The 1,153,433-nt window shown below is 42.2% G+C and overlaps 2 protein-coding genes, 1 long non-coding RNA gene, 2 other non-coding genes and 1 pseudogene across 10 annotated transcripts; 4 read left to right on the top strand and 2 right to left on the bottom strand.

The window, feature by feature from the left end:
- Positions 1 to 123,727: 123,727 nt before the first annotated feature.
- LOC139178110 (U6 spliceosomal RNA) lies at positions 123,728 to 123,832 on the top strand. Its single transcript, XR_011562531.1, has one exon. It is a non-coding gene; the product is annotated as a U6 spliceosomal RNA (small nuclear RNA).
- Positions 123,833 to 161,869: 38,037 nt separating this feature from the next.
- On the top strand, positions 161,870 to 162,019 carry LOC139178081 (small nucleolar RNA U3; annotated as a pseudogene).
- A 119,032-nt stretch (positions 162,020 to 281,051) lies between these two features.
- Positions 281,052 to 853,777, bottom strand: SEMA5A (semaphorin 5A). Of its 6 annotated transcripts, none has more exons than XM_070774864.1 (25): positions 853,257 to 853,777; positions 710,457 to 710,549; positions 653,420 to 653,494; positions 644,096 to 644,290; positions 588,629 to 588,728; positions 569,863 to 569,908; positions 488,503 to 488,565; positions 478,267 to 478,365; positions 476,122 to 476,335; positions 454,055 to 454,340; positions 448,054 to 448,189; positions 438,898 to 439,102; positions 401,722 to 401,929; positions 381,044 to 381,161; positions 370,736 to 370,917; positions 362,950 to 363,093; positions 353,311 to 353,328; positions 352,928 to 353,075; positions 310,158 to 310,383; positions 306,804 to 307,022; positions 302,645 to 302,815; positions 300,472 to 300,627; positions 297,746 to 297,793; positions 290,351 to 290,562; positions 281,052 to 287,801 (listed from the first exon to the last, which is right to left on the bottom strand). In XM_070774864.1, exons 4-25 carry the CDS (start codon positions 644,214 to 644,216, stop codon positions 287,682 to 287,684), a joined length of 3,240 nt encoding a protein of 1,079 aa, XP_070630965.1. In that variant the 5' UTR covers positions 644,217 to 644,290; positions 653,420 to 653,494; positions 710,457 to 710,549; positions 853,257 to 853,777; the 3' UTR covers positions 281,052 to 287,681. The 6 variants fall into 6 exon arrangements, with proteins under 6 accessions (XP_070630965.1, XP_070630967.1, XP_070630969.1 ...); XM_070774866.1 differs by lacking the exon at positions 853,257 to 853,777 and adding an exon at positions 715,316 to 715,593; XM_070774868.1 differs by lacking the exon at positions 588,629 to 588,728.
- Positions 853,778 to 853,951: 174 nt separating this feature from the next.
- Positions 853,952 to 872,307, top strand: LOC109575044 (uncharacterized). Its single transcript, XR_002183175.2, has 4 exons — positions 853,952 to 854,259; positions 857,455 to 858,083; positions 860,139 to 860,380; positions 866,734 to 872,307. It is a non-coding gene; the product is annotated as an uncharacterized lncRNA (long non-coding RNA).
- LOC139178116 (small nucleolar RNA SNORD123) lies at positions 857,286 to 857,355 on the top strand. Its single transcript, XR_011562537.1, has one exon. It is a non-coding gene; the product is annotated as a small nucleolar RNA SNORD123 (small nucleolar RNA).
- A 77,445-nt stretch (positions 872,308 to 949,752) lies between the features above and the next one.
- Positions 949,753 to 950,643, bottom strand: TAS2R1 (taste 2 receptor member 1). Its single transcript, XM_019982792.1, has one exon. It carries the CDS (start codon positions 950,641 to 950,643, stop codon positions 949,753 to 949,755), a length of 891 nt encoding a protein of 296 aa, XP_019838351.1.
- Positions 950,644 to 1,153,433: the final 202,790 nt, after the last annotated feature.

Genomic DNA, 1,153,433 nt, shown 5'->3' with positions numbered 1-1,153,433 from the left:
CATCTTTACAACTATCAATCATATTGGTTGCCTATAGTTACACCTACAGTTCCAAAGCTGTAAGTGAGTTTATCACCCCTACAATGGGCTTCCCAAGTTTCTGAGCCATGGAATCCCTGAGAATAACAAAACAGTGTGTCCTAATGGAAAGATAATTTGTTGTAAATTCACTGTGATTTATACTGAAGCTCCAACACTTTGGATGCGAAGAGCCGACTCATTGGAAAAGACCCTCATGCTGGGAAAGATTGAGGGCAAGAGAAGAAGGGGGCATCAGAAGATGAGATGGTTGGATGGCATCACTGACTCAATGGACGTGAGTTTGGGCAAACTCTGAAAGATAATGTAAGACAGCAAAATCTGGTGTGCTGATGTTCATGGGGTCACAAAGAGTCAGACACGACTTAGTGACTGAATAACAATGCTGACCACAGATTGCTTCTTCATGGACCAAACTTTCAGCGCTTGGCCAGAGACAATGCACTTGGCAAAACTTCCTACATTTGTTCACTTGGTTACAGTAATTTTAAATTTTCTTTTATTCTAGCTTTCTATGAGTAAACATATGCTCATTTATCATTTTTTCTCAAATATTGAATAATGTTCTTCATTATGTTAAATCCTTCTTTACTTTTCAAACTATAAATCATTCTTTTCAAATTTATTGCCTTGAGTGAGAATATTTATTATACATATTTTTGTGTTGCTGATGCCAAATTAACAAGTTTTATTATATAATGACAGCAATTATTTCTACCCAAATCTTTTGGACATTTGAACATACGGCTATTCTGTTCATGGTTTTTCTTTGTGTAGCATAATTTTGCAGTAAATCAAGAATGTTTTTGGCAAAATCATTATGGAAAAGCCAACGGGATTTTGAGATTTGTATACGTGACTCTTGGTTCAAGTTTCTGTCTAACATATTTTAATTTTGAGATTGATAAATGCTTAATTGGCACTATATCCAGATACAAGGAATATATAAAAAAAAAAAAAACAACCCTGTAGTTGAAACCTAAAATGAATAGATGTGTTCTTTAATCTCAGTTCAGTTCAGTCGCTCAGTCGTGTCTGACTCTTTGTGACCCCATGAATTGCAGCACACCAGGCCTCCCTGTCCATCACCAATTCCTGGAGTTCACCCAAACTGTTGTCCATCGAGTCGGTGATGCCATCCAGACATCTCATCCTCTTTCGCCCGCTTCTCCTCCTGCCCCCAATCCCTCTCAGCTTCAGAATCTTTTCCAATGAGTCAACTCTTTGCATGAGGTGGTCAAAGTACTGGAGTTTCAGCTTTAGCATCATTCCTTCCAATGAACACCCAGGACTGATCTCCTTTAGAATGGACTGGTTGGATTTCCTTGCAGTCCAAGGGACTCTCAAGAGTCTTCTCCAACACCACAGTTCAAAAGCATCAATTCTTCTGCACTCAGCTTTCTTCACAGTCCAACTTTCACATCCATACATGACCAGTGGAAAAACCATAGCCTTGACTAGACAGACCTTTGTTGCCAAAGTAATGTCTCTGCTTTTGAATATGCTATCTAGGTTGGTCATAACTTTCCTTCCAAGGAGTAAGCGTCTTTTAATTTCATGGCTGCAATCACCATTTGCCAGTGATTTTGGAGCCCCCAAAAATAAAGTCTGACACTGTTTCCCCATCTAATTCCCATGAAGTGATGGGACCAGATGCCACGATCTTCGTTTTCTGAATGCTGAGCTTTAAGCCAACTTTTTCACTCTCCTCTTTCAATTTCATTAGGAGCCTTTTTAGTTCCTCTTCACTTTCTGCCATAAGAGTGGTGTCATCTGCATATCTGAAGTAATGGATATTTCTCCTGGCAATCTTGATTCCAACTTGTGCTTCTTCCTGCCCAGCGTTTCTCATGATGTACTCTGCATATAAGTTAAATAATCAGGGTGACAATATACAGCTTTGACGTACTCCTTTTCCTATTTGGAACCAGTCTGTTGATGCACGTTCAGTTCTAACTGTTGCTTCCTGACCTGCATATAGGTTTCTTTAATCTCATAAGGATTAAAATAGGAAAACAGTCTGCACAACTATTTCAATGTTCTCTTGTATAAAATTAAAAATTTTTTTTCCACTGGAATAATATAGACTTTACAAATCACAAGAAGCCTCAAGATCATAATGGATTTAACTTTTAAAAAAAGAAGGTTCACAGATGTTTATTTTGTTGTTGCTTTTTGTTTGCTCCTTGTTTCTGCTTTGAGTGGTTTCTCACCCTGACTCTTTTATTACTCTCAGCTCCTGGATTTGTAACCTTTACCTCAGGGGCTCTGAGTTCCCAGAACACAAGTATTTGAAGTAAAAACTGAGAATGCCCTATGACCTTGATACTCTATCGTGATGCTAAAGAAGTTATGGTCAAAAGTTTAATCTTTATAAATTCAAATTAATACCACACAAATTAAAGTGGAATGAAATGATGCGTACTGTTCAGGTTAAAATTACATAGCTCCATGAAACCCCTCATAGCTATCAAAAATAAGTCAACAAACAAATATGTGTCTGTATTATGATTTTCTTATAATGCACTTCTAGAAGAGTTCTCCTTGGTGATTTACAGTAATGAAAATTAGGCTCTGTTAGGTTTACTTGCTCTTCTGAATATCTTTCCAGTGTTACAAACCGTTTTATTATTCTCCAGGATTCCATGGCTCAGAAATTTGGGAAGTCCCTGGTGGCGATGACACCTCTCCCTCTGGATGTCTGGGGGCTGGGGGCACAGCTGAGAAGACCTTCATGACTGGGAGACGGACACTGGCTAGAAACCCGCTTTTGAAGTGGCTTCCACCCTCACCATCCTCATGCCTACACTAGCATGACCTGAGGGGTGTTGGCATTAAGCGTCTTTCTCCAAGGATCCAGATGCAGCGCACATGACTTCAGCAGAGTAACTGAGCTCCAGCAACAGAGCATGTGCAGGTGGGGGCTCAGGAATAAGAGTTTCTCGATGACCCGAGCCCAGCTGATGTGACTGTCTTTTTCAAAATTTAATTCATTTTATTTTTACTGAAGTATGGATGAATTACAATGCTGTGTTACTGCTGCACAGCAAAGCAACTCCCTTATACATATATACATATATATATATATATATATATACACATACATTCTTTTTCATACTGTTTTCTATTGTGGTTTATCACAGAATATCAAATATAGTTCATTGTGCTACAGTCAGAAAGTCAGGTAAACCAAGTCCAACAAGGTTACGTGACCTTCTGACCTCCCCTTAAGCCACAGCATCGATTCCATTCATTGTATTCTGCTGGTCGCCAAAGACAAAAGCCCAGTCAACTCAAGGGGAAGGGCCATGCTTCCACTGCTTCCTGGGAAGCATGGTAAGGTCACGTGGTATGAGAGAATGTGGAAGAGCAGTAATGCTGCAACCACTTGGAAAATGCAGTCTGCACCCTTGAATGTTATTATCACTTGCTTCTCTTTCCCACATAGTCACATGTACACAGAAAATATTCAAACACCACCCATAAAGCCACAGCTATGCGAACAAGACAAATATCCTGAAATTTCCCTTGAGCCCTCTGATGTTGCCACTTGTATCTTGACTTATTCTTGAAATACCTTATGTGACTTGAAATACTTATTCTATAAATACCTTATTTATAAGAGAGTCCATATTTAGTTATACTCTGACAGCAATTTTCTTGAGCATGTTAACAGCAAGTGTACACCACAGTTATAGTAATGAAGGTAAAAACCAAATGCCAACGGTATTGTATTGGTTTTGCCATACATCAACATGAATCCACCACAGGTATACACGTGCTCCCCATCCTGAACCCCCTCCCTCCTCCCTCCCCGTACCATCCCTCTGGGTCGTCCCAGTGCACCAGACCCGAGCATTCAGTATTATGCATCGAACTTGGACTGGCGATTCATTTCATATATGATATTATACATTTTAAAGTGAACTGGAGACATGTTAAAGTGAATTGGAGTCAAATCAAAGGACATATACTATGATGTTATATTTTTTCAGTGTTAGGAGGGAATTGGGACAAATACAAAATGATTTATAATATTTTCTATATGCACTGTAATTTATGTTATATCAAAAATAATCCAAGAAAAAATATTCAACAGCAGCCTACATATATTTTTGTCAGTTCCCATCTGCATGAGTATGAAGGATTTCTCTGAGGACAGAGGAGTTTCTGCTAAGAGCAATTTGCTTTGCTAAGCCTGCATATGTTAGTTAGCCTACATAGAATATTTAAAATAAAAAGTTACATACATGAAATATGTGAAAACATACAGAAATATGTGAAAACATGCTCTATACTATTTTTTATTGAGTGAAAATCCCTCACACTTTAGGAAAATTTCTGTATATCAAGTGAATATATACATTTAATTACTTGGAATACCAAAATAGAATTTATTTGATAAGATGAATAAGTATGTGCATCGAGACTAAATAACTGTTCTTTAGGTTATTGCATAAAGCAGTAGTATAGTAACTGCATTTGACATTAAATGTGAGGTGAAATATAAGTAAAATAAAAATAAAACTACTTAAATAGGTATCATACACTGGTGACATGTAATAAAACAATTTTTATGCAGGAACAGTTCATTATTTTTGATCATGACATTTTTTGAATTAGAGATCAAAATCCACATAAATATCTATACTGTTTAAAGAGCATCAGTCTTCTCAGAACTAATTTGCAAATTGTCCAAATAAAGCTCTGACCTTATACTTCTTCTTCCATGCGGTGTAGGGTCAAAAGTTCCTTGTTCCTCTCTGCATCTGTATTTGTTATTGTGTATTCCATCTTGTTTTATTACAGCTCACATATGTTACTGTGTTTGATTATCCATTGAAGACAGGATTCAGTTTTTGAACACTTTCCCATCCCCAGGATTAAGCACCAAAAGTAACAGTTTTCTATGAAAAACAGGAACATCTAGTCATCCATTTGGTTGAATGAGTAAAAGGATTAATGTTAATTTATTTTTAAATCTGCAGCAACAACTGCCTTTATTTACTTTTTAATAAGAAGTACTTTGCCCTACATATAAATACATGTGTATATATTATTTATATTTATGTGTGTGTCTGTGTAATTTACCATACAGGTTGATGTACTTTTTATTCAAATGCTCATAAACAGCTAAAAATTATATGAGATATCATCAACACGGTCTCGCCAATTTACATTTCTATCAACAGTGTATGAGGATCTTCTTTTCTCCATATCTTTGCTGACATTTGTTATTTATGATCTTTTTCAATGATAGGAGTGAGGTGATATCTCATTGTGGTTTTGACTCTCATTTCACTGATGATTAGCAGTGTTGAGCATCTTTTCACATGCCTATTGGCCATCTGCATTTCCTCATTGGAAAAATGCCTAGTAAAGTTCTTCTGCCCATTTTTTAATTAAATTATTTGATTTTTTGGTGTTGAGTTGTATAAGCTGTTTATACACATTGGATGTTAATCCAGTGTGTGCATACATGTGTGTTAAGTCACTTAAGTCATATTTAACTCTTTGTGACCCTGTGGACCATAGCCTGGGTTCATGGGGATTCTCCGGGCAAGAATACTGGAATGGGTTGCCATGCCCTCCTCCAGGGGATCTTACTGACTTATCCCAGTGTAAATTGGTGTAGCCACTGTGGAAAAACAGTATGGAGGTTTCCTAAAAAATAGAAATAGACTACTATATCATATAGCCATTCCACTCCTGGGCATATACCTGAAAAAAGCCAAAAACACTAACACAGAAAGATACGTGCACTCCAAGGCTCATAGCAATTGCTAAGATGTGGAAGCAGCCTATGAGTCCATCAACAGACAAATGGATAAAGAAGATGTGAGATATATATAGCACTTTTCACTTTATTGGATATTTAGATACTCATGAGAAATTGAAATTATAATGGAGTAATAAGAGTTAAAGCATACAAAACTGGAGGTGTCAGTCTTGAGGTCCCGTTCTCAGACACATCCCCATATCCCTGAGAACTTGAAATTTCTGTGAACTATACCTAACCTATGGAGTAGAAAAGGCAATCCACTCTAGTATTCTTGCCTTGAAAAATTCCGTGGACAGAGGAGCCTGGCGGGGTCACAAAGAGTCAGACATTACTGAGCAGCTGAGCATCCACGTAACTAACCCAAGGACACCAGTGTCTTTTAACCCAATACCTGCTACCTGCAACCTTGTTTTTCAAGGCAGTTTCCCTTGTAACTAAGTAGCCAATCACTTCAGGTCTCACCCAATCCCTACTTAACAAACACCCTTTACTCTTAACAGCTTTAATTATTATTCTCAAATAAACAACTCACACAACTAACTGTAGCCTTATGAGTTTCACTTTTATAAGCACCCGCCTCCCTTATTTTTTAGGCTGGCAGAATAATTCAAATGCTTCTTGAATCTGCGTGTCATGGGCTACTGTCCCACACGCAAAGTCACTTCAGTCATGTCCAACTTTTTATGACCCCTTGGACTATAGCCCGCCAGGCTCCTCTGCCCATAGGGTTCTCCAGGCAAGTATACTGGAGTGGGATGCTGTTTCCTTCTCCAGGGGATCTTCCCAACCCAGTGATCGAACCTGTGACTCTTGTGTCTCCTGCACTGGAAGGGGTGTTCTTTACTACTAGCACCATCTGGGAAGCCCAGGCTACAATCCTAACCAACCCCAAATAGACACCTCTTTATTTCAATCAGGTCTCTGTTTTTTAAAAAATTTTAATTAAAAATATTTAACATGAGTTTATTTTCTATAACTGATTTTATTCTGGCCATCTGCAGTTATTGGGCTTTTTTTTTTTTCTCAATAAACATGTATAAAACCCAAGCCTGTTGGACATGAACTTCTTTGGCTCAGGCAGTTAGGAATCTGCCTGCAGTGCAGGAGACCCTCGTATGATTCCTGGGTTGGGAAGATCCTCTGGAGGAGGCAATGCAACCCACTCTGGTGTATTTTTTTTTTTTTTTACTTTACAATATTGTATTGGTTTTACCATACATCAACATTTTTATCTGGATAATTCCATGGACAGAGAAGCCTGGCAGGCTACAGTCCATGAGGGTCACAAAGAGCTGGACACAACTGAGAGAAGAGCACAGCACACATCTTTATAACATGGAGGTTAACTTAGGTGTGAGTAAAGGAGCTGATTTTACCATCATACTTATTCTCAAACAGGAGGTATTTGTTAGGTCGCCTACGCTTTCCAGATGGCTCAGAGGGTAAAGCAATGCAGGAGACCCAGGTGTGATCCCTGGCTTGGAAGGATCCCCTGGAGAAGGTAATGGGTATCCACTTCAGTATTCTTGCCTGGAGAACCCCATGAACAAAGGAGCCTGGCGGGCTACAGTCCATGGAGTTACAAAGAGCCGGATACCACTGAGCAACTAAGCACAGCACAGCATGTTGTTTCTTACTTTTTCAGCGACATTATTTGAAACAGTAAGATTTTATGCATGGGCTTCCCTGACAATTCAGTTGGCAAAGAATCTGCCTGCAATGCAGGAGACCTTGGTTCAATTCCTGGGTTGGGAAGATCCCCTGGAGAAGGAAAAGGCTACCCACTCCAGTATTTTGGCCAGGAGAATTCCATAGTCCATGAGGTCACAAAGAGTCGGACACAACTGAGCGACTTTCACTTTGATGCATTATTTGAACTTTGAATTATTTTCCACAGTAGGTGTACTAAGTCAATATTGACAATATTAGCAGCTATTAATTGGCTTGCTTTACTTTTGTGTTAGCTCTGTCTGGATAGTGTTTATTCTTAATTCATAGTTAAAAAAAATTGCTTATGGATGTTTCTGACCTATTGACTTCTTTTTGATAGTGCCAGTCTGTCGTTGTTGTTTCATGGGTGTGACTATGATTTTCATCACAATTTTTACAAGTCAAGTCATTGAGCCATTATGATCTGTGAACAATTACCAGATAAACTATGAAAATTATACATTTTTCTTTCTGTTAAAGATACAGTATTTGAAGGATTTTTACATTGCAGAATTCAAAAAGTGGTAGGTTTTGGAACTTACTGACCTATATTTAAGAAAAGTTATGACCAACCTAGACAGCATATTAAAAAGCAGAGACATTACTTTGCCAACAAAGGTCCATCTAGTCAAAGCTATGGTTTTTCCAGTAGTCATGTACGGATATGAGAGTTGGACTATAAAGAAAGCTGAGAGCCAATGAATTGATGCTTTTGAACTGTGGTGTTGGAGAAGACTCTTGAGAATGCCTTGAACTTCAAGGAGATCCAACCAGTTCATTTTAAAGGAAAACAGTCCTTTAAATATATGATGAATATATAATATTCATCGGAAGGACTGATGCTGAAGCTGAAACTCCAATCCTTTGGCCACCTGATGCAAAGAACTGACTCATTTGAAAAGACCCTGATGATGGGAAAAATTGAAGGTGGGAGGAGAAGGGGACAACAGAGGATGAGATGGTTGGATGGCATCATGGACTCAATGGACACAAGTTTGGGTAAACTCAGGGAGTTGGTGATAGACAGGGCAGCCTGGCATGCTGCAGTCCATGGGTTTGCAAAGAGTTGGACTCAACTAAGTGACTGAACTGAATGGAACTGACCTATATTTAAAAGGAATTGTTGACAAAAATGCACCAGAAATCATCTGAACAGACGAGAAAATCCAGTGAATACTACTGAAACTCACTAAAAACATTCTAGAACATATGGCTTGAAAAATCTATTTTTAATTACATGAGTTATTAATCTTCATTTAAAATTTTACTTTCCTTAGAATCTGGGTATTTTTTTTTGTTTGTTATTGTTAGCTAAAATGATCTTTCCATTATAGCAACTCAAAGGGAGGTATATTAAAATCACCGCTACAGCTAGCTTTCTTTAATTAATTAGGACTTCAGTCTCTATCATTTTTCATAAGTGAAGTTAAAATGCATTTTTGACATTTAACAAAAGCGTGGGAGAGAACTTTCTGCTTTCTGTTAGATTTAAATACTTTGGTACATACCAATATGTTCAATGACTATTTAGAAAATAATGTAGGATATTTTTATGGCAATTATCAATTACATCCCAGAGTGTTGTCTTATGAATTGACTACTAATATTCAACTACAAAAATAGCTAGAATGTGGAAATACTATGTCATTGCCCCACTTTTATTGTCCCCATCATTATGGTATTCTTCTTAGAGTATCCTTTAATATTCAGCTTGGTCCTTCTGTAAGATACCGGTTTGAATACATACAATTGGTGATTACTTGTTGGACACCCTGCTCATTGTTCTTCATCCCAGGAAGGCTGCTCTCTCCGAATTGCAGTGCTCTTTAATTGTCTGTTTTAAACCTCCCTCTAAAGTTTTTGAGATTCCTTCTGCAAATGGCAGAGTCTAATTTCTCTCCCCTTGAATGTGAACATTTGTAATGGGAAAAAAAACCCAAAATTAGAATTACATCACCACTGAGACAAGGTTAGAAAAAATGATGCTGCTATTGCCTGGCACTCTCTCCCTCTTCAGACATGTGCCTTGACTTGTCTAAGACATGTCCACTGTAAGACATGTGCCACGGAAACCTAAGCCAACTTCTAAGACATCCACCTACCATGAAGCCGCCATGCTGGAGAGCCCTCATGGAGAGGACACACAGAAAGAGAAATGCCCAGGCTTAGCAGTGCCCACCTGTCGGAGTCATAGCTCAACTCTCTGACATGAGTGGGCAAATCTTCAGATTACTCCAGCCCAGCTTAAGGCTGCCCTTCTTACTGAAAATTCAGACATGATCCTACCCCTTTCAGCTCTGTCCAACTTCCCAATCCATAGAATCTGTAAGTATAAAAGATTATAGCAATGTGCCAATTTAGTGTTCATCTGCTTTGCAGTCATAGTAAATGAAATCCCTCTAAAATATATTCATTAAAACACCTTAATCCATTGATATCACAGGTCCCTTCAGCTACTCTTTCTCTCTCCCATCTCTTAATTTAAATCAAGTTGCCAATCAATAATGGTGTATACAGGGCATTCTTGAACAAAACAATAAATAATTTTATTTTACAAACTAAGTATAAAACTACCTTTTCTACACTTTGAACATAATTTCAATAAAATATAATCTTTACACTTATTTTTAAATATCGCCTCTTCCCTTTTTAGACAATGATTATTTGAGTTGGGATAAAGCCCATAAATGGGGCTCCACAGGTGGTGCTAGGGATAAAGAATCGCATGTCAATGCAGGAGATGTAAGAGACTCAGGTTCAATCTTTGGGTCAGGAAGATCCCCCGGAGGAGGGCATGGCAACCCACTCCAGTATTCTTGCCTGGAGAGCAGCCCGGTGGTCTACACTCCGTGAGGTCACACGGAGTTGAACCTTATGGACTGTTGCCCACTTTAGTTGGACTAAAATGACTTAGAATGTGTGCAAAGCCCATAAGTGTCTTCTAAGAGACACATTTATAAGCAAATCACTGAGCTTCCTTTTTTGTAAGTTTGCCAGTCATTGTTCAGAGAGGTGAAATTCTTCAACAGTGAGTACCAGGAGCTGTGGAATATTTACAAAGATGAGAAAGAGAGAGAGTAAAGGCTAATGGCAGGTTTGGTGAGAGACACTTGAACAGAATTTCATGATAACCAAGAGTCTGAAGGATTAATAAGATAATCAGTTCACTTCAGTTCAGTTGCTCAGTCGTGTCCGACTCTTTGCGACCCCATGAATCGCAGCACGCTAGGCTTCCCTGTCCATCACCAACTCCCAGAGTTGACTCAGACTCATGTCCATCGAGTCAGTGATGCCATCAAGCCATTTTATCCTCTGTTGTCCCCTTCTCCTTCTGCCCCCAATCCCTCCCAGCATCAGAGTCTTTTCCAATGAGTCAAGTCTTCTCGTGAGGTGGCCAAAGTACTGGAGTTTCAGCTTTAGCATCATTCCTTCCAAAGAAATCCCAAGGCTGATCTCCTTCAGAATGGATTGGTTAGATCTCCTTGCAGTTCAAGGGACTCTCAAGAGTCTTCTCCAACACCCCAGTTCAAAAGCATCAATTCTTCGGTGCTCAGCCTTCTTCACAGTCCAACTCGCACATCCATACATGACCACAGGAAAAACCATAGCCTTGACTAGATGGACCTTTGTTGGCAAAGTAATGTCTCTGCTTTTGAATATGCTATCTAGGTTGGACATAACTTTCCTTCCAAGGAGTAAGCATCTTTTAATTTCATGGCTGCAGTCACCATCTGCAGTGATTTTGGAGCCCCCAAAAATAAAGTCTGACACTGTTTCCACTGTTTCCCCATCTATTTGCCATGAAATGATGGGACCGGATGCCATGATCTTCATTTTCTGAATGTTGAGCTTTAAGCCAACTTTTTCACTCTCCACTTTCACTTTCATCAAGAGGCTTTTTAGTTCCTCTTCACTTTCTGCCATGAGGATGGTGTCATCTGCATATCTGAGGTTATTGATATTTCTCCCAGCAATCTTGATTCCAGCTTGTGTTTCTTCCAGTCCAGATTTTCTCATGATGTACTCTGCATAGAAGTTAAAAAATCAGGGTGACAATATACAGCCTTGATGTACTCCTTTTCCTATTTGGAACCAGTCTGTTTTTCCATGTCCAGAAATAACTGTTGCTTCCTGACCTGCATACACATTTCTCAAGCAGCAGGTCAGGTGGTCTGGTATTCCCATCTCTTTCAGAATTTTCCACAGTTTATTGTGATCCACACATTCAAAGGCTTTGGCATAGTCAATAAAGCAGAAATAGACGTTTTTCTGGAACTCTCTTGATTTTTCCATGATCCAGTGGATGTTGGCAATTTGATCTCTGGTTCTTCTGCCTTTTCTAAAACCAGTTTGAACATCAGGAAGTTCACAGTTCACATATTGCTGAAACCTGGCTTGGGGAATTTTGAGCATTGCTTTACTAGAGTGTGAAATGAGTGCAATTGTGTAGTAGTTTGAGCATTGTTTGGCATTGCCTTTCTTTGGGATTGGAATGAAAACTGACCTTTTCCAGTCCTGTGGCCACTGTTGAGTTTTCCAAATTTGCTGGCATATTGAGTGCAGCACTTTCACAGCATCATCTTTCAGGATGTGAAATAGCTCAACTGGAATTCCATCACCTCCACTGGCTTTGTTCATGGTGATGCTTTCTAAGGCCCACTTGACTTCACATTCCAGGATATCTGGCTCTAGGTGAGTGATCACACCATCGTGATTATCTGGGACATGAAGATCTTTTTTGTACAGTTCTTCTGTGTATTCTTGCCACCTCTTCTTGATATCTTCTGCTTCTGTTAGGTCCATACCTTTTCTGTCCTTTATCGAGCCCATCTTTGCATGAAATGTTCCCTTGATATCTCTGATTTTCTTGAAGAGATCTCTAGTCTTTCCCATTCTGTTGTTTTCCTCTATTTCTTTGCATTGATCACTGAGGAAGGCTTTCTTATCTCTTCTTGCTATTCTTTGGAACTCTGCGTTCAGATGCTTATATCTTTCCTTTTCTCCTTTGCTTTTCGCTTCTCTTCTTTTCATAGCTATATGTAAGATAATGAATATAGCCAATTCAAGATGTTAGCTATGAAGTTAAGAAGAGATATAAAACTGCAATTCCTAGCAAACATGAAAGCAAAGAAATGTGTCGATTTTCTTTTTTGTTCTTTTTTAGATGGCAGTTCTTTATTGAAGGACTCAATGGAGAGCAATATTGACAATACAGATTTTCACAAAGACGGAAAAGAGATCAAGGTTCCTGTGTTCAGATGCTCAGTCGTGTCTGACTCTTTGAGACCCCACAAACGGTAGCCTGCCAGGCTCCTCTGTCCATGGAATTTCCCAGGCAAGAATACTAGAGTGGGTTGCCATTTCCTACTCCAGGGGATATTCTAAACCCAGAGATTGAACCCTAGTCTCCTGCACTGCAGGTGAATTCTTTATGCTGAGCCATTAGGGAAGTCCCTTATTTTTCTGACTTCAGCCTGGAAAGGTTCTCTGCATCTCCTGCATTGGCAAGAGGATCCTTTGCCACTGCACCACCTGGGAGCAACATCGATGTCCTTAACTAAAGGAAAATAAACTTTTTCATCTCTATTGAGCTTACAAGGAAGGATTTGTTTAGAGACAAATAAAAGACCTCCTTTTATGTAAGATAAAATAATATTAAGTGCTAAATAGAAGATTAAACTTAATTTGCCAAAAATATAAATCCTAAAGTCTTGTTAGGACAAAAGGAGATGGAGAATAATCTAGAAAAGCATTTCTATATTAAAGGACTAGCACCAGGATGCTAAGGAATATAACTTTAAATACGATAAAAGTTGGCAGAACTCTTTCGTCTCCAGCCCTTCCAAGGGAAGACAAAAGAGCTACAAGTACTTACGGAGGACACCCTTCACAGCCAACCAGGAGGTCTTCTAGCAGAGATGTCCATCACATGTCCTTCTTCTTTTTTTCCTCCTAAAAGAAGTAAAAATGATATTTTCATAGTTCTTTTTTTTTTTGTAAATCAAAACGCTCAATTCCAGGAATGCAATATACTACTATGGTGACAATATTTCTTTGACATGGAGCAATTGAATAAATCTTCTAAACATGATAACATTTGCCACTACCTTTTGTCAAGACATATAATAAAGAAACCTGTGCTAAATTATACTTTAGTTCATCCACTTTTATATATATAAAAATGTTTATTCTGTATATGTACCCGTGAATCTATGAAGAAAGATAAAACATACATATAGCAGTTGCACTTACATTGTCAACTGCTTTGACAAGTAAATCTATGAGTTAGCTTAAAATTCCTCTCCAGAAAAAGTTTGTGGAGAGTGAAGAAGTGCTATAAGATGGTGACATTCTGGAGCTATTTCTATTGCACATAGGGGCCTAGGTAAAAATTATTTCCCAAAAAGATTTGTCTCCTCTCAAAAACACTATGGAGTACAAGATTCTAAGACATCCGTCTTTGATTTTTTTTTAATTGTTGTATTATTTGGTTAAAACCCTCAGTGTAATATAGAAACCAACTTATAGATAACAATTTATGAAATTCTAGACGGTTACAAACATTTATGAGCCTCTAAGGTGGACGTATTCTTCATTTTCATCAATTTGCACTGTGTCATGCAAGTAACCCCTACTTCCACCAAATATCATTTGGACATCAGTGTCAAAAAAAAAAAACTAATCTAGGCAGTCTTAATATTTTTCCAGCATAAAGCAAATAACTGTAACTTTTTTTTCTGTTACACTTTATTGTTATTACATTTTATTTCTTGACCTCATTCTGAGTTTGAATGACAAGAGTCTGTTGAGCCTCTAGCCTATGGTCCACACTAAACTCCCTAACTATAAGTACCTGTGGAAGTATAACCATAGTATTAGCAATTATCTGCTTATTCTTGCTCCTCACACATACAATATACAAAGAATAAATCAAAGGCAAGATGTAGAAAACTGTCAAGAAGGGAACTCAGGTGAAAAGGTAAAACAGTGGCAGAAGTTCAGCGGTCTCTGGACACAAACCGCCTTGTAAAGGAAAGACAGGATCGTACAGGAGCTAGAGTTGTTATTGTTTAGTCTCTAAGTTGTATTTGACCCAGAAGTTCAGCGGTCTCTGGACACAAACCGTCTTGTAAAGGCAAGACAGGATCGTACAGGAGCTAGAGTTGTTATTGTTTAGTCTCTAAGTTGTATTTGACCCAGAAGCTCAGCAGTCTCTGGACACAAACCGTCTTGTAAAGGAAAGACAGGATCGTACAGGAGCTAGAGTTGTTATTGTTTAGTCTCTAAGTTGTATTTGACCCAGAAGCTCAGCAGTCTCTGGACACAAACCGTCTTGTAAAGGAAAGACAGGATCGTACAGGAGCTAGAGTTGTTATTATTTAGTCTCTAAGTTGTATTTGACTCTTCTGCAACTCCATGGACTGTAGCCCACCAGGCTCCTCTGTTCATGGAATTTTCCAGGCAAGAATACTGGAGTGGGTTGCCATTTTCTTCTCCAGTAGAAACTAGAGTAGCAGATGTTATTTGAGAGGTAAGAACCAATACCTGTGAGTGCAAAGGTAGCCAGTTCATCTCCAGGGGACAAGATTGACAAGGTTCATTTGCTATTAGAAGTTGGTATTGTTGAAGGAGTCTTTGGCTTTTTCAACTAACTGGTTGTTAAAATCCGCAAATCACTCAGTCTTTGAGGTTCAGCTTCTTCATCTGTAGAATGCTCTGGTGAAATATTTTAAGAGTTCCTAGAAAATATAAGGAATGATGCTAAAGCTGAAACTCCAGTATTTTGGCCACTTCATGTGAAGAGTTGACTCATTGGAAAAGACTCTGATGCTGGGAGGGTTTAGGGGCAGGAGGAGAAGGGAACGACAGAGGATGAGATGGCTGGATGGCATCACTGACTCGAAGGACGTGAGTCTGAGTGAACTCCATGAGATGGTGATGGACAGGGAGGCCTGGCATGCTGTGATTCATGGGATCACAAAGAGTTGGACATGACTGAGCAACTGAACTGAACTGAACTTAAATGAGAAAATATAAAATTCAATTACAATAGTACAGGATAGAGGAGTTCAAAGAGTAGGCATTAGAAGCAGAAATTCTGCTTTGCCTACTTCCTCTTCAACATTGCTTGGATATGGTATCATTCATCTATCTATCTATGGGTCTATTTATATATAATTTTATGAACACATATGCATATATATTGATTTACTAAAATTTTATTTACAATATGTGTCAACATTCATAAAGGATTCTGGTCAGTGGTTTTCTTTTCATGTGATTTTTTTTTTTTTTTTTTTTGGTTTTGATATCAGTGTATTAGACACTATATATGAGTGGAGAGTTACCCCCTCCTTTTTAATTTTCTAGAAAAGTCTGTACAGATTTAGTATTATTTATTCACTCAGTGTTTCTCAGAATTCTCATAGAAGCCATCTGTCCTTGATGCTTAATTTAAGGGAAGGATTTTAATTATAAATTCAATTCCTTTGATAAATAGAGTTCTACTCAATTTTGTATTTCTCTTTGAGTAAGTTTGGTAATTTATTTCTTTCATGTAATTGTTCAGTTTTATCTAAGTTATCAAGCATACTGTCACAAAATTAATCATAATATTATCTTTTTATTCTTTTAATGTTAAAAAAATGTATAGTGATATCCTCTCTTTATTGGGTGTTTTAATAACCTTCATCTTCTCTTTTTCTCCTAATCTCTCTAAATAGAAAATTTTCAATTTTTATTAATTTTCTTAAAGGACAAGATTTGTATTTTGTTGATGATTTATTTTGCTATTACCTATTTTATTATTTCTATTGTTTTAGATTTATTATGTTTTCTTACTTTAATTTGAAGCTATTTCTCTAGTTTCTTAAGGTAAAATCTGAGTCACAGATTTTGTATTTCTTTTTTTATTAAAGAGTTTATTACTATAACATTCTGTATATATTCTGCTTTAGCTATATCTCAGAAGTTCCATATGTTGTATTTTCATTTTAAGTTAAAAAATTATAATTTTCCTTTTGATTCCATTTTACCTGATATATTATTCAGAAATGTGTTATTTAGTTTCAAAGTGTTTGGAGATGTTTTTCAGATATCTTTCTTTTAGTACCATACAAATTAATTTTAATGAGGTCATAAAACATGCCTTAAATCATTAAATTCTTAGAAATATATTGATGCTTGATGAAATGGCTGACAACATGATCTATACAGTAGGTTTGCTCCTCTTCCGTATCTGCAGGTTCTGCATCTGCTGACTGAACCAACTTCAGACAGAAAATATTCAGAAAAAAATTTTTCAAAAAATTTTGAATTGTCCATTATTTGCCATACATTTACAACTATTTACATGGCATTTACACTGTATTTACAACTATTCATATTGCATCCATATTTACAAATAATTGTATCCATTATTAAAAATAATCTAGAAATTATTTAAAATATATAGAAGGAGATGTATAGATTTTATGCAAACACTACAGCATTTTATATAAGGGAATTGAGCATTCATTGATACCAAGGGAAGACTGTACTGGAAAGTGTTCTCTGTTCACTTAGATTATGTATTCTGACTTTGTGTGGAGTGTTCTAGAAATGTCAATCAGATCAAGTTTGTTGATAGTTTTGCTTTGTTTAAGTCTTCTCAGTCCTCACTGATTTTCCATCTACCTGTTCTATCAGTTATTGGGAGCTGGATGTTGACATCTTCAACTGAAATTGTGGACCTGTCTCTCTCGCTCCTTTCTAAAGCTCTGCAATTGGATGCACAGTATAAGTTATTGTGCCATCTTGTTGATTAGACATCTGAGAGCAATCAGAAAAAGTGAACAAAAGCCTATTATCTCAATTGCCCTTGAATCAAGTTGGGCATATTTAAAAGGAAGTTGTTTTTCTGTTTAAGACACTGATGAGTTTATGTAGGGAAATTAGTGAATTGAAGGATAAAAGATAGAGAAACAATTTAAGTTTGTGGCAAGGAAGCTTAGAGGGCATATGGAAGAGTCATCTATGGGGCAGGGCTTTGCTAAGAATGGGGATCAAGAGGGTACTTGGTGGGAGGTGACCGAAATGGTACCTTGCAGAGTCGAAATGTCTAAGATGGGATTGGTGTTTTCCAGGGGGTGTCTGGCATACATCTTTCCTATAAGCGACCTACAAAATCTTCATTAAAGTGTGCTTTTATACCAACACTCTCTGTTTGAACAGCCTTTTGCTCAGTTCAGAACAGCCCTGCGTTTTAAGTCTGAGTCAACATGGGGAAGTCCAAAGATGGTCAAATTCAAGAAGTCTGGGTCAGTGCGGCCATTGGAATAGGAGGTGCCTGAGAGTCTGCAGGAATTTAGGAAGCTTTGAACGTGTCTGCAGTTCACTTTAAAATGCATCTCACCATTTTTGTCTGTAACTAAGACCGTTGGCATTGGTTTTTACCTTCATTACTGTGACTGTGGTGTACACTTGCTGTTAACATGCTCAAGAAAATTGCTGTCAGAGTATAACTAAATATGGACTCTCTTATAAATCGAAGCAGTGGAAGCATGGCCCCTCCCCTTGAGTTGACTGGGCTTTTGTCTTCGGCAACCAGCAGAATACAATGAATGGAATCGATGCTGTGACTTCTAAGCGGAGGTCAGAAAGTCACATAACCTCGATAGACTTGGTTTACCTGACTTTCTGACTGTAGCACAACGAACTATATTCACTTTCACTTTCACTTAGGGCATTTTCAAACCATGGAATTTGGAGCTGAAGGTATTCTTATATGCTCTAGCTGGAGGACAAAATTACAGCAAAAGAAGGGATTTTTTAATCATTAAATACACTAGATTCACCCTTTTCATAAGTGATTACAAAGTGAAGTTGCTCAGTCGTATTCAACTCTTTGTGACCCCATGGACTGTAACCTACTCCTCTACAGAAGACTGTAACAGGCTTCTCTGTCAATGGGATTTTCCAGGCAAGAGTACTGGAGTGAGTTGCCATTTCCTTCTCCAGGGGATCTTCCCGACCTAGGGATCAAACCCAGGTCTCCACATTGCAGGCAGACGCTTTACCCTCTGAACCACCAGGGAAGCCCTAAGTGATCACAAGGAAAGTCCTAAATTTAAAAATCCTAAAAATTGTACTGTTTCCTATATTTACTATAGGAAATCTCAATGGTGAGGCATATCATTATACCTTTGAATGATTTGCCATTTGTCTATGATCAGATGTTTTCTGGTTAGGGTTTGAGAGCCACAGTATATAGGCTTACACATTTATTAACATCAGAGGTTCCACACATATGCTTATAATGAGTCATGGGGTCATTTGAAGGAAATTTACTTTCAGCTGAGGAAAGCCTTAGAGCCTTTACTTACATGGTTTGAGTTTTGTTTACAGTTTTCCATATGCCCAGACTTTAACAATCTGTCACACAGATTAAAAAAAAAAAATCATTTACAACCATCCAAGTTTGTTTCAGCATAGAGAATATATAGCCAGAAATGTTTGAAAATTAAAATGAAAACCAGCAGTTTGGAGCATACTGAGTATGAATTAAATTAGGCTATCTGCTTTAAGTGGGAATTTTTTGAGAAACAGATGGGCACTTTTCTAAAAAAAAGTCAATAGCATTCACTAATCTGCAGGGTCTTTGAGTCATTCAGTCCAAATATGGAGGTGGTGCCAAAGGTAAACGAGAGTGGGTGCATTGCCAGCAGCGAAATGACCCCTTAGATGGAATGTTCTCAGAATAGATAATGAAAAGTGAGTAATAGTTTCTAATAAATTAAGTTAGAGACATCTTCAGTTCAGTTCAAAATTCTAAATCCAACCCCCATTCAACCTGTGGACTTGAAGGCTGGTTCTGCACAACAGAAATGTACTATATCTGGAATTTACAAAGACGTTTAGAAGCAGAGCAGACAGAAGTTTACATTTCTAATGGAATTTGGTTTACAAGAATGGTCAACGCACTGGTTTCACCTTTTGCACAATGTGACCTCATCGTGTGCCTGCATCTGATCTGAAGGTGTACAACATGATATTTTGATGTTCATGTCCATTGTGAAATGATTACACCACCATCAAGCTGGTTAACATATCCATCACCTCACATATTTTAATTTTTTGTGTGGATAGTGAGAACACTAAATATCTCTCTCGGCAAACTTCAGGTATACAATATGGTGTTATTACCTATACTTGTCATGCTCTATGTTTGGTCTCCACAACTTATTCATCTCACAAAATCAATTTTCACCTTGGTGCCCCAGCAACCATTATTCTATTTTCCTCTTTCTTGCTTTAGAATTTTTTTTTTTTTTTAAGATTCCACATGTAAGTATAATCATGCATGATTTGTCTTTCAGTTGCTGGCTTATTTCACTTAGCATCATATCCCCAGGTTCAGATATGGAAACAGGTGTCCACTGATGGATGAGCAGATAAACATATGGTGCATATATAATGAATTTAAAACATACAGCAAGAATCAAGAAGAAAAAAGAAGCAAGGCGGAAGAGAGTAGGATGCAAATAAGGTGTCAGGAGTTGAGCTGAGTTGGGAGAGAGAGTGAGACTGTAAGGTGTGGGAGTAGCTGATTCCAGCAGGAAGCCCAAAATGAAAGAGTCATGCCTTTACTGCAATTAAAGCCAGCGTGCAAAACTGGAGAAAGTGCTGACTTGCCATGTTCCATTTGCCCCATGCAAAAGCACACCAATTCTGGGTCAGGTAGTCAGTATAGACAAGGGGGTCATTAATTTTGAGGAATCCCTGAACAGAGTCTCTGGCAGTTTTATGGGCTCTGAGATCCAAGCAAGGGCACAGGGTTGAAGAGTACAAGGTGCTGACTCAGACCGAGGAAAGCATTTCAAGATTTCTTGCTTCTCTCCTCCATAAGGAGGTCTCAGCAGAGAGGCCGAACGAGGACTTCACCCCAAGGCTACAGATAAAGAAAGAGAATAAAGAGCAAAACTTCCCGGGCTCACCAATAACCAGTTGAGCAACTGCGGCTTTTATCTGAGGGTCTCAGACAGCAGACACATGGAGGCAGATGGATTTTACTATTATTAGGAAATGGCCAAATTAAGGATGGCACAGCTCTCAATCTGAGGTGAGTATAGCAGTGCCATATGCAGAGATACAATCAATTTAAGTGATTCAACCATTTTTCCCCACTGAATTCCACCATGAACTTAGCAGGTCTTACAAGCTACTGGCTTGTTTGTTTAATTTTTTAAAGCAGAATGGAATGTTTCATCATCTCAAGATCTTGGAAGAAAAACTACCTTTGCCCTTGTTTATGAATAACACTCACACGATTTTGTCAAATTACTTTGATAGGAATTAAGAAGTCCATAAAAATAAGCTTGAAAATGAATATGTTAGTCATTCAGTCACGTCCAACTCTGCATCCCATGGACTGTGGCCCGCCAGGCTCCTCTGTTCGTGGAATTCTCCAGGCAAGAACACTGGAGAGGGTAGCCATTCCCTTCTCCGGCAGATCTTCCCAACCCAGGGATGGAACCCGAGTCTTCTGCATTGCAGACAGAGTCTTTACCATCTGAGTCACATATATGAATATATGATTTATTTGGGTCCTTACATTCATTAGTCTTGCTTCTACAGGAAAAATGAGACAAGTCCACAGAAGACCTTTCACAATTAGCACATCTATCTTCAAGCCTGAAGGTCTTTCATACTTTCTTGTGTGTCTTCTAGTATATATATAATAAATTACTTTTCCTAGAGTATTACAACCTTAGGTATAGTAATTATAGTGAAACAAATTGCAGTGGTCATTTAGTAAAGTGATGAATTGGTCAGAACCCATGAGAGGCAGAAAATGTAACATTAAGACATGATGAATGGGTGAGTGATGGTAAGACTGTCTGTAGATGTAACTTGAGGAGAACCCAAAGCAACAAATCTTCATGGTGGAATTGAAGATACATATACATGGAAGGGAGATGGATTTCAATTCCAACAAATCATGCCAAGTATACTTCATTATATGCTCTAAAAATAGCACCCTTACTATAAATAAATTATATACTTTAAAAAAAATCTTATCTTTTATTGTTTTATCCCAGGCAATTACTTTTTACTTCTATGGCAAACTGACATTCCTTGAATTCATACTTTGTCTACTATCCTTAAGGTTGGTAAATTAAGTATATTCTTCCCCACCCCAGCATACAATTGTTGTGATCCTGCACTGTTAAATCACTTTTAATTGTATCCAGTGGAAACTGAATGAAGATTGTTTTTAAAATAAACTGAAAGTATAAGTTTCAAATATATGGTAAACTTAGAAATGTTGGGTAGTAAGTGTAATTGCAAAAGGACAAACTATTATTTTAAAAGTAATCATTAGTTAAAATCCCAAATGATTTTCTGACATTGACTTGTAGATTATTGTTAAATGCATGAGAAAAAATCAGATGTTCTAAAAAAAACAAAAAACTAAGCAAAATTTTAGAAACCTTGAAAGTTGTTCAGCATAGAAGAATCAAAGGTTTTAAATAATTACATATTCTGCTTTTTGCATTCTTACTTTCACCCACTTTATCTTACTAGTTATATCAATTCACTGCTGATTATCATTCATGGTTTCCCACCCAAAGACCATGAAGCCAGTGCCCCTGAAGTTCGTTTCTATGACTTAGTAAAGAACTTATCTTATAAATGTGTGTGTTAATAAATAAGAAATACTTATTGACTTTCCAATATATGCAAATTGTTATGAAAGATCAAAGGAAGAATAAGAGCTCTCCTTTGCCCTCATGTACTTTGGAATGGTGGTGATTGTGGCTGTAATGGATAACAATGTTATGTGCAATTCAATTTTAGTCTAAGGCAAGGATTGCCAGGTTTGGGTTTTTTTGTTTTGTTTTTTTGTTTTTTTCTGTTCTGAAAAGGGCTAGATAGTAAAGATTTTTGACTCTCAGAGCTAAATAAAGTGCCTGTTGCAGCTAAATAAAGTGCCTGTTCCAACTCTGTCACAGCAGCATGAAAGAAGTTATAGACAATGTATAAACCAATGGGTGTGGCTAGATTTGACCCCTGGGTCACTTTTGCCTACCCCCAGTCTAAGGCAAAAGCACACAATTTGATGACATGCAGGTAATTTAATGTAACCTGTAGCTAAAATATGAAGAAATAAAAGCTGATAAAATCTGTCAAGATGATTTCTGAAGGCATCTTCAGAAAAAAAAAAATCGTAATTACTACCCTGGAAGAACTTCTAGGCTCCAATAGGAACTGGAGAAAATATAGTTATTCCATATAAGAAACCTCACTGTTACTGAGTATTTTCTGAGCCTGACAGGGTTAGTCAGTGGGTAGTAAACAAGAATAACATCTCTCCATGCTCCTGGGTGGATAACAGATGCAAAGAAGGAGGACAGTCTGCCAAGATCGCTCGATCTCGGGCCCGTTTGGTTGAAGCACTGTTGGAGCTGAGACTGGAAAGACTAACAAGTTAATATGCCAAGAATGGAATCAAAAGCCACCATTCACTTATTTCTGCAAGGACTATGAAACTTTTATTTGAGACTGATGGCCCTGTGAGTTCAAACTTTCATAATATCCTTTCTACTTTATGTAAGAGCTGACATGTTTACATAACAGCTCAATTATATACCAGAGCTCTGTGTGATGTTTACATCTAAACACATGTCATGAGTATATATAGAAATACATTGTGAATATTAACAATGCTTACCTGTTTTTGTATCTATTATTTTTTATGTCTACAGAAAACTCTCTGCATATTAAAAAGCTATAACCTTTTCTGCAACCTAAATCCTTTCTTTCTTGTCACCAGTAATAGTCATTTCTGAGTCCTGCTTTCTCTTTCTTAAAAAAAAAAACTAATGGTCCTTTGCTTAGATTCTCATTTCTGAAAGACCAAAAGGTCAATACAACCATAATCCATTTAGTAAAAAGATGAAACATTTAAAAGTGTAAACATTTTTTCTCTCTATTCAAGTCATTTGAATTGATTCATGAACATCTTCTTGTTGTTCAGTTGCTCAGTAGTGTCCAACTCTTTGCAACCCCATGAACTGTAACACAACAGGCTTCCCTGTCCATCACTATCTCCCTGAGCTTTCTCAAATTCATATCCATCTAGTCGGTGATGCCACCCAACCAACTCATCCTCTGTTGTCCCCTTCTCCTCTTGCCCTCAATCTTTCCCAGCATCAGGGTCCTTTCTAATGTATCAGCTCTTTGGATCAGGTGGCCAAAGTATTGGAGCTTCGGCTTCGGCATCAGTCCTTCTAATGAATATTCAGGACTGATTTCCTTTAGCATTGACTGGTTTGATCTCCTTGCAGTCCAAGTGACTCTCAAAGGTCTTCTCCAACACCACAGTTCAAAAGCATCAATTCTTCAGTGTACAACCTTCTTTATAGTCCAACCCTCATATCCATACATGACTACTGGAAAAACCATTGTTTTAACTAGACAGACCTTTGTCAGCAAACTAATGTCTCTGCTTTTTAATATGCTGTCAAATTTATCATAGTTTTCCTTCGACAAAGCAAGCATCTTTTAATTTCATGGCTGCAGTCACCATCTGCAGTGATTTTGAAGCCCAAGGAAATAAAGTCTCTCACTGTTTCCATTGTTTCCCCGTCTATTTTCAATGAAGCAATGGGACAGATGCCATGATCTTATTTTTTTGAATTTTGAGTTTTAAGCCAACTTTTTCACTCTTCTCTTTCACCTTCATCAAGAGGCTCTTTAGTTCCTCTTTGCTTTCTGCCATAAGGGTGGTGTCATCTGCATATCTTAGATTATTGATATTTCTTCCTGCAATCTTGATTCCAGCTTGAGCTTCATCTAGACCAGCATTTCACATGATGTACTCTACATATAAGTTAAATAAGCAGGGTGGTAATATAGAAGCTTGATGTACTCCACTTCCAAATCGGAACTAGCTCATTGTTCCATGTCCAGTTACTGACCTGCATACAGGTTTCCCATGAGGCAGGTAAGGTGATCTGGTATTCCCATCTCTTTAAGAATTTTCAACAGATTGTTGTGATCCACACAGTCAAAAGCTTTGGTGTAGTCAATGAAGCAGAAGTTCTTCTGGAACTCTCTTGCTTTTTCTGTGATCCAATGGATGTTAGCAATTTGACCTCTGGTTCCTCTGCCGTTTCTAAATCCAACGTGAACATCTGGAAATTCACGGTTCACGTACTGTTGAAGCCTTGCTTGGAGAATTTTGAGCATTTCACACTAGCGTGTGAAATGAGTGCAACTGTGTGGTAGTTTGAACATTGTTTGACATTGCCCTTCTTTGGGATTGGACTGACCTTTTCCAGTCCTGTGGCCACTGCTGAGTTCTCCAAATTTGCTGGCACATTGAGTACAGCACTTTCACAGCGTTTTCTTTTAGGATTTGAAGTGGCTCAGCTGGAATTCCATTGTCTTCACTAGTTTTGTTTGTAGTGATGCTTCCTAAGGCCCACTTGACTTCACACTCCAATGTGAATATCTTAGAATTATCTTAATAATAATTTCATAGAATGACATCCTTGATATTTCTTTTTACTCTCCTACAAAAGGAAAAAAAAACAGTATATGCCAATGGACTGAACTCTTTTACATACAAATAAACTTGTATCCTTTTGAATGAGAATTTGTACACCCTACCTATGGTAACTTCTTCTGAGATTAAAGAGAGATCCAATTTGATTCAAATCACCCTTTCACTTGTACCTACTTTATGAAACTATTTATAGGTGACATTATCTGTAGAAGTGAGAGATTACTAAAGATTAATCTGTGAAAATACATTAAAACTTAATGTATGTTTTACTCATCATTACATTAACTAAAAGTAAATTGAATCACCTGCATAATCATTACAAAAACATTCATCTCCCCTCACACACAGCATTGTTGCAGAAAAAGCCATGTAAATGCAGAGAATGTGAGCTGCATCTCCGCAATTGAATAAAAGATGGTCAAAATTAATCAGCTTTTAAAAAATAGGAATGTAAAGCCAATGTTACTTCACTTTTTTGCTGTTTTTTCTGTGCTTAATATATCAAAAAAATTATTTTCACATTTAGGTTATTCACGTAATTAATTACATCTAAATATGTAGACGTTTTAGACAGGTCCCCTACAGGTATTAAAATGGTGCAGTGCACCCCCAATTCTCATAGCTAACCCTATTCAAGGTGTTATAACACAGAATTAAGAAGTAATTCAACAGGAGTAATTTTAAACCTTTGAATAATGGCTGACAAAAGGGATACTGGCTGATGACTGATGGCCAGGTGAGGTCAAGTCAGGTTCATTATAGACTTGCTCATGGATGCTCAGCTTTTCTGGTGTCATATTCTAACTTTAAACTTTTCTTGTCAGATAGTCTTCTACCGCATACTATAAGCAACTCAAAAAAAATAAGAAATTTATGAACATCATGTATGAGATAAAATGGAGTCAAGACAGCAAGGAAAAGTTCTGGTAAGCTATCATCATTTCAATTTCACCACTTTTCTATGAAAAAGAGTAAATCATTAAAGTCTATTTTCAAACAAATTACCAGAATGTAGAGTTTCAGTGTTGCTCTGGATAATCTTTAGGAACTTTATTTGGCCATTTTACTTGTTCACTTTCCTTTCTTCAGATCTAATAATGTTACCAAGTCCAATCTTTTACTGCTTGCCAAATGACCGTGTAGCAGACCAGTAATTCAAGGGAAGAGCTATCGGGGAAAGGAATGGTGACTTTGAGAAAGCCAACAGACCAAGAAGATGGTAGACTAGTGTCTAAGAACCCTAAGAACCATTTTTCTCAAGTTAGAATTCAGGCTTATTTTATACTAAAAAGGGAGGGAGTGTGGTGCTGGAATCCTTTATTCTTGGCAGCTGTCCATGTCAGTCTGGTCCTATAAAACCACAACAAAACCACTTTTATTATCTGTATTGCAACTTTTTGTTGCAATTATCTGTATTGCAACTGTATTGCAACCTATACAATAGGAAAAAAGTTATACTCTTAAAGATTAGAGCCTTGAGAATGGGCTATCCTGTGTATTCCAGGTCATAGGCAACACTCTTTTAAAAAATATGCAAAGCCAGCATGATTAAGCACAGGCAACACAGCGCAAAGGTTTGAGCAAAAGGAATAGATTCAACACGATGTCAGGTTGAATCTTCTTTATTACAGCAAGGTGAATTAAAGGTTTGCCTATAGAGAAAACAGAACCACATGATATTCTGGGTTCCCTGGGCCCCCTGCAATTAAAGGACTCAGATTCTATGAATGCGGATAACAGTCATAAGGATTTGTTTGGACCTTTTGATTATACTCTAGGACTTCTAGGCTTCTTGATTCTAGAGAGGGTGCCCTGTTTGGGGAATACCTGAATTCACCTTTGTTCTGGTACGCTGGAGAAGATTCTTGAGAGTCCCTTAGATAGCAAGGAGATCAAAGCAGTCAGTCCTAAAGGAAATCAACCCTGAATATTCATTGGAAGGACCAATGCTGAAGCTGAAGCTCCAATAATTTGACAGCCTGATGCGAAGAGCTGACTCACTGGGAAAGACCCTGATGCTGGGAAACATTGAGGGCAGGAGGAGAAGGGGATGACAGAGGATGAGATGGTTGGATGGCATCACTGACTCAGTGGACAGGAGAAGTGAAGGACAGGGAAGCCTGGCCTTCACAAGAGACTGAGGCAGACCTGCCTTTGGGCGTCTGAGTATCTCCTGTGGAGGCACGTGTCAGCAGTGGAACCTCTTCCAAAAAGACTTATACCAGTATGCCGTAACCTCCCAGGGCTCCTTCAGTCAGTATCCCTGACCCAGGTCAGGCCACTGTGGACTCAGGCCTCCACCAGAGACTCCCGACACTCACAGGCAAGTCTGGCTCAGTCTCTTGTGGGGTCGCTGCTCCTTTCTCTGGGATCCTGGCGTGCTCAAGGTTTTGTTTGTCCCCTCCAAGAGTCTGTTTCCTCAGTCCTGTGGAAGTTCTATAATCAAATCCTACTGGCCTTCAAAGTCAAATTTCCCTGTGGGTTCTCTGTCCCTTTTCCGGATCCTCAGGTTGTGAAATCTTCTTGTGGGCCCTAGAACTTTTGTAACACAGCAAGAGCCTCTCTGGTATAATTGTCCTCCAGTTTGTGGGTCGCCTGCTAGGCGACTCTATAGTGGGGCTAATGTCAACCTCCTCCAAGAGGAGGAGTCACAACTACACCTGTCAGGACCACTGCTGCCAGAGCCCCTTGGCCTGCAACAGGCTACTGCTGACACTCAGACAGGAGACACTCAGACACTCAAAGGCAGGTCTGTCTCAGTCTCTTGTGGAGGTTACTGCTCTTTTCCCTGGATCCGGGTGCACACAAGGCTTTGTTTGTGCCCTCTGAGTATCTCTGGCAAGTATGAGCTTTGATTTAAAATGTGATTGCACCCCTCCTACCATCTTGCTGCAGCTTCTTCTTTGCCCTTGGATATGGGTTATCTGTTTTTGTTGGGATCTTACATTCTCCTTACGTCGACATTTTCCTGTCGATGGTTGTTCAGCAGCCAGTTGCGATTTTTATGTTCTTGCTGGAGAAGATGAGCGCACCTCCTTCTAATCCACCATCTTGATAAGGAAACTATCCAAGAACCCATTGGGTGAAATCAAATTGTGTAATTTGCCCTTATGTTATACTTGATCTAGGGAGCAATTGTCTATGAGAAACAGAGAGCATTAATCCCTAATCAAACTTGGGATAAGGTTAAATGCATGAAATCACTTTTACACTTTTGACTTTGCTAGAAAGATTTTGTTTAGAATGCCCTATTAATTTGGAGCTTGGCCTCAAGATAGAGTCAACTGGGGTGAATAAATAAACCATGTAAGCAGAAAAATGGTTAGAAACACCTCTCACCAGTGATTCTGTTTCGCAGCTGAGAGAAATTTTCTAGGAAAAAACAGAGTTAATGGGATACTTAGCTCATCTTGATACTATTAATTCTCTTAAATGAGCTGAGAGGAAGGTAGTTAACCAGGCATATTACCCCAGTTTTACTGCATCACTAATATTCAATTGCCTGTCCCAGGTCCTGCAGTTAGTTCAACCCATTCTTTTGCTTTATCTTCTCAGTATTTTCCTGGACAGGCATTGTTTTGAATACTGAGTTCTCGCCTTGTATACGAATGCAGTATGTAATAAATTAGGATGGTGGTAAAAGAGGTGACTCATTAAACTGTGATGAGATATTACCATTTATCATCCAAGTTCAGTCAAACTTCTTCCAACTTTCTTCCCTTTGGCCCCATCAGGGTTGATGTGAAGCCTCTTTCAGTTGCTCCAATCTCCCTCACGTTCTCCTCATCACCACTCCCCACCTTTGCTCAACCCTGAAAATTGTATTGATTTGATGATCATGGGGCCCATGTTTATTTTATTTTATTTATTTATTTTTTTTGAGATGTAGGGTGTGGCTCCTGTCAGCATCTATGTGGTCCTGGACAAGTAGTTAACCAAACTCTCAGTGTCTAGTGGGGATGGCAGCTCTAGTTTCATAAGGCGGCTGCAGAGAAATGAGTCAGTGCATGTGAAAGACTTACCTATATTTCCACATTGTTGGCTATCACTAACGTTCTCCACTTCACCCTCACCACCACAGAATTTTGTTCCTTCTTTCCCGGGCATTCCTAACATCTTTCTTACAACCTTTCTTTGAAACTCAAGCCCCCTGATCTCATTTCCTTGAACTTTGACAAAGATGATAGCTCTTGAGTTCATACCTGATTTTATTCTTCAGAGGTTTGCTATGTCCTTGAGGCTGGATCTGAGTTGTCTTCATTCAGGTTGTCTCTAAGCAAAACCCGGCTATATGATGCAGCTTTCACCTGACTGACCAGATGCTGGGCATGCTTCTGTCTCCCCTCCTGCCCTCCATTGCCCTTTATACATTTTCCAAACCTTGAGAAGGAATACATGTTTTAACATTCCTTGCTTATTAGAAGTCTATCTTCAGTGGTCATCATAAACCCTCTTGGTTTCATAGGTGAGTATAACTTAGCAGACAAGATAAATTTCTTTTATTTTTATTTTTTTAATTTTTTATTGTAACAGGATTTTATTTAATTTCTTCTTTTAAATTTTTATTGTAGTGTAGTTGATTTACAATGCTGTGTTAGTTTCTGTTCTAGAAAGAAAATTTTCATATGATACTGCTTGTATGTAGAATCTTTAAAATGTCCCAAATGGACTTATTTACAAAACAGAAATTGAGTCACAGATGAAGATGAAATTTGATCTAGTAAGTAATTCATGCTTAGGCATCAGTAACATGAGATTTTAGGGAAGAGCATTAAAATAAACCTTAAGGTATCCACTTTTGTGATTGACATCTGATCAAACTTGTATTCTTTTAAATATGTTAAATATGCCAAATCATCACATTTGATTATAGGTAGTACTCTTGTCTGGAAAATCCCATGGATGGAGGAGCCTGGTAGGCTGCAGTCCATGGGGTCACTGAGGGTCAGACACGACTGAGCGACTTCACTTTGACTTTTCACTTTCATGCATTGGAGAAGGAAATGGCAACCCACTCCGGGGTTCTTGCCTGGAGAATCCCAGGGACGGGGGAGCCTGGTGGGCTGCCATCTATGGGGTCGCACAGAGTCGGACATGACTGAAGCGACTTAGCAGCAGCAGCAGCAGCCTATGTATTATGTTGCTTCTTAAAATATTTGTCTTTCAATTAGAATTGTATCATTGTCATGTTTTATTACTACTAATTTAGAAGTCTACTTTTAGGAATGAAATAAAAATATAAAGATGTTTCCAAGTTTTAAAAACACCTTCTATCATTCACTGTATAAGGATGCCAAGAATGCTGTTCAGTTCAGTTCATCACTTTTCAGTTCAGTCAGTGTCCGACTGTTTGTGACCCCATGGACTGCAGTACCCCAGGCCTCCCTATCCATCACCAACTCCTGTAGACTACTCAAACTCATGTCCATGCTCTTAGTTGCCAAATTGATCCAGAAAGATATTAACTACATTTAAAAATTCTCAGAAATACAGAGTATACAAGTATAAGCAACCTATAAAGAAGCCAAATAACTGTGATTGTCCAAATGTTCTCTGATAATTGTTCACACTCTGCAGAGGGCTGTCAATAAATCTTGTTCACCACTCACAATACCTTAAGAATTATGAATGCTCGCACCATCCCCTAGAGGAGGAGAAGTTCATGCTTTTCTGGAATTCCACCATTTGTCTGTATTTATTGGTATCTCTGCTTTTTCATATCTCATAGAATGAACAACTGGCATAGTTTAAAGTGCTCTCACAAACATTATTTGGAGAACTCACAACATTCCTTCCAGATGAATAACTGAACAAACACACCTCTCACTTTACTTGTTATTTGTTTAGACACAAGGTTAATAGGTAGTGAAATCTAAAAAAGAAAAATGCTAAGACAAAAGCAAAGAATAGCAGTCTGGAAACTGCAGGACATCTTTCTGAGGCAAGACAGACCTAAAGTCTGGGACTGTGAGTGACACAGACAAAGGCCCGGGACAGCAGTGGGAAGCCTCCATCAGCTCACAGGCTTGGCAGCTTCTCCATACCCAGGAATAAAGCCCCCTCCAGGGCCTCCAGCCTAGGAGGCTTCAGGCAGAAAGCTTCAGCTGTCCTTCCATTTTCACTGTGAAACAAACAAGTTCCAGCTCTCTGTGATCTTCCTCAGAGGGCACATGCCTCTACTTGGCAAGATTCTTTAACACTGTCCATTGCTGGGAACCCCCAACTTTACTTGGTTCCATACACTGCTTAGGGTACCCACACCTCCCTTTGGTCTTAACCTGTGTCAACTGAAGTCTCTCTTCTCACAGCCGTGGCCCCTTTGGATTCTGACAGTGCAAAGCTGAGATCTAAAACTGCACATTCATGTCTCTGAATTCTTCATGAATGAACACTATAAATAAAAGACAGATTGCCTTATCCTACTCCTTGTGTTTGTCGTATAGATTGCAAACATCCATTCAGGTCAGTTCAGCCACTCAGTCATGTACAACTCTTTGTGACTCCATGGACTTCAGCACACCAGGCTTCCCTGTCCGTCACCATCTCCCAGAGTTTGCTCAAACTCATGTCCATCAAGTCAGTGATGTCATCCAACCATCTCATCCTCTGTCATCCCTTTCTCCTCCTGCCTTCAATCTTTCCCAGAATCAGGGTCTTTTCCAATGAGTCAGCCCTTCACATCTGGTGGCCAAAATAGTGGAGCTTCAGTTTCAGCATCAGTCCTTCCAATGAACATTCAGGACTGATTTCCTTTAGGATGGACTGGTTGGATCTCCTTGCTGTCCAGGGGACTCTCAAGAGTCTTCTCCAACACCACAGTTCAAAAACATCAGTTCTTTCATGCTCAGCTTTTTTTTATAGTCCAGCTCTCACATCCATACATTACTACTGGAAAAACCATGGTTTGATTAGATGGACTTTTGTCATCAAAGTAATGTCTCTGCTTTTTAATATGCTGTCTAGGTTGGTCATAACTTTTCTTCCACAGAGCAAGTGTCTTTTAATTTCTTGGCTGCACTCATGATCTACGGTGATTTTGGAGCCCAAGATAATAGAGTCTGCCACTGTTTCCCCATCTATTTGCCATGAAGTGATGGGATGATGCCACGATCTTAGTTTTTGAATGTTGAGGTTTAAGCCAAGTTTTTCACTTTCGTCTTTCACTTTCATCAAAAGGCTCTTTGGTTCCTCTCTGGTTTCTGCCATAAGGACGGTATCATTTGCATATCTGAGGTTATTGATATTTCTCCCAGCAATCTTGATTCCAGTTTGTGCTTCATGCCACCCAGCATTTCACATGATGTCCCCTGCATAGAAGTGAAGTAAGCAGGCTGACAATATACAGCCTTGACGTATTCCTTTCCCAATTTGGAACCAGTCCGTTGTTCCATGTCTGATTCTAACTGTTGCTTCTTGCCTGCATACAGATTTCTCAGGAGGCTGGTAAGGTGGTCTGGTATTCCTATCTCTTGAAGAATTTTTCACATCCATTAGGTTGTTTGTTCTTAACTGTGTGCTTTTTATCTGTTATTATTTATTTGCCTTTTTTTTTTTTTTTTGCTATCAGGCAGCGCCCCTCTTGCCCTCCCCTTTTTGAAATAATCTTGCCCATTTATTTATTTGTTTTTGGCCCTGTGGGGCCTTGTTGCTGAGTGGCCTTTTCTCTAGTTGCAGGGAGTGGGGGCTCCTCTCTAGCTGTGGTGCTTGGGCTTCTCATTGCAGTGGCTTCTCTTCAGTAGTTGCGGTTCCCGGGCTCTGAAGCACAGGCCCAACAGTTGTGAAGCATGGACTCAGTCGCTCCGCAGCACATGAGTTCCTCCCAAACTAAGGATCAAACCTGTGTTTCCTGCACTGGTAGGTGGATTCTCTACCACTGAGCCCCCAGGGAAGCTACCGCTTTGCCTGTGACATGCACACTTTCTAATGTGCTTCAGTCCATCTGTTTTTTAAAGACTTTTGACCCACGATCGGAAACATTTTCCCATTTGCATCCCTATAAATATTTTTGAACTCTATTCTGGGGCACAGTTACTTAGAAAGTTACTTAGAAGTTAGCTGATGTTTGAGGGAAAGAAAAAAGAAATAAAATAGATAACCAAGAAGAACTCACCATGTAGCACAGGAAACTCTGCTCAATATTAGGTAAAAACCTAAACAGGAAAAGAATTTGACACAGAATAGGTATGTGTATAGCTTAATTATGCTGTCCACTGAAAACTAACATGCCATTGTTAATCAACTATGTTAGTCTCTCAGTCATGTCTGACTCTTTGCAACCCCATGAACTGTAGCCCACCAGGCTCCTCTGTCCAAGCAAGAATACTGGAAATTCTCCATGCAAGAATACTAAAATGGGTACCCATTCCCTTCTCCAGGGGATCTTTCCAATCTAGAGATCAAATCCAGGTCTCCTTAATCAACCATACTCCAGTGTAAAAAAAGAATTTTTTAAAAAATAAACAATAAAACCAGGAGAAGAGCTCCATTTAGTCCAGGGCTGATTATTTCACACCCGTGAGGCAAGACCCTTCTGAGTATTCCACCCAATGACCCGGGAATTAAGACACCTTTAAGTCTGGTGATCAGAAGTGCATGCTGTTCCCACCCCTGTGTGATGCCAAGTGGTGATCCCCAGTGATTTCAGGAGGGTCTTCACTCACGTGGATGTGCAGCTCCCTGCCTAGTCAGGAGCCTCCGCAGAGTTCCAGGGTTCTGCTCAAAGGCAGGATTCTCCTCTTTGGTATTCTGTCCTAGACACTCCAATCACTTTGGTGTCCCCAGAATTCAGATTCCATTTCCTCAATAAAGGAGACACCAATCCTTGCCCTGTGGCCAGGAAAGTCTCCCCAGGAAGAAAGATGGGTGCCGGGAGCCGGTGAGGCATTCCACTCGTGACAAAGGTCATGAGGAAGGAGGCTCAGCATACGCAAAGGCGGGATTGAGCCTCAGGAGTCCGCCCGGATATTCTCGAGCATCTACCCCCCAAAAACCCAGAGTCTGCCTACTTTATTGCTTTGTGCTCTCACCTCTGACATTACTGGGGGCTGTCCCCTACCACCATCTCTCTCTCTCTGTCAAAGAGTTAACTTACAGCTCCAATTAATAAAGTTCCTGGGCAATTAGGAGTGTTTAAATCCAAACCCCTCAGATGGCTCTCTAACTCGCCTGACAAGTTTACCCGGACTCCTGCAGCTATGCATATGATTGCTTACAGTCTCCCAGCCTCGAGAGGCACGGGAAGCTTAAGATATTCAAATAGCTTAGAGCCTCTCAGAGAGTTAGAAACTGTCAGAATAAGACTAGTAAGGGATTTCATTGATGAGTCAATGCTTGCTGCCAAGTTTTCACATCCCCTGAATTGTATCCTTGAATATGTATTAATTAATAGTTGGTATATAGAAAAAATAAGTAGTGGCCTTGGTGTTAGTAACTTTAGACCCTTAAGGTAATAAATTCTTTCCTTTGTTGTAAACCCATTACACATCCGCCCTATAGGAATGCAATTTTATCTTTAGAAGATGGCGCCAAATCTTAAAATAATTACTCTTAGAGAAAATAAGTCTTTGTTGATAAGTCCTTGTCAAGAGTCATAAAATGTTAGTAGGCCTTCTGGTCAGAAGATGATGTAAATCACCTAAACCATTTGTATACGATAAATTTGCAGGAAAGAAACCCTGGTTTTTGATAAGGATCAAAAACTGCTGACTTTGCATTCCCTATTATCCTCTATGTGTAACTTAGGGTATAAAAGCCCCTGTTAAAAATAAAGCTACGGGCCTTGCTCACCAACGCTTGGTCTCCCCATGTCATTCTTCCCTTTAACTTCCAGCTGAGTCTCCATCTGGAGCGCGGAACCCACCACGCTTACTAATTATGCCTGGGCTTCTAAGACCCACTCGAGAAGGTGTCTAGGGTGAGGCACCTTCCGCTATTCGAGAGGGCACCTGCGGCCTACGTAAGTGGTGCAAACTTCTTGTCTTGAAGTTTTATTGGTCTCCCGCGTAAACCAAGCTACTCAGCCTCTTTTCTCCACTGAATTTTCCTACTGAGCTATCCTCATTCTATTACTCTTTATATCTCTAATTACCATTTGAATAGGTCGCCGACGCCGTCTCCCCTTCGAATACCCTGGATCAGCTGGGGCTGGTCCTCGGCAGATGGGGAAATTTCATTGTTCACATCATTTGGATCCTGTCTCTCAGGAACCAAACCCGTGACTTCTCAGTGTCTGTTCCATATATTTTGCTTTGCCCCGTTTGTCTATTTATTTCCCTTGTTTCAGACAGGAGCATAAATCTACTCCCTTTTGTTCTCTCTACATTGGCCAGAAGCAACATGCAACTGCCACACTGTTTTAACTACTGCTCCTTCTGTTATGTGGTTGACATCAGTGGGTCTGATGCTACTGCTGCTGCTAAGTCGCTTCAGTCATGTCTGACTCTGTGAAACCCCATAGACACCAGGCCACCAGGCTCCCCAGTCCCTGGGATTCTCCAGGCAAGAACCCTGGAGTGGGTTGCCATTTCCTTCTCCAATGCATGAAAGTGAAAAGTGAAAGTGAAGTCGCTCAGTCGTGTCCAACTCTTCTCGACCCCATGGACTGCACCCACCAGGCTCCTACGTCCATGGGATTTTCCAGGCAAGAGTACTGGAGTGGGTGCCATTGCCTTCTCCGATCAGTGGGTTCAGGTTTATTCCACTGAGGTTTTGGAAACACCTTATCAATTCATACAGGTTTATTTTTCATGCATTCTTTAGAATCAACTTATCTATGAAATAATCCTCTTTTGTTTATTGGTGTCCATGAAATGCATAGGCTAATTTCCAGGAAAAAAATATACAATAAAGCCTTCTATACAATAAAACCTTTTACATTTCAAGAATAGGATGTGTTTATTATTCCAACCCTGTACACATTCCTCAGGTGCATTTGTCCTACAGATTGTGTATGTATCCTGGTTTATTCCTACCTATTGTAACCACTTTTTTTGATTTGGGAAACTGACACTATTATTTCCTTAGTATTAACTGTTATTCTTGTTTGGGAAAGTTACTTTTTTCATATGTGTCTTGTATGCAGGAACATTACTGAATTCTGTTGTTTATTCAAATGTTTTTATTTGCATATTTTGTTATCTTTTCATACTATTCTCTCACAGATACTATTCTGAAATAATTTATGACTGATTTGTGTTTGTAAATACAGGTCTTTTTGCTTTTTGACAAACTTTATTTTTATAAGTTTACTAGATTCTAGTTCTACCTCTTACTTTTCTCCGTATCAATTATTAATAGAAAACTTGTTTGAGAAAATCTCATTGATAATTCCTTTCTACTCTTACCTATTCTTTTGGACTTCAAGGGAGTGTCAAGTGAATTTATAAGATAATTTTCTTAAAATAATTAAGACTGTTCAAGAGAGAGATTTTACTTAAATATTAAAAGTTAGCATAGCACATTATCTTATAAATATTCAAAACTAAAGAGATAGTAGCATAAGAATGGTAAGTGGGCTTGATTGTGTTAAGAATTTAAACTATGTGTGTATGAATTACAGATTCAGTCTTAACATAAATAATTTACATTAGGAGAAGAAGCTTAAGCCCATGACTCATTCATATGCAAATATGCATCATCTAATGTTGGACTTTGAGAAAGGACACAATTAAAAGAAAGCAGATGTGCTAAGTATTACAAAGGTGAATATTTTCCTGGTATTTAATTTTTTTTAAATCTAAAAATGTTGTGATATCTACTAATTGGATCAGTGTTACATTTGGAGATAATGATATCTAAATTTCAGCAGCTTTCCATAGGAATGTGTTCATGCACTTCGGAAATCAACGGGAATAACTGAGGCTACATTAAGCATTTTGGGTATCAAAGGCTTAACACAGGAAATAGCATCTTATACAACTTCTGAGGATGAGGAAAGCTGCTGTAACTGTCTCAGTCCACCTGATATACTCAAGCGTGTGCTTTTTAGACCCACTTGGAAACTGTATTGTTGGAAGAGGGTATTTGCTATGGCCAGTGTGTTGTCTTGGCAAAACTCTGTCAGTCTTTACCCTGTTTTATTCTGTACTCCAAGGCCAAATCTGCCTGTTACTCCGGGTATTTCTTGACTTCTTACTTTTGCATTCCAGTCCCCTGTAATGAAAAGGACATCTTTTTTGGGTGATAGTTCTAGAAGCTCTTGTAGGTCTTCATAGAACCGTTCAACTTCAGCTTCTTCAGCATTACTGGTGGGGGCATAGACTTGGATTACTGTGATATTGAATGGTTTGCCTTGGAAATGAACAGAGATCATTCTGTAATTTTTGACATTGTATCCAAGTACTGCATTTCAGACTCTTTTGTTGACTATGATGGCTACTCTATTTCTTCTAAGGGATTCTTGCCCACAGTAGTAGATATAATAGACATCTGAGTTTATTCACCCATTCCAGTCCATTTTAGTTTGCTGATTCCTAAAATGTCAATGTTCATTCTTGCCATATCCTTTATGACCACTTCCAATTTGCCTTGATACATGGGCCTAACATTCCAGGTTCCTATACAATATTGCTCTTTACAGCACTGGACTTTACTTCCATCACCAGTCACATCCACAACTGGGTGATGTTTTTGCTTTGGCTCCATCGCTTCATTTTTTCTGGATTTGTTTCTCCACTGATCTCCAGTAGCCTATTGGGCACCTACTGACCTGGGGAGTTCATCTTTCAGTGTCCTGTCTTTTTGCCTTTTCATACTGTTTATGGGGTTCTTACTGTTCATGGGGTTCATATTGTTCATGGGGTTCTTCAGTGGAGAAATATTATTTATATATATACTGTTCAAGAGGATCTCAAGGAAGAATACTGAAGTGGTTTGCATTCCCTTCTCCAGTGGATCACGTTTGGTCAGAGTAAAAAAAACATGGAGTAACAGGCAAATTTAGCTTTGGAGTATAGAATGAAGCAGGGCAAAACTAACAGAGTTTTGCCAAGAGAATGCAAACACCCTCTTCCAACAACACAAGAGAAGACTCTACACATGGATGTCACCAGACAGTCAATTCCAAAATCAGATTGATTATATTCTTTGAAGCCAAAGATGGGGATGCTCTATACAGTCAGCAAAAACGAGACTGAGAGCTACCATGGCTAAGATCATGAACTCCTTATTGCCAAATTCAGACTTAAATTGAAGAAAGGGAAAACCACTAGACCATTCAGGTATGACCTAAATAAAATCCCTTACGACTATACAGTGGAAGTGAGAAATAGATTCAAGGGATTAGATCTGATAGAGTGCCTGAAGAACTATGGACAGAGGTTCATGACATTATACAGGAGGCAATGATCAAGACCAACCCCAAGGAAAAGAAATGCAAAAAGAAAAAACGGTTGTCTGAGTAGGCTTTAGAAATAGCTGAGAAAAGAAGAGAAGCTAAAGGCAAAGGAGAAAAGGAAACATCTACCCATTTGAATGCAGAGTTCCAAAGAATAGCAGGAAGAGATAAGAAAGCCTTCTTCAGTGATCAATGCAAAGAAATAGAGGAAAACAATAGAATGGGAAAGCCTAGAGACCTCTTCAAGAAAATTAGATATACCAAGGGAACATTTCATGCAAAGATGGGCACAATAAAGGGCAGAAATGGTATGGACCTAACAGAAGCAGATGATATTAAGAAGAAGTGGTATGAATACACAGAAGAACTATACAAAAATGATCTTCATGACCCAGATAATTACGATGGTGTGATCATTCACCTAGAGTCAGACACCCTGGAGTATGAAGTTAAGTGGGCCTTAGGAAGCATCACTACGAACAAAGTTAGTGGAGGTGATGGAATTCCAGTTGAGCTATTTCAAATCCTGAAAGATGATGCTGTGAAAGTGCTGCACTCAATATGCCAGCAAATTTGGAAAACTCAGCAGTGGCCACAGGACTGGAAAAGGTCAGTATTCATTCCAATCCTAAAGAAAGGCAATGCCAAAGATTGCTCAAACTACCGTACCATTGCACTCATCTCACATGCTAGTAAAGTAATGCTCAAAATCTCCAATCTAGGCTTCAACAGTACATGAACCGTGAACTTCCAGATGTTCAAGCTGGATTTAGAAAAGGCAAATGAACCCGAGATCAAATTGCCAACATCTGTTGGATCATTGAAAAAACAAGAGAGTTCCAGAAAAACATCTACTTCTGCTTTCTTGACTATGCCAAAGCCTTTGACTGTGTGGATCACAACAAACTGTGGAAAATTCTTAAAGAGATGGGAATACCAGACCACCTGACCTGCCCCCTGAGAAATCTCTATGTAGGTAAGAAGCAACAGTTAGAACTGGACATGGAACAACAGACTAGTTTCAAATCAGGAAAGGATTACGTCAAGGCTGCATATTGTCACCCTGCTTATTTCACTTGTATGTAGAGTACATCATGAGAAATGCTGGACTGGATGAAGCACAAGCTGGAATCAAGATTTCCAGGAGAAATATCAATAACCTCGGATATGCAGATGACACAACCCTTTTGGCAGAAAGTAAAGAAGAACTAAAGGGCCTCTTGATCAAAGTGAAAGAGGAGAGTGAAAAATCACTTTTTATAAGAGCCTTTTGGGAGAAATTGTTTCAAATGTGTAGACTCTTGCTTCTTGCAAGAAAAGTTACGACCAACCTAGACAGCGTATTAAAAAGCAGAGACATTACTTTGCCAACAAAGGTCCTATGGTTTTTCCAGTAGTCATGTTTGGATGTGAGAGTTGGACTATAAAGAAGAATGAACGTCAAAGAATTGATGCTTTTGAACTATGGTGTTGGAGAAGAGTCTTGAGAGTCACTTGGAATACTACTCAGTCATTAAAAATTATATATATATATATATATATATATATATATACACACACACACACACACACATATACTGACACATACACAAAGGATCCTTATCCATTCATCTGTTGATGGACATTAGGTTGTTTCCATGTCTTGGCTATTGTAAGCAGTACTTTTACCGACATAGGGGTGCAATTTGCATTTCTGCCAACAGTATAAGATGGTTCCTTTTTCTCCACAACCTCACCAACATTTGTTATCTGTAGACTTCTTACTTATGGCTCTTCTGAGCAGTATAAGGTGGTTCCTCATTGTTGTTTTAATTTTCAGCACTAAGATTAGTATCCTAGGAAAACACTAAACTGTTTCAAAGATATTAAAAGCAATCATTCAATGAATAAGAAAATATAAGGTATCAACAGTATAATATATGCGGATGAACTGTTATTTCATGTTACGTTTCTCTTATATTACTCTTCCTCCTTCTGTCCTATCAATAGTCACTAAGAGGAAGCTCCTCTTGTGGCTGAGTGGGACCATACAGCCTGTTCCTGTCAATGGAAAGTGAGTGAGGTGATGGGGGGTGTCCAGTTCACTGGAGTTGACATGAAGTTATTGCCTCAACACTCTGCACTGTCACATGAGTTTTCATTTTAGAAATAAGTAAAATAAAAAAGCAAATATTAGTGCTGAACTAATCCCAACTTGTGTAAAAGTATTAAATTAATATACTAATATTTCTCTGCTGACTGCCATACAGATCCTTGTCCTAAAGGGAATGAGAACCTGCAGAAAAGTTACCTTCATTATAAAGTAATGAAGAAGAATCTGAAGTGTACTGATGAAACACAATTTTTATAAGAACAGAAACGAGACCCTTTTTTAGTTTCACTCATTTGCATGTAGTATGATTATGTGCAGTTTTCAAATATATGCCTTTTATAACCTTGTTTTGGCTAGAAAACAGAGTCTTGGGTTGCACTCATTATTGTGAGGAAAAAAAAAAAATAGAGGTTATCTGAATTTCTACTGGAAACTTTGAGTAAGCAATGAGAGAATAAACATATTTATGGTTTCTGAAACACCTTCTATTAAGACAGAAAGGAGATTTGAGAAATTACTTGTTAGGAACATGCTATCCCTTTTATTCACCTAAATACACCTTATTGAATTGTTTCTGAATGAAGGAATGAAGTGAATTATTTGTGTAATGTATTTACTTCTCTGTCTCTATAGCAAGGCTCTCAAAATTAGAAATTTTATTCCCTTCACCTAACAAAATCTGCCACATTAATTTTTGTGAATGAATAAAAGTGGAAATTACAGTCAGATGTGCCTGAACAGTTTTTTTCCCAACAGCAAATCCTAATATTTCTCTGTGCAAAAGGGTTTTAATTATGTATTCACATCACACCAATTTACTTCTTTTATGTTACTGTCCCCTTATGCTATGAAGTTCAAATAAAATCTACATCATTAATATTATTCAGTCACCAATTCTATATTTACTTTGCAATGTCACATACATTTTTACTACAAAAAATACTACAAAGGTAGATACACTGCATTTCCCCAAAGAGACGTTAATATTTAAGTACGTACGTAAAGTTTTATTGTGTAACTCCAGGTCATCTGAGTTAAGATCTAAGTAGACTTAATCATTAGCAGCTGCCTGAATTGAAGCTTCTTTGGGGATTATCTACGATTTGCTTAAAATTTGAGAACAATTAACAGAAGCATTGCACTATGCTAGGCACATATTACAGCTCTGACAAAGGTTTTTTACAGATCATATACTTCCAGACAATTTTTTGGGCCTAAAATTAGCTTCACTCAAAAGATATTGTCTTGTAGATGCATTATCTAAAAAATTTAGGCAAAGTGATTTAAAAATGAATAAACACAAATAATAAATAACACATATCCATGTAATCTAAGGGTTAGAGTAATATTATACTTAAATTCTACTTTTTATGTATTAGATTCTCAAGCACATCACTGCAAAATGCAGTTCACAATGCTGAATGGGAGTGGCACATGGAGACTATGAATAGTTATGTCCCTGTAGGGCTTCCCATGTAGCTCAGCTGGTAAAGAATCCGCCTGCAGTGTGGGAGACCTGGGCGCAATCCCTGGGCTGGGAAGATACCCTGGAGAAGGGAAGGGCTACCCACTCCAGTATTCTGGTCTGGAGAATTCCATGGACTGTATAGTTCACGGAGTTGCCAAGAATCGGACACAATTGAGCGACTTTCATGCGTTAGTTGCTCAGTCGTGTCTGACTCTTTGGGGCCCTGTGGACTGTAGCCCCAGGCTCCTCTGTCCATGTGATTCTCCAGGCAAGAATACTGGAGTGGGTTGCCATTCCCTCCTCCAGGGGATATTCCTCACCCAGGAAATGAACCTGGGTCTCCCACGGTGCAGGCAGATTCTTTATCATCTGGGCCACTCAGAGACAATATAAGTTTATAGAACTTTGAGAAACACTGAGTCCCTGCCACTTTACATGTTTGTAAAGAAAACTTAAAATAAATAGATATAGAAATTCAGTAGACTTCCTCAAAAAGGGAATATGAGGAGTCGTGTGTGTATGTGTGTGTGTGTGTGTGTGTGTGTGTGTACAGACCTCGAGAGCGGGTGCATCCTGCAGCTGTCTCAGAACTGGGAAGCCACATAGAACAGACTCCCTAGTGTACTCGCCACTGTGACCTGCAGTAACACAGACAGTTTTTCAGGATAGAATGTAGCATCCTTGGTATAACTGTGTTACTGCTCCCTATCAGTGGCTTTATTTGTGTTTGTTTGGTCATATAAAAAGGACTGCACTTTAAAATTATTATGATGTATGAAATAAATAAAAATATAAATGAGTGGGATTAATGTTGTTATTTTGATCTAAAGCTTGATTATATGTTCTGTCACTGGTACCTATTTCAATTTGTAACTAGGCCTTCATGACAATAGAGACAGTAAATCTGTTATTTGAGATATCTATGACTTTTTTTGTAATTAACTATGGAGGAATCAATTATTATAGAGGAAGCACAGTAATTACTAAGTCTTGTAATTTTATCTCATAGATGACTAAACATTTTGAAGACAATTATATATTAATAAAGAAAATATAGACATACATAATAAGGAATATTATAACAGATTATTTCACTTGTTCATTAAGCAGAGAAAATTGACATTCCTCCACCAGGAAATATATGTAATCACAATGCATCATGTAGAGAACAATTATATTGTCTTGATGAATAAATGAAAATTGATGTTTTTATGCATCAAATTTTTGGTCTATAGTTTACCTGAATTTGATGATTTTAAAACATCAATGAAGTTATTCACTCTGTTAGAATGTTGAATTAACTCTGCAATTATACTGAAGAATAGTATGCCAACTTTTGGTTCTTTGGCAGATTTTTAGATTTATGAAATACTAGCTTAGCATTTAATATAGTTTTGCATTTCCTGTAATAATAAAACAAACTAGTGAAGCTTGCTTAAAGCAGCCAGTGTAAAGCATTGAAGATGACACAAAAATCTTGACAGAAAGTGTGGCTCAAATTGCAAATACTCCATCAGAACCAGCAGCAATGTAAACTCTGGTCTGCATGAAATCACTAAACTCAAGGAAAAAAACACAAAACTATACGCACACAATGGAGCTCTTCAGTGTTTAATACCTCCCTGTGTGTGCATTTCATTTTCATATGCATGTTTTCGTCAGTTCATTAGTGTATATAGGAACAACTTTTCTATGGATTAAAATGAATATAAAACTCCTTATATTTTTTCCATGGATTAAACTGATAACCTCTCAAGAGTCTTCCCCAACACCACAGTTCAAAAGCATCAATTTTTTGGCACTCAGCTTTCGTTATGTTCCAACTCTCACATCCGTACCTGACTGCTGGAAAAACCATAGCTTTGCCAAAACAGACTTTTGTTGGCAAAGTAATGTCTCTGCTTTTTAATATGCTGTCTAGGTTGGTCATAGCTTTTCTTCCAAGGAGCAAGTGTCTACACATTTGAAACAATTTCTCCCAAATGGCTCTTATAAAAAGGATTCCTGTTCTATATTATATATTGCCAAGATAATTAAAATTTAGTTATTTCAAAATAACTTTTTCAAAGATTTTCCATCATAACAGTAAAGTAAAGGTATTTACTAAGCCACCATAAAGACGTTTAAATTGAAACTGAAACACATGAGTCAATTAGTCCATCATGTTTATTTGTTTTCCTCATCCATAAACATACTGAAACATTCAATATGTGTCATATATTTGGGGAGCTATACTTTTTTCAGCATTTTCTTCTTAAATAAGCTTTATTGTTTAGCAATTATTTTAAAATGAATACTAAAATTAGTTTATTTGAAAGAATCAGTCAAGGAGAATTAAAAATTAATTAAATTTCCAACTTCTCAGATGACAGACCCAGCTTTGTGTTTAGAGGCTGATATTTTCTTTCATAACATTTTTTATTTTTTTCCTTCCCTAATTATTCAATGAACAAAAATTAAGTTAATTTTCAATAATTAAATAATATTATTCAACACTTTAAAATTCCTTACAAATATTATTGTTTGGGGGCTGTTTACTCTAAACTCCTTCAAGTTATTTGAGAAGTATATATTAAAATGACTGAAACCTGAGTAAACTGTTACCTTATGAATTTTTCTAGTGTATCATTAATGATATTTTGTATTTTTGTAATGTACTTTCCATATTCAAATGAGGTTGTAGGTTGTTACCTGACACTCACCTGTAACATTTCACATTCTATGTGCTGTCATCAAAGTTTGCTCTTTCTTTAAACTCCCTTAGTGGCAAAATGAGAAAGTCTATAGAATGAACAAGAATAATTTAGGTCTTAAAATCTTTAGCTTACATACTTCTAAAATTTGGGAAAATATTTTGCTCATTTGTTTTTTTTGCTGGAAATTTGCTAAAGCAACTGTCCTTCCACACTCCTGAACATCAAGCAGAGTGGTACAATCTCTTTACAGGAGTGGTAATTATATCATATATTTGCACAAGAAAATAAATATCCATAACCCTGTCCTCTAATGCAGTCAATGTTTTCAGGGTATTATTAATACAGAAGTCTCTTTCTGTATTTTTTTTTCTCATAATGTAACATTCTAAGTTATCACTAATGAATGAGTGTTGCTTCTTTCAACATATATTTTACAGTTTTCCACAATAACGTAGGGAACGCAGCTAACTGTTAAATTCATTATGCAATCATAGTACTCTATAAATATAGGGTAGAGATGATTTCTAGGGATACTTATCCAAGGTTTTTCGGTCATGATATTTTATGTTCAAAGAGGTCATATTTTAGTTTGATGATTTCAGCAACTTATGGTCAGATTATTCTAGTGATTTACAAAAATGTAGTTGATTAGCTTCCAATTTTTCTCTCTCTTCTCTTTCCTAATTGAAAATGTCTTTAACCTGCCTTCTTCATGATTCTGTTTTATATGAATTTCGACATACAGTGTTCTGACCTTTCTGTATCAATTCAGATTTACTTTCAGCTCCTAGGAACAAACATCCTGACTTCAGACATCAGTATTCATAAGGATTTATTCCCTTCCATAAAAGAGCAGTGGAAGTTGGCTGAACAGGGCTCACAGTGCAGATCTACGAAGTTGTCAGAATGTACTTGAATCTGTTTTGCCACTTTCAGTATAAAGCTTCCAGCCATAAGAACACCAAGAGAACAGCAGCCCCCATGCCCATTAAGTCAACATTCCTGAAAGCTGATAAAAAGAAGCCTACTCAATATATTCACCTATGTTAGACGCCAACATTAATGAGACGGAACCAAGTTTTTAGAGTGGAAGTGAACGCAATGTTTAAAGCATAATTTTTTAATTACAAATTTTCTTAAATGAGTAATTAAATAAAAGGTACATTTGGAGAATCTTAAGGTTGTTGAAAAATTCATTTTATTATAGGCAGAGAGTTTTCCAGATTTGGGTTTATATTTTATATAAACCTGGTCATATAAAATTGTGGTTTAACAAATCATTCTTTTAGTTAAATTTAAACTCTTTTTTTTTTTTTTACTTTTGCAAGAAAGTCAGACCTCAAATATCAGTGCTACCAAAAATGGTAATGAACTGAAGCTGGTCCATATCAATGAGTCTGCTTGCACACTCTGTGTTACCAATCTATTGATCATATCCAGCAATAAGAAGGTACATCACCAGTAATTGATCATGTATTTGGACCATTAATAGTTTAACATATCAACCACTCTACCAAACTGATTTACTCCTAAAGTTGCATATTTATTTATAAGATTTATTAAAATATTTATACCTATCTCTATGCAGAGCATAAAGTTTATAGTCATTGGACTATTAAAAAGTTATAAATTGTCAAAAGCTCATAGAAATGAATTTTATTTAATGGCTGTTGATTTCCCAATAAGCAGCTTATTATGCACTACAATATCTTCATGAAATATGAAACCCTGAAAGTTAATATTTTTGAGTGGAGGTAATATCGTTCTCAGTAGCAATATGGTAATCTCCTTGTGATTTGCTAGCATGTTTTTCTGCACATGCTTCTGCCACAAACACTTTATTAATGCATTAAATCTGCCATTAAAATAAAGTGACTTAAATCACTGAAAATGGTACTGTCTACTTAAATTATTCATCCCAATACTTTGTGCCAAGGGAAAAGTTAAATTAAAACTCTGAAACTCATGAAATCCATGCCCAAGAAATTTTTTCATGGATTATACTGAAAATAGCATGCTATTAAGTTGTGTCTTGTTTGTTATGTGTCTTAGAATTCTCTGAAGATTTTGAGATGCCTGTGGCTTCATTTGAAATTCACAGCTCTTCTAAATATTTTCTTCTTAAATTTTTAATAGCTGAGAGAAACCTGAGAATTTTAGCATACATGCCCTGAAATGAGCACAGAGATCTGAGGCCTGTCTTCTCAGTTTAGTTAGAGATTTTAGCACTCTGCTTTAGTAACGTATCTACTATTAGACCAATCAGATCTAAAGAATTCTAGTCTTGAACTGCCTTGTCTGCAAGCATGTAATGTTTCCCTAAATGCATGTCAAGTGGTTTTTGTCTCAGTGAATCAGAGTCAGTCAGTTAGCAAGTATTTTTCCAGATTCCTTATATATATGAAACATATACGCGTTAACATACGACATTTGTTTTTCTCTTTCTGACTTCACTTTGTCTGACAGACTCTACGTTCATCTAGGATTACAGATAGACATAGAGAGCGGACTTGAGGACACAGGGCAGGAAAGAGAGGAGGGGACAAATTGAGACAGTAGCCTTGACATATATATACTACCATGTGCAAGATCGGAGAAGGCGATGGCACCCCACTCCAGTACTCTTGCCTGGAAAATCCCATGGACAGAGGAGCCTGGTAGGCTGCAGTCCATGGGGTCGCAAAGAGTCGGACACGTCTGAGCAACTTCACTTTCACTTTTCACTTTCATGCACTGGAGAAGGAAATGGCAACCCACTCCAGTGTTCTTGCCTGGAGAATCCCAGGGACGGGGGAGCCTGGTGGGCCATCTATGGGGTCGCACAGAGTCGGACACGACTGAAGCGACTTAGCAGCAGTAGTATGTGTAAGATAGCCAGCTAGTGGGAAGCTGCTGTACAAGACAGGGAGCTCAGCTTGGTGCTCTGTGATGACCTAGAGGGGCGGGATGTGGGTGGGAGGGAGATTCAGGAGGGAGGGGGTATATACATAGAGCCGATTCCAATGCCACACAGCAGAAACCCACACAACATTGTAAGGCAACTAGACTCCAATTTAAGATATAATAATTTTGAAAGCAATAATAAAAAAAGGAAAAGAAGTCTTGATATCTGTATCTGAGGCATACCATCAACATCTGAACTGTCTTCAGCTGACATCCAACCATCTCTTTGCTCCTGTGTCTGTCTGAGTCATTGTTATAAGCTCTATATCCAGGCTGATCTAAAACTTGACCTCCTGATGGCTTTTCACATGCCTCTAAGATCAGGTTGGTGGTTCTCCTTCTCCTCAACACCTCCATTCTGCACTGTGTCTAGGAAGTTCCAGCATGCCCCTGGTGTTTCTTAAATTATTTCTGAACAAGTTTATCTAAACAATATATTTCATTTGCCAGTGGGAAGAAATTAATACATAAAGTTTAAATCAACTGCACATAAAAATCAACAATAAGAACAGAGAATGGCAACATAGAGGGGTGGGATGGAAGTTCAAGAAGGACGGGATATATGTATACCTATGACTGATTCATATTGAGGTTTGACAGAAAACAACAAAATCCTGTAAAGCAATTATCCTTCAATTAAAAAATAAATTAATTTTTAAAAAGAACAGAGAATGGGATTTTACTGTGGGACTCATAATTTAGAACCTAATGAAATTCTGAGAGTATATTATAATAATTCATCAAATAGATTATATTACTTAATTCATGGTATTCTCATGGTCTTCTTATCATAGTAGATGGAAACCAATTATTGTCTTGTCTAAGCTTCATAGATTTCCACTAACCAAAAGCCAACAAACTTCAGACAAGAGCTATATATTCTTGTGGGGAAAAAAAATAACAGATTTTAAGTGCTGGACAATAACTTGTCATCTTCCCTGACTTCTTATCCAACTTTGTCTTTGGCACTTGTCATTTTGAATAAAGACATTTGACTAAATACACTTTTGTGACCCCTGACTACTCATCTTGGAAAAGCCAAGCACTTGAGAGAATAAAATTGTTCTGAGAAAAATCCATGAGATCAGCTCCTCTCTCTAGGACTGTCAATTCAAGTCCTAGTTCCTTTGGGAAACTGTTGAAATGTCAGTGTCATCTTAATACAAGTGTGCTGAGATAAATCTCTCATTTCACAGGAAATGAGAGGAATGAAATTAATTACTTTGAGTAAACTGAACTTACTTGTACCTCTCTGGCTTCATCGTACCTTCAATAGACCCCCAGTGGTGTGAATTGCTGTGGTGTTTTGATTTGGTTTCTATCTCCCAAGTAGGGCTTCCCAGGTGGCGCTAGTGGTAAAGAATCTGCCAGGAATCTCCTGCCAATGGAGGAGATGCAAGAGATGCAGGTTCAATTCCCAGGCCAGGAAGATCCTCTGAAGTAGGAAATAGCACCCCATTCCAATACTCTTGCCTGGAAAATTCAGAGGAGTCTGGCAGGCTACAGTCCCTGGGGCCACAAAGAGTCAAACTCGACTGAGCAAGCAAGCACACACAAATTCCCAAGTATGGCTGAAAGTTTTTGAGGGACCATGAAAAAAATATAAAAGTCTCCAGTATTTAGCATAATATTTAGTATATCAAAGGGCTTCCGTTGTGGCTCAGCTGGTAAAGAATCTGCCTGCAATGTGGGAGACCTGGGTTTGAGCCTTAGGTTTGGAAGGTCCCCTGGGGAAGGGAAAGGCTACAGACTCCAGGTTTCTGGCCTGGAAAATTCCATGGACTGTATAGTATATGGGGTCGCAAGCAGTTGGACGTGACTGAGCGACTTTCACTTCACTTAGTATATCAAAAGTAATCAACATTTGAATAGAGAAATATCATAGCTATTAACACATAATATATCTCTGGTTTTAACTAATTTTTTAGATGTTATTTATAATTTAGATTGTTATTATTTCTTATTGATTTAAGCTTGGTGCAAACTTGTTCTATTAATACTTATGCAGCTGAGAATATATGTTTTTCCTTTTTGTGTTTATATGCAATACTGCAGCTCAGCAGGCTTATACACTCAAATTTTCATTCTATGGCTGAAAGTGTTCAAAGAGGAGAAACAGGCTAGATGTATTTCAGTGGAGCATTCTTATTTCCTTGACAGTCTTAGCTCAGTGAGACATACTGTTTGTCTTTGTTTGTTAAATGCAAGAATGAATATGGAATCTAAGAAATGTTTTTTCATGTAAACTCCTAAATATTGTTTCACATATTAGCTTCTTTATTAATTGTGAACTACTGTAATTAACACTACTTGGTCTTATGTCGTGTCCTTCTAATATTTTACTAGATTCCATTTTAAAGTCTTCTAAGGACTTTTGTATTAATACATAAGTTTTAATGCTAATGCATATTAATCTGAATAAGATAAATTTTATTGAACGTGAACTTGTCAGTCGCTTAGTCGTGTCTGACTCTTTGTGACTGCATGGACTATAGCCCACCAGCCTCCTCTGTCCATGGGATTTTCCGGGCAAGAACATTGGAGTGGGAATGGTAACCCCACTTGGAAAGAATCCAAGAATCTTTCCAACCCAGGAATCAAGCATATTGCATTTTAGGCAGCTTCTTTACCATGTGAACTACCACGGAAGCCCATGAAGTAATGAACAAACACCCAGTCTCAGAAGCTTAAACAAGTAAGATCAGTTTTTAACTAATGGTATAGATGCAAAGTATGTTGGAGAAGACTCTTGAGAGTCCCTTGGGCTGCAAGGAGATCCAACCAGTCCATTCTAAAGGAGATCAGTCCTAGGTGTCCATTGGAAGGACTGATGCTAAAGCTGAAACTCCAATACTTTGGCCACCTGATGCAAAGAGTTGACTCATGGGAAAAGACTCAGATGCTGGGAGGGATTGGGGGCAGGAGGAGAAGGGGACGACAGAGGATGAGATGGCTGGATGGCATCACCAACTCAATGGACATGAGTTTGAGTAAACTCTGGGAGTTGGTGATGGACAGGGAGGCCTGGTATGCTGCGATTCATGGGGTTGCAAAGAGTTGGACATGACTGAGCGACTGAACTGAACTGAACTGATAGATGCAAAGCTGTTTCACTGGGAGCTCTGCTCTATAAATTCACTTACAGACTTTATCCAAAAAGTCAACATTCATCTTTTTCTGGCCTCACCATCAGGAGCATGAGACCTTGACTGTCTCTGAGGCAGAGAGAAACGTGGAGATCTTACATCAGCTGAGGCGATGCTAGCCAAATGTCCGATCTTACAGCCACTGACTTGAAGTGGTCACATGAGTGGACAAAAGCCTGGCTTGTGTAGTCTTTCTTGCTCCTAGATGCAGAAGTGCATATTGGTAAGCTGCAGTAATAGTTAACATATGTCTATCTTTGTTATGCTCTGGAAAACTGCAATAATTTATAGTGGCTACTTCCTAGGATTTCTGTGGATTAATAGGGATAAAACATATAGAGCTAGATACATAGTAACTATTGAAACCTGACTACTGGAATAATTATTATACTGCTGCTGCTGGTGCTAAGTCACATTAGTCGTGTCCGACTCTGTGCGACCCCATAGACGGCAGCCCACCAGGCTCCCCTGTCCCTGGGATTCTCCAGGAAAGAACACTGGAGTGGGTTGCCATTTCCTTCTCCAGTGCATGAAAGGGAAAAGTGAAAATGAAGTCGCTCAGTCATGTCTGACTCCTAGCGACCCCATGGACTGCAGCCTACCAGGCTCCTCCATCCATGGGAGTTTTCAGGCAAGAGTACTGGAGTGGGTAGCCAGTGCCTTCTCCATTATTATACTAATTAGGAGTAATAATGGTGGTGGTGTAGTGGTCACGATAGTAGCCATAATCACATTTGCATTAGTAGCAGAAGGAATAGTATTGGCAAAAGTCGTAGCAGAGGATAAGCAGTAGTGATGGTGACAGTGGGGATGGCAGGAGCAGGAATAGCAGCTACAGTGATCATAGAAGCGTGGTGTACTAATAATACTCGCAGCAGTAATACTAGTGATAGTAGGAAGAGGAGCAATAGTGTCGTTAGTACCAGCAGCAGTAGCAGTAATGATGAGAGTGGGGATGGTAGGAGCAGGAGTAGCAGTAGTCACAGAGCTGTGGTTGTAGTGGTAGTTACTTGTAGTGGTTGCAGTTATAACACGAGTGGTAGTACTAGTAATAGTACTAATAGTATCAGCAGCAACAGCGGTAGTATCAGGGGAGCAGTAGTATTTGAACTATAGGCAGACCTTGGAGATACTACAGGTTTGATTCCAGACCACTGCAATAAAGAGAACATCTCAGTAAAGCCAGTCAAACTGAAGTTTTGGTTTCCCAGTGCATGTTAAAATTCTGTTTACACTATGCCGTAGCCTATTAAATATGCAATAGCATTATGTTTAAAAAGACAATGTACATTCCTTAATTTGAAAATACTTTACTGCTAAAAAATGCCAACCATCATCTGAGCTTTCAGTGAGTCACAGTAGTTAACATCAAAGGTCACTGATCACAGATCACCACAACAAATTTAATCATAATTGCTTCCCTTATAGAGAAGCTGCCTGCAATTCAGGAGACCGGGATCGATTCCTAGGTCGGGAAGATCCCCTGGAGACGGAAATGGCAACCCACTGCAGTATTCTTGCCTGGAGAATCCCATGGACAGAGGAGCCTGGCAGGCTACAGTCCATGGGGTCGCAAGAGTCGGACACGACTTAGCAACTTAACTACTACTACTAAAGTTTGAAATATTGCAACTATTACCAAATGGGATACAGAAATACAAAGTGAGCAAATGATGTCTGAAAAATGGCTCCAACAGACTTGCTCAACACAGGGTTGCCCCAAATCTTGAATTTGTGAGAAGCTTTTTGTATTTGTGAAATGCAATAAAATGAGGTGTTGTTACCCTGACACACAGTGAAGCGAAACAAGCTGAGACGTTGGAGTATGAAGCAGAGAAAGGGCTTCACTGCAGGGCCGTGCAAGGAGACACGGTGGCTCATGGACGGAAAAGCCCCCAGCTCCTGAAGGGTTTCTGCAAAGCACTTTTAAAAGACAGGTGAGGGGACATTGCAGGGTACCTGATCAGCCTTTGCATAATTCTCTGATTGGCTGATGGTGAGGCAGTAGAATGGTGTCTCAGGGGTGAACATAGTCATTATGTTCCTGGAGGCCTGGGACTCTGTACTCATAGTCCTCCATTAATTCCTCCATGGGGTGGGGCGAGGGAGGTGCACATCTGCAAAACAACTCAGGAAATTTGCTTCAAACTCTATTGCTATTATCTAGGTACTTTCAGTTCAGTTCAGTCGCTCAGTAGTGTCTGACTCTTTGCGACCCCATGGATTTCAGCATGCCAGGCTTCCCTGTCCATCACCAACTTGCTCAAATTCTTGTCCATTGAGTCAGTGATGCCATCCAACCATCTTATCCTCAGTCATCCCCTTCTCCTCCTGCCTTCAGTCTTTCCCAGCATCAGATTCTTTTTTGATAAGTTAGCTCTTTGCATCAGGTGACCAAAGTACTGGAGCTTCAGCTTTAGCATCAGTCTTTCTAATGAACATTCAGGAATGATTTCCTTGATGATTGACTGTTTTGATCTCCTTGCAGTCTAGCGGACTCTAAGAGTCTTCTCCAACACCACAGTTCAAAAGCATCAATTCTTCGGTGCTCAGCTTTCTTTATGGTCCAACTCTCACATCCATACATGACTACTGGAAAAACCATAGCTTTGACTATCAGACCTTTGTTGACAAAGTAATGTCTCTGCTTTTTAATATGCTGTCTAGGTTTCAAGTGTTTAATTTCATGGCTACAATCACCATCTACAGTGATTTTGGAGCCCAAGAAAATAAAATCTGTCACTGTTTCCTTTGTTTCCCCATCTCTTTGCCATGAACTGATGGGACCGGATGGGAGTTGCATTTTCATTTTCTTTATGACATCCTTAGAAGTATACACATTTTTATTTACATTTCCTTTACAATATTTGGTTTTTGCATTCTAAAAATCTTCCTCAAATCTCAAGATTATAAAGATTTGTTTCCTATGTTTTCTTCTAGGAATCTTAAAATTTATTTCTTTAATTTATTATCCTTTTTCAGGAATGTTTTGCATTACCTTCTATAGATATTTTCTTCCCATTTTTATTACAATATATTAACATTTAATAAAATGCATGAATTTTAGCTAAGCAGTTTTATGAACTTAGCAAACCTATCATACACCTGTGTAATAATCACTAAAAAAAAACAGCAAAATATTTCCATCACTCTATAAATTTTCCTCATACCCATTTCCAGCTAATTCTCACTGCAAAATAGACAAAGAAGTCTTACTATTTTAGATTTTAGTTTACACATAATTGTCTGATGAGATGGGGTCCCTCCTCCCATCCCCCACCACATACACAAATGTTCTTCTGCTTCAAAACCATTTCTTGAAAATAATACATCTGTATCTATTATTTTATTATTTGTTTTCTTTTGATCTCACCAATTTGATATATATTCTCTCTGTGTGTTTGAATTTCTTTTGAATTAACTCATGAATTATCATTATCTGCTCTTTACATTCAAGAGTTGCTTTGGAGATTACAACATACTTCAGTGAATTATTTTCTCCTAAGGTAAATTATTTTATCTCTATCTTCTCATACAATACTAGTGTTGGAGGATACTATAACTTCACTTACATCAATGACTTTTTAATATTTTATTGTCATTGTGCTTGTCCATTTTTTATATATATATATATATATATCTGTTTTATATATTACAGAGCATTATTATTATTGGTTTCTAATGTTAATATTCATTTACATTTACCAATAGATTTATTCTTCCTGTTGTCCTTGATTCTATCCTAATTTCTCTTTTCTATCTTGGATTATTTTACTCTGGTGAGAAAGATACCTTTAATATATCTTTTAGCGAATATCTATTTCTAGTGATATTATATATCTAGTGATATAACATATATATATGTTATATCTAGTATGTTATCTATATATAATTATATATATCTAATTATATAACAGGTGGTAATTCTGTTTTTATTTGCTCTTTCCTTGTTTATTTTAATTGTATATTTGTATGTATTTTCACTTGGTATGAGGATTTCTAGATTAGAAATTGTTTTCTTTCAGCCTTTAATAATGTCTTTTTATTTCTTCTGAGTTCCATTGTGTTTGCTGACAAAAGCAGCTGTCAGTCTTAATCTTGCTCCTTGATGGTGATGTACGTTTTTATTTCTGTCTGGTTTTTATATTTTCAGCATTTTTAACCAAGATTTGTCTAGGTGTGGTCATTTTATATTTCAACTGCTTGCACGTACTGAGCTTCTTGAATCTGAAGACAGGGATTCCTTTATTGATTTGGAAAAATTATCAGATCCCTATCTCAGTCTCTCAGTCTCTCCTTCTAGAATTCTAATTATACGGAAGTCAGAGCTTTTGACCAAGCCTCCTCCACATTTGAAACTTGAATATTATCTTATTCCAGAAAAAGTTCACCCTATCCTAAGGTGTCTAGCTAGAGTGGAGCAAATCATTTCATTTCAGTACAGGTCTGCCCCTACTCTGTGTTAAAATTTTGAAACTGCTACCACTGATTCACCATTGCTACTACTGCATAGCTCTCCAACTGTCAGACATATAGCCTATTGTATCGCCAGTGTTCCAAGAACATCTTATGTGCTCAGCCCCAGTTTCTATCTCCTCTGCATTGGAAATAAAGTGACAACTACACTCTGATGTTCAGCTTTTGTTGGCTTATTTTCTCATTCACTTCACTTGTGCAGTTCAGGAGTCTTGCATACCACAACATGAAAACTTATCAATATTCCTCAAGCCTTCCCTTTTCTTCAGGATGTTGGCCTCCTGAATGTGAATTGTCCTTCCCTTTTCTTCAGGATGTTGGCCTCCTGAATGTGAATTGTCCTCCCCTTTTCTTCAGGATGTTGGCCTCCTGAATGTGAATTGTCCTCCCCTTTTCTTCAGGATGTTGGCCTCCTGAATGTGAATTGTCCTCCCCTTTTCTTCAGGATGTTGGCCTCCTGAATGTGAATTGTCCTCCCCTTTTCTTCAGGATGTTGGCCTCCTGAATGTGAATTGTCCTTCCCTTTTCCTCAGGATGTTGGCCTCCTGAATGTGAATTGTCTACCATTTTGGTTCCAGTTATACCTTTGGAATAAAATCAGAAGAGCAAGACTGGATCAAATGTATTCACTTTAACAAAATTTTGCTGCTAAGCTGCCTTTCACAAAGATTGATTTAATTCATTCTCCTCTCAAAGTATATGGCATGAAGTTTATTTCCTTGTGAAGTGATTATTTTCTGTGGTCTCTTGCTTCAATATAGGCAATCAATAAAGATGAACAAAATTGAAGTAGTGGTTTTATCTATAAAAAATCCTTCCGTAAGTAAGTGGGGAAGTGTGGTGGCAGAGAATTCCTTTTAGCTTAATAAGACAAGATAAACTGATGGCACTTCCTTGATGAATTACAAGCATCATATAGAAATCACCATGAATTTAGCATTAGACAGCATATCAAAGGCCAATGTTACAGAGAACTTATCATTTAGCTTATATCACTTGGCTTTGAGGAAAGGTAAGTCTTTGCTTTTGCCTTCTACCACTTCGTGTCTATGTTTTGTCGAGGAATAAATAAAGCTTACGTGCTTTAATACACCACGAATGATTTGCGGTTTGGCACTCTGTCATTTCTCTTCCACTTACGTGTAACAGCTCCTGGTGCATTTTGGGTGCTTAATGAAAGCACGTTGATTGAATATTTCTTGAAGGACATAAACTTAGCAACATCAGCAAAATCTTTAACCTAAAACATATCACTGCAATTGCCTTTTTCTAAGAAATATCTCATGAGCTGGCTAATAGATTCCTCTCTATTGGTGAAAAAGAATTATTGGAGCATCCAAGACACAGAGAAGCCTAGATCAGCCAACCTAGGTCCCTCAAGATTAAAGAGGCACATGCAATTCATTGTCTTAATCATCTTGTTAAATATACTATCTCATATTTTTAAATTTCAGAATCTTTACTTGCTAACACAGCTAGTACCCAAACAAGAAGTAATTGCTGTTTTCACAATGTTAAAACTAAGAAGTTCTGCAATCTTCCATGATTCATGGCCCTCAGACTCCCAGGGTCTATAAAGGGTGCACATGTATGAGCTTAAGAACAAGCTGTGACTCATGCAAACTGGAGGAAAGGTTTTGATCATGATACACATGGTGTAAGGGGGAAGTCTGAAGAGTTATCCTCAACTGCTTCATTCACATCTCTTAGTCAGGTTCTGCTTGTTCCACAGTAAGGGCCTCATGGCCCTGTTCACTCTGGTGGATTAAACGTGTCTTCAGAGCTTTAGGCACATCCTCACAAAAGCTCTCTCCAGGCACACATTTTACAGGGTAACGGAGTCCAGAGTATTGATGAAACTATTCATCAAAATGTCATTCCTTAAAGGTTTGAAATTGCAGTCTTTAATATTCCAGAGATAGTCAAGATTTTAAAGAACCTTGATGCCACTGTTTTAATTTGATTAAAAACTACCCCAAATTCTCAGAACTGTAACATCTGAAGAGACAACGTTTCTTCAAAAATATAGGCATTTTGTAGAATTAAAAGAATGTCAGGCCTTAAAGAAAATCCCTTTCAAATAACCATCTCACCAATGTTGGGGAATGGTTCTGTCTGTCTATGATTGGGTCACCGTTTACTCCTTAGCTCAGCCAGGTACAAGTATAGTTCTAAGTTCACCATGTAAGATTAAAAGGCGACCTGGTGCACATCTAACGAGATTCAGGTTTAAGATCAGGGCTGCTCTTGTCTCTAAAGCTGCTAACTTTCAAACTTTGAAGAGAACAGATAAACATCAGCTTTCAAAACACCAGTCTTTTGATTGTACAACAAGAAAGTCTGGACAAAAGGATCTTTTTTCTCTTGGTTGGTCCCACTGATGCTTTGTCCTTGAAGTAAGGGATTACCTTATTACTAAGGGACTGAATCTTAAAGTTCTATTGATTTTGGGCAGTATCCCTGGTGGCCCAGACCCCATGAGTTCAACACTGAAAGGATCAAAGTGACCTCTTTGCCCTCAAAGTGACCTCTTTGAACTCAAAACTCAAAGGTTTTTAATTCAACCTCTAGAACAGGAGATCATAAAGAACTTTAAGGCTCGTTACACATGAAACTCTATGGAAATGATTGTCAGTGCTATGGAAGAGAACTTTATCAGAGAAAATATCATGAAAGTTGGGTAGCATTATATCACTGAAGATGCTATCACTATAGAAAAAGCCAAGAAAATCATCAAACCAGAGACAATAAATTCTTATTGGAGAAAACTCTGTCCAGATATTGGCCTTGACTTCATAGATTTAAAAGAGAATTGATTAAGGAAATCATGAAAGAGATTGTAGATATAGGGGAAAAAAAAGGTAGGGGAAGGGTGTTAAGAAATGGATCTTGGAGAAATTTCAAGAGCTAATAGACGCCGCCCCAGAGGATTAACAGAAGACAATCTAATAGAGATGCAAGCTTCTGAACGGGTGCCAGACAACAAGGAAGAAGATACAGAAGAAGCAGTGCCAGCAAAAAAAGAAGACGTTAGACAAACTGGCAGAAGAGTACTGAGAAACCAAGATTGTCTTTCACTTCTTTAACGACATGGACTCTTCTATGATAACAGGCCCTGAGACTAAAGCAGTGGAAGAAGGATTGGCACCGTATGGAAACATTTTTAGAGAAATGAAAAGCAAAACAGAAATTACAATGTTTACACCAAGTGTGCCTGCCTCCCCTTCCACCTCCTCCGCTTCTTCTGCCTCAGCCATCCCCAAGATAGCAGGACACATCCCCCTTCTCCTCCTCATCTGCCTGCCCAGCAGAAAGCAGCGAGAATGAGCACCTTCATGATGACCCACTTCTGTTAGTGAATAGTAAATAATACCATGCTGTACAGTTAATAAACTCATCTGTTGTGTATGTGTGAACGTCTTCTTCATGTGAAGATCTAATAACTGGATGGCAAGAACTGTATGAGGTTTTTGGCAACATCATCATCAACACTTAGTTATTCATCGTGTAGAACATCTTATGCAAGACTTGAAGTGGATAGGCTATCCTTACATAACATTAAGTGACTGATATTCAATATGAAATTAATAATATGCTGGTTTTCTTACTGTTTTATAACTTTGCTTACATTACTGTAAAGTGTGTGCTTCTCTCTTAATTGAATAAAATGAGCATCAGCCTATCATATCAGGAAACTGTTTTTTTAACGTAATAATTTTCTAATACTGTATTATAAGTATGACTGTAACTGTTGCTGTTCAGTCGCTCAATCGTACCTGACTCTGTGACCCCATGGGCTGCAGGCTTCCCTGTCCTTCACTGTCTGTAATACTGTATGCCATAAAAATTTTACAATGACTTATTTATTAGAGTATAGGCTAAGCTACCATGAAGCAGTTGTATCAATTACACAAGACTACCCTAAAGAAATCCTATTACTGCTTCTTCATGATCAATGCATGAATCATCTCTTTTTCACATGATCTTTTCATTGTGGCATCTAATGTTATAACACCTACATTGTTTTGTATCATAGAATACAATTCTGATGTAGGCACTAATAGATAATTCATCTTGTAAACAGATAACATAAACATACATTATGCATAAATCAGTACAGTATCATGAATATATTTTCTCTTCCTTATGATTTTCTTAGCAACATTTTCTTTTCTCTAGCTTACTTTATTATAAGAATACAGTATATAATACTCAAACATATTAATACAAAATATGCATTAATTGACTTTATGCTATTGATAAGCCTTCCAGTCAACAACACTCTGTTAGTTTTGGGGGAGTCAAAAGCAATATGTGAATTTTCACCTGCTTAGATAGTCAACACTCTGACCCCACTTTGTTCAAGGTGCAGTTTGTACACTGTTTACTTAAAGAGAGAAAGAAACGTAAAGACAATCAAGAAAACACATTTTAATAAGTGATACCAACATGATACTTAGAGTAAGAAGAAATAATTGACTAATGGGTGTTGTCTCTCTCTCTCTGCCGTACTGTATACTTGAAATAGTAGGTAGAAGTCAATGCCATGCTTAGTTGCTCGGCCTTGTACGACTCTTTTTGACCCCATGAATTGTAGCCCACCAGGCTCCTCTGTCCATGGGATTCTCTGGGCAAGAATACTGGAATGAGTTGCCATTCCCTTCTCCAGGGGTTCTTCCCAATCCAGGGATCTAACCCAGGTCCCCTGCATTGCAGGAGGATTCTTTACTGTCTGAGCTACCAGGGAAGCCCAAGAATACTGGAATGGGTAGCTTAACCCTTCTCCAGGGAATCTTCCCAACCCAGGAAGGTAGGAGTCAGTAGGAAGACCAAAAAATAGTAGCATATCCTGGATAATTCTCAGTCTAAGTAATAGCACCACAATGTTCTTATTTGGCTTAAAATTATCTCTGCATATAGGAATGTGAGAGTTGAAATTCTAATAAAATAACACAGACTCAATATAATATCCCTGTGCTGTTTTAAAATTGGGGAAACACAAACTCTTATAAGTGGGGAAAATCTCGTGATACTGCCTATCCAATGTGTTTGGAGCAGGGGAATTCAACTCTATCCCTTTAGAGTCACCTGTAGTAATAGCATGTACCCCTGCTACCCCTGCCTTTGGGCTTCCCTTTTGGCTCAGCTGGTAAAGAATCCACCAGCAATGTGGGAGACCTGGGTTCGATCCCTGGCTTGGGAAGATCCTCTGGAGAAGGGAAAGGCTACCCATTCTAGTATTCTGGCCTCGAGAATTCCGTCCATGGGGTCACAAAGAGTCGGACATGACTAGGCAACTTTCCCTTCACTTCACTTCACTGCCCCTGCCTTATCTAAAGTAGCCAATAGGTTAAGATAAGCAATGTCAGACCCTGAGAGGGTGCAGGAGCTTTTGAATTCCAATTTCAAATATTTGAATCAGTAGTTTTTAAATGGTGGAACACTCATTTTTTTCTAGCTTTATTGAGATATAACTGACATGTAACATTGGGTGAATTTAAAATGTACAATGTGATGGTTTGTTACACTTATATATTATGAAACAATTATCATGCCAAAGTTAGTAAATACTTCCAACACCTCACATAATTATTATTTGTGAGTGTGTGGTGAGAAACAATTAAACATCTCTCTTAGCAACGTTTCAAGTATCTAATACAATATCATTCACTATAATCACCTTGCTATACATCAGATCCTCAGAACTTATTTATCTTATACCCTTTTGACCAACACCTCACTTCTCTCCAGCACCAAACCCTGGCCACCACCATTCTACTCTGCTTCTATGAATTCATCCTTTTTAGATTCTACACATAAGTGAGATGGTATAGTATTTGTCTTTCTCTCTGATTCACTTTACATACTGCAATGCCCTGAAGTGCATCCAGGTTGTCACAAATGGCAGGACTCCCTTCTTTCTGGGGCTGAATAATATTCTGTTTTATGCCTATGCCACATTTTCTTTGTTCATCAATCTGGTGATAGACACGCAGCTTGTTTCCATGTCTTGGATGTTGTGACTAACGCTGCAATGAATATGGTCATGAAATAACCTGTTCAAGATCATGATTTCATTTCCTTTGGATGTATAAACACAGAAATGAGATTGTTGGATCATATGGTAGTTCTATCTTTAATATTTTGAGGAACATTTGGGAAACTTTTAAAACCTGAAGTTTCCCTTGTGTGTTCATTGGAACTGCACGTGATTCCTGGTCTTATTCCATATTTTCTCCACTGATAGATGAGATACTCCTAAATTCATCTACACAAAAAATACTTTCTTTACGTAAAGCAATCATTTAATTACTCCATTTAGAACTTATAAAATGTCATAACATATACAAACAAGACAAAGTAATCAGTAATATGATACTATCAGTGCGTATGTGTGATCTGCCAATTGTTTTTTAACACAGATACTTTGCCTATAGCTCAGCGGGTAAAGAACCTGCCTGCAATGCAGGAGATGCAGGTTCCATCCTTGGATGGGGAAGATCCCCTGGAGGAGGAAATGGCAACCCACTCCAGTATTTTTTTCTTAGTTTTTTTTCTTTTTTTTTTAGTTTCTTTTTAAAAAACTAGTTAATTTATTTTAACTGGAGAGTAATTACTTTACAAAATTCACGTTAATGTATGGCAGAAAACATCACTCCAGTATTCTTGCCTGGAAAATTCCATGGACAGAGGACCCTGGTGAGCTACAGCCCATGGGGTCACTAAGAGTCAGACACAGCTGAGCACACAGGAGCACTTCCCCTCACTTTCTTTTATGAATCTTTGTAAGTCACCAGCTGAACAATATGTATCAAGAATATCTGCTTAATATATACTACTTCTACCCCATTTTCCTGTTGATAAACTTGTTCAGAAAATTAACAACACAAAGTACTTTTAAAAACTTATTTTCACGGAAATGTTTCATTTTAGAGGTAATGACATTTACAGCAAAGTAACAAAGAATTAGATGTCAAGACTGAGTTTCTGAATTTTCTCCTTAGATTTTTATTGTAACAATTTAAGGAAGTCTCTTGTGGTGTTAAACCAAATATGGCAATGATATTATAAATATAATTTGAAGATGGACACTTTATATTGAAGTTCTGAGGATTAAAAATGATGCTCTTCCATTACTAAAGACTGTAAAATTGTGTTTTAAGAATACTCTGTTTAGTAATACACTGTTTAGTATTTTCAGACATCCCTACTGAGATGAATTTAACTGCTGTCTCAGTGGTGAGTCCCTGAAGTCAGAGAAAACACTTTTTTGACAAATGCTAATTTCCTTACATTATTTGTATTTCATAAAAATTATCCAGCATATTTTAGGCCATGTTAACTATTTTTAAAATAGAATATTAATCATATGTTTTTCTATGGGTATTTGGAGCATCACTATATATGGTTTTATTGTCAGTTGCATGAAAGTATCAATTATAGATACTAAAATATCAATATATGAATCAGTCTTAATCTACTCCATTTATGTTATACTTCCAATAAAAATCTTAATTTTTTAGTCAAATACAGTAAATGGAAGTTTCCATATAATCTTATTTTTGCAATCTGATTTATAAAATTATATTATTGCTTCAAATTCCCAGGTTTATGTGAACTTTAAGGCAGTTTAATGCTTTCCTAAAGTAAAATGTCTCAGATATTTTAATCAAAGAATTGATAGTCCTCGCTGTGCTAACATGTCTGCATGGAAGGATAGAATTTGAATATACTGAAGAGAGAGAAGGAAAAGAGAATTTGTCTTTCTCTGACAGTAATAGGCAATAATGCTGGATTCTTTCCCATGACAGCCACTGACCCTGGTCCACCCAGGAACTCCAGTTATGGTGAGCTGAATCAGTTCACTTGCAGACGGCACAGACATTTTGTAATTAGACAGTCATTTCCCAGCATGTTTCCTTGTGTATTGTTGATCATTTGAATTCTTGAGGGTCAGCATCCCACCAACCAAGCATGAATCCCTTTTCCTTGACACAGCTGATGTCTGGTGCTCTGACATCAGACACCCTAGGTCATCTGTTGTGTTTCTAATTAGTGTGGAATCAGGAGTAGACAGCAGGTGTTTATGTGTATACATTCTATAAATGTTTTGTAGATTCCATGATGGCTAGTACATGTAGTCAAAAGTGGAGTGTGACTGTTTTGTATTCCTTTAGACTTCTGCTACACCTAAGAGCTGATATAATATTTGAAGGCTCAATTTTGATGTTTTTACACCCTCCACACATTTTTCAAAGAAACATGCATTAACTGATCATGTCAAAATTTACACTCAAATATCCTGTTATAAACTTTGTTCCTAAATAATTACTTTGCCTTTTTTTTGAGGACTATCAAAAATTACATCAATTTATCACTCTTATATTTATATTTATCATAGGAAAATGAAAGGAACTGGGGAAGGAATGGTGAAGAAACCAGTAATCCAAAACTGTTCTTGCTTTTTTTTTCAAGATTTTCTGATGGGGACTGTTTTTAAAGTCTTTATTGAATTTGTTACAATATTATTTCTGTTTTATGTTCTGGTTTTTAGGCCATGAGGCATGTGGGATCTTACCTCCCTGACCAGGGATCATCCCACATCCCCTGCTTTGGAAGAGTCTAATAAAAAATTTATTCACAACCTGAAAGTAAAGTGTTCTTTTATTTGATGAAAATGTTTAGGACCCTTGAGCCTGGGAGACAGTAGCTCTGAGAAAATGACTCCAAGGAGGCAGGGGAAGGGGAGGGGAGAAGTCGATCTATATGAAGTTTACAACAAAGGGTGCAGGCAGTCTGAACATCAAAGCTCAGGTATCAAGGAATTTAACATTCTCTGTATAGGAAGATGCAAGCCTATGGGCTCACTGAATTCACTCCATTCTAATGCACCTCAGCTATCTGGGGCCAATCTTGTTTCCTTGTTCACCCAGCTTCTTGCATTCCCTTAGCTTCTCCACAAACTGTGGGGGGCAGCAGCATCCACTGGATCTGTTTTGGGAGCCCTCATTCACATTTGGAGGCCAGAAATTGCTAAAGGCTGTGACATTCCTTGTTTATTAATATGTCGGGAGATATTTTCATTTCACAGAAGGCACAGTCTTAACCACTGGATGACCAGGGAAACCCTCCAAAAGGATATTTAGCTAGCAATAACTTTAGAAAAATGCCTGTTTCTCCTAGCGGATGGAGAAAATATTATAATGGCTCAATTTCTAATTTGCTGCTAAGAAAAAGATGGTTAAAAACAAGAATTTTTTCTTTTATGCACAGAATTTTTTAAAAATGCTTTTTTATGTACCAAGGTGCACTGAATCATTTTAACTATAGTGAAAACTCTGCTGGAACTAAAATTTCAAATGCACTACCAGGTTAATTGCTTGCATTAAATACAGCAAAAATAGCCTTGCTGACTTAAAGCTATTCCTAGGAACATGAAGTTTGTAATGTCCCGAGTTATAGGCCTTCAGATGTGGCATCATTCTCATTAGCCAGTATTTACCTCTCCTCTTCAGCTATCTTTTTGCCCTTTTGGATGGAGAAGCCTGGAAGGCTGCAGTCCATGGGGTCGCTAGAGTCGGACGCGACTGAGCAATTTCACTTTCACTTTTCACTTTCATGCATTGGAGAAGGAAATGGCAACCCACTCCAGTGTTCTTGCCTGGAGAATCCCAGGGACGGAAGCCTGGTGGGCTGCCGTCCATGAGGTCACACAGAGTCGGACACGACTAAAGTGACGCAGCAGCAAGAGGAACCAAAGGGCCTTTTGGTGAAGGTGAAAGAGGAGAGTGAAAAAGCAGGCTTAAAACTCAATATTCAAAAAAATTAAGATAAGCAGTCCCATCACTTCATGGTAAATAGAAGAGGAAAACATGGAAGCAGCAACTGATTTCCTCTTCTTGGGCTCTACAATCACTGCGGATGCTGACAGCAGCCATGAACTTAGAAGCCCAGGGCTTCTTGGAAGGAAATCTATGACAAATGTAGGCAGTGTATTAAAAAGCAAAGACATCATTTTGCCAAAAAGGTCCATATAATGAAGGCTATGCTCTTTCCAGTAGGCATGTATGGATGTGAGAGTGGGACCATAACGAAGGCTGAGCACCAAAGAACTGAAGCTTTCAAACTGAGGTGCTGGAGAAAACTCTTGAGAGTCCCTTGGACTGCAGGGGGATCAAACCAGTCAATCCTAAAGGAAATCAACCTGAATACCCATTAGCAGGATTGATGCTGAAGCTGAAGCTTCAATACTTTGGCCACCTGATGAAAAGAGCCAACTCATTGGAAAGGACCCTGATGCTGGGAAAGATTGAAGGCAGGAGGAGAAGGGGGCAACAGAGGATGAGATGGTTGGATGGCATCACTGACTCAACGGACATGAGTCTGAACAAACTCTGAAAAGTAATGAAGGACACAGAGGCCTGGCATGCTGCAGACCTCCATAATTTTAGGAGCTGAGGCCTCTGGGAATTAATTAGGTCATACAGTAGGCATCCCTATGATGGGATTATAAGTATAAAGTATAAGTGTTAGTTCCTCAATTATGGGGATACAAAGAGTGGGACACAATTTGGTGACTGAAAAACAACAACTTGAGCTATCTCGGTCTAGATTCCCAATCTTACCTACCAAATTAATTCTCTAGTTGTGTTTTGCTCCCCAGTCTTCCTACTAGTCACGTGTTTATTAAATGAAAGTTAATACAATCAAGCTTTCATATTTGTTTCATTCTGATCTCATGTGACTGCCTCCCACAGCCATTTATAGCCTGATCTGTTTGTCAACAAGACATTCCAGTGCAGATGGTGGAGAGCAGCCACTATTTAGTCTGGGGCTCACAGAAGCAGTCAAGGCTGGAGATTGACATGTAAAAGTCACCAATATGGAGACAGAATTTGATGCCCACAGAGTTAATGGATAATATCACACAGTTAATGTCATTGGATATTGTCTTAGTTCAGGCTACTATAATAAAATATCAGACTGTGTGGCTTAAACAGCAAGCATTTATTTCTTACAGTTCTGACGATGGGGTTCCAAGATGAGGGCACCAGCATCTGTGGGAGCTCTTTACCTTGTTACAATAGCTGTCCTCTCATTTTGTTTTACATGGATAGGAGAGCAGAGAGAAAGCAAGCTCCCATGTCTTCTCTAATCCCATCACCTAACTATAGTGAATCAGACAGTAAAGAATCTGCCTGTAGTGGGGAAGACCCAGGTTCAATCCCTGGGTAGGGAAGATCCCCTGGAGAAGAGAATGGCTATCCACTCCAGTATTCTTGCCAGGAGAATTCCATGGACAGAGGAGCCTGGCAGGCTACAGTCCCTGGGGTCTCAGAGTCATACATGACTAAGTGACTTATACTTTATATTTATAATACCATCACAGGGACACCAACTTCATGATCTAATTACTTCCCAAAGGCCCCACCTGCTAAAATTATGACACCAACTTCATGATCTAATTACTTCCCAAAGGCCCCACCTGCTAAAATTATGACATTGGAGTTTAAGATTTCAACATATGGATTTCAGAGGTACACATTCAGTTCACAACAGATAGCCTGTTATTTCCTAAGAGGGAGAACACCAAGATCTGAACTCTGGGTGACCCAAACACATAAAGGTTTCACCATGGGCTTGGAACCAGCAGAGCAGCCTCTTAAGAACTGACCAGTAAGAACAAGGGAAAACCAAGATATTAGGTCTCAGAGAAGCCTAAAAGTATAGTGTTTTGAGAAGAAAGGAGATGTCAAAGTTTGAACGGCTTATGAAGAAGAGAGTTTTAGGCAAAAAGGTAAACTGATTCTCTGGTAAGGCATCAGTGCTTCAAAGGATCAACTGTCCATGCACACAATGAAAATACTTAACAACTGCATCATAAACGTAGGACTCTTTCTGTCTCTCATTAATGTGTGTAATTATAAATCTGTTCTTCAAATGTACTTTAGAAAATATTAGTTTAAAGCCTTTGTAATATATTTCTGAAGCTCAAAGCCAAGCTGGGAAAGCATTTATTGCCGTGGAACCTTCTCCTGTGCCAACTGGCTTAGTGGGAGAGGTGTTGATGCACAGCCAGCCAATATGAAGCCAAAGCAAAACCTTTAACTGATCATTGAGATAAAAGCAAATGATACAACAGTTTTAACAGAGTAACTGAGACTGGAAGGCAACCATTTATCCTCTCAAGGGTTTGGATTTCATTCCCTGAGGTGCAAGAGAAAAGCACCATTTAATGTCAGTTATAGAAACACAGTTCTGATTCTGATGAATCTCTCATGAGTTGTGTGATGTTGGCCAAGCATCTTGGCTTCTCCCATCTTGTTTTCTTGCCTGCAAAATGGTGAAAATTATATCCATTGCATGAAGTTTGTATGTGGACTAAATTAGATATTTCTGTAAAAATTCTAGAAGGACACTGAATAAACATCCCTAACCCTGATATATATATTTCCATCTTATCTGAAAAGCAACTAGCCTTTATTTTTTTTAATTTTTATTTTATTTTTTAACTTTACAATATTGTATTGGTTTTGCCATATATCAACATGAATCCACCACAGGTATACACGTGTTCCCCATCCTGAACCCTCCTTCCTCCTCCCTCCCCATACCATCCCTCTGGGTCGTCCTAGTGCACAAGCCCCAAGCATCCAGTATTGTGCATAGAACCTGGACTGGCGACTCGTTTCATATATGATATTATACATGTTTCAATGCTATTCTCCCAAATAATCCCACCCTCTCCCTCTCCCACAGAGTCCAAAAGACTGTTCTATACATCAGTGTCTCTTTTGCTAGCCTTTAATATATTTTTAGGTGGATCAGTAAAATACATTTCTGTTATTGTTGTTCAGTTGCTCAGTCGTGTACAACTCTTTGAGTCTCTGACTTTATGACCCCATAGACCACAGCATGCCAAGCTTCCCTGTCCTTCACCATCCCCCAGAGCTTGCTCAAATCAGCCACCCTCTATTGTCCCCTTCTCCTCCTGCCCTCAGTCTTTCCCAGCATCAGGGTCTTTTCCAATGAGTCGGCTCTTGGCATCAGGTGTCCAAAGCATTGGAGCTTCAGCTTCAGCATCAGTCCTTCCAGTGACTATTCAGGGCTGATTTCCTTTAAGAATCACTGGTTTGATCTCCTTCCTGTCCAAGGGACTCTTGAGAATGTTCTCCGACACCACAGTTCAAGAGCATCTTATATACTAACCTTAACTCATAATCTCCTAAATGCTTGCTAAATAATAATGAAAAGATAATTTCACCTTTGTCTCTTCTCTATAATCTTTTAGCTCCTATATATTCCAACTCTAAATAGTTTATTTTCTTTCTCAACTTATTTTGCAAATGGAAAATTTCCAGGTCATAGAGGACGGGGAACTGGTTCATAGTTAGATAAAGAGTTTGGAATGAAGAGGTAAGGGAAGTTCATCTGAACTTTCTGTTCTGTTCACTAGTCAGAGATTCCAGAAAACATCAAGATTCTGTGAGATTAGTTAAAACTGTTGCTTCACTTGCTATACTCTCACCCTAGTAATATGCACTTGTGAGTGTTTTAGACACAATATCTGGAATTTAGACCTTTATTATATATTCAAAAATTGGGAGAAACCCCATTAGACCCTATTAGAAGTTAGTTATTTACATAAACTTGCAGAAGAGACACTCAGTGATCACAAATCAGTGCCTGGAAGTGATTTTTTATTAGTTATCATTTAGTTTAGAGATACTGGATTTTTTTTTTGGTTAATACTAGTTCAACAACCTAAATAATTAAGTTTTGCTGTTACATTTCTGCAATTTCACAGCCAGATTCCATTCAGATTATTTTTAGCATGAGACATTAAGTAGGAAGTTAATTTTATGATAGTGGACTTTTTAAATCTGAGTTTTAAAAAATGTGTTATCTTCATTTAAAAGTTCACTGTAATTTCATTGCAAAAGATTAAATTCAAAACAGTTTACACAAATTGAAGAAGCAATTTGGCTTTCCAGGTGTGTGGGATGTTTTTACACTAACAACTAACTGACCAAAAAATAAACATTGTTACCCAAAGATGCCAATTACTGCTTCTATTTGATGGAGGGCTTGGTTCAATATGCCTCTTCTAGAAACACTTTGTTATCCATAACACATTGCTACTGTACCTTCTCAAATACAGAGCTAATGCCATAATATGCTTTAATTTTTCAATGAATGTATTATGGTTCCAAACCAGTTTAATTGAAGCTTTCAGTGGTTATCATTGTTAAGACTTTAAAATTAAATATACCAGATCATTTTCATCCTCACAGCTTATAATCAAAGAGAATCATCCTTGATAACCTGCTGACAGGTCAATTTAAAAGGATGTCCCATTTCTTAATTCAATTTTAACTTGAAATAATCAGTCACACTTCCTAGTTTGTATTTGAATGGTGCTGTTATTCATGTGCCTGAAATTACAAGTAAATGAATCAATGAAAAAGCAAAGAAAACAATACAATTCTACTTTGTCATTTATAGAAACAGTATTGTTATATGATATACAATTTTAAAATATAGAACACATAGGGGGAAAAAAAAAGCATCACATTCAATGCCCTCTCCTGAGAGAAACCACTGTTTACCACTTTCACAATTGTGATGTTTTCTGTCTGTAGCAGTGTAATTGGGCTTCCCTCATAGCTCAGTTGGTAAAGAATCTGCCTGCAATGCAGGAGATCTGGGCTCGATTCCTGGGTTGGGAAGATCCACTGGAGAAGGAAATGGGAACCCACTCCAGGATTCTTGCCTTGAGAATCCCATGGACAGAGGAGCCTGGTGGGCTACAGTCCAAAGGGTCTCAAGAGTCAGATGTAACATAGCGACTAAACTCCTACTAACAGTGTAATTAAAAGTATCTACTTGTACATACATGTGCAAATTTACATAAACACAAGAGGATGTTCCTACATACATATGGGTTTAGGGAGTCATTTTGCATATTCTCAATTCTGTTTTTTTCTTTTTTTTTATCAGATATTTCTGCTAGTTTTCATGTTCTAATAACTGCTTATTCTCAGGTAAGTGGTAAATACAATCCCTACAATTCTTCTCAGACTCTTCATCAGCTTATTCCTGCCAGGTTGGAGAATCGACATGAAAGTGAGCGTGTTACAAACTCTACTGTCATTTCCACTCATCACCATCCCACAAATTGCACCGTATTTTATTTTACCCACAGAGCCTTGAACGCTGCTTTCTAAGAGCATGGTATTTCCTTTCATCTCCCTTCCTTTGCAAACAAGACTCAAATCATATTTCTAAAGTATAGATTCTTTACTCTTTGGTTTCTAGAAGAGTGTGATCAAAGAAAAAGACCCACATGAACAGAAACATTAAAAATCTTGTACATTCTATCTTTGCTGTTAGACTTGCCAAGGAGAATATGCTTATAATACTAATAGAAACAATTTGTCTCATTATTAAAATGCGTATTGTCATTGGTTTCTAGCTGTAGAGATTGCTATTAAAGGCAGAGGATGTATCTTATGTCTTGAAAGCTTAAGCCTTATTTTAAAAGTTTGGTGTTTTTCATTAGGAAGTCTATGCTTTGTTATTTATTAGTGCACTGATCTCTAACACCATTATTAACAATCTGTTTAGAGTAAATAGAAATCCTTCTGTCTGTCTCTCTCTCTCCTACCTTCTCCTCTCTGTCTCCTTTTTCCTCTCTTTATTCTGACTTTCCCAATGCCCTTTCCACCCAGCTAATTGTAACACTGTGCTCTTGCACATTAAATATTCCAGAGGTAAAGATAAGAGAAAAAGAACAAAGTTTAAATATTTTTTTTTTCCAAAGGACAAAAGAAAGAAGTTTCTGTGACAGGACAGAGAAAAGAGCAAGTTAAGTAATTTATCAAAGAAAAGAAAGTCCTGCCTCTCAGCCTACAGAGACGTTGTCAGCTCGTCAATGTGCTGACTGGTGGACACACAGCTCTACCAAGGTTAAAAGCAAAAGCAGTCACCTCACATTGTCAACTTTTTAATTTCCCCTGAGGTTAAAATGTAAAGGTAAGATAATGAGCTCGATTTATTTAGGGACAAAATCATCAAAAACAATGTTTTCTTTATTAAAATAAAATGTTTAATTACTTGCCATACCACTTGACTATTAAATACTAGACACATGATTAATCTAATAATCTTGATAGTCATAGTATGAAACTCTTGTATAATATGCACAAAGTGAATGTACTGAGCTAAGTTGGAATGATATTTAAATTTTTTGAAAGAAGAAAACTTAAATATTAAAGGATATCTGACAAATTTGCATAAGTATATATACTTTCATAAATTACAGAATACATAAGATGGGCCATGATTTGTGATTTAAAATGTGTCACATGTATTTCCTAAACTGCATTTTCTCATAGGATCCTAGGAATTTTGCTTTATAAGTTATGTTTAGTTCATCCAGAGAGATCATGAGTACTGTGCATTGCATTAGACTTCATGGACTTTGAGCTTGGCCTCAATAGAATATGTTTTCTTATCTGACTTCACCTTCAGCTAAAGGTTAACTTAGAAAAATGCATTTTAAGATACGAAGTAAGTAGACACTGGGGTACATGCTACCCTTCCATCGAACAGCAAATCTTATGTGTAGAGTGTTAGAGATTTCAGGGCTTCCCTGGTGGCCCAGACGGTAAAGAATCCACCTGCAGTGCAGGAAACCCGGGTTTGATCCCTGGGTTGGGAAGATCCCCTGGAGAAGGGAATGGCTACCACTCTAATATTCTTGCCAGATTTCAGGCATTGTCATATTATCTGATAAGAGTTTGTAACTCTGGCATGCATAGTGAATAGGTTGTTCAATATAGACATATTATCCTCCCAAAAAAATACATTTTTCTGTTACAAATTTCTAACGGTTACTTTTCCAAAAATTTTCATCATTTTCCTTTTTCATTAAATGAATGTGTGCATGTATGCATGGGTTTTTAGTAGAAGCTATCAGACATCTTAAGCTTGGGAGCCTCAGAGATGTTCAGACAGACAACACATACTGAATAATTCATGATGCAAAAGCAATTTAAGGACCTTTGAGTGCCAGGCTGAGGCATTCCATTCTGTGGTACTCTTTGAGTTATTACATTTGTTCCTTTTTTTTTTTTTTTGATATTTTTTTCTTCTGTTGCTGCTGTCCACTGACATTTGTAGATGCCATGCACATCCATTCCTTGAGGAATCTTTTCAATGATGTATGATATCTGCTGTGTTCTTGGAAACTACAGGCCCAAACTGAAAATACAGGAAGAAAGTAAATAAAAGACATCTCTGAGAAGAGGCACATCTTGTGGTGCCATAAACCAAGTGCTCAAAGGAAAAAAGAAAAGAATAGAAGAGAAAACACACAGTCAACTGGACACAGGAGCCAACTGAAATAACCAATAATCAAAGCTTGAACAATCTGGGCAACAAAATTAATAAAGAAGTAATAGATTATAACCCAAATAATATCCATGAGTATGGATTAAAGGAAATAAATGACTGAAAAATAAACGAATAGGGGAAAGAGAAAAGTTTCATATGCAGGAAAAATCCAAATCAATTATTTTGATTCTCTGCCTTCCTTCAAGTGGAGTTTACTCCCCACTCCTTAGATGTGAGCTTCACATAGTGACCTTCAAAGACTACAGGAGGGAAAGAGGAGATAAAAGAGTAACTTTACAGAAAAGAAATCTGACAAACTCTAGCTCAGCCAGTTGAATAAGGTCACCAACAGCCACAAATCATATTGACATTATATGACCTTGATATATGATGAGAATGGCTTTTTTCCTCTGTGAATCTTTGTTTCAATAATCCATAAACTCTGTCTAATCACACATACACACACATGCAAAAATGTCTGACAAACCCAAACTGTGGGATACTCTACTGGACCAGTGCTACTGAGTATTGCCAAGGTCATCAAAAAACCCAGAAATTCCCAGAAACTGTCACAACCAAGAAACGATATGAAATATGATGGCTAATTGTAATGTGGTATGCTTGATGGAATCCTGGGACAGAAAAGACATTGGATAAAAACTAAGAAAAAGCCAAAATAAATGGAAACAACTGCAAGAAACAAACTGAATGAAGAATAACCTATTAGTGTTGGTTTATTAGTTGGGATGAATGTATTGTACTAACATATGCAGTATTCAAAAAACTAAGATCACGGCATCCGGTCCCATCACTCCATGGCAAATAGATGGAGAAACAATGGAAACAGTGACAGACCTTATTTTCTTGGGCTCCAAAATCACTGCAGATGGTGATTGCAGCCATGAAATCAAAAGACGCTTCCTCCTTGGAAGAAAAGTTATGACCAATCTAGATAGCATATTAAAAAGCAGAGACATTACTTTACCAATGAAGGTCTGTCTAGTCAAAGATAATGTTTTTCCAGTAGTCATGTATGGATGTGAGAGTTGGACTATGAAGAAGCTGAGCGCTGAAGAATTGATGCTTTTGAACTGTGGTGTTGGAGAAGACTCTTGAGAGTCCCTTGGATTGCAAGGAGCACCAACCAGTAAATTTAAAGGGAATCAGTCCTAAATATTCATTGGAAGGACTGATGCTGAAGCTGAAGCTCCAATACCTTGGCCACCTGATGTGAATAACTGACTCACGGGAAAAGACCCTGATTCTGGCAAATATTGAAGGCAGGAGAAGAAGGGGACAACAGGTTGAGATGGCTGAATGGCATCACTGACTGGATGGACGTGAGTTTGAGCAAGCTCCAGGAGTTGGTGATGGACAGGGAAGCCTGGTGTGCTGCAATCCATGGGATCACAAAAAGTAGGACAAGACTGAGCAACTGAACTGAACTGAATGCAATGTTAGGAATATGCAAAGTAGAGTTGCAGTATACAGAAAATCTCTATACTATCTTTGACACTTTACTGTTGTTGTTGAGTCACTAAGTCTTGTCCATCTCTTTGCAATCCCATGAACTAACACACTCTTGATTCCCCTGACCTTCATTATCTCCTGGAGTTTGCTCAAACTCAGGTTCATTAAGTCAGTGTTGCCATCCAACGATTTCATCCTCTGCTGCCCCCTACTCGTCCTGCCCTCAGTCTTTCCAAGCATCAAACAGTTTATCATTTAAAAATAGTAACAGCTTATTTCATAATACTTAAGTGTGTTAAATCACATGATCATTTACAGAAGGTGTTCTACAAAGTGTCACTTTAAATTAGTGTTTTCCAAATTCTAATCTGCATGAGAATCATAAGTCTTTCTTCAGTTCAGTTCAGTTCAGTCACTCAGTCGTGTCCGAGGGGATGGATATTCCTGTCCATCACCATCTCTCGGAGTTCACTCAAACTCACATCCATCAAGTTGGTGATGCCATCCAGCCATCTCATCCTCTGTCGTCCCCTTCTCCTCCTGCCCCCAATCCCTCCCAGCATCAGAGTCTTTTCCAATGAGTCAACTCTTCGCATGAGGTAGCCAAAGTACTGGAGTTTCAGCTTTAGCATCATTCCCTCCAAAGAACACCCAGGACTGATCTCCTTTAGGATGGACTGGTTGTATCTCCTTGCAGTCCAAGGGACTCTCAAGAGTCTTCTCCAACACCACAGTTCAAAAGCATCAATTCTTCAGCACTCAGCTTTCTTCACAGTCCAACTCTCACATCCATACATGACCACAGGAAAAACCATAGCCTTGACTAGACGGACCTTTGTTGGCAAAGTAATGTCTCTGCTTTTGAATATGCTATCTAGGTTGGTCATAACTTTCCTTCCAAGGAGTAAACATCTTTTAATTTCATGGCTGCAGTCACCAACTGCAGTGATTTTGGAGCCCCCAAAAATAAAGTCTGACACTGTTTCTACTGTTTCCCCATCTATTTCCCATGAAGTGATGGGACAAGATGCCATGATCTTTGTTTTCTAAATGTTGAGCTTTAAGCCAACTTTTTCACTCTCTTCTTTCACTTTCATCAAGAGGCTCTTTAGTTCCTCCTCACTTTCTGCCACAAGGGTGGTGTCATCTGTATATCTGAGGTTATTGATATTTCTCCCGGCAATCTTGATTCCAGCTTGTGCTTCTTCTAGCCCAGCGTTTCTCATGATGTGCTCTGCATAGAAGTTAAATAAGCAGGGTGACAATATACAGCCTTGACGTACTCCTTTTCCTATTTGGAACCAGTCTGTTGTTTCATGTCCAGTTCTAACTGTTGCTTCCTGACCTGCATATAGGTTTCTCAAGAGGCAGATCAGGTGGTCTGGTATTCCCATCTCTTTCAGAATTTTCCACAGTTTATTATGATCCACACAGTCAAAGGCTTTGGCATAGTCAATAAAGCAGAAATAGATGTTTTTCTGGAATTCTTGCTTTTTTGATGATCCAGCAGATGTTGGCAATTTGATCTCTGGTTCTGCCTTTTCTAAAACCAGCTTGAACATCTGGAAGTTCACGGTTCATGTATTGCTGAAGCCTGGCTTGGAGAATTTTGAGTATTACTTTACTAGCATGTGAGATGAGTATAATTGTGTGGTAGTTTGAGCATTCTTTGGCATTGCCTTTCTTTGGGATTGGAATGAAAACTGACCTTTTCCAGTCCTGTGGCCGCTGCTGAGTTTTTCAAATTTGCTTACAATCTTATAAATAGTTTGAAGCTGGTTTATGTTGTTAAGCTCAGTCATAGCCGACTCTTTGTGACCCCATGGTCTACAGCATGCCAGCCTTCCCTGTCCATCACCAACTCCTGGAGCTTGCTCAAACTCATGTCCATCCAGTCAGTGATGCCATCCAACCATCTCATCCTCTGTCATCTCTTTCTCCTCCTGCCTTCAATCTTTCCCAGCATCAGGGTCTTTTCCAATGAGTCAATTCTTTGCATCAGGTGGCCAAGGTATTGGTGCTTCAGCTTCAGCATCAGTCCTTCAAATGAATATTCAGGACTGATTCCCTTTAGGATTGACTGGTTTGATCTCCTTGCAGTCCAAGGAACTCTCAAGAGTCTTCTCCAACACCACAGTGCAAAAGCATCAATTCTTCAGTGCTCAGCTTTCTTTATAATCCAAATCTCACATCCACACATGACTACTGGAAAAACATTATCTTTGACTAGACACACCTTTGTTGGTAAAGTAATGTATCTGCTTTTTAATATGCTGTCTAAGTTGATCATAGCTTTTATTCCAAGGAGCAATTGTCTTTTAATTTCACGGCTGTAATCACTATCTGCCGTGATTTTAGAGCCCCAAAAAACAAAGACTCTCACTGTTTCCACTGTTTCCCCATCTATTTGCCATGAAGTGATGGGACCAGATCTCATTCCCATGATCTTATTTTTCTGAATGTTGAGTTTTAAGCCAACTTTTTCACTTTCCTCTTTAACTTTCATCAAGAGCCTCTTTAGTTCTTTGCTTTATGCCATAAGTGTGGTGTCATCTGCATATCTGATGTTATTGATACTTCTCTTGGCAATCTTGATTCCAGCTTGTGCTTCATCCAACCTGGCATTTCACATGATGTATTCTGCATAGAAGTTAAATAAGCAAGGTGACAATATGCAGACTTGACATACTCCTTTCTCAATTTGGAACCAATCTGTTGTTCCATGTCCACTTCTAACAGTTGCTTCTTGACCTGAATACAGATTTCTCAAGAGGCAGGTCAGGTGGTCTGGTATTCCCATCTCTTTTGGAATTTTCCACAGTTTATTGTGATCCACACAGTCAAAGGCTTTGGCATAGTCAAGAAACCAGAGGTAGATGTTTTACTGGAACTCTCTTGCTTTCTTGATGATCAAACAGATGTTAGTAATCTGATCTCTGGTCCCTTTGCCTTTTGTAAATCCAGCTTGAACATTTGAAAGTTCATGGTTCACGTACTGTTGAAGTCTGGCTTGGAGAATTTTGAGCATTAGTTTGCTAGTGTGTGATATGAGTGCAATTGTGTGGTAGTTTGAACATTCTTTGACATTGCCTTCCTTTGGGATTGGAATGAAAATTGACCTTTCCAGTCCTGTGGCCACTGCTAAGTTTTCCAAATTTGCTGGCATGTTGAGTGCAACACTTTCGCAGCATCATCTTTTAGGATTTGAAAGAGCTCAACTGGAATCCCATCACCTCCATTAGCTTTGTTCATAGTGATGTTTCCTAAGGCCCACTTGACTTCAAATTCCAGGATGTCTGGCTCTAGGTGAGTGATCATACCATTGTGGTTATCTGGTTCATAAAGATATTTTTTGTATAGTTCTTCTATGTCTGCTTGCCACCTCTTTTTAATATCTTCTGCTTCTTTTAGGTCCATATCATTTCTGTCCTTTATTGTGCCTATCTTTGCATGAAATATTCCCTTGGTATCTCTAATTTTCTTGAAGAGATCTCTAGACTTTCCCGTTCTATCGTTTTCCTCTGTCTCTTTGCACTGATCACTGAGGAAGGCTTTCTCATCTCTCCTTGCTGTTCTTTGGCAGTCTTCATTCAAATGAGTATATTTTTCCTTTTCTTTTTTGCCTTTAGTTTCTCTTCTTTTCTCAGCTATTTCTAAGGCTTCCTCAGACAACCATTTTGCCTTTTTGCATTTCTTTTCCTTGGGAATGGTCTTCATCACTGCCTCCCATACAATGTCACGAACCTCTGTCCATAGTTCATCAGGCACTGTAGCAGATCTAATCCCTTGAATCTATTTGTCACTTCCACTGTATAGTCATAAGGGATTTGATTTAGGTCATACCTGAATGGTTTAGTGATTTTCCTTACCTTCAATTTAAGTCTGAATTTTGCAGTAAGAATTTCATGATCTGAGCCATAGTCAGCTCCTGGTCTTGTTTTTGCTGACTGTATAGAGGTTCTCCATCTTTGGCTGCAAAGAATATAATCAATCTGATTGCAGTATTGACCATCTGTGATATGGTCAATAGCTATATGATGGTAATAGCTATATGTTGACTTTTCCGGTATATCTACCTCTTCTTGGACCCTTCACCGAGAGACTCTCTTTACTCTGGTGTGTACTGGACAAAAGGTTTTTCAAACACTGTCTATCAATTTTGATGTACAGCCAACACTGGGAAGCCTTTTCTTTACTGCTTTGTATTGCAGAAGAAAGCTGTCTTTCCCCCTCCCCTTAGAATGCAAATAGCTCTATCAGTAGCTCTAGGGTTTAACTTTACATGTGTACCTTCCTAGTTTCTACTCCAAAATTAGAATGATGGTCTCAATATTCAAATTTAGCAGTGCTAAAATGCTCTTATCAGTATGTGAATTTCAAATGGCTGATAGAGTAGAGTCCTAAGGAAAGAAAGAAACCTGGGGAGAGAGAATGATGTAGAGGTGGAGGGAAGTGGAGGGGAACCAGAGGGGAGCCATAGGCAAGGGAAAATAAATTTTAAAGACTGAGAAGAAAATAAGAGGATGAGGAAGACACCAAATAAAAGAAAATACAAATTAAAATTATTGAGTTTATGATTATCAATCTTCCATATGTATTTTCAATAAACTATCTAATTAAATTCTCATAAGACTGAATTTATTGTTTTTCCTATTTTACAAATGAGGAAAAGACTGGGTGATGATTAATTACTTGCCTTGGAGAGTCTAGCAAACACAAAGGAGGGAAGGAAGGCAGAGATATGGAGCTGGGGTTGCCTGCTACCCATTCTAGGAAGAAGATACAAGGAGTTGATGATGTACTTGAAAGGTTTGTATCATCAATGCAATGAAGTCAGGCAAACCCAAAGCAATTCTTGTGCCCAAGTCAGTGCTTCTGTGGAGAAGTGCTCTTGTAAAGTCAGTACACCCATTAAATCATTTATTTTAATATTAGAATAACTGCATGGATTGATGGAATGTACTCTTGTGTTGACCTTTCATTGGCGTTTCCTTAAAGTTAAGTATTTCCTCTCTGAAATACTGTTCTGTTTAACATAACCATAAAGAATTCACTGGGCTTCCCAGAAGACTCAGTGGTAAAAAAAAAAAAAAAAAATATCCACCTGCCAATGCAGGGGATGCAGGAGATACAGGTTCAATCACTGTGTTGGGAAGATCCCTGAAGGAAGAGATGGCAACCCACTCTAGGATTCTTGACTGGAAAATTCTATGGGCAGAGGAGTATAGCAGGCTACAGTCCATGGGGTTGCAAAGAGTTGGACACAACTGAGCATGCAACACACTCAGAGAATTCACCATGTGCAACAGTGAGCATTCACAATATATCTAATTCTTGTTGCTCCTTCTCTTTTCCCAGGGGTTTCTTCTAGTGCACCTGTAGAGAAGTGCCCATGTCTCAGGGAATTGCACCAGAAGGGCTGATAATCCCATGAGGGGTCTTCTTTGTGGCGTGCTGAACCAGGAGGGATCAGTGTGTGGTCATTGTTCTTGTTCACCTGCTATGTCATGCCCAACTCTTTGAGACCCCATGGACTGCAGAATGCCAGACTCCTCTGTCCTCCACTATCTGCCAGAGTTTGCTCAAATTCATGTCCATTGAAAGGGTGATGCTATCTAACCATCTCATCCTCTGTCATCCCTTTCTCCTTTTGCCTTCAGTCTTTCCCAGTGTCACAGTCTTTTCCAGTGAGTTGGCTCTTCAAATCTGGTGGCCAAAGTTTAGAGATTCAGCTTCAGCAAGAGTCCTTCCAATGAATACTCAGGGTTGATTTCTTTAGGATTGACTGCTTTGACCTCCTTGCAGTTCAAGGGACTCTCAAGAGTCTTCTCCAGGGCCACAGTTTGAAAGCATCAATTCTTTGGTGGTCAGCCTTCTTTATGGTTCAACTCTCACATCTGTACATGGCTACTGAAGAAACCGTAGCATTTTAGGAGTAGGTATACATGAGGATGTCTGTTTCAGGTCCCAGTATCGAATTCTGAGAAGTGATTGGGAAATCACTTCTGAAAAGACCACGAAATGGAATGAGAATATTTAATGATCCTGCAGAATATGTAGACACTAACTGCAAATGAGAAACATCAGGGAAAATGCCTCATACTGTCTGGAAACATCGTTGTAGTGGTACATGGTTTACTTAGGGAGAGAACTATAGTACTATTTAGTTCAGGAAACATGAAGAGAAATTTGTTCCAAGAAGAGTTTGGAAGCATCCCTTGATAATGAAGAAGAGCTCACCATATGCTGAAGGGAGGAACTGTTTCATCAATGGGTATTACTTGTGCTGCTGTATTCGAATGAGATGAGGGTCTTGACTGCAGATGGTAAGAAGGAAACTGATGGGGCCAGCTGCCTAAATGACTTCAGAGGGAGATTCTGTCTCAAGCTGCTGGAAAGATAACAGAAGAGAAAGCAAAATCCTGGGGTGGATATTAAACTCTCCAAATTTGCTAGCTCTTTATATGGAAAGAAATTAGTCTTCAAGTGACTGGAAAAAAAAACAAAACAGCAAATCAGGGGGTTAGGGACAGAGATGGGATGAAAGAAAGGAATATGGAACATCATAAAGTTAAGTAATTTACTTTTGTGGAGATGCTTTCAGAAGAGTAATTTCCTATTTTTTTGCTTTCTGTTATTATTTCCTGTTAGCTGCAAACCACACGTTTTTGGTTCACTCAGTTGTATGTATCAATGTGTGATCTCAATCAGGAAGTTGTTGAATTGTACGACAGATATTGACATCCATGTATCTATAGAGCTGTGATTGTTTATTCATTACCAGTATAAAGACAATAAGATAATTTCCCCCTGCTGATCTTGGTGCTCAGGCAGATAGGGAGTGTAACTGGGTTCCCCACTTGCAGGTCTGGTGCCATAAGGACATGCATGCCCTCAAGTAGGCTACTCCAGTGTGGCTCAGCCTGTGTTCACTGAAAGACCAACACTGGGGATGTCTTCCCAACCTCAAATGACAAAGACGCGTGTGTGTGTATGTGTGTGTGTGAGAGAGAGAGAGATTGAGTCTAATTATCAGCCAATATCTAAATGATTTTGTCTAACTATCAGCCTCCTTTCAGTTTCAGCCCCACTCCATCCTTAGTTGGTGACTCAGGGTTTCCTGGGTAACCTACAGTCCACCCCATCGACTGTAGCCTGCCTGGCTCATTTGTCCATGGGATTTCCCCAAGCAGGAATACTGGAATGGGTTGCCATTTCCTTCTCCAGGGAATCTTTCTGACCCAGGAATCAAATGCACTTCTCCTGCATTGGCAGATGATTCTTTACCGCTGAGCCACCTGTGAAGTGTAATTATCAGCCAGTATCTAAATGGTTTTGTCTATCAGCCTCCTTTCAGTTTCAGCCCCTCTCCATCCTTAGTTGGTGACTCAGGGTTTCCTGGGTCATAACATAAGACAACAGTTCAGGTTAGTAGGTGAGTGAGTGATATTGGTTCTGCTTTTTTCACAGATTGGTGAACATATTAAACAAATTATCATAGTGATTCAATTAATGCTATCTTACATAAGATGAATAAAGTCTGGAGACTTGATATACGATATTGTGCCTGTTCAACAATACTGTGCATTGAAAATTTTTTTTCTTTTTTTCTTTTTTTTCTTGCTATAAGGAAAGTAGATCTCACATTGACTGTTACCACAATAAAAATAAAACAAAAGCTAAACACAAGAAGGAGAAGGAGACAACTTTTGGAAGTAATGGCTATGTTACCACTTTGGTTGTCGTTGCTTTTGCAAGTGTATATGTACATCAGGTTAACTGACTTGTGTGCTTTAAATACGTATAGTTTATTGTGAATCAATTACACCACAACAAGGGCTTCCCTGATGGCTCAGCAGCAAAGAATCTGCCTGCATTGTAGGAGATGCAGGTTCACTCCCTGGTCACGAAGACCTGCAGGAGGAGGAGATGGCAACCCACTCTAGTATTCTTGCCTGGAAAATCCAACAGAGGAGCTGGACTATAGGCCATAAGGCTATAGGCCATAGGGTTGCAAAGAGCTGGACATAACTGAAGGAACTTACCATGCAGCACGCATGCATGGACTGTAGCCTGCCGGGCTCCTCTGTCCATGGAATTCTCCAGACAAGAATACTAGAATGGGCTGCCACTGTTTTCTCTAGGGGGTCTTATTGACTCAGTGATGGAATCCGGGTCTCATGCTTTGCAGATGGATTCTTTACTAACACTGAGCTACCAGGGAAGCTCATCCAGAACTTAATGATGCATGGATGATAAGAAATGATCACAGACCTTCCTACTAGTTTTATTCACATGGTAGAAGCTCAGTAGATGCTGAATAATTGACAGAACCTGTAGACTGAAACCTGGGCTGGAAATCAAATTCCACAGGAAATTTTTTTTCCTCTGGATTATTCCCCCAATTTCTGAGCTCTGAAGAAGCTCTCAAAAGAGATGTCAGTGTCCTTTGGAGGATTATTTACATTTCCAATATAGTGTGGGTTAAAAGGCCCTCAAAGAAAAATGGCGTGTAATAACCTGGGCCCTAGGGGGTCCCTAGGAGGATGTAGCTGGAGTGAGTCACTTGAGGTATCTAAGGCAAATACCACCCTGTCAATAATGACAGGCTCTTGCAGAAGATGAGTTGTGGGAGAATAAATCATAAATAGGTTTCCAGGTGTCAGTCAGAAAATAAGCTGTTACTTTGTCCCAAGTGCAGCATTTGGGGAAAACAGAGCAGAATACTGCCTATCCGGATGCTGCCATGAGCTCTGGATACCATGACAACCAGGACAGGATTGGGAGGAACATTCATTCCCAAGGTAAATGGATCACAACAGGTTTCCTCTCTGAGCTTAGAATACAGAGGCTGAGAGGTATAAATGAATAATTGATTTCCCTAACTTCATACATGACATTCTGAGAATGTTCAGACTTCTGGAGACTCTCAGGCAGGCCCTGGGCCATGGGTGGGTGATGGAGAACTAATTCAATCATCGTCTCATCCCTCCCTTGCTGTGTGAAACTTAGCAACACCTCATTTTCACCCTGCACAGAGAAGCGCTGATCAGAATCTTTGCCAACTACCACTGGGAAGCAAACGTTAATGGAATGAGCTGGAGATATTTTGAAATAAAACAACTTCAGATAACCCATATTTTGCCTAGAATGTGAGTTATTTGCTATTGCAGAATGATAATTTTGAAATTCTAAAAACTTTCATCACCCATTCATCCTGTGATCTCAGTAACAAAAGGATCTGAGTGGCAGGATGCTGAGTGATTCCCTTGAGTCAGTTCTTTGATTTCTATTTTTGAGTGGCATTTCTTTTAAAACAATAAAAACAATAAGCTCAGATTTGGGCTCGTGCAAATGAGTAGGCCAGAATCAGAATGCACAGTGTGAGACGTACTGATTTAAAGTTTAATGTGCTGTTCGCAACCTTCCTTCTATTATACTTTTCTCTACATTAAAGAGGCAATCTATCTGTTAAAGGCTATACAAATTAGTTTTTGGTATAGTCAAGATTACTCCACAGTTTATTTAAGAAATACTTTTGAACTCCTTTTTTTCTAGGCCTTCTCAAGTTATGGCTAAAATTCTTTACCACTGGGCTTCCCTGGTGTGGTAAAGAATCTGCCTGCAATGCAGAATACCCAGGTTCAGCCCCTGGGTTGGGAAGATCCCCTGGAGAAAGAAATGGCAACCCACTCCAGTAGTCTTGCCTGGAGAATCCCATGGACAGAGGAGCCTGGAGGGCTACAGTCTATGGGGTTGCAAAGAGTCAGGCAAAAAATGAGTAACACTCTCTAGACCTTCTCACATTCTGACTATAATTCTGCATTGAGTTCTGATGTGTCGGTTTTCCCTCCACATGACGCAACTCTTCTCACCAGCTGGATATCCTATGACTCAATTCTGACACGATCTACCTGAAGACAGTATCAGATTCCATGGTTCATTTCAAGGGTTCAGTCCTACAAGACTGATCTCCACATCAATCCCTGATCGGAAGGCCAGGTTGTTATCTGGACTTCTGACCAACTATTTGGAGGTCCCCACAGTCTCATCCATGGTTCAGTTAATGTGCTAGAGAAACTCACAGAACTTGGAATATTCAGAGAAATATTTTACTTCTGAGGTTATAAATTTATTATAAAAGGGCTTAACTCAGGAACAGCCAGATGGAAGAGACACACAGGGCAAGATATCAGGGAAGCCTGTGGAGCCCCCACTTCTCCAAGTGTCCCGTTCTACAGGAACATCCATGTGTTCCCCAACCTGGAAGCTCTCTGAATCCCATCCTTTTGTGTCTTTATGGAGGTTTCATTATGTAAGTATGACCAAATAAATCTCTAGACCATTTTCTGTTCCTGGAGGTCAAGGGAGAGGGGCTGAAAATTCCAATCCTCCAATCAAATGGTTGATTCCTCAGTAACCATCTTAAAGTGTTTTCCAAAAGTCATCTCATTGACATAAACCCAGCTGTGGTTGAAAGGTATTTCTTATAAATACAAATTCCAAGGATTTTAGGAGCTCTGTGCCAGGAATAGGGACAAAGATTAAAAACATATTTATTATAAATCAGTATCATAGTGACTCATATGTTCCTGTGGACCCAAGGCATCTTCTCAGATACAAGAATTCTATAAAATCTTTATCATGTTGTGTTTTTATCTCATTGAGTGTCCTGGGGTTTTTGTGTGTGTGTGTATTGTTTTAAATTTATAATCTGTGTTGAAGGATAGTTTCATAGAATAAGACCTGGTACTTCAGTTAGTATTTTGCAAAGTGGGACTGCATGTTGTTGCTGTCTTATTTCAACTTTAAAGAAAAACATTAATCAAGTTTGGGATATCTGTTCTATACACATCCATGTCACCCTTGTTTCCAGAACTTTGACGTATAATCCAGAAATACTAAGCAATTTACCTCTTCTTGGAGTCCAGAATAAATGCCTTGCTTTACCCACTCTTCTGAATACTAAAATCAAAACCTGTTAATACCAACATTGAAAAATAAAATATTATACTAAAATTGAACAATAAAATCTAACTGGTATTGAGAAAGCACGAATCTTTATGCTTTTAATGCAAATAAAATATTTCATATTTTTACTCTCAATTCTCTGAGATGTGAACAGAAAAAACAGAATGTGACTAAAGCAAAAAAAAAAAAAAATGCTACTTGGAGGTTGAGTAAATAAATACATGTCATTTGATCAGTTTAAATCCATTTTGGCATGAGAATTAAACCAAAGTGTTGGGAGACAATCCCCCATGCATTTTCCAATTTCTGAGAGTCATGTGAACACATGTTATAAATAATCTTATTCTTTCTATGGAAGCTTGTATAGCAAAGATCTTTGGGAGATAGTGACAGACAGCATACTTACTTCTTAGTAAAATAAAAACAAGAGTCTCCTTCCAAGCCAAGAGTAGCATGTTTGCCACCTGTTTTAAAAGATTTAGGTTCCTGATACACAGGGTTCCTGTTTTTAAATTCAATCTATGAGTGAATACAAATATCATTTAGCCCTCCTCATATCTTCTTCTTGCAGTTGAAAAATGTATGGCTGATCTCATATAATATGAAATAAAAGAGACTTCAAACTGTGGTGCTGTAGAAGATGCTTGAGAGTCCCTTGGACAGCAAGGAGGTCAAACCAGTCAGTCTTAATGAAAATCAACTCTGAATTCTCATTGGAAGGACCGATGCTGAAGCTCCAGTATTTTGGTTACCTGATGTGAAGAGCTGATTCGTTGGAAAAGTCCCCGATGCTGGGAAAGATTGAGGGCAGAAGAAGAAGAGGGTGTCAGAGGATGAGATGCCTGGATGGCACACTGATGCAATAGACATGAAATTGGGCAACCTTCGGGAGTTGTTAAGGGACAGGCAGGCCTGGCGTGCTGTAGTCCGTGGGGTCACAAAGAGCTGGACACAACTGTATGACTGAGTAACAACAACGACAAAAGAGACTGGAAATATTCAGTGTATGAAAGGTTAGGGCAGACTACTCTGATTCCAAAGACAAACCTGAAAACTACTGGAGGAATTTGCAAGAAGGTCAGCTTTTGGAAATTTTGAGCTGATCAGAATTGAATTGGTTACTCTTTGAGGAAGTGTATCCAAGGCTTGGTTACTCTTTGAGGAAGTGTATCCAAGGCTCTTCAATAAAAGTCTGAACAGTGTGTGAAGAGATGGGATCTGTGCCTCAGGTGGCATTGGCTAAATGAGCTCCACGTGGCCTCATTATATTCATTTATTCTGTGGCTGGAGGACCTGGCTGTTGGGAATTTGGGGACCAAAGGCTCGGCCCGTGGAACAATGTGCTCTGCATATTCCATATTCAAGCATTTGCAACCACTGAAAACATTGCAAGGATTTGTAGTTCTAAGGATGCTACTAATGTGGCTGCTTTCTTATCCTCTCCTCTTTCGCAAAATCATCACGAATCATCTTGTTTTCTTTTCTTCTGGATAAATAATAGGAAACATTAATATTGAGAGGAAGATCATCCATCAATAAAATGTCTCATATGCCATTTATTAGGGATTTGCCTTTGGGGATTATCCCACTAGAAACTTTCATGGTAATTATGTTAGGGGAAGCACACTGATTGAAACTGCCCACCCTGGCCAGGCACCATAGTAACCATTTGCATGAGTTGTTTTTTGACAGGAGATCCTGATAAGGAATACTAAATTAATAAGCCACCACCAACCGGAAGAGTCCGGGAAAGGTCGAAAGGAGACACCGCGTGTCTGTCCACTTCCCAGAATCCCTCTCGCTAGCATCCATCTTGGCTGAGTGATGCGTGCACCACCAGGAAAGACTCTGAATTAGAATGATTGGCCAAAGACCACCTGGAAACTAAACCCATCACCATAAAACCCGACATTGCGAGCCATGCGGCAGAGCAGTTCTCCTGGGTTCCCTTACCCTACTGCTCTCCACACGGGTCTCCTTTCCCAATAAAATCTCTTGCTTTGTCAGCACGTGTCTCCTCGGACAATTCTTTTCTGAGTGTTAGACAAGAGCCCGCTCTTGGGGCCCTGTAGGGGGGCCTCCCTCTTCCTACCACAATTACACTATGCATTTGTCAAAACTCATAAACATATTCCCAAAAGAGTACATTTTACTGTATTCTAATTAAAACATAAGCCTTTAAAAGCTGACTTCTAAAACTTATTTCAGTTCTGACAATAATCTATCATGTGTTCAGTCATGTCCGACACTTGAGACCCCATGGACTGTAGCCCACCCGGTCCCTCTGTCCATAGAATTCTACAGGCAAGATACTGGAGTTGGTGACCACTTCCTCCTCCTGGAGGTCTTCCTGACCCAAGAATTGAACCTGTGTCTCTTGCATCTCCTGCATTGCAGGCAGATTCTATATGGTTCGAGCCATTAGGGAAGCCCAAATTGATTATTATAATTCATTACATGCTCAGGTTGTGTTCTACTCTTTGTGACTCTGTGAACTGAGTTCTAATAGTTTTTGTTTAAAGGAAGATTTTCACTTCCCAGAAATGTTTTCCAACATTTTAGCAGAAAATGTATTTGTGGAGGAGGGCATGGCAACCCACCCAGTATTCTTGCCTGGACAATCCCACAGACAGAGGAGCCTGGCAGGCTACAGTCCATAAGGTCACAAAGAGTCAGACATGACTGAAGTGACTTAGCCTGTACCTATTGGAAGGTTTGCCTTAGTAGGATCCTGACTCCTGTATAGGAGATCTAATTAATATTGAACGAACTCTTCACCATGTGTTTCTTGAAAACTGAAAGAGCTGAAAAGAGCTTCAGACTGTTTTAGGAAAGAGCCAATTCTGACTCCATGTTGGATCTGTTACTTCTGTTGCAGTGAAAAGAAAACAAGAGGAATAAGATTTTCTTTCCCTTTCTTGAGAAGAAGATAAAGAGAACAGTGAGCAGGCCAGAATATTCCTAGCTTTAACTTCAACTATTTCTAATCTATAATCTGTAACAAGTTTGCTTTTCTGCTCCCTAACTTTTCATGTGCTACATTATGCCCATGTTATCCTTTGATATTGTTTTTGCTTTTGTTCAGTCCGACTCTTTGTGACCCCGTGGATTACAGCACGCCAGGCTTCCTTGTCCTTCACTATCTCCGGGAGTTTACTCAGACTCTTGTCCAATGAGTCGGTGGTGTCATCCAACTATCTCATCTTCTGTCACCCACTTCTCCTCATGCCTTCAATCTTTCTCACCATCAGGGTCTTTTCCAATGAATAAGGTGTTTGCATCAAGTGGCCAAAGTATTGGAGCTTCAGCTTCAGTCCTTCCAATGAATTATCCTTTGACTCTATGCCAAATGCATCCTGTATCTAGTGCTCACCTTTACAACACTCTTCCCCTTGTTGTTGTTGAGTCGCTCAGTCATGTCTGACTCTGCCACCCTGTGGACTGCAATAGGCCAGGCTTCCCTGTCCTTCACCATCTCCCAGAACTCGCTTAAATTCATGTTCATTGAGTTGGCAATGTCATCCAACCATCTTGTCCTGTAGTTCTTCTCTTTTTGCATATCAGAAAGAAGGTCACAGAGCCACCAGACTGCCGGACTCAATTTCTGGATTATAGACAACAGCCTATGACTGTTTTTGAAACAGTGCAAGAGGAAGTGTTGCAGAAACCAGTAATCAAGAAACCAAGCACCAAACAAGGAGAGTTTGAGAATTCAGGTTTATTACTCTAGTGGGCCCAGAGGAGTTAACATTCAAAGCTCAGAGCCCCAAACAAAGGGGTTACAGAGTTTTTATAGACTGACGATAGTGGGCAACACTAGCTGTTAATAGGCTGGTTAAAACTAAAGGGTTTCACGCGCAGGAACAGTGGTCAAGATGGGGAGGAGGGTGCCTGACCTTTACATGCGTAGGCATGATTAAGCAGGTTTGCAGGGGCCGGGCAAAGAGCAGGACAAGGGTGAGTGAGATAAGCTCTATTCCCTAGTATTGTAAGACCCCATTTTCTGAGCCTATGTAACCTACGTGATCCAGACTTTGCAAGGAGCAAGCTGAGTTACAGAGTCAGGAAGAGCAGGAGGTTATGTAAAATTTTAGCTTTTCCTCTTCAGGAGAAAATAAGATCCTAACACCTTTGTTTCTCATCACTGACCGTTGACTACAATCCCTCATCTGGGGCACAGTTCTTGAGGTTTGAGCCTACTGGTCCCCCTCTCTGCTGGTTGAGAATTAAAGCCACCTTTCTGTTTCCTCCGAATTCTGTCTTTGTATTTTTCATTCAGCTTGGGTGGGCAAAGAACGCCAAAATTTTGGCCAGTCACACTTTAACCTTTGCTTCTCAGTCGCTGTTGTTCACTCACAGGATACTGTTTATACCTAATGGCCTGCCCCAGGTAACTCTGCCCCTCTGCCTGGATGTTAAGCCACCTGCTTTTGTTCAGGATTCTGTCCACCTGTGGACCACCACAGAAAGGAAGAAACTGACACATCCCCTCCCCGATTGACACATCCCCTCCTCCTCCTCTACTGGTACTAAGTGGTAAAGAACATGCCTACCAATGCAGGAGACATAAGAGACACGAGTTTGATCCCTGGATCAGTAAGAGGCCCTGGAGAAGGAAATGACAACCCACTCTAGTATTCTTGCCTGGGAAATCCTATGGACAGAGGAGCCTGGCTGGCTACAGTACACAGGGTCTCAAAGAGTCAGACGTTGAAGTGACTTAGCATGCACACACCCCGAGGCTTGAGATTCTAGGAGATATTTCCAAGATTAAATTCACTTTGCTTGCTTCCTCACCAATCCCCCAACCCTGTTCTACAAAAGAACCTGATGTGCAGACCCCATAAAATGGCTATTTGGGGACATCATTCTGCCACATTCTCGGCTTTCCGAATAAAGTGTATTCCTTCCTCAACACCTGGTCTCCATACTTTGGATCTCTTGGATTTATTGGCCTGTGGTATAATGAGCAGAGCAAGCCTGGACTTGGTAACAAAATTGCTAGTAGTCGTGAAGCTGGCTTTCAAAGGCATGGAGTCCCTTCAGTTCAGTTCAGTTCAGTCACTCAGTCATGTCTGACTCTTTGCGACCCCATGAATTGCAGCACGCCAGGCCTCCCTGTCCATCACCAACTCCCAGAGTTCACTCAAAGTTACCTCCATCAAGTCAGGGATGCCATCCAGCCATCCTCTGTCTTCCCCTTCTCCTCCTGCCCCCAATCCCTTCCAGCATCAGAGTCTTTTCCAATGAGTCAACTCTTCGCATGAGGTGGCCAAGGTACTGGAGTTTCAGCTTTAGCATCATTGCTTCCAAAGAACACCCAGGACTGATTTCCTTTAGAATGGACTGGTTGGATCTCCTTGCAGTCCAAGGGACTCTCAAGAGTCTTCTCCAACACCACAGTTCAAAAGCATCAATTCTTTGGCACTCAGCTTTCTTCAGAGTCCCTTACTGAGATGAAATAGCTGCCCTTGGTGTTTGAAGAAATGCAGCATGCTTATTTGGTGCAAAGTAACACCTGGTGTTGTTTTTACTTCATGAAATGACTGAAAAAATTCTCTAAAGTTACTGACATTAGCAATCTTGGTATTTACCAGGCACTGTGCAAAACGCTTCACTTGGATAATTACACTTAATCCTCACCACAAACTTGCAATCTTAATACTGAATATTTTCATTTTTTACAGAGGAATAAAATTATTAATTCTGTGCTTAGTCATTCAAATGTAACAGACAAGGCTACGATTATAACTCAGATCTGTGTGTCTCAAAAGCTTGCTTTCTCAATGACGTGCAGTGGGTCACACACATCTGTTTCTCTGTGTGCATGATTGCTAAGTCACTTCAGTTGTGCCTGGTTCTTTGCAACCCTGTGAACCCGTCAGACTCTCCTGTCCATGGGATTTCCCAGGCAAGAATGCTGGAGTGGGTTGCCATCCCCTTCTCCAGAGGATCTTCCTGACCTAGGGATTAAACTTGAGTCTCTTACATCTCCTGCATTGGCAGCTAGGTTCTTTACCACTAGCACCACCTGAGAAACCCCTGTTTCTCTGAACACTATTTAAATTTATTTTGGAACTCAGTCAGAGACTAGATAAACCTAATAATCTTGTTAGAAAACAGTAGGAACTCACCCCTCTGTTAAGCATTAAAATCTTACATATGGGATGCAGAAATACTACTTTCTATGCCTTAGTCACTTTATATGACTTGATTTTTTTTAATCTTAAATTTTTTTTTTTTTTACTTCACTGAGCAGTATGCAGGATGTTGGTTCTTAGTTCCCCAACCAGGGATGGAACCTGTGTCCCCTGTAGTGGAAGTGCAGAGTCTTAACCACTGAACCACCAGGGAAATCCCAGACTTAAACATTAAATCAACATTTAAATCCACCATCGTAGCCCCCCATTTGAAATGAGAAAACAAAGCGAGGATTGGGATTGTGAACAATTGCAGCCAACATGCCTCCTGTATGAGGTTTAATCTCTCCATGATTCTCTGTCCGTGATGCTATGTCCGTGTCTGCAGCCTCCAGGGCTGGGAGAGGAAAGAGTTACCAGGAGGAAGCAGTGAAGAGTGTCCTGCACATTCTCTTTTCCCCTGAAGTTCACATGGTCCTGATGACATCATCTGGGGGCTGCCCCTTGGTTTTTCTGGAGGGGCAGTATGTGGGTTGGGGGCCAGCAGGGGTTGACACATTAAGGTGCTCAGCCAGAGCACTGCTTCTATCCATTAAACTGAACCAGAAGTCACTCTCCTCTGTGTCTATTTTATTGTTTTTGGCAGATTTGAGCAAATTATTTCTGGAAAAGTTGAGTAGGTTGTGAACTTCATGCGTTTTTCCTGATCTATAAGCAAAGCAGTTCTGTTAGTGATTCAGTTGGGTAGGGGGAGTAGAGGGGATTTTTCTTTGCCTGGGAACCCTCCGGGTGGTCATCCTGCAGAATGGTGAGAAAGGATGTTTCTGACCTTGGCTAGTGAGTCTATGTGGCTGTTTAATCACTTTGACGCTATTAATTTAGGGAGTTGCCAAAGCCCATTTCATGTGTTTTCTACAGATTCCTTCCCCACAATCATATTCTATCCCCCCTATAAATGTACTAGAACTTGGGAAATGTTAAATACAAGGAAAGTTTCCATATTTCCCATTACTTCGACTTTGTTTTCTGTTATAATAGGTTATTATAAAGTAATAAAGTAATAGATAAGACATGTTCACTGAGGGTTTCCCAGGTGGTGCTAATGGTAAAGAACCTACCTGCCAAAGAAGGAGACATAAGAGACATGGCTTTGATCCCTGGGTTGGGAAGATCCCTTAGAGAAGGGAATGGCAACCCACTCCAGTATTCTTGCTTGGAGAATCTCATGGACAGGGAGCCTGGAGGGCTACAGTCCATGGGTTCACAACGAGTCAGACACAACTGAAGCAACTTAGTATGCACACATGCATGTTCATTGAAGCAAAAAGAATAATAAAGTCACCCCAATCCATTGAGTTTGTTAGACTCAATGGCAGAAGAGAGAGGAAGCATGACAATGTCTTTAAGATGTCTCTCTTCTCCTACCAAGCTATGCTGAATGTCTCTGGACCTTGTTCAGAAACTGCCTGGAGAACAGAAAACATGTTGCACTGTGTGCGTGAGGGAGGTTTTCCTTTTGCTTAATTTGGAAGCACTGCCTGCTGCAGTGGTCCCAAGCAGAACATCAAAATCTGAGGGCTGTGAAGCATGAGCTCCTCTCGCTAATTTATCATTGATTTGCACATCGATCATTCTCTGACACTGAGCATCTGGTCTGGAGCTTATTGGGCCCAACACACCTCCCCAGAGCATCCCCAGCAGGAGCACAGCAGGTGGCCTCTGGACCAGCCCAAGGGAAGCCCAGTGCATGTCCTTCTATTAGCAGGTGCTGTCTGAGCTACTGTTAGCCTGATGACTTAGAGAAAGAGAAAAAATCCAAAGTGATGATGCCATGAACCATAACTGCTGGCTGAGTCTCCTGAGACTTGTAACTTCACAACTTCTATTCAGAACATGAACACAGAGTTAATTAGCCATTGTTGTGACTGATTCTGAAGCCCATGATTTTTCTTTTTACGTGACTGATGCATTATCTAGGCTAATTTGCAGAAGTTTAATAACCAGAGGTTTCACACCAGCATGAAAAGTAAATCACATGTGATGAAAACTTATTAAAAACATCCAAATAATCAGTCTGCAAACTGCCACTCACTCCCAGTCACTGGAAGTCATCAAAAAAGAACCACCGAACAAAGGAATCCATTGAGAGCTTCAGCTAAAATTCCACCTTTAAAAAACAAAAAGGGCAATTTGCACATCTTGATTGGAATCAGAATTCTCGGAAACTCAGCCTAGGTAGAGATGCCATGAAGGGCAAACTGCTTAAATCTCATCAGGCTGTTGGGGAGTGGGGAGAGTGAAGGCCATCATGAGGTCAGCTCTGTCCCCCAAGGGAGCAAGGATACAGATGCTACAGGCTCCAGTTGGGGCTTCTCCCAAAGGAAGCCTCTACCAGACACATGCCCAATCCTTTCAGAGGAGCTATGAGAGGCAGTTAATGCCCCTACATCTGCCAACTGCAGAAAACAAAACAGACTTTGCAAGGGCACTAATACCCAGCAGAGAGTTCCTGACATACAGTGTAAGAGAGTCGTTACTACACTCTGCAGTTCACGCTGAGCAAAGGTTGATAAAGAGGCCAGTGTATAACAACCAGACATGGATTCCAGTTCCACAGGACAAAAGATGAGCCTGCCCTGCCAGGATCCACATGAGGCTCACAGAAGGACCAGGATGCAATGTCAGCACTCACCTGTCCATGATGTTGGCACCCAGCACCTCCAAGCTCCTGATGAATGTCAGGTGCCGTGTGTTCCAAAGAGAGGGGTCCACCCATTTGCACTGTGGTTGTGAAGAATGTAGTAGGGAGGTGAGGAAATGTCAGCAATCTTCTGGCAATCCATGGCCTGGAGTAACTAGGAGGTAGGGTTTCCCCAAAAGGAAAGGGAATCTGGCATTAAATTAGTTCTTATCACCGACTTAATGGACGTGAGTTTGAGTAAATTCCAGCAGATGGTGAAAGACAGGGAAGCCTGGCATATTGTAGTCCATGGGATCGCAAAGAGTTGGACACGACTGAGCGACTGAGCAACAACAATGTACCAGAAGTGAAAGGCTCTTTGAGTATGATCCCTCATCAAACTCTCACCCCAGTCCTGAGAAGGAGCTTTATCATCTGCCTCTGACCACAGATAAGCTAAGGTTTTGTGAGGCTAAGCAACACTTCTATCACTCAGCTAAGAGTGGACAAGGCAGAACCCAAACCACAATGCCTCTGACCCCAGAGTCTAAGCCCCTCTACCACCCATCTGGAAAACCCTGATGAAGGTGTCCCATTACTCCTGAAGTACAACCTTGGTCATTTCATTCATGTCCAACACATGATAGTCAAGCTGCCAAGAAAAAAACAAAATAAAATAAGAACAGTCATCACCCTGCAATATCTATGGAGGAATAAAATCTACATTAAAGGACTTAGTTTATCAGCTCAAGATTAGATAAGATCAGGAAACTATATTTCACAAGTTAGGCACCAGGGCTTTAATTCAACTGCTAGGAACTCTTGGTCTTCTCAACTATCTTTTCCTGAATTATTACTCAAGAAGAAGAGATGGGCTGTGTGTTAGAGGCAAATTGCACAATTTTTAAAAAATCTTTATTTCTCCAACTCCTTTCTCCAAATGATATTTTCGAGTCTCTTAGTTTAGAAACTGGTATTAATTTTCACTTTTTTCCCTCCTCTTCCTCCCTAAGTCATTCCTATCACCAGATTGCAGATGGCTCTTAGTCACCACTTCTTTCTAGGTGTATTTTGTTACCTCTTTAAGCCCTCATCATTTTGTGTTTTTATTTTTTATTTTTATTTTTTAGATTTCTTTTTAATGTAGTCCCTTTTAAAAAACTTTATTGAATCTGTTACAATATTGCTTCTGCTTTATGTTTTGGTTCTTTGGTCAAAAATCATGTGGGATATTAGATCCCTGGCCAAGAATCAAACCCACAGCCCAGGGAAGTCACCATCCCAGATAAAAGTGATTAAATCCCTCTGATAATTTAAGGGATACTATCCATGTATTGCAACACTATGCATAGAGTTATTAATGGGAAAGTTAATAGAGATCAGCTCCTTCTTAGAGCAAAGAATAGGGGCCCTAAGAGTCGCCTCCCATCAGCAATCAGAATATGTAAAGACAGAGGAAAATATTTCCACTGGGTTATTTGGGAAGCTCCTTGACAGAGTGGCAACCTCCTTCAAAATGTCCCGTGCACTCACTGCCGCACTCAGTGCCCCCAACCCTGCAGCAGTCCATAGCTGACCCACACCTCCGCCAGAGACTCCTGGACACTCATAGGCAAGTCTAGGTCAGTCTCTTGTGGGGTCACTACTCCTTTCTCCTGGGTCCTGGTGTGCACAAAATTTTGTTTGTGCCCTCCAGGAGTCTGTTTCCCCAGTCCTGTGCAAGTTCTATAATCAAATCCCACTGGCCTCCAAACTCAAACTCCCTGGGGGTTCTCAGTTCCTTTGCCAGATTCCCAGGTTATGAAATCTGTTGTGGGCCTAGAATTTTCTTAACAATGTGAGAATTTATTTGATATAATTGTTCTGCAGCTTGTGGGTCACCTGTTCAGAGGCTCTATGGTGCGATTAATGGTGACCTCCTCCAAGAGGGCTTATGCCACAAGTTATGTGACCCAGGTCTGCTGCATCCAGAGACCCTGTCCCTGTGGCAGGCCACTGCTGACCCGTACCTCTGCAGGAGATAACACTCAAACACTCAAAGGCAGGTCTGGCTCAGTCTCTGTGGGGTCTCTTGGTCCTGGTACAACCAAGGTTTTGTTTGAGCCCTCTGAGCATCTCTGGCAGGTATGGGGTTTGATTCTAAACATGATTTTGTCCCTCCTACCATCTTGCGGGGGCTTATCCTTTACCCTTGGACATGGGGTGTCTTTTTTTGGCTGAATCCAACTTTCTCCTGTTGATGGTTGTTCAGCAGCAAGTTGTAATTTTGGAGTTCTTGCAGGAGAAGATGAGTGCACATCCTTCTACTCCACCATCTTGCCTTCATCATAGTTTGGTCTCAGGTCAAGCAACAGGGAGGGAACACAGCCCCTCCCATTAACAGAAAATTGGGTTAAAGATTTACTGAGCACAGCTCCACCCATCACAACAAGACCCAGTTTCCCCACAGTCAGTCTCTTCCATCAGGAAGCTTCCATAAGCCTCTTATCCTTATCCAACAAGGGCAGACAGACTGAAAACCACAGTCACAGAAAGCTAATCAAACCAATCGCAAGGACCACAGCCTTGTTTAACTCAATGAAACTATGAGCCATGCCATGTAAGGCCACCTAAGATGGACAGGTCATGCTGGAGAGTTCTGACAAAATGTGGTCCATTGGAGAAGGGAATGGCAAACCACTTCAGTATTCTTGCCTTGAGAACCCCATGAACAGTATGAAAAGCATAAAGATGTGACACTGAAAGATGAACTCCCCAGGTCTATAGATGCCCAAAATACTACTGGAGAAGACTTGAGGAATAACTACAGAAAGAATGAAGAGACAGAGCCAAAGTGAAAACAACACCCTGTTGTGGATGTGACTGCTGATGGAAGTAAAGTCCGATGCCACAAAGAACAATATTGCTTAAGAACCTGGAATGTTAGGTCCATGAATCAAGGTAAATTGGAAGTGGTCAAACAGGAGATGGCAAGAGTGAACATCAACATTTTAGGAATCAGTGAACTAAAATGGACTGGAATAGGTGAATTTAATTCAGATGATCATTATGTCTACTACTGAGGGCAAGAATCCCTTAAAAGAAATTAAGTAGGCCTCACAGTCAACAGGAGTCCAAAATGCCATACTTGGGTGGAATCTCAAAAAGAACAGAATGATCTCTGTTTCCAAGGTAAACCATTCAATATCATAGTAATCCAAGTCAATGCCCCAACCTGTAATGCTGAGGAAGCTGAAGTTGAATAGTTCTATGAAGACCTACAAGACCTCTAGAACTAACACCCAGAAAAGATGTCCTTTTCATTATAGGGGACTGGAATGTAAAAGTAGGAAGTCAAGAGATACCTGGAGTAACAGGCAAATTTGGCCTTGGAATACAAAATGAAGCAGGGCAAAGGCTAACAGAGTTTTGCCAAAAGAACACACTGGTCATAGCAAACATCCTCTTCCAACAACACAAGAGAAGACTCTACACATGGACATCACCAGATGGTCACTACTGAAATAAAATTGATTATATTATTTGAAGCCAAAGATAGAGAATCTCTAGACAGTTAGCAAAAACAAGATCAGGAGCTGACTGTGGCTCAGATCTTGAACTACTTATTGCCAAATTCAGACTTAAATCGAAGAAAGCAGGGAAAATCACTAGACCATTCAGGTATGATCTAAATCAAATCCCTTATGATTATATAGTGGAAGTGATGAATAGATTCAAGGGATTAGATCTAATAGACAGAGTGCCTGAAGAACTATGGACAGAGGTTTGTGACACTGTACAGGAGGCAGTGATCAAGACCATCCCCAAGGAGAAGAAATGCAAAAAGACAAAATGGTTGCCTGAGGAGGCCTTAGAAATAGCTGAGAAAAGAAGAGAAGTGAAAGGCAAAGGAGAAAAGGAAAGCTCTACCCATTTGAATGCAGAGTTTCAAAGAATAGAAAGGAGAAATAAGAAAGCCTTCCTCAGTGATCAATTTAAAGAAATAGAGGAAAAAAGTAGAATGGGAAAGACTAGAGATCTCTTCAAGAAAATTAGATATACCAAGGGAATATTTCATGCAAAGATAGGCAAATATAGAACAGAAATTGTATAGACCTAACAGAAGCAGAAGGAGAAGGTAATGGCAACCCACTTCAGTATTCGTGCCTGGAGAATCCCAGGGATGGTGGAGCCTGGTGGGCTGCTGTTTATGGGGTCACAGAGTTGGACATGACTGAAGCGACTTAGCAGCAATAGATGCAGAAGATAGTAAGAAGAGGTGACAAGAATACACAGAAGGAGTATATAAAAAAGAACTTCATGACTCAGATAACCACGATGCTTTGCTCACTCACCTTGAGTGTAATGCGAAGTCAAGTGGGCTTAAGGGTCACTATGAAAAAAGCTAATGGAGGGGATGGAATCCAGTTGTCAAGTATGGATGTGAGAGTTGGACTATAAAGAAGTCTGAGTGCTGAAGAATTGATGCTTTTGAACTGTGCTGTTGTAGAAGTCTCTTGAGAGTCCCTTGGAATGCAAGGAGATTCAAGCAATCCATCCTAAAGGAGATCAATCCTGAATATTCATTGGAAGGACTGATGTTGAAGCTGAAACTCCAATACTTTGGCCACCTGTTGTGAGGAACTGACTCATCGGAAAAGACCCTGATGCTGGGAAAGATTGAAGGCGGGAGGAGAAGGGGATGACAGAGGATGAGATGGTTGGATGGCATCACTGACTCAATGGACATGAGTTTGAGCAAGCCCCAGGAGTTGATGATGGACAGGGAAGCCTTGTGTGCTGCAGTCCACGGGGTTGTGGAGATCAGACACGACTGAGCAATTGAACTGAACTGAATGAGAGAGTAGAGAATTTGAGTTGTAATACGAGTCATGAAAGAAGACATACTGTGGATATTTGGTGCAAGAGTATCTCACTGGAATGAAGTGACCTGAAGCCGGCCAGTCATGTCCGACTTTTTGTGATCCCATGGACTGTAGCTCCTCCATCCGTGGGATCTTTCTAGGCAAGAATACTGGCATGGGTTGCCATTTCCTTCTCCAGGGTATCTTCCTGACCCAGGGATCGAACCCAGGTCTCCTGCATTGTAGGTAGACACTTTACCATCTGAGCCACCAGGGAAGTTCCATTGGAAGGAATACAAGTGAAAAAGCCTGAAGGCAGGAAAACCTTGGGAGGATTTAAGACAGAAAAGGACAAACACTTCTGACAGGTAAGGACAAGCAGGAGGATGACATTCAAATTTTCATGAAGGTTGATGGAGGCGTAATATTGTGAACCTTTTCAGACCTTGCAAAGAAGTTGGTTTTGGTTCAACTTGTAATATAAAATTATAGTGGCCTGTCATTCTTCATTTACATTTTAAGAAGGTAATCCTTCTTCTTGTGTTGACAATGCGTTGGAGGAAGGCAAGCAGAGAGGAGCAGAAAGATTCTAGGATGCTATAAAGGAGAGCCAGGAGCCACATGATATTGGTCTGGACCACACAATTAGCACTTGAAATGTCAGAAGAAGTGGATGGATGACTGAACATTTTTCATGCAGAGCTGCTAGATATGAGACGTGCAGGAAAGAGAAGAAATAAGGATGACTGAAGTGTCGGCCAGGGCAACTGAATTTTTGGTATTAGCAGCTAACGGAAGAAGGAGGTATCTGTGTGTGCAGGGCCGAGGGTAGGGCTGAAGTCAAGCAAAAGTGGGGAGTTCTTGTTGATTTCACTTTCCCTCCCTCCTCATTCCCCCAATTTATCCAGGACGAGTTCCAGCTGACACTGTTTCCAATACATATACACCCTGAGTCCTTCCACGTCGCCCCACTTCTGCGGCCACTTTTCACGTGATCATCATCTTCGCCTGAGCATCCATTCTTTCCCTCCTACATTCCATATTCCGTTGTCCATGCACCACTCATGATCTTTTAAAAATGCAATTCTGATCCTATCACTTTGTTGTTCACAAATCTCCTAATGAATACTTATCAGATTCAGGGTAAATGTCAGACTCTGGCTCACGGAGGATCTGCAGGTCTGGTTCCACCGTTTCTTCACTCTCCAGCCACACCTCTCCCCACTTCACCCACTGCAATCTGACACGAAAGTCTTCTTTTTGGTCCTCAGCCTCCCCAAAGAGCCCATGTATAGAACCTTGGGAATAACCATTATCCCTCCTTGATCTCTGTGTAACTGAGTCCTTCCTGTCACTCAAATGCAGTTTAAATGTCACTCTTCAGAGAAATTTTGTCTGTCCCCTCTCCATCACATAACTCTATCGGCACTCTTACTGTTACTATAATTACAGGCATTATTCTTGTTAATTTGTTTGTTGTATATAAGCTGCCTCTCCCAAATGTAAATAAGGTCCATGGAAAGTGGCTCTGTTCACTTTGATCAAGTCAGACAGTGCCCAACACCTAGAAATTCAAATATTATTTAAACAGATTAATTCCCTAGTACCTCACACTTGGTATAAAGCAGATATTCAACAAAGGTTTTGAAGGTTTTGATTTTTTTAAATAAATGAATGCTGGAAGAAAGAGCCCAAAAGATACTCAAGAGTCATCCAAGTGTCTCATTTCTCTTCACTGTATCACTTGAGTAGGCAGTAATGAGTAATTTTCATAATCTTTGAATCAAAATACCGCTGTGACCACTGGCAGCTAGGTACTGTGAGATACCTAATATTTTCCTTCTGCTTTGGATGTAGAAGCATTGTCTCAGGATTTGCAACCTGATTTGTCATGTATTGTTAAAAATTGTCACTAAGTGCATCACCCTCCATGAATCACGGCCGTTTTTCCTGTTGGGCTCTGCATGGAGATTACTGCGCCTGCTTCATCAAAAGAAGATTAGACTTCTCTCCTCTTCATCTGTGGGGATTTCCTTCTCAAAGGCAGGGGTCTGATTGGAAAAACAGGAGCATATTTGCAGATAGGCTGCAGTATCTGTTTTATTGTAGAATTAAGAAGTAATTTAAATAGATATTCCTTTACTTGGCCATGGAAAGTGAAGAGTTAGTTCAGTCAGAATAACAAACCATTTATCAAATTGATTCTGCTGCACTCACACCCCAGTTGGTACATACAATTAGCATGTTGCCAGAGTTTGGGTGGTGATGGAGGAGAAAGGAAAAGGTGGGTACTGAAAACATTGGCACCCAACTGGGATCCAAGCCCAAGAAAATAATCAAGTGGTCAGCAGTCTCAGGATAAACATGGTTTACTATGCTGGAGCACTGATTTATCTCAAAATTTTGTGGAAAACATTAGACACTTAAATTTACAAGTTAAGATCATCATTTTTAGTTGAAATAACACATTCTTGGGAATGCTTAAAAAGCAGAATGCATGTTCACAAAAATTTATGAGACATGAAATGAAACTGTAAAGGGAAGCCCATTAGCCTTAAGGGCTGTTAAGGTTATATAATCAGGGACCTGGGGGAGTCCATACTGCCATTCAGCTCCCACTGTTATAGAGATATCATCAGAAAGATTCTAGAAGCCCAATGATGAATAAGATCACCTCTCTACTGTCTTTGCCCCAACCCCCAACAGATGACCCATTGACCTCCCAATTGTGCTTTCCTCCTTTTGTTGGCAAACCCCAACTGACTCCTCCATGACCTGCTGCTCGTGGGCATTCCCTCAAGTAGATTTTGCCAGAAGGAACCCACTTAAGGTGCCCACCTCACATTCCACAAGCCTCTGAGACTCATCCACTCCACTAGCCTTTCTATCTGCTCCACCAGGAGGCAAACTCCAGTATTCTAGTGTCCAAGCTCCATCTCTGCATTCCTGGTACCACTGGGGCTCATTACATACCTGAAGAATTCATAGACTTACTTTTCTTAATGGATAGTTGTGCTGGACTTGATGGCAGAGTAGTGGACAAGAGTCACATGAAGCATAAGAAGAAACATAAAGTGGGTAGAAGTGAGGGTGTGTAGCGATGTGAGATGATTCTGGAGAGGTAGATAAAATAAGACCTGCAGAGCCCAGTAGGTCAAGCAAGGGATTTGGACTCAGAATAGATGCAATAAGGAGCCTTGAGTTTTCACAGAGGGCATTCATAAATTGGCATGTTATTACACTTTCCATGTGATGGTTGAAGGACATTTTGAAAACTAGTTTTAAATCTTAAGTACATTTGGTCTAAAATAATCTTGAATGTGTAGAGTCTAAAACAAATGTGTAGACTCTAATTGCAAGCTGTTTGTATTATGTAATTAAATGGATATAGAATGCTAGAATAGGAAATGGTTTAATTATTTAAAATATTTCCTACCATTTAATTAAATTGTCTTTAAATTTAAATAAAAATTTGGCATCATTAAATAATTTGACATAAAAGATGTTCAATAACTATGCTCATATTCCCTTCTAATCTTAATATGTAATTCTTAATGCTTAACTTTTTCACATTTCCTTTAATTCAGATGTTTGAGGAAAATAAATTCAACTCTGCATACTTCAAATACAATTAATTTTACTTTTAGTCTTTTAGATTATGAATATCAATACAATAAAAAGTGAATTTGTGTCACACAAAATTGGTGTGAAAATCTTGACTATGAAAGCATAGTAATTTTGTGTTCAGGTTATCACTTATCCAAACAATGTCCAAACAATCTACTAATAGAATACTTAGATGTAGGCAATAGTAGCTGATTTCCACTGTTTTACTATTTTGTTGACTTTCAGTTATGCAAAAAATGTAACTTTTTTTTCCAATGTTGTCATTTTAACAATATATCTGGAAATTTAGGATGATAGAACAAAATATAAACAGATCGTTCCCTTGATTTATGTAACTGCGGCGTGGTGTGCACCCCGTCAGTTCTGCAGTAGTGGTGACAGAGTCGTTGCTGACCTTCACAGAGCAGCACACTCAGTGCCCTTACCAAAACTGGTGAGTCCTTTTCCCTTGCCTTTCCGCTTCAACTTTTATCCAAAACCCTGACCGTGATTTCTCAACCGAATGTCATCTGCCACCTTTCCCTAGGAGCTGAGCAACCCAAGGCAGGGTCTGGGTGGGTGGAGAGGAATTCAGAATCATATAGATGGAGCTACTGCAAAGTGGTCTTTAATTGATGGGCCCACCAGGGCTTCACCACGGATACTGTGTATCCCATCGGGCTCTTTTCTCTTCCTCCTGTGATGGTTATTTCCACCCGCTGCTCCTCTCCAAAGTGAATGCCAAGGGGACAGAAGAATTCATTGACAAGAATAAGTATTTGAATTCTACCTCCACTCTTTATCTGACCTGGCTAAATAAATACCAGAGCTTCTAAGATCTTGAGATCCTTCACTTATGAAATAGAGGTAATAACATCTATCCTGCAAGGTTGCTGTAAGGATTAGAGGTAATAAATAGGAAGTGCCAGTCATGATTGAATGACTGGTAATAGAATTACCAGATTTCCCCTCTTAACTAACTCTCAAAGAAGACTCTTACTTCTCACTAACAACAACAAAAATAGGAGCCACGAAGCAAGACCATTCTCATTTTCCTGTGTGGCCAGTTAGTAATTACTTTCTTTCTGCTCTTTTCTCTTCTGTTGCAGATTGTCCATAACCCTCATACAAATTTAATGCCCTTACTTTCTATGACTACATTTCCTCATCCAGTCCCAAGTTTACTATCTTTGCCTTTCACTGCCCATTTATTGATACTCATTGGCTTTTAAACTAGTTTATACAACACAAAACCTAACAATTTTCCCCAAAGGAACATATTGTGGTTCAGGTCTTCTGTCCCAAATTACATCTCTTTCCTTACATTCTTTATGTGGTTCTAGTGGTGAAGAATTTTACTACGGTGTGCCCATGGAAGTGAACAGGTCCGACAGGTTCTACCTTGATTCTTTTCAAGTTTCTGGTTTCATCAGTCCAGGCCATTTTGTAAAGACTTTGCCCACACAGGTCTATCTAGTCAAAGTGGTGGTTTGGTCCAGTAGTCATGTATGAATGTGAGAGTTGGACTATAAAGAAAGCTGAGCACCAAAGAATTGATGCTTTTGAACTGTGCTGTTAGAGAAGACTCTTGAGAGTCCCTTGGACTGCAAGGAGATCAAACCAGTCAATCCTAAAAGAAATTAGTTCTGAATGTTAATTGGAAGGACTGATGCTGAAGCTGAAGCTCCAATATTTTGGCCACCTGATGTGAAGAACTGATTCATTGGAAAAGACCATGATGTTGGGAAAGACTGAAGGCAGGAGGAGAAGGGGATGACAGAGGATAAGATGGTTGGATGGCATCACTGACTAATGAGCTTGAGTAAAGTTGGTGAAGGACAGGGAGGCCTGGCATGCTGCAGTCCATGGGGTTGCAAAGAGTCAGACATGACTGAGTGACTGAACTGAACTGAACTGTCTCAGGTTGGGATTGCTGACCCATGCAGATAATGCAAACTCAAACTTCATACCCTGATGTGACAGTTCAAGAACTCAATATATAATTGTCCATATTTCAACAACTATTAACTAGGCACCAACGATATATGAGACACTGCTCCCGGTGATGGTTATAGTAATGAACCAAAGAGGCAAATACCCTGCCTTCATGATGCTTAAACTCTCAGAGGGTATCAGCTCTCTTATTCTGGGGGCACAGGAAAAAAGTAACCTCTTTTGACAGTCCTGGGTCATTTTCCTTACATATTTAAACTAGCAGCATCAAAAGAATCCTGGTTCTGTGCCAAAGTCAGCTCTACTTCCCCTTCTTGGGTCATGTCAAGGTGAGGAAACTCCCATCCCATGGAAACTCTGTCTCTATAGGATATACGTTTAGATCTATATGCCTCCCTCTTTCAGTACCTGTATTACCTTAAGCTGCTAGGGATTCAGCTTGAGTTCTCCAGCAGTCCTGGGCCCCAGTGTTTCTCTCACTTTTGAGCTAAGCAATTTATTGAAGTCATTTTTATTGTTTACTACATTTTAGGGTGTGCACAGAGCCTGAAAATAAGGGGTTTTTTTATATACTAAAGATGCCCTAGATGATGTTTTTCAGATTTTATGGGCACAATTCTTTAGGGAACAGCATTTGATTCCACTCGGTCCACCAAGTTACTGATGGTACATTAGGAATTTAGGCTGTATTCAAGTATGAGTTGGAGAAGGCAATGGCACCCCACTCCAATACTCTTTTTTTTTTAAATATAAATTTATAAATCCCATGGACGGAGGAGCCTGGTAGGCTGCAGTCCATGGGGTCGCTAAGAGTCAGACACAACTGAGCTTCACTTTCACTTTTCACTTTCATGCACTGGAGAGGGAAATGGCAACCCACCCCATTGTTCTTGCCTGGAGAATCCCAGTGACAGGGGAGCCTGGTGGTCTGCCATCTATGGGGTCTCACAGAGTCAGACACGACTGAAGCTACTTAGCAGCAGCAGCAGCAAGTATGAGTACCATCTCCAGCTTCTCACTTCTCTTTTTAACGTATTCTTACTATGGAGCAATAGGAAAGGAATGAGTCACAGCCCTGTCCTGATGCAGACATACTGCTCTACACAATCTAAGGAACCAACGCTCTCTTTTTCTCTTTCAGGATCTGTGTTCTCTGAGCCCAGACTTCCACAGTGGCTCAGAGGGTAAAGAATCAGCATGCAATGCAGGAAACCTGGGTTCAATCTCTGGGTTGCAAAGATCCCCTGGAGGGGGAAATGGTGACCCACTTATGTATTCTTGCCTGGAGAATTCCATGGGCAGAAGATCCTGGTGGGCTGCAGCTCATGGTGTCATAAGGAGCTGGACATGACTAAAAGACTAACACTTTCCTCTCTGCTTGCTAACCAACCTCGGAACCTCATTCTCTGAGCCCATTCATTGTATCTCCTCTATTTTATTCCAGGGTTTTGCCTCCACCACTTAAGCACTGGTGGGGTATAAGACTTGGTCCTCAAGCCTCTTTGTTTCCAGCTCTTCACTAGATGAACAGCATCTGTTCTATGCACTTGGCATCTCTTCCTCCATCCTTGGTTTCAGTTGTCTTCCTCACATAGGAATTCTTTTCTTCCTCCTCCATAGCTGCTGGCGAAACTGTTAACCTAAGTGCTTTGTTCTGCATGACAACAGGAGCGGAAGAGTGAGCTAATCTGGCCCATTTTGTAGCAATTCTAAAATCTCAGGTTTCACTGCTGTGCAGTAAACCACCCAAAGCTCAGAGTCTTGAAATCACCTTAGTTTATATTCATTTATGTGTTTTAGATTGAGGGCAGCAGGATAAGGGGGCAACAGAGGATGAGATGTTTGGATGACATCATTGACTCAATGAACATGAGTTTGAACAAACTCCAGGAGATAGTGAAGGACAGGGAAGCCTGGCATGCTGCAGTCCATGGGGTCCGCCAAAGAACCTGTCATGACTGAGCAACTGGACAACCAATGTGTTCCACGAATTCATAGCATAGGTCTTTTCCTCTAACAGATGTAATCTGGTGTTGGTAGGTGTTCCCTCTGAAATTCCTTGTTGTCACTGTTGTTCAGTTGCTAAGTCATGTCCAACTCTTTGTGCCCCCAAGAACTGTAGCACCACCAGGCTTCTCTGTCCATCACTATCTCCCTGAGTTTGCTCAAACTCGTGTCCTTTGAGTCAATGATGCCATCCAACCATCTCATCCTCTGTCATCCCGTTCTACTCTTTAGAAATAAAATTCCTTAGGTCTGTCCAATTCTCAGTCCCCTTCTCCTGTAGTTAATTTACATCCCTCATAAATTCTCATGGCAGCAGACTCCTTGCATTCACTGCTACCCATCCAAATGCTGTTCACACTGTTGTCATGGTGATATTCCCGAAGCACACATTTGATCATGTCCCTTGCAGTACAGAATCCTGCAAAGTCTCCCCTTAGACTTCAGAGTGAAGTCCACTATTATGATGTTGCAAGAAGGAATCTGCAATCTGCTCAACCCTTTTATCTTTTCCAGCCTCACCCCTTACCACAGTGCCCCTTGTTTCCTCTGGGCTTCACCCATATAGAAAGTGCTTCAATTTACTAAATGCATTACACTTTCTTTAGAAAGAGTTTTGTGACTTCTGACTGGCTTCCCTTTTTTAATTTGTTTGTTTCATCTGACCCCCCCCCCCCCCCCTCCACACACACTGAGACCACTATAATGCTTACTTCCGGAGGGTTTTGGTAAGGTCGAGGCAGCAAGTGAGACAAACATTATAAGATGAATATTAATACAATATAAAAATGCACCTACCCCTTGACTCAAAAATTATACTTCTACTCACCAAATAGAAAAAGTACTCAGATTTGCTCCAAAATTATTTCATTGCAATAACTTTTGCTCTGATGCACAGCAAAAATTAAAAACAGGGAAAACAGAGGGAAAGATGACTGGGTGGTATCACCAACTTGATGGACATGATTTTGAGCAAGCCCTGGGAGTTGGCAATGGACAGGGAAGCCCAGCATGCTGCAATCCATGGGGTCACAAAGAGTTGGACATGACCGAGCAACTGAACTGACTGATATGCCTTCTGACAAGAAACTGATAAAAACATTTTGTACATTTATGCAATCAAATATGATACTAGGCCCCTGCTAGTTCCATATGTAATATCACTGAGAAAAATCATATTATTAAAGAATATGAAGAAACAGGGACACTAATCACCTGGGAACATTGCACATAAGAGACTGTTAATTTTTCAGTTGATTGGAATTTATTATTTATTATCAGAGAAATGTATATGTCACTTCTGGAACATAAAGGTAGAAATGAATTTAAATGTGCCAACAAGCAAATCTCAACTTCTATGTTAGAATTAGAAAACATTCATCTTATAATAAAATTGTCCATTTTCTTCCTTTACTGTTTCTGGTTTAATTTTTTGTCTGCATTTTGCCACTCAAATGCATGAAAGATCTATAAAATACAATCAGCTATGTTTGAGGAGTCATTTTCATGCTAAACTTTTGTTCTTAATCACAAGAAAATGGCTTTTGGTCTAAAATTTCTCTAGCAACCTTCAAGCCAGCAATAAATGTTATTTGGAAAACTTATGGAAAAAAAACTTAACTCCTTTCAGTTATTAATATTTAAACCAATGTGGTTTTTTAGGCACTGAAAGAAAAATAATAACATTTAAAGCCTTCTGTCTCTATTGATTAAAATCTGAAAATGTTTTCATTGAATTTTTCTCACATTAGCATGATTGCACTTTGAATTTTTAAAAATGTTTTCTCTATTTGTACCTATATCCTGGTGAGTAAAAGTGAGTAGCAGCAATGAAATAATGATTTCCTTTGTGACTTCTTTGTGTGATCAATTTCCATGTGGATTCATGCAGATAATTAAGTCTCTTCATGGAACCAGTGTGTGTGCTTAGTTGCTCAGTCATGTCTGACTCTTTGCAACCCCACCAGGCTCCTCTGTCCATGGGGATTCTCCAGGAAAGAATACTGGAGTGGGTTGCCATGCCCTCCTCCAGGGGATCATCCTCCCAACCCAGGAATCAAACCGGGGTCTCCCACATCACAAGCAGATTTTCACCAGATCATTGTTTAATTCTTTCCTTACATGAACACATTTCTTTATGTCTGTTTTTAACAACAGCAGCAAATCAATATGGCATTTCTTATATATTTATATTATCCTGTGTCTCTCTCATCTGTTCTTTGACTTCAGAAGTCATTTTTTTCTCTTAAAATGGTGAAGCTTGGCATGGGAGTATTTTATAGGATGTGTGTGTGTGTGAGAGAGAGAGAGAGAGAGAGAGAGAGAGAGAGAGAGAGAGAGCGTGCTCAGTCCCATCCAACTCTCTGTGACCCAGGGACTGTAGCCTGCCAGGCTCCTCTGTCCATGAGAATTTCTCGGCAAGAATACTGGAATGGGTTGCTGTTTCCTCCTCCAGGAGATCTTCCTGACACAGGTTTTGAACTTGCATCACCTGTGCCTCCTGTATTGACAGGTGAATTACTTACCAATAAGCCACCTGAGAAGACTTTTTTTTATAGAATACTATTTATCAAAACATTTCCTTTCACTTTCCTAATTTTAGCCTGTTGATCCCATGCCCTGAGATACTCGATTGCACCGTTTCCTAGGCCTTTGAAGAATCTGCCATATAAACTGAGCAAACTGAGGTTTCCAGGCTTTCTCTACACCACTCTAGAGTACATACGCTCTCCTCAAAATCACAGCACCACCTGGAGGCCTCAGGTGACCCAGGTCTGTCTTCAGCATCTCCTTCCAGATTCTAAACCCCACAGCTATTGTGGCCTCTCCCGTGTTTCGTTGTTGTTCAGTTGCTCAGTCGTGTCAAACTCTCCGTGACCCCACGGACTGCAGGACGCCAGGCTGCACTTTCCTTCACTGTTTCCTGGTGTTTTGCTCAAACTCATGTCCACTGAGTCAGTGATGTGATCCAACCATCTAGTCCTCTGTCATCCCCTTCTTCTCCTGCCCTCAATCTTTCCCAGCATCAGGGTCTTTTCCAGTGAGTCAGTTCTTCACATCAGGTGGCCAAAGTATTGGAGCTTAAACATCAGTCCTTCCAATGAATATTCAGGACTGATCTCCTTTAGGTTTGACTGGTTGGATCTCCTTGCAGTCCAAGGGACTCTCAAGAGTCTTCTCCAGAACCAGTTCAAAAGCACCAGTTTTTCAGTGCTCAGCCTTCTTTATGGTCCAAAGCTCGCATCCTTACATGACTACTGGAAAAATATTAGCTTTGACTAGAATTACCTTTGTTGGCAAAGTAATGTCTCTGCTTTTTAATATGCTGTCTAGGTTTGTCATAGCTTTTCTTCCAAGGAGCAATTATCATTTAATTTCATGGCTGCAGTCACCATCTGCAGTGATTTTGGAGCCCAAGATAATAAAATCTGTCATGGTTTCCTTTGCTTCTCCATCTATTTGCCATGAAGTGATAGGACTGGATGTCATGATCTTCGTTTTTTTAATGTTGAGTTTTAAGCCAGCTTTTTCACTCTTCTATGTTTTGTATCTTAAAAAAAAAAAAAAAAAGGAAACTAGTTTTATTGGTGATTTCTTGAAGGAAAGGATTTAGTTCTTACAGCTTGAATTCCATCTTCGAATTTATCCTAGAAGTTGTATGCAATCTTTAAATACAAGTGCAATATAATTCTCCTTTGTAAGTGGTTCTGAGAAGCTGAGACAGGCTAAAGAAATCTAACTATGAAATCCAGGATTTATTACTTATTATCTTGGGTAGAAAACATCCCAAACTTTTCAGAACTACAGGTAATGGACAGAACAGTATTTTAAATAATAACAGAGTGAACATATCCCAAAGCAGCAGTACTAAGGCCTCTAATCTCCCATAGTATTGAAATGTTAAAGGACCATTTAATATCTTACATACTAAGATGCAGAGTTAACACTTTACTTGTAAAATATATGAATAATTTAAGAGATTTATCTAATGCTTCTGTGTGAGGCAGATAATCATCGATAACTTCCCAACTCTAAGGTGTTTGTTCTAAACTATGAACTAGAGGAACATTTGAAGCAAGTTTTATAATCCATTTTTTATTATCCAATTAAACTTATCTTAAAAGTACAATTAGAAATTCATGAGAAAGGAATCAGAACTCATTAAACAGTAATGCTGATATCAAATTTCTAATTTATGGACTTTCAAACTGTTAGCCTTCTGCCCTTTGTATTGATTAAAATGCTTATTCTTTTCTAATCTACATGGACAAACTATTGAACTCTAATTTGTCATTGCTAAGTGCATTTGAAAATCCTACATGTTCTTTGTTCATGTAAAGATGAAAGCCATACTAAATGACACTCACGTTTGAGGTTTTGTATGAAATATACCTGTACATAACTATGATTATCTCTACATCTACATCTATAATTAATGATTTCCTTGGACTTATACTCCTAACAATATGGCAAATTGAATACTTCACAATTAGATTTTGAATGAATTGAAAAAAATACACTAATTTTTTCTTCCAGCTTTATTAAGATATAAATGATATATAATACTGTATAAGTTTAAAGTATACAGCCCAATGATTTGACTTACATGCATGTTGAAATGATGATCACGATAGTTTAGTGAACATTTACCATTTCATATAGATATAAAATTAAAAGAAAAAGAAACAAATGTTTTCCTTGCAATGAGGACATTTAGGATTGACTCAACAAATTTCATATATAACATATAGCAGTGTTAACTACATTAATCATTTTTATCTAATAATTGGAGGTTCATGCCTTATGACCACATTCATCCACCTAGGAAGACTCAAAACTGGTGTGGCTTTAGCTGGTGGCTGAAATCATCTGGGGGCATCTTGACTTACATGGTTGGTGGGCAATACTGGCTATCAACTTGTACTCAAATTGGGCTGACAGAACAATTCCATATGACTTCTACACATGTGGTTTTATCTGTGCACCCCACGATATGAGAGGACATATTTGGGTTCCTCAAGTTGTGGTGGGTCGGTTCTGAGAGCTAGTGTTCTGAAGGAGTGTGCCTTTGTTATGACCTCGCCTTGGAAGTCAGGCAGCATCACATCTACTATTCTCTGTTGGATGAGACAGTCACAAAGATCCAGCCAACTTCAAAAGGATGGAGCATACATGCATCCCACTACCAGACGAGCTGAATGTCAAGGTCACATCATAGGAGAACATTTTGCACCACCTTTAGAAAACACCCTGGGTCACAAGAGGTGAAAATCCATGGAGGAGATTAGAAAAGTCTCACATGTGAATAATCAGGATACCAGGAAGAAAGAAAACAACATCAGAGAAGCAATTTTCAAACAGAAAATGGCTGAGAATTTTTCACAAGGATAGACTACATCAATCTATCAGGAATCACAGCCTCTACCAATAATCTGTGACATAATTAATGGGGATTGCTTAAAAATGATTTTTTAACAGAAAATGTATGTTTTCATACTATGGTAAAAAATACAAACAAAAGGAAAAATGGAGAACATTCTTAGGACAAAAAGAGAATAGAAGAATGATTTAATGAAATAATATAAGGAATGGCTACTCAGGCGCGAAAATAAAAGACAGAAAACTATGTCCCCAGAGTGCTAGGGAAAATAGATCTCATCCTAAAAGTGTATATGGAGCAACATCACTTCATTAATGAAGGTCATTTTATTTCAGGTCATCAAAAACTGAAAAATTTCACCATCAGTCAATCTTCACTGAAGAACTTTAAAGGACATATATTTTTGGTAATTTTTCAGATTTGTTGAGGTATAATTAACACATAGGAATTGTATATATTTAAGACATACAGCACTTCCCTGGTAGCTCAGTTGATAAAGAATCTACCTGTTATTCAGGAGAAACTGGTTCAGTACCTGAGTCAGGAAGATCCACTGGAAAAGGGATAGGCTACCCACTCCAGTGTTCTTGGGCTTTCCTGGTGGCTCAGCTGGTAAAGAATCCACCTACAATGTGGGAGACCTGGGTTCGATTCCTGGGTTGGGAAGATCCCCTGGAGAAGGGAACGGTTACCCACTCCAATATTCTGGCCTGGAAAACTCCATGGACTGTATAGTCAGACATGACTAAGCAACTTTCACTAAAGATATACAACCTGATTTTTGGTATATGTATACAGTGAGAAATGATCAACACAATCAAGCTAACGAACATATCCATCACCTCAGTAAGTTTTTATTTTTTTTCTTATCAATTTATTTTCACCATTTCTCAAATCATAATTTGCTTTTGTTTGGGCCTAGTTCTATTATGACTTTTTAAAATTAGGACACTTTTTAGAGCAGTATAAAATTCAAGGTAAAACTAGGGGAAAGTACAGAGATTCCCCAAATATACCCATCCTCACATACTCATAACCACCCCCTCCCATTAACAACATCCTCTCCAGCATAAAACATTTGTTACAGCTAATGAAACTATGTTGACACATCATAATTACCCAGTGTTCATGTTTTACTTTCTTGTTTTGCATTCTATAGGTTTGAGCAAATTTATGATATGTATCCATCATTATAATATTGCACAAAATATTTTCTCTGACCTAAACGTCCTCTGTGCTCTTCTTATCTTTACCTCATCTCCAACCCTTAAACTCTGCATCCATTGATCTCATTACTGTCTCCATAGTTTGACCTTTCCAGAATTTCATTTCATGAAATCATATACTGTGCAACATTTTCAGACTTTTTTTTAAATGGTGGTGCTTTAGTCGCTCAGTCATATCCAACTCTTGCAGCCTCATGGATTATAGCCCACCAGGCTCCTCTGTTCATGGGATTTCCCAGGCAAGAATAATGGAGTGGGTTGCCATTTCTTTCTCCAGAGGGTCTTCCCATCCCAGGGATTGAGCTCAGGTCTCCCGCATGGCAGGTGGATTCGAAGCTGTCTGTGTTGCTAATCTCAGGAAACAAACATAAGACAGGACCTGGAAGAGGTTACTGAGGGACCATGATCTTTGCTTGAAGTGTGGGAAGCACCATTCTGGATAGTGTCTTACAATATAGGGGAAGGGTATTTGCAGTCATTCTTTATGCCCTTTGTGTAAATATGTAAAACAGACCCAGGACTGATCTGTTGAAGCTCTGCTTTATTTTTCAAGGTTAATTCAGCTCTCACTGTATTGGCAACAAAACAGAATCAACTCGGTCTTCACCTTTCCCCTGTTGGAGTCTTTATCTTGTTACCTTAGCAACTCAGTCTGCAGATATGATGATAATTAAAGACTAAACAGGAGAGTATCCTGACCTACTGAAACTGGGAAATAAACCCTCAAAACTATGAAGAAAAGTAAATATCAAGCTGTTAGCCAAAAGAAATTTCAAAAGTTGTACAACTCACTGTGATGGGGAAATGTATTAATAATTAAATTGTTTATGCCTTTAACAGTTAATTATGCAGAAAAAATACTTTGTGACTACGATATGTACTAATAATTTTTTTTCACTTGACTCAAAATTATCATGTGGCTTTGGGAGTATGGTATGCATTATGTTTGGAAGTAAGATGACACTGTGCCATTTATTAATCTTTTGCAACAAATGGAAGTATATACTGTAAAAAAGGAGAAGCCAAAGTTCACTTTCCTTACTCTTAATCTCCAACCATTGGTAGCAACTCTAGTTCCTTCTTTGTGAAGCACCACTTTTAACACTGTTTGTGTGTGTATGTGTGTGTGTGTGTGTGTGTGCCAGGACTTCTCAACCTGGAACTGTTGGCATTTGGGGCTAGATCACTCTTTGTTTTGAGGTGCTACCCTGTAGGATGTTTAGCAGCATCTTGGCCTCTATACAGTAGATGCTACCAGCATAACCCACATCACCCCCTCCCCAAATTGTGTCAAATAAAACCCTCTCCAGGCGTTGACAACAGAGACTACTGTCCTAGGTCAACGTTCTCTGACCTTCTTTTGTTTATACTCCACTCACACTTCAGTGTGCATGGGTCTCCTGCAAAAGGGTTCAGATTTCAGCTTACAGCTGAGATAATAACAGGCCAGGGAAAACTCCCCAATACCATGATGGTGGGGGCACAGGACCTTGAATCATAGGATGTATTCAAGAATTTCAAAACTGTCACTTCGGGATTGGCCTAAAGTATCCCCACAGCATCTCCATATACACTACAGGAGGTGGAAGTTGTCACTACCCAGATCGAGGTTGCTGCAATCTGCCTGCAGTGGAGAATAACTAAAAATCTTGCTGTGGAAGATCAAAAAAAGTGTTGTTGTTGTTTTTTCCAAATTAAGCCAGTCTTTCATACATTGCTCATCAGAATGCAAATTGGTACAACCTCTACGGAAGGTAATTTGAAGGTACATGTCAGGATTGTAAGTGCATACAGCCTTTATCAATTCTGTATCTAACATTCTGTCAATCTTCTTGCACACATGTAAAATGGTATATTTACAAAGAGTCTCAGTGAAACAGTGCTTGTAATACAAAGTGTGGGAGGCAACCTGAATATTCTCAGTAAAGAGATCATATCCATAAAAGGTAACTGTAACAAATCACACTTCATTGTATATCCTTTTATATTTTGTGAATCCTAAATTATGTGTATCTGTTACTCATACACAAATGAGGTATAACGAGCCTCTAGTTTCTGAGAATAAATGAAGAAGAATGCCTTGTTATGTAGCAAAAACCTATTAATACTGATATCATTTAATTTAAAATATATTTCACCTCAACATACATAAGATAAAATGAAAAAGTATTTTTTGAAACCTCATACTTAGCTGATTCTCTGTGGTCCATACCTTGTTTCTCCTATTTTCCAGGGTATTAATACTAATGGAAGAAATATCCCAGAACAGAAGTATTGGAACTTTAAGACATCAGTGGGCTTATCATCTATGATTAATCCAACTGAAAATTTTTTTCCAAAAAATAATTTTTTCATCTCACATATGTTGAGGTGAACTATATTTTGGAATTTATGTGATATGAATATATAATACACATGACTACCAAAGTATAAAAATTGGGGCATGGTAAATGGAAACTTACTGTTTCTAGATATTAATATTTTATAAGTAGTACAATATTAATTCTAATTAGACTGTGAAGAATCAAAGATATACACTGTAATCCCCAAAACAATTATACAAAAGGAATGATGCTAAAGCTGAAAGTCCAGTACTTTGGCCACCTCATGTGAAGAGTTGACTCATTGGAAAAGACTCTGATGCTGGGAGGGGTTGAGGGCAGGAGGAGAAGGGGACGACAGAGGATGAGATGGCTGGATGGCATCACTGACTCGAAGGACGTGAGTCTGAGTGAACTCCGGGAGTTGGTGGTGGACAGGGAGGCTTGGTGTGCTGCGATTCATGGGGTCTCAAAGAGTCAGACACGACTGAGCGACTGAACTGACTGACTGATTGATAATGCAAAGATGCCAGCATTAGTTTAGTCTTTTTTCTTTTTTCCTGAGGAGGAAAAGAGGTAATTCTTCTAAGTATTCAGTATTATTTCAATGTGACTTTAATTTGCAATCCCTTCTTTCTTTTATGATTCTTCCATATTGTGTTCTATATTAAAACTTTTACCCCAAGGTCATCAAGATTTTCTTCTAGAAATTTTATAGTTTTAGGCTTTACATTGGGCTACCTGATCCACAGTTATGGGTATCCACTGCTTTTTCCCCCATACATCTTTGCAATATACTTGGTAGTAACTGTTTTGGGGATTACAGCATGTATCTTTGATTCTTCACAACCTAATTAGAATTAATATTGCACCACTTATAAAATATAAATATATAGAAATAGTAAGAAGTTTCCATTTACCATGCCTAAAGTTTTATACTATAGTATCATGTGTATTATATATTCATATCACATAAATTCCAGATACAATGCTATAGTATTTGGTTTTTTTCCTTTCATTTTTATCTCATCTGAACTCAGCCTCCAAATTCTGTCTTCCCTACAGTTGTCAGAAGCTCACATACGTCGAGTCAATTAACACTTTCTGGGTTACTTGGAGCCTGTTCTATAGAAGCATGGTTAAGGGGAAAGCCAATAATCTGGACAGATTGGACAGAATTTGTTCCCCTCCTTTGGCTTTATTTTCCATAGAATTTTCTCCATCACATTCCAACTGCTGTGGTCTCTCCCTATTTCACTCTGATTCTGAATCCAGTAAAACTGCTGATATTTACCAGAAATTTAGCCACTGCATGTGGGAACATCCAGGGCCTGCCACCAGGCACCGAGCCACAACCTGGGCAAGTTACACAGTGTGGGCATCTTTTGCCATGACAACTTTCCTCCTACCTGCTGTGGGTGCTTTTTAGTTCCTTTGGACTTGTTTTGTTTGTCTGTTTGTTTCTCAATTATTTAATATTATCTGATGAGGAGTTAGTCCAATATGAGCTACTCTGCTATTACCTGAAGAAGAAATCCTTATGGTGGTTTACTTTTTAGGAAAAAAAAAAGAATATTTTACCGCTAAGGGTATTAAAAAGAATTTGCTTCAAGAAGGATCATAAAGGAAGAGCAAATTGATTAATTCCCTAATAACAAAGTTGCATCAGAGTGCGATGATAACCTTGTGAGCAGAATTGACTTCTGTTTATCTAAATTTACTTCTGAAAAAAACATAGTGATCATTCCAAGTATGTTCTTTTTTGGAAAATGGATCTGCACTCTTTAAAAGCACATAGAGTGAGGGACTACTGCTGGAAAAAAAAGGATGGCAATTGTATCAGGAATGAAAGTAAGTATAAATTGAAGAAAAGACAAATTAAAAAAAGAAACAATTTTATTTATTTCAACTTGAAATAACTTTTTTCCATTGAATTCCTCATTTTGCACAAGCAATCACATAGAAAATTAATTTAATACATGATTAAAAGTTTAAAACATTCCTAATTGTTTTGTTCTTCACTGATTCCTAAAGTGCTTTATGATAATAAAATTCATGGTTATAAAAACTATTACCATACAGAATACAAAAAGAAGTGTATTTTTTGCACTATCCAGAAATAACACACACTATTTTCAGTCCTCTTCAGGAAGTTTTTGGAAATAAGTCTGTACATTTTCATAGTGTTTCTGCATTGATATAATAATAACCATTCTTCTATCCTGTGACACGTTTAGTCGATGGAATTTGAATGTAACAACTCTCTGATTTGTCCACATTCTAAAGGAAATCAGTCCTGAATATTCATTGGAAGGACTGATGCTGAAGGTAAAACTCCCATACTTTGGCCACCTGATGTGAAGAACTGACTCATTGAAAAAGACCCTTATGCTGAGAAAGATTGAAGGCAGGAGAAGGAGACGACAGAGGATGAGATGGTTGGATGGCATCACTGAGTTGATGGACATGAGTTTGAGCAAGCTCCGGGAGTTGGTGATGGATGGGGAAGCCTGGCATGCTGCAGTCCATGGGGCCACAAAGAGTCGGACATGACTGAGCAAATGAACTGAATTAATACTTGGAAATATCATGTGTGTATATATATATATAAAGTAAATGGTTTGTATTTTTTAGAAAGATGACAAATTCTTTTGACTTTCAAATTATAAAAAAATGTAAATACATTTTATCTCAGAGAAATAATGTGTGGCATACTGTAGCTAATAACTATTTACATAAAATATTTTTCTTTAAAAGAATTCATGACATGCAATATTCACTATGTTGTTTCTGAGGCTTTGCGAAATCTTGACTTAGATAAATCTGTGCTTCTCAACCTGCCAGTTTCTCCCAGGTTTCCAATCTACTAAGAACTTCTGAAAATGGGGCTCAAGCATAAACATTTTCTAAAAAATTTTCCCTAATCATAATGTGCATACAATATTGATAATTACTGACAAATTTCATCAAGTAGAGGTATCTATTATACATTGGTTATTGTTTTTCTGATAAATATGGATAATAAATATATATTTATATATGCATATCAGAAACTTAATTCCAGATAATCTGATATTTGATTTTTTTTGACAGAACATGTTTAAAATAACAATAAAATTTTGAATATTTAATATAGAATAACAGGGCTTCCCAGGAGGTGCAGTGGTAAAGAATCTGCCTGCCAATGCAGGAGATGCAAGAGGTGTGGGTTCAGTCCCTGGGTGGGGAAGATCCCCTGGAGGAGGAAATGCCAGTATTCTTACCAGGGAAATTCCACAGACAGAGGCGCCTGTTGGACTATAGTCCCTGAGGTCACAAAGAGTCAGATGTGATTGAGCACAGTCCTTATTCCTTCCAGCAGAGTAAAACTAAGATGCCTGGAGACCTCATACAAGAGAATAAACATAATCTCGTTGTATTCCTCCAATAACTATGCAATAAGTGACTCAGTCATTGCCGTTTTACATGCAAGGAAATCAAAGCATCAAATAGCAAAGAAACTTGCCCAAGGTGGTAGGACAAGCGTGAGCCACGGATGAACCCAGACAGCCTGGCTTTTTAAACCCAGCCTTTACTCTTAACACCCAGACTCTTCTACTCACACAGTAGTGATTTCCAGTGAAAATTAACTTTCCTGGAACATCCACTTCAAAGATGTCTTCCCTCTTAGTCTCATAATTCCTGAATTGTCTTCTATCACTGAGCTTCCCTGGTGGCTAAGATGGTAAAGAATCTGCCTGCAATGCGGGAGACATGGGTTCTATCCCCCTGGGTCAGGGAAGCTTCCCCAGGAACTTCTGAATTGTTTTCTATCAATCACTACCTCTCAAGAAAACCAGAGAAAAGATTTTTAATTCTTTCCCAAGAGCAGTACTCCTGAATTCACGGTCCCGATTACTTCTATTCATGGTCCCTATTATTCCCACGGACACAGGAGCCTGGCAGGTTAACAGTCCATAAGGTCGCAAGAGTCAGACACAACTGAGTGACTACACCCCACCACCAAGGCAGTGCTCAGTGTAGACTTAAGTTTCCTCGCTATGAAGGCAGGACCCTTTGAGCATAATTGAATCCCTGTGAATTAGGAGATTCTGAAGTCTGGTCATGGCAACACATGCTATTCCGATACTTTTGGTTGTTTCCTCCCCCAGACTTGAGGACTTCCTTACACATACACACTCCTGAGTATTCTGTGAAACAAACTCTGTGAACATCTGCAGATCAAGACCCTTTGAAAACCTCCAGATTTCTTTCTCTCTACAGTTCTTTTTCCTCTCTGATTCTCAGTCCTATAAATTCTAGCCAGCTGGGTCTTCTGCGGTTATTGGAGGAAGTAGTCAATTGATGTCAACTATATCCAGTTGCTCCAACTACCGCACAGTTGCACTCATCTCACACGCTAGTAAAGTAATGCTCAAAATTCTCCAAGCCAGACTTCAGCAATATGTGAACCATGAACTTCCAGATGTTTAAGCTGGTTTTAGAAAAGGCAGAGGAACCAGAGATCAAATTGCCAACATCCACTGGATCATGGAAAAAGCAAGAGAGTGCCAGAAAAACATCTATTTCTGCTTTATTGACTATGCCAAAGCCTTTGACTGTGTGGATCACAATAAACTGTGGAAAATTCTGAAAGAGATGGGAATACCAGACCACCTGATCTGCCTCTTGAGAAACCTATATGCAGGTCAGGAAGCTACAGTTAGAACTGGACATGGAACAACAGACTGGTTCCAAATAGGAATAGGAGCACGTCAAGGCTGTATATTGTCACTCTGCTTATTTAACTTCTATGCAGAGTACATCATGAGAAAGACTGGGCTGGAAGAAGCACAAGCTGGAATCAAGATTGCTGGGAGAAATATCAATAACCTCAGATATGCAGATGATACCACCCTTATGGCAGAAAGTGAAGAGGAACTGAAAAGCCTCTTGATGAAAGTGAAAGTGGAGAGTGAAAAAGTTGGCTTAAAGCTCAACATTCAGAAAACGAAGATCATGGCATCCGGTCCCATCACTTCATGGGAAATAGATGGGGAAATAGTGGAAACAGTATCAGACTTTATTTTTCTGGGCTCCAAAATCACTGCAGATGGTGATTGCAGCCATGAAATTAAAAGACACTTCCTCCTTGGAAGGAAAATTATGACCAACCTAGACAGCATATTCAAAAGCAGAGACATTACTTTGCCAACAAAGGTCCGTCTAGTCAAGGCTATGGTTTTTCCTGTGGTCATGTATGGATCTGAGAGTTGGACTGTGAAGAAAGCTGAACACCAAAGAATTGATGCTTTTGAACTGTGGTGTTGGAGAAGACTCTTGATAGTTCCTTGGACTGCAAAGAGATCCAACCAGTCCATTCTAAAGGAGATCAGTGCTGGGTGTTCATTGGAAGGACTGATGCTGAAGCTGAAACTCCAATACTTTGGCGACCTCATGTGAAGAGTTGACTCACTGGCAAACTCTGATGCTGGGAGGGATTGGGGGCGGGAGGAGAAGGGGATGACAGAGGATGAGATGGTTGGATGGCATCACCAACTCGATGGACATGAGTTTGAGTAAACTCCGGGAGTTGGTGATGGACAAGGCAGCCTGGCATGCTGCGATTCATGGGGTCGCAAAGAGTCAGACATGACTGAATGACTGGACTGAACTGAACTGAACTGTGTAACCAACTATACACGATTAATGATTTCTATTCAAGCTCCTCCATTTGATCCTTCATATAGTGAATAAATATGAAATGATGCCTTAAGGTATTCATTTGCATCATCCAGAAAAATAAAGACTTTTTAAAATATGAAAACACTGAGAAATCTAAAAGTGAATTGACTTAAAGCTTTTTCTAAAATTAACATAGAAGCAGCCTAAATGTCCATCGACAAGAGGAATGGCTAAAGATGTTTTACATTTATACAGTTGAATATTACTTATCCATGAAAACAAATGACACAATGCCATTTGCCACAACATGGACGGACCGAGAGATTGTCATGCTCAGTGAAGTAAGTCAGACAGAGAAGGAGATATGTCATATGACATCCCTTATGTGTGGAATTTGAAAGAAATTATAGAAATGAACTTACAAGACAGAAAGAAACTCACAGAGAACCGATTTACAGTTGGCGAGGGGAGGGCATAGTTAGAAAGTTTGGGAAAGACATGGACACACTGCTATATTTAAGATGGATAACTAACAAGGACCTACTGTATGGAACTCTGCTCACTGTTCTGGGACAGCCTGGATGTGAGAGGGGCTTGGGGGAGAATGGATGCATGTTTGTATATGGCTGAGTCCCTCCACTGTTTACCTGAAACTATCATAGCATTGTTCATCGGCTGTACCCCAATACAAAATTAAAAGTTCAAGTAAATAAATAAAATTAAGAGGAAAAAGTAGTTATTAGATCACTTCTCAATCATAATATAAAACTTTCAGGGTACAAATTTCTTTTATTATTAAAACTGCAAAATTTTATACTCCAAAACATTGTTTCACTAAAGCATATAAAACATAAAATTATCATTCTGCTTTTGCTGCTCTTTCATGAAATGACTACAAAATATATAAATACTGTTTAATATTCAATAGAAAAATTGAAGTTTCTTTATGTATATCAAGACTTTTATTAAGATACCTGCCTGCATTTAATATTATTTTCATTTTGATTGAAGATATAATGTCTTACTAACAATAGGACTTCAAAATATACTGCTGCTGCTGCTGCTGCTGCTAATCACTTCAGTTGTGTCCGACTCTGTGCGACCCCATAGACGGCAGCCCACCAGGCTCCCCCGTCCCTGGGATTCTCCAGGCAAGAACACTGGAGTGGGTTGCCATTTCCTTCTCCAATGCATGAAAGTGAAAAGTGAAAATGAATTCGCTCAGTCGTGCCTGACTCCTAGCAACCCCATGGACTGCAGCCTACCAGGCTCCTCTGTCCATGGGATTTTCCAGGCAAGAGTAGTGGAGTGGGTTGTCATTGCCTTCGGTAAACTAAAATCGCTTTGTAGTTAAAAAAGGTTCTGTAGAAAATCATGTACTACTGTACCAAATATTTCTTTGGATCTCCAATATGTACTTTTTCAGGAGTTATCATTTATACGTGTTTCAGTGCTTAGTCACTAAGTCATGTCCCACTCTTTGAGACCCAGTGGACTATAGCCTGCCAGGCTCCTCTGTCCATGGGATTTCCCAGGCAAGAATACTGGAGTGGGTTGCCCTGTTCTCTTCCAAGGGATCTTCCCAAGCCAGGAACAGAACCTGCATCTCCTCCGTCTCCTGCTTTGCAGCTGAGTTTTTTACCAATCTAGAAAACTCATCCTGAGTTATTTTCCCCCACTGATTAATTACAGAACTAATTGTTCACACAATTTGAATGTTTCCTATTTATATATGCTTTTTCCTGAGGATAGTTTGAAGTTATTTACACTTCAGTCATTAATTTAAATAGTTCATATCACAAAAATATCAGGTTCAAACAAGACACAGAGAGTAGCAACTTCACTTGCTGATTGACATGCATTTGATTGATCCATGCAGAATGTGCTTCCAGAAAGGCTTTAGGGAGGTTCACACTGACACACAATGTACTAAGATGAAACACGATTAAAACTCAATTGGGTCTGGTGAGCTGCCTGCTCTTTCACTCCTGTGTCCCTATCCTACCTTCCTCCAAAGGTCACACAGTGTTAATCAAACACCCTAATTCTTTGCAAGAAAAAAATGGACCCATCAGAGAGAGTCAAATTTTATTGAGACACATGGCACTGAATGTTCTAGAATGTCACCTGTGGGAATTCTGACCATTCATGGATCTGCAATTTGGGCAGTTTTGCTTCTGGCAGATGTATTTCATGTGACCACCTGACCATTCTTAATTATACCTCTTTGCAGACTCTTTCTTTGCTTTTTAAAAAGGGGAGATGTTGACTTCCTAATCACAAGTTCACACAAAAGAAATAAGAGCTGGAATTTATGACACTAGCGTTGCAGGAGCTTAGAAAATGCTGACGAAAATGCTGAAACACTCTGTGCTGTGGGACTAGCACACGCTGGCCATCCAAGATAAATAGCTTTAAGCACCTCGAGCAACCAGGGAGAAAGCATGGCCTCTAGCCAGGCCACCATCACATTCACCTTCTCAGGGACCCGGCTCAACTAAGGCCTAATCGAAAGGTCATTTATGCCTACATATGACCTCTTAATTTGACCTATTTGGTAACATTAAAATTTCAACTGATAAAATTATATTCACTGAGTTTTACCAAAGTCTCCATTAGTTTAGCAAATTTGCCAGTGCAGGAGACATAAGAGACGCAGGTTCATTCCCTGAGTTGGGAAGATCCCCTGGAGGAGGGCATAGCAATAATAATAATAGTGGGCATAGCGTTAGAACCAGTAAATGGATTTTTCCCATGGTAATTACAGGTCCTGACATTTACCTGAAAAGGGAAAATTTAGAGGAAAACATAAGCAGTCAAAAACATTGGCTTAGAGTGCTTGCTTCAGAAGCATGTACACTAAAGCTGAAATGATACAAAGAATTAGCATTTCCTCTAAGTGAAGATGACATGCAAATTCTAGAAGTGCTCCACATTTAAAAAAAAACAGACAAACATTGGCTTAGATGCACAAGGAGGACAGAAAGATGCCTAGATACACAATATGATCCAAATCTCTCCTTCTCGGAAACAAGGAAGAAATTATTTGTTTGGTACAGAATGCCCTCCATGAGCTAGCAGCAGGACCCGGCTGGAATCAGAAATGGAAGCAAGTGCTGAATCAATGCCTTTTCTAAACCACAGTGACCTCTCTCTATAGACTCTTCTTTCAGATCCCCTGGAGAAGGAAATGGCAACCCACTCCAGTACTCTTGCCTGGAGAACTCCATGGACAGAGCGTCCTGGTGGACTATACAGTCCATGGGGTTGCAAGGAGTCGGACATGACCGAGTGACTAAAACTTTCAAATATTTACATAATGAGGATTGAGAGATGTATCGGAACTGCCCTTTAGAAGCCAAAGATTTCCTTTTGGCCCTAAGGAAATAAAATTCTATTTCTTGGGTGCCTGGAAGCAGCAGTCTGGAGGAAAGGAGTGAATAAGTGTAAGGCCTTCCTGAGATTGGATTACTGAGATAAGCTTGGGGTGGAATGAAAATGTATCTCTTACCCCAGAAGTACAAACGACAAATCTTTTATGTTTCACCATTTCCAAGGTATGGTCGTTTTTTGCTTCCCTGACTGTTGCTAAGGTGTTATTTGATCCCTATGAAAGTGAAAGTGGTAGTCGCTCAGTTGTGACCCCATGGGCTGTAGCCCGCCAGGCTCCTCTGTCTATGCAACTCTCCAGGCAAGAATATTGGAGTGGGTAGACATTTCCTTCTCCAAGGGATTTTCCCGACCCAAGGATCAAACCCAGGTCTCCTATGTTGCACGTGGATTCTTTACCATCTGAGTCACCAGAAGTCCATGTGGCCCCTATGCGCCTTTCTCCGCAGCTCGATTTGGCTCATTCCTTTCTGTTTGGTTCGCTTAGTTTATCCCTATTGTTTCCCAACATCAAGTTCAGGTCTCACTTTCTCCAAGACACCTTGCTGACCCTCCCTGGAGTGGGCTGGGGGTTCTATACGAAAGCCTTCTCAGTCACTGTCATAGTGGCTATTAGTAATTATCACACTGCATCTCCATTGTTCCGTACCACTGGGCAGTGAACTCCTAGAGCACAGGGTCTGAGTTTTCCATCTCTGTCTCCCGGGGCATAGCAGATGTTCAGAGAAGACTTTAATCGATGAAACTCCAGCCCTATCTCTTTTCTGACATCATCAGAGTCTGTGCTGGGTTCCACACAAACCCTTTATTATCCTCTCATGAAGGACTCAGAATGCAAGCGACAGAGGCTAGGTTCCAAAGATAACAGTCCACCTACTTTGATGCAAAATAAACAGTGAGGCATCATTAAGCCACCCTAACTAGTAATAAATGGCTTGTGAACACCTCACGTCAGATTACAATTCATAGATATCTTACCAATCTGAAGTTACCAGTGTAGATGTCTTACCAATCTGTCTTACCAGTCTGATTAGCTAGCACCCATGGATGAGGAAAAAGAAAGTTCTGTGGAATAGATATGTCCCCAAAACACACGAAGACAAATATAACCTTGGTCATGTGTATGCGTACTCACTCAGTCATGCCTGACTCTTTGGGATCCCGTGGACAGCAGCCCACCAGTTTCCTCCATCCATGGAAATTCCCAGGCAAGAATACTGGAGCAGGTTACCATTTCTTCCTCCAGGGGATCTTCCTGACCTAAATATCGAACCTACGTCTCTTGTGTCTCCTGCATTAGCAGGTAGATTCTTTACCACTGTGTCCCAAAGGAAGTCCTGGCTCATGTGAATTATGAAATTATGAGAGCTCCACCCCTATCACTGACAGCAGATGCTTCCCCAGATTACCCATGTTAAACCCAAAGATATGAGGTGAGAGAAGCAACTCTCAAGAAACCCAAGTTAAATGGTACTTTAAAATAATACAAGAGTATCTCCCTATAGCAGATTTATAGAGACTCCCCTCCAAGATGTGCTAACACAGACAGGTAAGGTATAGTAAATTTAGGAACTACCTACTGCTTCTGTTAAATCCAAATAGACTTATTTGTTAGCAAAGCCCACCCTGTTTTCCTGCTTGGGATTTTTTAAAAAACTAGCTGTTTCAGTCAGTTCAGTTCAGTTCAGTCACTCAGTCGTATCCAACTCTGCGACCCCGTGAATCACAGCACACCAGGCCTCCCTGTCCATCACCAACTCCCGGAGTTTACTCAAACTCATGTCCATCAAGTCAGTGATGCCACCCAGCCATCTCATCCTCTGTTGTCCCCTTCTCCTCCTTCAATCTTTCCCAGCATCACGGTTTTTTCCAGTGAATCAGTTCTTTGCATCAGGTGGCTTCAGCATCAGTTCTTCCAATGAATATTCAGGACTGATTTCCTATAGGATGAACTGGTGTGATCTCCTTGTTGTCCAAGAGACTCTCAAGAGTCTTCTCCAACACCATAGTTCAAAAGCATCAATTCTTTGGCACTCAGCTTTCTTTGTAGTCCAACTCTCACATCTATACATGACTACTGGAAAAACCACAGCTTTGACTAGACGGACCTTTGTTGATAAAGTAATATCTCTGCTTTTGAATATGCTGTCTAGGTTGGTCATAACTTTTCTTTCAAGGAGGAAACATCTTTTAATTTCATGGCTGCAGTCACCATCTGCAGTGATTTTAATACTATAAACCCAGATTACAGTCCCGATTCACAGAGCTACAGTAGGAGTTGAGTAAAATTGGTTGAGGAAATAACATCAAGAGAAATTTGACATGATTAGTTCTCAGCCGAAATGAATGAAGGGTTATGCCTTTGTTCCACGGTTATTAAGGTGAAAAGCATACAAAATGGATTAGAGGATCAGGTATGCTTGTATTGTTGGACTGGACTCTTTCCATGTTTCATTTGGGCATTAAATGCTATGATTCTAAGACGAGAGTCTCAAAACAGCCTTTTTCCTCAGGTTCCACTGAGGACATCTATGAACACCCACGTGGAGGGAGCCACCCTGTGTGCCTTATCTCCTGGCAGTCGGGTGTGTACAGAGCACCAGCCAGGAGTCATCACCTTCTCTAAGAAGGAGCAGAGATGCCAGTGCAGGTTCTCAGAATCAAACAGAAGATGAAGAGATCAAAAATCAGAAGCAAAGAGAGATGAGGGTTTTAAATCAAAGTGCTGTGCACTGTTCAGAATTTTTAAACATCCACTTTCTCCATGCAGGTCAATGCTGATGGCATGTCCTTAGTAATTCAGTCTTGTGAAACTCCTGTTTGATGCTCAGTTTTGTTGTGGAACATTTGCATTAAACTGTGTGAGGCTGTGGATTCTGCATCGGGAGCTGGGTGGGGAACATAATGGTCAGGCTCCCACCATGCCGCCATATCACACTTGGGCACGAGCAGATCTCTGCATTGAGTTTGCTCCAGCAATGATGAGAAAAAGTGAGGACCTCAACCCAGCAAGTCCACCAAAGTGAAATATCTGCCAGGATTCCCAGGGGTGTTTGAAACAGAAGCTAGCATGAGAGAAATGGACCTTGACAAGGGGTGAAGGATGATTAAAAGCATCAGATATGACAGTCAGGGTGCAGCGTTGCCTGAAGTGTGGCAATGCTACTCTCTCATTAAACTCCATGAGCAACAAATGTCAACCTTTTAAGCTTTAAGGAGTCACTTTGGCATGAAGGTAACTACCTTAGGCAACAAAATACAGTAATTTTTCTGAGATATCAAAGCCTCTCTTTCACTACTTTCTGGATGAGATGAATCATAAGAACATTTCTTTTCTACACTGACGTCCCCCATGGACCCCATCCAAGTCTGATACCAGCTTTCCGTGAATGTGAGTTACTGGTGCATGGACAAGAATGATGAGAATTCAGTGGGCCTGCACATCCAATGTCTCAGTCTTTGGTGAAAAAACCATCAACATCCTGCAAAAGGCACCCAATTAAACACATGTGGGATGTAGCATAAGGAAAAGTTCTACATGTAATAGAAAGTGAGCCAGCCCTCTTGGGAAAATAGAGCCCATCAGTAAAATGGGTTTTATTTCTACTCTGAAATTACTGGCTAAAATCAGAAAGCAAACATGAAAGAGAAAATGGGAGAGATGAGAGAATTTCATTATATTTGCATTTTTAATTCATCTACAATTATTTTTGTAGGCTGTCAGATGTTTTTTCCATTAGAATATGGAATTGGTCCAATGTTTTTATTTAATAATAGATATGTTATGGAACCATGCAGAGATATCATGCATGTATTAAGGACTTTGTACTTTTTATCCTACAAGCACTGAGAAAAACCATTGGAAGTTTTTATTAAGGGCAAGGCATGATTAAATTTACTTCAGAATCTAAAAGAACATTCCCCTTAGAGTACACAAAATGGATTAGAGGATCAAGTGTGCTTGTGTTGTTGGATTGGACTATTTCCATGTTTCTTTTGGGCATTAAATGCTATGATTCTAAGATGAGAGTCTCAAAACAGCCTTTTTCCCTTGTATATGAGTCATATGAACTTGACTAAAAGTAGCATTCTGTAGAAACTCTTCAAGAAATGGTTTTACACTCTCCAAAGAGGCAAAGAACAGCTCTGAATTTATAAGACAACACAACTTGCAAGAGGCCAACAGAAAATTCAAACAGAGTATTCAACAAATTCTGCACCAAATAGAGTATCTGTGTTCTGTTTTCAATGCCTTTCAGAATATCAAGATTTCAAAGAAGTCTATATGACAGCTGCAAAGATCATATTGTGTTACAGGTCACTTTAGAAATTGTACTATATATAGATAGATAGATGGATAAATCAGTTGCCAAAACTACTTATTTTAATATAGACCATTTACTAAAAAGCCATTTACTACATTTTAGTATAGGTCATTTACTAAAAGGATGGGAGTTGTGTGGATGAACTCAGTTGGTTCTTTCACCGAACCAAACTCAAGGCAATTCTGTGAATCCTCAGATGTATATTTCCCCTGGTCAATCAATTATGAAGTTCTGGGTATCTATTGCAGAGTAACAACTAACTGGATTAAAACAATTGTTTGCTATCTCTCACAGTTGTGGCAATTGATGAGTCATCTGAGCCTCTGCATCTTAGGGTCCCCATCCATTGAGGGAGGTCAGGGCTGAGTCTGGAGATGTCTGAAGTCTTCTTCACTACATGCCTGCCATTGGTGCTGGATGCAAAATGGGTGGAAAAGTTGGGGGTAGACCAAGCATCTCTTTCCATTTGTTAAACAATCTTGGAATCCTTGCATGTACAGTGGTTTCAAGAGTTCAAGCATCATGCATGGCACCTGAATTACACCAGAGCAGGTGATGTGAGGAAATATGCAGAAGTTTCATAGTGTCATTTAGGTTTCTTGTAACTTAGTCTCAGGAATCAGCATCACTAACACTGCATTCTCTTGGTTACACAGGGTCAGCTTGAACTAATGCGAGAGAAGGCTACCCAAGGGGGATGAACACCAGCAGGCATGGTTCATCAAGGCCATCTGGTAAACTAGCTTGTTGTTCAATCACTAGCTTGTGTTTGACTCATTGCAACCCATGAACTGCAGCATGCCAGGCTTCCCTGTCCTTCACTCTCTCTCAGAATTTACTCAAACTCATGCCCACTGAGTCAGTGATGCCATCCAACCATCTCATCCTCTGTTGCCCCCTTCTCCTCCTGTCTTCAATCTTCCCCAGCATCAGGCTCTTTTCCAGTGAGTTGGTTCTTTGCATCAGGTGGCAGAATTATTGGAGCTTCAGCTTCAGCATCAGTCCTTCCAATGAATATTCAGGGTTGATTTCATGTAGGATGGACTGGTTTGATTGCCTTTCATCTACTGGAGGCTAGTGGAGCAAAGAAGATGTGATGATTAAGGAAGTACAGCTTTTCAGCCCAGTTCTTTTGAAGGAAAGGGATGCATGCTACACAGTAGATCCGTGCTGTGATATCTTACTGAGCAGATTCCACAGAGGAAGCCAGTTTAACTAAAGAGGAAACTCATTTATTACCATTTAATATTTCTTAATATTTTGGGAGGAAACAGAGAGTAAGACAGGTACTGAACATTGCTATTTCTTGCTCTCACAAAAGGATTAAATAACGGGAATATCTCTTGGAGTCCATAGGTTAAGTTTACTTGATGAAAGTGTCAGGAATAGCTATTTACTGCCAGGAAATGAGGGACCAGCCCAGTGATTAGAATCCTTCAGATTCTTGAATAGTCCCAGCAGTCAAGGAAGCTGGTAACTGATTTATCTGTAAACCAGAAATGTCACTTGCCTCTATCATCGATCAGGAGGATGTCGTGTCAAGATGCTGTAACGTATGCTGCCTGGTACAAATTATCTGCAATGGATGGATCTGTTTCTCCTCATTTTCTTCATCCTTTAGAGGTTAATGGGCACGAGAATCACTCCAGAAACCCCCAAAACCCCAGGGCTTTTGTGTTGTACTCGGTAGCTATCTAAATCCTCATGATTACAGAAGTTGAATCTGAATTTAAAGAAAAAAAAATTCCAAAAATACTTTAAAAGTACCATCTTTTTTAACTTGTTGTTCAGTTGCTCAGTCGTACCTGACTCTTTGCGACACCATGGACTGCAGCACACCAGGCTTCCCTGTCCTTCACCCTCTCCCCGAGTTGCTCAAACTCATGTCCATTGAGTCGGTGATGCCATCCCACCATCTCATCCTCTGTCGTCCCCTTCTTCTCTTGCCTTCAATCTTTCCCAGCATCAGGGTCTTCTCCAGTGAGTCACCTCTTCACATCAGGTGCCAAAGGATTGGAGCTTCAGCTTCAGCATCGTCCCTTCTGATGACTGATTTCCTTTGGGGTTGATTTCCTTTGGGAATCACTGGTTTGATCTCCTTTCTGTCCAAGGGACTCTCAAGAGTCTTCTGCAGCACCACAGTTCAAAAGCATCAATTCTTCAGTGTTCAGCTGTTCTTATGATTCAACTGACCATCCATCCATAGCCACTGGAAAAACCACAGCTTTGACTAGAAGGACTTCTGTCAGCAAAGTGAAGTCTCTGCTTTTTAATATGCTGTCTAGGTTTTTTTTTTTTTTTTCCAAGGAGCAAGCATCTTTTAATTTTATGGCTGCAGTCACCATCCACAGTGATTTTGGAGCCCAAGAACAACCTCGTGACAAATTGGTTTGTCTTCAGCAGTACAGAAGCGTGGAGGCTGCAACCCCTCATGAGAGTTTAAGCCAGGAAAGAAAAATGCCCATGTGATTGGAATCTGTGGAAGGAGAATCTCCGTGAGCACCAGGAAGTGATTCCAAATTCTGGAGAAAAGCCAGCAAAGCCCGAGGCCCCCAAACAAGGAGGGCTTAAATGCTCGGGGATTGGGGGTAGTCTCAGCCATGGAGAGACCCACCCAGCCCAAACGTCGCCAGTGAAGTCTGTGTCTGTAGAGGAGAGCAACTTTGCCACCTGCTGGACCACTGGAGACCCAGGGAGACACAGCAACAAGCACCAGGACAAGAAGGATGCTGTGCATACACAGAAGGTACAGGCACGTGAGGACGGCTGGCCTGTGGACCGGTTTTCAGGGGATGGGACTCAACGTGGATTTGCAGGCGCAAAGTTGTCAGGCTATGCATGTGCCCTGTATTTAAGCTTTTCGTCTTTTCCCACTTCTAGAAGTCTGGAGAGAGTGATGTTTATAAACTGACTGCGTCTTGGAGCAGTTTAACAGACAGGTGTGGATATTCGAGGTGAGCAGCTCATCTCCACCTGGGGGACAGGAGAGCAGCCAGAGGCAGGGCAGGGCAGCAACGGGGCTCACTGCTCATTACTCACAGAGTCCTCTTGTGTTGGGCGAGGGAGCTCTGCGTCACCTCCAGGGAAGGGTGTGTGGGGTCCTAATGCCTTCGGGGTCCAGTCACCCTCATGCCTCACCCAGGGGCCCCAAATGCATTAGTGAAATGGTAGTGAGAATGCACATTCGGGCACAACCCCACCTCTCAGGACACAGAAGCCTCAGGAACAAATGTAAGTCTGGCTCTGAGTCGACTGAGTCAACACAAGGACCATTCACAGCAGCCGTGCGAGACTCTTAGGGAACACACTCGGCACTGTTCCTGGTTGGTTCACAATCCAGGCACTTTTTCTCCTTATTTCATGTTTAGTAAGTCTCCCCAGATTCCCAGGGTTAACAGAAGAATGCAGTGGCAGGAGAGCCCTGCCCTGGGGGCTTTAGGACTTATTTCTATAACCTTGTAGTTTTACAGCCGTGTTGCCAACTCTGTCCATTTGGAGTTCATCCTCCTTAAGACAAAACACAGGCTTTGAACCAGCAGATCTCTGACCTTCTGTGGCATTTAGATGAGACCATGAATGACCATAAAGCATAAGCAGATTAGTGTTGACTCCATTCCTTCATCATTCACTTATTCCATATGTGTCATTAAAGCCTGATCTGTGCCCGAAAGTCATGATAACAGAGGTGATACCGTATAGCCTGGGTCCTCAAGCAGCCCCACAGTCATGAAGGGATAGAAGCACAATATCTTTGATTACATTCATTGATATATTAAAGGTAATTAATGCTTAAGGTTTATTAGAAAAAAGGAAGACCTCTGACTGACACTCACAATCAGACATCATTTGGGTCCATGGCTGTCAGAGAGCCCACACCCACAAGGCACCTGTGATTCAGGAGGAGAGTCCCCAGGCGTCCCTCAGGGCAGCTTGTGGGAGGTCAGTGAAATAGGAGCTCCTCATAAGAGCAGGACAGATTAAAGTCCTACCACCTGCTTTGGCACACTTCTGAGAGGTCATTAAACCCTGAGACAATGATAGGACTCAACTCAGAAAGGAAGATGTCTAAATGATACCCCCAAATCTGAGACTGTAATAAAAACGTGACAAACGCTCCACACAAGATGTGATTTTCCCGCAGCCACAGTCATGTCCGATATTACGTTTCATTATCTCAGAACTCTGTGAGCTACACAGATGAGAACAAGTGAGGTTCTGCGGGTTGAATCTTCTTAAAATTTCCCAGCTGGTGATGGTGTTCTTCAATTTCTTTTAGTTGGAAATGCTGTCCCATTTGTTGAAACAAAGGATGCCAACCTCGCAGGGCCTTCGGTCAGTTGCTGATTTTACATGGGATACACCGTATCAGGGTGTGTTATCATAACACCCACCAACAATTCCAACAGAAGAGCTTCTCATGATGAACTGTGGCCAACTCCCTCGAGGCAGCCACTTGAGCATGTGTATCCACCTCTTAACCCTCATGGCTTTTGCCCTGTGTTGCTTTTGCTTGACCTCTAGAGTTTAAGCTGCCCTTTGCTGTTTTTTTCTTTCTTTTCCACTAGTTCCTCTGTGTGAGCTCAGGGTGACTGTCACTCAAATCCCTAGGCAAAGGTCTAGAGAGAGACCCCACTTCACAGAGAAGGGCAACACTAAGCAGTTATCAGACCATGGGGGAGAGGACTCGGATGTCAAGGACAACCAGAGTGCTCCTGTCAGGCCAGAGCTGACAACCATAGGCCAGTAAACCGGGAGGAGCAAGGGGCTGGCTCTGCAGCCCCCCACCCCACAGGGACCTGTGAGGGGAAAGGCCAGGATGAGGGGAGGCTGGAGACGTGCCCTGACTGCCCCAAGGGGGCAGCGTGGGGTCCTGACAGCAGGGCGCCTCATTCCTGAAGACCTGGGCTTCCTGGGCCCTGTGCCTGGCTTTTCCCTCTGTCGGCTGAAATGACAGCGTTTCTCCAAGAACGGGACTCTTTTCAGAGGACCTGGAGGGAGGGCTGTGCTCCCAACCGCACAGCATTTTTCTTTCCTGGGCAGGATCCATGAAGCTTAAAGCTGAAGGCTGACAGGAGACTGAATCATACCAGCCTCTCATGCCCGGCTGTCCCAGCAAATGCCCGTCTCAGCTCTGGTGTGGAGCCGTGCAGAGGGGGCACGTGGTCTGCAGCTCTTGCTGCTCCTGAACCAGTAGAAGGGACACTCAGGGACCGTGGGGCCAAGGAAGAGAAGGGGGGGTCTCAGCCTCCTTCCACGTCCAACCATGTCTGACAGGGCGGGTCCCATACCAGCTGGGCTGAGACCCAAGGCTGGTGAATTTGCAGAACATGTGTGTGTGTGTGTGTGTGTGTGTGTGTGTGTGTGTGTGTGTGTGGAATGGGGGGTGTGCATGGGGTCAGGTGTGAGAGAGAGAGAAGTGGGGTGGAAAACGCCTGTGATAATATGTGTGTTTGTACTCTATGCTTAAAAATGTGATTGTGAGCACCTGGGTTTTGTTGAGTGCATGATGAACGTAAGAGTGTGCATGAGTGTAAAGGAGTTTGTGAGTGTGGGTGTTTTGTGTTTGTGGATGTGAGTGAACTGTGAGTGAACTGAGGTTGTAGTTGTGACTATACAAATAAGTGTGAGTGTGTATGAGAGTATGCGAATGTATTTGTGTGTCTGTGAGTGAGTGAATGAGAGAAGGTGTGTGTGAAAGGGCTGTGTGCTGGTGTGTTCTGTAGGATTGGGGAAATGTGGTGAGAAGGGACATGGAGAGAGTCTTAAGCACTTTCCAGGGAAAACATGGACCCTGGCATTTCCCCTAACTCGTGCACACACATCTTGCTGAACCACAGGCCCAGGGAGCCTGGAAAAGTGATGTGGAAACCCTGTAAGATGAAAACTGGGACCCCTCTAGATACAGTGCCCCAGTGCACATTCTTGTCCTGGCCCATTGGCCCCTTCACCTTGGGCAGCTCTCAATCTAGGTGTAGGCTGGCAGCATCGATGGAGAGCAAGCCCACCATTCCCTTGGGCAGGCCTGGTCTCCTGCTCCCGTCTGTTTTCAGCCTGTCTTCCCTTCATGCTTTCAGAACATATGATACTGATCACTTCTGGGCAGTAATTTTCAAAAAGAAACGATCTTGAAGAGGCCCATTCATTTTAGATTCTGCTTCCATACACCTGCTGAAGCAACTTAGGTGACAAAATGAGCAGAAGCTGGAAGAATTTATGGATTTGTGTTTCTGTGTTGCCCTGAAGGAATGCCTATTGGGCACTGAGAGCTTATTGGAAAGTCCTAACTGTAGGATGCGGCTGCACTAGCTTCCCTTGCAGACAGAACATCCCTCCCCTTCAGGGGAAAGTCTTCCTCTCACAGGTGTTGAAGGGCTGTGGGGAGCAAAGGGAAACCCCCATCACAGCCTCCTCTTCTGTCAAATCTCTCTGAGAAAACAAGTGTTGTCAGCTCTCAACTCCCAAAACAACTTTTTTCAATCCAGGAGATCTCCAGAAGAAGGAAACGCATTCCCTGAGAAAGAAGGCAAAGATGCGAGAGCAAAGAAAAATAACAGACGGGTGGAACGTCCCATGGATGAGATCCTAGGGCCGGGAATCAAGACCCAAGGCTTTGTCTTCAGCTTCTACAACTTGATGTGTGATTCCGATTCTGAAATATTAAAATTGATATAGATGTATTTAATAATAATTTGAGAAAACTTGCCCTATTCTAAGGGTATCAAAGATCCCATTAGAAAAGTCTATATTTACTACAGATTTTGAAGCACAAACTAAGAGCTGTCAGTGGTACCTCCTCCATACAAGGGAGTTTCTGTGTTGGTGAGGCTGAACATCGGCTCCAGGCGAACAGGGGTAGAGACATTTCAACCTTCCCCTGACCTTGGTCTTGGATCCATTCTACAGCTGCATATGGTGGCCACTGCAGCCATGGTGTCAGGAGATGACCTACATAAAGAAAAAGCAGAGGTGATTAGAGTCTCAGTGTTCCCAGAGAATGTGACCCCACTCTGTTATCACTGCTTTTTCTTTTCTGAAAATGCAAATAATGTCTTCCCTTTATCTATTCATATGGGTATAAGTGTCATACATATTGATATAGCTGATCCTACTAGAAAAATAGGGGCTTCCCTGGTGGCTCAATGGTAAAAGAATCCGTCTGTAAATGGAGGAAATTCAGGTTCAGTCCCTAGGTGGAGAAGATCCTCTGGAGGAGGAAATGGCAACCCACTCCAGTATTCTTGCCTGGAGAATTCCATAGACAAAGGAACCCCCGAGGGCTACAGTCCATGGAGTTACAAAAGAGTTGGACACGACTTAGCGACTAAACCACTGGAAGAATATTCCTTCTGATTTGTTTCTTTATGGGTTTTCATTTTTATGACCTCCATGGTTTTAAGGTTCAACCCAGAGCCAAAGAAAATCCCTGCTAATGCTGAGAAAGACATTTCTGTATCATTTCTAACATTTTAAGAAGCCAAGATATTTTCATTTCCGAGAAGAGCAGCACCTGAGGCAGGGACTCTTGCCTGAGCTCTCCTTACTGACATAAAATAGAGACCCAGAAGGATTTTTAAAACCTCTTGATTGAAGAAGTGGGGGAAGACTGAAGTTTCACACAATAATGACATTCTGGAAAATTATTTGGGTCACCTGTACTGGGCCTGTCTTAATCTGTCTACACCAGTATCTGTGGACATGCTCTGGTTTCCTTCAGTCTCAGAGGGCACCCCAGTGGTCCCCACGGTTAGGCATGTGCTACACAGAATTGAGAGAGAAACAAGGGTGACAAAATCATTATTCGACACTTAGCACTAGAGTAGTTTTCATTACCAGGTCACTCTATTCAGATGATGAAAACTCCTGTACGTATTGCTGTATGGTGACCAGGCCTTGCATCTACTGAGAAAGGCATCTCCTTCAGTGAAGCTGAATATGAGTGCCTCAGCTTTAAGCTCCTTTCATCTATTACTCATTGACGAGAAGCCAGGTTGTTGGTTCTGAGGAGACACTGAAGCTTAAAGGTCAATGTGATGTTTAGGTTAAAGGAAAAGAAAGTCAGACTTCCAAAGTGGTATATTTGGGAGCCATGGAGTTTAAAAGAAGTGAAGTGCTTTTAGTGAATGCCAGGGACAAATTTTAAAATGTACCTCTTGGCATAGTTGAAAAGATTTTTTTTTAGTGGGGGGAAGTGTATGGAAAATGCAAGCACTGTACTATGTTACTTTATCAATACAGGGCTTAGGTACATGAAGCAAAGAAGAAAGATTGCATTCATATGCATGTATCAGTTTAGACGTTAAGAGCAGAGACACACTGAAGAAAAGCAAAGCAATCTATTTTGAGTTAGATATTAAACTCCTAGAACTGGACACTAAAAAAGGCTGCATCCAAAAATAAGGATTTTCCAGTGGTCACATATGGATGTGAGAGTTGGACTATAAAGAAAGCTGAGCAGAAGAATTGATGCTTTTGAACTGTGGTGTTGGAGAAGACTCTTGAGAGTCTCTTGGACTGCAAGGAGATCCAACCAGTCCATTCTAAAGGAGATAAGTCTTGAATGTTCGTTGGAAGGACTGATGTTGAAGCTGAAACTTCAATACTTTGGCCACCTGATGCAGAGTTGACTCATTTGAAAACTCCCTGATGTTGGGAAAGATTGAAGGTGAGAGGAGAAGGGGACGACAGAGGATGAGATGGTTGGATGGCATCACCAACTCAATGGACATGAGTTTGAATAAACTCTGGGAGTTGGTGATGGACAGGGAGGCCTGGCATGCTATAGTCCATGGGGTCGCAAAGAGTCAGACATGACTGAGCAACTGAACTGAACTGAAAAATAAGAATATTTCTCATATTGTCATAAGTGTACCAAAATCATTTTAGTTTTGTATTCATGGGTCTCCATATTATTTTGGACAACTTGATATGGGCTTTCCATGTCCTGAAATAAGTAGCTGAATTTGCAGCTTGTGGGAGTATACCAGAGAAACTGTGGCCGGTGAGGCAACTTTGCTGCTCCCAGACATACCTTCTTGCGGCGCATGGTTTAATCAAGAATGTAAGATTGCTTAGTAGAAAGTAAACCACACTGCCTGGATGTTCCATTTGCTTTGAAAGATATAAAGAATAAAATAAATACAGGTACTGAATTCATTTTACAGTTGCTGCCATGACAAATTACTACAAACATAGAGGCTTAAAACAGCAAATTTATTCTCTGACAATTCTGTAGGATGAAAATCCAGGCAGCTTGGCAGATGTTCTTGCTCCTGCCTCTCACGACTGAAGTCAAGGTGTCAGCAGAGCTGTGCTCCTTGCTGAAGGCTGTGGAGCATCCTCTCCTAGGCTCTTGATGGCTGTTGGCAGAATTCAGTACCAGGTGGTGGCTGCATCGAGGTCCCCATTTTGCTAGCTTCTGCCTGGAGGTCATTCTTAGCTTCTAGAGGACATCTGAATTCCTTGACTTGTGATAGCCTGCATCTTCAAAGTCAATGTCAAATCCTTCTCAGACTTCCAATCTCTTGGACATTCTATTCTGCCTCAGCTGAAAAAAGTTCTCTGCTTCTGTGGGCTCACATGATCTGACCGTGCCTGTCTGGATAATCCAGAAGACCCACGGCATCATAAGGTCCAGAAATTTAATTAGATCTGGTAAATGCCCTCTTTTTTAAAAAAAAAAGCATATTTCTTTCATTATTAAAAGCATACACAGGAGAAGCCATTAGTTTTACATAGGAATGTACTCATGAACAAAGCATTTCTTACAGTTTTCCAAAACTAATACAGTATTCTAAAATTCATTGAGTAAATACATCCAAATTTTTAAAGCTAAATTGAAATCCCTAAAATTACTGGGCAGAGTAGACTTTTTCAAAATCAAATAAAAAGAGAATGTGACTATGGTTTGTATTGCCTGCCTTCCTGCTAAGTCGCTTCTGTCATGTCTGACTTTTTGCGACCCAGTGGACTGTGGCCCACCAGGGTCCTCTGTCCATGGGATGCTCCAGATAAGAATACTGGAGTGGGTTGCCATGCCCTCCTCCAGGGGATCTTCGCAACTCAGGGATTGAACCAGTGTCTTTTGAGGCTCTTGCATTGAGGCAGATTGTTTACTGCTGAGTCCCCAGGGAAGCCTGCTCTGTATTAAATAAATTTCATTTTTAGCTTTGGTGTTGTCATTGTCGTTCAGTTGCTCAGTTGTGCCCAACTCTTTGTGACCCACATGGACTGCAGCAGGCCAGGCTTCCCTGCCCTTCACCACCTCCCGGAGCTTGCTCAAAATCCTTCCGTTGAATCAGTGATGCCATCTAACCATTTCATACTCTGTCGTCCACTTCTCCTCCTGCCTTCAGTCTTTCCCAGTATCAAGGTCTTTCCTAATGAGTCAGCACTTTGCATCAGGTGGCCACAGGATTTTATAAGATGCACCCTTATTGTTTCTTTGCAAACAGGATAACTTTCTTTAAAACCTGATCAACATTTTCAATATTTATAGCTCTATATGACAGATAACAGGGAAACATTATTCTCATTGTGTAATTATAGACGTATTATAAAACCCAAGAGCATGAGATAAGCAAAAGAAATACAACTCTGAGCCATATGAACAAGATATAATGGAAAAAATTTACAGGTTTCAAAGATTGGAAACCGGCCATCTCTCTGGGGCCATTAGTTTTTCTATCTTAGGTACTGTTTTCAAATAATACAGAAAATTTAAGAATTATCCCCATAGAACTATCTGATTTTTTGAGATAAAATTAGAATTTTGAATTTAAACTATTTGGAATTACTTAATACTTAAATATATTGTTCAAGTATATTGGTAAGGATTTATGCCTCATATTGGCTTCATACATATGTCTCCTACCACACATGCACACATAACTTGTATTTACATTATATGTAAAATATTATATATAGCATATGTATATATGAAGTATGCATATTAAAGCTATGAAATAAAGGTCACTGAATTTTTATCTGTATTGAATATTTCAACTTCTGATAATTCATTACTTTCTTCTTTCTGCTGTTTTTTGATTGTTGTTCTTGTCATTTTTTGTTTTAATGATTATCAATTATTTTCTAAGTTAAAAGTAAAGCTTATTTTTCTTTGGCACACTGTGCAGGATGTGCGGGTCTTAATTCCCAAAGCAGAGATCTAGTTTGTGCTTCCTGCTTTGGAAGAGCTGAGTCTTAACCACTGGACAACCAGGGAAGTTCCTAGCAAAACTTTTAAAGACAATTTCACTAGGAAATGAAACTGTTCAATAAACATGAAACAGATCTTCCTCTCCTCTACTACGCTTTCCCTGCTATAGTACAGTGAACTATTTTAGGGCTTTTACATAACATAGTACCTTCTCTCTTAACCTAAACGCTACGATTGTTACTAGGGACAATGTGAATTAATAGGGGAAAACTCAAATGATTATAGTTTCCATTTTATCTATCTTTAGAGGAATCCACATTATTTTTAAGGGCATAAACCTTTTGAATACATATTTACTACAGTCAAACATGTAACTTTCAAATTACAAAATGGGTTGATTTCTAAGAAACATATTCCACTGTGGCCTCACAGTGAATGCATGGTTGCAAAGCAAGGGCTAGATGCTAAAAAAATACCTGATGCTTCAGAAACATTCATTCCAAAACAACTAAAGGAATGAAAAAGCACCCAGTCCAGCTGCATTTCAAGGGCAACCTTCAGCTTTTCTCAGGTCACAGAGAAAATAAACAAAAACACTTAAAAGCCTGAATGATTTTTTTGTTGTTCTAATAATTTGTCACAGGAGAAAACTTCTGATCATATCTGTCCAAGCTTCTAAACAAAACACTGAAATTCAGGTCACCACATTACCTGGACTCATTATGTTCTATCTTTTTTAAAAAGTAAATTCTTTTTTAAACAACAGCTTGCAATTTCTGTTCAAAATAAAAGGCTGATTTCAGCTCATTTGCCATGGAAAATTTCTAACATAAGAAATTCAGAGCAAAATAAATTGAATTCAATTTCTTCTCATGCATTGCTTAGTGAAGGCAAAGGCTTTCTGCAAAGAGAAAATTACAGCATTGAAGGTTACATAAAAAGGAAGACTGAGAATAAAATGACACAGAGGAAACATTAAATATGGGGAAACCTGCCTTGAGCAAATACTGTACATTGATGTCTTGATTTCATAGCATTTCCAATAGCATTTGTAAAAATGTTCTGCAAATTGCCCTTAATGTTTTGAAAGGAATTCAATAGATTCAGGCAAAGTTGAGACAGAATATCCACCGGTGAAAGCTAAGGCACTTGGCTTTGGCACCTGAGCTGTCCGTGTGTCCTCGGAGGACACGCTGGTGTGTGACTCCAGCCTCACTCACAGGAGTGAGAATACACGAGGACATGGTCCTGGCAGAGACTGTTCAGTCTCCTCACAACAGGGAGTGGGTGATGATGAGATCAATCGTCCAATACAACCTCTATGCCCCCGAGCTCCCCTGCCTGGCCCCACCGGGGCTCCGCATCTGCCAGGGAGTCAATGAGCAGATGTCTCATGAAGCATCATCACCCGACCTGATAAACGCTAGCAGGAGACACCGGATTCTGGAGCGGGAAGAGGCTCAGTGAACCTGGGAACAGGCCAGCCTCCCCACTCCACTCAAGCCAAAGGCAGCACCTGCAGGCAGACTCGCTGGGTCGGGCAAGTGCCCCCAAAGAGGAAGGGCAGGGCAGCCTGTGTCACCCAGCTCGCACTTCCAGGGGTCCCCACTGGCCTCAGCTCTTCCCTGGGCGCCATGAGGAGAAGCCGGGAATCACACAAATGAGCACCCCTCTTGGGATGAAGACTCAAGGTTAAGTTGATTCTCTGGGGTGAGACACCCCTGACCTTGACTCAGACCAGCCACCCTAGGTGGGCAAGCTTCCTGATTCTCACCGGATTTCATCTCTTCATATGTAAATGAAGGCACAGTTCATTATGTAGATTCAGGAATGGGAGATCAGCTATGTGAAACACTTAGCAGATGCTTCATAAATGTGAGTTAATATAAAAATTGCCACTCTGAGCCAAATGTATATTTAGTCAATCATGGTGTTCTTGATGTTTATTCATATGTTAACATCTGACTGGTTACAGTTATACCACAGTGCCACTCCACTTAATCTTTCTGCATTCATTTTGATAGAAATCAACATATCCTGTACATGGATAACGGTGTCTTTTCAATCAAATGCTTGCAAATGCAACTAAGTTGTAGCCAGATGCTACAGACTGAATGTTTGTCTCTCCAAAATTGCTATGCTGAAGTCTAATCCCCTGTGTGATGCTTTTGAACTGTGGTGTTGGAGAAGACTCTTGAGAGTCCCTTGGACTGCAAGAAGATCCAACCAGTCCATCCTAAAGGAAATCAGTCCTGAATATTCATTGGAAGGACGGATGCTGAAGCTGAAACTCCAAAACTTTGGCTATCTGATGTCAAGAACTGACTCATTTGAAAAGACCCTGATGCTGGGAAAAATTGAAGGCAGGAGGAGAAGGGGATGATAGAGGATGAGATGGTTGGATGGCATCACTGACTCAGTGGACATGAGTTTGAGTAAGCTGTGGGAGTTGGTGATGGATAGGGAGGCCTGGCATGTTGCAGTCCATGGGGTCGCAAAGAGTCAGACACAACTGAGCGACGGAACTGAACTGAACTGAACTGATGGAGTAGGAGGTGGGGCGTTTGAGAAGTGATTAGGTCCTGACTGTGGAGTCCTCTAAATGGGATTAGTGTTCTCATAAGAGAGACTCCAGAGAACTCCCTGTTCCCCCAGAGAACACGTGGCTTTCTGCCACAAGACAACTCAGAGAGATGGCCATCTACAAACCAGGAAGCAGCCCTCATCACACACCAAATCTGCCAGTGTCTTCATCTTTGGACTTCCCCATCTTCAAACTGTGAGAAATAAATTTCTGTTGCTCTGGCTACCCAGTACACGGCATTTTTATTATAGCATCTGAATGGACTAAGACACCAAGTTTTCTCTCCCCAGAGTCCCTCTGTTAATTTTACCTTCTTAATATGGCTGAAATGTGTTTACCTTTCTGTACTTTCTTAGACACTACCTTGGTGAATGCCCTCTCACCTGTCCTCCTGAATAGGTATCTGGTAACTAATCTGTCTCCTTCAATCTCTACCCCAGCTGACTGAGAGAGACTCATCTAAGCATGCAGATCAATTCAAGGACATCCCTTTGCCCCAAGACAAAGTCGAGCCTCTGCTTAACACAGCCGCTTCTAGAGTCTGGGCTCCAGCCCTCCTTTCTTTAGACTGAGTCAGGTCCCCAGTGCCCATCCTCTGGACCTTTACGTTCTCTCACGTGCACCCTGCCCTCCTCTGCTGGCCTGATTAAACTGTACTGGCTTTTCACCTTTGTGGGTTTATCAGTCCTCTTATTAGACGTGACTTTCTCAGGAAAGCCATCCTTGACCTCCCAAGGCTGGAGTAAGCACATATGTGTGGGTACATGCTAAGTCATGTCCAATTCTTTGTGACCCCATGGACTGTAGCCCACCAGGCTCCTCTGTCCATGGGATTCTCCAGGCAAGAATACTGGAGTGGGTTGCCATTCCTTCCTCCAGGGGATCTTTGCAACCCAGGGAATGAACCTGTGGCTCTTACGTCTCCTACACTGGCGGGCACATTCTTTACCACTAGCACCACCTGGGAAGTCTGTAAATACATACAGTCAAGCCATTACCTTAATACTTCACATTTTGTTATAAATTAATTTTTAACTGCCTCTGCCATCAGACTGGACCCTGTGCCAGAACACAGAGCCAATTATTTCATGAGTATTCTCAGTACCAGGCCAAGGATAAGCACATACTGTGTCTTGAATAAGCATTGCTGCAATCGATTAAGAATGAATTAACAGGATAAAAGTTTACCTCATGACTCTGTTCTCTCAGTTCCCATTCACTGTTCCTAGTGCCACACTGACTTCTTCATCTAGAATAACCAGGATAAGATTCAAAGTCAAGGTCACTGTTGTGACATAACGGTGCAATCAGTAGAGCTGTCAGCATAAAGATTAAAACTGTAGAACCTGAAACTTCCCTGGTGGTCCAGTGGTTAAGACTCTGCCCTCCCTATGCAGGGAGCATGCGTTCGATCCCTGGGCCAGGGACCTAAGATCCCACATGCCAGAAAACATGAATAATAAAGTAAATTTTAAAATGAATAGATAAAACTGTGAAATCCACTTGGCACATCCCTTTGAGAATCTTTCTTCTTGGGACCTTCTTCCCCTTTGATTTTTCTTCTTTTGCATGCTGTACTTCCTCCTTCCTCATGTCATAGTCAACCCTTTTCTCTTGGGCTGGCCAACTTGAACAGTCTTTGGGTTTTTATATGTTCAGTTATCAGCTAAAGCAGGCTACATCTGCACAAGACCAACACCTGAAACTTTAGAATGGACAGGAAAGAATCTGGAAGTGTGGGGGGTGGATGTGAGTCTTTGACCAGCTACATAAGACTTGAGAAAGTAAGCATCTCATTATCCTCCCTACTGAAGTGCACATCTATGGAGGATGAAATGGAGGCGGGTAAATAGATGTGTGAAAGATGCTAGAGGCAAGTGTTTTTGCTATTCATTTTGTTATCCTGTACTGTTCAGAACCAAGTTTGCGCAACTAATACCTGATAGAGTTAACTTTAGGCAAGTTGGCAAGGATTCCAAGGCCCCTTAAGAAGGAGGTATACATTCTTTGCCTATAAACAACAATCTATCTTGCTCAAGAATATATTTTTCCTTAGGCTCTGTGTTAATGACTATAGAGCAAAAATGTATCTTCCCTGAGGACATATTTTTCCTTAGGTCCTGTGCTAATGATTATGTAACAACAAAGTATCCTGCTTGAGGACATCTTTCTTCTTCTTAACAGGAACCCTTTCCTTCTGGCTAATCTTGTACCAATGTTATCTCAAGATGTATGCTGTGTGTGGGAGAGCTTCTAGGAGAACTTTTACAACCTTGAGATAGTCTTCTGATCCATTGCTAGTAACTAATCAAAACATACAATGTTCTGCTCAAGTTAACGATCCAGGTATTCTCTTTCACCTCCTTCTGATGTCTGTGTCAAAAGTCTTCTCTGTTTCTTTTCAATAAACTCTCCTCAACGGAAGCCTCAAGTGGTCCCTGTTATCTGCCAGGATGGGTGAGAGAATTCGTCTCCCCGTGAAAGCTATGAGCTCAGGTACAGCCTACATTTCATGGCTTCATCACATCAGGACAAGTTTCACACTCAGTCCAGACTGGTCCACCGGGTACAAGTGTTCCATGCTACGATCCTAGATCAAGGAATAAAGCGATAAATCATATATTTGCTTGATTTTCCCTGCTCATCTTCAGATCCTTGCAGAAGTAGGAGTCAACTATCTGAGGTTTTAAAGACCTTGCATCCCAGCTATTTCTGCATGGGATCCTCATAGACAATGAGAATGGCATTGCCTCCTGATGAGGGTCAGTTCTTCTCCTAGCACTTACGACTTTATTTTCCTTTGCACAATGAAGCATGACTTCCATCATGTCTTTCTCCCCTCTGGTTGCACCTTTCCTTTAGCATACATTAGTGTCCACTGCACACAGTCGTGTCAGAACATACAGTAGTGTCTCCAAAAGTCACTGCAGATGGTGACTGCAACCATGAAATTAAAAGACGTTTACTCCTTGGAAGAAAAGTTATGACAAACCTAGACAGCATATAAAAAGCAGAGACATTTCATTGCCAAGGTCCATGCCAAGGTCCATCTAGTCAAAGCTCTGGTTTTTCCAGTAGTCACGCAGGAATGTGAGAGTTGGACCATAAAGAAGGCTGAGTGCCAAAGAATTGATGCTTTTGAACTGTGGTGTTGGTGAAGATTCTTGAGAGTCCCTTGGACTGCAAGGAGATCCAACCAGTCAATCCTAAAGGAAATCAGTCCTGAATATTCATTGGAAAGACTGATGCTGAAATTGAAGCTCCAATACCTGATGCAAAGAGTTGCTCATTAAAAAAGATCCTGGTGCAGGGAAAGATTGAAGGCAGGAGGAGAAGGGGACGACAGAGGACAAGATGGTTGGGTGGCCTCACTGAGTCAATGGATGTGAGTTTGAGCAAGCTCCAGGAGATGGTGAAGGACAGGGAAGCCTGGAGTGCTGCAGTCCATAGGGTCACAAAAGTGGGACACGACTGAGTGACTGAGCAACAACAAGTGTCTGTTAGTCATTATCTCTGAAAGAAATATTTCCTCAGTCTTCTCATCATGTCTTCCTCTCATGCAGCTAACCTATCTCTATCATTCCCTTTTCTTCCAAACCCCTAGAAAGAACCATCTAGGGACTTCTCTTGTGACTCATTGGTTAAGACTTCATGCTGCCAAAGGAGGGGCTGAGGGTTCAATCCCTGGTCAAGGAGCTAAGACCCCCATCCCATGTGGCATGACCAAAAGATATAAAAAAGTAATAAAAGAAAAAACTAAATAAAGAACCATCTAGCACCACTGTACTTACTTCCTTAACTCTCATTCATTGGCCAAGTCCCAAACTCTGCTATTTCCTTAAAATCAATTTATTTGTTATTTTCTGGAAATTGCATTTGCCAAGGTCAACAGTGACCTATAACTTGCACATCACATTCAATGTTGGGTTTTTGTTTTGTTTTTTTCATATAAAGGGTATTTTTTAAATTGGCTGCTAAAATATCTTCTGGGGGCTTTTTGGTCTTCCACAAGCATTGTCTTCTTCTGAGATCTTTACAGACAACATTTCTTCATAGCTCATGTCTCACAACTTCCCCTCCTCCTCCACTCTCTCCCCTTTCCCAGTGTTACTCAGAAGTCCAGTATGAGGCCAAATTTCTTCTCCATCTCTGCATCATTTACAGATCACACTATCCATCCCTATGTCTTTAGCTACCACTGACAACTTTTAAACATCTTTCAGCATTTTGACTTTTTTCTGATGCTTAAATACACATCTCCAAGCTGCATACAGAACAGTTTCATGAAAATGTCCTAAGGCAGTTGAAATTTAAAATTCTAAAACCAAATCTCATTTTCTATCCCTAAACACACTCTACTTCTCCTCTACAACTTGTGGGTCCAGGGCAGTTTTGTTAATAACATTTTATTAATTGTTTAAAATCACTTCTGTTTTCCATGGGGAAGGGGTTATAACAGAGGAGTTCTTATTAATCTACAGAATGCTATGAGGTGGTTGTAAAGCTGAGTTTATCAATGGAAGCTGGGGTGAGTTAAATGCCTGACATAAACAAGAACTGTGAATGTCCGGTTACTTTCCAGGACAAAGAGTGAGGGATTAACACAGGAGTAGGGAAGAAGAGAAAAGAGTGGGTAAAATAATAAGCTAGGATTTCATTTGGTAAAGAAGAGTTAGGGAGAGATGTCAGTGTCAAGATAACTGAAAGGAGACACAGTCATTGTATGTTTCAATTCATGCAGGATTGAGCCCTCCCAGTGTTTCAGGAGAGAATTCTGGCCAAATTTAGCAATTGCCTTTGACAGAGAGAAAAAAGCAGAAGGGATTATTTCTTGGGTCTGGAAGGATTCAGTTCAATTCAGTTCAGTTGCTCAGTGGTGTCTGACTCTTTGCGACCCCGTGGACTGCACCACATCAGGCTTCCCTGTCCATCACCAACTCCCGGAGTTCACTCAAACTCATGTCCATTGAGTCGGTGATACCATCCAACCACCTCATCCTCTGTCATCCCCTTCTCCTCCTGACCTCAATCTTTCTCAGCATCAGGCTCTTTTCAAATTAGTCAGCTCTTCGCATTAGGTGGCCAAAATATTGGAGTTTCAGCTCAAGCATCAGTCCTTCCAGTGAACACACAGGACTGATCTCCTTTAGGGTGAACTGGTTGGGTCTCCTTGCAGTCCAAGGGACTCTCAAGAGTCTTCTCCAACACCACAGTTCAAAAGCATCAATTCTTCAGTGCTCAGCTTTCTTTACAGTCCAACTCTCACATCCATACATGACTACTGGAAGGACACCAGGGCATTAAGTAAGGACCATCTTAAAACAGACAAGAGATAATCAAGTTCACAGAGGTAATATGTTGACAACAAAGACAAGGAAATGTAGACCTTGATGGAAATTTGGAGAGATCTGGGGGATGTGTTCAGATGTCCCCAGTTTCTGAAAGAGAGTTCGAATCAATCTTTTCTGATTATTAGGTCAGGAAACTCCCACCAGAATGGATTTCTTCAAATGAGTTCATAACTTGATCACAACCAACTATCTGGGAATGGACTCGGAGACAGTAACCATTACCACCACCATCTCCAGCAGGTCCTACTTCTGGACCTATTGGTCTTTATTGCTTTCTTCATCCTTCTCCTCCCTACTTTCTAGTGTATCTGTGTATGTACGCTCAGTTGTTCAGTCATGTCCGGCTCTTTTGCAACCCCATGGACTGTAGCCTGCCAGGCTCCTCTGTCCAGGGAGCGAGTTGCCATTTCCTCCTCCAGGGAGTCTTCCTGACCCAGGAATCAAACCTCATCTCTTGCATTGGTAGGTAGATTCTTTACCACTGGGGAAGCCCAAGCAGACTATGTCTCTGTTCTCCCAAGATAGCTTTGCTCTGGTGGGATCCTGCCAATACGAGGCTCTAGAGGGAAATGGGAGGGAGAAGGGAAGGGAGAAATCTGTCATTGCTGGAGACTTTGTCAGCAGCTGAGTGTCCTCTGTGGATCCAGACAGGATTCTGCCCTAGCCCTGCCACTGGGGGACCCCAACCCTGGGCTCTGGACACTGCCTCCTGCCTCTGAGCCTCCAATCTGCAGGGGAATGGAGTCCCGTCGTGTGTGGCCCAGGCCTGGGTGGCCTCACAGTCTCGTTCGGACTCTCAATTTCCCTGTCACATGTATAAACAGCATTGTTTACATCTCCTCTTTTTTTTGTAAATTAATTTATTTATTTTAATTGGAGGCTAATTACAAATTGTAGTGGTTTTAAATAGACAAAATGATTCCCTTTGTCCTGTTTAAACCCTCACTGATAAATTACTCATGGACAAAGGTCAGTAACAAGCCCTAATGAGACATATACACTCATGTTTCAATTTGGGTATCATATTTCAACCATTATCATTTCTTGAATTTAGTGTTAAATAAATATCTGAAGTATTAAATACATAAAATTCTAAACAAGGGTATATCAAGGGCAAAACAGCCCTGGAATGCAAAATGCTTTCCTGGCATTTTGAACAAGCCTGAGAAAGAAAAAAAGTTGTTCATCCATTCATTTCTCCGCACCTATTTGCTGAACAAACATTTACCAGCACCTTCCGTGAATCAGAAATTCTCCTTTGTTTCTGCAGGAGAGGGATTGGAAGTGTGTGGAAAGGGATAAATGACAGCAAAACCAGCAGCAACAACAACGAAAACAAAAAGAGGTTTCTGCCTCTGAGGAGTTCGGGTTCAATTGCAGGAGAAGAGTGTAAACAAATAATTACTGACTCCAACAAGGTTATGCTTCTATGGTGCCAGCTGGGGAAGGAAGGACCCCACAGTCATTTCTCATTAAAAAGACAGAAATGTGACTTTTAAATAAATATTTATTATCTCCTGTGTGTTTACTCTGACGGCAATTCACTTTTATGCATCTTCTGTTTGACTGTCTTAGATGTTCTGTCCATCAAGCCTTACCTTCTCACAGCTGGAGGGGACCGAAGTCCATGTTTTTGTGTTAATTTGATTTATCATACAGAAAACAAATGTGTGCTCTGCTGAAAGGACCAGAGAAGCCATATAACAAGACCTATTTTAAAACTGACTACATTATGTATTGCTTTTTTTTTTTCCAGTTCACTGAATATTTCCCAGAGCAGAAATACATTTAAATTTGTTATTTTGTAGACTTATCTGTGTACCACCAAACACAATATTTCATTTGATTTGAAAGCCAAATGCAATCTAAGCTGATACACATATCTTTTATGAAATATTGCAGCACAGACCAAACCTTGAAGAATCACAGATTGTGAGTGATGTCGTGCGGATCACCTCAGCATCTGGGTGTCACTAGGGAGCCAGACAAATCTCCATTATTCGTATGAGCATAATTCTAAAAGGGCACAAAAAGTTTTTTGGGAATCAGTTGTGTGAGAGATTGAGTATACAAATGGACAGTGTTAGACTGTGTATGAAAATAGAACCCTGATCCACAATTTTCAGTGACCGGCCCAGGAAACCAAACCATTATCCACATAAAGGGCCCAGGAAGCCAGCTTGCTTTCTGTGTCAGACTTGTAGGAAGTCAGATTACTATCTTTCGTGAATAATCCTGGAACCTCATCAAAAATCCTTATAATGATTGGTCAGAAAGAACCAGGACTTGGTTAACAACTGCCAGCCTCCCTAATTTTTATCCCCACTTTTAATCTAGGACTAACCAGAGTAACCCGTAACCAATGTACTCCTAAGCAATCACATTGGAGACCTCAGTTCTAGTTAGCTCACCTCCAGCCTCCCTACACCAACAAATTCCAATCAGAGCACACCAAACACTGTCTCTTGGTTTTCCAAAATAGAATTCCCCATTCATCTGCCTGCCTTCGAGTCTCTGCTGAAATGCAAGTGATGGTAACTGACTCCCTTACTCTGGCAAGCTCTGTATAAGTAGCTTTTGATTTTCTCATTTGATTGATCTTTATTTTCACATATGATTTCTCTTTGCACGTGAATTTAGTTGATGATATATAAAGTTCATTACTGCATTGAACAATGCACTCAGGGTTTTAAAACAAGATTAATTGTCAGAGTTTCAGTAAGCTATTTCTAAGAAAGACTATGAAACTGTTCATCATAGCATCTTGGCTATGAACCTGAATGTGTCTAATAAACTCAGTATAAGTGCTGAGAAATTCCCTATTGGGGTCTACATCCTTTGTTCTAAGCATAAATGTAGGTTCTTGTGGAGACATAAGCTGAAGAGGTGAAATTAGAATGTACCTGGAGCACAACTCTGCCATATGAAAGAGGATTTGTAACAACTACAGTACCCAGAAGAGGATCAACAGGACATCAGAATGGGTCTGGAAGCCTCAAGAGAGTGGGCCAGTTACTGCGGGAGACAGTCCACTCATAGCAGAGGTTAGAGAAGAATTTCAGGGGGCAACATCGCAGGTTTAAAGGGATCTGTGGTTGGAAGGGAAAGGCTGTCTGTTTTGTGATGCTTTAGAATACAGTACATGGACTAATATGTTGAATATAGATGGAGCAACATATTTCACATGTATGATTTGGGATGGGCATTAGACCGGGTGATTTCTTATACAGTCTCTAAGATTTCATGATTCTGTACAAACTATTATCATAGTAACATACTAGCATAATAAAGTAGCCAGATATTTGCATTGCAAAGCTCCTGACTAGTGTACTTCCACTGAACCAATCCAGGACAATGTTTTGAATTCAGGGAGGAAGTTTGTCTCAAAAGTATCAAGAGCTTGTTTTATAAGAAGAAATGATAAATGAATCCAGTGTTTTATCCTGGATGAACTCCTGGAACAGAAAAAGGAGAATAGGGTACAGCTAAGATAATCCAAATAAAGTATAATAAAATATACAGTTCAATTGGCACTGGTGATCAAGACTGGATCACTGGTTGTGACAAATACTCCACAGAACACAAGATGCTGACGGGGGAGGGTGGGAGGAGAGATGGTGAAGGGAGAGGAGCCTGAGCTCCAGACTCCCACAGGCACGAGGAGGTGCAGCCACATGCAGAGCAGCTCTCACTGAACACAACCTGCAGTCTGGAAGAAGGGCTCTGCTACCCAGAGAGCCCACACATGCTAAAGTGGTTTCACTAAAAACACTAAAGTGCTTTCTTTAAGGGGAAAAGAAAACACGTGAGAAGGAAGAATTCATAGGAAAGGAAAAATTCCACTAGTGAAGGACATGTGAAGGATGTGGACCAACCACCTACAAAGCCAGTGTGATTAAAAGACAAGAATTATGAAATTAAGTATAATTGCAATAAATAAACCCTTAAGGCTGAGACATGAAGATATAAAATGTGACATCAAAAACACAAAACGTAGAGGCAGGGAGTAAAAAAATGTACTTTAGAAAGTGTTTGAATTTAAATGATTGTAAGTTTAAAATAAGTAGACATAGTTACAGGTCAACACATACGAACCCTGTGGTGACCACAAATGAAAAACCTACAATACATAACACAAAAACTTTCCAGAACCGAACTCCAGCATAGCACTAAAGAAAATCGACAAATCACAAAGCAAGACATTAAGAGAAGAAAAGAACTAAGAATAACTAAGAAACAAAACAAAACTCCCCCCGCAAAAAAGCAGCAAAATGGCAATTCCGTAAATGCATGCTATCGATAATCCCTTTTAATGTCAACAGACTAAATAATCCAAATCAAGAAACATTGAGTGATTGAAGGATTAAAAAACCTAAACACATCTACATGCACCCGTTTTATGGCTGTATTATTTATGATAGCCAAGATCAGGAAGCAGCTTAAGTGTCCATCAACAGATGAATTTACAAACAAGATGTGAGATACACACACTCACACTTGCACACACATACACACACACACACACACACACACACATGCAATTGCACATTACTCAGCCATAAAGAAAAGAATGAAATTTTGCCTTTTGCAAACATGGATGAACCTGGAAGGTATATGCTAAGGGAAAGTATTCATTTAGGGGCAGACAAATAATCCATGCTGTCATTTACACGTAGAATCCAAAAAATAAAACAAATAAAGTGTGTATATATATATAATATTTAAAAATATAAATAAATAGGTAACAAAACAGAAACATACTCACAGATATAGGGAATCAATAAGTGGTTACCAGTCGAGAGAGGGATGGAGGGGAGGGAAAACTAGGTTTAGTGGATTAAAAGTTACAAACCACTATATATAAAATAAGTTACAAAGATAGAAGGATACATTTTATAGCACAGGGAATATAGCCAGCATTATGTAACAACTTCAAATGGAGTGTATTCTATAGACCATCCAGACACTATGTCATACTGAAAACTAATGGTAATGTTCTAAATCAACTGCACTTCAATAAAGAAAAATCTATAGAGGAAAGAATATAAAGTATATAGAACTCTCCAAACTACTTTTACAACTTTTTTGAAATCTAAAACTATTATAAAGTTGAGTCAATATAAAAAAATTGATGCTTCTTAAAAATGCAAATGACTGAGTGTGTAGTTTTTAATTTTCTCTTTCATTAGTGTTATTCAGGAAAGAACATTGTCAAAATTATAACATATCAATCAGACATACTAGATTAAATTGTAACCTAAATCTGTGAGTTGGGAAATTCAAATAAAGTGAGGAGAGTTCATGCTACCCAAACAATTCAGAGTAGTCAATATATTCAGGAAAGTTTGAGAATCAGTCATTGCCATAGTTTCACCTGAGACTAGTCTTATTTAATCATTTTTCCAGTGTCCAAGCTTACTGTTAAGGCATGGGAGTATAAATCTTTATTACAAACTATATAAAATATTTTGAAATGAGCTGTTTCTTTTATGCGATTCCACTTAGGGATGTGGATTTCTAGTGTGGGAATTTTAACTTTTAGTCACTACATTAAAGAAACTGTTATAACCAAAGACTTTTGATAATGGCCCATTGTTTAATAGATTGCCACTAACAATAGTCAATTATCATGAGTGATGACAAAGCAAAACGTAACATCTGCAGGTTTCACTAGATTAAACCCTGTGATTCACTGAACAGGACACTGAACAATTAGGGATCCATCATAAATTAAGACTAATTTAAAGTTAAACTTGAGAGATAAAGGGAAAAAAACTAACAAAATATTTGTGAGCAATTCAAGCAATCAACTCTGGATTTCATTACGAATCCATCATAGAGATATTTTAATGCATGAAAACTATACTATAGGGAAAAAGTTAAAGAAAGATGACTTACTTTTGCATTTTAAAGTATATATGTGCTGGAGCTTTAAAAAGGATTTATTGAGGTATGATTGACATACAGTAAGCCATAAATAGAAACCATAAAATATGTGCAAAAAACATAACTATTACCACAGTCAAGATGGTGAACATATTCATCAACTCTAAGGAATCCTCGAGCCCTTCTGAAATTTCTTCCTCCTTTCAGTGTCTGCCCCCCATCCCCAGACATGCACCAATCTACTTTCTGAATTTTCTATAATTACATATAAGTAGATGATAGACAATTACACACAGAGAGAATATACTTCTTTCAATCATGGTAGTTTATGATTTATTAATGTTGTATGTATCACTACAGCACCATCCTCTTTAATTTTTGAGTAATATTCCCAATATTTTATGGTATAGATGTATTTAATACTAAACTTTGTTTAGTCATTCACCTGTTCATCAGTTCAGTTCAGTCTCTTAGTAGCGTCTGACTCTTTGTGATCCCTGGGACTGCAGCACCCCAGGCCTCCCTGTCCATCACCAACTCCTGGAGTTTACCCAAACTCACGTCCTTTGAGTTGTTGATACCATCCAACCATCTCATCCTCTGTCATCCCCTTCTCCTCCTGCCTTCAATCTTTTCCAGCATTAGGGTATTTTCAAATGAGTCAGCTCTTCACATCAGGTGGCCAAAGTATTGGAGTTTCAGCTTCAACATCAGTCCTTCCAATGAACACTCAGGACTGATCTCCTCTAGGATGGACTGGTTGGATCTCCTTGCAGTCCAAGGGACTCTCAAGAGTCTTCTCCAACACCACAGTTCAGAAGCATCAATTCTTCAGCACTCAGCTTTCTTTATAGTTCAACTTTCACATCCATACATGACTACTGGAAAAACCATAGCCTTGACTAGACAAATCTTTGTTGGCAAAGTAATGTCTCAGGTTTTTAATATGCTGTCTAGGCTGGTCATAAATTTCCTGCCAAGGAGTAAGTGTCTTTTAATTTCATGGCTGCAGTCAGCATCTGCAGTGATTTGGGAGCCCAGAAAAATAAAGTCTGACACTGTTTCCATCCCCATCTATTTGCCATGAAGTGATGGAACCAGATGCCATAATCTAAGTTTTCTGAATGTTGAGCTTTAGGCCAACTTTTTCACTCTCCTCTTTCACATTCATCAAGAGACTCTTTAGTTCTTTTTCATTTTCTGCCATAAGGGTGGTGTCATCTGCATATCTGAGGTTGTCGATATTTCTCCCAGCAATACGGTTTCCAGCTTGAGATTCATCCAGCCCAGCGTTTCTACTCTGCATAGAAGTTAAATAAGCAGGGTGAAAATATACAGCCTTGACATACTCCTTTTCCTATTTGGAACCAGTCTATTGTTCCATGTCTAGTTCTAACTGTTGCTTCCTGACCTGCATACAGGTTTCTCAAGAGGCAGGTCAGGTGGTCTGGTATTCCCATCTCTTTCAGAATTTTCCACAGTTTATTGTGATCCACACAGTCAAAGGCTTTGGCATCGTCAATAAAGCAGAAATAGATGTTTTTCTGGAACTCTCTTGCTTTTTCAATGATACAACAGATGTTGGCAATCTGACCTCTGGTTCCTCTGCCTTTTCTAAAACCAGCTTGAACATCTGGAAGTAGATGTTCATAGACATATCATTTGTTTCCAGTTTTTGGCTGACCATAGCCTGCCAGTCTCCATTTGTCTATGGGACTTCCCAGACAAGAATACTGGAATGGGTTACCCTTTCCTTCTCCAGGGATCAAACCCTCTTCTCCTGTGTTGCAGGCAGATCTTTGCAACCTAGCCACCAGGAAGCCCCAGGATACATGATGTGCTGTGCTGTGCTTAGTCACTCAGTCATGTCCTGTGCTTTGTGACCCCTTGAACTGTAGCCCAAGAGGCTCCTCTTTCTGTGGGGTTTCTCCAGGCAAGCATACTGGAGTGGGTTTCCATGCCCTCCTCCAGGGGATCTTCCCAACCCAGGGATCAAAACCAGGTCTCCCGCATTGGAGACAGATTCTTTACCATCTGAGGCATCAGAGAAGCCCAAGAATACTGGAGTGGGAAGCCTATCCCTTCTGCAGGGTATCTTTTCAACCCAGAATTGAACCAGGGTCTCCTACGTTGCAGGTGGATTCTTTACCACTGAGCAACAGGGAATCCCAAGATACATGATAGGTGAACGCTAACTCTCTTTCAAATGGTTGTGCCAGTCTATGTGTCCCTCAGGAGTATATGAGAGCTCCAGTTACTCTGCATCGCGAACAACACTGTTTTGTGGGCTAAATTTTTAGCCATTCTAATTGGTGTGTAGTGCATTTCATTATGGTTTTAATTTGCCTTTCTTTGTTCACTAATGGGCTTCGCTGGTGGCTCAGCAATTAAGAATCTGCCGGACAATACAGGAAACCAAAGAGACACGGGTTCAAACCCTGGGATGGGAAGATCTCCTGGAGAAGGAAATATGTGACTTGTATATATTTTCTTCAAATCTTCTTTAGTGTCTGTTTTAGTGCTTTTAATATTGGGAGAAATATCAATAATTGCGGATACACAGATGACACCACCCTTCTGGCAGAAAGCAAAGAGGAGATAAAGAGTCTCTTGATGAAAGGGCTGAGCGCCGAAGAATTGATGCTTTTGAACTGTGGTGTTGGAGAAGACTCTTGAGAGTCCCTTGGACTGCAAGGAAATCCAACCAGTCCATTCTGAAGGAGATCAGCCCTGGGATTTCTTTGGAAGGAATGATGCTAAAGCTGAAACTCCAGTACTTTGGCCACCTCATGTGAAGAGTTGACTCATTGGAAAAGACTCTGATGCTGGGAGGGATTGGGGGCAAGAGGAGAAGGGGATGAAAGAGAATGAGATGGTTGGATGGCATCACCAACTCAATGGACATGAGTTTGAGCAAGCTCCAGGAGTTGTTGATGAACAGGGAAGCCTGGCGTGATGCAGTCCATGGGATCTCAAAGAGTTGGACATGACTCAGTGACTGAACTGAATTGAATATTGTCTTTTAAAAAGCAGATGTTTTTAAATTGGATGAAGTAGTAGGTATTGATTTATATTTTACATGCTAGGCTCAGATGTTCAGTCATGTCCAGCTCTTTGTGACACCATGGACTGTAGCCCAGCAACCCCCTCTGTCCATAGGATTCTCCAGGCAAGAATCCTGGAGTAAGATCCCATTTCCTCCTCTAGGGGATCTTCTTAATCCAGTGATCAAATCTGAGTGTTTTGCATCTCCTACACTGAACAAATGGATTCTTTATCACTAGTGCTACCTGAGAAGCCCATGTGAAAGTGAAACTGAAAGTTGTTCAGTTCTGTCCAACTCTTTCCTGTATAGTCCATGGAATTCTCCAGGCCAGAACATTGGAGTGGGTAGCCTTTCCCTTCTCCAGGGAATCTTCCCTTCTCCAGGGATTGAACCCAGGTCTCCCACATTGCAGGCGGATTCTTTACCAGTTGAGCCACAAGAGAAGCCCAAAAACACTGGAGTGGGTAGCCTACCCCTTCTCCAGCAGATTTTCCCGACCCAGGAATCAAACTGGAGTCTCCTGCATTGTAGGTGGGTTCCTTACCAACTGAGCTATCAGAGAAGCCCATATATGTGTGTAATTTTATTACATATAAATTATTTCTTCCATGTGTTTTTGCTTGTTCGAATTTGCCCAGCAAATTTTCATTCTCCAGAAATCCAGAAGAGCCAAATGTTTAAAAGACTCACCCCACCCTATCAAAGAAGTAAACTGTATCTTCCCATGACTTATATGTGGGCTGCATATAGCAGCTGCTTTCTAAAAGTATAACCCTGAAAGGGGTAAAAAGAGTAACTTCATGGTAAAGAAGCTTGACAAAAGTACTTCAGTCAATTGATCAAAGCTAACACCCTTAGTCGGAGAAGGCAATGGCACCCCACTCCAGTACTCTTGCCTGGAAAATCCCATGGACAGAGGAGCCTGGTAGGCTGCAGTCCATGGGGTCGCTAAGAATCGGACACGACTGAGCAACTTCCCTTTCACTTTTCACTTTCAGGCATTGGAGAAGGAAATGGCAACCCACTCCAGTGTTCTTGGCTGGAGAATCCCAGGAATGGGGGAGCCTGGTGGGCTGCCGTCTCTGGGGTCGCACAGAGTCGGACACGACTGAAGCGACTTAGCAGCAGCAGCAGCAGCAGCAACAGCCTTAGTGATTAGTTATGTTGACAGTATGTACCTTCGACATGATGTGAGGAAAACCGCACTTTATTTCTATGGTCTTCCTCTCAAAACTAAAAACCCCAGGGTGGGAAACATATCAGACTCAGCCTAACAGAGGGGAATCCTACAGTGTAAGGGATCAATGCTCCTCGGGACTGTCAAGGTCAACAAAAGCAAGGAAAGTCTGAGTAACTGTCATAGCCAAGCAGAGCCTTAAGAAGAGATGACTTGTTAATAATTGCGATGTGATTGGTTCAGTGTATCCCAGAATCAAAAGGGAACATTAGGTAAAACTTCAGGAAATCTGAATAAACTACAGACTTGTAATGTATCAACATTGGTTTATTGTGTAACAAATGTAATACACTAATGTGAGACATAAATAATAGGAGAAATGGTGTGAGGCATATGGAATCTCTGTACACACTCCAAGTGCTCCTTAAATCTAAAAAGGTTCCACTTTCAAAGATACGTATTTTAAAATTGTCTAAGGACTTGGATTTATGTAATACCTTTAAGCTCTTCTTTGGATGTAGATATTATGAATTAAAGAGTCGTTTTCTATATTTCTTGTAATATGAATTGGTCACTGACTGCCATAAAGCCGCTAATGATATACTTAGAAGCAAACGTTCCTTTTCGTGTTTGTTTGGTCCGGTGAGTTATTATCACGAGGAATAACTGCCTATGATTTGCAAAAGTAGATATATATTTTACATCAAAGACTTCCATGGCTTATAGGATTTTCTTTGCTTGAGTGGTTTCTGAGGATGAAATTCAAGCTGGAACAGACATTACAGTGAAATCTTAGTGAATTTTGAAGAGGTCTGAAGGATTGAAAACATTTAATGAAACAAGACAAGTATCACTCCTTTCCATAGATAATGCTATAGAAATATAACCAACTGAAATATTATATTAAATGCCCTAAGAAACATTTAATATGTTGACAGTTTTGTGTTTACCATATGAATATAATGTGAGGGTTTAATCACGCAGTTGCCATAAATCACTAATAAATGAGAGCGGTGATAAAAGTAATAAATAGTGCAAGGTTGTATGTCAGATTCTCATCTCCACCCTTCTTATCTGCTATGTGATTTTTAAGTAAACCATTTAACCCAGGGTGTTCCTGTTCTTCCTTCTGTGAAAAAGGGATAATAAAGTACCCACCTCCTAGGATTATGAACAAATGCTGTTTCTGTCACATCATTTACCTCTAAATATATCGTAAATCCTACTCTATAGTGTTCCTTCAAAAGTTAGGTTTCTAGTAAATTAAATAAAGATAAAAGAACACACTTTTTATAGTTAATCATCCGTTTATCATTTACTGTGCCCACAGTAAATGATCAAGTTTTCCAACTGGTCTCAGGACCTTCAGCCTGAAGGACTGACCCTACTCAGCATTTCCTGCTGTGCAGATTGTCTCAGCTTCTGTTAACATGAAGCTATCCTGATTTCCTCTCAGCTTTGGAGGATACTTTCGGCTGATACATTTTTATTTTTTAATATTTAGTACTTTAAAAGTATAATATATCTGTAAAATCAGCAGTAATTCTTATCTTTAAATGCCTTTTCGTAATGTTTCTTCTTTTCTCCCCACTCTGGCTGTTCCCAAGTTCCTTTGGTTTTCTTTTTGGATTTTGGTTTATAGCATTTTGACTATGGGATGTGTAGTATGAGTCTTTTAATACTTACTTTGCTTGTGTCCTACTGAGATTCTTGCATATGTAAACACATTTTTTCTGCAGATATTGAAAGGTTTTAGCAATTATGTCTTCAAATATTTTTTCTACTCCAATTTTACATATTTCTTTTTCCTGAGGAACAATTACATGGACACGGGATAATTCAATATTATCTATAAGTTCCCTTAAGCTATTCACTGGGTTTCTTTTTTTCTCATTCTTTTTCATTCTAGTTATCTCTGTTCTTCAGATTGGATAAATTCAATATTTATACATTTATTTTAAAATAACAGATATTTACTAATTTATATATTTAATGATAAATATTATAATAAATGTTTAATATGCAAAATAACACAATACATAATATAATGAATATACATGGTATGTATTACTTTGTATTATATGTCATATAATATATTGTGGTTTATGATATAAATATTATAATATAGAGTGTATTAATACACAATATCATTATAAATAATTATAATTTAAATATTTATATAAATATACTTAACCTATAAAATTTAGGCATTTAATTTATATTTTGGAGAAGGCAATGGCACCCCACTCCAGTAGTCTTGCCTGGAAAATCCCATGGGCAGAGGAGCCTAGTGGGCTGCAGTCCATGGGGTCACTGAGAGTCAGACACGACTGAGCGACTTCACTTTCACTTTTCACTTTCATGTATTGGAGAAGGAAATGGCAACCCACTCCAGTGTTCTTGCCTGGAGAATCCCAGGGACGGGGGAGCCTGGTGGGCTGCCATCTATGGGGTCGCACAGAGTCGGACACGACTAAAGTGACTTAGCAATTTATATTTTAATTATATATAAGTTGCATAGTATGTTATATATAAAAAAATATATAAATATGATTCTGTATATGTTTGATATGTTATGCATAACATATAATTCATGTATAAATATTTATATTTGATATTTTCATTCATATTTGTATAAACATAAATATTGTTAGGTGACATTATATATGCATATATTTTTGCTCTAAATAAGTTACTTATTTTCTGTCTAGGAGGTTTAGCTCCTCCGTTCATCTTTCTGCAGACTAAAATTGTGCAGCAGTTACCATTGCCCTTCCTCAGGAGAATTATTCTTCCTGGATATTCTGAGCTGACCCACAGCAATATTACTTGCTTTGATCAATCAAACGAGATTGAAACTGACACGACAATTCCAGACATTAGTATGAGTCAGTGTGCCAAACGAAAAGTAAAAATTAGGGTTAAGACTCTGTGCTTCCAATGCAGGGAGTGCAGGTTCTATTCCTGGTTAGGGAACTAAGATCCCACATGCCCCAATGCAGCCAAAATAAGTAGATAAATAAAAATTAAATAACGAAAATTAGTATCAAATCAAGAGGGGGAAAAAAAAGCATCAGTGTGCCCTTCATCTGATATTCTTTTTTCTCTGGTTTGTTATCTAAGACTGTTCTAGAAAGTTGAAGTCTCAGCAAGCTGACTTTAGCATGAAAATTACAATCATGCAAAGCAAGAATCTATAATGATCTGAGTGAAGAATAAACATTTGTTGTTCTAATCAGTGAGATGTGGGTGTCACTTGTTACTGTAGCCAAGTTAATTTATCTTTCTGATACCTTAGATAATATATGTACTTATGTATTATAGTTTTAGAATAACTTATCATTTTAAAGTATATTCCACTACTTACACTTTGGAATTTTGTTAGTCACACAGAACAGTTCAAAGTAATATACATAGTGAGATTATTGAATCACCTCCTTCAAAAGGATAATGTGTTTCCATTTATGTAAATCTTCTCTTACGCCACTAAAGAGACATTTTAGTGCCTGTCATCTCATAATTTTAGAGAAGGAAATGGCAACCCTTTTCAGTATTCTTGCCTAGAAAATCTCATGGACAGAGGAGCCCAGGGCACTAGAGTTCAAGGGGTCACAAAGAGTCAGACACGACTGAGTGACTGAGCACAGACATCACGTAATTTATGTCAATCTTTTTCTAATGAACAGTAATTATTTTTATCTTTAATCTATTAATAGTAGTATAATCAAAAACATTCTGCATAAAACTTGACATGACTTCTAATTAATTCTCCATCATAAATGCATAGAGTAGGATTACTAAATTCAAAACGATAATGATTTTTAAACTCTTGATTACTGTTAAATAATATCTTAGAATAATTGCATGAATTTACTTTCCCACCAGCAATATATTTATACTGGTAATTTCATACATACAATGTTACTATTATTAAGTTTTATCTTTTCTTCAGTAAAGCATCCATATGGATAGGTAGATGGATAAATACGTAGATAATATGTGTGTTTTGTGAGTGTCGATGAAGATACTGCCACAAATAAAGAGTATTTAAAATGCACGTGTGAAGACTATACTTTCAGGGATCATTTCTATAGTTCGTTACTAGAGAAGTTTCTCTGATCGTGTAGAGCACCCGAAACCACGAGGAAGAGATGCAGCGTTTTCTCCTGAGCGTGAAAAAAATAAATAAATAAAATAAAATGCACGTGTGTGTACACACACACATATTTTTCACCTAAAAAGTGAAATATACAGTTATATATTCATTCACATATTCACATATATTAATACATATGGATGCATACACACATAATTGTTGGCTGTTGCTAGCAGTTAGAAATCATTAGTTGGTCAGTCTTATTTAATTTGTACTCTCTAACTTCCTGTTAAAGTACAATGCAAATCCCTGACATCATGTCATTTTACCTGTAAATTCTTCAATCAAGAATCTTTCACAGATAAGAATGCAGCACTATTATTACTATTAGCAAAATCTTAGTACAACCCACTCCAGTGTTCTTGCCTGGAGAATCCCAGGGACGAGGGACCCTGGTGGGCTGCAGTCCATGGGGTCGCTAAGAGTCAGACACGACTGAGCGACTTCACTTTCACTTTTCACTTTCATGCATTGGAGAAGGAAATGGCAACCCACTCCAGTGTTCTTGCCTGGAGAATCCCAGGGACGGGGAAGCCTGGTGGGCTGCGGTCTATGGGGTCGCACAGAGTCGGACATGACTGAAGCGACTTAGCTGCAGCAGCAGTACATCCTTATAGCTGTATAGTATTCACTTTGTTCAAATTTCCCATTAAGTCGCTTCAGTAGCTTCCCCTAATAGCTCACAAATATTTGATGTTTTACACTTTTTTGTGTTTTTCTGTTCCCTTTATCATCAGAATCTTTGATTAAAAGTTATTTAAAGTAAGACTACTTTTAACATGCATGTACATATATCTTTGTAAATGTGTGATTCATTTTATCTTTGGTCTCTGCATAAAAATGAAATTGTGGGATCATGAAACAAATACACCTTCTTCTTTTGCATGAAACTAAGTAATTCCCCGAAGTGTTTAAGTTTATTTGCTTGTGTGCTCAGTGACTCAGCTGTGCCCAGCTCTTTGCAACCCCATGGACTGTAGCACTCCAGGCTCCTCTGTCCATGGAATTCTCCAGGCAGAAATGCTGGAGTGGGTTGCCATTTCCTTCTCCAGGGGATCTTCTTGACCCAGGGACTGAGTCGGCATCTCTTGCATCTCCTGCATTGGCAGGTGGCTTTTTTACCACTGTGCCACCTGGAAGCCCCTTATGCTTATTTATATAATCACTAATAGTAAATCATAATTCTTACTTCTTATTGGTCTACATTGAAGCTAGAATCTCTTTGCAAGAGACTATCATCTATTGTTGAATCTGTTTTCATTATTAGTGCAATTGCAAATCATTTCATGTTTAATTAAGGCTTTTGTGTTCTACCTTGATTTCTTTGCTTGCATCCTTTGATATTCTTCTCTAACAAGAAGCTTTGCCTTATTTTATTGATTTGTAATGATATCATATATCCTGAATAACAATCTTTTGCAATAAACAATATAAGTATTTTCTTCTACTCTGTTTTGACTTTTATAAGGTTTAATGTCACATAGAATTCATACAGAAGTTTTACATTTTAATGCAGTCAGTCTTTTCTTTACATAGCCTTTTGTCTCCTGTATAAAAATTATTCTGTATTACAAGACCACAGATATTTTATATGTTTATCTAAACATTTCAAATGTTGCTTTCACATTTACATGTTTATCTAAAATTTAGTATATTTCTCCACTTGTTCAGTTACATTTCTAAGAAAAAAAAAAAAACAATTTTTTCTCATTTCCCCCAATATATCTGCTTTTACTAGGTCTCATATTCATATTTCTATTTCTTGTTTCCCCATTATTTAAACTTATTTATCTTCCATGAAGAAAACTTAAAAATGGTGTAATTATTATTTTATGACAAATCATGTTATCTTGATTAAGTCAATCATTACTACTCCATTTTTTCCTTCATCAATTCTTAAGTTTTTATTCTTTCACAGAAATTTAAAAATTAGCTTTATTGTATATTGCATTATTTTATCAATCATTTGTTTATAAAAAAGAAATACTAAAAGATATTTTAAATGAGAATTCTTCAAGAAATATATGCTTAGCTCATCCAATTTAATTTTTAAAATCTTAGGAGTTTGATTAGAATTTATTAAATTTATACATTATTTTAGATAAAATTAATATTTTGCTTTGATTATTCCCATAGTATTCCATTACATTATTTTTTTTTCAAATAATATTTCACAGTTTTCTCCATATGTTATGTCCATCTTCTTCATTGTTTTATTTCTAGGTGATTGTAGTAGACTTTTTTCTATTTACTCATACTTTCATTCTCTCCTCTAGATCCTTGGAAGGATTAAACTACCCCCACCTTGAGGTTAGATGTGGACAGGTGTCTTGATTTGATCAGCAAGATGTCTGCAAAAATTATGTTTATGATTTCTAGATGTCAGCATTTAAAAATCAGTATCCCATTCCCCTTCCGATCCTATAGCAAACTCACCACAAAGAAGGATGCCTCCGGTGACACATGGAGGCTGCAGGACAGCGGGGTCTCTGTCGGCAGGAAGGTTGTTACAAGGGGATGTGAAGGGCAGTCAGTCTGGAGACACAGTGGACACCGAGTCAGCAAGAAAGAAGGCTGCCTCTGTTAGACTTCTGAATCTGGGTGTTCTGCAGCATAATTCATTCTAATCTGATTGATGTAGTACCTTCCCAGCAAATTGTCTGTGTAGACCATGCATCTACAGTAAAAAAAAAAAGAAAAAAGCTGTCTTTTTTTTCTTCGCAACTCCCATAGCACTCACTTGTTTTCCTCATATACCTGAATTGAGAGAATCTTCCGTGCATCGTTGTGCAGAAGGTGTACCTGCACTGAACACTCATTGAATAATAAGGGAAGAGAAAATGACTTTGTCTTGCTCCTTTGCTTAATAGAATAGCTATTTGTTGTTGTTCAGTTGATAAGCCGTGTCTGACTCTTTGCAACTCTGACTCTGAGACAGCACACCCGGCTTCCCTGTCCTTCACTGTTTCCCAGAGTTTGCTCAAATTCATGTCCGTTGAGTTGGTGATGCTATCTAACCATCTAATCTCTGCCACCTTCTTCTCCTTTTGCCTTCAGTCTTTCCCAGCTATTTAAGTATCTCTAAAAAGCACTGCATTTGCTGCAGGTCTCTGATAGCTGATCTTTATCAGGTAATAAAATGCATTTTTTATTTCTTCTTTACTTGATAATTTTTTTAAATCACAAATGATGCTGAATTTCATCAAACATCCCTTACATAGCTTTATCCTAAGATGTGGAAGCTGGTGAATCTTATTCAAGGTAATTTTGTATTCTCCATCCTTTGCATTTACATAGACAACTGAGAACATACTTGTAATTTTCAACAAAAAAAATAAATAAATAAAAGCAACAACATCAACAAAACCCACTGGATTCACCATAGATCTACCAGGGGAATTAATAATAATTTATAGCAATATACGATGTCTGGTAACATTATTTGTTGTCAGTTTTGTAGAAAATACTATAGGCTCTGGGATTTATGAGTTGTTTTTGTTTGTTTTCCCAGAGACGAGTATCCCTCTTCTGTAAAGCAGGTGTGATGAGAAACTGATTTCAGTTCAGTGAGGAACTGGAGAGGGTCCCACCTGGTAGCGGCTTTAGTGACACCCAGTCTTCCTCTGGTCTCCATCATCTGGAGCCTGTGGGCTCTGCTCTTCTGTAGCTGCAGACCCTTGCTCTAGGGGGACTTGATTTCCTGGACACCAAGAGGAGGCAGTCCTGCTGCTTACCTTTCCTTGCCATCCCAACACTCAGCAAATGCCTCGTGGAGAAAAGCAGCCTCCTTCAAGATGGGGTCCCCATGAAGTCCGTCCCTACAGCCTACACTCTCTGCTGGTGTCTTTCTCTTACAGAGTCCTCTGCCCTGAACCAAGAGCACGACCATCCCCTCCACAGATTGCCAAGTGTCCCCAAGAAAATAACTTGAGAAAAAGTTTAAGTGTTGTGATTTTTCATGGCAACAAAACTTTACAGTTGATGTATCTCCCTTCATCCAGTAGGACTTAGGAAATGGAATTCTGCATCTTCTAGCCAACCTCCAAACTCAAATGTTTTTAATTCATTCCTACCCCATTATTAACCTGGAAAAACAGCTGCTTTGGGGGCCTTTACCTGCAGTTTTCAGGGAAGACGTGAACGTCTTAAGACTCTAAGATGAGCTGATCCTACTTGTAAGCTGCTGGCTGCACAAGCCACGTGATCAGGCTCCTCAGTCCACGCAGTCTCCTAGCTTCCTCCTCACCCCTTCAGTTCCTTTTCCTTTTCAGATGCAGGATGGGGTTCACACCTAATTGGGAGTCCTGGAAACGCCAACACCTTCTTTCAGTTCAGTCAGTTCAGTTGCTCAGTCTTGTCTGACTCTTTGCGACCCCATGGACTGCAGCACGCCAGGCCTCCCTGTCCATCACCAACTCCCGGAGTTTACTCAAACGCATGTCCATTGAGTTGGTGATGCCATCCAACCATCTCATCCTCTGTTGTCCCCTTCTCCTCCTGGCTTCAATCATTCCCAGAATCAGTGTCTTTTCCAATGAGTCAGTTCTTTGCATCAAGTGGCCAAAGTATTGGAGTTTCAGCTTCGCTATCAGTCCTTCCAATGAATATTCTGAACTCATTTCCTTTAGGATGAACTGGTTGGATCTCCTTGCAGTCCAAGGGACTCTCATGAGTCTTCTCCAACACCACAGTTCAAAAGCATCAATTCTTTGGTGCTCAGCCTTCTTTATAGTCCAACTCTCACATCCATACATGACTACTGGAAAAACCATAGCTTTGACTAGATGCACCTTTGTTGGCAAAGTAAATTAAATTAAAAAGTAAAAAGCTTTTTAATATGCTGTCTAGTTTGGTCATAACTTATCTTCCAAGGAGCAAGCCTCTTTTAATTTCATGGCTGCAATCACCATCTGCAGTGACTTTGGAGGCCCCCCAAAATAAAGTCTGTCACTATTTCCACTGTTTCCCCATCTATTTGCCATGAAGTGATGGGACCTGATGCCATGATCTTAGTTTTCTGAATGTTGAGTTTTAAGCCAACCTTTTCACTCTCCTCTTTCACTTTTAACAAGAAGCTCTTTAGTTCTTCTTTGCTTTCTGCCATAAGGGTGGTGTCATCTGCATATCTGAGGTTATTGATATTTCTCCCGGCAATCTTGATTTCATCTTTACTGGATACAGAAACATCACCTGTTGCTAGCAACCCCCTGATCTTAGCTCCCTCATTCAAACAACTCTGAAGAATAGTCATTTCCGTGGGTTACTCTGAACTCTAAACCTCACACCCCATTCCATTCCTGCTTCCCCATGCCTTTAACTATACCACAGGGATGCTTTGGGGCAGAACAAGTAAGACAGCTCAGAAACTCTTGAGTCCAGTTCTTCCTGCGTCTTCTAGCTTTCCCTGCACCCAAGCAAGTGGAAGGACCCCTCTTGTGATCATTTCCTGTGGATGCCGCCCCCTCTGTCCCATACAGAACTGCCAACCAGGCTCCTGGGGGCTAAGGAGTCTCTCAGTTTTGTCTGCCCCAGAATTTGCAACAGGAAATGATCATGGGTAGTGGAGACTATTGCATGACTATTAGCAAAATGCTTTTTTAAGGATGGAGTCTAGATTCACTTCAGCAAATGTTGGATATGGAGCAGGGCTGTCTTGGGCCCTGCTGTTGTTGCTTAGTCTCTCAGTCATGTCTGACTCTTTGCCACCAAAACGACTGCAGCACGCCAGGCTTCCCTGTCCTTCACTATCTCCCAGAGTTTGCTCTGACAGACGGTAAAGCATCTGCCTGCAATGCAGGGGACCCGGGTTCGATCCCTGGGTTGGGAAGATCTCCTGGAGAAGGAAATGGCAACCCACTCCTGCACTCTTGCCTGGAGAATCCCACGACAGAGGAGCCTGGTGGGCTACAGTCCACGGGGTCAAAGAGTCGGACACGACTGAGCGAGTGCCTTGCCTTTGCCTTGTGCACGTCCGCTGAGTCGGTGGTGCCGTCCAACCACCTCATCCTCTGTCACCCCCTTCTCCTCCTGCCCTCAATCTTTCCCAGCATCAGGGTCTCTTCCTATGAGTTGGCTCTTCCTATCAGTATTGGAGCTTCAGCTTCAGCATCAATCCTGTCACTGAATATTCAGAGTTGATTTCCTTTAGGATTGACTGGTTTGATCTCCTTGGGGACTCTTTAAGGGGCTCTCAAGAGTCTTCTCCACACCACAGTTGGGCCCTGAATGGAGAAAAATCCATGAGTTCTCTTCTGCTTAGACAACTGTTCTCTCATGAGAATCAGCTTCTTGATGGGTCAGAAAATCAAGCAGAATACTATATGTTAAAAGTCACAGAGACTGAAGGCAATTAGAAGCTAGAGTGTAAATCCATCACCTTTCAGGGTCTTGCTGCCTGAACCCCTTCAAAGGAGAAGGGTGCCCTCACAGCTGGAATGGCAGCACAGATATCTAAAGGATCCTACATGGAAGCTTTAGAGTAAGGGTGACTTAGATTGGAAAGAATTTGGCTGCAATTCTGGGATACCCAGGTTCGATCCCTGGGTTGGGAAGATCTCCTGGAGAAGGGAATGGCAACTTACTCCTGTATTCCTGCCTGGAGAATTCCATGGACAGAGGAGCCTGGTGGGCTACAGTCCATGGGGTTGCAAAGAGTCAAACACAACTGATGCAACTAAAACAGACACATATAGGAAACCAACGCACTCCGAGCTGGAATATTGTAAAAACCTGCTGTAGAAGGTTAGCCAACATTCTGTTCTTCTCTCGTACCTTTCCCAGAAGGCAACACAAGAGGAGGAACCTGCAGCAGTGAAGTGAAGCTTTCTTCTGACTCCTTTATTTTTCGCCTGCCTATTTATAGGAAGCACTTGCTAGCACTAAACCACCACGTGTCCCTGTTTTTCCCTCGGTTTTTAAGCTGTGGTGACTCACCAGATGCATCTCATCTCCATTTTGGCAAAGGCACAGTTGATGTGATGCCACAGACTTTTCCGGATGCTGTCATTAATCAAGATTTCTCCTTCAAACACCTGTTTCCTTGCAGGCAGGATTATTATTCGACTGTAACAGCCACGAGGAGACACCTTGAACCCTAAAACATAGAGCTTCTGGAAGGTGGTCCTGATTTCTTCCAGGGTTTGCAAAAAATTAATCTTTCCCTCCTGTGTGCTGTCATAGCACAGTCATTAGTCAAGAGTGATTCTTGCACATCTCAGTGTTCCCTGTGAGGATAAGGTTGACTGTTTATGACCCAATGTTACTCAGAATCTCCATTTTCATCTTACCTGTTAAAACATATGCTCTTAACCTGACTCTTCAAGAATCAGGTTCTGCAAGGAAGCAATTTCTCTGTCTTACAGCAACACTTCTTAAAATCTTCCTCTCGACCTAAATCTCAGGGCAGAGAAAATAATGAGACCACTGAAATATCAGGGGGAAAGTATAGCTTTGAAAGTGAAAGTGTTAGTCACTCAATCATATCAGACTCTTTGTGACCCCATGGATTGTAGCCCACCAGGTTCCTCCATCCATGGGATTTTCCAGGCAAGAATACTGGAGTGGGTTGCCATTCTCTTCTCCAGGGGATCTTCATGACCCGAGTCTCCTGCATTGTCAGTCAGATTCTTTACCATCTAAACAACTGCGCTCTGAAGTGTACCTTTAGATAAAATGAGATTCAGACTGAACCCCCATGTTTCACCTGTAAATACCATGTGAATTTTTACCATGTACCACTTATTACATTTATCTTTTTCAGAGAAGTAATATTTTGTATAACCCGCCTTCAAGGAAAATTAATTTTACTTTGAAGTTTCTCATCTTTATCTTGCAGCTTCCTGTCCTGACATATGTGAGTCCCATTTTGAAAATTAATGATTTAAGGTTCTTAGCTCCTTTTACTTGGAAATATCACTTTAGTCCCAGATTATGGGATGATTTATCAGTCAACTGGCCAATTACAGTTTAGTATGAATAAGCTTGCTAGATCTTTCTTGAGAAAGAGTTACTGCAAAAGAAAAGGTAGTGTAATTATGAGAATGCTGGTGACCTAATAGGGGGACTGAGTATCACTGAGTGAGGGCTTTGGCAAGGAGCTGGACAGAGGATCACCCAATGACGGGGAAGCAACACACATCCAGTTATTTGTTTAGGAGTTAGCACCAGGGATCAGAAGCTGGCCTCCCTTATAGTTGAATACAGGCAAATTGAATAAATTCTATAGCAGTAGATCTTTTAGTCCTACAAACCACACTCCTGATAATAGCTAGGAGTAAAAAGTAGAACATATTCCTGAATTAAAATAAGATGTGATCTAGATATGAATGGTTGATGCAAATGCAAGATCATCTGAATACATGTCACAAGGCTGGTACAAATAGGCTGCTCTAGAAGTTCATTTCATGGAGGGGCCCAGAACTTTTTTAAAGGGTGAAGCCTCACATAATAATATGCATAGTAAATTGATAGTGCCGGGAGAAATATCAGCACCCTCAGATATTAGATGTGTGTGTTCGTCGTTCAGTCATGTTCAACTCTTTGCAACCCTATGGACTGTAGCCCGCCAGGCTTCTCTGTCCATGGGATTCTCCAGGCAAGAATACTGGATTGGGTTGCCATTTACTTCTCCAGGGGATTGTCCTGACCCAGGGATCGAACCCAGGTCTCTTGCATTGCAGGCAGAGTCTTTACCGTCTGAACCACCAAGAAAGTCCAGATATGCAGATGATACCAGTCTAATGGCAGAAAGCAAAGAGAAACTAAAGAGCCTCTTGAAGAAGGTGAAAGAGGAGCATGAAAAAGCTGGCTTAAAACTCAACATTCAAAAAACTAAGATCATGGCATCCAGTCCTATCACTTGTCAAATAGATGGAGAAAAAAGTAGAAACAGTGACAGATTTTATTTTGTTGGGCTCCAAAATCACTGTGGCTGGGGACTGCAGCCATGTAATTAAGGCTGAGCACCAGATAACTGATGCTTTCAAACTGTGAAAGGACTGATGCTGAAGCTGAAGCTCCAATCCTTTGATCACCTGAGTCAACTCACTGGAAAACACCCTGATGCTGGGAAAGATTGAGGGCAGGAGGAGAAGGGAACAACAGAGGGTGAGAGGGTTTGATGGCATCACCAACTCAACGGACATGAGTTTGAGCAAACTCCAGGAGACAGTGAAGGATAGTGAAGCCTGGTGTGCTGCAGTCCATGGGATCACAAAGAGTAGGGCATGACTTAGGGGCTGAACAGCAACAGCAACAAGGCCAGACAAAATAAAGTTGTACCAGAAAAAGTCTCATGGCTCATTTAAAAAAATCACAAATGTTTTAAACTTATTTTAGTTTTTAGAGCACTTTTAAGTCCAAAGCAACATCAAGAAAATGTACAGAAATTTCCCATATACCTCCTGGCCTCATATATGACAGCTTTCCCATCATCAACATCCTCCCCCAGAGTGGTCCATTTGTTATAACAGATGACTCTGCACTGACAGGTCATTATCACCATGATTCACATTAGGATCCACTCATGGTGCTGTACATTCTATGGATTTAAACACATGTTCATCATTATAGCATCATAGAGAAGAGTTTCACTGCCCTAAAAATCCTCTGTGCTCTGGGTATTCATCACCCGTCCTTCAGTACCTGACAACCATTGCTTATTACTTGTCTTCATGATTTTGCCTTTTTCAGAATGTCATATGGTTGGAATCTAACAGTATATAACCTTTTCAGATTGGTTTATTTCATGGGGTAATATGCATTTAAGTTTCCACCGTGTCTCTTCTTAATATCTTGTTTCTTTTAAGTGCTCAATAACATTCATTTGTCTGACTGCCACAGTTTATTCATTCACCTACTTACGGGTATAGTGACTATTTCCAGTTTGGGGCAATTATGGATAAAGATGCTATGAACATCGTGTGTGGGTGTTTTTATGGGTATAAGATTTCAGCTGATTTGGGTAAATACCAAGGAAGATGTTGCTGGATCATAAGGTAAAAGGACATTTAGTGCTATATGAAACCAGCAATCTGTCTTCCAAGGTGACTGGACCATTTTGCCCTCCCACCAGCAATGAATGAGAGTTTCTATTGCTGCACACCCTCACCGGCATTTGGTGTTGTCCTTGTTTCAGATTTTCATCATTTTAATAGAAATCATCGGGAAGATCCCCTGGAGAAGGAAATGGCAACCCACTCCAGTATTCTCACCTGGAAAATTCCATAGATGGAGGAGCTTGCTGGGCTACAGTCCATGGGGTTGAAAGAGTTGGACACCACTGAGCGACTTCACTTTTCACTTCACTTCACATCAGTTTTTAGCTTGGCTTGGAATTTCAGGGCATGTGAATGGGAGTAGTGGGTGCCAAATAAGTAGACCGAGCTCAAATTGTAATTGGTTCTAACAAAAAGACCACATCATTCAACAGACGTATGATCTGAGTGTCTTCTCCCCATTTTTTCCAAAGGTCAACTCTTTGCAGGTCTAAGTGGCAAGAGAACAGAGTTTATCCTGCAATCCTCCAATCTGGGGCTCTGAACTTGCTTTTCATGCTCAAGTGCCCCCTCCCTGGTCCCAGCAGTCCCTCCCAACCCGCCCCATCCCAACTCGTCCCACCTAGTGTCCCTCTGTTCATTCCCTCCCTCAGTTCCCTTACTGATCCATTCCCACATTTTTCATTCTTTACCCCCACCCTCCCCTCCCTTTTGTTTACTTCCCAGGCCCTGCCATCTCCTCTTCTCACTGGGATGGAGGCTGCACAGGATGTTGCTCGTCTGCAAGGGTAACAGGGGGAGACCTCACCTTCCTTCACTTCTCTTTATTTATTCCCTGTCATCTGACCCCACCCAAGGCTCTAAAGATGGATCAGGGCACCCCCAAATTCCTAACATGGCATTTTCTTTGCTTCACATGCCATGACTTTGAAGAAAGAGCATCAACCACAGAACTCAAACTCATGGCATGGATTTGTCTTATAATCTGTCTGTTCTCCCCAAAACCCCTGTTGAAGTCTGATTCAAGAATGACCAGAGACGTCCCGGACACCAAGAACATTCCAGGAAAAGTTTTAGTGTTCCAACTGAAGGCCAAGAGCCCAGGGCAGCCAGGGACAACCTTGTCCACCCTCTTCAGAGGTCATGGCCCCTCATCTTTTGGGTGACAAAGCTGACACGGGAACCACACCCCTGAGTGTGTAGATTCTCCCTGCACAGACACCAACTTCTGACTCCAGCTCACCTGCAGCTTTCCCTGCTGCCCAAGGGTCACTGGTCTCAATCAAGCTGGCAGCGTAGGACCTTGTTCCATCTGTTGCCACTGGCCCCCATCCCAGTGACACTGGTGTCCAGGTGCTCAACCCTTCCTGGCATTTAAGAGACAGCAGTTTCATGGAGCCTGATATATGGTGTTATCGGCATGGAAACAAGTGGCTGCCTGACGGCCGCTGGCTTGTCTGAACCTGGGCAGCCACTCACTCGTTAGAGATAATGGCATAGTCAGATGGTAATTGAGGTCAGCGAGCCTCGCTCTGTCATGCCTGGACAGAGGCTCTGCCCTGCACTTTTTCATTTTTTCATCTGGACTTTAGCCTAGAAGAGGTCACAGCAGTAACTGATCAGTTTGAACAAACGCCCAATATTTTGATTTTGCCTTTGAAGGTCTGTTTTGAAGGTAGTCATTGGGAACCATTAGCACACTCAGAGAACTTTTATGAGAGCAGCCTTATCTGTTTGAGTAGTTTAAGCTTTTTGTTTATAAAAGGGTAAATAACATTACAGGAAAAATGTATTTGAAAAGCAATGCTTTCTTTTCAGTTTGTCAACCAAGGAAGACCACTATTGTTCAGTTCTGGAGAGGAATGCACGTGAGCCAAGAGCACTGATACATGTGACCCCTGAAGCCAGCGAGCGTGGGGCTCAGGTACCAGGACTCTCACCCACCTCTCCCTTGTGGCGCACCTGTGACAATTAAGGACAACTGTTGCATTTCGCCTGGGGCCCATGGGTGGACACAACACAAAGCCAGTTTGGGAATCTACACAATTAAAATTCTTACTGGAATAAACTATTCCTGTACCAGTGCCCCACCTGGAGATTAAGTTTTGTTTATTCTGTGGTTAGGTGTGGATGTTGGAATGATAAAAATGTTCAGCTAGAATTATATATCCCTGATGATCATGCCAGGTGGGGATTGGGTCTCAGGCAACATTGTTTGAAAGATTCTTTTTCTCTTCTGAGTCTTGGTCTGAAGACTGATTAAAAAAATAATAATGATAAGGCAACTCTGTTCACATATACTGTCCAGGGTTCCAATTAGCTATCAATAAGCACAAAGTTGTCTGGGCTTGATGGGATGTTAAATATAGAGTCCTAACACCCTTTCTGTTCCTGTAACTTTATGTTACAGACCCAAGAATGAATGACTTCACCAGGAAACTTGAGGCCAGCTGAGGGCTGACACCTAAAGTCAGCCTCCACCAATCATGGTTTTTCAACTTGTGAACTGAAGGGGTTAAACTGTGTTACCAAGAAGTTCCCTCTCAACCTGCATTTCTACCAACAGCTTAACTGTGTCGCAGGCATTAGAGATGTTTACAAACAGGTGTCTTTTCCACTTTCTTTTGCACATGTCAAGCCAGAACTTCACTTCTCTTTTCAAAAGCGAGCTGGCACTTGAGTTGTCTTGGCCATTGAAGAGTGAATGGAGGCGAAATACATGACCGCAGAGCAAAAACTTCAACAACAAGGCATGATTTATCATGCCCCCATTCATGATGGCAACTTGAGCTGAGAGGAAGCTTTGTTAGTGTGATGATGGAATAATAATCCTGGGGCAAAACATCTTTTCCAGTCCACATTGTGAAAACCAGAGACAAACCTTAACTATTAGACCACTGAGACGTTAGGGATATTTGTTACTGTAGCACATTTATTTTTTTCTAATTGATACAATATATCTCAACTTCTGAAAGCTTCTTGAGGACTTTTTAAATTCTTGCTGCCCCACTGAGAATGATTTAGTCAAATGTGTAATGATCATGTTGATCCTAATGGAGTAACCTCTCTAACTTACCAAAAAAGAGACCATTTTTCATGTATGGTAACTAGGTGTGTGCTAAGACTCTTCAGTCATGTCTGACTCTGTGACCATATGGACTGTAGCCTGCTAGGCTCTTCTATCTGTGGGATTATCCAGGCAAGAATACTGGAATGGGTTGCCACGCCCTCCTCCAGGAGATTTTCCCGACCCAGGGATCACACCCAAGTATCTCATGTCTCCTGCACTGGCAGGAGGGTTCTTTACCCTTAGCACCACCTGGGAAGCCCGATAACATGTTTATTACTTCATTTGTCGATTTCTTGGATTTGGCCAGTGTAACTTGGAGAGGTTAGTGTGATCCAGAGATTTCTGATTCTGAAGCTGAAAATTTAAGAATTTTGACTCTAAGTGACAGCCACCAGTGAAGCAGCAGGAGCTTTTTTGCAATTTAATACTTGATGATTTGGACATCAAATGCTACAGAATTTGTAAGAGAAGCTTCAGAGGAAGTAAATTTCCCTTTTTGAGATTTAATCTGATTGTGTTTAACATTTCATACCTGAAATATTATTAGCTTACACTTGTGGCAATGAACTGGGTAGATGGCATTCAGCTGAGATCATATGCACAAAATTACATGAAAAATTGAAATATCAAGGTTCGTTTAGCACAGCTGTTTGCTAATGAAGACATATTACTAATGGAGAACTTTGTTCTCTAAAAGGAACTTCCACCTGAGGCTGTGAAAATACAAAAGAGATAAGTAAACTAAGATGGAGACAGAAGGAATTATTCCTAATTAAATATCAGTGATTTATTTGCCAAATCTCAGATATTGCAATGAATAAATCACTGGCTATGAAGGTGGAATTCAGGCTCTCCTCCTGACTGATACTGTGATGAACTAATTTGAGTTTGAAGTCTCCCATGTACTTTGCCCTGTGTTCCTGTCACTATAAAACACATTTCCTTGTATCTTTGTTCTTCATTCATGCATTCCAACATAAGGCAGTGAAATAGAAAACAGCTCTTGAATTTTAGAATAACAACAGCAGCAGCACAAAACTGTACAGCAAAACTGTTCTCCTTCCTGTGCTGAAGATGCAAAAATACCGTTACCTGCCAGAGTCAAAGCAGGTCCATAACTTGTCTGATAGTTGGAAGTGCATCTCTGTTTTTCAACACACTCAGCAGTGTGTGCTTGCTTTGTGGAAATACATGGTCTAGCTGAAGAAAAATCATCTATGTTGAATATTCCCAAAGCTTTCAGGAATGAATTCAACATAAAATAATGGATAGCAAGCACTGAGGCTATTAATTTTGAGGCAATAATGTGCAATACAGAGGGGCTGGGGGAGCCAACGAGGGGATACTGGCCAGACATGGAAGCCTGAAGTGCCAGGGCTAGTTCTCACCCTGAGGACAGCTGATGGTGGGGTCTCACCCCTGTGGTGGATGATCTGATGACTCTATCCACTGAGAGGTTATTCAAACAGGAATGTGTTGGAACATTCTGATGAAAGCTTATGTCAGAGGTTTCTTGCAGCCCTCAAATGACAGTTTATGTGCTGTTTTGCATGCAGAGATCTCCTGTCCAGAGAATGTAGCAGCAGAATGTAATGACTTTTGGACATGATGTCCACCAGTTCATCATGAGTATTTACTGTGTGCTTCAGTGCTAGAACTGAGGATATAAAAATGAACAAGGCCAACACTTGGTTTTCAAGGTAGCAAATCTGGGTGGCCCTTGAGATTTATATTCTTGTTTCTTTGGGGGCTTGGGTAAAGAGTAAAGAATCTGCCTGCAATGTGGGAGACTTGGGTTCCATCCTTGGGTTGGGAAGGTCCCTTGGAGAAGGGAATGGCTACCCACTCTGTATTCTTCCCTGGAGAATTCCATGGACAGTGGAGGCTGGCAGATTACAGTCCTTGGAGTTGCAGTCAGACACAACTGAGCGACTACCAGTCTCACTTTCACATCTTTGGGGGTTCAGCAGACAGGAAACTTACCAAGTCAGTGTTATTTCAACAGACAAGTAGGCTGATACCAGCCACTGCTCGCCCTTCCTAGAAAGGAAGTTCTCAAACCAGGAACCGTTCATTGGTGACAGTCACACAAGTGTCCCTTTCTCCCAGATGCTAAAGGTGAATCAACAGAAGACAGGGACGCTCTACACTGGCAGGTAGGTCACTGGCTGGGGCAGACGAGGTGTGAAATGGTGAGAGTTCAGGGGTCCATGTGCTCTTCTGCCTCTCGGCTCGTAAGATTTCCCAGGAAATCCCACATTCTACCTGCAGCAAGAACTAGTGGGATTGGAAGCATGTCCCCTAGAGTTACCAGAAGCTGAGAGCTAGTAGGGATTCTTAACCCTGTCTTAGCAACAGAAGTGGGAACAGCTTGTTAAAAGTCCTTTGCTCATATACTACCTTCATTGATTAAGCTTCTTTTTTCTTTTTTTCTCTTTAATCACATACCTTCCCAGCTTCATGCAGCCCAGTTGTTTTACAGGAATTGGAGTCAGCTCCTGCCCTGTGTCAGATGGCTAGGTCTGGTTGGGACCACCGACCCTAAAACGAGGCCTATGCAGGTGTCTGACGAATGGCTTCTTGACATCAGAGGACTCAAAAACTCTCCCCTCTGGTCACGCTATGAATTTACATTTTGAACATGCACAGGCATGTAACTGACACGCACCTGTGCAAAACTCTGGCTGCCTCCCCTCTTCCCCACCTCCAATAACCTTTCCCCAAACTTGGGATCAACATGCTTACCCCATAAACATCCCAGGCCCCTCACCTCTGGGGAGGCAGATCTGAGACTTGGCCCTCCCATGTCCTCACTTGGCTGCATTGTAAATAAACTCTTTCTTAGCTGTGAACCTCTGTGTTCTCTGTTTGTCTTGCTGCACATCAGGCAAAGAGACTTGGTTCATTAGCAGAATCTGAAAGCAACCCCTTGGCACAGTTCCAGAGGAGCACAAACAAGTCAGCCACCCACTAAGATGCTGCTAAACTGATATAAAGTTATCCTTGTGATGCAGAGAAAGGAGCGTCGATTCCCTCTGAGTCTACTGGAAGGTTTCACAGAGGATAAGGACTTTAGGTTGAGCCCTAAAGACCGAGTAGGACTTGGATTAAGGCAGGGAGAAGGCCTAGGGGTGCAGGCAGGAGTTCAAGGTGGAGATTCTTGAGTGGTGAGAAGCCCTGTAGGACTGGGATGTCTGTGCACTCGGTTAAGTGCATCTGTCCAGACAGCAGAGCCTGCAGTGAGCTTCCGGGTCAGTCTCAGCCTATGACAATGAAGCTTTCTGCTAGGAATGACTGGGCACTCACCTGGGCACATACTACCTGTGGCTGTCCCCACAGGTATTTCCCCGTCAGAGCCGATGTCATGGCTGCACCAGCCCTTGTACATCTTGCTATTACTGTAAGTTGCTCCTCAGCAACAAGCACCAGGAAAGCTTCAAATAGCAAACTTCCTACTCACAAGTCCTACAGCGTACACAGCACACCTACAGTCACACAGTGAAGTGGGGACGGGGAGACCTCAGCTCCTGCCTTTATTGGAATCAAGGGCGGGGTGACTAGGATTTTACAGGTTCACTCTTCAATGGTGGATTTTAATCTAAGAGTAAAAATTAAAGCCCAGAGAAAGTAAATAAAGCAAGCAAGCAGGTCACACAGGGCTTCCTAAAAGGAGAACGTCATAGGTGGAACATCATAGTTGACTCCTTTTTTAGTTGAATAGCAGGGAAATCAGTCATGAATATTCATTGGAAGGACTGATGCTGAAGCTGAAATATTGGCCACCTGATGCAAAGAACTGACTCATTTGAAAAGATCCTGATGCTGGAAAAGATTGAAGGCTGGAGGAGAAGGGGACGGCAGAGGATGAGATGGTTGGATGGCATTGATGACTCAATGGACATGAGTTTGAGTAAACTCTGGGAGTTGGAGATGGACAGGGAGGCCTGGCGTGCTGCAGCCCATGGGGTAGCAGAGTCAGACATGACTGAATGACTGAACTGAACTGAACTGAGGCAATGTATTTTTTCAACATGAGTGCCTTGAAGTGGATGCCTTAGCAATCCACCTCCCCTTCAAAGCATTGCTTCCTCTAATAGTAGAGCCTTAAGCTCCTAGTACAGTACATGTACAGAGAAGGCAATGGCACCCAACTCCAGAACTCTTGCCTGGAAAATCCCATGGATGGAGGAGCCTGGTAGGCTGCAGTCCATGGGGTCGCTAAGAGTCGGACACGACTGAGCGACTTCACTTTCACTTTTCACTTTCATGCATTGGAGAAGGAAATGGCAACCCACTGTTCGTGCCTGGAGAATCCCAGGGACAGGGGAGCCTGGTGGGCTGCCGTCTATGGGGTCGCACAGAGTCGGACACGAATGAAGTGACTTAGCAGCACAGTGCATGTATAAAGTTTATTAAATATTCATTTATTTTAAAAGCGTTTTATTCACTGTTTCTCAAAATCTGGGGCTAGTATTTGATGGTAATCACTGGTGCCACTCCTCCTGTTTTGACACACGGATTTGTGCTTTTTTTCTTCTGAAAGTTCTGTAGTTTGCATTGAATAGGGCCAACGTTGTAAGTATCTAAGGAGAAAACATCAGTCTCTTTTAAAGTCTTAAAGAAAATACCTGTGTTCAAATGCCAACTATATAATAATAATGTGACATTCTGTAAAGAGCTGTCATTTTCTAGGAAGGCTTTCTGATATCACTTTAGCAGAATAAGTGCTGAGCATGGTGGAGGGGGGTGACTGGAAAGGTCATCCAAGTGCTTTTTTATATTTTTCTCAAAAACGTGTGATACTATTGACCAAAGGTAAAAATTTTAATTCAACTGAAAAAATATCTTTGAATTAGTGAGCAAAGATTTTAAAGATTTGAGGTTAGATGAAAATTATAAACTTCATAATGCAACTCAATATGGAATACTTTAGCTTTTCACGATGGAACATGAATGGGTGAAAAGGGCAGTTTTAAAACTGAATTAAATGCAGAGTTAATACTTCTGTCAATCTTCTTATTTCAACTGCCTTTTTTTCTTAACATGCAGTTCACTTTAACCTTCTCAGGTAACCTTTCCTAGCTACTTGAAGAGAACTAGGGGAGCGTGACACAATGAATACCATGAATTACTAGAGGGGAGATGACCGTCTAGAAACATATCTAGCTAAAATTTCCTCCTCAAGGCAAAACGAAGGGTTGCTTAATCAAACAAAAATAGAGACAACTTTTTTCTTTGCAAACAGACCTTGTCTATAAACTCTGTTAAAAAAATGTCTTCAGGTTGAAGGGTAGTAATACTTCGTGGAAACATGCATCTACGTAAGTAATGAAGAGCACTGGAAATGATAAATACGTCGGCAAATAAGAGATTTTTAAATATTTATTTTAAAGAGAATTTGTGTTCCTGAACTCAGATTTGGCTGCTCACCACTTGAAAGCCAGTACCTGAGAGAAGAATGTTGGTAGGAATGGAAACGTTGCCTTATTCAGGAGGCTGGCAACCTGGGGAGAAGGTGGACTCGAGTGTAAGAACCAACTCCCCAAGATTCTACTGAACCATGAGCGTTTTCAAAGAGGGAATTAATTGTAGTTCATCATTTCAGGAGGCGTCAGAGTCTTTGTTATCTTCCACTGTTTGCAGAGTTTATGATTGGTGGTGAGATTATAGGAAGTTGCTCCAGGACTCCTGTGCTCAGCCTGAAAAAGAACCTGCCTGCCAACACAGGTTAGGCATGAGAGATGCAGATTCAATCCGTGGATTCAGAAGATCCCCTGGAGGAGGGCATGGCAACCCATTCTAGTATTCTTGCCTGGGGAATCCCACAGACAGAGGAGCCTGGCAGGTGCTCTGTCGTGTCTGACTCCTTGTGATCCCATGGACTGTACCCCACCAGGCTCCTTTGTCCATGGGGATTCTCCAGGCAAGAATACTGGAGTGGGTTGCAATCCCTGCTCCAGGGGATCTTTCCAACCCAGGGATCAAACCCAAGTCTCCTGCTTTGCAAGAAGATTCTTTACCATCTGAGACACTGGGGGCCACCAGGGGAGCCCTTCAGATCAGATCAGATCAGATCAGTCGCTCAGTCGTGTCTGACTCTTTGCGACCCCATGAATCGCAGCACGCCAGTCCTCCCTGTCCATCACCAACTCCTGGAGTTCACTCAGACTCACGTCCATCGAGTCAGTGATGCCAAAGTTTCAGAAAAAAAAAAACAAACAAACCTCCAAGGTATTGTTATGTATATTCCTTGAGGAGGAACCAAGATTCTGCATTATTGGTTTACCATTGCTTCTGCTTTGTTTCTGCATTTCCTAACTTTTCTAATCAGCAACTGTTTGAATCTGTCCTTTGATATTCAGGGAAGTTTTAGGAGGCTGAAGCTTTTTTTCTAGAAACAAGAAATGAGAACATTAAAAGGATTTGTACCTTGGAGGCTCCCATAGGGTCCTTTTTAGTTTCAATAGTCAATTCTGAAAAATTTTAAGGAATCAATTCTGAGATAAAATGTTTTATTTCAGATGAACTTTACAATCTTAAAAATTATTGAGGACCACAGAAAATATTGTAATATCTACCAATACTTTGTCATATAAGAAACTAAAATAAGAACATATCTTCATTAATAAATATTTTAAATATTTGCTTATTAACTTGCTTTAAAGTATTAATAATTAACCATGCAAAATACATGTTTATATATAACTGAATCACTTTGTTGTATACCTGAAACTAACACAGCATTGGTAATCAAATATGCTCCACTATAAAATAAAAAATTTTTAATTAAAAAAATAAAGATTGAAGGCAGGAAAAGGGGATGACAGAGGACAAGATGGTTGGATGGCATCACGAACTCAATGGAAACAAGTCTGAGCAAGCTCCAGGAGATGGTGAAGGACAGAGAAGCCTGGTGTGCTATAGTCCATGGGGTCACAGTCAGACAGGAGTGCATGACTGAACAACAACAAAGAAGAAAAAATAACTACATCTTCCAAAAGACATTATTTTTTATTTTTCAAATCTCTTTTATACTTAAAGACAGCTAAAGTATAATATCTGATTTTTCATTCATTTTGTTGTAATATAATACATAATACAGCAATTTGAAAATTCTTTTTTATGACAGAGTAAAAATTTAGAAAGCAAACACTGTTTCATCATCATGAAAATGATTTTAAACTCATGGGTGATCTGAAAGGATCTTATGGATCACAGGAGACCTTAGGCTGTTCTTCGAAAACCACTTGTTTAAATGAAAAATAAAAACAATATGTTTTGAAGTTAATAACATATGTAGAGGTAAAATGTGTAAAACCGCTAGCATTTAGACTGGAATGAAGGAAATGAACGTAAGTACTGCACAGCTCTCACACTGTACTTGAAATGGCATAATTTAGAAGTAGTCCATGACAATATATGTAAATTGTAAATCTTAGAGCAATTGTTAAAAATAAATAAATGAACCAGATTCAGTAAATATTCCAAAATTGAAGACAAAAATCAAGTATTAAAAATCACTCTCAAAAAAAATAAGGAAAAGCAAAAAAATGAAACATTAATATGCAATATGTCAAGTTTAAAAATATATGCAATGTGAGAGTTGCAGGTTATATTTTATTTGGGGCAAAATGAAGACTGTAGCCTGGAAGACAGTGCCTCAGATAACGCTGAGAAACTGCTCCAAAGAGGCAAGGGGGAAAGGTCAGTATATATGTGATTTCAGTGAAGGGAGAAAATATGCAAGCAAGCACATACTTTTCCAGAAGGTTTCTACTAGTCTCATGAACCTTGGCTAGTCACAAAGAACAGTTGTCACCGTAAAGGATTTTAGTGCTTTTCTGGATATGGGGAAACACAAGAATCAGGGCTCATAAAATGAGCTCCTGAAAAGATCTAACTATCTGAAAACCTATCCTGTCAAATATTCACCGAGCACAGAGTGCCTCATTTCTGCTCTCCACTCTGAACTGCTTTTGGGGGCTCTTTAAGGTCAGCAGCTGCTGCAGCACATGATTTAATCCTTGTAGAAGTAGGTGGCAAGTGCCAATTATTAGTTGACAGATTCAAATAGGAAGTACATTAGTACACATAAACCTAACAATATCAGAAGGTACATTAAAAGTAAAAAGTTGACAATCAATGACACCTTCAATTATTTAAATTTCGCCTTAAGAAGACAGTAAAAGAGCAAATTGAAACAAAATAAGTATGAAAAAAGTGAAAGTGAAAATCGCTCAGTATGTCCGACTCTTTGTGACCCCATGGACTATACAGTCCATAGAATTCTCCAGGCCAGAATACTGGAGTGGGTAGCCATTCCCTTCTCCAGGGGATCTTCCCAACCCAGGGATCAAACCCAGGTATCCCACATTGCAGGTGGATTCTTTACAACTTGAACCACCAGGGAAGTCCAAGAATGTTGGCATGGGTAGCCTATCCCTTCTCCAGTGGATCTTCCTGACCCAGGAATCAAAATGGTGTATCCTGCAGTGCAAATAGATTCTTTACCAGCTGAGATATCAGGGAAGCACAAAATACTGAAGTAAAAAATAAAGAGTGGAAACGATGAAACAGAAAGCAGAGCCAGTAGACAAAAATGGTAGAACCAAAAGCTAGATTTTAGAATCTAGTTAAATCAATAAAATTTGTAAAATTTTAACTCTACTTAAAAATGAAAAAAAAAAAAAAGAAAAGCAAAACCAAATATTCAGTTCAGTTCGGTCACTCACTCGTGTCCGACTCTTAGCGACCCATGGCCTGCAGTCTACCAGGCTCCTCTGCACATGGGATTTTCCAGGCAAGAACACTGGAGTAGGGTGCCATTTTCTTCTCCGTAGACTTGAATTACGGTGATATTGAATGTTTTGCCTTGGAAACGAACAGAGATCATTCTGTTGTTTTTGAGATTGCAACCAAGCACTGCATTTTGGACTCTTTTGTTGACTATGATGGCTACTCCATTTCTTCTAAGGGATTCTTGCCCACAGTAGTAGATATACTGGTCATCTGAGTTACATTCCCCATTCCAGTTTATTGTAGTTCGCTAATTCCTAAAATGTCAATGTTCACTATGTGGTCTCCTGTCTGAGCACTTCCAATTTGCCTTGATTTATGGACCTCACATTCCAGGTTCCTATGCAATATTGCTCTTAACAGCATTGGACTTTACTTCCATCAAACTTTATTCCACAACTAACTGTGGAAAATTCATAAATAGATGGGAATACCAGACCACCTGACCTGCCTCCTGAGAAATCTGTACTCAGGTCAAGAAACAACAGTGAGAACTGGACGTAGAACAACAGACTGGTTCTAAATCAGGAAAGGAGTACATCAAGGCTGTATATTGTCACCCTGATTATTTAACTTATATGCAGAGTACCTCATGAGAAATGCTGGGCTGGATGAAGCACCGGCTGGAATCAAGATTGCCGGGAGAAATATCAATAACCTCAGATATGCAGATGACACCACCCTTATGGCAGGAAGTGAAGAATAATTAAAGAGCCGCTTGTTGAAAGTGAAAGAGGAGAGTGAAAAAGTTGGCTTAAAACTCAACATTCAGAAAACTAAGATCATGGCAACAGGTCCCATCACTTCATGGCAAATAGATGGGAAAACAATGGAAACAGTGAGAGACTTTATTTTGGGGGGCTCCAAAATCACTTCATATGCTGACTGCAGCCATTAAATTAAACCTAGACAGCATATTAAAAAGCAAAGACATTACTTTGCTGACAAAATTCTGCCTAGTAAAAGCTATGGCTTTTCCAGCAGTCATGTATGGATATGAGAGTTGAACTATAAAAGCTGAGTGCTGAAGAATTGATGCTTTTGAACTGTGATGTTGGAGAAGACTCTTGAGAGTCCTTTGGACAGCAAGGAGATCAAACCAGTCCATCCTAAAGGAAATCAGTCCTGAACATTCATTGGAAGGACTGAAGCTGAAGCTGCAATACTTTGGCCACCTGATGTGAAGAACCGATTTATTGGACAAGACCCTGATGCTGGGAAAGATTGAAGGTGGGAGGAAGAGAGGACGACAGAGGATGAGATGGCTGGATGGCATCACCGACTCAGTGCACATGAGTTTGAGTAAGATCCGGAGTTGGTGATGGACAGGGAGGCCTGGCATGCTGCAGTCCATGGGGTCAGAAAGAGTTGGACAAGACTGAGTGACTGAACTGAACTCAATTGTGATATGTTGATGAGAGAAAATACAAAATTAAACGTCGGAACTGTCCTGTAAGAATGTTTCTTCTTTCAGATAGGTCTAAAACAAATTGGGATCAGGAAAGGCAGGGTTTGTTTTATCACACAGCTCAGTGTTCACACGGGATCCAATATAACAATAAGGGAAATAAAATTATCTCCCATTCATAAAAGGACCCACCACTCAGGTGTGGAGATCTGCTGAAAGGCATAGCAATGACTCTCTGACTTTTCAAGCAGCTTGCCTCCTGGAGCGCCCTGCAGTCTTTGTTACGGCAGCCACAGACTCTCCCACAGCAGCAGACATCATTTAACACAGGCGTCCCGTGTGCCCGTTGTATGTGCTGGCAGGTGTTTAATCACCAGGATCACCCTGAATCATGGAACCACATGGAGGCTAGTTCCCTGAGAATTGATGCCCATCAACTGTCTACCTTTAACTGATGCTCTGTGTGTGTGTGTGTGTGTGTGTGTGTGTGTGTGTGTGTGCTAGTCACTCAGCTGTGTCCTACTCTTATTGACCCCATGGACCATAGACCACCAGGCTCCTCTGTCCATGGAATTCTCCAGGCAAGAATACAGGAGTGGGTTGCCATTCCCTTCTGCAGGGGATCTTCCCCATCCAGGGATAGAACCTGGATCGTCAGCATTGCAGGTAGATTCTTTACCAACTGAGCCACCAGGGAAGCCCATAACTGATCCTATTATATTCAAAAGAAATATGCCTGGCCTGGTGCTCTATGAAGACCTAGATGGATGGGAAGAGGGGAGGGGAGGCAGGCTCAAGAGAGAAGAGGTATGTACGTAAAGTTATGACTGACTCATGTTGTCATATGCCAGAAACCAACACAGCATTGTAAAGCAATTTTTTCTCCAATTAAATAATAAAAAAAAGAAATACACAAAGTAGCAGCAAATTAAGGAAGACTGAAATCTGAACCCCCCTGAGGCTCTATCCACACAAGTGGGTTTATTTGTTCCCCTTACAAGGCAAGATAATAAAGGACTTCTGACTAATTAGATAAATATGAATATTACTGCAGATGGAATGACTGACTCAGGGACAGATTGTTTAATTGGCCTAGTGTAGAGTGTGGGAGTACTGGGCTGTGTAAACCAAAAGTTCTTCAAGGAGACAGGATAAAATATTCCATGCAAGCAATTTACAACCATTTCAAGTAAGACAAGCAAAATATTCAGAGGAAGAATAGATGAACCTGAAATCCCAGTGACTCAGCAAGAAAACTGATCTCATGCTCCTGTAAAGTACAATGGATGTGCTCCGCTTTGTGCAGGCATTCCAGAGCCCATGCCAACAGAAGCTCAGCCATGTGAGACGCATGGGTCCCCAGGCCACCTGCATTGATGACCTCCCAGCTGATGGGAGGACAGAGGGATTGGATGGTCTGTCTGGATGTCTGTAAGGGTCAGAGCTGGAAGAACATAAATTACATCAGCCCACATCCAATTTACTAGAAGTCAGTGACCCCATTCAGATAAAAAGGGGTCAGCAAAAATAGCTACATTATGGAAGAGATACATGAGTCCTTGGTGACCAGGAAGCTATCTCTACCACAGACACTTAAGTATTGTTTGAAATAAGTTTCAAGACTATTAATGCCATAAGGTACTCTACCAGAGAATGCTTGCTTTGAACCTCAAAATATCCAATATGATTAGAGGAGATGATTCAAAAGTAATCTGCTAGAAAGACTTACCTTTAGCATAAAATAATTTCCACTTTTAGGAAAAAGTTATAAGCAAAATTTAATAAGTGTGCTTGGTCCCTCAGTCGTGTCCAACTCTTTGTGACCTCGTGGACTGTAGCCCGCGAAGCTCCTCTGTCCATGGGATTCTCCAGGCAAGATTACTGGAGTGGGGTGCCCTTTCGCACTCCAGGGGATCTTCCCTGTGTCTCAGGGGATGACACGTCTCCTACATTGGCCGGCAGGTTCTTTACCACCCGTGCCACCTGGGAAGTCCAAAATTCAATAGGTGGTGAATATTTATGTTGAGAAAAGGGAATAGAGGCTAATATTTCCTAATTAGAGAGAGTTCTTAGTGAGGATACAATTAACCAATTTTCTTATTAGGGTGTGTGAACAGAAATTTTAGAACATACGCAACAATTATTTTTTAATAGCTGTTTTGTTGGAATGCAATATACAAAAATTGCTCAAGTGTTCCCATCAATGAATTTTCACAGAATGAACGTCCTAGGAAACCAAAACCCAGCTGGAGATAAACATGACCAGCAACCCGCAACCCTTTTCTGCCCTACACAGATTAGAAGACAAGATACAGTTAACTGCTCTCCTGGCTTCAGCACTTCACATGGGTTCTACCCAATTTTTTATTTTAAGTTTTGGAGTTTATTGGTTTATTGGTTTATTTGGTTTATTATGTAGTAATAGGTAGACAAAATAAGAATATTTTCATTATTTTAAGTAAATTTTCAACACTGTATCAATGTTATTATAATTCCAAATTAAATAATTCACCACAGTTAGGCACTGGAACCACCATAACCCCAGAGTAATCACCATAGTTGTGGCTTCTTCCTCCTAAGCATCTCTCATCGCCACCCCCTCTTATTTATCAGCATCATTGCCTAGTTTGAATCTCTTTCATCCCTCACCTGAACCTCCCTGTTATTCCTGCTTTCTGACTACTCTCTTTATAAATCAGAGGTCTCCAGAGTAACATAACAAACAGGAAACATAGATATGTAAGAGGAGATTTTTTTTTTTATGAGAATTGGCTTATGTGATTGTGGAGGATAAGATATGCCAAAATATGCCATAGACAGCCTGAAGAACAAAGAAACCAGGGGTGTAATTCAGTCTGAGGCCAAAGGTTTGAGAAGTGTGAGTGTGAGTTTGAGTGTGAGTGTGTGTGAGTGTGTGTGTGTGTATGAAACCAAGAGTTCTGCTGATTCCAAAGGCAGGGCAAAATTGACATCCTAGCTCAAGAGGAGAGAGATTAATCCTTCCTCCACCATTTTTGTTTTCTATTCAGCTAGGTCCTTATTTGTTATCTATTTTAATGGCTGTCTATTTGTTCACTTGGCTGCATCTAGTCTTGGCTGCAGCGCATCAGATCTTCCCTGTGTCACACAGGTCTTTTTGCTGCAGCGCATGGACTGTCGACTTGCGGTGCGTGGGCTCAGTAGTGGTCCACAGGCTTAGTCGCTCCACGGTATAGATCCACGGGATCTTAGTTCCTTGACCAGGGATCTAACCCACATTCCCTGCATTGCAAGGCAGATTTGTTACCACTGGACCACCAGAGAAAGTCCCTCCTCCACATTTTTGTTCTGTTTGAGTCCTTCAAGGGATTAGATGAGACCCACTCACATTGACGAGAGCCGATCTCCTTTATTCATCTATTAATCCATCTCTTCCTCTTCTCTTCCAGCTCTCTGAGAATCCCTAAGCACTTTCGACTTAACACTGTCAGAATATCCTTCTTATAATAAAAATCATAAAAAAAAACTTCAAAGTCCCTCAATGTCCTTACTTTTTCTAAAAGTCAAATATTGAAGGCATTTTAGGATCTATGATTACCCTCCAAGCTCATCAGACACTTTCTCCAGCCACTCCACTATGAATGCACCCCATGCCTTGCTACAGGCCCCATCCCGTGACCACCATTGCTAAAGGACTTCCTCTGACATGTCAGAATAGGCATGGCCTGGAGGCTTTCCCTATTCCGTGTCCTCTGCCTGGCACCCCCAGCACTCTTTTATGAATTCCTAGGGAATCTATCTACTCAGATCTGTCTATTACCATGATCTCCCTTGCTCAGAGGGGAACCAGGGTTATTAAAGTCACCTATTTCCTATATCAAAAGCAATTTTCTCTTGATCTCTCTCCATACTATTTTCTTTGGCCTGTCTACTTTTCGAAGCATTTCTGATCCTGGATTCCCATCTGGCTTCACCTCCCTTTGCATTCATACCCAAGCCATTTAAGCCACTGTTTCAAAGGTGAGACTTCATCATCCTTCATGAAGAACTCATCGCACAGCCACCTGGCTTCCATGTCTCCTCCATGTTCAGCTATTTCCTTTGATCTCTGAGAAAAGAAAAGTGAAGTCACTCAGTTGTGTCCAGCTCTTTGTGACCCCATAGACTGTAGCCTACCAGGCTCCTCCATCCACGGAATTTTCCAGGCAAGAGTACTGGAGTGGGCTGCCATTTCCTTCTCCAGGGGATCTTCCTGACCCAGGGATTGAACCTGGGTCTCCCGCATTGCAGGCAGACACTTTACCATCTGAGCCACCTGGGAAGCCCTAACATAAGTTAAAAAAATATTATTTCAGTCCTCACGATTCCCCATCTGCTTCAGCCATGACATCAAAACCTTTAATTCCGTCATGACCTCACTTCCCTCCTCATTGTTTGAGTCCTCTCTGGATTTGTTTGGGACTTTTGCTGAGGCTTCACTGCTGTGGCTTGCCCCTCACTCAAAGGCTCTCTCCCAAGCCCTGCCCCTGACTCTCCAGGTTCCTGATTTAATCCTTTCCTGGATATCCTCACGCAGCTTCAGATGGTGGCTATAGCAACTGGTGATAAGGACGGACAATTGGTACCCCAGTTCATCTCCTGACTCTGACTTTCCTCCAGCACCTAAAGCTTATCATTTCCCAAAGACACCCAGGTCTCTCCTTATCTGCAAATATCCTTCTTACTCACCACTCAGCTTTTCAAGTTGTAACACTGAGGTCTTCAATCATTCTTCCCCCCATCTTGCCCCCCAATCCCTCTACCTCCAAAACCTCTCTTGCATCTTTCCATCTTCACTCCTCCCCAGGTGGGTTTCGAACCTGATCACCTCTCCCAGGCCACTGTGTTTGCTTCCCGTCCACCTCCAAACAGCTGCCAGATATTTATCACCAAAGTGAAACTGGAGACATTGCCCTTCTGCCTAAAATGCTAAGGTGGCTCTTTATTAAATGCAGAGTATAAAATGGGGAATCTTAAAATTATTTTGGAGCTTCCAACCAAGCAATATTACCAGTAACTGAACCCTGTATTCATAGGCTTTCTTTCTCTGTTCTCCGCATGTGTCCTCTCCTGCTTGCCCTCACAATATCTTACCTTCATCTGAGCACGCCATGCATGTCTGCATACACCCTTCTGTCTAAGAAACCTTTAAGTAATATCTTCTGGTGTTCCTTTTAAATCTTTAGCTATTTTTAGAGACCCAACCCAAGTATCTCTTGTGAGGTCTTTTTATCCATCATTTCTCCATATATCCATTTAATCCATATATTTCTTTACATAAATGTAGCACTTTATTATTTGGAGAAGGAAATGGCAACCCACTCCAGTGTTCTTGCCTGGAAAATCCCAGGGGCGGTGGAGCCTGATGGGCTGCCGTCTATGGGGTCACACAGAGTCATGCACAACTGAAGCGACTTAGCAGCTTAGCAGCACTTTATTAACATTCCTACTATAGATTTTCTTAAAACTTTTGATGTTTCTTAGTTGCTAAGTCATGTCCAACTTCTTTGCAACCCCATGGACTATAGCCATCCAGGCTCTTTTTCCCATGGGATTTCCCAGGAAAAAATACTGGAGTGGGTAGCCATTTCCTTCTCCAAGGGAGCTTCCTGACCCAAAGATTGAGTCTCCTACACTGGCAGGCAGATTCTTTATCAGTGAACCACCAGGGAAACCCTTTCTTATCATAAGTGAATACAAAATACATTTTTCCTTCTAGAATATGATCTCTTCAAAATTAAGGACACCATGATATTCATCATTGCATTTCCAAGACCTAGCAAAATGCCTAGAATATGATAAATTATTGGAAACATTTGTTTTTTGTCCCTATTGAAACCGAGCAAGACCCTGCAGGGCTGTTGGTCAGAGAAGCATTTCTGTGTCCTCCATTTCTTGCTTGTAGGGAATAGAATGTAGCCTTCATGATCTTCCTTAATTTCCAAAGGGTAGATGTGAGCAGCCGTTAATCAAAGAAGGGAGAGGATACAGAGACAAGGGAGGGGGAGACAAGAAGCGATAGTTCCATCTCAAGGGAGCACATAGCAATATCTCTGAGCTCTTTACAGAGCCAAACGCCCCAACAAATGGAGTTAAAATTCTTCATTCCAGGGAAGACAACCTGAGGCCAGATTAAAGGAACCAGAGAAGTTCATCAAGAGAAAACCTGAGATCAGATTAAAACAGTGCAGGCCTTGCACTCACCCTATATATTATCAGCAAACCTGACCTTGAACTGTTGCTATAAACCTGGCAAAGCAACAAAGCTATTCTTTTCTACTTCACCCAAAACTCTTTCTGCAAGATTTGATTCAGCACCAGTGCACAGAGGTCAAGTTTTTGACATCATTATCAGGCACTTACATTCTATTTCATGTTACACTTCCATGTTGGAATCTGAGATACTACTAAAGCAAGGCCAGGAATATTTGTATGATGTCATTATTAACTTGGAGAAAATGTTCTTTATTTGCATTATTATTTTTTTCAGGACCTTCTTTTTTTTCACAGAAGCTTTTAAAGGTTATGTTCTGCACAGCATGCCTAAGTACTGTGAACTTTGAGCTAATGGACTCTGAATGATATTTTAGAACATCAAGTGCTTTCTGTCCTAAAACAACATGATTGACATATTAATAGCATACACACAGCATTTGAAGTTGAGGACTTGAGAAAAGTCAGTTGTGTTAAATACAAGGTTACCTTAACTTATAGACAAACAATGACATTGGTAATAGGGATCCTAAATACAATTTCATGTACTTTAAATCCTTAGATATTGTCTTTACCAAGATGGGGGGAACACATAACAAATTCATTGGTAGGGAAGATTAAATAGCAATAAAAAGGAACAAAAACACAGATGGCTAATTATATATGACTAATGAGAAAACCAGCTGGATAGTATTTCCATGACTTAAAAATCTGGAGATAATGTAATGTATATAAGTGTAATCAATAGTTACATGCATCTCAGGCCATCTACAAAAATTGAAACTCTTAACCGTAGGAGAATTCAGATGCAGTTCCTATACCAGCCACAAGCAGAGCGAGGAAACCAAAGTGGGGTCACAAGATGTAATCCTTGAAAAGCTATTCAAGGGAGGATCTGAACGGCCCTTCCCTGGAAGCTTTCAGCACTTATTCTGCACCATCTGCACAGAAAACTGGGATACTTCCAAGAACTTCCTGAACTGGAGATATCAAACATTCAGCTTCTGGATTTGCTGTTCTTGTTGTTCAGTCTCTAAGTCAGGTCCAACTCTTTGCAACTTCATGGACTACATCACGACAAGCTCCTGCATCCTCCACTGCCTCCCAGAGTTTTCTCAGATTCATTTCCATTGAGCTTGTGATGCTATCTAATTATCTCATTCTTGGCCACTCCCTTCTCCTTTTGCCTTCAATCTTTCCTATCATCATGGTCTTTTCTAGTGAGTCAGCTCTTTATATCAGATGGCCAAAGGATTGGAGCTTCAGCTTCAGCATCAGTCCCTCCAATGAATATTCAGGACTTATTTCCTTTAGGATGGACTGGTTTGATCTTCTTGCAGCCCAAGGGACTCTCAAGAGTCTTCTCCAGCACCAGTGTTTGAAGGCATCAGTTCTTCAGTGCTCAGGTTTCTTTATGGTCCAACTCTCACATCTGTACATGACTACTGGAAAAATCACAGCTTTGACTACACAGATCTTTGTCAGTAAAGTGATGTCTCTGTGTTTTAATATGCTGTCTAGGTTTTTCACAGCTTTCCTTCCAAGGAGTAAGTGTCTTTTAATTTCATGGCTGCAGTCACCATCTGCAATGATTTTGGAGCCCAAGAAAATAAAATCTGTCTCTGTTTCTACTTTTCCCCCTTCTATTTGCCATGAAGTGATGTGGCCACATGCCATAACCTTAGTTTTTTGAATGTTGAATTTTAAGCCAGCTTTTTCACTCTCTTCCTTCACCTTTATTAAGAGATTTTTTAGTTCCTCTTCTTGATAGCCTGTATTACAAAGGACAGAGCTTGACTACATCACTTTGCTTCTCCAATAAAATCATAACCCTTTGGAAAGAAGAAAAGATAGAAATTCTCTATGTTGAGTTTCTCTATGCTGAGTTTCTCTACATTTTTTCTTTGTCTCCCTGTATATTTTTCCAATTTTAATCTTTATGAAATTGTATTTTTTCCTAGCCTGGTGCTTGAGTTTGACTGTCTACCAGGATGATTGTTGCTGGTGTTGTGATGCTGCTGATTCTCTGAACTAGGAGGATATTGAGATGAAGTTTTTCTTCTGTGACCTGGTGCTGAAGGGCAGGTTCTGCCTGAGAAGCCTGTGCAAAGAGATGAGCATTTCATATTTAATTGCACTGCCGTCCTCTGATCCATAACAGTCCTTCTCCCCTGAGGGAGAACCAACCTCCCTGCAAGTGTCCCAGGTCACATGAGTTGCCAGCACCAGTGACAGCACAGAAGGAAAGAACCGGTTCCACATCCTGAAGGGAGTATAGATTTCCTTCCTTCCATTCACAAATGTACTGTTTTTATCTTAATAGTTGAATTTATTTGGATAATTAGCTTTCAAAGAAGATTTACTTTAACTCACATTTTCATTGATGTGGAGATTTTTGGCTTCTTTCTTTTCAAGACTTCAGAGTATTCTACATCATTTTCATTAATGAGTTGCTATGATTTTCTGCAACAAATGTTCACAACAGTTTTGTTCCAGGAGCAGGTGGCTCAGAATCTATATCATTCTGTTGCATTGTTTCCTTTTCCTCAGTTCATTCCTACAGCTTCTTAGGGGAATTCCTTATGATTGGTTGACTGAGAATGTAAAGTTTCAAGCCTGGTTTACAAATGAGTCTGCACAGTAAACAGGTAACAATTGAAAAACTGGTAGCTACAGTATTACTGTCCCACTTGGAGAACTTTCTTTCCCCTCTGTCCTTTAAGGTCTCCTCTGAGTTCCAGGGCAAATCCCTCTCCCTCTTAGCCTCTGCTCACCACAACCTGCCTAGATGTCTGGATGCTCAGAGACCTGCCATGGGTATTCAGTGTTCTCATGAAGCTGGGGCAGCAAGGGGGTCCTCCAGGCACTTTGTTGTCAGAACTCGTGAGCGCATGAGAACTTCCACAGAGAGGAGGACAAAGGGGCAGCCTTGTGTGTTCATGGGGACATGTGGGGACATGAACCTCTAAGAATTTCCAGAAATAACTGGAAGACTCATGGGGGGTAAGGATTAGTACTCCATCACCAACACAGAAAGGATTTATCAGTGCAATTGCTACTGATCACATCATCATTTCTCATAGCCATGTCACTGTTCCCAGGAACAGTTCCCATGATCTCTTGGTTGATGTGGTTTATACCATTTATACCACTTTCTTTTAATTAAATACATTCCTGTTCTTAATTCCAGAAAGATTCCACTCCTGAAACTGACTAAAATTGGGGGGGTGGGGGGAAAGATGATTCTCCTAGAACTAGTGAAGGTACCCGGAAATAAGGTGGAAATATGTATCAGGATAACCTTCACAGAGAGAAATTTAGCAATCAAATAAAAAGCCTCCCTCAAATAAATGCCTGACTTTGGTCCAGTAACGTTTTTTAGGGGAAATATCGAGAAATTAACTATTTCCTGGCGTATCAGTAAACAAAGATTGTCACAGTAATCAGGAATTGCAGTCACCTCTGTTGCTGAGCTGATGAGCCCTGAGGGAACTCAGGATGGAAAGAATACCTGCCATCTAGCAACCATCAGACTGCAGCCACTCCCTATGGTGAGCCCCTAGAAAACTCAGGATGAGAAACTACAGGAAACTGGCCCCAGACAGCTGAGGTACATTTGGAAAGAATAGTTTCAGTAGTCTCAGACACTTGCATCTTCCCATACATAGAAAAGGAGCTAAATTCCTTAACTTGAGATATCTGGTTTTCTTTAATTAACAATGACCTTTTGATGTGCAGACCACCTGCTCTTTGTTGTAAAGCTCCTATATATCCTGGCTTCCTACACCCCTGCTCTTCAAACCAGTTTTCTCAGGATTACTTGAGATGCTGACTCTAAAAATTTGAAGACCTAAAAGTTGCCCCTAATAAAACATAACTCTCAACTTTTAGGTTGAGCATTTTTTTTAGCTAATGTTCTTAAGGGATACTTATGAAAATAGTCATCTCAGTCTTGTTTGTAATAATGACTCTTGGAAATGACCTGCTGCTGCTAAGTCGTTTCAGTCATGTCCGACTCTCTGCGACCCCATAGATGGCAGCCCACCAGGCCCCCCATCCCTGGGATTCTCCAGGCAAGAACACTGGAGTGGGTTGCCATTTCCTTATCCAATGCATGAAAGTGAAAATGAAGTCGCTCTGTCATGTCCAACTCCTAGCGACCCCATGGACTGCAGCCTACCAGGTTCCTCCATCCATGGGATTTTCCAGGCAAGAGTACTGCAGTGGGGTGCCATTGCCTCCTCCACGGAAATTACCTAACTTCACACAAATTGGGATTTTACTTTCATGACATGGAAGCTGTGGAGTCACTTAGCATGATGGGGAGGAATACCTAGCAGACTGTTCCATGGAACACATTCATGAACAATGTTCAGGGGGAAAACAGATTAAAGAGTATTTATCTCCATATTTATAAAAATTATCTATAAATGCCTAGCTATGCAAACATCTCACTGGAATAGACACATTCTGGATATGAATTTGCCTTGCTTGCACCACCATCTGTATACTCCTAATATCTATTATCATGGTTTCCACACAGCAATGATTTTGACCAGGAACTCCCTTCACAGCAGCAAGCACTGCAAGGGGCTTATATCCAAGGACAGGACAGTTGTTATCACACTTTCACCCACCTGGAAGCAGTGGTCAGAACGAAGGGTAGAAGGGCTTACTGGGAACTCAGTTATAGCAGCAGTAACACAATACCCAGAAACAGAGTGGTGTTCTGTGTTGTAGGTACACTTTATTCTTTGAATCAGAGATCATTATATGCTGCTTTCTCCCCCATAGCCAGATAGCATGAGCCTGAGGATCAAGGGTTAAAAGTTGATACATCTTCTCTTAATATTATCCCTAACAAGCAACTTGGGAGAAGAAAATGCCAACCCACTCCAGTATTCTTGCCTAGAGAATCCTGTGGACAGAGGAGCCTGGTGCGCTGCTGTCCATAGGGTCACACAGAGTTGGACATGACTGAAGCAACTTAGCGTGCATGCATGCGCTGGAGAAGGAAATGGCAACCCACTCCAGTATTATTGCCTGGAGAATCCCAGGGACAGAGGAGCCTGGTGGGCTGCCATCTATGGGGTTGCACAGAGTCAGACATAACTGAAGTGACTTAGCAGCAGCAGCAGCAGCAACAAGCAACTCACGAAAGTTTTGCTTTCTGTTCCAGATGCATTGAGCTCTCCTGGTTTGGGGGTCTTATTTCCAAAGGGTGATGTTTGCATGAAGGCATACAGCAATAGCTCACTGTAATGGAAAATGAGATACCCAATTCTGACATATTGGCTTTCTTATGCCACTGAACCAACAGAAAGAAAAGGGCTACTTCCCTGAGGAGAATGATTGATCTTTATTATCATCAGGATAATCATCTTGATATCATCAAGATATCATCTTGAGCCCTGTACAAGAGCAGACAGGGAAGACTGTCTCTAGAGCCCAAAGGGATGCTTTGGTTTAATGCTTAACTGTCCATGCCCAAGAGTAAAAATTAATGGAAAAGTACAGTAATCAAAATAACAGAACTCCTGAGTATCAGCACTATACAGGAATGAAAGCTTGAATCACTCTACCGGCTGAGGACCCCTGACCAGTTTATGTGAAAGTCACTCAGTTGTGTCCAGCTCTTTGCAACCCCTTGGACTATACACTCCATGGAATTCTCCAGGCCAGAATACTGGAGTGGGTAGCCTTTCCCTTCTCCAGGGGATGGCTGAGGAGAAACGTGAAATGTTTGTGGAAGGAAAAAGCCAGAGATAATCAATTACAGTCCTGTGACCAATTTTTCAAATGAGGATTATCATATTTTTGCATATTTCCCATTTTGTTCAGTCCCTGAGTTGTGTCTGACTCTTTGCAACCCCCCTGGATGGAGCACACCAGGCTTCCCTGTCCTCCACTATCTCCTGCATTTTGCTCAGATTCATGTGTACTGAGTTGGTGATGCTATCTAGCCCTCACCTCCTCTGATGCCCCCTTCTCCTTTTGCCTTCAATCTTTCCCAGCCTCAGGGGAATATTTCCTCACATTTGATATATATTTATACTATTTGTAGATATAAATTTGGTTTTTCCCTTCTTTCCATTTTTATTTTATGGGCAAGTTATTGGCAAAAGGAGAGAGTGGGTGAGGTATGCATCCTTTCCAACAAGGTCTGAGTCTCAGCTCTGGATGTTGTGTAGGTGGGTTCTTCCAACTAAATGATTCCCTTTGATACTTCCCTTAGTCCCAGATTCAGTGGTTACTGTTTGCATCTCTCATCTTGTGTTCCCTAAAAGTCTCTTTACCCCTTTTACTAGTTAGTTCAGTTTCACTGTTCCTTTTGGATGCATGCAAGAGCATGGCATGTGTGAAGAAACAGAGGCATAAAATCAGAGGGGGTTATGTCTGCAAGCGTGGCAGGGTGGAAGACTTCCTCACATCTGCCTCTCCATAAAAGCAATGAAAAAATTGGCAACTGTTGTCAGAATCAACTTTTTCAAATCTCTGAAAATCAACTAATAGCTGGCAGCAAACTGGCGCACATTTAGTCAAGAAAAAGAGCTAAAGCTCAGTAAGAACAGTGAGCTTTGTAGCATTTCAATTCATCTAGTCACATCTCCTGCTGCCCAGCTCCACAGCCCTGGAAAATAACAGCCCAACTTCCCAGAGCAGAGGGAGTCGCACAGGACTGGAAACCTCTCACAGCCTCATTCCCAAATAGGCATCATTATCTGATTTGATTGGTATCCCTTGGAAGAACCAGAGGTCCTAGGAAATTAGAGAAATCTCTTTACAATCTCTAGCTGATCACTAAACTAATCAAGTAGATACCTCAAAGATACAGACTTTACAGAAATTGATTTTAAAAAGTCACTAAACAAACAAACTGCTACACACATAGCAACAAAAAACCTTGGAGTGGGGTGAGAAATGGATTTCTAGAGTGCCAAAATATTTGAAATGTCTTATTTTTAACTTAAAAAAAATGTTATAGAATATTACCCATTCACACAGAGAAACAGCAATCAATAGAATCCATCCTCTGGGAAACCCAGATAATGAAAAATATTTTAAATCAACTATTATACATATTTTTAAAATCTAAGGAAATCAAGCTTACAGAAATAAAACAAAGTGTGAAAAATCTCTCACTAAATACAGCTCCTTCCATTGCCCTGATTTTGTTCCAAATCTATAAAAAATATTAATTCTGTCTCTCACCCTCATTTGCAGATGCGATCCTGAATAGTTCATGTCAATCAATCCATCTTTATTGCCAATATTTGGATCAGGAGTGGAAACATGGCACCCTCTGGACCAATGAAGTACAAATAGAGGTTTGCCACCAGTTTCGGAAGACGCTACTGTCAGTCTTCTGGGGAATGCCCAGGAGAAGTCTTTTCCATCTCCAGATATAAATGAGGAAATCCTGGAGCCCCAGGTCCTAGAGATCCCACTTTCAGGAAATGAGTCCTGGCAGAAGCTGTGCTATGTACCAGAGTCTGGAGAGACAGAAAGCCTGGGGCCCCGAAGCTCTACTGAGTCAGGACATCCATCAGCAGCAAAGCCAGAGACACCCCAACCTTCCAGGGAGGCATTCCCCAGAGCCTTCCTACTTCCTTACTAAGCAATTAGGACAGGGTTTCTCCTTTAGAGCTTCCAAGCCCAGAGAACCAGGTCTTATCTAAGTATGTGTACAGTGATAAAGAGAATGGCCTAGTGGATTAAGTCTGGGAAGTTTAAGCTAGAGACCTTTTCCCAGAGATCAATTTGCCTTGTAATTATCCATGTCTTGGTCCTTCCTCAGTCTTCACACTCAAGTATATAAGAAACATTATTCCATGGGACTTGATGAATGAATGGGAATGCCCACACAAAGTCAATTATAGTTAAATTTATCATGCTTTCATCTTGATCTGATTCATTACAGGAAGGTAAGTTTTCAGACAACTTTGGATTAATTCTAGAATAAAATTTGGGTCTCCAGTCCCTTCCCTTGAATCACTATTAACAGTCAGCCAGTAGCTGTGATTTAAATGCATTCCATTTGGAGGCTGGCCAGAAGAACTCCCCTACAGAAGTAAGAGGAAATGAAAGAACTTGGCATTTATATAGGCCTGTTTCAAATTGCATACCAGCAAAATTCATTGAAAAATGTGTTTAAAATTCTGCTTCCCTATCTGTCGATTCTCATTTGGTCAAATTTTTAATGAAGTTATTGAACTAATACACAACTTCACAAAGTTACAGATGAAATCTCTAAACTTCCAGCAGTGCAGGGAATCAAACAACAAAGTGGCTCAAAATACACTACATTCCTAGCCTCAGTTTTCTGTTCTGTAAAATGCAGATCAACTTACCAATCTTAAGATTTATGAGATTTAAATGAGATATTAGAATACCCAGTACCATGGCCATCTCACAGCAGGTACGCAATTGCTATTTGTGTTCACCGCCTTCTCTACTCACAAGCTTCAAAAACTAACATCTGCTTGGTCTAGGGCTCCAATGTGTTCTCTGTTTGGCTTCAGTTTGATTTCTACCTTGCCTTCAGCTTTTCTCCTAATCAATCATCTGCTCTTTCCAGAATCAGCTCTATCATCTTCCAGTCACTGGGGGTTACCGCCTCCAGCCTGGTTTCTGTCCTGTTTCTTCTCCCTCGGTCGCACACTCTCTGCTCACTTGTCCTCTCCACACCTCAGCAGCTCAGTTTTCCGCCTGCTCTCCCCTGAGGTCCTCTCCCGCCCACCGCAACCGTCTCATTGTACTGGGTCTGCCTCCAGTCCATCTCATTGGACAGGACTAGTGTCCATCTGATTGTGAAGGCAAGTCCAGGTAGCACTAAAGTTAAACGGGTGGCTGGGGGTCTAGAACACCTGATTTAAAACTGTTTCCCTCACTACTCTTGCGACTTGTAAGTTCCATAATCTTGAGAAGTCTTATACCCCTGTCTCGAAAAATGAAGTGACACTGTACTTGGGTCATGAATTTGTTGCGAGAAGCAAATGATGAGCACACCTGAAGCACTTCGGACAGAGTCCTGCAGGTGGCGTGTGCTGACTACCTCGTGCAATGACAAGGATTGTCCACTAGGGGAGCACGTCATCAGATGACTCGTTCCAAGGCTCTCGGGGAAGCCGGACGCAGAGCAGACTTTCTGGTCCAAGAGAGATCCCCCAACTGTCCGCCGCTGACAGCAAATAGGTTTCCAAAAACAGTGGAAGCTGAAAACGCTACATTATCCGTTCTATAATTCATGCGGTACAACTTGGTTTCTTTTAGTTTATATTTGATTTAGTGACATGATTCCTCTAGGGAACTAAGAAATATAATAATTAAAAAGCAAACAGATTACTCTTAATTTTAATTACATTACCTAATCTATACATCATACTTTAGTAGAAAAAAAAATATTAACCAGTACTTAAATCCAGCTTGAAAAATTATTGGCCGCATGACCCTAGAAAAAGACATTTCCTTTCAAGAGCCTTATTGTCTTTACTTAATGCAACACAAATAAAACAGCCGCCCTTGCTATCAAGTGTATTTACTGAGAGTTCAGATTGAATAATTTACATGAAAAATGCGTGAGAGCTTTGACCAACTAGAGAAGCACAAAGGTCTATCAGGAAGCTGAACTTCCCACAATGTTTTTAAATTAAAAATTGCCTGGGGGATAGGTTTTCAGGGTGTCAGCTGCTCAAAGTTGCACAGAGCAAGGCGTTGCTATGTTAGTCGAGTTCTGGCCTTTTGGAATTCACATTTAAATCAAACAAGATAGTGGGATGAAGTGTGGCTTTTTCCTTTCCAATCTCCTTAAATCAATCATTAACGAGTCAAATGTGATCTGTGTGGGTTTGGGTAGGAATAAAGCACACAGCCATATACATTAATATCTAGACTCTCAGGGAAACCATCAAGAAATGACAGAGGCTTCTAGAACAGAGTGATTCAACGGTGTTTACAACTGAAAAGATCACACATGATTCCAGATTTTAACCCTTCTTATCGCATCCAGCTCGCTGTGTTCAGCAAGACTTCCTCCGTGCCATGCTAGGATGACAGGAGCACCATAATTATGCGCTTCTGTTGATTTACCTGCTGTGACAGTGCCCATGAGGCAGGAGACGGGGAAACCCACAGATAAGCAGTGCTGCTCGTGTTTTTCTGCTGCTCAGATGCCGTCTATTTTCCCTGAAGTAGGGTGAAGTTACTGCAGAGATTGAGAGCCATTTAACTCCCCAAACTTATGTGGCTTCATCTATGGCATGGGGATCACAGTACCGTCCTTCATAGCATGGTTGTTGTTCAGTCACTCAGTCATATCTGACTCTTTGTAACTCCATGGACTGCAGCACGCCAGGCCTCCCTGTCCATCACCAACTCCCAGGCCTTGCTCAAACTCACGTCCATCAAGTCAGTGATGCCATCCACCATCTTGTCCTCTGTCATCCCCTTCTCCTCCTGCCTTCACTCTTTCCCAGCATCAGGGTCTTTTCTAATGAATCAGCTCTTCATATCAGGTGGCCAAAGTATTGGAGCTTCAGCTTCAGTATCAGTCCTTCCAGTGAACACTCAGGATGGAGTTCCTTTAGGATGCATTGGTTTGATCTCCTTGCAGTCATAGCATGGTGGTAAGGATTAGAGGAGAATTCACAGGCAGTGTCTTGTGAATCCTGGATCTGGGTTTTCTTCCCTCTGTGCCTCCCTAGACACACACTCTCTGAAGTGCAAGCAGCTGGGCTGCACAGAATCCTCTATCCTAGCAGAGGAGGTGTCAAAAGGTGAAGGAAAGTAAAGTGAAGTCACTTAGTCATGTCCGACTCTTAGCAACCCCAAGGACTGTAGCCTGCCAGACTGAATCTGCCATGAAAAAACTTCCAGTTTCCATGTTTTGCCTAAACGCTTTCTTCTGAGTAGGACAAAGCACATGGAGCACCATTAAAGATGCCCTTCCCCGGGTTTGTTGAGAGAGTGAAAGACAGGCACTTGCCATCTCTCCCAACGGAGGCAGCAGAAAATGAGGCAGAGGATCAAGGGAGGAAATGGAAAGAGCTGAAATCACCAGACATTTCCACGTTCCCATTAAACTTCCCCAACAGGACTGAGTGAGCTGATCCTTCCTCCCATGAAGAAGTTAGTCATCACAGAGCCCCGAGCTGAACTCCCTGTGCTCCCTAGCGATCTACCACACAAACAGTAGTATATATATGTCAACCCTACACTCCCAGTTCAGCCCACCCTCCCCGTTCCCCTCTATGTCCGTATGTCTGTTCTCTATGTCTGTGTCTCTATTCCTGCCCTGGAAATAGGTTCACCTGTACCATTTTTTCCCCTAGATCCCACGTATATGCGTTAATGTACAAAATTTGTTATTCTTTCTCTGCTACTGCTGCTGCTAAGTCACTTCGGTCGTGTCCGACTCTGTGTGACCCCATAGACGGCAGCCCACCAGGCTCCCTCGTCCCTGGGATTCTCCAGGCAAGAACACTGGAGTGGGTTCCCATATCCTTCTCCAATGCATAAAAGTGAAAAGTGAAAGTGAAGTCGTTCAGTCGTGTTTGACGCTTCTCGACCCCATGGACCCAGCCTACCAGGCTCCTCCATCCATGGGATTTTCCAGGCAAGAGTACTGGAGTGGGGTGCCGTTGCCTTCTCTGATTCTGTCTCTGACCCCCTTCAATTTGTATGATAGACTATGCTGCTGCTGCTGCTAAGTCGCTTCAGTCATGTCCGACTCTGCGACCCCATAGACGGCAGCCCACGAGGCTCCCCCGTCCCTGGGATTCTCCAGCCAAGAACACTGGAGTGGGTTGCCATTTCCTTCTCCAATGCATGAAAGTGAAAAGTGAAAGTGAAGTTGCTCAGTCGTGTCTGACTCTTTGCGACCCCATGGACTGCAGCCTACCAGGCTCCTCCGTCCATGGGATTTTCCAGGTAAGAGTGCTGAAGTGGGGTGCCATTGCCTTCTCCATGATAGACTCTAGGTCCATGATAGACTCTCAGATCAGATCAGATCAGTCGCTCAATCATGTCCGACTCTTTGCGACCCCATGAACCACAGCACGCCAGGCCTCCCTGTCCATCACCAACTCCCAGAGTTCACTCAGACTCACGTCCATTGAGTCAGGGATGCCATCCAGCCATTTCATCCTCTGTCGTCCCCTTCTCCTCCTGCCCCCAATCCCTCCCAGCATCAGAGTCTTTTCCAATGAGTCAACTCTTCGCATGAGGTGGCCAAAGTACTGGAGTTTCAGCTTCAGCATCATTCCCTCCAAAGAAATCCCAGGGCTGATCTCCTTCAGAATGGACTGGTTGGATCTCCTTGCAGTCCAAGGGACTCTCAAGAGTCTTCTCCAACACCACAGTTCAAAAGCATCAATTCTTCGGTGCTCAGCTTTCTTCACAGTCCAACTCTCACATCCATACGTGACCACAGGAAAAACCATAGCCTGGACTAGATGGACCTTTGCTGGCAAAGTACTGTCTCTGCTTTTGAATATGGTCTCTAGGCCCATCTATATCACGACACATGGGAGGGAGTTCCAAGAAGGAAGCAATATATGTAACTTATGGCTGATAAACTTTGTTGAACAGCAGAAACTAATGCAACATTGTAAACTATTTACAGTCCATTAAAAAAAATATTTTTTTTAAGTCTAAAAAAGAAGTCGGGAGGGATAAGTAATGTTCTTATAGTCACACAGACAGTGCATGCTGTTTCTGGTTGCCTAGGAACGAACTAGATCTTCTGGAAGACCTTGTATCTCCCTGGCAAAGGAGGGGACCCATCCACTTCCAGGCACCCAGTCCCCTGGATGTGAGAGGCAGAAGGGCAGGGTGGCAGGGAAATTGCTCTGTAGATTCACAAAGCTTGTGCTTGGGGATAATATCTCTTTTGTAGAGTTAAAAAAATTTTTTTTTTCCTTTCTTCCTGTCAAGGAATCTTTCATTTTTCTCCTCAGTAACTTGGAGCCAACCATGGATTCAGAACCACCTGGGGAATACCCCTCCCCTGAGACTCAGAATGAACTGACAGGTGGCCCACTGGAGGGGAAGGCTTGATGAAATGCCTCTCAATCAAACCATTCACCTAGTAAAATGCTGCCTCCTCCACCATATGGCTGCCGTAGCCTTTGCCAAAACGTCTCTTGGCTGGTATGAGGGTAGATCTTTACTGCACAGATTCTTATGCATTGTTGGAAAGGAACAAAAGAAATACTCATTTAGTGAATCTGAAACTACAGAAAATGGAACAGAAAATTGGTCAATTTAATGATATTCATTTCAACATGTATCATAAAACAACTAAATTTATTTTGGATGTTGCAAAAGAGGATACTATTAGAGGAAAAGTTATTTTCAAGTTGAAATTTTCTTCTACAGAGCATGCATTTGTTAGCAGCAATGCAAGTCTTTTAGACCAAGAATATAATGATTTGTATCTTAGCCAATTCAGAAGTCCTGGTTTAGTAAGATGCAATCAGAATCTGGACTGAGGTTGATACTCTGCCTCAGAATGGTTTACAGATCAAAATTGGCAAGTAATGATCTCATCCATATATTATTATTAAACATTTACAATTGAATTCTTAATTTAAATGCATTTCAGTTGCTTTCTTTGGGAACATTTGTCATAAATGTATAAAAAAAGAACTAGACAATTTGGATAATATAACATAAATGTTTTTTAAAAAATCTTTTGAGTGAGTTAGTACTGTGATTTTGGAGAGGTGACACTTCTAACTTAATATAAATTTTGAATGCAGTGTAGTAGGATGTGTGACATTGAAGTTGATATACTTAAATAGTATTAATAATCTAAGGTGTCTGATACCAGGTAACAAAGATCAGATGCAGGTAATTCAGGGCAGCAACATGACACATAACAGATGTAATGTCTTCTGTAGAAAACATGAAGAGATCGTGCTGACTCCATGGCGAAATGAGGGCAGTAAACTTGCATTAGCAGAAAAAAGAGGTCATCACTGTGCATTAAAAGTGCATTTCTGCCATGTTCCAGGTATCATGCTGAGGCTTTTACATGAGTGTTTCATTTAATCTTCAGGATTTACCAATGAAAGAATAGCAGGACTCAGCAACAAGGAAGAGCAGCGAGCTTGAGATTTGACTTAATACAATGGGATCAAAAATCACGGTGATGATTGGCAGGACACCCCTGCCATCTACGAAGAATTTTCTGCAAAGTGAGTGTTTCTTGGTAGACACTACACGTGTGTTAAAGAGTCTCAGTTATTCCAAGCAACCTGGAAAGTGATATAGTGTGAGTTTAATGAATAGAGAAAAATGACACGGGAGGAGAAGAAATTAAATGGGACTAGATCATCAAATGAAGTTGAGGGCTTCCTCAGCTGCACCCCACCAGATCCCAGAATCAGACCAACATGTGATGTCCTCAGCTCAGCTCAGCATGCTTAGTCACTAAGTTGTGTCCAACTCTTAGCGACCCTGTGACCTGTGGCCTGCCAGGCTCACATGATGCCCTGTCTTACTCATATTGCATCATACTTTCAGCAGGGTCAATGGTTATTGAAGCAGAAGCTTATAAATGTTTTTTAGTGTGGGTCATGCAATGCTCCTGTGTGAGGCAGATGAGTGTTGGTTGGGAAAGTAAATTAAATACAGTTCTAAATTAAATGTAGTCCTTGTATATGTACAAAAATACATGGCTGGTTTGGGTCATGAATGTTATTTTCAAACATGCCTTCGGGAATGGCAATCCACTTCAGTATTCTTGCTTTGGAGATCTCATGGACAGAGCCTGGCTGGCTTCAGTCCATGGGGTTGCAAAGAGTCAGACACAACTGAGCGACTTTTTTTTTTCATATTTAGTATACAAATATAAATACGTGCATTTTCAAAAATTAACTCACTTGTTCTCAATACTCTTACATCCAGTTATATCTTCTGCTAAATTTTCAAGCTCAGTATTAATCAATAGATAGCTATTTTATAGTTGAAAATTTTCCTTAATCATAAGCTGCTGTTGCTGCTAAGTCGCTTCAGTCATGTCCGACTCTGTGTGACCCCATAGATGGCAGCCCACCAGGCTTCCCCATCCCTGGGATTCTCCAGGCAAGAACACTGGAGTGGGTTGCCATTTCCTGCTCCAATGCATGAAAGTGAAACGTGAAAGTGAAGTCGCTCAGCCGTGTCTAACTCTTAGTGACCCCATGGACTCCAGCCTACGAGGCTCCTCCATCCATGGGATTTTCCAGGCAAGAGTACTGGAGTGGGGTGCCACTGCAGAAACACTAATAAGAGGTAAATGCAATATTTTGCTTCTTTTGCAATACATTTTCATATTTTATAGGAAATATTTCTAAATTTAAAATTTTTATTTATATTGTTGCTTATTTTAGAATTTGACAATGTGTAATTTTAAAATATGAGATTATTTACATTTTTCTTGTTTTGAGCTTTTATCATTGGCCTATGAATGTATTATAATACTTTTTCAAACTATACTGGCACTGTCTATATTTTAAAATGCTTCATAAATCAGACTGCCATGTCAGAGTTCTCCGAATCATGAGAGAAAAGACTCTACTCCAAAGAAACTGGGTAAAACTATATATGAAAACTAAAAGGTGATGAAGACAATTTTTCCTGTCTTCATTGACGTTAACAATTAACTATATTGAATCTTATGTAATAGAACATTTTGAAAAACATTAGGGTGACAGGCATCATTTTGAGACTAATCATTCAAAGACTAAAGAAAAAAGAATTGACTATATGAAGCATAGCTCTTTAAGACACACAGACTGTTAAAGAGTTTCACACCAGAAATGAGAAAGCCAGGAAGCGTCCTCCAGGGTAAATCTCTGCGTTGTATTGTCTGGGGGACCACAGAGCAGCTGAGACACCCACGGCTGAACGCCTGCTGGGTACAAATGCAGCATGATCCAGTGTTGCTTTCCCAGGATTCAGTAACTTGTTGATTCACAGATTTTGCTACAAACACAAAGACTGAGTCAATATCTAAGTGACAGAATTGCACTTTGCCTTACACATAACTAAACTTCTAGATGTGAGAGGACTTGCTACATTGGTCCAATGGGAACACCAAATAGTTGTTTAAAAAAGACTTCCCAGTACCTGGATTTTTTTTTCTCAACATCTTATTTTTTTAAGTTTTTTAAAATTACTTTTTTTTGTCACTGTGGACAGTGACTGAAGCCATGAAATTAAAAGACGCTTGCACCTTGGAAGAAAAGCTATGAAAAACCTAGACAGTGTATTAAAAAACAGAGACACTACTTTGCTGACAAAGGTCTGTCTAGTCCAAGCTATGGTTTTTCCAGTAGTTAGGTATGGATGTGACAGCTGGACCGTAAGGAAGGCTGAGTGTCAAAGAATTGATGCTTTTGTATGGTGGTGCTGGAGAAGACTCTTGAGAGTCCCTTGGACTGCAAGGAGATCAAACCAGTCAATCCTAAAGGAAATCAGTCCTGAATATTCATTAGAAGGACTGATACTGAAGCTGAAGGTCCAATCCTTTGGCCACCTGATGTGAAGAGCTGACTCACTGGAAAAGACCCTGATGCTGGGAAGGATTGAAGGCGGGAGGAGAAGGGGACGACAGAGGATGAGATGGTTGGATGACATCACCAACTCACTGGACATGAATCTGAGCAAACCTGGGAAATAGTGAACAGGGAAGCCTGGAGTGCTGCAGTCCACGGGATCACAAAGGGTCAGGCACGACTGAGCAACTGAACAGTGACAGCACAGTCGCTTTACCCAAAAGGGCGGGGATATATGTATTCGCATGGGTGATTCGTTTTGCTGTACAGTAGAAGCCAGTGCGTGAATATTTAACACAAACCTGAAGTGGTGTTGAAATATTTGAACTATTGAATAACTTTTAAACTCCTGCTTTATCTCAGAAAAGAATGTTGATGTTTTTGCTATTGATGCAGAAGCAGTAGTGGTTAAAACTTCTGGCACGTGAATCAGAGTCGTGGCAGGAAACTGTACCAGCAAGCATGGTCGTCCTCCCTACTACACACTCCCATAAAACAAAACCAACGCATTTTATTTCAAAAAGGGTTATACTTAAGAATGTCCTAGATGAAGCAGTAAAAATTATTATTATTAAATGTCAACCCTTTAGTATACCTCCTTTTAAAAAAATATTTTGGGTGTTAAAGTGGAATGTAATGGTTATCTCAAGAAAAACTGATTGTGTGATTATTTCAGTTACAAACAACACTAGCTATTTTTCCACAGAACACCTTTTATATCTGAAAAAGTAACTGACAGACCAACCATGGCTTCTCAAATATAGATATTTGGCAGATAGTCTCTTAAAAATGAATAAAGGGAGGCATTTTCTTCAAAGAAAACAGCTGACAAAACCTGTTTCCAATGACAAAATTTGAGCTTTCAAGTGCAAATTAGAATTTTGGAAAACTTATGTCAGCTACTGTGAACTAGATAGCTTCCTGATACTTTTAAAACGTTTCTTATGACTTTGATGGTCATATTAACAATCTGACTTGTGTGCTATATCAACAGATGGAAAACTCATAAACAAAAGCTCATTTGGAACACTCCTTAATTCTCTGAGAGTATAAAGTGGTTCTGAAACAATAAGAAGGAAATATAATTGGAAAACCGAGGTAATGAACCGTTTCAGGGAAACTGAAGAGGGTCAGTGGGACATGAATCGTGGTCAGGCCTACCAAAAGAGAAACAATTTTCTCACTTCAATCCAGCACTTTAGTGAGGGGGTAAAACCAGTACTTTTATCAGTAATATGGAGCCCCTTTAACACAAATATGGCTGAAGCAGTGCACTGTAAAGTCTGCCTGAAGAAAACCAGTTCTCACCGAGTCATGCGGGGACTCAGTGAGACACAGGCATCATGGCAGATGAAAGCTCTAATGCTGTGATAACAGGTACCTACGTCTGAGTCCTGGCTCTGCCCAAAGCCGTTCTGTGACTTGAACACAAGGGGCCAACCGCCAGTTTCCTTGTTTTTAATGTTGGAGTACACCAGTACCTTACAGGGCTGTTAGAGCAATGGATGTACATGCTGAGTCCTGACAAGAATGCCCTGAAATGGAGTGAACCTTAGGAAACAGCCCCCTGTGCACTGGGATGAGAGGTGGGAAGACTGGACCCGGGGGAAGGGAAGGAGATGGGTGGAGCTGGGCTGTATCTTGTGGTCGGGATGGTCAGGTAGGTTTGCTTAGGTTTTAAGAGCCAGGCTGCATTGCCATCTCCCTGTGTGGCGAAAGGCAACAGTATTAGTAGGAGGGGGTAGCATGCATCTTCCAGAAAGAAGGCTTTGTTTGACTCATGGCTTTGGAAAATTATTTGCAAATACAATTTAAGATGTTACACAACTCACTATTTTTCTCATAAAAAAAAGGAGATGTTCTAGTAACTTGTCAAAAAGCAATTAAAGTACTGGGTGATGCTGAGTGATACTTGGCAATTATTTTACTCATATCCTTGTTTCATCTATTACAAAATTGAATGTTTACTATCATAATTCTATAGTAATGATTTTTACCATTATAAGTTTCCATGATTATACTTCAGAAGTATTACCATACATATTCATTTGCCACTTCCATTTTTTTCTCGTTTCCCAACATATATTTTTATAGAAACATATTTCTGTTAAGTTTTTCAATATATTAAGCATTCAGCAACTGGATTACTCACACTTCTATTTGTATTTTTATCCTATTGTCTTTTTTAAAAACTTGCTTTTATAGCAAGAACATTACAAGATATGGCAGGTTTTCCCAACCATTTTAAAAATAGATGTACTTAGGGCGATATTTCTATGTAATTTTGATACAATAATAACAGCATTATGACTGGTTTGCCAAGGAATGGAGTGAGGAAAAGGGACATTTCACTATAGATACATAAATCACACACATAAATCAACATGCAATTTTACAATCAACTGGCCAGCCAGCTAGCATCTGAGATAAACGTCTTCAGGTTTTAGTCATCACCACAGTTAAGCTGACGACCTTCTCTGCATTATTAACAACGACTCAGTGGTCCACAGTTAAGCTGACGACCTTCTCTGCATTATTAACAAGGACTCAGTGGTCCCCCCCAGCTTTGCCTGCACTCTTGGCTCTCCCTTCTGGGGAGCGGGGCAGGGCAGGAACGTGGAGTAAGTTCTTTCACACGAGGTGCTTAAGCTGTCTGAAAATATTCACCCTCTTGCCGATTCTCAGAGCAAATATTTCAATATACTCCTTCCTTTTTCCTCATATCTAGTGAATAATTCTTTCTGTAATGCATCTTTCATTCAGCCAGGGACTCATAAAAGTAATGTACAGTTTGCTCTATGGCATCAATAACAGGAGAACAACACCTGCTATTTGCTACCACTGAAGATGCTGCCTATCTGCCAATTCACATGAAATACCAATACATCGATAGCAGCAACAGCGATCAAGTTTTATACCAGCTTCATAAGTCTTGAGATTTTGAATTGTGCCCAAAGCAGTAAATAATTAAGGATCAACTTCATGGAGATTACTGGTTTCTGGCACAGCAGGAATCTCAAGAAGCCCCCTGATCATACAGGGAGGAAGATTTCTAAATTCCCAAGAGCTTCAGTTCATGACTTGGTTGTGACACCTCGCCCTCCAGGAGGGGCAATTTTGGCAAAGAAAGAATTGGAGAATAAATTATCTCTGCTTCTCTTAGATGTTTCAGTTTGGTCATGCATGCGTGTGTCCTAAATGTCTTCAGTCATGTCCAGCTCTTTGCAATCCCCTGGACTGTAGTCTGCCAGGCTCCTCTGTTCATGTGATTCTCCAGGCAAGAACACTGGAGTGGGTTGCCATGCCCTTCTCCGCAGAACCTTCTTTGCCCAGAGATAGAACCCGTGTCTCTTACCAGTCTCCCGCACTGGCAAATGGGTCCTTTACCATGAGCACCACCTGGGAAGCAGTACCAGCAGTGAACTCTAAGCCACTTGCTTAGGATCAGTGATGCCAAAAGCATTTATCTTCCCTCTGAGCCCTTAAATTCCATGTAATTTCAAACACTAGGGCATGTTGCGTTGGCTTGGTTCCATAGATAATATTAAATTACCCAGGAAATAAATCTAAGTTTGTTTCTCTTCAGAGTTCTGTCCTCTATATTGAACGTCATTATTATAACAAGACAGTGTGTGTAGTTTGTCTTCTCCTAAAGAGAAAAATCTGTTAAAAATACAAATGAAAGTTATAAACCCTCTTTGCACAGTTCTAGAAAGTTGATATAGACTTCATATCAGTCTCTCACTGTTATTTTATCCACATGGCAGTGCTGTAAGGCAGACTGGTTTTTGGCTCTATTTCACAGATGAAAAATAACAGACAGGAGTGTTGTGCCATTGTCCAAAGACCTTGAAGCTTGAATATGAGGGAGAGAGATTCAAGCCAAGATGCTCTGGTCTGTCTAGAAACCTGAACCTCATTGCTGCTCCTTACAGTCCACTGGCTCACAGTACTTTGAGAGAGGGGGTTATGTAAATTCTATTGGTTTAAGGATAAAGGTACATGAAAATCAAAAATTTATCTAAATAATAAGTGCCTACTTTCATTATATTACTTTGTGCTGGCTTAGCTAGGTTTCTAACAAGTTATTAGTGGATTTGCATTCTTCTGATGTTTGTAGATTACTTTGTTGCACTCCAACCGTCCCACCAAGAACTGCTAGAAACACTGAAACAATAAAAGGGAATTATCTGTTTGAAGGCGTTGAAGAACTGCCAAGATAGAAGAGGAGAAGGCAATGGCACCCCACTCCAGTACTTTTGCCTAGAAAACCCCATGGACGGAGGAGCCTGGTAGGCTGCAGTCCATGGGGTCGCTAGAGTCGGACACGGCTGAGCGACTTCACTTTCCCTTTTCACTTTCATGCATTGGAGAAGGAAATGGCAACCCACTCCAGTGTTCTTGCCTGGAGAATCCCAGGGATGGGGGAGCCTGGTGGGCTGCCATCTATGGGGTCGCACAGAGTCGGACACGACTGAAGCGACTTAGCAGCAGCAGCAAAATAGGAGAAGCCAGGATCCCAGAGATAAAAGAAGTGCAGAGAAGCATATTCACCATGAAACACAATTTTTTTTCCCTCAAACTTTTGTAAATTAGAAGAGTAATTCCCACTGGTTCAGAAACCAATCAGACAGACAGAGTTGAGAGGTGAGGAAGTTGAGCAGGATTTCCAGAAGTCTCAAAGCATTAGAGAGACGGAAAAGGGAGTTCGGGTCTCAGCAAGAAGAGAATGCCTGGTGTTTAACCCAGGAAATCCTGAAGGTCTACATGCTGTAAGAACAAAGTGAAATGCACCAACTCTTTAAGAATAATAATAAATTTATTTAAGAATAATGAAGTTCAGCCTCTTATTAATTAATCCCTGGTCAATTTCAATTTATGATTTGTTCTGAGCTACTGGTTCCAAACTTTTAGTTCACAAAACCTCAAGGGGCATTTAGTGCTTAGTGATGAATGATCTGCTTGTCAGAAGTAAAAATAAATCTCTAAGGATGATAACAAACTTTATCATTTGTCGTAACAAATGATCGTTACAAGTTTTTAAATGTACGTTTTGACATTAAATTTGAAAATCACTCAACACACCAGGATATAAGACCAAGTGATAGAAAACAAGCAAAAAAAAAAACAGACCCAGACCCATGGGGAATTCAGACATTTTAGTTAATTTTATCAGACACAAACTTTAAATTGTACACACATGTACAAATGTGATCACGAAATTAGATGGCAAATGGAGATCATCAATAAGGAAATTTAAGCAATAGAAGTAAATCTAATGGAAAATATAAAATTAAATATGCTCTAAGTGTAATTAAGATTGTTTGATAACAGGATATTGAGAGCTGAAGAAAGGATAATTAAGCCAAAAGACAAGTCAAAAGCAAATAGACTAAAATTGAGGGGAAATATGATTAAGGCCATCTCATCCTCTGTCGCCCCCTTCCCCTCCTGCCCTCAATCTTTCTTGGCATTAGGATCTTTCCCAATGATTCAGCTCTTTGCATCAGGTGGCCAAAGTATCTAAAGTTAACTTTTCTTTATTCTTGTCAATATCTTTCTCTCTGCTACTTTTTAGTATGGAATGATGTGGAATCAAAATGACTGAAAAGCTTTTCCTCCAAATCAAAATTAGGGCCTGAACAATATGATTGTGCATTTCGGTCTTCTGTTCATTTTGTGATCTCTTATCTATTTGTCTTATGAAATCCCTGGGCTTTATGAGTCAGGATACAAATCAGACTCTACCAGATCCCTATAGAAATAGTATATGGGAATAGGCATAATCAATAGACACAGAAGCTATATCATATTCTGAGCAGATTTGCTTTCTATCTTCAAAGTCATTACTCAAACTCTGTGAACTTACATAGTTTGTTTTACAGTGTAGATGGCGAATGTGAAGAAGAAGGTATCTTTAGATTAAAGTAAACATCCCAGAATGGAATAAGAATGTATTCTTATCCAATGTATTTGAGTCTTTAAACTATAGCTAATTAAGTTTCACATTCTCTATGGCTTATTTCCAAACGTTTCCCTTCTCCTAAATCTCACTTATACAGGAACTCTTCTTTCTAACATCTTTGGAAATTAAACCATTGACTACTATATATCAGATTTTTAGCACTAATTCCACACAATTGCTTTCACTTTGTTCAACATTTTTCTCCCCTTGTGTCCTTGGGAGAAGGTGCTCCTGAATTTAGCCAGCTCTTGCACCAGATATCCAGTGGACTCATCCACATAGCCCCCCTCTCAATTCTCAGCAGTCCTGATCTAGCAATTATCTTCTTTCTGCTCTATATTCAACCTCACCTTTTAATCTCCTCGTCAGTATTTGGAAACGCTCAAGAACACAACATTGTAAATCAAGTATACTCCAGTTTTAAAGAAGTAATGGTGTCTCAACCAGGGATTGAACCTTCCCCTGGTTGCGGCAGCATTACTGATGATTAAGTTACAAATAACTGTTAACTTTTATTTAGTATCTGCTATAGTCTCAATGGCACCCCACTCCAGTACTCTTGCTTGAAAATCCCATGGATGGAGGAGCCTGGTGGGCTGCAGTTCATGGGGTCGAAAAGAGTTAGACACGACTGAGCGACTTCACTTTCCCTTTTCACTTTCATGCATTGGAGAAGGAAATTGCAACCCACTCCAGTGTTCTTGCCTGGAGAATCCCAGGGACGGGGGAGTCTGGTGGGCTGCCGTCTATGGGGTCGCACAGAGTCGGACACGACTGAAGTGACTTAGCATAGCATAGCATAGTCTCAAGACACATAGCGTGTTAAATACAGTACAGTCACGGAGAAGGAGGTTGGGATTAGCTGATGGAAACTATTAAAATACAGCATGGATAAACAGCAAGATCCTACTGTTTAGCACAGAAGCCTATATTCAATATCCCATGTTAAACAACGTGATGAAAAAGAGTATTTCAAAAGAATGTATACACACATGTACAACTGAATCATAACTGAATAACTTTGCTGTACAGCAGAAATTAGCACAATATTGCAAATCAGCTATCCTTTAATATAGATAAATAACATGATCAAGAATCTCCTATCTTTAAAAAATGCCCTTGGCTCTATATATTCCTCCAGTTACCCCCATTCCCCTCATTTTCCACCAAAAACTTACTGAAAATTTACCTCATTCATTCTCTGCCCTTCTTCACCACGACTCTCCAACTCCATCAAGGCTCTCATTTCTCCCAGTATGGAGTTCGGACTACTGTGTATAAAGGCCCTAGTGACTCTGTGTGGCTGGACCAACGAATGCTTCGTACCTCCTCCCGCCCCACACTCGGTGCTCCTTTCCCTGTGGCCCCATGTTCTACACAGTCGTTGGAGCCAGCAATCTAGGAAGGAACACCATGGAGATGGGAAGACACACGGCCTTTCTGGTTCACCAGCTACTCAGCATGGAATCCTGCTGTGTTTCACAGACAAACAAATGCCAGGCACATTGCTAAGGCTTTTGAAATACTTAGGCGAGTATCTCTGAGAATGCTGTATTCGTTTATAATTCTACTGGAAGTGCATGAGAAGGCTGGATTTGACAACATTGGAATATTTTCATTTTTTTGTCTTGGCAAATGTGATGAGTGAGAAATGGTATTTCATGTTTTTGAATTTCAATAAGACTAGAATCTTTCTTCACATAGCTCTTGGCCCTTGTATATTGACCCTTGGAGGGGTTTGCATTTTATCTGATTTCCTTTTACTATCTATTTCTTATTGGTTTGCAAACACCTTAAAACTTGATATGATTCTTTTGAATAAGTTTTTCATCTATAGGATACACCCAAACTATATTTTGTCTGCTATATATTATGTGTGTGTATATATATGTATATATATTTAATACAATCAAATTAAATTATCTGAGGATCTGGTAGAAAATCACAAATCACAAACTGTCATTAATAAAATATCAGCACCATGGTAGACCCAACTTTGGGGCTGAGTAGACAGTAATAGGGCCAATGAATTATGTCTTTCTCAGATTGAAGAAGAACCTTGAGTGTATTACTAGTTCATTCTAGAACAAACACTATATTGCTTTTTAATGAAGCTCGGAGTTATTGATTTTAGCGAGTCTTCAAGCCAAGAAGATTGTAGTCTGACTTTATAGTGAACTGAGAGGTGCTTCTAATCTCGCCCCTTGGGTGTATCTGTCATTTTGATGAATGTCTCTCGGCTCTTCCTCCTGGGCTGAGTAGTGGGCAATAATAGATGACAGGGGGTGGGGGTGGGTACACTCTTCTCCAGTAGCAGATTGGGCACCTACCCACGCAGAGAGCTCATCTTTCATTGTCCTATTTTTTTGCCTTTTCATACTGTTCTTAGGGTTCTCAGGGCAAGAATACTGAAGTGGTCGGCCATTCCCTTCTCCAGCGGACTGCATGTTGTCAGAACTCTCCATCCATCTTGGGTGGCCCTACACAGCATGACTCATGGGTTCACTGAGTTAGACAAGGCTGTAGTAGGTGATCAGTTTGATTAGTTTTCTGTGATTGTGGTTTTCAATCTGTCTGCCCTTTGATAGATAAGGGTAAGAGGCTGATGGAAGCTTCCTGATGGGAGAGACTGACTGTGGGGGGAACTAGGTCATGTTCTGATGGGCAGGGCCATGCTCAGTAAAACTTTAATCCAAGTTTCTGTTGATGGGCTGGGCTGTGTTCCCTCCTGTTGTTTGACCTGAATTCAGACTATGGTGGAGGTAACGAAGATAATGGTGACCTCCTTCAGAAGGTCCCATGCATGCACTGCCGCACTCAGGGCCCCTGACCCTGCAGCAGGCCACCACCGACCCACGCCTCCGCCAGAGACTCCTGGACACTCACGGGCAAGTCTGGGCCAGTCTTTTGTAGGGTCACTGCTCCTTTCTGCTGGGTCCAGGTGTGCACAAGGTTTTGTTTGAGCCCTCCGAGTGTCTCTGGCGGGCATGGGGTTTGATTCTAATTGCAATTATGCCCCTCCTCCCATTTTGCTAGGGGTTCTCCTCTGCCCTTGGACATGGGGTATCTTTCTTTGCTCTCATCCAAAAAAAGGGGCTTCCCTGATAGCTCAGTTGGTAAAGAATCCACATGCAGTGAAGGAGACACCAGTTTGATCCCTGGGTCGGGAAGATCTGCTGGAGAAGGGATAGGCTACAAACTCCAGTATTCTTGGGCTTCCCTTGTGACTCAGCTGGGAAAGAATCCGCCTGCAGTGTGGGAGACCTGGGTTTGATCTCTGGGTTGGGAAGATCCCCTGGAGAAGGGAAAGACTACCCACTCCAGTATTCTGGCCTGGAGAATTCCATGGACTTTAGTTCATGGGGTCACAAAGAGTCGGACACGACTGAGCGACTTTCACTCTTTCTTTACAAATATATAGTCTAAGTCCTAAAAAACAATAATATGCAGAAATCTGGATTAAGCAAGAGATGGTTTTCAGCTCTTCTCAGATTGATACCATGTGGTTCCCTGGGCTGCTCTCATCCCAGCTCTCCACCCTTTGCTGGAAGATGCATCCAACCTTTCCAGACTTGGTATCTGCAAAGATTCCCCCCAAGCTCAGTTGCACAGAGTGAGCTGGTAAGTCTCCCCAGGCCTTGACTTTGGCACTGTCATTCTCCACATATTCCAAAGAATAAGAGTAGGTTTAGGATACCATAGAAAGTATTCATTCCTTTCCGAACTTTGCAAGATAATAATAATTCTTTTTTGTTTGTTTTATTTACTAGTTATGCTTTTCAGAGTCTGTATATAAGTGAAACCACACAGCACATCTTTGCCTGACTTATTTCACTTAGCCTAGTGTCTTCCAAGTGCATCCATGCTGCTGCAAGTGGCGAAACTCCATTCTTTTTTAAGGCTGAGTAGTAGTTCAGTATATATGTATATATACCACACTGTTATCCATTCATCTGTTGGTGGACATTTACTTAGGTTGCCTCTAGACTCACAGATTTAGAAAGTAATTTAGGTGGCTCAGACAGTGAAGAATCTGCCTGCCAATATGGGAGACCTGGGTTTGATCCCTGAGTCAGAGAAGGCAATGGCAACCCACTCCAGTATTCTTGCCTGGAGAATTCCATGGACAGAGGCAGGCTATAGTCCATGGGGTCACAAAGAATTGGACATGACAGCACACAGGCAGTCTTTAGTGTTTATCAATGGGGAGAAATAAGGGGAAGGAGCAATATAGAGGTAGGAAAAAAGGTATTATTGTGGGATTATATGAAATTACATGTGTGAAACTTTTGTAAATTGTAAAGCACTGTAGAATTGAAAGAATCTTTCATTATATAAAAAAAAAATAAAGATACTAATAATTCAGTGAATCTACCCTGGAAAGATGGAATGTAAGCACCTCAGTACCTGGTTGAAAGCCCTCCATGCCCAGATGGACCCTTTTTCAGACGAGATCTTTTCCCCTCCAAGTCCTCCCCTAAAGGACGTACAGACCCCAATTCACTCTGACTTGCCTTCGGATTTTCCTAGAAGTCCTGGCTCCACCCCCATTCAATTCAGGCTGAGAAAAATCTGTCTTTCATCCAACATTCCAGCCCAAATGTCCCAGAAGGCATCATATTCCCATATAGAACTGAGCAACAGAGCATCCCAGAGCCACAGAAAATACTTCTACTCTGGGCACCTCTGATTCCAGGTCAGAATTTTAACGATAGCTAAGAAGCCAGCCAATGATCCTTAGAGCCTAAAAGCACTGATGTGACCACCCTCCACATATGACCACTCACCGCACTCACTGCATGTTTTATTAGCGGGCGAGAGGCAGGCCTCAGCCTGGCCTTCCCTTTATCCCGGGCTCTCCAGGCGTTGGCAGTGATCACAAATCCATCAGGCCCAATCCCAGTCCCTCAGCCTCCTGTCTGACAGGTCTCACCTGGAGCTCTGCTAAGGCAGGGTTGGACCTGCCTGCTGGTACCCGCATTCCCTCACGTCCCATCTAGGGCCAAGGCTCCACCCTCTCACAGTCCGTGGCTCAGTCCCTGCTCACTGGCACATGGCCCTGGCCTGACACACACCAGGGCTCGCGGCTCTCCAGACGACAAGTAAATGCCCCCATCCTCTGGGTCTGCCCCTGATGCAGGCCCCCATACACAGGGTTTCAGAGACTCCTGGAGAGGAAGGGATTCCACTGATTGGACACTGGGTGTTTGGAGGAAGAAAGCATCTTGGAGAATCAGAAATCACGTAAGTACCTGAGACTCCTTTCTGTACCAGAAGATGGAAAGAGAAAACCCAGTATGAGCAATCAAGACATCTAAGCTTATGTTTGCAATTATGATCTGCCAAGAGAGCTTGTTTCAGTGAGGCGAATGCCACCTGCAATTTGTGGGGCGGGGGATGAAATATTTGTTTCAAATCCCCAGAACATTGGTTTGCGATTGCAATTCCAAGGGTAAAACAGAGAAATATATTCCGCCACAATGCAGCTCTACGTTCTACCCTCTCAAGCCCCGCACATAATTCTTAGAGTTAAAAAGGAAAGGCCAAACTGGCAAAAGAGCATTCATGTCTGATTCGTGTTGCCTTTGGAATGGTAAAAAGTGCTTAGCTCTTTCGCATGCAGAAGCCACTCTGATTAGTTCCTACAGGATTGTAGCACAGAGAACAGTGATAAAGGATTTGGTTGATGAGTTAAGCTATTAAACATTTATAACAGTGTATATTCATACTGATCAATTCATATTTCTTCTCATGAAGTCTGATTATCTAAGATCAAATTGAGGAAGAAATTTTGTCATCATGCAGTGACTGTCAAAGATGATAATTGCCAAAATAGATAATTCAGGTAAAAATGGCCTTCATTTCATGCCTCAATTATGAATGTTCACTGATCCTTGCAATTTTCTGTTAAGAGGACAAAATAGAAAGTCATGCAGTCTAACCACGTGACAGTAAAGATAATGACTAAGAATGCTCAGTCTTCCTAATTTTGGCGCATCGTTACTTCTTAGATTTTGAAGAAAATTTTACATTTTCTCCCAACATCTCTTTCCTTTTTACCAATCTTGTAGCCAAAATGACCAGTAAAACATGTTGAGACTATTTTGGAGATTTAAAATAAGATGAATATATGGATGAATGTGTGTGTAAAATATCGAAGTATGAAAGGTTAAATGTAACTGGGGTAAGTTAGAGGGTAAATGAGTAGAAAATGACTATATTTATCAAGTTCTGTGTTTCTTCCTATTTTATCTTCCACTAAGTGCCTGTGGTCACATTTAGTTGTCGTTTTCCATGATGATTGTTAAGATGTCTGGCATTCTACTTTTCCTCATCCTATGTAACTTATATCACAGTTTCTTTCAACTACAAGTAATATAAAATTGAATAAAGTGGTAAACTTCTTCCATTTTTTCCATAGGCACCAGAAAGCTAGAGGTAAGCATTCTGAATGGAAAGAGCATCTCCAAACTGAACCTCTGAACCAAATTCCTCCTCCCTTCCTGTTCTGAGACCCTTAATGAATGACTTTCATCCTCATGTTCACAGAATGGTTGCTGTGCCTCTAGGCATCACATTTCTATTTCAGGTAGCAAAAGAGAAAGGGGAAAAGGGCAAAAAGAATGTGCCAGCTGAGTCTGATACTTTTTATTAAGAAAAAAGCAGCTTCTCCAGAAACCCCACCCACAATTTCTTATTGGGCAGAACTGTGTGTCACATGGGCACCACTAGCTAGAAGGCAGCCTGGAAAACTGAGATTTTCAGCTGGACACATGGCTGCCCAACCAACATAAAGGGTTTCCTTAGGGGGCTTCCCTGGTGGTCCAGTGGCTAAGACTGTGCTCCCAATGTGGGGAGCCTGGATTTGATCCCTGGTCTGGGAACTAGATCCCACATGATACAACTAAGAACCAGTGCAGCCAAATAAATCAATAAATATATTTTTAAAAAACTGTTTCCTTAGAAATGGAAGAAGAGTGGTAATAAGTGTGGGTGGACTAAATACAGTGTCTTCTATAGCTCCTGCTATGGTTAGGGTATATCTATACAATTATATAGTTATGCCTTAGAGATTCGTAGACTCATCTATTTGTGGTCTGAGAAGAGGGAGCTGTGATCCAGTAGGGAGTCATCAAACCCTGTCTGACTAGTGAGTGGCAGTGCTCACGGGATGGTCAGATGAGCCCCTGGAGAAGGCTCTAGTGCAGCTGCTGAGGCTGCTAGTGCTGGGTGTCCTGGGAGGATAGTGGGTGGGAGAAAGGCAGGGGCTGACCCTGGAGAGCAGGGTCTCTCCAGGAGAGGGAGAATGACGTAACCACAATGAAGGCTCACTCCCGCATGGGGCTTCAGATACCATGTCACTATTCCCCTTGATACCATGTTCATCAGGACAGAGTGTACTTTCCTGAAGCTCTGAAATCAGAATAGTGTCTAATTCTTCCACAGGACACTGATGACCCCAGGAAGGCCAGTGATGGTTATATAAATGCAAGAATTTATCTGAATGTGCTGGGAACTAAGTTCGATTTTTTTTTGTTGTTGTTACTGACCCTGCAGCAGGTGCTATGCTGGGTCTTCATCTGTAGGGTCTCACCTAAGCCTTGTGGAGACACCGTGGTACATGTGTACCATGGATGAGGCAGATCTCCTGCTGATCCACACCCTCTTGTCTACAGCTCTGTATTATTCACAGTTCTTCAGAGAAACAGAACCAATAGGATGCATAAAAATTCCTTTGTGTGGTGTGTGTGTGTGTGCACCTGTGCACACGTGTGTGTACATGCCCATCCAAAAGGCAGGGGAGAGGAGAAATGAAGAAATGCAGGTGCCTGCTGATCAGGTTAGAACCTCTTCATCCAGCCATGCCTGAACTGGATCTCCGCTCTGGGAGCCATTAAATTCTCAGTTTACATCAGGCTACTGTGAGTTGGGTTTCTGTTGGGGTAGAATCTTTTCAACTACACTTAATAAGCATCTTTTCTTCCCCAGTTGCCAAATAATAACCACTATACACATTTCCTTCTGAGGGCTATCCCTTCAGCATACACGAGGCATCCCCTGTTGGGGGTGGTGGTGGGGACAACAAGTCACAAAAAATTAAAACATTCACAAATACACCAACACGCAGTTTCTGGTCATGAGAGGACTGTCCCTGAAAGGGCCTGTGTGTGCAATTTTGAAGTCATGGTTTAGAAAAATGGACTTGTACTCTTTTTATATAGAATATGAATCTTCTCACTTTCTCTTCATAGCTCCTCATTTTGGGGTTCTTTGCCAAAAAAAGAAAATTGAGGTTCTCAGTAGAATAGTTGGTATGCTCAGATCCCGTTAAACTGTTTTGCATCAGGAGAATAAGTCAGGTTTTGATCTGTGATGATTCCCATTACCTTCTTCCCTATGGTGGTCCTCATATGAGGGTCAGAGGTCATCTATGTCATCTCCAACCACTACTATGACAACAGCATCCTGAAGGAAGCATTTTCCTTCTCACTTAGCCCACTGCAAAACCCTCTGCCTCATTTCTAGCCCTCTGTGAAAATAAACTCTCTTTTCTCAGTATGCTTTTTTCATGCAGTCACATTAAAATCAACCAATTTATTCTCTCTTTAAAATATTCATTTTTAAATCTTTATAATTTCTAGAACTCATTGGCCATGTTTCCAAGAAAACTATCTGATTATATGATATATATTGACCATACTGACTTGATGGACATGAGTCTGAATGAACTCCAGGAGTTGGTGATGGATAGGGAGGCCTGGCGTGCTGCGATTCATGGGGTCGCAAAGAGTCGGACACAACTGAGCGACTGATCTGATCTGACTGTATTCCATATGCACAAAGCCACATTTATTCTTCATAAAGTAATTCAGTAGCATAAATTAAGGACAAGTGAATTTATACATCTAGAAATATATGTGGAGTTCTTTATTCCTCAACTATTTTCCAAAATGATTGTCCTTGCATCCCAGAATTTTAAATCTGGCTAAATAAGGGAATGTTTAAATTCCTCTTAATCATCTCAGTTCAGCAGGTCCCATAACTTCTCTTTCTGAGCAGGGCATTCTCTCCCATTGACCAGCCTCTGCTACCACTTAGCACCTCCCAAATCCAAAAGTAACAGCTAATTTACAGTCTGTTTTGTTTCTACTTCTGCCTAGTTCTGTAGCAGATTATTAAGAACCATTTAAATCACTGGCAAAAAATTATCAATCTTAAATTGACACTATTCAAACCAATTATTAAAAGAACGTTTAATAATTTGTTTTGTTTTCTCTTGCTTTCCTTTGGGCTCCAAGAAGGAGAAAAGGTTTATGTACTAGATTACATGATATGCTTCAGCAATATGTGAACTGTGAACTTCCTGATGTTCAAGCTGGTTTTAGAAAAGGCAGAGGAACCAGAGATCAAATTGCCAACATCCACTGGATCATAGAAAAAACAAGAGAGTTCCAGAAAAACATCTATTTCTGCTTTATTGACTATGCCAAAGCCTTTGACTGTGTGGATCACAATAAATTGTGGAAAATTCTGAAAGAGATGGGAATACCAGACCACCTGACCTGCCTCTTGAGAAATTTGTATGCAGGTCAGGAAGCAATAGTTAGAACTGGACATGGAACAACAGACTGGTTCCAAATAGGAAAAGGAGTTCATCAAGGCTGTATGTTGTCACCCCGTTTATTTAACTTCTATGCAGAGTACATCATGAGAAACGCTGGACTGGAAGAAACACAAACTGGAATCAAGATTGCCGGGAGAAATATGAATAACCTCAGATATGCAGATGACACCACCCTTATGGCAGAAAGTGAAGAGGAACTCAAAAGCCTCTTGATGAAAGTGGAAGTGGAGAGTGAAAAAGTTGGCTTAAAGCTCAACATTCAGAAAATGAAGATCATGGCATCTGGTCCCACCACTTCGTGGGAAATATATGGGGAAACAGTGGAAACAGTGTCAGACTTTATTTTTCTGGGCTCCAAAATCACTGTAGATGGTGACTGCAGCCATGAAATTAAAAGATGCTTACTCCTTGGAAGGAAAGTTATGACCAACCTAGATAGCATATTGAAAAGCAGAGACATTACTTTGCCAACAAAGGTCCGTCTAGTCAGGGCTATGGTTTTTCCTGTGGTCATGTATGGATGTGAGAGTTGGACTGTGAAGAAGGCTGAGCACCAAAGAATTGATGCTTTTGAACTGTGGTGTTGGAGAAGATTCTTGAGAGTCCCTTGGACCGCAAGGAGATCCAACCAGTCCATTCTGAAGGAGATCAGCCCTGGGATTTCTTTGGAGGGAATGATGCTAAAGCTGAAACTCCAGTACTTTGGCGACCTCATGCGAAGAGTTGACTCATTGGAAAAGACTGTGATGCTGGGAGGGATTGGGGGCAGGAGGAGAAGGAGACGACAGAGGATGAGATGGCTGGATGGCATCACTGACTCGATGGACATGAGTCTGAGTGAACTCTGGGAGTTGGTGATGGACAGGGAGGCCTGGCGTGCTGCGGTTCATGGGGTCGCAAAGAGTCGGACACGACTGAGCAACTGATCTGATCTGATCTGACATGATAAGCACTTTGATCTTTGACCTTCTTTCCCAAGGTGGGGAGTCATGTGGCTAGTCAGGGGTCACACAGATTGTTTTTGAGTTGGAAGATGGCTGTGATAAAGGTAAAAATAGCCACATTCAGAATGGACAGAATTACGCGTGGGCATCATCTCAAGTGTGTGAATGGGGGTTTCCTTTAAACGTGACCCTTGAGGAACCTCAGTGAGCCCCCAGTGAATTTTTATGTGTGAGTCTGTGAACAACTGTGGCTATAAAGATATAGTTGTAGAGTCTCCAAGGATTATCTTTGGAAAAGCACATAGGATCCAAGAGGTTGCTAAAGCATAAAAAAAGATACTCTTTTTTTTTTTTTTCATTAAAAAAAAAAAATGAGGAAAACCAGCCAAAAACCTAGGCATAGACAGTAAAATTTAACACATACAAGTACTGGAATGAATTAAAAAGAATCCATTTGTACCCGCTTTCACAATCAAAAGGGACTCAGTCCAGAAATCTGTGGAGCTTTGTATGGAATTTATTCAAGAAGATGGAACCAATTTATTCCAGCTATTATCACAAGCCTGAAAGATCAGAGGGGAGGCAGCAGATAGGGCCTGTCTGCTGCAAAAGTCATTTTTCCCTCCTGTGGCCCCTTCTCAGACAGCAGCTTAGCAAGTCTGACCCTGAGGTCTTAGAAGAGAAACACAAATCCACTGGAAAGTTAGCCAGCACCGCAAGCCAGTAAGCTAAAGATGTAACCAGACCTAAGTCTCGTCAACAATTGACTAGGACAATCATCTCTGGAGAAAGAAAAAAAAAAAAGATTTTGGAAGAGGTTTTCAGTATAATCATAATAAAATTAAACAAAATAGAAAACATAAATTGCGCAGTATTAATATAACTCTATTTGGAACTTTGCTTTCTGGGACCTTAATTACTTACTCATCTTAATTCTTCTTATATTTTATCTAATAAACCAGTAATATGGTTATTTTTGCTATTTTATTGGTAATATCGAGGGACTACTACTATGTATATGCAATTTCACCTGCAACTGAACCCAGTAATAACACCATCACAATTTCTGATTTTGCAGAGAAAGGATCTGAGTTTTCAACAGCTCATGTAAAGTGTCCAAAATACACGGAGTGAGTGGTGAGGGCAGTGATCAGGGTCCAGTTGAGCCCAGAGCCAAGCTCTGCGCCTCTGCGCACCCTGCCTCCCAGATTTCTTCAATCCCTCCTGGGATTTAAACTAAGAAGGATCTTGAAACAAAGGTCACTAATTCCACCTCTGCTTGGAGGCATGACTTGCGTAGTTGCAGAAAATCCTCCAACTGAGTGGGGATCTTTGCTCCAAAATGTTTCAATCTACTATTGTAGCAGGCGCTTAAACTCAGTGTCCACAGGGCCAGGCAGGTAACCTGAATGTGTAATTTCTCTGAAAATACGAAGACACACTTGCACACATCTTCACCCATCTGGTATGCTGTCTTTTGGTTCTGTTGATGGTTTCCCTCACTGCGCAGAAGCTTTTTAGTTTGATGTAATCCCATTTGCTTATTTTTTTGTTTGTGTTTTCCTTGCCTGAGGAGACAGATCTAGAAAGATATTGCTAAGATTCACGTCAGAGTGCACTGCCTACGCTGTCTTCCAGGAGTTTTATGGTTTCTTATGTTCAAGTCAAATCCCTTTTGAGTCAGTCTTGGTGTATCTTCTGAGATAATGGTCTAGTTTCTTTTCTCTTTTTTTACATGTGGCTTTCCAGTTTTCCCAACACCATTTATTGATTAAGAGGCTGGTCTTTCAGCACTGACTGTTCTTTTTGCTCTTTTGTCATAAATTGTCTGTATGTGTGTGGGTTTATTTCTGGGATAAAGAAGATGCAGGATGTATATAAAATGAGATGCTACTCAGCCAGGAAACATGAAATGCTGCTATTTGCAACAGCACCGGTGGACCTTGAGGGCATTGGGCTAAGTGAAGTAAGTCAGGGGGAGAGACAAAGGCCATGAGAGTTCACTCACGTGTGGACTAGGATAAAACCAATAAACAAACACATGGAAAAACAAATAGATGAACAAACCAAACAAAAAAAGAACACATAGGGAGACGGAGGAGGAAAGGGGGAAAAGAGTAAAGCTGGTCAATGTATGGTGACGGACGGAGAATGAAACGGTGGTGGTGAACACCACGTAGGGTGTGCAAAGTTAGAAGTAAAGCACTGAAGGTATGGAATTTGTGATATAAATCAACACTTGTTGTTGTTTAGTTGCTAAGTCATGTCTGACTCTTTTGTGACCCCATGGACCATAGCCCACCAGGTTCCTCTGTCCATGGGATTTCCCAGGCAAGAATACTGGAGTAGGTTGCCATTTCCTTCTCCAGGGATCTTCCTGACACAAGGATTGAACCTGTGTCTCCTACACTGCAGGTGGTTTCTTTACCACTGAGCCACCAGAGAAGCCCTAAGTCAATGCTACATCAAATACATAAATAAAAATACAAGATGAAGAAGACTGTATCTACACACACACACACACACACACATACTACCACAGGCATTCAAATCCACTTTTGTAATTCACTCTAGACTGATCAAAGGAAAGCACTCCACAACTGAGATTGCCCTAGTGGGCAAGGGTTTATGACTCTATGTTTGAGGTCAGCAAAAAAATCAAGTGAGAAACGTGCTTATTTAATACTTGGCTAAAAGCACAAATAGTGAAGAAGATTCAGACTTTGAGGTACAACTGTGAATGCACCAAATAAGTAGGTTGTAAATGGATATACTTTTACAAGATTGAAAAGGCAAACTAGGGGAATGAAGTAATAAAATTACACTTTTATACTGAGGACTACTACACTGAGCAGTAGTGGAATAAAAATTGGGCCACTTTAATACTCTAAATTGGAGAAGGAAATGGCAACCCACTCCAGGACTATTGCCTGGAAAATCCCATGGACAGAGGAGCCTGGTAGGCTACAGTCCATGGGGTTGCAAAGAGTCGGACATGACTGAGTGACTTCACTCACTCACTCTAATACTCTAAATAGATGCACTGTTGAATGCTGTTGTTCGTATAGACTTCTCAGTTTTTCAGAGATTAAAGCCTTTTGTTCCTACCTGATGTGAACAACCTGCAGTTGTAGTAAATGGAAAACTAGGGATGCCAAAACCAAAGGTCCACTCATGCAAACTACTTGAGCATTTGAATCTATTCTGTAGCATGTTTACTGAGAAAGATGAGGTTCAGAGCTTCTGTAATTCATCTTTGTTTAAACTGTAGAATATCCTGGTAATGAATTTAAAATGACTGGGAAATGTATTTACCAGCGTTGGAGTCTATTAAGGTACAATATAAATGTAAGCTGGCAATTGGGATTTATCATGATCACTGGGGCACTTTAATGATAATAAAGTAGCTACCTTTCAGAATCCTGTTTTGAAAGGAGTAATTTTTATTTTTTCATTTTTATTATTTTTGCTCTGACTTACCAGTGTTAGACTTTATTATTTTCTGTTATGGAGATCGGGATTTGGTTCTTAGACTTCCAGTATACATGCTTCTTCCCCCCTGTCCTTGCATAAGTTTTATGCCAAACTGTTGGTGACATCAGATTGCAAGCTTGCATTACTATGACCAGTAACTATTGTTTTCTGCTTAGCTAAGTGGTGTAGTTTGATTAGGCTCCCTTTGCCTTTTCAATGATTTTTAAAAGTTTTTAATTAGAGGATAATTGCTTTTCAATGTTGTATTGGTTTCTCCCACACAATCACATGAATCAGCCATAAGTATCCATATGCCTCTACCAGGCGAACCTCACTCCCGCCCCCGGCCCCATCCCATACATCTAGGTTGTCACAGAGCATGGGGCTGGTTGAGCTCCCTGCCTTACACAGCAGCTTCCCACTGGCTGTTTGACATATTGTAACGTGTTTCTTTCAGTGCTACTCTCTCAGTTCATCCCACCACCTCTGTTCCCGGCTCTGTACACTAAGTCTGTTCTCTACGTCTGCATCTTTATTCCTGCCCTGCAAACAGGTTCATTGGTACCAGTTTTCTAGACTCCATATATATGTGTTAGTATATGATATTTACTTTTCTCTTTTTGACATATTTCACTCTGTATGACATGCTCTAGGTTCATTCACCTCTGTTCCTCTATCTGGCTAAGTAATATTGCATTATACATATGTACCACAATTTCTTTATCCATTCATCCATCGATGGACATCTAGGTTGCTTCCATGTCCTGGCTATTGTAAATAGTGTTGCAATGAATTTTGGAGTATATATGCCTGGTTCCCCTTTCTTTAAATATAGAGTTATTTTTCCTATAATTAATAGCTATTCTGCTCTTTCACTTCCATAGATTTCTATGTAACCCTCACCAGAGTTTCTCCAAACCCACTTTCTCCAAATACTTCTCAGTGGTGTTTTCCACCTGGTCCAGTGATCCCATGCTTCTGTTGGTTCCATCTTGCTTCCAACTGCTTCTCTCTTGGTCCTGTCCTCTGGGGAGGGCCCCCTGTTCCCTGGGGTGAATGCCCAGCTGTCATCCTGAGAACGCTGGACTTTTACTTTAGCTGCCTTTGGTTGTCTGTTCCTTACCGCAGCAGAACCTTGTGTTGACATTGAATTTACATCAATTTTCTATTGTAAATGGAAAAAGGAGACATAAAAAGAGAGGATTGTATCAGAAGATGTCCATGTGAAGGCTGGGATGCAGGGACAGTGTCCTGTGAAGCTGGAGGATTGGATTGAAGCGTTTACAATTCAAGGAGTGCCGGAATCCCAGAAAACAACCAAATCTGGGAAGAGGCAAAGGAGGATCACCCTACAGTTTTCAGAGAGAACATGTCCCTGCCAACACCTTAAATTCAGACTTCTAGCCTCCAAAACTTTGAGACAATAAATTTCTGTTGTTTTAAAGCCACTCAGGTTGTGGTCCATCCTTGGTTGTGGCAACTGTGGAAACTAATACAGTGGAGAACTAGAAATAAGCCTAATAGGTACAATTATCAAAGACATTGCCATTTATATTGGTTATCTTTTAATAACATTCCTTAACTCTCAGAAGTGACCCAGTGTGGATGAAAAAGATTAGAGGCTCATTCTGTAGCTTGTGGGAGAAGGCAATGGTAACCCACTCCAGTACTCCTGCCTGGAGAATCCCGTGGACAGAGGAGCCTGGTGGGCTGCAGTCCACCAGGGGGTCGCACAGAGTCGGACAGGACTGAAGCAACTTAGCAGCAGCCAGCTTCAACTCATCTTTAATTCCAAGTGTTCCACTCGTTAAGCATGTGAGTGAGGGGTATAAAGAGTTAAGAGATAAAGTGAACAGCATTTTGGTAAGAGGTGCTAATTTAAAAAAAAATCACTGAGATAGAAAAAGTGTAGGCCCTGTGTACTTAGTTGACATACAGGAAAACTAGTTGCTTCAATTCACATCTTAGCTAATCAGCTTGTGAATGGTCAAGAGACCCAGGGACACTTAGTAGAAACACCAGTAAGAGAAGCTGCTGTTGCTGCTAAGTCGCTTCAGTCGTGTCTGACTCTGTGCAACCCTATAGACAGCAGCCCACCACGCTCCCCCGTCCCTGGGATTCTCTAGGCAAGAACACTGGAGTGGGTTGCCATTTCCTTCTCCAATGCATGAAAGTGAAAATTGAAAATAAAGTCACTCAGTCGTGTCCAACTCTTCGCAACCCCGTGGACTGCAGCCTACCAGGCTCCTCCCTCCATGTGGTTTTCCAGGCAAGAGTACTGGAGTGGAGTGCCATTGCCTTCTCCACAATAAGAGAGGAGGACTCTATGAGTTCCCATTCTTCCAGCTTGTAGCTGAGCTAGGCTTCAGTCAGGGCCATGCTGGATGTCTAAGACCCAGATAGAAACACCAGGTCTTATTGACTTGAGAAATGAAATGACAGAGTTCAAAGTAAATACAGAAGCTAGAAAGAGAGAAAGGAAATCCTGATATTGGGGTTTCCCTGGTGGCTCAGATGGTAAAGAATCTGCCTGCCAAGTAGGAGACCCAGGTTTGATCCCTGGGTTGGGAAGATCCCTTGAAGAAGGAAATGGCAACTCACTCCAGTATTCTTGCCTGGAGAGTTCTAAGGACAGAGGAGCAAGGTGGCTGCAGTCCGTGGGGTCGCAAAGAGTCAGAAACGACTGAGCAACTAACACAACCCAGTGCAAAAGGCCCAGATTCTGTGCATAAGCCGCCCACATGTCTGACCGACGCTGTAGTCCTACTATGTGTATGTAGTCCTACTACGTGTATGTAGTCCTACGTGTAAACTAAGCTAAGTTCATCTCAGGAGAAAGGACCTGCACTGAGACCTTAGCTACTGCCATTTCTATGGAGACAGGGTAGGGAGTTTGAGTTAAATAAAACAAAGAAACTAAATCAGGACTTTTTAGAGGAACATGTCAAGATTCTGAATTCTGAACATTCAGAAGATCAGAATTTTATGATGTCTCAGTCACACCCAAGATACAATCCAAAATTACCAGACTACAAAGGAGAACATGTGAATGCATACTCAAGAGAGAAAAGGCAATAATTGGAGACCTCCTTCTCTTCTAAAATATTGATGAATTAAAAGAAAAAAATGAAAACAAACAAAGCACACAGCCATAACTACTGGGCTTTCTGGCACATACAACTAGGCAGAGCCTTCTGCCACGAAGTGCTCACAGTACACTCGTTTTATTTTCCCAGTTCCACTGTTCAATGGTCCATACCTCAAGCCCTCAGCAGTTAACTTTATCCTTTATTATTAGAGTGATGGACAAGGATAGCCTGAGACTGAAACAGTGGAAAGAGGAGGGAAAGCAGTTTTGTTTTCCTAGTTTGGTGAGTTTGCTTTAACTTTGAAGTTATATGACATGTAGGGAGATGCTGATGAACAATTTTTCCAAGCTTTGGTGATTCTGCTGCTCATTTGCCATGCTGTGTAACAGCGAGCAGAGGAGGTAACCTATCCCTGTCAAAGATTGTATCATGGCTCCATTTACCTCTAGGCCAGATTTTCTAGTTGCTTCGTTAATTTTACTCCATAAGAACTTAAAAGTGCCTAGGGGTCATCTGATCTCTTTTCATCTGTTGGAAACCAGTCCCAGAAAACTCAATAAGTTTACAAAGCTAAACAGCTTGTTAGTATCAGTTTAGTTCAGTTCATTTCAGTCATTTAGCTGTGTCTGACTCTTTGCAACCCCATGGACTGCAACATGCCAGGCCTCCCTGTCCATCGCCAACTCCCAGAGCTTGCTCAAAATCATGTCCATTGAGTCGGTGATGCCATCCAACCATCTCATCCTCTGACGTCCCCTTCTCCTCCTGCCTTCAATCTTTCCCAGCATCAGGGTCTTTTCAAATGAGTCAGTTCTTCACATCAGGTGGCCAAAGTATTGGAGTTTCAGCTTCAACATCAGTCCTTCCAATGAATATTCAGAAATGATTTCCTTTAGGATGAACTCTTAAAGGAGTTTGAACTCCTTGAGTCCAAGGGACTCTGAAGAGTCTTCTCCAACACCACAGTTCAAAAGCATCAATTCTTTTGTGCTCAGCTTTCTTTATAGTCCAACTCTCACCTCCATGCATGACTACTGGAAAAACCATAACTTTGACTAGACGGACCTTTGTCAGCCAAGTAACATCTCTGCTTTTGAATATGAGGTCTAGGTTTGTGATAGCTTCTCTTCCAAGGTACTGTTAGTATCCTTCTAACAGTGAAGGATACTGCATTTCAGTATCCTTCCACAAATCAATTGATTAGCACATTAAATGTAATTTTTTAACAGGACTATTAGGTACCAAGAATCATCCTGGGAGATGCAAGTACATTAGTGAACATGATAGAGAAGTTCTCTGCCCTCAATCTATACTTACCAATTCTGTCTTGGAAATTATTTATCACTTGGCTTGGAGTTTTAATCAACTGATAAATACATTATTATTGTTATCACTTCTGATAAAAGAATTCCTTTGGTTGATTTTCCTAACATGTTATTCCTCTACCCCTCATTATAAGAAGTTAAGTAAAACTAAACATTGAAAAAAACAAAATGATACCTGTTTAACTTTTGCAATAACTAGGCTGGCTTCTGGGCATTACTGCCCTTCATTCATGCTGTATCTATTAATCATTCATTCATGTGACAACGAGCCCATTAAAGATCATTTGAAATTATACAGGTTATACTGCATGGAATACGCTCTATTCCAGAGTCATTTCGATTTTACTTGCTTTTAGTCTTTTACTTGCTCTCCTCCTGCTGCTTTGTTCACTGCCGAGAGCAAAGACAACAACTGACCAGAATGGGTCATTACTTTTTACTTACTTCTTTTGGCAAAATTCATTGTGATCTAGTATAAATTAGTTTCCCCCAAATTAAAAATAAACATTTTGCCTATTAACATGAGATTCTTGCTACTTCTCAGTTTGTCTTCTCTTTCTTGAAACTTGACTCATGATATTAAGCCTTCACTAATTGGCTGTAACTATTAAAATTGAATTCAACTAAACTGCAAATGCAATGTAGACACTAAAATAACCTGGTTTTTCATTTGCTCTAAAGAGATTGAATATGTAATGGGGAGTGTTTATATGTGTATATGTGGCTATTTTATTAACCTATGCATCAGAGTGAAAAGAACATAAGTTTTTAGAATGAACATGTGGATTAATATTTATGATACAGTGGGCTATTATTACTTCTCATTTATGGGCTGCAAAAAAGCCCAAATCTTTCATCTGCACCATTGTGCTATTAAATATCCAATATCCAAAACCTAAAAATCAATTGGGTGTGTGTAAGTTCTGTCCCTTGAGAGTCCCTTGGACTGCAAGGAGATCCAACCAGTCCATTCTAAAGGAGATCAGCCCTGGGATTTCTTTGGAAGGAATGATACTAAAGCTGAAACTCCAGTACTTTGGCCACCTCATGCGAAGAGTTGACTCATTGGAAAAGACTCTGATGCTGGGAGGGATTGGGGGCAGGAGGAAAAGGGGACGACAGAGGATGAGATGGTTGGATGGCATCACCGACTCGATGGATGTGAGTTTGAGTGAACTCCGGGAGATGGTGATGGACAGGGAGGCCTGGCGTGCTGCGATTCATGGGGTCGCAAAGAGTCGGACACGACTGAGCGACTGAACTGAAGTTCTGTCTCTCAGTTGTGTCTCACTCTTTGTGACTACCATGGACATAGCTCGCCAGGCTCCTCTGTCCATGGAATATTTCAGGCAAGAATACTGGGTTGGGTTGTCATTTCCTATGCCAGGGGATCTTCCAAAAACAGAAATCAAATCTATGTGTCTTGTGTCTCCTGCATTAGCAGGCAGATTCTTTACCACTGTGCCACTTGAGAAGTCGCAAACATGAATTTGCCAACACTTTCAAACATTAATAATGCCATTCTTCAATTTACTCAATAAAAGAGTTTTGCTAATAAAGTATTACTGAATCTTCTAGTCCTTTAATCTGTACATATATTCATATAACAACAGGAGGAAGAAATTACCTTGACCATTTAATCAACCCTTGAGGATATTTTTCAGGTTCTCTTCAAAGTTTCCTTGCCTCTCCATTCCAAAAGTGAATCATTATTTCTAATAAGATTAGATTTCTAGTCAAAAGAGCAGAATATTCCCAAAGAACTCTTCCCGCCACTAAAAAAGAAAAAGTAGAAGCATGCACACACACTCCACTATAGGTTAAATTTTTTTTAATTTTATTTTATTTTTAAACTTTACTAATATTATATTAGTTTTGCCAAATATCAAAATGAATCCGCCACAGGTATACTTAAGGTAATGTATCCTTGGATAAATCTACAGAAAGAAGCCAAATATTTAGACCTCTACATATTCTAGAATTAGATGAAATCAGTGAAGACTCAGATATGCAGATGATACCACTCTAATGGCAGAAAGTGATGAGGAATTAAAGAACCTTTGTATGAGGATGAAAGAACAGGGTGAAAAAACTAGCTTAAAACTCAATATTCAAAAAACTAACATCATGGCATACAGTTCCATCACTTCATGGTAAATAGATGGGGAAAAGTGGAAGCAGTGACAGATTTTATTTCCTTAGGCTCCAAAATCACTGTGGGTTGTGACTGCAGCCATGAAATTAAAAGATATTTGTTCCTTGAAAGGAAACCTATGACAAACCTAGACAGTATATTAGAAAGCATATTAACTTTGCTGACAAAGGTCCATATAGTCAAAGTTATGGTTTTTCCAATAGTCATGTATGGATGTGAGAGTTGGACCATAAAGAAGGCTGAGTGCTAATTGAAGGCTGAGTGCTTTTGAACTGTGGTGCTGGAGAAGACTCTTGAGAGTCCCTTGGACAGCAAAGAGATCAAACCAGTCAATCCTAAAGGAAATCGACCCTGAATATTCATTGGAAGGACTGATGCTGAAGCTCCAGTACTTTGGTCATGTGATGTGAAGACCCTGATGCTGGGAAAGATTGAAGGCAAAAAGAGAAGAGAGTGGCAGAGGATCAAATGGTTAGATAGCATCACCGACTCAATGGATATGAATCTGAGCAAAGTCTGGGAGATAGTGATGGACAGGGAAGCCTGGCGTGCTGCAACCCAGGGGGTCGCAAAGAGCAGGACACGACTGATCGACAAGTGGAGGCTCACATTTAATTTGCTCAGAGAAACAGCAGTTGAGCTCAGCCCCCTTGTTGCTGACCATAAAATGACTTCCTATATTAAGTGAGGTCTAAGTCTGAGGGTTTTTTTCTCATAAGCAGAAGTTGAACATGCCCTGTGAACCCACCTGCCATATTGTAAGGAAGTCCAAGCTGCCCCACACAAAGAATTTTACCTGCAGTCAAATTCCAGGCCCCCAGCTCAAAGCCAGCATCATGCAGCCAACACTGAGAGAATGAATCCTCAGATGACTCTAACTTCTGGGCCTTCCACACAAGGACCTGGATGCTGTGGGGTAGAGACCATTGGTCTCTGAGGTTACCTGTTTAAGTTGCAGACCCACAGAATCTCTGATCATAAGGAATGTTTGCTTTGCCCTGCTGAGTTTTAGGGTATCTGTTACCTAGCTTTAGTAACCATTCATAATTTAGCTGTTTATATATAATTTCAGTTCAGTTCAGTTGCTCAGTCGTGTCCGACTCTTTGTGACTTCATGAATCGCAGCACGCCAGGCCTCCCTGTCCATCACCAACTCCAGGAGTTCACTCAAACTCACATCCATCGAGTTGGTGATGCCATCCAGCCGTCCCATCCTCTGTCGTCCCCTTTCCTTCCTGCCCCTAATCCCTCCCAGCATCAGAGTCTTTTCCAATGAGTCAACTCTTCGCATGAGGTCGCCAAAGTACTGGAGTTTCAGCTTCAGCATCATTTCTTCCAAAGAACACCCAGGACTGATCTCCTTTAGAATGGACTGGTTGGATCTCCTTGCAGTCCATGGGACTCTCCAGAGTCTTCTCCAACACCACACTTCAAAAGCATCAATTCTTTGGCACTCAGCTTTCTTCACAGTCCAACTCTCACATCCATACATGACCACTGGAAAAACCATAGCCTTGACTAAATGGACCTTTTTTGACAAAGTAATGTCTCTGCTTTTCAATATGCTATCTAGGTTGGTCATAATTTTCCTTCCAAGGAGTAAGCATCTTTTAATTTCATGGCTGCAGTCACCATCTGCAGTGATTTTGGAGCCCAGAAAAATAAAGTCTGACACTGTTTCCACTGTTTCCCCATCTATTTGCCATGAAGTGATGGGACCAGATGCCATGATCTTCGTTTTCTGAATGTTGAGCTTTAAGCCAACTTTTTCACTCTCCTCTTTCACTTTCATCAAGAGGCTTTTGAGTTCCTCTTCACTTTCTGCCATAAGGGTGGTGTCATCTGCATATCTGAGGTTATTGATATTTCTCCCGGCAATCTTGATTCCAGCTTGTGCTTCTTCCAGCCCAGCGTTTCTTATGATGTACTCTGCATATAAGTTTATTAAGCAGGATGACAATATACAGCCTTGAAATACTCCTTTTCCTATTTGGAACCAGTCTGTTGTTCCATGTCCAGTTCTAACTGTTGCTTCCTGACCTGCATGTAGGTTTCTCAAGAGGCAGGTCAGGCGGTCTGGTATTCCCATCTCTTTCAGAATTTTCCACAGTTTATTGTGATCCACACAGTCAAAGGCTTTGGCATAGTCAATATAAGCAGAAATAGATGTTTTTCTGGAACTCTCTTGCTTTTTTGATGATCCAGCGGATGTTGGCAATCTGACCTCTGGTTCCTCTCCCTTTTCTAAAACCAGGTTGAACATTTGGAAGTTCACAGTTCATGTATTGCTGAAGCCTGGCTTGGAGAATTTTGAGCATTACTTTACTGCGTGTGAGATGAGTGCAATTGTGCGGTAGTTTGAGCATTCTTTGGCATTGCCTTTCTTTGGGATTGTAATGAAAACTGACCTTTTCCAGTCCTGTGGCCATTGCTGAGTTTTCCAAATTTGCCGGCATACTGAGTGCAGCACTTTCACAGCATCATCTTTTAGGATTTGAAACAGCTCAACTGGAATTCCATCACCTCCACTATTCTCTGAATAAATGACTATTTTTGGAGTCATTTCGCAATTTTTCCTGAAGTCAATATTGTCAATGCAGTCATCTAAATAGTAACGCAAAGAGCAATTACTGTGGTTACTTGTCAGATGCTACTCATGGCTGGATCTTTTTAGTATTTTCTTTCGATTTCTCTCAAATCCACTGACTTCACATATCACAAGGATTTGATGTTGTCACTCACACCAATTATGCTTTTCCATAGACTGTAATGTGAGACACAGACTCTTTCAGAGCAGACTTCAGGGAGTAAATTCCAGTGCTGTGCTGAAATTGTAGTTCTCATGGGTTCTACTGTAGACAACTGAATTTCACTGTATCTTAATTTACTAGAGATGGTGATATAAAATAAGATCTGGCTGAACACCTGGGGTGTCTAATCAGGGTGATGAAGATGGAGTGAGAGTCAAGATGCCCTTGGTGTTAATGAAACCTGGACATTTAATTCCCCCAAATAAGTTTTTTCTAATGCCTAACAGTGTCCTTCCTACTGCGAATGATTATATTTTCCATGTGGACACAAGTGTTCTTCCCATCAGTTACCCAGTTCATAGTTATGAAGTTCTACCCTCCTGAGAGTCAAACTCAACTTTTCTCCCACCTTTTATATTTTTAGATTTGTTTTCTTCTCTCCTTTTTCATTTTCCTTCAGCTATAGGAAAAATCTAGATGCTTAAACTATCATGATGACCTGCCACCTTATTTACCAACAGAGGCCACTGTCTGCTACTCAGCACATCGTGGGCCATTCAGTCCCCTGTGCCTGCCATGAGCTGAGTTAGAGCAGCTGTAACCAATCCTTCGCCTACGAGTTCAGTAAAGCTCAAATATGTGGGGTTGGAATCCTCGTAACAGGATTTCAACACATTGAATGGTCTGTTATTAAAGTGGAAACATATTCTATTAACTGATTGAGTCACATACTTATTATTTTTATCAATTTTAAATCTAGCTTTTAGAGAAGACCTGCTGTGTCTTACATTAGACACATTAGATGAGAAAGACATGATAAGATGAAAATACTTGCATTCATAAAAATACAGAGTATAAAAGAGACAAAAAAAGAGATATAAAAGAGAGAAAATAATCTGAAGGCTAAAGCAGCCTTGTGTCTGTTCTTCAGTTAATTCTCCCATTTTCTAAATTCTGTAGCCATGTTAGTCTTTGCATCTAACACGATGGGCATCTATAATGGAAATGGGGTGGAGACGGGCAAAGCTTGGGGAAAAGATTGCTTACAGTTAATGATGAAAGAAGCCAAATTCAAGATGTTGTTTTAAAATCCAGTATAAGATTTTAAAATCTTTAAATCTCTTAAATCTATTAAACCGTACTCCCTAATTTTAAGAATTCAATGTTCGTTTATTTCAAAGTATTCTAATTCACAGTCTCACACAAGATTTCTTTTGAGATCCTCATTTACCAATGAGGAGTGGCTACATTTGAGTGAAGCAATGACTTTCTAGACATGAGATGACCTCATGTTTGAAACTGGAATGCATAGTCGAAACTTTCTTCCTCCTTGAGTTGCAGAGAGCACAAGGTTAGCCCCTTCTAATAAGTCAGCTTTTTCTAATAAGCTACTCATACTAAATACTTTAGCAAAGTCAAAAGACATGAAGAAATGATCTCTCCTCTTTCCTTCTACACATCCCAGTGGGAAGCTGGCTACCCCTCCTCTGAACTCAGCTATCACTTTTTAACCACTCTTTTGGAACTTATTGATGTCTCCCTGGTGTTATTACATAAAGAATAAAGTGTGAGTCTCTGGAGGGCAGAGTCTGTGATCACCGCCAATCCCAAATACCCCCCCGTCACCATTTCCCCTGAGGTCCCTTCTACACAGGGGCTTCTTGAATGTGGAAGAATTACTTTCAGGATCCTCACAGATGGTTTAATCCTCATCTCCATCATCAGCTGGACAGTAGCAGCCTGTGAACAGCTCCGTTGTGTATTTTTTTCCAGAACATGGAAAAAATGCTGTTAGTTTTACTTATCACAATATACAATTGTGCTCCACAGATTTATTCTCTGCTTTTTTGATAAAATACACTTGGCTCAGTCTACTGGCCTTTATTAATGGCATCTCTGCTTCAGCACTCCTGGTTCTGTCTATTATCCCAAACCCATACCAAGTGCAGCAAATCTCCACGACCTTGCCCATGACCTAAGAAGACAGGTGTGTTGATACATCTGTTTAATCCAGCTGGAAAATCAGTTTTGTCTGCAGGCAGCTAGATAAGAGCAAGGACCGTGCCGTGCACGGATCTGACAAACGCGTGTCTGTTGTTTCATGAGTCTCAGAGTGCTGCATGTCCTCTGCCTGGCTGAACAGGGGTGCGGGCTGAGGGGCCCTGATGGGAGGGAGGCTGCTTGCGTTAGACCCTCCCACAGAGACTGCTACAACAGGTGTTCGGATGGACGCACACGCAGGAGACATCATCCCAGGACACTGGATGTGAGAAGAGTTAGTCCCAGCCCTGACTACCCCCAGTGAGACCTGGGACCGGGAAAGTCATGGTTTCCTCCTGCCTCAGTTTCCTCGGGGGTGGAGTGATGGGGCTGTGACCAGACTATCTCCAAAGCCAATGCAAGCTGTGGCACTTTGTTCCTTAGAAAGCTTAGAGATAAACACAGGTCATCTTGAGTTCTATCAGATGCCCAAGAGTCGTGTGACTGTAAAGGATGAACCTATCTAGGCAGAGTGTTAAAACAAGATGTGTGCAGCCAGTTTCCTGTGATGGAGAAGCTTGTGGATGAGGAAACAAAGGCAAACAACACCCCAGGACTTCTATTCTTCTCCAGATAATTTATCGATGCCAAGGTCCTCAGATTTATTCTTATATCATGCAAAAGAGTGGAGTGTGTCCCAAAGCAGCGCGAGCTGAGGGATCAAATAGTTTCTGGAATAGACCTGTGAATGCATTTTTTGACAGTGTTTTGGTTGTATGCTTCCCTGGTGGCTCAGACAGTAAAGCGTCTGTCTGCAGTGCTAGAGACCTGGGTTCGATCCCTAGGTCAGGAAGATCCCATGGAGAAGGAAATGGCAACCCACTCCAGTATTCTTGCCTGGAAAATCCCACGGACAGAGGAGCCTGGCAGGCTACAGTCCATGGGATCGCAAAGAGTCGAACACGACTGAACGCCTTTCACTTTCACTTTGTTATAAGAGGTGAAAGGTTTTTATTTCATTTAAATTAAATGTGAACAAGTTATCTATCTGTACATATCCATGCATGCATGCATCCATCTCTTCTTTCTGACATCCTACCCATTGTGATGAATGGTAAAAATAATTTTTATATACATTACTATGTATAAAATTGCTAGCTAGTGAGAAGCTGCTATATAGCACAGGGAGCTTAGCTTGGTGCTCTGTGATGACCTAGAGCGGTGGGATGGGAGGGTGGGAGGTAGGGAGGCTCAATAGGGAAGGGATATATGTGCCTATATTGGAGAAGGAAATGGCAACCCACTCCAGTGTTCTTGCCTGGAGAATCCCAGGGATGGGGGAGCCTGGTGGGCTGCTGTCTATGGGGTCGCACAGAGTCAGACACGACTGAAGTGATTTAGCATATGTATGTATATATATGGCTGATTTACAATGTTGCACAGCAGAAACTAACACATTATTGCATTCCAACAAAATATAATAAAAATTTAAAATGGTAAATATATACCCTCACAGCTTTTGGAATAGTTCTTAATTCCAGGATGCTATGGAAAAAAAGAGTGTTCTTAAATTCTTGAGGCACCCCTGTGAACATGGCCCAAAATATAAGAACGACTTGACCTCTAGATACTATCCCCCAAACCTACCCTCGTAAGGGTAGAGGCCCACAGTGAAAAGGAAAAAAAGTAAGCTAGAGGGGAAAATTTGGCACACCTTCATACTAGACTCTCTGTTCTGACTAAAGGACTTCTAAAGAACAGAAAGATAAATTCAGGGGGAAACTGTAAAGACGGAACACTGATTAAATCATAATTTAAAAAGATCTTTCGAGCTTTTCCAAGTGGATGTTAGATGAGTGTCTTCCTCTATGTGCTGTAGATATGGACTAGTCACAATACAATTATTTTCTTAGAGATGTTGAAATAATCCTTCCTTTTATTTTAAAGCCTTAGTACTCACAGTGAATTTTAAAGAGAATATTATTTTGTGTTTTCTAGTTAGAGAGTTATAACAACCTACAATGATGAAAAACATATTTTATTGGGAAACTTATTTGTGATTTAGTTAAGGCTTTCTCAATTGCAAAATTCTCTGTCCTCATAAGATTCTCTGTCCTCTGCCCTCATAACCTGCAAGCCTCCATGCTCAATGGCGTCTAACTCTTTTTGACCCCATGGACTGTAGCCCACCAGGCTCCTCTGTCCATGGAATTCTCTAGGCAGGAATACTGGGGTGGGTAGCCACTACTTTCTCCAAGGGATCTTCCCAACCCAGGGATGGAACCCAGGTTCCATCTGCAATCTGCATTGCAAGCAGATTCTTTACTGTCTGAGCCACCATGGAAGCCCTGGAAGCAAAATAGAATATTGAAACTAAAATTATTTAAACTAGCAGACACCTTTGAAATCTCAGGGCCTAAGATCCTAACTTCAGTTTTAACAGCTCACAGGAATGTATATATTTTCCTTCTCTGGGGTGGTCACTGGCAGGCCTAGGTTACAGAAAAATACATCACCAGTGCTCACTTCCTACACTTTACAGCTGATACAGTTCAATATTGCAGAAGAACTCAGTATTCTCAGTCCGATCATGAAATTGCACAAGATATTTTTCTTCACCAATCATCAGCCCCTAAGTGACAAAAACTAGATGGTTTGAGGTTATAAAACAGATATCAAAGAAAGCCTGTCTTCCCATATCACTGGGAATGACTGTACCCTGTCTCATGACCACAGTGATAGTGATGAAATTGCAAGAAAGCAATCTTTAAATGCTTCTTCACCCCTTCTCAAATGACAAAAAAATGGAAAAATCACAGCAATTGGAGATCTCAAACTATCATTCTCCAAGGAATTCTGGAAGCAGATGGTCCATGGAAGCTGAGTGATGATATATGATTCTCAGAACAAGCAGTTTATGAAATCAGCAGCTTCTGCACAAGACCATAAGGACAAGATTTCTGGACATCTTTGGAGCCACTGATAGTCACATTTCCCTTTGTATGGTGTTAGTCGCTCAGTCGTGTCCAACTCTTTGCTAGTCCATGGACTGTAGCCTGCCAGGCTCCTCTGTCCATGGAATTCTCCAGGCAAGAATACTGGAGTGGGTTGCCATTTCATTCTCCTTTTGCATACTTTTGGTCATATTTTTGGTCATCCTTCTTTTGGCAATATTTTTACCAGTTCATATTTTAAATTTTTGACTTTAATAATACTAAAAACTTGCCTAAGTCTATTGTTGTATTATAGACAAACTCCACCCCACGCTTTAAAATTCAGATTTCACAATCTATTGCTAAGACAAACAATTTAAGAATTGTCAGACATATTATACCTTTCCAGTTTTTAGAAAAACTCAAAAATGGCCATAACTACAATTAATGCTTCAAATATACATCTTTATCAAGGATATTCTAATCATTAATTAACCTTAACAAGTGGTAGACTGATAAAGATCCAAGACAGAGTGACTATGATTTTACTTATATAAAAACCACAATTCACCATTATCATTGATTTGATCTGATCCTCAACATATTTTCTCTTTAATGATTGTTCACGATGTTTCTCCTGTAATAATACTACAAATCAAATCCTCAAAGAGACTCCAACTTCTGAAATCATATATATTACTGTAAAATGACAGAAGATCAAAGCATTTAGGATTATAAAAATAGAGAATAAGAAATGCTATGTTACATCAAATTATCCAATAAAGACTCAAAGACATATACAGAATGAAATATTGAGTCACAAGTATAAATGAGATCTCAGACTCTAAATCAGACACACAAACTATAAATCAAACTATATGTGAAAATTCAACATTGAAGACAGTCATCACTTTGGGCTGAAACTTTGGATAAAGGATGATCAAAAAAGCAGATTTTGAAGAAGAGTTCCCTGACTTTCAGAAAAACGTGGGCGGTCCTGTGACCATAACAAGAAACGACAAAGAACCCACATTAATCATGTCTGATGGATTAAATAAAAGTAAGCTCCGTGACATCACTTTTAAAGCCAGTCAGTCAGTGACAGGTGAGCTTCCCAGGTGGCTCAGAGGTAAAGTATCCACCTGCCAGTGAAGGAAATGTGAGTTTGATCCCTGGATCAGGAAGACCCCCTGGAGGAGGAAATGGCTATCAATTCCCTTTGTTGCCTGGGAAATCCCATGGACAAATGTGTCCAATGGGCTACAGTTTACAGAAACACAAAGAGTTTGACACGACTGAATGACTGAGCACAAGAAACCAGAGACAAGCCACACTCCTAAAAGTGCACCTAATGGCAGCATAAATGTGTTAGCAACCACTGTTTTGACACCAAGCCAGTCACCAGCATATACATGCTACACTAGCATTTACGTATGGATTACCCAGATGATAAAACAAATGTTTACACATTTCTACCTGTCAAAGCCCACCAGTCTCTTAATTACCCACTTCTCAGAAACCCATATGAAATCAATTCCCTGACCTGCTTGGACAGATTCTTCCTACAAGCATAGCTTTCTTTGACTTTGGCATGTAAAAAAGTTCAACTTCTTTGGGCGGTGGCCAACTTCTTTGCAAATCTGAAAAAAAAAATCACATTGATAATGGTAGTTTTTAATAGCAAAATAGTTGTTTTTTTCAAATATGTAGAAAATTAATACAAGGGATTATAAAACACATAAGGAATTTGATGTAGGTTATTCCTGAATGGCTTAATGGTTCTCCCTACTTTCTTCCCTAACAGAAGCAGAAGATATTAAGAAGAGGTGGCAAGAATACACAGAAGAACTGTACAAAAAAGGTCTTAATGACCCAGATAACCATGATGGTGTGATCACTCACCTAGAGCCAGACATCCTGGAGTGTGAAGTCAAGTGGGCTTTAGGAAGCATCGCTATGAACAAAGCTAGTGGAGGTGATGGAATTCCAGTTGAGCTATTTCAAATCCTAAAATGTGAAAGCTGTGGAAGTGCTGCACTCAATATGCCAGAAAATTTGGAAAAGTCAGCAAGGGCTACATGAGTGGAAAATGTCAGTTTTCATTCCAATCCTAAGGAAAGCCAATGACAAAGGATATGCAAACTACTGCACAATTGCACCCATTTCACACACTAGCAAAGTGATGCTCAAAATTATCCAAGCCAGTCTTCAACAAAATGTGAACTGAGAACTTCCAGATGTTCAAGCTGGTTTTAGAAAAGGCAGAGGAACCAGAGATCAAATTGCCAACGTGTGTGGGATCATAGAAAAAGCGAGAGAAATTCCAGAAAAACATCCACTTCTGTTTCATTGACTAAGCTAAAGCCTTTGCTGTGTGAATCACAACAAACTGTGGGAAAATTCTTAAAGAGATGGGAATACCAGACCACCTTACCTGCCTGCTGAGAAATCTGTATGCAGGTCAAGAGGCAATACTTTAGAACCAGACATGGAACAATGGACTGGTTCAAAATAGGGAAAGGAATATGTCCAGGCAGTATATTGTCACCGTATTAACTTATATGCAGAGTACATCATGAGAAATGCCAGGCTGATTGAAGATCAAGCTAGAATCAAGATTGCTGGTAGAAATATCAATAACCTCAGATATGCAGATATCACCACCTTAATGGCAGAAAGTGAAGAGGAACCAAAGAGCCTATTGATGAGGTGAAAGAGGAAAGTGAAAAAGTTGGCTTAAAATTCAACATTCAGAAAAGGAAGATCATGGCACCTGGTCCCATCACTTCATGGCAAATAGATGGGGAAGCAATGGAAACAGTGGCAGACTTAATTTTCTTGGGCTCCAAAATCACTGCAGACAGTGACTTCAGCCATGAAATTAAAAGACGATTATTCCTTGGAAGAAAAGCTATGAAAAACCTAGATAGCATATTCAAAATCAGAGACATCACTTTACCAAGAAGGGTCCATCTACTCAAAGCTATGGTTTTTCCTGTAGTCATGTATGGATGTGAGAGTTGGACCATAAAGAAAGCTGAGCGCTGAGGAATTGATGTTTTCACACTGTGGTGTTGGAGAAGACTCTTGAGAGTCCCTTGAACTGCAAGGAGATCCAACCAGTTCATCCTAAAGGAAATCAACCCTGAATGTGCATTGGAATGACTGATGCTGAAGCTGAAACTCCAATACTTTGGCCACCTGATGCAAAGAACTGACTTAATGGAAAAGACCCTGATGCTGGGAAAGATTGAGGGCGGGAGGAGAAGGGGACAACAGAGGATAAGATCATTGGATGGCATCATCTACTCAATAATCATGAGTTTGAGCAAGCTCTGGGAGATAGTTTTGGACAGGGAAGCCTGGCGAGTGACAGTCCATGGGGTCACAGTTGGACACATCCGAATGATTGAACAGCAACATAAAGTACATGTCTGCACGCTGGTGGATGAAAGTGAAGTGTTAGTCACTCAGTCATGTCTGACTCTTTGTGACCCAATGGACTGTAACCAGTCAGGCTCCTCTGTCCATGGGATTCTCAAGGCATGACTACTGGAGTGGGTAGCCATTCCTTTCACCAGGGCATCTTCCCAATCCAGGGATAAAACCCAGGTTTTCATGCATTGCAGGCAGATTCTTTACCACCTGTGCGACTAGGGAAGCCTGAACAAATGAAATGGTGGGTACATTCCATCATTTGATGGTGGATACATTCCATCAATGGAGAAGGCGATGGCACCCCACTCCAGTACTCTTGCTTGGAAAATCCCATGGACAGAGGAGACTGGTAGGCTGCAGTCCATGGGGTCGCAAGGAGTCGGACACAACTGAGCGACTTCACTTTCACTTTTCACTTTCATGCATTGGAGAAGGAAATGGCAACCCACTCCAGTGTTCTTGCCTGGAGAATCCCAGGGACGGGGGAGTGTGGTGGGCTGCCGTCTATGGGGTCGCGCAGAGTCGGACACGACTGAAGCGACTTAGCAACAGCAGCAACATTCCATCAAGGGCTTCCCACGTAGTTCAGTTGGTAAAGAATCTGCCTACAATACAGGAGACCCTGGTTCGATTCCTGGGTGGGGAAGACTCCAGCAACCCACTCCAATATTCTTGCCTGGAGAATTACATGGACAGAGGAACCTGATGGGCTACAGTCCAGGGGCTGGCAAAGAGTCAGATATGACAGAACGACTCACACTACTGTTACTACATTCCATCAAATCTTTCAAACTTCCCCAAAGGAAAAGCTTTGGCTGTTTAAAAGAAAAAAATAAAAGACATCAACTTTATTACAGAAAGTTCAGAAGCATTTGCCTGTTTCCCTTAAGAGAAACAAGAAAACAGACGTTTCTCAGAACAGTCCTACCTTCCGCAAATGTTCAGGTCAGTAGCCTGTCAGCCACTAGTCCCTTCTGACATCTTGTCTTGCTCTGAAGTCTGCATCTTACTTTGTGAGTTCAGAACTTATCTAACCTCTACACTTGTGTATACACCTTTGTCTGAATTTATATGAATGAGAGAAAACAATCAAACTTACATACAAGATGATGATTGCACATGGGGTTTCCCAGGTCACACTAGTGGTAAAGAACCCACCTGCCAATTCAGGAGATACAGGTTCGATCCTTGTGTCAGAAAGATCTTCTGAAGAAGGAAATGGCAACCCACTCCAGGATTGTGGCATGGAAATGTCAAAAGAGTTGGACAGGACTGAGCACAAAGTGCAATAGGTCCCAGACATTTTCCTAGAATAACTATCTCTTTTTGAATCTGATGAGAATACACAACACCCATACATCCCCTTCTTATTCTCCCAATACACACAAATTATAGATGGATAACTTATTCAAAGGACTTCCCTGGTGATTCAGCGGTAAAGCATCCACCTGCCAAACAGGAGACCTGGGTTTGATCCCTGGGTCTGGAAGATCCCCTGGAGAAGGAAACTCCACTCCAGTATTCTTGCCTGGGAAATCCCATGGGCTACAGTGGGATTGTGGGCCACAGTCCATGGGGTCACAAAAGAGTCAGATAAAACTTAGTGACTAAACAACAACTTATTCAAACTTCTGCAGATCAGAAAACTATATTTTACAAAGAAAGGGAGTAAGAAGTCAAGGGAGAATCATCCAACAATTTGGTTTAAGCACTCCTTGATTTTAACCCATGTGTTGTTTGCAGAGCCATAGCAGCTTTCATAATGTAAAAATGCAGAATTCAAAAGAGATGATCTCACAATAGAAAGCACATAAAATTTCATTTTTCCCATAGTATGGAAGGATTAAGAATCATTCATATGGTGTACAAACTGAAACCTACTAATGCAGTATTTCTTGTCAGTAAAAGCAATATGATCATTAAAACATTTCCTCAAATGTTACTCGAAGTTAATATCAATTTTAATAATGATCAGTTTTCCCTGATCTTTAAGTGATTCATAATAACTGATTATGTGATATAGGAACAAATGCATTGGCTCTTCTGTATTGGCATAATTTAAGAGATAGTAAAATCACTTAATAATTTCAAATGTTCCTTTAATATCCTAGTTAACATTCTTGTAGCTAATGAGCTGTTTTTAAATTGCATTACTCCTTAGAGAATATGCTTAAATATAGTCTTCCCTCAAACTCTATCACAACAGTTTGGCTAATTAAAAATTGAGGATAAGTTATTCTTAAAGCTGTAGACAGAATAGAAAATGCAGAGTTTGAATAGAAGTAAAAAGACATTACATTAAAAAATCCCTAGTTTATTCCAGGTTTACTTTTTTTGAGACCCAAATTATGCTTGATATCAAGTGCAAAGCTAAGCATGATTGGGACTTTATGATTAATGTCATCACAGGCCATGCCTCTCTGAGAAAACCAACCACCTCTACTGTGTGTAAATTGTATATTTCAGAGACATGATATGTATTGGGTTGGTCAAAATGTTCATTCAGGTTTTTCCATAACATCTCATGGAAAAAAATTTGAACTAAAGAGTGAAATTTTTGGCCAACCCAATACTTCTGTATCTGTAGGTTTCCCAGGAAGAAAGTGAAGTGAAGTAAAGTCGCTCAGTCGTGTCCAACTCTTTGCGACCCCATGGACTGTAGCCTACCAGGCTCCTCAGTCCATCGGATTTTCCAAGCAAGAGTACTGGAGTGGGTTGCCATTTCCTTCTCCAGGGGATCTTCCCGACCCAGGGATCAAACCTGGGTCTCCCGCATTGTAGGCAGACGCTTTACTGTCTGAGCTACCAGGGAAGCCCTCCCAGCAAGAAAAAAGGCACTCAAATACGATATTGTTAATGATATGAACAAGGTTAAAGCAAACCAAAACGACTTTATACCACCCCAAATTTAGAAACTGTAAGACTGTGACCAGGGGCTTCCCAGATGGCTCAGCGGTAAGGAATCTGCTTGCTAATGCAAGAGACTTGGGTTCAACCCCTGGGTCAGGAAGATCCCCTGGAGGAGGAATGGCAACCCACTCCAGGATTCTTGCCTTAAAAATCCCCTGGAGGAGCCTGGCGGGCTATAGTCCGAGAGGTTGCAAGAGTTGGACAGGACTGAGTGACTGAACAGGCACGTGCACAAGTATGACGAACCTTAGGTGCGTGTCGAGGGGAGAGAGATGTTTCCAGAACCCAAAGAGAGCTGAAGCTACTGAAAAGAGTCACCCATAGGAAGCAACACCCTTTAGTGAAAGACCACAGTTACTGTCCACCCCTGGTCCAGTAGGCAGGGAGCCAGGAGTAAATATCCAAGATTTCTTCTCCTCCCAAGCTGTGATCTGCTCCTAGAACCACTTATTCCACAAGTTCAGATGGGAGCTGGAGGACAAAGGAACCAACTGAAGCTGTAAGTAAAGGCTCAGAACAGTGGAGATGGGAGGAGAACGGGTCTTCAGGAGTAAGCGGAGAAGACCTGGCCGGCTAGCTGTGCTGCTCTTCACTTCTGGCAGAACCCTTCTCCCCTTCCAAGGGCAACACGAACATCAGCTTTCCACGAGGCCTGTATACTGACCACATTATATTGCTTCTCCCCTGAAGAGCTGCTCAGTGTGGCCTCAAGGTGAACAGAGGCACTGTCGTATTAATCAGGGTCTCCCAGCACTTGACAGGATACCTGGCATAAAGTGTGTATACGAGAGGTTTGGTGATTGAATACATGTATGATTTATTGGCACAATAAAATTGTTTGATATTATTTAATATTAGGAAAAGATTTTTTGTTTGGTGGGGGAATTATAACTGCAGAGGAACCCAGTTCTTTCAGACATGCTGCTAGCGTTTTGTTTCCTTCTGTAACAATCTTATTTTTTTTTTCGTAAGGCTGATTTCACAGAGCTCTCAGAACACTGCATTCCTGACTCTCAAGTGTCCTCAATCAGAGGCAGCACCCTAATGAAATCTATCTGTCATGGAGAAATCCAGGCTTCCTGCTGCTGCTGCTAAGTCACTTCAGTCGTGTCTGACTCTATGCGACCCCATAGACGGCAGCCCACCAGGCTCCCCCGTCCCTGGGATTCTCCAGGCAAGAACACTGGAGTGAGTTGCCATTTCCTTCTCCAGTGCATGAAAGTGAAAAGTGAGAGTGAAGTCGCTCAGTTGTATCTGACTCTTAGCGACCCCATGGACTGCAGACTACAAGGCTCCTCCATCCATGGGATTTTCCAGGCAAGAGTACTGGAGTGGGGTGCCATTGCCTTCTCCATCCAGGCTTCCCATTTTCCCCTAAATCCTGTCTCTACTCTGTTTGCCCTTTGATCCCAGGCTGGCAACATGCTCCGCTGTCTCAACACAGAGCCCAAAGCGAACGCATTCACTGGTCACCAAACACATTTCGACCTATGTCTCTGAATCCAACTAAGACTGAAGCAGTGGTTTTCTAGTAAATTCCTTAAACAAACAATTTAAGAATCTAAGTCCCTTTCCCTCACGTCCAGCTCCGGAAGATTTTTCCAGCTGAACTCTGCTCTCACCGACTGGGTCTCAGGCTCCCCTTTCCCTTCCTGCGTCTCTCCCAGAGAATTCCAAACCCCTCCCTCTGAGTGTGTCTCTGGAGTCCTTCTCACGCACAAGCTGAAGTGGCTTTCTTACCAAAACACTTCCTCCAAAAAAACACAACACAAAGCTCAGTCCATTGTAACCATCAGTGAGTATTAATTGGCAGAAGAAATAATAGCTAACATCTAGGAAATCCAGGTCTCTTTTTAAATGAACTTATTTAATCCTCACTGAATACCAGACCACCTGACCTGCCTCTTGAGAAACCTATATGCAGGTCAGGAAGCAACAGTTAGAACTGGACATGGAACAACAGACTGGTTCCAAATAGGAAAAGGAGTACGTCAAGGCTGCATATTGTCACCCTGCTTATTTAACTTCTATGCAGAGTACATCATGAGAAATGCTGGACTGGAAGAAACACAAGTTGGAATCAAGATTGCCGGGAGAAATATGAATAACCTCAGATATGCAGATGACACCACCCTTATGGCAGAAAGTGAAGAGGAACTCAAAAGCCTCTTGATGAAAGTAAAAGAAGAGAGTGAAAAAGTTGGCTTAAAGCTCAACATTCAGAATACGAAGATCATGGCATCTGGTCCCATCACTTCATGGGAAATAGATGGGGAAACAGTGTCAGACTTTATTTTGGGGGGCTCCAAAATCACGGCAGATGGTGATTGCAGCCATGAAATTAAAAGACGCTTATTCCTTGGAAGGAAAGTTATGACCAATCTAGATAGCATATTGAAAAGCAGAGACATTACTTTGCCAAAAAAGGTCCATCTAGTCAAGGCTATGGTTTTTCCAGTGGTCATGTGTGGATGTGAGAGTTGGACTGTGAAGAAAGTTGAGTGCCAAAGAATTGATGCTTTTGAACTGTGGTGTTGGAGAAGACTCTTGAGAGTCTCTTGGACTGCAAGGAGATTCAACCAGTCCATTCTGAAGGAGATCAGCCCTGGGTGTTCTTTGGAAGGAATGATGCTAAAGCTGAAACTCCAATACTTTGGCGACCTCATGCGAAGAGTTGACTCATTGGAAAAGACTCTGATGCTGGGAGGGATTGGGGGCAGGAGGAAAAGGGGATGACAGAGGATGGGATGGCTGGATGACATCACCAACTCGATGGACGTGAGTCTGGGTGAACTCCAGGAGACGGTGATGGACAGGGAGGCCTGGTGTGCTGCAATTCATGGGGTCGCAAAGAGTCAGACATGACTGAGCGACTGAACTGAACTGAACACCACTAATGACATCATATTGACTGGTTTAGTCACCAAGTAACATCGAACTCTTTTGTGACCCCATGGACTGTCACCCTCCAGGCTCCTTTCTCCATGGGATTCTCCAGGCAAGAATACTGGAGTGGGTTGCCATTTTTTTCTCCAGGGGATCTTCCCGACCCAGGGATCGAACCCGAGTCACCTGCATTGCAGGCAGATTCTTTACTGCTGAGCCACCAAGGAAGTCCATGACATTATGACTCAAGTTATACTTTCATCTTCATCTTCTAGGATAGGGAAATGGAGATTCACAGATGTTAAGTAAAATTGTCAAAATCACAACACTAGTAAAAAGAAGAAAGGAAGAAGGGGAGGGGGAGGGAACTCCATCTCTTAACCATTCAGCTGCACTTTGCATCTCACCATTGCTGCTTGCTATTCACTGGGATTTATTACACCTCCAGAGAGCTTCAACGTGAAATAGCAACCCTGGCCACCTCCCTTCTTTTATTTAAAATCAATTCTGTCCATTGCAAGTTCACCATGTTTAACTTTGCTTCTGTGCCAAGCAAACTCATTGGTCTGAGTCCTTGCCCAGGGTACCTAAGGAATTCCTGGAGGCATAAAAGCCAATGCGCCTGAAGTCAAGGCCCCTCTCAGCCCCTCAGTAGGATTGTTTCATTCCATTCACATCCAAAGTGTTTGATTTTGAAAATGGGAGGAGAGAGGGGACATTTTGAGGAGGAGAGACTAAAATGAGAAGAAGAAAAGTTTCAAGGGCAAGGGGCACCTGCTCACTGAAGTCCCTGGAGCAGATTTAAAACTCCCAAACAAAGAGGATTCAAATGCTCCAGACCACTGACCAGCCTGAAGAACTTGGTCACTTGGAATGTTGAGCCGCTGACCTTGTGTCTAGAGTCGCAAAATAAAGCACCTACTTGGGGGAGACCCTCCTTCCTCCCAGCCTCTGCCCCCATCAGCCTGCAGCCTGAAGGCCCAGCAGCGCCAAGACCTGCCTGGACTGTTTAGAGTCCTTTAGAAGACTGAGACAACAGAGGGGCTTTTCGGGCAGAGTTTGTGGGACAATAGAGGGCAGGGTTGCCAAGAGAGGAGGAAAAGGGTATAGGATTATGTGTGGGGGTACATGGGGAAGCTGTGAACCGTTTAAGGTCTTCCAAAAATCACTAGAGTGGAAGAAGTCCTTAGGGCAAAAAACTGGCGATGCTCCATCACTAACATGGTAGGGAGCTGGTAACCCAAAGACTGCAAACTACATAATTATTTTATGCGATACTTCTCTGTCCCAGGTACAGTTTCTGTCATCTTCCAGTTGAGATGGCTTGAAGCTCCAATCCTTTGCCCAACCTGATGTCAGGAGCTGACTCATTGGAAAAGCCCCTGATGCTGGGAAAGATTGAAGACAGGAGGAGAAGGGGACAACACAGGATGAGATGGTTAGACAGCAGCACCAACTCAATAGACGTGAGTTTGAGCAAGCTCCGGAAGATAAATGAAGGACAGGGAAGCCTGGCGTGCTGCGATCCATAATGTCACAAAGTCGGACATGACTGAGCGACTGAACAACAGCAACATGCCTTTCATACAAATGGACCTCAGCGTCTCCTAATTAAGGTTCTGCATCCTCTTAGCACCCCTCACAATTTCAAAAAGAGGTCACCAAAGATTAGTGACCTCTTTAATTTAAAACATAACCCCCTTATACCTAGCGAAGGTACTTGGAAACAGGATAGAAATATAATAGCTTTTCTAAAAGGCAATTTCATATTCAAATCAAAAGCCTCAAATCCGTGCCTAACTTTGACTCAGTAATTTCATTTACAAGAAATATCCCAAGATATATTTACAAAGATAGTCATCACAGCCTTGTTGTGATGACTTGGAACACTTGGAAACCACCTAACATCCCGCAGACAGAGATTGTACATTCCTGACAGGGGGATGAATGAAGGAGCCATTTAATATGATTGAGAAGCAAGCAGCTTGTTTCCTGGAACAAATTACTGTACAATGTTAAGACAGGAAAAATGGGTTGAATAATATTTGTCTGTACTTATAAAAATATTCCTGTGCATGCCCAGTTCTGAGCCCATTCCTGCTCAGTTGCCCAGTCATGTACAACTCTTTATGACCCCATGGACTGTAGCCCACCAGGCTTCTCTGTCCATGGAATTTCCCAGGCAAGAAGACTGGAGTGGGTGGCCATTTCCTACTCCAGGCGATCTTCCTGGAGTGGAACCCATGTCTCTTGTGTCTCCTGCATTGACAGGAGGAATCTTTCTCACATTGTTTCCAATAAAAGGAACATTAAGTGATAGCAGTCATCTCCAGATGACAAGTGTATATGGCAGATACTGCTTTTTAATCCACATGTTCACAATCCTGCCTTTCTTCTCAAGAGAGTCTTTCCTGTGTTTAGAATTGCAGTGTACCAGGTAAAGAAGGACACTTTCCAACCTCTCCTGCACCTGATGGCTTAACCAAATGAGATGGCATGGCTATCTTCCCACAGTTCTTAGGAGCTTTGTTCTGCTCCACAGCAGGACCACTCTTCCCTCGCTCTCTTACTTCTTCCTGTCTGGAGTACAGATAACACTTGGAGTTCCTGGAAGGCAAAGACCCCTTGATTAAGAAGAGTAGAAACACTCTGAACAGAGGTTCTATAAACATTCCTGTGCCAGTGGCACAGTGCTAAAGAATCTGCCTGCCAATCCAGGAGATATGGGTTTGATCCCTAGATTGGGAAGATCCCCGGAGAAAGAAATGGTAACCCACTCCAGTATACTTGCCTCGAAAATCCCACTGACAGAGGAGTCTGGCGGGCTACAGTCCATGGGGTCGCAGAGTCAGACATGACTGAGCAAGCATGCAGTCCAAACATTCACGCACAAGTATTTGTGTGAATATACAATTAACCTCTGGAGGAGTGCAATCATTAGGTCATATATGTAACACACACACATACACACACACACATATAAAATTATGAGACAATGATCAATTTTTCTCTGGAGAAGCTGTACTGTTTGGCATGCATATATTACAATAATTGATTAAGGAATGAGGCTGAATCTGATTGCAAGTATGACGATCTTTCTTCAAAATTTGCTGTTGTCATTGTTCAGTTGCTCAGTCATGTCTGACTCTGCGACCCCATGGACTGCATCACGCCCGCTTCCTCTGTCCTTCACTATCTCTTAGAGTTTGTGCAAATTGAAATCCAATGAATTGGTGGTGCTTTTTAAATAACTCATCCTCTGTTGCCCTCTTCTCCTCCTGCCTTCAACTTTCCGAGCATGAGGATCTTTTCTAAAGAGTCAGTTCTTTGCATCAAATGACCAAAGTATTGGAGCTTCAGCTTCAGCATCAGTCCTTCCAAAGAATATTGAGTTTATTTCCTTTAGGACTGACTGGTTTTATTTCCTTGCAGTCCAACCCTCTGTCAAATGTACTTCTCAATATGTTCATAGTTACTCAGGCACATTTTAGTATGACTGCTGAATGAATGTCATAAATGTTGCTATTATTGCCTTAACGTTGTCATCATTTTAGTATGCTTCTATTATGCATATAGGTGTCAGAACCTTCTCCTCCCTTAAATCTGTGACTTAGAATCATTTGTATCTTTCCAGGTTGAAGTGCAATGAGACATACAAGTAGGTGCCATGATGCCTTCATAGACAATGGCAAGTGGAAATATGATGAGATGTATTAGCCTCTGTAAAGGTTGGTGACTGAAGTTTCTGAAACCTCAAATCATGGCTTCCGTCTTCAGAAGATTTTTCTCCTTGAAAGTACCTAATGTATCTTATCTTCTTAGAGAATGCTGGGACCTTATGTTTTCCATTTCTCATCAATGCATACTTTCCATGAACCCAACAATGACTTTTCAGAGAGGCTTGACATTAAATGTACTGAAATTCTTTCTAGGCTCTGTGACCCTGAGTATTTCAAAGCCATAACACAGAATCTCTGTCTTTTTAAGAAATAACATATATTTTCTAGTGAATTCTTTGGTTATTTTGGGAAAATGCAGGAAAAACATACATGGTATTAGTTCAAGATTTTCTTGCGAATAAGAGCCATTTTTACATCATTTATCTCTAATGATATAGCAGAAGGAACTGACTGAACAAAAAGTCTTGAGAAATATTACAATTATCTTTGTAAAAGATCAAAGGGATAAAATGCCTGAAAGAGGAAGCTTATTTGTATAGAATGGTAGAAACCTGTTACATGCTGTTGAAGAGGAAACGTTAAAATTTTATATAACCTTCTACTCATTCTGCCTCTGTAACTCAGCTTGCGCCTTGCAAAGTCTGGATCACATAAGTCATGTAGTCTCAGAAAGTAGGGACTTACAATAGTAGGAACTAGAGCTTATCTCACTCACCCTTGTCCTACTCTTTGCAATCGCCAGGCTCCTGCAAAACTGCTAAATCATGCCTGTCTGGGTAAAGGTCAGGCCTTCCCCTCCCCATGCTGACCCCTGTTCCCGAGCGCGAAACCCCTCCGTTTAAACCAGCCTTAGCAGTTAGTGTTGCGCACTATAATCTGTCTATAAGAACTCTGTAACCTCCTTGTTTGGGGCTCAGAGCTTAAGTCCTCAGGGCCCGCCAGTGTAGTAAACCTGAGTTCTCCAACTCTCCGAGCGCGGTGCTTGGTTTCTCCAGTACTGGTTCCTGCAACCGTGTCTTGGTGACATTTAGTGTAAGCTAACTGATCAAACGGAGAAGGCAATGGCGCCCCACTCCAGTACTCTTGCCTGGAAAATCCCATGGACGGAGGAGCCTGCTAGGCTGCAGTCCATGGGATCCCTAGAGTCGGACACGACTGAGTGACTTAACTTTCACTTTTCACTTTCATGCATTGGAGAAGGAAATGGCAACCCACTCCAGTGTTCTAGCCTGGAGAATCCCAGGGACTGCGGAGCCTGGTGGGCGCCTTCTCTGGGGTCACACAGAGTTGGACACGACTGAAGCGACTTAGCAGCAGCAACTGATCAAAGGGAAAGATTTCAAATGGGAAAATGGCTCAGACACTGTAAGAGCTTGTTGGCAAGGAATGAACTATTGATAAAGCAGCAATATGAAGGAATCTCAACTAGCCTGACTCTTTTGGGGGTCCCCAGCAGCAGTGCCAAGGCCTTATCCAGCACACAGCTTCCAAGGCCTGGGGGGCACCTCCAGTCAGAACAGAGTCTGGGAATGATGGGTATCCTTTTCTTGGACTCACAGCCCATTGGTCAGAATCCTCACCTGATTCACCTAAAGACCCTAGGATAGGGAAATGCATCCCCGCTCTGCATGGCCCCCTCCAAGGAACAGCTCTACCTACAATGAGGGAACACTGATCTTTGGTGGACAGTAAGCCCTCTGACCAACTGTTGTTCCAGAATATGTCATTTGTTTTGTTGATTTATAGAATGCTGGGAAATTGAGATGTGTCTTGGATATTTTCCCCATAATCTTTTCCTATTTTCTCTCCCTGAGTGTCTAGTACTTTTACTTCAATCCACTGCATTAAGTCTAAGCCAGATTCCCAACAGTGCTTCCTACTGTATTTTTCTGGGGTTCCCAGGTGGCACTAGTGGTAAAGAGTCTGCCTGCCAATGCAGAGACCTAAGAGACGTGGGTTCAGTCCCTGTGTCAGGAAGATCCCCAGGAGGAGGGCATGGCAACCCGCTCAGTATTCTTTCCTGACTAATCCCCTGGACAGAGGAGCCTGCTTGGCTACAGTCCATGGGGTCACAAAGAGTCAGACACAACTGAAGCACCTTCAGATCAGATCAGATCAGATCAGTCGCTCAGTCGTGTCCGACTCTTTGCGACCCCATGAATCACAGCACGCCAGGCCTCCCTGTCCATCACCAACTCCCGGAGTTCACCCAGACTCACATCCATCGAGTCAGTGATGCCATCCAGCCATCTCATCCTCTGTCGTCCCCTTCTCCTCCTGCCCCCAATCCCTCCCAGCATCAGAGTCTTTTCCAATGAGTCAACTCTTCTCATGAGGTGGCCAAAGTACTGGAGTTTCAGCTTTAGCATCATTCCTTCCAAAAAAATCCCAGGGCTGATCTCCTTCAGAATGGACTGGTTGGATCTCCTTGCAGTCCAAGGGACTCTCAAGAGTCTTCTCCAACACCACAGTTCAAAAGCATCAATTCTTTGGTGCTCAGCCTTCTTCACAGTCCAACTCTGACATCCACACATGACCACAGGAAAAACCATAGCCTTGACTAGACGAACCTTTGTTGGCAAAGTAATGTCTCTGCTTTTCAATATGCTGTCTAGGTTGGTCATAACTTTCCTTCCAAGGAGTAAGCGTCTTTTAATTTCATGGCTGCAGTCACCATCTGTAGTGATTTTGGAGCCCAGAAAAATAAAGTCTGACACTGTTTCCACTGTTTCCCCATCTATTTCCCATGAAGTGGTGGGACCGGATGCCATGATCTTCATTTTATGAATGTTGAGCTTTAAGCCAACTTTTTCACTCTCACTTTCATCAAGAGGCTTTTGAGTTCCTCTTCACTTTCTGCCATAAGGGTGGTGTCATCTGCATATCTGAGGTTATTCATATTTCTCCCGGCAATCTTGATTCCAGCTTGTGTTTCTTCTAGTCCAGCGTTTCTCATGATGTACTCGGCATAGAAGTTAAATAAACAGGGTGACAATATACAGCCTTGATGAACTCCTTTTCCTATTTGGAACCAGTCTGTTGTCCCATGTCCAGTTCTAACTGTTGCTTCCTGACCTGCATACAAATTTCTCAAGAGGCAGGTCAGGTGGTCTGGTATTCCCATCTCTTTCAGAATTTTCCACAATTTATTGTGATCCACACAAAGGCTTTGGCATAGTCAATAAAGCAGAAATAGATGCTTTTCTGGAACTGTCTTGCTTTTTCCATGATTCAGTGAATGTTGGCAATTTGATATCTGGTTCCTCTGCCTTTTCTAAAACCAGCTTGAACATCAGGAAGTTCACAGTTCACATATTGCTGAAGCCTGGCTTGGAGAATTTTGAACATTACTTTACTGCGTGTGAGATGAGTACAATTGTGCGGTCGTTTGAGCATTCTTTGGCATTGCCTTTCTTTGGGATTGGAATGAAAACTGACCTTTTCCAGTCCTGTGGCCACTGCTGAGTTTTCCAAATTTGCTGGCATATTGAGTGCAGCACTTTCACAGCATCATCTTTCAGGATTTGGAATAGCTCAACTGAAATTCCATCACCTCCACTAGCTTTGTTCATAGTGATGCTTTCTAAGGCCCATTTGACTTCACATTCCAGGATGTCTGGCTCTAGGTCAGTTACCACACACATATTTCTCTCTTCTTTACTTCAGCTTTAGATGAAATCTGTACCTTGTTTTAAATTAAGTTTTCTCATTGTTTTTGTCTTGACTTTTAACTTCTATTTTGTATTTCATATCTGTGGATCATTTTGTCTTAATTCTTGAGTTTTAACTTCCAATTACTGTCTTTCCATCTGTAACATCTAATTCACCATTTACCCTTCTTCTGAGATATTTTCCATGATTATAGTTTTTTTTTCAGGATTTTGATGAATTTCTAAATTTCCATTTCCTTTGTGAGTCATGCCTTATTCTTGCCTTACAAATTCTAATCTTTCTCTTATTTTTTCCAACATCTTAAGCATATTTGTTTTCAAAACTTTTTATAAGATTTAAAGTAGCCCCAAACTAGAAATACCCTGAATGGTCATCACTTGATGGCAGTGTCTGAATATCTCTCAAGAATCTTCTCTTATGTGGTCATATTCTTTCCTTACCTTATGTGGGATATATTTTAGGGAAACACATTGCTCCCAGATGTGGAGAATTCACAATGAGACTTTACATTTAGGTTCACAAAATTTTATCTTTTTCTAGACTAAATTATTTTTTCATCAGCATTACTGAAATATGTAAAATACACAAAATAAAATATGAGGGTAAACTTTGATAATTGTTTACAAATATATACATTCTTCTAGCCATGTTATTGCTGTTTAGTTGCTAAGTTGTGTCTTTAAGACTCCATGGACTGTAGCCTGCCAGGCTCCTCTGTCCATGGGATTTTCCAGGCAAGAATACTGGAGTGGGTTGCCATTTCCCTCTCCAGGGGATCTTCCTGACCCAGGGATTGAAGCTCCCCATCTCCTGCATTGGCAGGTGGATTCTTTACCATCTGAGTCCCCTGTGAAGCTCTTCCAGCCAAATGGTCATTTGTATCACCCCTAAAATGTCTCTCAGGCTCACTGGCAGAGAATGTACTCCTTTCCCACTCCTGCCCCAGACAACCCCAAATCTGTTTTCTGAAGCAACAGGGATATATTGTACCGCACAGGAAATTATAGCCATGATTTTGTCATAAGTTTTAATGGAGCATGATCTGTAAAAATATTGAATCATTATGCTGTACACCTGGAACAAATATAATATTGTAAATCAACTATACTTCAATAAAAGTAAAATCTGTTTTCTGTTACTATGATTTTTTGGCTTTACTAGAATTTCACATCAATGGACTCATAGTTCACGTAATGTTTTTGTGTGTATGGCTTGTTCCACTTAATATCATGCTCTTGAGTTCATTTATGTTGGTGTGTATCAGCAGTTTATTCCATTTCATTACTAAGCAGAATTCCATTTTATGAATATACCACAATTTATCATTCACCAGTTGCTGGACATTTGGGCTGTTATTACCATTTTGCTGCCATGAACAAAGCAGCTATGGATTTTGCATGCAAATATTAGTGTCATAGTTTCTTCTTTGCATGCTTGGTATTTGGTTAATGGATGCTGAAAATTGAAAATTTGTGTGGTTTAATGTTGAACTTTTTTATTTCTGTATAGTGTTGGGACCTGTTCTGATGATCAATTATGTTATTTTGATTGCCTTGACCTTTTCAAGATTTGCTTATAAATTTGTCAGAGTGCATATGAGCAGAAATTTTATCGTTTTAGGCTAACTTTCAACATTTATTTCTGCAGAAGATTTTTGCACATCACGCAGCCTGTGGTTTCTTCATTGTCACGGGCTACTCTCTTCCAACAACAGGTCAGAATCCCAGCTCGACAAAGGCCTGGGATTCCTCAGTAGTGAGCACAGGGTATTCAGCCTTAACCCCCTGGGTGGAACTGACTTCCCAGTTTCTGACCCTATTGTTCTTTTTCAGTCTCTCAGTCTTGTACGACTCTTTGTGAGTCCATGGATTGCAGCACGCCAGGCTTCCCTGTCCTTCACTGTCTCCTAGAATTTGCTCAAACTCGTGTCCATTGTGTCAACGATGCCATCCAATCATCTCAACCTCTGTTATCCCCTTCTCCTCCTGCCGGCAATCTTTCCCAGTATCAGGGTCTTTTCCAGTGAGTCTGCTTTTAACATCTCGTGGCCAAAGTATTGGAGCTTCACAACTTAGCACTCATGCATGTGTGTGTGTGTGTGTGTGTGTGTGTGTGTATAAATGACAGAAGAAGTAACAGTAGTTACTTGCTTTGCTGAGGTTTGCGTGGGGAGGTGGAGGGATTAGGAGCTGAACAGTTTGTAGAGACGAGTATAAGGAAATTTTTCACTAGTCTTTCTTAAATTTTTACTTTTTTCAAATTTTATGATTATGAGTTTATTTCTTGTTTACACAATAAACATTTGAAACAGCAAAAAAAAAGTATTGGAGCTTCAGGTTCAGCATCAATCCTTTCAGAGAATATCCAGGGTTGATTTTCTGTAGGATTGACTGGTTTGATCTCCTTGCTGTCAAGGGACTCTCAGGAGTCTTGTCCAACACTGAAGCTTTGCAACTGTGCCAAAGCCTCAGTTCTTCGGTGCTCAGCCTTCTTTATGGTCACTTCTCACCTTTGTGCAGAACCATCGGAAACCATACTTTTGCCTATAGGGGTATTTGTAGGCAAAGTGATGTCTTTGCTTTTTAATACACTGTCCAGGTTTGTCACAGCTGTTCTTCCAAGAAGCGAGCGTCTTTTAATCCACGGCTGCAGTCCCCGTCTGCAGTGATGTTGGAGTCCAAGAAAATAAAATGTCACTGTTTCCACTTTTCTCTCATCTATTTGCCTTGAAGTGATGGGACTGGATTCCCTTTAACATCACGTGGTTTCATTGTGCCCCTACATCTCTTACAAGCATGCCTATCACCTCAAGCCTACTTTGCACAATCTTCTGTTTTACCAAAACCTTTACCTTAAGGGATGCTAAGCATTTACGATAGAGCCTTTCTGGATGGGAACCCCTTAAGTATCGCTGCTATTTCTGTAAATGTATTTTATTTCCCTAGAACACACTCTTTGAATATGTGCAGAGCGGGCAGCTTAGAAATAGGGGACTTGTTGAACCCTGGTCACAGTAATTTACAAGTGATACGAGAAGCAATACAGACCAGACCAACTTTTCCAGGAGAAATTACTTCCCTCTTCAAAACATGTATAATCATTAAAGGGAAGAGCCAATGTAATGGAGCAAATGCAATGACTGTCCTCTCAAAACAAGGCAAACATTGGGCATATTCTCTCATTTGTGATCTACAGGAGATAACTCGCTTTTGTTTCAGGCTGTCAGCGTTTTGTAAATAACAATGCCCTGTTTTGGCAGTAGAGATGTAGGGCTGAGACATGCCCGGGTATTTTCCCTAATCCCTTCCTGCCCTTTGTCTCTGAGCATCTAATCCTTTTCTTTCCATTAGCCACATTAAACTGGGCAAAGTGAGGGAGCTTCCACCCCTCAGATACTAGAGACGGATTCAAAGGGCATTTTCACCTGGGCTGGGTAACATCTCATTGTCTCACAAAGGACCCAAATGTAGACTGTTCAACAATAGGATCTGTTGTTACCTAGGCCCCAGTTTAATTTTATTACACTGTTGAAACTCGTTTTCTGAAAAGCTTCCAGAAAAGAGCCTGACCACACTGTCAAGTTCACAGTGGTGCATTTTGAGAAAAATAGGACAGTTGGCTATTTTCTAAGCATGGAGAGCTCACCCTGCATCCTGGTCTCAGGTCTGGGAATCTGACCTTTGGTGACTGCCAAGGACAGAGGGCCCATTCTCATCAAAAGCCCAGTCTCTGCCATGCGGGCCTTTCCTGCTGCCAACACACCCATCATCTCTCCTTCTTTCTCTTAATCCAGGTAACAGAGCTCATCTAGTTGTGCTGTGTTTACTGCCTCCAGGTCTATGGAAGGACCATCCTCCCAGCGATGACTCTAGATCACAAAGCACTTTTCACCTGGTTGTGCTGCGTTTATTGCCTCCAGGTCTATGCAAGGACCATCTTCCCAGTGATGACTTCTGGGCACTGTTCTTTCCAGAGCAGCCTGTGGTTGGGGGTTTGGACAGTACTAGCCACTGAAGGTGAGAGGAGAAGGGGACGACAGAGGATGAGACAGTTGGATGGCATCACTGACTCCATGGAATAAGTCTGAGTAAACTCCGGGAGTTGGTGATGGACAGGGAGGCCTGGCGTGCTGTAGTCCATGGGTTCACAAAGAGTCGGACAGGACTAAGTGACTGAACTGAACTGAACTGAAGCAGCCCCAGGCATGGGGAATAGCCTGGGATTAACAAGTGTCTCCATGCCTCACCCAGCTCTACTGTTAACTGTTCTATGCAATTGTGTTTTGCACACATTTTATTTTAAAAAGAAAGAAATTTAATAGAAAAGAAATTAAGGCCACTCCTCCAGGGGAGTAAGAGCTGCTTGTCTTTGATGGTTTCCAGAGCCCTTTGTGGGGGCTCCTCCAGATCTAACTTGTCCCCCCTCCTCTCACCTTGTTCCACAGAAATGCTCCGTCATGTCGAACTCTTTTCTTTCCTCCAGGCCTCAGTGCACCCTGACCCAAGCTTCCTTACCTCCCTCCACGACCAATACTCTGTGCTCTGCTGGTCATCACAACTGCCCATCCTCTGCTCTGTCCCTGCCTTTGGGGAAAGTGCCACGTGCCCAGGCTCTCAGGAGTCTCCCTTCCTCCTTCCTGGTGCAGACAACTTCCCCGCAGAGCCTGAGGCCTCTTCCCCTTCCAGGCACCCGGGCCATGCACAGTAGACTCATCCCTTCCACTCTGGACAGCTCTTTACCTGGTCCTGCCCCAAGAAGACCCCACAGAGTGGGCTGGCTAACCAGGAACCAACAGAGTTGTCTCAGCTTCACAGACTCCCATTTTCTGCAATTTTAGACAAAGATTTGCCTTTGCAAGGAGGCATCTTCCTATGAGGAAGTAGGTTCCTCATAGTAGGTTCCTGCATCTATGAAGGAGTAGGTTTGTATTTAGATTCAGCTGCTGTAAGTAGGTTGACATTTGCTTGGACAGCAAAGAGATCAAACGAGTCAATCCTGAAGGAAATCAACCGTGAATACTCATTGGAAGGACTGCTGCTGAAACTGAAGCTCTAATACCTTGGCCATCTGATGTGAAGAGCCTGTAAAGTATAGTTCAGGCCGAGGCAGAAAAGAAGGAGAGACGACCTCACCATAGGTAGGTTACCTTTATTCAGGCAAGGAGGGGCGACAGTCAGCCTAGCAACCAGGCTGAGAGCTAGAGGGATCAGGGAGGCTTCATATTTAAAGGGAGGTTTGTGAAAGTGAAAAGAGAAACGTTAGTCAGGTGGGACGTTTTGGGTAATCTGTAGTTGAGATGGCATTTGTAGTTGAACAGGGGGTGGGAGGTTTTGGGCAGGTGGTGATAAGTCCCCTGGGCAGGGGGTGATAAGTCCCAGGTAGATTCAACCACCCTGGAGCATCAGTTTGGTTTTGTTTTCCCCAAAGTTAGATGATTCAGCAAGGGCATTTGAGACCGTTGTTTTCTTTTCTAGGCCCAAGGATTCCTTCAGAGCCAACTCATTGGAAAAGACCCTGATGCTGGGAAAGATTGAAGGCAGGAAAAGGGGATGACAGAGAATGAGATGTTTGGATGGCATCACCGAGTCAATGGACATGAGTTTGAGCAAACTCGGGGAGTTGGTGATGGACAGGGAGGCCTGGCGTGCTGCGGTCCATGGGGTTGCAAAGAGTAGGACACGACTGAGCAACTGAACAGCATTTCTCACCACGGCAGGTCTGGGCCCCATAGTTCTCCGTCTACACCAGGAGAGTGCAGGGACTTCTGTGTCACCTGGTCACATTGGGCGTAAGGAGGACCTGACTGCTTCTGGTCACTTGCTGCTCATTCACACCTTGGCTGGAACAACAGGAACCACAGCCCAGCCCGAGTTCAAAAGGCAGAGGAGACAAAGAAAAGAAACAAACAGAGTGACTGGGAGAAGAAACGCAAACTAAGTCATTTCAAAAATGCTATTCTGTCCCAATCAAAGCAACCACTCAGCCCTTTCCTTTACACAGGATTGGGGTTTTACCCTATTTCCTACACTGATCTCCTGCAACCAGCTGTGGTGGGTTCTCCCACCTCCTTTCAAAGAATCTCAGGCCCTGGTCCTCACATGACAAGGTCCCCTCCATCAGATGCCTGGGCCAGATTGGACAAGTGCTCTGCCACTCAAAGCGGGCGCTGCACTAGGTCATCAGACTGGGTCTGAATCTGGCTCTGTCCTCGGGGACAATGTGGTCAGGGCAGTGAGCAGTCACGTGCTTTCAAATGTCTGGACTTTTGATTGCTTCGTAGGTGTCTCTCCTGTTAGACTGAATCACCACAGCTAAAAAAGACATGTTCACATTTGCTTTCTACAAACTTTTCTTTTTCCACTGCTCTCAAACACCAGAATTTGTCCAAGGCTACTTGATATTTATATGAGTATGTGCAGGTAAGACTCCAGCAAATAGCTTCAGAATCCTGCTGTGGATGCAACTTGCAAGGTTCCATTCCAGACAACTTTCTTGTTGTTTAGTCGCCAAGTTGTGTCTGACTCTTTGCGACTCCATGGACTCTACCCCAACAGGCTCCTCTGTCCATGGGGTTTCCCAGGCAAGAATACTGGACTGGGTTGCCAGCCCCTTCTCCAGGGGATCTTCCCGACCCAGGAATCAAATCCAGGTTCTCCTACTTTGCAGGCAGATTCTTTACCACTGAGCCACCTGGCAAGCCCCCCCTCCCCCGCCCCCACCCCGCAGCTGACTCTCCTTGCTCATATATTTCTTCTTACCTACAGCCCCCTGCACCCAGGGAAATACTTCGGGGAAATTCCAGGACCCACGCTGTCTGAATTTTGGTATGTTTTACAACTTCTCCAAATCCCAATTTCCACAAAACTTTTGAAAAATATGGAGCAGCGAAAAATCAAACCCAAAGATCAAAAGAGAGAATGTTAAATATCCAGGTCATAAAGCATGTTTCCCCCAGCAGGTTTTTCTCTAGTTCTCAAGCGGGCCCTTGTAGAGTCATGATGACACTGGTCTCCATTTTCGGAAGCAAAGTTCAGAGGTTGGATTTTTCTTGTGTTCACCCCTCAGGGCTTCCCATCATCATGCCTCTTGACAAAAAGGAAAATAGGATGGAAACAAATAAAACGGGAAAAAGCACCTGCCTTTTAAAAACTTGTTGCTTTCTCTGGTTATCTCAAGGTCAAGGAGCCCAAGGTACCTAGAAACCTCAACTACTAAGCACAGAAAATCTGTCTTTTCCATAATTTTTTAAATAATTTTATTTATGTATTGACTCTGCTGGGTTTTTGTTGCTGTGTGGGCTTTTCTCTAGTTGCAGTGTGGCCTCTGGTGTGGAGCACAGGCTCCAGGGCGCTCAGACGTCAGCAGTTGCAGCACGTGGACTCAGTAGTTGCGGCTCTCAGGCTCTGGAACACAGGCACCATAGTCGTGATGCTCGGGCTTAATTGCTCCACAGCATGTGGGATCTTCCTGGGCCAGGGATCGAACCCATGTTTCTTGCATCGGCAGACAGATTCTTCCCCACAGAGCCACCAGGGAAGCCCAATCTTTTACCATAACTCTTGAACAAACTCAAATATCTCACATTCTCTGTTTACATGATGCATACTAATTATGAGAATGTTGCCATAAACACACAGAAACCCTTCATTCCTGAGAGCTGTAAGAATATCGCCTGCCTGAGCCAGTCCTTCCATTACATGGTAAGGAGAGGATACAGGCTGCTCTACAGAACAGAGCCATTGAGGGTCTAAGTGTTCCTCCCCATCAGCACCTCTATCATGGATAATCATTACTTGCCTCTGTTTTGCAGGCCCTGGAATAGTCCCCAAAATACATATCGGACCAGCTTGATTCCCTCTTTCCCTGCAATGGACGCATAGCTGTTCCTTTTAGTTTTTAAATTTTTATGGGACTATAGTTACTCTACAGTGTTGTGTTAGTTCCCAGTGTACAGCAATGTGAATCAGCTGTATGTGTACATACTGCTGCTGCTGCTAAGTCTTTTCAGTCGTGTCCGACTCTGTGCGACCCCATAGACAGCAGCCCACCAGGCCCCGCTGTCCTTGGGATTCTCCAGGCAAGAACACTGGAGTGGGTTGCCATTGCCTTCTCCAATGCATGAAAGTGAAAAGTGAAAGTGAAGTCGCTCAGTCGTGTCCAACTCCCAGCGACCCCATGGACTGCAGCCTACCAGGCTCTTCCGTCCATGGGATTTTCCAGGCAAGAGTACTGGAGTGGGGTGCCATTGCCTTCTCCCATATGTGTACATAGATCCCCTCTTTTTTGGATATCCTTCCTGTTTAGGTCAACACAGAGCACTGAGGAGAGCTCTCCAAGCTAGTCAGTAGGTTCTCACGAGTTATCCTTTTTATGCATAGTATCAATAGTATGCTGCTAAGTCACTTCAGTGGTGTCCAACTCTGTGTGACCCCATAGATGGCAGCCCACTAGGCTCCCCTGTCCCTGGGATTCTCCAGGCAAGAACACTGGAGTGGGTTGCCTTTTCCTTCTCCAGTGCATGAAAGTGAAAGTGAAGTTGCTCAGTCGTGTCCGACCCTCAGCGACCCCATGGACTGCAGCGCACCAGGCTCCTCTGTCCATGGGATTTTCAAGGCAAGAGTACTGGAGTGGGGTGCCATTGCCTTCTCCAATCAATAGTATATATACATGTATATATATATATGCATGCCAGGCCCAGTCTCCCAATTCCTCCCACCACTTCCTTTCTCCTTTTAGTGTTTATATGTTTGTCCACTACATATGTGTCTGTATTTCTAAGGAAGATGAAATATGTATATTATGTAGCCATAAAAAAGGAATGAAATTAGGTCATTTTTAGAGATGTAGATGGACCTAGAGACTGTCATACAGAGTGAAGTGAGTCACAAAGAGAAAAACAAATATTGTATATTAACACATATATGTGGCACCTGGAAAAACTACATTTATACGTGTCTGTTCTGATAATCACTTGACCTGAAAGCACATTTCCTCTCTTAAAGTGTTGTGGAGTTTGTTTGCTTGTTTTTTTCTTTTTTTAATTGACTAACATCCCAGTTTTCACAAGGAGTGTTCAATAAAGGATCATGTTTAAATATTGTTCACATTGTTCTTCCATTCACGATAAAAGGAATAACAGCAAAGGCATACTTGTTCAGCACCTTGTATGTGGCCAGGCCCTTTGCTATGAGTTAAGATAGATGAATCTAAAGATTCATCCTTTAGATGAATCATCTAAAGGACCTTTCAGTATAGGCAGACCTTGGAGATAGTGTGGATTCGATTCCAGACCACTGGAATACGGTGAATATTGAAATAAAGCCAGTCACGTGATTTTTTTTTCTTCCTCTGGTTTCTCAGTGCATGTAAAAGTTATGTGTCTACTGTACTACAGTCTATTAAGTGTGTGAGAGCATTGTGTCTAAAAAAATGTCTACCTTAATTGAAAAAGCAGTTCCGCTCAGTCGCTCAGGTGTGTCTGACTGTTTGCTACCCCATGGACTACAGCACGCCAGGCCTCTCTGTCCATCACCAATTCCCAGAGCTCACTCAAACTCATGTCCATTGCTTCAGTGATGCCGTGCAACCACCTCATCCTCTGTCATCCCCTTCTCCTGCCTTCAATCTTTCCCACCATCAGGGCCTTTTCTAATGAGTCAGTTCTTTGCATCAGATGGCCAAAGTATTGGAGCTTCAGCCTGAGCATCAGTCCTTCCAAAGAATATTCAGGACTGATTTCTGTAGGATTGACTGGTTCAAAATTCTTGCATTCCAAGGGACTCTCAAGGGTCTTCTCCAGCACCACAATTTGAAAGCATCAATTCTTTGGCACTCAGCTTTCTTTTTAGTTCAACTCTCACATCCATACATGACTAGTGGAAAAACCATAGCTTTGACTGGATGGACCTTTGACAGCAAAGTAATATCTCTGCTTTTTAATATGCTGTCTAGGTTTGTCATAGCTTCTCTTCCAAGGAGCAAACATCTTTTAATTTCATGGCTGCAGTCACCATCTACAATGATTTTGGAGCCCAATAAAACAAAGTTTTTCACTGTTTCCACTGTTTCCCCATCTATTTGCCGTGAAGTGATGGGACCAGGTACTATGATCTTCGTTTTTTGAATATTAAGTTTTAAGCCAGCTTTTTCACTCTCCTCTTTCCAAGAGGCACTTTAGTTTCTCTTTGCTTTTTGCCATAAGGGTGGTGTCATCTGCATATCTAAGGTTATTGATATTTCTCCGGGAAGTATTGATTCCAGCTTGTGCTTCATGCAGCCCAGCATTTCACATGATGTACTCTGTGTATAAGTTAAATAAACAGGGTGACAATATACAGCCTTGATGTACCCCTTTCCCAATTTGGAACCAGTCTATTTTCCCATGTCCAGTTCTAAATTGTTGCTTCTTCACCTGCATACAGATTTCTCAGGAGGCAGGAAAGGTGGTCTGCTATTCCCATCTCTTTAAGATATCTCCACAGTTTGTTGTGATCCACACAGTCAAAGGTTTTGGCGTATTCAATAAAGCAGAAGTAAATGTTTTTCTGGAAATCTCTTGCTTTTTCTATGATCCAGCGGATGTTGGCAACTTGATCTCTTGTTCCTCTGCCTTTTCTAAATCCAGCTTGAACATCTGGAAGTTCTCGGTTCACATATTGCTGAAGCCTGGCTTGGGGAATTTTGAGCATTACTTTGCTTTCGTGTGAGATGAGTGCAATCATGTGGTAGCTTGAGCATTCTTTGGCATTGCCTTTCTTTGGGATTGGAATGAAAACTGACCTTTTCCAGTCCTGCAGACACTGCCGAGTTTTTTAAATTAGCTGGCATATTGAGTGCAGCACTTTCACAGCATCATATTTTAGGATTTGAAATAGCTCAGCTGGAATTCCATCACCTCCACTAGCTTTGTTCATAGTGATTCTTCCTAAGGTCCACTTGACTTCAAACTCCAGGATGTCTGGTTTTGGTGAGTGATCACACCATAGTGGTTATCTGGTTCATGAAGATCTTTTTTGTATAGTTCTTCTGTGTATTCTTGCCACCTTGTCTTAATATCTTCTGCTTCTGTTAGGTCCATACCATTTCTGTCCTTCATTGTGCCCATCTTCGCATGAAATGTTCCCTTGGTATCTCTAATTTTCTTGAAGAGATCTCTAGTCTTTCCCATTCTGTTGTTTTCCTCTATTTCTTTGCATTGATCACTGAAGAAGCCTTTCTTATCTCTTCTTGCTATTCTTTGGAACTCTGCATTCAGATGCTTACATCTTTCTTTTTCTCCTTTGCTTTTCACTTCTCTTCTTTTCACAGCTATTTGTAAGGCCTCTGCAGACAGGAGGCCTTTTTTGCATTTTGCTTTTTTGCATTTCTTTATCTTAGGGATGGTTTTGATCACTGCCTCCTGTACAGTGTCATGAACCTCTGTCCATAGTTCTTCACCCACTCTGTCTATCAGATCTAATCCCTTGAATCTATTTGTCTCTTCCACTGTATAATCATAAAGGATTTGATTTAGGTCATACCTGAACAGTCTAGTGGTTTTCCCTACTTTTTTCAATTTAAGTCTGAACTTGGCAATAAGGAATTCATGATCTGAGCCACAGTCAGCTCCAGGTCTTGTTTTTGCTAACTGTTCAGAGGTTCTCCTTCTTTGGCTGCAAAGAATATAATCAATCTGATTTCGGTGTTGACTATCTGATGATGTCCACGTGTAGAGTCGTCTCTTGCGCTGTTGGAAGAGGATGTTTGCTATGACCAGTGCATTCTCTTGGCAAAACTCTGTTAGCCTTTGCCCTGCTTCATTTTGTACTCCAAGGCCAAACTTGCCTGTTACTCCAGGTATCTCTTTTGACTTCCTGCTTTTGCATTCCAGTCCCCTGTGATGAAAAGGACATCTTTTTTTGGTGTTCTAGAAGATCTTGTAGGTCATCGTAGAAACATTCAACTTCAGCTTCTTTGGAATAAGTGGTTGGGGCATAGACTTGGATTACCCTAATATTGAATCAAAAAATACTTTATAGCTAAAAAATGTTAACCATCACCCATGCTTTTAGTAATCTTTTTGCTGGTGGTGTGTGTTAATTGCTCAGTTGTGTCTGACTCTTCACAACCCCATGGACTGTAACCCATGGACTGTATGCTCCTTCATCCATGGGATTTTCCAGTCAAGAATACTGGAGTGGGTTGCCATTTCCTTCTCCAGGGGATCTTCCGGACTTAGGGATTGAACTCAGGTCTCCTGCATTACAAGCAGACTCTTGACCATTTGAGCCACCAGGGAAGCCTTTGAAATATTGTTGAGAAACGCCAAATGTGACACAAAGGCAGCAAGTGAACAAATGCTATTGGAAATACGACACCAATAGACTTGCTCTATGCAGGGTTGCCGCACACCTTCAGTTTGTAATAAAATGCAAAACTATGGAATGCAATAAGACGAGGTATATTTAGGTGGATGCTCTTGTTATCTCCGTTTACAGATGAGAAACTGAGACACAGACCAGTGATCAGCCCCAAGGTCACAGCCATAAGGGTAGAGCCTTTGTTGGAAGCCAGCCCAGCACCAGCTCCCTGTCGTCAGGGAGCCAAAGATGCAGCTGTCTTGTCAACACCTTTTCCCATCTTCCAACCCAGACCTGGTGCCTAGTGGCCCAGAGATGGAGTACACGGAGGTGTTGGAGCACATGCTTCGTCCCCTCACTTGTGTGTATCTTGTGAGGCTTTAAAGTCTGAGTGATTTTCTAAAATGTGATCAGGTGGAGAATTCAACCACAGGTCAGATTCCTTCCTTTTAATTTTTTAATGTTTTTTTAAGAAGTCTCTATTGAATTTGCCTCTGTTTTATACTTTCATTTTATAACCACCAGGCATGTGGGATCTCAGCTCCTTGATCAGGGATTGAACCCAAATCCCCTGCATTGGGAGGCGAAGTCTTAACCACTGGACCGCCAGGGAAGTCCCCAGACTCTTTTCTATTTCCATTCTGATTCCCCTCCCCACACATTGCCCCTTGTACTGGGTGGGGTTGGAATGGCTGTAGACGATTCTGGGAGGTTCTATGCAGAAACTGAGATGGGGATACATTCAGTTGGGCTTCAGGAAGAGCATGTAAGTGGTATGTGATCACCTCTCTGTAAAGTGACGTTACTGCAGGCATCTTGCTGTCAATACGGCAGCACTTAACCTGTCTGTCATATCACCCCTGTGTTGACACGAAGATGTGGCTTCAGAGGGGCTGTCCTGCAGTGCACAAGTCTGGGAATGGTGGAGGGGAAAGAAGATTTGGAAACACAAGGCCATCAGCTGCTCTACATAAGTAATCATCCTTGTCTCTTAGCTTATATGAGAATAAAAGTTGAAATAAGTGTTCCAAATTTTGACAGAAACTCTAATTCCACATATGGCTACATACAACACGGTGTTATTGATAAAGATAAATCAGCCTGGTTTAATAATTATCTTCTATTTTTGCAATAGTATAGTTTTTGTCTGGTAGTTAAGACACACAATCTGTTATTTTTTTTGAATTATTATATATGTAGTTTCTCCCATAATTTAATTTTTTTTTCATTTGTAGAGATTTATTTTCTAAGTCTGAATAAACACTGATTTTCATACTTCATAGTGTGAATCACATATTCCTCTTCTCTCAAAGACACCAAATTAGATAAGCTTCAGGTGCTTTAAAGTGGGATCTATCCTGAGTATGTGCTACACAATGCATGTGCCACAAAGGGTTAGGCTAGAGTGATTGGAAGCCCATGGCAAGTGTTTCTCCAAGTTCAGAAGGGAAGCGTGGCAGCTGTCACAGGTACTTGAGCAAATGTGTGTCCCCTTGTCCGTTCAGGAAATGCGAGCGCCTCCTAGGTTCAGGACGGGGACTTTCCAGCTGCAGTGCCGATCTGTGAGTGTGTGCACGTGAACGCACCCACTGGCCAACTGCCCACCTCTCCTCCTGATGGGCATGTCCTGACGCCTTGTTGCTGCCCCCACCAGGCTTCTGTCAGGGACCATGAGGCCTGGCTACCAGGGGATGCCAGCCTCAGAAGGGGCACAACTGTAACTCTTGTAAAGGGTATCTACTATCAGGAAACAGGGCTTCCCTGGTGGTTCAGATGGTGAAGGATCTGCCTGCAATGCAGATCTGGGTTCAATCCCCGGGTTGGGAAGATCCCCTGGAGAAGGAAATGGCAACTCACTCCAGTATTCTTGCCTGGAGAATCCCATGGACAGAGGAGCTCGATGGGCCACAGTTCATGGGGTTGCAGAGTTGGACACGACTGAGCAACTAACACTTTCACATCAGGAAAAAGGAAGTACAGCAGGGCTGAGGTGACAGAGGGACAGACCCTGACAAAAAAGAGACCCATAGACAGGGCTCTGCACAGCACTTGAGTGTGGGAGTGGCTGGCTTCAGGAAAGATGATCCATGAACCTGTAACCGAACCCAGGTCAGCTGCTCACTGCTCACTGGCCAACCATTTGAGAGGCCGGTGTCATAGAAAGGAAAAGTGCTTTCATCAAGATCGCCAGTCCAGGTTCGATGCATGAGACAGGGTGCTCAGGGCTGGTGCACTGGGATGACCCTGAAGGATGGGGTGGGGAGGGAGGCGGGAGGGGGGTTCAGGATGGGGAACACGTGTACACCCATGGCTGATTCATGTCCATGTATGGCAAAACCAATACAATATTGTAAAGTAATTAGCCTCCAATTAAAAAAAGAACAACAAAAAGAAATTTACAGGTAGCAAGTAGCTGTGATACAATAAATAAGAAATTAAAAAAAAGAAAAGAAAACCAGGCAATCTGGGGGGAAGGTGGACTCGTATCCAGAGACCAGCTCCAAAGATTCTGCTTGGCCATGACAGTTTTCAAAGGGAAAAAAAAAAATGGGAGAAGAGAGGTAGATCTCAGTGAGGCACTGGGGGAAGAGGGTGGGTTCTGTCTCCATTGTGTGCAGACTGACGGACTCTCTCTTCAGATATTATCCTGTCCATGTGATCTGTCTGCAGGATTGCTTAGAGGGGTACGGGAGCAGAGAGCTAGTCTTCTTTTTAATGTAGGAAAAGAATCAACAGGTTAGATAAGGCATGGCGTGCATGCAGGACAGCATAAATCAGGAGTTAGTTTCAGTTGCTTAGTGATCTCATTCCCATAATTAGATTCTTTTAAGATTAGAGGGGAGCAAAAAAGGGCAAACAGGAAAGGGAACAAAGAGCTGCTTTCAGAACCACCACTGGGATGAAGAATTGACCTTCTGGCAAAGGCCATGGAAAGTACCTGACAAATATCACGGAGCTCACATACATGAAGACTGGAAAACCTTCGTCCAGCAAACTTTTCTCTGTATTCTAAGGTGAGACTCATTTTCCAAACATTAATAGTGGTTTTTCAAACTGAAGATGAACTTTTGCAGTTTCAGAGGTTTGTACCAGGGATCATTTCACCAAGGGTTACCTTTTGAAAAATAACAGGGTTTCCTCTGTTATTTTTTAGTAGCTGGTCTTAGGAGCTCCACACTACCCCGCACCATCAGATGTTTATCAAACTTGTTCTTGTTGCTTTCAGTTATGGTTCTGACTGTGATCACAGGGGTGAGGTGAGAGCTTCGAATACTCCCAAGAAAAATGTACGCCAAGTCGATTAATGAGAGAAAAGCCATTTCTGACATTCCTGTTTGATTTTATAAGCAAACTCCTGTAAAGAAGTAAAGCAAATATAAACAAGTATAATTCCAGAAAATAATATAGTTTCAAGTGTTATTTTAAGGACAATTTCTTCTTACATTAATTTCCTACAATTGTGCGGTCAATACATTCAATCATTCCTGTTATTTTTCATAAGCTGGGCTCGAGGATACACTTTAAATTGAAATTTACATTGTGTATTTCAAATACATCCAGAGAGGGATTTTAAATCATATGTTAATTTTACTTTTTAAGAATAAATGAAGTAGATTCAAAAAAGAGGAAGTGGATACATGAATATTAGATGAGAATGTTTAAACATTAGAATGAGTGGTGTGTGTGTGTGTGTGTGTGTGTGTGTGTGTGTGTGTGTGTGTGTGCAGTTGCGTTTGACTCTGCAACCCCATAGACTGTAGCCTGCCAGGCTCTTCTGTCCATGGGAGTTTCTAGGCAAGAATTTTGGAGTGGTTTGCCATTTCCTTCTCCAGGGCATCTTCCTGACACAGCGATCAAGCCTGCATCTCTTGTATCTCCTGCATTGGCAGGCAGGTTCTTTATTGTAAGCTGAGCCAGCAGAGTAGCCCCCTATTATAATATATCACTGTAAATACAAAGATTCTGGAAAAAAAACCACAAGGAAGAAAACTAGTGCCACATTTATTCCACTCACTTTCTAACAGTCAAATGTAGGTTCTCTGGTGGTGTTTTAAGATATAATACAGATACTCAGGAAGTATCCAAACTCAAATGGTCTGGAATGGGGTCTGGGTGATGTTTAAAAAACAGCTCCCCAGATAATATCAATATGCAGCCAAAGTTGATAATCTCTTGGATTGTCAACCTGCTAAATCATGAAAAGACAAATCTCCCCAAGAAGCTGCAGGAAATTCTTCTGCACTTTTAGCATTAAAACACCCCCAACCTTCCAATCGAAGAGAAGTCTATAAACTGTGCAAGTCAGCCTGAAACATCTGGGTAAAGACAGATTTATATTTCATTAGTTGGAGTTAAAGTTAGTTAATCATTACAGCATGCTTCATTAGTTTATATTTTTGTATATTTTGTTATTTTTTGCTTCCATATTAAATGAGCCTTCTGGTCAATTGAAAATTATATATGGGGAATTATACACATATATGGAGAAAGAGGTGGCAACCCACTCCAATCTTCTTGCCTAGAGAATCCTGTGGATGGAGGAGCCTGGTGAGCTGCTGTCCATAGTGTAGCACAGAGTCAGACACGACTGAACTGACTTAGCTTGCATGCATGCATTGGAGAAGGAAATGGCAACCCATTCCAATGTTCTTGCCTGGATAATCCCAGGGATGGAGGAGCCCAGTGGCTGCTGTCTATGGGGTCACACAGAGTCAGACACGATTGAAGAGACTTAGCAGCAGCAGCAGCAGCATACAATATATGTTTATATATATATATATATATGAGTGTGCATCAGTTCAATTCAGTCAATCAGTCACGCCCATCTTTTTGTGACCCCATGGACCGCAGCACACCAGGCTTGCCTATCCATCACCAACTCCTGGAACTTGCTCAAACTCATGTCCATCGAGTTGGTGATACTATCTAACCATCTCATCCTCTGTCGTCCCCTTCTCCTCCTGCCTTCAACTTTTCCCAGCATCAGGGTCTTTTCCAGTGAGTCAGTTCTTCGCATAAGGTGGCCAAAGTATTGGAGTTTCAGCTTCAACATCAGTCCTTCCAATGAATATTCAGGACTGATTTCCTTTAGGATTAACTGGTTGGATCCCTTTTCAGTCCAAGGGATTCTCAAGAGTCTTCTCCAGCAGCACAGTTCAAAAGCATTCTTTAGTGCTCAGCTTTCTTTATAGTCCAACTCTCACATCCATACACGACTACTGGAAAAACCATAGCCTTGACAAGATGGATCTTTGTTGGTAAAGTAATGTCTATGCTTTTTAATATGCTGTCTAGGTTGGTCATAACTTTCTTTCCAAGGAACAAGTGTCTTTTAATTTCATGGCTACAGTCACCATCTGCAGTGATTTTGAAGCCCAAAAGAAATGAAGTCTCTCACTGCTTCCATTGTTCCCCATCTATTTGCCATGAAGTGATGCGACTGGATGCCATGATCTTAGTTTTCTGAATGTTGAATGAGTCTTCTGATCTTAGTTTTCTTTTATTTTTTAAAACTTTATCCAAAATTTATTAGTCAGTTTTTTTAACAATTGGTAAATGATTATGTATTTTTTTACATACCAAAAATATGGTTGACTTGTCCACAAAATATGGTATGAAAATGGATACTTTTAAATTAAAGCATTGTGCAGTAGGATTTACTGAAGACCTGAAATTAGTATTCTACTAGGAAATTCGGCTGCAGACTTACTTTCAGAACATGGACAGAGATAACTGGAAAAACTTATGATTTGGGAAAATACTTTATTAACAGTGTATTATGAGTGTTGTCTTCAGTTAGCCATGCCTTTCTATATTCTTGCCTTTTGTTTTAATTGCTTTACTTTAGCAGCAGCAGCAGCGTCATCAGTGGAATTTTGTTTCCAGACTGAACCAACAAGTCCAGTAAGCTGATAAAGCAGATAGCAGCTAATGAAGCTAACGATGGGCCCCATAAATGGATGATTTTATGTAACTATTACACATAGACCCAACAGATTTATGATTTGTTTTTTCTATTTTGGCCCAGAAAAGTTTATTGTGCTGGGATTTTTTTTAAAAATTGAACTGTAGTTGATTTACAATACTGTGTTAATTTTAGGTGTAGAGCAAAGTGATTCAGATTTATATAAATATACATATTTTTATACATACACACTCTTATTCAGATTACTTTCCATTATAGGTTACTATAAGATATTAAATATAAGTCCATGTGCTATACACTAAATTCTTGTTATTTATCTGTTTTATATGTAGTGGTGTGTATTTTTTTTTAATTGGAGGCTAATTACTTTAAAATATTGTAGTGGTTTTTGCCATACATTGACATGAATCAGCCATGGGTGTACATGTGTCCCCCATCCTGAAGCCCCCTCCCACGTCCCTCCCCATCCCATCCCTCAGGGTCATCCCAGTGCACCAGCCCTGAGCACCCTGTCTCATGCATCGAACCTGGACTGGTGATCTATTTCACATATGGTAATATACATGTTTTGATGCTATTCTCTCAAATCATCCACCCTCGCCTTCTTCCACAGAGTCCAAAAGTCTGTTCTTTACGTCTGTGTCTCTTTTGCTGTCTTGTATATAGGGTTATCATTACCATCTTTCTAAATTCCATATATATGTGTTAATATACTATATTGGTGTTTTTCTTTCTGACTTACTTTGCTCTGTATAATAGGCTCCAGTTTCATCCACCTCATTAGAACTGATTCAAATGCATTCTTTTTAATAGCTGAGTAACATTCCATTGTGTATATGTACCACAGCTTTCTTATCCATTCGTCTGTCGATGGACATCTAGGTTGCTTCCACGTCCTGGCTATTGTAAACAGTGCTGCGATGAACATCGGAGTACATGTGTCTCTTTCAATTCTGGTTTCCTCAGTGTGTATGCCCAGCAGTGGGGTTGCTGGGCTGTATGGCAGTGCTATGTCCAGTTTTTAAAGGAATCTCCACACTGTTCTCTATAGTGGATATACTAGTTTGCATTCCCACCAAAATGTAAGAGGGTTCCTTTTTTTCCACACCCTCTCCAGCATTTATTGTTTGTAGACTTTTTGATAGCAGCCATTCTGACCGGTGTGTGTTGGTACCTCATTGTGGTTTTGATTTGCATTTCTCTGATGATGAGTGATGTTAAGCATCTTTTCATGTGTTTGTTAGCCATCTGTATGTCTTCTTTGGAGAAATATCTGTTTAGTTCTTTGGCCCATTTTTTGATTGGGTCGCTTATTTTTCTGGAATTGAGCTGAAAGAGTTGCTTGTATATTTTTGAGATTAATTCTTTATCAGTTGCCTCATTTGCTATTATTTTCTCCCATTCTGAAGGCTGTCTTTTCACCTTGCTTATAGTTTCCTTCGCTGTGCAAAAGCTTTCAAGTTTAATTAGGTCCCATTTCTTTATTTTTGCTTTTATTTCCATTTCTCTGAGAGGTGGGTCATAGAGGATCCTGCTATGATTTATGTCAGAGAGTGTTTTGACTATGTTTTCCTCTAGGAGTTTTTATAGTTTCTGGTCTTACATTTAGATCTTTGATTCATTTTGAATTTATTTTTGTGTATGGTGTTAGAAAGTGTTCTAGTTTCATTCTTTTACAAGTGGTTGGCCAGTTTTCCCAACACCACTTGTTATAGAGATTGTCTTTTCTCCATTGTATATTCTTGCCTCCTTTGTCAAAGGTAAGGTGACCATAGGTGACCTTAGTTTTCTTTGAATGAGTTTCTGATCTGTTTTCTGAATGTTGAATGAATGAGTGTCTATATATATATATATATATATATATATATATATATATATATATAGCTCAGTCAGGACAAAATCTTCCTGTGATCCTAGAGACTTGGATTCCATCCTGGGTCAGGAAGATCCCTTGGAGAAGGAAATGGTAACCCACTCCAGTATATTTGGTGGGGAAATCCCATGGACAGAGGAACCTAGAAGGCTATAGTCCATGGGGTTGCAAAGAGTCTGACATGTCTTAGTAACTAAACCAACTGACAACATATATATGCGTGTATATATATATATATATATATATATATAGAGAGAGAGAGAGAGAGAGAGAGAGAGAGAGAGAGAGAGAGAGAGAAAGCTGTTCAGTGGCCAAGTCATGTCTGACTCTTTGTGACCCCATGGACTGCATCACACCAGGCTTCCCCGTCCCTCACAACCTTCCAGAGTTTGCCCAATTTCATATTCCTTGAACCAGTGATCCTATCCAACCATCTCATCCTATGGAGAGAGAGAGAGCGATTTAATGGGATCATGAATACTGAAATATGACTTTCAGACATCTTCTAGCTATGTTCGGGCTTACTAATTGTTAGTGTTCACTATAGAAAAACCTTATCTTATGCAAGAAAGAGCGGAATTTGATGTGCTGTAGAGAACATGAGCTTCATAGAAAAATAAATTGATCATTGCCAATACAGGATATCAACTCCTTGTAAATTAAAAACCTGATTGATTTTCCTCGGGACGCATTTCTTGTTGCCCACTGAGATATCTGTAAAAGTTGTTTACCACATCACAGAATCATCAGGAGACTGGTTAGTCCTGTCTTGGCCTCCACACAAAAGGCCATGGCAACACACTCAGGAGCGTGTTGTGGCGTTTCCCCCGGAAGTTGTCTGCAGTCTCCCTCCAGTGAAACACTTTCCTTTAAGTGGTGATCACACCTCAGCACATCTGGAGACAAAGGGGCCACTGAGGCTCCACAAAGAAAAATGCCACTAAATTGTTTCCTAAACAGTAGGGTTTATTTCAAGGCTAACTTACAATGGAATGAGACAAACTGTTTACATAAAAACCTAAGTACAAAAAATATAATACAACTTTTACTGTACATATCAGGATTCTCTTATTTTTTCCCACAAATGTTGGCAGATAGAGATGAGGAGGGGGCTGCTGTGGAAGGAAAATTGGGGGAATGTTGGCAGGACCCGGGAGGATCATCCTTCATGAGTTGTTCATAAAAGATGCAAAGGTTTGGGTTCTAGCACTTGGCAATCCGCCAAGAGCAGTGAGTGAGCAGGACACTTGCACTTCTGGGGTACCAACTCATTTTACCTTGTAGACATGCTTGTTTTCCTCAGTGTTGAGGCTGGGAGCTGGCAGGAGTTGGTGTCTGCTGACTGGCTGCATGACTCCTGTGCTCTTTGCCCCTGAACATCCATCACTAATCCAGGGCAGCGGGCAATGGGCTCCCTACCTGCGCTGCACAGCCGGTATTTTAAACTGATTTTGAAAACAGCATTATCTGGTGTCTTGGACAACTTTCTTAGATTTAGACCTGAACAGCTCTCCAGCAAGCAGTTAAGAACAGTGAATCGGGTGCGTGTGTTAAGTTGCTTCAGTCTTATCCTACTCTTTGCAACCCAATGTATGGTAGCCCACCAGGTTCCTATGCCCATGGGATTCTCCAGGTGAGAATACTGGGGTGGGTTGCCGTTTCCTTTTTCTAAAATTGTGTGCATGCTGAGTTACTTCAGTCATGCTGGACTCTTTTCAAAACCAGTGAACTGATGAACAGAAAAGATGAAAGTGAAGATCACTGGAAATCTGGATTGCACATTTCTAGCAACCAGGTTTCCAATGAAACCTTGAAAGTATAATGTAAGGAATGAAAAGAAGTGTAGTATATACACCCAACGGTCATGAGGGGAATGTCCAGAAATCCACAAGTATTCCAACAAGACAACTGAAGTTCCATTTTTCTCACTCCAGTGAAGGGCAGACAGTGCTACCTCATTCTAAAAAGGGTCCATTATGATAAATATATATTGTCTCTTACACATGAATTTCAAGATCAGTAACTTTCTGTAAGTTTACCAAAGGCTCAACATGACTTCCAAGAAATTTCAATAAAAAAAAGAAAAACAATCCCAAATAAGTTTATTTTGTATCACAAAAACAGCAACAGCAAATTAACAAGGAATGAGGCATTTAACATTTCATAACATATTCAAAAGTTGTGAATGGCATAACACACAATTTTAATTACATACTTTTGAAGAATCTTACATTGGACCAATTTTGTGCACTTTCTTTGCAAACAGTGTAGAATTTTGGTGGTGTATGTAGGGGCTTGTGTTGAAGGTTCCTACTGTGCTTTCTTTCAAAGTGCAGAAATTCAAGTTTGATTTTGGCCAACAGTCACAGTATGGGTTGAGGGGAGAGAATGAATCAAATTTAACAGAGAAAACACCTGATTCAAATTAAGGAAGAAAACTTTGTGAACTTATGAAGCAGTTTTGACACTGACTTCAAACAAACAGTGGGCAGTATTCTATGTGGTTGTCACTCCACTCACCAGATCTGCCAAGCATCACCAGCTTGCATCTGATTTTCCTGTAGCTATAGAGACTTGACTGAAGAGGGCCAGTAACAAGATCCTTTAACTTCTACAGGCATCCCATTGACATTCCTTCTACAGAACAAACTCTCAAGTATTTTTGAAAGATGTAAAATTAAAGTGATGACAGTTTCTGGAAGGCTGGGCTCACCTAAATTCTGAATACATCATGCCACCCCACTCCGGCACCACAGCCCCAGTGGGGGCAGAATTCACACCTGACGATGCTGTGCTTCTTGTTCTTTTCCTGAGATCAAAGAGGCGTATGAGTGATTTTCATTAAAGTACAGCCAATCAGTCTTCTGCTTTGAACAAATATCCAGATAAAATGATAAATCATCATCTGAAACAAGGCACTGGCGACTTTTTACAGGAAATTAAACTACCTGCACTTACTAACAAGGCTCTTTCTTAGTGATGATAGTTTGGGTCTTCTGGAATCCAGATTTTGCTTTCCAGCTTGTATTTATCTAATGTGGGGACCATTTTAAACATCTAACATTTGGGCCATTTTTGGCATTAAGTTGCCAAAAAGCTGAGAAAGAACAGGATCATCTTTGATTGGCTGGCCTAAGATTTCTGACTGATATGGAAGAGGTGGAATGAATTTTGTTGCCCATCCAACATGTTTGTTTAAGAAATGCCATACAGTGATTTTCCATTTCAATTTTTCTCCTTTCAGGTGTTACAATACCTTTGACTAGCTACTGTTGTCATGTCAACAACGTGAAGCAAGTTTGGTGGAATGAGAAATGGTTTTGGGTAATGGGTAATAAGGGGCTTCCCAGGTGGTGCGGCGGTAAAGAATCTGCCTGGTAATGCAGGAGATGAGACACAAGAGATATAGGAAGGAAAATCCGCTGGAGAAGGAAATGGCAACCCACTCCAATATTCTTGCCTAGGAAATTCCAAGGACAGAGGATTCTGGTGGGCTATATAGTCCACAGGGTCATGGAAGGTCACACATAAATGATCAACCAAGTGCACACACACACACACATACAGTGGGTAAGAAGCTTGAACGCTTTGTTTTTCTTCGGCAGGACTAATACAATCTTTTAAAAATACGACATGAGACAACTTTCATTGGGAATAGTACATTCATGTCAGGCTCTGATTTTGGTTTTGATAATGCTGTTAGACATTTTGCAACGTGAACACATATTTTCAAAAGAGAAAAGGTCTCCATTCCTAATGCTTCTGAAACATGTACTAAATTTTTGATGATGCAATATATGACCATTACAAAACTCCCACTTTGATCCATCTGCTCCAAAAATATCTATAATGCATCTTTAACATAAATCCATAAAAAAGAGAATGGAATAGTCATTTTGATAAAAATCTCTGCCAATAGTCCAACTTTATATCTTGCTCATTACTTTTCAATTTCAAAAGAAAAAACAAGCAAGGATGAAAGCAATATATTATTTTGTGTTTTATCAGGTTATCAAAATAGATAGAATGCATTGGTTCTGTATTTGTAGAGTTACGATATATTTAAATCAATTATTATTAATGACAATAGGAGAGAATAACAAATAAATTCCACTATGGTCACTGGTCTCCGTATATTTTATCTTAGATGGCAATTTGCTGTGAAATATTTGGCATTCCCTTTTGTACATTTCTCAGGCCAAAATGAATGTTACTGTGTTGTCCCACTTCACACTCATTGATCAGAGAAGCTTTCTAGCGTCTGACAATAGTTAAAAAGGTAGGTAATCAGAAGTATTCAATCTTGGTAAAGCCTTGTCAACACGAATCACCATGTCAACATAAATTACCATGAAATAAGAGACAGTAGACGAAATGAATATGCTGGGCATAGCCAATGAGATCTGTGAACTCCATTTTGTATCGGCTTAAAAATAAGAGCAGGAAAACAGTTTGAATATGAATAGATTTAAGTGTGTTTGTTTGTTTCTGTTTAATTCCCTGCCTTCACAGACAATGATTATTGGAGTTGTGGGATTTATGTGCAGCCCTGCCACATGGAGAACATATGCCTAGAGGCAGACTCGGTGCACGGCATTCACCCCTGATACTTGTTGCCTCTGGATAGATGCCCCAGAGTCACCTTGTGAAAATAGAAAGACTGAATTCGGTGTAGTTATCACGAAATGCCACACACAAGAAAATTCCACTGAAATATAAAAGACATCCTAGGGCTAAAGAAAGTTGATGACCTTGGGGCAAAGTCAATGCTGAAAGTGGTTTGACAGTGCTGGAGAAATATTCATAAATGTCAAAAAGGAACATCAGGATATTTGTAAATGCAAACACCATCATGGCTGCACCTCCAATGTGCATTAAGGGAGTGTTTACACAAAATGACTAACTGAGCGCAGACTTTGTACATTAAAACAAAACAAAAAAAAAATCTCCTTTGATTTGCAGTTGCACTAACACATCCTTTCAGGAAGCCCCTGGGCTGAAAATTTGTCCGTAACTCTGAAGGCATCTGACTCACTAACTCTCTAAATTCTGAAGGATTCCTGTGCGAACTCTGACCACACAGGCTTTGATGCCCATGAATTCACCCTTTTCAGATAAATGAGGAAACAGAGGCACCTTCACCTGCACTCTGGGCAGTTGATCCCGGAAGATGCAGGGATCACACACAGGACTGTGTGAGATGATCACAGTCTCCACCTGGGATCATCCACAGCCCTGGGCTGCGAGGGACCAGAGTCCCTTCTTCACAAGACCACTTTCTCCCAAATTCACTTCCTTTCTCTTTGACATCACTCATGAGTCAAGGGGCCAGACCCCTGGCTCTCGCTGACCCCGTGGGCTGACCATCCCTGGGCACAGAGCCTTCTCCACATAGGAGCCCTCACATCCGCTCACCACTTACCCCTCTCAGTTCCTTTAGGCTCTCTGTCCACCCTCCACACACACAGGGAGCCATCTTTTCCCCCAGGATTACTGCCAATTCTAGTCGGAATCGACAGGCTTAGTGACACGTCCCTGAAAGAGCAGGAAGGTTCAGATCCCCCGGTAAGTCCCAGGGGCAGCAGCACAGAAGCAGGCCTAGAGCAAGTCAGGCAATCGGGGAAGAAAAAGCCCGAGTCCAGGGAACCTGGGTCTTCATGCAGCACAGCCTGAGTCTGCGTCTCCAGAATCCAGAGTTGAGGTCGTCCAGGGAGACAAATCCCTCAGTGTGATCAGAGCCATCATCTGCAGAGCTACTCTGAGAGGCCACCTGCTATGCTGTGAGCAGGGAGCCTGGGGCAGTGCGGGTTGGTGTTAGCCAGTGACTAGTCTAATCTAGACAAAGCACCCAACACTGGGAATCAGATTCCAAAGAATTTCAGTGTGAGACTGAAGCCCGTTTCCTAATGAGAACCAGCCAAACTTCAACTATATCTAGAAGCAACCCTAGAAATTAAACTGTTATTAGTTTTTATTTGTGCTGCCTGTTTCAGAAAAAAAAAAGACAAAAGGAAAGGAAGAATGAAAGAAAGAAAAAGATAGAAAAAGAAAGGAAGGAGGTTGGATAATGAAGAAGTTACACAGAAATTTAAAATGTGACAGGTGTTGGCAGGAATCTCTACCATCCCCCTTACAAAGAGCTGCTGTTGGAAGTCTCCAGCAGAAGTGAGAGGCTTTACCATGAAAGCCACCACGTAGGGGCTTAATGAAGGGTACAGAGGGGAGGCAGACACGTGAGCAGTAGCCCTATGGTAACGGGAAAACAAAAGTTATTCCATGGCTGGTTAAAATTCTTAGATTATAGCTAAAACTATTTCAAAACCAATCCATATTCTATTAAGTAAGAGGGAGGGATGGAGGGAGGAAGGGATGGGAGGGAAGGGGAGAGAGAGAGGAGAGAGAGAGCAGAACATTTTTGTTTTGAATAGAATGCCAGAGAACAAAAACGAATGAATTTCTTTGCGGTGATCATCATAAAGCTTTATGCGATCAACAACATGAAAAGCCTGTTGCGGGGGAGGGTGCTTTCCTTAGTGTGTGACACTAATTAATGACCAACTTTGAAGTCATTTAGAGAACATTTCCCATCAAGTCCAGTGATGCTTTTTTTATTTGAAATGTCAGTATCGTCCATCCTAGGGGAAAGAGAATGATCTTTTAAGCTTAGAAAACATTGTGGGGGTTGGAATTCATAAAACTGTTAAATGTGCTTCACGATGCGGACATCTGTCTTCCAGAACAGTGATGAGACAGGGTGAAGCAACCAAGGAAAACACAACCCAAGGACAATTAGAAAACCAAGTGTGGACTTCAGACAGAGCAATCTCACACAGCATTCAAGGGAATATGGGAGACACAGCATGAACTCCCCACTGGGAAGACCCAGAACATCATTCACTTGAAATCTATCAGACCTCCCAGAGCCCAGCTGCAATTTAGATTTTATTTTAGTAGAGCCATTTCAGAAAATTTGGGTACATGAGAATGTTTTGAACTCAACAACATTCATTACGAAGCATAAAAATTTCGAATTTCTTTAGATAGGAAAGGGTGAATACATGTATGCTAAAACATACATGTGTCCCTCGATGCCCATACTGTAGATTTTCACAGATCTGAAGGTTCATTGATCAATAAGAGTATGTTTTAATGTCCATCCAGGCCTTTATCATGACACCCAGAGGCATCCAATGGATAGTTTCAATCTTCTTGTTACTTTCAAAAATTATTCAACCAACTGCCATATATTATGTATCTTTCTTTTGTGAGTAATTTATCCTTTTTTTTTCCTTCTGGGGACCACACTGAACAGTATCATAACTCTGAAATGCTTATGAATGATTGAAGCTCAGAACCACAGGGATCAATGAAAGCCTTAACTTCCAGATACCCTGATTTCTCAGGGTACTTCTTCTGAAATGTTGTTGCCCCATGCAGGGAGAGATGGGAGTAGGTGGGTGGGAAGGCAGCACTGAGATAAAAAAACAAAAGGCACCCAAGCTAAATACCACCTCCTGACCTGACCTGGAGGCAGCAAATGACAGCTTGGAACTTGGGGAGCACTTCAGTATGCACAGCAACACGCTGCAGAAAGCCAGCTTTACACATCGTTAATGCTCTTAGTAGGGGCTGGTGTCCATACGTTAGTTCTATCAGGGAGATGGAAAATAGAAAGTTGCTTTTCATTAAGTGTCAGTTCATCCAATGCCTTCTGTAGCATGAAAAAAAAAAAGTTGTTTTCAATTATATTTCAGTTCTTTCAATACTTTCTTCAATTGGCATCATGAATGCTCAAAATTTTTCTTTGCAGAGAGAGGGCAGGTGCACAATCTATTATACAAATGCTAAACAAGTGGTTATTTTACAGAGTGGTTCTTTAGAATGTTACTACGGCCCAGACAGGCAGGCTCCCTTGACCGCGTGGCAAAGAGCTCCCTGAACTGCCATGAAATCCACAAGGCAGAATAAGGCGAGCTTCCCGGCAAGCTGCAGAACACATTCGCCCTTCATCCCGTCTGTCCCTCTGTTCTTTACACTCACTTCCCCTGGGAACACCACAGCAATGGCAGCAAGGCTGAGGGTGGAGACCTCACATCGCGTACCTGCACCTCCACAGATGCCAGCCAGGCTGAATCCCCGGGCATCCTCAGGAGAGAAGCGTTCCAAGTCCAAACACACACAGGACCATCCAGAATGAGAAGATGGAGATCACCACAATGGTGAGTCCTTGCATGGCCACATTCACATTCTCCATTTTATCAATACTATAAAGCATGTGGAGGTGGGGAGGCTCTCATATAAAGTGCCTGCTTTCTTGAATTAAATCACCATTAAGATTTATGCTCAGAGTCAAGAAGATTGTTCATATTTCTAAAGACTGCTTCCAATGTGGGTGGTACAGTTATGAAAAAGCTCAAAAAAAGCAACCAACTTATTCGAAAAGTGGACTGAACATAATAAAAACAAAATAAAACTGCACACCATGGCTCATTAAAGACAATCATCAAGAATTGTAGACCAGATTTTCACAGTCATGTTTAGATTTTTGTTGCTTTTGAGAACGTTTCTCTTCGGCAGCAATGGGACACTAGTGGCTTGAAATGCACTTGAGATGTATCCAGACTCCATCTCTGAAGGCTTGGAGACATGGGCAGTCACGGAGCACAGGCCTTAAGGAACTGGGGGAATTACATGAAGCCAAAAATAGAAGAGCTCTTAGTACTCATCATAGTTATTGAGATCTGTAAAGTAGGCGTTAGAATAGGTCTTCCCGGTGAGATGTGGGTTGAAGTATTTGTTTCTTTCCTCTAGGATCAAGTTGTTTTTGTTAAACGCCTGTAAAATATAAGATAGAAGATTTACGAGTACTCAGTAAGCAGTATTTCAGAAAGAGAATGTAACAGGAGACGATTATAGTTGACCCTGGAACAACACAGGTGTTCGGGGCACCGACCCTCCTCGAAGCTGAAAATCTGAATATAAGTTATGTCCACCCTCCATACGTGTGGTTCTTCCACGTCTGAGGTCTGCCTGGACCCACAGTGCTGCACCTGGATCCAACCAACTTCCTATCGTGGAGTACGGTAGTAATACTGAAAAAATCTGCAAATAAGTGGACCCAAGAAGGGCAGTGTTGTTCAAAAATCTGCTGTGTGTGTATGTGAGCTCTCCCCTAAGCCTTCATTGTTTTCAAATGTCTTTTCTCACTTACACGCTTCTGCACATCATTTTCCTCGTTGAGGACTTGCCTCATAACTAGGATGAGGTCGGTAGATTTTTCAGTCCAGATTATTTTTGAGCTTTACTCAGAAAGTCTACTTTTGAACTTTAGTCTGAAAATTTCCAAGAGTTAGAACACCTAAATTGAAACCTCCAGGAAACCTAAGACTCTAGTGATTTCAAATTCACGAGCACTTTGAGTATTACCACTTGTAACTGAGTAGCTGTATAAGCAGCTTTTGGATTGTCATGGTACATTGATAAAAGATTTTGAAGGAACACATTTACATAAATGCATGAGATTCTTAATTTCTCATTTTCTACACTTGTGGGAAGGTGACTGTGGTGGTGGTGGTTTCTACTGCAGCCATTTCTGACACAAAAGCTCCTTCTCACTAAGAGAATAGTTACCCATACTCTGGGGCCTCCCTGGTGGTTGAGATGATAAAGAATCTGCCTGCAATGCAGGAGACCCAGGTTCAATCCCTGGGTCAGAAGATCCCCTGAAGAAGGGAATGGCTTACCACTCCAGTATTCTTGCCTGAAGAATCCCATGGACAGAGGGGCCTGGCTGGCTACAGTCCATGGAGTTGCAAACAGCCAGACATGACTGAGCAATTTTCACTTCACTTTACATACCCGTACTTTTGTTGAACTATCCCAAGTAGAGGGTAAATTATGAGAGGCTCAAAATAAAAGATGTTAGGTAGATGGCAGAGCCCAAACATCCAGGATTTATCTGGCCAAGGAGTCATAAGAAAGTTCTAGAAAGACTCATTAGAGCCTGGACAGCGGTACTTTGCCTTCAGAGCAGCAAGATTTCAGATTAAGTGGCTCCTGGATCTTCAGTGAGAAGAGGAGACCAGCTAAATGATCTTCAGATGCTTGAAGCAACTGATCACAGGTGAGCTGATGGGTTGGGATCACACGGAGAAGGGCTCCCTTCTTGGCTACTGGAGGTTTCTCCTTGAAGATTCTTGCTCCTGGGAACACATGTTCCTCCTCCTCTGGGGGCTTGGTTCTGAGAAGGTGTGTGGGGTGTGTTATTAATTCTTGGGGCTTCATTTCCTGGCTCTATCATGGATCAGTATAACGTGCTGATGGCTGCTGAATCCAGCTCTGTCTCTATGCATGTGGGGGCCCCATGGTGATGAGAGGAATGAGAGAGGCCCCTGCAGATCCTGGGACATAAGAGCCTCCAACTAGCTGAAGCTGTGAGGGCTGAAGAAACTCCGTTTTCCATGTGGGAAAGAAACTGGATTTTGAATGAAACCATCACAGCAGAGAGACAGGGCATCAACATACTCCCTAAGGACTATTAAGGGGAACCATGAACTTCACAGGAATGTCAAAATTCAGGTAGCTTAATGAAATGATGGCATTTGCAGCAACATGGACAGACGTAGACAGGATCATACTAAGTGAAGTACGCCGGACAAAGACAAATATCGTATGATATCAATTATATGTGGAATCTAAAAAATAATACAAATGAACTTATTTACAAAGCAGAAACATAGAAAATAAACTTATGGTTTCCAAATGGGAAAGGTGGGCATGGGATAAATTAGGAGTATGGGATTAATAGATATATATCATCATACACAAACTAAACAGCAAGGATTTACTGTGCAGCACAGGGAAATATATTCAATATCTTGTGAAAGCAAAGTGAAAAGTGAAAGCAAAGTCAGACTCTTTGAGACCCCATGGACTGTAGCCTGTGAGGTTCCTCCGTCCATGGAATTTTCCAGGCAAGAGTACTGGAGTGGGTTGCCATTTCCTTCTCCAGGGGATCTTCCCGACCCGGGATTGAACCCGGGTCTCCAGCACTGCAGACAGACGATTTTACCGTCTGAGCCACCATGGAAGCAGCACAGGGGAACATAGTCAATATCTTGTAACAACCTATAATGGGAAAGAATCAGAAACCAAATGTACATGTAACAGAATCACTTTGCTGTGCACCTGAAATTAACACAACACTGCTAATCAACTCTCTTTCAATATGTCAAATAAAAATTAACGGAAAAAATAAGAGACGTCATTCACCTTGCCCCTCACCCCATGACCTGAATCACCACCACTGAGTTTTGCCGACAGCCCCCAGGATAACACCTGCCTCCTTGGCATACCTGGCCACAGCAGTGGCTGCCGATCCTTACCTTGATGGCCTCCACCGAGTCGTACTTGTCCAGTTTGTTAATGTGGTTGGTTATGCTGGTGTTGAGAGGGGCGGGTGCGACAGGGTGGATGACGGTGGCGTCGTGGGATTGTTGCTGGTACCGCTGGCAGTAGGTGTAGACGAGCAGCGTGAGAAGGCAGCCTAGGATGGAGCTGCTGAGCCCCACGGCAATCATGTGGAACAAGTTGAACTCTGGGGAGACAAGAGCCACAGTGAGGCCACCGGGAAAGGGACACACTCCTCCCCAGCACAGTGGGCTCAGAGGAAAAGAGAAGGATGCAAGGGGAAAGCACCACATTCCTTCCAAAACCAGGAAATCATCAGACCCTTCTTTGAAGTGTCCCAGGGACGTCCCCAGTGGTTTGCAGTTAAGACTCTGCCTTCTAAGGGGGGCGGTGTGGGTTTGATCCCTGGTCAGGGAGCTAAGATCCTACGTGTCTTGTTGCCCGCCCCCCACCAAAAAAAAAAAACAGAAACAAGATACAAGACAGAAACAGTATCATAACAAATTCAATAAAGCCTTTTTTTTAATGTGGACCATGAAAAAAAAATCTTTAATAATATAAAATGTCACTGCTACCAAAACACTTCTCCGCATTGACCAGTGTAGTTTATGTCAATGCTTTTATGGATTATAACCAGTCTTTTGGACGTCCCCACACACCCTAGCAGAGACATTTTTTCTCTTTAAAGGCTTGAACAAGAAAGTCCTTCTGTCTCAAGTGCAGCATGATCTGTGGTTCCTGGGGTTCCTAGGGAGCACGTTTTCCATGCTCCTGAAGGGACTGAGGGCCCCAGCACACAGCCTGTCTGTGTCCCGGGAACAAAGCGAGGATGCATCTCACTGCTTCCCATCCCCACTCACCTGCAAGCCTGACCACTTCCCCTCTCCTTTATCGCTTCATATTGTTTAAAACTGTGCTCTGATTGCATCATTCTTAATGTTTCCACTACATTTTTGGAATATGAATATGCACATATTGTATAACATTAGAAAGTGCATAAGGGTAGACAAGAATAAGTCTTTTTACTTTTTTTAATTTCCAAGAGGAAACGACTGTCACCATTTCTGTACTATGTTTTGGAGACACAAGGCACACTCACATGCTGTGTGTGTCTGTTGTAAATGTCACCCAGGTACCATTTTTTTCACTCACTTTGTATTTTGGAGACCTTATAAGTAAAATGCTTTACTCCAAAGAAACAAAGGATTTGTATCAAAGAAATATGATCTTTTAATGGTCATGAAATGACCCTCTTTTATACAGTGTTTTTTTCCTACTTAATAACATTTCAAGTTATTTTGAGTTATAAATACAAAATATTGAAAAAATGAACTGATAGGGCCTTATGTCTCTAATATAGGATTGGTTTGAGTGGTATCAAAGTGGCATAGCAAGGCCTGCTTAATGTCTGAGAAAGAACAACAAAATAAAAAATAAGATATTCACTGTGTGTTGGTAAAACACTCGACAATCAAAATTTTAAGCCTTTTAGGAAATAAAGATGACATCTGAGCTGTGCCCATGAAGCTGAAATTACTGAAATTCAGGTAAAGCAAAATATGACCTCAATGCTTTTCTGCTGTCTTGGCAATGTACAGCTCACCAGTTGCCTGAGGGTTACTGGCCTTGTGTCTCCATTGCACAGGGCACTTCTGAGGCTCTAGCTTTCCTCCCAGATGTCCCCTTCATGCATCACCAGATGCCAAGTGTCACCCTTCCTCTCTCTCACTGCCCACTCTGCACTCAAATGGGACCACTGAAGATGCCTGCTGGGTACCACTGTGGATGCCGGACGAGAAGACTGGGCCACATGGGGAGGTCCCCAGGGAGAGAAGACCTGTGAGTCTGTTCCCTGTACCCAGCAGGTCCTGGCATATTTGTTCTTTAATCACCTGGGCTCCTTCCCAAGGACTCTGAGGGCTGCCTTTGCCTCACCTGGAATCCAGAGCACAGGTGGAGCATCCTTCACCCATCTCTAAACCCTCTAAGCTTCTCCCTCTAAGCTGTGCCCCTTTGCTGCTCCTGGACACCATATTCTGGGGCTCTAGGGCCCTAGGAACTGGATTTGCACCCCAAGGTAGATGAAGATGGTGTAGAAGGGCAGCCTCTTCCTCTGTCCTCTGTGAGCTATAACCAATGTACTGCCACTCCCACTGAAATTCTAAACTGATGATTCCTAATAGAGGCCTCCAGTGCCTTCAGCACCTGAGGCTGGATAATCCAGGAGGATGATACTAGAACATTCCACAGTACCACCCATTCCCTGACATCCACCTCAATTTTTCACTTCTTGATTATTTGGTCACTGGTTTAACAAAGTGAAAGGAATAAATAAATCTGTGGCGTTTTCTGATTTTGTCTAAAGCCTTTAGGGCTGAATCTGGGACAGTAGAATTAAGTATGTAAGGGCCATTCTACTAGCAACCATTAGAAGCTTCTACTCTAACCCTAAAGCCACCCTCAAGGTAAGCAAGCGTGGACTCCACACTTGTTGACATTTCTCAATGCTTTATAGCCATTTAGACCCTCCAGGGTCAAGGCCATGTGGGGATAAAAGCACTTCTGCTGCCTATATTTTCCTCCAATAGTTTCAGAGCGTCCAGTCTTACGTTTACGTCTTCAATCCATTTTGAGTTTGTTTTTGTGTAGGTGTTAGGGAGTGTTCTAACTTCATTCTTTTATGCGTGCTGTCCAGTTGTCCCAGCACCACTCATTGAAGAGACTGTCTTTTTTCCATTGTATATCCTTGTCTCCTCTGTCACAGATTAGGTCACTGTAGAAGCGGGTGTTTTTCTCTGGGTTTTCTATCCTAATCCATTGAGCTATAGTTTTGTTTTTGTGCCAGTACCATACTGTACTGATTACTGTAGCTTTGTAATATAGCCTGAAGTCAGGGCTCCTGATTCCTCCAGCTCTATTTTTCTTTTTCAAACTTGCTTTGGCTAGTTGGGGTCTTCTGTGTTTTCATATAAATTGTAAAATAATTTGGTTATAATTCTGTGAAAAATGCCATTAGTAATTTGATAGGGATTTCACTGAATCTGTAATTTCCTTTAGGTAACAATAGTCATTTTCACAATATTGATTTTTCCAATTTAAGAACATGGTACATCTCTCCATCTGTTCGTGTCATTTGTTTGTCTTTTACTAGTGTCTTACAGTTTTCTGAGTATGGATCTTTTGCCTTCTTATGTACATTTATTCCTAGGTATTTTATTCTTTATATCCAGCAAAACTGACTTTCAAGTATAAGGAGAATAATCTGTTGTCTCAGTGTCACAACTTGGAGAACACTGTTCACAGGAGCCCTTCCTGTGGGCATATTCAGAGAACAAGACCCATACAACAGGCAAGACACAGACAAGAGGTTGGAGGTGAGCCTTAAATACGCAGCGGCTTGTAAACAAAGGCCAGTGAGGGTGAGAGGGGAGCACGCACGGCACAGCCGCTCTGGGTTCTGATGGTGCAGACAGAGCACAGCTGCAGATTCTGTGCTTTTCACACATGGAAGACTGGTGGGGACTATCTGTCTAGCAAGTCCATTGGCACCATTTTTCCAGCAGCATTTGCTCACCACGTGTCTCTGTGTCACATTTTAGCAATTTTTGCAATAGTTCAAACTTTTTTTTTTATTACTGTTAGAATCTGTTATGGTAATCTGTGATCAGTGATCTTTGATGTTACTATTGCAAAAAATTATGACTTGCCAAAGCCTCAGATGATGGTTAGCTTTTTCTTTTTTTGGCAATACAGTACTTTAAAATTTATAAAAGTACTTCTGCTGTAGTAGTAACATATTATATTATAACAGGGGAAGATGTATGACTCTCTCCATATGCAGATACTTTGTCATTAGTCAAGTGAATCATTCCTGCAGGTGCCTGGGGAAGGCTGGGCCAGCTGACATCCCTAGGATGATTGTATAGTCTCTGGGTCTCATGCAACTAAAAATAGCTCTCAAAGTCAGAACCTTTCAAGAGGCCTACATTTTTTTCTGTGTAAGTGAAAAATTGTTCCTATTAAATCTCTTGAATCTGCTTAGTGTGGCACTTTGCTTTGAATATGCTTTTTTGCTATTGTTTTGGTTCAGTAAATTTGGAACAGAGACCAATTACCCAGTGGGCTCAACTGGTCAATTATCTGTGTAAAGTTTGACTGATTTTTCAATAAGCTGAAAAAAGTTATCTGTGAAGTCCCCTCAACATCCTCAAAACTCCTTGCTAGGTAACGCTTTTTACTTGTCACCTACAATTAGCCCCATCTGACCTCTTACCCACAGGGCTTCCCCGGGGGCTCAGACTGTAAAGAATTGGCCTGTAATGCAGGAGACTCAGATTCAATCCCTGGGTCAGGAAGATCCCTTGGAGAAGGGAATGGCAATCTCCCCCACTATTCTTGCCTGGGAAATCCCATGGACAGAGGAGCCTGGAGGGCTAGAGTCCACAGAGTCACAAAGAGTCAGACACGACTGACCATCTGGAGCACGCCTGCACACATGACCACTTACCCACCTGCTCTGCTGTGCCAGTGTCAGCAGCCTAAGACCAAAACAATGAGTTTTGAAGACTGTGATTAAAGTTTCTATGACTGAATCAATAGCACCTTGAGGTTTGATTTGGTGCAGCATATGGCAGAACTGGCTCAAACACACAAATGCTGAGTCTTAGGATGGAAGTGGGCCTTCTGTCCCTCCTAGCTCAGTTGGTAAAGAATCTGCTTGCAATGCAGGAGACCCAGGTTCGATTCCTGGGTTGGGAAGATCCCCTGGAGAAGGAAATGGCAACCCCCTCCACAGAGGCTACAGTCCATGGGGTTGCAAGAGTCGGACACGACTGAGCGACTAAAGAGAGTAAGAGAGACAAAAGGGCCTTCTGTGTCATGTCCTCCTGGATGTTCAAGGTCTTGGCAGGACTCCCATATCTTACCCTGAGAAGGCCAGCTGAGGAAAGTGGCTTGTGAATTTGTGTTACACCTGCAGGGTCAGTCATGCTGCAGAAGCATCAGCTGGCTGCACCCAGATTCTGCCTTGAAATCCCTCAGGATGGGGACACTCTCTATAATCTCTGCCACTCTGGGGACCCTGGGTATTGTCTAAGAGTGCTGCCTGGACAGAGATGCTATGGCTGCAGACCCCAGACACCTTCCCGTGGGACACTCAGCACCAGGACTCTTTTCTTGTGGTGATTGTCGTTTAGTTGCTAAGTCATGTCTGACTCTTTGTGACTGCACAGACTATAACCCATCAGGCTCCTCTGCCCAAGAAATTTCTCAGGCAAGATTATTGCAGTGGGTTGCCAATTCCTTCTCTAGGGGATCTTCCTGACCCAGGGATTGAACTGACATCTCCTGCTTTGGCAGGCAGATTCTTTATCACTGAGCCATCTTGGAAACCCAAGGTGCTCCGGGCTTAACACTCACACTGGGATCCCACCGTCTGGATCTAGACCCAGCTCCACTTCGACTTCCTGTGAACCTCTTCTCTCTGACCGTCTCTCTGTTTATAAAATGCAGATAAAAGCTCTGGCTGCTATGCCTTCTCTACAATTCCCAAAACCAGTCTCTGAACACAAATGATTTTTCACCACTCATCTGGCAGTGAAGCCCGACCTGAGCCGACCTGACCGTTTGCTGCAGAACTGACCAGAAATGCCAGGAGGAGCATTCATTAGCTGCTTCCCTTCACCCATATTCCATGGCAAGGTCTTTAAAGAGACTGGTTACTATGGAGTGTGGTCCCCAGATCCTCGGGGATGTCATACTGTATATGCCCAGTATCAGCCGTCTATACCCTGAAAAACGCTGATTTCCGAATCCTTCTCTATTGCCAAGGGTTTTACAAAAAGAACTGTGGGCTGCGGCACCCACAGGAACAAACTTTGCAGGGATGAAATAGGAAACCTCCTGTCATCTGATACAGTGTTGAGCATATAGTGACTGATCCAAAAATACTAAGGTGCCAATTATTCTTCTGTGAACCAACCCACATTCATCTTGCAGCTGGATCCCAAGGTGTGTGCGTGCTCAGTTGCTTCAGTCATGTTTGACTCTTTGCAACCCTATGGACTGTAGCCCGCCAGGCTCCTCTGTCCATGGGATTCTCCAGGCAAGAATACTGGAGTGGGTTGCCATGCCCTCCTCCAGGGGCTCTTCCTGACCCAGGGATCGAACCCCAGTCTCCTGTGTCTCCTGCATTACAAGAGGCTTCTCTACCGCTGAGTCACTGGGGAAGCCCAGATCCCAAGGCAGTGGTCGCTAGTCTGTGAACTCAGTGAATTGACCCACATCAGACTTGAGACTTCACCCTTCTCAGGCACAGGGCTCTCCTGGGATATGTCATTTCTTTCCAGATGAGTTGGAGCTATTCGAGTCCCCACTGTACGCACCCCTCACAAAACTGGAACAGAGTGGGTGCTCAGTAAACACGACTGAAAACAAATGGATTAACAGATGGCTGAGTAAACAGAATGTAACAGTGTAGACAGACTTTATCAGTGTATTTAATAACGCAAGTACATCCCCAAAACACACCTCTGAAAATCCAGCTTCTTTCTGAGTGTGAGAGACCCAAGACCTTTGACCTGAGCTGTCTGGGACTCCCAGCTGGAATAGATTATGCTAGGACTGGTCAGCACGTACACACAGGAAGACACTGGTCCTGTGTTTGGGTACTGGCTCCACACAGCAGCTGGACAGCGGCTGGACTCTGATCAGTGGACAGCCAGCCCCTCCAGTCCAGACAGGATAGAACTAGACGGGAAAGTCCAAAAGCATCATGGATTTGACCCAAGGAATGCGATTTCTGTCATTCAGGGTTGCTGGAAGTTTGAAAAATATCTCTAGAGACATGTCTAACCTTTCGCCCATAATAAAACTGTATCATTTTATTGCTTCAGCCTTTTGGAGATCTGAGGCTGGCTGTCATGGATTTACACTATAAATATAAACAAAATGGTTGCATTCTGTTTTACTCGTGGGAAATCTAACTGTAGCTAATACCAGAATCACTGGATCATACAGCTTACATCCACCAAAAACACCTGAGGGGCTTATTAAACCGCAGAGCCGGACCCCTCTCAGTGAGGTTCTGATTCTGTAGATTGAAAGGGGCCTGAAAACCTGCATTTCTATCAAGTTCCCACATGATACTGATGCTGCTGATCTAAGGACCCAATGTAAGAATCACTGATGCAGACATCAAATATGGACTCCTTTGCATTTTCACTGCCAAAATAAAATGTGTTTAGATCGAGGAGTTCCTCTAATCTGTTTTTCTTGGTCAATAGCAGAAACATCACATGAAACATATGAGATTAGAAACAACTGGAAAATATCAGAAATGCACTAGGAATTAATTAAAAAACAGAACTCACCCCCACATCTTTTCTCTTCTATGCTGCTGGATCTGGCCACAGACACTTCTGGAAAAAAAGATTCAATCACAATGTATGAAGGGAAGGAAGATCACATTAATGATTCATTTACAAAGTGTCTAATGATTTTGAGTTTTATGTGAGTCAATGTTTCGAAAAGCGTAATCAATTTTTTTTTAAAAACACAATTATTTGTTTGTTTTAGCCAACCTGAGATGCATCTGGTCAAGGTCATCTTGATTGCAAAGGAGTGAGATTCATTACAGCAACAGAGAATACTATGGTCTCCCAGAGTGAAATCAGGGCACTTGTTTCAAAACAAGGGTGGAGTTTGTGCAGATTTTCTGTTACAATGTATTCTGCTCGCTGTGGAACACTGCAGCATCTGCCTCCCTGGTTTCTGCCTCAGATCTTTTGTCTCATCAAAACCAGTGTTGTCACATTCCCTGGGGAGGAGACCGTTCCACTAGAGCTCAAAAGAAATTGCCTCAACAAATAATTTTCCTACTCAGAGCTCATTCATGCTGTCTTCCATGCTTATGTGAAACCCACAAGTAGGATGCCAATAAAAGGAGAGATCCACCTAAATGTTTAACTCCCAAGGATACACACCATTTCAGGAGTCCAGAAATGCTCCTGATTTTTCATTCAATAGCAAGAATTAAAAATATGTCTATGGTTGAAAAGGAAGCAATAATAAACACTCCTGCAGTTCTAGATGGTGGAAGATTGAGGTGCCTTAGGAGGCCTAAGGTAACTTTCTCTAAAACACGACTACATTTTCCTTTAGGGGAAAACAAGGTATTCTCTATTGCAACCTTTTAAGAGGTTACTCTCTGCTTTTGGTCCATGTCAGAGTCCTAAGGGACATGGTAGAAATATGTGAAATATTTTGTAAGTATCTAGCCCATGCCTTTTGGTTTGGTGTTTAGATGGTATCACCACCTCAATGGACATGAACTTGGGTGAACTCTGGAAGACAGTGGAGGACAGGGGGGCCCACTGTACTGCGGTCCATGGGGTCGCAAAGAATCAGACAGTTGAGTGACTGAACAACAGCCGGTGCCTGGGTGAGCATGTGATGGGTGATAAGCTATCACTATTAACCAAACATTGATTTCACATGGAAAGGACTGTAGCCGAAGGGCCAGCCAACCTCTTCTCTAAGACGAGAATAAGGATCGGTTTCCATTTTCCCAAATATACTAAGATTACATGAAAAGAACGGTCCTTTTTTCTCTGTGCAAACAAATATGCACAGCATGGCCAAAGCATTTAATCTAATATTTAAAAAAAAAACAATCTATTTTCATTTTTTGAACAAACTGTGTTATAGTCAATAAATTGTAGAAGATATTGTGCTTAAAAAATCTTAAAACTCATGGCCTAAATTCAAGTCTCCAACTGCATTACCCACAAATCCATGCATGTGTGCATGCCTGCTAAGTTGCTTCGGTTTTGTCTCTTTGCGACCCCAAGGACGTAGCCCACTGTGCTCCTCTGTCCATGGGATTCTCCAGGCAAGAACAGTGAAGTGGGTTGCCACGCCCTCCTCCAGGGAAACCTGTATCTATATCTACACCTATACCTCTATCTACATCTGTATCTATGTCTACATCTATGTTTATGCCTGTATCTATGTCTATACCTGCATCTGTGTCTACACCTGTATCTCTGTCTATATCTACGCCATGCCCTCCAGAGGACCTTCCAGATCCAGGGATTAATCAGCATCTCTTACGTCTCCTGCTGCTAAGTCGCTTCCGGAGAAGGCAATGCACCCCACTCCTGTACTCTTGCCTGGAAAATCCCATGGATGGAAGAGCCTGGTAGGCTGTGGTCCATGGGGTCGCTAAGAGTCGGACACGACTGAGCAACTTCATTTTCACTTTTCACTTTCATGCACTGGAGTACTCTTGCCTGGAAAATCCCATGGGTGGAGGAGCCTGGTAGGCTATGGTCCATGGGGTCTTGAAGAGTCGGACCGACTCAGCGACCCCATGGACTGCAGCCTACCAGGCTCCTCCGCCCATGGGATTTTCCAGGCAAGAGTACTGGAGTGGGTTCTTTACCACTTCTTATGTTTCCTGCATTGACAGGCAGGTTCTTTACCACTGGCATCACCTGGGAAGTCCCATCTATGTCTACACCCTATCTATACATCTGTATCTTACATCCAACTCTCACATCTATATCTATGTCTACATCTATATCTATGTCTACTCTATATGCATGCATGCATCTGCATCTACACCTGTATCCACATCTATGTCTACACCTGCATCCATATCTACATCTACGCCTACATCCATATCTACGTCTACATCTATATCTATGTGTGTGTGCATGCTACATCACTTCAGCTGTGTCCTACTCTTTGCAACCCTGTGGACTGTAGCTTGCCAGGCTCATCTGTCCATGGGATTCGCCAGGCAAGAAAAGTGGAGTGGGTTGCCATGCCCTCCTCCAGGGGATCTTCCCGACCCGGGGATAGAACCTGCATCTCTTATATCTCTTGCATTGGCAGATAGGTTCTTTACCACTACACCACCTGGGAACTCCCACAAATTCATAACCACCTTGAAACCATAAGAACTGATTGAATGATCTCTTGTTTTACCAAACAGAACCTCAAAGAGCAGTTAAAACTCCTACCCATGAATCATTTCCTCCTGAAACATTAGAAGTGATTTTGTTCACACTAATAAGCATCTCTGCCCCCTTACCTGGAATGAAGTTGGAATCAAAAATGCAGGGCCGGCTTTCTGTGGTGTTTCCGGAACACTGGCTGCCCACGGGGAACAGAAGGACGCACTGGCGGACACGGACCTGGACTCCAGCCACGTCACACTCTGACCACTCTGACCACTCCGACCAGCTCTCTGCAGGGGCCGGAGGAGACGAGATGCGGCAACAAGACCATTAACATCCACCAACCTGGAAGCCTGGCAGCTTACCGACATTGAGTTTGCATACGATATTTATAGTTTACAAATAAGATAGACTCATATCTCATGACCAAGTTCAGTAAATAAAATACACTGGAGCATGAATCAAAGAACTCATATACCTTTGATTAGAAATAATGTGCTTAGAATACACTTTCTAAAACACACATTATTTTAATGCTCTAAAGTAATGTTAGACACTATCCTGCAGGATCATTCACACTCACATACGTCCCTGGAGAATTTCTACAGGTCTCAGCACCCAGGCAAGAGAACTGAGAAAGTCTTGGCTGCTGAAGGGGGTTCAAGCTACTACACATACTAATACTTTCTTTTCTGTTATGAAAACAGCCCTGCAGAGTCAGTACACCACTGGCAGGTGGCACTTGAGGTAGAATTCGTTCTATCCCGTGTTTACTGTGCCTGAAGCACCAAAGATCCATGAACAAGTCTGGGTCAAGGTCAAAAGATGAGCCAGCTAAGGTCACTTTACCCCAGAGGAGGAGATTCCCTAGGATTTGTTAAATTCGCCCGGGTACATAGATGTGTGAAAAGAGAGGATTAATACACATTTTAAGTGAGGAGTTTAAAAAAAATGAACTCTCAATAATATTTCTGAAATATTAATAATATAAAATATTGTTAGTACACACTTTGCTTTTTTCTTCCTTTTTTCTACACACTTTGGTTTTTTCTTCCTTTTTAAATATAAGTATCCTCTTTGCAGTTCAGGGAAAATCTGGAAACCAAACTTGTGTTTTGATTGATTGTAAAGGGTACAGTATTTCCTGAGAAATGTGTAAAGTAACTGCTTTTGGACTGACTGAGGACACAGTTTCTAAACACTTCTCAATATACAGGAAACCTGCATGGAAAATATTCTGGAGCTAGTTAAAAACACACACACACACACATACACACACATTAGTGTGTTTCAAAGTTTAAGTCAGATTCAGAGGAGAGTGTCTCATTTTCACTCCAAGTGGTCCCTCTATGTTAGAAAAGTGAACTACTCTTGGATGGGGAAGGCTCTGCAGGGTGTCCCCTGGGCACCTCGGCCGCCCAGCCTTGGAGCCCGGAACCCACGCCTACGGCCCTGGGGGGATTCCTGTGAAGCCACTCCATAAAGGCTCTCTGATTCCCACCCTGATTCTCAGCAACAAAATGTCAGTTCGCATTCCTTGCCTGCCTGCTCAGTCACTCAGTCATGTATGACTCTTTGTGACCTTATGGTCTGTAGCCTGCCAAGCTCCTCCATCCATGGGATTTCCCAGGCAAGAATATTTGAGTGGGTGCCATTTCCTTCTCCAGGGATCTTCCCGACCCAGGGATTGAACCCACATCTCCTGCACTGGCAGGTGGATTCTTTACCACTTGAGCCAGAGGGGAAGCCCCTCAGTACCCATTACCAGCTTCAATACTATAAGAATGCTTGGTCATCACCAGTTTCTGTTGCTAGTTCTGCAACCGTGGCATGGTGAGAATGAGTCCATCGTATTAGCAGAACAACGTGTTATGAAGTCACTTCACGGGCAACACTGTGGCACCGCTGTGTCCCCTCTTTTAGTCTTCCTGAGACACACTTCTGTCAATTTCACCATTCCGCCAACAGAGCGAAAAGTGAAAGTGAAAGCCGCTCAGTCGTGTCCGACTCTTTGCACCCCATGGACTGTATAGTCCATGGAATTCTCCAGGCCAGAATACTGGAGTTCCCTTCTCCAGGGGATCTTCCCAACCCAGGGATCTAACCCAGGTCTCCCGCACTGCAGGCGGATTCCTGCTGAGCCACAAGGGAAGCCCAAGAAAACTGGAGTGGGTAGCCTCTCCCTTCTCCAGCAGATCTTCCTGACCCAGGGATCGAACCGGGATCTCCTGCATTGAGGGCAGTCTTTACCAAGGGGAAGGCCAAAATCGCCCTGTCCTCTGCGCTGGGCAGGGAGGGGCTGCTTACCGGGGCAGGGCTGCGTGTTGCAGAGCGCCTCCTCTGTGTGCAGTCCCAGGCAGATGTCACCTCCGTAGGCGGGGGCTGGGTTTGTGCACGAGCGTGTCCTCATGTAGTGTCCCCCTCCACACGTTGCCGAGCACGTGGACCAGGAGGACCAGCATGACCACATGCCATCCACTGGGAAGGGGCAGAAAACCACAGCACTTCTGAAACCCACATCTGACCGAGCTGGTGGGGCTGCCCAGGGTCTGCACCGCGGGAACGCGTCGGGCACACCATGGACCATCACAGGAGGGCATATGGGGTCTCCCACATTCCTCCCCATGCTTCCTCAGTTCCTCTCAATTCTTCCAGGAAATACTTCTAAGCATGGAACATGCAAGCGTAAGGATGATTGAGGAATGCGTGTATGTCTGTAGAACAAAATCCAGCCTCTGGGGCTGACCATGAACCTGGTTCTGTAGCTGTTCAGGTGAAGCTCCAGCTACCGCTCACTGCTGCCAACCACACAGGACAAAACCAAAGTCTTAGGCTCCCTTTGTGTTCCTTGCAGTTTACTGAACAAAGTGTGGACTTCAGGATTTCACGGACAGAGAAGCAATAAGTGTTCTTAGCACACCACAGGCGCCTAATATATGTTATAGACAGAACACTGTGGTTATTTAGTGGCTAAGTCATGTCTGACCCCATGGACTGTAGCCCGCCAGGCTCCTCTGTCCATGGGATTTCCCAGGCAAGAATACTGGAATGGGTTGCCGTTTCTTTCTCTGGGGGATCTTCTCAACCCAGGGATCAAAGCCACATCTCCTGAACTGGCAGGTAGATTACCCCTGAGCCACCAAGGAAGCCCATAATGAGAAAACTCATTTTAAAATAAAATACACCGCCCCTTTGTGGACCCAAGAGGATGGAGGAGGAGTAAATTCATAGAAAGGGAAGAGTCCTAGTTGAGGCAAAAATAGCCCATAGCCGGCTGAGCAGCTCAGCATGCAAAGATACGAGCTGTTTCAATCCCTGCGTGTTGTGGTAGGAATTTTCTAGGAGGCGGGAGAGAGAATCAGCATTTGCCCCACTTAGCCCCTGAACTTGTACCCTCCCAAGTGGAAAGTAAGAGGGCCACTCTGAATGTTTTCACAGCCCTCTAGGGAATCTTGGCTTTCAAAAGAGCTATTGCAATACAACAAGGTTATGTATACACAGTGTTGGCTTGACCAGCAGATCCACAAAAATAAAAGCAGCCACTAGGTCACAATGATGGGACGTATCTGAGACGGACCCCAGCCTAGCACCTGAGGGCCTGGGCAGCACCCAAGAATCTGCAGGAGTCTGCACATTCTGCCGATGGCAGCCAGGGCTTGTGTCTGGAGTCCGGGGAGGTGGCGTGGGCGAGGGGTCCTGACTTTCTCATGCTGCCTCCCGGCCTCTCTTTACAGCACAGATGCTAATCTAATCATGTGGCCCCTCGGGTTCCCTCTTGGCCCCCCGTGGGAGGAAGAGCCCTTTGACTCTCCACACTGGGACTGTGGGAAAGACATGACCTTTCCCAGCCCCTCAGCATGGCTCAGCCAAGAAAGCTGGGTAGTTTGGAGGGAAGAATCTCCTGAGGCTGGAGAAATTTAGGCAGAGATAGTCTAGGAAGTGCAAAGTAGCGGGAGGAGCAGGAACATGACTAGGAGCCCCCACTACAAAGCTAGGGACTGTATATTAAGTTTAATGTACATGTTTATTCACCCACCCAACTATCCGCCCACCATCTTCTCATCATCCATCCATCCATCATCCGCCCACAATTCGCTCATCATCCATCCATCTGTCCATCTAACAGATGCTGTCTAAGTACTGTTGCAAGCCAGTTCCTGGCTTAAGGAATCCAGGAAAAAAATTTTTTTAACCAACTGAAAAAGATGCTACAGATGCAGGCTTCTGTGCCTTTAAAAACCCTGTGCACCATACTTAGCACGACCCCTTATTTCTCACCCCTGCTTGTCTATATGGCCTACTCGCATGTGGCCCTGAGGACTCAGCCCAGGGGCAGCCTGCTCGGTACAGCTGCCCTGATTCCAGCTCAGTGGGTCCCTGGCTGAGGTAGCCACCACGTCTTGTCATCAACGGAACAGCTGGTGACCTACTAGGCTGTCATTGTTCACAGGATGCCTCCTCACTAAATTCTTAAGTTCCTTTCCAACCTGGACCAGGTCACTGAGTCTTTCTCTGTGCTGTGCTGTGATTAGTCCCTCAGTCGTGTCCGACTCTTTGCGACTCCATGGGTTGTAGCCTGCCAGGTTCCTCTGTCCATGGGGATTTTCCAGGCAAGAATACTGGAGTGGGTTACCATGCTCTCCTCCAGGGGATCTTGCCAACCCAGGGATGCAACTGAGGCCTCCTGCACTGCAGGGCGATTCTTTACTGTCTGAGCCACCAGGAAAGCCCAAGAAGACTGGAGTGGGTAGCCCATCCCTCCTCCAGGGGATCTTCCCGACCCAGGGATCAAATCCAGGTCTCCTGCATTGCTGGGGCATTCTTTACCAGCTGAGCTACCAGGAAAGCCCGAGCCTTTTTATATTGAGTAAATAATGCAGAGTGGGTTATCAAAAATGTCTGCTGAAGAACTGAATGAATTAAAAAAAAGGAAGATCAAGTAACAAACTGCTTATTTTCATATCCTTCAACAACCATCACTGGAGCTATTTGGAGCGTGTGCCAGGCTCACTGGGAGCTGAGGGCATGGTCAAGAGTGAGATGGTCACCCTCCTTGGGAGGTCACTCTGACAAAGTCGAAGGCAGGATACAAAACCCCAGAGCCCAGCGCGCAGGATGGCCATGCAGCATGGGGTTAAATGAAAGCTGCTCTGACATGGGAAGGCCAGACGAAGCGATCAAAGTGACACAGCTGCACTCAGAGCCAGGGCAGGAAGAAGGCAGAGATGGTCAGAGCATCAAAGACGACAGAGAGCCTTTGGAGCTGTGTCAGTGCGCAACACCCTGCGTGGGGCCCTTGCAGCTCATTTATTGACCCTGCGCTTGTGCAGGAACTCGTGGACTCAGGGAGGAGACTCTGACAGCGCACCTCCAGTGGGCCTGCCTGAGAGGCGCTACACGTTTAGAAGACTGGACTCAGGAGGAGGTGGACACCTGTCAGCTGAGGGCACCTGGGGGCGGGCTTGGCAGGCCCCATGGGGGCTAGCCCTGTTAACTGTCACTCTGGTGAAGGCTCTGCGGTATGAAGGGAGGCCAGTTCTGGGGGGTTGGGCCCATCACAGGCTGGGAGGGGCCAGCCTCCCATGTCAAAGACAGGACATGTCTCTCCAGACAACGAAACCCAGCCCGCTTCTCCTGAGGTGCAGTGCCTGGGCCCACCATCCCTCAGAGGGGCTCTGAGTATGTTCTGGTTTCTTTAACAGCAGCAGAAACAGATGAACATAATCTGGTCTAGGTTATATATGTCTTTATAGCAAGGAAGTTGGAAGATCATCTCTACATCCATGTATCTAAACTGATATGTATACTTACATCTATGTCTGTGTCTACACCTGCATCTACTTCCACATCAACGTCTATGTATCTAACCTATGTCTATGCTGTGCTGTGCTAAGCCACTTCAGTCATGTCTGACTCTTGAGACCCCATGGACTGTAGCCCGCCAGGCTCCTCTGTCCATGGGATTTTCCAGGAAGAATACTGGAGTGGGTTGCCATGCCTTCCTCCAAGGAAATCTGTATCTATAGCTACACCTATATCTCTATCTACATCTGTGTCTATGTTTACACCTATATCTATGTGTGTGTGTGTGTGTGTGCATGCGATGTCACTTCAGTTGTGTCCTACTCTTGTAACCCTATGGACTGTAGCCCACCAGGCTCCTCTGTCTATGGGATTCTCCAGACAAGAACACTGGAGTGGGTTTCCATGACCTCCTCCAGAGGCTCTTACTGACCCTGGGATTAATCAGCATCTCTTATGTCTCCTGCATTGGCAGGTGGGTTCTTTACCACTAGAGCCACCTGGGAAGTCCACAATTTTTGTATCTACACCTCCATCCACACCTGTGTCTGTATCCACTTATCTATCACAAGTTATACCTCAAACATAAAGCCAGGGAAGACGGATGAGAAGGTCTTCCAAGACCTTGATGTTTCAGTTTTTCCAGATTTCGGGACCTGCTCACCTGGGCAGGGCAAGATGTTGCATTCCTGGTATTCCAGGGACGGGCCCAGGCAAGGCATGCCCCCGAACTTGGGCTCCGGGTTGTTGCAGACACGCTTCCGGTTCCGGATGCCCCGGCTGCAGTCTCGGCTGCACTGTGACCACGACGTCCAGGCCGACCACGCCCCGTTAACGGTGTGGGCGGAGTATCTCCCTGCCCGCAGGAAATCGCCCGACAGGCCTGCCAAGGAAATGGCCCAAGTGTGATTTAGTCAGGAGCTCTTAGAGTAACCAGAGTTCAAACTAACTCTCATTCTGCAGCCACTCTCTGCTCTGCCTCTGCAACTACATTCTCAAGTATCCATGGAACAATTTTTACACTGCAGAAGCAAAAAACGAAATAAAAATAAAATTGCAGTTTGCCTGATAATCTCCTATAATTCAAGTCTTCTATCTCCACAGTTGCTATTAAATAATAGTGCAAATAAGACCTCGATTTGTGAATGTGGCAAAGTCCTTGTACAATAACAGAGTTCTTTTTTTTTTTTTTGGTAATAGATCACTTATTGTTCTGAGAAACTTCTTTCAAAGAAAATACAGCCTTCTCACTTCCATTGGGAATTCTGCAACAAATTGTCCTTGTGCAATTTGTGATTATTTTGATGAACATGTCTACTGCCTTAAAATATTAAGAAATACTCAGTCATTTTCTCAAATGGAAGCAGGGTGACATGGGTTTTAACAAAAAACTCTCAAAGTATGCCATGAGGTTCTGGGTGTGAGGAGGCAGACAAGTACGGATGGTTCTAGGCTTCTTGGTTGCTTACTTAAAATCTGTGGCTCAGAAACCTACGTGGGGTGCTCTTCAGAGAAAATGGATGAGAAACCTATTTCTCTGATGGTTAATCCTTTGTGGTTAATCAATACAGAACACACAGTTTAGCCTTGTTTTGTGTGATAGGAGCCAAACAAGTCCAATTCTGTATTCTCAGGGTATCAATACCAAGACGCGTGGCTGGTAATTAGAACCTGAAGCCACTAAGACACAGAAGGATGAAGTATTTTTAAAACTATGCCCACAATATACTTTTAGAGGAAAGGTAAGATGTCTTTTTAAAATGGATATCAAAATTTTCCTTAGCTTATATTACTATCATTAAAAATGAATGTTAATGTTGGTTTTATATATATATGAGAAAGGAAGGATTAAAAAAATATATGTTCAGAAAAGAGAATAAAGAAACAATGTCATTCATTTTCTCTTTTTCGTCTTTGATGTCATAAGAATTAAGTTCACAGCCTGCTCTGAAATAAAGGAATACGTGACTGAATTGAAGACAGGGTTGCCAGATTTAGTGAATAAAATACAGGAAGCCCAGTTAAATATTAGTTTCAGATAAATAACAAATAATATTTTAGTATAAATATGTATCTAAGTGCATGGGATATACCTATCTTAAAAAAGACACATGGAACATGTGTGTGTTAGTTGCTCAGTCATGTCCAAGTCTTTGCAATCCCATGGACTATAGCTCACCAGGCTCCTCTGTCCATGGACTTCTCCAGGCAAGAATACTGGAGTGGGTTGCCATTCCTTTCTCCAGGGGATCTTCCCAACCCAGGGATCAAACCCAGGTCTTATGCATGGCAGACAAATTCTTTACCATCTGAGCCACCAGGGAAGCACATAGAACATACTTAAAGTAATTTTTGAAAAATATCTGAAATTCATATTAAATTGCACATTTTGTATTTTATTTCAGAACCCTACCTTGAGATCATAAGACCATCCCTTGTGGTATGTAGATATCTAAAATGGGTCTTCAGTTATCTATTTCTTGGTATTCCATCACCTATCTTTCTTTCTCACTAAAGTAGGATTTTATAATGAATCAGAATGCATATCATGTTGCTTGATTTTTTAGGTAGGTAGTTTTTATTCATTTGACTTAAAGTGTATACTTATTCAAATAAAATACTTCACTATGGTAGACTTCCCGCCCCCTTCCCCACCAAGAAACAATGAACAACTTGTATAGCTGCTGAACTACAGGGAACAGAATGGTGTGAGGTCAGGAGACAGTTAATGTCAGTGGAAATATGACTGGGAGTGGCTCTTGAGGGCAACTTTTGAGCCCCAAAGCATCCAGGCTGGCAGCTCCAGGAGGAGGAATGGAGATCTGAGACCTACAGGTAGCTGGTGACCCTCACTCAGAGCCGCTCCTTGTGAGTGCAGCCCTGTGACAAAGCAGGAGCAGACTCATGGCGCCTCCATAAGCTTATCCCACCCACGGCAAGCCCAACATGGTGACTCATCAGCTCTGTGGTCCGTCAAGGCCAATCACTCTGAACCTATAAATGATGTTGATGGTGACTGTGTATTCTCTACCACAGTCACATTGGGAGAATAACAGAATCGTAAACGAAAAAGTGTAAGAAATGTTCAAGCAGGCCCAGTGTAAGATATGACTCTACTGTTCTCATCATCTTGCTTCAAGAACCATCTTATTTTCTTTTTAACATTGCACTGATTTTCTTAAATCAGATGAGCATTAGAGGAGAGATGAAGACAGAAGCAGAAATGAATCTCTTTGGGATGGCCAACCTCACTTCCTTTTCTGTAGTTGAGACACCTGAGCCCCAGAGGGAGCTAGTGAGTTGCCCGCTGGGTACAGGCAGGAGTGGCATTAGTGGCGGGAGGTGACCATTCAGTGGCAGAACCCGGCAGAGAGTGGATCATCCCATCTACCTTAGTGCTCTCCCTACATAAGTCATACGGCATTGAAGGGATTTATACAATTATAAGGGGCAAAGCAGTTTCAAAGAGTATTAGAGGATTCTCACATACTGCCTTTTTTAGCAGAAAGATTCTTTCATAGATATAAACACAGATATGCACTTCCTTTGTCTTTGTCCCATTTGGGGAGTAAAAAAAGGAAAAGCTTTATTTGCAGGTTAAATTTCAGTGCCAACTGCAAAGGGATCTGTACAGTCTCTGACATCAACAATGATAAATATATATAATTGTGTGTGAATAAAAGTGGTGATGGAAGAATGCAGAGGTTTCTTCAGTATATATTCTGATACTAAATGAATCTCCCATAAACTTTTCTGAACTCATTATAAATATGGTGCTATTTTGAGGGACGGAGTCAGGGAACCACCCCAACATGCAACTGAATATTTATAGTAAGAGTCTTTCCCACCAGTTCGCTATAAAGTCAGTTCTGATGTAGAAAGATCATTGTTATAAACATGGCTAAGCCATAATGAACAGGAAAAATCCACCCCCCCCCCAACGATTCTATGAACTTGGAGAGGAGACAGAATGCCTGTCCCTGGAAGCAGGTCAGTCCCTATGGAGTCGCTGACTCACCGTCGGTGGAGCAGCCACTGGTTCCATCACTAGAGCAGTACCGCATCTCAATTCTCTGTCTTCCCACTTCCAGCAAGTTTGGATCAGGCAGACGGGCTTTGCACGTGTACCGAAATCGCTGCTCGTAGTGACCCCCATTGTCAGAGATGTTGACGGGCGTCCAGGGAGTCCAGGGCGTGGTCTTTTTCAGCTCAGGGCATGGGTTGGTGTTACAAGGCTGGTACTCCTGGGAGAGAAAATGCATGACATGCACTTATCATACTGCAGAAACAGAGCCTAGTGCTTCCTTCCTTAGGTGAAAGACAGGATTCTTTAAACTTCAGGTCCTGAGACCCACCAGCCACTCTACAAAGTTAAAAGCACATTTTTTGGGTCAAATTAGGCATTTAAGAGAAGTTAACTGCAAAGGAATATGCACAGTTTCCCCATCAACAATGAGAATGAGACAATAAATGTTATTGTATGTGAATAAAAATGGTACCTATAATTACATTTACTGAAAGCGAATAAAGATGGTGAAAGGGCTTCCCAGGCAGTGCTCATAATAAAGAACTTGTATGCCAATGCATGAGACATAAGAGGTGTGGGTTCGATCCCTTGGTCGGGAAGATCCCCTGGAGAAGGAAACGGCAACCCACTCCAGTATTCTTGCCTAGAGAATGCCATGGCAAGAGAGGTCTGGCGGGCTACAGTCCACAGGGTCACACAGGGTCAGACACAACTGAAGCGACTGAGCACAGCAACAAAAATGGTGATCCCCCAAATCATCTTCCTTTCACTTAATAATCACTGAAAATGCTGTTTATTCTGATAGGTTTAGCTGTTTTTGTTTTTTAAGATTATAGTTAATTAAAATGATGGAACCAATATATTTGTTTTTAGGATGATAATGTGTTTGATTTGAGATTTATGAATAGCTTAAGCTCTGGATCACAGATTCAAAGTGTTAGAAAGGTAGCTATCCAGTTGATAACACAATACATGATAACTTTTAGTCTATAAGAAATTTCCACAAGGTAATGGTTTTTCTCAGTCTCAGCTCCCTTTCCTCACTGCCAGGTGCCTCCTCCAACAAGCAAAGGTGGGAGGACCCAGGCAAGTGGGCCATGCAGCTGTGGGTGGTGCAGTTTAGGACCATACGTCTAGGTCTAATTATTTGACAAGAACTTTAAGCACTATGTCTCCAAAAACAAGACCAAACCTAAGGGGTGCAGAGTTTGACCTTGAACACAGCACTAGATCCCAAGTCCTCCTTTTGACAGCAAAGGATGTTTCATTAGAGAGAAGACCTACAACATGCAACACACTCAATGATGGCCACATTTTTAAAACAATTTTATTAATTTTAAAAATACATATCAAATGGGAGTAAAGTAGCTTTCTAACATTTATTATGAGAGATAGTAAATTTTTCATAATAAACATGGCATCCAGGCCCATCATGTCATAGCAAATAGATGGGGAAACAATGGAAACAGCGACAGATTTAAATTTCTTAGGCTCCCAAATCACTGCAGATGGTGACTGCAGCCATCTGAAATTAAAGAGTGTTTGCTCCTTGGAAGAAAAGCTATGACTAACCTAGACAGTATATTAAAAAGCAGAGACATAACTGCTAACAAAGGTCCATCTAGTCAAAGCTATGGTTTTTCCACTAGTCATGTATGGATGTCAGAGTTGGACTATAAAGAAAGCTGAGAGCTGAAGAATTGATGCTTTTGAACTGCGGTGTTGGAGAGACTCTTAAGACTCCCTTGGACTGCAAGAAGATCCAGCCAGTCCATCCTAAAGGAAATCAGTCCTGAATATTCACTCGAAGGACAGATGCTGAAGCTGAATTTCCAATACTTTGTGAAGAGCTGACTCACTGGAAAAGACCCTGATCCTGGGAAAGATTGAAGGCAGGAGGAGAAGGGGATGACAGAGTATGAGATGGCTGGATGGCATCACTGACTCAATGTATATGAGTTTGAGCAAACTCTGGGAGATAGTAAAGGACAGGGAAGCCTGGAGTGCTGCAGTACATAGGGTCACAAAAAGACACGACTTAGCGACTCAAGAACAACAAAAATTCTGTCCTTTCCTCCATCTCTTTCAGTTGAATATTTAGATGTTTATCCCTTAGAGCTAACAACGAGAATTTTCCAGTAACAGGCATCATCTATTAACCATGTACCATGGGAAAAGGATTTCAATTTTTATTCCTTACCCTCACTCTGCATTAGAGAAGGAAATGGCAGCCCACTCCAGTACTCTTGCCTGGAAAATCCCATGGATGGAGGAGCGTGGTAGGCTACCATTCATGGGGTCTCAAAGAGTCATACCCGACTGAGTGACTTCACTTTCTTTCTTTCTCATTCCATGACTCCAACATTGATGCAGCTTTCTCACCTCCTGTCATCTCAATGCAGTCACGCTGAACTTTTGCTTAGATCAAAATCCAGTGTTTACACTCGTTGCTAGATGAACACTACCCATAGGTGACTGTTGTGGAAAACTGATTAATTTCTGTCTTGTGGCCAGTTCCTTCCCGGCCCGAGGCAAGGGCTCTCCTGTTTTGTGGGGATGGTTTTCTAGTCTCTATGAACTTGTCATGCATTCGTACCCCCTCCTCATCAGATATTTGGACACAGTAAGAACTGTGTTGCCTGGTGTATGCTTTGAAAATAAAGTATTAGTAATACTGTATAAATGAAGTCTGGTAGGGCAGAAAGTAGCCATGTGCATTCAGGCCAGAAGCTTTAACTGGAAGCCTATTTAAATGTTTATTTTGTCACAATTCTAATTATTTAATTAGTTTTCTCTACTCAGTGTCCATCTTTTAAAATTTTATACAAAGAACCATAATCAAAGGTTCTTCATTTTGTGATTTGCAGGCTTTTAACAGAAAATATGTAATCACTGCTTTCCTACTTTAATATCTACTGCATCCCTTCCCCATCCCACATGGATGGCCCCCATCTCCACAGAAACACACACTGGAAGAGAGATGACTTCATTTCCTTTGCTTATAGCATCTTTTATTATGGCATCTTTTGGATGCTGCTTTTTAAATGAAAAAAAAAAAAAAAAAGCTCTAATGGGTGAAATAAACCTAATCGTGTGAAGTACTAGACAGAACATGTTTGTGCCTTTTTCACTTGAAATGGAGACCACGGGATAGGAATGCCTTCGACCTTGTCTCCAACCATCCAGGCCCACAGTGTGGGCTACTGCCAGCCCCAGACTGAAATTCCATGTGCATTCCTTTCCTCACTCTGTGCCAGCCTGGCTGGGCAAGTGCCCACGGGCTCCTTGCCAAAATGGACTTAAAGCACATGCTGCTCATGGACCCCTGCTCTTAGCATTAACACATTTGGCATCACCCGCAAACCTAAGATCCCGTGTCTCAAGAAAAAAAAACGTATAAAGTCCAATAATTCTGAGTTTCCTTGCACCAGAAATTTCACCTCTTCTATGGAGACGAAGCTTTGGTTTTGAAACAGATGAGTAGAGAACATATTTTAAAACCTGAGTTTGCCTCCGTGTACTGCTAACAGGCTCAGCAGGGAGTGGGGGTGAAATCATCCCAGAGGTGGGCACAACTCGACGGTGAAGAAGAACAGTTCGGAGCCATTAGACCTGAACCTCTGATAGCAAACTGTGTCTCCTTGTCTCCCATTAACTCATCACTGCTCAAAACCCAACAGAGTTTCGGGACCTCTCCTTTCAACTGCTTGTTAAGATCTGATGATGATGCATTCATTTAAAATATCAAATTTATTAAATCCTGAGAAATGGTATGACTGACCTGTTTTATATTAATAACCAAAATTATAAAGTGACTCAATTCAATGGTGAGTTGTTGTATGGCTTCACTGTGTCCGTGAGCTCCAATTTTCCGAAGAATTGACACTATAAGTAAAATGGAGAGACCGTGACAATCCAAACAAGTCCAAATTTGAATGGACGCGGAACAACATTACATTTAATGTTAAAGAAAGAATTTGTTTTAAAAGTGATTTCAGGGAAATAAGTGTTATTACCTGCCACATAGGATTCTTAATATTCTCATGGAAAAGCTAAGATAATAATTGCAACTAAATCAATCTCTATATTGATATTGCTGCTATATATCCAAAGGAATTAAAGTCAGGATCTCATAGAGATATCTACACTCCCGTGTCCATTGCAGCATTATTCACATTAGCCAAGATATGGAAACCTAGGTGTCTAATAACAAGTTAATGGATAAAGATGTCCACACACACACACACACACACAAATACTATTCAGCCACGAGAAAGAAGGAAATCCTCACATTTGAATAACTTGATTGGACCTTGAGGGCATTACGCTAAGTGAAATAAGAGAGGTAGAGAAAGACATTCTGCATGATCTCACTTATACATGGAATCTAAAAATGACAAACTCAGAGACACACAAAGTACCGTGGAAGTTACCAAGGAACTTCCTGGTTGGGGGAAATGGGGAAATATTGGTCAAAGGGTACAAATGTCCACTTATAAGATTAGTAGGTTTGGGATCTGATGTACCGCTTGATGATTATAGCTAATAATACTGTATCACGCACTTGAATGATGCTAACAGAGCAGGTCTTCAGTGTTCTCACCATAGCAAAGAAATGGTGATTACGTGACAGGACGGAGGTGCAGACTAACTAATGCTATGCTGGTGACCATTCTGCAATTTATAAATGCATCAAATCAACACATTGTACACTTTAAATATATACACAATGTTATGTGTCAGTTAAATCTCAATAAAGCTGGAAAAAATAAAAATAAAGACAAAAAGAACAAAAGACGCACGATTACTACAGCAATTTTCAGCAGTTCTTCCAGTGTGTTGTCTGTGTCCTCTCTGTCCCAGTCAACAGGAACACAACCGGGCACTTAAAGTTTGATCCAGAGACCTGGGTGGCACTTCCTGTTCCCCCTCACCTCTGGGCCAAGTCCTACACACACACACACACACACACACACACATATATATATATATGTACACACACACACACACATATATATAGCCTCCTGGGTTCATTCTCTCCTCCCCATCTTCATCATCTTTTTTTCTAATTCAGGCCATGGCACGTCAGGCCTGTTTCATAGAATTAAAGCATGTATTTCACTGACATTTAATTGTATATGTATAATTCAGCCTTCATTAATAGACTGGAAATTTGTCAAGAGCAAGACATTTGTCATATTTATTTTACACTATCAATCTTAAGGCCAACAATATTATTTTTGGTGAATGGACAAATCATACTGATTGATTCACAAGAAAGTCCGTTCTGGTGGAATTTGTATAAATTTGGGAAAAAATTAGATGGTCAAGTGGGGGTGCTCTATTTTGTTATTGACTTTTCCACTGAGAAAATGAAGGTATCTTATATTCCACAGGTTGAAAGTAAAATAGAGAGATGGTGACAATCCAAGAAAAAAAAATTGATACCACATGTTTGGCACAAAATAAGAAAATTACCCTTAAAGTGATTTCATCAATAACTGAATATATAAATATCGTCTCATCATGGAACACTCATGCTTTCTACATGCATTTATCAAGTTTTCTTTCAGTAACTTAGCATGTCACACACAGAAACAGAAAGCCATTCTGCATAAGAGAAACAAGAAAGGAATGCAATTGTGCTTTCAAAGGTCCAAAGCACCAAAGCACATGCACAGAAGCATATCTGTGACCCCAGGAGCTTGTGGAAACAGAGCCAAGATTGACAGGGAATCCTGGAAGTTAATTTAGAGGTCACAGCAAGGAAGAGAAGGAAAGGGAGACAGTGTATCCAAAGTTATAATGCTGCAGAATCACTTCTGTGTCCAACCAAGATGACGTAACAGAAATAGGATTAACTCTTTCACCAAAAATAACTTAAAATACATAAAACAACAGGTCTTAAGACATTGGACATCAAGCGAAGAAGGATACTGGTTGCCAATTTTGGGAAACATGAAGTGAGTCCCACAACTGACCAAGCCTACAACCCTAAGAAGGTTTCTAGGTGGTGGTGGAGGAAGGAAAAACCCAGGGCAGGCACAGGCTAGTGTTCAGGGAGACAGAGCTGGAAACTGGAGGAACCCAAAGGTGCTGGAGTTCTCCAAAGGAGAGGCCTACAAGACAAGCAAATTCTGGTTATGCACAGCTTCTCCCTCAAGTATTTAGAACAGCAGAAACCCACAAACATGTATGAAGAAACTGCACATTGGTGGCGAAAGACCCATCTGAAAAGATCAGAGAGAGCAGTACTTGTCACGGACATGAGGTTGGGAATAGTGCTCGCTCCTAAGAGCCATTCTGAAAAACTCCGTAACTCTCCTAGCATCAGTTAGGGTACCAAGAAGGGTCTTGTCTCCACACTGCAGAAAAATCACTCCAGACTGAACTCTGTTCCGATCTCAACTAACAAAGCTTATAAGCAAAAACCAAAAAGATCAAACTAATTGCACATAACTTGATCTTGTCCCAAAGGAGAGGTCTAGCATATTTGGGGGAATTCAGTATTATCTGATGAACAAGGAAAAGGTCACAATATCTTACATCTGGTCTAAAATTACCAGATATGCAAAGAAGCTTCTGAAAAAATAATAAAAGCAAATAACAGAACCTATTATGAGAAGAAACGTAAGTCAACTGAAATTGGCACAGAAATGACATACGTGACAGAATTTGTGATTCTATTTTTTAATATCTGTGGCTGATATTTAAAACTGTTATTATAACTGTATTGCATATGTTCAAGGAGCTAGAAGAAACTAATATATTAAGTAGAAACATGGAAGATACAAAGACGAGATATAAAGTCAACTGTACACAACGTCAACTCTAATTTGATATAAAAACCAGATAAAGACATTAGAAGGAAACAAACTTACAAGTGAATATTCCCCATTAGCTGAGATACAAAAGTGCTTAACAGGGTTTTAAGAAACAAAATTCTCAACTATACACAAAGGCTAATATTTCATAGGTAGGAATTATGTCAGGGGTGTAAGTTTGCATTAACATTTAAAATTGGATCCATGCAACTCACCATATCAACAAGCTAAAAAGTAAATCTAAGCTGTGGGAAGCTGTTGTCTAGCACAGGGAGCTCAGCTCTGTGCTCTGTGCTGACCTAGCAGGGTGGGATAGGAGGCGGGAGGGGGGTCCCAGTGAGAGGGGACATATGTCTACATATAGCTAATTCACATTGTTGTACAGCAGAAACTAACACAACATTGTAAGTCATCTAGCCCAGTGGACATCTATGTTGCTTACATGTCCTGGCAATGAACATTGGGATACCCATGTGCATCATCAAGCCCAATTTTGCCCGTCATCACTTATGCCTGAAAAACGTTATTTTCTATCATACAATCAGCCAGTGTAGCAACTGCTTGTTATAGCCACTATGTACACATGAATGAACTGCATGCTTTTATAATCTTATTTCTCTTACAGTTTCTTTTTTTTATTTTATTTTTAATTTTATTTTTAAACTTTACAATATTGTATTACTTTTGCCAAATATAGAAATGAATCCGCCACAGGTATACCTGTGTTCCCCATCCTGAACCCTCCTCCCTCCTCCCTCCCCATACCCTCCCTCTGGGTCGTCCCAGTGCACCAGCTCCAAGCATCCAGTATCGCGCATCGAACCTGGACTGGCGACCCGTTTCATACATGATATTATACATGTTTCAATGCCATTCTCCCAAATCTCCCCACCCTCTCCCTCTCCCACAGAGTCCATAAGCCTGATCTATACATCAGTGTCTCTTTTGCTGTCAGTTTCTTTAGCTGCAGTGCATTTCCATGCTGATGGGGGTCTTTGAACACGAAGGAGTTATTATCTTCCTTGGGGTTTGGAGAAGTTTGTGTGCTGCAAGATGGCTTGGTAGAAGGAGAACTCAGCCCAAAGGCCACCTTCTAACTTCTGTGTGAACTTGTGCTCAGTCATGTCTGACTCTTTGCAGCCCCACGGACTGTAGACTGCCAGGCTCCTCTGTCCATGGAATTTTCCAGGCAAGAATACTGGTGTGGGTTGCCATTTCCTTCTCCAGGGGATCTTCCTGATTCAGGATTTAGGATTTGAACCCACATCTCCTGAATCTCCTGCACTGGTGGGCAGTTTTTTACCACTAGTGCCACCTGGGATGCCCACCTTCTAACTTAATGCTAGAATAATCTTCTGATAGAACAATCCTCAGCAAATCCTAGAACATGTCTCAGTCCTCCCAGAGACTGGGAGGTTTGTAAACCACAGGAATTTATTTCCCACCATTCTGGAAGCTGGGTGTCTGTCTGCACGGCCAGGTGAGGGTCCTCTTCTCAGTTACAGATATCCTTGTATCTCTGGGGCCTCTTTCATAAGGACACGAATCCCACTCATGGGGGCTCCACTCTTATAGTCTAATCATGTCCTGAAGGCTCCATCTCCTAATACCATCATCTTCAGCATTAGGTCTTCAACACACGGATTGGGGTGGGGGAGGGCAGAGGCAGGGCACAAGAATTCAGCCTATAGCAGAACGCATCCAAAAAATGTCAAGGGAGAGGTTATACAAGATGATCTCAAAGCACTTAACAAACACATTTTGTATATCCACCGTCTTGCTTTTGATTTAGTCTGCTGACCCAAAATAAATATTCAGTACATACATTTGAGGGCTTCCCAGGTGGCTCAGTGGTACCCACCTGCCGATGCAGGAGAGGCAGGAGATTCAGGTTTGATCCCTGGGTTGGGAGATTTCCTGGAGAAGGAAATGGTAACCCACTCCAGTATTCTTGCCTGGGAAATCCCATGGACAACGGAGCTGGGAGGGCTACAGTCCATAGTGTTGCAAAAGAGTGGAATACAACTTACCAACTAAACAACAATACACAATTGAATATGGTTCATAGAAAGGGAAAGATTTGATATCAGACACGACTGAGTGACTGAACAACATAAACGTGACCAACAGCCAGACTGAAAAGAGGAGGATGAGTTAGAGATTTTAAAGAATATTCCTGATTTATTTCCATTACTATTATGAGTCATAAATGGCCCCCTGACATAACATAGAAATATTCTTTAAAATGTAAAAGCAATATTGGAACAAAAAGAGTGAATATTTTTAAGTATAAAATCCATTGATAGAACCACTATGGAGAAGAGTATGGAAAGCCCTTAAAAAACTAAAGATAGAAATACCATATGACCCAGCAAGCACAAACTCATAATTAAAAAAGGCAACATGGGTATACCAATGTTCATTGCCAGGACATGCTTTTCTATTTACAATTTATTATAATAAAACTATTTACAATAGCCAGGACATGTTTGCAACATAGATGTCCACTGACAGATAAATAGGTAAAGAAGATGTGATACATATATATACATATATATATATATGTGTGTGTGTATATATATATATATATATATATATATATATAATGGAAAACTGCTCAGCCATAAAAAAAGATGAAATTAGGTCATTTGCAGTTGTGACTGGACCTAGAGACTGTCATACAGAGTGAAGTAAGTCAGAAAGGGAAAAAAAACAAAACAAATATTGTATTAATATATTAACTCATAGATGTGGAATCTAGAAAAACGGTATTCGTGAACCTATTTACAGGGCAGGAATAGAGATGAAGAGGCAGAGAATGGACTTGTAGACACAGAGGAGAACGGGAGGGTTGGAAGAACTGGAAAAGCAGATTTGACACTTTCAGTTCTGTAGCTCAGTCGTGTCCGACTCTTTGCGACCCCATGAATCACAGCACGCCAGGCCTCCCTGTCCATCACCAACTCCCCGAGTTCACTCAAACTCACGTCCACTGAGTCAGTGATGCCATCCAGCCATCTCATCCTCTGTCATCCCCTTCTCCTCCTGCCCCCAATTCCTCCCAGCCTCAGGGTCTTTTCCAATGAGTCAACTCTTCGCATGAGGTGGCCAAAGTACTGGAGTTTCAGCTTCAGCATCAGTCCTTCCAATGAACACCCAGGACTGATCTCCTTGAGGATGGACTGGTTGGATCTCCTTGCAGTAGATCACTAGTGAGAACCTGCTCTATGGCACAAGGAGCTCAGCTTGGTACTCACTGATGACCGAGACGGGTGGGATGGTGAGGGGAGGGAGGCATGAGAGGAAAGGGATATATGGATGCCTGGAGCTGATTCACTCTGCTGTACAGCAGAAACTAGCATGACATTGCAAAGCAATTATACTCCATTAAAAAAAGTGTTGTTCTAGTCCATCGCCTTAACCCCTCGGCCACGACTACATATATCATGTTGATGTATGGCAAAACCAATACAATATTGTAAAGTAATTAGCCTCTAATTAAAATAAATAAATAAAATAAATAAAAATTTAAAAAGTATTGTTAAAATGTTAAAAAAAAACAGTCCCTACCCCAGGGGAGGGAGGTGGGGGGGAGGGGTTGAGGATAAGGGACATGTGTACACCCATGGCAGATTTGCGTCAATGTATAGCGAAAGCCACTACAATATTGTAAAGTAGTTAGCCTCCAATTAAAATAAATAAATTAACTTAAAAAAAATCCCACTGTTCTATTACAATAACTGCCTGCACTTCAGCAGACCTCCTCTGAGCAGCCACACTCCCCTCTTATGCCACGTTCATAAGTCTTTGATCATTTTTTCCTAGGGGTCCCCCAAGCCTGCAAGCTTTTTGAGGGTAAATCCTGGGGTTGAAACAGCTTCCTTCCATTTGAGTGAAGCACTGGCAGTACCGCTGGCTCCAAAGGGGGAACAGATTGAGATCAACGTCTCGGGGACTTTCAAATGGGTGCATTTACTTTCAGCAAGCAGTCAACCTGCATTTTTCCAGGTGCAGAAAAGCAGCAAAATATTCCTGTGCCTTTGCACTAAAAAAGAGATGTGTGTGCCTGTGTGTTTTGTTAGATTATATACGTGTGTGTATCTATAAAAAGGTAGCTGGCTTTCTTCCTCACACATAATTTTAGGCATTCCTGTTTATAACACTGTAGAAAGCCCCAGAGAATAAGGAAATGAGTGCTGTTGCTGGAAATCTCTTTTATCCTAGGGGCTGTGATTTGTGGTCCACTATAAACTTACATCTCACATGAGAAGATCCATTTATTTGCTTTATTCTTTCACTATCAAGCCCTTAAATTCTTAGTCTCTGAGAGTGAACATCAAGAATTCTGACTTTTTTTTTTTTTTTTTTTAGGCAAACACCTTGCAACAAGAGGAGAAACCACTTTTAGTTAGGAGTGAGAGGCTGTCATTAGGAAGAGTGTTTCCTTCTCAGACGGATGATGGAAATGGGTGACCTTGAGCAAAAAAGTCCACCCATTACTGCCATTCCTCCATTTTTAAAGGAAAAAATGCTTCACTGTAATATACTTGCTTCAGAGTATTTGTACATATTTTAAGAGTTCTTAGAGGAATTTTGGAAGAACCAGAGTAAATAACACAAACCAAAATGAGGCTCTGTTATTTAAGTTTATGACGAACTCATGGGGCATTGCTTTTACAGTAATACATGATGGTAGTTGCCCTGGATTCTTTTAAGTAAGAAAAGCAAATCATCTGCTTTCTTACTAGAATATGACCGTGTGTGTGTGTGTGAATCTCACCATACATATACAATAGAAAAACATGATTAAAGGAAAGAAATCTTCCCTATAAACATAAGATGTGGATGTTATGGATATATTCATAGAGTCACACTTGTGTGCACTGAAGTGGCTCTACTTCTTAAAAAAAAGGAGTAAGGGAATGGTTGTAAGTCATGAAAGTGAAAGTTGCTTAGTCGTGTCTGACTCTGCAACCCCATGGACTTCTGCAACATCCATGGAATTCTCCAGGCAAGAATACTGGAGTGGGTAGCCTTTTCCTTCTCCAGGAGATCTTCCCAAATTCAGGGATTGAACCCAGGTCTCCTGCACTGCAGGCGGATTCTTTACCAACTGAGCTATCAGGGAAGCCCGTAAGTCATGAAGACACAGGTTAAAACCATACTCATGGTTTGGGTAAACCCTAGTTTAAAAAAATAAGTGTATTGTATTAATATTAAAAGCTGTTACTTAGCAGCCTAGGCAACTGTTAGTATTTTACCAACCTGTGGTTATTAGTCTGTGTTGGATACATAAACATTTATTTTTTATATATATATATATATACACACACACACACACACACACATACACACATATAAATCCCTATAACAAATGGTTCTGAGCTTTTGAGAAATGTACTAAAAATAAATGGGAGTCAGATGCTGCTTATAAATATATGTAACTCTTTTCTACTTGACCACTGACTGCAAAATAACTTAATACCATTGTCTTCTTTTAGATAATTTGGATACTTTTGTTTTTTTCTTTATTCTGCTTTTGCAGCTAAAGAAACTTAGATTAAAACAGAGTTGTAATATCTTCTATTTGTTTATTCAATTGGCAAAATTCCGAAAGACATATTTAAAAGATATCAGGTTCTTCTGCCTTTCGTCAGGGATGGAGGGCTGAGTGGTCCTCTTTGGTCCCAGGCAGCAGCTGGTCTGTTTGCCATTAGTCACCTGTCCCCTAACTCCCTGCTTATGGCACAGCTGTGATCTTAAGGGAGCTCTGACATTAAGGATCCACCTGCAGACTGTGGTGGGCAGAATTCTCAGATACCCTCAAAAGCCCCACCACCTGGATATCACGCCCTGTGTAGTCCCCTCCCTGCGAGTGTAGATGGACTTCTGAAGCTGACAGCACAGTGAGGCTCCTCCTTATCTGAGACCTCCCCACAGGGGACCAAAGAGAGAGGCTCCTGTTGGTTTTGCGAAGGTTAGTGCCCCGCTGTGAGTGGATCACGTGGCCAGGACCTGGGGGCAGCCCACAGGAAAGGACAATATCCTCCTACCCACAGTCAGAAGAAACTGAGACCCTCAGTTCCCAGACTTTAAGGACCTGAGTTCTGCCAACAACCACAGGGTTCCTAAGAGGATCATGAGCCTCAGAGAAGTTTGCAGCTCTGGTCAACACCTTGATTCCAGCCTGTGAAACACTGAGCAGAAGAACTGCTTCCACTGGGTCCAGGCATCTGAACCACAGATCTGGGAAACCATAAATGCATGATGTTTTAAGCCACTAAGTTTGTGCTGATTATGTTTTTTTCCAGTGGTCATGTGTGGATGTGAGAGTTGGACTATAAAGAAAGCTGAGCACCAAAGAATTGATGCTTTTGAACTGTGGTATTAGAGAAGACTCTTGAGAGTCCCTTGGATTGCAAGGAGAGCAAACCAGTCTGTCCTAAAGGAAATCAGTCCTGAATATTCATTGGAAGGACTGATGCTGAAGCTGAAACTCCAATACTTTGGCCACCTGATGCAAACTGACTCACTGGAAAAGACCCTGATGCTGGGAAAGACTGAAGGCAGGAGAAGGGGATGACAGAGGATGAGATGGTTGGATGGCATCACTGACTTGATGGACATGAGTTTGAATAAACTCCGGGAGTTGGCAATGGACAGGGAAGCCTGGTGTGCTGCAGCGCATGGGGCTGCAAAGAGTCAGAGATGACAGAACGACTGAACTCAACTGACTGATTACATAGCAATAGAAAACCAATATGTGCATGTTCAGTCACTCAGTCATGTCTGACTCTTTGTGACCCCATGGACTGTAGCCTGCCAGGCTCCTCTATCCATGGGATTTTCCAGGCAAGAATACTGGAGTGGGTTGTCATTTCCTACTCAAAGCAATCTTCCCAACCCAAGGATTGAACGTACATCTCTTGCCTCTCCTGTACTGGCAGACAGATTTCTTTGTCACTGAGCCACCTGGGAAGCCCCAGAAAACAAATACATTCCTATGTAAATATTTATTTATTTGGTATTTATATATAAAAGGGAATCTATTCCATGATCCTGATTTCCTTTCAACAGTCCAGGGATTCAACTTAGTAGATGATTCAAATTAAGCTGGATTGTCTTATCTGCTGCCTCCTTTACCCCTTATTCTGGTCGCCTAGTGGCAATGAACTTTCCTTCACAGAAACCTCATTGTCCCTGCTATGAGAGTCCTCCGATATTCTCTTATAAGAAAGTTTTAGTTAAAAGTTAAAAGAAAATCTGTAAAATCACTCATCTGTCGATGGACTTTCAGGTTGTCTCTGAGCCTTGGTTATCGTAAATAGAGCTGTTAACACATGGGTGCATGTATCTCTTCAAATAGATTTTTCTCCAGATATATGCTCAGGAAGGGATTTCTGGATCGTATAGCATGAATGATATAGATGAGTGGATAAAGAGTGTGGTATGTATGCATGTACATATACACACATACACATCAATATTCATATACACCAATATGCATATGTACAATGGAATACTATTTATCAATAAAAAAATAATGCCATTTGCAGCAACATGGATGGACCTAGAGATTATCATATAAGTGAAGTAAATCAGAGAAAGAAAGACAATTAACATACGGTATTACTTGCATGTGGAAGTATTACTTGCAAGATACAAATGAACTCATTTACAAAACAGAAACAGACTCATAGACATAGAAAACCAATTTATGGTTATCAAAAGGGAACAGGGTTAGGGGAGGGATAAATTAGGAATTTCAAAGAAAAAAAATGACCATTACTTGTCATTAATATTACATAGGAAATTCAAGGTGTTAATGAGAATCTGCATGTTATCTATCACGTTGGGGTTGGTTGTTACAATTTGTTTTATTAAAAGTGCCTGATAACATCCAGAGTTAATTTTTTTGAATTCAGTTTCATAGAATAATGACAGAATAGACATGTGGTGATCATCAAATTATATTTCAAACTCATCAGTTCCATTAAAGCTGTAGATTTCAGTTTATTGTGTTTGAGTAAACATGTTAGGTAAACGCTTTTGCTTTAAGGTCTTGAACAGAATTTAAGATGAAGCCCCATTCCCTCCATGAAAGAGCTTTTCCTAAAATGTGTCTCTGTGGGATGCTCATGGCACTACTGGGAAAAGCATCTGCTGTTGGTACAGAAAAGCTCCAGGTTCAACAAAGTTAAACGGGTTTCATTAAGCCAGGACGGACCAAAGCTGAACTGGCAGCTTTTTTTCTCAGAGGTATTCAGGAAGCAGAACTGGGTAGAGGGCGTCTTAGCACATGCAGTCAGAGAGGATGCTACCTGCAATCAAAGGAGTTCTCGAAAGGAGAGAGCAGACTTCTCCTCAAATGACTGATTCCATAATCAACTTCACTGATTCAGAACTGGAGATAGGGGTGTATCCCCAGAGTTTTGAAGTTGTGTGGAAGTCACCTGTCTTCTGCCAAAATTAACCAGGATTTAAAAGATACAGTTTTTTTTTTTTTTTTTTTAAGTATAGTTGGTTTACAACGTGCTGTTAGTTTCTGATATAGAGCAAGGGGAATTCATATATATATATATATATATATATATATATATATATATATATATATAGCTTCCCTAGTGGCTCAGTAGTAAAGAATCTGCTTGCTATGCAGGAGGCACTTCATTCACTTCCAAGTTCATGGCCCCATATAATAACCAGGTATTCCCACATGGTCTTAACCTTAACCTAGCACCTCAGACTTCTCTTCCTGCATATAAAGGAATACATCATAATGACTGAGGAGTGTTAACAAGATAAGGTGTTCACAGAGATTAGCAAAGATCCTGGTACATGGAGCATCTCTGGTCTGCACAGAAGCCTGGAAATGAAGATGGGATGCGGAACACGAAAATATTAGGGTTTCTTCAAAGTTGGTCACTAGCAATCTTGAGAAATCACCCTCTGTCCAAGAAACTGTAGATGGTCGCAGCAACCCATAAAGATCCCAGCAGAGTTACACACACGAGAACGGATTTACCTAACTGGCAAAATATGTTTAAATTTGACTTGCATCCAAGTTTACATGTATTATCATTTCACTCCCTCCGTAATGTGATCATCCAGTAGATAATTACCTCTGAAATTTGTTATCTGAGTTTATATGAAACTGGCTTTTAATAAGTTCAAATTCCTTAAACAGTTAGTTAAGATGTCATGTCCTAAAAGAGAGTAGTAGGAACATTTATTTAACCTAAAATTCCTACAACATGAATGATGCATTTGGAACTTTCACTAAGATCCAAGTTCTTCAGTCATTTCCTTTCACCAGTGTGGAAATATCTGGAACTTTGTGTATTTTTTTTAGTTCTCTAAGCTCAGATTCTATCATTTAATGGGTCTGGGAAATGAAAAACATGTATATTTTATCAATACCTTTGCTTATAATTTAAAGCACAAGTAACCAACTTTTTTTTTGCTCTTTTTTTGGCCAATTTATTCTAGGAAATTATGGTCCTCAAATAAGGTTCTTTAAATGACTTTCTGCTTATAATTCAGATTAACTAGGTCTCTATTACCTCATGAGTATTTCCTGTCAGACATTATGGACAATGTCCTAAATACCTAAATTTAAACAACTGTGTTTTTGAAATTAAATGTCAAAGTAATATTGTCCAAATAGCATTTTCAGTGATAAACATAGTCATGAAAATAGAAGTATCTTGTTACCCATCAATTCATCTGCTCCTCCATCCATACTTAGCCCAATAATTAGTGTTGGAGACCATTTGTTATGCAAGATGCTGAAAGAGTTAATTCTTAGGTAGGTTGATAAGGAGATCAGGGACCTCCAGGAGGAGAAAAGGACAAACTTTTTTTCCCCTGCATTCCTGCATCTTAGTCACATAAAACATTTTTTTCTTTAAGCCCAGAGCTAATGATTACACAACAAAGCAACTCATCTTGCTCAAGGATATGTTTTTCCTTAAGCTCTGTACCAATGATTATGTTGTTGTACAAAGTCACTGCTAATACAAAGCAAAAGAAAACCCCAGTGCACTCTCATCCACCTTAAAAAAGTTTAAAGTTTTGATTACAGAAAATAAACGGCCAACAGGTTAAAATGCTGCTGTTTTGCTATGAAGTCATGTCTGACTTTCTGAGACTCCATGGACTATAGCCTGCCAGGCTTTTCTGTCCATGGGATTTTCCAGGAAAGAATACTGAAGTGGGTTGCCATTTCCTTCTCAGGGGATCTCCCCAACCCAGGGATCAAACTAGGATCTCCTGCTTTTCAGGGGGACTCTACCACTGAGCCACCAGGGAAGCCCACAGGTTAAAATATAAGTTGTCAAAAGTGCTGGGTATGTGTTCATATTTTTTCTTAAAGATAAAATTTGTTTTGCCCCAGTTTTATAAATGTATGCACAGGGTTCCAGCAGTAGGTTTGGTGAAAAGAGGAAAGTGAGAGGGTAGCCTGCCCAGGACTGGTCACAACTGATGGCCAAGCATCATTCCAAGGCCTGGGTGGTACCCTGGGAACATCATTATTCTACTAACTTTCCTCTCAAAGCCGGGAGCTACAGCAACAAGAGACCACCAATCTCGCAGCAAAGGAGACGCATTTCAACTCTAGGAAAAAGGCATTGCGCTTTCTTGGTAAAATCACAGTCTCCATGCGGTAATATAAATAAATAACGGCTTCCCTAACATTTTTCTCAAATAAACGATCACAATAGTGAATATTCATTCTGTCTAAATGAACCGACAACATCATAACACAATATGTGTCTAAGACTGCTCTTGATGGATTTATTCCTAAGAATTTATTCCTAATAATAGTTTAACGGCTTATTGATGTCTTGGAGTTACAATTAAATTTACTTATTGCTGACAATACTATTAATGTGTGGTTGTTGTTCTTTTGTCATAGCCTAAACATATTTCTCATGTCTGCTTATATTTTTTTCTGTAAACTGAGTTTTTGGCCACCACAGGGGCTTCCCAGATGGCTCAGCACTAAAGCATCCACCTGCCAATGCCGGAGACACAGGAGACGTGGGTTTGATCCCTGGGTGGGGAAGATGCCCTGGCATAGAAAATGGCAACCCACTCCAACATTCTTGCCTGGGAAATCCTGTGGATGGGAGAGCCTGATAAGTTATAGTCCAGGGAAGGGCAAAAGGTCAGACACGCCTGAGCAACAGCGTGTGTGCACACACTGTACGGGAGGTCCTGTGCACCCACTTCTCAGGGTCCTCTTTCTCCCCTCCTTAATGGGATATTCTGGACAATGGCCCATTCAACTGCTTGGAGCACGTATCAAAGAGAACAGCCAGGCCTGGCGAGCACTGGAGTCTGTGCCACAAGGCTGGACAGAAAAACCTTTGAACACACCTGCTTCCTAAACCCAGTCTGACAATGGCCACCAGCAATGATGTCGTTCTTTTCCTATCAGTGAGGACTGTAGTAGAATTAGGATATTCACGAGGTTAACCCCAAACTTGTAAGCTAAACAGTTCTGGCCTTTAATACACTTAACATATGGCTATAGAAGTTTGTGATAAAAAATAATTGTCCAAATGAACTTTTGAGGACTGATCTGCATTACGGATTTTCATCTAGTTAAATATAATTTGAAAATCTATACATCTTTAATATACAATATGGTGATTAAATTATTAAGTTGATAAACTTGTACCAAATCCATATTTTTGGCAAAGATATTTATTTATCATGACAGGACTGAGCAACTGAACCAATGCTATACATGGGCTTCCCGGGCTGCACTAGTGGTAAAGAATCCGCCTGCCAACGCAGGAGACATAAGAGACGAGGGTTTGATCCCTGGGTCAGGAAGATCCCCTGGAGAAGGGAATGGCTACCCACTCCAGTATTCTTGCCTAGAGAATCCCATGGATAGAGGAGCCTGGCAGGCTACAGTCCATAGGGTTGCAAAGAGTCAGACATGACTGAAGTGACTTAGCACACGTGCTATACATTCTTTAGATTTTGTAAAAGTAAAAGTGTTAGTCGCTCAGTCATGTCCGACTCTGTGACCTATGGACTGCCCGCAAGGCTACTTTGTCCACGGAATTCTCCAGGCAGAAATACCAGAGTGGGTAGCCTTTCCCTTCTCCAGGGAATTGTCCCGACTCCAGCATTGGCAAGGGATTCTTTACCACTGAGCCACCTGGGAAACCCCCATATGAAGATTACAGAACTAATAAATGTGGCTACAAATCTCTTGTTCTAGAAGGTTCCTTTAATAAAGGGGGAGTGTTTCTTGGGTTTCTTATGGAAAGCTATCTTTCAGGACAATAAAAAATGTCCCATTAAAATATTGAGAATTCTGTACTAAGTTCTGTAGAATTCACAGTTGCTCTGTGAATGATTTTGAAATTCATTTTTTTCTTTTCTAAGAAATGTAAAATTTAAGCAAGACTATCAACTGCTTGAATTCATGCTTCAATTTCTACTAATTTAGGCAAAGAAATTCATAAGGTGGCTGAATAAAAAGCCCTGCCCTACCAAAATCTGACTGAAGTAGCTCTAAATTGCTTAATTTTCCTACAAATAAAAGTATATGGAATAAGAAAAATAAAGGATGAAGCGACTTAACACGCTCGCACATAGCAACTAAATAACCGCAACAACATGGGGTCACAGAAATGCAATTAACACTAATTAGCCAGGGTTTTTTGAGGCTGCCACCCCACCATTCAAACTCTCTTCCCATGGAGCTGCCTTGAATATGACTTTTATGATAATTTTGTTAAATTATATATATATATATTTTATATATAACTGTGTATTATATATATTAACATATAATTAGGCTTCTAGCGGAGAAGGCAATGGCACCCCACTCCAGTGGAAAATCCCATAGACGGAGGAGCCTGGAAGGCTGCAGTCCATGGGGTCGCTGAGGGTCGGACACCACTGAGTGACTTCACTTTCACTTTTCACTTTCATGCGTTGGAGAAGGAAATGGCAACCCACTCCAGTGTTCTTGCCTGGAGAATCCCAGGGACGGGGGAGCCTAGTGGGCTGCCATCTATGGGGTCACACAGAGTCGGACACGACTGAAGTGACTTAGCAGTAGCAGGCTTCTAGCTGCTGGTATCATTCCTGCCTGCCTGTGTAAACTCTTGTTTGAAAAAAACCCTCACATCTCACTCTCCTGACTGCTACGTTCTTTCATGGTATAATAAAGCCAAACAACCTCTAACACCGAGGAATAATCTAAAAGAAGAAAACTAAATTTTCTTCTGTCACGTTATAAGAGAAAATTTGGATGTCTGTAGTCATCCTGCGTGCATGTGTGCTAAATTGCTTCAGTCGTGTCTGACTCTTTGTGACCCCATGGGCTGTAGCCCACCAGGCTCCTGCGTCCACGGGATTTCCCAGGCAAGAATACTGGAGTGGGTTGCTACGCTCTCCTCCAGGCGATCTGCCTGACCCAGGAATCGAACCCGTGTCTCCTGTATTGGCAGGTATATTCTTTACCACTGAGCCACCTGAGAAGCTGGGGTGACCAGTAGAACAAAACCCAAAGTACTCAACTTTCCAGATTCAGAAAATGAGATCCACTGCACTGGCTCCTCCCCTCCCATCCCACACCCTGTATTTGAACCAGGTGGCACTGTCTTAGGGACCCGTGAAGGCATGCTGTGGCTTCAGGCCTCTCTATCTTTGTTGCCACTGTCTTTCCTGTAATATGGGACTCTCCTACATTTACCTGCAAATACCACCCCCTCCTTCATGCCACCATAGCACCCAGAAGACAACAGACAAAGATGTGTTGCCAAAGGACCTGTCTCCTTTCATTTTGAAGACACGGGCTACCTGGTTTTCGTGCTCCATTTCTAGCTTGGCACTGGACACTTGCTCCTGTCACAAAGGAGAAGAATTTTCAGCCCCACACTGGACACTTGCTACCTATCAAAGAGCAGAAGACCCCCTGGCCCTTCCTCTGACAAACATGTCACTAATGGGGTCCATGCATCAGAAAACCAGCCTTCGCACCTGTGCTTTGACAGCTTTTCCTCAATGGTCCTCAAAATCTTTAAAAGCACTGAATAACCTTTCAATCAACAGAGAATACACAAAGATCAAGTGGCCATAGTTCAAGTGGGTTGGGGCCAGGAGTGGTCCAGTTGGGCACTTGCTATGATCCCAATGCCACCTGCCCAGGCTCAACATGGCACCATTAGCCATACACAATAAATGAATGTTACCCTACAGCTATTGACTGGTTATTAACTAGTAAGGCACGGTAAGTGAGCTGGAGGCATTCCTTGGGAAAAATCACTCCCATTCTTGACCTAACAAGTATTATTTCTTTGCCTTCTTGTGTTGAATTGACCATGAGGTCCAGAACAATACTGAACATTAGCAGTGCTGGCAGGAATCCATGGCTTGTCTTTGAATTCAATTGAAAAGCATCTAACCTTTCACCACTATGTACGATGGTGTTTGCTGTATCATTTTAGAAGGTATCCTCATAAGGTTAAAACAGCTCCCATCCATGCTTTGTTTGTTGACTTTTAAAAAAACTATTACGAATGTTAAAATTTATCAAACATTTGTTCTGCATTGGGATAACTCTAACATTGTTTTTCTTTTCAAATCTTACTAATGTCAAATTTATTATTTACAAGGTTCTCTACTTGATCATTATAAATGTCATAAATATGAACATATAAGTGAAATGCAATTATTTATCTATGTATAATTTATATTTATACATAAAAGTCTGATGAATTAACATTGTATAAGGTTGTACAGTATGTACACTGCACAGAAGAAGCCCCTGGCAGAGGGAATTGTGAGGGCTGAAATTCAGCCTGACTGTTTTCCTAAACCATGAGTGTTGGCAGAAGGGCTGTCTGTCCTCGGAGGAAAGGGCATAAAAACATGCTGGCTGCCTGCTGAGCTCTGAGCTTGTGGTGTTAGGACCCTCAGGAGGGGAAACAGGTACTACTTCACAAAAAGGTACCTTATAGGTGAGCAGTGGCTCTGGGGCTCACCCATTCCTAACCCTCAAGGCCAAAGGCATTTACCAAGGAACTCAACGGTTAGGGGTAACATGCTGACTGAAATCACCCACCCTGCCCAGGCACCACAGTAACCATTTGTGTGAGTTATTTTATGAAAGGAGGTCCTAGTAACACGGAATTAATAAGCCACCACCCACCAGAAGTCAGAAAAACATCTAAAGGAGATGCTACTTGTTGGACCACCTCCCGGAATCCTCCTCGCTGGCATCCACCTTGGCTGAGCAATGCGTGTGCCACCAGGAAGGACCCTGAGTCAGGATGCTTGGCCAAGGACAACCCGGAAACTAATCCCATCACCATAAAACCCGAGAGCACGAGCCACGTGGCAGAGCAGTCCTCCTGGGCTCCCTCACCCTATTGCTCTCCACTGGGTGCCCCTTCCCAGTGAAGTCTCTTTCCAATGTTAGACAAGAGCCCACTCTCGGGCCCTGGAAGGGGTCCCCCTTCCTGCAGCTCAACTGCTGGATACCTTATCTTGGGAGAACTTGCTGGAAGAGCTTCTCACTTTGAAACAAAGGATCCCAACTTCTCAACTGCTCAGAATCCCTGCTGCCATCTCTATGAGCTAGCAACACTGGCTCTGACTTCTTATATGCTCCCCTTCACAGTGATGCCGCCACTAGAAAAGGCACACAAACATTTAAGTAAGGGAGAAAGATACAAATGCAACTTAAAATGATGAAAACCTGACTCTTCTTGAAAAATAAGGATTGTTCGGGGACTTCATGAGGGAATGTGTGATCTCTGCTGCTGGTTTAAATTTGTGATGATTCTTCCTTCATTTGAATTTTACCAGGAACTTTCACACAGTTTACTGAGCAGCTACTTTGCTCCAGGTATCCAGAAGGTGCTGAGGATATAGGGCTGAGCCCCAGAGGCAGGGCATCTGCACTTGGGTTCTTGGAATCTCATGGTGTTCACAGCAAGGCGTCCCCAAGCCTCCTGGGATACCGCCCCTCTCTAGTGGAGTGCACCATAAAAAAAGCATCACTCAGCTTTCTGGAAATCAGGCTCACCCATGATTTCAGCCTGGTACAGTTACAAGGATATGACTGACAACCTAAAACTCAGACGAGCACAGTTCTGTCTTCCACTGAGATGTAAATAAAACACCCACAAAGTGCCAGCTTGTAAACCTGTCTTTGATAACACTAGTCCCTCATCTTTTTTTAACTTGAGGACAAATGCTGAAACTTAATTCAGATTCCTTTCAAATGAGGCAAAACCCGATAAATGTGTAATAAACTCACAGCTGCTTCTACTCGGAGGCTTCCCCTACACAAATATCAGCCTAAAAGCAACAAGGGAAACTGCAACTTCTGTTAAAGAATAAGGAGCAATGACTTCTGGGGGAAAAAGTTACCATTTCCATTAATTATTTTTTGACAAGATTCAGGTAAGAGAATAGTCAGAATTCTAATAATTGACAGTTTGCATCAGGACAAAGTGGGATTTCCTCCGGTCAGGTTCCTCATTTTGAGTCCTGGGTCTCCTCTAAGAATATTATAATCTGTGAGGGCCAAGTGTGACAGACAAGACAGCACAAGAAATATGACATCATTTAAGACACGTGCTCCCAAGAAAAAGGGTGTCAAACCTTCATGAAGAACACGCACGTGGAGTGACACCTCAACAGTCCAAGGAATCGGGTTTTACAAAATATAAAATTAATTCCAGTGGGCCAGAAGTATTTGCGATTCCAGTTTAATGGCTTTACAGGCTAAAGGACTCGTCTGTTTCAAGATTTGCAGTACGTGGAAAAACATGATAAACCCACTGGAGGTGCACAGGCCAGTCTCTGTTCAGCCGGGTAATCAGCGGGAGCTCTTCAGAAAGCACTGGGAGGGTGCTAGAGGCAAGCCACCCCCCCACACACACACATCCTCAGGGAAATGTCAGCACCTCAGTCAATCTCTGACAGTTGGTTTGCTAGAGCAAAGCAATGGGGGGGGACACCATTTGTATCTTTTTATTGGAGGATAATTGCTTTACAATGTTGCCTTCCTTTCTCCTGTACAACAGTGAGTCCCTATGTGTATATATGTGTCGCTGCCCTCTTGGACCTCCCTCCCCCCCTGGCTATCCCATCCCTCTAGGTCGTCACAGAGCACTGAGCTGGGCCCCCTGTGATGGCCAGCAGCTTCCCACTAGCCTTCTGTTTCATGTCTAACTCTCAGTACCACTAAAATAAAAGGAGAACATCAAGGCTGTATATTGTCACCCTGCTTATTTAACTTGTATGCAGAGTACATCATGAGTAACGCAGGGCTGGATGAAGCACAAGCTGGAATCAAGATTGCCGGAAGAAATATCAATAACCTCAGATGCAGATGACACCACCCTTATGGTAGAAAGTGAAGAAGAGATAAAGAGCCTCTTGATGAAAGAGGAGAGTGAAAAAGTTGCTTTAAAGCTCAACATTCAGAAACTAAGATCGTGGCATCTGGTCCTATCGCTTCATGGCAAATAGATGGGGAAACAGTGGAAACAGTGTCAGACTTTATTTTTGGGGGCTCCAAAATCGCTGCAGATGGTGACTGCAGCCATGAAAGTAAGACACTTGCTCCTTGGAAGGCAAGTTATGACCAACCTAGACAGCATATTCAAAAGCAGAGACATTACTTTGCCAACAAAGGTCTATCTCGTCAAGGCTATGGTTTTTCCAGTGGTCATGTATGGATGTGAAAATTGGACTATAAGGAAAGTTGAGCATGGAAGAATTGATGATTTTGAATTGTAGTGTTGGAGATGAGTCTTGAGAGTCCCTTGGACTGCAAGGAGATCCAACCAGTCCATTCTAAAGGAGATCAGTCCTGGGTGTTCATTGGAAGGACTGATACTGAAGCAAAAACTCCAGTCCTTTGGCCACCTGATGTGAAGAACTGACTCATTTGAAAAGACCCTGATGCTGGGAAAGATTGAAGGCAGGAGAAGGGAACGACAGAGGATGAAAAGGTTGGATGGCATCACCGACTCATGGAGATGTGTTTGAGTAGACTCCAGGAGTTGGTGATGGACAGGGAGGCCTGGCATGCTGCAGTCCATGGGGTCGCAAAGAGTCAGACACGACTGAGCAACTGAACTGAACTGACTTCTGCTAAAATAGTGAGGTGGGGCTTGTCCAGAAAAACCCATCCCATATAGAGGGGGCTTAAAACTACCAGCCTGACTCCTCCCAACTTTTGGACACATGTAGCTTATCTCCAATACAGCACTGTCTACCAGAAGCTGATGTTATGGGGTCGTTAGTATTAGTATCTCTCCTCCTAGGCTGAGAGCTCCTCAGTGTTAAGGACAGCCACCTACCCAGATTCACATCCCACCCAGCCTGCATCCCTGGCTGTGGTTCATACTCATGGCTCTTCAAGACTCACTGTCGAGGGAACAGAGCTGGACTCCACGTTGGCTGCGCTCATGAAATGCACCAAGGAGATAAGACAATGTTTGACTAACAGGCAGGCTGATGGTCTGCAAAGGGCTCAGGGCCATTACATCTAATTTCTTATTTACAAAGGAGAGCTCAAATCCTGGAATCTGTGCAGCTTTAAAATATTAAATTCACATCTTCTTTTCTAATTGGGAGCTCTGCATTAGTTATATGTACTCAAGTCTTGCCTATGGGGGTCTGATAAGGTCTTGGAAGGTCACCGCCAAGTCTAATCTAATATCAAAACCAATTTTAATGAACTTCACACGCTTTTACTGCAGGCATGCTGGTTTTCAGTGCAGAATTTCATTTGTTTGGAGCAGCCTTGTAAAGTTAATTAGAAAGAATTTGAAATACTTTAAGAATATGAACAAGAAATGAAAAGTTCATAAGTGAATACCATGGAAAGAAAAATTAAATGTGAAAAAAACTAGTTCCATCGGGGTATGAAGAGTCTGGGTGAAGAAGACTGATCACAAAATACGTTCCTTCATAAGAAACTGTAAGAAAGAAACAAAGACTAGACAAAACCAATATAATGCACTAGTATAATCACTTCATCCAAATTGCCATCATCTTTAACAGATTAATACATAAAATTAATAACTAGTTTCATTTATTCACTGCTATACATTCTGCTAGGTACTGAGGATACAATCCCAAATAAGACAGATATTGTCCTAGACTTTGTGCTAAGTTACCTTAGTCGTGTCTGACTCCTTGTGACCCTATGGACTATAGCCTGCCAGGCTCCTCTGTCCATGGGATTCTCCAGGCAACTGGAGAGGGTTGCCATTTCCTAAAAATCTTAAAATATCATCTTTTTTGGGTATTAATAAGTTTAAAAGAAACTTCCCTGGTTGTCCAGTGGTTAATAATCCACCTTGAAATGCAAGGGACATGGCTTCGACCTTGGTCAAAGAACTAAGATCCCACATGTCTCAGAGTAACTAAGCCCGTGTACTGCAACCACTGAGCTCAAGGGCCACAGTGAGAATCCATCTGGCACAAAAAAGTATTCTTCACGATGCAACAAAGACCCTGTAGGCCACAACTAAGACCCAATGAAGACAAATAAATAAATAGAAATAAAAGCATCACCCAAGGGAATTTAAACCATGTGTACAAAGAAATTAATTTATCTCATATTAATGTGATGGAACTTTCCCCTTTGAAATTGGACTAAACCCAAGTTTACATGACATATTTGGGGGCAACATTGACTTTATGTTTTTATGGGGTTTTTTTTTGGTTTAGAAGTACCTATGAAAGTTGAAATTATGATGGTGGGAAAATAGCAGATTTTAGAATAAGGACTCTGCACCTACACAGATCTACTTTCAAAATGTTATGTTCATGTTGACAATTAGATACTTTCTTTTAGGTAGTAAAATCAGGATGCTTTTGGTTGTTGGGGGCGGGGTGTGTCTATCAAGAAAAATAACTGAAACCAGGATGTAGCTTATATGTTTGAAATCACTCATGGAGTTATACTGTGGAAATATTAACACAAGAAAATTTTCCTAGGGCTGTGAGGTGTGGCCAAAAAGTTAAAAACAACAACAACAACAACAAAGTTATAGTAGCCCCAGTTACATAGCTGCAATAGTGAGTGAGTGAGAGTTAAATGGCTATGCCACACCTCAGCCTAATGTTCAAGGCCTTTCAGGAATTGAAACACCTTGTTTTCCATATTGCATCTTGCCATATTCCTTGATGACTTCCCTGGTGGCCTAGATGGTAAAGCATCTGCCTACAATGCGGGAGACTCGGGTTTGATTCCCGGTTGGGAGGATCCCCTGGAGGAGGAAATGGCAACCCACTCCAGTATTCTAGCCTGGGAAATCCTGTGGACGGAGGAGCCTGGTAGGCTACAGCCCACAGGGTCGCAGAGAGTTGGACACGACTAAGCGACTTCACTTCATATTCCTTGACAACAACCTCAGGCTACGCCAGTGACGCTGAGGACAGGGAAGCCTGGCATGCTGCAGTCCATGGGGTCGCAAAGAGTCGGATGCAACTTAGCGATCTCAACAGCAACAGTGGCTCCCAGGGTGTTCCCCACCCCTCTGATCCACAGACTTCCTTTATGCTACTTTTACAGGGAAGCTCTCATTCCCACTTCAACCTGGCCAAACCCTGGCCACACCTCTGGGGCCATGGACCCATCCAGTCAGAAGTAACAGCCCCCTCCTCTGACCTCATTGCTTTCTGGCATGCCTCACTTCTTCCTTATAATCTGCCCATTAGATTTATGTTTTCTCCCATGGATAGTTTTCTTGTATGCACTGCGTATCTTCATCTTCCACAGTACCTCCTACAGTTCTTTACACACAGCACATGTCTGACATTTTTGGTTGACTAGATATACAGATGAAAAGATCTGAAAAGTCTATGGAGGATAGAATGGAAGACATGGATCCATAACTCAAGTCACTGAGAGCCTTCTTTTCTTTTGCATGTGAAACTGTTTAGAAATTAACAATTACATATGAGATCACACCAAATGTTTGAGAAATGAATTATCAAAGATGACTCATGTAACAGGTCAAGCTCCCTTCCACCCTTCGCTTTCGGATGTCAGAGCTTATCCCTAAAAGCTATTAGCCGTGACAAGAAGATAAGAGAAGGAAATCAATTAATCAGCTTCATAACCGCCAGGCTAACATCAGAGGGCTCCTCCTAAGATCTGGATTCCATCCGTTTGCCCCTGCTATTTTTGTCTCTCTCTTTGAGAGGCGACGGCTCACATGCTTTGAGGGAGCCTGAATGATTTTATAAGGTAGATTCCACAGCTTCCTTTTTTTAGCCACTGCCGTTTCTTTCTCCCAGCATGATGACACTCGGGTTCCTTGGAAGACTGCTTTTTAATAGCTGCAAACTGGGCAATTTCACGGGACTAGGATAGACTGGAACAGATGTGGAAAACCTTCCCCATCATGATAGAAGCAAGATGCCAAATACTAATGTGGAGGATTCTGCTTTCTCACGCAGCTTGGCTTATATAATAACGCAAGAACGTGACACAGTGCAAGCCAACTCCGTCTTCAACAGCCTTTCCTGCAACTACTTCTTTCAAACCAGAACCTCATGAGATTCTGCAAATCAAACGGATCTGGGAAAAAAAAAAAAATGCCAAGTAGTAAAATGAACAGACAACTGTTCTAAGAACGTGTGCGATTTCAGCACATCCTCAGACCACAGAGCAAAACCGTTCAGCTTTAAAAAATTTTTTCTGCCCAACGTTGAAGGCTTCTAAATAGAACCTTGCATTTCTACTCAGAAATATTAACCAAAAAAATCAAAATGTAGCAGCAGCCTCTTGCTTGTATTCACATTGAAGAGTTCTGAGCTAGGCTCTTGTTCTTCGAAAATTCAAGGATTAATAAAAGGATAACACTTGGGAAGAAAGAAACCATGGCATCTGGGAAAAATATTTAATGTTTTAAAACCATTTTTTTCATGTTCCAATATCTGTTAGTTCCTTCTTTACTTAATTACAAGTTGCTTTGAAAATTATTATGTATGCACATTGTTCTAACAACTGAAATTATACATGTTCAATAATTCCATTGGAGGCATTCAGATGAAATAATAAAAAAAAGGGGGAAATGCAAATCTTAGGCAAAACACCAATTAAATCATACTGTTGATATAATTAAACACTTATGTTACTTCCCCTAAAAGGGAAAACTGTTTGCCACCAGTAAAGCCAAATGACAAGTATCAATATGACCAAAACTTGTGTTAAAACTCTTTGGTTGCCCTAGTATACGTGTGAACTATTTCTACAACACACTACTCGTGCTAAATCAACACTGGTACTAAAGTACATTGTGAACAACACAGGGAGAGGGAAGGACCCTAAGGCAACAGCACATCCTCGTTACGAACTGCATACAGAGGACAGGAAGTCCTCATCTCCAAATGACAGCATCATTTAAAGGCCAATTTGATGGGATAGCTAAATTGCTTTTTTAAAAACTAGGAACAATCAAAGCCTGTTCAGACGCCAAGAGACCATTCTCTTTAATTGCAGTGGCAAGCGCCTGGTGCGACTACAAGGAAACAAGGTGAACTACAGTAATTAACTAGAAATAAATGCCCAGTGTGGCAGAGACATCAAGTCAAATAAAGCACCTACGCATAATCCACGATTAACCAAAAGTGTCAGCAGGCCAATGATCAAAGACTGAAGATGCATTTGGAAAAGAATATTCCCTGACTGTTGTTATAGGAACTTCTACTAAGGCTTTAAATTTACAAAGTCACATTTCATTACTCATTTGCAGCAGTTAAAACTCTGGCATCATTTGAAACAGGAGCCTGGGGGACATGCTTGGTGGTCCAGTGGTTTAAACTCCACGCTTCCATTGCAGGGGGCACGGGTTCAATTCCTCTAGTTGAGTATTTACTAACATCTTTAGAATATGTTTCTTATTTGTGTACTGTGTATTTGTGTAGGTCTACAAAAGATTTTTAAACTCATGGTCATTGAGTGGCAATTGTTATGGCTGAGAATACTGTTTCTGTTTCCATAAGTTAATTTCAGGTATTTTAAAATCAGGTATTGGAAAATCTTTATCATGGAATGTATTAGCAACCGGTAAAGAAAGAGCCTGTGTGTGTGTTTATGTGTCACTAAAGTCATTTTTACAACAGAAAATCTTCAGCAAAGTGTTTCTTTTTCAATTAATGTTGCAATCACTCTATTTGAATTGTTACAGGCAGAAACAACCCCAATTTTCTGTAAAGCCAAAGAAATCTGGGCAATAGCCTCTTCCAACACTGTAACGAAAACACTTTTGTGAACTAGTCCAGATCTCCATATCAATTAGTTTCCAGAGATGGTAGCATAATTCGTATGTTCTAGAGGCAGGCTTTTGATGGATTAAGTCCTGTAATCCATCATTTTCTTTTCTTTCCATCTGCATCGTACATCATTCTTAGACTTGATGGCCACACTTCCAGTTCTAAATTTCAGAATGCTTACATGTTTTCAGTTATCTGCTGTACCACTTGACTGCATGTACTGATATTAACTTTTTAAAAATATTCAAGCCTCTTTCAACAAATTCTGGCATTTTTAAGCTGACAATCTTTCATATATGCAAGCTTTTCACTGAGATCTCAAATAACAAAACAAAGCCAATTTTGCATTCCCATGCTTAGGAAGGTGTAATATCTAGTTTCAGCTAGAGAGATCCATCATTCCCCTCACAGAATAATACGTAGAAGTACAAGTGAAAGCATTTTACAAGCACAGTGCAGTGGGCAAGTGATGGTGATGAAATGTACATATATTATTTTTATTTATAAAAAATTTTCAATGTTTCCATTGAGTAAGTATCAACTATTTGATTTGCACTTAATTTTATTAAATTGTATTTCAGAGAACAGCCTTTTTAGAATTATGAAAAGGGACTGCAAGGAGATCCAACCAGTCCATTCTGAAGGAGATCAGCCCTGGGATTTCTTTGGAAGGAATGATGCTAAAGCTGAAACTCCAGTAGTTTGGCCACCTCATGCGAGAGTTGACTCATTGGAAAAGACTCTGATGCTGGGAGGGATTGGGGGCAGGAGGAGAAGGGGACAACAGAGGATGAGATGGCTGGATGGCATCACCGACTCGATGGACATGAGTCTGAATGAACTCCGGGAGTTGGTGATGGACAGGGAGGCCTGGCGTGCTGCAATTCATGGGGTCGCAAAGAGTCGGACACGACTGAGCGACTGATCTGATCTGATCTTCATAAACAATGGATAAAGCTAGTTGTATTTAACCCAGAAGGGCCACTGACTGACTTATTAACGTAAGCAGAGCTTTCAGGCTTCCCTGGTGGCTCAGTGGTAAAGAATCTGCCTGACAGTGCAGGAGACACAGGAGACTGGGGTTCGATCCCTGGATTGAAAAGATGTTCTGTAGGAAGAAATGTCAACCCACTCCAGTATTCTTGCCTTGGAAATCCCATGGACAGAAGAGCCGGGCGGGCTACAGTCCATGGGGTTGCAAACGAATCAGACATTGCTGAGAGACTAGACAGGAGCTTCCTGCAGCTCAGTGAAAAGCCCGAGTAAGCAGCACAGATGGCGGGCCAGCGTTTGTGACCGAGCCTTCAAGGTATTGCTGGGGAAATAGACAAACGTGCAGAAGTGGATTTTGGTAGAAGTGAAATAATAACCCTTTGAACAACACAGCTTAGTGTAAACTGGCAACATGCAAGCGCCTCTGTCTAGCATATGCTGGGCTTACATCGTCCAAACGATAACAAAAGCAAACAAAAACAACAGGCCCAAGAGAAAACGTGCTTGCCCCTCCTCAGAGGAAAGTTCCTGTTCTCCACAGCAGGACCACGGAGCCCTAGAAAATCACCTTTCCAAGTGAGGAAATGCGAAACAGGAGTGCAAAGGAAACTGGCCGACACACACCAGGACGCAGACTACTTTTCAGGTTTAAAAACTTCCTTCTCTCCCAGCTAAGGTGTCCTTCCTATTTTCTGCAGAAAGGAGGTGCGAGCTGCCCCATCTGAGGAGAAGTGGGTGCCCCTGCAAGGAGGTCGTTATTCTCTTGAAGGGATGTGTGGTAGAATGTGTGCGTGCTCAGCCGTGTCTGACTCTTTGCGACCCCACGGACAGTAGCCCACCAGGCTCCTCTGTCCATGGGATTCTCCAAGCAAGAATACTGGAGTGGGTTGCCATTTCCTTCTCCAGAGGATCTTCCCAACCCAGGAATTGAAACCATGTATCTTGCATCTCCTGCAATGGTAGGCAGATTCTTTATTACTAGTGTCACCTCTTAAAGATATTTTGAAAGCAGTGAAAGTTGCTCAGTCGTTTCTGACTCTTTGTGAGCCCCTGGACTGTAGCCTGACAGGCTCCTCTGTCCATGGAATTCTCCAGGCCAGAATACTGGAGTGGGTAGCCTTTCCCTTCTCCAGGGGATCTTTCCAACCCAGGGATCGAACCCAGGTCTCCAACACTGCAAGTAGATTCCTTACCTTCTGAGCCACAAGGAAAGGTATTTTAGCACTAAAAAAATTGTCGGGCACAGGGGGCGCGGGTGGACTAAAAATAACTTTATCAATATAGAAGGAAATTAATCCAGCTTCGTGGGCAGGGTTATTACTTTGTGGATGGGGTTATTAACTTGTGGTTGTTAATTTGTGGGTGGGGTTACTACCTCCTGTAGAATGATTAGTTCTTACCCCAGTATCTTCTGAGGAGGCCACAGCATCCTGGACTTTCCAGCATCTTAAGGCGAGAAGACCTGCACCCAAGGTCTTACTCTGTCAACTTCGGGGTTTTGCGTACACAAATGATTTTCCCTGAGCCGTGATTTTCTTATTTGGAAAATCAGGAACATATGAGATAACCTCATATTTTGAGAAATCCAATGTGCTACACAAAACCCAGTTATTTTGTAATATTGTTATTATTTTCATACAGTGCAATCTATTTAAACTGCCAATTGCCAGGGCTTACTTGTTTCTAAATGTATCCACGATGACATTTGTTGTTCAGTCACTAAGTTGATCCAACTCTGTGCCACTCCATGTATTTCAGCATACCGGGCTTCTCTGTCCTTCATTATCTCCCAAAGTTTGTTCAGACTAATGTCCACTGAATCAGTGATACTATCTAACCATCTTATCCTCTGTCACCCCCTTCTATTCTTACCCTCAATTTTTCCCAGCCTTAGGGTCTTTTCCAGTGAGTCAGATCTTTGCATCAGATGGCCAAAGTATTGAAGCTTCACTTTCAGCATCAGTCTGTCCAGTGAATATTCAGGATTGACTTTCTTTAGGATTGACTGGTTTGACCTTCTTGCAGTCCAAGAGACTTGCAAGCGTCTTCTCCACCACTACTATTCGAAAGTATCAATTCTTCAGCGCTCAGTCTTCTTTGTGGTCCAACTCACATTCGTACATGACTACTGGAAAAACCATAGCTTTAACTATACAGGTGCCATTACTCGATTCAAACAATTTCCAATGTGTTATATCAACTCTGATTAACCCTCCCAGAAGCCCTTTTGACAGCTTGTATTGATTTTGATGTCTTTATTCCTGACCTTTCAGGGCCTTCTGTGGTCCAGTTCTTTTGTATCTAGAAAATAGATCTCCCTCCTCTACTCCCTGCTGATATCTGAAATCATGGCTTTTGTCAACTGCTTTACACTGGGTGTGATATTTCAGTAATAAATATAGTGCTGGCAGGACTAAGACTGTTTTTGTTTTTGAATTATCTTAGTGTATGTGACACTGTCTTTAGCTTTATTCTTCTGCTAAACCTTTGAGGGAATTCGGAATTACATGAACTTAAGAAGCAACTCTATATATACTGTAATATTTTATGCCTTCCTTGGTGTTTTTAAAGAAACTTATGTATTGATTTTGCCTCTGCTGGGTCCTTGCTGCTGCCCTCAGGCTTTCTCTACTTGCAGTGAGTGGCGGCTGCTCTTCATTGCAATGTGTGGGCTCCTTATGGCAGGAGCTCCTCTTGCTGCGGAGCGCAGGTTCTGGGCGCACGGGCTTCAGTAGTTGCAGCTGGTGGGATCTAGGGCTCAGGCTCAGTAGCTGTGGTGCATGGGCTTAGTTGCTTACCAACAGGTAGGAAACAGGTAGGATGATCCTGGACCAGGGATCAAACCTATGTCTCTTGCATTGGTAGGCTGATTCTTATCCACTGCACTACCATGGAAGCCCTGTCTTTCTTCCTTTTGTATGTTGCAATTTTCAGCCAAAACAGAGAAGTAAGATTTGGGTTATGAGTTCACCTTCCATTCATTTCCATGCTCATGAGAATCTCTACATGGAACTCTCATCCTGGGGGCTGGCAAAAGGATATGACTGCAATATTATGGACATCAAGGAAGCTAATGAACTAGGGGAGGGTTATGGAAAGACAAAAAAAAAAAAAAAAAAAGGTCTTCTTTTTTTTTGAGGTACAATTTGTACTTCATAAGAGTAAAGAAAAATAAGGTCTTATCATTTAACATTAAGCAAAAAAATGTGCAAAGGCAGTTGCATCAGTGTATTCTATTTGTACCCAAAGAACCAGTTCTCAAATGCTGGCCCAGTTACCCACTACAGCAGGGTACTGGCCAAGTTCATTAATCTTTCTCAAGTTGAGTTTCCCCATCTCCCCATGGAGGTACTAATGAAAACTGCCTAGAAGGGACACAGTGAGAACAGAACAATGCATCACACCCAGTAGGAGCTCAATAAAACTGAATTATTTGATTAGGGAACACAGAATTTCAGTCTATCATAACACACCTAAATAAAACTCCAGGTTGCTTGGTTATAGTTCCAACATTTCATTTGATATTACGCAGTAAGTTATGATTTGTAAAACTTAATGTAATGATTACCTTGATGGTTATTGGTGTGATCACTCACCTAGAGCCAAATATCTTGGAGTGGGAAGTCAAGTGGGCCTTAGGAAGCATCAGGAAAAACAAAGCTAGCAGAGGTGACGGAATTCCAGTTGAGCTATTTCAAATCCTAAAAGATGATGCTGTGAAAGTGCTGCACTCAATATGCCAGCAAATCTGGAAAACTCAGCAGTGGCCACAGGACTGGAAAAGGTCAGTTTTCATTCCAATCCCAAAGAATGACAATGCCAAAGAATGTGCAAACTACCGCATAATTGCACTCATCTCACATGCTAGTACAGTAATGCTCAAAATTCACCACATTACACTTGAACGGTACATGAACTGAGAACTTCCAGATGTTCAAACTGGATTTAGAAAAGGCAGAGGATAGAGAGATCAAACTGTCAACATCTGCTGGATCATAGAAAAAGCAAAAAAATTCTAGATAAAACATATACTTCTGCTTCATTGACTACACTAAAGCCCTTGACTTTGTGGATCACAACAAACAGTGGAAAATTCTGAAACAGATGGGAATACCAGACCACCTGACCTGCCTCCTGAGAAATCTGTACATAGGTCAGTAAGCAAGTTAGAACCGAACATGGAACAACAGACTGGTTCCAAATTGGGAAAGGAGTACGTCAAGGCTGTATATTGTGACTCTGCTTATATAACTTCTATGCAGAGTACATCATGCAAAATGATGGGATGGATGAAGCACAAGCTGGAATCAAGATTGCTGAGAGAAATATCAATAACTTCAGATATGCAGATAATACCACCCTTATGGAAGAAAGTGAATAACTAAAGAGCCTCTTGATGAAAGTGAAAGAGGAAAGTGAAAAAGCTGGCTTATAACTCAACATTCAAAAAATGATTATGGCATCCTGTCCCATGGCAAATAGATGGGGAAACAATGGAAACAGTGACAGGCTTTATTTTCCAAAATCACTGCAGATGGTGATTGCAGCCATGAAATTAAAAGACACTTGATCCTTGGAAGAAAAGCTATGACCAACCTAGACAGCATATTAAAAAGCAGAGGCATTACTCTGCCAAAGGTCCATATAATCAAAGCTATGGTTTTCCCAGTAGTCATGTATGGATGTGAGAGTTGGACTCTAAAGAAGGCTAAGTGCTGCAGAATTGATGCTTTGGAACTGTGGTGTTGGAGAAGACTCTTGAGAGTCCCTTGGACTGCAAGGAGATCAAACCAGTCCATCCTAAAGGGAATCAGTCCTGAATATTCACTGGAAGGACTGATGCTGAAGCTGAAGCTCCAATACTTTGGCTACCTGTTGTGAAGAGCTGACTTAAAAACCGTGATGCTGGGAAAGATTGAAGGCAGGAGAAGAAGGGGATGACAGAGGACAAGATTGTTGGATGGCATCACCAACTCAATGGACATGAGTTTGAGCAAGCTCTGGGAGATGGTGAAGGACAGGGAAGCCTGGCATGCTGCAGTCCATAGGGTTGCAAAGTCAGACACGGCTGAGAAACTGAACAACAAGAAAAACAAGGTTAGAAATGAAGTAAAAATATGCCAAATATAATTGAGCCCAAAGTGCCTATTCTAAAATGATCTAATTAAGTAATATAACTATATCCTCACAGTTCCAAGGCACTGCTGTGATCTAGGCTTAAATCCCGGCAGGAGACCTGGAACAGACACTGATTTTCTCTCAGCCCATCTTCCTGCAAGTAGAAGAGGAGGAGATACTAGAATGGAGACACTTCTGCCCTCCTCCTCTAGGGACAGGCACAGTACCCTCGGGCAGTTTAACCCCTGGGTTGTCTCACTAGGCTTCATCCATAAGCACTGGTGTAGTTGAGTCACATTTACAGAGTGGTTGCATAGAACAAGAGGCCGATAGACTGCATCCAGCTCTCAGCAGGTGCTCAGTAAAGAGCATCGTTTCCCCTGGTTTCTACTGCTGTCCCTTGTGGGTTTCCCTTGTGGCTCAGCTGGTCAAGAATCCGCCTGCAATGCAGGAGACCTGGGTTCGATCCCTGGGTTGGGAAGATCCCCTGGAGAAGGGAAAGGCTACCACTCCAGTATTCTGGCCTGGAGAATTCCATGGACTACTCAGTCCATTGGGTCACAAAGAGTCGGACACGACTGAGTGACTTTTATTTTTACTACTGCTATCCAGGTTTACTATGAGAGCTTTGTTAAATGACACAGGATTTCAGTCTATCATAACCTGACTAGATAACAACTCGAGTATGTCTAATCATCACCTCATTTCAATAATTTGTGTGACATTATGCAGTAAGTTAGGATTTGTAAGACTTGATCTAACAAGCATCATTATGGTTATCAGCTATTATTGAAAGAGGTTAAAAGTGAAACCCATATGTCAACCTTGGGCTTCCCTGGTAGCTTAGTTGATACACAATCCGCCTGCAATGCAGGAGACCAGGATTTGATCTCTGGGTTGGAAAGATCCCCTGGAAAAGGAAATGGCAACCCACTCCAGTAATCTTGCCTGGAGAATCCTACGGACAGAGGAGTCTGGTGGGCTACAGTCCCTGGAGTCGCAAAGATCTGGACATGACTGAGCAACTGAACACATGTGCCAACCTCATGTAACATAAATAACTTACATTTAATATAAATTTCTATATTTATACAAATACAAATTATAAATTATACAAATATGAATATACAAGTAATTTTAAATAGAAAAAAATAAAATGTGAGTTGCTAATGGTATATTATTCAAGAATAGAAGATGTGTCCCCAAGACTATGACTTGATGCCAATAATGGTGACAGTGGGTGGATCCTCAGTCATGTTCGCCTCTTTGTGGCCCCATGAACTGTAGCCCACCAGGCTCCACTGTCCATGGAATTCTCCAGGCAAGAATACTGGACTGGACTGCCATTTCCCCCTCCAGTGATTGACCCAGGGACTGAACCGTGGTCTCTGGCATTGCAGGTAGATTCTTTACCACTAGCGCCACCTGGGAAGCTTCAATAATGATGGTGACATTTTCTATTTCAGTTTGCCTTGTTGGGTTTGTTACTGAGCAATGATATATAAACATATGTCTCATACATTCTGTGCATCCTCCCAGACAGCCAGGGGATTGCATTCAAGGATGCTGACTGGAGACATGGAACAGGGCCCCAAGCGCCCTGCGTACTTACAGGCAGAGCTGGGGTGTGACACTAGCTTCCTCACCTGTCACCTGTGCCTTCCCCACATGCTCTGGGAGCCCACAGGTGTGAAGGGAGCTGTGGAAGAGCAGCAAGGACCAGAGAAACCCAGCACTCATATGGGTTCTACAGCAGCTTACTCAGAAGCAGGGCCCGGTGCTCATACAAGTTCCAGAGTGGCTAGAGCAGCTTACGCAGAAGTGGGACCCAGCGCTCATATGGATTCTAGAGCAGCTTATACGGGTTCTAGAGCAGCTTACTCAGAAGCAGGACCCTTTGCTCATATGTAGCACTCATATGAGTTCTAGAGCAGCTTACTTAGAAGTGGGACCCAGGGATCATTTGGGTTCTAGAGCAACTTATATGGGTTCTAGAGTGGCTTACTTAGATGCGGAACCCAGCGCTCATACGGGTTCTAGAGCAGCTTACTTAGGAGTGGGACCCAGGGCTCATATGGGTTCTAGAGCTGCTTACTTAGAAGTGGGAGGAGTTTGTCCATTAAGTGTCCTGTTGTATCTCATTCCAAACTCATCAGAGGATTCAGCCACGAGGGAAGGACACATGTGTCCCCAGGGTCCAGGAAAGGGGTATCAGGATCAGAGCATCAGTGATTTCAGGGCCAGCACACATGGCCTCTAGCTAGCTTTGAGACAGAGGCCCAGAGGACAGTGGGCAGACCTCGGGGTCACAAAATTAACTGGCTGCAAAAGAGCCAGGCCCTCCCTCTGCATGTGTCAGTGAGCTCCCCAAACAACCCAAGGCTCGGGGCCCCCAAGCCTTTGACATCTGGAACTTACTTTTATCTTTGTTTTTTATGATGCTATTTTATCATGGTAAACATGATAAAGATTTAACATGTGAGCGACCCTCTTACAGATTTTTAAGTGTTCAGTACTGTATTGTTGACCGTAGGCACAGTGTTGTAGCATACCTCTAGAACTTGTCCATCTTGCTTAACTAAAACTTTATCTTCCCATCTCCCTCTCCACCCAGCCCCTGGCAAACACCGCTGCAGTCTTTGATCCCAAGTATCTGACTGTTTCAGATACCTCCTTATAAGTGGAATCACATGCTATTTGTCTTCCTGTGAATGGACAGTTTCACTTAGCATAATGTCCTCAAGGTCCATGTTGTTCCATATGACAGAATTTCCTCCTTTTTAAAGGCTAAATGCTATTCCATTTTATGTATATCCTGTTCTTTATCCTGTCATCTGTAGATGGACATTTAGGTTGCTTCTACATCCTGCCTACTGTGAATAGTGCTTCAGAGAGCTTTTAAAGATCTTGGTTTCAATTCTTTTGGATATAAAGAAATTGAAACCCTTGTATGCTATAGATGGGGATGCAAAATGGTGCAGCCACTATGCGAAACACCACAGAGATTCCTCAAACAATAAAAACTAAAACTACCATCCGATCCCAGCAAGCCCACTTCTTCATATTTAACAACAATAAAAAAATATAAAATCAGGATTGTGAAGAGATACCAACATTTAGAACTTTAAGAGCTGAGATTCACAGAAAAAAACTAATGGTTCTCAATGAGGATTCTTGACTGACCATCTCTTCAGTTCAGTTTTGTTCAGTTCAGTCGCTTAGTCGTGTCCGACTCTTTGAGACCCCATGAATTGCAGCATCCCAGGCCTCCCTGTCCATCACCATCTCCCAGAATTCACTCAAACTCACGTCCATTGAGTCGGTGATGCCATCCAGCCATCTCATCCTCTGTCGTCCCCTTTTCCTCCTGCCCCCAATCCCTCCCAGCATCAGAGTCTTTTCCATGACCATCTCTTACTGAGATTTAAACAAAGGCTTGGAGATTTATTCAAAGACAAGGACATATGAATATCACAGGTGAAACATGGGAGATATTTTTGGGGAAATTTCAAGTTAAAAATGGCAGAGCAAGAAAAGATTCTCAAGTCTTTTATATCCTATTCATTCTTGAACTTGAATGCAACACTTTTTCTACTGGCTGCTGTTGTGCTTATGAAATTTAAGTTCTTATACTTTTCACGAGTCTGTCCTTTACTGTGTGAATAACATTTCATTAGTATAAATAATTTTTAACAAGCTTGAACTCAAAGGAGCAGCTGAAGACCAGGAATAACAAAGAAGTGAAAGTAGGGAAGAGAACTCACAAGGAAGCTGAGACTTTCTGGAAGGAGGTCACGGGCATCACTGCACTTGATACTCACCGTGGCTCTGGGAGGGATGAAAGATCACCCTCTTCTCAGAAGAGGAGCCAGAGATTCAGAAATATCACCTGATGTCATCCAGCCAGACACAGGCATGCAGATAACAAAATGTGTGACTCCAAAATCAACAAATTACCTATACTTACAGCCACATCTTTTTTTTTTTTTACCAATTTAAAATATCCTTGTATTTTTTTTAATTCTCTTGTTTCAATATTTAATTTTTATTTTATAATAGAGTATGGTCAATTTACAATGCTGTGTGCCACCATCTCAATAGAAGACTAAACATCAAAAACAAACATACATTGTGGCCAAAGATGTCTAAACTGCAGCTAGAATATGATCAACATGTCACTTTACCTAAATAGCTATTATTTTTAAATAAGCATCTTAGGAATTGAACTGATAGGATACGTTTTCTAAGCAAGCCAAAGAAACCAAGCCTCTCCTTCATTTCGCTAAGAGACAGAAAGTGGAATAAATAGGGAAAAAAATGTGGGAAAAAAATAAAAGTTGTGCCTCTACTATAAAGAACAGAATGCTCCAGTGTGCCGTAATAATACCTCCAGGAATTACACGGCCAGTAGTTTAACTACGGAGGGGAAGAAAAAGAAAACTAGACTAAAATACCTAAAAACTTATACTAAACTCCTTAGAGATGCTCCTGATATTCCTCTAAATTTGAAAACTGATGTTACAGTTTCCATAAACCAAATTCTGCAAATTTAGACACAAAGAAAACAAATACATGAGCATTTTAGGAAGACATTCAAGTTTTACACATATAATCACATGTATCTCACACACACACACACAGACACACACACACAGTCCAGTGACTGCACAGGAGACAGGCTACACTTTTCTTTCATTAAATTTTTTATATGTAATAATTTAAGTAAGTTTGCAATAAGAAAATTAATGACTTGAAATGGTTTATGAGTTCTTTGTAGTGCAAAGTTTACAAACTAAAGTGCAATTCCACTCAGGTCATCCGTCCCTATGGTTTACCAGCAGAGGAGACAAATTTTGACTTGAGAGTGGAGACCCGAGTGATAGACGCCAAACCATCTGGATCAGGACTGATATATTTTAGAAAGGACAAACCTACCACATTTGAACGGTTTCCTAGACCTTCTAAATGATCACAGATTTACCTGTCATATTTTCATAAATAATTTTAAATCTCAGTATCTGAATTATCAATAATTACATCATCCTAAACTGAACACTCAGAGACGGCAATGGCACCCCACTCCAGTACTCTTGCCTGGAAAATCCTATGGACAGAGGAGCCTGGTAGGCTGCAGTCCATGGGGTCGCTAAGAGTCAGACAGGACTGAGCGACTTCACTTTCACTTTTCACTTTCATGTATTGGAGAAGGAAATGGCAACCCACTCCAGTGTTCTTCCCTGGAGAATCCCAGGGACGGGGGAGCCTGGTGGGCTGCCGTCTCTGGGGTCGCACAGAGTCGGACACGACTGAAGCGACTTAGCAGCAGTAGCAGCAAACTGAACACTAAGATATTCCATGGTTGAGTTAGTTCAGGCTGACCTGGAAAGAAGTGCTTCTATAATCAGTAATAGATTCTGCTAAAGCTACTGCAATATCTTTGCCAGTGCAAAGGGGAACAAATCTAATTGCAAATCCCAATAACAAAATCTCCTTGGGTTGGGTATAATATCTGACAAAGCATCTCATAACCCTCTTCCCCTCTCCAAATTTCCCAAGACTATCTGAACTGTGTGGTTTTTAGGTCTCACTAAAACAAACTGTACAGCAGCACAAAAACCTTCTATGTGTCATGAGCCAAGGTTACAAAATTACTGCAAAGACCAACTGGAAGATCATCAAGGAAGCATGCCCAACCAGACCTTCTCATGCTGAACCTCCCCACCAAGGCATCCCTACTGTCTCTACAGTCACTCTGCAATGTTTGCCCTGGGGGCAAGCAAATGAAGCCAAAGCCCCACAGACTTAGGTGCTCAATCATTCTGACAGATGGCACAGGAAGAGCAACATCAGACCTTCGCACAAGTGGAATTCTGACAGACCAAAGTGTTAGGAGAAATAGGACCCACTGAGGCATAAGACAAAAAAAACCATAAGTTGTCTTTGATGCCCTTAAAATTGGCACCAAATGTGCTCTGATAATGGCCCCATAAAGTTGGTGAATCTTCAGTGTCTAAGGTTTGTCCACATGCTACATTAACAACTTAGTGTGGGCTCAGTTTGATAATTTTATCCCATTTCCCAAACCAAATATAGCATCCAGAGTTAAGCAGGCTGAAGTTTTTGTACTAGCTCAGAGACAAGAACTGGAAAACTCCTGGGGCAGCTTATCCCATATGGGAAGATTTCCTCCAATCAGCCTTCAGGATACTCTTAATTCCAAGTATTTCCTCCAGACATTCTCCTTGGCCAGAAAGACATGATTCACAGCATCTACTACCTGAATAGGCACTAGATGCACAGTATCAAGTTTCCAGCACATCAAGTTTCCAGAGCATTTTAGGTTTGCAGAACATCAAGTGTCTACTGAGAAGCTCCTGTTTGTTGTGTATCTAGTCAGTGAGACCACCTAGTCTCTGCAGAGCACCTGTGTTTGCAAAACATCTTTTGTGAGTGTAGCATTCAGTGTTTGCAGAGCACCCAGTGTTGGATGACTCTGGTCTCCCAGCTCTAGACGGCGGGCTGGGGATGAGGACTACTCACCACGTTACAGCCTGCACAGTCAGGCCCGTTCTCGCAGGTTCTGCGGCGAGCTTGAATGCCACCCCCACACTGGGCTGTGCACCGTTCCCAGGGTCCCCATCCTGTCCAGAAGACGTGTGGCGGGCACAGCAGGTGCTCATTGCAGTATCTGTAACGGGGAAACCAAGAGGGGGAAAAGCATCCATTTAGCGTAACGTGAGGCCGCGGGCCTGTCCACTTTCCGTCCCTGCACTGGATGTTGAACCCATGCGCATGCTCCGCGTGGAGGGGCGCTTCAGTGTTCCGAGTGGTCGCACAGGGAAAGAGGCGGATGCGGCGCTGGCCATGCTGTGTGAGCACAGACAATGGGATGTGCGGGAGACAACGCAAGATGCTAGACTCACGATGCAGGATGGAGCTTCCTGTGCAGCCAATTAGAGGAGAAACAAACAAACAGAGCCCTTCAAACAGACGCTCGGAAAAACGAGAACACACACAAAATACCTAAGTAGGGCATTTATCTTCGAAACATAAACACTGAAAGATAAAGTAGGTTATGAATACAAAGTCAGCAAATTGTGTTTGGGATTCATTTCTCATCCTTGAATCAAGTAAGGCCTGTAATCCTAGTAACATACCTTATAGAAAAGTTAGTCTAATTTTAGTATGAAGCTTCCAGCCACACACTGCCTAGGTTACTGTATTTTTAAATTTATTTGTAGACTCTCCCAGAATGATGTCCCACAACCTTAATTTCGATGAGCACCTGTTATCCAAAAAGAGGTGAATTACTGTTGACAACCAGTCTGTTTGTGTTAGTGACCGACTATGCGTCTGTGTGTATATTCATATTACCAATTCTTAGCCAAATATACAAAGCCATCCTTAGGCTTAGATATGTCAAATTTCTCCTCAGTCTTTCATACTACAAGTGAGATAAAATGAAGTGAGAAAAGCAAAGAATAAGAAGGAAACAAGCTGACAATGCACGGGTTTAGGGCTCACAGGTAAGAAGATGCTATTCCTCTTCATCAAGGGAGCTTCCCTATCTCAGGTGTGTCCAACCTGAGTTGCACTAAGGGAAACAGACACAAGCCCAGGGTGTGCAGGACAGAACAGACTTTTTAACTGAAATATAGTTAATTTACAATGTTGTGTTAGTTTCTGGTGTATAGCAGTGTTTATATATATATATATATATATATATATATATATATTCATTTCAGATTCTTTCCCATTATACTTTATTACAAGATATAGAATTTAATTCTCTGTGCTATATAATAGGTCCTTGTTGTTTATCTATTTTTAAGGAACCTCCATACTGTTCTCCATAGTAAGAGAAACACTGTCGTAATGAGCAAAAAACAGAGGTAAGGAGCTGATTTCCAGAAAAGTAAGAAAGGTAGTTTGGGCAGCATAGTTTCCTGACAGCAAATGCTGATATGACTCAACTGTTTTTCCATCAAATGAAGGACATTTAATGAATATGGTAGATGCAGGAATATATACAAGCATGAAAAGCAAAAAGTCAGGCCAAGCTGAAGGGAGTCCACAGGATGAAGCACAGAGAGCATCACTGGGAGTTCTGGAAAAGAATGGAAAGCAGGAGTGGGTCTTCCCAGTAGTCATGTAGGGATGTGAGAGCTGGACCAGAAAGAAGGATGAGCACTGAAGAACTGATGCTTTCGAATTGTGCTGGAGAAGACTGTTGAGAGTCCCTTGGATTGCAAGGAGATCAAACCAGCCCATCCTAAAGAAAATTGACCCTGAGTATTCACTTGAAGGACTGATGCTATAGCTGAAGCTATAATACTTTTGGCCACCTGATGCAAAGAGCTGACTCACTGGATAAGATCCTGATGTTGGGAAAGATTGAAGGCAAAAGGAGAAGAAGGCGGTAAAGGATGGTTAGATAGCATCACCGACTCAATGGACATGAATCTGAGCAAACTCCAGGAGATAGTGAATGACAGGGGAACCAGGGTGCCCTCCATGGGGTCACAAAGAGTTGGACATGACCTAGCAACTGAACAACAGGAATGGGAAGACTGTGGTTAAAAAGTGCTTGCAGAGAAGTGAATAGAAAAAGTAGAGGAGAGTGGAATGATCTGTCTTTATACAGACAGAGTGGAGGAACTTGAGCTTTATTTTCAAGGAACCAAGGAAATCTCAAGCTCCAGAGAAAAAACGAGTACTGTCAGAGTTGGAGTGAAGACTTGGCTGCAGGAGTTGGTGCCTCATCCTGATGGTACTGGAGCCCCTGAGAGGAGCAGAGTTTTCCATGCTTGCATGGAGGTGGTGCTGAGTTCCCAAAGGTGGATTAGGAGGAGCTGATGGAGCAGATGCCAGCCAAAAGGGCGTGTTTGCAACAATCTGAGGCAGAGACCCCCGAGTTGGACAAATAACGATGGTGATGGCAAGAAACAGGAAGCGACATCCATGGGACATCTGTGGTAGAGGGGGAATAAGATGGCAGCTGTGTTGTAGGGTCTAAAGTCAGCCTCTCCAATGAAAGTGGGTGGCGTGCTTACTTCTAGGGAGAGAGGGCTGATATTTCACAGGAGTCGGGGACTAATTGGGAAAACGGTTTCGCCTCTAAATCTTCTCATGAAAGAGTAGGCAGTGAAACTAAAGAGTTCTCGCTCTTCTTCATAAGACAGTCTTCCAGGGACCTGAGTCTCACAGCTCAGGACTCCGGACAGTCTTACATGCGGGAGGGAAGGGGAAGGAGGCTTCTAATTAACAGAGTATGACCTTGAAAACAAAACTGAGGATATAATAGATGAAAAGCGCCAGACCTTTGCAAATGTGCAGTTACAAGACGTAAAGCAAAGCATCCTGACTCCTCAGTGACTATTAACATCCATGTCAGTGCAATGATTGTTCTACTAGGAAACTGCCATTTGTTTTAAGAAGGTGTTTGGAAGAAGTAAGTCAAGAATACTCAAAACATCAGAATTCTTAGCAGTAAATTAAAAATATCCATGCGGAACCTTTCTCAATGTGGACAGAAGACCATCCCCAGTTTCCAAAGTGATGTTGCCGACATGTAAAGGGTCTGGAATTCCTCAACTCCTTAACACTAACTTCAGCTTTCTAAACCAAAAACAAACCCACATTAAGAGTAGAGAGGGCAAAGGAAAATCTTATTTATAGTACTCATAAAACCCTTGACTTTTTAATAAAAAGCATAGCAGTGGAGCTACCACTTACCAAAAGGAAAGTAAATCAGAATGCACATATCCTTTCTCATCTCTGTCTACATCATGCTCCCCTCTGAGCATGATGTTTATTACGTTTATTACAGCTGAAAGTCTGCCACAGGAGAACCTGATAACTGTGTGTAGCCTAGAACTTTCTATCCATGTTATAAATTATACCCCTGGCTGCATTTTTAGGTGGTCAACAATGTGCTTTTCTTCTCTTTCTTCTTCTATAGTAGTTCTATGACAAAAGGCACACCAGATAATGTAACTGGTGTCCTCTGCAAGAGAAGTCAGAGAGCACTAGACACTGCCGGGCTAGTCTGTCATTTATGTCTAGGTTTCACTCAAAAATTCACCTTGGGGGAGTCTGCTCAGATGCTGAGCCCTTACAAGCTCCTAGCTCTGGATTCTCTGCAGTGTCAAGAGAGCACTGGCCCTCTGCCTTTCTTACTCCGTCACCCAACAAACACGTGCCAGAGAGACGTGTCTCTTCTTAAATTACAGACTTGGTCATGAACAACAGTGGGCGTCTAACCCACTCCAGCATTCTTGCCTGGACAATCCCATGGACAGAGGAGCCTGGCAGGCTGCAGACCGCAGGGTCGTGAAGAGTCAGACATAGCGACTGAGCACACACAAACTTAGTTACCTCGGTGACTCTGGGTGTGCAAGGATTTTTATTAATTTACGGATAAAATAGATACACAATATATCAGCCATTTGCTCTTCATTACTGAGTCCTTTATACATGGCTGGCTTTTACCAAAGGACAAGCTGAACAGTTCTGAAATCTTATTGGCTCTCTCGGAGCCCCAGCCTCTTAGAGCACCGATGGTCACAGATGCATTTCACGATGCATTAAAAATTAAGATTTTCATTTTTCCCATGACTGCTCATTCTCATTTTGCATTTCAGAATGAATTAATAGCCTGGCGCTATTTCTCCATAAATTATCCATTTTCCCACAGACCTAATCTCTGTGAAGAGAACTATCTTTCATAATCCTGCATGGACTAGATTTTCAAAACTGTATCATTTTCCCTTGTCCTATTTGTTCACGCTACAAATTGTGTTCTGTTCTGGTTCCACCCATGTTGGTTTCTCACGAAACCTGTTAGCCTGAGCCAATCAGAGCCCTGTGAGAACTGTTTTCTCCTTGATTTACTCTTAAGTGATCATTGCTTTTCTGGGCCACACTGGGAGAATGGAATCTTCTGTGGCACCAGAGAAACTGTACAAGTATTGAGTTCTCCACAATATTATTTTTTCCCCAAGAAGAAGCTAAGGGATCCATTAGGAAAGAGTAGTGATAATGATTTGCAAAGAGCATCACTTTGGCTCATCATGGGATTAAGCAAACTTGCCTGTGCAGACAGAAAAATCATATCATAATCCCCGATTGGTGGCTGGGTCTCTTTACTTTGATAACACAACTGAAAGACGCTAGCGTGGTCTCCATGAGCCTCACTTCCTGGAATTCACATCTTGTGTAATTCCTTCCCACTCTGTGTGGGTGGGACCTGTGACTTGCTTCTAATCAACAGAATATGGCAAAGATGACAGATTGTCATTTCCATGATATGCTACCTAACCCGTATTATCCTTCTTTCAAGAAGTTCCTTCGTCTTGCTGGCTCTGAAGAAGTAAGCAATCAGATGTGAAAGTCCCAGAGGCAAGGAGTTTAGAGTAGTTTCTGGAAAACAGCTTCAGTCCAACAACACAGGAGAAATCTAGGAAGCAGACCCCTCCCCTTGCCAAAGGAGCCTCAAATGAGACTATGGCCAGTCTATACCTTGGTGCACCCTTGAGTGATGCTGAAGCAAAGGGTCCAGCTAAGCTCCGTCCAGGCCACGACCCCAGAGACACTGTGAGCCAATAAAGCACGTGGTGTTTTAGGCAGCTAAGTCTGCAGTAATATTTTTATGAATGACAACTAGAACAGATCTTGATACTTAGACACATGGAGCTACCTTAAGAAGGATCTAAAAATATCAGAGAGGCTTCAGGACTAGAAACTGAGTAGAAGCAAGTAGAATTTTGAGAATCATGGTAGAGAAAATTAATCCCTTTGAATAAACTGTTAGTATAATATTACAGAAGAATATTATTCAGCCTGAAATGCAATGAAGTTCTGATACATGCTACAAGATGAACTTTGTAAATGATATGCTAAGTGAAATAAGTGAGATACAAACTAGAAAAGATTATATGATTCTACTTACTCAATACTTACTTAAATCTTCTATTAGGCAGATTTATCAACTATTGGTTCCAGAGTTCTTGTTTTGGGGGATGCAGAAGTTTTGGAAATGGTGTTATGGTTGCTCAATAGTTAAATGTAATAATATTCCTAAGTCAAACTCTTAAAAATGGTTAAATGACAATTTTATGTTACAGGCTTCCCTGGTAGCTCAGATGGTAAAGTGTCTGCCTGCAATGCGGGAGACCCAAGTTTGATCGCTGGGTCGGGAAGATCCCCTGGAGATGGAGGAAATGGAAACTCACTCCGGTATTCTTGCCTGGAAAATTCCATGGACGGAGGAGCCTGGTAGGCCACAGCCCATGGTATCGCAAATATTCAGACACGACTGAGCGACTTCCCTTCCCTTTATGTTACAAATGTGTGTGTGTGTGTGTACATATATATGTACACGCATCTTCAGTCTCTTCAGTAGTGTCCAAGGCAAGAATACTGGAGTGGGTTGCCATTCCCCTCTCCAGGAGATCTTTATAAATCAGGGATCAAACCCATGTCTTCTATGTTTCCTGCATTGCAGGTGGATCCTTTACCACTGAGCCATTGGGGCAGCAGAAAAAGAAATTGAGGGAAATAATATTAAACAGAAAGGAAATTCTTGGCCTCTCCTGATGGCAAAAGTTACTAAAATGAAGAGGCAGCTTCTGAGCACCACTAGGAATGGCTGGCAAAGAGTAAAAAACTGAAGTTGTGACTGTACAACCTTTTGTTAAAACCTCAGGAGCATCAAAAGATCAGAGTAGTGTTCAGTCCCACAAGGAGTCCTTTCAGAAGTTAAAGAGCAAGAGTCACAGATCTTCTCAATCACAAGAAAGCTGGAGGGTGTTGTCCCTCAGCTGTCTTAGCAGAAGCCCCAGCTAGAGAAGGCCTGTCTCAGAAAGATCTGTGGGTGTAGACTGTTTAGTGGAGCAAAGCCCAAGGAAATTCATGGCAGGCTTCTGAAGTTGATTTCAGCAAAAAGATCACCAGCTGAGACTGAATATATGGAGAAAGTACAAATGAAATGAGGCTGTTGGAAACCCAAACTTCCACTGGCAGGAAGCAGGCTCATTAAACTAACCAGCTGCAGGCACATGCTACCTTTCATGGAAAAGGAAGGGTCAAGCAGGAAACAGACATGAGAGCAGAGCTAAGAACTGTGGAGAATCACCCCCAAGCTTTGCAACTTCATCAAGCAACTCCATACACTTATCTGCATAGATCTCAGAATTTTTACGGAAATTTCTTTGTACCTTCCATTTCCCCCTTTTTGAACAGAAGTAACCATAGCTATTATCCTCTGCCTGCCCCACCATGTGTCTGCTGAGTGTGTTGGTGGCCAGATAACTTGCCTCACACTTTAAGATGGACAGGCTGAAATGAACTACACCCAGGGAGACTCATTCACTTTGAGTCTGATTTGAATAAGCTTCCAGATTTGGGGAAATGACTGAATGGTATAAAACTGGGAGGAAACTGGAGATGGGGTGAATTGGATGTTGTATGTGATAAGGACAGGTCATCATTGATGGCAGATAAACTCTACGTTGAGCCCAACGATTCCTGCCTCTTGATGTGCACATCCTTTGCAGTGCATACGTTTGTGTATGATGTACATATCTTTCCTCTTGATTGAGCACTAGGTCTGTGACTTTCTTCTAACCAATAAACTATGGCAAGGTGTGGATATGTCACCTTTGTGATGATATTGCATAAGACAGTAATGTTCATTTTGCAAGGAGATTCTCTTCCTTGCTGGATTTGAGGAAGCAAGTGACCACATTGGGAAGGCTTGTTTGTCAAAAAACTGAGGACAGTTTCAGACTGACAATGAGTGAGCAACCAAGGTACCCAGTTTGATGGAAATGAATGCCAATAACAACCATATGAACTTGGAAGTAAATCCTTCCCCAGGTGAGCCTCAGATGAGACCACAGCTCTGGCCGAGCAGAGAACCCAGGTGAATCATAACGGAACTCCTAGTCCACTGAGAGGTGATAACTGTGTGTTGTTTTAAGTCAGTAAGTTTGCAGAACTGTTGTTACACAGCAGGAGAAAGTGAATACAGACAAGGATATTCGCATTTCAATAATATTTACACGGGTCCACTGCTTCATCCTTGGGGGCAGCCTCTCTGGGAATCAATACTTCTACTCAGTTTTTACTACTCAAGAAAATAATTTTCCAAAAATTTTGGAACAGATAAACAAATGCCCATGCCTTTTAAAGTACATCTAGAACAGAAATTGGATATTTTCTTTATCCATTATTTAGACAAAAATCAATGTGAACATTTTTGAGATTTCTGTTGCAATAATGTTCTCACTGAATTTTTCACATATTGGAGATTTGATCACAAATAAAAAGTCACTTAGCATTAATTTAGGGACCTTACCGGGAGAGTCAATTTATTCATTTGTGGCCACTCAGGAGTTTTTTAGGTTTGTTGTTGTTCAGTTACCAAGTTGTGTCTGTCTGACTCTTTGTGACCCCATGGACTGCAGGATGCCAGGCTTTCCTGTCCCTCACCATCTCCCAGAGCTTGCCCAAGTTCATGCCCATTGCATCAGTGATTCCATGCAACCATCTCATCTCATCGTATCTCATTTTTAGGTTTGATGGTGTTTAAATAAGCATGATGTGACCTTATTAATGAGTGTATATGTCTAGCCCTTGTTCTTTCATACCTTCCCATGAAGATCAGGGTCTCCTTTAATCTTAAGTTCAGTTCTCAAATATGTCTTTTGTCAAAATTAGGATGGTATTTCTTTATATTACTTAGGTAGAGAGACTTCCCACATAACCTGACAAAGACACTAAGAACTCTTTGCTAGTGAAGAGTTCTTAGTGCCAAGAAAGAGTTCTTAGTGCCAAGAGTTCTTTGCCAAGAAAGAGATGCCATGCATTTGTTTTTTCTAGCTTTCATTAACTTCTCAATCACCCCCTAAGAAAGGCTGTTTCAAAGGGAGATTCCCTGGGGATACAGGCCCTGTTCTTATCATCCACATGTCTATTACTTAGTTCAAGTTCCCTCCTCAAGCAAATACTCATCTAGTCCAAAAGTGTTTCTTCTGTAAAATAAGAACACTTTAAACGAAAGTTCCTCAAACACATTAACCATCCTGATCTTTTTCTGAAAATGAAGCTTTATGAGCACTTGTAAATGGATACAGAACATATATAGATGTTAACCACACAATTAACCAGCTTCTTCCTTCCTGTGTGCTCAGCTTGGGAAAGGTGATAACAGGTGTGAGGTTTGTGGAGGTGCTGTGATTCTAGGGGTGGATAGAGGTCACTTTACCTGAATGGGCTCTATTATGTGACAACATGCAGCATTTAAAACTTCTAGCCAATTTAAAACCTTCTAATGCTGGAAGACATCTTTCCCATAATCGACTTTCCCACTTATCAACTGGTGTCAGATTGGAAATGACAGGCTTGTGTTAGACTGTCACAGGGTACTACTTCAAAAACAACCAACTTTGCCTTGTAAAAATCATCCTTCATTTTTCTCTGAGTCAAAAGAATGCAATCTTAATTGGTGATTTAGGAACACAATGAAGAGAGAAGAAAACGATTCTCTCCAGTTAATTTCAGGTTGTAATAAATATCTGATGGAGAATTACCTACCCACTAAGCCTGTTGGCTTTGTCTATATAAATATTAATCACATAAGCCAATAACTGCATAGGTATTTTTACGAGGCACCCACTGAAGTCATTTCACAGGATACAATTTAATTAAAAAGTACTGAAAGCCAATTTGCTTCTCATGGACCAAGAACATAAACTGATGTGAGTGTGGAGAGTTAAGACTCACAAAGGTGACGTGGAATTCACCTACCTGGATTTTCTCCCAAAACCATAAACGAGGGTGTACTTTAAATATGGAAGGAAGAGCCAGTTATCACAACTGCAGATTTATAAGGCCAAAACCAAATGTTTGAGTCTACAAAGAGCAACAAGTTGTTAAATGCAAGACTGAACTGAAATGTCCCATGGACGTGCTGAAAGCTTAAAATACACATGGAAAAGGAACCCTCCCTCTGGGTTGTCCTGCAGGTTCACTGAGGGGTCCTGTTAATAGACAAGTGTGTAGTTGTAATTATAGCCAAAATACTCACTATGGCTCTCACCTGGTGCCAGTGCTTAATTCAGTCGTGATGGAAAACTTACCTCTTCTGATCAACACCATCTGGACCCAGGACCAGCTCAGGCCCTATTTGGAACTGGAGGTGTGAGACCAGTCTAGCAGAATTTTAATAAGAGCAGTCACTCCCCAGCAGACTCACTTGCTTCGTCTCTGGGGAGCCCAGCAAAGAGATGCCCGCTGTCCCCGTGTCTCTCATCCCTCAAGAGCCGCTGGGCTGAGTGAACCCTGCAGGCTCCATGGTGCCCCCACCAGTGATGCTGTCCACCCCAAGCTTTGGTCGAAATTAACGGATGAAAGAAAAGAGGTCATTCAGCTCAACAGAAAAGGATGCCACAGACAAGCTGAGCTGGATCCAGAAACTGAAACCGCAGGGAAACCGACCGCACCGGGATGACAGGAAGCAGGAGGGTGGCAACCCGGAGGCGCAGAGGGTAGGTACCCACCTCTCCTCGCGGTTCTGCCCGACGCACACCCGGCCCCCGTGCCGCGGGGTGGGGTTGCTGCAGGACCGCTGCCGCACCTGGAAGCCGATCCCACACGTGGTGCTGCAGGGAGACCACGAGGTCCAGGGGGTCCAGCCTCCGTTCCTGGGGGAAGAAGCAACAGGGTCACTGGGGTCAACTTGCCTGAGGCCCAACTTCTATCTGCACCTGCCCCCAAGCTCGCACGGGGGTTCCCCCCACGGGGACCACTGACCGCGGGCTACGAAGGCTATGGGAGCAAGGAGGCCTGGGAATCAATGAAATGTACTGTCTCGGGAACCACAGCTACTATGAAATCTGTCCCCGCCCCCGAACCTGATTTTCGAGTCAAAAAAGAAAACTTGAGAGTCAAGTTTTACATGTACTTGCAAATAACTTAAAAACGGGCTAATTAGAAACAAGAAAGCTTAATGGTGAAAACGTTAAGCTAATGAAAAATAATGCCATTTTTGTTTTTTGACAAGCAATTAGAGATGCATCCCTGAACCTTTGGCCTTTATAATTTTATTTGATTTGTACTGTATCAGTTATAATCTAGGAAAAGGGCACATTGAATCAAATAATCATCTAAATGTTTCCTTTAAAATCTATTAATGGCAGTGACAATCAGTAACTCTCTTGATGGCATTCGTGTTGATAAAGAGTACCATAATGTCCAAAGTTATAAAACAAGCTTTATTAAAAATGAAGAAAGGATATTTTAAATTCAGATTCTTGGCTATTCTCTAATAATCTGACAAAGATATAGACTATAATCAGATCAGATCAGTCGCTCAGTTGTGTCCGACTCTTTGCGACCCCATGAATCACAGCACGCCAGGCCTCCCTGTCCATCACCAACTCCCGGAGTTCACTTAGACTCATGTCCATTGAGTCAGTCATGACATCCAGTCATCTCATCCTCTGTCGTCCCCTTCTCCTCTTGCCCCTAATCCCTCCCAGCACCAGAGTCTTTTCCAATGAGTCAACTCTTCACATGAGGTGGCCAAAGTACTGGACTTTCAGCTTTAGCATCATTCCTTCCAAAGAAATCCTAGGGCTGATCTCCTTCAGAATGGACTGGTTGGATCTCCTTGCAGTCCAAGGGACTCTCAAGAGTCTTCTCCAACACCACAGTTCAAAAGCATCAATTCTCCAGCGCTCAGCCTTCTTCACAGTCCAACTCTCACATCCATACATGACCACAGGAAAAACCATAGCCTTGACTAGATGGACCTTTGTTGGCAAAGTAATGTCTCTGCTTTTGAATATGTTATCTAGGTTGGTCATAACTTTCCTTCCAAGGAGTAAGCGTTTTTTAATTTCATGGCTGCAGTCACCATCTGCAGTGATTTTGGAGCCTCCAAAAATAAAGTCTGACACTGTTTCCACTGTTTCCCCATCTGTTTCCCATGAAGTGATGGGACCGGATGCCATGATCTTCGTTTTCTGAATGTTGAGCTTTAAGCCAACTTTTTCAGTCTCCACTTTCACCTTCATCAAGAGGCTTTTGAGTTCCTCTTCACTTTCTGCCATAAGAGTGGTGTCATCTGCATATCTGAGGTTATTGATATTTCTCCCGGCAATCTTGATTCCAGTTTGTGTTTCTTCCAGTCCAGTGTCTCTGCATATAAGTTAAATAAACAGGGTGACAATATACAGCCTTGACATATTCCTTTTCCTATTTGGAACCAGTCTATTGTTCCATGTCCAGTTGTAACTGTTGCTTCCTGACCTGCATACAAATTTCTCAAGAGGCAGATCAGGTGGTCTGATATTCCCATGTCTTTCAGAATTTTCCACAATTTATTGTGATCCACACAGTCAAAGGCTTTGGCATAGTCAATAAAGCAGAAATAGATGTTTTTCTGGAACTCTCTTGCTTTTTCCATGATCCAGCAGATGTTGACAATTTGATCTCTGGTTCCTCTGCCTTTTCTAAAACCAGCTTGAACATCAGGAAGTTCACGGTTCACATATTGCTGAAGCCTGGCTTGGAGAATTTTAAGCATTACTTTACTAGCGTATAAATAGGAAGTGCCAGTTGTGTATATCTTTATTTATGTTACTTTAACATGTATAAAATAAGGCAGATATATTAAAATATAAAATAAAAAACACTTTTATAAAAGTGGGTTATACAATAAGCTGCTAGTAACAGCCAGAGAAAAATTTTTGTTTAACATTGTATTTTTTTTCCTTAAAATGTCTGTTTGTAGAATATTTATAATTTAAATATCTCCCTTAGTATTTTATCCCTGCTATTTAAAAATAAACTATAGGAATTTTTTAAAATTTAAGTATTATTAATAAAATATATGTTAAAACCAGAGTCCAAACTCCCATATAGTTAACTGCATGTAGAATTGTTTCTCTATTTCTCTATTCACATATGCATTTCTAAATACTGTTACTCTTATCTATGGTATTTATATTTCCACTGAAATAATTCTTATTTTACTTTATACATTCCTTTAAAAGCATGCAGGTGCACAGCTATACCATTGAAGCTCAAGGTATAAACAGCACACTACATACATAATTTCTAACACAATTTCAAATGAAAGCTCCTCTGGGAAAATTCTTAGCATATTTCATATTTCCCTACTTTATTTTCTGAAACTTAAAAATAATCAAAATCAAAATAAAGTGATACCTCAATGTATGATATAACAAAGCTGCTTCATAATAATTTAACCAAAATAACACAAAATAAGACAGATTTCTGAAGCTGTTTCTACAATTAGTATCTTACATGTCATTCCTCACACAATTTTAAAAAGTATACAAGTAATGTAATTTCAACATAAATAAAATGAAAACATAAATAAAATAAACATAAAAATAGAAATAAACATAAGTAAAATTTCAACATAAATAAAAAGAAAAATTTTAAGCTTCTTTTATATAAAAAATATTTAGATAATGCAAGAAATACTGCTCCCAAAATTGCTTGGAAATTCTTAATCGCCTAAATCTTTTAACAAACATGACACCTTATGATGTAATCTACTCTCAATCTATGGAACCTGTTGTATACAGGGCAGTAGGTATTTTAAATCATAGGAATATAGTACGTTAGGAGATTAATGACTGCATTGTCCACATACATGACTATTTTATGGTGCTGGGTTTGCATACCTCAAAGTGCTCTTTAGAGGCAGCCATAGCAGCAGGCAACCAAAGAAGCAGCATTGAAAGTGAGAGTGTTAGTCACTCAGTTGCATCTGACTCTGTGACCCCATGGCCTGTAGCCCACCAGGCTCCTCTGTCCATGGGATTCTCCAGGCAAGAAGACTGGAGTGGGTTGCCATGCCCTCCTCCAGGGTATCTTCCTGACCCAGGAATAGAACCTGGGTCTCCTGCATTGCTGGCAGATTCTTTACCAACAGGGCCACCAAGGAAGCCCAGAGTAGCATTAAGTCAGCATATATCAGCAGATGGATCATTTTTTTTATTAAGTCAGTTGAAAACAATCCACTTAATGCATTTAAAACATCACTGAAGCAGGTTTGTTTACTAATATTTGATTTTTAGTCTTAAAATAACCACTAATTGTATCACAGCTCCTTTTAGTGAATGGCATTCCAAAACTAGAGCCAGAGCTGAGCAGGCATCAATAAAGTCACAAGAATGTCTGTGATAGTCCTTTTTTCCATTAAACAATATAAAATAGAGTACTACTCATTGACTGTAGCCTTCCAACAATACAGTTCTACAGCTTTTATGAAGTTTCTGCCAGGCATCAGTGGAAACCACCTTAGTTTTATAGAAATAATGCAACACGCAATGTTGAGATGCTCTTGTTTTCTGAAATAATGCAAACAGTCTAATCTCTGCAGCCTTCATGGGCTCCTTTTTGACTGTGTGGAGCATCTGAGCTGGCCTATGGAGATGGTGAAGAGAGGGCAAAATCTGCCCTTGCAGCCTGCCTTTCCTTATCTGACCGCCCTTCCCTTCTTGGGCAGGCAGTGTCCTCAGGCCCTGGGTTGCCATACAGCGTGGTCCCCCAACACGATTGTCAGTGTGAGTGATGTCACAGACCACTTGCACAGAGGTCTCTGCACTCTAAATTGGCTTTTGGAAAGAAGATAACACTTAGGAAAAATAAGTCCTACAATAAGTGAGGAGGGTGAGTGTGGACACTGATCTGAGAAGCTTTCCCGGTGCTTCTTGCTTTTTAAATTTTTTATGTCTTTTTTATTGCAGTATGGATGATTCACAATATTGTGTTAGTTTCAAGTGTCCTGGTGTTTGTTTAAAATATAACATATTGATTGGGAGACTGGGACTGACATGTGCACACTGCTGATCTTGTGTATATATCTGTGATGCTCAATCATGTCTGACTCCTTACGAATGCTTTGATTATAACCCAGGAGGCTCTTCTGTCCAGGGGATTTTCCAGGCAAGAATACTTGAGTGGGTTGCCATTTCTTACTCCAGAGGATATTCTCAACCGAGGAATCAAACCCGGTGATACTCTGTATAAAACAGATGACTAATGAGAACCTACTGTATAGCACAGGGGACTCTACTTGATGCTCTGTGGTGACCTAAATGGGAAGGAAATCCAAAAACGAGAAGATATCCATATACGTATAACTAATACACTTTGTTGTACAGTAGAAACTAATATAACACTGTAAAGCAACTATACTCCAGTTTTTTTTAAAAAAGGAACATATTACTGTGGCCACAGCACTATACATGGTGCAGGGAAGGGAGGAGAAAAGTGACTATGGTTGTAAAAAAAAAAAATGAGCCAACAACAAAACAATACACAGATGACAGAAAACCTACTCAAGGCTGACACCGTGTGAGCCTCCTCCAGGTTACTCAGCAGCGGATATTAGCTGCGCTTCCCTTCAGCTGTTCTGAGCATTCCTGCTAAGTTATTTCAGCCCTCTCTGCCTCTCTGTGACCCCATGGACTGTAGCCCGCCAGGATCCTCTGCCCATGGGGAGTCTCTAGGCAAGAACACTGGAGTGGGTTGCCATGCCCTCCTCCAGAGCATCTTCCCCACCCAGGGATTGAACCTGTGTCTCTCACGTCTCCAGTACTAGCAGGCAGGTTCTTTACTACTGGCGCCACCTGGGAAGCCCGCTCGGAACGCAGCGCAGAGCTTTCTGGGTAAGGACTTGGCTTCTGTCAGAGAACATAGTGGTAGACTCTGGGGTCTGTCTGCCTTTCTCCAGATGGTGAGGGTATCGGCGGTTATAACTCTCAGGTGAGAGAATCTAACACCGTCAAGGGTTCTGCCGCTACAGAGCTCCCCTTGTGAACAGCTGCGGTCTTTATGGGGCCTACAGCACAGCACACCCAGCTTCCTGCCTTCCCCTCATCCCCCCTGGAGATGCTCAGAACCCTCTCCATACTTCTGCACACAATCTCACTGTCAGAGTGGTCGTCCTGACCAACCAGGACGGACGCAGGTTTTGCTCCTAGAAAAAAAGTCCCATTAAAAAAGGTATACGGAGCCAGCATTGGAAGCTGCAGACTTATTTAGATGACAAAAACTCTGTCAAAGCTCCAAGCCTTCCTTGACATTCTACCTTACTACTGAGCTAGTTCGAGTTCTGTCTCTCTCCGTTCCTTCCTCCTTCCCAAAGAATTAGAATTCAGAAGGGGTGTAGACATTCATGTGTTCACTTTAATTATAAAATTAAACCAGATTTTCATGATTGATAGGAAGTCTGACTTGGCCCCAGTTTGATAATAGAGTCTGGCTTAGCTAATTACCTTATACTGTGGATTTATTTCCATAAATTGAATGCCCTTAATCTGTAGCTCCAAGATAATGACAAATTTAAATGATGTGATATAAGAGCATTTAATCAAAGATATTATATTTGCCAAATGTATTGAATTAGCAATATTTTGAATTCCCCAACACTTTCTGAGTATATTAAGTTAAACAATAACAAAGATAAATGAAGAAGGGGTTTAACTTAGAGTCATTAGATCAGTCTTTGTAAAGGCTTTCTGATGTACTTTGCACTAATTGAGGAAGTACTTGACATCAGTGACTGTGCCAAAAAAAAAAAAAATCAGTTTGCAAGTTAGGTGGTTTCCACTTTTCTGCTTCCAACAAAACTGAGTGAGGCCAACATAAACAAGTTATCAACTGATAAAGGGCATTAAAAACAATTTCTGATGTCAGATTACCATAGTTTTGGCAGATAACTTCAAAGGAATATGTAAACTAATAAGCCCTTGCTGCTAGAAAACCAAATATTTGCTGCGAACTGGCCTTGTTCACTTGGCTTCTCACCACTGTCTCTTTCCTTTGACAGCACCAGGGGCTTCCAGTGGATAGAAGTAAGTGAGTGCTATGGTTTCTCCCTCTTGACCCTGCAGTGAGGTGGTTCATAAGGATGAAGATCAAATCTGGTGACACCCATAAAACTGCATCATGGCCTGTTTTTGCCAATGATGGAATCCTAGCTTCCTATCCCTCGGGCACACTGAAATGTGCACTCATGAGAGGTCCGCATCAAGCAGACAGGATGCTCCTGGCAGCTGAGCATTCTCTTCCGTTACCATGAGAGACACGATCCCCGAGTCAGGCAAGGACAGAGATGCAGGCACAGTGTATCAACTCATGCATTCTTGGATCCCCCTTAAGTCGTCAACCAAAAATTATCGCTAATAGCTCATATACCAGTAAGTGACACTCTCATGTGGATTTGGAAAGCCATATGCACTTTTAGAGGGGCTTCCCAGATGGCACAGTGGTAAAGAATCTATCTGCCAAAGCAGGAGATGTGGGTTTGATTCCTGAGTCAGGAAAATCCCCTGAAGAGGGAAATGGCAGCCCACTCCAGTATTCTTGCCTGGAAAATCCCATGGTCAGAGGAGCCTGGTGGGCTTCAGTCCCTTGGGTCACAAAGAGTCAGACATGACGGAGCATCAAGATATTGAAATATGCATTTTAAGAAGCAAGGTCCTCTGAGTGTAAGCATCAGGGTAGGATAGCTTTGGTAGTTTCAGAAATGGCCCCTAGAGTCGATATTCCTGAATCTGTAAAGGACTGGTCTAGGGTAACAACTAAAGCTCCCATGTCCACACAGGTACCTGCAATGGGCCAGCTGCCAATCACAATGTTTATACTTGGACAATGTGGTTTTTGGATGTTCTGTCTCCATAGCAAGCTACTCACCTGCCCTCTAAAAGAATGGTGGTAAACTAGATACCCTTCATATACTTGCAAGTTGTCACTGAATTCTCTTTTCACCAAAAGCTTCAAATGTTGCAGACATTTCTGTTACATCACTATTTGAATGTGTGAATGGAATTTAAATACCACAGAGATTTGATAGTCACCTTCACATTTAAAAAATTGATGGGCAGAGTCTAATTTAACATTCAGAAACTGTATGCTTTTCTTTATTCTAACATTTTGCATACTCAAAACACTTTTCCCAGTCTAACAATGAACATAAAGAGGCTTAGAATCTGATTTTTAATTTTTTAAATTGAGTTATAGCTGATTTACAATATCATGTTAGTTTTAGTTATATAGCACAGCGATTCAGTTATAACACATCTACATACAGGATGCATAGGTATATAAGTGTATTGCAAATTAGGTTTTTAATTTAAAATCTCCCCCCACAGATCATGTCATTTTTAAGTGGTCAACCTCTCTATCTTTTTGTGACCTTTCTCTTGAATAGGGGAGGCATTTATCGGAAGTGATTTCCCAAACGCCTGGACAAGCTGGGTTTACACTTGCGTTTAAGCCCAAGTGTCAGGAGGGACGCACCTGGAGCAGTTCGCGATCTCCATGCGGGGGCCCTGGCACTGCCAGCCACCACACTGGGGGGCCGGGCTGTCGCAGGAGCGGGTGCGACAGAGGCAGGATCCCACGGCGCTGCCGTCCATGTGGGTGCAGGGCGTCCACGGAGACCACGCGCCAAAGTGCCCATCCACGGTGAGATTCCTCACCTAGGAAGCAGACATAGGCAAGGATGTCAGAAAGGGTTAAGGCTGCAAACATAATAAGAGAAAAAAATGAGATCTCCCACAAGACCATCAGAGCTTCTTTGGAATATCTCATATTGCAATCAAAAAGAGAGGAAGGGGAAGTATTTCGAAGGAAAGCAGTAGAGGCCACGGGTGGAGACAAGGATGAAGTGGAGGAGAGGAGGGGGAGGAAGGAGGTGGAGGGGAGGAGGGAACAGACGGAAGGAGGAGGGGGAGGGGAAGGTGCTAATTACCTGTCAGTCAAACCATGGCAGGGTTGTCTACTCTAGTTCTTTTTTTTAATTTATTTATGTTAATTGGAGGCTAATTACTTTACAGTATTGTAGTGGGTTTTGCCATACATTGACATGAATCAGCCATGGGTGTACATGTGTTCCCCATCCTAAACTCCTCTCCCAACCTCCCTCCCCATCCTATCCCTTTGGGTCATCCCAGTGCACCAGCCCTGAGTGCCCTGGCTCATGCATCGAACCTGGACTGGCGATCTATTTCACATATGATAATATACATATGACAATGCTATTCTCTCAAATCATCCCACCCTTGCCTTCTCCCACAGAATCCAAAAGTCTAGTTCTTCTTGTTGCTGTTGTTTTTCATAAAAAAAAAAATCTTTTATTTGTGAGGAAGCCATGTAAAACTTATTATGAGTAAGTATAAGTTTAAGTAAAATTTTAGGAATCAAATTTAGGACTTTCCTGTGGCTTAGATAGAAAAGCATCTGCCTACAATGTAGGAGACCTGGGTTTGATCTCTGGGTCAGGAAGATCCCCTGGAGAAGGAAATGGCAACCCACTGCAGTACTCTTGCCTGGAAAATCCCATGGATGGAGGAGTCTGGTAGGCTACAGTCCATGGGGTCGCAAAGAGTCAGATATGACTGAGTGACTTCACTTTCACTTTTAGGAATCAAGAATAAAGGACATCCTCTCTCCTCTTCTAAACATGCCAGAACAGAATGGAACAGAATAGGCTGTAGCTATTGAAGCTAAAGGCAAAGGAGAAAAGGAAAAATATATTCATCTGAATGCAGAGTTCCAAAGAATAGCAAGGAGAGATAAGAAAGCCTTCCTCAGTGATCAGTGCAAAGAAATAGAGGAAAACAATAGAATGGGAAAGACTAGAGATCTCGTCAAGAAAATAAGCATTACTCTAATTAAATACCAAGGGAAACTTTCATGCAAAGATGAGCACAATAAGGACAGAAATGGTAGGGACCTAACAGAAGCAGAAGATATTAAGAAGAGGTGGCAAGAATACACAGAAGAACTGTATAAAAAAGATCTTCATGACCCAGATGATCATGATGGTGTGATCACTCACCTATAGTCAGACATCCTGGAATGTGAACTCAAGTTGGCCTTAGGAAGCATCAGTACAAACAAAGCTAGTGAAGGTGATGGAATTCCAGTTGAGTTATTTCAAATCCTTAAAGATGATGCTGTGAAAGTGCTGCACTCAATATGCCAGCAAATCTGGAAAACTCAGCAGTGGCCACAGGACTGGAAAAGGTCAATTTTCATTCCAATCCCAAAGAAAGGCAATGCCAAAGAATGTCAAACTACCTCACAATTGCCCTCATCTCACACGCTAGCAAAGTAATGCTCAAAATTCTCCAAGCCAGGCTTCAACAGTACATGAACCGTGAACTTTCAGATGTTCAAGCTGGATTTAGAAAAGGCAGTGGAACCAAGATCAAATTGCCAACATCCGCTGGATCATGGAAAAAGCAAGAGAGTTCCAGAAAAATATCTACTTCTGCTTTACTGACTATCCCAAAGCCTTTGACTGTGGATCACAACAAACTTTGGAAAATTCTGAAAGAGATGGGAATACCAGAGCACCTGACCTGCCTCTTGAGAAATTTGTATGCAGGTCAGGAAGCAACAGTTAGAACTGAAAAAACAGGCTGGTTACTAATTGGGAAAGGGGTACATCAAGACTGTATATTATCACCCTGTTTATTTAACTTATATGCAGAGTATATCATGTGAAATGCTGGGCTGGACGAAGCACAAGCTGGAATCAAGATTGCCAGGAGAAATATCAATAACCTCAAATATACAGATGACACCACCCTTCCTTATGGCAGAAAGCAAAGAAGAACTAAAGAGCCCCTTGATGAAAGTTAAAGAGGAGAGTGAAAAAGTTGGCTTAAAACTCAACATTCAGAAAACTAAGATTAGGTATCGGGTCCCATCACTTCATGGCAAATAGGTGGGGAAACAATGGAAAGAGTGATAGACATTTTTATTTGGGGGGCTCTAAAAATCACTGCAGATGGTGACTGCAGCAATGAAATTAATAGATGCTTTCTCCTTGGAAGAAAAGTTATGACCAACCTAGGTAACATATTAAAAAGGAGAGACAGTACTTTACCAACAAAGGTCCATCTAGTCAAAGCTATTTTTTTTTAGTAGTCATGTATGGATGTGAGAGTTGGACTATAAAGAAAGCTGAGCGCTGAAGAATCGATCCTTTTGAATTATGCTGTTGGAGAAGACTCTTGAGAGTCCCTTGGACTGCAAGGAGATCCAACCAGTCAATTCTGAAGGAAATCAGTCCTGAATATTCACTGGAAGGAAAGATGCTGAAGCTGAAACTCTAATACTTTGGCCACCTGATTCAAAGAACTGACTCACTGGAAAAGACCCTGATGCTGAGAAAGATTGAAGGTGGGAGGAGAAGGGGATGACAGAGGATGAGATGGTTGGATGGCATCACCGACACAGTGGACATGAGTTTGAGTAGACTCTGGGAGTTGGTGATGGACAGGGAGGCCTGGCGTGCCGCAGTCCATGCGGCTGCAGAGAGTCGGACACAACTGAGCGACTGAACTGACTGACTGACTGAATATCCAATTCTTCTTGTTCTCTGGGTTTCTCACGTGAGTAGAAGGTCCTGCCATCCCTGAGTGACAAGACATTTGCATACTCCCCTTTCCTTCCTTCTCCTCTTTCTTTTCTTCTGTCCCTTTCTCGTGATGTCACTTATATGTGGAATCTTAAAAAATAATGGCACAAATGAACCTATTTACAAAATAGACGCAGAGTCACAGACGCAGAAAACATACTTATGTTTAGAGGGGGAGGGGACGTGGGGGAGGGATAAATTGGGAGATTGGGGTTGATATAGACACACTAATAATATAAAAAAGATAACTTATAAGGACCTATTTTATAGCACAGGGAACTCCGCTCAGTAGTTTGTGATGATCTATATTGGAAAAGAATCCGAAAAATGAATGTATATATATATATATATATATATATATATATGTATATGTATATCTGATTCACTTCATTGTACACTGGAAGCTAACACTATACTCCAGTAAAAATTAATTGAAAAAAGAAAACATAAAATGAAAAAAAGAACTGAAGTTAAAACTCACACATGTACAACTCTTGCATTTTTATGTTCCTTAAAACATTGAAAGATTGGTCAACTAGTTTTATTTAAGATCTGGCTTGGTCTAAAAAAGTCATTTCAAACTGACATTTAGTTTACAAATTAAAAGAGTACCTATTAAGCAACCAGATATGTCCTAGTTGTTAAGCACATCCCAGTCAAATCCGTATTGTGTCCACCCTCCCAGAGTTTATGAGCCGGCATGGAGGAGCTGGACCCATAATAATTACTGCAAATAAATCCAATGATACAGCTCAGAGTAGGGGGTGTGAACGAGGAGATGGGGGGCTTCCAGCAAGCTGGTGGGGTCTGGAGGGATGGTGATGATGGGGCGTCTGGGCAAAGGGGTCTGCTGGGGCTGTGGAGGCAGAGGGCAGCCTGAGTGATGACAAAGGGGAAGGATACTGCCACATGTGTGGGCACCAGGCTGCTGTCCCTGGGATGGGAGGAGGTGGCCCAGAGGAAGCAAAACTGAGACCTGAGCTAGAAGCTTCAGCTTCTAGAAGGGTCAGAACAGAGGGTGGGAGGGGTGTGTGGATGCCCTATGATGTGGATGCTCTGTGACGTGGGATGCTGAGAGCCCTAAGGGAGGGCCCTTGATGGTTCCTTGACCCATGGAGCCTAGTCCAGGGCAGGTGGAACCACATCATGTCAGCTCAAATCTGACAAGGGGATCTTCCCAGGAGGTAGTGAGTCCCAAGATTTGAGACTCACGGGACCCAGACTTCAGATCACCCAGCCCGCAGAAGGAATTTCCCCTTTGCAAATGGACAGAAGGCATAGAGTCCAAACCTCCTGAATTTAACATGGGGAAACTGTGCGTTTCTTAGAAAATACGATAAACGAAGAGATGAGGTTACATGTAAGTTACATGCTTCGCTTTATCCTCTGCTGTCTGCTGCTCCCACCATCTTGCTCACAAGTTCCTGCCCTGGTTGATTCTGGGGGATTCAAGACTCGTCATCCACATGGGGGGAGCAGAACTCCATGGAGGAGAGAATTAATTCCTTTGGAGCAAACAAACTGTGACATGACTGAGCGGAGTCAGACACGACTTAGCAACTAACATGAGTAACTTGTAAAACGAACTGTACTTGTGTGTCACAGTTTCAAAACAAAGGCGAAACCATATTTTGTGAAAATCCAGGCGACTTTCCTGTGGTCTGGTGGCTAAGAATCCAAGCTCCCAATGCAGGGGCCCTAGGTTTGATCCGTGGTCAGGGAACTAGATCCCATAACTTGCAACTAAGATCCAGCATAGCCAAATAAATAAATATTAAAAATACATATATATCCAAGTCAGTTTTATCTCTGCACTGTCATGCCTCCAAATACAACAGGCAAGAGGTTTAGTTGCTAAGTTGTGTCCAACTCTTTGCGACCCCATGGACTGTAGCCCACCAGGCTCCTCTGTCCATGGAATTCTCTAGGCAAGAATACTGGAGTGGGTTGTCATTTTCTTCTCCAGAGGATCTTCCTGACCCAGGGACTGAACCCAGGTCTGCTACATTGCAGGCAGATTCTTTACTGACTGAGCCACCAGGAAGTTCAGCATTAACTGTTTCCATTTCCTCTGACCTGGCTGGTTGCTCGTCTCCAGCTGCCACAATGATGACTCTGTCCTTTCTTATCCACACCCAAGGCTTTATACCCACTTGCCACACCTGGCTCTTTCTATAAGATGCGGTCAAAAGGGAGAGGAGAAACCTGCCTGATCCTCTGGATTCTGAGTGATTCATGGGATCCTACACAAATGAGTGAAGGGACGAAGGCAGATATTTCCTGAGAGCAAACATCCCCGTTTCTAAGTTCCCTGTAACCTACTGTCCCACCAGGATAAAAAAAAAAAAAAATGCAACTCCTACTCTGACCATACTTCAGACTGTGGTGTTGGAGAAGACTCTTGATCCTCCCTTGGGCTGCAAGGAGATCGAACCAGTACATCCTAAAAGAAATCAACCCTGAATATTCTTTGGAAGGACTGAGGACAGATGCTGAAGCTGAAGCTCCAATACTTTGGCCACCTGATGCTGGGAAAGACTGAGGGCAGGAGGGGAAGGAGGTGGCAGAGGATGAGATGCTTGGATGGCATCACTGACCCAATGAACGTGAGTTTGAGGAAGCTCCAGGAGATAGAGAAGGACAGGGAAGCCTAGTGTGCTGCAGTCCATGGGATTGCAAAGAGTAGGACAACTTAGTGACTGAATAACAGCAAACTCTAACCTTAAGGACACTTCAGTGTTTTCTTAGAAACAGAGTCCTACATAACCTTAATTCCCTTTTCCTTCTTTCACAGTAGATTTCGGTAATACCTGTCTGGCTATCTGAACATAACATGTGGATGACAAGTGGGTCACCAATCACTTAGTCTACCGATCAGCCACTGCTTTGGGAGATGCTGCCAGCTGGGAAGGGCACTGATCTGCAGAAAAGGGAGAATCTCAGAAGTTTTGGACTTAAGTCCAGATTTATTTCCCAATGTAGTTTCAGAATCCTGTGTAAAATTTTTAGTCTGTGGTTTATGGTGTCTGATGTCTAAATAAAGAGCTCTAGGCTTAATCATTGCTAATGTCTCCTTTCACTCAAAGATGTTAATTACACAGTAGCCAGGGAAGAATCTGTTATTTTAATACATTTACGTGCTTATTTGGTATACTTTATTTTGTTAGTCACTGCAGCATGTATTTTGAAAAAGAGACTCATTGTATGACATAGTGTGCTAATAACCACGTGTCCAGACAGTATTCTTGCTTGGTGAACCCCACGGACAGAAGAGACTGGCAGGCTACAGTCCATAGGATCGCAAAGAGTTAGACACGACTGAAGTGACTTAGCATGCACATACACACCACACAGAGTGTGGATGACATTCACACATAAATCAAGCCCAGGTGGATTTCCTTGGTAGCTCAGATTAAAGAATCTGCCTGCCAATGCAGGAGACTCGTTTGATCCCTGCGTCAGGAAGATCCCCTGGAGAAGGGAATGGCTACCCACTCCAGTACTCTTGCCTGGAGAATTCCAGGGACAGAGGAACCTGGAGGGCTGCAATCCATGCAGCAGTAAAGATTCAGACACAACTGAGTGACTAACACTTTCACATTCACCCTTGCTAAGCAACACTGCAAGTTAGGACATATATATTACTTGAATCACTCTAGGTATATAAGTTTAGATCTAACTTTAGTATTTGAAATCTCTTATACTGAGTAAAATGCTTACATTACAATAATATAAGCAAAAAGAACATTAATCAATATGTCAATTAACTAGTGTCCTGTCTCCTGGATAAGGGAAATCCATAAACATTTTTAAATAGGGAACTTTGAGTGGAAAATAGGTCTCTGTCTTTACTCTGGTCCATAAAGTCAAACTTTTCTTTCATTTCAGTCAAAAATTAAAAATAATAATATAAATTACATTTTAATTGCTTTTAAAAATACTTCTCTAAGCCTGATCTACATCAATGCTAATCATTTCATTTAGCTCATTTCTTTCTAAGAGATTTTTCGAAAGATATGTATAATTAATTAAAACAAGAGTTGGGTAATATAGGATTTCCCAAATTCTGCCTGGCAACGTACATAAATCAGAAAAATACACTTTTTTTCTTTCCTTAGCTTTGCTCAAAGTGATACAATTTATTGTCTGTTGTTGGATGCTTTGCATATTCTTATCAAAAGTGTATCTTGGTAAATAACCAATTATATTGGATGAGATGGAAGAGATGGTTGTGTGTAATGAAATCACCTCAAATCAGGGGTGGGGGGGAAACCTTCTTAAGTGTGTTTTAGGGACAGTGAAGCAGAGATCACATCTCAGCCACATTTTCTGAAAAGAGTTGGTGGAGGGGCAGCTCTGAAACCAGGGTAGGTCCACATCACCCCCTGACCTTTCCTGAGTTTGTATCAGAAGCTGTCCTCTCAGCAGAAAGAAGCAACTTTAGTGATAACCCTCCGGTCGCTTCTTAAATATCCGGTCACCTTCATTTTCTGACCATAGAAACATACAAGTGTACTTGTTACTAACTAAGTGGCGAGTGTGTATTTCGCATTATGTAATTAAGCATGTCGCAGATAGCCACTGAAACACCCTTGAGCCCTGGACCATGACTTTATTGCTTAAGAAGAACTGCTGTTACCTTCTGCCCCCCTTTTAAGCATTAAAACAGTAAGGTCAAACTTCTGCGAGAAGATGCGCTGATTCTTCTAAAGTGAATGTCTGAACTTTTAAAGCTGCATGTCACATAGCACACTTTGTGTTGTCTTTAGCTGCAAAGAATTTAAAGGGGATACCCCTGTGCTTGTACAGTGTGGTTCAGACAGAAGAAAGGACTTCACACAGACAGTGGCATGTTTGAACCGGTTTCAAAGACAAGACACTGCAGATGTGTTGGCCCCTAAATTCAGAGATCCGGAGCTAAAGAACAAAAAGGACTGGCAGCTCAGCCCACCCCCTTCATGGCTTTGCTGAGAGCCTGGATGCGGTGAGGCACCCTCCTTTAGAGGGAAAAGCCTACACTTCGTGCCAACAGTTGGGGAATGACCCCGGTTTAATCACCTTACCTTCCTCCAGTCACTCTGCCTGCTTGTCTCACTTATAAACTGAAGGACAGTCTTTGTGACACATGCTTAGATAATACAAAAAGCAGCTTCCTTGATAGGAAATGGACAGACTGTTCCAATGTCTCCGGCTGTTTGGAACAGAAGGACCATCATGGATTTAGCATAAGGGACGGTGTCCCTCCTTTCTCATCTGTCTTGCAGGGTAAGAAAGGCCAGGGCTGATAAGAATGCACATGGGCAGTGAGGTGATGGCCAAGGGACTTACCTAAATCCTAAATGTGCTGAAGTTAATAGTTGTTGCTCATATTCTCCAAGGACAGAAAAATAGAACTTGGGATGACTTAACTGACAGCTCTGAAGACAAAGGAGAAGAAAGGCCGGATTGTGCAAGTGAGGACCCAGATCAACACAACGGCGAAGGCAAGAGTGGAATCTGCGTCCTTGGATTCAGAGTCTGACTGTAAATGGACTGGAGCTTCTCCACATTCCGCAGGGTTCCCTGGGGGAGTGCACTTTAGGCTGCTTCTCCCAGGAATTCCCTGACCCTGCTCAGTAGAGAAGACACTGTGCCACATGGGGTTCCATCACACTATCCTTTAGTTTGTTTAAAAGCTCTGTTTCCCCGCTTCTGGAATTATAGCTCCCAGGAGATATGGATGGGTGTGGAAGATACTATTTTATTGATATTAGTGCTACAAAGGGCAAAATAGTCCACACCAAACTCTGGAGACAAAAAAAATCCAAGAATTCACAGATGTTAGATCCCACTTGCAAACCAGCACTATTTTCTCTTAAGATCATACGTGTGTGTGTGTGTGTGTGTGTGTGTGTGTGTGTGTTCAGTCATGTCCAGCTCTTTGCAATCCCATGGACTGTAGCCTGCGAGTCTCCCCTGTTTGTGGAATTTTCCAGGCAAGAATACTGGAGTGGGTTGCCTTCTCCTGCTCCAGGGATTCTTCCTGACCCAGGGATCAAACTCTCATCTCCTATGTCTCCTGCATTAGCGGGTGGATTATTTTCTCTTTTTTTTCCCCTGAAATTTAGGTATATTTAATTGGAGGATAATTGCTTTACAATGTTGTGTTGGTTTTTGCCACACATCCCCATGAATCAGCCACAGGTATACAGATGTCCCCTCCCTCTTGAACCTCCCTCCCACTTTCCAGCCCATCCCACCCCTCTAGGTTGTCACAGAGAACCGAGTTTGGGCTCCCTGGGTCGTACAGCAAATTCCCACTGGCTAAGGATTTTCCATATGGAAATGTATATGTTTCCATGCTACTCCATCAGCTCGCCCCACCCTCTCCTTCCCCTGACTGTGTCCACAAGTCTGTTCCCTAGGACTGCATTTCCACTGCTTCCCTGCAAACAGGTTCATCAGAACCATCTTTTAGATTCCATAATAGTAGTGTTATTCACTCAGTCGTGTCTGACTTTTTATGCCCCACGGACTGTAGCCCACCAGGCTCCTCTGTCTATGGGATTCACCAGGCAAGAATACCGGAGAGGATTGCCATTCCCTTCTCTAGAAGGTCTTCCCAATGCAGAGACTGAACCCGGGTCTCTTGCATTGCAGACAGATTCTTAACCGTTTGAGCTACAGGGAAGTCCTCTAGATTTCTTATGTATGTGTTAATATATGATAATTGTTTTTCTCTTTTTGCTTGCTTCACTTGCTTTACTCTGTATAATAGGCTCTAGGTTCATTCACCTCATTAGAACTGACTCAAATGCATTCCTTTTTATGGCTGAGTAATACTCCATGATATATATGTACCACAGCTTCTTTATCCGTTCATCTGTTGATGGACATCTAGGTTGCTTCCATGTCCTAGCTATTGTAAATAGTGCTGGCAGGCAGATTCTTGAGCCACCAGCAAAGCCACTTCTCTTAAGATATTTCTTTTCAAAGTGGACAGCAAGTCATGGCAGCATCCTGTGTGGCTTGGTGCAGGAAGAGCTGAATGAGTTAAGAAAGCACAGACCAGATTTATGAGGAAGGTTCTCATAGAAAAAGGAATGTATGCCACAGAAGGGTGGGTTAGGACCGTGGGTTAGGACTGCTGAGGTCCCGGGGACGGTGCTTCCAGAGCTGGGGACCCGGACACTCACAGGACAGGTCGCGATGCTCTGCTCCCACTGCGTCATGCTCAGGCTCTCCTCCAGGCTCGTGCATTTCTTCATCACCAGGTCCCAGCCACAGTACGGGTCCTGGGCCCCAATGCAGGCACTGAAAACACACACCAAAGTGTCATCAGAAAGGTAGGTTAATCTAGAACAAAAGAGGTAAGCTAAGAGTTAACCCTTAGGACTTGATGTAGGAGCTAGTTATGTGAAACAAAAGCTTCCGTCTGCACGTTAGAGAACATAGCTAACTGCATACACCAGTAAGTATCTAATTAAAATTAAACAAATTAATTTTAGTTGAAATGTCTATTTTTTTCTAAGATATAGAAAATGACTATCGGTGCTAACATGGTGAATTTAGGTGTTATGAATGATCTAAAGTCAGACTTTTGCTCAAGAATACTAGTTACCACCTCCACCGCCACCACAACCAACATCATCCCATGAATAATAGGCATTATTTGTGATAAGTAAAATTATTACATCATTGATACACTAACAGCTTTTATAGGAAGGTATTAATATTTTCGCTTTATTTATCATCATAATCATTATCACTACCACCACCATCATCACTACGTCATCCTCACCCACTTAATGACAGATATTATTAGTTAAACAGACTGTGATCTATAAGATTATTACATAATTTAACCATTTAAACAACTCTAATGAGGAAGTGAAAGTGAAGTCGCTCAGTCGTGTCTGACTCTTTGCGACCCCATGGTCTGCAGCCTACCAGGCTCCTCCATCCATGGGATTCTCCAGGCAAGAATACTGGAGTGGGTTGCCATTTCCTTCTCCAGGGGATCTTCCCGACCCAGGGATTGAACCCAGGTCTCCCACATTGAAGGCAGATGCTTTAACCTCTGAGCCACCAGGGAAGACTTCTAATGAGGAAGGTTGTTACTGATAAGAAAAAAGACACACTGAAAATTTCTAAAATTTGCCCAAGGACAAACAAATACACACCCAAACCTGTAACACGACTGGTTCAAATATAATAAAATAAATAAGTCTTCCTTTTGAGTAGCAGACTTTAAAAATGTATTAAAATTTTCCATTTAATAGTGGTTTAGTATAGCCCTGTCTATAATATTCAATATACTGTATCATAAATACTGTAGACAGTAGATACTTTATTCTAACTCTGTCTCAGTGAAAGAGTTTATATACAAAATAGGAATGATTAGATAAAGATTTCTGGCCAACAACAACAGCAACAGATACAATAGAAGGCTGGGAATTCCCTGGAAGCCCAGTGGTTAGGGTTCTGTGCTTCCAGAACAGGAGGCACAGATTTGGTCCTGGCAGGGGAACTAAGATCCTATAAGCCATGGGGTGTGGCCCAAAATAAAAATTAAAAAATCCAGGAGATGTGGGGAGGGAGGAAGCAGACAGAGGACAGTGAGAGGGCCAGAATGGTATAGAAAATGCTCCCACAGACAAGCAGCCCATTGGACACTTTCTCTTAAGAGCCAGGAGGTCAGGGACAAAGGACACGGTAGTGAGCAAAGGCAGCGAATACAGCCTGGGAGTGACAAGGTCTACCAAGTTAGGACAGAGCTCACAAGAGACTATGGCCACCTCCAACACTTCAGCCACCTGATGCGAAGAGCCAACTCATTAGAAAAGACCCTGAATCTGGGACAGATTGAAGGCGGGAAGAGAAGGGGACGACAGAGGATGAGATGGTTAGATGACATCACTGACTCAATGGACATGAGTTTGAGCAAGCTCCAGGAGATGGTGAAGGACAGGGAAGTCCAGCAGGCTGCAGTCCATGGCGTCTCAAAGAGTTGAGCACAACATAGCAACTGAGCGACAACAACAATAAGAGACTGAAGATGCTATCGAGCTACCAGTTCGCTGAGAGCAGGACTACAAATTCTTACTTAATCATCAAACATGGGGCCAGGGAGGTAGTCTAAATAATAATGTCATTAATATTAATGATATTAAAAACCCCTTATTAACAAATCAAATATGCTAACCTTGAATAGAGTGCTGTTCTAGAAACTTGACCTCTATCTCCTCATTTAAACCTCATAAAAGCTTTAAATACACTACCCCCATTAGCTACTCCACTTAGTCTCATTTTAAAAGGGAAAAGAATAATCAAAGAATAGAATGGAGACAAAGACAAAGGAGAAGTCCAAGTTCCACAGTTGGGGATGATAATCCAAAGGCAATAAATCAAGCAATAGAGGAAAATATGGCTGGTTAAGTTACTATGTAATTACTGCTTATTAACCAGCCAAAGTTCAAAGGGTTAAAACTGGTGGTTCTCACTGCAGGACCAGGCTGGGGTGGAAAGGAGTGTCAAACAGTTACCTTTCTCATAACCTCACTGGGGCTTTTTGATAAGTGCCCTGTAGCTGTTAAAAGATAAACTGAGGCCTTTTAAACTTTTCGGGGGACTTCCCTGGTGGCTCAGTGGTAAACAACATGCCTGCCTGTGGAGGAGACACAGGTTCAATCTCTGGGTTGGGAAGATTCCCTAGAACAGGAAATGGCAACCCATTCAAGTATTCTTGCCTGGGAAATTCCATGCACAGAGGAGCCTGGCGGGCTACAGTCCATGGGTTACAAACAGCAGGACACAACTGAGTGACTGAACAACAGCAGCAACAAAATTAAACCATTCAAGAGTTTCTTTGAGCAAAGGAGCTAAGAAGCAGTTTTTATAGGGAAGATTCCCTGGTGGCTCAGAGGAAAAGAATCTGCCTACAAGGCTGGAGACCTGGTTTTGCTCCCTGGGTCAGAAAGATCCCCTGGAGAAGGGAATGGCTGCCCACTCCAGTCTTCTTGATGGGAGAATTCCATGGACAGAGGACCCTGGCAGGTTACAGTCCATGGGGTCGCAAAGAGTAGGACACAACTGAACGACCAACACTTTGAGTTAAGAAGCAAGGCAAGAAAGTTATTTGATTGCCTGCAGCTTAAGAGGTACCTTACTTGGGAAAGCCTGGTTGGCTGCTTGCCATCTTGTTCTTAAGTTTCACCTTCTCTGATCCCAGTGTGCTGACTGGGTCAGGCAGGCCCAGCCCCTACTCCTACTGAAACATCCCTGCCGGATGCTCAGCGTACATCACATGGCGGGATCTACTACGTGTTTAATTCTGTTTTCCCATCGGTGGGAAAAAAGGGCTTCGAGAATTATTCGAGAAGCCTGGATTTGATTTCATGCTTTTTTTTTTTTTTTTTTTAATTAAAGCAACATGACCATGAGACAAACTTCACCTTCCAAAAAGAAGGAAATTTCACCAAGCCCCTAATTTTGCCTGAGACTTCCCCTTGCAAAGTTGCCAGTAGAACTGAAGCAATGCCACAGGGTTACAAGGAATAGTTAAGCTGCTTTATACGAAAAGCAGCTTATAGTAACATCACTTTCTTCTGATACCACTGATGGTTTTGCAGTTTCTTAAAATGACACTTAAAACACTAAAACTTCTCTATAATCATAAGAGCCCATTCATTAAAAATACCATTTATATATAAACATGTTTTCCTCACAGTAAGTATTTCATACCACAAGGAACATTCTAATGATCTCTACCAATATTCTAAATAACACCTTAAGGAAAACTAGTAATGACTTCTTATTTTTGGAAGGTGGGTCTCTGAAGGAGGTCGTGTCGAAATCACAGACTCCCTACCAATGCAGCCATTGTGGAAGTGGCTTTTCTTTATTCCGCCATGAAAATGTGTTTCTTTCTGTGATGAATCTTTTCAATAATGTTTTTTTCTCTTATTTTGTTAAGAACTTTAGATTATTTTCAGCTGACTTATTGCTCTGGCGTCTGAAAGTATATGAATTCAGAAAAAAATGTTGGTCAGAATCCAAGATTTAATTTGAAAACACATTTATTGAAAAGCGTATTTTAGAGCAAATTTATATTTTTAGAGGTAGGCCTTAATTCTAGAAGGATAAACTACTTTCCTTTTTACAGGAAATTTATCTAAATTAAAATTTATATAAACTCTTCCTTTACTTTTTAAAGTTTACAATTATGCTATTTGTTAAGTAATAGAAAAAAAAGGCATATTCATCAAAATCTTTCTACTGTATATCTGGAAAGCTGGTGCTAAATACTGAATATCATCCTCTTGTGTATTAGATTAAGTATCGATGACTTCATCTGGCTTGTTTCCATCACACTAACTGCCATTATGTCAACTTATTTTTGATATTAAGAATTTTTGCTGTATCAACAAAATTTATTCATGAAACATGGAACATCAGAAGTGTTCCCATCATTCATTTCTTCATCACATGCTTAGCACCTGCTGTGAACTGACCTTGAAAGTGATGGGTGTACCAGGCAAACAAAAGAGTCAGTCAGTGTACCAAAGAACTCACTTCTTAGTGAAGGAAATAAACTTGAAACAACTACAACAACAGCCAGTTGCAAAGTAAAAAAAAAAAAAAAAAAAAATGAAAAGGGGATGAGGAAGTATGCAGAGAGAGGCATTTAAGATGGGGCCAATAAGATGACTAGAGTGATCGACATGATACTTTTCAGGGAAAATAGAACATTTTAGCAGGGAGATCAGAATGAGGCAGCAAAACCAGCTGGGAGAGAGCTTGAGGGTCTAAAGGAACACCCAATAAACGGATGCGGGGTTTTGGAAGAAGCTTGGTGTGTAGAATCTGCTGAGCGCTCCAGCCTCCCTCCCTAAGGACTTAGGTTTCCTTGTAAATGCTGCATGCATCTTTAAGGTGTTTCCCAAATTCTACGCAAGAATCAATCACATGTCAAATATCGCTATTTATTTGTATTATCATGAGGATGATAGTGAGAGAGAGAATAATTTATCTGTTCATGAATGATAGTGCCTTAATTTCTAAGACAATCTCAGGTGCCTTATTCTTAATCACTAAGTCACCATATACTTCAGAATCTGTTTTTACTTTGAGCTGCATTAAAAGCGTTACACTACTAAAAATAAGATGGAGACATTCCAATGAGACAGTAACCCTTTTGAAGAAGGGCTTCCCTCCTGGCTCAGATGGTAAAGAAACTGCCTTCAATGCAGGAGGCCCAGGTTGGATCCCCAGGTTGGGAAGACCCCCTGGAGGAGGAAATGATACCCACTCCAACACTTGCCTGGAGAATCCCATGGACAGAGGAGCCTGGTGATTTAAAATCTATTAGGTCCTAAAGAGATGGACACAACTGAGCAACTAACACTTTCACTTTCTGAAAAATGCATTCAAAGCATCCGCAAACTCCTCAACTGGTAAATCTAATTGGAGCATATTGTTTTCCCCCTGTTTCCTCTTCTATAAAACTGGAATGATAATGCTCACCTCACTGGGTTGTTCTGAGGATTAAATACATCATGTAGTTAAGAAAAAAAAGCAACCAAACAGAACAAAGTATTTTGAGATGTGATGTACATAGTTGTTCTACTTAATGCATGCATGCATCCTCAGTTGTGTCCAACTCTTTGCAACCCCATGAACTACATAGCCTGGCAGACTCCTCTGTCCATAGAATTTTCTAGGCAAGAATAGTGGAGTGGGTTGCCATTGCCTACTCCAGGGGATCTTCCTAACCTAGGGATTGAAATTGTGTCTCTTGTTCTCTTGCACTGGCAGGCGGATTCTTTACCATTGGTGCCACCTGGGAAGCCCCTTCATCCTTAACCTCTAAACATAATTACAAATTAATATATGCGGTTGATTTTTGAGAGCATCTGAAAACATTGTATTCCAAAAATACTAACTCTGTGAATACCTTGGGGTCTTTATTTAATAAGGGCATGTGTCACACCAGGATGTGTTCCTTTAGGTATTTCAGCTACACATTTGGGTCGATTTATAATGACTTTTTAACTACCTGCATATGCTTGCACAGTGCCGTGGTTTGAAGGCACAAGAACCAGGAATGAACTTGCAGCCCAGTGAGGGAGGAAGACCATGGTCATGATCGTTGCTTGACACCAGAGTTGATGACTGTTAAGTAAGACGTCCAGACAACCGGAGCTACTGGAGTCAGAGAGAGCTGTGGCCCAGATGAGTTCCAGGAAGTTGGCCTTTGAATGAAGCTGGGGATTAGCTGAGTAAGAAGAACATCCCTGGTCATTATGGCCCTGGGAAGGACAACATGGAGTCACATGCCCATGGCATGATCAGGGAGGTAAGCCAAGCAGCTTGGATGGGCTGAAGTTTCCTCAAGATTCCAGAGAAGCGTAGTGATGCAATTAAAATGGTGCTTTGCTTAAGCATGAGGAATTTGTCTGTGGTGTATTGGATGTATATGACATCTACTAGAAGATTAATTTGTAATTCCCAAGAAGAACCGAGATACAAGTACATTTGAAACAGCATTTTTTTAAAAGTTAGGACACATGCCAAGTAAACAGAAGACATAATTATCAATAAAAATATGTGTCCACACTCATGATGCACAGCATTTTGAAGGCTATGATTTGTAGAGAAAGTTAATGAACTAGAATATCAATTAGTCACTAACATTCAATATATTAAAAACTATTCATTATTGGCTTATCATTAAATTACATTGATTAAATAAAATGAGGATTTTTCACATTTCAATTTGCTTTTATCATCAAGTTCAAATAACTGATTTGCACTGCTGGAAATAGTAAGCAAATGGTTTTTAGTTAAAATCTTAGTAGGGAGATAGAACACTCAGGTTTTCCTGAAAAATTTGTTTTAAAACTGAGCTAGACTGATATAAATTTTGCAGTGAGGCATTATGGGAAAATTAATAGTTTAAACAAATAGTGAAAAAAGTGGGGGGTCTGAAATAAGCAAAGCAAAAATGCTTCCTGGAAATTGAGCAGTTGTGATCAATTTTGGTTTCTGATGTGATACAGAGAGTCCTGTTTTATCCAGTTTTCCCACATAGATTACTGAGCTGTTTATCTTGGCCTCTGGGTGGACCTCAGTCATTGGGGACTTTTCTCTTGTCCAAACACAATGATTTTCTGGAAAGGTCATTCTGCCCTTTGAAAGTGAAGCTCTCCAGGGAAGGCGGGCTATCCAGTTTTGTACTTAGGGACAAAAGGGGCCCAGAGGGCAAACATGGGCCCTTCCCAGCTCAGGGCTGTTGAAGGAATTTCCAAGTGACCGGAAAATGCTGCGTCCTGCGCCAGGAGAAAAAGAAGAGCATCACTGGAGTCTTCTTTCAGGGAAAAGTCTACACTTTGGTATCCTATCCTCTCTACTCTGTACAAAAGAGGTAACTACAGGTTCCAATCCCCTCTTCTGCCTGGCTAATCAAGGAAAACAATGCAGACACAATTACTTTTTGCCCCCCTCATGTTTAATCAAGAGAAATCCTTCTGTGCATGAGGGTTTAGTGGGCAGAATCAGAGGACACAGGAGGGGTCAAAGGGTCAACAGTAGCACCTGAAGAATGTAAGTGTCAAGTCACATATTTTAATTTTTACACAAAACCCTATAGGAAAGTAAGTCCAGAGTGGGGAGGGAAATATTATGTTGGCTTCTTACAATTCACTCAATAGTTTGCCCATGACTGAGTGAATGAGGCTTGAGCCAAGGTGTTAGCACAGTCCATCCCAGGAAGGACATCCACCCATCTCAGCAGAATAGTGGAGGCAAGTATGGTGCCCATGTTGCCTCTGGATTCTCTGTTACCCTCCCCAACCACTGGGAAGGCCTGGTGACAGCACCAAAGATAAGCACTTGACCTTCCTCACACCTGGCACCAGTCAGCCTCCATCGGTGTCTGAACCTCAGCCCCTCTTGTAAAGACAGGTACCCACTCACCCGAAACAGGGGATTACTGAATTTCCACTGGCAGATGCACCTCCCTATTGGAGGGGACCATGCTGACATCACTCACCTACAAACAGAGTGTGGTCGTGGTAGAAAATCCCTTTGCTCAAACAGACTAGAGCTAGGTAAATAACTGAATGCAAGGAGCAGAATCTAGCCTGATGGGTCCCCTACATCTCAGACAATGTGAAGTTGTTTAAAGGTGCAAGAACAAATTCCTGACAGCTCAGTGTGCCCTCTGTTTGGTCCAGAGGCAAGTGAAGCTTATCTGGACAAAGAAGGCAAAACACGTGTATAACAGCAGCCCCGGCTCCTCAGGACCTAGGTGAACTGAATATAATACTCAGGCAGGAAAGGAGAGGAGCATCTCATACTGAATTCTTTTTATTTGTCAGACCCATTATATGGTCTCTGTCTTTTTGTTTTCCTGGTGGCTAAGATGGTAAAGAATCTGCCTGCAATGCAGAAGACCTGAGTTCGATCCTTGGATTGGGGAGATCCCCGAGAGAAGGGAACAGAATTCCATTCCTGTATTCTTGCCTAGAGAATGCCATGGACAGAGGAGGCTGGTGGGCTACAGTCCATGGGGTCGCAAGAGTCAGACATGACTCAGCGACTAACACTTAACACACTGAGTCACTTGCTCACAATCACACATCAAGCTAAAGTCTTATCCAGATCCACCTGCATCCAGAGCTCATGGTCTTTCCATATGGGAGCTGCTTTGTGCTGACAGAGGGATGATGACTTCCTTAAGAATCACTAATTCATTGGACCAGGCTGCAAATACAATCTTACGGGGACTCAGGGAATAAAAGCCAAGGTGTTTCTGTTGAGAATAACTCAGATGCAAAAATCCGGTGTTGCCTATAAGCTTGCTGCAGCCCAAACTTACCCATAGAGCACTGTTGTTGTTCAGTCACCCAGTCATGTCTGACTCTTTGCGACCCCATAGACTGCAGCACGCCTGGCCTCCCCGTCCCTCACCCTCTCCCGAAGTTTGCCCAAGTTCATGCCCATTACATCAGTGATGCCATCCAGCCTTCTCATCCTCTGATGCCCTCTTCTCCTTCTGCCCTCAATCTTTTCTAGCATCAGGGACTTTTCCAATGAGTCGGCTGTTCACACCAAAATACTGGAGCTTCAGCTTCAGCATCAGTCCTTCCAATGAATATTCAGGGTTGATTTCCCTTAAAATTGACTGGTTTGATCTCCCTGCTGTCCAAGGGACTTTCAGAAGTCTTCTCCAGCACCCCAGTTTGAAGGAGTGGTGGAATAGAGTTCGTTACATAGCTTTCAATCTGCAAGCTCAAAAACAGGAGGCCAGTGGAGTGGACAGTAAATAATGAAACCTTGCAGTGTGAATCCTTTAGTTGTGCCTCTCAATACGAATGAGGTACAAAGGGTTGGTAATTACACTGATTTTAAAACTCTATCCAAGATGACTATTTGGAACCCAGACTGCCACTTATAAGACAGTAACATACTCATTTAGGAAACCAACCAGAGAGTGAAACCCCAAAACTATTGGGTGACTAAGGAAAGCTAAGAACTTGTACTAGCGGATTTGACTTGTGGAAAATTCTTTGCAGTTTCTTGTTCTTAGAAACTTATTCTCCATTGTAATGACAATATGATTACTTTAACACATTTGGCAAAAGAAGAGAAGGAAAAAAGTGTACTCATAATTCTAAGGTTGTGGGGGTAGCCCATAGCATCTCTGCAAGATGACACTCATATGTTTTCTTTGCTTTCATTTTCTACCTGGATCAAATATATGTCTACATCATTGTCAAAGGTGGATGTACCATGATCCTACTGCACACTGAACTCCCTCACTTCATGAGACCTTCTAAGATTCTATGATTAACTCGAGAATTTTTTTTTGTTAGTATTTGACATTCTTTTCCTTAGAACAGAGAATTCCTTTTAGAATAGAGAATTCCTCCCAAATTGTAAGCGTCCTACTTCACATAAATCCCATTTCCCCTGAATACTACTGAAGAGTAGTATGACATATTTCTTAATTTACTGGTTTAATTCATCCATGTTCATGTTCTATGCATGCTTTGTCTGTTCCTTATCCACCCTGCCTTGGGTGTGTGACTTAATGACTTTGCCGGAAGACACTGTGTTCCAGTTCAGGCCCACCTCCAACCCACTCTTACAGGGTTGTAATCAGCATGTTGGCATGTATTTTACAGTTATAAATATCATGTGGACATATATACTTTTCGTTCTATTTTCTAAACAGTGTTAATGACGGCAAACACATGATGTCAGCTTATTTTTTTCAGTTAAGATCGTATCATATACATGTCTTCATAGTTACCATTTAATGATTTAAGAATAATCCACTGAGGGAATACTCCACCAAGTCAGTATACATAACTTGGTAATTAATTCCCTTACTATTGGAAATTTAAGATTAGAGCACTGGTTGTGATTCAGACATAGCTTAAAAAATAACTGGAAAGGAACAGCAGGCTTGGAGATTAGGTCGTAGTGGAGTCTAGGATCACACTTTAATGATAAATCAATTTTGGGATAAAGTCTAAAGTAAGTCCAAGGTCCTCTGGTTTGAGTCCAGAAGAGATATTTGGGAGATTTTATTTATGTCAGAATTTCTTATTAGATTCTGAGCCCAGGAAGACAGGGTAAGGATGTGTCATCTGTCATCATATACACAGAACCTAGCTTGGTGGTTGGTACCCTCGAGGTTCAATAAATATACTATGAGTGAATTAACTAAGGAAATCCCACAGTCTGTAGAGGCTACACCAAAGCCAGTGCCAATAAAAGCTCAAGACACTGAGATTTAGAAGACTCTTGAGAGTCTCTTGGACAGGAGGGAGATCAAACCAGTCAATCCTAAAGGAAATCAGTCCTGAATATTCATTGGAAGCACTGATGCGGAAGCTGAAGCTCCAATCCTTTAGCCACCTGATGCAAAGAGCCGACTCATTGGAAAAGACTCTGATGCTGGGAAAGATGGAAGGCATGAGGAGAAGGGGATGACAGAGGACGAGATGGTTGAGTGGCATCACCAACTTGATGGACATGAGCTTGAGCAAACTCCAGGAGACTGAAGGACAGGGAAGCCTGGCGTGCTTCAGTCCATGGGGTCCCAAAGAGTTGGACACGACTTAGCAACTGTAACAGCAGCAAGTTTTTTGAGACAGCAAAAGAGACACAGATGTATAGAACAGTCTTTTGGACTCCGTGGGAGAGGGAGAGGGTGGGATGATTTGGGAGAATGGCATTGAAACACGTATATCATATAAGAAATGAATCGCCAGTCCAGGTTCGATGCAGGATACAGGATGCTTGGGGCTGGTGCACTGGGATGACCCAGAGGGATGGTACGGGGAGGGAGGTGGGAGGGGAGTTCAGGATGGGGAGCACGTGTACACCCATGGAGGATTCATGTTGATGTATTGCAAAACCAATACAATATTGTAAAGTAATTAGCCTCCAATTAAAATAAATTTAAATTAAAAAAAATAAAATAAAGGGAGAATATTTATTTTGTAAAATGGGTACTTGTCAAAACATCCTTTTGATGTTTATATGATTCATAACTGAGTGGTTAAGTTTGTCTTACTGGGGGACTTTTTGGGGATTCTGCAATTTCTCTCTATTTACTGTGCTTGTCTCATCAGGCAAATGATTTTTTTAGAGAATATTTCATTAATAAAGGTGCCAATTATTAACTCCACCTCTTAAAACTTTGTTCTTTCAAATAATACACATCCTGCAGTAACTTAATTTTGATATTAATCGTCTTCATGAGGTGTTAATGTTTTTTTAATTACAGGCTAACTAGAATTTGAAATGTAGTTATTTGAATGGAATAACTAGACATCCATTTAAAAAGGGAGTTAAAGTTTTTTCTTAATGGTTTCCTCTTTCCCTCCAGTTGTATAAGCAAAATTTAAAAGAGATGTCTCTTATGTTATATATAGGCTGGGGTTCTTCCAGTTCTCAGCTTTTCTTCTCTCTCCAAATAGTTTTTTTATAACAAGGCAAAAATAAAACAAATACCTAAGGACTAAGGGCTTCCAGTCCTTTGGGTAATGTTTTACATCACTGCTACACTTTTCTGTGGACTTTCCAGGTGGTGCTAGTGGTAAAGAACCTGTCTAACAATGCAGGAGATGTAAGACGTGGATTTGATCCCATGGGTCAGGAGAATCCCATGGATAGCAGAGGCTGCTGGACTACAGTCCATAGTGTGGCTCAGAGTCAGACACAACTGAAGCAGCTTATCACTCATGCATGCATACTTTTCTTTAAAGAAAGCTTTACAGTTTCTCAAGAATTGAGGGTTTTTTTTTCTTTTTAAGGTCATGAAGAAAAATAGTAGAAAGGAGAGAGGCAGAGTATCCATTTGTTAATTTGATAAGTATTTACTGAGCCTGTCTCTGGCCAGGCACATGCTGAAGGCTACAGGGAGCCTAGAAAGACAGTGCCAGCCTTTGGAGTTCATGTTCTCAAGGGCAGAAGGAAGCCTCCCCTGGCAGCCCATACTCAGAATTCCAGTTTCTGTTCTGTGACTGATGAGTCTTATACAATCTCTCTCTGATTCCGATCCAATTCCTCATCTGTGAAATGTTGACTCTACAGCCTAATAGGTTTATCTTAGCTCATAATTGTGGTGGGTGTCAAATAAAAAACAAAAACTTGATGAGTGTCTGAAGAGTAGAAAATATTAACTGGGTTTAGAGTTAAATTATGTAATTTAATACTTAATGGATGTAATTTAACACCCAATTTTAAATGTTAGTGTATATAATGATGCAAGGCATGTTGGTTCATTTGAAAGGCATATATGACAATAATCTAAGTCAGGAATCAGCAAATGACAGCCCACGGTCCTAATCCAGCCTACTCCCTGAAGTCTCACTGAAACACAGGGGAGGCAGATTCTTGGCCCCAGTATCCTGGTGACTGTCACATCTCCATGTCAGGCAAAGCTTAACCACAGCTGACCTAAGCTTAGGTGGAGTGCCCCGGGACGCTCCAATCACGCACATGCGAGGATTATGAGCGCCTGCTACAAAGCTGCTTTCCTTCCACCTCGCTGTGCTCCAGGCAGGGTTTCATGAGATAGTTTCTCATTGCCTCCCGAGTTCTAATGAGGCATAAGGGTTTCTGCCCCCTACTCTCACCCCTACTAGAGTACAGTTGGAGGCATAAAACTGTAGCACGTACCCAGTTCCTCAGCCATGTGGGGCCCAAGTTCTTCTGTGGGTTATCAGCTGTGAGATAAGGACCCTGGGTTGTTTTGTTTTGGTGTCATCTGTGGGATAAGGGCCCTGGATTGCTGTTGCCTGGCAGCTCAGTTATTAAGTCGTGTCCGACTCTGTGACTCCATGAGCTTTAGATAACCAGGCTCCTCTGTCCATGGGATTTCCCAGGCAAGAATACTAGAGTGGGTTGCCATTTCCTTTATTTCAGAGAATCTTCCTGACTCAGGGATCAAACCCACATCTCCTATGTCTCCCGCATTGGCAGGTGGCTTTTTTACCTGCTGAGACACCAGGGAAGCCCAAGGAACTTGGGTAGCTGATACATTTTCTGTTCTTACTTTCATTGTCTATGTAAATACTGAACTATCTGACTCTAAAAGTAAATTGTTTCTCTGCCTGATGAATCTGTGTGCCTTGCTGACATACAACCACACCCACTCATTATGATCTGAGGCTGCTTCCATGCTGCAAGGATGGAGTAGAGAAGTGGCAACAGAGACCCTACAGCCTGGGAAGCTTGAAGCATCTTCTATCCAGTTCTTTACAGAGGACATGTGCCAACCCACTGATCTAATTAATGCACAATCTTAAAATGACTTTAAAGTCTAAGTCAAAAGCCCTACCACTCCACTTCCCCAGGGTTTCTTTTCTTTAGACCTGGGGAGTTTCATTCAGCTGAATTAACTGGAAGGTCACACAATTTCCTTGGAGGTGGGAGGCAGGGGATAACAGCTTGATTCCTGGATGTGATGGTTATAGTCTGAGTCCTGTGGTCATTCCTTTCTTCCTAAAGCAGGGAGATGAGAACACTATCAATCCTTGGCCAGTCTCTTCTTTTGCAAGTGGCTGGTTATGACTTTACCTTGGTATTTGTATCAGCAGGAATTAAGTTAATGGTTATTCTTGGCTGCTTCATCCTGTGCATCCCTATGAAGACGTTGAACCACTTTCATGCTGGGAGCCCCTGACTGTGCACCAGCCTCATGTGAGGATGACATCAGCTTACCTACACTCCATTTCACAGGCTGTGCATATGTGCTAAGTTGCTTCAGTCCTGTCTGACTCTTTGAGACCCAGCGGGCCATAGCCCACCAGGCTCCTCTGTCCGTGAGATTCTCCAGGCAAGAACACTGGAGTGGGTTGCCTTACCCTCCTCTAGGGGGTCTTCTTGACTCACAGGATGAACCCTCGTCTCTTAAGTTTCCTGCACTGGCAGGCGGATTGTTTACCACTAGCACCACCAGGGAAGCCCTTCATAGGCTGTACCCACATCCAGCTCTTCCTAAACACACATGTTCCTTAGAATTCAGCAAATATGATTCATTTCATGAAACTAACACATGTGTGTGGTAAATAAGTCTTGGAGTATAAAGGGCACACAGGAAAAGTAACCTTTCTCTCCCACTCTACATCCTCAGAAGTCATCCCCCATTCTGATCAGCTGCTTTATTATTTGCATCATTTTTCCATGCTATTTCTTAAATGGGTTGTGCAGAAAAAAAAAAAAAGACTAAAATTAAAACAAGATCTTTCTGCTCATTTTTTTGAGGTCAAACTTGACCAAAATATATTTTTAAGATATTGTTCTTTCAAAATAACGTTCTGAGGAAAACAGTTATGGGAAGTTAAAAACATCATGCCGTTGGCCCCAAGTTACAATGTGTGCACAGCATGGATGGCACAGGCGCGCACATTATTTTGGCCTCTCCTGGGTCCAGGGTCACCTCTAGAACAGCTGGAGGATAAAGACTCATTTTACAGTAGCCCAGCAGTATAAAACCTCCTTTTGGTCTCCTTAACCCAGCCTGGTGGCAGTCATAATAAAGAAAGGACTAATGGGAGGAAGCTGGGGGTACTTGTCAATAGACTGAGTTCAGCCTGTCCTGGTACTAATTCTAGCTCTCAGCAACTCCATGGAAAATGCCATCAAATGGTCCATCCCTGCTGAAATCGGATGACTGAGCATGACATATTCTTTGTACCAGGAGGAGCAGAGAGAACCAAAAATAAAGTCTGGGCCTTGGGGGCAAGAGAGTTCAGCTCCGAACCTGGGTTTCGAATGCAAGAGCTATGTGACCTCGGGCAGGGCACCAGAAATCCCAGCTACCATTTCTTTATCTGAAAATTGGAGATGTTGTTTGACTTTACTGTCAGGGTGCTGTGATTAAGGAAAGTGGGGATAAGATCCAGCATAGTGGCAGACATAGAAGAATCTTGGAAAACCGTATCAGGTGTTATAATTTCTAAGCATTGCATCAGATATCAAACTGCCTTGCCTCTGAAAAACAGATATTAACAAAATGAACAATGTGAGTATGATTCTGAAGGAGGTAATTTAGTTAAGCTCAATTTCTCTTCTTAAACACTTCAAAATTTACTCATAAAATTGATTTTCTGATAACAAAATTACTTATTCTATTATAAAAGCATAATTAATATTGTTAGTGTAAAGAAAAATGCAATAGATTTCTGTGTATTAAGTTTGTATCCTGCAATAAAAGATCAGAAAGAGAAATTAAAGAAACAATCTCATTTACCTTCACAGCAAAAAGGATAAAAGACCTAGCCTAGGAATAAACCTACCAAAGGAGGCAAAAACCCGTACTCCAAAAGCCATAAGACAAGATGAAAGAAATCAAACATAACACAAACAGATGGAAAGATATACCATGCTCTTAGATTGGAAGAGTCAATATTGTCAAAATGACTATACTACCCAAGGCAATCTACAGACTCAACGTGTGCTAAGTCACTGCAGTCTTGTACGTCTCTTTGTCCCTATGGGCTATAGCTGCCCAGGCTCCTCTGTCCATGGGATTCTCCCGGCAAGGATACTGGAGCAGATTGCCATGTCCTCCTCTGGGGGATCTTCTCCACCCAGGGACTGAACCCCTGTCTCCTGTGTCTCCTGCACTGGCAGGCTGGTTCTCCACCACTAGGACCACCTGGGAAGCAGTCCCTATCAAATTACCAATGGCATTTGTTATAGACCTAGACCAAAATATTTAAAAATTTGTACAGAGACACAAAAAACCCTAAATAAGCAAAGCAATACTGAGGAAGAAAATCAGAGCTGCAGGAATCAGGCTCCCTGACATCAGGCTATACTACAAAGTTATGGTCATCCAAAGAGTATGGCACTGGCACAAACAATGTACATATGGATCAATGGAACAAGTCAGAAAGCCCGGAAATGAGCCCACACACCTGTGGGCAATTAATCTATAACAAAGGCGGCAAGACAATACAATGGAGAAAAGACAGTCTCTTCAATAAGTGGTGCTAGGAAAACCAGACAGCTACATGTAAAAGAACGAAATTAGAACATTGTCTAACACAGGAGCACTCAACCTCCAGGATCTAATACCTGATGATCTGAGGTGTAGTCATAGAAATAAGCGCACAATAAATGTAGTGGGCTTGAATTACCCTGACACCACCTGCATTCTCATCTGCGGAAAAGTCGTCTCCCACCAAACTGGTGTCTGGTGCCAAAAAAGGTGGGGACACCTGTTCTAATACCATACCCAAAAATTAACTTAAAATAGATTAAAGATCTAAATGGAAGACTATCCTATAAAATTCTTAGAGGGAAAACACAGGCAGAACACTCTGACATAAATTGCAGCAATATCTTTTTTGATCCATCTCCTACAAAAATGGAAATAAAAAGGAAAATTAAAACAAATGGGACCTAATGAAATTCAAAAGCTTTTGCACAGCCAAGGAAACCATAAACAAAATGAAAAGACAACCCTCAGAATGGGAGAGAATGTTTGCAAACAAAGTAACCCACAGAGGATTAATCTCCAAAATTTACAAATAGCTCATGAAACTCAACATAAAGAAAACACGAACAACCCAGTTAAAAAATGGGCAGAAGACATAAATATATATTTACCCAAAGAAGACACACAGATGGCCAAAAGGCACATGAAAAATGTTCAACACTGCTAACTATGAGAGAAATAAAAATCAAAACTAAAACAACACCTCACACGAGTCAGAAATACCATCATCAAAAAGTCTATAAACAATAAATGTTGGAAAAGGTATGAAGAAAAGGGAATTCTCCTAAACTGCTCATGGGAATGTAAATTGGTGCTGCCACTGTGGAAAGCAGTGTGGAGCTTCCTTAAAACTAAAAATGGAGCTCTGTATGGTCCAGCAATTCCACTCCCGGGCATATTTTCAGAGAAAATCATGGCTCGAAAATATGCACGCACATACTCACTGCAGCGCTGTTTACAATAGCAATGTCAGAGACGTAATCTAAATGTTCATTGACAGAAAAATAGATAAAGAACACGTGGGACATATATAAAATGGGATATCACTCAACCACTAAAACAAATGAAATGGTGGCTCAGATGGTAAAGAATCTGCCTGCAATGTGGGCGACCTGGGTTCGATCTCCTGGGAAGATCCCCTGGAGAAGGAAATGGCTACCCACTCCAATATTTCTGCTGGAGAATTCCATGGACAGAGGAGCCTGGCTGGCTACGGTCCATGGGATCGAAAACAGCTGGACACGACTGCACGACTTTTACTTTCACTTTCACATTAACACAAATGAAATGCCATTTACAACAAGATGGATGGAGAGATTACCATACTAAGTGAAATGTCAGGCAGAGAAAGACAAATGTCATAGTGTTGCTTATATGTGGAATTCAACAAAAATTATACAAGTGAACTTATTTACAAAACAGAAACAGATTCACAGACTTAGAAAACAAACTTGTGGTTACCAAAGGGGAAAGGTGGTTGAGGGGATAAGTTGGGAGTTTGGGACTGACATATACACACTGCTGCTGCTGCTGCTAAGTCGCTTCAGTCGTGTCTCTGTGCGACCCCATAGACAGCAGCCCACCAGGCTCCCCCGTCCCTGGGATTCTCCAGGCAAGAACACTGGAGTGGGTTGCCATTTCCTTCTCCAATGCATGAAAGTGAAAAGTGAAAGTGAAGTCGCTCAGTTGTGTCCGACTCTTAATGACCCCATGGACTGCAGCCCACCAGGCTTCTCCGTCCGTGGGATTTTCCAGGCAAGAGTACTGGAGTGGGGTGCCATTGCCTTCTCCAATATACACACTACTATCTTTAAAATAGATAACCAATAAGGATAAACTGTATAGCACAGGGAACTCTGCTCAATATTCTGTAATAACCTAAATAGGAAAATACTTGAAAAAAATAAATATATGTATAGCTGAATTGCTTTGTTGTACACCTAAAACTAACACAACATTGTCAACAAATTATCGTCCAATGTAAAATAAAAATTAAAAAAAAGAAAAAAATAAGAGTGAGGGGACATAGGTATAACTATGGCTGATTCATGTTGATGTTTGGCCATAACCAACACAATACTGCAAAGCAATTCTCCTTCAGTTAAAAATAAATAAATTTATTTTTTAAAAAAATAGTATATTTAACAATTAGTATCCTATTCCTCTACAGCGTGTTTCTTTAGGCATATTTCTTGAAAATTAAAATTGCTTTTGTCTAGAAAAAACACACTATCTTTCTCCATAATTTATAAAAGTCTGGTCATGTAGCTATCAGTTCCTTAAAAATTGATTCTTTTTTTTCTCCCGGGAATGTTAAGAGAGGATTTCTTGTCTTTCTATGAGAGGAAGATGACAAAACAACTTTGGAAGAAATTCAGAGAAACTCTTGGGTTGAAATCTTTAGATTTTCTTTCCTCAAATGGAGCATTTAAGGGTCGAATACAAACTAACCCAGTCTGTTGTGAGTACACAGAGGATCACAGTCTATCAGTTTACAGTAAATATCATCTCTCACTGCTTTTCCCTGAGCAAGTGGACAAGAAAACAGCAGGCAGATTCAGCTCTGGATAGAACTGTAAAATTCTGTCCTCCCAGAAGCCTGCTACAGACAGACAAGAGGCTTATTCTCCTGAAAGGAACAGGGGAGACTGTCAACTCCTCCTGGGCAGCTGTGCCTGGAGGCTGCTGGTGCCTGTGGATTCATGACTGAGCTGCAAGTGCAGTTGCCTAGGAGATGAGAGGCGTGCAGACGATGCCTGCATTGCTTGACCTGATTCAGGATCTAGTTGCCTAAGCGGCATCTACACGTTGCTGAGCTAACAGAGCGCCAGAGCAAAGGGGAATTGCCTCCTGCTCTGTCTGCAACGCAGGAGACCTGGGTTAGACCCCTGGGTTGGGAAAATCCCCTGCAGAAGGAAATGGCAACTCACTCCGTTATTCTTGCCTAAGAATTCTATGGACAGAGGAGCCTGGAGGGCTATAGTCCATTAGTCACAAACAGTCGGACACAACTGAGCAGCTAAAACTTTTTGCAAGGTGCTAACATCCATTCTGGCAGCAGGAACACCTGTGTTTGGCTCGGGTCTGACTTCTTGTGTGATGTCCTCTGTCACATCCCCAGAGCTTCCTGGCCTGGAGCTGGAAGACTGGTGACCTTTCAGGTTCACTGAACTTGTGACACTCCCACAGGCAAGACCCCAGCCTTCCCGGTCAACCACTGAGCCATCAAGAACTGGGCCAGAACAATTTCTGCCCTGGGCCAGCACTGCGGGAAACACAAAGCAGAACAAACTACAAGCAGCCATTGGTTACATTTAGGGAAAAGCTGTTACATAAAAGATAGTCGTTAATCAATATCACTATTTGTTTTCAGCAATCACAAGAGCATTGTTATTAGTTGGGAGGGCCCTAATGTTATTTGTTTCTCAACACTCTGATACCAAAAGAGGAATTTTATTATATACTGTGCTGTCTAAAACCATCTATAAAGCAATACTGTCATGATTGTCATTAAATATAAGAATCTTTTTCTATGTAAGAATACTGACTTTGCAGAGTGCTTTAAATCTTGCACAATATATATTATTCAGTTAGATTCTACAGCAATTAGTATGTGTTAGATAAGAAAGGCGGGCTTGCTAGGTGGCTCAGTGGTAAAGAATCCACCTGCCAATGTAGGAGCCATGGGAGATGTGGGTTTTGATCCCTGGGTTGGGAAGATCCCCTATAGGAGAGAATGGCAACCCACTCCAGTATTCCCAAGGGACAGAGGAGACTGGTGGGCTACAGTCCATGGGGTTGCAAAGAGTCAGAGACAACTAAGCAACTGAACACACAACACACATAGACAAGAAAGAGAGGTTTAAAATACTTTAGTGACCAGGTCAATATATATATATATATATATAACTTGTGCCAGATTAATTCAGGAAGACCAAATATCAGCATTATCATTCCGTGCTGCGGGCGTGCTCAGTCATTTCAGTCATGTCTGACTCTGTGACCCTTTGGACTGCAGCCTGCCAGTCTCCTCTCTCCACAGGATTCTCCACGCAAGAATACTGGAGTGGGTTGCCATTTCCTTCTCCAAACTCACTGAACAATTCACTTCAATCCTAACATCTGCTTACAGATGTCATACAGGGGTTCTTCTTCCAGGGATGCTGATGTATTATGGTTGGCATAGCAAGCTGGCGTGTATCAGAAGTCTGCATCCTGGGATGCAGGACACACAAGGATGCTCTGGTCCCCATCCATCCTCGGGGCTCCTGAACCCTCTCCCTGGGTGGGGTGTCTACAGGGGGTGCCAGCACGTGGGATGGACCCCCCTCCCTGGGGCTGCCCTACCTGCGTGAGCGGTAGAACTGGCACCTCTTCAGCGGGATCTTGGCCACGTGCTCTCGCAGGCCCGCGAACAGGACGCTCTGGCTGTGCAGGATCCGCAGGCTCCTGACGGGCTCGGGTCGCCTCTCAGGGAAGAGCTCCATCTCTTCCAGCACACAGCCGCCAGAGGTCTGGGTCAGGGGTGCCCGCACCTTCTTAATGGTGCCATAATCTGGGGAGGCAACAGGGAAAGCAGAAAAGTGAGGTCAGCAGTCTCACCATCACTCACCAGCTAAGCCACCAGGCTTCTCCAGGTGGGCTGCACATAGGGGCATCTGAGGAGCTTGGACAAATGCCAGGAGACCCACCCTGGAGGTGTTCAGTGAGCCACACTGGACGTGGGGCCAGGCACCAGTATTTTGACAGCTCTCAGCACAAGAGAAATAAAACCGGGATGAGGACCACTTGGCTACCAGCTGCCTGGTTTCCACACAGGTCCAGAGACCCAGAGCATGGCAGAGCTTGAAAGAAAAAAAGAAAGTGAAGTCGCTTAGTCATGTCCAACTCTTTGCGACCCTGTGGAGTGTATCCCACCAGGATCCTCCGTCCATGGGATTTTCCAGGCAAGAGTACTGGAGTGGGTTGTCAGTCCCTTCTCCAAGGGATATTCCCAACGCAGGGATCGAACCCTGGTCTCCTGCACTGCAGACAGATGCTTTACCGTCTGAGCCACCAGGGAAGCCCACATCAGAGCTTACCGTGGTCCAAAGCAGCCGGCTTTGCACCATCCCATGGAGAACACCAGGTGAGAGGGGCTGGATTCTCGGTATCAGACAGAGGACCTGACTCTGCTGCCCAACACAGTGGACCCCACCTGACAGACAGCTGCAGATATGCAGGCGGCCAAGGAGGCTTCTGCTTCCTTCCTGTCCTGAAAGTATCTTCGTCTCTGTGTCTGCATCTAGACACACACACACTCCCTCTCTCAGACTTGTTCTCTGGGATGCTCTCCTGGGTCTCAGCTCCATGGATTCTTCTTTCCCATCCTACTGAACATCCATTTCGACCCATCCCCCTCCCTCCTCCATATTTTCTGCTCATCACGTGTTTACACGCATTTTGGTCTTAAGTGCTGCCCCAGGACAAGAGGGCCGGGGTCACGTGAACCACACAGATCCCCCCGGAGCGGCTGTGAGGGACACGGAGGAGGGTCCTCCCAGCCAGTAAGGGGCACGGCACCATCAAACCCCCAGGTCGGGACACAGACTTGAAACATAGGATGTTGTCTGTGGTGCATGGACGTGAAACCCCACCCCCTCTAGCCAGTCTGCCAATCCAGGGCATGGATCCAACCCTCCTGAAGCACCTCTGAGAGCAGCTGGCAAGCTCCTCAGATCACCCTGGCTGAAGAAAACCCAAGGGAACTTAGGTTCAAAACATCACAGTTCTCACTCTATCAACACAGATGAGGCTACGAAGTCTTCTTAAAGAGGAAGTGGAATCCACAACCTTTGGCTTCAAGGCCTCTGATCGATCTGCTAATTTCAGAAGATTTGGACAGAAATTACTTTTCCAGTTTTCCATTCCTAGGAGAGTCTTTACAGATGGAGGATGTATGAAGTGGATATATGTTATCCTGAGTTCATTAAGGAATATGTATCTGAAACATCTCCAGTGATCATTCATTGATTATGAACTGTTATAAGTATTATGTATGTAATAGTCTATTTAATTTTGCATATAATAATATATTCAGTATCATTAAATCATTGCTCAATTTTATTTTAGGTTAGTTGGTTAAACATGTAAATTTTGAGAAAGCTCAAGCACAAATAGAATTGCTATGGATGCTGGGAAGATTGAAAATAAGGAGAATCCCATGGACAGAGGACCCTGGCGGGCTACAGTGCATAGGGTTGCAAAGAGTCAGACATGACTGAAGTGACTTAACATGCATACACACACTTGTGTTTAAGGGAAGAGTGTGTTTGTGAACACACAGCAAAGTATGGGGATGGAAAGATCGGGGGGCAGATGATGTAGCAAGGCAGCATTTTAATAAATAATCAGACTTCAGTGTGGAAGAAAATCTGTATGTATTTATTATATAAGTCAATCTAATTTTGACTTGGAGACCTCAGTTCCCAGCTGGTGGGAAGTTCAACCCAGTGAGGTTCAGGTCTTCCTGCCTGTATGACGCAACGGAACAAAGTTGAGCAGAGCATCAGGGCAGTGGTGCAAACAAAGTGGGAGCTTCACGGAAGTTGACTTCAGCATCCACCGGCAGATGGAACTGCCAGGCTTCCTGTGGACCAGCGACAGGCAGGGAGCCCCTGCTGCCCTTCAGGAAACCCTGACAATCAAACAAGGTTTGACACTAAAGATAAGAGCCAGGCCTGCCACTATACAGTGAACAGCAAGGCTCTGATGAGGCTTAAGTAAGACTCTTGGGAATATAGAGTGCCCATGTGTGTGTGTGCATGTGTGCCTGCTAGGTGCTTTAGTTGGGTCCAATTCTTTGGGGCTCTATGGACTGTAGCCCACTAGGCTCCTCTGTTCATGCAATTCTCCAGGCAAGAATAATACAGTCAGTTGCCATGTCCTTCTTCTGGGGATCTTCTCGACCCAGGGATCAAACCTGCATCTCTTACATCTCTTGCATTGCCAGATGGGTTCTTTATCTCTAGTGCCACCTGGGAATATATACACTACTATTTTCATTATAGGGGACTGGAATGCAAAAGTAGGAAGTCAAGAAACACCTGAAGTAACAGGCAAATTTGGCCTTGGAATACGGAATGAAGCAGGGCAAAGACTAATAGAGTTTTGCCAAGAAAATGCACTGGTCATAACAAACACCCTCTTCCAACAACACAAGAGAAGACTCTACACATGGACATCACCAGATGGTCAACACCGAAATCAGACTGATTATATTCTTTGCAGCCAAAGATGGAGAAGCTCTATACAGTCAGCAAAAACAAGACCAGGAGCTGACTGCGGCTCAGACCATGAACTCCTTATTGCCAAATTCAGACTTAAATTGAAGAAAGTAGGGAAAACCACTAGACCATTCAGGTATGACGTAAATCAAATCCCTTATGATTATACAGTGGAAGTGAGAAATAGATTTAAGGGCCTAAATCTGATAGATAGAGTGCCTGATGAGCTATGGAATGAGACTCGTGACATTGTACAGGAGACAGGGATCAAGACCATCCCCATGGAAAAGAAATGCAAAAAAGCAAAATGGCTGTCTGGGGAGGCCTTACAAATAGCTGTGAAAAGAAGAGAAATGAAAAGCAAAGGAGAAAAGGAAAGATATAAGCATCTGAATGCAGAGTTCCAAAGAATAGCATGAAGAGATAAAAAAGCCTTCTTCAGTGATCAATGCAAAGAAATAGAGGAAAACAACAGAATGGGAAAGACTAGAGATCTCTTCATGAAAACCAGAGATACCAAAGGAACATTTCATGCAAAGATGGGCTCGATAAAGGACAGAAATGGTATGGACCTAACAGAAGCAGAAGATATTAAGAAGAGATGGTAAGAATACACAGAAGAACTGTACAAAAAAGATCTTCATGACCCAGATAATCAGGATGGTGTGATCACTGACCTAGAGCCAGACATCCTGGAATGTGAAGTCAAGTGGGCCTTAGAAAGCATCACTACAAACAAAGCTAGTGGAGGTGATGGAATTCCAGTTGAGCTATCCCAAATCCTGAAAGATGATGCTGTGAAAGTGCTGCATTCAATATGCCAGCAAATTTGGAAAACTCAGCAGTGGCCACAGGACTGGAAAAGGTCAGTTTTCATTCCAATCCCAAAGAAAGGCAATGCCAAAGAATGCTCAAACTACCGCACAATTGCACTCATCTCACATGCTAGTAAAGTAATGCTCAAAATTCTCCAAGCCAGGCTTCAGCAATATGTGAACCGCGAACTTCCTGATGTTCAAGCTGGTTTTAGAAAAGGCAGAGGAACCAGAGATCAAATTGCCAACATCCGCTGGATCATAGAAAAAGCAAGGGAGCTCCAGAAAAACATCTATTTTTGCTTTATTGACTATGCCAAAGCCTTTGACTGTGTGGATCACAATAAACTGTGGAAAATTCTGAAAGAGATGGGAATACCAGACCACTTGATCTGCCTCTTGAGAAATTTGTATGCAGGTCAGGAAGCAACAGTTAGAACTGGACATGGAACAACAGACTTGTTCCAAATAGGAAAAGGAGTACATCAAGGCTGTATATTGTCACCCTGTTTATTTAACTTATATGCAGAGTACATCATGAGAAACGCTGGACTGGAAGAAACACAAACTGGAATAAGATTGCCAGGAAAATATCAATAACCTCAGCTATGCAGATGACACCACCCTTATGGCAGAAAGTGAAGAGGAACTCAAAAGCCTCTTGATGAAGGTGAAAGTGGAGACTGAAAAAGTTGGCTTAAAGCTCAACATTCACAAAACACAGATCATGGCATCTGGTCCTATCACTTCATGGGAAATAGATGCGGAAACAGTGGAAACAGTGTCAGACTTTATTTTTCTGGGCTCCAAAATCACTGCAGATGGTGACTGCAGCCACGAAATTAAAAGACGCTTACTCCTTGGAAGGAAAGTTATGACCAACCTAGATAGCATATTGAAAAGCAGAGACATTACTTTGCCAACAAAGTTTCGTCTAGTCAAGGCTATGGTTTTTCCTGTGGTCATGTATGGATGTGAGAGTTGGCCTGTGAAGAAGGCTGATCGCTGAAGAATTGATGCTTTTGAACTGTGGTGTTGGAGAAGACTCTTGAGAGTCCCTTGGGCTGCAAGGAGATCCAACCAGTCCATTCTGAAGGAGATCGGCCCTGGGATTTCTTTGGAAGGAATGATGCTAAAGCTGAAACTCCAGTACTTTGGTCACTTCATGCAAAGAGTTGACTCATTGCAAAAGACTCTGATGCTGGGAGGGATTGGGGGCAAGAGGAGAAGGGGACAACAGAGAATGAGATGGCTGGATGACATCACTGACTCAATGGACATGAGTCTGAGTGAACTCCGGGATTTGGTGATGGACAGGGAGGCCTGGGGTGCTGCGATACATGGGGCCGCAAAGAGTCAGACACGACTGAGGGACTGATCTGATCTGATGGATAAAATAGATAACTAATAAGAACCTGCTATATAGCACAGGGAACTCTACTCAATACTCTGTAATGGTCCACATGGGGAAAGAATCTAAGAGTGGATACATGTATATGTACAACTGATTCAGTTTGCTGTATACCTGAAGCTAACACAACACTGCAAATCAACTATACTCCAATAAACATTTTAAAAAAGACTCTTGAGATAAAATTGAACATTTTAGAGCAATGCAGAAGTATAGTTGGGGAGCAGCAGAATAGGCGGGAGTCCAGCTGAATAACTGTCATGTTTTGACTATTACCAGCACTGAAAAATTGATGCTTTCAAACTGTGGTGCTGGAGAAGACTCTTCAGAGTCCCTTGGATAGCAAGGAGATCAAGGCAGTCAATCCTAGAGGAAAGCAACCATGCGTATTCGTTGGAAGAGCTGAGGATGAAACTCTACTTTGTCCACTTGATGCGAGGAGCCAACTCACTGGAAAAGACCCTGATGCTGAGAAAGACTAAAGACAGGAGGAGAAGGGGCCGAGAGAGGATGAGAGAGTTGAAAGACATCACTGACTCAATGGACATAAGTTTGAGCAAACTCTGCTGCTGCTGTTGCTAAGTTGCTTCAGTCCGACTTGTTTGTGTCCGACTCTGTGCGACCCCAGAGACGGCAGCCCACCAGGCCCCACCTTCCCTGGGATTCTCCAGGCAAGAACACTGGAGTGGGTTGCCATTTCCTCCTCCAATGCATGAAAGTGAAAAGTCAAAGTGAAGTCGCTCAGTTGTGTCTGACTCTTAGCGACTCCATGGACTGCAGCCCACCAGGCTCCTCCGTCTGTGGGATTTTCCAGGCAAGAGTACTGGAGTGGGTTGCCATTGCCTTATCCATGAGCAAACTCTGGGAGACAGCAAAGGACAGGGAAGCCTGGTGTGCTGCAGATCCATGGGGTCTCAAAAAGCCGGACATGACTTAGCAACTGAACAACAATAACACACTATTTTCACAGGAGCCAAGGGTGAGAGAACTAAATCCTATTCAACAGGTGAACGAAGACGACTGGTTGATTACTATTTATTTTGCTGACAGATTACTCTGTGAAACCAAATCAATAATCATGCAAACATCCATATGCTCATACACACTTTGGATTCTTAAGCAACTGTGCAGGAAAAACAAATTTTAAAAGATCTTTAAAAATTTGATTTAAATGAACTAACCATCATTGACCAAAATTTCTTGGTGTATATTTCTGCACACCTTGTATCTACTTTCCAGCTGACTAACAAATCCAGGGATTTGTTCGATCCAGGGATCTAACAAAGCTATAGGACTCAGCACTTTAGAGAATGGCACCGTAGTGTCGATTTAGGTGCTTGCCTACTGAGAATATTGCCTGCCGTATCAGTAAACAAGGACGCCACCATCATCAGTGATTGCAGCCCTGAGGGAACTCCGGAAGAAGAAAACCTACCATCTAGCCTGTAGCCACTCCCCGGGGTGAGTTGAGAGGAAAGGAAGCTGAGGAAGTGAAAATGCTGAGGTGCATATCAAAGAGATGATTTCAGTGAGCCCAGACTCTTCGTCTTCCCATACATAGAAAAGTGCTAAATTCCTTAAACTTGGGATACCTCGTTTTCTTTAATTTATAAAAAAAAAAAAAAATACATTTGACATTCAGACTATCTGCCCTTTGTTTGCAAGACTTCTATATAACATGGCCTCTCCTCTCCCCTCCTCTAAGCAGTTCTCTCGGGTTATTTGAGATGCTGGCTTCCTGGCTTGAAGTCCTAAAAACTCCCACTGAGTAAGACATGCCTCTCAGTTTTTACATAGTGAGTATTTTTTAATCCTCATCACCCTCTATACCTCTGCCGGGTCATCTTCACCCTGAGCATCCGTCACGTGAGGCGCCTCGTGGAGCTCCCTGCTCTTTTGGCACTAGGGTGACTGTGGAGGACCCTCAGGGTGCTTGTGTTTTTTGTTATTTTGTGTTATAATATTTCCAGGGTTTAATGACTGATTTACTTGTTTCATGGCGTCTACGCTTGACACGATGAGGCTCCAAGAGGGCAGACGCTGTCAGTGTTGTTCTCTGATGTCTGCAGAGTGGCCATTACCGTGGCCTGTGCAGATTACTGAACACGCGATGGATGAGAGACTGAACAAGTGAGTTAGGCAAGGAAGGAAAGTAGAGAGACAGAAAGGCAGGGACAGAAGGCAAACGTTACAGGGATGTCATGTCACTTGCACATTTGCCAAAAAGACTCCTGATTAATGCTGTCGAATCACAACTTTTAGTAAGAAATATGATATCAGTCAGTGTGAAGGTGAAACAAGAAATAATCCTCCACCATTTCCAAAATATTTCCTCTGAAAGCATCATAAACTAAACAGGAGTGAAGAAAATCATTTTAATTGGTTTCAGCTGAGAAAATACCAGCTCTAAAAATTTGCCGCAGAAAAATATAACCATACACACCTTTCATACTCCTGAAACTCAATACTCTAATCAAAGTCAGCTGAAGGTAAAAAAAAAAAAAGCTAGAAATACAGAAAAGCATCTCCATCAGTCTTTACCGTTTTGAGATCAGAAAGAAAAGAGAAAATTGGCACTTCCTGTCAATCACAGATCACTTCCCCAGAGAGACAATGAGGAGAAAGTGGTTCAGAGAAAGTGAAGAATCGGTGCCGAGAGCAGGACAATAGGGTGACACTGTTTTGGCCCAAATTCTCATAATAATTCACCTTTTTGTGAAAATATGAACTACTAATTATGTTATGGAAACAAATTTCAGAGTCATATATTTACAGTTTCACGCTCAAATTGAAAAACTACAGCTATTCATTATGAAGGAGATAGAGCTGCTGCAAGATTTTTAAGACTGATGGAAGTTAATAGTATGGTTGTTATTTGAAAGACATGAATAGCTGTAATTACATGAAAATGTACATAATGTACTGCAGAACTTATATTTGCTAATTTCAGCAGAACAGGAAGCATGCTTATGTTCTAGGGAGTGGGCAGACTAAAGAAAGGATGCCCACTTAAATTTGAATTTTAGCTAAACCATTAACATTTTTTAGTATTAGTATGTCCAATTCAATGCTATTCATGGTTTATCTGAAGTTCAAATTAAAGTAGGCATCCTGTATTTTATTATATAAATAAAACCTCATTATATCCACATCTCATTTGATTATCACAGCAAGCTGATGAGAATGTAAAAAATATGTGAATGAGTATTCTCACTTGAGGGATGAGAAAACTGAGTTTCCAAGAATAGAAGATCTGATATATATTTCCTATGAACTGGTCTTTCAAAGTCCTATAAAGAAGTCAGACATAAAATGGAAGTTCAAGTCAATGCTAATGAATGAGATAAATGCAACAAAGGGCCCCAAAGCAGCATTAAATAAAAAGCTAGTGTGAGTGACACCTAGGAAAGGGCAGTTTTGTTGAGATTGTTTGCAATACTGTTTTTATTCCATGAAGTCTTCCACAAGTCATGAAACATAACCAGTTGGGAGGCAGCAAGAAGGCAGGCAATCTCCTGATCCATTGGAAGCCGCCCACATGGACGACATGCAGGGGCATCAGCTTCAGAAAGCACCAGACTCTCCTCACCATCAGGATGACATCCCTTCCCTGGGTACCACAACCCAGGCATAGACAGGCAAACAGAGTGAGTGACAGCTGTATGCCCTTACACCATCTATTAAAGAGGGAGGCACACTGAGCCAGATCAAACACCTGTCTGTGGATGAACAGAAGTTGTATGCACACTTAAAGGGCAGTATTTCTGGGAATAAGAGCAAAGGACCCCTGCCCCCAGCCCTCTGCCCCACAAACAAGAACCGAGCAAGGAAGGTATCCTCACCAGACCGACCTTGAACAAATGAAGGGCTTCAGCGAAGTGCTCACCAGTGATATGAGAACCCTCCTGGGCACACAGCATCAGACTGCAGGTCCCAATAATTCCTAATATTGATTTTTACTGGTGACTAACAAAGTCATGGAAGACCAGAGGTGCAGCTGATAGCAAGTGGAAAACACAGGCAAAATTGGATTATCGCAATAAGAGAGATAATCGTTTCAACCTCAATTGAAGTTGAGCCATTCTGAGCCATTAGGAAAATGACCAAAGGAAAAAGCAAAAATCATAAATGAGATGGTTTTCTAAGTTAGAACATTGACACGTGACACAGCAAGAAATCCGTTTTAAAAGTGACTGCTGGGGAAGAAATATTTACATAATACTTATCAGAAGACTGGAGTGCTACTTGAAAAGGGCATGAGAAATCCTTACATATCCCCAACCCTCACCCAATTCCAACCACAGGAAATGATCCATGAGACACTGAAGTGTGGTCCACAACCTCCAACCCACAGGAAAATCTGTGCAGCTCCTACAGCTAATAAGCTGCCAAATAACCTTAGAGGAACAATATGAGAATCGAGAACAAAACCAAGTAAACAAACATGCATGTGTTTTTCTGCAGAAAAAAATAAAAAATTGATTTCAGTGAGAGTAGAATGTGGTAGTCACGAAAGCTGCCAGGACACATTCCTAAAACATTTCATGGGAACAAAGTGACTGGCATGTGGGACCCAAGGAAGCAATGATGCCTAGAATCCCCAACAAACCATCGAGCATGGATGCCTGGAGGTGGAAGCTCACAGAGTAAGTCCAGACCAGCATCATTCAATGGAAATATAGAACAATCCATGTAATTAATTTTTTTTAAGTAGCCACATTTAAAAAAAGATTAGCAGGTGAGTTGAATTTAATTACTTATTTTGATTTACCCCAATGTATACTTTGGCCAACTGATGGGAAGAACTGACTCATTTGAAAAGACTCTGATGCTGGGAAAGATTGAAGGCAGGAGGAGAAGGGGACGACAGAGGATGAGATGGTTGGATGGCATCACTGACTCAATGGATATGCTGCTGCTGCTGCTAAGTCACGTCAGTCGTGTCCGTCTCTGTGTGACCCCATAGACAGCAGCCCACCAGGCTCCCGTCCCTGGGATTCTCCAGGCAAGAACACTGGAGTGGGTTGCCATTTCCTTCTCCAGTGGATGAAAGTGAAAAGTGAAAGTAAATGGGTATGAGTTTGAGTCAACTCTGGGAGTTGGTGATGGACAGGGAGGCCTGGCGTGCTGCAGTCCATGGGGTTGTAAAGAATTGGACATGACTGAGCGACTGAACTGAACTGAACTGAAAGAAGATTCTTTCTGTTTTTGCTTTTATGTTTTGTAGAGTTTTCCTTTAATTAGAGGTTAGTCTTATGTCTGGCCTTCCTCAGTGGCTCAGTGGTAAAGAATCCACCTGCAATGCAGGAACCTCAGGAGACATGAGTTGGATCCTTGGGTTGGGAAGACCCTCTGGAGGAGGGCATGGCAACCTATTCTGGCCTGAAGAATCCCATGGACAGAGGAGCCTGGTGGGCTTCAGTCCCCAGGGTCGCAAAGAGTCAGACACAACTGAAGTAATTTAGCACACATATGCAAGCTTTTCCCTACACTTCTGGAGTGAATCTTTTTTATTATCTTTCTGAGAAAACCAATGACCCTTACTGCCATCCCAAATAGAAATGGTGAGGGCGACATGACTTTTCATCACCCACAGCCTGAATAATCAACATATTAAAGCTAGTGTAAATAAGAAAAAGCCACTGATATATTTATACAAAAATATATGCTAACAAAGAAAGAAGAGCAGATGTAAAACTTGATGGACAGAAAACTATAGAATCCCTTGTTTTCTTATTCAGTCAGTTTTGTAAAACCAAGGTAAATCCTTGAGGGAGAATACAAGAAATTCCATTGGTCTGGCCACCCTAAAGGCAAATCATCTACCATCACTATGTTTTCTAAGCTAAAATTTCAGATAGTCATAGGGTATTCAAGTTGGAAAGGACCTACAACAATATTTTGCATTTTGTAGGTAAGAAAAGCAAAACCCAGAAAAACTGAGTCCCTAAGGTCAGATTCTAGAATCTAAATGTAGGTCCTCTGTGTATCAATCAAGTGCTTGTTTCTAAATTTTTGATGGTCTTTTCATTTTGAAAGTATGGAAACTATAATATGCAATCCTTACAATGGTGAATCCAGAATACTATAGCTGACAAGTTTCTCAAAAGATTCAGTTCAGTTCAGTTCAATCGCTCAGTCGTGTCCAACTCTTTGCCACCCCGTGAACCACAGCACACCAGGCCTCCATGTCAAAAGATTAGGTAGTCTGATACTAAGGGTATTAAGCAGCAGTTATTATTCAAGATACGGATTAAGCTATGATTCGTGGACATGCTTATCACAGAATTCCCTGCACAAACAACCAATGTGTAAATGGTGCCAAGCCCAGGATAGATCTAACTTCTATACCAGGCTAGAGACTCTCATTTCCATGAGCTCAGGAAGCAAACAAGAGAATAAACTGACAGAAATATTGCCTAAGGACTTCCCTGGTGGTTCAGAGGTTAAGACTCAGTGCTTCCACAGTAGTGAGTACGGGTTTAATTCTTGGTCGGGGAACTAAGACCCTGCATGCAGTGTGGCTAAAGGGGGAAGAAAAGAAAAGAAAAATGACTAGGGTATTCTATTTCAGTTATTTTTTTAAAGAAGGTTTAAGGATATAAAATGTTGGTTTAAACAAAATATTTTATAATAAAGGTATGATTTTTAAACCACTAATTTCTTTATGTAATGTAAGCTCTGTGTAATATAAACTCTAATACACATAATTCAGTTATAAGTGGTTGAAAATTAACTATATTTTTTACTCTGGAAGAAAAGAGCAGGTCTTTTCTAAATTTCAAAGTTCAGCTTCCTAATTAGCATCAATTCAATAGTTTAAACAATATCCTATTCTGCATCTTGATAGGGATGGTCAAATACAGAAATCTCTCATTTGCTGTGAAGTATATCGTATAATATGCAGATGACACCACCCTAATGGCAGAAAGTGAAGAGGAACTAAAGAGCTTCTTGATGAAAGTGAAAGAGGAGAGTGAAAAAGCTGGCTTAAAACTCAACATTCAAAAAACGAAGATTGCAGCATCCTGTCCCATCACTTTATGGCAAATAGAGTTAACAATAGAAACAGTGACAGACTTTATTCTCTTGGGCCCCAAAATCACTGCAGCCATGCAATTAAAGGACACTTGCTCCTTGGAAGAAAAGCTATGACAAACCCAGTAAGTAATTGACTGAAAGTCACTCAGTTGTGTCTGATTCTTAGCAACCCCATGGACTATACAGTCCATGGAATTCTCCAGGCCAGAATACTGGCATGAGAAGTGTTTCCCTTTTCCAGGGGATCTTCCCAAACCAGGGATCGAACCCAGGTCTCCCACATTGCAGGCGGACTCTTTACCAGCTGAGCCACAAGCCAAGCAGCATATTAAAAAGCAGAGACGTTACTTTGCCAACAAAGGTCCATCTAGTCAAAGCTATGGTTTTTCCAGTAGTCACGTATGGATGTAAGAGTTGGACCATAAAGAAAGCTGAGCACCTAAGAATTTATGCTTTTGAACTGTGGTGTTGGAGAAGGCTCTTGAGAGTCCCTTGGACTGCAAGGAGATCCAACCAGTCCAGCCTAAAGGAAATCAGTTCTAAATATTCATTAGAAGGATTGATGCTGAAGCTGAAGCTCCAACACTTTGGCCACCTGATGGGAAGAACTGACTCATTGGAAAAGACTCTGATTCTGGGAAAGATTGAAGGCAGGAGGAGAAGGAGACAAGAGAGGATGAGATGGTTGGATGACATCACCGACTCAATGGACATGAGTTTTAGCAAGCTCCGGGAGTTGGTGATGGACAAGGAAACCTGGCTTGCTGCAGTCCATGGGATCGCAAAGATTTGGACATGACCGAGTGACTGAACTGATACCATACAATAAAATATGGGTTATTTTGGGCTGGATTGTATCCCTTGAATATTCTTATGTTTAAGTCTTAATTCCTAATACCTCAGAATATTTGGAAAAAGGGTTTGTTTTTTTTTTAAACTATTTATTTCGCTGCATCGGGTCTCAGTTGCCTCATGTAGGATCTTTGCTGTGTCCTGTGGGATGTTTCATTGCTACACACAAACTCTCTAGTTGTGGTATGAGGGCTTAGCTACTCCAAGAATGTAGGATCTTAGTTCCCCAACCAGGGATCAAACTGTGACCCCTGCCTTGCAAGGCAGATTCTTAACCACCAGACCACCAGTTGAAGTCCTAAGAAAGGGCTCTTAAAGAGATAATTAATGTAAAATGAATCATATGTGTGATTCCTAAGTCTAACGTGCATGCTGTGTGCATGCTAAGTCATTCAGTCGAGTCCAACTCTTTGTGACCCCATGGACTGCAGCCTGCCAGGCTCTTCTGTCCATGGGATTCTCCAGGCAAGAATACTGGAGTGGGTGGCCATGTCCTCCTCCAGATGGAACCAGCTTTTCTTACATCTCCTGCCCTGGCAAGTAGATTCTTAACCACTAGAGACAGCTGGAAGCCCAATCTCGTGTGTCTGGTGTTCTTTAAGAAGAGGAATTAAGATGCAGACTTCTGCATCCACATGGGAGGATACATCTGGAAGATACTTGACTACAAGCCAAGGGGAGAGGCCTCTGAAGAAATAAACCCTGCCAACACCTTAATCTCAAACGTCTAGCCTCCAGAGCCATGAGAAGTAGACTTCTGTGGTTATATCTCCCAATCTGCAGTACTCCATTATCTTTGTTAAGGCAGTTTGAGAAGACTAGCAGATGGACTCCATGTCTAGAGTAGGAAGATTTTGTCACCCAAATAATTTGCTGAAAGCAATTTCAAAACTAGGTTGAAAATTATTTTTCCACATTTCCCTAAGCTATTATGACTCAAATTCTAATGCAAAGACATTTTAAACTATGTTAGACAATTTTCTTTTTACCTTGTATGGTTTACAACATGACTCATATTAGTAAAAGTATGGTGTTATCAAATATTGTCATATGTTTAATTTAATCCCCTATACATATGATCCTGGGCTAGAAAAGCAGCAAGAAATGACACAGAACATGTAGTATTCTGAAAAACTGATGCACTTTGATAAACATTATAAAATAATTCAAATAGCTGAAGCCCTGCTCACAACCTTTATGTTAATGACCCTAGTGATCTTTGGGAGACAATTAGAACTAAATGAATCCTCAGGAAAAAGCTTTTCCAGTATTTAAGGAAAAGGTCATTGACTATAATGAATTTCTTTTTGGAGGATTATCACAGAAATTTCAAAAGTTCATGAATTTTTTTTTTTTGAAAGAGGGACAGCAGAAAGGAAGAAGGAAGAAATAGGAAAGGAAAAAAAATATGATCAGCTGAGTATAACATTTACTACTGCTATAAATAAAAATATTTTTTATGTTTCATACTTATATATAATCAGACAGCCTTCTGCAATTCATTAAAACTTCAACAATAAAACAATATTTGAAGGGAAAGTCATGTCTTATGTTTTGGGCTTTCCAGGAGGCTCAGTGGTAAAGAATCTGCCTGTCAATGCAGGAGACATGGAAACATAGGTTTGTTTCCTGGGTCAGGAAGATCCCCTGGAGAAGGAAATGGCAACCCACTCCACTATTCTTGCCTGGAGAATCCCACGGACAGAAGAGCCTGGTGGGCTACAGTCCACTGAGTCACAGAGTTGGACATGACTTAATAACTAAACAACAACATCATGTCTCATGTTTATAGCAGCTTCAAGTCTAATGAACTTGAGAACCCTAAACAACAAAGAAAGGTTCAGAGAAATTAAAAATTCTTTTTGAGTATAGCAGCCAGAAGCACTTCCAAAACACAGAATAAATATATATCTCCTCTAAGTTTCAATAAAACACTTAGGAGGGTGGACCTGTAGCATACTCTACACATATAAATTTTTGTTTTAAGAAAGGAAAGAAGTCACACCATGAAACAAAGAGACAAATATTCCAGGGAACTGTATGACAAAAATGCAGTATTATTGCAAAGTCTTGGATGGTTAAATCTTTTAAATCTTGATTCCATTCTCCTTTAACTACTTTTCTAAGTTCTGCTGTATTTTAAAGGGATGTTCAACTTGCCGTGTGCTGAATCCAGTACAGAAATTCAACGTGTGAGCCAGTTAGGTGGCCATCCTGATGATGGTCGTCTGTGATGGGGCTGGAGATTCAGTGCAGACACCAAGGCCACTAATCAGGGAAGCAAAATTGCTTTATTTCCAATTGTGCATTTGACTCTGATTCTCTGCTGCTGTATCCAAGAGACATTTTTATTGTTTATCTCATCGACCCAGAGTGACTGCAGACTAAAAGGAAGCCCTTTGTACTTGCATCTGTTGCTGTTCGGAGCACTATCTGTGAGGTAATGACGAAGTGCCCTCTTCCACTCACTGGGCAGCATGTTGCCATGGCAACAGATCATTATACAAAGTTCATCAATTCAGCTGGTTGTTAGTCCCAAGTAGCAGACAGCGAATATGTTTCCAAAGGTCTTTCTTTTAACCCATAATTGAGCAAATGAATTAAATTGGTCTTGGCACTGGGAGCTCAGTATCACATTTATATAGTGAAGGGGAATTAGGAGGAAAAAAAAAAAAAAACAAAAACAGGCTTTCTTGGCTGGTGTATGCCTGAAAAGGAGATTTTAATTAACTCAGTTTATCAGATTCAACTAATGGCTTATTTTTTCTCAAAAAAATAAAAATAAAAAGGACATGTAAGCCAGCTTAGCCATCCCAGTCATAAATTATATGTAACATTCTTTTATCGCAAAGTATTACTTTAAACCGTATCGAGGGAGTTTCCTGGCTGTCCAGTGGTTAGGACTATGGCACTTTCACTGCTGTGGTCTGAGTTTCACCCCTGGTTGCTGCTGCTGCTAAGTCGCTTCAGTCGTGTCCGACTCTGTGTGACCCATAGACGGCAGCCCACCAGGCTCTGCCATCCCTGGGATTCTCCAGGCAAGAACACTGGAGTGGGTTGCCATTTCCTTCTCCAATGCATGAAAGTGAAAAGTGAAAGTGAAGTCGCTCAGTCGTGTCCGACCCTCAGCGACCCCATGGACTGCTGCCTACCAGGCTCCTCCGTCCATGGGATTTTCCAGGCAGGAGTACTGGAGTAGGGTGCCATTGCCTTCTCCGTCATCCCTGGTTAGGGAACTAAAATCCTGCAAGCCACACGGTCTGGGCAAAAAAATATATATATAGATATAGATATAGATATATAGATACAGATATATAGATATTGTCACCCTCAGCATGTAAATTCCAGGCAGTCTTTGTTGGTGGACATAGTCTGACCTATTCACTGGGGACTCACCAGTGTCTGTGCCTGACACCCAGTAGGTGCTCAAGCAGAGCACCTGGTCCAGTGTGTGGACCCTGGAGCCTGAGGGCCCAGGTTAGGCTCCTGTCTCCAGCTCACTCACCTCTGTGTCTCCTACACCCTGGGACCCAGCTCACAGACCAGGGGCCACGTAGGGAGCTTATCTACACAGAAGTCTTGGACAGTGCCTGGCAGGCAGGGTATGTTATATAATAATTCACTGTTATTACTTTATTGCTATTTTTAGCTTATAGATTATAAGCCCTCCTCAAGTTTTGTCTAAAATGAACAAGCACCCTACATCTGTCAGTACTGGCCTCACATAAAAGAGAGGAATAGATGATGGTTTTTTTTTTTTTTTTTTAACAACCTCCACTGCCTTTCTGAAAACCAAAATGAAACAAAACATTCCTCTAAGTACTCTACATCATAAGCTGATGCTTACAGGAAATTTACCACTGGAGCATCCTGTGAATAAAAACCATATTCCATTGGAAGTGAACGTGCAATTAATAGAGTCCTCTGGGTATCTTTTCTAAGCTCCCATCCTACCCCACAGCTTCTTTCTCCCATCATTCTGCTAAGGTGGCGATTCAAGTTTCTAGAAGGTAATTACTTGCCTTAGATTTATTGTATCTAAATTACCAAACAACGACCCAGTTGGCCAGGTTGCCAGCTCTTCATTGACAGTCACCAGGCAGGAACACGGAGTCTAAACGACCCTCTCACCCCCAGTGGTAAAATCAGTCCTGCCTCTGATCCCATTAGGTATGAACTGAGGTGGCTGAACAGATCTATGCAAAGCACTTTTGTACTTGTGCAACATTAATTTAGAGGGGGAAAAAAAGAGCTCTCTATTCAATGGAGTAAGACAATTATTTTGTCGTTTTTCTGAATCACTGCATTGCACTAATTACGAACTAGTGGCTGATAGTCCCAGCTGTTGAGTAGCTGGACTTTTCACAAGCTTTTTTCAGGCATGATCTCACCCATTCCTATGGAGTCAAAGCCAATCTGAGCCCTCCATTACTGACCCAAACCTTTCTCTTTAAAAAAGGACTTCTAACCGACCATCAGACCTACCCCAGGAAACTGGAACTCAGTATCCCCAAACTGCACTGTTATCTCCCCTTTGGTGCAAATCTGTTCATGTATCTAAATCCCTTTCCATTCATTAGGATAAATTTTTCAATTATTCAATGTTTTCATTTGATCTTTTCTCTCAGGGCTTCCCTGGTGGCTCAGATGATAAAGAATCTGCCTGCAATGCAGGAGACCCAGGTTTGATCCCTGAGTCAGAAAGATCCCTTGGAGGAGGGCATGGCAACCCACTCTAGTAATCTTACCTGGAGAATTCCATGGATGGAGGAGCCTGGTGGGCTACAGTCCGGGGTTGCAAAGTGTCAGACATGACTGAGCAACTAACATTTTCTTTCACTTTCCTGCCTCTCTGCATTTAACGCCAGTGAATGCAGTTTTTTTCACCTTCGGAACAGTGCATGCCTTTCTATATCTGCAGGTTTTCTATATCCAGGGTCTTCTTCTAGGAAGGTTTTTCCAAACGTTCTCCACTAGGAAAGCATCCCCCTGTCTTTCAAGAGCCAGCTTCCATCCACTTTCTGACCCTCCCAAGCCAGACCATTGTTCCCAAGTCTCTGTGCCCCTAGATGTACAGGAAGAAATCCTTAACCAGTCTTTGAGGAGAGGGTGGGGAAGGGGAAGCCTACACTCTTCAACTGGACCTTGAAAGATGAGCAAGCATTCACCAGGCAGAAAAGGAAAGTAGGGCAAGTTGGGGAGGGGTGTCCAATCAAAGTGGGGAGGATGGGGGACTCCGGCTCATAGATGTGTAGGATTAACTGTTCCTTACAAGGGTGACACATTGGAAAAACCCAAACAAACCTTTTGGCCAACCCAAGAGCAGCACCACTTACAACAACAGAAGACTGGAAGCCACCCAAATATCAATCCTCAATATTACCTTCAGTTTAGGCAAACTGGAAAACTGCAGAGTGGCAAAGACGAAGGGATTTTAGTTATGTGCACAAACATGGATGAATCATTAATTTAAAAAAATGCTGAACAAAATTTTAAAAAGACAGTCTTAGGAGAATATACATAAACACACTTACTGAAAGTTCAAACCATATGAAACTAAGCAATGCCATCTCGGGAATAAAATATAGTGAAATTATCAAAGAAAGGAAGGCAATAATAAAAACAAAACTCAGGACTGTGGATACTTGGGGAAGAGTTCATGGCTTGAGGTGGGGTAAAGAGGGAGGCCCCCAGAACACTGGTGCAGTTCTGCTGTGTGACTTGGCTGGAGGGTAAACTGATTTGAAAGTGAAAGTCAAAGAAAGTGAAAGTGGCTCAATTGGGTCCAACTCTTTGTGACCCCATGGACTATACAGTCTGTGGAATTCTCCAGGCCAGAATAATGGAGTGGATAGCCTTTCCCTTCTCCAAGGGATCTTCCCAACCCAGGGATCAAACCCAGATCTCCTGGATTGTGGGCAGATTCTTTACCAGCTGAGCCACCAGGGAAGCCCAAGAATACTGAAGTGGGTAGCCTATCCCTTCTCCAGCAGATCTTCCTAACCCAGGAATCTAACTGGCATCTCCTGCATTGCAGGCAGATTCTTTACCAACTGAGCTCTCAGGGAAACTGATTTGACCATGTTATTATTCTTTACACCTAAAATATCTATCTAAAATAGTAGTCTACAATTAACCCTTCCCCTCAAAAAACTTCTTAAAAATGGAAAACTACTATATAGAATGTAATTCTTGACCTTGGCAAATTTACCACTTTAGGCAGATGGGCAGACCTATCTCTTATACCACATGTGTGTGTGCATGCTATTTCGCTTCAGTCGTGTCTGACTCTTTGTGACCCTATGGACTGTAGTCTGCCAGGCTCCTCTGTCCACGGGATTCTCCAGGCAAGAATACTGGAGTGGGTTGACATGTCCTCCTCCAGGGGATCTTCTCGACCCAGGGATTGAACTTGTGTCTCTTATGTTTCCCACATTGGCAGCCAGGTTCTTTACCACTAACACCACCAGGAAATACCACATGCACCCCAGGCCATTACACACATGCAGTTACACGATAGGAAGCTGATTTAGAGGCAAATATATTGCATTAAAAGCGAGTATTAAAAACAAAAGGCATCATAAGTATGTAGTAAGTAATAATTAGTATGCAGTTTACAAGTATGTAGTAAGTAAGTGATTAATATATGCACTGCTATTCCCTAACATTCCTCTGGGACAGAACCAGTTATTCTTTGGGGAGTGCCCTGGACTGAGCTTGAGATGCGAGCTTACACACTTTCCTGTTATCCAGGCTCTAGATCTGGATGTGGGCGGGGCGGCGGTCAAGGGAAGAAGGTTCCACGGGAGATAAGGGTTGGAGAGGAAGAGTGAAAGATCAAGGGTGGGAGAGGGGAGGCTGGGAGATGGCCAGAAGCTGCCAGTAAAACTTCCCCATGACCATTGAACTTCTCACAGCGTTGTCTGTAAACTCACTCAAGGCTTGCCGGGCCTTGCTCTTTTTTTAAACACAATCTGGTGAGGGAGCTGAGTGTGTGTCTGACAGCGTGAGAAGCACGGTCTGCCTGAGAGTACACAGGACTTCCTGAGCATAAGCTCAGAATTCATTAGTGGAAATCGTGGAGAGAGCTGAGGACTTCCAAGGCCATGAAATTGGGAGTCTGAAATAAGAACCAAAGACTCAAGGGATAGGAAAGCCCCAGTGGGTTTCCACTGTGCAGGTGTGATATGTGTTATTAAATGTTTGTGTGCACAAAACAGCTCTGCATCGTGGCTCATTACTGAGATGAAGAGCTGGGATGTTCAGCCACTACACAGGCCCCACACTAAGGATGCAGAGCCCAGGGCCCTCAGCCTGTTGGCCTCAAGGCTCATTTCCCACGTGTCTCTTGAACCTTTCATGGATGCCAATGAGTCCTAACAAAATTCACTGGTTTTCCCTAACTAGGATTTAAATGGCTAAGGGGCAGCTGGGTCTCAATACTAGCTGTACATCCTCCAACCATGAAGGCCAAAGTGAGGGTCCAAGTCATACAGCAGGAGACTGAACGGAGAAGGAAACAGGAGGGTGTCTGGAGATGGAGCAAGAGGGAGTGGGCACCAACTGCAGGGCACAGGAATGGCCCTGATTCCTGGGATAGGGATATGCCAGAGAAGATAGGACACAACCCGGACACTGGAGAGAAGACTGGATCACAGGCCATGAGATAGGATGTCAAGTCACTGAACTGGATGATAAGTCAGAGCCGAGCCAGGGCAAGATGAGCTTCACTGGGCCAGTGGCCTCCTGGCATACCTGGAGCTCAAGGCAGGGAGGCTCCAGAACCTGAGGAACCCAGAGGTGCAGGTTAAGGAACCCCAACCCTGAAAGTTAGAAGGTCCTGAAGACAAGCTGCAGGTGGCTCTTCCCAAGTCAGCAATTCAATGAAGATCAAGACAACTGACCGTTATCCGGTCTGTGTGGTGAGAAATTAATGCTGCCCACAATTTAAACAGAAAATGCCAATATTTTGTAAGCAGTATAATTTATAATTTATTTATATATATATAGTTGAACTCAGAGCAATAGTGTGTTGTGAAGATGGCCTTTGAAATAACCAGTTTACCAAGGACAAGTCAACATCTCTGCAGATAGGGCTTTCACTTCGAACCAGTGTTCTTTTGCTACGGTCAAGCTCAGATTTTAAAAATTAATTGAGTATATCAATGAGTATCTACATGAAATGCCTACAATGAGAATTAGATTTTAATATCACTCTAAATACTATAAGTGAGGATCTTTTTTTTTTTATATTTTGAATAGTTAGACAATTACTGACATTTTTATCATTAACACTGTCGACAAAAATTGTCACACCCTAAAAGTTGAGAGTTATGTTTTATTCGGTGGGACTTGTTAGGACTTCATGCCTGGGAGACAGCATTTCAATAACCCTGAGAGAACTGCTCTGAGAATGCTGGGGATGGCAGCGAGGAGTCAGGTTACATAGAAATTTGCAACAAAGGGCAGGCAGTCTGAACATCCAAAGTATTTTGTGAATTAAAGAAAACCAGACATTTCAAGGTAAGGAATTTAGTTCTTTTCTAAGAATGGGAAGATTCAAGAGTCTGGGCTCACTGAAATCAATCCTTTCATACGCATCTCAGCTATCTGGGGCCAGTATCCTGGGTTTTTTCACATCCTGAGTTCCTCAGTGCTCACTCTAGGGAGTGGCTGCAGCCTGATGACTCCCGGAGGGCAAGTATTCCTCTCCTTCCTGGGTGTCCTGACAGCTCAGAACTTCACATTTGGAAGACTGAAATCATTGATGATTGTGATATCCTTGTTTACTGATATGGCAGGAAACATGGTAGCTCAGTTGGTAAAGAATCCGCCTGCAATGCAGGAGACCCTGGTTCGATTCCTGGGTCAGGAAGATACCCTGGAGAAGGGATAGGCTACCCACTCTAGTATTCTTGGGCTTCCCTTGTGGCTCAGCTGGTAAAGAATCCGCCTGCAGTGTGGGAGACCTGGGTTTGATCCTTGGGTTGGGAAGATGCCCTGGAGAAAGGAACAGCTACCCACTCCATTATTCTGGCCTGGAGAATTCCACGGACTGTACAGGCTGTGGGGTCGCAAAGAGTCAGACACGACTGAGTGACTTTCACATTCCATTTCTCAACACAAATACATGGAAATTAAGGGTCATAAAACCTCATATTGTTCTTGGTGTAAAAACCAACTTCTACTGTTCTTAAGATTCTAATAAGGAACTTGTAGTAATTTTAGATAATTCTCAATATCTTAGCCTCATATGATAATGCTTAACACATATTTTCTTGTTAAAGAAAGCAATCATCTATCTTGAGCAAATTTTCTTGTCCTTTCTCTCTACTCAAGTTTAATTCTTCAAATAAAAAATTACATATTTAATCAGTTTCATTGTACTCAGTTGGAGTGCAAGATTAGACTAAAAATAGATAACAAGAACTGCCCTCTGAACATTGTTTTAATCTCAAAATGCTTTAATAGCTTCATACAGAGTTAAGCTTTTGTAGCCTTCAGAAATCCAAAAAGTGATGATAATTATTCACTTGGTCAAAAAGTTAGTTAATTTGCATTGAATGCTCTTAAATGGTGAAAAAGCTCAGAGTTTTTTTCTTCTTTCTTTCACATTTGGGTTTAGTTAACATAATGACAATGAGCTGGATGACTGCAAGGATGGCTGGCTGGACAGATAGACAGATGACTCCTTGGTTTCATCTGTCCATTCATTCAGCACTGATTTGGCTTTTACTATCAGCCAATGCACAATTGGGATCAACTTCAGTGTTCATTTCTTTTTCATCTATGGGAGCAACTTCGTACATATATAATTATAATTTCAGATATTCTTGAATTTAGGAGGTAAGTTTGGGCTGCCTTGATTCTCCATATACTACAAGGTCTCATTAGCAAAAGTCATGCCTTCAGCATCTCCGAGGAAATACTTATTTACCCAACATGTAAATCAGATAGGACCAAGTAGGAACAGCATTGCTCAGAGGGGCATTGCCTTAAAACATTATCTTGTTCTTAATACTATGAGAATTGTATGGTTCCTTGACAAGAATCTCTGCAGCATCTTTTTGGAAAGAGAATTCTGTTTAAAGACCATAAAATATTCTGTTCAGGAAACATCGATTTGACTATTTCAATATTTCAGTAAGGAAAAGTAGGTGAAAATATCATAAACCAACAAATAATTGGATGGGTTTTTAATCACACTGTAGGATTAGGCAATTTTTTTTTGCAAGAAATAAGTTAAAAGAAATTTTGATGTTGACATCTCTGCAAAAGACAAATACGGTTTCCCACACCCGCGCAGGTTTATAGATGTGCCCTGTCGATAATCACACTACCATCAAGCTGTTTACACCAATTACAATTTTCTGCAGGCATCCTGGCGGAAGGATTAATTCCTCCCACCTGGGTTAATTCACCACTTCCTCTAATGGGCTCCAGGTGGAAACTACAGTATTAATAGGTGCACGTCACCCACTACACCTTGGCACTCTCTTATCAGGTCTGTCAAACCTCTTCCTTCTGTGCTAAGGGATTTCTTTACCCCCATCTCTTCTGCAAAGGTTTATTTGCAAAGAAATGATAGGGAGTTTTTTCCTCCAGTCACTCTGCTGTGTTACAACTTCTGGAAAAAAAGGCCGCATGTAATGTCATTGCTAATGATATTTCATCATGCAGTGAAGACTGCACTTATACCTTCCTGGCCCTTCTGTGTGCACTGCTGTCGGCTTTAGAATTTAATTACCTGGAGGTCATGGCCTAAATCTGCTCAGTAACGGTTGGTCATTATTGTTAGGTAAGGATCATATATACAAGCCAGCAAGGATGGCAGAAAGTGCTTAGACAAGGAATGAAAAAGGCAGATGGTTAAAGCCAAGATGTAAACAATCCTAGATATAATTTGCTGCTAGACGTCAGATGCGGGTCCACTGTGGCCCAAGCAACCCAACACTTTGCAAAGCCTATGTTACCACGTCCTGTGTTGAGATGAAATCATTTTAGAAACATTTGCTCCAGGGACAACATTCCTTTCACAGGGCAAGAGTGAAATCTGAGTTTTTCTAGTGCAAAGATTCAATTTGTTAACACATCATAAACAGAATCAAATTATTCCAGATTTTATGGTACTAAGAAGAATCTTGCTTTCTGATTTAATGGGTTAGAGAATGATGACGGTGGGCCAGTTGACAGCAATATTACAATTATTTTATTGCCCATCAGCAACATGCAGGGTGAGGGAGTCCTGAGTCTGTCCCTTGCACTCTCTTGGTGTTATTGTTTAGTTAATAAGTCGTGTCCGACTCTGCAACCCCATGCACTGTAGCCCACCATGCTCCTTTGTCCATGGGATTTCCCAGGCAAGAATACTGGAGTAAGTTGCTGTTTCCTTCTTCAGGGGATCTTCCTGACCCAGAGATGGAACCTGCATCTCCTGCATTGGGAGGTGGATTCTTGCATTTCCTAATGAATGACAAAGCCTCATTCTGATTCTGTGTGTTCACAGAGGTCCATGCCAACTGAGTATTGGACAATTTCTTACTGTGGGAATCCAGACAGCTCCCCAGTGGTCCTGGAAAACCTGGGTGTCAGAGAGGAAGCAACCCCTGGGAGATTTGTGCAGTCCCCTCCCTGCCTGTAGGGTGATGTCAGAAAAATGTTCCTGACAGGCTATGTGTTCATCCCCACAGTCAGGAAAGCACCGCTCCTCAAGGTCACAGTCCAGAGAAAGGAAGGAGAGAGAGAGAAGGCAGACATGGGGATGGCCCTTGCATTTTTAATGTTGTAAGATATTTTGTTTATTTGTTTTTAGCTTGTGAGGGAATTATCTGTGAAATGCCATAAATACACGGCATTTTCCCCCAGACTTCCACTTCTACATTATTGATTTTTTTTTCCCAGTGCAGACATTAGCTCATGGAGCATCGGAGCCAATGAAAAATGACTTCATTCTGCTATGAGCACTTTAGTCCGGGCTAGACAACCAGGTGGAGAACAAATAATCGATGTAACTGGGCCAGCCCAGACTAGAGCCACAGGTTTTTGCCTTTTAAATATGAACGGCCCTAATAACTGCAGGACTGGAAACATTTTGTACTTAGTTTTAAATTTTCAAAATCGAAACGTACATTAAGAGGCTTTTTTATCTGTTTGTTTGGTAGGAGTGGGTAGCAGGTGTGGGTGGAGGCTTCAAGAAACTTCCTACAGCAGAAAATTTTTAAGTGCTTAGTCGCTCCATCATGTCCAACTCTTTGCAACCCCATGGACTGTAGCCTACCAGGCTCCTCTTCCATGGGGATTCTCCAGGCAGGAATACTGGAGAGGGTAGCCTATCCCTTCTCCAGGGGATCTTTCCAACCTAGGAATCGAACTGGGGTCTCCTGCATTGCAGGCAGATTCCTTACCAGCTGAGCCATCAGATCAGATCAGATCAGATCAGTCGCTCAGTCGTGTCCGACTCTTTGAGACCCCATGAATCGCAGCACGCCAGGTCTCCCTGTCCATCACCAACTCCTGGAGTTCACTGAGACTCACGTCCATCGAGTCAGTGATGCCATCCAGCCATCTCATCCTCTGTCGTCCCCTTCTCCTCCTCGAGAAGCCCCCAAATTTCTGAGGTGGCCCCACAATTACATGTATTATATATATGTGCCTCTCCTTGAGTGGTCCAAGCTTTGATGATGATATATCACTCCTGTGATTAGCTGACCTTGTATGGCAACAGCAAAGGGATTCTGCAGATGTGATTAAGATCCCAAATAAGTTGATTTGGGGTTAGAATGGGATTATCTTTTGTGGGCCTGGTCTGATCAGGTGAAAACCCTTAAAAGATAGGACCTTTCCTGAGAAGATGGCTCTTTGCAGGTGGATGGAAAAGACTGGGTGGGGAGCAGCTGCAGGCCGCCTGCAGGACATGAGATGGTTTCTGCCAAGAGCCATCAAAACCCTGGGGACCCCAGTCACACAGCCAGAAGGACCTGACTTTTGCCAGCAACCTGAATGAACCCATATGTGGATTCTTCACCAGTCCAGCCTTCAGAGGAGACTACAGCCCTACCTCACATCTTGACACAGCCTGGTGAGAGCCTGAGCAGAAAACCCAGCCAAGCCCAGTCTCCTGACCCACGGAAGCTGTAAGATAATACATGTATTTCGTATTAAACTGCTAAGATTATATATATATATATATATATATTAATATGCATATATAAGATATTATATACGTATGTGATTGCTCATTTGTTTTAGTCATGTCCGACTCTCTGCAACCCTGTGGACTGTAGCTGGCTGGGCTCCTCTGTCCATGGGATTCTCCAAGCAAGAATACTGGACTGGGTTGGTGCCCTCCTCCAAGGGATCTTCCTGACCCAGGGATGGAACCCATGTCCCCTGCATTGCAGGCAGACTCTGACTGCTGAGCCACCAGGGAAGCCCTTATATACATTTGTTGTTGTTCAGTCATTAAGTAGTGTATGACTCTTTGTGACCCCATATATAGGATTTAGATAAAATCCCTTGTAACAATATATATTTGGACAAAAACCCTTTTAACCAAGTTTCTATAAATAGGAGCCATTAACAAGTGTTGGTAATAACTGTACAATGTATTTAGCTCCAGATGACAAAATGAATGAGGATGGTGTAGCCATTTAATTGGGAGTCCTATTACCTCTGGGAATGTTTGTTTTTAAGATCAGCTACAGAAATCCTTTTATAATAAAACTTGCAGGTTCATAATCAAATTAGCAGAGAAGTGAGTCTTCTCATAATGGAATTTCCAGGGTAAAGGTATCTACAAAAAACATACCTTAAATTATGCATTCTAATAACTGGTGATCTACGTTAGACTTGCCTTATGAAGTTTGCAGAGCAAGTGGTTTGAATATTTCTCTGCAGAAGTGGAGCTCTCTGATTCACAGAACAAGGAAACCTGGGATATTTGGTGGGTATTACTAAAACCTCTTTGGAGTTATGATGTCATGTCACACAGAAACAATAATAGGCTTCAAGAGTTTTGTATAAATAGGAGAACAGCAAGACTGGGAATGGGAGAACTATCATCGTTAACCTCCAGTATCTGTCCTGATTTCTAAAGGAGTTACACCAAAAATGTGCACCAGACAGGATCTATATGAAAAGATGAGGTAAAGAGAAACAGTTTGTGTTGTCCACCGACTGTAACAATTTACTTCCTGGGGCAACTTTCAATCAAAACTGATCTCGTGAAATATGAAAGAGAAAGAATGAAAGACTTACATGGGTCAGAACCAAAGAAAGGTAGGAGAGAGAAAGCAGAGAAAAAAATGAAAATTGGGTCTCCCATAAAGACAGAAGTGGATTGCATCAATTTGGACTAAATTGTGATATTTACTAATTAGCATATAATTCAGATTATTTTGCGGTTGGGGAACTAGGCCTAAAGTACAAAAATTATTCAGAAAACATGTTTAAAAACAAAACACATTAAAAAGCAAGCAGTAATGTTCTTATAATTAGTAAAGTTGTTATACCATTTTAAGTGGTTTGGCATACATTAAATTGTATTCAACAGTAGACTTTTCATTTTAATTGGGCCTGACATAAAGTAATACTAAAACACTAGTTTTGTTCGTTGCGTTCAGGACATTTGAGGAATGTCAGGGGAGAGGCTAGCACTTAAAATTTGGCTGCAACATCAGGTGCAAAGTGGAAAAGTATACCCAGGTGAATTAGTGTCCTGGGGCAGCTACAATAGAATATCGCATTCTAAGTGGCTTACAGCAGCAGAAATTTCTCATCCCGCTATTCTGGAGCCCAGAAGTCTGAAATCAAGGTATTGGCAGGGCCACGCTCCCTGGAGACTCAGAATAAAATCCTTCCTGGTATCTCCCCAGCCTTTGGTGCTGGCTGTCCATCACTGGTGTTCCCTGGCTCAGTCACATCACTCCAATCTCTGCTAATTTGTCACATGCCATTCTCCCGTGTGTGTCTTTCTCCTCTTCTTATAAGAATGCCAGTCACGTTGGATTATGAGTCCACCCTACTCCGGTATAGGACTTCCCAGGTAGCTCAGTGGTAGAATCTGCCTGCAATGCAGGAGACCCAGCGTTGATCCCTGGATCAGGAAGATCCCTGGAGAAGGGAATGGCAACCCACCCCAACATTCTTGCCTGGAGAATCGCATGGACAGAGGAGTCCGGTGGGCCACAGACTATGGAGTTGCAAAGAGTCGGACACGACTGAGCGCAGCACACAAGACATCACAATGACATCTGCAAGGACTCTTTCCAGATAAGTTCACATTCTGAGCCAGTTTTGCAGGGAACACAACTGAGCCCGTGACACCAGGAAACTGGCATTTTCCTATATTGCTATTCACTACAGGTATTTTATCATTAAACTGAAAATTCATTAAATTTTATCAAGCACTCAAATGACGTAATGCTCCCTTTCAGCCTAGAGGAAGCCCTTACATAAATGGGCACATACAGAGCAAACCTGGATTAGATTGGGATTTCCAGCTTCCACTGAGAGGGAGAGAATTTGGAGTGACTGTAAAAAATCTTTTCAACATAGGATTTTCACAGATTGATGCTTGCCTGTGAAACTTAAGTAGTTTCAAATTCCTTATAAATATTAAGGGAGATAATTGTTAGTAATGGCAGCATTAAATGTATTACTTAAATTTTGGTGCTTGAAAAGATCTGCCTGGGGTCTTAAGTCCTGTGTACTTTAGTCCCAGGGAATATTGAGGCCCCTCCTTTACTCAGCAGTCTTGTCTTCCTCTCTTTAGAAAGGGAGCTGAAAAACTGGATAATTAGGTTCTGGAAGAAACTATATTCAGGGAAATAAGTCAAGAGCGGGGTTGAGCTAGGTGATGATCATTACAGAAGTTTCTGGAACATTTTTTATTTCTTTGTTTTTTCTCTGTGAATTCATTTTGGAAATATTGCTGATTTCTGGATTTTAAGCATTGTTAATAGCAAGTGACAATTTTTAAAAAATGCCTGTTTTGTATTAAAAATCTATTTGGAAAAGAAAAGAGGGAAAACAGAATGGAATCATTGGTGATATTTTCTCCATGGTCCTTGTGGAAAAGCCACGTGGACTCGTGAGTCTGGTCTCCCATCTGCACCGGGGAATCTCCTTTCTCTTCCCTCTGGTTGGTTTGACCCCAGCCCCACGTGAGCATCAGAATGTCACCCATTTAGTGACTCTTTCTGCAGCTCCATTTTCCTTCTCAGGGAGATGATTCCCAGCAGGGGTTAGCAACTTTATGAAACCCGCATTCAAGGGGTCTAGTCTCTACTGAAAATATTCAAACTCACTTATTTCCCCAAACTGGAGTTCTGGAAAGTAGAATTCCAGTTTTTTTTTCCCTCTTGGAAATCATTATACATGATGGATCTCACGCATTACCCTTAGAAGGGACACTGAAACCTTCCCCTCCTCCATTCCTTCTTATTGCTTTATTTTTTCCCCATCTAACACTTAATGTAGCTATTTGTTTTATTGTTTGTATCTGTTTCTGAAAGATAGGCTTCTTGAGGACAGAAAGTCCCTTTTGTTTACTCAGGGAGTTTGACACCAAAGCTTCAACTTCTTCCCTTCTCAGAAAACGCTGTCAAAAGATTGTCAGCTTCAACTGCCGCCTCGCAAGAAAATTAAGACACTCTTTGATATGACCCCTTACCTCACCCAAACATACCTCCGGAACATAACATACACTGAATCTATTTACTTCTGTTCCCTCCATGAAAACACCCAACAGCAATGTTTCTCAAACTTTTTAAAATGATCACTCTGGCAAGGAGACTATCTTACTTCTTTTTCTGTAATTGTCCTCATGTCCATGAAATTTTTACTAAAGATAGTGTATTTGTTTATGTGGTGCATGTATCATCCGTTCAGTTCAGTCGCTCAGTCGTGTCTGACTCTTTGCGACCCCATGGACCACAGCACGCCAGGCCTCCCTGTCCATCACCAACTCCTGGAGCTTATTCAAACTCATGCCCATCGAGTCAGTGATTCCATCCGACCATCTAGTCCTCTGTTGTCCCCTTCTCCCCCTGTCTGTTCCTTACACATCAAAATAAGGGTTTTGCCTCTTAAGAACTGATGTTTGCTTCCTTGGGAGCTGTATAGCCCGGCTGAGAGCACATGCTTCAGTCTACACCGCCACTGCCTGTCTGCCGGCCAAGGCCACCACACCCATCTTGTTTATGACTGAAACAGCCTTGACCGCAGACTAGTCTTCATTACACAATTTCACTGAATGACATGTCACTACACTGCCTGTTTGTTCTTATATAACCAGCAGGTCGTGCCTTAAAATCATACTGATGTTGTAAAAAATAAGTTCTATCCTGTTTCTGCCCTTGCTACTGCTCTCCAATCCCTTCTTCAGGTACTATGGACACTAGTCTTTTTTTTTTTTTTCCAACTTACTCAATGATTTTGAAAACATCTATTGATGCATATAATTTCCTCTTTTTACAAAGTTTTGTTGTATTATTGTTGTTGTACTCAGATTAAAGTCTTAATCTGGTCTATTGAGCCTATATCATCTATCCCTGCCTTTGTTTACAGTCAGGCAACTCTACATGGTTAGGTGAATTCTTCCTTAGTGTGATTGCCTAGAAAGCTGAACATGAAGCAAGAATTAAGAGCTGATGCATTATTAGGGGTGCAACCCCAGGACGTGTGAGTGAGGGACAAGTTTGAGCAGGAAAGGTAGGGGTTAATGCCAAGTGAGGGGTCACTGTGGGCCACCCCTGTACGCTGAGACATCTGCTTGGTTATGTGAAGAACCCACTGGCCATTGGAGGAAAAAAAGAGAAAGGAAATTTATTAGTGGTTCCTTTCCATATCGTGCCTCTTGTCCATCAACGTTCACCTTACTGGAAGTTCATTCCCCTGAACTTCCAGGTTGCGTCTCCCAGATTGTTTAGCATTTGCTTGAGAATCACATTCCAGGCAAGCAGTGTGATGTCCCATCCATGTCCAGAAGTGGCAGGAGGGCCTGGCCACAAGCTGATCAGCATCAGTGGGAAAAAGCGCATCGTCTTGCCCAGGCATCTATCAGCCCAGGTGGCACCTGGGATGGAGCAAATGGCTGAGGATCCAGGGAAAGGAAGCCCAGGAAAATCTGAGGACGGGCTTAGTTCAGTTCAGTTCAGTCACTCAGTCATGTCCGACTCTTTGTGACCCCATGGACTACAGCACGCCAGGCTTCCCTGTCCATCACCAACTCCCAGAGTTTACTCAAACTCATGTCCATCGAGTCGGCAATGCCATCCAACCGTCTCATCCTCCATCATCCCCTTCTCCTCCTGCCTTCAATCTTTCCCAGCATCAGGGTCTTTACCAATTAGTCAGCTCTTTGCATCAGGTGGCCAAAGTATTGGAGTTTCAGCTTCAACATCAGTCCTTCCAAAGTACATTCAGGACTGATTTCTTTTAAGATGGACTGGTGGATCTCCTTGTAGTCCAGGGACTCTCAAGAGTCTTCTCCAACACCACAGTTCAAAAGCATCAATTCTTCAGTGCTCTGCTTTCTTTATAGTCCAACTCTCACATCCATACATGACCACTGGAAAAACCATAACTTTGACTAGACGGACCTTTGTTGGCAAAGTAACATCTCTGCTTTTTAATATGCTGTCTAGGTTGGTTGTAGCTTTTCTTCCAAGGAGTAAGCGTCTTTTAATTTCATGGCTGCAGTCACCATCCCCAGTGATGGACCCTCACGGCCCTTCTCTAAGTTTTCTGTGCACAGGGTGTTCCATCAACTCGCAGAGGCCTTCATGTTCTATTGTGGTTTAGTTTTTAAATGATGTCTGACTCTGTGACCCCATGGACTGTAGCCCACCAGGCTTCTCTGTCCATGGGATTTCCCAGGCTAGAGTACTGGAGTGAGTTCCTATATCTTTCTCCAGAGGATCTGCCCGACCCAGGGACTGAACCTGCATCTCCTCCATTGGCTGAATTTGGACTCTCTACCGCTGAGCCACCAGGGAAGCCCTCATGTTCTATAGAACTCCCTAATTTGTCTTTCATCCAAAATGAAAACGCATCCTTAGCTCACCAGCCATCCCTTTTCTATGACTTCTTTCCTGACATCTCTGTTCTAATTTTCTTCTTTGACTACAAAACACAGTTTTCTGTTTCAAAAGTAAGAAACCATAGATGCTATATTCCTAAATTTTCCATGTACCTTTATCTTTGAAGGAAAGATTAGCCTAGAATGAAAACTCTTGAGTCACATTCAACTTTCTTCCAATTTTTACATATATTGCTTTACTTGAAATCTAGTCTTAAGTGCTCCATTGTTTTGCTTTATTTTTCTTTTTTTCTTTTCAAAACTCCTCCATAATTTGTTTGGCTGAATCCAGCCAGTAATTAGTCTTGTTTTGTGCTTGTAGAAGACACTCCTGGTGTTTATTCTATTGCTTGAGATTTTCATTTTGAGGAATGTCTGTCTGTTTTCTTCATTTCTAATTGAATATAATACTCTTGATTCATATTTTCTTTTTCTCAGAACATTTCAGACTACATTTCACAGATTTATGCAGTCAGAGAGTATTCTAGAACCACCTTTATTTTTCCACTTGTAGATTTTTTTTTTTGTCCTGAGCACCTGAATATTTCTTTATTATTGTAATTTAAAATCTTAACCTGACTATATTCAGTGTTCATTTATTCTAAGTTAATATTGCTCAAGAATGGTGTGATTTGAAATGTACAGACTCTATTCTTCCTTTATCTCAGGGAAGTCATTCCAGGTATCTTTGCCTGTCCAGCCCAGACCACCAAGTCCTATCAATATGATTTCTATTTCTTAGCCTGGTATATTTTAATCATTCTGTATTAGCTTGCTTCATTTTAAAACATTTTCTTTCAAGTCAAGTCACATCTGCTTTGCTAAAAGTGAAAGTCCCTCAGTCGTGTCCCCATGGGACACAATGTGACCCCAAGGACTATGCAGTCCATGGAATTCTCCAGGCCAGAATACTGGAGTGGGTAGCCTTTCCCTTCTCCAGGGGATCTTCCCAACCCAGGGATCAAACTTAGGTCTCCTGCATTGCAGGCAGATTCTTTACCAGCTGAGCCACAAGGGAAACCCAAGGATACTGGAGTGGGTAGCCTATCCCTTCTCCAGTGGATCTTCCTGATGTGGGAATCAAACTGGGGTCTCCTGCACTGCAGGCAGGAGATTCTTTACCAACTGAGCTATAAGGGAAGCCCTGGTAGCTCCCCTGATTAGCAAAGAATCCCAGCAAGTGAGATGAGCTGTGAAAATGTCTGTAATGTTCACATCAAGTAACAGATTTTATATCTGCATCACGAACAATTAGAAATCAATCTCAATGTTATCAGAGCCCAAGCACAGAGATAAGCAAAGTACATTCATTATAGAGAAGTGAGTCTAAGTCAGTAATCATCACTATTTCCTGTAGAAGGGCACTTCTTAAGTATGGACCAGAAATGCCTGGCATTGAGTTGACCTGGGAACCTAGTAAAAACACCCCCATCTCTGTACTGAATCAAGATCTCATGTGGTTGGGCTCAGGAACCTGCATTTCACCTGTCCTCCAGGTGAGTCTTATCCATGCCCTCACTGAACAAACAGTATTCCAAAACAGCACCCCAGAAATAAGGGCTCGAATTAAGGAAATAAACAGTCATGGAAAAAATAAAATAAATGGTTAGCAGAGGTGGCAGAGGGCTCAGCATTATAGAATGTGGTACCTGAACAAGGGGTTTCCCAGGTGGCTCAGTGGTAGAGCATCCACCTGCTAATACAGGAGACCCAAGTTCGATCCCTGAGTCAGGAAGATTCCCCTGGAGACGGAAATGGCAACCCACTCCAGTATTCTTGCCTGAAAAGTCCCATGGACAGAGAAGCCTGGTGGGCTACAGAGGACCCTGGTGGGCTACAGTCTATGGGGTCACAAAGAGTCAGACATGACTGAGCACCTAAGCACATACACACATTTTAACAAGAGTGACAGCATGTTGGAGGAGCAAATCTGTAGACATTGGAATTGAGGCCCAGTCAGAAAAAGCAATACATTTCTCCCTAGAGAGGACAGTAGAAGCTCTGAAACAGAATGGTATTTGCAGGGTTGGAACAGAGAATGAGAACAGCCATAGCTAAGAGCAAGAGAGATAGCCTCACATGAGGGGCAGGAAGATACACAGAGCTAGCAAAGGCATGTCACAGAGGGAGGACACAGGCCCTAAAAGATGGGGGTTCCCAAAATCAAGATGCCTAGAATCCACGGATGGTCAACACGATGCTCATTCTGTCCTTGGAGAGAGGAACTCAGCAGCTGTTTGGTTATAAGACTCAGTCATTCATAAAACACCACTCTTAAATATTCTAAAGGCAACATGGCCATGTTGCCTCCTGTTCTGAGAAGACCTGCAAAATATCCTCACAGTCATGAGCCAGAGAATGAGTCTCGCCCTGGCTAGATTTTGGATAAGACAAAGATGGGAGTAGCAAAGACTCAGCCCCAGAAGGTGCACAGGAAAAGCTGTTGGTCTCAGTGCAGTGCTGGCCAGCAGGGACAATATCATTCGAGCTGCAAGAAGCACCATGAGCTGCACAATTAACAAAGGCCCATTTCACTTTGATTTTTAGATAGTACTGAGAAATAGAAGTAACCGACTTTCAAATGACCATGGGCAGGGTTTCTCCAATTTGTGCTTATTCAAGTAAACCCCAGGTAAAGGAAGAAAAATTACCAAATCTGATTGCTAAACCCAAAATACCCAACTGACCCTACTAGCGAGTTAGGAAGTAGTTCAGCTTCATATTCACTGGCTGTGAATGGTAATTATACCAATGCTGTATCAGCTGTGCTGTGCTTAGTCCCTCAGTCATGTCTGACTCTTGGTGACCCCATGGACTGTAGCCCACCAGGCTCCTCTGTCCATGGGGATTCTCCAGGCAAGAACATTAGAGTGGGTTGCCATGCCCTCCTCTAGGGATCTTCCCAACCTAGGGACGGAACCCAGGTCTTCCACATTTCAGGTGGATTCTTTACCAGCTGAGCCACAAGGGAAGCCCAAGAATACTGGACTGGGGAGACTATCCCTTCTCCAGCAGATCTCCCCGACCCAGGAATCGAACCGCGGTCTCCTGCACTGCAGGTGAGCTACCAGGGAAGCCCTGTATCAGCTGAGTCCTTCTTAATGTCTGGATGATGTACAGCATATGGACAGTAAGGTCCTGCCATGTCTGCTCAGTATCAGCTCTACCATCAAATGTATCCAAGGTTTGCCTTGATGTCATCTATTGGCTATGTGCATGCTAAGTCGCTTCAATCATGTCTGACTCCTGGCAACTCTATGGGCTGTAGCCCGCCAGGCTCCTCTGTCTGTGGGATTCTCCAGGCAAGAATACTGGAGTGGGTCGCCATGCCCTTCTCTAGGGGATCTTCCCAACCCAGGGATCAAACCTTGCTTTTCTGATTCGTCTGCATTGGCAGGTGAGTTCTTTACCACTAGTGCCGCCTGGGAGGCCCATCCACGCTATAAATAAAAGCCCACATAAACATCAGCCTTCTGAATTCTAAAAGTCCAATTCTGCCATCTTTGACATCCCTACTTGTCAGAAATGGTTCAGCTCTTAGCAGGTTTAGTTAAAACAGGCTGGCATTTTTGGATATTCCTTCTAATATTCCATTTGTACGTTTCAATGCCTTGAAAATAAAGAAGAAAGCTATCTGCTGGATCATTTCAAATGACATCCTTTTAAAGCTAAATTGTATTTTGAATTAAACCTTGCAAAAGAAGATATCACCTTCAAAATGTATTCAGCAGTGCTAGAAGAGATAAATGAAAAGACCCAGAACCTGGTTGAGACGAAATTTATAATTTAAGAGTCCCTAAAGTTAGAATCACCCAGCTAGTCTAAACAAATTAAATACTATCCATGTATCCAGCTGCTAGGAGAACTCTGCATGTCTGCCCTTAGGCCCTGAGCAAGGTCGGGAGCAGGGCTCTTTCTGTATTCATGGCCATTTCCCTGCTGGAAGGGGCCTTCATCCACGGCAATCCCCACTTCCCCTTGAGTTTAACAAACAACCTGACTAGTGTGTCATGGAAACTACAGAAGAGTTCTATGTATGGCGTCTTCTCCCAGCGCCCATCCTGTGATTGGCATTAGTAACATCTTGCTCTACTATGAATGAATTTATCGATAAGCAGTAGATTATATCAAAAGCAAGAAAACCAGGTCTGTAGAAAAGAAAAGTTAGTCTCTAGAGGACGTATCTACTGAATGGCTTGTCATCTATCATGATTGGAATTAGAACCCCAAACCAGGATGGACCTAGAAATGACCATACTAAACAAAGTAGGTCAGACAGAGAAAGACAAATACCATATGATACCACTTATAGGTCTTCCCTTATAGCTCAGATGTTAAAGAATCTGCCTGCAATGCAGGGGACTGGGGTTTGATCCCTGGGTCATGAAGATCCCCTGGAGAAGGAAATGGCAACCCACTCCAGTATTCTTGGCTGGAGAATCCCATGGACAGAGGAACCTGATGAGCTACAGTCCATGAGATCACAAAGAGTTAGACACAACTAAGCAACTAACACAGACACAGACAGAGAGTTAGGTGGAATCTAAAACACAACACAAATGAAATGAAACAGAATTTACAAGACAGAAATGGGCTCACATAGAAAACAGACATAGTTGCAAGGAGAATAGGGGAAGGAAGGACTAGGAGTTTGGGATTAACAGATGCAAACTAGTAGATATAGGATGGATAAACAACAAGGTCCTACTGTAGAGCACCGGGAACTACATTCAATATCTTGTCATAAACCACGATGGAAAAGAATACGAAAAAGAATAATACACAGATGCACACATAAGTGAATCACTTTGCTATACAGCTAAAATTGATGCTATACTTCAATAAAATTAAAAAGAGAGAAATTAGGAACTGCTTTTCCAATTAGAGTTATAACTAATAGACTGAAAACAGATGATTAAATTACTTCAAAAAGGGTGATGAAGATAAGACAGCACTTTGATGCTTGGAGGAAAGAAGGCAGACCCAAAGCGTGGCACCGAGGTCACACACAAAATCAGAAGCCGACAGAACACTCAGCAGAGGAGGGCGGGCTCCTACCTGTGGCCAGGTAGATGATGTGGACGAGGGCGTCCCGGGCCTGCACCACATCCACGGCCACGTGGGAGAAGCGGCTGCTGTCCTCCATGAAGGCGGGCACAGGGCTCACCGGCTGCACCACTTCGTGCATCAGGATGAACTTCTGCGCGTCCTGCAGGTTCCTCTCCGTGAGGTTCACGTACACACCCTGGTCCACGGTGCCACACTGCAGAGGGAGAGAGGCTGTTACCAGGCCCGGCCACCTGCACACCCAGGGCCGCTCCAGCCAGCCTGGCTGGGCGGGCGACTGGCAATCTGAACATCTGCCGGTGCCAATGTGCCCCCTTCTCCAGTCCCCTTACTGCCCCCATTTTTGGTGTCTCTCCCAGTTTAGATCTGAGCTCATTGTATTTGGGGAGTCTTCTCAACTCTCATCCTAAATGAATGATCAGAACAAAATGAAGTGACATCAACAAAGCAGAAACAGACCCACAGACTTAGAGAAGGAACTTATGGTTACCAGGGGGTAACTATGGTTACCAGGGGAAGGGTGAGGAGGGGATAGCTTGGGGTTGGGAATCGACATGTATATCCTGCTATACTTAGAATGGATAACCAACAAGGACCTACTGTAGACCAGAGGGAAATCTGCTTAACAACCTAAATGGCAGAAGAATTTTAAAAGAATAGATCGATGTATAAGAATAACTGAGCAGGCTTCCGTGGTATCTCAGTGGTCTGCCTCAGGTTCGATCCCTGGGTCAGGAAGATACCCTACAGAAGGAAATGGCAGCCCATTCCAGTATTGTGCCCTGGGAAATCGCATGGACAGAGGAGCCCCACGGGGTCACAAAGAGTTGGATATGACTGAGCATGCAAACACATTGCCTTGCGTTGTATAGCTGAATCCCTTTGCCGTATAACTGAGACTATTACAACACTGTAAATCAACTATACTCCAATATAAAATAAAAAGTAAAAATAAATCAATGATCAGAAGTTTAAAAAAACATGAAGTAGGAGTCACTGCTAATTTGAATAGCATATGCATAACATCTCCTCGTCACCTCTAGAGTCCCCTAGGGAGTTGTCTGGCTAAATGCACACTGTCCAGTCTGCCAGACACATCAGATTCCCAGGTGGAAAATTCAGCCATCAAATGCATGACGCAGATTTACTAGCTTTCTTTGGGATGGCAGGTCTATAAGCAAGACATGGATTCTACAGAGATAGATTTAGGTCATTTTAATCTGCAAACTATGCAATACTGTTCTGCTGTCTTTCACATAAGCTACACAACACTACGTTAGCCGTATTATTGTGCCCTTATTATCTGGGCTTCCCTGGTGGCTCTGATGGTAAAGAATCTGCCTGCAGTGTGGGAGACCTAGGTTTGATCCCTGGGTCGGGAAGATCCCCTGGAGGAGGGAACGGCTACCCACTCCAGTACTGCTGCCTGGAGAATTCCACGAACGAAACACTCTGCCTTATTATCATGTGCTTATTATCTAACCCAAGCCAAAAGAAACAAAAACTCTGGTTAGAGTCAAGCATCGAATAAAAACATGGTGCAGGGCAGCAAAGCTTGCCACCCCAAACATCTCTCTGGCATGTGAACGATTTTCAGAGCGGAAAACAACGGAGGCCCAAAGGACTTGAGAAGAAACTGTGACCTTCCCCTAAACGCTTACAAAATTTAGATAGATGGCCTGTTCCTGGAATAGAGCTATTTCCAGAGATGTCTGCACTGAATAAGGGCAGACTGTAGTGGGGAAAACTCAGCAGGGCCCAGAGACCAGAGCCCACTCTGTGTCCAACAGTCTCTGCAGGCCCAGCAAACTCTTGTTTACCAAACATTTGCTTTTCTATGTGCAGGTCAATTGCCTTCCTCCTCTTTGAAGTCTCAAACCAGTACCAGCAACATGCTCTTTTATCTTTAGCTGAAGATGGTATTTAAGGTGAGGGTTTCTGCCATTAGGGGGAGTTACTCAGTTTTCCTGGGTCCCTCTCCTGTGTATGTGTTATTAAACTTGTGCTGGATTTTCTCGTGTTAACCTGTCTCATGCAAATTTAATTCCTGGACTGGTTGGAAGAAGCTAGAAGGGCAGAGGAAACTTTCTTCCTCCCTGACAATGATGAATTTTTAAGAACAGGGGGGCATAAGGAACTAAAGGGATGTGAGAGAGGAAGGAGATGAAGAGAGAGAAAAGGAAGAAACCAGAAGGAAACAGGAAGGAAGGAAGTGGACTTTTCAGGTAGAAATACCATGCAGAGGACTCTGGGACTAAAGCAGGGAAAAAAAAAAATCCAAGCCTGGAAACTGCGGAGAATTAAATTCAGAGCTGCACTGTGCAAAGGCTGGCAAGTGTCGTGGAGGATGGTTTTGGACAGGGACGAGGTTAAAAGAGGGGCGGGAAAGCAAGCCAAGCTTTCCCAGGGCAGCATACAGAATCAGAAAATTATCACCACGATTTCTCATTTCTTTCATAAACTTTAAATCCTAGGTCCAATAAAGGCTGATCCCCGGCAGAACTTCATAGAGGCAGGGTTGATGGAAATGAATTTCCCTGTCCATTCCATCTGAAAAACAACCTTTATAACATGTCGTTTCTAATACGTGGTTTTATAATAGGTTAGAGGTGCAAAAGTAGATGATGGAAATGGCTTGTGAAAAATTGAGGATATTTTTGTAGCACTTGATAAAATAGCCTACATGCCCCCAAAGGATAGGCTGATGGTATATTTAAAGAATCTTGGAGCAAAATGGATGCCAAGACCAGTCCAAAGCTTAGTTTAAATGCTGCATCTTTGCAGGGGTTCCCCTGGTACCAGGTGGTGGGAGGGTCGGGTGAAGGTGAAGGGTCAGTTCTGTGGCCCAGGGACCACACTGCCTCAGGTGAGTCCCTGCCTCGCAGTCCTTGTCTCTTTATCTATAAAGTGGTTCAAAAACACTTCTGCTCCCTTCAGAGGGCTGCTGTGAGGCTTGTAAACGCTAAGGAGCCAGGCCGTGCGCCTGGCACAGAGAAGCCATTCAAACAATGGTATAAATGGTCCATGGGTCTGCCTCACAGCAGGGCAGCAATTCTATGGTCCATTGAGCTGCAGGGGCCAGAGGGAAGGAATGAATAAGTGAAGGGAGGAAGGAATCAACGAGTGAACACACAGCAGTTGTGCTGGGGCAGGGGGTGCAGAGCCAGGGGATTTTATATAATTACCGTATTTAACAATGACACGTGGAGGGCAGAGACACTGCCCGTTAACAACAGTGTCACAAAACGGTCTGAAGTCTGTCCAGGCGATTTCTAGTTCTGACAGTGGCCAGGTCTGGCTGTTTTCTCTTCCTGAAATCAGCAGCAATTCTTAAGTCACAGGAGACAAGGAGCAGTCTGCCTGGGGGATGGAGTTTTCCATCCAGGTTTTGTTTTCTCCACACAGTGCTTTTAAAATTGACATCATAAAACCCGGGAGGCATAATATGAAATTGAGGACCTCTGGCTGCTCTTGAGGAGTCTGGGGACCTGGGAGACTCCAAGACCTGGGGGCGGGGAGGGGGACGGTGGGCGGTGCTGGGGCTGCAGAATGGAACCCCCCACTGCCACCTGTCTTTTTCATGATGGCTACCCTAACCCTAGGCTGCAACCTGAATTGTCACTGTGATACTGCGATTTGTAATAAGAAACATATAGTTAGTTTTCATCCCTGTTCTGTCACAGAGCTCCTAAAACCCCTGACACTTCCTAAGTGAAGAGAACAATAAAGGCGTCTTTTGTTAAGTTACTGAGGTGACCTCTGGACCTCACTGAAGGGTGGGAATGCTGCCTGCCAGAGCTGCCATCCCTGTGGTCAGAGGGTTGGAACTTTTGGTCCCACTGCGCTGAACTCCAGGAAGGAGAAAGATGCTGGAGGTTGAATCCATCACCAATGGCCAGATGATTTAATCAACCTGCTTAAGTGAAAAACACTCATAAAGCCCCAAAGGATGGAGCGTTCAGACCCTCCAGGTTGGTGACCACATGGAGATTCAGCAAGCATGCTCAGCTCAGAAAGAGCTCCATGCTCTTTACTCAAACCTTTCCCTACTCTCCCTGTGCACCTCTTCCATCTGAATGTTCCTGAGCTATGTCCTTTACAAGAAAGCTTATTTTCTTGGACTCCCAAATCACTGCAGACAGTGATTGCCTGAAACCAAAAGATGCCTGCTTCTTGGAGGGAAAGCTATGACAAATCTAGACAATGTATTAACAAGTGGAGATATCACTTGCAGATAAAGGTCCATATAGTCAAAGCTACGGTTTTTCCAGTAGTCATGTATAGACCTGAGAGTTGGACCATAAAGAAGGCTGAGTGCTGAAGAATTGATGCTTTCAAACTGTGGTGTTGAAGAAGACTCTTGTGAGTCCCTTGGACTGCAAGGAGACCAACCAGTCAATCCTAAAGGAAATCAATCCTGAATATTCATTGGAAGGACTGACACTGAAGCTCCAATGTTTTGACCGTCTGATGGGAGGAGCCAACTCATTGGAAAAGACCCTGATGCTGGGATAGATTGAAGGTAGGAGAAGAAGGGGGCGGCAGAGGATGAAACGGTTGGATGGCATCACTGGCTCAATGGACACGAATTTGAGCAAAGTCCAGGAGATGGAGAAGGACAGGTGAGCTTGGTGTGCTGCAGTCCATGAAGTCACAAAGAGTTGGACATGACTTAGTGATTGAACAACAACGACGCTCTCACAAGTAAAATGTTTGAGTTCTATGAGCCTCTCTAGATGATTAACAAACCTAAGGAGGGGATCCACCTATAGCCCAGGTCGGAAGCAAGAGTGACAACCTGGACTGGAGACTGGTGTTGGAAGCGAGGGTCAAGGGGAGAGTCTTGCAGGACCAAGTCTATCAACCATGAGATCTGATGCTATCTCTGGGTAAACAGTGTCAGAATTGAGTTGAATTGTTGGACATCTGGCTTGGTGTTGGAGGAAAAAAAGCTGCTTTGTGGTGAGGAGGGAAAAAGGCAGAGGTTGGAATCGATCAGCAGTATCATTAGCCAAGAACTGGTTGAAACTATACAGTGTCTTGGTTTTCTAGCCAACTTATAATGAAAATCTCACCCGAGGATTCTTTTTCAAATATTTTGAATTCTATTTAAATTTATACCATATATTTATTGGATCATAAGTAATCCACCTAGCTCTCTAACAGGCTGCAAATTCTCTCACCATGCCTTACACATGGGGCTCCTGCAGTGTTGGCGTAACACCCCAGGGACTCTGAGCAAGAGGAAAACATTAAAAATAGTAAAAACACAGCCATCGTCCTCCTGCGGCTTACAATCCATAATCTTTGTCTTGCTAACACCTCTGAGAGTAATACATCTATACTTCTACTAATTCTTATAACAATAATATTTGCATTCTTGTTTATTTTTTCCAAGGATGACAGATCCATCCTAGCCCTAGCCTGCCGGCCCTTGGTAGGTACGTCCACGATCACCGAGGCACACGTGGAGAGTGCTTGACTTTGATGGTACCCTTCCTCCTGTTTTGTTGCAAACGCCTATGGAGTACTGAAGGATGCTGATGACTTGGCCAGGTCCCATCATCTGGTCCTCCAGCAGTGGCCTGCTCATCTGCTCGACCACTTTTGAGGGTCTGTTATCCATTTCGGCTCCATCAATTTGGTTGCTAGTAATCAAAACTGCACAGAAATTTCTAGAGTCTGTCCCAGTGCAGCTGTACCACTGGGTCTGGACAATGTTTTCTGTAAGTGACTGAAGCTTTTCCTAGTGAGGCCCAGAGTCTACATGGCTTTGGGGACAGCAGCTCTAACAGGGACGACTTTCATAGCACCACCTGCAGTGGTTTCTAGATTGCAACTGATAAAAATTAATAGTGTTACATTTTGTTACTATCTTCAATAGAGAATTTTGTATCAAATCTTGCAAAATTAGGCATTGTGCAGCCTACCCCATTCTTCTTGAATCTGAGTCATGTATCTGATCTTCTAATTAATTAGCTATTTCTAGTACACTCGTGCTTAGTTGCTCAGTGGTGTCTAACTCTCTGTCACCCCATGGACTGTAGCCGGTCCAGCTTCTCTGTCCATGGGGTTCTCCAGACAATAATACCAGAGTGGGTTGCCATCCCCTTCTCCAGGGGATGTTCCCAACCCAGGTATCAAACCCATCTCCTGCAATGCAGGTGGATTCTTTACTGTCTGAGCTACCAAGGAAGCCTTCTAGTACATATGCACTGCATAAAATTCCAAATCTTAGTAGGCAAACAATAATTTAAAATATCTAACTGCATGTAACCATTGGTTTTTGCAAATATAAGGCCCTTTATACACAGTTAGTGGATGGACCCTACCCCCCCATAACAGTGTGTGTGGTTCCTTAAAAGTCAGTCAGGTTGCCTTAAGTTAGCATGGTTATCAAACATGGTAAACCAAAAGAAAATATTCGATACTCATGTATATCAGGACTTATGCAAAGAATCACCATAATCTAAACTTTAGTCCTATGCAAATCTTAAATACCACCCAAGGAAGACAAGCTCAGTGGAGTAGGCTCCCTGCCTGAAATGCACACCACGTTCTGCAGGCTTCATTCATTACACCACACGGCCCGACTTCATCTCATAAACATGAGTAAGCCCTTTAGTGTGACACTGGCATTATAAAACCAGATGCCTGTGGCCTCAGGAAATGAGGGGATTTGCTTTGTGCTACAAATGTATCCAGACAAAGGGGCTAAAAGCTATCCACTGCCCAGAGGTGGTAAGGCATCACAGAGTTTATTAAGTCACTGTTCACTGTGAAGACACGTGCAGTTGAAATATCAAGACATTAAAAGAACCCTAAAATACCGTGAGCATCTTTGAAAATTTTTTTAAACTTTAGGATTTTACCATGGACTTTCTGAAAGGAAATGATATATTTCACCTTCATGGTTTTCCAGAGGGCCTTCTTAAACAGCTACATCACCCCAAGATCCAGGGATATGGGTGGGATTTAAATGCAGAGACTCAACAATGAGGCACAGGGAGTCCGTGTTCAGTTACTAATTACATAAATCATGTATGTCATCAGGAAACCTGACGACTTCATGTCTGGTTCCCACTAAACTGTTTGCTTGCCTGCATTTCTTTGTCTAGTACTGAACTTTCTTAGTAGGGAGACTTGAATAACAACTATAAACTTGATCATTCAGTTTCCTGACTTACAAGTGGGGCTAATGACACCCACTTTACAGAGCTGCTGAGATGAGAAAATATGACAAAGTCGATACAAACAAATAACCCTTAAATAGTCCCCCCTGTTGCTGTTGCTGCTGCTGCTAAGTTGCTTCAGTCCTGCCAGACTCTGTGCAACTCCATAGATGGCAGCCCACCAGGCTCCCCCATCCCTGGGATTCTCCATGCAAGGACACTGGAGTGGGTTGCCATTGCCTTCTTCAATGCATGAAAGTGAAAAGTGAATGTGAAGTTCCTCAGTCATGTCCAACTCTTAGTGACCCCATGGACTTCGGCCTGCCAGGCTCCTCCGCCCATGGGATTTTCCAGGCAAGAGTACTGGAGTGGGTTGCCATTGCCTTCTCCAGTCCACCTTGTTATGGGATGCTATATCATTTTCCCAAGTAAAGCAGTGAATGGTAAAGTGGACATGTAAGCCCATCTCTATTCTCAGTGTCATGATCTTTATAAAAAAATTTCAAAACAATTAGAATTGAATGATTCTTGTCAAAGTACAAGTAAAATGTAAAATAATTGAACTTTTCCACATTCTCAGTTTTCTCAAAAGCCAGAGGTTTTATGTGTTGGGTTGACAAACCAACCAGAATTTGGAGGTCTGAATATACAACTTGAGTCTAACACTGACTAGTTATGAAGACTAAAGTTCCTCTGGTTGGAAGAGGTTGAGGCTCTGAATCTGAGGACTGGGCCTGAGAGCCCAGCTCAGCCACTAAGGGGCCCGTATCCTTGTCCTGATGACATACTCTGAGGCTCAACACCCTTCTCTGTCAGAGGGAGCTGTTACCAATCATCGCACAGTTGCCAGAAGGCGGCAAGATACATAGAAGCATTGAGCCCAGTGTCTGGAACTTGGCATTCCTAAAAATTACACCCACGATGATGATGGTGAAGATCCTAAGACAGTTCTTCTCAGAAGAAAGGAGCTCCAGGGAAATCTGCTGGTATGCATGAATGTCTGAGTCTCCCTAAAATTCATATGTTGAAATCCTAACCCTCAAAGTGGCTATATTAGGAGCTGGAGCCGCTAAGGAAGTGACTGAGGTTAAATGAGGTCATAAGGGTGGGGCCCTGATCTCATAGGGTTAGTGTCACTTCATGCTCACCTAGGAAAAGCCACATGAGGACATGGTGAGAAGCTGGCCATCTACAAACTAGGAAGGGAGTACACTCTAGAAACTGAATGGGCCAGAACCTTGATCATGGACTTTAGGCTCCAGAATTGTGAGAAAAGAAATTTCCAGTCTGTGGCATTTTGTTACAGCAGCCAGAGCTGACTAACACACCTGCTGACCGACTAAACAGTAGAGGCTTTCATCCCTTTTGGTTTCAGCTCCCTCTCAACATGGGTAGATGAGAGCAGATGATGTCAGAGCCCCTGACAGCTTGAACACGCGGCATTTGGTGCCTTATACACAAATGGCCTCCATCTGCTCCTGTTTTCTCCACAGCCGCCCCATCACATCCCATTCACCCCAACAGGAAATCTCACTGCATACCCAATTAGAGCTCAATTCTGTTTGTGCATCCCCACTGCTCTGTGTCCTGGACCACGTTCATTACAGCATCATTCATTAGGAGTCAGAGCTCCTGGGGACACAGAGCCCACCATCATTAGTACTAATTGAAGCTGGATTCCCAACCTGCTGCATTGTGCTGGCCTTTTGCAGTCCAAGCTCAGGCGTCCCAGCTGACAAAAGACCCTTTGAAGGCCGGGCGCCTCAGGACACAAAAGGCCGTGGTCTATTTACATGAGACAAGCTGAGTGAGGGACTGTCCCACAGGGGGTTGGGGGTGGGGCAGCTCACAGCTGCACTGTGCGAGTACCAGGGTTTCAGTGGCCCCAGCCTGTCTGTCTGCACAAGGTTTCTGCCTGCTATCTGGGTGAGCAGCGGGAATGACTGAAGGAGTGGTCCTTTGTCCCCAGAATTACCTGGAAGTTGGGGTTGGGGTTGGGATACGGCAGCCAGGCGGACCGAGAGTTCTCCTGGTACTTGAAGGGCCCGTTAAAGGCCTGAGAGATGGCGCTGAGGTTGAAGATGCACACGGCCGAGGCAGCGATGCTGTTCCTGGGGAGGTGAGGAAGAAAGAGGAGAAGACGGGTCAGAGAGCACCCTCGAAGGTGAGCTCTGCTCCCCACAACAGATTCTTGGTGCCCAGGAAACACCTTCTAGGGGAACACTCAAGATCAGCAGGAATAAACACCCTACAGATGAGGCTGAAGCAGTGATGGTGCTCCTCTGGGTTTTTTTTCCTCCAACATTTCATTCTAGAAACAACAGTATTTAGCAGTTATGATGCTTGTAATCCCACGGACAGGATGGAGTCTGCACCCAGCTGGGGCAGAAATGATAGAAGCTTTTGAGGAGCTGTATGTTATACCTTTAAAATTCCTGGAGGAAAAAAAAATAAATAAAATTCCTGGAGGAAACAGTTCTTCCTCCAGGGCATGGGCCTCCCATCACCTGGCAAGGTTCTCTCCCCACACTCTAATCTGGGCACTTTAGCTGGCAGTGGGGTGAGCTGCTGCTGCTTCTGTCTGTAAAAGCCCCAAATAGTTGTGAGTATTTGTCATCTTTTAAAAATAAACAACTGAAAGCATTTTGCAACAAGTGCCTGTTAGAGATCCTTCGCGTATATGTACATGTATATGTGAAAAGTATTTTAAATTCAAAGGGTCAAAGACAAATATTTGGCAGAGCACTGACATAGGACCTCTTGAAGCTTTAATTCAGAATTCAGTCTTTGCAGGACTGAAGGCTGTCAATGCGAGGCTCTCGGAGTCCAAGGCCCTTTTATTAAGTGGAAAAAAGCAATATTTTTTTTTTTGGTTAAGTAAATCTACATTATGAGCTCAGCTATGGTTTTAAAATTTCATGTTTATGCTATTAGCCAATAGTATGTCTACTTATCAACTGTATTTCCTAAGGCAAAGAAAAAGCAAGAAACTATAAAATGTGAATGTCTACTTTATCCTTGGTTCATCTGAAAAACACAAATAGGTGGTAGATATCTACAAACTCCAACTCATCTAAGCTTCTTAAGGGAGGGGACATTCACTGACCAAATGAGGTTGAGACAACTGCTCCAAATCACCCAGCTACTAAATGGGGGAGTTGGACTGAACCTCCAGGTAGGTTGGCACCAAAATGGAAATTTTGAATTCTTGGTGACAGCTCTGTGTGGAGAGTAACAAAAGACACCCCGTGGAAGGTTGGAGGCTTGAGAGCAGGTATACCTGTTCCCTCTGGAAGCCCCAGAGAAGAGAGTCTGGAGGGAAGACTCACCCCCACTTCTGGCAGATAAAATGATAAACAATAAATGTGAACTCATTACTAATTTTACTCTTTGCATATTACCCTTGGAAAACAAGAAGATAAGTCAAAAATGTCTAAGGTAGAATTAGCCTTTGGACGTGTGAGTGGACTTCAGCAAGAACAAGACAAGTATGTTAGAATGAGGACGGCAGCCGGACCCCCAGGAGGGATACCACCCGGGGACCAGGTGACCACTCCTCGGTCCTGGCACAGCGACAGCGAGGGGCTCACTTCTCCAAGCCCTCTGCTAAGTGCCTGACAGGGACCTTCTTGTTGATCACAGGGAAACTCTAGTTCCTGAGGCCAGCCTGACTTCACAGACATACGGACAAAGGTACAGGGAGGTGCCTGAGTCCACATCACAGGCTGAGGGGAAAGAAACCAGAACCAACCTAGATAGCATATTCAAAAGAAGAGACATTACTTTGCCAACAAAGGTTCATCTAGTCAAGGCTATGGTTTTTCCTGTGGTCACGTATGGATGCGAGAGTTGGACTGTGAAGAAGGCTGAGCGCAGAAGAATTGATGCTTTTGAACTGTGGTGTTGGAGAAGACTCTTGAGAGTCCCTTGGACTGCAAGGAGATCCAACCAGTCCATTCTGAAGGAGATCAGCCCTGGGATTTCTTTGGAAGGACTGATGCTAAAGCTGAAACTCCAGTACTTTGGCCACCTCATGTGAAGAGTTGACTCATTGGAAAAGACTCTGATGCTGGGAGGGATTGGGGGCAGGAGGAGAAGGGGACGACAGAGGATGAGATGGCTGGATGGCATCGCTGACTCAATGGACGTGAGTCTGAGTGAACTCCAGGAGTTGGTGATGGACAGGGAGGCCTGGTGTGCTGCAGTTCATGGGGTCACAAAGAGTCAGACACGACTGAGCAACTGAACTGAACTGAACTGCAGGGGGCCCTGGTGCTCCTGCCTTTGACCCCATTGCTATGGCTCTTTCTTGGGAAGGGAAGACACTTATCCCCCACCTGCCTGCATCCATTTCCCAGTTCACTGCACTCACTCACTCTGAAGGGCACTGGGTGGGGTCTCTGATGTCAAACTGGATGCCCCAGGGGCTGTCATTCTGAGTATCCCTGACACGTGTTGGTAGACACTTCTTCCCACCTCCTGGAAAGCAGAGCCCCATTGGTACAGGTTATGTGTTCTGTGCGTACAACGCACACACACACACACACACACACACACATGCACTTTCCTGCCTTTCCTCTATCGTTTAACTTGCTGCAAACTGAGAAGGGTGAGGAGGAAGGGCCCGAGTGACCACCCCCCGGCAGCTCTTCACCCACTCTTCCTGGGATGGGTCTGCCAGCCAGAATTGCACACTCACCTTCCCCCGTTGGTCCCTGCAGGCAGTGGTGGTCAGCCCAGGTCTGGTCTACCATGACCTTGTGGACAAGTCTGCTGAAAGCTGGGGTCTACAATGATATATCCATGTGGCTAATAGACCTTCAACCACATGTTGCAAGCTGGCCTCTGTCATGGATAATACTGCTGTATCTAATGTTCTGTTTCATTTCTTTCCCTGTTCAGAGCCTAGGCATGTAAGAGTGGCTGCACCCCCTCCCTCCCCCCAGGTGAGCCCAACAATAGGGGAACTTAGAATCTGCTGGAAGCCACTAGAAGAAAAGTAGAGGCGTTCCTTTTAGCTCCTTGTCTCTTAACAAAAGAAGAAAAATCAAAACGTTAACCCTCCCCTACTCCCACAACTACATTATCTGAAAGCCAGCATTTTTAGATTCCAGGGGAAGAAAAAAACCAGGCAAATCTCTTCAGAGACTCTGTTGCAGGAATGTACTATTTCCTGCAGCCCAATCCATGCCCCAGGGTTGAGAAAATCACTGAGCTCTAGCTGGAGAAGACTCTTGAGAGCTCCTTGGACAGCAAGGAGATCCCACCAGTCCATCCTATAGGAAATCAACCCTGAATGAATATTCAGGAAGGACTGAATGATATTCCTGAATATTCAGGAATATTCATTGGAAGGACTGGTGCTGAAGTTGAAGCTCCAATACTTTGGCCACCTGATGCAAAGAGTCGACTCATTAAAAAAGACCCTGATGCTGGGAAAGATTAACAGCAGAATGAGACGGGGGCGACAGAGGATGAGAAGGTTGAATGACATTGCCAACTCAACAGACATGAGTTTGAACAAACTGTGGGAGATGGTGAAGGACAGGGAAGCCTGGTGTGTTGCAGTCTATGGGCTCACAGAGAGCCAGACATGACTTAGAAACTGAACAACTAGGGACAGAATGAGTTGGAACACTGAACTTTATCCCTATTCCCCAGTACTGGAGACCAAACAAACCTATGAGCCTAAGCACTGGAAAGCTCAGCTAGGGCAGTTTTAGCCATCGGTTCAGAGACAGGACACAACCGGTACCTCAAACTGTCATTTTCTCTCCATTTCGAGTATGTCTTGCGAAGAATGCAGTCATCTCCTGAGGGAGTAAGAGCAAGGCTGAGACAGGAGAGGGAGCAGAGGTGAGACGTCTGCCGGGATTTGCAACAGATAGGTCAGAAAGCAGTTCCCAAGACCTACTGAGAATAAGTACTGGAGAGAGATGTGGAAGGTCTAGTGATTCTCTTCCTGTTAGTATAAGGTCTCTGTATCAGATTTCCAACATGATGAGCATCTTCAACACTAAGCAAATATTCTGGAATAGTCTGAAACCTATCTTTGCAAGTATCTAAATAGACCACTCACCCTCCTGGAATGGCCCAGACACAGAACTTCCACCACTTTTTAAATTGTTCCCTTTTGCCCGCAGCCAGGGGAATGAACGTCTCGGTAAGCCAAGCTCCATTGTGTGTAAAATTGATGTTAACAGAGCCAGTGAACATTCATCTTGTGCAGCTTACACTATTTCTTAAATAAGGTTTTGGAAAGCAAATCAACTTCAGAAGCTATACATTGATTTTTTTTTCCCCCAAAGAAACTTATCAAGGAGAGAAAATAACCTCTGGGGTAGAAAACCAGATTTACAACAAAGATGGTCCTGGTGGGGTGGGGGTGAGTAGCAAGTCATCCATTTTAGTCTTGTTTTTCTAACTTTACATCAGACAGAAGACTCCTCAGGAACAAACTTGTTTGAAAGCAAATGTTAACACTTAAGCTCAGCAGGAAAAACGGGAGGGAAGAGTAACAAGGAAGTAAGATGCAGATGACGTGATTCTTCAGAAATGCAATTCGTGGGCAGCCTTTCCAAGTGGTTCAGTGGTAAAGAATCCCACTGCCAATGCAGGAGACACAGGAGACCTGGGTTTGATTCCTGGGTCAGGAAAATCCCCTGGAGGAAGAAGGGGCAAGTCACTCCAGTATTCTTGCCTGGAAAATCCCAGGGACAGAGGAGCCTGCATTCATGACTACAGTCCATGGGGTCGCAAAAAGTCAGACACTACTGAGTGACTGAGCATGCACCATTTGGATGCAGAGGACACGAAAACAGAAGTCAACAAGACTTGGGAAGCTAATGAGACATCATAGACTGACCGACTGTCCCAGTGACCAATCTCTTGGTCTCGTGATCTGGGACAGACCCATACACTTGGCCATCGCACCTCCATGATTGGCATTCTCAACTCATCCTGACTCTGCTCCTTTACCCTGGACACAGATATCTGGCTTTTGTCCAAACCATTAGGTCACCAGATGAGAGGTTTCAAAGGTGATGCAAAGCAGAAATCACCCTGCAGAACCATCATGCCCACTGCGAAGGTGGAGGAAAGTGAAGCTTGAGTCTCTGTAATTCCTTGTGGTGGGTTTCATCTCATGGAGTCTGAGCACCTCAGCTAAGGAAGGGAATTAAGTGTGGGGTCCCACCACACTCCACCAGAGTGAATGCGAGTCAGGAAACTGTACATCCTGTACTTAGTCCAAATAGTGTCAGTTCTCAAGGAAGAGTATCTCCCCGCAAGAAATAAAACACTATATTTTTTCCCCAAAATACTTTAAAAGTAGAATCATTCTTTTAGAAATGTCTAAGTTATTCATCTAATAAAATAGGGTAAGCCTACTTATGTGCTCTTCCTATATGTGCAGTTCAGTTAAAAGTTATGTTATCACAAAGATCAGATTCTCCAGACAACACTGGTTTCATTATGCAAAGATGCATGACTTATGTATAGGGTAAAAAAAGAAGACCCAGAGCGGTAAGATGGGGAGGGAGGGGACACATATATAACTGGCTGATTCATGTTGTGGCACAGCAGAAGAAACCAACACAATGTAAAGCAATTAACCACCAGTTAAAAATAAATTTAAAAAAAAAAAAGACATCTAATATATTCTAGCATTTCAGAACATGCCCAGAACACACTAGTAAATCAGAAGGAAAAATTTACAGAGAATAATTTGAAGCTACCATAACAGAAGGATAGAGCAAAACTTTCTGAGCAGCTTTATATTCCTAAGACCCATCTCAGAAATCACATCCCTTTCAGTAGCACTGAATTCATACTCAAATTTTTTTTTTTTGGCTGTTAGCCCAGAGAAAGAAGAAACATCTCTGTTAAAGCAACTTGCAAAGCTCAAAGGGCAGAGAACAGTAGAATCATTCACAAGGAGCGGAAGAGCAGGGCAAGAACGATTTGCAGTTACGTACACATTGGTGGTGAAGATGCCGTAGATCAGATCCAGCTCGGGCAGGAAGAAGGTGCCCTGGAGTTCATGGTAGTAGAAAGGCACCTCACCCGGGCGGGAGCAGTTGAGGCGAGCCTTCATGAACGTGGTCCACGTGTCCTCCAGCAGGAAGCGGCCCCCGATGTCGTTCTTACACACGCGGGCAGCTCGGGAGAACACGGTCTTCCCACAGTCGTGCTCCACGGCATTTTCTCGGAAGAAGAAGTAGGTGAAATTTCCGATGTCGTAAGAGGACACGAAGTTTGGTTCTAGAAACAACAGGAAAGAAGAAAAGGCTCAGCCCACTGGACAGCACAGCAAACTGCTCAACATTATGTGACAACCTAACCGGGGGAAGAATGTGAAAAAGAAAGAGACACGTGTGTCACTGAATCACTTTGCTGTACGCCTGAAACTAACATAGTACTGTAAATCAACCATGGTGGTGGTGGTTTGGCGGCTCAGTTGTGTCTGACTCTTCACAGCCCCCATGAACTATCACCCACCAAGCTCCTCTGTCCAAGGGATTTCCCAGATAATGCTGGAATGGGTTGCCATACACTTCTCGAGAGGAGGCTCTGGACTCAGGGATTGAATCAGAGTCCCCTGCATTACAGGTGGTCCATTGCAGGTAATTTCTTTACCTACTGAGCCATGAGGGAATCCTCAAAACTATGCTCCAATGTAAAATAAAAAGATGATTAAAATAAAAGCAAGAGAGAAGAAAAGCCTAAACATCCACAAGCTACTCCTTTGTATCTTGCCTGCTCAGTATTTATTCCAAGGAGACTTGATTTTGTGTGGCTAACACTGTGTTCTTATAGAAGGAACACAAGGCCCAAAGAGCACCGTAATGATCTACACCACTGGTGGAACCTGGTGCGTGAGTTCTGCTGTTTAGCTGTTAAGTCGTGTCTGACTCTTTGCAACTCCATGGACTGCGGCCCACCAGGCTCCTCTGTCCATGGGATGTTCCAGGCAAGAATACTGGAGTGGGTTGCCATTTCCTTCTTCAGGGTATCTTCCCAGCCCAGGGGTCAAACTCAGGTCTCCTGCATTGGCAGGGGATTCTTTACTGTCTGAGCCACTAGGGAAGCTCACATGAGTTCTAAGTGACAGGAAATAGCCAGTGTGATTCCACACATAAGCATCCCGAGTTAATATAGCACTTAGGTACATAATGAGGCTTCCCTGATGGCTTAGATGGTAAAGAATCTGCCTGCAATGTAGGAAACCCAGGTTTGATCCCTGGGTTGGGAAGATCTCCTGGAGTAGGAAATAGCAACCTACTCCAGTGTTCTTGCTTGGGAAAACCCATGGACAGAGGAGCCTGGAAGGTTCAGTCCATGGGGTCACAAAGAGTTCGGCATGACTGAGTGACTAACACACACACAACTTTTCGATAGGTACATAACATTAATACCATCAAAAATCAGCAGCAAAACTTTGCAACACACTTTAAAGCCAGAGACAGTACTTTATTTGTATATGCTTAATAACCTTCAGAAACAGTGGGAGACGAACTTATTTACAGAACAGAAACAGACTCACAGACTTAGAGAATGAACTTATGGTTATTGGAAGGGAAGGGTTAGGGGAGGGACTGATTGGGAGTTTGGGACTGACATGTACACGAGGCTATATTTAAAATAGATGGCCAACAAGGACCTATTGTAAAACAGTAAAGGTTAAAAAAAAAAGAAAGAAAAAAATTAGACACAGAGATTCTCAGCAATAATAATAAAATAGAACAATTACTATAATATACCATAATAAAAGCTATATGAATTTGGGGAAAAAAGTGGGAGAAAAATACTAAAAACATGAAATGTGACTCAGAATATGGAGGTATTGCATTAATATCATGTTTGTGTAGAAGGCAATGGCACCGCACTACAGTACTCTTGCTTGGAAAACCCCATGGACGGAGAAGCCTGGTAGGCTGCAGTCCATGGAGTCACAAAGAGTCGGACACGACTGAGCAACTTCCCTTTCACTTTGTGTAGAAGAAAACAATATTCTTTGATTTTACTTACATACTCGAGTATGACTTTGGCATAAATTATGTGCTTTCAGTAAGGACTTTAAAAATGTTTTTCATTTGTGGAAACTGAAACTATAAGGTTAGTGTCCTGAATCAGCTGTAGCCATTCCTGTTACTATGGTGACTACAAAATGTGATAATTCTTACTTTCTTATTTCTGGGGAATTCATTTAGAGAAGGAGAGGGTATTGAGATGGAGTCACTGCCTTTCTGATCTCAGGATTAGATCAAAATTATGGACTTAGAAATGACAAATTATTGCAAACCTTTACTTAATCACCACACTCATTAGGCATTTAGGAATTTATTATAGATTGTCAACAGAACTTTGTATACAGCACTGAAAGCATTATCTTCATGACTTGCTGTTTGAGTCTATTGATAATAAAGATGATACCATTTCAGACACCATGCCATGACATGCTAAGTCACCTCAGTCGTGTCTGACTCTGTGCAACCCCATGGACTGTAGCAAGCCAGGCTCTTCTGTCCAAGGATTTCTCAGGCTAGAATACTGGAGCAGGTTGCCATTTTCTTCTGCAGAGGATCTTCCCAACCCAGGGATCGAACCAACGTCTAAGTCTCCTGCACTGGCAGGCAGATTCTTTACCACTAGCACTAGGTGGGAAGCGGCTGTCAGACACAGCTGTGCCCTAACACTTATCTTTTAAAAACTCTAATAACCAGGTTTGATTCTTATGCTTTTCTCCGTTGCTGAGAGTTTTCTACTCAATCAGCAAGTGCCTTAATTTATGGTGCAATTAAGATAATAGGAAAATATCCTTCAAAATTAATGGAAAAATACACACAACTGTATCCACAGGGCATATTTCAGGGACAATTGGCTTTGGAGGACAATTCAATTGGCCTTGTGCTTTGTCAGATCCAATCATGTTGTACCAACAGACATGTTATCAGCAGGGCAACTAAAAACAGATTTGGCTACAAGATGATCCATTAATGTTAAGCATTAGGCCTGGTTTGGGCTCACCTAAGATCTGAAATAGGACTTCCCTGGTGGCTCAGACGGTAAAGCATCTGTCTATAATGCGGGAGACCCAGGTTCAATCCCTGGATTGGGAAGATCTCCTGGAGAAGGAAATGGCAACCCACTCCAGTATTCTTGCCTGGAAAATCCCATGGATGGAGGAACCTGGTAGGCTACAGTTCATGGGGCCGCAAAGAGTCGGACACGACTGAGCGACTTCACTCACTCACTCACTCAGGATCTGAAAAACAGACGCTGATTCCAAGACTGACATGAAGAGGGTGCTGAGTACTATTCTGTCCTGAAAGGTGCTACCAGCTTTCAACCAAATTCGACTGAATTTCAATCAAGAGTTGATGTCATCACAAAATGTTTCAAATTCATTCAACTTCACAGCTTCCCTGGTGGCTCAGAGGTAAAGAATCTACCTGCAATGCCATAGCCCGGGGCTGGATCCCTGGGTTGGGAAGATCCCCTGGAGAAGAGAATGGCAACCCACTCCAGGATTCTGGCCTGGAGAATTCCACAGACAGAGGAATTGGGCTACAGTCCATGGGTCGCAGGGTTGGAAACGACTAAACAACTAACACCCTCACTTTCTCACATTCTAAAAATGTAAAAATATTCTACTATACATTGTATATGTCATGTGCTTCTCTCTTTAGCTCATGATATTGTTCTTAAATAGTTTTATGTGTACTAAAGTATTAAAAATAGAGATTTCAATAAGAATTGATTTTAATTTATCAACTGTTAAACATAGTGGCTGATCACTTGCTTTAACTCGAAACAGATATTGTAAAAAACACCCTAGCTTGCATTAAAACATATGAGATGGAAGTCAGACATATTTACTGTACAGTCTGCTTTAATACCCTGGAATGTGTTTTTGAAAAGAAAAGCATAATAGTTGGGGAGTTTAGAATCCGTGTTCACTGTCTCCCAAGAAGAATTACTCACTGAAGCAGACCCCCTAAAGCAAATATATGAAACAATTTATAAGACTCTATTGAGTTTCTAAAGATAATATTCACCTGTATGCCTAATTCTGAAGAGAAGGTTAAATCTCTGCAGAGCGGGTTCTGCACCCAGGCTCATATAACCAGACTGCAGTTTGCTCAGTGAAATGAAGACAAACAAAAAACCACCTTCATCACCAACAGACCTTATGGAAAATGAAGAAATGGAAGGAAGACGTAGGTGTGTCTAGCTATAGCTCCCAGCATGGGTGGATGAGGCGTGAGACAGAGTCCACAAGCTTTATCAAGCACCCTCACGACTACCTACTTCTGCCAGTAACTCAGGGAGACACAGCATGAAAACCACATAGGAAATATCTGTAGGATCCAGGAAGCCTTGAGCAGGAAATCAAGGAGCTGAGAACATAAAAAAGATCTGCCTTGGTGTCTTCCGGCTCAAAGTTGGTCTGTAATTTAAAAAATCTCCGAAGTGAAGTGAAAGTCACTCAGTTGTGTTCAACTCTTTGCAACCCAGTGGACTATACAGTCCATGGAATTCTCCAGGCCAGAATACTGGAGTGGGTAGCCTTTCCCTTCTCCAGGGGATCTTCCCAACCCAGGGCTCAAACCCAGGCCTCCTGAATTGAAGGAGATTCTTTACCATCTGAGCCACCAGGGAAGCCCAATCTCTATTGAAATTAAAAACTCTAAAATCTCTATTGAGTGCTAAACTCTTGTAAAAAGCTCCAGGCTAGCTGCTTCTCTTTCAGAAGCTCAGGAAACTCCCAGGAATCATAGAAGGAAATGCTTGTGTTACCCATCCAGTTTCATAGATGAAGACACTACAGCCCAGAGGAACCCGACCAAGTTCACACAACCAGCATCCAAGAGGAGGTTATGTCCTGAGTCTAGATGGTCTGACCACAAAGCCTATACATGGACCATTACACTTCACTGAAAACATAACGGGCTGCGAGAGAACAGTTACTTCAACAACATTGAAGAACAGGTCTTGGAACTCCAGGCAATGTTTCAGAAACCACAGTGGTGGCTGGGTTTTACTCAGGACCAAGACGAGGAGGGTCTGAGAACAGACCAGAGGGGAAGAGGGATGCTCCGATAAATCTTTACTCTGCAGCTATCAGAGACATCAAGGATGCCACAGAAAGAAAAGTTGGAGGAAGGAGTCAAGAATCCCAGAGCTCATTAAACAAGAATAGCGTGGGAAGCATTTGCCTCAATTCTGGAGAAGATGCTTCCAGTGACGTCCACCAGAGCACGGGCGCATGCACCAGGGATCATGAGAGCATCTATCCATGCTCATCGTCCACCCCACTGAACAGTCTCACCCAGATTTCTCATAAAAGAGGAGTACTGAGTCAGGCCTAGCAGACTTGCCCATGGGTTCCTCTTTCCCTGGAGAACCTCCGATGTCTCTCCACACCACTCTAACCCATTTTATGATAGGGTGACATAGAGCTTTTTATATAGAAATGTGCAAATAGATTTCTTTCCTACTGGGAAAACAAGGGAAGAATTTGTACCTGGAATGCAGTACTGGACATGAACTTGAGCAAACCTGGGGAGATAGTGGAGGACAGAGGAGCCTGGTGGGCTACAGTTTGTGGGGCTGCAGAGAGTCAGACATGACTTAGCAACTGAATGACAAAAACAACAACGTTGTCATGTGTTTCTCTAACCCACCACATCTTACAGATATTTTAGTGAAGGAGCTAAGCTACAGTTGGAAACACATCCTGCAGCCTCATATCCCTTCAGGGGGATGATGGGTTCTGATGGGTGACCTGCTGTCATATCAGGAAGTTCCAGAGCCTTTTAAAACTCAGCCAACATCCTGTTCCTTTGCCAAAATAGTGGAAAAGCAGTGATAGCTGTTAAATAGAAAGCCAAGGAGCTGTTGCCTTTATAGATAGAAATCTGGAGGTAGGCAGTACTTGAATCTCACCTGGCGGTATAATAAAATGCATATTGTTTCCCTTCCATTATTTAAGTCCTGTCTCTTGTTAAAATGTGATTCACCATAAGCTAGTATCTTTCACTCCTGAGTGAACTGAACAAGTGAGAAATCAGTCAGTGGCCTTCCTGTCTACAGTGAATGTGGGTGCATGAAAGACAGGTCTTTTATTCGTCATCATTATCAAGCTACAAATGAATAGTAGTTTTGCTAATTCAGAATAAAAACAGACACAAGTATTTGTCAGCTTATTATCAAATATATGCATGGAGAAGCTGTTTTTCCCCCTCATGTTTGTAAAACATATCGAGTAACAGATTACAGAGTATTCTCCAAATTTGTTAAAAGAGGAATTATGTTTCATGATATAAGCACTTTTATTTTGTACATTTACTGACATAATAGTGGCCATGAAGATGTGAACACTGAGTAGGGACCCAGCAATATAAATAAACGAGTTGTAAGAAGGGCAAAAGCATCAATATTTTTGAGGGGTTTCTGACCATGTACAACCAAACTCTAAACTGCCAGATGGATCCTTCCACTTGGTCTTTTCTCTGCTCCATAGCATATTGCACCAGTCTGGAGGGGCACCAGGCTCAGTGGTCCAATCTAATGACTGACTGGACCACTGAGAGGCTCTTGATATAGAAATATTTGTCTAAACCGATGAGAATGGACATTAAAGATAGGGAGGAATTCTGATTTTCCAACTCTATAAAAATCTTACGAGAATAAAAATCTATCAAAGTTTTAATTTTTTTGCAATCAAAGGGAAAGGCAGACTAGAAAATATCTAGCAGGCTTAAAACCCTGGGCTGAACAACTGACATCCAGAATGTTCCTTCATCCTGAACAACTATTCAGCCTAGGAAAGAAAAAGGCTGATACAAAATACCCTCCCAATAAATGAAGGCTACAATTTTTATTTCATGATTTCCTTTTGCTTTCCTTGTGAATAATTTGTATTTAGTAGACCTTCTGAAAAATTGATGTTTTTGAATTGTGATGCTGGAGAAGACTCTTGAGAGTCCCTTGGATGCAGGGAGATCAAGCCACTCAACTCTAAGGAAATCAATTCTGAATATTCATTGGAAAGACTGATGCTGAGGCTGAAGCTCCAATACTTTGGCCACCTGATGCAGAGTTGACTCATTGGAAAAGACCCTGATGCTGGGAAAGATTGAGGGCAAGAGGAGAAGGGGATGACAGAGGGAGATGGTTAGATAGCATTGCTGACTCAATGGACATTGATTTGAGCAAATTCCCAGAGATAGTGGGAGAAAGAGGAGCCAGGCATGCTGAAGTCCATGGGGCCGCAAAGAGTCGGACACAACTTAGTGACTGAACAACAACAAGTAGAACTTCACATAATGAAAATGAGTAATCAAACATGCATATATTAAAGGTGATCAGACTTTGAGAAACATAAATAAAGCCAGGTTGAGTTCTTAAAATAGCCAGCCATTTCACAAAAATAAAGGAGCTAATGGAAACAATATTTAGACATGATATTCAGTGAGACAGAGGTTTCAGTTCTATAATTTTTTGATATCAGTTACCACCTAAATCATTTCTGTGCATATTCCTAGATTTTCTGGTCCTCTCTTTCTTTTGAAGATTGTTTCCCTATCACAGCTACATGGAAATGTGCAGCAGAGGGTTCCAAAGTAAAGCTAACTTCATCTATGTGTTTATTAAGATTGGATAATTAAACTAAAATTTAATTAAGTAAAAAGTGGTTTAAAAGACATTGACATACTAAAATTCTTTCCTTAAGATTTCTAGGAAAAGACTAGGTAGATGGATCGATAGATCAGTAGATACAGATAGATGGATAGATATACATGTTTGTGTGTGTATGTTTTGAGTGTGTTACATGCATATGTATAGGATTGAGGTGTATGTATACATGGCTCAATACTTCCACCTACTGGCAGTAAGAATTGGCCAGATTATGTAACAGCACAAGTTCTCAGTTTCCCCCATTTAGAATGTGTGCTCAGTCGCTTCAGTCGTGTCTGATTCCTTGTGACCCTCTGGCCTGTAGCCCACCAGGCTCCTCTGTCCATGGGATTCTCCAGTCAAGAATACTGGAGTGGGTTGCCATGCCCTCCTCCAGGGATCTTCCCAACCTGGGGATCAAACTCTCGTCTGCCTACATCTCCTGCATTGCAGGAAGATTCTTTACCCACTGAGCCACCTGGGAAGCCCCTTAGAATGGTGATAACAATACCTGATACTTAGTATTATTTTGTTGGACATGACTTAACACCCTGAACAACAACAACAGTATCATTGTGAAAAGTCAAGGGTGATGCCTGCCATGTGCCTATCACTTGGTTGCTAATCATCAAACTATAGATCATCATTTACATATATTCATATTTATCAGATCAGATCAGTCACTCAGTCGTGTCCGACTCTTTGCGACCCAATGAATTGCAGCATGCCAGGCCTCCCTGTCCATCACCAACTCCCAGAGTTCACTCAGACTCATATCCATCGAGTCAGTGATGCCATCCAGCCATCTCATCCTCTGTCGTACCCTTCTCCTCCTGCCCCTAATCCCTCCCAGCATCAGAGTCTTTTCCAATGAGTCAACTCTTCGCATGAGGTGGCCAAAGTACTGGAGTTTCATCTTTAGCATCATTCCTTCCAAAGAAATCTCAAGGCTGATCTCCTTCAGAATGGACTGGTTGGATCTCCTTGCAGTCCAAGGGACTTTCAAGAGTCTTCTCCAACACCACAGTTCAAAAGCATCCATTCTTCAGTGCTCAGCTTTCTTCACAGTCCAACTCTCACATCCATACATGACATTAAGGCAAAGTCAAAGACCTTTAGTTCCTCTTCCAGGGCTAGAGATAATATTCTCAGATATATCCTCTGAGCTGTCTTGCAGATGCTGAAACCCCTGCCAAATGGGAGAAGTTAACTGTATGCTGGCCACAAGCACAGAGACCCCAGACCGGTTGGAACCAGAAGGTCAATGATGTTGACTACAGCTTACCTCAACACCCACCAGTCAGCAGAAGGTCCTTGAGCTGACCATATACACGGCAACCTTCTCCTCCTCTTTTTCCTATAAAATCTCCAAGCAAGACACGGGGAGTGGAGAGTTGGTTCTTTGGGACATGAGTCCACCTTCTCCCCAGGACTGCTGACTTCCTCGATAAAGCTATCTTTCCTTTCACTCAACACCTGTCTCTCTCAGGATTGGATTCTTTAGGGGCAAGTGGCCAAACTTGAGTTTGGTGAAAAAATGCCTTATTGCCAAGTAGAGACCCTGCAACATTCGCCTGAAGGGATTCTGTGATTGCCCGACTTTCAGGAACTCAGTGCTCAAGGACCAAGACAGAACACACCACTATTTTTAGAGAGTATCACAAGAATCAGAGAAGGCAATGGCACCCCACTCCAGTACTCTTGCCTGGAAAATCCTATGGACGGAGGAGCCTGGTGGGCTGCAGTCCATGGGGTCGCTAAAAGTCAGACACAACTGAGCGACTTCACTTTCACTTTCACTTTTATGCATTGGAGAAGAAATGGCAACCCGCTCCAGTGTTCTTGCCTGGAGAATCCCAGGGACGGGGGAGCCTGGTGGGCTGCCGTCTATGGGGTCGCACAGGGTTGGACATGACTGAAGTGACTTAGCAGCAGCAGTAGCAGCAGCAGCAACCACAACAATTGGTTCCTTCCTGTCACCTACCAGACTTCTGCATGCATAAAGGGGTGTGCTAAATAATCATACAGACTTTTCTGCCTTGGGTTTAATAACCCCAGCTCATTCTACCTCCTTTCTCAAGTTTTCACCAATCCAGAAAACACCAGCCACCATGTCCACTGTCTCCATATCGCTCTACCATGGCAGCTTGTGCATAAAAATCTGGACATCTGGAGAGAGATGGGGGCAGCTCATGATGGTCGTGTTTCCCAAGAAGTCAATTATCCAAAGGGGAGGCTGGGAGCCTACAGAAGGAGGAGGATCTGTCTTCAATTACTAGCTTACACATGCATCACCCATGAGGCCCTGGTTCAGGAGGCTGATTCCTCTGACCCAGCTTGCTCATCTCTAAATGGAGACAGTGCCATCTCCCTTGTGGTGGGGGGTGTTGTGCAGAGATTTCCAGAAGACACATAAATGGAGCCTCCCATCTACCTGGCAAGTTATAAACAGTCAGCGTCACCACTCCTTGTGCATGGAATAATAATTGGATGTATCAGAGACTCCAGCAGGTACACAGACAGGCAGATGATATGCAGGGAGGCCATTTATTTAAACTCTTTTCTGACTTTATAAAGATAATCAGAATTGATTTACAACACTATTTCCAAGATACATCCATCCCCCTCAAGGTAGACCATCTGCCCACAATGCCTTCTGATTGGCTTGATTAAGCCTGAAAACTAGAAAATGGCATTTGGTCATGCTGTGTCTCATGTCACATGACTTTGCTCCCAAGCTCTAAGTCCACGTGCCATCACCTTAACAAGTTTAAACTTCTTGAGTCAGTGGTCAGGGTTTAGTCTTTCAGCTGCACTGCTGAACAGGGTCCATTGTTCATAAGGACACCCCTTTTAAGCATTTGCCCAGATGCTGTCTGATAAAATGACAAAACTAGGCTTCAGACTATATACATCAATGTCTTTTGTTCTGGGTTTTACCGAGCTTATTTTCCTTGATAAACACTACAGATCTCCTAAAACAAACAGACTCCATGTTCAGGCCCTACTTGTCTTTGCTTTGCTTGTTCTGTGAACTCTGGTTCTACTCATGAATTTTCCGCTTTAGCAAATCTCGTCTGTACAGGGAGAGCCTAACTCAGAAGATTTACACCTTTGATGACTGCACTCTATCAGATCAGATCAGATCAATCGCTCAGTCATGTCCGACTCTTTTCGACCCCATGAATTGCAGCACGCCAGGCCTCCCTGTCCATCACCAACTCCCGGAGTTCACTCAGACTCATGTCCATCGAGTCAGTGATGTCATCCAGGCATCTCATCCTCTGTCGTCCCCTTCTCCTCCTGCCCCCAATCCCTCCCAGCATCAGAGTCTTTTCCAATGAGTCAACTCTTTGCATGAGGTGGCCAAAGTACTGGTTTCAGCTTTAGTATAATTTCTTCCAAAGAAATCCCAGGGCTGATCTCCTTCAGAATGGACTGGTTGGATCTCCTTGCAGTCTATAGATTGTGCCAAAAGTGATCTCACTGTCCCCAGGATGGAACCCAACAGGATCACCCTATCCCAGCCACGTCTGCATCCCCAAGAAGTGGTGTCTGCTCCCGGGAAGAAGTGCCAAGCTCCACAAAGCACCTGTCTTCATGATAAGCAGAAACAACTCCCCCTTAGAGTTAAGCACAGAAGGGATTTTTCTCTCTCCAAGTAAATTATCTTTAATTAGTAGGAGGTTAATCATTGTATTTTAAAGACCTCAAAGAGTCTATTTAAATGTGGGTAACATCAATAAAGTATTTCAAACCAGGAGAGCTTGTGATGGTTACAGAAACAGTTTTCTAAACTAGAAACACAATAGCTCATAAAAACGACTCTATGGATTTCAAGTGTGTTTTCCTTCACAGTGAGGTCAAGGCTGGACTCTCAGAGAATGGGGGAGCTGCAGAAATTGTGGGAGAACCCAAGAGAGAGATAGATGCTGTCTCCAAGAAAGAAAAGAAGCAGGGTGCTACATCCCAGTGAGATTATGCCCTGGGAGATGTTCATGTTGAGTTCATAAAGCTCACTGATGGATTCTTTTTTCACGTTCTCTCCGAGGTTTCAGTCCATGTGCAAGCAAGCAGTTCCCTCAGAACCCACAAACTCAATTTGTACAACATTAATTTGGATATGCTATTTCCCCCCCTTTCATGGGTTGACTATTTCCCCGATTTGATTACCAGTTTCTTAAAGGCAAGTTTTACAGCTTCTCTATTTTAAGCATCGACTATGAAACATTTATTATCCTGCTTTACAGTAATCATTTAATAAGGGTTATTAACGACTAGTATTTTAATGCACTAAACACATAAATTTGCTTTAAGAGTGATTTTGGCACAGAGAGAAAAATCTGATTTTGAAACTTATACGACCAAACATATAACTCAATGCTTCAAATTCTGCCAGAACATTATCCAATCGATCATGCTGCCTTTGATAACTGATGAAATACATAATGGCTAAAAGTGGGAGTTGAAATAGGTGGTAAAGGAAGATTCTTTAAATGTCCGGACCTGCATCCATTTCAAATATACAAATCTCTATGTTTTAAATTCTGGGTTACAACTAACAATGACATGTTCCCTTTGTTAACAACAAAATTCATATTTCTGCTGCTTATGAAATGTGCTATCTCCAACTCATTCAACAAATATGGATGGAGTCTCAACTGTATTTCAGGCAGTACATGAAATGCTGAGTGCACAAAAATTGATCCCATCTAAATGCTGCCCTCAAGGAATTCATACACTCATGGATGAGGAAACAAAGATGTAAACTACTAATCTACTAACTCATTTATTTAAAAGTGATGTATTGGGTGCTTCCTATGAGCCCATTAATGCTGAAAGATCTGGGATACATCAGTGGCCAAAGGAAATAAGAATGGCCACTGGAGAAGCTTCATTCCAGCAGAGGACAGGAGACAAGTACTAAAGGAGGATCAAAGTTGAACACAGCTAAGGGAATCAAGAGGGCTGGATGGAGGAGGGAAGGTGAAAGCATTAATCACTCAGTCTTGTCTGACACTTTATGACCCCTGGACTGTAGCCCGCCAGGCTCTGTCCATGGGTTTCTCCAGACAAGAATACAGGAGTGGGCAGCCATTCCCTTCTCCAGGGGATCTTCTTGGCCCAGGGATCAAACCCAGGTCTCCTGCAGTGCAGGCTGATTCTTTACCATCTGAGCCACCAGAGAAGCCCCAGATGAAGCAGGGGGGTCATGTCAAATAAGATGGTCAGGGCCAAGGTCCCATTGAGAAGGCACATCAGAGCAAAGACTAGATAGAAATAAAGCCATTGCCCACATGGACTGTCTGAGGCAAAGAGTTCTCCAGATAGTACAGGGGTCAGCACCCTATAGACCGCAGCCTAGACCTACCCACTGGTTATAAATAAAGTTTTGTGAGCATACAGTGTTCAGTTCAGTTCAGTTGCTCAGTCGTGTCTGACTATTTGCGACCCCATGAACCGCAGCACGCCAGGCCTCCTTATCCATCACCAACTGCCGGAGCCTAACCAAACACATGTCCACTGAGTCGGTGATGCTATTCACCTATCTCATCCTCTGTCGTCCCCTTCTCCTCCTGCCCTCAATCTTTCCCAGAATCAGGATCTTTTCAAATGAGTCAGCTCTTCGCATCAGGTGGCCAAAGTATTGGAGTCTCAGCTTCAACATCAGTCCTTAACAGTGAACACTCAGGACTGATCTCCTTTAGGATGGACTGGTTGGATCTCCTTGCATTCCAAGGGACTCTCAGGAGTCTTCTCCAACACCCACAGTTCAAAAGCATCAATTCTTCAGTGCTCAGCTTTCTTTATAGTCCAATTCTCACATCCATACATGACCACTGGAAAAACCATAGCCTTTACTAGATGGACCTTTGTTGTCAAAGTAATGTCTCTGCTTTTTAATATATGGTCTAGGTTGGTCATAGCTTTCCTTCCAAGGAGTAAACGTCTTTTAATTTCATGGCTGCAGTCATACAGCATAGATGTACACAACGGCCATGTCTGCTCTCATGCTTCAATGGCAGCATTGAAAAGCTGCAATAAAGGCCATATGGATGCAAACGATAAAGTATTTCCTCTCTGGCCCTTCACAGACAATGCTGATCCCTGGCAGAGAGGAAGGGCCAGGGCCAGAGTGCAGCATATAAGAGGTTAAAGCAGAAGGAGCAAGGGGTGGGCAGGAGGAGGACAGTCAGGCAGTGGAGGCTGGCCAATGGCGTCTCCACCTTCTCTGCAGCTGAAACGGGGACTCAAGAGGGTCTTGAGCAGGAGAAGGACCACGAACTCCAGTGTTGTGGGGTGAATACAATCCTGAACATCGACCATGGGGAAGGAATGAAAGGGACCCACCAATTCTCAGGGAAACTACAACTGACTGGAGCTACAGAATAATAGGAATTAGGGAAAAGGCAAAACTCAGGGGAAGTCAGAACAGTGTAAACAGTGTGTGGGAAGGAGTCCATTGAGGAGGGCAGTCGCATGCAGGGAGTTGCATGCTCCTCCTGAAAGGGCACCTAGAAGGCGTGTGTGCAGAGGAGAGGACTCAGGGCTGAAGAGCAGGAAAAGCCAGATGACACAGGGAGGAAAGAGGAAACTCCAGGAAGGTGCCACAGTCAGCCTTGCTCTCCTCTCTTCGTCAGCCCCTGCTGACAGCCGATGGCGCGGCCACCACGCAGGTCTTGCAAAGGTGCAGGTGGGAGGCTACCCATTGGGGAAACTCTTAGTGTTGGTGGTGTCAGAAGACATAAGACTCCTGCCTGGAACTCTGGTATTAGACTCAGGGCACTTAGCTTGCTCAGTGCAGGTTGTTGAAACTATACCAGGAAGGGATGCTGGGTCTCTGGGAGGGGCAGCAAGGAGATCCAACCAGTCCATCCTAAAGGAAATCAGCCCTGAATAGTCACTGGAAGGACTGATGCTGAAGCTGCAGTCCTTTGATATGAAGAACCAACTCACTGGAAGAGACTCTGATGCTGGGAAAGACTGAAGGCAGGAGGAGAAGGGGACAGGAGAGGATGAGATGGTTGGATGCATCAGCGACTCAATGGACATGAGTTAGAGCAAGCTCCAGGAGATAGTGAAGGACCCGGAAGCCTGGCGGGCTGCAGTCCATGGGTCACAAAGAGTCAGACATGACTGAGTGACTGAACAAGAACAATGGGGAAGATCAGAGGCTTCACAGGTCCTTCATAAGGGCTTTCTGTAGGCTGGCAGGACATCACCCTGGTCATCTTGATGCCACCCTTTGCCTAGAAGAGGGCCCCTGAAGCACAGAGACTGGGGTCACTGAAGGGTCATGACTTTTCATGTTCTCTCTACATGTTCCCACATCCTGAAGAGCATCCTTTGCACTTCTCTTGACCTGAGGGTGAGTGCTCATTGTTGCCAGGGTTTCTCTACAGCCCATTGAGGGAATAATTCAGAGAGAGAATATGCGAGATGAAATCCACATCAGAATGCTGCCTAGGAGAGAGGGACTCCTTCCCCAGAGACGTAGGCTGGAGGACAGACGCACAGCGGATAAAGCAGAGGCTTAAGTGGACAGACTCTCCTCACCAGTGCTCTGGAGCATGGAAGGAGGAGAGAGGTGCAGGCCAGCTCGGCCCTGGGCAAAGAGGACTGTCCCCTGAGCCCTCCTCGATGACTTCTGATGCCCATTGGGAACAAGAAGGCAACGTTGTTTGCCAAGAGTGAGGAGGATACTGCTGAAATGGGGGCACTGAGTGCCCAGAGGGTTTAGTGGCCGCACAGAAATAGAGTGTCACTGGAAAATGGAACGCCAAAGTTTAAGATTTCAACATTTGAATATTTCCTGTTTAGGGCACTGTTAGGGGTTGCATTGTATCCCCCCCTCCGCCCCCACTGCTGCTGCTGCTAAGTCGCTTCAGTCGTGTCTGACTCTGTGCGACCCCATAGACGGCAGCCCACCAGGCTCCCCCATCCCTGGGATTCTCCAGGCAAGAACACTGGAGTGGGTTGCCATTTCTTTCTCCAATGCAGGAAAGTGAAAAGTGAAAGTGAAGTCGCTCAGTCGTGTCCGACTCTTAGCGACCCCATGGACTACAGCCTACCAGGCTTCTCCGCCCATGGGATTTTCCAGGCGAGAGTACTGGAGTGGGGTGCCATTGCCTTCTCCTCCCTACCCCCAGCTCCGCCCAAAGATATGCTGGTATCTATAAATGTGATCTTATTTGGAAATAAGGTCATGACTGATATAATTAGTACAGGTGAAGCCATACTGGAATGAGGTAGGCCCCTAATCCAATAGACTTCCCTGATAGCTCAGTTGGTAAAGAATCCACCTGCAACGCAGGAGACCCTGGTTCGATCCCTGGGTCAGGAAGATCCACTGGAGAAGGGAAAGGCTACCCACTCCAGTATTCTTGGGTTTCTCTTGTGGCTCAGCTGGTGAAGAATCTGCCTGCAATGCTGGAGACCTGGGTTTGATCCCTGGGTTGGGGAAGATCTCCTGGAGAAGGGAAAGGCTACCCACTCCAGGATTCTGGCCTGGAGAATTCCATGGACTGTATGGTCCACGGGGTTGCAAAGAGTCTGGCACGACTGAGTGGCTTTCACTTTCACATCCAATACGATTGGTGTTCTCATATGAAGAAATGAAGACGGCCAAATGAGGACACGGGGCCATGGGGCGAAGCCACATAAACAGAGGCAAAGCCTGGAGTGATGCTGCCACAAGCCGAGGGAAGCTGAGAACTAAAGAGGTGGGGAAGGGTCCTCCCCGGAGTCTTCATAAAGAGCATGGGCTGCCAACAACTTGGTCTGGGACTTCTCACCCTCATAACTCTCAGAAGACACATTTCTGTTTTAAGCTACCCAGTCTGTGGTACTTTGTTCCAGCAATGCTAGGAAAGAAATGAAACAAACACCCCCACGGTCCGAACTGCCACTGACGGTGTGGCCTGAGGAGATGGAGTTGGTTGGTATCCGGCTGTTGCTTGGCAGGAGGCTGAGAAGGAAGACGCCTGGCACAGGACTGGCAGAGGCAAATGAAAAATGTATGTGACTGCTGTACTGGTCACCCTATGCATGTCCCCTCTATGACTTAATTAATCCAGTCATGGAAAGATACTCCCTCTGTGGACAGGCAAATTATCCTACAGAGAATTTAATCACAACAGTGGATCTGAAATCAGAAATTCTGCTGACCATGGTTCAGAGGTACCAGCCTCCACACCTCCCCTGCTGATAAAATTTCCCTTCCTCAACAGAGAAATGTTAGCCAAAAAAAAAAAAAAAAAAAGTGTGAAAATGTCCAAAACAAAGACCAGAGCTCTGCCTATCATAATATGTGAGCAGCTGTTAGCTGAGTGATGGCCTCCCAGGGACCTTGGGTCTTGTTGACCCCTGGGGGTCCCACGGATTGGGCAGTGACAGGAATGTACCTGGGGGACTTGGATGTGGCTGCAGCAAGACAGGACGGCCAGGAGAGGCCAGCCCAGAGAGGAGCAGGGAAAGCTCAGAGGCAGATGGTCAGAGTCAGGAGAGACAGGAGACAGGAGGCTGGTAGGTGTCAGCAATCAGGAACCACAGCCCCAGGTGCACTCAGCCAACAAGTATTTACTCTCTGGCTCTAAAGTCAGATATTGAATCAGGCATTGGGGAGTTCATAGTCATTACATCTATTTATAATCAGCTATTTGCTACTAATATTTATTATCTCTGATGCTGCCACTGCTGCTAAGTCGCTTCAGTCGGGTCCGACTCTGTGCGACCCCATAGACGGCAGCCCACCAGGCTCCCCTGTCCCTGGGATTCTCCAGGCAAGAACACTGGAGTGGGTTGCCATTTCCTTCTCCAATGCATGAAAGTGAAAAGTCAAAGTGAAGTCGCTCAGTCGTGTCTGACTCTTAGCGACCCCATGGACTGCAAACCACCAGGCTCCTCCACCCATGGGATTTTCCAGGCAAGAGTACTGGAGTGGGGTGCCACTGCCTTCTCTACATGGTCTCATTTTATTATCAGAACTTCCAGGTCCAGTGACTAGTTATCTCCAGTTGGCAGATGAGGAAATTGAGAACTGAGACAATTCAGCTCCCTGAGGGGTGAGTACTGATTGACTGGCAGGTATTTCCACCTCCAAAGTCTCCATCACTTACCTTTTAAAATGATCACTGAGCCCAAGAAAAGGGCTCTGTGATCATTTTAAATGACCTCTGCCCAAAGGACTCTGTCAGTTCACATGTGCGTGTTACCCTGCTTTCTGGCTCCTGGGGTGACCTGGGGTGGAGGGCTGCCCTTTCCCAGCTCCTGGTGCCTGGGTTCTGGGATCTGCAAGTGATACACCTTGTGATTGTACTTCCTTTGAATGAGTTTATGGAAACTGCATCTTCAATTAAAACGTTGGGTTTTTATTTCCCCAGATGGGAGCCTGATGCTGTGGAAGCTGCCTGCCAACCCCACATGGAAGGCTGCTCCTCTTCATTCAGCAGCTCATGGTCTGCATCTGCTTAAGGTACCAGCTCTGAGAGTTTCCAGTACATTTGCTCAGCTCTATCACAAACAAATCCAGCTCTCTAATGGTCATTTATTAACCCCTGTGCCTAATCCTCCATCAGTTGAAAACTTAGAACATAAGAGCATCATTTAATGAGTCCCTGCTGCTGCTGCTGCTAAGTCACTAATATCACACAATAGGGTTGCAAAGAGTTGGACACAACTGAAGCCGCAGAGCACGTGCACAAGCAATTATCATCAGAGTGTGAGAAAGTTAAGGATATGGCAAAAAAGAAGGGATGATAGGTAAGGCAATAACTTCCAGTAAAGGAAGAAAATTACTCCAGCACTTGGCAGAAAGAAAAGAGACAGAGCGTCGGGTCTAAGTGCAAACAGATGCCAAGTGTGGACTCCAGCTAGGTCAGTGAGAATAAATGTCCAGGCTCCGCGGGGCCATGGATGCAGAGCTAACTGGGGGTCAGAGACCGGAATCCATGCTGGGTGGAGGAGCAATCAGAGCAGAAAACCAGAGCCAACCAGAGGTAGAAACGATATCTCAGAGTTCAGCAGAACAAAGCGCCCCAAGAGAACTCAGAGAGAGAATGACCACCGCACACACAGCAGCCTGGGGCCCTCAGGGCTCTCTGCCCAGAAGTGGGGGCCTCCCAGTGGGGAAGGGCATCACTCTCTGAGGAAGGCAGGCCATTCAGTGCCATGGGGGCTATGATGACCCTGCGAGCCAAGCGGCGGCTTCACTATATTTATTTCGGCCGATTTGCAATGTCCATAGTTTTATAGCGTCATCTATGATTTAGGACACGCATGCCTACAGTGACTGTCCTTACTTAGGCCCTCACCTGACTCTCAGATGGAAGAGATTCCACCCAGAGTGTTAGCAGAATCGGAGTTCCTGATCCGCCTAGAAATACATACAAAGAAACCGTGCTTATAACTCATGCTATAATTTGAATGATTTTTCCAAGATATTCTTCAGGGTGTCACTTCTGGGAAAAGAAAGACACTGTGCTCCTAATTACTTTTTACTTTGCTTGCAGCAAAGTCTAAATGCAATATTTGTGGTTGCGGAAGAACTCATTTTGATTTTTAACTGGAATTTTACTTGGACAGGAAAAATCAACAAACGAAAAGAAAGAACTTTAAGCTACACAGATGGATGTGTAGAGCAGAAAGAAGACCATCTGTAGAGTCAAGGTTCAGCTGAAACCAGTTCAACAGAAATAGTGTTAATACAGGGAAGCTGGTTACTGCTTCAGTTTGGGAAAGCAATTCACGTTGCCCTTTGGAAGCACATGGAGCCATTCTATTTGCTGAAGAAACTGGGTGAGGATATGCTTTTGTCTAAAAAGGAGTATTTTAAAGGCAAACTGTGATGGCTGGTTTGATTGTATTATTTTACAAAATGCTCATGTTATATATGTACCTGTGCTATGCTTAGTTTCTCAATCATGTCCAACTCTTTGCAACCCTTTGGATTGTAAGCCACCAGGCTCCTCTGTCCATGGGATTCTCCAGGCAAGAATATTGGAGTGGGTTGCCATTTACTTCTCCAGGGGATTGTCCTGACCCAGGGATTGAACCCCAGTCTCCTGCATTGCAGGCAGATTTAATGATTTACCCACCAGACCACTGGGGAACCCCCATACACCTAAATAGCATACATGATCATTCTAAACCAAAATTTCTCAATAACAGGCAATATTTTTCCTGAGGAATATTTGCAAGTTTCTGAACAAATGTTTTGTTGTCACGCTGCAGGGGGTGGGTCATGCTAATGTATCTAAGTGGTATAAGCCAGGGATGTAGCTGACCATCCTACAATAACCAGGACAACCCCCCACCCGCCCCAGCAAAGAATTATCTGGCCCTGAACACCAGTAGTGCTGAGGTCTAGAAACTTTAATCTACATCATGAGCTTTTATTGGTGGAAGTCAGTACAACTTTGTAGAACGTGAAAGCTCAGAACAGTAAACGTTATAAGGACAATTATAAGAGCTCATCTTTATGCAAACCATCACACAAAGGCTTGAGGGAATGGATTACATATGGTGCATATATCTACACACAACATCGTGTTTGCTAGTGTGTGTGCATGTATGTGTTTCACCATATTCACACATGAGTGCACGCATATTCAGAGGGTTGGATTTCAGCTGGCACGTCTCAGTACATGGCCAACTTTAACTTCAATTTGGGATGCTGGAATCACTTTCCCCTCGTTTAGTGAGCAAGTGACCAAGTTCTAGCCCAGGACTGAAGGAAATCTGGCAGTTTCTTATGTCTTTAAAAAAGGACACAAGGGATGTGGTTCTCCCCTGGATATCGTGATATCTGAGTGCAGTACCTGGAACTGTAGTTGTGAATTTGCACCTATAAGCACAGCCAGCCTGTGGACCAACCTGACAGACCGTGGGTGGCAGAGACAGCGGTGACAGGACTTGGGGGCTTATTAATTCCCGAGCCACTGAAGTGAGCAACTCCAATGACACCTACCCTGACCTCCTGGCTTTAAGACTTGATACCTTTAAAAAAAAATTTGGTTACCTTACCTGTGGAATCTAAAAAAAAAAAAAAATGATATAAATGAACTTATTCCCAAAACAGAAACAGACTCACAGACTTCGAAAACAAATTTATGGTTACCAAAGGAGAAAGGTAGAAGGAGGGATAAATTAGGAGTTTGGGATTAACATACAGACACTACTATCTATAAAATCCCCTGAAAGAGGATATGGCCACTCATTTCAGAATCTGCCTACAGTGCAGGAGACCAGGGTTCAATCCCTGGGATGGGAAGATCCCCTGGAGAAGGAAATAGCTACCCACTCCAGGGTTCTTTCCTGGCAAATGCTATGGACAGAGAAGCCTGGAGGGCTACATACAGTCCATGGGGTAGCAAGGAGTCATACAAGACTGAGCAACTGAGCACACACACACACACACACACACACACACACACACACACATCTGTAAACTAGATACTCAACTAGGACCTACTGTATAGCACAGGGAACTCTAGTCAGTATCCTGTAATAAACCATATGGGAAAAGAATCTGAAAAAAAATGGATATATGTATATGTGTAACTGAATTACTTTCTTCTATACCTGAAGCTAACTCAACATTGTAAATCAGCTACACTCCAATATAAAATAAAAAATTTAATTAAAAACATTGTCAAGCTAATGGCAACCCACTCCAGTACTCTTGCCTGGAAAATCCCATGGACAGAGGACCCTGATAGGCTGCAGTCCATGAGGTCGCTAAGAGTCAGACATGACTGAGCGACTTCACTTTGACTTTTCACTTTCATGCATTAGAGAAGGAAATGGCAACCAACTCCAGTGTTCTTGCCTGGAGAATCCCAGGGACGGGGGAGCCTGGTGGGCTGCCGTTTCTGGGGTTGCACAGAGTCGGACACGACTGAAGCGACTTAGCAGCAGCAGCAGCATAGCCAAACACATTCTTTTACACAGTTCTCTGAAAATGTCATGCAATGCTAGAAACTTCACTTTTTAGGGATACAGTGAAGAAGTCAAGAAAGAATGCACATGAGTCTACAGACATAAGTGACATGACATCAGATTTCCTGAACTTCAAACAATAATATGAGAAAGCAGCTTAAGTTTGAGGAACGCTTGTATCAGCATTAGCTCTACGTTAACCATGTCCTACAGTGTTGAGAGGATCGTTTCTCTTCCTAATTGGAAATGAGCCCTCTGATGGCTTTCTACATCCAAGAACAAAACAAATTACATTTTGATTCCTTTAGAAAAGGAGGAAATCATTTTATTTTGAAAACTGTGACAGCTTGCTTCTGAGCACCAAGGAAGAGGGCATCAGAGACCAGTGAGATGGGAAGCCGGGTGGGAGGGTAAGACTCACCGTTGAGCCACTTGGAGTTGTACTGTGCGGTGCGGAGCGGGGGCAAGATGCCCAGGCTTCGGTAAATGGCGGGATCGCGTCCCGGGAAATCCATGGCTGTGGCAGCATAAAGCTCCCCGCCGGCTGTGAGCAGGGCTGTGGAGTTGTGCTGGGGGCTGTAGGGGCAGCGTGCCATGCCGCTGATCTGGTCATGGATCTCCGTCAGGTTACTCAACTAGAAGTGAGGACAAGAGAGAAAAGTCAGTGATCCCCCCCATGAAACCCCTTTAATACTGTTAATGGATCAGATCTGCCCGACTTGCAAATGAAGCACATACAATAAACTCTCTGGGGCTCATAGCATGGGCCAGACATCCACATATTCGATGAGAATAATATGCTGTGGGGACCGTCAGAGAATCTGGCAATCAATCTCTCATCATCCCGTGAGAATGAACCCCAGGCTGTTGGATACTCACCAAAGACAGAGTAAGACTATCATTTATGACTTATATTTATAACACACAAGGCAATGCAAGTTTGCCCACTTACATTACAAAACTCAACTTCACTGTTTATAGAAGTTAGGTACAGGTTTATCCACAAAAGTGGATTAAAGTGGTGTGACTAGCCCAGAGTGTCTTCATGGGTAAGGATGGGTGGACATTTAGCAACCATGGAGCTCAAATTTCCAAGGCTTTAGATCTTAGTGTTCCAAGAGGCAACTTAGTGATCTGCAGTCCACCCGTAGGACTCCTGCATTTGAGAAGCTGAACCATCACTGAATGAGAAAAGTCCTCTGGGTGGCTGGAGGAGGGGATCTCCACTCTATTCTTCTCTGCTCTCACCTGAGAGCTAAGAGAGCACAGGGGTCAGGCAGCTGCTCAGATACCCCGCCTGCTTTTTACACGTGTGTGCTTAGTCACTCAGTCATATCCAACTCTTTGCGACCCCATGGACTGTAGCCCGCCAGGCTCCTCTGTCCATGGGATTCTCTAAGCAAGAATACTAGAGTGGGTTGCCATTTCCTTCTCCATCGGATCTTCCCAACCCAGGGATTGAACCCGGGTCTCCCCCACTGCAGGCAGATTCGTTACCATCTGAGTTACGAGGGAAGCCCTTATCACGCTTGTAGACCCAGGTAAGCTACTTAAATTCTTTAAACCTTAGAGTCTTCTTTTACAAAACGATGACCCAAAGGATAACCACCAGGCCGGGTAGATGTGAGGGTGAAGTGACTGGGTTGTTGTAAGGTGTGTAGGACAGGCCACAATACCTAGGGCTGTCTCTGTGAGCATCACTTCTTATCATCATCATCCTCCTCTCTTTATTTCCAATAACTGAATGTTAACTTGAAAATAATGAATAGTAAAAGAGGAAGATTAATTCAGCCTTTGAGAGAAATTGTGTAACCAGGAAATTAATATAATGATATTTCTTTATCATTTCTTGTTCCCTGAGGAAAAGCAAATGAATATCCCAAATTAGGAAGATTACATGTGTGCTCTGAGAACCCTGCAATTCTATAGGAATGAGACCTGGATACAGAAAAGTACCCTGTTCATAATGACGGGTTAAAAGAAAGAGAAAGAGGGTCGCTAATAACTTTATTTTCCCTAGGGTTCCATTTCTTTGTTGCTGCTGCTGCTGCTAAGCCGCTTCAGTCACGTCCAACTCTGTGTGACCCCATAGACGGCAGCCCACCAGGCTCCCCCATCCCTGGGATTCTCCAGGCAAGAACACTGGAGTGGGTTGCCATTTCCTTCTCCAAGGTTGCTTTAATTTTTCAACATGCTTCTTATCCAATTTCTAAATTGCATTTTCTTTGTTTGGATTGTGATTTTAAGTCATTTTAATACTTAACACTATCTCTGCAATGAAGCAGGGTAAGAAAAAAAGAATATGTTTAGGATTATCTTTAGGGTCACTGTTGAGAAAAAAGCTGGTAGAAATAGCTTGAAAGAATATTTAAATTTAATTAAACAAGCTTATTACATAACGTGTAATAAAAAAATACATCAAGTCTTTATTCAGTTTGACAAAACATGCTTTGAATTAAAATGCAACTCCTTGGAGAACAGCAATACATTTTAAAAGTGGTGTTTTAATAGGCTGTTTGGGTTTTCCTGGCATTAAAATCTATCAAAATTCCACATGCAGCCATACCGTGCGGTTCGTGCAGACAGGCGTGAAAGCGTTGGTCCCACACGTGAATAACCGGTCACCACCCACCAACAGTACCCGAATGTAGTTCTGACATTCCTCCTGAAAAACAAAGGCAAACAACAACAAAAAAACACGAGAAAAGGGATTAAGAGGCCTGAGCTCAAGAGGAAGGTGAATACGAAGATGTCTCGTCTGTTTAATAAATTAAAAGTTAATGGACCACTACTAACCCAACATACCACCTCCTCTCAGATACTGACAAAAAAATAACAACAAAAATCTTAAATAGTTTACCTTCGTCTGTACACTTGCTCAACAGAGGATATTTGTGAAGATTAATAAATGTTCAGTTAAAATCTCAAAGCATGTGTCTTCTTTTGATGAATGTGGTTTCATTTTGTGTTGTATCTGATAACAGTGCAAACTCTAAATTGCCTTTGACGTATGGTAGGAAAATAAATAAAGGAAACTATTAGAGTGTCTCATGAAACAGCAGTTTAGGAAACTTGCCCAGGAGCTTCAAAAACCATGGTGAATGCTCTCCAAAGACGAGAGTCACAAGTGAAGCTCTGATTACAACCAAAGCGAGTTTTAGATGAAGTTCTTAAACTGCTTTGTGTACGGCAAGAATCTGTAAACAGTTTTGATTTTTTTCATGAAAAAGTAAAATACAACTATAACAAGTAAACAATGAGGGATGAAAGCCCATGCTAAGGGAGTGAATATTTTTTATGGTTGCAAAACATACATATATATCTGGGGCATGGTCAAAGTAGTACAGGAACATTCAGCTACAAAGCTATTCATTCAGCCAGCAAGAATTTACTGATGAGATACTCTATGGTAGAGACTGTGGAAGAAATCACAATCTAGGCCTTTGTGTGTGGAATTTGCTCAGTCGTGTCCAGCTCTTTGTGACCCCAGGTACTGTAGTCCACCAGGCTCCTTGGTCTATGGAATTCCCCAGGCAAGAATACTGGAGTGGGTTGCTATTCCCTTCTCCAGGGGATCTTCCATACCCAGGGATCAAACCCAGGTCTCTTGCATTGCAGGCAGACTCTTTACCATCTGAGCCACCAGGGAAGCCTGCATGGAGGCCCTTGACACAAAATTAAAATACATGGAGTTGTCCACACGCTCTATTAAGGAAGCACAGGAGAACAGCATAGTGCTAATTCTAGAGGGGAGGGGAGGGGAAGGGAGGAGGTACAGGAAGGCTTCCTGGAGGAGGTGACACCTAAGGTCAGTGTCAAAGGAAGAGTAGGATTTGGCACTTGCAGGATTTTTTCGAGAGAAGGAGGGAAAACACATTTTCAAAATGAAGAATGGACTGTGCTGGAGAAAGCAGGGTGCTTTCACTGGGAACAGAGGAGGCACCGCACGAGCTGGGATGCCAGGCAGGGACCAGGTGTGTCTGGCCAGTGAGTGTGAGCATACTTTTTATTCAGAACGTGAAGGGGCCAGTTTATATTTTCACTGCATGTGGTTTTGACCTGATCTGATGTTTGTTACTGAAGGACCAATCAGGAAGCCATGTGGATGCAAGCGAAGGCAGGAGACTGCAGACAGGTAAGGAAACCACGTCCATAATTCGTCCCTCCTCATTCTGTGCCTGGACCACTGTGCAACGTGTGAGAGGGCAAAGCCAGGCTCCAGCAAATGGACAGGACGTGGGGACTGACCGGACACCGGGACCTAGAAGACGCTGCATGCCGACACACTGGTCTGACTCACAGGCTTCCCCAGTCAGGAGGATCTGGATTAAATGGCGCAGAGATGCTCTCTTCAATGAAACAGAACCTCAGTCTCCCAGAAACATTGGTCTGCCGGAACGCAGCCTGCAGCATGGCCTAGCTGTGGATGTAAGATGAGCTAAAACACTTGAGTTTGCTTTCTAAACATAAAGTGAAATAGCAAAGGTAGATAATTTACCTAATATTACTGAAAGTGAAAGTGAAGTCGCTCAGGCGTGTTCGACTCTTTTGGACCCCATGGCCTGTGGCCTACCAGGCTTCTCCTTCCATGGGATTTTCCAGGCACGAGTATTGGAGTGGGTTGCCATTTCCTTCTCCAGGGCGATTGTGGATTTTGAGATGAGATCAACCTGGATTAAGGTGGGCCCTTGTTTGTGCTCAGCTGCTCAGTTGTGGCAACTCTTTGCAACCCCATAGACTGTAGCCTGCCAGGCTCCTCTGTCCATAGACTTTTCCAGGCAACAATACCGGAGTGGGTTGCCATTTCCTACTCCAACCTAATACTACTATTAACAATAATAGTAACCAATTAGCATTGGCTGCTAATCTGAAGTACTTTGAGGAAAAAAAGGAGAGAATAAAAGATGGACGTTAACTATTAGAAGAATTCAGAAATGAGTGTAAACAGAAGACAAAAGCTGGTGCTCGGTGACAGCCTTAGGGATAGGATGGGGAGGGAGGTGGCAGGGGAGGTTCAGGAGGGAGGGGACACATGTACGCCTGTGGCTGATTTATACTGATGCATGGCAGAAATCATCACAATATTGTAAAGCAATTATCCTCCAATTAAAATAAATAAATACATTAAAAACAAACTGCATAACAGAGGATGAGATGGTTGGATGGCATCACCGACTCAATGGACACGAGTTTGAGCAAACTCCGGGAGTTGGTGATGGACAGGGAGGCCTGGCGTGCTGCGGTCCATGGGGTCACAAAGAGTCAGACACGACTGAGGGACTGAACTGAACTGAAAAAGGTACATCAGATGCGGAGGCTTGTTTTGTTCTGCTCTGCTTTGTTTTTATAGCTGGGGAAAGGGAAGACGAGTTCTAAAGAGAAAGAACAAAACCAGACTTCAAAAAGGCGCATCGGTCTCCTTTCCCAGGCTCTGGGAGCTTTGGCTCCAAGAACACAGAGGAGGGTGTGCAGCTGTGGAAAGCAGAGGGGCACAGAGACAGGATCACGGCCATGGTGGGAACACCAGCCCTAACCGCATAAATGAGGGGGCTCCAGAGAGACATCTCGGGGAACACAGGGCTCAGAGTGCTCTGGATGGCCGGAGCGGACAGAACAGACCCAGGGGTGATGCTGTAACAATGAATGAGAGAAGATTACAAACGGCGCAGAGACTTTTAGGGGTGGGAGTTTGTTTGTTTGTGCTGCTGCTTTTAGACCTCTTTTAAGAATTGGGTCAAAATGTAAGAGAAACATTTTGTTGGTTTTCCTAAGCAGGAGACTGACGCAGGTAGAAATAAGCTAGAGACAGTCACATCACAGTGAACTTGGGGGCAAGGCTGAGTTATTAGAAGAGAATCATTCCTGTTGAAAGAGGTGGTCTCATGGCTGAGTCCTACAGACGCACTGAAGAAAAGCAATGGTCTCTCATTATGGGAAGAGAAACAATCAAGATACCACATGTGGTATTTATCTTCATCTCCCCAAAGAAAGACAAAGTGTAAAGAAGGCTGCGGGTCAAAACCGTCTTGAAGGTCCATCACAGACTTGATGGAGAACCAGAAAGATGGCTGGGGATGTGATAATTCAGATGCTGACACATGTCAGAGCAGAGGGACAAGTCATCCAACCAGTTACCCACACACAAAAAAAAAATCTTGGAAAAATATATGAGAGAAGATACCAAATTATCTCAATTAGTAAAAAGTATGTTCTGGTAGTCAGGCCCCTTGAGAATACCCGCTCGTCCCGGAAGGCACTGCTGGCTGGGAAGGGCAGTGTGTGCCCACGTGTCCCTAGTCAGCTCCTCCATTTCTTTGTTTTTTCTTTTTTTACATTCTGTTTTGCTTAGATTTTCCCCAGTTTCGCATTAAAAAAAAAAAAAAAAGTTGTTTTTGATGTATTTATAAACCAAAACTTGGTGTGTGTGACCTGCACAGGTTGTTAGCATCCAATCTGAAAGAATCTTCCATGCTTGGAACAATTAAGAATAAAGAGTACAGAATAAAAGCAGTACTGTAGAGTACCACCTTCACTGATTAACTCACAGGTTTCTAAATATTGGCACTTTGGATGAAAGTGTTGTTTACCCCCTACATCACCAGGTTCCCAGGCAGGATGGTGGTTCCTTTTTCTTCTCTGGAGTTAACCTGTTTAGGAGCAGAATCTGACAACCAGGAAGCAGAACTATAGGATTCAGCAGGAGAACAATGCACAGAACACTGGATTCTAATCCAAACTCTCCCACTGACCAGCAGAATCATTCTAGGAACTTGGTGTTTAAAATACTGAGATGAGATCACAAACAAGAAGCTTTCAAAAATTATAAAGTATAATACATGCATAAAGGAACTCTTTTATTCCCTTAATAATCGGCTGTGTTTCCTTTGTAAAGCTGTTAAAGGTCACGGTGGGAAGGACTTTGGTTTAGACATAATGACCCCAAGCAGACAAAGAGCTCTTGTTGGATTACAAGTGAACTGACTATTTACGTTTAAAATAATATTTGTGTCAAACACATTTAAATAGTTCTAGAAGCCAGATTCTATAATGGGGTTTCAAAAATAATGAACAACAACAGATTTTATTAGAAAACTGTTTTGAACCCACAAACAACATAAGAGTTCACCCTCCCTTTCTCGTAGATGGAATGTTTAAGATCCTTTCAGGCCAAGTCACCCCCTTTCTCCCAAGGGAGCTGGAAAAGTTTAAGTGGGACCGAATTCAAAGCTCACGAAGAACTGGCAGTCTCCACCCACCCTTCTCTGCTAAACAGGCCCAAATCAAAGATCTGGCGATATTTTCTTGACCCCGAGTCCCTAAATGGTCACTTTAAAGGGCTGCACATGAAATGATGCTCAGGCTGATCCCAAGCACCAGGAATCTTGAGGAAATGCGTCCTCTCTCTTCCCACCCCTACAGTCCGGGGAGGAATGTTCTACCCAGGGAACAGAGTGGGCATGGATGGTACGACCCCCACAGCCACAGCCCCCTCACCCATACTCCACATTCCTGTTGCTACAGTAAAATGCATTATGTGGAGACGCACAGACCACTTTCTTTTTTTTTCCCTTAGGGTAGGAAAAATGAGTTCACTCAAAATGGCTGGCATTTTTCTCATTTTTGAGATGTCACATTTTGCCTTATTCTTTTTTATTTCAGGGAGAGGGGAAACTGTCAATCTGTGTGTAAAATTTTCATATTACTATAGCACCAACCAAAAGATAATTGAATTCCTATTTCTAAGCCCTGGGCGACTAAGAAAATCCAAATTCCACTGCACTCCCCCAAATAGATGTTATATTTTAGTCAAAGGAACTCGATGGAAGCGTTTTCTGATCTGGGCTCTGAAAGCGTCAGCACAGGGAAACTAGGGGTGTGTGACCTTAGAATTCAGAGACTAGCCCTGGGGAGTGGGTTATTTCCTCCCCTTCTGGGTTCCAAGAGCAGGGCTCAGGTCTTTAAGAAAGCAACTGGGAGGCTAAATAAGAGAAAGGAACTCATGGGAAAAAAAGGAAGAGCCCGGGAGGTCCCTCTGCTCTCCCTGCCCTTGGACCAGCCCAGCAGCATGGTCTAGGTTCTCCGCTTCCTAATTCTGTCATTTCGTGCCAGGGAACTTCACCGCACACAGTTCTGCTACAAAACCGAATTCTATTACAACCAAGCTCAGGTTGCTCAAAACTCGTCTGTGAGTTTATCAGCATACTTCATGCAGCCTAAAAGAACATGTAGTTTCTCTTTCCCACAGTGTTGGCACTTTGAAACTCATCTTCATCTGTCTTATAGTCATCTTAAAAAAAAAAAAAACCTCCATCCACAAACGCAGTTTGAATCAGTTTCTAATTACTGAGCTTTGCCATTGTTCTTAGCCGATTAAAACCAGAAACATGTGGAACGTAAAGGTATGATTTCCTTTGAAAACGTTTGTTTTGCTCGTTTTCTTTCTGTGTATCAGCAAGCCTCAATTACGTATAATAATGATTCACTCCTTCTGTGAATCAAAAGTATACTCCTAATGAGCATGAAAGACGGTCTTTGCAGTGTGTTCTCTGGCTTTTACTTGCTTAATTTCTAAGCACCAAACAACCAATGATCACAGCTTAAGGCAAAATATGGGCCAATTTTGATTCAGTAGAAGCGACTCTGCACCCCGAAGAGTAATAATCTACTAGTATAAGGTTACCACAAGATTGTTTTAAAATTAAAGACTCATAAACTATTAGCAGGAGGAATCTTAGCTAGATTAAGTAATCGAATATTCTCCTGTAACACGTAGGAGACTGAAGTCCACAGAGACAAAGAGGATTAACTGTGATTTTTTTAAAGTCCATGAAATGAATACATAAGTAAGATTGATATGAAATACGAAAGGACTCTTAGGGAGAGTAAAATCTAACACAGACAATGTAAAAGTTGTCAATATATTTCCCATCTTGGGTAATTACAGCCAGAATTTTCAACCGAGTCATAGTCTGGCAATGTCTGGAGACATTTTTGGTTATTTTTGGTTGTCCTGATGGGTGAGAGGAATTACCAGCATCCAGCACATAGAGGCCAAGACCCTATTAAACATGCACCAATAACAGGACAGACTTCACAGCGGGGACTGATTCAGCCCCAACATCAGGAATGCTGAGAGCAGAGCCCAGATGAAGGGTCCTGCGTTTGTTCACTCCATAGTGGAGTGAAGTTGAACAGCCACCACAGGCTGGGATCAACATGAATCCACTGGCCCAGCTCCCAGTTGAGGAGTTGGGGGGCTGGGTAATTAACATGCAGACTGACCAGGAAATACAGACAGCTACTGAGAAGCGATGCAGTGGTGTATGCTGGAGATGGAGGGTATTGTGGGACAGGTGAGGCAAGAATGCCCACCGACAGGGGACACACAAGTCCAGGGAGATGGGTGAGGGAGGGAGGGTGGAATGATAGCAAGGAGGTGGGGAAGGGTTAGGATGGAGCTCTAGAGGTGGAAGAGGGCACAGCCACCCCCAGACCCAGGGCTACCAACTACACATATTCTCAGACAAGCCTTAGGACAGGCAGGTGTCAATAGGATTTTTGGCTAGGTTTCCCAAAACTGACTAGTGCTGCTCATGGGTGTATCATAGCCCCAGCAAGCAGGAAGAGGAGGAGAAAGATCCAAAGTCCTAGAGGAAGATGAAGACAAGACAATAAAGAGGGAAAAGAGGACAAGTGAAAGGTTTTTCCAGTGGTCACATATGGATGTGAGAGCTGGACCACAAAGAAAGCTGAGCACCGAAGAATTGATGCTTTTGAACTGCGGTGTTGGAGAAGACTCTTGAGAGTCCCTTGGACTGCAAGGAGATCCAACCAGTCCATCCTAAAGGAAATCAGTCCTGAGTCTTCATTGGAAGGACTGATGTTGAAACTGAAGCTCCAATACTTTGGCCACCCAATGTGAAGAGCTGACTCATTTAAAAAGACCCTGATGCTGGGAAAGGTTGAAGGTGGGAGAAGGGGATGACAGAGGATGAGACAGTTGGATGGCATCACCGACTCAATGGACATGAGTTTGGGTAAGCTTCGGGAGTTGGTGATGGACAGGGAGGCCTGGCGTGCTGCAGTCCATGGGGTCGCAAAGAGTTGTACACGACTGAGTGACTGAACTGAACTGAAGAGGGAGAAAAAAGCCCAAGGACCCTGGGGTCACCAGTGTCACCAGACAAAGGGACAGCATTGGCCTGAGAACCTTGGCCAGAGCAGTCAGCGTTTCCCATCAGTGGATCTTACTAGAAGGAAGAAAGTCGTGTTTCCAGGCCTCACACCCAAGCTGATCTGATTCCACCCTTTTCACTGCTCAGTCCAGAGGGTCTTCCTTGAAGAATTCCTTGTGTGCCAAAGAACAAGGAGCAAAAGTGCAGGAATCCACCCATCGAACACGTAAGTGTTAGAGGGCGGAGAGGAAAAGCATATAGGAAGCCCCTTTTCAAAATCTTTATACATAATGTGTACAAATTCCACTGTATTTCTTATAGAGGTAAAAAAATTTAATACGTTCTGATTCATTTATTTTGGGGGGAATTTTAAGAGACGCTATTCTGATCCTTTGGAACTTGGTGCTACCTTTAAATCATCTGTGTCTCTGATGACTTATCTCAGAGGAATTTTTGAGGTTAAATAACTTTCAGTAAATAGCCTTCAGCAACTTTTGCTTTTTTATTAATGTCTCCAAGTGTTTCTCTAGCTAGGATGGCATTTTCTTCCTCCTCTTCCTTGTTTCTAGCTCTTTCCTCAGTTTTGGGAAACTGAATGACTAAGTGTGCTGAGACCTGCCTCCGTGTATGTCTCTCAGAACTGCTGATTTAAAAGACAAAGAAACAGGGGATGAAACTGGATAAAATAAAGAATAGAACAGTCTTGGACAAACACAGGTGGTGTGAGGATACTTCACCAGCGCCCTCTCTTCATTTGCTGTATATCCCCCAAGCTCTTGGCCTTGGGACCACACTTTGCACAGGAAGCCCTCTCTGCCGCTGTGTGTCTGCTTCTTCTGTAACCCCAAGTGTGATTCATATCAGAAAGGCCCACATTCCAATAAAGTAAGATGATCACTAACAGAATGATCCCTGGTGGTTCAAATGGTAAGGAGTCTGCCTGCAATGCTGGAGAGCCGGGTTCGATCCCTGGGTCAAGAAGATCCCCTGGAGAGGGGAATGGCAACCCACTCCAGTACTCTTGCCTGGGAAATCCCACAGACAGAGGAAGCTGGCAGGCTACAGTCCATGGGGTTGCAAAGAGTTGGACACGGCTGAGCGACTTCACTTTCTTTCAACAGAATGAAACATCATGAGCTTATGGACCAGCTGCAGAAGAATTCCTTCAGGATGATCCAGTGTGATATTCTTGAAATATAAAATTCCTTGAAAAAAGGACTCAGACCTCTTACTGAGCCGACCAGTTGTGTGAATGTAGATTGAAGAATTAATGTTTTTGAACTGTGGTGCTGGAGAAGACTCTCGAGAGTCCCTTGGACAGCAAGGAGATCAAACCAGTCAATCCTCAAGGAAATCAACCCTGAATATTTATTAGAAGGTCTGATGCTGAAGCTGAAATTCTACTACTTTGGCCACCTGAGGCAAAGAGCCAACTCTTTAGAAAAGACCCTGATGCTGGGCAAGATTGGAGGCAGGAGGAGAAGGGGACGACAGAGGATGAGATGGTTGGATGGCATCACCGACTCAATGGACATGAGTTCAGGCAAACTCCGGGAGATAGTGAAGGACAGGGAAGCCTGGCATGCTGCAGTCTGTGGGGTCATGACAGAGTGACTGAACAGCAAGACCTGTGATGTGCACAGGAATTCAAGAAATGTATCTCCAACCTTAGCGATAATCTTTCCTTGGGAACTTAAGGATGTAGATATTCATTCGGAGACAGACAGAGAGAGCGAGCTCATTTTAAAGATGTGTGTGTTAGTCACTCAGTCATGTCTGACTCTTTGCGACCCCTTGGACTATTCCCCGCCAGGCTACTCTGTGCCTGGGATTCTCCAGGCAAGAATACTGGAGTGGGTTGCCATTCCCTTCTCCAGGGGATCTTCCCAACCCAAGGATCAAACCAATGTCTCTTGCATTGCAGGCAGATGCTTTACTATCTGAACTACTAGGGAAGGCTCTATATTTTAAAATATGTTAAACATATTTTAAAGATATGTTAAGATGCATTATTAAAACTTTTGATCTAATAATTAGATTTATTATATAATCACTTCCTGGAGTGAGCTGCAAGATATGATTGCTGTGCTGTGCTCATTTGCTCAGTTGTGTCCAACTCTTTGTGACTCCAAGGACCGTAGCCTCCCAGACTCCACTGTCTGTGGAATTTTCCAGGCAAGAATAATGGAATGGGTTGCCATTTGCTCCTCCAGGGAACCTTTCCAACCCAGAGATCAAACCTATATCTCTTGTATTGCAGGCAGATTCTTTGAACCACTGAGCCATCCAGGAAGCCCATAAGCAATGATTAGGGGGAATTAAAATAGTATTTTCAAAATTCAGGTCCATATTTTTCTAAATAACATCATAATCAATTAATTTCATGTCTCATTCTAATGATTGGGAGGGCAAATTAGATCTGCTATGTTCTGAATCCTAACAACTGATTATTGTTCATCTTACTTTTGAACGGTAGAACCTTGAGAATTTCCTGCGTGTATATTTTGAACCTTGCTTCATTTTCCAGTTTCCATGGCATCATAATCAGGAATAACCTTCATATTGAAATGTTCTATATACCGGCCTCCAAGTCAGTGATGACACGCCCATAACAGCATCCTCCTTACCTGGGACTTGCCTTTGCTGTAACAGGCCTTCTTGGTTGCTTCATCACACTCCCATTCCGCAGCCTGTAGGAAACACCAACATGACAGCAACTATTAGGACTTTGACTGAATAAAAGGAAAATAAATAATAAGGCATCAGTACCCAGAAGAGGTAACACAGAGAGGCCATGGCACCTAACATTTTCATACTAACAAAGTGTACACAAAATGCATGTCTTCCTGTCATGTGGGCTTATACTGAGCTTTCAAAGGGAAGCATTTTAAAGGACTCAGTATTTTCATTCATGCAGCAATAATGTGATATTTCAAGCGTCACCATAAGACAGGCACATGCTATGAGTTGGTGACTCTGACACACTGATGACAGAAACATTCACTTCAGTGCATCACAGAATAGATTCTGAAGATGCTGAGAACAGAAGCCTTGAAACAAACTGATCTAAATCCTCATTTAGATGTGTACATCTTATTTGAATAGTCTGTCATTTATCAATATTAATAGATAATGAAGCGAGGTTGACTGCATGTATCCCTACTCCCCAAACACACATATAGATGATGAATAGTCAATAAAATAAGCAGCTCATGCAAAGCCCAGCTACTACTTCCTCCCAAAGCCACTAATTTCCATACTCTCATTAGCTCCCACTAAATACTGAGAGCTACAGCTTCTAAATTTCTTCCCTCACTTTCTAGATCTAACTCACGCTGATCAATTTGACATGCATCCTTTGACATCTGATGCTAACTCACAAGTGGACCTGTGATTAGTCAACATAATGTACACTTACTTCACAGGAGAAATGATGCCTGCAAGCTTTAACGGCTGGTATGTTGAGACTGGGAATCATATTTTGAACAGATTTAAGCGTCTGCAGTATTTATATTTTCTACTGTTTTATGGAATGTGCACTTTCATAGGGCCAAAATGTTTCCTTTATTCTGTCTGTCTGTCATCACAATTTTATCCTATTTTCCTGTTACAGTTGGATTTCTGAAGAATTCAAGAGTTCTGAAGAACCAGATGAATCATTACCAGAAAAAAAAAAATTGAGGTGAGGGACAATGTGTTTTTAGCTTGGATTACTGCTACATAATAAACTAAGTGAAAAAATTCTAATGTTAAATATTATGCAAGAGAATAAAGGCTTCACTCTTAGTTCTAAAAAGAATGTGTTTTTTTTTTTCCTAACTCTTCTAAACTGAGGAAAATAACAAAAGTCATATCAACACCATTATCTAACATCTACTGTTCTCCAAAGAATGTTACATAAGACATTAAAACATAAAACACCACATTTTCCAAATCTTATCTTGCTTATCAAATATGAATCCACAAGAAAAGTGTTCTAGAGAGAACCACTTCAGGGCCTTTCAAACAGAAACAATATTACAACTGTTTTCCCCTGCGCAGACTTAGAGATTTCTGTCCGTGTCAACATCTGATGAGAGAATTGGTTCTTTCTTCCTGTGATGTTTTCCTGTTCATAATGCTTAATGGCACCAAGAAGGTTAGAGCTAATTAGCATCTAATGCAAACAAATGACTTGAGTTTCACACTAGAGAGACAGATCCTTTTATGAGAAGTGGTGACACCTCAGAGAAGAGACAAGAGCTTCACATAGAGTTGCATAATTATATATCTCCAGGAAGCACAGATAAAACAAGTGCATTGCTGCAGTTCTGAGTGGAGTGTCCCTTTAGCACACCTCTGTATAAAAGCTCATCCTGTTGTTTTCGTTGAAATAAAGACACCCATGTCTTCACACTTCCTAAGGTGAGGGCATGTCTATGTGTTTACTTGCTCAGTCATGTCTGAGTCTTTGCCACCCCATGGACTGTGTCCATGGGATTCTCCAGCCAAGAATACTGGAGTGAGTTGCCGTTCCCTTCTCCAGGGGATATTCCTGACCCAAGGATCAAACCTGGGTCTCCTGCACTGCAGGTAGATTCTTCACCATCTGAGCCACCAGGGAAGCCCCGCCTTCACCCTTACTTCACTATGATATTACAGTTGTTCTTAATCCCTAAGTTATATGACTCTTTTGTGACTCCATAGACTATAGCCCTCCAGACTCCTTCTGTCCCTGATATTTCACAGGCAAGAATACTGAAGTAGGTTGCCATTTCCTTCTTCAGGGGATCTTCCCAACCCAGGGTCAAACTTGTGTCTCCTGCACTGGCAAGCAGGTTCTTCACCACTAGAGGCACCAGGCAAGCCCACAGTATGATACAGTCTTTAGCAAAGTAGGCCCCGATACAACTTGGATTTTATATCATCAAGGGGACTTAGTTATATATCACAAAGAGGAATTTCTGTTGCATAATTGCTGGGCAAATTATTCAGTGAACCGTTTTCGATAATGGGGCATTCCTAGTGGCTCTCACTGGTCTAGTGAATTTGTTGAAGGTTCAACAGTACTGCGCTCTTCAGTAAACTTAAGAGCTGAAAGAAGCAGTTAGTGCCGGAGCTACCGGAAGAATATTTATCAAATGCCATCAAAATTCAAATCCTTCTGCTGAAATGGCAAACAATCAGCTTCCCATGTTTGCCTAACATCCAAGTAGCCTTTGCATTTTCAAGATAAACACTGGCCAAGGATTGGAAGGGGATAGTGATAGGAAAAAAAACTGTGACAGTTCTTGAGCATATATCACTACCTTATCCAGTTTACCCAGGAAGAGCAATTGTTCACGTAAGTTTATTAGACCAACAGAAAACGGAAAAAAACTGACAGATTTTTCTGAAGACGGTTATTAAAAGTAGCAAAATTGCTTTCCTGTGGCATTTTTATTACAGTATATCAAGTTTCCAATAATATTCAAATCCAGAATTAAATACTGTGATTATGTAGCTATTCTCTTGATTCACTTTCACCCTGACTAGAAGACAGGATAAAGGGAAATTATATTAAGAAGAGAGCTGAACTATCTTTTGTACAGTTGAACACATGTGATTGGATATCCCAGAATTCGAAAAAGAATGGAGTAGGGAAATGTATCTTTTCCGGATTGGCCTAAAATTGGGTGTTCCAGATGAGCCCCTTATTTTTTGTTCATTCAGCAAACTAGACTTTACCTATACGACCAGGTGGCAGCAATGGATAAAGACACTTTCACTGGGGAGAAATCTGAATTTCAGTGGGACTCTCCAGTATCAGATTTTTTCAAAGTTTCTCAGTTATTCTGCTTGAAGTAGATTATGTTTTAGCCTGGTCACAACTTTTCTTTATTCAATAAGATTTATTGTGCAGAATGAAATTCTTTCATAATTTTGGAACAAATTCCACTATGATTTACGAAGCCATCTTTCTGGTTGACTTGCATTTTAAGACACTTTCTACCCATGCAAACCTGTCTTTATGACAGTCACCACAAAGGCTAAGACATTCTACATTTCAGACCTCAATGCAACACTTGTGATCATATTTTCCGTCTCTGTTTCTTTTACTTCTTTAATTTCTGTCATCTCTTGTCTTTTTCTGTCGCATAAGACGTGGCAGAGAAAAGATATCTTAATGTTTGGCTCTATTCTGTATTTAGTCTTCATTATATTTTTCAACAGCAGACATGCTGCAGTGATAATATGGTTACCTGGATATCCAAAGGCAATGAGTTTGAAATATCTACAGCCTAAAAGACAGAAAGATTCCAGTTTGTGACACAACTGTAAATAGTTAGAAATACTATCTGTGCTATTTAACAACGTACAGAAGTGCTGTTTTATGCACACACATTTACCACTCTCTCATTTAATATTCATTAACTACCGACCAAGGACAAGACACCAATAGATAACGAGCGAAATAAGGAAACACACACACAGAGATAATATTCACACAGACATTAATTTACAATAAAATGTAAGTGACTTCTGTCAGCCTAGACAGCATCAGGCTAAATCTGAGAACGCATCCAAAGTCATTTTCGCTGTTACAGAAGCATGTTCATCTCAGAGTCCAGTGGTACACTGAAACTCACAACATCTTTAACTTTCAGGAAGTGACAGAACTTTCAGAGAGAGCAGGTTTACCAAAAATCACGTTATACCTGCAGAAATCCTGTGTGTGTCAAAGCATTTACGGTTTCGTGATACAGTACGCTTTTCCCTGTCATGCACACATACACACACATGTTCAGGTTAGGATACACAGAACTGTGATCTCTGAAGTAAATAGGACGTGAGAAAGAAAAAAAAGATTGGCTCCTTTTATGGACAAGCTACATACATATAAATCCACAGTTCGTGGAAGTATATAAACAAAGCTGTGTATTATCACATTCTGCAGACAGAGAAGTTAATTAGACAGGGACCAGCCAAGGCAGATACTTTTCATAAAAATGAAGAGAACAACATTCTAGGCAGATGGGCCAACACTCTTTCAGCAGATGGCTTTGCTAATTAGATACTGGCAAAAGATAACATGAAAAAAAAAACAACTAGTTTAATTACACAGTGCCAAAAATTAACAACCACCTGAGGGCTTTTTTAAAAATATGTTTGCATTCATATTATTATGTCATGGATTTCTCTGAAATGCTGGAGAATGTTAAATTGTCATGATGATTATAAACAAATTGCCAGGGACTGTGAGATTGTATGTGTTCAGAAGAGAAGCAAAATGCAAACGAGTTGGAATTCGAAACAGTTGTGATTTTTATGCGACCTGAGTCAAGCGTCAATCTAGTTATCCTTGGGCAAAGGCAGCTTCGATAATTATTTTAGGGGTCACACTTGATAGGTTCAAAACAAGTGGCAGTTGGGAATTCCCTGGCAGTTCAGTGGTTAGGACTCTGCACTTCCATTGCAGGGGGCCTGGGTTTGATCCCTGAATGAGGAGACTGGGGACCCTTGAGATGTTAAGGTGTGCACTGCAAGACATAAAGCGGAAAAGGGCTGAGTCACTTTGAAAGGATTTGTCCAGTCTGCCTCTGTGTCTCTACTTCTTAGTGGATATTAAGTGTATTCATTCACTTTTAGAGTCAATTGGCTGTACACCTACATTTACGTCTATGGCAAATGTAGGCAAGCCCACTTTATTCTTACTGGCGGTTTCCAAATCAGAGAATTGGAAGGGGACGTTCATCATATTTTCTAACTACTGTTTTTTGATTCTTACAAAACTGAAGTCATCCAACATTAGAGAAACATCTGAACCTCAGAGAGTCCCGTACAAGCATGTTATAATGATTGTTTAAATCCTTATATATCAAAGCCCAAGATTTTCTTCCACAAAATAATACCAAGTCAAACTTCCTTTGATCACTGGCCAGTGGCGCTCCCAATTTGTCAAATGCTCACTGGGGCTTTTGTTTTATAATTGAGCTTTTTAAATTCAGGGCTGTTCTTCTTAATTGAGCAGACAACATATGAGATTCCTAGGGCTGATGTAACAGAGCACCGCAAACTGGGTGGCTTTAAACAATACAAATCTATTTTCTCACAGTTCCCAGGGGGTAGGTCAGAAATCAGCCAGATTGCCTCTTTGTGGGCTCCCCCGCCTCTGGTGACTGCTGGCCATCCCTGACCTTCGTTGGCTCCTGGAAGCATCACTCTAGTCCTCGCACCTGTCGTCATACAGTCCTTCCCCGTGTGTCTCTGTCCAAATGCACTTCTTAAGAAAACATTGGTATTCGAATTAGGGCCCATTCAATCCATTATCTTAACGAATTACACCTGCAAACACTCTGTTTGCTAAAAAGGTCACATTCTGAGAATCGAGTTGAGGATGAATTTTGGAGGGACCCCATTCCTCACAGCACAGACAGCCTGACATCACGACATAAGAAGCCCTGAAACCGACAACTGACAGCATGTTAATGAGGGACACTGTTCTGCTGCAAATTAGCCAGATCTTACCAAAGCGTGGATAACAGTTTATAAAACTTTCAGTCAGTTCAGTTCAGTTGCTCAGTCGTGTCTGACTCTTTGCAACCCCATGGACCACAGCAAGCCAGGCCACCCTGTCCATCACCAGCTCCCGGAGATGACTCAAACTCGAGTCGGTGATGCCATCCAACCATTTCATCCTCCATCGTCCCCTTCTCCTCCCGCCTTCAATCTTTCCAGCATCAGGGTCTTTTCCAAAGAGTCAGCTCTTTGCATCAGGTGGCCAAAGTATTGGAGCCTCAGCTTCAACATCAGTCCTTACAGCGAACACTTAGGACTGATCTCCTTTAGGGTGGACTGGTTGGATCTCCTTGCAGTCCAAGGGACTCTCAAGAGTCTTCTCCAACACCACAGTTCAGAAACTTTGGTTACACACTAATCACAGTGCTACATGCTTTCTATACATTTATCTCACATATATGCCTCTCTATAATTTTATAGATTGGAAAATACCATTAAGGCTATATTCTGGATGAGGACAGTGGTTAAGGCACTTTGCAAAACCACAAAGAGAGTAAGTGGGACACCAGGATTCAAATTTGGTAGCTTGGAGGAAGTCTGGGCTCTAATCCACTCTCCCTTCACTTTGAAATTGTCAAAGTAACTGACCTTCATTGGAGGAGGAAATTGTAACCCACTTCAGAGTTCTTGCTTGAGAAATCCCAAGGACAGAGGAGCTTGGTGGACAGGCTACAGTCCATGGGATTGCAAAGAGTTGGACACAATTTAGTCATTGACCACAACTGACCTTCATTACTGCCTATCAGGGTTTTCTTTTTTCCCTTAATTTAGAAAGTGAAGTGAAGTGAAAGCCGCTCAGTTGTGTCTGACTTTGCAACCCCATGGACTGTAGCCTGCTAGGTTCCTCTGGCCATGGGATTCTCCAGGCAAGAATAGTAGAGTGGGTAACCTTTCCCTTCTCCAGGGGATCTTCCCAACCGAGGGACCGAACCCAGGTCTCCCGAATTGCAGGCAGATTCTTTACTATCTGAGCCACCATGAAAGCCCATAATTTATAAAAAAAAAAGAAAAAACCAAACAACTGTACACTTAAAGCTAGAAATGTGTGTACACCTAAATTTGGAGCTGTAGCCATTCAGCAAACATTAATTAATCATACAAGTCATCGATTGCTCTGTCATGGAATGCATTCATTTTTTAAGCCTCTGGGCCCACTCATGGTCCTAGCATTGATTTTAAAGGAGGCATGATTCATCTAATGAAACTCTACAGTTACAACTGCATAGCCAGGGTATGATATAAAAACTGAGGTTGATTTTGTGACATTACACATCTTATTTTCTTGGGCTCCAAAATCACTGGAGATCATGACTGCAGCCATGAAATTAAAAGACACTTGCTCCTTGGAAGAAAAGCTATGATTAACCTAGCCAGGGTATTAAAGAGCAGAGTAGTCACTTTGCCAACAAAGGTCTGTCTAGTCAAAGCTATGGTTTTTCCAGTAGTCATGTGTGGATGTGAGAGTTGGACTACAAACAAGGCTGAGAACTGAAGAACTGATGCTTTCAAACTGTAGTGCTGGAGAAGACTCTTGAGAGTCCCTTGAACGGCAAGGAGATCAAACTAGTCAATCCTAAAGGAAATCAACCCTGAATATTCATTGGAAGGATGGATGCTGAAGCACCAATACTTTGGCCACTTAATGCAAAGAACCAACTCACTGGAAAAAGACTCTGATACTAGGCAAGATTGAGGGCAGGAGGAGAAGGGGGCGACAGAGGACGAGATGGTTGGTGGGCATCACTGACTTGATGGGCATGTGTTTGAGCAAACTCTGGAATACTGGTGAAGGACAGGGAAGCCTGGCATGCTGCAGTCCATGGGGTCACAAAGAGTTGGGCACAACTGAGCGAATGAACAACAACAACAACACATCTCGAATATCAGAACAGTCTGCTCTTGAGACAACAATGATTTTGTGCTTTTAAAACGGATGTTGAGATCCCATCCCCCCTCTGCCACAGCCTTCCAGGGGTCCTTCATTTACCTGGAGTAAAAGTTAAAGCCATCTGGAAGGGTCTACCAGATCGAGCCACTTACCTTCTCTCTGCTTTCCTGGCCCCTATCACCCTCATATCCTGTGATGATCCTCAGACAAGGCAGATGTGTTTCCTGTGGCTTGTGTACCAGCTCATCCCACTTTCTGGGACACCCTCCTGGCTAATGCCTATGCCTCTGGCTCATCTCTGCTCAAGGGTTACCTCCTCGTGGGGCCTGTATGGTCATGCATGGAAACAGCAACAGGTGTTCTCAGCCCCCCTGGAAGGTGACTCCCACTTGGGTAGGCATCTCATCCTCTCAGTTCACTTCTATGTCCTCAGCACCTGGAACACTGCTTCACACACAAGAAGTTTGTTCAAGAGCCCGCCTTCTGCATACATGAGTAGGCTGAGAAAGCTCTATGCGTGCAACCTGGAAGCAGCTGATGGTGCCCCCCAAGTGGAAGGGACACGTGAGGCTTTGGTACCATACCCTGCGCACCTGTGGCCCATGCACCACAACAGTGTTTCTTCCAAACCCTCCCCTGACACTGGGAAGAGACACATCAAGGTGAGTGCAGAATCCACCAGACCAGGGTCCCCAGGCTTTTAAGCAGCAGGGGCTGGCTTCATGGTAGATCATTTTCTGCAGACTGGGGTGGGGGACAGTTAGGGGTTCATTCCAGCACATCCATTTACTATGCTGCCACTGACCTGACAGGAAGCAGAGCTTAGGTGGTAACGTGAGCGATATGGGGAGCAGCCACAAATACAGATGGAGCTTTGCTTGCTCACCCACCACTCACTTATGATCTTCTGTGTGGTCGAGTTGCTAACAGACCACGGACAGGTACTGGTCCTTGGCCCAAGAGTTGGGGACCCCTGCACTAGAGTACAGATGTCTACATTTCTTCTGCATTTGTGCATGTGTGTGTGTGTGTGTGTGTGTGTGCTTTCACCTCCTTAAGTCAAGTCTTATGTAAAATCTCACATGTTGTTGTTTAGTCACTAAGTCTCATCCAACTCTGTGACCCCATGGATTGTAGCCTGCTGTCAGGCTCCTCTGTCCATGGGATTCTCCAGGCAAGAATCCTGGAGTGGGTTGTCATTTATTTCCTTCTCCAGGGGATCTTCTCAAGCTAGGGATAGAACCTGCATCTCCTGCATTGGGAGGCAGATTCTTTACCTCTGAGCCATCAGGGAAGCCCTATAATCTATCAGTTCAGTTCAGTTCAGTCACTCAGTCGTGTCTGACTCTCTGCGACCCCATGGACTGCAGCATGCCAGGCCTCCCAGTGCATCACCAACTCCTGGAGTTTACCCAAACTCATGTCCATCGAGTTGGTGATGCCATCCAACCATCTCATCCTCTGTCATCCCATTCTCCTCCTGCCCTCAATCTTTCCCAGCATCAGGGTCTTTTCAAATGATCTCATATAAAAGAATACAAAAGTGGTATTTACTAAATTCACGTTATAAATATAATCAAGATGATAGCATTAAATCATTAAAAAAAAAGGTGACTTCAAGTGACCCTGAGTCATAACACACTCAGTATTCAATCAGTTCAATGTTTTGTTTTGATTACTGAAATAATACTGATTCATACCAATTAAGTAGTATTAAATAAGTTCACCTTTGAATCAGTTAATTTGGAGTAAAATCTCAAATGACAGCAGACAGTTTATTCCCTGCTGTACAATAAACCAGCTTATCTGGGTAATCATAGCAATAAAATTTATGTCACTGAGGGTTGCCAATGCCTTAAATTTTTATATATGGTATACATCAATGTACCTAATTTTTTATTAATAGAATTTTTTATTAATAGAATTAATTTTTTATTAATAGAATTAAAATATATGCAATGCCTAAAATCCCTTAGCACCTCTAGAATTCTGGGACTCTAGGAAGCATATTTGGTTCTAAGGAACCAAGCATCTTTGATGAGCAATGTAAAGTGTGGAGGGACTTGCCTGGTGGTCCAGTGGTTAAGGCTTTGTCTTCCAATGCAGGAGGTGTGGGTTCAATCCCTGTCAGGGAACTAAGATCCCACATGCCTCTCAGCCAAAAAACCAAAACATGAAACCGAAGGAATATTGTAACAAACTCAATAAAGACTTTAAAAATAGTCCACAACCAAAAAAATCTTAAACAAAATGCTTGGAATTAGATAGAATTTGGAGAAAATGCAATGGAAGGTGAGTTCTAATAATCCCATTCTACTCCTGAACATGAATGAGCCCTCTCTAGATGATTTTGCTGATTAAGAACGAGGTCAATATCAAGGACATTATAAAATCTGGTAGAATATTTAGAATTATGACTGTCAGACACTGAGGCATCAAACAACTTTTATATTTCCAAAATGTTGCCATCAGTGAAAATGTTGCTGGAAGGTAAGCTAGCAAGCACAGCTGCTCTTGGTTTCAAAGAAGTTATTTTCATGGATCCAAGAGAGATTGGTTTGAAAAATGGCATACTGTCCAATTCATCAGCCTAAATGTAGGGGTAAAATTGTAATTATGGAGAAATGACTATTTTTATATATAAACTTGCTGAAGTATTTGTATATAAAGAATCCAATACAAAGTAAATCAAGCATGGGATAAAAATGTTGACTTCAGAGTGGACTGACTTCTCAAGGACCAGCTCCTTAACTGCATATATCCCAAATGCCTGAAAAGTATTGCTTCAAATGCCATATTTTCAAGCATACGATTACATCTTCCATCACACAGATGGGGCAATTCAAACATCATGATATTTGTAATGTTCAACAAAAATGGTGACATTCATTAGAAATGAAACAGATATAACACAATCAAATTAAAAGTAGGCATTCTAGCTGATGTAACATTTATTCTATTCATGCAAAGAAGTACCCTGAAAGGAATAAATTGATTATGTAGTCATGAGAAATATCAGACCAAGGTGAGCTTCTTAACACAACTTGAAGACTTCACAGAGCAATGACAAGAGGTCTTGAAAAATGTTTTTTTTTTTTTTTTTTCAAAAAAGGCAGCAAATTGACACGGAATGCTCTGTTGGACCTCAGTCAACTGGAAGGATAAGCAACTCTGCATAAAGAATGTTGTCCTGGAAATGTCTTCACAAGGCTAAATTTGTACTAGGGCTTTGACCAAAGCCTGCTTACACAGAGCGCTTGACTACTGACAGTCACATTTCAGATCCTTGGGGAAAATAACAGAAACAATTCTGGCCCCACTACAGGAATGAGTTTCCCAGCCATAGAACAAGACTTCATTTAGGAATGCAGTTAAAGAGTTTCAAAGAGACTGCATATCACAGTGAAGGAGTTTAGAAGGGATCCCATCTCACAGTGAATAAGCAATATGAAGGGCCAAGGTATTAATTTTGAGGCAACATGAGATATAGAAAAATACTCTAGCAACCATAGCATGAATGCGAAGAGATAGAGATTCTTTGTTTAACTTAGTTGTATTCTGCTGAGGTCAAAAAAATATTTTGTGTGTGTTTTCAAGATTTACTTGTGATCCTATATATTCGGTTTCTCTTGCTTAAAGCATAAAGTCACTTTTATTGGGTTCATCAGTTTCGGTCCTATTACTGTATATTCTGGCTATATAGTAATGAATGCATTCTAGAGAAACTGTGACCATAACACTCAGCATAAATGTAAATACATGCATGTTTGTTTCTACTTTTTCCATCAATATTTTCTATTTTTTTCTGAAACTAACTTCACAGAAACAAATAATACGTTGTACTCGACTCCTTTTCTCCATGGTTCTAAGTTAGAATGTGTGCACTAGAATTCACTGAAGTACTTATAAAGCCCAGATTATGGATGCTTACTGGGGAATTATTCTATACTCACTGAACCACTCAGAATTTATTTATTGTTCACGTTATTGCTTCCTGAGATGCACCCTACCACTACAAAGATTGAATTTATTTCAACTGCAAAACATATTGATCTATTTGTCAGATCACAAAATATATGGAAAATCCGTTTTAGGACTCTTATTCAGCCTTAGTTTCATAAATTTTAGTTTGCAGCTAAGAGAAACAAACACTAAATTTGTTTTCTGATATATATTGGGGCAGTTACATTTCTCTCTTATTTTACATAAAATGTGTAACAGGATGTGTAATTTCTGTTCAAGAAATATTATTTATAATACCACAATGTTAAAAGAGAACTAAATGAGCATTATCGATATATTCATTTCCCAGTTACTGAAGCTCATAATTTTATGAATACCTGCTTGAACTTACTAAAGCCAGCAAATAATTTAGCATTCAACAGGAATGTGTGTTTTCACCATTTATTTCATTATGAATTTGTCTCTTTTCTATAGTATAATCAGTTTATTTATGTGCCAAGGGAATATTATAACTATTACTCAATCTTTGATGAGAAAGAACTCTACCTTGTAAACAAGTCTGAAAGCGTTTCAAGTATGAGAATGAGAACTGGTGGTTCTGTGATATATGCAATGTCTAAGATCAGATTGATTATATTCTTTACAGCCAAAGATGGAGAAGCTCTATACAGTCAGAAAGAACAAGACCGGGAGCTGACTGTGGCTCAGGTCATGAACTCCCGACTGCCAAATTCAGACTTAAATTGAAGAAAGTAGGGAAAACCACTAGACCATTCAGGTATGACCTAAATCAAATTCCTTATGATTATACAGTGGAAGTGAGAAATAGATTTAAGGGACTAGATCTGATAGAGTGCCTTATGAACTATGGACGGAGGTTCCTGACATTCTAAAGGAGATAGGGATCAAGACCATCCCCATGGAAAAGAAACGCAAAAAAGCAAAATGGCTGTCTGGGGAGACCTTACAAATAGCTGTGAAAAGAAGAGAAATGAAAAGCAAAGGAGAAAAGGAAAGATATAAGCATCTGAATGTAGAGTTCCAAAGAATAGCAAGGAGAGATAAAAAAAGCCTTCCTCAGCGATCAGTGCAAAGAAATAGAGGAAAACAACAGAATGGGAAAGACTAGAGATCTCTTTAAGAAAATTAGAGACACCAAGGGAACATTTCATGCAAAGATGGGCTCAATAAAGGACAGAAATGGTATGGCCCTAACAGAAGTAGAAGATATTAAGAAGAGGAGGCAAGAATACACAGAAGAACTGTATAAAAAAGATCTTCACAACCAAGATAATTACGAAGGTGTGATCACTCACCTAGAGCCAGACATCCTGGAATGTGAAGTCAAGTGGGCCTTAGAAAGCGTCACTATGAACAAAGCTAGTGGAGGTGATGGGATTCTAGTGGAGCTATTTCAAATCCTGGAAGATGATGCTGTGAAACTGCTGCACTCAATATGCCAGCAAATTTGGAAAACTCAGCAGTGGCCACAGGACTGGAAAAGGTCAGTTTTCATGCCAATCCCAAAGAAAGGCAACGCCAAAGAATGCTCAAACTACTGCACAATTGCACTAATCTCATACGCTAGTAAAATAATGCTCAAAATTCTCCAAGCCAGGCTTCAGCAATAAGTGAACCGTGAACTTCCAGATGTCCAAGCTGGTTTTAGAAAAGGCAGAGGAACCAGAGATTAAATTGCCAACATCTGCTGGATCATGGAAAAAGCAAGAGAGTTCCAGAAAAACATCTATTTCTGCTTTATTGACTATGCCAAAGCCTTTGACTGTGTGGATCACAATAAACTGTTGAAAATTCTTAAAGACATGGGAATACAAGACCACCTGACCTGCCTCTTAAGAAAACTATATGCAGGTCAGGAAGCAACAGTTATAACTGGACATGAACAAGAGGCTGGTTCCAAATAGGAAAAGGAGTACGTCAAGGCTGTATATTGTCACCCTGCTTATTTAACTTCTATGCAGAGTATATCATGCGGAGAAGGCAATGGCCCCCCCTCCAGTACTCTTGCCTGGAAAATCCCATGGGCAGAGGAGCCTGGTAGGCTGCAGTCCATGGGGTCACTAAGAGTCAGACATGACTGAGCGACTTCACTGTTACTTTTAACTTTTATGCATTGGAGAAGGAAATGGCAACCTACTCCTGTCTTCTTGCCTGGAGAATCCCAGGGACGGAGGAGCCTGGTGGGCTGCCGTCAATGGGGTCACACAGAGTCGGACACAACTGAAGCAACTTAGCAGCAGCAGCAGCAGAATACATCATGAGAAACCCTGGGCTGGAAGAAGCACAAGCTGGAATCAAGATTGCCGGGAGAAATATCAGTAACCTCAGATATGCAGATGACACCACCCTTATGGCAGAAAGTGAAGAGAAAGTGAAAGAGGACAGTAGAAAAGTTGGCTTAAAGCTCAGCATTCAGAAAACTAAGATCATGGCATCTGGGCCCATCACTTCATGGGAAATAGATGGGGAAACAGCGGAAACAGTGTCAGACTTTATTTTTGGGGGCTCCAAAATCACTGCAGATGGTGATTGCAGCCATGAAATTAAAAGATGCTTATTCCTTGGAAGGAAAGTTATGACCAACCTAGATGGCATGTTGAAAAGCAGAGACATTACTTTGCCAACAAAGGTCCGTCTAGTCAAGGCTATGGTTCTTCCAGTGGTCATGTATGGATGTGAGAGTTGGACTGTGAAGAAGGCTGAGTGCCGAAGAATTGATGCTTTTGAACTGTGGTGTTGGAGAAGACTCTTGAGAGTCTCTTGGACTGCAAGGAGATCCAACCAGTCTATTCTAAAGGAGATCAGTCCTGGGTGTTCATTGGAAGGACTGATGCTAAAGCTGAAGCTCCAATACTTCGGCCACCTCATGGGAAGAGTTGACTCATTGGAAAAGTCTCTGATGCTGGGAGGGATTGGGGGCAGGAGGAGAAGGGGACAACAGAAGATGAGATGGCTTGATGGCATCACTGACTCAATGGACATGAGTTTGAGTGAACTCCGGGAATTGGTGATGGACAGGGAGACCTGGCGTGCTGCAATTCATGGGGTCGCAAAGAGTCAGACACGACTGAGCGACTGAACTGAACTGAACTGAACTGAAGATATTTTGATTGAAAATCGATATTGTTGTTACAGTTTTACAATAGATTGAAATAAACATCACTGTTTCCCCTCACCCCTTTCCATCCATTCTTAGTTGGTCTTTACCTATATAATTAGCCGAATTGGCAACTAATTGCCAAGTGTTGCAACTTTACCTAATTTTGTGTGAAGGAATTTGATTTCTATCTCTATGGCGCTGAGTAGCATCCAGAAACACTATTTTGTGTGTATGCAGAGGTAGAGCATGGTTGGTGGATTTGAATAATGGCCCCCCACAAAAGATATTCACACACTATTCCCTGGAACCAATGAGTGCTACCTTGTAGGGCAAAAAAGAACTTTACAGATGTGATTAAATTAAGGATCTTGAGATGAGGAAATTACCCTGTATTATTCAAGTGGGCCCTAAATACAGTCATATGCTTCCTTATGAGAGAGGTAGAGGGAAACGTAACACAGATCCGGGAACAGGCAATGTGGCCGCGAGGCCGGGACTGGAGGCACGCTGCCAGCAGCATCTAGAAATGGCAAAGAAGTGATTCTCCCCTGAACCTCCAGAGAGAGCACAGCCTGGGAGATTTAATTTTAGCCCCATAAAAATCATTTCAGACTCCTGACCTCTACACCTGTGAGAAAATACATTTCTATTGCTACAAGTCACCAAGTTTATGTCAATTTGTCACAGCAACCACAGGAAACATGAATACAGGCATAATGCACATGAATTAGTCACGTGCAAACACACACATGATTTCAACATCATCAGGTGAACAAATTCATCTGTGTGCTTGTGTTGGACATCTGAGTTGGTCCCTGCAGAGAGGACACAGGCAGACCCTGCTTTGCAAATGCTGCCCGGGGGATGCTTGCAGTGGTTTGGGGGCACGGAAGAGACCTGGCTTCGGGACGAATCAAGGGAATTTCTCAGGGCAGCAAGGCTTGAGCTTAATGCTGAGGGAACTGGCAGTGGAGGGTGGGTAGTCACGAAAGGAGAATGAATCGGCCATTACAAAGGCCTAGAATGGGAAGAAAGTGTGTCTGTGTGAGGACCCAGGTCACTGGGGTGGGGAATAGAGAGGAATGTGGCTTTCTGGGTTGGTGTGTAGCTCAAGATAGGGCTCACAAACCATGCCAAGGAGCTCAATTTTTTTCCCTCCAAATTACAAAAAGCCACCGATACGATGTTAACCCAGATGTTGGCATGGTGAGGTCAATAACTGAGAAAGCTCTCTCTGGGAGCCTGGAAAGGAGTGTAGCAGATGAATAGGAGACAGACACAGAGGGCACTTCAGGCAACCAGCAGATGCTGAGGGCCTGAAACACACAGGGCCAGTGGATAAAGAAGGGATGAGTGCCCAGCCACCTCGCAGTGGGACAGGCACGGCCAGCTTAAAAAGTAGATGCCTGGGAGGGAGGCACTCGCCCACCTGGCCAGACAACTGATCACCCATCAGCAGCTCAAGTCTGCCCAACCTTTAAGATGAAACAGATCACGCCCACTCCTCTGGCTGGGTGGGAACTAAGCACTGGGCACAATTCTGGACTGCCTTCTCTCACTCCATAGGCAACTTCAGAAAAATTAAGCTACCTTTGCCATGCGGTTTGCAGGAAAATATAATGGGATGATCCATCTACTATCAAAAACAGCAGAGGAGTTGGCAAAAAAACAAATTCATATGTTCTGATCATCACACTCTTGAAACAAAAGTATTTTGGCTCATTGGTAACAATATTCTGGGTTTTTGAAACTAACTCAAGAAAACACCACAATAAAGCAAAGAAGCAAACCATATTCATCAGGTGAAAGATATCACTAACACTGAAGGCAGTTCAGTAAAAGAACTTCTTTTTCAAAGTCACACAGTAATGACTTGTGTGCTTGGAATTCTATGTCCTGAGACAAGCAAATAGGATAATATAAAAGAAATGTGACATAAATGGGAATTAAAAATGAGGAAAAACATAATCTAACAAAGCTCACGAAGTTGAGATTTTTAAGTGGAAAAAAATAACGAAAATACCATAGAAAGAATGAAGCTTTTCACATTGGTTAGGCACATTCCTTTTAGATTTTCACCTATGTGGAAATTTCTGAGAAAGAACATGCTATTAAAAATGAATATCTACTCGCTTCTAAATAAGCCAAATTCAGAATTCAGGCTGGAGTTTCAGGTACAGGGGTTCAATTACTGTCATTCTTAACATTAACAGAGGAAATTTAATGCCATTTTTAGGGAACACTTTGGGTCTGACTGTGACTTTTCAAGTTTTGACTCTGAATTTATTACTGCCTGCCTTTTGAATCAGCGTAGTGAGTTCAACCAGATCCAACAGACGAACATAATATGCAGAAAGCTGTCAGTCAATCTGGAGTTGACACATTGTTCCAAGCATAGCTGACAGGCAGAGGAGCAATACGGCCGCAGAAACCAGAAACTAGATAGTATGCGGCAGTAAAGCACCCCTAAAATAGACGTCAGAAAGACATACCAGGGAAAACATTCTCGATTCCTGCTGGGGATGATGTCTGGTGTCCTTCCGCCCATCGCTACAAATTTTGTCTTCACCAACAGCCACACGAAGCAGCTACTAGCATTAAATCCATCCTACACAGCTGCTAGAAAGGTAAATAACTTCCCCAAGATTGCCAAGCTGCTCAGCAGATGACCTGGGATTTGAACTCAGGCCACCTGGCTTCAGCCTCTCTGATGTCAGCCTGTGTGCTATGGCCCCCGCTTCTAGTGTGTGGGCTCTGGGACCTCCCAGATTCCTGGCTCCTTCCTGCCTCCCCAGAGTCCTACGCAAAGATGGCGTTCACTTGCTTTCAGCTTGTCAGAGGAGATGAAATGCATCATGTTCTCTTCATAATAAAAAAGCAAAAAGACTCTTGGGGGGAAATGGAAAATAAAATGATTTGGTTGAATTACATTGGTTGATGCCAGGGCTTGCAGGGTAGAGGGTAGGGAGGGGAGGTGGTGTTTCATGGGGACCGAGTTTCAGTTCAGGTGAAAGGTGAGGAATCTGGGAGACAGATGATGGTGAGAGTTGCACAACCAAGTGGTGCTCAGTGTCGCTGGACTGTATAGTCACATGTGGTTAAAATAATGTGCTTCATATCATGTGACTTTTACAGGAAAAAAAAATTAAGAAAACAATTTGGCTGAAGAGGTGATGCCTGTTCACTTTGTCTTTACTGAACTTTTGATAAAACCATTAATAGATTCAGTGCTGATTCCATACTGGGCACGTTCATTCATTTGAACATGTTGGCAAGCACCCCCAAAACCTTCCCATTGGTGCTCTGAAAAGGCACGGAGAATGCAGGGGTAAATTTAATTGAGAACAGTCCATCACTCTGCAATTCTGCTGAATTACCAAACTCACTTGAAATGATAGCAAAGGGAAGGTGTAGCACATACATGAGTGGGTAAGTGTGTATATAATCCCATCTTCTGGCAGCGAACAGCTAGGGAAACATGATTAAACTACATACAGGTAATTCCCACCAGGTTATATCCCCAAAGTGAATTTACATGTTGAATTTAAGGGAATAAAGTAAAAGCTCTCCCACAGAAATATCATGGAAGCTGATAAGCACCCAGGTCAACCGACCCCTCACTGTCCTGAACAGGGTATGACAGACCCATCCATTACAGGGGCACAGCCAGGAAAACACAAAATTCCAGCATGAGAGTGTAAGGTTCCAAGTTCTCAGTGCAGCGAAAGATGGGTCCCCACCTTCTCACATAGAATATGGGGGGCAACCTCCTCCTCCTTCAGCACAGAGCAGGGAAGCCCACAGGAGTGTGCAGGACCATTGAAGAAGCCATATCAAACCTGAGAAAGAAAATGAGGCGGTACCATGGGGCCCGGGGCACTGCTGGGTTCTTAAACTTGCTGGGAGCCAGCTTAACTGGTCTCTCCTAGAATGTGACTCTTCCCTGGGTCCAGAGTCTCAAGTTTCCACTTGCTGTCCTCTTACCAAAGGACCCAGCCCTTCAGTGCAGTTCAGTCACTCAGTTGTGTCCAACTCTTTGTGACCTCATGGACTGCAGCATGCCAGGCTTCCCTGTCCATCACCAACTCATGGAGCTGACTCAAACTCAGGTCCATTGAGACAGTGATGCCATCCAACCATCTCATCCTCTGTTGTCCCCTTCTCCTTCTGCCTTCAATCTTTCCCAGCTTCAGGGTATTTTCTAAGGAGTCAGTTCTTCGCATCAGGTGGCCAAAGTATTGGAACTTCAGCTTCATCAGAACTGATTTCCTTTAGGACTGACTGGTTGGATCTCCTTGCAGTCCAAGAGACTCTCAAGAGTCTTCTCCAACACCACAGTTAAAAAGCATCAATTGTTCGGCACTCAGCTTTCTTTATGGTACAAGTCTCACATCCATACATGATGACTGGAAAAACCATAGCTTTGATTAGACGGATCTTTTTTGGCAAAGTAATCTCTCTGCTTTTTAATATGCTGTCTAAGTTTGTCATAGCTTTTCTTCCAAGGAGCAAGCATCTTTTAATTTTATGGCTGCAGTCACCATCTGCAGTGATTTTGGAGCCCAAGAAAATAAAGTCTGACACTGTTTCCCCATCTATTTGCCATGAAGTGATGGGATTGGATGCCATGATCTTCGTTTTCTGAATGTTGAGCTTTAAGCCAACTTTTTCACTCTCGTCTTTCACTTTCATCAAGAGGCTTTTGAGTTCCTCTTTACTTTCTGCCATAAGGGTGGTGTCATCTGCATATCTGAGGTTATTGATATTTCTCCCGGCAATCTTGATTCCAGCTTGTGCTTCTTGCAGCCCAGCATTTTGCATGATGTACTCTGCATGTAAGTTAAATAAGCAGGGTGACAATACACAGTCTTGACATACTCCTTTCCCAATTTGGAACCAGTCTGTTTTTCCATGTCTGGTTCTAACTGTTGCTTCTTGACTCGCATACAGATTTTTCAGGAGGCAGGTAAGGTGTTACTATCTCTTGAAGAATTTTCCATTTTGTTATGATCCATGCAGTCAAAGGCTTTAGCATAGTCAATGAAGCAGATGCTTTTCTGGAATTCTCTTGCTTTTTCTATGATCCAACAGAGCCCTTCTGAGTCTTCCTAAATGGTCCTCAAGCTGTCAACAGTGCCACCATTACAGAGAGAAACCAACCATGCTCTGGAAGCAATTACACAGGCTGTAAAAAAGCACTACTTTTCAATTTAGTATTTTCTGAATATTCATTAAAAGGATTGTTGCTGAAGCTGAAGTTCCAATACTCTGGCCACCTGATGCAGTCAACTCACTGGAAAAGATCCTGATGCTGTGATTGAAGGCAAGAGAAGGGGGCAGCAGAGGATAAGATGGTTGGATAGCATCACCAACTCAATGGACATGAATTTGAGCAAGCTCTAAGAGATAGTGATGGACATGGAAGCCTGGTGTGCTGCAGTTCATGGGGTTGCAAAGAGTTGGACATGACTTAGCCACTGAGCAACAACCAGCCCAATCATACCCTAAAAGAGCTCTAATGTCTCTGAAACAAGTGACGCTCCTAGAGTTATCCTCCTCATTTCCTGAGGCCTACAGGTCTGATTAGGCTGAACAATTAAGAGAAGCTGTTTTTTCTTACTTTTTTCTTGCTTGTTTTTCCAAATAGGATCACTTTTTCCCATACACATCTATATGTACTCTCACCCAAGGGCAACAGGCTTAATGGATTATGATGATGGATAATTAGGTCTCTTAATTATTTTCTTAGGATTATTGTAGCTGAGAAAATCAAGCCACATGCACATACATCCAAATAGTAATTATGAGACATTTAATTGCCTTTTAATTTAGAAATGATTTCTGGTTTTGAGAACTATCTCCAGCCAAGCGCGTTCATCATTTTTCTTTGCATATTCAAAGACATTCCCAGTCTATTTACAATCATTTTGATTGGTTTACCTTCTATGGTGGTTTGACAAATGTCATTTGTAATTGGTTAGATTTGTGTTCATGCTAATATACAATCAGAGTGATTTGACCAACATATAATGCTTAATTACCCAATTTTAATTGAATCTATTTAAAAAAATGGATGTGGCGAGTCCAAACGTGGCCTACAAAACCTCAGAATGTCACCTTTTCTAGACATCCAACCCTTGGCATTTCTAGAAAATGTCCTCCCTAGGGAATATCTGCCAATTCTTGCTTTTCCTTTAAACAATGATGAGTCTCAGGGACAGAAACTTTTAACTTTAGGAAAATAGCTTCTATGTTGCCATAATATTAGTGAGAATCAAAATTATCATTGCATAATTGTTCTAAAATGGCTAAGTGAACTTTCTCTCCTGATGCCTAACAACTGTCGCTGAGGCTCAGCCGTGTTAAATGTTGATGAACTCACAAAACCGGAAACATGAATAGATACCGTGTGTTACCCTCAATCCTTTATAATTGGCTCAGTGCCGAAGAAAAAACAAAACAGGCAATGCTAACTAACTAGTCATATGTCCACACAACTCAGTTTACAACTTGCAAACTTTGTTTCATTTTCTGAGCTTCTACTCTGTGACAGAATCTGGGATACAGTTGGGCTCCTTTCCAAACCCTCCTGCATTTTAGGAATTCTGAGCCCAGGAGAGGTGACAGAAAAGGTGTGATTGTAATACAATGTGGGAAGTAAAAGTATACACAGGCAGCATGCAGAAAGGAACACCTTGGGTAGAGGTGATGATGAGTCACACTAAGATGCTTAGCCAAGCTTCCATCTGAGCAGGGCTGGAGGAAACGTGGAGGCTCTTCCAGTAAATGAAAGGAGCGGTTGCTCCCTGGAAAGAGGCAACAGCATGTATAAGGTCCGTGAGAAGAGAAAAGGCATCTCCTGTCTAGGAAACTGCAAGAATGCTCTGTGAGTGAAGGCCCTGGGAGATGCTGAGGAGACCAGCAGGCTTTGATGATGGAAAGAGAGAAAAGGTCAGACCATGAAGCTTCTTATATGATGTGGTTTGAAAACAGGAATGCCTATATTGAAAGGATTTAGTATAAAAATCATACACTAGTTTACCTATATTAAGACATGCATCTCAGTATGAGTCAGGGGAAACTGAGCCATAGAGCATTACAAACACCCGCCCAAGGTCAGGAAACATGGAAGGAGCTAGGTTTCAAGTAGCATTGGATAAACAGTCCAGAAGTGGACTGGGGGAAAAGGATTGAACACATGAGCAAATAGAAAATAATTCATAAGAGAACATTACCTATTTTAAGCCCATAGAGGATAAAGCAAAGAAGCCAAATTCAAGAAGTGTGAAACTCCAATATTTTGGCCACCTGATGCAGAGAACTGACTCATTTGAAAAGACCCTGATGTTGGGAAAGATTGAAGGCAGGAAGAGAAGGGGACGACAGAGGACTAGATGGTTGGATGGCATCACTGACTCAATGGACATGAGTTTGAGCAAGCTCTGGAAGTTGGTGATGGACAGGGAGGCCTGGTGTGCTGTGATTCATGCGGTCCCAAAGAGTCGGACACGACTGAGTGACTGAACTGAACTGAATAAGACAGAATCAGCAATAGAAATGAGTAGACTGTGTTGGATTGGCAAAAAGTTGATTTTGTTTCTTTCCTACCATCTTAGGAAAAACCCAACTGAACTTTTTGGCCAACCCAATATCAGTACAGGCTTTATTAATGGAGACAGAAACTTCCAAAGGCCTTAAGTGCTCTGGACAGAAAGTTTCAAGTCTGTTCCCTGAGGTCAGCTTGAGGTATATGTGTGCTAAGTTGCTTTAGTCATGTCCGACTCTTTGTGACTCCATGGACTGTAGCTTGCCAGGCTCCTCTGTCCATGGTATTTCCCAGGCAAGAATACAAGAGTGGGTTGGCATTTCCTTCTCCAGGGGATTTTCCAGACCCAGGGATAAAACCCACGCCTCTAATGTCTCCTGCACTGGTATGCTAGTTCTTTATCAAATGGTGCTGGTGGTATGAAAAAGTACTCCATTGTTCCAGAAAGAAGCTAGATTGGAGGTAAAGGGAAAAAAAAAATTTATTTCAAGACTTAAATTGTCTTTGCTTGGGAACTAAGGGGATACAGTGATTTAAGAGTGGCTCAGACATTTTGATTTGGCTTTTGTTCTTTTCTGGGAAGGGAATGGAATAAGAAGTCACAATGGCTCACACAATCATAAATCAACATTCTACATGCTGGTTAACATGCAGGGTCCATGCTCAGTTGCTGGTCATATTACTGTTGTAAGTAAGGATAAATCAAAACCCTTGTATGTTCAGAGTGTGAGATGATTCAGTGGAACACAAAGACTCACACCTGCAGCACAGTGACATTAAGGTCAAGAGAATTGAGCACAGTTTGTTGTCCCGGACAATAGAGTGAAGCACCCAGCACAGCATCTGGTTATCTAAGCGTTTTGCTAAAGATTTCTCAAAAGCATTAGCAAATCGACCTCTCCTTCCTGCAAGAGCCGCCTTCTCCCCATGTTCTACAGCTCACACTCTTCAGGTTTTCTTCTCCACTCGCTAGCTGCTCCTTCTCAGCCTCCTCTAGCAATTCTTCCTCCTCTGTGTTCCCTCCAAATGCTGGCCTGCCTCTGCCATCTGTCTGGGGCTCTTGTCTTTCCTCTCAACCTTTCCTTCCTGGGGACTATGATCTGGTCCCATGATGATAAAAGCCACTAATACACAGTCCCTCCATTCTTTTCCATTGCTATCAACGATTCATATTTTTAACTCTCGGAATATATCCCCTGGAATAATCAAAAAGGGTCTCCAGCTGAATGCATCCAAATCACCATGTCTGGTCTTCTTCAGTGTGTCTCAACTTGCTTCCCCTCCCCTCAGGTTTTCCCCATCACCACCCAGCCAGTCGCTTGGGTAAAAAGTATATGAAGCATCCTGGATTCCTCTCATTTCCTCATTGCGAACTTCTAAGCCACCAACAAATCCAATCGACTGTGACAAGCACAAAAAGATCTCAATCCACCCAACCCTGAATACTCTTTGGAAGTACTGCTGCTGAAGCTGAAGCTCCAATACTCTGGCCACCTGATGTGAAGAGTCAACTCAGTGGAAAAGACTCTGATGCTGTGAAATATTGAAGGCAAAAGGAGAAAGAGGTGGAAGAGGATGAAATGGTTGGATGGCATCACTGACACAATGGGCATGAGTTTGATCAAACTCTGGGAGATAATGAAGGACAGGGAAACCTGTCATGCTAACAGTCCATGGGATCACAAAGAGATGGACATGACTTAGCAATTAAACAACGACAACCATTTATCTACACTTCAACAAAAGTATGTTTTTCAATGTGAAAATTAGTTGAATATCTTCTGGTGGCTTGATATTGTCCTTAAAATAATAGCCAGCGTCCTCAGCCTTGTTCAGAAAACCTTGTGAGATTTTACCACCATCTGTTTCCCTGATTACTTGATACCATCCCTCTGCCCCTTGACTAATAGGAACCAGTAACTTCTTTATATTCCTTTGGCCCACCAAGGTCTGTTCTGGTCCTTTGGATCTGTTGGTCTCTCTTTCCAGAACCTCTTTCCAGAACCTCTGCCTGACTCCACATCTTTCAGACATAAGCTCAAACCTGACTTTGTAAGGGTGGGCTTTTTCCAACCACCTATCTACAGGAGACCCAGAGACATTGCCCATTGTATCACTGCATTTCACTCTCTAATACTTTTCTTAAGTATGGAGTCCAACTATTATCCAACTTCTAAGAGAAGAAAGTCCTTCGTTCTGGCTTGCTCCTTTACTCCCCACACTTAGAAGTCTGCTTGCCACATATGACATCCCGAAAATAAAATATTGAAAGAAAAAATCTAGGGTTACAAGAAGGCACAACGATTTTGCCTTTAGAAACTTTCTGAACAAAAGGTAACAATTTTAAGGCAAAATAACCTTATTAACATTTGTTATCAGGTGAACTTAACTTTAAGACCATTGGTGTAAAATGAGTGTCAAGTCTGGGCAAAGCATGCTGAACTTTTGTATAATGGGAAGAGTAATCTCTGTTTTTCTTGTTTCACAGGATTGTTGTAAGGTATGAAGAGATGAATATGGGAGCTCTCTACAAACTCAAGGGCAAAGTACGTCAGTAGTAGTCTGGCCTGGGATCTCCTGTCTTCATCAGGCATTGGCAAGCTCATTCTCATCCTTATAGATATACTGTCCATTGTCACATAACCAGAGTGGTGGCTGTTACCACCTGGCCTTAAAGAGTTTTGCATCTGGCAACAATCCAGAACATAACTCCTTTGCAAGGTAAAAAAAACAAAAGTACAAAACAAAACCCAGAGAACACTTCTTAGCAGTCATTTCTATTATTTTTTCATAGCCACCTGTCACGTGACATTCAGCATGTTCGATGGACAAAATTCAGCTCACCTTTTGCTTCCAATAGGATTCTTGGTACACGTACTACTACTACATTATTATATGGGGAAAAAGTAAAGCTCAGCATATCTGGGAGACTATGTATAATACATATATAATCTTTCTTCATACCAAATCAAATTTCACTTGAAGGCAAACCAAATGAAATAAAAGCTTCTATGTCACACCTAAAAATGTTCATCAAAAGAGACAGTTCCAACTCAAAATGTGTGGTTTATATTAGGGACCCAGACTCTGTACGACTCTAAAAAAAAACAAAACAAAACAAAACAAAAAACTGATTATAATTTCTCCTTGCAACACCTTGGAGTTCTTCTGCAGGCACTAAGACCCCCACCCAGATGGAGGAAGGTAATTTCAGGCTGAGGACAAGATCCCCAGAGCACCACCCTATTACCTCACCACTGACCAATTAGAAGAAAGTCTGCACTCAGTCGAAGTAACTCTCAAATGGTGGCTGTGTGCCTAGTTTCTTTTTAGGAAATATGGGCCAGTAATGAAAGATGTAAACAAACTTCAAGTCTATTTTGGGGAATTAGTTGTAAGTTTGGAAGAGAATAAAACATACACTCGAAATAGATCACTTAAGTTTTAGTTTAAGTCTATTATTTCCTATTTAAGAACATTTCACATTTGCCCAACACACTCCTATAATCTAAGAGGAACAGGACTTGTGCCTGAGGATAAAGATGATAGAAAGAACCAGGGGCAAGAAAGGAGGGAAGAGAAGCCAGGAAGGAAGTAGAGGGGAAAGGGGTGAATTGGAAGCTGACAGTGATAAAGAGGAAAAGGAAGTTGGAAAGCATTAAACCACCTAGCCTCCAAGAAAAAACGTAATTTTAAAAAAAGTAATGTTCAAAGCAAATTCAAGAGCAAGGTACTAGAATAAGCATCTGAAGTTAAAATGTGGCCACTGTTTTATAAGGAAGAAAGTTAAATACATGCATTGGAGAAGAAAATGGCAATCCACTCCAGTATTCTTGCCTGGAGAATCCCAGGGACAGAGGAGCCTGGTGGGCTGCCATCCATAGGGTCGCACAGAGTTGGATATGACGGAAGTGACTTAGCATGCATGCATGCCTGCCTGCAAGTTAAAAACTGATGTCAAATGAAATGACTTGAGTAGAAACTATCCTCTGGTCCTCAGTTTTGAGATTTCACGTTGATCAGCAGTGGGACACCCTCACATTTACACACTCCCTCTGACTTCACCTGAGAGTAACGTTCAGTGTTTCATCAGTGGACCCTGAAGACAGAGATGGAAACTCAAAAAAGAAGCACATGTCTAGTTTTCTGATTTTGTATAACCTGTGCTGTGCTGTGCTTAGTCACTCAGTCATGTCTTTGTGACCTCATGGACTGTGGCCCACCAGGCTCCCCTGTCCAGGGGGTTTACCAGGCAAGAATACTGGAGTGGGTTGCCATGCCCTCCTCCAGGGGATCTTCCCGACCCAGGGACTGAACCCAGGTCTCCCACATTGCAGGCAGATTCTTTTCGTATAACCTACTTGAGGACAAACAAGCTACCTTCCTTTTCAATAACAACAACAGCTCTTTAACCAAGAACCTCCATGGCTGCCTAACCTGTGATGTTTCCAACATTTGCTGCCTTGAGGATGGAAGGAAGTGAAGCGAGGGAGGGTGGCCTGTGGCCGAGAATCAAGTGTCTTTATCTACAAAGACATTTATCCCTTACTTGGAGCCCCTGAAAGGTGAATAAGAATGTCTTTGATCTAAAATTCCTTCTAATCTGACTCTTGGGACTCTCACCGTAATGTATACACACTTTAATATTTAGGAATAGAAAAGTAGGGGAAGAGTAGTAATATACGAATTGAGTGAAACAGTGAGTGAGTGGTCCACCGGGACTGCCAAGAAGTGCCTTTTTTTTCCTTTTTTTAGTTTCAAGCAAAGTAACGGAAGTCCTGAAATGAAGGTCTACCTCTGTGTGCTGCCTCCAAATCTGCTGCTGCTAAGTGGCTTCAGTCGTGTCCGACTCTGCAGCCCACCAGGCTCCCCCGTCCCTGGGATTCTCCAGGCAAGAAGACTGGAGTGGGTTGTCATTTCCTTCTCCAATGCATGAAAGTGAAACGTGAAAACGAAGTCGCTCAGTTGCGTCTGACTCTTAGCGACCCCATGGACTGCAGCCCACAAGGCTCCTCCATCCATGGGAGTTTCCAGGCAAGAGTACTGGAGTGGGCTGCCATTGCCTTCTCCAGCCTCCAAATCTCGGGGAAACCTAAAGGGTCTTGAATGGTGTGACTGCAAGTTTCCTTCCTGCTCTGCTCCCATGGATGAGGTCCCTTAGCCAAACGACTCTCCTTGTCACAGGATGAGGCCCTGCTCCTGCTAATCCCTGGGTCACAGCCATCCCATGTGGTTATTCACACAGCCACATGATGAGGACGTGTTCCCATCACATGCTCTCGTGGGAGCCAGGGGCACTCTGCCCTTTGATCCTACGAAGTCTGCATCCCACAGCCCCCGGTTGCCCACTCTGTTCCCCTGGTGGCCCTGCCTGGTAGCCCGTGTCCTCCCACCCCGGCTGTGAGTACTGGTGACTCACACACTGTGATCACCTCCTCTGTCCCGGGTGGGTGCCCTGCGTTCAGTCATCTTCCTAACCCCGGTAGCAGGGGATCACCTTCCCCATCAGGGCAAAAGGCGGCAATGAAAACACTCATCACCTCCAGGGAGAGGCTAAACCAAGTCCTGGTACCGGTCCTCTCAGCTTCCTCTGACCTTCCACACTGAAAGTCTGGGCTCCAGACACAGGAGCAGGGAGCACTGGTCTGCTCCCCACCACGCGCTCGCAGGGAATGTGAGGCACTCTGCTGGCATGCAGTGATTTCATGAATCTCAAAAATGTGTGAAGGAGAAGGGCAGTGCTTTGTGGAGGAAGACCAAAGAGGAATTGCTAAGTTTTAACATTCCTGGCCCCGCAGCAACCCCTCCTTCCAAGCCTCTCCCACAGTTTCTCCCACCATCACCAAGAAAGCCACTTATCTTACATTCCCCAACCTGCTGGTGAGCAAAGGACATCAGAGCCCCATTTCTCACTGTGTAAACTCTGAATATTGCTGGCTTTACCTCTGCCCTGAGGGCATCTGAGAAAACAATGGATCCTTCAAGTCTCTGGACACAGGTTGATGTGTGCAAGTAGAGAACAGTCTTGTCCACAGTTTTGTGTTGTGATGTTTCAGATAGCAGAATGTCAGAGCTCACAGGGGCACACTCCAAAGCATGAGGGGGTTTCTGTACTTTCTAGGTATCTTATAAATAGAATCTATTGGCAAGCCTCTACTCATAAATACTGTTAATAAAGAGGGTGAACAGAAACATATAATTTGGGGGATACCTTGTTATTTGTGACAATCTCTAGAGGGCTAGGGCTCCATGAATGACTATTTCATGGTCACAAAGTCTCTGTCAATGTAATGATGCAATGCTTGGTTGAATAAGCCCTTTTATTTAATGTAATTTTAGGCTACAGTGGAAACTTTCATCAGATCCCTTAAGACAGTACTAGGAAACAATATTTTATCTTTAAAGCAATCTCTTCCCACCCTGTGAGAAAAAAAAATGTAGGATGATTATAGCAATGAAATTATTGCAACTACTCTCTTTCGACAGAAGGACATGGGCATGGTTAAACTGAAAATGCCCTTCTTTCTCTGAGAGTGATGAAGACGATTCTATTCGTTGCAAAATGCCCACCACCGGCCCACCACCTGTGTTCAGCCACCCTCATAACCTCAATGGGTAGGGAATCTCTTTCACCATCGGGGCAAAGAAGGCAGTTTCTAGCCTCCCTCTGAAGGGACCCTGTGTAGCGATCATTGTATCCTCAGATCACACTACTGAATGAATTAACACAATTCCCACCATATCAAAGCAATATTAACATGGAAGATCTGAGAGGCTCCGAACATTTGAACAGTAAGTTTAAACACTAAATATCAAGCAGCCAATTGAGTACAAAATATAAGAAAGAGACTTAAACGATGGTCCCTTGTTAAAGTCTCAGAAAACTCCTCAAAAAGCCCACTTTATAGATTAGGAGGCTGAGGTTCTGGTTGAGGGTAAATATCTCATTAAGCCCAGTGAGCAAGTGGCAGGATCAAGGTGAGCTGCTAGTTTGCTGGCTCAAGGCACTAGGGTCTTTCCACCACCCTATGTGCCCATACTATAAGCAGTAGGGAAAAGCTCTTTCCTGGCTTTCATATTCAGAAAATACTAGATTCTGACCTCATAAGGATGAGCTGAGAATCCAACAGTAATACTTCATAGGATCTTGGGTTTGGAGAGAGCTAGATGACTTCAAATCTCTTCTAAATCCCACCTCCCTGCCCCTCTATATCATGCTGCTAAGCTGTTGCTCTGTCCACTTGATAAATCCTATTGGTTCAAAACATCAATTTCTTGTGACAGGCCATCGAATCTTCAGCCCACTTGGCTGTAGAAGGTTCTTTCTTTAACTGAGCTGACATCCATCACCCCATAGCTTTTACCCATTAGTTCTGGTTCTACGCCCTGGAGACACAAAGATAAATTCTTAACCTTCTTCCACATTATTGTCCCTTTCTTGTTTATGGACTCCTAAATCGTCCTCCAGAGTCTTCTCCTCTCTAGACAACTATACTCAAGTTCTTCCAATTTCTCGGATAATATGGTATCTGATTTCTCTCATTATTCTGCTCTCTTTCCTCTCTCTACTTTCTGACTGTAACTTCAAAGTATTGAATTCAACTAAAATGTTGGAAGATGATATGACATGTTGTCTGAGGTCTGCTTCAGAATAATTTGTGGCTCCGGGTGGATGTGGGATTCCCAGGTGGTTCAGTGGCAGTAGATACATGTTTGATCCCTGGGTCGGGATGATCCCTTGGGAGAAAGAAATGGCAACTGGCTCCAGTATTCTTGCCTGGGAAACCCCATGGGCAGAGGAGCTTAATGGGCCACAGTCCATGGGGTCACAGAGGAGTCAGACATGATTTAGCAGCTAAACAACAAGAAGTGGTGGATGGAAATAAGTGGGTAAGGAAATAGATGAAATGAGATTTGCAAAATACGTGGATAAATTGTTTAACTGCTTAATGCATAGTTTCATAATACTATTCTCTTTACTTTTGTCTAAGTGTAAAAGATTTTTAAATGGTATGGCATCCAAAAACATGTATGATTCCTCATACATGATAGGATTTGTTGGGAAAAAGCTAAGGTTACACATTCCGTATCATAATACTGTACACTGATTACTGACAAACATGACTGCTTTTTTTTTTTTTTAAGAGCCATGTAAATTCTGTTGATTTGTGTTTCCTGAAAAATCTCTGGTATTTCCCATTCTTGATTAACATGGTTGGTTCTTGTTTTTTTTTTTTAATTGGTGGTGGGTTTAGCTTCAATTGTACAGCTTAATATTTGCCCTTGAAAATATTATTTTGGAAGATTTCATCTATTAAACACCCACGGACCCTAAAACTGTCAATCAACTTATTCATTTGAGACTACACAAATATTTTTAGCACAGCCTTTAAATCCTAATCTGAGTCACTGATAAAATTACTGAGACAGACAAAGTTGGAAATCTAGAGAATGAACTTGCAAAACATTTTCTGTGTGGGGAGGATGTATACAACAATTTCTTCTGGAAAGCTGATTCAATAAAAATGATAAGACCACCCATTCATTGAGGCAAACACAGAAAATGAGGTCATGGAACTCTCCGAGAAAGAAATATAAAGCTTATTACTTGTCATTTTTGCATTAAAGTTCAGAATTTGTGTGTAAGGTGATGGCATTGACCTGGGATTTAAAAAATTGTGATGATGATGGAACTAAAAATGCCACCTTAGTAAATATTATCATCCCTGAGCAGTAAGAGTTGATGTAGTGGTAGGGCATATTAATGCTAGAAGTGAGGGAAAGAGATAATTGCATGTTAATAAGGAATTTATTTTCCTTCCACTGTGGCAAATTTAATTTACATCACACTTTATAAATAATCACCCTCAACACTTCAACAGATTGCTGCAATTTATCATAAATTTTTAAAATGCTACCTTGTATATAGATAATCAGCACCAACCGTTTGATTTGTAATTGCTTAATAATTTGGGGATAAATTATATTTATATCTGTTTTAAACATACTAAATTATTTTTGAAGTAGGTATATTTCAATTTGTTTTAGAAACAATGACAATTTCATGATAAATAAGCTAGTAAGGTATACACTGCATCATATAATTATCTTCTGAGAAGCTAAGCAAAAGCACATTTTTTTTCTCCCTCTAGACTGTAAGATCAGATCATTAGACTAAAGGAACTACCCAAAATGCATCCCTTGGACTCATCACACAAAGTCAGGTGGGGAGGGAATTGTACTGAGAAAAAAACCATCAGGTGAAGAGTTGAGAACCTCATGTCTCAAATCTGTTATGCCGTGGGACCACCTAAAGTCCTCACTGGCAACAGGCTGCCTAGAATGGAATCCCCGTCCCCACGTGGAGACACTTTGTTAGCAGTTGGAGGAAAGGGGCTAGCCAGCTGCATGACATAGAAGGGAAAGTTTAATACTCGCTTCAGTACGCATGAAAGCAATACAAATAAATATTAATGCTAATAACAACCTACTCTGTTGCAGGTGGGACTCTTAACTGAGTCAGTAACAAGACACTAGAGAAAGCTGCGGAGTTCATAGAGGAACATGGGGACTTTTTTTAAACCTTTTTGTTTTGTATTGGAGTATAGCCGATTAACAATGTTCAGACAGTTTCAGTTGAACAGCGAAGGGACTCATACATATACATATATTCATTATCCCCCAATCTCCCCTCCCATTCAGGCTGCCACATAACATTGAGTGGAATTCTACGTTACAAGGACTGTTTTTTTTAATTAGCTATACAACTTTGAGCAAATTGTCTAACCTAAGCTAGTTTGTTCACCTAGAAATACGGGAAGAAAATGCTTTAGTTACCAAAATCAGTGATAGAGAGTTCAAAGGAGGTAATATCCATGAAAATACCTTTATATTTCCACTAAAAAAGAAAGCAAATATGCTACATACAATTATTCATCTAATACCAACAAAAGAAGCATAAAATATAAAATACAAGATTCCATATGATGAAACATGATCTTAAGGTTTCTATAAATGTGTATAGAATCTCTCAACATGTATTTTCTACTTCTTTTACATACGCAGCATTAAAAAATAACAAATCTATACCAGCACAAAGTAAGGGGTGGTTCTAAGGGTCTCTTCTGGCTCAGGGATCCAGCGCTATTAAATTAAATTCCTCATGACAATGAACTCCACTTCCCTTTGAATAACCGTACAGAAAGGAGTCTGTTTAGCACACATGAGACCATGATCCCCAGAAGGACCTGCTTGCAACAGTGGCCTTCAGCCAGTATCTGGGAGGCTGGATTTCAGAAGGGTTTCTATCCTTCTCTAAGAATGGTTGACTGGGCCTAAACTGTTTCTATAATGAGATGGTTTATGCTGAAACACGCTTTTCTTCAAGGAGTCTGGAAGTTTAGTAGGTCCCAGGCAGAGGGTGCCTATGTGACCAGCCCTCATGACTCCCATGCATTGAGTTCAGTGAACTTCCCTGGTGGACAGCGCTTCACAGGTGTTGCTGTCACAAATGTTTCTGGTTCTGTCACAAATGAAGTCCATCCTGTGTGGCTCCCCTGGAAGAGGACTGTCGTAGCTCATCCCTAGTTTGCCCTGGACTTTCCCCTGGGGTCTTTTCCTTTCTTGGACTTGGCTGTGTATCCTCCACCATAAGAAACCACAGCTGTGAACGTGATGGCCTGTGGAGTCCTATGAATTCTCCTGCAGAACCATGGAAGCTGGGGGACTCTACACCCAAACACAATAACTTTACTGAAGTATGCAGAAGTACATTCCCAGACACGTGAGCAGTAAGACTTCATAAGTCAACCTGGAAAAGTAAAGACCATGTTTTGAAACTCTGGCCAGAGGAGAAAGTGTAAGAGGACAGGAACAAGTCCTGGCTGGTCATATAGGCAACCTTCGCTCTGAAACACTTCCTCGGGTCTGCCTGAGTTCTCCTGGCTTGGCCCTCAATGAACCACAGGATACCATCAACCAGGACTCACTTTAGTCTGATACAGAGGAGATTTCTCCAAGACAAGGGGATGCAACTGTGTTTTATCTTCAATTTCCACTGAGGAAGAAGATATTAGGAATTATAGAGCTGTTTTTAAAAATAAAGATATAATTATATGTGGGTGTTGTCTGTGTTTACATAATTTAAAGAGTCTCTTCGTTAACCTGATTCCTTACTGATAATATTAGTTAACATGTATTGAGAGCTTCTAGGCAAAATGAAAGCCACTTTGTAAGCCTTATATCAACTTCAAAATAACCCTAGGAGGCAGGTGCCCTCATCCCCATTTTATAGATGAGAACATCAAATATATTACTATTACTGCATAAATATGGATTATCCTCACAATTTAATCTCTAACATTTAATGATCTTTGAATCTATCTTTATCATGTAGATTTAGTAAAACTAACAAAATAAAAAAGCCACAGACAATTATGATACTTTGATAATGGCCTATTTACTTCTATTAGAATAAAATTTTCATTTCCCCTCTAGCACAGAATGCTGCTCTACTGGAATTAAAACACCTCATTCAAACACCTAATTTAATCCAGCCAACAGCTCCTAGTCAAATACGTTTTCCCAATGGTCTCAACTGGGGATGAATTTGCCGCTCCCCCCACCAAGGGACATTTGGCAATGGCTGGAGTTGTTTTTGGTTATTAAACTGGACAGGGGCTGGGGGGTTATGCTGGCATCAGTGGGTGGAGGTCAGGGATGTTGTTAAGCATCACATAACGAAGACTTAGGAGCTTAGGACAGTCGCATAATGCAGAGTTATCCACCCAAAATATCTACTGCAGCAAAGTTGAGGAACCCTAATTCATAGGAAAAGTAAACTTCATACCCATATTATTTATTGATTTTTTTAAACATGCATTGATTGACAAGGCTATGGAGAGATATTGAGAAATACTGAATTCTTACAACTATTTCTCAACAGTAAGGTTAATAGAGCCAAGAAACCTGATTAAAAGAGATCAAGAAATTCCGGTGTCCCTGAGAGGTACGAAGACAGCTGTTTGACATTTTTCAGGTCACCTAACCTCTCAGAATACTGGAGTCTCTTAAGAAAATTGAGTGATGGCTCATGTCTCATTTTTTTTCCCACTCAACCACAAGATCATCAGAATTCAGTTCAAACAAGGTTCATTAACTGGAGCAAATAGATTAATGTCAAACACACTTTAAAAAAAATAATGAATACAAATAAAATAATGAAGACCGAACCAATAGAGGAAAGTACAGAAAGAAAAATGAAGCAAAGAGAAAATTCAGGTTGGAACAAGAGGTCAGAATAAACAGTGAGGCCTGTGGACACTGAATCATGGATTTGTCCCTGGAGTTTTCAGTAAGTCAAGTGAAGGGGACCCAAGATACCCTAAAGGCAGTGACTAGAAATGGAGTAACTGCAAGTTCCCACAACTTTCAATCAAAGGGACACACATGTACAAAATGACACACTCTCCTTCCTTGTGAAATGGACTTAAGGAAAATCTATACTACACAACATTTATCTATAGTTAAATCCACTAAATTAATTGACTAGTATTTCTAGAACTAGTGTAATCTCAAGCACCATGGGTACACTGAGGCATTACCTGCTTTCTGGCAGTCATAACCTGGCCAGACAGACAAACAAATTCCCAACTGGGCTCCCTGCCATTCCACTGGAATGGTCTTTTTGAAATACATATTCCACTCTGTCACACATATGCATTCCCACTGCACAACATAAAACTTGAATTCCCAATAGTAGGCAGAATAAAGATGCATATGTCCTAATCTTTGGAACCTGAGAATATATTAGATTACATAGCAAAGGGGGCAGGGTTAGGCTGCAGACAGAATTAGGTTGCTAATCAGTTGACCCTGAACTGGGGAGATTATGTCTGATTATCTAGTGAGCCCAATATTACCACAACAGTCCTTATAAGTGAAAGAAGGATGCAGGAGCATTGGAGACAGGAAAAGAGATATAATGGATAGAGCGGAGGCCAGAGTGATAACATCACTGCTTTTAAAGATGAAGATGACCAGGAGCCATGGAATGCAGGCATCCTTTAGAAGCTAGAAATGGAAAGGAAAAAGACTATCTCCTACAGCCTCCAGAAGGAACACAGCCATGTCAAGACCTTGGTTTTACCCATTTTGAACTTCTGACATCCAGGAAGGGTAAGATGAAAAATTTACATTGTTTTAAGCCACTAAGTTTATGACAACTTGTTATTAAATAGGGAAAGCAATAGAAAATGTATGCACTCGTGTTTTAGTTTTCTATTGCTTTCTAACAAGCTGTCATAAACTTGGAGGCTTAAAGCAATACCCACTTAACAGTTCATGGTTCTTGAGGGTTAGACATCCAGATGTGGCTTAGCTCTGCTTATGATCTCACCAGCCTGTAGTCGAAGTGTCAGCTGGCACCAAGATCCTGCTTAAGGCTCAGGATCCTCTTTCAAATTCAATGACTGTGGCAAAGTTCAGTTCCTGTGGTTGTGGGACTGAGACTCTCTGCTCCTAGGAGCTGCTTATGAATCTTCGCCGAGTGGCTCTCTCCATGACATGGAAGTTTGCTTCTTCAAGGTCAACAGCAGAGCCTCTGGCACTATTTTGGAGTCCCTCTTAAGGGCTTATATAGTTAGCTCAAGTCCACTAGGATAATGTCTCTTTTTGATTGACTTACACTCTACTCATCAGTGTTAATAACATATGCAAAATCCCTTTACCACACAAGGTGACCTGATCATGGAAGTGTGTTAGTTGCTCAGTCATGTCTGACTCTTTGCAGTCCCATGGACTATAGCCTACCAGGCTCCTCTGTCCATGGAATTTTCAAGGCAAGAATATTGGAGTGGGTTGCCATTTGCTACTCCAGGGGATGACCCAAGGATCAAACCTAGGTCTCCTACATTGCAGGCAGATTCTTTACCATCTGAGCTACCAAGGAACTCATGAAAGTGAATCCTGAGATAGTAACAATGCTCCACTTGTCCACCAGGGGGCAGAATGACAGGTTGTTGTGGTTGTTCAATCACCTAGTTGTATCCAATTCTTTGCGACCCCATGAACTACATCACCCTGTTTATTTAACCTATGTGCAGAGTACATCATGAGAAACGCTAGACTGGAAGAAACACAAGCTGGAATCAAGATTGCCGGGAGAAATATCAATAACCTCAGATACGCAGATGACACCACCCTTATGGCAGAAAGTGAAGAGGAACTCAAAAGCCTCTTGATGAAAGTGAAAGTGGAGAGTGAAAAAGTTGGCTTAAAGCTCAACATTCAGAAAACGAAGATCATGGCATCCGGTCCCATCACTTCATGGGAAATAGATGTGGAAACAGTGTCAGACTTTATTTTTCTGGGCTCCAAAATCACTGCAGATGGTGACTGCAGCCATGAAACTAAAAGACGCTTACTCCTTGGGAGGAAAGTTATGACCAACCTAGATAGCATGTTCAAAAGCAGAGACATTACTTTGCCAACAAAGGTCCGTCTAGTCAAGGCTATGGTTTTTCCTGTGGTCATGTATGGATGTGAGAGTTGGACTGTGAAGAAGGCTGAGTGCCGAAGAATTGATGCTTTTGAACTGTGGTGTTGGAGAAGACTCTTGAGAGTCCCTTGGATTGCAAGGAGATCCAACCAGTCCATTCTAAAGGAGATCAGCCCTGGGTGTTCATTGGAAGGAATGATGCTAAAGCTGAAACTCCAGTACTTTGGCCACCTCATGTGAAGAGTTGACCCATTGGAAAAGACTCTGATGCTGGGAGGGATTGGGGGCAGGAGGAGAAGGGGACGACAGAGGATGAGATGGCTGGATGGCATCACTGACTCGATGGACGTGAGTCTGAGTGAACTCCGGGAGTTGGTGATGGACAGGGAGGCCTGGCGTGCTGCGATTCATGGGGTCGCAGAGTCGGACACGACTGAGCGACTGATCTGATCTGATCTGATCTGAACTACATCATTCCAGGCCTTCCTGTTCCTCACCATCTCCCGAAGTTTTCCAAAGTTCACGTCCATTGCATCAGTGATGTCATCCAGCCATCCACTTCAAGGATCACTGTCCTGTCATGGAGAAGGGCTTCTGTAAGGCAGTGAAGCTATGAGCCATGCCGTGTAGGGCCACCCAAGATGGATGAGTCCTAGTGCAGAGTTCTGAGAAAATGTGATCTGCGGGAGGAGGGAATGGCAAACCACCCCAGTGTACTTGCTGTGAGAACCTCATGAACTGTATAAAAGGACAAAATAGAATGCTGGGAGCCACCTGAGCTTTTCTCCAGCATACTCCTTCCCTGCGAAAACTGGCTGCATTGCCAGTTTACACTTGCCAACTCATCTTTAACTGAATTCCCCAACACAGGCAAATTAGTAAGTTGTGACTGCCCTGAATATGCTCACTGTTACCTTAGGTATACCCCTCTCTCTCCAGTGACGGCCCCCAGGTGGTTCCCCCAGCTCCTTACCACCTCAAAGAGTGCCCAGACTTCACCTCACTTTCATCATCAAAGTATCTACCACAGAACGTAGGTGCATGGAGTTAATTATTATGCATCTTAATGTAAACAATCCATAGTTTTATTAAAAGTATGTATATGACGATTTTTGTATCAAAGCGTTTTCCTGACTGAACACTGCAATTCCACATGAAAGCATGCTGTAACGAACACCTAGCAGTGTAATCAATTTCACAACACCGTAAAACGGGAGCTAATATAGGATTCTGAAAGAAACGGATTGTGACAAGAAGAAAGCCAAAGACCTTCATTTTCATAATGCAAACTCAGACCTGGATTTGCCTGCTTGAAAAGTATCAATGTAGACACATACTGAATGAATTATGTAGAGAAAGCGGCCCTATGGGAGTTAGCAGTGAATGCCCAAATCAATGATTTCCATTCTTTTTTTTATGACGGATCGGATTGGCTCAAATTAGACACAATTTATCAATTATTACTAACAATTGCTAGTGATGGGATGATTTTCCTTTATTTTCTAACTCAAGAACTCTTTCTTAGGGTCACATTTTGAGAAAATCACAAATGGAACAGACTCCCCATCACGGGCTAGTGTGAACCTAGGGGACTTTTATGTGAAAGGAAGAACAGCCTCCCTCCTTGTTCTTGCAGTTTTCAGCTGGAAGCAGTCTACCGCTGCAGAACGGATATGCTTTAATAAATAGCTCTCCTTGTGCCAATGCACCACACATTGCTTCAATTATAGTTCTGCTCCAGCACTGGGGGAGGGAGGGGTCACTCCTCACAGCCTAGCCTCAGGAAGGGGAGAGGGCTCCCCCTTGGCCAGCTAGATAGTCTTGTCAGTCTGGGGCAGCCAGCCCAACAGGACAGCTCACATTCTCTAATAATTCTATTCTAATAATAACACCAAAGGAGAGGAAGGCAGGAAGAAACATCTACAGTTCTGCGCTAAATTCCTCATGCCCCCAAGAGTTCCCAAACCCCCTCCTTTTAATTAGAAGCACTTATACCTCATCACAGGCCTCCTTAGCCTTCCATCCACTGTCGAAGAAGCCTCCCACTCTAGTAAGAATTTTGAGCATCTCTTGTTACCAACTGCTATAAAGGCTCAACAGTAAGTATTTTAGGCTTTGTGGGCCAAGAGGCAAAATCTCCTATATTATGCAGGTACTTATGTAACAAGGGGGGAAAACAGATCTACAGCTTTAAAAATCAATGCAATTCAAACTATAGCAATAATAATTGAGTAAATTTTAAAGACATAGGCCTACTAATTAAAATAGAATTCTAGTTTGGGGCTGGGGCATGGAGGATAAATATTTTCTTAACTGTGGCTCATAGATAAGATTGAGCAAATTCTGGGAGATGGTGAGGGACAGGGAAGTGCTGGTGTGCTGCAGTCCATGGGGTCACAAAGCACTGGACAGGACTGAACCATGGAACAACAACAATTTGTTAGACAATAATCCTGCCCACTAAGTGCCTGCATTTCAGGATGCAGCTAATGTCCTTCCATCGTGTAGGGCTGGAGACTGCAACTCATCTTGGAGGGGATCCTGAGTATCAGTCATTAAGCTGAAAGCCAGCCAAGCTAGCGGCCTGTGTGAGTTGGCGTGAAAGGCCAAAAATGCCTTAAGCTCTTCCTCTCCAAAGAAACAGGGGATTAACAAGGAACTCCTAAGTCTCTCAACATACTAACGTCCAAATTAAACACATCGTTTAACTCAAACTGTGGTCGCCCCATTAAAGCCATGATTCATGAGAGTCAAAAGCAGCCAGGCCTGGTTCTTCTCTAGGCCGACCTGAAACATCAGCTCACAGGTTTCCAGAACAGCTGTTTCCGGTTGCCAGATCCATTTCTCTGCCAAACGGCGGTCCTGAGTGGGCAAGGGATGCCCTCTGAGGCATGAAGGGCTCATCTCGGGTGCACAGGGGAGGAGCACAGCCCCACAGGGATCTACCTTCTCCCCCATTGGAGGTGGTACCCTGGGATGAACGTGACCCTGACGCTCTGTTCATGGGGAGTGAAAGAAATACTATCCAAACATAGGGATGTGCCCACGGAAACTGAAGCAGGAGGTACGAACTTGGGAGGCCAAGCTTTTCTAGAGAGCTGCACCAAATGGTTTTCATCTCTTTGTAGGAAGCTCCCAAGAATATACTAGAGATTTATTCCAGCTTCTTGATCAAATACAGATGCTAAATAAAGGCAATTCAATTCTATTTGTAACATTATATTAAAAAGAAATTACAAAGAGGTGTCCCACGAAGCTACATTTGAAAATGTACCTGTGTGTTACATGTAGGTGGCTTACCCTTATCTGATTGGATCAGCATGAAATCAAATTTTCTAATAGTTACAACTATTAAGAGCTATTTAAATTATATATACATATAATATACAATTATATATATATATAATTATATGTACATGTATATATATACACGTATGGAGAAGGAAATGGCAACCCACTCCAGTATTCTTGCCTGGAGAATTCCATGGACAGAGGAGCCTGGTGGGCTGCTGTCCGTGGGGGTCGCACAGAGTCAGACGTGACTGAAGCGACTTAGCATGCATGCATGTATTGGAGAAGGAACTGGCAACCCACTCCAGTATTCCTGCCTGGAGAATCCCAGGGACAGAGGAGCTTGGCGGGCTGCCGTCTATGGGGTGGCACAGAGTTGGACACGACTGAAGCGACTTGGCAGCATATATATATATATATATATATATATATATAAAATCATATATATATATGATTAGTTTCTTCCTACCATTCGATTGATAGCTTTCTTTTTCATATACTCTGATGCCCATTCCCAATCTCTTCTCTACCTCCCAGTACTATATGTTAAAAAGAGTCAGCATCCTTCCTTACAGCCTGATTTGAAATTCTCACATACTGCTTTGGGCAACCAGACAGATACTGGTGGTTTTCTCAGCTCACCAAGTCCAGTGCCAGGGAAATACCCCTTCAAAGAGTGAGCCCAAAAGACAGGTGCAATCTGCTTCCTGGTCACAGCTGACTGGACCAGGCATGGACAGTTAACCCATTCCACTACAAATAAGATATTCCTTAGTCCTCCACCTTCAATCCCCATTTATTAAACATTTATTCAAATGTTCATATTCAACCTCCTATCTCTCTCCTCTCTCTCTCTCTCTCTCACACACACACACACACACAATTAATATTGATGTCTGCCAATATCTGAAGTAAAGCCAGTCAGCAGAGATGGAAACAATCTGTGATGAGGTACATGCGAGTCTCTTGTGATCTGTCTGGGCCCAGGCCCTCCCACACCCTGGCAACTCATTGACTTCAATATTTGCACACATTCCCCTGCTTTTTTATTGTTGTTTAATCACTGAGTCATGCCTGACTCTTTTGTGACCCAGTGGACTGTAGCCCACCAGGCTTCTCTGTCCATGGGGTTTCTCAGGCAAGAATACGGGAGTGGGTTTCCATTTCCTTCTCCGTTTTCTTTCTTTAGCTGCAGTCAAAACATGCAAACCCATTTCAGCCCACTGCTTTTGTTCTGCGTGCACCCTATGCAATGGAGGGGACAGCACACACTCCAGAGTGATCAGCAGTGCTGAAGACCAGGAACTAATACATTAGTGCACGCATGCACAAACACACATGCACCCATGCAGAAAATGAATAAGGACATTCATTTTTATATTTAACTCAAATATCAGCATGATCTGAAAAATGCCATCTGTATCCACACTTGCTATGGTTAATTAAATATCTGTTAAGTGGTCTCAGAGTCAGCAAAAGTATCAAGTGCTATTTTTAGGCTTCACACAATGCACTAAATATTATTCAATTCAAACAGACTAGACACTCAAGTTCTCTTCATAAATATGTAGTTTTTATAGCCAAGTATTTCTTTATATCCTATAATTATTTTCAGACAACTATAACTAGAAGTTATCCTTAAATAGAATTTAAATGATAATTTAAATGGCAAAGATTGTATAATTTCATCCATTGTGAAGATTTATAATTTATATAGCTTCAAAAATTCTATGCTTTTGAAATAAATTATATCCATTTCCCAACACTGTGTCCCTAGTACAGAAACTAGCAAACCATAGCAAGCAGGCCAATCTGGCTTACTACCTATTGTTATCAATAAAGTTTTATTTATACAACCATTTCTATTCATTTACATACTGCCTGCGCCTGGTTTTGTAACACAAATGGAAAAGCTGATTAGTTGTAACAGAGATCACATGGCCTGCAAAAGCTTCAAAACTCATTATCTGATCCTTTACAGAAAAAAAAATGAGCAAACTTTTGCTACTGCTACTGCTAAGTCACTTCAGTCGTGTCCGACTCTGTGTGACCCCATAGATGTCAGCCCACCAGGCTCTCCTGCCCCTGGGGTTCTCCAGGCAGGAACACTGGAGTGGGTTGCCATTTCCTTCTCCAGTGTATGAAAGTGAAAAAGTGAAAGGAAGCTGCTCAGTCGTATCCAACTCTTAGCGACCCCATGGACTGAAGCCTACCAGGCTCCTCCGTCCGTGGGATTTTCCAGGCAAGAGTACTGGAGTGGGGTGCCATCGCCTTCTCCGGAGCAAACTCTTATTCTGGTCAAATATGGCAAAGCACTTTAAAGTTCTTTTCTCCTCCACTCCTAACTTAAAAAACTTAAATGCCATCATATTCAACCAAACTCAATTGAAAATGTAAATTCTTAAAATCTGTCTCTCTGCAAAACCATTGATGGACAGAGAGAACAAGCAACAAATATAAGACAAATTTAAAACAGTGGCATATCTACTATATTACATATGCTGTTACAATACTTCCAAACTCTAAAATAAAAAAAAAATACCTTTATAGGATATTTTATAAATCAAAGTTCCTATAAGAAATATGTGACATCATAAGATAATTTGAGGAAGCTTAATAAAAGGACTATAAATTAAAATGTGAGCAGGTAGAAGGCAATAGAAGAGTCTCCAGTGGCTACCAGGGGGTCAGACAGACAAAATCAGAGAAGACTGGGAACATAAAGAGAGAGCCAGGTGGTACAGAGCTCTGTGATCTGAGTCCTCGGAGAGCTGGCCTTTGGTCTAGAACCACAGCCAGCCTGAGGTGATCTTATGTGGACGATAACCCTGGCCTCCCTGACTTTTCCACCAAAGTTTTGTGTGACTTCTCCACTGGCCCCATTTCTAACCAATCAGAAACTTGAAGGCACAGGAGTAGAGAGGTGGTCCCTGAAGCAGGGCCCCATGGAGAAGGGAAAAGTGTACCGGGAGGCACCAGAGAAGACGCATGTCCTTTCAAGGCTGATGAAACAGGAGAAAATAAATATGAAGCCATTCTCAGTGGTGGTTGTGTTTCTAGCAAATATAGTATCACAAATGAAATGCCATTTCTAAAATCAAGAATAAAAGTGATGCTTTTTACCACCATTAAACTTAAAAACAATTTTACCAAAAACTCATTCCACGATGAAATGGCTGGAACCAAAAAGTAGTCTTGATAAGATTACAACCAACCTGGAAAGGGAATTTAAAAGTTTTAAACTACAGCTACTTAATATCATGTGATATTTGAAAAAGGTAGAAATGACAAAACAAATAAGAAAGCAGAGGACATTTCAAACAAAGATTTTGTCATCTAAAAAATAATTTTAAATTAAACAGCTTTTTGCTGGAGAGAGAATATTATATACATTAATATTATAATCAATTGTTTAAGCTTACTGGAGACCAGTATGTGGTGTTCACAAAGTATCTTTTAATATGACTCTATTAGTATTTCCTAAAATGTTTTGTTCATTCTCATCAGTAAGACTTTTAGCATTTCCTCTCTGCTGCTGCTGCTACTAAGTTGCTTCAGTCATGTCTGACTCTGTGTGACCCCATAGACGGCAGCCCACCAGGCTCCCCTGTCCCTGGGATTCTCTAGGCAAGAACACTGGAGTGGGTTGCCATTTCCTTCTCTAATGCATGAAAGTGAAAAGTGAAAGTGAAGTCACTCAGTCGTGTCCAACTCTTAGCGACCCCATGGACTGTAGCCCATCAGGCTCCTCCATCTATGGGATTTTCCAAGCAAGAGTACTTGAGTGGGGTGCCATTGCCTTCTCCGATTTCTTCTCTACCAATGTATATTTCATTGAGCTCCAAAATCACTGCAGATGGTGACTACAGCCATGAAATTAAGACACTTGCTCCTTGGAAGAAAAGCTGTGACCAACCTTCTTGGAAGAAAAGTAATGACCAACCTAGACAGCATATTAAAAAGCAGAGAAATTACTTTGCCAACAACGGTCTGTCTAGTCAAAGCTATGTTTTTTCCAGTAGTCATGTATGGATGTGAGAACTGGACCATAAAGAAAGCTGAGCACTGAAGAACTGATGCTTTTGAACTGTGGTGTTGGAGAAGACTCTTGAGAGTCTCTTGGACTGCAAGGAGATCAAAGCAATCAATCCTAAAGGAAATCAGTCCTGAATATTCATTGGAAGGACTGATGCTAAAGCTGAAGCTCCAATGCTTTGGCCACCTGATGCAAAGAAATGACTTCTTAGAAAAGACCCGATGCTGGCAAAGATTTAAGGCGGGAGGAGGAGGGGACAACAGAGGATGAGGTGGTTGGATAGCATTACCGACACGATGGACATGAGTTTGAGCAAACTCCGGGAGATGGTGATGGACAGGGAGGTCTGGCATGCTGCAGTCCATGGGGTCACAAAGAGTGGAACATGACTGAGTGACTGAATTGAATGTATATTTCATCATTTATATATTACACACATAGAATTACACATACATATATGTAAATTTTCATTATACTTCAAAAGAATTACATAAATATACAATAAAGAAATACAGAAATAAATTAGACATATATATAGAAATAAATATAGAAAATAGAATAAAGTTATTTTATATTTTAATTGAACAAGTTTTTTAAAATCTTGGAATAAAGATTTATGATACAGTGATTCAAAATTTTGTTTAGAGATTGTTTTCACATTCAGTTTATTTTGACTTTCAGTTTAAAATTGTTAGAACCAAAGTATACATCTCAAACAGACATGTAAATCCAACTGCCCCTTTGAGCATTCTTACTAAATTTTGACTTCTTTCAAAACAATCTTCTGATTAGCTGATTTTTTGTTGAAACTTTCCTAGAATATTTCCAACTTTACTGATGTCAAAATCTCTTGCTTGAAAACTCATAAGGAGTTTAAAATGAGCAAAAAACACACTGAAATCCTCCAGTGGGAAGTTTTACAGTAAAATTAAAAGTGCAGATAAGAATGCTTAGAAAATAATTTTCTACATTTCCAAATATCCAGTATGGATAAGGCCATTATTGTGGTGATATTTTCATTTTCAACCACAAATTCATGTAAGGATAGATAGAATTAAAGCATTTGATTAAAAAAAGACTTTTCCATTGTATTAGTTTTTTAAAAAATAGACTTTGTTTCACTCATTCTTAAAATGAAGATCATATTTTTTCCCCAAAGCACGTATTTATCACACTATTAAAAGTCACAGGAAGTTCAGCAAATTTGGACCTCTTCTCTTAGAAAGAATGAATAGATAGATGGGGAGATACATAGATGAATGGACAGATATGTAGATGATAGATAGACACACTTCATATATATGTGTATATATATGCTAAGTTTAATTACTTTTTAACATATTAATATGACAATTTTAAAAGTCTGTTGCCACTAAATACTAATGGTACTTCTCTACAGAATAAAGTAATGGTCCCTCCACACGTCATTACAAAACATTATGAAGATCCTACCACGTAGATAACATGATACAAAAAGCCACTTTACTGGCACTTGTAAACCAAAATCCTTCCCCTTTTGCCCACAGTTTCCGCAGGGACCCCAGAAATTGACCTTGACTTCTGTTGGCAACTGACAGGTTGAAAAAGTGAAGGCACAGCACAGACTTGTATATTAATATTAGTAAAGGTCACGTTGCTGAGTTTTACATAAAAATAGTAGAAATAAATTTGAGTACTTTTTCCCATGATTTTTGATATCACTAGCATTCAAGTCTAGACTCCCTACATCAGACTCAACTCAGGTGTTTGTTAAAAATCAAGATCCTTGGTCCCTGGGGGTCAGAATCCATGGGAGGTGGAATCCCAGGACCCAAGACTTAAAGGAATTCAGGAAGGGCAGAGTGTGAGCCCCTTGGATGGCTCCAGAGTGCTCCCCTCCCCAAAACAAGTTGTTCTGCAACCTGAGCTGCAGACCCCCCGCCCAGAACTGAGTCTAGTTCTCCACCTCTCAGCATCCCAAGGCCTGTGACTGTTCGACCAACAGAACAGGACAGAGGTGCCCTGACCCTGCCAGCTCCCTGCTCAGCCCTGGCTGGCTCCATCACTCAGCTTCCTGCCTCGTGAAGCCAGCAGCCAGGTAAGACACAGGATTGTCCTGAGAGCAGAGGGAGAGACCCCCATGGATGAGATGATGGTGGCTGAGTGAGATGGGAAGGGTGAGAAAGTGGAGGACAAAGAAGGAGGGAGAAGGGGAGGGGAGGGAAGGAAGAAAATGAAGAAGAACAGGAAGGCAGAGGAGGAGAAGAAGGGCAGGGAGAGAAAGAGAAGAGGAAGAAAGAGGAGGCGGGGAGGAGACAAGGAGAGGGGTGACCCAAGAAGCAAAGAAATGCAGACATAGTGGCTGATCAACCTGCTTGACTGAGAAGGCAATGGCACGCCACTCCAGTACTCCTGCCTGGAAAATCCCATGGACAGAGAGCCTGGCGGGCTGCAATCCACAGGGTCACTAAGAGTTGGACACGACTGAAGCGACTTAGCAGCAGTGGCAGCAACTTGATTGTAAAAGGAACTTCTGGCTCCAGCTGCCTCCATTTGAAGCTATGCTGGTCACACATCAACTCCCCAACTAAGGTTTTCAGAATTGCCTGATTCACAAAACTGTGAGCAAAATGAAACAGTTGTTTTGAAACACTAAGTTGTGGTGTGGGCTCAGGCAGCAATCAGTAGCCAGTGGAAGCAAGGAGTAACCGCTCTACCACAACCTCAGCTCTTGAAGGGACACTGCCCTGATCCTCACAGGTGGGCATGTCAAGCCCAAAATGCCCATCTGACCATCCACCCTGGCTCCCCTTGCCCAGCTGAACAGAACCAGAACTGGGGCAGGGACAGTAGTGGCACTTCAGTTCAGTTCAGTCGCTCAGTCGTGTCCAACTCTTTGCGACCCCATGGACTGCAGCACGCCAGGCCACCCTGTCCATCACCAACTCCTGGAGTTTACTCAGACTCATGTCCATGGAGTCAGTGATGCCATCCAAACATCTCATCCTCTGTCATCCCCTTCTCCTCCTGCCTTCAGTTTTTCCCAGCACTTCAGTTCAGTTCAGTTGCTCAGTTGCATCCCACTCTTCGAGACCCCATGAATCACAGCACGCCAGGCCTCCCTGTCCATCACCAACTCCCGGAGTTCACTCAAACTCACGTCCATCAAGTCAGTGATGCCATCCAGCCATCTCATCCTCTGTTGTCGCCTTCTCCTGCCCCCAATCCCTCCCAGCATCAGAGTCTTTTCCAGTGAGTCAACTCTTCGCATGAGGTGGCCAAAGTACTGGAGTTTCAGCTTTAGCATTTTTCCCTCCAAAGAACACTCAGGATTGATCTCCTTCAGAATGGACTGGTTGGATCTCCTTGCAGTCCAAGGGACTCTCAGGAGTCTTCTCCAATACCACAGTTCAAAAGCATCATTTCTTCGGTGCTCAGCTTTCTTCACAGTCCAACTCTCACATCCATACATGACCACAGGAAAAACCATAGCCTTGACTAGATGGAGCTTTGTTGACAAAGTAATGTCTCTGCTTTTCAATATGCTATTGAGACTGGTCATAACTTTTCTTCCAAGGAGTAAGCGTCTTTTAATTTCATGGCTGCAATCACCACCTGCAGTGATTTTGGAGCCCCCCCAAAAAAAAGTCTGACACTGTTTCCACTGTTTCCCCATCTATTTCCCATGAAGTGATGGGACCAGATGCCATGATCTTCGTTTTCTGAATGTTGAGCTTTAAGCCAACTTTTTCACTCTCCTCCTTCACTTTCATCAAGAGGCTTTTGAGTTCCTCTTCACTTTCTGCCATAAGGGTGGTGTCATCTGCTTATCTGAGGTTAATGATATTTCTCCCGGCAATCTTGATTCCAGCTTGTGTTTCTTCCAGCCCAGCGTTTCTCATGATGTACTCTGCATATAAGTTAAATAAGCAGGGTGACAATATACAGCCTTGACATACTCCTTTTCCCATTTGGAACCAGTCTGTTGTTCCATGTCCAGTTCTAACTGTTGCTTCCTGACCTGCATATAGGTTTCTCAAGAGGCAAGTCAGGTGGTCTGATATTCCCATCTCTTTCAGAATTTTCCACAGTTTATTGTGATCACACAGTCAAAGGCTTTGGCATAGTCAATACAGCAGAAATAGATGTTTTTCTGGAACTCTCTTGCTTTTTCCATGATCCAGCGGATGTTAGCACTTTGATCTCTGGTTCCTCTGCCTCTTCTAAAACCAGCTTGAACTCTGATCACAGTTCACATATTGCTGAAGCCTGGCTTGGAGAATTTTGAGCATTACTTTACTAGCGTGTGAGATGAGTGCAATTGTGTGGTAGTTTGAGCATTCTTTGGCATTGCCTTTCTTTGGGATTGGAATGAAAAATGACCTTTTCCCGTCATGTGGCCACTGCTGAGTTTTCCAAATTTGCTGGCATATTGAGTGCAGCACTTTCACAGCATCAACTTTCAGGATTTGGAATAGCTCAACTGGAATTCCATCACCTCCACTAGCTTTGTTGTAGTGATGCTTTCTAAGGCCCACTTGACTTCACATTCCAGGATGTCTGGCTCTAGGTCAGTGATCATACCATTGTGATTATCTGGGTCATGAAGATCTTTTTTGTACAGTTCTTCTGTGTATTCTTGCCACCTCTTCTTAATACCTTCTGCTTCTGTTAGGTCCATACCATTTTTTCCTTTATTGAGCCCATCTTTGCATGAAATATTCCCTTGGTATCTCTAATTTTCTTGACAAGATCTCTAGTCTTCCCCATTCTGTTGTTTTCCTCTATTTCTTTGCATTGATTGCTGAGGAGGCTTTCTTATCTCCCCTTGCTATTCTTTGGAACTCTACATTCAGATGCTTATATCTTTCCTTTTCTCCTTTGCTTTTCGCTTCTCTTCTTTTCACAGCTATTTGTAAGGCCTCCCCAGACAGCCATTTTTCTTTTTTGCATTTCTTTTCCATGGGATGGTCTTGATCCATGTCTCCTGTAGAATGTCACAAACCTCAGTTCATAGTTCATCAGGCATTCAATCTATCAGATCTAGTCCCTTAAATCTATTTCTCACTTCCACTGTATAATCATAAGGGATTTGATTTAGGTCATACCTGAATGATCTAATGGTTTTCCCTACTTTCTTCAATTTAAGTCTGAATTTGGAAATAAGGAGCTCACGATCTGAGCCACAGTCAGGTCCCGGTCTTGTTTTTGTTGACTGTATAGAGCTTCTCCATCTTTGGCTGCAAAGAATATAATCAGTCTGATTTCGGTGTTGACCATCTGGTGATGTCCATGTGTAGAGTCTTCTCTTGTGTTGTTGGAAGAGGGTGTTGGCTATGACCAGTGCATTCTCATGCAAAACTCTATTAGCCTTTGCCCTGATTTATTCTGTATTCCAAGGCCAAATTTGCCTATTACTCCAGGTGTTTCTTGACTTCCTACTTTTGCATTTCAGTACCCTATAATGAAAAGGACATCTTTTTTGGGTGTTAGTTCTAAAAGGTCTTGTAGGTCTTCACAGACCCATTCAACTTCAGCTTCTTCAGCGTTACTGATTGGGGCATAGACTTGGATTACTATGATATTAAGCAGATATCAAACATTAAAAGCAAGGTGATTTGACACATATGCAAATATGTAAGACCCCTTCTCCCTTAGCAAATGCCTATAGCCAGAAATTGACAAATAAATTCTGTGTTTCCCAGCCCCTTTATGGTCTTGATCTTAAAATACAGCTGTTACTAGAACACACTCAATTTGTGAGGTTCGTGATTAAAACAGGAAAATAACAATGACACCCATTCAGGGTTCCTGATGAGCCAGGCAGCTCCCACAGTGTTAGCCACACTCACCATAAAAGTCTGCAGGAAGGCATGAGGATTAGTCCCAAGAGGAAGCTGAGACACAGTGAGTTTAAGCAATTTGTCCACACACAGAGACAGGACAAACTCAGAAAGCATTTTCCAAAACTCCTATTTACTGCCTTCTAGTTATTAACGTGGAAGTTGTACATGAAAAGGCTACTAACTAAACTTTGCTGAATTTATGGGAAGATGAAATAGAATTGCTTGTAAGTTTAAATAATTTTTATGTACTTTGTTAAACAAAAACTAGCATGAAAACTATATCTATTTCAGTATCCTAAGTAATATAATATTTAACTGCTCATATGTGGGAAAGTTTAAAACCTAAGCAACGGGTGTTAGTATCGACCAGTGGCTCTCAATCAGGGTGCTATTTTGACCCCCTTTGGCTCCATGGAATTGTCTGGGGACATTTTGATTGTCATTGTTTGGGAGGAAGGGCACTAACATGCTTAGATAGCCTCCCACCCTACATCCCTGCCATGAAAAAGGATTATCCAGCCCAAGACACCAATAGGCAAGAAACTCTGGTATGAAACGTGATTTGAGCTGTGCCCTGAGCTGCCCTTCCCTGACCTTCTGGTGTGATCAGTGATCCCGTCTTCCTGCTCCAAGTTCCCCTGGCCAGTCTGCTGTCACACACCAGCGCTTAATCACAAAGGACCTGGGACAGCACTGTCACTATTACCATTGAGTCTTTAGGAGCACAAATCTTATCTTGTTAAATACAACAGAAGCTTCTGCTGAGTTCCTTTGTGCCTTTCTTCACTGACAGAACACAGTGCAAATAGTCAGCACCTTATATCTATTTGTCAACCCTATTGATCTCATAATTTCTATTCTTGGAAGATCTGAAATGAGAGATTCAAAGCAGTCCAGATAATTGCTTCCTTCTAAAAAAAAGTCTTCATTCAAGGTCTTTGACGTCTTAAGGATTTATGAAGTCATCCTGTCCATCCCTGTACCAAGAGGCATATGAAAAATAACTCTCAACTTTTAAACTGCAAGAGAAAGTTATTACAAGAGAAACACAGACTTGAATTTTTGAAGGTGCAGTGCTGACAGCCAGCTGTTTTATATTCACTATATGGGCAACTGCTGCTTTTCTGCAATAACAGTAATAAATCTAATCAGATCAGATCAGTCGCTCAGTTGTGTCCGACTTTTTGCGACCCCATGAATCGCAGCACGCCAGGCCTCCCTGTCCATCACCAACTCCCGGAGTTCACTCAGACTCACGTCCATCGGGTCAGTGATGCCATCCAGCCATCTCATCCTTTGTCGTCCCCTTCTCCTCCTGCCCCCAATCTCTCCCAGCATCAGAGTCTTTTCCAATGAGTCAACTCTTCACATGAGGTGGCCAAAGTACTGGACTTTCAGCTTTAGCATCATTCCTTCCAAAGAAATCCCAGGGCTGATCTCCTTCAGAATGGACTGGTTGGATCTTCTTGCAGTACAAGGGATGCTCAAGAGTCTTCTCCAACACCACAGTTCAAAAGCATCATTTCTTCAGCGCTCAGCCTTCTTCACAGTCCAACTCTCACATCCATACATGACCACAGGAAAAACCATAGCCTTGACTAGATGAACCTTTGTTCACAAAGTAATGTCTCTGCTTTTGAATATGCTATCTAGGTTGGTCATAACTTTCCTTCCAAAGAGCAAGTGTCTTTTAATTTCATGGCTGCAGTCACCATCTGCAGTGATTTTGGAGCCCAGAAAAATAAAGTCTGACACTGTTTCCACTGTTTCCCCATCTATTTCCCATGAAGTGATGGGACCAGATGCCATGATCTTCGTTTTCTGAATGTTGAGCTTTAAGCCAACTTTTTCACTCTCCTCTTTCACTTTCATCAAGAGGCTTTTGAGTTCCTCTTCACTTTCTGCCATAAGGGTGGTGTCATCTGCATATCTGAGGTTATTGATATTTCTCCTGGCAATCTTGATTCCAGTTTGTGTTTCTTCCAGTCCAGCGTTTCTCATGATGTACTCTGCATATAAGTTAAATAAACAGGGTGACAATATACAGCCTTGACGAACTCCTTTTCCTATTTGGAACCAGTCTGTTGTTCCATGTCCAGTTCTAACTGTTGCTTCCTGACCTGCATATAGGTTTCTCAAGAGGCAAGTCAGGTGGTCTGGTATTCCCATCTCTTTCAGAATTTTCCACAGTTTATTGTGATCCACACAGTCAAAGGCTTTGGCATAGTCAATAAAGCAGAAATAGATGTTTTTCTGGAACTCTCTTGCTTTTTCCATGATCCAGCGGATGTTGGCAATTTGATCTCTGGTTCCTCTGCCTTTTCTAAAACCAGCTTGAACATCAGGAAGTTCGTGGTTCACATACTGCTGAAGCCTGGCTTGGAGAATTTTGAGCAGTACTTTACTAGTGTGACATATCATTCAATTCTACACTGTTCTTGACCTCAGTTTGTCACAGGTTACACCTGTAGCATTTTTCTTCTGTGTCTTCCTCTCCTGTAGCATTTGTTCATCTAACTTCTTTATTTTCAGTTTTTTCTCACCTTCTCCTCCAAATTTAGATTTATTTAGATCAACTCTTTCTCTGCCATATTCCTAATTTAGCCATGTGATACCTGGAATTCAGAATTAAGAAACTGCTAACTCAAATTAGTACTTGATATTAAGGTACAGAAGTCTATAAAAAGATGAATGTTATTGATGTCTATGTTACCTCTGTATCAATTAATGTGCTATCTCTATACTTTTCTCTCAAAAGAAATGAAGAGTAAGTGGTTTCTTTTTCTGCAAATCACAGTCTATATATTTCACCCCCTCTAACTTATCACCTGATATCCCTTTTCACCTGCCAACAGAGGTGTAAGTGGTTGGAAAAAAAATGTTGGCTTTTAATTAATCATATAATTGAAGGGAGAAGAGAGACAAGAAAATGAAACGGGGGGTAGAAACTCAGATCAAACAGAGCAGTGGATTATCCCCAAATCTTGTCTTCAAAAGATGGCACATGGGCTGGTCACCACACATCTCCGACGCAGCGACCACCTAACCATCATCGGGTTCAGCTCCACTGTCGCTGTTCAACCTTTGAGAGCTGGGAGAGGCATGACTCTTTGGAGGCATGACACCTGGAATAAGCCTCAGCACATGCAACCCGCATCCCTTTGGGGAACCAGACACACCCATGAGACATTCTCCATCACATCAGCAAGTTGCCCACAAACTGGGCAGTGATCCTTGCCTTGGGCTCAGAAAGTCACAGTCCTGCCAGACACCATGAGACGGACGCTGAAACCCATCCCTCCATTCTCTCCTGGATTCCTCCTGCTGCTACTAACACAAGGACTAACATCATGCCTCTGTCCTGTTATTAAGTGCCAAACTCCCTGCCTGGCATATCCCAATACTTGATGCTGTCTAGACACCGTGGCAAAACTCTCTTCACAGATCCACAGACCAGCTTACCTGCTTAACCCCTCAGAGCTCCAAACCCTGTACCTGATATTTGCTTAGTCCATGGATACTGGAGTCCTAACACCTCATCCACAGAGCAGACCACGGCCTCTTCCTCTACACTGAGGGTGCAAGGCGGAACTGGCTTCCTCATGAGCCAACAATCTAGCCCCACTCCAAGATCTACCTGGTTCATCATTCATTCATTCATCCGCTCATTCATTTTCCCTCTCTCACTTTCACGTGCTGTTTTCCTCCTCCATCTTTACACCCACTAAGACTTTAAACTGCCTTTTCAAAGGCCCACTGGACGGCCAGGGAACCCAAGTTCACTAATGTCAAAGCAGAACGTCCCACCCTCCATTTCCTCAACCCATCCAACCTCCAGCCTCTGTAATTCCACTCTCCTGACAGATCTCCAGCAGTTCTAGGCTTAGAGGGACTATTTTCAGAGCCCATGCTTGGATCCACTCCCACAAAGCTTGACTGACATCTTTGCTTTCCTTTCTCAAAGTTCCTGTTAAGGCAGGAATTCCAATGACTCTCCATGCTTATTCACTAGACATGGGAGGGATTTGGGGATTTCCACCTTTAAAAGTCCAGCTAAGAGAATCTGATGATCTAACAGATTTGAGAACTACTGTGTTAAAAAATCATTAAGCCTCTTGTCCTAACTCGCATTTGAAACACGCATTCTAGTGGAAAAGGCATTGCACAGAAATAAATGAACCTTTGTGAGCTGGAATTAAGTGAACAAAGAGAGAGATAAGAGACCAAATAATTTCCCAGTAAGAGCTTGGATGGTAGACTTGATGGAATTTTCCAGTGGTTCATGAAGGTGGTATGTGGAAGTTAAAAGGGAAAGGGATGAACAGTGGAGAGGAGAGGAAGAGGGGTCACTGTTTCCCCATCCTGCTCTTCAGAATTTACGTTAGAAGGTTGCAAACGTATGCTACAGCCAGCAGGTCGGAGATCGAATCTGGAGTCCACCAAGGTTACAGATGTGATATGGACACATTTTCCTTGAATGCAAAGTCACAATAAAGATGGTGGCTATCAGATTCAATACATGCTGAGTTCTTAGCACACAGATGGATATATACATACATATATATATATATATATATATATATATATATATAGGCTAAGATCACCATTATATAAGTAAGATTCAGGAACATTAAATTTCTTCTATTGCTAAATATCTTCAGAAAATGACATTGTACATCTTGATGCTGGGAAAGATTGAGAGCAGGAAGAGAAGGGGGTGACAGAGGATGAGATGGTTGGATGGCATCACTGACTCAATGGACACGAGTTTGAGCAAGCTCTGGGAGGGAGTAAAGGACAGGGAAGCCTGGTGTGCTGCAGTTCGTGGGGTCACAAAGAATCAGACACAACTTACTAACTGAACAATAACATATCTCCGAAAATCGGACTAGAAATAACTGTCCTCATCCAAATAGCACTCAACAGTCTTAGGTAGAATGAGCAGAAAATACAGCTTCTATTTGTCAAATAAATCTGTGATCAACCAGCAGAGCAAACAGATTATTACTTATCAGCTAAAGGGCATTTTTATGTGGTGAATGATAATTAAGGACTTAAAAGTTCAAATGCTGCCATGTTAATTTAAAAGGGGGTGTGTAATGGGAACAAGGAAATACAGAATTGAATCCCACATGAGGAAAGGAATATGGTATAAAACAAAAACAGTCATTTTAGAAGGTCAGGAAAAGGTTATCAGTGAGTGAAACGTGTAATTAATATACTATCTATACCTCCATTTATAAGCTTATCATGTCTTAGAGGCTGACCTATGACTCTTCATATATATTGGCTATATGTAAACTGCTATGATAAACTGGAATTTGTCAGAAACTGGTAAAACAGTTTTCTTTCTACAAAAGCTTAAACATGATGTATTTATACAGGGCTCTCCAAGCATCAGGCTGCATATAGAGGATGTGACATTTTCTATAACTATGAAATACACATGTTCCATGAAAACAGAGACCTAGATGTTCTTTGTGAAAAATGGCAACTTTCCACAAAGGTACTTATTAACAATGAATCTGCCTTTTCTGGCAGAGTTCAATCCCACTTCCAATGCTGTGGAGAAAAAAAAAAATTAGGGCTTGAAATCTGACTTATGAGCTAATTAAGAAAAAATCCTGAAATTTATAAGGAGACAAAAATATTACAGTAAGACATTAAATAATTTCATTAGCAATTTACTTATTGCATACATGGCATGTACACTCAAAAGTTTTGTTTGAATCACCCTATTCTCATTTTCAATTTACTTCAAGCATATATTATCTACTCAAGTTTACTGCTCCTGGATCATTCATTTTCTTTTTTTATAAAAAGTAAACTTAAGAGCAATGAGTTTAAGATCACACATATTTGCTTCAATCATGCTTCAAATGAAAAAGGCTATTATGATTTCCTGGTTGCGGGGGTGGGGGGAGTCACCTATTATTAGAACTATACTCTTATTCACACACTCAAGGCTAATAAAAAAACCATCAATGTAAAATCTCTATTTACCAAGGTAAATATATTATACATTCTTTTGTGACTCAGGGAACATATTTACATTTATGGTTATGTGTAATTCCATTTTATACTAAGTTGCCAAAAGGCATCATATTATTATGTGCTTGGTCAGATTTTTATAATGCCTGAAATTTTATATTTTTACATTTTATAGCTTTGGTGCTCAAGATTAATTTGGTAACTTGTTTTTTCTAATTAGAAAAGGAAATCAGCATTTTAGAAAGTCTCCAAAACTTGGGGCTAGTGCACTGGGACCACCCAGAGGGATGGTATGGGGAGGGAGGAGGGAGGAGGGTTCAGGATGGGGAACATATGTATACCTGTGGTGGATTCATTGTGATATTTGGCAAAACTAATACAATTATGTAAAGTTTAAAAATAAAATAAAATTGAAAAAAAAAACAAATGTAAATGTAAAACATCATATAGAAAGTAACCTGGTCAGATGGAATACTTGATGACTTTTAAATTTCAGAACTAACTTAGGAAATAATACCTTTGTTGCTGCTGCTGCTGCTAAGTCGCTTCAGTCGTGTCTGACTCTGTGCGACCCCATGGACTGCAGCCTACCAGGCTTCTCCGTCCATGGGATTCTCCAGGCAAGAACACCAGAGTGAGTTGCCATTTCCTTCTCCAATGCATGAAAGTGGAAAGTGAAAGTGAAGTCGCTCAGTTGTCTGACTCTTAGTGACCCCATGGACTGCAGCCTACCAGGCTCCTCCATCCATGGGATTTTCCAGGCAACAGTACTGGAGTGGGGTGCCATTGCCTTCTCCCAATACCTTTGCAATATCTTATAATTTTTAAATCTCAGGATTAGTATGGAAAGCACCAGTATTGGGCAGAGAAAAGAGGAAAGGGGAGGGAAAGACAGAGTACATTCGGTATGTCAGTCACCATGCTCAAAATTGTATGGGCTAAAAAAAAGGTGTAAAGGCACTCTCCTTTCCTCAAGGAGCTTTCACTGAGTTACAGCAGAAGCTTCAGCATCTCCCTCTGGAAGATAAGACAAAGGAAGTGATTCATGATGGGCAGAGAACAACAGTTAAATTTCAGAGAAGACAGCCAGCATCCCTGGATGATCAATTTTGTTGTTTAATCTCTTTGTCCAACTCTTTTGCAGCCCCATGGACTATAGCCCACCAGGGTCCTCTGTCCATGGGATTTCCCAGGCAAGAATACGAGAGTGGGTTGCCATGCCCTCCTCTAGGGGATCTTCCCGACCCAGGGATCAAACCCACCTCTCCTCTCTCTCATGTATTGGTGGGTGGGTTCTTTACCACTGCACCATCAGGGAAAGTGGGTGCTTCATTAGGAGGAAACAAAAAAGGGTTGAGGAAAAAGATGGGAAGCAAGGTGGCGTAACTGAGTCACTTTGCTGCAGTAGAAATTAGCACACATTGTAAGTCAAGTATCCTCTCCAAAAAAAATTAATTATCAGCCAAATGTTGAAAATTGATAAATTCAACTTAACAAAAAATACTTTTTTTTTCTAAATTTCATACCATCAACTAAACTATTCCACAGAGGGTGGAAGAAGGGGGGTGTTGATTTACTTGCTCACACATGTGTGCAGAATTAAATACATAGATATGAACTTAGGTGATCAGAATGTTCTTCGATTATTGAAAATGATATTGACAGTGTTAAAGTTTGAATTGCGTCCCTCCCGTAAATGACAGGTTGAAATCCTAATTTCTAATACCTCAGAATGTGATGTCAACAGGAAATAACGTTTTTCTAGAGGTAACCGAGTTAGATGAGGGGAGACCCAGGTTCTGTCCCTGGGTCATAGAGAACCCCTAGAGAAGGGAATGGCAACCCACTCCAGTGTTCTTGCCTGAAGAATCCCATGGACAGAGGAGCCTTGTGGGCTACAATCCATGGGGCCACAAAGCATTGGACAGGATTGAGCAACTTTCACTTTTCACTTTCATTAGGAGGGGCTCTAATCCAGTATGACCTATGTCCTTTAGAAAAGGAGAAATTTGGACACTGAGACAAATAAATACAGAGTGAAGCTGATGTGACAACAAATAGGGAGAAGGTGGCCATGAGACTAGGGTCTGCATTTACAAGCCAGGATGCCAAGGACTGGTGGAAAACACCCGAAGCTGGAAGAGGTGAAAAAGGACCCTCCCCTGGCACCTTCAGAGAGAGCATGGCCCTGCTGACACCTTGGTTTCAGAGTTTTGGCCTCAGGACCTGTGAGGGAATATATTTCTGCTGCTTGAAGCCACTCAGTTTGTGTCACTCTGTTACAGCATTCCTAGAAGGCTAACACAGATGGTTAGAATCAGAGCATCGTGATCCAGTCTTTTCTTTGAAAGGTTTTTGACCAGTTCTCTCAAACAACCAAAAATATATAAATAATAACAAATATTTACACAGTTTAATTTTCTATTGCTGTAATGATTTCACTTTCCAAAGGATATTAAATATGAATTTTGTTCTCTGTTTGGCATAGAATTTTCAACCAGGTTTTTAAAGGAAAATATCTGTGATGAAGCTTCTTTTTCAAGATTGTGGTAGTAGCTGATCCTTTCACAACTTTAAATATATAAGGGCTTCCCAGTTGGCTCAGTGGTAAAGAATCCACCTGCCAATTCAGAAGAATTGGGTTTGATCCCTGGGTTGGGAAGATGTCTTGGAGAAAGGAATGGTTACCCACTCCAATATTCTTGACTGAAAAATTCCATAGACAGAGAAGCCTGGAGAGCTACAGCCCATGGAGTCACAAAGAGTTGGACAAAAATCAACAGGCACATGCAGGCAAATATACAGAGTGACATCTTTAGTGAAAAAGCATGGTAAGATTCAAACACTTCAAAATGGTCCCATTGTACGATTTCCAAACCATTATCATAACATTTTAGCAATGAACACTCCAAGTCTTTGGCTCTGCCCACTGTTGAATGGAGGCCATCAGCCTAAGTAAATACTTGCTTGATGGAGCTGTTAGGAGCTTGGGATCTCTTCAGTTAGCCATTTGGACAGGCTTGATAAACCAAGCTCACAATCAACTGGCCATTAAAGGCACAGAGTGAGCTGTATTTGCTGCACCCTCAATATTAATTAAACATTGATGGTGAGCTTAACTCTTCTGAAGGAGGAGCCAAAGCAACTGACACATGCAACATTCAGAATCTCAGAGCTGAACGGGCCCTTGGAGATCACCTGTCCATCTAGTCTAGTTCTGACGGGCTGGAGGAGAGCAAATTAGAACAGCAACAGGAGTGTTATGAAGAAACTGTTGGCATGGATGGGACAATTAAAATAATAGCTGCCCAGGTGAAGCAGTGGTAAAGAATCCACCTACTAATGCAGGAGATCCAAGAGATGCTGGTTCCATCCCCAGGTCAGGAAGATCCTGGAGGAGGAAATGGCAACCCATTCCAGTATTCTTGCCTAGGAAATTCCAGGCACAGAGGAGCCTGGTGGGCTACAGTCCAAAGGGTCACAAAGCATCAGACATGACTGAGCGATTGAGCACACACAGACAGAATTATAGGGTCTGAACAGGAGAACAGCACCTGGAGACACAGGGGGGAGGTCTGAGTCGAGCTGGAGATCAGGTCAACATGCCGGAAGCTGGAAAGCTGGGAATGATTCATTGATGTACATCTTGTCCTGGGGACTTTCTTGGAGCTGACCTTGCATTTTTATCAGCTCCCTATCTCAGGCTGGGCACTGACTGATGGACCAGAGAGGGAGGGCAGTGCAGGGGGAACTGGGAAGAAGAGTGTCTCCAGCAACCCAAGTCCGTCCTGGCAGAGTGGGGCTTAGATGCCAACTTTAAGCATCCCCTTAGGCACAGCCTTAGGCAGGATTTCATCATTTATCAACACCTGTCATCTGAACAGGTTTTGGGAAGGCGGCCCCCGATGTGTAACACCTTTCTCTGCCCTCCTATTTGAACTTTAAAGAATCAAACAATATTTACAAGAAACCCTGGACAGTGATTATTCCAAGTAGCAGGGAAGCACTAGGCTTCACATTTCCTTTTTCCCTTATGCGGCTGGACCATGATGTCCTAATGCAGCTGAAATACAGCAGGAGGAGTGCTCCTGAAACCCTTCAGGACCTCAGCTCAAGAACTGTAAGCTCCCAAGGCTTTAACCCTGCTATATTATGGTACTGAAACAGAAGATAAACAGAAAAAAAGCTGCAATCCCATCCTCTCGATTCCCCGCTACTGTATCCAAAGGAGTTTGGGGATGCTGAGCTTCCATAGCTGCCCCGGGGGTGTGGGGAGACCATCTAGCATCTGGTGGGGTCGCAGAGCAAGCCCAGTCACGACCATCTTCAGAGCCGTCCTCCAGGATATCAGTGGGAGGGGCGTTAAGACAAATAAGCTCTCTGCCGCCACTGACCTCCTTGTACCTGCAAAGTATGACCACACCAGAAAAGGGTCGGGAGGGCAGGTTTCCATAGTCCATTTGTTTCGCCAGAGAAGATCCATTCCCTCCACTTCAAGAACAGGAAAAGCAGAACTGACATTTGCCTCTGAGCCCTCCAATTTCCTGTTCTCTTATCTATTCACCTTTCTGTTGAAAACATTTATCATCATCATCCAGGGATATGGAGACAGAGTATCTTCTCAAATGGGAATGACTTTGCCTCCCCCACCCCCCAGGGGGTATTTGGCGACATCTGGGGACAGTTTTGGTGTTGCAACCGGAAGGCAAGGTGCCACTAGTATCGAGGGCACGAAACTCAGGCTGCCGCCTCCATCCCACATCCTACTGGGCACAGGACAGATCACCCCCACCCCAGAGAATCATCTGATCTAAATGTCAAGAATGCTGAGGCTAAGAAATCCTGAGATATGTCTTGCCCTGGAACTTGTTGGCCCTTGTGTGGTGCTTGGTTTCAGTGTAGGTATGGAGGCATTTGATGACACGTGTACCCCAATGTTCATCGCAGCACTGTTCATAATAGCCAGGACATGGAAGCAACCTAGATGCCCATCAGCAGATGAATGGATAAGAGAGCTGTGGTACATATACACAATGGAGTATTACTCAGCCATTAAAAAGAATACATTTGAATCAGTTCTAATGAGGTGGATGAAACTGGAGCCTATTATACAGAGTGAAGTAAGCCAGAAAGAAAAACACCAATACAGTATACTAATGCATATATATGGAATTTAGAAATATGGTAACAATAACCCTGTATACGAAACAGCTAAAGAGACACTGATGTATAGAACAGTCTTTTGGATTCTGTGGGAGAAGGAGAGGGTGGGATGATTTGGGAGAATGGCATTGAAATACGTATAATATCATATATGAAACGAGTCGGCAGTCCAGGTTTGATGCACAATACTGGATGCTTGGGGCTGGTGCACTGGGACGACCCAGAGGGATGGTATGGGGAGGGAGGAGGGAGGAGGGTTCAGGATGGGGAACACATGTATATCTGTGGCGGATTCATTTCTATATTTGGCAAAACCAATACAATATTGTAAAGTTTAAAAATAAAATAAAATTAAAAAAAAAAGAAAGAAATCCTGAGATAGGGGGAAAAAAGGAAGAGTCTTTTTTAAAAAGTTTTTGCAGCTACAGCCCGAGAAGAAGCCTCAGAGAACCATGGATGGGTGGGATCTCTTTGAAACAAAAATAAAGAAACTCAAGATGTCTTCTGAAGCCCCCTTGAACACCATCCACACTGGGTTGAATGGTGGTCTCACAAAAGACATATGACTACCTAGAAGCTGCGAATGTGACCTTATTTGGAGAAATGATTTCGCAAATCTAGTTAAGGGATCTCAAGATGAGATCACTCTAGATTATCTGATGGATCCTTAATCCAATGACAGGTATCCTTATACCGGAAAGGCGAGGGAGATTTGTCACTCTGACTCACGGAGAGGACCATATGAAGATGAGGGAGAGACTGGAGTGATGTGCCAACAAGCCCAGGAATACCTGGAGCCACCAGAAGCAAGAAGAGGTAGGAAGGATCATCCCCCAGGGCTCCGGGGAGAGTATGGTCCTGCGGGCATCGGGATTTCAGACTACTGGCCTCCAGGACTATGAGGGAACAAATAGCTCATGTTTTAATCCACTAAATCTGTGGTAATTTGTTACAGCAGCCTTAGGAAATGAATAAACCACACAAAGGATCAGTCAGTTCAGTTCAGTCACGCAGTCATGTCCGACTCTGCAACCTCATGGACTGCAGCACGCCAGGCCTCCCTGTCCATCACCAACTTCCAGAACTTGCTCAAACTTATGTCCATCACATCGGTGATGCCATCCAACCATCTCATCCTCTTCGCCCCTCTCCTCCTTTCTTCAATCTTTCCCAGCACAGGGCCTTTTCCAGTGAGTCAGTTCTTCACATCAGGTGGCCAAAGTATTGGAGTTTCAGCTTCAGCATCAGTCTTCCAATGAATATTCAGGACTGATTTCCTTTAGGATGGACTGGTTGGATCTCCTTGCAGTCCAAGGGACTCTCAAGAGTCTTCTCCGACACCACAGTTCAAAAGCATCAATTCTTTAGCACTCAGCTTTCCTTATAGTTGGTTCAGATTTAACTTGTATTCTTTCTAAAGGACAGAAATACCTGGATTTAGGGCTTCCCTGGTGGCTCAGATGGTAAAAAGTCTGCCTGCAATGCAGGAGACCTGGGTTTGATCCCTGGGTCAGGAAGATCCCCTAGAGAAGGAAATGGCAACCCACTCCAGTACTCTTATCTGGAGAATCCCCAAGGGCAGAGGAGCCTGGTGGGCTATAGTTCATGAGATTGCAAAGAGTCATGACTGAGCAACTAACATACACACACACACACACACCTGGTTTAAATGTGACTTTCAAATGAGTTCTTTGAGATCTGCATTTATGAGCCAAGTGTGTTTCTCAGAGCTAATTGGCTCCCTCAAACAATGGTAATGTTTATTACAAACAGAACCAAATCACACTTTGTGACCCAAATCACACTTTAGACCCAGTGCTCTAAAGAGAGTCTCTTTTCTCAAAGCATAGACAAATTATAGGCAGTAAATTCATAAGCCTCAGGAGTCTCAATTAAGTATACACTGGCATTATAATCTACCTTGAGAAGTTTTAACGTTAACATCAGATAAAATTAAAATCATTTTAACCAAGCCCTTAGAACTTGTCACTATCACTGTGACAAGTGATAAAATCTCACCGACTAGTCTAAGTCAAAAGATCGGCCACATCAGTCTTCAAGGCCAACCTCTTCCAGTCTCCCTCTGCTCTACCTCCATATGAATTTCTTCTCTGCAGGTGTGTGTCAAATATTCTTTTGCCTCACTCTTCAAAGGACAGTTATGAATGCATTTAAGGCTTTGTTGTTGTGGTGGTTCAGTCACTAAATCATATCTGACTCTGTGACCCCATGGACTGCATCACACTTGGTTCCTCTGTCTTCCACTATCTCTCAGAGTTTGCTCAAATTCATGTCCATTCATTCAGTGATGCTAGCTAAACATCTCACCCTCTGCTGCCCACTTCTCCTTTTGCCTCTAATCTTTCCCAGCATCAGGGTCTTTTCCAGTGAGTCTGCTCTTCACATCATGTGTCCAAAATATTGGAGCTTCAGCAACTATCCTTCCAATGAATATTAAGAATTGATTTATTATTTATGGCTTATCCATATAATTCAAGGTAACCTACCCATTTCAAGATTTCTAATTTTACTGCATTTTTTTTGGTCACAATCAGTTAACATTCACAGGTTTCAAAGATTAGGTCATAGGGATCTTCTGAGGGGGCCGTTTTTCAACCTGCCACACCATGTCACTGGCAATACTGCCAGAATCACAGAGAGTAGGTTCTGATAATCCCAGAAGAAAAATAAACAAACAAGACAGTGACAGATGACCCGTATGGGTGAAAATGTGAGCTCTTTAGTTAACCCTCCTGATGTTAATTCTCAAGATACTAGGAAGTCATTAGCATGAACTCTTCAACAATGTGAGGGGTGAAGCACAGACTCCTGTGTAGTCAAAAATCATGAGATAACTTTACAGTTGACCCTCTGTATCCATGCTTCTGTATCCTCGGATTCAATCATGTAGTACTGCCGCACATATTTACTGAAGAAAAGAACCCACACGTAAGTGAACCTGTACATTTCAAACCCATATTGTTCCAGGGTCCACTGCATGTATTTGAACCACCAAAGTAGTCAAATGGAATCTCAAACCTGGTGTTTGGTCAGACTAAGAAACAGATAGTGGTAGAAACAGCATTTAATTTCACTCTCATTTTTATGCCCTGGGCTGTTTCTCAGAGCAGATTTGCAATGGTCATCAGGGCACCATCCCGGACCACAGACAGCCCAGCTGCTGTGACAGTGACATCAGCTAGCATCTAGACAAAGACAAAGCTTTAGAAGTGAGGCAGAAGTAGCTGGTGCCCAGGTGAGAAATCTGAAATCATGTGCCAGCCCTGGAGGGAAGCTTATTGAGGGTGGGAAAGAAGACACTTACCCATTCTCTCAGCATTTCTTCTCTGACTCTCCTGCTAAGTTTATGCTGAGAGGAAGAGATGTGCTGTGTGCTGTCCGACTCTTTGTGAACCCATGGACTATAGCCCATGAGGCTCCTCTGTCCATGGGTTCTCCAGGTAAGAATACTGGAGTGGGTAGCCATGCCCTCCACCAAGAATCTAACTGGCTAAGTAGTAAAGAATCTACCAACAGTGTGAGAGGGTTCCCTTTTCTCCACACCCAAACTAGTACAGTAACTATGGAGAACAGTGTGGAGATTTCTTAAAAAACTGGAAATAGAACTGCCTTATGATCCGGCAATCCCACTGCTGGGCATACACACTGAGGAAACCAGAAGGGAAAGAGACACATGTACCCCAGTGTTCATCGCAGCACTGTTTATAATAGCCAGGACATGGAAGCAACCTAGATGCCCATCAGCAGATGAATGGATAAGAAAGCTATGGTACATATACACAATGGAGTATTACTCAGCCATTAAAAAGAAAACATTTGAATCAGTTCTAATGAGGTGGATGAAACTGGAGCCTATTATACAGAGTGAAGTAAGCCAGGAAGAAAAACACCAATACAGTATACTAACGCATATATATGGAATTTAGAAAGATGGTCACAATAACCCTGTATACGAGACAGCAAAAGAGACACTGATGTATAGAACAGTCTTATGGACTCTGTTGGAGAGGGAGAGGGTGGGAAGATTTGGGAGAATGGCATTGAAACATGTATAATACCATGTATGAAACGAGTTGCCAGTCCAGGTTCGATGCAAGATACTGGATGCTTGGGGCTGGTGCACTGGGACGACCCAGAGGGATGGTATGGGGAGGGAGGAGGGAGGATGGTTCAGGATGGGGAACAAATGTATACCTGTGGCGGATTCATTTCGATATTTGGCAAAACTAATACAATATGTAAAGTTTAAAAAAAAAAAAAAAAAGAATCCACCTGCCAATGCAGGAGACATGGGTTTGATCCCTGGGTGGGGAAGATCCCCTGGAGAAGGAAATGGCAACCCCCTCCAGTTTTCTTGCCTGGGAAACCCCATGGAGAAAGGATCGTGGTGGGCTACAGTCCACAGGGTCACAAAAGAGTCAGACACAACTTGGCAACTAAACAACAAACAACAGGAAACTAACTACAATATGGAAAGAAGTGTTGAAATCAGATTTCTCTTCCTTCAAGAGTCTCTTTAAATTTATTAGCTTTTGATGATACTAGAAATAATGTGTGTGTATGTATATATATATATGGCATACAATTATGAAAATTACAGTAAAGAACAAAAAGGAGAATCCAAATCACCCACCACATACAGATGAGTACTAGTTAATTTATTTCAGATGCAACATATAAACTCAATATAAAGCAGAAAAATAATTTGAAATCAAATTGAAGGAATGTCTAAATTTCATATTTCTTCACCATACATGTAAACTGCTAAAATATTCCTAAAAGGAATATATTTAGAAAAAAATGTTGTATACATGTTTGTGATGAGGTCATTAAGGTTTCTGTCTATTTTTTAACCATATAGTTCTTTACAGAACATATTTATTTTTCCAAGTAGTAAAACTCGGATCAGTTATTTAATAATCAGAAGAAACAAGTTTTTAAAAAGTTGTTCTTCACAATTATAAATTTTAACAAATCCTATAAAAATATTTTGAAATGGATCCAACTTTAAAATCTAAGCTTGTTTTTAGCTTGATTCTCAAAGAAATACAGAAGACAGATGATGATCATTTATCAAACAAAAATCCCATTCATAAAAGATAAATCACTTTTTGGGGAAAGATAAATATTGAAAATTGATCATGCTATTAATTAAAATAAATCCTAGAAATTACACCCAAATAAAGACTGCAGTCTTATGTACATCCATATTTGTTGCTTTCAGTTCTTCATACTAAAAATCTTATTTGATTTTATTTGGTATATATATATTCCTGTTTTTAGAAAAAATTGTTTTATATTTTTAAATGTTTTATATTTGTTTTATGTTTATATTTGTTATATGTTTTATTCATTTTTAAATTTTGCTTATATCCCACTTTCAAAAAGTATGTTTTATATCTGGAGCACATTCTTGTAACAAGGCTATGGTTTTTCCTGTGGTCATGTATGGATGTGAGAGTTGGACTGTGAAGAAAGCTGAACGCCAAAGAATTGATGCTTTTGAACTGTGGTGTTGGAGAAGACTCTTGAGTCCCTTGGACGGCAAGGAGATCCAACCAGTCCATTCTGAAGGAGATCAGCCCTGGGATTTCTTTGGAAGGAATGATGCTAAAGCTGAAACTCCAGTACTTTGGCCACCTCATGAGAAGAGTTGATTCACTGGAAAAGACCCTGATGCTGGGAGGGATTGGGGGCAGGAGGAGAAGGGGACGACAGAGGATGAGATGGCTGGATGACATCACTGACTTGATGGACGTGAGTCTGAGTCAACTCTGGGAGTTGGTGATGGACAGGGAGGCCTGGCATGCTGCGATTCATGGGATCGCAAAGAGTCGGACACTATTGAGCGACTGATGTGATCTTTGTTTTCCTATCAAATTTCTAACAGCATTTCTGCTTTTCCTTTTGATAAAAACAATCATCATATAATTACTTTCCAACTGTTATTAATCTTGTGACTTAGATAAAAATACCTACTTTCTTCTTAAAGGCATTTTTATGGGACTTTTTAATATATTTTTGATGAATTGTATATATGAGACATTATATTTTTAATTCTCTGAATTCTTTCTTGATAATGGTTTTCTCTTTTCCATGGCAGCCTTTTCATGCTTTATGGATAGAGTATCTTTCCTTATGTTATTTTTTTTAAACTAAAGTTAAACAAGTACTTAATTTATAAAGACATCCACCAGGCTTAGCACAGAATCCTGAAGAAAGCCCTCTATTTTGTGGTTGATAAACTATTTGTTTTACAGAAGAACTTCCAGCTGTTTCACTGGTCTATTTTGGCATTTATCTCCAAATCTCAAAATAATATGGTTTCACTGCTGTTTTGATTGCTTCAGCTAAAAATATCATTTAGTGCCTTTTTTCCCCAACTTATCCCTCTCCCCCGTCTACACACACACATCCTTCCATCTCCCCTTCCTCATTGTGGGTTTTTTATAATTCTGTTTTGATACCCAATGTTTACATATTCATGACCATGATAGCATCACAGACGTGTACTCACACACATTCGCAGACGTGCCATGGAGTAAGATATGCTTCTCAAAACAATTTTATTCTTCTTGGAGGTAACAATGGTTACCTCTTTTCTCAGCTTGGACTAGTATAACAAAATATCAATGACTGGGTGCTTATAAAGAACGGGAATCTATTTCTCACAGTTCTACGAGCTGAGAAGTCCAAGATAAGGTGCTGGCAGATTAGGTGTTCAGTGAAGGCAAGATTCCTGGTTCATAGATGGTATTGTAACCTCACATGATAGAAGAGGAAAGGGATCTCTCTGGGGTCTCATTTATAAGGTGACTAATCCTATTCATGAGTGCTTTTATCTCATAACCTATTCTTCAGTGATCCATTGCTTGTTAAGTAGCATGTAGACTTCATGTTTGTTAAGTGTTGTTAAGTGTAGACTTCATGTTTGTATTGTTTGCATCTGTGTGTGTGTGTGTGTGTGTGTGGTTGATTTGTACCCTGTAGCAATGTGCTCGAAAAGGAAGTTTGATGCGATTTCAATTTTCTTAAATTTACTGAGGCCCAACATGTGATCTATCCTGGAGAATGTTCCAGATGCACTTGAAAAGAATGAGTATTCTGCTGCTTTTAGATGGAATGCTCTATAAATATCAATTAAGTCCATCTGGTCTAATGTGTCATTTAAGGTCTATGCTTTCTCTTGATCTTCTGTCTAAATGACCTGCCCATTGATGTAAGTGGGATGTTAAAGTCCCCCACTATTATTGTGTTAATTGTGTTAACTGTCAACGTCTCCTTTTACGTTTGTTAACATTGCCTTATATATCATGGTGCTCCTATACTGGGCACATATATATTTGCAATTGATATATCTTTTTCTTGAACTGATCCCTTGATCATTACATTGTGTCCTTCTTTGTCTATTGTAATAGTCTTTATTTTAAAGTCCACTTGGTCTGTTAGATCTCTAATTTGTGACTACACTTCTCTTTGCTAAAATATCTGCTGGTTTCTCTTTCTGAGCAGTACTCATCTACCAGAGGCTTGCCTCTTCCTAAAACTCTGATAGTTTTATCTTCGCTCTCATTTTACTAGTTCTTGCAGGCTTGTAACATTAAAAATACACATCTTACACTCTCAAGGTCATATGCCAGAAAAGGACTGAAATGATCCTGAGTGTTCAGTCTTATTTCTCACTGAATACCTACAATATTTTCTTGATTTTCACTGTTTATAATATTTGCAATTTCTTTACTATCTTATGTACCTTGGATTATTACTGATTCACCTGAAGAAATTAGTTTTTATCATGTTTTGTACTGCAGTTTTCTCTGTTCTTATATTTTTCCAAATTTCCAAAATTTTGTTTCTCGAAAAAAGCTTGCATTTCTAGAATTCTTTGAATTTATGAATTTATGTACTTTTACCTTCATTTAAATGCTATGTTTTGAAGGATGGAAGATCACTACATGGGTTCTCTCTACCTTCTTAAACCAGAAATGGGTGGCTATACTTTAAGACTACTTTTGAGTTCAATATTCCTTTATTAAAATGATAATTAAAATTTTTCAGCAAAAGACTTTAGAAGATCTTTGCCCTGTAAATATTAACACATTCCATACATAGTTATACTCATTTTCTCATTAAATAGACTGCTTCTAATAGGAATTATAATAGGGCAACTTGCCTCTCTCCCTTCTGGAAAACGTAATCAATGAGTGACTACTCCCAAAACATGAATAGGGTTCAGTAGGGTTGAACCTCAAGCGTTAAACTGTACAATCAGCCCACATAAAATCTTAACAGATATCATATTCTATACTTTGAAAGAGGATGAGTAGTCTCCAGGTTAGTAAGAAATGCTGCAAATAGATTAAATATTGTAACCTAATGAAGAAGTATTATATAGACTCTAAAATATAGACTCTATGTGAGAGCAGCAAAATGAGAGTTTGATGGGCATATATTAAATCAAGGTAGAGCCCATTACAGCTCAATCCACAGCTACTTTCTCAACTTCATCCCAGTTACTGAACAAATTCAGGATGACAAATCACTCACATGTGAAAGAATCACCAAGAATTTGAGTCCATTCAATCCAAAAAATGGTGGGCCAAAGTGACACATTTTTTCATCTACCATTCTCCCTTGCTATTTTTCTTTGGCTCCTAGGAAACTAAGAGACTTCAGCTTCCAGAATGTATAATCTCTCACCTAAATAAAAAACTCATTACTTAAATTTGAAACAAAGGCTTTTCCTGGTACATTAGTTTATCTGTTTGGGTCAGCTTTTTGGGAGAGACACTCAAAATTAGGAAAAAGAAAGCAGGTCAGAGAATTCTGAGCATGCTTATCATTCAATAGCTATGTCAGGTACTGGGGCCACTTCTGAAATAGAAATAGAAATGCATTTTAGATAAACAAAATGGGCCCATCCATTTGTCTGCAGCCTGTGATTGCCAGACAGTGTTTGCTATTGACTTACATAAACTTCCTGACCTCATTTCATGAAACTAAATGATCCACATGACTAAGAAAAATATTCATGCATCTTCAATTTAGTTTTTGAGGCTGCAAGTGAAACATAAATTTGGAAGTGGATATGAGAATTATTAAAAAGCACGGCATGTACAACACAACAGAATGCATTCAATAATCAAGTATGTACTACATTTTTTTCAGGGATATAAAAAAATTTTGCTTCCTTGGTGATGGAGACCAGTGTCAGTATAGTCAGGGTCTAGAACATCAGAAGAAGCTGAAGTAAGATACCTAAAATACCGAGTGATGCATTCTACACTTAGTGCTCTAGCACCCCCTCCAGCTCTCCTCATAGGCCAGAGAACCTTCCTCTGGCTGCTGGCAGTGTTGACAGCTTCTGACTCAGGCTACCCGCATCTCTGGAGAACTGCTTTCGGCTGATGAGAGCCACTCTGTCAGGAGATTAACCTCCACCACCCGCCTGACCCAACTTAAAAACCTGTTGCTAAAGACTGAAGGACAAGGTGGTAGTTGTATAAATCATCAAACCCTTGCTTCAAAGGGGACACACTGAGATTTCATCCATACTTTGGAATTCCCCTGGAATCAGGCTGATGCTGGGCCCCAGCTGAGAGCAAAGGCTTGTCTTGTTTCTTTATCTGCCATATACCTCATCCCTCCAAGTGCTGAGAACATAACCTCAATAAAGCACAGGCATATGGATCCTTGTCTCAGACTTTCAGGGAACTCGGCTTAAATCCACGTAAAAATTATAATTATAAATGAACAATTATGTCTACTGTAGGCCAGTGGTCACCCACAGGTGGTGCAACATTACTCACATTGTAATGAGTACAATAGTGTTTCAGTGATTAAGAGACGGTCATCTGGGACCCAATGTGCATGCATGCATGCTCAGTCACTTCACTTGTGTCCGGCTCTCTGACCCCATGGACTGTAGCCCACCAGGCTCCTCTGTCCATGGAATTCTCCAGGCAGAAATACTGGAGTGGGTTGCTATGTCCTCCTCCAGAGGATCTTCCTGACCCAGGGATCAAACCCACATTTCCTACAACTCTTGAACTGCTGATGGGTTCTTTATCTACTGAGCTACCTCGGAAGCCTGGAGCCCAATGTACCCAGATCCAAATGGTAGTTCTGGTATATACCAGCTGGGTCATCCTAGCTAAACCACATAAACTCTCCAAGATTCAACTCTTCCTCTGCAAAATACTGACAATAATATCTACTACACCATAGTGGTACTGGGAAAACAAAACTGAGCTGATGATGCATGTGAAGAGCTGAGTACGGAGGAAAGGCACAGTGAACATGGTCTGCTATTCCTGCTGCTGTGGTTATCATCATTAACTCATGACATTAAGTCATTAAGGTTACATCAAATAAGAACAGTGCCAGGTTTCCCATTACAGGCAAGTTTTCTTTAAAGAAGGAGGAATCCGGGAGTCACTTAAGCAGTGACAGAAGGAAGAATCAGCACCAGGACGGCACAGGTTAAGATTTTAATGCTGAAAGGGACTGCAGGGACGATCCAGCCTACTCTTCTCCTCAGCTCTCTTCTCCAAATGCACCATCAAGAAAATTGAGGTCTGAAGAGTTTAAATGGTTGGTTCAACATATCCCTGCTTTGTTAGTTACAGAAATGTTGGAGGCACGGATAAATCTGTGTGTACAGTAGAAAATCAGAATGGCTGGAATGGTGGGGGGTAGGGGCAGAAAACAGTATCAGTGAAGCATAGTCCTAGGTGCTAATCTTGTTTTCCTAGCACCTTCTGGGAGAAAATGCTAATGCCTGGCAATGTCCGAAGGTCTCAGTTTTTGGCTTCTTTCTGGGAACATGGATAAATTATAATCCCAGCCTCCTTGAAGTTGGTTGAGGCTGTGTGACGTAGTGGCCACTGGGCAGAAGGGGGCATGCCACTTCCTGGCATGGGCCATGCAGATCTTCTCTGCAACATCCTCCACCCTTTCTGCCCTGAAGGTACCACAAGCAGAAGCCCCTGGGCTCCTGGATGGCAGCAGAGAACAGAGTCCCCACAGCTGCTGCCCTGGACAGTCATCACGTAAGTAAGAAACTTCTGATTTGTGTTTATACACTAGGAGCTTATACACTAGCTGTTTGTTAATAGCATGAACTCAATGTGACTCTTTTCTGTGAAACTAGTAAAACCTTAGTCCTTATTGACTGGTAAAGAATCTGCCTGCAATGCGAAAGACCTCGGTTTGATCCCTGGGTTGGGAATATTCCTGGAGAAGGTAAAGGCTACCCACTCCAGTATTCTAGAGAATCCCATGGGGTCTCAGAGAGTCAGACACGACTGAGTGATTTCACTTCACTTTATACAAAATACACACCAGAAACTATAAATCCTCCAGGAACTTATGAGAAAAGGAGAGTAAAGTGTTTGGATAAATGGGTAGATAAAACATCTCTTGATGGGAAATGTTTACCAAGGGAGTAGAAGGAAGAGACAAGAATCTGGGGACAAATGGAGACACTTGGGGTTGCGAATCTACAGGTCACAGTCTAGGGAGGACCATGAAAATTATTGGCCAAGAAGTCAAAATAAACACATCAACTGCACAATGTCTGGGGGGAAAAAAAAAGCAAAAACAAAGAACAACAGTACATCATACTGTGTTCACTCACTCATTTAGGAAACACTTAACGGATATCTTCATCTGTACCACCTGTTTGGTACCATAATAGGTGATAAACTTCTTTAATGGATCAGATAATAAATACTTTAGCTTTGTAGCCTAGACAGTATCTGATACAACTGGTCAACCCAGTTGATCTAGAAGCCATAGAAAACATCCAAAAGAGTGGGTGTGTTTGTGTGTCAATAAGATTTATTAAGGATAATCATGAGCTGGACAATGCAAATAAATGGGCATGGCCATGTTCCCATAAAACCCTAACCACTATCGGCAAGTCTTCATTTTCAGAACTGTCAAAATTTATCATAAAGATCTCTAAGCGCTTTAATCACTAAAATCCCAGTCACTTCTACAGCAGTATGATTTTAAGAACATATTTGACAAAGGAAGGCAGAAAAGAAAGAAAATTTAGAATCACGATTTTTAGGGACCACACGGGAGACCAGTCTTCCAATATAAATACAAGACAAGACTGAAAACATTGATCAATGTGAATATCTTACTTGAATAGTTATTCTAAATTATTAATTAAAACATCGTTCTTCAAATTATACAGAAGAATTCCAACAGAGGGTAGTTGTATCAAATTGTTATGACCCATCAGAGAGGGTTTTGATATTATAAATTGACTCAATTTGTTTTTAAATTTAATTTCATATTAATAAAAGGAAGCAATTTAAACCCAAGAACCACAGCAGCTTCTTTAGAAATGCCACCAAGGGCTCATGCATGTGTTTGGTTAAATATATGAAAGACTCTGAAGAGGAAAATTCCCCAAGCACTGATCTTCTAGATTTAATCCAATAATGTTAACATTGCAGACTTGAAAAGTGGCTTCCTCAAAACACACAGAAGCCAAGGCAGTGATCACTTAACCTAGAGTTTCCAGCCTCGGTGCTATTAGCAGTTAGAGCCAGAGCATTCTTGGTTGAGCAGCGAGGGGCTGTCCTGCGCACTGCAGAAAGTTTAGCAGCATCTCTGGTCTTAACCCACTAGATGCCACAAGCACCTTTCCCTCCAGTGGTAACAACCTGATGTTCCCAGCAGTAAAACTGCCCCTAATTGAGAAATACTGGCTTAGAAATTGACTGGAGTTGAAACGCAATTCCCCAAACCTAAATATACAAGAAACAAAGTTAACATTTACCTTAACTTTGGAGCGAATTCTCTACCAATATTGACCAGGTCGTCAGAGACTTAATAGTTTTCAATTTAGAAACCAGAGCGAGGCAGGTGGCAAATTGGAACACAGATTTCAATTTTTTGTGCTTATTCCAGCAGTTTTGAGTGAGAAACAGGCTGTGAATTCCTTTCCCTCAGTAACAAAGCAATACAAAAATGGATTTTGAGCTATTTCCCCAAAGTACGTTAGGAAGACATCGAGGTTAAACGAGCTGCGGTCTCTCTGTGTTCATAGGAGGTTGCTCAATGCACATCTACCTCGGGCCATCCCAGGCACAACCCCAGATGGGCAAACGCCGTCAATTCCTCTTGAGGCCAGCTGTGTTTTTACATTTTCCAGAAAGCTTTGTTCTTAGAAAATAACTGCTGTGATCAAGGCAAGAAATAAAAAGTGATGCTGAAGAGTTGGATCTGTTATTATGACAAGAAGTAGGAGAGATGCCTGATGGGAAATTCCATGCCCTCCATCCCTGTGCCTGAACATGACTGGTTTCCAAGATGCAAAGGCTACATTTCAGCACACGGTGAGCTGCAAGGAGATTTATCACAGGCTGCTGGCAGAAAGACCTTATAAATGATGTCACATGAATATCTGATTCTCCAGTCATTGATGAAAAACAGATTTTGTTTCCTCTGGGTCTTTCGCTTTGATACTTTAAGATATGCATATTTGAAAATCACAACAAATATTCCAGATACAGCCACTCTAGCTCATGGTATATTTATAGGTGAATATTTTTGCAGTGATGCTAAGAGATTTACCTCAAACAGATAATGTTCACTGGGAGTAATAGTAATTGAGTCCCAACCCAATCCTTGCTCAAACTTTGGCTGCTTTAGAAACCCCACTAGTGGTGTCTTGACTTTGTTAGAGAGAAAAGGGGAAAAAGAACTCTGATTCAGGTTCTGCTGATTCCAGTTCCAGACTGCAGTCAGGATCAGGCTTATCAGGCAGCCTGACCTCACAGTTCATTCTCTCATCCTGAAGCCACTTTACAAAAGTCCATTTTTCTCACTTGTGGATTTCCACACATTTCCACAAGCTGAACCATGAAGCCCGACCATGGTGGATGGATAACAGGCTCTGATTTCTGGGAATGTACCAGCATTGCATCTTCAACCCATCCCTCACCCCTTGGGCAGGAACAAGAGTGGGAACCCTCATTAAACAACGAAAGTTTGGACCGTCAAGTCACTGTGCTGGGACCAGCTAGTCATTGTGTGTGGACCACCCTGGTGTGGGGAAGGGGAGATGGGAGGATGCACCAAGGGTGTTCACAGTGCTACTGTGGTGGGGTGGGGGGGCTGGAAACTGCTGGCTGCAGAACACACATGAGCGCATTGAGTTCAGGGATCAGGAATTCAGAGGGAGGCTCTGGAACTCTGTGAAAATCACTAGATAGAAATTCAAGAAAGGAACCTTGTTCAATGTCTGCTTTCTCATTACTGATCTGAAAACAGCATTTAAGCAGAAGAATTTGGGGAAGAAGAAAAGTGCAGAGTAAGATGGAGCAGCCAGGTGGCTGGCACGTAAAAATAAAGGAATGGGTCGGAGTCAGGAATTAATTATACTGTACTAGAATTTTCCTGTAGGGTGGGAGCATGAACATGTGCATTTCAGCATGACTTTCAGCAGGCATTCTGCACTTCTCTAGTCCCTGGATGTCATTACTTTCCTTCTCTTGAATTTAAGGACAAAAATATGAAGTTCACCCATATCCTGTTAATGATAAAGTCTTAAAAAGTTGCAGAGTGAATATATTATCAAGTATCAAGGGATGCAGACTTTCACAGACATTCGTCTCCAGTCTATCACCTGCCAGATGACTACATATAATGATCGACTTTCATATAATCCTGAAGACACAAAGAAATCAAATGCTCCACAGAACACAGACAGAATTTCAATCTGAGACAAGAGGAAATCATCAAGAATAAAAGCTGAGGTTATGAAACACATTCCAGGAGTATCAGCCCAAACAGACTCAAGGTGGGTTACAAAGAGGTGACAGTTACAGTGAGACCCAAGGGTTGGCATCTTCTAGACTGAGAAGGGATTAAAATTGTTCATGAGAAAGAGGACCTGAGCAGATGCTGAGAGTTGGGAAGTGGCCCCCAGTCTGGGAAGTTTTCAGCAACCTGTAATTCCAAGACCCAAGTAAACATCCCAAGACATCTGCCAACCAGAAGTGGACCCACCTATCAGGCAGGGAGGAGCCAGATCAAATGAAGCTTTGCCTAGTGTTAAATAAGGAATGTCACTGATTCTCAGCCCTGATGCTCTCCATTGTTTTTGCAAATTGCTTTTCCTTTCTGGGCTCTGTTCCCTCATTTTCTCACATTTAAGCAATTATTTTCTTAATTCAAGCATTCAAGCAATTATTTTCTTGAAGAGAGAGGAAAGGAGAAAATTTATAGCCTAAAATATTCAATTAATCCAGGTGGTTCCTGGAGGAAATACTATTTCTATAACATAACTGAAGGCATGGAAGTCGTAAATGCTACTGCTCCTTGTGATCTCAAAGGGCACAGTCCAACTGGGCAGAAAGAGCTTTTCCATTCTTGCATGGTGGCTATTTCAAATCCATATATTCTCTAGGAGGGAAACACATACCAGAGTTTGAAGACTTAATACAATTAAAATAAAGAAATGTAGCTCATTATTTTTTGTAATCACTGCATGTTCAAATGTTAATATTTGGGATATAATGAGTTAAGTAAAATATATTATTAAAAATAATTTCCCCCCAAAGGGATTCAGAGGTACCGACTACTATGTTTAAAATAAATAAGCTACAAAGACATATTGTACAACACAGGTAATATATTCAGTATTTTATAATAACTATAAATGGAATATAACCTTTAAAAATTGTGAGCTGTGTATCAATATGTTGTTCACTTGACATATATTCTACAACTACACCTCAATTAAAAATAGTGCTTCATATTACTTGTCTCAGTGTGACCATCAGATAACCTTACACTGTCCATGAGGATCACATTGTGTCTCTCCTGGGCACTATAACTCTTTCTTCATCAGCGTGCCAAGTCTTTTTTGTTACCCTTGTTGTTTTTTAGTCCCTCAGTTGTCTCCAACTTTTTGCAAGCCCATGGACTGTAACCCACCAGGCTCCTCTGTCCATGGGATTCTCCAGGCAAGAAACTGGAGTGAGTTGTCATTTCCTTCTCCAGGGGATCTTTCAGCCCAGGGATCTAACCCATGTCTCCTGCATTGGCAGGTGGATTCTCCACCACTGAGCCAACCAGGGAAGCCCATTGTTACGCTTGGAAATAGTCATTTAAGTTGAAATAAAATATTCATAGAAATCAAAAGGGCAACTTAACTGCAGACATGTAAGAAAAAAAGTCTGCGTGAAAATTTCCAGAGAGAAGCCTCCAAGCTGCAGTAAGCTGAGCACCATATACACCCACAGAACGTGAGAGAGGAGGGTCACCGTGTGTACTGACCACAATGCCATGTCTGACATCTGTGATGAGGGCTGTGTCGTCAAAGCCTCCACAAAGGAAGTCCCTGCCTTCCTGCCGGACCCTGTGTCAGCAGACCGTGCTCTCTCTTGCCAGGTGGTGACGCTGATGAATTTTCCAAACCTCTATAAAAATGCTTATTTCATCAATAACCTCAACCTGATTTCTACCAAAACTCAGTCATGACAATGAGAAGCAAAAATGGGGAAAGTAGTTAGTTCCCTTGTCCCTAAAATAACATCATACACATGGTAACGACAAACGCGTCTCTTTATTTTTTGCATTATTTCTTTTGAAATTATGTGGATTTTTTTTTGTAAGAAATGCCCAATGGACTCTTATAAATCCTTCACCGAGATTTCTAGAGCTTACCCATTGATATTTTATCACATTTGTTTTACAATTCATGTGTGTGTGAACATATATAGATAGAAACACATACATGTATATACACTATATATGGGCTTCTGTAGTAACTCAGTGGTAAAGAATCTGCCTGCCAATGCAGGAGACATGGGTTCAATCCCTGGGTTGGGAAGATTCCCCTGGAGGAGGAAATGGCAACCCACTCCAGCATTCTTGCCTGGAGAATCTCATGGGCAGAGGAACTTGGCGGACTTCAGTCCATGGGGTAGCAGAAGAGTTGGACACAACTTAGTGTCTAAGCAACAGTAATGTAATATATAGACACATATGGTAATTTTTTAAATCAGAATACGTTTCAGAAATGAAACTTCACCCTTACTTATCTCAGAAGGTTTGTCCAAAGAACAAAGACATTCTCCTTCATAACCACATTACAGTTATCAAAGTCAGGACATTAATATTAATACATTCCTACCATCTTCTACCCAGACATTAAAATTTCACCAGTTGTCCCAGTACTGTCCTTTATAGCAAGAAAAAACGTATTTCCTGCTCCACGATGCAATTTTAATCAAGTGTTTCATTTGTGTGACATATGTATTTTTTCTCTTTAGGATGGAATAGCTCTTCTTGCTCATTGTGCCTTGATGATGGTGATTTTTGAAGAGTAGAGATCAGCATTCTGTAGAATGGACTTCATGTTTGGTTTGTGTGATGGTCCCTCGTGATGAAGCTGGTTATAATTTTTGACTGTAATATGGAAATCTTGCTGTGGCCTTTTCTGTGCATCTAATCAGGAAGCTTCGGAGAAGGTGATGACACCCCACTCTAGTACTCTTGCCTGGAAAATCCCATGGACGGAGGAGCCTGGTAGGTTGCAGTCCATGGGGTTGCGAAGAGTCAGACATGACTGAGCGACTTCACTTTCACTTTTCACTTTCATGCATTGGAGAAGGAAGTGGCAGCCCACTCCAGTGTTCTTGCCTGGAGAATCCCAGGGACAGGGGACCCTGGTGGGCTGCCGTCTATGGGGTCACACAGAGTCGGACACGACTGAAATGACGTAGCAGCAGCAGCAGCAGCAATCAGGAGGCTTACACTAACTCTGTGTCCCATTACTAGGGAAAGCACCTTCACTAGCTGGTTATCAGAGTAGTGACCAGGCCTCTTCAGGATCAAGTCACAAGTTTTCCTCTTATAATTAATAAGCATTTTATAGGTAAAGACTTTGAGACTATACAGATATCTTGGTCACCATCAAAGCCTTTATAAATTTAGCATCCATTGATCATTTTTGCCTGAATCAAGTTTTTCATGTGATCATTGCCAAATGATAATTTCCTGATTAAATCATTCATTCACTATTTCTTAGTTGGTATTTTAGCATGAGGATAAGCAGTCCCTTTGTCTCATTTGTTTACTCATTTGTGTATTTTTATGTTAGTATTTACTCATGGATTCTTAGTTAATTCAGGGTGCTATAATCTGATTCTATCATTATTTTAATAATCAAACTGTCCCAGATTTCTTCAGTGAGTCTACATCAAGCTGGCTCTTAGATCCTTCTGAACTGCTCTCATCATTCTTTGAATAATCCTTTAATTTCTGAAACAAGAAAGTCTTCCAGGCTTACCTGGGACTTTCTCTGCCAAAATTCTATAATCAGTTACTTCTCTAAGAAGCCCTGTCTCTTCTTAATGGATAATTATATTTAGAAACCAAGTACTAGGTATTGTTCAGTGTGTTCATTGCTGTTGGAATGACAATACTTCTAGACCTTCTTAGCCAAGGGTGCTAGGGAACTAGGAAATCAACCAATATATAAATGGAAACATATATATCTGTACACACACAGATCTACACATTTCACTTTTTCAGCACATACAACATGCCAAATAATACATTATACCATGAGAATCAAAATGAGAATAACCCTATCTATTGAATAATGTACATATTTTATAAAAGATGATTTAAAATCATATACTATTTTGGTTAAACTGCTGATCATTCTGATTTCTTATTAATATATTCATAATTTCATTAATGATCAACTCAAAGATTTTAGTTATACATCAAATTGCAGTAGAGAGATGATTCATTGTCCACTGTGATGAAATGATTTTAAAAGTTATTATTTATTGTCATCACTTTCAAAAAACAATAGCAATTAACATTTGTTACAAAATGACTATGCCTTACCCCTTGTGCATGCACTACTTTATTTAATTCCAGCAATGACAATGGGTATTGTTTTGTAGCTATTCTCCAGATGAAGAAGTCTACAATTGCTGGGAGTCATGAAACTAGATAACAAACCCAGCTCTATGGGTCTTTAAAGTGTTTACCGATATTAGTTTTCTTGTAGGGGTTGGCTTATGTTAAGGTACTGGTAAATAAAACTTAAATCTCATATTAAATCCTAACTCTAAAGTTTCCTGAATGTTCACAAATACCAGCAGCACAAAGAGAAGAAAATAACATGAATTTCTTGCCAATCACTTCTTAGAACTCCAGTACATGAGGGTGGTTAAAGAATTTTTCCCAACTATATACAGCCCAAGGGTTCTGTGCTTCACGGGGAGTTCCAGAATCTTGGTAGAGGAGATATTTATGCCACAACCCTATCGTTCTCCAAGAGACTGCTAAAAACTGAAAGGGTCTTTATGATTCAGATCTGCCCCTAAAATATACACTGTTCAGACTTAAGCATTTCAGGTTCCTCCTCCAAACCACACACAAAAAAAAGAAAGAAAGTAGGTAAACTGCATTTTTATCTATCACCACTAATTCTTCATCATATGTGGTTTTAAGCCATATACTTAAATATTTTTAATTGCAAATAATAAAGAAGAAACAGAGATGTTTTTCTAAGGGAGCTAATTTTGATAATATGATGGCTGGATGAATCAAACTGAATAATCAATGATTAACTAGGGGGGAAAGGTCATTCCCTTACATTGAGGAAATAATATCCCTTGAATTAGCTCTCATTTGATGTAGAGTAAGTCAGGATGATTCCATGAAAGGAAAAGAGGCTGCTCAGAAGGAAGAGGGCTGGTTGGGAATTAAAGCAGGCGAGGACTCCTATCTAATAGGTCAACCAAGAGGTCCGTGGCCTGACCTTCTGAGGAAAGGAACACCTCCTCTGACTTGACTTACGCCTTCACGTACATCTGACCTTCTGAGGAAAGGAACACCTCCTCTGACTTGACTTACGCCTTCACGTACATCTGACCTTCTGAGGAAGGGAACACCTCCTCTGACTTGACTTATGCCTTCACGTACATCTGACCTTCTGAGGAAAGGAACACCTCCTCTGACTTGACTTACGCCTTCACGTACATCTGTCTTCATCCCCTTAAACACAGAGCTAATTAAGATGGAAAACAAAAGCTCAAGAAAAATAAATTGCACCTACCTGGATCAGAGACAAATCCTCCAGCTGTAACCTGAAGAGGTAGTTTCTACAAAATACAGAAAGAGAACAGTTTCATTTTTAATAGATTTAAAAATATTGCAGTTCATAAAACAATATGAGAACAAGTAAAAAAAAAAACAAAACAGAAACAACAATTTTTGGCTTCCAAAGCAATCTCCTGCTAAGACTGTAACAGTTTTCCTTGGAACTCAGATTTCAAAGAGACATTCAATAAGTCAACAGAAACACACATTTGAGATTGGCGAGAAAGCTAAGGAATAAGGAGGTAGAAACTAAGGTAAGTCTAAATTACTAACAAGCTCTCTGAATTCATGGAATTCCATTCAGACGAAAGGACGTGGGTATTCAATTCTGAAACTAAGTTTAAGTTCAGCAAGACTATACAAAACCACTCTTCGTGAGTCTTCATCCTGATAGGTCACCTGTATTCACCATGTTTTATAATTAAAATACATCCAGGTTTTGAATTCACCAATGGTCTGAGTATTATAGCTCTCTACCTCTTTGGAGAGGGATTCTGTGAGTGATAATTTCAGAAGCATGAGCTTGTCTATCTGCCATTAAGGGTTTGAAAGGGTCCGCTCTGGCTGCCTAAGCATGAAACAGGGAATCAGAGAAAAGGAAATGATCAGCTTTCAACAATAAAGAGGAAGAACAATGAAATATGCAAGAGATATCAGCAGAGCAAAGGGGAAAATGGAGATATGGCCGCATAAGACTTTGGATCATATTGCTGCAGCATTTAGAAACAATGGATTGGTCTCCAACTTAAGTCATGAAAGAACATCTTAACATCATGCAGATGAGAAGCTGGGGCAGCAGAAGCAGCACCCCAGAGATGGATGGACGGGAAAGTCAGCCCAGGGGTGAACTGTGATGGCAGGGAGAAATTGACACAGAGTGGAGAGCAGACCTTAAGAATGCATGTGTGCAGGGAGGGATCTCCGAGAAGCTGAGGATACTGTTATAGTGGGACAGTCAAAGGTAAGAAAATACCAATTCTCCCAACACGAGCAAGAAACAAATGTAAATGATTTTCACTCTCTTGTGGAGGTAGGCAGATGTTCGAAGTGAGCACGCTGTCCCAAAAGAGGTGACGACGGACAGACACAACAGGCCATGGGCACAGCCCTGAGAGAACCAAGAAACATCCCTATGGTGGGGATGCAGATGCCAGGCACAAACAACAGGGAAGGTTCCAGCTCCAGAAACAGGTAGGTGGACACTGCTGGGGGAAGAAGGGGACTTAGTCCACTTTCCGGGTGGTCTCAGGAGGACCAGCCCCTGCCCCTGGGGCACTCAGGTTTCTCACAGTGTGTCCCCGCTCCACGGGAAAGCTGCCGCCACCCTGTATGTTGAAAATCGCTTCTCCCATCACTACAATGGCATGCTCACTATGGTCATTCAGTGCCTCCAATTCAGCCCCTGAAATATGGAGGTGGCCAAAAAATTTATTCAGGTTTCTCCATTTTGGCCAGCTCAATAAAGTGCATGATACATGGCACCTCCACCACAGAGTCATTGAGGGAACACTCCCCATCTCTTTTCTTACAGTCAAATCATAGCTGTCTACAGAAGACTTCCCTGGTGGCTCAGCTAGTAAAGAATCTGCCTGCAGTGCAGGAGACCTGGGTGTAATCACTGGGTCAGGAAGATCCTCTGGAAAAGGGAATGGCAACCCACTCCAGTATTCTTGCCTGGAGAATTCCATGGAGAGAGGAGCCTGGTGGACTACAGTTCATGGGATTGCAAAGAGTTGGATACAACTGAACGACTAACACTATTACTACACAGAACTGAGGATGCCTTTGAAGAGGGAATGTGGAAGCTGGACTACCTCTACGTAGTCCAGCACCATGGACAGGCAAGATCTCCAACAGAAAACATCTTCCTGCAGGGAAAGGAAGATGAATTCAGTGCAGGTATGGAGGAGTGTAGTCAGGCTGCCAAGGGAGGCACCACTGAAGTCTGGCTAGTACACAAAGAGCTGCCAAGGTCTCACCTGATGTGAAACAGTGCTTCTAGGAGAAATTAGAAATCTATACCTACCCAGGGCATCCCTGGTGTTTCAGACGGTAAAGCGTCTGCCTGCAATGCAGGAGACCCAGGTTTGATCCCTGGGTCAGGAAGATCCCCTGGAGAAGGAAGTGGCAACCCACCCCAGTACTCTTGCCTGGAAAGTCCCATGGATGGAGGAGCCTGGTAGGCTACAGTCTTTGCGGTCCCAAAGAGTCGGACATGAGTTACTGACTTTACTTTCACTTTCTTACCTACCCAGAGATGAATCCTTCAGATGAGGGGCTTACAAGAGGCACCAGAGGCAGTTACTGGCCATGACGCACTCACAGCCCCTTGTGAGCACCAGGGTTCCCCACCCCCAGGCTGGGTTCGTCATGGCTTTCTGGATGCAGGAAGTCGCCAGAAGTCACTGCCCCTCCAGGACAGGACACAGTGTTGCCGAGGATACTTGTGCAAAGGCCAAAGTTCTGTCACCAAACTACATGGGGAGGGAAGTTGGGCACGCTGTGCTTCCAACTCTTCATCTATAACATGGAGATAATAGTCCCATCTACTTGCTGATATTGCTTTGAGGTTTAAATCAAAGGGAAACAGAATGGTGTCTGCGCAGCACTTAATTACCAGTAACTCCTTCTAGGTAGTTTATGGAAAATATTAACATTTCCAGACACGTTGAAATTCTCAGCATTTTCTCCATTGTATGGAGAAGGAAAGAGCATTTCTGCCTTCCAGCAAAGGCAGGTTTCAGCATAGGCAGGTGCGATTATCTCTGTGTTCTGGTGATGGGATTGTTGTCAGAGGGGGATGGTGGTGGCACCACTGGGCTTTTGGAAAAGAAGACAACATTGTTTATCTGGTCATTGTTCTGGGACCCAGTGGTCACACTCTTTCAAGCTCACTGGCTCTTTTAAGAAAAAAAAATTTTTTTTCCTGCAAATGTTCCCAATAAAGAAGCCATTTGTATTCTTCCTCAGTAAATTTCCTGAGAGCTTTGATGATATTGCAAGGCCACCTCTTTCTCTCTCTCTTTCTTTTCCTCCTCTGTCCCACACACATACACGCATACAACGATGAACACCCACACTATTGTGCTGTCTCTGAGAACTTTCTAGAAAGGCCGTTCATACACTAAGGAAGAGCTTGAAGGCGTCATACCATTGAGGAAAGAGGGTGGTGGTGTCCGTGATGCTCCGTAGAGCGATGAATAGGAAAACTGGACAGTAAAGTTCACGGTCGTCTTTCTCCTCGTGGTGAGGGTTGAAGGACGTGTGAGTGTTCTCTCTGAAAACCCCGGGTGCCGTTTCAGGTGTTGTTCATGGGGGAAATGTTATGGTCTGAATGTGTGTGTCTCCCCAAAATTCATACGTTGAAATCCAACCCTCAAAGGTGATGGTACTAAGAGGTGGGGAGATTTGGTCATGAGGGTGGGGCCCTCATGGATGGGATTAGTGTCCTGACCAAAGCAGCTCCAGAGAGCTGCCTCCCCCTTCCACCATGTGAGGACATAGTGAAAAGTCAGCTGTCTGCAAACTAGAAGAGGACCCTTACAAGAACCCCACAGGGCTGGTATACTGATCTTGGACTGCCAACCCCCAGAACTGTGAGACATAAATCTCTGTTATTGATAAGCTACCCAGTCTGTGGTGTTTCATTAATAGCAGCTCAAATGGACCAAGGTAGGAAGACATTGATCGATGATGGCAAACACGGCACACTCTCAGTCTGCATCTCTGCAGTCAAATCCAGCTCCACTGGCCACGTCTGCTGCACGTCTCAGCAGTGTTCAACGGGCTTACCAGTGGATTTCAACCATTTGCTCTTCCTTCCCGAGATAACTGAGAACTATGGTGCCCTCACAAGCATCTCATCAGTAATCAATCAGTACGGCACAGGTGAAAAGACAGGACAGAGAAGAGGGGCAGACTTACTAGGAAAGTATGAGATACCATCACCATCATTAGTATCACCATGCCTCAAACCTTAATGAAGTAAAGCACCAAAAATCTGAACTTTTCCTTTGATATTTTCTGGGTTACAAGACGCAAATAGTGATTTTTTTTTAACCAATTCTCAAGGTTTTTTTTTCTAATTTAAATTTATTTATTTTAATTAGAGGCTAATTACTTTACAATATTGTATTGGTTTTTCCATACATCAACATGAATCTGCAGTTTTGACCTAAAAAAAAAAAATCATAAAGTCCAAGAATGGTGGAGCTGGGTTGTCATTAGAGAATATATACCCCCTCGATTTTTTTCTGGACATTTCTGCAAGTAAGGGGTGCAGTGTGATTTATCCAAGATTATTAGGATTCAGAGAAACACCTATGATTAGAAACAGGACTCCTCACTTTGCTGTCCCTCCAGAAAAACATCTATTTCTGCTTTATTGACTATGCCAAAGCCTTTGACTGTGTGGATCACAATAAACTGTGGAAAATTCTGAAAGAGATGGGAATACCAGACCACCTGACCTGCCTCTTGAGAATCCTATATGCAGGTCAGGAAGCAACAGTTAGAACTGGACATGGAACAACAGACTGGTTCCAAATAGGAAAAGGAGTACATCAAGGCTATATATTGTCACCCTGCTTATTTAACTTCTATGCAGAGTACATCATGAGAAATGCTGGTCTGGAAGAAGCACAAGCTGGAATCAAGGGAGAAATATCAATAACCTCAGATATGCAGATGACACCACCCTTATGGCAGAAAGTGAAGAGGAACTCAAAAGCCTCTTGATGAAAGTGAAAGAGGAGAGTGAAATAGTTGGCTTAAAGCTCAACATTCAGAAAACGAAGATCATGGCATCTGGTCCCATCACTTCATGGGAAATAGATAGGGAAACAGTGGAAACAGTGTCAGACTTTATTTTTTTGGGCTCCAAAATCACTGCAGATGGTGACTGCAGCCATGAAATTAAAAGACGCTTACTCCTTGGAAGGAAAGTTATGACCAATCTAGATAACATATTAAAAAGCAGGGACATTACTTTGCCAACAAAGGTCTGTCTAGTCAAGGCTATGGTTTTTCCAGCGGTCATGTATGGATGTGAGAGTTGGACTGTGAAGAAAGCTGAGTGCCAAAGAATTGATGCTTTTGAACTGTGGTGTTGAGAGTCCCTTGGACTGCAAGGAGATCCCACCAGTTCATTCTAAAGGAGATCAGTCCTGGGTGTTCTTTGGAAGGAATGATGCTAAAGCTGAAACTCCAATACTTCGGCCACCTCATGCGAAGAGTTGACCCATTGGAAAAGACTCTGATGCTGGGAGGGATTGGGGGCAGGAGCAAAGGGGATGACAGAGGATGAGATGCCTGGATGGCATCACTGACTTGATGGACATGAGTTTGGGTGAACTCCAGGAGTTGGTGATGGACAGGGAGGCCCGGCATGCGGCAATTCATGGGGTTGCAAAGAGTCGGACACGACTGAGCAACTGAACTGAACTGAACGCCTTTGTGCCAAACAGCCTCACCAATCAGTCATGCAGTGTCCTCTTTCCAATTTAACTGACAGCAAACACGCACATACAGAGGAGTCATTCTTACAGTACAGTTATTCCATGTCCTCATTGTTCATCCACAGGTACGTTTACAAATGTTTCTGAGATAATTCCAGTCTTGGCACTACTCGTGACACGCTTTCAGTTGTAGGTAAATGAGTTTCACCTCTGGGACTGTGATCTGCCTGGGACATATGTCTCCCCATTAAGAGAAAATGTTAATCTCACAGGTATGACTCATTACATGGTGACTCGTCTCCCTCTTAATTTCACATGAATTATTCCTGAAAGTGCCTAACCATACTTATTTTAAGAGTGCCCCAGTTCCATCCTTTGTGAAATGAGAGAGCAAAACTATACAATCTGTCAATTTGCTTAACACAGATTCCTAAAAGATTGTGACCTTTTTTAGAGATAAAACATGAGCAACAGAGTTGGATAATCATATGACCATCTAATGAAATAATTGTTATTATGACATAGTTCAATACATTCCTAACACTTTTCAGGTGTATTTTTATTATCTGCAACTGAATACCATACTTCAATAATCTTAAATGAAATTTCAGCATACAAAAGAGGTAAGAAAATGTATTCAACAGTTTACTTATATGTAATACCTGTTAATCATAAAGTCAGTTGACTAAGTTGATTTGAACATTTTTTAATTTGGCATTATCAGAATTATCTATAATTCTGAATAGCCTCAAAGTCTTAATTATGGTCTCTTTTTGTGTTGGTTGGCTGGTTGCATTTTTGTTGCCTTTTTTTTTAACTTGTTTGATTTTTGTGAGAAAGAGTTGGCAAATGTTTTCAAATATTTGTTTAATACATGACGATGTCTACAGAAACCCATGAACAATTTAATGCCTTGCTAGACCTTTCCATATTAGAAATACATAGTATTATACATTTTAGTGTTCACTTTATCTATCTTGATTTTCAACAATTTTTTTTAAAATTGTAAAAGATGAAATATACATGAAAAATGTGTGGAATTCCCTAATCACCTCCCTGGAACCTGACTCTGACAAAAACATAGTGTGGATTCTACCATTCTCAAAACACTTTCATCAAACTATTTGGTTCCAAGTATAATTCCAAGTGTGTTTCTCTGCTGCTGGAAAAATTCCAGTACAGCTAGCAACATGAGGGACCAGAAATCTCCTATGACAGCTTGATCCATCATAGTTCAGGTGAATGACCTATGAAGTTAAAGGTTACAAAAAGAAAGAAAATCTTCTAAAGGGAATATAAAAATGGATACTCCCAGATGTTGGGTCACTCAGGCACTAAAGTAAGATCTATGGTCCCCTGCAAGAGGCTGCTCTCCAGGGCTTTATGGAAGAGGCAATCACTTTATCTCACAACTGAGAGCATGCAGAGAAGGGAAAACAATGTATGTGAGGTTCAAGAGAAAGGCTACCAACGTTTCCAGCAAGAAGGAATAATGCTTCTGGCTCCCAGCCAGCAGGGAATACTAACCAAATGTTTCACATAAGGTCAGATTCTCTATTCGGGCAGTGCTTTGAGCAACCCAAAGCATTTAAGTGGCCTCATTAATCTTCCTAACACCCCTCGATGTAAATAGGTAGTAATGAGGAATATCGTCATTCTGCAGGGAGAAGGCAGTGCTGCAGGAGGTTAAGAGATTGAATTCTAAGAGCATATTAGTTACATAGCTTAGGGGAGCTGGTCTCTATTGCCATGTCCCACCTCTCATTACAGAAGTACAAAGCAAGGGTTTAACAAGGCTGTAAAGGTTCAATTTTACAGCCGTAGCCAATAAAACTATGGGATTTTTTCCCTTGGTTTGAACTTACTCTTTATCAAAGGTATGGAATAAAATTTGACATGTGCATTCAAATGTAATAACTGTATTACTTCTGAGAGTGATAGATGAGGAATACATAGACCCAGTAAACTGAATAATTCAAATCACAAAGCCATCGAATTTGACAGACACAGACTGACAGTTCCTAAGCTCCTCCATCCTTCCCCCACTACATGTCTGAGTGTATGGTCTCCCTCTTGACCAGAGTGTATTTCTTTCTGACGGATTATAGGAATGAATAACTCATTCCCACCTCCCATCACATACCCCAGTGGCCTATTAGAAACAAATCACTAAGCACAACAATATATTCTCTGAGGGAGCAGCCAGGGCCTTAATAGACGAAGTTCATTTGTGTCTTCATGTAAAGTAATAAAATTCAGCCAGCATTAAAGAAAAGGTTGAGCCTTCATGAGCATATTAACTAAATGATTCATTTTATCTAGAGACACCATAAAACTTAACTCTGACCTCCATTAATTATGAAAGACACAGGTGTTTTAAAATGACATTCGCTTAGAATAACTCAATTGGTCTCTGATGAATATAGTTATAAAATCAAAGGAAATAATTTCAGGTTCTTATTGAGCATTTAGGTTAGAGGCTTGCTTATAACTGAGGAGCAGAAGACTGAATAATTAAGAAAGGTAGACTTGTACTTAGCACTACGAAAATCAAGCAAATCTTGATTTACTTACAGAAAAGCAAGGAAATTATATAAAAAAAAAAAAAAAAACAGTTTAAACAACAGTGATAGAAAAGTACACGTGCGTGCTAAGTTGCTTCAGTCGTGTCCTACTCTGTGTGACACCATGGACTGAAGCCCACCAGGCACCCCGTCCATGGGATTCTCCAGGCAAGAATACTGGAGTGCGCTGCTATGCCCTCCTCCAGAAGATCTCAGCCCAGGGATCGAAGCCGCATGTCTTGTGTCTTCTGCACTGGCTGGCGGGTTCTTTACCACTAGCATCACCATGTTTGCTGTCTATTAAAGTTCAGACCACTGCTGATGATGAAACAACCTGAAAACAAAATACCCACTGCACATAAACTGGGACCGTTTGGGTAAATCTGAGAGTGAAGCTAGTCTCACCTATACCTAAGTCGGCTTCACCTGTTCTGTGATTTCCCATTAACGCACGATTCCATCCTAACTCTTCTCAATATTCCACTGGCTTAGAGGCTGATGCTGTGACTTCTTACATGACACCTGGATTTATAGTTGCAGAGACAGACTTAAAGATTAAAATATAATAAATGTGTGACTTTGAAGCTAAATAAAAGTAGTATCTATATCTCTTAAAGCACAAAGTGTTTTTAGAAAGTTATTTTAATTATCTACATGTAAATATTTAATATTTCAATTACATCAAAATTTTAAGAATATGAAGATTTGATTTCAGCATAACCAACTCACATAGTTCACCAACCTATCTATAATTGCTATTCCTAAGATTTTCATTATGCTGATTGATTCTAAACAAATTTCAGGAGCTTTTATATTCTGTTACTTTAACCACTCCAAAAATATCTTTTCAATGTACTTTTCTCATAAGTTTTGGGAGTCTAATTCAGCTTTAATAATAATACTTATTATTATTAAATATATATATATTTAATATTTCAGCTTTAATAATTCAGCTTTAATAATAATTGTTATTATTATTAAATATATATATTTAATATTATATATAATAATAATAATTGTTCTTATTATTAAATATATATATTTAATATTATATATAATAATAATAATAATAATAAATAGTGGGATCACATTTAGATCACAGTTGTGATCTGACTTTTTTTCACTTTGCTAATATATTTTGCAATATGGTGACAAATGTATAATACCATCATATTATGAGCTACCTCTTCAGTCAGAATTTTTCCAACACTCTTTGAAAAATAATAAATACATGTACTTTCGATTATAGAATATTATAAGTAATTCTGATTTAACTATTATTATTATATTGTTATAATACCATATGTGTCTAGTACTCACTCTCCCAAAATTATACTGGTTTATCTCATTACCTATCCTAAAAAAGTCCATTTCAAACCCATTGAAAGTCTTGATTACTATTAAAAAAGTTCTAAAGAATGCATCAAAACTAAAATTAAACCACATTAATAGTACTCTTATATATTTAAACACCAATATTAAAAGGCACAGAAGTAGATGGAAACCTCTTACTATTTTGCAAGTAGAATCAAATAACAGAGATGGATTTTCAGTGGTTAGTAAATTCCAGAGATATGAAATCAGGAAAATCTTTTTCCCATAAGCATATTTAGGGACAAAGTTATTAATCAATACTATCAACAAAATATTAGTAGTTTAAATTTTGTTCCTGGTCTCTCAGTCATGTCTGACTCTTTGCGACCCCATGGACCATAGCCCACTAGGCTCCTCTGTCCATGAGGATACTCCAGGAAAGAATACTGGAGTGGGCTCTCATGCCTTCCTCCAGGGGGTCTTCCCAATCCAGGAATTGAACTCAGCTCTCCCGCATTGCTGATGGATTCTTTACCAATGGAGCCACCAGGTAAGCCCAATTTAAATTTTATTATGTTCTAAACATTATGTGCAAATTTCTAAGTGCTTTGAAGATTAAAGATCATGATTTATTGCTCTAAATTTAACTCATGACTTCTGCTTTTCTGGTCCACTGGGTATTTGATTTGTTCCTTTCCATTTTTCAATTAATAGAGATCATTTTTCCTTGAAAAACTACCAACTGTATTATTTTATGCTTCCTCTAACCTATGCTTTCCTAGGAATATTCACTCTTCAAATTATCTCCATATATACTACTTTTCTGGGTTATCTCAGAGTTAGTAAAACCTGAGATCTTTTTCAAATATCTCACATAATAGAAGAACTCTAATTCATTTCTCAAATGCTCAATTCCAGCTGACGGTATTACAACAAGCCACAGTTTCAAACCACAATCCCAAATCTTATCTTAGATCCTTGTTCTCAGCCACCTATCACGATTGGCCGTCAATCACCATCAACTCAAAGATGTCTCAAATCTGACTTATCTCCATTTGCACTATCACTGACTAAGTTTAAATTCTCTCTACTGTCACTTGACTCAGATCCCCATCTGTACCTCCAAACTCTAGTGCATTCTGCACACAGTATAGTGGAAGAATCTTTCTAGTACAAATAAGAACTTATAAATATGCAGCTTTAGAAGTATCCTGAGCTTCTACAGTCTTTAGCATAGTTCTGCCAAGTCTGCCAGGCCAGCAGATTACCAGAAGCTTGATTAAATCAAAATTCCAACATTACTTTTAGAAAGTCTAATTCAAATGTTCTGAGGAGAGGCCTGGCTATCAGCATTCTTGAGAGCTTTCTCAGACCGGTCACCCTACTGACTGCCGCAATTGAAAACACAGGTTTACAGGATGAAATCCCCACTCCTCCATAATCTAAAGCCCCAGCCTCACCTATGCCTACCCCTCCTCTCAGTCACTAACAGGTCCAGTCAAAGTGAGCTCCTGTCAGCCTCCTCAGCATGTGAGTTCCCTGTTCTATGATCCTCTGGAAGACCTTTAAGGCCAACTGAAAAAGCAACATCTCAGTACACCCATTTCACCTTTCTTTCCTCTTGGTGTTTTCAAGCCTCTTTATTCAGACCTCCCTGGAGAACATAACCATTCCTGTTTCCCATACTCATCAGGCCAGGACTCAGGAAAATACTTCATGGGCTAATTAGCAAACACTTCACCTTTGTGGCCCTGTGGAAACTACTCATCTCTTCAGTGAAAGCTGGAAAGCAGCCATAAGCGATGTGCAAATGAATGGGTGTGGCTGTATGCCAATAAAACTTTATTTACAAAAGTAAGAGGCCAACCCAAGGACCTTAGCTTGCCAACCTATGCCCTAGGATCTAAAGTCTTTACCAGGTAGACACTCTGCTGCATCTTCATTTCCCCTTGCCTAAGATACTTCTTGGCACAAAGTAGATTCTATAAATATTCGATGAATGAAGAGCAACAATGTGAACTAATAAATTCTGATGGAACCCATGTGGGACTGACTAAGAGAAAACTCTCAACACTCAAGACTTGTAACACACACATACACTCAAAGGCTGGTTAATTTTTATCATTCAGGGAATATGGGAAATGGGAAGAGTATATTAACTAAATAAGGAACTATTCTGCTAGGTTTATTCTTCTTTGCCCTACCTCCAGCAGAAAGAAAAATGCAGAGATTTTTTTGTTTGTTTTTTTAATAAAACAGCCAAAGGAGCACAATGGTTGGATGGTCCTTCCCACAGGAGTGTCTGCAGACTAGCTGTCTGTTAAAAGCTCACATTCTGGGACCACACTCCAGGCCCCTGGTTCAGATGAGCTGGGAGAAGGGGCAGAGGAAATTTCATTTTGAATGACTATCTCAAGTGATATTTAGGTACACGGATGTTTGGTAAATACTGGAAAAAATGTAACAAAGCAAAAAGAAAAATAACAGATTTAAAAAAAAAAAAAAACATGGAGTAGGTTAATTAATCAAACAGGTCTGTTGAAAGAAAGGCGAGAAGAAGGAAGATAAGCAAAGAGAATCTTAAGAGGAAAACACACCTATGTAGCAAGAGCCAACAGGAAAAAGGAAATATTTAAATCTTAAAATACAGTTAAAAAAAAATCCCGCTGGGGTGGGATAAAAATGAAGAGCAGGAATGAAAGCTCCATCCCTCCGTTCATCACCAGCTGTCTTCCTGGTGATAGGAAGTCATAATTAATATAAATACTATGTCAACATCATCATTACCAGGGATTTCTTTGCACAATGGGCGTTTACTGCTTTTTGGATTCACTCCTAATTGCTAATTTTACTCCACTCAGCATGAGTTACCTTTAATTGTATAAACTGGAAAATGGAAAGAAGTTGTGGCTACTGGAAGGAGAACTGCTGATCTCATAAAAGTCTCCAGGTTTTCTTTTAATTATAGACTGCTTCCAACAGATTAACTCCAAGGTAAACTTTGAAAGAAAAATAGGAATTATAGCCATCAAAAAAGGAGAGCATTATATTGGTCAAATTTCAAAGGTGACACACGACTTCAAAATTTAGCTCTACTTGTTTCGAATCAACAGCAAAATCGTTTTGAAAGGAGGCATTTACACTGAGTAGATGCCTGCCCATTCATTTAATATGATCTTATGACACTGTATGCTTGGAATACTTAAAGCAAATTCAGTACCAGCATAACAAAAAGCAAGTTAATCTTTTTTTTTTTTATTATTTTTGTCTTTGTAGATTCAAATCATGGGCAAAACAATGGTCTAAAATAATACACAAATGTTTCAAGACCAGTTTTCTGTGACCGTAAGAAAGCCCAAGCTCTGCCTTGAAAGCAGGTAGATTTTAGCTTTGTTTTTGGTAGAAAACATGCTGATTTGAAATCTGTACTATTTTTCACACAGATAGGTACAGAAATATCTTTCAACATATGGAACTAGTCCATTGATCATAATGGTAAGTCAGAGGACTCTATACAATGCACATTCACAACTCTCGGCTGGTACCCATGTTGAATCAGGTGGGCAAGGAAACCCATGCAACCCCATTAACCTTTCAATTAATATTTTTATGAAGTTCCCATTGTGTGATGCAATTTTAAAATTTTAGAAATGAAATTAAAAATTTTCCAAGACATACATAAATCTTATGTTTGTCATCAGTTATGATTTTTCACCTGACCTAGTATCGGGGCTATGGGCTTCAAGGCCATCCTCTCAATCACTGGCAGGTGGGTGGGCCTCCTGGACTCACAAGTGCTTGTGTAAGAGCTCAGAGATGAGTGTTCTTACCAAAATATCACAGATTGCAAGACTGTGCTCTTTAGTGATAGGTTTCTATTACACTGAAGCTTATTAGAGAAGAGGAAGATAATCAGAAAACAAGTTATAGGAAGAAAATGAATGAAAGACCAAGAAACAAACAAAAGCTGAAAGACGCTAATCTTCTCTTTGACGATGAAAAAACTCTTTTTTTCTTACCATTTATTGTATGGCTTTACACTTTACAAAAATATGGCTAATTTGTAAACACTCTAATTATTGTCAAACACCTTTTGGTGCGTAGATCAAGTTAGTTGCCACTTGGAATAACACTTGAATTCAACACAGAATCACTAGCTATCCATACACTAACCCGAAACACTAAAGACAGATTCATTGGGAGAAGAAAATGTCGTTACTCTCACTTTGATCTACTGTTACAATCCTATACACAGTGAAACTGGAAATTGAACCAACTTTGTGAAATATTATTACTGTGAATTATTATCATTACTTTTATAATTATCCATGCAAAAACCTCTAAGCCTCTAACGTAGCCTTTCATTTGAAATTTTCACAAACACATATACACATATATACGTATATGTATGTATATGTGCACGTGTGCTAAGTCGCTTCAGTCACGTCCAACTCCTTGCGACCCTGTAGACTGTAGCCTGCAAGGCTCCTCTCTGTTCATGGAATTCTCCAGGCAATGCTGGAGTGGGTCACCATGTCCTTCTCCAGGGGATCTTCCTGACCCAGGGATCGAACCTGCGTCCCTTAAGTCTCCTGCAGTGGCAGTGGGTTCTTTACCACTAGTGCCACCTGGGAAGCCCATGTATATGTACACACAAATATAGGAATACACACACACACACACACACACACACACACACACACACAATGGAAACTGGTTTTAGTAGGTCTTTTTTAGCAAAACATATACAAACCATCCATAAAATATTGTCCCAACATATAAACAAATAGAAATGAAATACTGTGGGGAAATAACTGAAAAGGCTAACTGATTATTTCTGAAATTGTGTTTTTTCTTTATGCTTTACAGTATTTTCTACTTTCTCTAAAATGAAAGTACCTGAATCTCATCACTGAAAATACAAACATTATTAATTTTTAAAGAGGCATGGGTAAAATAGGATATGAGTATCAATGCTTTTAAAATAATATGAAAGATAATGTGCATCTTGGAAATGATAAATTTAAGGATCCTTCCAGAAAATGCATGAATTCAGATGCAACTACCTCTGGTACCACATAGCCACAAATCACTAAAGAGAAGTAGTTTTTTAATTGATTTTGCTTGTTTTCCTTTTTGTTTTTGTTTTGCAAACAAGAGAATTTTTTGCAAGGAACGCAAAGAACGTTTAACTGAATTCAGTTTCAGGAACATAAAGTACCACTGGTATAAAGTGAAACAACCCAACAATAATAATTAATAATAATAACCACCCAATAAACCACCAATGGCTTTACAATGCCTAGTACTAATTATGAAAAAAATAAAAAGACTATCATTGTAGTTTTTCACCACTTATGTATTCAAACAACTAAAGATTTCTGAAATATACACCTGCTACCTAAACCTTTTTTGCTAGATCAAGCCCTCCCAAACAGGAATCTGAGGGCTGGGTTATTTTTAAATTTTATAACTGGCTCACATGCCCACTTAAACTTTCTGAGCCTAATCTCACCATGTGTATCTTAGGTAAAATTGCTATTCTCCACACACAGTGATATCTGCCCGAAATGCAGATGCACACATATGCCAAAGCCCACATATACCCACACAGCTTCCCCACCACTGTGGGCTTACAGGATGCCTGTTTCTGTGACAATCACTTTTCCTGGATTATTTCACCTAATCCTCACAACAGCTGAAAGGGATAGAAATAAATATATCAATTTTAAAGAGAAGAAAATTAGACTCTCAAATGGGCTCAAGGTCACACAGTTAAGCAAGTCTACCTACTCCCTCTTTCCCATCGAGTAATCACGATGCATTATATCCTGCTCTAGAATAGAAAATACAGCCCATGCTCCTAGGGGTGCTCATCTGCAATTCAAGTTTAACTGCGCATGTGGGACTTCTATGTGCTAAGTCTGGCAATGCTATTGCTCCTGGTCATTACGCCATAGTATATGCCAGGGTGACTCAGTGGGTAGTCCAATCCCTCCCACATCTGGGCTGGGACTGTGTTGAGGGGAGATGGATGGAGATCTTGAGAAACTCTAGGATAGAGACCTCAAAGGTCAGAATGGAGATTTTCAAGGACACTGAGTAGGAAACCTTCAGGCAGGCCCTGATGGAGAGCTCAAGCAATAATGGGATCGATCCCTCCACCCATAGTGGGATGGAGACTATCAGGAACAGGAGTTCCCCGGGAACAATTCTCAGGTGTTGTCTGAAGCCAGGACAGAACGATGGTGATGTCTCTTTGAAATCTTAGTTTTCTCAGGGGCTTCTCACATCCCCATTAGGAGAATCTGTGTCCTTGACCAAAAGCCTACCACCTGCAGAGTGTCGGCAGGTATGTGACGCAGCCCTGTCCCTGTAGCGTGAAGGACCTCCAGAAACAATGGAGAGTCTTTTCAGCCAAGTTCACAGGAACACTATTTCCAAAGTCAGTTGGGGTGGAATGAGAGGTGCAGGACTCTGCAACACCGGTTGGGGTCATATTTGCACCTGCTACCCCAGCCAGGAACCTCTTCCCCTTGGCTGAGGGTGAGAGTCCCTTTGCCCTAAGGATTAACTCTGTGGTTTAGAGACTGCTGCTCATTGTATCCTTGCCCAAATGTAGGCATCCAAATAAATGAGCTACAACCCCACTCTCTTTTCCTAAGTGTCCTACCAAATGCAGAGGGGCACATATACAAGTCAAATCCTGGAAATATAGACAACGAATTAACAGAAATTTTTGAACTTCTAGCCAAAGAGAAACTGTGCTACATCTTAGAGAAACAAAGAAAAGACATATCAGTTCATGAGCACACTGCTGTTTAAAGTGGGTAACCGACAAAGACTTCCTGTATAGCACACGGAACTCTGCTCAGTATCACATGCCAGTCTGGATGCGAGGGGAGTTTGGGGGAGAATGGATACCTGTATATGAATGGCTGAGTGCCTTCGCTATTCACCTGAATCTATCACAACATTATTAACCAGCTATAATAATTAATTAATTAGTTGGCTCAGTTGTGTCCGACTCTTTGCGACCCCATGGACTGTAGCCTGCGAGGCTCCTCTGTCCATGGAATTTTCCAGGCTAGAGTACTGGAGTGGGTTGCCATTTCCTTCTCCAGGGGATCTTCCTGACCCAGAGATTGAACCTGGGTCTCCCGTATTGCAGGCAGACGCTTTACCGTCTGAGCCACCAGGGAAGCTCTAAACAGCTGTACCTCAATATAAGAAGTTTAAAGCTTAGGGGAAAAAAGACAGACACATCCTCTACCACGCAGTACTTCACTATCTGACAACGGGGAAGGGGAGAGTTGAAACATGACAAGCAGTAATACAGTAAGGGCAGTAAGGAAGGCTGGTGGCAGGTGTGCTAGCAGAACCATGCAGGGCAGGGAACATGGCAGCTCAGGCCCAGCCAGATCCCTGCAAGGAGCAGGGGTTCACCCAATGGATGACCTGGAATGGTGGTGGGTGGCAGGCTAATATTCCAGGAAAGCACAAAAGGGTATCAAGTCCCAGAGGCAAGAGAATGAACATTTTCTAGTTGTGGGCAACATAAATAATTCCACATGCCTGAACTATGTAAGAATAAAAATGATGTGTGTGTCTCTCTGGCGTGCAGGACCACAAGCCAGAAGTTCCGACAGGCCACACCAAAGAGCTAACAGATGATCCCTGGATTGAACAGTATTTCTGCAACCTACATGAAGGCAAACAAGTTGTAAGTGCTCCAGGAGGAGTGACTGAGATGGGTATTTGTAAAAGATGACTTTGGCCATGGTATGCAAAAGGAAGAGAAATTCCAGAGGCCTGCACTGTATGGCCAAGGCTCCCAATGATGGAATTTGATGAAAGTCAGCATCAGAAACCCCTATTGCAGTCCCAGTGGCCTAAAGGCAGTAAAAACCCCAAGTAAGCCCTCCCAAATCCACTGTCCATTCAATAAACACTGAAAGAGATGCCAATGACCCACTAAGCGCCAGGAACTAAGCCAACTCTGTCTATTCACTTAAGCGACAACCATACATCTCAAGTCTTCAAGTGTTAAGTGGATGCACAAGGTCTTCTTAACATCTGAGAGCAAACGTAGTGATTCTAGAAAATGTTCAGTGTCCGTCCAGGGTGCTCAGAGCCTAAGCCAAATTTAGCTTCACTCAGGTAGAAATTCCACAGCCTCTCTTGCTATGAAAGGTATGTTTCATCATCTAGTAAATTTGGCCAAAGAAGATAACGTGCACTCACTCTTCTGCCCATAGTACTTTCCTTGGCTGCCAGAAGAGTTCAAATCCACAAATTACCTCTTCACGTTATTACATCATTTCTCCTAAGAGATGAATAGAAAATATTTTATCTCCACCAGTCTTAAAACATACTGGCAGGATAGGTGATTTGAAGTCATGGAGGATGCACGTTTTCTGAGGAAGTCATGGCGAATGTCAGGAACACAAGACTAGATCTGTTCTGATCGGGTTCCAGTGGCCACACCGCCCAACTGGAAGGTCAGGCATTGACCTGGACTCAGAAACATGGGCTCTTTAAAAGAAATGAACAACAGCAACTCCCTTGAATGCTCAATTGACTGGCAAACAGCATAACAGAGGTCACAAAGAAAGATAGCAACAGATGTGGGAATGGACATCAAGGTCTCCTGTTCTCAAGAACTGTGCTGAATTGAGAAATAAGAACATGCTGTTTGGAGCAGACTGTCTGGGTCTGAAAGCAGGGACCATTTGTTATTATAATATCATGTATGAAACGAGTCACCAGTCCAGGTTCGATGCACGATACTGGATGCTTGGGGCTGGTGCACTGGGACGACCCAGAGGGAGGGTGGTGGGGGGGGTAGGGAGGAGGGTTCAGGATGGGGAACGCGGGTATACCTGTGGCGGATTCATTTCGATATTTGGCAAAACTAATACAATATTGTAAAGTTTAAAAATAAAATAAAATTAAAAAAAAAAAAAGAACATGCTGTTTGGAGCAGACTGTCTGGGTCTGAAAGCAGGGACCATTTGTTATTAGACGTAAAAATTTGTCCACGGGATAACATATTATCCAATTCTGCCTCAATTTCCTCATCTCTGACACAGGGATGGTGATAATACCTACCTCTCAGGCATCATAGGAGGAAAAAAATACTGAAATAATTCATGTTAGAACAGCTCCCAGCACATGGGTATAAAGAGTAGCAGTCCTCCTATTAGAAGTAGCATGTTCAAAAAAAAAAAAAAAGAAGTAGCATGTTCATGACACTCTTACATGAAACTTCATTCTGAGATGAACTATTACTTAGCACTCATCAACTCCGGCAGGGATGCTCACGTAACTGCAGAGATGTAAAATGAAGTCGAAAATATCTGCAAGGGCAAAATGTCAGATCTCTCACCTTGCTCCTACAACAAGTTCTTTCTGTCCTGGATCAAATGTTAACTGCGAGAAATCCACAGCATTCTTCGCTCTGAACTCCCGCAACCAGGGGCCAATTTCTAAATAGGAAAAATAAATAAATAAGAAGATAAAAATGAATAATTTTTTTACCCCCTCCGGGGACCCACAGAGAATGCACATGAGGTAGCAAACATTACATTTCAGAGAGGATTTGAAGGTCCCCTGATGGATGGCTTGGAGGCCACTGGACGTTTCCGTCAGGATGTCACAAAATCCACACTGAGAACGTGTAAAACACAGAGGACAGCCACCCAATAAAAAGGGAGCAAGACGCCAAGGCTGGGCTGTGATTTACAAGCCAGACGTGCGTGTTCCCACAGGATCTGGGCCGGGCAGATGATAACACAACACTCACAGGACTCATCAGAGGAATACCGAATACAAACAAGGCCACTTCCTGTGCAGCCTGGTGGGTAGGGGCCACAGAGGTAGAGAAATCACAACAGTCCCATCTGGAACCAGGACAAACACAGGAGCACTATTTGCCTTCTTCCGACGTGGACATTCCATTTCCCAGGCCTGTGAGTTTCTATGCAAGCCCCACGATTAGTTAAACGCGTTCAGTCCTTTCTGGATGAGAAATTCACTGTAACTCCTGACCTCATTTACATTTTTTTCTATGGAAAATCAGAAAACAGCCACTCCTTACAGACTGTTTTTTTTTTTTTTTTTTACAAGCTCTGTTAACTCCTATGAAGCGACCTCCAGCCTAGAATTATTATAACATGACAGTACTGGAAAAGGGCGAGAACTCGGCTTTCTGAGCCGTTTTTGCAACTTTCATTAGCTGGTTTCTTTCACCAAAAAAGCCTTCGGGGACTTGCCTGCCAGTTGTGCGGAACCTGATCATTCTCCTTGACAATTAACCACTGGATCTGATTGTATTTTTCCTTGGCTTTAATATTCTGAGTGGTTTCACTCTGATGAAACAGGGGCATGAAAACAGGCAAATCGACACAGCTATTGGTTTGAGAAAAAACTGTGCTGCACAGAAATTATCTCATTCCACAAAAACAGATGCTAAAACAGATCTAATACGGAAATATGCCCCTGTCCCTAGACATGTCCCGTAGAAAGGGCTTTGTTGACATGAAGGAGGTAGATTATTTTCAAGGGATCGTTTTGTGAAACAAATATAGCATTTCTCTAACATCAGTTATTGGCAGGGGGTGGCAGGGGGCAATGAAATGAACTGAAAGTTCTAGTCTACTTAAAGCAAACCAAGGTGGAGTTTATGCAGAAATCTCTATTTAGTTTTTGAAATTTTAATGTATACTGTATCTTGATTCTTTTTAGTATTTTATATAAGATTTTTCATTTTATAGGCAAGTCAATTATTTAAAAATACTTATTTGAAGCAAAATAAGTACAAGGTCCTAGAGCTATAAAAAGCTGTCAATAAATAGTCTGTTTTAGGAGTTTTTAAGGAGTATGTCAAGGCAGTATATTGTCACCCTGCTTATTTAACTTCTATGCAGGGTACATCATGAAAAACGCTGGGCTGGAAGAAGCACAAGCTGGAATCAAGATTTCTGGGAGAAATAGCAATAACCTCAAATATGCAGATGACACCACCCTTATGGCAGAAAGTGAAGAGGAACTAAAAAGCCTCTTGATGAAAGTGAAAGAGGAGAGTGAAAAAGTTGGCTTAAAGCTCAACATTCAGAAAACGAAGATCATGGCATCTGGTCCCATCACTTCATGGGAAATAGATGGGGAAACAGTGGAAACAGTGTCAGACTTTATTTTTGGAGGCTCCAAAATCACTGCAGATGGTGATTTCACCCATGAAATTAAAAGACGCTTACTCCTTGGAAGGAAAGTTATGACCAACCTAGATAGCATATTCAAAAGCAGAGACATTACTTTGCCAACAAAGGTTCATCTAGTCAAGGCTATGGTTTTTCCTGTGGTCATGTATGGATGTGAGAGTTGGACTGTGAAGAAGGCTGAGCGCCAAAGTATTGATGCTTTTGAACTGTGGTATTGGAGAAGACTCCTGAGAGTCCCTTGGACTGCAAGGAGATCCAACCAGTCCATTCTAAAGGAGATCAGATGCAGGATACAGGATGCTTGGGGCTGGTACACTGGGATGACCCAGAGGGACGGTATAGGGAGGGAGGTGGAAGGGGGGTTCAGGATTGGGAACACGTGTACACCCGTGGTGGATTCATGTTGATGTATGGCAAAACCAATACAATATTGTAAAGTAATTAGCCTCCAATTAAAATTAAAAAAAGAAAATAGACATTAAAAAAATAAAAAAAATAAAGGAGATCAGCTCTGGGTGCTCTTTGGAAGGTGTGATGCTAAAGCTGAGACTCCAGTACTTTGGCCACCTCATGCGAGTTGGCCTCACCTGTGATAGCTGAGAGGGTTGCAAGCAGGCACTTGACACACAAAGCACATATCTTAGGAATACAAAAGGGGCATCGACAGGCAGAAAAGAGGACCGAATGGGGGCAAGAATATCAGCTTTACAAACTAAAAATGATTCGATTTAGGCATTGGCTGTGAAATTCAGCGAGGATGTGATGCGAGAGTCTGGTTGGCCAGATAACTAATTGAAGAGGTCAAAGGGAATGAGTTAATGAAAAGAAAGACAGTTCTGAGATTCAATGAAGAGGAGAATATGATGAGTGAGACATAGATGTCTGGGGTAAGACTGGTTTTAGAGAAAGATCATTGCTTCAGGGACAACCATGTAGAATGTCACTCATGAAAAATTTCCAGTGACACTGACTTCAGAGCCAGTCATTGCTAAGCACCTCTAAGACCTAGAAGTGTCCAAACAGTTGTTTTAGTTCCAGAGGCTCATCCTACAGATAGAAAACCCAGGACCAGGAAGTCCTGCCAGGACTACGGTCCTGACTGAGAGCAGGTCTAAGGCTTCATCCTCCCAAACTCACAGCTGCCAAAGCTGGGCATACATGCCACATCCAAGGCACTGAGGGTGACTAGGTGGTGTGAGGGGAGAGCAGAAGGCCAAGAGCCGACTCTTCTGTCCCAGGAGGGGAAACATGAGCAACATAAATGGAGAGAAAGCTATGAAAAGATGGGGGAAGAAAATCAGTCAACTGGTCTATCACATATTCACCTTTCTTTTCACTGGGAAGAATCAGAAGACAGTAGCCAAAGGAATATGATGAAGAGACATATTTCAGGCTTCGGTACCTATGCTGAAACAGGAAAGTGCTTACATTACTTCCTAAAGTAACCTCAAGTAAATAAAAAGGACCATGTCAAGAGGGGAAAATGAGTTCACATCATAGCATTCTTTCAATATTATTCAATTCACCTTGTTTAAATGTCTAATGAACTCACCCATCAAAACTGTATATTTTTACAGTTAACACTGGATCAAAGGTGGACAATACATACATTCCCTTGTTTTCTGATTTCCCTGTGTGTTTTTCCAGGTCGGAATATCTTGAATTTGCATAAGGCATGGCCTTCTACTCTACTGGTTGCCATGAGGGCCTTGATGGGTTCCTGCCCCAGTCCATCTCTCCAGCTGAAAAAAATGCCTGCATCAATACTCACCCTTTCAACTTCCTCTATGAAATCAGAATCATGGTGTTCCATCCTCCTTTACAAAGACCAGTCCCTCCAACTTTATTTCAACACCATCGCTTTTTCTTCAATCCCTTCCCTAGATTACTTCTTTTATCATCTCTTATCTCCAATGTTGCCAGGTCCCTTCACCTCTTCCTATATGAATATGCATACTCCTCGCATTTAAAAAAAATATTTTAAAACACATTTCCTTTATAATCTTTTGTGACTACAGTTTCAAACACCCAAATAATAAACTCCAAAGTGCAATTTGTTAAAAAGAGCTGCAGGCTTGGTTTTACAAGCAAGTATTGCCAACTGCTTAAGGAACCTATAAGACCAATTTCATACAAATTATTTTGGAGATTAAACAAAGAGATAAAGCTTCTCTTCTCTCTGCAGTTAGGAGGCTATAATGATCTTGATAAATTTGATACTGAGGTTGAACGGGCATTATGAAGAAATGAAAAGCATGGTCAACTCTCATTTAAGAACTGGGCTGAACATATTCCTAAGGAAATACTTGGATTAGCATATGGCACACAGAGATATGGACACACACACACACACACACATTCATATGGTATAGGGTTTATTCTGGAGACATGACATCAGAAAATCTACTAGCAGAGTTTACCACAATAATGGATTTTCACAGTAACATGAAAAATTCATCAATGCTGCTTTCTAAGGACACAGAAAATGAAGAGTTATGGATGCATAAGAAGAGGTATGAGAGAACAAAGTCAAGTCAGGCAGGGGAGGAGAGATCACCAGGGCAGGCGGTGGTGAACAAGCTCACTGGATACCAAAGAAAGGCCAAGGAGAGCGAGGTGATGAGGGCGGCACACAGAACGTGGACGCCGAGGGAGACATCACCCGCAGGAACACCAACTTTCTTAACGTATCTCACTTCCCCAAATAATGAGCTTCCCCCCTGCACCATCCCTTTCTTCTGATCTTGCTGAAAGACCCACAGGATGAAATGCAACTTAAATATCACAGCCAATGTGACCACTGTTTGAAAGTCAAGTAGTGCCATAAAAATCTATAAATACAAATTGAATATTTTACATATTTTTTAATATTTGATATTAATCATCTTAGCTAATTCATTCATTACACAAACATGATTGTTGAAATATGGCCTCTGGCAGTGACTTTCTGCTGCAGAATTAACTGTGATGATTCATATTTGCCTTCTCTTAATACTATATGGGCACCCACATATAGTTCAAAAAACAGTCTAGCAGAAGTATACTGATTCAATTTTTAAAAGTAGCCAGCTTCAAAAAATGATTCCTTTCATGAACATGTACCAGTATTACTAAATTTGGTCTAAACAATTGGCAGACATAAATTCCCTACTTTAACTCTGTCCAAGTGTGTCTTTCCTCATTCCTCAGTTAGTCACTTCAGTCACACAGTTCAGTTCAGTTCAGTTCAGTCACTCAGTCGTGTCCGACTCTTTGCGACCCCAGGAATCGCAGCATGCCAGGCCTCCCTGTCCACCACCAACTCCCAGAGTTCACTCAGACTTATGTCCATCGAGTCAGTGATGCCATCCAGCCATCTCATCCTCTGTCGTCCCCTTCTCCTCCTGCCCCCAATCCCACCCAGCATCAGAGTCTTTTCCAATGAGTCAACTCTTCACATGAGGTGGCCAAAGTACTGGAGTTTCAGCTTCAGCATCATTCCTTCCAAGGAACACCCAGAACTGATCTCCTTCAGAATGGACTGGTTGGATCTCCTTGCAGTCCAAGGGACTCTCAAGAGTCTTACCCAACACCACAGTTCAAAAGCATCAATTCTTGGGTGCTCAGCCTTCTTCACAGTCCAACTCTCACATCCATACATGACCACAGGAAAAACCATAGCCTTGACTAGACGGACCTTTGTTGGCAAAGTAATGTCTCTGCTTTTGAATATGCTATCTAGGTTGGTCATAACTTTCCTCCCAAGGAGTAAACATCTTTTAATTTCATGGCTGCAGTCACCATCTGTGGTGATTTTGGAGCCTCCAAAAATAAAGTCTGACACTCTTTCCACTGTTTCCCCATCTATTTCCCATAAAGTGATGGGACCAGATGCCATGATCTTTGTTTTCTGAATGTTGAGCTTTAAGCCAACTTTTTCACTCTCCACTTTCACTTTCCTCAAGAGGTTTTTTAGTTCCTCTTCACTTTCTGCCATAAGGGTGGTGTCATCTGCATATCTGAGGTCACTCAGTCGTGTCCAGCTCTTTGCAACCCCATGGACTGCAGCACACCAGGCCTCCCTGTCCATTACCAACTCCCGGAGCTTGCTCAAACTCATATCCAGCAAGTCGGTGATGTCATCCAACCATTTCATCCTCTGTCCCCTTCTTCTCCCGTCTTCAATCTTTCCCAGCATTAGGGTCTTTTCCAATGAGTCAACTCTTTGCATCAGGTGGCCAAAGAATTGGAGCTTCAGCTTCCGCATCAGTCCTTCCAATGAACACTCAGGACTGATCTCCTTTAGGATGGACTGGTTGGATCTCCTTGCAGTCCAAGGGACTCTCAAGAGTCTTCTCCAATACCACAGTTCAAAAGCATCGATCCTTCGGTGCTCAGCCTTCTTTCTGGTCCAGCTCTCACATCCGTACATGACACTGGAAAAACCACAGCCTTGACCAGATGAACCTTTGTTGGCATCCTCATCACCATCCCATCCCCACCAAAAAAAAAAAAAAAGGGAAAAGAAAAAGGAGTAAAAGTTAATTTTTTTTTAAACCAAAAGTTCTAAAGTTGTCCAAGTTACTGATGGCTGTATGTTAACAAAGCCTTTTAGAGCCTGGTAAGTAAGAATCACAGGAGACTCTGCTGTTGAAGAACAGCACTTGTCCAAAACCTGACAGTCAGTCCAAATATCAGACCCCTGGCTCCTCCATGGGCTGAAGGCTTCAGAGTAGACTGTCTGCAGTCTGCAGACCAAGCTGATTTGTGGGCAAGCACTGAGAAGGAGAGTGGCTCTGGGTAGCCTGAGTTTCAGTCTTAATTCCTTCAAACCTTAGTCAATTAAGCAACTGGGAAAGCAGGATGGTAAAACTTCTTTGGGAAACTTGAAACCATATTGGAAACTGAGTCACAGGCTAAACTGGATGGGTCTGGGGGATGGTGGCTAAAAATTGTTGAAAGGCACAGGTAGCAACATACATATCCTGAAATGAAAAGAGCAAATCAAGGCCTACTGTTTCCAATTCTAACAAGTTATATGTTGGTTTTATACTATATCTAGTACTGCTAATAACATGATGACTGGTAAAGTAGCTAACAAAAGGGGCTAACATTTACATAGTATACGCCACCTGCTAGGTGCTATTCTATGCACTTCGCATGTATTAAGTCTTGTATTTCTCCACCCACCCTATTACAGGTGAGCAAACCGAGTCTTGCTGAGATCAACACGAGTGCTGTTCAGCTTCTAGTGTTGCAGCTATGGTTTTTAGCCCCACACTCGACTCAAACTACAGTGCACCTGGAATGTAGCTTCCTATGTGACGCATGTGGAAAATAACAGGAAGAAAGAAAAAGCAAAGACCTCTGCACTTTGAAAATGAGTGTATCACCATTGCTTTGGGCTTCCTGGTGGCTCAAAAGGTAAAGAATCTGCCTGCAATGCAGGAGACCCAGGTTCTACACCTGGGTTGGGAAGCTCTCCCATTGCTTTACGCTATTAAGTGAAAACTGCCCCCACTATGTTTAATAAATACTACACTTATTGTTGGGCTTCCCTGATAGCACAGCTGGTAAGGAATCCACCTGCAATGTAGGAGACCCTGGTTCCAATACCTGCAACAGGAAGATCCACTGGAGAAGCGATAGGCTACACACTCCAGTATTCTTGGGCTTCCCTTGTGGCTCAGCTGGTAAAGAATCTGCCTGCAAGGCAGGAGACCTGGGTTCAATCCCTGGGTTGAGAAGATCCCCTGGAGAAGGGAAAGGGTACCCACACCAATATTCTGGCCTGGAGAAGTCCATGGAGAAGGGAAAGGGTACCCACACCAGTATTCTGGCCTGGAGAAATCCATGGACTGTATAGTTCATGGGGTCACAAAGAGTTGGACACGACTGAGCGACTTTCACTTCACGTCACCCTAATTGTATTTACTGTTGTCATTACTAATAATGATGATCTGTATGTTAAGATCTACAGGAAAAAGCATTCACCATTTTCCCTGTGCTGCATGCTCAGTCGTGTCCTATTCTTTGCAGCCCCATGGACTCTAGCCCACCAGGCTCCTCTGTCCATGGATTTTGCCACCCAAGAATACTGGAGCTGGTTACCATTTCCTTCTCCAGGAGATCTTCCCACCCAGGCATCGAACCCCTGTCTCTTGTGTCTCCTGCATTGGCAGGCAGATCCTTTACCACTAGTGCCACCTTGAGGTTTTATGATTCAAGGGTTGTGATATAAATAAGGCAGGGGGAGAGAAAATGTCACCAACTATTTACTGCTTTACAGGATAAAGAACATTCTGGATTGAAAAGGCAGGGCGGAAGCCATGGTTTCGATTTCTCAGCAGACTAAGTCCCTCGACTCTGATATGGGGGTTTAGGACACTGTCTCAAATGTGCAGGAGCGAGGTCCTCACCTTCCTCAAAGGGCACATCTCTGGGCAGGACCAGCGGGGCAAAAGGCAGGGCGGACTCTGAGCTTAGCGTGTGGAGACTCTCCCTGTCTGACCTTCTCCCAGGCTGTGAAAGAGCCATCCTACCTCAAAGGCACCTATTCCTCTCTGAAGTTGGCCTGCGTCACCCTGCCATCGACTTCATTTTCAGCTTCAATGCATTACATGAACCATTCTATCAAATGCAATCTGAGCTCAAAATATGATTGGAAAACAGAGGAGTGGAATTTTAAAAAGCCCTAGAAGAACAGCATGGCAGGTCTGGGCTGTTTACTCCTCTGTCTCCATTTTTCTCCAACCCCTTTCTTATCTGCCTTTCCAGGCCTGTTTCACCAAACAATCATTCAGAAGAAGGCAACGCAGAACTATCACTTCAGGGACCAGTTTGATGGCAGCTCCAAGCCCTGGTTCACCCTCTTCTCCCTGAATAAGATACACTCAGGCTTTTGAGACCTGAGTCCTGTCTGAAATTCTTCAAGTGATTATCGTAGATTTCAGCCCCCAAGTCTCATGTGGTTGTTCAGCAGCAGATCAAAAAAAAAAAAAAAAAAACCTGTCATCTGGGAGGAAACATGCAAATTCACAACCATAAATGTTTGTGAATCAGAATAACTGATGTCTCTTATTTATACTTTTTTTTAAACTATCTATATTTTCCGTGTTTGAACTATCCTAGATGCTTTTACATGTTAAAAGCTTTTTATTACATTTAGTGTTCATAATCCTATAAGGCTATAATCATTGTGGTAGAAATAATTTTTTAAATAAAAATCTTTGAGATTTTGACAAATAAAACGTCTTGCCAAATGCAACACAGTGGGAAGGAGTTTAATTGGAGTTTAAACCTAAGACAGACTAAGGTAATATTTCCATAAGGTCCAAATTAAAAATCAATTTTCCAAAGAACGCATATAAAGTACATTAATCCTTAGCACCTAGTAATCTATCTGAGTGGATTAATTTAGTGGAAACATGGTCACCACCCACCAAAAGAGAGAAAAGTTGGAAAGGAGGGAATTGGTGGTGGTCTTCTGATGGGGGATGTGAAGGATCCAGTGCAGGCTGCCTGGCAGGCAGGGCAGAGCATCATGGAAGGTCCCAGAAGAAAGCAGAAAAAAGCCAGCACCCCCACAGTAACCAGGTGTCCAGGGGAAGAAGATCCCAACTGTGCAACATGTATCTCCTTCATCATGGTATTTCCAAGGCAGGTAATGGTTACAGCAGCTAACTTACACGTGCAAACATGCTATGCTTTACTTTATCTTTGTAGAAAGGCTGGGAAATGTCCAGTTAATTTTGTTTCTCCCATGTATAGACCTCAATTATTTTAAAAATAACTATGACCCAGAATCAAAGTAATTATAGTAGGACATGATATTGACTGTCCTACAATTCATACTGCCCTTATTTTATACTTGATAAAACTCAGGGCAAAGAAGTAACATGATTCCAGAGTAACAGCCAATGAGTGGCCAAGTGGAAACACCAAGTCCTGTGTCTCCTTTACAAATACATATATACATATTCTTCTCCATCACAACAGAAGGACATCCAAATGGAAAACCATGCACTGGAAAACCATGGGCTTATCTGAGCACATAAAGCTTTCCAAATAGTCACATTTTAAGGGGCCAAAATATCAATGTCTAGATTTAGGTAGGAGAAAGCAATGGCACCCCACTCCAGTACTCTTGCCTGAGAAATTCCATGGACGGAGGAGCCTGGTGGGCTGTAGTCCATGGAGTTGGGAAGAGTCGGACACGACTGAGTGACTTCACTTTCATGCATTGGAGAGGGAAATGACAACACACTCCAGTGTTCTTGCCTGGAGAATCCCAGGGATGGCGGAGCCTGGTGGGCTGCCATCTATGGGGTCACACAGAGTCGGACATAACTGAAGCAACTTAGCAGCAGCAGATTTAGATATATATTTTATATTCAAACACGTATTAGCAGATTCATGTGAATGTGTATTTCCATATGTCTATCATGCATATATATGTACACAGATATATAATGCATATATAATCAATATATATTTACATATATATCTAGATACAGATACATATATATAGCTGTACGTATTTATATCTAGATACAGGCATCCATAAGTTCATTCATATATACACATAAGTGTGTGCACATATGTATTTGCATAAGTATATATGAAGAAGTATAAAAATATATACACATACACACATGTATACTACACACTGAATACCACAGTGAAGAAACTAATGGTTTCAAGATCTTGCTATAGGAAGCAACCAAAGTGTTCCATTGACGCAAACTTTTCTAAAAAAAATAAAACCAAAATATTCAATAATATCCTATTAGATAAATTAAAATATTTTATATCAGTAAAAGAAAAACAATCCAATTTTTTGAAAAAAGACAAAGTATCTTTTATTTACACTAAATGCTGGACTGGAAGAAACACAAGCTGGAATCAAGATTGCCGGGAGAAATATCAATAACCTCAGATATGCAGATGACACCACCCTTATGGCAGAAAGTGAAGAGGAACTCAAAAGCCTCTTGATGAAAGTGAAAGTGGAGAGTGAAAAGTTGGCTTAACGCTCAACATTCAGAAAACGAAGATCATGGCATCTGGTCCCATCACTTCATGGGAAATAGATGGGGAAACAGTGGAAACAGTGTCAGACTTTATTTTTGGAGGCTCCAAAATCACTGCAGATGGTGACTGCAGCCATGAAATTAAAAGACGCTTGCTCCTTGGAAGGAAAGTTATGACCAACCTAGATAGCATATTCAAAAGCAGAGACATTACTTTGCCAACAAAGGTTCGTCTAGTCAAACCTATGGTTTTTCCAGTGGTCATGTATGGATGTGAGAGTTGGACTGTGAAGAAGGCTGAGCGCCCAAGAATTGATGCTTTTGAACTGTGGTGTTGGAGAAGACTCCTGAGAGTCCCTTGGACTGCAAGGAGATCCAACCAGTCCATTCTAAGGGAGATCAGCCCTGGGATTTCTTTGGAAGGAATGATGCTAAAGCTGAAACTCCAGTACTTTGGGTACCTCATGTAAAGAGTTGACTCATTGGAAAAGACTCTGATGCTGGGTGGGATTGGGGGCAGGAGGAGAAGGGGATGACAGAGGATGAGATGGCTGGATGGCATCACTGACTTGATGGACGTGAGTCTGGGTGAACTCCGGGAGTTGGTGATGCACAGGGAGGCCTGGCGTGCTGCGATTCATGGGGTCACAAACAGTTGGACACAACTGAGCGACGGAACTGAACTGAACTAAACACATAAAAGACAGCAATTTTTTAAAATTTTATTTGTATTTATTTGTTGAGGTTTCCCAGGTGTCTCAGTAGTAAAGAATCCACCTGCCAACCCAAGAGTCACAGTAGATATGGGTTAGATCACTGGGTCTGGAGATCCCCTAGAGGATGAAATGGCAACCCACTCCAGTAGTCTCGCCTAGAAAATCCTGTGGACAGAGGGGCCTGGAGAGCTACAGTCCATAGGGATGCAAAGAGTTGGACACAAATGAGTATGCATGCAATTTATTTATTTTTTTTTTTTTTTTTTAAATTTTATTTTATTTTTAAACTTTACATAATTGTATTTGTTTTTCCAAATATCAAAATGAATCCGCCACAGGTACAATGCAATTTATTAAACTTTTTAAAATTAATTTTTATTGGAGTGTAGTTGCTTTACAGTGTTGTGTTCTTTCCACTGCACAGCAAAATGAATCAGCCGTGCAGATACATATATCCCCTCTTTTTGGATTTCCTTCCCATTCAGGTCACCACAGAGCACAGAGTAGTTTTCTGTGCTGTACAGCAGGCTCTCATTAGTTACCTATGTTATGCATAGTATCAATAGTGTATATATGCCAATTATCTCATGCAACTCAGGATCAAAAAAACAATCAGAAAGTGGGCAGAAGACCTAAACAGACATTTCTCCAAAGAAGACATACAGATGGCCAACAAACACATGAAAAGATGCTCAACATCACTAAATATTAGAGAAATGCAAATTAAACTGCAATAAGGTATCACCTCAGATCAGTCAGTATGGCCATCATTAAAAAAAAAATCTACAAACAATAAATGCTGGAAAGGGTATGGAGAACAGGGAACCCTCTTGCACTATTGGTAGGAATGTAAATTGATAAAACACAGCATTTTAAAATGTTAATATTGTTTTGCTAGATTCTTTTTGCTTTCAGCTGCATATCTGTGCGCCTTGAGTCTGGTATTCTATCAAGTCTCTTCATATGTTTCTTTGCAATGACATAATAACTGGTTCATGATAGAAAAAAATCTACAAAGTGCAAGTCATGCAAAATATCTGTGCTCTGGAATTAGTTTCTTCTAAAGTTCACTCCTTCACCTTGCACAGCCTGCTTGGTAGATTTCTAAGAAACTAAAAAGCTACGATAGTTTACTTTTCTTTAACTGTTCTGATTTGGGTGTCGTTAAACACAATTCGAAAACCACAAGTCTCAAATTAGGCTATGTTTTATAGCCTGGAATCCATGTACAAGAGATATTCACAACATAAATAGACATTAAATAATAACCACAAACCAGTTAAATTATAGGAAAGAATGCATTGCTCCAGGAAGGGCAGAAGCAGACCACCAGCATCCGGGGGTGGCTGTTAGATAAATGCTGGCCAGAGTTTGCTGAGGGCATACCTCACTTCTAGATGGACTTCTGGTATGACTTACAGAGACAGCATTGCTCAGAGTTAGATAATTGCAGGGTATGCTGTTCTTGTTCAGTCGTTCAGTTGTATCTGACTCTTTGTGACCCCCATGGACTGCAGCATGCCAGGCTTCTCTGTCCTTCACCATCTCCCAGAGCTTGCTCACACTCATGTCCATCGAGTTGGTGATGCCATCCAACCATCTCATCCTCTGTTACCCACTTCTCCTCCTGCCGTCAATCTTTCCCAGCATCAGTCTTTTCTAATGAATCAGCTCTTCACATCAGGGTATTGCAGGGTAACAGGGAACTAATTAAATGAATTTGATATTTATCCTGAGTATCTATTTTAAGAAAAATCTTAGGAAACAAAATTTCAGTGGGGTTAACTACCATTCCATAACCAAATAAAATGTACTTCCTTGTTTAATGAAGGGTAGGATTTGTGATATCCACTGCGTTCCCTACTTTTCATTCATTTGCATGATTTTCTGGCCAAAACACTTATTCAGTCTCAGGATCCAATGTCAATGCTAGGTGAGAGCCAGGCTTCTCTGCGCCCACAAATTCTTGAGTTGTTCAAGGGTCCCCTGAGACACATCTGGCAAGGTATGAAGAGAAGCTTCTGGAAAGCTGTCAGTAAGCTAGGTTCATAATCCGCCTGGCAGGGGGCACTGCCTTCTCTTTTGTTTAGGACTTTTAAGATCTGGAAACCTCCTGTTTCACTGAACCATCTGAAGCAATAAATGCTGGTGAGTTCAGAATAAGAACCAAGCTAATCAGGGGCAGGTTTTACTGCTGGATACCTCACACAAGAAGCAATTTCTATTCATCCATCCATCAAGGCAGATTTTTTTTTTAGCTACAAGATTATGTAAATTCATATGTAAACTAAGCGAGACCCTCAAATTCTTGGACTGTGACTGCCTTTGTCTTTCTGGCTGCGAGGTTTGTGCTGAGACTGTCCCGCCCTGAACTTGGCTTGGCTTATAAACACCCTGCTTCATCCACAGGAAGCTTTCCGGGTGCAGAAGTTCTTAATTTTGCCTTGTGACCTGCAACATATGACTGTAGGCTATAAAATCTAATTGCAAAATCTTAATGTTGCGCCAGAGGACATTCAAAAGTAATTTCCTTCAGATTTACAACTTTAGAATTACAAATGATCTTAATATGATGAAAAGTGTAACAATGAACAATTTCTATTCAACAGGCTCTCTGCGAGTCAGCCATGCGCTGACGTGTCAGCAGTCATGACCAGAAGTCTGACAGGTACAAATAAAGCCACTTGCCACTGGGAAACTACAGAGATTGCAGAAAACAGCCTCAGGAATTTCTCAGAATCTTAGGGTGTTTGGTTTTAAAATGCTCTTACACTTTGTTCTGCCACATATTCAGGCACTGACAGACTTTGGCTTTAAGAAAACAAATCATTTCCTGAAGTTAATATCACTCGCTGACAATTCATGTTCAGTTTCTTCTCAGGCTCCTTGCTATTTGGAAAAAGCACGTGTTCTCATCTAAACCTCTGCCTCCACAGACCGCAGGATTCGGGGGAAGAAGCCAAGTTCTAACAACTCAGGAGACAAGGCAGGGATGGGCCAGGAAGTCTCCTCGCTTGAAGACATTTGAAAAAGTCCCAGGGTGCTCTCTGAGCAAGCACTGATTCTATCTGTTCATTAGAACTAGGTTGATGTCCAAGACAGACCCAGCTTTTTCTAGGAACTTTACAGTTAAGGATTATGAGGATATGTATAATAATAGTAAGGTGGGCTTCCTAGGTGGTATTAGTGGTAAAGGACCTGCCTGCCAGTTCAGGAGACCTAAGAGACATAGGTTTGATCCCTGAGTTGGGAAGATCCCCCGAAGAAGGGCAAGGCAACCCACTCTAGTATTCTTGCCTAGAGAATTCCATGGACAGAGAGTCTGGTGGGCTACAGTCCATGGGGTTGCAAACAGTCAGACACGACTGAAGGGACTTAGTACACATGTATAATAATAAGAATTGCTGTTGTTTAGTCACTAAGTCAGGTCCGACTCTTTGCAACCCCATGGAGTAAAACCTGCTAGGCTCTTCTGTCCATGGGATTTCCCAGGCAAGAAAAGTGGAGTGGGCTGCCATTTTCTTCTCAACAATAAGAATATTCTTGCATAAAATAATCTTCTAAAGAATATTCTGTATTTATGTAGTCAACTAGTACTTCTTGAGTACTGTCTACACTGAGGAACATACTGTAGGTATATACAGGCTTAGATGCAAAGTTCCACATTAGAGAGATCTCTGCCCTCAAGACATTTATGATTCAGTGTAAACTGTGAGATGTCTACACAAGATAGTTATGCCGAAAGAGAGAAATGCTTGCAGCTCCCATGGGAAGTGTGATAATAAATGCCCCAAGGCAGCACTGTCCAATGAAAATATATAGCAACCTACACATGTAATGTTAAATTTTCCAGTAGTGACATTAAAAAATGTTAGGAAGCAGATAAAATTAAGTTTCAACAATACAGTTTATTTAATCATATAGCCACGATATCATTTCAACATATTATCAAAATAAAAATTTGGGAGATATTTTCATTTCATATGTATGTTCTAAGTGTCCGAAAGTCAGTGTGTATCTTGCACTATCTACTGCTTGTCTCAGTTTAGACTAACCACATTTCAACTGCTTGGTAGCCAAACGTGGCTAATTATTGGACAATACACATCCAAGGTATTAGAAAAACAGCCTCCATGGTAAGGTAGAGTTATTTTTCTATTACCTCCATTGCTGGAAAGGAAGTTTTGGATCTTCTCAGAACCAAATGGCACTAACACTGCAACTGAATCAGAGACTGGCTCTGGCCACCTAATCATTAATGAAAGTAACATGGTTCTTGGACTTTGGTTGACTTGGGTTTGAATCTCAGATGCAAAAGTTTTTATCAGTAGTACTGTGAGGCTACCACTAGTTGCTTCCCGCCCCCAATCCCCCGTTAAACTAACTGTAAAACAGGGAAGTAACAGAATAGTTTGGGTTGAGAAGAATATGTAAATTAATTCCCAGGACACAGCCCGCAGAGTACCTAAAGCATGGGAGGATCTCAAGAATTATCAGTTCCCACCATCACCATGCTAGGTAGTCAAGTGTTAAGTTGCTCAGTCGTGTCTGACTCCTCTCCACCCCAAGGACTGTAGACTGCCAGGCTCCTGGGTCCATGGAAGTCTCCAGGCAAGAATACTGGAGTGGGCTGCCATTCTGTATTCCAGGGGATCATCCTGACCCAAGGATCCAACCCAGGCGTCCCACATTGCAGGCAGGTTCTTTACCGTCTGAGCTGGGTTTTAATCCATCTCACAATTTTACTATGAGGACAACTCTATCAAATCTTTTGACAACACCCTGAGGATCAGGCAACATACCTGACACCAGCTTTGCTGCCACTTAGAACTATATTCACTTTCACGTAAATCACATTCTACCTGCTCAGGGTGTAAGAGCCCTGCCAAATTTAGAAACACTCAAAGAACCATTCAAAACCAACTGAAAAAGTAACACCCTTTGCCAGGAATCTACTAATCCATTGAGAGGTTTTTCAGTAACAGGTTGACTCCGCAGGTCTGGGGCATTCGAAGCTTGCATTTTCCGAAGAATAGTCTGACCCTTGACCAGTTCCTGGGAGATAGTCTCTAAGACCTTGGCATAACCTGCCTGATCTGGGTGACTCAGTATACCTGAGAGCCTTGATTGATGGTGGAGACCTTTGACCGCGGTGTATCAGTCTGACCTCCACGGGGACTGGAAACTAAATAGCTAAGATCAGCCACATGCGTGTTCCATGCCTACTGACTGAGTCATAAATGTCCCCAGGACACCAAAGCTCAAGTGAGATTCTCTGGTTGGCACTACTTCGTGCATTTTTGTCACACATCTTGCTAAGAGATTGAGTGTTGTCCAGAGGATTCTACTGCGAGAAGACAGAAATCTTGCACCTGGCTTCTCCTGGACTGTGTTCTATGTACCTTCTACCTTTGTTAATTTTAAAGTGTATCCTTTTTTATTGTAATAAATCATATTGAGTTGGCCAAAAAGTTCATTCAGGATTTTCTGTAAGATGACACAGAAAAACCCAAAAGAACTTTTTGGCTAACCCAATAACTATAATCACTTTATTGATGTCTGTGAATCTTCCTAGTGAAATCATTAAACCAAGGGTCATTTTGGGGACCCCTAACTGAGAGGTTACCTCCTTGTGATGATATTCACAATAAATAAAATAATAAAACTCATATAAATATTCCTAGAAAGGTATTATTCGAATACAGACAGATTGGTTTAGGTGAGTCAGAAATACACAGAAATCAGTCTCTCACTTTATCAGAGGATTATTTAACATGCTCATCTAAAAAGAGATCCCAGTTTCTTTCAATAGGTAAAAATCTTGGGTGGCCAGTCTACAGCATTTCCAGAGGGGCAATTCATTCTTAGGATCAAGCTCACAAAATTCTTTATCTGAGTTGTGATTATGCTATGGCTGAAAACAGGTACAGGTATAATCAGTACATTTCACTGTGATTTTCTTGATATATTTTACAGCTCCCTGCCCTGGTTTTCGTTTTGTTTTGTCTTTATTTTTTGTTTCCCAACCTACTACAAAAACCTCTGTGCTTAGAGACTTCGATCTTGGATTTTTCCAGAGAAACCAACAAGATAATAGATTAACAAAAATGAGCTGACATTCCATTAGAGTTTTCATTGTCCTATTCAATAATTAACATCAATATAAAATAAAGAAAGCCAAAATGCAACTGTTTTGCATTTTGAAAGAGGGATATTTCAGAAGGGATGAAAAGAAGAGAGAAAGTCAGATTCAGAGTCAGGAATTCCCACACACGTTTGGAGGACACATTCTTAGTTGATGTCCCTGTGAACTTCCACCAACAGCCTTTGGAAGGTCGTCCAGTGTCAAGGGGCAAGCCTGCCTTCTGCATGCACTGGCATTATCTGTCTATGAGTTTCCATGGGCCACAGTGAACTGCCTTTGCTGGCTGTCAGCCCCTCTCAAACACACCTGCCCTTCACTTCTTTTCCGTTTTTCCCCAACACCCCCGCCACACACACACACTCGGTTGCACCACAACCAGCTCTTCGCTGAGCTCACTCTCATTTCCCCCACTTTGCTAACATGACTCAACCTTTTCTGAACGATTCCTTGATGCCTAGCAAATAAAACAGCCTGGAAGCCACTTACGAGTAGGGTGCAAATTTACTAATATTTGTGTTCTAGTAAGTAGCACAACAGGCCTCAAATGAATATGCATTTGAAAATGATAACCACACTGAATATAAAGCTGAGCATTTTAATGCCCAGTACAACCCCAGAATCTACCTGAATCCTTCCTTAAAAACCCTCACTAACCATTCTCTGTTCCTCTGGCTCACTAGATATCACCTGTATAATACTGCTTGGCTGGTGATAATGTTTCAGAGGCACAAATGAATTATACTGTACCATTCTTTTACTTGTTTTATATATGAATAAGTTCATATGCAAATAATGTTGTGCATTTATCTTAAAATGCTACTGTTACTATTTACAGAGTAAAATTTGTTGGTACCTAGGCTCTAGAATGGGCTTCCCTGATGGCTCAGACAGTAAAGAATTCGTCTGCAATGCTGGAGACCCAGGTTCGAGCCCTGGGTCGGAAAGATTTCCTGGAGAAGGGAATGGCTACCCATTCCAGTATTCTTGCCTAGAGAATCCCATGGACAGAGGAGGCTGGCGGATGACGGTACAGGGGGTCACAAAAAGTTGAACACGACTGAAGTGACTTAGCACTCATGCAGGCACAGGGTCTATAACAGGGATCAGCAAAATGATGAGTCATGCACCACCCTGGACCCATTGATTATTTTGTAAAGATTTTATGAAACACAGCATACATTTACATATATTCTAGGGCAGCATTTGGGCTACACTGGCCAAGCTGAATACAGACTGCCAAGGTCTAGGAAGATAATGGCGACCTCCTTCAAAACGTTCTGTGCATGCACTGATGCACTCAGTGTCCCCAACCCTGCAGCAGTCCATCACCGACCCACGCCTCCGCCAGAGACTCCTGGACACTCACAGGCAAGTCTGGGTCAGTCTCTTGTGTGGTCACTGCTCCTTTCTCCTGGGTCCTGGTGCACACATGGTTTTGTTTGTGCCCTCCAAGAGTCTGTTTCCCCAGTCCTGTGTAAGTTCTGTAATGAGCTGCACCCAGAGCCCCTGCCCCTGCAGCAGGCCACTGCTGACAAGGACCTCTGCAGGAGACACTCAAACCCAGGTCTGGCTCAGTCTCTGTGGGGTCTCTGGGTCCTCGTGTGCACAAGATTTTGTTTGAGCCCTCCAAGCATCTCTGGCAGGTATGGGGTTTGACTCTAAATGTGATTTTCCGCCTCCTACTATCTTGCTAGGGCTTCTCCTTTGCTCTTGGACACATGGTATCTTTTTTTGGTGGGACCCAACCTTCTCCTGCCAATGGTTGTTCAGCAGTGAGTTGCAATTTTGGAGTTCCCACAGGAGAAGATAGGTGCATGTCCTTCTACTCTGTCATCTTTAACTTAAAAGAATTCATATAAGCTATTTAACTTATAACTTACATGCAGAGTACATCATATGAACTGCTGGGCTGGATGAAGCACAAGCTGGAATTAAGACTGCCAGGAGAAATATCAATAACCTCAGATATGTAGATGATACCACCCTTATGGCAGAAAGTGAAGAGGAACTAAAGAGCCTCTTGATGAAAGTGAAAGAGGAGAGTGAAAAAGATGGCTTAAAACTCAGCATTCAAAGGACGAAGATCATGGCATCTGGTCCCATCACTTCATGGCAAATGGATGGGGAAACAATGGAAGCAGTGAGATATTCTATTTTCTTAGGCTCCAAAAGCACTGCAGATGGTGACTGCAGCCATTAAATTAAAAGATGCTTGCTCCTTGGAAGAAAAGCTATGACCAACCTAGATAGCATATTAAAAAGCAAAGACATTACTTTGCAGACAAAGGTCCGTCTAGTCAAGGCTATGGTTTTTCCAGTGGTCATGTATGGATGTGAGAGTTGGACAATAAAGAAAGCTGAGCACCAAAAAATTGATGCTTTTGAGCTGTGGTGTTAGAGAAGACTCTTCAAGCCCCTTTGACTGCAAGGAGATCAAACCAGTCAATCCTCAAGGAAATCAGTCCTGATTATTCATTGGAAGGACTGACGCTGAAGCTGAAACTCCAATATCTTGGCCACCTGATTTGAAGAACTGACTCACTGGAAAAGATTCTGATGCAGGGAAATATTGAAGGCAGGAGGAGAAGGGGATGACAGAGGATGAGATGGTTGGATGGTATCACCGATTCGATGGACATGAGTTTGAGCAAGCTCTGGGAGTTGCTGATGGATAGGGAAGCCTGGCATGCTGCAGTCCATGGGGTCGCAGAGTCAGACATGACTGAGTGACTGAACTGAAGGTCTAAGATATTTACTGTGTGAATATCTTCTCACTCTCAGTCATGTGTGACTCTTTGCTACCCCTTAGACTATAGCCCACCAGGCCCCTCTGTCTGTGGCATTCTCCAGGCAAGAATACTGGAGTGGATTGACATTTCCTTCTTCATGGATTTTTCTGACTCAGGGATGAAACCTGCATCTCCTGCATTAGCTGGTGAATTCTTTATCACTGAGCCACCAGGGAAGATATTTAGTACTTACTCTTTTATATCAACATTCCAAGCTCTGCCCTGGAAGATCATAAACTAATAAGAACTCCATAAATAAGTACTACAGATAATTAAACACACTAAGTATAATTCTTTAACAACAGACACAATGATAATACACAACCTTTAAGTAAGAAAGAATCTCTAGATATCTCTACTCAAATGCCGTATTTTAATGATGAGAAATCTGGAGTAATCAACTACCCTACACCATTTGCTCTATAACAGTTAGCATCCATGAGTAATAGCATTTCCAGAATATTTTATTCTATTAGTTTCATTTATCCATTAATATGTTTCAACTAAAGCAAAAATGGCACACAGAAGATCATTATTCTCCTCATGGACAAAAGCTGAGTGTTCCATGCACAGTCACACAAAATCACTTCAAAACTCCAGCTAATTACTGTACTTCCACTTCCTCCATAAGATAAATAAACCTTTTGCAATTCCTAGCATGGCCTATTAGCTGATGTTATCTACAGTTCCAGAAAACTTACAGGCCTCACTCTTAGGCTTACTTTGGGACCAGCGGCCCCAAGTCAAACACTCAAGATGTTAGACTGAAAAAAAAAAGTTTTAAATGCAAAACAAAAGCTGACATTTGCTGGTTTTTATTTCCAGCATAGGTGGGTTTCAGCCTGGCCCGGGGTCCCCCAGAGAACTCGGCAGTCTGCACCCTCAAATCACCCACCTCCACAGAACGGTTCACGAGCCCTGCACAGTCAGAGGAAATCAGGGAGGATAAATGCTCTCTTTCCCTTTGTTTCGTCCACTCGGTTTATGTTGGTGATGCTGTGGTTGTTTTCACTTCTGCCACTAACCTGACAGGAACCATACGCTTTTCTAAGGGCAGTTCTCATTGCCAGCAGGCAACCAAGCCAGTGTGGGTAAACCTGGAGCTGGAGCTCTGCGTTCCTCGGACGGAGCTGTGAATCCAGTGTCACAGTCACCTTTCCAAACTTGTCTTAATTTTTTATTGGACTACAATCACTTTAAAATGTTGTGTTAGTTTCTGCCATAGGACAAGGTAAGTCAGTTATGTGTATGCATATGTGCCCTCCCTCCTGAGCTTCCCTTCCCCTCCCCGCATCTGACCCCTCTAGGTCATCAAGGGCATGGAGCTGAGCTCCACATGCTATAAAGCAGCTCCCCACTAGCTGTCTATTTTACACATGGTGGTGTATACATGTCAGTCCTAATCACCCAATTCATCCCACCTCCCCGTAAGTCAGAAACAGAAAAGGGACAAAGATCATATGCTAACACATATATGTGGAATCTAGAAAAATGATACAGATGAACCTATTTCCAGGGCAGGATAGAGACACAGATTTTTTTTTTTCTTGATAAGCTCACACTCTCATTTTCTGATGTATCTCCAATCATTTCAGAACCCCTTCCTCCCCACTCTTTGCCCGGTTTTCACAGTGTTCCTTGTGGTCAACTCTGCTCCCTTGCTCCATCCTGTTCAACTTTCCTCCCTGGACCGTTCATCCCCAGGCACACAGCAGCTTCCATCTGGCAGACACTTAGCACCTCAGCACCTGGCCCTGTTCTAGGAACTGGAGACACCAAAGGATAACAGACAGAGCGGGTCTCCCTCTCATTAGACATACATGCTAGAGTGGAGGTCAGAATCAGAAACATTAATAATAAGTGCTAGGATGTAATTTAAAAGGATGATTTTTAGGGTGCAGCTTGGAGCTCCATTATGCAGAGTTCAGAGGGAAGGCCACTTTGCTGAGCTGACATCTAAGCTGAGACCTGACATATACATGCTGCTACATTTTACATGGATGATGACCAAGGACCTCCTGTACAGCACAGGGAACCGTGCTCGATGCTGTGTGGCGGCCGGCATGGAGGGGGCCTTGGGGGAGAGTGGAAACACCTATACGTGTGGCTGAGTCCCTTTGCCATCCACCTGAAACGGTCACAACATTGTCAGTCAGCTGTGTTGTTGTGCAGTCACTAAGTCAGGATCTACTCTTTGCGACCCCATGGACAGTAGCATGCCCGGCTCCCCAGTCCTTCACCATCTCCTGAACTGTGCCCAAGGTCATGTCTATTAAATCGGTGATGCCATCCAACCATCTCTTTCTCTGTCACCTCCTTCTCCTCCTGCCCTCAATCTCTCCCAGCATCAGGATCTTTTCCAATGAGTTAGCTGTTTCATCAGGTGGCCAAAGTATTGGAGCTTAGTCCAAAGCAAAATAAAATGTTAAAAAAAAAAAAAAAACCCAGGCTGAGACCTGAATGACAAAGAAGTCACAGAGAGCTGGCAGAAGAGGACTCCAGGAGAGGGAGCTGTCTTGTGAGAGGCCCCGAGGCGGGCATGGGCCAGGGGTCAGTGGGCACCACAGCCAAGGCAGGTGTGTCCTGAGAGCTGAGGCCGGGAGAGACCTGAGGGAGGCGGGGCCAGTTCACACAGAGACCCTGCAGGGCAAGGTGACAAGTTTCAATCAAATTCTACAGGAGTGATGGGAAAATTCTTGCTATAAAGGGCCAGAGAATATTTAGGCTTTGCAGGCCATGTGGTCCTGTCACAGCTACGCAACTCGACTCTTATCAATAAAGACAAGTACAAGTGAGTGAGTGCAACTAGGTTCCAATAAAAGGACATTCACATCACTGGAGGTGGACCAGACCTGGCTGGGGCTTGTGGCTTGCCAACCCCTATGGCCCAAGGAAGCCAAGGTGTGAGGGAAGGGGGTGAGGATGGAGGGAGAAGCGGGAGCTACTTTGCTTCCAACCCACCCCGTGGGGCACAGCATGTGAGATCTTAGTTCCCCAGCTAAGTTACTTGGGGACTAAGTTAGTTAGAACTAAGTTCCCCAGCTTTGTTTGATCCCCGGGGATCGAACCTGCACCCCCTGCAGTGGAGGCACTGGACATGCAAAGACCTAACCACTGGACCATTAGGGAAGTCCCAACTTTGCACTTTTAAAGGTGTCTATGGTTACAGTAAGCGTCGTTTAATTTCAACTCCAGTACTTTGGCCACCTCATATGAAGAGTTGACTCACTGGAAAAGACTCTGATGCTGGGAGGGATTGGTGGCAGGAGGAGAAGGGGACGACAGAGGATGAGATGGCTGGATGGCATCACTGACTCGATGGATGTGAGTCTGAGTGAACTCTGGGAGTTGCTGATGGACAGGGAGGCCTGGCGTGCTGCAATTCATGGGGTCGCAAAGAGTCGGACACGACTGAGCGACTGAACTGAACTGAACTGATGTTTACAATATGAAGGAGGATGCCAAGGGATTTAGAATACAAGTAGGCTGTGTCTCAGCAGTCCAGAGGAGCCAGAGGGAAAGGGTGAATGAAGAAGGGCTTCGAGCTGACTGGGGAAAGAAGGAAATGTGAGGAATTAAGGCTGATACCCAAGTTTTCCCTGAGAGCAACTCAGTCGATGGGGAGCAATTCTGAAATAGGAGACACCAGAAATAAAATAGGTTTATTTTGGAGTCTGGAAATCTAAGTAGAGATTTCCTCTAAAAATCCCTGTATCCATACAAGTGGGCAGGCACAGGGCTGTGCTGAAGATCGGGGTGGCTGAACTTAAGAGAGAGAAATGAACACAGATGTGGTATTTGATATGGTTCTCAACAGGGATATTCAAGGAAGCAAGTCAGAACAAGAAGCAAGCAGGTCTCCACACTGAAAGTCAGCAAAACAACTTGTAGAATGTTGATCAAAGGGACAAACAGATGCAGCCAAGAATGAATGAAGGAATTCACAGGGTCCTGCTGGGCCCCCCGCCCACGGTCATCTCCAACTCCTGTCGTTCACTGTAGAGTTTCAAATCTCACCACCATGACTCTGTTTATTTCGCAATTCATTTGACCACTTAAACCCCCTCCCTGAAACCAATAAGCCATTATCTACATATGTGCTTCTTCTTTCTCTGATGCTTTATTTTTTTCTCTTTTTTATTTCCTAAATTATGAAAATATGCCAACACATTTACAGGAGACTTGGAAAATACAGAACAAAGTCACACACATGTGCTTTTAAGCGCCTCTTAATTAGATGCTGTTTCTAGCGCCATAAATATAAATTCCAACTTGCCTCCTCCCTTTTCTCCAGAAGTGAAGGCTTACAGGTCCAGGTAGGTTCCCAGCCTCCCTGAAGATGCATTGCCCTCCATGGGCCCCCTTGAAAGACAGAAACTGTTTAGGTGGTAATAAGATGGGTAACTCTCATTCTTTTTGAACCAGTTACTAGACTTTGTTCTGATTTGTTTCTGCCTTCCAGTCAACCCATCCTGTGTCTTTGTGTGCATGTGTGTGCACGCACGTGTGTGTGTGTGAAGAAAGTTTAGCTCTGCCTGTCTTAGCCTTGGGGTATGGAATATAACAGATGTTATAGCAACTACAAATTTTTATGCTTTCAGGAGAGGATGAAGGAGGTGGGGTGGGCTGACTTGAAGGCTCTTTGGATTCCAAATCAGACCAAAAAAAAAATTTTTTTTTGCACAGTTACAAGAAAGTGCAAGAGGAAAAGAACCCCCACAGAGTTCAAAGGGATCTAAGTTTAATCAGGCAAAAACAATTTTTATAGCCTCAGGAACCCACTTGGTGTGCGAGGAAGTTGAGCCTTGGGCATGGAAGCCAGCAAGCTTTATTCTTTCTGTGTTTGCAACAAGCTTTCAAAGAAACTCACTGTGTAAAAGAGATACTGGAGTGGATCAGACTCACGAATTAACATTGTCACGAAAAGCTGCTTCCCACTTTGAGCAAGATGGCAAGTGGCCCATCGGTTACCGAAGCCCCTGTTCAGCTACCAAACCTCTTCCAGGGGCTCCATCGCCCAGCCCGCTTTGTTTCTTGCACGGATCACCACGCATTTGAAATAATCATCAACTTGCCTCCTGTCCTCACCAATGAGCCTGACTTCAAGAAAAAAAACACCCTGAAAGAAGGGGCATCAGAAACTGGCAAGACGCACCGTCTTTTTTCTACTGAAAAACGTTCCCCCTTCCTGGGCCTGTTCACACCAGGCTTCGTCCGTTTCCTACCTGAAGGTCACATGCGTGGTCAAATCTGCATCTCATTAATTACAACTGCTGGCAAGTCATTAAAAATCTCATTTCATTCTCCTATTCACCCTCCTTTTAACTGACTTTTCATAATTATAATTCTATCTTTGATATACTGGACCTATTAAATTTAATGCCATACAGAGATTTTAGAACTCCTGAAGAAAAGACCAATGCTGGACTGTGTCCATTAAAAAAAAAAAAGTAGTCTTTGCTTGGGAAAATGTTAGGAGGAAACTGTAGAACATTCTACTTTCATGGAGAGAGAAAGAGAAGTCAAGTTAATTGCATATGGTCAGTATAATGACGCTGTCCTTTTGAAAGGGCTATAATTAGCCAGAATTGTTTTCACAAGCGGGACCGACCAAGCCGATGATTTCAGCGTGCATTAGTTCTTTTCTAAATTTCCCCACCAGTTATAAACATTTCTATTTTTATTCTTCCCAAAACGTAAACACTACTGCATTAAAGATGCCCAAGCATAAGGGATCCTGACATTATCTCTATAAATGCTAGGAATAAATATGTCTCTTTTCACATGTTGAGTCTATTAAGAGGATTAGGAGAGAGTGGTACTATGACCCAAGGAGCCACCACTGAATTGGTGACACAAAGACAAAAAGCCCCAGTGAAACCTCTCCTCTGACTGTGTCAGTACTTGTACTAAAGGAGACACAGAGAGAAGTCATCTGAAGCCCAGTGTGAAGATGAGAGGGACATCCGAATCTGTTTTATAAATCCATAATAACACCATTTGCACCAACATGCATGGACACGTATCATCCTAAGTGAAGTCGGACAGAGAAAGACAGACATCATAAGATATCATTTATGTGGGGAATCTAAAAAAAAGTGAATCAAATGAATTTATTTACAAAACAGCAATAGGGTCACCGACACAGGAAACAAACTCATGGTTTCCAAGGGGGAAAGGGAAGGAGGGATGGACTGGGAGATGGGGCTGACACACACACGCTACTGGTGGCTCAGACGGTAGAGAATCCACCTGCTGGTGCAGGAGACCCAGGTTCGATCCCTGGGTCAGGAAGATCTCCTAGAGAAGGAAATGGCAACCCCATTCCAGTATTCTTGCCTGGAGAAGCCCATGGACAGAGGAGCCTGCTGGGCTACAGTCCATGGGGTCCCAAAAGGGTCAGACACAACTTAAGATACTAAAACAACAACAGCAACAACAGCTGATACATAAAATAGATGACTAATAAGGACCTACTGAATAGCAGGGAGAACTCTACTCAACAGTGCAATGAACTATATGGAAGTGAAGTGAAGTCCCGCAGTCCTGTCTGACTCTTTGTGACCCCGTGTACTGTAGCCCACCAGGCTCCTCTGTCCATGGGATTCTCCAGGCAAGAATACTGGAGTGGGTTGCCATTTCCTTCTCCAGGGGATCTTCCCGACCCAGGAATCGAACCCAGGTCTCCGGCACTGCAGGCAGACTCTGTACCATCTGAGCCACCAGGGAAGAATCTAAAAATGAGTGAGTATATGTATATATAAATGTATATAATACACTTTGCTGTACAGCAGAAGCTAACACAACCTTGTAGATCAACTATACTTCAATAAAAATTAAAACAAATTTATAAGGCAAACATTCTTTATCTCCATGTCTCATAATATAATATTAATATCAATGAATATTTATAGAAACACTTCTAGGCCACATCTTAGACCAAAGTTATTTAACTAATGTTATGGAGACAAGAATTATGAGAATGCCTTTTCCAGTGCTGAAACTCAACTGAAAATGTAGGTTTTAGGTTTTAAAATCTAAATCGTCAGGTTTTAATTAAACTGAAGGCAGTCAATTACCCTGAAATACACTGCAGTGATCACCCGCACCCTCCACCCGCACGCCCGCACCAAATCCCATTGCTCCCACTTCTTCAATGCATATCTTTTGTTCTCCCTGTCATGGCCTTGCTTCCGGCCATGGCTCCCATGGCTATGCTGAGAGTTGCTCCTTCAGTGCTCTGGTCCTGCAGTTTCCTCTGCCTGTGACCCCCCATCAACAGCCTTAGATGAGACTGACCTGGGTCTTCTCCCACTCATCCCCTCTGCCATCCAAGGTGCACCCTGGATCTAGCTGTATCAAACACTTTTGGGGTCCAGTGTCTCTCCGGACCTCACCTCCCTATCCTCACCTGGAGCTCTGTTACCTGTTTGCAGGTGCCAGCTGTGATGGCAGCTCCTCGGGAAAGCCTCCCTGAGTCTCCCAAGACAAGAGGAAAGACGTCTCCCACAGGCACACATGACACAAACTTTGCCCCATCAGAACCCATGACCCGGTGTTCAGCTCACAACTGTCTCCCTGCTTCCTGTATTCCCAGTGCCTAACACAAAGGCTGGCACAAAGCAGCCATCCACTGGAGGAAAGTGTATGTAATGAATGAGTGGATGCTGGTCCAGTGAATAAGTGAGTGAATGAACACAAACACGAATAAATGAATACGAGTCCTTAAGTAGCCGCTCTGTGATGCAAACAGTCAGTCTGGAATAGAAGACAAAGCTGTGGATATAGACAAGTTCTTTCAGCTCTAGATGCATGGGCTGTCCCTCTAAAGTATAATAAAGACCCCAGGAATCTATCAAAGCAGTCCCTTATTTAGGCACGAGATACATAATGAAATATTCTTGCCTTAAACATTTCTAAAGCCCTTTTTGTTTTGTATTGGAGTTCAGCCGACAAACGACGTTGTGATATTTTCAGGTGCACAGCAAAGGGACAAAGCCACACACAGGCATGTATCCATTCTCCCCCAAGCCCCTCCCCTCCGGTCTGCCACGTCACGCAGAGTTCTCTGTGCTAGACAGCAGGACCTTGTTGGTGATCCATTTTTAAATATAGCTGTGTGTACATGGCCATCCCAACTTCTTAACTATCTCTTCCCCCCATTCTCCCCCTACCCCACCCCGGCTTGCTAAAAAATTTTTCAGCAAAGCACAGGTTGAGAGTCCCTTGTAAATCTGGCTGTCAGCAGGGTGATGAGAAACTTCTGTTAACCTGAGGAAGGGGAGCATACACATTTCGACTAAGAGGGAGCATGGGTCCCCAAACAACCAGGTCCTCAGGGGAACCCCAAACCAACCCTTCCCTAGACACACACACAAACCAAGACAGGCATATAAGGTTGCAGCAGCATGGAACAAGTCCCTTCCCACCAAGGCTAAGGACTGCAGAATTTTAGAGCCTGACCTTTGCATCCCCATTGGCCAGGGTCCCTGCTCAGTTGTATATGCACCATGGGTTTGTGGGCAAGTTCCTTCACTTCTCTTAGCCTGCTTCCTGGGCTAGATAAAAGGGTACAGACATTGCCATGTTATAGAACTGTAAGACTAAAAACCATGTTGTACATAAAAGACTCAATAAATACTAGCTGTTGGGTTGCAAGGCATTGTCAGAATTCGAGACTACTGTTCTCCGTGCTCTTCATCACCTGCCATGATTATCAGCAGTGCTTCCCTACAATAGATTCCCTTTGCAACATGCCTCAATAATGAAGTGGCCAGAGAGGGAAGTTCCAAATATCAATTTAGATCAAAGCTGAACTGATGACAAGTTGACATGCATGGAATCCAAAATGATTCCTTGCTCTCAGAGAGGACACGCCAGAACTTTCATGATTGTAATAATGATTCGTGTACACCAGTTTTGCCCTTTGCTTTAAAAAATTCAGAAATTCATCAGTTCCAGCTTGCTCCGTCTACATGTGACAACACATGGTGCTGGCTTGTTGAGCACTGAAACACCCACGTTAGCGTAAGTCAGTCACTTTCTTGAGGGCGAGGGAAAAAAATTAAAACCATGGAAAAAGTTACACTTGGAGGGCAAAACATCCACCCAGTTTCGTATGAACCACTAGGGTGGAGGAGGCAGAATGATCTGGAATGCAAGACTGTGATAAGAAAGTTATTCCTCTGACAAGCTTTTGGGATTGATCGCCCTGAGGTCTATCACAGGACAGTAACAGATTTTAGAATTCTTGTTCTAACAGGACAATAACAGAGAACAGATTTTAGAATTTTTGTTCTCTTCATATGATAGGCAAATAACAGGAGATTATTCTTGTTGAGTTTTTAAGTTCAAGATAAACAAGAATTTCAGCTATGACATCATCTCTCGGCAATGGCCTTTGCACGCTTCAGGCAGTTTAATGACATGCTCCCCAAATGAGCCACTGTCCCCCTCTGTGAGGGAGGGAGGGAAAGTCGCTCAGTTGTGCCCAACTCTTTGTGACCCCACGGACTGCGGCCCGCCAGGCTCCTCTGTCCATCGGATTCTCCAGGCAAGAATTCTGGGGTGGGTTGCCATTTTCTTCTCCAGGGGGACCTTCCCGATCGAAGGATCAAACCCAGGTTTCCCACATTGCAGGTGGATTCTTGATCATCTGAGCCACCAGGGAAGTCTGCCCCTCTCCCCGCCACTGTAGTGGGTATCGTATCCCATCTGATCAGAAGTTAGCATCAAGCATGGGAACAAACCCTTGAAGATAATGTCTAGGGTGGTATCTACAGGGATGGGGTTTTGATTCTGTTAGCAACCCTCAGAGAATACAGTGAGCGAGATTTTAAGAAATTTGACAGACTGAATATATTTCAAAAGAGACAAAATTTCCGTTCTTGGCTGCACAACTTGCAGGATCTTATTCCCCAGCCAAGGATGGAGCCGATCCCCCTGCAGTGGAAACGCGGAGTCAACCACTGGCCTGCCAGGGAATTCCCAAGATACAACATTTTAGTAGGCTAAAACTAAATAAACGTGTTTTTCAAAATATGTATATTAAGAAAATAAAGGAAACTATAATGAGAGGTTAGATTAAGAGACAGAGACCCAGGAAAGAACTATCTCAACAGTATTCCCCATATATATATATATATATATATATATATATATATATATTTTTTTTTTTTTTAATAATCCCATACCTTGCTCTTTGGGGCTTCCCTGGTGGCTCAGTGGTAAAGAATCTGCATGCCAATGCAGGTGATACGGATTCAATCCCTGGAGAAGAAATGGCAACACATTCCAGTATTCCTGCCTGGGAAATCCCATGGACAAAGGAGCCTGCCTGACAGGCTACAGTCCATGGGGCTGCAAAGAGTTGGATACCACTTAGCAACTAAACAACTACACTAAACTTGATCTTTATAACAAGACAATAGCTACCAAAAGAAACGAAGCCTTAGAACACACTCTTGAGAAACTTTATTTCAGGTGATAAATATAATAAAATTGCCATGAAAATAATAACACCCATAACAGTACATACTGATTGCACAGTAAGCCGAGCAAAAAGACAGTTATTTTACAATATACATTCATGACTCTTGAAAAATCCTGAAGCAGATATTATTATCTACATTATTCGTCTACGGAAACTAGAATTCTAAGAACTAAAAGGCAAAGAAGAGCAAGACACAAAACGATGAATATTTTTTATTTTATCATTTTCTCAGTCTAAGATTTATGTTTTAAACATCTATTTTTTATCTTCTTCATCCTATTGGAGAAAGTAAGCTTTTTGAAAGCAAATAATTAAACATGAAGTCATTCTCTCCACCATCTGTGAAGTTTTTGTTTGGGGTACAATAATGAATAAAACAGAAAGCTCACTCTCTAAAACCCAAGTCTGTGCAGAATCACATACTTTCCTTATTGAAAATACATATATGGCTCTTTTTAAAGAGAAAGGAGGGAAAGGGATGAAAATTAGACTATAGAGACTTTTTTTTCCTATAATGTAGCCTGGTGTGCTGCAGTCCATGGGGTCACAAAGAGTTGGACACAACTGAGCAACTGAACTAACTGATGACTGAGTCATATATTTATTCCGTGTTATAATTTCTGGATAAATCTTTGAATGACTCCCCAACTCTGAATTCAAATATAGATTAATCTATCCTTCTCTATGTACTACATTTGCACAGGTCTCTTCAGAGATTCTTTTTCCAATTCACGACACTCTTCTTTGCTACATCTGTTTTCTGTCGTATCCATGCTCTGGCTTTATGCTCTGGACATTCTGATTCTACTTATGTATCTCTTATATACCTTAAAATCTGTCAGGAGTTATTTATTATATGGGTCAAGGAGATGTTTCTTCTGCACTGCCTGTCTTCTGACTCTCTTGGGGTTATTTATGGTCTCAGTGTTATGTATTGTTTAAGCTCATCTTCAGCAAGAGTGGGCTTTCCTGATAGCTCAGTTGGTAAAGAATCCACCTGCAATGCAGGAGACCCTGGTTTTATTCCTGGGTTGGGAAGATCCAATGGAGAAGGGATAGCCTACCCACTCCAGTATTTTTGGGCTTCCCTGGTGGCTCAGCTGGTGAAGAATCCTCCTGCACTGTTGGAGATCTGGGTTGGGAAGATCCCCTGGAGAAGGGAAAGGTTACCCACTCCAGTATTCTGGCCTGGAGAATTCCATGGGCCGTACAGTCCATGGGGTCACAAAGAGTCGGACGTGACTGAGTGACTTTCACTTCCACCTCACTTTCACCCTCAGCAAGAGTGAGTCCTGCAGAAACCCAGGATCCAAGAAAGGTGAAGGCATGTCTAGAGAGCAGAACACTAGGGGGCAGTCTCAGAGTCCGAGATCTGGTGTTCTCTTAACTGCCAATGGCACCCCACTCCAGTACTCTTGCCTTGAAAATCCCATGGATGGAGGAGCCTGGTGGGCTGCTGTCCATGGGGTCTCGAAGAGTCGGACACGACTGAGCGACTTCACTTTCACTTTTCACTTCCATGCATTGGAGAAGGAAATGGCAACCCACACCAGTGTTCTTGCCTGGAAAATCCCATGGACAAAGGAGCCTGGTAGGCTGCAGTCCATGGGGTTGCAAAGCGTCGGACACGACTGAGCGACTTCACTTTTTCACTTTCACTTTAACTGCCAATGTCTCCGTTTGAGGCTCCTTCCTCACAAGGATAGCTTAGGTTTGCATCTACAATACATGCTACATGCTAAGTCGTTTTTACCATGTCCAACTCTTTGTGACCCCATGGACTGTAGCCCACCAGGCTCCTCTGTGCATGGGATTCTCCAGGCAAGAATACTGGAGTGGGTTGCCATGCCCTCCTCCAGGGGATCTTCCTGACCCAGGGATCAAACCCTCGTCTCTTTATTGTCCTGCATGGCAGGTCCATTCTTTACCAGGGATTCCCATAAAGCAGGTGTGGTGCTTGAATTTCTCCTTCAAGAGCCTGTTACACCCACAGCCAGCGTCCCTCCCCCTACTTCCTAAGAGGTTACTTCTTTTGAACTTCCACTTGTGGCTTGTATTAACTTTACAGAGGAGGCTGAGTTTCTATTCCTCCTGTCCATCAGGAAGCCCACCACACGCATCCCTAAGCATGGTTTAAAACCCCAGCTTCTAAGGCCTTTCAACCTGGATTCCTACTGAGGATTCCAGACCTGACTCTTATGTTTGACACCTGTTTGCCAAGACTTTCCTTTCTTTGCTTTTGGAGCACCTCTGTATTTTTTAATACCATTATACTAAGGTGAGGGATCTCTCCCGTCAACCCAGTTTACTGTTTTGCTGGAAATCTTAAATAAGACCTGTCTTCTTTATGTTTTCACATAATTTCTCAGGAACTAAGACTATTACCCCAAAATGAACAGAGATAATTATTTCTAACATTTTCATGCTGATAAATATTCACACTTTAAATCTGCAGGGAAGAGCTATACAATTTTAAGTCCCTACTTTTTATTTAACATCTGCTTTTTAAATAGAGTTTAAATTACTAAGGTAAATCTCATTTAACCATTAATTATATCCCCCTCCAAAACAGAACATAAAAACCCAAGGGAACACAAAATTAATCTCTGGGCCGCATGCTTTGGGGCTCAGCCCACACACATTCTAAACTCTTTATTTGGTCCCCCATAAACACCAAATGTAAAATGAATTCAGTGGTTAGGAGGTGACATTAAAGTAGGAAAATTTTCATCTCAAACTCAAATCTTAATCTTTTTTTTAACAGTTTTATAAGTCTTTTTTATTTCAGCCACCAGTCTGGTCAAAATGATATGTGTGTATGAAACTGATACGTGCTAGAAAGTCATTCATTTTTTTTAAAACTTCACTTGCTGAGTGTTTTTTTAAATAGGCAATGATCTTTGAGGTATTTTCTGTTGTTTATTTTACAAAATTCTGTTTTAGGGTTTTTTTCCCATTTTATTTATTTTTTTTATTGAAGTATAGTTGCTGAAATCTTAATTTTGATGTGCAAAACCATCTGTAAATGCTTAGAGAAGAAATCACGGCTGCCCAGAAAACATTCAGCACCTCAGCTGAATGGGAGTACTCAAAAGGATCCCTCAGTGACTTCCTGGTCATGTAGGCACGTGATTTGTGAATGAATCTGATTTATTTTTGTTTGTTTTGCATTTTTATCTCTTTTAATATGGTTGGGAAACCCACTCATTAAAGATCTCAGAACTCCATAGTACATTTCATTAGCATAGGATTTTTCATGAGACCTTATAATCCAGTTAGGTCCTTCACTGTCTGTGTGGTTATCTGGCCGGAGGAATCGGGTCTCAGACTATAAAAGGCACGAGTCCTTCTAATCTACACATGAACAAATATAGCACCTAGGAAATCACTTCCAAGTGCCGATAGCTTCATTTCTGTTTTACTCCCTCTGAAGACAGTTGCTGTCCTCTAGGAGCTCACTGGTCCCTTCATGCTCTACAGATGATAAAAATAAACAGCAGTAGCCAGATTCAGTCCTGTGCCGGTTCTGGACCTAAGGACAGCTAGTCGTTACCCCCACCTACCGCAGTAGAAGACGGAGGTCACTACGATGACGCAGGGCAGAACAGATCAAAAGCAAATTGCTGGGATGAGAGAAGTTCTCAAAGGTCACCCGGTGGGATTGTCTGGAAAGTGGCTCTAGCTCCAGCAAATGTTTTTGCTTGGCTTAAAGTCGTCACAAGAGCTGTTGCTACATAATAGAATTACACATCCTTTGGGAGACATCTTTCTCTCACACGGAGTGTGAAATTCTTGGCGATATCAGCGGAGGCTTCACATAGGTACAGAGGTAGAAGAAATCCGGCGCATTTGACAATTACAAAACATGTCACAGATGGAATATTATCTAACCATACTCTCACCTCCGCCTCCCTGCTAGGCAGCAGCTATACGGTCCTCGCCAAGAGCTACAGACCTGCAGTGGGTCGGTTGCTCAGTCGCAAGGAAAACAATTTTTAATGCATGCAGTGGGATGGCTGAACCAAAAAAAACAAAGTAAAATAAAATAAAAAGGCATTTCAAGTGACCAGAAAAAAAATAAGCACATGGAAATAGGCAGGGTGTGAAGCAGAATGTAGCCGGGAAAAACACAGGATTTCATTGGTTGCTTAAACAACCAGGGGTGTTCAGGTTTGGCTCAGGGAGAAGGGGAAGTCTTAAACAAGAACAGTAATGGTAAACACATGCCAAGCTCACTATAATCTTCCTACTTGTTCTTTCACTGCCGTGTACTTTAAATTTTCTCATAGCAGGCATCTTTAACAACCAACTATGTAAATGTATTATTTCCATATGTTCTTCCCTCTTCTCCCCCTAAATTCCAAACATTGCCCTCAAGAGCTTTTAAAGCTGAATTAAATCAGAGAAGACACTGAGCAATTTTGTGCAGACACCTTTGAGACTGAAGAATTTATGTCTTATAAATGGTGTGAATAATACATTTGACCCTAACACAAACTTCTTTTATAGCCTTGCATGAAATTCCTACTACACATCTATATTAGACAGGCTTCACAGGTCTAGATGAAATATTCTTCTATGAAATTATCATCGTAGGAGGGTTACTTGTATTTATAAGGAAAAACCTGATAGAATGTTAAAGCTTTCCCAATGAAAGATGGATGTCTTTCTTTTATCTTGCTCCTTGAGGGGAAAAAAGGCTTAGGGGATTTCAGATAAAGCTTATCAGTATCACCTAAGAGTTAATCACACCAAAGATGGAGTGAGATTAATATTATGTGTGTGTCTACATAGGCACACACATCTTTAGGTCCTATCTGGCTTTTTTTGAGATCCCATGGACTGGAGCCCACTTGTCTCCTCTGTCGATAGGATGCTCCAGGCAAGAATACCGGAGTGGGTTGCCGTTTCCTCCTCCAGGAGATCCTCCCCATCCAGGAATCAAACCCGTGTCTCCTGCATCTCCTGAACTGGCAGAAATATTCCCTACCACTGAGCCACCTGGGAAGCAGGAAGGGTGAATTCTTTTTTACCACCTTTCACACTGAATAATTGTAATTGCCAAGACTCATGAGGTCTTTGAAAACATGGTTAGTCATTCAAAGATAGTCAGATTCCTACTGTCCACTTCAAGAGACACGAAAAATCACCAACATAGCTTTCTGTTATCTCAACCTTTTCATGAATCATCCTTGAAGTCTCAAGTCATTCAAGAATATTTCTCTTAAAGTATGAGAAAAAAAAAAAAAAAAAACAGAGAGAGAGAGAGAAATTCTTGCTCTACTTCATAGTATCTCAGATTTGGTTGGAAACAGTCTGCTGGGGGAATTTTTCTGTTATCTATCAAGAGAATGTCTAGTCCAGGCTTCAATCAGAAAGAGAAGTGAGTACTGCTCCCTGTTCAGAAATAAATACAAGAGAGGGTACACACGTTGTTTATCAACCAGGGTTTTAGAATATAAAATATTCCACGAAGCTTATATAAGGATTTACTCATGGGACAGATGCATAGGAACTGACGACAAAGCTCTGGAGGCAAACGCTGTAAGCTGCCCGTGTTCCTCCTTGCTAATGGAACCCAATATTGTAGAGCAGCAAGAGGTGGGACAAGAGGAGCAAGTGAGCTCCTCACCTAGAGGGTGAAATTTAAGAGGGTGCCAAAATACTCAGCAATCAAGATAATACTTTAATGCAGTATTTTCAAAGATGTGCATGCATGCTAATAAGTCCCTTCAGCCATGTCCACCTCTTTGTGACCCCCTGGACTGTAGCCCTCCAGGCTCCTCTGTCCATAGGATTCCCCAGGCAAGAATACTGGAGTGGGTGGCCATGTCCTCCTGTAGGGGACCTTCCCGACCCAGGGATCAAACCTGCATCTCTTATGCCTGCTGCATTGGCAGGCAGGTTCTTTACCACTAGCACCACCTGGGAAGCCCCTTTTAAATGTGTAAATTAACACAAAAAAGCTCATGAAGAATAAACTTTCAATATTTTTTTCAATATTTTAAATAAAGATGTTGGATCTCCACAGAGTCTGGAAGGAGACTGTACTGATCTTGACTATTTAAAATCTGAACAGTTTATTCATCATGGATTTTTTTGTCATACATATTGAGTTTTAAATACTGCATTGCTGCTGCTGCTGCTGCTAAGTCGCTTCAGTCATGTCCAATTCTGTGCGACCCCATAGACGGAAGCCCACCAGGCTCCCCTGTCCCTGGGATTCTCCAGGCAAGAACACTGGAGTGGATTGCCATTTCCTTCTCCAATGCGTGAAAGTGAAAAGTCAAAGGGAAGTCGCTCAGTCGTGTCCAATTCTTAGCGACCCCATGGACTGCAGCCTACCAGCCTCCGCCATCCATGGGATATTCCAGGCAAGAGTACTGGAGTGGGGCGCCATTGCCTTCTCCAAAATACTGCATTAGCTTGTCTTAATTTCTGAATTTTTTGGTGCCTCTTAAATATGCATCCAAGGTGACTTCCTCATCTCACCACACTCCCAGGCCTACTAGACTCAGGGATTAATTCATGACTTTTCCCATTCCATTTTTCCAGGCACTTCCTTTCTCTTTACAACTTGAGGCTGCCATGTGACATGGCTCTGGCCACTTGCATATAAACAATTCTGCACATGGCTCCCATGAAAGATTTTGCATTTGTTGTTGATTTCTGATACGAAACAGATGAGTCAAAAAATTGGTTATCCCCCATTCTCCTGCTGTTGCCTGCCTCTGAACGCTGCCAAGAACCATCCAAACATGAAATAAAAACAAAAAGTAAAGGCCAATTCCATGATGATGACTGAACAAAATGACAGAACTTTGGTCTTTGAGCTTGGATCCCTAATTCTTTAAGTTGAGTTAAAGAGCAATAAATATACTTACAATTTAAACCACTATTAGGTCAGCTGTCTGTTACTTGAAGCCAAGATATTTTTAATTGATGTTGTAAGCTTAATAGCCAGTGAGCTTTAAGAGTATGAGTTTTCAAATTTCACTGCATTAGTGACTTTAAATATACACTATTTCATCTCTGAGTTGTTTGTTTCTAGATAGAAAAAGTGCTTAGTCTAAAGTGAAATATGATTCCACTTCAATATGTTAATTAATTGAGGAAATGTGTGAAAAATTGAAAGGTCAAACCATTGTATATATATGAAATACATTCATTTTCCCTACTAAACATTTGTGATAAAAATGTCAGTATCAACAATGTCAATAGAAATCTCAAATTCTAGTTTGCTCTTATAGAATTTTATATTATTATTATTTGAAGAATAAGACTGGATAGAGTTTCTGAAAGAGATAAGGAATGGAGCTTTCCTAGTGGTTTAGTGGTAAAGAATCCTCATGCCAGAGAGGGTGACATGGGTTCGATCCTTGGTCAAGGCGGATCCCACATGCCACAGGGCAGCTAAACCCATGTGCCACAGCTACCGAGCCTGTGCTCTAGAGCCCAGGAGCCACAGCTATTGAGCCCACATGTCCTGAAGGCAGTGGCCCTCAACAAGAGAAGCCACCGCTATGGGAGGCCCACACACCACAGTTGGAGAGTGGCCCCCATTCTCTGCTACTAGAGAAATGTCCATGCAGCAAGCAACAAAGACCCAACACAGCCATAAATAAATAAATAAATATTATAAAAAGAGAGATAATGAATGTCCCAATATTGTCTGGACTACCTCATTATCCTAGTTTGAAGAGCAATCGAATCATCACTGTGGTGAGGCCTTTGATAGAATAATCCAATATACGGATTTTCCATTTACAGAAATTGAGATCAAAAGGAAAGGCAACAAGAGATTTCCTTTTCACCAGAGACACAGTCCACAGCAGAATTATAACAACTACACTGCTTTCTTTTCCTAGCCCAGTTTTCTTAAAACATGAACCAGGATGCTTTCCAAAAAACTGACTCTGAGAAGATGCCAGGATACAAGTGTCTTTGCGTAGCCTCTCAAGAATGGCAGCCTATGCCAGTGTTTATTATGTAGTCCTAGAAGCCAAAGGTTCATATCTGTGCTATCCAACATGGCAGTCACCAGGAATAGATGACTATTTATACTTTAATTTTAGGGAATTAAAATTAAATAAATTTAAAAATTCATTCTTTCAGTTGCACAAGCAAAGAGGATTGAACGCAGAAGAACTGATGCTTTTGAACTGTGGTGCGGGAGAAGACTCTTGAGAGTCCCTTGGACAGCAAGGAGATCAAACCAGTCAGTCCTAATCAAAAAGTGGGCAAAAGAACTAAACAGACGTTTCTCCAAAGAAGACACACAGATGGCTGATAAACACACAAAAAGATGCTCAGTATCATTCACCATCAGAGAAACGCAAATCAAAACAAACAGTACTGTATCATTTCACACCAGTCAGAACGGCCACCATCAAAAAGTCCACAAACAAATGCTGGAGAGGGTGTGGATAAAAGGGCATCCTCTGACACTGTTGGTAGGACTGCAAACTGGTACAGCCAGTATGGAAAACAGTGGAAAGTCCCTAAAAAACTGGAAATAGAACTACCATATTAACCAGTAATCCCACTGCTAGGCACACACACTGAGGAAACCAAATTGAAAGAGACACACGTACCCCAATGTTCATTGCAGCACTGAATGAACACTGCTTCCAGGGAAGCAACCTAGATGGCCATCAGCAGATGAGGGAGAAGGAAGTTGTGGTACATATACACAATGGAGTATTACTCAGCTATAAAAAGGAATGCATTGGAGTCAGTTCTAATGAGGAAACTGGAGCCTATTAAATAGAGTGTTGGTGGTTTAGTCACTAAGCTGTGTCTGACTCTTGCAACCCCATAGACTGCAGCCTGCCAGGCTCCTCTGTCCATGAGATTCTCCAGGCAAGAATACTGGAAGCGCTTGCCACTTCCTTCTCCGGAGGATCTTCTCAACTCAGGGATCAAACCCAGGTCTCCTGCAATGCAGGCAGATTCTTTATCAATTTAGTTATGAGGGAAGCCTATAGAGAGTAAAGTAAGTTAGAAAGAGAAACACCAATACTGTATATTAACATATATATATGAAATTTAGAAAGATGGTAATGACTATCCTATATGCAAGGCAGCAAGAGACACAGATGTAAAGAACAGACTTTTGGACTCTGTGGGAGAAGGCGAGGGTGGGATGATTCGAGAGAATAGCACTGAAATATGTATATTATCATATGCAAAACAGACGACCAATGCAAGTTTGATGCATGAAGTAGGGCACTCAAAGCTGGTGCTCTGGGACAACCCAGTGGGATGGGGTGGGGAGGGAGGGAGGTGGGGTGTTCAGGGGACATATGTGCACCCATGGCTGATTCATATTGATGTGCAGCAAAAACCATCACAATATTATAAAGTAATTATCCCCCAATTAAAATAAATTAATTAAATAAAAATAATAAAAATTTAAACAATTAAAAAGTAAAATAAGACAAAGAGACAAACCATTCAATCCTAAAGAAAATCAACCCTGAATATTTATTGGAAGGACTGATGCTGAAACTGAAACTCCCAAACTTTGGCTGCCTGATGCAAAGAGCTGACTCACTGGAAAAGACACTTATGCTGGGAAAGGTTGAGGGCAAGAGAAGAAGGGGACAGCAGAGAATGAAATGGTTAGATCACATTGCTGATTCAATGGACATAAATTTGAGAAAACTCCTGGAGACAGTGAAGGACAGGGAGCCTGGCATAGTGTAGTCATGGGGTTGCAAAGAGTCAGACACGACTTAACGACTGAACAACAATAAGATATAATTTAGGCACAGTAACATTTAGCATTTTAAATTCAATGACCTTTAACAAATGTATAAAGTCTATCACCACAGCCTCAATTGTGACATAAAATATTTCTCATGAAATATTTGCAGTAAATTCTTTCCCGTGCCCTCCATTCCATTCCTTTAATGGAAACAGAATTTAGTTTATCTGACTTTTCTTAAGTGAACTTGAATAGACTGCTTATCTTCAAAGAATTTACCCATTTCATCTAAGCTGTCAAATTCATTGCTATTGCGCTTTTTAAACTGTAGGTTCAGTACTGATATCTCCTCATTCATTCTTAATATTAATGAACATATCTCTCTCTTGTTCCTATCAATCTAGTTAGAGGCTTATTGACATTATTGGTGTTGTTAAAGAACTAAGTTTTAATTTCATTGATCTTCATTATTTTTTTATTTTCACTCATAATGATTTATACTCATCTCCATTTTCTTCTTTCTTCTGTTTACTATAAGTTTAATTTTATTTTTTGTAGACTTTATCCATCCCTTATATAAGCAAATAATGATCTAAATCTCCCTCTACCAAGCTCTGCTTTAATCATATACAATAAATTTGGATAAGTTGGGCTTTTATTGCCATATTTCAGAATTCCCCTTTGATTTTCTATCTGATCTATGAGCCATTTAGAAATATATTGCTTAAATTCCAACATAATTTTCTATATACCATTCTGTTACTGATTTTTAGTTTGACTCTGATGTGCTCCCTGATTACACAGCCATGATTTTAATCCTTTTTAATATATTGAGACTTACTTTATGCTGATCTATGTTTGGATTCTCCATCACTGTGCTAAGTCTTGGAAACTACTTTCAGCGAGCTGAGGCAATCATAGGACCCATCTCGTTTATTTACTTTCCCTAAGAAATAATCCTACTCCATCCTCTGCCTGTTGTCCACTGTCTGAAAACTGTACTTGTTAACATTCTGTCTGGTTTTCTTGTTTAAATCATGAAGGTAAATCAAATCCCTTTTTCTCATCATGACCAGATAGTAAAGTCCCCTATATCATTTTTCAACTTAAAAATCATGTTTACCAAATCTTGGTCAAATAAGAAGCATAGAAGACAGAAGCTCTCTGCTGATTCATATACAATTTTCAAAATTAGTATTAGTTATTATGGTTAAAAACTCTATCTTGAAAGAATTCAAACATTCATATATTTTTCATGCCCCCAAAATGTTGTTACGTATTTATTCCTTGGATTAATTGATTAATTAATACATGGATTTATCAGCTAAGATATTTTCCCCCACTATGAAATGGAAAGTGTATGGTTTCCATGCTTAAGCTTTTCTTTTGTAAATATGCTTTTTTAAAGTAGGGCTGACTCTTTGGAAGTAAGAAATAAAAGCATTCAGGTGAGTCCTAACTTTAAATGAATCATGCTTTATTTTAGTCTATTATTTTAATTCAGAAAATGTTTGAATCTGGGTGGAACTATCCACACAATGATTTGAAATTTTCCCTGTAACTCCCAAATTATAACTTCTCAACATACTTTTGCATTATACAGTGAGAAACATTAAAATCCAGATAAAATTCATAAAGACTAAATATTCAGATTTGTTGTCCCTTCCTCACTGCTAGTTCCCAAATTGCTATGCTTTGTTGAATCTTCAAAAATTGCTCCCCAGAACTCCAAACTTTTATATGCAACTGACTACTTGACATTTTCACTTGGATGCTAAACAATCATCTCACACTTCAAATGTCCAAAATTGAGCCTCTGAAACTCCTTCCAAGGGCGACACTCTTTTAAAATCTTTCCCATGTTAGTAAATACCACTTTCACCCTGCCCAACTGCCCAAGCCAAAAACTCAAGAGTCACGCTTGTCTTTCTCTTTCTCTCATATATACAACTTAAAAGGAAACACTTTGGACATGACAGCCAAACACACTCTAGCCAGAATGTGGCCACCACTCCCTGGGGACTGCTGCCAACACTTTCATCCAAGCTACCACCATCCCCAGCCTGGATCACCCTCCAGCTCCCAAAATGCTCCCTCTGTCCTGCCCCACGCACTCACTTGCAATGCAGTCTGTCCTCAGCACAGCAGCCAGGGTGACACTTTAAGTCATATTTGGTCCTTACTACCCCATTCCTCTGCTTAAGACCTTCCAATGGCTCCTCGTGCCTGCATGTGTGCTAAGTCACTTCAGTCGTGTCTGACTCTTTGTGACCCCATGGACTGTCGCCCCCCAGGCTCCTCTGTTCATGGGATTCTCCAGGCAAGAATACTGGAGTGGGTTGCTGTGCGCTCCTCCAGGAAATCTTCCTGACCCAGAGATCTAACCAGAGTCTCTTACGTCCCTGGCATTGGCAGGTGGGTTCTTTACCACTAGCGCTACCTGGGAAGCCCGACTCCTCACTTCACTCAAAATAAAGGTCGAACTCTTAAAGGCCCTACAGGACCTTTTCCCCCCATTATCCTTCTAATCTCATCTCCATCCCTCCTTCCATTCTAGTCACACTGGCCTCCCTGCTCTTAGTCACACCTGCCAAGTACCCTCCCACCCCAGGGCCTGTGACTTTCTTCTTCCCTCTGCTGGAACAATCTCCTCCATTATCCCTGTCACTTGCTCCCTACCTTTAAGTCTTGACTCAACAGGTTATTCTATACAAGCCACAGTCAATAGGAAGACAGAAACCACCCTAGGTAGCTCAGACAACACCTAATATAGAGAGTTGGTTGTACAGATATTGGAAGATAAGGTACAAGAATGAAGGATGCAGCCTGGGAGAGCCAAGAGAAAGAATGCATGACTCAGAGATGAGCAGCTGCTTGCAAGCTGGGCTGGACCCACACACCTATTTCTGCTGCTGTGCCCTTCTCCAGCAGCTGTGACTCAAGCTGTGGCCGCCTGCTCCCTGGCTGAGGACTCAGAATCACTCCAGTCCTCCTCGTCCCCATCACACATTCTAACAGGAACCCGGCTGAGTCAGGAGCCCGAGGAATTTCACTGACTCCCTCATCAGTTGTACAAGGTGAAATTTAAGGGGCAGGTATGGGGCTGGAGCCAACAGGTAAATTCCAGGCACACCTGGTTACCCTAGTGTAAATTGCAAGATCTACTTAACCCATTCCCTACTTTATGTTTTTACTCAGCCCATAGTACTACACAGACCGGTTTATAATGTGTGTGTGTGTGTGTGTGTGTGTGTGTGTGTATGTTAGTCATTCAGTCCTGTCCGACTCTTTGCAACCCCATGGAGTGTACCCTGCCAGGCTCCTCTGTCCATGGGATTCTCCAGGCAAGAATACTGGAGTGGGTTGCTATTCCCTTCTTCAGGGGATCTTCCCAGGGGACCCAGGGATCAAACTTGGGTCTCCCGAGTTACAGATTCTTTACCATATGAACCAGCAGGTCTATATTGTATCATCTTATTATTGTCTGTCTCCCCTAACATAATGTAAACTCTGAGATTTCCACCATTCTGTTTACTGGGGAAACCTCATGGTGGAAACATGTCTAGCACATCATATGCACTCAGTAAAGACTGATTGCATAATTCATAAACTGGACCTCTGCTTTTATCTTCAAACAAGCAGAAGCTAAAGCACTCTGTGTGATGAGGCGAGGGGACCCAGGGCACAAAAATACAAATGAGGATGACAGTCGTCAATCACGTTCTGAGAGCTGCCAGGAGCCCTCTGCCAGCCCAGGCATTCAGGGCATCAGGGTCTCGTTTCACTGATTTTATTTAATAGGGTGTGCAGTCTGCCTAACACAAAGGCCAGAGGGGCTTTCAAGGCGGGAATGGTCAGCGAGTATTAGGACAACGTTGCCATCTTGCAGACTGGAGGGATCTATCCCCTTGGGCGTGTTAGCATACATTGTCACCTGCTGCTGATTAGAGCAGGTGGACATTGAACCATCTGACGCATGTGCTTAGGTTTTCTGAAGTCCATCCCTGACTCACAGGCTGGAAGTGGAAACGTAAAAGAGAAATTAAAAAATAACTCCACTGGTAGGAAAAGAGACACAGATGTAGGGAATGGACGTCTGCACATGGGGCGGGGCTGGGATGAAGGGAGATTGGGATTGACCTCTGTGCGCTGCTATGTGTAAGATAGCTAGCTAGTGGGAACCTGCTATATAGCACAAGGAGTGCCGCCTGGGGCTTTGTGGTGACCTAGAGGACCGAGACGGGGTGGAGAGGAGGTCCAAGAGGGAGGGGTTATATGTGTACATACAGCTGATGCACTTCATTGAACAACAGAGATAAACACAACATCGTAAAGCAACTATATCGCAATTAAAAACAAACAAACAAACTCCTCTTTAAAAAGCTTCAGGAAAATAAAAGTTTAAGATGCTGATTAGGTTAGTACACAAACTAAATAAGATTTGGAAACCTTGGTGTAGTCTTTATTATATGAATACAGAAAAATTTCAGCACTGTTGTCTGCAGAAGTAGGCAGAATCTGGGTCTCCTCAAACGTGAGCATGGATGCTTACTTTGCCTTGATATTAGAAGATGACAGGGAGTTATAAATTCAAGAAAAATATTGCTTAATTAAACATTTGTCCACTCTACATTTAATCTCCAACTGTTTTTCATAGGTAAAATAAGGATAAGATTTTTATCTACCTTCACTGTGAGAAATGGATCAATTGCCCACTTAAGGCTTAGAAAGCCTATAACATGCTTGAACAAAAATAAAATAAAACATAATCTTTGAGGCTAAACGAAATGACTATTTTAAATTAGAGTCCTGATAATAACTTCACAAAATCTTATCCCCAAATTTAATGCAATCCCACTGAACTACTTAACTTATAAAGTTTTACATTTGCAATCTTAGAGTAATAAAAACTATTTCCCCACTAAGAAAAATCAATAAAAAATTGGTTATCTCAAGATAAAATATAGATGTCTTATACATTATTTCATTAGTGGCCCTAGAACACAAAAGTAATACAAAAGTTATTGATCATTCTCAAAACTCAAATTATTTTCATCAGAACTTAATCACTGTTTATAAAAAAACATATAACAGAGACCCTCAAAAGCTTTCATCAGTCAAAGATCAATAACAGTATGAAAGTAGAAGCTAGGTATTGGAGCAATTTCACCCAAAGAATAATGCAGAATGGTTTTATAATGACTGCATTTTCTAACACCTCTATGCACTCATGAATGATCATTACATACCTAAGTTATAGAGTTGAAAAGCGACATTTTTTAATATTCCATTTCTTCAGAGAGCAAACTAACAACACACTTTAGAGTAAAAAATGTATTAGCAAATGCAGTTCTTAAATGTGTAAAACCCTGAATAGTCATTGGAAGGATGATGCTGAAGCTGGAGCTCCCATACTTTGGCCACCTGATGAGAAGAGTCAACTTATTAGAAAAGACGCTGATGCTGGGAAAGGTTGACAGCAGGAGGAGAAGGGAACAGCAGAAGATGAGATGGTTGAATGACATCACCAACTCAGTGGGCATGAATTTGAGCAAACTCCGGGAGACAGTGGACAGGGGTGCCTGAGGGTGTCCTGAGTCCACGGAGTCGCAGAGTTGGACAGGACTTAGCGACTGAACAGCAGCAATGCATAAAACAGGCAGTGCGTGTATACCTTAGTTGCTTCACTTGCAAATAGGTTCAAATATTTTCTCCATGTGACTTTGCGATTACACTATGAGAAATATTCAGTCATTTGCATGATAACACGAGTTAAATTATTGATAGGTCAAAGGACTTTTTATAATAGAGGTCTATAGGAAACATTTCTCCCCCATAAGTAAACTCAAAGGAGGATAACTCATAACCTGCTATGAAACTAAAGAGAATCACAATTGATTTATGTAAATTTTTATTTTCACTAACAAAAGCACTGAGTTCAAGACAATTTTCAATGCTAAGTGGTATCTTGCTATATTTTAATTAGATTCACATGAAAATATTAAAATGAATTTTATGCAATCTATTTTAATTAAAATAAATTTTCCCAATTCTTCCTTGGAGAAAGTGGGCCACTGTCATGCAATTATGCACAATTATAACTCATAAAGGTCAAATGGCAAGTATAAGACTAGGAGAACAGGGAGAAATACTGGAGGCAATTTTAATCAAGGTTTACATGCTTAAAGACTCTGAAATCTGACAGGAACTCTGGAAATTACCTGCAACGGCCCCTTGTGTGGTAATGAGCATCCTAGATCCTAAGAGAAGAGATAGAATCCAGCCAGGATCATGAAACTGTATGCCTGTCTGGGGCATTAGACACCAGACAGCCAAAACCCAGAGAGAAAAAGGAGCCTCGTGGAAAATGTCTATGGTCCTGGGATGTTCATGAGGCCGAGAGATAGGTATGGAGTCCTGAGACAGGTATGGAGCCATCATACATGGCAAAAACATGGATGAACCTAGAGATGATCAAACTAAGCAAAGTAAGTCAGAAAGAGAAAGACAAATGCCATATGATACCACTTATACGTAGAATCTAAAATACAACACAATTGAACCTTTATTGATGAAACGGAAACAGACTCACAGAGAACAGACACTGCAGTTCCCAAGGGGGCGGGAGGGGAGGGATTGGACAAGTTGGGAATTTGGGGGTAGCAGATGTCAACTCGGAGAAGGCAATGGCACCCCATTCTAGTACTCTTGCCTGGAAAATCCATGGACAGAGGAGCCTGGCAGGCTGCTGTCCATGGGGTCGCCAAGAGTCGGACATGACTGAGCAACTTCACTTTCACTTTTTACTTTCATGCATTGGAGAAGGAAATGGCAACCCACTCCAGTGTTCTTGCCTGGAGAATCCCAGGGATGGGGGAGCCTGGTGGGCTGCCGTCTATGGGGTCGCACAGAGTCAGACATGACTGAAGCGACTTAGCAGCAGCAGCAGCAGCAGCAGATGTCAACTATCACATATAAAACAGATAAACAGCAAGGTACTGTAGAGCACAGGGAATTATATTCAACAGCCTGTAATAAACCATAATGGAAAAGAATATGAAGAGGAATGTATATATATATGTATAACTGAAACACTCTGTGGTATAGCCAAAATTAACACAATCTTGTAAATCAACTACACTTCAAATAAAATTTTTAAAAAAATACTAAGTGCTGTCAGCTAAGACACTGAAGATAGGCCTCCAAATGAGTCATAACATTAAAGTTGCAAGTCCAAGTAAGCATGAGTCCAGCATGGCTCACTCCAGCGGGGGTTTTTCCCTATGCATCCTGTGAAACTGCTCTAATTCCTATAACTGGCTCAGGCTCTCTAAACAGCCAGCCTGCTGGGTAAACTTTAATCAATAAACAAAAGCAGAATGTGGCACTATCCCCTTAAGTGGACATTAAACATTTAAAACTCATTTGGAAGATGGTTATGAGACTCAGTAAGCATGCTGAGAAACATGTTGTCTTGAAGGGTCACTATTTTCCCCCTCTTTAGTGGAACAGATATTTAAGCAATCAACAAGGACGTAAGTGTGAAGCGTCTGTCGTGTGTCAGGGTGTTTTAGCAGCCACTGCATGATCGGGGTAAATATTCTAGACCATGCAGTCAAGGGAGCAACCGTGCAGACACAGCAAGCTGTTAGGGCTTCTTATGCAATGAACTCCACAAGAGAAGAGGAGCCTGGAGTGGCAAATATTTTACCAAGATCCTGCCAGCATCTTCTGCTCAGCTAGGAAAATCGAATCAAGACGTTGATGAAACGTGCTTAGCTGTAATGAAATGTTCCTGTAGACTCTTCTAGAGTAGAATCTCGTGCAAAATGACCCCAATGTATAAAACTAAATGGTGAAATTTGAAATATACCCCAAATATCAAGATCTTAAGTATCAAGGTGACCCAGTCCTGCCTTTATTGCTCTCTCATCCATGCTTTGTTATACTCTCTCAGACTGTTTGTAGAGAGCACAGAGAAGTGTTTAGGGGACATAGCTGTGGCCACCTGCTCAGCTATAAAAGGAGCCATTTCAAGGACCGACTGGGCTCTGAACAGTCATGGGGAATCTTCTGTGTCTGTTCTTGATCAACAGTCTTATCCTTTCTTAAGAACGGCACTTCCTTCCTAAAGCCCCATCCTCCTGGCCCAAGGCCTGCCTGCTCCTCCTCAGCGAAGATGGAGTCCTAGGCAACCCCCTCCTGCTGACTGCCCTGCATCCTGGGTCCCCCGGTCTCCCTCCCCTGGGCTCCCTGGGGGTTGGGTCTGCTTCCTGGGAGCTAATCCCTCACCTGTGCCCCGTATCCTGTCCCCTCCTACAGCCCTGGGGGCTCTGCCTAGTCAATTCCCTCCCCCTGTCTTTTCTCTCTTCCCCATCACCATTTAAAGAGGATTAAGTAATGCTCTCTTAAAAGCTATTCCCTATCCTCATGTCCCTGCCTACTTGAAACAATAGTTCTCTATTTTTATATCTATTCCTTCAACTCACACACATCCCTCTGTTCATTACCATGTAGTTTCATCCCCATCACTGCTCTGAAGCTGCACTGATAAATGTTGTTTGCTAAAGGCTGAATATGTCCTGTAGGTGACACCACACATGACACTACCCTTATGGCAGAAAGCGAAGAGGAACTAAAGAGCCTCCTGATGAAAGTGAAAGAGGAGAGTGAAAAAGCTGGCTTAAAACTCAAGATTCAGAAAACTAAGAGCATAGCATCCGGTCCCATCACTTCATGGCAAATAGATGGGGAAACAATGGAAACAGTGACTGACTTTACTTTTTTTTTTTTTGGCTTGCTCCAAAATCACTGCAGATGGTGACTGCAACTATGAAATTAAAAGACGCTTGCTCCTTGGAAGAAAAGCTATGACCAACTTAGACAGCATATTAAAAAGCAGAGATATTATTTTGCCAACAAATGTCTGTCTAGTCAAAGCTATGATTATTCCAGTAGTCATATATGGATGTGAGAGTTGGACTATAAAGAAAGCTGAGCACCGAAGAACTGATGCTTTTGAACTGTGGTGTTGGAGAAGACTCTTGAGAGTCCCTTGGACTGCAAGGAGATCCAACCAGTCAATCCTCAAGGAAATCAGTCCTGAATATTCATAGGAAGGACTGATGCCGATGCTGATGCTGAAGCTGAAATTCCAATACTTTGGCCACCTGACGTGAAGAACTGACTCACTTGTAAAGACCCTGATGGGGGAAAGATTGAAGGCAGGAGGAGAAGGGGATGGCAGAGGATGAGGTGGTTGGATGGCATCACTGACTTGATGGATATGAGTTTGAGCAAGCTCTGGGAGTTGGTGATGGACAGGAAAGCCTCGTGTGCTGTAGTCCATGGGGTCAGAAAGAGTTGGACGTGCCTGAACAACTGAATTGAACTGAATATGTCCACCCAAAAGATATGCTGAAGTCGTAACCTCATGAACCTGTGATGATTATGATTTTATTTGGACATACAATCTTGATGTAATTAATTCAGATTTAGTCATGCTGGGTTAGGGTGCGCCCTAAATTCAACAGGGCTCCTATTTTTATAAAAAGAAGAGAAGACAAAAACATCTACACAGAGAAAATGCCATGTGACTACAGACTCAGGGACTGCAGTGATGAGTCCACAAGCCAAAGAACACAGGAGATTGCTGACAAGCACCAGAAGCTAGGATGTGGAAAAGAAGAAGTCTTCCCTGGAGCCTTCAAAGAGAGCACAGCTCTGCTGACATCTTGTTTTTGGACTTCCAGCGTCCAGAACTATAAGAGACCACGCTGTTGTTGTTTTAAATCATCTAGTTTATAGTATCTGGTTACAGCAACACTGGGAAATGAATACACCATTGCTGACAGTTTCTAGGAGGGTAGCCATCTGTTCCAGTTTTCTGAAAATACAGTAGAGTTTTCAGTGCAGGTGCTAAGTCATTTCAGTCGTGTTCAACTCTTTATGATGCTATGGACCACAGCCCACCAGGCTCCTGTGTCCATGAGATTCTCCAGTCAAGAGTGGGTGGCCATGCCCTCCCCCAGCGGACCTTCCCGATGTCTCTAGGAGCTTTCAGCGCTACACCCCAAAAGAGCCTGGGGGAAATCAGGGTGAGTCTGTCACCCTACCTTCTGGCCCAGATACTCTGATGGCCACTTCCCTCTTGAAAAACCTCTCCTTCCCTGGTACCCATGACTCCAGCTCTCAGCTAGTTAATTCCATCTGATGGCAGTTAGGAACTCAGATTTCTCAACCTCATCTCACCATTTTAGACTTCCCTTCTTTACTCCATCTGGAAGCAACAGCCAAGAACTTGGGGCTCGCACTCCTGGTCCCTCCTTGAAAGCATCAACAACCTCTTCTGTAGATTTCCAGAATCCACCCAGTTCTTCACATTCTGCTACACATTCCACAGCTCAGGCCCTCCTGCCCTCTTCATGGCTCCCTTTGGTCACAGCAGCAGCCCCAGGGTAGGCTCTTTCCACTGCCCGTTCTCCACCTTCCATGCTGAGCCTTTGCAGACAGAGGGGGCCTTCCAGAGATGCCTTCTGAGGCCCTACATTATTAAATCTTCCCTCTAAGTCTCATCTTCCTCCACCTCCTCTCCATGATCTAAACAGATTTCATGGCTCACTGGTCTTGTCACTTGCCAAAACCTACTGGGCTCCCTCCGTGAGACTCGTAAACACATTCTCACAGTCATCTGGGACTCAGCTGTGATCCTGCAGCATCCTAGAAAGCGTCCTCAGCCACTCCTCTGCTCAAGCACTCCTCTGAAGCCCAGGCTGCTGGTTCAGACAGCTTTTCCCTGGACTCCCACGCACATGGCAAAGACACCTCTGTGAGGACCCTTAATAGAACATTACACAACGGCCCTTCCGGTCTGTATTCCTTAAGACATTCTAAACCCTTAACAGGAACTGTGTTTTTTACCTCTGTCTCCTTGATATTTAGCACAGACTCCGGTACATAATAGGCACCTGAATATCCACTCCAAATGTTTTTTAATTGATTGATTAATTGGAGGATAATTGCTTTACAGTATGATGGTTTTTGCCATACAATAATGCGAATGAGTCATAATTATATATACATATGTATGTGTAAATGCATATATCTACATGTGTATATGTAGATATCTACATATACACACACATATCCCACCCTTTTGAGCTTGCTTCACCCCTCCCATCCCACCCCTCTAGGTCATCACAAGACACCAGGCTGGGCTCCCTGTTATAATGCAGCTTACACTACTTACCTATTTCACACATGAGTATACAGGGCTTCCCAGGTGGCACTAGTGGTAAAGAACCTACCTCCCAATGCAGGAGATGGCAGGCAGGTTCAATCCCTGGGTCAGGAAGGTGCCCTGGAAGAGGGCATAGCAACCTGCTCTTGGTATCCCATGGACATAAGGGCCTGAGGTGGGGGCAGCACTCAGAGTCTGACACGGCTGAAGCAACTTAGCATGCGTGAAGAGTATATATGTCAATGTTGTTTCCTCAATTCTTCCTACCCTCTCTCCCCCACTGTGTCCACACGTCCTTTTAAAAATGTAGTTTGAAAGTATGCTGACTACCACTGATGCACTATGCATGCACGTGTACTCAGTAGCTCAGTCACATCTGACTTATTGTGACCCTGTGGACTGTAGTCTCTGCTATGCTTCTCTGTCCGTGGAATTTTCCAGGCAGAATACTGGAGTGGATTGCCATTTCCTCCTTCAGGGGATCTTCCCGACCCAGGGACTGAAGCCATGTCTCTTGCGTTGGTAAGCAGGTTCTTTACCACTGAGCCACCTGGGAAGACTTTGATGAACTCTGGGGTTGTCCCAAAAGCCAAAGCCTAACAGGGTGCTCCACTGGAAAGGTTGGTAGGAAACAAACACTCATACCAAGAACAAGGAGAATGTAAGATGGCACAACCCTCATGAAAGGGAATCAGGCAAGACCTAGCAAAACCACAGGTGCATTCACCCTTTGACCCAGCAATCCCAATTCCAGGCATCTCTACCAATAGCACACTTGCAAAAAATACCAAAAGACTATTCCAGGAGGTACTGTGCATTGTAACACTATACATGATCACGTCCCCCAGTAAGGAGTTGTTGAATAGACTGGAGCTCATTCCATAGATGAGAGCCATGTGACTATGAGAAGTGACATAAATCCATGTTACTGAGGCATGGACTCCAGGGCATATCCTGATGTGAAAAAATGCTCAATAGAGAGAATTTTTTGTATACATGCTACTTTTTAAGAAAAGAGGGTATGAATATATTTGTACATGTATATGTGTGTGTGGAATTCTATTTATATTAAAAAAGAAACAAAAATCATAAACTCTAAGTAAAAGGTGAGCTAAAAGGAGAAAGGAGGAACAAGGTAAGGAAAACAGAGTGAAGTCAGTTTCTCCAAACACCCTCTTTAATTGGGCTTTAAAATATTACAGAATTATGTCAATTTTGAAAAATCTCAAAAACCAAAAGTGAAATTAACTATGTTTCGAGTTGATGGCCCAACCATACAAACTGAAATTCCTTCAATTTCAAAGCAGTAATTTTGCTTCGATTATCTAGTGCAATTCACACCCTGATGACTATAAAAGAAAAATCACACGAAAGGGTTTTCTGTAGTCAACAAGGACTAGAGTTGCACACAGCCATTATTCTGAAACAACTGAGTGTGTATTGCAGGAAAAGACAGAGGAATAATTACACTGACCTGCAGAGACAGGAGTCTGTGCACAGCAGAGAAAGACAGAGACATAGAATGGAAGAGGTCCAGAAGAGATCCCTAGAGTCCTCGAGATGAACTAGAAGCATCCAGAACCAAAGTGTGCTGTGGAGAACACTTTCCTTAGCTCTGCACACTGACAAGACCTCTCTTTGGCCACTCCTATGCTCCAATCACATAAAAATGACTGCTTCTCAGGTCAATGGAAGGAAATGGATAAGAGGAGTGAAAGGCACCTTGTTATCCCAGAGAATAATGAAGCCATCAAAGGCCACTCGAGTTGTCTCAGAAAAACTCAGGAGGCAACCTCAAGAGCGTCCCCGCCCCTAAGCTTGAAATGTGATCATCGCACCATCTACAAGAATAAACGCTGCAATTAATTGAAATATATCAAATATTGAAATCCATATATTAAAAATAACTCTAAAAAAAGCAAACAGAACATTTTATTTGTCCCCTTTGGATAATGTTAGAGAACCAACTAACTGGACTGTATAAAAAATGGCACAGGAAAGAAAAATAAGCATCCACTCTGCCTTTCCTATGTCAGATGCACCCTTAGGAAATTCAAATAGTTAAGGAGTGAAAGTTACTTTATGTAGAAGTAACTTAGCCATTAAGTGAAGGAAGAGAAGGAAAAGGTAAGACTCCTAGTTTTGCACCCATGAATGAGTCAGCAGATTTAGATGAATGAATGAATGAATGATCATCAGTGACTGATTATTTCATAGCCCAGTGAAGGACAGGGCACCATCCTTGACACAGTAGAGACAAAAAGCTGCATACCTGAATCCGAGTGGCCTCTCATCATCACTCCTAGTTTACAGAAGCAATGGGGACAGAAGAACATCTCAATGACACCAATGGGAAGCACTGTGGAAACTCTCCAGGACAGTGAACCTAGGTTTCTTTAAAAATGAACGTGCAAGTGGAGCAACAAAAACAACACAACACAGCGAGAGATGAGGAGACTCGAGAGATACACCAACCAGCCGCAGTGTACGAACGGCATTCCATTCCTGCCTCAACACAACCGTTAACAAAGCAGGGAGCGAGCACCCCTGAGGCCATCAGGGGTTTCACAGCACTCCCGTGACGCTTGCTAGTTTCGTGGCGTTGGTTTACGTCTGGGCTTTTGATTGTTCTGGTGTGATTACAGTAGTATGAATTCCTCATCTTTGATATTCAAGAACTGAACTGTCATGACAAAATTATATGATTTCTTGAATTCGTTTCAAAATAATTTGGTGAATGTGGGTGGAGCATGGGTGGGGATTTAAAAGAAAAAAGACGGGCCATGAATGAATAAATCCAAGGGTTGAGTGTTCTTTAGACTTTAGAACAGATTCTAATTTTGTATGTATTTCAAAATTTTTGTGATACAAAAGTTACAAAATAGTAAAAAATAAAAAACTAGTGGATGAATTATTAAAATACAATGTCTGATCATACTTGGCTTCATGATATAAGTGTGATTTCCTTGAAGACAGACACAAAGACTAGTTTACTTTTCATCTTGAATGCCTATAAGTGTTGAGGGGTAAAGAACTCTAAAAACTTTTGATGAATTAAATAATAAAAGAACATGTACACATAGTAATCAATTGACCCTGCAGATCTGTGGAGATATTTGAGACAGCAAAAGAATTCTGTCTGCCATGCAATGCCAGGTAAAGACAAAGGCATACGCTGTGTGAAAGGACTCGGGCTTTGTTGAGAAATGCTGAAGTGAAGAATTTTTTGTTTTGCTTGGTATGTTGTTATTTCTATGGGCCACATTTTTCTCCCCTGGTTCACATGCCTAGGGGGCTGACAGCACCTGTCAAGTAAACGTGGCCTCAAGGATGGGATTTTCTATCTGTGATAATTCTGAGCTTGAATTCTTCTCAGTTTCAAAATACAAAATATTCGCGATGGGGGATTTCGTATTTTTGCTCTGATTTTAAACTAAAGTCACAGAATAACAGAGTGATAACTGCTGCTATCCTAAGCATGAGACTTGCACTTCAATGGTGCCTTTGCAATGTGAGCGTGCCTGACTCTCACCTTTATAGGAAATGACTGGGTGCTCTGCTCTCTGGCACAGAGACGCATCTGTCTCTAGCTGGGCGAGTCTCCACCACCCCAGGCTTGAGAACAGCCACGCGATGACGCAGGGTCCCTTCATGATGGGCAGGAGACCGTCAGCTCCGGGCACTTGTCTAACCAGAAGCTCGTGGTCCCGTCATGTGTGGAAAGTGCCTAAAACACACAGAAGAGAACAAGTTCATGAACATGGGCTCAGGTTTTCAGTAGTTGGCCTTTTGGTAAAGCCTCAGCACTCTAGTTAAAAAAAGAGAGAGACTTGGAGTACTTAGAAAAACATCCCTTTTTCTGGAAGATATTTCAGAAATGTATATATATATATATATATATATATATATATATATATATATATATATATAAATACACACAGGCTTCCCGGGTGGTGCTAGTGGTAAAGAACCCACCTGTCAAAGCAGGAGACATAAGAGACATGGCTTCCATCCCTGGGTCGGGAAGATCCCCTGGAGAAGGAAATAGCAACCCACTCCAGTATTCTTGCCTGGAGCATCCCATGGACGGAGGTGCCTGGTGGGCTACAGTCCATGGAGTCACAGAGTTGGACACAACTGAAGCGACTTAGCATTTATATATATATATATATATATATATATATATATATATATCTGAATCCAGACCTCTGTTCCTCCCAATGACTTTATGAGATAACCCATCCATTATAAAAGGGAAAATATTCACGCTTAAGCTCTGTCGAGTTGTCATCGTCACCCCTGAACAATGCACTTTAAGACTTTTGATCATCGTTTGGTTTTTCCCTTGGAACACCATTCTTACCTCCCTGTGCAGACACAGACCTGTATGTGGAAGCCCTCTGAATTCCTCCCCTTCCCTTTTCAAAATACAAAAGCCCCTATTAAATAGGGCCATGAGCATTGCCCTTTCCTAATAACCTGATTAACATCATGCCCCCAGCTCTTAAAACTCATCCACAGTGAGTGAGTTTATCCTTTGAAACTTACTGGTGACCTGGCTGCAAACTTTCTGGCTAGCGCTCAAGTGTGAATCAAATAAAACCTAAGCGGAGCACCTACTGGGTGAAATGAAATTACTGCGCTGGGAGCTGAGAGACTTTAAAGAGCATGCATAATTTAAAAGATTAATAAGCTTTAAAATAAGATAGGCTTATAAAAATAACGATAATCCAAGCTGTTGGAAAACCATAAAAAGAAGCTGGGGTGCTGTGAGAGTTAGGGGAGAGAGCACGCTGCTATTTAGGGGAATCAAGGATGGGCCCAAGGAGGACTTCATATTTGAGTTTAATTGTAGAGGATAAAGAGGATTTCAACAGACAGAGATTTCTGGAAGTAATCCAGAAGAGGATGAAAAGACGCACTGGATGGGGTAAGAGGAAGGATCAGGCTATACGTGCTGGGAACAGTTTACTATACTCGATCTGGACCCCAGAGGATGTAGAGGGGAGAAGGGAGAAGCAGCTTAGAGAGCAGGTTGGGTTAAGATTTGGAAGGTGAATGATACTAAGTTCTGAGGTCTCTATTTTCATAACAATAACCTACCACAGTATATTAACATTAGAAGTAATGTTAACAAGATCATTCTCTCCAGAGTGCACACAGGAAATTGGATAAAAAAGAGCATAAAAGTGGAGAAGTTAAATTGAAGCTATGGCAATTGTCCAGAAGAGGAATAAGTGGATCTGTGATTTCAGGGGGCTTCAGTGTCAACAGAAATTAAGGCAAACCCAGTAAACACGCCATGTAATGGGTAAGGGGAAGTCCAGAAAATTAAAGATGTCATAGATTCTTCAACCTGCCTCCCACTGAAAGCTGGATCTGCGTCCCTTCCCTGCAACCCTGAATCTGGGTTGGCTCTCTGACTGCTCTGCTTGGCGGAATATAATAGAAGTGATGACACCCCAGCTTCCAAGCTCTCACCCTTAAAGACTGGCAGTTTCCACTTCCTGTCTCTTTGATCACATCCTCTGGGGCACTGAGACACGGGGTCAGAAGTTTAATGCCCCTGAAACCGCCAAGCCAGAGAGACCACATACAGGTCCTCCTAGCATCATCTCCCACATAGTCCGGGTTCCCGGTCAGCCCCACCAAGATGCCTGACACGTGAATGAAACCCACTGAGTGACTCCAGTAAGTATCCCAAGGGCACAGGCATCAGTTAGTGGAGCCTGGCCCAACTTCCTCATAAATGGCCATTGTTCCAATCTGTTAAATGTGGAGGAACAGAAAGCAAAAAGCACAGACGGACTCAAAGGATGTAAGTCCCTTTGAGGACAGTGAGGCCGTTTTTTTTTCCAAATATGAAAAACAACAGAAGACGTTTTAGAGGAGGATATGATCATTTGGTTTGGTGCGTGTTGGGTTTAAGATGCTAAGAGAACATTCAAGGAAATGCAGCAGACTGTGGAAAATCCATGGCGGATGCTCAGAAAAGAAAAAAAAAAAAAAAGAATCAGAGACAGCATATAATATTTAGAATGGTTAAAATCATGGGTGTGGTTCAGACTCATGAAACATGAGACGGGGAAAAATTGGCTAAAGAGAAGTATTTATTTAGAAGTTGTTAAAGAAAAGTAACCACACAAAAATAACAGAAGAAACACAGAGCATCTCACAAATATAGCACCACGGGGGCCAAATTAAGCTGCTGGGAGGACAGATATAACACACTTTAAAAAGAGACCTCATCAGCTGTACCCTGATGAGGCAGAGTGAAGGCCACTGGCTGTATTTAGTCAAAGAACAGTCAGTGGTCAATTTTGGAGTCAGTTTCAGAAAAACAGGAGACAGAATCCATGACGCAAGGAGCCAAGAAGGAAATGGATGAAGCAAAAGAGGGACAGGATATGTGTGGTACCTTGAATGTTAGGTGACCCCAGAAAATTCGATGAAGTCAGATAAGCACTAAGAGATCAAAGTTCTGAAAATTTTAGGATACAGAAAAAAATGATCATTAAGTATGTCTCCTTTTCTGAGGAGTGGGGAGTGGAGACGAGAATGCAGATTTTAGAGGGAGAGGTAGTATAAGACCCAGAAAAACAGGAGACAAAGGACTAAGGTTCCAGAAGAGGAGGTGCTTGTGAAAAAGAAGAAAAGGGTTTCATCTTTAAAAACAGGGTGTGTTCATGAATATATGGTAAGGGACTGTACAGTCCATGGGATTCTCCAGGCCAGAATACTGGAGTGAGTAGCCATTACCTTCTCCAGCGGATCTTCCCAACCCAGCGATTGAACCCAGATCTCCTGCACTGCAAGCGAATTCTTTACCAGCTGAGCCACAGGGGAAGCCAAAGAATACTGGAGTGGGTAGCCTGTCCCTTCTCCAGGGGATCTTCCAAACCCAGGGATCGAACCCAGGTCTCCCACATTGCAGGCAGATTCTTTACCAGTTAAGCCATCAGGGGAGCAAAGAGAGGGTGGTTATGAAAGGAAGAAAGGGGCTTCATCTTTAAAAAGGGGGTGTGTTCATAAATATACAGTAAGATATCAAGATAGTGATGAGACAGAGATGATATCTCAATATATGAGATATAAAGATGGAGAAAGCATGAAGTGGAGGGTACGTCGTCTTTCACAGTCTCCACCTTCTGATTCCTGTTGACTCAATGTTCCCGGGGTTAGAAATGTGCAAATTAGACAGAGAAACAGATGAAGGGGCTGCAAATCATGAAGAGGCAAGAGAATGGTGTCCATGGGAGGGAGAGTCTGTGAGCAAGAAAGGTGGAGGAAGAAATGCAGAGAAAAACTGGGGTCCAGAGGCACCTCCATCCAGTGGGCCATGGCCCCTGCCCAGAGACAGCACATTGTCATGGACAATGGAGTCCCAGTCACTGAGGAGTGGGGCGCAGAGATGAGAATGCAGATTCAAGAAGGAGAGGTAGAATAAGACCCAGAAAAACAGAGGTGCCAAAGGATTATGGTTCCAGTAGAGAGGGTGGTTCCAAGAAGGCGATGGCACCCCACTCCAGTACTCTTGCCTGGAAAATCCCATGGACGGAGGAGCCTGGTAGGCTGCAGTCCATGGAGTCGCGAAGAGTCGGACATGACTGAGCGATTTCACTTTCACTTTTCACTTTCATGCATTGGAGAAGGAAATGGCAACCCACTCCGGTGTTCTTGCCTGGAGAATCCCAGGGACGGGGGATCCTGGTGGGCTGCCGTCTATGGGGTCGCACAGAGTCAGACTCAACTGAAGCGACTTAGCAGCAGCAGCAGCAGCAGAAAAGGTGGTTATGAAAAGAATCAAAGGGATTATAAAATTAAAAGCATGGTTATAGTGGATTATAAAATTAAAAGTATGATTAATTCACCCTTGGAAGTGGGGTCACAGTCTGCAAAACTGGAGACTCCTCTAGAATGCCAGCTTAGAGGTGAATACAGGGACCCACAGGGAATCCTGGGGTCCCTGTGACCTGAGGCTTATGACGTTTCACCAAATGACGTATCTTAATAGGAGTTTGGGATTAACACAAAGACACTATTATATATAAAACAGATAATCAAAAAGGACCTGCTTACTGTACAGCACAGCAAACTCTACTCGATATTCTGTAATAACTTACATGGGAAAAGAATCTGAAAAAGAATGAATGTATGTATATCTAGAAATAAATTACTGTGTTATGCACATGAAACTAACACAACATTATAAATCCATCCTTTGCTGTTGTTTGTTTAGTCACTAGGTTGTGTCAGACTCTTTTGCAACCCCACGGACTAGCCCTCCAGGCTCCTCTGTCCAAGGAATTCTCCAGGCAAGAATACTGGAGTGGGTTGCCATTTCCTTCTTCAGAGCATCTTTCCAACCAGGGATCGAACCCACGTCACCTGCATTGGCAGGCAGATTCTTTACCCAACTCTACTCCAATACAAAATAAGAAATTAAATTTTTAAAAAGAATAACACCTGTCAGAGGTGTTCGGGTGTAATTCTGTTCTGTTCAGAGCAAGGAGATGCAGAGCACCCTCACCAACCCTCTCGGGAAAGGTTGCAGCTAGATTATCACTGCCCCACATCAAAAAAAAATGGTGATGATTAAAAAAATATATAGGAAAGCTAATGAAAGTAACACTGTAGCTCAACAAGCGCTAGCTGGCTTTGTGACAGGCAGGACAGCAAGCACTGACATCCACACCCAGCACCCACCAGGCGCCCAGAGCTGTATTTCGGACACACCAACTCCCTCTGAACAGCATCCATCACGGAGATGGATGGGAACACGGCCACCTCGACCTCTGAGACTGAGCTCACGTCCCCTTAAGGCTAAAAGCAAGTTCTTTCTCTTGCAGATCGCTTTTCGTGTGTCAGATCCAAGGCAACCCAGAACCCACTCTGTTATGTGGAACAAGCCACACAGACAACCGCCAACTGTGACTGTCTCACGTTCACGACAGCCATGCATTCCTGTCTCAGTCCTGACGTCGCTGCCTCCCAAAGGAAAGGTGAAGAAAAATAACACAAATGCCCGATCCGTCCCCTCCCTGGGATTTTGGAAGTGATGATTAGAGAAGGAAATGCCGTGTCAAGTGAAAAGAGCAGCTAAAATGGGAGAGACCCGTGGTTTGATGGGGAGGAGATGAAATTACAGGTTTGCCGTGTTAGGCTAAGGGAAGCACATTTAATGAGAACAGGTGATTTTTAGAAGTTTATAATTTTCAGACTATAACATGTTACCTTTTTTTCCCTAAAATAAAGGCACTATAAACAGTCATCCTGGTAAGGTGCCAGGGAGGGACATGCAGAGTCGTCATTTAGATCAGGGTTTTCTGAGCATCCTACCATCAAAACTAACTCCTTGAATGGCCTTTTACTCTAAGTGGGCTCAGATATAAACATCAGGTCCTTCCATCCTGGACTTTTGCTTCTTAGTGGATTACCATGGGGTGGGGAGAAGCATCTTTATGTCAGCAAGTTCAGTGCTCCTTCTCGGACATACTGATATTTAGATCCAGGCAGTTCTTTGTTCTGGGAGCTGTTCTGTGCATTTGGCACCACCCCGGCCTCTCTCTACCCACTACCACCCAGTAACCAGTAGCGTCCCACTCACTATCTGTGCCATTGAAAATTGCCTCCAGACTTTATCAAATTGTCCTGGTTGATAATCTCTGATTTGAATGTGTCAAAACACCTCTCCCTCTTTAGAAATAAAAGAATCTATCATCACTTGAAAGAGGCTCTGTGGGAGAGGGAGAGGGTGGGGAGATTTGGGAGAATGGCATTGAAACATGTATAATATCATGTATGAAACAAAAAAAAAAGAAAGATTACTTCAAAATATGCTTACAAAATCATCCAAGTGAATTTGTATTGAATCATTTCCGGAAAATTTCAAGAAAAATGAAAGTCACTTTAAACATAACTATTTAGCTCCATTGGGGAAATACATGAGGAAAGAATTTTCAAAGGATCAATTTCAGGAAAAGTTGTTCGAATTCCATCCTATTATCTCTGGAAAATTAAAAGTATGTTTGGTGAGTTGATACTAAGCAAGTGATTTTGTCAATAGGAAGATTTATTACAGAGAGCCTGTTTGGGCTGTGCAATCAAATCATTTTCGTTGCAGCTTCTTCAAAATGCCTCAAGCCTTCTTTTCAGTTTCCTGATGCGGGAGGGAGGAGCCCTCTATAAGCTCGATCTAAAGAAGCAAAACTCTGTATATGTGTGTTTGTGCAATAAATAACATTTCCCATTCACACCCACACTGCAAATGAATAGGCTTTGGGGAACAGAAAATAACTGTTGCTTTTAGTAAAAAAAAAAAAAAAAAATTACTGCTGTCAGAAGAAAAATCAAAAGAATGAAAGCTACACAAGAAGTTTTGCTTCGGGAACAAAAGTCTCACTAGTTATTAGTAAAAACAGATCCAAAATAAGCTTCATGTACCTCTTTTCAGCAGCGGCTGGTTTTCTTCTGAGTCTTAGGTTAGAAGTAGCCAGGTTCACTGGTGTTGAGAGCCTGTGGAAACCCTGCCAGCCCAGCTCCTACCTGATGGCTTCAGGACCACCATCTCTGAGAGGATGAAGCCAGGTGAGAGAACTGACGAATGAGAGGCTTGGAGAGGACCAGCAGGCTGAGCTCCACCCTCGCAGGAGCACAGCGACCCTTGGGAAGACGCTCTGCATGTGCATCTTAATTGTAAAAAGTTATGGTCTTTGGTACCATCGGAAACATGACAGCGTTTGGAAGACAGGGATGGCCAGCCCTTCCGAAAGGTCTGTGTTACCCTCATCTTTCCAAGCATCTCGTGGCCCTCCTCCATGGGATCAGGTGAGCCGCTCCCCCAGGGACTAAAGCCCCAGCCCAAAGCAAAAGCAGCAGAACCACTGAAGAAACCAGCCTACCCTTGGAACAGACCACAGAGCCTTACACCTGCACACCCTGGCACAGCCAAACGTGGCATCCTGGAGGCTGTTGCACCATCAGCAGCTGCCAGGTAAACAGCCCAGCACCACTGAAACCCTCGCAAGACCTTCCTGCTGCTTTCCCAAGACAACCCCTTGCCCTTTCACCAACGATGCATCTCCTCCCAATTCCACCGCCACCGCTGCCAGCACCAAGGCTTCCCTTTGGCCCCTCCAGCAACCCAGCCACGGTCCTTCCGGTAAGCCTTGCACAAGCATCTGCATATCCACTGATGCCTCGGCCCCACGTGTGTCCTGAGGCTCCCACTACCCACGGTCAGGGCTGGCCTCCACCTTCTGTACACACAGCAGCCGCCTACTCCAGCCAAGGTGGCAGATCCCCTGCGGTAAACCCTGATGAATCATGAACAGTCTCTACCTCCTCATCAAGGGGTCTATGGAAAGTCATAACCTTCTAGGTTTCTAAATTTTGACTTCTCTCTTTTTTTATCACAAACAAGCTATGGGCTGAGCACATAGTGACAGCCCCAAGTTTGATGTTCCAACAAGCTGAACTGGCTGTCTGAATGAATCAGAAACCACATAACTGATGTCTTATTTAGCATGGAGAGCTCACCCACCCCTCGCCACAGAGCAAGCACCCTCATCAGGCGGTTTATTCAGTCCCTTGGCACACGGGATATGGGAAGTGTCTCAAAAACTCATGAATTTGAGAGATGGAAGGGACACTTGAAGTCATCTCATCACTTTGCAGCAGAGAAAGCAAAAGCTCAGATGGACTGAACAGATCTTACAGGTTAAGGTAAGAAGGAGCAAACAGGGGCAGGCCACGTTCAACAGGAGCAAAACCCCCTGGCCCTTTGCCTGGTGCCCCTACCTTCCTGCTCACACTGGGGAGACCACACACAGGGCCACAAGTTCAAATGACTCAAATCACACCCAGAAACACAGTTCTGTCTCGAGACTAAAGCATAACAGATGAACCCATGGTCTGGAAACAGGGGTCGTCACTAATCCAGCCAGTCATTGAAGGATGACACCTGTGGGCAAGGGAGAGTCCTGTGACACAGGCACAAAGTGAAGAGGGCACAATCTGGGCACTTCCAGCTCACAGGTGTGAGTAATCAAAGCAACTCAAAATCCACCTTTTGATAAATACCCAGTTATCCTAGAAGTAAGAGCAAATCTTACGAGCCACAGGAAAAGGAGGAATCCCTCTGAATGGAAGAAGAAGCTGTGACTTCTAAAGGGTTCAAGTTCAAGAAGGGGGAGTAAAGGTCAGGGGCCATCCAAGCCCATGGGGTGTATTCAGGGCTGGAAGGAACCTGTTGAATGAATCTGGGCTCTTTCCTCTTTCCTCATAACATCAGACATTCTAGGTACTGAGCAGGAAATGCCATTAAGTGAAGAAGTAATAAAACAATAAACTTAATGTAAAGTGTCCAAGAAAATAGATTCCTCTATTCTTCTCCAAAAACAATAACCAAACATTGTATTCTTTGGGAAATAAAGCAAAATTAAAGTTTTCTTATTACGGTACTGAGTCTATAAAGGAAATCAGGATGTTCACCAGGCATATTGCATCTTCAATTTTTAGGTACATTTTTATAAAAATTGAATCCTCTTTACATTGTTTTAACCCATGTACCATGACTGCCAAATTTCAGCCAAAAGAGGTTGTACACAAATGAATTAGTGCAACATTTTTAGGAATGTCTTAATGAAAACCCTGACCGCCCTCAAATACGGAACCCCTTCTGCATGGCACCTTCAGGTAGCTGAGCAAGAAACTGACTTTCTTACTCACAGATTTTCACCATATCTGAGATGAGATGGAATTTTATGGCTATATAAAATGACCTCATGGTATAAAATGGGGAAAAGCAAACATTAAACTATTTTATACATTTCAATAATGGTTTGGCTCCACTGACCTTATTTTATATCTCTCTTCAAAGGGAATTGTTATTAGACTTTTGCCTTTTTCTCCTTGTTTAGTTCCAGATCGCCTGGAGGGATCATAAAAATAAATGAAGTCCATTAGATAAAATTATTATTTACACAAAGGCAATATTAATTTTATCTGTCAGCAGGTTTTAAAACTAAGTGAACGTTCATTCAATGTACTTCTGTGCTAGCTACACCAACAGGAACTCTTTCTAAAAAAGAAAAAAAAAAAGTAATGGTCCCACAAGATAACGTAACTATTAATATATTTACAATTACTAAGGGATTTATCCAGAGAAGTTCCCTCAAGGCAGGAAACTCTTATGGGCAGAACAAAATAATCACGTTATAAATGACTCTTAGTGTGACAATTACTATTCACAGTCCTGTTCATTTTTAGGTAAGATAGGCAGGAGGCGGAGCGCCACTTTGTCTCTCGTCAACCAGAAGGTGCGATGTCGATGGTGACATGCAAAGCACGCAACAGTGGCAGGAAGAAAAGAATGCTCTCCAACATCTCTACTCTGCTCAGCATCACTGACCACCTTGTGATTGCCAAGGCTGATGAGCTTATGCCATGGGCATCTATCACCATAGCAACTGTGCTCATGACCTCTGCTCTTAAATGTCTCCCCAAACCCTCTCCTCCCTGGCTTCCCTAACCATGCCAATCTCCCAGTGCTCTACTGCATTCAGAACCCTTATTCCCCACTCTTCCCTTTAAATGAAGGTGTAACTCAGCCTCTCCTGAACATTCATTTCTTCTCAGTCTACACACTCTCAGTGGCCCATCTCTTCAAACTCAATGACTTGATATAGTTCCTAAAAGTGGGTGACTTCCAAGTCTATAATGCTCTGTGAGACCTCCATACATAATCCAGATCTATAAATCAAAATAGACCTCTTCCAAAAATAGACCTCTTCACGTAAATCAGACAGAAGGACCCCATCTGAGGGTGACTTCCTTGTCTGCCTTACCAACTGTACCCTTTATGTCTACTTTCTCTTATCGCTGCTCCCCATCTACTCTGACATTCAACTCATAATCCAAGGACTCACTTTGTCTCCCCTCCTTCATCTTCCCAAAGCTCCTCTGTCATTTTGTCACTGTGTTCTGACAACTCTCCCCCAGCCCACTGGAAAAGACCCTGATGCTGGGAAAGATTGAAGACGGGAAGAGAAGGGGACGACAGAAGACGAGATGGTTGGGTGGCATCACTGACTCAATGGACATGAGTTTGAGCAAACTCTGGGAGATGGTGATGGACAGAGGAGCCTGACATGCTGCAGTCCCTCGGGTGGCAAAGAGTCGGACACGACTGAACGACTTAACAGCAACAACCCCTCCCTACCCTAAACCCCTCTCTATTTCTCTCCTCTACAATATTAGCCATTTTTTGACAGATTTTCTTGCCTCCAGTTCCAGTTTTTAAGCTTCATCTCTGAGTAACAACTTTCTCTGATTCTTTCCCACTTTCCTCTACCCCCATGGGGCCCCTACACATCAACACTCATTTCTATTTGTCACCCTGAATTACAATTACCCGTGTACGTGCTTCATTCGAAAATAAGGCTGTGAAAATCTTAGCCTCTGGACAATACAGAAGGTACGATATATGCAAAAAAAAATTATCTCATGAGAAATGAGTCAGTAGACAGAAACAGTGCACACTCACACACACCTCTCTACCTTCTTATCAATATTGATGCTTCCATTAAAATGCAATTCTTGTTCCCTTTCCTTCTAGAACTCTGCTAGTCACTGTCACAGATGTTTTATTCCTCTATTAAAATTCTCTTAACATCTGGTCCAAATACAAGGATTCCCACGGTTTTGAGAAATGTCCTTTCTAAATGTCATAATTTTCCAATTAATGGTCAAAGGGATGAAGGGATTACTATAGGCAGACCAGCTAAAAAGAGGAAGTCTCACTGGGCCTGGAAACATGAAAGCACATGGAAGATATAACGGAAGTCTGTGACCCCTGAGGGGTTTGCATAAGTTATTCTAGCGCACCATAATTCGCTGCAACCGCTTGGAAAAAAATCATAGGATGAAAAAGGAAGAAATTACAACTCACAGCAGAAGTAAATTCATCAAATTCATTGTTGTAGGGTGAAAATACAAATAACTTGAAATAGCATCAGATAAATCTGGGGCTTCCCCAGTGGCTCAGCAGTAAAGAATCTGCCTGCAATGTAGGAGACTTCCAGGAGACAAGGGTTCAATCCCTGGGTTGGGAAGATCCCCTGAAAGAGGGAACGGCAACCCACTCCAGTATTCTAGCCTGGGAAATTCCATCGACAGAAAAGCCTGGTGGGCTATAGTCCATGGGGTCATTAAGAGTCAGACGTAACTGAGCACACATGCAGGAGATTGTAACAGATAAATTTACATATAATAGACTACTAACAATTTGGGTTTCGTGAAAAGGCCTCTGATTACTGTTTTCAGATTTCAGTTGGGAATGGCCCTGTGTGTGACATCTAATGATACCTATTAGGTCCAATGGGACTTCCCCAGTGGCTCAGATGGTAAAGAAACTGCCTGCAATGCAGGAGACCTGGGTTTGATCCCTGGGTTGGCAAGATCCCCTGCAGAAGGGCAAGGCAACCCACTCCAGTACTCTTGCCTGGAAAATTCCACAGACAGAGGAGCCTGGTGGGCTACAGTTCACGGGGTCACAAAGAGTCAGACACGACTTAGCATGCAGGCACATTAAGTCCAATGGACCAACATGTCAAAGCTTTTTCGTTGGAGTTCAAATCTGTCACACTCTTTGGTCTAAGAACAAAAAAGACAAATCTCATGAGTACTAATTACTATTTGGGGGGCAGTTATTCAAAAACAAGAATAAGCAATCCTTACTAAAATAAGTAATAACTGTAGTTAATATTGCATTGCATCTTTGCAATTTGCTAAAAGAGCGAATGAGGCTTCCCAGGTGGCACTGTGGAAAAGTATCTGCCTATTAATGCAAGAGATGCAGGAGACTCATGTTTGATCCTTAGTTTGGGAAGATCCCCTGGAGGAGGAAATGGCAACCCACTCCAGTATTCTTGCTTGAAATATTCCATGGTCAGAGGAGCCCAGCAGGCTATAGTCCACGGGTTTGAAAAGAGTTGGACAGGACTGAGTAACTGAGCACACAAGAGGCCAAACTGTAAAAGTTCTCATCACAAGAAAATAACACTGAGACATATAATATCAAAACCAAAGATTCCACCATCAGAGTGATAAAATCTAAGAAACTGCACAGAAGGTTATGTGGTTACGTACAGCATCAATACACTTCTTGTTTTCCTGAAACAAGCCTATAAAATAAGCATGAGCCGTCTTTCGTATTCTACAGACATAGAGACAAGACTCAAGGAGGTCCTGCAGATAAACAGAAGAGCTAACAATGTTAACAGGTGCATCCCTGGTTCCAAATCCATGGTCATCTCACTACACTGAAGATACTACCCCTGTGTATACAATAAGCATTTGTTGACTAGAGATTGGAGCCCTGCTAGACACATGTATCATCTGGCTGAAAAAGTAAGCAGGTGCTCTCTTTCTACCAACTGACTTCGTATTGGGCTTGAATATGTGTTTCCTTGCAGATAGAAATTTTGATAACTGGCACCATCATTCAGCGACCCTGAAGTCAGAGATTTCCTGGACCAGAATTTAACCCAGCCAGTGATGAACATGCACCAGCCTGAGCACAACTATGAGATGGCTTTAGCAATCTTCTGTCATTCTCTTCCCACCGTCTACACATCCTCCTGGGAGCCCAAGATGTGGAAGAGCAACCATCAGGTGGGGAATATCAATTGATGTCTCAGCTCCACCTTGACCCTGAAACTGCAACTTCCATCTTCTCTTCATTCCTACTTGAGTGCAAAGAATTACCTCCAATCAAACAAGGACCTAACACACCCCTAGCTGCCACTGTCCCCCAAATCTGCTTCCTCCCTGAGTCCTCCCCGTCATAACCAGAGTCATTTTGGTGTCTCTAATTTCCCCATGTGATACTCTGACCCATCAACAAACCCTATCCTATGGCTCACACTTCACACCGATGCTGAAGCTCCAGACTCTGGCCACCTGGTGCAAACAGCTGACTCATTGGAAAAGACCTTGATGCTGCAAAAGACTGAAGGCAAAAGGAGAAGAGGGGCAGAGGATAAGGTGGTTAGATAGAATCACCGACTCAACAGACATTAATTTGAGCAAACACCAGAAGACAGTGAAGGACAGGGGAGCCTAGCGTGCTGCAAGGAGTCCATGGGGTCGCAAAAGAGTGGGACACGACAGTGGCTGAACAATAACAACAATGGATCACATGCCTGGCCCCCTCTCCCCTCAAAGGCTGCAATCCCATGTGAAGCTGTTTCTTCTCCCACCTGCACCCAGCAGACCCTCTCTCATCAGAGTCTTAAGGCTTTTCTCTCTTGAACTCCCTCCACAGAAGTCTATTATCTACACTGCGGCCAGAGTAATCTTTATAAAGAGACTGAAAGTGTCAAACTCATAGAAGCAGAGAGTAGAACTGGCTGCCGGCAGTTGGGGAGTGGGAGAAACCGGAAGGAGGACAAAGGCTCAGTTACATGGGATGAAAATGTTCTAGACATTTAATGGACAGCATGGTGACCTGGTCAACAATACACACTGTGTGCTTGACATGCACTAACAGATTAGATCTTAAACATCCTCATTACACGGGCACACGCAGGTGACAGACGAAGGGTGGGTGTGTTCAGCAGCTTGACTGTGACAATCATTTCACAGTGTGTGTATATACATCAACACATCACATCGCACTGACCTAATGATATGGTATGTTTATACGAATTCCTGATATTGGAGGGCCTTTGTATTACAAGCCCAAATATAATGAAATCATTTTATTTGGTCATTTTTTAAAACTTTTATTGGAGTATAGTTGCTTTATATTGTTTTGTTAATCACTGCAGATGGTGACTGCAGCCATGAAATTAAAAGATGCTTACTCCTTGGAAGAAAAGTTATGACCAACTGACCTCACTTTCACTTTTCACTTTCACGCATTGGAGAAGGAAATGGCAACCCACTCCACTGTTCTTGCCTGGAGAATCCCAGGGACAGCAGAGCCTGGTAGGCTGCCGTCTATAGAGTCGCACAGAGTCGGACACGAATGAAGTGACTTAGCAGCAGCAGATAGCATATTGAAAAGCAGAGACATTACTTTGCCAACAAAGGTCCATTAGTCAAGGCTATGGTTTTTCCAGTGGTCATATATGGATGCTAGAGTTGGACTGTGAAGAAAGCTGAGCGCTGAAGAATTGATGCTTTTGAACTGTGGTGTTGGAGAAGACTCTTTGAGAGTCCCTTGGACTGCAAGGAGATCCAACCAGTCCATTCTGAAGGAGATCAGCCCTGGGATTTCTTTGAAAGGAACGATGCTAAAGCTGAAACTCCAGTACTTTGGCCACCTCATGCGAAAAGTTGACTCATTGGAAAAGACTCTGATGCTGGGAGGGGTTGGGGGCAGGAGAAGGGGATGACAGAGGATGAGATGGCTGGATGGCATCATGGACTCGATGGACGTAAGTTTGAGTGAACTCCGGGAGCTGGTGATGGACAGGGAGGCCTGGCGTGCTGCGATTCATGGGGTCGCAAAGAGTCACACATGACTGAGCGACTGAACTGAATTGAACTGAATGTACAGGAAAGTGAGTCAGCTCTCTCTCTCTCTCTCTCTCTATGTATATATATATATATTCCCTGTTTTTTAGATTTCCTTCCCAGTTAGGTCATTTTAAGATAACTGATTCACTTGCTTCATTAAGATCTTACGTCACTTGTGATTTTTTATCCTATTCCGTAAGTAAAATTGCGTATTACTTTTTTTAGGCTTTTAGGTGTTGTTATCAAAGTTACAAAGTTTCATAAAATTGTTTAGATAATCGTCCAATAAAATTTCCATCCTATCTGCTCTTTAAGAAAACAAAAACAAAAATCCCTTTGTGTGCTGTGTTATGTGCTGTGCTAAGTTGCTTCAGTCGCGTCCGACTCTTATTGATCCTATGGACTATGGCCCACCAGGTTCTTGTGTCCGTGGGATTTTTCCAGTAAGAATACTGGAGTGGGTTGCCATGCCCTTCTCCAGGATTGAACCGGTACCTCTTAAGCTTCCTGCCCTGGAAGGTGGGTTCTTTACCACTAGCACCAGCTGGGAAGCCCCACTGTATGCTGTAAATATATGCAATTTTTATTTATCAATTGTACCTCAATGAAGATGGACAAAAGGCACAATTATAATAAAATATCTGCATGTTTTTAAAGGACTGACCCCACCCACTTCTGCACCTTCCCCAGCACTCCTAGGCACCATTCTGGGACCACACACACCCATGCACACACACCCAGGTACACACAGGCACACACTCATCTCTGTGGTATTTTTGCCCACTGAGCTCATCAGCTTTCAGATGCCACTTGCCACTCCTTAGGTCCAGAGGTCATTTCTCCAGGTTGTTTCAAACCATTCTCATGCCTCAGGCTTCTTTCAACCTCACCTCCTCAGAAATGAGTCCCAACCTGGCAGGCTGACATGGCCTCTCACTGTCTAGCAGATTCTGCCCTGTTCTCTTCTTAAGCCACTTAAAATTACATGAAACCACTCCACTGATGTATGTGTTTATGGCCTGCTTAATCCATAAGAATATCAGAGCTGGAGGAATGAGCCTCGGTCACGCTCAGTGGATGTTCCCAGGGTCCAGAAGAAAGTATGATATTAAATATTATCGACTGACTGACAAGGTCCTAGAAAGGAAAGAAACCAAGACAGCCTTCAGCTAAGTGATGGAAAAAAAATCACTGTCAAGGCTTGAATGCTTTCTGCCAATGTCTCTGAGTGGTGCTTATCATAAGTTTCAGAAGCATTTCTATGGAAAACTACAAGTTTCCTCACAAGCAATCAGTCTATTAGGTGAGATTTCAGCAGAAGAAGTCAGCAAAGCCCGTGAATTAGATGGCACAAAAGCATGAAGCAAATAGCGCGTTATACAATGCTGGGGCATGCAGATGTGCTGTGAACATATGGTGTTTTATTCTTCACTTCATTAGCCTGAAATATGGAAAGGTCATTGAGGACATTATAATAAAGGTCTCCGTGGTTTAAAGTAATCCCCAAGTGTTTTAAATTCTACATTTTCTAAATATTAAAAAAGATGTGACAGTGGATGTGTTAATGGAAACACAATAAGAAGAATTCCTAAATTCAAGTCCAGGAAAAGCAGTGACAGATTGCATCAGTTTGGCAAGCCATTCCCAGGTGGCGCTAGTGGTAAAGACTTTGCCTGCCAATGCAGGAGGCTCAGGAGACATTGGTTCAATCCCTGGTCCAGGGAGATCTCCTGGAGATGGAAACGGCAACCCACTCCAGTATTCTTGCCTGGGAAACTCCATGGACAGAGGAACCTGGTGATCTACAGTCCACGGGGTTACAAAGAGTCAGACACAGCTGAGCCACTGAGCACACACACACAACACAACGAACACTCTTCAACTGCGACACTTCAACAGAATTGCAGGATGCCTGCTTGCTTGCTCGTGCCAGGAGAAAAGCAAGAAGTACCTATGGTCCCCCTCAGCCTCCAAGTCCCAGTGACCCACCTGCCCACCACTGTTGGCTTGAGATAGGTAGCAATTCAGAGATGCTTAGGCACACAGACTCTGGACCTAGACTGCCTGGGTTTCACTTAGCTCTAACAATACCCTTATGCCTCAGGATCCATTATCTGTCAAATGGAGAAAAAAGCCATGGCTTAAGATCACAGGAGTTAATTTGAAAGAGCATAGATAACTCCCTAGCAAATAAGAAGCAGCAAAAAGTTTTAATAAACAAATAAGGGTTATTTTTAAAACACTTCTTAAAATTTGCAGGGTAAAAAAAAAAAAAACCCTCCAGCTACCAAATTAGTGTCTTCCTACAAAGGGATGATAAAATCAGTTCATGGTTTAAAAAGAACTGTGATGGTGGGCGGCCTCGGCCTTAGGAAAATTCCACATCTCCCCAGGAAGCGTGTAAAAGAACATTCACAGCAGCATTTTTCATAATAGCAAAAAACAAGAAATAACAGAGGTGTCCACTGAGAGAATGGGAAAGCTTATGGTATGTTATATCATGGGGAAAATGGATGGGCACCAGCTGCATGCAATGTAAACAAATATTAGAAACATCATGGTGAGAGAAAACGTCAAGAATAATATACAATACAGTAAACCAATATTTGAGATTCCCAGGTGGCACTCGTGGTAAAGAACCACCTTGCCAATGCAGGTCCGATCCCTGAGTCAGGAAAATCCCCTGGAAAAGGGAATGGCTACCCACTCCAATATTCTTGTCTGGAGAATCCCATGGACAGAGGAGCCTGGCGGGCTACAATCTGTAGGGTTGCAAAAAGTCGGACACAACTGAAGTGACTTATATCTATTAAAAAATATATATAAAATTAAAGGATAATTTGAATTTGTTAAAACAATATTTAAGCACAATACTGTAAATCAATTATACAATTACAAAAAGATAATAAGAATTGTAGAAATATGCTGTAAAACAGCTTAAAAATGTGAATAAGACATGAAAAATGTGTTTTAAAAACAAGGAAGGCAGTGTAAACAGAAACTTCACAGTGGTGCTAATGTGGAAGTTAGGAAACATTGAGAGAACAGTGGAGGAATTTCACTACTTCATCGCCTCCCCATGATCAAGCCACTTGAATAATTAGACCCACTAATCCTCTTCAGCCCCATCCACTTCCCTGCTTTTCCACTTCTACCCTCTGCATGGACAGAAACGGTCTCTTCTGTGTCTCTGTTAGAACCCCATGCCTCCTCTGAGGTCCATATCACTCACGAGTTCCCCTATGTCCATTACCATTTCCCCAGCGAGAAGCAAGGGCCCTCCACCAGGCCTCCTTGGGAAGCAACTGTCTGCATGGCCATCAGCTCAGCTCAGCTTATAATCTGGCTTCTTCTGCTGTGTGGCAGGGCCACCCATGAGACCTTGTGCCACACACAACACTACAGCCCCTCAAAGTGAAAGTGAAAGTCGCTCAGTCATGTCTGACTCTTTAGAGACCCCATGGGCTGTCAAGTCCATGGAATTCTCCAGGTCAAAATACTGGACTGGGTGGCCTTTCCCTTCTCCATGGGATCTCCCCAACTCAGGCATCGAACCCAGGTCTCCTGCATTGCAGGTAGATGCTTAACCAGCTGAGCCACCAGGGAAGCCCAAGAAGCCTGGAGTGGATAGCCCATCCCTTCTCCAGGGGATCTTCCCAACCCAGGAATTGAACCAGGGCCTCCTGCATTGCAGGTAGATTCTTTACCAACTGAGCCATCAGGGATGCCCACATAGCCCCTCAAAGCCCCAAACATGTATTTTTTGCACTTAGACATGACCTAATCTTTGTTGAAGGAAAGGAACAACCAATCACTTACAAACAGTGGAAAGGATATCCAGCTAATATAAGAGGAGGCTGAGGAACAGATGAGTTTTGGAAGCCTGGGAATTGTATAAACGAGCTAGAATGATCACATTTTGTCGGAGAAATAGAAGAAAAACCTCAGGGTAGAATTTTCTGAGAATGGGGGTAGCAAACACATTTATCTGCTAGAAGTGAAAAGACCAAAGTTACTTTTATAACGAAATCAAATAAATCATGGCACATCCATACTATTAAATAGTACACAGCCTGTAAAACCAAAGTAGCAAAACTCTACACACAGACACAAAAATCCAATAATGATGCTGAAAAAATAAAGTGTAGACATTTACTTATCTATACAGAGAGAAAAAGGAGTAGGATTCCATTCTTGACTGAAATAAGCCAGATGATTTTTATGCTTGTATGTTTCTGGGTGAAAGAAAACTTTGATTACTCCTAAGAAGTGGAGGGTAATTTATATTTGTCTATATTTTGTAATTTATTTCTTTTTAATTGGAGGATAATTGCTTTACGAGATTGTGCTGGTTTCTGACACGCATCAGCATGAATTAGCCATAGGTATACACATATCCCATCTCACATGCTAGTAAAGTAAAGCTCAAAATTCTCCAAGCCAGGCTTCAGCAATAAGTGAACCGTGAACTTCCTGATACTCAAGCTGGTTTTAGAAAAGGCAGAGGAACCAGAGATCAAGTTGCCAACATCCTCTGGATCATGGAAAAAGCAAGAGAGTTCCAGAAAAAACATCTATTTCTGCTTTATTGACTATGCCAAAGCCTTTGACTCTGTGGATCACAATAAACTGTGGAAAATTCTGAAAGAGATGGGAATACCAGACCACCTGACCTGCCTCTTGAGAAATCTGTATGTAGGTCAGGAAGCAACAGTTAGAACTGGACATGGAACAACAGACTGGGTCCAAATAGGAAAAGGAGTACGTCAAGGCTGTATATTATCACCCTGTTTATTTAACTTATATGCAGAGTATATCATGAGAAACGCTGGACTGGAAGAAACACAAGCTGGAATCAAGATTGCTGGGAGAAATATCAGTAACCTCAGATATGCAGATGACACCACCCTTATGGCAGAAAGTGAAGAGGAACTAAAAAGCATCTTGATGAAAGTGAAAGAGGAGAGTGAAAAAGTTGGCTTAAAGCTCAACATTCAGAAAACGAAGATCATGGCATCTGGTCCCATCACTTCATGGGAAATAGATGGGGAAACAGTGGAAACAGTGTCAGACTTTATTTTTCTGGGCTCCAAAATCACTGCGTATGGTGACGGCAGCCATGAAATTAAAATACGCTTACTCCTTGGAAGGAAAGTTATGACCAACCTAGATAGCATATTGAAAAGCAGAGACGTTACTTTTCCAACAAATGTTCGTCTAGTCAAGGCTATGGTTTTTCCTGTGGTCATGTGTGGGTGTGAGATTTGGACTGTGAAGAAGACTGAACACCTAAGAATTGATGCTTTTGAACTGTGGTGTTGGAGAAGACTCTTGAGAGTCCCTTGGACTGCAAGGAGATCCAACCAGTCCATTCTGAAGGAGATCAGCCCTGGGATTTCTTTGGAGGGAATGATGCTGAAGCTGAAACTCCAGTACTTTGGCCACCTCATGCGAAGAGTTGACTCATTGGAAAAGACTCTGATGCTGGGAGGGGTTGGGGGCAGGAGGAGAAGGGGACGACAGAGGATGAGATGGCTGGATGGCATCACTGACTCAATGGACGTGAGTCTGAGTGAACTCTGGGAGTTGGTGATGGACAGGGAGGCCTGGCATGCTGTGATTCATGGGGTCGCAAAGTCGGATACGACTGAGCGACTGAACTGAACTGAACTGATACACATATCCTCTCCCTCTTAAACCTTGTTCCCACCTCTTACTCCATTCCACCCCTCCAGGTTATCACAGAGTACCAGGTTTGAGTTCCCTGTGTCATACAGCAAATTCCCACTGGTTATCTATTAGAGATGATAATGGGTGTTTTTCCAAGTTACTCTCTCAGTTCATCCCACCCTCTCTTTCCCCCATGTGTTCACAAGTCTGTTCTCCATGTCTGCATCTCCACTGTTGTCCTGTAAGTCAGTTCTAATGAGATGGATGGACCTGAGCCTATTATACAGAGTGAAGTAACTCAGAAAGAGCAAAACAAATATCGTATATTAATGCATATATACAGACTCTAAAGAGATGAGACTATTCTTCTGTATTGTTTGAATTTTCAACAAGCATTGACTTAGTTTGTAACTTAGAGTAAGTACAAAATATTAATATTTAGTTTTAAGATAAGTGAGCAGGGTGAGATTAGTTTTCTGGATTTGCTAATGAGACTGGGGCTAAGTTCCATCTGTAGATTCAGTTCAGGCTGACTCACTGGGTATAAGGGATACAAAACGATGGGAGAACAGGAGCTGAGGGCAGGACAGAAGCAAGGCAAGTTTAAAGAGAGGATGATGAGAAGGTAAAAATATTGACTGAGCAGATGCCAACTTCCCATAAGAATTTTCCAAACACAACAGGAAACTCCTACTATTCTCATTCAGGATGGGGAACACATGTATACCTGTGGCGGATTCATTTTGATATTTGGCAAAACTAATACAATTATGTAAAGTTTAAAAATAAAATAAAATTTAAAATGTAAAATAAAATAAAATAAAATCAGGTGAAAAACACTTATGATAAAAATACAGTACATGCAGGTGTAAACTGAGTCAGTGACAGACATTTCTGCAACTGGGACCTCCAAGGCTTTTCCTTACTATACTCATTTTACCCGGGGGAAAAAGGAAACCTTCACTCGAACCTAAGAAGATGGGATTGGTCTTATTAGCCCAGACAATAAGGTGTAATATGCAAAGCCCTCTGCTTAGACAGAAAAGAAATGATCAGGCCCACAGGCTTGACAAATGTTTTCCAAATTTGACATGGCATTCCTGTGTTTTGTCCTCAAAGTTGCCCCTTTAGCTTGGTAAATAGCACCCACTGTGAAATCACCCAGGAAAGTTAGCACACCTGTTTGTTTTGTCGATAAGCAGTAGACTGTGTTTCTGGTTGAATGCCTACATGAAAGTGATGTGCTTTCTGTAACACCATACGTAGGCGCAGCAAAATGTTATGGTTAATTTCGCTATTCCGGAAAATTCAAACAGTTCTCTCTGATTACAGCTGCAGGACCACAAACAGCAGCTCACTGCCCAAGGAGATAACATTTCAGGGAATGAGGCAAGTTATGGAAGAAAGCTTGGGCTTCCCAGATGGCGCTAATGGTCAAGACCCTCCCTGCAAATGCAGGAGACATAAGAGATGTGGGTTCGATCCCTAGGTCAGGAAGATGCCCTGGAAGACAGCATGGCAACCCACTCCAGTATTCTTGCCTGGAGAATCCCATGGACAGAGGAGCCTGGTAGGCTACAATCCATAGGGTCACAAAGAGCTGGACACAACTGAAGTGACTTAGCACGCACGCCCAGAAGAAAGTTACCTATTTAAGAAGCCTGAAAGAAAAGTTTGTTTCCACCTTGCACTATCCACTATTGTTTAATGATTGTCTTTTTGAAAAACAAATAATGAGGCACTTGGCAGTAGCTATAACCACTTGAAAAAAAAACTATTTTCTTTGATACACCAGCACACATACACAGAGAGAAAATTTTTTAAAAGACACATTTAATTTATTTTTTGGCCATGCTGTGTGGGTTATAGGTTCTTATTAATAGGTCCCCCACCAGGGACTGAACCCGAGCCCTCAGCAGTGAAAGAGTCAAGTCCCAACCACTGGAACACAAAGGAATTCCCCCAGAAACATTTTAAGGGACTTGAAAGTATTCATATGCTTTGTCTTGGTGCTTTCATCTGAAGGACCTTCCCTGAAGACACTGATCAGATAAGTCACCACATATTCACATCGAGGTATATTCCTTCCAGTCTGATTATAATACATTAATTACAACCATGATATGGAAACTTCCGTTTAGAGAAACGGAAATGGTTCTATGTAAATATAATACAGAACATCAGAAAGAGAGGCTATTGTTTTTAAGAGAAATTTTAAGGACATGAGAAATACTGAAGATACAATATTAAGTGTATGGGCAGCAAACTAAACTCTGTTCCAGGCAATATAAACAAGTACACACACACAGCACACCCACAAATGCAAGCCATGTGCGTGCACACACACAGATGGTCTCATACTGACATGTAAACATACAAACGCTGGGAGCCTGGGCTCTGAGTCGGCCAGTAAATTGGATGCAAATTCCAGTCACTCAGTCGTGTCTGACTCTTTGTGACTCCATGGACTGTAGCTTGCCAGGCTCCTCTGTCCGTGGAATTCTCCAGGCAAGAATACTGGAGTGGGTAGCTATTCCCTTCTGCAGGGGATCTTCCCAACTCAGGGATCAAACCCAGGTCTCTCTCCTGGTGGATTCTTTACCATCTGAGCCGAAGCCAGCATAGAAAAAACAAAGCAAGAAAAACAGGATGATGCTCCGAGGCCTAGGAAAGCTATGACAGTAGTGCGGCATCAAACGGGAGATCACGTGAAGGGTGCTCGTGGCGCTCATACATAACTTCCTAAATGGGATTCAGAGCTAGAGTGTAAGACCACATCGCCAGACTCTTCATTCATCTTGTGAGTCTCTCCCACATGCCATACTGAAAATAAAATACAGCAAGACCATAACCCTTCAAAAGCTTATTGTCCAATATTTTTCTCTCGTGGTTAATGGTGATTCTCGGAGATAAGAACACAAGAGGTTATAGGAAAAGGCAAAAGTGCAGACACATTGAGAAAACAATTTCCTAGCAGCTGAGAGGCAGAGCCAAGGAGCCCAGTTGACTTAAGATGCTGCTGCTGCTGCTAAGTCGCTTCAGTCGTGTCCGACTCTGTGCAATGGCAGCCCACCAGGCTCCTCCGTTCATGGGATTTTCCAGGTAAGAGTACTGGAGTCGGGTGCTGCAATCCAGGTGTGCCAGGGACCAATCGCTTCAGCCTCCAGGCGAAAAGTTGCCACTCTAAGAGTCAGACACAACTTGGAGACTGAAAAGCTACCAAACAAACCCACAAAATGTTACCACTTTCTGCATGTAATGACAAGAAAATCGTTGGAGAAAACTATGAGAGCTTGCAGATCACTGACCTGAGTTTTATCCAGTCAAGATACTATGACTCAGAGAACTCAGTCTTCTGGCTGCAGGTTATCAGCAGTCTAGAAAGGACTGGTGCCAGAACCTGAATCACATGGGTTTGACTGAAAACACACCATACAATTCTGTGTCGCCAGTGGTCTGATTTACTGCTTTAGGTAGGCTGATCATTTTGCAGCCACAGTAATAACAGACCCCACTGCAGAAAGCCTCACATTTAAAAATGTGTAAAGTGTGTATTACATTTCAAATAGGATATGGTACTAAAGTATTTTTCCGGAAGTCATGTATGGAGGTGAAAGCTGGAACATAAAGAAGACTGAGCATCTAAGGATTGATGCTTTTCAATTATGGTGCTGGAGAAGACTTGAGAAGTCTCTTGGACAGCCGGGAGAGCAAACCAGTCCATCCTAAAGGAAATCAACCTTGAATATTCATTGGAAGGACTAGTGCTGAAGCTGAAGCTCCAATACTTTGGCCACTTGATGCAAAAGGCTGACTCATCAGAAAAGACCTTGATATTGGGAAAGATTGAAGGCAAAACGAGAAGAGGATGAGATGGCAGGATGGCATCCCCGACTCAATGGACATGAGTTTGAGCAAACTCTGGGAGACGGCAAAAAACAGGGAAGCCTGGCGTGCTGCATTCCATGGGGTCACAAAGAGTCAGACCCAACTTAGAGACTGAACAATGAACAACAACAGCTCAACTATTTGTCTCTCTGTAAAAATGAATGCCAGTGAGTCAACATTTCCACTGCTGGGTATGTGCCTAAGAAAAATTGTACCATAATCTACACCAAAACGTGTACATGAATGGTGATAAGAGAACCATACGTAACAGTCCCAAATGAGGAGACAATCTGAAAGTCTATCACATCAGATCAGATCAGTCACTCAGTCATGTCCGACTCTTTGAGACCCCATGAATCGCAGCACGCCAGGCCTCCCTGTCCATCACCAACTCTCGGAGTTCACTCAGACTCATGTCCATCAAGTCAGTGATGCCATCCAGCCATCTCATCCTTTGTCGTCCCCTTCTCCTCTTGCCCCCAATCCCTCCCAGCATCAGAGTCTTTTCCAATGAGTCAACTCTTTGCATGAGGTGGGCACAGAACTGGAGTTTCAGCTTTAGCATCATTCCTTCCAAAGAAATCCCAGGGCTGATCTCCTTTAGAACATAGTTGACTGGAAAAAGAAAATATGGAATGCCCCACAGGCTGGGCGCTCAGTCGTGTTGAACTCTCTGCAACCCCATGGACTGTAGCCCACCAGGTTCTTCTGTCCATGGAATTTTCCAGGCAAGAATACTGAATGGATTACCATTTCCCATTCCAGGGGATCTTCCCAACCCAGGGATCGAACTCGCATCTCCTGCATTGGCAGGGATATGCTTTACCACAGTCACCTGAGACACCCCAGCAGTGATGGTGGGGACCCCAAAAGTAAGAAGAGAGCTCTTTATATATGGAGCTTTTCATCCGCTAGGTTCCCCTTATGCTGACATACATGCGAAGCATTGGTAGGTGAGTTATGGTAAATAAAAAAGTAAAAGAGCTATACAAAACCTAGTCTGAACTTGACATTGTTGCTCAACACTTTGAACCCAAAGCACATTTTTAGGTTGAAATGCACTGATTATCCAGATAGCTTGCTGCCACCTACATAGTCACAAAACAACTAACTCTGCAAAAAATTTAAATATCTCTCACTATTTATAGTAATAAATTACTTTATAATTTATATTATCCATCATCAGAAATTACCTCCTCATTTATATTACTTATATTCTATTACTTACTAGTAGTATTCGCGTAGGCCTGGCTCCAAGCTGACATCCCCAGTGTGTCGTGCACACGCCTGGACAATCCCCAGAGACCATGCCCATGCTTCCTTCACCCAAACATATTTTAATAGAACTTCCTATTCTTTTCCCATTGTGTTTCCAAAGTGAAAGCAGTTCAGTCAGAGAGCTAAGGTGGGTTTTTCCCGGATTGCTCTTTCTCCAAAAAGGAGAATAAATGGAAGAACTAATGGGCATAAAGGTGGCTGGTGGCATCTGCAAATACTGTGTCCGTGTACCTGGACATGTCACTTAAACCGTGTTTACATAATGCTTAGAAGACTAAGAATCTAGTGCTCCATGTCAGCCGAAAAGAATGTTTGCTCCTGTGGGGTCTGAGAACTCCCCTAAGGACCACAGTTCGGTGAAGCCTCTGTCACCCAACACTTGCATGATGGCTCGAATCAGCAGTCCCTGGTCCGCTTCTCAGCCTTTAAACATCAGTCTCACCCACCTGCTCCACTGTCCCCACAGCAGGAGGTAATGAGTGCTGTGACGGTCAAATTAGCATTGCAGACCATAAACGAGTTTTGTTTTCCCCTAATCACAATCCTCTATAAATCTCTAGCCAGTGTATCTTTACAAATCAATTCCTGGACTACTGAGCAAGATTCTTAACCCATGGGGGGATTTTCAGGACAGGATCCACCCTGCAAAAGAGTTTTTTGAAGAAATTCCAAGGACGAGGAGCCCAGGGTTGTTAGCTAAGCACAACTCAGCCCTAACACACAGCTGCTTCTTTTCCTGTAACCATTCCCTCTAGAACTCTGCCTCTGAGCAGGCCAGCACTGCCTTCAGCAGCCCTGATAAATTAAAGGCAGGCCTGCTCCAGTTCAAGCAGGCCCCACATATGGACTGCCAGACAGTCCTCCGCACCGGTCTACAGCTAGGAAAATCGTTATCTTTATTTGGGGTAACCCACATGCTTAAAACGTGGGCATCCCTGGTGACTCACATGGCAAACAATCTGCCTGCAATGTGAGAGACTCGGGTTCAATCCCTAGGTTAGGAAGATCCCCCGGGGAAGGGAATGACTATCCACTCCAGTATTCTTGCCTGGAGAATACCATAGACAGAGGAGCCTGGTGAGCTTCAGTCCATGGAGTGACAGAGAGTCCAACATGACTGAGCAACTAACACACACACACACACACACACACACACACACACACACACACACACACACGGACTCAGCTGTCTCAAACCATTTCTTTTGGTCCACTCTTTTCACTGAATGTCAAGACTCATGAAGAAGGAGCCACAGAACACCCCCAATCTTACAGTTAATAAATAAAGTGACTTTGCTCACAGCCAAGGACTAATTAGTTCCATGTAAACATACAATCACACAGCAACAAAGGACTCTGATATCTTATCTCATCTGTCAACACTTCTCTGGAATTTTTAGAAGTGGCATGTTTCAACCTCACCCTCAGTTTCAGAAGAGATGCTACAGCTTTATCTCCAATTCCACCATGCAAATTGAATTATTCCACAGGTCTCTCCAACAACTTCTGGAATCAGACAGCTATGAGTTTGAATTCATTCTAACTTCTAGCTTGAGAACACTGGAAGTTTCCTAACCTTGGCCAACTTTCTTTTCTCATCTAAAACACTAGGGCCATTGAATTGTCATGGTTTGTGTGGGGAACAGATAAGCTCATGCTTTTAATGTTCCCAAAACAACATCAGGCATGTATTGATGGTCCACGTTGAATGCCCTTCTCTCCCTGCCCCAGCCACTGTTCTGGTTGAATCATGACTGGTTTTCTCTTTTTCTTCCATCCATAAAGAAGGCTGAGCACTGAAGAACTGATGCTTTCGAATTGTGGTGCTGAAGAAGAGTCTTGAGAGTCCACTGGACTGCAAGGAGATCAAACCAGTCAATCCAAAAGGAAGCCAACCCTAAATATTCGTTGGAAGGACTGATGCTGAAGCTGAAGATCCAACAGTCTGGCCACCTGATGTGAAGAACTGACTCCTTAGAAAAAGACCCTGATGCTGGGAAATACTGAAGGCAAAAACAGAAGGCAGCAGCTGCAGATGAGATGGTTAGATAGCATCACTGACTCATGGACGTGAATTTGAGCAAACTCCAGGAAATAGTGAAGGACGGGGAAGTCTGGTGCGCTGCAGTCCATGGGGTCACAAAGAGTTGGACACAACTTAGCGACTGAACAACAACAACATTCTCAACATGGCTTAAACACGCCTGTCCCAACCCTCTGCACTTGATCCTGTGGACAGTCCCTGAGCATGGCTGGCAAGACACAACACTATCTTACTCCAAACTCCTGTCTCACCCTCCACCAGGCACCACACGTGATTTAGCATTCTTGAGACACTAGCATGTTCATACCTACACATCCCTTTCCCTCTTTATGCTTAGAACACTTTCTTCCAACCACAACTTTCCATCTACAACTCCTCCTATCCTGTGAAGACCAACCACAGATGTATCTGCAAAAGTGTGGTGATTCACCCACTCTCTTCCCCCACAAGAATGAGATCTTCCTTCAACCTTGCACTCAGAAGCCACTGCATATAGCCTTTATCCTTCCACTTGCAAAGGGATATAATTCTTCATGCATACCGCAACAGGCCACGGGCAGAGATCGTCTTATTAGTGGACCTCTTTTTTTTTTTATCACAATAGAGAACTTAGATACCAAACACTATTTAGACCCAGACAGTGTTTATGAGATAAATGAAGAGGTGCAGGCATGACTGGTAAGCCTAGCTTCTGGATCAGGCTTCCAGTTCCTGCCCCGTGCTGGCTGAGTGACTCTGGGCAAGTTATGCAACCTCTCTAAAGCTCAACTGCCTCATTATAAAATGTGGATATTAACTGTACTTTCCCCTGTGGGTTGCTGTGAAGATTATAATATTGAATTCTTTACATGCATCATCTCACCCTGACTAGCATGCAATGATTAACACACATCTGCTGTCACATTGTAATGAAAACGGGAACACCTCATTTCAAGCCATATCATACTCTGTTGAAAAATGGGTCAATCTTTTTCACTGAGTGTTCCCTATTAGTGCTCAGAGGCTTAAGCTTTTGAAACAAACAACTTAATAAAACAGAAGAAAAGGATGAGAGAAAAGAGTAACAGAAACTTTACACACACAGCTCTCCTCTCTGCTATTGGAAACACAGTAAAAGTGGTACATGGCATTTACATCCAAGTTCTAAGACAGGTTCTGTGTCTTACTGTGAATACTCCTTAGAAGACATGTATATGGCCTTTATGTTAATTTCCTCAACCATGAAACCCAGGGTGGTTGTATTTCCCTTAACCATGGTGATACATGTTTTCATTTAGCTGCCTGTCACGAGGTTAAACTAAGCAGGAACATCAATGAGTTTTTTTCTTCTAATCAAAGTCATAAATATAAAGAAAGCTGAGCACCAAAGAATTGACGCTTTTGAACTGTGATATAGGGGAAGATTCTTGAGAATCCCTTGGACTGCAAGGAGATCAAAACAGTCAATCCTAAAGGAAATCAGATCTGTCTAAACTATCTGATAGAGAGAGGAGAGTGAAAAAGCTGGCTTAAAACTCAACATTCAAAAAACGAAGATCATGGCATCTGGTCTCATCACTTCATGGCAAATAGGTGGGGAAACAATGGAAACAGTGACAGCCTTTATTTTCTTGGGCTCCAAAATCTCTGAGGATGGTGACTGCAATCATGAAATTAAAAGACGCTTGCTCCTTGGAAGAAAAGCTATGACCAACTTAGACAGCATATTAAAAAGCAGAGTCATTACTTTGTCAACAAAGGTCTGTACAGTCAAAGCTATGGTTTTTCCAGTAGTCATGTATGGATGTGAGAGTTGGACCATAACGAAGGCTGAGCGCCAAAGAATTGATGCTTTTGAACTGTGGTATTGGACAAGACTCTTGAGAGTCCCTTGGATTGCAAGGAGATCAAACCAGTTAATCCTAAAGGAAATCAGTCCTGAATATTCATTGGAAAGACTGATGCTGAAGCTCCAATACTTTGGCCACCTGATGTAAAGAGCTGACTCATTGTCAAAGACCCTGATGCCAGGAAAGACTGAAGGCAGGAGAAGGGAACGAAGGAGGATGAGATGGTTGGATGGCATCAATGACTCAATGAACATGAATTTGAGCCAGCTCTGGGAGATGGTGAAGGACAAGAAATCCTGGCATAGTTCATGGGGTCAAAAAGAGTCAGACATGACTGAATTACTGAACAATAACAACATATATATATATATATATATATATATATATATAAAAGTGAAAGTGTTATTTGCTCAGTTGTATCTGATTCTTTGTCACCTCCATGGACTGTAGCCCACCAGGCTCCTCTGTCCATGGGATTCTCCAATCAAAAATAGCATTTGTGTATATATACTGTTTGTGTATATAGTGTTTGTGTGTGTGTGTGTTTGTGTGTATATATATATATATATATATATATATATATATATATATATATATACTTGTGAGACTCTGTTTGCACACATCAGGAAACAAAGTAGGTTCTCTATGCCCTGCTTGTTACTGCATTTTGGTCCCTTCAGAGAATTTGAGTAATACTTAGAAATGGCTTCACAGAGAAACAGTCTCACCAAAGATCCAAGATTCTGCAGGAATCCCACATTGCAGGCCATCCTGCATGCTCTCACAAAAATCTTCCTTATCATCCAGGGGCCATATGTATACACACACATACACACCCACACACACACACACCCACCCACACACATATGAGAAAAACAGGACTAAAATTGTAGCGTAGGTACCCATTACTTTCTAATACGAGTGACAAATTTCTAACCCAAAGCTAAACCACTTATAAGATTTAGTAACAGCCCGAAATCTCCAACACTGTATCACTAGATTCCATATTTAATCAAATCATCTTGAAATGTGTATTTGCAGTGATGAGTGATTAGAGTTTCCTCTGATAAAGGATCGTTTCCGTGTCCCACTGGCACAAAATTTCAAGACAAATAACTTCCCCCTATTAGGAAGAACTCATGATTAGACTAACCTCTCATAGCTGGTTCTTGAGATCACAGAGTGAAAATCACCACAAATGAATGGACAAACACTGAGGCCTTGCAGGGGGACCCTCTCAGGTGACCTCTGATGGTTGACTCAGGGAAGGGGGATACTGGCATCCCCACTGTAAACCAACAAGCGATGACCTTGCTTCACCCTCTCCCTCTTTCCAACAGGCATTAGATTCCAGAAGGGATTATCCAGCCACCCAGAGAAAGGGTGAAAAGAAAGGAACTAGTTCTCGGGCATGTTCTCTCCCTGATTTAATAAGGAGCCATGTGTTTTGGACGCAACTTCTAGGGTTACAGAAGGCTAATCAAGATGTTCATTGTTTTTTCCCACCCTGAAACAACAGGCCCAGGCAGCCAACTCAGGAACATCCTTGGAGGCTCTGTTTGCACACGTCAGAAAAAAAGCATGGTGTTCTCAATGCCCTGCTTGTTATGGCATTTCGGTCCCTTCAGAGAATTTAAGTAACACTTAAAAATGGCTTCCCAGATAAACGGTCTCAACAGAGACCCAAGTTTCTGCAGGAATCCGACATTGTGAACCATCCTGTGTGCTCTCATAAAAACTTTCCCTATTATCCAGGGGCCATGATGTTTCTAACTCAAGGCAGGTCAGCCCTTCCATTTATACGACAGCACCTTTCTTAATTTTAAGCCATCGTGGTGGTGGTATAGTCACTAACTCGGGTCCAACTCTTGCAACCCCATGGACATTTTAAGTCATATTTAAAGGTGAGTGTCTGAAGGCCCAGGAAAGTATTCCTTCCAAACCTGATCACTGCCCTTCATTCTCATTAAGTAGAATGATATATAATGTATAAAGCCAATGAAGTTCTACTGGAGAGACACAGTGAGAATACAGTGCTGGAGCTGGGCAGCCCTGAACCAAACACAGAACCTCAGTTATGCCAGCTCTGTAAGGCAAAATAAGGATATCCATGCTCACCTCACTGGGCAATTGCAAGGGCTTCCCTGGTGGCTCAGACGGTGAAGCATCTGCCTGCAATGCGGGAGACCTAGGTTCAATCCCTGGGTCGGGAACATCTCCTGGAGAAGGACATGGAAACCCACTCCAGTACTCTTGCCTAGACAATTCCATGGACAGAGGAGCCTGGGGGGCTACAGTTCATGGGGTCTCAAAGAGTCAGACACGACTGAGCGACTTCACTCACTCAAATGAGCTAATATGTACAAGAGGTCACCAGGGTGCCTGCTGCCCAGCTAAGGGTCAGTAATCATGAATTAGTTTGCATGGCCTTTAACAAGGCGGCTCTGAATATTCTAGATTCTCTTCCATATCACCCATCACTCCTTACTGTTGAACAGATCAACTGGGAGGCATGTGGACAGACAATGTCTGTCAGAGGGGCCCCGATGCAGCTCCTGTAATCACACACTGTCTGCAACTTACATGCTCACATGACAGGCCAGCAGGAGACAGGAACCCATGATGCCCAGTCGTGTCTGACCTGTGACCCCATGGACCACAGCCCACCAGTCTCCACTGTCCATGGAATCCTCCAGGCAAGAATACTGGAGTGGGCTGCCATGCCCTCCTCCAGGGGATCGTCCCAACCCAGGGATTGAACCCGGGTCTCCTGCATTGCAGTCAGATTCTTTATCATCTGAGCCACCAGAAAAGCCCACAGGAACCAATAGGCCAGCAGAAATGACCAAAAATGGTGAACTCCTGGGGTCTCTCTTTACTCATCAGGAAAATATTAAGACTGAGTTTCTAATTCCCCATCAAGGAGCTAAGACATGTCCCCTGGTTTAACTAGTCAGATAAATGGATATGGGAAAAAGAATTTGTTAGAAATCAAACTAACAGAACATAATTAAAATGACACTATCAAATCGTCTCTGTCTCAAGCAGGAATTGTCCATATAGATACGTCTTCCTGATGTCAATTGCTTCCTCATCATTAAGTTTAGCAAAGTCATGGATACCTATTTATAATATCAAAAAGAGAGCATAACATGGGTTTTAAAAAGGTTGTCCAGTGAGAATAGTCTCATAAAGACTCTACCCTAGATTTATTAAAAATAAATATAATAATGAAGCCTCTAAAAGTAGGAAGCTAAAAATATATCCTCAGATAAGAACCAAATTATATTCAGTTGATGTCCAAATCCAGTGAGACTTTAAAATACTTCTCCTTTGGGGGTAAAAGGAGAAACACTTATTTTTTTGTTTGTTTTCAATGAAAGGAATTATAGATATCAAAAGTAATATGTTGGGTTTCGCTGGTGGCTCAGTGGTGAAGAGTCCGCCTGCCATCATAGGGGGCATGGTTCGATCCCTCGTCCAGAAGATCCCACATGCCAAGGAGCAACTAAGCCCATAAGCCACAACTTCGGAAATCTGTGAGCTGCAGCTATTAAGCCCTTGCACCCTAGAGCTCATACTCCACCAGAGAAGCCACCATAATGAGGAGCCCACGCACTGCAATGAAGAGTGGCCCCCATTTGCTGCAACTAGAGAAAAGCCTGTGCAGCAATGAAGACCCAGTGCAGCCAAAAATAAATGAATACAATTTTAAAAAATAATATTTTGATTTATACAGATGCTTAAGGCACCAAATTTAAACATTAAATATGTGTTGGACATGTAGAGACTATATAGCAGTACATTTTGCAAACAATTCAAAGAACTTTACACCAGAGCTTAAAACCAAATTTGGGGAGAATAAACATATGCATAATTTGACTACTAAGAATTGATAAAAAAATATCATTTGAAAAAGCATAAAGAAAATATTTATAGGGTTAACACTTAAACCGGAATTGTTTAAGTGTTAGATAGTGTTAGCTATGAGTGTCCTCATATCTAGAGGACAGACAGACAAGATATAAAGAAATTAGTCAGATGGAAGAAAACTTTTTGTGGTACACAAAACTTTTTTGTGGTACACAGATTCCAAACAGGTCTTTAAGTAAAGATTAGGTGTTCATTGTCATAAAATTTGGAAAATGGAAAAGAAGATATTCTAGAATGAAAAATATGGGTCTATCAAAGTTTTCATAGAATAAACATTGCATACCAGAGTTTTTTAATCTCAGTATTACTGGCATTTGGATGGGGGTGGGGTTCTGGAGGTGCTGTCTGAGCACTGGAGGGTGTTTAGCAGTACTGCTCACCTTCACCACGGAGATGCCAGGAGCTCAAGGTAATAAAAGTAAGAGTAAGAAAAGACGTTACTTTGCTGACAAGGTCTGAATACTCAGAGCTCTGGTTTTTCCAGCTGTCATGTATGGATGTGGGAGTTGGACCATAAAGAAGGCTGAACACCAAAGAACTGATGCTTCTGAACTGTGGTGTTAGAGAAGACTTTTGAGAGTCCTTGGACAGCAGGGAGTGCAAACCAATCCATCTGAAAGGAAATCAGTCCTGAGTATTCATTCGAAGGACTGATGCTGAAACTGAAGCTCCAATACTTTGACAACCTGATAGGAAGAGCTGACTCATAACAAAGACCCTGATGCTGCGAGAGATTTGAAGGCAAGGGAAGAAGGGAATGACAGAGGATGAGAAGGGTGGCTGGCATCACTGACTCAATGGACATGAGTTTGAGCAAGCTCTGGGAGATAGTGAAGGACAAGGAAGCCTGGCATGCTGCAGTCCATGGGATCAGAGAGTTGGACACAACTGAGCAACTGAACAACAATAAGATAATAATCTTGACAATAAAAATGTCTCTTACTGGTGTTGTTTAGTTGCTCAGTCATGTCCAGCTTTTTTGTGACCCCATGGACTCTACCTTAACAGGCTCCTCTGTCCATGGAACTTTCTAGGCAAGAATGCTGGAGTGGGTTGCCATTTCTTTTTCAGGGCATCTTCCCAACCCAGGGATGGAAGCTGCATCTCCTGCATTGGCAGGTATATTCTTTATCATTGTGCCACCAGGGAAGCCCCAAATATCTCTAGATATTGACAAACATCCCTGGTTTGGGCAAGTGAGTGGAGGTGCAATTCACCCTCCCTCCCCCTGAGAATCACTGCTATATACAAAGTTATAATTTCAAAGAAGTGTCTGAGTTATGACAGAACAAAAGAACTAAACATAAAAAGGGAACATTTCCATCTTTTCTTCATACTTCAATTTTCTTGTCTACTTACTATGCCAGTAGGATCCTGTAAATAGAATGCGCTACACATATTAATCAAAACTGTTTCCTGAGTCCCTACAACACACAATTTCACCACAATGAAACGTGGGTTTCACAAAATAGTTACATAATGGAAGCCAGATAAATGTGCTTGTTACCACAGTAACAGGGATAGAATCGTTTGGTAAATGAAATGAATACTGTCAAAATTTGTAAGCAAAGCCTACATATAATCCACTGCAAAAACATGAACAAAAACTCTGAATGTCCAAAGGAAGTGGACTTTGATCCCTCAGCTACTTGACAACTTTGGTTTTGCTCCGCAGATGGTAATGGAATTACAAGTCAAGTATGCACCTGTGGAAGAGGCTCCACGCCCTTCACAGGGGTCAGCCGTGAAGAAAAAGAATAAAGACAGTTAGTTTACTGACTACCCCCCACTTCTCTTCTCTCTCTGCAGCTAAGCAGTGCTTTTGCCTGAGCCTTTCCTTAACAGTTGGCATGGAATTTCCAGATGCTTTTAAGCTCTGCACAGGGACAGCACCACGGTGATGTAAGATAAAGAGGAACTGAGTCTTCTGTCCTGTCCCACCACCATCACCACCGCCGCCGCCATCATCACCTTCACTACTGCCACTACCACAGCAACCGCCACCAACACCATCCCCACCACCCGCACCCCCACCACCAGCACCAGCACCACCAGCACCCCCACCACCACCATCATCACCACCACCACCACTACCACAGCAACCGCCACCAACACCATCCCCACCACCCGCACCCCCACCACCAGCACCAGCACCATGAGCACCACCACCATCATCACCACCACCACCACCATCATCACCACCACCACCACTACCACAGCAACCGCCACCAACACCATCCCCACCACCCGCACCCCCACCACCAGCACCAGCACCACCCGCACCCCCACCACTACTATCATCACCACCGCCACCACCATCATCACCACCACCACCACCATCATCACCACCACCACCACTACCACAGCAACCGCCACCAACACCATCCCCACCACCCGCACCCCCACCACCAGCACCAGCACCACGAGCACCGCCACCATCATCACCACCACCACCACCATCATCACCACCACCACCACCATCATCACCACCACCACCACTACCACAGCAACCGCCACCAACACCATCCCCACCACCCGCACCCCCACCACCAGCACCAGCACCACGAGCACCGCCACCATCATCACCACCACCACCACCATCATCACCACCACCCGCACCCCCACCACCAGCACCAGCACCACGAGCACCCCCACCACTACTATCATCACCACCGCCACCATCATCACCACCGCCACCACTAACATCACCACCAAGAACACGTCCCCCTCGCCATCACCACCCCCGTCAGCACCAGCACTGTGACCATCATCACCACGACCACCTTGATCAGCACTACCATTAGCTGGAAGGTATCATTTCTACAGCAAGGAATCCTATGACTCTGCATTGGGCTCCAGCACAAGCAACCCTCTTCTTGGACAGAAGCACACTCAATTTTCCCAGCTTCCCACACTTCTTACCTACACTAGACTTTTCCACTTCTGGAACTTGTACACTTCCAAAACTGGCTCAAGTTGTTCTCTTGACCTACAACATCCACTCCATACAAACGGTTAGCTTACCAACCTATGAAGCCAAAGTGAAAAGACACTGGACGCAGAAAAGACTAAAACTGTTCAATGAATTGCAGAAATTCTCTCCATGTTACAAAACAAGTTTTCTAGTGGATGAGCACTCACTTATTTAACTCTTAAAAAGTACTTAATAGATGCCAGGCACTGTTCTTAATATTCTACAGTTATCATGATCTTGCCCCATAACAACTCAATGAAACCATGACTATCAGCATTATCTTCTTTTTAAATTAATAAACTTTATATTAATTCTACATATATTAATTATAATTAATATATTAACTCATATTCTTAAAACAGCTTTAGCTTCACAGCAAAATTGAGAAAAAGACACAAGAATTTCCCTTATGCTCCTTGAGATCACACGTGCACAGCCTTCCCATCATCAACATCCCCCATCAGAGTGACTCCACACCAACACTGTCATCGCCGAAAGTTACCATCATCTTTTCACTGGTGAGGAAATTGAGGCACTAAAACACATGCCTAAGGTCACAGTAAATGGCAGAGCTGAGACTCAAACTCAGGAAGCAGTCTCTCTAGGGATTCTAAACCACTCCACTTTGGAGCCACTCTAAATGAAGATAGTGCCAAAGCTAATTTTATGTCATACTTTATTTAATATGTATACTTTTCATAAATGTATAAGTAACACTTCCTACATAAGTGTCATAGGTACATACAGAACTGTAAAAACCTTTGACCTGCTGCTTTTCAATTTTTTCTAACAACAGAACCCTATTTTCAAGAGACTCGACCCCACACCACAGAGCACTCTGGAGGAAATCTGGGGTCAATTTAAACAGTTTAGAAACCATTGATTTTACTTCAACCTTCTCTTTTCACAGATATGAAAACTGAGGCCCCTAGAGGGAAAGTCTTTGGCCAGAGAACCACAGAGCTAGTTGACAACAGAGCTGAAACTAGAACAGAGGTGTCCTGGTGCCAACCAGTCGCCCTTCAATTATCCCTGGGTACCCTGGCTAATCAACAGATCCATAAAAGTGCACTTTATCATCGATCAGTTTGGAGACGTGACTACAGACACGTGAAAACAATTCAGCAGAAAAGGCAAAGATAACCACTCACCCAAACATGTCTTCTTCTCTAAGTCTTTGGGGTCAAGTATTCTAGTGAAAAATCTAGGATCTGGGCTGGCCCTCTCATCTATTCAGGTCCAAAGCCCTTTGCAGGCAAAGCTGGGCCACCAAGTCACCAGCAGAGTTAGCCAGGGAGAAACTGTAACAAAGACTTTGGGGGTCTGAGTTTATGGCTGAGCAAGAACTAAAACCTAGGTCCTCTGTCTGTCTGTCCACCCATCAATATCCAGCGCACACTCCCAGCCCAAAGTTCTCCTGCCCACTCCACACCTGAAAGAGTCCCTTACCTGAGTGTGGAGGAGACAGAGGCTCCTGGGCAACAGCCCGTAATTGATTTAAGGGTTGACCTTGAGACCTTCACATCTTACACCTTTCCATGACTAAGTTCCTCCCCTGCAGAAAACTACTCCTCCCCCCTGCCCTGGAGGAGGTGTTGAGAAATGATGCAACACACCTGGCCACGGAGCAAAAGTGCCTCAGACAGAGGCCTGAGATGGCCTCAGATCCAGGATGGCACCATCCTTCATTCATGCAGCTGCTCAAACCAAAGTCTCCAGGTGGAAACAAAAGACTTCCACAAACACTGTGGTTTTAACAAATGAGGAAGACCTCCCCACTGCTCTCTGGTTTTTTCCTGAGATGAAGTGTGATCCTACATGCTTTACTTAGAGGTTTTCTTTCCTATATGAGACATGATGCAATCTTAATTAAAAATATTGTGTATCTTCCTGTAAAAATAATAATTCAATAGAAAACAAAACCTTATAGCTTTTATTTTACTATAAGAAATTTTCATTTTTAGAAACCGGTCATTAAAAGTTAGTGCTAGAGGTCTTATTTTCCAGCCTCTTTCATTTGTTTTTGTTAAAGAAAGGAAAGTGTATAAATAAGAGATAAGCATCTATCTATACCTATAAGAGGACAAAAGAAATCCTATGGTGGTGTCAGTCTATTTTTTAAGAATGTAAAAAATAATAATAAAGAACTCCAGTGAGATATTAAGTTCTTACTAGAAATATCGTATGTGCAACTAATAAATATTTTTCTGACATTACATGGGCTCCAGAGACGGATGGCCTTTCTTTATCCACCTTTTCAAAGCATTTTGTTCCATTTCCCAGCAGCTGTTTTCATGTCTGGTTTCCTAGGAAAGTCAGCTGCCAATCACCCCAGGATGAGGATTTCCATTTCATTGGTCTTTAATCTTGCAAAGGATCCAGGCTACTCTTTTCTCAGATTATAAATAAGTAAATGAAACAATCTGCAAGTAAGGAAAACAATAAAAAGGCATACAAGCTGCTTACATTTCCACAATAGAGTGTTCTGTACCTACTCAGTATATTTATTTCGGCATATAGCAAATGACAATTTCCATCTGGACTTCTTTTTTTTTTCTTCCTTCATAAAAGTCATTTCTTGTTTTATCCTGTGATACTTTGAAAACAGTATACACTGGGTAACCATAAACAAAATAGCTCATAGCACCTCTCCAAAAATTATTCTCAAGTTTCACGCACACTGAAGTTAGCTGTTCCAGCCCAGCCAAAAAAACAGGGTCAAAGGGCTGCACACTGGAAGGGAAGAAATAAAGTAGCATGTCTCTGGCATGTTCTCTGCTATGCTGCTGACTATCCCGTGGAGCTCTGGAGTTTAATCAATTTTAATTGGACACTTAGTTCAGCCCCTGGATTAGAGCAGTCAAGTAAGAGACGAATCTTGGTCATCCATTTGTACTCTGTGCCTTGTCTACGCCATTAGTAAGTGTTGGTCACTCAGTAGTATCCGACTCTTAGTGATCCCATGGACTGTAGCCTGCCAGGCTCATGTGTCCATGGAATTCTCAAGGCAAGAATACTGGAGTGGTTAGCCATTCCCCTCCAGGGGATCTTCCCCACCCAGGGATCAAACCTGGGTTTCCGGCATTGCAGGTGGGTTCTTTACTATCTGAGCCACCTGGGAGGCTCATGGTTATCCTCTGATTTCATCCACTGCAGGAGCCAAGCATCTCTATCCCATATCCAACAAACATCAAGTGAAAATGAAAAGTGCAACCCTACCAGCACCCTGATAAAAGTTCCCGTTCTCACGTTTCAGTTCAGTTCAGTTCAGTTGCTCAGTCATGTCCAAATCTTTGTGACCCCATGGACTGCAGCAGGCCAGGCCCCCCTGTCCATCACCAACTCCCGGAGTCTACTCAAACTCAAGTGCATCGAGTCAATGATGTCATCCAACCATCTCATCCTCTGCTGTCCCCTTCTCCTCCTGCCTTCAATGTTTCCCAGCATCAGGGTCTTTTCAAATGAGTCAGTTCTTCACATCAGGTGGCCAAATTATCGCAGCTTCATCTTCAGCATCAGTCCTCCCGATATTCAAGACTGATTTCCTTTAGTATGGGTTTGTTGGATCTCCTTGCAGTCCAAGGGACTGTCAAGAGTCTTCTCCAATACCACAGTTCAAAAGTGTCAGTTCTTCGGGGCTCAGCTTTCTTTATAGTCCAACTCTCACATCCATACATGACCACTGGAAAAACCACAGCTTTGACTAGACAGAACTTTGTTGGCAAAGTAATGTCTCTGCTTTTTAATATGCTGTCTAGGTTGGTCAAAACTTTCTTCCAAGGAGCAAGAGTCTTTTAATTTCATGGCTACAGTCACCATCTGCAGTGATTTTGGAGCCCCCCAAAAAATAAAGTCTCATGTTTACTAATCCCCGACTACAATAAACTGGGCACTTCCCTTAAGTCACCCACAGACTGATAGGCAAGTCACATCATTACCACATTCCACCCACTGCCAGAAAGATGGCTCATCCCCAACTCAGAGAACTAAACTGTGCCTCCAACTATCACAAGGAAGGAACAGAGGAAGAATGAAATGAAATAATCTAGCACGCAACAAGTTGAAAGACTTACACTAAATATGCAACTATGATTAGAAAATGCTACATATTATAACTTAAAGGAGAAAAGCTCAAATAATATTGTATGTGCCTGTTCAGCTGCTCAATCATGTCTGATTGTTTGAGACTCCATGGACTATAGCCCACCAGACTCCTCTCTGTTCAAGGGATTTCCCAGGCACGAATAGTGGAGTGGGTTGCCACTTCCTCCTCCAGGGGATCTTCCTGACCCAGGGATCAAACCAGAGTCTCCTGCATCTCCTGCATTGGTAGGCAGATTCTTTACCAATGCAACACATGGGGGGCCCTGTGACTAGAACTTTATTTAGAATGAAACACAGGGTCTTAGTCAAACCCATGCAAGGTGGTCCCTGAAATTAAAAGACCATCTCCTTCAAGAAGGAAGTGTCCTATCCCAGTAAATATGGGGTGGAAATTCAATCTTGTCATGGATTGCTTTGTCTTTCTTTATTTTTGTTGCCTATTCCAATTAAGCTAGAGAACTATGTCTATGAAAATGAAATACAATCAGCCACTCCCCAGATTATCCTATATGAAAATGACTTACCTTTGGAATGGCTATCTTGACTGACTAAGAACATTCCTTAAATTTTCACATTAAGTGTCATATAAAGCAAGGAACTATGACCTGATTTTATTGATTCCTCTACCATGTTACTATCATTTTCAAAACTTAACAGTCCCCATTGTTAATATTTTTTCTGTATAAGGACATTTCATGACCAAAGCACTGTATTCATATACCCATCCTTCCAGCAGCAGTCTCTGGTATTTCATCCACAGTGTCTACCATCCCATATAATCCACCACGTGAAATATAGTGGAATTATCTGTGGCAGGAGGTAAAACAAAATCTGCATCCCCACCTAAGAGTCATGAGGTCAGGCAGCGAGGTGTTGGGCAACTCGGAATCCGAATCAAAAGAACTTTGAGAATGGCAGGCAACACCCCCAGGGGAATGACAAATAAAATTATCCAATGACTGGAGAGTGGGTAAAAAACTCTTTTTAAATCATTAGTACAGTCCTCCAGGGAAGGAGAAGGGCATCATGTAAACATATACCGCCTATGAGAGCAAATGTGAAAGCACAGATGAGACTATAGAGGAGATTAGCTACACGTGTGTGTGATAAGTCGCTTCAGTCATGTCCAGCTCTTTTTGACCCTAAGGACTGTAGCCCGCCAGGCTCCTCTGTCCATGGGATTTCCCAGGCAAAAAATACTGTAGTGGGTGGCCATTTCCTTCTCAGGGAATCTTCCTGACCCAGGAACAAAACCCGCGTCTCCTGCCTTGGCAGGCAGATTCTTTACCACTGAGCCACCAGGGAAGCCCTACACTTTATTACTTCCCCTTTAAATGAATTTCACTGAAGACAAGCAAGATGTGTCCCCAAATAGGTAAAGTAAAACTCAACTTTATAAAGTAAAACTTGTCCAAGACATTAAGAGACAGCATCTCTTTTTTTTTCCTATCTAGTAGCATCTGATTCAAAATTATCATCTACTGTATTTTTTAACTAAAAGGATACCCAATTCTCTTGTCACTGTGAATTAAAAATTTACTACTTAATTACTTTAGGAAAACACATATTATATGCACAAATAGACTTTATTGTAAGCATATTTCATTGCAATAATATTTGAGACTTTAAAGAATACCATTTTACAGCATTAATTTAATTTATAGTAAATGAAGCATAAGATATGGAAAACTCTACTCAGTTGTGTTCAAGATCTCACAGCTCCCTGTGAGTAAGAAAAAAATTACTTTCATCTAAAATGAGAGCTTTTCTCCAGTTTTTGCTGCTGCCTAGACAATATATTCTCTTCAAATAGGCATAAAATAAAAAAGTCCCTCTGACTAGATTTGATAGTGTAAATTTACATTCAGTGCTCTAAGTATCATGAATTCTGCATAAATATTAAGATGGAAATATGAATGATGCTTTTACAGTCTACTAATCATAACAAAAAAATTGGCCACAATCTTTACTAGAAAGTTTCACACAAATGATACAAAAAAGTCATGCAGAAACCTTAGCAAAACCTTCCCATATACTGATGAGAAGAAAATACCCAACACAGGTTATCAGTCACAAGTGAAAGAATATTTCCCAAAATCAGATCAAAGGTTTTTAAGTTAGAAGATCTCAGAATGAATCTACTTTCATGATTCTACACTAGGGAAATTAAAACCTCCATGTCTCAGTTTTATCTATTAAATGGGAATAAAACCCTCTACCATTCGGGGTTTTATGACTGACTTTTATCATGACTGACAAAACATACAGAAAACTTCTACTACCATGCCTGACACATTGCAGGTCTTCTGTAAATATGAGATTTCCTATAAAACTGTTTAATGAATGTTATATCATTTCAGATCACTAGAAATCACATGGCATGTTGAGAAGCCTTCTGGCAGATTTTCCAAGCATGTAACGACTCTGCTTAAATAAATTCAACAATTTGTTAAACAAGTACATAAAAACATAAATATCCAATAACTGCTCACTGTAAGTCACTTCAGTTGTGTCTGACTCTGTGCGACCCCATAGACAGCAGCCCACTAGGCTCCCCCGTCCCTGGGATTCTCAAAGCAAGAACACTGGAGTGGGTTGCCATTTCCTTCTCCAATGCATGAACGTGAAAAGTGAAAGTGAAGTCACTCAGTCGTGTCCAACTCTTCTCGACCCCATGGACTGCAGCCCACCAGGCTCCTCCGTCCATGGGATTTTCCAGGCAAGAGTACTGGAGTAGGGTGCCATTGCCTTCTCCAATAACTGCTTACAACCAGTATTTACTTTTAAGATGCAGTTTCAGGAAACTGTTTTCTTTAAGCAAAATTTCATTAAAGAAGGGAAAAAAACCAAAAAACAAAAAACAGCTCTTTGGCCCGTGCAGAAGCAGCTGCAAGGGTCAGAGGAGCTTGATCACTTAGTGCCTAGGACTCCTCGGTGGTAAGATGGAGCTCTCCCGCCTAGTAAAGTAAAGATGACCACTGAACACAGACACCTGTGAGATATCCTAGGCCCTGCAGATGCAAAATGTCAGCAAGAGAAGGAGAGGAATCTAAACATTGTCACACACATCAGAGGAGGAATACCAAAGAGGACTTAAAGGAACTTACTTAAACTTAGTGCCTGTGTTAGAAGATGAAAAGTTAGCATTTCTTTTAACATTCCTTTAAAATCAGTATTTTTATAATTTTTCATCCTCTTTTTTCTTTTCTTTCAATTGGCAAGGTGTCAAAAGGCAGTACAGAGAAAAAGTGCTTCCAGATGGTGGGTCCCAGCAAATTGGGTGGAATTTTCCTTTAAATAAAATGGAAAATTTATGTCACAGAGGCCATGCTGAACACCTATCAAATCACAATAACCACTGCCTGCATCGTTATAAGGCACTCACTGCTTTATGGCTTCACTCTATTGCAAAGAGTTTCCAAAATCTGCATGATGCTCTGCAGCACTGGGGTCAGCATCGGGTCTGTGATTTAGTGCAAAGACACAGGCTGTGACATTTTCCATGACTAGACAACGTTCTTGGTAACACGGTTGAAAAAGTTGAGCAAAACAATAATAAATTTTTTAAAAATTTGCATTCTCCCAAGACAGCTTTACCCTGTCCCAACTCCATAAAATCCATGGGTCTTAGTTGTTGTTTAGTTACTCAGTCATGTCAGACTCTTCGCAACCCCTTGGACTGTAGCACTTCAGGCTTCCCTGTCCTTTACTATCTCCCAGAGTTTGCTCAAACTCATATCCATTGAGTCAATAACGCCATCCAACCATCTCATCCTCTCTTATCCCCTTCTCCTCCTACCCTCAATCTTTCTCAGCATCAAGGTCTTTTCCAATGAGTTGGCCCTTCACATCAGGCGGCCAAAGTACTAGAGCTCCAGTTTCAGCGTCAGTCCATGGGTCTTAGGGGTACCATCAAAAGATCTCTCTTGATCTTTCCAGTTTTACATTTTACTCTGATCATTGCGTTCTTTTGGGCGGTTGTCAGTTAAAATAAGGGAGGCAAATGAAACGATGGTAAGGGGTCACCAGACCATAGATTAACTCTCAAAACTCTTAGAAAAAACTCACTCTGAAGTACTTCAAACTTCAGCCAGGTGGTTGAATTATATTTGTTCTACCCTTTCACTCTAAAATCCATAAATGAAGGGAGAGAGTGTTGAGATTTGCAGATGTGAGCAGTCAGGAAAGGTAGGGGTTAACTGTGGCTGACTTGGTCCACTCTAGCCCATTTGTGATCACTGGTAATTACAGAATAAGCCCCCGAGTCATTATTCATCATAAGACTTGGCCCCACACTGCCCAGCAATGAGATCCAGGCAGGCCCCCGCAGAGTCCCCAGGGAGGGGAGAGCAGACCCTGGAACTATGGGTCCTGCCTGCCTCCCTCCCACTGCAGGGCTGTCTCACCCATGCAGGGGATGGAAGCCGTCGGCACAAGGTCAGGAAACCTGTCAAAGACAACATGAAAATCGCGATGTATCGAGTCCAAGCCCTGGCCTTCACAGATGTACGGCTATACAAAGAAGACACACAATGTTTTCAAGACTCACAGCTGTCCTGTTTTTAATTTGAGAGAGTGCATTCAGGCCAATAGCTCCAAATCGAGGGTGATTTTAGTCCCTCTGCCTGGGAACAGTGGGCCATGTCTGGAGACAATTTGGGCTGTCACAGTCGGGGATGCTCCTGGCATATAGTGAACTGAAGCTGGGGGTGCTGATATATTTCCCATAATGTACGAGAAAGGCCCCCAAGAAAGAAAATATCCACCTCCAAACAGTGTCAAGATTGAGAAACTGCTCCCAGACTGGGGAGAGGGGTGGGCGGGGGAACTGCAATTTAGAGAGCATTATGCCCTGTAGGGAGAAAAGACCAGTACCAGACATAATGATCAGAACCCCTCCCCCTTCGATGATTGCGATGAAAGCATTACCATTTGCTCACAGTTCCTGAACCACGAGGAAAGTTCCTTATCCCCTGCATATAACCACTATTCTCCATAGCTTGCAAGCTGTCAGTTACAGACCTGGGAACTCCATACCACGGGAACTTTTCTCAGCTGCTAAAGTCGGAAGACTTTTCCAGTCATTGGACAGCTTTCTAATTATCTTTTATATCCTATACAGGTCCTCTCTTTATTTTGCCATGTAAAAAATAAGAGAAGCAATTTATAGAAAGAGTTCAACTCTCTGCTATATTAAAACGCTGCTGCTTTTATGATTTTACCCCCAAAGAAGTTACACTAGAATAATAAAAAACCAGCTGGACACAATTCATGAACAATTGTTTTTCAAAGAATACTTTGTTAATGTCATAAACTTCAGCTTCTAATCAAATATTTGATTCCATTGGACTGCATATGCAGAGTATACTTATCATTTCTACTTCTGTACACCATCTGCTTTGCCAAAACATTTTTTTCACCTCTCACATAAATCTACATTTATTTAAGTCCTGGATGGGATCTCAGTTTGTGCATTTTTCTTCTCAAGTACCCATATCATTTGATCCCAGCTATTCCTTGGCACTACCTATAACCTGCTAAATAGGAATAGACAAATTCCTATTTGTCGGGAACAAGGAGAATTATAAAGGTTCAACCCATCTGACTCCATAACTGCATTTCTGTCTCTGGAGACATTTTTCTTCACTTCTGTGCTGTGAAGAAGTCCACAGACCCTCAGATCCACACATTCTTTGCCTATCAGTCATTCTGTTAGATAAATTCATTTTAGCATTTATTAAATCCCTCCAATGTCAGTGGGCTAGGACTGCTACAACAAATTACCATAGAATGGGTGGGTTTGTTGTTTTACTTTATTTTTAAAGACTGGGTGGCTTTAGGAGTAAAGATCTATTTTCACAGTTTTGGAGTCTAGAAGTCCAAATCCAGGATGCTAGCAGATTTGGTGTCTGGCAAGAACCCTCTTCCTGGTTCATAGGCCAGTCTTCTGCTGCACTCTCACACTCACAGTAAAAGCGGCAGATGGGAAAAGAAGCAGGGAGGGGGAAGCAATCTCCTGTGCTCCTCTAAGGGCACTAATCCCATTCCTGAGGGTCCATCCTCACGATGCAATCACTTCTCAAATGCCGCACTCCTGACATCATCACACTGGGGATCAGAAAGTTAACATTTGAACTTCAGAGGGACACCACCACTCAGTCTATAACATCTTTTACATGAAAGATGGAGCAAAATCAGGGCACAGACTCCACTTCCAGACTCTTTGTCTCAGTGTGGAAATGGCAACCCACTCCAGTATCCTTGCCTGGAGGATTCCATGGACAGAGGGACCTGGCAGGCTACAGTCCACAGCGTCGCAAAGAGTCAGACATGACTGAACCAGTTTAACTTTGCCTCAGTAAGAGCAGCATTTGGCTTCAGCCCACAATGATCAGACACCCTCTCGTGACTCCAGTCAAAGCCTTGTTGTTTGCTCGAAATCCCTGGTGTCCAACAAGAGCATTCTTTTACTGTCTGCATGTGATACCTTCCCTCTCCGGATGAGAAATACTGAGAGCACATTAAATGGAAAGATCCAGAAGATAGGGAACTCTGATATCTATGTCTTCATCCACAGAAAGCAGTAAACTTGTCCTAACTATGCTCCTGATGTTGACATGGATGAGTGACAGGGTTTATTCTACTTGACATTTCCTATTGCAGAGAGGAGTTCAGGTGGCTAAGGAGCATCTCAACCATTTACGACAAAGGAAAGGAAAAATGGGTTCCCCAGAAGCTCAGTGGTAAAGAATCCACCTACAGTGGGGAGACACAGATTCAATCCCTGGGTCAAGAAGATCCTCTGGAGAAGGAAATGGCAAACCCCTCCAGTATTCTTGCCTGGAGAATCCCAAGGATAGAGGAGCCTGGAGGGCTACATTCATGGAGTTGCAAAAGCTGGATACAACTTAGCGACCAAACAACAACAAATGGAAAAATAGAACACATCTTGGCCAGACTATGTGCCTCATTTAGGAACCAGACAGAGGTGGTGTCGAATCACGATCACAAGATAAACCTGGACCTGTGAGCTGAGGGTCATCAGGGACCAGGTGATGACGGACTCGGGATCTGTCCCCGTGTTCACGTATCACTCAGCAACGCAGGTACACAGACTTGGGGGATGAGGGTCTTTCTGCTTTATGAAATGAGATCTACCTTCCTCACAGATTATGCAAATCTCTCCAAGTTAACCAAGAGTGATTTAAATTCGTTTTTATAAATGGCTGCATCATATCCGAGGCATTCGTATAATTTGATACATAATCTAAAATCTACTGATATATATTCAACATTTGGGGTCGTATTTATAGTTTGTCACAGGGAGGAGAGCACTGAAAACAATGCTACAATAAACACCTAATACACATACCCTTATATATGTATGCTTGTGCTTTTACTGTTTCAAACATTCTATTTCATATTGGAGTATAACCAATTGATGTTTCCAACATCTGCTGGATCATAGAAAAAGCAAGAGAATTCCAAAAAAAAATGTACTTTGGCTTCATTGACTACACGAAAGCCTTTGACCATGTAGATCACAACAAACGGTGGGAAATTCTTAAGAGATCAGAAAAACAGATGACCTTATCTGCCTCCTGTGAAACTTGTACGCAACTGAAGAAGCAACAGTTAGAACTGAACATGGAACAACGGACTGGTTCCAAATCAGGAAAGGCGTATGTCAAGGCTGTATATTGTCACACTGCTTATTTAACTTATATGCAGAGTACATCATGTGAAATGCTGGGATGGATGAAGCACAAGCTGGAATCAAGATTGCCAGGAGAAATATCAATAACGTCAGATATGTAGATGACACCACCCTTATGGCAGAAAGCAAAGAGGAACTAAAGAGCCTCTTGATAAAGGTGAAAGAGGAGAGTGAAAAAGCTGGCTTAAAACTCAACATTCCAAAAACAAAGATCATGGCATCTGGTCCCATCACTTCATGGCAAATAGATGGGGAAACAATGGAAACAGTGAGAGACTTCATTTTCTTGGGCTCCAAAATCACTGCAGATGGGACTACAGCCATGAAATTAAAAGACGCTTGCTCCTTGGAAGAAAAGCTATAACAAACCTGGACAGTGTATTAAAAAATAGACATTACTTGGCCAACAAAGTTCCATATAGTCAAAGCTATGGTTTTTCCAGTAGTCATGTATGGATGTGAGAGCTGGACCATAAAGAAGGCTGAGCATTAAACAATTGATGCTTTGGAACTGTGGTGTTGCAGAAGACTCTTGAGAATTCCTTAGACTGAAAGGAGATCAAACCAGTGAATCCTAAAGGAAATCAACCCTGAATACGCATTAGAAGGACTGATGCTGAAGCTGAAGCTGTGATAATTTGGCCACCAGATGTGAAGAACTGACTCATTTGAAAAGACCCTGATGCTGGGAAAGATTGAAGGCAGGAGAAGGGCATGACAGAGGATGAGATGGTTGGATGGCATAACTGACTCAATGGACATGAGTTTGAACAAACTCTGAGAGTTGGTGATGGACAGGGAAGCCTGGCGTGCTGCAGCCCAGAGGGTCACAAAGAGTTGGACACAACTGAGCGACTGAACAACAAAATAGCCAATTAACAATACTGTGATAAAGTTTTAGAAGCATAGCAAAGTTTCAGGTGCACAGCAAAGCAACTCAGCCATACATACACATGTATCCATTATCCCCCAAATTCCCCTCCCATCCAGGTTGAAATTAGACAGAGAAAGAGAAATATTGTGTTTTTATTTTTATACTCTATATTCCCAGAAGTGGTAATGCTGGGTCAAAAACTACATATATTTTTAATGGGAAGTCAGACTGCTTTCCCCCAAATACAAGCAATTCACTTTTCCACCAGGAATGGGTGAGAGTCCTCTTTCATTAGCGTCCTTACCACCAGCAGTGTTCTGTGTTCCTTTGAGAGTTGGAAGTAGATGGAACATTATGTCATCTACTTACTGGACAGCAGAAGTTACTCATATGTGAACTATCTACTCATATCTTTGCCCATTTCCCTGTGGGCTGCTTGAATTTTTCTTATCAGTATATAGCTACTTGTACATAGAGATACTAACCATAGGTCCATCACATGCATTGCAAATATTGTCTGTATCTGATACTCAACTTGTTAGATTGTATACATTGTCTGCGGCACAGATTGTTTTTTAAATGACAGCCAAATTACATTCTAGCCCTTCTGCCACCAAAAAACGAGGAGGAAATCAGCAGAAAATTCCCAGCCTGCCACTGCTAAAATTAAGACTCAAAAACCCACTGAACATGAACTTGGAAAGGATCCAGTATAAATAAAACTACATGTCCAAAAATGCATTCTTCACCCTTAGCACAAACGTCATTTTTCCCCTTCCCTGGTTGAGAAGAACATGATGACCCACACAGTTGACAACGTGGCTGGTCCTTCCTGACCCCTGGGGTAGATGTTACTAAATGCAGCACTCTCCATAATTCTTGAATCGGGGCAGATTGTTTGGGACTTTTCAGCTACAAATACTACTCTGTGCTGTGCAAAGTGGATTTTTTTTTTTTACCAGAATAAATACATGATATGCTTAGTTGAGAAACTGTCTCTAGCATCCGGAAGCTCAAAATTGTTAGGTGGTAAAGAGTGAGAAAAATATATTTATCATTTTACCTGATTCTCGTGAGCATCTTTCAGTGTTCTTGGGGTTTTGAATCTTGTCCAATTTTTATCAGACTGACACTGGTATCAACATTAAAGATGCTATGGAGTTTTTCTAATCCCCAAATGGTTCAATAAAACTAGTCTTAAAAAGGATAATGGAATCGCCTCTCACCTCAGTAACCTAATGTGACAGGCTAGATCCACTGCAAAGTGATAATATAATTCCAAGTGATGTGATCTCTGAGTCTCAGTCTTCCAGCAATCATTCAAAGCCCTGATCAGTCCAGGCAAATCCCAGTTTCATATTTTACTGTCCTCAGCGAGCTTCATTCACATCATTCAGTTAAGAAGAGACACTTATAAGTCAGATAAAGACAAATACTGCCTGATGTCACCCACACGTGGAATCTAAAAATTACAACCAACTAGTGAATAACACAAAAAGCCGCAGACTCACAGACGTAGAGAACAAACTAGTGGTTACTGGTGGGGAGTGGCCGGGGGAAGGAGCAGTACAGGGGCAGGGGATTTAAACAAGGGTTATTATGGAATCACACGCTACTACGTGTGTGATGCTTTTGAAAACTGTAAAGCACTGTAGAACTTTTTAAAATAAAAATAAATTTTAGAAAGGGAAGAAGAGACACAACCATACATCAGAGAAGAGAAGTCACATAACTTTAAAATTCAGACTCCTTGAAACTGAGAGTGCTGAATGTTGACTAATAACCCCCAGACTGACTTGTTCAAATGGCATTCTTGAGAGATGAGCCCCAATCTCTAGAAATAAGGTGAATTTTAAAAATGAGATATATTTTACACCATGGAGTCTATTGATAATAACAAGACCATATTGCAAGCTTAAATTTGCTAAAAGGGTTGATCTTAGGTTAAGTATTTTACCAAAATAATTGGGAAGGACATATACATATTACTACAGATTAAACAGATGACTGATAAGGACCCACTGTATAGCATGAAACTCTACTCAATACTCTGTGATGACCTATAAGGGAAAGGAATCTAAAAAACAGCAGACATGCATATATGTATAACTGATTCCCTTTGCTATACACCCGAATCTAACACAACATCATAACTCAACTATACTCCAATAAAAACTAATTTTAAAAAAATTAATAAGAACAAAGTAGACAAGAGGAAACTTTGGGCAGTGACAGTCTTGATGGCAATGATGGTTTCACAGCTGTATTGTTATCCCCAAATTCATTAAGATCCATGCATAAAGTACGTTTAACTTCTTACAGATCAATCTTACCTCAATAAAGTTTTTCCTTAAAGAAAAATAAGATCTTCTGGATGATTTATAAACTACTTTCTATGTTGGCATTTTACCTATGAAATGACTCACTGGGAGGAAAATGACATTCTTTAGTTCAGCTCATCTGTTTTAACAAGTGCTTGATCACTATGCCTTACAAATTATGTGTGTCCTTTTCACAAGTCTCTCTACGGATTCTAGATGCTCAAACCCATTACTTTCCAACATACAGCTCTGTATCCTGGCTTAAAGCAGAATACAACTGTCTCAGGGAATCTTAATGGCCAGCGCTGAATGTTATTTTCAGTTTCTAGGAGAAATGAGAGTCCTTAAGTTTACGTTAATTGGCCAAATGCACTTCTCCTTGATAGAAATCAAGTTCTAAACCACTGATAACATTCTGGTGACATCCTGAGCTTTATATCTCTGATCCTCTTATGAAAGCTATTAACAAAGCAAGTGGGGTTAATTAGAAGAATCCTTGCAGGGAATCAAACACTGTGGGCTCTCTGGCCCTCATCATTGTCCGCTACATTATTATTAACAGCGTGTCACCGTCTCTTACCTAGCACATTGCAAACATTCATAGAGATTCGTTCAATCAACAAGGATGCAGACGGCTGCCAGAACTGACATTGAGAAATGCATTGGCAGAAGCATTCCCCAGATCTCTTAAATACTGAACTTTCACTAGCTCAAGTTTCCTGGAAATATATATGTAATTATAGTAATTAAATGAACACAGTGAGGGAAGAGGAAACAGCAGTGCAAAATTTTAATGCCAGAAAGTAGCTTGTCGGTAAGAAAGAAAACTGAGGCGAAGTGAAAGTCCCTCAGTCATGTCTGACCCTTGCGACCCCGTGAACAGTAGCCCACCAGGCTCCTCTGTCCATGGGATTCTCCAGGCAAGAATACTGGAGTGGGTTGCCATTTCCTTCTCCAGGGCATCTTCCCAACCCAGGAATCGAACCCAGGTCTCCTGCATAGCAGGCAGATTCTTTACCAGCTGAGCCACAAGGAAAGCCCAAAGCAAAATGGGTGGATTGTTAAAAATACCTTGCCCAGTGCCTTCTAAGACTCAAATGGGAAGAGACTGCTTTTGAGAAACAGTGAGTTAACTGAAACAGTAGAACTGCTGATTGAAAGAAAAAAAGCAAAATGAATGCTGAAAATTAATCATATTGCTTCACATACAGTCATCCCTCACATCCCCAGTTTCTGCATCTGCAACTCAACCAACCACAGATCAACTTAGAGAAACCAAGGACCGACTATGGTACTCCACCACTTAATATACAGTAAGTCCCCTACATATGAACGAAGTCCATTCCAAGACCGAGTTCGTGAGTTCAATTTTTTCATAAGTCCAACAAAGTTAGCCTAGGTACCCAACTAACACAACTGGCTATACAGTACAGTGCTGTACTACAATAGGTTTATAATGCTTTTCACTTAAATAATACATTGAAAAACAAACACAAAAAATAAAGAGAACATTTTTAATCTTACAATACAGTACCTCAAAAATTACACCAGACATATGAAATAACTTACATGATTGGACACACAATGTATTTGAAAGTTCACAACTTAACGGTTTGCATGTCGAGGACTTACTGAAAAGAATCTGAGCATCCTTGGATTTTGGTCTCCAGGAGGTCCCAGAACCAATCCCCTACAGACATGGAGGGAATACTATACTTTTGTAAGAATATGACCCCATTTTCCATAACCAGAATGGCATTTTCTATTACAACAGAGGAGAATTTTGCTGCTAACATGTTGAATGAAGGATTCCCAGGTGGCTCAGTGGTAAAGAATCTGTTTGCCAATGCAGAAGACACAGGAGACGCAGGTTCGATTCCTGGGTGGAGAAGATCCCTTGGGGAAGGAAAGGAAAACCCACTCCAGGATTCTTGCCTGGAAAATTTAACAGACAGAGGAGCCTGGCAGGCGAAAGTCCATGAGGTCGCAAAGAGAGGGACGTGGCTGAGCATGTGCACATACACAAACCATATGTTGAATGAAATCCCTCAAGGCAAGAATGACCTTTGGGACTTCTTGTCACTTTTTCCATCACTTCTGAAATATAAAAGCACTACTATATCAAGCGGAATGTTATGAAGCACTCTCCAACAGATGCTCACACCCTACTCAAACGTTCCAGCACCCACAGTCATGTCCAAGGTGCTCTTTTCCTCTCTCTGGTCTCTCCTGGGGGAGAGTCCTTGGACTTTACTGTCAAATACAGAGGTGACTCTGAAACACTGATCTTTAGCCCCAGTCATTCCCAAATATCCAGACTCACATACATGACTGCCTATTCTGTCCAACTGAGTGAGAAATGAAAGGTTTCAGCTCAAAATGTACATGGTCCTAGGAGACTTCTTGCTCTTCCTTCCAAAACCTACACTTATGCAGAATTTCTGTCTCACTCAATGGTCCATCCACCAACTCATTCAAGCCCAAAGCTAAATAGGACTCTTAGTTTTTCTTCCCCTCTCCCCTAGTGGCCAAGCCATCAGAATATCACTCACCTTGCTTCTAAAAATATGCCAAATCCATCCGGTTTCCTCCACCTCCACCAGCACCCTAGTCAGTACCACCATCATGCCTCATCTGGTCACCTGTGATGGCCTTCTAATCGGTCTTCCTCCCTCCCCTCTTGCTATTCAATCATCCACTTCCCTAATGGCAACCATGAAAATTTAAACGACAATTTAAAAATGCAAACAAATCCTGCACCACCACTGTTTCAGCAAAGGCTTCCCAGTGCCCATTATAAATAACCAGGTTTCCTGTCCTATCACGAGACCTACACACTCTAACTCTTGCCCATCTCTTGATCTGAAGTCACACCACTCTCCCCTTCCACACTACACACACGAGTGCCCAAAGTTGCCCCCTCTTCACTGCCTACCACACGACCCTATCTGCAAGTTCTGCATCGTCCTTACCACTATCCGTTACTTTTCTATTTGTTGTTGTTCAGTCACTAAATCGTGTTCAACTCTTTGCGACCCCATGAACTGCAGCACACCAGGCTTCCCTGTCCTTCATTGTCTCCTCGAGTATGCTCAAATTCATGTCCCTTGAGTTGGGGATGCTATCCAACCATCTCATCCTCTGCCACCCTCTTCTCCAATTGTCTTCAATCTTTCTCAGCATCAGGGTCTCTTCCAATGAGTGGGCTCTTCACATCAGGTGTGATGCAATAATTGTTTATAATCTAACTGTCTCCTAAAACATCTGCTTCATGAGAACTGGGAGCCTTCTTGTTTGTCAGTATATTTCCAATACATAAGAGGCTCCTACCCTGTATGTACTCAGTAAATATCTATTTAAAGAGAGGGGACACCTGTATACGAGACAGCAAAAGAGACACTGATGTATAGAACAGTCTTTTGGACTCTGTGGGAGAGGGAGACGGTGAGATGATTTGGGAGAGTGGCATTGAAACATGTATAATATCATATATGAAATGAGTCGCCAGTACAGGTTCGATGAACGATAATGGATGCTTGGGGCTGGTGTACTGGGAAGACCCAGAGGGATGGTAAGGGGAGGGAGGAGGGAGGAGGGTTCAGGATGGGGAACACGTGTATTGTGAATTCATGTTGATATATGGCAAAACCAATACAATATTGTAAAGTTAAAAAATAAAATAAAATAATAAATAAATTTTAAAAAATAATTAAAAAATTAATAAAGAGAGGGGACAGCTGGACATAGGTGATCTCTTCCCTGTCACTTTCTTCACAATTTTCAAGAAAAGTGGTTAGTCTGTTACAACGATAATAGAAGCACAATTTCTAATCTGACATGAATCGGGATGCCTGCTAGTCCTTGATGACTCGCGTGTCCAGGAAGAGATGCTTCAGAGGTACCGTGTGTTTATACAGATGTTCGTCCACGAGGGACTTTGCTTGAGATTAACCACCAATCATGTGTTTTCTACAAGGAAATTACACACTGAAAGTGGGTTCCAACCCTCAACATACTTGCTGGCTCAGGGAAATAAAACCAAGACACTGTTTGCAGAAACCTATAGCAGCTTTATTTTGCAATAACATTTAGGATAAGGAATGTTCTGCCCTGGAATTCCCTTGGTGACCTTTAAAAGATAAAGGGGGTGAAACACATCTTGAATCTGAATTCAGAAGTTATATATCATCCACTGAGGTTGGCATGTGGGTAACCTCTGAATTATGCTGGCAAATTTCTTAACTATCCATGTTTTGGTTTACTCATCACTAAACTGGGGATAATGTTAGGACCTGCTTTGTATGGCTACTGAGAAGATGACATGATATAAATAAAGCAGTTACACCAGTGCCTGGGATGTACGGTGTGCTCAAGTAACTTGAGCCACTAATATTAATTATTACTAAGCTGTTATTATCAGTGGTTTATAAAAAGTTCCAAAAGAAGAAATGTTAACAACCTCTATCGAAAGTCTATTATCATTGCCACATTACAAGGGGCTGTTTAATGACTTCCACTGGTGAACAGATCCAAGTCCTTCAGACCCAAACCTACAGGCAGGTGGAGGTGACCCAGAATATTTACACTCCTTGCTTTCAACATAAGGAGATCTGAGCTGCGCTCAGATAAAAAGAAGAACCTATTCTAAATCAAGAACACATTCACAAACCATGAACCTGTGCTTAGAAATATTAGTTGTAGGTATACCTGACCAGCCAGAATTTGCTTAAGAAAACAAAAAAGTAAAGTGTGAGTCATTCAGTCATGTCCAACTTTTTGCAATGACTCTGTAAATCCTCTTCCATAAAGACATAACTTGAACCAGAAAATAACCGTCAAAGTTAGAATATACATAATACTTAACGTTATAACCACAGAACAAAAGTCAGACCACCACAATTCATTTTTCTTATTCTTGCTATTAATATAACATCCCAGAAAAAAAATTTCTAAGAACTTGACAAAATCCCTATTACATCTGGATTATGGACTAATCTGAGAAGAGCATCCAGAGAAGGCAATGGCAGCCCACTCCAGTACTCTTGCTTGGAAAATCCCATGGAAAGAGGAGACTGGTAGGCTGCAGTCCATGGGGTTGCGACGAGTCGGACACGACTGAGTGACTTCACTTTCACTTTTCACTTTCATGCATTGGAGAAGGAAATGGCAACCCACTCCAGTGTTCTTGCCTGGAGAATACCAGGGATGGGGGAGCCTGAGGGGCTGCCATCTATGGGGTCACACACAGTTGGACATGACTGACACGACTTAGCAGCAGCAGCAACAGAGAAGAGGATCAGTCAGTTCAGTCAATCAGTCGTGTCTGACTCTTTGCAGCCACATGAACTGCAACAAGCCAGGCTTTCCTGTCCATCACCAACTCTCAGAGCTTGCTCACACTCATGTCCATCGAGTTGGTGATGCAAAAGTGAAAAAAATAGAAAGCTGCAACAAATGTGATCAGCTCCTAGAACCATGGCAGTGGAATGATCAATCTAGCATACAACGGCTTATCAAATTTAGCAGGGGAAATCAAAAAAAGAAGTCATAGTTAGTTGGGATTTAGTTAGATTTGCCTACTAAAAATACGCTTGCTTCAGTGAAGATATTTCAGAATGAGCACTTATATGGGCAACATGTGGTCACTCATTACTTCACTGATGTTCCTTCATCTTTGGGTCCTACTGTGTGCCTGGCCTGTGGATGCATCCTACTGCTGTTCATAGCTCAGAACTTGCATCTGTGTTCAGGGATGAGTGATAAAAATGGTGGCCAGCTGTCTGCAACTTTCAGTGAAAAACATTTTTGTGTATACATATGTGTAGGGCTTCCCTGGTGCCTCAGTGGGAAAGAATCCACCTGCAATTCAGGAGATGCAGGTTTGATTCCTGGGTCAGGAAGATCCCCTGGAGAAGGAAATGGCAACCCACTCCAGTATTCTTGCCTGGGAAACCCCATGAACAGAAGAGCCTGGCGGGCTACAGAAAATGGGATGGCAAAGAGTCATACACGACTTAGTGATCAAACAACAGCAACAAGGAATATGCACATACTTGTAGCCCCAAGTCAATGAAAGATTATTTATCTAAAAGGCACTTCATGGTTGTGGATCATTCAGTAGCTATCAGTCAATTTACCAGAAACTTATAATTAAGCCAAAAAGCTGGGCTTTAGTACACAGTTTTATTTTTAAATACTTATTTTTATTTACTTATTTGGCTTCACCAGGTCTTAGCTGAGGCATATGGTATGTGTTCTCTGATCAGGGATCGAACCCAGGCCCCCTGCATTGGGAGCATGGAGCCTTAAGGCCACTGGACCACCAGGAAGTCCATTTGGTTCAATGTTTCAGTGACACTTCTTTCACTGGCTACTCCTGCTTCAGTGACTTTCATGATCTCAGTGCTAGTGCTTTCTCTGTCTATATGCATATTTACGTTTATTTCATCTGTATCTCTATCTACAAACCCATATATCTATGAATGGTGGTGGTGGTGACGGTGGTGATGTTTAGCCGCTAAGTTGTGTCCGACTGTTTGTGATCCCATATGGACTGCAGCCTGCCAGGCTCCTCTGTTCATGGGATTTTCCAGGCAAGAATGCTGGATGGTGGCCATTTCCTCCTCAGGGGGATCTTCCCAGCCCAGGGATTGAACCCACGTCTACTTCATGGGCGGGCGGATTCTCTACCACTGAGCCACCAGGGAAGCCTGCATATATCTATGAATATACCTATCTCTCTATCCATCTATCTATAGACAGGCTATTCTACTGACCCAGAGGTTTATGGTCCCAGCGTGGCAGGTACTCTGTGAGGCACACAGGGCTGATTTTGAGCATGTACATCCCTGGTAACTACCTCACAGGAAACACAACTTCAGGGTTCTGAGCTTGGCTCAGCCATGCTGCACAGTGCCATTCTTACATTTAATGATACGTACTTCTTGAAGATGAAACTGATGAGATTCCACTGTGACCTTGGCAGTGGGTCCAAGTACTCTGTGTTAGAAATGTTAAAGGCAGGAAGGAACTGCCTTCTGATCTTACAGTGTGGTCATGGACTACGTGCTGACGGACTACTGCCCACGCCCCTTTCAGGTATGCTCACAACTCACAGACCACTCTGAGCGAGAAACACACTTAGAGAGGCTCGTGCACTCTTTCCTCTCTAAGATGCACTATGAATGAGGTACCCTTATACAGAAACAGCAAAAATTATTTGTGGAAACGGTAAATGGCCACAGCTGGACAATTTGGGGGCAGTCTATAATGGCTACTGCAAATCTATTTAATTATTGTAAAATCATGAAATAAACATCTTAAATCAAACAGAGCATGATCAGAAGGCCAGAGGAGCACACCATTATCACACTCTTAAGGATTATTAAATCATGTTCTAAAAAATTTCAGTCAGAATCACTCCACTAAATAACATGTACATATTCAGTGCTTATTGTGTGTTAAGGATTAGGAAAATAAACACAATCAAGTCAAGGGCTTCCTGGTCTGAAAAGGAAAGGACTACATGTCTACAGGGAACAGTATAATGAGCCCAATTTTAAACTGCCATTATGGGGACAGGCCTAGGAATGTGGCGGTGCTGCATCATTTATCTGGCCGTGAATAAGGACGATAAGGCTTGGTAGAAGAGGTGACATATGAACTGAGACTTAATGAACATGTACCCACCTGCTGGGAAAATTACACCAAATACCCTAAACTTTGGTTGGATACAGAGGTTGAATAAGCCCATTCCTTCCTCTTACAGACAATCTCATGTACTTCCAGTTCTGTGTCCAAACTAAAATTAGGTTTCTCTGACCTAGTTTTGAAAATCATCCAGCCATCCATCCAACAAATAATTATTGGCAGCTTTTATGTCTCAGGTCATTCTCTATGCCTGAAGATGGAGCAGTGATCAAAATTGGCAAAAATCCCTGACCTCATGGAGCTTACATTTTGGGGACAGCAGAAACTATACAAATGGTGGGGATGGTCAGGGAAGAAGGGAAGGTCAAGGCACTGCAGGACCCCGCAAGACTCCAATGGCTGTCGGGCAGGGAGTCAGGCAGTTGAGGTAAATGGCCAGAGATGTGGGAGTCACTCCAGAGAACGGCAGTGTCCTGAAACCAGATGGAGCAAGTGCTTCAAGGAGCTGAGAGGGATGGATTACACTGTAGGAACGCTGCTGACCTTGACTGCAGGGGTGATGCTGACAACATCAACCCCTGGATTTGGTAACATGGTGGCGACAGGTAATCTTAAAGAGGCAGGACTGATGGAAGGACTCAGTGGTCCAAGTGGGTTCAAAAGGAAGTGGAAACACAGGAATTAAGGATAATAAATACAAACAAATGCTTTCAAGCAGTTTTTCTGTAAAGAGAAGAAGAGAATGGGCTCATAGTTGGAGTGGAAATTCAGATCAACAGGTCACTTTTTTTTTTAATGGTAGATGTTTGCTTTCCTATTGGAAAGATCCATCAGAGAGGGGAAAATAAAACTGATGATGCAGGAGAGAAAGGGAAAAACTGTTTAAGTACTGTCTTAGAGTAGGAAAGAAAGAATGGGATATTCATGCCCAAGTTGGAGTCTTGGTCTCAAGAAGAATCAATCAGAGTGGCCAACGGGTGGGTCGTGTGATTGGCCAAATTGCACAGGTGCCTCACCTTCAAACAATCACTGTAGAAAGGAGGTGACTTTCTGTGGAAACAGGAAGAACCGTTCTCAAAGGTATATGATCACTGAGCTGCGAGCAAGGCAGTCATCTCCCGCCCCCTACCAAAAAAAAAAAAAATTCTCAACAACGATAAACAGCTTGGAGGCACCCACCTAATTCCTCAGCACTGGAAATGGAAGATCTGTTCACTATTTTTAGACACTATTATATGAAAGTATGATGGTATTTACTTCCCAGAATCTACTGACCGTCTTTCCAACCTTGGCTTTGGTTTAACCAAGAGTGGTTACTGCCCAAGCTTGAGGCAAAAGCAAACGAAACAAAATGACTCTGCTCCCTTTGTGGCCTGGGAGGCTAAAAGAGACACAAACACTCATGCAAACCACATGAAAGGCTCCAGTGGAGAAAACATGAGCTGATTAGCTTTGCGACCCTGCAGCTATGGAAGCCTCTCCAGTACTGTGATCTGCAGACCACAAGCAGGAAAATCTTAAGTCCATGAAATCCAAAAATCCAAACACAGGGTCATTTTTATGCCCTTAAGAGAGTTCTGCCAGAAAAGATCTCACACACAGTTTAATCAAGGGGCAGTGTACTCACAGGCACATGTAAACCTTCAAACCCAAGCAATTAACCCCATACACAGATATCAGCCCCTCTAATGGGTGCCTGAGAATGAACAGAACACATGGTCCATTCCCAGGGAGAAAAGGATTCTGAACTTCATCACACATTTGTGACTCACAAACATTTATAGTAGTCACAGAGCCGCGACAATAACATAACGTGCAGAAGCTCACCCAAACAAACAAGTTTCAAAGGCCAAAATCCCAACAGGGAAGAGAACAGGAGAGAAAGCAGGGTTTCCCCATTCTGATGCCTTCGACCCTGAACAGTGGAAACACACAGCTCTGCCATCAGTGAAGCTGACTTACGTGGATCAGGATATGACAAAACAGATCAGATCTGCACGGGGCCTTTCCAGATCGCTGCCTGGACAATGGGCACGGATAATGAGATGCGGAGGCCACGGCTTTAGTATTCCAGCCATTATTGAGACTGACAGGCTGAATCTTGATCCCCAAAGGCAAGCACTCAGCATGTTTAAACAAGGGATGTACCTTGTGTCAATAATATACATAGAGATGTGCTGCAAATACCATAAAATGGAATTCCTCTCAGCACAGCAGCCCCAACTGAAACACTGACAGCAGAACTCAGGATTTACCAGCCAAGAAATGTGGAAAACTAAGGAAACATGGAGACTTGAACTGGGGTTCAACATTTCCAACTGGGGTTCAACTCCATCTCCATCTCGAAACCGAAATCTAGCTAATTCTCTATTTTTTGGAACTTACACAATTATGAAACCGTCCTCGTAAGCACATGATAATTAACAATTAATTAATATTTTAGGTGAGTACTCTAAACAAGCGAAGACATCAACCAATACATACAAGATTCCACCAGTCCTGCCTTGGTCTTTCAGACACACTACAGACTATTTTGGTGAAAATCAAAAGTTACATCCAAAAATGAAACTAGAGGAAAAATGCTAACATATGACTTAATAATGCTCAACATAATGAGTTAAGTTCTACTGAATAAAAAGATAGGAAATACTGTTGTTTAAAAAAATAGATAAAAGGCCAAAGTTACCCTTCCCCAAGCTAAAAAAGGAAAGTTAAAGAATGAAAGAATTCCAGTTGTCTGGCTGTAAACCTGATCTCTATTTGTAGGATGAAGCAATATTTCCTTGAGATCTCTCATTCCTACAAATATTCTGATTGTCTGAACATACTCCTCAGATTAAATGTGTGGGATAATTTTTGTCAGGGAGTTAAAAGAGAGGCAGAATAAAACTATGGGAAGAATTACAAAATAAGAGATAGCTATTCTTACATAAGTGAACACTTCCCTGAATGAAAGAGTTGATTATTTTTAATAATATCAGAAGAAAGCAAAGGAAAAAAATGTATTAAGTTTCTAAGCACTGATTGAAATAAATATGAAGGAACTATCTGGTGATACTAAAATAAACTTTGAATTTAAAAGGATAAAGTTAACAAGCTAGTATACCAGGGAGAAAGACAACAAAGGGTTAATATTCTTAAAAATAAATTCTGCAAGTATCTGTTAAAAGAACATGGAATCTCAACAGCTAAATGAGTATAAAACAAGAACTAATGATTCTTTCACAAGTAAGTTCCGTTCCTCTCCTCTACTTTCTTTCTTTCCTGCTCTTCTCCCCTTCTCAAAAAACAGCTATCACACAAAAAATTTAAAAACCTACCAAATAATATAATGAGTAAACAATAGAGTATATAAAAGGAGGCAAAACTATCGAATTGATTTAAAAAATTAATGATGATGATGATATTAAAGCTTTAGCAAAACAAATTCTGTAACATATTTTTAGTGAAATAAAAATATCTCGAATACTTCTGCAAAGCCGACTGACAATCTTATTAAAATGCACTGACTCTGAAAGAGTAAATCAACTACAGCTATTCTGGCATAATGAATTCATCTTCAATTAAAAGAAAACCTTCATAATAATAGCTGCTATTGTTTATGAAGCGTCTACCTTATGCTCCAAATTTCTACTCTTCACAAGGTAGTGAGTGGGGGCTGTAAAAGCAAACAACAGCGAGTAGCAGTGGGGTTCAGGAGTCTGCTACACTCCCCTTGTCATGATCCTTTCACACTGTCTGTGATTTTTGTTACCTGAAAATAATACATATCTCCAGCAAAGAAGTCAGAAAGAGAAAAACAAACATCGTATGTTAATGCAAGTATGTGGAATCTAGAAAAATGGAACCAATGAACGTATCTGCAGGGCAGTAAAAGAAACACAGACTTAGAGAATGAAGATGTGGACACAGTCGGGGAAGGTGGGTGGGATGAGCTATGATGCTAGTACTGACATTTACACTAGCACATGGAAAATCGCTGTGGGAAGCCTCTGCATAACACGGCAGCTCAGCCCAGTGCTCTGTGATGACCTAGATTGTGAGAGGAGGGGGTCCAAGAGGGAGGGGACACGTGTGTACATATGGCTGATTCACCTCACTGTACAGCAGAAACTAATACAACATTCTAAAGCAACTATACCCCAATTTTTAAAAAATATGCAGTAAATTACATATGCATGATAGACTATTATGATTCATTCAAATAAAATATATTAACAATATATTTTCAATTACATGATATGCTATTCAGTTCAGTTCAGTCGCTCAGTCGTGTCAGACTCTGATATGTCATTATCATTTGTATATAGCATAAAAAATATACATTATAAGAAGTGAAAAAGCAGCATGTTAATTTTACGTCTAGTGGTGTTCCCACTCTGTACAACACTCACAAAAGACTGTATTAAATGACAACAGTGACTGTCTTTGACGGAGGCACTGTGGGTGAATATTCCCCTTCTTTTACATAATTTCCATAATCAGCTTTCTCTACTTTAATCTTCTTTTCATATTTTTGAGCTGCAAATATACAACATTCTTCAGAAAGTTTTAGATCGTGACTATATGGTTTATAATCTCCCCCGGTAGCTCAGCTGGTAAAGAACTAGCCTGCCAATGCAGGGGTTGCAAAAAACATGGGTTTGGCCCCTGGGCTGGGGGAAGATCCCCTGGAGAAGGAAATGGCAACCCACCCCAGTATTCTTACCTAGAAAATTCCATGGACAGAGGAACCTGGAGGGCTAGAATCCATGGGTTGCAAAGAGTCAGACAGGACTGAGCGTGTGCATATAAGCACACATGCCCACACACACACACACACACACATACACATTTGGTTCATAAAGGGCCAACACCTCGACCCCAGAGATGACCTGTTTAGAGTCTGGTATATATCAAGGTGTGATCTAACAGACTTTGTAACACACAGGCACTTGGATGCAGAAATAGTATGAGTGTGTTTTTAAGATGAATGCGATTATATTAAGTATATTATTTTGCAACCTGATTTTTCCGATTAATAAGGTACCACACCTAGCTCTCCAATACTTTTATAATCTAAATTTTACTTTTCATATCATTGCTATTAAAGTGAAGAACACTTTTCCATTACTTGTAGAAGTACCGAGAGACCAGTGGCTCTGGAAAAATGTATATCCTCAAAAATTATACAACATCAGGCTCACATGCTTGCTACAATTACTTACTTCTGTGAATGAAGGAATGAACAACTAGAACAGGTCCCCACTTAAACTCCTTCAGGAAACACAAATTAACTGTTTTTCCTTTATCCTTCTTGTTAGATGATAAGCAGTAAGGTAGAGAGTCTAGCAGGCCTTGAACTGTCAGATATATCCTTTCACAAGAAAAAATTTTAAAAAATTGAAACCCCACCGCATCTGATGTATGTGGCAAAGAGGGTTGCCATATTACCCCATGATTTAAGTATGTCAATCTTGTTCACACTTGTCTTGTAAACATCTGCTTTTGTTCAGAATAAAAGGTGAAGATTTGATACCAGAATACTTCTGTACAATGTAATTATAAGAGAGCCCCCAAGATAATTGCATGATTGCCCTAATATGTATAAGGTATACATGTTAGGAGTATGTACGTAGCAGCATGTATGCTCAGTCACTCAGTCGTATCCGACTCTTTCCCACCCCATGGACTGTGACCTGCCAGGCTCCTCTGAACATGGAAATTTCCAGGCACAGTGGGGTGCCAATTCTATTCCAGAGGACCTTCCCGACCAGGAACTGAACCCAGGTCTCCTGTGTCTCCTGCACTGGGAAGAGGATTCCTTACCACTGAGCCACCTGGGAAGCACAGCAACAGGTATACGGCTACCAAATAAAAATGTCCCGTTTAGAAATTATATGTAGACCAAAATAGGAAACGCTGTCTGAGCTTATTTGGTAAATGAGCTGTTGCTGCTGCTGCTGCTGCTAAGTTGCTTCAGTCGTGTCCGACTCTTTGCAACCCCATAGACGGCAGCCCACCAGGCTCTCCCGTCCCTGGGATTCTCCAGGCAAGAACACTGGAGTGGGTTGCCATTTCCTTCTCCAATGCGTGAAAGTGAAAAGGGAAAGTGAAGTCGCTCAGTGTAAAGGACACTTAGTGACCCATGGACTGCAGCCTACCAGGCTCCTCCATCCCTGGGATTTTCCAGGCAAGAGTACTGGAGTGGGGTGCCATTGCCTTCTCCGGGTAAATGAGCTAGACATTGATTACTAGTACCATCTTGATCAGGCCCTTCTGGAGCGAAGCTGTAGTCTAGGTGTTTGGACTCAGACTAATACACTCAGGGCATACTGACTGTGATAAGCACTGAACACCAAATGCAGCCAAGAAGTAGATTTTTGCAGTTACAGTAGACTGTTCAAAGTGGCTTATGATTAACTTCTGAGCATCCAAGATAAATTTTGTTAAGGGACTCATACCTACTGGCCACTAAAACACTCTCACTCTCTACACTGGGATCTTGGAGCACTGAGTGTAGACCAAGGTTCAATAAACTACAGTCATGTGGAACAAGTCCAGCTCAGCTTGACGTCTGTATTTGTAAATTTATATATATATCATCTGTGGCTGCTTTAGGCTATAACACAGAGCTGAGCTGATACAAAATAATGATGATGATGACATGATAGAGATGACATGGCCAACGAATCCTGAAATGTTTCCTCTCTCACCCGTTTCAGAAAAAGTTTACTATCTCCTGGTATAGCCTGCTGTTCAAAAAATTGATTTCTTGTTATTTAACATGAGCTTTGAAGATCTAAGTATTTCCAGAACAGAATAAAATCGTGTCTGTCCTTATTCTCAGGAGGCATGCTTAGTGCTAAGAGGTAGTACTGGATTAAGGTTAAGAACATGAGTTCACATTACAGCCCTGCCTCTGATCACTGGTGAGCTCTTGAGTCCATTGCTTCACTTCTCTGTGCTTTCAGTTTCTCTCTGGAAGCCTGCTCATTCCTTCACTGCCTTTCTGGACAGCTGAGATAAGTGATGCTCACATCCATCATGATTCTCAATCTATGAAATCATTGGCTTCTTCATTTCCCATTTGAGTGTCCAACTTACCAAGGAGGAAAGGGGTGGAGCGTGTCCTCGACCATGTATCACACGAAGGATCCACAGCCACTCGGGTGGTTCAGCAACTCTCACACACCAATGCTTCAGCAAAGACAAGGGGGGAAAAACAGAGATTATATTAACCCATTTGAAAAAAGGCCATGGTCATTGCTGATCGATTCTAGAAAGTTCCATGAATCCCCTGCACAACCAGCTGCATTGACAATGTAAGGCTTAGCACAGAGCAACTTGGAAATCACAACATGACAGCCCTAGCCTTTTATCCCATACCAATGGGCTCCTTTCCTCAGAAAAGGAGAAACAAAAATTCAGATATCATTAATACAGGAAAACAAATCTCATAAAACAACCAAAAGGACCATTGCACACCTGTTTAAGTTACCTTAAGTAGTTTGAGCATCAAATTCCAATTGTGTGAATTTGCCCATTTTATGATGGGTCTTTCATTCTGTTTTTGGAAATGCATAGTACCTTAAGTAATGCATTTCAAAAAGAGGAGATGAAGTCAGAAGGTATACAATAAACTATACTAGATTCAGAACTTGTGTTTTTATTTACATATTAATTTATTTGATGCAAAATATGAAGCTTTTTTCTAAAGGAAATTGTAAACCATAAAAATAATTCACATTACTAAAACAAATTTAAAGAAAATCCTAAAAGCTTAACACATATGTGATGAAAGATGACTGCGAAGCACGAGCTTCCGCAGAACCATGTACAACAGAAATTAAAGAAATGCGTTACTTTCCATTTCTTATTCAAAAAAGAAATTTCTCCATTACTAGTTAAGGATGTCTCCTACTTCAGCTACTACATTTTGGGGCTCATGCTTGTCCTGTTGTCCAAGTTTCCTTCTACTCACACAGTCCATAGCTTCTGGCTGCCATAAACCTCAAACACACTGAGGTTGCCTATCCCAGGGTTTCCCAGGTGGCAAAGTGGTAAAGAATCCGCCTGCCAATGCAGGAGACACAAAAGACGAAGGTTCGATTCCTGAGTAGGGAAGATCCCCTGCAGTAGTGAATAGCAACCCATTCCAGTATTCTTGCCTGGAAAATTCCATGAACAGAGGAGGCTGGTGGGCTACAGTCCACGGGGGGGCAAGGAGTCAGACATGACTGAGTGACTGAACATGCCTATCCCAGCATGAACGCTTGGGCAGCAGCTGAGAATGATGACAAGAACAGGGGGAGAAGAAGCTTCCAGAACATTCTGAAACATTCTGGCTGTCCCCCTATGCAATGATTCCCATACCGTCTACTTAGTGATTATCTAAAGGCCATCTGCCTGCAGAAGGACAACTGGATTACAGCATCTGGAAATTTATATAATTTTCTATCTGTTGAAATGCCATTTGAAAGTCCTGAGGTTCAGAGGCCAGAGGACAATGGCTAGGTGACAATGTCTTTCCATGAGGCTCTCTGCCTCCATTAGGCATCTTCATGGGAAGGGAGGGGGCAATCCAAAGTAAAATATTCAGAATTGCCCCGGAAGGCATCCACAGCCCAGGTGCACTCCTGCACTGCGGCATCACTGACCCCTTGAGGTCCCAGCTGAGCCTTTGAAAGTCTGTGACTTCATCCTTTGGAAAGGAGGAGAGGCAGCTGTAAATCTTCAAGGCCAAAAAGGGAGGAAGGGAGCTCTCCCCAAGGTAAGAAGGCATACTCGGCCCAGGAAAAATTCCTAGGAGTGGCCAATTCCTTTCTCACAACACCAGTAATATCTCCTTTGGGTGGGGCAACAAATGTGTTAGCTGGGACTTCTTGACTAAACAACTTGAATACAGTAACTTCCTCTCTTGATCTATTTTACAGTTAGTACAAAAATTTTTTTCCATTTGGTTATCTCTTAATCAAAATTTAACTGATACAGTTGGATAGGCCCACTGGTTACTGCCATGAACGTCCAGCAATTCTTAAAGATTCCCATGTGTCAGAATTAAGTTAAAAATGAGAGAGTGATAATTAGGTCTGAAGGCTGAGTTCTCCCATCCTCCCTCAGTGAGATCATAAATTAGCTGATGTAGCCCCTTAGCTAAGACATCCAAGGGTCACACCTACAGAGAACAGCTATCCTCTTAAAAGGCAAAAATGATGGAGGCCAAATAGGACATTGAAAGAATCCAGAATTGTTGACAGGACCACACAACAAATACTGCAGGAGGTGAACTTTCCTGCTGAATCCAGGTGGGGACAGCCTGCATCCTGGACAGCCAGACGTGCCAGGCTCAACCTCAGACCTAAAAGCGAGGCCCTTCCTTGTGAAAAGGCAACACTCAAGGGACAGAATGCCCAGACAGAGTTCACACAGTCTTGGGGGACAATAGAATGCCCTTTAGAATCTGAAATCTAAACAAGAAACTAGTTCCAATATCAGGATTCGGGACACACGCCCTGAAAGGTTTTAACTATGCTTGCAGTTACATCAACAGTGAAAAAGACATTTTACCACTCTGGCCCATGATAGCCAAACAGACACCATCAGGACCTCCTACTCTGGAGGGTCAACCCTTGTCTGGATAGGTGTGCCACCCTCTAAAGCAGGAGTCCTCAACCCCTGTGCCATGGACCAATATTGAACCAGGCTGCAGAACAGGAGGTGAGTACATGAAGTTTCATCTATATTTACAGCGGCTCTCCATCACTTGCATTACTGTCTGAGTTCTGCCTCCTGTCATATCAGCAGTGGCATTAGATTCTCGTAAGAGCACGAACCCGACTGTGCTTGAATCATCCCAAAACCATCCCCCTCCACCCCTGGTCCATGGAAAAACTGTCTTCCATGAAACCAGTCCTTGGTAATGAAAAGGTTGAGGACTGCTGCTGTAAAGGAATATACACCATCCTACAGGACACCCACGTGTGCCGAGCAGTGTAGGCGCAGGCTTGGAAACCACAGCAACAAAGCAGTGACCTTGAATAGGCTAAGCTAAAGTCACCAATATCAGCCCCTGTAGGCCTGGATGCTGGGCTCTCCTCCCTCAGTGAGGTCATAAATTAGTTGATGTATAAACTAACTCACTGACATATTTTCTAGAAAACTGAGAAACAATTCCAAAGGTAAAGAAGCTACAAAGTCTCAGAGGGTCATTTCAGACTGAAGTTGGAGTATTTTTAAGTGGTTATTTATTATAATGACTCATTAAATAAGAAATTGCTTATGTCTTATTAAAACACAAATGTTTCCATTTGACTCAATTCCATATTTTCCTTTAGCTGAAAATCAAATATAGTAGAAACAGCTCCTAAGTGCTCTGCCTCATGATTCTTAATTAGGGCCTGGCCATGGAAAAAGCTGCCAATGTGAGCACACGTGCAGGGTGACCCCTGTCACACTCTGATTCACAAAGAAGAAACCTATCCTAGAAGTGGTACCTGTAGCCACCTTCACAAGTTCATAAAATCATCTCTAAATTAAAGTACATGTGTACAATTTAAACATCAATTAGCACTAAGTATCCATCAGAAGCCTCCCAGATGGCTCAGTGGTAAAGAATCTACTTGTCAACATAGGAGATGCGGGTTCAATTCCTGGACCTGGAAGAACCGCCTAGAGAAGGAAATGGCAACCCACTCCGGTATTCTTACCTGGAAAATTCCATGGACAGAGGAGTCTGGTGGGGTACAGTCCATTGGGTTGCAAAGAGTCGGACACAACTGAGCAACTGAGCATATAGGAGCACACCCTTGAGAACACGATTTTCTGCTAAAATATGCAAACTTCCCCATGTGGCTTAGAGTGAGGAAAAAAAGGTGGATTGAAATGTTTTCCTAGAACCAAAAGGTCAGCCGAGCAGTGGTTTTGTATCCTAAAGATACAAGAGAGAAATTAAAATTTCAGGCCAATCTAAAGAGCTCCATTTAGAAATAGCACCAGAGTAACCACAGTAAAATTACAGGAAATAAGGTGGCAATGGGCAGGACCGCCTGGTGTCGTAAGGATGTTTAGCAGAGTCATGGAAAGAAGCACCACAGGTGCAAGCTCAGAAAACCTGTAAGCGGCTGGGCTAGGGATTCCCAAGTTCCGAGAATTTCACAGCTTCATTGAGGGACATCCCGAACCACCACACACAGCGTCCCGCTCTGGCCTTGCATGGTGGGTGGTTAGTAGATAAAGCAAGATTCTGTTCTCAAGAGCTCACACAAGATTTGTCTGCTACACAATTCACCAAATGCTGTGAAATGGGACGAAAGGGAGGTACTACTATCGAATGAACGAGTCAAGGCCTGGAAGCTGAAAGCAGCTCTGCTAAGACTGGGAAGCAGGACCAGAGGGCAGCGGGGATCACAGACGGGAAGCTGGCCTGGTGCTCAAGTTTGTCGAGGAAAACAAGGAAGGAAACCAGAGAATGGGTGCTGGGTGGGAGACTGAGGAGCAAATAGATGCTCTGCCTTACTTCCCACATCACTCTACACGGCCAATCAGACACTTTGCTGCATCAAAGTTGAGGGACACACGCAACTCCCTAGTCACGTGGAAGGGTCCTGTCCTCAAGGAATTCACCCTCTGGCTTCCCCCAAATCAGAAACAATTTCTTTAGTAACCAGCCAATTTGTTTTCGTACAAATAATGCCATTTCTTGATCAAGACCATTTAGTAAAAAAAACCTCTTTCATAATTATCTCACCTACATTTAGAAAAGACAAGTAACGAACGTCACGGTTTTGCTTCTTTAAATCTCTGGCTGTCTTTGGGCCAGAGTAGGAACACCGGGAGACCTTCAGCCCTAGCAATGGCTGAAGCTTCAAGGACAGTGGGTCCTCAGGTGGGAACACAGGACCTCACGTCTTGGTTATTTCATGACACAATCATCTAGCCCTGAGACCAGCAGAGGTAAACCCTACCTCCTGGAACAGAAGAGAAGGCACTTCTGAAAGTGACACCCAAGGAGTAAGATGCACAAGCAACTGATATAAGCATCCTGTCAGAGCCTTCACACCCGGATCCACCACGAGGCTCCTCTGTCCATCAGATAGTTGTCACGGTGGAATGTGATGGTTTACAAATATTAGACACAGCTGAGACCTACAGAAGACAGAAGGCGGAAATTGGATATTTCATTTCTCAAAGTGTTGACTAATCCTAACAACATTTGGGAAAAAAGAAACCTGACTGGTTTTCATTTTGGCTTCCGGTAGATCATCCTTTGGTGAGTATTTAAAGCTGGTAGGAACTGCTGACCCTAGAACAAATACACTGCCTCAGTAACTGAAACAAAGCCAGCATAAAGAAACACTTCCTATGCCTCTGTTCCTACACCTGATGATGAGATGTGTTCTGAGCTTCCAGGAGGCATGGGAAGAAAGGGAAAGAGAGGGCAAAAATGACATCCTTAGTCAAGCAAAAATGTTGCCCAAAACTAAGCGACTGCTCAAAATGAGCAATTTCTAAGATCAGCTCTCTAAGGACGCCAATGTCCCTGAATAGGGGCTACTTTCTTCTTTCTGCCACCATGTGCCAAATTTTCAAAGGGCAGCCTCACTTTTCAGGCAGGCAATTTTGAAGCGCTTGCACAAGTGTTTAATTTGCATGGGCAATTGGCCTCTCGGCTTTCATTTTGACAGCTAAATTGATCTGTCCTTTGTAGACTAGAATCTCAGGACCCAGAAAGAGAAGGATGTCTGAGGCTTTTGGAAAAATGTGGTCTCTCAATTCCTATTTATTCAGAACAACACATTCAACAAGACTTGCCCTGTAAGCAGTCGCTCGCACACACAAAAGGGACTCAAGATCCAACTCGAGATTGAAATTTGAGATTCAATTCTAAGATCAAGATTTAAGGCTAAAAAATTAAACTATTGCTGTTACTTCCCATTAAAGCAAACAGGGATAGGTTTGGGTTCTTAAACTAGCTCTTTGGTCATTCCTTAGGAAGAGGGCACTGTTTATCACAGATTAAATTCACAACTGGCCCCAAAACCTTCCCAGGAGGAAGCTGAACTAAGGCAAAGGTCTCAAGCATGTGCATGAAGGAGAAGACGGGATTTGTGCCTGGAAAGACGGCAGACTGTGAAAATCACAGCGAATTGTTAGTGAAATGGCAATGGGATAAATCACTCAGAAAACTATCTTCTGAAAAAACGACAGATAGAAGCTTTTTAGAAGTCTCTAGCTACAAAGGATGCTCTCTCACCAATTCAGTAGAGAAATGGAAAGATGTCCCAATCGGATTAGAACAAACCCACACAAGCCAATTCAATATGCATGCTGGGCTGTGTCAGTTCTAGCTTCTCAATACCTTCATTTATTTTATTAATATGTGTCCAGACTTTAATGCTGCTGTTTTACATGAGATAACAGTGATCTGGGACAAATTGTGTTTTGAATTAAAAGTGAAATTATGCCCTTGTTTTTTGGCTTAAACCCAGAAAGTGCAGTGAAATCCTTTCATTTCTCCAAAGGCATGAAGAATAAATGGGCATTTAAAACCTGTTGAAATCAGTCCCAGTGACCTATCGGGTCTTCCACTGTCAAAGGTGGGCTCCAAGACTCATCTCTTTGTTCCGGCAACAGGTGAAGTTTCTCAGAGATGCATTTGTTTCTTGCTTTTGAGACAACTGCAGGCTTAACACCATATGAATCGCTGGGTGTGTTGTATAACCCAAAACCTACTTCTGTTCTATTTGTCATCCTCTCAGTATAAATCAGTGATAAAAATAAGAAATAGGCTACTACGCATTGAACCAGATGGTGTCTTACCTTCCTGTAAACCCGGCTGTGTTTAGAGTGTGTACACATGTGGGGGAATAAAAAGATTTTCTTTTCTTTGCGTTTGGCAATGAGTCATGCCACCCGTTTCAGCACGAACTGTACTGAAACTTCCTCCCCAGGAAGAACCAACGCAGTTTCACTAACGTTTAAAAACAACCGTGTCAGCTGCCTTCGATTAGTCATGAAGCCTTTCTGCCCATCCTGCAGCCTCCAGCAAGGACAAGATCTGATCAAATCGGACTTGCTAAACATAACCAGAAGGTCGGGCGTGTCCTGATGCAAACCTGCTGTAAAAAGACACCCTTTTTGTATGAATCAAAGATGCTTCCTCCATTCTCTCTGCAACAGGCACCCTTCGAAATGTCAACCCAGGACCTTGACTTAAGGGCCCCCTTCTACCTATATCCCTTTCCTCATCCTTGACCATCATGAACCAAACTATCAGACCTGGGGGAGGGATGCTGAATAATCGGGAAATTTCTGAGCTTACTGATGATTAAAGAAGACATAATCCATCACTCCCCCCTGCATTCAATACAAGCCCTGCTTCGCGGACGAAGCATAAAGAAAACAAGACCAGTTTAAAAGGCAGATGGTATTTTACAAAATTGTATTCCGTTATTTTCCACTGACAAGCTCTGCCAGCACAGAGAGCGTGATCCAGGCCATGCCTGACACATACAAACCACCCCGTGGCTATTCCCCTGTCCCTTTTCTCTGTCCCAACCATGGGCTGGGTTCGGGTTTCCTTTTCCTGGTGGCTCAGAAGGTAAAGCGTCTGTCTGCATTGCAGGAGACCTGGGTTCGATCCCTGGGTCAGGAAGATCCCCTGGAGAAGGAAATGGCAGCCCACTCCAGTATTCTTGCCTGGAAAATCCCATGGATGGCGGAGCTTGGTAGGCTACTGTCCATGGGGTCAAAAAGAGTCGGACATGACTGAGTGACTTCACTTTCACTTTCATAAAATCTCAAGACAAACCCCTCCTCTATTGGACGGTAAGTATGAAACTGACCATGGGCATTGGTTTGTTTGTTTTTTTTCTTTTGATTTTACTAGCTGCTGAGACAGTACCTGCCCTCCTTGTGGTACCTATGAAGTATATTTATGAATCTAAATCCAGACCTCTGTATTTCTCACCCTTTCCAATTCTATCTTGTTGGCTTGACCTCATCACTCAAGCCAGTCGTTTTAAGCGCTGTTGCTGCATCCCGCCAGGCTCTCTGAAATCCACATGTGTCCCCATGGGATGTAGTCCCCTGTTCTCTGTGAGCAGGACACCCAGTGCCTACCTCCAGTTATCTCATATCACCCTCTGGAATTTGTCTGCTTCCTCTATCAAGGGCTATCATTCTGTCCTATTCAACTCTGAGTCCCAGAGCCCAGGCAAACATTTCATGAGGTTTCCTCCACTCTACTTCCAAGTTTGTGTAAATGATAACGGACCCATGGACCCAGAGGGCATAATCCTAAAGTCAGCTTCTGGAGACACTCTTCCCTGTTAACATCACATTATCCAATCTGGTATCAGTCAAAATCATCCAGAAAAACAGAGCAAATCAAACCTCGGGGGGACTGAGATGCTCTCCTCCAGGTCTGTTGCCAGGCATCGAGCAGGTGCCCAGGTAGGAGTAGGTGGGTGGTGACTGTGCGGGAGAGAAAGTCCTGTGGGAAGGGAGTCACGCCTTCCTGGACCAGAGGCTTGAGGCATGCCTTGATCCCATCTCTGCTCAAAATAAAGTCCTCCTTCCACCTTTCTTTAGAAGGAGACACCTTTCTGATGCTACTCATACAGATCTGAGTCCCCCTTTTTTACATCCTGTTCAAGCAATTGTAAAATCCAGACTTTATCCTAGACTTCTCAGGGCAAAGAAGCCAAAATGGCTCTGTCCTTGTCTATTAAGCTGACTAAAACATACACAAGGGTCCTTCTGCAGACTCCCTGAGGGGGTTGCCTCCACACCCGCCAAAATCTCTCTAGATGCTCAGAGATATCCCCCCGAAGGGACAGCTGCTCACAGGAACAGAAGCCAGACAAGAGAACAAGGTCGAACAAGGGACCATCAGTGAGAGCCAGGAAAATGCCCTTCCTTAAATGATATAAACATTATCTTTATACGTGGAATGTTCATACTAATAATTCCCTTAGGTAACCCACTTTCCACAGCCATCAGTTGAACTGCCAAGGAAAAATTACTCCAAGTTCTGAACTAATGATGCTCATTTAGACTGGAATGTTTCCTATGTAGCAAGTCTTCAATGATTAATTAAAACAAGATCAAAGTTCTTGGACTTCATTTCTATCATCAGAGCTTCAGGCCCCTTCACCCAGGCACTGTCCTGAATGTACTTGAACTTCAGCTGGTTTGACCCTTCTCTCCAGTTAATTGCAGAATGTTGTTGTTGTTCAGTGGCTAAGTTCTGTCCAACTCTTTGAGACCCCATGGACTGCAGCACAGCAGGCTCCCCTGTCCTCCACTATCTCTTAGAGTCTGCCCAAACTCATGTCCAATGAGTCAGTGATTCCATCCAATCATCTCATCCTCTGTCGCCCCCTTCTCCTCTTACCCTCAATCTTTCCCAGCATCAGGGTCTTTTCCAATGAGTCAGCTCTTTGCATCAGGTGGCCAAAGTATTGGAGCTTCAACTTCAGCATCAGACCTTCCAATGAATATTCAAGACTGATTTCCTTTAGGATTGACTGGTTTGATCTCCTTGCAGAGTAAGAAAGTTTTCAGCAGCTCTCTTTCACCCTCTTAGTTTTCCATGTCAATTCAGGTTCAGTTCAGTCACTTGGTCATGTCTGACTCTTTGAGACCCCGTGGACTGCAGCACACCAGGCTTCCCTGTCCATCACCAACTCCTGGAGCTTGCTCAAACTCATGTCCATCAAGTCGGTGATGCCTTTCAACCATCTCATCCTCTGTCGTCCCCTTCTCCTCCTGCCTTCAAGCTTTCCCAGCGTGAGGGTCTTATTCTAATGAGTCAGTTCTTCGCATCAAGTGACCAAAATATTGGAGCTTCAGTTTCAGCATCAGTCCTTACAATAAATATTAAGGACAGATTTCCTTTAATATTGACTGATTTGATCTTTAGAAAACATGGACATGCTCTGGCCACCTTGAACATGAAATTATGACATGCTTTACCCAGCTGAAAACTTAAAAGCATCTTTGACAACATAGCACCAGAAAAATCAATCTGTTCTTAGGGACATTTTATGCTTGAATTTACAATGTGCATTTTAATCTCAGTGTTACATTTTTTGACTCCATTCATATTTACAATTCCCATCAATCACTTTTCAGGCTTATGGAAGTGATGCTATTCCATGAGAGTAATAAGCCCAACAACCGAATCCAGCTTTAAAGAAAAGTCTGTATGACTCCAGTGAAGATGACACAACAGTGATACAGAAAATAAAATCAAGTGACAACAGAACACAGACCTGTCTTTGCTTTGGGATTTTTTTGCAAACTATATGCTCAGGTTTTAAAATAAGACATTCTTGTCATATCAGGTCCCTTCTCTTGGACCAGCAGACAGCCAGCACCTCAGCACAGTGCTCGTGCAAAATCTGTCTCTCTCTCTCCCCTCACATGTTTCATCAGAGGAACTACGGTCTAATTAAGGACTGTCCTATCAATGCAGGCATCACTGTGAACATTAGGGAAATCAAACCATAAACAGAACCCCTCAATCACATGGAAAGCTGATAGCATTGTGGGGAGAGGTGATAAGACCCGTTATTATTCTTAGAACAAAACACCTTGCTCTGCTGGCCGTTTACTTTGTCACATGTTTCAGATAGCACTGGGAAGACAGGGCAGGCTGTGCATTGCTGACAATTTCTCAAGTCAAACTCCCTTTTCAAATATTGTTAAAAAGAAGCCATAAATCAGAACAGTGGCCTGAAATGTTGGTGATAGCTGCTTGTCTCAAAGACTCCTAAGTAAAGTGTCAAACCATAACCTGATGTAATGGCACAGTCTTTATCCACCTTACTCGATGAACTCCTCACCCTCTTCACATTAGGTCTCTCTTAGTTTCATATTCGGAGAAGGCAATGGCACCCCACTCCAGTACTCTTGCCTGGAAAATCCCATGGATGGAGGAGCCTGGTAGGCTGCAGCCCATGGGATCGCAAAGAGTCGGACATGACTAAGTGACTTCCCTTTCACTTTTCACTTTCCTGTATTGGAGAAGGAAATGGCAACCCACTCCAGTGTTCTTGCCTGGAGAATCCCAGGGACGGGGAAGCCTGGTGGGCTGCCGTCTATGGGGTTGCACAGAGTCGGACACGACTGAAAAGACAGCAGCAGCAGCAGCAGTTTCATATTCTGGGGGACATAGGGTGTTTTAACAGAAGCTAAACAGATGCAAATTGTTCATAACCATCCTGAGATGAGAAAGGCCCAGGTCTCATGATTTCCCTCCACTATGGACCTTGGGAGAGGCCAATGATCCCATCATTGTTGTCTTCACCTGGCCAAGGATGGCAGACGGGAAGTCTGCTTCTCAGACAAGGCACCTGACAAGGTGTGGACACCAAGCAACGAGGTTGGTTACTTGGACACCAAAAAACGAGGTTGGTTTTATCTGAACTGTATGGTGAAAAGAAAGCAAAAGTGATCGTCATTCAATTGTGTCCTACTCTTTGTGACCTCATGGACTGTAGCCCTCCAGCCTCCTCTGTCCATGGGATTCTCCAGGCAACAATACTGGGGTGGGTTGCCATGCCCTTCTCCAGGGGATCTTTCCAACCCAGGGATTGAGCCTGGATCTCCTGCATTCCAGGTGGATTATTTACCCCTGAGCCACCAGGGAAGTCCTCATAGAATGAAGAAAATAATCATAGCAGAAATCTGAATAATTGAACGGTTTCAGTCCTACACCTAGTCCATCTGTCATCAAAGGATCAACTGTCAATAGAAACACACTCTTCCCCTGACTCCCTGTTTCACCTTTCCCACCACTATCTTTTCCATCTGTCAGCCCTCCAGGCCCTACTGTGCTCCTTATGGCTACAACAGACCTTTAAAGAAAGGACAGGCAGAGAAGCTACAATGACGTGAGCATCCCTCCCTCAAGGACTTTCACTTGGGGAATTGGCACTGCTCAGGAGACGGTCTGCATTCCTGCTGAGATCACCAGAGGGAGCCCCTCCTCCTTGGTTTCAATTTGCTGTGACAGACACATAGCTAATGGAGGAGCCTCACACTTCCCAGAGCAAGATGCTGGGCGGGAATTTCATAACTGTCCTTGGCTTGTCAACAGATGTTAGTGCTCAGGGAGAAACCTCTGTGGCATCTCAGCCAGCAATCCATCCCACATGCTGATACACGATCCCACAAGCAGAAGAGCATCCCCCCAAATTATTCCAGCCTGGACCTCTATGGCTCCCAACAAGGCATGGAGGTTGGCACTGTGTTTCAGAAGGAAGCTTCAGAGTCCTGTTCGAAGATCACAATGGGCTCCCAGAAATCAGCCCGCATCCCTTAACCAGAAGGGAAACTTCCTTTACCTTCCCGGCAACTCTCCCGAAGCCAAATTTACAAAGAGAAACGAGATGCAAACTAACCTCTGTTGTTACTTGCTAGGGAGACATGCCCAGTGTGACCTCACCCAGCTTGTTAGTTCAGGGTGCTGTTGATCACTAAAGCTCTAAAACCACTGTTCTTCTCCAGGTCAAAGCAGAAGCACTCATGTTCAGAAAAAACACGGGCGTCAGGACTGGCAGGAAAGCTTCCAAAGAGGTCTAATTCCATCAGGAAGCAGGAATGTCTGAGAGCTGCTTCAGAGGTTGGGAAGTTTTCCACCAGTGCTATGGCCGCCAAGGACATAGGGATGCACAAAGAATCCTGCTTCCTGAGAGGAGCTTAAACATCTCCTTCGTACCTATAAGATTCAGAGTACAAATGGAGTTGGACAAATGCAGACATGTCTTCTTTCCTATAGTAACTGATATTCATGAAAGAAGAAGAAAATGGAGTCAATGCTCTGCTCTTTCTTGACTCCACATTTACAGATTTTGCATTTGCGAATTCTATGCCTACTGGCTAACATTTATTTGTAAACGCAAAATGTTCTGTTGGCTTTAAGTTCAAAGGTAAGGAATCAATTATATGTTAAATAAGGTGATTTCAAAGAAATATGAATAAAATGTTCTTTATTCAGAAGTTGATGAAGACTTTGTGACCAGAGGCTCACAGGAACCTAACCCTGTGTGTGCCCCAGAAGCAAGGATTTAGAAACCGATTAATTGAGGGTTCCCAATGAACTTACATGTCGTGAGTACCATGAGTTGTGCTGTGTGCTCAGTCATGTCCAACTCTTTGCAACCCCATGGACTGTAGCCCGCCAGGTTCCTCTGTCCATGGGATTTTTTAGGCAAGAATACTGGAGTGGGTTCCCATTACTTCCTCCAAGGGATCTCCTCGACGCAGAGATTGAACCCGAGTCTCCTGCATTGTATTGATTCTTCTATACTACTGAGCCATCAGGGAAACCCATACTCCAGGAGGATGGACTAAATATTGAAGGTCACGAGCAACAGCCTGACCCCCCTCACCAAGTCCCAGCTGTCCTCAGGAATGTCAGGCACTGGCTGACATGCAGGTGGGCGGCAGGACGGCATGAGCATGTCACACAGAGAAGGGGCCACCTCGACAGGGAGATGAGGGGTCAGACAATAGGAACTCCAGAGACACAAGCTACCTGATTGTTCCCAAGAAGCCAACTACCAGCCCTCTAGCTTCCAAGGAGCCCAGAGCTCATGGTGCTGGCAGCAAACTGTGGGAGACCCCGGTGCCTGGCTGTCTGGCACTAATCTTTCTGAAGTCATCCTGGAGTGACAATTAGACCCCTCAGAAACAGACATCTGGACAATTCAGGGCACCAGGGATGACGGGCCGGTGACCAAGGTCATTTGCTTGCCGCATGGTGGCTCCGGCTTTGGCTGGCAGGGCCCCTCATAGCTCTCAGTGCATAATGTGAACCAGATCCCCATCTTCCACAGCAGACAGTGATCCTTGCTCCCTTGATTTAAGGTATGATTACAGTCTAAAGAGTTGATTGTGCCTCATTACACTTGAGATAAGAGAGTCCTGACAGCCGAGGCTATTAACTTGAACTTCCAAACACGTCATGCTGGCCCTCTGACATATTCTCATCCGTGGTACATCAAACAGGGGAGTATTTTCTTGCTGCTCAATGTGTAAAGGAGAAAAAGTTAAGCTGGTACAGAACAGAGAGTACAGTTTCTGTTTTGTTCTCCTAGTCCATGACCATCTTAATTCAACTGTCACCACGCTACAAAGTACATTGAGACCTTTAACATCAAAAAAACAAAACAGGCAAGGCGATCCATAAAGGCCATGAAATAAAAAGGCCCAAAGCCATTACTTGCTTGTTTTTTTATGGTTTTACAGGCTTTTGCCTCTAGACACCTCTCCCCTTTTATTACAGTATTAAGAATTATAATTACCACCTTTTGGAATGATTGACTTCCTTTTATAATGAGGGAAAAAAAGAACACTGAGCATCTTTCCCCACCTTCACCTCTACACTGGGAATTGTCAATAGAAAGAGACCAAAAGTAACAGAAATGGCTCATAATAAAATGATGCCTATACCATTTCCCAAGTTCAGAAAGGGTACTTTCAACAATGATCACAAAAATATGTCGGTCCATTCCACAAATGCATTCATAGAGAAAATCAGAATGACCTATAAATAACTCAAACCTAAGAATTATGGATATGAGTCAGACACCTGAATTTTTATTTCACCAGCCTCAGACAGGACTATATCTCGCCCATACCTGAGGCTGTGGTTATTGCAAACTAACCACACCTCTCAAGGAGTTCCCTGGTTAGTTAGCGTATCGTGGGCTTAGTCCTCGAGACTGGGAGTCAGTGTGCCAACATGAACGGGCCAGGACAGGAAACGGGTTTCAAATTGGGATCAAGCAATCTTGTAATAAGAAATTGTGAGAATTTTTAAAATGACTATTCCATCTGGCTTTCCAGCCAAAGCTGGTTCTAAAAATTCCCTGATCTCTCCAAATACTACATGCTAAAATAAGGACATGCGTATAGATGTTAACTGAGTTTTAAAAAGATCCAGTGGCAACATGAAAGGAAGGCTTGAGCACTACCAAAATTCAGAGCTGAAAAGCAGAGAAATAGTCAATATTGGACTAAAACTTTCAGAAGACCCTTCTAGAATGTGAGTGAGTCAGAAGGGTATGTACACATTATCTAGAGAAACTCAAACACAGAAAGCACTGAGGGAAGAATGTGATCAAAAGAATCTGAGGACAACCAAAGTAGGTGTGTAGAAAGAACCAAGCCTTGGTCTGCCAGTTTCAGCAGCAGTCAGCTTTTCGTTTCCAAGAAGACGGCAGTTGCAGGCCTTAGACTGGGGCATAAATTCTAATTAAAGTAAATCTTTCTGGGTTCCCTGAAGAGGTTTCCACTCATCAGCTTCATCTTTCAGCAGGGTTTGAGCTCCTTGTTACCCAACTCAACAAAGAGCTGCTCTGTCCTTGGCTGTGCCAGGGAGAAAAACACGTGTCCTGGCCGCACTAGGCCTTCCTGGGAAGTTTAATCTCTCTTCTACAATCCACTGAAAACAACTCCTTCTGTAAAGACAAGCATTGGGGATCTGGGTGAAGGTGAGAGTCGGGATTTGCCTGGGGAAGAAGAGGGAGTAATTGGAAGCCGAGACCAAAACATAACAAAACAAGAAAATGAAACCCCCTATTTTCAAGGCAATGTAAGGAGAACACAGAGAGGGGAGAAGAAAAGAGAGCCATTTCTGGTGAGAGAGCAGAGCCCAATTAGGGACACCTGTGACTTTGGGAGCTAACAGAAAACAGATGTGGCCGTGGTCTTGGCCTCCTGAGCCCTCAGCCCAGTCCTAGGGCGGCCAAATGGTACCCCAAACCACAAACGGGCTGGAGGAGCCGGGCGAGGACTAAGTGGGTCCAGCTGCAATAACAAACCAGAAGGGTCGAACCACAAAAGGCTTTAAAAATAAACACTGTGATTCAAAGCCATGGGGAAAACCCAGCGCTGGGGGAACTTCAAGGAGTTTTGGACCTCACCAGACCTCATTTTTAAAACCATTTAGAACTGCCTTTCAATGAGGTGTTTAAATGACAACAGAGAGGCCTGCCTCACTGAAGGAGAACAGGATCAAACAGAGAAACCCTCAGAAGAAGCCTGTTCAGGCTATTCTACAAAGAGACCCAACTGGCCTTTCATCTCCCCATGGAAACATCCTTCGTCTTGAACATGCCTCAAAGCCCCCAGGACGCTGAAAGCTTCCAGAGTCTTAATACTGTTACCCCCTAAATTTTCTGAATCAATCCTAACAAATTAGCCCAACTATGCCTCTATTTCAGAGCTTTGGGAAAATAATTGGTCTCCCTGTTTGTGCTAAAAACCTGCTGCTTCTAAGTTCAATTCCTGAAAGTACAAACTGTGGCCCAGAAATTTCCGAGTTGTTTTTAAAAAAACACAATAATAATAAAAAGACACCACCATGCATAATGGTTGAATGGCTGTGCCTGACTGAATCTACAACCTGCTCCATCTGCTTTAAGAAAAGTTGGGCAAAGGCTCCCTGATGGACCAGAAGCGGCACCCTCCTCAAGTTCAAAGGCTGACACTACTTTCTACCTGCTTAGCAGGAACGTGGCTTTTTGTTTTGCTCTTTAACTTTCCTGAGTGGTTTCCCATACAATAGCATCACGTTAAAGGAAGGGCATGAGCTTTCAAAACTATGCATGCCAGCTTCCTAACTCAAAGCTGGTGCTCACTATTTCTATCATTAGGACAAAGGGAAAAAGTCTAGAGGATTGGGGTTCATCATTTTTTTCTTTCATTTTTACAATATTGTGTTGGTTTCTGCCATACAACAACACAAATCAGCCATGATTATGTATACACCCACTCCGTCCCCAGCTTCCCCCCTCTTGCCCCATCCCACCCCTCCAGGTCATCACAGAGCACCAGACTGGACTCCCTGGGCTACACAGCAGCTGCTCACCACTGATCCGTCTTGTACCCGATCCGGACGCGTGCTGATTGATGTTCCTGTCTCCATTCATCCCACCTTCTCCCTCCCCTACTGTGTCCACAAGTCTACTCTCTACCTCGGTGTCTCCTTTCCTTCCCTGCAAATAGGTTCATTGAAAAAGACCCAGGTACCCTCAGTGTTCATAGCAGCACTGTTTATAAAAGCCAGGGTCCATCTGTTCTGTGAGGCAGTGTCTACCACTTGACCTTTCTCGGCTTTGCTGTTTCATCTACCAAATGAAGTGATATGTTTACATTAGTTTCTTTAAGGCCAGTTTCAGGTCTAGAAAATCTAGCTGTCTGGGCATTTTGTTCTTCCTCTGTGTTCTACAACTGTGAAGACTCATTCTATGCCTACCATGACATTTTACCATGACACTTTTTTCTCCTGGCAACTTTTCCAGAAAAAAAATAAATAAGAAACAGCCATCTGATATCCTCTAATATACTTGGTTTGCCAAACTTCTTTCAGATTTCTCCATAACATTTTACAGAAAATCCTAAATGAACTTTTTGGTCAACTCAATAGAAGGATGACATGTTTTGAAAGGGTCATAGGACAAGTTTTTGATATAAAATACAAAAGAAGAAGGGAACATTAAAAATCAGTGCTTCTCCTTTCAAGTGAGAATGGGACAAGCATACAGGCATTACCATGTGGAAAGGTCCAGACAGCTGATGACATACAGGTCTTGTTTTTTTCCCTGGTGATAGTAGCTTTGTTCTATATCTTCAAGCCCTTCTAAAACTGGTCAGATCAATCCTTCGATCTTTTGCAATGTTTCAGGATGATGTAGAAATTGTAAACCTGCGTTATGTGCCTGAAACTAGGAGGAGCATTTGCCTACGATGTACTTTGCTCAGACACTCAGCTCTCTACTGTGTAGGCCCATCAGAAGCAAGCCAGTTAATAAAACACAGACTGCAGACACCCATCCACGTGTGGTCCAGCATGTAGATTCAGGCAGGTAACAGATCACCATCGATCCCTAGAAGGCAGATGTGGACCGCTCTGGGGCTGCACAATGAGCCCACAAGTTGAGACTCCAGGATACGCTCCAGGGTGCACTAGCAGACTCCAGGATGCCCACAGTGTCCCCAGAGAGCTGGTTGTCCATTTTGCTGTGAAATATATCACAAGAAGCGTCTTCCATGGACAGCAGTGCCAACTCCAAGGACCATGTCTGAGCATCAGTACATAGGGGACGCTTCCTGGTGGCTCAGATGGTAAAGAATCCACCAGCAATACAGGAGACCTGGGTTTGACCCCTGGGTTGGGAAGATTCCCTGGAGAAGGGAATGGCTCCACTCCAGTATTTTTGCCTTGAGGATTCTATAGACAGAGAAGCCTGGCAGGCTATACAGTCTATGGGGTTGCAAAGAGTCAGACATGACTGAGTGACTTTCATACGAGAGCTAACAGGCAGGTGTAAGAAGCAGAGAGGCTCAAACAGGGAGCTTCAAAGGGGTACACATTTTATAATCAGATTAGTATCAGTACTGACATCCTTTAAATCTGTCACAAGCTACCTTCGGCTTCATTTAGGAGAAGGCAGGCTATGTTGGATGAAAACTGATTCAGGGAGTCTTAGAAGACTAAGCTCTTAATTTCATCTATTTTGAAAAACAAAATATGGACAAGAAACATTTTTACTCAATTGTTGTTCAGTCTATACTGACTGACTCTTAGTGACCCCATGGACTGCAGCATGCCAGGCTCCTCTATCCTTCACTATCTCCCAGAGTTTGTTTAAATTCAAGTGCATTGAGTCAGTGATGCCATCTAAGCATCTCATCCTCTGCCACCCCTTTTTCCTTTTGCCTTCAATCTTTCCCAGAATCAGTCTTTTTCAATAAGTCAGCTCTTCGCATCAGGTGGCCAAAGGACTGGGGCTTCAGCTTCAGCAACAGTCCTTCCAATGAATATTCAAGGTTAATTTCCTTTAGAATTGACTGGTTTGATCTCACTGCACTCCAAGGGACTCTCAAGAGTTTTCTCCAGCACAATTTGAAAGCATCAATTCTTCGGCACTCAGCCCTCTTTATGGACCAACTCTCACATCCATACATGACTCCTGGAAAAACCACAGCCTTGACTATATGGACAAATCAATTCTAATCAATGCTGGAGGCAATGATGAAATACATAGTGCATTTTATATGATATTATAAGGTTAATATCTATTTTTTTAATTTCTCATGATTATATTGCTTTCATTAAAAGTTGGAAATGTCTCCCAGAAAGTTTCAGGAAGACTCTAAGACAGCTCCCAGGCTACCTGCCTTGCAAGATCTGCCTGCGTGAAGATAGCTGGGACATGTGACTTGCTTCTACCAACAGAACACAAGAAAGGTAAGAAAATATGAGTGATTACATGACTCTTACATTAGATTACAGCACCTGCTTTGCTGGAGTTTCTGTCTCGCTAGCTGGCTTTGAGAGAGCAAACAGACGAGCTGGAGAAACCCATATGGCAGGGAGTTCTGGGCAGCCTCTAGTGCTGAAGGAAGCCCCTGGTGTGAAGTGAACTATTAGGAAATGGACCAAGAAGCAGACCCTTCCTCAGGCAAGCGTTCAGATGATATCCCAACACTGGTCAACTGCCCTTGATGGCAGCATTGCAGAGAAGCCAGGAAAGCAACACGCAGACTCCAGAAACAATAAGATAACAGATGTGTTCTTTCAAGCTGCTAAGAATTTGTTACATTATTTTAATATGCTAGTAGATAAATGATATAGACCATTAGAATGACACAAGCACTTTTATTTAAAATAAGCTTTTTCACAGGTCAGTTAAAAGTGAACTTGGTTGTCACGGATCCATGGTTGGTAACTAATGGTCAAATGTTGCTGTTGTGATTGTATACAACTTTATTTATTGTCTTATTAGAGTAAGGTCTTACTATCTTTAGAATGACTGTGGAGTAGTGATTGGAAAATGAGAGTCAGCTATCCACAATGCTTGATTTTGTACTGTAGTTAAAAATAATCTTATTAAAATCAGCTAATTAAAAATAAATATTTGTGGTTTATGATAGAGCAGTTCACTTGGATGCAATCTCAAAAACGACAGAATGATCTCTGTTCGTTTCCAAGGTAAACCATTCAATATTACAGTAATCCAAGTCTATGCCCCAACCAGTAACGCTGAAGAAGCTGAAGTTGAACGGTTCTATGAAGACCTACAAGACCTTTTAGAACTAACACCCCAAAAATATGTCCTTTTCATTATAGGGGACTGGAATGCAAAAGTAAGAAGTCAAGAAACACCTAGGGTAACACGTAAATTTGGCTTTGGAATACAGAATGAAGCAGGGCAAAGACTAATAGAGTTTTGCCAACAAAATGCATCGGTCATAACAAACACCCACTTCCAACAACACAAGAGAAGACTCTACACATGGACATCACTAGATGGTCAACACCGAAATCAGATTGATTATATTCTTTGCAGCCAAAGATGGAGAAGCTCTATACAGTCAGCAAAAACAAGACCAGGAGCTGACTGTGGCTCAGACCATGAACTCCTTACTGCCAAATTCAGACTTAAATTGAAGGAAGTAGGGAAAACCACTAGACCATTCAGGTATGACCTAAATCAAATCACAGTGGAAGTGAGAAATAGATTTAAGGGCCTAGATCTGATAGATAGAATGCCTGATGAATTATGGAATGAGGTTCATGACATTGTACAGGAGACAGGGATAAAGACCATCCCCATGGAAAAGAAATGCAAAAAAGCAAAATGGCTCTCTGGGGAGGCCTTACAAATAGCTGTGAAAAGAAGAGAAACGAAAAGCAAAGGAGAAAAGGAAAGATATAAGCATCTGAATGCAGAGTTCCAAAGAATAGCAAGAAGAGATAAGAAAGCCTTCTTCAGCGATCAATGCAAAAAAAAGAGAGGAAAACAACAGAATGGGAAAGACTAAAGATCTCTTCAAGAAAATTAGAGATACCAAGGGAACATTTCATGCAAAAATGGGCTCAATAAAGAAGAGAAATGGTATGGACCTAACAGAAGCAGAAGATATTAAGAAGAGATGGCAAGAACAGAAGACACAGAAGAACTGTACAAAAAAGATCTTCACAACCCAGATAATCACGATGGTGTGATCACTGACCTAGAGCCAGACATCCTGGAATGGGAAGTCAAGTGGGCCTTAGAAAGCATCACTACGAACAAAGCTAGTGGAGGTGATGGAATTCCAGTTGAGCTATTTCAAATCCTGAAAGATGATGCTGTGAAAGTGCTGCACTCAATATGCCAGCAAATTTGGAGAACTCAGCAGTGGCCACAGGACTGGAAAAGGTCAGTTTTCATTCCAATCCCAAAGAAAGGCAATGCCAAAGAATGCTCAAACTACCACACAATTGCACTCATCTCACATGCTAGTAAAGTAATGCTCAAAATTCTCCAAGCCAGGCTTCAGCAACATGTGAACTGTGAACTTCCTGATGTTCATGCTGATTTTAGAAAAGGCAGAGGAACCAGAGATCAAATTGCCAACATCCCCTCAATCCTGGAAAAAGCAAGAGAGTTCCAGAAAAACATCTATTTCTGCTTTATTGACTATGCCAAAGCCTTTGACTGTGTGGATCACAATAAACTGTGGAAAATTCTGAAAGAGATGGGAATACCAGACCACCTGACCTGCCTCTTGAGAAATCTGTATGCAGGTCAGGAAGCAACAGTTATAACTGGACATGGAACAACAGACTGGTTCCAAGTAGGAAAAGGAGTACGTCAAGGCTGTATATTGTCACCCTGCTTATTTAACTTGTATGCAGAATACATTATGAGAAACGCTGGACTGGAAGAAGCACAAGCTGGAATCAAGATTTCCAGGAGAAATATCAATAACCTCAGATATGCAGATGACACCACCCTTATGGCAGAAAGTGAAGAGGAACTCAAAAGCCTCTTAATGAAAGTGAAAGTGGAGAGTGAAAAAGTTGGCCTAAAGCTCAACATTCAGAAAACGAAGATCATGGCATCCAGTCCCATCACTTCATGGCAAATAGATGGGGAAACAGTGGAAACAGTGTCAGACTTTATTTTTCTGGGCTCCAAAATCACTGCAGATTTTGACCACAGCCGTGAAATTAAAAGACGCTTGCTCCTTGGAAGGAAAGTTATGACCAACCTAGATAGCATATTCAAAAGCAGAGACATTACTTTACCAACAAAGGTTCGTCTAGTCAAGGCTATGATTTTTCCTGTGGTCATGTATGGATGTGAGAGTTGGACTGTGAAGAAGGCTGAGCACTGAAGAACTGATGTTTTTGAACTGTGGTGTTGGAGAAGACTCTTGAGAGTCCCTTGGACTGCAAGGAGATCCAACCGGTCCATTCTGAAGGAGATCAGCCCTGGGATTTCTTTGGAAGGAATGATGCAAAAGCTGAAACTCCAGTACTTTGGCCACCTCATGCGAAGAGTTGACTCATTGGAAAAGACTCTGAATCTGGGAGGGATTGGGGGCAGGAGGAGAAGGTGACGACAGAGGATAAGATGGCTGGATGGCATCACTGACTCGATGGATGTGCGTCTGAGTGAACTCCGGGAGTTGGTGATGGACAGGGAGGCCTGGCGTGCTGCGGTTCATGGGGTCGCAAAGAGTCAGACATGACTGAGCGACTGAACTGAACTGGACTGAAGCATACATAGAACAATATTCAATTGAACTGCTCTATCATAAACTACAAATATGTATTTTTAATTAGCTGATTTTAATAAGATTATTTTTAACTACAGTACAAAATCAAGCACTGTGGATAGCTGACTCTCATTTTCCAATCACTACTCCACAGTCATTCTAAAGATAGCAAGACCTTACTCTAATAAGACAAATAAAGTTGTATACAATCACAACAGCAACATTTGACCATTAGTTACCAACCATGGATCCGTGAGAACCAAGTTCACTTTTAACTGATCTATGAAAAAGTAACCATGTTCACCTTTAAAATGACCCATGATTACCATAACATGCCACATCTACTACTTTCAAAGTTTATTTTCAAAATTCTGATAGTTTGTTTAATGTGTTCCTGAAATGCACTCTAAGACATTGTGATTGATGTTAACAGTAGTCTAAGTAAAGGATCTGATTGTCTGAACAGCATGAGGAAGGTATTGCTAAGTTGCATCATGTAGACTGTTTCACATTTGTGAGGGATATTTAGTCTGCAGGATGTATTGAAACAGATAGAATAGAAAACGAAAAATAGAATTACCATATGATCCAGCAATCCAACTCCTGGCCATATATTCAGACAAAACTATAATTCAGAGATACAGGCCCTGCAATGTTCAACTCTATTCACAATAGCCAAGACACGGAAACCACATCAATGTCCAGTGACAAATGAATGAATAACGATGTGGTACATAAATACGATGGAATGCTACTTGGCCATAAAAACAATGAAATAATGCCATTTGCAGCAATATGGATGCAACTAGAGATTATCATACAAAAGTGAAGTCAAAAAAAAATACCATAAAATATCATTTATATGTGGAATCTAAAATATGACACAAAGGAGGCTATCTATTAAACAGAAACAGAATCACACACTTCGAGAAGAACAGACAGGTGGGTGCCAAGGGGGAGAGAGATGGAGTGAGAGGCTGAGGTTAGCAGATGTAAGCTGTTATATATAAGAATGATAAACCACAAGTTCCTACTGTACAGCTCAGAGAACTATATTCAATATCCTATGATAAACCAGGATGAAAAAGAATTTTTTAATGTACACACATATATATGTATGTATAACTGAGTCACTTTGCTGTACACCAGTAATTAATACAACATTGTAAATTAGCTTTAATTTCAATAGGAAGTCAATAAATAAAATATTAAAAAAGATTAGTTTCTTATAGTTATAGAGGATCAGATCAGATCAGATCAGATCAGTCGCTCAGTCGTGTCCGAATCTTTGAGACCCCATGAATCGCAGCACACCAGGCCTCCCTGTCCATCACCAACTCCCGGAGTTCACTCAGACTCACGTCTATTGAGTCAGTGATGCCATCCAGCCATCTCATCCTCTGTTGTCCCCTTCTCCTCTTGCCCCCAATCCCTCCCAGCATCAGAGTCTTTTCCAATGAGTCAACTCTTCTCATGAGGTGGCCAAAGTACTGAAGTTTCAGCTTTTGCATCAGTCCTTCCAAAGAACACCCAGGACTGATCTCCTTTAGAATGGACTGGTTGGATCTCCTTGCAGTCCAAGGGACTCTCAAGAGTCTTCTCCAACACCACAGTTCAAAAGCATCAATTCTTCAGTGCTCAGCCTTCTTCACAGTCCAACTCTCACATCCATACATGACCATAGGAAAAGCCATAGCCTTGACTAGACGAACCTTTGTTGGTAAAGTAATGTCTCTGCTTTTGAATATATGCTATCTAGGTTGGTCATAACTAGAAATCCAAAATCAACATGTCAGCCAATTCAGTTCCCTGGTGAGGGCCCTCTTTCCAACTTAAAGACAGACGGTCGCCTTCGTACTGTGGCCTCAGATGGTACAGAGACAGAAGCAACTTGATGATGTCTCTTCTTACAAGGGCCCTGACCCCTCACGAGTGGCCACCCTTACAGCTCATCTAATCCTAATTACCTCCCAAAGGCTCCATCTGCAAACACTATCACATTCGGAATAAGGACATCAATATACAATCTTGGCAGATACATAACTGAGTCCACAGCAGTTATGCATGAAAATATTTTTCTAAGCATGTTTATGAGTTAATTTAACCTCATGATTGCTTTGCTTAAATACATTATTTCTGTCTATGTTCTGTTAAAAGAGTATAAAATGCATGTAATAAAATATCATCTTTTAGTACATATGATAAAATATCATCTTAAAAGATGCTTGCTCCTTGGAAGAAGAGCTATGACCAACTTGGACAGCCCATTAAAAAGCAGAGACATTACTTTGCCAACAAAGGTCCATCTAGTCAAAGCTATGGTTTTTCCAGTAGTCATGTGTGGATGTGAAAGTTGGACCATAAAGAAAGCTGAGAGATGAAGAATTGATGCTTTTGAGCTGTGGTGTTGGAGAAGTCCAACACTTGAGAGTCCCTTGGACAGCAAAGAGATCCAACTAGTCAATCCTAAAGGAAATCAGTCCTGAATATTCATTGGAAGGACTGATGCTGAAGCTGAAACTCCAATAGTTTGGCCACCTGATGTGAAGAATTGACTCATTCGAAAAGACCTTGATGTGGGAAAGATTGAAGGCAGGAGGAGAAGGGGAAGACTGAGGATGAGGCGGTTGAATGGCATCACCAACTAGATGGACATGAGTTTGAGTAAGCTCCAGGAGTTCATGATGGACAGGGAAGCCTGGCGTGCTGCAGTCCATGGGGTCACAAAGAGTCGGATACGACTGAGCAACTGAACTGAACAGAATAAAATATAACATGCTATTCAAGTAGGAAAATTTTGCTACTTACTCAAAGTTAGATATTTTCACTCACATCATCATTTGGGATGAAAAGTGGGAAATGTTTCCCACATCTTGACATGTTTACCAATTTGAAACAGAACCAAATGTCCCAGGTTTATATTCTTTAGCTCCCAGAAATTATGGAATTCTTTATTTCATAGAATTCATTCCTCTCCTGTCATTGAAAGTCTACAATACAATCAAATGAAAATAAATACTATATTAAAGCCATGTACTCATCTACTTATAAAATGATAAGCCTTTGTCATACTGTTTTGAAATTTTTTAGATAATTTGTGGCCTTAGGACTTAAATTTGCTTGGTTATCTATTACCTATGCTGCTATTCTTATAGAGAGTAAGACTTCAGTTATTAACTCTGCTGTTTTAGATGTCCCTTAAGCCTTGCCGAACAAGTAGCACATGGCTCTTTTTGGACCAAACCCCAAAGACAGCCAAGTAAACCAAACAGTGAATCTCAATGCAATTTATATCATTTTTGGAAATGCTTATTTTCTTAGTAACAGGCTTTAGCATCCATTTAGCATAGAGATTTCCTAACACAGAAATGATTTTAAAAGCTCTAGCGCAGGGAATTCTCTGGCTGTCCAGTGATTAGGACTCAGCACTTTCATTGCCTTGGGCCTGAGTTCAATTCCTGGTCAGGGAACCAAGATCCCACAAGCCACGCGGCATGGCCAAAAAGCAAAACAACCAACCAACCGAAAAGCTCTGGGACAGAAGACCTCCACAGACACGTTTCTAAAGAAGACATATAGATGAAGAGATGATTCACATCACTAATTATTAGAGAAATGAAAATCATAACTCCAACGAAAATCATAACTACACGTACAGTTAACTCACACTAGTCCGAATGGCCATGATCAAAAAGTCCACAAACGTAAATGCTGGAGAGGGTGTGAAGAAAAGAGCACCCTCCTACACTGTTGGTGGGAATTTGGGTTGGTAAAGCCATGACAGAGAACCGTCTGGAGGTTCCTTAAAAAACTAAAAATAGAGCTACCATATGATCCAGCAATCCCACTCTCGGGCATAAATTCAGAGCAAACTCTGAACCCAATATTCATAGCAGCACTATTGACAACACCCAAAACATGTAAGCAACGTAAGTGTCCACTGACTGATGAATGGATAAAGAGGAGGTGCTACGTACGTACAATGGAATGTTTCTCGGCCGTAAGAAAAGCATGGAATAATGCCGTGTGCGGCGACATGGATGGACGTGGAGTATGGACGTAGTATGGACATCAGACTAAGTGAAGGAAGTCAAAGATATCACCTATTTGTAGAATCGCAAAAAATGACATAAATAGACTAACTTATTCACAAAACAAATGGATTCACAGACATAGAGAACTTATGGTTACCCAAGGGGAAAGGGGGCAAGGAGGGAGGCACAAATTAGGAGTTTGGGATTAAGAGATACACATTACCATATATAAAATAGTAAACCATAAGGTCCTAGTTTATAACACAGGAAACTATAGTTAATATCTTATACTAATCTATAAAGGGAAAGAATTCAAAAAAGAATATCCATCTCTCTATATATAATACACTTGAGAGACTGAACAACAGCAAATACATAATATTGTGCACACATTACATATCTAATACTGTATCACTTTGCTGTATACCAGAAACTAATACAACATTGTAAATCAACAATACCTCAATAAAAATTTTTAACTAAAAAAATAGAAAAGAAAAGAACACACACACACGAAGGTCTTTATCGTCCCCTATATATTTTCATCATTATGATGGTTGTGTTGTTGCATATGATCTTGGCTTAAAGACCAAACTTGACTCCCTCCCCACTCTAGTGCTAGGAGTATCTGTATCCCGAACATGAACTAAATGTATAGCAAGTCTTCCAAAAAATAAGGATGCACCTTATATCTAAAGGGCTTCCCTGGTGGCCCAGACAGTAAGGCATCTGCCTGCAATGCAGATGACCTGGGTTCAATCCCTGGGTCGGGAAGATCCCCTGGAGAAGGGAATGGCACCCCACTCCAGTAGTCTTGCCTGGAAAACCCCATGGATGGAGGAGCCTGCTAGGCTACAGTCCATGCGGTCACAAAGAGTCGGACACGATGCTTCCCTTTCACTTTTCACTTATATCTAAGCTCTCAAAAAGAATCATAATATGGAGAACACTCAATTTATTTTAAACAAAAAAGTCTTATTTGGGAAAGACATGATCTGAAACAAAACAGGCAAAGGATCTTCAAGTGCAAAGCAGACTTCTGACACAACCATTATTGAGCTCACTGAAACAATTAAAAAGAGAAGGGAGATTTGGTGCTGAAACTGCACTTGACAGAGGTGCTCGAGGTCCAGAAGCCACACACAGATACAAAGTGTCGCCTAAACAGCCACAGGCATCAGTAGCCTCTGGGAAGGACAAGCGCTTTGGACAGTATTATTAATAATTAAGCATGATTTTCCTAGCAAATTAGTTACTTTTTTTCCCTTAAGCTTAGTTGCAATAATTCTATAAAGAAAACATCCTTTCTCCTGAGTATGAAATAAACACAGTGGAGCTGGGACAAAAATAAACCAGCCAGAATCTAAAGCATACAAAAATCCGGGGCTAAAAATGGGTACTCTCATTTTGCCTGAGAAATTATAGGTTTGGCAGGTGCTGCAAGCCACCAAGTCCTCCGCTGCCAATGCTACCTTCCTCTGTCCCCAAGCAGGGAGCTCTCCTCCAGCAGAGCCATGCAATAGGAAATGGCAAGTTACATTTAATATTCACATAGTATGCAGCGACACCACCAGAGTCGTTCCAAACCAGCAGATGCAACAGTCAACCCCAGACTGGAACACGTTCCCCACACAACTGTGGACCTCACCACCGGAAGTGTTTTCGCTGGCTATATTTTGTGACTTTGGGGAAATGCTATCTAGGCTGTTGTTACTGGTTGGTAAGCCACACTCTGAAGGAACATCCTGAGGAATCTTAAAATCAGTGATGCTAGAGCAGGTTTCCTCCACACGGGATGTACAGACATTTGCGTACGCATGTATGCGTGTGCTCAGTTGTGTTTTCAACCATATGGACTATAGCCCACCAGGCTCCTCTCTGTCCATGTAATCTTCCAGGCAAGAATTCTGGAACGGTTGCCATTTCCTCCTCCAGGGGATCTTCCCGACCCACGGATGGGACCCATATCTCCTGCCTCTGGTGCATTGGCATGTAGATTCTTTTCCACTAAGCCATCTGGGAAGCCCTAACATAACAGGTGTTCTGTGTTCATGCCATTTTCCTACTCCAGGGGATCTCCCCAACCCAGGGATCAAACCCAAGTCTTCTGTGTCTCCTGCACTGGCAGACTCTTTACCACTGAGCCACCTGGGAAGCAGACAGCTAAAGCTAATTCTCCGTCATGATAGCTAACACATGTAAGCAGGGTGACCAAAAGGATCCCTGGTCTCTACTCTCTAAAGGCCAGTGGCACTCAGCACTGCCCCCTGAGTTGTGAAAACAAAACTGACATTGAAAGATGTTCCTATAGGAACTTCCCTGTAGCTCACACAATAAAAGCTCTGCTTGCAATGCAGACCAGTCTTCAATCCCTGAGTCAGGAAGATCTTCTGGAGAAGAAAATGGCAACCCACTCCAGTAATCTTGCCTGGAGAATCCCATGGACAGAGGATCCTGGAGGGCTACAGTTCATGGGGTCACAAAGAGTTGGACACAACTGAGTGACTAGCACAGGGAGCAAACTGTCCCTGGCTGAGAATCGCAGGGCGAGATCCATGGGATGGTGTCCCTTTCGATTGCAGGCACTGAAGAGGATGTGGTAAGTCTACCTGCTGGCACCATGGAGTGATCTTTGGGACAGAGTCACATGAAAAAAAGCCAAAGTCAGAACCACACCTCAGTTCCCATTTCAGAGTCTGCATATAGTTCCATCTGCTTAGGAAACTTCTGGAGAAAAACCTGAGACTTAATCATGCTGGTCTCTGGGGAGAGGGATCTTGTTTACATTTTTCTACCATTTAAATTGTTTGCTATACTCCTGTACTTCTTCTCAATCACCTGAAAATAACTTTAACAATGTTTCATATTTTTCAAATTCTAGCATTCGATATGTTTTTTAAAAACTAGGAGGTTTTTTGTGTGTGTTCCTTTAGTCAAATTCCCATTTATTTATTGAAGTATAGTTGATTTACAATGTTGTGTTAGTTTTAAGTGTACAGCCAAGTGGTTTAGTTTTTATATACACACACATATGGCTTTTCAGATTGTTTCTCCTTGTGAAGTGAAGTAAAAGTGTTAGTTGCACCAGGAGCCTGGTGGGCTGCAGTCCATGGGGTCACCAAGAGCCAGATACTGAACAAGGACAACCACCACCTTTCCCCTTTGGTAACCATAAGTCTGTTTTCTCTAAGTCTGTGAGTCTGTTTCTGTTTTGTATCAAATTGCAGTAGAGATGGGGTTGAAGCTGGGAGCCTCACTGGGGGAGCCGGCCCAGAGGACACGATGCCGCCACTGCCATCCTCTCTCAGCCCCAGTGCTGAAGCCGGCTGACCATCACCGCCTGCTCCAGGTGGAAGTGGGGACCAAAGGTGGGGATGTGCCACAGGTGCCCACAAATGATTGCTCACTGCATGGTAACCTCAACACCAGACAAGATCATGACGTCTAGCGGACTCAGGTCTCCATTCAAAGGGATGCTGGCAGCAAGTCCCACTCCTGGTCTGCAACCACCCATGACTCAAGGTTTGCTGCACCATGACTCTGTGGAGTAGTGGGGGTGGGGGTCCATCTTCCACAAACCTCCTAGCATCACCCCAAATCTCTCATTGCATCATCAGTTTTAGGAGCCCCAATTCCATCATCCAGAATGCACTCAAAGGGTGGATGGCATGCAGTCACTACTGGGTTCTAGCTTATCAGCAGCATCACTAACGACACATCAGAATGCAGGGTCCCAGGCTTGTCCCAGACCCACTCAATCAAATGCAGGGTCCCAGGCCCACCCCAGACCCACTCAATCAAACCTCTACAGGTGGGGCCTCAGAGTCTCCATCTTAACAGGTTACCCAGTGATTCCTAGGAAACTTTCTACTTATTCGTGAATTTCCTTGATTTTCAGGTTAAAATCCGAATCTAACATCAAATACTCACTTTTCCAAGAGCTGAAATCTGGTTTTCCCCAAAGCCTCCAGGTATCAATCTTGAAACACGTGAGTGAAATATACTCATCACTCATCAGGACAGAATGTTTCAATCACCCACGAGGAGCTAAGTTAATATAATCAGTTTCAGTTCAGTGGGCTGTCTGCATGAAGATATTTAATTACCCTATTTTGGGTCCTAGTCACTGTCTGGTGTGCCAAGGTGACACCCAACAGGTTCTGGAAGCATGAAGAAGGGCAGTAACATGGAGAGGCAAAAACAAAACTTCACTTGGAAGTTCCACGTGGCTTCTGTGTAGGGAAGGAAGGAGGCAAGGAAGTGCCTCCAAACTCCTCCAGGCAGGAAGTCTGGAGAGGAGGTTACAGGTGAAGCGATGCTCCGCTGTGGACCAGGAAGGCCTTCAAGCTCCCCCTCTGCTTACCTAAACTTCAGGTACGTTTCTTCCTGACTCTGGGCCCCTGACTTCTCTTTTCTTAGGACATTTACTTTAGAACACCTACAGGAGTCGAGTCTTTCTCTGCCCCTTTGAGATATAAATCTTCTCACAGGCTCTTGCCAGTTTTACCACCCACGGTTGTTTATCTCAAGGACCCAGGAGCCATCTTTTTGAAATGTGATCAGTAAGGAAGATAGGGTGCCCCTAGTCTCTGGGGGAGGGCTGGAGCCTAACTACTGGGTGTCAATTAGCAAACACAGGTGGCCTCTTGGCAAAAGCCAGCCACCTCAAGCGCCCTCCAGTACTTTTACATTGGCTCACCCCAGTGCCTATAAATTCTTCCACTTTTCACATCGGTAAGATTGAGTTCAATCTCTCTCCTCTGATATAGCTGTCTTGACCCCTACTGCCATATCCTTGCATAAAATCTTCCTGACCTAAAGTCTAACTTCTTCAGTACAACTTTCCTTTGGCATTACTGAAGGACTTTTATATACGGAAATTTGTTTCTTATCTTATATCAAGAGGGATGGGAGTTCAGTGAGGTCTCAGAGCTGGGGGTACCCAGATCTGAGTGGCTGTATATAGAGGTAATTGGTTACCACTGGGAGATCGTCAGCAAACAAGGATTAAGCCACTAAAAGTATTTAAAAAGAGGAGTCATGAGGCCAGTAAAAGAATGAAGCCTCAATCTATCAAAATGGAGGAAAAGAACAGAAAAGAAGGGCTAGAATATTCAGGGACGGAGTTCACTATGAGTCAGTTTTTCTGACAAGGGTCCATATAGTCAAGGCTATGGTCTTTCCAGTAGTCATGTACAGATGTGAGAGCTAGGCCATAAAGAAGACAGAGCACCCAAGAATTGATGCTTTCGAACTGTGGTGCTGGAGAAGACTCTTGAGAGTCCCTTGGACTGCAAGATAAAAAAAACCAGTCGATCCTGAAGGAAATCAACTCTGAATACTCACTGGAAGGACTGATGCTAAGGCTGATGCAGTTTGGCCACCTGATGCAAACAGCCCACTCACTGGAAAAGACCCTGATGCTGGGAAAGATTGAAGGCAGGAGAAGAGGGAGACAGAGGATGACCCGGTTGGATGGCATCACCAATTCAATGGACATGAACTACTTGGGAAAACTACAGGAGATGGTGAAGGACAGGGAAGCCTGGCACGCTGCCGTCCACGGGGTCTCAAAGAGTCAGACATGACTTGGCAATGGAACAACAACAACAGAAAAAGGGAGTGAAAAGAAAAATTTAGAGTGGTTCTGAGATTGCTTTAAAAACACTTAGTTTGGAGATTTCTGGTTTCAAAAACTAGGTAAACGTATTTATATAGAAAGATAAGGAAATCCAATTACCAAAGAATCGTGAAGTTAATACAATCTGTCCTCATGTTTACTCTAAAGTTATTATTTTCAATGTGTATCATAAATATTTCAGAGTTAATGATCTGGGATTGGTTTCACCTGAGTAGTTGGCTGATTTTTCTCATTCTTCCTCTTCCCACGCAGAATTAAATACTTGGCATCCGTTCCCGACAGACATTTCTAAAATACTCTTCAAAGGCAAGGCCATGAGGGAGCCTGGGTTTTCAGATCGGTGTGTTTCTGATTTATCACAGGAGCGGGCAGATGTGGCAAAAAAGGAGAAAGAGGCTTGGCAATCCCCGTGCTGAGAGGAGTTTCACTGTTGAGACTGAACCAGCAGACAGAAGGCGAGGCACCCTCACAAGCAATGCCCACGTCAACTCTCTTCCCCAGGCACAATGTGTCTACACTTTTCATCTCATGAGCCATATAAACAAAAGGAAACCGGAGCCAGGAAGAGGGAGGTGACCTGCATGAACTGTCCTGAGTCCAGCTGGACGCTAACTTCATTCCAGATTATGACTTTGAGGATCTTCCACTTCCACGGTGGTAGCTTTGGGGCACTCGCTGGAGAATTCCAAGGTTACACTTGGCCAGGCTACTCTGCAGAACTCTGCAGCCCATAAAGTAGACTTGGAGGAAAAGCATCTTTGTTTTCTGGCACAGCCTAGATGACTGTCAGCATAGGAGACTTTCTACCTCGACCGAATTTGGAAAATAAGCCCGAGAAGCCTTGAAGGCAGGGCAAGATGAGGCAGGTCCCAGCAGCTCTGTGCCTGGAGGTGGGGGCTAGGGTGGGTGGAGCGGCCAAGGCAGGACTGAGCCCGTTCTGGCCCAGTGTGGGCCCAGCGCCATACCTGCAGGAGGCTGGTTCCTTGTGCAGAATTACCAAATGCTACAAATAGGGGAACACTGCAGATGAAAGTGTGAAGGGTTTATTAGTAATCACACCATTCGGGGCACTAAAACTTCAAAATCCTCTTCCTGACAAAGTCGTGCTAATCCTTACAACACCCCCACTGAGCTGGGGAAGCAAACAGGATTCATTATTCCCATTTTAGGGAGAGCAGAGAGAGGTAAAGGAAATGGCAACCCACTCTGGTATTCTTGCCTGGAGAATCCCAGGGATGGGGAAGCCTGGTGGGCTGCCGTCTATGGGGTCACACAGAGTCAGACATGACTGAAGCGACTTAGCAGTAGCAGCAGTAGCAGAGAGAGGTAAGGAGCTCTACGCAGGGTCATAGGAAGGTGAGCATCACTGGAGTCCGGATGACCAAGTCCAGCTTCAGAACAACATGCTGCCCAGCTCTACTGACTCATGCTGGGAGGGTCAGCTAAGGAGTCTCTCATTACTCAGAATGGAACTGGTGATTAGATTTTATTTAAAATAAAGGAAGCAGACATTGTTTTTTGTTGAAGCTTTAATAACAGTAAATGACAGTAATTTTGCCAAATGAGAAATGTCTGACTTGAGATGCTGGCAGACTTGCCCAGTATCAGGATATAGAATGTATGACTTTGATGAATCTCATCTGGAGCTGGACTCGCATCACCCGGCCTCCTCCCTGACGGTGGCCTCTACGTGCTACTGCTTCCCCTGGCAGCCTGAAAAGTTTAGGCATGAGTACTAAATAATGCTTGGGCTTCCCAGGTGGCAATAGTGGTTGCCTGCTAATGCAGGAGGCATAAGAGACACGGGTTCAATCCCTGGGTCGGGAAGATCCCCTGCAGGAGGGCATGGCAACCCACTACAGCATTGCTGCCTGGAACCTCAAAGAGTTGGACACGACTGAAGAGACTTAGCATGCACGTGCTGGACAATGTTTAGTGGTGTTTTTTTTTTGTTTTTTAACAATCTTCCTTTAAATAAATTATAGTATTTTTCTTAATAGTTATCTATATTGTGAGAATTTTTGGAAAATACAAAGAAGTAAAAAGAAAGTAAGAGTAATGAGGGATCTCTTATTGGTGGATTATGAATGATCTCTGGTAACACTTGGGGGCATGTTCTACCTATCAGTTTTTATGCATGTAAATACATTTCTGTTAGGTAAAATCGGGGTTACTTTACTTTTATCAAATCCTTGAATATTATTCAAAAATATGTAATAAATGGCTACATAACAATCCATCAAATGGTATTATCCATTTTTTAGCCAATCCTCAATACTGGCTATTTTGGTGGCTTCCAATTAGTGCTATCATTAGATAAACATTTATATATTAGATAAACATTTCTCATAAAAATTTCTGATCATTTCCTCAGTGGCAATTTGTAGAAGATGAATCACGGAATCAAAGGATTCACACAAATTCAAAGCTCTTCATATATACCACCACGCTATTCTCCAGCATGTTGTATCCATTTCCACTTTCACCTGCTTTTCTGACGTCTTTAAAATTCCTCTAGAGGTGGGGCTTAAGAGTGGTAACGGGGTGCAATCATGGCTAGAACATCTGGCATAAAGCCATATTTAAAGCAAATATCAGTTTTACAGACAAAATGCCTGTTTGGGATGGCTAATGAGGGCTGCCAGCCTAGCGGGGAAAAATGAACATCTCTTCATTCCCCCCAAATTCACCACCATTCATTAAGTGACTATGGAAAACAATTCACATAAAAGACCCTTGCAAGGAAGGTGTCCCCATTTGACACTTGAGAATAATGAGGCTCACAGAGATTCTCTAACTTGGACGTGGCATGATGGAGCCAAGATGGCAGGCCTGGCTGTCTGGTCCATCCCACCCACGTCTAATTCAGAAAGTTAAGGGACCCTGAGTAGGGGGTGTAAGCAGCCTTTTTGATCCTGGCTATTGTCCATCCTCTTCTTCAAGTACTCATGGCAGAACAGTTTTCAATCCTAGATCCAAAGCACCCTTTATTCTGCAATGAACCCCCAGGAGGTGTGTATTAAAGGAGCACTCTGTAAGAACCCTGGGTATGTGGAGTGCTTTAAAAAAAAAAATGTTATTTACTTAATTGGAAGATAATTACTTTACAATACTGTGATGGCCTCTGCCATACATGAACATGAATCTGCCACAGGCAGACATGTATCCCCTCCCTGCAGGACCACCCTCCCACCTCCCTCCCCACCCCACCTCCCCAGGTTGTCACAGAGCACCAGCTTTGGGTTCCCTAATTCATACATCAAACTTCCACTGGCTATCTATTTTACACACAGTAATATACACATTTCAATGCTATTTTCTCATGGAGTACTTTTAATTAAACCCTAAGGCACAAAGCCTTTCAAAGGCAAGCTTTGAGTCAGACTACTGTGGGTTTTAGTACCAACTCTGCAACTTAAAACATGTGTGACTTTGGGCATGCCAGCTACTCCTCATTTATAAATGAATGAGGAAGAATTAAGGAGACAGTACATGCAGAGGGATTATCCTAGTGCCAAAAGCATGGTAAATGCTCAAGAAATGGTCTCTAATAAGAATTCCTACTACTGCAAATGAGGTGATGAGGATGGAACGCGGGTATCTGACTCAGAAGGCGATAGACGTGACCTAGCTTTGACAGGCTGCAATCTCTACCCTCAGAATGTGATGGGATTTCCCTGGGCTGCATTACCCAGGCAGGCACAGCTAGAGAAGCTCCAGGAATGGCAAGTTTCTTATCCCTGCAGTGTTGGCCTCAACACTGGATTCTGGAGGATTCTGCAGCAACCTCAGGCCACGGGTGATGGCTCCAGGGTAACGGACAAGATTAGATTCCATTAATCAACTCAGTCTAACTCAGTTCACTGGGCAGCCTTGGGCTCTTACACACCCTCTGTAAGCCTGTGTTGTGAAATGAAGATCATCACAGTTCCAATCTGCTGTGAGAAGTAAATGAGATAATATGCAAAGATAACAGGCAAAGGTCAAGGTGAAGACGCGTGACACATAAAAAACGAAAAACACTAACTGCAGGTATTACGTAACCATGAAAGCTGTTCACCTGTTTTCTCACATTCTCCGCTCAGCACACGGTAGACTCCTACCTCTCCACCTCTTGGAAGTAGGTGATAGACGTGTAATTTCTCTGGCTGATATAAGTGGAAGGGACCAGAATCCCCCCGGGTAGAAGCCTTTAGGAGACAGGGGTCCACTGTTGTTGTTGTTGTTGATCAGTTGCTAAGTCATGTCTGACTCTTTGCAACCCCATGGACTGCAGCACGCCAGGCTACCCTGTCCTTCACTATCTCCCGAAGTTTGCTCAAATTCACATCCACTGAGTTGGTGATGCTATCTAACCATCTCATCCTCTGCCACCCCTTTCTCCTCCTGCCCTCAATCTTTCCTAGCATCAGGGTCTTTTCCATTGAGTCAGCTCTTCACATAAGGTGGCCAAAGTCCTGGAGCTTCAGCTTCAGCATCAGTCCTTCCAATGAATAGTCCTTCCTGCATCACAGTGATCACCAACAATCTAGGTTACAGCAGCCCTGGAAGTTAGCCAGCCCCTCACCCCAGAGTGAGGACTGGGGGAGCAGACTCTCTGCCAACCCCAGATGCACACAGAACACGAAGCAGACGTTAGCTAATGGAGATTCAAGAGTACTTTGTTACTGTAACTTGACCCATCAAATTGATGCTGATACTATTCTGAGTAATTTGTCAGACTTGCTCAGAATAATTGGAAAAAATGGTCCCAGCTTTTGATCAAAACATTAATGATAGTAATTCTGATTGAGGACTTTCTCAATGAGGGTAGGTGACTGAGGTCAAAGGCTGCTTCAGAGCAATGAAAAGCTGGAGGTGAGAACTTTGCCCAGGACTCGGTGGGAATGGCTTCTGTACAACCCCCTGGAAGTCAGGAGATGGGAGAACACAATTCCCTCACCTCTAGCAATCACAGCTGTAAGTCGACACAAAGGGTGACGTAAGTCCCTTGAGGTTGAATGGGTGATGGGGTCTAAAGCCAACGGGGCTGCTTCCTTAGGTTCCTGCAGGGCTGTGGGTCTCCAGGCAGCACTGCCCAGCCAAAAGTCTAGAGGCAGATCTATTCAGGGGAGGCTGCACAGTGATATACAACAGAGTTGCTGGAACTAGGTATGCACAGCCCACTTTCCAGAGGTTTCTGTATCAGGGAGAGAGTAGTGTGGTCTCTGTCCTCCAATCCATAACCACCAGGCAACATAGGAAAAGCTTCAGTTCCAGATTTAGAACTAACTAAACTAACTATTGACTTCAGAAAACTCAAAAAGATTGGTGTTAAAGCAACCAGTTTGGGGTTCGAATAGAAGAAGCAAAAGAGATTTGGTAAATTATCCAAATCACTCAGTTTTACAAGTTACATGTAATATGTTGAATAACTGTAGCTACTAACAGTTTCGTCAACCAGTAAGTCTGTGTATATTCATTTTAACCAGATTCATTAACGACCTCACTGAACGATACAGTTACAAGGAAACTCATTTACTCAAAATTAAATGCTCTGTGGTACATTTTTATTTCCAATTTTGCTTGAAGGAAAAAATACATAAAAGCAGAAAAAGTCACAACTTGTTGCTCTTAGTAAAATGCTGTAAAATATTCTTTACAGTATAAGATCTAATCTTAATTATTAGGAATGGGACTCTACAATTATTAATTTTTTTTAAAAAGCTATAAAAACTCTTGCTTTGGTCTCTCAAAAACACAGCCAGTCATGCTTTCTAAAAGCATCTGTCTTTGGGGTAATTTCCCTTCTGCTTTCTCTCCAAAAGCTTGGCAGTGTTTGGATTTGTTTTTGCTTTTGTTTTTCTTGTATCTGCTCTTGACATTTTTGAGCATAGAAAAGACATCATACAGTGCTCTGCAAGTTTTTTGTTTTGATTTTTGGTCTTCTATGGCACCTCCTAATAGCATTACATGACTGTGGGAATCAACTCTATGCTTCACGAATAAGATATAAAATGGAAAGTTCCTGCTCTGTGTTCAAAAAATAGAATCAGCTCTCTTGAGGCTGTACTGTACGTTTTCCTGTATTTTCTATAGACACAGAGATAATCCTTATCTCGGTCTGGGGCAAGTGCCAAAGGAACAGTCTAAAACAACAGATCCCAAAGGGGATAGGAGGGTTGGGAGATGATGGGGTGAAGTAGAGGAGAAAAACTGTATAATAATAATTTTTGTTCACTTCCAGATACATTCTTAATGTTTTCATATGCCTTTTCTTCACTGTGTGATCTGCATATATTCATTGCAGAACATTTATAAAAATATAAAAAAGAAAAAATCCTTCTTAATCTGACCACCAAACAATAATCACTATTATCATTTTGCTGTATTTTTAACAGTCTTTTATCTTAGAAATATATGTATTATATATACATACATGTATGTATATAATACATACATAATAATATACATAATATACTTATTATAATATAGTGTATATTATATTATATATTATTATCACTGACTCAATGGACATGAGTTTGAGCAAACTCAGGGAGATAGTGAAGGACAGGGAAGCCTGGCATGCCGCAGTCCATGGGGTTGCAAAGAGTCAGACACAACTTAGCTAAGAATCTGAACAACAACAAATATTATATTATTTTATATTATAATAATATATGTAATGCATACATAATACATGCATTTATATAAGATTTATAGTTACTGAAAAGATATACATAAAATATATTTCCAGGTATATAAAGTGAAACCTTTTAAGTGCAGGATTTTTAACAACTGCACAATATTCATATTATTTATGCAACATTATTTAACTGTTTCTTTGCTGCTGGCCATTTATTTGATCCATATTTTAATTTACATTTTCTTTCTTGGTTTTCTTCCTGTTTGTTGCCATGGTTAACAAGAATGATACACATCAGCACAGAAGGGTCTTGCGAGAGTTTGGCTGTTACTCTGAACTTGATCCAGAATGTCTACTCTGATCTATGTTGATAAGGAAAATGGAGAACCAGGCATCCATGTGGCTCCTAAGGACGGGCTGAAGCTGGGGTCTGTGCCTTCAGGAAAAATTATTTAAAAAAAAAAAAAAAAAAAAACATCAGCAGAGAAGGACCTACCAGATCACCTAGTCAAGTGAATGATTTAAAATAACTGAAAAAAAGAACTTAAACTATTTGCAAGCAGCAGTTTATACTGAATAATACAGCTTTAATTAGCACAACCTATTGACAGAATATGGCAACGAGTAGTAAAAACGAGGACCACTGACTGACCAGTAAGCCCAGTAAAGACCAGCACAGGTGCTGTGCTGTGTTCTGACTCCAGCAGATCAGACCAGACACAAGGGGACTCGGGAGCCAAGACCAAGTGAACCCACCCAAAGGAAACAGCCAAGTAGGGCCAGGGGATCCGACCTTGAAATTTTGGCCAAAGCTAGGGTGCAGTATGTTAAAGGGAGAGAAGAGAGAAGAAAGGGGAAAAAAGGACAAGAAGAGGAAAGAGGGGGAAAGGATGAAAGGAAGAGAGAATGAAACAAGTCAGGAGACAGGGGTGGGATGGCCAGGGGTGAGTCAGCACAAGGATCCTGGTGAGTGGCCAGCTGGTGCAGACGAAGCACGTGAGAGTCTGCACACGGGTCCTGGGGAAGCCACAGCCAAGGACGGGAGACCCCAGGTGCTCTCCTGGGCTGGGCTCCGATCAGCAGGGCAGGAGTCTAGATGCTGGAAGCTGGAATAGCAGAGTTGGGGGTCAGGAATCAAGAGACAGGGTCACCAGAGTGACACCATCAGTGACCCCAAGGAGTCCAAAGATGCTGGTGCGACTGCTTGTTATGGAGCATGCAAGACATTTACTATAGTCAGCTGCCTCCAAACAATAACCTATACCTACATCTATCCATCTATCTACCTAGGACAAAGAGTTTACATACTAGAAAAATGGTGGATGATGTGATAAAGGAGGTACTACTAGAAGCTGCAGATGTTGAGAATGAAGAGGCCTTCTAAGAGGTGAAGAGTTCAGTCCGTCACGGCTGGATCTGATCTGACAGATTTCTCCATGAGCAGAAATGACTTTCTACTGAGTCAGAGTCTCTCAAGTCGCACACCCGTTTGAACGCGGTGTGCAGAGGAAAGCTGAGCCCGAGGGCAGGCTTAAACCAAAGCATCTGCCAGTTAGTGGGGTTCAGGGGGAGCAGCCAGACACAAGGGGACACCAGCTGTGACAGATGTAAGTCAAAGGTGAGCACAGAGCTTCCCAGCAGGAAACGGGAGTCTGGCTTGAAAAAGACCAAGGAATAAACAGGCACATCTGAGAAGCACCTTCACTTTGTTTCAAGGACATTCTGAAATTTCATCTGTAAGAGTCTCTACAGGTTTTAGAGGTTTAGGCATTCACTGAGTAATTAGGAGAGGAGTACCCACCCATGTGCAAGGCGCCAAGGAGTTAATCTTCTGCCTCAAAGGTAAATGGATTTTGCCTGTCATCTCAGGATCGTTTCCAACACAGGGTACAAAGGTCTACTCCACTCTGCACAGCAGTTGTGCAGCATTAAGGCCACTTGTCACCCACCATCTGGCCTCTGTCTGCCTGTCCTTCCTTCACCCTGGCCATACCAACCCACCTTCATCAACTCTCATAGGCCACTGGATGCCTTCGCTTTAATTGAATGAGAGATTCTTTAAATTCTACTGTGCTTTATAATTTTCAAAGTTTCACCACTTGATCTCATATAATCTCATTATAACCCTTTCCCCTCTATCCCTATATTGCCCCCCCTTTCCTTCTTCTCACTGGTAACGACTAGTTTGTTCTCTGTGTCCATGAACCTGCTTCCTTTTTGTTTTATTCAATAGTTTGTTGTAGCTTTGAGATTTTACTTATAAGTGATGTCATTTATATGACGTATGATAGAACACCATAACAGTAATTTGCCTTTTTCTGACCTAATTCACTCAGCCTAATGCCTTCTGAGTCCATCCATGTTGCTGCTGATGGCAAAATTTCATTCTATTTTATGGCTGAGTAGTATTCAGTTGTGTATATACAGCACTTCTTTATCCATCTATCTGGTGATGGACACTTGGGTTGCTTCCATACCTTGGAAACTGCAAATAATGCTGTTATGAACATTGGGTGTATACATGCTTTTGAACTCATTTTCATTTTTTCAGACATATGCCCAGGAGTGGAATTGCTGGTCCATAAGAGATCTTTTTGTATCTCCATGATTTCATACATGGAAATCTCCCCACTGCTTATGCAGTTGATTTCTTTCTCATTCTTCTTGTCTACTTTCAAATGTCCTCTCCATGGAGAGGCTCTTGTGAAGAGCCCTGTCAAAATCCAGTGTGTCCATTTACTCCACATCCTTTACTTCAATATTTATGATGTATTCAACTCTTTGTTTCCTTCTATGTTTTCTATTTCCTCAACTAGACTTTAAAAGTCCAACATTAGACTTTAAAATTCAGCACTCAAAAAACTAAGATCATGGCATCTAGTCCCATCACTTCATGGCAGGTAGACTAAGAAAAAGTGGAGGCAGTGACAGGTTTTATTTTCTTGGGCTCCTAAATCATTGTGGATGGTGACTGCAGTCATGAAATTAAAAAATGCTTGCTCCTTGGAAGAAAAGCTATTACAAACATTTGTTGCTTATTCGCTCAGTCATATCCAACTCTTTTGTGACCCATGGACTGTAGCTTGCCAGGCTCCTCTATCCATGAGATTTCCCAGGGAAGAATACTAGAGTGGGTTGCCATTCCGTTCTCCAGGGGATCTTCCTAATCCAGGGTTCAAACCTGTGTCCCTACACTGCAAGTGGATTTTTTACCACTGAGCTACAAAGGAAGTTAATGACAAATATAGACAGCGTATTAAAAAGCAAAGACATCACTTTGCTAACAAAGGTCTATATAGTCAAAGTTATGGTTTTTCTAGTAGTCATGTATGGATGTGAGAATTGGACCATACAGAAGGCTGAGCGCCAAAGAATTGATGCCTTTGAACTGTGGTGCTGGAGAAGACTCCAGAGTCCCTTGAACTGCAAGGAGATTCAACCAGTCCATCCTAAAAGATCAGATCAGATCAGATCAGTCGCTCAGTCATGTCCGACTCTTTGCGACCCCATGAATCACAGCACGCCAGGCCTCCCTGTCCATCAGCAACTCCTGGAGTTCACCCAGACTCATGTCCATCGAGTCAGTGATGCCATCCAGCCATCTCATCCTCTGTCATCCCCTTCTCCTCCTGCCCTCAATCCCTCCCAGCATCAGAGTCTTTTCCAATGAGTCAGCTCTTTGCATGAGGTGGCCAAAGTACTGGAGTTTCAGCTTTAGCATCATTCCTCCCAAAGAAATCCCAGGGCTGATCTCCTTCAGAGTGGACTGGTTGGATCTCCTTGCAGTCCAGGGGACTCTCAAGAGTCTTCTCCAACACCACAGTTCAAAAGCATCAATTCTTCAGCACTCAGCCTTCTTCACAGTCCAACTCTCACATCCATACATGACTACTGGAAAAACCATAGCCTTGACTAGACGAACCTTTGTTGGCAAAGTAATGTCTCTGCTTTTGAATATGCTATCTAGGTTGGTCATAACTTTCCTTCCAAGGAGTAAGCGTCTTTTAATTTCATGGTTGCAGTCACCATCTGTAGTGATTTTGGAGCCCAGAAAAATAAAGTCTGACACTGTTTCCACTGTTTCCCCATCTATTTGCCATGAAGTGATGGGATTGGATGCCATGATCTTCATTTTCTGAATGTTGAGCTTTAAGCCAACTTTTTCACTCTCCACTTTCACTTTCATCAAGATGCTTTTTAGTTCCTCTTCACTTTCTGCCACAAAGGTGGTGTCATCTGCATATCTGAGGTTATTGATATTTCTCCTGGCAATCTTGTTTCCAGTTTGTGCTTCTTCCAGTCCAGCATTTCTCATAATGTACTCTGTATATAAGTTAACTAAACAGGGTGACAATATACAGCCTTGACAAACTCCTTTTCCTATTTGGAACCAGTCTGTTGTTCCATGTCCAGTTCTAACTGTTGCTTCCTGACCTGCATACAAATTTCTCAAGAGGCAGATCAGGTGGTCTGGTATTCCCATCTCTTTCAGAATTTTCCACAGTTTATTGTGATCCACACAGTCAAAGGCTTTGGCATAGTCAATAAAGCAGAGATAGATGTTTTTCTGGAACTCTCTTGCTTTTTCTATGATACAGCAGATGTTGGCAATTTGATCTCTGGTTCCTCTGCCTTTTCTAAAGCCAGCTTGAACATCAGGAATTTCACGGTTCACATATTGCTGAAGCCTGTCTTGGAGAATTTTGAGCATTACTTTACTAGCGTGTGAGATGAGTGCACTTGTGTGGTAGTTTGAGCATTCTTTGGCATTGCCTTTCTTTGGGATTGGAATGAAAACTGACCTTTTCCAGTCCTGTGGCCACTGCTGAGTTCTCCAAATTTGCTGGCATATTGAGTGCAGCACTTTCACAGCATCATCTTTCAGGATTTGGAATAGCTCCATTGGAATTCCATCACCTCCACTAGCTTTGTTCGTAGTGATGCTTTCTAAGGCCCACTTGACTTCACATTCCAGGATGTCTGGCTCTAGGTCAGTGATCACACCATCGTGATTATCTGGGTCGTGAAGATCTTTTTTGTACAGTTCTTCTGTGTATTCTTGCCATCTCTTCTTAATATCTTCTGGTTCTGTTAGGTCCATACCATTTCTGTCCTTTATCGAGCTCATCTTTGCATGAAATGTTCCTTTGGTATCTCTGATTTTCTTGAAGAGATCCCTAGTCTTTCCCATTCTGTTGTTTTCCTCTATTTCTTTGCATTGATCGCTGAAGAAAGAAACCAACCGTAAATATTCATTGGAAGGACTGGTGCTGAAGCTGAAGCTCCAGTAGTCTGGTCACCTGATGGGAAGATCTGACTCAGTGGAAAAGACCCTGATGCTGAGAAAGATTGAAGGCAGGAGGAGAAGGGGATGACAGAGGATGAGATGGTTGGATGGCATCACCAACTCAGTGGACATAAATTTGAGCAAACTCTGGGATGTAATGAAAGACAGAGGAGCCTAGCATGCTGCATTCCACAGGGTTGAAAAGCATCAGAGATGACTTAGCAACTAAACAGCAACAACAACACACTTTAAAAAGAAAGACATGCATGCATCCTGCTCAGCAATCCCAGTCCCACTGCCCACTACATAATCTGCTTTCCAACGTGAGCATTTCTGATTGAGACACACATAGAATACGTTTCGATGAAAACGCAGCTTTTAAAATAACATTTAATTCCTATGTCATAATGATTCAAAAAACCATTTCAGAAATATGCAAAATATCACTCGCTTGCACAGTACCAAATGACACTATTTCTATTTTAACCTAACTGTCCTGAGCAGCAAAGTTACTAAGGGCCCCAAAAATAGAAAATGGGTTTAATTTGGCCAATAAGTATTTTGTAAAGTTTGACTGGAAGCTACTTGATAGCAGGAAAAAAGTTTTTCGTTCACATGTGGCCATCAGTGTTAAGCAGAGTACCTGGCAGTGCTCAATAAGTGCTTTTGGTTTAAAAGGTTTTCTATTTTACACTAATAAATGGTGCATGCTAAGTCACTTCAGTCACGGCCAACTCTTTGAGACCCTATGGACTGTAGCCCATGGGCTCCTCTGTCCATGGGATTTCCTAGGTAAAAATTCTGGAGTGGGTTGCCCTGCCCTCCTCCAGGGGATCTTCCCAAGCCAGCGATCAAACCTGCATCTCTTATGTCTCCTGAATTGGCAGGTGGGTTCTTTACCCTGCTAGCCCTAATATGGTACTCATTTGTAAAAGTATAAAATTATATAAAGTGGAAAAAGCCTCTCCCCGCCTCAATCCAATTCATCCTACAGAGGTAGCCACTGAGAACAGATTGGTGTATATTCTTTCACTTGCCACGTATTTTTGTGCACACAAAAGGATTTACACATGTGATTTTATAACATTTCTTTCACTCAACATATCATAGATACATTGCTATTTTGCAAAAACAGATATGCCCCAATCTTCTTAAAGCCTAGGTATGAATCCATACTTAATAAACCACTTATAAATATCCCTTCTTGGGGAGGAGCCAAGATGGCGGAGGAGTAGGACGGGGAGAACACTTTCTCCCCCACAAATTCATCAAAAGAGCATTTAAACGTCGAGTAAATTCCACAAAACAACTTCTGAATGCCGGCAGAGGACATCAGGCACCCAGAAAAGCAACCCAACTCTTCGAAAGGAGGTAGGAAAAAATATTAAAAACAAAAAAAAAGAGACAAAAGAGGGAGGGACGGAGTTCCGTCCCGGGAAGGGAATCTTAAAAAGAGAGAAGTTTCCAAACATCAGGAAACCTTCTCACTGCCGAATCTGTGCCGAGCTTTGGAAGCACAGAGGGCAACATAACAGGGAGAAAAAATAAATAAACAATTTAAAACTCGCAGATTGCGAGCCCTACGGTAACTCCCCCAGCAGAGAAGCAGCGCAGACGCCTGCATCCGCCATTAGCAAACCGGGGCTGGGAAGGGAGGCGCGGCGTGGGCTGCATCGCTGAGAGTAAGAATCTGGCCTGAATACCCTGAGCGCTATCTGAGCGAAATAATTTGGGCTAGCAAACCAGACTGTGGGATACCTATCACGCAAAAAGCCAGCCCTAACCTAAGACCTCCAGGCCTGCGCACGGAACAAAGGACTGAACAGAGATAGCCGGCTGCAGACCTTCCCCCTCCGGTGACAGGCAGCCAGAGCCGGAAAGGGGCAATCGCAGCCCCAGAGAGACATTATCTATAAAACTGTAAGCAGGCTTCTTTGCTAACTAAAACTTCTTGGGGGTCTGGACGGTCAATATCTGCCTGAGAAGGTGCGCCGGTTTTACATCCAGATAACCGAGTGGCGGGGAGGCGATAAGTCGCAGCATTGGCGCTCGCCTGGGAAGAGCAAATTGGCGCTCGGACCTGGGAAGAGCACAAAACGCAGGCCCAACTGAGTCTGCGCCTCTGAGGACTACCCGAGTGCCTGAACCTGAGCGGCTTGGACCTGGGAGGTGCATGCAGCCCAGGGCCAGCCTCGGATTGTTCCCGGCGGAACAACCTAGAGTCCGAGCAGTGTGGACAGGGAGGCTACACGCGCCGTGAGCAGGGGCAGACCCAGGGTGGCTGAGGCATTGCGAGCCCACGCCAGTGTTATTTGTTTGCAGCATCCCTCCCTCCCTCCCCACAGCGCGACTGAACAAGTAAGCCTAAAAAAAAAAAAAAAAAAAAAAAGTGTCCGCCACCGTGCCCTTTGAGTCAGGGCGGAAACCAGATACTGAAGAGACTAGCAAACAGAAGAAGATATAACAGAGGGAAACGCCTTGGAAGCTACAGGCAATAGATCAAAACCCTGTGGTCACTACGGACTACATAGGAAGGGGCCTATAGATCTTGAGAAATATAAATCTGACCAAGGAACTAGCCAAAAATGAACTGAACCCACAACACCCACAAAAAAAAAAAAAAAAAAAGTCCTAGATATATTTTTTATTATTTTTACGATCATTCTTTCTTTTTTTTTTTTAATTAAAAAAAAAAAAAATTTTAAGTCCTCTATTGTTCCTTTAATTTTCACTTTTATAACCTATTACTTTGCAAAAAAAAAAAAAAAAAAAGACCCTATTTTTTTCTTCTTCAGCAAACTTCATATATATATATTTTATAATTTTTTGACCTTGTTTTTTTTGTTTGTTTGTTTTTGTTTTTTTTCTTCTTTTCTTTAACATTGTATTTTTGAAATTCCAAACTCTACTCTAGATTTTTAATTTTCGCTTTTTGGTATATGTTATCAATTTTGTACCTATAGTTTTTTTTTATATAATTTCTGTGACTTTTTTTTTTTTTTTTTCTTCTTCTCTGTTTCTTTCTCTTCTTCTTTTATATAACATTGTATATCTGAAATTCCAAACTTTACTCTAGATTTTTAATTTATGCTTTTTGGTATTTGATATCAATTTTGTACCTGTATTTTCCGTATAATTTTTGTGACATTGTTCGTATTTGTTTGTTTGTTTTCTCTCTTTATTTTTCTTCTTCTTCTTCTTTTTTTTTTTTTAACATTGTATTTTTGAAATACCAAACTCTACTCTAGATTTTTAATTTTTGCTTTCTGGTATTAGTTATCAATTTTGTACCTGTACTTTCTTTATAATTTTCGCGACCTTCTTTGTTTTTGTTTGTTCGTTTTTTCTCTCTTTCTTTTCCTTCTTCTTTTCTTTAACATCGTATTTTTGAAATTCCAAACTCTACTCTAGATTTTTAACTTTCGCTTTCTGATATTAGTTATCAATTTTGTACCTGTACTTTCTTTATAATTTTCGTGACCTTCTTTGTTTTTGTTTGTTCGTTCTTTCTCTCTTTCTTTTCCTTCTTCTGTTCTTTAACATCGTATTTTTGAAATTCCAAAATCTACTCTAGATTTTTAATTTTTGCTTTTATGTATTTGTTACCAATTTTGTACCTTTAAAGACCCAATCTTCAGGACCCATTTTTCACTAGGGAGTGAGATTACTGGCTTGACTACTCTCTCTCCCTTTGGACCCTCCTTTTTCTCCACCAGGTCGCCTGTGTCTCCTCCCTAACCCCTCTCTACTCTACCCAACTGTGTGAATTTCTGTGTGTTCCAGACGGTGGAGAACACTTAGGGAACTGATTACTGGCTGGATCTGTCTCCCTCCTTTTCATTCCCCCCTTTTATCCTTCTGGCCACCTCTGTTACCTTCCTCCTTCTTCTCTTCTCTGTATAACCCCGTGAACATCTCTGAGTGGTCCAGTTGTGGAGTGCACATAAGGAAGTGACTACTGGCTAGCCCACTCTCTCCACTATTGATTCACCTCATCTCATTTGGGTAACCTCTAACTCCCTCCTCCCTCTTCTCTTCTCCATGTAACCCTGTGAACCTCTCTGAGTGATCCTCACTGTAGAGAAACTTATCATCTTTAATGTAGATGTTTTATCAATGGTGCTGTATAGAAGGAGAAGTTTTGAAACTACTGTAAAAAATAAGACCAATAATCGGAAGCAGGAGACTTAAGTCCAAACCCTGACTCCAGGGAACTCCTGACTCCAAGGAACATTCATTCACAGGAGCTCATCAAATGCCTCCATACCGACACTGAAACCAAGCACCACACAAGGGCCAATAAGTTCCAGGGCAAGACATACCAAGCAAATTCTCCAGCAACAAAGGAACACAGCCCTGAGCTTCAAGATACAGGCTGCCCAAAGTCACCCCAAAACTATAGACATCTCATAACTCATTACTGGACATTTCATTGCACTCCAGAGAGAAGAAATACAGCTCCACCCACCAGAACACCGACACAAGCTTCCCTAACCAGGAAACCTTGACAAGCCACCTGTACAAACCCACACACAGCGAGGAAACACCACAATAAAGAGAACTCCACAAACTGCCAGAATACAGAAAGGACACCCCAAACTCAGCAATTTAAACAAGATGAAGAGACAGAGGAATACTCAGCAGATAAAGGAACAGGATAAATACCCACCAAACCAAACAAAAGAGGAAGAGATAGGGAATCTACCTGATAAAGAATTCCGAATAATGATAGTGAAATTGATCCAAAATCTTGAAACTAAAATGGAATCACAGATAAATAGCCTGGAGACAAGGATTGAGAAGATGCAAGAAAGGTTTAACAAGGACCTAGAAGAAATAAAAAAGAGTCAATATATAATGAATAATGCAATAAGTGAAATTAAAAACACTCTGGAGGCAACAAATAGTAGAATAACAGAGGCAGAAGACAGGATTAGTGAATTAGAAGATAGAATGGTAGAAATAAATGAATCAGAGAGGATAAAAGAAAAACGAATTAAAAGAAATGAGGACAATCTCAGAGACCTCCAGGACAATATTAAACGCTACAACATTCGAATCATAGGGGTTCCAGAAGAAGAAGACAAAAAGAAAGACCATGAGAAAATACTTGAAGAGATAATAGTGGAAAACTTCCCTAAAATGGGGAAGGAAATAATCACCCAAGTCCAAGAAACCCAGAGAGTACCAAACAGGATAAACCCAAGGAGAAACACCCCAAGACACATATTAATCAAATTAACAAAGATCAAACACAAAGAACAAATATTAAAAGCAGCAAGGGAAAAACAACAAATAACACACAAGGGAATTCCCATAAGGATAACAGCTGATCTTTCAATAGAAACTCTTCAAGCCAGGAGGGAATGGCAAGACATACTTAAAATGATGAAAGAAAATAACCTACAGCCCAGATTATTGTACCCAGCAAGGATCTCATTCAAGTATGAAGGAGAAATCAAAAGCTTTTCAGACAAGCAAAAGCTGACAGAATTCTGCACCACCAAACCAGCTCTCCAACAAATACTAAAGGATATTCTCTAGACAGGAAACACAAAAACGGTGTATAAACTCGAACCCAAAACAATAAAGTACATGGCAACGGGAACATACTTATCAGTAATTACCTTAAACGTAAATGGGTTGAATGCCCCAACCAAAAGACAAAGACTGGCTGAATGGATACAAAAACAAGACCCCTACATATGTTGTCTACAAGAGACCCACCTCAAAACAGGGGACACATACAGACTGAAAGTGAAGGGCTGGAAAAAGATTTTCCATGCAAATAGGGACCAAAAGAAAGCAGGAGTAGCAATACTCATATCAGATAAAATAGACTTTAAAACAAAGGCTGTGAAAAGAGACAAAGAAGGTCACTACATAATGATCAAAGGATCAATCCAAGAAGAAGATATAACAATTATAAATATATATGCACCCAACACGGGAGCACCACAGTACGTAAGACAAATGCTAACAAGTTTGAAAGGAGAAATTAACAATAACACAATAATAGTGGGAGACTTTAATACCCCACTTACACCTATGGATAGATCAACTAAACAGAAAATTAACAAGGAAACACAAACTTTAAACGATACAATAGACCAGTTAGACCTAATTGATATCTATAGGTCATTTTATCCCAAAACAATGAATTTCACCTTTTTCTCAAGCGCGCATGGAACCTTCTCCAGGATAGATCACATCCTGGGCCATAAAGCTAGCCTTGGTAAATTCAAAAAGATAGAAATCATTCCAAGCATTTTTTCTGACCACAATGCAGTAAGATTAGATCTCAATTACAGGAGAAAAACTATTAAAAATTCCAACATATGGAGGTTGAACAACACGCTGCTGAATAACCAACAAATCACAGAAGAAATCAAAAAAGAAATCAAAATTTGCATAGAAACGAATGAAAATGAAAACACAACAACCCAAAACCTGTGGGACACGGTAAAAGCAGTCCTAAGGGGAAAGTTCATAGCAATACAGGCACACCTCAAGAAACAAGAAAAAAGTCAAATAAATAACCTAACTCTACACCTAAAGCAACTAGAAAAGGAAGAAATGAAGAACCCCAGGGTTAGTAGAAGGAAAGAAATCTTAAAAATTAGAGCAGAAATAAATGCAAAAGAAACAAAAGAGACCATAGCAAAAATCAACAAAACCAAAAGCTGGTTCTTTGAAAGGATAAATAAAATTGACAAACCATTAGCCAGACTCATCAAGAAACAAAGGGAGAAAAATCAAATCAACAAAATTAGAAACGAAAATGGAGAGATCACAACAGACAACACAGAAATACAAAGGATCATAAGAGACTACTATCAACAATTATATGCCAATAAAATGGACAACGTGGACGAAATGGACAAATTCTTAGAAAAGTACAACTTTCCAAAACTCGACCAGGAAGAAATAGAAAATCTTAACAGACCCATCACAAGCACGGAAATTGAAACTGTAATCAAAAATCTTCCAGCAAACAAAAGCCCCGGTCCAGACGGCTTCACAGCTGAATTCTACCAAAAATTTAGAGAAGAGCTAACACCTCTCCTGCTCAAACTCTTCCAGAAGATTGCAGAGGAAGGTAAACTTCCAAACTCATTCTATGAGGCCACCATCACCCTAATACCAAAACCTGACAAAGATCCCACAAAAAAAGAAAACTACAGGCCAATATCACTGATGAACATAGATGCAAAAATCCTTAAAAAATTCTAGCAATCAGAATCCAACAACACATTAAAAAGATCATACACCATGATCAAGTGGGCTTTATCCCAGGGATGCAAGGATTCTTCAATATCCGCAAATCAATCAATGTAATACACCACATTAACAAATTGAAAAATAAAAACCATATGATTATCTCAATAGATGCAGAGAAAGCCTTTGACAAAATTCAACATCCATTTATGATAAAAACTCTCCAGAAAGCAGGAATAGAAGGAACATACCTCAACATAATAAAAGCTATATATGACAAACCCACTGCAAACATTATCCTCAATGGTGAAAAATTGAAAGCATTTCCTCTAAAGTCAGGAACAAGACAAGGGTGCCCACTTTCACCATTACTATTCAACATAGTTTTGGAAGTTTTGGCCACAGCAATCAGAGCAGAAAAAGAAATAAAAGGAATCCAAATTGGAAAAGAAGAAGTAAAACTCTCACTATTTGCAGATGACATGATCCTCTACATAGAAAACCCTAAAGAGTCCACCAGAAAATTACTAGAAATAATCAATGACTACAGTAAAGTTGCAGGATATAAAATCAACACACAGAAATCCCTTGCATTCCTATACACTAATAATGAGAAAACAGAGAGAGAAATTAAGGAAACAATTCCATTCACCATTGCAACAGAAAGAATAAAATACTTAGGAATATATCTACCTAAAGAAACTAAAGACCTATATATAGAAAACTATAAAACACTTTTGAAAGAAATCAAAGAGGACACTAATAGATGGAGAAATATACCATGTTCATGGATTGGAAGAATCAATATAGTGAAAATGAGTATACTACCCAAAGCAATTTATAGATTCAATGCAATCCCTATCAAGCTACCAACGGTATTCTTCACAGAGCTAGAAAAAATAATTTCACAATTTGTATGGAAATACAAAAAACCTCGAATAGCCAAAGCGATCTTGAGAAAGAAGAATGGAACTGGAGGAATCAACCTACCTGACTTCAGGCTCTACTACAAAGCCACAGTTATCAAGACAGTATGGTACTGGCACAAAGACAGAAATATTGATCAATGGAATAAAATAGAAAGCCCAGAGATAAATCCACGCACATATGGACACCTTATCTTCGACAAAGGAGGCAAGAATATACAATGGATTAAAGACAATCTCTTTAACAAGTGGTGCTGGGAAATCTGGTCAACCACTTGTAAAAGAATGAAACTGGACCACTTTCTAACACCATACACAAAAATAAACTCAAAATGGATTAAAGATCTAAACGTAAGACCAGAAACTATAAAACTCCTAGAGGAGAACATAGGCAAAACACTCTCCGACATACATCACAGCAGGATCCTCTATGACCCACCTCCCAGAATATTGGAAATAAAAGCAAAAATAAACAAATGGGACCTAATTAACCTTAAAAGCTTCTGCACATCAAAGGAAACTATTAGCAAGGTGAAAAGACAGCCTTCAGAATGGGAGAAAATAATAGCAAATGAAGCAACTGACAAACAACTAATCTCAAAAATATTCAAGCAACTCCTACAGCTCAACTCCAGAAAAATAAACGACCCAATCAAAAAATGGGCCAAAGAACTAAATAGACATTTCTCCAAAAAAGACATACAGATGGCTAACAAACACATGAAAAGATGCTCAACATCACTCATTATCAGAGAAATGCAAATCAAAACCACTATGAGGTACCATTTCACACCAGTCAGAATGGCTGCGATCCAAAAGTCTACAAATAATAAATGCTGGAGAGGGTGTGGAGAAAAGGGAACCCTCTTACACTGTTGGTGGGAATGCAAACTAGTACAGCCACTATGGAGAACAGTGTGGAGATTCCTTAAAAAACTGGAAATAGAACTGCCTTATGATCCAGCAACCCCACTGCTGGGCATACACACTGAGGAAACCAGAAGGGAAAGAGACACGTGTACCCCAATGTTCATCGCAGCACTGTTTATAATAGCCAAGACATGGAAGCAACCTAGATGTCCATCAGCAGATGAATGGATAAGAAAGCTGTGGTACATATACACAATGGAGTATTACTCAGCCATTAAAAAGAATACATTTGAATCAGTTCTAATGAGGTGGATGAAACTGGAGCCTATTATACAGAGTGAAGTAAGCCAGAAGGAAAAACATAAATACAGTATTCTAATGCATATATATGGAATTTAGAAAGATGGTAACAATAACCCTGTGTATGAGACAGCAAAAGAGACACTGATGTATAGAACAGTCTTATGGACTCTGTGGGAGAGGGAGAGGGTGGGAAGATTTGGGAGAATGACATTGTAACATGTAAAATATCATGTAAGAAATGAGTTGCCAGTCCAGGTTCGATGCACGATACTGGATGCTTGGGGCTGGTGCACTGGGACGACCCAGAGGGATGGTATGGGGAGGGAGGAGGGAGGAGGGTTCAGGATGGGGAACACATGTATACCTGTGGTGGATTCATTTTGATGTTTGGCAAAACTAATACAATTATGTAAAGTTTAAAAATAAAATAAAATTAAAACCAAAAAAAAAAAAAAAAAAAAAAAAAATAAATATCCCTTCTTGTGGACACTTAGGTTTTTCTCCCATTAAAAGAAGAGATCAGTAAATATCCTCCACTATTGCACAATTAGTTGAACATAAACACAGGATACATTCCTAGATGTGTTAGTGCCTGGTCCATTAATGTTGATAGATATGTTCTAAACAGCCTAGTGTATTACGTTGACATCAGCCTTTGCATACCCTGGGATTTCTATTGTTTAAAAACATTTTTGTCAATTTGATAGGTGAAAATCAGTTGATGGTTTAAATATCCTTGATGATGACTGAGGCTAGTCAGCTTTTCATACTATTCGCTGCCTCTTATATTTCTTTTCTGACTAATAAAGATGATCCGACGCCTCCTTGCCAAGCGAGAGACTAAGCGCTGGAGGGGGATGTTGGAAGACTAACAGCCCCGTGGGCAGGAGGCTGTGCGAGTCAAGACTGCAATCCTCCGAACCACCTACGCTCTGCCCCTTGAGCTGAGTTGGCTCAACTCATCCTTAACTTACCCAAGCTTCCAGACAACACGCCTGGTTCATTTTTAACTGCATGCATGTCATTTCAGCTGATATATCCCTCATCATTCCTTACCATAACTTTGACTAAGACAAAAACGCCTGCTGTCATTTGAAGATAACAGCATTTCTCTCCCCAAGGGATTGGAAGAGAAGACACAGCAAAGACGCGGGATGGGCATGGACCCGCCACTTGTCAGCCGCGAGTGGGGCACACGGCTCACCGTTCCTGGGCCTCAACAACATCAACCATGTAGAAATACTGTGTACAGTGTCTGAACTTTAACTGAATAAAGTAAGAAAACAAAGTGGCCACTGTTGGCTGTATGAGACAGGATTTCCTTGTTAAGCTATAAAATCCCTCCTGGGGCATTATTTCTCACTTCACACAGGAATACAGAACAAGAGGACTATCTGCTCTCCATCCCCACCAAGAATCTTGACTACAATCTATCCATCTCTAGGTGAAGAGTCATGCCAGGCATGGCCTAATCTCCCACTAGCCCACCTCCACGGATGGAGCTCCGACAGACCACGCAGGGCAACGATGTTCATGCCCACTCACATTGTTACCGTCCCCAAGCCTGGTACCTGAGTATATATAACTGCTGCTACCAAAATACCGTAAGAATCTGTTTAGACCAACGAATCTCAACCACAAAACTGAAGCACCTGGATCTGGATAATTCTGCATCGTGAGGAACTGTGCTGTGCCTTTCTTAGCATCCCTGGCTTCCACCTGGACACGCCTGGTGCACATACCCCAAGTTGTGACAACTCCAACCATCTCCAGACATGGCCATTTAAATGTCCCTTGGGAGTCAAAATGAGCCCTCCAGTTAAGAACCATTGCTTTAAACAGAAGGAAATCAGCCAAATGTGTGTATGGTTTTTTTTTTAATATTTTATTTTTTAACTTTAAAATATTGTATTGGTTTTGCCATATATCAACATGAATCCACCACAGGTATACACGTGTTCCCCATCCTGAACCCTCCTCCCTCCTCCCTCCCCGTACCATCCCTCTGGGTCGTCCCAGTGCACCAGCCCCAGGCATCCAGTATTGTGCATCAAACCTGGACTGGTGACTCGTTTCATATATGATATTATACATGTTTCAATGCCATTCTCCCAAATCATCCCACCCTCTCCCTCTCCCACAGAGTCCAAAAGACTGTTCTATACATCAGTGTCTCTTTTGCTGTCTCATATACAGGGTTATTGTTACCACCTTTCTAAATTCCATATATATGCGTTAGTATATTGTATTGGTGTTTTTCTTTCTGGCTTACTTCACTCTGTTTATTTTTTTTTAATGCAATGTTACAACTTGCTTAATTTTTCCTACGTTCCTGAATTCAGGGCCGTTTTGAGAGCCGAGCCAATAAGATAAGCTCGACGTTAGTGAAGTAAGTCATCAGGGCTATTTACAACTGATTGGAGAATATTAACTGCCTCAGGCAAATCAGTCATTAGCTACTGCTGATTTGGAGGGGGGACACAGCATTAATAATTCAATAAAGCAAAAGGCTGCAGGCTATAAAACCTCCAGGTTATTTATTTAGCCAATTAGCTTCATTTTTGGTGGCAACCCTGCTCTTGTGAGTGGGAATAAGCCCTGTGTATTCTTCAATTAATCAGGAAAATTGTACATCACAAATCTGTGCTCATTGCCTTTCGAGCTGGAAGATGTGAGGCATAAGTGGTCCTCCAGCCTGCGGAGGAGGGAAAAAAACCAGCACAGGAGAGCCGCAGACTCATAACTTAGCCGCCTCACAGAGAACAGAGAGGCGTGGGAGAGGCGTGTAAATCAGAAGCCTGGGCCACAGCCTTCCCGCCCCAGCCCCGTCTCACTTTCCATCCTCAGCCCAGGGCAAGGCGGGGAGGGACTCCACCAGGTAAAATGTAGATGCACTGACACCTGGACAAGCACGGTTGATGACCATTCGTGACGAGTGATCCCATCTTAACCACTGAGACTGGAAAACGTGGTATAAACACATGTCAGGTGTCATAGATGCAGGACCATTCTGTTTACTCCTTGCCCTCAATTTAGGGAATGGGAACCATAGGATGTAGACTTCTTTTGCGGGGAAAGGGGTTATTTTGGTCCAGGTCACAATGTGTCCTGTCAATCAGGAGTCATCTCTGAGCTCCATAGGCTGTGATGGCCAAACTGGGGGGTGGGGAAATGCCACCACTAAAAAGACTATCTAAACCGACATGGTTCTGTTGACTGGGACAAACCATTGGAAATTCAAGAGATTTCTGCTTAAACCGTTATAAATTTCATCTTCCTTTTTTTTTTTTTTTTTTTTTTGTAAGTTGCTTTTTCTCTATTTATAGTCTATACTTCAGTTTCTTTTCCCTCTCACTGTCTTTTCCCTCCCCTGCTTTTTTTTTTTTTGGTCCCACTCACTTGTTCAAAGGCCAGATTTAATTATAAGGAGAGGTGCCTATAAGCTCAGAGGCACAAGGAACGTTAGATGCTAAGACAGACGAGTTGTTCCCTGGAAGGCCACTGACAAGATTCCAATAAGGAGATGCCCTCCTCTCTAAACAAATGCAATCACAGAAAACTAACCAAACTGATCACATGGACCACAGCCCTATATAACTCAATGAAACTATGAGCCATGCTATGTAGGGCCACCCAAGATGAACGGGTCATGGTGGAGAGTTCTGACAAAACGTGGTCCACTGGAGAATGGAATGGCAAACCACTTCAGTATCCTTGTCTTGAGAGTTGGACTATAAAGAAAGCTGAGCACCAATGAACTGATGCTTTTGAACTGTGGTGTTGGAGAAGACTCTTGAGAGTCCCTTGGACTGCAAGGAGATCCAACCAGTCAATCCTAAAAGAAATCAGTTCTGAATATTCATTGGAGGGATTGATGCTGAAGCTGAAACTCCAATATTTTGGCCACCTGATGAGAAGAACTGACTCTTTGGAAAAGATGCTGATGAAGGCAGGAGGAGAAGGGGACAACAGAGGATGAGATGGTTGTATGGCATCACCGACTCGATGGACATGAGTCTGAGCAAGCTCCAGGTGCTAGTGAAGGACAGGGAAGCCTGGCGTGCTGCAGCCCATGGGGTCTCAAAGAGTCAGACACAACTGAGCAACTGAACAAGGACAACCACCACCTTTCCCCTTTGGTAACCTTAAGTCTGTTTTCTAAGTCTGTGAGTCTGTTTCCATTTTGTATCAAACTGCAGTAGAGATGGGGTGGAACCTGGGAGCTTCACTGAGGGAGGTATGTGTCTCCTCCCTCACATGGGGGAGACACAACTGAGCCACTGAACTGACTGACTAAACAAACAGCATGGCCCTACAAACCTCTAGACAAAGATTTGAAATGCACAGAGACATCTATTTTAGCCTTCACGGACATACGGGGTCAGTCGAATGGCCCTCACGAAAGCACAAAATGGAAATCATATCTCCAAACGTTTCTGTTTTCCTGAGACTGAACTGATGATTTGATAAACAAAACATAGGATCTCAGCTTCTCATGAAATTGCACTGACCCCCAAATTATCTTGGTCTACGCAAACATGGGGCTTCCCGGTGTCTCAGATGGTAAAGAGTCTGCCTGTAATGCAGGAGACCCAGGTTCAATACCTGCATCAGGAAGATCCCCTGGAGAAGGAAATGGCAACCCACTCCAGTATTCTTGCCTGGAAAATCCCATGGATGGAGGAGCCTGGTGGGCTACAGTCCGTGGGGTTGCAAAGAGTCGGACAGGACTGAGTGATGAACACTTTCACTTTCACGCAAATATTTTCTTCTGTCCTTTAATGTGCTTTTGGTTGTGTTGTCCAAGGTCAGGGGTACACACAGGTAGATTCGGATGACACTGAAGTGTATCTCAGAGCTGATGAGACCTCCCATTGCCTCCATTCAAGTGATGGGTTTGTCTGACTCCAGAAGACCCAGAAGGTCTTTGTCATGTTTTTTAATGTGGCACCTAGAAGCAATAGTCTATTAATTATTCCATGCAGTGGTAGGGCCTTGTATCAAGGGAATCAGAGGCCTCCTAATATAGAGCAGTAGCCCACCAGGCTCCTCTGTCCAGGGGATTCTCCAGGCAAGGAATTCTCTAGGCAATAATACCAGAGTGGGTAGCCATTCCCTTCTCCAGGGAATCTTCCCAACCCAAGGATCAAATCTGGGTCTCCTGCATTGCAGGCAGATTCTTTACTGTCTGAGCCACCAAGGAAGCCCATAAGAATGGAACTCGGGGCAAATAAATTTTGATTGAAGAAGAGAGAAAAATCAAGATATCCATAAGATACTCACTGTCTAGAGTGGGCATCCTTAGAGGTCAGCATTCTGAGTGGGAGGGAGGTAGGAGGGGAAACAGCCTCTTGTGGGTGCCCAGTAACAAGTGATACACATACTGGTCACTGAAAGGAACAAGGGACACCCAGAGGCATGTTGGTCTGTGTTTCCTAATTTCCTGGGGATCACAATCATTAGCACTTGTCAATTTCCATGGTGTAAATGCTCCCTCTGGGGCCTACTTCAAGCTACCCACAGGAGGTCACTGGACACGGGGATGGGAAGAGACACACACAGTAGGTTCTCAGGGAGTGAGAGGATGGACCAGTGCAGCCCACCACGAGCAAAGGAAGTAAGAACTGAAGGGGAATTGGAAACCAAGTAGGGACCCTGAAACCTGTTTCCCGCGGGTGGGGATTTGCTCTATCTGGGCCTTTAACATTGACAGAACTGGGCTTTACTGATCATGTATTCTAGGACATTGAATGGAGCTTCCTTTTCTCCATTTGCAATTATGAAATTCTTAGAAATTTAAAAATTCATGAAGAGTACAGACTAAATTAAATCCAAACCTCAAAGGGCTGTTTATTTTCTTCCTGTTGTGACCCTACTGCATTAAATATGGCGGGAAATTATCAAGGCACTGATTTGGATTCAGATGCACTTTAGTTATGCCCAGACTTGTTGTTGATGGCACCCACAGAACAAAGATTATCACCTCATTACTCTGAGACTTGCTGGTTGCCGTTAGCTCTCCCTCCATCACCTCTTTCTCTCTCCTTTCCTTCTCTCTCACTTTGTTCTCTCTCTTTGAGGGGCTCCCTCCATCTCTTCTCCATTTTTCTTTCTCTGTCTCTGTCCACATGCCTCTCGATCTCTCCAACTCTCTCTTCCCCAGTTCTCCCCCTTCTGGCCCCCTTATCATTTACTTCCCTAATCTCCTCCTCCTCTCTTTCTCCCTTCTCACTCTTCTCTCAGTTTCTCAATAAGGCAAGGATTTATATATTTATCCTCATAAACTACCTGGAAACCCAGGCCCTGGTTTTCAGTTCTGTTTACTGGAGTAAGTGACAAGCCAAACTATAAGGGAAACAGAAGGAAGGTGATGAATGTGAGTACAACAAATATACCATCTATTACAAAATTCCGAACAAAGCTCAGAGCACATTTTAAAATTGCACATCACTCATATGGACTTAATATGATGTATCAAAAACAAATGTGGCCGAACAGAAAGAATGTATAGGCACAAGAGAGTAGATTACTAACCATTTAAATAAAGTCAGCTGAAAATGCTGCAATAAGAATTCTGAATGGTATTTCTGTTTTATATGCTGGTTTCCCCTTGCCCTGGTATGTACTAGCCAAGCTCTGAAATTCTTACATATCAGAAGATTCTGGGGAGAAAAGTAAATTAGACCCAAAGACTGAAAAGCGTAAATCACAAAATGAGGGCAGTTTTTTGTTTGTTTCTTTTTTAATTTTTCAATAAAGGCCATTTTTAAAATCTTTATTGAATTTGTTACATTATTGCCTCTGTTTTATGTTCTGGTTTTTCGCTTATGAAGCATGTGGAATATTAGCTCCCTGATCAAGGATCGAACCTGTACCCCCTGCACTGGAAGGCAGTCTCAAGTGCTACACCACCAGGGAAGCCCCAGTGAGTGCATTTAAAAAATGAATATTCTAAGATTTAGAGGGTAGGGGGAAAGCAAGCAGCTGTGAGGGATGAGACAAAGAATAGAAAACCTATTAAAGATATAGATAATGTCCAGGTCAAGCACTCCTTTCCACCTGACGGAGACAGTGCAGCCAACAGACATTGAACAGACAGAAAATAATATGACTCTAAATGTGACAACTCGTTGGAAGCTAGTTCTTTATTCATAGAATCATTCTGCAATGCAGGGGTCCCAGGGAAAATTAACTCAAAATGTTGTCCCCTGAGAAAAATAAAAAAGGCGAAACTGAATTTCTGATACCCACAAATTTTGTAGAGGAAAAACAAATAGATTTTGAACCTGAAACCATTAAAATATAGGAAATTTTATAAAGAATTTTCTTCCAGAGATTAAGGCAAAGCATGTCCTCCATGTTCTTCTGATAAATGAAAGTGAAAGCTGTGTTTATAGCTCTTAGAATCATTTGACAAATACTTCAATAATAATTATCCATTAACATTACTTCATTGGCCTCCCACAGTCAGAAAAATATTAAAATTTCTCATGTGATCTCTTTGTTTTAACACACTTGTTCTTATTTAGCATGTTATCAGGAGGCTGTAAGCAAACAGCTAGTTAGCTAGCTGTCACAGTCAACATTTAACATCTTTGAAGTTAATGATGCTAAGTGGAAACTAAAAAAAACTGTAATTAAAGAGTGCATTTTAATAAAACAACAGAAGAAGTATTTTACATTTCAAGCAAAGTGGTATAAATAACTCAAGAGACTACAGGGTCTCCCATTTGAAGTGCTATTTATCATTATATCAGTATATTCATTGTTAGAAATTCATTTATTCACAATTATTATCTGGAATATTTGTATGCTTAATTTTTGCTTGGGTCTGAAGATTTGCTGCTGCTGCTGTTGTTGTTGTTGCTGTTCAGTCATTAAGTCCTGTCTGACTCTTTGCAACCCCAAGGACTGCAGCTCACCAGGCTTCCCTGTGCATCACTGTCTCCTGGGGTTTGCTCAAACTCATGTCCATTGAGTTGGTGATGCCATCCAACCATCTCATCTTCTGTCACCCCTTTCTTCTCCTCCCCTCAATCTTTCTCAGCATCAGGGTCTTTTAAAATAAGTCAGTTCTTCAAATTAGCTAGCCAAACTACTGGAGCTTCAGCTTCAGCCTCAGTCCTTCCAGTGAACATTCAGGGCTATTTCTTTTAGGATTGACTGATTTGATCTATATGCTGTCCAAGGGACTCTCAAGAGTCTTCTCCAACACCACAGTTTAAAAGCATCAATTCTTCGGTGCTCAGCTTTTTTATAGTGCAACTCTCACATCCATACATGACTACTGGAAAAACCATAGCCTTGACTAGACGGACCTTTGTCAGCAAAGTAATGTCTCTGCCTTTTAATGTGCTGTCTAGGTTGGTCATAGTTTTTCTTCCAAGGAGCAAGTGTCTGTTAATTTCCTGGTTGCAGTCACCATCCACAGTGATTTTGGAGCCCAAGAAAATAAAAGGTTTGTGTCTCTCCTGAATTCAAACGTGACGGGGTTAGGAGGTGAAATTGATTAGGTCATGAGGGTAGAACCCTTGAGAATGGGACTGAGAAAGCAAGTCAGTCTTGGTTCAACTACCATTTAATTTGGTCCAGTTCTCAAAGTAAATGTATTTAAAGGGACTGCACTGCCAGAGCTCTAGAGGGGGCCCTCCTTCAGCTCCCTAAAGTATGTGTCACTACCTCTTCCCCCTCCTACCCTCCATCACACACGTTCCTCTAGAGTCAGTGCAGCTTCTGTTCACCAGACACCCGTGGGTAGGCTCAGCAGATTTAGCAAATAAAAATACAGTATGTGCAGCTGAATTGGAATTGAAAAGAAAATAAACAACACACAGTTTTTTTTAGGTTAAATGTAAATTTCAGATAAACAGTGGATACTTTTTTTAGGGTAAGTACAGGGCAGATTTATACCAACACAATTATGCATTGTTTATCTGAAGCTCAAATTCAAATGGGCACCCTGTGTTTTATCTGGCAATCCTACCCAGGGAAAGCTGTGGGAAACCGTGCATAGTTCAGGGTCCTGATCCTGGCTACCTGCCTCTTCTTCCCACTCTGGGACTCTGGAAATGACAAAAGGGACATGTGCGCTTAAATGACAATGATCGTGAAAGTGCCAAACGATGAAAAGAAAGTGCCATCCAAGCCCAGAATCTTGAGATAGAAAGGAAATCAGCTCACATGAACAGAGGAACTCGTAATCTCCAATAGGACCTAAGAAGACTGCCAGGAAACACCACGGTGCCTCTGGGGCTACTCCAAGGTCAGAAGCAACACACGCAGTGATAAGCAAGAGAACGAAGGCCTTGCAGATTAGTTGGGGGACCCCCTTCAGAACCTCTAAACAATGCTGCCCACCACGCTCACCCTGGGTGAAGCAGCAGAAGCATCTGCCCCTGGGATGGTCCCCCAGCACTTAGACCAAAGAGAGAGGGAGGTACCCGGAGTGACTGCTGACACCCAGGAGGCACAAGAAAACAAAAGCCCTGCTGTATACCCAAACCCTTCATCTTCAGTCAATGGACTGCAAGCACGGAAAGCCAAACAGCAACCACAGATGGAAGATTCCAGGCTCACAGGATGACCTAATGACCCAGAACCTCAGGAAAAGCAACATCAACACCAGGAATCACCAAAGAGCTATGTGGGTCCTATACGTTCATTTAATTCTTATCTATTCTGTAGTTGTGCTGCTATCATGGATGGGGTCACATTATGTTGGTATATATTCATCATTTATTGCTGGTAAATAGAAAATCATTGACTTTTACACATTTATTTCATGATTTGTTACCTGACTGAACTCATTTCCTCCAAAAACGTGCAGCTGATTATCTTGTGTTTTGAGGGCCAACACACAACATTCAGTTCAGTTCAGTTCAGTCGCTCAGTAGTGTCCAACTCTTTGTGACCCCATGAACCACAGCACGCCAGGCCTCCCTGTCCATCACCAACTCCTGGAGTTCACTCAAACTCATGTCCATCGAGTCCATGATGCCATCCAGCCATCTCATCCTCTGTCATCCCCTTCTCCTCCTGCCCCCAATCCCTCCCAGCATCAGAGTCCTTTCCAATGAGTCAACTCTTCGCATGAGGTGGCCAAAGTACTGGAGTTTCAGCTTCAACATTAGTCCTTCCAATGAACACCCAGGACTGATCCCCTTCAGAATGGACTGGTTGGATCTCCTTACAGTCCAAGGGACTCAAGAGTCTTCTCCAACACCACAGTTCTAAAGCATCAATTCTTTGGCACTCAGCTTTCTTCACAGTCCAACTCTCACATCCATACGTGACCACTGGAAAAATCATAGCCTTTACTAGACAGACCTTTGCAAAGTAATGTCTCTGCTTTTGAATATGCTATCTAGGTTGCTAGGTTGGTCATAACTTTCCTTCCAAGGAGTAAGCATCTTTTAATTTCATGGCTGCAATCACCATCTGCAGTGATTTTGGAGCCCAAAAAAATAAAGTCTGACACTGTTTCCCCATCTATTTGCCATGAAGTGATGGGACCAGATGCCATGATCTTTGTTTTCTGAATGTTGAGCTTTAAGCCAACTTTTTCACTCTCCTCTTTCACTTTCATCAAGAGGCTCTTTAGTTCCTCTTCACTTTCTGCCATAAGGGTGGTGTCATCTGCATATCTGAGGTTACTGATATTTCTCCTGGCAATCTTAATTCCAGCTTGTGCTTCTTCCAGCCCAGCATTTCTTATGATGTACTCTGCATATAAGTTAAATAACCAGAGTGACAATATACAGCCTTGACGTACTCCTTTTCCTATTTGGAACTAAATTGTTGTTCCATATCCAGTTCTAACTGTTGCTTCCTGACCTGCATATAGGTTTCTCAAGATAATGAAGAATAATTTTACATTCTCTGCTTCAATGTTCATATTTTCTTATCTCCTTTTCTATCTAATTGGATTGCTTGTGCTCAGTGCTCAGTTGTGTCCAACTCTTTGCAATCCCATGGACTACAGCCTGCCAGGCTCCTTTGTCCATGGGAGTCTCCAGGCAAGAATACTGGAGTGGGTTGCCATTTCCTACTCTAGAATTGCATTGCTTAAAATGTCATCAAAATACAGCATTAAAAAAAAAAAATACAGCATTAAATCACACTGGGAAAGCCAGTATCCTTTTCCCACTTCAATGCGTAAAGAAGAGTTACCTTCTCCCACATTTCTCTCAATGCTTACATTCTTTCAGGGCTTCCCAACTGGCACTAGTGGTAAAGAACCCACCTGCCAATGCAGGAGACATAAGAGATACAGGTTTGATCCCTGGATTCTGAAGATCCCCTGGAGGAGGGCGCAGAAACCCACTCCAGTATTCTCGCCTGGAGAATCCCGTGGACATAGGACCTGGGGGCTACAGTCCATGGGGTCGCAAAGAGTCGGACATGACTGAAGTGATTTAGCGCAGCACACACAGCATGGGGAACATGTGCTGTATCTGTGTTCACCTGTGAGGCTACTCCATCCCCACCTGAGCTTGAATCACTCTCTCTCTGCTCCCTCTTTGGAAACACACAGTCTGTCTAGATGGGCATCTCCATCTGCAGGTGAACTGAGATGAAGCTGGAAAGCCCCACTTCCAGATGGCCCCGCTGAGTATTAAACAATATATAAGTTCCACTTACAAAGAAAGCAGCTCCAGATGCTAAATGCACCACCTTTTACAGGAAAATTTGTTGTGCAAGTCCACTTTGACCTGCCATACTCTATCACCAGGGCTTCCCAGGAGGCTCAGCGGTAAAGAATCTGCCTGCCAAGGCACGAGGCGCAAGAGACAGGAGTTCAGTCCCTGGGTCAGGAAGATCTCCTGTAGAAGGAAATGGCAACCCACTCCAGTATTCTTGCCTGGGAAATCCCATGGACAGAAGAGCCTTGTGGACAACAGTCCATGGGGCCGCAAAGTATCAGACATGACTGAGTGACTGAGCACACACATTCCAATGCCACTATTCCTACTATTTGTGATCGTATTTTTCATTACTGCTCTCAAGTCAGGAAAATCAGTGACTAGTCTCAACCCTGTGTCCGCTGATACTAGCATCTGTATGTGGTATGTGCCTGCCACACACCCACAGAAGGTTGTGTCCTCGAGTTAATTCCTAAACTGATTCAGCTCTCTAACACACTGCTTGCGTGTCCACAGATCTCAAGCATTGACAGCAAATACTTTTTATATCCTCAAATAAAATATGCCCATTATAGAGTCTTTTCTGGAAACAGAAAGATATTTAAATCTATTCAAAATTTAGCATCAGGTCAAAAATTGGGGTAAGTGTTAGAAATCTATGAGGTTCCTTCTGAAGTGAATAAATTTTGGTAAGAACTCTCTTCCTGTGTTCTATTGGGTTTTAAGTCAACATAACTTTGTTCGCAAAAACACCTTCTGAAATGTTCACTGCTGCGGCTAAGTTGTTTCAGTCGTGTCCGACTCCTCGCGACCCCACGGACTGTAACCCACCAGGCTCCTCTGTCCATGGGCCTCTCAAGGCAAGAATACTGGAGTGGGTTGCCAGGCCCTCCTCCAGGGCATCTTCTCGAAATGTTTGCTACTTGTTTGGTTTGATCAGTTTGCTTTCCGGTTGTTACTTGTTTTGCGTTTAGCTCCAGTGAAAAACTGCTTAACGGTTTTACAACTATCAGCATTCTTTGAACAACCCAAAATCCTTGGTGGGGCTCACACACCATATTCTTACAGGCTTTCCCCAGGTCCAAACGGGAGGTGACACAGACAGACATCGCATCCAAGGAGTGTCCTTCAGCGCTTTGCCCCAGGTAGAAAAAAGAAGCTAGATTTGAATGCAGGATGCAACTAACAACAATGGGAGCCCTTCACTCTAACGAAAATTATTCAAAAGAGAACAAAATGTTAGCTTTTTCATAAAATCTATTTAAAGGTTCTTCCTAAATGGCAGGTGCAATGCTTGGTCCAAAATACAAGCGTTTCTCTAACTCTAACTTGTTGTTGCTGTTCAGTTGCTAAGTCATGTCCGGCTTTTTTCCACCCCATGGAGTGAAGTGAGCCAGGCTTGCTTGTTCTTCTCTATCTCCTGGAATTTGCTCAGATGCATGTCCATTGAGTCGGTGATGCTAACTAGAACTGTGCAAAACAGAACTAAATATCAGCCTTTTCATAAAACACATCCCCATGGGCCCTCATAGAAGACCAGCCCTCTGTTGGGCTCAAGGCTGTACAGGGATCAAGAAGCTGCCATTCAGAAAGCAGCCAGGAGCCCAGTGGGGCTGGCAGTAAACGTACTTTACCACAAGCAGATAGAATGCGCTAGATATCGTGGGATTAAGTTATGAATGTATCATATTCATTCTGACTATAAGAAATTTTGAGAAAAACCACACTTCAGTTAGTGTGGTCCAAATAATTCAAAGCGAATGAAGAAGTAAAGTAGGTATTTAACACTTAAGAAATGAAAGTGCCCTTGAAGTAGCGCTAACAGGATGATGAGAACAGCTCCAAATGGGAACAGCGATAACAACTCTGCACATGGACGGATGTGGTTTTTCTAACATTATCATCCATTACGACTCATCACAAACTTCTAAGAGGCTACCCAAGTGAGGATCTGCTCTCAAAACGCTGCCTTCAAGCACCACTCAAGACTCCCAATTTTTAGCTAAGTAATGCTGCATTTCAGTTGGCAGCACTTCCCCTCACCAATGGCTCCACGCTGTCCTTGGCACTTTTCTCCTCGTTACGTGATCAAGGAAAAGATACACGAGTGAGCCAATCGGTACAGGCCATTTGAAATGAAATATATGAGAAAACCACCATTAGAGACAGGAACAAGTCTCATCTGCTCCCCAGACAAATTGAATTCCTTGGTGAGAATGCATAGGTGAGATAATCAAACATATGTAAAGTGTCTGAGCTGATTTCTTCAAAACAAATGCTCCCAACAAATAGGATTGCCAACTTTCTTCTGCTCATTTGCTAAAAAAGAGCCATGTCTGCAATCTGAGAACATTAAAAAGGCCCAATTTGGATTCACCAAAGGCCTCATGCAGCGGGGAACAAAAGGCGAGCACAATACATCTTATTTAAATTGACACAACTTCTGTTTGAGCACAACCCCAGCCTGACATTGCAGATGTTGCAGACTGTAAGTAAGATTCTGAGAAGTCAGTAAGATGGAAAAATAGATCATTGTCTTTTTTCGAGTGACCTATCATTAATCTCTCTGTATTAGGGAAAAAAAAAAACTGTGAAAATAACGGTACACTAAAATTATGCTTTGGCCATCAGCATTTTACTTCAAAAACACTACTAAAGTGAATATATAATAAATAAAATAAATAAATGTATTCCTCCTTCAGGGTGGCAATCAGTAACTGAGACTCCCCTGGTGGCCCAGACAGTAAGGAGTCTGTCTACAATGCAGGAGACCCGGTTTCGATCCCTGGGTCAGGAAGATTCCCCTGTAGAAGGAAATGTCAACCCACTCCAGTGTTCTAGCCTGGAGAATTCCATGGACGGAGGAGCCTGGCGGACTTCAGTCCATGGGACCGCAAAGAGTCAGACATGACCTAGCAACTTCACTTTCTTTTCTTTCTTTCTTTTCAGTTATTGTACTCATAGGCTCTGATGCGGAGGGTAACTGCATGCCAATTGCTGCTTCTAAGTCGCTTCAGTCGTGTCCGACTCTGTGCGGTCCCATACACGGCAGGCCACCAGGCTCCGCTGTCCCTGGGATTCTCCAGGCAAGAACACTGGAGTGGGTTGCCATCCATTTCCTTCTCCAATGCATGAAAGTGAAAAGTGAAAGTGAAGTCGCTCAGTCCTGTCCGACTCCTAGTGACTCCATGGACTACAGCCTTCCAGGCTCCTCCGTCCATGTGATTTTCCAGGCAAGAGTACTGGAGTGGGTTCCCATTGCCTTCTCCGGCATGCCAGTTGAACTGCTGCTAAAATAAGCACCCTTGAAGCTCAGATGCTCTTGTCTATTCCCACATCTGCCAGGAGAAAGTGGCCACTCTCCCACCACTCCGTGGGGAGAGCCTGCCTAGGAAGACTTACAAGCAGCAGGGGTGGGGCTGTGGTTGCTACACAAGCATCCTTGAGTATCACCCCCATCTCACACAAGCCTTGAACACGACTTCTTTTTTTCAACTTATCTCTCAGACCTGGCAAGTGTCAGTCCTTCTTACACAAAGGCTCACACTGTCCCCACTGCCACACACCGCCTGCCCTTCCACAAAGTCCTCTCCTGGACCCACTAAGAGATTATGGCAGAAACCCTGTGTGTTCCTCTTCAGCCTCACGGAGTGGCGTGTAAGCCAGCACTGGCAGACCAGCTGCCAGATCCCCAGGAAAGAAAATAGGAGTGTCCTGGCCCAAACCCTCCACAGGCAGCCCTCCTTAAGCATCCACTTCCCTTGGCCTGCATATCACTCATGATGTCCTCAACTTCACCCTTGGACAGAAGGTGCTCCTTCTTCATACATCCTTTTGCCTCAGTTTACCCAACCTGAGAAATGGGACTATCTCACCTTGCTTGAGGCTCATCCCCAGGATCTGGCCATAGTAGTTACTCTACCTACATATAGGGCTTTTTTCATACTGATGTACCACACAATTGCACTCATCTTACACACTAGTAAAGTAATGATTAAAATTCTCCAGGCCAGGCTTCAGCAATATGTGAACCGTGAACTTCCACATGTTCAAGCTGGTTTTAGAAAAGGCAGAGGAACCAGAGATCAAATTGCCAACATCCACTGAATCATGAAAAAAGCAAGAAAGTTCCAGAAAAACATCTATTTCTGCTTTATTGACTATGCCAAAGCCTTTGACTGTGTGGATCACAATAAACTGGAAAATTCTGAAAGAGATGGGAATACCAGACCACCTGACCTGCCTCTTGAGAAACCTGTATGCAGGTCAGGAAGCAAGAGTTAGAACTGGACATGGAACAACAGACTGGTTCCAAATAGGAAAAGCAGAACATCAAGGCTGTATATTGTCACCCTGCTTATTTATCTTATATGCAGAGTACATCATGAGAAACGCTGGGCTGGAGGAAGCACAAGCTGGAATCAAGATTGCCAGGAGAAATATCAGTAACCTCAGATATGCAGATGACACCACCCTTATGGCAGAAAGTGAAGAGGAACTCAAAAGCTTCTTGATGAAAGTGAAAGAGGAGAGTGAAAAAGTTGGCTTAAAGCTCAACATTCAGAAAACGAAGATCATGGCATCCGGTCCCATCACTTCAGGGCAAATAGATGGGGAAACAGTGTCAGACTTTATTTTTTGGGGCTCCAAAATCACTGCAGATGGTGACTGCAGCCATGAAATTAAAAGACGCTTGCTCCTTGGAAGGAAAGTTATGACCAACCTAGACAGCATATTCAAAAGCAGGGACATTACTTTGCCAACAAAGGTCCGTCTAGTCAAGGCTATGGTTTTTCCAGTGGTCATGTATGGATGTGAGAATTGGACTAGAAAGAAAACTGAGTGCCAAAGAATTGATGCTTTTGAACTGTGGTTTTGGAGAAGACCCTTGAGAGTCCCTTGGACTGCAAGGAGATCCAACCAGTCCATCCTAAAGGAGATCAGTCCTGGGTGTTCATTGGAAGGACTGATTTTGAAGCTGAAACTCCCAATACTTTGGCCACCTGATGAGAAGAGCTGACTCATTTGAAAAGTGGGAAATACTGGGAGGGATTGGGGGCAGGAGGAGAAGGAGACGGCAGAGGATGAGATGGTTGGATGGCATCACCAACTCGATGGACATGGATTTGGGTGGACTCCGGGAGTTGGTGTTGGACAGGGAGGCCTGGCATGCTGTGGTTCATGGCATTGCAAAGAGTCAGACATGACTGAGCAACTGAACTGAACTGAACAGACCTAGGTTGTACAGGGCTTCCCAGGTGGCTCAGTGGTAAAGAAGCTGCCTGACAATGCAGGTGATGTGGTTTCAATCCCTGGGTCGGGAATATCCCCTGGAGACAGAAATGGCAAACCACTCCAGTATTCTTGACTGGGAAGTCCCAAGGACAGAGAAGCCTGGTGGGCTGTAGTTCATGGAGTCTCAAAGAGTCAGACAAGACTTAGTGACTAAACAACAACAACCTAGATTGTCTACACAACTCAACAACATGGAGAGATGGAAATACAGGTAAAACATTTAAGGAAGTAAAAGTTTCATGCTTGTGCTCAGTCATGTCTGACTCTGAGACTCCATGGACGATAGCCTGCCAGGCTCATCTGTCCATGGAATTTTCCAGGCAAGAAATACTGCAGTGGGTTGCCGTTTCCTACTCCAGGGGATCTTCCCAACCCAGGGATCAAACCCGAGTCTCCTGCGTTGGCAGACAGGCTCTTTACTGGGAAAAAAAGGCTCTTTACTGAGGCACCAGGGAAGCCCTGCAAAAGTTTATGAACAGGAAATAAACAGTGGCAACTTCTCTTAATTAAAGCCAGGTTCAGATTTCTAACAACTTTCGTGTTTCATTTTAATCCGATCACCTTTAAATTGCCACTGCCAAAAAAGTAACTTTAAACTAGAAGGAAAAAGTGAAAAGAAAGACAAAAGTAAATACAAAATGGAGGAAAAAAATTTTATTGTCACTGATATGTTGTCCATCAGAACATATGATGGACATGTTAAAAGGACAAAAGTACCCTAACTTCTTATGGATAGATAAATTGGTTAGTCCTACAATCACAAATTGAGATCTTTATTCAATATATTTATTAGAGAAGAAACTACAGATACAATTAATTGATTTGCCAATAGTGGCCCTCAGTTTATGGACATCTGCACTCTTTCTTGGCGAATCTGTGGTCAGTCTTTCTGGAATATAGACAAAAGGCACAGCGCAACTTTGATAAAGCCCCATCAGTTCTTTTGGAAAGTTCTTGTAGTCACTCAACAGCTACTTATGAAGTGTATCAGATACTTTCCTAGGCACTGGAGCTCCATAAGTACAAGTCAGATAAACAGATCTGCTCGTATGGTGTGCAAAAAAGACAATAAACAACATAAGAAGTACATGTTACAATAAGCTGGAAAGTGACAAGACTTTTCTCCACAGACTGTTCTCCATGGAGAACAGCAATCTCGCGTTGACCACTTCTTGTGCACCAGACTTTCCGTACACATCACCGAGAAGGCAGTACTGACATCTTTTCTGGAGGAGAAAACTTAGGCTCAGGAAAATGAAGAAACTTGCTAAAATTCATACAAATGGGAAGTTGATTTACAAGCCAAGATTCAAAGGCCCATCTCGATAATATAATGTGTTTGTGCAATCATTACACTGTTAAATTCTTGGGAAATCCTAAAGAGACCTCACTAACCATCTGAACAGGAAAACCAGGTGCCAGGCCTACTGCAGTTTGGATAAGAGATGAACACAAGGGAACCAGACACCAGATGACCCAATGGTCCTCAGCACGCTGAATACCCAGGCTCCTCCTCGCTATTGCCTTGGTATCTGCAACATCCAAATTCTACTTGCTTTTCATTTTTACAGAAAGCTTTACTTAAAAGAAAATAGCATAAAAGAGACTGCCTTTAAAAGCAGACTGTCTTATCTATCCTAACCAAAACACAGGAGGAACCAAGACACCCCTTAGTAGGCGACTGGATAAATAAACTAACATCCATCCAGACAGTGAAATGTTATTCAGGGCTAAAAGGAAATGAGTTAACAAACCAAAAAGACTCAGAAGAACCTTAAATACATATTTAAATGCATCTCGCATAAGTGAAAGAATCTACTTTGCAAAGGCTACATTCCGTGTGAGCCTCACTATATGAAACGTGGAAGTGGTTAAACTGTGGAGATAGAAGATCCATGGATGCCAGGCGTTAAGCAGGAGGGGAGGATGAACAATGGAGCTCAGAAGATTTGTTAAGGCACAGTAACTACTCCACATGGTATGTCAATGATGGATACACACCATTACACATTTGCCCAAACCCATAGGAAGTAAACCCAGAGTGAACCCTAACATAAACCATGGACTTCAAGTGTTTATGATGCATTAAGGTAGGTTCACGGTGTAACAAGCGTACCCCTCTGGTAGGGGATGCTGATGGCAGGGGAGGTTGTAGGTATATAAGGGGGTGAGGGAATATATGACAAATTGCTGTGCTTTCCAAGTAATTCTGCTGTTCACCCAAAACTGCTTGAATATAAAGTCTATGTATAAATATATCTGGGCTTCCCTTGTGGTTCAGCTGGTAAAGTATCTGCCTGCAATGTGGGAGACCTGGGTTCAATCCCTGGGTTGGGAAGATCCCCTGGAGAAGGGAAAGGCTACCCACTCCAGTATTCTGGCCTAGAGAATTCCATGGGCTGTATAGACCATGGGGTCACAAAGAGTCAGACATGAGTGAGTGACTTTCACATAAATATATCTATATATAATATATATATATTACATATATATATGCTTGTGTGCTAAATCACTTCAGACATGTCCAACTCTTGGTGACCCTACGGACCACTCCTCTGTCCATGGGATTCTCTAGGGAAGAATGCTGGAATGGATTTCCATGCCCTCCTCCAGGGGATCTTCCCAACCCAAGGATCCAATCTGTGTCTCTGGGGTCTCCTGCACTGAGGGGAGTTCTTTACCGCTAGCACCCCCGGGGAGGCCCATAAATACAGGCTTCCATGGTGCCTCAACAATAAAGAGTCTGCCTGCTATGCAGGCGCCGCAGGAGACATGGGTTTTGATCCCTGCGTCAGGCAGATTCCCTGGAAGAGGGCATGACAACCCATTCCAGTATTCTTGCCTGGTTGGAGAATTTCACGTACAGAGGAACCTGGTGGTCTACAGTCCATGGAGTAGCAAAGAGTCGGACACAACTGAAGTGACTTAGCTCTCTCACACATGTGTATAAATATATCTATATATAAAATATGTGTACACATAAAGCAAATGTTAAGAGGCATACTGTCATCACCACTACTAACATTTGTTCAAAAAATTTACCATTTTTCAAAACAGCTTCCCTCTGTCTTACCCACATGATATGTGCCCCATTTGATTATTGCAAGATTCTTCTAGACTGATGCCGTGGTAACTGATAATTAATTATGAACATAGTTATTTCTTTGGGGAGAATGTCAGTGCAGTCTGTTTATAAAACAGAACTGAAAGCCTCAGAAGAAGGGAACAAGAAGAGAAAAATCTCATTAGGCCTGACAGTCCTCGATGGTGGGATTAACGTTACTTTCCTCCCAACTACAAATGTGTCAAGTTAAGGCCACATCATTGTATTTCTCTTCTCAGAAACTTGTGCTGAGTCCTTGCAAGGCCCTCTTCCCACGCCGCCGTGTCCGTAACTCTTAGGAAACGAAGATGAAAAGTGTAACCGGATGATGTCTTGGATGAACGTCAGCAAAAGGCCAGCTCCTCATGAAGTGACACACGCGCCAGCAGCAGCTCAGCACTGACCTTTAGAGAAATGAACATTTTCTAGCAGCGAACCAACAAATTCTCCGATCTTATCTCTCAGTGCACTGAGGTTCAAGGTAACAGATGTAGGGTCAACACAAACTTAGAATTAGCATCTGTTTCTAATGTGTGCTAAATATTCTGCCTATTTTTAGTTAAAGTTTAAAAATACATTTTTATAGAGACACAGACATGGAGAATAAATATACGGATACCAAGAGGAGAGAGGGGTAGACTAGGAGATTGGGATTAACATATATACACTATTGATACTATGTATAAAATATTAACAGATAATGAACTGACTCATTTGAAAAGACCCTGAAGCTGGGAAAGATCAAAGGTGGGAGGAGAAGGGGATGACAGAGGGTGAGATGGTTGGATGCCATCACTGACTCAACGGACACGAGTTTGAGTGAACTCCGGGAGTTGGTGATGGACAGGGAGGCCTGGCGTGCTGCAGTCCATGGGGTCCCAAAGAGTCGGACACGACTGAGCAACTGAACTGAACTGAACTGAATGAGGACCTACTGTATAGCACAGGGAATTTTGCTCAATACTCTGTGGTGACCCAAAAAGGAATGAAATCCAAAAAAGAGGGGATATATATACACATACAGCTGATTCAGTTTGCTGTACAGCCAAAACTAACACACCACTGTAAAACAATACGTCAATAAAAAAGAAAAAGCATACTTTTTTAATGAATGGATCACGTTTTTGTTTGAATCTGTACTTACAAATGTCCTCCACAAAGACTGAATTTAACTATCCTTCTTTTAATAAAACCAAATTAAATCAGCAACGATACACAGAGCTCCTTCCTTTTGCATAGTAGCTCAAGTGTTACAGGAATAATAATAAAAGAAATGTAAAGGACAGTCCCTGGCCTCAAAGTGCTTACTCATGGACGCTGAGAAAGAGACGAGAGGATATCAAGAAGTTAATCTTTTAACTCTCAGACTCAAGACAACCATAGAAATAGAACTTCAAGGCAGTACATATATATAATATTCACTCTAAAACTGGCAAGGTATATAACGAAAGCGGTGTGCTATTATGTACAGTCTTCCTGCTTCCCAAGTAAGTTGCCAAAGCCTGGACCCTTGGTCAGAACAGAATGGATGTGGCAGACACACTGATTCAGTGCTTCTCCAACCAGCCTGCTCATCACGCTCCCCTGAGAAGCCTTCTCATCACCCTGCTCCATGCCTCAGGCCTCTGATTTTCTCTGATTACTAGGTCTCTCAGAGTCAGCTTCTGCCAATTCCCCTTCTCTCCCCCAACCCAATATTTGCATAACACTTTAGAGTTTGCAAACTTTCCTTAAACCTCCTTAGGCACTGTGCAAGATCTATTTCCTGAACAAGTATTTTGTCCTAGAGACTGCCGAATATGAGTTGCATCAGCTCATATACAAAAACTTACGGTTCCCAAAGTATCTACTTAAAATATTCCCATTCTCCTCTCTAAGAAATAATAATAAATGCTCGTTTAGGCAGTTTTTACCTTAAAAACTCTTGCGAACTGACTGTATATAAAAATATTCATTCCAAAATGAAAATTAGGAATTTCAGCAAAAGAACAATATTTGTACTTATGAGCATATAAAAGTCCTTCAGTCGTGTCTGACTCTTCCAAGGACTATAGCCTGTCAGGCTCCTCTGTGCATGGAATTCTCCAGGCCAGAGTACTGGAGTGGGTAACTGTTCCCTTCTCCAAGGGATCTTCCCAACCTAGGGATCGAACCCAGGTCTCCCGTATTGCAGGTGGATTCTTTATCATCTGAGCCACCAGGGAAGCATGAACCTGCTTCAAAACCAAAGCAGTTCTAGAATACTTCAAAGTGCTGAAATTCTTTTTCATTTCCTTTGAGACTGTCATTATTTCAGGTAAAGCAAAAATCTGTGTTCCTTCTGAACCATGGGGCTGCAACACCTTTGGTCCTAATCCAGTACACTGGGGTCGTGATGAGATAATTCATTACCCAGTGGCAGTGATTAAACCGCCATCACTAGGAGTCAGCAGGCAGGCATGTTCAAGGAGAGGGTCTCTCAGTAACAGCTTCACCCAAGAGCAAATACGAGCACTCCCCATGAAACCGTCTCACAGGACAGCAAGTCAATGAGCCAAAGCTAGAAATATTCCGGGTGGGAGAAGCTGACACTACGGACTCTTCTACTGCCCTGACCTTCACGATTTCCTAAAGCAAGAAGTCTCACTCTTCCTTCACCTGCAGTAAGGACCATGTCTAGAAACAGAATCTATGTGTTCCACTATTCAATACATACTTAATGATTCCCTACTAAGTGTCTGGCCCAGTAGCAAATGCTGGAATATACGAGGGAACTAGACTAAGCTCACAGTGAAGGAGTTGACATGGTTGAGTAACAAGCCCATCAGTGTCACTTCCAGGATGGGACAGCTCAACAGGAAGCCTGTATAAGGCTGAGGAGAGGCCCACTGGGCATCACCAGCCAGGACAGTCAAAGGATACTCATCTATTTTTTTTTTTTTTTTTTAGCAGTTCTTGGCAAAGTATTTTGACATTTAAAAATGGGCAGTGAATGATAGTAAATACATCAGTCTCTCTGAGTGTTACTCTCCATTCTTCCAGTACGGCAATCTATCCTTCCCTAAGCTCTACTTAGAAGAACAAAGAAGTAACTTCAAAGGTAATTTTCTTTATATTTCTGAATGTATGTCTGCTCTTCAATTTAATGCACAGAAGATATGTGATTTGTTACTTGAAGACTCAAATGGAATCATTATTTCTGATTTTAAAATTTCCAACATGCCAGTTCAAAAGCTACAGTATAAGTTCAAGCTACAAATGTTCTTCTGAGGATTTACTGATGGTTTTACCTGCCTGAGACTCAATCCTCAGGGTAAAAGTAGGACATGTGTGTACACTGTAAAGTGCAGAAGAAAAGTGTCTCATTAGTTAAAGGAAAGCATTCAGTCATCATTCTGCTTACATCACATCAGTGGAGGAGGGCATGGCCACCCATCCCAGTATTCTTGCCTGGAGAATCCCATGGACAGAGGAGCCTGGTGGGCTACAGTCCATGGGGTTGCAGAGAGTTGGGCACAACTTATCAACTCAACAACAACAAAATAACTGCTCCCATCAGGACCACAGCTGTGTGCTCACCTGCAGAAGCTCCAGTGGGGGTGGGGGCAGGGGGGTGCCTTTCCCAGGTTGGGGTGAGCTTGCTGGCATCTCCTTCACAGCCGACAGATACCTCCTCCCTATCACCACTAGGGTCAGAAGAAGACTAGCAGTCTTATTATTACTCTCTCTGCATGTGCGGGACCATCTGACATCACCAATATGGGACCACTTTTAAAAGAAGCAAAACCTAGCTATTGCAATTTGAAGCATATGCTCTGCCTAGTCAATACAACAACCTCCCCACCAGTTGCTGTTGTTCAGTTATCTGACTCTGTGTGACCCCATGGTCCTGGCCTGTCCTTCACTATTTTCCAGAGTTTCCTCCTTGCCAGTAGTCAACCTAAATCACTATCTTGAGGCAATTGGTAACTAGCCTGAAGAAGGCTGAATTCTTTGAACGTCTTTGATTCTTCACTTTTTTTAACTATGTGCATGCATGCATGCCTGCTAAGTTGCTTCAGTCGTGTCTGCTTCTTTGCGACCCTATGGAAGGCATCCCACCAGCCTCCTCTTTCCATGAGATTCTCCAGTCAAGAATACTGGAGTAGGTTGCCATTCCCTTCTCCAAGGGATATTCCCAACCCCAAGATCCAACCCCAGTTTGTCTCCTGCATTGCCAGGCAGGTTCTTTACCATGAGCACCACCAGAGAAGCCCCTTTTTAAAGTATTCATTTTCCTAATTTACAGATGAGTCCCTGAGAACATTTTTAAAGCCAATAAAGCCCATGCACCCTCTGCTACCAGTTTCCAGGAAGGACAATATTCTGAGCAGCCTATCTGAGATAATCACTGCTCATTTATGTTTTAATATGCATGAATAAAAAGGCCCTAAAATAGCCTGGCGCATGAATCCAATATTTGTCTTTTAAATTAGTTAATCTGGCATGGGCTTCCAAATGCAACGCTTTATTAAAAAGAACATTGCATGGTACCATTTTCCTATCTCCTTTTAGCTTCTTGTATTAGGGACTCACAGGGACATGGTATTTCTCTCTGAAACACTTGGAACTAGTCAGTCAGGATACAGAGACAATCAGCGTTCACGCTTAGTGGAAAATGATGAGTTCCTAATGGGAACCGACTGGTGGATATTTAATGCCAGTTGCCAACACAGGAGATGCAGGTTCAAACCCTAGGCCAGGAAGATCCCCTGGAGAAGCAAATGACCATCTACTCCAGTGTTCTTGCCTGGAGAATCCCACGGAGAGAGAAGACTAGCAGGCCAGAGTCCACGGCATTGCAGAAAGTCAGACATGACTGAGTGACCAAACAACAACAATCTCTCAAGAAAAACATCATCGTTGTTCATACTGAAACAGAGCAGGACCCTGTGGTCCTTGACCCCTTGCTTCATGTCCTCTGCCTGCCTTTTGTCTGCGGAAAACTGAAGTCAAAGCATAAGTTCAATCACAGAAGTGAAAAATGTGGAAACAGAGGGAAACAGTCAAAGAAGACCAAATAATAGTAGTAATGCAGTCATTAAGCACAGTAAAAGGCCTTCAATTCTTTCTCAAGGGCTACAGATAATATTCTGAGCTATATCCTGTGAGCTGTCTTATAGATACCAAAACACCAGGTGGAAAAGTTAACTACAAGATGACCAGACAGTACCCAGGACAATTCTGAGAACCGGCCACAAAGAAAAGGGAACAAATGGACCTGGAACTGAAGATGAACTGTACCTAGAGCAATCAAGATGACACTGGTCAGACCACTGATGACCAGTCTGAAGATGACTGTTGGAGATGTCAATGCTACTTCTGTATGTTGCCCCACCATCACCACCAGCACCTTTGTCTATAAAAGCTACTCTGGTGGCAAATGTCTGAAGGGAGGTTACCAATAAAGACGGGATCTGCTAATATCCAGCCAGCACTTCCAGACAGGAGGCATCTGAGCACTATGGGCATGGTTCAGATTCATGCAGGAAATATAAGTTCTTGTCTGCACTTCATCAAAGAAGAATATGAGAAGTCAGGGTTTTGATCCGAGTCCCACAGGACACAAGCGCTGACAACAGGAGCCTCTCTGTGAAGCCGCTGCCCCTCACCACTGGGTTGACTTGCCTTACTTACTTGTGTGTGTCAGTCTTTCAGTGGGGTCTGATTCTTTGTGAGCCCATGGCCTGTAGCCCATCAGGCTCCTCTATATGGAATTCTCCCAGACAAGAATAGTGGAGTGGGTTGCCATTTCCTACTCCAGGGGATCTTCCCAACCCAGGGATGGAACCTGGGTCTCTTGTATTGCAGGCAGACTCTACGGTCTGAGTCACCAGGGAAGCCCTTTTGCCTTCGTTAATTTCTTGCTGAAACTGTCTGCTTTCCATGTCCGTCCCACTTTCCCATCCCACGGTGGCCTCTTGTTTGTCTCCTGGCTGGTGTTCAGAAACAGACACCACTCAATTCTGTGTGTGGACCACTGGGATGTGATGGAGGCAGAGCTGGGTACAGTGATGGACACAAAGCCACCATCCCAAGTTAACTGCACAGAGGCCAAGGGAACCCTCCCCGCACCAGCACAGTTCATCTAACCCTGTAAATCACTTGCAAGTTAATACAATTTAGACTCCAAATGAAGGTAGCCTGTAATAGTCAATGAAAGAGCGAAGTGTTAGTCACTCAGTCATATCCAACTCTTCATGACCCCATGGGTGCTCCATGGACTGTCCCTCTATCCATGGAATTCTCCAAGCAAGAATACTGCAGTGAGTAGCCATTCCCTTCTCCTGGACATTTTCCCAACCCAGAGATCGAACCTGGGTCTCCTGCATTGCAGGCAGATTCTCTACCATCTGAGCCACTAGGTAAGCCAATGAAGCATCCCTTTCTTCTCCTCAATATTCAAAGAGCCATCCCTTTATTCTCCTCAACTGAACAGTAACACCTATCTTTAAATTACTGAGTAATTGCAGATTATTCCCACACCCTTTATATGTTTCTATTGTCTAAAAACATTTTTCTATTGAAATTACCACAAATTTGTGTAGCTAAGATAGCTTGTTACTGTTGTTGTTCAGTTACTAAGTCATGTCCAACTCTTTGTAATCCCCTGAACTGCAGCACACCAGGCTTCCCTGTCCTTTATTATCTCCCAGAGTTTGCTCAAACTCATGTCCATTGAGTTTATGATGCCATCCAACCATCTCATCCTCTGTTGTGCCTCCTTCTCCTCCTGCCTTCAGTCTTTCCCAGCATCAGCACCTTTTCCAGTGAGTCAGTTCTTCACATCAGGTGGTCAAAATATTGGAGCTTCAACTTCAGCATCAGTCCGTCCAGTGTATATTCAGGATTCTATTCCTTTAGGATTGATAAGTTTGATCTCCTTGCTGTCCAAGGGACTCTCAAGAGTCTTCTCCAGCACCACAGTTTGAAAGCATCAATTCTTCAGTGCTCAGCCTTCTTTGTGGTCCAACTCTCACATCCATACATGACTACTGGAAAAGCTGAATAGCTTTGACTATCCAGAACTGGGGAGAACCATTTATCACATTCTGCTATCATCAGAGAGTCATGGTCACCTTACATGTGCAATGGGCTATCATGGGTCCCTTGGCCAACTCTTCACTCAGGACAAGAAAGAAGCTGGCCAAAGATGAAAGATGCTGTCCTAGGATGCTCCAGGCTCCTCCCAGTCATCCTTTCTGATCTGCTCAAGTTCAAGTGTGTTTTCAACAGGTGTGTTCCAGGGAGCAGACAAGTCACTGAGCTCTAGCAAAGGATTTCTTTTCCACTGGGTCAGAGAGGTAAGGAGATGAGGGAGGCAGGAAATGGAAGCAACAGGCACTCCAGAGCTGGGCAGGCCAGCAGCTTTCTCTGGCTCCATGTCCCAGGAACTAAGGTGAACACCAGTATCTTCCCTGTTCTCATGGCAGCCTGAGAAGCCAGGCATCAGCCCTGAAGCCTGAGAGTCCTGGACACTGGTAACCTACAGGTTGGTTGGCCTCTGCACTCTGATATTTGTTTGTCTGTTTATATATATATATGTATAGGCTGGGTTTTCTTTCGCCCAGATTGGCCTTTCCACAACAGAGAAGGGGTCCAGATTGAGGCAGAAGTTTGCAGGGAAAAGGGTGAAGAAGGAAGCTTTGGTTGCTTGAGGACCAAGTTCCTATTCTAACAACAAATATGTCCTTGCTTCGGATGGGAATGACGAGTTCAGTTCAGTTCAGTTCAGTTCAGTCACTCAGTTGTGTCCGACTCTTTGCGACCCCAGGAATCACAGCACGCCAGGCCTCCCTGTCCATCACCAGCTCCCAGAGTTCACTCAAACTCATGTCTATCGAGTCAGTGATGCCATCCAGCCATCTCATCCTCTGTCATCCCCTTCTCCTCCTGCCCCCAAGCCCTCCCAGATTCAGAGTCTTTTCCAATGAGTCAACTCTTCGCATCAGGTGGCCAAAGTACTGGGGTTTCAGCTTTAGCATCATTCCTTCCAAAGAACACCCAGGACTGATCTCCTTTAGAATGGACTGGTTGGATCTCCTTGCAGTCCAAGGGACTCTCAAGAGTCTTCTCCAACACCACAGTTCAAAAGCATCAATTCGTCGGCACTCAGCTTTCTTCACAGTCCAACCCTCACATCCATACATGACCACTGGAAAAACCATAGCCTTGACTAGTTGGACCTTTGTTGGCAAAGTAATGTCTCTGCTTTTTAATATGCTATCTAGGTTGGTTATAACTTTCCTTCCAAGGAGTAAGCATCTGTTAATTTCATGGCTGCAATCACCATCTGCAGTGATTTTGGAGCCCAGAAAAATAAAGTCTGCCACTGTTTCCACTGTTAGGAGAGGAAATGAAGCATGGGTAGGACAGAAGATGGCGACTAAGCTGGGACTGGGCACAGGGGCAGGAAGCTCTCCTGTACCTGGCCTTGGCCTTGGCTTCTGTCCTTTCATTTCCCTTTGAAACCTGTCAGATGGGAAATGCTCAGAAAGAGGTTTCAGGTGTTCCCAAGCTCTCTGCTGTCAACCAAGGAATCTTACAACACTTACCCGAAATTACCCCTGATGAAATGTCTTATCCATTCATCTAGAACTGAGAAATCATTTCCTGAAATTGGGTTCAATCACTACCCACAGAGTAGAAATTCAGAGCCCACACTCAAAGATGCATGTGTGTGTATGAGCATTTGTTAGTCACTCCATTGTGTCCAACTCTTTGTGGCCCCATGGACTGTAGTCTGCCAGGCTCCTCTGTCCATGGGACTTTTCCAGGCAAGAATACTGGAGTGGGTTGCCATTCCCTTCTCCAGGGGATCTGCCTGACCCAGGGGTTGAATCTGGGTCTCCTGCACTGCAGGCAGGTTCTTTAACACCTGAGCCACCAGGGAAGCCCTCAAAGATGTGTTTGTTACCTATATTCAAAAGAGAGTTTCTAGAATCACAGCACAATTACAACAATCCAGCTGAGAGCATCATTATCATAAATAAACATGCAAGGTCTAAAATACAGCAATGCCACCAGAAAGGAAAACAACTTTCAGTTCACCCTCCACCCAGCTCTTTGGAGAAAATTACACTGAACTCTGCCGTATTTAATTTTAGTTCAGAAATAAATTTAAAAACTGTAAAACAAATTTCTGGAAGCTATGACATTGTTTTAAAAGGCAGAGTCGCGGTTATTCTTCAACCCGCTCAGACTCCTGGGCGGATTCTAACACAAAAGGCATTTTGTCTCGGAGGCGGGGCCGTTAGGGAGAGGAGGGGTCCACAGTGTCTGTTTCTCAGCCCACAATATGGCACCAGGGAGCAAAGTAGCATGTAAAGTAGATGAGCCTCAGATCAGAAAATCTTCAACAGGCATTGTCTGTAGCTGCTCAATTCCCACGGGTATGCCATCCAAGTATGACAAGAACCAACTCTGACCCAAGAAACATATCGTGCCTGGGGCCATTATGACTCAAGACTGAAACATAACACAAAAGGTGATGTTTAGCATGGTTGGAGCTGGGCTGGGTGTAGTGCAGTTTGCCTATGTTTTTGTTCTGTATTTGTTTTGTGTATAGGATTAACAGTTACAGAATTCGCTCTATCAAACAGATGTATTAGTTACTGCAAGCTAAAGGAACGTAATGACAAGATATGTGTGCAGCAATTATGCTAATACCACAACCCAATGAGTAAACACGAAGCAGTGGGTGTAAGTACACGCGCAGAAAGGTCCCACTGGCTCCCAAGGGTGCAAGGATGCTGGTGTTTCTGTGGTGCCACCTGGTGGACCCAGGAAGGTGGGAGCATCGATCATCAAAAGGGATGGCTGCCCCCTACCTGTGCCCACCACCACCAGGCGACTTCACAGGAGTACCAAGCATTACTACTCCTAAAGCCTGACAAACCTTTATGGAGCAAGCAAAAAAACGATTTTAAGGAAAAGCCTCAACTAGTTTATGGTGGCTTCTTTATTCTCTTTCTATCCCCACCTGAGTTAATTTTCCCATATTTAAAAAAGCCAACAAATGCCAAAAGGAATGGATGTATTTGGCAATGAACGCACTGCAAAAATCACAGGAATTACACCATTAGTAATGGCACAAAGAAAGCTTGCCTGTGGAACAGGAAGAATGCCTCATTGATCTAATTATCTGGATATATGTTTTCTTCTCCTCCCATTAAACTGCAAGCTATTAAAGTCAGAGAAACACCCGCTTTGTCTCTGAATATTAGTTAACACCTTACGTACAATTGTTGCTGTTATTTAGCCACTAAGTTGTGTCCAACTCTTTTGTGACCCTGTGGACTATAGCCCACCAGGCTCCTCTGGCCATGGCATTTTCCAAGCACGTATTACTGGAGTGGGTTGCCATTTCTTCCCCCCGGGGATCTTCATGACCCCAGGATCAAACCCCCATCTCCTCTGGCTCCTATATTGGCAGGTGGATTCTTTACCAGTGAGCCACCTGGGAAACCCTTATATACATTAGGCTGTCTAAATAATGGACTGACTTCTTTTCTCACAGTCCAGAAATGGACACTTTAATTCTTCAGTATTTTAATCTTCTGTTCTCACTAAGGATAAGGGAACTACAGCCATGGCAGATAAATAACAAAACCACAGTCATCAATATATGAAAATCCCTCAAGTATCTCAACCTGGTTATGTATCATCAACTTCTACCCACTAATAACAAAAACCAAACTCCAAAATCCAGGGTACAGAGGCTCTTCTATCCCACAGGAAGGTGACAAGAAGAAACAGAGATCAGAAAGTGTAGGAAAGGGGAAAAAAGGGTGAAATCAGTGCTGTCCTGAAAAAGAAAAGCTCTATTTTACAGGAATAGGAATATAAGTCAATAGAAAACAATCAGGAGAAAATATATGCGATGTGAAGCTCCATTACCGGCATCCATCTGTTACTCATATTTTAATATCTTGTGTATCACCCTACAGCACAACATATGCAATTAAGGAGGAATTCCAAAGCCATTGTTTTTGAGTAAGTTATTGTCAACAGGCCGACCACACAGAGCCCGATGCAAATCACTGAGTCAATTCAGCACCAGTTGACAAAGTTTTGATTAATCCTCCAGTCCGTCTTGTTTTATTATCATGCATTATTAAACGCAACACACGCTTCAGACTCCATCCTTCTTAAAGTCGCCACATACCCATCATGACAGTGGGTAGCTGTCATCCCCATGAGGCCTCAGAAGCGATCATCTTTCCCAGTGACAAGAAAACGTCTGTGCCTAAGACACACGTGCAGAGCTGTGTGGCAAAACTCCAGACCTTTCAAAGGTTTTACTCACGCTGGCACTTGATGTGTGTGTGTGCATTCTAATCAAAGCTTGCCTTGTTACCCTACTCAGAACACTCATTTTCTCCCAATTGGTCCAGATATCATCCCTGCACCTCCGGGACTGTATTGCACTCATCCAAGCGGATGGAGGAAAAATGCCACACAGAGATGCTGTGAAGATGGAGTGCCAGAGAAAATCCAGGACACCCAATTTAATTTGCATTTCAGGTAAATAACAAACAACGTCTTGTTAGTATAACTATTGGGTTGGCCAAAAAGTTCGTTCAGGTTTCCAAACAGAAAACCACTCGAATGAATGAATGAATGTCTATATTTATGTGTGTCTGTGTGTATTCATTGGAAGGACTGATGCTGAAGCTGAAGCTGCAATACTCTGGCCACCTGATGTGAAGAGTCAATTCATTGGAAAAGACCCTGATGCTGGTAAAGACCGAAGGCAGAATGGGGTGACAGAGGATGAGATGGTTGGAGGGCATCACTGACTCAATGGACATGAGTTTGAGCAAGCTCCAGGAGATGGTGAAGGACAGGGAAGCCTGGTGTGCTGCAGTCCATGGGGTTGCAAAGAGTCAGACATGACTGAATGACTGAACAACAAAAAATGTATATATACTTAATAGAGTCTTTTATACACACACATAGTCTTTTATACACATTCTGAAGGAGATCAGCCCTGGGATTTCTTTGGAAGGAATGATGCTAAAGCTGAAACTCCAGTACTTTGGCCACCTCATGCGAAGAGTTGACTCATTGGAAAAGACTCTGATGCTGGAAGGGATTGGGGGCAGAAGAAGAAGGGGATGACAGAGGATGAGATGGCTGGATGGCATCACTGACTCGATGGACATGAGTCTGAGTGAACTCTGGGAGTTGGTGATGGACAGGGAGGCCTGGTGTGCTGCGATTCATGGGGTCGCAAAGAGTCGGACACGACTGAGCGACTGAACTGAACTGAACTGAATACACACACATACTCACACAAGCACATATGCATATTTCAATTGTCTTTAGAGTAAAAGATAGGTGATCAGCAATCTAGGTTCTGACAGAAAAACCTGAACAAACATTTTGGTCAACCCAATAAATCCCATGCAACACTTGGGATATACTAACACTAAAATATTTGCTAACTCAGGCAGTCCTGCTTATGTAACTCCAGACTGTGGTCTGTGCCTGGCCCCATCCATGCTATCTGTTTCAGAAGAGGGAAATCTTGCCAGATCTAGTTTCTCCCTTATGCATCTCTCACTGACTTCTTGGAGCTTGCCAACACATCCCTTCTAAGCTGGGCCTTTACTCCATAAGACTAATTCATCAGTATCTTCAGAAGCTAAACTGTTCATTAAAGATCAAGCTAAATTAATCCCCTAGTGAAAAAATTAACTATCCTTGTCCTTATGAAAAAAACCTAGACACTTATTTAATAGCCACTCTGTGAAGCTGAAATATCTTACTATGATTTTCTTGATATTTTAATGCTGTCATACAAAGACCATGGAAGAAAATTAATTAGCAATATTCTATGACAGCTTTTCTCCAATTAAAATACACTTGACTCACAAATACATTAGCAGTTTCATATAACTGTGTCAAAAGGGTTGCTAACACAGTTTAATCTCTAACCTGCTGGAATCAATACACTACAGAAATGAAAATCCACATATGTTTACACAGTGGTTCTCAACTTGGGCTGTGCTTTGGAATCACCTGGGGAGATTTTTTTAAAATGCTGCTGCCAGGGCCCCCAGAGATTTGGATTTAATTGGTGTGGGTGTAGTCTAGGCACCTAACTGTTTATAAAGAGCTTCCCCAGGCCTCCAAAAAGATTAATAAATGATCATTTATAGGCCAAAAAAAAAAAAAAAGAGCTCTCCAGGAAATGGTAGGGCTCCCCAGGTGGTGCAGCTGGTAAAAAATCTGCCTACAATGCAGGAAACCTGGGTTCGATCCCTGGATTGGAAAGATCCCCTGAAGAAGGGAAAGGCTACCCACTCCAGTATTCTAGCCTGGAGAAGTCCATGGACTGTATAGTCCATGGGGTCGCAAAGAGTTGGATAGGACTGAGTGACTTTCACTTTCATTTTCACTTTAGCTGGCTCATCTGCTCTAAGTCAGGTTTACAGGAACACACAGCTGAATATTTCGCAAACTGTTACAAAAGGAGAAACTTTAAAAGCTCTGGAGTCTAGGTATAGAAAAGGCAACCTGTTCAATTTGTAGATGGTTTTGTAATAATTCCCATACATAAGATGGAACTCAGGTACGTGCATTTTTTCATAGCATAAGGACAATATTGAAAACAATCAAAGCTACCACTGATACTAAAACAGACAAACACCTGATTGTGAGCCTTTTGTGCAAACTCACTCTCTACCCTTAGAAGAGTTACAAACTACTGTGTATAAGATACTGCACAACACAGGGAACGGATCCAGTGTGTTATGACTATAAATGAAATGTAGCCTTTAAAAGCATGAATCAATATATTATACACATATAACATACAGGACATCGACTACGCGCCAATTAAAAATTTCTTAACGATGTCATTTTTAAAATAACAATGGCAATACGGCAGAGGCATCCGAAGGGTCTGAGTTAAGAACTGAGGGAAAGAGCAAGTCTCTGGGTGCAGCTCGGATGGTTCTTCCTGGAGGGCAGAGTTTATTGCTCTGTAGCTGTTAACGTGAAGACCAGGAAACATTTCCATACCTAGCTGGCACTTCCATAAAAGCAGAAGTGACACCAGTGGTAAAGAATCTGCCTGCCAATGCATGAGATGCAAGAGACTGGGATTTGATCCCTGGGTCAGGAGGATCCCCTGGAGGAGGAAGTGGCAGCCCACTCCAGTATTCTTGCCAGGGAGATCCCATGCACAGAGGAGCCTGGAGAGTTAGAATCAATGGAGTTGCAAAAAGGCAGACAGGACTGAGTGAGCACTCACGCAAATAAAAGCAGAGGCACCCAGCCCTCTGCAACAGGGACTAACCAGTGCTTACACCTGAGGATTCATTCTCATCCATACACATGCATGTCAGAGGCACCAGCTGGCCCAGAGTAAGAATGCCGGCTCTGTCTGCACATTCCTGAGCTCACATGATTGAAGGACCTGAGACAGCCACATGACATCCAGGCGGACAGAAGGGACAGCAAACCTCAAGCCAGAAATAGCAGAGAGCTGGCCTGGACTCCCTCCCAGCGGTTCTCGATACATCCTGCATCTCAAGCTTACAGAGTTTCCACAGGCTTCCTTGAGGGTCAGCCAGCCTCCTCCTGCGCCAGGAAACACGTGCTGAGCTTGTCACCTGGCACGTTCCCAGCGACACCAGAGCCCCAGATCATGGCGGGAGGCCCCCAGCACTGTGGCCCCCAACTTCAAGGAGAGGAAAAAGCTCAGTCTCACAGCCATCAGGGACAAGCTGCCTGGGACAACAGAGGCGACTCTGTCATGAAATACAGAGGGAATGTGGAGGAGAGAGAACAGGGAGGAGAGCCTGGGGAGTGGACAGAGCTTGCTTCATTCTCTGATTTCCTGGACATTTTCCCAAAGGGATGCTGGAATCCTAAGCCCCGATTCAACCAGGATCTCAGAGTAGTTTTCCTCCAGAGAGGACGTCTCCTTGATCATCTTGCACCGTGCTTTGCATACTGTATGTGTCCAAATAATGACAGTACAGAGAATGCATGCATCCCTGGAATAGAGATGACAGTACAGGAAGCACAGCCTCTGGCCTCTCCAGTGTTTAAACAAACAAAAAGAGATGAGGAAGAAAGAGAGTATTCAAAACATTTTTATAATCCCTTCCACCTGCAGGACTGTGTGTGTGTGCTCAGTCGTGTCCGACTCTTTTCGACCTCGTGGACTGTAGCCCACCAGGCTCCTCTGTCCATGGGATTCTCCAGGCAAGGATACTGGAGTGGGCGGCCATGCACTGCTCCAGGGGATCTGCCCGACCCAGGAAGGAACCCGCGTCTCTTCTGTCTCCTGCATTGGTAGGCGGTTCGTTACCACCTGCTGCATACAGAAACCTGGCAGCTACAGTTCATGGGGTCACGAAGAGTTGGACAGGACTGAGTGACTGAGCGAGAGTGTGTACACACACATCTGACTCTTAAATGATGTTAACCGGTTACATTATGAATTGCAAATCTTCTCTATGTTAATGTTATTAATTCAAGAAAATGCAAATGCATATTTTTATAGTTTCCATTTAAAAAAATATGAATTCTTTCAAATAGAGTCCTCCCTCATTTTACAAATGTTGGAGCACCTACTGTTTTCCAGAAATGTCTTCCAGCCCCAGAGAGGCACAGGGAACAGGACAAAGTCCCCTTTCTCACAGAAGGTGGATGCACACGAGGGGACAGAGAATAAACTTTTGCATCCATAGATACATGATGCAATGGCGGGTGATGAAAGGTGCTAGAAAGGACAGGATGTGAGGAGGGACAGACAGTGATGCTGGATAGAACCACAGATGGAGCGGTCAGTGGAGCTGCCCCAATTCAGTTCAGTTCAGTTGCTCAGTCGTGTCCAACTCTTTGCAACCCCATGAATCGCAGCACACCAGGCCTCCCTGTCCATCACCAACTCCCAGAGTTCACCCAGACTTGCTTCCATCAAGTCAGTGATGCCATCCAGCCATCTCATCCTCTGTCGTCCACTTCTCCTCCTGCCCCCAATCCCTCCCAGCATCAGAGTCTTTTCCAATGAGTCAACTCTTCGCATCAGGTGGCCAAAGTACTGGAGTTTCAGCTTTAGCATCATTCCTTCCAAAGAAATCCCAGGGCTGATCTCCTTTAGAATGGACTGGTTGGATCTCCTTGCAGTCCAAGGGACTCTCAAGAGTCTTCTCCAACACCACAGTTCAAAAGCATCAATTCTTCGGCGCTCAGCTTTCTTCACAGTCCAACTCTCACATCCATACATGACCACAGGAAAAACCAAAGCCTTGACTAGACGAACCTTTGTTGGCAAAGTAATGTCTCTGCTTTTGAATATGCTATCTAGGTTGGTCATAACTTTCCTTCCAAGGAGTAAGTGTCTTTTAATTTCATGGCTGCAGTCACCATCTGCAGTGATTTTGGAGCCCAAAAAAATAAAGTCTGACACTGTTTCCACTGTTTCCCCATCTATTTCTCATGAAGTGATGGGACCAGATGCCACAATCTTCATTTTCTGAATGTTGAGCTTTAAGCCAACTTTTTCACAGAGCAGCTGATACTGGGGCAGAACCCTTCCTGAAGGAAGGCAGGAGCCAGCACACCACCTGGCAGCTCAGGGATAAGGGTGTGCATATGGATGATCACGGGTGCAAGAAAGAAAGTAGCCAATAAGGATAAAAACAGGTCAAGGGCCAGGCCACAGGAATCTCTGTCATTGGTGAGTCCTGAGCTGAGATGCCATGTTGCTACCAATGACATCAGGGGATTATGCCATGGTGCCAACTGAAGGCTGAGACTGGCTTTTTTTTTCATCCTATCTTCACTTCTCAGTCTGTCACCTCCTCCAAAGGCTCAGATATTGCCCTGTTTCCATAAGGCCCCTGTGCTTGGTCTAGCAAACAGTCTGATGCCCAACCATCTGCAGAATCCCAATAACTGCATTTTTGATAGAAATCAAAATTCACCACCCAGTTATTTCTCCTGACCAAATATTGCAACAAAATTCAGAATGCTGGAGAATTAAAAGCCTAATTTTGCTTCATTATATATCTTCTGTCTTGGCAGAAATATGAAATAACTTGGAGGAAAAGAGTTCCAGAAACATCAAGGATGACTATAATAATGACTGAGCAATTTCACATGGAGGGGACTCAGCATCGATGCGATGCCCAATTTCCTCCTCCTTTCCTGGATCCAGCTCTCATCTAATAGCTCACAGAAGGCACAAGCATCTTGATTTCAACAGACAGCCCAATTGGGCTTAGTTTCCCCAATGAAGAAATCCATTTAGTAGAATTTTTTAATTATATTTCACATGTCTATGACTCAAACTTTCAAATTATGGCCTCACTTCATCAGTGATTTTCGCTAATTACTAGTGGGAGATCTCAGATACAGCTTCGTTGTTGGGGGAACAAGAAACGGTCTGTAAAAAAAGGTGGCAGGCTCATCTTTTCCTTGGGGACAGGTCCACAGGTTGTCAGAACTTTCCAATGACATGATGGAAGCAGTTAAGCCTACTGTAGTCTGTTTAACGCCCCTGAAGCACTGGGAGGACAGCTGCTTAATCTCCCTCTTCCAGAAGGTTAGAGCTGCCAGAAAGTCAGTGCCCACGCCCAGCTGATCCCAGCCCTTGAGGTCCGAAGACCCAGGGAGGCAGAGCATTGGCCCATGGCCCATGGCACCCAGTACATCTCCGCTGGCGTCTTTCCCCGAGAAGACCAGATTCCTAAAGCTAAGACTGTGATCTCTCTTCTAACTGCAGCAAGAAGACACAGTGCAGGCTCATAAGTGGGGAGCATGTTATTTCTCCATTGTTTTTGACTTCCAGGTTTATAATTTCAGGGATCAGTGAAAAGAAGAGTCTCAAAGTGAGCAGTGAGAAATGTATCCAGGTAGATTAACTGTCATGCAAGCAGCTCTTCTCCACATTCACCACGATCAGAGCCAGATGAAATTAATGCCCCCAAAGGCACCTTGGGCTATGGAGGTGGGTCTCAACCTCATGGGAATCTTTCAGGTACAATTAATTAACACATCCACCCAGAATAATTTACATGACGGCTGCAGACAGATGAAAGCAGAGAAGGAACCAGATAATTCAGGCTTCCTTTTGGAATCATTTAAAGATTGATTCAGCATTAGACAGGGGCCAATTTAGTTGTAAAAGTTTAATTTTATATTAGCTGTAATGGGGACACTCTTAGCAGGTTACACGTATTAACTTCAAACCATTGCTTAGGAGCTGGTAAAATTATCTGACTTCTTGGTTTGTTCATGTCTCCGTTTAACTGCTATAAAATGTATTCATACATACTGAAGGTTCTAAGTTCATTAAATAGAACTGACACTTAACTCTAAAATTATTTTTTAACCTAATGTCAATATAAAAGGCCTTTTTTTTTTCAACTTTTGGTTTGGGCTGCAAAGAGCTATCATTAGACAATCTTATATAAGGTTCAGTTTTTGGAAACAAGACTGTGGAGGGTCCTATTTAAGGAAGAAGCCATAGTGATGTACAGTGAAGTGCATCCTCATGGGCAGGGTCAAAAGGACAGACCCTGGGTCTTCAGGAGCATCAGAACAAGGGATAAGAAGCTGATGGGGGTGGGGAATTCATGTGCAGCTTTGTTGAGCCCCCTATGAACTTGAGAGCAAAGACGGTGAGTAGAAATAGTGAGAAGGTGATGAAATCCACCACAACAAAGTGCTGAAAAGCCAAGGCCAACGGCCACCTGAAACTCAGATCCCAGAGGTGAGGTCCCAGAACACAACCAGCTTCAACTCCCAAGAGCACACTATGACCCTGAAGACCTGCCTCCCACCCACAAGCCATCCCAAGACCACCACATTTCTCACAGGGAGCCCACCACCTCAACTTCTCTGAAGCACAAGCTTGTGCCAAAACACCCTTTAAAATTAACCAGTTACAGAGTATTTGTTAAAAGCTGGCTACAACCAATAACAGAATGAAATGGGTGTCAATTCCTCATAGAAAAACATCCACTCTCGTTAAACAAGATGAAATTAGTTAGGTGGCAGAGGTATCGCTTTACCAGAAATGAAATACTGATAGAAATTACGTGGTTGCACTCCATGACAATTAGATCTAATTATGTTTTATTGCCATAATAAAGGAGCACATGCTTTGGAGAGGTTGAGTTTTTACCATGGCCCCAGACCTGCAGATCTTTGTCTTCATTATCTGCAAGTCACTTTCAGGTTAAATTCATCCCAGAATATCTGGGGCAGATTTACATGTTAACTAGTTCCTTGGAGAGAAGGAATGTGAGCAGTCTTGGAAAGAAAATGCCATCTGACGCAGTAGGACTTCTCACTGATGGTTTATCTAGATGCCATCACTGTGTGTTTCCCACACATGCCTTAATCACCTTCTTCAGAATAAATCGACTCTCTTGTCAAACTTGCTTTTCCCCGCCTTCTACATAAGTTTACACGTGGTTACAGAGGCTTATTACTTTGTTCAGGATGCACTCCTGAGGTCTTTCCTTATTCCCTGGCTTCCATATCTGATGCAATGTTAGTCACTCAGTCGTGTCCAACTCTTTGCGACCCCATGGACTGTAGCCCACCAGGCTCCTCTGTCCATGCAAATCTCCAGGCAAGAATACTGGAGTGGGCTGCCATTTCTTTCTCCAGGGGATCTTCCCAACCCAGGGACTGAACCTGGGTGTCCTGCATTGCAGGCAGAATTCTTTATCATCTGAGCCACCAGGGAAGCCCATGTGATGCAATATGGTGCCTCAAAAGCCCATGACATAAATTCTCATTCAGGCTTGGGGGGAAAGAAACAGACTGTGATCATTTCCATGAAGTGACCCAGGCAGGACCCAGTTTCCACTCTAGACATGCCTACCGTGGAAAGCCATTCTTCCAGCACAAAGGAAAACTTGAGAAAGACAGCACGGGAATCACATCAAGAACATGGTCATAAGGCTCTAACAGCAACTGGAGAGACATGAGTCACTCTGCAAGCCGGGGAGCCTTGAGAGTCAAAGATTGGAATTCTTCCCCCCACACTCCCCACATGCCACACCAACAGGAACAGCTGATACACCTTTCCTAGTCACTCACCTTGGAAAGGAGCAGCCCTTCTTCTCAGGATCAAGCAGGAAACCAGTGTCATCTCCCATCATGAAGTTCCCTCCTCTTACCACATCCACCAGTCACCGAATCCTGCACGCTGAGCCTCCTGTATCCCAGCTAAATGGACCACTTCGCTCTCATGCACTGTAACTTCTCTAATAAACACCATCATTTTATTGGACATGAGCTAGTAAAGAGGCTCCCTGCTTCCAGTCTCCTCCTCCTCCAATCCATGCTCCATGCTGCAGAACAGATGGCTTAGAGAATCTCACAGATGCACGCCACTGCCTGTGGGCCACATGCTGGCCAGACTCAACCACTTCCAGGTCTTCAGCTACTCCAAGCTGTCTTGCACCCTGAAGCTTAACAGGTGGCTCCCTCTGTCTCCCACTGCTCCACCTAGGTCCTGTCCCTCCCACAGGTATCCACACAATAGCCTCCTTTTTCAGACCTTCCCTGCCACCCCTCCACTGCTAAACACTCTGGAACCTTCTCTATGTTCCCTTCAATAATCCATCTTACATTTCAATGCAGCTACTTGGCAACTTCCCATCCTCTTTGGCACAGTAGCAGTTCTGTGAGGTTCCAGAGCCCTGTCTGTCTTGTCCATTACTGTGCCCTCAGTAGCTTTTAAAATGCAAGAGGCTAAAGGTAAGGAAAAATATAAAGTGAATTATAATGAAGGACATTATAGAAGTTCAAGACAAAGTCTCACTGGCAACCCTGCTGCTGCTGCTGCTAAGTCACTTCAGTCATGTCCAACTCTGTGCAACCCCATAGACAGCAGCCCACCGGGCTCTCCCATCCCCGGGATTCTCCAGGCAAGAACACTGGAGTGGGTTGCCATTTCCTTCTCTAATGCATAAAAGTCAAAAGTGAAAGTGAAGTCCTCAGTTGTGTCCGACTCTTTGCGACCCCATGGACTGCAGCCCACCAGGCTCCTCCATCCATGGGATTTTCCAGGCAAGAGTACTGGAGTGGGGTGCCATCGCCTTCTCCTACTGACAACCCTAGAGGATGCTTATCAGAACCCTTATGGGTCCAGCAGGAAAAACAACACTTGACAATGAAATCCGTGCCTCTGAAAGAGAAGAGAGGCCAAGGAAGCTGCAACACTGACCCATTCTGATCAAGCACAAGGTATCAGAGTAAATGGGCTTCCCAGGTGGCGCTAGTGGTAAAGAACCCTCTTACCAACACAGGAGATGTAAGAGATGCCAGTTCGATTCCTGGGTTGGGAAGATCCCCTAGAGGAGGGCATGGCAACCCACTCCAATATTCATGTTTAGAGAATCCCATGGACAGAGGAGCCTGGAGGGCTACAGTCCATGGAATCACAGAGTCGGACAGGACTGAAGCGATTTAGCACATGCACGTGCCACCAGAGTGGGCACAAGGAGAAGCCCACGAGCTCTCTCCAGAGCTGTATTACTAAAAGGAGGAGTCAGGTGATGACTGGGGTGAGGACATGAGAAACAGAATGTGGGGACAGGGCTTGGGAAGCCCACTTTTAACTTCCGTCCAAGATGCACTAAGTAATCATGGCCTGGCACTTAGTGGGCACTCAACAACAACAGCAAAATGCTGGATGAAAGGATATTGGCTCCAGAGCCCCAGGTACCCTACAGTACTGTGGTCTCAGCCCATCCTCAGGGGTGTTATCATTCTAATATTCTAAATTCTGCAGAAGTCTCAGAGTTTCATCTTAAAGCTCAGTTTCTGGGGGAAAAAAATGTGCAAACCAGATCATCTCACTAGATAGTATCTCTTCAAATGATTCCTTCCTTCACTTACAAAATATTTATAGTGAGTTGTTATTTTCATTGTTTAGTCACTAAGTCATGTCCAAGTCTGTGACCCCATGGACTGCAGCACACCAGGCTCCTCTGTCCTCCTCTATCTCCTAGAGTTTGCTCAAATTCATTCCATTGAGTCATGACATGACATGGTTGGATCATGATGCCATCCAACCATCTCATCCTCTGCTGTCCCCTTCTCCTCCTGCCTTCAATCTTTCCCAGCATCAGGATCTTTTCCAGTGAATCATTCCTTCGCATCAGGTGGCCAAAGTATCGGAGCTTCAGCTTCAGCATCAGTCCTTCCAAAGAAATCCCAGGGCTGATTTCCTTTAGGATTGACTGCTTTGATCTCCTTGCAGTCCAAGGGATTCTCAAGAGTCTTCTCCAGCACCACAATTTGAAAGCATCAATTCTTCGACTATCAGCCTTCTTTATGGTCTAACTCTCACATCTGTACATGACTACTGGAAAAATCATAGCTTGGACTAGATGAATCTCTGTTAGCAAAGTGATGTTTCTACTTTTTAATACTGCTATCTATTTACTGAGTATCCATCATTTACCACTCACTTTTCTGGGAACTGGAGATATATTACTTAGTAAGACCAGGTGCATTCAATCATGGACCTTACTGGAAAAAAACAAGAGAAAACCAATATATAAGCTAAAGTATATGGTTTCAAATAGTGATACGAATGAGGAAGGGGGAAAAAATGTAGAGAAGAAGCGGTGGATTTCTCATGGGGATGGTCATTGGATATTTCAGGAAAGATGTCCACAGAAGGACCCTCTGTGATAGGCCAGGGTGACAGGAAAAAGTAACTTCATGGCACCTGGAATTAAAAGCCAGAAATGAAAGAAAAAGTCCTAAGACTGGAAGACATGCCACTTTAGCCCCATGGTTCCTGGCACAATGCTGAGTCCCAAACTCATACAGACTCACACATTCAGGCTTCCATTCATTTACTATCTCGTTTATTCTTTCAACAAAGGGTTCCCCCAAGGACTTACAGGCTGCCAGTACTCTGGTGGGTGGTAATAACATAATAAATGTTTGTTACTTGGTTGGGAGAATTAAAGTGAACCTGATCACATAAAATCTCTGATATTTGACAAATTTTAACCTATAAGACGGTAATTATGTATGATTCAAAGGTGATGTTTTATTCCTAAATTAGTAAGCACAAACTATGGGAGGTAAATAACAGGTTTCATAATCTGGATTTTTCAAGTTTTTTGTAAGAGCTCATTTATACATCATCACAAAATAGTACTATTTTTAGTTAGCAAAGAAGCCTCTTCTCTGGGTGAAAGGATAATTTTTAAGGTATCCTTTGTTAATCCTGTTCTATTTACAGTTAATGGCTGAAATAAGTAAAACCATAGGTTCTTTAAAAACCTTATATTTTGGACCCTTTTCCCAAGTTAATGCAAAGTTAACAATATTCTATATGTATTGGTATATAATAGAACTCTTTCCATTTACCTCCCAACAAGAATTTCAACCTAAGATTCTCTTTCCATTCCTTCAGAAAAGAAACATTTTAAAGTATAATCTCAGCAATCCAAGGAACTGAGTTAAACAAGTTTGGAAAATATTTTTGGTGACAATCATTACACAAACAAAAAAACAAATAAAAACTGCTGCAATGAACAGAATCCTGATCCATTCAAACTAGAATGCCAATTCCAACAAACACACAATTAGAAGTTCTTGTTAAGTCATTCAAGTTTCATTGCTCATTCTGTGGCCATGAGTATCAAGTCCTGCCTTTCTTGGTATCAATCTGCAGGGTTAGAAATATTCTGAAAGGAAAGTTTATGAGAAAAAAAAAAAAAGAAATATTCTGAATACTCTCAGGAGCCACTACTAGCTTTTTAATTCATGAGCTCATCCAAACCCTTATGGAATTCATGTACAATGAGTAATTATAATAGATTACTCAACTCTTGGGGTGATGAACTTTATAGCTGAATTTCCCACCATGCAACACAGTCCTTCCACAGCTAGGCAAGAGTGCATCTCGTCAAAGAGATGCCATGAACACAGAGACAGAATGAAGTTCCTCAAACTACATTATTGGTGGTGATACAGAATTAGACCCTGTCCTATTCTCAGTTGACACTAAGTCAAGGAGATACATCCTTTTTACAACAGAGTCTAATGTTTTCATCTAGATAATTCAGGAGGCAACCACAAGAATGAAAACCCTCCAACATTGAAAACTCTCTGAATTTCATCCCAGATTCTGTGAATACAAGAAAAAGTACCTCTGATACACTGGAGACGATCACCCTGATGGAAGAAATCAAAGGCACCAACTCTCTCAAAAGACCCTCCAACCTGCAAATGCTCCAGCCTGAGTTGTTTGGTATGTAGGCCCAAAATACAGTCTAAAAACAAAGCTGAATTACTGTGTAGAGACCAGGAAAAAATGATTTAAAGGGAAATTAAGATAAATAATAACATAAATGTAAATAGTACCATCCTCAAAGTGTGACATCTCACCCCTCTGTTCTTCTTGCACAAACATCTCCCTCTTAGCCAGGGATGAACAGTGGGGAAACAAGAGGCATCCTTTATATGAGTATGGGCATGAATGAAGGCAGGGGAGTATTCATCAGTATTAGGCTCCTGACATCAATGGTTAGAAGTCACAACTGTCAGACCCAGAAGAGAGCAGAGCTGAAATAGCCTAGATCCACCTCTGTTGCTTCACGGCATGGGAGCAGACTCAATTGTTAACACTTTCACCCCAAGTGTACACACAGAGTTGACCTGCCTTCTACTTCAGCCGTGTTCAAAACGCCTTCATCATGACATTTCTTTTTATTAATACATAAAATTACCTTTCACAAAGGTTTTGTATTAAGTTGCTTCAGTCATGTCCAAATCTTTGCAAACTCATGAACTGTAGCCTGCCAGGCTCCTCTGTCCATGGGATTTCCCCAGGCAAGAATAACTGGAGTGGGTTGCCATTCCCTTCTCCAGGGGATCTTCCCCACCCTGTGATTGAACCCATGACTCTTAGGTCTCCTGTACAAAGTGTTTACATTTAGCAGCCTGTAGACATTCCCAAGAATCTGGAGTAGGAAGCAAGGGGCATATTTTTGTGGTTCAGTGGCTAAGTTGTGCCCGACTCTGTCACCCCATGAGTTGAAGCACACCAGGCTTCCCTGCCCTTCAATATCTCCCAGACAATGCATACTGCTATTTTGCAAATGAAGAAACAGAGGTTCTTGCCTTGAAGGGACTCATCTAGAGATATGTGGGTAGGCAGTGATGAAGGCCAGTAGAAATCCTGGTCTTCTAACTCAGAATCAAGACTTATTTTCTTTCACTTTCAAAATTAAGTGTTCATAGTAACTGAGCAATCTCCATGCACAGAGAGTGGATTTAGACCTCGACCCTCATGTTCAATTCTGCTGCTGTGGACCGTATTCTGGCACCAGGGACAGACCTCAAGAAGAACCTGGTCTGCTGCCAGCAGGAGCACAGCAATGCATCTTGCTTCTCCATTTAAGGTATTTTAAATTCATGTGTTAGATCCCATCTCTCTCTGCTCTGCTCACAACCAAATGCTTTCAATGAAAGTGCCCATTTGGCTTAGCAGCAGATTATTTCTTATCTATTTTTGAAAAATCACATAAACTTAACCTGAACAAATATGCTGCCCTGCATGTTCTTCCTGAATTGCAGTCAAAGTTTTTCAGTAATTAAGCATTTTTCCTAGAGTGCCATCAACCAAATAGTGCCGTGTGCCAAAGCAAGAGAAGCGTTAATGAAAACGGAAAGCAAAACGAAGCCAAGTCCAAGGAGGAAAAACTGTCTGCCTTATTTCATCAAAACAAGATGCAAAAGAAAAATATGCAAAGTGAGGAAGAAAGTGTGTTATGGGTTGTCAATGTGAATTCTCCCACTAGAATATTTTAGGAGAATAAATTATGGATCTGAAGAACTTAAAAAAAAATATCACAGGTATGTGGGGTTAAGGTGTATTTTGGTAAAATTTAAGGACATTACTGATTCATTCCTATAATGTGATTAAGCTGGAGAACTTGACTATCCTTATGGGGGGAAAAATAATCCAGAGGGAACCATCTCTCTGCATCTCATCCAAAGTTTGAAAGTTTAGTCACTCAGTCATGTCCGACTCTTTGCAACCCCATGGACTGTAGCCTACCAGGCTCCTCTGTTCTTGGGATTTTCGGCAAGAGTACTGGAGTGGGTTGCCATATCCTTCTCCAGAGGATCTTCCTGACCCAGGGATTGAACCTGGGTCTCCCACATTATAAGCAGATACTTTACCATCTGAGCCACCAGGTATCAAATCCTCTGGGTTTCATCAAAGTACTTAAAAATTTTTTTTCTTCTTAAAATGTGTTAATCAATAAGTAGTCTTCCAGGGAAATATTGGCCACTGGCAACACATGTGTCTGAAGGGAGCAGAGAGAGAAGAAGAGGGGAAAGAACGGGAAGAAAGGGGCCTCACACGCTCAGCAGAATTCACCGTCTCTGATTGCGCGAGTGTGGCAGAGCAGCCCCTTGCACAAGACGAAGCGCGGAGCTGTGCCATCACGTGGCCCAGCACACAGCTGCGCCGTCAAATGCCAAGAAACGGAAGAATCACCCATTCTGTCTGCATCCAAAGCTTTCCCAATCTACACCCCAGAGTCACCTTCTGAATTTTTGCGCTTTCATTCTCCCCTTATTCCAATCACTATACCTACTATGGTTTCACATAGGATCATTATAATTGGAATATTAATTTTATCTTCCAAAAACTCAGTGCCCTTGGACAAAAGTGAAATTACTCAGTTGTATCCAACTCTTTGCAACCCCATGAAATGTAGCCTACCATGCTCCTCCATTCATGGGATTTTCCAGGCAAGAGTACTGGAGTGGGTTGCCATTTCCTTCTCCAGAGAATCTTCCTGACCCAGGGATCAAACCCCAGGTCTCCCGCATTGTAAGCAGACGCTTTACCATCTGAGCCAGAAATGCTTCCTAATTAGATAGTGAAATGACATATTAATTTCCTATGGAAAAAATCATGATAAACTTGGTGGCTTAAAACAATGTGAATTTATTCCCTAGCACTTCTGGCAGTCACACATCTGAAATGGGTTTCCCTGGGGTGAAACCAAGACCTCGGCAAGGCCACGATCAAGGCTATAGACAGCAGTTCTTCCTTGTCTTTTCCAGCTTCTAGAGCTGCACTCTAGCTTGGCACCGGTCGCCCCTTCCATCTTTAAAGCAATAGCAAAGCATCTTCAAATCTCTCTATGCTCCAACTTCACATCCTCCTCTCCTCTCCCCATGTAGCAAAGATCCATCCACTTCCCCTTTATGAAGATTCCTGGGGTTACATTCAGTTCAGTTCAGTTCAGTTGCTCAGTCGTGTCTGACTCTTTGAGACCCCATGAACCGCAGCATGCCTGGCCTCCCTGTCCATCGCCAACTCCCAGAGTCCACCCAAACTCATGTCTATTGTGTCAGTAATGCCATCCACCCACCTCATCCTCTGTCATCCCCTTCTCCTCCTGCCCCCAATCCCTCCCAGCATCAGGGTCTTTTCTAATGAATCAGCTCTTCGCATGAGGTGGCCAAAGTATTGGAGTTTCAGCTTTAGCATCAATCCTTCCAAATAACACCCAGGACTGATCTCCTTTAGAATGGACTGGTTGGATCTCCTTGCAGTCCAAGGGACTCTCAAGAGTCTTCTCCAACACCACAGTTCAAAAGCATCAATTCTTCTATGTGGAGCTTTCTTTATAGTCCAACTCTCACATCCCTACATAACCACTGGAAAAACCATAGCCTTGACTAGACAGACCTTTGTTGGCAAAATAATGTCTCTGCTTTTCAATATGCTATCTAGGTTGGTCATAACTTTCCTTCCAAGGAGTAAGCGTCTTTTAATTTCATGGCTGCAATCACCATCCACAGTGATTTTGAAACCCAGATAAATAAAGTCAGCCACTGTGTCCACTGTTTCCCCATCTATTTGCCATGAAGTGATGGGACCAGATGCCATGATCTTCATTTTCTGAATGTTGAGCTTTAAGCCAACTTTTCCACTCTCCTCTTTCACTTTAATCAAGAAGCTCTTTAGTTCTTCTTCACTTTCTGCCATAAGGGTGGTGTCATCTGCATGTCTGAGGTTATTGATATTTCTCCCGGCAATCTTGATTCCAGCTTGTGCTTCCTCCAGCCCAGTGTTTCTCATGCTGTACTCTGCATATAAGTAAAATAAGCAGGGTGACAGTATACAGCCTTGATGTACTCCTTTTCCTATTTGGAACCAGTCTGTTGTTCCATGTCCAGTTCTAACTGTTGCTTCCTGACCTGTATACAGGTTTCTCAAGAGGCAGGTCAGGTGGTCTGGTATTCCCATCTCTTTCAGAATTTTCCACAGTTTATTGTGATCCACACAGTCAAAGGCTTTGGCATAGTCAATAAAGCAGAAACAGATGTTTTTCTGGAACTCTCTTGCTTTTTCGACGATCCAGCAGATGTTGGCAATTTGATCTCTGGTTCCTCTGCCTTTTCTAAAACCAGCTTGAACATGTGGAAGTTCACAGTTCACATATTGCTGAAGTCTGGCTTGGAGAATTTTGAGAATTAGCATATGAGATGAGTGCATTTGTGCAGTAGTTTGAGCATTCTTTGTCATTGCCTTTCTTTTGGATTGGAATGAAAACTGACATTTTCCAGTCCTGTGGCCACTGCTGAGTTTTCCAAATTTGCTGACATATTGAGTGCAGAAGTTTCACAGCATCATCTTTTAGAATTTGAAATAGCTCAACTGGAATTCCATCGCCTCCACTAGCTTTGTTCATAGTGATGCTTCCTAAGGCCCACCTGACTTCACATTCCAGGATGTCCAGCTCTAGGTGAGTGGAAGTGATCACACCTTCATGATTATCTGGGTTGTGAAGATCTTTTTTGTACAGTTCTTCTGTGTATTCTTGCCACCTCTTCTTAGTATCTTCTGCTTCTGTTAGGTCCATACCATTTCTGTCTTTATTGAGCCCATCTTTGCATGAAATGTTCCCCTCCAAATTATTTCCTAATCATCTTCCCAAATGAATACATGCCTTCTTAAGATTCCTTCAGAATAATCAGCTTTTTGGAATCTTGATTAGTTTCATTTCTACTCCAACTTAAACCCTGTATCGGAGAAGGCAATGGCACCCCACTCCAGTACTCTTGCCTGGAAAATCCCATGGATGGAGGAGCCTGGTGGGCTGCAGTCCATGGGGTCGCTAAGAGTCAGACACGACTGAGCGACTTCCCTTTCACTTTTCACTTTCATGCATTGGAGAAGGAAATGGCAACCCACTCCAGTGTTCTTGCCTGGAGAATCCCAGGGACGGGGGAGCCTGGTGGCCTGCCGTCTCTGGGGTCGCACAGAGTCGGACACAACTGAAGTGACTTAGCAGCAGCAGCAGCAAACCCTGTATATTATGAAACTCTTGGAGAAAGATTACAGGATAGGATCTATGCTTCCTTCATTCTGGCAGATGTGGAAAGTTCAAGTCAGATTCCTCAAAATGTTTTGCTCCCATATTCAAATCATATGCTTATAATAGCAGTCAAAACCCATTTAGAAAATGGCCCTATTCAGTAATTGCTATGCCTTATGTTAAAAAAATAAAGGTGTATTAATTTAACATTAGCTTGTGCTGTTAGGTAATCGATAAATCCACTGCCCAAAAACATTACCATTATGGGATATAAGAGAAAAATATAATCATCCGAATATGATCATGGGATATTTGAGATCCAAAATAAATAACTAAATATTCAGACATCACTCCATCAGATGCAGAGTGATGTCTCATAGACAAACCAGTGACAGGAAACTGCTCTCTTATTAATTCACTTGCTCCTTTCTTAACCAGAGTTGTTGAAGATTTGTGAATTCAGTCTGAAAACAATCACTTTTTATTGCATCAGACAGTACTTATGCATTCAATTCAATTTAGCCAAAGAAATATTCCATACACCTACTGAGTATAAAGTATCATGCAAGGCACTGAAGAGAGGGCCCTGCTGGACTCAACTCCAGCCCTGCCTGTGAGGAGGCACAAGTTCACACACAGACACAAACACATAGCACATACACATATACACACTCCACACGACATACATATCACACACACACACACACTCATACACACAGACATACATGCACCCCACTCACACACCTACACACATGCACACACCACCCAGACACACACATTAATACACACACACAGACACACAGAGATACCACACATATGTACACACATATACTCATAAATACACCAAATACACACAGATGCACACACCACACAAAAACATACACCGCATGCATACATAAATAATTGTACATACCACATAAACATGCATGCACACACAAAGATATACATACATATGCTCATATCTGTAAACAGAGATACACAGATACACACTCATGCAGCATAAATGCACTCATACACTCACATGGACATGCAAATTCACATATATGTGCAAATGCATACCATACACAGAGATACACACATGCTCACATGCATGCATACACACACCACGTGCCTAATGGGTCACTTATGAAGAGCAGGAGTTATCTTGTTAATGGCAGGAGACCCGAATGTTCTCCATGGGTGAGGATTCGGGAGCACCGCTTGAGAGAGGGAGGACCTGCTTAGAATCTTTAGAGAAACAGATCCCTCCTGCCCACAGTGTCTAAAGGCTTTCACAGTGATCTTCCCCCACACTCAGTCACACAGCTTATAGTCCACATGATGCACATTTCAAAAATTCAGAAAACTGCCTTCACTTTTGTGTGAACCAAAGAGTCTTCCCCCGACAAAAAGAAAACCCAGTGGGAAAAAGCAGGATGTAGTGTACCATCTTCCATGTACTGAATGGTTGACCGACTGGTCCCAAAGATGCTGCCTCATCAAAGCATCCTGGAGCCCACAGTGGGGAAGCCCTTGACACTCCAGCTGTTGAGGAGCAGGTCTAGCTGCCCTGGCCACTCACCTGGAGAAGCAGTGACCAGGCAGTCTGGGGCCACGCTGGAATGGTACCTCGTGGATTACAGGGGACACCCTGCAAGGCACTGTGGGGCTCGGATCCACAGACACCCTCGATGAAGGAACACACCCCCCACTAGACTCTGAAATCTGCATGATATCCCCATGGGAACAACACAAGTACCACTGACCTGAGAAGAAGCCCGCAGTCTTAGCAAAGCCTGCTATTATTCCCACATCAGCTTCTTTATAAGGAAATAGAGAAAAAGGTCAGTCATGTCAGCTCCTGATTATTTGCTTACTTTTCAATGACATTAAAACAGGAATATCCATGACTTTGGGCTTTGGGGGCATAGTACAATTAAAAAAAAATAATCAAGCACAAAAAAGTAAAACCTCCAAGGTCTAGCTAGACAGATGGGGAGAAGAATCTATCAGTGTTGTCACATTTCAAATAACCAAACACCAATGGAAAAACAAATTGTGTGATGCCTGTTTAATCACATTTTTTTCTTAAATAAAGAACAGTGAGATTCAGTGACAATTTTGCCTGGTCTGTTCACTAAATGTCTGTGGTGGAGGAAAAAGAATTTACTGGGAGGCTTTTCAGGGCTCTGGAGACTGACATAGCATAATTATGGCTCCTGAGACTGAGGGCTCAATACCGGTGGCATCAGTATTATCCCGGAGCTTGTGAGAAATGCATCATCCCAGGCCCATCCCGAAACTCTGGACCGGGGTCTGCATTTTTACGTAATCCCCAGATGCTCTGTATGTAACTTTGAGAAGGTGAAGCAGTGGAATAAATACCAGGAGTGCAATCTAGACCAAATAATGTCACGTGCAGTTTACTTTTTTAAACTTTTGTCTGTAATTAATTTCTCTAGTTAATGAAGCTAGCCCAGCAATGTCTTGGAATTCCTTGGCTAACAGGATGAGTTTTAATATAGTTATTCAGTGAAACAGTCAGTTTTTGTGCATCATTAAAGTTTACAAAGGTTATCTCCCAGCTCATTATGAAGAAAATATTATCACCAATAAATCGAGGGACTGCAGCTTACCAAGGAGTTGACTCACTGACTGCCTCCCATCTGATTGCCTGTTAGCACGGCAACTCACATTTGCGGGCTCAAAACACACAAAAAGCAAGCAAACTGACACAAAGGAGTTTTTCCCTTTCTGGTCAGGGTTTATGGTAACAACAGGTGAGAGAGGTCAAGCCAAGCGATGAGTTGCATCATCCCATGAAAGAGAAACACCAGCCGTAACTATGGCAACCAGACAAAAACTTCAAAATGACTTGCAATTTACAAAAGGCAGAGCAACTCTATTTCTTTCACAAAAAATTAACTGTGGGCAAATCCACGGATATTTTCCCCAGATAGGCCAACATACAGAAGACAGTCACACAAATGTTTTACTTAAGCACTTTCACAGGTTGTTTGGTTTGCTGTGGAATTGTTGAATTACGTATTTTTACACTTGGGTTATTTAGGTGTGCATGCATGCAGGGCTAAGTCGCTGCAGTTGTGTTTGACTCTGTGTGACCCTATGGCCTGTAGCCTGCCAGGCTTCTCTGTCCATGGAATTTCCCAACAAGAATACTAGAGTGAGTTGCCATGCCCTCCTCCAGGGGATCCTCCCAACCCAGGGAACGAACCTGGGTCTCCTGCATTACAGGCAGATTCTTTACTTTCTGAGCCACTGTGACTCAGTTTAAATCTAGATTTCCATGGATTCTAAAGATTAAAATGGGCCCTTACCTGATTCAGCTCACTCATTCTTTAGGTGAAAGGTATATTGTTTTGAAGGTGAATTAACTGTTAAACGTAAGTAGCATGACATCTCACCAATTTTCAAGATTTAAGAAATTACGGTAACTTCTAATGTGTCTAATCTACACCTGAGGAAGAAAAATGATCACAAGGATCCGGCCCATTATATGTTTACTAAATTGGTCCTCTATAGATGTCCTATGGAAGGATCAGTCTAAAATTACACATTATTTACACAGCAATAATGAAGAAGGAACATTTCAATGTTAACGTCAACTTACCTACTGCCTGGAGATACCCATCCATCCAACTCCACCTCCATAAGCGGGTCCCCTGTGGATTTCTATAGATCCTCCCATTTATCTGTCTGATGCACTTTCTTCCTCACTTTCAGATCAGATATTACCTTCTCCCTTTTCAAATCAATGTGTGAACTGCCTGATGCCTGACGGATCCTCACCAGGAGAAAATGGCCACTCCACTAAGAAAATGAGAAAAGGATGAATCCCAACTGAAAGGAGTTTTAAAAAATTGTAAACAAGGGTCTCAAGGATGCATTTACGGACCAGAATGACATGCTTATCCTTCACTTACTGTTTTCATTCCACATCAGAGCAGAAACTATTTTGGGGGCTGGATAAATGAAGGCAGACTTTGGGCACCTGCTCTCTGAATTCCCACTGTCTGGGCTCAATGAATGAACTGTGGCATACTATAAAGATGTCAATATGATATTGAGTTCCATCCTCCTGAGAATGTTTATGTGAGTTTGTGCCTCCTTTTGTGTGTTTGTGTTTGATTTTCCTCCTTTCTCAGCAAAACACGCCTTTGCTAATCACCACTGTGTTATTACCTACAGGCAGAGTGTGCAAATAAACACTAACATGGTTTGCAAAGCCTGCTTGGCTGTGATGTGCCCCATTTTCAACTGAAATCTAAAAAGAGCTCTAAAACATTTAAAAATTAAATATTTGATTCTACTATGTGCCTAGAATGCTTTTGATGGATTGTGCCAAAAAAAACTTTAATTTAAAGCTGTTTTTTACGTGGCATGAAAATAGAACAATACCCTGAACTTTCCATTGTTCAACTCAGGGTTCAACTCACAAAGTGAGAAAAAGCTTTCCACCACCCAAACGGGAAAGCAACCTGAACTAGCTGCTGTGGCCATCCCAGCATCCTTTTAATTCGGTGCTAATTCTCTAATTTGCTCATTTGTTTTCTCTAACCACATAATTAACACTGAAAGAAGCCTTTGAGAGGCTGGTTACTGAGCGCTCTATGCCTTAGTGGGAGGAAAAATGCCTTAGATAGGTTTCCAATCACCGTGCATGTACTGAAGCCAGAACAGCAAACTATCGTAAAATCCACACAAATAAGTGCTGAAACCAGCAGAGCCCTAAGACAGCTAATACCATGATGAGACCACCATGGGCTGGTTTTTCTGGCCTGTAAACAGGGCTGTCAGCTTCCCAGGTGGCGCAGTGGTAAAGAATCTGCCTGCCAATGCAGGAGACCGATCCCTGGGTCAGGAAGATCCCCTGGAGTAGGAAATGGCAACCCACTCCAGTATCCTTGCCTGGAGAATCCCATGGACAGAGGAACCTGGCGGGCTACAGTGCATGGGGTCTCAAAGAGAAGTACATGACTGAGCACTGCTGCTGCTGCTGCTAAGTCGCTTCAGTTGTGTCCGACTCTGTGCGACCCCATAGATGGCAGCCCACCAGGCTCCTCCACCCATGGGATTTTCCAGGCAAGAGTACTGGAGTGGGGTGCCATTGCCTTCTCTATGACTGAGCACATGCACATGTAAATAGGATTGCACTTCAGTGCCTCCTATCACGTGGTAATTACATGCTAAAGCATCGTTTATTCCAGGATCGACCATATCACTTACATTACCCTCTTCCTTCTGCGTTAGTGTATGTTTCTGATCGATTCTGATGCATTTCCTTGATTGAAGCCCATTTCAATACTCCTAGACTGTGTGCTTCTGCAAATATTGCCACAACACATGCAGTAGCCAAAGTTCAGACCTACATGGAGAAAAGCACTGGAGAAAAAGAGGATCACTGAAGCCCACACTGCTCAGAATATACATTGGTGAGAAAAGTGGGCAGCAAAAAGCCAAGTGATCCCTACCAGTGGTACCTGAGAAGGGCCATCACCATGGCCACGTTTCAGGCTTTATTCACCCCAAACTGTAACCTTAGGTGTACAGGAGTGTGAGCTAAAGGTTATGACCGTTCTTTTGACAAATCATCTGTTCATTTGCTTGTTTACTCTTCCCATATTTTTTGAGCACCTACTATGTGCCAGACACTGTCACAGGGGCCGAGGGTACAGTGAAGGAAGCACACCCTTCACCCTCCAGGGCCTGCCCTCCAGGGAGGAGACATCCACCAGGCAGACATGCAGCCCACGCAGGATGCTGGTGGTGATGAGCCTCCAGGGCCTGCCCTCCAGGGAGGAGACATCCACCAGGCAGACATGCAGCCCACGCAGGATGCTGGTGGTGATGAGCCTCCAGGGCCTGCCCTCCAGGGAGGAGACATCCACCAGGCAGACATACAGCCCACGCAGGATGCTGGTGGTGATGAGCCTCGTGGAGGTAACAGGAGCATGGTGGGGGGCAAGTGGCTGAGACGGGAGCAGGTGCCTGAGAAGGGATGCTGAGACGGCCTCTGACATGAGAAGACAGGACGAGCACAAAGGGAAGGACAGACACAAGCGTCCAGGACATGAGAGCAGGAAGTGGACCACAGGACAGAGCTCACTCAGGGCCCTGGGCCCCTCCAGATCCTCTGGATTTATATATTACCCCATATTTTATACCATCTCGGCAAGGTCCTCAAGGTCAACATCATGAGTGACAAGTCCTGCTGATGGCCGGACCCTTGGTACTCACAAGGATGACATGTCACCACTGTGGTCCTCCCCTCAAAACCCAAACTGCAGTGTAGCCCAGAAAAGAAGAAAGTAAAAAAATCAGACAAACCCAAACTGAGAGACAGTCTACAAACTACCTGACCAGTACTACTCAAAGCTGTCAAGGTGATCACAAACACAGACAAGTCTGGGAAACTGTCACAGCCACAGAGAATCTAAGAAGACATGACAAATAACTAGAAAATGCGGGATCCTGGATGGGATTCTGGAACATGACCCCAGGAGAAAGCAATTTAGGGGAAAATTGAGGAAGTTGGAGTAGAGTACCGGCTTTAGGTAATAATAATCCAGTAATGCATCAGAGCTGTTTTTTCCTGGTGACCAATGTCACATTCTAATGTTAGACAGTACAGGGAAACTCTATACTATCTTGTCACTCTTCTGTACATCTAAAATGATCCTAAAAATGTATTTAAAAGTTTATTTTGTTAAAAAATATACAGAGGCTCTCTGTCTAGAAATCATGATTCTGGAAACGAACTGAAACAAAAATGACAGATCTGTACCAACTTTGGAGCAGATTGCTCAGGACTTAACACCTCTCTGCATGTTCTTGCTGAATGGTTTATCAAATCTGTTTGAACTCTCCAAGCCAGCCAATGCCAAATGTTCCTTTATGATTCTAAATTATTAACTTATTTCTCCGCCATTGGCCCTACTTCTTTCCTCTGGGGCACAAATGACAAGGAAAACCTCTTTTCCTCTTAAGAGTCCTTGAGGTCTTTCGAGAACACTCTTCAACTCAAGTACTTTCTTGCCTTCTCTGGGCTCCAAGCTCCCCTGCACCAACAATGTCTGTCAGTGCCTCCCTAATGTATCCACAGGGTGCCTCTGATGTTCCCATGGTTGTCATAACTCCAGGGAGGGGGGCTGGCGTCTTTGAAGGAGGAGGTCACCAGTAGGAATGTCTGCTTGATATTCACACAGGTCAGAGGTAAAGTTCAAATAGTGCTGTTGTCAGCCCTGTCTCCAAGTCCTTCCTGCACCTTCTCTAGGGTCCAGAGCATGGGCTCAAGGCAGCTCCTACGTATAAGAGGCCCCCATCTGCCTGGACTACACCTTCTCAGAGACCTCACCTCGTCCTCCTCTGTCACCCTCACAGCCAGACAGAGCGCCTGCGTCCACTGATCAGTCAAGGGTGCTGACAACTTGCAGGGAGTACAGCAAGATCAGGCTAACGTACTAAAGGATCCCACGCCTAAGCAGGAGCCAGCTGATGTGTATGAGAGAAAACGAGGAAAGGACAGGGGCCAAGGCGGAATAAAGGGGTGATGCTTCACTCTCCTGAATGGTTTTCGTTTCTGGGCTTCCAAAATGAGCAATTTTAACCTGAAAAGCTAAGCCTCTGAGGATTAGCATAACTATGAAATTAATATTTAGGAGAAAGTGAAATCTCTTAGATTTGGTCTCCAACACCAGCCTTAACATAATTTAGCCTCTCTTGTACATTTTAGTTGTGAAACTTGATCACAGTTGTTGATCAAATCGGCTTTCCACTGAAATTGAATTCACACAGTCTTTTATGTAGTCAGGACCATGCAGCTGCTTTTAACACTATTTAAACAATGGATTGAAAGTAATAATTTTCTTTTTCAAACTAATATGCACATGCATATTTTGAGTTTAAGTAAAATAAAGATAAAAGCAGTTTTACAAAATAAAGCAATTAGTAAATGACAAGGTGATTTGATTTATACAGCTAATAAAAGAGTATTTAAAATCTATTAGAAGCTAATCTAAAGAAGATCCATTCTTCCAACATTTTGATGATCATAGAGAAAGCAAGGGAATTCCAAAAAAACAAAACTACTTCTGCTTCATTGACTAGATGAAAGCCTTTGATTGTGTGGATCACAACAAACTGAAAAGTGCTTGAAAAGATGGGAATACCACACCACCATACCTGCCTCCTGAGAAACCTGTATTCAGGTCAAGAAGTGACAGCTAGAACCTTACTGACTGGTTTGCAAAACTGAACAGCTCAAAATTGGTAAAGGAATATGACCAGGGTATATATTGTCACTCTGTTTATTTAACTTATATGCAGAGTACATCATGTGAAATGCCAGGCTGGATGAATTACAAGCTGGAATCAAGATTGCCAGGAGAAATATCAACAACCTCAGACATGCAGATGATAGCACTCTAACAGCAGATAGTGAAAAGGAAATAAAGAACCTCTTGATGAAGATGAAAGAGGAGAGTGAAAAAGCTGGCTTAAAACTCAACATTCAAAAAACTAAGACCATGGCAACCAGTCCCATCTCTTCATGGCAAATAGAAGGGGGAAAGGTAGAAGCAATGACAGACTTTATTTTCTTGGGCTCCAAAATCACCCCAGATGGTGACTGCACACATGAATTAAAAACCATTTGCTCCTTGGAAGGAAAGCTATGATGAACCTAGACAGTGTATTAAAAAGCAAAGACATCACTTTGTCAACAAAGGTCCATATGGTCAAAGCTATGGTTTTTCCAATAGTCATGTACAGATGTGAGAGTTGGACCATAAAGGAGGCTGAATGCCAAGGAACTGATGCTTTCAAACTGTGGTGCTGGAGAAGACTTTTGAGAGTCCCTTGGACTGCAAGGAGGTCAAACCAGTCAATCCTAAAGAATATCAACACTGAATATTTATTAGTAGGACTGATGCTGAAGTTGAAGCTCCAATACTTTGGCCACCTGATGCGAAGAGCCAACTCATTGGAAAAGACCCTGAGGCTGAGAAAGTTTGAGGGTATAAAGAGAAGGGGACCACAGAGGATGAGAAGGTTGGATGGCGTCACCAACTCAATGGACAAGATTTGAGCAAACTCTGGGAGATAGTGAAGGACAAGGAAGCCTGGGGTGCTGCAGGCCATGAGGTCACAAAGAGCAGGACTCAACTTAGCGACTGAACAACAAGAAGAAGCGGAAGAAATCTGTCCTTTATTTATAGAAAACAGGAACTAACTCTTCCAGTCAAGAGAAAAATAAAATCAAAGCTGACACATACATAAGTGAACTATGTAACGATCAAACTGAGCCTCCACAAAGGACAATGAGATTTGAGGAGAACTAAATGTGGCACATTGGCAATGGTGGGTTTTTTAAAATGTTTAAATATTGTCTCTATCTCCAGAGTCCTATCTTATCGTGGTCCCATTAGAGCAGTGAGCTCTTATATCATCACCTCCCTTAGTAGAAAGTGCTTTAAATTTCTGTAATGAGAAACCTAATCATGCTGATGGCTCCCATAGAAATTTCAGGAACTGTAAACATTGATAAAGTGAGAAAATTTCACAGCATACTTCTCAAATCTCAGCTGTAACTGTAACCACTCTATATAGTACATATAGTTTATAAAAGCTAAGAAATCAAAACCATTAGTACCTCCATATTATCACACAAAAACATAAAAAGATATAAAGAGGGACCAAAGGGAAGGTGATGTGAGTCAGTGTCTCAGCAGCAAATTATCAATTATCAATCATCATTATGGCATCACAATTGTCTCCTGCATGATTTCTCTCTTTTGTAAGCAGTTGATCTGGAAGAAGTAGCTCTCAGACAAGTTAAAATTGGCAAATGTTCATTAAGTGCTCAAAAACAGAACTCTCCATTTGCGGCTCAAGGCGGGTAACTCAGGACCATCCCAAGAGCCAGAAAATTCTCTGTTAACCTGAGGCAGTGCAAACATCAGGATGCCATCAGGGTGTCATCTCCACCACCAGGAACCCTACATCACTCCCTCACAGAGGGCATCCTGGGGTGGAGAGTGGAATACTGCCCCTCCACGTTCATGTCTCCAAAGAGCTTCCAAATGGCATGTGATACAGAAATAAGGTGTCTGCAGATGTAGACAGTTACATTAAGATGAGGTCTTTCCAGAGAAAAACAAGTATCATATATTAACACATATAATATGGAATCCAGAAAGATTGATACAGATGATCTTAGTTGCCAAGCAGAAATAAAGATACAGATGAAGAGAACAAACATATGGATACCAAGCAGGAAAGGGAAGGTGGGATGAGCTGGGAGACTGGGATTGACATACACACACTACTGATACCATGTACAAAATACAGAGGGGCATCCCAGGTGGCTCTAGTGGTAAAGAACTTGCCGCCAACACACAGGACATAAGAGATGTGCGTCTGATCCCTGGGTCAGGCAGATCCTCTGGAGGAGGGCATGGCAACCCACTCCAGTATTCTTGCTTAGCTAATCCCATGAACAGAGGAGCCTAGTGGGCTACAGTCCATAGGATCACAAAGAATTGGACACGACTGAAGCAACTTAGTCGCTCAGTCATGTCCAACTCTTAGTGATCCCATGGACTGTAGCCTCTGTTTATGGAATTCTCCAGGCAAGAATACTGGTGTGGGTAGTCATTACCTTCTCCAGGGGATCTTCCTGACCCAGAGATCGAACCCAGGTCTCTCACATTGCAGGCAGATTCTTTACCATCTGAGCCACGAGGGAAGCCCCTGAAAGATGATGCTGTGAAAGTGCTGCACTCAGTATGTCTGCAAATTTGGAAAACTCAGCAGTGGCCACAGGACTGGAAAAGGTCAGTTTTCACTCCAATCTCAAAGAAAGGCAATGCCAAAGAATGCTTAAACTACCGCACCATTGTACTCATCTCACACGCTAGTAAAGTAATGCTCAAAATTCTCCAAGCCAGGCTTCAGCAATACGTGAACTGTGAACTTCCTGATGTTCAAGTTCAGAAAAGGCAGAGGAACCAGAGATCAAATTGCCAACATCCGCTGGATCATGGAAAAAGCAAGAGAGTTCCAGAAAAACATCTATTTCTGCTTTATTGACTATGCCAAAGCCTTTGACTGTGTGGATCACAATACACTGTGGAAAATTCTGAAAGAGATGGGAATACCAGACCACCTGATCTGCCTCTTGAGAAACCTATATGCAGGTCAGGAAGCAACAGTTAGAACTGGACAAGGAACAACAGACTGGTTCCAAATAGGAAAAGGAGTATGTCAAGGCGGTATATTGTCACCCTGCCTATTTAACTTATATGCAGAGTACATCATGAGAAACGCTGGGCTGGAAGAAGCACAAGCTGGAATCAAGATTTCCAGGAGAAATATCAATAACCTCAGATATGCAGATGACACCACCCTTATGGCAGAAAGTGAAGAGGAACTCAAAAGCCTCTTGATGAAAGTGAAAGTGGAGAGTGAAAAAGTTGGCTTAAAGCTCAACATTCAGAAAACTAATATTATGGCATCTGGTCCCATCACTTCATGGGAAATAGATGGGGAAACAGTGGACACAGTGTCAGACTTAATTTTTCTGGGCCCCAAAATCACTGCAGATGGTGACTGCAGCCATGAAATTAAAAGACACTTACTCCTTGGAAGGAAAGTTATGACCAACCTAGACAGCATATTAAAAAGCAGAGACATTACTTTGCCAACAAAGGTCTGTCTAGTCAAGGCTATGGTTTTTCCTGTGGTCATGTATGGATGTGAGAGTTGGACTAGAAAGAAAGCTGAGCCCCAAAGAATTGATGCTTTTGAACTGTGGTGTTGGAGAAGACTCTTGAGAGTCCCTTGGACTGCAAGGAGATCCAACCAGTCCCTCCTAAAGGAGATCAGTACTGGGTGTTCATTGGAAGGACTGATGCTGAAGCTGAAACGCCAATAATTTGGCCACCTGATGCGAAGAGTTGATTCATTAGAAAAGACCCTGATGCTGTGAGGGATTGGGAGCAGGAGGAGAAGGCAACAACAGAGGATGAGATGGCTGGATGGCATCACCGACTCAATGGACCTGAGTTTGGCTGAACTCTGAGAGTTGGTGATGGACAGGAAGGCCTAGTGTGCTGCAATTCATGAGGTCACAAAGAGTCGGACACGACTGAGAGACTGGACTGAACTGAACTGAACTGAAGCAACTTAGCATGCACAAACACATAAAATTGATAAATAATGAGAACTTACTGTCTAGCACAAGGAACTCTATTCAGTGCTCTTTGGCAACCTACATGGAAAGGAAATTTAAAAAAGAAATAGGATATATATAAACATACAGACAATTCACTTTGCTGGACAGCAAAAACTAACACAACATTGTAAAGCAACTATACTCCAATAAAAAAATTAAGTTATTTTTAAAAATGAGATCTTTCTGGATGAGGCTGGGCCCTAATTCCACCACTGGTGTCCTCATAAGAGACAGTGGAATACACACAGGGTGAACGCCACGTGACGACTGAGGAATGGCTTAGGGAAATGGGTCTACCAGCTGAGACACAGCAAGGACTGCAAGCAACCATGCCCAGGAAGCTAGGAAGGATGCATGAGCCAGATTATCCATTGAAGCCTCAGAAGGAACCAAGCCTGCTGATATCTGATCTCAGACTTCCAGCCCCAAATCTGTGAGAGAATGGATTTCTCATGTTGTAAGCCATCAGGCGTGGTTTGGTCACACTAGAAAATAAAGAGATAGTAACAACAATTATGAAAATCCCTTTGATCATAGCATAAAGGCTTAACAAATTTCAACCACTACTAAAGCAATTATAAACAAAAAATTTAAGGGTAACCAAAAGAATATCTAATAAGTTATCAATTTTCTTCCAGTGAAGGCATTTTGAATTTAGGCTTCTGCATATCAGTCATGAACTAAATATGTACTTGTTGCATGACCAAAATAGTTCAGGCTTTGACTTGGACACCACGGAGACTAAAAAAAAAAGAAAAAACCCAGGAGGCTGAGAAAGAACCAGATGTATTTGGAGTAGAAATGAGACATTCAAATGATAATGAGATTTACAACCAAGTATACAATATATTAGCTGGACTCCTATGAAATTGCCAATAGTTGACCTTTTTTGAACTACAAAAATTGCTATTTCATATGGTTTAAGTGTTAGTCGTTAAGTCATATCCAACTCTTTTCAACCCCATGGATTGTAGCCCACCAGGCTCCTCTGTCCATGGGATTTCCCAGGCAAGAATACTGGAGCGGGTTGCCATTTCCTTCTCCAGGGGATCTTCCCAACCTAGGGATCGAACTCAAGTCTCCCACACTGCAGGCAGATTCTTAACCGTCTGAGCCACTGGGGAAGCCAATGGCTCAAACTTATAAAAAAGTGGTTTAAGCCAGGGATAAAAAATTGCAGCCCATGGATCAGATCTGAACCACAGCCTGTCTGTATGGTTTTACTGAAATGCAGCCTGTTTGTATAAATAAAGTTTTATTGAAACCCAGCCAGGCCCACTCCTTTGCTGCTGCAAAATGGCTGCTTTTATGCTTCAACAGCAGAACCAAGCAGTCGTGATAGAGATCAGGTGATCCCCAAAATGTAAAGCATTTGCCAACTGGCCCTTTGGAAGAAAACTTTGGCAAGTTTGCTTAACCTAACAGATGAAACGACTGGCAGAGTCAGCAAGGATGACAGAAGTTTAGAAATAGGTAAGATGAATATAAACGTGTTCCCTGAGAGCCCAGTCTTGAGCTGGGTCTTGAGGAAGACCCGGATTCTGAACCGGAAGAGGAAAGGACGCTTCAAGGGAGGCCATCACTAGATGACAATGGCTGTGCTGACTCTAGGAACCGAAACGCGCGGGGCACCCACGGCCGCTGGGACAACCACAAATGCCCCTCCACTGGCTTCCAGGTACTGTCTCGGCTCAGCCCTCCCTAGGGCGAAGTGGAAACAGCATGAGGCGAGTTTGGCAAGGTTTTCAGAGATGTCAACATTCCCTGAACACCAGATAGAGAAACAGTATCTGTTTTCTTTAAGCAGGAATCCACAGAGGCAGGACAAAGGTATGATACGTTACGTTAGGGAAATAAGTCCTATAGATGTGAAATAATTGAATCCAGAGCAAAAATTATATTATTTGGATTATATCATGAAGAATAATTATTCCAATGTTTGCAGTAATTATATTTTCAAGAATTATGGGGCATTTTAAACAACTGGGAACCTCTTTGAGCTATCAAATCAAAAAGTAATGAAAAGGAGCAATTTTTTCCTCATTAATAAGCCACACATCTCATCCAAAATATGACCTGTTGAAATATGACCTGTTATCCTCTCACACTATGCCGCCCTCTTCTCCTTTTGCCTTCAATAGTTCCCAGCATCAGGGCAGCAGCGGATGAGATGGTTAGACAGCATCCCCGACTCAATGGATATGAATTTGAACAAACTCTGGGAGATAGAGACGGACAGAGGAGCCTGGTGTGCTGCAGTCCATGGGGTTGCAAAGAGTCAGGCACAACTGAGCAACTGAGCAACAACAGTGACCTGCTCTAAAGCCTGTATTTCTCCTGCACAAAGAATTGCCAAGTTCTTGCTACCAAAAGCTCCCCAGAGATATGAAAATGATGAAAGGAAGAGGGAAATCGGTCTGAGTCAGAACAGCCCTCTTTCCCAAAAGCACATTAAACCCTGGTAGTAACAGACACTGAAGTTGAGGATTCTGCCAGAAAGACAAGTAGGATATGTGTGTATGAGCCAGAAAGTAAACAGCTATTGCATGTTTATATGCCTGAAATTAAATGTATCTTAGACCCCATTTATGAGGACTGTCCAGGGTAAAACAGTTTACAGATTTTATCAAAACTAATTCACAGCACACAGGGGTGCCTTTCATTACATAAACCAGCTGTCTGGTGCCCAGCAAAGACTTCAGAATGGAAAATAAGAATCTTTCAGCTTTGAGAGCTGGATGTATAACACAACTGCTCCCGATTTCTAAGGGAATTGCTGCGAACCCTTAACAGCGATGATTTCTTTCTCAAGAGCCACTGGTGGCTGGACACTGGGCTTCAGGCTGCCAGTCCAGGCCCCTGGTTCCAGCCCCATCAGGGGCCGGTGAAGTGCGATGACTAAGCGGCCAGGAGTCGGGTCTGATCAACGCACAGTCATATTTCTGGTCACGTGATCTGCTTCACCCCGAGTGTTTCACGTGACTTCACGTGAGCTTCATGTGATGACAGATAACAGATGACTACCCACATACAGGCTTCGCTGGCAGCTCAGTGGTAAAGAATCTGCCTGCAATGCAGGAGACCCAGGTTCGATCTCTGGGTCAGGAAGACCCCCTGGAGAATGAAACAGGAACCCACTTCAGTTTTCTTGCCTGGAGAATCCCATAGACAGAGGAGACTGGTGAGCTACAGGCTCTGGGGTCACAAAAGAGTCGGACACGACTTAAAGACTAAACAACAACCACCTGGGGTACTGGGGTAGCAGTGACACCCACCTGAGAAGCTGGGGAGGGAAACGCAAGGCAGAGTTCAGAGTCAGGGCCAGTCACAGCCGGCTCAGCTACTGTCCCCAGGCCTGCTGTCCTGGCAGGAGGGAGCATTTCCCAGTCCAAGAACCCACCCCACCACCCCCACAGAAGGGTTATGTGGGGGTCCCTGATGGCGTTGAGGCCTTGGGTGGAAGGAAAGTTGCAGCTGGCTCATGGAGACCTCTTGGGGTACAAACCCCCTTTCCCCCACTTCCCCAGGGCTCCCACCAGGGGAGGCCAGGCAGAAGCAGAGAGCTGGCCAGCCTTCGTGATATGGTCCACACAGATGAACCTTCCAGAGCCTGAACGAGGGTCAGACAGGATCTGCAGCAGCCAGCAGAAGATACCAGAGCAAAAGGCTAAGACATCGCCAACCTTTCCTTTTTTTTTTTTTTCAGGTCCAGAGATACCTGCTTTGATGAAGAGTACGGCAACAATTTCCACTACAACCATTTTTATTTTCGTACTGGCCATTTCCGCATTTTTCCTCCCACCTTCCTTCCTTCCTTCCTTCCTCCGCTCTGTGTGGGCACTCCCTGTGCAGCTGACCTAACAGAGGGGCTGAGCCAAGTGCACAGTGTGACACGCTGTTGAGTAGAGGAAGGTGTTAATCCACATCATGGCCTGTTGAGAGAATTTCTATTCATCGAATCATCACAAGAGTAATACCTGCTAAGATAAAAAGTGATCACAATGGAGCAGGCAAGTTACCTGCATCAACAGTCATGAATGTTCACAAAGGTCCCTGGGAGGTAAGAACAACGCATCATTTTGTTGTTGTTCAGCTGCTAAGTCATGTCCAACTCTTTGCAACCCCATGGACTGCAGCACATCAGGCTTCTCTGTCCTTCACCATCTCCCGGAGCTTGCCCAAACTCATGTTCATCGAGTCAGTGATGCTATTCAACCATCTCATCCTCTGCTGCTCCCTTCTCCTTCTGCCTTCAATCTTCCCCAGCAGCAGGGTCTTTTCCAATGAGTTGGCTTTTCATATTAGGTGGCCAAAGTATTAGAGCTTCAGCTTTAGCATCAGTCCTTCCAATGAATATTCAGAGTTGATTTTCTTTAAGATGGACTGGTTTGATCTCCCTGCTACTCAAGGGACTCTAAAGAGTCTTCTCTAGCACCACAATTCAAAAGCATCAATTCTTTGGCACTCAGCCTTCTTTATGGTCTAAATCTCACACCGAAACATGACTTGAGAAAACTGAGGCATGGAGGGGTTAAGTATATCCCTCAAGTTCTCTTGGCTCCTTAGCAGCAGAACTGAGTTACAAACCCAGCCATCTTCATCCAAAACCCACTCTCATAATCACTACATCTCATAACTGACAGTGAAAAGTTTTAGAAGATCTTGATTCTTGAAGGAATCCTGTAACTGATCTTCCTCGTGGAGTAAAAAAAAAAAATCCATTTTCGTGAAAAGGATCACCCATTTTGTAATTTGCAAGTTGGACACTGCATATCATATTTGCTAAAGGACTGTGTGCTGGCTTCCCAATCCTGTCTTTACAGAAACAAATTTGGGGATGATTGACTTAAGCAAATGATTATGCATGTACTTTGTCGGCTCTCATACACTGAACATGATGAGGAGTGGAGTGGCAGATGGTACTTCTCCACAGATGGTCTTGGCACACCCTCCCTCACACACACCATCTTCTGCAAAAACCTCGGCACTTGCCCATCAGTAAGCATGCTATTTCTCCAACGCCCTGAATCTGGGCAAGCTCTAGGACTTGCCCTGAGCATTAGAATACAGTGGGAATATTCAATACTTGATTCTGGGCACAGCCTCTAAATGCCCTGAAAACTTGGGTTTTCTGCCTCTTGAAACCCATGCCTTCCTGTAAGACGAGAGAGGCCATGTGTCCAAGTGAAGCCATCTGGAGCATCCCACTCTGCAAAGTCTCTTATGAGGCTGGACCACTCGCCCCAGTGGCCACAGGACCACAACTGTAGTAGAGACCCAGGAGAAACACCCAGCCCACCCAAAGGACTGTGAAAGAGAATGACCAAGTATTGTCTTCAACTACTAAATGGCCAGACTATTTGCTACACAGCAGATAGGTCATAGGGCTTCCCTGAGAGCTCAGTTGGTAAAGAATCTGCCTGCGATGCAGGAGACCCCGGTTCAATTCCTGGGTCAGGAAGATCTGCTGGAGAAGGGATAGGCTACCTACGCCAGTATTCTTGGGCTTCCCTTGTGGCTCAGCTGCTAAAGAATCTGCCTGCAATGTGGGAGACCTGGGTTTGATCCCTGAGTTAGGAAAATCCCCAACCCAGGGGAAAGGTTACCCACTCCGGTGTTCTGGCCGAGAGAATACCACGGACTGTGTAGTCCACGGGGTCACAAAGAGTCAGACACAACTGAGTGACTTTTACTTTCATTTTCACTAAATAGGTCATGGAAACAAATGGGTTTATTGATTTAATGTATTTTCTTTTTTAACTTATTGGGGTATAGTTGCTTTACAATGCTGTATTAGTTTCTGCTGTACAACAAAGTCAATCAGCTATATGTACACACATACATCTCCTTCCTCCTGAACCTCCCTCCTCCCCCCATCCCACCCGCCTAGGTCTTCACAGAACACCAAGCTGAGCTCCCTGCACTATATACAGCAGTTTCCCACTAGCTATCTACTTTATACATGGTAAGTATATATGTCAAGCCTAATGAAATGAATTTTCTTTTGAGAAAGGTAAAAGGGTAAGAGAGCCGAGAACCAGAAATAAGAACACTACATTGTTTGCCTAAATTCCCAGGCAGAAACATAATGTGACCTGCAAGTCAGGCACCTCTAGGAAATTTCAGGAAGACCCAGCTCCAGAGGTCTGGAAAGCTTTTATGATAGGCAGTGTTTTTCTTTCTTTAAAAAACTAGTAGTTTGTACCTTATGAAACTTTTCACCAGTTTTATCCATCCGCATACCCCACCTCTGGCAAACAACAATCTGATCCCTGTGAGTTTTGGTGTTGTAATGTTCGTTCGTCTGTTTTAAGAATCCACATATAAGTGCATCATTTGGTATATATCTTTATCTGAATTATTTCACTTAGCATAATGTCCTCAAGGGCCATCCATGTTGTCTTGAATGGCAGGATTTCCTTTTTTGTGGCTGAAACATATCCGTGTATGTGTGTGTGTACACCACATCTTCTTTACACATTCATCCAGCAATGAAATTTTAGCTTGTTTCCATGTCTTGGCTACTGTAAACAGTGCTGCTATAAATGTGGGGGTGTGGGTATCTTTTCAAATTAGGGCTTTCCTTTCCCGCAGATAACTACCCAGAAATGGGATACCTAGATCAAATGATAGTTCTATTTTTAAATTTCTGAGGACTCTCCATACCGTTTCTCATAATGGCTACATACATCCCCTACACAAGAGTTCCCTTTTCTCCACATCCTCACCAGCACTTGTTATTTCTTGTCATTTTGATACTAGCTATTTTAATGGATATGAGGTATTATCTCATTTTTATTTATATTTGTATTTCCCTGATGCTTAGTGATCTTGAGCATCTTTTCACGTGGGCCATCTGTATGTCTTCCTTAGAAAGACATCTATTCAGATCCATTTTTTAAGTTGGATTACTTGGCTTTGTGCTATTGAGTCACATGTGTTGTTTATATATTTTGGATACTATCCCCTCATCAGATATATGATTTGCAAATATATTTCCTCCCATGCCACAGGTGTCTGTTTCATTGCATTGATGGTTTCCTTTGCTGTGCAGAAGCCTTTGATGGAATCCCACGGGTTTATTTTTGCTGTTGTTGTCATTAGGTAATTTGTAAGATACGGCAATTATATTTGCAGGTCTTGATGCTTCCAGAAAATCCAGGAAGAGGCAGAAGGGCAGCTTATTTGGAGCTCTGAGGCTTGTTGTAGAGCTCTATGCACACGGTTCTGGCTCTCACCATCAGTCTGCCTTCCAGTTCTGAAAGCACAACCAGCTGTCAGCTATATCACGGTCTGAGGATCCATCCAGGGACGGCGGCCAGGCCTTGGGTGCGAAGCTGCCCGAGTCGGGGTGCCAGCCTTCCCTCACATCTCCTCCACCCATATCACTGTGGTAAACAGCCCCACGTGTGCTCTCCGGTGGCCAGGCTTGTCAACACCTCGCTGAGAGGTCAGGAAGCCACTTGGCCAGCCCCGGGAGGCAGCTGAGAGGGCCCACTTCCTCGGCCTGCTCCCCAACCAGCAACACGGTTTCCTTCCAAGGGCTTCAGGACTGAGGCCTCCATTGCATGGTGAAGCTACTGAACCAAAGCTACCAGTAATAAACTTCAATTAGAACAAAATAAAACATGCAAGCTTTTTATGCCAAGAACGTTTCAGACTTTGATGTATAGGCCTCTGACAATGTGATTAAGGTATTTACTGACCTGGAGTTAGAACTGTTTTTTCACATTAAACTGATAACTCGTGTTCAAACCCCAGCCTCCTCTTGGTATTCAGATCCTTATAAAATTCCATGGATACCTTTGCAAGTAACTCTAAACCTGACTTTCAGTTATTCATTCATTCTGTTGAAAGTTCTTCACCAAGCAAGGCAGGGGGATTGTGAAACCAAATTTCTCTGGGGGAGCGGCAGGGGGCGGTCTTCCTTTGCAGTCCCGGGGTGAAGATGCCACACTTCCAATGTGAGGGTACAAGTTTGATCTCTGGTTAGGGAGCTAAGATTCCACATGCTACTCGGTGAGGGCAAAAAAAAATTTTTTTAATTGTTTTAAAGTCCTTTCAGGGCAACCTGATGCGTGGCTAACTTCTCTTTCTGCTACTTTACTACCCAGACTCTTAAGTGTTTTATACTTTCCCTGGGATCATGTGGAAGGGTGGCCTTCAGAGTAGTTATCTGAAACTAAACCACCATAAAACCCAAAAGGTGTCATGTTCAAACAGACTCCACATAGTTTCCAAAAGGCTCAGTGGCCAGTGTGACCTCTGAGGAGAAGGCAAAGTCAAAAGATTAGCGGGGCAGAGAGACATGCTGGGGGCTTTTGCTCAGAAGCCCCACTTGCTCTTCTGGACCCCCGTATCCTCTAGCTCTCTTGAGTTCAGTTCAGTCACTCAGTCATGTCCGACTCTTTGCGACCCCATGGACCACAGCATGCCAGGCCTCCCTGTCCATCACCAACTCCAGGAGTTTACCCAAACTCATGCCCACTGAGTTGGTGATGCCATCCAACAATCTCATCCTCTGTCATCCCCTTCTCCTCCTGTGCTCAATCTTTCCCAGCATCAGGTTCTTTTCCAAAGAGTCAGCTCTTTGCATCAGGTGGCCAAAGTATTGGACTTTCAGCTTCAGCATCAGTCCTTCCAATGAATATTCAAGACTGATTTCCTTGAGCACTGCCTGGCTTGATCTCCTTGCTTTCCAAGGGACTCTCAAGAGTCTTCTCCAACACCACAGTTCAAAAGCATCAGTTCCTCAGCACTCAGCTTTCTTTATAGTCCAACTCTCACATTCATACATGACTACTGGAAAAGCCATATCTTTGACTAGAGGGACCTTTGTTGGCAAAGTAATGTCTCTGCTTTTTTCTTTTAATATAAATTCATTTATTTTAATTGGAGGCTAATTACTTTACAATATTGTATTGGTTTTACCATACATCAACATGAATCTGCCATGGGTGTACACGTGTTCCCCATCCTGAACCCCCCACCCTCCTCCCTTCCCATACCATCCCTCTGGGTCATCCCAGTGTCTGCTTTTTAAAATGCTGTCTAGGTTTGTTGTAGCTTTTCTTCCAAGGAGCAAGTGTCTTTTAATTTCATGGCTGCAGTCACCATCTGCAGTCATTTTGGAGCCCCCAAAAATAAAGTCCACTGTTTCCACTGTTTTCCCCATCTATTTCCCATGAAGTGATGGGACCAGATGCCATGATCTTTGTTTTCTGAATGTTGAGCTTTAAGCCAGCTTTTTCACTCTCCTCTTTCACTTTCATCAAGAGGCTCTTTAGTTCCTCTTCACTTTCTGCCATAAGGGTGGTGTCATCTGCGTGTCTGAGATTACTTATATTTCTCCTGGCAATATTGATTCCAGCTTGTGCTTCTCTTAAATGAGACTGTTTCTGGAGATTATATCAAAAGCAAGTTGGTGATTCTTTGCTGTGTTGGGCTACACCATGAAAGACAGACTATGTGAATTTTTTCTAATTTATTATTTTTGGCTGCACTGGGTCTTCGTTGGTGCCCTCTGGCTTTGTCTAGCTGTGGTGTGCGGCTTCTCATTGTGGTGGCTTCTCCTGTTGCAGAGCACAGGCTCTAGGAGACAGGTTCAGTAGTTGCTCTGCAGCATGTGGGATCTTCCCAGACCAGGGATTGAACCTGTGTCCCCTGAACTGGCAGGCGAATTCTTAACCACTGGACCACCAGGGAAGTCCCCACCACATGTGTAAATAAAAAGTCATGTTCACACAGCATCATAGGTGATCCAAGGAGAGCTCAGATACTCCCATTTAGACCAACAGCCACATTTTTTTACGTTTGGAGGCTTTCACAGCTGCATATAATTTGATGGATAATTTTACAATCAACACCTTTATCCAAAGGAACCATCCAAAAGGAAACAACACACATCATTGATAAACTCTTTAAGTCTTAAACAACATCCTGGGGTGGGGGGTGGGGAGAAAAGGGCTCCTTTATAATAGTCTCTTTTTTTATTTCTGAGATATTGGCCCATATTTATCCCCACTCAAGGTGCTGCTCTTTCAGGGTTCTGTAAAAGACAAAAGAAAGAAAATAGAAGTGAGTGAGTTCATTCTCCTGGGTCACAAACACCTCTGCAATGAGAACTGGTGGATGGAGCGTGCTGGCACAAAACCTGAATGACTTAAATAGTCACTGGCATTCTGACGTCTGAGAACCACTGATGATGGCTCGACTCAGAGAAAGGGAACTCCTGGGATACAGGGAAGAAGGCTTGTGGAAGAGAGAAATTGATGCTCTCCAGTGACCACTGTCTAGCTAGGGATCTTGACCAACAGGCTGGGATCCCTCTTTGATGGAGTTTGCATAAACCTGGATGCTATGCTAAGGGGCTAGGAAATCAGAGAGAGAGACAGGCAGAGGGTGCGAGCATCCCCAGGAAGGCTGGGCAGGAGTGGGTCTTAGGCAGTTTAGTTATCTAACTCTGCTCCAGTGTCAATTGCCCTCTCCACATCCTGAGGCTCTTCTATTTCAAGAAAGGTCAGGTTCCCTTCTTATCCTGACTGCAGAGCGCACTAGACACTGGAAATGACAGCCCTGCAATGAAGGTGGATTATGTGATTTCTGTCTCTAAGAAAACCACCAAGAAATCTGTCCCACGTTTGAAGCCAGTGACATAAACCCCTTTATCCAAATCACACACAGAGCTAATCACTCGACCTCCAGCTCTGATGAGGAAGATCTCTGAGCCATCCCACAGAGATGCCTGCAGACTTCCCTAAGGTCCTAAAGGTAAGACCATGGGCAGTTCCATCTTTCCCTTAGTCATCCTGAAGGCATTTTTGGGTGTCAGGCCCTCTCTGCTCCCAGAGAACATCAGAAGGCACGTGTCCAGGCTACATGTGTGATGATGGGTGCACCTCTACACCCCAGGTGGAGGGTCCTCCCCAGGGCCCTGGAATGAGTACCAACCAGGTGTTTGTGTTAGGAGAGCATCTTCCAAACCCCCTCAGGTCCCTCTAGCCCGTAAGGAAGGAAGCTCTGCCAGGGTGTGGAGACCAGAGCATGCTGTTCCAAATGTTCCCACGCCAAGCACCCACAGTCACCCAATCCTGGCTAGAGGTTCTAGGCAATCCTCAGGGTTTTAATAGCATTTGAAGCATCCTGCAAGTTTTCTTAAAGAACACCAGAGAAAAATGGTAGCCTTGCAAGGGCAAGGAATACCCAACTGGAAAACCAGGACCAAGAGAACAGAAACCCTTCTGTCCTACACTCACTGTATTCCCAGATCAGGACCCAGTGTCAGACAGAGAGAAGTTTCTGGAAAACACTTGCTGGATGACCAAATGTCACCCTTCACCCAGTGCTCCTCTGGAGTTGGACCACAGTGAAACCAATGGACCGAGTTACAACAGAAGCCCCAAGGTACCTCCCTCTTTAAGAATGTAACAGATCACGATTTGTCCATGAGGGTTCAGAACAGGCCCTGCTTGCAGACAGAGAGACGCAGTGGACAGTTTCAACTGTGTCCTCTAAATTCTGGAATCCTATGGAACGGTTATATCAATTAGAAGGCAGTCGATAGCCAACATATAAGACAGTGTGCTCCAACCAAGTGCATTTCCCTTCTTTTGAATCAAATCCACCTCCCATTTGCCATGTCAGTTTAAATTAAGACAACAGAAAGTATTTGTCAGAATAAAGCTATTAAAAATTAGCCCATCCTCTGTCAACTATGGATTACTTTACAAGCAAACAGAAAAACCTTTGGGAAAAAAAGTAATCAATGAACACAGCAAAGGATAATTGTATGCTGGGTGTGTATTTAACAAGGAAGCATTTCTCTAGGCATGGGGAAATGTAAATACAATTCTTTCAAAGTGAATTGGTCATCTGTCTCTAGAATGATTGGGGGCACCATGTGTAAGAAAAGACCTTTTCCAGAAGGTAACTGTATCCCCCCTTTTTTCTACAGATGAAAGACCAAGCTTTTTCTGCCTTGAGGGTCCCCAACAACCTTCTCCTTTGACCTTCTTTTTATGTAAACAAAGCAGAAGAGGAAAAAAAACTCAGCTGTTTTTTTTCATGCCCCCACCAACAGAATAAAATAAAAATGTCCCTGTTAGGCATTTCACTGTCTTCATCACCAAGACTGTCATCTTCCAAAAGTCTGAATGTGTTCCCAATTTTATTCAGTACCTACCTTGCCTAGCCTTTAATTCCAAGGCTTCTGATCTTTTAGCTCACTAGGAGAGGTAATCCTTTTGTTTTCTGCAAAGAATGATGTATTGTTTGACCAAAGCAATCAATCCTAGTGGTAGCTTTAGGCTGACAATTCAAAGATGTTGAGCATGCTGATCGGCTGAGTCCCAGACATTGTGGTGGCCAAGATCCCATGACTAATTTTGGACCATTGGACATCAGCCACCACAGGATATGTTGGAACTTGCTAAAAATAGCCTAGCTACCCATCGGCACATTTCAACCTACTGTGGTAGCCACAGAAGTGTGCTTCTCTTTTTAAAACTAGCTTCTTCCTCTGGAATGCAGTAAAGGAGTATTTCATGACAGGGAATTTTTCAGGAGGTCCAGAGGATGTTTTAAATAGATTTTTCACCTTTGAACTAACTGTTAAATAATCTGAAAAAGATTATTAATATAAAACTGAATGTCTTTTCTCTCAAGATAAGCAAGCCATACTGCATATTGTAGATCAATAGAAAACAATTGATACTATTTTCAGAACACTCCCTGGGCCTCCACTCCAGGTAAATGTGGAACATTTAATTAAACAAATCCCATTAATCATTTGAAAGTTGAAGTGGGAAAGGGAAACAGCTAACAACCTCCCGATTGCTCAGAAAAGTCAAATATTTCAAACATGCATATTTTGTTTCACGTATACCTCTAGTTATGTCTTTATATGAATTCCTTTTCCTTTCAACCAATTCTTTAAAGTTTATGCCTAACTCTTTGACAGAAATACGGCTACAAATCATTTTCTTCCTACATAGAGGAAAGATACAGGAATGAACCTGGCTGGCGCTGATGTTCTGCTTCACAGGGGGCTTTTTAAAATCTCATGCTCAGTAACATCCGACTCTTTGCGACCCCAGGGACTGTAGCCACCAGGCTCCTCCGTCCATGGGATTCTCCAGGCAAGAATACTGGAGTGGACTCCATTCCCTTCTCCAGGGGATCTTCCCAACCCAGGGATTGAAACCAGGTCTCCCACATTGCAGGCAGATGCTTTACCATCCTAGTCCCCAGGGAAGCCCTATGGCATAGAGAACCCTGCTCAGTATTCTGTAATGACCTAAATGAGAAAAGAAGAATTTGAAAAAGAAGAGATACATGTATATGTTTAACTGTACTTCGCTGTACACCTGAAACTAACACCTTGTTAATCAACTATACCCCAGTAGAAAAAAGAAAAGAAAATAGAAAGGGTAGCACTCCCCTGAAGAGTAACAGAGATAAACATGAGGGTTCCCATGCTCCTTCAAGCAGGCATTCTTCCCTAACCTGCTTTAGACTAGTTTTCATGGCTTAATTAGACTGGTTGTTCGCTCAAAAGTGCAATTGCAGAACCACAAAGGGCACTTGGCCCTGAGGGCCACCCACATCAGTGCCCAGCCTCAGCCACGCACTAATTGTGCCCTTTGTCTGGGCCTCCTAATGATGATTTTTGTCAAGCCTCCAGCAATGATTTTTGCCAAGCCTCCAATCACGATTTTTATTCTTCCCACTTAGCCCTGTCTCCAACAACCTCCAGGCAGAAAATCTGGGCCCCAAAGCCAGTTCTTCTGGGAACATACACTTTTCATCTAAAAACAAAAAATTAAAAGCCCATTGAAAGGCATTTAGCGACAGATCCAAAAGTTGGATTAAAGTCCACACACTACCACCAGTAGTTAAAGAGACTCTAAGGGACAGACCACTGGGGGTGAGCTCATAGCCTCGTTTTATGGGCACAACCTCAGTGGACCCACTCCAAGGGGCAGACTGGGCAACCTTTTCCATTCTGTGTCCCTTCATCATGTGGACCCCAAACCAACGCACCAACGGAGGTGAGCGTTTTGGTAGAGGACAAAGATCTGGGTGAAACTTAGGAAAAGCATGGCATGAGACATGCACCTGGCTGAGTCTCCCCTCTAATCCACTCACTAGCTGAGAGGTCACGACACTGTCTTCCCTCTTAATGTAAAATAGCCAAGTCATTGACTGCAAGAAGAAAAACTGCGATTTTTTCTGAAAGATTACCAAAGTACTCAGGATCCCAGAGATCAAATGAAGCATATTTATCTGGCCTGTTCTTTCCCAAAGTCACTCCAAAGCTCATACTACTCCCATCTACAAACCTGAACAAAGAAATCTAATATAGTTCTTTTCTATAGGAGAATAATTCCTTTACAATGTTGTGTTAGTTTCTGCCATACAACAAATGAAGTGAATCAGCTATAGGTAAACATGTCCCCTCCCTCCTGATCTTCTCTCCCACCCCTTGATCTTACCCTTCTAGGTCATTGCCAAACACCAAGCTCAGTTCCCTGCACTATACAGAAGCTCCCGACTAGCTATCTATTTTACACATGGTAGTGCATATATTGGAGAAGGCAATGGCACCCCACTCCAGTACTCTTGCCCAGAAAATCCCATGGACGGAGGGGCCTGGTAGGCTGCAGTCCATGGGGTCGCTAGAGTCAGACACAACTGAGCAACTTCACTTTCACTTTTCACTTTTATGCATTGGAGAAGGAAATGGCAACCCACTCCAGTGTTCTTGCCTGGAGAATCCCAGGGACGGGGGAGCCTGGTGGGCTGCCGTCTGTGGGGTCGCACAGAGTCGGACACGACTGAAGCGACTTAGCAGTGCATATATTGTCTACCCTGGTGGCTCAGATGGTAAAGCATCTGCCTGCAATGCGGGAGACCCAGGTTCGATTCCTAGGTTGGGCAGATCCCCTGGAGAAGGAAATGGCAACCCACTCCAGTACTCCTTCCTGGAAAATCCCATGGGTGGAGGAACCTGGTAGGCTGCAGTCCATGGGGTCACCAAGAGTCAGACATGACTGAGTGACTTCACTTTCATTTTTCAGGGCCTATATGAGGTATCACCTTGCACTGGTCAGCATGACCATCATCAAAAAGTCTCCAAACAATAAATGCTGGAGCAGGTGTAGAGAAAAGGGAACCTTCCTACACTGTTGATGGGAATGTAGGTTGGTATAGCCGCTATGGACAGCAGTATGGAGGTTCCTTACAAAACCTAAAATAGAGCTGCCATATGATTCAGCAATCCCATGACTGGGCATGTACCCTGAGAAAAATCATAATTCAAAAAGACACATGTACCCCATCATTCACTGAAGTGCTATTCACAACAGCCAGGACAAGGAAGCAACCTAAATGTCCATCACCAGATGGGTAAAGAAGATGTGGGACATATATACAACAGAATACTCGCCACAAAAAAAAAAAAAAAAATGAAACCAGGTCATTTATAAAGGTATGGGTGGACCTAGAAACTGTCATACAGAGTAAAGTGAGTCAGAAAGAGAAAAATGAATATTATAAATCAACTGTACAAATAAATTGTACCTGGAGTGCTTGATCTTCTGATATTATTTTCATTATATGAGAAAAAGAAGTTTTTTTTAAATACTCTGTAGACACTGGGAAGTGCTCTTCTTCCTAATCAAAGCCGTAAGGGGTGTCACTCCTCCCCAGGTTAGCAAATCGGTCTCCCCTGTGGCCATGGTCCAAGTTGAAAGCATTGACTTTCTTGATCCTCCTTCAAAAAGCAATTAATTCACTGACAGACACTCTTTTTAAAAGTGTCTTCAAGGTATCTGAATTGACAGGAGGTCTGACGACTGTGAAACCTGACTCTACAGTCCTAACTGGGTTTTAGAGTTTCAGCATCTGAATTCCAAGCACTGTTATTTACTCCATGGAGTTCGAAAGAAATGGACCTTACTGAACAATGCCTGGATCAGGGATGAGCAAGGTGGAGACATCCAGAAAGTCCTTCGGCCGGTACCATCTCTGGGACATGTCTACTAAGATGCCCACCATTGCCCTTCCCCAAGGGCTTTCCTCTGCACCAACACAAACCAGGTTCCAGGGAGATGGAACCCCAGCAGGTGGGCCCAGAGAAACTGTTCAAAGTTAAATAACATTTGTAGGCATCAGCTTTCGAGTGAATGAACCTTTGCAATACTTACTTGCCAGCTTGCAGTTCCCCGAATGATTTCTTTTCACAAGCTGGGGATAGGACCTAGGAATTCCATCACAGCTGACAGACGGAAAGTAAATTTGGCTCCAGGCCTGACTTGGGAGTCGGCTTGGAAAGCCTTGACAGCCAACAAGCCACTGCTTGGACGTGAGGGGCTCCTGGGCCCTCCTGTCTCCACCCCACCAGCCCCACCCCCAACCACCACACAAATTCCATTCACAGAAGGCATTTGCACTGGTTTCAGATGTACATTGTAAAGGAAGTAGGGGTAGACAGGCAGAGTGGGAAGGACTGTCGCCTCAAACACCTAGGTTCAGGTATCCCCACTTTTCCTGGCACCAACTTTGTGACCAGGGGCCAAGGAAGTGAGAGTTCCGTGTGGAAAGGAGGGAGGACCTTGAGAAGCATAGCTCCAAGGCTTCCGACCTCCACCACCAAGACGAAAGGCTGAGGGGTGGAGAAGTCCCCACTGCCTTCTCACAAGGGCTTCTCTCGCCTAATAAGCTGATGCCTGCCTTTCCCAGCTCGAGAGCACCATCAGACGTGAAACTAAAGGCAGGGAACTAAATCACCACCATATTCCCGTCACACTTATAACTGACCTAGAGAAGGACTGACCTCATGAGCCAACATGAACCAGCCCAGGAATAAGGCTGAGCAAAAGAGCATGTCCATCGATGATGGTGGTGGTGATGGTTTAGTGGCTAAGTCGTGTCCGAATCTTGCGACCCCATGGACTTCAGCCCACCAGGCTCCTCTCTCCATGGGATTCTCCAGGCAAGAATACTGGAGCGGGTTGCCATTTCCTTCTCCAGGGGATCTTGCCAACCCATGAATCGAACCCGGGTCTCCTGCATGGCAGGTAGATTCTTTACAGACTGAGCTATGAGGGATGCCCATCGATGACACCTCTGATATTACGTCATCCAGCTGCAGCTCAGAACCCCCAGAGCTTAGAGCCAGGCACTGAAGTTGCCACTGTCTGGACAAAGCCTGGCCAGCTCCCTTCCCACAGGGCCAGGGGCTGAAACACAGGAGGGGAGGGCCAGAGAGTGAGCTGGGCCTTGTTAGAAACTTAGGGCCAATCGGAAGTTTCGAGCTCAGCTCAGAACTTCATGGTGAAGGAGAAATGCATTACTAAAAAGGCAGCTGGGTTAGCAGAGAAATTGACCACAGAAAGGTCAGGATAAGGAGGGACCGCAGAAGAATCCCTGTGATTGGGGGGGTGGGGGTGGAGCAGATAAAAAGATTATCAGAGGATACTGGAGGAGCAGCAGTTCTTTCATTCATCAGAAAGAATAAGAAACCACTGTCCAGCAAGCTCCTTTCCACATTGGACATCTGGTCACCTTACCTCAGGCAAAGTTTCAACATCTGCAGCCTGGACCCCAGCTCCGTCAAACATGATCTCTCTTCTCTACTTACAGCCCAGAAATATTAAACTTAATAAATAAAATGCCCGACTTTAACTTCTAGCTCAAACATTAAAGAAGTTTTCTTTCCCTGACATATTGTCAAAAACCCTTCAAGTTTACACTTCAGAATAAGGACAGCAGGAGGAGGTGTCAGCAGATACAAGGGATTGCAGTAGCAACGTTCCAGGCTGTGAAGTGAACGTTCCAGGCTCTTCCCTGTCATCCAACCACCCAACAAAGGTAGGATCCAGTACACGCTAGACTGTCCAAAATGAGTATTTGATCTTAGCGTCTGGACGCTTTTCAGAAAAAGAAATGGTTAGGAAAAAATAAAACAAATCATCAAAACTAATGGTCTAATACATTTTTCCCACTTAGGGCAATGTCTTCACAGAATTCTGTATGTAACACTACATCTTGCTTTAATTACAATCAACTCCAGTTCTCAGATCCAATACAAATCAACAATGCTTCTAAAAGGAGGTCTTAAAACAAGAGAAAAATGGCATCATTTTCTTATTCCTTGTGTTTCCAAACTAAGTCTCTGTCCTGGCAAGATGGAAATTTCTCTCATCATGTAACCAGTCGATCTCTTTAATTGAATGCTTAACTAGTTACCCTTAAAATATGGAGAACATTAGCTCATTGCAAATGAAAGAAAACCACCACCAAAAGTACCCACCTAAACAGTACTTTATTGACCAATTAAAGCCACCAAAAGTGACATCAAAAAATAAATGTCACCCACTCCTTTGCCACCTAATAAGCAGAAGGAAATATTAATGCAATCTCATAAAGAACTCCTTACCACTTACCAAGGGTGAGTAATAATTTAGGGTTGGTAACAGGAAAACATGGTCATTTTATAAATTTTACTCTTAATTTGTGTGTAGGTTAGGCTGCCAGTTTGGGAGGAGGCAAACTCAGAATGAGCGAGTCAGAAATTACACTGGTAAGAGGTCAATATTTAAAACTCTTGTCCATCTCAGTTTCTGCAAATGACCACTACAAGGGCTGAAGAAATTAGACGTTCTTTGCAAACACCTGCCCAAACCATCCCAGGACTGGAGAGCAATACTTCACCACTAATATAAAGAGGCATATGAGCCCTGAAAGCCCCCATCTCCTGCCCAGTGTATTTGGAGCCGGGACCGTCTTTGCCAAAGTAAACACTCCCACGGAAAGTCACCATGTGGAAACCAACTGGTGTGGGGAGGGTAAGGTGCCCAAGAGAGAGCCAAGCCAGCCCTGAGGCAGGAGGCGAGAGGATTCTCAGGCACTAAACAGAGGGAAGTTGCCATAAACAAGAGGAAAGAGCTAAAGACACTCCCATCCAGAGACAATAGTCGAAGAGCAAGGGAATTACAGGCAATTCATATGTACCTCTGCCCATAACTGAATCTCAGCTTGTGCTTTAACTGCAGAATATGTCAAAGCAGAAAGGAAAGAGCCAGAAATGATTCTAATGACTCTTCTAATGGGGAAAAAGGGCCCTCTCCAGTTTAACTGTTTGGGCTCTGAGCATTCAAAAACCTGCATCCCACCACCAGCTCTGGCTGTTAGAATAACCTCACCAGCAGAAGCAGATGCTCTGCTAGGTGAACAAGGATACAGAAGCAGGTACCATGCACTCTGCCCCATCCCAGGAAAGCAGTGTTCTACGGTGAGCAGAGCCACACTCTGGAGTTCCAGACCCTGCAGTTCTAATGAGACCAGGAGATGGTGTGTTTTCCAAGATTCTCCACCCCCCACCGCCACCCAGAGCGATGCCCATGTACCAATAAAACTAGCAGAAGAGGATTTCCCTGGTGGCACTGTGGAAAGGAATCTACTTGCCAACGCAGGGGACACGGGTTAGATCTCCAGTCCTGGAGGATTCCACATGTTAGGAAGCAGCTAAGCCCGTGAGCCCCAGCTACTGAGCCCATTCTTTAGGGCCCATGAGTCACAGCTACTGAAGCCCTTTTCATACTGTTCATGGGGTTCTCAAGGCAAGAATACTGAAGCGGTTTGCCACTCCCGTGGATCACGTTTTGTCAGAACTCTCCACCATGACCCATCTGTCTTGGGTGGCCCTACCCGGCATGGCTCATAGTTTCATTGAGTCAGACAAGCTTGTGGTCCATCTGATCAGTTTGATTAGTTTCCTGTGATTGTGGCCAATACTTTGGCCACCTGATGTGAAGAATGACTCACTGGAAAAGACTCTGATGCTGGGAAAGATTGAAGGCAGGAGGAGAAGGGGACGACAGAGGATGAGATGGTTGGATGGCATCACTGACTCAATGGGCATGGGTTTGAGTAGGCTCCAGGAGCTGGTGATGGACAGGACAACGTGGTGTGCTGCAGTCCACGGGATCGCAAAGAGTCGGACACGACTGAGTGACTGAACTGAACTGAAGCCCACGTGCCCGGAGCCTGTACACCCCAACAAGAGAAGTCACCTCAATGAGAAGCCTGTGCACTACAATGAAAACCCAGTACAGCCAAAAATAATAATAATAAATAACACCATAAACATTTTTAAAACTGGCAAAAGAGAAGTATCCTCAGTAGACAACTGGAAACTGGTGTGCAGCAAACACCGAGTAGCCCAGGGGTCAGATGAGTTTAATTGATTTGACTTGGTTCCGGGTCTCATCTGGAAACAACCTGGGTTTGCTTGTTTTCAGGACAGAGATCACAGCTCTGATATACTTCCCAGGAAATGCCTGGGGATCAAAGAGATGCTGCTCACCCAGCATCCGGTGGCATCAGCACTGGGCTTTGTGAAAATCCTGGAAATACAGACACAATTCCCAGGAAACACACCAGGATTTGTTTAGGCCATGGGTGGTTCAAAGAACTCTTTAGAGAGTATGCCCCAGAGCTCTTTTCTCTTTTAAGTGGATAAAATGTTTTGGTACATTGTAACCACTCAGAACATTATAAATTATTGTCACTATCTTATGTACCTCTTGCATTTTGAGGTTTTGGATTTCTTCGGTGCTAAGTGTTCTTGCCTGGAGAATCCCGGGGCGGGGCAGGCTGGTGGGCTGCCATCTATGAGGTCGCACAGAGTCGGACACGACTGAAGTGACTTAGCAGCAGCAAGTTGGAACTACACAACTTCACTGAGGCATAGATTACATACCATTTGTGTACAATTCGATGATTTTTAGTAAATGCACATGTTGTGTGCCTGTCCCCATTATCCAGTTTTAGAATATTTCCATCTCCCTGAAAAACCCCAGCTGCCCATTAGCAGTTTCTTCCAATCCCCAGCCCCAATCCCAGATAACTTCAGATCTGCTTTCTGTCTTCACAGGTTTACCTGTTCTAGACATTTCACATAAAAGGAATCACGACACACGGTCTTTGGGGACTGACTTCTTTCACAAAGCATAATCTTTTAAAGTTCACACTCAGTGCGGCCCATATCAAGAGTTCATTCATTTGATTGCCGAATAGTAGCCCATTGTATGGCTGGACCACACTCTGTTTATCCACTCATCTGTTTCAGCTTATTAAATCTATAAATCCAACTAAATGACAGGGCTCATGGGCCTCATCTCAGCAATACAAGAAGAAAGGCTTCCACAGTTCTAAACTTTTTCTGGAATTTCGAAAAGTCTCTGTAATGTGTGAAAATGTCATGAGGATACAATACAGTGCCTGGAATTTTTCTGCCTGTGGGTGGCAGAGGCAAGGGCTGCTATTCTCAGTAAATAAACAGCCCTGAATTACACTTTTTTATGTTTTAATATACATAAACTATTAGAATACACACAAAGTGTTTTATGCTAATTTCCCAGTTCAGCAAGGTCACGGATTCATTGAACAAGCATTTACAACTGGGCAAACAGCCCTGTATAGGAAATATGAAGCTCACGGTCCTTGGCTCACAAAGACATCTGTATTTCAAGACGATGTCAATAAATCAGTTTGGGAGTATCCGAAACACTTTTCTCCACCTAGTTTTTAGCTTCCACAGTTGGCCCCCAAAGTTTTAACCCATAGCTTTTATCCAGGACACTGTATCGCAGACTGTACTGTTTACATACCACATAAAAGCATTTTCCCATTCATTCACTCACCACATACCTGAACCCAGGGCAGCCTGTGTGCCAGGCGCTCTTCTAAACACAGATTCACTAGGGGCAGTATTGTCTTGCTCTGAAGCTCCAAAGTTGGTTAAAGACTTTAAGCCAATACAGTATGTTGGGTTGGAGCAAAAAGCTACAAAGAGAAAAAGAGGCTGAGGAAGAGAGGAAAGAGGGAAGGGATGGTGTCCTAACTAGTATGATGTGAAGATGCCTTTCTGAAGATGGGACACTTGAGTGAAAGCCCTCCGAGAGGCCAGATCTGGAAGCCATGAGCTGTGGGGGGTGGGGCGGGGGGGGGGGGGAGTGGCAGGGAGCTTTCCGAGCAGAAGGAAGAGAACATGAAGAGGCCAAAGGGGCTGAGGTCAGGAAGAGGAGACAGTGGTGGGACTGAGTCACGTCGGCGGGGCCAGGATCACACAGGGTGCTTAGATGAGCTCAGGCACTCATCCCCCCAACCAGGAACAGATTCCAGCCCGCTGCAGGGCCCAGGCCCCCTGGCTCTTCCTGCACGTTAGCAGCAGCCACCTGCCAGGATGGTACCCACACCTGGCGGGCAGCCAGTCCGGCTGGCTTGCTTTTCTCATTGCATCAAGACTGTCCCCTTGACCTGTCCTCCAGGCCCAAACTTGGGGCCTGCCTTCACCACCCCTCACCAGATGGCCTGGAACCACCAACATTGCTCCAGCCCAGCGGGCGTGTTGTCCCCTGGGGACCTCTCCGCTGCCATCCTAAGTGCCCTGCCCAGTTAATCAAGCAATCTATCAGAGCCTAGGCTCCTGGTAACTATTCCTCCCAGCTTTCCCAGAACTAAGTCTCCCAAAGTCAAGTTCACAGCTAGCACACACCGAGGAACTGACTTGAGGGGTGTCTCAGAAGCAACTTCTCCCGTCCCGACTTGCACGTCAACTGGCACGAACAATGGCTTCATGGCAATGTCCGTTGAACAAAGGGAGGTTAGCATCCCAAGGGATTATGTTTGCTTTATGCCGTGCCAGTCACAAACAATGTTCTCAGCTTTACAATCGGTAAAGTTTTACAGCAGATCTAAATCTGGGCCCTGTAATTGCTAAAGGAAATCACAGCAGCCAGTTGTGATGCTAAAGCCCATTTGGCTGCAGCATGTCCAGCCATAAATGTCCCTGGCCTCCATCCGGGATGCTTGCTTGGCACCAGGTCCCGGCGAAGTCCTGGCAGCAGGCAGCTGCATCCTTGGTGGCTGACTGAGTTCAGCTCCCTGAGACAGGTCACATCTCCAGTTTTCTTTACAGAAAGGGAAGCTCTTTGTAAGGAATTGTATTGGGGGTCAGTTGGTGAGGAACACATCCGTTCCGGGAAGTTAACAGCCAGGCACTAATCATTCTATGTTTCTGCAGACAATTCACAGGACACAGCTTAGCAGAATTTTTCTTATTGCTTTCTTTTCTTTTCTTTGACTCTGCTTTTTCTTTGCATAGGCATATCATGTATCATTGCCAAATGTTGGGTGAATCTGAACTGACTGAAAGAGGCTCTTTTTCCTGTGAACAATTTGGCCATGCTCAATCTTGACTGTCACTTGCCTAGAACTTAATTTCACATTTCAGCAAATACAGTATTATTTTCTCCAGGAGAATTGCCTTCTGATAGCATCCATCTCCTGGTTATTTATCATACATATCTGTAATTGAATTACCTATTGCAGTAATGTGATCTACTCGCAAATGGACATAAAAATGCAACATAAAATAAAATTGTTCCAATATGTACCTCCTCATCATTCTATATGAACCCTAGGGTAGCCGATTTCCCAGAGAGATGGTGACAAGTAAAGAATGATAGATGGGAAGATAAAGATTAGTGAGTTCATGGCCTTCCAGAAAGCAAAGAAATTATCCTCTAAAAATTTACTCTTTTAAAAATTTAGTGTTCTTCAATATTAATCAGGAAACCAATTCGAGTGTATGTAGGGGGAAAAACAGAGTAAAGAATGGAATGATTTCATTTTTTCCAAATGCAACAGTACCACACTAATTCATTTTAAAACTTAGGAAAGAGAAGTAAAGTGCTCAACTTCGCTCTTGTCAAACAGCCATTAATCTTGGACAATAAAAGAAGGTAAAGAAAAAGACAAGAGCAATTCCTTTGAGAAAATTTTCTGTTTCCTTGAGCCCACCATTGGGCTAATCCTATTTTAAATGTCATGCCCCAGGGACCTATAGCTTGGCTTTGAAGTTGCTTCAGAATACTCTGTGAAATTCAGAGCCAAGTACCCCTAGATCTAGAACCTTTAGATGAAAAAGATTAGTTGTGTCAATACCAGTACATAACAATAACTTAATTGTTATACTGGACCTTCTCTTGGATCAAGTTTTCATTTGCTTTGTTCTGTTTGGTATAAATTCTGAATCAAAACAAGTTTGTCTATATATATTCCAGTTTGCTTTAATTTTTCTCCTCGTTTCTTGCCGTTAGAAATTGATTCTGTGTAATCTGGATAACCAGTACCTGATAAATTCATCACAGAAGTCAGTGACATCTTTATCAAGCACACCAAAAGCTGCTTCTTCAAACAGCTTCCCAACAAGCTAGCCACTCCTCACTTGTTGAATTTAATCTTTAAGATGCTACCAATATGTGCAGGAATTAGAAACCTCAGGTTGCCACCTATCTACGACTGATCATTTCTACAAGGCAGCAAACAGAGTGATAAAAACCAGTAATTTTCAACAAAACTTCTGCATCTCAATTTTAAAAGGCTGCCAGGAACATATGTGAAAATGTCTATGTTAACGACAGTACACAAAGACAAGTATAAACAACTTCAAAGTGCTTACTTGTTCTCATCTTAAGACTCAAGAAAAGAGTTGACTTTCTCTGTATAAATGTACAAAGATGCGGGTGGGCAGAAATGGACAAGGGTCCACACACACGCTTGCACTTGGGTGTAACTGAAATTTGTTAGACACTGTAGCTTACCTTTTAAAAATTATTTCACTCCAAATGTAAAAATGTGTCACCTTGGTGTTATAATTATACGCTAAGCAACTTGTCTGTGTAACTATAGCAACAAGTTCAGAAGCATTTTAAAACACAAATATAGTACAATTTTAGAATCAAGAATTATGGAGGATTTATTGCAGGATGTGGAACTTTGCTCAAACACTTGTACACAGAGTACTCCAAAAATGGATTCCTTGACTCTGACATAGTATAAACTAATTAACTTGTTCTGTCTCACAAACTGTAGGATTTGTGATCCAAACCTCTTCTTATGGATTAGATCCTACTCTTAGTTAACTCTGGAGTTGATTACTTGTTTATATAATGGAATTCCTTTAGACCTCTGCTGGACATTTAATGAAGGAGGGGAATTTCCCCTCCCCCACTTTCTGGTATGTGTTTCAGAAGGAACGCCTCCATTTCAGTGACTTTATAATAACAATGTGAATAACATTTGGAATCATTAAAAATAATCACCAAGTTAATAAAAACTATGTAATGGTTCGGCTAAGCAGTTCTCTCTAGTATCAGGAGCAAAGGACAGAGTCCCAAGGAGCTGGCATCTCTCATTTTGAGCAATTAGCATATAACACATAGAAGAGTCTGTGGGTTTTAACACTTCTAATGTGAACAAGATTTCTTGCTGCAAAGCCGTGGCTGGGGATTCAGAAGGTCTACAAACTCTAAAACTTAAGCAAAAGTTTATGGGAATATACACCTATTTATCATGCACTGGCCAACATCTTGTAACAGCCACTACACTACACATTTCTTTGTTTCATCCTATCCAGAAATGGAGAAGAATCATTTTAAAAGGAGACCGGCAGTGAAAAGCACAGGTTTATTTTTATCAAGTTTTGAACATCCCCAAAACTTCTTTTGGACAAAAACAAGCTTTACCACCCAGGAGACCAAAGGCTTTGCTCGCAGCAGGAATCTCACAGCTGCTTGACATTAAAACAACCGATTAAGTTAGTGCAATTTGTAAAAGACATAAAATGATTAGTATCATCCATCTTCTCCCTGTTAAGCAAAGTATGTAAAAGCATGTAAAAGCGGGTACCAGCTCATCACCCCAAGGGTTCCATGAGTATGTAGAGAATTAGCATGACTAATGTAGCACCATGGATGAGCTGCTATATCATGGCAAAGTTTCTGCAAGAAAGAAACTTAAGGAAAAAGAAATCTGTTTCAAGTGGCCCAAGCAGTTGCACGTCAGATCGCTATTTTCATTTAAGACAAACAAGGAAAAAAATCTTTGGGTGTACAAAATCCCTGTTTCCTCTGGGGTAAACACAGACATAGAGGAAAAGTTATTTAAATGGTACACAAGTTAAGCTATTATCTGCTTGAACTGAAAGTGTGAACTGGTCACTCAAAATAGTGCAGGATAAACTCTGCCCTCTCTTCAATAATGGAAGTGGCATTAACCAGCAATTAATTTAGCAATCCTAATTAGGTGTTAAAATCTTCCCTGGTAAAGTCTGATTTTGTCTTTCTGGGTCTCCTTAGGAAAGACTAATTCTGTAATTAATAACATATCTGTTGATTGCAAACTTGGCCATCAGGGCTCTTCCGGATAAGCTGATTGTGACATACAATTGCTTTTCTTAAAAACAAGATTCAACATAAACCTTAATTTAAAAAAAAATGATGTAACAATCATTTGTAACTCCTGGCGTTTTCACTAATCTGCTCCTGGAGGAGAACTTCATGTCAATATTAAACATAACTCACATTCTCTTCACCTGATTCCCATTTCTTTCTGGGTGAATACAAAGGTCGGGGGGAGGAAGGCAGACGCACAAACAGGAAGAGTTTACAGGGATGCGTTTAACTCTGGAAGGAGTCTTTCTATTTAAAGGACCTGAGTCTGTTGACCACCTTTCCTATCCCTTCTAACAAGGCTGACAGCTCCCTCCCTGGTCGACAGATCACCTACCGCGCCACCCTCCGCCTCTAGGAAATGATGGCAAGATCCGCCTGGTCCTGTGCTTTGCTCACCCGGACCCCACCAACTCACCGGGCACAGAGGAAGCCTTCCTAGCCAGCCAGCATCCTCAGGCCCTCTTCCAGCGCTCGCTCTCGGCGCCCCCTACCGGGGGTCCCCAGGACGCCGCAAGTGCAGGAAAAGTTCAACCCCAACTCTGAACAGCCAGCCGCATCCAGGTACAAAGCGAGAGGAGGACGAGGAGGTGAACGAGCTTCCCGCCAAAGCCCGGGGAGCCGGAATCTGACCACGCTAGGCCTGGCACCGGGCGCCACGGCGGCGAGCGATCCCGGGAGACCCCTCTTCGGCCGCGGGTCCCCCGCGCATCCTCCCTTCGGCGCCCGGATCCGCCTCTCAAACCCAAAATCCTGAACCAGGAGGGGATGCGAAGTGGTGGGGCGGCGGGAGAGATGCCCGCGGAATGGGACTGGCCTGGTTGCAGCCAGCCCATCGGGCCGGCGGCTCCCGGGGCGTCTACACCTCCCCGGCCGCGGCGATCGGGGCGGCAGCCAGCCTCGGTCTCCCTCCCTGCTTATCAACAGCGCTCGGAGGAGTTAAGCCCGGGTCGACCGCCTCCTGGTTTCTCGCGGGCGCCGCAGAGCCCAGGTCACTCGACCAGAAAACCTTGCCCCAGGCAGGCACTGCGAAGTGACGGCCACCGGGACCCTGCCCTCAGCTCCTTACGCCGCGAGCCCGGACACGCGCCGGGTGCGTGCAGCGACCTCCGCTGCGCACCTTAAGGAGGCGTTTGGAGGGGTGCCCTCTCTCCCCGCGCCCGGGGGCCCACCGGGTAGCTACCCCTCTTTCCCTCTGCACGCTCAGACCTCGGCAAAGGCGGAGACTCAAACTTCCAGCCAGCGAACCTGCTCAACAGTGGGTGCCCCCCCCCCCCCCGCATTGGGTAGTCCGATCCAGCAAGTGCAACCCCCGGACTGTGTCCCACGAGCCTGCAGAGCGACCTTCCCGAGATCCACACGACCCACGCGCCGACAACTGCCGCCCCCGAGTCCTGGCCCTCAACGCGGCTGGCCCGCGGCTGCAGCTACGACCACGCGGGGACCGGGCGGGGTGCGGGGTGGGGTGGGGGGGTCGCTCACCAGGTGCAAGGCGCGTTCCCCATGCCAGTCATCCGGCGCCCTGGGGGTCAAGAGCGGCTGCGAGGGTCTTCTTCAGCGCCCGCGAGGGAAGTCCAGGCAGCAGCCGCCGCCGCCCCCCACCACTTCCCTAGAGTTACCCCCAACTCGCTGAGCTCCGGGCTGGAGCGGGGGTGCGCCGGCTCGAGCCCAAGGCGCACGTCCCCGGGCTCACGGCCGGACCTGAGGTGAGCAGGTTCGCGCCCAGCGGGGACGACGGACGAGGAGGCAAAGTTGGGTGCTCCAGCCAGCTCCGCAGGGAAGTCGCCGGGTGGAGTGGGGAGAGGGGAGCCCTTGGGATGAGCCACAAGGACCGGGGCGTCCCCCCGCCGAAAGGAGGTGTAGGGTGGTGGGGGCCGCCGCTGGGCTCAGGGCCGCGGACGGCAGGGTGCTGCGGAGCCCACCCGCAGCGGGAGCAAAGCGCGCGGGAGGCAGCGCAAGCAGAGCAGCCGCCGCCGGCGCTGCCTTCCCGGCTAGTAGAGCAGCGCGGGGAGCCGGGGTGGGGAGCTGGGGGCCGGTTCGCCCCGCCCCCAGCCAGCCCCTAACCCCGCCCCTGCCCGGTTGGCCCCGCCCCCTTCCCCGCCCACCTCCGCCCCGCCTCCTGCCCCTCCCGGCGCGGGTGAAACCCGAGCGCCCCACCCCGCGCCTGACCTCCCGGGCCCCTCCCCCGACACCGCCCCTTCCCGGGACTGGACCCCCTCCTCTTCTCCCGGGGCGCCCCCTGGACTCCGGGGAGGCCCCCACTCCTGCCCGCCCAGGGCGAGCGCGCCCGAGCGTTGACTTTCAGGGAGCCCCCCTCCCCCGCCTCGCAACTTTCGGTCGCTCCCCCGCCCCCTGTCCCCTGTCCCGCCGCTCCGACGTGGCTGCTGGGGGTTGGGGTTGGGGGGGGGGGGGGTATAAAGGGCCGCAGGCGGCGCGGGCCGAGCCCCGGGACGTGGCGCGTCCACTCCAGCGACCTCAGTTCCAGGTACGTGCGCGGCCCCCACTCCCCGGCTAATCCGGCCGGGGGATGGGGGGTGGGGGTGGGCAGGGGCCGCGGGGATCCTCTGGACTCCGAGTGTGTGATTTTGTTCCTCTCGTGTGCTCAGCGCTTGAGACTTCGCCAAAGACCGAGGGAAGTTGCTGTGGGTTCTTGGAGGAGCGTGTGGAGGGGGTCGGGGAGGGGTGGTGCGCCTCCCAGCTAGATGGGGTCAATTTTTGCAGCGTTGAATTAGAGAAGCGGACAAATCCGGCGAACCAGGGAGGCAGGTCAGGGGATCCCCGAGTGGCCGGGCTGCGTGTTAAGAGAGGATAATGTCCCAGATGGACAGTCTTCTCGTCCAGTTATGGGGCAAATGTTACTTGTTGCACTTCGAACGGTTCTTTCGCCTTTATTGAGCGAGTACTCAGGCGAAAAAGATTCGTAGTTGAAAAGCAGAATACCTTTCAAGACTCTGGAATTTGTTGGGGGAAAAAAAAAAGTGTGTTGGTACTTGGTTGCAAAACTTTGGGAGGGAACGCTGAAGGGCTGCGCCTGACCTTTCTGGATGGGGGTGGGGGACAGCCTCTCTGGGCCCTTTTCTCTCCAACTGGGCTTCAGAGCATGGCTTTCAAGCTTCCCTGGGGTGAGAAAATTCATGAATGCCCCACCGTGGCCCTTGTACTGCAGTGACAATGGCCAGGTGGCCCCATGGGCTGCGAACTGTGCCCCTGCGTTCATCTGTAAAGACAAAGAACCCATGGCTGGCTGGAAGTGTCACGGCTCCCGCAGTAGCCACATAGATCTAGGAGGACGACAACAGAAAAACAAACTGACATTCATTTATCTTTATTTTCTAGAAATTTTTTTTTTAATAAAAGAATTAAATGAAAGCAATCCCACGGGTTTCCGTGGAAGCCCAGCCCAGCCTCAAATCTCCAGTCTCTCTGTAGGGTCGGTGATGGAGCGGTTGGAGATACAACTCAGGGCCTCACTCGGATTTCCTTAAGATGTCCGGAGGAAATATCAGTAGCTGGGCGGGTGTCTGAGATGCTTTCTGCCCCGGGGTTGTGCCGGGGGCACTCAGCCAGGTGCCTGGCAGCTGCTGGACTCCTGGGGCCTTCAGGAAAAGCCTAACAGGTCTCCTTCTGTGCTGGGCACATGGGGCACCAGCTCCATTCCCAACATTCCGATTCTCCTGCCAACGTGGCAGGGAGACCCAGGAGTGCTTCCTGGGGAGGGCGGAGGCTGGCCAAGGTCAAGCCAGGCTTCTTTGCTCCTGGCCAGAGGGAGGGGGAAGGAGAACCCAGCCTCACCAGCCAAGGGTGGCTCTGTGGACCTTGGATCCTCCAGCTGCGGGGGCAAAGGGAGACAGAAACTAGAATCCGACGTGTTTATCTGCTCCTTGTCCTTTGCCCCTCAACACTACAGTTAAAGGCATTAAAAAAATAAATAAATCTCAGCACATAGAGGGCTAAGCAGGGAGAAAGAAGTATCACCCAAAGAGGGCCGATAACATTTAACTCGATAAATTATGTACCTCTATGTGTCTGTGGAAGGAGTGAAGTGTTATCCACTCAGTTGTTTCCGACTCTTTGAGACCCCATGGACTGTAGCCCACCAGGCTCTCCATGGGATCCTCCAGGCAAGAATACTGGGTAGCCATTCCCTTCTTCAGGGGATCTGCCCAATCCAGGAACTGAACCCGGGTCTCCTGCATGGCAGGCAGATTCTTTACTGACTGAGCAACTAGGGAAGCCCGTGTGTGTGTGTGTGTGTGTGTGTGTGTGTGTTTGTGTGTGTGTGTGTGTGTGTGTGTGTGTGTGTGTGTGTGTGTGTGTGGTGGGGGGTGGTCAATTTGACAGGTACTTACAGACAACACCAAAGGGTTGTTAAAATATGTACTTTTAGTGATAATGAATTATAAATAAATGAATAATAAAAATGAGGAACGGGAGAAACCAAATAATAATTTCAGATGTACCTTTAAAGCTAAATGGAACTAAACTGAAGTCATAATTTACCTTGCAACTTGGAGAAAGTTCTTGAACTTTTCTGAGCTATAGTCTTGTCAGGAGCTTAAACAAACCTGATGGCACATACATCCTTTGTAAATATTAACAGAAAAAGAAACTGGTACAACTGAAATATTCACCTGAGGCCCTGCACGGAAGTAGGCTCTCTACAACAAAACTCATTTAAAAGAATCCACAGGTGTGTTCTTTTCCCAAATGCAATTTCTGAATTTGGTTTTTTTTTTTCTTTGATAAGTCTTAGCTGAAGCCCATGTGACATTAAGCTGCTTCTCATCACAGTCAAAACTAGAGGGAATCATTTCAAAATGAAAGTGTTTAGTTATCTTCTTTTAAACATAAAATTGAAGCTCTCCCTAAACTGTATTCAGTTCAGTTCAGTTGCTGAGTCGTGTCCGACTCTTTGCGACCCCATGAACTGCAGCACGCCAGGCCTCCCTGTCCATCACCAACTCCCGGAGTTCACTCAAACTCATGTCCATCGAGTCGGTGATGCCATCCAGCCATCTCATCCTCTGTCGTCCCCTTTTCCTCCTGCCCTCAATCCCTCCCAGCATCAGAGTCTTTTCCAATGAGTCAACTCTTTGCATGAAGTGGCCAAAGTATTGGAGTTTCAGCTTTAGCATCAGTCCTTCCAATGAACACCCAGGGCTGATCTCCTTCAGAATGGACTGGTTGGATTTCCTTGCAGCCCCAGGGACTCTCAAGAGTCTTCTCCAACACCACAGTTCAAAAGCATCAATTTTTCGGCACTCAGCTTTCTTCACAGTCCAACTCTCACATCCATACCTGACCACTGGAAAAACCATAGCCTTGATTAGACAGACCTTTGTTGGCAAAGTAATGTCTCTGCTTTTGAATATGCTATCTAGGTTGGTCATAACTTTCCTTCCAAGGAGTAAGCGTCTTTTAATTTCATGGCTGCAATCACCATCTGCAGTGATTTTAAACTGTATTAGGTGAGCCATAATATAAAGGAATGAAAAGACCAACCAAACACTTGGTGAAAATGATGAATTCTGGGGCGCTGATTCATGTGATTTGAAAAACGCCATCCATTTCCTGATTCACCTCAGTTTCTGGGTGGAAATGTGAGGAGTCTCTTATATATTTGAAACAAATAACTGATTTTGTCTTGTCTTTACCTTCCTCCCTTGTGTTTGAATTTCAGCCTCATGGTTAAACTGCCACCTCAGCTGAAAGGAGCCAGGAGAGGGTGGCAGAGAACATCACCCAGAGGAGAGTGCCATGCTGCTGTGGGTCATAAGTGACCTTAACAGGAAACCTTGCTGTCTGTGATCCTAACAATGCAATGAGATTGTATCCAGATCATGAAACACCTCAGCATAGAAATTGTGGTTCTAGACGTTTCCATCATAACTGGATTTTCCTACTGATGAATAGGGAACATGTTACAGTCACCAACCACAAGTGTTCTCTTTTCACTCCGTTTTGCTTCTTTTAGATCCATGGCATTGAGAAATTGAAAAAATAACTAGATCATCTGATCAACCCCATAAGTTTGGTTTTTTTTTTTTTTTGGTCTTAAAATGGCCAAACATTGAGAAAAACGGAGTTTTATGCATCACTAAAGTTACCTGGTGCTGTTTTTTGTTCAGCAATTTTAAATATTTGGAAGACTCACAATTACAGTTACAGGTGACTGAATCACCGAGAAAGGAAAGCTCAGGGAGCCGTCAGCTCCTAATCACATCCCTTGAGCTTCACCAGAAAATCTTTAGCTTTTTTTTTCTTTCTTTTTTTTTTTAAACCCAAGAAACGCTCACTCCCCTGGCAGAGGTAAGCAGACCAGCTTTATCTTAAAAAGCCGCTCCAGAACTAGGACAGAATAGAAAGAATAGTTATGGCACGTCTGAGAATGAGCGTGGGACAAAGTGCAGGTTCCTGGACCTTAAATGGGAGGACCTGGCCCACCAGGTAGGCACCAGGGCTCTGCCAGTCTGTGCATTGAACACTCCATCCTGGCCCCTTCCCTGTGTCTCAGTTTCCACCCCGCTGCATCCAGGCACTGCCCTGAGCTTTCCGTGTCTGGTCAAGGGAACGTGCTTTGCCACTGCAGGTTGTTTAGTGCAGGTCAGCACAGAGCAACGTGGCCCTTGCTCCATCCAGGTGAACTCGACTCACCTGTGATCTCTCTTAAGCTCACTTCACAGGTGAAAACCACCTTCCCACCCCTCACAGCCACATTCGAAGGAGCAGCCTGCCTAAATCCTACCCACCAAGAACCTTAGCAAGAACTCAAGGGTACAGCAACCCGAGCGCATATTTAGTAAGAAATGCTCCCTTATTTTTTATTTAGGAAAATTAATCTCACAATTAATCTCACTTTTAATAAGGGCCTATTAATAAAAGATGTGTTTTTACTTCAACTGTGTGTCGAGAAGAACAAAGTATTCTAGAAATCTGAAAGTATTTTTCCTGGTGTTGATGGTTAAATGTCTAGATATATGTATTTTTCTAGCATCCCAGTTTCCTTAAAATAAAATCAGTGTGCTCAAAATACCTCAAGTCATCTTTTTATAAGTATCATATGGGGAAAGGGAAAAAAATGCAAAATTTCAAATATTTTGGGACTACCTAGAGGAAATGCAAATTGTTTGCAACATGGAGATAAAGCACTCCTGTGTGTCATTTTCTGACATTGAACCTTACATATATGTTGAGTATCTATACACAAAGAATGACTATACTTTTTAAAAAAAATTATGTTTGTACTATTAATCATTGTCCTCTATATTCATCTGTCTTTGGAAATAGAGCTTTGAGAGGAAATAAGTACATTTGGAAAAACATTTTCCAAGAGAGTACCCATCCTACATGTATTTAGAAACACGAATTAGTCTTCGTTTATTCCAGTATTTACCAGGGAGATCAACTCATAGTGACCTTGAGTTCAGTGAAAAGCCTCTCTACTAAGTGAAATTAAACCAATAGGCAAAGTGTTTCCTGGAGCAACGCAGTGAGAAGATGCGCTGTTAAGAACCCCGTCGCACCGTCTGTCAAATCTCATTTCAGACCCTCCTTTCTGTTCCCGTGGTGTTGCCTTAATTGAGAATGTCAGTTTCCTTCCCCCCTCTTACGGTCTCCCTGTCACCCCTAGCCTACATCACTGTACCGCAGTGATCACCTACAAACACCACCCCCACTCCCATCAGCCTTAATAACACAGGACACCCCCCCCCAATTATATTTAAGTTGCAATCATCCTGGCTTTGAAAAAATATTTTTTTTCTTGCATGTAGGTTTGACCATGGCACTTAGCCATGATGAATAAGATCTAAGTCCATGAAATTCCAAGAAAGGCTTCCTCAGAGAGGCAACAACTAACTGGGCATGCTCTTTCTTGCCCTTCCCTCCCACTTCCAGATTCCTGCCTGGAACTTGATTGTAATGGTTGAAATTCCAGCTACCATCTTGGACTCATAATCTCAGGATCTAAGCCATGAGCTAAGGATAGTAAGGGTGTCCCTGGTGGCTCAGACGATAAAGAATCCATCAGTAATGCAGGAGACCAGAGTTTGACCCCTGGGTCAGGAAGATCCCCTGGAGACAGGAATGGCAACCCAGTCCAGTATTCTTGCCTGGAGAATCCCATGGACAGAGGAGCCTGGCAGGATGTAGTCCACAGGGTCACAAAGAATCAAAAATGACTGAAGCAACTTAGCATGCAGCTGGCAAGGATAATAGAGGTGGAGGAGAAAAAATGCCTGAGTCCTTCTTGACTTGATGGCGCCCCCTTATTAAGCCAGGACCTCTGCCTCCAGACTTCATAACATGAAAAAGAAGTGAATTTCCCGTTTTTGTCCATCATTGTCTCTGTTCTGGTTTTTGCAGGAGAATGGGATTCCTAATTGACGGAAGTGTGAGACTCTCCCAGAGTCAGCATCCCTGTGGGTTCATCTCAGCATCACCACCCACGCCGCCTTCTCTCCCTCCCACCGTTGCCTTCCTGCCTTCAACGTAGTTTGTTGCCTGGCATGTTCTGGCACTGGGCTGCACCTTAAGAGGAGAATAGAGAGCAGCACAGCCAATGCCTACCTTTTCAGGCATTACAGCCCTTACAGGAATTAAGGAAGGTAGGGGTCAATGACTGATTTCACAAGTATGTTGGCATAAGCCCTGGTAAGTGCTATGAAAGACAAGTTTAGGGGTGTCTGATTTAGTCTGGAGAGTCAGAACAGGCATCGTTGAGGAGGTGGCCTTTGGGCTAACTTTGGAAGGATGAGAAATGAGTAACAAAAAAATGGGGGAAGAGAGATTCCAGGAAAAAAGCAGAAATGTTTAACTTTAGAAGTTAACACTTGTTAAAATATCAAAGATAGTAATTGCAAAAGAATAGCCACAGACACAATCTTCTGAAAGAGTAAAGAGGAAAAAAGATGAAATAAAGACAGCTTGGTCAATCAGACAAATGGAAAGAAAAAATTGTGCAAGAGAAAACCTAGAAGAAATTAAGTAAATACATAAAATCTAATTATATCATAAAGCTCATAGCAACAAGGGGAAAAATACACACCAGACAAACGTCAGTCAGAATAAAGCTAGTTTACAAATACTAATATTAGAAACAAATTTTTAGATTAAAATCTTTTTTGGTAAAAATATTCACCATCTAAAAAAAAGTTCAGTTCATTAGGAAATAGAAATACATATACAACTAACAAAAGAGTTTCAAAATATAAAAAGTAAAAATCAGAATTGTAAGGAAAATTGACAAATCCCCAGTCATTGATAGTGCACATTTCTCTCACTAATTGATGAATTCACAAGGGGAAAAATAGTATGAATTTAAATATTCTGAGAAAAGCAATTATCAAGGTTATTCTGATATGGTATGGATATATCAAACACTTATCCAAGAATTACAAAAATTAAGTCTGGGGCCACAAAGCAAGCCTCAATTAATTCTGAATAATTAGTACCATAACTGGGTTACAAATTAATAATTTAAAAAAGAATTCAGAAAACCTCACATTTGTTGGCTTTAAGCCATATTTTTAATAATGTGACAAAGAAGGAATAATGGAAATCAGAGAAACTTACATGTTGTATGAAGATTCAACATATAAAATGTGATTTAGTTAAAGTTATATTTACAGGGAAATTTAGCCTTAAGTATTTATATTAAGAAGGAAGTAGTAAAAATCTTTTTTCCAACTTTATTGAGATGTAATTGACCTGCAGCACTATATAAGTTTAAGGGGTACAGCATAATGATTTCACTTGTATCATAAAAAGATTTTCCCAATAAGTTTAGTAAACATGCATCATTTCATACAGATACAAAATTAAGGAAATAGAAAAAATTACTTCTTTGTGATGAGAACTCTAAGAAAGACTGAAATTAACAAGCTAGATATCTAACTCAAAAACCCAGAAAAGGAACAAAGCAAGGGAAATTATGTAATTAATATCACATTTGAATGAAATACGCTGTAAAGATACAGTGGAGAGAATGGGAAATTCCAAAGCTGTTAAAAAAATCATAAAAGATTAACAAAACAGACAAACCTCTGAAAAGATATATAACTCACTAGGGAAATTTGGCTTTAGAAAACTAAAGAAGAAATGAAAATCCAATAACACTTATGACCATTAAAGAAACTGAATCAGTACACACTTCGACAAGATGAGCAAACAGGAGAACTCTACTGAATATTCAAGGCATAATTTACCCCATTCTGTGAAAGTCATCCTGGTGAATATGAAAATTGTAGCCCAAACCCCCCCAAATTCAAGAAATTTTTATCATTAGAAAATATACTAATATAAATCACCTCAGCAACTAAATGGAGAAGGAAATGGCAACCCACTCCAGTACTCTTGCCTGGAAAATCCCATGGATGGAGGAGCCTGGTAGGCTACAGTCCCTGGGGTAGTGAAGAGTCGGACAGGACTGAGCGACTTCACTTTCCCTTTTCACTTTCATGCATTGGAGAAGGAAATGGCAACCTACTCCAGTGTTCTTGCCTGGAGAATCCCAGGGACGGCAGAGCCTGGTGGGCTGCCGTCTATGGGGTTGCACAGAGTCAGACACAACTGAAGCGACAGCAGCAACTAAATAAAAAAGAAAAACCATATGATCATTTTATTGCTGGGAAAAGCCAATTCTGACTCCATGCTCGAACTATTTCTTTGACTTGCTTTCCATTGCTTTTGTTATTATCAGTTCAGTTCAGTTCAGTCGCTCAGACGTGTCTAACTCTTTGCGACCCCATGAATTGCAGCACACCAAGCCTCCCTGTCCATCACCAACTCCCAGAGTTCACTCAAACTCACGTCCATTGAGTCCATGATGCCATCCAGCCATCTCATCCTCTGTCGTCCCCTTCTCCTCCTGCCCTCAATCCCTCCCAGCATCAGAGTCTTTTCCAATGAGTCAACTTCGCATGAGGTGAAAAATAACCTGCCTCAGAGAATCCTGCCCCTTTGCCTGACTGTTAAGCCAAAGGACCTTTATTCAGAATCATGTCCACCTGTGGATGGCAGGAAAGACGATAGTAGAGTGACCTTGGATGGGGTAACAATTTCAGTAACCACATAATATGCTTTGATAAAATCCAACATGTATTTTCATTTAAAAAAAGCACAAAACCTGTTAGCTATTAGACTAGTAACGAAAAGGAATTTATCTAACCTAATAGACTGTCTACAAAAAAAATTAACAAAATACTTGACGCTTCATTGTGAAAGAACTATTTACTTGAAAGAGAAGCTCAAGACAAGTGTGCACATATCAACACTTCTATTCAATGCAGAAACAGTGGTTGAAAAGAGAGGAACAAACTTTAAATTGCAGACCATACAAGTGTCTCCAGTAAAACCACTTAAAAACATCTGCAGATAAATAATTAGAATGAAAGGAAAGTTCTGCAAGATTGCTAGATAGAATCTCAACACACAAATCAATTGTGTTCCCATAAGCCCGCAGCAAATATGAGAAAATATAATTTAGAAAAGATAACAATAATCAAAATCATTGATTTTTTACTTAAGAATAATGTCAGCAAACGATATGTTGGACCTTTGTGGAAAACTTATAAAACTAAATTTAAGGGTCCTAAAGAAGTCCTGTGGAGAAGGAAATGGCAATCCACTCCAGTATTCTTGCCTGGAGAATCCCATGGACCCAGGAGCCTGGTGGGCTACAGTCCATGGGATCGCACAGAATCGAACACTACTGAAGTGACTTAGCACCCAAAGAAGTCCTAAATAAAGTAATTCTATATCACATTTATAAGTAGAATGATTCAGTAATAATATCTTCAAGATGATATATTTGTTTCAAAAGGTCCATGCTCCCCAAATTTATCCTTAAATACAGTGGAGTTCCAATGAGGCTGGCTGTATGGAACTTGGGTAGACCTTACAATGGATCTCCCAAGGCAAGAGCAAACATTTAGGAGTGGTTAAGAAATTTATGTAAAAAATGAACATAGCAGGTGAGATTGTAAACTACCAATCCTGTTCATAAAGTTGTAAGAGTTAGGGCATTGATGCATTGTCACAGGGAGAGACCAAGAGAACAGTGAAACAGAGGGCCCATAAACAGACCCAACATATACCATCCATGACTGTGACCAGGGGGCTCCCTGGGCAGAGGTAGGGCTCAAGTGTGTTTAAGACAATTGACCGCTTTGATGCAAAAAACACCGAATCAGATACTTCCCTCAAGCCATTCATACCGATAACTTCAAAGTAGATTAAAGCCAAACTGAGAAACAAAACATTAACACGTTTAGGAAAACATGTATCTATCTATATGACCTCTGGGTAGAGAAGGCAGTTTTCAAAATAAGATACAAATATCAGCCTTAAAGAAAAAAAAAAGTCAATACCGCAAACAACGTTAAAGTTTGGAACTTCCGAATGACAAAATACAACTTAAAAGCAAGCCACAGCCTGGGAGGATTTTCCGTTCATACAAATGACGAAAGATGGTAGACAGAATATACATATTCTCTAACTCCTAACCATCCAATGGAGAAAGAGGAAGCAAAGGAAAAGTGTGCAAATGAAACAGGAAGCTCACCGACCAATAAACCTAAGAGTAGACTAATGACCTCCTTAACAATTATGGAAATTTATTTAAAGCAACATGGCACCACGGAAAACGGATCAGATTGGCAATAATGAAAAAGTCTGGCAATACCAACTGTTACCACATGTTGACAAGGGGAACTTTAGAGGTGTAAATTGGTGCAATCACTTGGGAAAGCATTTTGGCCACTCTTATAAAGCTGAAAACGTACATTCTGTGCAGCCCAGTTGGCAAAGTTGCAGAGAACAGGCCACATACTGCTAGGTTATATAAAGTATTCAAACCCCAAATATCTGTATAATGTATGGATACATACACAGTATGTATAATAGCAGCAGAAATGCTCAGCACTACACTTCTGATGAAATGCATGATGGTGGAAAGATAAACACAGGACACTGTGTTTACCTGTGAATCTGTTTTCAGAGATTCAAGAAAATAAGAAACAAGGCAAATATTGAGAAAGGTTCAGTTCAGTCGCTCAGTCATATCCGACGCTTTGCGACCCCATGAATCACAGCACACCAGGCCTCCCCATCCATCACCAACCCCCAGAGTTCACTCAAACTCATGTCCATCAAGTCAGTGATGCCATCCAGCCATCTCATCCTCTGTCATCCCCTTCTCCTCCTGCCCCCAATCCCTCCCAGCAGCAGACTCTTTTTCAATGAGTCAACTCTTCACATAAGGTGGCCAAAGTACTGGAGTTTCAGCTTTAGTATCATTCCTTCCAAAGAACACCCAGGGCTGATCTCCTTTAGAATGGACTGGTTGGATGTCCTTGCAGTCCGAGGGACTCTCAAGAGTCTTACCCAACACCACAGTTCAAAAGCATCAATTCTTCAGCACTCAACTTTCTTCACAGTCCAATTCTCACATCCATACATGACCACAGGAAAACCATAGCCTTGACTAGACGGACCTTTGTTGGCAAAGTAATGTCTCTGCTTTTCAATATGCTGTCTAGGTTGGTCATAACTTTTCTTCCAAGGAGAAAGGTTAAAATTATATAAAGCTGGTTGGGTGGGTGTTCATTAGATTACTGTCTTTTTCTGTATGCTCAGAAGATTTCATCATTCAATAAAGAAGGTTAATGGGAAGTAAGGAAGTGTAGAAAGTAGGCAGAGAGCTCATTAGAGCAGTTTTGTCCTGGAGAGGAACAAAAGGACTGGTAGCAGCTGGAGAGAGATGAGCACAGAGGGCTATTTTTTTAAAGTGGGTCATTCGAAGCGTGTTTATATATTGATTGAAATACCTTCATAGCCAGAGAGAAATTGCCTATGCAGTAGATGAAACAAGATAGCCCCAGGAATGAAGGTCTTGGAAAGACAAGAGACAATAGAATTTGTTTGGAGAGAGCCGGAGTTTGTCTCCGCATTGTCATAGTAGAGAGGTCCAGGGAGAGAGCAGACACAGCAGGAGTGGAAGTTTTGTTGTACACATGCAGGCCTGTCCTTCTGATAACTTTTGTTTTCCTAATGAAGTATGATGGCAGGTTCGGGTTGCGGGGAGAAAGAGGGTATGAAGTTTAGAAAAGAGAAGCTGTGAAATCGGCATCTTGGAAATCAGGAAGACACAGTTGCTGGGATCTCCATGCTGCCTTGAAAGACAACCGAAGCCGGTGGTCGGCATCCTAACGGAACCCCATCCCCAGGCCAGTGGGGTTTTGTCCTGCAAAGTTCAGCAGCTCAGGCACTGGCATGAGGAAGGCCAACAATTGGATCTGACCAGGAAACAGTTTCCCCAAGCAATAGAAAAAGGGAAAAGCAGGAAAACTGAAGATGTTTACAAGGAAGTGGCTTTAAGCATGGTCCTGCAATGGGAGCCAACTAAGGAGGACGTGCAGAAAAAGTCACGGTGTCCATGGACTGGAGGACAAGATACAGTTAAGGAATCGTGTCAAGGGGTCCCCTTGAAAGGGAAGCAGAAGAAGTTGTGGGGGAAGAGTAGAATGAGGGCATGCATTGCATCATGGTGTTTCCATGGCAATGGGGAGCCCAGGTGGAAAAATTAGTGGTTGTTGAAGGCAGGGGGATGACAGATGGGTCGTAGAACAGAAGGTCAGCATCTTACATGTGTGATCAGTGTAGATGTTGAATCCCCCAGAGGAGTCCTCAGTGAATGAGGCAAGGTGACACAGGCGGGTCGGCAGACAACAGCCATGAGGAAAGGGCACCATCTTCTGCATTTTACAGGGTTTGAAAATGTGGTCCAGTGAGAATGAACTTCTAAGAAGACACTCACAGACTAATAGCCAGAGGAACCCAGAGTGGTTGGCCCCCAAATGCCATCCTTTTTCCACTAAACTTCTCAAGCAAGTTTCAACACAGTAAACCTGAATAACCATATACAATGGAATTTGATATTAATCTCCAGTATCTCTTCTAGAAAGAACTGGTCATCACCACCCTTAACCCATGTGACTAATGAGAAATAACCGAGAAGTCTGCAAACAAGCACAAGCCCAGGCTGACCATCAACCCAGTGAATAAGTCTCTAGGGGCTGAGTCCAGACCTGTGATTTTTGAAAAATCTCCCTGGGTGAGTCTGAAACACAATCTGTACTGACTTGGGTTATTGCCAGTACAAAAGCTCACCTATCTCTAAAGCATGAGTGGTTCTGATTGTCCCGAGGAAGAAATGATCCTGTAGAACAAAGGCTGGAGTGCCTCTATTGGGAGTGTTTTTCTGTCCATCCCTAAGCTTCTAGAATTCTTGCACTGAGCAGCCTGTGTAGCAACTCCTTCCCTACTAAACTCTATCAAGAACATGTTTTTCTGTTTAGAATCTTATATAATCAGAGCAGATTCTTAATATTTGCTCAGCTTGCCCAAAAGATTCATTAAAATATCATTAAAATATCAACTATAAAATATTTTGGCTCATCTATAACATATCCTGCAAAATGTTTGTTGCCTTGATTATTACTTTAGAGATTGCTTATATTATGGAAGCCTCTGTCTTATCTCTCTCAGTCTCTGTCTCTCTCTGTCTCTCACACAAACACATATACATACTTTTCCATGAGGATCAGATTTTGCAGCTTTGTGCATGAGTGAAAGCAACTTCTTAGGGACATGAAATGAGACAGGATTCCCCTCTGAGTAGCACCAAGATCCCTCTGACCCTTGTTTACCCTCCCTCTAGCCTAACTTCTCAGCTCAACCAGCACAGACATGATTCTTTAATCACACAAGCACATGAGCTGAAATAATATTCATTTCACCTTTCCCTGCCCCCCAGGAGATGATATCATGCCTGCTCACCACAGGGAGACACGTCAGGCTCTAGGGTGGGTAGGAAATGGCCTGCAGGTACCTTGCTCCTGGAAAATGATACCACCCCTGCCAGCCTCCACCGAGCTCCTGCAGCTCCCCTGAGTAGGCAGGATTGCCTGCCTTCTCTTCTGTTCCGCAGAGCCTTGTGCATGGATCTAACAGAAGCAGAAGATATTAATAAGAGGTGAAAAGAATACACAGAAGAACTGTACAAAAAAGATCTTCACAACCCAGATAATCACCATGGTGTGATCACTCACCTAGAGCCAGACATCCTGGAATGTGAAGTCAATTGGGCCTTAGGAAGCATCACTATGAACAAAGCTAGTGGAGGTGATGGAATTCCAGTTGACATATTTCAAATCCTGAAAGATGACACTGTAAAAGTGCTGCACTCAATATGCCAGCAGATTTGGAAGACTCAGCAGTGGCCACAGGACTGGAAAAGGTCAGTTTTCATTCCAATCCCAAAGAAAGGCAATGCCAAAGAATGCTCAAACTACAGCACAATTACATTCATCTCACATGCTAGTAAAGTAATGATTAAAATTCTCCAAGCCAGGCTTCAGCAACACATTAACCGTGAACTTCCTGATGTTCAAGCTGATTTTAGAAAAGGCAGAGGAACCAGAGATCAAATTGCCAACATCTACTGGATCATCGAAAAAGCAAGAGAGTTCCAGAAAAGCATCTATTTCTGCTTTATTGACTATGCCTTTGACTGTGTGGATCACAATAAACTGTGGAAAATTCTGAAAGAGATGGGAGTACCAGACCACCTGTCCTGCCTCTTGAGAAACCTGTATGCAGGTCAGGAAGCAACAGTTAGAACTGGACATGGAACAACAGACTGGTTCCAAATAGGAAATGGAGTACGTCAAGGCTGTATATTGTCACCCTGCTTATTTAACTTCTATGCAGAGTACATCATGAGAAACACTGGGCTGGAGGAATCACAAGCTGGAGTCAAGATTGCCGGGAGAAATATCAACAACCTCAGATATACAGATGACACCACCCTTATGGCAGAAAGTGAAGAGGAACTAAAGAGCCTCTTGATGAAAGTGAAAGAGGAGAGTGAAAAAGTTGGCTTAAAGCTTAACATTCAGAAAACTAAGATCATGGCATCCGGTCCCATCACTTCATGGCAAATAGATGGGGAAACAGTGGAAACAGTGGCTGACTTTATTTTTCTGGGCACCAAAATCACTGCAGATGGTGATTGCAGCCATGAAATTAAAAGATGCTTGCTCCTTGGAAGAAAAGTTATTACCAACCTGGACAACATATTAAAAAGCAGAGACATTACTTTGCCAACAAAGGTCCATCTAGTCAAGGCTATGGTTTTTCCAGTAGTCATATATGGATGTGAGAGTTGGACTATAAAGAAGGCTGAGCACTAAAGAATTGATGCTTTCAAACTGTGGTGTTGGAGAAGACTCTTGAGAGTCCCTTGGACTGCAAGGAGATCCAACCAGTCCATGTTAAAGGAGATCAGTCCTGGGTGTGCATTGGAAGGACTGATGTTGAAGCTGAAACTCCAGTACTTTGGCCACATGATATGAAGAACTGACTCATTTGAAAAGACTGTGATGCTGGGAAAGATTGAGAGCAGGAGGAGAAGGGCAGGACAGAGGATGAGATGGTTGGATGGCATCACCGACTCGATGGACATGGGTTTGGGTGGACTCCGGGAGTTGGTGATGGACAGGGAGGCCTGGAGTACTGCGGTTCATGGGGTCGCAAAGAGTCGGACACCACTGAGTGACTGAACTGAACTGAACACTTATTAAAAAGTAGAGACATTGCTTTGCCAACAAAGGTCCATATAGTCAAAGTTATGGTTTTTTTTCAGTAAGTCAGGTACTGATGTGAGAAGTGGACCATAAAGAAGGCTGAGCACCAAAGAATTGATGCTTTCGAATTGTGGTGCTGGAGAAGACACTTGAGAGTCCCTTGAACAGCAAGGAGATCAAACCAGGCAGTCCTAAAGAAAGTCAACACTGAATATTCATTGGAAGGACTGATGCTGAAGCTGAAGCTCCAATTCCTTCAGCCACCTGATGTGAAGAGTCTACTTGTTGGAAAAGACCCTGATGCTGGGAAATTTGAGAGCAAGTGGAGAAGGGTGGAAATAGAGGATGAGATGGTTGGATGGCATCACCAACTCAATGGACATTGAGTTTGAGCAAACTCCAGGAAGTAATGAAGGACAAGGAAGCCTGGTGTGTGACAGTTCTTCGAGTTGCAAAGGGTGGGGCACAATTTAGCAACTGGATTACAGCATATCATCTACAAAAGCAAATGGAGACCCATCTTTGGCTCCCAGGTGGTTGATCCCAGGGGTGCTCAAATTTGAACATGCCTCAGAATCATTGGGATAATTTGTTAAAAATCAAACTGGTGTTCAACACCCTTCCAAGTGTCTTATTCAGTAGGTCCTGGGTGAGGTCCAAGACGGCATCTTTAATCTGTTTCCAGGTGATACTGATGCTGTGGGTCTGGGTACCACCCCTTGAGAATGATAGCCTACAGGAATCTTAGCATCACACAGCCTTCATGTTATCTTCTGTGGGTAAATCAGATTTGCCGTAAAATCTTACCATTCTTATGACTAAACCGCTATCAACTCCTTCCCCTTGCAGTCTTTATTCTCAGGAATTTTGTTTTCAGGAACATCAGCTCTTCAAATCTGAACCAGATTTTATCTTCTTGGTATTCACAGTACCCAGCATAGTGGCTCATGTTACAAGGAGTTTGAAACTATTTTCTTGTAGAGTGAAAGCAAAATGAGTGAGTCCAGTGCTGCGTTAGATTATTGCCAGCAATTTTTTAATGTGACAAAAATCCTAAGGATTTGGATAAACTGCTCAAAGTCAGAGCGTAGCAGGCCCTAGTGAATGTGACAAAAATCCTGAGGACTTGGATAAACTGCTCAAAGTCAGAGCGTAGCAGGCCCTAGTGTGAGGACGTCATGTGTGTGGTGGACGAGCTCATTTTGCCCACTTTGCAAATTTAAGGAAAATCTACATTTTAAGACAAGTCCTGAGTTTTGTCCAAGTCACAAAAGATGTAGCTTGCTCTGAGTTGTGATTCTCCATAAGAAGCCTTTGCCTGTCAAGGTAGTCCTTGGAGATTGGAGACCAAAGAGTTGTAGGTTATTTATTTCACAAAAGGCATTAGCAATCTAGGCAGCAACAGATCTTATAGCTCCAAGACTGGGATGAGGCTGACTGGACCTGTCTAGAAATAACTCGAGCACAGCGTACCTGCCCAGGTGACTCTCCCTCTGGGTCAGTAGCCAGATAAGTATGACAAGGAGCAAATCACTTACAGATTTCAGTGCCCTGGCCAAACCTTAGGGGCATCAGGGTCTCCCAGTTCCCTTTATTTAGAAAAACAGGTGAGAAATCTAGATGTTCTCTGAAATAGTGTGTTGGCCACAAAGGAGTGTGTTCATTCCAGTTTTTCGTAACAGCTTAAGCACCTACTCGAACTAACTTTTTGGCCACCCCGATATTTTAATTAAAAGGAAAAAGCTTCTCCTTTGGTTTCAAAGCATGACTTTTCTTTCTCCCTCTCCACCCCTCAGCAATTCTGGGGGGAGAAAAACAACTGAACGCAGCAGAGTGAAGAGATTGCTCCTAGTCTTTGGCACACAAGCATCACGGTCTTCCTGCACCCAAATGTTAATTTGAACTGACAGAACATGCTCAGCACTTTCATTTTATTTCATAACAAAAGCGGCAAACTTCACTTCTAAGCATTTTTGTTCCCCATTTAATGGCTGCCATTCGCGAGGTCGGCAAACAGATGGAGTTGAAGGCGAGAATGTATAATTGCAGATTAGGCAACTGCAAAATTAATATGACTTTGTTAACGTCAAGATAAGATTTGAGAGCCAAAAGGGATTTTCGAGATCGTTGATCTTGAACTTCATCGCACAGTCGAAGACACTGAGGGCTGGAGTGATTATGTGTCCCTCTCGGATTCACAGAGCCAGCTGGGGACACAGCGACATCTGATGCTCAGCCTCCTGGCCCACAAACCAGTCCCCACTGCCCTGCCCCTGTGCTCCACTCTTCCCATTAATTCCTCACAGGAAAGGGGCTGTAGTTACCCCTCGCTGCTTCACCTTCCAATGGATGTGTATAGGCACAGGCTCACACACGTCCATAATGATTGTTTGGCTATCCATTTGAACTTAGTCCTCCATTTTCAGATATTTCATAGTTTACTTGGATCTGTCAACAACACATTGTACAAACACCATGAAAGAATTATTCAAGAAAGAACCTAGCCACGTGTGGTAATGAGGATTTAATTGAGTTCCAGTGACAGAGACCCAAAATAACAGGGGCTTAAACACTGGAGGCAAAGGAAAAGTCAGGGCGATGATACAGTGCTTCCTAAATTCCTCTTGGGACCTGGTTCCTCTCCAGGCCCATCCCTGGTGGGCTTCCTATGTCTTCATGAACCAGCATGGTTAACCATCACCCAAAAAATCTAGCCATGAAACAAAGGAGGGGAAGAGAAAGGGAAGGCATACTCTTTCCCATGGGGACATGCCCTGGAGCCCACATACACATGACCTTGGCTGGAACTTCGTAACAAGGTCAGATCTTGATTCTGGGGATCCATGTGCCAAGCTATATAGTGTATGGAATTATATACTCTTGATGCAACAATGACTCTTGCTTTTTGTCTTAGTTTTGCCTTGTTGGCCTTTCTGGCCATCCAAACATCTATGTCTAATCAACTTCTCAGGATTTCCAGGTGGTGCTAGTGGTAAAAGAACCCACCTACCAATTCAGGAGATGCAAAAGATGTGTGTTTGATCCCTGGGTTGGGAAGATCGCCTGGAGGAGGGCACAGCAACCCACTCCAGTATTCTTGCCTGGAGAATCTCCATGGACAGAGGAGCCTGGTGGGCTACAGTCCATGGAGCCGTGAAGAGTCAAACACAACTGAAGCGATTCAGCACACACACACATTCATCTTGTCATGTGAGGATACACTCAACCCCTACCCTAGGCGGGTGATCCCATATTGTCACTGTGCTCACCTCCAAATATTCTTGGGCTTCCCTTGTGGCTCAGCTGGTAACGAATCTTCCTGCAGTGCGGGAGACCTGAGTTCTATCCCTGGGTTGGGAAGATCCCCTGGAGAAGGGAAAGGCTACCCACTCTAGTATTCTGGCCTGGAGAATTCCGTGGACTGTATAGTCCATGGGGTCACAAAGAGTCAGACACGACTAAGTGACTTTCTCTTTCACTTCACTTTTGCCTCCAAACATGTGCTGCCTCCACCAGGTCCAGGCGTGGGCCCCTCAGTCTAGCAAGTATAAATTAAAAGATAAATTTCTGCCCATCCATTGCATTTAGTGTGCAATGGTAAAGTAGAAACAGAAAACTTCAATGAGAAAAAAATCTCTCAATGGAAGGCAAGCAGAAGCTACTGGTTCTTTGTTGTTGCTGTTCAGTCGCTCGGTCACATCTGACTCTTCTTGATCCCATGGACTGCAGCACACCAGGCTTCCCTGTCCTTCACTGTCTCCCGGAGCTTGCTCAAACTCATGTCCATTGAGTTTATGATGCCATCCAACCATCTCATCCTCTGTCCTCCCCTTCTACTCCTGCCTTCAATCTTTCCCAGCATCAGGGTCTTTTCCAGTAAGTCGGCTCTTCACATCAGGAGGCCAAAGTGTTGGAGCTTCAGCGTCAGTTCTTCCAATGAGTATTCAGGATTGATTTCCTTTAGGACGGACTGGTTTGATCTTTTCGCAATCCAAAGGACTCTCAAGAGTCTTCTCCAACACCACAGTTCAAAAGCATCAGTTCTTTGGCACTCAGCCTTCTTTGTGTTCCAACTCTCACATCCATACATGACTACTGGAAAAACCATAGCTTTGATTATGTGGACCTTTGTCAGTAAAGTAATGTCTCTACTTTTTAATATGCTGTCCAGGTTTGTCATAGCTTTTCTTCCAAGGATCAAGCATCTTTTCATTTCATGGATGCAGTCACCATCTGCAGTGATTTTGGAGCCCAAGAAAATAAAATCTGTCACTGTTTCCGTTGCTTCCCCATCTATTTGCCATGAAGTGATGGAGCCGGATGCCATTATCTTAGATTTTTGAATGTTGCATGTTAAGCCAGCTTTTTTACTCTCCTCTTTTGCCTTCATCGAGACGCTTTAGTTCCTCTTCACTTTCTGCCATAAGGGAGGAAAGCTGTTTGTTACTAGTAAGCAAATCCCTCTGAAGAGTTCCTGGCCAGGTAGCGGAGTCAGCACCTTGGTCCCTTTGTCTGGCCGCACTGGGCATAGGTCTCTGGAAGGAGATCCTGGTCCGTGTCTTCCATGGCTTTGTTTCCTGGGAGAGCCTTGCTGGTGTCTTAGCCTGTGCTATCCAGCTGGGGCGAGCCCAGCCCCCAGCAGGTTGACAGTGGGTCAATGATCACTTACGTATGCAGGATCGTCTTGTGACTGCCTTGACAACACCTTTTTCAACCTTAAAATTCAGCATTTTTATTTCCTTACCTCTGTGCTCTGCCAAAAATCTTTTCAAATAAATGGTGACTACTTTGAGGGTGTCTTAAGGAAAGAAGCTTCCAAGGTGGCACAGTTGGTTGAGAATCTGCCTGCTAATGCAAGAGACACAGGTTTGATCCCTGTGTCCGGAAGATCCCCTGGAGAAGGAAATGGCAACCGACTTCAGTATTCTAGCCTAGAGAATCCCATGGACAGAGGAGCCTTGTGGACTACAGTCCATGGGGTCTCAAAGAGTCAGACACAACTAAGTGATGAAACAACATAAGGAAATTCCCTTGTTCTGGTCTCCCATTGTCTGACATGCATGCTGCATGCTAAGTTGCTTCAGTCATGTTCGACTCTTTGCAATCCTATGGGCTGTAGCCCTCCAGCCTCCTCTGCCCGTAGCATTCTACAGGAAAGAGTACTGGAGTGGGTTGGCATTTCCTCCTCTAGGGATCTTCCCGAGCCAGGGATTGGACCCATATCTGTTAGGTCTCCTGCATCGGTAGGGAGGTTCTTTACCATTAGTGGTACCTAACAGGAATGCCTTATTTAAGGAGCATGAGAACAACCTATGATCTCTTGCCCTTGCAGCCTTCTCTGAGCTGCCTCTGCTCACGGTCTCAGTTTGGGGTAGAGGCTGTATTTATCAGCCTTACAAAGTCCCAGGAGGACCCTTAGTCAACCCAGTTGTCTACAAATAAGTGAGTGTCTTCTTCAAGACAGAATGTGGCATGGCAGAGCTGAGGTCCTTCCAGTTTTGCTTAACGTCTGATGGCTCTTGTCTTAATTGGTCTCTCTAACATCTCAAGCAGCTGCCAGGACACACCGGCATCCTGGATTTTCTGATCATTTCCCTGAATGGTGGTGATGGCAGTGACAGCATGTGTTCTGCAACTGGGATCCTGCAGAAGACAGTGTCGCCGGATGTCTCATCAGCGCACAAGCTTCACTAGCTTTCCTGCTGCCATGATCTGTGTCTTTGCCACCTGCTATCAGAATGTTTCCTCTAAGACAATGACATCAATTTAAGGTTCTAACAAAGGCAAACTTGCGCTTCCAGGAATAGAATTCTGCTCTATAGATTCATCCAAACGTGGGACGATTTAGACGTCGACTTCTTTCTCGCATACAATCTGACCTGCTGTGTCTGTTCCACAAGGTTACCAACCCCAGGCCCCTTTCTCCTGGTCTCCGCATCGCGCCTTGTTAATTCTCTGGTCTTCATGACCCAACATTTCTTACCACCCGTGAGGAGGCAGAACGAGGATGCTACATCCCTGGAGATTTCACACATCATTTCTGTGCAATCCTATTATTCAGAATTATATCTCAAGAATAAACTCATTTTTCAGCATGGCTTAGTGCCCAGACAAAACTCAAGGTTTTTATTGCTTGAGAAGGAAAGGAAGTTGATACTGTGGAACTTGAGTGGCCTCTGCCACATTATGGAATCTTTTTTAATGTGCAACATAAATATTTATAAAACAACCTGCAATTAGTTTATAGCTATAATTGCAGGACAACTATAATTTTTTTTTTAACCTCTAAGTCTCTCTTCTCTAGAGTATTGTCTATACTGCCAATGAGGGAATTGTAGGAAACTCCTTATGTGAAGTGTTAGGGTCATCTCCTCCTCCACTGTAATTTGATCTTCCCTCTGTTCCCAGAGAGGAGGCATCCTCCTTGGGTGATGCTGGGACAGGCACTTCTTCTGTGGGAAATGATATTAAATCAAGTGAACACATGTTTAGTAACTGCTCAAAGTTCTCATTTTGAATACATCCGGCTTAACTCCTTATTTTAACTTGCCCCTGAAGCTTTTATTTCCAACAGGCATGGTTTTCATTATTAGAATGTACATGGTCTTTTTGTAACAATATTGAGCTTACTTTCTGCTTTCTCTTGTGGCATTAGTCATCCCAAGTATGCTAATTTTGTCCTCAGTATCCTATTTTTCTAGGTTCTGAATCTATATTTTCTGCTGACTTGTGCACATGGTATTATAGATTGTTCTTTTGTGATTTTTTAAATTTAGATTGTGAGTTTGTGCTCAGTGGGTCTTTAGCTATGAAAACCCTGAGTGTCCTGAATTAAAATATGTCCCTTGTAGAAAGTTTTAGAAATCCCAAGAGTGATATCAGACTGCGGCTGTTTCTGTTGTTGCTAATTTTCTCCTTTGGGGATCTCATGCATAATAAAATCAAACTCCAAACCTTCATGAAATAAATCTCAGGGTTATTATTTTTAAGAGAAGAGTTTTTCTCACCATGAGCCCAGGAGAAATCACTGATTATCTCTTTGCTGATGAGTGAATGCTTCACCTTCCCTTTCAGATTTCCCTTTCCTACAGTTTCCCTTGATATAGCCAATCAAGGCCTTTTGGGAGGGAGAAAGGGGAAGAAATGTCTTCACATCCTCCTGCATGCCCTAAGGCCTTGAACTCTAACCCCCCTGGCTGTTGCTCATCAGGATAGGTGAGCCTCACCTGCTTCCTGCCCTGGTGCCCACAAAACAACTAGGTGAATTTCTATTCTCTCTTTATTTTTAACCCTTGGGAGTTTCCTTGCTTTGTTGTGAGCACAGCTCTGCATTTTGAAGCAGTTGGGTTTATTTTTATCCAGACTTTCCTGGTGTTCTGCAGTGGGAGGAGTTTCAGAATACCTAGTGGACCATGCTTCCATAAAAAGAAATCAGCTCCTCATTTCAGTTCAGGCAGAAGAATTTAGGTGCTTCAACCCAATAAATTGCAACAGAAATTTAAAATAAAGAAAAAATAAGTTACAACAGAACTGAGAGAAAATATTTGCAACATTTGTCACAGACAAAGCTTTAGTACGCCTGTTAGAAGGACTGTGGCTGAAGCCAAAGCTACAATACTTTGGCCACCTGACCCAAAGAGCCGACTCATTGGAAAAGACCCTGATGCTGGGAAAGATTGGAGGCCAAAGGAGAAGGCAGCAGCAGAGGACGAGATGGTTGGGTAACATCATCGACTTGATAGACATGAATTTGAATTTGCTCCTTGGAAGGAAAGCTATGACAAACCTAGACAGTGTGTTAAAATGCAAAGACATCACTTTGCTGACAAAGGTCCATAAAGTCAAAGCTATGGTTTTTCCAGGAGTCATGTATGAATGTGAGATTTGGGTCATAAAGAAGTCTGAGCACCAAAGAACTGATGCCTTGGAATTGTGGTGCTGGAAAAGGCTCTTGAGAGTCTCCTGGACTGCAAGGAGATCAAACCACTCAATCCTAAAGGAAATCGACCCTGAATATTCATTGGAAGGACTGATGCTGAAGGTGAAGCTCCAATACTTTGGCCACATGATGTGAAGAGCTAACTCATTGGAAAAGACCCTGATGATGGAAAGATTGAGGGCAGGAGGAGAAGGGAATGACAGAGGATGAGATGGTTGTGTGGCATCGACTCAATGGACATGAATCTGAATTGAAGGACAGGGAAGCCTGGCTTGCTGCAGTCCATGGGGTTGCAAAGAATTGGAAAGAGCTTAGTGACTGAAAAACAACGACAAAAAAGAAAATATTTGCAACATTTGTCACAGACAAAGCCTTAGTGTCTTTGTGTATCAGGGCACATCTGGCTCCCTGAGCTGGGTCCAGATGCTCCTGGATATGGACAGTGGCTCTAGCTCTTCTTTGCAGGCTACTCATCTTCTCACTGAAGCCTGGCAAGCTCTTGCATCCTGAGGACAGCCATCCACAGAGGTTACAGGATTGGCACTACTGTTTTCTAACCCTAGGGAACACAGTTTCTCTGTTTACTCCTAAGAGTATTCCTGATCATTGATGGCAGCTGTATGGCTTCCTGATATGGCATTTTGATGGTACACATGGACATATGGGAGCCATACCAAGATGGACAGAGGCAGTCAGAGAGCAGGAAGTGATGGCAAGTCACTAGCTATTAGCTTATCACAGGCTTATTAGCGTGTGGTGGAACTACACGGGGGTCTCCCAGAAGTAATACACAGTGAAAGCTTTGCAATGAGCTGATTCCTGGCAATCAGCATGGGGGACACTAAGCTCCTGTAATTGATTGGGTCCCTAAAGCAAAAGGGATTTTATACTGCCAAGATTTGAACCATCTATCTAGGTGATGCTAAATATATAGAGTGCATAAAAAAGAAATTCCCAAATAAAATATGAGTAAAGGATAATTCGTAAAAGGAGCAAGAAAATAATGGGTTGGCCAAAATTCTATGACCAACCTAGACAGCATATTAAAAAGCAGAGACATTACTTTGCCAACAAAGTTCTGTCCAGTCAAGGCTATGGTTTTTCCAGTAGTAATGTATGGATGTGAGAGTTGGACCATACACAAAGCTGAACACTGAAGAACTGATGCTTTTCAACTGTGGTGTTGGAAAAGACTCTTGAGAGTCCCTTGGACTGCAAAGAGATCAAACCAGTCAATCCTAAAGGAAATCAGTCCTGAATATTCATTGGAGGGACTGATGCTGAAGCTAAATCCCCAATACTTTGGCCACCTGATGCGAAGAACTGACTCCTTGAAAAAGACCATGACAGCATCAGGGCAAGAGTGAAGGCAGGAGGAGAAGGGGATGACAGAGGATAAGATGGCTGGATGGCATCACCAACTCAATGGACATGAGTTTGCCCAGAGTTGGTGATGGCCAGGGAAGTCTGGTATGCTGCAGTCCATGGGGTCGCAAAGAGTTGGACAGGACTGAATGATTGAACCAAACTAAAAACGTTCATTCAGGTTTTTCCATGAGATGTAATGGAAAAACTTGAATGAATGTTTTGGCCAATCCAATAAATATTAAACATATATATTAATTTTGCTGAAAAATCAAGTGACAGTGAGGTATCATTTTCATCTACCAAATTGACAAAGATTATAATATATGTTTTACCCTCTTATTTTCTGACTGATGATCATGTAAATGTATATAAATGTTATGAAGGGAAATATTTAGCAAGAGCTTTTAAAATGAACACTCCATTTTCCTCCAAATTAATTTAAAGAAATAAGAGATTTATAAAAGTTAGAGACAAAAGTTACTTGTGTTACCATATATACAGTAGATAGCCAACGGGAATTTGCTGTGTGGCTCAGGAAACTCAAACAGGGGCTCTGAATCAATCTAGAGGGGTGGGGTGGGGAGGCAGATGGAAGGGAGATTCAAAAGGGAGGGGATATATGTATACCTCTGGCTGATTCATGTTGAGGTCTGACAGAAAGCAACAAAATTCTCTAAAGCAAGTATCCTTCTATTAAAAAATTAACACAGTGAAAAAAATAAAGGATGCAAAAGGCAAAAAAAGTTGGGGACAGAGATTGTCACTGCAGCACTAGTATACACAATAAAAAGAAATAACTGAAATATATCACAAAAGAAGTATAAGCAAATCCATGTTTTTCATCCGTTACATAGCTAGTGCATTTGAATCTCACTTTCTTCTCAAAGCCTATTTCAACTCATGCAAAAAAGCTTATGACATTCTTATGAAAGTTATTTACAACCTAATTATGCAATGACAGAGAAATACACAGGTTGTAAGGCAATATGTAAAATATATGGTCCTAATTTTGTATTTATACAAGTATTGGTGACACCTAGAAGTCTGTAGACACATGAGTGATTGTGGCTTTCCCCATCATGAATTTCTCCATTTTCTCCATTTTTCACAGTGAACACGGGTTATATTCATTGTCAGTGGAAAGGACAATAAAAGCTATCATTACGATTATATAGTTGTGATCAGTGGGGTTTCCATGCCTCTAGAGATTTCACTCCCAGTTCCCCTGCTGCACGTGTCTGGAGAGGTGCTCACAGGGAGGACGGCTCTGTGTTCCTCTGACCAGGGCTGGCCCTTCCTGGTCACTGCCCACTGCAAGGACGATCCTTGGGGATCACGTGGGCTCTGGGCTTGGAGAGGCCCCACTCACAGCTGGGGCTCCCTGAGTTGCTCCTCATTATTGAAGACTCTTGTTTCACATTTCTTTTTTTTCCTTTCTTTCTTTTTCACTTGTTCTTATTTTTTAGATTTATTTTTAATTGAAGGATGCTTGCGTTACAGTATTAGTGTGATCCCTGCCACATATCAACGTGACTCAGTCACAGGTGTACACATGTCCCCTCCCTCCTGTAGTCCCTCCCACCTCCCATCCCTCCCCACCCTCTTGGTTGTCACAGAGCCCCGGTGTGAGTTCCTTGAGTCACACAGCGAGTTTCCATTGGCTCCCTATTTTGCACATGGCAGTGTATAGGCTTCCACGCTGCTCTCTCCATTCATCTCACCCTCTCCTTCCTCCCCACCCCTTGCCCATGTCCGTAAGTCTGTTCTCTATGTCTGTGTCTCCACTGCTGTTTCTTTTCAGTTTTCATTTGTTCTGAATCATCTCTTTCTGAGTTGCTCTGCTAGTTAGCAGTTTCATCGCTCTTCCTACTGAGGTGCCCGCACGTGTGAGGTTCAACCAGATGAAAGTGCCAGTATTTAACAGCTCTTTGCTTTCATAGAAAGCACTTGCAACGGGCTTAACCTACTTCAGTTGTATCTGTTCCTCATTTACTGGAAAAATCTTTCTCCTGATTGATTAGACGTTCTCGTTAGCTGGCTGCCCCACATAAGCAATGATGCTGGGCAGAGCTACAGGGGGTCTGAGCGGCACTTTCACGGGAGCACAGTTTGGTTGGTTTTTAATCAGTATTTTTAGAATAATGCCTTCCCACTAATCTAAACTATCAGCTTAGAGAGTCAGGTTGGAATATTGACATTGAAATCGGCTTTCTTATACATATATATATATAGAAAATAAATGGGCTTTCATATATATATATATACACACACACATATATATAAAAGAACAGTTTCCACCTGCCTTCAGTTTAAAGAAATAAGCCTGAAAAGAAAAAAAAAAAACTTTTACAACATTTTATACATTGATTAGACTTGCTAGGTGTTTCAAAATAAATTTTAATTCAAATGTTAAAGGCTACAGATGACTGGAAATAATGTAAAAACAGAAAGTCCAATTTTAAAATACATAGTTCATGTTGGAGTAAAATAAATATGCATCTCAAATTATTCCTGAATTTTTTCAAAGGATAAAATAAAATGTAACCTAGAAACAAATGCAGAGAGATGTTACCAATTCTTGGGCAACAATTAGCCAACGAATCAAGCAATTACTCCTTAAAATAATCTGTATCCTCTTTCTAATATATTGTACTGCTTTTAATCTTGGTTTAAAGGATGAGATTGTCTTGGTGCAAAGTGATGATACAAAGTATTCCTGGGCAGGCAGTGGGGATGTCAAGTCTGAAATCAGTTAGGGAGTCTTCAGTTCAGATGTGACTGGACAGGCTAAGAAGAGGGTTGCAGGGATGAATGAAGACCAAAGCGCACAGAGTGAACCCCAGAACTCAGAATTCAGAGGTGGGGGAGGCGGAACCAGCAAAGGACTCCGGAACGCCCAATGAGACAGGAGGAAGCCCAGATGGCTCAGTATCCTGGAAGTCAGGTCCAGGAAAAGACAGAAATCAAATCCATACACGCCGCTGTGTGATCAGTCCATCAGTCGTGTCCAGCTCTTTGGACCCCATGGACTGCAGCATACAGGCCCCTCTGTCCATGGAATTTTCCAGGCAAGAATACTGGAGGGGATTGCCATTTCCTGCTCCATCGATGCTGCTGAGAGGCCAGTTAAACAGAGAAACGCCCACTGGATTTAACCATGTGAATCAATGAAAGCAGGTGCACTGGGATGACCCAGAGGGATGGTACGGGGAGGGAGGGGAGTTCAGGATGGGGAACACGTGTATACCTGTGGCGGATGCATGTTGATATATGGCAAAATCAATACAGTATTGTAAAGTTAAAAAAATAAAAATTAAAAAAAAAATTATAACCAAAAAGCTGTTACAGAAAAGATGCTCAATCCTCACACTGGAAAAAAAAAAGATACTTTTAATGAAAGATGTTACCAGTTAGGAAAAAACCAAGTAAAGCATGTCTGGTATCTTTTTGGAGATTTTCTTATAACTGCATGTGAATCTACAGTTTTTTCAAAAGTTAACATTACAAGGATCTCGAAAAAGTTAAAAAGTGACACGTTTGATAAGAAAAGGCCAGGTTTGAATCTAATATTAGAACTCCTTCAAGCTCTGATTCAGATGGGGGAGACAGGACTACCAATATCATTTGCAGGATGAAGTGCAAATGAAAATTTAGGGCCTCGGGTTCAAGAATGATTAAGAATCTCAAGATGTGGCCAGCAGAGCATTAACCCAACGGTGGCTGTGTGACTGCCGGCTTGTACAGCCCCTTCCAGCAGGATCAGGGCTGTGAGGGTGGGCTTCCCAGGGCACCAACACTTTGCCCACATGTGGGGCAGAAGGGGAGGGAACAGCAGTGGTGGGCTTGCCAGCTGCCAGCAGCCCCACATCAAAAATGGTCAGACTTTTTATTCCATGCTCTCACCTCCTCCAAGCATTTGTCCACATGTTAGCTTCTCAGTGATGCCCACCTGATCGGTCCATTTAAAATGTCACACCCCTCATACACTGTGGACTCACTTCCCAGGTGGCTCAGAGCTAAAGAACCTGCCTGCCAATGCAGGAGACCCGGCTTTGATCCCTGGGTCAGGAAGATCCCCTGGAGTAGGAAATGGCGACCCACTCCAGTATTCTTGCCTGGAGAATCCCCTGGACAGAGAAGCCTGGTGGGCTACAGGCCATGGGGTCACAGAGGGTCAGACACGAGCGACTGAGCACACGGGCACACACCTAGTTCCTCCATCCTCACCCCACCCCCAGGGCACGCATCACTTTATAACAAACTGTACTTTCCGTTTTTATTAGTAAAATAATATTTTCACCAGAAGATAAGCTCCATAAGGACATTTTCATCTGTTTTGTTCTGAAAACACCACCAAGCCGATATTTGGTGCTCCGTGGTATTTGTTTTTGAATGAGTGGATGGATGGATAAATATAGGGTCTAATAAAAAGCTCTGAATGAGAGTGTTAGTCGGTCAGTCATATCCAACTCTGTGCTTCCCCATGGACTGGGGCCCACCAGGATCCTCTGTCCATGGGATACTCCAGGCAAGATTACTGGAGCGGGTTGCCATTTCCTTTTCCAGGGGATCTTACTGACCCAAGGATCGAACCCAGGTCTCCTGCATTGCAGGCAGATTGTTTACTGTCTGAGGCACCAGGGAAGCCCCGCAAAAGCCCCTGACCCAGAACAGCGAGTCTCCCCTTGAGTACGAGTCTTAAGAGTCTTAAATTACACTGGTGGGGCCTGGTCCTGCCTCTCCCTGTGGTCCGCTTTGAAATGTAAACATTGCAAGGGTTGAACAGTATTTAACACTAACGTCATGTCAGCGTTTTACTGCTTTGGGCCCCAGATGGCAGAAAGACTCACAAAGCCAGGAAGGGTGGGAATGTCATCTTTAAAGTTGAAAACCGGAAACAGCACAAGTTGGAGTGTTACTGGGCAGAAGAGCAGGCGGTACTGTGAGAGCTGATTTCACAAAAGCAGTCATCAGGCACGGTGGTGTGACTTTAACGCAAGATGCTCAAGCAGCTCTCACTCTGATTGTTAAAGTGGGAGCATGATTGGCTGTAAGAGAATTTATTCCTCCAGGGAACCTGAGACTCCTGGATGGTCTGGAGGGACCAGGGTACTTGTGGAATAATGGGGGAGGGTGTGGGAAAGAGGAGGGCTGTTAAAGGGAAAACATCTTTTTCCCAGGTTCCATCAGCACCAGCACACATCACCTGAGTCTAATTGGAAAGCACAGACTTTGGATCTCATTTCAGGTGAATGGATGAAATATCTCCTGTCAATCCATCTTTCTTCTAGTGTCCACGTTTATTGAGCTTCAGAAATAGAAAAAAAGTGGAAGTGAAGTCGCACAGTCATGTCTGACTCTTGGAACCCCATGGACTGTAGCCTACCAGGCTCCTCCATCCATGGGATTTTCCAGGCAAGAGTACTGGAGTGGGTTGCCATTTCCTTCTCCAGGAGATCTTCCCAACCCAGGGATAGAACCCGGGTCTCCCACGTTGCAGCCAGATGCTTTACCATCTGAGCCACCAGGGGGAAGAGCTAAATGAAGTGTTCCTTCCAGGGGACTTCTCTGGTGGTCCAGGGGTTTCGAATCTGCCTGTTGATACAGGGGACACAGGTTTGACCCCTGGTCTGAGAAGATTCCACATGCAGAGGGGCAACTAAGCCCGTATGCAGCAACTGACGGAGTTTTTGCACTCTAGGGCCCATCCGCCTAATCAAGAGAAGCCCCCGGAACAAGAAGTCCAAGAACTGCAACCAGACAGCAGCCCTCCCACAGCAAAGACCCAACACTGCAGAAATGAATAAATAAAAGCTTCTTCCAGGATCCCCCCATGCTGCTGTATCTCTGCCCACATGATCCACCGGGGTAAGTTCAACTTACACTTCATGGGACTGAACCCCCTGCGTTTCTTTAGTCTTTAGGTTCTGATTCACGATTAAGTCTGATTTATGGACCTTCTCGCGGATGCTTACTGGAGCAAGCTAAGAGAGTAAAATGAAGTTGGATAAAGGAGAAGAGGAAATGAAGTGAGTTCATCTGATCCAACCCAGCATCACCAGCACCCTGTACATGTCAGTCTCTCCAGTGGATGGTCCCAATTCTGGAGTTCAGATTTGCTCCAGCCCTGAGGAAGGGCTGCAGTCTTTCATCCCCTGCCCTGGCTCATTTTTCCCCTTTTTCCAGCCATCTCTGTGGATTAAGGACAAGGCCATACCTCAGTCTTCATACAGAATGAAGAAGGAGGCACACCGAGGATTATCATGCCAACCGTTGACACATAAACATGTTAAAACAAAAAGCAAAAACTCATTAATCACTGTCTGGAAATGAGCATGAGTTTTAGCCCAGACGTATATGGTTACCTGATTAGATAAATGGGTGCCATACATGATACATCAATCTTCAGGCTTCTGATTGGTCATAACTTAGCAAGAGAAGGCCTACCTGTGGCTCAGATGGTAAAGAATCTGCCTGCAATGCAGGAGGCCGCAGCTCGATGGCTGGGTCAGGAAGATCCCCTGGAGAAGGGAACGCAACCCACTCCAGTATTCTTGCCTGGAGAACTCCATGGACAGAGGAGCCTGGCAGGCTACAGTCCATGGGGTCTCAAAGAGTCAGATGCAGCTGAGCAACTAACACTTCACTTCGGTTAGCAAGAGAAGAAAATATTCTACACACCCTACTCAGCCAGAGCTGGGGAAACATCCCAGTCAAACTCAGGGATTTTCTTAGATGGTTGAAACACTTGCTAAGGAACCTTGTGTATTTCAGTAGCATTGAGAGGAAACTATGGTAAAATTCCAACATAGCAACTCTATCAGTAACTCTAATAAAGAATTCAAGAATCACAGGACACTACCCCAGGGGGAGGAGACGTGACTGACGTGTGCCCCCACTTCTTTGCAAATGGAGTGATTACTGTATCCTTTTTCTTCTAAGATAACTTCTTGGCTATTTGTTTGTTTTTGTTGTTACTCTTGTTCACGTGTCTCCAGATGAGACCTGATGGAGAATCTTTGATTGAAAGGGGTCTAGTGGATATTTTCCTCCGCAACAGGGTGATGTCTGTTGTGTGCTGAGGTGGGTGATCGAGAGAGTACACTGGGATAGCTTGTGTTGTCAGCCATCGGCCCCTTCTTACTATAGAGGAATGTCTTCCTCTGCACCTACTACCAAGTCTTCTGTGTGACTTGCTGTGGCTGACAGGTGTGAGCTGACACTATGTAGGCTATGGCTAAGCAAGACCTCCAAGAGCCTCTGGGTGTCTGCCCCATCTCTCTGGTTCTTCTCCTGTAGCCACGCCCATGGCATGTCCCCACCAGGGGCCATTCCTCCAGCTCTGGGACAGGAAAGAAGATACCCGAAACTGACCCACCAAGGACAACAAAGGTGAGTGAAAAATAAGCCAGAGTTTCAAGGGTAGTTTCTACAGCAAATTCCGAAAACTGATGGATGGATTCTGGAACAACTGAGCTCTTTGTTCAGCTGATGATTCCCATAAGGAGAGGAAAGCAATGCTCTCTGCCTATGAAGCATCACGTGCAGTGGCCAAAAGGTTTTGTCAATTAAAGTTTAAAGGATCTGAAGATGAAGGGCTGGCAGCAGGTAAACAACACATCTGGACCACGAACTGCAAACTGGACTGAAGTGAAGATGTTCCCTGCTCAACTATTGTTTGCCTATAATCATTATGTTGACTTAAAACATACATACAACCTAAAAGTTGAGGGCTATGTTTCATTCGGTAAGAATGTTTAGGGCTTCAAGCCCAGGAGGGGCTTCCCAGGTGGCTCACTGGTAAAGAACCTGCCTGCCAATGCAGGAGACCCAGGTTTGATCCCTGAGTTGGAAAGATCTCCTGCAGAAGGAAATGGCCACCTGCTCCAGTATTCTTGCCTGGAAAATCCCACGGACAGAGCAGCCTAAAGAGGCCACAGAAGAGATGGATATGACTTAGCGACTAAACAACAACAGCAAGAAGCCTAGGAAACAGCATCTAAAGTAATACTGAGACAACTGCTCCAAGGAGACAAGGGAAGGGGAGCCAGGTTAATGTAAACATTTTCTAATGAAGAGCAGGTAGTCTGAACATCAAAAGGTTATTGTTGATGAAAGAAAACCAGATATCTCAAGGTAAAGAATTTAGTGCTTTTCTATGTGTGGGAGGACACAAGAGTCTGGGCTCAGTGAAACTTTTCCTCTGATAGACACCTCGGCTATCTGCAGCCAGTATCCTGTGTTTTCACATCCCTAGCTTCCTTGGTGCTCACCATAAGGAGTCGCTGCAGTCTGATGGCTGCTAGATGGCAGGTATTCTTTTCCTTCCTGAGTTTCCTCAGGGCTCACTGGTTAACACTGGAGGGCTGCAATCAATGACAACTGTGAGATCTTTTGTTTACCAATATGGCAGGAAATATTCCATTTCTAAACCACATTATTAGAGTCTTAATGTTTTTGAATTTAGGAGTACCCTAGCAATTAGATGGAGAAGGAAATGGCAACCCACTTCAGCACTCTTGCCTGGAAAACCCCATGAACAGAGGAACCTGGTAGGCTACCGTCCATGGGGTTGCCAAGAGTCAGACATGACTGAGCGACTTTACTTATTTACTTACTTACTTAGCAGTTAGAACGTGTTCTCTGCATAACTGTAATGTGTGCCATGTGTGCTTTTCTCAGAAATTATCAAAACTGACCTCTTCAAAGATGAAGCAAAGTTCAGAAGCTCTTTTAGCTGGGTATCTGTAAATTTAGAATGGGATGTCCACCCATAATGGATTCAAATGTGACTTATTTTTTCTCCTCTTTTGTATAAGTTAATTTTAGAGCAGAAATGACACTGGTATTTTGTCCTTTTCCTCTCTTTTTTACCCCAGATAAAAATATGAAGACTCAACAGATCCCTTTTTTAAGAAAAATCAGTATTCAAACTCACATATTCAGTGTCATTTGTATAAATTGCCAGCAAATCTGCTGCCCTCCTGTGATCAGTGGGCTCTAAACAGAAGTTTGATAAAGCCTGTCAGTGCACTTGTTAGAGCATCAATAACCTTGGCCTTTAGGAGGGAGGCTGAATGAAGACGGATGGGTGGCGGCTACGGCCCGGCAGGCTCTTCCTCTGCCAATTGTGGATGCCAACACATTGCCAGCAGCAATGGTACCCAAGTGCAGTTAACAGATGCCATGGCCAGAACAACTGTTCGTCTCACTCTCTGCCATCACTCTGACTTTGCTGCTAACTCTGAATCATTTTAATAATGTGACATGCTGCTATTTTCGTTTGTTTGACACATCTTGGAGTGACAATATTTCCCAAAGAATTATCCATAATGTGATAAAAAAAAAAAAGTCCATAGTTTACTTGTGCAAGTTTTCAGTATTTTTAATTGCAGGAAAATGCACATGGTTGAGTGGAGTTCTGGCAATAAAAGAGGCACTTTGGACTCTCCCAGTCAATAGGAAAATATAACCACACATGTACCTTATGTTTTCTTAAATATAGTGTTAGTCATTCAGTCATGCCCGACTCTGACCCCATGGACTATAGCCCATCAGACTTCTCTTTCCATGAAATTCTCAAGGCAAGAATACTGGAGTAGATAGCCATGCCCTCCTCCAGGGGATCTTCCTGACCCAGGGATTGAACTAGGATCTCCTGCATTGCAGGTGGATTCTTAACCATCTGAGCCACCAGGGAAGTCCTTAATTCTAAACACTACATTTCCTTAAATATAAAATGTCACTCTACCATCCATTAATTTACTTAAGTGGTTTTTGATTTATATATATTTTCAATCTGTGTCTCTGTTTTATTAGCGCAGTACTATAACAAACCTTGCAATTGGGTTAAAACAATTTTTTTTTTCTTGCTTGCGTTACTGTCCAATGAGTAATTCCTGGTGAGTAGGCAATTTTCCCCTAACTTGTGAATCAAAGGCCCTACCACTTTCCACATTGTGGCTCCACTGTTCCTGGTGCTGTAGTGGGCCCCTCAAACATTGTTTTCAACCAGCTGTTTTAGATGCTAAGTCATGTTTGACTCTTTGTGGCCCTGGGGACTGTAGCCCACCATACTCCTCTGTCCATGGAATTCTCCAGGCAAGAATACTAGAGTGGGTTGCCATGCCCTCCTCCAGGGTATCTTCCTGACCCAGGGACTGAACTCATGTCTCCTGTGTTTCCAACATTGGCAGGTGGATTCTTTACTGCAGAACCACCTGAAAAACCCTTTCAACCAGTAGAAATGCAAAAAGATAGTGGACAGGGCTCCTCTGCTTCCTAATTACCCCAGTGACAATGTGATATACCTCACTTCTACTCATATCTCATTGGAGAGAAGTGGTTCATGGCCAGACCTGGATAGAAGGCTGAGCTGAAGTTGTCCTAAGTTGGACAACCATCTGCCAAATATGTATCTATATTGTGGAAGAACGAACACAGGTTTGGGTTTATAGCTGGTTTTTCTGCCACAATCTCCTGGTGGTGTAACATATTTCATGCTTTTCTTCCTTACATTTATAAACACTGACCTTCTTATGTCAATGTTACTTCAACTCTATTTTGAAATTCAAGCAATAACGTCTGCACGTGGCACTGAATTATTCATAATCTGACTCCATCTTTCCATACAAATAGTTTGTATCCCAGTTCTCAAAGCCTGTTGCATAAGCACTTGCCAATTGAGGCTCATCTAATAATATGACTGGGCCCACTTGGAGAGTTTCAGTCTATACTCATGGTTTGGGCTTGAGGACAAACTTAGTGGCATGGGAATCACACACTCCTTTTCTCAGACACCATGAAATTACTAAATCTGCTGATGCCAGCAACTTATTCCCTCAGAAGGAATTTGGAATCCATCATGCTTCTGCCAGTGTAAAATATTTACTTATCTATAATTGTTAATGTAAATTTGTTAAGGATTTTCCAAAGGGAAATAAATCATGTTAACTGATTCTCCACGCTTCTCTCTAACGTGTTGTTCATTTTCTCAAAATGCTCTGGTTTATTGGTCAGTCAAGGAGCCATTCTCCAAGCAGTGTCCTGTCTGTGAAAGTGGAAAAACTGAGCTGGCTTTCCTGGTGGGGAACCCTGACTCACAACCCCAAAGACCACACTCTCCCCTTCCCCAACTCCAACTACTTCTGGTGCTCACTCAGGGGACCCAGCAGTTCCTTAGCTTTCTAAAGGGCAAACAGTCAATTTATTGAACAAAAGCACTCCCTGCCTGTTTCTTTATCTTCCCAAAGTAGCTGTCTCAGAGATGCACACCTCAAGAAAAGGGGAAATTTTTCCATACTAATGACTTGATAATAAGTCAGATTGGTTTCCAATTTTTTTCAACCAAATTAAAGGAGAGTTTAATTGAGTTATCAGCCCATAGAACATTAAAAGTAATTTTTGATAATAAATTGTAATATGATTTCTTCAGTGTAGCTTGGAAGAGTTCAAAGAATTGTGCAACATTGTTATAACAATTTTCTTCTATTTATATGGATGAATTTGCTAAGTACTTAAATTTATAAAAGTGTAAAATAGGAATAGAATTGACACTGAATCATTTTTCATTTCAGCAATAGGTAATATTCACCCAGAGACATATGAGCTAAAAGAGGAAAAGAACAAAAAAGAAAAGAAAAAGAAAGAAAAAAATCACCCATTTTGCTTATGATGCATTTTTTCAATAAAATCTTATGTTCTTTCTTACAATTATCAAAGTTTGTGAGACATTTTCATTTTTGTTCCATTATGCAATAGTAATTACTGGAATGATAACTAAATCCAGAAGTGATTATTCAAAATGTATAGCAGGGTATTTAAAGTATCACATGATATTTTAGAAAATTAAATTTAAATATAGACCCATATTTATATTGTAGAGAAGTAAAATGGAAATGCAAATTTAATGAGAAAAAGAAATAAAGTAAAAGTTCTCCTGTAAGAGTTTGTTCCCATAGTATTAAAAATAGTTGGTGGTAGAGATCAAATCACTTTGTGATTGAGATTCCATAGAATATATTTAAAGGAGAAAATATTAGGGTTTTACTCTAAGTTTCCAGTGTGGACAGAACATTTGAAATTATAACCTTATAAGTATTTAAATTTATGATAAGGCATTTTGGATATTAACTCAAACATGTGTGAAGGGAAACATTCACACATTCAGCATTCTGTTGGGAAAAATATTTGAAGATGCCAGTCCTGGTGTTGGTACACTTCTGTATCAGCATGCAACGGGTTGGGCCAAGAGCACAGAGTTGGAGCATGTGCGAATCTTCTCATCTCTACCCAGAGTCCCTGGGGCTGGAGCTGTGGCTTTACAAAGGTATAGAGTACCTGTATCATAGAGTACATAACATCCCGTGGTGGATTAAGGGTGGTTACCAGTTCTCTTCTTTTAAGTCAATGTTTATTGGAGTATAGTTGATTTACAATGTTGTGTTAGTTTCTGCTGTACAGCAAAGTGAGTTAGTTATACATATACCCACTCTTTTTTAAGGTTCTTTTCCCACAGCAGTCATTAGAGAGTAGAGTTCCCTGTGCTATAGAGTAGCTTGTTATTAGTTATCCATTTTAAAAGTGTGTATATGGACCAACTCTCACATCCACACATGACCACTGGAAAAACCGTAAGGATGTGAGAGTTTGATCATAAAGAAAGCTGAGTGCTGAAGAATTGATGCTTTCGAATTGTGGTGCTGGAGAAGACTCTGGAGAGTCCCTTGGACTGCAAGGGAATCCAACCAGTCCATCCGAAAGGGAATCAACCCTCAATATTCATTGGAAGGACTGATGTTGAAGCTGAAGCTCCAATACTCTGGTCACATGATGTAAAGTGCTGACTCTGAAAAAGACTCTGATGCTAGGAAAATTTGTGGGCAGGAGGAGAAGGGGACAACAGAGAGGGTTAGATAGCATCACTGACTTGATGGACATCAATTTAAACAAACTGCAGGAGATAGTGTAGGACAAAGGAGCCTGGTGTGCTGCAGTTCATGGGATCACCACAAGTCTGACACGACTTAGTGACTGAACAGCAAAAGTGGGTATATGTCCATCCCCATCTCCCAATGTGTGCATGTCCCTTGAAAGGTATAGTCCACTGTCCTTGTCCTTGAATCTGGGCTGGAGTGTAGTTGATTTTGGCAACTAGAAGGCAGTGTAAGTGACACCCCAAACTCTGAGCCTGAGCCTTGAGCAAAAGCTGCAGCTTTTCTTCAAACGTCTTGGGGTTCGTCCTCTCAAAATTCAGCTGCTGTGCTGAGGAAGCCCAGATGAGTCACAAGGAGAAGGTGGTGAAGGGGCCCTGAGCTATCTCAGCTCAAGGCCCCAGCTGACACCAAGTAGAGGAGAAGAACCACCCTGTTGAAAACCCATCAACCCACAGAACGACGAGAGATAATAAATGGCGACTGTTCACCTGACACTGGTCAGAATCACCATTATCAAGAAATCTACAAACATAAATGCTGGAGGGAGACTGGAGAAAAGAGAATCCTCCTACATGGTCAGTGGGAGTGCAAACAGATACAGCCACAATGGAAGACCGTGTGGGGATTCCTTAAAAAGCTAGGAATCACACTACCATATGACCCAACAGTCCCACTACTGGGCATATACCCCGAGAAAGCCATAATTGAAAAGGACACATGTTCCCAAATGTTCATTGCAGCACTATTTATGATAGCTAGGACATGGATGCAACCTAGATGCCCATCAACAGATGAGTGGATAAAGAAACTGTGGTACATATACATGATGGAATATTACTCAGCCGTAAAAGGAAGCATTTGATTTGGTGCTAATGAGGTAGGTGAACCTAGAGCCTATTATACAGACTGAAGTAAGTCAGAATGAGAAAACAAATATTGTATTTTAACACATGTATATGGAATCTAGAAAGAGGGTTCTGATGAACCTATTTGCAGGACAGTGGTGGAGATGTGGACACAGAGAACAGAAATATGGACACAGGGAATGAGGGGAGGAGAAGGTGGGATGGATGGAAAAAGTTGCATTACTATATGTAAAATAGTTAGCCGTGAGCATTTGCTGTACGACTCAGGGAACTCGAACCAGGGCTCTGTGACAACCTAGATGGGCGGGATGCAGTGGGAGGTGGGAGGGAGGTTTAAGAGGGAGGGGACATATGTATACCTATGGCTGATTCATTATGATGGATGGCAGAAACCCACACAACATTGTAAAGCAATTATCCTTCAATTAAAAATAAAGTATTTTTTAAAAAGAAAAAGCTATAAATGGCGACTGTTGCTTTCAGCCATAAGTTTTGGGGTCCCTCCTTGCACTGCACTAAGATAGCATATATATCAGTATAGAGAAATCCAGAAATAGTCACAGTGTGGGTAATCATGATCGTAAATAGCCTCACATCAATTCAGGCCAAGTTTTCACTAAAAAGTTTACTAGGTCATTTCTCGTAGCCACATGAGTTATGAATAACATGGTTCCTGAAGAATTTTGAATTTTAGAATTGTGGATACAGGATTGAGATTGTGGATATGTAGTTTAAAACCCAGCTGAAATCCTCCATAGTGAGTGAAGTGAAGTCACTCAGTCATCCGACTCTTTGCGACCCCATGGACTATAGCCTAGCAGGTTCCTCTGTCCATGGGATTTTCCAGGCAAGAATACTGGAGTGGGTAGCTATTTCCTTCTTCAGGGGATCTTCCCAACCCAGGGATTGAACTCGGGTCTCCCACACTGTAGGCACACACTTTACTATCTGAGCCACCAGGGAAGTCCCTGAAATCCTCTGTAGGTTTTGTCTAAAAAACTATAATAACACCATTCACAGCAAGAAAGGATACAAAATTATGAGGAATGGTATCTTTGAATGTATAATGATGTCTATCAGGCTATAGGAACACCATTCACAGGTTCCCTATAACCTGATAGACGTCATTATACATTCAAAGATACCATTCCTCATAATTTTGTATCCTTCCTTGCTGCCATACTAAGTTGTATGCTCCCATGAGTTGAGGAAATAGCCTTCTGTTCCCTATGTTTTTGTAATTTCAAGCATTTTGTTTTACACCCAAAGGTAGAAACTTGCCATTTTCACTGTTCCAATGTCTCACCTTTATTATGTATGTGTAGAATTATCCCCATTTTGTAGATGAAGAAACTGAGGCCCAGAGAGATTAAGTAAGCTTCCTGAGTCACACAGCTAATAATAGACCATAATGTCTAGATTTGAACTTGGGCAGGTGAGATTAGGAACACTACAAATGCAGCCTGCATTTTAGAGAACCACCATCCGTGCTGGCCAACCCAAATGGTGGGCATTTCTCAAATGAGAGGGGGTTATAGATGAACCTGCACTTTTTTCCATACAAAAACTTGATACAATTCACAGATCTTTATAAAGCAACCAAATACTGTATTAGTTACCCAAAGCAATGCAAAGATGACTATTGATGGAAATCACTCACAGGTAAATATATGGATATAAAAATGCATACTGCTCAATTAACTTTGTTGAATCACTGAATGAAGAAGCTACCAGTTTGATTTCCCTGGTCATCTGTCAAGGAGCTCACAATCCCTCTCATTAAGAAGATAAAACGTGGATCCATCAAAGTCGGCGCTCTTGTTAAAAGCAGCACAGTCCAACAAGAGCACACATTTAAAAGAAATAACAGCTTTACTAACAACCGAAGTGTGCCTAAATAACGAATAACGCTTACTAGATGTAAGCTTGACCAAAGTATTTTTTCTTTACACTTTGCTATTATCCTTCCTCCTTTCCAAGACATCACAGACCTTCTCGATGCTCCCATTGCTTCCAATGCCAAGTCCATTTCACTCCAAGGTCTCTCTCTGTCCCTTCTAATTCTTTCTGCTCTTCTTATTTTGCGGCACCAAGATTCTTCAGCCTGGACTGGCAATTGACCCTTTGTCCTCTTCTTTGAAACTGATTCAGAAACCTCCCCCGCTGGTTAGTTATCCATTTTATAACTGTCTTCTACAGAAGCCAGACTCTTTTTCTTCGGAACATTTATAAGTCAGCAGAAACAACCAAACACATTGAAAACGATGCGTGAGCGGATTCCCTAGAGGTGTAGCTGAATGAGGATATCTGATTTGCAACGTGCTGAGGTTATGACATAGCACATGCGAAGAATGCATGACTTGGCAACTTTCCCAAACTTAGTAGATTTGGAACCAGCAAATAATTGGCCTCCTTATTTTGGGAGCAAGTGCTTTTGGAGAGAACCAGCACTTCACTTGCTAAATCATGTAAAACAAGGTGGAAGAGAAGAAGATTCAATTAAATAATCATTTGAGGATTGAAAAAGAGATAGTAAATATTTCTCATAAAACCCTTAAGCCACAATGAAGATGAAGTAGAAAGATTAGTAGTAATCTTTCAGATTTAAAAATTGGAGAACCTGATGACGGAATGAGAATAGCAGTCTCTCACTATTTAAATCAAAGTTGTTAGAGACTGCACTTTTAAGTTGATGGCTTAATGCTAATAAAATGAAGATAAACAAGGTTAATATTTGTATTTGTAACATATATAAATGCACATTTTGCCATGTAAATTGTTGACATCTAGAGCATTGGGTATAAATGCATATTGAGGTTCATGCAGAGATCATATACTTAAGTAGAATTGTTGATAAAGGATATTTGTGTCCTAAAAAACTTTCTGAAATCAGAGAAGTTTTCACATTTCGAAAGAAATGCAAATATTTGCCTATTTGCTGCTTACTCGTATTGTTCCAAAAACCACCTGAAAGGCTACTTGCCTTTAGATTTCTTCCTCTTAAATTGTGCTGACAGTGAAAACCAGCCTTGCTGCAGATCTGAACTTTCAGCATGGGGGAGGATGGCGTGTCTGTGCCCAGCGGTCCACATCATTCATGTGAGATCCTGACTCAAAGAGCACCTGAGAGGTTAATAACAGTTGTCCATACCTGGGCCACCACCACCCCCTCTGCCCCAGGTCAGGTCACAGCCAGGCCTCAACACACAAGATGAAGCACGTGTATGAGAGACGCAGTATTAAGTTACTCCGAAAATTATCTGATCAAGACAGCTGCCTGCATTTCTGCAAAACAGTCAGCTATTAAAGGGCTGGTTAACATGACTATTTAACCAGCACTGGGCTTCCCCCAGCCCCGTTCTGGGAATGTACACTGGGCACACGTCACTGATGAAGCAGACAAGGGCATCAGGCCTGTGCTCACAGCAAGTCGCCTACACCCATTAGGCGGCTGTTCTGTGGTTGTTCTAAACCCCAGGTCAGTAATGATCATAAATTAATTGTACCAAGGTGCCTTCCTCAGGGCACTTTACAGACTGGAGATTGCACCTTGATGAAGTAGCTGGCCGTCCCCACACTTTCTGGACAACCAGCTTATTAGGAATACATCCTTGTCATCAAAGGCCGTTTGCTGTCTGCAGAGAGGACTGCAAATTCCTCTTACCCATGCCAAGAGGAAATGTTCCCGACAGAGGCTGGTGTGAATGTCAGGCATAGTATGGGGAAATTTGTCACTGTCTATGATCTGAATGGAAGGAATTAGAAGTAGAAAAGACCAAATGGGTTGTTTCCCTCTGTTGATCCTAGAAAGTTAAATTTTGATAGAATAATCCAAATAATAATAATACCATTTTGCATCACTTATATCAGTTGGGACTAAGTTCTGCTATGTGAGACAGAAAACCCAATTAGATATGTTACTTTTCTTGCCTTGTAAAAGCAGTCCAGAGGCAACAGCAAGAACATCTATGAACCTGCTCCCCTAAGTCTTCAGGACACAGAATTTGTCCAGCCAACACCTCTGCTATCCCCAGCATATGTCTCAGGACCTCAGGATCCCAACTGGATGCCAGAGCTCCAGCCATCACCACCGTGGTCCAGGGAGGAAGAAAGTGGTCCTCATCCCTTTAGAGACACTTCCTGTGACTTGCACAAAACACTCTGACTTACGTTTCTTTGACCAAAACAAATGGCCATATTTAGCTTTGATTAATGTGAGTAAGCAGTCATTTGGCTTAGTTGCAAAAGATTAGAAAAAAAATTTAGAGAAAGGAGGAGTCTGAACTGAGGAGCAACTGGGATTTCTGCTGCATATAATTATAACCTCTTAACACATAACGCATTTTCATTACGGGCTACTTTTGGGGAATAATTTGATTTTGTAAAATCAGTCATGTAACCCTAGAAACAAAATAAGTGAAGAACATTTGCCTATTCATTATAATGATATTTAGAACTACTTCCCAACTGGAAATTCTTTTCATGTGTGTTTGCTCAGTTGCTCAGTCATGTTCCTCTCTTTTCCATTCTATAGACTGTACCCTGCCAGGCTCCTCTGTCCATGGGATTCTCCAGGCAAGAATACCGGAGTGGTTACCATTTCCTCCTCCAGGGGATCTTCCCGACCCAGAGATTGAACCTGCGTCTGCTGTGTCTCTTACATTGGCAGGTGGATTCTTTACCACTGAGCTATTTGGGAAGCCCCAGAAATTATTTGAAATCCTATAAAATATACTAATTATATATTGACTCATCAAGTATTCTAAAGAACTTTGAATGCTATAAAGATAACTATAGAATGAAAATAGGATTCTAATTTTGTTAAAAAAGAAAAACAGCGAAAAAAAAAAAAAAAAACAAGTCTATGAGAAAAAAACTCTATTTCCTCACATGGAAGTTCTAAAGCTCCAAACACTAAAGCTTTCTATATCTGCATTTGGATTCAAGTCATAGAAAAATTAAACTTTATTTATTTATTTGGAGAGAGGTTTCTTACCACAATCTCCCCAGTGTCCTCCCAAAATGTAAAACCAAAGCTTAGATTTTGAACTCTAAATCTTGTTGCTATGACAATTACAGTAACAACACTCAGTTCCACTGGGTCACACTGGTTTCACTTGTTTCTAAAGGGAAGGGTGTATTTTAGTCTCAGGGAGACAGGGATGATGGATAGAGTCTCAGACAAGAGGTCGGAAGGCTGGCTTCTATTCTCAGCTCCTAGCATTGATTTGTGTGGCCACAGGCTAGTTACTTAAAGTCTTTGGTTTTATAGCTACTTTCTCCAAAGCTTAGCTACTTCCATGTGATAACTGCCCCTTAAAGATGGGAAGTATTAATTGTGGAATCTACCATGAAAACCCTTAGCTCCTCACCTTCTGAGTACTGCTTCTCCTAATTTCCCTGCGTAGGTAACGCCTCTCACCCAGCCAAGCATAGTTCATGTAGCTGATGCATTTGGAATGCTTTCTTGGCATGCCTTCCTCACTCTAGACATCTGAGGAACTGCAGAAGCAGCAGCTTCAAAACTCGAGGAATTGTGTGGATTCTGATAGACTCAAATTATATGAAACCCATTTACAGCCACTTGCAGCCAAGGCATGAGGAAGCAAGTTTCTCTGCACGAAGAGAATTCAACCAAAGCTCTGGGAAGTTCAATGCCAAGTCTTAGATCTAGAGGGAGCTCTGAATGAGGAACACCCGGGATTATCTATTTCTGGAACAAGACAGGCATTCTTGTCTGCCACACAAATGTGCCCAAGGAGTTGTTTCTTTTCCTTCTGAATGATTTCCTGCCACACTGAAGCATACGGTGAGATGGTCAGTTGCTCTTTTACTATGGAATTCAGAGATAAAACTACTCATGTCAAAATAAACAAGTCCACTAAGAAGTTTTTGGTTCACTAAAAACTTATACTACATGTCCAGAATGGGAAAATCAAAAGGCTTGTGAAAAATAAGTGAAGGAGTGTGATAAGTACCATGTGCAGAATCGTACAGAATCGTGCAGAATTGTGAAAGAAGTCATAAAATGTTAGTAAAAATACATGTGCTCAGTCCCTCAGTTGTATCCAGCTCTTTTGTGACCCCATTGACTGTAGCCCACCAGGATCTTCTGTCCATGGAATCTTCCAGACAGGAATAATGGAGTGACTTGCCATTTCCTAATCCAGGGAATCTTCCTGACTCACAGTTCAAAGTCCCATCTCTTGCATCTCCTTCATTGGCAGGTGGATTCTTTACTGCTGAGCCATGACAGGGTCAATTCAATAAAAATACAACAGAGTTAACAAAAATTATGTCCTGAGGACCATTATTATATTTGAGACCAAAATTAATATTACCTTATATCATTGACTTTGTAGCTGGACAGACCTGGAGTAAATTTTACCTTTACTATCTACTTTTTTTTTTTTTCAATCATCAGCAAATACTCCCTCTGAGCCTCAGTTTCCTCATCTGCAAAATGGAAACAATATCTGCCTTTCAGGGCTATGAAGGTTAAGGAACTTAATGCATGAGACTGCAACAAGGCTTTAATGTCATCAAATATCCAAAAGGTTATTTCTTTTTGCTTAGAAGTTGTCTCAGTGGAAGCAGGAGGCATGTGCCAGGCAGGAGACAGGATTTTATGTTCTTGCCTAAACAAGAACTCCCTCCTTCCAGTTTCTGTAAAACAAATAAGTAATAACATAAAAACTGGAGTCCCATAATTAGCTCAAAGTCTCATCAAGCCCAGATGGAGCCTCTGTGTCTCTCTGTGTTTTCTCTTCCAGCTTGCTTGGAGGAACATCTTTATCCTGTGGACATTTAAAGAAAATGTAAAGATGGAAGTAACATGGACACACTACTCTATATAAAGTAGATATCCAACAAGGGCTGACTCTATAGCACAGGGAACTCTACTCAAGTTGCTTAATCGTGTCCGACTCTTTGCAACCCCATGGACTGTAGCCCACCATGCTCCTCTGTCCATGGGATTTCCCAGGCAAGAATACTGGAGTGGGTTGCCATGCCCTTCTCCAGGAGATCTTCCCAACCCAGGCATGTTTAAAATCTGGTTAAACTGCAATTGACAATGTAGCCTGGTCATTGCTATGACTTGTAACCCTTTAACATGATAACTAGAATTATAATTGACCACATTTTATCAGGGCATATCAGATCTATATGAATTCTACATAATTTGAGGATATCTATATTAGTAACATCAACCATACAGTATAATTTGAGAAGATTTTTATATATATATATATATATATATATATATATATATATAAACCACTTTGCTGTATACCAGAAACTAACACAACATTGTAAATCAAATATATTTTAATAAAAAGAAGAAATAATAAAATAAAATCATTATTAGAAAATAAGTGGAAAAAAAAATAAAGGAAATGTAAAAGCACCCGTGGCTGGTGCTGGGGACACAGGACCCTGTATGAGGGAAGCAGGGATTCTCCTGTGCCCTTGGCTTAGTTCTGCCCCCTTGATCAGAGCATCACCCGTCCCTGCATTCGTGGAGCTTCAGTTTGGCATGCAGGACTCAGCAGGCTCCCTAGACAGCCACCCTCCCTAGCAGCCCCCAGCTTCTGCCTTTGCTCATCCGCAGATGTGAGTGTCAGGTGTCAGGTGTCAGGAACATGGGAGCTCTGCTGTCTTGGAGCAGGAGGAGCCCCTGGTGCCTTGTCTTGGAGCAGGAGGAGCCCCTGGGTGCCTTGTCTTGGAGCGGGAGGAGCCCCTGGGTGCCTTGGCTTTCTTTGCTGTCCCGCGGCAGGTTGGCATATCTCAGGGACTCAAGGGTTAACAATATGGTTCTGAGAAAAGCACTATCCTCAGTCTCAGGTGACTGAGTGGTAAAGAATCTGGCTGCCAAGGCAGGAGATGTGAGTTTGATCCCTGGTCAGGAAGATCCCCTGGAGAAGGAAACGGTAACCCACTCCAATATTCTTGCCTGGAAAAACCCCATGGACAGAGGAGCCTGGCGAGCTACAGTCCATGGAGCCACAGAGAGTCAGACACAACTGAGTGATTAAGCACACACAAACACATCACACAAAAATACAGTAGAAGAGTCCTTGAGTTCTGCTCTTATCCAAATATTGTCCTTCCCAGATCTAAGCCCCATTCTTTCCCTATTTCTAGCTACACATCACACTCTGCTGCTACAAATGACATTAATTTTGCTGGGGGACACCTTCAAATACCTGGTCATTACTTAAAACAGCAGATGGTGACTGCAGCCATGAAATTAAGACACTTGCTCCTTGGAAGAAAAGCTATGACCAACCTAGACAGCATATTAAAAAGCAGAGACATTACTTTGCCAACAAACATCCATCTAGTCAAGGCTATAGTTTTTCCAGCAGTCTTGTATGGATGTGAGAGTTGGACCATAAAGAAAGCTGAATGCTGAAGAATAGATGCTTTTGAACTGTGATGTTGGAGAAGACTCTTGAGAGTCCCTTGAACAGCAAGGAGAACCAAGCAGTCAATCCTAAAGGAAAACAGTCCTGAATATTCATTGGAAGGGCTGATGCTAAAGCTGAAGCTCCAATCCTTTGGCCACCTGATGGAAGAACTGACTCATTTGAAAAGACCCTGATCCTGAGAAAGATTGAAGGCAGGAGGAGAAGGGGAGGACAGAGGATGAGATGGTTGGATGGCATCACTGACTCGATGGACATGAGTTTGAGCAAGCTCTAGGAGTTGGTGATGGACAGGGAGGCCTGTTGTGCTGCAGTCCATGGGTTCACAGAGTTGGACACAACTGAGCGACTGAACTGAACTTAAAAAACCAGCTGGTGAGAGAGGCACCCATTCCATCCTTCTCCCTCCTCCCCCAGCTCAGCTCAGAACAAGGCACATGGTTAGGGGCTGTGGAAGGAACTGGAGCCTTCTTTTGCCAAATTCCTTTTAGCATACTGGCAAAGATCTGACCTTTCAGTATGTAGGGGAGAAATGGGGAGAGATTTGTGGGTGCACGTGTGTGAGAGAAAGAGATACATGTGTGTTTGATGAAGAATCTGGTCCGCATGTTGGTTTGAAGCCTGTTTCTAAGGTGAGAAACCCACACATCACCTCCCAGCTCATTCTGCTGGCCTCCTTCTTCAAATGCTGTCTGTTGAGAATTCCCTCCAAGGTCAACCAGCACAGGCATCAAGGTTACTCCTAGAAGTCTTTGCAGCTCCCGTCCTCTTCATGTCTTCTGTTTCCCCTTAAAATGTGGCGCTCACACATCTTTCTCTCTCACCTATGCATGAGGAGTGGCAATGTAACCACTAATACATTTTCTGAAACTGCTTAACTAGTTTCCGTAAACCACTGGCCCCTGTGGAAGGGGCATCCATGCAAAGGACATTACTCCAGTCTTTGTTTTGGGTGAAAGATCAAATATGCAGGGTTCCCCCAGCCAGGAAGAAGCCTTGTTAACTGTCATTCCTTCTGAGAAGGGTATAAGGATTAAAGACATCAGGAGTGGGGACTGGGACACCTCTGCCCACAAAGAGAAAGCAATTCCACCTACCTTGTTATGAAAGATTTGCAAGTTAAAGTACTAGCAGAGTGAGGGAAGGAAGGACTCTGCTCTGGAGAGAGGGGGTTAGAGACTGGACTTGCATCTCTGGCACTTGCTGCCCTGACTTGAAAGAGTCAGGTGACCTTCCAGAGCCTTGGTTTCCTAACATGGGAAATGGGAAGCATATAACCAATCCTGCAGATCTTTTGAGACAAATGTTAGCACAGCACCTGAAGTGTAATGGCCTAAGTGGTGGTTGTCAATATCACGAGAGTTGGGTGCAATCTTTTTTAATGCAAGAACTAAAACTTGGCAAAATTAAGGCCAAAGAAGTAAAATAATAATTATGTGCACTATTTGAAGATGTGACACCTTTGGAAGGCATTCGACTGTATAAGGCAAGAGCTTCCAGAATATGATCCATATCATTTGAACCACTGCTTCTTTTCTTATGAATTTGTGTTAAGAAAACACCTTAAAAGTGCAATATGAGGGCTTCTCTGGTGGCCTGGTGGTTAAAAATCTACCTTCCAATGCAGGTGATGTGGGTTCAATCTCTGGTCAGGGAACTAAGATACCACATGCAGCAGGGCAACGAAGTCTGTGAGCTGCAAGTGCTGAGCTGGAACACTCTGGAGCCTGTGATCTGCAACAAGAGAAGAGTGTGTGCCGCAACCAGAGAAACACGCCCATGCACCGCAGTGAGGACCTAACTCAGCTTAGTTGCTCAGTTGTGTCCGACTCTTTGCAACCTCATGGACTGCAGCACGCCAGGCCTCTCTGTCCATCACCAACTTCCGGAATTTACCCAAACTCATGTCCATTGAGTCAGTGATGCCATCCAACCATCTCATCTTCTGTTGTCCCCTGCTCTTCCTGCCCTCAATCTTTCCCAGCATCAGGGTCTTTTCAAATGAGTCAGCTCTTTGCATCAGGTGGCCAAAGTATTGGAGTTTCAGCTTCAAAATCAGTCCTTCCAATGAACACCCAGGACCAATCTCCTTTAGGATGGACTGGTTGGATCTCCTTGTAGTCCAAGGGACTCTCAAGAGTCTTCTCCAACACCACAGTTCAAAAGCATCTTCAGCATTCAGCTTCATTTATAGTCTAACTCTCACATCCATACATGACTACTGGAAAAACGATAGCCTTGACTAGATGGACTTTGGTGACAAAGTAATGTCTCTGCTTTTTAATATGCTGTCTGGTTTGGTCATAACTTTCCTTCCAAGGAGTAAGCTTCTTTTAATTTCATGGCTGCAATCACCATCTGCAGTGACTTTGGAGCCCAGAAAAATAAAGTCAGCCACTGTTTCCACTGTTTCCCCATCTATTTGCCATGAAGTGATGGGACCAGATGCCATGATCTTCATTTTCTGAATGTTGAGCTTTAAGCCAACTTTTTCACTCGCCTCTTTCTCTGTCCATCATCAACTCCCAGAGCTTGCTCAAACTCATGTCCAACACCAGTTGGTGTTGCCATCCAACCATCTCATACTCTGCCATCTTCTTCTCTTCCTGCCTTCAATCTTTCCCAGTATCAGGGTCTTTTCTAATGAGTCAGGTCTTCCCATCAGGTGGCCAAAGTATTGGCGTTTCAGCTTCCGCATCAGTCCTTCCAATGAATATTCAGGACTACAGTGCAGCCAAATAATAATAATAACTGTTTTTTTAAATGCAGCGTGTTTTGTGGTTATAAAATTATGGCAGTTAATACAGTGCGTGGTTAGATGAGTAGATCAAGGCATCAGAATGGAAAGTCTAGACACTAGACCCACACTTAGGCAGTCACCCTGAATGTGACCAAAAGTGACACTGCTAGTCAAGAGAAAAGATGGCCTTTTTGACTGATGGCGCTGTTCCAGCTGGATATCCATATGGAAAAAATAATTCTTAATCCCTGCATCACACCAAACCCAGAAATCAATTACAGATGGAGTACAGATATAAATGCATGCAGTAAAATAATAAAGTAATGTCTCTGCTTTTTAATATGCTGTCTACGTTGGGCATAGCTTTTCTTCCAAGGAGCAAGCATCTTTTAATTTCATGGCTGCAGTCACCATTGCAGTGATCTTGGAGTCCAAGAAAGCAAAATCTGTCACTGTTTCCATTGTTTCCCCATCTATTTGCCATGAAGTGATGGGACCAGATGCCATGATCTTCGTTTTTTGAATGTTGAGTTTTAAGCCAACTTTTTCACTCTCCTCTTTCACCTTCATCAAGAAGCTCTTTAGTTCCTCTTAGCTTTCTTCCATAAGGGTGGTTTCATCTGCATATCTGAGGTTATTGATATTTCTCTTGGCAATCTTGATTCCAGCTTGTATTTGTTCCAGCCCAGCATTTCTCATGATGTACTCTGCATGTAAGTTAAATAAGCAGGGTAACAATATGCAGCCTTGATGTCCTCCTTTCCCAATTTGGAACCAGTTCATTGTTTTATGTCTGGTTCTCACTGTTGCTTCTTGACCTGCATGCAGGTTTCTCAGGAGGCAGGTAAGGTGGTCTGGTATTCCCATCTCTTGAAGAATTTTCCAGTTTTGAGAAGGTAACAGTCAGGAAGGCCAGAGGTGCCCAAGTGGCAGGAGGAAATAAACTGCAAGTGGCAGAGATCCTGACTTGAGCTAACCAATGTGTTTTTTTCTTACGGAAATGTTTTTCTTGGGCTATGTTAATGAAACTATGTATTTGCTTTCGAATTTGCCTTTCTTCAAAATGCTTCCACCTAAGACTAACTTTTTTTATTTTCTCAAACCTTGGGCTGATAATGGCTCAACAAACCAGTATTCCTGTCAATTGTTTTATGGCTGGATAACACACCTCCTGCCATCCTGTCTATTGTGGGAGAGGGCCTGCTGAAACTCCACCAGCCTTGAGGTGTCTCTCTTATTTGATTAATAGCTTTCTAACAGACATAAAATGCCTGGCTAAAAAACTACCAAGGAGGCACTCTTTCTGTCCCCTTCTGATGTCTATGTCAGAAGTTTTCCTTATCTCTATTATACTTTAATAAAATTTTGCTACACAAAATTCTCCAAATAGTCAAGGCTCATCTCTGATCCTGGATTGAAATCCTCTCCTCTGGAGGTCACGAATCCCGGCATAACACACAACTTGCACCAGCAACCTTTTAGTTTGTTGTGATCCACACAGTCAAAAAACGGGAGGTACTTAAAGAAATGGAAATGCCAGACCAACTTATCTGCCTCCTAAGAAATCTGTATGCAGGTCAAGAATCAACAGTTAGAACTGGACATGAAATTACAGACTGGTTCCAAATCAGGAAAGGAGTATGTCAAGGCTATATATTGTCACCCTGCTTATTTAGCTTATATGCAGCGTACATCATGTGAAATGCTGGGCAGGATGAAGCACAAGCTGAAATCAGGATTGCCAGGAGAAACATCAATAACCTCAGATATGCAGATGACACCATGCTTATAGCAGAAAGCAAAGAACTAAAGAGCCTCTTAATGAAAGTGAAAGAGCAGAGTTTAAAAGCTGGTTTAGAACTCAGCATTAAGAAAACTAAGATCATGGCATCCGGTCCCATCAGTTCATGGCAAATAGATGGGGAAACAATGGAAACAGTGAGAGACTTTATTCTTGGGGGCTCCAAATTCACTGCAAAAGGTGATTGCAGCCATGAAATTGAAAGTCACTTGCTCCTTGGAAGAAAAGCTATGCCCAACCTAGACAGCATATTGAAAAGCAGTGACATTACTTTGCCAACAAAGGTCCATCTAGTCAGAGCTGTGGTTTTTCCAGTAGTCATGTATGGATGTGAGAGTTGGACCATAAAGAAAATTGAGCACTGAAAAACTGATGCTTTTGAACTGTGGTGTTGGAGAAGACTCTCAAGAGTCCCTTGGACTACAAGGATATCAAACCAGTCAGTCCTGAAGGATATTCATTGGAAGTCCTGAATATTCATTGTAAGGGCTGATGCTAAAGCTGAAACTCCAATACTTTAGCCACCTGATGTAAAGAACTGGCTCCTTGGAAAAGACCCTGATGCTGAGCAAGATTGATGGCCAGAGAGAAGGGGATGACAGAGGATGATATGGTTGGATGGCATTAGCAACTCGATGGACATGAGTTTGAGCAAACTCCAGGAGTTGGTGATGGACAGAGAAGCCTGACATGCTGAAGTCCATGGGATCCCAAAGAGTCAGAGATGACTGAGCAACTGAACAACTGAACTGAACTGAACTGACATAGTCAAAGGCTTTACTGTGGTCAGTGAAGCAGAAGTAGATGTTCTTCTGGAATTCTTTTGCTTTTCGTATGATCTAGGCAATTTGATCTCTGGTTCCTCTGCCTTTTCTAAATACAGCTTGAACATCTGGAAGTTCTTGGTTCATGTATTGTTGAAGCCTAGCTTGGTGAATTTTGAGCATTACTTTACTAGCATGTGAAATGAGCGTAATTGTGCAGTAGGTTTGAACATTCTTTGGCATTGCCCTTCTTTGGCATTGGAATGAAGACTTTTTCCAGTCCTGTGGCCACTGCCAAGTTTTCCATATTATTAGAGAAATGGAAATCAAAACTACAATGAGATGTCACTGCTCAGAATTGCCATCATTAAAGAATCTACAATCAATCAATGCTGGAGAGGGTGTGGAGAAAAGGAACCTACTTGCACTGTTGGTGGGAAAGTAAATTGGTACAGCCCCCATGGAGTACAGTATGGAGGTTCTTTAAAAACTAAAAATAGAGCTACCATATGATCCAGTAGTCCCATTACTAGGCATATACTCTGAGAAAAGCATAATTCAAAAGGACACATGTACCCCAATGTTCACTGAAGCACTATTTATGAGAGCCAGGACATGGAAGCAACCTAAATGTCCAATGATAGGTGAATGAATAGAGAAGACATGGTACATATATAAAATGAAATATTACTTAACCATAAAAAAGTCATCTGTTTTTGAAATCTAGAAAGTAATTACTCTTGAATAGGAGGAAGGAGACATGAGAGGAATTCTCATGTTACATGGTGTACTAGATACATGGTGTGTTTATTTTGTGAAAACTCACTGATCTGTATCCTTATGATTTGTGTGTATTCCTGGATGTATACTGTGCCTCAGTTAATAGTTTACCCTCTAATTTGCAGCATGAATGAAGACATACATGCACACATGCACACCCAATTTCATTAACACCAGACCTAAGGTCCCTGTGATGATTCATTTTACATGCCAGTTTGTCTGGGTCTTGAGATGTTCGGGTTTTTAGTTTAACATTATTTCTGAGTTTGTTTGTATTTCTGGAAGAGATTAGCATTCGAATAGTAAACTGAATCATGGAGACTGCCCTTGGCGGTGAGAATGGGCATCATCTCATCTGTTGAGGTCCTGAATAGAACAGAAAGGCAGAGGAGGGGAGAATGCTCTGCCTTATGGCTTGGGCTGGGACATTGGTCTTCTCCTGCCCTCAAACTGGGACTTACACCATCAATTCTCTTGGTTCTCCGGCCTTTGGATTCAGACTGGAGCTACAGGACCAGCTTTCATTGCAGATAGCAGATTGTGGATTTGTCAGCCTTTATAATTACATGATCTAATTATTTATAAATGTCCATGGACAGATGAGTGGGTAAAGAAGATGTGGTACATATACAGAATTGAATGTTATTCAGCCATCAAAAGGAATGAAATTGGGTCCTTTGCAGAGATGTGAATGGACCTAGAGAGAAGTCAGAAAGGGGAAACAAATGCTGTCTACTAACACATATATGTGGAATCTAGTAAAATGGTACACATGTACACATTCACAGGGCAGGAATAGAGACACAGGCACAGAGATTGGACATGTGGACACAGTAGGTGGGTGGAGAAGGAGAGGGTGGCATGAGCTGAGGGTTCAAGGTAGACGTACATACACTACCATGTGTCAACTGAAGAGCTAGTGGGAGCCTTCTGTGTAGCAGAGGGAGCTCAGCCCAGGGCTCTGTGATGACCTAGAGGGATGGAAAGAGAGAGTGGAAGGGAGACTCAAGAGAGACGGGATATGTGTATATGTATGGTTGATTCACTTCATTGTACAGCAGAAACTAACACAACATTGTAAAGCAATTATACTCCAATAAAAAATCTCTATCTGTTATCCTCTTGGTTCCGTTTTCTGTTTCTCTGGAGAACCTTGGCTAATGCGGTTCCACATTGTATTTCGGTGAGTTCAGAACAACATTTCTGCTCTAGGACTTCTTGCAGCATTCTAGCTGTGTCCCACCCAAGACAATTTTGGATGCCCTCTGTCCCACTCTGCTTTGCAATTTCTTTATTGTCTCCTAAAATGAGACATCTATTAAACCTCTTTATCCCTGTTTGCTTCCCACAAATCCGCTGCTTTGTATCTGTAGGTATTGTCAACTCTTTGGATCCCAGATACTCCAGTTCTTCATTCTATTGACTCGATAGATCTCAAAGAGCTACTCCGTTCCATTCAGTTTAGTCGCTCAGTCATGTCTGATTCTTTGCAACCCCATGGACTGCAGCATGCCAGGCTTTCCTGTCTCACCATCTCCCACACCTTGCTGAAACTCATGTCCATCGAGTCGGCAATGCCATCCAACCATCTCATCCTCGGTCATCCCCTTCTCCTCCTGCCTTCAGTCTTTCCCAGCATCAGGGTCTTTTTCCCAGCATCAGGTATCAAAGAGCTGTTGATACCAACTGAATTTGAACATGACTGATGATCACTACTGTTCCACTGGGAATTTGAGGAGACAAACTCATCAACGTTTCCAGTTGTTCAGACAAAGAAAGACAGATATCATATGATATCACTTATATGTGGAATCTTAAAAAAATGATGCAAATGTATTTATCAAACAGAAACAGACTCATAGACTTTGAAAACAAACTTAATGGTTACCAAAGTGTAGTCGCTCAGCCACATCCGATTCTTTTTGAACCTTTGGACTGTAGCCCACCAAGCTTCTCTGTCCATGGGATTTTTCAGGAAAGAATACTAGAGTGCATTGCCATTTTTCTCCATCAGGGGATCTTCCTAATTCAGGGATTGAACCTGCATCTCCTCTGTCTCCTGCACTGCAGGCAGATTCTTTACCTCCTGAGCCACTGGGGAAGTGGTTACCAAAGGGAGGAGGGATAAACTAGGAGTATGGGATTAACATATACACACTACTATATATAAAATAGATAATCAACAAGGACCTAGTATACAGCACAGAAAAATCTACTCAGTGTTCCATAATAGCCCATATGGAAAAAGATTCTGAAAAAGAATGGATATATGTGCATGTATAACTGAATCACTTTTGCTGTACAACTGAAAACTAATACAACATTATAAGTCAACTAAACTTTAACATAAAATACAAATTAAATTAAAAAAAATTCTAGCTGTGATTGGTGAGGTATCAGACAGGATGGAGTGGATAATGGTGTACAAAAATCTCAATGGCTCGATAACAAAGTCTATTTCTTGCTCGCACTCTGTGTTTTAGGCTCTTCTCATCTTAAATCACTCAGGGACCCAGGCTTGCAGGGGCTTCCTGCTCTCATCATCTCAGAGGAGGAAAAAGGGAGCAGGGGCTGGCTCTTAAAGCATCCATCCAAACACACTCATATTTCACTGGCAAAGGCAAGTCATATGGTACCCCCTTCAAGGACGCTCTGTCCTCCACAGAGACGGGCTCTGAATAAGTGTGGGTGCTGACCCATTCTCCCATGGAGGGATCTTTGGAGGAACCAAGGATGCTGGTAATCATTACCTATTTTTCTTTCCAGGTGTAATTTTGAAAGAGAAGCACTTTCTGTAATGAAGGGGAGGGCCCACCTGAGTCAGCCAGGTCACCAGAATCAATCCTGGTCCTCAGTGGGCGATTGTAGTCATATTGACTAACATTCCATCCAGACAATGGTATGTGTATTAACTCTGCTTGATCAGTGGGGCTCCTGCGTGATCAGCAATAAGTTAGTGACATTTTGTTCTGTTTGCTCAATGGATTACCCTAAAGGACGCCTAAATAGAAAAGATCATGTCATCAAAATGTTGAGAGATAATCTCTTTATGGGGATCTGAAAGGTTCTATATTTATTAGTTTACTGATAAGGAACAGAAGGACATAGTCATCAGACCCTAAGTAGAGGGACTGATAATATGTAAATAGATTTCCTCATTCTTCCTAGAGAGGAGACAAAAAGAAATTGTTTCTTTAATAGCAGAGTCACCTTAGATTAAACATTAGAAGGGGCTGACTCTACATTTCAGTGTCTAAGGAGGTTGTGAGGTGTTCGGATCCTGTAAGTACAAGTACCATTGATTTAAATTCTGGATCCACCCCTTCCCTGAGATCAAATTTAGAAATGTACTAAGGCTTTGATCCTTAAATAATAAGTCAACCTCTTCTTTACTGGAGAAGTTGGCTGAGCATATGCATGGTCTCTGCAGTTCCATAAAGTTTAAAAGAAAACGAAATAAAAATGAATTGTATACTGCAGAAAGATAGGGGCTCGGTATAAGTTGTTAATTTTATCGGGTGAATTATTTTGCCATAAAGGTAAGTTTTTGCACTTTCTAGAAACCCTCTTTCTGCCTGGGGATCTGATAGAGATACTTTTCAATACTCACACAGCTCAGCTTGAAAAGGGAGAAAAATGATGGTAAACAGCTTCGCTTCTCCTCACACGGAGTCCTTTCAGGCTTTGAAGCTCAGCCTCTAATGAAGGGAGAAGACGCTGGCTCCAAACGCCAGGTGCAGAGCTGTTTCTGATAAGATTAAAAAGATGCTTTTCTTACCAGATATCATTCCCTCTGAATGTAGTATTTCCTAAACAAAGTGATTATATGCCCAGTGGTGTGATTTATCTCATAGGAGCCTGGTTTCTTGCTTCTTAGTTCCTGATAAAATGAGTAGCTCTGGATTTTTTGGTCACTTTTGTTTCTTTGTTTTAATATTCCCACATCTGAAGACAAACTCGGAAGCTATGGATAGAAGAAATTTATGTCCACTACGAACTTTCTTTATTATCAAATCATACTAAATTATGAGCCTGTAAGAACATTGTTTCAAATTTAGTGAATGTCATTTCATTCCTCCCATTGATTTATTATATTGATGCCTAATTATTCCTTGAAACTTGTTTTATAGTAAACTCAACCAACTAATTTTTTACTGTGATAAGATATAGGTAACATAGAATTGTGGAGAAGGAAATGGCAGCCCACTCCAGTATTCTTGTCTGGGAAATCCCATGGACAGAGGAACTTGGTGGGCTACACACAGTTCATGGGGTCACGAAAGAGATGGACTCGACTTAGTGACTTAACAACAGCAACAGCACAGAATTGACAATTTTATTTACTTAACTTATTTTATTGGCATATAATTGATTTACAATGCTATGTCAGTTTCAAGTATACAGCAAAGTGGATCAGTTATTCATATACATATATCCACTCTTTTCCCATAAAGACCATTACAGAGGATTGAGTAGAGTTCCCTGTGCTATATAGTAGGTCCTTGTTAATTATCTATTTTATATACAGTAGCATATGTATTGAAAAGACCCCGATGCTGGGAAAGATTGAGGGCAGAAGGAGAAGGGTGTAACAGAGAATGAGATGGTTGGATGGCATCACCGATTCAATGGACATGAGTTTGAGCAAGCTCTGGGAGATATTGAAGGACAGGGAAGCCTGGCGTGCTGCAGTCCGTGGGGTCATAAAGAGTAGGACATGACTTAATGACTGAACAATAAGTGTGTATATGTCAATCCCATAGAATTGACCATTTTAAGTCTACAGTTCAGTGGTATTGAGATCATCCACAATGTTGTACCAACCATCACCTCGATCCAGTTCCAGAATTTCACTCACTAAAATTAAATATGCCTAATAGTTCAAAGCAATCTCCCTTCCCACGGAAAATGAATATCTGTTGCCAAATGATTTTATCAAACAGTACTTTTTACCAAAATAATTTCTTGAACATGAAGATAGGTAGTCATAAGGGCTTTTCCTTTGGAAGTCCCACTCTCCCAAGTTCTGCTCCATCTAGGGGTCTCTGGGATGACTCCATCCTCCCCATAGAACCGTTACCCTGGCCCTACACCAGCCCCAGAGGGACGGCCTCAGAGTGACCTGCCACAGACACAGTTAAATCAGAGAAAGTGTCTACATTGATGTACTGTGCAATTGCTCCTTGTGTAACAACTCGCTTGCAATCTCATCCGTCACAAGTAGGGGGGTATGCCAAGGATGATGCCTTTCAGAATTGAGAAGCTTGACATTTTGATAAGAGCAGTTACAAAAGTAAGAACTGAACTTCATTCCTTTATTTAACCTGAAAGTTCTCTTAATTTCCTGCATAACAGTGCCAAGAACTCAGCTTTCTGAGACTCGATTGGACAAAGGAGACATGTGGATTTGATTTCAGAGGCAAAAAAAGAGCCAAGACAATGAAATGAGCGCCTTCTCAAAGGTAACCTTTAGGTTCATGAAATAATTTCATCCTATTCCTCAGCTCCCTCTACCCACCCCTACCCATGCAAACTCCTCATCAAATCCTAAACACATCTGGCTGCTTTCAAATATGAAACAGGCTTTTAATTCATACCAAAAATGCAGACTTTTCAAAAGTTCTAAACTACAGCTTTAAACCCTTAATCATTCCTATGAATGCAAAGGCTCAAGTAATCTGGGGTAAAATAATCCTTCTTTAAAACATAAACTCTAGAATTTTATAATGAAAACAAAGCGTGCTTTTCAGTAGGGTAACCTCACAAAGGACAGAGGATGAGATGGTTGGATGGCATCACCAATTCAATGGACATGAGTTGGGGTAAACTCCAGGAGTTGGTGATGTACAGGGAGGCCTGGCGTGCTGCAGTCCACAGGGTCACGAAGAGTCACGACTGAGTGACTGAACCAAACTGAACTGAACCTCACAAATATATAAACCTCACTGATGTATTCCAGCTCCTAGAACACAGCCTGCCCAGGAAGATTCACCGTGAATATTCGCTGGATAAAAACTCTCTGTGGAAATCAGTGTTGTGGTGCCTTGTGACAGCCTGGTGTAACTTACTCCAAAGATGACTGCTGGGGTGGGGGAGGGGGCAGGGCAAGCAGGGCACCTGGCAGGACAGCCCCACTGCCTTCTCCCTGTCTCTCCTTACACTCCTTCCCTGTGCTCCCTGGCTCTCCTCCTCCCTCCCTGCTCTGGCTTCTCTCCATTTCTTCTCTGCTTGCCTTGCCTACTTCCCACCACTGCCTTTGTGTCTTGCTCTAGACCGAAGGCTCGTGTCTCTCCAGAGTTTGTACATTGAAAGTTCGTTCTAAGTGTGATGATATTTGGGTATGGAGTCTTTAGGAAGTGATTAGGTCATAACAGTGGGGCCCTGATGAAAAGAGTTAGTGCCCTGATAAAAGAGGACCCAGAACTCCCTCTCATGTGAGGATACAGCGAGAAGTTGGCTGGCTATGAAGCCTCAGAACTCAGAACCTCACCAGACACCAGATCTGCCAGGGCCTGGAGGATGGACTTCTTAGCCTCCAGAACTGTGTTGTTAAAGGATTTTTGTTGCAGTTTGAGTGGTCTGACACCTGCTTCTCTCCTTCTATTTAATTCCCACTTTTCATTTCGTGGATTTCTCTTTCTCTTTCTCTCATTTTTCCATTTTGCTTCCTCTCTCCTGTCCATCTTCTCCCTTTTCAGTACATACTTGGAACTAAGCTGTATTTTAAATTGGCATTCAGATTTATTAAATTTGTCTCACAATTCTTTACTTTTTTTTCAGGAACACTTTGTAGACATCTACATTGCAACAAGGGGCTTCCCTGGTGGTTCAGATGGTGAAGAATCCACCTGCAATGCAAGAGACCTGGGTTCGATCCCTAGGTCAGGAAGATCCCCTGGAGAAGGGAAAGGCTACCCACTCCAGTATTCTGGCCTGGAGAATCCCATGGACAGAGAAGCTGGGTGCGCTACACAGTCCATGGGGTTATAAAGAGTTTGGACAAGACTTAGCGACTGAGCACGCACACACATTGCAACAAAGAGCAAACTATTTTGCACTTGTCTTTGGCAAAAAAAGAAAAAAAGGCTGTTTCCATGAAGGCAAGTACAGCAGTGTTCCAGAAAGTTGCCTGCTTCCCATATGATGGAAATAAGTTATCTTATTGCCCATGATGCCCACATTATGAAGAAAACAGAGCACATTCTTACAGGAAAAAAAGGATGCTTTGGAGTTAAAGATTAATGGTGCTATTTAAATTGGGACGCCTTAGGTGATGTGTCACCTTATTAGGGGACGAGGTGGATGCCTTGTAAGGAATGAGTGTCATTATCCCTAGTGTCCCTTCCTGTTTACAGCGTCCAGTTAATGTTGGGATGACATATGTTAAATTGATGAGTATCCATGCCTTCAGCAGAGTGCAATTCCTAAATTCCTGGAAGAAGTGAAGCCTATGGGCTATTTCTTAATGAAAATAAGCATGAGAGTTACTTCTAGTATTTTCTGTAGGACAGTCAATACTTATTTCTCATATATCTGTCTTCTTAGGTTAAAGGAATAACTGACAAAAGTTAATCAGCAATGTCATCATAACACATCACACTGTTTTGTTCTGATTTCATTTTCAAAAATAATATAAAATTGGAGGACTGGGAAAGAAAACAAGATGGTTCATCCTTCCCAGTTTCAAACACCTGAGTCTTCAAATTCTCCAGATATGTTAAATGAAACAGAGTGTCTCATATTATGTAAGAAAATCTTCTCCTGCTCACATCATATCCCTTTGAACTCTTTCATTTTGCAACATGTAGAAGAAGCAATTGCTGGCTTGTTTTCTTAGTCAGTGGATTAATTTGCCTCCACTGTGGGTCTCTGCAGTTTTCCCGTCCATTCAGCTTATACCTGCCTTGGCACAGTGCTTCCCCTGCTTCTGGATGCAAAGTCAAGAAATACGATTTGATGATTAGCCTACCTGTGATTTCCAGATGCCTTTGTTCCCCTCCTGTTGATTCCTAAGCTCTTGCCAGGGGAGGTAAGCTAGCCTGTCAGTAGGCAAAAGACTCTTCTCCAGTAAGTGTGGGTGGGTGAAGGAAGGTTGAACAGCAAGAGAACAAAACGGGAAGAAAATAGCATACTTTGCCATTTCTATAATCTTTGCTAAAATTTTTCTTCTGAGGCTATAAATTCACTTCTTTCACATAAGAAGCTTTGTTGAATAAAAATATTCTTAAAATTGCCATTAAGTGCACCACTTTGTTCAAGATGAACCCATTAAACATTTTCTTTCATATAATTAAGTTCGACACTCAGCAATCGGAAACATTTGTCCAAGTGCTGAAAGTGATATCAGCTTAGTGAGAGCTGAGAAGCCAAAGAATAGATCTGTATTTACTAAGCCCTGAAAACCTTGTTTTGTTTTGACTTGACGGAAGGAAAGGCAGGTGGCCGAAACCCAGGACACTCACTTTGTCTCCTCAGGATAAGCCTATTCACTTCAGCTTTGTTCAAGTCCACAAATGCAATCATTCCTGGACCAGGAACCGAGGGGAGTCCTAAACCAGACACAGGACCTGTGGAGGAGAGCAGACAGCTACAGAAAGGTCAGGGGCAGCCTGAATGGGACACCCAGATGGGAATAAACCTGGTTAATGGGCTGTTATATAAGGAAAGCTGGTCGCCCAGCCTCCCATGGCTGGCCGTTAGAACCTGGACTGTTTTCAATAACATTGCATGATGTCTAGATGTTTATCTGCAGTGCTATCTGTGACTTTTTAAGGCGCAGAAGGACGGATGAATAATGATGTTCACATAGAACAAAACAACCTAGGGTCTACTGAGCCATCCGCTGAAGTCTGCACATACATCCAACGGGCTATAAACAATATGAAGTGCAGGACAACTCGATGCAGAGCGTTAATATTTTTCCTGTGGTTGTGGAAGGAAAAGAATCTTCTTTCCGTTTCTGTTCTCAAATGAAAAAAGGGGGTCTGGGAGGAAAAGAGATGGATCCTTGCAGAAGAGACGTGGAAAAGCACAGGGACAGGAGACTGGACCAACCCTCACAGCAGGAATCACTGGGGCTCAGGGTATTGATCAGAAGTTCTGCTGGGGACACCTGGCCTCAAGGGATCATCTCAGCTGAAGGACTCCTATTCAGGTATTTTGTGATGGCTTGAAATTGCTGCTGTTATTTAGTAGCTAAGTCATGTCTGACTCTTTTGTAACACCTTAGACTAACCCACCAGGCCATGGGATTTTCCAGACAAGAATACTGGAGTGGGTTGCTATTTCCTCCTCCAGGGGATCTTCCCAGGGATTGAACACGCATCTCCTGCATTGGCAGGTGGATTCTTTATGATTGAGCCCCCTGGAAAACCTGATGGGTTGGAGACTGACCCCTAAGAGCTGTGCCCTTTGAGTTTGCATGGAAGATCCAAGTCACCAGATTTGTCACAAGGGAGTGGAAGTTTGCCGACCTTTGAGCATCCCAAGGAAAAGTCTGCAGACTGTGACTACATCCAGGCTGCAGCCTGTTTCTGTAAACAGGGTTTTGCTGGTGTGTGACCGTGTCCCTTTTGCTTCTGTTCGATGTACGGCAGCTTTCACACTACCAGAGCAGAGTTGAGTAGTTGTGTCAGAGACCACAAAGTCTGGAGTATTCAATATCTGGCTCTTTACCAAATAACATGATGATCCCTGAACTGTTAGCTTGGAATGTGGGTTTAAACGATGACCATCGCAGCTGTTCTTGTCAGAGCCTGACATCAGGAGATCCCTTATAAGTTTTCTGCATCACTTACATCCTCAAGGGTACTGGTAAGATCCTGAGATGGATGGATACCTTTCCCTATCATCCCAGTTCTAGCCAGTTCAGTTCTAGATTTAAATATGAGGTGCGAGTCTATATTTCTAGGATGACAGAAACTCACGTGAGTTTCCTGGAGTGAAGCACTGTAACATGCATCAGTCCTTTACATATTGCATGAGCTTCTCACGGCTGCTGTAACAAATGACCACAAGCGTGACTTAAAACCACGTAAGTGGATTATCTCACACTGTGAGCTAAGAAGCCCTGAATCAGACTCACTGGGCTAAAATCAAGGGTTTGGTAGAGCTGTGTTTCATCAGGGGCTCAGACAGGAGACTTGGCCCCTTTCCTTCTAGAGACCCCTGCAGTCCTTGGCTTGTGGCCCCTTCTTCTGTCTTCAAAGCCAGCAGGACAGCATCGTCCCTGCTCTCTGATCTCTGCTTCTATTGTCACGTCTTCTTTGACTCTCCTCATCCCGATATCCCCCTTGTAAGAATCCTATGATTACATTGGGCCCACTAGATAGTCCAAGATAATCTCCCCAGTAAAATCCTTAACTTAACCACATCAGCAAAGTCCTTTTTGTCAGGTGAAGTAACATAATCACAGATACCAGAAGTTGCTGCTGCTGCTGCTAAGTCGCTTCAGTCGTGTCCGACTCTGTGCGACCCCAGAGACGGCAGCCCACCAGGCTCCCCCGTCCCTGGGATTCTCCAGGCAAGAACACTGGAGTGGGTTGCCATTTCCTTCTCCAATGCATGAAAGTGAAAAGTGAAAGTGAAGTCGCTCAGTCATGTCTGACTCCTATCGACCTCATGGACTGCAGCCTACCAGGCTCCTCTGTCCATGGGATTTTCCAGGCAAGAGTATTGGAGTGGGGTGCCATTGCCTTCTCCACCAGAAGTTAGGACACGGCATCTTTGAGGGTCATATTCAGCCTAATGAGTCTGTGATGCTATCTTCAACATGTAAGAAATTGCTGAACTGCCATGGAAGACTACAGGAGATGGGTTTGTCCTGGGTCTCTACTTTTTACTCATCTACAGCACTTATTCACTGCAAGGACTGATGCTGAAGCTCCAATACATTAGCCACCTGATGTGAAGAGCCAACTCATTGGAAAAGACCTTGCTGCTGGGAAAGGTTGAAGACAGGAGAAGGGGATGACAGAGGATGAGATAGTTGGATGACATCACTAACTCAATGGACATGAGTTTGAGCAAACTCCAGGAGATAGTGAAGGACAGGGAAGCCTGGTGTGCTGCAATATAAAGGGTCACAAAGAATTGGACACAACTTAGAGACTGAACAACAGTGGCTCTCATTCAGGAAAGGAGTGAGTAGTAATAACACAGGTGGTCCCTTCTTGGTGGCATGTGTCATCACCCTTCACAGGATGAGAACAGGGGGATGGAATGAGCTCTTGGACTTGCTGGTTCTGCAACCTCGAGGGGCTCCCTCATCCTCTCCTCCCTGACTTCTGCTCTGCTCTTAGGGTGGGGTGGGGGGCCCTTCACTGTCTGTGTCACATTCCTCCTTGGCCACATCTTAAGTGGACTTTGAGAAGGATGCTCCTTTCTGGGGAAAATGGTCAGAATATTATTAGAACAGTTCTTCCAGCTGCAGGTATAAGAGCCAGGAATCTCTCTAGGGAGGTCAAATATTCAGAGGCTGTTAATGACAAGACCCCAAATAGCTTTAAATAGAATTTTCTTGAAAGAAAGGAAGAAACACAGAAAGAAAAGAGAAAGAAAAAAGGGGGGAAAGACGGAAAGAAAGGAAAGACTTCCAGGGGCTGAATTGTGTTTCCTACAAATTCATGTGTTAAAATCCTAATTCCTAGGACCTCAGAACATGACTGCTTTTGGAGATGGGGCCTTTGAAGAGGTAATTAAGGTCAAATGAGCTCACACACACCAGTCTTAATTCAATATTACTGGTGTCCCTATAAGAAGGAGAGATTAGGACATGGGAAAAACCATGTGAGGACACAGAAAGAAGGTGGCCATCTGCAAGTCGTGGGGAGAGGCCTCAGAAGAAACCAATGCTGCCAGTACCTTCACTTTGGATTTATAGCCTTAACAAGAAACATGAGAAATAAATCTCTATTGTTTAAGTCACCCAGTCTCTGATACTCTGCTGTGGCTTCTCTAAGAACCAATACAGAGTCCAGGTATGGAAGCTCTGAAAAGTGGGAAAATCAGTGAATCTTTAGCAGCAAAAGCTCCCAGGAGCTGGGAGTGCTGGCCCTGGATGGACTTCCAAATCAACCACCAAAAATAGCATCCACCACAGCAGGTAAGGTCTAGGCATAAGAAGAGAGGGCAGATGCAGGAGAGTCCCAAAAGAAGAGCTGTTCACTACTCTGAACTCTGAACTCAAAATTATCACCACCAGGAACTTCTAAATGTTGCAGACTAGAGTTGGTGTTTGAAGTCTTTTCCTAGGCAGAGTATCCTTGCCTTAATAACAACAAACTGTGAAAAATTCTTAAAGAGATGGGAATACCAGACCACCTTACCTGTCTCCTGAAAAACCTATGTGAAGGTCAGGAAGCAACAGTTATAACCAGACACGGAACTGTTGTTCAAAATTGGGAAAGGAGTACATCAAGGGTGTATATTGTCACCATGCTTTTTAAACTTCTATGCAGAGTACATCATGTGAAATGCTGGGCTGGATGAATCACAAGCTGGAATCAAGATTGCCGGGAAAAATAACAACCTCAGATAGGCAGATGATACCACTTTTACGGCAGAAAGCAAAGAGGAGCCAAAGAGCCTCTTAATGAGGGTGGAAGAGGTGAGTGAAAAAACTGGCTTAAAACTCAACGTTCAAAAAACTAAGATCACGGCATCCAGTCCCATCACTTCATGCAAATAGAAGGGAGAAAAGGGAAAGTGGTGACAGATTTTATTTTCTTGGGTTCCAAAATCACTGTGAATGATGACTGCAGCTATGAAATTAAAAGACACTTGCTCCTTGGAAGGAAAGTTATGACAAACCTAGACAGCATATTAAAAAGCAGACATCATTTTGCCAACAAAGATCCATATAGTTAAAGCTATGGTTTTTCCAGTAGTCATGTACAGATGTTAGAGTTGGACCATAAAGAAGGTTGTGTATCAAAGGATTGATTCTTTTGAACTGTGGTGCTGGAGAAGACTCCTGAGAGTCCCTTGGACTGCAAGATCAAGGCAGGAAGTCCTAAAGAAAATCAACCCTGAATATTTATTGGATGACTGATGCTGAAGCTGAAGCTCCAATACTTTGCCCATCTGATATGAAGAGCTGACTCATTGGAAAAGACCCTGATGCTGGGGAAGATTGAAGGGAAAAGGAGATGGGGGAAACAGAGAAGGAAGTGGTTAGATAGCATCACCAACTCAATGGACGTGAGTTGGAGTGAACTCTGGGAGATAGCGAAGGACAGAGGAACCTGGCATGCGGCAGTCCATGGGGTTGCAAAGAGTTGGACATGACTTGGAGACTGAACAATAACAACAATAAAAACAAATAGCACCCAATGATAAGGCTGAACAACACCTGAATCTGCCTTGCTTGGTCCTGATGGGCTACTGCTCCCCTCTGGGTTGACATCGGTTTCATGCACCCCTTTGCCCAATGTATGCCCTAGAAAAGCTGTTGAATTCCTAAAGGAGAATGGAGAGGTAGGTTGTCTTTTCCTTCCCCTTTACCTAGATGCTTGTCAGAGTAGAACCCGTCCACTTACAAGATATCCCATTTTCTTTGTCCCTTCATCTTCTCATCCTACTATTCACTCCACAACAAATGGATGGGTTTTCCCTGGTTTCCTATTTTCCACCTCAGTGCTCCTGTCACTGGCAGGGAAAACCGAGCACTGTCCTTCTCTTTCTTTTTTAAAGTTCTGTCCTGCAGAAATGCTTCCCCTTGATGCTCTGGTATAAACCGTGTCATCCACCTCTACTCATGATCCCCCTGACCACAGATTCTTTGTGGCATAGATTCTTGTTTCTCATTTCTCCTGCAGTGTTCCACCCTGTGTCTAGTGCGGTATGAGTAATGGAAACAAAGTTCACCTTTATTTTTCATGCTTGATGGAACTGCAGAGGCTTGTAGCAGATGGCATCAAAAGGTGAAGGTACAATAAGACATTCGATTTTGTAATCAAAGAGGTCACTTTAAACAAGATGGAATGCCAGCCTGTGGGCTAATATTGACACAGTGGTATAATCCAACAGTGACTCAGGATATGTTTTTTTGAGCAGCCTACCATTTTCTGTTACATGGGACACAGACAAAGAAACACAAATATTTGGGGATTTTTGTTGCAATCAAAGCTGGAAAAGTTTAGGGTGTTTTCTTAGCCAGAAGTCTTGGTGTGGTCAGGAAGAGGTCTGTGAGCCCATGAGCAATTTCTCTGTAAGAAAACTATGATTACACTTTCTGTTGAATTTATTAATGGTTTTCAGATACTGAAATGCATATAAATTGAATGGACATTCATAAAAAGGATTCAGTTGGGAGAAAATAAAACAGATGAAGTCTGGATCTTTCTTTGTTGCTGATCTGAGGACTGGTGCATTCAGAAATGAATTGCAATGAAAAGTGTAGGCCAAACAGCAGGATCATTGGGAACTATTAAGGGCTATTGGCACAATGTCAGTGGACAAGCTGATCCCAAGTAGGCTGATAAAAAGATTTGGAGCCACCAGCAATTCTGTGCGAAGATGCTCAGAGCATGTAGGATGAGGTGCGTGGCTGGTTGTCCTCAGCGAATTCATGAATGGGGTGAGGACATGGGGACTGGGAGCTCAATGAAAGAGGTGGGTGTGAATAAGAGAGTTTGTCATTCACTGGTACTGAAATCAGCCCTCTGTGTTTTTGGTTGACAGTAGTTCAACAGGAAATGGATTTCAGGAGAAAGAAGCCTGCAAAAGAACTACAAAGGAAGAAAGTCTATTCAATACTTCAAACCAGCTGCTGGTCACCTTAACCAATGCCACGGGTCAGCCCTTCAGTCACTGTTTACTGATGCTCTGTGATGTGTAGTGACTTGGTCGATACTGGGAGTGAACTGGGCATTCTCCAGGCTGCCGTAAGAAAACACCACAGACTGGGTGCCTTATAAACAAAAAAAGATTATTTCTCACAGTTCCAGAGGCCGGGGTGTCCACGATCAAAGCACCAGTGTGAACAAGTTCTGATGAGAGCCCTCCTCCTGGTTCACAGCTGGCTCCTTCTTGTATATACTGTCTGTATTTACTTCTTGTATATACTTCTGTATAATACTGTCCTCACACAGTATTAATCAATGGGGCTGGGGATCCCTATGGAGGTTCTTTTATAAGGGCACTAATCCCATTCCTGAGGACTTCACCCTCATGACCTAAGCACCTCCCAAAGGCCCCACCTCCTACCATCATCTCAGAGGGTTAGGATTTCAATATGACGAGTTTGATGGAGACTCAAAACTCAGACCATAGCCATCTCCTCCCTCATGGAGCTAACGTTCCAGCAGAGAATTAGGTGACCCTGCTGTAATACAAGTGAGGGCTGGAGAATGGGGTTGGGAATAGGGCTTTCTATCCAGTGTTATATAAGCCTCCCTGAGCAGGAGGTCTTTCAACAATAGTGGAATGGAATGAAGAAGTGGGTCACTGTGGAGATCCTGGGGTCAGGGGAGGAGGGAACATTCCAGGAAAAGAGACTGTGCAAAGAACCTCTGGTGACAATGCAGTTGGCAAGCTCCAGAAATAAGAGGTCCGTGGGGCTAGGGAAATAACAAGGGAAGTGACAGACTCAGTCTGTGGCCAGGTGTGTGGGGCTCTTTAAGGAATCAGAATTCCATCTTTTGTGGGGTAAGAAGCCACCGGGGATTTTCATAATTAGAAAGAATTAAGAAAAGATGTAGTCCCACCATTGTTCTCACAGGCCATCACCATAGTACACTGGAACAGAAAGAAATAGAAAATAGAAAAAGAAATAGAAAGAGCATGAAATCCCAGAATGGATTCTGTCACATGTCCGCTCATTGGCCAATGCAAGCCATTTAAATCCATCCAGGACCTGGTGTTTTGCAAAGACTGTTGCTGAACTTGAAGACTCCCAGTTATTTTTTGCTCACAGTGATCTGAAATATAGAGATATTAAAAGCTTTAATCCTCAATTTTATCATGCTTTAAGCATGATTTTTATTTTAGTATCAAAAAGTTATAGTATTCAAAGGGCCCTTTGTTGTTGTCGTTCACTTCCTAAGTCATGTCCAACTCTTGACATCATGGATTGCAGCACACCAGGCTTTTCTGCCCTCCACTATCTCTGGGAGTTTGCTCAAATTCCCATTCATTGAGTTGGTAATGCTACCTAACCATATTATCCTCACCACCCTTTCTTCTTTTGCATTCCATTTTTCCCAGCACCAGGGTCTTTTCCAATGGGTGGGCTCCTCATATTAGGTGGCCAAAGTATTGTCAGCCTCAGCATCTGTCCTTCCAATGAATATTCAGGGTTGGTTTCTTTTAGGATTGACAGGTCTGATCTCAAATAGCTTATTTAATATATTTTTAGCTTTGAATATGAAAAATAATGAAAGGCACAAATAATTTAAAATAACTCCATTGCATATATATATATTTCACACACACACACACTCACATACACACTCACACACACACACATCCTTCCACCCAGAAGAAGTGTTTCCATGTTGAAGTTCCAGCCCAATGTGACTGACATCCCTGGAATTCTGTCACAGAGTTCTAGCTTCAGCCGCTCCTCTGATTCTACCCTCCAGAGATGACCACTGTCTAGATTAATTAGGATCCTTTCTCTTTTGAACATGTTGCGTTTTCTGGCTTCACAGCAGATTTGAACACTCTTGGGATGTCTGGGAAATTCTAGCTGTTTGAGTCTCACGTACCTAAGGAAGAACCCAGAGGACTTGGGGTCCCAGCTCTTAGAAACTGGGCCCCACATGTTTCCAAGTCCCACCATCCTGATTCTCACATACAAGCCCTGCTCTGGGAAGGAGCAGCCTGAGAAAAGAGGCTTCAGTGGAATCCACTTTTGGTGGAGGCATTTGGCTCCTGCAGGACTGTGCACTTGCCTACCTGGTGCCTGGAGCACAAGGGCCCTGGGACATGGGGCAGCAGCCTCTTTGGTCAAGCCAGGAGGCAGTGCACACCACAGCATCCCAGGCTTAGTGACAGCAGAGGTCCCACGGTCACTGTCATGTCCGTGGTTTGGGACCCAGTTCCTGGAAGTGGGGAGCTTATTTCTCAGATGTCTCGAGAATATCACCTGCTCCTTGGTCCACTCTTTTCTGCTGAATCCACCATAGTTAGTTATTGTTACTGGTAACTGCTAACGTCTGATCCTGGCTGTCCTTGCCCTGTAAAAACATGTCCCCAGAATCTATATATATGTAAGCAACAGTGTACTTTCATTGGAAAGTGGAAGTCTACTGTACACACTGGGCTTCTCAGGTGGCACCTGCCAACGTGGAGATGCAGGAGATGTGGACTCATTCTCATTCTCTGGAATAGGAAATGGCAACCCACTCCAGGATTCTTGCCTGGGAAATCCCATTGACAGAGAAGACTGGTGGGCTTCAGTACACGTGGTCACAAAGAGTCAGACATGACTGAACAACAAGGTACACACTCATTGTACGATCCCAGTTAGCTTAGACCCCTCCTTTCTTGCCAACAGCCATCATGTTCCCTGGTACTGGCTCCTACACCATAATTTGCTTATCGAGTTTCCTATCAATTTAAGTTGGAGAGATTTTCCTATTTTTAATTGTTATATACAATATAGCAGTGAAAACAGAAATAGTTATGTTTACCAACTCACCCAGTAGAGTTTTTGCATAGATTCCTAGCAGTAAGATTGCTGAATTATCATAGATACATATTAAAATATTTAATATATGAATTATATTTTCAAAGACTATGCTAATTTGTACTCCCACTACAGATGCATGAAGAAATCTCTTTCCTACCTTTGGTCTAACACTTGATGCTGTTAGTCTTTTTAAATGTTTTTAAATGATGCCATTTTGAAAGGCAAAACTGCATCTCATTATAATATACATTTTAAAAATCATTAGTGAGATTAAGTATATTTTCATATATTTACTGGTCTTTGTATTGTTTAATCTTTGTTTTGTCTATTTATACCCTTTGTCTGTTTTCTATTAATAGAGATAACATCAGATTATGTATTCTAAATATATAAAATATACAACGTATATGTTATCTATGTATTGTAAATACATAACATTTATGTTATATAATATGCAATTTGTATGCATTGAATTGAAAATAATTTCTCTAAGCCTCCCACTCATCTTTAATTTTATTTATGGCATCTTCTTCTATACCCATTTTACAAAAGTTTTATTCCAGACTCACTGAAATGGTTCAACTTTAAGGAAGCTATAAATATTATTAATTATATTAATACAAATTTGAGTAAAAATTTATATCATCATATCCTGAGAAAAATATAATCAAAAAGAAAATTTTGTGATTAAATACTTTAAATAAAACAACAGTTCCTCAGATATAACAAAAACTTTTTAAAAAGATTTTTAAAATGATACTAGAAATTATTATCAAGCATTAATATTAAATAGTAAAATCCTACATGCTTTCTCCTACTGCACTTGGAAACAGAACAGTCAGAGAATCGCCCACTAAAATTCAGACTCATTTAAGAGAATTAGTTAATGTAATGGGCCTCCCTGGTGGCTCAGCCGTAAAGAATCTGCCTGCAATGCGGAAGACCTGGGTTTGATCCGTGGGTGGAGATGATCCTCTGGAGGAGGGCATGGCAACCCAACCTGGAAAATCCCATGGACAGAGGAATCTGGCAGGCTGCAGTCCATAGGGTCACACACAGTCGGACACGACTGAAGTGATTAAGCAGCAGCAGCAGTTGCTAATGCGATAAGACAGAACCAAGTACTGGTGTAAATATTAGGGAAGAGGTGAAATCAGCATCACTTTTTGCAGCTAATGTGAATCTATGTCCAGAAAATTCAGGAGTCTTAACTAAGAGAAGACGTCTTAGAGCCAGTTTTTTAAAACACCAACATGTGAAGATATCACCATATGGGACATAAATATTTGAAAAACCTAACAGTCTTTCTCTGTACTAGTACTAACCATTCAGAAATTGAAATGGGAAAAGATTCCATTCACGACAACTACAAACACTTCAAAACGACGGAAGTAAATTTTCAAGGCAGTTATAAGATTTAGAATATGTATTTTAGTATTAATATTTTACAGAGGGCACAAAAGGAAGCTTCAGTAAATGAAGACATGACATATCCCCAAATGGGAATGCTATGAGCGTGTTTCCAATCAGTGTGTGAAATTAATACAACTCCGATCGGCATCCTAATAGTTGATTTTGTATTCTGATCCAGCTTCTTAAATTAGACAAATTGACTATCCATTTCATATAAATAATAAACTTGATCATTTCTGAGAATAGTTCAGAAAAGAAATTATAACGGACTATTTTCCAGATATTTGAACATATGTTAAAACTGCCCTAATCAAAACAATATAGTTTGGGAATACCGGCACAGGAATAGACAGATTGATGAGCAAAACAGAACACACTCCAGAAACCAAACTGGAAGCACTTGGGTTTTTAATATATGATAAATGATGTGAGAACAAATAGCCTATATTTTATAAAAGAAAAAAATTATATATGCATCTATACAAAATTTAAAAATTATTTCTAGATTGAATAAAGGTACAGTCCATTTAATGATATAATACAATATAGAAGTTATGCTGTTTAAAAAAATAATTATTAAGAAGAGAACGTACTTCCAAGCAAGAGTGGGGATTCAGATAACATATAAAAACCAAAACAAAATGAACTCCTCATCGCTTTGTTTATATATTAACTCCATCATTTTATAGGTTTGGATCTAAAGCCTATAGATGAGAATAAGTAACTCATCTAACATAACTCAGTTTAGTGAAGATAGGGGAATAAACGACTACTCAGGTGATTAGAATATTTAATTGGTATAAAATATCTAGCTTTTCTCTTTTTCAGCGCTTCTTAAACTTTAATAAACAGTAAAACACTATTTGTTAAAAGTTACCTGGGCTCCACCCCCAGTTTATGATTTAATAGATCAGATTAGGGCCTGAGAATTTGCATCGAACCAGCTCACAGGTGATGTTCACTTAACTGGTTGTGACCTTATTTGAAGTAATAATATTGAAATAATATTTCACTATGAAACCTCCTTATACAAATATTAAGGGTGCTATTAGACACACTAGTTTGAATCATCAATAAATATACATTTTAAGGGGGCACCCATGTTATGAACTGAACTAAACCCATGTTATAGGACAGTGAAACGTGGTCCTAGAGGGACAAATAAGTACCAAGAATCAGTCAAATTCCTTCATGAACAGATCTGTCAGGTCAGACTGGGGTTATACAAAAACAGCATGATTAAGATATTTCATTCATCAAAATAAAGTTGAATGACATCAGTGAAAAAGGCAGAAAATTCTTTTTTTCCAAACCAAAAATTCTCCATAAGAGCAATGAGACAACTGGTAAATGTTGTCAGACTTGATATTTTCAGAACTCTGGAAAATTAACCAAAGGCATGGTGTAATCAGAGGGGCATTTGTTAGAGAACAACTAGCTAAATCTCAGTAAGACCAACGAGCTTCATTGCATTTGTTGGGGGAAGGGGGTTGCCACACCACAGGGCATGTGGAATCTTAGTTCCCTGACCAGTGATGGAACCTGCACCCCCACAGTTAAAACATGGAGTCCTAACCACTGGACTACCAGTGAAGTCCTGGCATTCAACTTGCCCTAGTCCCACTCCCTGGTCTCCAGATCTATAAGAACCTTGTAAAATGAAAGCCTGTTTTTCTGTTGCAACCTGGCAGCCACTAGAGGTAACAGAATGGAGCTGGAACTCTTTGCAAAGACCCAATCCCAGATAACTGTCACTGTTTAAACTATCTCAGGGTTCCCTGGATGATCTCACTTGCAGGGTTATCTGCATTTGACTTGAATTAGAGCTTGTGCAGTGCAAAAAGACTTCTCCCCAAGGGGTGCTTGTTGAAAACAATTATAGAGACATGTTTAACTTTGTAGCTGCCCGAGGTGATGGATAACAGTTTTGACAAACACCAGGCTAAGCAACAAGCTTAAAAGGAAAAGCTGGAGAAAGAGAAATCTGAAGGGGATTAGAAAAGCTCTGACATATTCCTGGGAATCTAGGAAGACTGTGCATATATCCTGGGCTGTGAGCTTACTCAGGAAAGCTTTGTGAAGGTTCTAAGCTCTCAGCTTTAGCTGACCTTGAAGCTCTGTGCAAGCAGGAAAGGAAGGCAAAGGCAACATTGAGTTGAAGGAGCTCCTTAACACACATATGCAGCCCCTTTGCAAAAACTGGGAGGTATTGATGCCCAGGCCTTTAAGGAAACCTCTGTCTAATCACTAGCAGACCACCAAGCTAACTGAATAGAGAGTGCAGTGGCCACATAAGAAGAAGATACAGACTTTGTAGAATTAGTTCAGAAAAGTCACCAGATGAACAGCAATGATAACAATAATCCAGGGTGGAACAGAGGTGGGGAGAGGTTTAGAATTACTGTGCTGTGCTGTGCCATGCTTAGTCGCTCAGACATGTCCAACTCTTTGTGACCCCATGAACTGTAGCCCTCCAAGTTCCTCTGTCCATGGGGATTCTCCAGTCAAGAATACTGGAGAGGGTAGCCATGTCCTCCTCCAGGGGATCGTCCCAACTCAGGGATCGAACCCAGGTCTCCCACATTGTGGGTGGATTTTTTTATTTTTACCATCTGAGCCACCAGGGAAGCCTGAGAATCCTGGAGTGGGTAGCCTATCCCTTCTCCAGGAGAACTTCCTGACCCAGAAATTGAACCAGGGTGTCCTGCATTGCAGGCAGATTCTTTATCAACTGAGCTACCCTGGAAGCCCTCAGAATTACTATATTATATTATTTTAAAATTCTGATTTCCTACAGAAAATTATGGGACATTCAAATAAACAGGAAAGCATGGTCTCTATATAGCAAGTGGACAATGTGTAAGCAATCAATAGAGACTGTCTCTGAGGAAGATCAAACATTTGATTTACTGGACAAAAACTTTAAATAAGGTATTCAAATATAACCAAAGTGGTAAAAAAAAAAAAAAAAAAACCAATGTGTCTAAAGAACAAAAGAAAAATAAGAGATCTCATCAAATAAAGAATACCTATAAAGAAATGGAAATAATTAAAAATCATATGGAAACCCTGCAGTTGAAAAGTACAATAACTAATATGAAAAATCCACGGCCAGTCTCAATGGTAGACTCGAAAAGGCAGAAGAAACACTAAATGAACTTGAAAACAGTTCATTGAGATGATCAATTCTGAGAAACAGAAAGAAAAATGAACACAGCCTCAGAGACCTGTAGAGCACAAGCAAAAGTCTCAACATATGAATAATGGGAGTCTCAGAAGTAGTGGAGAGAAAGGAAGAGACAGAAAGAATATTTGAATAAATAATGGCTGAAAACCTCTCAAGTTTGATGAAAAACAATCTCTTCCTCCAATTAGCTCAATGAATTCCGAATAAATAAACTCAAGAGATCCACACATACACATCATCATCAAACTGTCAAAAGCCACAGACTCAGGGAGAATCTTGAAAGCAGCAAGAGAGAAGGGACAGCTTTTGTACAATGGCTGACTCGTCAGAAACCATGGAGACCGTATATCTAGGGCATGACATATTCAAAGCACTGAAAGAAAAAACTATCAACCATAAATTCTGTATCTGCAAAACTATCCTTCAGAAATGAAGGATAAATAAATAGCATCCCACATTTTAAAAAAATTGAGATAATTTGTCTCTTAACAGAACTACCCTACAAGAAATAGCAAAGGGAATCTTTCAGGCTGAAATGAAGGGACACTGGACAGTAACTTGAATCCACATAAAGAAATCAAAAGCATCAATAAAGATAAGAACATAGGTCAGTATAAAAGACAGTATAAACAAGTGTTTGTTTTGTAACTTTTTTCCTCCTTTCTAATTTAAAAGACAACAGCTTCAGGAAGTAATTATAAATCTGTGTTGATGGGCATACAGTGTACAAAGATGTAATTTGTGACAATAAAAAAGCACCAGAGTGGGAGGAAATGGAGTCATATAAGGACAAAGTCTTTGCAGAATACTGAAATTAAACTGATATAATCTGATGTAGATTATTACACAATAAGACATTAATTATCATCCCCAGGGCAACCACTATGAAAATAACTCCAAATATATATAGTTAAAGAAATGAAAAAAGAATTGTAATGGTACACTGGAATATATGTATCTGACATAAAAAAAAAAAAAAACAGAAGTAATAGAGAAACAGAGGAATAAAAAAGACATAAAACATATAGAAAACAAATAATGAAATGTCAGGTATAAAAGCAAGGTGAGAATTCTTGTCTAGGATACAAGGAGTGGGAAGGAATTGATGGCCAGTATGAGGACTTGGCAGAAATGAGGAAGGACCAGGACAGGAACTTGAGATAAAGTAGGAGAATGCTGGGAAGCATCATCATGGCAGTAAGTCCTCCCGCCTCCCCCCAGCAGTCCTTCTGCCCCTCTGCAGGCTTTCGAGATATTCCCACCTTCTCCCAGGTTGGCTCCTGCTCAGCAGCGGGCTTGCCATGGAAAGAGTGAAGCTTACACTAGCTTGCTGTCCTCCAGAGGTGCAGGCTCAGCAGCTGCTGGCCAGATGCATGGAGCACTGCCCCAGGCTAGGGTCACCTTTGTGCTGTACTCATTGAGGCTATAGGAAAGGACAAAAAATTGCCACTGTGTTCTATCCTGTGGTCCCAGTCCTCTGTGGGTTCATGGAGCATCCTGGCCCTACCCTTGACCTCAAGGAGAGGGAACTGAAGGTGCTGCTCTGTCCTCTGCTTGCAGTGGACCAGCCCTGCTGTAGCCTGGAGACTCAGAAGGGAAACAGACCAGGGCTTGGGAGGCTAGACCTGCCACTGAGGCAGGAACTGCAGGAGTCCTGATCCAGAGAGCCTGGCAGATGAAGGCTGTGGACTCTGAGGCCCTGACCTGATCCCGCATCCACCCCTAAAGGGGGAAACAGACAGAACAGGCTCCATCCTGAAAGCAGGACTCCATCTTGGGCTGGACTGTGGACTTTGAGCTGTATGCCCAGTATTTATGGAAACAGCATACCAACTGGAAAACCAGGCCCTCCAGATGGAAGAGCCCCAGGGCTTGTACCTAGACTCTCCATTGCCTAAAAAAGTACCCTAATTATCCATGTAACCAAATAGAATCATACATTCTATTATGCTTATTGGGGTATGATGACAGGTCTATTGATAATTGTCCACTCTCAACTACCTAGGTTTAAGGCATATGAATCGTGGGTTAACTTTGATTGTATCTTTACTTTCCTCTGTTCAGACTAGTTTCAGGGAATTCAGTGAGGTGGGTTTGGGCACGTACACTTAGGGTATATAAGGTTTTCACAAAAACTAGTCAGGATCCTTGGCTAAAAGGAGACTCTGCCTTGGGCCCACCAGTGTAATAAACTGCACTCCACTATCTGCATTGTCCTTCTGAGTGAGTTTGTTTCCCAGAATGTGTGGCTACAACACCCCCACCTCCAGGAAAGACCCAAGGTCCCTCAAAGCTTCCTTTGACTCTGCATCCCTCCCTGTTTCCGCTGGGAGGACCCGCTGAGCAAGAGACTGCACAGACAGTCACCATTGTGACATTGCCAATTATGAGACGTGGCACATAGAGAGGCTTTTCCAAACTATCAATAATAAAAAACAAATTTCTGTAAGCCTTGCTGGAGGAAAAATGGAATTAGCTTTCTGTTCTCTCTACAGAAAATGATATTGCTAAATTATTGTCCTAGGAGGAGGCAATAAAAGTGTGCAGGGAAAAACCAGAGAAGTGAGCCTTGCAGACGTGTGGCAGAAAGTCCGTTACTGCAAGGACTAATAATAACGATGTCATATGATTTTTCTGGATGTTACGATGCTTGTGCTATTTGCTTTTTAGTATATGAATTTGTGTGATTTTTCTCAAGCGTCATCATCATATGCTATGTAAGCTTCAACCCCCACGGCACCTGGGCTGGTCCTGTCCCCACTGTGTACAGGTGGCCTTCAAGGGGCTTCAAGAAGCAGCACCCCCACTTCAGTGCACTTTTCCATTTATTGTCATGAAGTCCACCAGGGGAGTCTCTCACAATTTTTAAAACTTTTCATCTGTTTTGCTTCCTTTGTCATCACTAATATAATTTCTTTGTGTCTTCCTCTTTCTGGAAGTTTAATCTGCTTTGTCAGTAGTTTATTTTCTATTTTCTAAAAACAGCTTTTGCTTTTCTGATTTTGTTTCTTTGTCTTCTAGCTCATTAATTTCTACCATTGTTCCCTCTCTTTCTTTCCACTGATAAATATGAACTAGTAATTTTTTTTTTTTAGAAATTTTTGATACAGCAAAGAACAAGCCAAAATGTCCCCATCCTGCAGCTTTTGTTGTAGGCAGAAGAGGAATAAACAAACAAGGGACAACTTCAGGCATATTTTGTCATCAGAGGGTGTCTGAGGCGCTTTGAGGAAAAATAAAGATAAGTCAGGGAAACAAGACGATGGAGAAGGTTCTGTGTGAGATTATGTTCACTAAAGAGCATGCACAACTTGAGAGTTGTGAGTGAAGTTTTATTTGGAGCAAAATGAGGACTGTGGCCTGAGAGAGGGCACCTCGGTTCTGAGAGACTGCTTCAAGGAGGCAGCAGGGGGAGTCAGGCTGTATGCAATGTAACAAAGGGAGAAGGCAGTGTGAACATCAAAGATCAGGAATCAAGTTAAGGAACTTAGCATTCTATGTATGGGAAGATGCAAGCCTCTGGGCTCACTGAATTCATTCCTTTTATATGCATCTCAGCTATCTGGGGTCAAATCCTGTTTCCTTGCTCACCTTAAGGGGTGGCAGATGGCTGCTTCTTGCATTCCCCCAGCTCCTCAGCAATGTCTGTAGGGGCTGGCAGCATGGCACTTTTGGAAGCCCTCATTCACATCTGGAGGCCAGAAATCGCTGATGGCTGTGACCTTCCTTGTCTATTGATATGGCAGGAGATATTTTCATTTCACAGTTAGACGGCCAGGAAAGCCTTCTTCACGAAGGTGACACTCTAGTAGAGACCTGAATAAGTGAGGAAGAGAGGCACAGACTGTGCATTTTTCTGGGCTGAGTGAAGGAAGTGCAAAGACCCTGGGGTGGAAACGGACTTGACTCATTAACTAGAATGGCATAGAGGCCACTGGGTCCCATGCAGACCAGGTAAAGTAAAGAGAGAGGGAAAAATCAGTGAGAAGCTAGGGCTCAGAGTTCATGTGCTCTTATAAATAAATGAGAGGGAAAGTATGGTTTTAATTCTGAACATGAAGGTGAGACAATAGAGGGTTTTGAGTAGCAGACCGATAAACCAGATTTACACATTTTAAAGCAGCCGCAGGTGTCCACAGACCTCCTTTGCTTTCAATTCTGCTTCTGGGAACTTGTTCCTGGTGTGATACCAAAAGCCTGAAGGAGCTGGATCCCGTGGGTAACAGCTGGGCAGGAGTAAACAGGCCTGATAAAAATGACAGAGAAAGAGTTGCAGGGGAGTCTGGGGGATTCAGACCAAGGCTCAGCTTTGATGCAAGGCAGAGAGTGAGAAGTCAGGAAGAAATATCCACCTGGGACAAGTGCCAAGAATCAGAGCAGGTAGCGAAAAGGCTGCTCAATTGTCAGAGGGCCTCTTTTCATTTTTGTTATTTTGTTTTTATTATTAGTTGGTTATATAAACATTACATGCTACTTGTGAAAATCTTAGGAGCTACAGACAAGAGAAGAAGGAATAAAATCATTCTAATGTGTAAATCTAGAGATGAGTGAGTAAAAGTCACTCAGTCGACTCTTTGCGACCCCATGGACTTTACAGTCCATGGGATTCTCCAGGCTAGAATATGGGATTGGGTAGGCTTTCCCTTCTCCAGGGATCTTCCCAACCCAGGGATCAAACCCAGGTCTCCCACATTGCAGGCAGATTCTTTACCAGTTGAGCCACAAGGCAAGTCTAAGAATACTGGAGTGGGTAGCCTATCCCTTCCCCAGCTAATCTTCCCAACCCAGGAATTCAACCAGGGTCTCCTGCATTGCAGGTGAATTCTTTACCAACTGAGCTATTAGGGAAGCACAAATTTAGAGATAGCTACTGAATAATTATTGTTGTTCAGTCACTAAGTCTTATCTGACTTTGCAACCCCATGGACTGCAGCATGCCTGGCTTCCCTGTCCTTCACCATCTTCCACAGTTTGCTCATGTACGTTGAATCGGTGATGCCATCCAACCATCTCATCTTCCATTATTGCCCTCAAATTTTCCAGCATCAGAGTCTTTTCCAATGAGTCAACTCTTTGCATCAGGTGGCCGAAGTATTGGAGCTTCAGCTTCAGCATCAGTCCTTTCAATGAATATTCAGGGTTAATTTCCTTTGAGATTGATTGGTTTGATCTCCTTGTTGTCCAAGGAGAATAATATTGAATAATGTTTTGATTTATATCATTCTAATATTTCTATATATTTATGTATAAGTTTGTATAAGCATACTTAACATATTTCACATAAAATCATATACATTGTCTTATAATCAATTTTTTTGCATTTACTGTTTTATAAACCTCCTCATGTCTATAAGTGTAGGTCAACATAAGTATTCGTAATAGATCCAAGAATATTTCATTGTAGAGCTCAACTGGGGTTTATTTAAATTCTCTTCTGGTCATTTAGAGTTTTCCACATATTTGCCTTCATAGAAAACCATGTCATGAAGCTTTCTAAATTTTTGTTTGGAGTATTTATTGTTTCTTGATACTAAGTATCTAGATGTGGAATTGCCAGGTCACAGTATTCAAAGTTTCCAGTATCAAGGCACATTGACCAATGGCTCTCAAAAACCTCTATGCTGATTCCAAACCTGCCTGCACACCACACCCTCCACACCCAGGATCACCAGCTCTGGCCACTGCATTCTTTTCCATCTTTGTCCACCTGCCAGCTATACTGTGGTTCTATCTAGTTGATGGTCCAGTTTGCATATTGGTTGCAAATTTCTCCTGTACTTTCCAACCTTTGTTGAATCACCCACTTCTTATCTTTTGCTGATTCTGTTGGGCACACTTAATCTTTTTTTGTTGCTTTTGAGAATTCTTGCTGTGTTTATATTAATTCTGTTGTATAAGCTGTGATGGTTTCTCAATGTTCTCGTAATTATCTTTGAGGTTTTTTTTTTTTTTTTTTTTCTGTACAGTTATTTGAAACGTTTCTGTCATCAGATTTGTGATTTTTTTTGCCTTTAAGTTTCTGCTCTAAAAGACCTCTCCCACCCCCAGTTCTATCAGAATGCAATTTCTCTGTCTGTTGGTAAAGACTTATATTCAGATGTTAACCCAGCTGTCTGTCTTGGTCCCACTAGCATTCTGGTGAGAAAAACAAAAAAATGAAACAAAGCCACCCTGTTACACTGCGGCTCCATGCTGTTATACTAACATTCCTTGTGAATGTTCCCTCCTGCTCGCCTGAGTCTACAGAGAGCAATCACCGGGTCACTGTTTGCAGGGAGGTCTCCACGAGCTCCCATCTGATAAGGCACTGTCCCTCCTGGGGGAGCAAGGCTGTCCCCATCTCTGAGAGTGACCACACATGGCTTCTCAGGAAGGAGGTGAAGAGCATTAACACTGCTGGCTGGACAGCCTGCCTGCTTAACTTGACCTCTCCCTCCAGGCATCTAAAGAAGCAATGAATGACGGTGCAGACACCCTTGAACTCTCTGCAGAGGCTTGTCTGCACCCCCAGTGACCGGAAGCAGGCAGCCGATGCTGTGTAAGAGGGGCATCTGGCCTTGTCACCCCTATTTGGACTCTGCTCCCTAAAACCCACGCAGAGCATCAGACGATCTTACATGAACTTTACGGACAGCGTCCTCCTTAAGAGGAACTACAAACAGAAGGAGAGGCTATTGACGTGTAGATGTCTGAATTCATATAGAACTTTGCTCTTGAGACTTCTGTCCCAATGTCACTGAATTCTGCACCCATTAATTGATGAAGCCCCTACCTACACCACGGCGATGTCCTCACTCTGGGCCACAACAGCTGTTTCTCAGAGGCCATAAATCGTGGTTTGAAACCGGAAACAAGGGAGACTCTGTCCAGGGGAAACAAAGACAAAAACAGACAGAATTCGAATCTGGTTCAAAGGACACAGTTCCGAGTTTTCTCTGGAAGTTGATGTTAATAGAGCACTGAGCTCTATTATTTAATTGCATAAGTAGCAACATAGTCATGCATTACTTTTCAATTATAAAAATGTTCATTGACATATGGCCCACCGCCCCTTCCCCTGCCCCCCATCTCCTGTGAAGCAAGGTTTCCCCTGAGCCCAGGTACCAGCCTCTCTGCTGACCTCTGTGCCATCTTGTGCACGTGGCTTCTGCTTGCCGTCTCCTCCATCCGTCTCCTCCAGCGTCCATAGCTGTGTGCACCACACCCACTGCCGAGCATCCCGCCCTCAGCTCCCCTCTAGGGCCAAAGTTACTGTCCTGTCTCTCGGGCAGGTGAGTCAGGAGACATCATGAGAGTCCTTCCCTGTAGCTCAGACAGTAAAGAATCTGCCTGTAATGCAGGAGACCTGGGTTCGATCCTTAGGTTGGGAAGATCCCCTGGAGAAGGGAATGGCAATCTACTCCAGTCTTCTTGCTTGGAGAATCCTATGGACAGAGGAGCCTGGTGGGCCACAGTCTGTGGAGTTGCAAAGAGTTGGACACAACTGAGCAACTAACACTATTACTACTACAACTATGGCAGTCCTGGCTGCACCAGCCACTCCATCTCCAAGGCTCAGTCCCTTCATTTGTAGTGAGGTCAATAACAGGTTTTTAAAATACTAAATCAGGACCATTAGTGCCCATCATTATTACCATCGTTGTCATTTTCATGTTGAAAGTGATTATTATTATTGATTATAATTATTGATTCAATTTTAATTATTGATTTGACTCATTAATTTGATTGATTCAATATTATTTTTTCAATATTAATTTCTAAAAGATTAAAGAAGAAAAAGTATAATCATTTAACACACTTTTGACCTTCCTTCTGGGTAAACTTAATTCCTGGTGAGACTTTGAAGGATTCACACCCAGCCCAAGGTGTCCCAAGGCAGGGCAGGCCCTCTGAGCCGGGGCTGTGGAGTCAGATCACCCCAGTCTGGGTCCTCATGGCTGAAGCATCCTGGGAAAACAACATTCCTGAGGGCCCTGTTCCTGAATGTGGAAAGTGAGGGTGAAAGTGAAACCACCGTCCACATCGTGGTGTAGTGTAGTAGTGTCGCTCACTCAGTCGTGTCCGAATCTTTGTGAGGCCAAGGACTGTGGATCCCCAGGCTCCAATGTTCATGGAATTTTCTGGGCAAGAATACTGGAGTGGGTTGCCATTTCCTTCTCCAGGGGATCTTTTCAACCCAGGGTTCGAACTCACATCTCCAGCATCTCCTGCATTTGGCAGGTGAATTCTTAACCACTAGCACCATAACTTTTGTGACCATGTAGAGACAGACCAGCTCATGGGAAGCCCTAGGTGGTTCCAACCCCAGGAGGGCTTTGGGGAGGACTGTCAGTAAGGACCTCAGTCTTCCATACACAGCCTGCCTGAAAGCGTTCCCTGCCAGCCGGGAGCCGCCCGGAGCCTTTGGCCTCAGCCTTGCAAGAGTTAAGTGACAGCACAGAACACAGTGACAGCTACCACGGGCCAGGCTCTGTGCTGGGGGTGGTTAGAGACCATCCAGTGACTCAAACCTGTCCTCTTTGCTGGATAGATCTGGTGCTGGGCATTCACTTTGAACATCTCCAGCTCACTGGAAACAAGGTTTCTTGAGAAACCTTCAAAGTTGATCAGGTTTTGTGTCAGACCATAAGACAAGGCTTCTAAAATGAAGATGAAGCCCAAAAGCTGTTCAGTAATTATTTTAAAAAAGAGAGATTTGCCAATGGAAATCTCTCTCTGCACCTAGGAAATTAGAAAATGATAAACAACTTAGCAATTTTGTGCATTGATGGTTGACAATCCAGTGAATCTCCACAATCTCCTTAAAAAGGAATTTGTTGGTGTTTTTAATAATCACTGACATAGGAACCCTATTTCTAAGAACCTTTCCTGACAAAATTGCACAAAAAATAGGAAAAATAAGGGCCATTAGACATTATTTATTGTCATAAAAATGGAAGCACACTCAATGCGTCCAAATAAGGATGTTCAGTTCAGTCTCTCAGTCGTGTCCAACTCTTTGCGACCTCGTGGATGGCACTCCAGGTCTCCCTGTCCTACACCAACTCCCGGAGTTTACTCAAACTCACATCCATTAAGTTGGTGATGCCAGTCAACCATGTCATCCTCTTCAATCTTTCCCTCAATCTTTCCCAGCATCAGGGTCTTTCCCAATGAGTCAGTTCTTCATATCAGGTGGCCAAAATATTGGAGTTTCAGCTTCAATATCAGTCCTTCCAATGAATGCTGAGGACTGATTTCCTTTAGGATGGACTGGTTGGATCTCCTTGTAGTCCAAGGGACTCTCAAGAGTCTTCTCCCACACTACAGTTCAAAAGCAGCAATTCTTCGGCACTCAGCTTTCTTTATAGTCCAACTCCCACATCCATACATATGGGAAAAACCATAGCTTTGACTAGATGGACCTTTGATGTACATAAGTTAAATACGTTCATTCATCTTTTCAACAAATATGTATTGATTACCTCCATTTCCAGGCACTGTGTTATATGCCAGCCAAGGGGATATTCTGTCATCATTAAAGTGATCAGCAAGAAAATACTTAATAAGGGAAATGAAATTTATAAAAATATATCTTTGCCATGATGATGATGATAAGATTCCCAGAATTTAATGGGAACATGGACAGATCCAAATGGCTGGTTTATTAGGATGCAAATTCAGGGTGATTTTCTTCTTTATTATTTGTAAGTCGTTATTACATTATTTCCAATAATCATGTATGGACGTGTGAGTTGGACCGTAGAGAAGGCTGACCACCAAAGAATTGACGCCTTTGAATTGTCATGCTGGAGGACTCTTGAGAGTCTCTTGGACTGCAAGGAGACCAGACCAGTCCATCCTAAAGGAAATCAACCCTATATATTCATTGGAAGGAATGATGCTGAAGCTGAAGCTCCAATACTTTGACCATCTGTTGTGAATAGCCGACTTACGGGAAAAGCCCCTGATGCTGGGGAAGGTTGAAGGCAAAATAAGACGGGAGCAGGAGAGGATCAGATGGTTAGATAGCATCACCGACTTAATGGACATGAATATCTCCCAAATTCTGGGAGACAGTGGAGGACAGAGGAGCTGGTGTGCTACAGTCCATGGGGTAGCAGAGTCAGACACAACTCAGTGTCTGAACAACAACAAAAGTCTCAGTCCCTGGGCCCAAGGCTCCTTTCTCAGTTAGTCTAAGCCAGCTTGTCTTCCCTGCTTTGCTTTATTTTATTTTTGTTCTCTCCAGCATGATTTAAAGCCTCGAAGAGAACACATTGGAGAGTTATTTCACAAGAGGTCCGTTCATTCTCTTCCTGTAAAAACAGGGAGACCGAGAGCTATTCATACTTGGGATCCCTTGGGGAATGCTTTAGGAGTGGCACTCTGCCTGTAACTGATAAGCACATTCCAGCAGATCTGGGTGGAAGGGATGATGAAGCAGCTGCGATCTGCAGGGGCAGCAAGCTGGAGGGCTACAGAGCACAAAGGAGGGAAAGAAAGACAAGGACTACATTTTCAAACTGGAATCAGCCAGCTGAGCTGGCTGAACTAAACTCTGGTCACACTCACAACTGGACAAGGTCAACGATCCCCAAGACGCACTCTCAGCTTACTCCCTTCAGGGCTCACGTTGATCGACACTGGTTCTCTCCGGGGAAGTGTTTTTATTTTGAAGGTTCTGGAAGCGTGTCATCTGTATGTCTGTTCAGAGAGAACAATCAGTTTGTTCCCTCCGAATTAGCTACCAGTGACTGAAGTAGCCTTTAAAATTCTCTACTCCAGAGAGTCAAATACAACCTCAGTATCCTGAGGGGTAAGAATTTCCATCCCCTGACAATTGGCCCCAAGCATTTTCTGCCCATTAAAATAAAGAAAGAAAGGAAAAACAGAAAGTATTTTACAAGGTTTATTTGGGTTTGATCCTCGAGATGAGCTTTTTAAAGATGATATCAGAAGACTCGATTCTTCTCTCTTTATTCTAAACAGCCACTGCACATTCTTAGGGTCAATGGCGTGCAAAAGCCTGTGTACTTGGAGGAGCAGAAGCTTGTGTTTGAATGGTAATTATCTATTAAGATTCTAAAAGTATCTGGGTTTGCAATATTTATCTGTTCACTGAAACGCAAGCTGATTCTAAAGGGGAAGGCTGATTTAGGATTTAACAGTGAGTTAATTCACCAACTCATCACCTACTCAATGGACATGAATTTGAGCAAATTCTAGGAGATAGTGGAAGACAGAGTGCCCTGGCATACTGCAGTCCACGGGGTCACAAAGAGCTGGACACGACTTAGCTACTGAACAAGAACAACAGGTGAATTAATTCACCATGGAATATTACCTGTGACTTGTTTTGCCCATGAACCATATACAACAACACATTGGGAGTTCAGGATATACATATATACACTGCTGCTGCTGCTGCTGCGTCGCTTCAGTTGTGTCCGACTCTGTGTGACCCCATAGACGGCAGCCCACCAGGCTCCAGCGTCCCTGGGATTCTCCAGGCAAGAATACTGAAGTGGGTTGCCATTTCCTTTTCCAATGCATGAAAGTGAAAAGTGAAAGTGAAAGTGAAGTCGTGTCTGACTCTTAGAGACCCCATGGACTGCAGCCTACCAGGCTCCTCCATCCATGGGATTTTCCAGGCAAGAGTACTGGAGTGGGGTGCCATTGCCTTCTCCCATATATACACTACTGTAATACAAAATAATCAGTAAGGACCTACTGTATAGCACAGGGAGCTCTACTCAATGTTCTGTAATAACCTATAGGGGAAAAGAAAATGAAAAAGATGGATATACATATAATTTAATTACTTTGCTGTACACTTGAAAGGCTTCCCTCAGAGCTCAGTTGGTAAAGAATCCACCTGCAATGCAGGAGACCTTGGTTCAATTCCTGGGTTGGGAAGATCCACTGGAGAAGGGATAGGCTACCCACTCCAGTATTCTTGGGCTTCCCTTGTGGCTCAGCTTGTAAAGAATCCACCTGCAAAGTGGGAGAGCTGGGTTTGGTCCCTGGGTTGGTAAGATTCCCCTGGAGAAGGGAAAGGCTGCCCACTCCAGTATTCTAGCCTGGAGAATTCCATGAACTGTATAGCCCATGAGGTCGCAAACAGTTGGACACAACAATTGCACTCATCTCACATGCTAGTAAAGTAATGCTCAAAATTCTCCAAGCCAGGCTTCAGCAATACGTGAACCATGAACTTCCTGATGTTCAAGCTGGTTTTAGAAAAGGCAGAGGAACCAGAGATCAAATTGCCAACATCCACTGGATCATGGAAAAAGCAAGAGAGTTCCAGAAAAACATCTATTTCTGCTTTGTTGACTATGCCAAAGCCTTTGACTGTGTGGATCACAATAAACTGTGGAAAATTCTGGAAGAGATGGGAATACCAGACCACCTGACCTGCCTCTTGAGAAATCTGTATACAGATCAGGAAGCAACAGTTAGAACTGGACATGGAACAACAGACTGGTTCCAAATAGGAAAAGGAGTACGTCAAGGCTGTATATTATCACCCTGCTTATTTAACTTATCATGAGAAACTCTGGACTGGAAGAAACACAAGCTGAAATCAAGATTGCCGGCAGAAATCTCAATAACCTCAGATATGCAGATGACACCACCCTTATGGCAGAAAGTGAAGAGGAACTCAAAAGCCTCTTGATGAAAATGAAAGTGGAGAGTGAAAAAGTTGACTTAAAGCTCAACATTCAGAAAATGAAGATTATGACATCTGGTCCAATCACATCATGGGAAATAGATGGGGAAACAGTGGAAACAGTGTCAGACTTTATTTTTCTGGGCTCCAAAATCACTGCAGATGGTGACTGCAGCCATGAAATTAAAAAACGCTTACTCCTTGGAAGGAAAGTTATGACCAAACCAGACAGCATATTCAAAAACAGAGACATTACTTTGCCAACAAAGGTCTGTCTAGTCAAGGCTATGGTTTTTCCTGTGGTCATGTATGGATGTGAGAGTTGGACTGTGAAGAAGGCTGAGCACCAAAGAATTGATGCTTTTGAACTGTGGTGTTGGAGAAGACTCTTGAGAGTCCCATGGACTGCAAGGAGATCCAACCAGTCCATTCTGAAGGAGATAAGCCCTGGGATTTCTTTGGAGGGAATGATGCTAAAGCTGAAACTCCAGTACTTTGGCCACCTCATGCGAAGAGTTGACTCATTGGAAAAGACTCTGATGCTAGGAGGGATTGGGGGCAGGAGGAAAAGGGGACGACAGAGGATGAGATGGCTGGATATTATCACTGGCTCGATGGACATGAGTCTGAGTGAACTCTGGGAGTTGGTGATGGACAGGGAGGCCTGGGGTGCTGTGATTCATGGGGTCGTGAAGTTGGCCACAACTGAGTGACTGAACTGAACTGAACTGAGTGACTTTCAGTTTCACACTTGAAAGTAATGCAACATTGTAAATCAGCTATATTCCAATATGAAATAAAAATTAAATTAAAAAACCATCCCCACCCCCCCAGCCCCTGCCTCTTTCCTTTTCTGGTAGAATCTGATTATTGCAGTAACACATACATAACATAAAATTTACCAAACCAAATAGGTGCTGCTCCTTCGGGATTTGGAGTAGCAACAAGACTCTTGTAAATTCACAGGTGTCAGGCAACCTGTGTGAGAATGAACTCATGACTCAAGGACTGAGTTGTTGGCCCCAGTGGGAATCCCTAGTGATTCTGCAGTGTAAGAATCCGCCTGCAATGAAGGAGACTGCCTAAAATACAGGAGTTGCAGTTTGGATCTCTGGATCAGAAAGATCCCTTGGAGAAGGAAATGGCAACTCACCCTAGTATTCTTGCCTGGAAAGTTCCATGGACAGAGGAGCCTGGTGGACTACAGTGCATGGAGTAGCAAAGGGTTGGACACAACTTGGCAATTAAACCACCACCATGATACCGTAGCAAAGCAGTCTGATACACCCTTCATTCCTCCTTTAACTCTTTTACTTTTCTGTGTCTTTATTTCTTTTCTCTGCCAGATCCCTCTACACACACTGTTTACTTTGTCTGGAATGTGTCCTCCTACAAACTCTATGATTGTTTGGTTTGTTATTGGGGACTAAGCTTACCAAACTGACATCTTGGCAGGTCAAAAATGATTCCATTTAAGGAGTTTCATATGATTTAACAACAATAGAAAAACAACACTGGCAGCAGCCTGGTGTGGATTCCACTGGCTCATCAACATAGCTCATTAGACCTGGAATGAACCATGTGCCCATTTCAAAGATGGGGAAATGTGAGATTCAGGCTCATTAACTTACCTAGCTCATAGAATCCAAATCAGCCTGTAATATGACCCTCTGTTATTCAGGATGATCCTTACCAATGCCCTTGCCCCCACAGTGCTGTTGGAGACTTCTGGTAACCATATTTATATCAGCCCCTTTACTTGGGGGGGTGAGGGTTCTGTGGTAGCTCAGCTGGTAAAGAATCCACCTCCAATACAAGAGACCCTGGTTTGATTCCTGGGTTGGGAAGATCTGCTGGAGAATGGATCAGCTACCCACTTCAGTATTCTTGGGCTTCCCTGGTGGCTCAGCTTGTAAAGAATCCACCTGCAATGTGGGAGACCTTGGTTCAATCCCTGGGTTGGGAAGGTCCCCTGGAGAAGGAAACAGCTACCCACGCCAGTATTCTGGCCTGGACTGTACAGTCCCTGGGGTTTGCAAAGAGCCAGATACCACTGAGCAATTTTCACTTCCTTTACTTGGGAGTTGCTTTCATTAGTGCTCGCAGTTATGTACCTGGAACTCTGTTAAGTACATGTCATCTATCATTATCATCCCCATTTTATAGATCAAGGAATAGAGTCTCAGCTCAGTACTGTGCTTACAGCATTGCACAGATGTGGCTTAAAAGACTCAGGTAAGCAGGTAGAGTCCTAGCAAGAACTGAGATCAGGAGACTGGCTTTGGAGGACAGCGTATGGACTGGCTTCTGATCTCTACAAGGTATGACACAAATCTTTTGAGCCTCCCTGTCTAGAATATTATGCTCAAAACTTCCTCTCTCCTCCCACAGAGCTGATTCACCACATCCATCTCCAACCACAGTTATGAAGGACATCATGCCTCCGTGATCAAAGGCACAAGTCCTTGTCTCAAGAATTTCAAGTATTACAGCAGACGTGCAGTGATGCGTATGCTAGAGAATATTTATCATGAAACCAAGCTTTTTGACTATATCTGGTAGAGCTTTCTGGAAGCCAGTTTCCTGGGTTTCAAGTGAAGTGCATGCTGTTGCTTCAGTCATGTCCAACTCTTTGTGACACCATGGACTGTAGCCTACTAGACTTCACAGTCCCTAGGATTCTCCAGGCTAGAATACTGGAGTGGGTTGCCATTTCCTTCTCCAGGAGATCTTCCAGACCCAGGGATCGAACCTGTGTCTCTTATGTCTCCTGCATTGGCAGGCGGGTTCTTTACCACTAACTCCACCTCAAGTGAAGTAAAGTTCACAATCTTCAGTCACAAGCACAGCATTTGCTGTCCAAATGAGTGAACTCATGGCCAGAGGACCTTCCATCTATTTAGTAATACAATATCTTAGCTCACTTACTTTGTATCCCATCCTTTTCCATCTGCTTATCTTCAGAAGAATCTGAAGTGTTCCCACTGGTTCTGGAATCTAGGTCATTCAGAGATGTTTTCCAAGTGCTGAGCCCAGTATAGCTACCGGGACTTTGATACTCTAAATTCAAATTGTGCCCAGTTACACATTAGCCTGTGTTTATATTATATTACTTAAACACATCTGTAGAAAGGAGAGAGTTTGTTTAACAAAAACTCAAGATTACACTTAAGAACATTCACACCAACCTCAACAATTGAGAAAGAGTTGAAATGTGTTGTTTTCCTCAGGAATGTTGAGATTGAAATAAAATGAATCCTCAGGCATAATTTTTATTTTTTATTTCTTTTTTACAGCAATTTTTATTGGTCTATCATTGCTTTACAATATTGTATTAGTTTCTACTGTACAACAGGATGAATCAGCCATAAGTGAAGTCGCTCAGTCGTGTCCACTCAGTTGCTCAGTTAGTGACTCCATGGACTGTAGCCCACCAGGCTCCTCCGTCCATGGACTTTCCAGGCAAGAGTACTGGAGTGGGTTGCCATTTCCTTCTCCAGGGGATCTTCCTGACACAGGGGTCAAACCTGGGTCTCGGATGGAAGCCAGGTCTCCTGCACTGCAGGCAGACGCTTTAGCCTCTAAGCCACCAGGGAATCCCCAGTGTATACACATATGCCCTCCCTTTTGGACTTCCTTCCCATCCAGGTCACCAGAGTGCAGTAAGTAGAGTTCTCTGTGCGAGCAGTAAGTTCTCAACAGTTACCAATTTCATACATAGTATCAATGGTGTATACGTGTCAGTCCTAACCTTCCAGTTTCTTCCACCCCTAAGTCTTCACTTTTAAAGCCGACATGTTTTCAGAAGTTTCAGTAGATAATTTTATTCTAAACTGAGTTACACAGATGATCTTGTGTACAAACATTTAAAATAGAAATAAATAGAGCACCAGAGAGAAAAACGGAAACCCACGATGTGTTGATCTGAATGTTTTAAACTACAGGATAAAATCACCAACCTGACCCCCAAGCAGAACGATTAAGTAGATCCAGATGTCACAAATGTGAAGCCAAATGTCAAAGGCAATCGCTATTTCTTCTCACAAAGGTATGGAGTGTTGCATCGAGTGGTCTAATTACAAGGAGACAGAGAAACATGCTCGCTTATGTAAGAGGGCAGTGAAGCAAAGGCCAGCGTGAGATCTGCATTTATGTTGACTCTTCCCCTAAAGCTTAATCTTCTGAGTTCTTTGGGACCGATTTTCTCAGCCTCTACCTTTTTCCTGGCATAAAGGTTTCAGATGACAGTTGACAATCAATAGGTGGCAAAAGAATAATTCTTTTAAAAGGAATATACCGTGGACATTGGGGCTTCCCCAGTGGCTCAGAGGATAAGGAATCCACCTGCAATGCAGGAGACACAGGAGATGCGAATTCACTCTCTGGGTTGGGAAGATCCCCTGGGAAGGGTATGGCTGCCCATTCCAGTATTCTTGCTTGAAAAATCCCATGGACAGAGGAGCCTGGCAGATTACAGTACAAAGGGTCACAAAGAGTCGGACGTGACTGAGCAACTAAGCGCATGCACTGCTGATATCGTTGGTACTAACACAGTCACTAACTTGATTCCAAATTCATACCGTAGCAAGACCCTGTTGAAACAGGTGGGTCTCCTGCCCCCGCCATTTGGATTTTTCTCCAATATGGGCTCCATCGGTCTGCAGCATCTGCTATCCCACTGATTGCCAATGCTGGTTTGGATAATCTGTTTAGTTTCTTTCTTTCTCGGATATGTCTACCTATCCCTCCTCTTGCCCCAAGAGATGTAGGTCTACATGCCCTAAAGCTACGGAAATCGTGTTTCCCAAGCCTAAAATCACAGCACAGTTTGACATGAATGGCTGTACTTAAGCATGCAATGGGGCATAATGTTGAAACTGTCTAAAGCGTGCAGAATGGGTGGTCCTTAGCCTAAAGAAATGTGTGTGTCAATCTGTCACCTGTGTCTGACTCTTTGACACCCTGCGGACTGTAGCCTGCCAGATTCCTCTGTTCACGAAATTTTCCAGGTAAGAATGTTGGAGTGGGTTGCCATCTATTTCCTTCATCAGGGGGTCTTCCCAACCCAGGGATCAAACCCGCATCTCTTACATCTCCTTATTAACAGGCAGATTCTTTACAACTGGTGCCACCTGGGAAGCCCTAATGAAGATGAGTACACATTAAATTTAATGTCTTCCTTCCACTTCTGGGTCTGGATTATTCTAACTACATGCAGTTACTACATTTGAATTAGTGACTGAGGATTTAAAAGATATTCTTACTTTGGGAGAGCTTTAGAACTGTTGTGTTTATTTCCTCATATCCAAATTGTTAAAACATTTGTATTTTGAGAAAACTGTTGATATAAGCACACAGATTTAGTCTTCTTGGTTGGAGTCACTGTCTTCTGGTCACTGAAACCATGGAGAATCCCTGAAGCTTGGGCACCGAACTGGTCAACCTCTGAATGGAGAATGGGTGGCAATGTGGCGACATGTGTCTCCTGGTTTGGGGGTGCTAATCCGACCTCTCTCTGAGATGGAATGGAATGCTCTTGCTGCCCCCGGCCCCATTGTAAGAGTCTGTCTTGCTGCCCATCTCCTCTGCTACTGACTGAGCAGGTGAAACACAGGACGTGGAGGAAGAGTGGACAGCACCTTGTCCTGTGTGGTCAGCAGTCCTCTGGCCTGACCCATGGGCATGTGCTCCCACAGCAAGGCTCTTGGGGTGACCATGTCCAGCCCCATCTCAGGGATTGGGTAGAGGACGATGCCGTACCATGACAGAGGCTAATCCCATGCGATGTGAGCAGGACTAGAACACTTTGTCCACGTAAAGGCAGCTCCAAACAACCAAAAGACTGAGTCTGTTTTGCTTCAACCGGTGATGGGGCAATTAGTGTCCTTCACAATCTCCATCAACATGAGAGCTAGGCAACATTTCTAGGAAAGTAGACTGAGAACCTGTTTCTGGAAGAGTTTACATTAGCATGCATTATCTGTTTTGTTTTTTTTTTTATAACTCTTGGTAACTTTTAAGCATACAATCATACCTTCATATTCATCTCATTAACCAGCATTATTAAAGCAAGATTTGCATGAAATTGAATGAGTAAAACAATCACACGAGACTTGTATACTTACAGATTTCCCATCCCCCCAAATATTTGAAATCTCTTCTGCTTTTCTCGCCATATTTCCAGGAGAAGGCATCTGAACTTGACATGTCCAGAAAATGTGATTCCTCACTGTCCCCTCCAAAGGAAGGAGTGATTGTCATCTCCAGGGCACAACAGCTCTTTCCAGAGCTGGCCACCTGAATACACAGTTAGCTATAAACCTTCCCACCCACTGGGACATGGGGGAAGGAAATTCCAAGAAGACAAAGTTTGTTGCTTTGCTCCTTCCTCCGTAGGCAAGAGTAACCTCAGAGCTTTCCGACATCCAAGGATCTTCTGAAGCAAAGACCTCAGTTTAGTACAAAGAGATCTATATATCTTAGGTTTATAAATCAACATTTGAATCCATGTTGTTGATGACTGGCAAATCCAAACCTAACACATTTTTTATCATTACAAGTAAGCTGCAAGCTGGCCAAAATAAGGAACATCTTTTGCTTCCACTGGGGGGAAAAAAAGGGTTCTGAAGGTGTTTTAGGAATATATACATATATCTTAGCATCTGACATCATCAGCTAGTTCAAAACCGCATCTGTGACTTCAAGCAGATGGAGAAGGCCCCAGCCCACCCACCTACTGATGCTGCCTCATTGGGAAGACATTCAGTGTGGTAGGAGTTCCACATTGCCACCATCAGGTGAAAGGGCCCCAAAGCTGAGCACACAAGTGCAAAATGAAATATCTTTGCAAGCTATTGTCTGTTCAGTGTGTCCAATTAGGTGAAATGGAAAGTGAGAGTTCAGCCCTTGTTTCCTCTTCCTCTTGCACCTGTCTGCCTTTTTATCATGTCACCATGGCACCTAGGTTCTTGGCAGCATGGAGTAGGTGAACCTACTTACAGGGCCAGAGAAATCCAGCCTGTCCTTGGCTTACTCTCTGATCTGATGAGAAAAAAATGGTTGTTGTCTGTGACTCTAAAAAAAAGTGCAGAAATAATATCCAGATAGATAAGGAACGAGCAATCAATGCTTTCAGTCAGGATAAATCATCTAAAACCAGCATTAGACACACAGGGTCCTCAGGACATTCATGCACCCTTCTGCCATCACAAGTTCCAGCAGGTGCTTCCCTTTTTCTTTAAGCTTTTTATTTTGAGATAACTGCAGATTTGTAAGCACTCATAAGAAATATTAAAAGCGTCTCCCAGATGGCACTAGCAGTAAAGAACCCGCCTGCCAATATAGGAGACATAAGAGATGTGAATTCGATTTCTGGGTAGGGAAGATCCCCTGGAGGAGGGCATGGCAACCCATTCTAGTATTCTTGCCTGGAGAATCCCATGGACATTGGAGCCTGGTGGGCTATAGTCCATAGGGTTGCAAAGAGTTGGACATGACTTAAACGACTTAGCATGCATGCGTGTAAGAAATAATACAGAAAAATCTCTGTACCACATACCCAGGCTTCTCCAATGAGGTAACACCTGGCAGGGATACTGACATTGACGTAATCCAGCAATACATTTTTCGCTTTGAAAATCAGTGTAACCCTTTGAAAAAGGAAAGCATCCACAAAAATATCTCAAGTTGAACAAATAGTCTTTAGATGATGCTTCGTAAATTTGTGAATAAACTTTGTCTGGCTGAGGGAGGCTGAGCAGCTTCTGTTAATTCACCGAACTGCCGATTCTTTGACTGCATCAAAGTTATCTCTCACTGACCTCACTTTCTGAGGAGGAGCAATGCCTTTGCATTTTGTTTCATTTTCGGGTTTCCTAAAATTAAAGTAATAGAGTGGACGGAGTGGTATGAACCAACCACGAAGGTGCAGAACAGAAATAGAAAGCTTCTGAGGTTAAAAATTTGAAAAAAGATCAAAGCAATGATCAGGTAGTGGCAGAGATAGAGGGCCAAGAAGGACAGGATGGAGAGAAAGGCCCTGATGTACGCACGTGTGTGAGGGTTTCTGGGGCCTGTCCATGTGTTTCTCACCTGCCAGGCATGTCTTCCTAAGGAAAATATCAAGGGCAGAGAAGAAATCAGGAAGATGAACAATGGCAATGCAAACTCAGCAAACAGAAAGGCAAACTGTAAGGTAGGGGTTACTTTGATGTGAGTTGTTACATTTGGGAAGAAAAGGCCCAGGAAGTCTTCTCCGTAAAATACCCACTTATATTTGACATGCATAGCAGAAGTACTACATGCATACAGCAGGGACACAAGAATCAGCCAAGGAACCAACTTGGAGATCTTCATCTTCAACCAGAACGAGAGCGGGTGAGCGATGGTAGCAATCTTGGTGCAGTAGTAGACACTGAGCCAGGTGGCAAACCAAAGTCCCAAATCATTTACAAATGTGAAAACTACAAGCGTCTCAGTAAATTGAGGGAATTTGATCAAGGAAAGAAGAGCCAGGTTAGTGTAGAAGAAGGCCAGCTGAATTCCCATCCTGGAAATCGCCAAGCAGGAAACAAGGAGATCCAGCGGGATCAACTTTCTCTGCTTGATGAAGTCAGTACCGTTCACAATCACAATGATGCCATTTACTAAAATCCCCAAGAGAAGGTGTACCACTGCCAAAACAAGGTGGCTAACAAGGTGAGACTCCAGCATTCTGAGAAGAAAAAAAGAATCACTTACTTTAAAAAATGATGTAGCTATGGATGTTCAAACACTTTGGATTATTTGAGTTTTCTTTATCCTTCAACAAAAATTCCTTTAGAGAACACAGCTCTTAACAACAAAAAAAATGAGGTAGGAATGTGGCGGACACTTGTTTCTATCACTGTTTCCTCAATTTAGTCCCAAGGCAGTCAAATAAGAAAGAGATACTTGAGCAATGATTTGCCTCTTAATGATGGCATTTGCATTTCCCTGGTCTATTTGGCTTTCAGCTTCATCATAAGCAAATGGTGGAACCAGACACCTCCAGGGCTGGAGAAGGTCTTCTCCAGTACCTGAGCAGTGGAAGCTTCTCAATCCTCATCTCTACCAGAATTATTTAGTTATGCCTATAGGTGTGATTCTATTTAATACTTGCAAGGCATTCTTTACAGAAAACTCTTTTTAAAAACAAACAAAAAAATCATTTGTGGTATAATGACATAGTACAATCAGCAACGTGAGACTCCTAAGTAGCAGTTCTTCATTATGCAGTTACTGAACAACTTAATGCCACCTAAAATATAAAACAGTAATGAGATAAATCATATGTTATAAAACACAGAGCATGACAAACTATAACGGCAAGGTAAGTAGGCTTACACATCCGTGTACACAATAGGTCAAAAGCTGAAAGGAAGGTAATAGAGAACCCTTCAGCACCATTCTCATCAGTCACCAAACATCTTCAATATAATAAAGGGTTCAAAATTTTTTCCATTAGTTTTCCAAGACTGTGAGAATTTTATGACATGAGCTGATTGTTCCAGGGGAAATGTAATGATAAAAGAGCACATGATTTGATTTGTTGTTTTAACTCTCTAATGGATTATTTTTGGCAAAAGTAAATGAGCAATTATTAAAATGTATTCTGCGTGAGCGGTTGCACTCAACCTTGATACTGTTGACATTCAGGGCTGGATATTTGATGGGTGTGGTAGTGCCATCCTGGGTAGTGTAGCAAGTCTCTCAGCTTCTAAGCATCAGATGCCAGCAGGGCACCCCCTGCCCAAGCTGCTACAACAAAAAATGATTCTGGACTTTGCTGAGTGTTCCCTGAGTGCCAAAATCACCCCTCCACTGAACATCACTGTCTTACTCCTGTGGGGACAAAGGTGGATACAATAGTTTCTGTCCTCAAGGCACTTGAAAACTAAAGGCAGAGCAAGCCACCTTGTAGAATGTGACATAAAACTAAATTCATTATTTGGGCAATTAATCACCAGAGCACAAAGTGGAGAGTGGTCTATTAAGCCTTTGTGGAATGAAGCTTTTCCAACCTAGCAGTTAATCACAGCAGAGCCTCCAGCAGAGCCTCCAGCAGAGCCTGGACCCAGCAGAGCCTCCCCTGAAGCATGTGTCCCTATGGACATGGGTTGTACTTTGTCTGAAGGTGTCCTAAAAGGCTCTTAGGGTGAAGCTCACAATTTAGAAAGGTGGAAGGCAATCCATATGAAATCCTTCATGTTGAAAGTAGGGACTTAGGTTATCTTATGATTCTTCTCTGAATATGCAGTATCTGTTTCCAAATTTGGAAAACTCAGCAGTGGCCACAGGACTGGAAAAGGTCAGTTTTCATTCGAATCCCAAAGAAAGGCAATGCCAAAGAATGTTCAAACTACTGCACAATTGCACTCATCTCACACACTAGCAAAGTAATGCTCAAAATTCTCCAAATAAGGCTTCAACAGTATGTGAACCATGAACTTCAAGCTGGATTTAGAAAAGGCAGAAGAACCAGAGATCAAATTGCCAACATCTACTGAATCATCAAAAAAACAAGAGAGTTCCAGAAAAACATCTACTTCTGCTTTATTGACTATGCCAAAGCCTTTGACTGTGTGGATCACAACAAACTGTGGAAAATTCTGAAAGAGATGGGAATACTGGACCACCTGATCTGCCTTTTGAGAAATCTGTATGCAGGTCAAGAAGCAACACTTAGAACTGGACATAGAACAGGAGACTGGTTCCAAATCAGGAAAGGAGTACATCAAGGCTGTATATTGTGACCCTGCTTATTTAACTTATACGCAGAGTATATTATGAGAAACGCTGGCCTGGATGAAGCACAAGCTGGAATCAAGATTGCCGGGAGAAATATCAATAACCTCAGATATGCAGATGACACCACCCTTATGGCAGAAAGTGAAGAAGAACTAAAGAGCCTCTTGATGAAAGTGAAAGAGGAGAGTGAAAAAGTTGGCTTAATTTGCTATTATTTTCTCCCATTCCGAAGGTTGTCTTCACCTTGCTCATAGTTTCCTTTGTTGTGCAGAAGCTTTTAATTTTAATTAGGTCCCATTTGTTTATTTTTGCTTTTATTTCCAGTATTCTGGGAGGTGGGTTATAGAGGATCCTGCTATGATTTATGTCGGAGAGTGTTTTGCCTATGTCTCCTCTAGGAGTTTTATAGTTTCTGGTCTTACATTTAGATCTTTATTCCATTTTGAGTTTATTTTTGTGTATGGTGTTAGAAAGTGTTCTAGTTTCATTCTTTTACAAGTGGTTGACCAGTTTTCCCAGCACCACTTGTTAAAGAGATTGTCTTTAATCCATTGTATATTCTTGCCTCCTTTGTCAAAGATAAGGTGTCCATAGGTGCATGGATTTATCTCTGGGCTTTCTATTTTGTTCCATTGATCTATATTTCTGTCTTTGTGCCAGTACCATACTGTCTTGATGACTGTGGCTTTGAAGTAGAGCCTGAAGTCAGGCAGGTTGATTCCTCCATTTCCATTCTTCTTTCTCAAGATTGCTTTGGCTATTCAAGGTTTTTTGTATTTCCATACAAATTGTGAAATTATTTGTTCTAGCTCTGTGAAAAATACCATTGGTAGCTTGATAGGGATTGTACTGAATCTATAGTTTGCTTTGGCTAGTATACTCATTTTCACTATATTGATTTTTCCAATCCATGAACATGGTATATTTCTCCATCTATTAGTGTCCTCTTTGATTTTTTTCACCAGTGTTGTATAATTTTATATATATAGGTCTTTAGTTTCTTTAAGTAGATATATTCCTAAATATTTTATTCTTCTCATTGCAATGGTGAATGGAATTGTTTCCTTAATTTCTCTTTCTATTTTCTCATTATTAGTGTATAGGAATGCAAGGGATTTCTGTGTGTTGATTTTATATCCTGCAACTTTACTATACTCATTGATTAGCTCTAGTAATTTTCTGGTGGAGTCTTTAGGGTTTTCTATGTAGAGAAAATAATAGCAACTGAAGCAACTGACAAACAACTAATCTCAAAAATATGTAAGCAACTCCTGCAGCTCAATTCCAGAAAAATAAATGACCCAATCAAAAAATGGGCCAAAGAATTAAATAGACATTTCTCCAAAGAAGACATACAGATGGCTAACAAACATATGAAAAGATGCTCAACATCACTCATTATCAGAGAAATGCAAATCAAAACCACAATGAGGTACCATTTCACACCGGTCAGAATGCCTGCTATCCAAAAGTCTACAAGCAACAAATGCTGGAGAGGGTGTGGAGAAAGGGGAACCCTCTTACACTGTTGGTGGGAATGCAAACAAGTACAGCCACTATGGAGAACAGTGTGGAGATTCCTTAAAAAACTGGAAATAGAACTGCCTTGTGACACAGCAATCCCACAGCAATACACACCGAGGAAACCAGAATTGAAAGAGACATGTGTACCCCAATGTTCATCACAGCACTGTTTATAATAGCCAGGACATGGAAGCAACCTAGATGTCCATCAGCAGATGAATGGATAAGAAAGCTGTGGTACATTTACACAATGGAGTATTACTCAGCCATTAAAAAGAATACATTTGAATCAGTTCTAATGAGGTGGATGAAACTGGAGCCTATTATACAGAGTGAAGTAAGCCAGAAAGAAAAATACCAATACAGTATACTAACGCATATATATAGAATTTAGAAAGATGGTAACGATAACCCTGTATGCGAGACAGCAAAAGAGACACAGATGTATAGAACAGTCTTTTGGACTCTGTGGGAGAGGGCGAGGGTGGGATGATTTGGGAGAATGGCATTGAAACATGTATAATAACATATGTGACATGAATCGCCAGTCCAGGTTTGATGCATGATACTGGATGCTTGGGGCTGGTGCACTGGGATAACCCAGAGGGATGGTATGGGGAGGGAGGAGGGAGGATGGTTCAGGAGGGGGAACACTTGTATACCTGTGGTGGATTCATGTTGATGTATGGCAAAACCAATACAATATTGTAATGTAATTTGCCTCCAATTAAAATAAATAAATTTATATTTTTTAAAAAAGTTGGCTTAAAACTCAACATTCAGAAAACTAAGATCATGGCATCTGGTCCCATCACTTCATGGCAAATAGATGGGGAAACAATGGAAACCAGGAGAGACTTTATTTTCTTGGGCTCCAAAATGACTGCAGATGGTGATTGCACCCATGAAATTAAAAGATGCTTACTGCTTGGAAGGAAAGTTCTGACCAACCTACACAGCATATTAAAAAGCAGAGACATTACTTTGTCAACAAAGGTCCGTCTAGTCAAGGCTATAGTTTTTCCAGTGGTCATGTATGGATGTGAGAGTTGGACTATAAAGAAAGCTGAGTGCCGAAGAACTGATGCTTTTGAACTTTGGTGTTGGATAAGACCCTTGAGAGTCCCTTGGACTGCAAGGAGAACCAACCAGTCCATCCTAAAGGAAACAGTGCTGAATATTCATTGGAAGGACTGATGCTGAAACTGAAGCTCCAATACTTTGGCCACCTGATGTGAAGAACTAACTCATTGGAAAACCCCTGATGCTTGGAAAGATTGAAGACAAAAGGAGAAGGGGATGACAGAGGATGAGATGGTGGGATGGCATCACTGACTCAGTGGACATGAGTTTGAGTAAACTCTGGGAGTTGGTGATGGACAGGGAAGCCATGGAAGACTGAGCAACTGAACTGAACTGCGTCATGTAGACACACAGTATCTCTACTTTGTTCTTTGTGTCACAACTTCAGTGCAATGTAGGAAACAGCCAGGAGCATCTTCAATGAGGTGTCGAGGGAGGCAGTTCATGACTGAAGTGAAAGAAAGTGAAAGTCACTCAGTCATGTCTGACTCTTTGCAACCCTAGGACTGTAGCCCACCAGACTCCTCTGTCCATGGAATTCTCCAGGCAAGAATATTGGAATGGGTAGCCATTCCCTTCTCCAGATGATCTTCCCCACTGAGGACTCAAATCTGCGTCTCCTGTACTTCAGGCAGATTCATTATCATCTGAGCCACCACGGAAGTTCACGAGTGGGCCCTATCAAAACTGATCCAGATTCAAGCATGACGATGAGAGTAAGCCTTCTTCTCTCCTATGTGGAAAGAGAAAAAAAGAAAAAACTTTCCGATTTCACATTCTGCAGGCTGGAAAAGTGAAAACGGGAGGGCATCCACCTGTGAAACAAGAGACTACGGCTGCCATGGTTTCTCTATCAAACCTCCATCATTGTGCCTGTCACTGCCTGCAAATATTGGGTCCTTGCCTGGATCCTGCAGACTCTGCTCTAGGGAGGGCATGTCTGGATTTTCTTCTCATCCCCAGAATGCATTTGCCTTTTCCCTGTTTGGCAGATGGTACTTTCCCCTGGAGGAGGAAATGGCTACCCACTCCAGTATTTTTGCCTGGGAAATCCCATGGACAGTGGAGTCTGGTGGGCTACAGTCCATGGGGTTGCAAAGAGTCAGATACGACTGAGCATGCAAACACCAAAGTAAAATCTTTTTAGATAGTTGTCTTTCAGTCACTAAGTTGTGTCCGACTCTCTGCAACCCCATGGACTGTAGCATGCCAGGCTTCCCTGTCCTTCATTATCTCCCGAAATTTGCTCAAACTCATGTCCATTGACTCAGTGATGTTATCCAACCATCCCATCCTCTGCTGAGCCCTTCTGCTCTTGCTTGCAATCTTTCACAGTATCAGGGCTTTCTCCAATGAGTCTACTCCTCGCATCAAGAACCAAACTCCATTACAGAGGGTTTTCATAGCAAAGGAAAGTGGAAAAAATATTACAAAGTCACAGAAAGAGAGCTTTTGTTTTCCAGCTCTCTGTTCCTAAAGGCATCAGGTCAGAGGAAAAGCCAGCTCATGCCTCTTCCTTGTCGCCCCAGTTTAGCCATGACATTGACCTCCTGAGCCTTTCAGCATGGTCTGCACACTTCAGTATCACAAAAAAGTCATGGTAACATTAAAGAGAGAAAAAAATTCTGTTCTGAGTCTAGAATCACAATATAGTTTTTCCTACATGGCACTTGAACTAGCAGAGATAATGCCTGGAACACCAAAGCCTTTAAGGAAATAACTTTGCCCTATTCTACTTATTAACATGCTTGTTTGTCTTTTGAATTCAAGCATCTGGAGGAGGTATTTGGGTCTCAAATATTCTATGATGACTTTTGTGAGAACTAGCTTGGGGAGCAGCAGTAATTCTTCATAGAAAACTTTATTTCATGTAGAACAGGTCTTCTGGTGCTGGAATCCCATGGAGTAAAGAATAAAAATTCATGAGGCTTAAGCTACATTATTTTTTCATTCAATGATTGCCACCACCAGTCTCTTCAGTGAACAAACACAAAACTGTTGAAGGCACATCAACTCGCTTGGGACGTGAACTGGATTCCATCGAAGGATGGCAGAATAAGAGACGTCTGCCCTGGGCACCCAGCCTTCCTGTGGCTGTGGAGAAACTGATACTCATTCAGCCCTGGAGGTGACTGCATCTCAGTACTGATGGGAAGACCTCCAGGGTTGCCTGGTCCAGCATCTCCCCCCACCTTAGACTCCACCACATCCATCAAGATAACCATGGATGTTGATCGCGCTCTTATGTTAAGTGAGGGTGAGCTAAGTATTTTAATGAGCCACGCAACAAGCCAAATAGAGGAAAACGGTTCTGAATATAGAACTGCTTTGTGTCTTTGAAGCCATTTGTTTTAGTGAGAAGGACACATCGGAGAATTTCTGACTCTGAGATGACAAACGAACAAGCCTGGCCTCACCTGTCAGTCATCAGCTCAGAATGGTGACAGTTTTACATGGACAAATGGCTCGGAACAGATAGAACAAATCCTGATATGGAGAAATTCACATAATGATTACCCCACATTACCCTGATTAAATCTGCTCACTGGCACTCATTGGTAATGAGCAGTCATTAAAAGAGACAATACTAAATATTCTTGAGGTAACTGACAGGCGGAAAGGGTTGCTTATTTATATTCAAATCACTCAGTCCCTCCAAACAAAGTGTGATTTTTTTTTTTCACATTCTGTTAGATTGACATTGGCAAGCTTCTCACCAGGTAGGAGGCTGTGATGATCATCTTTCTGCTTTTCAACAGACCACGGACATTTATTTTGGGATTAGCGCCATCGTGAAAGTGAGCCATAGTTTTAATACCTTTCCCAAGTGGATCTTCCCACTTCATTACCAAGCGAACAATTCCTGGGGACAAATCCCTGCTTTAAGGAAGGTGCATCTGTAGCAACATTATTGTATATTTAATAAGATTGTTCAAATAAGAAAAATACAGACTCTGGGAAAACCAAGGCAGGTATCCTTTCTGAATCTTCCCTGTAGAATAATTCAGCCCTTGGAATTTATTCCAAGCCCAAGTGGAATTTATTCAATCTAAAATTCACATTTTGGTTGAAAACCTCCAGACCCTTTCAGACTAATAATTCTTTCAGTCCATTCATTTGCTTCTTTCTACTTGAATTTACAGTTGATCTTTTCAACTAAAAATTTTCATCTTTAATATTCAGGTCACTCCCCAATGCTTGTCCCTTCTTTGTTCTATTTATCCTGGTAATATATTTCTGTGCTTTTCCTCACTCTTCTCAGTGTTGTGAAATTTACTCTCATTGTACCAAATAGAATAATGGAGTCATGTAATGCATTGAATTTAAGTCTTACATGTAAGAACTCAAAGTGCTTTACAAGCAAGTATCCCTTGTTAGTTACAATGAGAAAGGGGAGGCACTTACATCACTTGAGTTGGTTCTCACAGTTTTGTCTTCAGCTCTGAACCGAGCTGGGGAATTTCAAATCCTTTCTTGCCTCTCACCCCCCTTCTCCCTTCCTCTCTCCTCCTTTCTCTCTATGTGTCTCCACACGTATTGTGTATCATGAACTAAGTACTAGTCTAAGCATGAAGTGTGTTGCAATGAGCAAGACAGACAAAGTCTCTGCCATCTTGGACATTACATTTTAGTGGGGAAGATGAGAATTGAGCAATTAAAGAAATAAGTACTTTCTGTTAACATAGGTGCACTTTTAGGGAGAGTGGTCAGGAAAGGTAGACTCCTCCAGGAGGAGGTGATAACTGCAAAGAGAACTGAAGGAGATGGAATCTATGGACACTGAGGAGATGAACATCCCAGGGGAGAGGGCAGGAGAAAGCAGTGCCTCCTTGAATCAAAGAAAGAGCTTGAAGTATTTCAGGAAAAACAAAGATCTAAACTTTGCCATGCCTGGAACAACATGAGCAAAGCAAAGGGCCCAAGGAGAGAACAGAGGAGCAGGCATGGCCCAGTCAGAGAGAGCTTCAGGTCATGGTAAGGCCTAGGTTACATCCTCACTGTGATGGGAAACCAGTTCAAAGTTTATGTGAGTTTATGTGTTTGTGGGCGTTTCCCTGGGGGCTCAGTGGTAAAGAATCTGCCTGCCAATGCAGGAGATGTAGGTTTGATCCCTGAGTTGGAAAGATCCCCTGGAGAAGGAAATGGCAACCCACTCCGTATTCTTTCCTGGGAAATCCCATGGTCAGAGGAGAATTGATGCTTTTGAATTCTGGTTCTGGAGAAGATTCTTGAGAGTCCCTTGGACAGCAAGCTCCAGTACTTTGGCCACCTGATGTGAAGAGCGTACTCATTGGAAAGGATTCTGATGCAGGCAGAAACTGAAGGCAAAAGGAGAAGCAGTAGGCAGAAGATGAGATGGTTAGATAGCATGACCAAGTTTGAGCAAACTCTGCAAGACAGAGAAGGACAGGGAAGCCTGGCATGCTGCAGTCAGTCCATGGGGTCACAAAGAGTCAGACATGACTGAGCAACTGAACAACAACAACAAAATGTGTTCTGGCAGGGAGGGAAGGGTTTTCTCATAATGAGATCTACATTCGAAAATATTTATGCTGACTGCTTGAAAAAAAAAGAAAAGAAAAGATTTTACTCTGGAAGAGAGCCTTGTGGGTCAGGAAAGAGCTAGAGTAGGAGCAGAAAGACCAGTCTGAAGGCTGTTGAGGTCCATTAGAAAAGGGATGCATGTGTGAGTGCTAAGTCACTTCAGTCATGTCTGACTCTTTGCAACCCTATGGACTGCAACATTCTCTGTCTGTGGGATTCTCCAGACAAGAATGCTGGAGTTGCCATGTATCACCATGTAGATTGCCATGCCCTCCTCCAGGGGATCTTCCTGATCCAGGGATCGATCAAACCTTTGTCTCTTACATCTCCTGCATTGGCAGGCAGGTTCTTCACCACTAACACCATCTGGGAAGCCCTAGGCAAGGGATGCTGTTCCCCAAATCAGCTTGGTGGAAGAAGGTGGAAAGAAATGTCTGTTGACATTACTTTGGTGATTTGAAACCTCAGCAGGAATTTCAGATGGCTTTGGCAGGGGGAGTGAGGGAAAGAGAGAAATTAAGAACACTTTCAGAGTGGTTGACACACCCCACTGGTGAGCGATGGTACCATTTTTCAAGAAAAGATTAGAGGAAAGTTAAAAGAGCTCTATTTTTGGTCAGAGGTGCCTGCTCCAGGAAGAAATGTTACTAAACAGTTACTGATAAATTTGGGGTTTGAGGGGAACCACAAGGGCTAGAAATATGCACTTGGAATTTACTTGCGTGTCCATGAGGTTGGACAAGATTATGTAGTAAAGAGGTTGGCAAGTGGAGTGTCTGAGCACTGTAGATAAGAAACTATTTTGAGCACTCACATCATCCCAACTGTCCTTTCCAATGCCATCTCTCTGGGGAAATAAGCATGATAGAAACAAAGTACATGAGTTAACACTTGCATCTTTGAAATTGACCCTGTCGGTCATGGGAGAGCCTAATCTCATTATATAGGGCTGATTCTATGTGTTGTTTAATTTAGAAGTATCACTCTTTTATTCACAAAGAAGATTGGTCTGGAGATTTTTCTAGTGCTATATTTGATCAATTTGATTATCCATGTTATGCTAGATTTATCAAAAAGTTGTTAGGCTTCTCTTATTTTCTATGCACCAGAGTGCTTTAAATTGCATGGGAGTTATGTGTTTCTTGGGGAATAGAAAGCATTCACAATGAAAGAATTTGAGGCCAGAGGCTTTTGGGAAAGGGCACAATCCTTACCAGTTATTTAGCACTTAAAATGCTTAACAATTGACAGACATGGTATCAATTTGCCTTCTTGACAACTGTGTGAAATCAATATTATCTCCACTTTACAGAGTATTAAATTGACGTACACAGAGGATTGGAAATTGCCCAGAGACATGTCGTTTAAAAGTAGGATTTCCAAATATGGACCAAGATCTGATATTAACTGCTACCTGTGTCTGTCTTTAAACATTCACCATCACTACCTCCCATGTTAAAGCTTGTCACAGTGAAAATGTCTTTCAGTGGTTTAGGCTTGAAGGTTGAACAACTGCCATTTCTGGCCTTTCTGGTATTCATTCCCTCCTCTTTACCCTGACTTTCTTTGGAAGAATCACTAACCCCTGCCCCCCCCCCTACTCCCGCCGCCCCACAGACACACACACTCCATCCTTGTTTGTGTCTCTTGTTTGGGGTTGTCCTCATTTCTGAACCGAGGAAGAAACACTTGACTAAGTGTAACAGTTAACGTAACCACACATCTGAACAGTGGAGATCTGTTCAGGGATGAGTATAAGGTCCAAATTCACCAAGTCAGAAATAATCCCAGAATTTTTTGTATAGCTGGCTGGGGAAAATGAGCTTTTCCATCAGTGATGGGATGCTTGTCAGAAGCTGCTGGCAGCCATCTTGCCACCATGAGGGGGGACCTGAACCTGCCTGAGAATGGATTCTATGCAACAACATCAGTGCTCAGAGAAGAGAGAGCAAGACCAGTGCTCAGAACTTGTCAGCACCCAGAGTCAGCCCTTATATACCATTGGCTTTGATATTTAAATGAACCTTTACATTTCCAGATTTTGCTGAAGCAAGCTTGAGCTAGGTTTTTTCGCACACTGGGTGTACTATAAAATAATAGCTGCAGGCTATATAGAAAAGAAGAAATGTGCTTTTCATTTTTTACATTTAGGAATTGGAGCCAGAGAAGTGACTTTCCTATAGCTAGTCATTCAGTGATACTCCTAGACCCCAAACCTGTGATCTCTAAATTAGAGTTGAGTGCTGTATTCAACTAGATTCACAGTTTCTTCAAATATGTTCATAGGAAATTTGTTTAGAAAAGTTATGGTATTCTTTTCTGGGGTTTCTCTATACATTTAATGCTTTCTTTCTCATCACAAACTCACAAGCTCAGAATTTTTCTGTATTATAGGAAGAGTTTCTAGTGGTTCGGTGGTAAAGAATCTACCTGCCAATGCAGGAGACACAGGTTTGATCCCTGGGTCAGGAAAATCCTCTGAAGTAGGAAATGGCAACCCACCCCAGTATTCTTGCCTGGGAAATCCCACAGACAGAGGAGCCTGGCGGGCTACAGTCCATGGGGTCACAAAGAGTCAGATACTACTGAGTACACACACACAAAACACATATAGGAAGAGTTTGCAAAGCTTGAGGTTAGCATATGGACATTAGAAGTTTTATTCACTCCATGCTGTATAGACTGCCAGTGGCACTGTATGCCAAATGGCTATAGTTTGTCTAAAGGATGTTCAGTGGACTTTATAATATGCTTTGATATATATGTTGGTTGCATTCATCAGACTGGACACAAGGATGAAGATAGTGGATGTGTGGTCTCGAAACCCATAGCATCATTTCTGCCCTGGTACCATCTTGAATGGTTCCCTTTTAACCTCGTACCTGGGACTCTTTTTCCTGCCCCACAAAGAAAGGATTTTACTTAGGAATTACAATGAGATGGTAGGAAAGGGCATTCCGGGTTTTCATGCATGAAAGCTTGTTTCTCCTTCTCCCCCTCCAAACAGGATTCTGCAGATATAATTTTGTTAACTTACAGAAGACCAAGATGGTTGTTTCTTGCTTTTTTTCCCTGGTAACTGGGAGCAGGTTTCATGGTCTCCCACCTCATGTGGTTTGGGGACTCTTATCCAACCCCCAGCATCCAAAAAGAGACATATATGTGTGGATATATGCAGTGATACTCTAAAAACATCTGCCGAGAGAACAATGAGGGAAAAAAATGAACCGTCTCAGCTTTATTTATTTATTTTTTTTACTTTACAATATTGTATTGGTTTTGCCATACACCAACATGAATCTGCCATGGGTGAACACACGTTCCCAATCCTGAACCCTCCTCCCACCTCCCTCCCCATACCATCACTCTGGGTCATCCTAGTGCACCAGCCCCAAGCATCCTGTATCCTGCATCGAACTTGAACTGGAGATTCATTTCTTATATGATATTATACATGTTTCAATGCCATTCTCCCAAGTCATAACACCCTCTCCCTCTCCCACAGAGTCCAAAAGACTGTTCTATACATCTGTGTCTTTTTTTGCTGTCTCACATACAGGGTTATCGTTACCATCTTTCTAAATTCTATATATATGTGTTAGTATACTGTATTGGTGTTTTTTTTTTTTTCTGGCTTACTTCACTCTGTATAATAGGCTCCAGTTTCATCCACCTCATTAGAACTGATTCAAATGTATTCTTTTTAATGGCTGAGTAATACTCCATTGTGTAAATGTACCACAGCTTTCTTATCCATTCATCTGCTGATGGACATCTAGGTTGCTTCCATGTCCTGGCTATTATAAAGAGTGCTGTGGTGAACATTGGGATACATGTGTCTCTTTCAATTCTGGTTTCCTCAGTGTGTATGCCCAGCAGTGGGATTGCTGGATCATAAGGCAGGTCTATTTCCAGTTTTTTAAGGAAACTCCACACTGTTCTCCACAGTGGCTGTACTCGTTTGCATTCCCACCAACAGTGTAAGAGGGTTCCCTTTTCTCCACACCCTCTCCAGCATTTATTGTTTGTAGACTTTTGGATCGCAGCCATTCTGACTGGCGTGAAATGGTACCTCATTGTGGTTTTGATTTGCATTTCTCTGATAATGAGTGATGTTGAGCATCTTTTCATGTGCTTGTTATCCATCTGTATGTCTTCTTTGGAGAAATGTCTATTTAGTTCTTTGGCCCATTTTTTGATTGGGTCGTTTATTTTTCTGGAATTGAGCTGCAGGAGTTGCTTGTATATTTTTGAGATTAGTTGTTTGTCAGTTGCTTCATTTGCTATTATTTTCTCCCATTCTTAAGGCTGTCTTTTCACCTTTCTTATAGTTTCTTTTGTTGTGCAGAAGCTTTTAATTTTAATTAGATCCCATTTGTTTATTTTTGCTTTTATTTCCAATATTCTGGGAGGCGGGTCATAGAGGATCCTGCTGTGATTTATGTCGGAGAGTGTTTCTCCTCTAAGAGTTTTATAGTTTCTGGTCTTATATTTAGATCTTTAATCCATTTTGAGTTTATTTTTGTGTGTTTTCCCAGCACCACTTGTTAAAGAGATTGTCTTTAATCCATTGTATATTCTTGCCTCCTTTGTCAAAGATAAGGTGTCCATAGGTGCATGGGTTTACCCCTGGGCTTTCTATTTTGTTCCATTGATCTATATTTCTGTCTTTGTGCCAGTACCATACTATCTTGATGACTGTGACTTTGTAGTAGAGCCTGAAGTCAGTCAGGTTGATTCCTCCAGTTCCATTCTTCTTTCTCAAGATTGCTTTGGCTATTCAAGGTTTTTTGTATTTCCATACAAATTGTGAAATTATTTGTTCTAGCTCTGTGAAAAATACCGTTGATAGCTTGATAGGGATTGCACTGAATCTATAGATTGCTTTGGGTAGTATACTCATTTTCACTATATTGATTCTTCTGATCCATGAACATGGTATATTTCTCCATCTATTAGTGTCCTCTTTTATTTCTTTAACCAGTGTTGTTTAGTTTTCTATATATAGGTCTTTAATTTCTTTAGGTAGATATATTCCTAAGTATTTTATTCTTTTCGTTGCAATGGTGGTGAATGGGATTGTTTCCTTAATTTCTCTTTCTATTTTCTCATTATTAGTGTAAAGGAATGCAAGGGATTTCTGTGCATTTATTTTATATCCTGCAACTTTACTATATTCATTGATTAGCTCTAGTAATTTTCTGGTGGAGTCTTTAGGGTTTTCTATGTAGAGGATCATGTCATCTGCAAACAGTGAGAGTTTTACTTTTTCTTTTCCAATCTGGATTCCTTTTATTTCTTTTTCTGCTCTTATTGCTGTGGCCAAAACTTCCAAAACTATGTTGAATAGTAGTGGTGAAAGTGGGCACCCTTGTCTTGTTCCTGACTTTAGGGGAAATGCTTTCAATTTTTCACCATTGAGGATAATGTTTGCTGTGAATTTGTCATATATAGCCTTTATTATGTTGAGGTATGTTCCTTCTATTCCTGCTTTCTGGAGAGCTTTTATCATAAATGGATGTTGAATTTTGTCAAAGGCTTTCTCTGCATCTATTGAGATAATCATATGGGTTTTATTTTTCAATTTGTTAATGTGGTGTATTACATAGAAAAGAATTGCTGGCCAAACTTTAGTATTATGTCATCCTTGTAACGTTTTTCCTCTGGCAGAGAGTGTTATTCCTTCTACCTACCATTGACCAGCATCCATCTTTTGTGAATATTTGTGGTACAAATGAGGGATGAAGGATGAGATCTGTGACATGGTGGAAGTGAGAAAAACATTAACTTGACTGTCTGGATTCAATACAATAAACTTAAAACAGAACCACGTCACATCAGATCTGCAAAAGATATTAGTGCTATTTTTCACCAACTTCTTATTTTATCAAGAAGGAGAAAGCAGAATCCCAGAAAAGAATTTTATCAAGAAAGAGAAAGTAGAATCCCAGAAAAGAAGTGCAATTATCCGTAACTTGTTCAGGGAAATAGTCAGATGTATTCTAGAAGAGTGGATGCTGTGGGTGTATTTTACCTAGTTATGGCTGATGAAACCTTCATGGGATAGATAATGGTGGGACACTGGTAGGGCTTCCTTCATGGGTCAGTCAGTAAAGAATCTACCTGCAATGCAGGAGACCCAGGTTCGATTCCTGGATCGGGAAGATCCCTTGGAGAAGGAAGTGGCAACCCACTCCAGTATTCTTGCCTGGAGAGAAGAGCCTATCGGGCTATAGTCCATGGGGTCACAAGAGTCGGACATGACTTAGCGACTAAACCACCACCACCATTGATGGGTGGAACATTGGCGCATAAGACACGGTACCTATGATCTCCCAAGGCATGCCTACGGACCATGTTTCTAGGGAGAGATGTGGAAACCCCACATATATGTACCTGTAGCCCACTAACATGAGCTGCAAAGTATAGACACAGGGATTTGCAATCTTTTCTCAAAATGTGAAAAAAAAAAAAAAAAAAAGAACATTCAACAATGGTACTCAGGGCTCCTCAGCCATTCATGGAGTACAATTGGTCCAATATAAATTGCAAAGATAATGCATTAGAAATGGAAACCCAAAGCCAACATTTCATTATAATTTTCTGTAGTCATTAATATTTATCCGTGTACATTTGAGACTCCCTACATACATAATAAATGTGGATAGAGAATTTTCATTTTATGAAATACTATCCTTCTTCAATTACCCACTAGTCTGAATGTTGTCTTATTAAAGTTAAATTGATAATACCAATTTTTAAAATTTCCTCTTCCTGCCTGACATGAAACACATTTTAGATAATCATAGATTCTACTGTTAGAGGAGATTTGGGTAATGCTCACAATTATGCAATTGGGAGTCGGGTTTTTGTTAGGTTTAGGTGTCCCTTTTTTTTTTCTCTAGTTATGACAACACAGTGATTTACAAGATTTACTTCCTCCTAAGAATTCATGCAATAATGAGTAAAGCAATTTTGGTTATAAAAAACGGGATAAGGATCAAACATACTCCAGAAGTAATTGTCCTCAGAGATATTCACAATGCATCATGCTTTGCTCTTAAATAGAGAAAGAGAGCGTAAATATGATCATGGATACATAGTGTCAAGGCACAGGGGAGGAGCAGAGAATAACACAACACATGAGAGAAAAACATGATCTTAATTATATGAGCGGTTAATTTACGCAGGTCAAATCTCATTTGTTGACCCAGTTTGCCAGGAACAGATATTCAGACCTCACTTTAGTTTCTGTGCTGTGTTGTGCGTAGTCACTCAGTCTTGCCAGACTCTGTGACCCTATGGAGCCTGCCAGTCTCCTCTGTCCATGGCTATTCTCCAGGCAAGAATACTGGAGTGGGTTGCCATGCCCTCCTCCAGGGAATCTTCCCAATTCAGGGATCAAACCCAGGTCTTCCACATTGCAGGTGGATTCTTTACTGTCTGAGACATCAGGGAAACCCAAGAATCCTGGAGTAGGTAGCCTATCCCTTCTCCAGGGGGATCTTCCTGACCCAGGAATTGAAGTGGGGTCTCCTGCATTGCAGGTGGATTCTTTACCAGATGAGCTACCAGAGGAGCACATTTTAGCTTCCAACCACTTTTAAAACTGATTTATGAAGCTTATTTTGTGGCCTCCCCAACCCAAATAATCTATCAGATCTACTAGAGACGACCTGCTTTATTCCTCACCATTTCAAGGGGGTTCAAGTGTGATGGGAAGAGGCCAGAACTACATAATCTATAAGGTTATATGGAGGTCCCAGTGAGAAAGAGAGGCCACCTACCTTCGCTAGGTCTCCATAATCACTACTACTGAGGACCCAGAAGTGAGGAATGACACCTTCTGTGCAGAGTAGGGTCCTGCTAAAATGAAGACCTCAATTTCTTTTGATCTCTCTGCCCTTTTTTTTTTTTTTTTTTGCTAGAGACTGGCAGTATCGTGTAGGAAGAATCTGTACTAACGATCTGTGCCCAGTGACATCTATGCGGACATTCGGACCTCAAAACCAATTCAGTCCTAGCAAGGCCATCCACTCACATAGAGGGAGGGAGCAGCATCAGCAATAATCCATTCTTGAAGGCCCTCCTCTCCATCTTTTCTCCTCTGGGAACCCCTTCTCCAACTGCTCACTCCAGACTCTGACTTAAAACATTTTTATCTTGTGGTTCAGATACTGAGCTTGTTGTGAGGTCCACAATTTCTCATTGCTAAAAGAGAGCTAGGATCACCTCTTTAATTCTGAGGGTCATCATCAAAAATGGACTTGACCAAAGCAGTGTCAACTGAAAGCTTACTTAAGTCTGCAGCATCATTTAACAGATGTACCAATCACAGTGACAGATTTTATTCTCTTGGGCTCCAGAATCACTTCAGATGGTGATTGTAGCCATGAAATTTAAAAGATCCTTGGCCCTTGGAAGAAAAGCTATGACAAAGCTAGATAGCATAGTGAAAAGCAGAGATATCACTTTGTCAACAAAGGTCCATATAGTCAAAGCTGTGGTTTTTCCAGTAGCCATGTATGGATGTGAGAGTTGACCCATGATGAAGGCTTGATGAATTCAAAAGAATTGATGCTTTTGAATTGTGATGCTGAAGAAGACTCTTGAGAGTCCCTTGGATTACAAGATCAAATTGTCAATTCTAAAGGAAATCAACCTTGAATATTCATTGGAAGGATGATGCTGAAGCTGAAGCTCCAATACTTTGGCCACCTGATGAAAAGAACTGACTCATTTGAAAATACCCTGATACTGGGAAAGATTGAAAGCAAAAGAAGTTGGGTGCAGAGGATGAGATGGTTGGAAAGCATCACCGACTCAATGAACATGAATTTGAGCAAATTCCAGGAGACAGTGTAGAACAGAGGAGCGTGGCATGTTGCAGTCTGCAAGGTCGAAAAGCCTAGGAAATGATTTAGCAACTGAACTACAAAGCACAACCAAGCATCTTGCACACTCAGATCTTTGACATTGCACTTATTGATTTGTCCATTGAACAAGTACTTCTTGGGCCCCTACTGTGTGATGCATTTATTCATGTACATCATTAGCAATGTCTGGAACAACAGTTAATATATCTACTCAAAAAACTGTTCGTAGAAACAGACTCATAGACAGAGAACAGCCTTGTAGTTGTCAAGGCGGGGGTGGGTAGGGGAGGGATAGACAGGGAATGTGGGATTAACAGATGCAAACTGTTACCTATAGAATGGATAAACTGTTACCTATTGTTGTTGTTCAGTCACTAATTCCTATCTGACTCTTTGTGACCCCATGCACACCAGGATTCCCTGTCCTTCACCATCTCCCAGAGTTTGCTCAAACTCAAGTCCATTGAGTCGATAATGCCATCCAACCATCTCCGCCTCTGTTGCCTCCTGCCGTCAGTCTTTCCCAGCATCAGCGTCTTTCCCAATGAGTCAGCTCTTCGCATCAGGGGGCCAAAGTATTGGAGCTTCAGCTTCAGCTTCAGCATCAGTCCTTGTAATGAATATTCACTGTTACCTCTAGGATGTATAAACAACAAAGTCCGACTGATTAGCCCAGGGAATCATATTCAATATTCTGTGATAAACCATAATGGAAAAGAATATGAAAAAGAATATATATGCATATAACTGCATCACTCTGCTGTATAGCAGAAATTAACACATTATGAATCCATAATTCAATAAAATGAATTTAAAAGAAACAAATGAACAAAAACTGTTCACAACGCATTTGAAATAAGTTACTTGCCAATATTTTCTTTTGGAGGCCAACATCAACAACAAATGTTAAGCAGAGAAGTATAACAGATAACAAGAGTTGGGGGTATTTGCAAAACATCTGTGCACAAGCTCACTGACTCCAAGGTTGTGGCATCTCAAGGAAAATCAAGCTACATGGTATCTTTCCAAAATGCTCTTGGCTGATACCTCTCTGGAATGTAAATTTTCCAACTGCCATTTCCCCAGTTTCCTATAATTCAATCAAAAGTCAGTGGTCACATGTCCTAAGGCAAGTTCTCTCTCAAATACAGAGTTTTAATGAAACACAAACATGCACACGCATGTTCAAGCGAGCTATTCTGCATTATGCAAAAGTGTGTTAAAAGTGGGGCCACATTTACATCTGTTTTGTTTTTGTGATTGAAGAGGTCAAAATATGCAAACTGCATCCACTCGTGTCAATATCTTCAAGCAAAGGAAAATTTCATTAAAGTTAGATTCATGACCAACAGAACAGCCAACATCCCTCATTTTGGAAAAAAAGTGAAAGTTAGTCACTTAGTCGTGTCCAGCTCTTTGTGACCCCACGGACTGTAGCCCACTGGGCTTGTCCATGGACTTCTCCAGGCAAGAATACTGGAGTGGAGAAAAGTCTGCATTTAAAAAAAAATCAGCATCATTTTTTTCTACCTAAAACTGAGAATACTTAACAAATATGCCTGTTTTAAACCAGGTATAAGAGTCTACATATAAATATGCAACTAAAAAGCAAACTTAATTATAAGAAGTTTACAGCCCAAATGGACAAGAGTTGTACAGTCTGAGATTGGTGCTGAAAATTTTCATATTAAAAATAAAATTAGTGATAGAGGTATAAAAGACATTTAGCGATTTCCAAGAAGGAGTTTTAGACAGAGGCAATCCTTACCCAAGACCTACAAATAAAGGTTACATCTGTAAGTAATTTTGTATTTTCTAAGTTGATAGAAAAAAAAAAAAAAAAAACCTGCCATAACACAGCTAAAGAATTATCATCTTATTATGTACATGCTGGACTGTATTTATGACTGCCTCATCATAGGAACCATTTTTTCAAGTGAAAGAAATTGGATTTAAAGGGAAAAAAATCAACAACAGTGTATGCTCCTGGAAACACTGGACATGAAATGCGGGAAAAAGCAAAATGACAATGGCATGCGTGCAGTGCGTTTCCCCTGTACTCTTGGCTGTGTAGAGTGGATGGATCCAGGCATTTCTACAGCATTGCCTGGTTCCTCTGTGAAGCTCCAGATTAACCTTGTTGGGGATATGGCAACTTTATGCTTCTGGTTTTGCATGGGTTTTTGTTGAGTTTCATACATACATCTCTGAATTGATCCTCAACATAGCTATTTAATTTAATTAACAGAAATCTGTGCAGAGTCTTCTGTTTTAAATAATTATTCATACAGGTACTGGTATGAAAGAGAATAAGGTCTTGGTTTGGAGAAAGAAAGCCAATTCTGAAACAGGAAGTGAAAATTTCCAGAAAAAAAAATGGGAAGTGATTCCATAACATGTTGCTCAAAATCCCCCAACATGCTAAATTCTGACCTGATAAACAAGATAAACTGGAAAGTGCTTCACATTTGTGAAGACTTTTCATCTTAATGGAGGCATATTTAATGGAGAAATCTGTTACAGGTATTAAAGATTTCCAGTTTTTAAAGTTTATGACACAAACCCAAAATTCTGTGAATATATGTATAAGTATAGGTGAATTTACAGCTCCTTCCATCTGAGTGAGTATAGCTCAACTCTGTGTAGACATGACTTCGGGTGGCTTCAGCCTGCAATCGCTTAGACCAGGACTTGGGTTCCCAGCCAGAGACCTGCCGAGGCCATGGAAGCACCAGATCCAAGCCTCTAGACCAGCGGACAGTGACAAGGGTCCTGGCCTTCAGGCTTTGCAGAAAAGATTTTCCATGAAGACGGAAAGTAGTGAAGCCAGTAAAGTATTTATTAAGAGGAAAAATACTACAGTACGTGTGATAGGCTCCCAGGCAGACTCAGAGGGCCAGGCCCCGAGCTGTGCCTGCAAGTCAGGTTGAATTATTTTTATTGGGCATTTCTTCTGGGTATCCTTTGGCCAATCACTTCAATTTGCCTGATTCACAGTCCACATTAGGTGTATCTCAGGATCCTTGTGTGTGCACTGGCATCTCTGAGCCAAGATGGATTCTACCAAAGAGGCACATGGGTAGAGCATTCCTTGACATCGCTACCCTTGGATTTAGAAGGAGCTTTTCTATGCATGTGTGGTAGGGAAGTTTTCTGACTTTGGGAACGAGAAATAGGAGGTCTGGGCAGGGCCCAGTCTCCTCCCTTAATTGCTCTGCTATTCTCTTCTTGAAGTTTCCATTGATAGAGAATGAATCTCCAATTGCTTTACTCTTGGGAGGGGGCGGTATCTACCTCCTGCCTCAAACACAGGTCTTTCTTTCTTTTTTTTTAATTAATTAATTTATTTTAATTGGAGGCTAATTACTTTACAATATTGTAGTGGTTTTTGCCATACATTGACATGAATCCGCCATGGGTGTACACGTGTTCCCCATCCAGAACCTCCCTCCCACCTCCCTCCCCTCTCATCCCTCAGGGTCATCCCAGTGCACCAGGCCTGAGCACCCTGTCTCATGCATCGAACCTGGACTGGTGATCCACTTCACATATGATAATATACACATTTCAGTGCTACCCTCGCAAATCATCCCACCCTCTCCTTCTCCCACAGAGTCCAAAAGACTGTTCTTTATATCTGTGTCTCTTTTGCTATCTTGCGTATAGGGTCATTGTTACCATCTTTCTAAATTCCATATATATGTATTAGTATACTGTATTGGTGTTTATCTTTCTGAGTTACTTCACGCTGTATAATAGGCTCCAGTTTCATCCACCTCATTAGAACTGATTCAAATGTATTCTTTTTAATGGCTGAGTAATACTCCACTGTGTATATGTACCATAGCTTTCTTATCCATTTGTCTGCCGATGGACATCTAGGTTGATTCCATGTCCTGGCTATTGTAAACAGTGCTGCAATGAACACTGGGGTACATGTGTCTCTTTTAATTCTGGTTTCCTCAGTGTGTATGCCCAGCAGTGGGATTGCTGGGTCGTATGGCAGTTCTATGTCCAGTTTTTTAAGGAATCTCCACACCGTTCTCCATAGTGGCTGTACTAGTTTGCATTCCCTCCAACAGTGTAAGAGGGTTCCCTTTTCTCCTCACCCTCTCCAGCATTTATTGTTTGTAGACTTTTGGATAGCAGCCATTCTGACTGATGTGAGATGGTACCTCATTGTCAAACACAGATCTTTCTTAAGCAGCCCTGGTGAGGGTTTGGGAATTAAGAACACTCCAGAGGCCAGGAGTCAACTTATGCTCCACTGAAGCTCTGGCTGGGGCTCGGCAACCTCCCTCAGCCCTCATCCACTCCCCTCCATCTCAGCTCCATCTAGGGTGGTGATGAAGCTAGCCTCAGCTGACTGATGACCAATGTTGGGTAGGACCCCTCCTTGTGGTTCTTATGACTGCAAGACATCCTTCAGCAACAACCATCAGGGTACTTTGAAAAAATAGAGGCTTTGTTACTTACAAGCTGAAGCTCTAATCCTTTGGCCACCTAATGCAGACAGCTCACTCACTGGAAAAGACCCTGATGTTGGGAAAGACTGAAGGCAGAAGGAGAAGAGGGTGACAGAGGATGAGATGGTTGGATGGCATCACCCATTCGATGGACATGAACTTGGGCAAACGCTGGGAGATGGTGATGGATAGGGAGGCCTGGCATGCTGCAGTCCCTGGGGTTGCAAAGAGTCAGACACAACTTGGTGACTGGATAACGACAACAAATTACTTACAAGACCTGGAAATCACACAATACACCTGGGACCACATAATAGGGTCAAAGAAGACAGAGATAAAGCACATGAGCTTGAGGTTCTGCTTTTATTGGGGTTGAGGGTAGGGGTCTAGGGTTTCAAGGGCTCATTATTTATTGGGGAATTTAAAAGATAAGGGAGGGAATTTAAAGAACAGAAAAGGGTGGGGAAAGTAGGCCCAATAACCAGTTATCTAGATCAACCTGTCTCTCTAAAACAAAGGAGCCTCAGAATGAGGATTTACATCTGATTTATATCTAGTCCTATGGCTGTGATTGTGTTTATTCCAATCAGCCTTCTTTGAAGGGGTTGCTTAAGTCAGGCACTTGTATTACAAAAATGGAATAGACCACAATCAGAGCTTACACTACAGATGGGAAATTTGTCTAGAACACAGCAGTGGGGTTCTCTAGTTGCTGAGTTTCCATATTCCCATCTGTACCTGTGGTGCCGATCAAGTTTCTAGACCATCCTTTCTATGAACCTGCTCTGATCCTAGTAGTGACTAGCAGAATAGTCACTCCACTTGACTGTCAGGAGAAAGTTTTAAGGTCAGCAGAAGCAACTGATCTTCATATCAAAATGTGGCTTAATTGAAATAACTATCTGTACAGTCACATGACTGCATTATCATGCTAAGGCAGTGAGGTGGGGCAGATCATGTAGACAGAGTATCTCTCTGTTCCCCATAAGAAATATCTTTCCTACAAAATTCTGACAGCTAGGCTTGTTCCTGATCTTCTTATCATATTGCTATGTCCTGCACAATGTCTGTAGCAGAGACCTGCAGTTCCCATGAATGTCTGAGACCCCTTCCTGCTCCCCTTCGCCCACTTCCTCTGACAGACAACTGGACTACATTTCCCAGTGTCCCTCAGGTGAGGGGTCTCCCTGTGAAGGAGTTCAGGCCAGTGGAATATGACCAGGATGGATGTGGGGCCCTCTGAGGTCTGGCCTGTAAAAACTGCCCAAGGCTATCCTCACCCTCTTTCCCTGGCTGAATACAGAGAACTCCAAAAAGCCAAAGGAAGGTGGGGTAACATGAAGCCAAGATGGGGTTCCCTGAATGACTGCATGGGGCGATTACCCCCACTGCTGTCTGCCCCCTTCAGACCCACAATGGGTGGAAATATGAGTAATGAATAAGCCTTTGTTGCATTGAGCCATCCAAATGTGGGGGACTGTCTGTTTTCCAGTTAACATAACTAATACAATGACCCTGAAAGGTGTTTTAGAATCTGGAATTCCTAGGATCTTTTTATGTTTTACTGACTTCTAAAAAAAGGATTTATTTAAAGTGTGCTAAAATATAGATAATATACAAGTTATCATCTTAACCTTTTTTAAGTGTATAGTTTGGTGGTCCTAAGGATGTTCATATTTTTGTGCAACCATCACCACCATCCATCGTCACAACTCTTTTCGTCTTGCAAAACGGAAACTTTGCACCCACTAAACTTCCCATCCCTGGTTCAGCCCTAGCAACCACTTTCTGTCTCTATGTTCTTCATCTGAGTGGAATCATGTAGTATTTGTCTTCTTTAAGTAGCATATTTCACAAAGCAGAATGTCTTCTTCCAGGCTTATTGTAACATGTGTCAGAGTTGTCTCCCTGTTTAAGGCTGTTGTGTGTACAGACCACATTTTGTTTATCTCTTCCTCTGTTGCTTCCACCATTTAGCCATTGTGAATAATACTGCTGTACACCTGAGTGTACAGATATCTTTCCTTGTCCTCACTTTCCATTCTTTGGGGGTATATATACCCAGAAATGGAATTGCTGGATCATATGGTTGGTTCTATTTTTCAGTTTTTTAAGAATTGCCAGACTGTTCTCCATGGCAGCTGCACCCAATTCCCCCCAGCACAAGGGTTTTGATTTCTCTGCATCCTCACTAACTCTTTTTTTCTATTTGGATTTCCTAGGATCTTAATATCCACCGCATATGAAGAAAAGAAACAACATATGACTGCATCAATTACTGTCTGAAATTTTATTCATTATCTGTGGAAATCAGTCCCCCAGTTAAAACTATTCCTAAATATTCAAAGTCCACTGTTCTTTCCTTGATGTGAAACACAACCACTCTTTCACCCCAAACCAAGCTTCAAGGTTGCATGGTGACTTCTGAGCATGAAGTCAGGTTGCAGTTAGCTTTGTGGTTACTCAGTGACCTCCAGATAACAACTTGCTTCATCGGTGGGCGACGCTCAGTGAGGTGTGGGCCTGACAGCTCAGCTGGCGGTTCTGTTTGTGCGAGAGGATTGTAACCTTGTCGTTGTTGTTCAGTCGCGAGGCCGTGTCTGACTTTGTGCAGCCCTATGGACTGCAGCCAGGCTTCACTGTCTTTGCCTTTATCTGAAGCAAATTAACAAGAAATGTAAGTTCCCCTCCAAAAATAGATTCCAGGAAATTGAGAACTTTTAAAATTACTTTCCATAGGAATTTCCATAGTGCCCAAAGTTCTAGTTAAAAGGACTCCTGAAGTTCAATTTGGTGTGAAATTCAAAACAAAACCAAAAATCCTTCCTACATTTGTTGTGTAGAAACAACACCTAAAGCTTCTTTTAAAAATAGTATTTTATCATACCCATATACACAGTGCTATACACAACAGATAATCAACAGGAACCTACTGTAGAACACAGGGAATTCTACTCAGTACTCTGTAATAGCTTACAAGGGAAAAGAATCTGAAAAAGGATGGATATATGTTTAGTGAAGTAAAAGTCACTCAGTTGTGTCTGACTCTTTGTGACCCCATGGACTGTAGCCTGCCAGGCTCCTCTGTCCACGGAATTCTCCAGGCAAGAATACTGGAGGGGGTTGCCATGCCCTCCTCCAGGGGAATCTTTCCAACCCAGGAATCGAACCCAGGTCTCCCGCATTGCAGGCATATTCTTTACCGTCTGAGCCACCAGGGAAACCCAGATATATGTGTATGTATATGTATAAGTAAACCACTTCGCTGTATACCTGAAACTAATGCCACATTGTACATCAACTATATTCCAACATTAAATGAAAATTAAAAGAAAAGGTGGCCAACCTCTATCTTACAGGAGTTCCAGAAAGAAGAATAGGAAAACCAAAGCAAAGGCAATTATCAGGGAAATTACAGAAAGTTTCCCATTGTAAAAATGGCCAAAACTGAAATGGCCTGTTGCATCGTAAATGGGATGAATGGGAAAAGGCCCTGCAATGTGACGCATCACCATGAAATTTGGAACCGGATAAATAGAAACTCCAAGAGAATTCCAAAGTTAGGTGAAGGGACTGATGAAAACTAGACTGGCACCAATAATACCAGGTGCTAGAAGTCAGAGGTACACAGGGGGAATCTTGAGAAATGGAATTACCAGCAAAAAACGTATGAACTTTAAACAATTTTATTGTTGTTGCCAAAGTATTCTCCCAAAATGCTTACTTTACTTACATTCCAAACACCAATGTGTAAAAATATTTATTTCCATTCATCCTCACTTCTACTGGACAAATATTATCTTTTTTCTTTTGATTTAACCTCAGTCTGACAGATGAAAATGATGGCTTTATTTTGCATTTAGATGACTGCTAGTGAGACTGAGCATTAAAAAAAATTGAGTGCTAAAGTCATAATAATATTTTGAGTTATTCCCTTGGGCAAAAATTACAGAAGACTGGAACAATCTCCTAATTTTACTATCTCTCCATTACTCCTTGACTTACAAAACTCCAACTTTTAGGGAAATAGTTCAAAACTTCAAGGAAGCTTAAATGTATATGTGTATATATATATATATATATATATATAAGCAAGAAACCCTTTGGAACAATGAGGATAGAGAAGACCAAAGATGAGTGACTTTCACTATCAGATATTAAAACCTGTTACAAAGTGACAGTGATGATAATGAGGCAACACTGGCTTCAGAAAACCAGAGAATAAGTAGGTAGTCCAGAAAAAGAAACATGTATATAAAACCATTTCGGTATTTAAAGCAATGGAGAGATTATGGATTATTTGATGAGTGTTGCTGAGATAAGTGGCTAAGCCCCTGGGAGACACAAAGTTAGATTCCTGTTGTCTCAGAATTTTCATAGAAATTGAAATTCATTAAACATGAAACAAATGGTGAAAATGTGGAACAACGTATCTTGTTGGTGGGCGTGAAAATGATACGACTACCCTGGAAGACAGTCTGTCAGCTTATTATAAAGTTAGGCACATTGTCAGTGATCCAGCAATTTCACTCCTATCTCTTTAAGTACCAAAAGAAACAGAGCATATACCCCAGAAAGACTTGTACAAAGACTGTCCATCGCAGCTTTTTCATAGCAGCTGAAAACATGAAAGAAATTGATGTCCACCAAGAGAGATTTGGATAAGTGAAAACCGACAGTGAGACACATAGAAATAAGCAGTCATGCGATGATTACTGTTTAGAATTAAAAGGAGCAAATTCCTGCCCGTGCAATCACACGGATGAGTATCACAAACATCACGTTGGGTGGAAAGAGTGCACACTGTGAGTGTATTTACTTGAGTTCTAGAATAAGCAAAATGAGTCTCTGGTGCTACAAACCAGAGCTGTGGTGGTCTGAGGTCAGGGCGAGGTGCATGGAGAAAATGATTAGTACAGAACAGGAAGGCACTTTCTGGAATACAAAAAATATTCCACATCCATACCATAGTGGTGGTTATGTGCTACATCGATTTGTCAAAACTCATCAAACTGCAAACTTCATCATATGACAATTATCTCTTAATACAATTATTAAGTAGAGAAGGGGTTAATATTGAAAGGAGAGGTTGACAAATACAACTGCTTAATTTAAACTTCTGTAGAATCAAAAAGCCAGAGAAGGCGACGGCACCCCACTCCAGTACTTTTGCCTAGAAAATCCCATGGACGGAGGAGCCTGGTGGGCTGCAGTCTGTGGGGTCACTAGAGTCGGACACAACTGAGCAACTTCACTTTCACTTTTCACTTTCATGCATTGGAGAAGGAAATGGCAACCCACTCCAGTGTTCTTGCCTGGCGAATCCCAGGGATGGGGGAGCCTGGTGGGCTGCCGTCTACAGGGTCGCACAGAATCGGACACGACTGAAGCGACTTAGCAGCAGCAGCAGCAGAATCAAAAAGTACACATAGTATTAAAAGATGTTCAGTTCAGTTCAGTTCAGTCGCTCAGTCGTGTCCAACTCTTTGCGACCCCATGGACTGCAGCACGCCAGGCTTCCCTATCCATCACAACTCCCGGAGTTTACTCAGACTCATATCCATTGAGTTGGTGATGCCGTCCAACCATCTCATCCTCTGTTGTTCCCTTCTCCTGCCTTCAATCTTTCCCAGGATCAGGGCCTTTACAAATGAGTCAGCTCTTCACATCAGGTGGGCCAAAGTATTGGAGTTTCAGCTTCAACATCAGTCCTTCCAATGAATATTCAGGACTGATTTCCTTTAGGATGGACTGATTGGATCTCCTTGCAGTCCAAGGGACTCTCAAGAGTCTTCTCCAACACCACAGTTCAAAAGCATCAATTCTTCTGCACTCAATTTTCTTTATAATCCAACTCTTACATCCATACATGACCACTGGGAAAACCATAACCTTGACTAGATGGACCTTTGTTGGCAAAGTAACGTCTCTGCTTTTGAATATGCTGTCTAGTTTGGTCATAACTTTCCTTCCAAAGAGTAAGCATCTTTTAATTTCATGGCCGCAGTCACCATTTGCAGTGATTTTGGAGCCCAAAAAAATAAAGTCTGCCATTGTTTCCACTGTTTCCCCATCCATTTGCGATGAAGTGATGGGATTGGATGCCATGATCTTAGTTTTCTGAACGTTGAGCTTTAAGCCAACTTTTTCACTGTCCTCTTTCACTTTTATCAAGAGCTCTTTAGTTCTTCTTCATTTTCTGCCATAAGGGTGGTGTCATCTGCATATCTGAGGTTGTTAATATTTCTCCCAGCAATCTTGATTCCAACTTGTGCTTCATCCAGCCCAGCATTTCTCATGATGTACTCTGCATGTAAGTTAAATAAGCGGATGACAATACACAGCCTTGATGTACTCCTTTTCCTATTTGGAACCAGTATGTTATTCCATGTCCAGTTCTAACTTGCTTCCTGACCTGCATACAGATTTCTCAAGAAGCAGGTCAGGTATGTAACAATCAGAAAAAAAAATCATTATGTATATGAGATTGAACCAATAATTTATTTTAGAAGGGAATCTTAAAGCTAGACACACACACACACACATACACAAACTTACTGAATGATGAATAAAAATTATAGCCAATTTATTAAAGAAGTAATAGTATATTTACTACCTTAAATGTTTAATTGTCCAAAAGTTAAAGTGCTTCTGTAAAGGTTCTTAGAGAAACAAAATTCACCCAAAACTTGGATATTTAAGCAAAAGATATGATAAATAGTTCACGAGAAAGCTACACATATATAACCAATAAGTATTAAAATGTTTGACCTGTCTATAAATCAAGAAAATGCGTGCCTTGCCCTGACTTTTCCCAGCTTCTTCCTGCCACTGGGCTTCCATTATTTCTCCAGGACTAACATTTCCCAATTCAATGTCTGCGTGCTCAGTCGCTCAGTGGTGTCTGACTCTTTGCAACCCTTTGGACTGTAGCCCACCAGGCTCCTCTGTCTATGGAATTCTCCAGGCTAGAATACTGGAGTGGGTTGCCATTTCCTTCTTCAGGGGATCTTCCTGACCCAGGGATCAAACTCCTATCTCCTGCACCTCCTGTATGACTCCTATGAGTCCTCAAGGCTTCAGTTCAGATGTCACTTCTTTGACAGTTGCTCCTGACTCCCAGTTCTGATGAAGGCCCCGCTCTGCCACACTGGACCATACATGCCCCCTTGCAGAGTATTCACCCCACCGTACTCGCTGTGCATCTTTCTTATGACAATCGTCATGATAATAAGTTCTATAAGGACAATACTAGAGCCTGAGTGTCTGGGACATACTGGTTTTTAATCAACATTTCTTGAATGCTTCATTGAGTGTGAGTGTCTTTTTAAATTGGGAAGGGTTAAAACGAAGCAAAATAATGTTGGCAAAATGTTAAATTATGGCACTTTACCCACTACCGATGAAAGCATAAACAGGTGTAATTTTGTGGGGGAAAGGTAATTTGCCAACATTTAATATAAGCCCTTAAAATGCTTTGCATGTTAAAGGCTGAATCTAGGAATTCAGCATTTAAAAATGTGTTCTAAGGAAATTATCAGATAATTTCCATGAATATTGGGACATGAGATTTCATTGCTTATTGGTAATAATATGAAAAAATTTAAACACCTAAAGGGAGTAATTAAATAAGCTATGAGTTATAATAAAATATTATTCATAATTAACAGTGCTTATATGATAACCTACAATTATTAATGTTAAAAACTCATTCACAGTATGTTAAGTTTTAAAAGCCAGTTAAAAAGAGAATTATAATCTAATTTCAATTTAAAATATATATACAGACAAACCTGCAGAACTGTGCATCTAAAAAATTAATTGTTATTTTCTACAGACAATGGAATCATGGGTGAATTTTTTCCTTTTTCATATTTGGTTTCTAATTTTTATTTCAACTAACATTATTTCTGTAGTTTTAAGGAAAGAAAACATTAACCATTTGTTTTGGAAGCTCTGTTATCTTTACAGAGATGGGCTTCACCTTGAAGTTCAGCCTCTCAGGATTGAAATCAAAAGCAGATGACTGAGACCCACGCTCTTCTTAAAAGTTTCATTTCTTCTACTGCAAACATCTCTGCTCTGATCACTTTGAACACGTGCCTACACTGTGTCTGATATGGCCCCAGAAGGAAAAGAGACTGGGAAGATGTTTAAGAATGAAATTTCAAAGACAAAAGTGGACCTTAAAAACCAACAGGCCTGGGGTGGTGAGGAAACCAGGGTCAGATACATTAAATGATGTGGTCCAAGCCTTGGTGATGCCAGAACATTCTTCCTGGTATGTATCTGGGCACCTGGCCTTCATTCACCACCAATCAGATTCTGAGCTCTCAGAGAATGGGAGCCAGTGAGACACGTGCTTCTTCTATCCACCCGGTGCCTGCATGCTAAGTCACTTCAGTCATGTCCCACTCTTTGCGGCCCTGTGGACCTTAGCTCAGCAGGCTTCTCTGTCCATGGCGATTCTCCAGGCAAGAATACTGGGGTGGGTTGCCATGCCCTCCTCCAGGGGATCTTCCTGATCCAGGGATTGAACCGGAGTCTCTGATGTCTCCTGCCTTGTCAGGTAGGGTCTTTACCACTAGCACCATCTGGGAAGCCCATTCTGCTGGGAAGGAAAGCAATAGTAATAGCAAACACTTAATATGTGCTTCTTATTTACCAGGTGCTGTTCAGAATGTGCTCTACCTATGCTGACTCAGTTAACCCCCACTGCAACCCTGGGAGGTAAGAACATTGAGTGAGCCCATTTCACAGATGAGAAACCTGAGTCACAGAGAGGTTAATTTGCCAAGGATACCAGCCTGCAGAAGAATGGCAAAATATAAACCCAGTCAGTCTGGCCCTAGAATCCATCCTCTTAGCCATTTAATGCAAAGAAGAATGATTTGAAAGGTTCATGAAAATCATTTCCTGGACTCCGTCCTTAGCCAGATTTAGTAGGTGGTGTAACGCGCATGAAATTAAAAGATGCTTACACCTTGGAAGGAAAGTTATGACCAACCTAGACAGCATATTCAAAAGCAGAGACATTACTTTGCCAACAAAGGTTCGTCTAGTCAAGGTTATGGTTTTTCCTGTGGTCATGTATGGATGTGAGAGTTGGACTGTGAAGAAGGCTGAGCGCCGAAGAATTGATGCTTTTGAACTGTGGTGTTGGAGAAGACTCTTGAGAGTCCCTTGGAGTGCAAGGAGATCCAACCAGTCCATTCTGAAGCAGATCAGCCCTGGGATTTCTTTGGAAGGAATGATGCTAAAGCTGAAACTCCAGTACTTTGGCCACCTCATGCAAAGAGTTGACTCTTTGGAAAAGACTCTGATGCTGGGAGGGATTGGGGGCAGGAGGAGAAGGGGACAACAGAGGATGAGATGACTGGATGGCATCACTGACTAGATGGACATGAGTCTGAGTGAACTCCGGGAGTTGGTGATGGACAGGGAGGCCTGGCATGCTACGATTCATGGGGTCGCAAAGAGTCGGACACGACTGAGCGACTGATCTGATCTGATCTGATCTGAACGCACATGTCCTTCAAGCTCCCCAGCGGCGCCAGTGCTGCTGGTCTAAGACCAACACACTGCTCAGCTCTGCAGACAGGAAGGGTTGCAACAAAGTGTACCAGCTACGTTCTGGAATTAAATCTAGTAAACAGTCAATAATGGATGAGTTACCCATGCATCAAATTAATTTACCCCAAGTGACTTCCTATTGATGTAGCAGGAATTGGTAGCGAAGTTGGTTGATAATCCAATTTTAAAACTTACTTTTTCCACTTCGTGGTGGCAAGTAATGAGGCGATAAGCCCTGACAAGCCTGCTGGGGGCCTACAGCGATGCGAAACCAAGGGGGTATCATTTGCGGTAAAACCGCCATAACAGCACCACACAGTCTTCTGGTCACTAGAGCCTCATTTTCAGAAGTCACAGAAGACACTCTATGGCTACAGACAGTGTCCCACAAGCCCTTATGCTCTCTCTGCTCTCTGTCTACATCTGTTTTTCCGGAACAGGTTACCTTGGCTACATCCTCACGCCTGCAAAGTCTGTCCCCTGTGGCAAATTCAGATTTAATAAATCTGCTTGGTATTAATTTTCCTGCATGGCTCAAAGCGCCCAAGTTTGATGATCTCCATGAAAACCGAAAAAACCAGTCCCTGGACTCTCCAACTGGACAGGTGAATCCAGGCCAGTGGTCACCTCAGGGGGACAGAGGGATGTCCCTGAACCCACCCTGGAGGAAACAGAGCATCCCTCTCACTATAGACACGGGGAGTGCAGTGGGTGCGATTGGCTGCCCAGGACCCAGCTGGACTTCTACAATTGCGTCTAATACTCAAGACCTAGACCAGCTGCCCTCTGAGACTGGACAATCATACTGCTTTGAATAACAATCACAGGCTTAACCTTCCGCTGCTTAGAACAATCAGCCAGCAGCTTGCCACTGCTTTCCTCCTGCCCCAGGTCTTCCATTTCTCCCTGGAGAGCTACCAGGCTGGTGGCCAGTGGACGGAACCACAGGACATCGTTTGACCCGCCCCCCACCCCATCAGGCCTATCTGACCTCTAAGAACTGGGTGCGTGGGCACATACCTAGCGATGGCTCCATGGCACAGCCATCCAAAGCTACTGGATGAGAAGACACACGACATGACCGTTTTTATAAGGGATTAGGCCCAATAAAATATTTTCATTTTACTACTGGATTCCCTTCTGTATCACCCTGCCTGGGAACAAAATTCAAACAACGGGCTCCAAATGAACTGGTTCACGCTCTCCAATCACCTGTGCTTACCGAGTCAGAATCAGTTCCCACAGCATCAGGAAAGGAGGTTGCCCGAAGTTGTTTGGTTGGTTTCACTCCGCAATGAAGACTCAGATGCACCCTGAGCCCCCAAGCTCATCAGCAAGTCTCTCAAGACTGGGGACTGAAAACAGTAAGAGTTCATCTATGAAGGAATTCCTGAAGAGAAAAGTGAGAGTGTTAGTCACTCAGTCGTGTCCGACTCTTTGCGACCCCATGGATTATAACCCGCCAGGCTTCTCTGTCCGTGGGATTCTCCAGGCAGGAATACTGGAGTGGGTTGCCATTTCCTTCTCCAGGAGATCCTCCTGATACAGGGATCGAACCCAGGTATCTTGCATTGTAGGCAGATTCTTTACTGTCTGAGCCATGAGGTAGTTAAACATGCTTTTTAATAATAGATAAAAGGCACTTGAGGAAAAGTCAGAAATACTTCTAAACAAATGGACAAAAACCAAGGCCTCCGTATGACTTCATTCTTCCTTGTACAGAGCACACCCTGGCGTTCACTGAGGTCCCCAGATCCCCTAATGCATTCCCCAACTGCCCAGCCTGGGAAGTGAGACCCAATGGTCATGAGGTCCTTTAAACCCACACCTCTAATACCTCTATGACTCTCTGTAGGCTGTGGAGGGCAGTGTAATATCCCACCCTTGGCAACAATGTCCACATCCTGATCCCTGGAACCCCTGAATATGTCTCCTTACACGGCAAAACAGACTTTACGGATTTGGTTACGGGGCATACCTGGAGGTGGGAAAATCACCCTGATTATCTGAGTGAGTTTCATCTAATTACCTGAGTTCCTGAAAGTAGAAGAGGACAGGAGGGGTGTGAATCAGAGAGATGGGAGCTTGAGAAGGATCCAGAGGTACGGGCAGTGTGCAAAGATCTGAGAGAAGCCTCTAGGACGTAAGGGTGGCCCCCGCTGACAGCCAGGAAGGAAATGGGACTTTCGTCCTACAACCTCTAGGAAATGAGGCATGCCAACACCTGAACGAGCAAGGGAACGGTTCTTCCCTAGAGCCTCCAGAGTGGGACTCAACCAGTTAACTCCTGGACTGTGGCCCCGAGAGACCCACATTGGCCTTCTGACCTCCAGAACTGGAAGATCATAGATGTGTGTAATTTTAATATGTGTTGTTTCTGTCCATCATTAATAGTTATGGCGGCAATAGAAAAGGAATACATAGTTTTCACGTCAGTTTCCTTCTTAGTTAAAACCTTTCCACTTTAACCAGTCATATTTCTTCCAGCTGAAGACTCTAAGCAGCATGAACGCTGGTTCAGTCTCATAAAGCAACCCTCTTCCTGAGATGAGATAATTTAGAAAGGTCTTTATAATTTTTCTACTAATTTTTTATATTAAAAGCATCAGTGGATTTCCATGCTGCGTTTTGGTCCAAATGGCTTGACTAATCACAGCAGTGTCAGTTAGGACTGATGTAATACTGAACTCCAAAAGGAGAATGGATGCTATCTTTCCTGACCCTGAAGGTGGTCTCAATCACGTCTGGCAATGACTGCATAGTGTATTCTGGAATGCATCAGCCTGAAGAGGGAAAAGCAAAGACACAGATCTTCTGACCTCACAATCTGGTTTTAATATCATTTGTCCGCGGAAGAATCCACTAGTAGAGGATAATTTCTTCAAGTCCAAATTTTAAGACCCCTCTAATCTAGCCATCTGTTGAGATTATCTTTATAGGAATAAGGGAAATTTCAATGAACATATGAATTTCTTAGTTAATAAAATAAAATCTGAATCACCTTCTTAACCCAGTCTGCTGCTAAAAATTGTTTTGACATATACACATCAGTACATGTGTATATATGAAATGTATACACAGATTTATACTACACACACACAGCTATATACATGCATTGATACTATATGTGTATATGATATACACACAGTTATATTACATACATATACATAACTACCTATTTCCCCAGGTGGCTCAGTGGTAAAGAATCTGCCTGCCAATGCGGAGACACAGAAGACATGAGTTTGATCTCTGGGTCAGGAAGATCCCCTGAAGGAGAAAAAGGCAACCTACTCTAGTATTCTTGCCTGGAGTAGTACATGGACAGAGGACCCTATTGGGCTTCAGTCCATGGGGCTGCAAGGGCCAAGCACACATGCATCGACCACCACGTACATAGCTACATGCACACACACACATTAATCAGGATAAGCTAGTTCAAGCTGCATCAGCTATCCGTCGCTACATACAAGTCACACAGACTTAGTGACCCAAGACAACAAAGCTGTATTCGCTTGCAGTCCTGTGGGCCAGTGCTTTGGACTGGGCTCAGTAGGCAGTTCTCCTGTGAGTTTTGCCTGGGGTCCCCTGTGTAGTTCATGGTTGTCTTCTGCAGCCCATCCAGGGCTGAATGGTCCAGGACAAGCCCATTCTCATGCCTGGAGGCGGATGCTGGCCATCTGCCACGTCTCTCTCTGAATACGGTCCCTCCCTATGGACGCTGGCTACACGGGGTGGTCTGAAGGCAGCAGGGAGTTTGAGCAGAAGTTACGAGGCCTCAAGAGGCCTTTGCTGGCAATTCTTTCAAGGTCACTTCTCAGTCTGTTGATCAAAGCAAGTCACACGCTCAGCCCAGTCTTTTGGGGGGTAGAGAAAGAAAATGTACCCCTCGTGAGAAAGGCAATAATTCCACTGCAAACACGATGGAGGAATTTATGGCTATTTTCATAATCTATCATTACCCTCGAACCTGAAAGGTTTATTTTCACTAATGCTGCATGTCCGTTGTGGTCTGCATAGGGTTCTTCTCCACATTATTCCTCATGAGGAAATGTGAGATGATGGATTTCTTCCTCCACCCAGAGTCCGCTGGGTTGGTTTTCCTTGCCAAGGGAAAGATAGCAGTGAAGAGTCTTGTAGGAAATGAGATGCTTCTGTCCAAGACTGACAGGAATCACTCAACCAGTCACTGTCCAAAGTAAGTGATAAGGTCTCACCTGACCTTAGAGGAGTGGGAGGCAAAGTCTTCATCATGCACCTAAAAGAGGAGAGCTCAAATATGAGCAAACGTATATGCGACTAAGCATCACAACATATATGCGTGCACGCGCACACACACACACACACACCCCATCAATCTCTTAGTTCCACACACATATCTCAAATACTTGGAAGTACCCAGAATTCTCTCAGTGTTCTGGAAATTATACCCTGTAACTATATATCAGTTAAGAAAGAAAAACAACACAATTGGTAGTATTTTTGTCATTTTTGTAAGAAATTTTGATAGGAAAACTAATTCTCTCTTGTTTCTTCCAGAAATAATGATGTAAAAGGAATTAACTTGTTAAGACCCAACTGCCTTTGATCAGACTTGGAAGGATTTTCTCCCCAATCTGACTAAAAAGATGTTTTGCCATTTTGTAATATCTTTGGACATAAAGGTTGGGATTCCAGGCTGTGATCATTCAGGTGTTCACAGATGTTCAGGCTCTTTCTCCTTCTGAGGGCTGGTCAGTCCATCATCCACATAAAGTTAAATCTTGTCATGTGACTTGATTTGGCTAGTGAAATTCCACTATTCATGTTTGCATACAATTCTACATTACAAAGCATTATGGCAAATATTAAATCATAACAAAGCTATTAGGTGCTCTCATGCAAACTTTGCTAAATAAAGATGATTCTACAAACAACATATGTGCTATTAACAAAAGGCAAAACAAATAATATTGAATCACCACGACTACCAGTTGGAATTGTTAGACTCAGGTAATGGTTATTATTTTAAAACATTGAAACAAAGATAGAAAATAATTTATATTTTTTTAATTTTATTTTTTCTTAATAATTTTAAAATTATTTTTCATGTTGGAATATTTACAAGTCTGTAATGAAGTAGGAGGAGAGGTTTATGAATTTTGGTTGCCTATACTGGAAACAGTGTCAGACTTTATTTTGGGGGGCTCCAAAATCACTGCAGATGGTGACTGCAGCCATGAAATTAAAAGACGCTTACTCCTTGGAAGGAAAGTTATGACCAACCTAGATAGCATATTCAAAAGCAGAGACATTACTTTACCAAAAAAGGTCCGTCTAGTCAAGGCTATGGTTTTTCCTGTGGTCATGTATGGATGCAAGAACTGGACTGTGAAGAAAGCTGAGCACCGAAGAATTGATGCTTTTGAACTGTGGTGTTGGAGAAGACTCTTGAGAGTCCCTTGGATTGCAAGGAGATCCAACCAGTCCATCCTAAAGGAGATCAGTCCTAAGTGTTCTTTGGAAGTACTGATGCTAAAGCTGAAACTCCAATACTTATACTAATATTTACCTAAAATCCAAATTAGAGATTTTTTTAACTTAAATTGGACATAAATTAGCCACATGGGTCTTGCTTTCTTTTTTTCTCATATAATTCCACATTTATTTAAGAAGGTGTTTGCATAAAGATGTGTCATTAGGAACCTACCTGCCAATGCAGGAGACATAGATGGAGGTTCAATCCGTGGGTCAGGAAGATCCCCTGGAGGAGGGTATGGCAACCCACTCCAGTATTCTTGCCTGGAGAATCCCATGGACAGAGGAGCCTGGAGGGCTATGGTCCATGGGTTTGTGAAGAGTCTGACATGATTGAAGCAACTTAGCATGCATGCATGTATGAAGAAAGCTGAACACCGAAGAATTGATGCTTTCAAATGAGAAGACTCTTGAGAGTCCCTTGGACAGCAAGGAGATCAAGCTAGTCAATCCTAAAGGAAATCAGTCCTGAATTATCCACTGGAAGGACTGATGCTAAAGTTGAAACTCTAATACTTTGGTCACCTGATGCGAAGAACTGACTCATCTGAAAAGACCCTGATGCTGGGAAAGATTGAAGGCAGGAGGAAAAGGGGATGACAGAGGATGAGAAGGTTGGCTGTTGTCACTGACTCAATGAACATGAGTTTGAGCAAACTTCAGGAGATGGTGAAGGAAAGAGAAGCCTGGAGTACTTCTGTCCAGGGGATTGCAAAGAGTCAAACATGGCTTAGCAACTGAACAACAGCAACAAATGCTATTTCTCAGCATGTTTTAGCTAATGGTGGGTTAGTCACTAGTCCTGTCTGACTCTTGTGACCCCATGGATTGTAGCTCGGCATACTTCTCTGTTCATGGAACTCTCCAGGCAAGTGGGTTGCTATTTCCTTCTCCAGGGGATCTTCCCAACCCAGGAATTGAACCTGGGTCTTCTGCTTTGCAGGCAGATTCTTCAGTGACTAAGCTACGAGGGAAGCCCCTCATAGACTCTCTAGCTAATAGTCCCCTTAGGCTTCAGCAATACGTGAACCGTGACTTTCCAGATGTTCAAGCTGGTTTTAGAAAAGGCAGAGGAACCAGAGATCAAATTGCCAACATCCACTGGATCATCAAAAAAGCAAGAGTTCCAGAAAAACATTTATTTCTGCTTTATTGACTATGCCAAAGCCTTTGACTGTGTGGATCACAATAAACTGTGGAAAATTCTGGAAGAGATGGGAATACTGGACCACCTGACCTGCCTCTTGAGAAATCTGTATGCAGGTCAGGAAGCAACAGTTAGAACTGGACATGGAACAACAGACTGGTTCCAAATAGGAAAAGGAGTACGTCAAGGTTGTATATTGTCACCCTGCTTATTTAACTTCTATGCAGAGTACATCATGAGAAACCCTGGGCTGGAAGAAGCACAAGCTGGAATCAAGATTGCTGGGAGAAATATCAATAACCTCAGATATGCAGATGACACCACCCTTATGGCAGAAAGTGAAGAGGAACTCAAAAGCCTCTTGATGAAAGTGAAAGAGGAGAGTGAAAAAGTTGGCTTAAAGCTCAACATTCAGAAAACGAAGATCATGGCATCTGGTTCCATCACTTCGTGGGGAATAGATGAGGAAACAGTGAAAGCAGTGTCAGACTTTATTTTTTGGGGCTCCAAAATCACTGCAGATGGTGACTGCAGCCATGAAATTAAAAGACGCTTACTCCTTGGAAGGAAAGTTATGACCAACCTAGATAGCATATTGAAAAGCAGAGACATTACTTTGCCAACAAAGGTCCGTCTAGTCAAGGCTATGGTTTTTCCTGTGGTCATGTATGGATGTGAGAGTTGGACTGTGAAGAAAGCTGAGCACCAAAGAATTGATGCTTTTGAACTGTGGTGTTGGAGAAGACTCTTGAGAGTCCCTTGGACTGCAAGGAGATCCAACCAGTCCATTCTGAAGCAGATCAGCCCTGGGATTTCTTTGGAAGGAATGATGCTAAAGCTGAAACTCCAGTACTTTGGCCACCTCATGCGAAGAGTTGACTCATTGGAAAAGACTCTGATGCTGGGAGGGACTGGGGGCAGGAGGAGAAGGGGACGACATAGGATGAGATGGCTGGATGGCATCACCGACTTGATGGACATGAGTCTGAGTGAACTCCGGGGGATTAGTGATGGACAGGGAGGCCTGGCGTGCTGCAATTCATGGGGTCACAAAGAGTTGGACACGACTGAGAGACTGAACTGAACTGAACTCAATCATTTGAATGTCCAACCCTCCAGAAAAATATTTCCAAGTCCTACCCCCTGGGATTTGTGAATCTGAGTATTTGGATCAAGAGTCTTTGCAAGTGTAATTAAGTTGAGGATTCTGAGATGAGATCTCTTCTGCATTGCTCAGCTGGGTCCCAAGTCCGACAACTAGCATATGATAAGAGACAGAAGGGAAGAGGAGAGGCCAGGTAAAGCTGGAAGCAGAGATTGAGGTGATGTATCTACAAGGATTGCTGGCTGCACCAGAAGCCAGGAGAAGGGTGAGGAAATACTCTCCGTTGGAGCCACCAGGAGACCAATATTGCCAACACTCTGACTTCAGACAGCTCACCTTTAGAACCACGGGAGAGGAAATCTCCAGGGTTGGAAGCCACCCCGTTTACATGGTTTGCTGTGGCAATCCTGGGCACCTAGTAAGGCCCTCCATGTCACTCAGGATTTCCTTCTCTCCTGCATCTTTTTTTTTTTTTAATTTTTTTGGCATTTTCCAACAAGGCAGCAGAACCATAATCTCTGAATTACCACTGTTTAAAATCTCAGTGACTTCACTTCACAAGACTTCCTTCAGGTTCCGTAGAAAAGCGTCTGTTGTCACACCCCATACACCAGGTGTCAATCACAGATGTGAACACGCATCCTGTGCTTTGCACGGAAACATTTTTGCTTTGTTTGCACATACAGAGCAAATGGTACAGAGTTGAAATAAAAATGAGCCCAGTTTCGGTCCTTCCCCTGACAGTCGGCTGTATGAACATATGGGCTATAAACCACCATATATATTCTATACGAATTCCCATTTGTTTTGTTTCTATTTTAACTCTCCAGGATTGAAAGTTCCCTTCAAAAGATGCCACGGTCTGAGTTCAGTTAATTTTCTTCTCTCTATTAAAATGCAAATTCATACTTCTGCACAACGAGCGATAGACTTGGGTAAGCTGTAGAGTTTTCTCCTCTCAATTCTTCACTGGTTTAATTTCAATCTGAATTAACTATCAAAACTCAGCCTATTTCTCAAAGTTCGATTAAAGTGCCACTTTTTTCATTCAGTTTCTCTGTTTCACCCTTCACTCTTACAATTTTGTTTTAATACCTGTGAATGTAGTCATATTTATTGACATCTTACTAAATATCAAGTGCTATGCCAGATGGTCATGAAGTGATTTCATTTATTCTTCAAAAAACACAGCTACCAAGAGCCCCTCTTTATGGATGAGGAAACAAACTCATCAGGATTCAGGAACTTGTCTGAGTTCATTGTATCAGTATGCTACTGCTGTCTAACAAAGTTCCACAAACTAAGTAGCCTGAAACACTGATTTATTTTTCCACTGCTCTTTGGTCAGAAGTCCAGCAGGGCTGGTTACTCTGTTCAGAATCCTACAAGGTTAAAGTCAAGGTGTTGGCTGTGTTTCTTTCTGGAGGCTCTTTGGAAGAATCTGCTTCCAAGCTTATGTTCATTGTTGGCGGAAGTCAGTTCCTTGTCGTTGTGGGACTGAGATCCCCCTTCCCTTGACCCCAGCCTCCTCCATCTTCATGCCAGCAGCAGTACATTGAATACTTTGAATACTTCATACTTTGCATCACCTCAGTTTCCCCTCCTGCCTCTGCTTTTAAGGCCTCCTGAAATTACACTGGACCCTCCTAGATAATCCAGGAAAATCTATTTTAAGATCAACTGATAAGTAACCTTAATTACATTTCAAAGTCCTCTTGCTGTGTATGGTAACATACCCAAGGTTGTGGTATCTCATCATTTTCTGTCCTGGGGATTAGAACTGGAATGTTTATAGGTCCAAAATTCTGCCTATCCATATTTTTCACAGGTTGTAAGGAACGGACCAGGGCTGTAAACCCAAATCTGTTTTTATTCTTTTTGACTTATATCCTTCTTCCTTCTTAATCTCACCATAACCTAAACCTGAGCTGTGGAAGCACAAATAGTAAAATCTGAGGATGCTGGTGAGATGGTAGAGTGTCATGTCTAAAATCACAGACCGTAGGCAGCCCTGTCTGAAGTCAAATCCTCAGTCCCCTCATCTGTAGAATGGGTGCAATATCAATATCCACCTCTAGAGTTGTGAGAAGTAAGTGACTTAATATTGGTAAAAGCTGAGAACATTGTCTGGCATATGGCAATCATGATAGAAGTGATTTTAAATAAATAAAAAGAAATGATCATAATGTACAAGAGAGAAAGAGGCAAAAGAGGACAGCAGTTGAGAAGTAATTTTTCTTATTTTATTACACCATGAGAGTTTACAACTTGTTTAAAAGTTGAAGTGCTTGTGAATCTAATCCTGCCCTAGTTTTCAGCTAACACTGTAAGCTGTATCTGTACCAAAACCTACTTTTGGGGTAGAGAATATGATTTGTATGCATTAGATGCTCACTAATCAATTGAGGAGTTGAAATGGATTCAGGAAAATTATACAAATGGGACATCATGACTTTTTTTTTTTATGTTGCTTATTTCCAGGCAGGTTATTAAGTAGGAAAATAATTGCAAAAAGATATTTTTCTGTTCTTAAAAAAGTTTCATTTTAAGAAGGATTTGGAGAGAGTTTTGTTTATTGAAACAGCTGTTCTGATTGAAAGCAAAATCACAACATAACGAATCCCTGTGATTGAAAGACCCTTGTTATAACTATGGTGATATAGCTGACACTGCAGCTTCCCTGGTAGTTCAGACAGTAAAGAATCTGGGTGCGATGCAGGAGACTCAGATTAGATTCCTGGGTCAGGAAGATCCCCTGGAAAAGGGAATGGTGACCCACTCCAGTATTCTTGCCTGGAAAATTCCATGGACAAAGGAGCCTGGGGTGCTACAGTCCACGGGGTCGCAAAGAGTTGAACACAATCTAGTGACTAGACTTTCACTTCTTCAGCTGCCATTGCGTCAGATGTCCTCCATGGTCAGCTGTGATGTATAATATGAAGGTATCTACAAAGCTTGCATCTGCCCTAAAATGCCATGTCCCTGGCTGACCACAGCTCTGGAAACTGCTCTTAATGTCGAACAAAATATCCGTGTTAATACTGATGATATCTGACAGGGATAAGATTCTTCATCAGTGAAACAGCACGTGATATTTTTCAGATGATTGAGAGAAAAAAAAAAAAAACTATTCTTTTCTTGGCACTGATGCTTAGGAAAAAAAGCAGAGTTTTCCTAGTGAAATTATATATTATATTTGCATGTTGACATATTTACAGTATAAATATATTGGTAAAATCTTAACACTAAATAATAGTAGAATAAAAATGTACTGATATCTTCAACTCACTAAAGAGTGAAAAAATGTAAGCAATATCTAGATCAGCAGATGAGAGAGAACAACAACAAAAATGAGCAGGAAGCAAAAACACAGAAAGCAGAAGCTAAAAACTAACATATCAGTTACAATAATAAATGTGAGTTGATAAATGTGTTGTTATAAAAATGTGAGTTATAAAACAAAAGATTCACAAAATCACAAAGCAAATTCTACTAAATGCTATTCAAAAAGAGATGCCCTTAAATAATATTTGGCTTAAAAAATTAAATGATGGGAAAATATTTAAGGCAAATGAAATTAAGCAAAGTGGGAATAACTATTATCAATAATTAAAACATCAATTTCAAGGCAAACTTTTTTAAAAAAATGATTAAAATTGGTCATTATATGTAGTTAATTGATATGTTCCAAAATAAAAATCTGTGAGACATGAAACATTAATGTTGATTTCTAGAACCAATTTTTTTCTATATATATATTTAATGCATGTCTATCATGTACCTGGCATTATGTTAGAAATTGGAAACCCACATTTTAACTGATGTGAGTATAGTCTCTGCTTTAAAAGTTTAAGCTTAATAAAAGTAAATTAATGTACTAATAATTTAAATACATATGTAGGAAAAAGAGATTGGAAGGAGATACAGAAAATTTTAAGTGTGTAGGCATTATGTTTTCTTTTTTTACTTATGTGTTTGTTTATGCTTTTATCTAATTTATAATTTGTCTACACTAACAGGAAGTGTAAAATCATCATTTGAAACTTGTGCTCCCAGCAACTGCTCATGGCTTGCCCTTGCCTCCAGCCTCTCTGCCCAGCACATTCCCAGTCAAAATCCCAGAAAGCTATTTTAGTTCAGTTCAGTCGCTCAGTCGTGTCTGACTCTTTGCGACCCCATGAATCGCAGCATGCCAGAACTCCCTGTCCATCACCAACTCCCAGAGTTCACTCAGACTCACGTCCATCGAGTCAGTGATGCCATCCAGCCATCACATCCTCTGTCATCCCCTTCTCCTCCTGCCCCCAATCCCTCCCAACATCAGAATCTTTTCCAATGGGTCAACTCTTTGCATAAGCTGGCCAAAGTACTGGAGTGTCAGCTTTAGCATCATTCCTTCCAAAAAAATCCCAGGGCTGATCTCCTTCAGAATGGACTGGTTGGATCTCCTTGCAGTCCATGGGACTCTCAAGAGTCTTCTCCAACACCACAGTTCAAAAGCATCAATTCTTCGGTGCTCAGCCTTCTTCACAGTCCAACTTTCTCATCCATACATGACCACAGGAAAAACCATAGCCTTGACTAGACGAAACTTTGTTGGCAAAGTAATGTCTCTGCTTCTGATTATGCTATATAGGTTGGTCATAACTTTCCTTCCAAGGAGTAAGCATCTTTTAATTTCATGGCTGCAGTCACCATCTGCAGTGATTTTGGAGCCCCAAAAAATAAAGTCTGACACTGTTTCCACTGTTTCCCCATCTATTCCCCATGAAGTGATGGAACCAGATGCCATGATCTTCGTTTTCTGAATGTTGAGCTTTAAGCCAACTTTTTCACTCTCTTTCATTCTCATCAAGAGGCTTTTTAGTTCCTCTTCACTTTCTGCCATAAAGGTGGTGTCATCTGCATATCTGAGGTTATTGATATTTCTCCTGGCAATCTTAATTCCAGCTTGTGCTTCTTCCAGTCCAGCGTTTCTCATGATGTACTCTGCATAGAAGTTAAATAAGCAGGGTGACAATATACAACCTTGACATACTCCCTTTCCTATTTGGAACCAGTCTGTTGTTCCATGTCCAGTTCTAACTGTTGCTTCCTGACCTGCATATAGGTTTCTCAAGAGGCAGGTCAGGTGGTCTGGTATTCCCATCTCTTCCAGAATTTTCCACAGTTTATTGTGATCCACACAGTCAAAGGCTTTGGCATAGTCAACAAAGCAGAAATAGATGTTTTTCTGGAACTCTCTTGCTTTTCCCATGATCCAGCAGATGTTGGCAATTTGATCTCTGGTTCCTCTGCGTTTTCTAAAACCAGCTTGAACATCAGGAGGTTCATGGTTCACATATTGCTGAAGCCTGGCTTGGAGAACTTTGAGCATTACTTTACTAGCGTGTGAGATGAGTGCAATTGTGTGGTAGTTTGAGCATTCTTTGGCATTGCCTTTCCTTGGGATTGGAATGAAAACTGATCTTTTCCAGTCCAGTTTAGTGGATATAAACCAATTGATTTCAAAGTTCATAGAAAAGGCTAAAGTCCAGAACAATACTGAAGAAGAAAAAAGTTGGAGAGCTGACCCTACCTGATTTCAGTACTTACTCTAAAGCTATAGGAATCAAGGTAGAGCAGTGAAAGAATGGATACACAGACCACAGAACAGTAAGGAGGACCCAGAAATAGGACCATACAAATATCACTAACTGGGTTTTTACAAAGGAGCAAAGGCAACTTATCAGGGAAAGAATAGTGTTTTCCACACAGGATGCCAGTACAATTGGGCGTACTAAAAGAAAACACAGGATAAAATGCTGAGCGTAGCAGGGGAGTTTCAGATATAATGTCAACAGTATAATATATGAGAGAAAAATGGATAAATCAGACTTTATCATAATTAAAATTTGGGGTTTATGAAGGACATGGTTAAGAGCATTAACAGACAAGTCACAGATTGGAAGGAAATATTTACAAAAGACATATTTGATAAAGAACTGTTATCTGAAATATATAAAGAACTCTTAAAACTCAACTATAACAGAAGGAACAACCAATTAAAAAATGGATAAAGATATGAACAGACACCTCATCAAAGATGATATATGGATGGAAAATAAGCTTTTTAAAGATGCTCAATATCATTTCTCATTAGGGGAGTGTAAATTAAACCAGGCAGATATCACTACACGTTTATCATAACAGCCAAAATCCAAAAACTAACACTACTGAGTTCTGGCAAGTGTGCAGAACAGTAGGAACTCTCCTTTATCTCTGATGGGAATGCAAAGTAATATTGCCACTTTGGAAACGAGATTGGCAGTTTCTCACAAAGTTAAATGCTAATCATCATCTTGCCATATGATCCAGCAACTGTGCTCTGAGGCACTTACCCAACTGACTTGAAAACTTATGCCTACACGAAAACCTGTATGTGAATATTTAGAGCAACTTTACTGATAATCACCAAAGGTTGGAAGCAACCGAGATTCCTTCAATAGGTGAATGGACAACTGTGGTACGTCCATACAGGGAAGTGTTATTCAGCAGTAAAAGCAAAGGTGCTGTCAAACCAAGAAAGAACAAGCAGCGATTTAAAATGCATGTTAATAAATGAAAGAAGCCACTCTGAAAAAGGATCATATTGTATTATTTCAACTATGACATTCTGGCAAATGCATAATTCTAAAGACTATAAAATAAACAATGGTTGCCAGGAGCTCAGAGAAAGGGAGAGAAGTAAATAAGTGGATGAAATATAGCAGGTTTTTAGGACAACAAAACTATTCTTTATGATAATATAATGGTGAACATATGATGTTATACCTTTCTCAAAATCCATAGAATTTTACAAACGATGAACTTTAGTGTGCTGCTGCTGCTACTGCTAAGTCGCATCAGTCATGTCCGACTCTGTGCGACCCCATAGAGGGCAGCCCACCAGGCTCCCCCGTCCCTGGGATTCTCCAGGCAAGAACACTGGAGTGGGTTGCCATTTCCTTCTCCAATGCAGGAAAGTGAAAAGTGAAAGTGAAGTCGCACAGTTGTGTCCGACTGTTTGCGACAGCATGGACTGCAGCCTACCAGGCTCCTCCATCCATGGGGTTTTTCAGGCAAGAGTACTGGAGTGGGGTGCCATTGCCTTCTCCGAACTTTAGTGTATGAGTATTAAAAACATCATTTGGAATATTCAGATATCCAATAACCTCATTAAAAGGGGTGAGGGGAAAAGCCGCTGACCTAAGTGACTCTGGAAATGAGCAGAGCCTCTAAAACTAAAGGCCAAAGAAACTGCCCACAGACATTGTACTCTAGTGGATAAAGTTATTTCCCATGGGATGTGGGCTAACAATGTTGATATTACTGGAATTGAAAAAATAAATAAATGAATGGCAAGTGGTGGAAGGCAGGCTTCTCACTGTGCATGCTTGCATGCTAAGTCACTTCAGTTGTGTCTGACTCTTTGTGAACCTATGGACTGTAGTTACCAGGCTTCTCCCCTGGAGGAGGGCATGGAAACCCACTGAGAATTTACAGGCAAGCCAAGGAGGAGACTAGAATGATGTATGTGGTACTGTGTTAGAGATGGAGACACGAGTATGAACTTATGTTTAGCCAAACACAGATGTCAATTGTTACATACAGGAGTATTTATAAATGTAAGTATACTTGAAGATTAGTATCTACCCATTTATTTCCTTGTTGCATCAGCTGAGAGAGCCAGAAAGAAACACCACCGCAGGAGCAATGATAGCCCTAGCAGCTTGGTATCTGATATCATTCTTCCAACAGAAGGAATCGGGGATCCTTGGAAAAATGGTTCTAGAAGTGGAATCGGGGATCCTTGGAAAAATGGTTCTAGAAGTGGGGCAGGGAAAATACACATAGGCCTGAAGCATCTTTTAGTCCCAGATAATAAGAAGGTGCCAAAATGAAAACCCCATGTGATGGGTTATGTCAATATGACAGGTGCCTCTTGAAGAGCTCCCAATAAACAAAGCTGGACAATGTGAACAACAAAGTAATAAGATAGCATCAGACATAATCCGAAGCATAAAATAAATATCATGAGTCCACACTGATATAAATGATGGAATAAATTTGTAAGCGGGAAGAAAAGACCAATCTTTCATGCAGAGTATTTCCAAGTAGCTATGTGGATACTATGTTCCCAAGGAGGAGGAGCATAACTCATATTCTTACACGTGAATAGTGATAGCAACTACCTTCCAAAAAGCACAGTATGGAAAGCTCGCTGGGGGAAGAGTGACATTCCCGCAGAGAAACTTGGCAAATACCCCTCAGCCAGAGGACCAAGGTCAACAGCAACAGTTCTCAGTCATGTTCCCGGTATCTACCCTGCATATCATGGGGTGAAAATGGCACTTTCCCTGTGTGGTCTTTCTCCCAGAATCCCAGTTTTATCAGCATAAAATTGTAAATAAGTCCCAATATGGAGACACCCTACAAAATATCTGACCAGTACTCCTCAAAACTGGCAAAGTCATCAGGAAAGGTGGCGCAGTGGTGAAGAACCTGCCTGCCAGTGCAGAAGATGTGGGTTCGATCTCTGGGTTGGGAAGATCCCTTGGAGTTGGAAACAGCAACCCATTCTAGTATTCTTGCTTTGAAAATTCCATGCACAGAGGGGCCTGGTGGGGCTACCATCCACGACTGAGTAAGCATGCACACACACACACAGCAACAGCCAGAGCCAAGAGAAATCCAAGAAGACACGCCAGCTAAATCTGATGTGATATCCTGGATAGGATCTTGGAACAACACCACCAAAACATTAGGAGCAAATGAAGGAAATGTGAATAAAGTGTGAATTTTAATAAATAATAATGCAATACCAACCAATAATGTTGGTTAATTAATTGTAAACAATGTACTAATGTGAGAGGTTAATAATAGGGAAAGGTTGAGAATGAAATCTATGATAATCTTCTGTAATATGTTCTCAGTATTTCTGTAAATCTAAAATTGTTCTAAAAAAGTATATTAAAATTTTAATTAGATCATGAAAATTCCATTTAGGTTCTTTAATATCTCTAATTATACTTGCAGGATTAAATCCAAATTCCAGCCTTAGCAGTGAATTCCAAGCCTTACTTTTTCCCCTTTCCAACTCACACTCCAATTCACACTTGTGGGAGCTTCTCATGGCTTCTCAAAACAATAGCAACAAAAAACTGTCACTCCTTTCCACAATTCCATGTCTTTGGAAAGATACCATGCATCCATTGGCCTTTACAGGTGGCTCAATGGTAAAGAATTCACCTACCAATGCAGGAGACGTGGGTTCAACCCCTGGGCTGGGAAAATCCCCTGGAGATGGAAATGGCAACTCACTCTAGTATTCTTGCCTGGAAAACCCCACGGACAGAAGAGCCTGGAGAGCAACAGTCCATTGGGTTGCAAAGAGTCAGACACGACTTATCCATCAAAGAATGACAACAAAGCATCCATTACCCCAGATTTTTCCTAACAAATGGTTCATCTTTGATGATTCAGTGTAGTTGGACCCTCCCCAGAGAAGTCTTTCCTGGCCTTCCCAAAATGAATTGATTGGATGCACTTTGTCTGTGCCATTTGGCTCCGAAGGAGTGCAATAAATTCTATCAGCTTGCTATTCACTACTCAGTGTGGTTCATGGACCAACTTTGGTCACCTGATGCGAAGAACTAACTCATTAGAAAAGACCTTGATGCTGGGAAAGATTGGAGGCAGAAGGAGAAGGGGATTACAGAGGATGAGATGGTTGGGTGGCATCACTGACTTGATGGACATGAGTTTGAGCAAGCTCCAGGAGTTGGTGAAGGACAGGGAAGCCTGGGGTGCTGCAGTCCATGGGGTGGCAAAGAGTCAGACACGACTGAGTGACTGAACTGAACTGAACTCAGTGTGGTCCACGGATCAACAGCATAGGCATCACATGAGAACTCATTGAAAATGCAGAATCTCACCTCATCCTGTGCCTACAAAATCAGAATCTACATTTTAACAAGATCTCCAGATGATTTGTAGCCATATTATATTTGGAAGTGCTTTGAGCGTCCAGAATTTAGTTCTCCCCAAGCTCTTTGCATGTGGTTCTCTGAATTTTTTAAACTGTCTGTATCTTTGCCAAGTTATGAACTCATTGAGGACAGGGGTCATGTTTCAGTTGTTTTTTTTCTTTATCTCCCATATTATCACTGTATCTGAGACATTCAGAACCAAATTAATGACTGGTTCAAGGACACATTAAATGAGAGGCTATATTGGAAAGTTATAGAAGTTTTATAGGTTAATACCTAACACTCCATTTATCCTTGCCAAAATTTAGAAACAACTGACAGACAGGCAAAGGGTCAGGCAGATGATGTACAAAGCATCAAGTTTACTTTTGCTGATGAAGCTGATTTGGGAGATCATGGCTTTGCTCCACAGCTGGGCAGCTTCTTTATGCCTTACCCAGAATTAAGCAGACATAAAGCTTATCCTAGCTTCCCCGTGGGGAATGAGGATCTGCTCTTATAAGACATAAGGCATGGAGGCACAGATCTGTGTTGCTTTCTCTCCAGGCAGAGTCCAAAGAGCAGAAACAAGAGTTTCTTGTTCAGGATCTTCTCTTTAATTCTCAGCAAAACCGCTCCCTCCCTCTTATAGAGGATAATTAGTAGGTTATGCTGATGAAGTGAACACTGCTACCCACAGTGGAAAATTCAGAGGGAAAAAGGAATAAACAGGGATTAAGGGAGAGGAAATGGAAATATAATGCATGAGCTATTATCTCAGGGCGGGGCTTCTCTGCTCGCTCAGTGGTAAAGAATGCAGGAGACACAGGTTTGATTCCTGGTCCAGGAAGATCCCATATGCCATGAAGCAATGGAGCCTGAGTGCTACAGCTATGAGCCTGTGCTCTAGAGCCCAGGAGCTGCAACTATGGAGCCGGCAGGCCTAGAGCCCATGCTCTGCAACAAGAGAAGCCCCCGCAATGAGAAACTCGTGCCCCACAACCAGGGAGTAGCCCACACTCCCTGCAACTAGAGAGAACCCCCTGCAGTATTGAGTACCCAGCACAGCCAAAAATAAATAAAATTATAAAAAAGATGAAGAATATTATTGAAAGAATATCTCAGGGCAAAGATCATCCAGCTGACACTCAGAGGTCTGAAGGGCTTGACTTGGTTGAATCTTGCCTCCTCTAGGATGAAACCTCAGGCCAGTTCTGCTGTAAACCTGACTAGACCTGAACTGTCTCCTCTAGTCTCCAGATGAGCCAAGGGTACTCTGAAAGGCCTGGTTCAGGGTCCAGCCCCCACTGGCCACATCAGACTGAAGGGTCTGGGAACTGCCATTGTGTTCCACTCTTCCAGGGGCTACCTTCCAGCATCTATTGACCAGAAAATTACCTAATATGACATAAAATGGCATCTTTAATCCATTCAAAATAAGGATGTGCTCTAACCAACCAACAATAATAAACTGAGTTTTGAGAAGACCAGGAATGTTCAAAGATCCATGAATATCAGTTCACTTCAGTTCAGTCGCTCAGTCGTGTCCGACTCTTTGCGACCCCATGAATTGCAGCACTCCAGGACTCCCTGTCCATCACCAACTCCCAGAGTTCACTCAAACTCACGTGCATCGAGTCGGTGATGCCATCCAGCCATCTCATACTCTGTTGTCCCCTTCTCCTCCTGCCCCCAACCCCTCCCAACATCAGAGTCTTTTCCAATGAGTCAGCTCTTTGCATGAGGTGGCCAAAGTACCAGAGTTTCAGCTTTAGCACCATTCCTTGCAAAGAACACCCAGGACCCATCTCCTTTAGAATGGACTGGTTGGATCTCCTTGCAGTCCAAGGGACTCTCAAGAGTCTTCAACACCACAGTTCAAAAGCATCAATTCTTCAGGGCTCAGCTTTCTTCACAGTCCAACTCTCACATCGATACATGACTACTGGAAAAACCATAGCCTTGACTAGATGGACCTTTGTTGGCAAAGTAATGTCTCTGCTTTTGAATATGCTATCTAGGTTGGTCATAAATTTCCTTCCAAGGAGTAAGCGTCTTTTAATTTCATGGCTGCAATGAATGTAGTCTACTACAAAACAACAAGGCTCATAGCTGTGTCATTTGAAATATTTATTCATTGCCTTTTACACCATAAACTCACAAAATTTGAGTTTTCCCCTAAACTCTTTGGGTAACATGTATTATGGTATATATGTTGTATCTGACTCTTTGTGACCCTGTGGACTATATAGACCACCAGGCTCCTTTGTCCATGGAGTTCTCCAGGTGAGATTACTGGAATGGGTAGCCATTCCCTTCTCCAGGGGATCTTCCTGACCCAGGGATTGAACCCAGGTCTCCTGCATTGCAAGTGGATTCTTTACTATCTGAGCCACTAGGGAAGCCCATAATATGGGTTATAAAAATGCAACATTATAATATCATATTATGATCATCCTTAATCAGGCAGAATACCATAGTCGGTAAGCCTCCAAGCCTTTTTGGAAAGCCTTTTACACAATGATTTAAGACCCATGTGTATGGTATCCTAAAAAAAAAAATTAAAACAATGATACTCACTAGTCATGTACATTTAAAAATACACAGTGCAGTTTGACAGTCACAATTTTTGGAAGGTTTGGTACTGATATAATCTCCCTGGGAGAGCCGAGTCCTCCTGAGGCACAAGGGGCTTTAAACACAACTCAACAAACCATTCTGATGCTCAGGCAAACATCCAGGGGTGGTTTCCTGTGGTTCTTGCGGAAAGAAACTGATGTTAGAAATATAGGATGCAAATGCTTAGAATTCATGGCCATGCACCACCAGCTGCTGCTCCTGGCAGACATTACTAATTGATCACAGCAGTCTTTTGCTTCAACCTAGATGGAGTCTTCTCAACCCAGAGCTCAAGGCAGTCACGATTAATTGATTGGAGATTACATGTAAAATGAAAGCTCTCTGATACTGCAGAGCTGGGAGCTTCCTGTCTCATCCCTTCTCCCCGCTAAACACAGATCTGCATGTACGTGCCTCAGCAGCCTCCACTGTTGCTGTGATCTTTTCAGAATGTCAACTCAAGGTCTATATGCTTTACTGTCAGGTTGGCAGCTTCCAGCCAAGTGTGTGGCACATTTTTGTTACAAGATTATAAGAAGAGGTGATGGGTGGTTCCCTAAACTGAAACAGGGACTAGGAGAGAAGAGCAGGTCTGGGAAAAGCCCCAAACAAATTCAGTTTGAACTGAGGGAGTCTGAGGTTTTGGTAGGACATCCCCCGCCACCTTCCTCTGCTAAAATCCAGACCCCGGACGACAGAGACTTTGGAGGGTTCAGAATTGGCTCTGCAGCTCAGACATGCTCAGGTTGTACTTGCTGAGTGGAGGGTGAATTCTCGGGGCACGTCCACGAGGCCTCTGCATGTGTCTGGACAGCAAAGGCATGCTGGATCTGCAGCAGGGTATGAGAGACCTCAAGGTCAAATTCACAGGCAGATCTACAGGGAGAGGGGCTGATAACACAAGCTGGTAATATTTATTCTCTCCTGATGAAAGCCCTAGAGGGCACTTGTCCATTTAAGCAATCAGAGGGGAGATTATAAGAAAAAAGTGGACTTCAGCTCTTTGAAATGGATTAATTGACCACACAAGACAATTTTATAGAAGCATAGAAAGCACCTCAACTAAAATATGTCAAGCAAAAACACTTTTGAAGTGCTAATATATAATAATTAATAATTGTATATGATTTTTATGGTACTTTTATGTATTTATGGTCATTTCTACTATAGTATCACATTATACAGTGTTGTATTATGAAAGTGAAAGTGAAGTTGCTCAGTCGTGTCCAACTCTTTGCGACTCCATGGAGCCCAACAGGCTCCTCTGTCCATGGGATTTTCCAGGTAAGGGTACTGGAGTGAGTTGCCATTTCTTTCTCCAGGGGATCTTCCCAACCCAGGGATCGAACCCATGTCTCCCGCATTGTAGGCAGACGCTTTACCGTCTGAGCCACCAGGGAAACTTCTCTCATAGCTCAGTTGATTGTATTATGTTATACCATAAATATACTTATAAAAATGAAACTGGACAAAATATCCCTTGGAAATCAAGCACACTGGATACACAAGCCCACTGGGACTAGTTCTATATTTAACAACTGGGCTGCAGTCTGGGCGTATTAGAGATGTTGTTATGCATTAGCATCAGATTTTGCAGGACTGTGTACAGTGTCCATGCAAACCACCCAGCCAGAGCTGATGGCTCTCAATAAATGACAGATTCCAGTAAGCGGAGCTGACGGCTGTCAATAAATGACATATTCCAGTAGGCGGAGCTGACAGCTGTCAATAAATGACATATTCCAGTAGGCAGAGCTGACAGCTGTCAATAAATGACGCATACCAGTAGGCGGAGCTGACAGCTGTCAATAAATGACACATTCCAGTAGGCGGAGCTGATGCCTGTCAATAAATGACAGATTCCAGTATACTTCCCACTACATGGTGCCAAGGAAGAAGACTAATTATTTCTACAAATTATTTTTAAAGAAAAGCATAGTGTGTTGTACTAGAGACAGAATTAAATATTGTGAAGTAATGTGGCAAACTTTACACAGATAATGCCATTTTGGTTATATCTTTTAAACTGTAATGGGATGCTTCTCTTCATTAAAATCTTCAATCCCCAGATTTTATTTATCAGCACCTCAAAAACAGATAACTGTCCTGAATGCCAGAGTGTCATCAGGAAGACAAAGCTGTTGCCACTGGGAAAAATCTTAAAAAAAAATAAAAAAGAAAAGAAAACTTACTCTTGGAAAGAAAATGTTGATCCAGCAGTCCTGACTGTTGTCTCTAGGCATTTCCCAGGGACTAGATCACCAGATGGGGAACTCTCTCCTGGGGGCCATTCATCCTGAGAAATTCCTTGGGACTTTGCTTCGTCATGTAATTAATTATGCACAAGACCTGCAGGGTGATGTTCAATGTAATTTTATTTAGAAGAGTAGGAGGAAAGAAGAGAGAAGGAGGGGAGGGAGGGAGGGAGGAAGGAAAGAAGAAAGGAGGGGAGGCGGGACGAAGGGAAGGATGGAGGGAGGAGGGAGCAAGGGAGGCAGGGAGAAAACAGGAGGGAAGGAATTACCCAGAGGTCCAGCATATGGTGAAATAGACAAATAGCATTGCATCCATGCACTAGAAACTGTAGGCCTGGGAAAATTTGCTTTTTATCGAGAAATACTTCTAACAAAATGTTACATTTTTAAAAGCAGAATTTAAAGTAGCACAATACCATAAAATTCCAATTTCATTAAAAAATATGTATTACTATGAACATGAAACTACATATTAATAGTAATTATATCTTGGTAGTGGTTTATTGGATTATTTTTATTTTCTTCCATGTGTTTTTCTGTGTTTGATAATATTCTGTATTACTCTTTCGACTAACATACTTTAAAAAAATAAAGTGACAAATGGTATGTTTTTAAAAGTATCTAGTTACCTTTTGCCTGTTTTAAATGTGCAAAATATTCAACAAAATTTTCAAATTGTAATGTTTCCTGGATAGACAACAGAAAGATAACTTGAGTTATTAATATATAATCCAAATATATGTACTAATATATGATGGACTCTATTAGGAGTCATTAACTTAAGATCTCTTTTAAATAAAAAGCACAGAAAAAAGGGAACTTGCTTTGGTGTGTCTGTTTACAGAGCCCAGCGTATCTAATGATCTATTGGAAGTTAGTGTGTTATGACATTACAGTACATCACTGGAAATGAGTCTTAAAAGCATAAATATTCAGAGGCCCCAGAGAATTCTACCCACGGTTTTGTTGCTTATACTAAACTATTGCCAGACGTAATATGAGCCACCAGTGAAAGGGGAAACATGGAAGTTTTCACCTACTTGGGATAGATTTGACTTTTAGGTGACAATGGCATCTGGATGCAGTTCTTTCTTTAAAATAAATTTTTATTAAAGTATAGTTGTTTTACAAAGTTGATTTTGCTTCCTCTAAACAGCAAAATGAATCAACCCTGTTGTTGCTGTGTAGTTGCTAAGTTGTATTCCACTCTCTGTAACCTCATGGGCTGCAGCACGCCAGGCTTCCCTGTCCTTCACTGTCTCCCGCAGTTTGCTCAGATTCACGTCCACTGCGTCTGTGATGGTCTCTTACCACTTCATCTGCTGCCATCCCCTTCTCCCTTAGCCTTTCATCTTTCCCAGAACCAGTCATACATACACAATACACATACATATACAATACACATACATATACCCTCTCCCTTTTTGACTTCCTTCCCATTCAGTTCACCACCGTCCATTTAGTAGAGTTCTCTGTACTCTACAGTAAGTTTTCATTAGCTTATACTTCATAGCAATCGTGTATACACCTCAAGCCCAATTTCCCAATTTCCTTCGCTCTGTTTCCCCCTTGGTATCCATACATTTGTTTTCTACGTCTGTTTCTTTATCTCTACTTTGCAGATTAGATCATCTATACCCTTTTTCTAATTTCCTTGTATATGTGTTAATATATGATATTTGTTTTTCTCTTTCTGACTCACTTCACTCTGTAAGACAGACTCTAGGTCCATCCACATCTCCACAAATGACCCAATTTTGTTCCTATTTATGGCTGAGTAATATTCTATTGTATCATATATATGTAACACATCTTTATTCATTCATCTATTGATGGACATTTATGTTGTTTTTATATACTGGCTATTATAAATAATGCTGTTATGAACACTGAGGTGCGTGTATCCTTTTGAATTATGGTTTCCTCTGGGTATATGCCCAGGACTGTATGCAGTTCTATCTTATGATCCTCCTGCCAGTGAGAATCCCGTGAGAATTGCTTGATGAAACTGACGGGCTGTGGTGGGGAATAGAAGTGCCAGGCAAAGCATGCTCTGGGCTCAGTTAAAGATCGAAAGACCCCAACATGGAGCTTCTTTTTCTACTCTGCATTGTCTACCCCCTTTAGCTGACAAAGAGTCATCTGTGCCCACAGCGTACTCCTCAGCATCTCCAAGGGCCAGGTACAGAGCAGGGCAGAAATTGTTGTCCAATGACAATAAATTGCCATGTTGCCAGCTCCATCCATGCACTTTCTCTAAAGCTTCAAGAGGCAGAGATGGTGTCTCATCTTCCTTTATGGCTCTCTGAAGTGCCTGCAGAGATGGCTTACCCGCAGTACTTCTTCAATGAGCATTTGCTCTGTTTATTCTAATTGAATGAAGCATTGATGAACAGAATGATGAGCCCATCCATCAATGAGAATCGACGGGAAACTTCATGGGTAGCTTGACGCTGGATATACCAAGGTCCTATCAAAAGAGGCCCTGGAAGAAATTCACGGAGTCACTGCCACAGGAGAACAGACTCCTGCACAGAGAAAAAAATAACCAAAGACTTATTTCAAAATACAGCAGCATATTAAGCATTGCCCCATGCCTGCGAGATTTGAGTAACCGAAACCTCAGAACAAAGACATAATTTTTCATCCTATGCTTGGATAACTATGCTAAGTGATATTAATTAGCTATCAATAGAAATCTGGGACCCCTTTAAACCATTAATGGAGTGACCTTTAGAAAGCTTCAATATTCTTCCATGGACGGAGGGTTGATTTATCACTTGGGCAGGTTAAATGAAGTCTTATGTGGTTACATGAAAATGTGTCTTTTTCAGAAATAGAGGAATTCTGGAAGTCTACATTATAAAGAATAGGATTGTGTTTAAAAATAGAGATTCTCAAATATCCCTCAGAGATTCTGACTAAATAAATATGAGACGAGCCTGGGGTGTAGGTGTGCCAAATGCAGGTATTGATTTTTAAATTGATTTCTATAGGAGTAGAGTTGTTTTACAATGCTGGGCTAGTTACTGCTGCACAGCAAAGTGAATTAGCTGTACGCACACATGTATCCACTTGTTTTTAGTTTCTTTTCCCATATAGGTCACTGCAGAGAATTGAGCCCCGTTCCCTGTGCCAAACAGTAGGTTCTTACTGATTATCTGTTTTATGTATCGTAATGTGTATGTGTCAATCCTAATCTCCCAATTTATTCCTTTCCCCCTTTCCTCCTCGGTAGTAATAAATTCATTGTTTTCTATATCTGTGATTCTGTTTTGCAAATAAGTTCATTAGGACCATTTTTAAAGATTACACGTCATATGGTGTCGCTTACACGTGGATGCAGGTATTTCTGATATATGCTGAACAGTGCAGATAGAAGAGAGAGAAGGCAGACTCTGGTGTCAGGTAGGCGCCCCGCTCCCCACACTTTGGGGACCAGGGGTGAGTCCCCCGGGTTCTGGAAGGCACATTATCTGAATCTTTATGATGGGAATCACGTCAACCGCCATGAAATGCTGAGAATGTGAAGACCCTTGCCCAGCAGATGTTCCACAGGTTATCATTGCCCCCAGTTCCAGAAGTCCACTGTGTAACCACTTCGTAAAAACTGTGGCTTCAGGAAGGCAAATCGGGGCAAAAAATAGAGAAGTTAAGGGCTTCTCCCATGTTATAAGCTTCATGCTTGGGGACTGGCTGCTTCGGTACTGATCACCAATCATTTAGGACTGGGTGCTGGGAGAAAGTGCTCAGCAAAGATGGCTCTGACGATCATTACATGGGCACCACCAGCATCTGCGAATACAGGGTCTGTAAAAGCTTGAATAAACTAAGGTGCATGCAAGCTGCTCCCAGACCATTCTCAACAGAAGACTGATTTCTGCCCATTTACTTACTTTTATCTACTCCATTGCTCTGCTCTGGCCTGGCTAGGGCCCTGTCTATCATTTGTCTATCTATCTATCCTGTGACCTTTAATACTTTTGCCCATTTACTCAATTAAATTCTCCTGTGAAAATATCCAATTAGCTGATGGACTCCAGACACTTAAAGTGAAAGTGTTAGTCACTTAGTCCCTGTCTGACTCTTTGCAAACCTATGGACTGTAGCCCAGCAGGCTCCTCTGTCCATGGGATTCTCCAGGCAAGAATACTGGAGTGGGTAGCCATTTCTTTCTCCAGGGAAGCTTTCTGACCCAGGGATCAAACCTGGGTCTCCCACATTCCAGGTAGATTCTTTACTGTCTGAACCACCAGGGAAGCCCTGAGATAGGGGAGATCCTTCTCAAAGTGTATGCTTGGACCAGCAGTATCAGAATTACCTAGGAACATGTTAGAAATGCAATTTTGTAAGTTCCATCCCAGACCTACTGAGTTTGAAACTCTAGGAGTGTTTAATAAACCATCCAGGTGATTCTGATGCGTTTTCAAGTTTGAAAATTATTGCCATAGGGAGTTAACACCTACCATCATCCATTTAAATATATCTATATAGTAATAAGCTCTTTTTTAACAGTTGGAAAATTTCTTTCATTCTTTTTGCTCCTTGGGCTCTTTCCCCATAGATTTATATTGTAGTTTAACACATTTTTTAGGCTAGAGAGTCTTTTATAAGTTACTCTATCATACTTCTCTGGAACAAAAATAGATAGATAGATAGAAATATATATATATATATATATAAATTATCATTTAAAATTTCCTCAGTGTAGAGTTTCCAAATATTAAAAATTCTTTTGTTATTATATTTCATATTACACTAAATAATTGATTAAAACTACATTATATCAACTTTGATGTTTTTCACAAGAAACAGTATTTTTACAAATTCATCTCCTAAAGTGGTGGGTGGGGTCTTTTTAAATTCTCACATAGAGAATGAGTCAGGAGTCCTCATAAATTGTATTCTTATTTAATGTCAAACATTGAAAACTATGTTTGTAAGTAGACAGGAATAGAAAAGTTTTGTTAAAACATTTTCACTCAATTCATTGAAATTTGTCTAAATTATGGGATCTGAACTATATATTAATATGTCATCAAAAATTATCTTTAATAATAGGACCAGGACATTTTTCATGTTGAAAGTAAAGAATTAGAGCCCTTCTAACTGGTAAAAGACTTTGCTATTCTGTTAATACTGTTTTTATAATTTCTAGAATACATGTTCTCCCAAAATTCTGCCAATAGTTATCAAATAACTTTCCTGAAGAAGTGCTTTAAGTTGATATATTCATAAACATTTGGGAAAATAAGATTCTGTGAACTATATCATTGCATAATAAGTTTAAAATAAAATGTCCAGGTCTGGGAGTCTGACCATGTAGTTTGTGCACCATCCAGCTTAAAGGATGATATTTGCAAAAACTCTAGCACAAGGAGCTGCCCTGGATGGACACAAAGTGGTGGCCCTCCAGTGCTTTTATCTTATCAGATGCTTTAAATCTCTTCTCGTTAAAATTAGGGACATAACTCTGTGGAAAATAGCCTTCATATTATCTAATTAGTCAGATGAGTCATTGTCAACCCAATCAAGTCAACCTTAATTTCTATCAGAGAGAAAAAGCAAGTCTGACTTCATTTTCAATTAAAAGTGTTAATGCCTCTGTTGACCAACTGTCTTACTTCTGAATTCTAAAGTGAAGGTGGAGAAAGAGATGAATAAGGCAGAGCTGCCTGCTGAAGTTGCTGAGTGCATGAAAGAAGAGGCAACTGCCTTCAGTTCCAACACCTTTGCCTCCTCATCATTGGATTTTTCCCCATGAGAAAGCCATTCTGTGCCAATACTCAAGGAATGAAAGGGAAGTCATGAAAATACGAACAAGCAATATTCTTATCATTACCCATTCTACCATATAGCTGAACTCATATCCTTTAAAACCAGGCCAAAGCCCCTCCCTGTAATACCAGGCTTCATCCTTCCCAGGAATGTGTGTAACCCAGGAGATAGTCCAGTCCTGTGGAGGAGAGGGTGATGTGCATGGCAGTGGGTTGAATGGTGGCCCCTAAAGAGATATGCCCACTTCCCAAACTCTGGAGCCCCGGAACAGGACCTTATTTGTAATTATGTTATGGATCTCAAGATGAGTTCATCCTGGAAGATGCTGGTGGCCCCTAGATTCTCACATGTCTTTGGAAGAGACAAGTAGAAGGAGACAGACACACAGGAAGCAGAGGAGATGCCACCTGATGTTGGTGGAGGCACAGACAGGAGTGATGCAGCCACAAGCCAAGGAACACCTGGAGCCACCAGGACCTGGAAGAGGCAGGAAGGATTCTCTCCTAGAGCCTTCAGGGGGAGTGGGATCTTGCTGAGTCTTGATTTCTCACTCTAGGTTTCTAGAACTGTGAGAGAATAATTTCCTCACAGTGGCTGTAAGAACCCCAGTTGTTGTAGCTTTGTTCCAACAGCCTTGGGAAATGAATACACACACATTTTAATTGAATGAGGCTTGTCAATGCTTCTCTGTGTGCAGAGCTTGCTGCCTCCAAGCTTCTGTGAAGATTCCAGAAGGATGAACAAGGTGCCTTTGGTATGTTTTACAGGTGATTACAGAAAGGGAATGGAAAGTAATGCTGGCATGACTATGGAAGAGGTAAGCAAAAGCACATTCTAGAGTCAGCAGGTGTGGGACAATGTTCCAATCAGGGAACAGGATGGACAGATGGAGCCCTTTGGTGATGATTACTTGGTGAAACAAAATGGGATCTCTAGTGCTCTATTTGGGGCTTCCCTTGTGGCTCAGCTGGTAAAAAATCCGCCTGCAATGTGGGGGACCTGGGTTCGATCCCTGGGTTGGGAAGATCCCCTGGAGAAGGGAAAGGCTACCCACTCCAGTATTCTGGCCTGGAGAATTCCACACAGTATATATCCATGGGGTCACAAAGAGTCAGACACGACTGAGCGACTTTCACTTTCTCTTTCAGTGCTCTATTTAAGGTCTTTTCTTAGTCTCTGTTTCTCCTAATAGGACTTATTCAATTTATAGATTAAAAAAAAAAAATGTCTACACAGTTGTCTCTACCAAAAAACTAAGCTGAGAGTCAGGTATGGAGAGATCAGATGATACATTCCAGGAGAATTAAACAGGAGTGAAGAGCAGCCCGCATGGTCCCTTCACCTGGAGCTTGAATGCCTCAGTACAACAGCCAGAGAGGATGCCTATGGGCCATTCTTCCTCTGCGGTTTGGAGCAGGCACAAATGAGCCTATCTAAGAAACAGGACCAGAATCTTGGACTCAGAGAACACACTGGTGGTTGCCAGTGGGAGGGCGTTGGAGAGGAGTGGAGTGGGAGTTTGGGGTGAGCAGATGCAAACTAGTATGTGTAGAATGGACAAAAACCCAGGCCCTGCTGTATAGCACAGACAACTATATTCAGTATCCTATGATAAACTGTAGCTCAGTCAGCAAAGAATCTGCCTACAAGGCAAGAGACCAGGGTTTGATTCCTGGGTCGGGAAAATCCTCTGGAGAAGGGAATGGAAACCCACTCCAGTATTCTTGCCTGGAGAATCCCATGGACAGAGGAGCCTTCGGGCTACAGTCCATGGGGTCACAAGAGTCAGACACGACTTAGCAACTGAAACCACCAGCCACCAACCCTGAGCAAAGTTCCTGCAAGTGTCTATTTTCTGTTCATCCTACACCTGACCAGAGCCACTGGTGTTCCTCAAGGGCCCCCTCCCAAAAGACTGGCCCCTCAGCCACCTGGTGGATGCTCCCTGTCTGAAAGGAATGAGACTCATTACTGCTAATTAGGGCTTCCCTGGTGGCTCAGAGGGTAAGGAGTCTGCCTGAAGTGTGGGAGACCCGGGTTTGATCCCTGAGTCAGGAAGATCCCCTGGAGAAGGAAATGGCAACCCACTCCAGTATTCTTGCCTGGAGAATCCCATGGATGGAGGAGCTTGGTAGGCTACAGTCTATCAGGTTGCAAAGAGTCAGACATGACTGAGCAACTTCACTTTCACTTTTCAGTGCTAATTAAAGATTTCACATCACGTGTTCCACCAAATTGTACCTGGAAAGCACTGCATGCCCATCCTTGCTGACGATAAACTAGAACAGAAAAGAATATAATAAAGAATGGATTATATATATGTGTGTGTGTACAACTGAATCACTTTGCTGTACAGCGATAATTAATACGGCATTGTAAATCAACTAATACTTCAATTAAAAAAAAAAAAAAAAGCAGTCTGGGCTTTGTCCTCAGCTATTCTCTCAGCCTCAAGAAGAGGAGCAGTGGCCTTGAGCCTGGGCTTTTGTCTTGATTCTTCCATGTCACACTGAGCCCAGCTCCAGTAATTCTCAGAGCTTGGGTTTCTTCTTTGGTTGGTGTCAAGGACACTTGTATTCTAGGCACCAGCCAGAGAATACTTGGACCCTGCCTCCAGCCAAGGGTTACCAGTACACCTCAAGTCAGAGGAAAAATAAACATAAGACTGCATGAGAGTCACAGACTACCCTCCTCCTGATTGGTGATTCTTAAAAAGGAGCAGGGGCCGGCGGGTAGGGGGAGGACACTGGGTCAGACCTGCTGAAGTTCAGGACTTTTGTTGGCCACACACTCAATTATGGGGGCTACGTAGTGCATGTAAAACTCAATGAGTCTAAATATTAAGCTTTTATTCTTGAATTGACCCAGACTATCAAAGAACCTGGTCACATATGGTGACTGATTCAGACCCTCACACTGAACAGCAGCTGGATTTGCTGCCATCTGCCTCCTGTAAGGGATCCTGAACCAAAGTGCATTTTTGCCTAATTTGTGGCCCACCTATAAGTGGACCTGTAGCTTATGACATCACAGGGCATCGTCTCCACGAAACTATGAGAGGACTGAAAAAAGCTGAGTGCCTCCCTTATGAACAAGTGTTTTTATCGTATGGCACCAAGAATTCTATGACAAAGTGCGTTCTGCTCTGTGTGACGCAGAGCTGGCTTTGTAGCTCTCCTTTTTGTCCATAAGCCTCATTCTGACCACATCTTTTTTTTTCCTTCACTCTAATTTTCTCACTTGTTTTTAAAACTAATTATCAAGAAAGGTAATATTCACTGAGGATGTGTGAAACCTATGTTAAAGGAAGAGTAAATCATTTCTCTTGTCCATAGGGACTTGAATTCAAAAGCAATTTTTCTCCCTATGCCAACACTCCCCACCCAACTATTTCCAGAAGAAAAGCTTTTAAAGGCTGCTCCCCATCAGTGGACAAGCCCCTGGGCTTGAACAAAACACTCATAAGTTGGTGATAAATTGGAGATGGCTGTCTGCCTTCAGTTCACAAAATAAAAATTAAATATATACATATATATATATATATATATATGTATATATATACACACACACACACACAGAGAGAAATACAGATAGATACACTGCACAGTGACTATTTAGAACACTTGGCTTTTTAGGCATTTTACAAAGCTTCCTCAAATATTTTTCAATAGAGAAACACAATAAAGGAGACAAATACTTTTCTTAAATTTTATCTTACCTGTATCCCTTGCTCAGTTATAGCATGATCTCTGTTCTAATGCTTTTTGTTCCCAAACTGAGTTTGCCTACTACACTGCCTTTAATTTTTTTTTTTCTCCAAAAGAAGTTAACCAACACTTGGGTCCATTTGGATTTTCTGTGTGTATAGTGTTAGCTGTCACACAGCAGTTTAAATAACATGGCCTGTTCTTATGTTCTAGAACAATTTAAAATGTAATACATTTTGATAGAATTAAACCAGCTCTGATAACTCAATAACCCTCACCTCCAAGATTCCCTACTCTACCATCAAAGAAATTACTAGCTTTTAATGTTTTCTCCTGTGAGGTATCCTCTTTAACAAAGCTATTCCAGTCCTAGTTTTACCACAAAGGGAAATGGCTTCATCATAATTCACAAGGGAAGATTTACAACTAATTGGGTCCCCTTTGCCAAAATTAAGACACAAATGAATCATAAAATCAACCCTTTTAAGTGTATCATCTAAGATGTTTGCAGCTGTTGACAACAAGAAAGCAGATGACAATCTGTAACAAGTGGAACAAACAAAATCAAACAAGTTTCAATTCACAAAAATATGGAAGAAATTAAGTTGAGATCAAGGGAAATCTAAGTAGTTGCAAATCAAACAAGACATGAACTCAAAGTGACTTCTTTAGTTTCAGGGCCACTAAACTGAGACCTTGAAACTAATATTTTCTTCCAAAATAAAGGTAAAAAGAATAAGAAGAGGGGATTGTGTTACCTACTTATAAAATAAAAATTTTATTAATTTTGTCTTTCAACATTTTTATAAGTGTCATTTAGTGTTTGAAGTATATCAGCTTTTCTTGCCACCTGTAAATCTATAAAAGGAAAATATTAAAATAGCCAGTTTCTTCCTAATGAGTTTACGTTGCCTGATCTTAATTTTACATCTTTTTCTATTACCTAATTTTAAATCCAGTTTTTTAAGTGATGATGTTTTGGTAGAAAGTTATGTTAGTTTCAGCATAAGCACTGGAGAGGTTGGTGTGTAAAAACTTGAAAATCAGTAAAACAATTGCTCTTTAACTCTTTCTCACATATTGATTAGTTAAGTTAATTTTGATCATTAATACCTTATGGGAGTCTTTTCAGAAATTTGCCTTTTAGTGTCTCTCTCCAGAATTCACTGAATTTTCAGTTTTCTATCATTACTTCATTAGTTCACAATTAAAGGACTTTTCTCAATTTCATGACATTGTAGAGTTTTAATCTTGTGCTCTATGGATACACTAAGTAATAAGATCTTTTCTAGTTCCAATACATGGTCAGTAGGGTTGATTTTAGAGTTAATTTGTCTGGATGTGATTACCTGCTTACTTCACTTTTTGCCTGCTATGTGGCTTGAGGGGGAGGGTTGATTCATCTCCCTGTGACCCTTTCCTCATCTGTAAAGAAGAGGGGATAGTATTATCTAGTACACAGGCTGCGTGAGTGCTAAGTCCCTTCAGTCCTGCCTAACTCCTTGGGATGCTATGGACTGTAGCCCTCCAGGCTCCTCTGTCCATGGGATTCTCCAGGCAAGAATACTGGAGTGGGTTGCCATGCCCTCCTCCAGGGGATCTTCCCGACCCAGGGATCAAACCCACATCTCTTACATTTCCTGCATTGGCAGGAGGGTTCTTTACCATTAGTGCAACCTGGGAAGCCCTATTACACAGTGTGTATTAAACAAAGCAACTGAGCAATTCATGTTGCTGCTTAAGCAAGCTCTTAACAAAGTCAATTCTGTCACTGCTGCTGTTACTGTAACTGGTAATGACATCGTCATTGTTGTGTCAGTTTGCCATCTCACAGTAGCCCTGAGAAAGCCTAAGTTCCTTTCTCGATAAAACACCTTTGAAGATACAGGGGAACTTGAAAGTGCATCAATTATCCTCTGTCTCACAGTGACTCGCCTCTTTCCAGCATTTGGAAAAAGTTTGCATCAACCCTAAGGCATATGGAACTGGTTTGAGATAAATCCGGGCCAAGGGAAAGTTTGGATGGTCTCTCATATTCCCTGCAGAATGATCTAAGAAGGGTGGAGCAAGATCAGCCTATACGCTAGATAGTGAAGCTGTAAAGATTGGCAGAACCCTCCTACTACATAAAAAGCTGTGAGGGTGCTGGAATGGAGAATAAGGCCATGTGGAAACCAGAGACTAAGCTTAGAGCAATTGTGGGTCTCCATGGCTGCACCTGACGATGACCACAGGATTCTCATACCCAAACAGCACCTGCGAGAAAGCCCTTCAGGATGAGGGGGGGAACACCATCTTGAAGATGCAGCAGGGACCCTGGCTCAGTCAAATATTTACCATAGCAGCTGGAGCCTGATTCAGGAAATGGGGGCTTCCCAAGTGGCTCAGATGGTAAAGAATCTGCCTGCAATGCAGGAGACACAGGTTCAAGCACTGGGTTAGGAAGATACCCCTGGAGAAGGGAATGGCAACCCATTCCAGTATTCTTCCCTGGAGAATTCCATGGACAGAGGAGCCTGGTGGGCTGCAGTCAGTCCATAGGATTGCTGAGAGTCGGACATGACTGAGTGACTAAAACTTTCAGGAAATAGAGCATGAGGAGACCAAGCAGGTAGAAAGCCAGGAGACATCGCCTCTGAGAGACAGCAAGGAGGGAATAACAAAGAGAAAAGCTTTGGTGAAAAATACACTGGATGAAGTAAGAAGAGATTACCTGAAAAGCTTTTAAGTGGACTAAATAAAATATACACTAAAGATAAGTCATGAGCCATAATAATGGGGTAGAAAGGAAAGTAATTATATAATGGATGGATTCAAGTGGGCTGCTGACAGTGCAGAAGAAAGCAAATGCAAGATCAAAAATAATAATTTAATGACTAATTTATTCTAAAAGCCTCAGGATATATTACTAAAGGCAAGGGAAGAGTAGAACTTTTGCAATTTTTTTCTATTACCTGGCAAAGTCAAGGTAAAGGAGAGATTTTAGTCTTACCTTTGAAAATAGGAGGTTAAACAACTTTGGAAACACACCAAAATTTTAAAATAGCCTATGTAACTACTGCTTTCCCCTTCATGAATCACAGCCTTGTCTTGGTGAAGGGGCTTGCCTAACTCAATGAAGCTATGAGCCATGCCGTGTAGGGCCACCCAAGACGGACGAGTTGTTGTGGAGAGTTCTGACCAAACGTGGTCCACTGGAGAAGGAAATGGCAAATCACTTCAGTATTCCTGCTTTGAGAACCCCATGGACAGTACGAAAAGGCAAAGAGAAGTGACACCCGAAGATGAGCCCCCCAGGTTGGATACTGTCCAGTATGCTACTGGGGAAGAGCAGAGGGCAATAGCTCCAGCAAGAACGACGTGGCTGGGCCAAAGCAGAAATGAGGTTCAGTTGTGGATGTGTCTGGTGGTGAAAGTAGTCTGATGCTGTAAATAACAATATTGCATAGGAACCTGCAATGTTAAGTCTATGAATCAAGGCGAGTTGGATGTGGTCAAGCAGGAGATGGCAAGATTGAATATCAACATCTTAGGAATCAGTGAACTAAAATGGATCAGAATGGGCGATTTTAATTTGGATGATCATTATATCTACTACCATAGGTAGTAAAACTTAAGAAAAACAGAAATCCTGTCGTTTCTGATACCATGAATGGATCTTGAGGGCATTGAACTAAACAGACAGAGAAAGACAGCATGCCATATGAATCACTTACATGTGGAATCTAAAAAAGACAGGCTCACAAAAACAGAAGGTAGAATGTTGGTTCCATAGAATGGGGGTGGGATAAATGGGGAGATTTTCCTCAAGGGTATAAACTGCCAGTTACAAGGGTAATAAGTTCTAGGCATCTAAAACACAGCATGATGGTTAGAGTTAACAACACTGTATCATATGCTTGAAAGCTGCTAAGAGAATAGGTTTTACATGCTATCACCACAAAATAAAATAATATTTATGTGACATGATGATTATTATACGTTGGCAATTGATGATAATGTTGCTAATCATATAAATGTATCAAACCAACATGATTTATACCATGTCATATGTCAATTACATCTCAATAAAGCTGGACAAAGAATACCGCAGATAAAATCCTTCAACGGAGTTTGATTGCTTTGTAATAAATAGATTATTTCCAAGAAAATATTGTGTATATGTGTATAGAATACATGCACATGTATTCTATAAAACAAAACACTACCATAAAATCATTAGATCTATTTTATACTTGAGTGCTTCAAAATTTCAAATAAAAAAGTAGTCCATGTAATATGCAAATTATTTAGAGAATAGAAAAATAAACAAAGCTATTCAGTTCGTTTTATTAAGCTAGGAGAAGATTATGAGACTATGTGTAACAAATATACCACAAAATAAATGAAAATTCAAATCTAATTCCATTTGGAAATACGGATGCTAAATACAATTCAATTATATGTTAAAAAAAAAAAGTATCCACCACAGAAAAGAAAGTTGATATCACTAACACAAACTGGTTTAATATTAGGAAATCTGTTAATATGATTTTATACATTGAGAACCAATATGAAAAATAAAGAATCCTGCTTTTGCCAATAAGAAAAAGAGTTCGTGGAATTTTAAATCTATCAGCTATTTAAAAAGAAAAGCTCAGGTAACTACAAATAATACTGTCATAATATGACAAGTCTCAAACCAGCTAATCACCATGTTAGTCGTTCAGTCATGTCTGGCTCTTTGCAATCCCATGAACTAAACCCACAAGGCTCCTCAGTCCATGGAATTCTCCAGGCAAGAATACTGGAGTGGGTAGATGTTTCCTTCTCCAGGGAATCTTCCTGACCCAGGAATCAAACCCAGGTCTCCTGGATTGCAGGCAAATTCTTTACCATTCAAGCCACCAGGGAAAACCAGAACAACTTCTACATTTAATATTAAAAAACTTAACACATTCTGGTTAAAATCAAGAATAAGATAATCATTGCTGTTATTATTCTATATAATTCTGAAAGCCTTATTTATGCAATAAGATATGGAACAAACATTAAAATATAACCATTAGGAAGAATAAGGATTTGAAATAGCTCAACTTGAATTCCATCACCTGCACTAGCTTTGTTTTAGTGATGCTTCCTAAGACCCATTTGACTTTGCCTTCCAGGATGTCTGACTCTGGGTGAGTGATCACACCATCATGGTTGTCTGCGTCATGAACATCTTTTTTGTACAGTTCTTCTGTGTTATCTTGCCATCTCTTAATATCTTCTGCTTCTGTTAGGTCCATACCACTTCTATCCTTTATTGAGCCCATTGATATCTCTAATTTTCTTGAAGAAATCTCTAGTCTTTCCCATTCTATTGTTTTCCTCTATTTCTTTGTATTGATCACTGAGGAAGGCTTTCTTATCTCTCCTTGCTATTCTTTGGAACGCTGCATTCAAATAGGTGTATCTTTCTTTTTCTTCTTTGCCTTTGGCTTCTCTTCTTTTCTCAGCTTTTTGTAAGACCTCCTCAGACAACCATTTTGACTTTCTGCATTTTTTTTCTTGGGGATGGTCTTGATCACTGCCTCCTGTACAATGTCATGTACCTCTGTCCATAGTTCTTCAAGCACTGTGTCTATCAGATCTAATCCCTTGAATTTATCATGCAAAATGCCAGACTGGATGAAGCACAAGCTGGAATCAAGATTACTGGGAGAAATATCAATAACCTCAAATATGCAGATGACACCACCCTTAAGGCAGAAAGTGAAGAAGAACTAAAGAGACTCTTGATGAAAGTGAAAGAAGAAAGAGAAAAACTTGGCTTAAAACTCAACATTCAAAAAACTAAGATCATGGCATCGGCTCCCATCACTTCGAGACAAATAGATGGGGAAACTATGGGAACAGTAACAGACTTTGTTTTCTGGGCTCCAAAATCACTGCAGATGGTAACTGCAGTCATGAAATTAAGACACTTGCTCCTTGGAAGAAAATTTATGACCAATCTAGACAGCATATTGCAAAGCAGAGACATTACTTTGCCAACAAAGGTCCATCTAGTCAAAGCTATGGTTTTTCCAGTGGTCATGTATGGATGTGAGAGTTGGACTATAAAGAAAGCTGAGTGCAGAAGAATTGATGTTTCTGAACTGTGGTGTTGGAGAAGACTCTGGAGAGTCCCTTGGACCAAGGAGATCAAACCAGTCATTCTTAAGGGAAATTAATCCTGACTATTCATTGGCAGGACTGATGCTGAAGCTGAAACTCCAATACTTTGGCCACCTGATGCAAAGAACTGTCTCATTAGAAAAGATCCTGATGCTGGGAAAGATTGAAGGCAGGAGGAGAAGGGGATGACAGAGGATGAAATGGTTGGATGACATCACCAACTCAATGGGCCTGAGTTTGAGCAAGCTCCAGGAATTGGTGATGGACAGGGAAGCCTGGCATGCTGCAATCCATAGGGTCACAAAGAGTCAGACATGACTGAGTGACTAAACTGAACTGAACTCACTGAGGAAGAATAAGGCAAAGTCATCATCAAGTGGGTCACAAAGAGTCGGCCACAACTGAGCAACTAAGCATGGCACATGTTATCAAGTGCTGGATGGCATCACTGACTCAATGCACATGAGTTTCAGCAAACTCAGGGTGATAGTGAAGGACAAGAAAGCCTGCCACAGTTCATGGGGTTGCAAAGAGTCAGACATGACTTAATGACTGAAAAACAACAACAACAATTATCAAGCGCAAAAAAGGAGATTTAAAAGTCTAAGAAAAAGAAATTTAAAAACCTCTGAGAATTAGGAAAAACTCAGTAAAGACGGCAAAAATTAGTCTTAGCCTTTGCCCCAGAAATATGTCTTAGTATTCTGACAGCTTGTTCTTAGCGTATTCCAACATAAAGCATCAAGAAATAACCTCATAAGGAAAGATAATGATACTTTATAAAATTTTTAAAAAAGCTAAAGGAGCAACACGTTATCAGATAAAAGCATGATAAATATTTTAATATATCCATTTTCCTTAGTGAGTGGGTCCAATGGAATTCTAAACAAAATCCCAGTAGAATTTTTTTGGAAACTTGAAAAACATGATTCAAAATATCTTGAAAGAATTTTAAGATTATACAAATAGCTTAGATAGTCTGTGCCAATAGTTTTAAAATGAGTAATTAATATTTATTTTGATTGCTACAGAAATATTATAAAATAAGATGTATACCACCCTTAAATGTTGTCAGTATGACATCAAAATTGAAATCCTAAAGTCCTGATTAATCTATTTAGTTTGTGGTATAAAAATTGTTTCCTTTTCTCTAAAGTTGTAGTATTTTGATTTGTTTTTAGTAAACATTAGACAAGTTTTTCCATTGACTTTCAAAGTTTAAAAATGTGCAGGAAAGCATAAAAGGAAGGAGGTAGATATTCTCACAAACACAAACACACCTGAGAATAAAATCAGCTGACTTTATTTTAACTACAACCAATTTTTAGTAATTACACCTATGAAGGCACAGAATATTCTGGAAACTCCATCTTCTGTAGTTAGTATAATTCTTGTGAACACCAAAGTTAAGTGACTAAACCCATGCAAATACAGCCAGACATCATAGATTTCTTGAAAGCATGTAATTTTTTTTTTAAGTTTTCAAAGAAAATGACTTTGTATATGTCCTTTCTCGGTGTTTGCGTTGAAGATTGTTTGTCCTATCCCTCCATATATTATTGTGAGTGTTTGTGTGTGTGTGTGCTCAGTCATGTCTGACTCTTTACAACCTCACTGACTGTAGCCTGCCAGGCTCCTATGTTCATAGAATTTTCCAGGCAAGAATACTGGAGTGGGTTGCCACTTCCTATTCCAGGTCATCTTCCAGACCCAAGGATGGAACCTGGCTCTCCTATGTCTCTTGCATTGGCAAGTGGATTCTTTACCATTGAACCACCTGGGAAGCTGCCCATATTTTACAAGATAAAGTGAGAAATAGAATGACATCCTGTTATTCTTTTTACAAGAAACAAGTTCTATAATAAGGGAGACTTTCCTATTTAAAAACTAAGCTTACCTCATGTGTGAAACACCCAACTGGATGGATTTCAAGAGGAATGTCAGGTGGTAGAATACAAAAGAATAAATTGTGCTCAGGCAGCATTATTCACAACAGCCAAGATATAGAAACAACCCAAGTGTCCATCAGGAATGCATAGATAAAGAGAATGGATGGAGAACATATGCTTACACTGGCATATTATTCTGTATCTAAATATAAGGGAACCCCGTCATAGTAGACAACATGGATAAACCCAGAGGATGTTGTGCTAAGTGAAATGATTCAGACACAGAAAGAAAACTCCTGCATGAAATCACTAATAGGTAGTAACTAAAATAATTCAGTTCAGAGCAGCAGCAAGTAAAATGGTGACTGCCAGGGACTCGGGGGAGAGGAAAACAGGAAGTTTTTGCTCCTGGGTATAAACTTTCAGGTATGCAAGATGAGTAATTTCTACAGCCTTAAGGTATAACAGTGCCTACAGTTAACAATACTGTATTTTAGACTTTAAAAGTTTGTTAAGAGAGTAATTTAATGTTAAGTATTCTTATCACCAAAAAAAAAAAAAATAGTAACAGTTGTAGGGTTAGTTGTTCAGTCATGTCCAACCCTTTGCCATCCCATGGACTGTAGCCTGTCAGGCTCCTCTGTCCATGGGATTCAAGGTGGTCAAGAATACTGGAGTGGGCTGCCATTTCCTTCTCCAGGGGATCTTCCTGACCCAGGGATTAAACCCGGGTCTCCTGCATTGCAGGCAGATTCTTTATGAACCACCAGGGAAGTGCTATAAAAAAAATAGGGAAGAGGAAATTCTTGGAGGTGATGGATATGTTTATTACCTTGATTGTGGTGATGGTGTCATGGCTATATGCATATGTCTAAACTCATCAAATTGTATACATTAAATATATGCAGCTTTTGTATATCAGCTATATCTCAACAAGCTATTTAAAAGAAAATGATATAGGCAAACCATGAAGTCAGTGAGAATAGACCAAGACGCATAAAAATAAACTTGTTCTCACAGTCAGCCTCTAACTATAGAATAAACATAATGATTAGAAGCAGCTAGTTCGTATAAACATACTAAATGATCTGCGATGTAAATCCAATCAGAGGTGTAATTAACTCCGTGAACCAAAGTCAAAGTGATGAAGCTGAATATCCATGAAACAGATCGGTTCCCTCCAAAGCTTTCATGCTCCTATTAGTATGTACCTCATGCAGCTTTCCAACTTCTAAGGATGGTTTATTCCTCTGGGGAAGATTTATATGAGTTGAAACGATACAATCCTGTTTCGTTACTTATACCAAATGCCTTGAGCCACTACCAAATATCATAACAGAGATTCACATCAAAAGCCACAGATTCTAAATATCATCAAAGCTCACATCATCTCAGGGATTCTGGGACTGTCTTTTCTAGCATCTACAAGTCTGTCGCTAAACATACTACCTCTGTGGACCTATATGACTCATGGGAAAACCAAGAGCTCTGATGTTAGGCCGTACTTGTGGGCAACGTGATGGAACCCTGATGCTCCTTAGCCACCTCCCCTGTCTTCTCTCTACAAGCCTCTATCCTTTTAATTGTGACATGCTGTTTCCAATTCTTTACTTCTTTGCCCTCTACAAAGAGTTTGTAAAAGACCTATAATATCTTTGAACTAATAATTCACTTTTTTCTTTTATCAGCATAAAGTTAGCAGGGTCTCTGTGCCATCATCAACCCAAGGGAGAACTGCAACTACACATCTTTGATGGAAAATAATTGAGCCTATTTCTTCAACATTCTTCCAAGAAAGATAGCCTATCATTTCTCTGATAAATTATTTTAGCATCTTTTAAACCACAAAGAAATTCTGGAGTTTAATCTAATCCAATGTTTGAAAAGCAGAGCTTTGCTCTGCTTAAACAAAGAAAGTTGCAGTGTTAGTCTCTCAGTGGTGTCCGACTCTTTGTGACCCTTCAGACTGTAGTCTGTCAGGCTCCTCTGTCCATGGAATTCTCCAGGCAAGAATACTGGAGTAGTTTGCCATTTCCTTCTCCAAGGGATCTTCCTGACCCATGGACTGAATCTGGATCTCCTGGATTGCAGGTAGATTCTTTACTGTCTGAGCCACCAGGGAAGTGAAACTAATTCATAAAATTCTCAACTCAATGAGATATTTTCCCCCATCTTTTTCATTGCTGTCTTCTCATCAAGATTCTGAGTGAGTGGATTTTAAAAATGACTCTGATTCAGAATCCAGATTATGTCTCCTAACACTGAAATTAAATCATTCATCAAGTTCACAATTTTTGAAAAAATGAGGTTTCCAGATGAGAAACTCATTATATGTGTCTATGTCTAGGGCCAGTGTAACAGATAATGACAATTGTGATCTTAGGCTATGCAGAATTCAGTTACAGATTAGCTGTAGATGTAAGGAGATATATATATATATATATACACACACACACACACACTTCCATGGAGATGATCTTCTTAATCTTTGCCCTTATTTAAACCATAATGGTTGATCAGGAAGCAGTGAAAAAGACGGACTGGGTTTGTGGGGGGAGTCATTCTAAGGAATATAAGGAATCTATACTACACAACTGAACAAGAGGCTTAGAATATAGTGTATGAGTTTTCTAAGGCTACCATAACAGAGTACAACAGACTGAGTATCTTCACCAACATAAATTTATATTTTCACAATTCTGGAGGCTAGAAGTTTAGGATGAAGATGTCAGCTGGGTTGGTTTCTCCTGGGGCCTCCTCCTTGGCTTGTAGACAGCTGTCTTCTCCTTAAGTTTTCACATGGCTATCCCTCTGTGCATGTCTATATCCTAATTTCTTCTTCTTGTAAGGACACCGGTCTGTTGGATTAGGGCACACCCCTGTCACCTCATTTTAACTTAATTATCTCTTTAAAGACCCTATTTCCAAATATAGTCACATTCTGCAACACTGGCGATTAGGACGTCAACACGTGGATTCTGGGTGAACGAGGGGACATAATTCAGTCCATACCATACATAAAACACCAGCATTACAACACATTTCTCAAAGGAATTATGGGACCATTCAGCATTTCTGATACAGGAGAACAACACTGGCCAACAAATTTCTCAGAAGTAGAAGTGGTAAAAACAAATGATATTTCTGCATATGCAATTCTTGTTGAAAGAGGTCACTCCTTCATTTGCAATGTGTATCACCTAGTCTTGTAACGATATTCATCTCTTTTTTCCCCTGATTTCTTCTTTCACTGAAATTCCTTCTCTTTGTATGTCTGGCAAGATGAACAGCAACTTTTCTAGGATAAGGTTGAATAACTTTGAGTTATTGCATAGAGCAAACTACTTTTCTGACAAGAAAAATAAATGTGATGGGGTGACATTAGGTGTTTCAGAAGTCCTCCTCAATATCTTATTCATATTGCATATGATTAGGACCTGGCACAATGACAAAAGGAAACGATGCTGTTTCTCTGAGAAGCAAGAAACCAGTGATCAGTAGACTGACATAAACTGAAGGAAATTTAAAGGCTGAAAATTAGAACCAACAACAATTTGACAAATACTAATTTTGGAGTGTACCTGTATGTGGATTAACTCCAAATACTTTTGTAAAGTTGTTTCTTCATATATTGGAAAAAATTTTTTCCAACTCTTATTACAACAGGCTTTCACATGTTCCAAATGTCTTGAAAGATTATTAAACATTTCCCAAATCAAATTTACACAAATAGCTCTTCTTTCTTGCAGTCACATTGCTACCATTCAGGATAAAATATTTCTAAAAAATTAAAGAGAGTCTTTTTAAGAGCAGACTGATTTAAAATTTAATATAACTAAAGTCTCTGTTAGAATGAAATGAATATGACTTGCCGGGGACAAAACTTGCTTAAAGGTCAATTTATGTAGAACAAAATGAAATTTAGGTGTCCCATCTCAAGAAAACTTTCTCCAAGTCAGCCAGCTAGCTGCAAGACTGTTTCCTTTCTCTTTCCTTTAAATGTTGACATACTCCTCCTGGTAAGGACCTATCAAAAGTCTTTGCAAATACTTCTGGCAGCTTTCTGTCTGTGGAAATAAAAAGCTGCATTTCCTTATTAAATATACACCAATTTCTTGGTGTATATTTCTTGCTCTCACTCTTCTAGGTACTATAATAGGTTAGTGCTTCTCAACCAAGGGCAATTCCCCCATCCTAACCCCAAGGAACATTTGCAACGTCTGGAGAGATTAGGGGTTGTCACACTGAAGAGGGGGCCTGCCCCCAGCATCGAACAGGTAGAGAACAGAGATGCTACTACACATCCTACAATGCAGAACAAAGAGTCGTCTGGCCAAATGCCAATAGGCCTAGGGTAAAAGCCATGTGGTAGGTTCTTGGAAACAAAAACTCATGAAATAGAAACTGTTAAGCACACAGAAGCTCACCCAGCTGAGCCCAGCTTAAATTGCCAATCAGAAGAACTATGAAATAAATAATTATTGCTTCAAGCCACTATGTTTGGGAGTGATTTGTTACATGGAAATAGAGAATTGACCTCAACTGGTCATTTAAAAACTTGACCTAGATGAGAGCACCCAGAATGATCCTGTCAAGCTAGAAGAGATGAGAGAAGGATGAAGTACTGGAGAAAGGCAGATTTTTAAGGGATGGTGGAATGAGGAAGAGAGACAACAAAAGTGAGGGAGGCGTCAGAGAGAGGAGAAATAAACAAGAGAGAAAAGCTGAGGAGCCAAGAGTGACATAAAAAAGGAAACAGAAAGGAAAGTTTCAAGAAAGGAGGGGAAAATAAAATCAGATGAAAAGGAGGGGACAGTAAGAGAAGCCCCGAAAAGGGCCAGTTAAGCAATATCTTCTTTAATATCATTGCCTTAAAATAAAAACAAAGCTAAACCCCACTAGATGGTCTCTAGCCTTATATACACAATAGGCTTGGAGGCTGGATTGGTCTCTTTAGAAGAAAGTTAAATAGAGATTCTCTAATGCCAGAATACTCATAAAACTAGAATTAAGGGTACCCCCTCTCTGTCAGCAGGTAGAAGACAGTTTTTATTGGGTGGAGAAAATGTCAAGAAGAGGAGGAGGAGGAGAGGAGGAGGGGGAGGAGGGAGGGAGGGAGGAGGGGAGGAGGGAGAAAAGAGGGAGGGGAGGAGAAGGAGGAGGGGGAAAAGAAGGGAGGAGGGAGAGGGGAGGGGAGGAGAGAGAGGGGAAGGGGAGGAGGGAAAAGAGGGGAAGGGGAGGAGGGAAAAGAGGGGAAGGGGAGGAGGGAAAAGAGGGGAGGGGAGGAGGGAAAAGAGGGGAAGGGGAGGAGGGAAAAGAGGGGAGGGGAGGAGGGAGAGGGGAGGGGAGGAGGCAGAGGGGAGGGGAGGAGGCAGAGGGGAGGGGAGGAGGCAGAGGGGAGGGGAGGAGGGAGAGGGGAGGGGAGGTGGGAGAGAGGAGGGGAGGTGGGAAAAGAGGGGGAGGGGAGGAGACATTGGCTTTCCATCAGGGGCCATGTCTGCTCTGTGGCTGGGGTGCTTTACATGTGACAATGTTCAGTAGAGGCATTCAGTTCAGTTCAGTTCATTTCAGTCGCTCAGTCGTGTCTGACTCTTTGTGACCCCATGAATCGCAGCATGCCAGGCCTCCCTGTCCATCACCATCTCCTGGAGTTCACTCAAACTCACATCCATTGAGTGGGTGATGCCATCCAGCCATCTCATCCTCTGTCATCCCCTTCTCCTCCTGCCCCCAATCCCTCCCAGCATCAGAGTCTTTTCCAGTGATTCAACTCTTCACATGAGGTGGCTAAAGTACTGGAGTTAGGGTTATAGACTCTAACAATTTTCAGACCAACATCCTCCAAAGAGATGACTGGGGGAAAAAAATGAATAAATAAGTCTAGAGCGGTGACATGGAGCTCATCAGACTGGTCCACCTGGGCATCCAATAGAAGGGCAGTCACTCCAGGCAGCCCTCACATTGTAGAGCAGGTATGAGAGCATCCATTTGTGGGAAGCAATAAGGATAACATGGAGACAAGAGGGTGGACACCCAGGCAGAAGGGATCCAACGGTAAATACACAAAAGTTCGTCCTACACGGTAGAAGCATCTGTGAGGAATGAGGTGGATCGGTCCTTGGTGAGCTAGGATGGCCAGTCACTGGGTGAACCTAAATGCTAAGTTGCTTCAGCTGTGTCCCACTCTTTGTGACTTCAAGGACTGTAGCTCGCCAGGCTCCCCTCTCCATGGAATTTTCCAGGCAAGAATACTGAAGTAAGTTGCCATGCCCTCCTCCCGGGAATCTTCCCAACCCAAGGATCAAAGACACTTAGTTCTCCTGCATTGGCAGGTGGGTTCCTTACCGTTAGTGCCACCTGAGAAGCCCCAAAGAAAGTCACTTCTGTGGCCCAAGTGGCCACCAAGAAATCATGTAACTGTCCTTAGAACATGAAAGCCAAAAGATTTTGGGAAACTCGGAAATTCCATCATTTTCTAGGTAAGGACTCAGAGCCTGGCTGACACGGCATCTGTGCCCACAGCTGCTCAATCGAGCAGGTGATGAGGCATGACTGACTATTAGAAAGAAAATGTGTTCATATTCTTATAAGGTGAATGTCTTAGCCACTAGATCAAATTCATGCTCTAAGAACATGATCCCAGATTTTAGGGCTGAGAGATTCAACTTGACAATAATGGAAACTGGTTTTAGAGTGGTCAAAGTTGTAAAGCTGGTTTGTGGTAAAAACATATAAATTGTCATTTACCCTGAATTCCTGGTCTAGAAATTTTTTGAGTGTACTACATTCTATTTAGGGCTTCACAGGTGGTGCTAGTGGTAAAGAACCCACCAGCCAATGCAGGAGACATAAGAGATATGGGTTTGATCCCTGGGTCAGGGAAGATCACCTGGAGAAGGAAACAGCAACCCACTTCAGTATTCTTGTCTGGAGAATCCCACGGACAGAAGAGCCTGGGGGCTATAGTCCATGGGGTCGCAAAGAGTCAGACATGACTGAAGTGACTTAGCATGCACATTATATTTCAGTTAAGCAGGAAATATTAATTGACACTCTAATGGACAGATGAAGAAATTATGGGACAAAAACAGGTGTAGCAGTCTTCCTACAACTAGAAAGCTTAGGATGAAATTTGGATTCACATCCTCATGTTGGACCCCATGAGCTTAAGAATTCCTTAGCTTTTTGTTTTATGTTATGTTCATCTCAATTTTCTGTATCACCATTTCTTCCCTCAAAAAGCTACCCCCCCCAGAGTATCTTTTTTTTTTATTGATCCGTGTTCTTTATTTAGTTCCTGCAGCAACAGTTCCACTGAGAACAAAACTCAGATATTATAAATCTAATTTGGTAAGTGAAATAGATCCCACGAGCTGCAGGCTGACTGTTCATGAGCTACAGTGAGATTTAAGTATTCAAATGTAAATAGTTAATACCCTCAAAGAACAGCAAAAGGCAATTCATGTTGAAGAAATCCAATAAAATCATCCTAAAACTATAGATCTTTTTAAGAGGCAGAAACGTATAGATGAGGGAGGAAATGGATATGAGAAATTAATCCACACAAACACATATGTGCATGCTAAGTTGCTTCAGTTGTGTCCAATTCTTTGTGACCCTATGGACTGTTGCCCTCCAGGCTCCTCTGTCCATGGGGATTCTCCAGGCAAGAATAATGGAGTGGGTTGCCATGACCTTCTCTAGGGGATTTTCCCATCTGAGGGGTCGAACCCGTGTCTCTTATGTCTCCTGCATTGGCAGGCAGGTTCTTTACCACTAGTGTCATCTGGAAAGCCCCCCATACACAAATCAGGCAAGTGGCTAGTTCATGATCAGTTTATTCAGGCCAACATGTGAACTGATATTCAGCCTAATTTATGACTAATATAATGCAAGTATAATTATAGATTATTTTCCTCTATCAGACTGCCAGAGATGAAGAAGTTTGATAATACCCAAAGATGATAAGAGAGTTTGAACAGACATTCTCATGCATTGTTAACAGAAAAGTAAATTGGTGCAGTGTATCTGTGCAGGCTTCTAAACTGTCAGAATGTACAACGGACGTATCTGCTGGTATTGCCAATTGTCTTCCAGCAATTTATCCCAGAGATCCATGTGCACAAATTTGCTTACAAATGTATTCATTACAGGTTGTTCATAGTAGCAGAAGACAAAGCACAGGCTAAATATCTACAAGTGGCCAGTTTGACGTTGCTTTTTGATGGGAAGAAAACTATAGTTTTTTTTCCTTAATTTAAAGAAATGTGTATGTGTTCTTGGGCTGCTTAGTCGTAAAGAATCCATCTGCCAATGAAGGAGACAGGAGATCCTCTGGAGGAGGAAATGGCAGTCTGCCCCAGTATTCTTGCCTGAAGAATCCCATGGACAGAGGAGTTGAGGGTTACAGTCCATGGGGTCACAAAGAGTGAGACGACTTAGTGACAGAGCAGGCAGGCACAGACGTAAGTGTCCTTCAGGATGGAACTTCAAAATAGAGTTACCAGGATGGGGAACACATGTATACCTGTGGCGGATTCATTTCGATATTTGGCAAAACTAATACAATATTGTAAAATTTAAAAATAAAATAAAATTAAAACTAAAAAAAAAAAATAGAGCTACCCAAGGAAATCATGAGGAAATTGTTTGTAATGCATATATATACCTGTGTATAAAGAGGTTTTTACATGCACTGAATGTTAATAGACTAACATCAAGAAACTTAAGAGCACCCTGGGGGCTAACGGCTAGAAGATCAAAAGGATGGGGGATGGGAATGGAGAATGACTTCTGGTTTTCACACTGTGCTCTTTTGCTTAGTTTGAATTATTTCCTGTGAGTATGCTCACATTGCTTTTCTAATTACTATTTAGTGAAAAGAAGGCATTCTTCTTCAGAGAAGTAAACTAAAGTTGAAATTCTGTTCCTACTGATTTTATCTAAACATATATAAGCCAAATCATAATCATCATTTTGGTCAACCTAGTCCTGAGTCCAGGAGAGCCTAGGGCTCTTGGGTGACCAACTGCCCTAGCACGTCTGACTCCTTGCGACCCTGTGGACTGTAGCCCGCCAGGCTCTTCTGTCCATGGGATTCTCCAGGCAAGAATATTGAACTGGGTTGCCATGTCCTTCTCCAAGGGATCTTCCCAACCCAGGGCTTGAACCCACGTCTCTTATGTCTCCTGCATTGGCAAGTTGGTTCTTTACCACTGGTGCCCCTTCTGGACACCAAAACAGAAGTTGGGTTGTACAGCCCTGCAGACTCAAGGATCTGTGAGTAGCTGAGGAGGGCAGGCAGAAAAATAGAGCTCAGAGGATATTTGTGTGCTCAAAACTCACCATGCTGCTGATGAAGTCAGCAGGGAGCATCAAGGCTAGTCCCACACGCTGGCTTCTGGTGGGGAGGAGGCTTCAGGTTTGGCAAGGCCTGGTTTATGAATAAGGCAGTGAAATTTTGAACCTTCCTTGAGCAGGACTGGTGAAGGCAGACCCTGATATTAAAGGGATATTTTGAGACAATAAATGATGCTGTTTTTCTCTTGTGTGGGTATTTTCCTTCACTTTAATTTCTCTCTTTCCCCAAGTCTTCCCATGCAAGGTCCTTATGAGTTACTTGGCTGATTTATTGCCTCTGGGGTGGAGTGTGACAGGGTAAAGGACAGAAGGATGCCAAGACCTTTACAGCTGCTCTGAAACTGAGAGAGAATTCCAAAGAATTCTCCTTGCCTGTCTCCAAGAGAGACAAAATATTCAAATCCTTGAGAGAAGGGTTTCCTCAAGACTAGGGAAGGGGACACTTCCTTTGTGGTCCGGTTGATCTCAGGTGGCCTCGGCCTGCAGAGACTTGAAGCAGGGCTTCAGTTCCTGGCCAGAGACCGAGGTCGAGTCCCAACAGTGAGGATACCCGATCCTAGTCACTAGACCAGTGGTCAGTGACGAGGCTCTGGCTTCTTGGTTTTGCAGAAAAGAATTCCCACAAAGATGGAAAGTAGTAAAACAAGTCAAGTGTTTATTAGGAGAGAAAAGAGTCCAGTATGTGGGATAGACACACAGGCAGACTCAGAGTTGTTGAGTCGCACCTATGTGGCAGTTTGAATTACTTTTATGGGGCATTTCTTCCAGGAGTCCTTTGACCAATCATTTTGATTTGCCTGATTCTGAGTCCGTATTTGGTTTATTTCAGAATCCTCCCATGTGTGTGTTCTCCCTTCTTAGCCAAAATGGATTCTAGCAAAGAGGCTTATGGGTAGTTGACATCACTTACTATGGAGTCACGCCTCTTCCCTTTTTGAGCTCCAAAGAGCCTTTCTGCACATGTGTAGTCAGGGAGGTCTCTTTAACTTTGAGAATGAGGAATATGTGATCTTTTATCTCTTATCTGGACAGGGCCTAGCTTCTACCATCACCCTGCTTATGGAGTTTCTCTCCTCAGCAGGAAACTCTTCAGCCCAGGGTCCATCTATCTCCTGCCTCAGGCTGGTTAAGAATCCACCTTCTAATTCAGGAGACTCGGGCTCGCTCCGTGGTCGGGGAACTAAGATTCCACTTGACATAGCGCAACTAAGGCTGCCTGCCACAACTAGAGAGAGTCCATGTGCTGCAACTAAGACCCGATGGAGCCAAAGAAATAAATGTTAAAAAAAGAAAAAAGACTAGGGAAGGAACCCCCCACCTGGTGGTAGAGTTGGGGAGAGGAGGAAGAAGAAGTTTGAGAAGAAGAGCTAGAGCTCCTAATTGCACCCCGAATCCCAGGTTGAGCTACCAGAACCCCCAGAGGATGCTAGGGTGGGGCATGTCTGGTCCTCCTCCCTCAGGCTTAGAAGACCAGAGAGCCCGCCACCCAAACTGACCACTTACAAGGGCTAAGCGATGCTCCAACAGCCACCATGGAACTCTCAGCCCAGCTCTCCCTGGGTTTTGGCACTGTGCAATGTTCTAGAACCAGGGCACTGATTGTTGGGGGGCAGTGATACAAAATAACTCAGATTAGCTATTGTACCAGAGCTGTGAAGACCTCACTGAGATTCCCTGTGACACTCACTGGCCCAAACCTCACTATTTACTCCCTCCTTCTCATTGCAGATACGTGACTCTCTGCCTGGGGCTGCTCCCACCCAGAGCTGCTGGCTGAGCTCGGTCAGATGGGCTCCATCTGACACTCTATCTCTAGTGTCTACGGAAAGTGAGTGAACAGAAAGGACTCAGCCGTAAATATTCTGTCTTTATAGTGCAAGCTCCTACTAGGATATGTCATCAGTTGAAGGTAGCCTAGAAAATGGAAATAAACTTCAAAGCCCAAAGAGGGAAAAAGACGATCCCATAGAATATTCTTCAAATGAAATTAACTGACCAACAGGCCCTTCGAGGCTTTCAGGCTACTCAACTCAAATGAGAGCAAGCGTGTAATATGGATGACGGACCCTGCCTGGGTGCAGACTGTCACTTCCTTTCGGTTCTCAAATAAGAATCCTTGAGATGCTGTGCCACATGGCAGATTCAATTTTGTTCACTTAATTTTCATCTCTCTGACATAGTTTTCTTCTGCAAAAAAAAAAAAAAAAAAATGAAGACGCTGCTTTCTTCAAAGAAGACTTACCATTCAAAGAAATACACATAAAGAGGGAACAGAAAATGCAGATCCTCCTAAAACAATGCATTTTAATACACAGTGATGTCTCTATTTTTGTACAGTCTAACTTTCACACACATTGATTAAAAGCTTCACTAGAACCTGTCACAAACCATCTACACTGAAGTTTTGTCGCAAAGCGATCTTTGTTATTTAGTCCCATGTCTGCTACTCAGTTTTAAGCTTTCAGCATCCTTCCCTTCGTTTGTTTGTTGACTTCCTCAGAATGTGGTAAGCATCATGATGGACACGGGAATATGAAGACAGGCCTCTCCTTTAACCATCGCCCGCTGGTCTTTCTCCTGTGCATGTCCCACAAGCAGGTCAATTTCAATAGACTGGACCCTGCTCCCTCTCATCTTTTTCATTTTATCTAGCATCACCATCATCTACACTATTTATGAAGCAAAGCTTTGCATAGCTTTTATTTCATCTAGCCTTAAACCAATCAAGTAATTAAACCAAAAAGGCTGGAAATGCCTTTTTCTCTCCTCTTGTATGTCGGGAATGCTTTTAGCAGCACATAACAGAATGGCAAACTCATGGTGGCTTAAATTCGTAAGACATTTACTGTTAACATAACAAGATCTATGACTGACTAATGACTCAGCAATATCACTCAGAATCTGTCCATATTCCCACTCAACCACCTCAAACATGACGCTTGTCCCCTCACTGTCACGAAACGGCTGCAACAGTTCCATGCGTCATATTCCACACAGTTATATTCAAAGGCACAAGAATTCATGGAGAAGCCAGAGAAATAGGAGCATTTTCATTCTTCAATTTTTTCATCAGGACAGAAAAATTTTCCCAGAAGTTCCCATCATCAGACTTCCTTTTTGATTAGAAATGAATTATTGACTAATTGGTCACAGGGTTTCAATGATTTTCTCTTTCTTTTTTCTAATTGCAATATCCCCTCCCCTCATCAGCATTCTACTGATTCAGTATTCTCCTAAAAGGTCCCCACCTCAAATCTATCTCCTACATAGATGCTAGCCCAGTATTTAATGTGGTAGCTGTACTTAAAGATGGCCACCAGTGACTCACACATCCTGTTACTCACACCCTGTGAAGTCTCTCCCACACTGCTCCAGGGGTGGTCTGGGTGGCCAATAGAAGATGGCAGACTTGATGGCATTTCACTTCTGAGGCCAGATTACAAAAGATGCTGTGACTTCATCTTCAGTTCTCTCATCCTTTGCTCTGGGAAGGGCAAGAGCCGTGTCCTGGTGATGCTCAGCAGCTCTATGGAGCGGTCCACACAGTGAGGACTGAGGCTTCCTGCCAACAGCTCATGGTGGGTTTGGAAGTGGATTCCATCCTCGGTTGAGCCCTTAGCTGACATCTTGACTAACAACTCATGACAAGCCCTGAGCCAGGAGCATCCAAGTAAGCTGTTCCCCTATTCCTGACCCATAGAGACTGTGAGACGATAAACACTTGCTGTTTTGAGCCACTAATTTGAGGAACTGTTTGTTGTGCCGTGATAGGTAATGAATTGACTTAAGGGGAAATTGTCCTGTCTAAAACCTGTAAGTAGTCCCCATGCCTCAGAGCAGATGACTTAGTCTTGCCAGCAGATGAATTTGGATTCACAGATTTAAAGATTTGGAACTGATATTTCAAACTGGGAGGTGTCAAAACAGTAGAACATCTGGCCACACTAGAGCCACATGTCCATAGAGCACCGGGAGGTGAGCCAGTGGATCAGCTGTTTCCTTTGAAAATTCAATTCAGTTCCAATTAACTGAGTGTTCTCCACTATCACTACTTCAACAGTGGCAGGGACGTTGCCATTTTTTTAAATCCCTGCTTGTGGGCTTCCCAGGTGGCACTAGTGGTAAAGAACCCGCCTGACAACGCAAGAGACATAAGCGATGTGGGTTCGATCCCTGGGTAGGGAAGATCCCCTGGAGGAGTGCATAGCAACCCACTCCAGTATTCTTGCCTGGAGAACCCCATGGACAGAGGAACCTGGGGGGCTATGGTCCATGGGGTTGCACAGAGTCGGACACAACTGAAACAGCTTAGCACACACACACAATCCCTGCTTGTACCATTATTTGGAGCATGGTGGAGACGTACTCTTGTGTATCCATGTCCTATCCAAAATGGGGGAAAAATAGATCAAAAGGGCTCTGTGGAAAAAGCAGCTGGAAGAACACCTTCATAAAAAAGAATGTTCCCGTGTGTTTAATATATAAATGAAGTGTAAGAATACAAGTAGGTCTCAAGTCACTTGTACATCTCCCCTGCCTGGTCCCCTTAGACATCTGTGTTTATGAGCCCAGGTCTGCAGGGCAGTGGTAGTTCATTAGCACAGTCCAGCTTCATTGGAATCCAGCCCAAGACCACTGGTTCATCACATTCACTTCTCCTTGAAGCATCACCCACCGTGAGGCTTTATGTGTCAACTTGGCTAGGCCGTGGGACCCACTTGTTTGGTCAAACACTAGTCTAAATGTTGCCATGGAGGTTTTTTTAGACGTTCTTAACATTTCCATTGGTGGACTTTGAGTAATGAAGACTGTTCTCCATAATGTGTTTGGGCTTTATACAACTTAAGGGCAGAGACTGATGCTTTCGGAAAGAGAAGGAAATTGGAATGAGAAGGAATTTGGCCTCAAGACAACAATATAGAAACCCCGCCCAGGTATCCAGCCTACCTGGCCTGCCGTGTGGAATTCAGACTCAAGACTGTAACATCAAACCTTATCTGAATTTCCTGCCTGCTGGGTTGTCCAACAGATTTTTGGACTTGCCAACCCCCATGACACTGTGAGCCAATCCTATTTCTTCCCTTTCATACATATATAGTTCTGCTTCTCGGGAATATTTAACTAATACACACACCACTTTTGGCTGATTCGTGTCTCCCAAAATTCATACTGTTGAAGCACTAACCCTTAGTGTGATGGCTTTTGAGATGGAGCTTTCGTGATGTAATTAGAATGACATGAGGTCATAAGGGTGAGACCCTCATGAAGGGATGAGTGTCCTTATAAGAGGAGGAAGAGTCACTTCTGCCTCTGTCTCTCTGTCCCTTCTTCCCTCTGTCCCTCCACAGGAACACAGAGGAGGGTCCTTGTGAGGGGCAGTAAGAAGGCAACTGTCTGCCACACAAGCTGAGAGCCCTCATCAGATACCAACCCTGATGGCACCTTGGCCATCAATACCCAGCGTCCACCACTGTGGACAAATACATTTCTGTTGTTTAAGCCACCTAGTATGTGGTGTTTTATTATGACAGCCTGAGCTGAGGAAGACACATTCCTTCCTCATTCTTCTTGATTCTGCCTTTCACATCCTTGGTCCCAGCACCGCTTCCACCCAGGACACCCTCTCCCTGGCCCCGCCATCACCATCTCCTCCTCTAAGGCTCAGCTCAGCCATAACCTTGCCCAGGAAGCTTCCCATGGCCAAGCCACCTGGGACATGTGGTCCTCGCTGATGACACTCACTTTGCAGTACCCCCTCCCTCCACACGTCAAATCGGACTCTAATGACCTCCTGTACATGGCCACTAGAACAGGAACAGGCTCTTATTCTGTCCAGAGAATGAAGATATAAATGGATGAATCCTAACACATGATCACCAAAGAGGACAAACAGAGAATGATTTTAGACAAAAGTAGTTTTATGGAATTAACATGTAAATCAGTATAGAATAGAGCGAAGCTTCACAATTTAGGAGGAAACAGAAGGATTTTCTGGGCTTCAGGCAGAGCCTTTTTTCCTAACTAAATCATTTCACGCACAGCTTTTGCAAATGCGTCTTCTGCTGGTCATAATTATGCGTCGCCCCTGCCCCCCACTGTTTTGAATTACTTTGTGCTAACACCAAAATTGTTCCACAGAGAGTCAGATTTATTTGCTGAAATGTGATGAGGAGAAGGGGGTTCAGAGACATACTTCACACGCGACGCCCATTGCGAGCACAGCTGTATTTCTGAGAAATATATTTCAGTCCTTTTGCTCCATTTCTTTTGTAATTTAATAACTGAAGTACAAAGCTCATGAAAGCTGGGAATGTGCTGGAAGGTCAGTGAGGGGAGGTACAGTTAGGAGAGAGGGAGTTAAAATAACAGGGGAAATGGATCTTTCTGACCAATGCTTTTTAGCTAAATATCTATTTCGGCGAAAGACCAAACATTGGCTTATGTCCACAAAAGGGTAGAACAATTAATAAATTCAGAGTCAGAATTCCTTTTGCTCCCCTACTGTAAGTATAACTGTTTGTTTAAAAATGATTTCACTTAAGGCCAGTAGAGTAGTATCTTCATGTCAGCATATAGAAGCAATGGTGAGGCTGGCTCTGCTCTTTGAATGGCACACACATTCACTTTTTCTCACAGAGCCTTGCACACAGAACATGCCATATGCACAAGTGGCTTTCTGTCAAAAATCAGCATTCACTGAGAAGCCAGAAATTTGAACTGGTCCCTAATGATGGGTTGGCTGACTTTCCTCCCTGAGGGGTAGTCGTCTGCAGCCTTTACTTGGTATTTCGTCTGTAAATGGGATGTAGATAATATCTTCACGGTTTCCAGGGAACCTGGTGTTATCCACACCAGCGTTCATGATAACAAACATAATGTCCCAACTGAACTTTTTAATCAGCACTTTCGGGAGAATGAAGTCTGTTTCCGTTTAGCAGACCCATTTGATGCTATCAAACCATCTGATGCTGTGATGAAGAACAGGACCCAGGCTCTGTAATCAGATGGAGCTCCAGGTTTGGCCTCACCAGATGCGTGATCCTGGGCAAGATGTTTGGCTTCTCTGAATCCCAGTACCCTACTCTAAAAGGAGGTAAATAAAAACCACCTTACAGGGACAATATGAAAATTAGTTCAAGCTTTGGAATAGGGACTGGCATGCAACAGTTGATCAAAAATGGTAGAAAGTGTTTGTAACAGAATATGGTTGACACCATTCCCTTTGGTTCAGGATTCTGGCTGAAGCTTCAAACAAAGAGTGAGAAAGCCCCTTGTGTTCCAAAGTCAAGTGCTTAACACATTCCTTCTGGATTTATTAAAAGACTGAAGAGCCAGTCTAGGGATGAAACTGAGTGTCTAGCATGATATATGCACTCTGTGTGTAGTATGCAACTTATATATATATATGTCATATGTCTATACACCATACATACGTTCAAAGAATATCTGCATACACACATACATATATGTGAATAAATGAGTTCATTGAATGGGATGAGCCAAACAAGATTTGCCAACCAGGGAGGAGATTGCTGTGGATTGTTCTTCTAGGAGAGAGGGAAGCACTCTTGAAAGAGTGGAAAAGGAAGCTCCAGGAAGAGGTATCAGAAGAAACTATACATATTTTAGGAGGGAGAGACCAACATCTTACTACCCATCAGACCCAATGCCCTGCATGCTGAGTGAAACAAGAAGGGTGGCTCCTGGGAGGGCTGGGTGTGTGTTTCTTAGAATTGGGTGGGTTCGTGTAGGAAGTCATAGGCAACAACAGACACGTCTCCTGTTTCTCTCCCAGAGAACTTGGAAGATGAGAGACTGGCTGAAGCAGTGCAGTATAAGAGCTAGGGACAGAGGGCCCTCTTGGGGCCCTGTGTGACCACCATCATTCATGACCACCCTGAATGACAAGGATACTACCCATGCTGGCCAAGCCAAGCATTTTGGAAGCACCACCCCATTGGGCAGCCTACTGAGTCATCACCAGGAGGCTGTGGGAATAACATCAGAACAAAAGTCAAAGAATTTCAAAAGGTCTCCCATAGAACTCACTCATATTTTTGCAGAGACCTCTATGGGGCTTCAGATGACCACTGAGCCATCTCTCAAAGAAGTCCCAGCTCTGGGGAACCAATCACAGAGAGGGGGCAGTTGGATTACAGCATCAGGCACTTTCTTCCATTCAGTTTTCCCCTTCCACTGTCCTGGAGAGAGGAGTATAAGGAAGGGGCAGGAGAGGAGGGATGGAGCAGACTATGTCTCCCTTTCCCACTGCAGGACCCTGAGCTGGGAGTGGGGAGGAGCTTTGCAGTGAAGGTAAGAATAAAGCTTTTCATCTACCTAGATCCGTAATCACCTAACAGTGAATCTTCTCTAAAAATGAACCAAAGCATCAAGAAAACTATATGAAAACAATGAGGTTGTTCCCTGTGTGTGTATCTCAGAGTTTAGAGGTCACAGTGAACCATACTATCATGTTATTATTCAGTTCAGTTCAGTTCAGTCGCTCAGTCGTGTCCGACTCTTTGTGACCCCATGAATGGCAGCACGCCAGGCCTCCCTGTCCATCACTAACTCCCGGAGTTCACTCAAACTCACATGCATCAAGTCGGTGATGCCATCCAGCCATCTCATCCTCTGTCATCCCCTTCTCCTCCTGCCCCTAATCCCTCCCAGCATCAGAGTCTTTTCCAGTGAGTCAACTCTTCGCATAAGGTGGCCAAAGTACTGGAGTTTCAGCTTTAGCATCATTCCTTCCAAAGAAATCCCAGGGCTGATCTCCTTCAGAATGGACTGGTTGCATCTCCTTGCAGTCCAAGGGACTCTCAAGAGTCTTCTCCAACACCACAGTTCAAAAGCATCAATTCTTCGGCACTCAGCCTTCTTCACAGTCCAACTCTCACATCCATACATGACCACTGGAAAAACCATAGTTTTCCAAAAAAAAAAGCCCAAGTTCCAGTGATGACTTGCCTGGTGGTCCAGTGGTGAAGAATCCACCTTCCAGTGTAAGGAACACAAGTTCCATCCCTGGTCAGGGAACTAAGATCACACGTGCTACGGGACAACTAATCGGTTGGGCCACAACTACAGAAGCCCGCACACCGCCATGCAGAACACTCGTGCACGTGCTACGGGACAACTAATCGGTTGGGCCACAACTACAGAAGCCCGCACACCGCCATGCAGAACACTCGTGTTACCACCCAGCACAGCCAAATAAATAAATTCCACCGGGGCTCCTCTGCTCACACTGTGTTTCTAAGAGCTTGTGGATGGAGAAGGGAGACTGGAAAGAGGTGTGAAAAAGAGCAGGAGGGATAGAAGGCTTACAAGAAGTATAGACGAAATGGTCTTCAGAAAGAAGAGGTGAAATTATAAGTACAAAATTACTCAACACCAGTCAGGAGATGGAGAGTCATAGCACTGCTATGGAAAAGGAGCTTGGAAGTGGGTGGGACCAGAAAGGACAGCCTCAAAGAAGCATTATTTGTGGGAGAGACACTGCTATGTAGAAAGGCATAGTACCTCTGAGAGATGAGTCTGTGAAGGAAAAGAAGGAAATAACAGGGAGCAATGCGTCCTGCAAATAACTGAACAGAAAGAACAACGTCCCTTGTTCTCAGTTCAGATGTCTCAATGTTATCCAGATGTCAGTTCTCCCTAAGTCAGTTTATAAGTGTAATGCAATCCCAATAAAATCCTAAGCAGCTTCTTAATGGAGCTAGATGAGTTAGGAAAATAAACAGGAAAGAATAGCTAGGAAAACACCAACAAGGAAGAACTGAGCGGCTGGAGGAGGCTAGGGGAGGAATAAACCTATCAGATATTGAAATGTAACACAATTCCTACACAATTAAAATAGTGTGGTAAGGCTCAAGAATAGAAAAAATACTGGAACGGCATACATAGTTAAGAAAAACATGCAAACAGGTATCTCAGATCACAGGTATAACAATAATCTCTTTAACAAATGATGTTGAGAGAATTGATGAGTCATTTGGAAAAAAATAAAATTAGATCTATTCCTCAAACCATACATAAAAATTAATTCCCAGTAGATACGGTATCTAAGTGCTAAAAAAAAATAAACCTGTATACATACTAGAAGAAAACAGAGGTAAATTCTCCTCTAACCTGAGTATAGTAAAAGTCTTCTGTGTGTGCGCTCAGTCATGTCTGACTCTTTGCAACCCCGATGACTGTAGCCCGTCAGGCTCTTCTGTCCATGGAATTTTCCAGGCAAGAATACTGGAGTGGCTTGCCATTTTGTACTCCAGGGAATCTTCAGACTCAGGGATCAAACCTGCATCTCTTGTGCCTCTTGCACTGGCAGGCAAATTCTTATATCTAGCAAAATTTTAATATCCAAAATATATAAAAAGCTCCTATGACTCAATAGCAACAAAACAAAACAAAAATACACAACCCCCCCATAACTCATTTAAAAAACAGGTAAAGAAATTAAATATAATTCTCCAAAAAAGACGTACAAATGGCCAACAGGTATACAAAAAAGGGCTCGGCATCACTAATTATCAGAGAAATGAGAATAAAAACCACAGTAAGGTATCAAGTAACAACTGTTAGAATGGTGAATATCAGAAAGACAAAAGAAAACAACTATTGGCAAGAATGTGGAGAAAAGGGAACCCTTGGATACTGTTGAAACTTGTGCAGTACTGTGGAAAGCAGGGCTTCCCTGGTGGCTCAGCTGGTAAAGAATTCCCCTGCAATGTGGGAAACCTGGGTTCAGTTCCTTGGTTGGGAAGATCCCCTGGAGGAGGAAATGGCAACCCACTCCAGTATTCTTGCCTGGAGAGTCCCATGGACAGAGGAGCCTGGCAGGCTACAGTCCATGGGGTCACAAAGAGTTGGACGTGACTGAGCGACTGAGCACAGCAGAGCACATAGAAAACAAGGTGGAATTTTCTCAGAATACTAAAACTAGAACTTAAATATGATGCTGCAATCCCATTTCTGGGTGTACATCCAAGGCAATCAGGATCTCTAAGAGACATCCGCACCACCACCACCCCGCGCCCGTATTCATCGCAGTATTATCCACAACAGTCAACACATGGATGCAGCTGACATGTTCACTGATAGATGAATAAAGGAAATGTATTCTATATTTATATTATTCAGCCTTAAAAAAGGAAGGACATTCTATCATTTGTGACAACAGGAATAAATATAGACAACATGAAAGTGAAATAAGTCAAATATAGAACATTAGGTTTATTTACCATAGTGATATGGACAAAGCAATTCTGACACTATTTTAGATGTGTTATAGGATTGAGCAATTTAGTGATATGTTAATATTTTTGGAAGCCAGGGTTCTTACTATGGAAGAAAGGACATGTATATAGGGGAAACAAGAAGTCAAGAAAGAACCTTATGGGAATGGACTGGAGTTAAAAGTATTAGTGTGACTGTGAACTCATGTTTTCAAAAATGTGTTTGCATATGTGTATATGCATGCTTATGTGCACATAAATATATGAATGTATGTGTATGTGTATATGTGAATTTATATGTATACATAAATATGTACATTTATGTATTGGTTTTGTCCTCTGAAAAAGTCAAGAAGTAAAGACACCCTAGTATCAAAGAGCACACCTAATGCTCAGATCTTTGTCTCTAACACTGTTTTCCACTACCAGCAACCAGGTCTCCTTACAGAAAAGGGTAGTTTCAGGTCTGTGGCAGTGTAGGTACAAAATGAACTTGAAACATTTTGTTTTGTTTCTCTAGAAAGCACACACGTTTAAAAAAAGTTGGAGTCTGTCCTACGACACAGGGCTCAATTGAAGGAGCTCTAATTGTCCTAATATGGACCATGTGTATGTGCTGAGTTGATCAGTCTTGTCCAACTCTTTATGACTGTTTGGACTGTAACACACCAGACTCCCTTGTCCATGGGACTTTCCAGGCAGGAATACTGGTGTGGGTTGCCAGGGAATCTCTCCAACCCAGGATCAAACCTGCATCTCCTACATCTCCTGCACTTCAGGCAGATTCATATAGAGTACCAAAGTAATTAAGTACAGTAATGAGTTATAACCTATTTTGAAAAAAAAAAAAACAACAGAAAATCATGAGCATAATACTTGAAGGTATTAAAGACTGCCTGCTCCTTGGAAGAAAAGCTATGACATACCTAGACAGCATATTAAAAAGCAGAGACATTACTGGCAAAGGTTCACATAGTCAAAGCTATGGTTTTTCCAGTAGTCATTATGGATGTGAGAGTTGGACCATAAAGAAAGCTGAAGGCCGAAGAATTGATGCTTTCGAACTGTGGTATTGGAGAAGACTCTTGAGAGTCCCTTGGACTGCAAGGAGATCCAACCAGTCCATTGTGAAAGAAATCAGTTCTGAATATTCATTGGGAGGACTGATTCTGAAGCTGAAGCTTCAGTACTTTTGCAAACTGATACAAAGAACTGACTCATTAGAAAAGACCCTGATGCTGGGAAAGATCGAAGGCAGGAGAAGAAGGGGACGACAGAGGATGAGATGGTTGGATGGCATCACCAACTCGATGGACATGAGTTTGAGCAGCCCATGGGGTCACAAAGAGTAGGACACAACTGAGCAACTGAACTGAATATCTGAAGCACAGAAAGAGAGAGGAAGAAAGAAAGGAAGAAAAAAAGAAAAGAATGAGGGAGAGGGGAAGTCTTATTCACAGCAGGATGCTGAAGGCTGACTTATAAAGCGATGGTAGAGTAGGAAAATCATTTTGCAACCACATGGTTACGATACAGTCTGACAGTATCTACCAATGGGTGGCCTCATCACCAACAGAAAAATTTCACTGAGGAGCAGGCTTTCCAGATAGTCTTAAAGTATCTCCTGCAGACTGATTCTTTCTTACAAGAAAGAAAATTGCAAATTGTCTGTGGAAAAATTAGACAACACCTTGACCAGGTGGTCAGAGTTAATATTATCCACGTGGAACAGGTAGATAGACAATGCGCCTTGAGATGTGACACCTGAGAAGGACATGTCACCCATAACAACCTGGCTGAGAAGGAACCTCAGCCTAATCACAGGGAGACGGCCTAGAAACAGGAGCGTTCTGTTAATATTTAAAAGTGGAGGGGGTGCTGTATTCTTCAAACACTTCAGTGCCGTAAAAGATAAAGAAAAGCTTTGGAACTGTTCCAGACTGAAGAACGTTAAAGAGGCATGACAACGGAGGGCAATACCTTTGACCCTGTACTGGGGAAGAAAACATCACAAAAGACATTATTACCTGGGTAACCGACAAAATTAGAATACGGACGTTAGATTAGTTAATAAGTTTGACATCAACGTAAATGTAAATTGATAATGTAAAATCAGTAGTTTTATGTAGGGATAAAAGAAATCTCTCTCTTCTTAGAAAATGTGCACTGAAGTGTTTATTAGTAGCAGAGGACCAGGTTATATGTAACTTCTTCTCCAATGGTTCAGAAAAAAATTATGCATGCGTGTGTGTGTGTGTGTGTGTGTGTATACATACACACATGCAGAAGGTGATAAAGCAAATGGGTAAAATAAAATGAATTTGGGTTAAGGATATAAGGATGCTTTGTACTATTCATATTTTTGCAACCTTTAAAAAATTTATTTATTTTTAATTGGAGGATAATTGCTTTACAATACTGTGTCGGTTTCAGCCAGATATCAACATGAATCAGCCATGCTGCTGCTGCTGCTGCTAAGTCACTTCAGTCGTGTCCGACTCTGTGCAACCCCATAGATGGCAGCCAACCAGGCTCCCCTGTCCCTGGGATTCTCCAGGCAAGAACACTGGAGTGGGGTGCCATTGCCTTCTCCGTGAATCAACCATAGGTAAATGTATATCCACATCCTCTTGAATCTCTCTTCCACCTCCCACTCTTTCCCACCCCTCTAGGTTGTCACAGAACACTGGGTTTGAGCCCCCTGTATCATACAACCAATTTCCATTGTAATCCTGCAACTTTTATAAATTTGAAATTATTTGCAAAGAAAACTTCAGAAGCAATGATGGTCTCATGCTTCTGCATCTCCACTCCCTCACTGTTCATCTGCCCCTTGAATCACTACTCCTGAGCCTCACTCCCATCTCCTCCTCTGACACCTGCTCCTGGTAAAGGCCTCCATGTATTCCTGAGCAGGAGATCCAAGGGGAGTCCTCTTCAATTCCTTATCTTGCTGGGGTTAGGGGTAGCATTAGGCTCCTTCAGCCCCTTACTTACTTCCTAAAAATCACTACTTCCATGACCTCCCTCTATTTATTCCCTCTCACCTTTATGATCACCCCACTCCAGCCTTATTTTCTTTCCTTTTCCCCCTCAGCTCTTAAATGTGAGAGTTTCCCAAGATTCTTTGTTTGGATCTCTTTTAACTCAGCATGTTCTCTCTGCTTTCATTTTCATGGTTCCAAACACCACAAACTGGATAATCAGAAAATGGCTGATCATTCAAAGCTGGTTAACCTACTGTATCATTTAACTCTTGCTGTGTAACAAACGACTACACGATCACTGTTGTTCAGGCGCTTAGTTGTGTCCAACTCTTTGGAACCCATAGACTGCAGCACACCAGGCTTCCCTGTCCTTTACCCTCTCCCAGAGTTTGGTCAAACTCATCCATTGAGTCGGTGATGCCATCCAGCCATCTCATCCTCTGTTGCCTGCTTCTCCTCTCGCCCTCAAGATTTCTCAGCATCCAGGTCTTTTTCAATGAGTTGGCTCTTTGCATCTGGTGGCCAAAGTATCAGAACTTCAGCATCAGTCCTCCTCCCAATGAATATTCAGCGTTGATTTCCTTTAGGATTGACTGGTTTGATCTCCTTGCTGTCCAAGGGACTCTCAAGAGTCTTCTCCAGCACAACAGTTCAAAAGAAGCATAAGTTCTTTGGCCCTCAGCCTTCTTTATAGTCCAACTGTAGCATTCAACAAAAAGTATTTACTCTTATGATAGGTCTGAGAGTTGGCAGGGTTTGGCTGTTCTTGGTGGAGATCTTCTTTCTTTTTTGTTGTTGAGTCTCCTTATTCAACATGAAATTTTAGGACTTCAAGCCTGAGAGGCAGCATCTCAAGTCTTGCTGGAGGTTTTCTGACTATGCTCTCGATCAGATCAGGTCAGATCAGATCAGTCACTCAGTCGTGTCTGACTCTTTGCGACCCCATGAATCGCAGCACGCCAGGCCTCCCTGTCCATCACCAACTCCCAGAGTTCACTCAAACTCACGTCCATTGAGTCAGTGATGCCATCCAGCCATCTCATCTTCTGTCGTCCCCTTCTCCTCCTGCCCCCAATCCCTCCCAGCATCAGAGTCTTTTCCAATGAGTCAACTCTTGGCATGAGGTGGCCAAACTACTGGAGTTTCAGCTTTAGCATCATTCCTTCCAAAGAACACCCAGGGCTTATCTCCTTCAGAATGGACTGGCTGGATCTCCTTGCAGTCCAAGGGACTCTCAAGAGTCTTCTCCAAAACCACAGTTCAAAAGCATCAATTCTTCGGCACTCAGCCTTCTTCACAGTCCAACTCTCACATCCATACATGACCACAGGAAAAACCATAGCCTTGACTAGATGAACCTTTGTTGGCAAAGTAATGTCTCTGCTTTTGAATATGCTATCTAGGTTGGTCATAACTTTCCTTTCAAGGAATAAGCATCTTTTAATTTCATGGCTACAGTCACCATCTGCAGTGATTTTGGAGCCCCCAAAAATAAAGTCTGACACTGTTTCCACTGTTTCCCCATCTATTTCCCATGAAGTGATGGGACCGGATGCCATGATCTTCGTTTTCTGAATGTTGAGCTTTAAGCCAACTTTTTCACTCTCCACTTTCACTTTCATCAAAAGGCTTTTTAGTTCCTCTTCACTTTCTGCCATAAGGGTGGTGTCATCTGCATATCTGAGGTTATTGATATTTCTCCCAGCAATCTTGATTCCAGCTTGTGTTTCTTCCAGTCCAGCGTTTCTCATGATGTACTCTGCATATAAGTTAAATAAACAGGGTGACAATATACAGCCTTGACGAACTCCTTTTCCTATTTGGAACCAGTCTGTTGTTCCATGTCCAGTTCTAACTGTTGCTGCCTGACCTGTATACAAATTTCTCAAGAGGCAGGTCAGGTGGTCTGGTATTCCCATCTCTTTCAGAATTTTCCACAGTTTATTGTGATCTACACAGTCAAAGGCTTTGGCATAGTCAATAAAGCAGAAATAGATGTTTTACTGGAACTCTCTTGCTTTTTCCATGATCCAGCGGATGTTGGCAACTTGATCTCTGGTTCCTCTGCCTTTTCTAAAACCAGCTTGAACATCAGGAAGTTCACGGTTCACATATTGCTGAAGCCTGGCTTGGAGAATTTTGAGCATTACTTTCCTAGCATGTGAGATGAGTGCAATTGTGCGGTCGTTTGAGCATTCTTTGGCATTGCCTTTCTTTGGGATTGGAATGAACACTGACCTTTTCCAGTCCTGGGGCCACTGCTGAGTTTTCCAAATTTGCTGGCATATTGAATGCAGCACTTTCACAGCATCATCTTTCACAATTTGAAATAACTCAACTGGAATTCCATCACCTCCACTAGCTTTGTTCAGAGTGATGCTTTCCAAGGCCCACTTGACTTCACGTTCCAGGATGTCTGGCTCTAGGTCAGTGATCACACCATCCTGATTATCTGGGTCATGAAGATCTTTTTTGTACAGGTCTTCTGTGTATTCTTGCCATCTCTTCTCAATATCTTCTGCTTCTGTTAGGTCCATACCATTTCTGTCCTTTATTGAGCCCATCTTTGCATGAAATGTTCCTTTGGTATCTCTGATTTTCTTGAAGAGATCCCTAGTCTTTCCCATTCTGTTGTTTTCCTCTATTTCTTTGCATTGATCGCTGAAGAAGGCTTTCTTATCTCTTCTTGCTCTTCTTTGGAACTCTGCATTCAGATGTTTATATCTTTCCTTTTCTCCTTTCCTTTTCACTTCTCTTCTTTTCACAGCTATTGTAAGGCCTCCCCAGACAGCCATTTTGCTTTTTTGCATTTCTTTTCCATGGGGATGGTCTTGATCCCTGTCTCCTGTACAATGTCACAAACCTCATTCCATAGTTAATCAGGCACTCTATCTATCAGATCTAGGCCCTTAGACTATGCTCTAAGCTGCAGGCTAATCTGCCTCTGCTCCACATACTTCTCATCCTCCATGGAGCCGTGGGTTGGCTCTTACATCACGCTCTTACATCAATGGCAGGAAGCAAGGAAGCAAATAGATATACGTCATGTCTCTGCAGCCCTGGGCCCCAAACCAGCTCACTGTCCTAGCTACTCATATCCCATTTGCTAAAGAAAACCACAGCGCCAAACTCAGTCAAGGGGCTGAGAAGGATGCTCTGCCTTTAGAATTAAGAACAGCCAGAGCTCACTAGTGGCAGCATGGCTGCAGGGAAGGGGGCACCTGGAAGTCTCTGGAAGTAAAAGGATGAAGCCATTTGTCTCAACTGGCTCTTGGTGAGGGTTGCTGCAACTGAAACCATGGCAACAGAAACATACAGGTATCCCAGGGAGGGGCCACAGAGGACTGACCAGTGTTCTTGGTGGGGACATAGGTAAGTACAGGTGTCAGGAGTGGGCAGGCAGAAATGGTCCACCTGAAATGTCCATTATGTGGATGGTTTGGGGTTTTTTTTGGCTAGACTGGAATTTGGTTGCTGCATGCAGGCTTTCTCTAGTTGCAGTGAGCAGGGGCTGCTCTCTAGCTGCAAATGCTCGGGCTTCTCATTGCTCTGGCTTCTCTTGTAGATCACAGGCTCTACAGTTGTGGTGCTCAGGCTTAAGCTGACCCGTGGCGTGTGGAATCTTCCCTGACTAGAGATTGAACCTGGGTCCCTGCATTGGCAGGCAGATACTTAACCACTGGGGCACCAAGGAAATCCAATGTGGGTTTTTTTAAAAGAGCCTTCTTTCTTTGGGATGGAAAGCCAGATCTTCTATTCTCTAAGATTTTTGCATTTCTGGGGAGCTGCAGGGGCTGGTCACACTGCACTTGAGGGGCTGCTGTCCCCCCTTCTCCTGCTGCTGTCATTTCCAGTGCCCTTGGGTATGTGCAGCCCTGGACCCTACACCTGATGGGGTGGCTCCACTGGGACCTCTGTATGTTGCCCCCCACCACCTTTTTCCCCATTCCCCCTGCTCCCCCTGCCCCTGATTGCCTGGAGGTCCTAGGCAAGAACCCGGAGTATGAGGTTTTCCCTACCAATGTGTAACCTGCTCACATCGATAGTAATAAAACAAGCTTTGGCAAAAATTCTCTGACAACCAAGGAGCAATATATACCAGCAAAGAACAAGGGAGTTTTCCAAAACGTGGAATCCCATGTGGCTCCCTGAGGGTCCTCCTGAGAATGGTATGTTTGATACAAAGGCTACATACATTTTCAAATGCATTTTTTAAAATGATCCAGAAGAAAATTGCCTATCGGAGTATGTCCTAAAACCAGAAGTATGGAGAAGCTGTGGAGCCTAGGGGCTAAAGCCAGAGGCTCTGGAGTTAGGCTGGGTTACAACCTTGGTCCTGCTAATTAGCTTTGTCATCTTACTGCCTCAAGACTATACTTCTTCATCCATAACATACAGCCAATCCTAAACTCACAGAGTTCTGTAAGAATGAAATGAAGGACTCTATTAAATAAAGCCCATAGTGTCCTAACTAACCCACAGTAGGCACTGAATAAGTAACACCTTAAAAAAAAATGTTCCACAAAAAGTATTATCATCATAGTCTGGGTGTTACTGGGTTTTTTTCCCTCTTTTTTCCTCATTTACTACAGATGTGTTCCTCAATTTTGACAGCTTTTAGCCTCTTTGTGTAGTCTCCTCCCCTTGTGTGTGGGCTGGACATCACTTGCTTCTAATGAGCAGCGTCTAGCAAGGATGGCGAAATGGCATTCCTGAGACTGGCTGTACAAAACCAATTTCCCCCCTGTTTTCCCTTTCTCTCTCTCTGGCTCTTCTGGTTTGTTTGCTCTGCTGAAACAGCTGCCCTTTTGTGAGCCGAAGGGCCAAGGAAATGATGATGACCTTTAACCAACCACCAGCAAGGAACCAAGGCCCCCAAAGCCACAGTCAAGGAGTAGCTTCAGCACACGTTTTTACGTATACACCACATCTCTGTGTCTTACCTATGTTATTTATGTGGTTGCATCACGTCCTAGTTGAGGCATTCAGGAATCTTTGGATGTGGAGCGAGGCTTCTCTAGGGCTCCTCTAGTTGTGAGCTGTAGGCTCTAGAGAGCACAAGGGCAGTAGTTGCAGAGTGTGGTCTAGGTTGCCCCCCAGCTTGTAGGATCTTAGTTCCCCAACCAGGGATTGAACCCACATCCCGTGTATTGGCAGGCAGATTCTTAACCACTGGACCACCAGGGGAGTCCCAGTGTAATTTTTTCTGCAACAAATTGCTAACTGATATATCTTCATTGTACCAAACGCTATAAGAAAGTTTGGGTTTAATCTCCAAGAGGCACAAAGATTGAAATTGCAGCTCTCAGCAGGAGACCTGGGTTCGATCCCTGGGTTGGGAAGATCCCCTGCAGAAGGGAAAGGCTACCCAGTCCAGTATTCTGGCCTGAAGAATGCCACGGACTGTATAGTCCATGGGGTCGCAAAGAGTCGGACACAACTGAGAGCTTTTCACTTTCACAGAGAAACCCATTGGGTGGCTTTCTTGCCAATACACTGCACTTGCCTTTTAAGCTGTGGCTGTTGTGCAGGATTCTACTGAAAAAACTAAAACTGTGAAGACTCATCGTCATGGGTTGGCCTCAGATTTGCAAAGCAAGCCTTTAAGTTCTGACCTTCTTTCCCCGGGTACCCAGTACCTATGGTCCTGTCTTCTTTCTTCATATTGCCTATGCTATCTTCTGCTGAACTGAATCCCTCACACAACTGCCTAAGCTTACTACAGAGAGATACCACCTAGCACTCCGATATCAAAAACACATTGTGAGTGAGCAAGCATATTCACAGCCCACAGTGATGTCCAGGCTGCAGAATGGATGCTTGGAGTATGGCTGCCCTTATCATTCCAGATGAGACCCCTAGCCGATTTCCATTGGCTCAGCCATGCCTACACCGCTGGCTCAGAGATGGTCACTCAGGCTGTGAGATGGCCCCACACAGCCCCCCACCACGGTGAGCCTCTGCTGCACAATAAAGATGTTCCCAGTTCTCAGATGGGCAACAGGCCTCCCAAGCAGATGGAGGTGAGGGAGAGCAGGATGGAAATCAGAGCGTGCACAGAGATATTTCAGGGGTCAAACTGGCATTTGGGAGCTTGCCACCATCTGCCGTCCTGGGGTTCCACGTTTGCCAGTTCAGCTTGCAGATGGAGTGACAGCTTTAAATTTGGGGGATAGTTGCAGTGATTCTCTCTTGTTGCCATGAAGATCGTGCCTCTTCTCTGTCAAAAGATGCTGAGATCGATAGCTCCAAGGCGCCTGTATTTTAGCATCTAATTATTACGGGATTGTGGTCTTTTCCCAAGGGGAGCATTGCTGTCATTGTGGACTCTGAGGGACAAAACTGCATTACACATCTTTCCCTTGTGTTACAGAGCCCCAACAAAACACTTTTTATGAACAGAAGACAGTCAAATTAAAGAGGTGAGCCTGACTTCAACTCTAGCCACTCTAATCATTCTTATTATCACTCCTGCCATGGACAATTCCTTAAACTCACCATCACAGCCACCACCAACACCACAATCAGCAACAACAAAATCAGCAGCAGCAGCACCAAAAGCTACGCAAGCACCACCAACAACAAAATCAACAATGACAAAGCTATCCTGACCACCTCCACCACCAAAATTAGCAAAACCACCCCCACAATATCTCTCAGCAACAAGACCACCATGGCATCCACTGATCACAACAAAATTGACACCAACATCCCCACCAACAACAACCACCAGCAACAACAAAATTATCATCATCCCAAATAAACACCAAACCATCACCCCACATTTATCAGGTGTCTTATTTGTCAGGTACTGTGCTTAGTGTCTAAGTGTTGTTGTTCAGTCGATTAGTCGTGTCCAACTTTTTGCAACCCCATGGATTGCAGCACGCCAGGCTTCCCTGTCCATCACCAGCTCCCAGAGCTTGTTCAAACTCATGTCCATCCAGTCGGTGATGCCATCCAACCACCTCATCCTCTGTCTTCTCTTCTTCTCCTGCCTTCAATATTTCCCAGCACCAGGGCCTTTTCTAACGAGTTGTCTCTTTGCATCAGGTGACCAAAGTACTGTGTAAGTATTGTACATGGATTGTTGTACTTAATCCCTTCTCAGTGGGATCTTTGAATGACTTGTTCTCTCTCTAGCATTAAAACTCTTGCACATTTCCTGCTTAAAATCTAATATCTCTATCCTTTCACTCACCACACACCACTTTTGATTTTTTGGCAAACTCTGCTCATTCTTTAAAACCCAGATGGTGATTGCAGCCATGAAATTAAAATACGCTTACCCCTTGGAAGGAAAGTTATGACCAACCTAGATAGCATATTCAAAAGCAGAGACATTACTTTGCCAACAAAGTTCCGTCTAGTCAAGTCTATGGTTTTTCCAGTGGTCACGTATGGATGTGAGAGTTGGAGTGTGAAGAAAGCTGAGTGCCGAAGAATTAATGCCTTTGAACTGTGGTGTTGGAGAAGACTCTTGAGAGTCCCTTGGACTGCAAGGAGATCCAACCAGTCCATTCTAAAGGATCAGCCCCGGGTGTTCTCTGGAAGGAATGATGCTAAAGCTGAAACTCCAGTACTTTGGCCACCTCATGCGAAGAGTTGACTCATTGGAAAAGACTCAGATGCTGGGAGGGATTGGGGGCAGGAGGAGAACCGGATGACAGAGGATGAGATGGCTCAATGGCATCACTGACTCGATGGACATAAGTCTGAGTGAACTCCGGGAGTTGGTGATGGACAGGGAGGCCTGGCGTGCTGCGATTCATGGGGTTGCAAAGAGTCAGGCACAACTGAGCGACTAAACTGAATTGAACTGAAGCATTTTTGGAAGAATCTTGTCCATGCTCTGTGAACAACTCTCTCTCAGAAGTTATCCTGTGGTAAGGTAATTGCTGATTTCCACACGTCTCCTCCAACTGTGATTAAACTTCACGAAGGAGAGATTGCATCTTTACCACACTTGTGTCTTCAGTGTAAAGCACGATCACCCACTATTCACTACAGTGAGTAGCAAAGCTCTACTGGAAGGATGCAGACAGGGAAGATAGAGTGGGTCTGAACTAAATCTGCGTCTATCCCAATAGAAGTCATTAGATAAATGGCTTCCCTTGTGGCTCAGCTGGTAAAGAATCTACCTGCTCTGCAGGAGACCTGGATTTGATCCCTGGGTTGGGAAGACCCTCTGGAGAAGGGAAAGGCTACCCAATCTAGTATTCTGGCCTAGAGAATTCCATGAACTGTACGGTACATGAGTTCACAAAGAGTCAGACATGACTGAGCAACTTTCACTTTCAGATAAAGTTTAATGCTTACATATCATTGCAAACTATACAGACATTATAAATAATGTGTGATTTCAAACTGAGAAACATTGAGACTAAATTGAGAAACATTCTAGGCTTTGAACTTTGAGTAATTCCATGTGATCTTCTAAGAGGCAACTTACTTCTGATAGGAAATGGCAGCATCTGAAATCACTTGCAAGAGAGTCTGCCATTGTCAAGTCTCTGATTTTGTCACTTTCTCCTATCACTGGGGATCTGCTGAGTTTGAATATTTTTTATTTTTAAATTTTTATTGGAGTATAGCTGCTCTACAATGTTGTATTAGTTTTTATCTGTACAGCAAAGTGAATTAGCTAAAGGTATACATATATCTCCTCTTTTTTGGATAAAAAGTGATCTGTTCCTATATGTTTAATACAATTCAAAAGAGATATATAAGGGTCCTAAGAAATCAGGTGTGAAATACAGTCAAAAATATACAAATCAAATATTTCTCCTTGCTTTGACTGTATGAGAGAAGTAGCTCATGGTAAATAAGTATGGCACAGGAGAAGATGTAATTATGTTAAAATCAACTCCATTACTACACATGAAAGATTTACTGACTGTATTGAAATGATAGAAAAAATAGACATGCTATAAATTGTACATTTCAATTGGAACATTGTAACTAGTTTTGACATAAAAATGCCAGGCATCATCACAGATATTATACGTAAGTGACTATGGAAGTTGTACAAAGAGGTAGAAACCATTGTTCCATATATATATATATATATATATATATATATGCCAAAAAAATTATATATCAGTAGGTGGCACCACTAGCAAAGAACGTGTTTGCCAATGCAGGAGACATAAGAGATGCAGGTTTGATCCCTGGATCAGGAAGATCCCCTGGAGGAGAGCGTGGCAACCCACTCCAGTACTCTTGCCTGGAGAATCCCATGGACAGAGGAGCCTGGAGGGCTACAATCCATGGGGTCACAAAGAGTTGGACACAACTGAGTGACTAACAGTCTCACTCACCATTGGTTCATATGTGTGTGGTACCAGTTTCTCTGATGGCTGATCCCTTCGCTGTTCACCTGAAACTGTCACAACATTGTTTGTTAATTGGCTATATCCCAATACAAAACAAAAAGATTTTTTAAAAAGAACTTGGATATTTGGGGCCCCTCCTGCTACTGCGGCTTGCTCTTTGTCCTTTGCATGTCTCTGCTGTAAGTGCCCCCCACTTGCTGGCCCAGTTTCCTCTGTGCTTCCTTCTGGAGCAGAGTTTCTGATCCTGTGCTGCCAACATTCTGGGCTGGATAATTCTTATTTGTGGGGCTGCCCTGTGCTTTGTAGGATGATGAGCAACACCCCTGGCCAGTACATGCCGGTAGGATGCCCGAGGTCATGGCCACAAAAATTCTCTGCTGACAAAAGTCCCTTGGGCAGCAAGATTACCCCCAGTTGGGAAGCACTGTTTTAGAGCTGGGCTTTGTCCCAGAGCATGTGCTGTTGTCTCAGCCCCTTGCTTTCTCCTGGCCTAGGTTTCTCGACCCCTAGGGATGCCCCACCAAGTTCTGCTGCCTCATCCCCTTGCCTTCTCCTGGCCTAGGTTTCTCAACCCCTAGGGGTGCCCCAACAAGTTCTGCTGCCTCACTAAGAACATTGGGGAGACCTCTGCCTGCTCTCACAGCTGTTGGTCCCCAAGTCAGGGATGACCCCACTTGTCAGGGATGACCCCATCCATCATACCTGGGCTCCCAGGGGTGGAGCCCAACCAACCTGCCCAGGGTTCTCCAGCAGGGCCACGCCCAGGAAAATCCTTGGGGTTTATGTCATTAAAAAGAAAGACAATTTATAAAGAAAAGAAATGCAGGCATCTGCAGGACAGATTCTCCCTCCCTGTCTCAGGGTGAAGAGACATCCATGTGTGCGTGGGATGCCCTGACCACCCGCAGGGAACACATGCTGATTCCAGCCCTCAGTATGATCAGTGTCAGGTGGCTTCAGGACAACTGAAGGAGACCAGGGGTCAAAAATCGGCCACCTTCTTCATCTTCTGTAGGCACCTTGGCCTCAGATAGGTCAGGGCTAGAGCTCCATGGAGACATCTACAAGTCAGTGCCCTGGGGTCCTCACTTCACCTGACTTTTTCGGGAGGAGGTGTAGGAAGCATAATGAGATGTGGGTTTGATCCCTGGGTTGGGAAGACCCCCTGGAGGAGGGCATGGCAACCCATTCCAGTTTTCCTGCCTGGAGAATCCCACGGACAGAGGAGCCATAGGATCACAAAGAGTCAGACACAACTGAATCAACTTAGCGTGCATACATAGTTGCTTTACAATGTTCGTGTCTGCTACACAGCAAAGTGAATTGGCTGTAAGTGTTCATATATCCCCTCTCTCCTGTACCTCCCTCCCAACCCCCATCCCACCCAGATCATCACAGAGCCCTGAGCTGAGCTCCCTGTGTTACACAGCGGCTTCCCACTAGCTATCTACTTTACATACATGCAGTGCACATAGTTGGACCGTAAAGAAGGCTGAGTGCCAAAGAATTGATGCTTTCAAACTGTGGTGCTGGAGAAGACTCTTGAGAGTCTCTTGGACAGCATGGAGATCAAACCATTCAATCCTAAAGGAAATCGACCTGAATATTCGTTGGTCTTGAACTTGAAGCTCCAATACTTTGGCCATCTAATGCAAAGATCCAAATCATTGGAAAAGACCCTGATGCAGAGAAAGATTGAGGGCAGGAGGAGAAGGAGCGACAGAGGATGAGATGATTGGATGAAATCACCGACTCACTGGACATGAATTTGAGCAAACTCTGGGAGATAGTGGACAGGGAAGCCTGGAGTGCTGCAGTCCATGGGGTCGCAAAGAGTCGTACACCACTTAGCCATTGGACATCAACAAGTGCACGTCGACCACGTGACTCTTTTTAACAGAACATATGAGAAAGACGGAATTCCCCAGTCCCTGCTTATATGCAAACGTTATCACTTGCAATTGTATTTGAAAAATAAAACACATTTGGGGGGAAAAGTAAGGCTCTGAAAAGATTCTATATTGGATTCAGAGATAAAGAAAGAAAGCGTAGTGACCCAAGAGAGTAACCCTGAGAAGAGTGCCACTGAAATAGGGCAGAGCATCCACCTCTGTTTTCCTTCGTCCCTTTGGGATGACCTCATGACCTCTGACCTGTGGACTTGGGGCACATCTCAGACTGTCTCTGGCAGGCCTGTGACTGAGAATCACATTCCTCCTTTTGCAGAAAGCCTTCTCTGTGAAGACTTCAGGGAGAAATAGCTCTTCCCTCAGTGTCAGGAGAGCAGATACTTTCTTGACCAGTCTATGCCTCTTTGAAATTCAGCTCTGAGTCTGATTTCATTTGTGTCTTCTTTTTAGCCCCATCGGGGCCAGAACTAAACCTGCAGCTCACTCCCTACTACGGCTAAGGCTGTCTGACCTGCTAGGAGACCCTCCTTCTGGCTCTGTTTTAGCTTCAGAACCTTCTCCTTTATTTGGCTTTTGAAAAATGCTTCTCTTAGATATTTCTAAATTTTTTTATGTTGAAATATTGTATCTTCTTAAGCCATTTTCTATCTTCCTTGCCAAAAAAATAGAATATAAATAAATTATATGCAAAAAGAAATTTTTTCCCAAATTTATTTCTAAAGGAAAAAATATATATATTTAAATTCTGCCACATCATGGATGGACTATAAATGTAGTCTCTGTGTTGTTCTTAAACAGCTCTCCTGACAAGACTCAGCAAGTTCTGGTAAACCATACATACAAATTATATCTTTGTGTAGAACACAGGTAGTACCTGGCAAGTTCCTGATACCATGAAGCCAGGCGGAGTATGAGAATGACCACATTTCTCCAACACTTCCTTGAGGGAGTTTTACAGGCACTTGTTCTCTGATGGCTTTGGGGCCACCATATCCTCAGTGCGTACCACGCACAGCCACCTGGCTAGTCGCTGGGCAAAGAATTGTATATGGTTTGGAGAAACTTCTCTCGGAAGACTTAAAAATTTAGGGAGAAAATTACTGTTTGAAATGTAATTCTTCCAGAACAGTGATAAGATCAATAAATTCAGACTTACAGAATCCCCAGAAGATACGCCTTAAGCCCTGGAGTCAGGGAGGCATTGTGTGGGGGTGATCCATTTTGGATATGCTGGTGTGATTTAGTATTGATAAAATTTAGGACTGTATTTCTGTGAAAAGTGCCACTGGAATTTTGATAGGAATTGCATTGAATCTGTTGATGACTTTGTGTAGTACAGACATCCTAATAGTATTAATTTTACCCAATCCAGGACCACATGGGCTCCTGGGTCGCTGAGTCACCTGATAGTGTGGTGTTCATAGGGATGGAGGGGGGACTCCAGAGAAGGGGGTCAACCTGTTAAAAGAATCCTACAGCCCACTGGGTAAGACCTCTCTTGTAGATTTTCCAAATCTAAAAGTGGAACTTCTAAACAGAGGGGCTAAGCAGTAAGGTATCTTACTTAATTGGTCAGCAAAAAAATTTAGCAATTTTTCTTTTGATAAGAGAGTGTTCATCAGTGTGATCCATTCCCCATAGAAGACCTGTCTCCACACTCGTGTACCAACGATGGGTGAAGCTTTTCTTGTCAATGGTGAGCAGCTGAGGGACACATTTTCAATGTTTAAAATAGGATCTACAAATCGTCTTGCTCCATCATTTCGGAAAGGATGACCCAATTGCTTCACATCAGTGGCGAAGCAGTCATTTCACATTCTGGACACAGCGATTCCTGAGCTCCAAATGATACCCGAGAAACAGCGCAGGTGCTCCAGTAGCCTCTGGTGACCTCACCAGCGCTATCAAAGTGCTTTATCTACACCCTGTTATCAAGCTTTTCACCCTGAGGCAGCTCATTTTTTTCATCACCTTCCTGAATCATTAGACCTTAAAGAGATAGGTACTCTTATGCCTCATAAGACCTAAGTACATTTCTATCAGAAAGCAGACATTCGATAAATGGTCATTTAATAAATAGAGCTGATGAAAAAGAGAAAGTCTTGGTCTCAGATAAAACATTTCAGTATTAACTGACATGACTCTACTGTATTTGCTTGGACTTTTTACCCTTTCACTCTCTTAGGGAAAGCAAAAAGAGCAGAATTCAGGAGCTCAGGGAAGTAAGGTCATAGCAGAAATCCTCTAAAGGCTTTGGGATTTACAAACCTAGGTTCCAAGTTAAAAAGCTTGTCCAAACTTGCTGCCTGGGAACAATAAACATCCCCAGACTGGAGCGAGAACAATCATCATAAAAGCAACGAGAGCCAAGATGCTGGGAAGGCTCTGAGCAAAGCAGGGCACCTCTTCGTCCCGTGGTCCAAGCCTCAGGCATGAGGACAAGGATTCCAGAGTGGCTGAGGGTTTGCTTCTGGCTCCATGTAGAGGATAAGCAAGCAGCCCAGTGTTTCAATGGTAACGACTCTGCCTGCCAAGGCAGGAGACCCAGGTTCGATACAGATTCGCTCCCTGGGTCAGGAAGATCCCCTGGAGAAGGAAACAGCAACTCACTCCAGCATTCTTGCCTGGGAAACCCCATGGACAGAGGAGCCTGGCGAGCCACAGTCTATGGAGAGGCAAAGAGTCAGACAGGACTGAATGACTAAATAGCAACAGCGACAAGGACCCAGAGTAGAAGTCCCCGTAGAGGGTGCCTTGCTGTAAGACCCCAGTGAGATGCAGGACAGCAGATGCTGGAAGTCACCCACCCAGCCTCACGGGGTCGCTCTGGTCCAGGGTGCGTGGAAGAGGCTGAACGAATCCTGGGTCCAGATGTAACATGGTCACCAGAAGTACAGAGATGGGGGATGATGCAGAGATATTAGAGGAGATGCTGAGGACTCTAGACGTTCAAGTGTTGGGTGTTATAAGCTCTCTCTTATCTCCTCTTACAATCCTCCTAGAATTTAAATACAACCCCAGACATGTTGAGATAAGCCAAGCTGGCAAACATTTTCACCACCCCAATGCAATGGAGTCACAAATGTTAAATTACAGAAAAACAAAAAATATCATCTTTGCACACCAGGACAGTGCAGATTGAAATCTACCCCCATGCTATGAACAGCTGTGTCACCTGAAATATACACATGAAGTTACATCAGATCTGATTTTGGCACAGCTTTCCTTGATATCATAAATGAAACATCTAAAAAATAAGGAAGATTCCCTCTATGCCCACTTTCTGGAGAGTTCTTAATCATAAATATATGTTGAATTTTGTCAAAAGCTTTTTATGCATCTATTGAGATGATCATATGGTTTTTATTCTTCAATTTATTAAAATGGTGTATCACATTGATTGATTTGCATAGAACAAACATATTGGATACTAAGAGGGAAAGGGAGGGGTGGGAAGAATTGGGATATTGGGATTGACATATATACACTGTTATATATAAACAGATAACTAATAAGAACCTACTGTATAGCACAGGGAACTCTACTCAATGCCCTGTGTGACCTGAATGGGAAGGAAATCCAAGGAAGAGGGGGTATGTTTGTACGTACGGCTGATTCAATTTACTGCACAGCAGAAACTAACAACATTGTAAAGAAACTATCAGTTCAGTTCAGTTCAGTCACTCAGTCATGTCCGACTCTTTGCGACCCCATGAATCCCAGCATGCCAGGCCTCCCTGTCCATCACCAACTCCCAGAGTTCACTCAAACTCACGTCCATCGAGTCAGTGATGCCATCCAGTCATCTCATCCTCTGTCGTCCACTTCTCCTCCTGCCCCCAATGCCTCTCAGCAACAGAGTCTTTTCCAATGAGTCAACTCTTTGCATGAGGTGTCCAAAGTATTGGAGTTTCAGTTTTACCATCAGTACTTCCAATGAACACCCAGGACTGATCTCCTTTAGAATGGACTGGTTGGATCTCCTTGCAGTCCAAGGGACTCGCAAGAGTCTTCTCCAACACCACAGTTCAAAAGCATCAATTCCTCAGCACTCAGCTTTCTTCACAGTCCAACTCTCACATCCATACATGACTATTGGAAAAACCATAGCCTTGACTAGATGGACCTTTGTTGGCAAAGTAATGTCTCTGCTTTTGAATATGCTATCTAGGTTGGTCATAACTTTCCTTCCAAGGAATAAGCATCTTTTAATTTCATGGCTGCAGTCACCATCTGCAGTGATTTTGGAGCCCAGAAAAATAAAGTCTGTCACTGCTTCCACTGTTTTCCCATCTATTTCCCATGAAGTGATGGGACTATATGCCATGATCTTCATTTTCTGAATGTTGAGCTTTAAGCCAACTTTTTCACTCTCCTCTTTCACTTTCATCAAGAGGCTTTTTAGCTCCTCTTCACTTTCTGCCATAAGGGTGGTGTCATCTGCATATCTGAGGTTATTTATATTTCTCCCGGCCATCTTGATTCCAGCTTGTGCTTCTTCCAGTCCAGTGTTTCTCATGATGCACTCTGCATAGAAGTTAAATAAGCAGGGTGACAATATACAGCCTTGACGTACTCCATTTCCTATTTGGAACCAGTCTGTTGTTCCATGTCCAGTTCTCACTGTTGCTTCCTGAACTGCATATAGGTTCTCAAAAGACAGGTCAGGTGGTCTGGTATTCCCATCTCTTTCAGAATTTCCCGCAGTTTATTGTGATCCACACAGTCAAAGGCTTTGGCATAGTCAATAAAGCAGAAATAGATGTTTTTCTGGAACTCTCTTGCTTTTTTGATGATCCAGAGGATGTTGGCAATTTGATCTCTGGTTCCTCTGCCTTTTCTAAAACCAACTTGAACATCAGGAAGTTCACGGTTCACATATTGCTGAAGCCTGGCTTGGAGAATTTTGAGCATTACTTTGCTAGTGTGTGAGATGAGTACAATTGTGCAGTAGTTTGCGCATTCTTTGGCATTGCCTTTCTTTGGGATTGGAATGAAAACTGACCTTTTCCAGTCCTGGGGCCACTGCTGAGTTTTCCAAATTTGCTGGCATATTGAGTGCAACACTTTCATAGCATCATCTTTCACGATTTGAAATAACTCAACTGGAATTCCATCACCTCCAATAGCTTTGTTCATAGTGATGCTTTCTAAGGCCCACTTGACTTCACATTCCAGGACGTCTGGCTCTAGGTGAGTGATCACACCATCGTGATTATCTGGGTCGTGAAGATCTTTTTTGTACAGGTCTTCTGTGTATTCTTGCCATCTCTTCTTAGTATCTTCTGCTTCTGTTAGGTCCATACCATTTCTGTCCTTTATCGAGCCCATCTTTGCATGAAATGTTCCCTTGGTATCTCTAATTTTCTTGAAGAGATCTCTAGTCTTTCCCATTCTGTTGTTTTCCTCTATTTCTTTGCATTGATTGCTGAGGAAGGCTTTCTTATCTCTCCTTGCTATGCTTTGGAACTCTGCATTCAGATGCTTACATCTTTCCTTTTCTCTTTTGCTTTTCACTTCTCTTCTATTCACAGCTATTTGTAAGGCCTCCCCAGACAGCCATTTTGCTTTTTTGCATTTCTTTTCCATGGGGATGATCTTGATCCCTGTCTCCTGTGCAATGTCATGAACCTCCATCCATAGTTAATCAGGCATTCTATCTATCAGATCTAGTACCTTAAATCTATTTCTCACTTTCACTGTATAATCATAAGGGATTTGCTTTAGGTCATACCTTAATGGTCTAGTGGTTTTCCCTACTTTCTTCAATTTAAGTCTGAATTTGGCAATAAGGAGTTCATGGTCTGAGCCACAGTCAGCTTCTGGTCTTGTTTTTGCTGACTGTATAGAGCTTCTCCATCTTTGGCTGCAAAGAATATAAAAAAACTGTACTCTAATAAAAATTCAATTATTTTTTATGTAGAAAATGAACAAAATTCCAATACAACATTCTGTTTACATGGAATTTTCACTACCTGAAATCCAAGTTCTTGTAGACAAAATAGGCCATCTTTCCCGACACTGTTACTGCTGAAAAATGCCATTGAGTGCTGTGTTTCCAAATATTCAAGGGAGAAAGTAGAGCAGGACTCTAAGGAGTCTTGTGAAGGAAAGACCCTGATTCTGGGAAAGATTGAAGGCAGGAGGAGAAGAGGGTGACACAGGATGGGATGGTTGGATGGCATCACCAACTCAATGGACGTGAGTTTGAGCAAACTTGGGGAGATGCTGAAAGACAGGGAAAACTGGTGTGCTGCTGTCCATGGGGTCGCAAAGAGTTGGATACAGCTTAGCAACTGAACAACAGCAACTAAGGAGTCTGTTTTGCGCAAAACCAATTTACTCCAAATTTTGGTAGCTTGCCCTGCTAGCGTGGCCTTTTCTGTGTGGAGGTAAGTAGTGAACACAAACTGGGAGCTGCCAGGACCCAGGAGCCTAAGGAACAGAGAAGGCCATTCCCAGGTGACCCCCGGCCAGAAGGCTGGAAGCGGAGGGGAGCTGGCACATCTGAAGGTAAAGCTTATGCCAACTTCCATCCTTTCCCGGGCCTGAGTGGCAAGATCTGGGGGCTAGGAGTTTGAAAGACTCAACACTCTTGCTTCTTGAAGGAAACCAGAAGCTTCCTGAGACAATGAAAAGGAAGGTTCCTGAAGAGAAATTGAGGCCCAGTGGGGGTTTGTAACCTGGTGTTAAGGACAAGGAGAGGACCCTTCATCCAAGCAGAAGGCAGGGCACAGACCAGGCCAGGCTCCCCTTGGTTCAGGGAGAAGGATAGCTGAGCATCACTGTGCCACACAGGCACTACCACCTCCCTTATCCCCCAGGCTTGGCCTTCACACCCTGCCTTATATGGCTAAGCGGTGTCCTTTGCAACTCCATGGACTGTAGCCCACCAGGCTCCTCTGTCCATTGGGATTTCCCAGGCAGGAATACTGAAGCAGGTTGTCATTTTCCTCTCCAGGGGATCTTCCAGAGATTGAACCCAGGTCTCCTTCTTGGGAGTCAGATTCTCTACCCACTTATCCACCAAGGAATCCCTCAATAACCCACACTCCGGGATAAAGCTGGGGGGGGGGGGGCGGAGGGTAGGTCTGAGGGACCCACAGGCCTGACTTGCCAGGGGTGTGTGTGTGTGTTTGGTGGGTGGCTGTCAGACTGCAGGAAAGGAGGTCTAATAAAGAAGGACTCACCCTCTGTCCTCAAGGGGCAGAGCTCTCAGGAAGAGGTCCCCATCTCTGACATCACAAGGTGGTGGTTGAAGAGTAAGGGTCTGTCCCAATGGCCTGGCCTCCTGGTCCTGCCACGGCCTGGAGAAGGTGATGCTCCAGTGGTCTTGATTTTCGCCTTCTTGATCAGCTGGGTTGTCACTTTGCTCCTAACTAGGGCATCTCTTACTCTCAGGAACATTCCCTACTGATGTACCATCACCCTTCTCTCCCTGTCGAGAATGTCTGGGAAGTTATGAAGAAGCTTCAAGAAACCAAAAGCCCATGAAAGGCCCTTTCTGAACCAGATTGATGACAACTAGAGTTGAGTGAGTGAGTTTAACGAGAGTATTAAGCGAGTAGGTACACATATTTCTTGGAATGTTGTTTTAAAATCTACCATTAAAAGTTCTTTTAAAGAAATTATTTTAAAAGGTTAGTGATTAATGATCAGTTCCTTATTATCCTGAGGAACGACAATACTACCATCTTCCACCAGTCGCTTGAAAGAACAAGGTTATCTGCCAATACGTGAGCTGATCCGTGACCCCTCTGCTGAAAGAGGAAGGGGATAATGTTTTTTTTTTTTCTTTTTCTCACTTTTCATGGTGATACCCATGGACATTTTCCTTCAATTTTGAGCAACGAAACCGTGCTGAATATATATCAATGGTGGACACGTAGATAAAGGAGGCAAGAATTCAGAAGAGGAAATTCTAGGAGAGGAAATTTAAGAGTTCATAAACATAAATGGGCTTCCCTGATGGATCAGTGGGTAAAAAATCGGTCTGCCAATGCAGGAGATGTAGGTTTGATCCTTGGGTCAGGAAGACCCTCTGGAAAAGGAAATGGCAACTTGCTCCGGTATTCTTGCCTGGAGAATCCCATGAACATAAGAGCTGGCAATCTACAGTCCAAAGGGTTGCAAAAAGTCAGACATGACTGAGCAACTAAGCACACACACACACACACACGCACACACACACACATACACACACACACACACACAAACATATAAATACCAGCTCATCTTTATTTTTTAAAGGTGTTCTGCATAATATATGAATATAAAAATTATAGGATATAGTGGTAGTGATTGCTATTCTTCTTTATCTTTAGATATGAACTTTTTCAAAAGACAAAAATATGATTTGGGGTCACATGGATTCCAAATCTCACTGTGACATGAAAAGCAGGTTCAGACAGACCCAAGAGAAAAATTATACTTTGGGCTGTTTCATACAAAGTTGGGTTCTCCACCACTGCTTTCTCTTTGAGTCTCACAGTGAGTCTGGCAGGGAGGCTGAGGGAAGAAATGTGTATCTTGGCTGTGTATAAGAGGGAATTGAGGCAATGTCTCATCTTCACGAGATTATCTTTTGGAACTAAAGTAAACAAAGTAAATAAGGTGCTGAACGGCAGAGATCGTCACAAAACTGTAAATCAACTGCAGTTCAATTCAAAAAAGTAAATAAGGTTCATAAAATCAATAAAGATGTGCTAGCTAATGTGCTTCACCCACAGGTGTGCTGCACCTGTGCAGGTAAGCTGATGAGGTGCTGACCACAGAGGGGCTCGGAGCAGGATGGAGCCTGGAAATAAGGTGAACGATGGGAAGGAAATACATTTCAGAGGCAAAAACAGGAGGCTGGCCTGCCTTCAAGGATTCTGGTTTTAATAACCGTGGACTGGCTTACTGAGATGGACAAGATTGTTGGAAGAAGGGATAGGTGAATGGCTGGATGAATAGCTAGGTGGATGGATGGGTAGATAGTTGAGTAAACCAATAAATAGGTAAAGAAAATAATACAGTAAAGGAGAATGAATCTTCAGGGTGAAAAAAAAAAAAACGCTTAGAAATTTAGGCAGAGATTGGTATCACAGTATTGAGGCAAAATTTTTTCTCCTAGAGGAGCCCTCAGGGTTATAATTTGTTTTGTTTTTCCCTTTTAAAGCTTTCAATGGATGGGATGAAGCCCACCCACATTACTGAGATAATCTCCTTTCCTTACAGTCAGTGGACTATAGATGCCATGTCATATCAAACATACCAAATACCTTTCACAGCAGCACTTAGATTAATGTGTGATTAAATAACTGGGTGCTCTAGCCCAGCCAGGTTGATAGAAATAACCATCGCAGATCCAAATAATGGCTCGATAGAAGCATCTAGAATTCACGAATGGTATAATTCAAAGGTCAGCACACTACAGTCAGGAGACCAAATCCTGCCCATCTCCACTGTGGTTGAGTAACGCTTTTTGGAACTCGATCACACCCATTCATTTGGGCTTTGTCTTCGGCTGCTTTTGTGTGACTACTGCAGAGTTGACTATTTGTGACAGAGACCAAATGACCCAGAGAGCAAAAACATTTACTATCTGGCCCTTTAGAGAAAACATTTGTGAAGTTACTCAAGCAAGGCAACGGTTCTGCTCAATGGAAAAGACTCAGGATTCAGTTAAGTCGTCAGATCTGAACCCACAGAAGGCCTGGGGAAGTCTTTAAAGAATAGTCAAACATGACTTTGGAGAAAGAAACCCATAGTATTTTCCTTTAATTTCACCGCAGCTCGTAATCTGGCAGAGGGCAGCTCTTACCTCACCACTCAAAATTGGAGACTTGGGGCTTGTGGATGGAAGGCTGACCAGGAGGGAATTACACTCAGGAAATAGCACCTGCAGGGCAAACCCAGGCCAGCTTGCTTGATTTTGCAAGTAGCAATTAGCTCAGGTTTTCATCTAAAGTTTAAGCAGCTTATCATCACCTTGCAAAGGGGAAAAAATAACCTACAAAAACTTGTAATGCTTTTTTTTTTCCTGTTAAAAGCATATTATGACATTTTAAATTTTAATGAAATCATTTTCTCACAAAATTATTCAAAAGTTTCGTCTACCACTTGATATCTTACAATATTTTATGTTAGCAGTGGAAGCTCCCCCCCACCCACCACCCTTCATTGCTTTTTTTTGGAATACATTTTGCTGAAACAAACTGATTCTATTATCTCAATTCATTACCCTGTGTCTGAACCAAAATAATGCTTGCTGAGATTATTAACTGGGCAGAAAATTTTTAGATTTTTTTATTGTCAAGGTGTGAGAAAAATACATAGCAATATAGACACATGATACAATAAAGTTAATTTTTACAAAAGACAAAAAATCCCACGGTGCTTGAACAAATGAAATTAATGATTATCTATCATTAATCATAATCATTAATAAAATTAATTATTATCTATCATTTACTGTAGGGATAACACATGGTACTCTTTACTTAGTCCCATACTGTGTATTTTGCATGTAAGATCCCCTGTAATTCCTATAGCAATCCTGGGAGATGTACATGTCATAAAGATACACATATCTTTATGACATATCTTTATCTTGTGTTTATAGATGAGACACTAACCTGAGCTGAAAGCCTGACCCTCCTCTTCCACAACCCACACCCCAACCACTGAGGAAGTGTTTCCCTAACTTAACTCCTTAATGATCAGGGGATTTTTGCAGAAACTAAGTACTGTGGCTGGAGATTTTTATTTAGGCCAGCAAGAAATTAATTCTGTTATTTCATAACACTTTATGTTTGCATCTTAACTAGCTTCACCTTGTTCTCAATGCACAGTCCATATTAAAGCATCACTGAATGGCCCACCCCTTGTCCCAAGGAGTCATAGGATGCTGTTGATGGGGTGCCCTTGTCTACCACCCCTCTTTCTCGTCCTCACCTCACAGCAAAGTTGGAATTCATCCTTGAGAGGCCTCAATCTTCTTTTTAATTTAAGTTTACTTTATTTTATTAATTTCTAATGTCTTTATTGTGGTAAAGGTCACATAATATAAAAACATCCTATTTTCACCATATTTAACTGTTCAGTCCAGAGGCACTAAGTACATTCACATTGTCGTGCAACTCTCACCATCATCCACCTCCCAAACTTTTCACCTTCTTAAGCTGAAACTCTGTCCTCATTGAGTGCTAACTCTCTATACCCCATCTCCACTCCCCACTCCCCGACCACTGGCAACTCCAGCCTACCTTCTGACTGTACAAATTTGACTGTTGGTACCTTGTATGAGTGGAATCAAATCTTGGAAAGACTTGCCTGTAGCATCCCTGGGTGAAGCCACAGAAAGACACAATTGCACATGCGTCAATACCCATGTCAATACCATGTCAATACCCCCTGTGCTCACATCTTGCTCCAGGGTCAACCAGAAGCCCCATCTGCTCTCTTGTGGGGCAGACCCAGAGTATCCAGGATTTGTGTCCCTTGGGTTGAGAGTGGTGGGTAAACACCCCAGTACCCTTGGTCCTCTTGTGGGAAACTTTAAGGTGCACCCTCTAAACCGTCCCCCAGTGGGCTTGTCTCCACGTGGCCACAGAGGGAACTTGCTTGGAGATGCAGCCTTTCTCCCATGTGTGCCTAGCAAAATCCACTTCATGCTGTTACTTGGAGTAGCTGTCAAAGTACTTGTGTGGAAACCCTTGTCTCAGGATCTCCTGGGAATCCAAACCAAGTCAGCCTGATCCGTAACTAAACCCACAGTACACTTCTCTTGAACAGTTTCTTATTTCAGCCTTGAGTTCTTTCCTGTCAAGTCTTGTCCCAAGAGGGCCTGGTTGGAAGGGGAACTCTCTTTGCATTATATGTTTTCAGACCTTGGTTGGTTTCATCAACTCTACCTTTTTCTTTGACCTAAAGTTTTGATTGGGTCGTACAAATGGTTGACAAATAGGCAAATGGTTGAACTGGAGAAGCCACTATCCCTATGATCTTGAGAGCAAGCAGAGGCCCTGGTTTACCCCAGGCAACCCAGCCTCTGGAGGTGATGGTGAGGGTAGGAGAGAGAGCTGGTCATCAGCCCGAGACGATAGGCACAGGAAGTTGAGGTGCAGCCATTCCCTTTCCTGGTTCCATCCAGATGGCAGTATGGACAAACTGAACAGGCAGGACACTGTGGACATGCAGCTGAATGATTAGTTATCCATGTTGACTTAGCTGGGGTAAGTTAGCAAGGAGTCAGACACAGCTGAGCACAGCACAGCAACACCAAACTATGAAGGACAGAGGCTCAATTAGCCTTTCTCTGCTTGAGTCCAATTGCTCCCCTTCCTGACTTCATTCTTTATGAACCAAAGTCTCCCAATCCCCTCTCAGACCATCTCCAAGGTGGAGAAGACCCTCTGCAGTGGGGCTGCCTCCTCATGACTGAGTCCTTAGCTGTTTTGTCCTGATGTTTGCATGCCTGGGACGACCCACACAAGAACATGCATATGGCCGTCTACCTCATCCAGATTTTCTCACCTGGTGGGAGACCCACAACCCTCCAGCTGCCCTCATGCTTATTAAAAGAAGATAAGTCATTTCAATATTCTGCCTTCTCTCTCTCCCTCTCTCTGTCTCTCCCCTGCCTTCTGGGCAAGATTGGATTTTTTTTTCCTCTTTAGAGTCTGACTTAGTAGTATATTATTTTACTTTGTAGAAACTTACTATTTTGGAGGGAGTTATTACCATTCCATTCTCAGAATTACTAAGCCCATGGCTGAGACATGATCCAACCAGAGCTGGAGCTCCTGTTGGAAATAAGAAGCCAGTCTCTGGGAACCCTGGGCTGGGGGAGGTGACACCCGGGTAGTGGTCCTGTTTTCTAATAAATGAACCAGGGAAGTGGGGCAAGCAGACAGGGAGAGAGGAGACCAGAGAAGAAGGTGTCTCCTAGGGTTCAAGTTCCTGACTCTAAACTTTTTTGAGGCCCAAGCACATTCCTTGCTTTGGGTCCCCAAATGCCAACCAGTGTTATTCTAACAGCATCACTTTTATTTAGTCTAAGTCGTGGACGGTTTCTGTCACTAGCCAATCCTGCAATGATTGTTATGTTATTTAAACTGACTCCATTTCTGTTCCTGCAAGGCACTAATGGATGACCAGGGCTTCCCAGATGGCATTAGTGGTAAAGAACTTGCCTGCCAATGAAGAAGGCAAGACATAAGAGATACAGGTTCGATCCCTGTATCAGGAAGATTCCCCGGAGGAGGGCATGGCAACCCACTCCAGTATTCTTGCCTGGAGAATCCCAAGGACAGAGGAGCCTGGTGGGCTACAGTCTGTGGGGTCATAAAGAGTAAGGCATGACTGAAGCAACTTAGCAGGTATGCACCCAAGGGATGACCAACCCCTGGTAGATGAGCCAATTTATGCTAAGGGGGTGACAGGGAATAATAGTCATACCTTTTCTGATACTTTGCCTTGAAATCTAATGTTTACTGTCTTATGTCTTGTGTCAAAGTGCGTGTGTGCTCATACCCAGCTGTGTCCAACTCTTCGTGACCCTATAGACTATAGTCTGCCAGGATCCTCTGTCCATGGGATTCTCCAGGCAAAAATACTGGAGTGGGTTGCCGTGCCCTCTTCCAGACTCGAGGTAATGACTAATAAACCAAATGTCAGCTGCAGGAGAAGCTCAGAGGATGAGCTTCAGTGCAGATGGGCCTTCAGACAGCCCTCAAATATTCCACTGGGTGTCTCTCTCCCTGGGTGCACATATGCTAAGGTTTGAGTTTAATTTTTTTCTTTTTACACTAGAGAGATAAGCCCTGCCAGTAATTCCCATGACAAGCTGCTGGAAAAGCCAGTCTCACATCTTCATATTTTTCTGCTTTAACTCAGTTTTGAAAGAAACCCCAAATTTTCTTCAGTGCCTGCCTGGTTCCAGAAAAAGTTCGCTGGAAATTAGAAACACAGAAGACCGCCTTTACTTTTCTCAGTAATGGAACCTGGTCCCTTTGCTTCCATGCACTTCCTCTTCCAAGACACTAGTCAGTGTTTGCTTATTTATAGAGCAGGTGGCTCAAGTGGTGAAGAATCCAGATGCCAATGCAGGAGACACAGGCAGGAGATGTGGGTTCAATCCCTGGGTCAGGAAGATCCCCTGGAGGAGGAAATAGCAACCCAGTCCAGTGTTCTTGCCTGGAAAATTCCATGTGCAGAGGAGCCTGGCAGGCTACAGACCATGAGGTCGTAAAGAGCTGGACATGACTGAGCACACACACACACACACACACACACACTCTCTCTCACACAGACAGACACACAACACAAGCCCCTGACTCCCAGGCATTCAAATCCAGTTGTCCTTCCCCTCTGTCACTTCGTCTGGTGAAGTGGATGCTCTCAGAGTGAACAGAGGTCAGACCTATCCCCTGGTCCAGTTCACTCCTCAAGGTCTCCTCTGCCCCCTGCAGGTCGGGTGTGTCCACAGTCCTCAGAAGGGGAGAGACTTTGCCTCACCAACCACAGGAGGGTCTGTTTATTGGGCAGGGGAAACCCAAACTAGATTCCAGATTCACTCACTTGAAAATGGAATTAGTAAAACTAAGGATTAATAAATAATGATATTCTTGAAGTAGTCACAATAAAAAGGTGAGTCAAGTAAACCCATACGATTAATAGCATCCAGAAAAAAGTGCTGGGATTCACACTCTCATCCTTGGTGACATCCAGTCTTGTTGCATCTTAGCTGTTTTAAGTCCGTAAAAGGCAAGTATGCTTCCCAACAATTCCTTAGAGTTACGGTAAAAGTAATTCATGCAAAAATTATATTTGAGAGATTCAAGCATAAAGATCTTTTAATGCTTCAAATCTCTTTCTAATGCCCTTCTCATTCTCCTCCTTTCAAGGCCTAGTAGCCAAAGCACTCCTAATTCTAAATACACGAGTGCTACTTGAATTTAGGGAATTGAAGATATCTCTAAATCAGGATGAGTCTTATAACTGAAGCCATATCATAGTTTAACTAGCAGCATTTTTTTCCTTAGAAGTACATAAAATAATGGTGCATTTTATAACCAGTGGCATTTTAGATTCCATGAAATACAGCAACTAAATGAGTCCTTCTAGAATTCAAGGTCTTTTTTAAAGCAGGTTAACTTTGTTATTGGATTTAATTCATATCTCAGTAACTTTTATCAAATTTGCAGAAATTGCAACTTACATACCTCCTCATGGAGTGGGGAAGGATTACAGAGGTCATCTGGTCCCATGTTCCTCAGGGACATTTGTTAGTGATAGACTTTAACCCAAAAATGTTCCGTTGTTTAGCAAGTTCAGGAAATGTGTCAAATTTACTCAGGTTCTTTAGTACACTAATATAAATTATGAGTGTTCTAGTATGCAAGATTTTCCTCACTTATCTAATGAGTTTGAAAGTCCCTTTACAGCAAGGAGATCAAGCCAGTCCATCCTAAAGGAAATCAACCCTGAATATTCATTGGAAGCACTGATGCTGAAGCTGAAGCTCCTGATGTGAAGAGCTGACTCATTGGAAAAGACCCTGATGCTGGAAAAGATTGAAGGCAGGAGGAGAAGGGGACGACAGAGGATGAGATGGTTGGATGGCATCACTGACTCAATGGACATGAGTTTGAGCAAACTGTGGGAGACAGTGAAGGACAGGAAGCCCGGAGTGCTGCAGTCCCTGGGGTCACAAGGGGTCGGACACAACTTAGCAACTGAACAACAACAACAAACTTTTTTCTTAGGACTGATTTGTAGGTGAATAGAAATGCTGGGAAAATGAAGCCCCAAGAGATTATACAGTTTGTGCTAAAGACCCAGTCAATACGTAATAGAGGCAGAAATAGTCTGGAGCTTCCAATTCTAGTTTCAGGGCTTTACTACACAGCACTGTTTTATGCCTCATTTTTCCGCAAATCTAGTGAGGCACCAGGGTACAGTTGTTTAGTTGCTAAGTTGTGTCCAAATCTTTGCAACCCCATGGACTGTAGCCCACCAGACTCCTCTGTCCATGGGATTCTCCAGGCAAGAAGACTGGAGTGAGTTGCCATTTTCTTCTCCAGGGGATCTTCCCAACCGAGAGATCGAACCCAGGTCTCCTGCCTTGGCAGATGGATTCTTTAGCATTTAGCCACCAGGGAAGCCCCATGATACAATTATTTCCTGTCTAAAGTACTACCCTAAGAATTTCAAAACTATTAAGTTAATGGGATATAGTTAGACAAATTTACACTGGAGAATGACAGCCACCTCAGTTGTGGAATTTCTTAGCACACTGTGATGTCCATCGGAATTTGTCATGCAGTTGCCTTCCAAGACCCAAGGGCAGCTTTTGGAGTATTATTTCACAGCGGGTACAGGTTAAGAGCCATGGGCTTCTCAGGTGGCTCAGTGGTAAAGAATCCACCTGCTAATGCAGAAGACACAGGTCTGATCCCTGGGTCAGGAAGATCCCCTGGAGAAGGAAATGGCAATCCACTCCAATATTCTTGCCTGGAAAATTCTGTGGACAGAGGAGCCTGATGGACTATAGTTTATGGGGTCACAAAGTGTTGGACACGACTTGGAGACTGAGCGCGCACACACACACACACACACACACACACACACAGATTAAGAGACGGAAGCTAAGAAACAAGTAAAGATACCTCCATTACTACAGGTCCCCAAGCCTTGAATCTGACAGAACTCGAGCAGGTAACCCTCACTAGCGGGTCCACACTCTTGGCTTTGTGACTCCTTCGTTTCTGATTATAAAAATATCTTTATTAGGCTACACTGCGCCATAATCATTTGCATTTTTATTGTTTTCACTCAAAAGCTCCTAAGTTATTTAGATAAGCACCATTGAACAAGTATCTGAGTAATTAGTTCTTTTGATGCTTCCTGGTGGCAGCCGAGAAACTCAAAGACGTTTATTAACAATACGATCTGTCTCAGGTGGGCCTTTTTATAAACAGAGCTTAGCCCCAGAGCAACCTCTCATTAAATCCTGAACGGAAATTAGGTATTTTTCCTCTTCCATGCCATTCTTCATCAACCAGCCTCCGCCACTTGAGTAGGATCATTTTATCTTTCCCTCCACTAAAATTCTACAAACCACTGCTAACATGGTGTCCCAGAGGACGCGGAGAATACAATCATCCTGTCCCTCAGCATCCACAGATGCAAACAACTTTGCCATCAGAAGGGAGTTACAGAGATCGTCTACCTTACACAGGGCTTCCCCAGTGGCTCAGATGGTAAAGACTCTGCCTGCAATGCAGGAGACCTAGGTTTGATTCCTGGGTTGGGAAGGTCCCTTGGAGAAGGGAATGGCAACCCACTCCAGTATTCTTACCTGGAGAATCCCATGGACAGAGGGACCTGGCAGGCTGCAGTCCATATGGTCACAAAGAGTCGGATACAACTGAGTGACTCAACACTTTCACTTTCACTCTACCTTACACCCCTCATTTGACCCACCAGAGATAGAGATCCAGGTAAACTGAGATTCCCCAAAGGCCCATGGGAAGCCGGCAAATGTGACCCATCCCCTATCTCCTGTCCCAGTGAATTTCCAGTCCATAACTCTCCAAAGCATCCCATGGAGGCCAGTGCCTGAAAGTCACCAGCAGATTCCCACTAAGTTCCTGATCTGTAGCAAAACACCACATTCTCCCCAGAATGACGGGTGTTATTCATGTTGGACGTTGACATGAAATGCGTTAAAATTACCAAAGGAAAGATTTACATAAAGAAAGAGGGACTTTATTTTGTGTATATTGGAAAGCAGAACTGCGAGTCGATTGGCAGGTGTAGCAGACGGGGGACCTGCTGTGTCTCATCTGTTCTTAACCAGCTCAAAGATATCCAGGAAACGTTGGATCTGGCAGGTCTCTGCCCCACATCCAGGCAACAGGCTGGCCCGAACTGGACTTGAACACACTGCGGGAGGGAGGGAAACGAGCCAGCTGACCCTTGAAGGCAGCTTCTGGCTCCAGGAGCTCCTCTTTTTTTCAGATGTCTTCCTTCCTGTGGGTGAGGTTGCTCTACACTGGAAATGTCACTGTTAATGAGGCTTTCACTCTCCTGTCATGTAACAGACAACAGCACAAACAAGATTTCAAATAAGAGAGCTGTTAATCTCGCAGTGTTTGTTAACACATGAGCTCCAAGGAATAGGCATAGAAACAGAGCATCCACATGTCTCCCTCATTTGCTGGGTGTCACCCTCCTGAAAACATTAGCTGGCTGCCATAGAGGTAAACTTCCGTCTGCATACCTGCTCCCGAAGCATCATGCAAAACCCATACTGAGTTTTTAGCAAAACAACTGGACTCCCCACAAAGTATTTAGTCATTTTATCCCTCTAACATAATATTTTCTACATGCAATTACAGGAAAATCCAAGTTTAGAGGGGCAAATATTTCAGATGGGAAAAAAATATCTTTGAATTTGTCCCTAACTTGTTAGTTCTCCTCACTTCTACAGCTAAGATCTGTGAAAAACAAGGCAAGGTTTACTACTGGTTTTCTTAACAAAAGAAAATTCTTGGTTCTTTTTTCCCATTTGTTTCTCAGCTGCTAAGTCATGTCTGACTCTTTGCAACCCCATGGACTGCAGCATGCCAGGCTTCCCTGTCCTTCCCTATCTCCCAGGGTTTGCTCAAACCCATGTCCATTGAGTCAGTGATGCCATCCAACTGTCTTCACCTCTGGTGCCCCCTTCTCCTCCTGCCCTCAATCTTTCCTGGCATCAGGGGCTTTTCCAATGAGTTGGCTCTTCTCATCAGGTGGCCAAAGTATTAGGGCTTCAGCTTCAGCATCAGTCCTTTCAATGAATATTCAGGGTTGATTTCCTTTAGGATTGACTGGTTTGATCTCCTTGCAGTCCAAGGGTCTCTCAAGAGTCTCCTCCAGCACCACAGTTTGAAAGCATCAATTCTTAGGCACTCAGACTTCTTTATGGTCCAACTCTTACATCCATACATGACTACTGGAAAAACCATAGCTTTGACTACAGGGACCCTTTTTTTCCATACCTGAAACTTACTTTAACTCCATTTCCTGCTGTCATCATGCACAGCATTAGCAACCTCATGTGCTGAGAAGATTTGAGTTGGGTAGTGTTATCAGTTTGGTGAGGCTCAGCTGAACCTAATTTAGCGTCATTCACAAGAAAGGCCAAAAATCTTTACCAGCCTGAAGCCCTATTTAGCAAGGGAAGAGAAAACCCAAAAGATAATATGAGATGCATGTCTAGATTAGATTGAAAAGGAGAAGTTGGTGACATAAACGGGCAGAGCAGAGAGTGGTAAATTCAAATTTGAGGAGTGACTAGGCAACATTATGAGCATTAACAAGAATTGATGCTTACAAATTGTGGTGCTGGAGAAGACTCTTGAGAGTCCCTTGGACAGCAAGCAGATTAAACCAGCCACTCCTAAAGGAAATCAGCCCTGAACATTCATTGGAAGGACTCATGCTGAAGCTCCAATACTTTGGCCACCTGATGTGAAGAGCTGACTCATCTGGAAAAGACCCTGCTGCGGGGAAAGACTGAGGGCAGAAGAAGAAGGGCATGACAGAGGATGAGATGGGTAGATAGCATCACCAACTCAACGGACATGAACCTGAACAAACTCTGGGTGAGGGGAAAGGACAGGGAAGCCTTTTATGTGTCAGTCCATGGGGTCAGCAAGAGACATATATGACTTAGTGACTAAACAACAACAAAAATGATTCAGTCTGGAACAATTCAGAAGGGCAAACTCGAATTTGCTGACATGTGGAAAGCAATAAGTGATGCAGAGAATGCCAGTGCTCATTTCTTTTCCATTTGCTCCAACCAGACAGCTCATAAAGGAGACTGTACTTGCGAAAAGTTCCAGATTATCTTTACTAACTATGACGTTTGTCTTTACTGTTAAGTAGTGCCAGAAGCAACTCCCTTTGGCTCTTCTCTCTCCCAGGACTCCCTTCTGGATGCTAATAAAGTCGGGAGAGTTCTAAGTTTCGCAGTCTGAGTCAAGCAGTGCTACTCTTTTCTGCTGGCAATATGGAAAAAATAAATTAACTTGGAGGATTTCTCGATGGAAACAGTTTACAATCAAACACCCTACTGTTGACAAAATCGTCATAACTGTCACTTCACTCCTGTCTGCCAACTGCATAATTAGTGCCATTACCAGTAAGTCGTGGAAATATAAATGAATGTGGGTTATACAACACAAAATTGCATAATATGAATCTCTTACAGAACCCAGGCAGTCACAAATTGTACACGACATGCAACTGGCATTGCTTCCAGAGGATCTTAAGTTCTCTCCCCTAGACCAAGTAAACCCTCTCATGACAGAACTTCAGAAAGATGTTTCCGGGTGAATTATTCCTGAGGGCAAGAGATGAGGAGGAGAGGAGGGGAAAATATTCTGTTTGGAACTGATCTAAAAATACATAAACTTGTTAGCACATTTTTATGTTTAGGACATGTGCTTTCATTTTTATATTTTTCTAAATGGAATATAATTTCCCCAAACAATTTTTAAATAACAGAGTTTAAAGCCAGATGCATCTAATTTGGTATCACCTACTATTCTGGATCATTCTTGTTTGGATATTTTGACAAAAATGTTATACCAGACCATTTTCATCCAAATTGCCTGTAAATTCCTACGCCTTCTTCCCATCCCCTCTGCCCAAGACCAGCTCATGACATGCTTTCTTTTTCCCATCTTTGAACTTATTAAGCCTGGATCCTTGAAAGTACATCCTTTGACTTTTCTTAGATTCTGTAAGATATGACTGTCAAACTGTTTTAGTTTGTGTTAATTACATCTTTGGAATTTCCATACTCTTGCAGAGTCCTCCCTTCTCAGTGTCCTATACTGGGCTCAGAAGTCATCAACATTCCCTAAATATGTGGAAGGTATGAAATTAAAAGGCATACTCTTTAGTTTCTATAGAAAATGAGATAGGAATGGGAAACAAGAGAGGAAGCCTGACTACTCTTTTTAGTTGAATGAGAGCACAACTTTGGGAACCATAAATTCATAAACAAAACGTAGTGTGTTCATTAAACCTTGCTAATGAACCTTCTTAATCAGGATTACTTATTACAAGTGTGAATGTATATGAAGAAATTGCTGAGTCTCTTATGGTGTCACTGAGTTATGAGCTCCATGAGGAAAGAAAGTTTTGTCTATGGGAGGCAGAATAATGCGCTTTCCTGGTGGCTCAGATGGTAAATAGCCTGTCTATGATGCAGGAGACCCAGGTTGGATCCCTGGGTCCAGAAGATCTCCTGGAGAGGGGAATGGCAACCCACTCCAGTATTCTTGCTTGGAGAACCCCATGGACAGAAAAGCCTGGTGGGCCCAGTTCATGGAATAGCAAAGAGCTGGACATGACTGAGATACTAACACTTTGACACTTGCAGGCAGAATAATGGCCCTTGCAGAGTACATTATGCAAAACACCAGGCTGGATGAAGCACAAGCTGGAATTGAGATTGCTGGGAGAAATATCAATAGCCTCAGATATTCAGATGACCACCCTTATGGCAGAAAGCAAAGAGGGACTGAATAGCCTCTTGATGAAGGTGAAAGAGGAGAGTGAAAAAGCTGGCTTAAAACTCAACATTCAAAAAACCAAGATCATGGCTTCTGGTCCCATCACTTCAAGGCAAATAGATGGGGAAACAATGGAAACGATGGCAGACATTATTTTCTTGGGCTCCAAAATCACTGCAGGTGGTGACTGCAGCCATGAAATTAAAAGATGCTTGCTCCTTGGAAGAAAAGCTATGACAAACCCAGACAGCATATTCAAAAACGGAGACATTACTTTACCAACAAAGGTTCCTCTAGTCAAAGCTATGGTTTTTCCAGTAGTCATGTATGGATGTGAGAGTTGGACCATAGAGAAGACTGAGCACTGAAGAACTGATGCTTTTGAACTGTGGTTTTGGAGAAGACTCTTGAGAGTCCCTTGGATTGCAAGGAGATCAAACCATTCTATCCTAAAGCAAATCAACCCTGACATTCATTGAAAAGACTGATGCTGAAACTGAAGCTCCAATACTTTGGCCACCTGATGCAAAGAGCCAACTCATTATAATAGATCCTGATGCTGGGAAAGATAGAAGGCAGGAGGAGAAGTGGACGACAGAGGATGAGATGGTTGGATGTCATCACCAACTCAATGGCCATGAGTTTGAGCAAACTCCAGGAGATAGTGAAGGACAGGAAAGCCTCGCATGCTGAAGTCCATGGGATTGCAAAGAGTCAGTCAGGACTGAGCAACTGAACAACAACAAATGGCCCTTAAAGATTTCCACAGTCTAATCTCTGGCATTTTTCTTGGAAGACTGGGATGACAATACTTTTTAAAAAGTAACAGGAGAATGAGTTCACACATTATTAAGTTGAGACAGCCATCTCAATACAACAAGAGAGGCTTTTGTAGAATGTAGTGTCAACACTGAGGAATGATTCTGCCTGACCATCACCTGGGAGTATAGACCCAAGCACTGAAGTCTGTTTTCAAAAAAATTACAAGGTTTAAGTGGACAAAAGGGTGACTGATAACTCTGAAAAACTGACCCTGGCACAGTGCTGTGGCTGACCCTGGAAAAAATTTGAATTACTGATCATGTATGACATGTACATATTTTAAGCATAATATTCCAGATACTGAAATGACCAAAAGTAATGACCAGGAATGTTAAACCACATGACTCATGGGAGACTTGAGGTTAGATTGAGCTAGTAACAAAATCCCCTTCTGGTATCTTGAATAGGATAAGGAAGCTTAGTGAGTCCACAAGGAAACACGGAGATGCATTTCACTCCTCCATCCAGGCTTTGAAGGTATTATTATCTTTGCACATGAACGAGAAGAAAATCCAATCTCCTCCCCTGCAAAGGGCCTATTCAGAGCAGTTGTCTTCATCAAGTACAACAAAGAAATCTCAGTGGCTTAACACAAGATCATTTCTGGCTCATGCAAAGCTGCTGATGGAGCCAGCAAACCTCCGGGACTGCTGTCCTCCATGTACAGGGCTTAGCCTTTCAGGCTGCTATGAAACTGTGTCTCCTCCATTGTGCCCACTGCAGGGATGGGAGTGAATGAGCAGTTCTGTGCTGGACAGCTCCCTTTGCCCATCCAGAAACCCTCGCCAGCATTCTCCAGCTATTCAATCACAAGAGTCTGATCTGTGTGATCTTGCCCTCTGGTTCTCATTGCATTTGAACAATGGGGTGGACCACAGAAGCAGAAGCTAAGTGAGTTCCAGGTGTTATTCCTCCACTCACACTCTGTGGGATCATGCTGGCCTCGCTGCATCTCTCTCCTGAGGACTTTTCTCTCTCTCTCTGTCTCTCTGCATTCTGATAGCTGTCCTCTTCTCTTTCCAAACCCAGGTAATGCCACCTTACTGTTACTAGACCAGACTGTACCACAATTCCTTGCTGTTTTCTTAAAGCCTAGCCCACCCCCTTTGAAAACATTTATATAAACTTGAGAAATCCAACTCACTCCTTTAGTAAACTTTCTTCAATTACTCAGATTTTGCATGGTTTGGTCTGAAAATGGCCCACATCACGTCCACTTGAAATCATTGACCAGAATTAGTTATATCCTTGCTTAACTATAAGTCTAACTCCTCAATTACTCCAGAGAAAGGAGAACCCAATTTTCGTAAAGACCAGAAGTCTCTATCACAGAGGCCCAGCAATCGATTCAACATGATTTATCTGATAATTAGAGGGAAAATGGTCACTTTGCCACTTTCAGCATTAGAAACAGCACATATGTCATCATAACTCCTTTTGTGTGTGATTGCAGACAGTTGGAGCACTTTCAAAAGCAGTGATCAAATACAAATCACCAAATTAACCCCAGTTGGCAATCAAATGGAGATAGCTGTGTCCTCCCAGGTTAGAGAAGATTAACCATTAGCTCTTTAGAACAAGCAAGGCAAATTACAGGACTTTTGCAGGATCAACTGGATGTGCCCTCAGATACAAAATGTTGTGGAGTAGCTTTCAAAAGATCTATTATACAGCTGCCACAGAAGGTGCAGAAATACAATGCTATATTTGAAATCCTTTGCCTGCTGATTGATTAACACTATTAGACAGAGGTAAGCATAGTACCCAGTCCTGAACAGATGTGCCCACGGCATGCAGGATGACAAGAGAAGTGTAAGTCAGGGGCCCCCAGATCCTGCTCTCCCAGTAACTGGTTGGATGTCCTTAAGCACTTCTGGTCTGGTTTCTTATATGTAAATGGAGACAACTACATCAAGAGCCTTTTAACTTGGGGTAGATGGATATATTGGGCTTCCTAGATAGTGCTACTCATAAAGAACCCACCTGCCAATGCAAGAGGCATAAAAGACTCGGATTCGATCCCTGGGTTGGGAAGATCCCCTGGAGAAGGACATGGCAACCCACAGCAGTATTCTGGCTTAGAGAATCCCATGGACAGAGGAGCCCAGTGGGCTACAGTCCACAGGGTCACAAAGAGTTGGACACAACTGAAGCAACTTAACATGCATGCATGCAGATGGATATATCATGAGAGCTCCTAAAACTGTGCAGATTTTGGAATATATTTGAGGTGTGATTTTACTTTTATAGAATGGATTCACAGGTTCCATAAGACAACAAAATGTCCTTTACCCTCTCCCCGCAAGAAAAAGTTTAGGACCAGTTCCAAACAATAGCAAGGAGAGATAAGAAAGCCTTCCTAAGTGATCAATGCAAAGAAAAAGAGGAAAACAATAGAATGGAAAGAGTAGAGATCTCCTCAAGAAAATTAGAGATACCAAGGGAACACTTCATGCAAGTCAGTTCAGTCAGTTCAGTCACTCAGTCATGTCCAGCTATTTGCAATCCCATGGACTGCAGCACACCAGGCTTCCCCGTCCATCATCAACTCCAGGAGCTTGCTCAAACTCATGTGCATTGAGTTGGTGATGCCTTCCAACCATCTCATCTTCTGTCGTCCCCTTCTCCTCCTGCCTTCAATCTTTCCCAGCATCAGGGTCTTTTCCAAGGAATCAGTTCTTGGCATCAGGTGGCCAAAGTATTGGAGTTTCAGCTTCAGCATCAGTCCTTCCAGTGAATATTCAGGACTGATTTCCTTTAGGATTGACTGGTTTGACTCCTCTCAAGAGTCTCCTCCAACACCACAGTTCATGCAAAAATGGACACAATAAAGGACAGAAACAGTATGGACCTAACAAAAGCAGAAGGAATTAAGAAAAGATGGCAAGAACACAGAAAAGAACTATACAAAAAAGATCTTAATGACCCAGACAACCATAATGGTGTGATCACTCACCTAGAGCCAGACATCCTGGAATGTGAAGTCAAGTGGGCCTTAGGAAGCATCACTACTAACAAAGGTAGTGGAGGTGATGGAATTTCAGTTGAGCTATTTCAGATTCTAAAAGATGATGCTGTGAAAGTGCTGCACTCAGTATGCCAGCAAAGTTGGAAAACTCAGCAGTGGCTTTAGGACTGGAAAAGGTTAACTTTTGTTCCAATCCCAAAGAAGGGCAATACCAAAGAATGTTTACACTGCTGCACAATTGCACTCATCTCACACACTAGCAAAGTAATACTCAAAATTCTCCAAGCCAGGCTTCAATAGTACATGAACAAAGAACTTCCAGATGTTCAAGTTGAATTTAGAAAAGGCAGAGGAACTAGAGATCAAATTGCCAACATCTGTTGGAGCATAGAAAAAGTAAAAGAATTCCAGAAAAACATCTACTTCAGCTTCACTGACTACATTAAAGCCTTTCACAACAAACTGTAGAAAATTCTGAAAGAGATGTGAATACCAGACCACCTTACTTGCCTCCTGAGAAATCTGTATGCAGTTCAAGAAGCAACACTTAGAACTGGACATGGAACAGTAGACTGGTTACAAATTGGGGATCAAGGCTACATTGTCACCCTGCTTATTTTACTTATATGCAGAGTATATCATGTGAAATGCCAGGCTGGATGAAGCACAAGCTGGAATCAAGACTGCCAGGAGAAATATCAGTAACCTCAGATATGCAGATGACAACACCCTTATGGCAAAAAGGGAAGAAGAACTTATGAGCTTCTTGATGAAGGTGAAAGAAGAGAGTGAAAAAGCTGGCTTAAAACTCAACATTCAAAAAACTAAGATCATGGCATCCAGTCCCATCACTTCATGACAAATAGGTGGAGAAACAATGAAAACAGTGACAGACTTTATTTTGGGGGGGCTCCAAAATCACTGCAGATGGTGACTGAAGCCACAAAATTAAAAGATGTTTGCTCCTTGGAAGAAAAGCTATGACCAATCTAAACAGCATATTAAAAAGCTTATACATTACTTTGCCAACAAAGGTCCGTCTAGTCAAAGCTATGGTTTTTCTAGTAGTCTTGTATGGACATGAGAGTTGGACTATAAAGAAAACTGAGCACTGAAGAATTGATGCTTTTGAACTGTGGTGTTGGAGAAGACCCTTGAGAGTCCCTTGGACTGCCAGGAGATCTAACCAGCCCATCCTAAAGGAGATCAGTCCTGAATATTCATTGGAAGGACTGATGCTGAAGCTGAAACTCCAATACTTTGGCCACCTGATTCTAAGAACTGACTCATTAGAAAAGACCCTGATACTGGGAAAGATTGAAGGTGGGAGGAGAAGGGGACAGCAGAGGATGAGATGGTTGGATGGCATTACCAATTCAATGGACAAGAGTTTGAGTAAACTCTGGGAGTTGGCTGATGGACAGGGAGGCCTGGCGTGCTGCAGTCCATGGGGTCGTAAAGAGTCGGACATGACTGAGCAACTGAACTGAACTGAAGTGTTCTGCACAAACTCTTACCCAAAGAACAAACTTTAAAATGATTATGAGCCATTCTTAATGGACCAAGTTTTCTAACCTAATGTCCTAAGGTACCTAAACCACCAGCTCTCAGCTTCACTGTCCAGTTGCTTTAATTAACCATAGGTTCAGTTTTACTTGCATTCTAATTGGGTCCTTGACTAATTGTGCATTAAACACTTGGCAGTACATTACAGGTAATCTTACAAAGTCTTCATTTCTCCGAACTTTAATTTGCACATAGAAACCAATCTGGGAAATTCTGGGATATCAGAGTATTATGGTTGGTAGTTTCCCAAGGAAACGAATGAAACCAGAAAAGACTTAATATGGCTCAAAAGCATGATCAGTACCCACAGGCATACAGCAAAGACTGGCAATCTTTTTTAAAAAAAAAAACAACGCTTTGCATTCAGTTAGGAACACTTTCCATCTTGGCATTTTCAGAGTGTATATAGGATGGAGCTGAATACATCTTCAGTCATGAAAGAGGAACTATGTCTCACTAGGACAGGTGAGCTTGTGTCTTGATATTTAGTGTCATGACAGCCAAGGTTAACTTTTGGCAATGGCAAGAAACAGTCGAAGGGCCTCTGTCCTCAGTATTACAGCCTCTGCGAAGTGAAAGTCGTTCAGTCGTTTCTGACTATTTGCAACCCCATGGACTGACCGTGGGATTCTCCAGGCCAGAATACTGGAGTGGGTAGCCTTTCACTTCTCCAGGGGATCTTCCCAACCCAGGGATTGAACCCAGGTCTCCTGCATTACAAGCGGATTCTTTACCAGCTGAGCCACAAGGGAAGCCCCCTGGCCTCCCATTTAACACACACTGTTTTAGTGCTTGAAGACACAACTTTCATTTAGGGATTCTTAGCTAGGATGTCAGTGTTAAATTCTTGTCCAGTGCTGTCTTCCTATAATTTCCACTTTAGGTTTTGAATTTTTGTTGATGAGACACAGGATTGGTCAGGTGGGTTAATTCCAAAGTCTATGGTACAGTGCTTAGTCGCTTAGTCACATCCATCTCTTTTCAATCCTATAGACCGTAGCCCAGCAGGCTCCTCTGTCCATTGGATTTTCCAGGCAAGAGTACTGGAGTGGGTTGCCATTCCCTTCTCCAGGAGATCTTCCTGACCCAGGGATCAAACCCTAGTCTCCAGCGTTGCAGGCAGATTCTTTACCACCTGAGCTACCAGGGAAGCCTCAGGTTTGCACAAAATCTACATAAATAACTATAATGCCATGAAAAGACTCATTAAGAATTGGGGACTTCTGAGGGATGAGTGAGAATCAGATATCATTTCAAAATATTTTATTTCACTTTACAAAAGCAGAGTTTACCGAACAGTTAGTGATGACTCAGAAAGAAAAAGGACTTCTAAACATAAACATGAAAAAATAGAACATGAACCACATATTTTAAAAATTCCAAGGAACTAATCACAACAGAATCTCTGTCCTCTGTTTATTTGGTCTCTTCTGCTGAACCGTGGGTTGTCAACCTGTTCCGTGAAGCCATCTGCTTTCAGACTAAGAGTCCTGGGCTCCTATCTCAGGCCAGTGGTAAAATTTGACAGCCTTTAAGTGATGTCAGTTCAGAAGCCTGTACCCAAGAGCCTTGACTTGAAAGAGTCAATAGATCAAAGTAGCTGCTATCATTCTTTCCATCAGTATTTAAGTCTGAAGGCAAAAATGACTACTTGTACCTTATAGTAGAGCCTTCAGCCTCAGAATAAGACAATGATTACCTTAGAAGACAAACACTTAGTGATTACTGTCATAGTGCTCAGTCATTCATTCACGTCTGACTATTTACGACCCCATAGATTGTCCATGGGATTCTCCAGGCAAGAATACTGGAGTGGGTTGTCATTTCCTCCTCCTGGGGATATTCCTGATCCAGGAATCAAACCTGGGTCCCTTGTGTCTCCTGCATTGGCAGATGGATTCTTTGCCAGGGCACCAACTGGGAAGCCCCAATTACTATCATCAATAAAATCGTTATGCAAGAGGATAAACTCCCTACTAGAGGATAATACCTAAATGTTTCATAAGGATTGTATCAACGTGTCCCTGAGAGTAAGACAAACCTCCAGAGTCTTCTCAGAAGGCACATACTGTCTGGAATATTTATATTAATAGATTTGTCCTCAACAAACTCAAGAGAAGGCTAAATGTCTCATCTAATTTGATGACTTTTCCCATGTAGCTCTTGCGATAGCACTGAGCTAATTTAAGAGATATATAGCACGTTAAACTAACTTAATTATTTCTAGTGTTTCTCATTTTACAAGGTAAAAAATAAATCTTGGAGATTGCTCTGGGGCCTTTGTGAAATCTCAAACATCCTTTTAGGTATTAAAGATATCCTAAAGTTTTTATTTTGTTTTTTCTAAATAGAGGATCCGATCTTGGTAAGGTAAAAATCAAACCAGCTGTCAGAGGAGATTTTGGGCACTTGATCTTGACTGCATATTGGTGCCTGAGAACCAACTGCATGGTGACCTATTTAATCAAATTGACAACAAAGTGTTTTGAATTACATATAAAGGGTAATAAACTCGTAAAGAGCATGAACTCTTGCACAAGTGAGAAAACTTTGTTCTTTGGGGTTTTTCTTTTTAACAATCAAGGACATAGTAAAGTTAACATGAAGCACAGAAAAAAAAATTGTTCTGGCAGACACAGGTTCTCTGCTATGTAGACAGATTTTGCAAAAGCTAGAAAAATATTCTTTCATCTTGTAAACAAAGGCATTAGTCAGTGAACCAATGAAACCAACCAACCCATCAAAAATGAGCCAACTTAGCTAAAATTTTAACTTATGCCTTCTTTTCAGATTCAGTTATGATAAACCAAATCTAATAAAATTTATTTTTCGGTATTGTCTTTTTCAAGCTCTTTCATATTCTGGAAGGAACTTACTCATATGAGAACAAAACTACCTTTTTCCTCAGAAAATAAAGGCACACACTTATTTGCATTTCTCCATTCTCATTGCTTGTAGCATAGTCTCAACCACGAATGTTAATTATAAATTCTGACCAAGGTGAAAATTTTCTATTTCACAGAGAAAACTAGAGAGTATATTATTGAAAACAGTCTGTCATTCTGCAGCTTTTTAGCAGAATGACGTAGCTTGTGAATATACTTAAGACAGCTTTCTACAGTCACACTCATTGCTTTTGTGCCTTAAGTAGCAAAAACAAACACATTCAGTAACATGACCCAAAGATATAGGGCATAGGAATATGAAGCATCAAATTATACTTGGACATTAGTATCTCAGGATTCCATATCACTTAGAAAATATCTAGCCATCCAAGAATTATACATTAATTAGCTGAATTTAATATTAGTTTAAGGTTTTAAATTACCTAAAGAGTTTAGAAATTATATTTAAGCTGACACACTACAAAACATAATTACTACTGATATAAAAAGTTTGCTGGAATAATGATTCAATTTAGTTGAGTGCAAATTACTTTTCATAATCTTTAACTTTGTGTGGGAATATTATTAGCTTACTTGATCGTGAGACTGGAATAATTTTAGGAAATTCAGTCTATTCTCTTCATGAATCAATCAACTAAAAAATAACATGCATGCTTATATATAGTTAATACTGATAAATCAGACAAAAACATAGATTTCTTTTGAAAACTGTAATAATTACTCTAGTCCAATTTGCCAAAATTCTATCATAATTATGCAATCTCGAATCCTTAAAATGTTTCTGATCTAGCAACATATTTTTAAGGGCAACTCTGTTAATTATTAGAAATTCAATTTCATTACTCTGGGGAAACATTAGGAATATTTTATTTATATAAGTGTATATTTACCTCTATAAACAATCAAAAGAGAGCTTCTCTAAGTGACATAACAACTTAATTCATTAATATCCTCTGGTGATAGGGGAAATTCCTGAGAAATGCCTTTCTCAATCACACACACAGACACATACTCATGAAGACATGTAGAGAACCTACAGCTTCAGTTCTACAATATCAGCCTCAGGTCAAAAGTAAACACAGACCCACAAAAACTCTGTGGCCTACATCTCAAAGAGCTTTTGCCTGTCCCAGAAATTCTGAATTGATTAGAGTTCAAAATAGACAAACAAAAAGGACTGAGAATATGAATTCTCCATTGTCTGTCATCCAAGAGAGAGCAGATCACTATCTTCCATCTACAGGAATTAATAAGCCATCGGGGATAGAACCAAGATTTCAATCATTGCTGACCCCAGTGAGAAGTAAATTGGGTTCTATGTGAACCACCTGTGTGAACCAGAAACAAAGACAAAACACAAAATCAGGGGAAAAGAAGAAAATAAAATAGAGCATCAACAATATTAAAGTTCCACAGTCATTTGGAACTCAGACTGGAAACCAAGAAAAACAAAAAACACACAGGCTGAGCCCAAGAGGTGAGCTGCTCCAGCAAGACAACCTGTCAGATGAGTCCCAACATCTCAGCAGGAACTCCAAGTCAGTAAATAATAGTTTTCAAGTATAAAACCACAACTCTCCTAAAAACATAAGCACATGTGAAAGACTGTATTTTCCTCTATTAACTATGCCAAAGTCTTTGACCGTGTGGATCACAACAGACTATAGAAAATTCTTAAAGAGATGGGAATACCAGACAACCTTACCTGCCTCATGAGAAATCCACATGTAGGTCAAGAAGCAACAGTTAGAATCGGACATGAAACAAGGAACTGGTTCCAAATTGGGAAAGGAGTACGTCAAGGCTGTATTTTGTCACCCTGCTTATTTAATTCCTATGCAGAGTACATCATGTGAAATGTCAGGTTGGATGAAGCACAAGCTGGAATCAAGATTGCCAGGAGAAGTATCAATAACCTCAGGTATGAAGATGACAGCACTGTGAAGGCAGAAAATGAAGAGGAACTGAAGAGCCTCTTGATGAAAGTAAAAGAGGAGAGTGGAAAAGTTGGCTTAAAACTCAGTATTCAAAAAACTGAAGATCATGGCATCCGGTCCCATTACTTCAAGGCAAATAGATGGGGAAACAGTGAGAGATTTTTTTCTTGGGCTCTAAAATCACTGCAGATGGTGACTGCAGCCATGAAATTAAAAGAAGCTTGCTCCTTGGAAGAAAAGCTATGACCAACCTAGGACAGCATATCAAAAAGCAGAGACAGTACTTTGCCAACAAAGGTCCATCTAGTCAAAGCTATGGTTTTTCCAGTAGTCATGTATGGATGTAAGAGTTGGGCCATAAAGAAAGCTGAGTGCCAAAGAATTGATGCTGTTGAACTATGGTGTTGGAGAAGACCCTTGAGAGTCCCTTAGACTGTAAGGAGATCCAACCAGTCCATTCTAAACGAAATTAACCCTGAATATTCATTGCAAGGACTATGCTGAAGCTGAAGCTCCAATAGTTTGTCCACCTGATGCCAAGAACTGACTGGAAAAGACCCTGAAGCTCAGAAAGATTGAAGGGAGGAGGAGAAGGGGATGACAGAGGATGAGATGGTTGGATGGCATCACTGCCTGGATGGACATGAATTTGAGCAAACTCCGGGAGTTGGTGAGGGACAAGGAAGCCTGGCATGCTGCAATCCATGGGGTCGCAGAGTCAGACAGGACTGAGCGACTGCTCTGAATTTCAATTAATGAGTGAAGTCTGATATGTAAGCATCTGTGTCTAGAATATTCAGCTGGCTTGGTGGACCACATCATTTTGCACTGCTTTCCCAAGTAGGTGCTGACCTTGTTGACATCAAAGCAGACAGTGGTGATACTTTCTAATCTTGTGGATGAAACACATCTGTTTCATGCTCTTTGTAATTTCTAAAGTAAGTATATTTCTATTCATTACTTATGATTGTTAAAATACATTCAAAGTTTAGTTGGATAATCAAGCTGGACATTGATCACCAGTGTCCTGAGTAGCACATCATTGTATAATACAAGGAAGCTGAAATCATGGGCCATTTCCAGCACAAACCATGACTAACTGCACTGCCCCCTCTAGAGGTCCAGGATCTCATTCATTAAGTGAAAGGTCAAGATGAATGCCCTCTGAAGGCCTTTCCAATACAAAGCCAATGGTAGTGTTCTCAGTAAACGGTCAGCAGGGTACTGCATTGTATTCACCTGGGGTGCTTGCACAACTAATAATCTTCTGATGTGCTGTTTTTACTAATAAGTAACTTGGTCTAAGGATAAGGCAATGGCAACCCACTCCAGTACTCTTGCCTGGAGAATCCCATGGACGGAGAAGCCTGGTAGGCTGCAGACCATGGGGTGGCTAAGAGTCGGACATGACAGCAACTTCGCTTTCACTTTTCACTTTCATGCATTGGAGAAGGAAATGGCAACCCTCTCCAGTGGGACGGGGGAGCCTGGTGGGCTGCTATCTATGGGGATGCACAGAGTCGAACACGACTGAAGCAACTTAGCAGCAGCAGCAGCAATTTGGTCTAAAATGCCTTTTCTGTGTACTTAGAATAATTTTTTCAATATCTGCAAGTCCAAAGTATTGCTGTCATAATGTAAACAAACTGATTATAAATATATTGAAATATTCTTGAGTACATTTTGTATTGGCTTCCCAGGCAGCACTAGTGATAAAGAACCTATCTGCCAACGCAAGAGACATAAGAGATGTGGATTAAATCCCTGGGTTGGGAAGATCCTGGAGGAGGGCATGGCAACCCACTCAAGTATTCTTGCCTGGAGAATCCCCATGGACAGAGGAGCCTGGTGGGCTACAGTCCACAGGGTTGCAAAAAGTTGGACACAGCTTAGCACGCATGCATGCATGTATGCACTTTGTGCATATTCTACAAGCCCTTAAAATCTGAAGGCTAATCTAAATTGGCACATTTTAGAATATTCAAGAAGAAAATTAACTACTTTAACCCCCACCTTTTATATATTATGAAGATTTTGATGAGGAATAATAGTATATAAGCATTAACAAAACGTTGAAAGTTTCTTTCTATAAATATAAAATGTTGTTTAGTCACTAAGTTGTGTCTGACTCTTTGCAACCCCAGGCTCCTCTGTCCATGGGATTCTCCAGGCAAGAATACTGAAGTGGGTTACCACTTCCTTCTCTGAGGGATCTTCCCAGCCCAAGGATCAAACTCTCATCTCCTGCATTGGCAGGTAGATTCTTTACCACTAAGCCACGAGGGAAGCACTCATTTATTTATTTCTGTTTTTATTTTCATTACTCTGGGATGTGGGTCAAAAAGAATCTTGCTGCTGCTGCTGCTGCTGCTGCTGCTGCTGCTAAGTCACTTCAGTCGTGTCCGACTCTGTGCGACCCCATAGACGGCAGCCCACCAGGCTCCTCCATCCCTGGGATTCTCCAGGCAAGAACACTGGAGTGGGTTGCCATTTCCTCCTCCAATGCATGAAAGTGAAAAGTGAAAGTGAAGTGGCTCAGTCGTGTCCGACTCTTCGAGAGCCCATGGACTGCAGCCTACCAGGCTCCTCCGTCCATGGGATTTTCCAGGCAAGAGTACTGGAGTTGGGTGCCACCGCCTTCTCCGGAATCTTGCTGCAGTTTATGTCTAAGAGTGTTCTGCCTCTGTTGACCTTGAAGGGTTTTAGTTAGATGCTTTCCTCATAAGCTGGGGAAAGATATCTTCTTTTACCAGTCCGGTTAGACACCATACTAGAAATTCTAACTAGTGCAATAAGAAAAATAAATAAACGTTATACAGGTTGGAAAAGAAGAAGAAAAAGAAAACCTTTATTTGTAGATAACATGATTGTCTATGCAAAAGATTCCATAGAATCTACAGAATAGCTTCTGGAGCTTTTTTAAAACTACTTTATATTCATTTCAAATTTTCCTTGGAGTTTGATGAGAGTAAGGATTCTAGTTAAGAGTCAGGTATTAACTAGAAAGTGACCTAAATCAAGAAGATGGTCTTGACGGCTATAATTTAGTAACAGAAAGAAAAAAAAAAAAAACTCTATGGCTTAATGAAGGAAAATGGGGATTTATCCTTCCTTTATACAAATGATAAAATGGAAGATTTCATCTTTCTGCTACTTCAAAGGTTCAGAAGGATAGAGGCAATTGTGCTAATACCTTTGCAAAATAATTTTGATAGTTTTCTTCTTTCTTATGCATTCAGTTTAAACAAGAGCTATGTATCATTTTCTCTAATTTCCATCTGCCTTTGAAATACTTTTGTATAGATGTTTAGCGCCTTGGCTCAGTTATTCAGCGAGTTATGAGTCTCTGCGCCTGCTCTCTGATGGTGCACGTGTGTCATCAAACACGAGAACTGTAATAGTAATTATTAGCCTGTTACTAAACAGTTCAGTAATCACTGCAATAAAATGAGGCATAAATGTTCAGATCACATCTGGACATTTAGTTTGGCTCCAGATAGTTTTTGTTCATGAAGCCTACTTTACCCAGCTTTTTATGGAGCTCCACTGAACGGTTTTCCAGAATCCTGAAATCTAACAAAATTTCCAAATCCTGAAGCTACCTGCCCTGGAGAGGAGGAGCTAGAAGGAGCGGTAGGAGCCTGGAGAACTTTAAGGGGCACTGTCTTTGGTGCATATAGGTCTTCATGAGCCTTGCACAATCCACGATCATTTTCCTGAATGCTCAGAGCCCTCGAAGAGCCAGAGGGCTTCTCCAAAGCACCACACCCTCCTCTTCCATGATGAAAATGTGGGTACCCTTTCTTAAACCTCACCTTGCTAATTGTAGAATAGCCTGTCTAAATTCCTGCCACCTGAGAAATGGAATATTTCCCACCACATCAGTGAACAAGAATGTCATACTCATCGATGATTACAGCTCTCCAGCATAAGCCAGTGAGCCCTGAGGAAGCTCAAGAAAGGATAGAATACCTACCACCTAGCAGCCATCGGGGTCGCACAGAGTCGGACACGACTGAAGTGACTTAGCAGCAGCAGCAGCAGCAGCAGCCATCGACCACAACCAGCTGCCCTGAGGAAACTCAGGAGGAGAAATCAGGATACTGGTCCAGGACCGCTGAGGTGCATATCAAAAGAATATTTCAGCGAGCCCGGACTCATGCATCTTTCCATACACAGAAAAGCACAAACTCCTTAACTTGAAATACCAAGTTTTCTTTAATTAACGATGATCTTTTGATGTTTGGACTACCTGCCCTTTGTTGCAAATCTTTTTGTTTAACTTGTCTCCTCCCCCTCATCTCCTCAGAGTCTGAAGGAGACTATTTTATGTATGAGTGAAAACAGTTCTCTTAGGATTACTTGAGATGCTGCCTGCCTAGCTTGAAGTCCTAAAAGTTTCTGCCAAATAAAGCATAACTCTCAACTTTTAGGTTGCGTGTATTTTTTTCAGTCAACACATCCTTACTGAGCAAGCTGAAGCAGCCAAGGTTGGGTCTCCAGCCTATACAGCACTCTCACTGCTCCCACACCCACCTACACAGCCCACAAGATAAAGGAACCCTAAAAAGGAAAACATCTATTCAAAGGAATTTCTACACATAAAGCCACAAGACGAGATATCTGGAAGGCCAAAGGACCCCAATCTTGGATTATCATGATAACTAAAACCTAGTTTGTATCATCAGTTTCACAGAGGATAAAAAAAATACATTAAGTTTCATGGCATTTCAAACTAAATTATTTAATTAGGGATGCATCTTTCCCTACCCACAACAAAGCCTATTTGTGTTAATATACTCATAAGTATGTAAGTATGTCACCACAAAGAGCTGGTACATTGTCCAGAGAACTTTCCCTTTTCCAAATTAGGTTTCTATGTGAAAGTTTGCAATGATCTGAATCTTTCCCTTTCATTCCCCATTTTTAACAGATAGCACAAAAGCTGCTAGCAAATTTAGACTTGACACCTACTTGCTAGAGTTCAGAAAGGAAAGGGTGACAAACTTCGCATCACTTGGGGAGAGTATTTCTTTCAAAAACACCCTCCTGGCAATGGGGAATGATTTGCAATTTGTAAGAGTTCCTTGTCTCTAACCTTATGCCGGAAATATTTCCTCTGCGATGAGAAGCTTCACCTAAATTGGAAACAGAAAGAATTCTCTTCGGGGAATTCCTCTCAAAAAGAAAGAAAAAACATGTCCATTGCCATTTCTCAGTGGAATTCTCTTCTACAAATACACGCCAAGATAACAAAAGATAATATTCCAGAAAGCCTCTTTATACATGGCCACTCCAGAGAAAAATATCTGTGGATTTGTGATAATAGAAGGTAGCTGCTGAGGCACAAATATAAATTCACTTTTGCTCTTCCTCAAAAAGGCCCATATCAAAACCTTGTTTAAGCTGAACCTTTTGGAGAATTAGTTTTGTACGATTTGAAATAAACTGAAGAAGCAGAATTGAGAAAGTTACCAAAAAAGGGGTGTTAGAAATATTATGTTGAGAGAAAACAGCAATGCCAGCATTCATTCTATGACTCCATGAATCCCACTGAAAATCTAGAAAAGGAAACAATCAGAAAGGATTGTCTATAAACGCACCAGCTGTGCAACAACATCTGAAACCCTGCTCTGCCAGGGGGCAGAGCGGGGAGGAAAGAGAATCCAGAGAACAAAGGGAATCACAGGAAGAGGGATAGTACCAGGAGCCCCGGGTACAACAAAGAATTAGAGCCATCAGAACCACAGTGATGGCGCACTGGACTCCGCCAGGAACAAAGGAGTAGGAAATAAACACGAAACAGACGATTTCAAATGAACTGTTGTGTGCTGCTCACCAATCCAGAGGCGCATTGTTTAGCTAGTAAAACAATATGGAAAATAAAAGTGAATGTTCATAGAAAGTTCAAAAAGGAAAATAATGCAAGAATCTAATTACTTGACAATTTAGGGAGGATAAAAGAGAAGATACAAAAGATGGGAAGGAAAATCGAAATGACCTCCTAGCCTTTATCCTCCCTAGATTTCCACAGGGATGCTACTCAAAAATAAATTAAAAGGTCATGTCTTTAACAGTCAGAATGCAGAAGGATAAGAAGGGGCCCTGGGAGCAAAGGGGTGATGGACAGTCTGTGAGAGACAAGGCTAGGTTTTGAAAACTTCAATGCAAAATTCATCATTTTTTTTACTTTAATTCTGAAAAGGCTTATAAATCATTTATGCATCTGAAATCTTCCTAAAAGTATGGCAATTACTTTTCCTCCCCTGGTAGAACTTCTCATATTTGCCCCACATTCTTTGTTGCTTTTTAGGAAAACATTTAGTTCTATAGAAATATCAAAACTCACTTTGGAAAATATCCTTCAGATTAAAGGGTCCTGGTAGGATTGGGGTTTTTAAGATTAAAATAATTTCTGACTAGGCTTACTGAGCTGCTCCCAACATCTTATTTAAATATGGGTATTAGATACAGATATATTAATAAAATATGTATTACCTATAGAGACAAAATTCACACCTTCAACAAAACTAAGACTCAGAGTCAATTAGCTTATCAATTGGGACCAGGAAGAATTTTTTTATAGGGAAAAGGCAAATTTAAGAAGAATTAGACTTCCTTGGTGGCTCAGTCAGCAAAGAATCCACTTGCAATGCAAGAGACCCCAGTTCAAGTCCTGGGTTTGGAAGATCCACTGGAGAAGGGATGGGTGACCCACTCCAGTATTGTTGGGCTTCCCTTGTGGCTCAGTTGGTAAAGAATCCGCCTGCAGTGCAGGAGACCTAGGTTGGGAAGATCCTCTGGAGAAGCGAAACGCTACTCACTCCAGTATTCTGGCCTGGAGAATTCCATGGACTGTCCATCGGGTCACAGAGAGTTGGACACGACTGAGAGCAACTTTCGCTTTCACTTTTTTCCCCCAGGTCATTCACACCCTCTTCCTCCTAACTCAGAGAAGGGTCTGTTGGGAAACAGTTTCTCCCAATGTATCAAACAAGAGCAGATGGCACAGGACCCAGTGATCTCAGTTTTAGAAGCCAACCTTAAAAAAAAGAGATTTCAACCAAGATTTATGCATAAAATTGTTTATGGCACCTTTTAAAAATCCAGTTAAGAAATGGGCAACCCCCTGAACAGCCACCAGCAAGGGAAAGAATAAATGAATCATGATATAGCCATGAGATGACTTATAAAAACCATGTCTGGGGAAAAAGTAATAATAGGGAACATGCTCACAATATAAGATCAAGTGATGAAAAGTAGATGTAAAGACCTTTATTTACAGTATGAAGACATATACGTTAAAATAACACACATACACAAATATACATCTAGAAAAAAACCTAAAAGTTAACATGTAAATGGAGTTGTTGTTTCTGGGTGGCAGAAAATTATATTAATTTTGTCATTCATACCACTAAATTTTCTCTATAATGAGCATGTGTTCAGTTGTGTCTGACTCTTTGTGGCCCCGTGAACTGTAGCCCACCAGGCTCCTCTGCCCGTGGAATCTTCCAGGCAAGAATACTAGACTGGGTTGCCATTTCCTACTCCTGGGCATCTTCCTAATCCAGGGATTGAACCCACATTCTTGCGTCTCCTTCATCAACAGTCAGGTTCTTTACCACTAGCACTAATTGGGAATAGTAAGCATATGTAGATTTATACTAATAAAAAGTTATTAGTTATTAATTGAAATAAAAATATATTAAGTACTGATTGCGAGGTTTAAAATAGCATTGAACTTTGACTATCTCTTATTCTTATATTAACACAGACAAATTTATTTTTTTTTATGAATCTCAGATAATTATATATGTCCCCAAGTTGAGATGGAGTTGACTGGAATACTTAAACTAAAACAATATATGTTAAGAGCCAGGTACAACTCTAGTACCAAGTATGAATAAATGCCAGTCAAACCTTCACAAATACAATACAGATAGTCAGTGAAATATCAAAAAAAAAAAAAAAGGCCATTCCAGATCAGTATTTCAATTGCTACTTCTCCACAAGCATGGGAATATCACACCCACATTGTTGATTTTTAGGGCTGATGGCATCACTGACTAAATGGGCATGAATTTGAGCAAACTCCAGGAGATAGTTAAGGACAGGGGAGCCTGGCGTGCTGCAGTCCATGGAGTTGCAAAGTCAGACACGACTTAGCCACTGAACAACAACCATTTGGGAGATGCTTCCAAATGTAGAGGGCTTCCCTGGGGGCTTAGTAGTAAAGAATCCACCTGCAGTGCAGCAGATACAGGGTACTGGGGTTCGATTCCTGGGCCAGGAAGATCCCCTGGAGAAGGAAATGGTGGCCCACTCCAGTATTCTTCCCTGGAGAATCCCATGGACAGCGAGCCTGGTAGGAAACAACCCTTCCTTCGCTGGATGCCAAATGGTCTGGAAAGCTTTGAAGAGCCCCTTCATATGACAGCAAGAAACCCGACAGCCAGACATACGGAGATGAAAAGAACGGAACACCTAATACAAGAGCAAACGAGCCAGTACCTGATTCTACAGCAAGTTCTCACAAAGTGCCCCCGGAATACATTGAGAGCACATCATTAAAACTGTATTTTCACGTCCCAGAAGGACAGAGACTAGATTACCCTAAGACAAAAGCATCAACGCGTCACATGCACCAGAAAGGTGACCTAAGACAACAAGAAGCACCTTTCCATTTCATTCTGTAAGTATTTTATCTGAGCTGCATTTCCTGTTGTCTGGTGCTCTGTGATCACACATGGCTGAGTTATTCGTAGCCAGAGTGCTACTTGGCCTTTCAGATTTATTCTTCATCATCTCCAAATAACATAGTCAAGCTTTATAAAGGAATAGAGCAACAGTCACAGACCTTGTAATGCATTTCTTAGAGCAAATCCTTATCATCCATCTAGAAAAGCAACCTAATGGAATATTTCTATTTTGCTGGTGGAAAACCTTCAACAAACATACATAATCCTGACTATGTAGGCGTTTGATATTTTTAATATAAGTGTTAGTTGCTCAGCTGTGTCTGACTCTTTGTGACCCCATGGACTGTATCTCACCAGGCTCCTCTGTCCATGGAATTCTTCAGACAAGAATACTGAAGTGAATTGCTATTCCCTTCTCCAGGGGATCCTCCCAACCCAGGGACTGAACTGGGGTTTCCTGCATTGCAGGCAGATTCTTTACCATTTGATCCACCAGGCAATGTTAAATAAATGTTTATGCATGCTTACTTTAGATTTAAAATCAGTTTCTGTGTAAACTGTAGAAGAGTCATCAAAAATGTTCTACTCTTTAATTTTACCATTTTTATTTTACATTTGAAGCTGGCTGATGATCAAGACTAAGACAGACTTCAGGCCTCCTTCTTAAGGATTCCCTTAGGAAACAAAACAGAGATGCTGGAGGAACATCTTTGACTTCTTTCATCAGCATCTTATAGTTTTCAAAGTACAGGTCTTTTTTTCCTTAGGTAGGTTTATTCCTAAGATATTTTATTCTTTTTGATGCAGTGGTAAGTGGAACTGTTTCTTGAATCTCTTACTAATATTATGGTGTTAGTGTATAGAAATGCAAAAGATTTCTGTGTATTAATTTTGAAACCTGCAACTTTACCAGATTCATTGATGAGTTCTAGTAGTTTTCTGGTAGTGTCTTTAGGATTTTCTATGTATGGGATCATGTCATCTGCAAGCAGTGACAGTTTAACTTCTTTTCCAATTTGGATTCCTCTTATTTCTTTTTCTTCTCTGATTTCTGTAGCTAGGACTTTCAAAACTATGTTGAATAAAAGTGGCGAGAGTGGACACCCTTGTCTCATTCTGGCCTTAGATAAAATGCTTTCAGCATTTCACCATCGAGTATAATGTTAGCTGAAGGTTTGTTGAATATGGCCATTATTACGTTGAGGTATGTTCCTTCTATATCCACTTTTTGAAGAGTTTTTGTTTTTTAATCATAAGTGGGTACTGAATTTTGTCAGAACATTTTTCTCCATCTATTGATCATTGGGCTTCCCTGGTGGCTCAGATGGTAAAGAATCTGCCTGCAATGCAGGAGACATGGATTTGATCCCTGGGTTAGGAAGATTCCCTGGAGAAGGGAATGACAGCCCACTCCAGTATTCTTGCCTGGAAAATCCCATGGACAGAGGACCCAAGTGGGCTACAGTCCATGGGGTATCAAAGAGTCGGACACAACTGAGCAACTTCCACCAGGGGGTGAAACAATGAACAGGAAACAGTCCATGATGTAGGATTTCCCACATTGCACACCTACCCGGGCTGGTTCTGAATCCCCTAAAGGATCCTGGGAACCACCTTGGTTGGATGGGTCTCATAACCCCTGATAAGACTGTGATCACAGATCCAAATCCATCCTTCAGCCTGTCATGGCCCCATACACGACCATCAACCCAACACAAAATCAGACTGGTGTTCCCAAGGTAGGGCAAGCCTGGGTTTCTCTTCTGTCCCAGAAAATCCTATCCTGGAGGGCTGATTCAGATCAAGGGTCTCTCCTTGTCTGTTCCCAAATTCAGGCAATAGCCGGAGCACCAGTTGAGCTGAGCTGAACAAGCATGCAATACCAGCAGAGGTTAAAGTGCATGGGGGAGGAGGGGGTGGAGGTTGGGGGGAAGGTTAGCAAGTCCCTGGGTGGGGTGATTACTTACCATGTGGTCAGAGCCAGGAGCCCATAGAATCCTCACTTGGTTTCCTCCCACCTCCCTGGCTGCTGGTCCCTAGTCTCTTACTAAAATCTCCTCCACTGATACTAAGGTTCAGTTCAGTTCAGCCGCTCAGTCATGTCTGACTCTTTGCAACCCCATGGATTGCAGGCTTCCCTGTCCATCACCAACTCCCGGAGTTTACTCAAACTCATGTCCATTGAGTCAGTGATGCCATCCAACCATCTCATCCTCTGTCATCCCCTTCTCCTCCTGTCCCCAATCCCTCCCAGCATCAGGGTCTTTTCCAATGAGTCAGTTCTTTGAATCAGGTGGCCAAAGTATTGGAGTTTCAACTTCAGCATCAGTCCTTCCATTGAATATTCAGGACTGATTTCCTTTAGGATGGACTGGTTGGATCTCCTTGCTGTCCAAGGGACTTTCAAGAGTCTTCTCCAACACCAGATTTCAAAAGCATCAAGTCTTCAGCACTCAGCTTTCTTTACAGTCCAACTATCACATTCATACATGACTACTAGAAAAACCATACCTTTGACTAGACGGACCTTTGTTGGCAAAGTAACGTCTCTGCTTTTTAATATGCTGTCTAGGTTGGTCATAGCTTTTCTTCCAGGCAGCAAGCTTCTTTTAATTTCGTGACTGCAGTCACCATTTGTAGTGATGTTGGAGCTCAAAAAAATAAAGTCTCACTGTTTTCATTATTTCCCCATATATTTGCTATGAAGTGATGAGACCAGATGCCTTGATCTTAGTTTTCTGAATGTTTTAAGCCAACTTTTTCACTCTCCTCTTTCACTTTCATTAGGAAGCCCTCTAGTTCTTTGCTTTCTGCCATAAGGGTGGTGTCATCTGCATATCTGAGTTTATTGGCATTTCTCCTGCAATCTTGATTCCAGCTTGTGCTTCATCCAGCCTGGCATTTCGCATGATGTACTCTGCATAGGAATCAAATAGACAGGGTGACAATATACAACCTTGAGGTACTCTTTTACCAATTTGGAACCAGTCTGTTGTTCCATGTCCTGTTCAAATTGGTGCTTCTTGACCTGTGTACAGATTTCTCAGGAGTCAGGTAAGGTGGTCTGGTATTCCCATCTCTCGAAGAATTTTCTACAATTTGTGGTGATCCACACACACAGTTTGTTGTGATCCTCCATTGACACTAAGGTTGGTGAGCCTCAAACTCAATCCTCACCTTCCTTCTCTTCTACCCACAGTTTCTTCCTTTCCGTGGATCTCAACACCACCCACACATGTGTGACACCCAAACCCATCTCTCTGGCCCCAACCTCTCCACAGCTTCAGTGAGTGTATCCACCTCCCTACTCCATAGATCCATAAAAATTTATATAAGGCACCCATCCCTTATCATATTCAAAACTTGTTATCTGATCCAAACTTGTTCCATTCATATGTCTTCCCATCTGGGCCAGTGGAAGCACTTACCTACACAGTCGCCTGGACCTCAATCCAGAGCCATTCTGCATGTCTCTGTTTACCCTGAAGTTCAAGTATAATCCGTACCTGCCTGTTCCATCTCAAAAATATATCCTGACCTTGCCTATTCTCACCAACTCTCCTACTTCATCTTACGTCTGAGCCATAAATCTCTTGCTCAAGAGATGTAGCATTACACTGCCTCTGAATCTCAGGTAACCCAGACTACCAGGGTTGGAATCCTTCCTCTGCCCCTCATTAGCTGGGTTAAGTCTGTGCCTCCAATTCCATAGTTGTAAAATGGGAGAAGTAATATTTCCCACCTCCAGGGATTATTGAGGGACACGTAGAAGCACCATCGTCCAGAGTCCTGGTCTTCACCAGGCCTCCTGACTGGTCTCTCTCCTTCCATTCTCATCCTCTCACAGTCCATTTCCTTGGCAGCAGCCAGGAGATAAACAGATTGCATCCCTCCCCTGCTCCCACATCACCCTGCACTGGTTTCCACATTTTATTAGAATCAAGTCCACATTCTTTCCCGGGGCCCACAAGCATGGTCTCTCTCCTGCACCATCTCTGACTGCATCTGCTGCCAGACCAGGACGCTCCTGGCTCAGTCCCATCTAACATGCCATCTATTCATCCTTGTGTTTCCTGCACACTCTGATTACATTCTTACTAGGAGCCTGTGCTCTCTCTCTGTCTGGAATGGTCTACCTGGAGCCCACAGGGCTGGCTTCTACAAGACCCAGCCCAGATGTCCCCTGCTCAGAGGGACCTGCCTTGACTGTCCTATTCTGCTTTAGTCCTGGCCACTCCCCGCCATGCCATTGCTATGCTGTGTTGTATTCATGGCACTCACCCTCACCATCCTTCTCTCTCTTCCCGAAAGCTCCCAGCTTTGAATCTCATGTCCCCAGATTATATGACCTCCTGATGAGGCTACCAACTCGGCCTCTCATTTCTAGCAGATATGATTTCCTAAGTCAATGTCACTCTTCCAACTTCACTTCTGTTTTATTCTTGGAAATTTCAATACAGGATGAGATAGTTGGATGGCATCACTGGCTCAATAGACATGAATTTGAGCAAGCTCTGGGAGATAGTGAAGGACAGGGAAGCCTGGCATGCTCCAGCCCATGGGGTCACAAAGAGTCGGACACAACTGAGCAACTGAACAACATAGATAACACTTCCAGCCTTTGGACTCTTGTTTAGTTCCTTGAATTCTTCTTCTCCATGTGGCCTCAGCCCCTCCACTTTTCCTCCTTCCTTCCCCTCCTGTCTTGGCTCCCATTCCTTGGATCATTGCAGTTTTTCTTTGCCAACATCTTCGACTGTCTCGCTCTCATGCATTTTCATTATTGCTTGGCAAAACCACTACCCTGAAATCCATTTCTATTAATTGGATGTAGCTGGAAAAAAGCACATGCTGACCGATCTCACTTGAAATTCATGATGAAGTAACTAAGGTGGACCCTTAGTGACGTCAAGCATATGATCTATCAACCCTGCTTTACTCACTTTCCCTTTTCTCCTGAATGACCATTTCACCAGTTTTTCTGCAAACCTTCTCTCTACCCCTCACTTTCAGCTAGTATCTTGGCCTTCTACTTCACTAGGAAATTGAAAGAAATCCTAGGAGGATGTTCAGATCCTCTCCACCAGTTTCTCTTCTTCTAAGCATCTGTGTTCACATATTCTGCCTGCATCTGCTCACCGAAGTCCGTGATTCTCAGAGCATTGTCCCGGACCAGCAGCATCGGGGGCTCTGGGAACTTGTGAGAAATGCAGATTCACAAGCCACATCACAGAACTCTGCGTCTGAACCAGCCCTTGAGGAATTCCACTGTGGGTGCAAGTTTGACAAACACTGCTCAAGAGAAACCCATGATTCCAACCAGGCTCAACCCCTTGTGTATCCCATTCCCTCTGTCCTACATAAAGGCATTGCTCTAGCAAGGCCCCCTGCTCTCCTGTATTATCAATCTCCCCTTCTTTCTATGAGGTCATCCCCATCACCATAGAAACCTGCTATCAATCATCTCATCTTACCAAAAAACTAAATAAATAAATTACTTGACCCTCGTACAGAAGCTGATGCTGCAGTTTTGAGGCAGAATATCTTTTTCTGTAGCAAACTTCAGTTTTTGCTCTTAAGTCCTTTAGCACTATTGAGCATACTCTCCATAAGGTTAATAGATTTGACCAAATCTACATCTAACCTCGTCTATACCTCCATAGTTATACCTACATTAGTGTTTGATTAAAAAACAGGGTACTATAGCTTAACCATGTGAATACATAGAACTAACCGTCCATGTGCCATGATACCCCAAATCCATATTTTTAGGCCAGGCCATTTTCTAAACCCCAGACTTGTGTATCTGTTTGCTGGCTCAATATCTCCACTTGGAGACCCAACACAGTCTTCAAAGTCGAGCATTAATGCCAAATTCTCCATTTCAGTTGGTAGTAACTTCATCTTACCAGCCCACCATTCTTAAACCGCTGAGTCATCCTCCCGTTCACACCCCTCAAGCCAAACGAACCTTGTTGGCTCTCCCTTTCTTACAGCCTTGTCTGTGACCACCGTGGCCCCCAGCGCTGTCACCTTTGATCTGGATGCTGTTATCACCTCTGAAACGCTTCTGCCCTTGTTCCCTAATCTCAACAGCAACCCGAGTGAGCCTCTTCCTGTGTAACCTGGAACACTGCATTTTCTTTGCTCTGGACCACGCTGCACCTCCACCTTGCTCTCAGAACAAAAGCCAAGTTCTCACCATGGTCCACCAGCCCTACAGGATCTGCCCCTTTCACTCACTGACCAGACCCTTTGCTCTGCCCTTTGTGTGGGCCATTCTGACCACACAGCCCCTGAAAGTGAAAGTCGTTCAGTTGTGTCTGTCTCTTTGTGACCCCATGGACTAGAAAGCCCATGGAAAAGCTATTAGGAAAGAGCTATTAGGAAAGCCCTTAAATATAGCAGGCATATACCAGGACCTGGACTCCAGAACATTCTCTCTGCTTGGGATTCTCTTCCTCAGATACCCACATGCTCACTCCCACCTCCTTCAAGTCTTTACTTGCATCTCAATTTTCATCATGGCCTCCTGAGCCCATTGTTCCCACCTGCACACCTGTCCACCCCAGGGCTCCGACTGTCCTCATCCTGCTTTGATGCTACCTTGGGTTCACAGCCTCCTCGCTATGTCTGGCTTACGCTTCACCTGTATGGTCTAGCTTTCCCCTAGAATGTAGCCTTTCTATTCCTTGCACAAAGCCTCCCACATGCACACAGGAAGCCCAGCATGTGCAGAAGGAACGAGCCATTTTGTGAATATATCTTAGTGTGATCAGGCCTCATCTCTCTCCTGCATTAGAGTAAAAGCTCTGTGAGGACCAGGACTTACCTCTCATTCAAGCACCTTAAACAGTCCCCAGAACAGGGTAGACATGGGTTTTTAGCAGGGCGCTGGGAGCTTGTCTTAGTCCTTGAGGATGGTAAAGCAAAATACACTACCAACCATACTATAAACAGGAGGAGAAGGGGTGACAGAGGATGAGATGGTTGGATAGCATCACTGACTCAATGGACATGAATTTGAGAAAACTCCAGAAGATAGTGAAGGATAGGGAAGACTGATGCTCTGCAGTCCATAGGGTCGCAAAGAGTTGTAGACGATTGAGAGACTGAACAACAAACAACAAAAACTATAAGTCACAAAATCTACTTCTCACAGTTCTGGAGGTTGGATGTCTGAGATGAGGGCACCAGTGTGGTTGGGTGGGAGGGGGGGGTGGTCCTCTTTCGGGTTGAAGACTTTTCCTTGTGTCTTCATGTGGCGGAAAGTGTGCCCCACTTTTAGACAGCATTAATTCCATTCCTGTAGGCTCCAGTCTCATGACTTGAGCACCTCCCAAAGTGCCCATCTCCTAATAGCACCACTTGGGGGGTAGGATTTCAATGTATGAATTTGAGGGGGAGACAATCAGACCACAGCAGAGCTCCTCCGTCTAATGAGGGTCTTCAGAGATGAAAGGGAGGCCAGTTCCTGTGAGGGGCACAAACTCATTATCTTCTTGCCCAGGTGCAGCGGGCCTGACTTTGCTTGTTTCTGGAAGGTCTGGAAATGAGCACTGCTTTTACAACACAGTACTATTTCCAGGTGCCCCCACTCTGCTCTCTCCCCTTCAGAACCAGATGTTCAACATCGTATATTGCACACTGCAGCATGTTCAGTCATGTCCAACTCTTTGCAACTCCATGGACTATGGCCCACCAGGCTCCTCTGTCCATGGCAAGAATACCGGAGTGGGTTTCTATGCCCTCCTCCAGGGGATCTTCCCAACCCAGGGATCAAACCTGCGTGTCCTGTGGCTCCTGCATTGGCAGGTGGATTCTTTACCTACTGACCCATCTGTACAGAGGAACTTATTTGCAAAGCAGAAATAGAAGCACAGATGTGAAAGAGCAAACTTTGCAGTTACCAAGGGAGGAAGGAGGGTGGGATGAATTGGAAGATTGGGGTTGACATGTATACACTACTATGTATAAAATAGATGTATAAAATAGATAACTGATGAGAACCTATTGTGCAGCCCAGGGAAGTCTTCTCAGTGCTCTGTGGTAACCTAAATGGGAAGGAAATCCAAAACAGAGGGGATAAATGTACATGTACAACTGATTCAGTCCATTGTACAGCAGAAACTAATATAACATTGTAAAGCAACTATACTTCAATTAAGAAAAAAAAATGAACAGATGTTCATATTAAGCTGATTTCTCCCAGGTTGACATCTTGAGGGGGAGGTCTCACCCGCACAGTAAGTCCTGATCTTGCTGAAACTGATCTGAAAATTTGGGACTCAGAGCAGGTCAAACAGAGGCTTCCCAAACCCAGCCAGGCATCCCTTTAGAGTCCCAAGTCTACCAGCTGCTCCCCCTCCAGCCATCGGGGACCTATCTTCCATCACTCATGAGCATGTTAACCAGAGACTAAAAGGTGTGTGTGTTAGAATTTGCATCTGTCTCGCCAGTGACTTCAAAACACTTTTAAAGGCAATAGCATTTCCTTTGCTTTCTAATGCTGGCACTAAATGTTGCATTGTCAAGGAAAAGGATTCCTACTTATAAAAAACATCTTTTGGGGGAAGGGAGGGTGGTGGTTCTCTGGAAACAGATGGGGCAAAAGGGCAAACATTTAACAATGTGTTATGTCGCTTCAGTCACGTCTGACTCTTTGAGACCCTACAGACTGCAGCCCACCACGCTTCTCTGTCCGTGGGATTCTCTAGGCAAGAATATTGGAGTGGGTTGCCATTTTCTTCTCCAGGGGATTTTCCCAACCCAGGGATGGAATCCGCGTCTCTTCTGTCTCCTGCACTGGCAGGCAGGTTCTTTGCCACTAGCGCCACCTTGGTAACATTTGACAGACTGCGATCAGAACCAGGAGAACTCCTCTGAGTGAGGACACCTGGGAAGGAGAGACACTTCTGAACAAGAGGAGAGAATCATGGCTCTTGGGTGGGTGTGGCTGGAGCTGACAAACAGCCGGTGCTTGCATGGTTTGCCTTCAGCTCCTGTGGCAAGGGGACTTGCCTCCCGCCTCCATCAGATCGCTGCAGCCCCACTGCCTTCCCCTCTCCTCCCTCAACTGGCTTCTGAGAACTCCATTAACTTTCAAATCTGGCCTGTAAAGGCCTGCCTAGACTGGCTCCCCTTCACCTAAAAGAATCTAGTGATTACGACCTGTGTCTCTCCTCTCACACCTGAATCGTCTCATCCAGGCAACTGGAAAGATCATCTCAATGATTCTGCTTTAGCTCCTTGTGTGTGTTAGTCCCTCAGTCGTGTTCAACTCTTTGTGACCCAGTGCCAGGCTGTAGCCCACCAGGCTCCTCTGTCCAAGGAACTCTCCAGGCAAGAATACTGGAGTGGGTTGCCATTCCCTTCTCTAGGGGATCTTTCCAACCGAGGGATGGAACCTGAGTCTCCTGCATTGCAGGCAGATTCTTTACCACTAAGACACCAGGGAAGCCTGTAACTCCTTAGCTGTTAAGAAAGGAAATAACATCAGCAGGCTCAACTGACCCTGGAAACAGAAGCTACTCCTAGAGCATGTGGTGAGCTTAGCTGATGCCAAGGCCTGCCTGTCCTGGGGAACGCCCCAGCGAGAGCCATCCTTGGGGAGCCAGATGGCCTGAGACTGTGTCCACCTGAACTCCACTGGGGCTGGGGGTTGGGTGCTACTTAATCACCTTTGGGCTTGCCCTGCCACATGGGAAATCCTTCCTCGTGTCTGACCTGAACCTCTCAATCCTCCTATTTGAGTGACCACACTTCAAACTCCTGAATAATTTTCTGGGTCTGATTCCCTCCAGAATAAAAGTCTTTTATACATTTTTAAAGAAATAAGACTGTTCTATTTCATTTTTTTTTCTCCCCCTCTTGGCTATTTGTAGAGCTTTAAAATATGGACACCAAAACGATATATTATCTTCTGAGAAAGGCCAGAATGTTTTGAAATATACAGTAGCCAAGATGCGTCCCAGTTCGCAAGCTCATATGTCAGAAGCAATCGTGAGCAGTTAAGGAGTTGACGAATATGACACGTTTAGAAAGGGCACCTGCTGAGCACCCAAGGTTCCGGGGGTCTTTGGGTGTATCATCTGGTGGTCACAGTCCAGTCTCTGGGAGCCAAGCCGTCTGCCTTCAAATCCCAGCTTCTCCTCTTGTTAGCTCTGTGACCTCAGGCTGGTGGCCTTACCTCTCTGTGCTTCAGTTTTACATCAGTAAAATGAGAATAACAACAGTATCAAGGGCATTAGGAGGTGGGGAGGTTTAAATAAGTTAATAAGCATAAACGATGATACTGAACATTCTGCAGTCAAAGTGAAGTGAAGTGGTAGTTGCTCAGTTGTGTCCAACTCTTTGCAATCCCATGGACTGGAGCCTACCAGGCTCCTCTGTCCATGGAATTCTCCACGCAAGGATACTGGAGTGGGTTGCCATTTCCTCCAGGGGATCTTCCCAACTCAGGGATCGAACCCAGGTCTCCTGCACTGCAGGCAGACTCTTTACTGTTTGAGCCACCAGGGAAGCTTTGTAGTCAAAGCTATGGTTTTTCTAGTAGTCATGTACAGATGTGAGAATTGAACCATAAAAAAGGCTGAGTGCCCAAGAACTGATGCTTTCAAACTGTGGTGCTGGAGAAGACACTTGAGAGTCCCTCAGGCAGCAAGGAGACCAGAATAGTTGATCCTAAAGGAAATCAACCCTGAATATTCATTGGAAGGACTGATGCTGAAGCTGAAGCTCCAGTCCTTTGGCCACCTGGTGCAAAGAGCCAACTCATTGGAAAAGACCTTGATGCTGGGAAAGGTTGAGGACAAGAGAAGAGGGCAACTGAAGATGAGACGGCGAAACGGCACTACCAACTCAGTGGACATGAGTTTGAGCAGATGGTGAAACGGCATTACCAACTCAATGGACATGAGTTTGAGCAGATTCCAGGAGACAGTGAAGGACAGGGAAGCCTGGCTGCAGTCCTGCAGTGCTGCAGTCCATGGGGTCACAAAGAACAGGACACAACTGAGCAACTGAACAATAACACGCAACATTTCGTACCATAGAGAAGCCTACTACCATCATTCACTCTTAATTCTCTATGTATGCGTGTGTGCTTAGTCATGTCCAACTCTTTGCAACCCCATGGACTGTAACCTCCCAGGCTCCTCTGTCCATGGGATTCTCAGGCAAGAATACAACAGTGCATTGCCATTTCCTCCTCCAGGGGGTCTTCCCGACCCAGGGATCAAACCTTCATCTCCTGCGTCTCCTGCATTGGCAAGGCAGATTCTTTACCACCAAGCCACCTGGGAAGCCCTAATTTTCTATAAATAAACATAATTTTGACTCTGAACATCTATCTAACCAGACCAGCAGGAAACTTACTTCTGGTGTTCAGGGGTTCCTCTGGGAAAGAGAGAGATCCCGAGCCAGGGGATATGAGTAGCCCCAGGTCTGTGCACACAGACCCCTGCCAGGCCCTGCGGTCTCCAGCAGGTCTGGCATTCCTGAGCCAGGCCTGGACCTTGGCACTCTGCCCAGGTCTCCCAAGAGTCCACAAGTCAGGACACACCTCACGTGCAGGTATTCCCAGCACCGGGTACAAGGCCTAGAGTGTGCCCTGCGCAGAGCACAGGCAAAGAAGAAATGACAACAGTCAGGCAGTTGGAATAAGGCAGGGTGCCCGGCTGCTATGTAAGCATCGGTGAAAAGACCCCCTCCCCCAACCCCAACCTGCCCTTGAGAGTAGGTTCAACTGGAGTAGAAAGGCCCACAGTTCACTTTATGAGGTCAATTCACAGGACACAAAATTCGGCCATACCTCCAGACTAGAAATAAAATTTCATCTTGGACATTGTAGCAGAAACTTTAATGACACGGAAAGATGTTCACCGTATTCTGTTAAATGAAAAAGGTCAGGTTATAAAACAGAATCAAGAATGGTGTCTCTATGAATTTTCCAGGGTTGCTCTAACAAAGTGCCACAAACTCTGTGACTATAAACAAGAGAAATCTATTCTCTCACAGTTCTGGAGGGCAGAAGTCCAAAATCAAGGTGTGGGCAGAGCTGTTCACCCTCCGAAGTCCCTAACAAGATGGGGGGGAACCCTTCCTCACCTCCTCCAGCTTCTGACGGTTGCTGGTCCTCAGTGTTCTTTTGTCCTGCCAGCATCATTCATGTGGTGCTCCCTCTGTGGGTCTGCCTTCACATGGCCATCCTCAGATAAGGACGCACTGGATTAGGGACCCACTCTACACCAGACTTCCCTGGTGGCTCAGATGGTAAAGCGTCTGCCTACAATGCGGTAGACCCAGGTTTGATCCCTGGGTTGGGAAGATCTCCTGGAGAAGGAAATGGCAACCCACTCCAGTACTCTTGCCTGGAAAATCCCATGGATGGAGGAGCCTGGTGGGATACAGTCCATGGGGTCGCAAAGAGTCGGACACGACTGAGCGACTACACTTTCACTTTCTACACCAGATGTGTTCATGCATGGGTGTGCATACGTAGTCACTTCAGTCATGTCCAACTCTTTGTGACCCCATGGACTATAGTCCACCAAGCTCCTCCATCCATGGGATTCTCCAGGCAAGAATACTAGAGTCAGTTGCCATGCCCTCCACCAGATCTTCCCGACCCAGGGATCAAGCCCATGTCTCTTAACGTCTCCTGCATTGACAAGTGGGTTTTTTTACCACCAATACCACCTGGGAGGCTCTCTACTTCAGATGACATCATCTCAATTTAATCGATTATATCTGCAATGACCCTGTTTCCAAATAAGGTCATAATCTGATGCATATCTTTTTTTTTTCTGGGAGACACAGTTCAGCCCATAACAGTCTCCCATATTAAAGAACCTACATCTTTTTCAACAGAAACAAAAATGGATGCATCCCATTTTGAAGCCATGCTCGCATACCAATACCTGAATGAGATCTTACCACTGCCACCCTCTCCTCCCAGCTCCCCCCGATCACCCCACTCCCCTACCAGGAGAGCTATGTTGACACCTGGATCTTTCCATATGCCTCTATTTACCCCTAGGTTTCTGCTCATACCTTTAAAGACAGGTACTCATGATGTAAATTTGCATCTTCGGGAGAGGGTCTTGTTTATGTAAAAAATAGAAAATTTGATGTACCTTCTCTAATTCTTGGGCTTCCCTGGTAGCTCAGATGGTAAATAATCTGCCTGCAATGCAGAATACTCAGGTTCGATCTCTGAGTCAGGAAGATCTCATTTGCTCAGAAAAATCTAGATTTGGTTGTTCCCAAACCCTCCCTCCAAAGTTTTGTGACCATTGAAAGTATACAAAGAAACAAAGCAGGCCAAAAGGTTTTGAAATTTTGGGGAATCCGAGACACAGCTGCTCTGCAGAGAACCGTTTCATTTCTCCTTTGCTTATTTAAAATCAATGACTTGACTTTGGAGCCAGATGTGTTTACACTTCAAGGGTCTAGTTTCAAAGGCAGAACAGAAACATTAGCTCATGCACCATGGGCCAGTAGGTCATTAGAAAGTGGTACAAGAGGCAGAAACCTGGGGTTTCAGGCACTGAATTGGGGGAGTAGAGTGGTGACCTGTGAAACTTTACCAGATCTAAAGTTGCTGTGTATGTCTGCCATTTCTGGGAGTATATTTCCTAAGAAGATATTTGAGAGCTTTTGATGAAGATGCTATTGAAATTTCCATTCCTTTAATTACCTGTAAGATTATCTGTGACTTTGACAGATGCTATAAACCTTGAAGCACAAAATGATGAAATACCATTGCTATTAGGAAGGGATGTGAATTTCAAAGGTGAGTAAGTGTTGCTTAGAATCTGCCTTTCTGACCTTCCTTGAACAGATGATAGTAATGTGGTTCTCAACTCAGGCTGAACACTGTAACCACCTATAAGGCTTTAAAAGTACTGATGCCTGCATCCCGCTTAATTGGTACTGGAAGAAGTTAAGCACTGAGTTTCTAGAAAGGCTCTTCAAGTGACTCTAATGTGCAGCAGAAGTTGACACCTGCCTCCCTAGAAGATTAAGGGATTAAATCTTTAGTTTAAGAAATGGAAAGGATTAAAACTGCTAAAAAACTAGAAGGGCTGTTTGTGAAATAAGATAACATGAAGAATGAGAAATAACCTCCTTCACGTGCCAATGCAGCCTTCTATGATCTGACCCACACTTTGCTCTTTAGCCTCACCGATTACTTCCTACACTTTCTTGCTGCAGCTGAACTTTCTCCACATAAACCACATCATTTCTCTCCTCTGTGCTTCACAAGTGTTCACAGTGTTCCAGGAATCTTTCCTTAAATCAATGCTGACAATTCAACCCCTGGTCTATATCAGTGTAACTTCCCTATGGTTCCCCAAGGTGTGAACGCATTGTGTTGCATTAATGATCTGTTTTCATGCAGGTTCTGCCCCTGACACCCATGAACATCCTAAAAGCAGAGATTCTCCCCTAGGTTCCCATCACCTAGGCCAGTAAATGGCCCAACAAGGAATGATTATGAGATGAAGTCAGGAAATAGGAGGGCATTAGGAAGCATGTATCCGGTACTTATCAAGTATAATACTGGGAAATGTATAGTCTTGACAGGTAATACACATTTAAGAGAAAATTTGCTTTGTAGATGTTCACACCCAAAAGCTTAAAAAAGAACATTATGCAAAAGGAGGGTAATATAGAAGAATTAGTTGTGTTTTATATTTTATATGGTGTTTATAAATGAGTCTTCATTTCCCTCTTTTCGTTATTATAAAAAGCCAAGTAACATTATAGGGCAGAATCTTTTCACTGCATATGTGTATATATATATATGTATCAAATCATGATGTACAAGCTAAATACTTAAATACAATTTTATATGTCAATTATACATCAATAAAACTGAAATTTTAAAAAGTCAAGAGACATAAAAGCATCCTAGTAGCCAGGATATTTTTTCCAGCCTGATGGAAATATAAGATACTCAATTTCTACAAGTGGTTCTGCAGATGAAAGGCCTTCCCTTGGGGAGACTGCAATGCCCTGAAACACGGCTGCAAACATTTGCTGACCTGCCAATCATCTGTCCCAAGCGAAGTAGCCCAATGGCAGTGACACTTCAGAAGTATCAGAACCAGGTAATTTATTCCTTGACTATCTTCCCAGACAATTAAGAACCGAACATCTCCTGTGTGCTAAGCAACCCCGGGGCTATTCCTTTCCAGCAACTTCGCAAGAAACACTGTCAGAAATTCTTACCAGCCATGAAGTCTGAAAGAGAGGTCCCTGGAGATTGTGCGCACTTGAGCAAAGGCTGCTGGAGCTGAAGCAAGGGCAAACATCTCCTGCCAAGTGCAGCGCGTGCTGTTAAAGATGAAGTTCTTGCCCAGGGTTTCTCGCAGTCGTGAGGCACTCTGGATCAGACTTTGCAGAATCACAGCAATTGGACCAGCAGCACTTGGCTAGTGGATGCTTTAGGCATATCAAGCTTACCATGGCAGGCTCCAGGCTATTCTGCAGAGCTGGGCACAAGGCGAGCTTGCTAAGAGCTGTCAACAGCCTCACAGGGTGAGGATGGAGCAGAACCATGGGGTGGTCAGCATTCACTGGGGGTCAAGAGATCATCTCTATCAGCCCCTTCATATTGCTGATGAACTGGCAGAGACTAGAGACTTTCTGGTTTCTTGCTGAAGGATCACACAGATAAGTAGGTATACATGTGCCCCATCCAAATTTGCAGGCTTAAGCCGGAGTTCTCTGCCTGAATGCTCTGATTGTCTTTTGCAATGTCCAAATGCAGCAGCGGGTTTTCAGAGCTTCAACTGACTCCTCACCCTGTAGGCAGCTTAAGGATGACGGACTGTATCACCTTGGGCAAGTCAAGTTGGGGCTATACAAATGGACTATATCCCATCACTTCCGCTGTGCGTCCCTAATACGGCTCAACTAATCCCCGCCGGCATCCAGTTACTTTGCTCTCAGTCACCAAGCATGGCTGACCCTTATCTCTGACCTGAAAATCCTCAAAAGTTATTTCTTGGAATTTAAAGAGTTTCCAACAGGTAGATGATAGTAGAAGCACTTCTATTAAGATGTTTGTCTCTTTTAAAAAAAAAAAAAAAAAGGAATAAAGGAAGAGATAGGAAGCCAAAAGGAAATATAATTATAGTTCCCCTCACCTTTTGTTTATCTCAAAGAGAAATGTGGTCTTATGTAGCCTGTGGGTTGATTTCAGCTGAACCACAATTTAACTCATTAGAAGCTATTAGGGTATTTTGGAAAAGAATACAGAGTGGAGATTGTGAGTGAAAAGTAAAAATGTTTTGTGTTCCAAAACGAGAAATGGATTTTCTTCAAAATATAGAGACAGAATTAAGAGAAAAAAATAGAAGTGTGCTCTCAGATTAATTATTTCCCCCAACTCATAAGTAAGGGCTATGCACGAACAACTCATGAGCTTATACTGATGCAGGCACCTGTGTATCCTGAGTATCTGTTTTCTTATGTGTATCATGATTGCATAATGATAAATGTCCCTTCCTGTTCAGAAGCAAATGCAATGAAAATGAGCTGGTAGGCAGTACCCTCTTGCCAGATTCCCCCCTTACCCCTAGACAACTTATCCATTGTTTTAGAAGAACTTTCATCTAAATAAGAAAAGAGTATCAACCACGTGGTGAGTGGGGAGGGCTTCCTCTAGGGCATTGGATACAAAGTACTGACTTCAAAAGCAAGACAACCAGGAGAGGCCTTAGGTCTTCCCTCTAGGGACAGTTTGACATTTGCTTTTAAAAAAATGGCACCAGGCATTTCTTATTCGAGGGATATACACACACATAGTCCTTTTCTTCTTTAAACTGCCTTGATATGAACAAATCCTTTCACAGATTTTCAATTCAAAATGCTTGAGAAATGGGCACAAGTGATTCGGCATGCGAATGGGATGAGATTTCCAAACAAAACATGGCACCCCAGCATGATTGTAAGACACTTTTAATTTTGAAATGATTAAGAAAAGTAAATTGTACATTAAGCTACAGAAGGATGCCTAAATGACATTCTGTGAATAAGATGCGTGAATTGATCACACCATTCTCTCCTTACCTGGAATGCCTTTGTTCCATTCTTGGGGATCTGGTGAGTTCTCCTGCATTCAGTTGCTTTGGTTGCCCTGCATGATGCAATCCTTCTGCATCAGTTCATTTCAGTTGCTCAGTCATGTCCGACTCTTTGCGACCCCATGAATTGCAGCACACCAGGCCTCCCTGTCCATCACCAACTCTTGGAATTCACTCAAACTCATGTCCATCGAGTTGGTGATGCCATCCAGCCATCTCATCCTCTGTCGTCCCCTTCTCCTCCTGCCCCCAATCCCTCCCAGCATCAGAGTCTTTTCCAATGAGTCAACTCTTCGCATGAGGTGGCCAAAGTACTGGAGTTTCAGCCTTAGCATCATTCCTTCCAAAGAAATCCCAGGGCTGATCTCCTTCAGAATGGACTGGTTGGATCTCCTTGCAGACTCTCAAGAGTCTTCTCCAACACCACAGTTCAAATCATCAATTCTTAAATGTTCAGCTTTCTTCACAGTCCAACTCTCACATCCATACATGACTACTGGAAAAACCATAGCCTTGACTAGACAGACCTTTGTTGGCAAAGTAATGTCTCTGCTTTTGAATATGCTATCTAGGTTGGTCATAACTTCCCTTCCAAGGAGTAAGTGTCTTTTAATTTCATGGCTGCAATCACCATCTGCAGTGATTTTGGAGTCCAAAAAAATAAAGTCTAGATTTAGTAATAATTGATTTTCACCTGCTTCTAGAATTGATGCTTTCAAATTGTGGTGCTGGAGAAGACTCTTGAGAGTCCCTTGGACAGCAAGGAGATCAAACCAATCAAGTCTAAATAAAATCAACCCTGAATATTCTTTGGAAGGACTGATGCTGAAGATGAAGCTCCAGTACTTTGGCCATCTAAAGTGAAGACCTGACTCACTGGAAAAGACCTTGATGCTGGGAAAGATTGAAGGCAAAAGGGGAAGCGGGCAGCAGAGGATGAGTTGGTTAGATAGCATCACCAACTCAATGGACATGAATAACAAAGTCCAGGAGATAGTGGAGCACAGGTGAGCCTGGAGTGCTGCAGTCCATGGGGTCACAAAGAGCTGGACATGACTTAGCAACTGAAAAACAACAACTTCTTTTCTTAACCCTGTCTATTATTCAGCTTTGGATAAGTAATGTTGTGGTAACAACCACCACCAAAATCCCAGGGGCTTACAACAACACAAGTTCAGTTCTCACTAGGTGCAGCATGCTTTCAGGTTGGCTGTGGCTTACCTCCACAGGTTCTCAGGCTGAGGGAATGGCCCTCCCAGGGACATGCCATTCTCATGCCAGAGGGAAAGAGGAGCAGAAGAATGGTGTTATGGCTCCTGAGTCTTCTGTTCAGAAATATACCCATGAGCCTGCTCACATGCCACTGACTAAAAGTAGTCAGATAGTCAAGTGTGACATGACTGGGTATGAAGTCAGCTCCTCCCACCAGCAGATGCAGGAAGGAGGGACACATGAGGGGCACTGAATATCTTGACCCAATATTATAATCTGCCCTTAAGCTTTTGGCAGTCACTTTGCAAGAGATAAGAGACTGGCCATTCTACTATAAAGCCATATTTGCTCTGCTAACATATTTATACTCTGCTACTCTATTTTCATGCCTTTTTATGTCTTTGATACATTTTCCTTTGAATATCAAATAATAGGTAATTTTCAGAGATATTTTAATCATCAGATAAACTCAACTATGTAGTTATTAGCCACACTCCTGACTCCCTGAAGCACCATCAGCGTGACAACCAGAACCAAGCCAGGACCCACACCGGGCAATGTCAGCTGTGGTTTCCTGGTCCACAGCAAGCACAAGACATCATCGTTTGGAAGATTCATTTCTGTTGCACCTTTATTGAACTGTGGGAAAAATTGAAATCTCATGATAGATGAAATATAGTATTTGTGTGTGTGTGTAAAATAAGATTTGCTGATCAGTCTTTAAATACTCTGCAGCCTTGCTCCTCAAAGTACAGCTGTGGGGAAGAGCAATGGATGTCCCCTGGGAGCTGGTTGTTACTAGAAATGCAAAACTGCTGGATCCCAACCTAGACCCACTGCCTCAGAACATTAACAGGATCTGCAGGTGATCCTGTGCTCAACAAAGTGTGACTAGTAACATTATAAGTGGCAGTGGCCTCATAGTTGTGAAGTGTGTTATGCTAGAGTGAACATACACACACACATGTGCATGGATCATGGGGTCAGTAGGACTGCCCTCCCCATTCCTCTCTGCATCCTGGGGCCCCAATACATGGGATAAGAGGAAGAAACATCCCAGGGTTATTCCATTCATCAGAGGAAGTGTGATAACAAGGGCAGATTGGGTATCTCAACCCCATCTCAACCCCGGCTGCACATTAACATCACCTAGAGATGTTTTTTTAAAAAAAAAAAAAAATACTAATGCCTAGCCTCCACCCTCAGAGGTTCACTTGGTTTGGGGCATCCGAGTTTTTAAATACCTCCTAGGTGACTAAGGGTGGGGGTTTCTGATGCAGTGGGGAATGGAAGGTCTACTTTTGTAGGGAGATGTTTGTGAACTATGAGCAGAGCCATCTAGCTCTCCTGTGAGCACAGGAATCCTCACCATCACTCTCAGGTCTGCTGCATAAATATGTTCTAATTTAGGGGGCAGGAAAGAGAAAGATGTTGTATAGTGCTGAGAGCCAACAGGAGTTAGGATCTGAGTAGCACACCCAGCACCCTAGGTTTGATTTGCTGACTCCTGGAGCCTCTGTTCTGCTGTTAAATGGGCTTAAAAATGATAACTGCCACTTGCCAGCCTCTGTCCACATTTCCTGGGGTTCTGAGTTTACAAAGATGCTCTTTATGGGATGAAACTTATTAAGGTGCTGCTTCCCTGGTGGCTCAGATAGTAAAGAATTTGTCTGCAATTCAGGAGACCCAGGTTTGATTCCTTGGTCGGGAAGATCCCCTGGAGAAGAGAATGGCAACCCACTCTAGTATTCTTGGCCAGAGAATCCTATGGACAGAGGAGGCTGGTGGGCTACAGTCCATGGGGTCTCAAAGAGTCAGACATGACTGAGCAACTAACACTTTCACAGAAACAAAAGTGTGTTATTTTTGTATACATTTTAAGACTTATTCTTGGAGTATTTTACCTCTCTAAAGAGTTATTGATTATTTACAGTTAAGAGAGATTGCCTCCTGCCTTGCATCATTTGAATGAGGGTGAAGTGAAGTGAAGTGAAGTCGCTCAGTCGTGTAAACAACCTAAAATCAAGAGTTTTCAAACTGACTTCCTTGAGGCACTGGGATTTGGTTTCAAGTACAACTAGGACTTTTTGGTGATTTTCATCTCCACACTTTACATTTGTGAGAGGACATTTTGTCTGAATTTAGTTTTTCTTCTTCTACTCCCAAATTATGTTTCCATATTATGATGGCATCATTTGGTTCTGTGTAAAGGAAATCTAAAATTACATCAGAAAATAAACACTAATGGGAAGAATATTTGGAATAGCATTTAACTATTTTGGTGTTATTATGATATTTTCTGAGTTAATCTAAGCTTGTTTTTTTACTATATGTGTGAGTGCATACATATTAAATTGATAGTATTTGCTTTCACATGTGATTAAAGCAGTGTAATGTAAGAAAAGCTCGTACATGTATATGTATGCACATATATACATATATACCTTCATGGACATTCATATTACCATAATTTTGAAGAGATGAACTTCAATATTTCTTCAATATTGGAAGAGGGGAACTTCCAATATTTTAAAATCTCTTAGGTTGTCAAGGTCATAGATACATAATGAACTCATCCTTTCCAGCTGCTGCTGCTGCTGCTGCTAAGTCGCTTCAGTCGTGTCCGACTCTGTGCGACCCCATAGAGGGCAGCCCACCAGGCTCCCCTATCCCTGGGATTCTCCAGGCAAGAACACTGGAGTGGGTTGCCATTTCCTTCTCCAATGCATGAAAGTGAAAAGTGAAAGGGAAGTTGCTCAGTCATGTCCGACTCTTTGCTACCCATGGTCTGCAGCCTACCAGGCTCCTCCATCCATGGGATTTTCCTGGCAAGAGTACTGGAGTAGTACTCTTTGCCTTCTTTGCTGTTCCAGCTGGTAGCCTCTAAATATAAAGACCTGGGTGGATGACATTATTACTGGAACAAGAAGACTTTCTTCATATATCCTAACTTTGAAATGTCTAACCATCTTTAGTTGGGTTACAAATGTTCCCAACAACCAAGCAGACTTTTGAAGAGGAAAAATTATTTGCACCTAAGCTTCTGACAACAGACTTTTTATTCCAAAAGGATAAAAAATTCAAAAGTAAGTATGAATGTTGGCAATCCCATAATTCTCTGCTCAGGTGTCAATACTACATCTTTGGAAAGCTCCCAAATGACTACTCCCGCTTGACAACTTAGGAGGAAATGTGGCAGTGATCATTAATCTCGTGGGGAAAGCACTGTGTGTAATAAGAAAAAGATCTATATACAAACCTTTACTTGGGGAGATAAAAATAGGTCTCATTGGGAGGAAGAAGATGAAGGCCCCTATGTAATCCTTTCCACTTTTCATCTTTAAATTGGTGAAATTCTGATCGAAATGTTCATTTTTCCTCAAATCCAAGTGCATGCTCTTGAAGATGAAGACAATCTCAAAGTTAAAAGCAAGAAGCCCAGGGAGTTTCATGGCTGTCCAGTAGTTAAGACACCATGCTCCCAGTGCATGGGCAGAGAGTCCATGGATCTTCCGGTTCCTGGTCAGGGAACTAAGATCTCAGATGCTGTGTGGCACAGCCAAAAATAAATAAAATCCAAAGTCTAATTGTTAAGAAAAAAAAAAATATTTAAGAGCAAGAAGCTCAGATCTCTTCTCTATGCTGGTAGGGATAACATAACATAAAAGAGAACACCTTCATGAAAGAGAATGTCCTTGGGCTCATCTACAAATTGAGGATGAAGGCAACTAAGAGGCTGCAAAGGACCACATTCAACCAACTCAAGTCCCAAAAAGAAGCACTAATCAGAATAATGGAGGCACTTTTTTTTTTTCCTTTGTAGGTTTTATGGAGGCATGGTAGGGGATCAAGGGAAATAGGGTATGTGTTGAGGTATATTCTAGAAATTAAGAGTTACATAAAGTAAGTGAAGATAAAAGGGGATAAAACACTCATGTTGGGAAATTTTTGTTTTCAAAACAACTCCATGCTACCCATGGTGTTAAGGGATAATCAGTAAAGAGGTAGTTCTTTCAACTCAAGTAACAAAGAGAAAACTACGCTTTGATCACTTCAAAGGAAACCAAATACCACAAAGAGGGAAACCTTACGGACAGATGGAAAAGGGGAGTGCTATCTTGAGAGGTCGTAAGAAGAAAGCAGCCCTTGGGAGACACAATAAAATGAGCCCCAGGACCCTACCTGCCTCCATGGGGTAGGCATTAGCTGCAGCTCTGTGTTAAGAACAGCACCAAGCCCTCAGTCTGGAGGTGATGAACCCTTTGGCTTTGGATGCAGAATGTGGTCCAAACAGAAGAGAAACCGGATGCAGGACTTCTCTGACAGTTGGGAATCTGCCTATCAATGCAGGGGACACAGGTTCAACCCCTGGTCCAGGAAGATTCCACCTGCCGGGGGAAGCTTACGGCTGTGTGCAACAACTGAAGACCACTCGCCCTGGCGTGAGTGCTCTGCAACAAGAGAAGCTGCTGCAGTGAGCCCCTGCACGCCACAGCTAGAGAGCAGCCCTGCTCGCTGCAACTGAAGAAAGCCTGCACAGCAACAAAGATCCAGTGCAGTCAAAAATAAATAAACTAATGGGGGGGGGGGGATTAAGTATATTATTAAAAAAAAAAGAAAGAAAGAAATCAGATGCAACCCTTAAAGGGTGCAGAGTCTTATCCATTTAACTCAAGGCATTGTGAGTTGTGAATTATTAGGTTGCTAAGTTTTCAAAAGTCGGGAGAGAGACAGCATGAACCATCTCATGAGGCAGGAAAAGTGATGCTCTGAGAATTCCTATCACCTACGAGCCCATGGTTCTGGCCACAGTGCCAGAGCCTCCGTCTGGCTCCAGACTCCACAAACATAACCTGGATCCCGAACCACTTTCCAGAACTGAGCCTTAGTGATAGGTAAGCTCCCTTGGGACAGTTAAGCAACTTTGTAAACAGAAAGGTGAAGAAAAAAAATTAAAAGATCGTGAGGTTAATCTAACCCACATATATGGTAAAGAACCCACCTGCTAATACAGAAGACATAAGAAACGTGGATTCGATCCTTGGGTTGGGAAGACCCACTGGAGAAGGAAATGGCAACCCACTCAAGTATTCTTGCCTGGAGAATCCCATGGACTGAGGAGCCTGATGGGTTATAGTCCATAGGGTCACAAAGAGTTGGATACGACTGAAGCGACTTAGCAGGCAAGCATGAATGCATATTGAATTTAGGAATGAATTATGTTACCATCATTTTTGAAAAATGCATGTCATTTAAATCAGTTGAAAAAAATCTATGAGAGTTCAGCATATTACAGCATATGACATATTGGCCCAGACGGTTGATTTGAAATTTTCAGTTGATTATAGAATTGTGGTTTTAGTGTGAAAGGAAGAGAATTTGATTATGTTTGTTAAGAGTGTTTGATAGTTTAATAGAACTTGATTTATTCACTTGTTATATTAACATGAGATAAGTGCTTAGAAGGAATTTACTTGTTGGGTTGTAAGTCTGTCCTGTGGAATATATGAAATATTTCAGATATATTAAATTTCAAGAGCAGAGTTTTAAAATATTTAAGGAAACTTAATTAAGTTTCTAAGTTTGATTGGTTGTTTAGGTGAATCCTATTTGTTTAATCCCATTTGTTTAAACAAATCTTCATAAGCATGAGCAGTCATCTTTATTTTATACCAAAATTATTAAATTTATTAGTTTAAAAAGTTATCATTTTAACATAGGAGCTTGAGAAAAAATTAATTTTCAACTTTAAAAAATGAGCACTGATTTAAGCAAAGTTATTCTAAGTAGTTTTTTCTGAGATAAAATGGTTACAAAAATGCCCTTTAAAAAAATCTAAACTACTGTATACCTCAAATAGAGTCAGAATTGGGTCACAGTGTGCTTTGAAATATCAGTAGAGTTGTTTTGGTTTTTTTTAAATAGTCATTTGAAGAGTGATCCTAACATTCAGCAAATGTTAAAGCCCCTACTGTATTGAAGATGATATTTCTTAGTAGTATCTACGTTGCCACCTTTCACCTTCCACTCAATAATAATGTAATGATGATATTTCTAGCATTTTGGTTCTCAAAGCATGCCCACTGGCTGTTCAGTCAGTGTTTTCTACACAGCAACCAGAAGTAATGTATAATCTGGCTCTTATTTATGTCCGCTTGAGAACTGGAGGCACATACACTCCATACCAGCATCATTGTCAAGTGTCCTCGAACTTTACAGCTAAAACTATTTTGTCCCCCTTAGGGCTGGAAAGAAAAGTGATGGCTTCAAAAAATAAAAGCACTTTAACACTGAAAGGGCTCAGCACCTCATCTGGCAGGGAGCAGCTGCTCAGCACGCTGGGATCCCCCTATTCTCAGCTCCCTGACATCAAGCCTTCGTTGCCTTATCCCTTACAGTGTTTCAGCAAGTGTCTCCAGGACTCAGTAGATATGGCGCTTCAGGCCTTCATGCTTAACCAGTCACCCCCACCCCACAGAGGATGCACATTGGGCCACGCAGAAGCACTTTCTTGCAGAACAGGGCATCTCTTCAAGTTTCTCCCCTTCTGGTTTTCCCCATGCTCTTGGGGGTCCCTCATATGGGGACCCTTCCCCCCTCACGTGGGGACCCTTCCCAGCTCACAGAACCCAAGCTCTGGGTCAGGGTCTCCTTATCCTGACCCTTGAACCCAAGGGGCTATGGCTGGCTGTCAGGAGAGTCCTTGAACCTGTGGTGTGTGTGTGTGTTAGTCGCCCAGTCCTGTCTGACTCTTTGCGACTCCATGGACCACAGCCCGCCAGTTCCTCTGTCCATGGAATTCTCCAGGCAAGAATACTGGAGCGGATCACCATCCCCTTCTCCACAGTATGTATATGTGAATACTTACACGGAGAGGATCCATAGCTTCCATCCTGCTCTCTAAGGGCCCCCCAGTCAGAAAGGTGAAGGTCACCACTCCAGACACGTCCCAGCTCCACCCGCTGCCAAACACCTTGCCCTCCGTCCATCTCATGGGACCCCAGTGAGCTGGCTCTGCAGGCAGGTGGATATATCAGCCCTAAAAGAGATGTCAGGGGCTTCCAAGGACCTCAAGATTGCTCTTCAAGACTCAGCATCAACTTGACAGCAAGAGAGTCAACAGAGGGGTGTGTCTGATGGAGACATCGAAGATGGTTTAAGAGGATGGGTTAAGTATCCAAACACAGTAGGATAATTTGTAAAGAATCTGCCTACCAACGCAGGAGACGAAAGAGGCACAGGCTAATCCCGGGGTTGGGAGGATCCCCCTGGAGCAAGGCATGGCAACCCACTCCAGTAGTCTTGCCTGGAGAATCCCCTGGACAGAGGAGCCTGGCACACAGAGTCACACATAACTAAGGGACTGAGCATACAAGATAATACTTGACTTGGACAAGACCAGGCAGTAGGCGCCTGGATGCTAGCCGTCCATCACCCTCCACTCTGGATGAAGCCCTTCACACTGACTCATTGCTTGGAGCCATTACTCATCTGCCTGGGGCTCCAGCAGGAACACAAGAATCACACCCATACTCCATGAGAAGAATCTGCAGCTTCAGGGTGGGGAGGGCTCTTTAAGGTGACAGGGCCAGCCAGGGTCTTCCGCCTCTTCCAAGCAAGGTGACCAATTGTCCTGGCATCAATCCTGAAAGTCCTGCGTCCTGGGAAACCTCTCAGTCCCTGAAAATTGGGATGATAGCTTGTCCTACAAATAAAAACTCTAAATCCCCCTCTTCTAAGGAAGTATTCACAGCTCCATTCTAAGCCAAAACAAGGGAGTGGCCCGGAAGTCTTTTAAAAGTCTCATTTGAAAGTAAAAGTCACTCACTCATGTCCCACTCTTTGGGACCCCATGAACTATACAGTCCAGGGAATTCTCCAGGCCAGAATACTGGAGTGGGTAGCCTTTCCCTTCGCCAGGGGGTCTTCCTGACCCAGGGATCAAACCCAGGTCTCCCGCATTGCGGGCAGATTCTTTACCAGCTGAGCCATAAGGGAAGCCCAAGAATACAGGAGTGGGTAGCCTATCCCTTCTCCAGTGAATCTTTCCAACCCAGGAACTGAACCAGGGTCTCCCCCATGGTGGGCAGATTCTTTACCAACTGAGCTATCAGGGAAGTCCTAAAAGCTAACCTCATAGTCGGCAGGATCATTTGAAGGTGCAAAGGCAAAACTTTCATGTGGAAAACTGCTCTTTTTTTTTTTTCCTGCAAAAGATCAAAGTGTCCCTCTGCCCTTTCTGCAGGGACACGGAACACAAGTTCCTTGCTAAGTGACAGACGTGGCCATCTGGTGGGCAGCCGTTTTGACTCAAGCAGCACTTGACTTCACATCAGAGTCAAAGGAAATGCTGTTTCCCCTCCAGACTGTCATGCTCTCATCTACTTGCTTCCCACAACATCCTCCTCCCAGCCCAAACCGCTTCCCTTCACAATGAAGCTAGTGTTGTTCTGAAAGTCCTGGGGTAACATGGATCCAGTTACAGACTGCCTTGTCTTGGAGCCATCAGCGCCCCCCAGGGTCCTCCAGGGGCTGGGAGAGGCTTGGCTGGCTTACCCACCCTCAGCCCTTCCAGGGAAAGAGAAGGAGGTGGTCTCGAGCTCTCCCCTAACCTCCCCTTCCAGTGGAATCATTATACCCCACCCCCCAGCGGATGTTGGAGTCTTTGCTGTCACCCCTGGGAGGTTTACTTCTGGCATGCAATGAGTAATGGGCTGCAATACTGCTAACACACCCAACAAGACCCAGGACACCCCCTCACCACAAAGAATTCAATGTCAGTAGCACCGAGGGTAAAGGAAGGGTGTACGTCTCAGATGCTAGTCCTGTGACACTTAGGGGATTTTGAAGAGAACACAGCCCAAAGCTTGCACACTGATTGCCTTCTCTGATGAAGATTCTCACTGTTCCTGAGAAGGAGGGAAACATTTTAGAATGGAAAAAAAAGAAAGTATGAATTAATAGCAAAAAATTCTACTTTATAGAAAAAAAAAATGTATCTCCTACCCATCCCAAGTATTAGGAAGAATTAGAGCCTATTAAAGGTTGTTGGCAATGATCTAATGATGTTGGTGATGTCACGGATGGGTTTCTGGCTCTTCTCCCTGTTACAGTTGTGTTAATACCCTGTGACTAGGAGCAGGAGTGGGAGGGGAGAGATGCTGTTAGGCTGCTGTTTTCAGAATTAATTAAAATGAACTCTCTTTGAAACACTGCAAATTCACTTTAAGATTGTATTGATATGTCCACACAAAGAGTTGTGTATGGATGTTCATAGCAGCAGCATTAATAATAGGCAAAACTGAAAGCAATTCAAATGTCCGTCACCTGGCAAATGATGTGGGGACAATTGTGCAAGTCTGTAAATTTACTAAAAATCAAAATTGCACACTTAAAGCAGGTGCATTTTATGGTGCATAAATGATACCTCAATAAAGTGAAAGTTCCTTAGTTGTGTCCAACTCTTTGCAACCCCACAGACTGCAGCCTGTCGGCCTCCTCTGTCCATGGAATTCTCCAAGCAAGAATACTGGAGTGGGTTTCCATTCCCTTCTCCAGGAGATCTTCCTGACCCAGGGACTGAACCCAGGTCTCCCACATTGCAGACAGATTCTTTACTGTCTGAGTCACCAAGGAAGAAGCTACCTCAAAAAGGCTCTTACAAAAAATTTTACCAGACTTGGAAGGATTTTTCTTTTCTAATGTTTGTAAAGAAGTTATAGAAGGAACACTTAATTGGGGGGTGGGGGTGGGCAAGACATCTATGTCCTAGTCTTGATTCTAGCAACAATTAGCTGCATTACTGAAAGCAAGGCACTGATTTGCTCTGGGACTCAGGTTCCCAAACTGTAAAGTGGGCAGTAGCCTGTGAGGTACTGACTGTCTCTCATGCTGTTAAGATCTAGTTAACCAATGACTCACAATTCAACAGGAAGAGCAGCCACTACAGCTCAAGAGCCTAGGTCCTTACTTCATAATAATCAACTCACGTTTGAAGCCCACTTCAGATTATACAGTAGGGGACTGTGCAGATATAAGTCAAGCCCAGGACCACATGAATGGCTGAGGGAACCTCTCCTCCAGTCTCACCCTGTTAGCAGTCAGGAGAGACCCTCCTTCTCACTAGTGTCCCACAGATGAAGATGAAAAAGTGAGTGTCATTCGCTCAGTCCTGACCAACTCTTTGTGACCCCATGGACTGTAGCCCATCAAGCTCCTCTGTCCATGGGATTTCCCAGGCAAGAACTCTGGAGTGGGTTGCCATTTCCTCCTCCAGGGGATCTTCCCGACCCAGGGATTGAATTCAAGTCTCCTGTATTTCAGGTAGATTCTTTACCATCTGAGCCACCAAGGAAGCTCACAGATGAGGATGTCTGCGGTCAAACCCAAGGGCCAGTGTGGGGTCTTCTTAGGCAGGTACACTCATACCCAAGGGGGTTCCTCTTCCTCTCCCAAGTTGGGCCATGTTGCCACGTCACCCACTTTGGACAACAGCCTAGGGCACACAGCACCAACTCAGACCTCATTGCCTGAGGCAAAACAGCTGCCTCACCTTCACCAGGTGCCCCCTGCCTGGGGGATAACAGATGAAGGTGAGCAAGCCAGATTACCCTTGGGGTAGCTCTCGCCTCTTCAAAGGGTCAGAGACTGCAAGCTCCTCACCATTGTCCTGTGCCCATATACTCAGTGAAGAACTAGGAAAGTCCACCCCACCTACTGGGGAGAATCCTCAGGTAGAACTGTAGCCCCACCAAGTGGCCTAGGATGTTAGAAACTCCATGTACAGTTGCACAAGTTGTTGACTGCACAAGGGGTCAGGCATAATAAGAAGTAAAAACCTATTCCTTCTCTGCATGCTAAGCTCAGTGCCCCATGTAGAATGATAGCTACTCAGGGGAGGAGCACCTTCTCCTAATCAGAATCAAGGCACCTAAGTTGAACAAAAACACTGTATGGGTCAGAGGCAACCCTGCACATTTCTGTGCTATGCCCACGGGGCATCAGATCCTCCCTGCTCAGGATCTCCTGGACTCTCAGGAAGGGCTGCTCCTGCCCTCTGCCCACATCTTCCTCTCTGACCAACACAATGTTGGCCGAGTAGGACCCAGATGCTTCCTGGCTGTTCCAATTTCCATCCTAATCTCCATCCTTCCCACCCCTCCATACACTAATGGCCCCAACTACCCTCCTTCTCTTTCAGTCAAATAGAAAAACCCTCATGTAAATGTTTGCAAATAAACCACTGCATCTAAGTTGCAACTGAGAGCTCTCCAGGGCACAGAGGTGACTTAAGACAACAGCCCTTGTGATCCGACACAGGGACTGGCTGGGCACAGGTGCTATGCCAGGATCTCAAGGATCTGACAGGACATCTCCCATTTCACTGATGAGAAAACTGAGCATGCAAAAGTCAAACAACTCGCTAAAACCACAGAACCCAGGGCAGCGGCAGGTCTAGCCAACTCCACATCTCCAGGTCTCTTTGATTCCCTAATAGACTCTCTAGAATTAGCTTTCCACTCCCTTTTGTCTTTCCAAACCCACCAAAACACCATTCCTGCTGAGAACCGCTCAGATGATGGCTTACCCGTGATGACTTATGCAACAAAATCACGTGAAGAGGGCCTCTCATACTAAGCTGCTTTTGCACTGCCCTTTCATCGTATATTTCATCCCCGTTAGAGACTGTACTCTGATTACTTTTCAATATGCATCTTTAAAATGTAAAAAAATTAAAACAACAACAACAAAAACCAAACTTATTGTTACCAGAGGGGAAAGGTGGGGAGAATGTACATGTATAACTGAATCACTTTTCTATATACCTGAACTAACTCAACATTGTAAATTAACTATACTCCAGTATAAAATCAAATTGAAATTAAAAAATGAAATAATTTTAAATGCCAAAGATGAAGTCCCTTCATGAGACATATTGGGAAACCCAATTTTATTTTCCTGGCCCCTAAGTATAAGTAGGCTAGAAAGTTATGTAATGGTGAATTTTGCAAAAACAGAAAAACACCTTCTTGCTATAAAAGCGGAAAACCACTGGTCTTACCTCATATTTTTTCCAGATCTTTAAAAAAAAATGGGATACCACTGTAACTCAATTTTCCAAAATGCAGTCGCTTCCCTTCCTGGACTCCCATTCATGTCATACATAGAGATGATAACCACTTCTGTCCAGTCATCTGATATGATAATTTTCCAAGGAGAGTTCACTTAGCAAGTAGAGGAGACCCAGCCAGGCATTCATGGAATCAGAAAGATTTGCTAAGAAAGCCAAAACTGAAGGCATCATCAGACAGAGGGTCCACTCTTTATACCAGCTGGTGGCTGACACCACAGAGCACCTTGCTTCAATGAGATCAATAAGGAGAGATGTACGGCAGTCCAGAAAGAACTAATTATTTCTTTTACTAGAACAATCCAGCTGTGTCTTCTTACACCATGTTAACTTTACAAATCTCCTGAAATAATTTGCAACTCTGTCAATGCATTACTAAGTTAAGGGGCATAATTCTCCCAATTAAGCATTTAAGTCAAAAACGAAGAGGAGAAAGAAAGAGAGAAACATCTCGCTGCATTTTGTGCTCAACTTTAAAGAAACTGAAGACTTGTTCTTGCCAAAGAGTGAGTACTAAATCCTGAGAGCTGTCACAGCTTCAAACGCGCTAACAGATGTTTGTTCTCAAGTGCATTTTCCTCTTAATGGCATTTTGAGGGTAGTACAAACTCACACAGTATTTTGGCGGAAACTTTTTTTAAAGAATTATTTTGTTATTTAAAAAAAATTTTTTTTGAATACACATTGGCCAGTGCAAAACTGCAGACGAGATTTAGCAACTTAGGGGAAAGATAGGACTTCCCAGGTGGCTCTAGTGGTAAGGAACCCACCTGCCAAATGCAAGAGACGCAGGAGACACAGGATAGCTCTCTGGGTTGGGAAGGTTCCCTCAAGGAAGGCATGGCAATCCACTCCAGTATTCTTGCCTGGAGAATCCCATGGAAAGAGGAGCCTGCCAGGCAACAGGCTGTAGGGTCTCAGAGAGTTGGACATGACTGAAGCAGCTGAGCACACACAGAGACTGCAAAGATAATGCCTTCACACACAACGTTGGTTACAGCGCCTTAACCTATATGCTAAGGGATACATCTTGCATTTGGGCCATGGCTAGCTGTAAACGGATTCACATGTGACTTCCAATGAATTACACTTGGCATCTCATCATTGTTACACAGTATCCTTTGTATTTATAGAATTTAACATACATCATATCATCCTTGGTCTTCCCTCATAGCTCAGTTGGTATATCATCTACCTGAAATGCAGGAGACCCAGGTTCGATTCCTGGGTTGGGAAGATCCCCTGGAGAAGGAAATGGCAACCCACTCCAGTATTCTTGCCTGAGGAGTCCCATGGACAGAGGAGCCTGGCAGGCTGTAATCCATGGGATCGCAAGAGTCGGACACGACTTATCATCCTTGCCTCCTAAACTTCCGATCTCATTGATGTCTTCAACAAACTTGGTTTTCATTGCCAACCTCTCTTCTCTTTCCATTTGCAATTCACTCAAAACATGTCTCCCAAGATTTTTTCTTTTTATATCCTCAACCACAATATTCCCTTTACTTCACTCTGATCTGATTTTCAAGTACAAAGCGCTTTCTGGGAGACAAGCTTGCCACTGTGTGCTGCTTCTTTTCTTTTCAACCCAGGTACAGTCGAATGTGACTCAGCCATCATCATTACAGGTACAGCACTTTCCCAAAATAGTCACCCACCCTTTCTCTCCTATTTTGCTTTGAAGTAAAATCCCTTTTGAAATTAAAGGGACTTCTCAAAATAGAATCCAGTGACAATGGGATTTGGCTGGACACTTTTGGCCTTTTGAAAATGTCGACATTAAAATGCAGATTTGATGTTAATTGATACCTAGATGCCTGATTTTTCTTAATCAATAGATGTAAAAGAGAAAAGGCCAGAAAAAAAAAAAAAAACTAGCACAAGACGCTAATTCAACTTTGTCTTACTTTAAGGAAACTCCATAGCAAGAATGTTCTTTTATCTAAGCTGGAATATCTGGAGTAAAAATTTTGAACATCAAACACTGGTTGTTTCAGAGTTTTCCCTACGGTGCATTCCATTGTTCCTGAGACTTTTTTTCATGTAGACATGCTATTAAAGTTCGGTCGACTTTGGAAAAAATTTCACGACAGGAGAGCTGTGAGTTAGGTTTTATTTGGGGCAAAATGAGGACTGCAGCCCAGGAAACAGCACCTCAGATAGCTCCAAGAAACAGAAACAGCTGAGAAACAGCTCCAGAGAGGCAGGGGAAGATCAGTATATGTGTGATTTTGGTGAAGGACTATATGCAATCAAGCACAGATTTTTCCAGAGGTTTCCTGCAGTCTCATGAAGCTTTCTGCTAGTCACAAGGAGCAGATTAAGGACCATAAAGGACTTTAGCGCTTTTCTAGATATGACGAGATACAAGTATTGGGGCCATAAAATTGGCCTCTGAAAATACCTAGCTACGGTCCTGCCGGTTTTTCCCAGAGCACAGAGTGCCTCATTTCTGCTCCCAACCCTGTATTCCTTTTAGGGGCTGTTGAAAATCAGCAGCTACAACAGCATGTGATTTAATCCTTGTAGAAGTAAGATGGTAAGTGCCAATTTGAAGCTGACAGTTCAAATAAGAAATCCATTTTATATTCTAGATAAAAATTAAAAATCACTGAAGCATTTGTCTACAAATGGAAACTAATGACTCAGTCCTACACTCATTTTTATTCTAGAATGAAGGGCAACATGGATATACTTGAATTATCCAACAGTGATGTCACTTACCTTCTCTATGATCCATTGTTGCTTACAAAATTTCAGTGGCTCCATGCCCTAAGCAGAAGATAAAATATGGAAAAATTCTTTCCTTGGCCCTCACTGTGTGACCTTGGGAAAAGAAAATACCCTTTCTATGACTTTGCTTCCTCATTTGCAAAACAGAGAAAGCAAAGTTCCACTAATTTACTAATAAATTATCTCATTACTGAGTGTAAACACTGTTATTGTTTAGCATTTATTTCTGCAATCTGTCAAGACGTTTTGAAATTTTTGCATGAAATATACAACTTAATGCAGTTGTTTCTCCTCCCTCTCGCTTGGCGTGTCGGCAGAATGGTGAACACATGGGCGATGTAAATGAAATGCTATTTATCTTGAGATGGATAAAAGGAAGTGTAATTAAGCCTCCTAAAAGCCTTCCAAATAAACTTCCCTTAAAGAAGGAATGGAAAAGAAGGTCATAACTGATCAAAGTCATGCATCAGATTCCTTGACATGAGAGACGAAAGGCAGATTGGGGTAACAACCAGAGAATCTGCACAGTGTAACCCAAAGACTTTACAGGACATAGGGGAAGTATCAGAAGTTCCCAGGTTCGCAGTGGGTAAAGAATCTGCCTGCCAATGCAGGAGCTATAAGAGCTGCGGGTTAGATCCCTAGGTCAAAAAGATCCCTTGGAGGAGGGCATGGCAACCCACTCAAGTATTCTTGCTAGGAACATCTCCTGAACACAGGAGCCTGGTGGGCTACAGTCCACGGGGTTGCAAAGAGTCAGACACAACTGAAGCTTCTTAGCACACATGCACCAGAAGAGTATGGATCAGAAACATGTCAGCAGGGAGAAATATCTCCATGTCTGAAATCTGGAGCTCAAATTGATAACTGATGTATGTGAACTCTCTCTCTTCTCTTTCTCTTCATCTTTTTCCTTCTCTCTTCTCTCTTTCTTGTGTGTGTATTAAGTTGCTTCAGTCCTGTCTGACTTTGTGCGACCCTGTGGACTGTAACCTGCCAGGCACCTCTGTCCATGGGATTCTCCAGGCAAGAATACTGGAGTGGGTTGCCACACCCTCCTCCAATCTCTCTTTCTTATCCATGTACAATTAAATATATATATGCAACCTATATTTTTTATTAATGGTGAAAAGCCAAGATGTCTCACAAAAAGGAGAAAGAAAGCTCTACAGATCTGCAGATCCTTAGAGAGAGATTTCCTTTTGTACATATGCAAGCTACCAAAAATACTACTCGAGGGGTCCATGCTGTTCACTGATTGAATTCTGGTCCCTGTCAAAAACAGAACTTTAGCAAAAACGAGTATAAGTATACATATACTCAACAGCCCACATATATTTTTAGCTTCTCTTCAGGTTACATTTGCAAACTAGCTAGTAAACTCTACAAAATGAATGTGGTTTATATTTGTTGCAAAATTGTTCACCCTTCAGGAAACTCAAGCTGAAGCAAAGCTATATATTTTTTTTTTTTTCCCCTCAAGGCTCCGTAATTCTTCTTCCTTTGAAATTACACATATGAGAAGTGGTCACCCTCTTCAAGGCCATTAATTTTCCTGAAATGTAACCATCACAGAAATGGGCATTTTAATCCTTTTTAAAATATATGTGCATGCTTCAGCTTATCAACAGCCTGAACACATAGAGGAACCCACTTTGAAGTGATTGTGGAATTAACTGTTATGTGCCAAAACAGATAAATTTATCAAGATGTAAGTTTCCTCTCTCAAGGATTATGTCTTTATTGTAAGACAAAATTATGAGTTTACATTAAAGAGTGATTACTTTGTGATCTATCATTTATCAGCAGTCACAGACACTCTGTTTTGATTATTTCCCCTTTTCAACATGATCAATTATGGCTATGTTATTAAGACTGACTCCATCTGGAACATTCTTTTTTTAAATAATATTCAATGTGAATCTGCCTATAAAATAACATACTACTATGCTGGATAATCAATTACAATTGATTTTTTGATTCGTCTTTCAAACAAAGACAATGAAGATGTGAAACATTCTTTGGTTAAAATATGGTTTTAAAAACTGGAATAAATATGAAACAATGATCAGAAATGAAGCAAAATTAAAGCATAATATAAAATCCCTGTAATAACAGCAGCCTTTGAATCATGGATGAGCATAAATTGAAAAATCTATTGCTTTTTTTCTGTAGACATTCTTCTGGGTACTGCTATGCTACCATTCATCAGAGATACTTATCAGAAATAATTTACCTCAGGGAGAAACATTCCATTATTAGGTGTGATAAAAAGCAATATTATTATAGAGGCATTCTAATCATCAAGTTCTCTCAGCCTGTTCAAGCTTTTGGTAAGAGGTACATGCACACATAACATGAGAACCATGAAACATCAAAGCAGTTCCTGACTTTAATAATAATATAGTTGATAATTTATATATTTTAAATATAGCTTTCTACCAAGCTTATCACAATTCTTACAGTTGAAATTAAAATGTGCAAAATAAATGTTTAAATGAAATACTCCAAGTTGATGAAGGGTTTCCCTGGTGGCTCAGCAGTAAAGAAATTGCCTGCAACACAGGAGATGCAGGATCCCTCCCTGAGTCAGGAAGATCCCCTGGAGAAGGGCATGGCCACCCACTCCAGTATTCTTGCCTGGAGAATCCTATGGACAGAGGAGTCTGGCAGGCTGCAGTTCATGGGGTTGCAAAGAGTTGGACACAACTGAAATGACTGAGCACGCATGCAATTTAGGGTGAAACTGATTAAAAGTCATTTATTTTATTTACTGTAGTCTCTAAATTTTCTGCAAAGTACAGTTAATATTTTATAATAAAACATTTCAATATTATATTTAATTTTTCCAAAGCTACTAATAATGTCATTACTTACAAAATATCTCCCTATATATGGCACTTTATATGAGTCAAAGTCTTTAATAAGATTCTGAGGTCTACAAAACTAAGCTGAATATGATGAAAATTACTTTCAAATTCATGTATCACAAGTTGAAGGAATGTGTGGATGAACATTAATATCTATAAAAACATCCTCTTCTCCTGGAAACCTAAACCTTAAACTGAAAACAGTAGTTGTCTCCACGGAGATGGGAGTGAGAGTAGATTTTACGTTCTATTTCACATTTGCCTATTTTGAATTTTTGTGTTGCTTTTATTTTTACATTTCTTCTATTTGAAAAAAAAAAAACAGCTATTTTTCTTGAAAAAGTTTGACTGTTTTTGAAAGCCCTATATGACTCACAAACATACATATTTCCTGATTGCACAATAGGAATAAATGTAGAAAAAAAATAATCTTGGAAATTCTGCAAACTGAAAAGTTTAAGAAGTCACTGAAGTAATGAGCATGGGGTTTCTTTTGAAAATCATGGACATGCTATAGAATTAGATAGCTGTACAACCTTGTGACAAACCCAGACAGAGTATTAAAAAAGTAAAGACATCACTTTGCTGACAAAGATCCATGTAGTCAAAGCTATGGTTTTGCAAGCGTTCATGTGTGGATGTGAGATAGGCTGATATGGATAAAGAAGGCTGGCATCAAAGAATTGGTGCTTTTGAACTGTGGTGCTGGACTTGAGACTCTTGAGAGTCCCTTGGACAGCAGGAGATCAAACCAGTCCATCCTAAAGGAAATCAACCCTGAATATTCACTGGAAGGACTGATGCTAAAGCTGAAGCTCCAATACTTTGGCCACCTGATGTGAAGAACTGACTCGTTGGAAAAGACCCTGATGCTGGGAAAGATTGAGGGCAGGAGGAGAAGGGGATGACAGAGGATGAGATGGTTGGATGGCATCACCGACTCGATGGACATGAGTTTGAGCAAGCTCCGGGGTATAGTGAAGGACAGGGAAACCTGGTGTGCTGCAGTCCATGGGGTCACAAAGAGTCAGACACAACTTAGCAACTGAACACATACAGCACACAGCCTTGTGAATATACTACAGAACATTGCAATGTAAAATAATGAACTTTATTGTATGTGAATTGCATCTGAAAAAGGAGGAGGAAGAGAAAAAGAAAGAAAAGAAGAGGAAGAAGGAGGAGGAGAAAGAGGGGAGGGGAAGGGGAGGAGATTGAATTACTTGGGAACATTCCCCAATAATCACTGTGTCTCCTTCCAGCCAAAAAAAGTAGATGGTGAGAAATAGACACAGGATACTCAAGACGACCAGCAGAGGCTGTAGAATTCTACAACCATCTTACCCACAACCTTCTTACCCACACCAAAGAACTTTTTAAAATCAAATTGCACTGTACAGGTAGATACCCTGGCTATGTCAAGAAGAGACTGTCAGTGAAGTGCCTTTAGTGTAGTCACCCTGAGCCTTTTATCACATTCTGTCCCTATGTTGATGCCTCTATCAGCTGGCTTTTGCTGAAAAATTAACCATCTCCAAATTCAGTGGCTTGAAACGACAGCCATTTATGTAGCTCATGATTCTTGCAGGTTAGTCATTTGGGCTGAGGATCAGTGGGTCTCACTCTGCCCCACGTTCAGCCACAGGTCAGGTAGTTTGGCTGCCTGTGAGCTGAGGTATTGGAATGACGTCTACATCTCCCTCTTCATCTGGCATGCTAGCCTTGGGGTGTTTACACAGGCTTCCAAGTGAACAAGCAAAGCTTACAAGGCCTCTTGAGCTGAGCCTCTGAACAAGCAGAGGCTACTTCGTCCACATTCTTATAATCAATGAATCACGAGCCCAGCCCAGAGCTCAGCAGTGGAAAAATAGTCTCCACCTCTCAATGGGAGGAACCGTGGAGTCATCTTGTAAGGCGTGGACTACTGGGAGGAGAAAGGGCTTTTCCGACGGCTCAGCAGGTAAAGAATCTGCCTGCAGTGCAAGAGATGCAGGTTCGATCCCTTGGTTGGGAAGATTCCCTGCAGGAGAATATGGCGACCCACTCCAGTATTGCCTGGAGAATCCTATGGACAGAGGAGCCTGGCAGACTACAGTCCATGGGGTCGCAAAGAGTCACATATGACTAAGTACACACGAGTACAGGGAAGAGAATAATTGTAGCTGATTTTACCCACCACTCGGCCCTAACAGGAGACCCCAAAATTATAAACACAAGGAAATAAATGTTCAAGGACTCTCAATTCACAAGCCTATTCTTCCTGGAGGAACACGATGATTTAATGACTTCAAAGTTATGTATTATTCAAAGAGAGAGAGAGTTCTCACTTAGGGAAAACATCCCCAAATTAATTGAAATGCATCTGCAGCCCTCATCACTGTTTCCTCCCCTTTTCTTTAGAGTTCCTCAGATGTGATTCTAGGTAGATAAAAGGCAGTGTGATGGAACAGGAAAGAAGATTACAGCCTTTATGTAACCTTAGATGAGGACTGCTGAAGGAAGTCGAAGGATGGCCCGAGGAGACTTGAAGACATCTCAGTGAGTCTGAGTCAGGAAAGGTGCTGAGATTTTGGTATTTAAAACAAAGGACTATTTATATGCTTCAATTCACCATCCCTCGAAGATGGGACTATCAAGTCATGAGTTTTTCTAGATCCATATCATGTGGCTTAATTTTATAGGATGAGAACAATTAACTGGAAAACAGCAATAATCTCTAAATAAATAAGAACTGAGCAAAAGCACATCAGAATTGATCAGTAAATTTATTAAAAGTTTACTGATTCTTGGTCTCTATTCTCAGGCATTCTGACCCTCAAAGTTTTGGGTTTAGTACAAAAACCTGCAATCTGAGCAAGTGTACCAGTGTAGACAAGTTTAGTTTTGTCTTATAAGAAATAGGACTAGTTGTATCTGCCCCATCATGTTTCAATGAATGAACCAGTAGGCATGGATGTATGAGGCATGCTGACCAGAGGTGCATTTAAGCAGATCTTATAAGTCAGGCTAATCATTGAGGGAAAAGCCTCTAATATAAAGCTGATATTGGACATATTCCTACCTTACTTTCCAGGATTTCTATTTTCTCCTAATATCTACTGATCACTCTTTAAAACCTAGTACCTTCATGTTATCCCAGGTATACTATAGGATTCCATATAACTATAAGATATAAAATTTCATCCCAAAAATACTTAAGATAGAAATGTATTTGTTGTCAGTAAGGAGCCCAGAACTGACATGACCCCACTTTTCCCATCATACCATGTTGCCATTATACAATTCATGGTGTAGGGTGGAATTGGGTGTCTAGTCATCACATCTCAGAGAGAACACTTGTAAGTAGGAGGAAGAAGAAACAGATAACTCTTTCCTTTAAAGAAACTTTTTGGAGTTTGCACATTTCACTTCCACTCATATCCCATGCATTAAGACTTAATTGCATGGCAAGGAAATCACTAGAAAGGAAGACTGGAAGATAGAATCTCTATTCTACACTGAAAGATGGGAGCTGAAATCCCATAGAAGATGGAGAAACTGAAACCACAGGACAAGAAGAAATCCCTGCTATATCAGAAACATCTATCTATGTTCACAGCCTATCAAAAGTTTTGTGAACAAAGGTACTCGTTGTAGGACTGTTCATAATGATAGCAGATATTGGCAAAGATGTTACATGGTCAGCAGCAGGAAATCGTTCAGTCAACTATAGTGCACCAGTTTAATAAAGTAATAAGGAACCACCAGATATAGTGGTTACCAAGATCACATATCATTTGCAGCTTGAAACAGTGTCTACCTTCTTCCAGCTCCTCTCTTAGATATCCTTGAAGCACAAAAACTCACAGCCCTGAAAACAAGGAAATAACCAGAGGTAGCACAAAGAATTTGATTCAGATAATTTCAGTTCATGGCAACCTCAAGTTCTACTTTGTAAAACAAATTCATCCTAAAACTGAAAATAAGAGGACTAAAAGAAGACATTTTTCATCCCATAAACAGTGTTCAAGACACCAATATCTGTTCCCTAAATCTGTGAGAATGAACTTATGGTTTCTGGGGGAAAGAATGGGGGGGAAGGGATAGTTAGGAAGTTTGGATAGACATGTATACACTGTTGTATTTAAAATGAATAACCAGCAAGGACCTACTGTATAGCACAGGAACTCTGCTCAATGTTATGTGGCAGCCTGGATTAGAAGGAAGTTTGAGAAAGAATGGATACATGTATATGTACGGCTGAATCCCTTCACTGTTCACCTGAAACTATCACAACACTGGTAATTGGCTATATGCCAATACAAATTACAAATTAAAAAAATAAGTAAAATGCAAAAATAAGACACTGATGATTTAGCCCATAATCCCAGGAAAAGCTTGAAACACTAGCAAGTCAGTGGGCTTTACTTCCCATAAACATTCCTGTGCTCTCCTGCCACTGTGAACCTATATCTACACATAAATACAAATCCCAGGGAACAACTTGGCAGGAAGTAAGGAGGAAGATGCTAGCAGAATCTTGGTGCTTTCTGGTTGGTGATATCTCAAGGGTAAAGCTTTACAGATGAGGGCAGATGTAGAGAGAGTCTTCATAGCAGTGCAAGTCAAGAATTATAGCTTTCTGTATACTTCACTGACTCTGAATATAAGAAACGACATAGATAGGGTCTCTCTAGGGAGAACAGATACACATGGGGAAAGACTTAGAGACTGGGAATCCAATCAGGAACTCTGCACATCAACAGCACCCCCAGCCCCTTCCAACAGTAGATTCAAGGAGCGATCCATTCATCAGACAAGTGGGCAGAGAGAAGATTCAAGAACACCCTCACTTGTCTTCTTTCTTCACAAGCACTCTATTGGAACAGATGTTTTGTTGTGTGATGATGAGTGTCGATGGAAACACTACTTCAACCTGAAAGATCAATGGAGGCACAGATCTCAGATGAACCTTTTGCATTGGACAGATAAATTTTGCAGCCATGACTTGACAACTTTAAAGGAATGAAAGGTCGAGCTATTTGGAAACATCTATAGAATATCTATCAGAGAAGGCAATGGCACCCCACTCCAGTACTCTTGCCTGGAAAATCCCATGGGCGGAGGAGCCTGGTGGGCTGCAGTCCATGGGCTCGCTAAGAGTCAAACACGACTGAGCGACTTCCCTTTCACTTTTCACTTTCATGCATTGGAGAAGGAAATGGCAACCCACTCCAGTGTTCTTGCCTGGAGTATCCCAGGGACAGCGGAGCCTAGTGGGCTGCCGTCTATGGGGTCGCACAGAGTCAGACACAACTGACGCGACTTAGCAGCAGCAGCAACATAGAATATCCATAAGGCAAAAATGAACTGGGATGAAAAAACGAGAGCATGATAATACGTGGGAGATGGTTGAGTAGGGTTGCAAAGAGATTCAAGATACCACAACAACAACAACAAAAAAAAGGTACCATGACAACATTACAATTGCAAGGAGGGATAAATGCTTTTGCTGCTGTAGGAAATAGACAGAGATGAGTAGGCTAAAACTGGACTTCTCTCTCAAAATGAAAGCATCTTTACCACCCCCGAAACATATCTGAACTTGGAAAAATAGAACAAGAAAGATATGGAACTTATATTTTTCAAAAAATAACTGCAAAACATCACTACAAAAAGAGAAAAGACTTGAACAAAGATGGATTTCCCAGTTTTTGGTTTTGGGGGTTTTTCTTTGTTTTTGGCTTCTTTTCTTTTCTTTTTTTTTAATTAGAGGACTTAAAAATAGAAAGGAAACAAGTCTCCCTCTGTTGGTAGAAATATAAAACACTTTGACATTTCTTGAGAGGAGGCACTTTGGAAGTATATCACAGTGCTTCCAACTTTTTTTCATTTATCATCATCATTCTCTCTTCAGACATACTAGAAATTTTCCCAAGTTGCCCCCACCCTGAAATTTGAGCACTGTAAGTTTTCTGAATATCTGTTTATGTACTCTATATGTGTAACTGTGCTCTTTACATAGAAGAAGCAAATTTTTTCCACCCTTTCCAAAAAATTATTATTGTAAACCCACACAGTTTCACATACAAACTATGGAAATCAACCAAAATCACTTTCATGCTCAAACTGTTATGCCTGGTCAATGGGAGCACTTCCTAACTTAATCCTATGTCTTTTTGTCAATTAATCTGAAAAATCTTCCTTGACTTCTGGCATAAAAAGCTGTTTCAGTCTTAATAGGTACCTTTCCCAGCCTGAAATAAGTCATTTATCTAAGACACCATGATTCCCTCTGGGGCAAATAGTATTAAAGGCCAAGATCTGATTTTAGGGATGCTCCTTACAAATGAGGTGATATTGTTTCTAGGTCATATCTGTGGTCAGAAATAGAAAAAGTAATTTTAAATTTATGAATAAATAACATATTTTCAATTTAATTTTACCATTACTGTGTTCTCAGCTTTATCTTATAACATATATAAAATAAATTTTATTGTAAAAAATTTTCTTGGAGTATAGTTGATTTACAAAGCTGCGTTACCTTCTGCTGTACAGCACAGTAAATCAGTTATACATATACATACAGCCACTCTTGTTTAGACTCTTTTCCCATATAGATCATTAAGGAGTATTGAACAGAGTTTCCTGTGCTGCACAGTAGGTTCTTATTAGTTATTTATTTTATATATAATAGTGTGTGAATTGCAATCCCAATCCCAATTTATCCCTCCCCTCCCACTACCCCTGGTAATCATAAGATTGTTTTCTACATCTGTAATTCTGTTTATGTTACAAGACAATTTTTAAATGATGATACTAATATTATTACTGGTAGCTCAGCTGGTAAAGAATCTGCCTACAATGCAGGAGATCCCAATTCGATTCCTGGATAGGGAAGATGTGCTGGAGAAGGGATAAGCTACCCACTCCAGTATTCTTGGGCTTCCCTGGTGGCTCAGACAGTAAAATATCCACCTATGATGTGGGAGACCTCGGTTTGATCCCTGGTTGGGAAGATCCCCTGGAGATGGGAAAGGCTACCCACTTCAGTATGCTGGCCTGGAGAATTCCATGGACTACAGGGTCACAAAAAGTCGGACACAACTGAGCAACTTTCACTTTTACTTTCAATATAACCACTGAAATGAAGTTTACAATTTTTATAACTCTTTTATCTTTAGATTCATGATATTAAAATTTTACATTTAGTACCATATATTGTCATTAAAATAAATTATTTCTGTTATGTTACCAACTTGATATACAAGTATATCTATTTCAATTTGCTTTAAAAATTACTAATACTTGTATGATTCAAAAGTTAATACAAGAAGGAAGACACTGAAATGTCTCAACAGGTAACTATTTCATCGGTTTCTTGTTTATTCTTCCACTGTTTTTACAAATGTGTACATAAATACCTCTCTGGGAGATGGTGAAGGACAGAGAAGCCTGTTGTGCTGTAGTCCATGAGGTCGCAAGGAGTTGGACACTACTGAGTGATTAAACAACAACATAAGAAGTAAGACTATCTCTTACCCTTGTGAAATTAACTTTACTAATTAGCAGAGCTTTCATTTAATATGTATAACACATAAGTTAGCATCTTTTAAAAACCTGCACAAGATTTTTTTATAGCTACACGTCATTTTGTATATTTTTTCAGTGATCATGTACTTTTGACCTTAAAACTCAGTTTGACTCTTTTTTTAATTAAGAAACACATTTCAGCCTTAACCTTGCTTGTTCTCTAGGCAGCATTTGGCTTCAGCCTCCTTTGGACACATTCTCCTTTTCATTTCCATGGAACACACCCCTTGATTTTCCTGCCACCAAGTTCTCAAGGCCTTTGAAGCCTCCTCTTCTCATTATCCCTTAAATGTTAGTGTTCTTTGGAACTTTCTGATTTGATTCATATCCTCATTATTCTATGCTTGAAGCTAAAAAAAAAAGCCTGTGTCTAACTTGTAGAGTCATGTAGAGATGGTTGGGAGATAAGTCATTCTAAATGATAACAGTTGGATTCCAGACCATTGTAAACAGCTGTCCATTCTTAATTAAATGCAGTAAATTATGCTTTATCATATATTCATATTCCCAAACCGCTGTAAATCAGAAAGATGATATATTAACCTTGAAACATCACACTTAATAACAACACTCCAAAAATAAGACATAGCCTCTAGTATTATTTCAGGTTAGTAGAGCATAGTTTTATTACATCTATTTTGTATATGGACCCTTCTCTGTGGGAACATTCACTGTGAGGCTAAGATTATAGAAGTGCTATGTCACGAAAACAGAGGAAATGTGTTTCTGCATAGTGGGAGTGATAATTAGTCATTGAGAAAGAACCTCAAGTGTGTTGAGAACTTGAAATACATGGATTTATGTCAAAAGAGAAGCTAGCAAATGTAAAGTTTCATACTGCTAGGGAAATAAAATTACTGCAAAGCAATGACTGTTTAATTCGAGGCTAAAATTTCTGCAAAAGCTCTTAAATAAAAATGTTGAATAATCAAAGACATTAATGGCTGTCACTGTATTAAACTAGAAGTCTGATAATTCTTACTAAAAACAAACAAAAAAATGCCATGCCATTGCAAGTGGGTAACATAAAAAGACAAGAATGGAGGGATCCAGACACAACCAAGTCATTCTTCTGAGAATGTCTCAGGATATTGAGGCTTTATCTTATCTCTACAGTTGTAGACAGAAATGTTTCTCATCCTCCAAAATCATTTATGCAATTCAAAATAAAACTCTCCTCTTGGTGACCAATTAACTGTAATTGTTGAAATTAGAATCCAGGTATATCTCCTTTTCTGCTTTCAGTTGCAAGAAAGAACAGTGACCCCTCCCACTAATTTCTGCCTAGGCTCCCTGTTGGCAAGGCAGAAACCTGAGCTGCTAACCCCTAGCCAAGGCACCAGATGCTGGAGTGGCAGGAACTATCTCTTCCCTCCAGAAAGACCCAGATCAGAAGACCTTTCAGAGATCATGACAGAGAGGTATAGTTGAAGTCTAAGTTGAAACCAGTGGCAGTACACCAGCAGAAGCAGGAGCTTCAGAAGAGATGGTGACAGAAATGCTGAGGCCACGAGGGCTGGTGTAGAACACCTACAGCTTTGTCTGTGCCGGGGGGAGCAGTGGGTGTTAAGAGGATGAGGCTTGCTCAAAGAGTCCTGAATAAAGAGAGAGAAAAGGTAGGCAAAAAGATGGATAGATGATGGATAGGTAGATAGATTAAAAACAGACATCTGGGTATCAAATTATTGAATCTTTCTTGAAAGATTCCTTTGCTGGAATCTTGTTGGAATGGACCTTGAGCTGTCTATGTGATGCTAAAGAGACCTTGCACTGATATTTCCAACCAATAAGGCACCAACTCCGAGGTCTCTTCACTCCATCTACCCCAAGAGTATATTTTAGTGGTCACGGAGATGATCTCATTTGGTGCCTCTTTTACAGAGTTGAATACAGATAATAGAGAAGCCAAGTGACTTGCTTAAGCTGCAGCATTTTTCCTGAGGCTGCATTCACTCAGAGGTTTTAGTCTTCTCCATAAATTCCCATGCACGTGGGTGGATGTTTAAAAATCATCTCATGCTTGCATGTCCCTGGGAAAATCTAAGTTTCTGGTGATTGGTCCAAAGCACTAAGACATCAACAAATAAATGGACAGAGGTCATAAAGAGACATTTACAAAAAGAAGAAACAAACCTTGTTAATAAGTATATGGAAAAGTATTCATGTGTGTATGTATGTGTATGGGAGAGAGAAAGAGAGAGAAAATTGAAGCAAGTAATAGTTTTCTCTATCAAATTAGCCTCTAATTATAACATAATTATATAATTAAAATATGATATAAAATTACATAACTATAACTGCTGGAGAGTACATTGGTGAGATGGAAAACCCACAGGTTTGGGGAATGCAACTTGATAGAAGTTTTCTGAAAGGCAGTTTAACAATATTCTCCACAACATCAAACTTGTTCTTTTCCATTGATCCAGGAAGCTCAGGAGTATATCTTGTTATGGAGAAATACTGAGAACCTAGAATTAAACGTTAAGCAAGATGTTTCCTACAGGGTTATCACAAGAAGCAAAAAAATCATATGACTATAAAAATAGTATCATAATCTCACAAAAGAATAATATGAAGCCATGCAAATGTTTACAAAAAATAATGTTTAGAAAAGGTCATTTTAATATAAATATAAAATAACAAGATACTGAATTGAATACATGCAACATTATTTAGATGTTTTTAACCAGAGGAAAATGCTAAAAGAAAATCCAATGAAAGATTAAAGGTGAGTTTGAAGAATGCAATTATGTTTTTGCTTTTGTGTATGTGACTTCTTTGGTGAGTTTATAATTCTCTCTAATGAGCACATTGCATTTTTTTCAAATCATAACATACTAGGTTGAAAAACAAGCCAGTCTTCTTTTTTCTAAGATTACTGTGTTATCTTAAAATTATCAACCTCTTGTCTTCTCTCTGCCAAGACAAAATAATTTTTACCTTTTAAACATTTTATTCACAGCTCTTACCTACCAACTCTTTAATTATACTTGTTACTCTTTCCTTAAAAGGTCTCAAGGTCCTTCTTCAAGAACTTTCCAAAGAAAATTCTGACATATTAGAGAGCTCATAGGATCACTAAGTTGTTAAGAGACTGTTAGAGTTATTTTAGTTTAACTCTGATGCATTTTTAATGGAAAATAAGACTGAGAGAACTGACATGCCCTTCATGGTTTCACATAGCCAATCAGCACCATGACCAGCTTTTTCACTTATTCTTTTATGTACATGATAATAATAGCTCGACCTGTTAGCAAGTCTAGTTCATCTTCAAGCTGAGTTCTCATCCCCTGATCCCCTACTCTGGGTCTCATTCTCATAGCCCTGTTGTTGGTTAAACATAAGGATAAATGAAAGTGAAAATCACTCAGTCAGACTCTTTGCGACCCCATGGCCTACCCAGGCCAGAATACTGGAGTGGGTAGCCTTTCCCTTCTCCAGTGGATCTTCCCAACCCAGAAATCAAACTTGCAACTCCTGCATTGCAGGCAGATTCTTTAGCAACTGAGTCATCAGGGAAGCCCCAAACTATGCATATATCGACCTCTTTGCATTGTACCAGTTCTCTGTAAGATAAATGGAAATCATTTTCCTTCCTTTACTTCCAGACTTTCTCATGTTGTACTTATGCACATACTGGAAAGGAGTAGAGATGAGTTTGAGCCCAATCTAGGAGGTGACTCATTTTTAAAAGACAACTGTGCTTGTCCTGAAATATAATCTAAGACTCATGATTGAAAATAGGTATAGACTAATGTTTGGAAACTTTATTAAAAGGGATTTAATTAAAGCAAAACCCAAGACTTTTGAGGAAGCAGTAGGCTGACCATTCTGCCAACATCTGCTCCTGACCAAGGTTGTCCCTACAGCTGTTTCACTCTGGAAGAGTAGTTTTTCTCTCACCCTAGTATGTATGATGATTATGCATTCCTTGAAGCAGAAGAGAAAGTTAATCATCGAAATCCAAAGGTTTTCGCTCTGGGACACATCACTTACATGAGAACAGAGTAAAGTGAGCCAACAAGATCATCACATGTCAACAAAGCAAGTGACTCTATGCAAGCTGGCAAATTTGAAATAAGATGAATTAAAATAACCTGGAGTGACTTGAGGAGATACCCCACATCCAAGGACAAAGGAGAAGCCCTAGAAAAATGGTAGGAGGGGTGAAATCACCTTTAGAATCAAACCTCATGCCTGCCAGAGACGCTCAGTGGACTCCAACAAACCTTGTATGCACCAGGACCCAGAAACTCCACAGAGACTGAGACAGAACGTGCTTGAGTGTCTCTTATGGAGGTACAGTCAGCAGTGGACTGCCACAGGGGCAGGGACTCTGGGCGCAGCAGACTTGGGTGTGGCATAAGCCCTCTTGGAGGAGGTCGCCATTAATCCCACCATAGAGCTGCCAAAACTTACACACGACTGGGAAATAGACTCTTGGAGGGCACAAACAGAACTTTATGCACACCAGGACCCAGGAGAAAGGAGCAGTGACCTCACAAGAGACTGACCCAGACTTGCCCGTGAGTGTCCAGGAGTCTCTGGCAGAGGCGTGGGCCGGCAGTGGCCTGCTGCAGGGTCAGGGGCATTGAGTGTGGCAGTGCATGCCTGGGACCTTTCGAAGGAGGTCGCCATTACCTCCACCGTAGTTTGGTCCCAGGTAAATAACAGGGAGAGAACACAGCTCCACCCATCAACAGAAAATTGGATTAAAGATTTACTGAGCATGGCCCTGCCCATCAGAACAAGACCAGTTTCCCCCTCAGTCAGTCTCTCCTATCCGGAAGCTTCCATAAGCCTCTCATCCTTCTCCATCAAAGGGAAAACAGACTGAAAACCACAATCACAGAAAACTAACTGTGACGACGCACAAGCGCGGGCAGGTGTGACGGCACACAAGCGCAGCTGAGAGGAGCTACCCCACGTCTGAGGTCAGGGGCAGAAGCCAGGAGGACCCCATGCCCGAGGGGCGGCGGCCAAGAGGAGCTACCCTGTGTCCGAGATCAGGGGCGGCGGCCGAGAGGAGCAACTCCACGTCCAAGAAGCCATGGCTGCGCAGGCACAGGAGGGCCTAGAGGAGCTACTCCACATTCAAGGTCAGGAGGGGTGGCGGTGAGGAGATACCCCTCGTCCAAGGTAAGGAGTAGCGGCTGCAAGGTAAGAGAAACCCAAGTAAGACGGTAGGTGTTGCAAGAGGGCATCAGAGCGCAAACACACTGAAACCATAATCACAGGAAACTGGTCAATCTAATCACACCAGGACCACAGCCTTGTCTAACTCAATGAAACTAGGCCATGTCCTGTGGGGCCACCCAAGATGGGCGGGTCATGGTGGGGATGTCTGACAGAATATGGTCCACTGGAGAAGGGAATGGCAAACCACTTCAGTATTCTTGCCTTGAGAACCCCATGAACAGTATGAATAGGCAAAATGATAGGATACTGAAAGAGGAACTCCCCAGGTCAGTAGGTGCCCAATTTGCTACTGGAGGTCAGTGGAGAAATAACTCCAAAAAGAATGAAGGGATGGAGCCAAAGCAAAAACAATACCCAGTTGTGGATGTGACTGGTAATAGAAGCAAGGTCCGATGCTGTAAAGAGCAATATAGCATAGGAACCTGGAATGTGAGGTCCATAAATCAAGGCAAATTGGAAGTGGTCAAACAGGAGATGGCAAGAGTGAACGTCGACATTCTAGGAATCAGCGAACTGAAATGGACTGAAATGGGTGAATTTAACTCAGATGACCATTATATCTACTACTGTGGGCAGGAATCCCTTAAAAGAAATGGAGTAGCCATCATGGTCAACAAGAGTCCAAAATGCAGTACTAGGATGCAATCTCAAAAACGACAGAATGATCTCTGTTCATTTCCAAGGCAAACCATTCAATATCACAGTAATCCAAGTCTATGCCCCAACCAGTAACGCTGAAGAAGCTGAAGTTGAACGGTTCTATGAAGACCTACAAGACCTTTTAGAACTAACACCCAAAAAAGATGTCCTTTTCATTATAGGGGACTGGAATGCAAAAGTAAGAAGTCAAGAAACACCTGGAGTAACAGGCAAATTTGGCCTTGGAATACGGAATAAAGCACGGCAAAGACTAATAGAATTTCCCCAAGAAAATGCACTGGTCATAGCAAACACCCTCTTCCAACAACACAAAAAACTCTACACATGGACATCACCAGATGGTCAACACCGAAATCAGACTGATAAAATTCTTAGCAGCCAAAGATGGAGAAGCTCTATACAGTCAGAAAAACAAGACTGGGAGTTGACTGTTGCATTGATCGTGAGCTCCTTATTGCCAAATTCAGACTTAAATTGAAGAAAATAGGGAAAACCACTAGACCATTCAGGTATGACCTAAATCAAATCCCTTATGATTATACAGTGGAAGTGAGAAATAGATTTAAGGGATTAGATCTGATAGATAGAGTGCCTGATGAACCATGGAATGAGGTTCGTGACATTGTACAGGAGACAGGGATCAAGACCATCCCCATGAAAAAGAAATGCAAAAAAGCAAAATGGCTGTCTGGGGAGGCCTTACAAATAGCTGTGAAAAGAAGAGAAGTGAAAAGCAAAAGAGAAAAGGAAAGATATAAGCATCTGAATGCAGAGTTCCAAAGAATAGCAAGAAGAGATAAGAAAGCCTTCCTCAGCGATCAATGCAAAGAAATAGAGGAAAACAACAGAATGGGAAAGACTCGAGATCTCTTCAAGAAAATTAGAGATATCAAGGGAACATTTCATGCAAATATGGGCTCAATAAAGGACAGAAATGGTATGGACCTAACAGAAGCAGAATATATTAAGAAGAGGTGGCAAGAATACACAGAAGAACTGTACAAAAAATATCTTCATGACCAAGAAAATCACGATGGTATGATCACTCACCTAGAGCCAGACATCCTGGAATGTGAAGTCAAGTGGGCCTTAGAAAGCTTCACTACGAACAAAGCTAGTGGAGGTGATGGAATTCCAGTTGAGCTATTTCAAATCCTGAAAGATGATGCTGTGAATGTGCTGCACTCAATATGCAAGCAAATTTGGAAAACTCAGCAGTGGCCACAGGACTGGAAAAGTTTAGTTTTCATTCCAATCCCAAAGAAAGGCAATGCCAAAGAATGCTCAAACTACCATACAATTGCACTGATCTCACACGCTAGTAAAGTAATGCTCAAAATTCTCCAAGCCAGGCTTCAGCAATACGTGAACTGTGAACTTCCTGATGTTCAAGCTGGTTTTAGAAAAGGCAGAGGAACCAGAGATCAAATTGCCAACATCCACTGGATCATAGAAAAAGCAAGAGAGTTCCTGAAAAACATCTATTTCTGCTTTATTGACTATGCCAACACCTTTGACTGTGTGGATCACAACAAACTGTGGAAAATTCTGGAAGAGATTGGAATACCAGACCACCTGACCTGCCTCTTGAGAAATTTGTATGCAGGTCAGGAAGCAACAGTTAGAAGTGGACATGGAACAACAGACTGGTTCCAAATAGGAAAAGGAGTACATCAAGGCTGTATATTGTCACCCTGTTTATTTAACTTCTATGCAGAGTACATCATGAGAAACGCTGGGCTGGAAGAAGCACAAGCTGGAATCAAGATTGCCAGGAGAAATATCAATAACCTCAGATATGCAGATGACACCACACTTATGGCAGAATGTGAAGAGGACCTAAAAAGCCTCTTGATGAAAGTGAAAGTGGAGAGTGAAAAAGTTGGCTTAAAGCTCAACATTCAGAAAACGAAGATCATGGCATCTGGTCCCATCACTTCATGGGAAATAGATGGGAAAACAGTGGAAACAGTGTCAGACTTTATTTTTCTGGGCTCCAAAATCACTGCAGATGGTGACTGCAGCCATGAAATTAAAAGACGCTTATTCCTTGGAAGGAAAGTTATGACCAACCTAGATAGCATATTCAAAAGCAGAGACATGACTTTGCCAACAAAGGTCCGTCTAGTCAAGGCTATGGTTTTTCCAATAGTCATGTGTGGATGTGAGAGTTGGACTGTGAAGAAGGCTGAGCACCGAAGAACTGATGCTTTTGAACTGTGGTGTTGGAGAAGACTCTTGAAAGTCCCTTGGACTACAAGGAGATCCAACCAGCCCATTCTGAAGGAGATCAGCCCTGAGTGTTCTTTGGAAGGAATGATGCTAAAGCTGAAACTCCAGTACTTTGGCCACCTCATGCAAAGAGTTGACTCCCTGGAAAAGACTCTGATGCTGGGAGGGATTGGAGGCAGGAGGAGAAGGGGACGACAGAGGATGAGATGGCTGGATGGCATCACTGACTCGATGGACGTGAGTCGGAGTGAACTCCGGGAGTTGGTGATGGACAGGGAGGCCTGGCGTGCTGCAATTCATGGGGTCGCAAAGAGTCGGACACAACTGAGAAACTGAACTGAACTGAACTGAACTGAACCAATCTGATCACATGGACCACAGCCTTGTCTAACTCAATGAAACTATGAACCAGGCCAAGTAGGGCCACCCAAGATCAACAAGTCATGGTGGAGAGTTCTGACAAACCATGGTCCACTGGAGAGGGGAAAGGCAAACCACTTCTGTATTCTTGCCTTGAGAACCCCATGAACAGTATGAAAAGGCAAAAAGATAGGACACTGAAAGAGGAACTCCCCAGGTCGGTAGGTGCCCAATATGCTACTGGAGATCAGTGGAGAAATAACTCCAAAAAGAATGAAGGGATGGAGCCAAAGCAAAAACAACACTCAGTTGTGGATGTAACTGGTGATAGAAGCAAGGTCCGATGCTGTAAAGAGCAGTATTGCATAGGAACCTGGAATGTTAGGTCCATGAACCAAGGCAAACTGAAAGTAGTCAAACAGGAGATGGCAAGAGTGAACATCAACGTTTTAGGAATCAGCGAACTAAGATGGACTGAAATGGGTGAATTTAATTCACATGACCATTATGTCTACCACTGTGGGCAAGAATCCCTTAGAAGATATGGAGTAGCCATCATAGTCAACAGAAGAGTCCAAAATGCAGTACTTGGAAGCAATCTCAAAAACGACAGAATGATCTGTTTGTTTCCAAGGAAAACCATTCAATATTGCAGTAATCCAAGTCTATGCCCTGACCAGTAATGCTGAAGAAGCTGAAGTTGAATGGTTCTAGGAAGACCTACAAGACCTTCTAGAACTAACACCCAAAAAAGGTGTCCTTTTCATTCTAAGGGACTGGAATGCAAAAGTAGGAAGTCAAGAAACACCCGGAGTAACAGGCAAATTTGGCCTTGGAGTACAGAATGAAGCAGGGCAAAGGCTAATAAAGTTTTTCCAAGAGAATGCACTGGTCATAGCAAACACCCTCTTCCAACAACACAAGAGAAGACTCTACACATGGACATCACCAGATGGTCAATACCAAAATCAGATTGATTATATTCTTTGCAGCCAAAGATAGAGAAGCTCTATACAGTCAGCTAAAACAAACCGGGAGCTGACTGTGGTTCAGATCATGAACTCCTTATTTCCAAATTCAGACTTAAATTGAAGAAAGTATGGAAAACCACTAGACCATTCAGGTATGACCTAAATCAAATCCCTTTTGATTATACAGTGGAAGTGAGAAACAGATTAAAGGGATCAGATCCGATAGACACAGTGCCTGAAGAACTTTGGACGGAGGTTCGTGACATTGTGCAGGAGGCCAGGATCAAGACCATCCCCAAGAAAAAGAAATGCAAAAATGCAAAATGGTTGTCTGAGGAGACCTTACAAATAGCTATGAAAAGGTGAGAAGTGAAAGGCAAAGGAGAGAAGGAAAGAAATACCCATTTGAATGCAGAGCTCCAAAGAATAGCAAGGACAGATAAGAAAGCCTTCCTCATCGATCAAAGCAAAGAAATAGAGGAAAACAACAGAATGGGAAAGACTAGAGATCTCTTCAAGAAAATTAGACATATCAAGGGAACATTTCATGCAAAGATGGGCTTGATAAAGGACAGAAATGGTATGGACCTAACAGAAGCAGAAGATATTAAGAAGAGGTGGCAAGAATACACAGAAGAACCGTACAAGAGATCTTCAAGACCCAGATAATCACGATGGTATGATCACTCACCTAGAGCCAGACATCCTGAATGCAAAGTGTAGTGGACCATAGGAACCATCACTACAAACAAAGCTAGTAGAGGTGATGGAATTCCAGTTGAGCTATTTCAAATCCTAAAAGAGTATGCTGTGAGTGTGCTGCACTCAATATGCCAGCAAATTTGGAAAACTCAGCAGTGGCCACAGGACTGGAAAAGGTCAGTTTTCAACCAATCCCAAAGAAAGGGAATGCCAAAGAATGCTCAAACTACCACACAATTGCAGTCATCTCACACTCTAGTAAAGTGATGCTCAAAATTCTCCAAGCCAGACTTCAACAGTACATGAACCGTGAACTTCCAGATGTTCAACCTGGATTTAGAAAACGCAGAGGAACCAGAGATCAAATTGCCAGTATCCGCTGGATCACTGAAAAAGCAAGAGAGTTCCAGAAAAATATCTATTTCTGCTTTATTGACTATGCCAAATCCTTTGGCTGTGTGGATCACAACAAACTGTGGAAAATTCTTAAAGAGGTGGGAATGCCAAACCACCTGACCTGCCTCTTGAGAAATCTGTATGCAGGTCATGAAGCAACAGTTAGAACTGGACATGGAACAACAGACTGGTTCCAAATTGGGAAAGGAGTACTTCAAGGCTGTATATTGTCACCCTGTTTATTTAACTTCTATGCAGAGTACATCATGAGAAACGCTGGGCTGGAAGAAGCACAAGCTGGAATCAAGATTGCCAAGAGAAATACCAATAACCTCAGATATGCAGATGACACCACACTTATGGCAGAAAGTGAAGAGGAACTAAAGAGCCTCTTGATGAAAGTGAAAGTGGATAGTGAAAAAGTTGGCTTAAAGCTCAACATTCAGAAAACGAAGATCATGGCATCTGGTCCCATCACTTCATGGGAAATAGATGGGGAAACAGGGGAAACAGTGGCTGACTTTATTTTTGGGGGCTCCAAAATCAGTGCAGATGGTGACTGCAGCCATGAAATTAAAACTGAGTTGCTTGCTCCTTGGAATAAAAGCTATGACCAACCTAGACAGCATATTAAAAAGCAGAGATATTTGCCAACAAAGGTCTGACTAGTCAAAGCTATGGTTTTTCCAGTAGTCATGTATGGATGTGAGAGTTGGAGTATAAATAAAGTTGAGTGCCAAAGAACTGATGCTTTTGAACTGTGGTGTTGGAGAAGACTCTTGCGAGTCCCTTGGACTGCAAGGAGATCCAACCAGTCCATCCTAAAGAAAATCAGTCCTGAATATTCATTGGAAGGACTGATGCAAAGCTCCAACCCTTTGGCCACCTGATGTGAAGAACTGACTCATTAGAAAAGACCCTGATGCTGGGAAAGATTGAAGGCATGAGAAGAAGGGGATGACAGAGGATGAGATAGTTGAATGGCATCACTGACTCGATGGACATGTGCAGGGAGCCGGTGAGGCATTCCGCTCGTGACGAAGGTCATGAGGAAGGAGGCTCAGCATATGCAAAGGCGGGATCAAGCCTCAGGAGTCC

Source organism: Bos indicus, chromosome 20 (assembly GCF_029378745.1).
Source record: "Bos indicus isolate NIAB-ARS_2022 breed Sahiwal x Tharparkar chromosome 20, NIAB-ARS_B.indTharparkar_mat_pri_1.0, whole genome shotgun sequence".
Lineage (NCBI taxonomy): Eukaryota > Metazoa > Chordata > Mammalia > Artiodactyla > Bovidae > Bos > Bos indicus.
This window is presented reverse-complemented; position numbering and strand designations above follow the sequence as displayed.

What these genes read in the sequence shown, in the direction of transcription:
- SEMA5A (XM_070774864.1), bottom strand. Translation starts at nt 644,216, where the DNA reads ATGAAGGGACCCTGCGTCATCGCGTGGCTGTTCTCAAGCCTGGGGTGG. An exon ending in GGCATCTTCACCACCAATGT is followed by an intron (nt 448,190 to 454,054) that starts GTACGTAACTGC and finishes TCACCTCCCCAG; the next exon opens with GAACAGCATCGCTGCCTCGG. An exon ending in GAGATCGCGAACTGCTCCAG is followed by an intron (nt 363,094 to 370,735) that starts GTGCGTCCCTCC and finishes TTCTTCCCCCAG; the next exon opens with GAACGGAGGCTGGACCCCCT.
- TAS2R1 (XM_019982792.1), bottom strand. Translation starts at nt 950,643, where the DNA reads ATGCTGGAGTCTCACCTTGTTAGCCACCTTGTTTTGGCAGTGGTACAC.